This window comes from Tursiops truncatus, chromosome 4 (genome assembly GCF_011762595.2).
Source record: "Tursiops truncatus isolate mTurTru1 chromosome 4, mTurTru1.mat.Y, whole genome shotgun sequence".
Classification (NCBI taxonomy): domain Eukaryota; kingdom Metazoa; phylum Chordata; class Mammalia; order Artiodactyla; family Delphinidae; genus Tursiops; species Tursiops truncatus.
In genome coordinates, this window is record NC_047037.1 from 12,503,545 (window position 1) to 13,602,077 (window position 1,098,533).

A 1,098,533-nucleotide genomic window follows, 5' to 3' on the forward strand; every position below is an offset into this window, starting at 1 on the left:
TGCCAATAGAGCAGTTTCACTTGGTTGTAAATACAAGTGACATCAACCAGAGTTCCCCAGTCTGGTGGTAGGTGATCCCACACCCAAGGCCAGCCCTTCCTCTCACACTCACTCCCATCCAGTTCTCATCAGGCCTGGCTCTGGCAAACCAGTCTTCTTTCCACTCCCTTCCCATCTCAGGTGATGGGAGAAGAGGTGAGAAGTGGTGAATTTAAGGGACATGACACCCACCTTTTCTTCTGCAGACTTGGGAGAAACTGCCTCCCAGAAAATTGTCTAAACCACATCTACAGATGTGCCCTGGGGAAGGGGGCTCCTGTTTCCCCACAGCTGAAGAGAGGGCTCTCTACCAGAACAGTTAGGAAGCTGGGGCCCTGCCCAGAATGTGTGACCAGGAGTCTAGAGGGGCACGACCTTCAGTTCTCACCCAGCTTGGCCATTCACTGGATATTTGACTTGGAGATGTCACATAATCTCTGAGTTGCAATTTCCTCATCTGTAGAGATGATAACCAACTGACTCACAGGGTGGTTGAGGATTAAATGAGAGACTGTGGGTAAAACATCTGACAGTTGGGGGGGTTTCAATAACTGTCATGCGGTTATTACCTTCAAGTCCTGAGGGAGAGGGGCCCTGATGAGGCCTGAGAGGGAGACTCAATGATCAGTAAGTCAGCTTCACCCCCACTAGAGACCCTACAGCTCCACAGCAGCTTCTCTAGGTTCTTCTAAAGCATTCAGCCAGGAGAAGAACAGTCTTCATCTATCCCAATTTGCATCCAAAGAAACTCAGTTAATAGATAAAGTTTTCTCCACTTTCCATTTTTCCTCTCAGTAGTTTCCCCTAAACCTCTGATACTTGCTGCACGTGCAGGACAAGTGAAAAAAAATACAATTGCAAATATTACAACAACAATAACAAACTTTGAAAACTTCAGAGGAGCTAAAATTGAGTTTGTTTCACTTGTGATCTTATCATGGAGATACTAAAGCAACATATTTCTAAGGCAACTTAGAGCAATTTTTAATACATGTTTGTACATGAGGCTAAATCACAGTTCATAATAGAGGAACCCAAATATATCAATCTTTTAGGGAGATCTTCAAAGATAATTCTGACTCCCAAGTTGTTGTAGAGAGGACACAGGAAAGTCAGGGACCCAATTTTGGTAAAAGGTCTGCCAGCCACTTGTTTGGTGAGAACTGACCGAGTCCCAGGCCTCTTATTCTGCCCATTTCCTCAGTGATCACACAGGCTGATTACTTCTTCCTTTTTTTTTTTTTTTGACCATGCGGCATGAGGGATCTTAATTCCCCAATCAGGGATCAAATCCTTGCCCCCTGCAGTGGAATCACAGAGCCTTACGCACTGGACTGCCAGGGAAGTCCCAGGCTGATTACATCTAACATTTGTGTAGTTTTACAAGATGTGAAGCATTTTCCCAGGGGGCACTCTCACAAGGACACAAAAACACTTTATAATATAAAGTAGTACTATGCACATATACACATTATTATTACAATTTAATAAATTTTCTCCCATGTGAATTGCTCTAGGGAGGTTCCCAAATAACTGACCCAGGTGCCCTACATGACTTGCCCATCTGTACACCATGCTGTTTCAGGCCAGTGGTTCTGAACCTTCACTGAGCTTTAAGAAACACTGACATCTGGGAACCAGCTCCAGAGATTCTGAGGATACTGGACTTAGGTTTTAAAAGCAACCTGCATGGTTCTAAGTTGCAGCCAAGGTTAACAAGCACTGTGTCAGGTGAGGGTAAAACTTGCCTTTGTAAACCACGGTGAGAATTTCCTGTGTTTGACGTAGTTTGGATGGACCGCCTCATAAATGCACATCTCAATGGCTCCTGGGCCACAGAACCTTGAGCCTCTCTCTTTATGGGAAATGGTATTTAACAAAGGGCTTTGGGTCATTAAATCACAATATTCTTCCCATGGCAAAGGCATCCTCGTGGTTACTGACTAGAGAAAGGAACCATGTAAGCAAGGTGATGTAAGCAAGAGATGCTGCCGGTTCTAATTTTCCAGGTTGAAAAAAGTCTAGAGTTTTTATAGAATAGATCTTTTCCTTATTTACTTTCTTTTCATCAGTTCTTTTTTCTTTGCCTACTTCCTCTGCTTTGACTCATGTTTTCCTAATTATCCATGTCCTCTGTGGATACTGTAACCTCAATTGTGTCCCTTACGGTGACATTTTAGCAGCAGGCTGGCTGTTATTGGCAGCTGGTAAAACTCTCTGTTGGAGGGAAGGGGCCCCCTCCTTACAATCACCAGTACTCCTTTGTGAGGTAAAGCATCACGTTCATTGTTTCTACACAGTCAGCCTACAGTTCTTTTGTCATCTTTGCTTCATCATCTCAACATACCATTTTAGATAAGGACATTTATGTTGGATGCCCAATGAATATTATTATTCATTCTGACAGAGTCCCATTAATATCTTTGTTAGGACTTTTGTGATGCAGTTACTTCCTTCTCAAATAAAGCAAATTCAATGCAGTGCCGAACTTGATGGATATCTTATCCTTTCTCTTTAAAAACAACAACAAATTTTCTAAATGCCCTGACACATACTCGATGCTCATAAAAAGTCTGCTTTAAGAGAATCAAGATCACAACTGTCACTTTCACTCTTCCTGTCAAATGTTAGGAAGGAAAAATTAGGCGTCTCCATGCCAAAAAGATTCTTTGGCAAGCAGAGTTAAAGTCACTTATTTGCTTTTATGGTGTTATGGGTTGCATTCATTGAGATTAATTTGGCTCATCTAACTTGAGCAGGTCACCTCATTAATCTAAAAAGAATGAAAAACAATGCATGGCAGGGACTGCTGTAAGTTCTTTGGAAACAACATTTAAAAGCAGAAAAGCAAATAATGGGATGGAGGCTGGCAACCATGCACACGCAGGACTCTGGCTGTTTTCCGGAGGGGACGATGACACTTCAATTGGGTCCTCTTACTTCAGGGAATCCTGGGCAGTCGCTAGAGGCAGGATGTTGATGGCAGCTGTCTTGTACTGCATGCTTTGTTGTTTCTGGGGCTCAGTTCCCACTAGTCCTCAGGAATTACGACTGGAAGCTGGCAGATGTGACTTTATAGCAGATACAGCAATAACACTGGAAACTGAAGGAGAAATGTCTCTGGTTACAATGAAGTCAACTTGATAGAAAATTTCTGAAAGCAGGGGAAACTTCTTTCATCATTAGTCAAGTAACTCTTCTGTGAAGAACCAGTTCCTGTACAGAAGACAGGTAGCCACCAAGTGACATGTGACAAGGAAGCTCCTAAAGACGTTTGCCCAAGGGGGCCTCATAGCACGAGACCTACTTCTGTCTGTCCGTGTTTACATGCTCTGGGGACAACATTTCAGTAACACTGGTATCAGCAATGTGCCCCACATCATCACAAGAACACTCCATTATGAAACAATTTATAGAAGCAAGATAAGCACCACCAGCCCATTCTCCTGCCATACTTCCTGCAAGAGTAGGGGGAACTTCCAAAGCAGTGACCTTCAGCCAATGTGGGCACTAATGGGCATTTTTTTTTAAAGTGTATTTTATTGTATAGTTGATTTACAATGTTGTGTTAATTTCTGCTGTACAAAAACATGATTCAGATATATATATATATATATATATATATATATATATACTCTTTTCCATTATGGTTTATCACAGGGTAATGAATGTAGTTCCTTGTGCTATACTGTAGGACCTTGTTGTTTAACCATTCTGTATATACTAGTTTGCATCTGCTAATCCCAAACTCCCAATCCAGCCCTCCCATGCAGCTCCTCTCCCTTGGCAACCACAGTCTGTTCTCTATGTCTGTGAGTCTGTTTCTGTTTCGTAGATAAGTTCGTTTGTGTTACATTTTAGATTCCACATATAAGTGATATCATGTGATATTTGTTTTTCTGCCTGACTTACTTCACTTAGTATGATAATCTCTAGGTCCATCCATGTTGCTGCAAATGGCATTATTTCATTCTTTTTTATGGCTGAGTAATATTCCATTGTGTGTGTGTGTGTGTGTGTGTGTGTGTGTGTAAAACATCTTCTTTCTCCATTCATCTGTTGATGGATATTTGGGTTGTTTCCATGTCTTGGCTATTGTGAATAGTGCTGAAGCAGGTATGTCTTGACCAGTTGGCCTCACTGAGGCCCCTACAGAATTTATATGAGGCCCAATATTTACCTATTTTATAACTAATAGCTAATACCAACTAAGACTGGAAGAAATGTCTAAACTGAATGAAGGTTGTTTACAAAAATTTCCTCATTTCAAGACAAAATCTAAAACAGTGGATCAAGTTCAAGCCCATTTGAACTCCATGCCTTTCCATCTGCCAACACAGCTCAGGAGTCAGCCACTAGTATTGCATGGGCTCCAAACAGAAAGGTGAGTGACCCATGTCCAGACCATGTACTGCTTATCCATTGTAGGCAGAGTTCCATTTTCCTCGAGTTAAATATTTGATGACAAGAGCTGGAGCCAGAAAGTGACCTAAGATTCTTAGCAAATCACAGGTGTTTTGCTTAGTGCCTGTTGGACCAGGCAGACTTTGGCTTTTGTACCCTGTAAGCATAGAGAAGGCATCCTCCTTTCCCACCTGGCTCAGTAGAAGTCAGGTCACTTCTTCTGGGCCACTGAAAAAGTTTGCGGGAACGGGGTCCTGATCCTCTTCAAAAATAGGGAGCTGTACAAGGTGCTGGTGGTGGGGAGCGGGGGTGAAGTGGATTGTCTGCTCCCTGTCTGGCTCTAAGTGACAGGGCTCACACTTGTGATCCTAAAAGGTGATCAGAAAATTTCTCCTTCAAACTCAAATGCAGACACACAGTCCATCTGCAGATGTAATGGGAAAGAACCTTTGTATTGTATTGTAAGTTAATCACTAAAGGGATGTTGCCTATAAGCTTAAATTATACATAATGGTCCATCTTTGGGAACCCTGCCTCCCAGGTAATGAGCATTAAGCTAAAATACCTTTGCTTAGGGTACCCTGTTGGAGAGAGGAAAGACTTGTTGGACTTTTACTCAATTTGTGAACTGGTTTGTTTGCTTCTTTGGATGCTAGCATTTATATGTGCCATTTGTGTTTTGTCTTGAATTTCTGTCTTTAAAAATGGGGAATGTTTTAAATATCCCTTAAAGAAAGTCCTCTGAGGTAGGTTGTGGATAAGTGATCTGATTACAGCCATGAACGCACGAGTGAGAAGAAGATAATATTTTACTGTAAAAATGTGTGGCCACTGTACCTGTCCGGATCTCCACAGGGGGTTTAGTCAGGGTTATCTTGGGACCCTGTGCACCATGCACTGCTACCCTTGCTGTGTTAATTACATCATTTATGGTCTCCTGTGTCATTGTATATGTAAAATTCCAAGACCAAACTTGAGGGTTTATTTAGGATTTACTGTTTGTCCTCTGAGTTTTTCACTTCATTTTGTTTGGTATTGTTTCTTCATTTACAGTCAAATTTTGTGATATTTAAAACTTTTACTGATGTCAAATGGAGAAAAGGAATGGGGGAGGGGGAATGGCGTGTCTGTGGGACATTCCTAGGGAGAAGAGAAAAAGATTCCACTTGGTTCCTAAAATCGCCAAAACCCTCAGCCCAGAATTCTCCCTGTTTGGTTGATGCCAAGGCAAAAAGTCATCCTTTAAAGGTTAGAGATGATCAATTACTATTTATGGCTATTCTGTGAAGAAGCAGGGAAGAATGATGAAATCCTTTATGAGCAAGCATTTGCGCTATTATATCAAGGAAAATAAGAAAAGGAAGAGAATGAGAGTGAGAATATGTTGCTTCAAATCTTAACTCCTCCATTCTTTTTTAATGGCTGAGTAATATTCTACTGTGTGTGTGTTTATATATATATATATATATATATATAAAAAACACATCTTTATCCATTCACCTGTCAATGGATGCTTAGGTTGCTTCCATGTCTTGGCTATTGTAAATAGTGCTGCAGTGAACATTGGGGTGCATGTATCTTTTCGAATTAGAGTTTTGTCCAGATATATGCCAAGGAGTGGGATCGCAGCACCATTTGCAGCACCATGGATGGACCTAGAGATTATCATACTAAGTGAAGTAAGTCAGGGAAAGACAAATATCATATGATATCACTTATATGTGGAATCCAAGAAGAAATGATACAAATGAACTTATATTCAAAACAGAAATAGACCCAAAGACATAGAAAACAAACGTATGGTTACCAAAAGGGAAAGGAGGGGGAGGGATAAATTAGGAGTTTGGGATTAACATATACACACTACTATATACAAAATAGATAAACAACAAGGTTCTACTGTATAGCACAGGGAAGTATACTCAATATTTTCTGATAACCTATAAGAGAAAAGAATCTGAAAAAGAATATATATATATATATGTATATACAGTATAACTGAATCACTTTGCTATACACCTGAAAGTAACAAAACACTGTAAATCAACTATATTTCAGACTTCCCTGGTGGTGCAGTGGTTAAGAATTCACCTGCCAATGCAGGGAACATGGGTTCAAGCCCTGGTCTGGGAAGATCCCACATGCCACGGAGCAACTAAGCCTGTGCGCCACAACTACTGAGCCTGCACTCTAGAGCCCGCGAGCCACAACTACTGAGCCCGTGTGCCACAACTACTGAAGCCTGTGCGACTAGACCCTGTGCTCTGCAACAAGAGAAGCCACCGCAATGAGAAGCCCACACACCACCATGAAGAGTTGCCCCTGCTCTCCGCAACTAGAGAAAAGCCTGTGTGCAGCAACGAAGACCCAAAGCGGCCAAATAAATAAATAAATACAATTAAAAAAAATCTATTATACTTCAATTTAAAAGTCTAATTCTGGGGGGAAGATAAAAAACCTTAACTCCTCCAGCTGTTATGCCAATATATCCACCCCTTCCACTACTTTCCCTTCCTATCCAACCCCAATTCCTGACACTGGGGCTCAGAACTGCCCCTCCTTATAGGGATCAATTAGAAAATCCTGTGTTAGCTCCTGGGGCACAGGGATTTGGTCTAGTACCGCCATCTAAGACCTGACAGGGCACCCAGTTTGGGCCCCTCCCAGGGCAGGGCAATTTCCCTTACACCTTTATCTCATGTGGGGACTAAATGCAAATGATCAGTCAGCTGTGTTTCTCAGACTTCTTTAACTGGAAAGATTGCAACCCTCCTTCATAAGGAGGGTCCTCTATAACTGAAGCCCACTTGGTATCACCCACAGCTGAACTAAAATGGGACCCCGATGAGGGAGGAATGCCCTTATTTATACTACTACTTATTAGTGCATCTGGGCAGGGCTTTGAAAAGGGGAACCAGAGCAAAATAGTTCAAACCAAATTCAAGAAATTCAGCAAAAAAACAAATCCCTCTGAATTTTTGGAAAAGATGTATCAAGCCTACAGACATTATACTAATGTAGATCCTGAGGCCCCTGAAAATATTAGAAGGATAAATTTGATCTATTTTGGGCAAAGTGTCTCAGATATTGGGAGGAAGTTGTGAAGATTAGATGGTGCATTTGGAATGAATCCTTCTCAATGGGTAGATGTTGTTTTTAAAGTGTTCAACAGGGAACAGCAACAGAAGAATGAAGATGTAAAACAAAATGCCACTTTTTTGGCACTGGATTCCTGAAAGGGGAGTAAATGGAAGAGAGGTAAGCCCCTACTGGGGGAGAAACAATGAGCTTTCACCCTTAAGTTTTTCTTCAGAACAGCTTGACATCAGAGTTCCACGAGAACATCTTTAACCCTACAGATGGTGCTCATGAAAACCCCAGGAGACAGAGCTCTCTTCCCCTGCCCCCATCCCAGGTCTATGAAAAGGTAAGACCAGAGTGTGTGCTAACAGCACCCCAGGGAAGGCCAAAAACACATGGCCAATAGACATCCCCTTAAAAAGGGACGCTGGGACACGTAACCTAAAGCAATATCCTCTGAGGTAAGAGGATCACTTCTCCCACAGACTGACTTGTCAAAATACCATCCAGTATATTCAGAAAAGGACAAAGAGAGGGTCGAGGAGTAGGGTTTCACTTGGATCGCACCTTGCCTGGCTGGAAATGTAGTGCACAATTGTTTTAATTCCTAAGGTGAGCTTGGACCCTGTGCTGCAGCACATTCATATTAGTACCCATTACAGGAGAGATGCCATCTTACAATGGATTCAAATATATATAATGGGGCACAACCTATAGAAGACCATACAGTGAGTCACTCAGAATTGCATGATTCGTGCTAAAAACAACCCAAAGACTGCTGTTGGACCTTCCCAGATTGGGGCCCAACACAAAGGAATCTGTGCCACCAACGACTGGACACAAATGCCTTGAGCTACAGGAAATTTCAGATACCTGCTAGTGTTTGTGGACACTTTTTTTCAGGATGGGTGGAAGCAATCCCACCTGGACAGAAAAAGTCTCTGAAGAGGATTGCCTGGGTCTTGGACAGACTGAAAGCTGAATATGAGTGTGGTACCACCATCGATATCTCCCTGTGGGAATCCGAGACCATAAGTACTACATGACTATTACTGATGCCTCAGGACACAGGGACTTTGTCAAAAACATGCTTCCAGGTACATCCCAGTCTGACCGTGATGCCCTCATTGTTGCTGCTGATGCTGGTGGATTTGAAGCAGGTATCTCCAAGAATGGGCAGACCCATGAGCATGCCCTTCTGGCTTACACTCTTGGTGTGAAACAACTAAGTGTTGCTATTAAATGGATTCCACTGAGCCACCCTACAGCCAGAAGAGGTATGAGTAAATTGTTAAGGAAGTCAGCACTTACATTAAGAAAATTGGCTACAACCCCAACACAGGAGCATTGGTGCCAATTTCTGGCTGGAATGGTGACAACATGCTGGAGCCAAGTGCTAACATGCCTTGGTTCAAGGGATGGAAATTCACCCAAAAGATGGCAATGCCAGTGGAACCATGCTGCTCTGGATTGCATCCTGCCACCAACTCATCCAACTGACTAGTCTTTGAGTCTGCCCCTCCAGGACATCTACAATATTGGTGGTATTGGTACTGTCCCTGTGGGTTGAGTGGAGACTGTTTTCAAACCTATCGTGGTGGTCACCTTTGCTCCAGTCAATGTTACAACTGAAGTAAAGTCTGTTGAAATGTACCATGAAGCTTTTGTGAAGGCCTTTCTGGGGACAGTGTGGGCTTCAATGTCAAGAACATGTCTGTCAAAGATGTTCGTTGTGGCCATGTGGCTGGTGACAGAAAAATTGACCCACCGATGGAAGCAGCTGGCTTCATACCTCAAGTGATTATCTTGAACCATCCAGGCCAAATCAGTGCTAGATATGAACCTGTCCTGGACTGTCACACAGCTCACATTGCTTGCAAGTTTGCTGAGCTGAAGACTGATCATTATTCTGGGAAAAAGCTGGAAGATGGGCCCAAGTTCGTTTTTATTTTATATTTGTTATTTTTTAAATTTTTGGCTGCACTGGGGCTTCGTTGCTGCGTGCAGGCTTTCTCTAGTTGCAGCGAGTGGGGGCTACTCTTCACTGCAGTGCACAGGCTTCTCATTGGGGTGGCTCCTCTTGTTGCAGAGCACGGGCTCTAGGTGTGCAGGCTTCAGTAGTTGCAGTGTTATGGGCTCAAGTTGTGGCGTACAGGCTTAGTTGCTCTGTGGCATGTGGGATCTTCCCAGACCAGGGATTGAACCCATGACCCCTGCACTGGCAGGTGGATTCTTAACCACTGTGCCACCAGGGAAGTCCTGGCACCAAATTTTTGATCTGGTGATGCTGCTATTGTTGATACGGTTCCTAGCAAGCCCTCATGTGTTGAGAGTTTCTCTATCCTCCTCTGGGTTGTTTTACTGTTCATGGCATGAGACAGACAGTTGCTGTGTCATTAAAGTGGTGGAAAAGAAGGCAGCTGGAGCTGGCAAGGTCACCAAGTCTGTCCAGAAAACTCAGAGGCTAAATGAATATTATCTCCAATACCTGCCACTCCAGTCTTAATCAGTGGTGGAATAATGGTCTCAGAACTCTTCGTAAAAAGACTGATTAATGATAACAATGAATTGTATAAACTTCAGAAGGAAAGGAGACTGTTTTGTCCACCACTGGTTTTGTGTGTGGCAGTTTAAAATTACTGGTTTTTAAAATCAGTACTTTAAAAATTATTTTATTTTGTATTGGAGTATAGTTGATTTACAATGTTGTGTTAGTTTCAGGTGTACAGCAAAGTGATTCAGTTACATATATTCTTTTTCAGATTCTTTTCCCATATAGGTTATTATAGAATACTGAGTTCCCTGTGCTATACAGTAGGTCCTTGTTGATTATCTATTTTATATATACTAGTGTGTATATGATAATCCCAAACTCCTAATTATCCCTCCCCCCCCAACCTTTCCCCTTTGGTTTTTTAAGTCTGTGTTTCTGTTTTGTAAATGAGTTCATTAAAATCAGTACTTTTTAATCAGTTAAAGCCCTCAAGGAAATTATCCCCTGATTTGGTTTAAGGCATTGGAACTACATTAATCCCGGAGACCACAATCGACAGGAAAAACTGAGAAAATGAATACTAACTTAACTTGGGATAAGGCTTTGTCAGTTGCCCTGCTATGGATTAGTGGCTCCCAGAAGCAGGCTTAAATTAAGCCCCTTTGAAATACTGTATTGTAGTTCATCCTAGGTGTCTGCCCAGGCAGGAGAATCTATAAATGCTCTGAAAGACCTAGCAGTTGCCAGTTATGCTAAAACTTTGGGCATTATACTAAACCCTGTTCTTGAGTTTGACTCCAACAGGTCTGCCTATTGAACTTAAGTAAATGGTAATTTCATTATGGCTGGAGACGGGTCAACCTATTTAATTTTTTCCAAATAAACAGCACAGGAACTTAGTATATGTATTGGGAACTGGAACTGAACCCCAACCCCAAGTTCAATTACAAATTAGACAACAAAGTGCTAAGGAGTTTCATCAGGTTCAAATGGTTGTAGATAAAAAAGGAAAGAGGATTTTACCGCTAAAGATTCTAAAGAATATTCATTGCCCCTGTTCAGCAGGAAGTAGCCAGAGCAGTCTTTGTCCCTTTCCCCACAAGACTGTGGAATGGACATTGGCAATGGGGAATTGTAATAGGGAGGAACCTTTGTATTCTATTACAAGTTAATCACTAAAGGGATGTTGCCTACAAGCTTAAAGTATATGCACTTCCCATCTCTGGGAACCCTGCCTCCCAGGTAATGAGCATTAAGCTAATATACCTTTGTTTAGCTCACAGGAAACATCTGGACCAGGCCCACCTGTGAATTAACACATCCCCTCTGGAGGCTGGCTGGAACCAGGAAATGTTTGACTTTACTCCCTCTGATTTTATTATATAAGAAACTTGAATTCTAACTCAGACAAGATGGTTCTTTGGGATATGAGTCCACCATCTTCTTGGTCTGCTGGCTTTCCTTGCCCCAACAGCTTGTCTCTTGATTTACTGGCCTGTCGTGGGGTGAGCAGCACAAGCTTGGACTTGGTAACACAAACTCTAGAGGAAGATGGCGATGGGTCTGGGGCAGGCTCTCTAGTGGAGAGGACTCCCTGCCTTCTTCAAAACACCATATGTCCTGGCTCCCCTTCTGTCATCTGGCTACTTTCAGATATGGTTCCTTTCCTGCACTGTGTAAAGCATCCTTGCTGAGTAATGATTCCCCCCATCAATGGCTTCTGGGCAATTAAACACAGTTTTTCATGCAGAAGAGGTTGGGGACTCCTGATACAAACCTCTGCAAATACCTTATTCAGAAACAAGAGTTTATGTTCTCCCAGCAATAACTGTTCATTTGTTTTGCAAGGTAACAGCTGCTTCCCATAACTTCAGCAACCTTGACATACCTATAAGTTCACTAAAACCTTTTGGTCAAATGCAGCTAATTAAAGCAGAATTGATGCATACGGCATTCAGAATTTCAAAGTTAAATACACATAAATAGTCCCTAATCATAGTATGGGGCAAACCTAACTAATGGGTACCATTTTAAGTTTTGGTTATTCTTGAATTTACACATTCATATCAATTTTAGAATCAGTTTCAACAGTTCTATGGTAAGTCCTGTTGAGATTTTAAAAATATGATTGCTGAATTCTTTACAATATTGAATCTTTTCATTCACAAATTAAAAAATGGAGAAGACTATCTTGGTTATCTTTTATGTCCTTCAATAACATCTTATCTTCTCCAATAAGACCTTAGAATATTTGTCAGGCTTTTTTTCCTCGGTAACCTTTTAAAAAATTGCTGTTGTGGATGGTATCCACTTTCCTCCCATAGAATTTCCCAATATTGCTATTATATGTTTGTATATTGATGCTGTATTCAGTCACCAGAACCATTAAAGTCACAAGTCTTTAATTAAAAGAGATGAAGTATAAATGAAAACTTTAAAAGAGATGTGGCTACAGTTGGATTTAAAATTAAGAATAAGAAATGCAATGTTGGCCGGAAAATACTGTTAGGTTTTTGTGTGATTTCCTGATAACTAATGGATTTGTTATTAAAAGGTCTAACACTGTGGTTATTAAGTCTCTTGGGTGGCCATGTGAATCAAGTCTCAGAAGATACCTGGAGTTTAAAAAGTTAGACTCTGTGAATCCTCAGGAATCTGGTCCAGAGGAAATCCAGTAGTTAAATGAGGCCTGCTTATACTTAACATTTTTAAGCTTAATTATCCGTTATAAGTAGCCATTAGTAAACATTTTCATTCCATACAATGAAGAGAAACCCAGGAGCTATTAACATTTTGAGTAATAAGTGATTAATAAGTTTGTTGAGGGACTTCCCTGGTGGCACAGTGGTTAAGAATCTGCCTGCCAAGCAAAGGAAACCATAAACAAGACCAAAAGACAACCCTCAGAATGGGAGAAAATATTTGCAAATGAAGCAACTGACAAAGGATTAATCTCCAAAATTTATAAGCAGCTCATGCAGCTCAATAATAAAAAAACAAACAACCCAATCCAAAAATGGGCAGAAGACCTAAATAGACATTTCTCCAAAGAAGATATACAGACTGCCAACAAACACATGAAAGAATGCTCAACATCACTAATCATTAGAGAAATGCAAATCAAAACTACAATGAGATATCATCTCACACCAGTCAGAATGGCCATCATCAAAAAATCTAGAAACAATAAATGCTGGAGAGGGTGTGGAGAAAAGGGAACCCTCTTGCACTGTTGGTGAGAATGTAAATTGATACAGCCACTGTGGAGAACAATATGGAGGTTCCTTAAAAAACTACAAATAGAACTACCATATGACCCAGCAATCCCACTACTGGGCATATACCCTGAGAAAACCATAATTCAAAAAGAGTCATGCACCACAATGTTCATTGAAGCTCTATTTACAATAGCCCCGAGATGGAAACAACCTAAGTGTCCATCATCGGATGAATGGATAAAGAAGATGTGGCACATATATACAATGGAATATTACTCAGCCATAAAAAGAAACGAAATTGAGCTATTTGTAATGAGGTGGATAGACCTAGAGTCCGTCATACAGAGTGAAGTTAAGTCAGAAAGAGAGAGACAAATACTGTATGCTAACACATATATATGGAATTTAAGAAAAAAAAATGTCATGAAGAACCTAGGGGTAAAACAGGAATAAAGACACAGACCTACTAGAGAATGGACTTGAGGATATGGGGAGGGGGAAGGGTAAGCTGTGACAAAGTGAGAGAGAGGCATGGACATATATACACTACCAAACGTAAGGTAGATAGCTAGTGGGAAGCAGCCCCATAGTACAGGGAGATCAGCTCGGTGCTTTGTGACCGCCTGGAGGGGTGGGACAGGGAGGGTGGGAGGGAGGGAGACGCAAGAGGGAAGAGATATGGGAACATATGTATATATATATATAACTGATTCATTTTGTTGTAAAGCAGAAACTAACACACCATTGTAAAGCAATTATACTCCAATAAAGATGTTAAAAAAAAAAAAAAAGAATCTGCTGGCCAATGCGGGAGACACGGGTTCAAGCCCTGGTCTGGGAAGATCCCACATGCCGCAGAGCAACTAAGCCCATGTACCGCAATTACTGAGCCTGCACTCTAGAGCCCGCATGCCAAACTACTGAAGCCTGCGCGCCTAGAGCCCATTCTCCGCAACAAGAGAAGCCACAGCAATGAGAAGCCTGCTCACCACAACAAAGAGTAGCCCCCGCTTGCTGCAACCAGAGAAAGCCCGTGTGCCACAATGGAGACTCAACTCAGACAAAAAAAAAAAAAAAAAAAAAAAAAAAAGTTTGTTGAATGTACACCCAGGCCATTTCAAATCCCTTTTCGAAGGCATCAAGGAAAAATAATTACAGGACTTCCCCAGCGCTCCAGCGGTTAAGACTCTGAGCTTCCACTGCAGGGGGCAGACTGGATCCCTGGTCAGGGAACTAAGATCCCGCATGCTGCAGGGCATGGCTGAAAAAAAAGGAAAAATAATTACACCTGTCTTATAGTTGAGTGATCTAACTAAAAAATAACTATACCTCCCAACAGAAGTGTAAATAAGACCCATAATTTATGATCTTATTGTGTCAGGCCTTTAACTATGACATAAACATTTCTATAATCTAGATAAAAATCTCAATTCCTTTTTCTTTTTAGGACTCAGGAAATAGTTTCTTTTACCTAAATAGGTAACACCATAGTCCCCATATGATTTGACACTGTTCCACAACCACCCTTTCACAAAGACAGACAAGTCTTTAGTAAAAGAAGCTAAATTTATAAACATTTAAGATAACTTGAGAAATACATAGTAAAAAAAGGACAAAGCCCACAAATTACAAAGATTTTACTAATATGCAAACTGCCGGTCCATCTAAATTTGGCATATTCAATCTACTTAACGGGTTTGCTTAATGTGGTAATTTTTTAAATGAAATTCAGTTGGAGGATGAATGATAAATTTATGCCCTTGACAAAGATAACCAGTGTGGTATGTTGTTACTAAGAAAAGAAAACATAATTCCTGGTTATATTATTGTTCTGGCTCATCAGAATTCACAGGACATGTGGGAGTCTGTCATGTCCAGGTCAGGCAAACGTAATAGAAGGTGCCCCAGGATGACACAAGTCTTCATCAAACAAATCTTCTGGTAGCTCCTCTTCATCTCCATCAGGGAAGTATGTTGGGAATGGTAGATTTTTACAGAAATCCTTATATGCAGGCAATTTAGAATCTTTGATCTGGGGGGAGGAAGCAAAGGTCTTATTAATAAGTGATACCAATTAAGTTATTTAAAGATATTCTGGTTTACTTATTCATAATCACAGAACAGCTCTTCCTTTTTCTTTGTTTTTTGTTCTTTAATTTTCTAATGTGAATAAAACAGCTGTTATACACTGAGTTCCTTTTACTTTATATATGTATTTTTATTCCAATAAACTAATTCAATGACAGAAATATAACCTTCCTCAAGTTAATCAGCTATCTCATGAGATTAAAATTACTCTGGTTATATTTTATCCATAAACAGAACTGCCCAACAGAATAAATTATATTCTACAATTACTACATAAATATCAATTATACCCAAATTGATTTTTCAAATATAAATAATTGATATAAACTATATACCTAAAAGGTATTACTATCTACATCTCAATTATTAATTTTATTATCTACTTACATTTTTATTATTCTATATTCTACCATAAATTTTTGAGCTTGGGTTAAAAAATATAAAATTTACCTAGTACTTTTGTTAGCCTTAATTCTAAGAGCACATAACCCAAAATATCAAGTTTTGTTAAGGAAATTAGCTTGTATTTAACAAGTAGTGTTCTCTTTGAGAAGCTAAGGACAGAATAGTATTTAACAGAAACAATAATAAACCCAGAAGTCTTGAAAACAGCTGTATTAGCTCTTTATATTCTAAAAATATTCTAATTACATTTGTAAATTCATTAACTGAGGAATAGTACAGATATTGATATGATCTAAAATGTTGGGTTATATTTTTGGAAAACACTGGGTTCTTTAAAGCTTCTGACTCACTCTACAGCCTTCATTCAGAGAGAAGTAAAAAAACAATTACACGTAATTACACAAACAGATTAAGATAAGGCATACTCATTTTGGCAATAAGAAATGAATAATATGGTTGAAGTAAGTACACAGCTGCTAGGAATAGCTAAGTACAGAAAAACACCTATATTAATTTTTCTCATTAAAATTGTTCCAAGAAATTATCAGTAAGTTGCCCAGAAGAAAATATACTTGTTTAACCTTTTTTTCCAATCCACTAATCTTGAGGTGAACTTTAACTTGGGGAAAAAAAGTCAAATTCTTACCAATTCAATTGTCTCAGAATTTGTAACTGAAAATAAAACCCAAGCAGATAAACAACAAAACAAACAACAAAACTTTCTGTGCAAATTTGATAACTGTGAAAATTTAGTTATAAATTGCCTAAATGGTGAATTCTCAGGTACTTTCAAATTTTTATATATCTATTATACCCAAGAAACAGCAAGGTGATTCAGTTATACATATATACATATTCTTTTACATATTCTTTCCCATTATAGGTTATCAGAAGATATTGAGTATAGTTCCCTTTGCTATACAGTAGGTCTTTGTTGGTTATCTGTTTTATATATAGTACTTTGTATCTGCTAGTCCCAAACTCCTAATTTATCCCTCCGTCACCCCTTTCCCCTTTGGTAACCATAAGTTTGTTTTCTATGTTTGTGAGTCTATTTCTGTTTTGTAAATAAGTTCATTTGTATCATTTTTTAGATTCCACATATAAGCGATATCGTATAATATCTTTTATCTGGCTTTCTTCACTTAATATGATAATCTCTAGTCCATCCATGTTGCTGCAAATGGCATTATTTCCTTTTTTTATGGCTGAGTAGTATTTCATTGTATAAATGTACCATGGCTTCTTTATCCATTCCTCTGTCGATGGACATTTAGGTTGTTTCCATCTCTTGGCTACTGTAAATAGTGCTGCGATGAACATTGGGGTGCATGTATCTTTTTAAATTATCGTTTCCTCTAGATATATACCCAGGAGTGGGATCGCTGGACCATATGGTAACTCTGCTTTTAGTTTTAAAAAGTCTCCATACTGTTTTCCATAGTAGCTGCACCAATTCACATTCCCACCAACAGTGTAGGAGGGTTCCCTTTTCTCCACACCTACTCCAGCACTTAGTATTGGTAGACATTTTGATGATGGCCATTCTGACTGGTGTGAGGTGATACCTCATTATAGTTTTTTCTGATTTGCATTTCCCTACTAATTAGCGACGTTGGGCATTATTTTTCATATGCCTTTTGGCCACATGTATGTCTTCTTCCGAGAAATGTCTACTTAGACATTAAATGTCTTTTGCCCGTTTTTTGATTTGGTTGTTTGGTTTTTTTTGATATTGAGCTGTATGAGCTGTTTGTACATTTGGAAATTAATCTCTTGTTGGTAGCATCGTTTTGCAAATATTTTCTCCCATCCTGCAGGTTGTCTTTCCATTTTATGGTTTCCTTTTCTGTGCAAACGCATTTAAGTTTAATTAGATCCCATTTGTTTATTTTTGTTTTTATTTCCATTACTCTAGGAGATGGATCAAAAAAGATATTGCTGCAATTTATGTCAAAGAGTGTTCTGCCTGTTTATTCCTCTAGGAGTTTTATAGTATCTGGTCTTATATTTAGGTCTTTAATCCAGTTTGAATTTATTTTTGTATTTGGTGCTAGAGACTGTTTTAATCTTGTACACAGAGCTGTCCAGTTTTACCAGCATTACATATTGAAAAGACTGCCTTTTCTCTATTGTATATTCTTGCCTCCTTTGATGTAGACTGACCATATGTGTGCACAGCTTTGTTTTTGGGATTTCTATCTAGTTCCATTGATCTACATGTCTGTTTTTGTGCCAGTACCATACTGTTTTGCTTACTGTAGCTCTGTAGTCAGGGAGCCTGATTCCTCTAGCTCCATTCTTCCTTCTTACGATTGCTTTGGCTGTTTGGGGTCCTTTGTGTTTCCATACAAATTTTTAAATTTCTTGTTCTACTTCTGTGAAAAATGCCATTGGAAATTTGATAGGAAATGCATTGAATCTATAGATTGCCTTGGATAGTATGGTCATTTTAACAATATAGATTCTTCCAATCCAAGAACATCATATATCTTTCCATCTGTTTGTGTCTTCTTTAATTTCCTTCATCAGCGTCTCATAATGTTCAGAGTACAGGTTTTTTTGCCTCCTTAGGTAGGTTTGTTCCTAAGTATTTTATTGTTTTTGATGTGATTGTAAATGGGATTGTTTCCTTTACTTTCTGATTTTTGTTGTTAGTGTATAGAAGTGCAACAGACTTCTATGTATTAATTTGTACCCTGCAACTTTACAGAATTCATTGATGAGCTCTAGTAGTTTTCTGATAGCATCTTCATGATTTTCTATGTATAGTATCACGTCATCTGCAAAAGTGACAATTTAATTACTTCTTTTCCAATCTGGATTCCTTTTATTTCTTTTTCTTCTCTGATTGCTGTGGCTAGGAATTACAAAACTATGTTGAATAAAAGTGGCAAAAGTGGGCAACTGTCTTGTGCCTGATCTTAGAGGAAATGCTTTCAACTTTTTGCTGTTGATTATGATGTTAGCTGTGGGCTCATCACATATGGCCTTTATTATACTGAGGTAGGTTGCCTCTATGCCCACTTTCTGGAGTTTTTTTAATCATAAATGGATGTTGAATTTTATCAAAAGCTTTTTCTGCATCTATTGAGATGACCATATAATTTTATTCTTCAACTTGTTAATGTGGTGTATCACACAAATTGATTTGCAGATACTGAAAATTCATTATACCCCTGTGATAAATCCCACTTGATCATGGTGTATGATCCTTTTAATGTATTGTTGGATTCGGTTGGCTAGATTTTCTTTTTTATTTGGTTTGATTTTGTTGAGGATTTTTGCATCTATGATCATCAGTGATATTGGCCTGTACTTTTCTTTTTTTGTGATATCTTTGGTTTTGGTATCAAGGTGATGGTGGTCTCATAGAATGAGTTCAGAAGTGTTCCTTCCTCTGCAGTTTTTTGAAATCATTTCAGAAGGACAGGTGTTAACTCTTCTCTAAATGTTTGGTAGAATTTGCCTGAAGCCATCTGGTCGTGGACTTTTGTTTGTTGGGAGTTTTAAAATTACTGATTCAATTCCAGTACTGGTAACTCGTCTGTTCATATTTTCTATTTCTTCCTGGTTCAGTCTTGAGAGATCGCACGTTTTTAAGAATTTGCCCATTTCTTCAGGGTTGTCCATTTTATGGCTATATAGTTGCTCGTAGCAGCCTCTTATGATCCTTTGTACTTCTGTGGTATTGGCTGTAACTTCTGCTTTTTCGTTTCTGATTTTACTGATTTGGGCCCTCCTTTTTTTTCATAATGAGCCTGGCTAAAGGTTTACCAATTTTATCTTTTCAAAGAATCAGCTTTTATTTCATTGATCTTTTCTATTGATTTTTTTAAAGTGTCTATTTCATTTATTTCTGCTCTGATCTTCATGATTTTTTTCTTTCTGCTAACTTTAGGTTTCAACTGTTCTTTCTCTAGTTGCTTTAGGTGTAAAGTTATGTTGTTTATTTGATGTTTTTCTTGTTTCCTGAGGTAAGATTGTACTGCTATAGACTTCCCTCTTAGAACTGCTTTTGCTGTGTCCAATAGGTTTTGGATCATTGTGTTTTCGTTTTCATGATTTTCTAAGTATTTTTTGATTTACTCTTTGATTTTTTCAGTGATCCATTGGTTGTTTAGTGGCATACTGTTTAACTTCCACGTGTTTGTGTTTTTTGCAGTTTTTTTTCTTGTGGCTGTTTTCTTTTCTTTCTTTCTTTTTCTTGGGCTGCATCGGGTGGCTTGTGGGATATTAGTTCCCTGACAAGGGATTAAACACGCACCCTTGGCAGTGAAAGCACGGAGTCCTAACCACTGGACCACCAGGGAATTCCCTGGTTGTCTTCTAAACTCACAGAGTTGTGGTCTGAAAAGATGCTTGATTCAATTTCAATTTTCTTAAATTTACTACAGCTTGCTTTGTGGCCCAACATATGATCAATCCTGGAGAATGTTCCATGTGCACTTGAAATGTGTATTCTGCTTTCAGATGGAAGGTTCTATACATATCAATTGAGCCCATCTGGTCTAATGTGTCATTTAAGGCTTGTGTTTCCCTTAGTGATTTTCTGTCTGGACGATCTGTCCATTGATTTAATTGGGGCGTTAAAGTCCCCCATTATTATTACTGTCAATTTCTACTTTTATGTCTATTAACATCTGCCTTATATGTTGAGGTATTCCTATGTTGGGTGCATATATATTTACAATTGTTATATCTCTTCTTGGATTGATCCCTTGATCATTATGTGGTGTCCTTCTCTCTTGTAACCGTCTTTATTTTAAAGTCTATTTTGTCTGATATGAGTATTCCTACTCCAGCTTTCTTTTGTTTTTTTTATTTTTGCTGTACGCGGGCCTCTCACTGTTGTGGCCTCTCCCGTTGTGGAGCACAGGCTCCGGATGCACAGGCTCATCGGCCATGGCTCACAGGCCCAGCCGCTCCGCGGCATGTGGGATCTTCCCGGACCGGGGCACGAACCCGTGTCCCCTGCATCAGCAGGCGGACTCTCAACCACTGCGCCACCAGGGAAGCCCCAGCTTTCTTTTGATTTGCATTTGCAATGGAATATCTTTTTCCATCCCTACTTTGTGTGTCTCTAGATCTGAAGTGGGTCTCTTGTAGACAGCACGTATACGGGTCTAGTTTTTGTATCTACTTAGCCAGTCTATGCCTTCTGATTGGAGTATTTGATCCGCTTACATTTAAGGTAATTATCAATATACATGTTCTTATTGCCATTTTGTTATTGGATTTCTGTAGGTCTTTTGTCCCTTTCTTCTTAGTTCTCTGCTCTTGTGATTTGATGACTATCTGTGTTACGTTTGGATTCCTTTTTCTTTATTGTGTGTATATGTATTATAGATTTTTGGTTTGTGGTTACTATGTTTTAGTATAGCAGTGTGTGTGTTTATATATATAAATATATATGATTGTTTTAAGTTGCTGATCTCATTTCAACTGCATTTTAAATACCCCACATTTGTACTCTCCTCCCTTCACGATTACTGTTTTTGATCTATTTCTTTTTTTCCCTTAATTAATTATTTTGGGGGGCTGCGTTGGGTCTTTGTTGCTGTGCACAGCCTTTCTCCAGTTGCAGCGTGTAAGGGCTACTCTTGGTTGCAGTGCATGGGCTTCTCATTGTGGTGGCTTCTCTTGTTGTGGAGCACGGGTTCTAGGCACATGGGCTCTAGAGCGCAGGCTCAGTAGTTGTGGTGCACGGACTTAGTTGCTCCACGGCATGTGGGATCTTCCCGGACCAGGGCTTGAACCCGTGTCCCTTGTACTGACAGGCAGATTCTTAACCACTGTACCACCAGGGAGGTCCCTGATATCATATTTCACATCTAATTGTTTTATGTATCCCTTAACTGTGTATTGTGGATACAGATGATTTTACTACTTTTGTCTTTTAACCTCCCTACTAGTTTGTGTGTGGACAATTTACCTTTATCATGTTTGCCTTTACCAGTGAGCTTTTCCATTTCATAATTTTCTTGTTTCTAGTTGCGGCCTTTTCTTTTCCCCTTAGAAAAGTTCCTTTAGCGTTTGTTGTAAAACGGGTTTGGTGGTGCTGAATTCTTTTATCTTTTGCTTGTCTGTAAAGTTTTTGATTTCTCCATCAAATCTGAATGAGGACCTTGCTGGGTATTCATGGCTGTAGATTTTTTCATCACTTTAAATACATCATGCCATTCCCTTCTGGCCTACAGAGTTTCTGCTCAAAAATCAGCTGACCATCTTATGGGAGTTCCCTTGTACATTATTTATACCTTTTCCCTTGCTGCTTTTCATATTTTCTCTATCTTTAACTATTGTCAATTTGATTACTATGTGTCTTGGTGTGTTTCTCTTTGGGTTAATCTTCTATGGGACTCTGTGCTTCCTGGACTTGGGTGATTGTTTCCTTCCCCAGGTTAGGGAAGTTTTCAGTTATTATCTCTTCAAGCATTTTCTCAGGCCCTTTCTCTCTCCTTTTTCTAGAATCCCTCCAATGGGAATGTTAGTGTGCCTGATGTCCCAAAGTTCTCTTAAACTGTCCTAATTTCTTCTCATTCTTTTTTATTCTGTTACACGGCAGTGATTTCTACTACTATGCCTTCCAGTTCACTGCTCTATTCTTCTGCCTCATTTATTCTGCTACTGGTTCTTTCTAGTGTATTTTTCATTTCAGTTATTATATTCATCTCTGTTTGGTTGCTCTTTATATTTTCTGACTTTGTTAAAAACTTCTAATTTCTTGCTCTGTGCATCCATTCTTTTCCCAAATTCCTGGTTCATCTTTACAATCATTACTCTGAACTCCTCGAGTACACTGCCTACCTCCACTTCACTTCACTGTTCTTCAGGGATTTTATCTTGTTCCTTCATCTGAAACATATTCCTCTGCCACCTCAGTCTGTCTAAATTTCTACTTGTATTTTTATGTGTGTGGTAGGTTAATTACATTTCTCAACCTTGGAGAAGTGGGATGTCCTGTATGTCCCAGCAGTACACTTCCCTCTCATCCCTGAAGGATCAGGGACCAGTCTGTTTGCAGACCCAGTTCCACAGGCTGTGTGATCGTAGTTTTCTTGCTTCTGGTGTCTGCCCCTGGCTGGATGGGGCTGCTCTAGAGGCTTGTGCAGGCTTCCTGACAGGAGGGGCTGGTGCCAGCCCACTGGTTGGTGGAGCTGATTCCTCACCCTCTGGTGGGCAGGGCCGTGTCAAAGGGTGTGTCCAAAGACAGCTGTGGGCTCAGGAAGTCTTTAGGCAGCCTGTCTGCTGACAGATGCAGCTGTGTTCCTGCCCACTTGGTTGTTTGCTTGAGGTGTCCCAGCACTGGAGCCTACAGGCTGTTGGGTGGGGCCAGGTTTTGGTGCTAATGACCCAAGCAAGATGTCAGCCTCCAGCAAGAGTTCATGAAGATGAATACTCCCTAATACATCTGCCACTGGTTTTTATGTCCTAAGGGTGAGCCACAGCTGCCCCCTACCTTCCCAGGAGACCCTCCAAGACCAGCAGGTAGGTCTGGCACAGGCTCCTATGAAATTACTGCTTTTGCCCGGGTTCCAGGTGCATGAGATTCTGCATGTGCCCTTTATGAGTGAGGTCTCTGCTTCCCCCAGTCCTGTGGAGCTCCTGCTATCGAGTCCCACTGGCCTTCAAAGCCAAATGCTCTGGGAGCTCCTCTTCCTGATGCCAGGCCCCCAGCTGGGGAGGCTGAGTCAGGCTCAGAACTCTCACTCCTGTGGGAGAAGTTCTGTGATATAATCATTCTCCAGTTTTTGTGTCGCCAGATAGTAAACGATTTGATTACATCACAAGTGCACCCCTCCTATAATCTCATTGTGGTTTCTTTTTTATATCATGTAGAATATCTTTTTTGGTAGGTTCCAGCTTTTTCTTTAATTGATGATTGTTCAGCAGTTAGTTGTGATTTTGGTGTGCTCATAAGAGAAGGTGGGCTCAAGGTCCCTCTTCTCCACCATCTTGTCCCGAATTTGCTGGTACATGTTTTTGTGCACTGAATCTTATCCCTGGCTTTATTATTTCCCTGCCTTCAGGACTCCCTCTCATTCTTTTTATATTTATGTATATCGGCAAACCAGTTCAAACACTTTTTAGGGAAGCTGGAGGTAGGACACACACACACAAAAAACAGGTAAATCTGAAAATAAACTTAAATTATATATTAGGATATAGGGACAAGCACACACAAATATTACAGTACACTATGCTGTAAATAACAGTTCTTTAGGCTCTCTTAGTACATTAGTGAATCCAAAGAACAAAAAGCTTACATTAATTAAACAGGTTGGTTATCCCTAAGACTATCTTACTAACTTTAGAATGAATGACAGGCAGCCCTGTACTCTGTACTCTGATGGAACCAAAAGCTCCTGTGCAGTGAGTGGGTGCCAGTAAGGCTGCCTGTCCAGCAGGACGAGCCTCAACCTCCAATGGCAAGGGGCTTATTCACCTGCTATGGGATCACTGGGAAGAATGGACAAAGTGGGGTGACTGTTTTCAGAAGATTTACCAAACTTTTGGCATCTAAAACATAAGCCCACAAAAAACTCCCCCAAACCCACACCTTAATGTTTGGGACAGACATTTAAGGTTATAAAAGACCGTTAAAAGGCACTATATTTCAAAGATTTTTTTTTCAAGATGAGTTCTTTTATCAAAATCTGTTTGTTGGAAATATATTCACCTAGTGTGTTAACAGTTCAAAGTGTCTAGACATTTCTCTGATGGTATAGTTTCTCAAAATGTATTTGGACTCCTCTTTTGAAATTGCCTTCAGTGTACCTTCTGAATATCTTCAGTGATAGCAAGCCACCATCCATTAAATGGATTGAGTTTCTGGAGGCAATCTTTATTGAAGTGTGTGGAAAAATCTGAGTAATAAGTGTTGTTGATTATAAACTATTTATAACAGCCAGATCAGAACCCTGCACATATGGTTTTTCAAGGCAGTTCACCTGTTCATCCCTGCTGGAGTCAAGGAAGATGCTGAGGTGAACCTGAGGAGTCACAGCAACAGTGAGGCTCAGCTGGAAGCCAGCCTAGAACTGTATACAGCAAATGGGGAGAAAAGGAGGATTTGACAATGTTTAAAACTTCATCTGCTATCCAGTATAATTTATTATGAAAAATGATCATTTTCCTTTTTTCTTTTTTATTAGGTTGTTATATTTATAACAATGTAATAAATCTGGAGGTAGGAATACACTGAATTATGAGGCCAAAATGTTAGGAAAAGCACAATGACAATGTGCTGGCTTCAAGTACCTGTTACTATGTACATGACTTGGGTCACCAGGGGCCTGAAAACTTACTTAAACCTAAAAAACTGCAAACTTAAAAAAAAAAAAAAAAAAAAAGACCAAAAAATCCTGCAAGAATTAATCAAATGCATTTTTTCTTTAAAAAAAAAAAAGAGAATACTCTAGTCAAAAAAGTGAGGAGTTCCAGAAAGGGAATTCTAATTACTGTAAGACTGAAACAAATATTGTACCTTATGCTAGTAACGGAACCTACTTTAAGAAATGAAAAGAAGGGGCTTCCCTGGTGGCGCAATGGTTGAGAGTCCGCCTGCCGATGCAGGGGACACAGGTTCGTGCCCCGGTCCGGGAGGATCCCACATGCCGTGGGGTGGCTGGGCCCGTGGGCCATGGCTGCTGAGCCTGCACATCCAGAGCCTGTGCTCCGCAGTGGGAGAGGCCACAGCAGTGAGAAGCCCGCGTACAAAAAAAAAAAAAAAAAAAAAAAAAAAGAATACATAGAAAAAGACAGGTTTTTTGAAAAATCTGAGGGTTAAGTTTCAGCCTAATTTTGTTGTTATTGTTGGAAGAGTAATGAAGAATCTATTTTGGGGAACTGCTGGTATCACTTCAACTACAAATTTATTTTCAGAATGGAAAATTCAAAAGTGATGTCTCATTTTGTATTATGTTGACTTAAATCCCACGTTGAATATTTATTCTGTATTTTATTTGATGGAAATAAATCTCTGAGAGCTTAAGAATGTTTTTTCAAGTCTATCTTGTATAACATGTTTTCTTCTCTTCATGTTTTGAACATAAAAATGTATTTTTAAGGAAAACAGAGCAATGCTAGTAATAATAATAATAATAAATCTTTCCTTAAAATGTCCACCTCAAACCACCTTTCTTGTTGATTCTCATTTCTCATTTTATTTCCACCACATATACTTCTGGTTCCCATGTCAAAGTACTCTTAAAAAATGAAAAAGTTATTTTTTGGAAGGATAGAGATATATTGATATTTTTGCAAGTAGTTTTGCTAATATCCTTTTGTATTTCTAAAGAACCTCTTACTGGACCTACCCTTTGTGCAGGTTTATGGTTTTAGAGACATAGGCTATAGGTTATTTTGTGCAATTTTCTCACTCAGGTGCTACTAAAAAGCAGAAAAAATAGCAAAGAACATGTCGAGAAACAGCTACTTATTTTCAAGACACATTTATGGGTGAGAGGAGAACTTATGGCACACATCCACATCTCTGAACAAGGGAAAATAAAGAGAGTTATACATACCTTTACTAAGCAATTTTTGTGTCCAGGTACAGAGCCATTTACATAGATTATATTGTGCTTTGTGTTTATTCTCCACACCTGAAGTGGAAATAAAATCAAACCTTAAGAGTTAAAAATATTAGAATATACTTATATCAATACAAACAAAAGCTGAGGCTATAAGTAGCCTGTAAAGAAATAATCATGTTAGCACCTCAAAATATTGAATGAGAATAAAAATTTCAAATCCTATGGATGACTTGTACTGTAATACTACAACAGATATGTCTCATGTAAGTGGTAGAAAACTCTCATTTTAAGTATAAATGTGACTGAACGATCAAGACTACTTCGATATTTCAATATTCTCCTGGCACCATTAAGAATAACACATGAAAATTCAGTTTTATTTTATTCTTAGTTAACATGAGCTTGCTGCAACTAGAAACTGGGAAGCCGCAACCTCTCTGGGTCTAATTTTTTAAAAAAGTGTGCTGAGCAGATGGCCTTCAAACAGATCTTCATGTGGGAAAAACATTTACACAAATGAGAGAACAGTCAAGAAATGGTATTGAAAAAGTATTTGGGGGTAAAATCAAGTTTGACCCATAGCTCACGGCTAAACGTTAAATACTAGGGCAACTGAAATCTCTCTCCTGTCACACATATGCATACATGAAAAGAAAATGCACAAAGACAGATACAAATGGTTGTCTATGGCAAGTATAAATGTAACAGAAGAGGGGGAAAAAAAACCCTTAGATTTAATTATATAAAATTTTTAAAACTTCTGCTGGTTAAAATTTATAAATAAAATACATCTAGAATAGAGAATGAAAGAATATGTACCAAAATGTTACCAGTGGTTGTCTTTGGGGGTTGTTCTTTTGAATGACCTATTTTCTTTTTTGTACTTTCTATACTTTTCACACATATAGACAGATTAGTTGTTTTAATAAAAATATAATTACATGGCACCTATTATGTACAACTCATTTTCACTTAGATATTACATATGTTCCTCAAGTTAGCAGACAGTGAATTTAACTCCCCGCCCCTTTTAAATATATAATTATTTTACAAAAATGGATATATACCACATGCTTTTTTAGTACTCTATTTTCCTATTTTGATTGTCTCCTATTTTGTCTTCCTCTCTCCTATTCCTCACCCACATCCACCTACACATTTGACATTTAATCGAAAGCAATATGATATATAACCATCTACTCTTCTCTGTGCTTACATGGCATGGTGACATATACATGTAGGGAGTTTCTGTTTACTCTTTTATAAGAGTATTATACGTAATGCTCTGAATCTCTATTTTTTCATGCAACAACACTGTGGAAATCTTCCAGGTCAAATAGTAGACAATTAACTTTTTCTTTTTAATGAGTGCATTTTCCATGGCTTGCATGTTAAATGAACATATATGACAACTCCAACACACACACACACACACACACACACACACAGAGTACACGTTTCCCCCACCCCTCAATAATTGTAAAACCTATTAGAACCACCATACGCAGACACACGTTAAATATGTATGCTGGTGCGTTTGCCTTTAGGCACTAATTTAACCACTCCTATAAAAAGCCACTCCAGAAACTTACTTTCAGTCCAAATGCTGTCCTATCTATGTTCCCCAATTGCCCAGGCATTTTGGTTCCAGGCCAGACTCTGGCAACATCCTAAAGGAGAGAAACAAAAGTAGCACTTTTAAGCAGTATTCTCAATTTCGCACAGTACCAATCAAACCAAAATGCAAGTAAGATATGTCATTAAAATGTTTTATTTTTTCCTCCATTTTGCTAGCCCCCAGTAAAGAACTAAACATGGATTTAGTCACATTTACCCCTAGAGAATTCCCTTTCTAAATTAGATTAGAACAAAAAAATATAGACTAAGAACATATTTAGGAGAAAAATTCAGTAACAAGAGAGCAGCAACTGAGCCAATAATGGCTGAGAAGGACATAAAAACATGTAACATCACCATTCAAAGAAAAAATGGACTGCCTGGCCTGTTTTCACAAATCTTCTGTATTAACTGACTTGGACTCCATCCAGTCCACAGCTGCTGGAATGGTCCTACTCTCCCACCCTGGCTTTTGATGTTACTATCCTTCTGCAAAGTGACTAAAGGAGAGAGTTAGTTACCACCAATAGTGAGAAACTTAGCTTCCATTATCAATATATTCACTTATCTGGTCAATCCTATAATTCACAGAAAATTATCTCAGAATGGCTAACTAACACTCAACACATGCACATAGTACATTTTAAATTTAGACTCTGGGTATACAGCCAACAACTATGTGTTCACAAGTTACTTGAGTTATTAGTCCACTCTAGTCCCCCACTTCAGTGAGGTTCTGTTACTCATTTGAAATAGTTATGTTCATTTTCTAATTATATTCCATTACGGATTCCCCCCCATTTTTATTTTACTTTGAACTTGTAAAACATTAACATGGTTCCAAAGTAAAAAGTATTAACAAAAAAGTATATCTAGTTAAGTGCCACTCCTGAGCCCTTCCATACTCTTCCCACCCAAGAGTAAGAATCCCCCAGGCTCTTTATGATACACCTCTGGGAGAGATATTCAGTAGGACTAAATTAGCAGTACAAATCTCCTTCTCTCCTTCCTATGCTCTTATTGTCTATTTCTCCATTTTTTCTCTATTACTTTCCCCTTCATCATTATATTGTCCTTGACAACTTTTCCCAATGGTCTCTTCTAAGGCAAAAACAAATCTGTGAAGGAAGCAGTGTGGGAAGATGGCAGGGCATTCTGATCCCTGATCACTTACAGCTGACTTCAGAGTGTAGGATGGGAGACAGAGATGGGAAAGAAAGTAGGCAGACAAGTACTGAGAACACTGGCCGTAAGTACGTAGGATATAACCAAATGATTCAAGTCTGGCTCTGGAAAGTAAGGCCAGGACCCATAAATGTGTGACTTTTATTAGGACCCACCTGGAGTAAGATTCAAATAATGTGACTTGATCCCAAGGACAGACTAAAGCACCATATACACAAAAGCTGAATCTTTAGTACCAAAAAGAGGATCACTAAGTTATACTTACACCAGTTGAAATAGCTCCAGGCCTTCTGTGGGTTTTTGTTTGACCGTGAGTAGCTGGCTGGCCTTTAAATCCCCATCTTTTCATGACACCTTGGAAACCTTTACCAATACTGAACAAGATAAACATTAGAATTTACATAATGAACAGAGGATAAAATACCCCCAACTGTATACTTTGATAGTACCTTAGAGTTTTTAGCTAAGTTCCTTATCCAAATAACTAGAAAAGGCCATACAAGCAAAGCTACAAATGAACGTGCCTTTATCTCTGTCCTGGTTTGCACCCCTTCCTGGAGTCTCATTCTACATAAAATGATTAGTTCAAGATTGTGAGACAACAGCAAGCTAAGCAGTTCTATCATCCTAATCCTATGACACAACACAGTAAAAGTGGGACATTTTATAAGCTCACAGTACTTGTAAGCAATGCAGCAGGCCACCATTAAGACCCCCACCTTCTGTAAAGCAACTATACTCCAATAAAAATTAAAAACAAAAAAAACCCCTGAAAAAACCCACCTCCTGGTACACATGCCCCTGTGTGATCAATCACCTCCCCTTGAGTCTGTGTGGACCTAGCAACTCACCTCTTAAGGAATAAACTATGGCAGAAGAGATGAGATGTCACCTCTGACTCTTGGTTACAAAGACACTGGCTTCCATCTCTGCACTCTCGGTTCTGAAGGAAGCCAGCTGCTATCCTATGGAGAGTTATGCAGCAAAGACCTCTCTAGCCAGCAACTGTGGACCTGACGCTCACCAGTGGCCATGTTAATGAGTTTGTAGGCACTTCTTCCCAAGTTGAACCCTGAGATGACCACGGCCTTGACTGTTGCCTCGGCTGCAGCTTCGTGAGAGACCCTGAGCCAGAGGCACCCAGCTAAGCTGTACTGGGAGTTACGACCACAGAAACTGTGAGGTAATAAATGTTTGTTGTTTTAGGCTGTTGTATTTTAGGGTAATGTGCTAGGCAGCAATATACAATACAACACAAAATAAAACAGTAATAATGCTCTAAATGCTGAACAAGTTTAGAAGATGGATCTTGGTTTCAAGGTTTGAATCAGAAGCCAATGGAGAAATAAAATCAGAGAAAAAATCTAATATTTCAATTTTTAAACAAAACCATTCTATTTTCAAATTCTGCTAACTAGAGAAACATTATGCAGTGTAGGTAGAAACGACACTAAGGTTCAAGCAGCATTAGAGTTTATCTCTGTCAAATATATCAGGACAAATGATACAAGGAAAGGGCTAGAATGAATTGTAAGACTCTACCAGCCTTAGTTTTATAGACTCTTAAGATGAACACTTTTTCCGCCTTTCATTAGATAATATGTCAACATATTTTTCATGCTGTGTTCCCTTAATTTAATAAAGCTAGCTATTATTAAATAAATAGTGCCCAGTTCAGGACATTTACAAAAAGGACCAATAACAAAAGATTTTGAAAACTATGTAATTTCCACAAGGACTTTGCTATGCATTTAACAAAGAATTATCAGAGAGTAATGGATTGAAGTAAGCCCACATGACTAAGATGGTTTGTTTTAGATAACTCAAGAAACCAGCATAAAAATAATACGAATATGTATAGAATATAACAGTCGAATAATATCATATCACATGTCAAAAGTTATTTGTATATGAATAATTTAAATGTAGCTTTTTTCACATTAATCAACTGAACACATCACATGGAGTACACTGACCAGCACACCTTGTTTTATTATGCTCCGCAGATACAGTGGTTTTTACAGTTTGAAAGGTTTGTGGTAACCTTGTGTGATCAGATAATGATTAGCACTTTTTGGCCATGAAGTTGTTTTTTTTTTTAAATTTTTATTGGAGTATAGTTGCTTTACAATGTTGTGTTAGTTTCTGCTGTACAGCAAAGTAAATCAGATATACATATACATATATCCACTCTTTAAAATTTCCTTCCCATTTAGGTCACCACCTACTCAAGAGCATTGAGTAGAGTTCCCTGTGCTATACAGTAGGTTCTTATTAGTTACCTATTATATATATAGTAGTGCATATATGTCAGTCCTAAACTCCCAATTCATCCCACCCTACCCTTCCCCCCTTGGTAACCGCAAGTTTGTTTTCTACATCTGTGACTCTATTTCTGCTTTGCAAACAAGTTCATCTGTACCATTTTTCTAGATTCCACATATAAGTGATATTATACGATATATGTCTTTCTCTTTCTGACTTACTTCACTCTGTATGACAATCTCTAGGTCCATCCATGTCGCTGAAAATGGCATTATATTTCGTTCATTTTTAAGCCATGAAGTATTTTTAAATTAAGGCACATACATTGTTTTTTTAGATATAATGCTATTGTACAGGCTACAGTACAGTGTTAAACATAACTTCTATATGCACTAGGAAACCAAAAGCTTGACTCGCTTTACTGCCGTTGTCTGGAACCAAACTGCAGTATCTCCGAGGCGTGCCTGTACATAATTGATTTTTTGCCTCCAAAATTCAAAATAATGCTTATGCTTGATCAAAGAGCTAAAGCAGAAATTTAACATATATTCATTGAAAAGTCACTATAAACTTTGCAAGGTTAACATCTAAGAAGGCAAACTATGATAATCAAATATTTTACTGAAATTTTGCTTCAGAAACTTAACAAATATTTCTACTTAACGCTGAATTTTAGAATATATTGATATTTGAAAAATAAATGCTTTGCAATTTAAAAATAAAAAAGAAGTACCTAAAGAGTCATTTGAACTTATGATATTGTTTGGCAAATAACATTTTAAAAAATGTTTTATAAATTTATTTCATTTATTTTATTTTTGGCTGCACTGGGTCTTCGTTGCTGCACGTGGGCTTTCTCCAGTTGTGGCGAGTGGGGGCTACTCTTCGTAGTGGTGCATAGGCTTCTCATTGTGGTGGCTTCTCTTGTTGCAGAGCAGGGTCTCTAGGTGCGTGGGCTTCAGTTGTTTTACAGCGCAGGCTCAACAGTTGTGGTGCATGGGCTTAGTTGCTCCACAGCATGTGGGATCTTCCCAGATCAGGGCTCGAACCCATGCCCCCTTCATTGGCAGGTGGATTCTTACCCAATGCACCACCAGGGAAGCCCTGGCAAATAACACTAAAGAAAACAAGGGAACGGACTGGCAATGCCAAATCTAAAATGAGCATGTTTTCAAAATACGGCATTCTAACACTGGTCATTCTTGGTAGAAAGTTTGTTGGTAACTTGAGTTCTCAAACTGATTCATCTCCTGCTTAAAGAGAGAGCATGCATGTGTGCACCAGTAAAAAACACTCCAGGTAAATTACAGGAAGATAATTCAGCTCATTTTACCAGCAAACGATTACAAAATCAAAGTGGTATCCTGAAACTGCTAATTACTGTCAGCCAATTACAGACTGTTTTTCAATCTAGTTCTAGAACACATCATGTTGTTATACTGTGTACTACAGGAGCCTCTTCAATAAATAACATTTAAACAAAAGGGTAAGACACACATGATGTGACAAATCACTGGCTGAATTGAGACTACGGAGAACAGAGGGCACCTGTTGCTCCACGGAGGGGGCACAGGTGTCTATTCTGTTGTTTCTCTCAGTTGTTGCCCAACTGGAGAACAAAAACAAAACAAAAAGCAAGATATGAATGAATCTACATTTAGCAAACCCATGCAGAGTTCAAACATAAGGTTTTCACAAGTCACATAAAATAATACCTTCACTTTACTAAATAGGATATAAAACACATAACGTACTTCATCTCTCCCACCCCTTTTCTGCTGCAGTTTTTAATGACAGCAGAAAAAAAACAAATAAAGGAAAATTCATATCAGCTAAGAACACAATGTTAGAAGTTCCAAATTTAGTGAAACATATCTGCAAATTAGGAAAACATAAAAAATTTATTTTATTTAGAGCATTCATACTTGCTAAAACCAAAACTTCCTCAAAAAATCTCAGAGATGCGATTTAAGTTTAGGCTTTATTGCCCTTGTTTCTGGGTATATTTCCTCACTATACTTTAAGTTCATGAAGTGCAGGGATTGTGCAGCATCTAACCCTAGTGCCCTACCTAGAGAACTCAGACTAATTTTGTTACTGGCTATAACTGTGTCTTAGGAAGAGAGATGATTATTTCCTTTATTTTGTCCTGTAGTTTCCAAATGCTGTATAATGGGCTTGTTTTTTATAAAAGTTTATGAAGATTATATTAAGAAAAGGCAAGGAGGGGCTTAAAGGTTTGACTGTAAGAATCTTGCAGAATAGAATGCATAATTTAGTGTTTCCAACTGCATTCTATAAATCTCTAGAGAATACTATGAATTTCATTTCCCTGTCACATTGACAAATGCCTAAATGTCTACCAGCAGACACAAAGGTTTTAATACAAACCCATCATGTATTTCCCCACTTTGTGGGAAACTGCCTTTGACTGCATGGTTCTGGATACACTTTTATATGCAGATAAAACAAAATGTCCATGAGGTGAGGAGTGCTCTCGAGTCCATCCATTTTGAGTCCTCAAGGAAATTCCTTCAAAATTCTCATCACTGAGTTTTGCCCTTGCCACTGAAGATCCCTGTAAATGCTGGGAGTCAATTTCTACTCAACTCAGTGTTGTTGTCTAAACCTATTCCATCAGTGATATAAAACAGCTCCTGAGCACACAGGTAAGTCATGGTGGAATCTTCCAGTTGCTTTGTGTCCCCTCACATACAGTTAAAAGCTGGCATGGAAGATCTGTATGGCTGTTACTCTCCAGGATGAATTTGTGACAGCATGACCTGAACTGCAGGTATTCTGTTTATGTCTAAAAACTATAAAGCTCCCATCAATATCTGGGAACATTTTTACCAACAACTGACTGCTAAGAGTGGACCGCTCACAGCTTTCTGACATCAAATCTAGCTCATTCAATAGTACGAAGAGCCAAATGTGCAGTGATTTCTTTGAGTCCTCTTACAGAGGGAGCATTTTCCAGCTGTTCTAAGTAAACCCAGAACACCACGTTTGCTGTCCTGAGTTCAGTCTGCTCTTCTCAAAGAAGAAAACTCAAAAACTCAAATAATTCTGCAATATCATGGAAAGACACAACAGTTTTATGAGTATTACTTCTTCATTAATATAGAAAACAGTGAGTTATGCCACTTGGAAAACTGAGGGATTATTTTTTGGAAACAGATTTTTAGAATTGAAAGGAAACTTAGAATATGTGGAATCTAAAAAAGAAATGATACAAGTGAACATTTACAAAACAGAAACAGACTCACAGACCTAGAACACAAATTTATGGTTACCAGAGAGGAAAAGGGTGGGGAGGGATAAATTAGCCGTTTGGGATTAGCAGATACAAACTACAAAATATAAAATAAATAACCAACAAGGACCTACTGTATAGCTCAGGGAACTATATTCAATATCCTGTAATAAACCATAATGGAAAAGAACATGATAAAGGATATGTAATGTATAACTCAATCACTTTGCTGTACACCTGAAACTAACACGATATTGTAAATCAACTATACTTAAGAAAACAAAAACCTACATTAAAAAAAAAAAAAAAGGAACCTTAGAAACCATTTACTCCCAAACCCTTATGTTAAAGATAATGAAATCCACATCCAGAGAGGTTAAGCCACTTGCCCAAGGTCAAATGCCTGGTAAATGAAAGTATCTGGTCATGCTTTTAACCCAGGTCATACTGCCTCTTGAGAAATAGAGTAAAGCAAAAATAAAGTAGCATATCAGAGACGCATGGAGTTATTTCAAGGGCATCCTCATTACACTGTAAATTCCTGATGTAGCAGGTATTATGTATTCTTAAAATTACCTAGAGTGTTTTTTTTTGTTTTTTTTGTTTTTTTTTGTGGTACGCGGGCCTCTCTCTCACTGTTGTGGCCTCTCCCGTTGGGGAGCACAGGCTCCAGACGCGCAGGCTCAGCGGCTATGGCTCACGGGCCCAGCTGCTCCGTGGCACGTGGGATCTTCCTAGACCGGGGCACGAACCCGTGTCCCCTGCACCGGCAGGCGGACTCTCAACCACTGCGCCACCAGGGAAGCCCACCTAGAGTGTTTTGTAAAGCTACTACTTTGCTATACAAAACAGTCTAAAGTAAGAGGCAACAATTTGATGTATTAGAAAATACCACAATCTAATTCCTAATGACTTAATGTTGTTAATTCATTTAAAAAGATATTTCCTATTGAGGAAAACAGATTTTTCCTTTAAAATTTTGAAACAAATGAAAAAACAGTAATATCACCAATAGCAATAGCAGCCAATAGTCCTGAGCATTCACTATGTCCCAGATCTTGAGCTAAGAGCCTTCTGTGCATTATCTCATTCAGTCTTTAAAACATGGCTATGAGGTAGGTGCTGTAATTAGTCTTGTGTTAAACATGAGGCGACTGAGAGGTTAAGAAAGCTGTTTAGGTCACAGAGCTGCTGAGAAGTAGATCCATGCTTTCCCTAGACCACCGCTGATGAGACACTCATTTTGACTTGACTGAAGAGGGATTATTTTTTAGAGACTACTTCCCTCTACAGTTTACTCATTTTGAAAACTGTATGCTTAAAAATTTACTGCTTTGAATAGTAAATAAAGTAACTTATTAAAAATGAATAAAATTGCAAATGTGCAGGGCTGGAGAGCAATTGTTCCCTGAAGGCAGCATCCACCTTCTTTCCCTCCGAGTTCCCAGCAAACACCCACCAGTCAGAATAACAAGCTAGTGGGGAAGGCTTCCGACCACGTGCAGGCAACCTTCTCTGAACAGTGTGCAGGACTGCTCACACAGCCCAGAGCCTTTGCTTTGTTAAGAACCTACCTGGCTTTTTAATCACCTTAAGGCTCTGATGGACAATATTTCTGTACACATTTTGATATTTTAATGAAAGAACCCAAATTAACTCTCCCCAACTCCTTTCAGTTTTACTACCATGGATAACATTATCAAAGTAAGCACCTATTTTTCTATTTTGAGGCCAAAGGGTAATGAGGATTTAAAGCACACTGTTAACTTCAAAAAAAGTAAGATTACGCCAGAAATTGCTATTAAAGTAATATGATTGTGCCTGAAAATGTATGGGTTGTTTTCATTAGCCCAGACTCATAGAGTTTTAGATTATCTTTCACTCAGAAAGAAGTAGCTGAATGAGCTGTTTTCTGATTTCAATCTGGGATTCAAGAAATTACTTTAGGCTTGCCACTGTCATGAATTCAAAGTTCAGTGAGACACCTGGCAGGAAAGTGCCCCCATGCCCACCGTTATGGGTGCATCACCACCTGTGTCCTTCAAGTCCTTTGAGACAGGGACCTAACATTTTCTCCTAAACACTGCAGAATGCATTTTTACAGTTTTATTTTTATCTTACTTTAATTTTTTTCTGATTTCGTTCCCTAAAAAAGGAAAAATTCTACAAGTTAAGATAAGCACTGCTAGGATTCAACAGAAAACAATGGACTAAACATCCTATGTTGAGGGTAGAATCAACAGTCATACTTTATCTCACCCACTCTTTATATATTATCTAGAGAGGTTTCCTCCTCAAAACTGAGAAAGAAAGGGAAAATGTTAGGCCCCCAAACCCATCATCTATTAGAAGTTATGGTGGAATATAATTACAGAATAAGAATATAATCTTTAAAAGGGTCCTAGTATAGGAAGTGGGTAGTGGTGGTGGTGTGGGGAACGTATCAATATATGTGCTACACTTTAAATTTTATTTAGAATAAATTACATAAAACTGACATATTTCAAAGATTGGGCCTTATTACCTATTTATAGCATAATGAAAACTGTGAAAAATTATTCTGCTAGAATGGTTTTATATATTAGATGTAAAGATCTTTCCCATATAATCTAAATTTGTATACTCAGACCTTTTAGATAAAAAACTATTTCTGGTTTAAAAGTAAAAATTAAAAAGAACTCTAGTAAATATATATTCACCTCACACTCTAATGCAACAATGGTAAATTTACTTATTTATATAGAAAATTATATCCAAATTCAGCACAGGTAAATACAATGTATCTTTCAGTGTAAGCAGATTTCCCAATGCAATCATTGAAAGAGGAACATTTTAAAAATTTAAGGAAGGCTTCAAGAGGGTGCTACTGTTGGTTACTGGTCACTAAAAAGAAAATGTCTGCAGACAATTTCATTCTTGAAGTAGAAAGATTCTATTAACATTGTATTTTCTTAAATTAGTACTTTTCCATTTTAATTTTTCTTATTTAGTTAGTTATTTCTAAAGTATATTTAATCCAGCAATTAAAATTGAAGGTATAAGGTAAAAAACTTGAAATATAAGTATAGATTTAACCATTAAATATCACTATTACAACATGAGAAAAATGAACAATTTCAATTAAGAAAAATGTCTCAAACAAATTCATCTCTAATGGAAAGGAGATGATGAAGCCAGTTACTAAGGAGACCAGCTTTCAGTTTCATGCTAACTAAAATGTGGGTAATACAAAGGCCTGCTTTTACTGGCAATGTTATTTGAAACTGGATTAATTAGACTTGCCTGCTTTAAAACAGATGTTCATGTTATAATTTGAGTAGAGTTGAGAAAAGGCAGGCACTGGGACTCTGTGCTGGGTAAAGGAGCAGCAGGAAAAGAAGGTCCACTGGTGAGTTCCTGACTATTCTCCAGTCCAGTGATTCTCAGAGTGTGGTCCCTGGACTAGCAACATCCACACAACCTGGGAACTTGTTAGAAATGCAAATTCTCAGGTACTACCCCAGATCTAATGAATCTGAAGATTGGTGGGGGAGTGGAGGTAGGGGAGATTGTGAAGCCCACTGAAGTGTGGGAAATGATGCTCCAGGCTGTGAACCCATGTCCCTCATCTGACCTAACCATGTCACTGCACCATTTTTTCTCTAGTGTTTGCACCTGTAACAGGATTAATAATAAAGACAATGGAGCCCAGAAGTTTCAAAATTTTAAAACAGGGGCTGAAAATGGAGGACAAGGTAGAAAATCTCTGGCTGTAAGTGAGCCATACCAAGAGACTGCAAGAACTCAGAGCCTATGTCCAAAAGATAATGGTTCCATTTACAGTTAACAAGGAAAAAAAACATTCTCATTGGCTGTGAGGGCTAAAACACCAAGCCGGGGGAACTGTCCAAAAAATGAGAAGCATCAGGGAAAGGATGTAAAAGAATTTAAAAAGGAAAAAGAAAAGCAAGCAAATTCATGTGTGCGTGCACGTACACATGCACAGGAAAGTCAACAGCAAAGAGACAGCTTCCACCAGGACTGGGTGTAGCTGAGACCTAATAAGCCTGCACCCAGGAGGAATCCAAAACATCTCCACATGAGGACAGAGCTCTGTAAATTCGGAAGCACTTACAAGCATCCTGAGGCCATAATAACATGCCAGCTCCAAGAGCTGCAGCCATTGGCAACATTTAGTGAAAGGTCAAAGTCTGTTTCATTTTGATCTCAAGTAATACCCCGAAAAGGTACGCACACCAGAGTACAGTGCACATGCTACACAAAGTCAAACAGAAAACGGTACTGCAACCCACACAACAATGAGGGTCTTCTCAAATGCAGGCACCCCTTTTCCAGAATTGAATGTCAATTACTCTAAATCCCAGGGTTAGTTACTCTCCCAGCTCTCATCAGCCATCTAGTCCTGAGGCTGGCACATGGCTGTACACACTCTTGTTTTCTAGGTACACGATCTTAAAACACAAAACAAAACCAACACACTCTCCTTCCACTTTACACTCACAAGGAGAAGCCTGAAGTTTTAAAAATAGCTTTTAGGAAGCCAAGGAAACCCAACAGTAGCATATGAAATGAAAGCATCTAGTGAACACAGGCACTGAAAGGGTTAGGCTCCAACCCAAGCTAGTCACAAACACTGCCACAGAGCATCTGCTAACAAAGGAATCCGACTTTGCAGGGCTTCCTGAATATCTCATTTACCCTGTAAAATATGTAACGGAATGCACACCTTATTAACTGTGTGTAAATTAACAAATTACCATGAGGCATTTTATCATACGTAATAATTCAGGCATTTAAAAAGTAAAACCATCTGATTCACAACACACACATCTCCCCACTTACTCAAACCAAAGCTTTACAGCTCCAATATTTTGACTTCTTCACAAGGGTAGGCAGGACAAACGTTTCCAAAAGACCAGTAATTTCAGACACCCCAGCAATTAGGAATGAGTTCGCAACAATCAGGAAGCAGGGAGAAAAAGAGGAAGGTTCACAGTCTCTTTAAAGAGGCCCCACTTTCCTCTACTCCACCGCCAACCTAGCCCACTCCACTTCGAAAGAGCTAATCAAAAGTTAAGGCCCCTGGGCTTCCCTGGTGGCGCAGTGGTTGAGAATCTGCCTGCCAATGCAGGGGACATGGGTTCAAGCCCTGGTCTGGGAAAATCCCACATGCCGTGGAGCAACTAGGCCTGTGAGCCACAACTACTGAGCCTGCGCCCCTGGAGCCTGTGCTCCACAACAAGAGAGGCCGCGATAGTGAGAGGCCCGCACATGGCGATGAAGAGTGGCCCCCGCTTGCCGCAACTAGAGAAAGCCCTCGCACAGAAACGAAGACCCAACACAGCCAAAAATAAATAAATATTAAAAAGTTAAGGCCCCTAGGACCTGTGTGCAATGGCCCGTATTTAAAAGTAGGCAGTAATAATGTGGAAGTGAAGAAATATCTGACCGCATTTAAGAAACCGATGCTGGATTTATCTGGTTTCCTTGGATATAAGAAGCTGCTCTGTCTCAGTCACTGTGACTCTAAGGTTAACCCAGAGCACCAGTGGGCCACTGTTCATTTTCAAAGAGTTCTCAGTCAGAATATTCCAAAAACAAAACAGGCACATAAATCAGTGAAACTACCATCTATGCTGATAGAACACGAAACAAGAATGGACAAGAGCTGGGAAATTGCCTGGTGGTCCAGTGGTTAGGAATGGGCACTTTCACTGCCGTGGGCCGGGGTTTGATCTCTGGTTGGGGAACTAAGATCCTGCCAGCCACATAGACAAGAGCTGATATCTGGAGTTAAGCTTAGCTTAGATCATGTGGATTCTAACAACTGATACTGAACAATTTATTTCTATCTTTTTAATTTTAATTTTTTTATTTTTGGCTGAGTTGGGTCTTCATTGCTGCGTGCCAGCTTTCTCTAGTTGCAGCTAGTGGGGGCTACTCTTCATCGCGGTGCGTGGGCTTCTCATTGCAGTGCCTTCTCTTGTGGCAGAGCATGGGCTCTAGGTGCGCGGGCTTCAGTAGTTGTGGCACACAGGCTTAGTAGTTGTGGCTCGCGGGCTCTAAAGCACAGGCTCCGTAGTTGCGGCGCACGGGCTTAGTTGCTCCACAGCATGTGGGATCTTCCTAGACCAGGGCTCGAACCCGTATCCCCTGAATTGGCAGGCGGATTCTTAACCATTGAGCCACGAGGAAGTCCCTGAACAATTTCTTCTTTTTTTTTTTTTAACTTCTTTATTAGAGTATAATTGCTTTACAATGGCGTGTTAGTTTCTGCTTTATAACAAAGTGAATCAGTTATACATATACATATGTTCCCATATCTCTTCCCTCTTGTGTCTCCCTCCCTATCCCACCCCTCCAGGCGGTCACAAAGCACCGAGCTGATCTCCCTGTGCTATGCGGCTGCTTCCCACTAGCTATCTACCTTACATTTGGTAGTGTATATATGTCCATGCCTCTTTCTCGCTTTGCCACAGCTTACCCTTCCCCCTCCCCATATCCTCAAGTCCTTTCTCTAGTAGGTCTGTGTCTTTATTCCTATCTTCCCCCTAGGTTCTTCATGACATTTTTTTTCCTTAAATTCCATATATATGTGTTAGCATACAGTATTTGCCTTTCTCTTTCTGACTTACTTCACTCTGTATGACAGACTCTAGGTCTATCCACCTCATTACAAATAGCTCAATTTCATTTCTTTTTATGGCTGAGTAATATTCCACTGTATATATGTGCCACATCTTCTTTATCCATTCATCCGATGATGGACACTTAGGTTGTTTCCATCTCTGGGCTATTGTAAATAGAGCTGCAATGAACATTTTGGTACATGACTCTTTTTGAATTATGGTTTTCTCAGGGTATATGCCCAGTAGTGGGGTTCCTGGGTCATATGGTAGTTCTATTTGTAGTTTTTTAAGGAACCTCCATACTGTTCTCCACAGTGGCTGTATCAATTTACATTCCCACCAACAGTGCAAGAGGGTTCCCTTTTCTCCACACCCTCTCCAGCATTTATTGTTTCTAGATTTTTTGATGATGGCCATTCTGACTGGTGTGAGATGATATCTCATTGTACTTTTGATTTGCATTTCTCTAATGATTAGTGATGTTGAGCATTCTTTCATGTGTTTGTTGGCAGTCTGTGTATCTTCTTTGGAGAAATGTCTATTTAGGTCTTCTGCCCATTTTTGGATTGGGTTGTTTGTTTTTTTGTTATTGAGCTGCATGAGTTGCTTATAAATTTTGGAGATTAATCCTTTGTCAGTTGCTTCATTTGCAAATATTTTCTCCCATTCTGAGGGTTGTCTTTTGGTCTTCTTTATGGTTTCCTTTGCTGTGCAGAAGCTTTGAAGTTTCATTAGGTCCCATTTGTTTATTTTTGTTTTTATTTCCATTTCTCTAGGAGGTGGGTCAAAAAGGATCTTGCTGTGATTTATGTCGTAGAGTGTTCTGCCTATGTTTTCCTCTAAGAGTTTGATAGTTTCTGGCCTTACATTTAGGTCTTTAATCCATTTTGAGCTTATTTTTGTGTATGGTGTTAGGGAGTGATCTAATCTCATAGTTTTACATGTACCTGTCCAGTTTTCCCAGCACCACTTATTGAAGAGGCTGTCCTTTCTCCACTGTACATTCCTGCCTCCTTTTATCAAAGATAAGGTGACCATATGTGCATGGCCTGAACAATTTCTATATAAACACATTTAAAGGCTTGGTGACTTCATTCCATAGTGAGATAACCTCAACTGATTTTTGAAAAAATACTTCTGTAAGATTTAAAGTTTCCTGGAGATTATCTAGCCAGTACTGGGCTTATCTTAACAGATGGTAAGATATTAAAAAAAAACTACAGTACCCCAAATACCACCACCCAACATAAGTATGATTCAAAGTCAGCATTTCTGTTAGAGTGAAAATTAAGTGTTAATTTCTACCAAATTTGAACCCTTGTTTACACATGACAAAATATTTTGCTTTTATGGAAGAGGTCTCTTCTAGTGCTAAGAGATGATGCCATGCTGTTGAAGACGCCTAAGGTGTAATCCTATTTCTTCTTTCAGCTCATGATAGGATTTTAACACAGTTCCACAAACGCTTTATACAGTTAGTTACCTTAGGGGAACCTTAAGCACAACTATCGCAAATAGTGCAAGATGTTTGTAATTTAACTGCTTCCCTTATCTTTCACCAACAAACCAAATGCCGCCTTTCGTCTTCAAACAGATGTGGGCGCAGCTCACAAGGAACATGAGTTCCTTGTGGGAACTCAGTAATGGACCTTTCTCTTAATCCCATCTCAAGAAGCACACATCTCAGTTTAAAAGATGTAACCCAAAGTGAACTCTTCACATACAGCTAATTCGGTGCAATTTAAAAACCAGTACCATCAGTAACATTAAGGATTAGAGTTATGAATGAGAATAATGGTTACTTATCCTTTATTCACTGACTTTGAAAGGCTGCACTTCTTTCACTCACTCTGCTGTGTTTTAATATACAAAGAAAACAAAAGGAAAAAACCTGTTACGTGGACCTACGTTTTGGCCGTGACATCCACATACTGTCCTGGGCGAAAGTGAGCAGCATAAAGAGGAGTGCCTTTATGAAAAGAAAACAAAAAATCAGTATGAAATCAGCCCAAAAACAACTTCATTAAACATAAACTACATACAGGAAGCCTTCTAGCTATCAGATTTCAAAATGTCAGGAGAGTCTCTTCTGCAATTTTAATTATTAGAAATGTCAACAATAAAATAATAAAACTGCTCAACAAATGTATTTTAATGGACTGTATGTAGGCTGAAGTATGGGGCACATGGTGCTGGAGTGGCCAACAGCCCACGGCCACTGGTGCGTTTGTGCCTTCACAGAGGCCAACATGATACTGGCTGAAACAGGCAACTCCTGTGACAACACTGTTCCTGCTGGTAAATACATGAGATTCTTGGTTGTTTCTGTGAATAACAATATGTTAAGATGTATTTACTATTTCAAATAAGGAAAATAAAAATAAGAGAATGACTCAAAAAACACTGGGGCTGGATCAAGTCTTTTTTTTTTTTTTCCTATTGGAGACAAGTTATCCAAAAATAGGAATCAACATTAACATCATCCAGTAAAAGACTTTTTTTTTAAAGCTGGAACCAATGTAGTAGAGAATGTAATCAAAAGCTATTTTTGTTTGTTTAAAACAGGGAGTAAAGTGCTGTAGGTTTAGTGTCCTTAAGGTAGGACCCAACGTGGATTTATATGGGCAGAGAAAAACCTTCATTTAAGAAAAAATAGGGGAGATTAAAAAGTGACCGAATTTCTACAAGGTTGAATGACCTGAACTGCTGATATTTGACCATTTTTCACCCCCCCACACAAAAAATATCATATGGTTTGTGCTACAGCAAAAGTTAATGTGGACTTAATTTTTATACTTGTTAGTTTAATTCCATGTACTTTACCTCAAAGATGAAAAACTTGCACTTCAAAAACTACCTTCAATTCTAAGTTATATCAAGGCTGACTCTACTGCCCCTATTAATCAGGCCTATTGCAATTGTATTCTACTTCAAGAAATTCAGTTCAGGTATTAAAATATCAAATCTTAAAACATCCTTCTACAGTCTACTTGTTAGAGAACTCAAGTTCAAGAGATAGGGAGCTTTTCTGAAGTTCAAAGACATCAAAATGCCATTAACTATATGAACCAATATAATCATAGTGCCAAATCTTACTTTTTCAAGGTGCTATGGTCAGTCACTTTCCTGTTTCAGGCTACATTTTCTCAAATTATCCTATCTCAGTGAGGGTCTATTCTTCACTTAATAAAATGCCAGCCTATAAACAGTGAACTTCACATTTTAAAAGTTCGTTTATTTATTTGGAGTGGCTTTTCCAAATGTGAAACTCTCTGTACATTAAAAACAAAAGTGTTCCTCCCTCTTTCATGGAAAACAAAGAATTCTCTACAGTTCTTTCCACTTAAAAAAGAAAAAGACTTGTTTGTCCCTAGTGATTAAATCAGTTACAGTTCTATATTTAAAAATAAATGTTTGGGACTTTGTACTGTGAATTCAGCTTTATTGAAAGGGCTTACATTAAACAAATCACATATTTGGGTATTTTTACCTCCCTCTTCTCCCCGACCTCAGATTACCTGGTTTAATTACAGCATTATCTGTTACATTAAAGATTTTAACTTTCTCTTTTGGTGGCAATCCAAGTTCTCGGTAAAATTCCAATATAGATGTAGATTTCTAGAGGAAAAGCAGCACATATAAGTAACACATTAATTACAAAAAGTGGAATTTAATGCCTAGAGATATAAACTAAGTTACTAACACTCCAGGAAAACAAATTAAAGAGCACTCTGCTTCCCCAATGAACAAAAGAGTACTCTATAGTCCTTAATTAAGGGAGGTGAGATTTTTATCCATCACACTCAGAATTGGCATAGCGTAGCTCATATAAAGAACTGGCATAGTGTAGCTCAAAGTATACGGGGAAAGACTTTTGTTCCACAGGAAAAGAAATACAGTCATGCTCATATTTGGATTTTTTTTTTCTTTTGCGGTACGCGGGCCTCTCACTGCCGTGGCCTCTCTTGCTGCGAAGCACAGGCTCCGGACACGCAGGCTCCGGACGCGCAGGCTCAGCAGCCATGGCCCACGGGCCCAGCTGCTCCGCGGTATGTGGGATCTTCCCGGACCGGGGCACGAACCCGTGTCCATTGCATCGGCAGGTGAGCTCCCAACCACTGCGCCACCAGGGAAGCCCTCATATTTGGATTTTGACTGGAGACCGTCTGTATCAAGAACCCCAATCTTGGGAAATTTGACTCTAATTTCCCTGCTGTGTCCAAGCAGTTGGGAGGAAACATGACAAGTCACATTCAAATGTACAATCAGACTTCACAGTGAGTGCCAGTGTGGCCTGGCCAACCCACATTCCCCTGTTAAATCCCTCTCACACCCACATTCACCTGTTAAATCCCTCTCACTCCCCAAGGCAGCTCCGCCACAACCTCTTAAAACCTCCAGCATTCTCCCCTCCTTCTCCCTGCTTTGAGCTGATAATGTTGCTTCTTATTGCACTGAAAAAAACAGAAGAATCAAGAGCTCTTCCCCAAGGTTTTACCACCAAATCAATCATCACCCTCCCACCCCACTCCAGGTGCACAAGAGGCACATGGGGAAGCTTTCAGAGAACACCAAGGCCAAGGCCTCAGCTTGGAGGCTGTAACTTCACCAGTCTAAGGGGGCATCCAGGTGTCAGCATATTTTCAGCACTCCATATGGTTCTGATGTGAATCTGGGGCTGGGAACCACAATAACAGATGAACTGTCCATGTTCTTATTAAAGCCAAATCCTTCACTGTGTGCTGACTCCTACCTCCTCTCACCTACTCAGTGGCTTTACTCCTGAAACTGTCCCCACCATCTTCTTAATCAACAATTTCCCCCTTTCCACTCGAACTTTCCTAGCAGCATAAAAGAATCACAATAACTCACATTAAAACACAAACCTTTCCTTGGCCACATTATCTCGTCCAGCTAATCTTTCTGTGCCTGCCCACGACAAGGCTTTCATCAGGGGCTTCCAGCCCCTCGTACTCAATGGGACGTGCTGGTCAAAATCACCAAATGCCCTGGTCACCATGAGCACTGCTTGGCACAGGCAGCTGCTCTCTCCTTGGAAGGCCTCCACTCCACTTCCAGCTACTACTCCCTGGTTCTTTCACAGGCTAATGACCCACTTTTCTAACATCCACCCCAAATTCTACTCTGAACTACAAATTTTTCTGCCCAATTGCCAAGTCAACATTTCACTTTGATGTCACACAACAACTCAAGTTTAACACGTCTAAACTTGAACTCAACACGCTCCTGCCCCGCCAGGCCTGCTCTCCTCGTCTTCCCAATCTCAATAAACAGCAGCTCCATACTTCTGTTTAGACCAAAAATTCTATGGTCACCTACAACTCTTCTCTTTCTCACATCCCATGTCCATCCATCAGCCATTCCTGTAGCCTCTATTTAAACATATAGCCCACATCAGCCACTTCTCACTCCGACCCCAGCCAGCCGTATATCGTCTGGATTATTTCAGTAGCCTCCTATCACGTCTCCAACTTCTATACTCCTGACCCCCTGGTATGTTCTCCATTCACAGGCTGGCATGATCCTTCTAAACTCAAGTTACGTTAGTCTCCACAATGGCCTGCATCTTGTGCAGAAGAATCGAGTCCTAAGTCCTCACCATGGTTTCCAAGGTTCTACACCACCTACTCTCCTCCCAGCTTGCCCTGCCTCGGGGACAATGTGCTCCTTACCAGTCTAAGAACTCACTAAACAACAGCCTCAGGTCCTTTGCACATACTGGTCCCCCTGCCTGGAATGCCATTCTGCCAGATTTTTTTCCCTTTACCTTTTCCTCTCCATAGTCTTAAACTGCCTATGCTATTCTCAACTGCAGAAAATGTCTGCCTCACTATTATAGGTACACAGAATAATGACCTGACTTACACACATCATGGAAAGATCATCACAATAAGTTTAGTGAGCATCCATCATCTCATATAGATAAAAAATTAAAGGAAACGAAAACAAATTTTTTCTTTGTGATGAAAACTCTTAGGATTTACTCTTAACTTTCACATATAATGTACAGTGTACAGTGTTAATTATATTTATCATGTTGTACATATATCCCTAGTATTTATTTACCTTATAACTGGAAGTTTGTACCTTTTGACTGCCTTCATCCAATTCCCCCTCCTCCATCACCTGCCTCTGGTAACCACAAAACTGAAATCTTTTTCTATGAATTTGTTTGTTGAAGTATAATTGACCTATAACACTGTGAGCTCCTGGTGCAAAACAAAGTGATGCAATATTTCTATTACACAATGATCACTATTATAAGTCTAGTCACCACCTGTCACATACAAAGATATTACGTAGTTACTGACTATATTCCCCACACTGTATATTTCATACCCATGACTCATTTATTTTGCAACTGGAAGTCTGTACCTCTTAACCTCCCTCACTTATGTCTCTCCTCACGCCTCTGCCAGATTTCTGTATAATATGCTCTCTCACTTCATTCAGGTCTTCACCCAAATATCAACTTACCTTTCCTGATTTTCTACCTAAAATAGCACCACTTTCTGTCTCTTGCAATGCCCTTAGCACACTTTATTAATCTTCAAAGCACTTCCCTCCATCTGTCACAATACACATTTTTTAATTGTTTATCTTCTGTGCAATAGCTTCCCTGTCTCACCCCCAAGCCCACCAAAATGTAAGCTTTTAGAGAGCAGAGACTGTAGTGGCTGCTCCATCCCCAGCTCCTCGCAGGTCCTACTGTCTGCTCTTCCCTCCACCCCTGTTTTTTCGTTCTGCTATTGTAAATATCCTTGAATAGAAAATATCCTTGAATAGAAAACTTTATGGACAACTTATTTCCTTACCATAATGTCCTGTTGTCTTTTTTTTCTGTTTTAATTCTTAACTCTTGATATAGATACTGTAAGACTTACCAAAAAAGCTGTACCACTTCCTGATGTGAAGAGCCTCTTTCATGAGAATATAAGCAATAATATTTATCTTCCTGCTGTTCCCTCTCCCTCTGCTTCCCCTCTGCTCCTAAACGAAGCACCTGCAGGACCCCAATGAGCCACAGTACTCTACGTATGCTTACCTGTGCCTGCCCATGCCAGTCTGTTGGCCTATAATCTCCCCCCGCTATGTACTTCCAAAGCTCACTGAAAGTCTGTTAAATACATGTCTAGTCCCAGGTCCAGTGATAAGCCACACTTATCTGAAGAACATGTATTTGAATATGCAGCAAACTTCAGGTACTTGCTAATTTCAGTTTGAAATAAGAACTGTGCCCCTTTATAACTTACTGAGTAGGCTGTCCTCAGCTGACATGAAATTGGGTGGCATTGGTCTATAAGCAGAGAACTTTAGTTTCTGGATCAGTCCGCAGCCCCCCAAGAATCTCCCTGGAGCCCCCCAGTGGGACTGTGCAACAAATACTGAACAGCTCTGCTCCGGATGTCCACAGAAGATTGTTCTCTACCTCACAGAGTCCCCTCGGGAAGCTATCCTTTCTTCCAACAGTGATAACATACATTCACTCCAGTCATTCTTTATGGTTTCACTTCCCATATGCTGAAATCTAAGACTGATATTCAACATCGCTTTTACCAAGGCCCCTGCTTTTCATCCTCAGTCATACTCACTTCTTCCACAAAAGCAAACACAAAAGTTCATTTAAAAATGTGGCTCCTTGAAAAAGAAATAAAAAGAAATCCAGACTGAAAGGGAAGAAATAAAACTATCACTGTTTGCAGATGACATGATACTATATATGGAAAATCTTAAAAGATGCCATCAAAAAAACTATTAGAATAAATGAATTCAGTAAAGAGCCAGGATACAAAATTAATATATAGAAACCTGTTGTTTTTCTATGCACTAACAATGAACTATCAGAAAGAGAAATTCAGAAAACAATCCCACTTGCAATTGCAAATTATCAAAAAAATAAAATACCTAGGAATAAATCTAACCAAGGAGGTAAAAGACACTTGGACAACTAAAAGACACTGATGAAAGAAAGTGAAGATGACACAGAGAAATGGAAAGATATACCATGCTAATGGACTGGAAGAATTAATACTGTTAAAATAGTCATACTACTCAAGGCAATGTAAAGATTCAATGCAATCCCTATCAAAATACCAATGACATTGCTCACAGAACCAAAACAAAAAATCCTAAAATTTGTATGGAAACACAAAAGACCCAGAATAGACAAAACAATTTTGAGAAAGAAGAACAAAGCTGGAGGTATCATGCTCCCTGGTTTCAAACTATACCACAATGCTACAGTAATCAAAGCAGTATGGTACTGGCACAAAAAGAGACACACAGATCAATAGAACAGAAGAGAGAGCCCAGAAATAAACCCACACTTAAATGGTCAACTAATCTATGACAAAAGAGGCAAGAAAATACAATGGGGAAAAGACAGCCTCTTCAATAAATGTTGTTGGGAAAACTGGAAAGCTACATGCAGAAGAATCAAACTGGACCACTTTCTCATATCATATACAAAAATAAACTCAAAATGGATTAGACTTAAATGTAAGACCTGAAACCATAAAACTCCTAGAAGAAAACATAGGTAGTACAATCTTTGACCTAGATCTTGGCAAAATTTTTTTGGATCTGTCTCCTCACGCAAGGGAAACAAAAGCAAAAATAAATAAATGAAATTACATCAAACTAAAAAGTGAAGGAAACTATTAAGACAAAAAGACCACCTACTGAATGGAAGAAGATATCCACAAAAGATATATCTGATAAGGGGTCAAAATCCAAAATATACAAGGAATTCATACAATTTGACAGCAAAAGAAACCCAACAACCCAATTAACAAGTAAGCAGAAGACAAGAATAGACATTTTTCCAAAGACATACAAATGACCAAGACACTTGAAAAAACATGCTCAACATCACTAATCATCAGGGAAATGCAAATAAAACCACAATGAGATATTGCCTCCCACCTGTCAGAATGGCTATTATCAAAAAGACAAGAAACAACAAGTTTTGGAGAGGATGCGGAGAAAAGGGAACCCTTGCACACGGTTGTTAGATATGTAAATTGGTGCAGCCACTATGGAAAACAGTATGGAGGTTGCTCAAAAATTAAAAATAGAAATACCATATAATTTAGTTACTCTATTTCTGGGTATTCTTCCAAAGAAAACAAAAACACTAATACGAAAATATATATGCACATCTATGTTCATCACAGTGTTATTTACAATAGCTAAGATATGAAAGTGACCTAAGTATCCAATGCTAGATGAATGGATAAAGATGTATATATACGTGTACACACACACACACACACACACACACACACACACACACACACACACACACACAATGGAATATTACTCAGCCATGAAAAATAGAAATCTTGCCTGCAACAACATGGATGGGTCTAGAGGATATTATGCAAAGTGAAATAAGTCAGATGGAGAAAGACAAACACCATGTGATTTCACTTATATGTGGAATCTAAAAAACAAATGAACAAAGGTAACAAAACAGAAACAGACTCATAGATACAGCGAACAAACAGGTGGTTGTCAGAGGAGGATGGGGTGGACGGGATGAGTGAAATAAGTGAGGGAGGTTAAGAGGTAAACTTCCAGTTACAAAATAAATGAGTCAGGAGGATGAAATGTACAGCATGGGGAATATAGTCAATAATATTGTAGTAACTTTGTATGGTGACAGAAGGTAACTGTGAGGATCATTTTGTAACGTACAGAAATACTGAATCACTATGTTGTGTATCTGGAACTAACAGTGTTTTAGGTCAATTAAACTTCAATAAAAATTTTAAAAATGTGGATCCTTAAAATTATTTTCCTGATGTACTGGATTCAGATTTATTAAATTTTAGAACAGACTTCAATTTTATTTTTGACCTTCACATATTCCACCTGGTAACTTAAAAACATTATTTTATTAATATTGGTTTTTAAGTATTCCAGGAGGCTTATGAGAAAAATCCTGTACTTTTTTTAGTAATACAAAATGGACAAGATAAACATCTTGACTAAGTAACTATAGCCTGAGACATAAAAAGGACAAAGGTAATACATACTTCCTGATTATCTTCCAATTTCACTAAAAGTGAGTAATTTTTTTCTTTTAAAATCAAAATATCATAAAACTAATTGGGTATTTGCCCTGAGAAAAACCAGATGTTCAAGATGAGTTGAGTCAACAGCAGTGTAACAAAGGGCTTTTTTTCCTCTAACTTCCAAATAAATGATTTCAAAAGGCAATTTAAAAGACTGACAGCAGAGTCACACTTGGATAATCCTATCTATGAGGTTGCATTTTTTTCCTCCCTCTTCAGAGTTCTCTGCAATTATCCTCCTCACAATCAAAATGCTTCTCTGCTCCTAAGATGAATTGATTTAACCAACTTTAAGGCCACTTAGCTTCCTTATTCAAAAACACTATGTACCACATCAGTCTTTATTTATTATAAGGTACACAAATAGCAAAAGCAAAGCAGTCTAGTTTCTTGGAGGCATAAATTCTTTACAGATTAAAAAAAATAACATTCTAGCCCTATTAAAAATAAAACTGATTCAATCAACTCATTTTAGAATGCTTAACTATTTAATATTACCTATTCATAGGTGTCTCTTCTCTCTCTCAAACCCTCTATAATCAATCTACCTGCAGTTTCCCTGAGGGTTACAATGTGCAAGAGAAAGTTTGTATACTTTTAATTTCAAAAATCTTTTTCCTTTCTGAACCAAAATGCTTTACTTTTAAAGAATTCTAGAACTTCATTTTCACATTCTATTCTGATGAAAAGTCATTCAAAGACAAAACTTTTTTCTTAATATTATAATACATGACCTCTGGTCCTAGAAAAATAGTATCTTGAAGAATAAAAGGGCCTCTGTAGCACTTCTATACCAGAGTAGTGAACAGTCTTAAAAGTTTATGTCAGGTAAGTGGTTAAAATTCACCACAGTATAAGAATACAGCATCCAAATCACCCTGCTGTGCTATATATTCATTGGTGAGATAAAGCTTAAGGTATGAAAACCAGAGTCTCAAATATCAAAGTAGAAATAAAAGTACTATCGTTTCTGTAATAGTTTAGTTATTATGTTATTTATTTATTTTTTTGCGGTACGTGGGCCTCTCATTGTTGTGGCCTCTCCCATTGCGGAACACAGGCTCCAGACGTGCAGGCTCAGCGGCCATGGGTCACGGGCCCAGCCACTCCGCGGCATGTGGGATCTTCCCGGACCGGGGCACGAACCCGTATCCCCTGCATCGGCAGGTGGACTCTCAACCACTGCGCCACAAGGGAAGCCCTAGTTATTATGTTAATAAGACTTCATCAATAAGATTATCTTTATCACTAAGTAAAATAGAATAAATTGAGCTGACAAGTTCATTTTTGGAGGGGAACTTTTGTTTTTTCTTAAAAACTAAAATATTTGAGAACCAATGTGAGACTTAGAACTGGGAGAGAATTCACAGACCATCAAGTCCAATTCCTTGTCTTCATGGGTAAGAAAATGGCTGTTCAAAAAGGTGGAGTGAAGGAGCTACTGGCAGCCATGGAAGAACTCAGCTCTTTTGACCCCAGGTCCACTCATTTCCCACTATCGCACAGTCCCAAGGAAGTAATGTTCACAAATCCGCTGGAGCAGAATGGATTATCCCAACAGGACACCTGACTTACAAATACCAAGGCTGTAGAGTCATAAATTTACAAAATTGGTAATGAAATAAAGATGACAGTCCTAACAAAACACAGAAATACAATCAATTAGAAAACAGAGGTGTCTATCAAACTGAAGAACTGTTCACATGATTCACAGGAAGTTGGGCAGATATTTACACACTTAAAAATTTAAACATTTGGCATTTTTAAAAAATGTTTCCCAAAATATCACATTGTGCTTTTAATTACTGTAGTATTATCTGAACCCTGTAGGCAATAATCTGTCAGGAATAGCAGATATTACTATGAAGGCTTAATGAAAAATAAACTAACTATACTACCATAATATGCAAAAATAGCTAAGTCCTCTAATACTTACGAGATAGGCCTATTAAACCATAGGACTCCAATCAGCGCCAATTTGCTGATCAGTATATACTTATAGGACAATTCCACCTGGATTTTCTAAAACACTTTAAACACGTCTTTCCTCCAAAGCAACCCTTTCCTTGCCCCTGTCCCAAGTCATGGCATGAGCACTGACCTGCTGGGTTCTCTTCCCACACGCCCACACTCACCTGGTCTTTTATAATCCCTGCCTCTTCCAAGCCCAATGCAACTGCTCTGGGGCAAAAGACTTTTATCAACTCTCCCTGAGGGCTTAAAACAACCTCCTAAATGTCCTCCCTGCACCTGGCATCTTCTAATTTAGTTAACCATGATAACAATTTGACCACTGCCCTGGTTAAAGAATTCAGAAAGTTCCTCAAAGTTTACAAGATGAGGTCTAAACTTGTTAGCCCTCCATCCTGACAACCCAGCCTGTCACACCTTTATCACATTCTCCCCGACTGCACACTAAGATCCAGACACATGGCCCTTCTCTTACCAAGCACCAATGCTCTTCCGTGCATCTGCTTCTGCAGAGCCCACTCTGCCTGGCATGCCTTTAGCACCCACCCTCCTTTCTGGTCTTCTCCCTGTGAAACCTCCTAGAATTCCCACAAGCAGAATTCGCTAATGTGCTTGTTGCATTTATAGTACTGTGTTGAGATAGTCAATTTATTAGTCCACCTTCCCTATGTATTCCCAAAGGGTGCATGTCAAGACACAATTAACAAAGTAAGGCTTTCAGAGTCTAACTGTCACTCTACCTCTTATTGGTGGGTGTCCCTGAGGGAGTTACTTAACTTCGTTATCTTTAGAGTCTGAAAAAGTAAGTTAATAAACGTAAAAGACTTAATGCCTACATACCCAGCATGTAATAAGTGCTCAAAAGTTAACTATGACAAGGAATAGGAGGCAATCGATAAACACTTGTTAGTTTTGACAGCTGCACAGAACAGGTTGTCTCCTTTCATTCATATTCATTTCATAAATAATTTATAATGGAAAAATGTTAATCTAGAGACAAGCAACATTTTAGTAAACCTAAAGATGTTTTAGCAGCCATTAGTGAAAACCATCACCATTTCTAGAAAGGCATTCTCTGCTTTTAGTCATCCCCAAACCCCCCAAAATACTAATTGTGCAGATTTTTTTCACATTTAAACTACAAACTCAGCATTCTATTAGTATTCTACTTGGGAAATACACTTTATTCAGAAAAATCTGATGTGACTTCATACACAGCTTTCTTCCCAATACTGAAAACTTCTAATATATGAAAAATTAATCCTCACATGCTGTTGGAGTCAAGAGTTGAGACAATTTAGAAAAAAAATGAAAATAAACATAAAACAACCACAAAATAATCAAATAGCTACCATCTTTTGAGTGTCTGTTACATGCCAGGCACATGTGAAAAGTCTCACGTAATCCTGGTACCAAACCTCTTATTAGGTAAGTAGTATTTTTATCCACATTTTACATCTCGGCAAATACTGAAGCTTAGAAGGCGAAGTTACTTGTTCCAGACAGTGAAGGGAGGTACTGGAGCAAACGCAAAGTCTCCCAGACTCCTGGGGTCAGTAGCTCTATCAGACTGCCTCCCCCCAAATCCACAGTTCACCTCCTGGACAAGTCTGTGGCTATGGGATATCCTCAAAACTTAAAAGAATTCAGAATCTCAAAGAATTCAGGTCTAAAACTAATGAAAGGCACTATTCTAGGAATGAAAGTGCATCCTTACATGGAAACGTGATACAGTTTTTCCTCCTACAGTCAGGGCTGCCATTTTTCCATTATGATTTTCCTTTGGAGTATATTTTAGGACGTGACAGTCTCGTACCTAAAAAAACAAACATAAAAAAACTAAGTATGTGCCAGGACACATGCTAACATTACATACCAGCCACACTGAGGCCCATCCAATCCATCTTATCTCACCATACCAACCACACTCTTAAAAAAACACTGTCAAATACTGAATATAAGGCAAACAGAAAAGTGCATAAAACATAAATATACAACAAAATGAGTATTTATAAAGAAAATATGCATGTAACCACTACGCATGTCAAAAATCCCCCAAACCTCTGTGTCTCTTCCCAATTCCCCCCTCATACCCATTCCTCCTCCCCACCCTTTTTACCCCTAGAGCAGTGGCTCTCGAAGTGTGGTCCCCAGGCAAGCAGCATCAGTCACCTGGGAACTCTGTGAAAATGCAGGTTCTCAGGCCTCAGCCAAGACCTACTAAATCAGAACCTGTGTTTTATAAGCCCTCCAGGTGATTCTGAGGTAAAGTCTGAGAAGAACTGTCCTAGAAATAACCACCTCTCTTGACATTTATGGTAATCATTTAACTTTTCATTATAATTACTACCTTTGAAAGTATTGTTTAATCCTATAGTTCAGTGCTGCCTGTTGAACCTTTATGTAAATGGAGTCAGACCACAAATACTCCTCCATATTTTCCTGCTTTCACTCAAGATTCTATAGGTAAGGTTCTCCCATACTGTTGTGTGCGGCTCTATTCTGTCCATTTTCACTGTCACCCAGCACTCCATCATGTAAATACACCATGATTTATTCACCCATTCTACCATGATGGACATGGGAGTTATTTCTACTTTTGGAGTATTAAGAGTAATGCTGCTATAAATCATCTGTTCACATTTTCTAGTAACACTCAGGAGTGGAACTGGGAGACCACTGGTTCACGTACCTCAACTTTTCCATAATGCTAAACTATTTCCTGAAGCAGCTGTACCAATTTACAATCCCACCCATCATCCCTAAAAGCTCCCAAAGTTCTGTAGAGTTCCAGAAACTATAATCCTTTCCTTGATCATTCAGAGTCAGTAAAAACTTACTAAGGGCTTACAGGCCACCTGTGTCTGTCAGCACTGGAAGCACTTACATGCATGAGGTCTCATTTTACTCCCCATCTCCTCCCTAAACGCTTGTCTAAGGCCTGACTCCAATATGAACTGAGCTGTTCAAAGTGATCTGGGCAATGAAGGTCTCAACTTTATCAGTGATCTTTTTATAATAATGATAAAGACAATAACAGCTAACATTTATTGGACATTTAATATTGTTTTAAATTTTAAGTGCTTGACATTTAGAATCTTGTGCAAGCCTCACAATAACCCTTTGAGGGAGATCATAGTGATTTCTTCTACAGAATAAAATTATTCTTTTACAGATAAGACACAATGCTCCAAGGAACACAGCTAGAAAATGGCAGAACCAACATCTGAGGTATTCTGGTTCCAGGGCCTATATTCTTAAGCATTAGAGCTTAACCTTATCTCAGAGAACAAAATGTTACTTCCCCAGACAAAAGTGTTACATTCTGAGTTAGTAAAGAGATCAAAATTACAATTTTGAATTGAAAGAACTCCATAAATGAAAATAAGATGGGACTGAGATTTTTTCTGATTATGAATTAAACTAGTAGATCTGTAAGAAGCTAGGTTACAATTTTTTTTTAATTAATTGCCCCAGTTATCCCAATGCCAGTATAAAGAAAGCCACCACTCAGGCATGAGTGAGAACATTCACTGACACCATCAGAAGTAAAGCTCTTTTACAGTATCTATGCTCGACTTTACCTCTTCTTCACCACACAGTCAAATGTTTCAGGATACAAATATTGGCCATTTAGGTTTGCACAAATAGATCTCAGCACACACATAGATTTGTTACATCTTCTGTTTCTTACCTGAAGTAATGTGACCACATGCTTCTGACCATCTTTGGTCCACAAGGGCATCATGCCTAACTTCATTGCAATAAGGCCTACTCTAGAGGAACCTGGCAATTAAAAACAAATCAATACTCACACAGACTTTTCAACATTTGTCAACACGATACAATGGTATTTCCTAAATTTTGCTTTCATATAAGGAGCAAGCAGATAAGAAACATGCTGATATATTCATACAGTAAAACACAACTGTTCCTTACAGATATAAATGCCTTCAGCCATACCTGACATAATATACTGGTACTCAATAAATCTCTGTAAAATAAAAAATATAAGAAAACCGTACAAAATAAAGAAAATAGTTAAACTGATATATTCTGGTATTTAAAATAGTGGTATTAATAGAGGGCATGATAAATCCATCATTATGCTTTGCTTTCCTAATATCAATTCATATCCAACCTCATTAATTAGGGAACATCTACTTCTCAAATTCTAAGAAGTTAGCTGGAGTTACTGAGATGACACAAGTGGTCATGTTGCTAAAATATGTCAGCATCCACCATGACACTTAGATTTGTTGCATAAATTGATAAAGTTGCTCCACTAAGAATTCTAGCCATTAAACAATTCAACAGCCACAATAACCCCCAACCAACGACAACTCCATGAACAGGAAAGGCCTTATGCTTTTTGGTCTGGCCACACATGGATTTAGCACTCTACCAGGCACACAGAGCTGATTCTGGGGTTATGCTTGGCAGGCGTGGAGTGGCAGAATACCCCAGCTACAAACGTCTGTGTGATACCTTACAGTTTAGATCACACTCTTCCAGCTTTTCTTCCCTGATTTATTTTATATTATTTTTCATCTGAAGAAAACAAGAAAACGTTTGCAGAACAATTCTCTTTTCACCTACAAAGCAGTTTCTTGAGGAAGTCTTGATGATCATCAGACAGTCACTAACAGTAGACTAGGATGCTGGAAATATACTTGCAAAGCAAACCATAATGAAATAGACACACTTAAGACATGAAAAATAAATTAAAGAGATGATAAATTGATTCAGAAGTCACTACGATTTTAAACGTGCCAGTCAGACAGTAATTAGGCGATGAGAACACAACATATACAAAATAACCACCTGGTTCCCAAGGATGTATAGGCCACGGCTCATCTTTCAGAGGACAGAGTTTACTTGCTAATTGGGCTTTATTTTCATCAGAGACCAACTGCTTAACAAAGGGAATATTTTCTTCAGAAAGATGCTCATCCCACCAAGTACCACTCTTGCCATGGAGACTTCTAACCAAAAGCCAGATGTCTGTTCTGTAAAAATAAAAATTAGAAAACAAAGCACAATTCAAAAGGTTCCCCACTTAATGTACAGAAGGGAGGTCACATGAGTTGGAAAGTGTAGTCAGGGCCTTTGGAAAGGGTTTGGATTCTGTTCTAGTTTTTTCCCTGACATTCCTCATGATAATAATGGGGCTCATATTTCAACTGTTAATAGTTACCCTGGAGGAAAAGTTCTTCCTCTTCTCCTCTGGGATAAACAGATTTCTAACAGAGTAGTCCTATGTAGACAAGAGAAGCCACAGGTCCACTAGAACATGTACGTTAACAGTTTACATCCAGTAGAGGTGACAAAATGTGGGGTTACTGATCCTTCTCTGATAAACCCCTGTAATGACATGGCCTTGGCTCAGAGTGGTGAAGAAATTGGGTGTGCAAATTCTAAAATCCATAAAAGACATGACCTGTGACTAGCTGAACACACCAAGAGAGACCTTACGGGACGGAGGTCAGGAAAGAGATGTGTAATTCTTGCCAGGAGGGTCGGAAAAGAAGTAAATCTTCCTGCGATCTATCTCTTTTGTAGGCATGTAGATACATCCAGGCTAGAGTCCCAATTTTTCACTTATTAGTTAAGTGACCTTGGGCAAATCACTTTTCTCTAAGCTTCCTTTTTACCTGCAAAGCGGAATAATGATAGGACAGGAAAATGATGGTATCTGTAAAACGGACGATAGCAGCTCTAAGGTGAGGCTACATGACGTAAGGAGCCTAATGTTCCTAAAAGAACATTTATTACACAGTAAACGCTCACTAATTGGCAGATAATATTATTGCTGTTGGTAATGCTTGTTTTAATGCTCATCAGCATTAAAAAGCAAAAAACCCCACACCTCCAATCCTTCAAAGGGCACGTCCTTAGAGCAATGATTCTTACTCTTCAGGCCTGGACGGAACCCCCTCCTACCCCACGCCGGGCCAGGCCACAGCCCGAGGCCACAGGTGCAGGCACCACGCCGCACCCTCGTCTGTCCTCCGCACCTACCTGTTCTCCGAGCCCCGGGCAGCGCCCAGGCCGCCCGCGCCGCGGTCCAGCACCCGGGCGCCGGTCCGAGCCAGCAGCCTCCAACCGGGCATGACTAGGCCGGAAGGGCGCAACCCCTTCACCTCCGGGCGCCCCGCCGCTCCGCTTTCAGGGCGTCCCAGCGCCGGCGACCCAGTCCGCAGAGCCCTCCCGAACCGTCCAACCGGCCACCCCCCACTGCCTTTTCGGACGAAGAGCTGGAGGAGCCACTTCCGGTCCGTTCGCAAAGCGCGCCGGGGCCGAGGTGAGCCCCGGGAACTAGAGTTCCGCCTCCTGAATAGTGCTACGTCGGGATCGAGTCGGCTGGGGAGGGTGGGGTCTAACTGACTCGGCTCTCCAGGGGTGGAAAAAAAAGGATGCTCGGAGTTTAAACTTTAGGAGAATGAGGCGAACTAGGGACAGGCTTCCTAAGGAAACGAAATCACTTCTAAGTAATGTCTGTTGTGGGGCAGCTCATTGTACTAAGCAGCGCTTGATAATCTTACATTGGCTTTCGTTCAAAACAGCCCCGAAGGGAGGCACACAGACTTAGAGTTTTGGTGCTGGTCCAAAATAGCACATCCAGCAGATGGGCAGAGTCAGCACTGAAACAGTGTTGGAATGTACTAGTAGAATATGGCGAAGTTGATGATGTGTGACTTCCAGGGGTGAATCATAAAAGGTATTGCTACTGTGTCTTGGGCTCTTGGACGGCTCCCTATGGGGAAAGCCAGCGGTCATGTTCTGCAGACACTCAAACAGCCCTGTGGAGAGGCCCATGTGAAGAGGAACCAATTTTCCAGCTAGGAGTGAACCACCTAGGAAGGGGATCCTCCAGTCCCAGGCAACCTTTCAGATGATTGCAATTCATGAAAAACTTTGAGCCTGAACCACCCAGCCAAGGAACTCATGGGCTCCTGACCAGAAGAAACTGCCACAGAGAATAAATGATTACTCTCATTTTGAGTCACTAAATAGATACCTAATACACCTTAAGTGCAAATAAACCTAATCACCATGGATGTATCTTGGGCATTCATTCTATTACTCCAAAAGTTTGTTTCCTTCTTGGTCAAATGTGTGTTTTTAGAAATTCAGAAATAAAAACTTAAAAGTTTAGCTATTTCAAGACCCTCTTTTATTCAAGATCTGGCTACCCTAGCTTAAAAAGTCCAGGCAATGGTCAATTCCTGGTAACTACTTGGACTGTTCTCTAAAAATAAAAATTAGAAAACAAAGCACAGTCTCTAAATGTTTGCTTTGTTTTCTCATCTTAGCCTGGCTTCCCAGTTATTTGAGAATAGCCCTTTATTGAACAAGCATGTCTTGAGGTGTGCTGTATGCAAGAAGCTGGAAATAAAAAGACTTGCCTATTACTGCCAGTGGCTAGCATTTCTTGTGCATATAGTATGCTATTATATGTGCTGAGTATTGTGGAAGCCCATTCGTCAGAGACCACCAGGGGCACGCCCAAACTCAAACAAGGTTAAGTTTAATTAGCTTGCTGCAGCAAGAGAGAGCATACACCTGAGGATGTCTCTATACAAACGAGTTATAAGATTTAGACTTATGCTGGGTGGCATCAGGAAAACAGGGACTTATTTTGGAATGGATGCTATCAAGGACAATTCAGCATTTGGGTGTCTCAATACTTTTGTTCTGGAGGAACGAAGGAAAAAGTGAGACTGGGGATGATGATGGTGAGGGAGCAGAAATCACTCAGATGAAGGAACTGTTAGTCATTTTGTAGCTGAGGTGTGACCTTGGTTGTGTTCTGTTAGAAGTGTTGTGTTGACATTCCATTATAAATTAAACACCGCAGTCTGATTCCTAACAGGATTCATGTTGACTTTTTCAGTGTATTTCCTCACTTGATCTTTATGATAACCCCATGTGATAATACTATAATTATCTCCATTTTACAATTGAGAAAATAAACACAGAGAGATCACACAAGTTCACTCAACTAGTAAGGGCCAAGATTTAAATCTCAGCAGTGTGCCCACAGAGCCTGTGCTCTCAGCCATTCTGTTTCTTTGATTCTGTAAGACAAATGTGTTATTACTCTTCTGTTGGAATTCCTGTCACTAAGAGGAAAATTGGTAAGTGATCCTATCACACACTGTGGTCTGTGAGGCCTGAGGACTCAGCCATTCAGTCTAACTTTTCCCCTAGTGCCAAAACACTCCTGGTCCATAATGGCAACCTTGAGTCAATGAAATCCTTAGCAGATGCTACTGCTGAACCGAATCAAAGCAAAACATACTTTGTCTGCTGTCACACAGCACACATCTCCTGATTGCCAGCTGGGTCTGGGAGGTATCATCTTACTTGATTTAGTCACTATGGAGTGCTGCTAATTCACAAGGACCAGTCCAGTTCTCAAGCGACTCAACCAGGTCTCCTTTAGGGAGCTGAGCTCAAGCTTCCCAGCATTTCTAATGTCATCCTTCAGAGACCTCCCTGGACCCTGGGACACTGATATCAGCCTCTCTGGGACTTCCGTTTCAGACTTCACTGGAACAAAGATAGCCCCCATTATCTCCCTTTAGTGCTACCATTCTGTAATCCTTGTTCCTCTAATTCAGACCAAAGCTGTTGTAATAAATGTTCACTTCTGAATTTCTAATGCCATGGCCAACAAAAGAGAACCATCTTAGAAGGAGTAAGTTTCAAACCAAGGATTTATTGGAAAGTATCTTTTTCATGTGTTCCCGCCTTTAGGCCCTTCAATTAGTTCTTACACTGTTTGTGATATGTCCTGTTTGGTTGGCTGCTTGCAGAATGATACATTTTTCATTGCTGATTAGTTTATATTTTACATTCCTTTATGCTATCTCTTAGCTCATAACATGCCTTATATTTGAAATTAAAAATTGATTTTAGACTTCTAATTAAATTACCCTTGGCTTTCTTCCATTTTTCTAAAGTTGTGAGAATTTAGCATATTTTAAAATTGGTAGAGACTTTATGAAAGTTTGTTGAGCATTAGATGGGGAATAGATAAAATGAACTTTAGGAAATTTTGAACTTTGAGATCCCATTGCTAATTAGAATAGAAAACTTAAATGGCCATATTGCAGAATCAGTAAGAAGACGAATTCTGCCTCAATGTCCTCCGGTAAGACTAAATTACAATGTTCAATTTCAGTATAAAGCTTTTAAAAACATAGTTTTTTATTTATAAATCCTAATTCTCCCACAGATTTTAGGGTTCCAAGAGCTGATCAGCATGAAAGCACATTTGTCTTGAAGCCTAAAAAGGAAGAAGAAAAAGAGGAGGAGGAGGAGGGGGAAGAAGCAGCAGCAGCAGCAGCAGTGTGACCATGTGGTGATGTGGGTTACAGTTTCCCAGCAGTCCGTCCTTATACTCAGAATGGTTCTGAAACTTAATGTAATTAAACCCATATACATTTCTTTACAGTTCTCTGATGGCTGAACAAAAATGTTGGCAGCAGACAGTGGAGCATCACACACCCAAGGACAAGATGCTTTCAGTCAAGGGCAGCTCCTTCCCCCTGGTCTTCTCCAGGTGCTGTGTAGTTTTGATGGCTGAAGTGTAGCTCTAGACCAGAGAATACTCTTGTTATCTGGAGCCATGGTCATGGTCCTGTCTGAGCCCAGAATATACAGAGTCTTGAGAAATTCTAGAGAATGAGTTCATTTGGGATTTTGATTATAGTTGGAAAGGGTCCCAGAAGGATGAGACATAACCAACACTTAAATTGTGCTAAGTGGCAAGCACTGTTCTAAGTGCTTTCCAACTCACTCCTCACCTATGAAGTATGTACTATTATTCTCATCCTCATTTACAGATATGGAAATTGAGGCACAGGGAAGATAAGCAGCTCATCCAAGGTCACAAACCATAAGTTTATCAAGTAAGCCATGGAGCCAGGAGTTGAACCCAGGCAGGCTGACTCCAGAGTCCAGTGCTTTACTGCTCTGTTGCACTGCCTCTCACCCAAGAGAAGAAAAATGTGCATCTGAAGGGTAACAGTTGAATTATTCCTTGAGGGGAGAGTAAGAGTCCCCAGGAGCAGAATAGAGAGAGGACAGCCTAGGAAGAAAATGTAGTTCCAGTTACTATTGCTGGGTAATAAATCACTGCAAACTTTTTGGCATAGAACAACCACTATTTAATTTTTTGTATGCCTCCTGTTGGTTGAGAATTCAGAAAGGGCACTGTGGGGACAGCTTGTTTCTGCTTCATGTTCCACTGAGATGACTCAAAGACCAGGGGTGATGTCAGCTATGGGGCTGAAATCATTTGAAGGCACCTTCACTTCATGTCTGGTGTTCGATGCTGCCTGTCAGTCAGGACTTCAACTAGGCTGTTCTCTGGAACACCTATGTGGTCCCTCCATGTGGCTGCTTGGGGTTCCTCACAACATGAGGGTTGGATCCCAAGAGCAAGCATCCCAAGAGAACCAGATATAAGCTGTGTTACCTTTTATGACCTAACCTCAGAAATCACATGTCATTACTTCGCTTCAGACACAGCCAGCCCAGGTTCAAGGAATAGAGACCCATGCCTCAATGTGAGCACTGTGTCACATTGTCACATGGGATGGGAGACAGGGTTACCACCATCTTTAGAAAGTATAGTCTGCCACAAACACCATGAGTGTGTCCATGTGAAAGGATAGAATTGCATCTATGCAGTTGCAGGGATTGATCAATTGCTGATTGACCAATACTGTGACAGGTCTCCCTTGTGAAAATGTTTCAGATTATGTCTGGCTGGAAAGAAAATAAGATTTATTCCAGATTTTATTCTGCTTCCTAGTGCAACTTTTTGGTAAATATCTAGTATTTCCTCCATTTGGAGAGACAAAGGCCAGGCTTGAAGGACTGTGGGTGTCCAGGAAGACTTGAATATGACCCAGCATGAACAGCACATTCTGGGACAGAAGAGGAGATTGACCGTCAAACAGGCTGAGCCACTGACCCTAAATGCCCTTCAATTGGTGCCTGTGCCCCTTAGTTGCAAGGACTGGGTAGCTGAGGTGGGTCCAGGAGGCGTGGCCAGCTGCAGGGGCAGGGAGGGCACTGCCAAGCTGCTCAGGGGTCAGGTAGTGACAGCGGTTCCTCCCTCTGTGGTATTTAGACTCCAACCAGGCCTAGCAGGATTGTCATGGCAACTCGCCTGTCTGCACCGCTGAGCTGAGACAGGATTCCCTTAGTAACTGAGGAGCCCAGAAGATGATGCTTAAAATAATCTTTTATGCCCAGGCAGAAATGCCTTTGCAGTTTTAACCATGAAACATCATGGGGCATGACTTTCACTTCCACTTTATTTAAAAATGGAACAAAATGGCTTTTAAAAGCAGGAATTTCCACCATGGGCCAAACGCTGTCTTTGCTCCACAAAGTATGCATCCCACTGAAACCAATGAGCATCACACCCAAGTTACTGAGAGGAAACACTGGTCACTATTATATAAATTACCTTCAAAGAGGGCAGGCCATCTCTGGCTGAAATCACTGGGCTTCATCTAATCTCTTTTGTATTTCCTATTGAAGTCCCAGCAAGTCTCTCAGTAGGGCAAATAGTTATGCTTGGCAAGAGTTTAACACTTGGGCCGTTTAGCCTGACAGTTTCTTGCGTCTGATGCCCTCCCCACTGACACCACCTCTCCAATTTTTCCTCATCTCCAAGGCCTACCTCCCCACTGAGGACTCCCTCATCATCACTAGACCTGCCTGTTAATTCCTCTCTCTTAGCACTTACTGCATATATTACATTCTTGTACGGTATTATTCTCTTTTATTATAAGTAGTGAGGAGGCTTAAGTTTATGAGCCATGCGTTCTTGACAAGATTGCAAACTCTTTCAAGGCAGGGTAATATTAATGTATTTCCTCAGTTCTCCCAGAAATCCTACATTTATGATAAGAGCTCCAGGGGAATTCCCTGGTGGTCCAGTGGTTAGAACTCCACATTTTTCACTGCCAAGGGCGTGGGTTCAATCCTTGGTCAGGGAGCTAAGGATCCTGCAAGCCATGTGTTACCCACCCCCACGAAAAAGAAATATTATATATATATGTATAATATATATGTTTTATATATATATATATAATAAGAGCTCCAGGAACACTTGAAAATTTTTTGTTTGTTTGTTTTTGTTTTTTGCGGTACACGGGCCTCTCACTGCTGTAGCCTCTCCCGCCGCGGAGCACAGGCTCCGGACGCGCAGGCCCAGCGGCCATGGCTCACGGGCCGAGCCGCTCCACAGCACGCGGTATCCTCCCGGACCAGGGCACAAACCTGTGTCCCCTGCATCGGCAGGCGGACTCTCAACAACTGCGCCACCAGGGAAGCCCTGGAAACACTTGAAAATTTTAGTGGTGATGGTGGCACAACTTTGTGAATATACTAAAAACCACTGAGATGTACACTTTGAAAGGGAGGATTTGAGGTATGTGAATTATACGTCAGTAAAAAATATATGAATCTGATGTGAAATATCAAGAGTAGTCAGAATTATCTCACCAACAGAAGTCGAGGCAAACCCAGAACCATAGCTTGGGTGAAAGGGCCTGAACTTGGGTTACCAAATGACTAACAAGAGCAAAAGACTCTGTTTTGCTCACCAACATGCTCCTTTTGCCTCATCCACCAACATCAGGAGCAAAGGACTTGATAGCCTCATATAATAGCTAGGAGCAGACTTTTTTTAGAAGTGGGAAAGTCGGGGTTCAGATCCTGTGTCTGCTACTATTTCCATGCACCTGGGGGGAATCACTTAGTTTCTCTGAGCGTCCTCATCTATAAAAAAAAAAAAAACCCTCTTAAGGAAACAGTACAGAGGAAATGAAATGATGCATGCAAAGTGCTTAACACAGTAGTTGGCACATAGTAAGAACTAAAAAAAGTGTCGACTACTATCACTACTAATAATATTTACATTCACTTTCTGTTAGATATTGTAATAATTGTGAAAAATCTTGACTTATCCTTTCCTAACTTTCTCATTGGTATTTTGTACATGAACAAGTTCATCTTGATGCAGTCATGCAAGTTTCCTAACAGGTGTTAGGACATCTCTTTGTCATTGTTTTGCCTCTAGTGTCCTTTATCTCCATGTTTTCTGATCTCCTTCCAATACCACAGAAATATAGCATATGAAAGAATAGTGTTTTCATTGTTTAAAAACATCACCATTATCACCACCATCATCATCATTGTCACCATCATTTTATCATCACCAGCACCACCACCATCATCATCAGCTTTATCACCATCACCACCACCTTCTTCATCAGCTTTATCATCACCATCACCATCATCATCTTTATCATCCTCATCATCACACTACCATCAAGGAGACTGGGCTCCTTTCTGGACAAGGTATAATATGCTAAGCCTACTCTTCTCTCTTCCTTCTGTTTCTTTCTTTACCCTTGGAATCCACACTCTTCAGTCAAGGAGCAGTGCAGAGAATGCCGGGTGTGGGTAGGCAAACTTTGCCTTAAAGTTTCCTTCAAGTGAATAGTCATTATGGGAACAGTAATTTGTCTGAGAGAATATGAGTTTTCTGGAAAAAGAACCACTGCTATATCACACCAGTAGTAATGGTAGTAATGAAAAGACTCATAATAATTTTTTGAGCCACTTATATAGTGTTGGGTGTAATGGTAAATGTTTTGCAAATATTATTATTTAATCCCCACAACAGTTTATTAGGAAAGTATTGTGGCTGGAGAGGTTAGATAAATTTTGCAAGATGGATACTTAGTAAACATCCATAGGAAAGGCATGTACCTAGTCCAGCCTGCTTTAGAACCCAGGTCTCCTAATTCCCATTCTATTTTTCCACTTTACATGATGCTGAGCCCTTGGGTTTGCTGTTTTGGGTGACTGAAAGCAGAAGTTATTTATAAAACATCTCCTTGCTTAAGTTATGACCAGTAGAAAAGGGGGGAAATGATCTTTAAAGTGAAATATCAGCTAGATTGGAACTGTCTAAATGTAAAATGTCATTCTGAGGCAAGGCCTTCTGCGAAAGGGAGTTTGGGACTTGGTCAGACAACAAAATAAAATATATCAGAAATTGATTCTTGGGGAAATTGACTTTGCCACTGAAATCTGGCTCTTCCTCCCATGAGCACAGGGAAGCATCCCAGGACTGGAAATTGGAGGTCTCAGGCAGCAGAAAGATGCTGGTCCTGATGGATGCTTTCTTGGACTCTAAAGCAGAGTGACTTTTCTTCAGGAGGAAAAAGACACTAGCCCATGGACAAGGAGCCATTCTCCCTGAAACTTTCTCAGTTTTTCCCCTTAAACTTCTAGCAAGTTTAGAGAACACCTTAATTAGAATGTCCTTCCTGCTTCCAAGAATGTGAGAAAGATTTGATTTTAATCTCTCCTTTGTTTCTGAATTATTCCAAATCCTGAAATGAAAAATGTAATGGGTCATCATATGGGAAATAATAAGAAGTGGTAGATATAGAATTTTAAGAAGGAACAGGGTGGGTTTCCCTCAGGCAGAAGAGAGGAGGACTTTCCTTTTGCCCTTTACCTGCAGTGGCAACTCAGATGATTTGATCCATTCCAGAAACAAATTGCCTGTATCTCCTCTGTCTCTTTTCCATCTCACACAAGGAAAAATTGGTGAATGGGCAACATGTTTGTTTCATTCAATGAATATGCAAGGACTTTCTACGTTCCAAATCCCACCTGCTATCTCTACCCTAAATCCTACAGGGAAATCAAAGATGAGCTTGTTCTCCAAAGTCCTAAGGTGGAAGACTTACAACCAAATATTAGTAGATGAGTAATTTGTATTAATTTAGATAGTTCACAGCCCCACAAGGGTTCAGTGACCAGAAAGAAGTGAGGGGAACGGGTTCCCTTCATAGCTGGTGAGAGAAGGAACAGCCATGCAGCACCACCTCTCTCCACCCCTGCCCTGCCATGTTTCCTCTCTGCCCAAGGTCAAGCTACATTAGTCAAAAATCTCTGGCTGTGAGCAACAGAAGTCCAGCTTCAACTAGATTAAGCAAAAGGATAACTACAGGCTTTGGTGGTGGCGAATTCCAGGGGCGAGGCTGGATCCAGAGCCTGGCTAAGGTTATCAGGATGCTGCCTTCCCTTTTCCCTTTTTACCTCTTCATTCTGCACTGGCCTCATTCCCATGAGGCACCAGCGAAGTCTTCCCCCACCTGCAGGTTCATGTCCTCACAGGGCAGCAACGTCAGGGCACAGTTACTCTCTCCTGGGAGCTCCAGCAAAAGTCCTGAGTTTGGATTTTCTGGCCTGGCTGAGGTCACATGTTTATCCGTGATCTAGCCACTGTGACAATGGTCATCAAATGCTACAGTTTTGTGCATTTTTCATCATACTTATTATTTTTTTAGCCATCTTTTTGTCTTCCAGGCTATACACCTTGCCCATTATGCTACAAATAATGACTTAGAGACTGCTTATTATATGCCACACAATTGAGCTCAACATTTTAAAGATATTATCTCCTGAAGTCCTCACAAGGACCCCAAGAGGCAGATAGTATCATTTCCATTTTGCAGATGAGAAATCTGAGGGTCAGAGAAGGTAACTAAATTTATGTTCTCTAGGAACATATTTGTGCCTGACACCAAAACTCTTGCTCATAACCATGTTGAGTCAGCCTTCTTCAAGAGCGTAGGACCAGCTTGTTAACTACTCTTGCTAGAATGGATAAATGCACATTCTAGAATGAACTGAGACCTGCAGGATGGCAGCTCAGCTAAGTTCATTCTGATCCTGAGGCTATTAAATAAAGAGACATAAACAGAACATGATGGTAATTTCTTGACTGTGGCTATATTTAATGATATTTTTAATCACTTTCAATTCATTTGATTCATATTTAACTCTAAATGAATTTGATTATGAAATTATTTTCTTAGCCTAATCCAGTCCCTGTGGGTGTACATATTTTTCATATCCCACACTCCAGTCCACCTGGGTTTGACATTTGGTGCTCTGATTGCTTTCCATAATGCAGGGATTGTGGTCCCAGTGGATCCCAGCTGGTTGCCAACGATTTACCTGTGGATTGTTAATGAATGCAGGAGGTACTCCTTAGCATTTTATGTCATTTAGAAAAATCATTCAATATGCAAGAGGGAAGAAAAGATCTTTCTTTTGAAATACACCATGCCTTTTAATCACCTGTGAAAGAAATTCCTTTCTTAGAAATCTCACCTGACCATCAGGATGGGGCAATAATGAGGGAAATCCTGTCTGTTCACCTTAGAGGGAACCCTGCCAACCTTCACCTCTGTTTTCAATTTTACAAAGTGAAAGCTAATGAATATATGTGCATATATGTACATAGATGTATAAAAGAACAGGGCACTCCATACTATAAGAAACCAATGTATGTTTGAATCTATTTTATTTTTCTTTCAGAAGTTTCTGGGCAAGACTAGAGAAATGATTCATAATGCCTGAACTTGAAGCTGTGTTTACGTTCTGGAGAAAAGTATTCTTTGTTCCATTAGCAAGGCTGCAGTTTTAGGGCCCTTTTATGTTCTCAGGAGCCACAGAAACAGGCAGGAATGGAATGGCTGACTGGTGTTCCTTTGTGAATCCACAATGGGCTTTTAAAATTAGAAACCACTGTAAGTTTCATCAAATTGGAAACACATACAAAACCTCAGTGTTCTTGGGTAAACGTCAGAATTATATTATCTGCCCTAAAAATCCCAAAAGGTCAAGGTCCCAAGCAGTTACAAATTCCAACATTTATTTGTGATGCTCTGCTTATGTGTAAATGGTAGAAACACATTTAAAGTCACAACACGAAGAAGGCTTAGATGCATTTTGACTCTAAAGAAGAAAGAAGAATGGGATTTGGGGGATAAATGTGTGCTGTATTGGCAAATGTGAAATTCTTGTAAATATTTTGTGGTATTTTTTTTTCTCTTAGGAGTTATGAGATGAATGGTGCATCTTATAATCCACAAGTTCTTAGAGCAAATACGGCATCCCCTTTTAAATGCATCTCCATCACATTAAAAATGTTCTTTGTTCAGTTCAAACATTCAGGAAAGTTTTGTTGAGCACTACTGTGTGTTCTTGGCTGTACTTTGGGGAATTAAGCATGGGGACTGTGTCCATGGTGGTGGTGGTGATGGGTGGGGGGAGGTGGGGTGGAGTATGATTGAGAGAAGATGCAGCAGCCCAGAAATGTGCTAATGTGGAAGGAGGGTGATTAGCAGAAGAACCTGGAGCCACATCCAAGGTGAGAAGTGAGGGTGGGTCCAGGAGGAAACCTGGTGAATGACTGGACTGTCTGCTCATCAAATAAGCTGGGGTATGTATTGTTTTTTTTTTTTTTTCTAAAATTGAGGTGAAATTCATGTAAGATAACATACATAAGATAAAATTAGTCATTTTGAAGTGAGCAATTCAATGACAGTTCATACATTAACAGTGTTGTGAACCTCTATTTCTAGTTCCCAAACATTTTCATCCCTCTATTCTGTTGGTGTTTTTAATGAAAGGCAGGAGAAGTTTTGGAAACATCTGGATTATGTCATTGTATCACATCAACCTTAAGATACTGGTCACATTCTCTTATAAGTTTGTTGTACTTCATCCTGTTGGTCTGGGAATCTTTGTGTTGAACAGTGACTTGTGGTGGAATGGAAGTTAATGCACCAGAATCTGATTTGTGTGTGGCAGCTGCATTTCTCAGAAGACTGTGGGGAGGTCTGTCACTGACCAGAAGGGCACCTCCTCTTACTGGTTTAACCCTGCATGCTCTGATATTGTATCTGTACAATAAGACCGAAGGACTCAGCTTTCTGGGAGAAACTCAGGTCCTAGTTGGAGGGACTTCTGACATAAGTATGCACAGATGAAAAGGGAAATGATAAGAGGAATACCAATACTTGGCCACGTCTTGGTTTGGGGGGGGGGTGCTTCTGAGAGCAGTTGTCGCCTGAGCTGAGACCTCAAAGATAAGCAGAAACCAACAGAGTGAAGAGGTGGGTTGGGGGAAGCTTCAACAAATGCAGTGTGAAGAGGTTGTCAAATAGCAGCGGGGTGGCCAAGGGGGGCGGTGAAAGTGGGCAAGAATCAGATGGGAAAGTCAGGTATATGTTATGTTCAAGGTCACTTTAAAGTGACCTTTTTTTATTCTGAAGTTTGTGGGGAGCCACTGGTAGATTTTAGGCAGGGCAGTGAGAGGCTTAGATTATAACCATCACTCTGGCAATGGTATGGAGAACAGATCTGAGGAAGACAATGTAGATTAGGAAAACCAGTTAGGAGGCTCTTTCATATCCCAGACAAGAGATGATGAAGACTTAAACTAAGCCAGGGCAGTGGCTATAAAAAGAAGGATAAAAATGATGCTGACAATTATAATACAATGTGTACTTACAATGTGTTAAGTACTTGTCATATGCCAGGTGTCATGGCTGTTGTGCTGTGAAACCCAGATCTCCCCTTCAGGACTGAAGGACTTATTCACTCCAAACCACCCCTCTTCTTTTTTTTTTTTTTTAACATCTTCATTGGGAGTATAATTGCTTTACAATGGTGTGTTAAGTTTCTGCTTTATAACAAAGTGAATCAGTTATACATATACATATGTTCCCAAATCTCTTTCCTCTTGCGTCTCCCTCCCTCCCACCCTCCCTATCCCACCCCTCTAGGTGGTCACGAAGCACCAAGCTGATCTCCCTGTGCTATGCAGCTGCTTCCCACTAGCTATTTTGCATTTGGTAGTGTATATATGTCCATGCCACTCTCTCACTTTGTCACAGCTTACCCTTCCCCCTCCCCATATCCTCAAGTCCATTCTCTAGTAGGTCTGTGTCTTTATTCCCATCTTACCCCTAGGTTATTCATGACCTTTTATTTTTTTCTTAGATTCCATATATATGTGTTAGCATACAGTATTTATTTTTCTCTTTCTGACTTACTTCACTCTGTATGACAGACTCTAGGTCCATCCACCTCACTACAAATAACTCAATTTCATTTCTTTTTATAGCTGAGTAATATTCCATTGTATATGTGTGCCACATCTTCTTTATCCATTCATCCGATGATGGACACTTAGGTTGCTTCCATCTCCTGGCTATTGTAAATAGAGCTGCAATGAACATTTTGGTACACGAATCTTTTTGAATTATGGTTTTCTCAGGGTATATGCCCAGTAGTCACCCCTCTTCTTGAGGCAGCTTACATCAGTGGCTGGTCTATGAGGGGGTATAAAGGCGTGGCCACCTTGTCCCAACTCGGGGTAACTTGGAAGGACTATGTTGCAATCCAACATCTCCTCTGCCCAGTAATACCTCCTTCCCTCTCTTTCCACAGCTCATAATCCCAAGAATATTCCCTTAATAATGTTCTCTTAATAATCTACCTGCACAATAATCTCAGTCTTAGAGTTTGCTTCTTGGGAAACCCAACCTACAACCCTAGACAGGGTTACACACATTATCTCACATCCTCAAGGAAACCTGTCAAAGTAGAAATTATTCTCCCCATTCCACAGATGGGAAAGTTGATGATCAGGGATATCATACAACTCTGAAGTAGCAAAGATTGGATTTGTATCCAGGTTGTTCTGGCTGGAAAATACTAGGTATTTCCACTGAACTGTGCTCAGTAGGAGGGCAGAGTGTCTAGATGTATTGAGAAAGTAGAATTTTTTCTGGACTGATTTGAAGGTCAGTCTCATGTAGGGGGCAGGGAGGAGGAGGAGGCTGAGAATAGTTGGCAGGCTTGCTGTTTCTTCTCACGTGTCCCCACCTCTTTCCGTGCACCACTCTTCTTTCAATATTTAAGAGCATCTTCATGAGAAAGTCCTTAAATCTTGTGTGTCTTAATGTTAAGGCATGCATGGTATGTCTAACAGGATTCCAAAGTCCTAGAATCAGAGAGCAGCTCTGGGCTGGGAGCTCCTCTGGACGCAGAGACCATGTATCCTCTGCTTCCTTCACTCCTAACTCCCCCCTACATCCTCATCCCCACCCCCAAGCTTAGTGCAGGTTGGTATTTAGCAAGTTCTGGAAAGACTGAAGAAACAAGGTATTCAAACAGATTTAGAGGATACTCTCCTGGGCAGCGATTTGGAATCAGCAGGTATTTTTACCGTCACTCCTTGGCCTTGTCTGTATTCTCCTTCTGTCTCCGTGGGCAACCTTTGTGTGTGTGTATATATATATATATATATATATATATATTTTTTTTTTTTTTTTTTTTTTTTGGCAGTACATGGGCCTCTCATTGTTGTGGTCTCTCCCGTTGCAGAGCACAGGCTCCGGACGCACAGCCTCAGCGGCCATGGCTCACGGGCCCAGCCGCTCTGCGGCACGTGGGATCCTCCCGGACTGGGGCATGAACCCATGTTCCCTGCATCGGCAGGCGGACTCTCAACCACTGCGCCACCAGGGAAGCCCTTTTTACATTTCTTGAACACTCCATGTTTCCTTTTAGAATCATCTGGCAATATCCTGCATTCCCTCTGGGTAGGCAGAATGGCCACTCAAACATGTCCAAGCCCTAATCCCTGGAAGATATAAACATGTTATATTCCATGACATTAGGGATGTTGCAGATGTCATTAAGGTTACAGATCTTTGGATAGTAAGTCCTGGATCACCTGGGTGGTTCAATGTGATCACATGAACCTTGAAGGCAGAGAACTTTCTCTTGCTAGAGTCAGAGAGATGCTGCAGAAGAAGTAAGGGAGAGTCAGTGTCTGAGAGGTGCTTGACCCATCAGTGCTGGAGGGGCCGTATGGAAAGCCATATGGAGGCCTCTAGGAGTAAAGACCACTCCCACCCAACCTCCCAGCTGACAGCCAATGAGGAAACAGGACCTCAGCCTGAGGGAGCTGGGAAGCAGATTCTTTCCCAGGGCATTCCGCAAGGAATGCAGTCCCGATGACATCTTGATTTCAGCCTTATGAGGCTGAGAGGACCCAGCTGAGTCTCCCTAGACTTCTGACTTCAGGGAACTTGATTTCAGCCTTATGAGGCTGAGAGGACCCAGCTGAGTCTCCCTAGACTTCTGACTTAATGTGTTCAGTAATAAATGTGTGCTGTTTTAAGCCACGGAGCTTGTGGTAATTTATTACGGAGAAATAGCGAAACAAACAATAGACCTCTTGTCAGGAGGTCTAGAGCAAGCAGTTCTCAAAGTGTGGTTCCCGAAGGTCCCTGAGACCCTTTCAGGAAGCCTGTGAGGTGAAAACATTTTTTTACAATAACACTAAGATGTTATTTGCCTTTTTCACGTTGTCGACATTTGCACCAATAGTGCAAAAGCATCAGTGGGGAAAACTGCTCGTGTCTTGGCTCACATCAAGGTGGCATCACTTTACCAGTGGTCATTCTATTTTCACCAGCACAACCTTGTAGGAAAGAACATGCAGTTTCTCTTAAGGATGGTCTTAAGAAGCAGAAAAATTATTAGTTTTATTAAATCTCGACCCTTGAGCCCATGTCTTTTTCATATGCTGGGTGATCAAATCAAAGCACCAGAAAGCCCCTCTACCTCGAAGAAAAGCACATGTGCCCTTTCCCCACATGGAACACCATTTTTACTCAACAAAAGGCTGATACAGAAATTGGAGTTATTCACACATGGGTATTCGGGAGATATTTTCTCGAAAATGAATGAAGTGAGCCTGCCACTTCAAGAAAAACAACTGACAGTACATGTTTCCAATGATAGCATTTGAGCTTTCTAGCAAAGAATAGAATTTTGGAAAACCTGAGTCTGCCACTGGAATTTGACAGATTCTCAATACTTAGACTGTCTGATGAGATCAGCTGTGATATTATACAGCAGAAGAATGTGATTTTATTTATGCTGTAAACTGTGGAAGTATTTGGCACATGTGAATAACTGAGTGGGTCATCATTTTCTGAATGACCAATGCATGATGTTGCAGAATCATCCATGGGTAAAGGAACTATGGAAAATGCCAGGAAGCATTTACTGATATGCTTCCATATTCCAAATTGCAACTAACCTTCAAGAAACTACCATTGGTTGAATTTTGTCATGGTAAAAAGAATTAGCACAATTATCTTAAAAATATTCCTCCCCTTACCAACTACATAACCACGTAAGACTAGATTTTCTTCACTGTACTTCAACCAAGACATCATTTCACAACAGGTTGAATGCAGAAGCAGATATAAGAATTCAGCTGGCTTTTGTTAAGCAAGGCACAATGCAGCTTGTCTCACTGACTTTTTTTTGGTTTTGAAAATATAGGTTTTTCTAAAAATATTCTTATGTTAATATATAATTTGACATAAATGAATTAATAAACATATTATAGTTTCAGTTTCAATTTAAAATACAGCAAATATCAATAGATGTAAACCACAGAAATAAAACCTCTTTGGGGTCCTCAGGAATTATCTACTGAGGCCTGTTGGAGGGCAGGCCACACATGCATATAACTCAGTGGTTCCGAATTTGCACTCCAGCGCCAATGGGAACCCAGAGGTATTTTTCATTTGATGCAGACACTTTAACCCTTTTAGTGTTTAAAACGATTGTTGAATCGTTTTGAATGAGTTTTTTCTATTTACAAATTGGCAGGTTTTATGTGAAATATCACATTTTTCAATGGTCTTGAAAAACTGAACGGTCTGGCTGCACTGGGGCCATGGTCCTGCCTGGCCCCTGGAGCTGGGTGGAACAGCCCTCCTTTGCACACTTGCCTTCCAGTTTTCCTCCATCCTCACCACACCCCTTTCTTTATATCCCTCCCTTTAAACCTGTTCCTCCTCAGTTGTTCATATGGTGTCTCGGCTCCTGGAAGCATCTGTGTTTGAAATGTCTCATCTACGTGGTCTCCTTGGTAGCAAGAAGCTGGGAAGACCTAGGTGTGTCTCGAGATTCTTCCACTGCTCCCAGCGGGATGTTATACATCACAAGATGCCAAAAGCCCACGAAAAGAAGATGAGATCACCAGATGAGACAGAGATTTCTGAAACGGAGGCAAAGGCCATATTTTAAGGCTCATTTCCTCAAATATCTTAATAATCTGCTGCTGAATATGGCAAGTAGATGGGTAAGGTGCCAGAAGGGTAGCTGAAATGGGAATTATAAAATGAGTTTGTGCTCAAGAGCTAGAGTATCTGGTTCGAATCCTGACTATGTCTTTTGATAGCTGTATGACCTTGGGTTAGTCACCCAAACTCTGTGTGTTTAAGTTCCTTATCTGCACAATGAGACATAATACTGTCTACTTTCTGGGGCTGTTGGGAGAATTAAATGAGGTAGCCTGTGACAAGCACTTAGAACAGTGGCTGGTACAGTGAGTGTTAGTTATTATTTTTATTAGTTTTTTGAGCTGGGCTTGAGTCTGGCCATGAAAATGGAAGTCGGCTGCCTTAAGGTTCTGACAGAAAACCTGGACTCTGTCCTTAGCACCCTATCTCCCAGACCCCAGGCATCCTGGCATGAATGTAGTGGATCCCAACAGATATTTGAGAATGACATGGTGTCTCATTTTGATTGACAGCCACAGCCACTCAATCCACACCTGTTAAATCTACAGTGGATTTGGCAGGAGACCTAAATAGACATTTCTCCAAGGAAGAAACGAAGATCGCCAACAGGCACATGAAAAAATGCACAACATCACTAATCATTAGAGAAATGCAAATCAAAACTACAATGAGGTATCACCTCATTCTGGTCAGAATGGCCATCATCAAAAAGTCTACAAACAATAAATGCTGGAGTGGATGTGGAGAAAAGATGAACCCTCCTACACTGTTGGTGGGAATGGAAATTGGTGCAGCCACTATGGAGAACAGTGTGGAGGTTCCTCAATAAACTACAAATAGAATTACCATATGATCCAACAATCCCACTCCTGGGCATATATCCAGAGAAAACCATTAAAACCGTTAAAAGATACATACACACCAATTTCACTGCAGCACTATTTACGATAGCCAAATCATGGAAGCAACCTAAGTGTCCATCAACAGATGAATGGATAAAGAAGATGTGGTACATATATACACAATGGAATATTACTCAGCCATAGAAAGGAATGAAATAATGCCATTTTCAGCAACACGGATGGACCTAGAGATTATCATACTAAGTAAAGTAAGCCAGACAAAGAGAAATATCATATGATATCGCTTATATGTGGAATCTAAAATATGGTACAAATGAACTTATTTACAAAACGCAAATAGACTCACAGACATAGAAAACAAACTTCTTGTCACCAAAGGGGAAAGGGGGGCATGGAGGGATAAATTAGGAGGTTGGGATTAACAGATACACAGTATTATATATAAAATAACCATGTTCTTGGATTGGAAGAATCAACATTGTGAAAATGACTCTACTACCCAAAGCAATCTACAGATTCAATGCAATCCCTATCAAACTACCAATGGCATTTTTCACAAAACTAGAACAAAAAAATTCACAATTTGTATGGAAACACAAAATACCCCAAAGAGCCAAAGCAATCTTGAGAACAAAAAATGGAGCTGGAGGAATCAGGCTCCCTGACTTCAGACTATACTACAAAGCTACAGTAATGAAGACAGTATGGTACTGGCACAAAAACAAAAATATAGCTAAATGGAATAAGATAGAAAACCAAGAGATAAACCCATGCACATATGGTCACCTTATCTTTGATAAAGGAGGCAGGAATATACAGTGGAGAAAGGACAGCCTCTTCAATAAGTGGTGCTGGGAAAACTGGACAGGTACATGTAAAAGTATGAGATTAGAACACTCCCTAACACCATACACAAAAATAAGCTCAAAATGGATTAAAGACCTAAATGTAAGGCCAGAAACTATCAAACTCTTAGAGGAAAACATAGGCAGAACACTCTACGACATAAATCACAGCAATATCCTTTTCAACCCACCTCCTAGAGAAATGGAAATAAAAACAAAAATAAACAAATGGGACCTAATGAAACTTAACAGCTTTTGCACAGCAAAGGAAATCATAAACAAGACCAAAAGACAACCCTCAGAATGGGAGAAAATATTTGAAAATGAAGCAACTGACAAAGGATTAATCTCCAAAATCTACAAGCAGCTCATACAGCTCAATAACAAAAAATCAAACAACCCAATCCAAAAATGGGCAGAACACCTAAATAGACATTTCTCCGAAGAAGAAAAACAGATTGCCAACAAACACATGAAAGAATGCTCAACATCATTAATCATTAGAGAAATGCAAATCAAAACTACAATGATACGTCATCTCACACTGGTCAGAATGGCCATCATCAAAAAATCTAGAAACAATAAATGCTGGAGAGGGGGTGAAGAAAAGGGAACACTCTTGCATTGTTGGTGGGAATGTAAATTGATACAGCCACTGTGGAGAACAGTATGGAGGTTCCTTAAAAAACTACAAATAGAACTACCATATGACCCAGCAATCTCACTACTGGGCATATACCCTGAGAAAACCATAATTCAAAAAGAGTCATGTACCAAAATGTTCATTGCAGCTCTATTTACAATAGCTAGGAGATGGAAGCAACCTAAGTGTCCATCATCGGATGAATGGATAAAGAAGATGTGGCACATATATACAATGGAATATTACTCAGCCATAAAAAGAAACGAAATTGAGTAATTTGTAGTGAGGTGGATGGACCTAGAGTCTGTCACACAGAGTGAAGTAAGTCAGAAAGAGAAAGACAAATACCGTATACTAACACATATATATGGAATCTAAGGAAAAAAAAATGTCATGAAGAACCTATGGGTAAGATGGGAATAAAGACACAGACCTACTAGAGAATGGACTTGAGGATATGGGGAGAGGGAAGGGTAAGCTGTGACAAAGTGAGAGAGTGGCATGTACATATATACACTACCAAACGTAAAATAGATAGCTAGTGGGAAGCAGCCGCATAGCACAGGGATATCAGCTCAGTGCTTTGTGACCACCTAGAGGGGTGGGATAGGGAGGGTGGGAGGGAGGGAGACGCAAGAGGGAAGAGATATGGGAACATATGTATATGTATAACTGATTCACTTTGTTATAAAGCAGAAACTAACACACCATTGTAAAGCAATTATACTCCAATAAATATGTAAAAAAATAAAATAAAATAAAATAGATAACCAACAAGTACCTACTGTACAGCACAGGGGACTATATTCAGTTTCCTGTAATAAACCATAATGGAAAAGAACATGAAAAAGGATATGTGTATATATATATATATATATATATATATATATAAAACTCAAACACTTTGCTGTACACCTAAAACTACCACAACATTGTAAATCAACTATACTTCAATAAAAATGTTAAAAAAATTTTAAAAATCTACAGTGGATTTGATGTTGATCATGAAGCACATTAACAAGTCTATTCATTCGTTCTTTCACGCATTCACTTATTTGAGTAGTATTCCATTTATTCATTAAGCATCTATCTATTGAATAGTTATCTATTCATTACACATATTGCTTACTATGTTCCTGGCACATAGACATTGAAGCTCATGTCCTTGTTTTGGGTTAGAAACAACCACCAGCTATTTCTGGCGAACAGGGTCTAAGTATTTTAATTCCTTGTCTGTTAAAAACCATGATCCACATGTTTCTATGGGACTGTGAAAGAGCTATTCCTAACCTGAGGCCAAGTCACTTACATGAACACTGTTCAGAAATTGCCTTGAAAAGAGAAACAAGACTATAAGTCTTAGAAAAAATTCCGTTAAGTACCAAATTTATTCATAAAATACATGGCTATTTGCTGTTGACAAGTTTCCACTGTCATGGGTCTATTGAAGACACTTTGAGGTCATTCCTAAGGAGTGACATAAACATGGGGCCTGAACTGGCATCATCTGGGACTCAGAGCTCTAGGATCTTGGGCCCATGCACACCTATTGCATCACGGTCAAAATTTAAACAAGATTCTCTGGTGATTTGTATACACAGGGAAGTCTGAGAGGTGCTGGATTGGGTGCCCCAGACCCACTTCAGGAAGACCACCTCTAGGTGGATAAGCCCCTTTTTCAGTGGAGGGACCATTCTCAGCAGGGAAGAATTATGGCCGACAACTGCAAAAACAGCATGGTTTTTTTTTTTTTTATTTTAAACATGCAAAATACAGTCCATGCATCTGCCATTTTAAAAAGTCTCTCATCCTGTAGCAGATAAAACCAAATATGTTTTGGCTATCAACGTTCAAGAAATGTTTCAAAATGCTTTACAGTGTAAAGATAATAAGAAATTTAGCAAAATTTCAACAAACCTGTATAAAAAACAGATACAGATAACATTTTATATCAAGGCGACATGCTGTAATGTAAAGAGTAAGTTATAATTATCTGTGTTTCTTTGTAAAAAGTCTTTAACAATACAAGGGCTTAGCAGATCCAGGCCTCAGGGCTACACATGCAAAAAAAATTGTTAGTTAGTTAAAAATCACCAAAACGTGCTATTTTTAAATGTGTACCTTTGTGTCTTTTTAAGTACAGGATAATAGAAGTATTAAGTATCAGCAGGAATAGTATTCAAGGACTCTGTAAAAGTGTGTAGACTTCATGGAGCCAGTGTCCGGGAAGAGTCATACATTTCTGATGAACATTTTGGCTTAATCCCTTTGCCATTGTAATAGTCCACGACTTGGTTTGGGACTTCAGCCAACACGCTCTTTGCCAGGGCAGCTGGAGATGCCTGCAGGGAAGAAGAAATCACAGTGACTTTGGCACCTGGCCAAGGGAATCTGACCCAAATCAGCCTAAAAGACTTGAGTCCTGCTCTAAGCAGCTGGTCCCATTCATTCATTCATTCATTCATCATTCATTCTGTACTTGTCAGTGTCTACTCCACGCAAGAGTTGTCAGATTGTTGGAAAATGAACCTTTAATTTCATAATTACATTTTTTCATGTCTGTTTCAAAATATAAAACTATTCATATCTGAGGATGGGTGAACACTGGATGGCAGAAAGAATTGCCTTGCAGTTTTGTGTCTGATTTACATTCAAATCCATACACCTATTTATGTTCCAGGCACTATGCGAGCGTTTATAGGGTCTATGATTCTTGCCATTAGGAAGTTACAGTCATGTGAGGGGAGCGTGGTGGGGCCGAAATTAACCCTCCTATGAGGCAGAACATGATACATCCCACAGACCAGCAGATCACATCAATGGGAGCTTGTTAGAAATGTAAAATCTTAGACCCATCCCAGAACTAATGAATCAGAATCTGCATTTTAACTTGATGCCTAGGTGATTCCTGTGCATATTGAAATTTGAGAAGCACTGCTTTAGGGAGTCACAGACACTGTGTGACCAGAGCACAAAAAACCAAGACTAAGGCATCTTGGAGGAAATCACAGCAGGCTTCCAAGAAGAGATGGCATTTACATTGGGTATATTTTGAAACAAGGAGAAGGAAAGGATTGGCATTTGATCATTCTAGGGACTGTGAGTCATCTGATGGGGCTCTAAAGGAGTGCATGTGTGTGTGTGTGTGTGTGTGTGTGTGTGTGTGTGTGTGTGTGTGTGTGTTGGGGATGCAGGATTGGTGGGGCATTCAGTTGGAAAATGAGCTTGTGGCCAGGTGATGGAGAGTCTTGAATACTGTGCTAATTTATGTAGCCTTTCTTATATCAGCATTATGGACTCACTGCAGGCCTTGGGGCAGAGAAAGGTAGAGGTTGATATTCTGCATGGACTCTGGACTCATGCAGAGCTGGGCCTGACCTCTGACCCTGGCACTCACTACTAACTCCCCAGCCACTGGGCAAATAAGATTGCCTGAACCTCATTGTTAGCAATTACTGAAGAGGTTGAAAATTTGAAGCAGAGAGAAATGTTTGAGGTCCCTCTGGAAAAGTCCTGAAGGAAAGGGGGCTGGACTAAATGCCAGATGACCAGGTTTCTAGCTCTTTCCTTCCTATGTGGCTTGTCACTCAGCCATTCAACTTTGCTAAGCCCCGATATTCTGAGACAAGAAAGGAAAGAACAGGAATTCATTCTATCTCAGAGTTTTTAGGAGGCTCAAAATGTAAGAGACACGTACCTTAAAAACAATCTGAAAACACAGTGAGGAGTGTTTCTAAAGCGACTGCTCACATTTTGAAGGTGCCATAGTATGTTGGACATTGGTATCCATGAATGCTCTTTTATTTTATAAATAACTGCTCAGGGTCATGTGTTAGATCATGGCCCACTTTTACACTGGGGAAGACACAATAGTCATTTCCTCCCTTTTCTCTCTGGTCATTGCTCACACAAAGTTTAGAAAGATAAAGACTTGACTTCCCAGTCTCCCTGGCATCTAGGGATGGCCATGTGATCCAATTTCATTGTTTGAGACCCAAGTGGGAGTTTCCTGGGGGGTGTTTCTTGGAGCTCTTTAACAGACATCACTGGCTCTGTTTCTCTTTCTTCTTCCTTTTTTCCTTGAACTAGAATATGATTCCTAGAGCTATGGCAACCATTTTATCATTGTGAGGGAATAACAAAAAGAATCTCTTAAGTGCTGGTCCTGACACTATTGAATCATTGAAAAAAACTAATGTCAGCAGCCACCAGCCCCTAACATCTAGCTACACGAGAAAAGTATATCTGTACTTATATAATCCAGGGTTTCTCAATTTTGGCACTATTGCAATTTTGATATATTGGATATATTTGATAATTCTTTGTGTGGGGACTGCCCTCTGCATCATAGGATGCTTACTAGCATCCCTGGCCTTTACCCACTGGATGCAAGTAGCCATCAAAAATGTCTCCAGACATTGCCAAATGTCCCCTGGGGAGAAAAATCATCCTTGGTTAAGAACCACTCATGTAATCCACTGTGAGATGGATTTGCTGTTATTTGAAGACAAAAATATTCCTGAACAGTATGTCAAGCAGAACTTGCTCAGATGATAAAAGTATTCTGTAGTTACACTGTCCAATGTGGTAGTCACCAGACACGTGCTGTCACTGAGCCCTTGCAATGTAGTTAGTGTGACTAAAAACTGATTTTTAAATTTAATTTTAATGAATTTAAATTTAAATAACAACATGTGGCTCTTTGCTACTGTGTTGGACAGCACAGTTCCCAATGATACTCCTGCCCTTTGCATATCTGTGCTGGTGGTTCTGGGGAGCAGAGAGGGCCTGGAGGTCCATTAACTTGGGATAAGGCAGAAAAAATATGAAAGTAGCTGGCAAGAACAGTAATAAAAGTCACATTTATTAACTACCTACAGGCACCAGGCACTGTGCTGAGCGTTATATAAGCCCCACCTCTAATTTTCCAATCTGTGTGTTATTTGCCCCATTTTACAGATGAAAGTCTGTGACACAGAGAGGTTAAGTAACTTGCCCCAAGCCACACAGCTCAGAGCCTCTGCCCTGTCCGAAGCTCTGAGTTACCATGCAGAGCAGAAAAAGAGAGGCGATTCATGGGTTCCCGGCTATATGAAATGATATCAGTGCCTCACCTTGAGTTTTATTTATGGTTTATTGAATTCAGAATAGATTAGTTTGGATAATGAAATGGTTCTCAGAATCTAATTTGAAATTCAGGAAGCTAAGGCGGGTGCTAAACTCCTGGTACTCTGCTCTAGTGGACCACAGGGAGCTGGGAGCCTGGAGCAGCGGGGCAGTGAGTGAGCCCCCTTCCTCGCCCTGATCAGGCACTTCCTTGTTGCGGGTACCCCTCACCTCCCTGCCCACTCCACAAGGTCTGTCCTCCTTATGTCCCAGCTCCAGCTGCTTCTCTGAAGTTTTGTAGCCACAGGGTGGCCCACCTCAATCGCCCACAGATCGCTTGGTGTGAGTTTTCTGCGGATACCTGTGTCCCAACCGGGCAGTTCTCCAGTAAATTCCTGGAGGCTGGGCCCCATGGCTCCTCCTCTCACTGTGGTGCCAGTGCTGGCACACAGCAGGCACTCTGCAGGTGTGTGAGGGAGAGCAGGGGCGGGGTGGAGGCTGCAACAGTGCATGGCCCCGTGGCATGTGTGTGTGTGTGTGTGTGTGTGTGTGTGTGTGTGTGTGTGTCTGTAGGGGGCGGGGACAGGGTGGTTTGGAGAAGCTCTTGGAGCCCTCTTCACTCAGGCAACGCTGTGGGTGGTGGTCAGTCCTGTGGTACTTCTGTCAAGCTGACAAGACGGGGTGGGACATCACAGTCTGGAAGAACACCCTCCCCCCATCTTGGGCACCATGTGAGCAAGTGGTTTCAATGATGAACACAACTGTGGGCGATTCAGCTCCAGCACACCCCAACTTGAAGAGGATGCCCCACCTTGCTGTCCTGTGCAGACAACTTGGGGGCTTGGAAACCTCCCCTTGGGTAAGTTGAAGATGGGCTATGGTAGCTGAGTTGCCCTCTGTGAGTCACCCAGGCTCACTGCCCACACACTTGTGGGAGCTTTCACTGGGGCATGGAACAAAAGAACACAGGGGGCTGTCTGTGACACAGTGGGGGAGGCTCTGCAGGGCTCTTCAGGGCCACGGCCATCCCAGAGGGAAACTGTATGAATCAGTTTTTTTTTTTTAAACCCTGTGGGTCATGAACCAGTTTTGATTCTGCCTTAGTAAACTTATTCCAGCATTTTCCCCTATTGACCACAAACAACTGTTTAATATCATGCTTTAAACTAACTTTATTATCTTGCTGTTTCCCTCATTAATGAATTGAATAAATCTTTGATGCTGCTTACTGTACATTTATACAGGATTTAAGTTTCTATCATTTTGAAAATATACTTTGCCAAGGCAAACACAGACCTCTGCCAGGGCACATGGCTTGACAAGAAGAACCAAGGCCGAATTTCAGCTCTTTGCTACTTCAGCCAGGCAACCTTGAGCAGGGAACTACCTGCCCAACTGTACATGGCAGTCCTGGGTACACTGGAGACCCTAAATTCTGTGGATGAGGCCAAGCTCCAATGAAATGTTGGCCACATAGTTAGCATGACTGACTCAGGTTATACTTCTTTCTCCAGCAAGCCAAGCTCTACATGTCCTGGGTGGGAATCGGCCTGGCCCAGGCAGGGACAGCTGGCATTGCTTCACTACGAACACTGGTGGAAAAATGGGGGGGGGGGGGCTTCTGCTCTCCCAGGGGAAGCCCCTGAGATATACGTACGTGTTTGAAGTTCCTGAAGGGCACGAACTGGACGATGTCGCGAAGGACGGGCTCTCCCTTAGGCGACCTCAGAATCCCGTCGTCACCGTCCAGCATCTGCATGTCACTGAAGTCTGCGTTGCCCACTCCCACGATGATGACCGACATGGGGAGGTGGGAGGCATGGACGATGGCCTCCCTCGTGTCGGCCATGTCTGTGATGACCCCGTCAGTCAGGATCAGCAGGATGAAGTATTGCTGCCATCGGTGGGACACCAGGAGACGATGGGGATGGAGGGGTGGGAGAGACAAGGACAAAGCCAGTTACACACTCCGGCGGCTCCGGTGCATACTGACCACAGCAAATGACAACTGACTTTTCCTGAGTGCCCGTGTTGACAACCCTAAACACTGAAGACTTGGGATGAATGGAGCTTAAAGGCAGGCACAGTAATTGCAGGTTAATTCTAATAATCACCTTAGTGATGGTTACAAAGCACAGGGTGTAGACAGAGCAGCAGAAGAGTCAGGGGGCTGGCTTCAAAGCCTCTTGCTCTGAGATGCTGGGAATTTTCCCTTAACTCCTCTGGGTCTCAGCCTCTTCATCTCTCAAATGAGGGGTGGGGCTAGATCATTCATACGGTCCTCTTCAGCTTGGAGATTTGCAAGAGTCTAAAGCCGAGCTGCCTAATATTTACAATAGCCACCAGCTCCATGTAACTATGGTGCCCTTGAAATGTGGTGAAAGCAATGGAGAAACAGAAATTTTCATTTTATTTCATTTGAATGAATTTAAATTTAACTTTAAAAAGTGGATACCCGATTGAGTTATTGGAAATCTTTTAAGTACGTTTGTAACAACTATAAATAAGTGAATCCACTTTCTCAATTATCAACTTATAAAATCTATATAAGGATCAAGTATTTTCCATGGTAATTTAGCATCCAAATTGAGATGACGTGAGTATAAAATACACACTGGATTTTGAAGACTTAGTACAAAAAAAGAAGAATGTATAATATTTTATTAATATTTTTTATATGGAATACCTCTTAAGATGATAATGTTTTAGTTATACTGGGTTAAATAAAATATATTATTAAAATTAATTTCCCTGCTTCTATTCACTTTTTAAAATGTGGCTACTGGAGAAATTAAAATCTCTGCATGCCTCTCACTGTATTTCTAGTGGATGGCGCTGTGCTAAAGCCCTGCTAGAAAAGGCAAGGGTCACAGTCTCTCCCTCTGAAGGCTGTGTGCCCTGGGCTAATGAGTGGCCTGCAGGTGGCTGCCCTTCTCCAAGGATGTGGGCAGAAGACTCTTCCTGCTCTAAGTCCTGGTTGGACAGGCTGGTGGGTGACTCATCTGAGATGGAGATTGGTGAGAAGGCTCCATGCTCATCAGCACAGGAAGGGCTTGGGAAGGGTTACGGGGTCTGGAGAGGGAAGGCCCAGTGGAGGACATCACTGTCCTTAGTCGTTAGAGGCATCATGACAGCCTCTCAGGTGAGAGGGGAGGGAAGGAGGTCACTGAGATGCTGCTCATGCCAAACCCAAAAGAATTTCTAATGTAATCTTTGCAATATGTTCTACATCTACAGGGAATAAATGTGGGATGATGAAACCATTCCAAGTTGCCACATTTCAAAGGTGAAAGGCTAGGTAGAATAATCACATGTTGAAAACATCTGTTTTTGAGATTCACACTTAGAAAGCTGCATATAGGCTGGCAGTGCTAAAGAGTTCCCATTTTTCTCTGTGAGTCTGAAAAAAATGTTTTTAAACAAAACAACTCAGTCAAAAATGCAATCAGAGAGAAGAAAAATTCACACTATGATGAAGACAGTCACATGTCCTGAATGCTTTCTATACAGTTTAATATAAAGACTAATTCTGGGGCTTCCCTGGTGGCGCAGTGGTTAAGAATTTGCCTGCCATTGCAGGGGATATAGATTCGAGTCCTGGCCTGGGAAGATCCCACATGCTGCAGAGCAACTAAGCCCGTGCACCACAACTACTGAGCCTGAGCTCTAGAGCCTGCAAGCCACAACTACTGAGCCCACATGCCACAACTACTGCAGCCTAGAGCCTGTGCTCTGCAACGAGAAGCCACGACAATGAGAAGCCTGAGCACCTCAACGAAGAGTAGACCCCGCTCACCGCAACTAGAGAAAGCCCGCGCACAGCAATGAAGACCCAATGCAGACAAAAACAAACAAACAAACAAATATATATATATATATATATATATATATATATATATATATATATGACTAATTCTGTTCCATGTCCACTAACTACCCACCCCTAGTTCTAGTTGATCAATTTTCAAATTCATTCGAATTGTCAATTTTCATCCATACCTATGCTTTTTAAGTCTTATACATTCACAGAGAAGGTGGCCTGGGAATTTGGAGGAAGGTTTCAGTTGGGTGAAGTGATTGAGGAGCTAGGGAGTTGCAAGGAGAAGGCACAGAAGGAGGCAGCTTGGTGGCCTGGGGCTGGAGGGAAGCAGTGTAGGAAACCAGAAATGACTCTTCCCAGGGTGTGCCTTAGAGGCCATGGCAGGTGCCACACCTGGATGGAGACTCATCCTGATTCCTGATCAGGTGGGCCTGTGAGTGAATCACACTTCTGTGCCCTCATCATCCACTCCCCACCTTCCCCTAACTCCTGTCTGATTCGACCTTCATGGTCCAGGGCACGGATCTCCCCTACCTGCCCCCTACAATACCCACAGAAGCAAACAACCTGACAGTCACACGACCACATCAAGAAAGTTTAGAGTTGTTGTGGTCTAGAGCGGACGTTGGCAAAATATTTTCTGTAAAGGGGCTCTAATACATACTTTAGGCTCTGCGGGCCATAATGATGTCTGTGGCAATGACATAACTCTGCCTGTTAGAATGAAAACAGCCATAGACAGTGCTTGATAGGAATGTTCATGGCTGTGTTCCGTTAAAACTTTACTGATGGACACAAGTTTGAATGTCATATAACTTTTGTGTGCCATGAAATATTATTCTCCTTTTGATTTTTTTCAACCATTTTAAAATGCAAAAGCCATTCTTACCTAGCAAGCCACTGAAAAACAGGTTGCAGAATGTGGCTGGCTTTTCATTTAGAGCAGGGGTTCTTAACCTAGACTTGTGGACTGTTGAGTTGAAAGAATTCAGGCAGTCTGTGCAGCTGGGGTAAATTAAAGTTTTATTTTCACTAACCTCTAACTAAAACTTACCATTTTTTTCAATTCTAAATATAATTAACGAATAAAATTAGTTTTAACTGTACTTGTGACTGAGTCACTAATAGAAATCACAGAATACGTTCCTGTTATCTTACAGTGTTTGCAAATATCTCAACGTGTCATTTACTTTCAACACTACTTAGAAATTACAGAATTATTAGGCCAGCCACAAATTCTCATAATTTAATTTTATTACTATATTTATGATGCTTCTATGTAACATTTAAAGATATTTTGCTAACTGCATTTCAATATAATTGGTTTATTTTATAACATATGTTTTATTTTGTGCATTTAAAGGCCCTTCTGAGGAGGGGTCCATGGGCTTCACCAGCTGCTAATGGTGTCCATGGAACAAAAATGGTTAAGAAGCTCTGGTCTGAAGAGACTGTCAAGATTCTAGAACCTGATCCTTCCAGGTTTAATCTAGCTAAAGGTAATAGGCTGCAGACTGTTGGATCAAAACCCTGATGGAAATTTCCAATAAAGGTCGCAGTAACATTTGCTTCCAAAGTCAGGCTAGGAAAGTGCTCATGGGTGAAATATTATAGTCTTTGAATGTACTTGAGGTCCTGCTTACATAAGGAGAGGACATTTTTTTCTTTCTAGAAGAGTTTCACAAAACTGAGGAGAAAATCCTATAGCCACAGACTTCCTGGCACCACTTGCCTACAAGGTTCAAGGTTAGGACCCTTAGCAATCAGTGATAACAAGGGGCCCTAGACCATACACTGTTCAAAAGATAATGGAAACCTCTGGGGGAAAGCATCAGTGTTCCTGGCCTATAGGAGTGAGTTATTTGGGGAGATGTGGATTAGACGCTTCCAGTACTGTTTCCTGACCTGTCCTTTCAGAGCAGACACATCTGTCCCTGGAGGACTGAGTAATAGCCAAAACCTCATGCTGGTTTGTATTAGTCCAGAACTCAGACCTATGTCAGATTCTCTTTACTCCTGTGAGTCCTGGTACCCCAGGGAGGCTGAGATGGTTCAAACTGGGCTCCGGGGAGCCCTAGGGATGCCTTGGATGCTCTTGGGGATAAAGGGGGTCAAGGAGAATAGACAAGTTTGGACCCCATCCTTCAGCCCATATTTAGAAAAAATAGTCTGTTTTCTTAAAATCTATTTTATGTGTTTGGTTTCTGAGCAAGGTATTATTTGAAGTATTTGAATTTGAAGTCTTGGTGATTAAAAAAAATAAAATTAAATACTGATCCTGTCCAACCTTATGCCTAAATCTTGCATCTGAGAGGATTCAGATTTGCTTCAAGTCCTCTGTGGGTTTGGCAAGATGGAGATGCTATTGACTTTGACAAACATGGTCTTCACAGGGGTGTTGGGGAGCAAAGTTTGGGTGGTACAGGTGGAAGGGTCAATGGGAGGAGAGATGGAGGCAGTGAATATGGGCAGTTCTTTCAATGAATTTTGCTGTAAAAGAGAGTAAAATGAGGGACAGTACCTAAAGGGTAAAGTGTCGAGAGAGAGTTTTGAACCTAAACAAGAGATATTGTAACATGCTTTATTTGCTAATAGGAATGAGTCTTCAGTAGAAAGGGAAAAATAGGTGATGAGGTGAGAAAGGGAATATAAGTATGAGGTCAGTGTCCCTAATAGTTGGGAGGTGTGTGCTGCAGTGCACAGAGCAGAGGTCGCCATGAGATGGGAGTGTGGTCCAGGCCATCCTAACACAAGAGAAGCTGAGAACACAGGCACAGGGCAAGGGGGTCAGATGAGCTCACACAAGAAGGTAAGGGAGCAGCATATCATATTCTTCATGCAAATTCAGTGTCTTCGAACCCAGGATAAAATCACAGAGAAAATTTCAGACATTAGCAATATTCTGCTAAATCTGAGAAAATGCCATACAGCTAAAAAAGGACATAGGACATAATGACGGTATTGAAAAATGATGCATAGAAAAGCTATTACAGCAATATATTTAAGTCTAATATATTAGGGGAAAAAAACAAACTCTATTTGGCCTTGTAACCTTGGTTTGCATTTTTCTTAGAAAACCACTAATAGGACCTGAAATAAACCTTCACTGTGATGTTGTGTGTTACTTCACTTGACTACCAGGCGGAAGAATAACCCATTGTTTTACTTCACTTCCATCTGTAGTCTGGGTACACTGGAAAGCAAGCTTAATTTTGGACAGTTTTTTTCCTTCCTAGGAACTGAAGGTGAGTATGAGTTTTATGAGGATGACCTACACTCCAGTGAATATAGTGGCTTTCCCTGTTGAAGGCCTTCTGTGTTCAGGTAACATTGCAGACATTTGAGTTATGTCATCTCTAAGCCTCATGTTAATCCAGCAGAGATAGGCATGATTATCCCTATTTTTCAGGTGAGGAGACTGAGGACAGGGGGAAGGTTAAGTCACTTCTTCAAACTCACACAGGTAGAAATGCAAATTTATTGTCAGATTGGGATGGGTGCTATGGCCAGTATCCAGGTGAGGATGGGTAAATGCCCATTAGCAGGTAGACCACCTCTCTCCTTACCGATGCCTCCTTAGTGTTGGTCTCCTCTGATGCTGACTTGGCGACCTTCTGGATGATGGGAGCGATGTTGGTGGGGCCATAGAGCTGGAGTTTGGGAAGGCAGCTCTGGTAGGCTTCCACAACTCCTTGAATCCCTGAGGTGGAATTGGCAAAGATCAATAGCTAAATAGTCCCCCTGAATATATTTATAATCAAACACACACACACACACACACACACACAAATGAAGCATTAACTTCCCCCAAATAGTCCTTATCAATAGCACATCTATGTTCTTAAGATAAAAAAGAAAATACCACATCTGGGCTGGTATCTCTGCCTCCACTCCCACTAAAATAATTTTCTTTATTCATTTCACTTATTTTTTTTTGAAATTGACTTGGGAAGAATTTATTAATGAATGATTGTGTTTGCTACAGAATACAAACAAGCTTTTTATGACAAAGAGAATATTCTATACCCATTAAAAAAATCTCAGTTACAAACCTATGTATTCCCAAATCTTTTTCTACACTTTCAAAAATAAGTAATTCATATTGGGAATATTTTGCAACCCTACAACTTAAAATTCAGAGAGAAATCATTTTGGTCTGAAACCATTCTCTTTAAAGGTTCAAGTCAAAAGCGATCATTTCCACCAATGTCTCCCTTATGTCTCACCTTACACAATAGATTTCATTAGATCCTCCTATTGTAATGAAGCCAACATTGTACCCATTTTACAGGTAAGAAACTGAGGCTCAGAGAGGTTTGTTGCAGACTCAGGATTCACACCCAGGTGTGTCTGGCTCTAAGGGCCATGCTCACAGCTTTAACATCCCTCTCATTTTCACACCATCCTGTTGACTCTAGTATAACCACCCCGGGCCACCTATGTGAGGATGTGTACCCACAACCGTCTCTCCAAATGTTAAAGTCCTTGTGGGTAGGAATTGTGACTTTCTTTCTCATGAGCTCGAGGCAGGTCGGGCACATGGCAGCTGCTCCCCAAATGTGTGATGAATGAGCAAGATGACAGTCACAGTCATCTGCTGGGCACTGTAGTACAGGTGAGTGACGTCCATCACCATGGGCACCCCTCATTTAAGGGGGGCTTCCATCCAAGAGATCATGATGGGTGGGCTCTGCTGGAAGAGGCAGCCCTGCTAGTGTAGCTCCTCCCAGCGTAAGTCTTGGCTGCACACTGAATGTTCTAACCACGATCCCACAGAGACAGTCCCATTATCTATGATTTTTGTTCAAATGGTCCTCTCTGTGTCTGTGCCTGTGTTACCTCTCTCTTCCCCTGTTTCATCTCATCCTCCTGCACCCCTTTCTACCCTGAAACAGCACACTGGTCCTGTTTTAAGCCAGAGAGACCCACAAAGCCCCTCCTGTGATTTTTTTCCCTCCACATCCTGCCAACCAGATTTTGGGCATCTTGGATGAGCAAGTTGTGCTCTGTTCTGCCTTTATACACATGCATGTAACAAAATGTGTATGAAAATGACTGAAAATGCTTCATTCTCTTTGTCCTGCCCCAAAGTCTGCCATTCTAAAGACAGGTGCCAAATCATTACATAGCCTGGTTTTGAAGTTAAGTGATGCTGAACAGAAGCTCTTTATCTGTTTTGGTTTTTGAGGTTTTGCCTAAGATAAGCAAGTCTGAGTTCTCTTCCAAAAATACCAGGCAGGTGAATTCTAAGATGTGAAATGGGTTAACACTGGATATGTCCTTCATTCTGCTTTGATGGAAAACCATTCTTACAGTTGAAGAGAGGGAATGGTTTGAGATGAGGGAAGCCTAAACTGTAATAAACTTGGCGTGAGGGATGATGAGAGGGAATAAGGGCAGAATGGAGATCTGGTCTCATAGGTTGTTGCGTGCAGACCCGGGGATATTAATATCATGTTCTTGGACAGTTAGTGCCAAATATCTGAAAGAAACTGCGGGATGTTCTACACCCCCACAGGATCTGAATTAATCCTGTTCAGCCTCTTCCTCCTCTATAGGAAGGAGGAGAGACACAGACATTTCCACCAGCCCACTGCAAAAATGTCTTACCATTTTCATAGCAACAGGTGTACTTGGCTCTATTTATTATTTAGAAATCAGGAGAAATGATTCTAGGATACAATTTATCATCATAGTCATCGTCATTATTTTGTGGAATGTCTTGGGAAATTTCTAGCTGGAAATAACATAATACAGACCAAAGCCTTTGAGAAGGCTCTTTCTGGCACAAAACCATGAAGTGACTTGTTTGAAGTTGCTGAGGGCATATCCTTTGCCAACATGAAAGTGTCACATGATCTCCACGCTTCCCCCTTTCCTTATTACTTCACAGAGAGGAAGTTGTGCAAAATAAATACTTGATGACAGCTTGGAAAGCAGAAGGAGGGGTACCTCATCACTGCCCATCACGTGACCCTTCCCTCAATTTTTTTTGTTTTTTGGGTGTTTTTGGCCAGAAGAATCCAGAATTGGAATCAATATTCTTGCTCTAAGCTCAAGACCTCTTCTGCATTCTGTCTTTTCCAGCTCTTACGTCTCTGCTCTGTTATGGCCTTCAGAGTAGCGTGTTTATTTGGGTCCAGGGAGCCTACTTCTCCTCTGTGGACAATCATCACTGACATACTGCATCAGGAGAGAGAAACTAAAATGGGAAAAGTACGAAGGGAAGGGCTGTGAAACACTGACTTCCTTTCACGTTGTGATTTACCTGCACATTCTGGGTTGTCTTCATTAAAGTTGATTGCGAAGTCGTGAGATACCTGGACACCAATTAAAATTTACAAAAGGAAGAAAGGAGAATGACAACATTAATCCAGTAAGGAGGCACTGGGGCTTAGAGTTTGCCAACAGATGCTCATTACATTCATTATGTGTCAAGCAGCAGGAACCATTTTAAGCCTTTACACAATCACTCTGAGATGGAGGGTGGATTCTAAGCTCCCTGTGGAGTTGAGGTGACAGGGAGATTTTCTAGAATCAGATAAATGCTGGCAGGAGGGGGAGAATAAGGCATACGAAAAAAAAAATCCAAGAAAATATTTCATAAAAATGTAACTCCAAATAGCTTCTGGATAGAAGTGTCCACAGCCCAGAGGCTTAGATTTGGTTGAGTTCTATTTGGAGCCAGTGATTAAAAAATGATAACTCAATAACCTAAGCTGTCTGCTTGACATGGCCATGGTTACAAAGGCTCCAGCAAAGCTGTTGACATTTAAGACTCATTCTAACATAATATACAGAGCTGCCAGGCAGGAGGATTTTCACATACATACAGGTAAAAATAGACTCTTGCTTTTGGAAAAGTAATAAAGAAATAATTCCAACACAAATTCCTCTACCTGGCAGGACATATGTACGAGGTCAAATAATATGTGGTTTACTTTTTTCTTTCTAAAATCTGATAAAATAAGAGGGGTGTCCTGGCATCTATACATTTTTATTGGGTCACTTGGAATTTTACTGAGACTTCTATTTCAAAGGCTATTTCCCACAGGACTGACTCTCTGGGGCCTAGAAAATAGGTCATTGTGTTAAAAGACCCCTCTTTTCTCAGCGGGGGTCAGAGCTGATGCTGTTGGTGCCTCGCTCACACTCCCTTGCCCTTGACTTTTCCAGGCAACTCAGCCGACTGCCAATCATCCCGCCTGCTTTATTTACCTTAAGTTTTTCTTGGGCTTCCAGAGCCTGCTTTGCCTGCCCAAGTGACAGGCTAAAAATGGTGGGGAATTAATGTCCCCTGGGAGTAATGTCCCCGGGGAGTAGCTCTTCATCATGGGCTGATGGGAGGTGGTGTGTCAATATCCCAGGTCTCTTACCCCTTGGGGTCTGTGTGCACTCTGCATTGTCTCCCGGGATTCAGCTCTGGCTGTCCATGCTGGTAATGGCTTGTTAGTAAACCCTATGTTGATTTCTCCCCATTTCCCCACTCTCTACTGAGGTTTCCTCCACCTCTCAAATAAACTACTTGCCTCCCTACTTAAATCCCTGTCGCAAGGTCCCAGGAGAGCACAAACTAAGGCGGAGGTACTTGTGGCTCAGTTTCAATGCAAACTGAGATTTTATCCTCAAGAAGTAAGTCATGGTAACTTTGTAAACACTCTGGGGGGCACCTGAGCTGCTGAGACCATCAGGGCCTGTCTGGGGCAGAGGGGAGATGAGGCATGGAAAAGGGTATCTGAATGGCTTTGGGGGAGCAGAGTGAGAATACGTAAGGGGTGCCTGTTAGGGCAGCAGGAATAAGTTAGCTGCCAGTCAGAGTGGAGCCAGGGGATCAGGACTTTAGCAAACAGCACGAAGAAGAAGTTGCTTCAGGAGGGCGACCAGGCAGATGTCAGGGATGAGGACAGAAAGGCCTGGAGCCAGGTATGCTGCACACCTTTGTCCTCAGCCCAGCTGGGTCAAGCTGAGACCGGAAGGCTGTCTGGGGTGATGTGAGGAGGACACTCAAACATCTCAGGGCAGCTGGACTGGTGGTTGTCCAGGTGCATTCCAGGCTCGAGGCTCAGCACCTCTGTGAGGAAGGTGGGCACCCACCTGCCCACATTCAGGAACTGATACCCCGTCTGAAGGGGACTGCATCTCCTGAGCTCTGGCTAATACTTTTATGTGTAATCTTTGAATTTTAGTGTTATCAGGCCTTTCAGTTTTTCCAGAGAAGCCAGAAATCTGACATTTTATATGAAATTGTCTAATTCTTAAAAAAAACTGTGTGTCAAATAGAATATGGCCTAATGTCTACAGGCCACCAGTCAACAACTCTTGTTCTATATTCTTCCCCCACCATGTACTGATTTCTGACAAATGCTTCTAGAATTCTGTAGCATGGTCAGCAGGAAGGCCAGTGTGGGCTACAAAGCAAACAAGGAGGAGGACAGGTCAGGGAGACAGGCTACTCCGTCATCTCTCACTCCAGCAGGAAAAGGGAGGTGAACTCCCTCTTTCACTGAAGGCCCTTGGTCTGACGGCTCTGGGGTGGAAGCAAAAGTTGGCATCTGCCTCCTGCTGTTCAGCTCAGACAAGGTCAGTAAAAGAGAAATTGATGACTGGGCGGTATTGCTTGCACTTAGCTGGGACCTCAGAGGCTTCCTGAGGCCGCAGTAGGAGCCTTGTTCCTCTCCAAGGTTCTCCCACCTGGGAGGCTGAGTCCCCTGTGGAGAGTATCCCACAGGGCCATCTGGTATACCACAGGAGAATGCCTCAGTTCCACTGCAGCACAAATCTCTCCACGTACAGTCTCTGCCTTCTTTGTGAGAAATTGGCATCGAGACCAAATAGGATTCCAGTGTCTTTACACGAGCCTTTCAACTCCAGAGTCTCTGAGCCCGAGCAGCGCTTTCTTCAGGATTTTTCTGTGTCTCCCACAAAAGACTGGTGCTTAGGGACTTGGGATGAGGGAGTCTGTAGACCTCACTGTCATGGACTTTCACTGTCAACATGGTCAATAGGGTCTTTCTCCAGGGGAGATCTGAATACATGGGTTCTGAGCCACTGGAGATCAACTTCCGAGTGTTTTCACAGTCTCTGCCTATGTCTGTAAGAAGCTAAACAATGGAACACTTCATTTGGAAATGACTCTGAGAAGCCCAATCCAGAATACCAGGAGATTGGCTGTCATCAAAACAGAGGCTCCGAGGAGCTAATCTCACTGGTTCTGAAGACCACTTCTGCTTCTTTGGGCCCTTACATAATTATATCAAAGGTCGAAAGAGTGAGACTCCTGTGAGGGAAACCCAACTCATCCTTTGTTTATAGCAAAACACTCACTCACCGTGTACTCTGGGGGTATCCTGGCACCGAACCCAAAGGCTGGGAACATTTTGTCACTGAAATTAAAAAAAAGAAGTCGCTACATTTGTCCATTTAATGAGGAAGAAAAACACGAACTTGCATTACTTTGCGAGAATAGGTCACAATGCCAAATACTGACTACCCATGCTTCTTGATTACCTGTGGTAACAGGGGATAGCAATAGTGTGAGCAACTAAGATCAAGAAATAATCCCCAAAGTTCATCACTTTACTGCTTTCCTTTACTATAGGTGAGACGATGGGCAGGAGAAGAATAAACATTGGTTGGCACTACAATATGCCAGATATGATGCTAGGCCATGTACATACTTAGTTAATTTTCACACAATGTTTGAAGGTCCACCTACTTATTATTCTTGTTTTACTGATGAATAAACTGAGTCTCAGAAAGGCTAAGAAAATGACCTAAGGTGTTTAGCAGTGAGCACTGTGTGATTCCAAAGCCCATGCCTTTTCTATCATACCATCATGACTTACTGATTATGTACAGCATTAAATGCGATTTCCTCTTGCACTTCCCATAACTGGGCCTCCTGACCAGATCACAAATAAGACTCTTCTTAAGCAAAATTTGTGCTGTCAGGGGATTGTTGCAGTGGGGCTCTGGAGTATTGCTCTTGGAAGAAGGCATGCCCCCCTCAGGCTATCTACCTTTGACTTTCTCTCCCATTAAAAACACAACTGAGATTTGTTCTTGGAACATTTCGCAGTTCTTGCAGAGCCAGCCAAGGAGAAAAGGAAATTCAGATAAGGGCTCACTGTCCCAGAATGTCTCTGGATGCAAAAGGGGAGTCCCAAGCTGAGAAGTCAAAGGATCAAAGCCAGACCGTCACCCATCACTATCTAACTGATTTAGAGGTCATCAGTAGCCAATGATGGCTTTGATAGAACTTCACCAAAATATAGCCCATTTGACCAAATTTGGGACAGGGGTTGGGAGATACAGGGAAACCAGAATTCTCTGAAATCAACCTCTAAATTTGCCAGAAAATCACCAGTTCCTTCTTTCTCTATCTATTGTGTAGATATGGGCCTCGTGGGGCATTGCACCTATCAGGTATTAGAAAAGGTATTAATGATGATAAATAGAAAATCATAAAATCTTATAAAGGATTAACCACAGCTCTGAGAAAAAAATACTTCTGGTCCTTGGAAATATTGAAATACTTTGTCTCAGAAATTCCTTCTTAGCCAAGACAAGGGTGAGCAGATGTGGGGAGGAATCAGCAAGGGAGATTTTAGAGGTACTTTCTAGTTAAGTCTGGAAGAAAACTGTTCTGGGTGGAGGATGGGTCCTGCTTCTTCCAACTCGGATGGCTCAGAAGTCAAAACAGAGAAACCTAGAAGGCTCCACATTTTTTAATTTCTTTGATAAGTTTAGGAGGGGTGAGATTTAATAGTCCACCCGTTTCTAATCACAAAACCAGTGTTCCAGATGTAATGATATTCCTTTTAACCCTTCAAGCCACCCTTGTGGATTTAAGCTTGCTGAGCATGATGCACTGTTATATAACCGAGTTTCAAGAGTACGGAGGTAGGGAAAATGCCTCACCTACAAGGGGAATAATTAATGAATCAGGATGGTCTCAGTTCTCTGAAGTCACAAAGACTCTAATAAACATACTAAAGAAAAAAATTCAAGCCTAAGCACAATAGATTTAAGCATTCATTTTCCCTGATTAGAAATAGAACTAGGAAGAGAGGAGTCTTATTATGCAAGAGGCAAGGGAAGGCAAGCTGAGCACACAAGCAAGCATCAGCATGCCAACACATCAGGGAACTTAAGATAGGATTCAGCAGCACTGAGTAAAGGGATCATTTAGCAATTATTGAGGACTTGATTGGTAGAAACTTCCAACCTGGAAAATTCAGGGCAGATCACCACATTGCTGAAGGCAGTATTTCTTACTATTGGAATAAAATAGTATAAAATACTATCTAAGAGCCCAGGGTCTTCAGTGGCAGTGAGCTTGACGTCTTGAACTTCTTAGGGAAAGAACTTGATCAGATGACCTGCAGATGGAAGATGCATTTTTACCCTCCCTGGTAAGGAAAAGTGGGCTAAAGCAAGAGATTAATAAAAGAAAAGACAAATGACTGTGTCCATAAGGAAATGGAGATGAACTCAGAGCAAAATAGCATTTCAGAACAACTAGACATTTAATGAAGGCTGTTCTCTAAAGCAGTGGTCTTAAAGCTAGGGTACATGGACATGCAAAGCCCTTCGAGGGATATGAGAGCATGGCTTCTTTGTTTTTAAGGGAAATCAGTATTCAGTTCCTCTACCTCCCCATGTATTCTTTACTGAAATTCATCTTCTGGGAACATCTCTGATGGAAATACCTGCTCCTGATTCACACCTCCCCTCTCCCAATTAACCTCTGCTCACCCACTAGGAATCTCAGCCACCATGGTGAGTTGCTCCCGAGTGTAAAAGCTCCACAGCAGAAAATAAAGAGACACTTCCTGATGTGAACGACTCACTAGCAAACAAATCCTTTTGTAAGTCAGATAGTTTTGCTCATTTTTGCTTTACAAAAATTGTAGGAAGTGCTGATGTCAGGTGGTAGATCATTAAAAATACCTTTTGATGATAGATATGTAATTTTTTGATATAAAATTTAGAATTGAAAGAATTACATAATACTCGTAGGCAAACTCTTTCCATTACCACGGACTTATAAAAACAAGCTTTCTTAGTATTTACATTGATAAAAACAAAAAATTGGATTAGTATTGATGCTAGATTTTCCCATTCTGGTCATAGGTAGCAGTCATCCACAGATATGTAAGCTAATTGGGAAAATAACCTACTATCTGTTTCACTAAGATTTTTTCATTTCTATTTTTTATAGGCAATAATCAGGTGTTGAACTTTCACAAATATTTATGATCAATTACACACTAATAAGGATTATGATAAGAACAAAACCAGAAGATATTTTTAAATACTTTGAATCTTTTCATTACAGTAAATTTTAGAGATTGGAAACTTAAAAATTTATATTCATATTTTAGTTAAAGACATGTGTGATACAGTGATCAATAAAGGAATTTCAAACCAAATTTTTAAAGATACATTGGAATGAAGTTCTATGGGGGAAGGGAATGTAAATATGAGCTCATGAAAAAGAAGAAACAAAATTCTCAGCTCAAACTGATGAAATTGTTCGTGCATTTTTTAAATGGACGATGGTAGGTATCAAATAGCTATGGCATTTAGATTCTGCTGGATGCATTTGCAAGAGTTAGGTAAGAGTTTTATTTTTAAATGTCCATATTTACATTACACTAGAATTTTCATTCTTTGTCACTATTTAAACTCTTGATGGAAAATGTTAGATTTCAATGCAAAAGTGTGTGAGGGCTATATGTTTTAACACTCTTTTTACGAATATGTGAGCCAAAAAATTTTAAAGGTCATTAGTCCAAAATGACTTTTAAGTCTGACACTATAGTCCTTTTCCCTTTTGTGTAAGAGTATTAAAGAAAATAGCCTCTATCACTTATCAAGTATGTACAAAAGGCAAAACTTTTGTATCTAATCCTTACAACCACTCTGCAGGGGAAGTTAGATAAATCTTTCATTTGCAGTCAAGGAAACAAGGCCCAGTATAACATCAGGAGAATAAAGAGAGCCGAGCTGGGATCTGAACCCAGGCCCCCCTGTCACCAGGACCCTGTTGACTCTGCCCTTCATAGGAGGTTGGTCTGGTCTAATGATTCAGAATAATGTGCTAATAACAGCAAATAACAGAATTAGCAGAACTCACCACCCCCAGGAGGCCCTCCTCGACTGTCAATCTCTCTTCTCACAAAGGATAGAGTTAATCCTTCCTTCCTCATGCGTCCCCATCCTTACATAGGCCATGTAGGGCTGTGATTCATTTATGTGCCTTTCTCTCCCATGAGACTGTGACCGACTTGAGGGGAAACCATGCTTATTAATCTCTCTGTGCCTTTACAGCACTGCGTGAGGGGCCTGGCACCCAGTAGGACCTCAGCTGCTCCATCTCACCTATCTCTCCCAATTTAACTCTGGGTCTCAATCCTGGATGCCCATTGGAATTAAAAATCCTGATCCTCAGGATGTGCACCAGACTAATTAAATCAGGGTGTCTGGGGGTAGGGAGCAGGTACCAGCTTGTTTTAAGGCTTCCTGAGTGGTTCCAATGTGGAGCCAAGGTTGAGAACAATGGATTGGTGTTGGCAGAGTGGAAAAGGTAGCGCTGTGATGTGACCCTGCCTTCCGACTTCTAACCCAACCTTCTGCACTCAAACATGCCTGTGTCAGTTCTAACCTTGCCTCTGCACTGCTCTGAGCACACCTCAGAGGAGACGCCTGCCTCAGTGGTTTCCAGTACCCCTGCCTTATTCTGGGGTGGCCAAGCCTATTAAACGTCAGTCTGTATTTGTGAGCAATGTACCGTATTTATACTCTCTTGGTAGCAGCTAGACCAGTCTTTCTATGAGGGACATGGCACGTGGTCAGAGACTCACATCTCTGCTGAGCCCAAGGAATGGATACCATCTTGGTCTTGAGCAGCCTAAAGAGACCAGGTTGTTCGTAGGAGCTGGGGAAGGGCTACAACGAACCGGGAACAGATGAGTTCGTTTGTGAGCGAACGCTCTTGGGGAGCTGGAGGGGAGAGAGGGCAGGGGTCTCTCTCTCAGAGGTGCATAGAAAATGGGCTGGCAGGGCTGCCTTCCAGGCTCAGGACCTGAGTCTGGTCTCCCCTCAAGGCCACCCTGAGAACTCCGAGCTTCACGCGTCTCTCAAGCTGTTCAGCTTCACGGATCAGCTCATCATGACCTGTGAACAGTGACTGTACAAGGCAGGAAGAAAACCCTTGGCTGTCAGAGGCTGGGAGGAATTTCCAAGCCTCTTGGGGATTAAAAATCTCCGTGTCGCTGCAGGAGGGGGAACGGCGCCTTCTGTCAGTTTTTATTGAAGTGTTTCTTTTTGAGCAACAACCTCACTGACTTTGATGCAAGAATAAATTAATTCCAAAACCCCAACTTGAAATGTCCTGACTTCCTGTCTATTGTCTTTCCACCCACACAGAGGAGAAGCGGTGGAACCTTGTCAGTTTTCAAGAAGCCATTAGTGTGCCCATTTCAATGCTGAGGTGCCTTTTTTATATGAAAAATATAAAAGCTCCACTGAGCTGAAGAAACTGTTTTTCTTGGCCAGTTGGGGCTGACAACTTTGGTATTTTATTTTTAAATTTTTAAAAGAATCACTTGCGGTGATTCTTCATGTAACCCCAAAAGTGTCATCTCTTACTTTTAGAATGAATCTGTATTTTTGAGGGAATACAAAATCCTCCCCAGGCTTTGTCTGGCTCACGTTATAAAGGGATAACAGCTCTAAAAGATGTGCAGGTCCCTCTGACTGTTGTATCTGCATCTTTCATGCAAGGTAATCAGGAAACAGAAGTTCTGCAGCTTGGCCAGTAAATCTGCTGCAGAACCGCAGCAAGGGCTCTGGGTGTCAGCATCTTAATTTCTGGCCAGCTCACCAAATCTCCTCTTTGGAATTCATTATTACACTGCCTTGTGCCTTGCAGAGTCAACTTTATTACTAAGCAGCTATTGTGTTGTATTAAGTGCTTTTACCTACTTTACCTCTTTTATGAGAATTTCAACATTTAAAAGTTCTTAAGAATCCAGAAGATGTTCCCTCTCTTCCTTCTTCTCTCATATGGACACACTTGTGTGTGTATGTGTGTGTGTGTGTGAGAGAGTGTATGTGAGAGGGAGAGAGAGAGAAAGGAGAGAATTACTGTTTTGTTGTTTTGGGGATGCAATATGTCCATCTTTTCCCTCCTTGGTAGAAGTCTCCATATGACACGAGCCCCTCTAAGAACCTCCCCGAATTGGGGTCTAAAGAAATCAGAGCTGAGATTCAAGTTGTCTTCACAGACAATATTTCAAGGTTAAGTACAAGTATCATTTCAACAAGGTAATTAAAAATGTTATTATTGCCCTCTGTTCCAAATGTGGAAAAGAGGAAGTGTTAGCAGGGGCCTTGTGTTTAGAGCTGTCTGATTTCACTGTACCTGTTCATTCATCCCCAACTGGCCACACACCCATCTGAGTTATTGGTGATGAACAGTATGAATCCAGAGACTCGCCAGTGGGAAGTCCACTGCTGGAAGCTTTCCTATTACCTGTCCTTTTGGTTTCTCTGCACTTTCTGGTCACTAGGTTGTGTCACTCCCTGTGGTGCCTGAGTATCAGGTTATCATGGTTTATAACCAATTATGAGACTAGAAAGAACAGAAATCAGGCTATTCCATGAAATCTCCCTGAAACCGGAGGACAGAGTCACTTTCTTTATTTTTCTGGTTTAATAGGTCAATTAGTTGCTGCTCATTACTAACTAGTCCTATATTACAATCATACCAGGCTGTCAACTGAGATTTACCCATATTTATATTTACACTGGTTCTATTTCAAAGAGGCTTCTTGATCAAACATGTGAACAACTTCACCTCAATCTGGAAATACTGGAAGGCAGAATAAATTCAGTTCAATGTAATTTATGTAAATCACTTCTTACAGGGAATTCTCTTGGTGGGCAAGGTCAATATTCATTATCAAGTAAAAATAAATGTAATACTGATCTGATCTCAAAATCGTGTTTTCTATACAGACTTACAAACACATACACACACTGTCGTGGGCACACACACACCTTCTGTTAAAGTTACCAACAGCTTTTGAGGTCCATGAAACCCCACTATTACGAGCTTACACTGTGGAATGAGCTGGATCTGGGTTTAAATCCTGCCCCTGGGTGTGGAGCAGAGCACAGATCACTTCACCTCCCTGCACAGTTTTCCTCTTCTGTTAAACAACACCCATGACAGAATGTTTAATGTGAGGATCAGATAGAATAGTGTCTAATAAACCAGTGCTTCTCAAACTCCAAAGTGCACATGAATCATCTGGAAATCTTGTCACAATGCAGATGCTGATTCAAATTCTCAAGTGGGACTTGATGAAGTTCCTAGGTGACGTTATGCTGCCGGTCCATGCACCAAACTTTGAGTAGCAAGGCACATACTGAAACTACAAAAGGGAAACCAAAATCGCTATCCAGTGGTCCTGCCAGCCAAGTAAGAGAAGAAAGCTAAGAAAGGATTGTTTTGGTGGTCAGTGTAGGCTTGGCATGAACTCAGTTTCTCTAGGTGTGGAGAGGATAACACATTTGGGACAAAGCTTTATTCTGTCCTCTCATGAGCCTCAGCATAACTTCATTTCCATTCTTTGGCCCAGGGTCAGGCAAGGGTCACAGGAACCCACAGAGATGGGGAGTCTCATACCTGTCATAGTCTTGGCAAATCTCCCCCACAGCTACCAAGGCCTTCAGGTACTCATTGGGCTGGTAGGGGTGGATGTAGTGCAGGGAACAGCTGTTCCTGGGGTCCCCATTCGAAGCCGTGAAATCTATAGCTACCTGGAAGAGAAGATAGGCAAATGGGTGGATTTGATTTAAAATGAACATATTTCATAGGAATTGTGATTAGCCCTGAGAGAGACACAGCCGGGGTGTGTGTGTGTGGGGGGAAGCAGTATGTTACACACCTGCCAATAAGCAGAGTTAGAGAAGAAATTCATCAGCTTTAAAAACTAGTTATTCAAATAATGGAGAGGATGTGGAGAAAAGGGAACCCTCCTGCACTGTTGGTGGGAATGTAAATTGGTGCAGCCAGTATGGAAAACAGTATGGAGGTTCCTCAAAAAACTCAAAATTGAATTACCATATGACCTAGCAGTCCCACTCCTGGACATATATCCAGACAAACTCTATTCTAAAAAGATACATGCACCCCTATGTTCATAGAAGCACTATTCACCATAGCCAAGACGTGGAAACAACCTAAATGTCCATCCGCAGATGAATGGATAAAGAAGACGTGGTACATATATACAATGGAATACTATTCAGCCATAAAAACAAATGAAATAATGCCATTTGCAGCAACATGGATGCAACTAGAGATGATCATACTAAATGAAGTAAGTCAGAAAGAGAAAAACAAATACCATAGGATATCACTTACATGTGGAATCTAAAATATGACACAAATGAACTTATCTATGAAACAGACTCACAGACATAGAGAACAGACCTGTGGTTGCCAAGGGTGAAGGGGTGTTGGGGAGGGATGGAGTGGGAGTTTGGGTTTAGCGGATGTAAACTATTATATATAGGATAGATCAACAACAAGGTCCTACTGTATAGCACAGGGAACTATATTCAATATCTTGTGATAAATCATAATGGAAAAGAATATATAAAAATAATGTATATATATATATGTATAACTGAGTCACTTTGCTGTACAGCAGAAATTACACAACATTGTGAATCAACTATACTTCAGTAAAAAAAACTAGTTACTAATTTGGTTGAGGCCATTTCTATAGTCTTCAACCTCCCTCTCCCCTATGCCCTCTTTTCTCCTTGTCCAAAACAGAACTTGAGATTGACGTCCAGGTTAGAAAACCCAGCATCTGATCCACGACATCACCAGGCAGCAAGGGTAAGGGTGGAATATTGTAATTCACTAAGAAGAGTCCTTAGTGCTCTCCGGGGAGGACGATTCCATCTCTGAGACCTAGCTAAACTCCCTCAAAACTAAATTCTGTGTTAAAGATGTGGTCTGTATAACAAAGCCACTATTTTCATGAGTGACCAGTTGCAGAGAGAGATGCTGAAGTGGTTATAATAAAATTTCTGCCAGAAGCAGCTCTGTGTAAGGCTCATTCATGTAAAAACCCACCCACAACAGAGAAGACGCCTGAAGTCTACAGCATTGTCAGTGGCAAGTAGAGAAAAGAAACCTCTGTCTGGCCACCTAGTGGGCATTATCTTTGAACTTAAGTTTTTTCTGACCCCCTACATCATCATTATCTAAATAAAAGTTGACTCACAGGACAATTTTTTTAAAAATTATGGCTGTGTTGGGTCTTCGTTGCAGTGCGCAGGCTTCTCTCTAGTTGTGGCGTGTGGGCTCCAGAGCGCATGAGCTAGTAGTTGTGGTGTGCAGGCTTGGTTGCCCCGAGGGATGTGGGATCTTAGTTCCCCATCAGGGATGGAACCTGTATCCCCTGCATTGGAAGGTGGATTCTTAACCACTGGACAACCAGGGAAGTCCCACGCAGGACACTTCTTAACAACAACAACAACAAAATTCTTTAACCTGGGGGTGGTGCTAAAACGGGAAGGTGTATTTCTTCTGATTTCTAATATCATCACCAATTCAATGAAAGTTAACCTAGCAAACACCTCTCCAAAGAAATGCTTAATCTTGGAGGTGGAGAGTGGGGAGAGAGGGATTAAAATGAAAGGAGTTGTAGGGAAAGAAAGGAATGTTCATGGTGCACCCAGCTCAACAGAATCCATTCACTGGCTGACTGATGATAGAAAGGCTCTATTTTCTCTTATGATCTTGTGAATGACAAATGCTATTTGCATAACATTTGACAAAATTCCATTATAACAAACCACTGGAATATCTCATTGGATTTAAGGTGGGATGCTAGTTCTGGAAGGACAGAGGAAAGGGGCTACGTGCTCTGTGTCTGCTTCTGAAAGACCAGACTCAGTAACATTGATGGAAAAAAATGTCACCTCATCTTATATTGTAAGCCTGCAATCAGATCAAAGTAACTGGAAGAGAAAAAGCATTGACTAACAGTAATTCACTAACAACCTCTCTTTTGTTCCTTTGTAAAGTTATTCTTTCATCACTGAATTTTCCCCTTTTCTTCCTCACCCCTCCACAGGACTATGTTGAAAATAAATTTAAGCAGGATTCAAATTCTATTTTCAGAACCTCCAGATGTTTTCAATAAGGGAGTACAAACTGATAAAACGCTAATATAATACTAAGTGTTTCAAAAAAGGTCATATGAGTATTCCCCCAATGCTTAGATGCCCTTACTTTGGACAAAAAAGGGAAGAAGGGAGGGGTAACCTCTGTTGAAACCCTACTATGTGTCAGACACCTGCACTGGCAGCTTTACAGGCATTGTGTTATTTCATTCTCATAAAAACTCTGGGAGGTAGAGATTATTATTCCTTTTTATTGATGAATCTGATGCTCAAAGGTGATGAAGGTCACAAAGTCATAGGGGATGGAGCTGGGTTTAAACCCAAGTCTATATGGTTCCAAAGACTCTGCTCCTTCATCATATCATTATATACCCAAGAGAATGAGTAAGTCTGTGACTGGGATGTCCAGACATCTCGTAGGCATGTTTTATTCTTATGAAGGATGAGGAGATTTGGCCTGGAGGTAGGGATATTAACCAGGAGGCAACTACAGTAATTTAGGAGAGAAGAAATACCTTAAATGAACAACACTTTATGACCAAAGCAACTGCAAAAGGTAGGAAAACAGCAACTAAAGTGTGTGTATATGTGTGTTTGTGCGCGTGTGTGTGTATGAAGAACAGTGGGAGTTAATCTCTTCTGTACAGCAAAGTGACTCAGTTATACATATATATATTTTTTCGTATATTTTCCATTATGGTTTGTCACAGGATATTGAAAATATAGTTCTCTGTGTTATACAGTAGGACCTTGTTATTTATCCATTCTATATATAATAATAGTTTGCCTCTGCTAATCCCAGACTCCCATTCCTCCCCTGCCTTACCCCCCCACCTATGTCTGTGAGTGTTTTTGTTTTGCAGATATGTTGATTTGCATTGTATTTTAGATTCCACATATAAGTGATATCATACAGTATAATCAAGTATACTTCAATAAAATAAAAAAAACCAGAATGGATAAACAACAAAGTCCTACTGTAGAGCACAGGGAACTATATTCAATATCCTATGATAAACCATAATGGAAAAAAATGTGAAAAAGAAAATATGTATATGTATAACTGAATCACTTTGTTATGCAGCAAAAATTAATACAACATTGCAAATCAACTACACTTCTTAAAAACATTAAAAGAAAAAAAACATTTAAAAAGAAAAAAAAACTGAAACAGTGGGAGAATGGGTTACTGAGGACGACTGCGGGTGACCTAAAAGGACCAGTGAAATCCAGTATCTTCTGAGATAGATTTCATCCTGAAGGTGAAAGCCAAGCCACTGAAGAAAAGTGAGGAAGACAACATGAACTGTGGTGAAAAGCTAGTTGAGGCGGCAGGAGTGGTGTTGGGGAGCCTACATGCATTTTGTGAACGAGAAGGAGGTGTAAAGCATTCCAGGTCTCACCCATGGGGCCCCAACCAGACAGAGGTCCAGATACATGCAGACAATCCCTGGAAAACTTCTCCAAGGAGGACACTCGAGAGGTACCTGAGAGACAGTGTTTGGAGAAATCAAACATCTCAGGGACTCTTGGATGTACTAAGCTCCAACACACACCCACCATTCTCTGCCTTTTTGTTCTGATGAGACACACTTAAGAGATCATGGCACCTCACCTGTGTACATAGTGTTTAGAAGGTAAAAATAGTGCTGGGAAGGCTAGAAGTAAAGCCACCTCTTTCTCTTCCACTGAGGAAAGCACTTTAGAGCTGTAGAAAATTCTAGAGGATGCAAGGATGTTATTATGGAGACAAACTTGATTCTGTTCTGATTTATTAATATCATTGCAAGTATTGCAAATCACTGGCAGGTTTAATATTTTATTATTAATAATGAGTACCTGTGGCTCCCCTCACTTGTGTTTATGATTCCCCTCTTCATGGAGCATCCCAATCTACCAGTGTTTCTTAACACTGCAACTGGCAACCTGTACCATGTGTTGATTACCTGATTGTCAAGGGTATCCTGTGATGACAAAAAATATGCTGGTGTCTTGATGTAAAACCAGAGAATGAAATCAGATAATATAAAGAACAGAGGGAAAAACCTCCATAAAGAAAAATGGCAACTCAAGCAACATAATTGAACATCTTATCTTCCCAGGCATAGGCAAGATACTCCAAGCATGCAGGCACCAAGTGGCAGCATCTGAGCCCAGGTGTATCACCTGGATGAGTACCTGTGGTATGGGGAGAAGTGGATGTAAAATCTGGATGAGCTTAACAGATTTTGGCAACAATCTATACTAAAATTTAAAAAAAATCATAGGGCTGGGATTAGGGTAAAGTAAGAGAGGTGACTAGGGCATAAGCTCAGGAAGGCACTCATCTGAGCTGACCCTACACTTGCCTGATCTGAGAGTGATGCCTCCTTAAATTTTGCATCCTAGGTGCCTCTCTTTCTTCACTCTGGTCCCAGTGCTGGTATATCTTTTCATTTCTATCAACTCTTCATCCTCAGGCTTGGAATAATTCCCTTACGCTTAACAAACTAGGGTGGGGCAGAGATGGTGGTGAGAAGAGGATTGTGATTGAAGATATTAAGCATAGAAAACAAATAGGATTCGGTGACTGATTGTGAAGTTGGATGCCAGTTAGGGAAAGGGAGCGGCCGGATCTCCTTGGGGATGGAGGAGATTATGTAGTGGGACAACCTGAAGTTCAGGGTTAGAAGGCGGTATTGTGCTGCCTGTTCCTGGTGGTCCTGTAGGGACATACAAACATGCCCAATGGAAACTGCTTTTTTTCTGCAGGCAGGCCTCTAGGGTTTCCACTCTTCCCATGGGGATGGCCCCCATGTTTGTGACAACCCCAGAGGCTATTCCAGCTCAGAAGATGCTGATGTAACTTTGGGGAAGGGTGTGAACTTAAAAATTACCTGATGAAAAAGGAAATAAACCAATGACCTTTATCACCTACTACTTTCTGTAATTCCCACTGCTCATAAAAATATTTTATCATTTGACTAGACAGTAAATGGACAGTCTCAGGTACAAGGCAGCTAAAAGACTTTTTTTCTTTCCTGGCAACTGATGATTTCTGGTCTCCTTGATGAGGCTGGAGATAAAATCTCTGTCTTCAGGAGGTGGCCTTCTACCAAGAATTCTCTGCGCTCTTTAAGTTAGCATGAGTGCAAAGAGAACAGAGAGAAAGGTTAGGTTTATTTTAAAAAGCAACAGGGAGGCTGTGAAAGATGGGATTAAGTTGAGAAATAAAAGCAAGAAAATGACCGAAAAATGCCAGTTTGCGGAGGAGGCTCCCGGCTCCTGGCTTCCTTAATGTGGCGGGCTTGCAGAGCTGCCGTTTTCATCTTCTGCTATGAAGCATTCAGGAAAGCCTGCAGTTCCGATGTGCGCTCCCATCTTCCCAGCGGGCAGCCCAGGAACAGGCCTCCTTTGTTTCCCCTTCTGCCCAGGAGGTCTCGCTCTTCATTAAGCAGAGCCATGAGCAGTTTTGCAAAACTTTGTAAAGTAAGAAAGCAAAATGCTTGCTTCCTCCATGCTGCCAAGTCCCTAGTGTGGGGAACTGCTTCCAGAAAAGGCTGGATGCTAAAGATGAGTATCCTTCCTTGGACATTTTTAGCTTCTTACCTGAAACGAGCCCAGGCCTCATATCCTTTCCCTGCCAGTGAAAAAATGCGCCCTTTGAGAACCTCCCAGATGTTTTCTGGGGAAAGCTTCTGTGAACCCATCTCTGGTTAGCTGCCCAATCTCTCTGCAACCTTTGTGATATCACCTGCTATAGGGCAGCGTTTTTTGTTTGTTTTTTAGATTTGTATACAATTTGGACCTATAAAACAAGACATAGGTGGAGATACTCTTTAGTCTGGACTATTTCTTAAATAATAGGTTTAATTATTGTGCTTTTCTGTTTCCTCAAAACCCTATAGCAGGCAAAGAAATAAGAACCTAGGCCAGATGGGAAAAACCCCAGAGGTCGCTTGGTTCATTTCCTGGAAAGTGCAAAGCACTCTCCTCTTCATCCCAGGACTCATCCTCATTTCTCAGGGTTCTACACCAGAATCCGTCAGTGTTTAGTCTGGGATATAAAATCAGGATTTAAAACTTAAACTGAGACACAGCTTGGGCATAGGATGTCTCAAGTGTGTTAGGGTCAGAAAAGATGACATGAGAGGACCTTTAAGAGGTGCTCTTTTCTTAGGCTTCAAGGTTAATCTGGGAGAAGCCACATTCAGCTTATTATATTATATCATATTATATTATTAAAATGTAGACTATACAATCAGAGATAAAGGAAAGCAATACCCTCTTTAATTTTTTTTAAGTTATTTATTTATTTATTTATTTTTGGCTGTGTTTAGTCTTTGTTGCTGCGCGTGGGCTTTCTCTAGTTGCCGCGAGCAGGGGCTACTCTTCCTTGTGGTGCGCGGGCTTCTCATTGCGGTGGCCTCTCTTGCTGCAGAGCACGGGCTCCAGGCACGCGGGCTTCAGCAGTTGTGGCACCCAGGCTCAGCAGCTGTGACTTGCGGGCTCTAGAGTATAGACTCAGTAGTTGTGGCGCACGGGCCCAGTTGCTCCGCAGCATGTGGGATCTTCCCGGACCAGGGCTTGAACCCGTGTCCCCTGCATTGGCAGGCGGATTCCCAACTACTGCGCCACCAGGGAAGCCCAATACCCTCTTTAATTTTAAAAAAATTACAAATAATAAAAAGGGCCAACTGAATATAATAAGAAAAAAATGACCACTCAGGATTCTACTAGTCTGGTAAGTCATATTTTTTCTTTTTAGTTATATACAATATATATATCCAAAATATTTTTAAAATTTATATATAAAACATACAATATAATTATATATAAACATTTAACATAGTTGTAATCATAGGGTAGCTTTGCTTTATGTTCTTTTTTTCTTCACTTAACACTATGACATAAACATATTCTCATGTTATTACCAATCATTATAATTACCACTTAAAATGGCTTTATCATAGTCCACCTAAATGAGAAACTGCGATTTATATAGCTATTACCTTATTGTTGGACATTTGTGTTGCTTACAACCTGTTTCTGTGAAAATTCATTTTACAATGAACATTTTTTTGCATCTGGAACGGCAATAACTTTCAAAAGAAACATTGAATTCTTCTATCATTTTCTCTTCAAATATCTTATGGAGTCGGCCTCATCTATGCTGTCTGTAGTTGTGTATTTTGTATATGAAGTTCTGGTATCTGGTTTTCCTTTTAGCTGCTGTGCTATGTGCCAAACACATAGAACCCAATCTCTCTCCCTCGAGTCTCTGCTTCACCTCTGCTCAGGTCCTCCAAGCCCACAACACGACTGTTGCTCCGGAGTCCTTACGACTCAAAGATTCACACAAGGAACAAAGGTTGTCCTCGGGGGTGCCCTTGACATCCTGAAATGGTGTGCAGAATTGGGTGTGTGCACTTTCCAGTGAGAGGATATAGATCTTGTATCAGATTTCAAATGGTCCATGTGACAAAAAAAGAGGAAGAATCATCGACTGGGGCTTTTTTTAGCATCCTTTATGTCCTTCCCTCCCTGGGGCCTTCTCTGCTTATTTCATAGCCTAAAACTCCCCTCTTCTCATCCTCAGGTTGCCACTCTCCTTTCCACCTCTTGCCTTCCCTTCACTGTCTGCCTTCTTGAACGAGTAGTCACACCCACTGTGTTCACCTCCTCATCGTATGTTACACCCCACCCCCTGGGTCTCCTGTCTCATTCTGCTGAAGTTGCTCTTCTGAAGATGATTTGTGCCTACTCATCACATGGCCCAGTCACCATTTTTCATTCTTCACCTTCTATCTTCTCTTTAGCATATGAGATTATTGCCCCTGATCCTGTAACACTTCCTCCTGATCATCTGAGTAACTGCCTCCTCTGGGACCTCCCCCTCTGGCATCTCTTTACTGTTTGCCCCTCTCTCCCCTGCTGACAAATGCAGATCTTCCACAATATTCTGTCACCAGGCCCCCAGTCTTTCTGTATTTTTCTCTTTAGCCATCTCCTCCAGACGCATGTATGTGCAGTTTCCACCTCTCTCCTGAAACTGAGGTCCATACTTATAAATGCTGTCTCCACTGGGATACATGAAAGTACTTCCACCGCATCCATGAGGAAGTTCATCTTGTTGTCTGGCAGCTCCTCTTGATTTCCATATTTCTGTGAATGGGACTGCCATACTTTGTCTTCAGACACAAAAGATTTGAGTCATCCTGGACTCATCATTCTCCTGTGCCTTTTGTCTCCTCCTGTATCATAAGTCAAGGCTAGTAGACTCTCTTCCCACAGTGCCCCTTCCTACTGCTGCCCCTCTAGTTACCTCTTACTACCCATCACCAGGATGGCTACAGTGGGTTTTAATGTCTTCTTTCAGAGTCCCTTTCATGAAGACCTCCCAGATTTACTTCCCTAAAGCATGTGCCTGATTGCTCCTGAGTCCTGCCCAAGAGTCTTCTGAACATTCCCACATCCACCTAATTACCTCAAAATTCAAGGCCCTTCAAATTCTCAATCTAAACCATTTCCCCAACAATCCCTAAATATATCCTGCATATTCACATTAACCCAAGTAAGGTTTCAGTATTTATCATTAGAATATATGGATGCATAAATATTTAAGTTCACAGGGGTGCTTTTTAAAGCAAAAACATAGTATCACATTTATTTATCCAATTTCTTCTTTTCCCTAAACCTTATCTCTTCTTGAAGATTTAGGCTTTGATCCACCACCATTCAACAGAAGTATTCTGAGCAACTTATATCAGCCTACTACCTGAAGGGAAAGGTGCTCTGCTCTTGATATTCTTAAGGTGAAACCAGGAGCTCCAGGCATCACTGGAAGGTGCAAAAGCTTTCTTCTCACCACTGTTTGTAGTGTGTATTGGGCTGAGTCTTGACAGGAAGCAAATGGTCCACTCAAAAGGGATGATTGAGAAGAATTTAATAAAAGGACAATTCTAAAATGTTAAGGGAGGCTGAGTAGAAAGGGTCAAGAGGGGCAGTTAGTAGAACCGAGTAAGAGTAGTGTTTGCAGGGCAGGACACCTGAAGGGAACTGTGTCCTTCTGTAGAGGAATGTGGTCACTGCCAAACAGCAACCTGGGGGGTAGAGAGTGGGGAAGAAGTGCCCCAACTTCATTCTCCTCCTATTGTTTGACCTCTGGCTGCTGCCTACCATTGGTCAAATCCAACCAAAATCCATGAGCAGGAGAGCCCGGCTGATGCACCCGAAGGGGAAGGCCTCCTGGGCACAGGGGCAGGGCCGAGAAGCGTGAGGAGGGGAGGAAACATGCAGAACTGTATTCCACTGCTGGCTCCTGAAGGTCTGTCTCCAGGGAGACGGAGGCTCATCCTGGCTGAAGCTCCGGGCCTGCTTAGGAATCTCGGGCCATCCTCTGCGTCAGTGGGAGATTTCAACTCTGGAGAGCTCAGGGGTGGGGTGACTGCAACAGAACCTCGTTCCTCCCTCCCTCTGCTCTGCCTGTCTCTACGCCAGGAAGCCCTCTTCTCATTTCTCATCCCTCTGCCACATTCCCTTCATTTTTCTAGATGGCCTCAATAAAATGATTGGGTATATAATAAATACCAAATTTATTAAGACATGTTATTTGTTATTAATAGTTTGTATTACAGCTTGCCATTTACATTAGATTGCACTGCTTGAGTAATAAGAAATTAATAATGGGAAAGCTGACTTAATTTTAGAGGAAAATGACAATGAGGTGGCTGCTATGTTTTCTTTAATAGAAAGCTCAAAATAGAACACCTAGCAACCTTCTCCTGCGTCCTCCGCCTGGAGCCCTCCAGGAGGAAGGGCTTTGTTGGAGGCACTGCTTGATGGCCTGGTCTCCTCGGCATTTATCTGCACATGCTCCCCCTGTTCACATGCCTTGCTCCAGACTCACTCCAGATCTCCCGCAGGTCGATCCGTGGACCCTGGATGGCTGAGAAGCTGGGGCTGGGAAGGTGGTAGTGAGAACCACTGAGGTGGTCCCTTCCGGCTGGGAGCATCAGCAAAAGTGAGAAGGAGGGGAAAACAAAGCCAGGAGAGCAATCCTCCTGTCAGGTGGGCCACACGATCTCCCCTCCCCTCCCCTTCATGAGTCAGGGTGTAGAGCTGGAAACATTCTGGGGTCAAACTTCAGTTTTCCCTGGGGCCAATTCTTTGTAGCCCAACTCCAAGGGCAAAGCAAGCCCCTGAAGGTTGAATAAAGAGCTGTTCAAAAGCATGGGATCTATAGAATCTAAAACAGACCCAAATTGATAGAGCTTTCCCTTGAAGAATCTATAAATAGTTTTCTGCATCATTTCTTTGCCTAAGATCATGGGACACTATCTCCTCTGTGACACTGCTGACTCCTCCACCTCCATTTGCCCAGGACAGCTGGAGGCAGGGGTGTGTGCCCACAATGCACATGTTTGCTACCTTCTAAACATGCCTGTGTGTATATGGTGGGGGGGGGGGAGGAGGGGGGGGAGGAGGGGGGGAAGGGGGGGTGCTGTGTGGGTGTGTCTTTAGAGAAACTTAGACTTCAAAGAAATGACCAAAATCTATAATTAACTCCTGTAAGCATTCAGGGGCAAATGAACAATGGCCTGAGCTTAGGCAGGACATAGGTAGACCCCTCTGAGGTTATAGCAGAGGACAAGCCTCTATCTAGGGAGATACCTTATCTCAACCCCTCGGGGAACCCCCTTCTAGTCCTTTGGGCACCACTATCCCTAGTCTTAGGAATACATTGCTCCTGTCTACTTTCTTGGGCTCAAACCAATTTCCTTGCCTTCCTCACATGACTGAGCCTGTCTAGGGAGCTAAACAGGGCTGAGTTTCAAGAGTACACTTTTGTAAGATGAGGAACAAATGCTGCACAAATTGGATTCCTCTTGTTTACATCCACGTTGATTTCCCATAGGTTTTAGCAGATCTATTCCTTGTCATCTGGGTATTCTCTTTCTGCAGGTCATGTCTGCCTAAACTTAGTAGGATATTGAATATGAAGCCACTGAAAGCAAATTGTTCCAGGGCAGATGGACTCACAATCTTGGCCCACCCAGGCACTTAAAAAAGACCCAGTCCACCCCGACCCTCCAATCTGTATTAGGAGTGTGCAAATCCCATGGGCTCACATATTCCATGTAGGAGGTGATCCTCAATCCACTCACTCATTCTATTTTTCAACCTTGCAAGACTGGTTCCCCAATCTTTTGGAATTCTCTTTCTCATTGACTGATGAACCATTTGGATGGCTTACTCTTGGCACCGACCATTGGACATGACATGGATGCTCGTGGTCTGGCCACACGAACACAACCAAGACGTCTGCAGTTGTCCAGTGGGATGCGCAAGCGCGGCTCACTTCCTTCCCACCCTTTTCACGCAGTGATGGGACCTGGAAACCCACCCACTGCCTCCTGCCTCATGTAGTCATGGAAAGAACGGAAAGCATTAGGCTGGTTGCCCGAACCACTTGAGGTTGAATGGCAGGAATTTCCTGACATGACGCTGAAAACCATACTCACTGAGGAAAACAGCATTATGACCTCCTTGTAAAAACATGTTACTGTATGATATTTCAGCGGTGAGACGTGAGCAAAGCTGACCCAGGGTCTTAACAGACTTTTGCCTCCTCGTGCCCCACACCCAGCACCACTCCCCAATCTTACTCCTGAATAAGGACAAATATGGAAACAACTCACTGTAAACTGGATTTGGCAGCCACCCATGATGTAGTCCAAGAAAGAATGCATCTTGTGGATCTGCACAGGAGGAGGAGAGGAAACTGTATTAGGAACAGTATGATCTGTATACCTATAGATTAGAGGCCTACACTTTGGGGTTATGCTGATGTAGAGGAAAAAGCAGAGAAAGATCTGTGAGAAAAAGATGGGTCAGCTGATTTTGTTCCATGAAAGGAAAGAAAGAAAGCAATGCTGAATTTAGATGGGTCTGTGAGGGCTGCAGCCATCCATCCCCTGCTACCCTCTCTTCTGGTTTACACATGATTTTAATCAGCCTCTGCCTCTGGGGTGAGACTAATACTGTGTTTTCAAGGGTCACCACTGGTTTGAAATGAATGAAGTCTCACACTTGGCTTCAGTCTCGCTGCCCGTGTCTAAGTCCCAGTTCTGGTAACATTCCTAACACCACAGTAATCAAGATGGGCAGCTTCAAGATCACAATTACCTGAGAAGGTCTTTACTGCCAGCTGCCAGCTAGTGAGATTCCTCCCATGCCATGAGCAACAAGTATTAACATTTATTGAGAACTTACTGTACGCCAAGCACTTGACATACATTACCTCATTTAATTCTTAGAACAAGCCTGTGAAGGTGATGCTATTGTTATTATTGTGCCCATTTTATAGAAGAGGAAACTGAGGCTAAGATGATGGAGGTGGAACTCAAATGATGGCGGTCTTGACAGCACAGTTCATCCTTTCAACCTCTAGGCTGGAAGTCAGCAGGGTCCCTGCTTTTTTCCCAACCCCTGGCATCTGTGTTCTCACACACCTTACTGATTTCTAGTCTTAATTTCTGCTTCATTATGATTCTGATGCTTGAGTCTTGGTGTCATTCATCTACTTATTTATTTAACAAGGATTTATTAAGCCCCCACCATGCACTGGATGCTAGGGATACAGGGATGTGAGAAACAGGCATGGTACCTGCAGCCACTGAGCTCACAATCTGGATCCTTTTACCAGGACAACTACTAGCTGATTTTTGACCCTCACTTCTCAGACTCCATCTGACGTTCAGGGCAGCTTCTCAGAGACTGACCCATAGAACCCCATGGTAGTGTTTCCAGGCACCACCTCCAGGTGGCACACATCTATTGGCAGACTTGTCTCAGGGCTGATATTTACTGGGCTCCCTGAATAGTGCCTGCTCCTGGCTCCCTCATGGCGATGCTTTGCCTGATAGTTGGGATACCCTACTACTGTCTGTACACCAAAAAAATGAGTTCAATCACCATGGCCTTTGAGTGCCGAACTCTTAGATCAAAACAGATATGTGCACAACCACCTTACAGAGATGGATAGTTGAACTGGCTCATCTGGATCTTCTTTTCTCCTGCTGCTATGGGCACAGGGATGGTCACAGGTCTATTGTGAATGTACCAGGATTTGGTCTGTACAGGTAGGTAAGATGACCAGAGACAACTGCCTTTGAAAGAAGAGTTTATTACTCACAGCTCCCCAAGGGACAGGAGGAATGTCCTGCCACACAAGGGGGCCACACGGGGAAGCACTAGGGTCAGTCAGGAGGCAAGAGGAATGAGGGGAAAGCACAGGCAAAAATCTTTATCATGGTTTTTGTGGGAAGGAATGCATGAAGCAAGGTAAGAAGTTAAGCAGGTTTAGGATTCAATAGTTTGAGTAACTTACGAGGCTCTGGGTGATAGGGATGGTCTCTAATTATCTGAAACCTGGCTCTGGGGTGATACAGGGCAGGCGGAATACTGTCTTGGTGTGTGAGAGTTCAGGAAAGGGGGTGGCTGGGGGTATAGGCTCTGGATGGATTGGTCTGCATGTCAAAGACAGGCTCACAGGCAAGTTGATTGCTACCTTTAGGAATTAGGTAACTCTGGGAGGGGCAGTTCCTCCTCAGTATGCAAGGCCCCAAGATGTCAAAGCATCATAAAATACAGAAAAAAAGCCATTATTAAAACAGTGACCCCCAGATGGCCAATCACAAGCATTATCTCCTAGTTCCAGTGATTGGTTCAAGGGGTGGGCATGTGACCTAAGCCAGACCCATCAGTCTTTTCCTTTACTCTCTTGTTATGTAAGGATGAGTTCTTGCAGCTCCTGGCAGCCAGGAAAGGCCAACTCTGAGTGAAGGAACCTGATATATATAGAGAGAAACTGGATGGCACGTAAGTCTTATGTCATGGAGTCAGACAGACGGAGACTAAAATCTCAGCTCTTAAACTTACCATGTGTGTGACAAACTGGTTACACAATCTCATTTGAAAATAGAAATCTCAGGGTTGTGATAAGAGTAAACAGAACGTATTATAGTTATTTTCACATAGTAAGTACTCAACCAGTAGCAAAATTATTCCCAGATGGGATTTTCTGCTAAGTTAGAGCCCTTCTGGGAGGAATTTTTAGGCCCTTTAATCTTCCCCCACTGTCTTATTTTCATGGTACCTTCTCGGCATGGTGGAGGTGTCACATATAAAGCAACGAACGCTGGGATAGGCACAGAATAGGTGCTTTAGAAATGTTGGTGACCCCCTCTGGGGACCTCCCTCTGGTGCTGCCCTGGGAAGACCAGGACTCTCCTATCTTTGGGGGCAGGACTGTCCTTGTGGAGGGTATGGTGGCATTGGCCTACCACAGCTCCAAGACCATCCATGCTTACAATGTATGTCCATTAATACCTTGACTTTCTGATTTTTGTTTAAAAAAGATCGTATCTCTTTGACACTCTCTCCTTCTGTCCACACAACCTTCCTCCCAGACAGCCCTAGCTTCATACCCCTGGAAGACAGGGGCTATGTATATACCTTGCACTGATTCAAAATCACAATGCCCGAGTTCTTATAATTCTTCTTCTTGGCTTTGTACTTGGGATTGATGCACTCCCACTGCACCTGAAACAAGAAAGGTTATAGCATGATTGCCAGCTCAGGAAGAAGTGGAGTCATTCATGACGAGGCCCCTGGGCACTGTTGCAGATGGACCTGAGGGCTGACCCATGGTCTCTAGCTGATCCCTTCACATCTGGAGGGGCAGTAAGGAGGAGTGGTGCAGAGGGAGACTCCGATACTACTCTGCTTGGTTTGAATCCCAGCTCCTCCATTTTCCAGCTGTGTGATCTTTGGCCAATTACTTGATTCCTCTATGTCTTGCATGTCTCCTCTGTAAAATGGAGCTTGTAATTGTAAGTATCTCATAGGGTTACTGTGAGGATTGAATGATTTACCCTTGTAATACATTTAGAACAGTGCCTGACACTTATAAATGCTTGCTATTAATGGGACCAAGTTAAGCAGCAGAGGGAAGGAGAGATCTGGGGACACACAGCTGAGTAACCCAAATGCTGAGTCTTAGTGTCTGGGAACTGACTTAAGAGGTAGGAAAACTGAGGGACATTGAATACTGGCTACAGGAAGCTGATGGGGATGATGATAAGTTTGCTTAACTTCACAGAGGACTAAAATAATGGATTGACACAGTCACAACGGTGGCGCATTAGATTGCCAGAGAGGCTTCTGTGAGAGGTAGAATCAGAACTGAGGAGGTAGCTGGGAGCTAAAGGGTGAACAGATCTCAACCCTTTCAGCCTACAGAAGGCTTCAGGGGACAAAGCCAACTGCACCTTGACTACTGACAAAGTCAAACATCCAAGAGTCATGGAATGCTCCTGCCTACTATCCTATGGGAGTAGATCCTTGGATTTCTACTCAGAAGACAAATTTTCACACTCTGACAGTTGGAAGTATCTGAAAATGAAGCAATTTCTGAGGCAGATGTGAGTGGGTAGATTGATACAGCATTGGCGCCAATGACCCATTCCTCCCAGTGCACAATGACTCTGAGCTTAGTCAGGTGACTTGTTTTGACCGATGGGACGTTAGCAAGTGATATGAGCAGAGGCTTGACAAGCCCCTGTGCACTGGGGCTTGCCCTCCTCTTGCTGCTGGGACATTTTCACCATGTATTAGCTTAAGCTGGTGTCCTGGAGGATGAAAGAGCACGTGGAGAAACATTTCAGCTACCTCAGATGTGTAGGCACAAGTGCAAGAGTGAGTCCCATTTGGAACAGAGAGAAGTTTCCCAGGGGAACTCAGCCCAGATTGCCGACCTCCTGTCCTGCCTATGGTAGTAGCCTCCTAACAGGTCTCCCTGTCTCACTCTCTTGTCTCTCTCTGTAACTGATTATCTACACAGTAGCCAGAGTAATCTTTAAAAAAATTAATCTAATTCTCCAGCCTAGACCCCTTTGCAGCACTGCCCAATAGAACTTTCTACAATGATGGGAATATTCCATGTCTGCACCGATCAATGTGGAAGACACTAGCCACACGAGCACTTGGAGTGTGTGTGTGTGTGTGTGTGTGTGTGTGTGTGTGTGTGTGTGAGAGAGAGAGAGAGAGAGAGAGAGAGAGAGAAAGATGGAGGAATTGAAATTTTAACTTAATTTAACTTAAACTTACTAAAATTGAAATTGAAATAGGTGTATGTAGCCAGTAGCTATTAAATTGGAGACTGTGGCTTCAGTGTGCTCTCAACACATTTATAGGAAAATTGAAACTCTTTTCTCTGAGCTATCAGAATCTGCTTTTCCTGGCCTTGGCCTCTGTTCTTGACCACATCGCATGCATGGCTCCCTCACCTTCTCTGATCCAGATACACTGGTCTCTTTCCAGATCCTTAATCACACCGAACTCTTTCCTGACTCAGTACTTTGCAATGTTGTTCCCTCGGCCTGAAATACTGTTCCCTTGCTTGTTACATGGTTGGCTTCACTTCATCTTTAAGGGCCTTCAAGTTAAATGTCACCTTTTCAGTTGATCTCTTCTATGTTATACCTTTATAACTAAACTGGCTCAGTTTTTCATAGCATTTGGCACAATGTATAATTACATATTTTGTTTACTTGATTCATATTTATATTTTACTATGATGCACACTCATGTCACACCTAGAGCCTGACACTTAGCAGGTGCTCCTCAGTAAATATTAGTGGGGTCAATAAATAATAGAACAGTTCCCTGGGTGCAGACATGTCAGAATAGGGACTGAGTGGTTGCACCAAAACCTTTCTGGTGTCTCAGTGATACAGAAAAGTACAGTAGCATATCATCCATTTCCTCAGAGAGACTTCAAGATTCACTTCTGTTTGTTTGAAAGCATCAGACTTCAGCATGCTTCAATTGTGATGTATGCTATAATATCCTCCTAGGATTCTAAAGATGAAGTGTTTCCCATGTTTATTGGTTTGGCTATTTCTATTTGTAAAGCAGAACAAGGCAAAACTTCGTAAAACTCTTTAGAACTCTAGCGGGTGGTATTGATAACTGTCATTGATTTATTAGCTCAACAGAGCCTGGTCTTGTACATTCAAAGAAGCAACAACGTCTCTGGATAAATTCCTAGTTATTTGGGTAGTGACTTAATTTATAGTTTAGTGTTGGTTTTCACTGTACCCCTGAAACTGCAAGCCTGCTCGTGGGTGAAGGTCTCTGTGTGTCTGACAAGTTTCCTGCAATGCTGGGTATGTAACAGCGTGTTAAGCAGGTTGTGGGAGCTATGCAGAAAGCTGCCCTTGACTTTTCAGGCCAAAGGGAGGTATTCAACAAATGGTCTGATTCAGATTAAGCCTCTGATTCTAAAGAATGTTAGTTTATTTCCATCCAGTCTGGTTACATCTTGACTTACATCTGAAAGGAGAAACTTGAACAGTGAGTTGGGACAATCTTCCCCAAGCAGCACTTCTGAGCAGGCCAGGCACAGGGTCTTTAGGGGAAGAAGTCTTTCTCTGCTGTCACTCCTTTTTGTTCTATGGGGACAGTGGCTCCCAGAGTAAGGATGGCAGGTAGCTTGGTTTGACTTCCTCCAGAAGCTAACGCCGAGGCAAGTATTTAAGTACAAGTAATTCATCTGGGAGGTAATACCAGGAAGGAACAATAAAAGAGTGGGGAATTGAAATAGGGAAGCAGCCAAAAAGGGGTACGTGATCCATTCAGGTAACGCTATGGGCAACCAGGGCTGCTTCCTGCTGGGGAACTCTGGGCAACTTCACAGAGCATGCCTCAGAGTTTTGCTGCCTGAAGGGCAAGAGAGCTGGGGTATTTATATTCCATCTCCCACTAGCAATTTGTTGAGGGCTGCTCCCTGAAATGTGTACAACTCCCCCAACATGTCCAGCCTGCAGTAGGCATGGGCAGAGCAGGCTCCAGCAGCCACAGAAAGCCCTCAGGCAAAGAGATTCAGGTTCTGCAGCTGACACTGGGCAGGTGAATCCTGAACAGATCAGAGAAGAAGTTACATGGTCAGGGTCCAGACGACAGCAACTGACCAACAGATGTATATATGTATCCATCAGAGTACGGGTGTCTGAGAGATACAAAGAGGAGGTGTAGGCTTCTGTGTGATGCAATGAAATCCCTATGTGCCCCTGTGGTATGTGGTAGTGTTTGGGTTTATGTCTTGGTATTAAGAGTGTAAGAGTGAAATGGTGAGACTAAATGAAAATCTGGTGCCCAAAATAAAAATTTGGAGTAATCAAATAATTTGCCCAAAGCATTAAACGTGTAATTAATGCCACCAGGTCATGGAAATGTAGATCTAGAAAGAATACTGCAACATGATAATAACACCAGCACATATTTTGGAAGTTCCAGACACCCTGCCAAATGCGTATCATGATTTATCTCATTTAATCTTCACTGAATGCTACCGGGTAAGTACCATTATCACCTTCATTTATTTTAGGTGAGAAAGCTGAGGCGCACAGAGATTAAGGCACTTGTCCAAGGCTACACAGCCAAAGGAAATTAGAAACTTTCTCATCTGACTTCTCCATTTTGCCAGTGGAGAAACTGTACCACCTTGGAGCAGGGTCCTGTCCAAGGTCACAACCAATTGCTATGAGCTGGGTTGGCACTAGAACCCAGATTTCAGTTCCCACCATGCTCCCTCCTGGCCATGTTTAATCATGTATTAATGTCTCACCTCTAGCTGCTCGGTGTATAGCTGGGTGCTAAGGAGGCATTGCAAGAGGCGAGTCTGGGGGAAATGCCATGAGGGGCTTACCACGTACCTGTTTTCCTTCCATTACTCCTCTCATCTCCTTGAATGTTGAGGTGAATTCTCCAATGAAGTCATGTTTGCCATTGGAGTCCCAGTCCCATACTATGCACTGCAAGAGAAAATAAGTATTTTTTTTAACTTAAGAATTCATCCACAGCAGCTAAAGGCAATGCAAACTTTATGAGGAAGACCTGATGAAGGACAGTTGGTCTGGATCAAAAGTCTAGGATGACAGCATGTGGGAAGAGGTATCCCTTTGGTTTCCATTCGTTTTACTTAGCCTTTTTGTCATGACTTTCAAGCAGCCCTGTGATGCAGCAGTGACTAATAATTTGCCGATTTTTCAGGTAAGGCCAGTAAGACCAAAAGGAGATAAGTCACTTGCCAAAGGGACTATCCAGTGAATGAGAAACCTGGGATTTGAAGGCAGGTATCCTGACTCTAATTCCAGTGTTGTTTTTCCCACAGAAGAGAGCCTCTGTGGTTTATAGCTGTAATCAGGTGCCTGAGTCCATGCCTGTAGCTTCCACAGTGGCAGCTTATGTTTAATGATTTGATCATATGAATCACATTTTATTATTTTTTTTCTGAAGGCAAAAGAGCGATGCTAAGAAAAACAAGTCAGAGGGCAAAAAGTGAGAGCTTTAATTGTACCCACATGAAAAATAGGTGAAAAACAGTGAGAGGTGAGTTACACTGGTAAAAAGCAGGCGTCCATCACACCTAAGATGCAACCTTCCAACAAGAGGGCTCCATCTAACACCACTAAGGCTAACTTCTGGGCTTGCAAGTAACACTTTGCAGTGTGATGCAGATTAAATCAGTAGCCATCCCTCTGCTTGGTCACACATCTTTAGATGAAGAGGGAGTCCCCATTTTTTCTGGGGTGGAGGTTGGATTAGGGTTTCAAGCACTTCAGATATCGCTTCTACATCTTAAACCAGGGATCTGCAGCCAGGAACCCCAGAAGTCAGATAAGATCGAGGCAGCAAGGAGACATTTACTCAGAGGTTTTCCCTGGAATATTGGTGTTCAAGGGGCAGCCTAGTTCTTTCTTGGGATGAAGACCTCAGTGGCCAGTCCTGCCTGGAAAACCTGGTTTGTAAATCTATTTTCTGACCTGTGGGATACCACACAGACCTAAAATGAAATATGCCCCGAATGAAACATAATCCCCCCCAAACTTATTCCTCCTCATTTATTTTCTGTCACAGTGGATTGTATCAACATCCACCCAGTGGGAAACATCACTCAGGATGTGCACTGTGAACATCACACTGTCAAAGACTTGTCTACTGATCTCAGTTACTCACAACAGGGTTTTTTCTCTCTATTTGCCAGCCCCTCCTTACTGACCCTGACACTCACACAGTCATTACCTGGAGCCAGAAGCAAAAGAAAGCTTGACTGGCCTGGGCACAGAAAGAGAAGGAAGTGTGTTTCTGGGACCTTGCCTCTCAGGCTCCTAACTGTGCGCAGTAGTGAACACAGCCCTGGGATATCTGAGTCTGACACTTACTCAGTCTTCTATCTTGGGGGGAAGCAGATAAAAAGGCAAAGGGGCCAAAAGAGTCTTTTCAACACTCCCTTGTGTTTTACTGTGTTTCTTTTAATCTCTCCGTTAGAATATAGGAAAAGCAAGAGGGAATGTACGTAGTACTTTGGTTTGTCACCAGATCTCAAGCAAAACCACCTATCTGCCTTCTCTTAGATTTCCCGTCATGCTTTGGTTAGTTACTGCCCTCCTTCCACCTGCCACCATAACACTCAGGACGTTTGCTCTCTCTGGGGCAGAATTCCCCTGGGCTGGATGATGAGTCAGGCCCAACAGGGTTCCAGGCCTGGCCTCCTGGGGGGCAGGCACCGCTGTTTACATGGGCCCTGCTTCTTCAATTGGTGGCATTCCTCAACATGCCAGTTGCAGAATCCTGTTTCGACCTTTCTCAGAAAGGTCCCAGAGGAAAGAAGACACAGTGAGGCAGAAAAATAAAACCACGGTCTTTCTCTCCCTGCCATGAAGCTGGCTTATGACAGCTCTGATACAGTTGACAGAGGAACATGTCATGGTGAAAAGTAAACAGATCAACTGCCCTGCAGAAAAGCTGAGACAGAGGCAGGTTCTTGGTGTGAATCAATAAGGAAACTTTGACAGATTGGTGACAGAGTGGCAGCTCAAAACTGTCTACAAGTCAGGAGGCCTTCCACATTCCCACAGCTCACAGTATAGTTTAGGTATATCATCTTAAAATGTCTGAGCTCGACAGATGGTCTTGTCAACTCCCTCATTTTACAGAGAAGGAAATTAATGGAAGAGAAAGGAAGCGACTCCTGCAAGTTCACCCAGTGCAGACGAAAGTCCAGGTTTCCTGCCTACCTAATTCCCCCCGCCAACCACAAAACAGCAAATTATAATAATTACAACATATATAGTGCTTACTATGTACCAGAAACTGTTCTGAACACTTTACATATGTAAATTCACTTAATACCCAGAATAATTTTTCATTATGCTCATTTTACAGATGAGGAAACTGAGACACAGAGAGGTGAAGTAAGTTTTCCAACACCACACAGTTAACAATAGGTAATCTTTGAACTAAAAGAAGTTAAACTTTGGAGCTTTTCCTAAATGATCATCTCTTATGAACCCAGGCCATTTGTGTTTATGGTCTCTAATCCTGTATGATAACCCTGAAATGACAATATTATTATTGCCATTCACAGGTATCAGTCACAGGCTTAGAGAGGTCAAGTGACTTGACTAGACATCTAGAAAGTGACAAAAATGGATTTGATTTCTTTTTCTTGTCTAATTTCTCTGACTAGGACTTTCAGCACTATGTTGAAAAGAAGTGGCAAGAGAGGGCATTCTTTTCTTATTCCTAATCTTAGAGAAAAAGCTTTAACATTTTCACCATTGAGTAATATATTAGCTGTGGACTTGTCATGTATGGCCTTTATTATGTTGAGGTAATTCCTAGTTTGTTGAGCATTTTTATCATGAAAAAGTGTTGAATTTTGTCAACACAGAATTGCTAAAGCAATCTTGAGAAAAAGAACAAAGCTGAAGACATCACTTCAAAATATATTACAAAGCCACAGGAATTAAAACATCATGGTACTCCCATAAAGACAGATCTATAGGCCAATGGAACAGAATACATAGCCCAGAAATAACCATACATATATGGTCAATTGATATTTGACAAGGGTGCCAAGAATATACAATGGGGAAAAGGGAGTCTCTTCAACAAATGATGTTGGGAAAACTGAATATCCACACGCAAAAAAATGAAATTGGATCCCTACCTTACACCATACACAAAAATCAACTCAAAATGGATAGAAGACTTAAACATAAGACTTGAAACTGTAAAACAGTTAGAAAAAAAACACAGGGGAAAATATTCTTGACATTCATCTTGGCGATGATTTCTTGGATATGATACTAAAAGCACAAGCAACAAACGCAAAAATAGACAAGTGGGACTATATCAAACTCCTACAGGAGCTATAAAAATCTGCTGCACAGCAGAGGAAACCATCAATAAAATGAAAAGGCATCCTACAGAATGGGAGAAAATATTTGCAAACTGTATATCTGATAAGGGATTAATTTCCAAAATGTATAAGGAACTCTTACAACTCAATAGCAAAAAAAACCCCAATAACCTGATTAAAAAATGGTCAAAGGACTTGAACAGATGTTTCTCCAAAAAAGATATACAAATAGCTAACAGGTATATGAAAAGATGCTCAACATCATTAATTATCAGGAAATGAAAAATCAAAATGACAATGAGATATCACCTCATATCTATTAGGATGACAATTATTAAAAAAACACAAAACATAACAATTGTTGGCAAAGATATGGAGAAATTGGAGCCCTTGTAACCGTTGGTGGGAATATAAAACAGTGCAGCAGCTATGGAAAACAGTATAGTGGTTTCTCAAAAAATTAAAAATAGAACTACTATATGATCCAGCAATCTCATTTTTGGGTATACATCCAAAGAACTGAAGTCAGGATATCGAAGAGATATCTTCATTCCCATGTTAACTTCAGCAGCATTATTCACAATAGCCAAGATATGAAAATAACCCAAGTGTATGACTAAAGAAAATGTGGTATATACATACAATAGAATATTATTCAGCCTTAAAGAAGAAAATCTTGCCATTTGTGACTTGGATGGACATTATGCTAACTGAAATAAGCCAGTCACTGATGGACAACTAGTGCCTGATTCCACTTTTATGAGGCATCTATAACAGTCAAACTCATAGAGGCAGAGAATACAATAGAGGTTGCTGAGGGGTGGAGGCATTGGGGTCTTGTTGTTCAATGAGTGTAAGGTTTCAGTCACGCAAGATGAGTAAGTTCTAGAGACCTGCTGTACAACATTGTGCCTATAGTTTGTAATATGGTGTTGTGCACTTCAAAACCTGTTAATAGTGTAGATCTCATGTTATGTGCTTTTATCGCAAAACAAGTCAAAAGGACATAAGGAAATGTTGGAACGTGTGGGATCTGTTACCTTGATTCTGGTGATGGTTTCACAGGTTCAAACTCATATGCATATGAGTTTGCATATGTTTGCATATGTCCAAACTCATCAAATTATATGCATTAAATATGTACAGTTCTTTATGTATCAATTAAATAAAGCTGTTAAGAAATCTAAAAGTAAAGGAGATTTCCTTAATAATCTGGGTAGGTCTGACACAATCCATTGAAAGCCTTAAGAGCAGAATGAGGCTTCCCTGAAGAAGGAGAAATTTTGCCTTTGGGCCATAACTTAACTTCAGTTAGCCTGAGAGTTCCAGCCTGCCTTTCCTGAGGGTATGCTCTAGGGATTTCAGACTTGTCCAGCCAGCCCGCAAAACAGCATAAGCTAATTCCTTGCAATAAATCTCTTAATGTCTATCTTCCACTGGTTCTGTTTCTCCGGTTAACCCTGGCTGACGCACCTTCCCTAATCTTCTCCCTTGGCATTCATACCTTCATATTAAGAAGTGAGTTTTCAGTGACCATCGGTCTTCTCATACTGATATGCCAAAGTTTATTGAGCACTTACTTTGTCCCGGGCATTGTTCTAAGCCCTTGACATGCTCTGATAGTTAATCTTCACAGCAACCCCATCAGTGGGACACTATTATTGTTATCTCCACGTTACAGATGAGGAAACTGAGACACAGAGAGGTGAATGATCTCCTGCTATTATGGAATATTTTGGGTTTTAAAGTACAATTGGCTTTAACATCAGAGTTCTCGGGATCTGAATGTGATCCAGGTCCTGGAAGGCCAGGGTGAGCTACCCAAACTGTGGTTATAAAATTACATAACTGCGGCTCATCACTGCAGAATTCTCATGTTTAAAGGAAATCTATTCTTCCCTTGCCTTTTAAATTTTTATATATGTTTTAACACTGTAACCTGTCATTTGTCCAGGTGAAGTAGGGTTCACTGTCCACTTTCTCTTGGCTCCTTGGTTACACCACCCCCAAAGCTTCCATTGCAATCTGTTTACATCTGCTTTAACGTGTCTCCAGCTATGTGGTCACCACTGGTCTCTATCCAATACTTGAAGGAAACTTGAGTACTCAGCTTTCTGTCAGGGTTGAGCACAGTTCTTGGGCACAAGTAAGAACTCAGATAAATCTGTGATGAGTTCATGAAAAAGGTCTTTCTTCTTAAGTTGAGTGGATGGCAGTCCTCAGATTGGCCCTGTTTCCACACTGCAAAGGGAGGGTACTGCAATCAACTGGTTAATTTTTATTAAAGGAGATGATCAAACTTGGTAATATGTTTTGTTGGTGGTAGATATAGGCACAGGCAAAGGATTGTCTGCATGGGATTATGGACACGGTTTAATTGTTGTAGACACAGGGGCCAGGGCCTGGGAAGCAGCAGGCCGAGTTCTGTCCTTGCTCTGCAGATAGCACTGTGAGACCTTAGGGTGTCTTCTCAGTATCTCTGTGCTTCAGTTTCCTTCTCTATGAAATGGGTGTCTGGGGAATGGGAGCTGGAGTGAGTGCTCTCTGAGGTCCTTTCAGATCCAGAATTCCCTAGTTACATGGCATTGCATCTTTATTCCTTTTTCAACTTTATGTTCCAAAGTCTGAGATAATTATATTAAAGTCATAAAATTCTTAATTATTTATCAATACCTGATAATGTAACACTACTCCCTTTCTTTTCTTTTTTTTAAATTAATTTTTATTGGAGCATAGTTGCTTTACAATGTGTTAGTTTCTACTGTACAGCAAAGTGAATCAGCTATACATATACATGTATCTCCTCTTTTTTTGGATTTCCTTCCCATTTAGGTCATCACAGAGCATTGAGTAGAGTTCCCTAAGTATACATAGGCTCTAATTAGTTATTTATTTTATACATAGTATCAATAATGTATATATGTCAATCCTAATATCCCAATTCATCCCACCCACCCCTCCCTCCTTGGTGTCCATACACTATGTCTGTGTCTCTATTTCTGCTTTGCCAATAAGATCACCTATACCATTTTTCTAGATTCCACATATATGTGTTAATATATGATATTTGTTTTTCTCTTTCTGACTTATTTCACCCTGTATGACAGTCTCTATGTCCATCCATGTCTCTACAAATGACCCAATTTCATTCCTTTTTACAGCTGAGTAATATTCCATTGTGTATATGTACCATATCCTCTTTATCCATTCCTCTGTTGATGGACATTTAGGTTGCTTCTATGTCCTGGCTATTGTAAATAGTGCTGCAATGAACATTGGGATGCCTGTGTCTTTTTGAATTATGGTTCTCTCTGGGTATATGCCCAGTAGTGCAATTGTTGGGTCATATGGTAGTTGTATTTTTAGTTTTTTAAGCAACCTCCATACTGTTCTCCATAGTGGCTGTATCAATTTACATTCCCACCAACAGTGCAAGAGGGTTCCCTTTTCTCTACACCCTCTCCAGCGTTTATTGTTTGTAGATTTTTTAACGATGGCCATTTTGACTGGTGTGAGGTGATACCTCATTGTAGTTTTGATTTGCATTTCTCTAATAATTAATGATGTTGCATTTCTATTCACTACTCTCCCTGTTAAAGGAGATAATAATAGTGATTTGCATTTCTCTAACAATTAGTGATGTTGTTTAATCTTTTCATGTGTTTGTTGGCCATCTGTATGTCTTCTTTGGAGAAATGTCTATTTAGGCCTTCTACCCATTTTTTGATTGGGTTGTTTTTTTTTTGATATGGAGCTGCATGAGCTGTTTGTATATTTTGGAGATTAATCCTTTGTCAGTTGCTTCATTTGCAAATATTTTCTCCCATTCTGAGCGTTGTCTTTTCTATGGTCACCTAATCTATGACAAAGGAGGCAAGACTATACAATGAAGAAAAGAGCCTCTTAAATGAGTGGTGCTGGGAAACCTGTTCGCTACATGTAAAAGAATGAAATTAGAACACTCCCTAACACTATACACAAAAAATAAACTCAAAATGGATTAAAGACCTGAATGTCAGGCCAGACACTATAAAACTCTTAGAAGAAATATAGGCAGAACACTCTTTGACATAAAACGTGAGATCTTTTTTGACCCACCTCCTAGAGTAACAAAAATAAAAGCAAAAATAAACAAATGGGACATAATTAAGCTTAAAGGCTTTTTGCACAGCAAAGGAAACCATAAACAAGACAAAAAGACAATTTTTTCTTTCACTAGGTATATTTATATCCCTTGGACAACTGAAAGTCAGTTGTTCATCTTCTCATGGTGATTCTCACAAGAGCACCATGAGATGGCAGGTCCATTTTCACAGATGGTGATCCTAAAATTCAATAGAGCAACTGAAGGTGGCTTATTCCCAAGCACAGAGCTAGCAAGAGTTGAATTAGGCTGTGGACCTGGATTTATTTCTCTATACTCAGGACCCTTTTCATTATACCACATAGCTTCATAACATACTCATGCCATGTGCCTTTTCAATGGCAGGCCATTTTTCTTTTTCTTTTTTTTTAACTAACCAACTAAATCATGGATATCTGACCTCTCCCAGGGAAGAATATACTTATATACATCTTTAACGTTCTTTTTGATAATAAGCACTCTAAGATTATCCAGAATGATTAATCTAGGTGGGGCCTTACTGAGCTCATTTAAAGGTAGAATTTTAAATTGAAACCATCAAAATTAAATGCTAACAGAATAAGTAACATAGGAACCAAACTGTGTTCTAACATCACTTAGTCTAGACCAGTCTCCTAACTGCAGCTTTTGGGAAATCAGGCAATCTGATTTCTATCATTTTAAGGAGTTTTAGGCAAATACATAAAATTATATTTCAGGATAGCTATGATTAGGGATTTGGGACAATTTCATTCATAATTTAGTACTCGGCATGGCTTCTTTTCTGTTAAAATTTAATGACAACCCTTAACACAAAATCGGTTTAATGGTTTACACAGGACTGTAAACATCTAAAAAAGAGTATTAAATGTATATTTGCTTATCTGGTGGTTGTGACTTGAGCACAGGCAGACCTTGGTAGGGTGTGTCCATGGGAAGAGGGTCCACGCCCCTTTGATTATTTTCTCATCACTTGATTGCTTTTACTCACTGCAGACTTGGCAATAACCTTCAGACATCACCGCAGCTAGTTGGATGGGAATTAAAAGTAGCTCCCCCATTTGTAACATGAACACTCTGATTTGGACCTCTGAGGTTTGGCAGAGCAGGATGCCACAGGGAGTGAAGACAGAAATCTTCACAGTAGAGCAGGGACGAAGCTGGACCCTGAGAGATGGGCATATGCAGCATCCAGATGGAGGGGAGAGTTTCTCAAATAAACAAAATGTAGGTACAGCTCCAGAAATGGTGGGCAGGGCTGGGGCCTCAGCCATGTGCATCTCTGGCAGTCATCTTTGCTGTGCTGGTGGGCAGGACTAGCAGACATCTGTCTGTATGAGAGCCTGAGTATCTTCTGGGGACTCAACCTAAGGTGAGGAGAGAGTGGGGCAACAAGATGGGCCCAAGAACAAAGAACCACATCTTAGAGGAGTGGGGCAAGGCTGAGTAGAGTCTGGTGACAAATGCTCAGAATTTTCCACAGGTCTAAACCCTATGGATTCATGTCTGAGTTCTGGGGAGGGAGCTGTAAGTAGAAAAGTAGCTTGAAAGAAAAGTTTTCACAAAATAGCAGGGTCTTATGTAGGTCAGGAGAACAGAGGGGTTAGATGCACTAAGAGGCCCAGATTTAAGCATCCCGAGGGCTCAGTGTTTCTCCATGTAGGGGAGGTGTTGCTCGGGGCTGAGGGCAGAAGGGGTGGGTGCTCTGTGCTCATCCTGGGGGTGCACCACCTTCATCATCAGCGCCCTATGTCCAGACTGGTAGGGCTCCTTCTAATCCTGAAACTCAGACCAGGTGCTCAGTGGGAGAAGCATCCCAAAGCACGAGTTCCCCTTGCAGACTTGGGCCAGCACCATTTACCTCACTCTGCTCCTTACATCTTTTTTTTTTTCTAAATGATGGGGACTTTTTACTGTAAAAGGCAAACTGAAGTTTATTGAACGTTTGTTCCTATATGCCTAACAATATGTTTTTTTTTTCATTTAATCAACTTTGTTGAAGTATAAATCATATACACAATAAAATTTCGTGATATTACCCACAAGCTTCTGGCTTGGGTGATGCAGTGTACCATTCACCTGGGTAGGAATCACAGGAAGAATAGGCTTGAGGCCCAAGGGATAGTTTAGTATTTGGTCATGTCAAATGTTGAATCCCACATTCTTGACCTCTAATAAACACCGTGAATCTCCCGACTCATGACAGGTAATCATTGTTTCTTCTAGAAAAATTCCTGTGTCTTTATTCCTAAATGAGCCATGCTGCTCGTGGTTTATTGATTGCTGTAATTTGATGCCTGGAGGCAAACTCCATTGGTCCCTGAGGAGGAAAAGGTGCTTGAAGACCGGAAAAGAACAGATGACTCGATTCGTATGGCTTAATCAGTCTGAAAACCACAAAATGGCAACGTGGGTCTCGCAGCACCCAGGAGGGAGCCCCGGTGCAGCCAGGCAGCTTGATTACAGTGTGTTTCCGACATAAGCTCATTTACTTGCTTCTCTTGTTTAATTATTGCCCATGGAACCATCATAGGTGTTCAAGACTTGGAGGTTTTAAAACAAGGGAACAAAACAGATCCTAAAAGCATAGAGAAATGAGCCATTCCTAACCAATCGCATGAAATAATTTATGGAAAACAGATTTGTTGCTGCCACGCCCAAGCCAATTCTGGGAGTTTAAACTGGACTAATCCTCTATCCACAGACAGTATAAAATAACTGAGGCATTCCAGTCAGAGTCACAAACATTGTTCTGGATCCTCCTGCCTCATCACCACCACTGACTGGTCCCTGCTCCGTTCCCGTGTTTACAATGTTTCTTTGGCTTGCTGGGGCATCCAGGTTATCCTTTGGGCACCAGGGGACCTTGCATGCTCATGCTCTTCAGGGTCTGGCTACCCTCTCACTCATGTCTCTTGTGGGCAGACATCACTTCTGACCCTGGTCTGGATTCTGAGTCTTCATCCAGGAACTGGCTTCTGACTGAAGTCTTGTGTAGATTTACCCCAGCCACCCTTGAAACCAAGCTTCCGGTAGTCCAATACTTTTTATTAATTTCATTTAGTTCCTTGTGATGGGGTCCCTCTGTCACTCAGCCTTTCTACATACAACTAGCCCTTCCTGGTCAATCTATACCTCCCTGAGCTATGCTGCCTACTTAGCGAGTGTGAGGAAGAGTCTACAGTTCCTACATGAAACAAGAAAACCAAACAACTGTACTAAGTTGTTAGCCTAAAATTGCTACTGGTGAAACTCTCCTTGTCAGAGAGAATAATTTCTCCTCTTCTAAACAATAATTATTATAGACAGACTTTTGAGTCGAACACTTTCCTGCGAGATAGGAGGGCTTGGTTCTGAGTCATCCAGGAAGATACCCTATTCTTTTCATCTGGATGGAGTCAGACACACATTTTCAAGATGGACAAGCAGAGAGCTGAGATTTTGACAGTATAAAGCAGGGGCACTGACCTAGCTTATCAGACTTATTACCCAAGTAATTGAACCTTTCTTCTCATTCCATTTCTATCACTATACAGAGCAATAGCTTTATTTGTCTCTGGGGAGATGACACAGACCTTCTTTACCCATGGATGGGTGTAAACCCATCCATTCACTGATAGGAAGGCCCTCCTAGTAACAGGCTAATCAATAACTATTTTAAAAGGCAGCAAAAGTAGTGGAAAATAATTAGAATTTTTTTCTGGCTTTCATAATAGTCAATGTATTTTCAATGGTGGTTTATGATAAATGGACCCGAGTTTCCATCTAAATTGCATTCTCCACATCAAGGTTATCATTTTAAAGGGCAGAAATCAAAATCAATATGGTAGCAAAGCATTTTAAAAGTTAATTTCATAGAGCACCAGGTTTATGGGAGGTTAATAGGGTATTAATAAAAAATAAAAAAGGGCTGAATTCTCAAATAAGCTTGGGTTACCCTGAGATAATAGAAGTTAAACAGTTTTCTCTATTGCAGACTTTGAAATGCCAACGTGAGGCCAACCAGCCATCAAGGGCACAAAATTTAATGAGGCATTTGTTCTTAGGGCACCACAAGCACAGGGTTGCCACTTGTGTAAAGCTGAGAGTGACAGCTTCCTTAAATTTTGTGCCAATACTCCTTTTGCCTTCCCCTACTCCAGGTCCTGCTAATGTGTATTGTGAATAATTTCCAAGATTAAGGCATAATACACAGTATATAATACACAGCTTACTTGGTCAAGGAACTTGGCTGTGTATTTGTAGAGTGAGTGGAAAAGAAGGATGCCCTAGGCAGGTGGACAGTACATTCTGGAGAAGTTGTGCTTGGATGCAAATTCTTTCTCCTGAATCCATCTTATTTTTCTGTTTTGGCAAGTTTTATGGTGAGCTCACATTTTCCTTAAGCTCTGTGTCAGCGATACAAAAATCCCTGTTTCCTTATGATCAGCATTTATCAGGGGATTTTTAAAAAAACTAAAAAACAAAATATGTTTGTTCCTCCTTTATTGATGGATTCATTGCCTGTATCAGTATGAATGATGCCTTGGCAAAAATGGGAGCAGAATAGCCCATTATGCTAAGGAATATAAATTATCTTTGATGGAGGAGATCCCTGTTCATCAATACTGATGTAGCTGTGTCATCAATTTAATAGCTGAACACTCAGGACCATTAAACCTAGCACTGTTTGCCATACCATTATTTATAATAGTGCCCAAGAGTAACATGTAATTAACTACATGACTGACTGACAAAGCAAACTGCAGGGTGATCAATCATATTGTATAAACACTTGTCACCAGGCTACATGCGGGATGAGAAGGTTGACTTGTGATGTTTCAGTGCTACCCTGTCTAGACTGTTGCTCTGGGCTGGTGTGAGGCCCACCACTGATGGGGACTTTATTCTCAGATCCAGATTTAAAGTTGGTGGCTGTACCTTGATATTCAGTCTCATCTTGCCATCTAGCTTGATCTTTGGGAGGGTGACCAATATGAAGAATCTGTCAGTTCCTCTTTATCTAGAATGGCTTCCTCTTTTTAGGTCCCCCCAGACTCATGATTTTTTCCTTTGCCTAGTCCCTACTTTCACTAAGTTTTCCTACTGCCACTTGCCTTTAAAGCAATCAATTTCCCCTCTTCTTCAGGTTTCCCCTCACTACAGCTATTTTGTAACTTGTCCTCCTCTTTGAGCTGATCAGGAATGACTTCACCACAAGCAAGGGGAGACGAGGCATGGTCAGATTTTCCCTCTCATGCAGGGACTGTTTTGTAAAGTTTACTGTCAACCCACAGGGTTAGCCTTCTACCTGTGACAGCTACTTGTAACTTCAGAAACTCCAGGTTCCGTGTGGCCAAGTGGAAGACTGAGACTGTTATGGAGATTCATTCCAGAGAGAAAAATTGCTGATGGAAAGATATGCCTCCCCCATCAGCATGAGTTTCTTCTGTGTGAATACTGAGGCTAATATGCAAGAGTCTAACACAGCTGCCTATAGAAATTGGACCCTGTTCTTAGGTGGGGTCTTCCCTGAAATGGGGAGGCATTATTTCAAGTATCAACATAGAGGAAGAGTAAGGTCCTTAGGGTGGAGAAAGAGAGAATTCTGTACCTCTGTCTTGGTATCTCTTTCTTAGGTCTAGACCAGGATGCCAGATACCTGGCACAGGCATAGTCATTCCCCCACTACTTCCTGTCCATCTTCTTATCTTTGCCCATTGCAGACATCACCAGTCAATCATACTTTCGTCACTTAGACTCCTCCTCAATCCAACATCCCAGGCAGTCATTATTTATTGTTCAGAGTTGGAATATAAGATTCAAACCTGTTTCCTACTGTCAGTCTCAATCTGATGAGTCAGGATGCATGTTTGTAGGGTGAGTGCTAGGAGGAAAAGAACTACGTGAATGTCACTGCCTTACCCATTGGGGCAGGGAAGGGATATAAGCCCTGAAGAGTGAGCATTATCTTATAAACCACATCATTTTCACTTAAGAGTACTCCCTGGGTTTACTTTCTATTTGTTCTTACCTGTCTGTTAGCAACATTTGGTTTGAGTAATTTGGCTTTGTCATAGCTAGACCTCACAGCACTCAGAGGAGAACCATATGTCCATGGTTGGGTCAGAGTTAAGTGGGAAGCAGGTTACCTTGAGACTGCTAATTAATAAACACTCCTAGGAAGCCTAGGTCCCATAGTTCAGCTGCTTTTTCTTACTCTGAGATTCTTCCTCCTACTGACAACTTTAGTGATCCTGAGTGCTCTATTTTATTTTAAAAGGTAGCTTTCATTTTTGCCACCTTGCCAAGACTGTCAAGAATCATAATGAGGTGGCAAAAAATTATTTCATTAACAGAAATTACCATCCCATCCATTTTCTTCCCACCTCTCCTAGTCACAAAGTCATGTGTTTTCCATGACGAGTCCTTCTAATTTTATGTCACTAAAGCCACATATTCAGGTAGCAAATCTCAAAGTTTCCTGATGACTCAAGCCCCAACATCCCATGGATATAATATTGATGATGATGATTTCCCTGGTATGAGTTTCTAAGAGAGCCACAGGAAACTTGTCTTCTTATCCTTCTGTCCTTACTTAGAAGCTTCAATTTTTTTAACATCTTTATTGGAGTATAATTGCTTTACAATGTTGTGTTAGTTTCTGCTGTATAACAAAGTGGATCAGCTATACATATACATATATATCCCCATATCCCCTCCCTCTTGTGTCTCCCTTCCACCCTCCGTATCCCACCTCTCTAGGTGGCCACAAAGCACCTAGTTGATCTCTCTGTGCTATGCAGCTGAGAAGCTTAACCTTTAAGATGCTCTCTGGAGCTTTGATCTATGAAGAGCTGAACAAATTGGCAAACATGGAGTTTGTAATATCTTATTTTTCATATTTCCAACAGTTACCTTGGCAAGCAGGTATGTGCTCTATAAACCTAAGTACTGACTTGACATATGGATCAAAAGAGAGTTTGTTAGCAACCTGCAGGCAGCTGCTCTTGGAGGATTCAGCTTGGCATGTAATCTAATTCAGCTGAAAGATGTGGACATATAATAACTACTACACAGACCATCATTCTCCTCTGTGTCTCTCTGGTCACGTACAAATCATTCATTTGGCAGGTTCTTTGTAATTCCACTAATTAAGGGAAAACTATTGGTCTTTTTGGCCCTAAGTCAGGATTCTACAAAATTTTTCTTCAAAACCCAAACATCATCCCAACCAAAAGCAGGGGGTAGAATTAAGGTACAGATTTAATATTTATTTTTAAACTTTTAATTGGCATTTGACCTGGTGGCTGGCCTGGCATTTGTTGGGATTCACTCCAGCCCAGCATGGAGAAACATGAATCCACTTTTGTTCAAGCAAGTTGTCTTTGGGATTTTATTGGTTTCATAACCCAGGTAAGTGGGTAAGAGTAACTCAAAGGGCAGAGGAAGAAAAGACAGAGAGGCTTACCGTGAAGGTACTGAATCCATTCTGTGCACATCTATACTACTGTTTCAACCATTACCTCATTCACTCAACCCAACAACATTCTCCCAACACATTCTCTGCAGGCTGCCAGGAAACACGCAATATACAAAATGAGTTTAAAAATGTGGTCACTGCCCTCAAGGAGCTTGCCATCTAGTAGGGAAGATAAACATATATTGGAAGTAACCTAAAACCAGAGCAAAGTTGTCTGGCAATTTATTAGGAACTGTAGAGAAAGGTTTGAGTGAAAGCAAAAAAGGAGCATCATCTGTTGTGTGTCCTCATTGCATGGGAGAACAGGGACAGAGTCTTATTTGTCTTTGTAACTTGTGCCAGGGAAAAAGTAGGTGTTCAATAAATGCTTGATGAATGCAGCTGAGAGAAAACATGGAAAATTCTTGGAGGAAGTCCTTTTTGAAGCAGAACTGGAAGGAAACATGGAGTTTAGGTTAACAAAGAGGAAGGAGGAGGAAATACTATGTAGGAAACTGAAGGAGCTTAGACATGGTGAGGGGCAGCCTGCTGGAGCAGAAGGGAAGGACAGAGAATAGAGAAAGAGAACAAACGTACATTGATGACATTCATCCTTAGTCTGGGCTTCCTCCCAGATCTGACCCCAGTCAGAAGTACTTAGAGAAATAATACATGCTCTTGTTTCTAACCAAGTGATGGGGATACTGCATTGTTCTTATGGAAATAGAGTCTTCCTGGGGTCTTCTGAAGCTCACAAAAGTCTTAGTTCAGCCTTCTTAAACTTTAGTATACACAAGAGTCTTTTGGAAGGCTTGTTAAAATACAGATTTCTGGGCCCCATCAGCAAACTTTCTGATTCAGGAGATTTGGGGTAAGGCGTGAGGATTTGTACTTCTAACAAGTCCTCTGGTGATGCTAGTTCTGTGACCACAGTTTGAGACACTGTCTTAGATAAATATACAGTTACCTTCCCTCATATTTACACCATTTCCCAAGACATGGAGAGAATCAAATGCCATAAGATGGCTGTGATGATCAGAGATTTTAAAAATGTCTGCTGAAGGTGGCTGTTTCAAAGATGCTTGGTTTCAGGTGATATAAGATTTCTGCATTAATTTCTAATTTATAAATGACTATAACTCTGGAAGTTCTTACTGTTAACTGGACGTTGAGAGCTCAGAACAACAAAGTTGTAAATAGTGTTTAGGTCTCCAGCTCACCACAAAAGCCCAGGTCACCTTAAATATATCTAATGCACTCAGTTGTGCAATAGATAATCACAGAAAATAACACCACGGCCATACCACTAGTTAAATCAAACACAACCTTGAACACGTGTGCTTCACTCTGTCCAACAGATGATACTTAGAAGTTATATGGCAACTATATTTTGATAAGTTTATTTTAGTACATTAGGAACTTCACTAATTGGATGATCTTTAACCAAAGAGGAGCATGGAATAAAAATAATGAAATGGTGCATAAAGGAGTTCTTAAAACCTTTGTGCTTTTTAAGTTGGATTTTCTTTTAATATATCACGGTTACTTGTAGGAAAGAAGATTTGGTTCAGATAGGCATCTCAGCCCATTACGGCACTGACTTTGAATGTGTTACTGGAGGCTGGGCTTCAGAACATCTGCTCCTCGCACATCCCTCTTCTGAGGGTTTCTGTCCACACAAGCTGCCACAATGGTGACTCTTGCCTGTGCTCCCCTAAAGTGGGCACTTTGTCTAAGGACAGCCCACCTGTAGGTTGGCCAGGAGTCTATGAGATGACCTGGTGTGGAAGTTTTGTTCATCATGGACAACGGGAACTAATTAGACCAATCAGAACTTGAGACAGAGAGAAAGAATGAAGCAGCTGGTTTTGGGAATAGTAGCTGAAGGACACAGGGAGACTAGCCAAGTTGCCACAATGGTAGAGCATGAGAATAGATATTTGTGAACCCCTGTTCCTTAGGAGGTTGACCAAATGACCCAGTCACTTGTGCTGCTCTGAATTCTGAATGATTTATTGAGTCGAACTACTTAGTAAGCTCTGTGAGACCTGGTGGTTTAGCAGTTCCCAGAATCCTGAGGCCGTAGCAAAACCCCCATATCTTCTTCCTTTTTTTCAGGTGAGTTCTTACATAACTCACCCAAACTAAAGGCCATCAAAATTCCTTTTAACAAAAATAGCCTAACCAACTCCTATGGAAATCCCCTAGTGACAGATTAGTTGAAGAATTGGGATAGTATTTCTCTCCTCTGCCTCCTGATCACTCCCAACTGATGGATTAGGAAGTTAAAATCCTCATACCTTTGAATTCATCAGAACTGAAGGCACATCAAAATGCAAGGAATTAAGGAACAGACAGTACATAAAAGAGAAAGGAAGAATGGGAGTCAGCAGATCAGCCCTTCATTTGTGTTGACAAACGAAGGTTCAAAGTCTCTGATGAGCTGCATCTATAAATAATTAGCTCTTCCAGTCTCTGTGAGGCTTTGGCCAATTGGTACAGGCCCACTAGGGATAATAAGGGCTAGAAATGCTGCCAACAAGCTCAGCTATAACACGAGCCAGAGGACAATGTGCTTCAGATACTCACGCTGCACTCATGTGATGTAGATTTATAGGGTCTAAGCACTGTTCTGAGGAGTGTTGGTATTCTTAGATTCATTAAATGGGAACTTATTCACCATGCCTTGTCTCAAGCATGTCACTAACATCTTAGTATCTTAGTTCAATAGTAATTTGGGGATCATTTCAGTAGGACTCTCTAATTTTAAGGATAAGAAAACTGAGGGTGAACTTCACAAAATTTATTCATGATACTATTGATTTTAAAGTCTTGCTCTTAGCTCAGAGGCAGTAAAAGCTTCATCTTACTGACCTATTCAGTCACTTATTTTGTGGAGCCATTTATAATAGCTCCCCAGACTCACTTTCCCACACCAGCAGCTATGCCTGTAAGTTTTAAAATAGCCATCACATATCTTGTCTCATTTGATCCTCTCAACAGCCCTTTGAGATGGGCATATATGTATCATTTCCATTTTACAGGTCAAGAGGCTAAAGCTCAGAAAGGCTAGACCACTTTTTGGAAACCCAGATTCTCTGATGTCTAATCCAGATGTCTTTCCAATGAATAACATGTTTGAAAGCAATTTGTAAACTAAAATTTGAAATAGAAGCACTAGTCTTCATCATAACCCTCACCTTAATTTCCATGCCATATTCCCTGGAATATAGCAAAGGTCCATCCTTAAGGACAGTGTCTTATTCGTACCTTTGGTTCTCTGAACACTTTGCAATTACAACAATTTTCCACAAATTAACTCAGAATCTCCACTGGATTATAAACAGAATCCTTTAGAATGCTGGTAACTTTAAAAAATTCCCACCCCCAAAACATTCTGACCATTTTCTTCAGAGGCTTCTGTTTGACACCAACATTAACCTACCACCACCCAAACCATTAATTCATTCATTCACCATTTCTTGGGCAACTACTATGTGCAAGACATTGTGTTAAAGGCTAAAGATATACAGATGAAAAGGTGGGTACCTGTTTTCCCATGAGCATATAATTTAGTGTGTGTAGGGAGGTGAGGTACTAGGCAGAGAAGGGGGAAATAGGAAAGACAGGCAAACACACCAACAAATGACATATCTTTACTATATTAGAGATGAGGACAGGATATTGTAAAACCACAGAAGAAGGTTCTAAGTCAGAAGGAGGGGTCAGGGAAGGCATTTTGGAGGAGATGATATGCATCTCAGGAACTTTCCCTCTGTAATGACCACCTGCCCTTCTGAATCTACAGGAGAGCTCTTGGTGCCAGTCAAAATGGCTGCAGATGGAGATTGGTTCAAGATAGTAGAGTGGAAGGACGTGATCTCACTCCCTCTTGCAAGAACACCAGAATCACAACTAACTGCTGAACAATCATTGGCAGGAAGACACTGGAATTCACCAAAAAAGATACCCCACATCCAAAGACAAAGGAGAAGCCACAATGAGACGGTAGGAGGGGCATCATCACAATAAAATCAAATCGCATAACTGCTGGGTGGGTGACTCACAAACTGGAGAACACTTATACCACAGAAGTCCACCCACTGGAGTGAAGGTTCTGAGCCCAACATCAGGCTTCCCAAAATGGGGACCCGGCAATGGGAGGAAGAATTCCTAGAGAATCAGACTTTGAAGGCTAGTGGGATTTGATTGCAGGACTTCAACACGACTGGGGGAAACAGAGATTCCACTCTTGGAGGGCACACACAAAGTAGTGTGTGCATTGGGATCCTCGGGAAGGAGCAGTGACCCCATAGGAGACTGAAGCAGACGTACCTGCTAGTGTTGGAGGGTCTCCTGCAGAGACAGGAGGTGGCTGTGTCTCATCGTGAGGACAGAAACACTGGCAGCAGAAGTTCTGAGAAGTACTCCTTGGTGTGAGGCCTCCCAGAGTCCACCATTAGCCCCAACAAAGAGCCAGGTAGGCTCCAGTGCTGGGTCACCTCAGGCCAAACAAACAACAAGGAGGGAATCCGGCTCCACCCATCAGCAGTCAAGCAGATTAAAGTTTCACTGAGCTCTGCCCACTAGAGCAACAGTCAGCTCTACACACCACCAGTCCCTCCCATCAGGAAACTTGCACAAGTCTCTTAGATAGCCTCATCCACCAGAGGACAGAAAAGAGAAGCAAGAAGAACTACAGTCCTGCAGCCTGTGGAACAAAAACCACATTCACAGAAAGTAAGACAAAATGAAAAGGCAGAGGGCTAAGTATCAGATGAAAGAACAAGATAAAACCCCAGAAAAACAACTAAATGAAGTGTAGATAGGCAACCTTCCAGAAAAAGAATTCAGAATAATGATAGTGAAGATGATCAAGGACCTCAGAAAAAGAATGAAGGCAAAAATGGAGAAGATGTAAGAAATGTTTAACAAAGACCTAGAAGAATTAAAGAAAAAACACCTAAAAGTATTAAAAACCAAACAAACAGAGATGAACAATACAATAACTGAAATGAAAAAGACACTAGAAGGAATCAATAGCAAAATATGGATAAGTGTATTCTGAGGCAGAAGAATGGATAACTGACCTGAAAGACAGAATGGTGGAATTCACTGCCATGGAACAAATAAAGAGAAAAGAATGAAAAGAAATGAAGACAGCCTAAGAGACTTCTGGGACAACATTAAATGCAACAACATTCGCATTATAGGGGTCCCAGAAGGAGAAGAGAGAGAGAAAAGACCCAAAACTATTTGAAGAGATTATAGTCAAAAACTTCCCTAACATGGGAACGGAAATAGCCACCCAAGTCCAGGAAGCGCAGAGAGTCCCAGGCAGGATAAACCCAAGGAGAAACACGCCAAGACACATAGTAATCAAATTGATAAAAATTAAAGACAAAGAAAAATTATTGAAAGCAACAAGGGAAAAATGACAAATAACATAAAAGGGAACTCCCATAAGGTTAACAGCTGATTTCTCAGTGGAAATTCTACAAGCCAGAAGGGAGTGGCATGATATATTTAAAGTGATAAAAGAGAAGAACCTACAACCAAGATTACTCTACCAAACAAGGATCTCTTTCAGATTCAATGGAGAAATCAAAAGCTTTACAGACAAGCAAAAGCTAAGAGAATTCAGCACCACCAAACCAGTTCTACAACAAATGCTAAAGGAACTTCCCTAAGTGGGAAACACAAGAGAAGAAAAAGACCTACAAAACAAACCCAAAACAATTAAGAAAATGGTAATAGGAACATTCATATTGATAATTACCTTAAATGTGAATGGATTAAATGCTCTAACCAAAAGACACATGCTTGCTGAATGGATACAAAAACAAAACACATATATATGCTTTCTACAAGAGACCCACTTCAGACCTAGGGACACATACAGACTGGAAGTGAGGGGATGGAAAAAGATATTCCATGCAAATGGAAATCAAAAGAAAGCTGGAGTAGCAATACTCATAACAGATAAAATAGATGTTAAAATAAAGAATGTTACAAGAGACAAGGAAGGAAACTAAATAATGATGAAGGGATCAATCCAAGAAGAAGATTTAACAATTATAAATATATATGCACCTAACATAGGAACACCTCAATACATAAGGCAACTGCTAACAGCTATAAAACAGGAAATAGACAAAAACACAATAATAGTGGGGGAATTTAACACTTCACTTACACCAATGGACTGATCACTGAAACAGAAACTTAATAAGGAAACAGAAGCTTTAAACGACACAATAGACCAGATAGATTTAATTGATATTTATAGGACGTTCCATCCAAAAACAGCAGATTATACTTCTCAAGTGTGCATGGAACATTCTCCAGGATAGATCACATTTTGGGTCACAAAACAAGCCTCAGGAAATTTAAGAAAATTGAAATCATATCAAACATGTTTTCTGAAGACAACACTATAAGATTAGAAATCAATTACAGGGGAAAACAAAACGTAAAAAACACAAACACATGAAAGCTAAACAATACATTACTAAATAACCAAGTGATCACTTAAGAAATCAAAGACAAAATAAAAAAATACCTAGGTGGCGCAGTGGTTGAGAGTCTGCCTGCCGATGCAGGGGACACGGGTTCATGCCCCGGTCCGGGAAGATCCCACATGCCACGGAGCGGCTAGGCCCGTGAGCCATGGCCACTGAGCCTGTGCGTCTGGAGCCTGTGCTCTGCAACAGGAGAGGCCACAACAGTGAGAGGCCCGCATAACCGCAAAAAAAAAAAAAAAAAACCTAGAGACAAATGACAATGAAAACACCATGACACAAAAGCTATGGCATGCATCAAAAGCAGTTCTAAGAGGGAAGTTTATTGCAATACAAGCCTACCTCAAGAAACAAGAAAAATCTCAAATAAACAATCTAACCTTACACCTAAAGGAACTAGAGACAGAAGGACAAACAAAACCCAAAGTTGGTAGAAGGAAAGAAATCATAAAGATCGGAGCAGAAATAAATGAAATAGAAACAAAGAAAACAATAGCAAAAATCAATAAAATTAAAAGCTGGTTCTTTGAGAAGACAAACGAAATTGATAAACAATTAGCCAGCCTAATCAAGAAAAAGGAGGAGAGGACTCAAATCAATAAAATTAGAAATGAAAAAGGAGAAGTTACAAAGGATACCTCAGAAATACAAAGCATCCTAAGAGACTACTACAAGCAACTGTATGCCAAAAAAATGGTCAAACTGGAAGAAATGGACAAATTCTTAGAAAGGTATAACCTTCCAAGACTGAACCAGGAAGAAATAGAAAATATGAACAGACCAATCACAGGTAATGAATTTGAAACTGTGATTAAAAATCTTCCAACAGACAAAATCCCAGGACCAGATGGTTTCCAGGTGAATTCTATCAAACTTTTAGAGAAGAGCTAACACCCATCCTTCTGAAATTCTTCCAAAAACTTGCAGAAGAAGGAACACTCCCAAACACATTCTATGAGGCCACCATCACCCTGATGCTAAAACCAGACAAAGATACTACAAAAAAAGAAAATTACATACAAATATCACTGATGAACACAGATGCATAAATCCTCAACAAAATACTAGCAAACGGAATCCAACAACAAATTAAAAGGATCATACACCATGATCAAGTGGGATTTATCCCAGAGATGCAAGGATTCGTCAATATATGCAAATCAATCAATGTGATACACCATATTCACAAATTGAAGAATAAAAACCATATGATCATCTCAATAGATGCAGAAAAAGCCTTTGACAAAATTCAACACCCATTTATGATAAAAACTCTCCAGAAAGTGGGCATAGAGGGAACCTACCTGAACATAATAAAGGCCATATATGCCAAACCCACAGCAAACATCATTCTCGATGGTGAAAAACTGAAAGCATTTCCTCTAAGATCAGGAACAAGACAAGGATATCCACCCTCATCACTATTTTTCTATGTAGTTTTGGAAGTCCTAGCCATGGCAATCAGAGAAGAGAAAGAAATAAAAGGAATACAAATCGGAAAAGAAGAAGTAAAACTGTCACTGTTTGCAGATGACATGATACTCTACATAGAGAATCCTGAAGATGCTGCCAGAAAACTACTAGAGCTAATCAATGAATTTGGTAAAGTTGCAGGATACAAAATTAATGCACAGAAGTCTCTTGCATTCCTATACACTAATCATGAAAAATCTGAAAGAGAAATTAAGGAAACACTCCCATTTACCACTGCAACAAAAAGAATAAAATACCTAGGAATAAACCTACCTAGGGAGACAAAAGACATGTATGCAAAAAACTATAAGACACTGATGAAAAGAATTAAATATGATACCAAGAGATGGAGAGATGTACCATGTTCTTGGACTGGAAGAAACAATATTGTGAAAATGACTATACTACCCAAAGCAATCTACAGATTCAATGCAATCCCTATCAAATTACCAATGGCATTTTTTATGGAACTAGAACAAAAAATCTTAAAATTTGTATGGAGACACTAAAGACCCCGAATAGCCAAAGCAGAATTGAGGGAAAAAAACAGAGATGGAGGAATCAGGCTCCCTGACTTCAGACTATACTACAAAGCTACAGTAATTAAGACAGTATGATAGTGGCACAAAAACAGATATATACATCAATGGATCAGGATAGAAAGCCCAGAGATAAAGCCATGCACCTGTGGTCAACTAATCTATGACAAAGGAGGCAAGGATATACAATGGAGAAAAGACAGTCTCTTCAATAAGTGGTGCTGGGAAAACTGGATAGCTACATGTAAAAGAATGAAATTAGAACACTCCCTTACACCAAACACAAAAATAAACTCAAAATGGATTAAAGACCTAAATGTAAGACCAGGCAATATAAAACTCTTAGAGGAAAACATAGGAAGAACACTCTTTGACATAAATCACAGCATGATTTTTACTGATCCACCTCCTAGAGAAATGGAAATAAAAACAAAAATAAACAAATAAGACATAATGAAACTTAAAAGCTTTTGCAAAGCAAAGAAAACTACAAACAAGATGAGAAGACCACCCTCAGAATGGGAGAAAATATTTGCAAATGAATCAATGGACAAAGGATTAATCTCCAAAATATATAAACAGCTCATGCAGCTCAATATTAAAAAAAAAACAACCCAATCCAAAAATGGGCAGAAGACCTAAATAGACATTTCTCCAAAGAAGACATAGAGATGGCTAAGACATGAAAAGCTGCTCAACATCACTAATTATTAGAGAAATGCAAATCAAAACTACAATGAGGTATCACCTCACACCAGTGAGAATGGGCATCATCAGAAAATCTACAAACAACAAATGCTGGAGGGGGTGTGGAGAAAAGGGAACCCTTTTGCACTTTGGTGGGAATGTAAATTGATACAGCCACTATGGAGAACAGTACGGAGGTTCCTTAAAAAACTAAAAATAAATAGCTCAATTTCGTCTCTTTTTATGGCTGAGTAATATTCCATTGTATATAGCTGAAACTAACATACCATTGTAAAGCAATTATACTCCAATAAAGATGTTAAAAAAAAAAAAACTAAAAATAGAATTACCAGATCATCTAGCAATCCCACTACTGGGCATATACCCAGAGAAAACCATAATTCAAAAAGACACATGCAGGGAGGAGCTTCAAGATGTCGGAGGAGTAAGATGTGGAGATCACCTTCCTCCCCACAAATACATCAGAAATACATCTACATGTGGAATAACCCCTACAGAACACCTACTGAACACTGGCAGAAGACCTCAGACCTCTCAAAAGGCAAGAAACACCCCACGTACCCGGGTAGGGCAAAAGAAAAAACAGAGAAGAATAGGGACGGGACCTGCACCAGTGGGAGGGAGCTTTGAAGGAGGAAAGGTTTCCACACACTAGGAAGGCCCTTCATGGGTGGAGACTGTGGGTGGCGGAGGGGGTAAGCTTCAGAGCCATGGAGGAGAGCGCAGCAACAGGGGTACGGAGGGCAAAGTGGAGAGATTCCCGCAAAGAGGATTGGTGCCTACCAGCACTCACCAACCCGAGAGGCTTCTCTGCTCACCCGCCGTGACAGGTGGGGGCTGGGAGTGAGGCCCGGGCTTCGGTCGGATTCCAGGGAGAGGACTGCGGTTGGTTGTGTGAACACAGCCTGAAGGGAATAGTGCGCTACAGCTAGCCGGGAGGGAGTCCCGGAAAGTCTGGAGCTGCCGAAGAGGCAAGAGATGTTTTCTTCCCTCTTTGTTTCCTGGTGCGCGAGGAGAGGTGATTAAGAGCGCCACTTAAAGGAGCTCCAGAGATGGGTGCGAGCCGGGGCTATCAGCGTGGACCCCAGAGACGGGCATGAGATGCTAAGGCTGCTGCTGCAGCCACCAAGTAGCCTGTGTGCAAGCACAGGTGACTATCCACACCACCCCTCCTGGGAGCCTGTGCAGCCCACTACTGCCAGGGTCCGGTTTCCAGGGACAACTTCCCCGAGAGAACGCACGCTGGCCTCTGCGGCCGCAGGTTCGACCCGCATCAGTATCCCTTCCTTCCCCCGGCCTGAAAGAGCCAGAGCACCTGAATCAGTTGCTCCTTTAACACTATCTTGTCTGAGCGAAGAACAGACGCCCTCAGGCGACCTACACGCAGAGGTGGGTCCAAATCCAAAGCTGAACCCCGAGAGCTGTGCAAACAAAGAAAGGAAAAGGAAATTTCTCCAAGCAGCCTCAGGGGCAGCGGATTAACTCTCCACAATCAACTTGATGTACCCTGCATCTGTGGAATACCTGAATAGACAGCGAATCATCGCAAACTGAGGAGGTAGATTTTGGTAGCAACAGTATATATATATTTTTTCCACTTTTTCTTTTTTTGTGAGTGTATGTGTATGCTTCTGTGTGTGATTTTGTCTGTATAACTTTGCTTTTACCATTTGTCCTAGGGTTCTGTCTGTCTGTTGTTGTTGTTTTTTTTTTTTCTTAAAAATTTGTTTCTTTCATAATTACTTTTTATTTTTGTTTTTATAACTTTATTTTATATTATTTTATTTTACTTTATTATATTTTATTTTATCTTCTTTCATTCTTTCTTTTTTTTCCTCCCTTTTTTCTGAGCCATGTGGAGGACAGGCTCTTGGTGCTCCAGCGAGGCATCAGGGCTGTGCCACTGAGGTGGGAGAGCCAAGTTTAGGACACTTGTCCACAAGAGACCTCCCAACTCCATGTAATATCAAATGGCGAAAATCTCCCAGAGATCTGCATCTCAATGCCAAAAACTCAGCTCCACTCAATGACCTGCAAGCTACAGTGCAGGACACCCTATGCCAAACAACTAGCAGACAGGGACAAAACCCCATCCATTAGCACAGAGGCTGCCTAAAACCATAATAAGGCCACAGACACCTCAAAACACACCACCAGACGTGGACCTTCCCAACAGAAAGACAAGCAGCCTCATCCACCAGGACACAGGCACTAGTCCCCTCCACCAGGAAGCCTGCACAACCCACTGAACCAACCTTAGCCACTGTTTTTGGACAGACACCAAAAACAATGGAAACTATGAACTTGCAGCCTGCAAAAATGAGACCCCAAACACAGTAAGTTAAGCAAAATGAGAAGACAGAGAAACACATAGCAGATGAAGGAGAAAAATAAAAACTCACCAGACCTAAAAAATGAGGAGGAAATAGGCAGTCTACCAGAAAAAGAATTCAGAATAATGATAGTAAAGATGATTCAAAAACTTGGAAATAGAATGGAAAAAATATAAGAAATGTTTAACAAGGACCTAGAAGAACTAAAGAGCAAACAAACTATGATGAACAACACAATAAATGAAATTAAAAATTCTCTCGAAGGGATCAATAGCAGAATAACTGAGGCAGAAGAACAGATAAGTGACCTGGAAGATAAAATAGTGGAATAATTACTGCAGAGCAGAATAAAGAAAAAAGAATGAAAAGAATTGAGGACAGTCTCAGAGACCTCTGGGACAACATTAAACAAACCAACATTCGAAATATAGGGGTCCCAGAAGAAGAGAAAAATAAAAGGACTGAGAAAATATTTGAAGAGATTATAATAGAAAGTTTCCTTAATATGGGAAAGGAAATAGTTAATCAAGTCCAGGAAGCACAGAGAGTCCCATACAGGATAAATCCAAGGAGAAACATGCCAAGACACATATTAATCAAACTATCAAAAATTAAATACAAAGAACAAATATTAAAAGCAGCAAGGGAAAAACAACAAATAATACATAAGCAAATACCCATAAGGTTAACAGCTGATGTTTCAGCAGAAACTCTACAAGCCAGAAGAGAGTGGCAGGACATATTTAAAGTGATGAAGGAGAAAAACCTACAGCCGAGATTACTCTACCCAGCAAGGATTTCATTCGGATTTGATGGAGAAATTAAAAGCTTTAGAGACAAGCAAAAGCTAAGAGAATTCAGCACCAGCAAACCAGCTTTACAACAAATGCTAAAGGAACTTCTATAGGCAGGAAACACAAGAGAAGGAAAAGACCTACAATAATAAACCCAAAACAATTAAGAAAATGCGAATAGGAGCATACATATCTATAATTACCTTAAACGTGAATGGATTAAATGCTCCAACCAAGAGACATAGACTGACTGAATATATACAAAAACAAGACCAGTATATAGGCTGTCTACAAGAGACCCACTTCAGACCTAGCGACACATACAGACTGAAAGTGAGGGGATAGAAAAAGATATTCCATGCAAATGGAAATCAAAAGAAAGCTGGAGTAGCAATTCTCATATCAGACAAAACAGACTTTAAAACAAAGACTATTACAAGAGACAAAGAAGGACACTACATAACGATCAAGGGATCAATCCAAGAAGAAGATATAACAATTGTAAATATTTATGCACCCAACATAGGAGCACCTCAATACATAAGGCAAATACTAACAGCCATAAAAGGGGAAATCGACAGTAACACAATCATAGTAGGTAACTAAAGACCCCACTTTTACCAATGGACAGATCATCCAAAATGAAAATAAATAAGGAAACACAAGCTTTAAATGATACATTAAACAAGATGGACTTAATTGCTATGTATAGGACATTCCATCTGAAAACAACAGAATACACATTCTTCTCAAGTGCTCATGGAACATTCTCCAGGATAGATCATATCTTGGGTCACAAATCAAGCCTTGGTAAATTTAAGAAAATTGAAATCATATCAAGTATCTTTTCCAACCACAATGTTATGAGACTAGATATCAATTACAGGAAAAAATCTGTAGGAAATACAAACACATGGAGGCTAAACAACACAGTACTTAATAACAAGGAGATCACTGAAGTAATCAAAGAGGAAATCAAAAAATACCTAGAAACAAATGACAATGAAAACACGACACAAAACCTATGGGATGCAGGAAAAGCAGTTCTAAAAGGGAAGTTTATAGCTATACAAGCCTACCTTAAGAAACAAGAAACATCTCAAATAAACCACCTAACCTTACACCAAAAGCAAGTAAAGAAGAACAAAAAAAAACCAACCTAAAATTAGCAGAAGGAAAGAAATCATAAAGATCAGATCCAAAATAAATGAAAAAGAAATGAAGGCAACAATAGCCAAGACCAATAAAACGAAAAGCTGGTTCTTTGAGAAGATAAACAAAACTGATAAACCATTAGCCAGACTTATCAAGAAAAAAAGGAAGAAGACTCAAATCAATAGAATTAGAAATGAAAAAGGAGAAGTAACAACGGACACTGCAGAAATACAAAGGATCATGAGAGATTACTACAAGCAACTGTATGGCAATAAAATGGTCAAACTGGAAGAAATGGACAAATTCTTAGAATGCACAACTTTCTGAAACTGAACCAGGAAGAAATAGAATATATGAACAGACCAATCACAAGCCCTGAAATTGAAAGTGTGATTTAAAATCTTCCAACAAACAAAAGCACAGGACCAGATGGCTTCACAGGAGAATTCTATCAAACATTTAGAGAAGAGCTAACACCTATCCTTCTCAAACTCTTCCAAAATATAGCAGTGGAAGGAACACTCCCAAACTCATTCTACAAGGCCCCCATCACTCTGACACCAAAACCAGACAAAGATGTCACAAAGAAAGAAAACTACAGGCCAATATCACTGACAAACATAGATGGAAAAATCCTCAACAAAATACTAGCAAACAGAATCCAACAACACATTAAAAGGTTCATACACTATGATCAAGTGGGGTTTATCCAGGAATGCAAGGATTCTTCAATATACGCAAATCAATCAATGTGATACACCATATTAACAAACTGAAGGAGAAAAACCATATGATCATCTCAATACATGCAGAGAAAGCTTTTGACAAAATTCAACACTCACTTACGATAAAAATACTCCAGAAAGTAGGCATAGAGGGAACTTTCCTCCACATAATAAAGGCCATATATGACAAACCCACAGCCAACATTGTCCTCAATGGTGAAAAACTGAAAATATTTCCAGTAAGATCAGGAACAAGACAAGGTTGCCCACTCTCACCACTATTATTCAACAAAGTTTTGGAAGTTTTAGCCATAGCAATCAGAGAAGAAAAATAAATAAAAGGAATACAAATTGGAAAAGAAGTAAAGCTGTCCCTGTTTGCAGATGACATGATACTATACATAGAGAATCCTAAAGATGCTACCAGAAAACTACTAGAGCTAATCAATGAATTTGGTAAAGTGGCAGGATACAAAATTAATGCACAGAAATCTCTTGTGTTCCTATACACTAATTATGATAAATCTGAAAGTGAAATTAAGAAAACACTCCCATTTACCACTGCAACAAAAAGAATAAAATATCTAGGAATAAACCTACCTAAGGAGACAAAAGACCTGTATGCAGAAAATTATAAGACACTGATGAAAGAAATTAAAGGTGATACAGATAGATGGAGAGATAGACCATGTTCTTGGATTGGAAGTATCAACATTGTGAAAATGACTCTATTACCCAAAGCAATCTACAGATTCAATGCAATCTCTATCAAACTATCACTGGCATTTTCCACAGAACTAGAACAAAAAATTTAACAATTTGTATGGAAACACAAAAGATCCCAAATAGCCAAAGCAATCTTGAGAAAGACAAACGGAGCTGGAGGAATCAGGCTCCCTGACTTCAGACTATATTACAAAGCTACAGTAATCAAGACAGTATGGTACTGGCACAAAAACAGAAATATTGATCAATGGAACAGGATAGAAAGCCTAGAGGTAAACCCACGCACATACGGTCAGCTTATCTTTGATAAAGGATAAAGGATAAAGAATATACAGTGGAGAAAAGACAGCCTCTTTAATATGTGGTGCTGGGAAAACTTGACAGCTACATGTAAAAGAATGAAATTAGAACACTCCCTAACACCATACACAAAAATAAACTCAAAACGAATTAAAGACCTAAATGTAAGGCCAGACACCATCAAACTCTTAGAGTAAAACATAGGCCGAACACTGTATGACATATATCACACCAAGATCCTTTTTGACCCACCTCCTAGAGAAATGGACATAAAAACAAAAATAAATAAATGGGACTTAATGAAACTTAAAAGCTTTTGCACAGCAAAGGAAACCATAAACAAGATGAAAAGACAACCCTCAGAATGGGAGAAAATATTTGCAAATGAAGCAACTGACAAAGGATTAATCTCCAAACCATACAAGCAACTCATGCTGATCAATATCCAAAAGGCAAAAACCCAATCCAAAAATGGGCAGAAGACCTAAATAGACAGTTGTCCAAATAAGATATACTGATTGCCAACAAACACATGAAATAATGCCCAACATCATTAATCATTAGAGAAATGCAAATCAAAACTACAATGAGATATCATCTAACACCGGTCAGAATGCCCATCATCAAAAAGTCTACAAACATTAAATGCTGGAGAGGGTGTGGAGAAAAGGGAACCCTGTTGCACTGTTTGTGGGAATGTAAATTGATACAGCCACTATGGAGAACAGTATGAAGTTTCCTTAAAAAAACTAAAAATATAACTACCATACGACCCAGCAATCCCACTACTTGGCTTATACCCTGAGAAAACCATAATTCAAAAAGAATTATGTACCAAAATGTTCATTGCATTTCTATTTTCAATAGCCAGGACATGGAAGCAACCTAAGTGTCCATCAACAGATGAATGGCTTAAGAAGATGTGGCATGTATATACAATGGAATATTACTGAGTCAGAAAAAGGAACGAAACTGAGTTATTTGTAGTTAGGTGGATGGACCTAGATACTGTCATATAGAGTGAAGTAAGTCAGAAAGAGAAAAACAAATACCGTATGCTAACACATATATATGGAATCTAAAAAAAGGAAAAAAAAAGGTCAGAGGAACCTGGGGCAAGATGGGAATAAAGATTGAGACCTTCTAGAGACTGGACTTGAGGATACAGGGAGGGGGAAGGGTAAGCTGCGACAAAGTGAGAGAGTGGCATGGACATATATGCAGTACCAAATGTAAAATAGATAGGTAGTTGGAATCAGCTGCATAGCACAGGGAGATTAGCTTGGTGCTTTGTGACCACCCAGAGGGGTGGATAGGGAGGGTGGGAGGGAGGGAGATGCAAGAGGGAAGAGATATGGGGACATATGTATATGTATAACCGATTCACTTTTTTATAAAGCAGAAACTAACACACCATTGTAAAGCATTATACTCTAATAAATATGTTAAAAACAAAATAAGACACATGCCCCCCAATGTTCATTGCAGCACTATTTACAATAGGCAGGTCATACAAGCAACTTAAATGCCCATCGACATACCAATGGATAAAGAAGGTGTGGTACATATATATAATGGAATATTACTCAGCCATAAAAAGGAATGAAATTGGGTTATTTGGTGAAACGTGGATGGATCTAGAGACTGTCATACAGAGTGAGTTAAGTCAGAAAGAGAAAAACAAATATCGTATATTAACACATATATGTGAAACCTAGAGAAATAGTACAGATGAACTGGTTTGCAGGGCAGAATTAGACACAGTTGTAGAGAACAAATGTATGGACACCAAGGGGGGAAAGTGGCATGGTGGTGGTGGTGGTGTGATGAACGGGGAGGTTGGGATTGACATATATACACTAATGTATAAAATGGATAACTAATAAGAACCTGCAGTATAAAAAATAAATAAAATAAAATTCTAAAATTCAAAAAAAAAAAAAAAACAGATGGCTACAGATTGCAGAGAATGCTTCTTTCTCTTTCTATATTCTGCTATCCCAAATCAGTGGAACTTCTATGGCAAAATGGAAATATCAAGAAGGAATAATGAAACCTTGCTGACATCTAAGCCTCAAGTTATATTAAGCTAGGGCACAGACTTTCTAAAAAGTGTCTTATCCAAGGATCCACTTTACAAATAAGCAGAGACTCAGTGAAATTAAGTGAGTATTCCAAAGACAGGCAGTCATTGCTTGGGATAACTGAAACCCAAGTCTCCTGAGCACAGCTGCCCCCTCCCTCAATATGTTTCCCTTTAAATTAGAAATAGGCTCTTTTGTATTTGTTTTCTGTGTGCACTGAGAGGCCAAAAGGAATAAGGCTGGGCTTCGTACAGTCAAGAGCTGTTTAGTTTCACAGTAATTTGAGAGGATAAGGATATTTATTGTCTTACATAAATATAGAGAAGGCCTGTCTAATAGGATTTGAAGGACCATGCCCCAAAGATCCCTCTGCCCCTAAAATATTTATCTCTCAGGGGCCAGAGTGTCCATCATAAGTGGGGCAAAGCTGGATGTCAGAGACTTCTGGGAAGAAAGCACAGTCTATCATTGCAACCTTAGAGTTCATTACTTTATCAACTATGAGCAGCTTTGTCACCAGCAAAACTGTAAGGGAACTGAGACATCACTTTGGAGTTGGGTATAGTCTCAAGTCCCCGCAATGGCATACAGGACCCTACACAACGTGTCCCACCATCAATTCCTTAGTTAAATCTCCCAGCACCTTCCCCCTTGCTCATTCTGCCCCATATATGGTGTCCTCCTATCCCTCCTCAAATTTGTCTGGAATGTGCTTGTCTCATGGACTTTGTGCTCATGTTTGCTCGCCCTAACACACATGTCTCACAGATTGTGACATGGTGTGCTCCCTTCCCTCCTGGTTTGTGCTAACCTGTCACCTCTTTTGAGGCCTTCTCTGACCATCCTAATGACAACTGTTTTCTTCTCTGCTCCTCATATTTCTCTTGCCTATTTAATTTTTCTCCATAAGACTTATCACCGTCTGACATGCCATATATTCTGCCATATATTATTTGTTTTCTGTCTATCTTCCTTACTAGAATTCAAAGACCATGAGGGCAGGATTTTTTGGGTCTGTTAACTGCTGTATCCTCAGAGCTTATAAAAATGCCTGGATTTAGTATGTGCCCAACAAAAATATGTTGATGGAAGGAAGCAAGAAGGAGAGAAAGAAGGAAAGAAAAAGGAAGAAAGGCATGTTCACTTTCATGTGGTAAGAGAGTTTGATGAGGGAGACTTGCAGCACATTTTATGGAGCAATTGGTTTCCACCTGCCCTCTCTCCAAGACTCCTCAGTAAAAAGGAGCTCAGTTTGTTGATTTTTCCCCCATCTCCCATTTCCTTTACTCATTTGTGGTAGTCATGTTAATGATGAGCAGAAAGTCTACAAGGGTGATGGAGAGCCAAGAGGAGAAATGTAGAAAAGGAGGGAGAGCAAAGGGAAAGAACATGAGTCTTGTGAGAAGAGTATTGAATATAATTCATGGTTTCAAGAGGCATCTCCACCACTCTCTAGCTGTGTGACTTTACACAAGTCATTTCCTTTCCCCAGGCCTCATGGTAAAACTTGTGCAGGGCACTTTGCTGCTACTTTTCATTTCAGCGCCTGTCAGCTTTTACTCATTGAACTTGAACATGACCTCAGAATACCACTCAACATGACAGTCCAGGTCTCACAACTGAAATAACACCACTACCACATTTGGCTTAGACTATCTCTCAGGTGATTTCCAGTTTAGCTGATTATGCTTTAAATTTTGGAAACGGGGGTGTGGAGAATGAGATAGTGGCTCCATGTTCATGGAGTGGGGTAAGAAAATCTGAGGGAAAAAAGAATTAAAATGAGGTCAGTTGGGATGGTGGGGAGGATTCCTAAGCATTCTATGGACAGCTTGGTTGTATTCCAAGCTACTAACAATTAAATGTATTGTGAGTGTGCCTTCAGGAGATGGTTGATAGACAGGAAGTTGCTACAGCGCGATGAACCTCAAAATAGAGTACATCTGAATCACCTAAGGCTTTTAAAGCACAGATCTCTGGACCTCATTCTCAGAATTTCTCACTCAGCAGATCTGGGGTGGAGTCCAAGAATTTCCATTTCTTACAAGTGCTCAGGTGATGCTGCTGGTCTAGAGGCCACACTTTGACACTTTGCTATAGTGTCAGGAGTGGGAAGTATAGAGAGAAAGAGATGTAAATGGTTTGGATAAAAATTCCTCAAAAAACTAAAAACAGAACTACCATATGACCCAGCAATTCCACTCCTGGGTATATATTGAGAAAAAACAAAAACACTAATTCAAAAACATACATGCACCTCAATGTACAATAGCCAAGGTACGGAAGCAACCTAAGTGTCCATCAACAGATGAATGGATAAAGAAGATATGGTATATATATATATATATATATATATATATATATATATATATATACAATGGAATCCTACTCAACCATAAAAAAGAATTAAATTTTGCTATTTGCAACAACATGGATGGACTTGGAGTGTATTATGTTAAATGAAATAAGTCAGACAGAGAAAGACAAATACTGTATGATATCACTTATATATGGAATGTAAAAAATACAACAAACTAGTGAATATAACAAAAAAGAAGCAGACTCACAATTACGGAGAACAAACTAGTGGTTACCAGTGGGGAGAATGGAGGGGAAACATAGGGGTAGGGGATTAATAGGTATAAACTACTATAAGAGCATGATCATCACTCTGCACCCACTGCCATCATCTTAAGAAGAAAAAGAGGATTGAGACTTGAGACAAGTGGTAAAGAGAGAGAATAAAATAGGGTATCAGTCATAATATACTCCCAAGATTCTTTGGAAGACTAAAATATCAACCCTAAAATTGCCAAAAATAAAATGGGGATGGTAATTAAAATCGAGCTGATTCCACAGCATGTGCTAAACGTATATATCACAATAGCATGTAGCCTGTGGCATGTGACACATATTCCTGCTGCAGGGAGACATGAGACTTTGAGACTGGTGAAGAAACTCTCTAGCCAGCAGGGGCCCCTGTCTAGGGTAGTAAAACTGTCATGATTCTTTCTCTTGTATAATAAAAGTCAAGCACTTCCTGGAGGCACTTCCTAGAACTGTGAAGTTGGTTGACACAACTGTGGGGGAAGATTAGCTTTCTTTGGGTGCTGTGAAGAAAGGAGGACCTTTGTGGACATTTCCTTGTGGACGAGAGGAAGCTGTGTGGCAGGGAGGCCTCTGAAAGCCCATGTAATTACACAATAAAGTTGATGAGTGGGTAGGTAGGGAAGGTCCTGGCAGAAAGATTAACCAAGTGTTGCTGGTTGGTATTTTATGGCATGTGCAGTCAGTCAACACCCGCCAGGTATGAAAACCACAATATGGCAGGTACTATGGGGAGAGGCATGAAGGGCAGGGAGAGAAGATAATTCACAATCTGTGTACAGTGAAAAGTGCAGACAACCCTATTAAATTCTCCAAACAACCTATAAACTCTTCATTGTACAGGTTCCGGGAATCTAAGTAACTTGTCCAAGTTCACCAGCTTGAAAAATATTAAAGAAGTGTGAAAAAGTGTGCATGATTTCTCAGCCCGGCTTAGAAATGTGTCTTGCCCATTCTTGCCAGATAATAGAATTGCTTGGCTCCTTCAAATTCCAAGGCCCCTGCAAGATTTAGAATCAGAATTTCTAAGTGGGGTGCCTGGGATGTTTTATACACATCCTAGGCGGTTCGTAGGATCAGGTCATTTTGGGGAATCTTGCAATGTAAATATCACACTGTCTTGACGAGTAGCATGAGATTGGAGAGGAAGGGGGTGGCGTAGAGAGAGATTAAGGAGGTAGAATTAAGTCACTTGACAGTGACTACAGGAAAATAAAGTCTCCAGTCCCTGATCAGCACTTTCTGTCCAGAGTTCTGTGGGCTTTAAACCCCTGCCTCACAATCACATCCTCCTCTAACCACGACAAAAGCAGCAATTGGCCCTGCGGCCACATTCCCTTGGGTGTGAGCCCCCAAAGAGAGCTTCAGCCAAAGCATATCAGCATGCAGCTCTACTCATCTGGAGATGATTTTCATAATACTCATATGTGGAAAGAAATGTAAAAGGGTTTCTGGGAGAGCAGCCAACTATCATGTCTCTGTTTTCAGAACACAAAAATTACTGTAATTGGTTGATTTAAAAAATAATGATGATGATGTATTGTAATGAGATGACTTAAAGAGAGAGTTTCTTGGAGCAAGAAATTATGTTTTAAAAGGTTTTTAAATTGACCAAATTGTACCAGGATAAATCCTTTTCCTTTTAGCACAGCAGGCCATTTTCCCTGAGCCCTTGGGTCCAGAGTTACCGGCTACCTGAAGGTCAGATTAACATTTGCTAATTTTTTGGCCTTCAGTGAAGATACCACCTATGATAGGCAAAATAATGGTTCTTCAAAGATGTCCACATCCTAATCTCTAGAACCTGTGAATATGTTACTTTTTAAGGCAATAGGGACTTTGCAGATGTGATTAAATTAAGAATCTTGAGATAGGAAGATCACCCTGGATTATCCAGGTGGGACCAATGTAACCTAAAGGGTCCTTATAAAAGGGAGGCAAGAAGGTCAGAACCAAAGAAGAAGTGGTGATGGAAGCAGAGGTCAGAGTGATTGATTGCTGGAAAGGGGTCATGAGCCAAGGAATGCAGGCAGCCTCCAGAAGCTTGAAAATGCAAGGAAGTTGATTCTCCCCTTGAGCATCCGTAAGGAATGCAGCTCTCCTGACACTTATTTTAGCCTATAGAGACTCATTTTGGATTTCAGATCCCCAGAACTGTAAGATAATAAATTTGTGTTGTGTTAAGCCACCAAGTTTGTAGTAATTTGTTACAGAAGAAATAGGAAATTAATACACCATCACTGAGTGACTTTTGTCTGTTATTTCCATCTTGACTAGGAAGGCTCTTGAAGCCAAGAGGGACCCTTAGGAAAAGCCAGCATAGGGGTCAAATTAAGACCTAAGTTCAAAGTCTATGGTGTTGACTCTGACTTGGAACCACCATTGGGCAAAAAGCCCTAATTTTCTCCCTTGACTACAAGATCCATGGAGTATTTATTCATTATGAATACTAGTAACAGTGCCCCATCTCAATATTTTTCCTATGGCCATCTGCTCTTACATCTCCTGATGCTGCCACTTCAGGTGTCCCCTAGGCCATTATCCCTTAGAATTGTAGTGCTCATGGCCAGCTTCAGAGAATCTTCCCCTTTGACCATTTCAGCCTGCAAATCTCATTCTGAGGAAATTAAAATAAATGTTTGCTAGAAACGAGGCCATTTGTGTCTGGGTATCTCATTCCAATGTGTCCTTTCCTAATTATAATCAACTGGCTCCCTTGGCTGAGACCTATGTTTCATGACTCTGTAACTCAGAGAAAGTTTCTTATATGTAGTCATCAGCCCTGATTTTGGTTTTTGTCTTCAGCCTGGTTTCACCCCTCTCAGGAACCTTCTTTAGCTTCACTTCCTTACTACAATTTTGGTCTTAGGTGTGCAGTTAATCCCCTACTGCAAAGGGGATGTCACATGCTATACTATACTAGGAAGAGCGGCAGCTTGATTTTGTTCAGTTTGTCAATAACTTAGAATATCTGAGCACCCCACACATGACCTTAAGATTGTTGTGCTATGACATGTATCATTAATTCTTGTCATAAAGTGTGCCTCATGTAAAAGTTTTGAAGATCACCTCCTACTCCAATGTGCATGAGGAGATGTCATCTGACAGCCCATAGCTGAGAGAGACACACCAAAGCAGAGTAGAAAATCAGTATGAAACAGTCTAGGAGCTAACAATGCATCCTGGAGAACTTGTTTGATATATGGGTGCCTAGTTCCAGTAATTAAAATGGCAAAGCCTGCCCATGGGAAAAGGAGTATGTCATCCTGTATGCATAAGCACAGCATGAAACAGTCCTGTAATATAAAGGATGGGGGCATAATTGGCAGGAAAGGTGGGCACTTGATAGGGCACGTCACAAATGACTGTCCTCTGCACAGTGGTGAGAGGGGGGTGGGAGATGCCCTGCAAGGCTCATACTGAAACCAGAGTTGTGTGTCCACAGGGATTTACCTCTGTCCCCAGTGCTGAAGGTGCTGATCTCAGAACACAATGTCATTACAGTAAAGGTGGAGTTGATTCTGCACCACTGCTTGGGACTGTTGCTTGGTAGCCATATCTAGGGTCATCTATAAGAGATGAAGGTATTTTCCAAGTTCTCTTTAAACCTGGACCACATGCTATAGTTCATAGAGGACAACAGGTACAAGGTAAAGGAGGGGTCAGTTAATGGGAGACTACAAAGTGTTCATGTGATAATTCTCTGTCTGCAATGTCTACAGTTTCCTATTTTTACCCTTTTGTGACACACAATTCTATTTTTATATCAGCTTTCTATGTCACTAAGCTCCATTGTAGTGATATACTCAAACTAAAAAAATAAACCTAAAGTTTTATTTTTATTCAATAAGATAGATAGGGCATGCTGAAATGAAGTCCATCATTGGATGAGTTTTGTTCAGGTTATGAAAAATTGTAATGGCTCCAGTGGATAAACCATTTTACAAATGTTGCTCTCCCCCAGTTCTGCATATAATTCTGGGCCACTGTGGTCTCCTCTTTCTGGGCACAGGGCTGTTGGCAGCCACTGTCCCAGGAAAGTTCCCCAAATCATTCTTCTCAAGAACTGTCATTCTTGCCCAAGCTTGACTTCCTTACTCCTGGAAGATACTTTCCTTATTTCCACTCACAGTCCTTCTTCTTGTAATAGATTTCTGCCTTAACAAAAAGCTAATACAAGATGCTGAGTTGAGTCAAGGCCCTTATTACTCAAATTATGGGGTGAATCGGTGTATCTGTGGTAGTCACAGGCACATTAGAAATGCATACTCTCAGGTCCCATCCCAGACCTACTGAACTAAAACTTGCATTTAAAAAAGATTCCCGAGTGATTTGTATGCACATTAAAGTTTGAGGAGCACTGGTTTAGGGTATCAGTTGGCTGAATTAGAAGAGTCAGTTTTCAATATCCTAAATCTGTTTGCTGGGTTTATGTATTCATTCAATAGTTACTCTATATTAGGCATGTCCCTAGGTTCTGTGGATAAAAGGTAAAGAGGATACAGTTCCTTTTCTTTCTATTTGTCATGGCATTTGTTCACCACGTTGCCATGCCATTTAGCTCTGACAGGTCTTCCCCTTTCTCACCATTCTTCTTAATTTTGAATGCCTGACTTGGCTCTATTCTCTGTTACATGTGTTTTTCTAAACTTTTCCTGATAATTTGGCTGTTTTCTTTTGTGCTGCTATGAATCCATCCGGATTTTCTGATTATAATTTGAGACATCTTTCTGACCATCAATTTCTGGCTTATTTACCAAGTTTCCTGAGACTCTTTTCCCTGTGGCCATGTCCCCTTGTTACATATGCCTTTGGAACATAGCTTTCTCATTTTAACTATGGAACACATACTATCCTAGCTGCTGCTGAGATCTGTGTACAGGTTCTAGGAATTTTGGCTGTCCCTAGAGACTTCCAGCAACATACCATAGGGAGAAGTAACCTGCCCTTGACAGGAAAACAAAAGGCCTTATTTTCCAACTACACAAGGTAGATCCTTCCTCTAGAAGCTTCTTTTTGTCCCTTCCCCAATTTAAGTGTTTCTTTTTCAATATCAGAGTAATGAGCCACAGTTGGAATAGCAAATGGGTCTAGTTTTTAGACAGCCTGTTAACTTTCCGTATTCTTTTCATTCCCTATTATTGCTGACAGAACTTACTATACATTCAATTCAACCCCAAATACAAGTAGATTCAATTAAGTTGAGAGAGCTGGACTGGTACCTACAGATCTTAATTTGGAGTAATTGTTTTAGGTGAGCATCATTTGTGCTTTTTACGCTCTTCAACGGAATGACATTTCACTGTAGATTGGCCCTATTTAAACATGCTCTTTCCCCCTACATTCATATAGCACTTTACTGGGTTTCTATGATCTCATTTGATGATACAAAAACTCTGTGCAGTCTCCTGGGGGTGTATCATATCCTATTTTCAGATAAGGATCTCATAGTTAGCAGGTTAAGTGAATTCACTGTACCTTTGGCAGAATTGACTCAAACACAAGTCGACCCAAGGCTGGTGCTCTCTGTCTACAGTGCCTGATGCTCCCCTAGTGGGGACAGAGGATGGCCATTTTGATGCCCAACAACCCAGAGGCCAAAAGTGGACTCTGCACAAATCCCAGCCTTATGTCTTGGGCCCAATAGGCTTACGACCTTCCAGAAATCCTCAAACAGATTTCCCAGTTTTTGCATCTTCTGGATAAAATCTGAATGGATCAGACAGAAAGGAATATAAAAAATATTTCCTCTGCAATTTCAGTTTCAGCCTCAGGAATAACTAACTACACTTCTTCCTTTATTTTTCTTCTTCTCTTATGATCTGACTATCCCAATTCTCACCCTGTCCTCAACTGAAGTAAGGTCCCAGAAATGTTATTAATTAAAATCTTTCTAGCAATGAGCCACACGTGTTCAAGCAGAAATGATGGTCATTTGCAGAGTTTCATAGTCACCCTCTTACCCCAAGTATCTTAAGCAGTCCCCAGTTAAACCCAGAAACCAACCTGTCTAGCTGCATCCCCATGGGGCATGGTCATGTTTCTTCTTTTCCTGCTCAGTCTCTTCCTTAGCCTCTTAAGGTTGCCTTATGACTGCAGCTGCCATTGGCATCCAGAATGATGCCTCCATCAAGGAAAGTGGCCCTCAAAGTTCTCAAAGCTCCAAGATGTGGGAGGCCCAGCACCCAGAGGGCTGGGTTTTACAGAAGTGAAGAGAGAGACCCTCTGCTTGCACCCTGCATCATCACCTGGACCCTAAACCTGCACTTCTTGTACACGGAAGCTCATAAAGATGCTCATGAAACAGTATCTTTAGCTTTCAATCTCCCCCTGTGCAAACAGGGCTACATCCTAGCCATAAAAAGAAATGAAATTGAGTTATTTGTAGTGAGGTGGATGGACTTAGAGTCTGTCATACAGAGTGAAGTAAGTCAGAAAGAGAAAAGCAAATACCATATGCTAACACATATATATGGAATCTAAAAAAAAAAAAAAAGGTTCTGAAGAACCTAGGGGCAAGACAGGAATAAAGACGCAGACATAGAGAATGGACTTGAGGACACAGGGAGGGGGAAGGGTAAGCTGGGACGAAGTGAGAGAGTGGCATGGCCTTATATATGTAACATATATAACATATATATATGGCCTAATATATGTATATATTTACAAATGTAAAATAGATAGCTAGTGGGAAGCAGCCGCATAGCATAGGGAGATCAGCAAGAGGGAGGAGATATGGGGATATATGTATATGTATATCTGATTCACTTTGTTATAAAGCAGAAACTAACACACCATTGTAAAGCATTATACTCCAATAAAGATGTTAAAAAAAAAAAAAGAAGAAGCCAGACCAGGATGATGCTGTCCCATCCATCTAGTTTTTACTGGTTGAAGGAAGCATCATTATTTTTGGTTTCAATATGAAACTAAAAAACATCCACGAAGAGGAGTTTAATAGGAAATTATTTCTGCATGTTGGAACTCAAAGGCCACCCTCTGAGAGTAAGAGCAGGTGAGGAAAAAAAAAAAGTCTACCCTGCAGGAAGAGATGGCAGGAAAATTTACATATCTCAATATTGACACTGGTTAAAAGGAGGAAAAGAAAAATCTCTTCTGAGAATTTGAGCCAAAGCTGGTATTCATTCAGGGCCATGATCTGAAATCACACTACCGGAGCAGTGCAAAAAAGCCTCAAACAGAGAATTTAATTTAAAGGAGCCTCAAGTTGATCATTCCTCAAATGTGTGGAAGGAACAAATGAAAATACTTTCTAAAAGAATTCAACTGGTACTTGTGTTGTCCAATATGGTGGTCACTAGTCACATGTGGCTATTTAAATTTAAAACAATGAAAATTAAATAAAATTAAAAATTCAGTTATTCTATTGCATGAGCTGCATTTCAAGTGTTCAAAAGCCATAGTTGGCTAGTGGAGACCATATTGGACAGAACAGACCAACAGCATTTCAACATTTCCAACATAACAAAGTGTTCTTTTGAACGGCACTGACCAGCAGAAACAGTAACAAGCCATTGATTGTATGATGTGGTCTGATTCCTGAGACAAGAATTTGAGAAAAATGTGTGTCTTAAGACTCAGTGAAATACAGTAGATGCAGAAGTAGAGAGATGAATGAAAGCTTTGCTTTGAGGAATTGGCAGATGTGAAAATCAGGTTGCCTCAGAATCACTTGGAACTGAGTCATGACATGAAGTTCCAAATCATGGAGAATTCCTCTTCAGCCTTCTGAGTTTCTAGAGCAGTCAGGAGCCACTTGGGCTGAGAGCTCATAGTGTGTGACTGATGGGAATTAGCACAAAATCTCATTACTTGGATGACCTTCCAGGGCCCTTAGTTCTGTGAAAATTAGAATTGAATGCCAAATGACATATTTTCAGGTAGCTTTTCCCCCACAATATAGCTACCTTTGACCTTTTGAAACTCAATTAATTTTATAAAGTTACTGTGCAATCATTATAGTAATATAATCATTTTATGAGTCCCAAGAGAAGACATCAGTGGGAGACTCCAGAGTAAAAGGTTTTAAGGAGTGAATGTCCACCTCTCTAGATTTTTCCCAATCTCCATCCTTTGACATCTCTTTGAGGATTTTTGATTTTGACTGAGAGGTTGAAATAGAGGAGTTTTATGTGAAGAAAATATGTGGAGCTACAGTAGATCTAGTACATGGGACCACTGTTTCAGGCTTGCACAATTCCAAAACTGTAGAAAGACTTCATACATAATGCAGCTTAACAAGAGAATACTTAAATTAATGAGAAATTTCTTTGTGATTCTGTATATTTTTAAATTGCTACCTGGTTCTCTCCCAGTACACTTTATCACCTCATACAGAAAAACTCAAGTTATTAACACATTTCTTTTTCTTCAGTTCATAATAAGGGATAATTGAAATATGGTTCCCATCTTAAAGTGTGTTTAAATGAAAGAACTGCCTCATCTGATACTAAGTAGTACCTGGAGTGTGATAAGGCACTGAAGCAGCAGGTTTGTATGTGAGTGTAGGGTGTGCAGGAGGAGAGAAGTTTGAAATGATGGAATAGTTGTGGAAGGAGATCTTACATTTATTGAGTGCCTACTATGTGCCAGTTCTGAGCTGGTGCTCTACATACCTTGTTTACATTATCTCATGCAACTCTGTGATATAGGTTATTATCTTCATCTTATGAGTGAGGAAACTAAAACCCAGAGAGGCTAAATAGCTTGCTCAAGGTCACTCAATGACCTTTTGCCAACACCACTCTGCTAAAACTGCTCTTGTCAAAGTGGGGGTCTTTTCAATGACCCCACGATGAAAAATCCAATGGTCAATTTTCAGTCCTCACTTTTCTTGATCAGTATTTGACATAGCTGATCACTTCTGCTCCTTAATAGACTTTCTAGACATGGCTTCTAGTGTATGATACTCTCTTGGTTTCCTTCCAGTGTCACTGGACATACACCCTCCAATTCCTTACACCCTCCAGTTCCTTTGATTGTTTATTATCTCCTTGAACTCCTAGGAAGGAGTGCCCAGAGCTGAGTCTCTGAGTAGCTTCTCTTCTCCAGCTACTCTTATGCCCTCATGCCCCAGGGTCAGTTTTTATCAACCTTGGCACTGTTGACATCTGGGCCAGATAATTCCTTGTTATGATGGGACAATCCTCTGCATTACGGGATGTTTAGCAGCATCCCTGACCTCTAATAATTACATGCCAGTAGCAACCACCCCAGTCACTCCCAGTTGAGAACCATCACCCTAGGTATTCTCATCTACTTTTATGGTTTTAAAAACCACCAGCAAGCCAAAAATACCCAAGTTTATATCCCAAGTTTGTATCTTCAGTTCAGACTTTTCCTCTGCCTCCTTGACCTCTCCATTTGGGTGTCTAACACAAACTCTCCATTTGAGTCTTTGCCCCCAAGTCTGCTCCACCTATAGTCCCACCCATCTCAGCTGCTTAGGCAAGACTTCTCTCTCTCCTACATTCAATCCTTTAGGAAATCCTGTTGGTTTTACTTTGAAAATACATCCATAATCCAATTGTATCTCATCACTTTCACTAATACCTTCCTGATCCCAGGCATCATCTCTTGCCTAAATGGTCACAATAGCTTCCTAATTGGTCGTTTGCTCCCATGCTTCCCCTTTCTAATTCCATTCACCTCCCCACCCTCATTCCCACCATGCCATAGGAGTCCCTTCCATGTAGAGGAAACATACTCTTCTCAAGCATACATGAAACCTTTATGAAATTGACCTCTGGCTCAAAAAAGTCAATGAATCAGTATAAGACAGACCATGTTCTGTGATTACTACTAAGTTAAAAATCGATTTTAAAACACAACTACATCTCCATATATCTAATTTAAAAAAAAACACAATGGAATATTACTCAGCCATAAAAGGGGTGAAATTGGGTCATTTGTAGAGACATGGAGGGAACTAGAGACTGTCAAAAAGAGTGAAGTAAGTCAGAAAGAGAAAAACAAATATTGTATATTAACGTATATATGTGGAATCTGAAAAAATTGGTATAGACGATCTCATTTACAAAGCAGAAACAGAGACACAGACGTAGAGAACAAATGTATGGATACTAAGGGAGAAAGGGGTGGGTGGGATGAATTGGGAGATTGGGATTGACATATATACACTATTGATACTATGTATAAAATAGATAACTAACGAGAACCCACTGTATAGCACAGGGAACTCTACTCAGTGCTCTGTGGTGTCCTAAATGAGAAGGAAATCAAAAAAAAGAGGGGATATATGTATATGTATAGCTGATTCACTTTGCTGTACAGTATAAACAAACACAATATTGTAAAGCAGCTATACTCCAATAAAAAAATAATGCATGAAAAAAGAAATAATAATGGAAACTGAAAATAACTTGAAACTAGGTAACAGTGAAGATACTAAATATCAGGATTTGTATAATGTGCTTAAAGTGAACCTTCAATTAAAATTTAAAGCCTTATATATATTTATATTAGTGATGAAGAAAGGTTAAATATTGATAGGACAAATGTTCAACTTAAATAAATTTTAAAAATAACAGAATAAACCGAAAGAAAGTAGAAAGAAGGACAAAAATTTGCAGATGATTTTAGCTCAAACTCTACCCCACCACATGTCATATTTCTTTGGTAACATTATTTTTAAAAGATGCAGAAAATTCTGTTATGCAGATTGTTCTATTGTAAATATTACCTTTCATCTTATGATGAGCATTTCATTTTAAAATATAAAACCCATAATGATTTCCATAGAATAGTCTTTAAAAAATAGAACTGTGAGGTTAAAAAATGTGTACATGCTTAACATCCTAGATATATTTGGAGATTGTTATGGTTAGCCATATTCATCTCAATTAATGTTGGAGATTATACCACAATCTTGGTACATTGAATAACAACCTACTTCCCCTATTATTAATCTTGCACATTGTGTGATGTAACAATGCATCCCCAGAGGGCAGACAGCAGAAGCAAGAAAGACTACAATCTTGCAGCCTGTGGAACAAAAACCACATTCATAGAAAGATAGACAAGATGAAAAGGCAGATGGCTATGACCAAATGAAGGAACAAGATAAAACCCCAGAAAAACAACTAAATGAAGTGGAGATAGGCAACCTTCAGGAAAAAGAATTCAGAATAATGGTAGTGAAGACGATCCAAGACCTTGGATAAAGAATGGAGGCAGGGCTTCCCTGGTGGCACAGTGGTTGAGAGTCCGCCTGCCGATGGGGGGGACATGGGTTCGTGTCCCAGTCCGGGAAGATCCCACATGCCACGGAGTGGCTGGGCCCATGAGCCATGGCTGCTGAGCCTGCTCATCTGGAGCCTGTGCTCTGCAACAGGAGAGGCCACAAGAGTGAGAGGCCCGTGTACCGCAAAAAAAAAAAAAAGAAAGAAAGAAAAAGGATGGAGGCAAAGATCGGGAAGATGCAAGAAATGTTTAACAAAGATCTAGAAGAATTAAAGAACAAACAAACAGAGATGAACAATAAAATAACTGAAATGAAAAGTACACTAGAAGGAATCAATAGCAGAATAACTGAGGCAGAAAAATGGATAAGTGACCTGGAAGACAGAATGGTGGGATTCACTGCTGTAGAACAGAATAAAGAGAAAAGAATGAAAAGAAATCAAGACAGCTTAAGAGACCTCTGGGACAATATTAAAGGCAACAACATTTGCATTATATGGGTCCCAGAAGGAGTAGAGAGAGAGAAAGGACTCAAGAAAATATTTGAAGAGATTATAGTTGAAAACATCCCTAACATGGGAAAGGAAATAGCCAACCAAGTATAGGAAGTGCAAAGAGTCCCATACAGGATAAATCCAAGGAGAAACATGCTGAGACACACAGTAATCAAATGGGCAAAAATTGAAGACAAAGAAAAATTATTGAAAGCAGCAAGGTAAAAAAAAAGCAGCAAGGTAAAAACAACTCCAATAAGGTTAACTGCTGATTTCTTAGCAGAAACACTACAAGCCAGAAGGGAGTGGCATGATATACTTAAAGTGATGAAAGGGAAGAGCCAAGATTACTCTACTTGGCAAGGGTCTCATTCAGATTCGATGGAGAAATCAAAAGCTTTACAGACAAGCAAAAGCTAAGAGAATTCAGCACCATCAAACCAGCTCTACAACAAACGCTAAAGGAACGTCCCTAAGTGGGAAACACAAGAGAAGAAAAGGACCTACAAAACAAACCCAAAACACTTAAGAAAATGGTAATAGGAACATTCTTATCGATAATTACCTTAAATGTGAATGGATTAAATGCTCTAACCAAAAGACACAGGCTTGCTGAATGGATACAAAAACAAGACCCATATATACTCTCCCTACAAGAGACCCACGTCAGACGTAGGGACACATACAGACTGAAAGTGAGGGGATGGAAAAAGATATTCCATGCAAATGGAAATCAAAAGAAAGCTGGAGTAGCAATACTGATATCAGATAAAATGGACGTTAAAATAAAGAATGTTACAAGAGATAAGGAAGGACACTACATAATGATCAAGGGATCAATCCAAGAAGAAGATTTAACAATTATAAATATATATGCACCCAACATAGGAGCACCTCAATAGATAAGGCAACTGCTAACAGCTATAAAAGGGGAAATTGACAACAACACAATAATAGTGGGGGACATTAACACCTCACTTACGCCAATGGACAGATCATTGAAACAGACACTTAATAAGGAAACACAAGCTTCAAATGACACAATAGACCAGATAGATTTAATTGATATTTATAGGACATTCCATCCAAAAATAGCAGATTACATTTTCTTCTCAAGGGCGCACAGAACATTCTCCAGGATACATCACATCTTGGTTAACAAATCAAGCCTCAGGAAATTTAAGAAAATTGAAATCATATCAAGCATCTTTTATGACCACAACACTATGAGATTAGAAATGAATTACAGGGGAAAAAAAGTAAAAAAAAAAAACACATGGAGGTTAAACAATACGTTACTAACTAAGCAAGAGATCACTGAAGAAATCAAAGAAGAAATTAAAAACTACCTAGAGACAAATGACAATGAAAACACGATGATCCAAAACCTATGGGATGCAGCAAAAGGAGTTCTAAGAGGGAAGTTTATAGCTATACAAGCCTACGTCAAGAAACAAGAAAAATCTCAAATAAACAATTTAACCTTATACTTAATGGAACTAGAGAAAGAAGAACAAACAAAACCCAAAGTTAGCAGAAGGAAATCAATCATAAAGATCAGAGCAGAAATAAATGAAATAGAAACAAAGAAAACAATAGCAAAGGTCAATAAAACTAAAAGCTGGTTCTTTGAGAAGATAAACAAAATTGATAAACCATCAGGCAGACTCATCAACAAAAAGAGGGAGAGGACTCAAATCAATAAAATTAGAAATGAAAAAGGAGAAGTTACAAAGGACACCTCAGAAATACAAAGCATCCTAAGAGACTACTACAAGCAATTGTATGCCAAAAAAATGGTCAAACTGGAAGAAATGGACAAATTCTTAGAAAGGTATAACCTTGCAAGACTGAACCAGGAAGAAATAGAAAATATGAACAGACTAATCACAAGTAATGAAATTGAAACTGTGATTAAATATCTTCCAACAAACAAAAGTCCAGGACCAGATGGCTTCACAGGTGAATTCTATCAAACATTTAGAGAAGAACTAACACCCATCCTTCTCAAAATCTTCCAGAAAACTGCAGAGGAAGGAATACTCCCAAACTCATTCTATGAGGTTACCATCACCCTGATGCCAAAACCAGACAAAGATACTACAAAAAAAGAAAATTACAAACCAATATCACTGATGAATATAGATGCAAAAGTCCTCAACAAAATACTAGCAAACAGAATCCAACAACACATTAAAAGGATCATACACCATGATCAAGTGGGATTTATCCTTGGGATGCAAGGATTCTTCAATATATGCAAATCAATCAATGTGATACACCATTTTAACAAACTGAAGAATAAAAACCATATGATTATCTCAATAGATGCAGAAAAAGCTTTTCACAAAATTCAACAGCATTTATGATAAAAGCCCTCCAGAAAGTGGGCCTAGAGGGAAACTACCTCAGCACAATAAAGGTCATATATGACAAAACCACAGCAAACGTCATTCTCGATGGTGAAAAACTGAAAGCATTTCCCCTAAGATCAGAAACAAGACAAGGATATCCACTCTCACCACTATTATTCAATGTAGTTTTGGAAATCCTAGCCATGGCAATCAGAGAAGAAAAAGAAATAAAAGGAATACAAATTGGAAAAGAAGTAAAACTGTCACTGTTTGCAGATGACATGATACTCTACACAAAGAATCCTGAAGATGCTGTCAGAAAACTACTAGAGCTAATCAATGAATTTGGTAAAGTTGCAGGATACTAAATTACTGCACAGAAATCTCTTGCATTCCTATACACTAATCATGAAAAATCTGAAAGAGAAATTAAAGAAATACTCCCATTTATGACTGCAACAAAAAGAATAAAATACCTAGGAATAAACTTACCTAAGGAGACAAAAGACCTGTATGCAGAAAACTATAATAAGACACTGATGAAAGAAATTAAAGATGATACCAACAGATGAAGAGATATACCATGTTCTTGGATTGGAAGAATCAATATTGTGAAAATGACTGTACTACCCAAAGCAATCTACAGATTCAATACAATCCCTATCAAATTACCAATGGCATTTTTTACGGAACTAGAACAAAAAATATTAAAATTTGTATAGAAACACAAAACACACCGAATAGCCAAAGCTGTCTTGAGGGAAAAAAGCAGAGTTGGAGAAATCAGACTCCCTGATTTCAGACTATACTACAAAGCCACAGTAATCAAGACAATACAGTACTGGAACAAAAACAGAAATATAGATCAATGGAGCAAGATAGAAAGCCCAGAGATAAACCCATGCACCTATAATCAACTAATCTATGACAAAGGAGGCAAGGATATTCAATGGAGAAAAGCCAGTCTCTTCAACAAGAAGTGCTGGGAAGACTGGACAGCTACATGTAAAAGAATGAAATTAGAACACTCCCTAACACCATACACAAAAATAAACTCAAAATGGAATAAAGACCGAAATATAAGACCAGACACTATAAAGCTCTTAGAGGAAAACATAGGAAGAACACACTTTGACATAAATTACAGCAACATCTTTTTTGATCCACCTCCTAGAGTAATGGAAATAAAAATAAACAAATGGCACCTAATGAAACTTAAAAGCTTTTGCACAGCAAAGGAAACCATAAACAAGAGGAAAAGACAACCTTCAAAATGGGAGAAAATATTTGCAAACAAATCAACGGACAAAGGATTAAACTCCAAAATATATAAACAGCTCATGCAACTCAATATTAAAAGAACAAACAACCCAATCCAAAAATGGGAAGAAGAACTAAATAGACATTTCTCCAAAGAAGACATACAATGTCCATGAAACACATGAAAAGCTGCTCAACATCACTAATTATTAGAGAAATTCAAATCAGAACTACAATGAGGTATCACCTCACACCAGTTAGAATTGGCATCATCAAAATCTACAAACAACAAGTGCTGGAGGGGGTGTGGAGAAAAGGGAATCCTCTTGCACTTTTGGTGGGAATATAAATTGATACAGCCCCTATGGAGAACAGTATGGAGGTTCCTTCAAAAACTAAAAATAGAATTACCATATGACCCAGCAGTCCCACTACTGGACATATACCCAGAGAAAACCATAATTCAAAAAGACACATGCACCCCAATGTTCATTGCAGCACTATTTACAATAGCCAGGTCATGGAAACAACCTAAATGCTTATCGACAGATGATTGGATAAAGAAGTTGTGTTACATATATACAATGGAATATTACTCAGCCATAAAAAGGAACGAGGGGCTTCCCTGGTGGCGCAGTGGTTGAGAGTCCGCCTGCCGATGTGGGGGACATGGGTTCGTGCCCCGGTCCGGGAAGATCCCGCATGCCGCGGATTGGCTGGGCCCGTGAGCCATGGCCGCTGAGCCTGCACGTCCAGAGCCTGTGCTCCACAACGGGAGAGGCCACAACAGTGAAGAGGCCCGCGTACCACAAAAAAAAAAAAGAACGAAATTGGGTCATTTGTAGAGACGTGGATGGCTCTAGAGACTGTCATACAGAGTGAAGTAAGTCAGAAAGAGAAAAAGAAATATCGTATATTAATGCATAAATGTGGAACCTAGAAAAATGGTACAGATGAATCTGTTTGCAGGGCAGAAATTGAGACACAGATGTAGAGAACAAACGTATGGAAACCAAGGGGGGAAAGTGGCGGGGGTTGGGAGTGGTAACAAAAAAGGAAAAAAACAACAAAAAAACAACAATGCATCCTCCCTACCAACAGGTATGTTTATCCCTCAGATACTGGAAACACATCCAATAGTCTCCTGAACTTTCCATACTCCGAACATCCACTAACTCAATAAGTTTAGAAGACACGAATGCCAAGGTTAGCAAATGTTTTGCCAAAGCCTTATCCATAGGAAATGTAGATTAGAAAGAGTGATTCACTTTGGATAATTTCCCCAGGTAGAGCTGTCAGAATCAATGAAGAAAGTAAATAATCAAACTCACCTATTATCACAATCCAATTTGTCTGAACTTCAGCCAGCAAAGCAATTCTAGGGACAATTAAACCTGGGTCTCCAATGAAGGGGCCAGGTCAATAATTATAGTCAATTATTTCACAGTCAGTCTTTTTCTGCTCATCTCCATTCTTGAGGTGAATGTTTCAGATTGGGTAAATATGATTACTTCTACCTGAAACCTACTCTGACCTCCAGGATTGTTGTTCTTGAGCCTGACAATATCTTATAACTGGAAGGGAGACGAGAGGATAGGAAGATTATGTGGATGCAACGTCCTTTCTGAACAGATGTGAGAAACTTAAGTTTAAAGAATCTCTAGCTATGTTTTAAGAGAGACTATTCCTTGTTTTTTTAATCATTATTTTGTAAACTGAAATCGTCCTAAGTGTAAAATGAAGGGAGCGGGCATTATTCCTCTTGGCCAAGAAAATTACTGGACACTTAAAAACATCTGGCACCATCAACTTGACAATACATCAAATATTACTCAGATTCAGTCACATATGAACTTCTAAACTTCAAATTCTTTTATTGAGAGTTTATTCTTTTGCAAAACCTGATAATCACAACTTTTTAATGGGTGACATCACTCAGGATCAAAAGTGAATTCAAATTTTTGGAACAATTTTTGTATGGTTTCTGTTGAAGAACTGTTATTGCACATTCTATGATTTCTTTCAAAGTTGGATCCAGCAACCTTTTGCCATTTAAAATAGACATCAAAGAAGTGAAGTTATAAAAAGTCTCAGAAACCCATTGGTCCTAGAATTATTCAACCCCATCATGAATGGAAGGCTCCTAACTTTGTCTAACTATATTAATAAACGATTAGACATAATCACTTTTGGATTGACCCTAAAAGCTGTCCACTTACTTAAGAAAAGACTGTCTTAGATTATCAATTTGTCAATTTTCTAAATAATCTAATTATACATGTCTACTCACTACCCTACTGGACAACACTGACACTGAACACAGAATAGAACAGCCCAGAAAGTCCTACTGGACAGTGCTAGCTGAGACACATTTATCTGATATCCTGCATAAAGAGTAAATAGGAAAACCATAATTCGAAAAGATACATGTATTCCAATGTTCATTGCAGCACTATTTACAACAGCCAAGACATGGAAGCAACCTAAATGTCCATTGACAGATGAATGGATAAAGAAGATATAATATAATGGAATATTACTCAGCCATAAAAAGAATGAAACAATGCCATTTGCAGCAACATGGATGGACCTAGAGATTATCATAATAAGTGAAGTAAGCCAGACAGAGAAAGATAAATATCACATGATATTGCTTATATGTGGAATCTAAAAAAAATGATACAATGAACTTATTTCCAAAACAGAAAAAGATGCACAGACATGAAAACAAACTTATCAGTTACCAAGGGGAAAAGGGGGTGGTGGGAGGGAAAAATTAGGAGATTGGGATTAACATATACACACTACTATATATAAAATAGACAACCAACAAGGACCTACAGTGTAGCACAGGGAACTATACTCGATATTTTGTAATAACCTATAAGGGAAAGGAATCTGAAGAATATATACATGTGTGTATGTAAAACTGAATCGCTGTGTTGTACATCTGAAACTAACAAGATATTTTAAATCAACTATACTTCAATTTTTAAAAAAAAGAGTAAATAGCACTTAGGCTGAGTAGTAAACTCAAATGTCTTCAGAGACCAGGAAGGTAAAATAGGTGGGTAGAGCAACACAGTGTAACACTAGAGAGCGATTTAATATCTCTGTTGAATTGGACAGTGCAGAGGACATGTTCTATTCAGAGAAATAACTGCTTGCATCTAGCAGTGTCTACCCTGGATCCTGATTTTTTTCAGCCATGTTTGTGATCCCACAGGGCCCTGAAAACACTTCCGCTAATTTCAGTAAAACTTTGGACCTTGAAATGTATTAGTTTATCTTGTCTTTCAGGTAAAATAACAGACTTGAAATTCAAACATACCTCTGAAATCCAAACACAATTTCATGCATCAGTGGCCATTTAATGGCCTTATGTGATCAAGGTATACGATTTTAACACAGCCTGTACCATAGGTTCTCAAACTTTAGCATGCATCAGAATCACTTGCAGGGCCTGAATTTCTGCTTCTGTAGGTCTTGGGTGGAGCCTGGGATTCTGAATTTCTAACAAGTTCCCCCAGTGATGCTGGTGCTACTGGTTAGAGGATCACACTTTGAGAAATACTAGTTTAAGTATTTGCTAATCATTCTTTTCAGCTTAGGCCATTTTCCACATCCAGTTTGTAGCTCTGAGTCACATTTATGTTTATGGGAGAAGAGCTCATCCATATAGAAAGTAAAACGATTCTAGAATGAAGAGTTAGGAGACTTTGCTTCTTGTCTCAGCCTGTGGATTGAATCTGCAACTTCAAGCAAGTCATACAACCCTCTGGGCCTTAGGAGAATGGGAAAGGTCTAAGGATGATATGGACTCCAGATAAAATTAGCAGGAATATAAGAGGGGCATAATCAAGGAAAGTCAAGAAAAGTTGGGCACAATTTAAAGTTTAAATGGCTTTCTAGTAGTGGACAGAAGCAAAAAAACAGCAAACAATTTATTCTAGCTTTAGATAATCCAACAGCAGCTCAATAAAAAAACAGGTTTCAGATAAGGAGGGAAGAGATGGAAAGTGATATTGCACTAACAATTCGCCTCTGATGAACCAGGCCTGGGAATCTATTGCCAAGAGAGATGCTCGAGATACCAAACCATAATCACTGCCCGGAAGAGGAAACAGGTAAAATCTGGAAGGCTGAAATCACCTTGGGGAAAAGTTCTCCAAACCGAAAGGACACAGATGTCTTAAATCACACTGCTGTGTTGCTATCCATCCACTGTCCATCTGTGATGTCCAAACTAATACTGCACATACCTTGAGATGAAACGAGGCCTTCACCACTAAGAGCTGGAGTTATCTATGCAGACACCCTCTTGGTTACCAATTACAGATAGTATCTCCACATCTTTCCGGTTTAGCCATTTTTTCCTGGAAATCCTGACACTGTATATCGTGATGGCTGGTGCCTCAGGGAACACATGTACATTTGATTTCATTTGGTTCCTGGCCAATAAAACATCTTAATGAATGATCTATTATAACCTCTAATACAGGTAACATAGCCCATGCTTTCTGAGCACTTATTATATGCTGAACGAGTTGCTTGCACTTCTTTCTTTAATCCTGACAACAGCTCTATAAAGTAAGTACTATTTATGCCCATGATGGAGGTCGAGCAAAGTATCTCACTTAATCATAAATTAAAACAAGTCCAAAGTTTCAAGTATAGAGTCTGGATAAAGTGAACTATGAGCTGGGTTTTCATTCTTTGAAGTCTCAGCATTCAAAGCCTTTGTGGCATCTGTCTGGCTACTCTGCTAAGAAGGCATTTCTAAAATAACAGGTCCTGTAGAGCAATCCAAGTGCTTTTCAGACATTCTCATTGACTCAAAAAATGTCACTGGAAAGTGGGTGGGGGCAGACATTACCATCTTTATTTTGTAGGTGATGCAATTTAAGAACAAGAAGGTTATTTATCTGAAGTCAGTAAGGAGAGTTTCAGAATCATGAGTGGAACTCAGACCTTGACCTTGGAGAGGACTCAGGAAGCTGAAGAACCAGCCCATAAAAGACCTCTCTTTTCAACAGCTGCAGAATATCCAATTTCTAACGTAGGAGGTTACTTTGTGCAGAAAGCAATCAGAATCTCACTCTTTGTGATTGCTTAAGAACACAAACTCTGCTGCAAAAAGGTGACAAAGTATACACAGATAGAAGGAAAATAACAGAAAATCGTTCATTGTATATCAGGCTAAGATACTGAAGAGTTCAGGTTATATTTCTCTTAAAACATACGATGCCCCAAGAATTGAGTCAGGTCAAAGTGTTTTTCCCCCATCCACAGCAACATATTTCTTATTATAAAATGGAATGAAATTATCTAAATGCTTTAGATAATTTTATTGATAACTTTCACTGAAACCACCTATTCTGTGAAACAAGGAAAATTCTTCCCCTACATATTATGATAGCAGAACTCACGAGGCAGAATTCTGTGTTCAGGAAATCTCATAAAACCTCTCCCAGGTCTCCAAGGCCCAACAAATGTCACAGGGTAAATTCGGAGAGTGAGTCCTGCTGAGGACAGTGTGTAGTATTAGGAAACCATCTCAACTCTGGGCTATTAGCATTCTTTGACATTTTCTTTGGCAATCTGGAGCAGCAGTAAATAGTCAAGTTGAAGAAGAAGAGAAATGCAAGCACGTCAGGATGAGGAAAAGGGCTGGGCAGCCAGTGATGACAGTTATCATCTCTGGGCTCCACTGCTGCTAGGTAACATCTTTGCTACCTTGGAGATCATTGATGATACAGAACTTTGGTCCACAGATGGCACCATTCTGTCATCGGAACCCCTAACCTCCAGTCTTTGGGAGCAGAGCCTCAAGGAAAAGATGGGGGAAGAGGGGCTTTCTACTCTACCCCCAGCTGTCTTAAGACTGCTGTGCAGATCCAGAGGAAACTCTGAATGGCAAAATAGCTCCCACCTACTGTCAAGATACTGCTTTGGCCAGAAAGAAAGTTCTGCCTTGCAAATGACAGCTGGAGTGAGGATGCAGCCTGAGAATGCTGGTAAGCAAACAGCAAATTAGAGTTTCCTGATTCTCATCTCTTAAACGATTCTCTTTGGAGCACATTAGATATGTCCCCAAACCTGGAGATGCTGTGAGAAATCCCAGCAAATCTGACTGCCAGGAGCCACAGCAGAGACTGCCTGTGCTAATTCCTATAGAGAGGACCAGGTTATGAGGAAGGCCCTGAGCCCCTAGAACCATGCACCTGCTGGTGGAGAAGAGAGGTGGGGAAGGGATGCAGATGATGGAAGAGAGAGAAGACTAGTTAGCAGACTCACCCTTTTCCTGCCCTCCATCATCTCCAATCCTGCCGTACCTTTTCTTTTCCCTTGTCCCATGTAATGGTCCAGGAAGCAGATTTTTGAATCTAAGAAGAGGGGTTTAGGACTTTCTGGTGGCACAGTGGTTAAGAATCCGCCTGCCAATGCAGGGGACACGGGTTCAATCCCTGGTCCACAAAGATCACACATGTTACGGAGCAACTAAGTCCCTGCACCACAACTACTGAGCCTGCACTGTACAGGCCATGTGCCACAACTACTGAGCCCGTGTGCCACAACCAGTGAAGCCCGTGTTCCCTAGAGCCCGTGCACCACAACTACTAAGCCCATGGGCCACAACTATTGAAGCCTGCGTGGTCTAGGTCCCGTGTTATGTAACTACTGAGCCTGCAGGCTGCAACTACTGAAGCCCGTGCACCTAGAGCCCATGCTCTGCAACAAGAGAAGCCACCACAGTGAGAAGCCCGTGCACTGCAACGAAGAGTAGCCCCTGCTCACGGCAACTAGAGAAAGCCCGCGTGCAGCAACAAAGACCTAATGCAGCCAAGAAGAAAAAAAAGAAAAAAAAAAGAAGAGGGATCCATAGAAAGACTAATATGAAGATCCTGGAGGGGGCTGGGTTTGTAGTAGAAAAGCATGGGCTTTGGAATCAGGCTGTGGGTGTGAATCTTGGCCTTGACCTTACTAGCTACTTGATCTTGAGGCTCTGAGTAAAATGTCAATAATAATACCTACCCTGCAGGGCTGACTAGGGGAATTAAGATTACTTAAGTGAGAAATTGGAGAGGAATATTAATCCCCCGTTCCTTTCTCCTCTTCTCCACCTGATATCTAGGCCATCACTATTTCCTGTAAAATGTACTGCCTAAATAGTCTCCAAACGACTCCTTTGCTCTCTTACACTCAACGTCCCTGCACTTCAGGACGTCATTATCTCTTGTCTGGACCACAGAAGCACCTTAACTGCCTTTTTTCTTGTTCAAGTTCAGGGAGTCAGATTAACTATCAGAAATGCAAGTCTGACCATAGTTTTCATGTCACATAGCCCAGGATGGGTGTCCTATAGATTTTTCTTTCCCTGGTATTCCTGCACTTTAAAAAATATCTGTCTGCTTATACATTGAGATCAGGTTTCCTCATCACACTTTGAATGTCCTGATGGTGGAGACATTCATCTCTGTACCTCCAGAAACTAGCATGGTGCTTCACAGAGAGTAGGCCTTGTTTTTTTAATTGAAGTATAATTAATTTGCAATGTTGTGTTAGTTTCAGGTTTACAGCAAAGTGATTCAGTTATAGTACATATATATATTCTTTTTCAGATTATTTTCCTTTATAGGTTATTACAAAATATTGAGTATATTTCCCTGTGCTATACAGTTAGTCCTTTTTGGTTATCTATTTTATATATAGTAGCGTGCATACGTTAATCCCAAACCCCTAATTTATCCCTCCCTCCACCCTTTCCCTTTGGTAACCATAAGTTTGTTTTCTGTGTCTCTGGGTCTATTTCTGTTTTGTATATAAGTTCATTTGTATCATTTTTTTTAAGATTCCACATATGAGTAATATCACATGATATTTGTCTTTATTTGGTTTATTTCACTTATGATAATCTCTAGGTCCATCCATGTTGCTGAAAATGGCAATATTTCACTCTTTTTATGGCTGAGTAATATTCCAGTGTGTGTGTGTGTGTGTGTGTGTGTGTGTATGTGGTGTATATATACACCACATCTTCTTTATAGGTCTTGAATGGAGATTTATATATAATTGAGTGAATGATTACATATTTAATGTAATAAGGAAGCTGGCACTTAAAAGATATTCAGCAAATGATTATCAGTTTCAAGGAATAAATGGTTTAAATATTTGAAATTGAGACGGTTCTGAAAATTCTGGTTTTGATCCTTGATGACATTTCTTGGTGTGGATTGTTAAGGCTGTCTTGGTATATAGTAGGTGATCCAAGATTTGTTGACCAAATGAATGAATGGATGAATGAATGACTCCTATAGAATAAGGGCAGGTACTATTATCTCCATTTGACTAAGGAAGAAAATAAGGCTTAGAGAAGTTGCTACTAAGCTCTGGGACATGCCAAAGGAGGTCAATCACCTGGAAGTAGGTGGCAGGGCCAGAAGTAAGTGCTGGTGGTTTGCCTGCCATATCAGTTCTGCAAAAGTCCTTCCTCACCAGAACACAATGCAACCAGCTGGGAAACCAAGTGTGGAAACCAAGAATTTTTCCTACTTTGCTCTATTTTCTTAGGGTTGATTAGTGATGGATTTGCAAGGCCGGGAACATGGAAATGCAGGAAGAGCAGCTGCTAGAATAGCTGTAGCCAGGTGAAAAACTGATTTGCAAAAAGCAGCAGTTGGGGGCACATTGTTCTACTTTATTAGCACATCACAGTAGAATGAAAGGGAGGTCATATCAAATTGCTTCCAAGAGCTCCAAGCTCCACTGATACCGAATCATTCAACAGTTTGAACTGTCCAGGCTAATACACAATATATTTTTTGGCCCTGATAGATGGTTCTCACATAGACTACTTCTCATGTGTAACTACAGAACCCACTGTTGTCACTTAAGAGATATAGGCCATAAGATGCATCATCGCTAAAGTAAATGCATTCAGGACAGTGTGAATAGCATAAATGGAAACCCAGTAGAAAGGCTAGTTAAGGGCTGATTTCCTTCCTATTATAGGAAGAACCAGCAGGAGAGGGGAGCATCAGGTTATCTACCTCTGCTCCCTCCCTGCCATGCTGAGGTTCTGGCAGTACGTGTGTTCCTTTGTCAACACAGCTCCTGGGAGAAAGAGATGGGTTCTACAGCTTTACTCTCTGGTAACATAATTCCTTGTCTTGTCCCTTTTGACCTGGGTGGTAAAAGCTTCCTGCTATTGTTATTCCTGGGCACTTAACCATCTCTCATTTTACATCTGTAAAACAGTCCTTCATTAAATGCCCTGTCAGGATCCTGACTGGTATAGAGGAGAAAATAATTTCTCAACTTTCTCCTTAAGAGAGCAGGTTGTTAGCTGTCCTAGAAAAATGTGGGAAGAAAACACACTGCCAGAGACTTAGTATTAAAACATAGTGTGGACTAGATTCCCTTAAGTAGAGGATATTTGTTGTCATTCTCTTAGCCAAATTGTTTGCAAGAGTAGGGCATCCTGATATGTGTTACTTTTTAAGACTTATCAGAATACCTTGTACACAGTCAGTAAGCATTTCACGAGTAGAAAAAGGCATGGGGAATGTTTCCTGTTGTCTTCTGTAAGGTCATCTGGATCCAACAGAGGAAGTGAAGAGAGTAACTGGCTTTATTCTCAGCTCCAAGCTGAGGGTCAAGACCCTTGCCTTTCATTTCTGACTGTGGGGCCTGTGGAAAGTTGCTTAATCTTGATGATCTCAGTTTTATTACCTCCAAATAGGTAGAAAAATACCAACACCATAAGGTAGGAATGACTAAATGACATCTTACAGGTAAAGTGCTGAGCAGAGTGCCTAGTGCTTGGTGCTCAGATTTTTGACTAGAAAATAAGGTCTGCAAAACCAAAGGGGTGCAGAAACCACCCTCTGGTGTATTCATTTTATTTTATTTATTTATAAATTTATTTATTTATTTTTGGCTGCATTGGGTCTTCTTTGCTGCATGAGGGCTTTCTCTAGTTGCGGTGAGTGGGGGCTACTCTTCATTGTGGTGTACAGGCTTACTGTGATGGCTTCTCTTGTTGCAGAGCATGGGCTCTAGGTATGCAGGCTTCAATAGTTGTGGCACGTGGGCTCAGTAGTTGTGGCTCGTGGGCTCTAGAGCACAGGCTCAGTAGTTGTGGAGCATGGGGTTAGTTGCTCCACAGCCTGTGGGATCTTCCAGGACCAGGGTTTAAACCCATGTCCCCTGCATTTGGCAGGTGGGTTCTTAACCACTGTGCCACCAGGGAAATCCCTGCTGTATTCATTTTATGTTGTTGTGTAACAAGTTACTATAACACAGTGGCTTAGAAGAACACACACTTGTTATCTCACGATTTCCATGGGTCAGGAATCCAGACACATCTTACCTGCATCCTTGCTCAGGCTCTCACAGGCTGAGATCTAAGTGTGGGCTGGGCTGCATTATCATCTGGATGCTGGATTAAGGAAGGATCTGCTTCCAACCGCCCTCAGGTCGTTGGCAGAATTTGTGGCTGTAGAATTCATGGCAGTTTTTTCTTGAAAGCCAGAAACCGAGAGACAGGGTCTCTGCTCCTTGAAGTCTCTGACTTCAGGGAAGGCATAGGTCCTCTCTTAAAGGGCCTATAGTTAGGTCAGGTCCACCAGGATAATCTCCCTTTGAGCAATTAAATGTCAACTGATTAGGGCTCTTAATGACATCTTCACCTTTGCCATATAATGTAACATAACCACAAGAATATGTGCCACCACGTTTCATGTATCTACTGGTTAAAAGGTCACAGGTCCTGCCCACACTAAAGGGGAGGAAAATACACAAAGACATGGATACTAGGGGGTGGGAATCACCACACCATGGGTGCGTGAACAACTGGAGTGAAAGGGGAATATTAGCACTTGCATTTATATTCATTTTTATCACAGCCCTTACAATTTTATTGTTATATAAAATTTAAAATATACATACTGTATTAGTACAAGATTAAAGGTGTATAATTAATAAAATATGTATATGTTGAAAGTGCTTTTATTGATAGAAATGCATCATAAAAAACTGTGATTTCAAGCAACAGCTCTTTCCCCTACTTTCTCTTCTCACTTTTGCTAATTATCTGTGATATCCTGTGCAAATGATGTATTCTATGACTCAGCTTTTTTATCTGCAAAAATGGGAATAATACTTCCTGCCCTGTCTACCACCTAGATGAGGTTCTAAAGAGAAAATGTTGGGAAGCATTTGGAAATAGACACAATACATACAAAGTAGGCAGAAAATCAAAGGAGAGTTTATCATCTCTGATTTTACACTAAGAAAAGTGAGAAAGAATTGTTCAAGATGCCATCTCCTTTCTGCCTATACTTGATTTCTCCAACATATATGCAAGATCCTCCCAAGAGATTTAAAATACTATAGGGCTCTCTGGGATTTTACAAGCTTACAATAACCCTTGGGGTTCTTGTTTCCTGGCTGTTCACTGCAAGGGCACTTCACCTGAAATGTGATGGGTGATATTAAGTTTCAGGAAAGTCCTTGGTATTTCTCCTCTTCCCTCATCCTTAAATCATTGAAAATGATGGATAAACAAACCTGCTATTTTGTTTTTTCCTCCTACCTTGGAGACAGCAATTGAACCCATTTTCCCATTTCCCCCAGGCAACAGAATTCGAGACATAGAGAAGGGCCTCCAGAAACCTTCAGGAGGTATCAGATGGACTTTGGAGTCAACCAGACCTGGGCTCAGGTTCTGTCCTTAAGAGGTCTTGAAATTTTAGGGGTTTATTCAATTCTCTAAGCTTCAGTTTCCTTCTTTGTTAGCCCCGCAATTTTGTTGCATGGATTAGAGGGGACAGAAGGTGGGAAAGTACCTGGCATACAGTAGGTGAACAGTAGGGGCTTAATGCTTTTTTCCCTTCTGTAAGTCCAGGTTCAAGTCATGATTTGGTTTCTAAGGAGCCATGTGGTCCAGGTCCATGAATCCTTTCTCCTCTCTGGGCCTCTATTCCACGATTCTAAAGACCCCTAGGTTCAAACCCCAGCACTGCTGCACAAGATCCCATGGGACCTGGGACAAGTCACAGAAGTGTCCTCCATGTTGTACTCCTCATTCCAGTGTCATCATTCTCAGCCCATTGATTTTAAAGAACAGTTGATTATTTCTGTGCTCACACATTTTGTAAAGAAGTTAGATGCTGCAGCTACAGTCTCAAATAATACACACAGCTCTGTGTATAATAGGTTGTGATAAAGAATGAACAATGCATCTACAAGAGACCCACTTCAGACCTAGAGACACATACAGACTGAAAGTAAGGGGATGGAGAAAGATATTCCATGCAAATGGAAATCAAAAGAAAGCTGAAGTAGCAATTCTCATATCACACAAAATGGACTTTAAAATAAAGACTATTAGAAGAGACAAAGAAGGACACTACATAATGATCAAGGGATCGAACCAAGAAGAAGATATAACAATTGTAAATATTTATGCACCCAATATAGGAGCACCTCAATACATAAGGCAAATACTAACAGCCATAAAAGGGGAAATCGACAGTAACACAATCATAGTAGGGGACTTTAACACCCCACTTTCACCAATGGACAGATCATCCAAAATGAAAACAAATAAGGAAACACAAGCTTTAAATGATACATTAAACAAGATAGACTTAATTGATATTTATAGGACATTCCATCCAAAAACAACAGAATACACATTTTTCTCAAGTGCTCATGGAACATTCTCCAGGATAGATTATATCTTGGGTCACAAATCAAGCCTTGGTAAATTTAAGAAAATTGAAATTGTATCAAGTATCTTTTCTGACCACAATGCCATGAAACTAGATATCAATTACAGGAAAAGATCTGTAAAAAATACAAACACATGGAGGCTAAACAATACACTACTTAATAACGAAGTGATCACTGAAGAAATCAAACAGGAAATAAAAAAATACTTAGAAACAAATCACAATGGAGACACGACGACCCAAAACCTACAGGATGCAGGAAAACAAGTTCTAACAGGGAAGTTTATAGCAATACAAGCCCACCTTAAGAAACAGGAAACATCTCGAAAAAACAACCTAACCTTGCACTTAAAGCAATTAGAGAAAGAAGAACAAAAAAACCCCAAAGTTAGCAGAAGGAAAGAAATCATAAAAATCAGACCAGAAATAAATGAAAAAGAAATGAAGGAAACAATAGCAAAGATCAACAAAACTAAAAGCTGGTTCTTTGAGAAGATAAACAAAACTGATAAAACATTAGCCAGACTCATCAAGAAAAAAAGGGAAAAGACTCAAATCAATAGAATTAGAAATGAAAAAGAAGAAGTAACAACTGACACTGCAGAAATACAAGAGATCATGAGAGATTACTACAAGCAACTCTATGCCAATAAAATGGACAACCTGGAAGAAATGGACAAATTCTTAGAAATGCACAACTTGCCAAGACTGAATCAGGAAGAAATAGAAAATATGAAGAGACCAATCACAAGCACTGAAATTGAAACTGTGATTTAAAATCTTCCAACAAACAAAAGCCCAGGACCAGATGGCTTCACAGGCGAATTCTATCAAATATTTAGAGAAGAGCTAACACCTATCCTTCTCAAACTCTACCAAAATATAGCAGAGGGAGGAACACTCCCAAATTCATTCTACGAGGCCACCATCACCTTGATACCAAAACCAGACAAGGATATCACATAGAAAGAAAACTACAGGCCAATATCACTGATGAACATAGATGTAAAATTCCTCAACAAAATACTAGCAAACAGAATCCAACAGCACATTAAAAGGTTCATACACAATGATCAAGTGGGGATTATTCCAGAAATGCAAGGATTCTGCAATATACACAAATCTATCAGTGTGATAAACCATATTAACAAATTGAAGGAGAAAAACCATATGATCATTTCAATAGATGCAGAGAAAGCTTTTGACAAAATTCAACACCCATTTATGATAAAAACCCTGCAGAAAATAGGCATAGAGGGAACTTTTCTCAACATAATAAAGTCCATAAATGACAAACCCACAGCCAACATCATCCTCAATGGTGAAAAACTGAAAGCATTTCCACTAAGATCAGGAACAAGACAAGGTTGCCCACTGTCATCACTCTTATTCAATACAGTTTTGGAAGTTTTAGCCACAGCAATCAGAGAAAAAAAGGAAATAAAAGGAATCCAAATTGGAAAAGAAGAAGTAAAGCTGTCACTATATGCAGAGGACATGATACTATACATAAAGAATCCTAAAGATGCTACCAGAAAACTACTAGAGCTAATCAATGAATTTGGTAAAGTTGCAGGATACAAAATTAATGCACAGAAATCTCTTGCATTGCTATACACTAATGATGTAAAATCTGAAAGTGAAAGTAAGAAAACACTCCCATTTACCATTGCAACAAAAAGAATAAAATATCTAGGAATAAACCTACCTAAGGAGACAAAGGACCTGTATGCAGAAAATTATAAGACACTGATGAAAGAAATTAAAGATGATACAAATAGATGGAGAGATATACCATGTTCTTGGATTGGAAGAATCAACATTGTGAAAATGACTCTACTACCCAAAGCAATCTACAGATTCAATGCAATCCCTATCAAACTACCACTGGCATTTTTCACAGAATTAGAACAAAAAGTTTCATAATTTGTTTGGAAACACAAAAGACCCCGAATATTCAAAGCAATCTTGAGAGCGAAAAACAGAGCTGGAGGAATCAGGCTCCCTGACTTCAGACTATAATACAAAGCTACAGTAATCAAGAGGGGTGGTACTGGCACAAAAACAGAAAGATGGATCAATGGAACAGGATAGAAAGCCCAGAGATAAACCCACGCACGTATGGTCACCTTATCTTTGATAAAGGAGGCAGGAATGTACAGTGGAGAAAGGACAGCCTCTTCAATAAGTGGTGCTGGGAAAACTGGACAGTAAAAGTATGAGATTAGATCACTCCCTAACACATACACAAAAGTAAGCTCAAACTGGATTAAAGACCTAAATGTAAGGCCAGAAACTATCAAACTCTTAGAGGAAAACATAGGCAGAACACTCTATGACATAAATCACAGCAAGATCCTTTCTGACCCACCTCCTAGAGAAATGGAAATAAAAACAAAAATAAACAAATGGCACTTACTGAAACTTCAAAGCTTTTGCACAGCAAAGGAAACCATAAACAAGACCAAAAGACAACCCTCAGAATGGGAGAAAATATTTGCAAATGAAGCAACTGACAAAGGATTAATTTCCAAAATTTACAAGCATCTCATGCAGCTCAATAACAAAAAAACAAACAACCCAATCCATAAATGGGCAGATGACCTAAATAGACATTTCTCCAAAGAAGATATACAGACTGCCAACAAACACATGAAAGAATGCTCAACATCATTAATCATTAGAGAAATGCAAATCAAAACTACAATGAGATATCATCTCACACCAGTCAGAATGGCCATCATCAAAAAATCTAGAAACCATAAATGCTGGAGAGGATGTGGAGAAAAGGGAACACTCTTGCACTGCTGGTGGGAATGTGAATTGGTACAGCCACTATGGAGAACAGTATGGAGGTTCCTTAAAAAACTACAAATAGAACTACCATATGACCCAGCAATCCCACTACTGGGTATATACCCTGAGAAAACCAAAATTCAAAAAGAGTCATGTACCAAAATGTCCATTGCAGCTCTATTTACAATAGCCCAGAAATGGAAACAACCTAAGCGTCCATCATCGGATGAATGGATAAAGATGTGGCACATATATACAATGGAATATTACTCAGCCATAAAAAGAAATGAAATTGAGCTATTTGTAATGAGGTGGATAGACCTAGAGTCTGTCATACAGAGTGAAGTAAGTCAGAAAGAGAAAGAAAAATACTGTATGCTAACACATATATATGGAATTAAAAAAAAAAAAATGTCATGAAGAACCTAGGGGTAAGACAGGAATAAAGACACAGACCTACTGGAGAACAGACTTGAGGATGTGGGGAGGGGGAAGGGGGGGCTGTGATGGAGTGGGGTAGAGGCATGGACATGTTCACACTACGTGAGGTGGATAGCTGGTGGGAAGCAGCTGCATAGCACAGGGATATCAGCTCGGTGCTTTGTGACCGCCTGGAGGGGTGGAATGGGGAGGGTGGGAGGGAGGGAGACGCAAGAGGGAGGAGATGTGGCAACATGTGTATATGTATGGCTGATTCACTTTGTTGTAAAGCAGAAACTAACACACCATTGTAAAGCAATTATACCCCAATAAAGATGTTAAAAAAAATAAATAAGAAAAAAAAAAGAATGAACAATGCAGAAATGGGGTAAAAGACAAACCGATTTCAGAAAACTAACACAAGTATAGAAGGACAATATTTCTACTTGTGTAAGTTTGTTATCACCAATCAGTCTATTGCCAGGTTACTTTAAGCCTAAAATTACTTTAAGCCTTTAAGACACTGGAATTTAAGAGGAGGTAAGCCAAATTGATCTATAGTCTATTTCCTAATTTTGTATAAGGTATTCCAAATTTTACCAAAATAAGGTATGTATCCAAAAATAATTTCTGTATACAAAACATTTTTTGGATACAAAAATAAGGTATGTTTGCCTATCACCAGGAAAACACACAGGGACTTTTAAAAATAATTACTTCAATTTTTACTTTTTCAATAGGAACTAAAAAGGACTAAGCAAATAGAGAATGTTGGCATGAATACTAAAAATTGTATGTGTATTTTAAACTGGTCTTTTCTTTTTCCTTGTTGCAAAAGTAACACATTCTTAAGGTAGATATTTTTTTAAAAATTCTTTAAAAATAGTTTTATTGCTTAGCCACTGAGAAATGTGTACTGTTAACATCACTTTGGTGTGTTTTCTTCTAATCTCATGCACATATGCACTTGCACACATGTTCAAACACACACACACACATGCCATCTATTCATTGACAACACTTACATTCATGCTCCAGCAAAGCTCTCTCTTCTGAGGGTCAGACTATTGTCCTGGTTTGCCCAAGACTGATGGTTTCCTGGGATGCAGGACTTTCTGTGCTAAAACTGAGACAACCCTGGGCCAACTGCCACTGGATGACCCATACACCTTCAACTTAGCAGGTAAAAAACTGAACTCATCATTCTCGCCCCAAAGCTCCTGCCCCTTTGATGGTCTGGTCTTAAGGAATGGTACCATTTTCCACCCATGTGACCAAGTCAGGAGTTAGGGACTGATGCTTGAGGCATTCCTCTTCCTGTCTCTCCATCTAACAGCCAATCTGGTAACAAGTCTCATCATCCCTGTCTGGTAAGTAACCCTTACCTGGATGACTGCCCTGACTTCTAATCAGATCTCCCACTTCAAGCCTTGCTCTCCTTCAATCCAACTTCCACAAAGAGGCGAGTATTGATCCCAAGAATTCAAGTACGACCATGTCACTCTCCTGCATAGAAACTCCAGTGCCTCCCATTGTTCTCAGGATAAAAATCCAAATTCCTTAAAGTGGCCCACAGGGTTCTGTTTACCCACCTCTAATCCACCCCTGGGGCCTCTTCCCCAACACATTAAAAGCCTGCAGCACTGGGCCTATTAATCATGAACTTCTGGGTCTTTTTACATATCTCCAAGGTCCTGACTTAGATGCTCTATTTTCACAGGAAGCCTGCTCTGAAGGCTGTAAATATTTTATGTTCTTTATAATAAATTTAAGTTACATGTCAGCAGAATTTTGAAGACTAGTTGACTGAAAAAGACTTACAAAACTTCCTGAGAGATCTTGTATCAGAATGTTGTCTCCTCAGTACCCTTAAGAAATATCCAACCAGGGACTATTTCCTTTGACTATTTGGTTAAAGTAGAGGTTCTCCACCTTGGGTGCACATTAGAATCACTTCGGCAACTTTTCAAAATTTCTGATGTTTTGGGCTCATACCCAGAAATTATTTAATTGGTCTGAAGTGGGATCAATACTTTTTAAAGGTCTCCAGGTGATTCCAGTATGTATCCAAGGTTGAGAACCACTGCCTTAGTCATGCCACTGCAGTGTCCCCTGGTGTTGCTACACAATTATTTTCTGCTCATCCTGAGTTTAACTATGGGCTTCCTTGCCTATTGTTACTTACAAACCTCTCTAGCAGGAGTCAGTTTTAGCAGAAATGAAGTGATATTTTGATCTCCATGCTTCTGAAATCTGTCCTAATTTCTCAATTGGAACAAACTCAGGAAGGGATGAAATGCATTTTCACCCTTAAACCCCAACAGTGAGGAAGATAGTAAAGATACAATTGACTAGAGGAGTGGTTCTCAACCGGGATAATTTTGTCCCTCAGGGTACATTTGGCAATGTTTGGAGATGGTTTTGGTTGTCACAATGGGGAGTATATTACTGGCATCTAGTTGATACAGGCTAGGGATGCTGGTAAATATACAATGCACAGGTCAGCCCCCTACAGTGAAGATTTATTTGGCTCCAAATGTCAGTAGTGTTAAAGTTAAGAATCCCTGATTGATAGATGAGATGACTCCAAAGCTTCTTTCTAGCTTTCAAATACTTGTATCAAATAGGTGAAGCCACTATATAAAACCATATGCAGGTCCCTCAAAAAACTGAAAATAGAGTTTCCATATGATCCAGTAATCTCATTACTGGGCATATATCTAGACAAAACTATAATTCAAAAAGATCAGCTCTGTGCTTTGTGACAACATAGAGGAGTGGGATGGGGAGGGTGGAAGGGAGACACAAGAGGGAGGAGATATGGGGATTTATGTATATGTATAGCTGAATCACTTTGTTATAAAGCAGAAACTAACACACCATTGTAAAGCAATTATACTCCAATAAAGATGTTAAAAAAAATACATGCATCCCTATGTTCATAGCAGAACTATTTAATATACCCAAGACATGGAATCAACCTAAATGTCCATCAACAGATGACTGGATGAAAAAGATGTGATATATATATATATATATATATATATATAGTAGAATATTACTCAGCCATAAAAAAGAATGAAATAATGCCATTTGCAGCAACATGAATGGACCTAGAGATTATCATACTAAGTGAAGTCAGACAGAGAAAGACCATATGATATCACTTATATGTGAATCTAAAATATGATACAAATGGACTGATCTATGAAACAGAAACAGACTCACAGACATAGAGAACAGACTTGTGGTTGCCAAAGGGGAGGGGTGTGGTGGAGGGGTGGATTGGGAGCTTGGGGTTAGCATATGCAAACTACTGTATATAGAATGGATAAACAACAAGGTCCTACTGTAGATCACAGGGAATTATATTCAATATCCTGTGATAAACCATAATGGAAAAGAATATGAAAAAGAATGTATATATTTGTATAACTGAATCACTTCGCTGTACAGCAGAAATTAACAGAACATTGTAAATCAACTGTACTTCAATAAAATAAATTTAAAAAGTATTTGTGGAGGAGCTTCAAGTTGTTGGGAGACTGAGAAGTGGAGATCACCTTCCTCCCCACAAATACATCAGAAATACATCTACATGTGGAACAACCCCTACAGAACACCTACTGAAGGCTGGCAGAAGATGTCAGACCTCCCAAAAGGCAAGAAACTCCCCACCTACATGGATGCCTTCAGGAGACCTACACTCAGAGGTGGGGCCAAATCCAAAGCTGAATGCTGGGAGCTGTGCAAACAAAGTAGAGAAAGAGAAATCTCTCCCAGCAGCCTCAGGGGCAGCGGACTAAATCTCCACAATCAACTTGATGTATCCTGCATCTGTGGAATACCTGAATAGACAATGAATCATCCCAAATTGAGGCAGTGGACTTTGGGATCAACAATACACATATATTTTTCCCTTTTTATCTTTTTCTGAGTGTGTATGTGCAAGATTCAGTGTGTGATTTTGTCTGTATAGCTTTGCTTTTACCATTTGTTCTAGGGTTCTGTCTGTCCGTATTTTTTTTTTTTTAGGATAGTGTTTAGTGGTTGTTATAATTGGTGGATTTGTTTTTTGGTTTGGTTGCTCCCTTCTTTCTTTCTTTCCTTCTTTCTTTTTTTATTACTTTTTAAATGTTTTATTTTACTTTTAATAATTATTTTTTATTTTAATAAGTTTATTATGTTTTATTTATTGTCTTTCTTTCTTTCTTTTTATCTCCCTTTTATTCTGAGCTGTGCAGATGACAGGGTCTTGGTGCTCCAGCTGGGAATCAGGACTGTGCTGCTGATGTGGGAGAGCCAAGTTCAGGATATTGGTCCACTGGAGACCTCCCAGCTCCATGTAATATCAAGTGGTGAAAATCTCCCAGATATCTCCATGTCAATGCCAAGGCCCAGCTCCACTCAACGACCAGCAAGGTACAGTGCTGGACACCCTATGCCAAAGAAATAGAAAGACAGGAACACAACCCCATCCATTACCAGAGAGGCTGCCTAAAATCATAATAAGGTCACAGAAACCCCAAAACACAACACCAGATGTAGATCTGCCCACCAGAAAGACTAGATCCAGCCTCATCCACCAGAACACAAGCATTACTCCCCTCCACCAGGAAGCCTACACAACCCACTGAACCAACCTTAGCCACTGGGGGCAGACACCAAAAACAATGGGAACTATAAACATGCAGCCTATGAAAAGGAGACCCCAAACACAGTAAGATAAGCAAAATGAGAAGACAGAGAAACATTCAACAGATGAAGGAGCAAGGTAAAAACCAACCAGACCTAACTAATGAAGAGGAAATAGGCAGTCTACCTAAAAGAATTCAGGATAATGATAGTAAAGATGATCCAAAATCTTGGAACTAGAATAGAGAATATACAAGAAACGTTTAACAAAGACCTAGAAGAACTAAAGAGGAAGCAAACAGTGATGGAAAACACAAGAAATGAAATTAAAAATTCTCTAGAAGGAATCAATAGCAGAATAACTGAGGCAGAAGAATGGATAAGTGACCTGGAAGACACAACAGTGGAAATAACTACTGCAGAGCAGAATAAAGAAACAAGAATAAAAACAAATGAGGACAGTCTCAGAGATCTCTGGGAGAACATTAAACACACCAACATTCAAATTATTGGGGTCCCAGAAGAAGAAGAGAAAAAGAAAGGGACTGAGAAAATATGTGCAGAGATTATAGTTGAAAATTTCCCTAAGTAGTTAATCAAGTCCAGGAAGTGCAGACAGTCCCATACAGGATAAATCCAAGAAGAAATATGCCAAGCCACATATTAATCAAATCGTCAAAAATTAAATACAAAGAAAAAACGTAAAAAGCAGCAAGGGAAAAAAAAAAACATACAGGAAAATCCCCATAGGGTTAAGACCTGATTTTTCAGAAGAAACTCTGCAAGCCAGAAGGGTGTGGCAGGACATATCTAAAGTGATGAAAGGAAAAAAACCTACAACCAAGATTACTCTACCCAGCAAAGAACTCGTTCAGATTTCATAGAGAAATTAAAACCTTTACAGACAAGCAAAATCTAAAAGAATTCAGCACCACAGAACCAGCTTTACAGCAAAACCTAAAGGAACTTCTCTGGCAGGAAACACAAGAGAAGGAAAAGACCTACAATAACAAATCCAAAACAATTAAGAAAATGGTAATTGGAACATACATATTGATAATTATGTTAAATGTAAATGGATTAAATGCTCCCACCAAAAGACACAGACTGGCTGGATGGATACAAAAATAAGACCCGTATATATGCTGGCTACAAGAGACCCACCTCAGACTTAGGGACACATACAGACTGAAAGTGAGGGGATGGAAAAAGATATTCCATGCAAATGGAAATCAAAAGAAAGCTGAAGTAGCAATTCTCATATCACACAAAATAGACTGTAAAACAAAGACTATTACAAGAGACAAAGAAGGACACTGCATAATGATTAAGGTATCAATCCAAGAGGACGATATAACAATTGTAAATATTTATGCACCCAACATAGGAGCACCTCAATACGTAAGGCAAATACTAACAGCCATAAAAGGGGAAGTTGACAGTAACACAACCATTGTAGGGGACTTTAATACCCCACATTCACCAATGGACAGATGATCCAAAATAATATAAATAAGAAAACACGAGCTTTAAATGATACATTAAACAAGAAGGACTTAATTGATATTTATAGGACATTCCATCCAAAAATAATAGAATACAATTTCTTCTCAAGTGCTCATGGAACATTCTCCAGGATAGATCATATCTTGGGTCACAAATCAAGCCTTGGTAAATTTAAGAAAATTGAAATTGTATCAAGTATCTTTTCTGACCACAACGTTATGAGACTAGATATCAATTACAGGAAAAAATCTTCAAGAAATACAAACACATGGAGGCTAAACAGTACACTACTTAATAACCAAGAGATAACTGAGGAAATCAAAGAGGAGATAAAAAATTCCTAGAAACAAATGACAATGAAAACACGATGACCCAAAACCTATGGGATGCAGCAAAAGCAGTTCTAAGAGGGAACTTTATAGCAATACAATCCTACCTTAAGAAACAAGAAACATCTCAAATAAACAGCCTAACCTTACACCTAAAGCAATTAGAGAAAGAAAAACAAAAAACCCCTCAAATTTAGCAGACGGAAAGAAATCATAAAGATCATATCAGAAACAAATGAAAAAGAAATGAAGGAAGCGAGAGCAAAGATCAATAAAACTAAAAGCTGATTCTTTGAGAAGATAAACAAAATTGATAAACCATTAGGCAGACTTACTATGAAAAAAAGGGAGAAGACTCAAATCAACAAAATTAGAAATGAAAAAGGGGAAGTAACAACTGACACTGCAGAAATACAAAGGATCATGAAAGATTACTACATGTAACTATATGCCAATAACATGGACAACCTGGAAGAAATCAACACATTCTTAGAAAAGTGCAACCTTATGGGACTGAACCAGGAAGAAATAGAAAATATAAACAGACGAATCATAAGTACTGAAATTGAAACTGTGATTAAAAATCTTCCAACAAACAAAAGCTCAGGACCAGATAGCTTCATAGGTGAATTATATCAAACATTTAGAGAAGAGCTAACACCTTCTCAAACTATTCCGAAATATAGCAGAGGGAGGAAAACTCCCAAACTCATTCTACGAGGTCACCATCACCCTGATACCAAAATCAGACAAAGATGTCTCAAAGAAAGAAAACTACAGGTCAATATCACTGATGAACATAGATGCAAAAATCCTCAACAAAATATTAGTAAACAGAATCCAACAACACATTGAAAGGATCATACATTATGATCAAGTGGTGTTTATCCCAGGAATGCAAGGATTCTTCAATATACACAAATCAATCAATGTGATACACCATACTAGCAAATTGAAGAATAAAAACCATATGATCATTTCAATAGATGTAAAAAAGCTTTCAAGAAAATTCAACAGGTATTTATGATAAAATCCCTCCAGAAACTAGGTATAGAGGGAACTTACCTCAGCATAATAAAGGCCATATATGACAAAACCACAGCCAACATTGTCCTCAATGGTGAAAAACTGAAACCATTTCCACTAAGATCAGGAAGAAGACAAGGTTGCCCACTCTCACCACTATTATTCAACATTGTCTTGGAAGTTTTAGCCACAGCAATCAGAGAAGAAAAGGAAATAAAAGGAATACAAATCAGAAAAAAGAAGTAAAGCTGTCACTGTTTGCAGATGACATGATATTATACATAGAGAATCCTAAAGATGCTACCAGAATACTACTAGAGCTATTCAATGCATTTGGTAAAGTAGCAGGATACAAAATTAATGCACAGAAATCTCTTGCATTCCTATACACTCATGTTAAAAAATCTGAAAATGAAATTAAGGAAACACTCCTATTTACAATTACAACAAAAAGAATAAAATACCTAGGAATAAAGCTACCTAAGGAGACAAAAGACCTGTATGCAGAAAACTATAAGACACTGATGAAAGACACTGATGAAAGAAATTAAAGGTGATACAAATAGATGGAGAGATATACCATGTTTTTGGATTGGAAGAATCAACATTGTGAAAATGACTCTACTACCCAAAGCCATCTACAGATTCAATGCAATCCCTATCAAATCACCAATGGCATTTTTCACAGAACCAGAATAAAATATTTCACAATTTGTTAGAAACACAAAAGACCCCAAATAGCCAAATCAATCTTTTTTATTTTTTTGCTGTACACGGGCCTCTCACTGTTGTGGCCTCTCCCATTGTGGAGCACAGGCTCCGGATGCACAGGCTCAGCGGCCATTGCTCATGGGCCCAGCTGCTCTGCGGCATGTGGGATCTTCCCTGACCAGGGCACGAACCCATGTCCCCTGCATGAGCAGGCGGACTCTCAACCACTGCGCCACCAGGGAAGCCCCAAAGCAATCTTGAGAAAGAAAAATGGAGCTGGATGAATCAGGCTCCCTGACTTCAGATTATACTACAAAGCTACAGTAATCAAGACAGTATGGCACTGTCACAAACACAGAAATATAGATCAATGGAACAGGATGGAAAGCTCAGAGATAAACCCACGCACATATGGTCACCTTATATTTGATAAAGGAGGCATGAATATACAATGGAGAAAGACAGCCTCTTCAATAAGTGGTGCTGGGAAAACTGGACAGTTACCTGTAAAAGAATGAAATTAGAACACTCCCTCACATCCTACACATAAATAAACTCAAAATGGATTTAAGACCTAAATGTAAGGCCAGACAATATAAAACTCTTAGAGGAAAACATAGGCAGAACACTCTATGACATAAATCACAGCAAGGTCTTTTCTGATCCACCTCCTAGAGTAATGTAAATAAAAACAAAAATAAAAAAATGTGACCTAATGAAACTTCGAAGCTTTTGCACAGCAAAGGAAACCATAAACAAGACGAAAAGATTACCCTAAGAATGGGAGAAATTATTTGCAAATGAAGCAGCTGACAAAGGATTAATCATCAAAACATAAAAGCAACTAATGCAGCTCAATATCAAAAAAACAGGGAACCCAATCTAAAAATGGGAAGAAACCCTAAACAGACATTTCTCCAAGAAGATATACAGATTGCCAACAAAGACATGAAAGAATGCTCAACATCACTAATCATTAGAGAAATGCAAATCAAAACTACAATGAGATATCATCTCACACCAGTCAGAATGGCCGTCATTAAAAAATCTACAAACAATAAATGCTGGAGAGGGTGTGGAGAAAAGGGAACTCTCTTGCACTGTTGGTGGGAATATAAATTGATACAGCCACTATGGAGAACAGTATGGACGTTCCTTAAAAAACTAAAAATAGAACTACCATACCACCCAGCAATCCCACCACTGGGCATATACCCTGAGAAAACCATAATTCAAAAAGAATCATGTACCACAATGTTCATTGCAGCTCTATTTTCAATAGCCAGGACGTGGAAGCAACCTAAGTGTCCATTGACAGATGAATGGATAAAGAAGATGTGGCACATATATACAATGGAATATTACTTAGCCATAAAAAGAAATGAAATTGAGTTATTTTTATTGAGGTGGATGGACCTAGAGTCTGTCATACAGAGTGATGTAAGTCAGAAAGAGAAAAACAAATACTGTATGCTAACACATGTGTGGAATCTAAAAAAAAAAAATGGTCATGAAGAACCTATGAGCAAGATGGAAATAAAGACACAGACCTGCCATAGAATCGACTTGAGGACACAGGGAGGGAGAAGGGTAAGCTGGGACGAAGTGAGAGAGTGGCATGGACATATATACACTACCAAACGTAAAACAGCTAGTGAGAAGCAGCCGCATAGCATAGGGAGATCAGCTCGGTGCTTTGTGACCAACTAGAGGGGTGGGATAGGGAGGGTGGGAGGGAGGGAGACACAGGAGGGAAGATATATGGGGATATATGTATATGTATAGCTGATTCACTTTGTTATAAAGCAGAAACTAACACACAATTGTAAAGCAATTATACTCCAATAAAGATGTTTAAAAAAAAAAGTACTTGTGTCAGTGACTAGCCATGGAAGAGTCTGAGTATTATGAGGAACTGGAGTGAATGAATAAATAACTTAGTTTTGGCAAGAGGGAAACAATAGATGCAGATACTGAGAAATTTTAAGGTGGAGATGGGTGAATTGAAGGAAAGATGTTGTTGAGGTTGTCTCTTGACTGCTTCTTCAGTATCAGTGATTCTCTGCATGTGAACTCTGGACCAGCAGCATCAGCATCCCGTGGGAACTGTGAGAAATGGAAATTCTCCAGCTCTACCCTGTACTGACTGAATCAGAAACTCTGGGGTTAGAGCCCATATATGTGTGTTTTAACAAGCCCTCCAGGAGATTCTGATGCATGCTCAAGTTTGACAACATTGTTCTAGATATGTTGACCTGTGAAAAGGTCTGTTGAGGTTTGGTATGTTGTACACCTCCAAGAGTTGGTTTCATTATTGGGAGCAGCAGGGATGAGTGAATTTTAAGAGAGTGTATGAAGAGGGCCAGCTGGTTTCCAGGGGAGATGAGCTGGAGGTAACACTTCCTGGCAAGTCCATTTAGTGGTTTTACTCTTTCGTGAGATAGCTGTCATAACATATTTTAAATGAGAGTGCAGCCAGCCATGCTGGATGGTCAACAACAATAAAATTTGGGTAGATGTTTAATTGCCAAGGGAAAGACAAGAACAAAAAGACAAGGAAATTATAGAAAACGTTCTGAGGATCAGAATATAGAAGATAGTCCTTCCTTTTTTCACCCACTCTGGGACTTAATTGAATCCTGCTTGTCTTACTCACCCTACCTCCGTCTCCTGATTTTTTCCATTGAAAATCTCACAGCTTACAGATGAGCTAGAATTTACCATTCTTAGTCCTAGACTTGGTTCTAGCTATTTCAGAGATTGTCTAAAGGAGGTAAATACCTGAGCAGGAAATATGCTGTGAAATGAGATCCTTGACATTTGGAAAATCCTTAAGGCTGCTTTCCTTCCCTTTCCTTTTCTGGAGGAATTTAGGTCCCTTTGGCCTCCAAAAGGTATGCTGTGAGATCCAGGTGAGGCCAAGATCTTGTTTATCATCTTTGTGGCTTTCATTCCAGGCCCTCATTCTGAAGAAATGTCTTTCCCTATTGGTTTCTCCCTCATCCAGACTCCTCCCTTCCTTTCTTTCCTTCTTGCAACCCTACAGGGCTGGTGCAAGGAAAGATGTGCTTTAATTTGAGGGAGAAAACTATTAGGAGAGAGTATGATTGTAAATGGGCTGTAGTGGGGTGTTCTCCAAGACACTGACAATGAGGAAGGGACATTTCTATAATGCATTTACCTTTGCCTTACATAAAGGTGGTACCCTAGGTCAAAAGTGATGAGGTGGCAATAATAAGTTAATCAGCAGTGTCAATATATGTGAGGGTAAGAATAAGTAGATGAGAGGAGTGTTTTTCTTGGAGACTTTAGAAGGGCAGACCAAATAGCAAAAACTTGGCAGGAAGTCTTCCAAAAGATGTCGCTAATGTAACTAGGCATGCATACACACCATCCATCCATGCATCCATGCATGCATTCATCCATCCATCCATGCATGCATGCATCCATCCATGTACCCATGCACGCATGCATGCATCCATTCATTAGGCATCCACTATATGCCCAGCACTGTTTTAGGAGCTGAGGATATAGAGGTGAATTAGATAGGCCAATTCCTTTCCCTTGGACTTTGGTACTTGCATTTCAGTATAGCAGACAGACAATAAACATGTAAAGAAATAAACATGATGATGACAGATGATGGTAAGTGCCATCAGAGAGATTAATGGGGTGATGAGATGGAGAGTACTTGGAGGAAGGTATGTATGAACCATGAGCTCTGGGAAGGCATCTCTGAGCAGTTGGGTTCTGAGCTGACATCTGAAATCTAACAATGTGCCAGCCATTCAGAGATGGAGAGGGAGCAAAGGAGGACAGACAGGAATTTCAGGCATGTATCACTTTCTAGAAATATGAACTAGGGGGCCAATGAGTTTAAGAAAAATTATCCATAACCTGGAAACAAGTCAAGCGTGTGACTGCAAGTCCTTTCAATGGCATACTGAAGCTTTGCTTAACAGACCCAAGGATGATTGATTTTCCTACAAGAATGTACCATTGCATGATTTTGCTCTTTATTATTTATTAATTAAGAGCTCAGACTCTGTGAAGTTATATATGTTAAACTTACATATGATGCAATGATTTCTATCTAGTAGCCAAGATAACCCTGAAGTTTATGATTTATTGCTGTGAAGGACACTGATCAATTTTGTATTTAGAAATCTTAGTCATGTTTAAAGAAAAAGACTGTGTAAAACCTATCCGTCTTGGAAAATAGCTTATCATCGTATTGGTTTCCTCATTCATGAATGAGTTGATTAAAATTTGACACATGATCATTGATAGTTGGATGGGTTATGCTTTTAACTTTTTGGAAATTATATTTTGACAAGACTCACCATGGCTGATCCCAGGGCTCTAGAGTCCAGAGATCAGCCTTAATGAGTTCATGTATTCTGCCTTTTAAAAGGCAAATATCCTATTAACTTAATCAAACTCTCCAAAGGGTCTTTGTGTCCAACTGCTGACCACAGTATAATCTCTGAAGACTCCTCATATGCCCTGGCCTTGATTTTTCCATGCTCACCAAGCAATGTTCTGATGGCTAACTCTGCTTCACAAAAGTTTAGACATCAGGGAAGGAGTATGGTGGAGCATGCTTATAGTTTTTATTAAATAAATAATAAATTATATTAAAATTTTTATAAATTCATATATTGGCCTCCTGATGTATACATCTGACTCTTACATGAGTCACTTTTTCCAGGACCCATCAAGTGTGAGTGGCTCTCTAATCAAAGAAGCTGGAGACCACAGCTGGTGGATAGGACCTGGGCTGGAGCTGTCTAGCTGAGTGGCCACGCTAGGTAACACAAGGAGGCATCTCACTTGTTTCTAACTCATTGGGTAGAGACCAGGGTAATGATCATTCTAGCTTTCTTCTCCTTATTGGGATGGCTCAAAGGCATCTGCATCCTCTGTCATGAGTTTAAGGTCACAGGAAGGAAGGTCCTCACATGCTCCCAGGGGACAAATACTTTATTTCTTATGTCAGTCAGTCTGTTCTCCCCTGACAGTGGTTTCATGTGGTCCCCAGAGACAAAATCTTGGCCTTTCCGAACATTTTTGGAAGTCTGAGCACCTTATAGCAGCTGGGGTTTCATGAGCACCGTGGTCATGAAAATATGCTGACACCTCCCCCAGCTTCTGAGGAGGAGGGTCTGTGGGACTGTTCTGCCCAGCACCTAAGAAAGGGTCATTTCTCTTGGCCTCAAGAACTCTATAAAAGCTGTCCTTCTTCCTAAGAGAGAGCTCTCTTAATGTTTTATTTGAAAATTCTATTGAAAAGACTTTCCACAAGAAATGTCCGGGATGGCTGCAGATTGCAATACTTTTTCCAAAAAACCTACATTCCTCTTTAATGTTTAAAATGTGGGAGAGTAGCTGAATTCCCTACAGAAATGGACTCAGTACAACGGCCTCTCGGGATGTCAACCCAATTTGTGAAAACCTTCCTATTGACAAGGCTACATTTCAAAACATTTCCAAAAGTGCAAAAATGAAAATTGAGATCTTGAGGCAACATTTTCAGCTTCAACGTTAACAAAGTGGTGCAATGAACGATGAAAAGTGGCCTAAATAAACCCAAACACACAAGCAAATAAGAGCAACGGGCGTAAGAGAATGTCCATGTTGCCCACACACAGCATTATTCAGATGGGACAGAGAGCCCCATCGGGTTGAATTATGCCTCAATGATGCACAGAGCATCCTCATACTTTCCTTAGAAGTTCCCTCCCCATCATCATTCTTTACTACAGGTGTTTCCAGCCACACTGAACATAGCAATGAACCCCTAAATTCCAAATTTCCATGTTTTGTAGCAAGAATCAGGAAATGCTGGTGTAAGCTGTGGGCTTTCTAATGATTGAAGCCCTTTCCATGAATTTGGGGGAACTATGGGGCTGAACTGAGGCCACTGTCAAGGACTGAGATCTGGGGGTTGGAACTGGGGTGGGGTTTCTTCCTTTCTAAGCAGTAAGAGCCAGAGGTTTGTTAGAGAAAATCAGGATGAAACAAGTATGGAACTAAGTCCAAAGGATCTGAGGCCAAATAAGAGGTACTTAGGGGTCCAGGATTTAGGAGTCATATGGGGTTGGGAGTAAAGGGGGAATGTCCAGGGCAAACTCCAAGAACACACTCCAGGAGTCCAATCTGTTTGGCAGTTGTGAGCCAGTCTGGCTCAGAGAGTAAGCAAAGACAGTGAATTTGTGGAGAAGATGGCTTGGTCACACCTGAGAAGGGAGGATGGGAATAGCTGGATAGAAGCCAAGGATGAACGAATGTTAGGATTTCATACAGGAGGAAGAGCAAATATATACACACATTAGCTTTGCAGTGAGGTGGCAGGAAAAACACTGAGCTACCTAAGAGAGGTGCCAAGAAGTCAGCTAGGTTTGCATAATCAGTGGGAAGACACTGTTTCTCCATGTGCTCTTGGCAAATGGCCTGCACGAGAATTGTTTAGGAAAACCATTAAACTGAAGATTCCGGGACCACTGGGATTCTTATTCAACAGAGCACTTTTCTGACCTGCCAGGAATCCAACTTTGGGGTGTCAGGAGGGAGCTTGTGAACATGCTGTTTTAAATCACCCAGGAAGCACTACAGAAGAAGGGAGGGCATGAAGAATGAGCAAGATATTAGGTGGGTAAAAATGCCATTTATGGTTGCTTTAGACTTGTGTCCGGGCCCCCTCTCAATCCTCATGGCCTCCTGAGTTTCATCACCTCTGCTTTGATTTTGGGGACTTGCTTCTCCTTCTTTTCTGCTATTTCCTTCTCCTGGTTCTGTCTTGCTTGTGTCCACCCCACTAAGACCTCAGCTAATAACCTGGGCCTCTCTCCAGAATAAGGTCTGGGGGCAAGTTGATACAGAAGCAACTGGTCCTCCTCACCCTAGATCCCTCTTCAAGGCAAGTGGCTTCTATCAATTATCCTCAGAGGATGTCCGATAAACTCTAGGGGAAAGTCTCCAAGTTACCTGTGCAGTTTGAGCACCAGAGAAAGGGACAGGAAATGACCTCAAGGTGCTTACATGGTATCTGTCTTGATTGTTCTGGCATGACCTTTCCCCCAGTACTAGGCACAATTAGGGTGTTAATAATACTTGCTGGTGGTCCCTTCTCCTCTTTCTTTCTAAGATCCCCATCTGGAAGAATCTATTCTCAATACCAGCACTGTCTCCTAACAAATATGTACTGGGTATTAATAATGTGTTGATAAAAATCAAAGGAAATTATTAATACCATATTTCATAGAATCAAAGAGGCACATATTTATTTTCTTAACAACCACAAATTAATAGAAAACACTGTGTTATAATTTCATTGAGAGTGTTTTTTCCCCTTTAGTGGTATGGTGAATAGTTGATAGTTTCTCAGACTTTATCAAATATGTTACATAGAGACAAGTCTTCTTTCTGTTAAATGTTTGAATGATGATAAGCATTTTGGTTGAGTGAGAGTAATGGGATAAATCATCCTTTATCAGGATGATTTATTTTCTAAGGATACAACAAAATAGAGGCAGTACGATTCAACAAAAAGCATGAAATTTGACATTTGACTGCATGGGGTTTTGAGCCTCAGTTTCTTCATCTGTAAAATGAACACAATGGAATCTACCTCACAGTATGGTTAGAAGTAAATGAAGTTGTGATTTTGATAAGGACTCTAATATGCCATAGAAATCATGGATAATTTCATTCAATAGCTAAATATTAAATACATTTCATTAAGTAGCTACTATTAAATATTAAATATATATTTCATTAAATAGCTAACATTAAATATTAAATATATGTCATTAAACAGCTAGTATTAAATATTAAATATTAAATACATATATTTCTTTAAATAGTTAATATTAAATGTAACCCTAAATCTACTTAGGAAGTAATGCAATGTCTTTTACATAGTTCAGAAGACATTTCAGCTTGTTGCAGGGTTGTCTCTTGAGTTACCGAGAAAGAATCCTCTCTGAATCCTACCATAGGTACTTAAGGCTCAGTAGATGTGGCTGAGAAAACTCTAAGCCTCTGACACCTTCACAATTACTTTAAAAAATTAACCTCTGTCAGAATTAATGGAGAAACACCAGAGCATTTTCCATCATACTGGTGAATAAGACCAGAGGATGCCCTCCATCTCTACTACTATTTAACATTGTGTTGGGAGAACTGGTACACACAAATAAAGAAAAGAAATAAGGAGAACGACTAGTTAAGTAAGTAGGGCAAAACTATCTCTATTTCCATATGATCTATATTTTAAAAACTCCAAAAAATTAAGAGAAAATTAGTATAAACAACAATAAAATTTAATCAAATAGTTATTTAAGAAAACAATTCAATAGCTTTTATGTATACAAACAATAGTTATTAGAAGGTGTAATGGAAGAGAAAGAAAGAAACAAACAAACTAGGCATAAACTTAAAAACAAACATTCCAAACCTCTAAGAGGAACAGTAAGTGCTCCTGCAAACACAAAAGGAGACTTGAATGAACTGAAAGACGAGCCATGTTCTGGGCTGGAAAGACAATATTAGAAGAGATTTCTGCAAGAGGGAAGAGATATAGGAACATATGTATATGTATAACTAATTCACTTTGTTATAAAGCAGAAACTAACACACCATTGTAAAGCAATTATACTCCAATAAAGATGTAAAAAATAAAAAAGAAGAGATTTCCTTTGCAATCTCAATAAAAATACTATCAGTTTTTTTTTTTTATTCTGGTACTAGTTGCTTATAAAGCTTAATGGAAAGAACAACAAGCAAAATATCCAAGCAGACCTGAAGACCCTTAAAAATACAAAGAATACAGAAGTGAGAGAGGCTGGTTCTATCAGATATTAAAATGTGCTACAAAATGAATACCTGTAAGGGAAGAGAGTAAAAACTAGAGAAACAGGAATGGGAGCTAAACTTTTCTGAATATACTTTGTTTTGTAGTTTTGACTTTAGAATCATGTAAACATTTTATATAATTATAAGACAAAATTAAACTTGAAAAAATAAATTCTAAATGCTGAAAGCAAAATGAAACAAAGGAACCCAACCGTTCTATGGGTTAGAGCTTCAACTATAGAGAGGAATTGTCTCTAGACTTTAAAGTATGAGTTAGCATCTATAGAGAGATACATATCTTACAGAAAAAAGGAATTTCAAAATTTCAAAATTCATGAATTAAAAAAATTCATACCAGAAAGCAAAGAAACTATTAAGAACTCAAGAGCCAACTTGAAGTGGTTTTAACGGGTTAAACAAGGGACGATACAAGATTTCAAAGGAATAATTATAACTGAAATAGATTGAAACACTGGGATATATTAAAAAATCCATGAATTCTTAATAATAGTGAGGGACCCCATTAGTCACCTATGAAGGACGCTAGAGAAGTAACTTGTTATTCTGAAAATTGTTTGAAAAAAAGAAAGAATAAAGCATTTTCCAGCCTTTCTTGTACAAATCACACCTCAGGGAACCAAACAGCTGTTAAAGGGAGCTCTTCTTTACAGAAGAACTCTAAATAACAGATAAAGAAGGAATAATAGAATTAGAAAATTACCATTTTGGAAATTCTAATGAAATAATGAATCTAGGCAATGCTCCTCAATAACTTTTAAGACCATAAAAGAGCACCATCCCTTGTAAAACGTTCTTGCTACAAAACAGCCACTGAATCTGATCAAGTCCCAACTAGCTGTTTACAGGGAACACAGAGTGGGGGAAATGTGACAGAACAAACCAGCCTGATTTCTTCAAGTAAAAGAAGTTTCTTCAAGTTTCTTGGAATTGCAAGGAAAAAGAAAAAAAAAGAGGGAGAGAGAACTAACAGATTGAAAGAGACTTCAGAGACATTTCAGTCAAATGCAATGCTTGGACCTTGTTTAGATTCCGATTTGAAAAAAAAAAAACTATTAAGTAAATTAGATGGTCACATATGAATAGTGGCAGAACATTTGCTGGCATTAAGGAAGCTTAGATAATATTCTAGGTATAGAAATAGGTTTGTGCTTATGTTTATAGAAAGATTCCTTGTCCTTTAGAGATACATATTGCAGTATTTTCAGATGAAATGGTATGGTGTTTGGGAGAGGACCCCATAGTGACTTACATTGGCCCCAGGCCCTTTTGCCTTCATGGACCCCCTCTTACCATAATAGATTTTGGGGATCCTAAAAATGTTATTGTTTTCTGATGTGAGAAAAAAATGGAAACATTTTATTCAACCTTACAATTTCATTTTTCCTTCTGACTTTAAAAGAAATTAAAACGTTCTTGTAGGTTCTTAAAAGTATCATGTGTTCTGGCACTACGCTTGCTTTACCTAATGAATGAGTGAGCCCTGGTCTGAGATTGGCTTCAAAACGATCTAGTGGTAGTTGGGGGTGGCAGGGTGACAGAAAATGGTTATTGGGAGTACAGATGAAATAAAATTGGCCACAAGTTAATAATGGTTGAGGCTGTGTGATGGGTGTGGGGAGGGGGGTGGGTTATCATAACCCACTACTTTTATGGATGTTTAAAATTTTTCATAATAAATAAATTAAAGCATCAATTTCTGAAAAGTACTTATTTGAATGCTTTTAAAAAACTTTCCCATAGAGGAGGAAAAAAATAAATAAAACCAAAAGAAAAACCTGGTTTTATTTAAACTTGGTGCTAGTGTGGACCCTGAATAAAAGAGATTTAAAGATATCAAGTCTCGGGGCTTCCCTGGTGGCGCAGTGGTTGAGAATCTGCCTGCTAATGCAGGGGACACGGGTTCGAGCCCTGGTCTGGGAGGATCCCACATGCCGCGGAGTAACTAGGCCCGTGAGCCACAACTACTGAACCTGCGCGTCTGGAGCCTGTGCTCCGCAACAATAGAGGCCGCGACAGTGAGAGGCCTGTGCACCACGATGAAGAGTGGCCCCTGCTTGCCACAACTGGAGATAGCCCTCACACAGAAACGAAGACCCAACACACAGCAAAAATAAATAAATTAATTAATAAACTCCTACCCTCAACATCTTCTTAAAAAATATATATATATATATCAAGTCTCATTTGGGACAAAGACCTCATTATGAGAGTTTTGCCAAGACTGAGAATCTAAATGGACAGAGGGTTTTAAAATGTTTTCTTTTCTGGTCTTTTTTTTTTTTTTTTTTTTGATGTGGACCATTTTTAAAGTCTTTATTGAATTTGTTACAATATTGCTTTTGTTTTATTTTTTTGGCCGTGAGCCATGTGGGATCTTAGCTCCCTGACCAGGGATAAAACCCACACCCCCTGCATTGGAAGGCAGATCCTTAACCACTGGACCACCTGGGAAGTCCCCAAATTTTTTAATTTAAAAGTTCACTTTCTGGGTTTTCTTGGTGGTGAGGAGTTGCTGCCTGCCAATATGGTACCATTTTATTTCAGAGAAAGCTGAATGGGAACAACATTATGAGCATTTCTCAGTGGCCTTTGTGATGAAATAATCAATACAAATAAAGGGCAATACAGGAAGTCTCTCCAGCTTTTCAGAAAAGCTGCATTTGGTGATTGTGAGCAGGTGAGTGATGATATTGGGTTTGTCACCTAATGAGCTCAGCACACCTGTGTGGGGGGATTCCCCCGTCCCCCCCCCCCCCCCCACTGCACCCGCCAGTGACGCACTGCTGACCTCTTAGCACCTCCCTGCTCCTCTGTCCATTCACTCCAGAAACAGTTACTGAGTATCTGCTCTGTGCCGAGCGCTGGGCTGGATGCCTGGATACACAGGGGAAAAAACATGGTTCTCACCCTGAAGGGGCAAACTGGGAAGAAAGAGTCACCTGCTGGGGAAAGAGATGGAAACGGAAATGTTCCAAACAAGTGAAGTATCTCTATGAGGTGGGTACAGAGGGCTAGAGGGCACCCATAGAAGCTAAAGAGATCAGGGAAGGTTTCTGGAAGTGGAGGGATATTGGAGAGACCTGAAGGAAAGTAGCAGATGATGATAATCCAAGAAAAGCAGAAGAATGAAGAAGGCATCAGGCAGAGAGAGGCACGTGCCAAGCCCTGAAGGCTTGGAGAGGGCAGGGTGGGTATGAGTGCTGGGCAGAGAAAAGGTGGTGGAGGGGAGGCTGGGTGGTGGAAGGTGGTGGGGGGCACTGAGCCGCGGAAGGACTGTAATGAAGGAGCAAATATCTGTACCAGGAGTTCTCAGTGTGGGCTGGGACCAGCAGCATTAGCGTCACTCAGGAATTGTAGAATGCAAATTCTCAGGCTCACTCCAGACCCACCTAATCAGAAACCCTGGGGATAACACCTAACAATCTGCGTTTTAACAAGCCTTCTAGGTGATTCTGACGCATTGGTCTAAATGATTTTACCCTCCAGGGGACATTTCATAATGTCTGAATACACTTTTGGCTGTAAGACTGATGGGGGTGAAGTATTACTACAAGTGTTTAGTAGCCTGGGATGCTGCTAAACATCCTACAATGCACAGGACAGGTCCCCACAACAAAGTCCAAATGTCAATGGTACAGCTGTTGAGAAATCCTGATCCTCCCTTTCTCTGTCTCTCTCTCCTTGCTTCCTTCATTCCTTTCCTTTTCCTTCCTCCCTCTCTCCCTCTCTCTCTTTCTCTCTCTCTCCTTTATTCCCACTTGTCCTCTACAGACAGCAGAGCACTCAAAAGGCCACAAAATGCTCCTTTTCTGCATTTTAATTTATTCAGTTACAGATAACCCTCCCCTTTTATCTGATAACTCACCATGACTAAGTTGACCTATGGCTAATGTAGGCATTATCTTATTTCTCCCCAAAGGGTCCATTTATCTCCCTGGGACTGGGATGGGGTGGCTCAGAGTATAGGTGACAATCCCCAACCCAGGCCTGAAGCTGTAGGTCTTGGCAACTGTGAATATGAGCTTATACACGAGGCCCAAACAGCCAGGAGTCCTGATTTTGGCATGAAAGACAATTCCAGTGGGCTTGGAGGCTCCCACAGGAGATATTAGGGACAACTCTGAGCAGCTCCTCCAGACCACAGAAGTAAGCATGTCCAAAGATAGTACAAAGTCCAAACAAAATGGTTTTAAACAAAGATGTAAAGTCACATTAAGAGTTTGGGACTAACCAATGGATAGGATTCTAAACTGATGGATGACATTGACAAATGCAAATAATTATATCCATCAGAAGAAGGTTTACAGGGCAAAAAGAGTGAGGAAAGTGTAAAGTTACAAAGACAAACATTGGCAGTGCCCATCTAACACTTTCCAGGGGAGTTGGTGCCCCCAACATGAATGTTTAGTCTGCCTAACAGACATATAATCCCATTGGGGTGGTAGGTGTCCCAGGCTTTTAAGGTCTCAAGCCATTAACCACCTCCATTATCCAGCTTCCCTGGCTCTGCTTTTAGGCTGTCACACAACCTTCTGAAAACTGTCTTCCCCATGGTTTGCCCACATGGAGAAAATGCTCTGGTAAAGCTGATATGAATGTTGAATCTGCTTGAGGGTCATGTTTCTCACTGAACATGAACCTGTTGGCCTTTTGATTTATAGCTCTGGCCTCTATTGAATTTACTCAGTCGTCCTGAGTTGGTAGAGTCACCTCTGGGACACTGACAACATGGAGCTTCTGGACTTCCAAGGTAGAGAGAGGGCCAGACGAGGGACCACAAGGAATGACTCTGGGAGTCTGCTTCAGGCACTTAGCCTATTGTCCTCCTTTGATCGTCCTGACTCTTATAATGAGTCTTTTCTTCCAACTTCTACATTCCCATGATTCTCAAAAAGCCTGTGTGGTAGACTGAAAAAAGTGGCCACCATACTCTGCAGCTCCTCCCGCCAAGAGGTAGAGTCCATGTCCTATTTCCTCATCCCTGAATCTGGGATGGCTGTGTGACTGGCCAATAGAACGCAGAGGAAGTGACCTCATGTGAGTCTGAGACTGGGCCTCGAGATGTGCATGTTTTGTCCTGGCTCTTTTGGACCCTAAGGTTGCTGAGTGTGTAAGTCAAGCTAGCCTGCTGATCGATGAGAGACAAATGGCCCCGCCACCCTGATCATTCCAGATGACAGCCAGACAAACTCCAGAAGCAGAGGTGTCCTGCTCAGGTAAGCTGACTGCAAATACATGAGGAAGTCCATGCAAGACCAAGAAAAGAGCCTCCTAGATGAACTCAACTTGACAATGTACAGAATCATAAGCTAAATAAATGGCTATTGTTTTAAGCATTAAATTTTGGAGTAGTCTGTCATGCAGCGGTAGATAACTGATAACAACAGTATTTGTGTTTTTAATAACTCCCAAATATACCCTGAACTTATTGCCACAGTTTCTCTCCTAGAGGCCATGGGATTTGCCACTTAACGTAACATGATTGAGATTTATCTCATGTTATCTCAGGAGCTTCGATGGCTCCAGCAGAAAGGAGAGCCCTTGTTTCTTCCATCAAGATGCTAAGAGATTTGGGTAAATGATACAGAAGATTTGGGGTTTGCCAACATTCACTTGAAGAGAAAGAGGAGGGGTAAATATGTAAAATTACATTTCTCAGACAGACAGATTTCTGACCTTCAGCCGGCGGTCGGGATCTCCACTGCATAGAGAATTTACTGATACTTTGAATGATTTCCAGGCTGGGCTTAAGTTATTCATCACAACCTGAGGAAAAAAGGAGAGGAGTGGTGGGTGGGAGAGTAAGTGCTTGACATTTTCACATTTCAACATAAAAACTGCTTGAGAAACACTGTGGTGCTTATGATAAGGACAATTGTCTGGAAAAGGTGCCTTAATGAAAACTTGGAGTAGTAAACCTTTCAAGGGTGCCCACTAGGTGGATCGTTATGGGCAGAACTCTTGCGGTCACTGGCCTGGCTGTTATTTCATGAATAATGACAATAATATTGTCCAGTATGTGGATGCTGGAGAAGACCCCTTCTATATCCAAAGGGGTTGGGATTAAGGAGATGGGCTGCCTCTGCCTCTGAGAAAGTATCGCCAGTTCTGTAGGACTGTCAGTCCTATGGCATAAATTCTCTTCTAATGAGGTCAGCATACGTAAAGCCTGTCGGTGTGTGTGGGGGGGGGTGTGGCAGGACAATTCTACTGCTGAAGAACTGAGCAGTCTTTGGTGACCTGTGACCTTGGTTAGATCAGATTGCAAGTCAGAAGAAAAGTTTCTAGAAGAAAAATCCCAGGAATACATTTATACTAGGTATGCTCGGAAGGCATAACAGGGCAGATCTTCAGGATCACAAACTAAGACTGCAATATTGTGAAACCCTTTTAAAAGCAGTTTACTAATCATGAACTTGGCTAAATCCTGCCTGAGGGTCTATTCGAGTCAAGTCTTATTCTGCCATCAGATGATTCAGTAATTCAATTTGGTTTAGCGTATGAGTATTTGCTCTGTGCCTAAGATTGTACTGTGTACTCTAGGGCAGGGGCTACCAAAGTGTGGTTCCTGGACCAGCAGGAACTTGGTAAAAATGCAAATGTCTAGATTCCACCGAGACCTACTGACAGAAACTCTCGAGGTGGGCCGTTAGGTGATTCTGATGCATGATATTTGAGAACCACTGCTCTAGGGGACATACAAACGAAGTTAAATGGAGTTCTGTCATATTGACTTTTCTTCCTATGAAGTTTTTAGTTAGCAGAGCCTTAGAATTGTAAAAAAATTAATTCTCTATCTACATAACATAATTATTTTATAAGTGATTCCCTCTTCTCCTGAATTCCTTAATATAATGATGAATTATTGATTATACTGTAGGCTCATTATTACATTTCCTTTAATGCATTAAAAAGTAGAAAAATAATGTTCCTATGTGACTGCTTTTTGTTCTCATTCGCTGAATGAGCAAAGTGATAGTGAGAAGAAAAGTTAGATAAAATTGTTTTGGTTAATTTAAATTTCTCACCCTTGTATAGAAATACTAAAAAGTGAAGATGTTTCATTACAACAGTTTCATAAAACTCAATAGCAGATCAAAATTTCAACTAGAAATTTCCGCTGAAATTAAAATCTCTGTGTGTGTGTGTATGCACACACACACATGTGCTTACCCAGAAAGAAAGGTATTGCCTGGTATTTTTTTTGTATCTATTGAGTAAGAAAGAGGAAAAATCAATGTTATGTTGATTGACTCATTGGAAAACTTCACAATCACAATTCTTATGAGATTCCAGGAGCCCCTCACAATGGGTATGGGGAAGAGTTAGAGGGGAACAGGGGAATTTACCTCTTCTTGGAGGGATGCCGTCAGGAGTGAAGAAGAAGTCTAACAATATGCCACCCCTCTTCTTTCTCCCTGCACATTCAAGTCCCCGTGCACTGGCTCGAGAAAAGTCATGAATGGGTACGACTTCTGATTCTCCCCAACATTTAGTTACTTCTCCTGAGAGAACTTTGTCCCACCAAAGGAATCTTTATGTGGGAAAAAGTTCTATTTGGTGATGGTGATGGGGTGCCACTCAGGGAAACCATCCCAGTTGCATTTGAAACTATTCCCCAGGGAATAGTTTGTGACTGTCCAAAGAATCACATTATACTATCACAGGGAGTGGACATAACTATCAATATTCAACTCCATTCATGTATTCATTCTTTAGTAGACACACTTTATTAAATGCTAACCATGTACCAGATGACATCCACAGAACTAGCCCGTCCAAGACTATTCGATTCTTGTTTACCTTAAATATGACATGAAAAGTTCCCCTAATGCTACCTGCAACTCTGCTACTTCAGGAAAAAGGAAATGGATTTCCAGTGTAGGGTATGGGAACACAGCACCCCACTATCATCCTGAGAGAGTCATAAGAGTTCCTTCTTCCTTTACCCCACACTGGAAGCACATTTTTCTCTCAGCTCCAAGCCATTCCTCCTTATCAATGCACTTCTCACCCCCACACAGTCTCTCTTGAACTGGCTTGTATATAAAATAAAATAAAAAGTGGAGACTAGGGTTGGTTGTTAAGTGGGTGTGTGGTGGTGGGTAGTGGGGGTGGGATAGTGAAGGATAAGATTCAGAGTCACGTGGAGAGAATGTAGGAGGGTGAGAGGGAGATGCAGCCAGACCAAATGCCTGCTGATACAGGACAGCCATTCGTACGACAGATCTGACATCAGTCCCGTGTATGGACTTTCCCTGGGGAGGCACATTGGCTTCTCAAATTGCAGCAAAGCTCAGGGTCAAACTCAATTCAAACCTCAGCTCTACCCCTTGCTCACTGGGAAGGTGACTTGACCTCCTCAAAGTTCAGTTTCTTCAACTGTAAAATGGGGTAATAATAATCATGTCAATGCATAGTTGTGAGAAGTAAATAAAATGATGCATATGAGATCAGTCAGTCAAATGCTTGGTACCTAGTCATGTTTATTAAATATTAGCTAGTATTCATCTTTTTATTATTAATAAGTTGCTGGCTTTCTGCATTAAAGGTTAATAATGGAAAATCTGGGTGAGAAAGGGTCTCCTCTTATAACACCCACATTGAGAATAAAGAGCCCTGTTAAGGACTGGGAAGACTTCAGGTCTTGAGGTTTAGCTACAGACATTAAGAAAGGGAAGGGGTTTCTCAAAACAGGTCAGTGTTTCATCTTAAAGAGACGAGATGGCACAGCTGAAGACGGCTCTTCTCACCTCAGTTCGGTGCACAAGCTGCTGAGTTGCATCATCATTCATTCGAAAAATTTCCAGAAATGGGTCAGACTTACTGAAGAAATCCTACAATAAATAAGCAGAAATGAGTTGCTTCCCTACCCCCTGCACAAACACATTTGATCCAGCCCTGGATAAAATACCCCTGAATTTGACCCTTCCTTGCTTTGTTCTTCCTCCCTGAGACCCACCTTTGGCTAGAATGAGCTGTATCTTAACGCCGAGTCCTTTGAGAAGTAAGGATTGGTTGACTGAAATCCCAAGTAGTCTTCAAAGATCTACCCAAATGCTGGTTCTCTAAGAAGCAGTGTATCTGCTGTCTTAAACATGTTAATTCTAGTTATTGTAAAGTCTATGTCTGATGACTACAGTATCTGGATCACTGTGGGTCTGTTTTTATTATGTTTCTCCACTCTGCCTCTTGTTATGCTTGTTAATTGTTGATTAAATACTAGACACTGTGTAAAAAAAATTATAAAGGCTATAGATGAGTCTTCAGCTTCTGGCAAGCAATTAGAATGGGGGCAGTCACCTGAATCCAATTTGGATTGAGCTCTTTAGAGCCCGGTTTCTTCAAAAGTCTTTAAAGGCCCGACCTATTTCTGATTCCTTTATTCCTTGGGTATAATCCTTAAATGGCTCTCACTCAAAAACTCACTGTTTATGAGGACTGTTTCTTCTTGACAAGCCCTCAAGGCTCATTTCTGTTTGTGAGACTCTGAAAGACTCTGTTTACTTCCATAATCTCTTGGTTCTATAGTTATTGGTTCAGTTTCTGTCTATGCTGCTACTTGCTAATTAGTGAATGCCTTGAGGGGATAAGTCACTCCAAGGGTTGGGCTGCTTCCCTTCTCTACAACTAACCCAAGCTCTCCCTGAAGTCCTGAACTCCAGTTTTACTTCCCCAACTCCATGATACTATTAAAAGCACTGCTCAGTTTCTCTGTTTCTTAGTAGCTATTTTCTGCTAGGCTTCCCAGCTTCTCTATCCCTGGGTTTTATGAATCAGCCTTATGGAATTGCCTTAAGTGGAAAATCTGCATAGAATGTCTGAATCACCTCAGAGGATTTCTCTTCTCTCCAACTTCTCTGACCCTGAATCTTGACTGCCTTAAGACCCTCAAACAGATGTCTCTTGTATCTTGTCCAGTGTTTATAGTTGTTTTCAGTGGTAGAGTAATGTAAAACAAACAGGCACTTTAATACTGGAAGCAGACCTGTCCATATCCTTCTTTTAAACTTGGCTTTTTACACTGATAGATTATAAACTCTCAGACAGGAGTAATTATATCTTATTTTCCTTTATATTTCTACCATAGCACATCTTCCATAGCATCTAGCTTTTAGTGGCACACAGTGTTTACTGAATGTATGAATAAAAACATAAATGGATGAGCGAATGACAAGAAAACCAGGTACAGAATAGGAGGCTATCTCAGCAACAGCTTTGGTCATCACGTTCTTACTATGTATTTCACTAGGTAATTCCCTGCCCCAGAAATCTAGACAGCAGCAAAGCAGAATAAAGTCTATAGCCATCCTAGTCTTTAGCTCGACACAATACTCTCAGGGGATATGCTGATCATGGAGCCCTTATGCTTGATATTAAGATACAAGGAAGGATAAAACCTTTTCTCATCCCTCCAAAGGGCCATAAACATAACAAAGGGTTAAGTATTAATGAATGAATGAATGAATGAATAACAGAGAAGAGGGAAATCAATGGATTTTGACTGCATAATATGGTTGTGAGGAGGATGTTTCTAGGGAGGGAATGGTGTGAGTGAAGGTGTAAAAGAGTAAACATGGAAAGGACACACCAAGTAGCTGAATTACCCTGCAGCCTCAGGATGTGTAGGGGAGGAATCTGAGGCAGTACTGGTGGAGGTGGCTCCATGAGGTGAAGGGCCTTAAATGCACATCTGGTGTTTGCACTTACCTGAGAGGCAGTTGGGAGCCACTGAAGGATTTTGACCAGGAAAAAATAACATGGTTGGCTCTGTAGTGAAAACTTTGTAGAATACCTTAGAAGGAGGAGGGAGATGGGGATATCTGTCTTCCCTTTGGCTGTCCTCCCTACCCAACCAGGATCAAACACCCAGAGTCTGAAAAATACCCCTCTGCCCTATTTCTGAAGGTGCCTGATTGACAACACAGAGTTTGTCAGTAAGTCTGCCCTGCAAAACTTGTCTCTCCACAAAAATGGCCCCTGCTTTCCTCCCAGACACACTTCTATCTGATTGTTACCACTATGTGTAGCTGAGCGGAATTTTATGGGGCCTCCCCAGGACAGGCACTTCACCCATATCCTCTGCTTTAGCTTCTCTCTGAAATACCCAGATAACAGTATTTGAGGCACATTTCCTGAGTTGTTTTACAGATGTGAAAACCTCCCACTAAATGGAAGATGTTAACTACTTGATGACCTGGAGCCTCCTGGAGCCTAAGGATTCATAATGTTAACCCCTGTGACACCACCCTGTTACCTCTCCATCAGCCAGTCAGAGAATTGTGCATGAGCTGATTACATACCCTGCAACCCCTTCTCTCCCCGGGCATTTAAAAAATGCTTTGTGGAGGGAATTCCCTGGCGTTGCAGTGGTTAGGGTTCTGAACTTTCACCACCTTTCACTGGAGAGGGTGAGGGTTCAATCCCTGGTCAGGAAACTAAGATCCTGAAAGTCAAATGATGTGGCCAAAAAAAAAAGCTTTGCTGAATTTTAGAGCATAAGCCACCCGTCTCCTTGCATGACGCTGCAATAAATCTTTCTCTGCTCCAAACTCCGATGTTTCAGTTTGTTTGGACTCACTGTTCATCGGGCACACGTACTTGCACTAACGTACATATCTGCTCAAGACATTTGCCCCTCGAACCTATTTCTGTTTCAATACTCATGTTAGAGAACCAGAGCCTCCCTCCCCAATTCCTAGTGTGGGCACTTTAGCTTGTTCTGCGTGCCCTTGGGGCCCTTCTCCAGGATCCGCAGGCTTTGACCCCTGAGATAGATTGTTGGTCCCTCAGGAAATGTATATATCAATTGTACTTAAGAATTGCTCAACACACTTGAGGAATGCTATCAGTTATTTTTCTTCTTCCTTTTATTGATAATTTTAAATGTTTGCTATCGTTTTTTCAAAAAATAGAAAATATAGAAAGAAGAAAAATGTAGCCCATAATCCCACCCATAATACCACAACTATCAATAACATTTTGATAAATTTTTTTCTAGAATCTAGACATAATTTTCTTTCTTTCTTTTAAAAAATATTTGTGGGTCTTCCCTGGTGGCTCAGTGGTTGAGAGTCTGCCTGCCGATGCAGGGGACACAGGTTCGTGCCCCGGTCCAGGAAGATCCCACATGCCATGGAGTAGCTAGGCCCATGAGCCATGGTCACTGAGCCTGTGCATCCGGAGCCTGTGCTCTGCAATGGGAGAGGCCACAACAGTGAGAGGCCCGCGTACCGCAAAAAAATAAAATAAATAAAATAAATAAAAAATATTTGTAATTGTACACTATATACACTTTGGTACCCTATTTTTTCCTCTTGGAAGTATATTGCAATGTTTTTTCTGCTTTATTTCACATGATGTTTAGGATTGACATGGAGTTGTCAGGAGGATGTACTGTAACAGGGAAGAGCAAAATCTGACTCCATGTTGGATCTGTTTCTTTGACTTTAACCTTTGCTTTTCATTGCTTTTGTTAGTATAATCATACATAATGGTCTGCGTCAGGGAACCCTGCCCCTCTGCCTAAACGTTAAACTAATGGGCCTTTGTTCAGCTCACAGGGAGACAATCTGACCCTGCCCACCTATGAATGGCTGTAGAAAGGAAGAAATTCTCACATACCCTCCCCAATGCTGGCCAAGCCAGGCAAAACTAACGGCCCTTTTACTTTACTTCCTCACCTCCTCCCCATCTCTGTTCTATAAAAGAAGCTGGCATCCAGAGCCCGGTAAGATGGTTTGGGGGACACTAGTCTGCCATCTTCTTGGTCTTCCAGCTTTCCGAATAAAGTCGCTATTCCTTGCCTCAACATCTCATCTCCCGATTTATTGGTCTGTTGTGTGGCGAGCAGAGTGAGCTTGGACTTGGTAACAGTACTATAAATCAAGAAAAGAAAGATCAGGATATAATCTTTGTTTTCAAGTAAATAAAAAATCTAACATGTAGCACACTGGCTTTCAAATCCTGATTCCACTATGTACAGTCTGGGTGAGCTCGACAGGATGTTTAATTTTTCCATGTCTCAGTTTCTTTATCCATAAATGGAGAGGGTATCACCTTTTCCTCATAGCAATGCAGAAGGATTATAGTTGCTGATACACCTAAGTGTTGAGTCCAGTGCCTGGCACATGGTCAGCACTCAGAAAGCACTACTGCTATTAATTATTACCAATAAAAGAGAGAATGCTTGAGGACACTTAGTAAAGCACTATACAAATATCAGGGATGATTACTATTTTTTTAAAATGTTAGTAAGAGCTCTTTTTTTAATATAAATTTATTTATTTTTGGCTGCATTGCGTCTTCGTTGCTGCACATGGGCTTTCTCTGGGGCTACTCAGAGAAAGCAGGGGTTACTCTTCATTGTGGTGCGCAGACTTCTCATTGCGGTGGCTTCTCTTGTTGTGGAGCACAGGCTCTAGGCACATGGGTTTCAGTAGTTGTGGCATGCTGGCTCAGTAGTTGTGGCTCATGGGCTCTAGAGCACAAGCTCAGGAGTTGTTGTACACAGGCTTATTTGGTCCACGGCATGTGGGATCCTCCTGGACCAGGGCTTGAACCTGTGTCCCCTGCATTGGCAAGTGGATTTTTAACCCCTGTGCCATCAGGGAAGCCCCAGGGATGATTAATATTAAGAAGGCATCTGAGTTCTGAAAATAAAACAACTCATAAGCAGCTCAAATACATCTAAAATGTACACTCAGCGATTCATAGTTAAAAACAACAAATCTGGGCTTCCCTGGTGGCGCAGTGGTTGAGAGTCCACCTGCCGATGCAGGGGAAACGGGTTCGTGCCCCAGTTCGGGAAGATCCCACATGCCGCGGAGCGGTTAAGCCCGTGAGCCATGGCCGCTGAGCCTGCGTGTCCCGCACCTGTGCTCCACAACGGGAGAGGCCACAACAGTGAGAGGCCCGCATACCGCAAAAAAAAAAAAAAACAAAAACAAATCTGTGTCTAATTGTTTGGTTACTTGACCACAATCTGGAATTTTCAGCTTCCTTTGCTTGATCATCAGCATTAAGATGGCCCTTGGGACAGTTCAGTACAATGAAAATTAATGATATAGGCATTTTACTGAAGTTTTGCTATGGTAAAATGTTTTAATAACTTGGAGGCTATGTCCCTGATCTTTTAGTCCAATATGAAAGAAATTTAGTCAGGTGAGAGGTCAGTAAGCAATCAGCAGAGGTTTGAAAGAGAAAAGGAAGCAGTGCATAGCCATGACAGTGATCATGAAAACAGAATATTGGAACTAGAAAAGATTGTTTGAATGATATGGGGTCATATCCAGATTCTATAGCTTCCTTGCCTTGCAACTTTGGGCAAATTCTTTGACCTCACTATGCATCATCTGGAGACTGGAAATAATAAGACCCATTTTTAAGAATATGGTGAGTTTGGGAGGTAATGTAGTTAGACACCTGACACCTGGTACATTGTAGATGCTCATGAATGATAATTTGCTTTCATTAATGCAGGCTGGATTAGTTTTAAGGCAGGCATACCTGAACATAGTAAAATCACAGCGCAGCACGAGAGAGTTAATGTTGCTATAGAACAGGGGTCAGCAAAGTATGGTAGGTGGCCCAAATTCAGCCCACTGCCTGTTCGTTTGAGGTTTTTTTTAGTTTTTTAAAAATTTATTTATTTACTTTTTGGCTGTGTTGAGTCTTTGTTGCTGTATGTGGGCTTTCTCTAGTTGCAGGGAGTGGGGGTTACTCTTTATTGCAGTGCATGGGCTTCTCATTGTGGTGGCTTCTCTTGTTGCAAAGCATGGGCCCTAGAGCACACAGAGTTCAGTAGTTGTGGTGTGTGGGCTCAGTAGTTGTGGCTTGCAGGCTCTAGAGCACAGACTTGGTAGTTGTAGTGCACGGGCTTAGTTGCTCTGTGGCATGTGGGATCTTCCTGGACCAAGACTTGAACCCGTGTCCCCTGCATTAGCAGGCAGATTCTTAACCACTGTGCCAGCAGGGAAGTCCCATACTGCCTGCTTTTGTGAATAAAGTTTTATTAGAACATCGCCATGCTCATTCATTTACGTATTGTCTATGGCTGTTTTCATGCTGCAAAGGCAAAGATGCATAGTTGGGACAGAGACCATACAACCTGCAAGTCTAAACTATTCACCATCTGACCTTTATAGGAAATGTTTCCCAACCTCTCCTTCAGAGACAGATTCAACTGCTTATACAGCACCCCATCGAACTAGCATCATGGCAATATTAAAAAATACAGCTTATAATGATCATGATTACATATATGAAGAGCACCACGTGAGAATCAGTTCCAACACGCTGTCGTGAATACTTTCTTAGGAAAGGGAGGAGAAAGAACACTTTGTCAGCTTGAATGTTCCAAAGGGATTACATTCATATCTCTACTTGTTAGATTAATCACCAACTAGCTGCTAATGTAATAAATGTGATTTAGGAGTTAAAAAGCCTATCTCTCCACAAAGTGAATTGCATTAACAGTAGACAAATAAGTTATTTCTTGCAAGCCTCGTCTATTTTATATGTGGCTCTCATGAAGCCTACTTAGATTTCAAGGACTCTGGGTTTCCGTCCTGAATAGATAGCTGCTGGTTTCCTGGACAGCATTGGAAAGAGGAGTTTAAAATGACAGAAAATGACAAAAAAGGGACATTATCTGTCATTGTGGTTTGCAAAATTACTATTATACTCCACAATAGCAGTTCTCAAACTTTTTGGTCTCAGGACCCTTTTACACTTAAAAATTACTGAGGACACCAAGGAGCTTTTGTTTATGTGGATTATATCTGTCAATATTTTACCATATTATAAATTAAAACTGAGAAGTTTAAAAAATATTCATTTGTTATATCATTTTAAAAGTAGTAAAGATAAACCTATGACATCATAATAAAAAATAACATTTTAATGGAAAATAATTATATTTTCAAAATGTATAAAACTGTCAGGAGAATGATATCATTTTACATCTTTGTAAATCAATTTAATGACTGAATCAATAGAAAGCAGCCGGATTCTCATATCTGTTGTTGCATTCAATCTGTTGTGATACTAGGCATCATGTAGCTTCTGGAAAACCACTGTACACATGTGACAGAATGAGAGTGAAGAAAGAAAATAATGTCCTAGTATTACTATGAAAATGGTTTTGACCTCATGCATTCTTCTGAAAGGGTCTTGGGACCTGGGACCACACCTTGAGGAGTGCTGCCTTGTAGTATATGTACCCTCACCTTCCTCTTCTCTGGCTCCCCACTTCCCCAAAATACACGGGAACATAACCAAGTTCTCCACAGCCCAAGACCAGTCCAACTTGTATTCATTAACCCTCTTCCCTGAAGAAGATTTAGATTGTAGTTAGGCAACCTGATTGAGTCCCTCTCTGTTACTGATTATCTGTGAGTGTGTGTGTGTGTGTGTGTGTGGCCTTTGGTAAGTCATTTCACATCTCTGAACCTCGATGTTCTCATACATAAAAGAGAGCAATTGTATTAGGCAGAGCTTTCTACCAGAGGTATGTGGATACCTGGAGGTTACCAGAGTTACTGCAAGGGGAGTAGGGTTCCAGATCTCCATAACTATTGTCTGAATTGGATATAGTGTATTTTTCCCACATATTCATACTGCAATTTTTCAAATGTATATAGAAATTAGTTGCTCTCATAATACTAATTGGAAAATGTTTTAAATTAAGAGATTTGTTTATTTCAGTGGCTTTTAGTCATGGCCTATTTTCTCAATTAATATAAGATTAACTGTTAACATGCAGGTAGCTACACCCTCATTTAGTGCTAAAGGCTAGAAGGAGGTCCTCCTTGGGAACCTCTGGGAACGCTTTTACCAGCTGTGACATGAAATAATTGAAAGCAGCCAGATTCTCATATCTGTTGTATTCTCATATCTCATATCTTTGTATTCTCATATCTCTCATATATATTCTGATTCTATCACAAAAATACTGTGGCAGGTTGATTTTCTACTACAACGTCCACTGTCCACACGCTTTTCTACATTATGACTCCCCCATCAAGGCATGGAGTCGCTCTCCTCCCCTCAACTCTGGGCTGCCTTATGACTCACTTGCATGACTTTGAAGCCTAGGTCAGAAAAGGCCACACAGCTTTTCCTTGCTTCTCTTGGGATGTTCTCTTTGGGAAAAGCCAGCCACAATGTAGAAAGTGTGACAAACCTAAGACCACCGTGAAGACAATCTAGCTGACCGAGCTGGTGGAGCCAAGACTTCCAGCCATCCCATGTGCCAGGCATGTGAGTAAAGCTCCTCCACCAGCTGAGTATAACTGAAGAATTGCCCAGTTGAAACCTGCCTGAATTTCTAACCTCAAAATTATGACATATAATAAAGTAGTTGTTAGTATATTTTGCCCGGTTTTGAGGTGGTTTGTGATGCAGCAATACATAACCAGGCAGCAGTGTCTTTGTGTAAGTAATCTGGCCTTGCTGAGCCTCTGTTTCCTGAAGAGGTTGTGTGAGATGATCTTCATGGTACCATCTTGCTCCTCAACTCTACAACTTTGCCCTCTCTCCACTTGAGACCATTCACCCCCCAGTCCACTGGAGCAGTGGCCTCTGTTTTGGTCTGAACAGGGTCCGCTCCCCTCTGGGTGACTGAGTCTGGGAGAGATACCACCATATTATGGAAGACCTGGGGTCTCCAGCTCCATGATATTGGGGTCTCAGCAATGAGCAATTGAGGGCCCTGGACAATCAGCACAGCTGAGGGTGGGAACGGCCATCGAGAACCACGGTAAGTGCTGCATGGGGCTCTTTCAGTTCTGTGAGCAAGCAAGCACTCATTTGAATGAAGGGAAACTGCTCAAACACCTTAGAGCCAATGTACCCACTAACAAACCCCCATAGCCCCTTGCATTATAACATAAGTCAGCTAGAGGACATGACTAAGTGGAAAGAAGTCATTATAAGCCATTAAGTGAGTAGCTTAAAACTGCAACACACTGACCCAATGGCTTATAACTGTCACCAGGAAAGATGCTACAAAGCAGTCTGGTGAGTTATTCTGAAACTTGAAGATGACGGGAGAGAAAGAGCACGGTGATCACAGGAAGTGAGGGATAAGAGCTTACACCCCACAGACATCAACGCACTCTACAGTTCCCAGCACCTCGCTCAACTAATGTCAAAAGGTAGCAGTTTGTGAAAGTGTCACACAATCCCCTCAGGACAAAAAAAATCCAAATATAATTCTTTCTTAAGAACAAAGTCTTTCTTAATGTCCCCAGGCAAAATGGATTAACCTTTTCAGGATTCTCTGATTGTGTATCATCCTCTTATGGCTCTAGTATCATTATATCACTTGTTGTTTAAATTGATGTGTCACTTAGATGGTGAATTCCAGGTTGTGAGTGTAAGAGTAGTTCAAAGTGTGCCCTTTTCCCGCCAACTGATGCATAACAAGCATACAACAAAGGTTTGGTAAATGAATGATGAACGAGTGGATAAATGAACAAATAAGAGAGTGAATTAATGAATGCATAAATGGACTGAGTACTTTTTGTAGGTGAAAATGAACTATGCCAGGATATAAACTGCTGCTTAAGGCTATGGGGAATTGCTTGAGTGCTTTACCTTTTTTCAGCCTAATGCCTGTAAGCAATTGTTTGAAAAAGCAGTCCCACATCCCCGTATCGCCTCTTCCTTAGTTGTATGCTTGGAAAATGGAGTCCTTTGTGAATACATTTATGGATATGATGTGCTTTTTGACTCAAGGATATGGTTGGAGGGAAATAATAAATATATGGTGAGGTTGGAGAGGAAACTTTTTTTTAAAGGGGTGGAGACTGTAGAACTTTTTCTGTATATACAAGATTAATACGGCCTGTGATAGGGTGGAAGTTGTGAGATACAACAGAAAGAGTACAGATGGGAGTCAGACTGACATGGGACTCAGTCCTCAGTTTTACCACCAACTAGCAGGGTATGGTGGCCATGAGCACGTGCTTTGCAGACCTCCTACTCCAGGGAGTGTAACCTACCATGGACCCCAGCTGCTGTGCTCCGAAATCCAGCCCTGCCCTCAGTCCGAGGCCAGGCTGCCTGTGGGCTGCTCCCAGCCAGTGCTGTGTGTGTAGGGGATATAAAGGCACTCAGGGGAGACAAAAGACTCTCTTGCTGGCTAATTTTTGCTCTAGGACTCCTTGATGGCCTTGTGGAACCTTCCTTAGACTACATGGCATTGCAGGAGCTGCCACTTCTCTCCTGCTCTCCTTTACTTATATTCAGACTTACATTGTGGTCTGTCAGCTCTCCCAGATTTCCTCCCAATGTTCCCTACACACGCATTTCTTCTAATAAAATCCTTGCATTGTTAACCCTGTCTTGTTGTCTCTTTCTTGGACTATCTGGATAACACATGGTGTGACCTTAGAAAATTACTTCATCTTTGAATCTGTTTCTTCATTAATGTCTAAACAGGGTTAATAATACCTGTTACATGGGTGCTATAAGAATGACTAACTGTGATCATACTTGAAAGGCTCTTAACCAGGTACCTGGCAAATATAGATGCTTAATAAATGTCACGTTTCTTCCCTTTCACATCTCCTCTTTTCCTTTGAAAAGTTCCTGGCACTGGGGTTAAATTGCATTTACTTATGCACATATGACCTGTGGCATTTGGAAAGAAATGAAGTCTTAGTGTAATAAAGTGGTCCTGTTTTAATTATAGTCCTTCCCACTTCTCATTAACTGCTTCTCAATTTGGGGGAAGTTTAACTTTGCAGACCTCTCTGAAATGTTTGATGTGTTTAATAATGGGAGTTGAAAGGGAAAAAATAGCTGTGAGGGAGAACCTTATTAACTTTGTGTGCTAGTTTTATTATTACCTTCGATAAAGCTGATGCCAAACACTTTACCTTGTCATCCAGTTTCCGTGCGTTGAAGGCAAGTTCAACGTAGTCATCATTGCCAGATAATTCCTCAGCAATCACCTAAAGGAAAAAGGACACATCAGGTGCAGTGGCAGTTGGACAACTAAGCCCAGGAATTCATGAACAATTTAGCTCATGTTTGATCCAAAAATCAACAAAGACTGACATTTGGCATGGAGTTTCCCACAACACAGTAAAGATGGTACAGCATCAACAGGTGTACAGGGAACTCCCTAGAACAGACCACAGAAGATAACTAGATCTCATCTGTGCTGAGCATGAGAACATGAGATATGGGGTGTAAGCTAAGGGAAGAGGTTTTGGAGGAGCAATTAGGAAGAGCTTCTTCCTTCAAAGGTCACACAGCACTGAATGGCACGTCCATATAATTATATACATTTTCTTCTTTGGGAAGTGACAAAAAAGGAGGAGCAGGCAGCAATATTTCTTCACTGTTTTGAATCACACCAACAAGGGATGGGGAATAAACTGGTCTCTACATCCTTTCCAGACCAACGATCATAAGGTCACCAAAGAAATATTCTAATTCCACTGTTTCAAAAAGACTGTCCTTGGGCTTTGAGTGAGAGAGAGAGAGAGAGGGAGAGAGAGAGAGAATAAGGAACTATACCCTTAACTCTCAAGAACAGAGAATTTCTGACAAAGACTTTGACATAAGTGAAGAGATAATAACCTATCATCTTTTTTCATAAAATATCACTTCCCAATATTGAATAGTGACTCTCAAAACCTTGGAACAGAAACTGGTGGAAAAGAAGTGAGGAGACAGGCCTGAGGAGCAGGGGCGGGAGGTTCGAGACTAAGGTGGTGTGAGAGCCATGTGGAGGACAGGATCTTGGGGCTGTAGCCAGGTGTCAGGGCTATGCCACTGAGGTGGAAGAGCCAAGTTCAGGACACTGACCCACAAGAGACCTACCAGCTCCACGTAATATCAAATGGCAAAAATCTCCCAGAGATCTCCATCTCAATGCCAAGACCCAGCTCCACTCAATGAACAGTAAGCTGCAGTGCAGGACACCCTATGCCAAACAACTAGCAAGACAGGAACACAACCCCATCCATTAGCACAGAGGCTGCTTAAAATCATAATAAGGCCACAGACACCCCCAAACACACTACCACACGTGGACTTGACCACCAGAAACACAAGAACCAGCCTCATCCACCAGAACATAGACACTAGTCCCCTCCACCAGGAAGCCTACACAACCCACTGAACCAACCTTAGCCACTGGGGACAGACACCAAAAACAATGGAAACTACGAACCTGCAGCCTGCGAAAAGGAGATCCAAAAAACAGAAGGTTAAGCAAAATGAGAAGACAGAGAAACACACAGCAGATGAAGAAGCAAGGCAAAAACCCACCAGACTTAACAAATGAAGAGGAAATAGGCAGTCTACCTGAAAAAGAATTCAGAATAATGATAGCAAAGATGATCCAAAATCTTGGAAATAGAATAGAGAATATACAAGAAACCTTTAACAAGGACCTAGAAGAACTAAAGAGTAAACAAACAGTGATGAACAACACAATAAATGAAATTTAAAATTCTCTCGAAGGGATCAATAGCAGAATAACTGAGGCAGAAGAACAGAAAAGTGACCTGGAAGATAGAATAGTGGAAATAATTACTGCAGAACAGAATAAAGAAAAAAGAATGAAAGGAATTAAGGACAGCCTCAGAGACCACTAGGACAACATTAAACAAACCAACATTTGAATTATAGGGGTCCCAGAAGAAGAAGAGAAAAACAAAGGGACTGAGAAAATATTTGAAAAGATTATAGTTGAAAACTTCCCTAATATGGGAAAGGAAATAGTTAATCAAGTCCAGGAAGCACAAAAAGTCCCATACAGGATAAATCCAAGGAGAAACACACCAAGACACATATTAATCAAACTATCAAAAATTAAATACAAAGAACAAATATTAAAAGCAGCAAGGAAAAAACAACAAGTAACACATAAGGGAATCCCCATAAGGTTAACAGCTGATATTTCAGCAGAAACTCTGCAATCCAGAAGGGACTGGCAGGACATATTTAAAGTGATGAAGGAGAAAAACCTACAACCAAGATTATTCTACCCAGCAAGGATCTCATTCAGATTTGATGGAGAAACTAAAACATTTACAGACAAGCAAAAGCTAAGAGAACTCAGCACCACCAAATCAGCTTTACAAGAAATGCTAAAGGAACTTCTATAGGCAGGAAACACAAGAGAAGGAAAAGACCTACAATAATAAACCCAAAACAGTTAAGAAAACGGTAATAGGAACATACATATCGATAATTACCTTAAATGTAAATGGATTAAATACTCCAACAAAAAGACACAGACTGGCTGAATGAATACAAAAACAAGACCCATATATATGCTGTCTACATGAGACCTAGGGACACATACAGACTGCAAGTGAGGGGATGGAAAAAGATATTCCATGCAAATCGAAATCAAAAGAAAGCTGGAGTAGCAATTCTCATATCAGACAAAATAGACTGTAAAACAAAGACTAGTACAAGAGACAAAGAAGGACACTACATAATGATCAAGGGATCAATCCAAGAAGATATAGCAAATGTAAATATTTATGCACCCAACATAGGAGCACCTCAATATACAGGCAAATACTAACAGCCATAAAAGGGGAAATCGACAGTAACACACTCATTGTAGGGGACATTAACAACCCACTTTCACCAAGGGACAGATGATCCAAAATGAAAATAAATAAGAAAACACAAGCTTTAAATGATACGTTAAACAAGATGGACTTAATTGATATTTGTAGGGCACTGATCCTAAAACAAAAGAATACACATTCTTCACAAGTGCCCATGGAACATTCTCCAGGATAGATCATATCTTGGGTAAAAAATCAAACCTTGGTAAATTTAAGAAAACTGAAATCATATCAAGTATCTTTTATGACCGCAATGTGATGAGACTAGATATCAATTATAGGAAAAAATCTGTCAAAAATTCAAAAACATGGAGGCTAAACAATATGCTTAAATAACCAAGTGATAACTGAAGAAATCAAAAAGGAAATCAAAAAATACCTAGAAACAAATGACAATGAAAACACGATGACCCAAAACCTATGGGATGCAGCAAAAGCAGTTCTAACAGGGGAGTTTAGAGCAATACAATCCTACCTTAAGAAACAAGAAACAACTGAAATAAACAACCTAACTTTATACCTAAAGCCATTAGAGAAAGAAGAACAAAAATACTCCAAAGTTAGCAGAAGAAATCATATAGATCAGATCAGAAGTAAATGAAAAGGAAATGATGGAAATGATAGCAAAGATCAATAAAACGAAAAGCTGGTTCTTTAAGAAGATAAACAAAATTGATAAACCATTAGCCAGACTTATCAAGAAAAAAAGGAAGAAGACTCAAATCAATAGAATTAGAAATGAAAAAGGAGAAGTAACAACTGACACTGCAGAAATACAAAGGATCATGAGAGATTACTACAAGCAACTCTAGGCCAATAAAATGGACAACCTGGAAGAAATGGACAAATTCTTAGAAATGCACAACCTTCTGAGACGGAACCAGGGAGAAATAGAAAATATAAACAGACCAAACACAAGCAGTGAAATTGAAACTGTGATTTAAAATCTTCCAACAAACAAAAGCCCAGGACCAGATGGCTTCACAGGCGAATTCTATCAAACATTTAGAGAAGAGCTAACACCTATCTTTTCTCAAACTCTTCCAAAATAGAGCAGAGAGAGGGACATTCCCAAACTCATTCTACGAGGCCACCATCACTCTGATACCAATACCAGACAAAGATATCACAAAGAAAGAAAACTACAGGCTAATGTCACTCATGAACTTAGATGCAAAAATCCTCAACAAAATAGTAGCAAACAGAATCCAACAGCACATTAAAAGGATCATACACTATGATCAAGTGGGGTTTATCCTAGGAATGCAAGCATTCTTCAATATACGCAAATCAATCAACGTGATACACCATATTAACAAATTGAAGGAGAAAAACCATATGATCATCTCAATAGATGCAGAGAAAGCTTTTGACAAAATTCAACTCCCACTTATGATAAAAACCCTCCAGAAAATAGGCATAGAGGAAACTTTCCTCAACATAATAAAGGCCATATATGACAAACCCACAGCCAACATTGTCCTCAATGGTGAAAAACCGAAATTATTTCCACTAAGATCAGGAACAAGACAAGGTAGCCCACTCTCACCACTATTATTCAACATTGTTTTGGAAGTTTTAGCCACAGCAATCAGAGAAGAAAAAGAAAGAAAAGGAATCCAAATTGGAAAAGAAGAAGTAAAGCTGTCACTATTTGCAGAGGACATGATACTATACATAAAGAATCCTAAAGATGCTACCAGAAAACTACTAGAGCTAATCAATGAACTTGGTAAAGTAGCAGGATACAAAATTAATGCACAGAAGTCTGTTGCATTCATATACACTAATGATGAAAAATCTGAAATTGAAATTAGGAAAACACTCCCATTTACCATTGCAACAAAAAGAATAAAATATCTAGGAATAAACCTACCTAAGAAGACAAAAGACCTGTATGCAGAAAACTATAAGACACTGATGAAAGAAATTAAAGATGATACAAAGAGATGGAGAGATAGACCATGTTCTTGGATTGGAAGAATCAGCCTTGTGAAATGACTCTATTACCCAAAGCAATCTACAGATTCAATTCAATCCCTATCAAACGACCACTGGCATTTTTCACAGAACTAGAACCAAAAATTTCACAATTTGTATGGAAACACAAAAGACCCCAAATAGCCAAAGCAATCCTGAGAAAGAAAAACAGGGCTGGAGGAATCAATCTCCCTGACTTCAGATTATACTACAAAGCCACAGTAATCAAGACAGTATGATACTGGCACAAAAACAGAAACATAGATCCATGGAACAGGATAGAAAGCCCACAGATAAACCCATGCACATATGGTCAACTTATCTTTGATAAAGGAGGAAAGAATATACAGTGGAGAAAAGACAGTCTCTTCAATAAGTGGTGCTGGGAAAACTGGACAGCTACATGTAAAAGAATGAAATTAGAACACTCCCTAACACCATACACAAATATAAACTCAAAATGGATTAAAAACCTAAATGTAAGGACAGACACTATCAAACTCATAGAGGAAAATATAGGCAGAACACTCTATGACATAAATCACAGCAAGACCCTTTTTGACCCACCTCCTAGAGAAATGGAAATAAAAACAAAAATAAACAAATGGGACCTAATGAAACTAAAAAGCTTTTGCACAGCAAAGGAAACCATAAACAAGACCAAAAGACAACCCTCAGAATGGGAGAAAATATTTGCAAATGAAGCAACTGACAAAGGATTAATCACCAAAACATACAAGCAACCCGTGCAGCTCAATATCAAAAAAACAAACAACCCAATCCAAAAATGGGCAGAACACCTAAATAGACATTTCTCCAAAGAAGGTATACAGATTGCCAACAAACACATGAAAGAATGCTAAACATCATTAATCATTAGAGAAATGCAAATCAAAACTACAATGAGATATCATCTCACACCAGTCAGAATGGCCATCTTCAAAAACTCTACAAAATAAATGCTGGAGTGGGTGTGGAGAAAAGGCAACCCTCTTGTACTGTTGGTGGGAAAGAAAATTGATACAGCCACTATGGAGAACAGTATGGATATTCCTTAAAAAACTAAAACTAGAACTACCATATGACCCAGCAATCCCACTACTGGGCATATACCCTGAGAAAACTATAATTCAAAAAGATTCATGTACGAAAATGTTCACTGCAGCTCTATTTACAATAGCCAGGACACGGAAGCCACCTAAGTGTCCATCAACAGATGAATGGATAAAGAAGATGTGGCACATATATACAATGGAGTATTACTCATCCTTAAAATGGAACAAAACTGAGTTATTTGTAGTGAGGTGGATGGACCTGGAGACTGTCATACAGAGCGAAGTAAGTCAGAAAGAGAAAAGCAAATACCGTATACTAACACATATATATGGAATCTAAAAAGAAAATGAAGAAAAACGGTCAGAAGAACCTAGGGGCCAGACAGGAATAAAGATGCAGACCTACTAGAGGATGGACTTGAGGATATGGGGAGGGGGAGGGGGAAGTTGGGAAGGAGTGGGAGAGTGGCATGGACATATGTGCATTACCAAGCGAAGATCGATGGCTGGTGGGAGGCAGCCGCATAGCACAGGGAGATCAGCTCGGTGCTTTGTGACCACCTAGAGGGGTAGGATAGGGAGGGTGGGAGGAGAGATATGCAAGGGGGAGTATATATGGGGACGTATGTGTATGTATAGCTGATTCACTTTGTTATAGAGCAGAAACTGGCACACCATTGTAAAGCAATTATACTCCAATAAAGATGTTAAAAAAAAAGAAGTCAGTAGAAAAACAACAACAACAACAAAAATATAAGGCCCAATGTAGCTGCATATAGGTTAAACCACTGCTAAATCATGTTAGGACTTCACCATGCATTCGGAGGCCGTAATGTGTGGACACCCTTATCAAATTTGTTATGTGGAGACACTGAGCTTTAATTCAATTTTATCTCCATTCTATCTGAGATCAACTTTTCCATTATGAGTTGGGTTCACCTGTTCTGAGTACACATTGGTAGCCTCTGGAAATTTTTATTTTATGCATAATATTAAAGCTAAAAGAGTTGTCTAAAGAGGGAAGGATCCTTCCAAACGTGTGAGCACCTGAAGAGTAGGGAACATGGGTCCAGATACATAGTGAAAACTGAAGAACTACTTGATAAACCAGAAATCATCATATTTACATTTTTCATTCAATTCTCTTTTGTCCCATATCATCTTAATGCCTCTTACACTCCACTTGAGCTGAGGTCTTTAACTATTTTGTGGTTACAGACACCTTTGGAAAGATGATGAAAGTTATGACCTCCATTTGCAAAGCCTAGAAAATTTTGCACATACTTTTAAGTGTTTTCCAGAAGTTATGGAAGCCATTGTTCTGATCCAAGGACACAGGATACAGAGGAGTATTTAAATATTTAAAATTAGGAAGGAGATTAAGTTTTTCTGGGCTTTGTAGAGAAAGGAAATTCCCAAGAAGTCTTAGAGAAAAGTGACAAAATGAGCTTTTGTTCACCTGCGAAAGAACCGTGGCAGATCTCACACCTGGGTTCACCATCCCAAGTCTTATCTAGGATTGTGGGCTTTGGTAGTGAGCCCGTGGGTCCATGGATTTTTAGAGCACCAATGGCATCTTTAAAGATCGTTTGAACCATTTGTTCATGATTGAACATGGCAGTCAAGAATAAGCTCTGACATGACTGTGTCATTTTAAAATTTAATATTCAAGCCAACAAACTCAGCTAAGTGCTTGTGAGAATGGTCCTAAACTTTCACCAGTGGAAATAAAATATTTTTGAATTTTTCCTTTAAAAAATGGCTTAAATTTTTAAAAAATGAATCAGTCACTTTCTAGTTAAAAAGGAATGTTCAGAGGAACTTAGGAGGTTTTCCTCCCGAGACAATCTGCCTTGCAATCAATTCAGATTCTCCTGGTACTTTTTTCTACCTATTACTATTATTTTTTGTCCACACAGCTAAATGGTTAGACTATCTTTCTTAAGGGCGCTAATACAAGATGCCAAAGTTTCAAATACTGGAGTTCTACTTGAACATTTAATATTTTATTTATAAATACTTCCAGTATTACCTTATAGAACATTCTGCAATGACAGAAATGTTCTGTAATCTGCACTGTTCAATATAGCAGTGGCCAGCCACATGGAACTACTGAGCACTTGGTACATGGATAGTGGAAGGAATGACTATTTGCTTTTATTTAATTTTAAGTTCAAATAATCACATTGCTACCAAATAGAACAGTGCAGTTCCAAACTATTATATTAGAGAGGAGAGTTAAATGCTGGGCTCTCTCATCCTTAGGCAACAGACCAAACCTTGGACTAAATGATATTAGAGCATTTTTTTTTCTCAAGAAACTGAGAAACAGGGACAGGTAGCTTTTTTTGGCAGGGGGCTGGGGGGGATAGGTAGCTCTGATGATTTGAAAACTCCAGGCAATTCTGTATTCTTACTGTGCTCAATAACTCCATCTTTGTCCCCTGCTAAAACCTACATTTAATTACAGAAGTGCTTAGTTGAAGTGAATGGCCTCACTTTCAAATCTTTTTTTGTACAATGGAAAGGTCAAAATTGTATTGTCAGGAAGGAGAAAGATGGAAAAAAGAAAGGGCAACTGGGACAGTTGAGCAGTTGTGGGTTCAACTCCCAACATCCAGAGGGTCAGCTTCCCACGTGGCTGGGTCGGACCAGCCAGTTCCATTTTGGGCGCCTGGGCAGGTGGCTGCTTAGGGAGGGCTCACCGTGATGGAAGATTTCCCTGCCGTGTTCCCGTGCTTCAATAAGGATTTGGACAGCTTTCTCTGGGAAACAATCTGTACAAAAGGAAACACAAGGTGGAGATACTAGTCATATACTTGCAGGTATACTCTTTAGTATTTCCCTTACAAAATTTTGCACTTACAGCTCTCTTTGAAATTATGACATCAATGTTCATTTATTTTCCAAGGTTCTTCGACAAACCTCTCCTAAATACAGGTCATTCCCTTCTTTCCTCTTATGGCTTGTGCTGTAAGTGTGAGTGTGTAAGGGATTACAGATAATTCAGTACTAATGGAGGTGGCTTAATCATTGCTGAGACATTTATATTAAAATTAGACAAAACATGTTGGATATGTACATTAACATAAAGGAGATGAAGTTTCAGAATGATCTCAAATTAGCACTAAAACCTCTGCACTAAAATGTGCAGAGTGGAGGATGGAGTGAAGGGAGGAAGGAAACTCAAGGTCTAAATATACACTTCCTGTATCGATAACGTCTAGAGTTCTATTTTTACTATATTCAATAGGAAGCAATAAAGTAAGTCATGAGGAGACTGATGCTCAGACAAGCCAAAAGGAGTAACTGGGGTCCTCTCCACTGGGAGCTATTCTCAGCAGAACCTGCCCCATCCCCTCTTGTTTTCTTTTCTGAGAGGGAAAGGTGGCAAGGCAGTGAGGCTCTGATGGGCCTGCACCCCATGATTCCCCATGATTCCCAAAGGAGACAAGGCTTAAAAGACTAAAGTGAAAGCCGTGCTCTGCTCTCAGCAGAGGGAGAGCATAGTCCTCTGCTGTGGGCGGCAGCTTCTATCTGGATGGCCCCAGTGATCCCCGCTTCCTGGTGTTCTTGCCATTGTGTAATTCCCTCCCCTTGAGTGTTGGGTGGATCCAGTGATTTGCTTTCAATGAACAGAATACTACAAAAGTGATGGGATATCACTTCAGGGATTAGGTTCCAAAATCACTGACTTCCTTCTTGCTCATCATCTCTCATTCTCTCTCTTAGAGCCTTTGCTCTGGGGGAAGCAGGCTGCTAGGTTGTGAACAGCCCTGTAGGAGCAGCCCACGTGGCCAGGAATTGATGTCGCCACTCAACAGCCAGTGAGAACCAGAGGCTAGCCAGCAGCCACACAACAGCCTGGAGCAGGTTCTCCCACAAGGTGAGTCTTGAGATAACTGCACCTCGACAGCAGCCTTGTGAGGGACCCTGGTCCAGAGGACCCAGCCACGCTGCCCCAACCCCTGACACACAGAAGTTGTGAGATAATAAGTGTTTGTTTTTAAGCTTTCAACTTTTGCAGTAATTTTTAATGCAGCAATCGGTAAAAGTACACATAAGAAAGGGAAGGAGATCACTGTGCAGAGTGGGGACATAAACCCATTCTCTGAAATCCTTATATATTTTGTCTCTGTGTTAGAGCAATAAAAATATTAGGAGTGTGCTAACATCAAATGCAAAGAGTTCAGAGACCTTCCCTAGGCCAAGCAGATAAAGATCCTAATGTTCAGTCGGCTGTCACCTGAAGAAGGAGTGCTTCTATAAAGAATCACCAGGTGATGATGATGATGTTGATGACATCAATGAGAGCAATGGGAACTCCCATGTAAGTATACAGATCATGTGGGAGATGCCTTATTCATTCCAAAAATAATTATCTAGTCCCCAAAATATAACAAACTTGGTGTTAGGCACTAAGAATAGAGTGGTAAGCATAGTCAGATGCAATAGCTGACCTCATGGAGCTTACATTTTAGTGGAGGAGATAGTAATAAACCAAATGGTCAAACAAATATAACTTGTCACAAAGGTGACATGCACTGGCCGTGGTGGGGACGATGAATGGGGTGACTGAGAGTGGACCACTTATGAATCTCTGGCAGCAGTACAGGTGAGAGGTAATAGTGGCTATGGAGATGGAGAGAAAAGACTGGATTTATGAGATAGTTAGGTGTAAAATAGTCAGAATTTGGAAATGGATTGAATACAGAGAGAGTGGGAGGCATCCTAAAGTATCACTGGATCAGAGAGTTATGCCCTTCAGTGAGTTAAGAGTCACAAGAAGGGGACATTAAATTGGAAGGCAAAGAACAAAGTCTGGGGCAGAAAACAGACTGGAGTAGGTTGAAGAGGAGAGACAGAGGAAGAAAATGGACAAGAAGAAAATTCTTTCAATGAGTTTGGCTATATAGTGGGGGAGAGAGAATAGACCCTGAGGGGAAGGAGAAATTCAGTAAGTTTTTTGTCTTAGTGGTTATTTTGTTGCTAACTTTACAGCCCCACAAATTTGGTATTATTAATTTCCTTTTATAGAAGAGCAAAGTTAGACACAGGGAGTTTAAGTAACTGTCCTAAGGCCATAGAGCTAGGAGGGAGTGTGCCTGGGATTTGAACATAGGTCTGACTCCAGAAACTGATCTCCAGTTACATTATGACTGGTAAGTGAACTCCTAAAACAGGTTCAGAAAATGTGCACAGCTGGATTTGTACTACATGTGTTTGCTTTTAAGCCCTAGATCTCATGTTAGTGCTTAAGCCTCAATGTGTAATCATGGAGAAGATGGTAAAGAAATAATCAAGTTAAAGCTTAAGAATGAACTAATCTGGAGACACTGGCTTTGATTAAGTGCAGTGTAGCATAATGATTTAAAAACATAGGTTTTTTATTTATAGTTGACTATCAATAAAATGACATGAAAAAATTCAGATGATAAAGGAATTGGCTTTCCTTTCCATAGTTAATTCTGAATGCTGAACTCACCTTTCCCACCCTACTCATTAAGAATGTTCCAGTGCTTTTAGTCCTATTGGCAAAATCATTATCCCACCCCCCCAATTCTCAGATTGTCACTTGTTCTAGAAAAGCTACCATTTCCTAGAATAAAGTAGACATTATTTTTTAACTTGAGATAAACCAAAACACAGGAAACACAGAAGACAAACAGCAAAAGGACATTAGAAGACTTTGTGGTTTCTCTCCAGGGGTTTTTCAGTGGGGAGTGGAAGGGAAGACACATGAATAGATGACAAAACAAGGGTCACTGATAAGCAGTAGCCAGGTCAGTATCTCTCTAAAGAAAGGTAACAGATTTATTTGGGAACATTATACCCTGTTCCCAAATAAATCTGGTCTCAGAAATACTTTGGTCCACTGTTGCTGCGTTTCATCCACATTGGTTACCTACCCCAATAACTCCAAGTGACCCCAACAACCTTGTCAGCCCTGAGATGATCCATGCATTGGGTTACCAGGTATTGGTAGACTGTCATTACAGACTGTGTCTTCCAAGATCCACATTCTCTTTCTTCAAGGAAGACCAAGGATGGTACCAGGTCTTTCTCACTCTTTTTTAGAAATGCCAACATTTCCATTTGTAGGGTCTGAAGAGAATGCTACCACATACCACCTCCTGCCTTTTACAAATGCTAGAAAGACAAGCAATTTCCCAGGAAATATTCCTTCTTAAGAAATGGTCATATGGGTAAATAAGTGGCTAATCAAGCAGGCATTCAAACAAACATTCTACAGCCCCAGGCCTCCAACTCAGCTCCAAAGAATGAGTAATAATCAAGGTTTCAAACCTTTCATTGTAATAATGATTGATAATGAGTTGCCATTGGCATTGCCATTCTTAGGACTTCAGCAAAAATAGTAGGATGCCCAGCTGAAGCAGCGATCTATAGAGAAAGGTCTATTTGTTGCCAATTCCCTTCTCACACAGGCTTTGTTGCAGCTGAAGCAACTGCAACATACTCAAAAACAGCCTTAGGTCATGTCAGAGGATGAGGGGTTTAGAGTGACAAGGACTTACACTTGTCCCAGCTGATACTGAGGCCAAGAAATAGGCAGCATTTAACACTGGGCTAAAGGGGATGCACTTATCAGAAGTCCTCTAATTTCAATCTTCTCACCCTACAGTGGGGTCACAGTTGCAACCCTTAGACTTCAACGGAAGGATGAAATATAGGGGGAGGAAACACTCTTATTAGCAAAGTCCAATCAGAGGGACATTAGCACCATCAAGTCCCTGATCTGCATTCACACATGGATCTGGGGAGGAAGTGCTTCTCTCCCTGTGAAGTGGGCGGTATTCTAACAGTAGGGATCCTCATTTTCAGGGAAGTCCACTGTTTCATTTAGATAAATGGGAACAAAACCAGGAGAATAAAAAACATTTTGGTCAATATTTCAACAAGTGTTTGTTCATCTGGACTTGCTTACAAAGACTTTCAAAACAGTCATTTTGGGAACTAGACATTCGTCCTTCATGAGATCTCTTTTACTGAAAATATCTTCAGATTATTTCTGGAAATTGCTTTAAGACTCTATTGCAAAAACAAACATTTATTGAACATCTTTTCTGTGCCAGGCACTGTTCTGAGATAACAGTGATGGACAGGTGAAAACATAATTACAATACTTGACATTCATACCTCTGTTAGCCAGAATTGATAATGCCCAAAGCATGTGTCAGAGAACTTTCGTTTATTAAAAGGTAAGTAAATATTGTATGAAAAAGTCTTTGTGTAGATAAGTCTGGAAATCACACGATTAGAAAAAGTTTGACATCTTTAACTGCAGGATATTAACAGAGCTTTAGTTGTGAATCACCCTGAGCACAGCCATGGAAGGAGCATTCTTTATACTTTTTTGACCCCAGAACCTTTTGTCAAGGAGAATCCCTGGTGTTCTGAAAACTAGCAATTACTACTCCCATCACTACAGGGTACAACCAAGGGCTCCTGATGACTCCTGTAGCAACAGAGGGGGACAGGTCCAGGTCCTCTCAGGCCTGACTCTTGTGGACTCCCAACAGCCAGCATTGGCATCTCTTTGCCTACAGGTTCTTCTGGAGTCTGTGCCCACTGTCCACAGGAACAGTAAGCTGAAAGTGGGGGGGATTAACACCCTTGGGGGTGGAGTCAACCAACCGATGGGCTTTGGCACAGAAATCTCCCAGCTCCTTTAGCCCAGGGATGGGGGTAACTCTGCGGTGTTTGTTCTGCACAGAAGCTGAGTTTTCCCAGTGGATGGAGCTCCAGTTACTCCCAGTGGTGAATCCTTAGACATCAGAGCCTTTGCTTTATTGGCCACTCCCCCTTTCCTGCCACTTCTCCACTCCCTTTCTAGTGTTTCCTTCACTTTCCAAATAATCTACTTTCCAATCCTTGTCTGCTTCTGGGCGACACTACCAAAATTCAACTCTGTGTCAGATAATGTATTGAGTATTTCACATATATTATCTCATTTACTGTCATTTAATGAGCAAAACTCTCTCTTGCCCCAAGCAACTGGGATGAGGGAAGCAAGACTTTGAGAAATTGAGTTTATCTAAGGTCACATAGCATTATGGACTGAATTGTGAACCTTCCCACCCCTCCTCCCCTTCATATCTTGAAGCTCTGACCCACAATGTGACTGTATTTGGAGACAGGGTCTATAATGGAGATAACTGAGGTTAAATGAAGCCATAAGGGTGGGACCCTAATCCAACAGGACTAGTATTCTTATAAAAAAAGGAAGATCCATCAGAAGTCTCTCTCTCTCTCTCTCTGCAATATGTACACCAGGGAAAGGGTATGTGAGGACACCATGAGAAGGTAGCTGTCTACAAGCCAGCAGGAGAGGTCTCACCACAAACTAACCCCGCTGTCACCTTGATCTTGGAATTCCAGCTTCCAGAACTATGATAAAATTGCCATTGTTTAAGACACTAGTGTGTGATATTTTGTTATGGCAGCCCTAACAGGTTAATACACATAGCTTATAAGAGTTGAAGCCAGGATTCATTCCTTCACTGAGTATCATATTTATTGAGCATCTATTATGTGTTGGGTATTGAGAATAAAATGATGGCACAAAGACAGGCACACAATTGCCCTTCCAGATGTAGTCACATAAAACCCATGTCAAATTCCAACTCTGCAAGGAGAAGTAATGTCATGCCGTGAGAGGGGGGCTCACCAGATCCAGGAGGTCAGGTAAGGCATTTCTGAAGAAACTGCCCCTGACCTGAAGGCTCATGGATGATAACTGAGTAGTCAAAGAGGAGAAGGAATAGTAGGTACAAGGGGATATATGAGTATGAGGAGCAGGCTGAATATGAGGGACAGAAAATAAGACTTTTAATTTATCCCCAGAGACCAGGTTCTTGGCCATGTTGTCCTCTGATTCACACTAGGTACTTTAGCAACGTTGGCTATGGTAGGTAAAAAATGACTCCCTAAATATATCCATACCCTAAATCGCTGAAATCTGTGTGTATTACCTTATATGGCAAAAAAACCCCAGTCTTCACAGTATAATTAATTTAAGGATCTTAAAATAGGTAATTTATCCTGGATTATTTGGGTAGACCCTAAATGTAATCTCAAGTGTCCTTATAAGAGGGAATCAGAGGGAGATATAATTTATGACATACACTCAGAAAGGATGAAAATATGAAGACAGAGCAGAGAAATACTTGAAGATGTTTGACATGACAAGGAATGGATTCTCCCCTAGAGCCTCCAGAGGGAGCACGGCCCTGCTGACACCTTGATTTCAGACTTCTGCCCCCAGAACTATGAGAGAATAAATCTGTGTTGTTTCAAGCCACCAAGTTTGTGATAATTTGTAACAGTAAACACAGGAAACTAATAGACTGACTTAGCCCAGGTTCAAAGTTCCAGGAAAAGATGTCATGATGGCTTCAGTGATAACTGATTTTAGGGAAATCCCTACCTTCCCATTTCCCTCCCAAGACTGCTGGGCAATATTATTTCACCTGATAGAAGTCAGACCCTCTCAAGATAAATATACCTGAAGACCCTGGCCTTGACACTCTTCCTCTTTATCCTGGTCATATCTTGCTTCCACCACTGACCGAAAGGAGCCACAATCCTATCTGAGCACAGGATAACCGCTGAGAACCTCGGCATCTTGTGTGCACTACCAATAAAGGGAAGCCTTAAAATGGTTTTAAACATCATTAAAAAATAGCCTTTAAGAGCTATGCTTTTTCTTATGCTGTTCCCTTTGCCTAGGATGACTCATACCTTCTCCCCTCAATTGGCAAATTTATTCATTTTTAAGATCTTCATTAGAAGTTTGGAATGGTTGCTGTGGTAGGAGGGATGTGAAGTCACCTGTGGGATGGAGAACTATTCCTTCTGCCCTCACGCGTGTCCTCCCCTCCTCATCCTAGCTGGTTCCCTGCAGCAGCAGCAGCAGCAGCATGGCCTGGGTTGCTAGAAATGCAGGCTTTCAGGGCCCACCGCAGACCTGCTGAATCAGAATCTGCATTTTGATGAGGTTCCCAGGTGACCTGCATGTACATTAAAAGTGAGAAGCACTGAGCTAAAAAGTAAGAATTGCACTTTGACAATTTCAGTACAGTATGATCAGATTTAAAGGATTTCTAGAAAAGGGCTTTAAGATGAATCTGTTCTGCTAATTTAGACTTTCATTAAAGGTAAAGCTGTAGGAGCTAAGAAGCTTTCTCAGCCATTCGGGGGAGAGAATGGTGACACACGTGTGTACGTATGTTTTATGTAAACTCAGTCTGGTCCTCAGCTTCCCAGTGGAGACCTACAGAAGGACCAGTCTAGAGAGAATGATTCCAAGTGACAGGAGTGATGGGTAATCTGCTTCCTTGGGCTTCCTGTCTTGAGATTTCTATTAAGCAGGGTTCTAATTACTTCAAGTGTAATTACAGACTTTTACCCTTTCTCTGACTTCATTAGTAAGGGACGGAAAGAGTTTCGGAGAGAGATTTACGGACTGCCTGTGTATTAATTATGCACCTTTGCCTCCTCATCACAAATGACCTGGTCCAGAGGCCACCTCCCCACACTCAGTTAAGCTGTACCACATGGCGATCAGGAGAAAGAGAAAGAGCTGCGTCTCCAAGCAGCTGCTGCCTAGGGTAGGGCACTGTGTCAGGTCAAGGGCACAAGGCAGCTTTTCAACCATTGCCTTGGCAGGCTGTGACTCGTCTTCAGTGAGGCTGGCAACCAAACACTAATAGTCCACAGGATAGAGGAGGATGGGAGAAAGCCCCTGACCATTTTTAAGCGAAGTATGCAAATTCCAGCTTTCAGGTTGTTAGATTAGGTTAACTAGGTTGTTAACAGGTGAAGAGACCAGAAGCTCAAAGATAACTAAGGTAATAAAGCTACTGAAGAGTCATGATACTACTGCAGGAAGAGCACTTACTGTGTGCCAGCTACTGCTCTGAAGTGCCTTGTGTGTACTAATTAATTTAATTCTCATGACAGCCCTATGGAGTAAGTATTATGCCCATTTACAGATAAGAAAATGAAGTATAGAGAGTGTATTGGTTTGCTAGGGCTGCCATAACAAATTACCACAAATTTACATAAAACAACAGAACCATATTCTTTCATGGCTGCAGAGGGCAGAGTTTGAAATCAAGGCATCTGTGGGGGTCGTGCTCCCTCTGGAGGCTCTAAGGGTGATTTCCATATCTAGTCTCTTCAGTGTCTGGTGCCTGCCACTGTCCCCTGGCCTGTGGCCGCATCACTCCACCTCCTTCACGAGACCCTCTCCTGTCTGCGTCCCTCCTCTGTGGTTCCTTTATAAGGACAGTTGTCACTGGATTTACCCCACCTGGATAATCCAGGATGAGCTCTTCATCTTGAGATCCTTAATTAGATCTGCAGAGACTTTTTGTCCAAATAAGGTCACATTCACAGATTGTGGGGCTGAGGATGTAGACATATTTTGGGGGGCCACCATTAAGTCCACTACAGAGAAGCTAGGTGACTTTCTCAAGGTTCCACAGCCAGGAAGTAGCAGAGTTGAGATTTGAACCCAGTCAGTCCAGCCCAGAATCCATCCCCTCTCTGCTGCCTCCCATAAATGACAGAGGCTGGACTTGATCCTGTGCTAAACTCTGCCAGATGTATGCAGTGATTCACACTCACTCCTCGCCCTGGGGGAGCTGACCTCAGAGGGTCATTCCCTCTCCCTCAGACCACTGCAGGGGCCACTTAACTCGTCCCCTAGATTCACTCTTGCTACATAATGTAAAGTAAGAGCCACACATGATGATAAAGAAGACGCGGTGTGTGTGTGTGTGTGTGTGTGTGTATAATGGAATATCACTCAGCCATGAAAAAAAATGAAATAATGTAATTTGCAGCAACATGGAGGGACCTAGAGATTATCATACTAACTGAAGCAAGTCAGACAGAGAAAGACAAATACCATATGACATCACTTATATGTGGAATCTAAAAAACTGATACAAATGAACTTATTTACAAAACAGAAATAGACTTACAGACATAAAAAACAAACTTATGGGAGACTTCCCTGGTGGTCCAGTGGTTAAGAATCTGCCTTCCAATGTAGGGGATGCAGATTTGACCCCTGGTTTGGGAACTAAGATCCCATGTGCCACGGGGCAACTAAGCCCATGTGCTCTGGAACCTGCATGCCACAACTAGAGAGAAGCCCACACACTGCAACGAAGAGCCCGCTCGCCTCAATGAAAGATCCCACATGCCGCAATGAAGATCCTGTGTGCCACAACTAAGACCTGACACAGCCAAATAAATTTTTTTAAAAACTTATGGTTACCGAAGGGGAAAGGGAGGGGAGGGATAAATTAGGAGTTTGAGATTAACATATACACACTACTATATATAAAATAGATAACCAACAAAGTCCTACTGTATAGCACAGGGAACTATATTCAATATCTTGCAATAATCTATAAGGGAAAAGAATCTGAAAAAGAATAGATACATAATGAATCACTTTGCTGTATAACTGAAGCTAATACAACAGTCTTAATCAACTATGTTTCAATTAAAAAATTAAAATAAATAAATTAATAAAAAGAAAAAGGTCACACATGAGGGTCCAAATGCTGAGCATGGTGTAGGACCAGGCAGGGTAACCTCTCCAAGCCTCAGTTTTGTCTTCTCTGAAATGGTGATGATACTATCCACCCCACTGGTTTATCATGTGCATAATGAGTAGCAACAAAATCCCAGCATCAGGCCCACAGAGATGCTTATGAAATGCTCCTTCCTCTTCCCTTCTCTCCTATCTAATCAATTCCCACAAAGAGATGATTATAGTCATTGATTGGCTTGGACTGGGGTTCTGGCAGTGGAGGGGAAAGAGAGGTAGAGAGTAAAGATATTTAAGACACTGAGTTGATGGGGCTTTGGGAAAGGCTGATGGGTGGGCTGTGGAGCAGAGGGAGTGAGTGAGTGGTGCACGGGAAGGCTCCTCGGTTTTGGGTCTCTGCATCTGGGAGGACAGAGCTGCCATTCCCTGAATGGGGCAGATGGAGGCTGTGGGCAGGGAGAGCAAGAAGACATGGTGAGTTTGATGTGGGGTTGTTGAGTCTGAGGTGCCTGTGGTCATCCGAGTGGAGTCAGTATCTAGATACTGTTGGATACATGAATCTGGGGCATGGAAGAGAGGCCTGAGCTGGGAGTTTCCAACATGTGGATGATAAATGGAAGGGCAGGAGCTGAGGAGGAAATATATGAAGGAAAGAAAGGAGTGGTCTGAGAGTGAGGCAACCTTCCCCGGCTGAGAACCACAGCAATGTCTTCTCACTACCTGCAGCCTCTGAACACACCCTGTGGGGACCCAGCCTCCTCCATCCCATGGGTGAGGGCCTGAGGGATCACAGGCTGTGTCCTCCATGCTCAGCCTGGGGCTATGCTCTGTGGGGGACAGCCAATTCAGGGCAGGGGCTGTCTTCTTTTCTGTGTGCTGATGGAGGCATCAAAAGGAAGAATATTAAAAGTGCAAGGCATACACTAACAATGAAATATCAGAAAGAGAAATTAAGGAAACAATCCCATTTACCATTGCATAAAAAGAAGAAAATATTTAGGAATAAACTTATCTAAGGGGGCAAAAGACCTGTACTCTGGAAATTATAAGACACTGATGAAAGAAATTGAACATGACACAGTTGGAAAGATATACCATGTTCTTGGATTGGAAGAATCAATATTGTTAAAATGACTATACTACCTAAGGTAATCTACATTCAATGCATTTCCTATCAAATTACCAATCACATTTTTTCCCAGAACTGGAAAAAAATTTAAATATTTATGGAAACACAAAATACACTGAATAGCCAAAACAATCTTGAGAAAAAAGAATGGAGCTTGAGAAATCACTCTCCTTGACTTCAGACTATACTACAAAGTTACAGTAATCAAAACACTATGGTACTGGCATGGAAACAGACACATAGATCAATAGAACAGGATAGAAAGCCCAGAGGTAAACCCATGCACTTATGGTCAATTAATCTACAATAAGGGAGGTGAAAATATACAGTGGAGAAAAGATAGTTTCTTCAATAAGTGGTGCTGGGAAAACTGGACAGCTTCATGTAGAAGAATGAAATTAGAACATTCTCTAACACCATATACAAAAATAAGCTCAAAGTGGACTAAAGATCTAAATGTAAGACAGGATACAACACAACTCCTAGAGGAAAACATAGGCAGGACACTTGTTGACATAACTCGCAGCAATACTTTTTGAATCCATCTCCCAGAGTAATGGAAACGAAAGTAAAAATAAACAAATGGGACCTAATTAAACTTAAAAACTTTTGCACAGCAAAATAAACCATAAACAAGTGAAGTAAGTCAGAAAAAGAAATACTGTATGCTAACACATATATATGGAATCTTAAAAAAAGAAAAAAAAGGTTCTGAAGAACCTAGGGGCAGGACAGGAATAAAGACACAGACGTAGAGAATGGACTTGAGGACACGGGGAGGGGAAAGGGTAAGCTGGGATGAAGTGAGAGAGTGACATGGACATATATACACTACCAAATGTAAAATAGATAGCTGGTGGGAAGCAGCTGCATAGCACAGGGAGATCAGCTTGGTGCTTTGTGACCACCTAGAGGGGTGGGATAGGTAGGATGGGAGGGAGATGCAAGAGGGAGGGGATATGGGGATATATGTATACGTATAGCTGATTCACCTTGTTATAAAGCAGAAACTAACACACCATTGTAAAGCAATTATGCTCCAATATAAAGAAGTTTAAAAATAAAAAGAAACCATAAACAAAACAAAAAGACAACCTATGGAATGGAAGAGAATATTTACAAATGATGCAAGCAACAAGGGATTAATTTCCAAAATATACAAACAGCTCATACTGCTCAATATCAAAAAACAAAACAAAACTCTAAACAACCCAATAGAATAAATGGGCAGAAGACCTAAACAAATAGATATTTCTCCAAAGAAGACATATAGATGGCTAACAGGTACATGAAAAGATGCTCAACATCGCTAATTACTAGAGAAATGCAAATCAAAACTACAATGAGGTATCACTCACACCAGTCAGAATGGCAATCATTAAAAAGTCTACAAATACACGTTGGAGAGGGTTGCATTAACATGGGAAGATATATTTTTTATGTGAAAAAAGCAAGTTACAAAAAGCATGTATAAGTCACCAGATGGTTGTTTTTTAAAAAAGAACTGGATGTATATGCATACATAAAAAAAAATCTAGAATAACATGCACCAGAATATTTAAAAGCTATCTGTCAATGTTGGGATGTGGGCCTCATGGTCCTCCAGCAGAGCAGAGGGAGGGTCTGGGGGTCAAAGACCTCCAGCAGTTGTCAGAGCCCAATATCCGCTGAGTGGTCCCATTTCCACTGGGGCTGTTGTCTTGTTCTGCACCTGTACTGTCTTAGAACCCACTCACCTGACTGTGGTGTGTTCCTTCCTATCCCACTTACTCCAGGCCTGGGCCCAGATAAAGGATCCCTGCTTGCCTGTGGCTTGATTAGTGAACTCTGGGACACAGAGATTTAAACTTCCCATCCTCATGGGCCCATGAGGGTTCTTAACTTATTGATTATTAGCACTCCAAGCCCTCTCAGGTCTCTTCTGTAATCAAAAATAATATTACAAAATGTCAGAACCACATGCAGAATAGGATGGGTGAGGCAGGCTTTATAGAGGTCATTTCCTAGTTGTCCTCTAAATCTTGTGTTGAAAGTGCTGGTGCTTGTTACCCACAGGCCAAGGCAAAGAAGTGTCCAGGAGCTGCAGTGGGGACATCATCTGGGAGTCAGGAGGCCTGGGTTTAACTCCCCGACTTGAAAATGGCTTGCACTTAAGCAAGTCACTTCAAGGTTCAGGTGCTTAGCAGGAAATGTGGAAATATGGTACTTTCCCCTCAGGGGTTCTGTGAGAATGAAATGAGATGTTTGGTGCAGTTTTCAGCATAAGGTCTGGCAGTATATAAGAGCAGTCACTCTGCCCTCTGCCTAGACTGCTTTCCTGGATTTCTCTGCATGGCTCATGCCCACACTTTTTTCTGGTCTCTGCTCATAAAGGGTCTCCCAGACACTCCTATCTAAATGAGCACCTACCCCCTTCCCATCACTCTCTATCCCTTACCCCATTGGGATTTTCCTTCACAGGACTATCACTGTCATTATTTTATGTAGGAACAGGTAAGCTCCATGATAACAGGGCTTTGTCCCCTTTTTTCACAGCTGACGCCCCAGGGTCTAGAAGAGTGTCTGGCTTACAGTAAGTGCTCAATAAATGAATGAGTACATACATATTTATTTGAATGAGTGAATAAATGTATATTAGCTTTTTATTATCATTGTTGGCATTGATGTGTTTATTCACTGAATGAATGAATAAATGAATGAGTACATGTCAGTTATTTTTATCTGATTGTTATCCTTAACTGGTACATAATGTGCCCATGGAAGGGTGAGGCCTGAATACTGTAAGCTGTTCAGACTCTGTGGTCCAGGAGTATTGCAGATAAACACTCACAAATGAGGTGTCTATTTGCAGATGGCTGTCACAGGTCTTCCTGAGCTGGGAGAAAGATACAGGAGTCAATTTATCAACGTGTGGAAAAGGTCACTTCCTTCTTGACCTCATTGAGCAGTTTACAGTGATAGCACTTAGGGAGAATTACTCTCCAATTTTTCCAATCTGCAAAGGGTTGTAGAAGTGGGGGTGATACTGGCCTCAGGTAACTCAGTACCTGGGATACAACAAGGTCCCCAGATATCAGTCTCCTCCCTTCAACTGAGCACTTATAAGAAAGTCAGTAGGGGGACATTTGTAAAGGGATATGGATCTTTTTCTTATTAGGTATATGAAACAGAATCCCAGAGATAGTGCAGCCTGGGGGTGAGGGAGGAAGAGCTTAGTGCTCTGACTCTGAATCCAAATGCCTGTTGTTGCATCTTGGCTCTGCCACTTAGGAGGTGTGGATCTTGGTCTGGTGTTGATGATGATGATAATTGTGATGATGATATTGATAGCACCAAGCTCACAAATGTCTGGCATATGATCAGCACTTGGTAAATGTCAGCTATGAAAATGATTTATTATCATGAAGGGACTGTAAAAAATATTGTCCTAATTGGGACACTTGAAAATGAAAGGGAACAGTGTTAATAATTAAACCATGACAACACATGTGAACTGGGGCAAATGGAGTCTAGGTTACGGTATCTTTATGGGGGTACCTCACATGCAAAGATGAATTCTCCCTCCTTGGAAGTATTTAAGCAGAGGTTGGGAGGAACTCAGCTGGACTTTTGTCTTTCTCCCCATTTCAAGCTTTTCATATTCCACTGGAACCCTGTCTGCAAGTTCACTGTAATATTAGTTTTCCTGGTTCGAGTCTCATTGTGGGGATAGAGGTCTGGAGGATTTCCATTCCTTTGTTGCTGATAACTGCATTGGGAGTGTGTGCTGACCTCAGCCCCCTGGTGGGCAGACACCAGGGAAGAGTGGGTGAGCACTATAATCAGCTCACTCTGGGCCTTGCCCGACCTGCCCAGGTGGACAGAGGAGCCTCAAAGGCTCACCTTCCATCCAAAACAAAGTTAATGAATTCACACTCGGCCTCATTTTGCCCTTGAATCTGAAACCAAGACTCTTGGGAATGATTTTGTAACCCAAGTAGTTATTGTTTTTTCTCCTTTTAAACTTCATTAGTTTAATTCAAAATAAAAATATTCTCTTTCTCAAATTAGGCTTGAACTGGAGATTCTGGACTTTGGGGGAATGTCAGAACCTCTTTGCAGTTCCAGTGAAGTTTCCTTAACTTATTCGTTATTAGTGCTCCAAGCTCTCCGGGGTATCTTCTGTAATCAAAACAGTATAACAAAGGATCAGAATCGGATTACCCAAGGAAAACTTCCTCCCTGTGGGCAGTGAGGTGGGAATCAAGGCTTTACCTGCAGCATCTGCAAAGTTCTTTCTCAAAAACCTAACAGAAAGCACAGCCTCATCATCAAAAAGTTCACAAATAATAAATGCTGGAGAGGGTGTGGAGAAAAAGGAACCCTCTTACACTGTTGGTGGGAATATAAATTGGTGCAGTCACTATGGAGAACTGTATGGAGGTCCCCTAAAAATAGAATTACCATATGATCCTGCAATCACACTCCTGGGTATATATCTGGAGAAAACTCTAATTTGAAAAGATACATGCACCTAAATGTTCATAGCAGCACTATTTACAATAGCCAAGACATGGAAGCAACCTAAATGTCCATTGAGAGATGGATGGATAAAGAAGATGTGGTACATATATACAAATGGAATACTACTCAGCTGTAAGAAAGAATGAAATAATGCCATTTGCAGCAACATGGATGGACCTAAAGATTATCATACTAAGTGAAGTAAACCAGAGAAAGACAAATATCATATGATATTGCTTATATGTGGAATCTAAATAAAAAAAGGTACAAATGAACTTATTTGCAAAACAGAAATAGAGGGCGTCCCTGGTGGCGCAGTGGTTAAGAATCCACCTGCCAATGCAGGGGACACAGGTTCGAGCCCTGGTCTGGGAAGATCTCACATGCCGTGAAGCAACTAAGCTCGTGTGCCACAACTATTGAGCCTGCGCTCTAGAGCCCGCGAGCCACAACTAGTGAAGCCCGCGCACCTAGAGCCTGTGCTCCACAAGAAGAGAAGCCACCACGATGAGAAGCCCATGCACCACAACAAAGAGTAGCTCCCGCTCACTGTAACTAGAGAAAGCCCGCGGGCAGCAGTGAAGACCCAACACAGCCAAAAATAAAAATAAACAAAATAAATAAATTTATATATATATATATATATATATATAAATAAAACAGAAATAGACCCTCAGACATAGAAAACAAACGTATGGTTACCAAAGGGGAAAGGGGTGAGGGAAGGATAAATTAGGAGATTGGGATTAACATATACACACTACTATATATAAAATAGATAACCAACAAGGACCTATGCATAGCACAGGGCACTATACTCAATATTTTATAATAACTTATAAGGGAAAAGAATCTGAAAAAGATTATATATATATGTGTGTGTGTGTGTGTGTGTGTGTGTATACACTGAATCGTGCTATATACCTGAAGTTAACACAACATTGTAAACCAACTATACTTCAATAAAAAATATATTATCTGTATATATCTATATATAGATATATATATATAAAGAAAGCACAGCCACAGCAGATACCTCACTCAAAATCATTTCTCACTAATTCCCCAAATTAGACATCTTTACATGTTTTAAAGTTCTTCAAAAGTTTAAGATCTGTACAATACTAGGTATCATATTCTTCTATGTGAATATGAGTTCTTCTAAGTCAGGATACAGGCCTGATTTTTTTTAAAAATTATGATGTTTTTACTAACATTCATAGTAACTTTTTCCTGATTATAGAGGTGATATATATTCCTTTTAGAAAATATAGAAAAACATGGAGGCGACACGAAAAATCACCCATAACCCCACACTCTACATGTCTTCATTCTTGTCATTTAAAAATATTTCCTCCTAGTCCTTTGGTCTACTAAGAAATGAGTACTTGAAGCGCTAGTAATATTTTTTCCCCACCTTTGGGAGAGAAGACCAAGAAGAGGTTAGTTTCTGATGGCTACATGTGATGTTCAGAAAATTGTATGGTAATTGGTAACTAAATTTCATAAGTTGCCAAGCTAAAAAAATGCAGTAATCTTCTCAGGTTTTAAAATAATGGCAGTAAAACATAAATATGTTTAAAAAAATATTTTTGGTAAATAAAAATATTTGGTAGAGAATTAATTTGGGGCTACTATATTATTTGGTGAATTGACTTTCTGATCATTTGACTTCAGCAAATTGGTCATTTGACATATTGAGGATTTGGTTCACAGTGTTGTAGTGTCTCATGCTTAAGGGCTGAGACAAGCCTAGGACATTTTTGTTTAAGGCACTCAGAATGCTGATAATTGAGAAGGTATAACCAGATGAGGCTGGGAATAGGCCAGGACCAGATGGTGGAGAGAGCCTGTGTTAACCCCAAGAAGACAGGATTAGGGTGGGTTTTTACAGCCAGTAGTTCTTTGCTGGGTGGAAGAGTGATTGGAATGAAGGCTGGCTGACAACAAGCAAAAGTGGTAGATCTGGTAGAGGTACCAGTAGCTGCCTTCAAACCCAGCTGGCACATGTGTCTCTCCATATGGGTAGACAGGTCCAGGGTGCCCTGGCCAGGCAGGCTGAAGGCTGAGTGCCTGCACCAGCCTGCCTTAAAGAGTTGATCAGGTCAAACACCTAGAGCTGCTTTTCAGTAGTAACATGTCAGTCCTTGCAAATTCTCACCCAGTTTCAGGTCACTTGCCCTCCTCCCTTGTACACATATGGAGCTAGGAGAGGTACCATATTCCTGTGAATGTATGTGGAACAGGGCCTGTAAACACAGGCCCATTTTAATTGCCACTAAATAGATCTTTTGAAAACTATCTTTGAAATTAAGTAGACACGAGGAGCTGCTTTCCCAGGGGGCACCTCAGTCGGGAGGTACAATCTGTGGCTGAATGACATCTATGACTGGCAGGCTCAGTCCTGGATGAGAAGAGAAGGGGTGGGGTGGGGGAGTTGAGGGGAGGTGGGCAGAGAACATCCTGTAAAGGGATGAGGATGCAGGGAGGGATGCTTTACTTTCAGAGACAAGGGGAAGGAGAGAGATGAGTGAGAATCATTAATAATTAGAATTGGAAGGAACTTGGAGGTTAATCAATACATAAACCTTCCCTCTACAGATGAGGTCACTACATCACCAAGATCCCACAGGGACTTGGTGGCAGATCCAGGCCCCAGGGCTCTTGATGCCAGTCTAGGACACCATAGAGGAGATTTAAAGGTACAAAAGGAGACTCTAGAGGAAGTAGAGAGGTTTCCCTAGTACCCAAATGCAAGAAGATTATTTGCTGGACAAAGATAGCAAAGAAAAAGGCAATAACTAATTTTCTTCTCCTTGGAGAGTTGAGGTGTGCTCACCCACAATTGCCCTGTGTGAATCCCACCTGCCTATGAGCAGAACAGTCAACATGGAAACAGCACTGCCTCCCAGGATTTCTCAGTCTGTCCATGGCAGCTGAGATGATGACATTTATTGATGACATCATTCATTACTCATGTGGTTTCTGCCTGCAGTAATTCTGCAAAGTTAGGGAAAGCTTTTCATGTGAGCAGCAGAAGGAAAATGAGTTGCCTGCTGTAATGTGTAAATTTGACTCCCCTGGGCCATCAATTTTATGCCATGAGGATACTGATGTTATGCAACAAAAAACCAACCTTGGGAATCTCACTGTGGGCTTTATATTGAGTTTGGATAGCACCCTTTGCACCATCAAAGCCCCAGTCCCCACTGATTGGGTCCATCCCAGCCTGAGACCAAATGCACGTAGGTCACTGAAAGCTTGTGGCCAGCCATCCTTTCAGGGGTCACTGTGGCTTATCTAATGCTAACATTCACCTGTGTCAGGAGAAGAACCAACAGTCTAGGTAATAGGTCCATTCAACTATATTGAGTGGATAGGAGAAACAAACTTTGGAAGTCAAGATGCTTACCAAGAATATAAACTCAAAGCCATGTGCATGGTTCTTTGTGGGACTGTAAACTTTATGAAGCAATTTTTTTTTCCTGCTCTCCAGATGTTTTTGTTGTCCTCCTTAGTTTCTCTAGATAATTACCCCAAACATTTGTTCTTTTGTTATTAAAACTAGTGATACACTGTCCAAGATTCATTGGCATTCCTCCCCCAAGACTCTGTGACAGTGGTCTGACAGTGGTTCTCAAAGTGTGGCCAGCAGCATCTCCATCACCTGGGAACTCAGAGAGGCAAATTATCTGTGTTCTCACTAAATCTTCTGAATCAGAAACTCTGGGGGTGGGGTCTGTACTACATGTTTTAATAAGCCTCCACCTGGCTTTGTTAAGTTCAAGTTTGAGAACCTCTGCTCTGTGGGAAGATGGCACATGATTCTTCTCTCATGAATGAGAGTCAGAGCCCCCCAGAGAGCCTTGAAATCCTTTGAGGTGTTAAAGATTTCCCTGATCACTTATGATGACAGGAAGCAGGAGTTCTTGGTTATAACAGGTATCTTCTGACCTTTGGGGGAAGAAATACACTGAAGAGCAGCCACATGACAGAGAGGAGAGGACTTCACACAGTGTAACAGTCCTCCAAGCCACGGAGGAGAGAAAATGCCTGCAAGAAAAGCAATGATGAAACCCAGGGCAACCATGAATTTGGATAATGGGTTTATGCAGCATGGTTTAGGGTGAAAAGACCAGGAGGGAACACCTTCTGGATGGTGAATTTGTAAGGTTCTTGTTTTGGGAGGTTAACACACTATTTAAGAAGCTGTGTTATATTTAAAGTGAATTCAGTGTGCAAACCTTGAGGAGAGATAACCAAAGCTATTTTTTTCCCCAAGAGAATTCCTATGTTGCCTCTATCAGCTTTGTACAAGACAAACTTAAAAAAACACAAACTAGCAAGGTAAACTCCAACCCAGATTTGCATTAATAGCTGCTACATCATAATTTACACTAGTTAGTGATAAACTATTAGAGCAAAAGGAAAAGAGCATGAGAGGCTTAGGAGCCAAAGAGCTCTGTACTCAAGATCCAGCTCAACCCCTCACCAGCTATGTGACCTTGAGGAAGCTACCTACCTGAGCCTTATTCAGTCTCAGTATTCTCAAAAGGAAGTAGAGATAATGGTAGTGCTTAGCCTCCAGGGATGCTGTGCTGATTAAATGAGTTGAGGTCTAGTGAGTGCCCAGCCCAGTGGCTGGTAAATAAAAGTGCCTAGAGAAAAGTAGCTGCTATATTTATTATTTTTATTATTTCGGACTCACTGTCCACTGGATTGGTGCATGATGGAGTAGAAAAATATGGGGATGAATGAATGAGTTAATAAGCAGTGACAGAAAATGAAGGCATCACATTAAAGAAGGTCTGCTTGCTGTTCGAGATAGTAAGGGGTCGCATTTCTCCCTGGCATGCCCTCTGTTGGGTGCAGCAGGAACGGGGTTTAGTTCCTGGCCTTCTTTCAGCCAACAGAAACCCAAGGATGGTCTCCACAGTCACCGAAAAGGCTTACACAGCTTTCCGAGCACACTGCATCTCTGTGATTTGCCCCCCTCATCCATCTGCTGAGAACACACAGTTTTGCCTTGAGTGCTCTTGGAGGATGTGAACCTTCATCTGGCATCACCGCTCAGTGGTAAGTCACAGGCTGTGCTGGTACCCAACGTAATGGGCAATGCCAGTTTCTAGCATGCTGAGGGCTGTTATTTTCCCTTCCAAAAGGCCATGAGTCCTGCTGGTTCACATGGCAGAATGAGAATGTGACAAACTCAGACAGGTAGAGCAAGTACCTGTAGACAGCCTTGAGGAGAGAGGCTCTGAATGTGTGACTTTCTGGATGGGTTTTGGGAAGCATTTTATACTTCCCTTTGGGCTTCAGTTGTGGAAGATAAGAATCGGAACATCTGTCCCAAATTATTTCAGAGATCTTACTTGAAACTATTTTTACTAAAAATTGCCCCATAAGAGTAAATATTATACACAAACTGAATCTTTGTATAAAGCATGCAACAAACCTAAGGCAAAATTATAAGTTCAGTTATACTAATTGCCCGGGACATGGGTTCTATCATAAGGTTTTCACCCATTTTCCTTCCACATTCACTTCTGAAACAATGTTGGTCCCTACAGGTGTCTGTAGTGGTATCTCCTTAATAACAGGTTCTAGATCCTGAGTGCTCTTTCTGTGCCAGGGACCTGCTAAGCACCTTGTAAGTATTTTCTCACTTGATCGTCACACTATTTCTTTCTTTTTTTTTTTTTAACAAACATCTTTATTGGAGTATAATTGCTTTACAATGGTGTGTTAGTTTCTGCTTTATGACAAAGTGAATCAGTTATACACATGTCCTCATATCTCTTCCCTCTTGCGTCTCCCTCTCTCCCACCGTCCCTATTCTACCCCTCTAGTTGGCCAAAAAGCACCGAGCTAATCTCCCTGTGCTATGCGGCTGCTTCCCACTATCTTTCTATTTTACGTTTAGTAGTGTATATATGTCCATGTCACTCTCTCACTTTGTCACAGCTTACCCTTCCCCCTCCCAGTATCCTCAAGCCCATTCCCTAGTAGGTCGGCATCTTTATTCCCGTCTTGCCCCTGGGTTCTTCTGACCAATTTTTTTTTCTTTTTCTTTTTTTTTAGATTCCATATATTTGCGTTAGCATACGGTATTTGATTTTCACTTTCTGACTTACTTCACTCTGTATGACAGTCTCCAGGTCCATTCACCTCGCTACAAATAACTCAATTTTGTTCCTTTTTATGGCTAATATTCCACTGAATATATGTGCCACATCTTCTTTATCTATTCATCTGTTGATGGACACTTAGGTTGCTTCCATGTCCTGGCTATGGTAAATAGAGCTGCAGTGAACATTTTGGTACATGAATCTTTTTGAATTATGGTTTTCTCAGGGTATATGCCAAATAGTGGGATTGCTGGATCATATGGTAGTTCTATTTTTAGTTTTTTAAGGAACATCCATACTGTTCTCCATAGTGGCTGTATCAACTTACATTCCCACCAATAGTGCAAGAGGGTTGCCTTTTCTCCACACCCACTCCAGCATTTATTGTTTGTAGATTTTTTGATGAGGGCCATTCTGACCAGTGTGAGATGATATCTCATTGTAGTTTTGATTTGCATTTCTCTAATGATTAATGATGTTGAGCATTCTTTCATGTGTTTGTTGGCAATCTGTATACCTTCTTTGGAGGAATGTCTATTTAGTTGTTCTGCCCATTTATGGATTGGGTTGTTTGTTTTTATGATATTGAGCTGCATGTGTGGCTTGTATGATTTGGAGATGAATCCTTTGTCAGTTGCTTCATTTGCAAATATTTTCTCCCATTCTGAGGGTTGTCTTTTTGTCTTATTTATGGTTTCCTTTGCTGTGCAAAAGCTTCGAAGTTTCATTAGGTCCCATTTGTTTATTTTTGTTTTTATTTCAGTTTCTCTAGGAGGTGGGTCAAAAAGGATCTTGCTGTGATTTATGTCATAGAGTGCTCTGCCTATGTTTTCCTCTAAAAGTTTGATGGTGTCTGGCCTTACATTTAGGTCGTTAATCCATTTTGAGTTTACTTTCATGTATGGTGTTAGGGAGTGACCTAAATTCATTCTTGTACATGTAGCTTTCCAGTTTTCTCAGCACCACTTATTGAGGAGGCTGTCTTTTCTCCATTGTATATTCTTGCCTCCTTTATCAAAGATAAGGTGACCATATGTGCATGGGTTTATCTCTGGGCTTTCTATCCTGTTCCATTGATCTATATTTCTGTGTTTGTGCTAGTACCACACTGTCTTGATTACTGTAGCTTTGTAGTATAATCTGAAGTCAGAGAGCCTGATTCCTCCAGCTCCGTTTTTCGTCCTCAAGATTGCTTTGGCTATTCGGGCTCTTTTGTGTTTCCATACAAATTGTGAAATTTTTTTTCTAGTTCTGTGAAAACTGCCAGTGGTAGTTTGATAGGGATTGCATTGATTCTGTAGATTCCTTTGGGTAGTAGAGTCATTTTCACAATGTTGATTCTTCCAATCCAAGAACATGGTATATCTCTCCATCTATTTGTATCATCTTTAATTTCTTTCATCAGTGTCTTATAATTTTCTGCATACAGGTCCTTTGTCTCCTTAGGTAGCTTTATTCCTAGGTATTTTATTCTTTTAGTTGCAATGGTAAATGGGAGTGTTTTCTTACTTTCACTTTCAGATTTTACATCATTAGTGTATAGCAATGCAAGAGATTTCTGTGCATTAATTTTCTATCCTGGTACTATATCAAATTCATTGATTAGCTCTAGTAGTTTTCTGGTAGCATCTTCAGGATTCTCTACGTATAGTATCATGTCATCTGCCAACAGTGACAGCTTTACTTCTTCTTTTCCAATTTGGATTCCTTTTCTTTCTTTTTCTTCTCTGATTGCTGTGGCTAAAACTTGCAAAACTATGTTGAACAATAGTGGTTAGAATGTGCAATCTTGTATTGTTCCTGATCTTAGTGAAAATGCTTTCAGTGTTACACCACTGAGGATGATGTTGGCTGTGGGTTTGTCATATATGGCCTTTATTATGTTGAGGAAAGTTCCACCTATGCCTACGTTCTGGAGGGTTTTTATCATAAGCGGGAGTTGAATTTTGTCGAACGCTTTCTCTGCATCTACTGAGATGATCATATGGTTTTTCTCCTTCAATTTGTTAATATGGTGTATCACGTTGATTGATTTGCATGTGCTGAAGAATCCTTGCATTCCTGGGATAAACCCCACTTGATCATAGTGTATGATCCTTTTAATGTGCTGTTGGATTCTGTTTGCTACTGTTTTGTTGAGGATTTTTGCACCTATGTTCATGAGTGATATTGGCCTGTAGTTTTCTTTCTTTGTGGCATCTTTGTCTGAGTGATGGTTGCCTTGTAGAATGAGTTAGGGAGTGTTCCTCCCTCTGCTCTGTTTTGGAAGAGTTTGAGAAAGATAGGTGTTAGCTCTTCTCTAAATGTTTGATAGAATTCGCCTGTGAAGCCCTCTGATCCTGGGCTTTTGTTTGTTGGAAGATTTTTAATCACAGTTCCAATTTCAGTGCTTGTGATTGGTCTGTTTACTTTTTCTGTTTCTTCCTGGATCTGTCTCGGAAGGTTGTGCATTTCTAAGGTTTTGTCCATTTCTTCCAGGTTGTCCATTTTATTGGCATAGAATTGCTTGTAGTAATCTCTCATGATCCTTTGTATATCTGCAGTATCACTTGTTACTTTTCCTTTTTCATTTCTAATTCTATTTATTTGAGTCTTCTACTTTTATTTCTTGATAAGTCTGGCTAATGGTTTACCAATTTTGTTTATCTTCTCAAGAACCAGCTTTAAGTTTTATTGATCTTTGCTATTGTTTCCTTCATTTCTTTCATTTATTTCTGATCTGATCTTTATGATTTCTTTCCTTCTGCTAACTTTGCGTTTACCTTTGTTCTTCTTTCTCTAGTTGCTCTAGGTGTAAGATTAGGTTGTTTATTCGAGATGTTTCTTGCTTCTTTTTTTTTTTTTAATAAATTTATTTTTGGCTGTGTTGGGTCTTTGATTCTGTGTGAGGGCTTTCTCCAGTTGTGCGAATGGGGGTCCAGTCTTCATTGCAGTGCACGGGCCTCTCACTATCACAGCCTCTCCCGTTGTGGATAACAGGCTCTAGATGTGCAGGCTCAGTAGTTGTGGCTCATGGGCCTAGCCACTCCGCGGCATGTGGGATCTTCCTGGACCAGGGCCAGAACCGGGTCCCTTGCATTGGCAGGCAGATTCTTAACCACTGCACCACCAGGGAAGCCCCTCTTGTTTCTTGAGGTAGGATTGTACTGCTATAAATTTTCCTCTTAGAACTGCTTTTGCTGCATCCCATAGGTTTTGGGTCATTGTGTTTTCATTGTCATTTGTTTCTAGGTATTTTTTGACTTCCTCTTTGATTTCTTCAGTCATCTCTTGGTTATTAAGTACTGTGTTGTTTAGCCTCACTGTGTTTGTATTTCCTACAGATTTTTTCCTGTAATTGATATGTAGTCTCATAGAGTTGTGGTCAGAAAAGATACTTGATACAATTTCAATTTTCTTAAATTTACCAAGGCTTGATTTGTGACCCGAGATATGATCTATCCTGGAGAATGTTCCATGAGCACTTGAGAAGAATGTGTATTCTGTTGTTTTCAGATGGAATGTCCTAAACATAGCAATTAAGTCCATCTTGTTTAATGTATCATTTAAAGCTTGTGTTTCCTTATTTATTTTCATTTTGGATGATCTGTCCATTGTTGAAAGTGGGGTGTTTAGTCACCTACTGTGATTGTGTTACTGTCGATTTCCCCTTTTATGGATGTTAGTATTTGCCTTATGTATTGAGGTGCTCCGCTGTTGGGTGCATAAATATTTACAATTGTTATATCTTCTTCTTGGATTGATCCCTTGATCATTATGTAGTGTCCTTCTTTGTCTCTTGTAATAGTCTTTGTTCTAATGTCTATTTTGTCTGATATGAGAATTGCTACTCCAGTTTTCTTTTGATTTCCATTTGCATGGAATATCTTTTTCTATCCCCTCACTTTCAGGCTGTATGTGTTGCTAGGTCTGAAGTGGGTCTCTTGTAGACAGCATATATATGGGTCTTGTTTTTGTATCCATTCAGCCAGTCTATGTCTTTTGGTTGGAGCATTTAATCCATTTACATTTAAGGTAACTATCGAGATGTATGTTCCTATTACCATTTTCTTAATTGTTTGGGGTTTATTATTGTAGGTCTTTTCCTTCTCTTGTGTTTCCTGCCTAGAGAAGTTCCTTTAGAATTTGTTGCAAAGCTGGTTTGATGGTGCTGAATTCTCTTGGCTTTTGCTTGCCTCTAAAGCTTTTAATTTCTCTGTGAAATCTGAACGAGATCCTTGCTGGGTAGAGTAATCTTGGTTGTAGGTTTTTATCCTTCATCACTTTAAATATGTCCTGCCACTCCCTTCAGCTTGCAGAGTTTCTGCTGAAACATCAGCTGTTAACCTTATGGGGATTCCCTTATGTGTTACTTGTTGTTTTTGCCTTGCTCCTTTTAATATTTGTTCTCTGTATTTAATTTTTTATAGGTTGATTAATATGTGTCTCTGTGTGTTTCTACTTGGATTTATCCTGTATGGGACTCTCTATGCTTCCTGAACTTGATTTACCATTTCCTTTCCCATATTAGGGAAGTTTTCAACTATAATCTTTTCAAATATTCTCAGTCCCTTTGTTTTTCTCTTCTGCTTCTGGGACCCCTATAATTTGAATGTTGGTATGTTTAATGTTGTCCCAGGGGTCTCTGAGACTGTCCTCCATTCTTTACATTCTTTTTTCTTTATTCTGCTCTGCAGTAGCTATTTCCACTATTGTATCTTCCAGGTTACTTTCCGTTCTTCTGCTTCAGTTATTCTGCTATTGATCCCTTCGAGAGAATTTTAAATTTCATTTATTGTGTTGTTCATCACTGTTCGTTTCCTCTTTAGTTCTTCTAGGTCCTTGTTAAACATTTCTTGTATTTTCTCCATTCTATTTCCAAGTTTTTGGATCATCTTTACTATCATTATTCTGAATTCTTTTTCTAGTAGACTGCCTATTTCCTCCTCATTTTTTAGGTCTGGTGAGGTTTTATCTTGCTCCTTCATCTGCTGTGTGTTTCTCTGTCTTCTCATTTTGCTTAACTTACTGTTAAGCGTCTCCTGTTTTGGGTCTCCTTTCCGCAGGCTGCAGCTTCATAGTTTCCATTGTTTTTGGTGTCTGTTCCGAATGGCTAAGGTTGGTTCAGTGGGTTGTGTAGGCTTCCTGGTGGAGGGGACTAGTCTCAGTGTTCTGGTGGATGAGGCTGGATCTTGTCTTTCTGGTGGGCAGGTCCACGTCTGCTGGTGTGTTTTGAGGTGTCTGTGGCCTTATTATGATTTTAGGCAGCCTCTGTGCTAATGGATGGGGTTGTGTTCCTGTCTTGCTAGTTGTTTGGCATAAGGTGTCCTACACTCTAGCTACCTGGTCGTTTAGTGGAGCTGGTTCTTGGCGTTGAGATGGAGATCTCTGGGAGATTTTCTCTGTTTGATATTATGTGGAGCTGGGAGGTCTCTTGTGGACCAGTGTCCTGAACTTGGCTCTCCCACCTTAGTGGCACCATCCTGACACCTGGCTGGAGCACCAAGAGCCTGTCCTCCACATGGCTCACAATAAAAGGGAGAAAATAAAGAAAGAAAGAGAGAAGATAAAATAAAATAAAGTAAAATAAAATAAAGTTATTAAAATAAAAGATAATTATTAAGAAAAAATATTTTTTAAGTAATAAAAAAAATGGAGAGGCAGAACCCTAGGACAAATGGTAAAAGCAAAGCTATACAGACAAAATCACACACAGAAGCATATGCATACACACTCACAAAAAGAGAAAAAGGGGAAAAAATCATAAATGTTTCTCTCAAAGTCCACCTCCTTAATTTGGGATGATTCGTTGTCTATTCATGTATTCCACAGATGCAGGGTACATCAAGTTGATTGTGGAGATTTAATCTGCTGCTCTGGAGGCTGCTGGGAGAAATTTCCCTTTCTCTTTTTTCTTCGTACAGCTCCCAGGGTTCAGCTTTGTATTTGGACTCACTCTGCGTATAGGTCGCCGGAGGGCGTCTGTTCTTCGCTCAGACAGGACGGGGTTAAAGGAGCAGCTGATTCGGTGGCTCTGGCTCACTCAGGCTGGGGCGGAGGGAGGGTTACGGATGTGGGGCGAGCCTGTGGTGGCAGAGGCCGGCATGACCTTGCACCAGCCTGAGGCATGCCGTTCATTCTCCTGGGGAAGTTGTCCCTGGATCATGGGACCCTGGCAGTGGCGGGCTGCACAGGCTCCCAAGAGAGGAGGTGTGAACAGTGACCTGTGCTTGCTCACAGGCTTCTTGGTGGCGGCAGCAGCAGCCTTAGCTTCTCATGCCCATCTTTGGGGTCCACACTGATCACCGCAGCTCGCGCCCATCTCTGGAGCTCCTTTAAGTGGCGCTCTTAATCCCCTCCCCTCGCGCACCAGGAAACAAAGAGGCAAGAAAAAGTCTCTTGTCTCTTCGGCAGCTCCAGACATTTTCCCGGACTCCCTCCGGGCTAGCTGTGGTGCACTAACCCCTTCAGGCTGTGTTCACGCCGCCAACCCCAGTCCTCTCCCTGCGATCTGACCAAAGCCGGAGCCTCAGCTCCCAGCCCCACCCGCCCTGGTGGGTGAGCAGACCAGCCTGTCGAGCTGGTGAGTGCCAGTCGGCACCGATCCTCTGTGCGGGAATCTCTCCGCTTTGTCCTCCGCACCCCTGTTGGTTTGCTCTCCTCCGTGGCTCCGGAGCTCCCCGCCTCCGCCACCCGCAGTCTCTGCCCGCGAAAGCCCTTCCTAGTGTGTGGAAACCTTTCCTTCACAGCTCCCTCCCACTGGTGCAGGTCCCGTCCCTATCCTTTTGTCTCTGTTTATTCTTTTTTCATTTGCCCTACCCAGGTATGTGGGGAGTTTCTTGCCTTTTAGGAGGTCTGAGGTCTTCTGCCAGTGTTCAGTAGGTGTTCTGTAGGAGTTGTTCCAGGTGTAGATGTATTTCTGATGTATTTGTGGGGAAGAAGGTGATCTCCGCGTCTTACTCTTCCGCCATCTTGAAGCTCCTCCCCTGTCACACTATTTCTTGAGGGCAGCATTATTATAATCATTTTTCAAATGAAGAGACTGAGGTTTAAGTAGCTGAAGGAATTTGCCTCCGGACATGCACCTGAGCACGGCTGAGCTGGGATATGACCCTAGTCCACCCAGCTTCATGGTGTAGCATCATGAAACAGCACCTTGGACCCGATCATGCCATTTCTACAGCTCCCACGTCCACCATCCCCTGCCCAACTGAACGGTGCAAGGAAAAGGAATCTTCTTTCATTTCTGAAGTTAGAAAATGCTGAAGAAGAAAAATGATTTTTTTTTTTGCTTGATCATAGTAGAGAGATAAATTTGAAAAAAACAAGAAAAACTTCCATCATCGCCAAAGGGTCACAACTTGTCAAACTATGGAGTGAAGAAGTCTGCTCCCCTTCACAGAGCTCTCATGACAACCGCATTTGTCTGTGTGTTACTCTACACATAGTAAAGGATTTTGATTTCAATACATGAAGTTCACACTTTCACCTAAGAAAATGAAATGTTCTTACATACTCAACGATTTTTTAAAAAACCCTTTATGAGTTGTTCATACGTGGCGTGTTCAATGAATTTTCTTCCAAAAGTAAAAATAAAACAGCCTCTTTGAAAGATCTCATCACTTTCCTGCTACCAACTACCATCTATAGGGAGTCAGCTCCCGAATCTGTGTCATCTTCAGATCCACGTGGTCAAGCCACCAAGTGGCAATCTCCTCTGGGCTCTTCCCAGACATCCTGAGCTTAAGGCATCAGCATTACATCCTACTCTCCATCCCACACCTCAGTCCAATTACCCTCAAGACAGCCAAGTCACTCCTCCAGTAACCTAAGCCAGATGCCAGTGGACCTCTCATGCCACACCCAGTCTCTAAGACTTGCTGGTTGTGCTCTTGAACAAACTCCCCTCTGCATCTCCTCTTCTCAACTTTCATCACCACTGCCCTCCTCAGCTGTTTTCTATTATTTTAACAGCCTCCTAACTGGTTTCCCTGCCTCCACATCCGTCCTCACCCATCCACCATTTACAGGAATGCCCAAGTGATCTTTCTAATACACACATCCAGTCTTGGCCCTGCCCTTGTTAAAGCCCCTCAGGGCCTTCAATGCATCAAGTCCAAGCTTTCCAAACTTTAGTGAAAGGCTCATAAAAGCACATGGTCAGCTCCCCCTCTCCTGCATAGTCTCTTTTATCCCTTTCCCAACTCACTTGCCCATCCCTCCATGCTGGGTTACTTAGAGTTCTCTAACGTTCTCATGCTGCTGTGCCTTGGTGTGTACCAGTCATTTTGCTTGGAGAGTCATTTCTTTTCTCTGCTTGTGAATCCCTACCCACTCTTTGAGATTCAGGTCCAGAGTGAGACACTTTTCTTATGAGACCTCCTCAATGCTTAACTTAGGGAAAGGCAAGTCTTTCCACCATAGCCCTTGGAACACAACTCATTATAGCACTTAGTAATATGCATTTTGATGATTTATTTACTGGTCTGTGTCTCTCAGCTAATTATAAGCTCTTCTGGTGCAGGGCCCCTTTCTTTTTCATCTTTGTGCCTCTAGCACCTAGCACAGTATTTGGTGTACCCGGGGCACTCGCTAAATGCTTGTTGAAAAAACGAATAAATGAAAGAATGAAACTTATCATGTCAAAATAAAAGTTCATACTGATCTGAAATTTTCAAAATTAACTAATCAATAAATTTGAGTTGAGCACGTGTGATATATAAAGCATGACGTTGCCTTAGACACAAAGAAGTGCTGAATGTGGCCTCTGGTTTCAGAAACTTGTAATCTGGGAACCAGATAAATATAAAAATAGGTGCTAATTATAGAGAGAATTTATTTTAATGAACTGATAAAAAGGAACTTCTCAAGGCAATGTAGAATAAGCTGCATGAATGAAATGGAGATGGGTTACAGGAGCTTGGAATTTAAAGAAGTCTCTATGGTCTGGGAAAGGGGTTCTATGGAGTATGATTCAATCAGTTAGACTTCGCGTTACAAGTACCAAAAAGAATTAGCCTAGGGCTTCCCTGGTGGCGCAGTGGTTGAGAGTCCGCCTGCCGATGCAGGGGACACGGGTTTGTGCCCTGGTCTGGGAAGATCCCACATGCCGCAGAGTGGCTGGTGCCATGGCCACTGAGCCTGGGCATCCGGAGCCTGTGCTCCACAACGGGAGAGGCCACAGCAGTGAGAGGCCCACGTAACACACACACACACACACACACAAAAGAATTAGCCTATAGCGGTTTAAACAGCAAAGGGAAGCTATTTTTTAAAATTAATTAATTTATTTATTTTTGGCTGTGTCATGTCTTAGTTGCGGCATGCAGGCTCAGTAGTTGCGGCACACAGGCTTAGTTGCCTCAAGGCATGTGGGATCTTAGTTCCCTGACCAGGGATCAAACTGGCATCCCCTGTATTGCAAGACAGATTCTTAACCACTGGACCACCAGGGGAGTCCAAAGGGAAGCTATTGGCTGAAATTCCCAGGACAGGCTGGCTTCAGACAAGACTCTATCTAGAGTGTAAAGAACATCACTCAATTTCTCTCTTTTTCCCCAGTAGCTCCACATTCTTCTCTTGCAGGATCCATTTCCACCTCACAGACCTACCCTTTCTTTCCCAGAAGGCTCCAGCAAATATATATTTACATCTCATTATACCCAATTAATTACATACCTTCCTTGAATCAATCACTGTTGCCACAAAATTAAGACATCCTGATTGATTTAAGCCAATGAGTGGCTCTCCAAAGTGTAGGAAAGGTCAACGGCACCAGTCACTGGCCTATACTATGAGAGGGTGGTTGTCTAAGTATATGCAGGATACCCAGTAAGGCCAGCAAGTCACCTGGGGGTGAAGTAGTGTGGCTCAGGAAGCATTGCTGACTTGCTTCTCATGTCTTTTTCCCTCCCTAAGCCACAATGTCAAAAAAATTTCTCACAACAGGGGGCCTCCCCACATTATCTTTTCCTAAATAATGGCAGAAGAAAGAGCTCTGAATTAAAGATCAAGAACTCTTGACTTCTGTCTTGGCTCTGTCAAGGCACTGAATCTTTCTGTTTCTCAGTTTTTTTACTATGAAATGTGGATAATGACACCTGTCCTCCCAGTGTCATCAGGAAAGTCAAGTGAAATGGGAGTTTGAAATTAACAGATGCAAACTAGCATATGTGAGATGGATAAACAACAAGGTCCTACTGTATATCACAGGGAACTATATTCAATATCCTGTGATAAACTATAATGGAAAAGAATATGAAAATATATATATATATATGTATAACTGAGTCACTTTGCTGTACAGCAGAAATTAACACATTATAAATCAACTATACTTCAAAAAAATAAATTTAAAAAAAAGCCAGGTGAAATGATCAGTTTGAAAGTCCTTTGAAAAGCATCAAAATATACTAAGGAGGACTATTGGTAATTCACCCTCAGTGCTCATGTCTACATATTCCTCATCTTGAGAGATTAAGACGATTATGCCAATGCACCCCTCAGTTTCTCTGTTCCCTCCACTCCAGGCCATCTGGCCATCTCTCAGTTCCTCATTACTCCATATCAACTCTGATGCTTTATACTTGAGTAATGGGAAACCTCACCCCAAAGGGCTTTGACGGCAGGACACCTTACTCCCTCCTAATGAGGAGTCCACAGGTAGGTGGGCTCCAGGTATGGGGTATCACGACTGTCCTGCCATATCTCTTGGCTCTGACCTCCCCAAGGGCTGCTCTCATCCACAGTCTCCTGCAAGACAACTGCGGTGGTTCCAGGAATCTTCATGTGTGTCTCTTTTTCTAAAGCTAGGAAACCTTTCCAAGAAAATTTCTTATGTCTTATTGGTTAGAACTGATCACAAGCCCACCCCTAAACCAATGTCTGGCAGAGGGGGATGGGATTCATATGACTGGTGGAGATTCCTCAGTATTCACTTTTTGAGCTAAGGATAGAGCTATTTTCTACATGGCCGAATGGTGGAAAATGGTCTGAAAATGATCAGGGTCTGACAGCTGGAAGAATGAGGAGAGGGAGGAGATTGGCTACTGGGTGGGAGACAACCAGTCTATATAGCAGATGCTCTCAGTGACCTGCTCTTATCCCCAGGCCCTATGACCTGAGTGCATAGCACTGACTTCTGACCACTAGCACTTGTGTTTCTTTGCTTGAAAACTTCTTCTGGTCTTTCCCACCCATGCAATAAGCCAAAAATACTAGGGGATTACTATTTCCATCCTGGGAACAGCCCTCAATGACTGTTGAGAGTATATACACTCCCACATGTATAAAAGCTCCAGTTCCCTCATCCCGAGGGTGGGATCACTCTGTGGTGTTTGCTCTGCACTGGCCTCCAGAATGTCGTAGCCCAGTTACATTCCAGCTACCCATGTCCAGTAGCTGGCTGGACAACACACCCTCCCAGGCTGCCCCCCTCTTCCTGCCTCACCTCTCCACTCCACCGTGGTGCTTCCTACACCTTCTTTGACTTCCTATCTCAGAGTCGGCTTCTTGGGAAGTCCAAGTGAAGATACCATATGCCAAATTCCTTCCTGAATTCAGAGACTCTGTACACAGCGTTCCCATCTGCTCAGAATGTGTTTCCTCTCCCTGCTCATGCTCACGCTCCCTTCCAGTTACAGTGGAAATGTCACTTCCCTCTGGAAGCCTTGTTTGAGCCCTTGTCCACCTGAGGCCATCCTCTCATTGTTTGCTCTCCTCTTCTGTATTTCTCCTTAAGAATGGTTGTGATTTAATTAGTTGTTTGTTTAATTATTTTTTTTTACATCTTTATCCCCAACTAGATTGTGAGCTGCTTGAGGGCAAAGACAATGCTTCTGGCCTCCCAATCTATCGTTGGCTCCTGGCACACTGCCTGGCACAAAGTAGAGGGTCAAGGACTGGATGGATATGGGAAGATGAACCTTATGAAAGATGTAAGTTTGAGAGTCATTCACAGAGAAAAAATTATGAAAGCTTTAGATAAAAGATATTTTATTTACATGACTCTTAATGGATCTACATTTATTTCTTGGGACAGAATATAACTTTTATACATAGAAGGGATGCCCATTGTCTAAGGGAGAATCTTAGAATGGTTCCTTTATATCTATAAAACTGCCATTTTAGTCACCTTTTAATTTTATTTATACATTGCTGAATTCCATCTCAAATCCACTATTCTTTTGTTCATTCATTCATTCAATGCCTACTTATAGGACACTGTACCTGGCAAGACTCTAGAACTATCTGCTCTCAACTCTTTCCAAAAGCCATGAGAGAGAGACATACAATAACCATCATATAATATGTGAGGAAGAACATCCCAGGTTTTCTGTCTGCCTCCCCTCAGCTCTACTTCCGCAGTAGGCTTTTGGCTTTTACTGAAGGAGCAAGAAACAATCTTATGAAATCAATCACTATATTTGCTGGAAAAGGGTACCTGAGGGCTTGTCTATTTTGTCAGTGCTCACATGGGAGGAATTTCCTTTAGTGACAAGTGGCAGGAGGCAGGGTGAAAATAGCAAACAAACATGCATGCTTGCCATCTCTCTGCCAGGCAGACTCTTTCTTACTAATCCCTAAACAAGACCCTTACCTCTGCATGGGATTAATTCAGGTTTTGTGAGGTTTATATAATTTGGAATCCTTCTTCGTGAAAAAAGTACAAAACTACAAATAAAAACGTGACACAGAGCTTTGGAAGGGTCCACACAAGTGAGGGGCTCTGAATTTTAAGCTGCACTGGTTTCCTAGTAAATCAGCATCTGACCATGATTAAGACTGGCTGGTCCTCCCGCCCCTTAGCCCTGCATGGTTACTCTGACCTCTATGCTTTTTGTTGTTTTTTTGCCTGAAAGACTTCCCTCCTCCTTCTCCTTCAATCCCCGGACCATATTTTTTCAAAGTTTGGCCCCACAATGCTTTCTCTGATTCTCCCCAGCAGAAAGCTCTCCCTTCCCTGCAGGCCCACAACCCTATGTACAGAGCCCAGGATATGTTGTCTCATGGTGGCTTAGAGGGCATCATGAATGGCTCTATCTGAGGGGCATATACGGTGCCTTCTCCAATTAGTCTTGGGCACAGGGACTATTTCTTCATTTAGATTTCTCCTCAGCACCTACTCAAGTTCTGGGTACAGCAGTAAGGGAAGGGAAAAAGGAAAGGTGTAATAAAGGCAAGATGATGGGGTGTGGAGTGAGGCTCACCTGGCTGTAACTCTGCCCTCATTAGTGCAGGACCTCAGGCAAGTCGCTTACCTCTCTAAGTCTTCATTTCTCATTGACAAATGGATATAATAATGATGTTTATTTCCCATGATTGTTGTGAGGATTAAGTAAAGCATTTATTCATTCACCAAATACCTATTTAGCCCTCTCTTGGGCTATTTTTGGCACCAGAGGCTTGGAATACACATGACTCAGGGATACTCCCTGTGTGGCTGTTCCCATAGTTGAGTTGGGAGATGGAAGGTTATGATGTATCAGGATAAGGCTATAGCAGACACTCAACCGGAGCAAAGCAGGTGTTCCATAAATAGTTGTTAAATAAATGACTGACAGAATGAATGAATTCAGAAAGCAAAAATGATTAACTTTGCAAGATAAGTAACACAATATATTTGCAGCATCATCCAGATGTAAGTATAATGTTGAATATAATGGACATGGCAGTGCATGGAACATCACGAAATGCTGCATGTTTAAAGAAAATAAAATCAACAGCAGAAAGAAAGCAAGGGTTGAATGAGAGTAGAGAGGACAAAAGGAGGGAGAAAGGCCCTCAGAAGGCAAAAAGGGAGGAAGGACACCATGGACTCACCTGGCCAAGTGTGCACTCCATGCCACCCAAGAAGTCAGCCTCCTTCAGCTCATCGTGGTTGCTGCTGATGTCGTGGACCTCAAACCGCAGGCGCTGCACCTCCTCAAAATAAAAGTCCACGGTAAACAGTTTTGAATACACTGGGTTGATGCAGGTGCGAATCACCTCTGTTCTGTCAACCTGCAGAAGAGAGAAAGAGAAAACCCATCAGGGATCAGGGCTTCGTATCATTATCCTTCATGAGGATTCATCTTACGGTGCTCTGTCTCCTTCCAAACTGTCAATGCCCTCCACCAAGTCAACAGGGTGAGCAGTTTGGATGTCTTCAAGGATGCATCTTCAGAGAATAAGCCATGTTTCAAGGAGGAAAATCATAGAATAATCTGAGCTTTGTATTTAAGGGTTTAGAGCACCTTGTATTGTTAAGTAACAGGGCAACAAGATGGATTGATTATTAGGGGCTGCCTGGAGCCTCAGGATGAGAAAGAGTCTGAGGGCACGTTTGGGTTCAGGAGAAAAGAAATCTGTATTCAATTCCTGAAGTCTGAGGGGCACAGTCAGGGCAAATGACCATGTAGAAGCCCCATTTTAGCCAACACTACTCTAGTATGAGTGTCATAGTTCATGAATCCCAGCATATTGAAGGAGAAAGGCATGAGAAGGGATATGAAGATAACTGCCTGTGGTCTCAAGTGTGCCTTTTGTTGGGTTTACACATGTTGACTCAGTCATTTCAGTCCCCTGGGCCTCAGTTTCCTTATCAACCAGTGAGGGTTAGAGGATGAAAAGTCCCTTTGTGCTCTAATGTTCCAGGAGCGAAGATTTCTCAGGCCTTCTGTGGTAATAACTCTCCATTTCTCTCTCACTTTCTGCCACACTCTGTGCCCCTGGAGGCTGACTTTTATGGACTGACTTTCCTGGGCTCCCTTGACCTCTGGGCTCTGGGTGGAGGCAGCCAGAGGGGAGACTTGGCAGGAGATCAGAAGGACATGGGCAGTGTCTCCGCCTCTCTACACACACAAGTCTGCTAGGGACTCCCATCCAAGAGGGAGCTGCCGCCAGGATCTGGTGACACAGTCCTGACCCTCAGACAGAGGGGTGGTAATGGCTTTCTGCTGCTGCCTCGCCATCCTTTGTCAGCTCCCTTACGCCTGCCCAGGCACATGCAAAGAGTCCCCGTGTGAAGAGTTTAGCTCTTTGAGTGAAACTCTGGGTATGCCATCTGCTTTCTGCTCGTACTCCCACCACTAAAGTTCTTCTCTTCCACGTCTGTCCCAAGTAAGAATACTCAACACCATTTATATTCTGTGAAGCCTTAGAGGACCAAGTTACAGATAACCCAAGATCCTACAGTATCTCTCAATGGGAGATATCCATCACTCATATTTTATAGGTCATTTGGAGCCTACATGAACTGTCAGCTTTCAAATAGATACATCATTTTGTGAATGAAAAATATTGCCTGCCATATCAGTAAACAAAGGATGCTACAGCCACCAAGCCATCACATTATAGCCACCCTGATGGTGAGCTCTGAGGGAACTCAGGATGGAGACAAATGGGCTGCCAGCTGTCAAGCCCTCAGCCACTGCAGCCACCCCGACAGGGCACCCTGAGGGGACTCAGGATGGAGAGAAGCAGGATACTGGCCCCAGGTAGCTGAGGTGCATATCAAAGGAATGATTTCAGTGAGCCCAGACTCTTGCATCTTCCCATATATAGAAAAGCACTAAATTTCATTAACTTGAGATATATGGTTTTCTTTAATTAAGAATAATCTTTTGATGTTCCACTACCTGGTCTTTGTTGCAAAAACTCCTATATATCCTGGTTCCCCACCTTGCTTCTTGGGAGCAGTCTCTCAGGGTTATTTGAGATGCTGTCTCCCAGGCTTGAAGTGCTCAGAATGTCCTCTGAATAAAACAGAATTCTCAACTTTTAGGCTGTGCAATTTTTTTCAGTCGACAGTTTATTGGATACTTCCCAAGAGTCATTCATTAGCACAAACTGTGAGAAACATCTCCCCACTTTCATTAGAGTACAAGGAAAATTTCTCAGTAAAATGAGGGAAACCATTTTTGAACATATCATGTGTGTACATGTTATCCAGCAAAGAAAATTGGATACACTCTTGAGTTCAGGGCTTGGTCCATGTCCCTGTCCCTTCCTATGCAGGGCCCTGTGTGAGAGAGGGTTACCCTGTAAGGAACAACGTCTGCCATTCCTGGCGGGATGAATGATCCAGGTTGTGAGGAGGAGAATATGGTCCTTTTATGTCCCTGTGCAAGAGACAGAAAAACCAAATCCCAACCCACTGCTGATTAGCAGTTGACAACAAGCTACTGTACAGACCAATGGTTATTTGACTGTTCCAGTGAAGACTCAGCTTCTATTTGAGCTGAGTTTTATATCCTTTAAAATGTTCATTCTGGTGGGGAAGGATTGCATATGTTATTGGTTAACTGTGTGGGTACAAGGATTTACTGTATTGGCATAGTTTTTTTTTTCAGTTTATTAAGAGATTATGCTTTTGAGTAATAGTAAAAATCAGAGGTCACAAACTGGTAGTCTGCAGTTCATACTGACCTAGAGGTGTTTTATTCATCCTACTTAAATGTAGTTTTCTCTTAATTTGCCAACAGAAAAGAGATGCTATTTCTATTGCCCTCCCTTTGGAAAAAAATCAGATTATCTGGCAACCTGGGGCTACATTCATACATGGCAACCATTGGGGGCTGCCCCATTCAGATGGGCATTCATTCTCCATTCTCCAAGCTCTTCATCCTCAATGAATTCCCCTGCCTGACTTCTAGAGGCATTTTTTGCAACACTTGGTCCAAATTCATAGCATCATAAGCCATACGATAAGAGATTTAATTACATTCATGTGGTGCCTTTTGGTAGAAGATTTTGAAATAATCCCCAAGAAGTAACTTATAGGTGGATTCTCAAGAAACAGAAAAGGTTCTTTCCTCAGGTCTAGAAGAACAGAGTCCTAGCCAGGTTTAGATGATAAGAGACAGAAGATGGAAACTCTAGTCTTTGTTTCTCTGCTTTAACCACCCCAAAGGGCGCAAATGGCTGATGTGCATCAATCCTGCTGACTTTCTTCTCACTTCTTGATTTTCAAATGCTCATCCCACAAAGACATCACACCACACCTCAGGTGGACCATCCAAGGCAACACTGAATGACTTTGTTTTGTGAGGTAGAGGATTGGCTTGGAAAGAAGTTAAGTAACAAACATTTGCATTACCAAGATAGATAATTCCAAGGATAATCTCAGGGCCATTAAGACCCTTGAGTATGGATGCTCAGGACTAGGAGAAGAATGGTGATGGGGAAATGCTCGTAACACTCGCAGATGTTTCAAAACGTTCTGCATTCCCAGTCAGTATGGGAGATGCCTTCTTTTCTGGAGACTGAAGACAGGTTTAACCTGAGCAATAGTGCCTAGGACGGCTGGTGTTTCTCACTGAAAGGTGTCAAGGTCAAGGCAGTTGTTTCCAAAGAACCAGCCATTGACTGGTGCTGCTGGTTGCATCAGAATCATGGGGCAACAGTAATATTCCACTGTATATATGTACCACATCTTCTTTATCCATTCATCTGTTGATGGACATTTAGGTTGCTTCCATGACTTGGCTACTGTAAATAGTGCTGCTATGAAGATTGGGGTGCATGTGTTTTTTAAATTATGGTTTTCTCTGGGTATATGTCCAGTAGTGGGATTGCTGGCTCACAGCCATAAAAAGGAATGAAATTGGGTCATTTGTAGAGACGTGGATGGACCTAGAGAGTGTCATACAGAGTGAAGTAAGTCAGAAAGAGAAAAGCAAATATCGTATAATAACGCATATATGTGGAATCTAGAAAATGGTATAGGTGATCTTATTTGCAAAGCAGAAATAGAGACACAGATGTAGACAGCGAATGTATGGATACCAAGGCGGAAAGGGGTGGGGTGTGAAGAACTGGGAGACTAGGATTGACACATGTACATTATTTCTTTCTTTCTTTATTTGTGTAGCCATTTAAAATTTTTTTTTCTTTTGCATTTTTTAAAAACATGTTTATTGGAGTATAATTGCTTTACAATGGTGTGTTAGTTGCTGCTTTATAGCAAAGTGAATCAGTTATACATATACATATGTTCCCATATCTCTTCCCTCTTGCATGTCCCTCCCTCCCACCCTCCCTATTCCATCCCTCTAGGTGGTCACAAAGCACCAAGCTGATCTCCCTGTGCTATGCGGCTGCTTCTCACTAGCTAGCTATTTTACATTTGGTTGTGTATATAAGTCCATGCCACTCTCTCACTTCGTCCCAGGTTACCCTTCCCTCTCCCCATGTCCTCAAGCCCATTCTCTATGTCTGCGTCTTTATTCCTGTCTTGCCCCTAGGTTCTTCAGAACCTTTTTTTTTGAAAATTCTCTCTATATATATATATGTGTTAGCATACGGTATTTGTTTTTCTCTTTCTGACTGACTTCACTCTGTATGACAGACTGTAGGTCCATCCACCTCACTACAAATAACTCAATTTCATTTCTTTTTATGGCTCAGTAATATTCCATTGACACATATACATTATTGATACTATGTATAAAATAGACAACTGATGGGAACATACTGCATAGCACAGGGAACTCTATTTAATGCACTGTGGTAACCTAAATGGGAGGGAAGTCTAAAAGGGAGGGGATTATCTGTATGTGTATGGCTGATTCATTTTGTTGTGCAGTGGAGGCTAACACAACATTGTAAAGCAACCATACTCCAATAAAAATTAATAATAATAAAAAAGAATCAACGGGGCAGCTTTCCTTAACACTGAGATTCCTGATCCCTATACTCCAGGTTCTGATTCAATAGGAGTAAGGGAATCCCCAAAATCTGTATTTTTAAAGGTGTTCTAGGCAATTCGAATATGGGAATATCAGAGTAAAGGAACTGAAGAGATGGAGGGTCTAGCTCTTGCTCTTGTGTGAGGTTTTTTTTTGTTAAGGTTTTAAAAAATCTTGCTTTCTTTCTGTTACCCAGTCTGCAAAACTGTCAACACTTCTCTCCTCTGCAGTTGTAATGATTGATACGCCAGTGTTGCTTATGGTTTGCAGAACATACTCACACACATTTTTTTATTTGGTTCTTATAGCAATCATGTGATGCAGCTTTATACTATTTTATATATGAGTAAAATCAAGGTCAGATGTCAGTACAAAGTACTGGATGACAGAGTGGGCAGTGAGCTCAGGCTTTTTGACCTCAAAGTCTGGACTATTTTTCTTTCTTTTTTTTTTTACATTCCCAGGAACACATTTTTATTTATTTATTTTAACATCTTTATTGGGGTATAATTGCTTTACAATGGTGTGTTAGTTTCTGCTTTATAACAAAGTGAATCAGTTATACATATATGTATGTTCCCATATCTCTTCCCTCTTGCATCTCCCTGCCTCCCACCCTCCCTATCCCACCCCTCCAGGCGGTCACAAAGCACCGAGCAGATATCCCTGTGCCATGCGGCTGCTTCCCACTAGCTATCTACCTTACGTTTGTTAGTGTATATATGTCCATGACTCTCTCTCACCCTGTCACAGCTCACCCTTCCCCCTCCCCATATCCTCATGGACTATTTTTCTTAATTCACGTTTCTTCATGAGCATCCCTAGACAGAAAGAAAAAAATTTAGCTGGGTTATGATATGATGATAGAATCAATCATTGAATATTGCTTTGGATGAGATGCTCTTTTAAAGAATTTCATCTAAAACATTTTTCAGTAGAACAGTAAAGTTTATAATAGTTAATGCTTATGGAAGGCCTGGTGTGTCACAGGCACTCACTTTTAAAAATGCATTATTGAAGTATAATTTACATAAAATAAACCACATCTATTTAAAGTGCACCATTCAGTAAGTTTTGGTATGTGTATAGACTTGTGAAACCACCCCCACAATCAAGTAAAGGCACCCATTACCCCCTACGGTTTCTTTATGCCCCCTTGTAATTCTTCTTCTCACCCCTTCCTGCCCTTGTTCCCAAGCAACTACCAGCCTGTTCTCTGTCACCGTAATCAGTTTGTATCCTCTATAATGACATATAATTAATTGTACACACTATGTAGTCTTTCTGTCTTTATTCTTTCATTCAGTGTAATTATTTTGAGATTTATTCATTGTTTGTGCATTAACAGTTCATCTTTTTTATTTCTGAGTAATATTTCATTGATGGACTGTTTCCAGTTTGGCTGTTACACATAAAGCTTCCATGAATATTCATGTACAAGCAATTGTATGGACATATATTTCTTCTCTCCAGGAGTGAAATAGGTATATGTTTAACTTTTAAAATTCTAATAGGTGTGTAGTGGTATCTCATTGTGGTTTTAATTTGTGTTTTCCTAATAACTAATGATGTGGAGCATCTTTTCACGTGCTTATTTGCCATCTGTCTTCTTTGGTGAAGTGTATGGTCAAATCTTCTGACAGGCACTCTCTTTTCATCCTTATGACAACACTGTGAGGTAGGTACTATTATTACTCCTTTTACTGGGAGGTAGAGAGACCCTATAACTTTCCCAATATCACACAGCTTGCAAGAGGTAGGATTTTTCATCTTTATGCTATATAGTCATCCAAATTTGAAGCTTTTTCACCTAAATCCTCTTGCTCAAAGTAATGCACAAACCAGACAACAGGCATAAGATATGGAACTGTTGGGGAAAGTCAGTGAATGAGGCTGTAGTTGTGCCTCTGGAGATCTGGTTTGTCCACTGGGCATACTGGAGATACAATGGGGGCCTTGAACACTGCCCATGGAGATTGAACTGTGTAGGGGACAAGGTCACTGTGTCATCAAAAAGAGTTCAAGACTATGCACAGAATGGCCATCTGTTCCCAGAGGCTCCCAAGGGCTGGGACTGACATAGGCAAAGGAGGTGAGGTGATTGGGAGGTGAGTGTTAAACAATGTGATGGAGAAGTGGGGAGAAGGTAAAGTCAGGGGCCAAAACTGATGTCAGTCACTGAATGGTCTAAGGTTTCCTAGAGAAGTACAGGCCCCTATCCCGAGGATAACAGGGCTGGAGAAGAGTGACATCATGTGTCAGAGAGAGATGTGAAGGCCCCCAGGGCAGGCGTATAATTAGATATTATTTCAAACTGATATTCTTTAAATATTTGCTCAATATTTATTTAGTGAGGGTGAGGAGAAACTAATTTTCTCTGAATAAATAATGGATAACGTTATGATCAAAAATAAAGGATTGATTACAGACAATTTTTCAAACCATGTAACTTCCAAAGGGACATATTAAACCACATAAAATTTACATAATAAGTCACTGAGTCACCAGAATTAGCATTATTCAATTTCAGCTGCTTGTGGCTGCTGATTTCAAGTGCCTGGCCATGGGGTTGGCAGGTTTGCCCTACAGCTGCAACAAACAAGTCGCTGGCCTTAAAATCACTCAACAGGGGGAGAGAGGTTGGTGCTAGTGAAATATGGCTTTTATTTTCATTGTAAGTGGATTCTCTACTTGAATAGGACTAACACTGTAACATTTTGCTGGTTATGTAAAAAGAAGTCACCTGTGGGAACCTGAGATTCCTGATGCCATTTTTGTGCTATGTCTTCATGCTTGCATCATTTCTGGCTGCCTGACTGGTGTGCCTCACAGTCGGTTCCTGCTCACCAGGTCCTAGGAGTGAAAATATGCCTGAGTATTCAGCAACCTTTGCTTCTCCTTCTCTTATTATAACATCCTGGGCTGAAGCTGATCTCTCACCTGGACACATGTGATCCTCAATGGGGGCAATACTCACTTTCCCAGGGGACATGAGGAAATGTGTAGGGGCGTCTGGGTTGTCACAACGATGGGGTGACATCCCTTGATGCTAAATACCCTACAATGTGGAGGTTAGTCCGAATCAACACAGAACTGAACACTCTTCAAAGCTAGTGGTGTCTCCTATTTGTCTAATCCACATTCAATTCCAGCTAAACAAATAGAGAAACTTCTCCAAGGGTCTTTGGGTCTTAGACCATGCTAGTGGACTTACTAGCCAAGATATGAATAAAGAGTGGGATCCTTAAGAGAGAAGCTCCAGAAGACATCCCTACTTGAAGCAATCATAATAGTTGTATTATGAATAACACACTTCACAGAAGTCACCTCCTTGGGAATTTTTACCCTTGCCTAGTAAATTATTTAAATTTCTCCTGGAAAGGGGTGAGAGGAAAAATGATGTACCTTTATCATTCACCTTCTTACGTTCCTGTAGAAGGTATTTTACATGTTATTTTCAGTCCTTATCTTCATTAACTTTAAAACAAACTTTCTTCCACAATGTAACATTTTAAAAATTGGGATGCATGTTATAATCAATGACATGCCATTGTTTAACTGAAAGTATATTTTTGTTAACTGGTGATACATAAAATAGTACTTCAGTTTACCAATGACTTATCATTTTACCAATAAGTCTATTAAATATATCATCCTTATTTTGTAAATGATAAAATAAAACTGCATCAGAAAAGCAGTGGCAAAAGAAAGGATCAAACTCAGTCTCTCCAATTTCAAAATATATGCTCTTTCTACTTTATGATTTATTATGGGTTGTATTATGTCCCTCAAAGTTCATATGTTGAGTATATAAGAATGTGATATTATTTGGAGATACAGCTGTTACAGAAGTTAGAAGTAAGGATGAAGTCATACTAGAGTGAGGTGGATCCCTGATCTGATATGACCAGTGTCCTATGAATAGGGGATATTGGACACAGACATGCACACAGGGAGTTGCCATTTGGACATGAAGGAAGAGATTGGAGTGATGCACTTACAACCCATGAGACACCAAAGATGACCAGAAAACCACCAGAAGCCAGAAGAGAGGTGTGGAACAGATTCTCCCTAGTGCCCTCAGAAGTAGCAAAACCTGGCAACACCTTGATCTTGGACTTCTAGGCTCCAGAACTGTGAGACAATAAATTTCTGTCATCTAAGCCACCAGTCTGTGGTAGTTTCTTACGGCAGTCCTAGTAAACTACACATCATTCTACCTCTCTCAAGAAGCATCCAGTTTCACCTCTGAAAATGCACTCCTTACCCACCCCATGGCAAAATCTTCAAATGCTCTATAGATTAAATTGAACGAGTGATCCAGGGTTACAAAAGTCAATCCATTGACCACCCCCCAACACCCCTGCCTTATCTTTCTGCTATGCACTTCACTTGGCTGTCAAGGAACAGGGCCTCTTGTGCGAGCTGGGCTCTGTTTACGGAGCCCTGGGGATTAACCTACTGGAGGACCTGGAGTGAGACAGTCCTTTAACCACTGGACTCAGCCCTGGCTTGTGCTGTTCAGAGTAAACAGCAGAGCCACATCACCTCGCCCAAGAGTGGGGCTCAGAAGCGAATGAAATGAGCATCACCTAGAGGTACCTTCAGAGTTCTCAAGGGCCACAGGGATGGGTCCTGGGTCTTCTTCTTCCTTTGTTGCCCTCCTCAGGCCCTGTTGGCAGGGGTCTCAAGTATGAACCTCTGCATCCTCCTTAGGTGTTCCTCTTCCCCAACATGAGTGTCTATGTGTGGCTTAATTCCCATGGTCCAAAATTCCTATGCTGAAACCTAAGCCCCAGTGTGATGGTATTAGGAGGTGGGGCTTTGGGAAGGTGATTAAGTCATGAGGGTGGAGTGCTTACGAATGGGATTAGTGCCCTTATAAAAGAGACCCCAGAGAGCCCTCTTGCCCCTTCTGCCATGTGAGGACACAGCAAGAAGACGGCTAAGTGCTTATTAACCAGAAAGCAGGCTCTCACCAGACACTGAATCTGCCAATGCCTTGATCTTGGACTTCCAGCCTCTGGAACTGTGAGGAATACATTTCTTCTGTTTATAAACCACCCAGTCTATAGTATTTTGTTATAGCAGCCTTAACAGACTAAGATTTTTAAACTACGTGGTTTAGAAATCTTAACGAATGCACAGTTCAGTTAGAGGACCAGTAATATTATTACCAGCTGCTATGGCTCAGCCCCAAGGTGCATGGCGACCAGAAGGACCATGTGATCTACTCTGAGCACCCCCACCTCCTGGTCAGACTGTGTGTTGGAAAGTTTCTTCTTCCTTGGGAGCTGCCATTTTGACTGCTGCTCATCTTGTTACAGGACAGGAATACTAAAGGAAATAACGAAGTTGTGAGCTGATTTACTAGATGGGTTATCCAACTGAGCACTCCATTAACTGCCACATTCTCAAAATGTGAAATGAGAGTTAGTGAACGTGGTGATTAGTCTACTTTGCATCTGCAGATCTTTCTGTTCTGCTCTGTTCCCCAGGAGACTGGCTGCATGAATTGCTTTATTAGGGTTTCTTTGCCAACTTGCCTCTTCAGCCAATAGGAGGCATCAGTAGGAGATCAGAAAGTGGGAAGAAAGAGAGCTCAGTGTGTTTTGCTTGCCCCCTTCTTGCCCCATGCTGCAGTTTTAGGCAGTGACTATGTCCCCTCACCCCCACAGTCCTCTCCTAGTAACCCTTCCTGCAAGCCTCCAGCTCTCACTGGATTCCAGTAACACTGCCATTTCCACCTGCCCATCAAGTCCAGTGGTACCTTCCCACTGTTGCTGCTCCCAGAGCATCTCATCATCCCTTGCTGATCCCTTGAATTTTGCCCACACAACTCTACCTGTGTCATTAACATTTCTTCTGGAAGAGACTTCAGAATCCCAAGGGCAGGCAAAATTGTGTCCAGTCTGGTGGCTCATGATGAATGAATTATATGGTCTTTTAAGAGTCTGAAAACTGGTTACCATATTCATGTGGTAACTTCGTCTTAGCCTCAACATCTATTCATCAACTGTGTTCAGTAATAGATCATAAGGAACATTTACTGAACACTTAAAATGCCCCAGGCATTATTCTAACCACTTCACATGTACTGTCCCACTCAATCATCCCAATAAACCATCCCATTATCACTATTTTATACATGAGAAAACATAGGGTCAAAGGGGTTAATGTGCCCAAGGTCACTCAGCTGTAGTGATGGGGCCACTTGGGATTCCCATTAAAGCTCTTTCCTGAGACATGACCATCTCTCTTGAAGAGGACACATCTCTTCAGGTACCTTCTGCATATAATGGTTTCAAGCAGAGCCCTTCTCAACACTCAAGACTCCAAATGTTCTTTGACAGGAAAACAATCTTTATGTCTTCAGCTGGGTGACACACCCTGAAAAGGCTTTTTGATGTGACTGTGAGGGTCCAGCATGTCTCTTTCTGTCTTCACACCTTCTTTCCCCCCTTCTTTATATTTTTCTCTTCAAGTTTCTTCCAGTTAGCTTGTTCCCTTTTGGGATAGATCAGGAGAAATATGGATGCTCTAAGCAGAGAGGACATAAGAAGAGTCTAAAACATAAATGGTGTTTTCAATCCTAAATCAACTTCCTTCTACCAGACTCCAGCGGTAAGCTGGCACATGAACATCAAATGATCAGAAACTGCCTGAAAAAACTGATGCCTATCTGCTGAAGGAAGTCAGAGCCTGCCAACGTGGGGGTGGGAAGGGACTGCATGACAGGTCACTCTGAGTTGTAGCTTCTGTCAGATCCTCCTCATGAGGGAGCTTGGAGGCTAATCCCACACAACTGTAAAGCAGTTTGCACTTCACTCAGATGCTGGTTATTAACAGGATGGTCCCACCACCTCATCTCTCTGTCACAGCTGTAGAGTGCTCGGGAAAGGTCGTCCAAGATTTGAGAGCCTTGACAATTTCACTCCCTCTCGTGAGAGCACTGGAATCACAACTAACTGCTGAATAATCATCGACAGGAAGACACTGGAACTCACCAAAAAAGATACCACACATTCAAAGACAAAGGAGAAGCTGCAATGAGACAGTAGGATGGGCACAAACACAATAAAATCAAATCCCATAAAGCCTGGGTGAGTGACTCACAAACTGGAGAACACTTATACCACAGAAGACCACCCACTGGAGTGAAGGTTCTGAGCCCCATGTCAGTCTTCCCAACCAGGGGGTCTGGCAACAGGAGGACGAATTCCTAAAGAATCAGACTTTGCAGGCTATCAGGATTTGATTGCAGGAATTTGACAGGACTGGGGGAAACAGAGACTCCACTCTTGGAGGGCACACACAAAGCAGTGTGTGCATAGGACTCAGGGGGAAGGAGCAGTAACCCCATAGGAGACTGAACCAGACCTACCAGCTAGTGTTGGAGGGTGTCCTGCAAAGGCAAGGGTGGCCGTGGCTCATGGCAGGGGCAAGGACACTGGCAGCAGAAGTTCTGGGAAGTACTCCTTGGCATGAGCCCTCCGGAAGTCCACCATTAGCCCCACCAAAGAGCCTGTAACCTCCAGTGTTGGGCTGCCTCAGGCCAAACAACCAATAAGGAGGGAACACAGCCCCACCCATCAGCAGACAAGCAGATTAAAGTTTAACTGGGCTCTGCCCACCAGAGGAACACCCCGCTCTACCCACCACCAGTCCCTCCCATCAGGAAGCTTGCACAAGCCTCTTAGATAGCCTCATCCACCAGAGGACAGAAAACAGAAGCAAGAAGAACTCCAATCCTGCAGCCTGTGAAACAAAAACCACATTTACAGAAAGATAGACAAAATGAAAAGGCAGAGGATTATGTACCAGATGAAGGAACAGGATAAAACCCCAGAAAAACAATTAAATGAAGCGGAGATAGGCAATCATTCAGAAAAATAATTTGGAATAATGATAGTGAAGATGATCCAGAACCATGGAAAAAGAATGGAGGCAAAGATCAAGAAGATGCAATAAATGTTTAACAAAGACATAGAAGAATTAAAGAACAAACACCTAGACGAATTAAAGAACAAACAAACAGAGATGAATACAATAATGGAAATGAAAAATACACTAGAAGGAATCAATACCAGAAAACTGAGGCAGAAGAATGGATAAGTGACCTGGAAGACAGAATGGTGGAATTCACTGCCACAGAACAGAATAAAGAGAAAAGAATGAAAAGAAATGAAGACAGCCTAAGAGACCTCTGGGACAACATTAAACACACCAACATTCACATTATAGGGCTTCCAGAGGAGAAGAGAGAGAGAAAGGACCCCAGAAAATATTTGAAGAGATTATAGTTGGAAACTTCCCTAATATGGGAAAGGAAATAGCCACCCAAGTCTAGGAAGCACAGAGAGTTCCAGGCAGGATAAACCCAAGGAGAAACATGCCAAGACATGGAATAATCAAATTGAAAAAAATTAAAGACAAAGAAAATTTATTAAAAGCAACAAGGGTATAATGACAAATAACATACAAGAGAATTCCCATAAGGTTAACAGCTGATTTCTCAGCAGAAACTCTACAAGCCAGAAGGGAGTGGCACAATATATCTAAAGTGATGAAAGGGAAGAACCTACAACCAAGATTACTCTACCCAGCAAGGATCTCATTCAGACTCGACTGAGAAGTCAAAAGCTTTACAGACAAGCAAAAGCTAAGAGAATTCAGCACCATCAAAGCAGTTCTACAACAAATGCTAAAGGCACTTCACTAAGTGGGAAATACAAGATGACCTATAAAAACAAACCCAAAACAATTAAGAAAATGGTAGGGCTTCCCTGGTGGTGCAGTGGTTGAGAGTCTGCCTGCCAATGCAGGGGACATGGGTTCGTGCCCTGGTCCAGGAAGATCCCACATACCATGGAGCAGCTGGGCCCATGAGCCATGGCCACTGAGCCTGCACATCTGGAGCCTGTGCTCCACAACGGGAAAGGCTACAATAGTGAGAGGCCTGTGTACAGCAAAAAAAAAAAAAAAAAAAAAAAAAGAAAGAAAATAGTAATAGGAACATACATATCAATAATTACCTTAAACGTGAATGGATTAAATGCTCCAACCAAAAGACACAGGCTCGCTGAATGGATACAGAAACAAGAACAATATATATGCTGTCTGCAAGAGACCCACTTCAGACCTACGGACACATACAGACTGAAAGTGATGGGATGGAAAAAGATATTTCATGCAAATGGAAATCAAAGCTGGAGCAGCAATACACATATAAGATAAAATAGACTTTAAAATAAAGAATGTTACAAGAGAAAAGACACTACATAATGATCAAGGGAGAAGAAGATATATCCAAGAAGAAGATATAACAATTATAAATATATATGCACCCAACATAGGAGCACCTCAATACATAAGGCAAATGCTAACAGCTATAAAAGAGGAAGATGAGAGTAACACAATAATAGTGGGGGACTTTAACACCTAACTTATACCAATGGACAGATCATCCAGACAGAAAATTGATAAGGAAACACAAGCTTTAAATGACACAATAGACCAGATATATTTAATTGATATTTATATTCCATCCAAAAACAGCAGATTATACTTTCTTCTAAGTGTACATGGAACATTCTCCAGGGGAGATCACATCTTGGGTCACAAATCAAGCCATGGTACATTTAAGAAAAATGAAATCATATCAAGCATCTTATCTGACCACAATGCTATGAGATTAGAAATCAATTACAGGGGAAAACACGTAAAAAACACAAACACATGGAGGCTAAACAATACATTACTAAATAACTAAGAGATCACTGAAGAAACCAAAGAGGAAATCAAAAAATACATAGAGAAAATTGACAACAAAAACACCACAATCCAAAAGCTATAGGATTCAGCAAAAGCAGTTCCAAGAGGAAAGTTTATAGCAATACAATCGTACCTCAAGAAACAAGAAAAATCTCAATCTCAAATAAAAATTTAACCTTATATCTAAAAGAAATAGAGAAAGAAGAACAAACAAAACCCAAAGTTAGTAGAATGGAAGACATCATAAAGATCAGAGCAGAAATAAATGAAATAGAAACAAAGAAAATAATAGCAGAGATCAATAAAACTAAAAGCTGGTTCTTTGAGAAGATAAACAAAATTGATAAACCGATAGCCAGACTCACCAAGAAAAAGAGGGAGAGGACTGAAATCAATAAAATTAGAAGTGAAAAAGGAGAAGTTACAACGGACATCGCAGAAATATAAAGAGACGACTACAAGCAACTCTATGCCAGTAAAATGGACAACATGGAAGAAATGGACAAATTCTTAGAAAGGTATAACCTTCCAAGACTGAACTAGGAAGAAATAGAAATTATGAACAGACCAATCACAAGTAATGAAATTGAAACTGTGATAAAAATCTTCCAACAAATAAAAGTCCAGGATCAGATGGCTTTACAGGTGAATTCTATCAAATATTTAGAGAAGAGCTGACGCTCATCCTTCTCAAACTCTTCCAAAACTTTTCAGAGGAAGGAACGCTCCCAAAGTAATTCTACGAGGCCACCATCACCCTGATACCAAAACCAGACAAAGATACTACAAAAAAAGAAAATTACAGACCAATATCACTGATGAATATAGATGCAAAAATCCACAACAAAATACTAGCAATCTGAATCCAACAATACATTAAAAGGATCATGCACCATGATCAAGTGGGATTTATTCCAGGGATGCAAGGATTCTTCAATATACACAAATCAATCAATGTGATACACCCTATTAACAAATTGAAGAATAAAAAACATATGATCAACCCAATAGATGCAGAAAAAGCTTTTGACAAAATTCAACACCGATTTATAATAAAAACTCACCAGAAAGTGGGCATAGAGGGAATCTACTTCAAAATAATAAAGGCCATATACAACAAACCCACAGCAAATATCATTCTCAATAGTGGAAAAACTGAAAACATTTCCTCTAAGATCAGGAACAAGACAAGGTTGCCCACTCTCACCACTATTATTCAACATGGTTTTGGAAGTCCTAACCACAGCAATCAGAGAAGAAAAAGGAATAAAAGGAATCCAAATTGGAAAAGAAGAAGTAAAACTGTCACTGTTTGCAGATGACATAGATAATGCTAAAGATGCCACCAGAAAACTACTAGAGCTAATTAATGAATTTGGTAAAGTTGCAGGATACAAAATTAATGCACAGAAGTTTCTTGCATTCCCATACACTAACAACAAAAGATCAGAAAGAGATATTAAGGAAACAATCCCATTCACCATTGAAACAAAAAGAATAAAACACCTAGGAATAAACCTACCTAAGGACGTAAAAGACCTGTACTCAGAAAACTATGACAATGATGAAAGAAATCAAAGATGACACAAACAGATGGAGAGATATAGCATGTTCTTGGATTGGAAGAATCAATATTGTAAAATGACTATTCTACCCAAAGCAGTCTACAGATTCAATGTAATCCCTATCAAATTACCAATGGCATTTTTTACAGTACTAGAACAAAAAATTTCACAATTTGTATGGAAGCACAATAGACCCCAAACAGCAAAAGCAATCTTGAGGGGGAAAAAAATGGAGATAGAGGACTCATACTCCCTGACTTCAGACTATACTACAAAGCTACAGTAATCAAGACAATATGGTACTGGTACAAAAACAGAAATATAGATCAATGGAGCGGGATAGAAAGCCCAGAGGTAAACCCAAGCACCTATTGTCAACTAATTTATGACAAAGGAGGCAAGGATATACAATGGAGAAAAGCCAGTCTCTTCAATAAGTGGTTCTGGGAAAACTGGACAGCTCCATGTAAAAGAATGAAATTAGGGGCTTCCCTGGTGGCGCAGTGGTTGAGAGTCTGCCTGCCGATGCAGGGGACATGGGTTCGTGCCCCGGTCCAGGAGGATCCCACGTGCCGCGGAGCGGCTGCGCCCGTGAGCCATGGCCGCTGAGCCTGCGCGTCCGGAGCCATTGCTCCGCAATGGGAGAGGCCACAACAGTGAGAGGCCCACGTACCGCAAAAAAAAAAAAAAAAAAAAAAAAAAAGAATGAAATTAGAACACTCCCTAGCACCATACACAAAAATAAACTCAAAATGGATTAAAGACCTAAATGTAAGACCAGAGAGTATAAAAGTATTAGAGGAAAGCATAGGAAGAAAACTCTTTGACATAAATCACAGCAAGACCTTCTTTGACCCACCTCCTAGAGTAATGGGTATAAAAACAAAAATGAACAAACGGGACCTAATGAAACTTAAAAGCTTTTACACAACAAAGGAAACTATAAAGACGAAAAGACAACCCTTAGAATGGGAGAAAATATTTGCAAATGAATCAATGGACAAAGGATTAATCTCCACAATACATAAACAGCTCATGCAGCTCAATATTAAAAAAAAAACAATCAAAAAATAGGCAGAAGATCTAAATAGACATTCTCCAAAGAAGACATACAGGTGGCCATCAGGCACATGAAAAGCTGCTCAACATCACTAATAATTAGAGAAATGCAAATCAAAACTACAATGAGTTATCACCTCACACTGGTTAGAATGAGCATCATCAGAAAATCTACAAACAATAAATGCTGGAGAGGGTGTGGAGAAAAGGGAACCCTCTTGCACTGTTGGTGGGAATGTAAATTGATACAGCTACTATGGAGAACAGTATGGATATTACTTAGAAGACTAAAAATACAACTACCATATGACCCAGCAATCCCACTACTGGGCATATACTGAGAGAAAAACATAATTCAAAAAGACACATGTACCCCAATATCCATTGCAACACTATTTACAATAGCTATGTCATGGAAGCAACTTAAATGCCCATCGACAGATGAATGGATAAAGATGTGGTACATATATACAATGGAATATTACTCAGCCATAAAAAGGAATGAAATTGGGTCATTTGTAGAGATGTGGATGGACCCAGAAACTGTCATACAGAGTGAAGTAAACCAGAAAGAGAAAAACAAATATTTTACATTAATGCATATATGTGGAATCTAGAAAAATGGTACAGACGAACTGGTTTGCAAGGCAGAAATAGAGACACAGATGTAGAAAACAAAAGTATGGACACCAAGGGGGAAAAGTGGTGGTTGGGGGGTGGTGGGATGAATTCAGAGATTGGGATTGACATATATATATTAATATGTTTAAAAGAGATAACTAATAAGAACCTGCTGTATAGAAAAAAATAAGTAAAATAAAATTTTTAAAAAAAGACTGGAAAATCTTAGTTTTCTTATTAGTTGACATTTGAAATAGTGAAAAGAAACTCATCTGCAGGATGCTCCATACACATCCCAAGTCCAACCCAGCACACCAGCCAGCTGAGTGTGAAGGTGGGCTCGCGAGGCTGCCTCACCCTCCTCACAACAGGTGCCCACGTGCATGGATGAAGTCACGGGGATGGTCCCGTAGCTTGGGGTCAACCTCCCAGCTTCCAGTTCCCCTTCCCCTGACTCCTTTAGAATAACCAACATCCAGTCTGCTTATAAGTCAATTCACAACTGCCCAGATTGTGAATTAGTCACATGATCCAAGTGGATCTTCTCCAAATGTCATTGGACAGGGAGGAGCACAGCAGACTATGCCTGGGGCTCTTCCCCACAGTGCTCCCTCATTCAGTGGGGGTGCTCACCTCTCCTTGACACTTGGCTTTTCCCAGAAAGTAGATGTTGTTTGTGGTGATAAGCTCAGATCTTAGCGTTCATCCAGTCTGGGAATGGCAGCAGCCTCCAATGCTGCCTCTTGGTTAAGAGAGGTTGGTGGAAACAGGGTATTGCAAAGGTGCCTGACGCCACCTCTGTATTTATGGGGAAAATGATCACTTAGCAATGTCTGCCCCGGGTGTAGGAGGGGCAGGATTGGCTCAGGTGTCACTTGTGTGTCTTTCTTCTTCTACTCTGGTGATTCAACTTGTAACAGAGGAAACTGAGACCCACAGGTATTAAGATAACATTCTCAAACTCCTGAAGCTACAGACTGACAGTAGAGATGTGGATAAGCTAGGTTCTCTGCCTTCTGGCTTAGTGCACGGACTCCCCACACCAAACCGCTTATTCCACAATCGCTTACACAGCTACACAGGTGCTTACAGGACCCAGGGCCCAGCGTTTCAGCTTCAAAGTTCAAATCAAACATCCACATATTCAGCCTTTTTTTTGTGGTTTTGTTAATGAGAGCTAATCCCCCACAACACTGGAAACAAAATTCTAAAAACAAAGTTCCCTAAAGGGGGCAATACTATGGAATCAGGCCATGCCAGGAAATGGGATCTTAGGAAATGGGCTAGCCCATGTGCCTCCCAACACAAGCATCAGTCAGAGGGGACCTCACAGCCAGGCAGATCAGGATGCTCGGCTAACAGAGCAGTGCACAGTCAGACAACCTGCCTGTTCCCCGAAAGGGATGATCAGTGCTTTACAGCAGCATCCCTGAAGCATGCTCTGCAACATTCTAGCTCAACAAGCAGCTCCTGGAAATAAAGCATATGCGGTCAAAGGAGTTTTGGAAACCCTGCCCACTGTACCCTTTTCTTAGAAAGCTGTCATGCATAGTATAGTACATTACAGACCCCTGAGGGGTTCTGCAGCAATAAGTGTGTTAGCTTGTCTAAAATTTTCCAAATGTATTTAAGTCTCCTTTTCCCCCTCACAAAATACATATATTAATATCCAACAAAACACACTTGAAGGAGTTTGCACTAAAGTGTTAAGAAAATATCTTTTATTTTCTCTAAGAGCAAAGAAGTTAAAACACAAGTAGGATGCATTGATTTACGTACTCCACACCTGGCACAGTGCCAAACACAAACTGCTCGTTCAGTGTTTATTTACTAAATTAATGACACATGATAAGCTTCTGAGTGTGTTCAGTGTTTTGCACAATTTCCATGGGCCCTCCCTCTCATCTTCCCTGACTTTTCTCTTGACCATCTTTTCTCCCTGATCTCCTCATTAAAATGTTGAGCTTCTACCTGAAGCCAAACCCAAGTTACCATAAATTCTTATCACCATGAAACTCTAGCTCAGAAGCTAGAAGACAGTGGGAGAGAGAGAGAGAGAGCTGAGTTTCTTCTCAGCCTGGGGTGGATCCAGACATGTGCCACAGGCCCCCTGCCTTCTCGCCATAGTCAATTTAGACCAAACAGCTTTGTTTAGCCACAGACCACAGTCCTCGCCTGGTGACAAGTCTGGGGAATGCCCGTCTGTCAGTCCAGCCACACACCTGGGTTCTCCTTCCACTGGGGGCCAACAACCAGCACCCCTTACTTTTGCCTCATGTCCACATATTTCACTTTTCATTTTACCACTCCCTGAAAGACTTCCTTTAGAAACCAAGGAATTGAAAACTTTTCACTATATTTGCTAATTAAAAAGTTGAAGCTGCTTACACAGGGCTGAGAGAGAACATGGTAGATGGACACTCCGGGTGTAGGAGGCCCATTCTCCTCACCGGACCCTGATTGTCTGGGCCCAAGTCTAGCAGGCTGGGGTGGCAGGCTGAGCTCTGGAATGTTCTAGGCTACTGTAGATGATGGCAACTCTGGCATCACCCCAAAAGTTTCCAGTTCCTCCACATACCAAAAAGCTCTCCAAATGTATATATATTTTTCCTCCTATTCCTCTTTATTTTCTTGTGAGAATGACTGATAATCAGAAAAGTAATCTCAACGGATTTTCCAATTTACTTCCAACCACTTGGGAAGACGGATTCTTTATGGCAATTACCCGAAGACTGTCACAAGATAACGTTTTTATTAGAAGAGGTAAAAATCCTTCTCTGTCTTTCTTTTTATCTTTCCCGTTCTCAAACTTCTACTTCCTCTGTCTTTTAAATTTTTTTTAATAGGGATTTTTTTTACATCTTTATTGGAGTATAATTGCCTTACAATGGTGTGTTAGTTTCTGCTTTATAACACAGTGAATCAGCTGTACATATACATATGTCCCCATATCTCTTCCCTCTTGCATCTCCCTCACTCCCACTTTCCCTATCCCACCCCTCTAGGTGGTCACAAAGCACCAAGGTGATCTCCCTGTGCTATGCAGCTGCTTCCCACTAGCTATCTATTTTACATTTGGTAGTGTATATATGTCCATGCCACTCTCTCCCTTTGTCCCAGCTTACCCTTCCCCCTCCCCGTATCCTCACTTCCTCTGTCTTTAAATAAGCATGTACATACAGCACACAAGGCTTCTTTACGAAGCATATGTCTCTTTTAGAGGCATCTCCCACTGATGCTGTGATGCTCCTCTTACTCATTTGTCAGTAATTCTGTTGACACTGAAGAGCTTACATTGCTGGGTCCTTCATTAGGTACAAGCATTATTACGACTGGGGCCATATTTCTAAGTGGTGAAATTTCCCACCACACTCTCATCATCATCAGCATCATTCAAATGATCATCAGTGATTACAATTTGAAGGCCTACTTATAAGCATAGGGTTAGATACTCTCATGATTACAGTTGGCCCTTGAACAACACAGGTTTGAACTGAATGGTTCCACTTATATGTGGATTTTTTCAACAAATATATTGGAAAATGTCTTGGAGATCTGTGACAATTTGAAAAACTTGCAAACTGTATAGCCTAGAAATATCGACAAATATAAGTAAAAGTTAGGTATGTCATTAATGCATAAAATATATGTAGATTCTAGTCTATTTTATCATTTATCACCATAAAACATACACAAATCTAGTCTAAAAAGTTAAAATTTATCAAAACAAGCACACAAACACTTACAGACCATACATGGTGCCATTTGCAGTTGAGAGAAATGTAAATAACAGTAAAGATGCAGTATTAAATCACACCCGCAGAAAATTAACTGTAGTACATACTGTGCTACTGTAATAATTTGTAGTTGTCTCCTGTTGCTATTGTGATGAGCTCAAGTGTTGTGAGTATCCACTTAAGATGCCATGTTATGCTAATCATCTCTAAGTGAGCAGTTTGTTTCAAGTAAATAGGATATGGCAGTAAAAAGTGATCTCTTGCAGTTCTTGAGTATTTTTCATCATGTTTAAGTTCAATGCCATAAACCTTGGCACCTATGGGACCCACATGAAGTGCTACTGGTGATGCTTGCAGTGCTCCCAAGAAGCAGAGAAAGTCAGGACGTTACAAGAAAAAGTTCAGTTGCTTGATATGTACCCTAGATTGAGGTCTGCAGCTGTGGTTACCACCACTTCAAGGTGAAAGAATCCAGCGTAAGGACCATTGTAAAAAAAGAAAAGGAAATTTGTGAAGCCATCGCTTCAGCTATACCAGCAGCTGCAAAAACCTTGCACTTTTTGTGAAATGCCTTTTATTTTGACTTGGAAAAGCAGCTTTTGTGTTGGTGCAGGACTACTTTAAGAAAGGCATATCTATACACTCTAATATGATTCGAGATAAAGCAAAATCATTATATGACAACTTAAAGCAAAAGGAAGGTGAAGGATCTACAGCTGGAGAATTTAAAGCCAGCAAACGATGGTTTGATAATTTTAGAAAGAGCCTTGGCTTAAAATATGTCAACATGACAGGAGGAGATTCTGCCGACCAAGAAGCAGCAGATAAGTTCCCAGACACCATTAAGAAAATCACTGAGGAGAAAGATATCTGAAGATGTCATCATTGTTATTAAAAAGCCATCAGGCCCGAAACAGTAAATTCCTTCTGGAGAAAACCGTGTCCAGATGTTGTGCATGACTTCAAAAGATTTATGACAGAGCCAATCAAAGGAAATCATGAAAGAGAATGTGGATATGGCAAAAAAAGAGGGCGGGTGAAGGGTTTCAAGTTACAGATCTTCAAGGGCTGATGGACACCACACCAGAGGGATCAACAGAAGACAACTTGTTGGAGATGAGTGCTTCCAAGCCAGGGCCAGAGGATGAGGAAGACATAGAAGAAACAGTGCCAGGAAACAAGCTGACATCAGACTATCCAGCAGAAGGGTTCCAATCATTCAAGACTGCTTTTGATAACTTTTACAACATGGATCCTTCTATAATATGGGTGCTGAAACTAAAGCAAATGATGGAAGGATTATGGTATACAAACATTTTCAGGGAAATGAAAAAGTAGAAAAGTCAGAAACTATGATGTATTTCCATAAGTTTACACTCAGTGTGACTGCTTCTCCTGCCTCCCCTCCACCTCCTCCATCTCTGCCACCCAAGACAGAAAGACCAATCCTCCTCCTCTTCCTCAGTTCACTCAGTGTGGAGACATGAGTTGAAGAGCTTTATGATGATCCACTTCCACTTAATGAATACTAAATAATCATCATGCCATACGGTTAATAAACTTATCTTCTGGGAGTATGTATGTGTCTTCGTGTGAAAATCTAATAACTGTACAGCAAGAACTGTGTAAACATTTTTGTATCATCATCATTGCCTAAGTGTTTACTGTGTAGAACATTGTGTGCAAGACTTGTATTGAAGTGGATAGCCTATCCTTACGTAGGCATAAGGTGAGTAATATGGAATATAAAGTTAATAATGTATTAGTTTTCTTACTGTTTTATAACTTTGCTTTCAAAGAATTACATTACTGTGCAGTATGCCTGTCTCTCTCTCTCTTCCTCTCTCATAGTTGGAGAAACTGCATATCAGCCTATCATCACAGGTAGGCAATTTTTTAAAAAGTAATAATGTTTCCAGTACTGTATTATGAATATGACTGCAATACTTTATGCCACAGACATTTTACAACAATTCATTCCTTAGTGTATAGGCTAGGTTACCATGAAGCAATCATACTGCTGCTTCTCTGTTATCAACGAATGATTCATTATACCTGTAAAAAAATATGAATTTCTTTTTCACATTATCTTTTCATTTTTGATGTCTAGTGTTAGTAATACATACAACAGCTACAAAGACTATATAGATATAAGTACTGACAGATGATTCATCTTGTAAACAGATGGCATAAGCTTACAGTATTGATAAATACAGTACTTTAAATGTATTTTCTCTCCTTTATAATTTTCTTAATAACATTTTCTTTTCTCTAGCTTGCTTTATTATAACAATACAGTATATAATACAATATAAAGTGTTAATTGACTGTTTATGTTATTGGTAAGGCTTTTGGTCAACAGTAGGCTATTAGCAGTTAAGTTTTGGTCAAAAGTTATATGTGAATTTTTGACTGCATGAGGGGGTCGGCACACCTAACCCCCAAGTTGTTCAAGGGTCAACTGTATAAAGAAGCAGCAAATCAACAATAGCTGGAGTGCTTTGACTGCTCATCATGGGTTCTGTGCTAAGTTCCTAATGCTCATTCTCTCTTTAAACCTACACAACACCCTTCTATGTCGGCCCCTTGCTCAACAGGTGAGAAAACCTAATTCAGAATATATTGCTTTCTTGTAACAGCATCAGTGATTTCAGTGCCTAACTTTGGTCCCTGGAGGACTGCTTTTTTCTTCTACTAGCAACCCAAACCTTCTTTTCTTGTGTCTTATTTGCAGACCCTTCCAATTAGCACTTTGTATTCATTTCCATGCATCCTCTCATTCACTCAGTGAAGATTTAATGAGTGCCTGTGATTTTTTCAGCACGGAGCTAGGCCCTAGGGATTCAGCATTAAACGAGTTACATACCATACCTCCCAAAGTCAAGACTTCAATTTATAATACAGATGTCCTACTCATAGCCCCACCCATTCTGTGGAAAGGACATTTTGTGTGGCAGTGGCTATTGGCAACACTCTGGGGTACCCTGAAGTGGAGGCTTTCCTAACCCAGCTCAGAGAAAGAGACAGAAAACAAATTCTCATAAGTGACATCTTTAAATGTGCAATAGGTGTGACAAATACAAGTGTCTCTTTGTCAGCTCTGTAGGCCCATTTTACATAGTTTATCTGATCTGGCAGTTATTCTGGGAGCTTGGCTGAGTGTTTTTGTATTTGTACATTAAGACAGCAGGCTTTCAGGAATTAACAGGCCAAGGACAAAATGAAGCAGATCTTGGCTCCATAAAGAGAGGACCTTTACTTACAATCAGAAAAACCTGAAGGAGGAGTAAGACGCCACCTTAGCAGGAATAAGGAAGAGATTTAAGCAACAGATGTGAGGGGTTGCGGGGGGAGGAATAGACTAAATCTGAAGGTTTCTTCCAGCTCTGGAATCCTTTTTTTTTTTAAAATAAATTTATTTATTTATGGCTGCATTGGGACTTTGTCGCTGTGCATGGGCTTTCTCTAGTTGTGGTGAGCGGGGGCTACTCTTCGTTGCAGTGCGTGGGCTACTTATTGCTGTGGTTTCTCTTGTTGCAGAGCACGGGCTCTAGGTGTGTGGGCTTCCGTATTTGTGGCACGCAGGCTCAGTAATTGTGGCTCATGGGCTCTGGAGCGCAGGCTCAGTAGCTGTGGCGCATGGGCTTAGCTGCTCCGCGGCACGTGGGATCTTCCCGGACCAGGGCTTGAACCTGTGTCCTCTGCCTTGGCAGATGGATTCTCAACTACTGTGCCACCATGGAAGCCCCCAGTTCTGGAATTCTAAGTCTATCCCTGAATCCAAATATGGATTTTTTAAAAACTGGCTTTGATAGCCAGAGAATGGATAGTTTTAATTACCTAGTGGATAATTTAGTGGTTACGGGTTCTCTATGGCTCATTTCCAGCTCCCTGATTTTGCTTGATCCAATGTGAGCCCTCTTTTTCTTGGTCTAGCAAATATGCACAAACATAAAACAGAATGTGTGTATTAATCATGACATTTTGTTTTCTATATATTTTATGCTTTGACATCTTGGTCCTTGCTGACCCTGGAGGGACCATCCTTGTCAGGGCTGGCCAATTCTTAGAGAGTAAGAAACCTGGAGGGCGCCCTTTCATATGCAAACCAACCAAGCCAGAGCCTAACCCCTACCCCCATCACCTCCTTTATCCAGCTCTTTCACTCTCTACCATGACTCTCCTGCCCTGATCATCCCAGAGCCAGGTATCAGACAACTAGGGACATCCCTTACACTGGAGCTCACTGAAATTATTCAAAACAGCCAATCCTAAACCTGCTTACCCTGCCTAGCCCATTATTTCCCATGAAAACCACAATAAAGGCTGCTGCCTGTGTTTCCTTTGCTCCCTCTGCCTCCTGACTGACCCCTATGCTGCCCCGTGTGCCCTGTGTGTCACAAGGTATCTCCTATTTCTAGAAAAATGTGAGTACAGACTCTCTCCTTTATAGCAATCATTTTGTATCTGCATGTCTTACCATGCATGATTGAAATAATTCTTAAAGTATCCTTCAGGTACCCTTAAAACAATGTAGCTATAGGAAGGTAGACAGTTTGATAAAGAAGGAACAACTAAAATGGAAATTTAGAGATAACTTCATGGATTTAAGTAGCTTTGCTCTAGCCTCTGTGGTCAATAAAGGAAACAAGCTGACATTTATTGAGCACCTACTGCATGTTACTGTACTTATATTATATGACTTAGGTCTATCTGTAGAGCCAGTTGGATTCTTGAGACAACAACATATGCTAGACTTGGTGGATGGAAAATCATGTTTATAACCAAGTGATATGGGTACAGGATGAGACATACAAGGTATGAAACTCAGTCTGTCCCCTGTGGCTTGAGATGGAGCTGGCCTGTGACTGATGGACCAAGTGTTTCTGGGCCCTGGTCTCAGGCAGAAACTCCTCACCTATTCATAGCTAAATGCCTTAGCTCAGCCCTACAAGTGGCTTAAGTCTTTGATTGCTTTTATTTTCCCTCTACATAGGGAACTGGAAACAAAGCCTGGAGAAGTTCTGTCTAAATGCCTTGATGTCAAAAACCACGGAGATCTTGGTAGAGAGCAATTACGAGAGGGCTAGTAGTCACAATAGTAGCAACAAGCTACCTGGCAGGACAGCCATAAATTTAACAGCGAGAACCAGGGAAAAGGACAGACAAGAAAAATCCTTCTGGGGGTCAGGAAGACTATGGGCATTCCCTAGGTTGCACCTACTCAGGAACAGTCAGAGCAGAACACGGGGCAAACTCTAAAGCATCTTCCCAGCCACACCTAATCCATCAGCAAAACACAGGGGCCTTAGTAGCTCCAGGGGATTAAGCACAAATTTAGACAAAGCTAGCTGAATGTTAAGCTCCTCTGACCCAGGATGACTCTGAGGAAGCCAGGCTTTCAAAATAAAATCACATTTACCCCTGATGGTCTGAGAAACTGTGTATACACAAGGCTGAGCACTCTCAGGACACACTGGAGAGATGGCCTCAGAGCAACTGCCCTGTGGTTGAATAGGAGGCAAAACTGAAGCTTCTTGAACTCTATAGACAGTCTCTAAGCCCCACTTAGCATTTTGCAGGCTTCTCAAACTTTGCGTGTCAAAACTGAGTTCCTGATAACTACTCCTGATTTTTCTAAGCAAAATAAGAAAACAATTTTACCAAATTGATGAGGGGAAAAGAATGGCAACCTTATCATAAAATGTGAGCAAAAATAAGGAACGTGAACAAAAGGAAATAAAAATGTAAAACAAATAATAAACAAAATAAGATGGAAGAAACAAAATACAGCACAATAGTCAATGAATAAATCTAAATAGACTGATTTCTCCCATTAAAATACAAAGACCATCTTACTGGCTTAAAAAGAAACCCAGTTGAATGCAGTTTACAAGAAGCACAGCTAGAGAAAATAATAAAGATTAAACACAAGGAATGAATTCAGTAAAATAAAAATCTAAAGAAAGCAGGATTGGTGTTATTAATAGCAAATAAGATGGACAGGGTAAACAGGTGCCGTGTAATTATAAGTTGCACAATTTGTGAAAAATGTATGTGTCATAAACCTGAATGCACACACACACATAAAGATCATCTATATATGAAACAAAACCTATGCAAGAGAATGCTGCAGAAATGCAATTACCATTGGACATTTCAATACACATATCTCAGAAAGGACTGACTTATTAGATAAACAATAAAAAAGGCCATAGAGGTATTGGCTGGTACAAAAAAACAGACACTTGGTACTCATCTTAAGAAACTAGAAGAACAATAAAATAAATCAGAAGAAACTAGGAGAAGGAATTAATAAAGATAGGAGCTTATAACAACAAAATAAAAGATAAGGAAATACAGATATTAGAAAGGATAAACAAATTTGGGAGGTGGTTCTTTGAAAAATAATGTAAAATAAAACAGACCAACACCTAGCAGTCTGATTATAGATAAAAAAGAAAGAACAATCACAGATTCAGGAAGGACTAAAAGAATATTTAATATTAAATATTTCCAAGGGGAAATTATTTTACAGCAAAATATAAATTACCCAAACCTATCCAAGAAGATATGGAAAACTTGAATAGACCAACAACTGTAGACAAGCTCATGAGGGTGATTAGAGATCTGACATTGAAAAGGGCGCTAGGACCAGATGGGTTCACAGCTGAGATTTAGCTAATTTTACAAAATAATTACGATGTTACTTCAATTTTTCCAGGCCATAGAAAAAGCTAGACAGCTCCCCAATTAATTTCGTGGAACAAGCATAAATTTCATACCAAAACCTGGTAAGGAATAGTAGGAAAATAGAAAAGTATATACCAACCTCATTTGGAATATAGATATGAAAATTCTAAATAAAACATTGGCAAAAGAATCCAGCAGTGTATACAAAAATACATTATGACCATATAGTTTATTCCTGTGATGCAAATGAAGTGTCGAGAATTTTATCAATATAATTAATTATATCAATACATCAAAGGGGGAAACCATGTTATCAGATCTATAGACGCTGAAAACAATGCTACTAAGTGAAACAGGAATGGCTGGAAACTACTTAAAAAACCAGAAGCAAATCAAATCTAGATAGAATAAATAAATAATAAAAGCTATTTAGCAACATCTATTTAAAAAAAATTAATTTGAATATGCCCTTCAGCACAGCAATTCTATACCTGAGAATGTAACCCTTAGAAATAAAACCACTGGGTATGTGAGAAAATATGAACAAAATTGTGGATTGTAGAGCTGTTTTGGGGCCAGATAAACTGGAAACATGATGAATGCCCATTAACAAGAGCATGGGTGGATAAACTGTGGTTCATCCACACCATGGGATATCATGCAGTCATTTGAAAGAATGAATTGTCAACTGACTTGGTACTTTTTATTTAAAAATGCAAGACACAAGAAACAATATATAATGTGTCTCCATCATGTAAATCGATGACTAGTATCCATATCAGTGTGTTTATCAATATGGCGTTTAAGATTACATGAACAAAGAGAAAAATCTAAAAGGTTATATTCTAAGTTGTTTATATTAGCGTGAGAATATACATTGAAAGACTGAGGAAGATGATGGTGAAATCAAGCAAAAAAGTACAAGAAAAAGAGAGACTGCTCTTAAAAGGTGAAGATAGGCTCATGTATTTATATAAAATTATATATACATTTTTGTGTATTAGTATTCTGTATTTGAAAAACGTTTATAAATTTTAAAAATACCTAAATCACCTGCAAAATACAGATGTAATATCTTTCAGTATGTCCAAAACAATTAACTTTTCTGCCTATGTTGGAATAGATTCTGATTCTTTGTATGAGGGTAAGTCGTATTAGTTGACTTACATTTGCAGGCCATGTTGCGTTAAAAATATGGAACTTTGGGACTTCCCTGGTGGTGCACTGGTTGGGACTCCGTGCTCCCAGTGCAGGGGGCCCGGGTTCGATCCCTGGTCAGGGTACTGGATCCCGCATGCATGCCGCAACTGAGAGTTTGCATGCCACAACTAAGGAGCTGGCGAGATGCAACTGAGGAGCCTGCCGGCCACATCTAAGACCCGGCACAACCAAATAAATAATAAAATAAATAAAATTTTAAAAATATGGAACTTTGAACACAAGAATAGCTTTTAGCAGCAAGAGACTGTACAGTAGTCCCCTCTTACATGTGGCTTTGCTTTCCACAATTTCAGTTACCCACTGTCAACTGTGGTCCAAAAATATTAAATGGAAAATTCCAGAAATAAACAATTCATCAGTTTTAAGTTGCATGCTTTATGCCATTCTGAGCAGGGTGATGAAATCTCATGCCATCCTGCTCCATCCCACGTGGGATCCCCAAACATTGACATCATCTGCTCCTGGCATTCAGCCATCAACTCATGGCTCCATAATGTAGGATCACCCTAAGCTTGTGATCCTCTTTGTGACATACTGGCAGAATTTCAGTAGTAGTCTAAAGCTATGTCACAATGCCTATGCCATTCACCTTACTTCAGCTCCTGAAGTAGGCATTTTATCATCGCACATCATCACAAGAGGAGGGGTGAGTACAGTACAGTAAGATATTTTGAGAAAGAGAAAGACCACATTCACATAACTGATTATACTATATTGTTATAACTTCTATTTTATTATCAGTTACTGTTGTTAATCTTTTAAATCTCTATAAACCTCTAGTTTATAAGTTAAATTTTATCATAGGTATGTATGTATAGGAAAAAACATAGTATATATTGGGTTCAGTACTATCTGTAGTTTCAGGCATCCACTGGGGGTCCTGGAACATAGGCCCCACGAATAAGAGGGGGCTACTATAGTTGAATTTGTATAAGCTAGGCACTCCTGTGACATGAAGCTATGAGCTCTGGCTGTAAACTGTGTACACCATGTCACCCAGGGCATGACAGTGAGCTCATGGGCAACACTGGATATTTTCAAGAGAAGGACAGGGATATTTGATATCTTGCACACCTGAAGTAGTTTACATTTTCAACATTAGATCGTGATGTCCTTGTGAAACCAGGTTTTTGGCAGTTGCCAAAATGTGGAAGAGGAAATGAGAGTGGCGTGGTCCAATAGCATTTCAAGTTCTGAAAATATGTGCAGTGCGCAACAGGCACACATATTCCGTTATCGAGTAACTATGATTACTAAAGGGTACAATTTTGAATATTTTTTCTTTCGATTCATGTGTATTATTTTTCAAATGCCTTGTTCTGTTGTTTGGACCTAATTACTTAATAAATGGAACTGGTAAGTATTTCTTTCAGCCTAGATACTCTAAGAAAATTACTGAGCCACTAAAAGAGCTGTTGAGAGCATCACCTGCTACAGGATGATACAGATAAAGCTACGGCAACTCAAACCTCTACAGGGAGGGGATAATGGTTGCAACTACTACAGAAATCACTCTATGGGCCTGGGATGGATGACCATTACATGAATGCAATAAAGCCTTTCCTCCTTTTGTAAGTTTGCAAAAAAATTTTTTTAATGCTAAATGTGCTGCCACTGACTTTACTCATATTTACCCCAAAGAGTTAATTGCTATTCCATCCACTGCCTCCATTACAACCTGCAGGGAGGAAAGAATACAAAACAATTACAAATTGATTACTGTTACATTGGGTTTTCACAGCCATAAATCTGAGCACTGCCTTTCCAGGAGACACAGTAAGTTTGACAAGTTTCTTAATATTCAGAAACCAGGTGTCAGATCTCTTCTGAGTTTGCACATTCTAGTGTTTGATTACTTCCTTTGTGTGTTTTGTAATGGGATTTGTTAAATACAAAGGCTGCATGTCTACCTTATTATATATCATTATTAAATAAATCTTATTGGGATCATCTGTCCCCTTACATTAGGCATTCTTATTCTGGAGATTGTCAACTTGTTAGTATTGTGAAGCGTTTTCTGGGAGACTCCGCAAACCAATTTTGAAAAGCAAAACTTCCCTGGTACGGCCCAAAGGAATCTTGACAGTGTGCTTCCATAAATTCTCTATTCCCTCCTGAGAGAAGGTGAGTAAACTCATCTAAGTCCTCCTGATCCAGTAATCATCCTACCACCAAGAACACATCCAAGGACCAAGTATGTGCCAAGTGTCATGCTAGGGTTTTCTGTCATGATAAGGCTTTCTCTCTTTATAGGGACAGGGGGCAAAAAATTCCAAAAAGCTTTGGTGTCCGAAACATTTTGATATCCCTTTGGCCAAACACAAGAAGTGTTGACACATATTGGTAATTAGACCTGCAAATATTCATTAGTGCTAAAGTAAAAATGACCTCATAAAATTAACAGCTGTATATTTCCCCTGCTCGGTCTTCCCTTATCAGATGCTGACAAAAAGCTAGGTTTTTCTCAAGGGTATTTCTTCTTAGCTAAGGCTTCAATTTTCACCTCATAAATTCTAAACCTTCATGTCCACCAGACCCACACAGGAACCCAGGAGGAAGATTTCACTATCCAGAGCCAAACACTGGGAGTACCATTATAGGGTAGAGCTTATGCTACTGTGCTGCTACCCTGCTATCCCAAAGTGCCTTCACATAGAAGGTTAAATTCCATTATCATCCATCCATGCTGTGCCTTGGGGTGGAAATGATGAGTGGAGGACGGCAGCTGGCCGGCTCACCTTTGACCAGGAGACGGCAGGAGTGGGTCATCTTAGGGAAACGGCAGATCCTTAAGGGACCCCTTGTGGGACTGGGCCATCAGTTACAGTTCTTTGGGATTTAGCAAAGGGCTTAAGTTGGAGACCCAGAATTGAGGGCTGAAGTGTGTCTAACTCAGAGAGAGAACCAAGCAGGTTGGGACACCAGTGGGATTGTAGTCAGATGACAGGAACAGCAGAAAGTGGACGGAGCCAAACAAGAAGGAAGCAACAAGTCAGGAAACAGAGTCAGCGCAGGTCACTGGGCGGTAAGCAACAGCTCAGATGGATGCTAAAAACCGCTGAGCTGGGCAGGGCATGGAGCAACAAGTTGGCTTTGGAGCCACAGGCTGAGGCTCCCATTTCTAGATCAGGGAAGGTGTGACATCCCATGTTCCTCTGTCAGGGTGGGCTGTCACCAGAATCCTCACTAGAAAGACAGCTGACTTAAGGGAGCTAGTCACCAAAAGCCAAGAGATCTGAGTTCTTGAAAACTTCTTCCATTATCTTATTTACTGTGGCCAAGCCAAGGTTTACCAATTCCTTCTCTGTCCCCAAAGCTCAACCTCTAATTTATAAAGTGAGGGTCCTAATATTTATCTAATGGTAGCACCAACCTGCCATTCAAACTAGTGATTGGACAGAGGGCTACTGGCCCAAGCGAGAAAGAAACTGGATTCGAATGCGAAGAAGTCACCTTACAAGAAAAAAATAAGAGAGGTGGGGGAGAAAAATACAGAGCTACGATCAGGTACTGACAAGCTATGTTAGCTGCTTCATCATTGCTAAAATAATGGATAGAAGATTGCATAAGGGCTTAAGGAATGTTTATAGGTTTCTAAAGACATCTGCAGGGCTTTTCTTTAAGGAATGATTAGCATTAATGAGAAAACTTCAGCACCATCCCTCCTACAAATGGGGATAAATCTATAAGGCACCTTGCTAGGTATTCTGAAGGCTGCACTCTAATGTACCTTAGGTGCTGTGGCTTGCAGATAGTTGTCAATATTATGGCTTTGTCAGGTGTCCATTTTACAGGAACGACCTCAAGCAGCTTTGCCACTTCTGAAATAGTACTTCCTTCATTACAAAGAACACGCCTGGTCACTGTGACCTGCTACAATACCCATGAATGAAATGTATGACAATGAAGCAAATCTAAGTTATGACTATAGGATTTTGTCTGACTTAAGGGAGGAAATTATGAGCCTGACATTTTTTCACACCTTTTTGTGTGTTTATAGAACTTAATCCTCATAACTTCCCTGTAAAGTGGGAATCCTCTCCATTATTGTACAGATGAGGGAAAAGAGGCTCAGAGAGGGTTTATAACTGGCTCAAGGATGCCTAGCTGTTAAGTTGCAGATTTGAATCTAACCCTTTTCTTAAAGTGAATTGTTTGTTAACAAACACAAAGAAAAACCAAAAAACTGTTGTCTGTTCGTTTTCACTAATCAAACCCAGGTTCCCATGTGATATGTGTCTAAATTTCACTTCAGGTGGCCTAAATCTCGCCCCAAATGTAGCAGAAAGCCCGCACTTTTCCCCATTTCCATCCCCCAAATCACTGAGTCACCCTCGAGGTGCAGGGTGCATGTCCATTTGCATATTTCATGGGATGGGACAAATCCTTTACCCTTGAGGATGATTTACCAACCAAAGCTTTGGAAGCTCACATTTATACTCCATGAGATACTTCATTCCCAGGGAATGAAGGGCAATTTGGAAACGTGGTTAACAGCAGCCCTTCTTCATCAAATGAGGCTACCAGTCCTGTCCATTCTCATGTTTTTGGGTGGTGACTGGGCCAAAGGGACAGCAGATCATATGGGGGTACAAGCTTGGTCAAAGCAAAAGAAGGAGATTCAGGGTGACTACTTCATTTTCTTGGAAGTTAGCCAAGACTCCCTGTGGGAAGAGACACACTTTCCTTGTTGAGTAGATGGCCAGGTAAGTCCATTTTGGGGTAGAATCTGAGCCTTCAGGACCAGAATGAGGATAAAACTGTTTAGCCTGAGACTTGGGGTAGGATTTGCTTTTTCCTCCAAAGAGGGAGGAGCCAGTAAAGGAGAGGGAGACAGGGAAAAGGGTGTAGGGCCAAGAAAACGAGGCAAGGGCTCATTTTCCACATTTCCCAGCCTCATTTCTAATCAGGTTACCAAAGTCACAAAACACTTGAAAAAAGGAACAAAAAATCATGAAATGCCCGGGCATATTGTCTCTAGTGACAGATTGGTGCTACAGGAAAAACCTGGTGGTCATGGAGGCATTGTCTACAAAGAAGTAGGGTTCTGAGAGGATTATCTACTGGTGGGGTCAGCAGGTGACTTCCACAGGCTATGAAAATCTCAGGTCAAGTTCAACCAGATGCCCAAGGCAGCTAACAGGTGCATTAGCACCTGTACAACTCTGTGTTCTTGCTTTCTCATTCCATTTGCCTCTCTGAGGACCCTGGGACTCTCACCACCCCACAATGATGTCTTGAGTTAAATTTCATCACTCTGAAGAAGAGGAAGCAAAAAGAGATGTAGAAATGGAAGCAGGTAGGATGTCTGGACATTTCTCAAAAAACAAAACAAAGCAAAAAAAAAATAAACGAAAAAAACAAAGCCCACCAAACCATGATGCTCCAGCTGAGAGGAGATGAAACTCTGCATTAGCATTGCTTTAATGCTCAAATGAACAAATTAGGAGACCTTTTTTGAGTGGAAATAAATGACTGAATTACTATTTATAGACAATCAATTAGGGAGAAAATGATAGCACTCAAATGAGGTTTCTCTCCTCAGTGAAATATACATAGTGACCCATACTGATGCCAATTTTGTTAAGGGTCTTTCTAGCAACTTTGATGTTCCTTCAAAAGGAACCCCATTTTACAAATAAATGACTCCTGTCCCTTCCATTAAATCCTCACTGTCCCTCTGTGGTTAAGCTCAATTATCAGAGCAAAGCTTTTAGTTGGCTTGAAGTTGCCTGTTTCTTCCATATGTCAGAAGATTAAGTGGTGCCCAAGAAGACAGTGTCTAAATCTATTTTATGGTCTTTCTGAAATCCATTTAAGTGTACCCAGTGGTCACTCAAACTAATATCTACTAATTATTCACCAGGCTCTCTACTAAATACTTTATATACCTGAACGCATTTAATCCTTAAAAGAGCTCCAGAATGAAGGTAGTGTTATTCCCATTTTGTAGATGAGGAAACTTAGGATCACAGTAGTCAACCTACCTCAGGTTTATCCCCTTCCCTTCCCCCACCTCTTTCCTTCTTCTTTCCCTCATTCCTTTCTTCCTTCCTTCCTTCCTCCTTCCCTCCCTCCCTCCCTCCCTTCCTTTCTATAACTATTTATAGAGTCCCTACTATATGTCACACACTATTCTAGTTGATGAAGATACAACAGGAAGCACAACAGAAAAAGTCCTTGGACACATGGAATTTATACCCAAGTGAGGGTTACAGACAACAAGCTAAATACATAAGATATAAAATATATTAAGTGATTATGCTGTCATAGAGAAAAATAAAGCAAGAATGGGTGTAGAAAGCATTGGGGGATTGCAGTTTTAAATAAGATAGACTGAGAAGAACTTACTGAGATGTGGTGGTTAAAGAGGGTATGGATTCTTTGCTGCTCCTCTTATTAAAAGAAGGAAGCTATGCTATTTACAACCTTTCTCTAGAATCTGGGCTGTTCAGTGTCTACTTTAACAGCATTTGGTAGAAGTTATGCTGTGCCTAGTTGCTGGATCAGCTTCCAGAGGACTGGCAGCCTCCACTTTGGTCCCTTTTTTGCTCTGAGCTGCTATGCAAGATCTGCTACTACTTTAAGGGTGCCATGCTGTGAGGAAGCCCAAGCTATGCACAGCAAGCAACATGTCGTGGGAGAGAGACAGTGAGAGAGAGGGAGAGCCAACCATCCCCAAGCTGTTCCTATCTTCTCCTGTACAAGTCATCCCACCTGAGGCCTCAGACTCTGGGGTTCAGAAACAAGTTTCCTCTCTGTGTTCTGTCTTGTTTCCTGACCCACAGAATGGTAATATGTAACAGTAATTAATCATTGTTATTTAAACCACTAATTTGGGGGGCTGTTTCTTACATAGTAATTGATAACCAGAACAAAGGTGACTTTTGGGTAATGACACAAAGAGGGTTAGGGAGCAAGCTCTTTTAGAAAGAGCATTCTAGGCAGAGGGAACAGACTTTCAAAGGACCTGAATGGACCTGGAGGGCTCAACAAATGGCAAGGAGGCCACTGTGGCTGCAGCAGACTGAGTGAAGGGGTGAGTAAAATTACATCAAGTTAGAGAGATGTATGACTCTGCAGGCCAGTCACTGTAAACACTTTGACTCTGAGTGAGATGGGCAGAGACACTGGAGTGCTGGAATGGGGGAAAGATATCTATCTATATATATATAGATAGATATAGATATAGATATAGATATGCTTAATTATTATTCCTTAATAGTTTGTAAGCCAAAAGTGGGTATACACTATTGAGCAAAACCAACATAGACACTGCCCTTGTTGACTTAAAAATCCCAGCAGTCAAGTGACAGAGCCAGATATGATCAGGGCTGCACGTCTCAACCAAAGGCTGTGTCTTTCATCACTGCACCATGTCTGGTCAAATCAAAGACTGATAAGCTTCTCCACCACATTTCATTCTCAGCTAAGGTTCAGTACCTTAAGATTTTTTTGCTTAGGACAAACAAGGAATGACTTACTTTTGTTACTCAAGTTGAGAATTAATACTGAATAATATTAATATGTAGGAAAAAAAGAAACCAGAGGAGAAACTATTTATCAGCTAGAGTTCAACCAGTTTTTACCACCATGTGAGGCATCATTGTTAAAGCTACGACTGCTCAAGGTTAAGATTTGTAATGGCTGGATCTGAGTGCCAATTCTACCTCAAAATCTCTGTGTGAGCTTGAGAGAGTTGCTTAGCTACTCTGGGTCTCTCATATCTCACCAGTACAATGAGGAGTATTTTCCAAATGTGCTTTATGAAACATTAGCTGAAAAGATATTTTTTAAAAGAAATTATTCTGTTTGTGTGTTATCTGTGTGTATGTGTGTGTGGGTGGGAGGGCGTGCCAAGTCAGCTGGAAAATTCTGTATATTATATCCCCTTCTTGAAGATCCATAATACTAACCAGCAAATTGAAGACCCTAATAAGTTCTGCAGTATAGCTGGGGACTGACTGCAATTAACTAAATCACCTGTGGCCTTTATGGACCTGGATGATGCATTTCACATCTGCCAGGCTAGGATATGTACCTACCTTATCTCACTGCTGTGGGCTGAGGTTAAATCATTTGTCATGAATTAGCATGTCTAGTCTGTAATTGACGTTCGATGTATGTCAGTTACAGTCTTGTCTCATCCCTTCTCTTTCTGATCTTATTTAAAACACACAATTTTCTAGGTCTTTGCTTCTTGAATAACAAACAAGAGTGAATAATATGCGCTCTGGACATTGTAAATGACAGGCACTCATTAACAGTCACTCTATCTGTGTGGTGTGTCAGGTATGGAGATTAGTCAATCACCTCATATGCCCAAGAGCTTCAACCCCCCTCTTCAAACTTCTTTCCAGAGCAACTTAAGAAGGACAGTATGATGACATGCATGTTCTAACTTTTTATCCCATGGATTAAGTTAATAGTCAGGCATGTGACCTGAAACGGGTAAGCAGAAATGAAGAGAGTTGACATCCAAACAATCTTAAACAAGAACTAGGTAACCACTCCTTGGAATACAAAATGTGATAAACATAGTTTAATTCCTTTTGGTGGGAAAACTCAGGTAATAACAAAAAAAATATCAACTGTTTTCCCCCTATTTTAGGTATACATTATTATTTTCCTTGATCAAGTTACAGTGGGAAAAAGCTTATGGTCTTTTTGATATTACAATTCAACTTGTACATGTCAAGGCAGGAAAAAAAGTCACACACAGAAGTGACTGAACAAGTCTCATTGAAATTCCAATGGAGAAGGAGGTAAGGCAGGAAAGAATGAATATACCACAAAATGTTTTTTTTTCTTTTCAGAAAATAAAACTACCTTTCTACCCAGGACATGAGCATCTAGAATCTCCTTAAATTCAATAATGTATGTTCCCTAAAGAAATTCTCAGTTGTGCATGTGTCCTTAATTATGATAAAGCAGCCAGTGTTTGATTCTCTTGCACAATGAGTTTTTCCTCTTTAATCTGGACAAGTAATAAAGTATCATGGTAAACTTGATTTAACAACTGACTTAATACCTGAGATAACACAAACCACAGCTATCACATCAAGCAGGCTTTGTCAAACTCGGCTGATCTGAAGCCCACCCTCTGAAGTCCCCATTGTGATAAGCCTCCCCAGTGCTCGCTGTGGGCATACGAAGATGTAATAAATTGGGTTGTTATTCCTCCAATTCTTCCACTTATTTCTGGAGCTGTCTCTTTGTAATTTAGCTCAAGTTAATGATAACCCTAAATGCAATATTACCAGTTATCATTTCTCACTTTAAAATAGCACGTAAATGGTGAATGTTCTCTGCTTTAGATAGAGTCTAGGCCAGCTAATGAGGAGATTATGATGAGCAGAACAGAGGCCACAGGAGACTGTGCCCCTGGCTCTCTGGTCAGTTCATGTTTACCTTCCAGATTTCACCTGTCTCAGGCAGGCAAAGAATCTAAAGGACATTGGTTGCTAGCATAAGGGAAGAAATCACACTCTCCTATACTGCTCATGGGATATACTTTTTGGAGGAAAAGTTAGCAATACATAACAAAAGCCTTAACTAGGTATGTGTTCTTCGATCAAGCAATGTAATATTCAGGAGTTTATCTTAAGAAATGTTCATCACAGCATTTTCTGTATCAGAAGAAAAACGAAAACAACTGAAATGTCCAATGATATAGTTTGGTGAATTAATTATGGCACACCCAACATTGTTTCCAGCAAACAAACACATAGTGTGCCAGGCTCTTTAAGTATTACAAGTTTTAATTTATTTAATTTCTAAAACAACCCTATAAGGCAGTAGTATTATGATCTCTTTTTCACAAGTGAGTAAACGGACTCACAAGGATGTAAATAACCTACTCAAGGTTACATGGATCCTAAGTGGCTAACCTGGCACTTGAACCCAGCATTTGGGCACCATGGTCTACATACTTAATCTCCATTTACACTGCCTCACAACAATAAGATAATATTCCATCATCACAACTGGTGTTAGGGAGACGTTATTTCATGGAAAAGTGTTAGAATATGTGAGTGAGTGAAAAAAAAAAACAGGTTACAAAATATGTTGAACAGTGTGACCCAGTTTTCACAGAAAAAAAGAAGAGTATATTTATAGAAAGAAAGAAACCTAAAGGTCTTTTATGGACAGTGGTTACTTTGGGGTAGCATCTTTAGATGCTTCTGAAATTTTCTTTTTGCCTATCTCTTAGCTCTAATCATTGTTACACAGACCATGTATTTAAATGTTAAGCCTCCTTAGAAATTGACATTTAAGTACAAGAAATAATAGTATAATTAAATTATAGTATATAAATTTTGAATCATAAAACAATGTTAGCCATATTATGGTGAAAACAGTACAGTCATATTGCTGCTTGCAATATAAATCGTTACAACCCTCTATAGAAAGTAAGCTGGCAATGAAAATCAAGAGCATGAAAATGTTCATTTCCTGTTAACCCTGTGGTCCCACTTGTGGAAATTATCTTATGATCACAATTCAGAAGAAGAAAACTGCCATATGCACATAGTAAGAAATACAAAACTGAAATATTTGATTTATAAGTCCACTGATAGAACCCTGCGAGGCTGGCAGGCTACGGGGGTTCCTATTTGCACATCTTCCCAGTGAGCTTATGAGGGAGGACGTTGACCAGACATATTGAAGGGCTCTATGTGGTTGAACAAAATCTCCTGTCAAAAAGTCCCGGTGGGGGGGCTTCCCTGGTGGCACAGTGGTTGAGAATCTGCCTGCCAATGCAGGGAACACGGGTTCGAGCCCTGGTCTGGGAGGATCCCACATGCCGCGGAGCAAGTGGGCCCATGAGCCACAACTACTGAGCCTGCACATCTGGAGCCTGTGCTCCACAACAGGAGAGGCTGCGACAGTGAGAGGCCCACACACACTGATGAAGAGTGGCCCCTGCTCACTGCAACCAGAGAAAGCCCTTGCACAGACACGAAGACCCAACGCAGCCAAATAAATAAATAAAACGAATTTATTAAAAAAAAAAAAAAGTCCTGGTGGGGCTTCCCTGGTGGCGCAGTGGTTGAGAGTCCGCCTGCCGATGCAGGGGACACGGGTTCGTGCCCCAGTACGGGAGGATCCCACGTGCCGCGGAGCGGCTGGGCCCATGAGCCATGGCCACTGAGCCTGCGCGTCCGGAGCCTGTGCTCTGCAACGGGAGAGGCCCCAACAGTGAGAGCCCCGCGTACAGCAAAAAAAAAAAAAAAAAATTCCTGGTGTCACTAAAGCCAGGAAACCCACCTGGAAAAAGCACAGACTAGACTTAAATCCAGGAATGCCACTGGGTTGTGGGAGAGATGGCCTTTGGAGTATGGTGCCCTGTGCTATCACCAGTCTGGATTTCAGGGACATGGTCAGGCTTCTGCCAGGAGGGCCCATTTGGGATCCCAAAAGCACTGATGCATAAAGGACCTCTTCTGCTTGAGAACTAAGATATCACACTTTTCTCTGTCTGATAAATAATACTGGGAGCAAGTGTTTTTTCCTTTTTCTGTGCTAAACACAGTACTGGGAACCCACACAAGTGACTTGATTAATTGCTCTGGGAAGTACTTGCATTGGGAAGATGACAACATGAACAATACGAGAGCTTGTTGATGAAGATTAGCAGCTGGCTTATTCGGGGTTGTTTTAGGTGATCCCCTGACTGTGCCCACCAACCAGAAGCCCATAAAGTCTCTCCAACCATGACCAGTTCCCTGTCTTTCAGGACCTGCCTTGAATCAGGGAGCTGAGACCCTAAAACCTTTTAAACATCCTCCCCTCCCCTCCCCCCACCTAAGAAACTCCTAAGACTACCCAGGTGGCCTTGTCCTTCACTGCAGGAAGTCTAACAAACTCCGCTTTCCTGACCAGCAGGTTTTCAGGGTCTTTTGCAGACTCCTCTCAGGTCCACTCAGGTCAAGAAACAGGAGGAGAAACTGGAAGCAAGAGGGATGTATGAGATGGGGGCAAACCCTGGAGCCCTGAGAAGGATGAACTACAGCACCAGGAAGGCAGAAAAAGAAGAGGAACTACAAGGAAAAGCATTGAAGACCCTAGGATGGAGAGACTGCATCAACTCACAGACTGCTGGAACCAAGTGATGCAAGGAAGAAAGAAGAGAATGGAGCAGACCTGGCACCAGCAGCTTTGGGGCAGCCACAGACAGTGTGAACCCTTGTGTGGGCTTGTGACACAAGGGGAGGGAGGGACCTGGCAGGCTTGGGCTTCAGAGTTGGTTTGTTGGGGATCAGAATTAGACTCCCAGGAATGCTACTGATCTCACTGTGGTTTGGGGGTGACCTCTGGCTCCAGACTGCCTGCATCCGGACCCTGGCCCTGCCACTTGCTAGTTGTGTGATGTTGGGTTAGTTGCTTGATGTCATCCAATTGTTCTAAGCCTCAATCTTCTCATCTGTAAAGTGAAATGACAAATAATACCTAACTTGATGGGGTTGCTTTGAGGATAAGTAAGGGGGCTGGCACAGTATCTTATTTGGTAAGCACTGGAGAAGTGTTAGCATTTACTTATTAGTACTTCATTATCATTATCCCCTTAGTGGAATTCTTCCAAATTCGGAATAAAAAAAAATTGGGACACTTAGTGAATCGTTAAGGTATTATATATAATAGGAACAATTTTCGAAATAAGTAGTGGGGTGCTTGTAAATTGGCCATATATGCCAATTTTCATGGTGTTAAGATTCCCACCATGGCCAATTCCAAGCCACCAATTTGAAGTCTTTGAACCCAGGGTAGAGATGAGATATGCAGGATGGGCCCCCAAGGGCTGGCTCAAGCACACCTCACCACTGGAGAGAGGCTTAAATATCTGCCAAAGAAGAATGGTCAGAAGGATGTCCCTTGATAACATAATATAATGCTGTAAAAATTAGAATTATGATGCCTAGATACAGCCCTACAAAATGCTTATTATAATAAAAAGTCTAGATTCAAAATCATATCCGTAATGAAATTGTACCTCACAGGCTTCCTTGATTCTAAGATGCACAGTTTTCAGAGTTTTGCTGATTTTCTGTACTCATGACACAGCTTACAATCCCCATTTAATGTTGTTTCATTTATCTGGTGTTGTTCTGAAATGCAGTTAATACACCAATGATGCACTTCATAAGCTATGTTGCTCTAGAATCAACAGTAAATGGCAGATAAATTGATGCCAACATTGGGATGGGGACAGGAAAAGAGTAAAGCAAAGTGAACACGGTTTGATTTGTTGTTGAAGCAATGCTGTAAGGGAATTTTTCCTTTCATTTGGATGAGTGTTAATATTGTATACATAATAAATCATAACAAAATTTTAAACTAGAGTCTGAACCTGGGCATAAACACATGTGTGCAAGAAAGGGGAAAAGCCCATCCTCCCTCCCTCCCTCCCTCCCTCCCTCCCTCTCTTCCTCCCTCCCTTCCTTCCTTCCTTCCTTCCTTCCTTCCTTCCATCTTTGGTCTGTAGCTTATCTAAGACATCTGATTATGGGATAATAAAGGCACAAAGTGTGGAAAGTGCTAGGGGTGTGTGTGTGTGTGTGTGTGTGTGTGTGTGTGTGGTGTGCATGTGTATTGTATTTAGATATTTATTAAAAAACCTCCATCACTTCTCAGCATGGTTTACCCTCTACCCAGGAGTGATAAACCACATTGAGACATATATTTAGAGCTGGCTCTTTAAAGAAAGTTGAAGAAAACCGGTTCAGATTGTTCAAAAAAAAAAAAAGGACTCAGTAATGAAGGGCTGGACCCATCTGAGTCCAGTGAGTGGCATTTTTTTTTTTTTTACAAAGAGCCCAGTTGGCTCTCTTCAGCTTGGCTGGGGCTCTAATGGGGGCTGGGGAGTAGTCGTGACCCCTTTCTCCTTTAGGCAAGAAGAGACTACTGTTCATACTCTGCCGGACTTGAGAGGAAAAAAAAATCACAGCTACAATTTTTCCCTCTGCTACTTCAGTGAATATTTCTTCAGAACAAGAGCTTCAGATCCAATCTGCCTATCAAAAGGATAACTTTGAGCTAGAAGGATGTTTTTTCAATTCCCCAAATCCCCTCTCCCAAACACCCACACTCAGATTTCACAGGTTTTAGGAGACACATGTTTTGAGTGTTTGTATCCAGAAAGTCATGTACCCTTATCAAACCGAGCCTACACCCTATTATTTTATTTGGAAACCAAGTCTCCAGTTTGTGGATGTTTTGGGTCTTAGGCTTTTCTGTTCTCTTGCTTTATTTGTCCTACCAGGTCTGGTTAAGGGAAAGACAGGGAAAGAAAGGTAGTTCACTGCAGCTATTGGCCAGGATATCTGGAATTCCAAAGCTCGGTGGAAGAGGAGACTATGACTTGTGATTGTCATCAAGCTTAAGCCAGTTTGCATGTATTGGAAATTTCAGTGTTTCTGTAGAAAACCAAAGGCTGGCTTTGAGGATGTTTGTACCCACTTATTCTAGAACCCAATCCTGACTTCTGGTGGCTTGTACAGGTCACTAAGGATGCCCAGAAAAAGAGATTCCATAAGAACCCAGGAGTTTCAATTCCTAGTTTTGCAAGGAGAGATGGAAATGAAAACAGACCACTAGATAGGCTAAGCTGGATTCAGGAGAGACTTGAAAAAAAAAATACTACCACAAATGTAATATCCTGAGCCCAGAATGAGTCCATCCATCGGGATAGAAATTGAATCAGAAATCTTCCTTTGTGTAAATGCCCTTCATGGTGATCTGTACTTTCCACTCAGTGCTGTGGAATCTCTCAATAGAATCTCTCAATTTTAAGAAATTGAAGCACTTTTAGGACCTTGAACTGGCTGAGACTCAGCTAACATTATGTGCAAAACCCACTTTAATCAGAAGGGTCCAGAGGGAAGTTAGCTGAACAACTTCGTCTTATGCAGAGTGGGGAATAGATCTCTCTGATCAGCTGTTGAAAGGCCTGGGAAAAACAGAATTGCTTTCCTTCTGCTGTCGAGGACGATTTTGCCTTGCTTTTTATCCTCTGCATCATGAATTCAATGTCACACTTCCCTGTAGTGTAGCCATATTGGACATGAATACTGAATGAATCTCCTGGAAAGAAACTAGAGCCCCAAACTAGACCAGTAAGAAAAAAAGGCTACCTGTACCCCTTTCAAAGCAATTTGCTTATTCGAGGGAAATTCTAAGTTCCCTATAGCTTGAATATGCTACCAAAAGACATTCTGAATATTTCATAGTCCAGAGGACTCGCACAGCAAATCGTTATTATATTTAGGTATATGCTGGTGTGAGTGTGTGGATTTTCATCAAATACCAACAAATCTTGACCTCACCCAATCTGTGTTCACCCATTGGTGTTGGTAGAGATTCCCACATTCTGTTGCCCATGGAATTTTCCAGTGCCCATGGAATCCCTAGAGTTAGATGAGGTGAAGTTTGGCTCAGTGACCCTCTTCTGGAAGGTGGCAAACTGAGGGATAGGTTTCGGGGTGCTCTACAATCAATTTGCTACACAGTGAAAACAGAGAAACATGACTGGTGGGTGTCTCCCTCAGGGTTGTGGGAAGATGTGAAGAAAACTCAAGTGCCAGGTTCTCTTTGTCTGACAAACCACAAGACGTGGGTGTCTGTAAATGAGGATGCACACTTGTATGAAGAATATATACATATTAAATCTAACATTTACTTTTGTAGATGATATAGCTGACAGTTGATTGGTCTGTGCTGAAAAAGAAACATTCAAGTTTTTCTTACAATAAATTAGTAAGAAGCTTAGGTGTGAATTATGTCCAGAAAGGAATGGTTACCTGAGACACCCTCCCCCCTCTCCAAGCCACAATGATGATGACACCTGTTTGGGAGTGGGGGATAATAGCCTGCTGTCAACAAGTGGTTATGAGACAGCTGGCAGGAAACACAGGGCAGACAAGTCTGTTTAAGAAGCCTGTTTCTTCATTCTTATCTGCTCCCTTCCTCCTGCTGTTCCTTCCTGAATGACCAGTTTGGCTGGTGTAGGATTTAGAGTCAGCAGGGGCCATCGATTGGCCACAAATAATGGGAGGAAGGGAGTTCTCCCCCTTCTCTAGTAACTGAACTATGAATAATGATTTTTGTTCCTTATCTTTTAAACAGACCTCTGTAAAAGTTGAATAATTAAAACTGAATTATGATGTGAGCTTTGCTTATTTCCCCTTATCCACATTTTTTTTTTCCAAATAGGGCCAAAGATAACCTTCAATTTATTCTCAGAGGTTAATTAACCTTCTTGGTCTGGGCCCCAAAACAATCAGTTTGCATAGTTCATGATGCATTTACTCCTAACAACAAAGCATGAACCTCAAGCCTTTGAATGATTTCAAGATACTCATTTCTAAAGATGTTTAAAAAAAAAAAAACTCCGTTTCTAAATGTATGTGGGTTTTTTTGTTTATTTATTTTCATAGCATAAAACATGTTCTGAGCACTGACCTAGCTACCATGTGGATTCACAAGCTGTTGTTGGATTTTAGGTTTGTGTTAGTCTATTACACATGTGAAGGGATTTTAAATGGGGCTTCTCCTGTTACCCTGGAATTACTTCCATCTAAGGACACAAATGTCAAATACCTCATATTTTAAAGTGAGGAATAAATTGAAAGCCAAACACCCCTCTGAGATGACCAAACCTATAACCATTAGTGCCTCCAATCGAAGCTTATGATTAGAGAGTAAGGGAGGGAGAGCCAAGAAGGGCTGGATTTGTTCTGATTGGCTGATGGTGTGTGTGATGACTGCCCTCTTCCCCCTCAAGAGGAGGTAAAGCTTCATTCTGCAAATTCAGAGGAGTCCTTGCAGGAGAACTCTCCTCAGAGACTGGTAGGGCTGGCAAGAAGGGGATCCTTGGTTGGGCACCTGCTTATGCAGTGGGCTTGCTAATATTTCCTTGGTGTCTACCTGAGCAGTAAAAGAAGAGAGTTGGCGAGGAAGGCAAGAGCATTAATGAATCTACCACTTGGTGTGGCAAAGATGGGTGATCTTTCTGTTGGTCAAGTGACCGTCCTGGAAGGCAGGCTGCATTGAGCTCTCTTGCATGTATCCCACTCTTGAGGGCCAACACTTGGAGGAGGCTCCAGGAGTCCCAGGAAACTATGGGATAACACTCTAGATACAAGAGTGAAGAGAGATGGGGTCCTCTGCCCAGTGCTGTGATCACCTACTGGTATTTAGGCCTAGAAGAGCAATTTATGAAGCTGATATCCTGAGATTTCTGCCACCTTGGAACCAGCTTAGGCTGTGTCCCTTTTACCAAAGTTCTCACTTTGGAAAACCTCCCTGACCTACTTATCTGAGTTATATGTCATGATTGGACCCCTGAATCTAAACTGCTGAAGACTTCACAACACTCACAAGCCATTTACTGGAGTTGTATGCCCGCAAAATATGGAGAAATCACATATTTTTTCAGAAATTGGATATTTCATTTTATTCACCAAATTGGAACACATGAAAATCTATTTATGAAGGTAATGGCTAACCCACACACCTATGGTCAATTAATCTTCAACAAAAGAGGCAAGAATTGGAAAAAGACAGTCTCTTCAGCAAGTGCTGCTGGGAAAGTTGGACAGCTTCATGTAAATCAGTGAAGTTAGAACACACCCTCACACCATGCACAAAAATAAACTCAAAATGGCTTAAAGACTTAAACATCAGACATGACACCGTGAAACTCCTAGAAGATAGCATAGGCAAAACATTCTCTGACATAAATCGTACCAATGTTTTCTTAGGTAAGTCTCCTAAGGCAATAGAAATAAAACCAAAAATAAACAAATGGGACCTAATCAAACTTACAAGCTTTTGCACAGCAAAGGAAACCATAAAAAAAATGAAAAAACCTACGGAATGGGAGAAAATATTTGCAAATGATGTGACAGACAAAGGCTTAATCTCTGAAATATACAAACAGCTCATTCAACTCAACAACAAAAAAACAAACAACCCAATCAAATAAATGGACAGAAGACCTTAATAGACATTTCTCCAAAGAAGACATACAGATGGCCAGTAGTCACATGAAAAGATGTTCAACATCACTAATTATTAGAGAAATGCAAATCAAAACTAAAATGAGGTATCACCTCATACTGGTCAGAATGGCCATCATTAAAAAGTCTACAAATAAAAATCCTGGAGAGGGTGTGGAGAAAAGGGAGCCCTCCTACACTGTTGGTAGGAATGTAAGTTAGTAGAGCCACTGTGAAAAACAGTACGCAGGTTCCTCAGAAAACTAAAAATAGAATTACCATATGATCCAGCAATCCCATTCCTGAGCATATACGCAGACAAAACTATAATTCAAAAAGATACATGCACCCCTATGTTCAGAGCAGCAGTGTTCAAAATAGCCAAAACTTGGAAACAACTGAAATGTCCATCGACAGATGAATGGATAAAGAAGATATAGTATATATATACAATGGAATACTCCTCAGCCATAATAAAGAATGAAATGATGCTATTTGCAGCAACATGGATGCAACTAGAGATTATCATACTAAGTGAACTAAGTCCGAAAGAGAAAGACAAATACCATATGATATCACTTACATGTGGAATCTAAAATACGGCACAAATGAACTATCTACAAAAGAGAAATAGACATAGAGAACAGACTTGTGGTCATCACAGGAGAGGGATGGACTGGGAGTTTGGTGTTGGTAGATGCAAACTATTACATTTAAAATGGATAAACAACAAGGTCCTAATGTAGGGCACAGGGAACTATACTCAATATCCTGTGATAAACCATAACAGAAAAGAATATAAAAAAGAATGTCTGTCTGTGTATAACAGTCACTTTGCTATACAGCAGGGATTGGCACAACATTGTAAATCAATTCAAAAAAAAAAAGGTGAAAATAATGCCTAAATGTAATGTCTGGTGACCATCATAGTCTTCATCTTGACTACAATTCCTTATTTCTCTATGTTTATTTGTTAAAGTTTTGCCCCTACCAAGTTGTAAGCCCCATGAAAACAAGAAGAATTTCTGATCCTTTAATGCTACGTCCTCAGTGTCTAGTGCAGAATCTGCCACAAGTTGTAAGCCCCATGAAAACAAGAAGCATTTCTGATCCTTTAATGCTATGTCCTCAGTGTCTAGTGCAGAATCTGCCACATAATAGATGTTCAATAAATATTTGTTGAAGAAACAATAGACTTTTAAAATGTCACAAATGAACATATCCAAGTTATAAGGCATTTATTTATTTATTTATACCATAAAGACATCTGGGTTTGGAATTCATACTGATTTTTCAAAATTCCCATTCTGAAGAGGTTGATGCTATCTGAAGATGGTTTCATGTGCTCCTGAATCCATCTCAGATGCCTGCTGCACAGTTCGGGGTTAGCGTCAGGTTTAACTTTCTTTCCAGCTCACACATTTCCAGATACAATCATTCCTGCCCCTGAGTCTACATTTAGTTCAACTAGTTTTGTTGCTGCTGTTGTTGTTTGTGGTACGCGGGCCTCTCGCCGATGTGGCCTTTCCCGCCGCGGAGCACAGGCTCCAGACGCGCAGGCTCAACGGCCATGGCTCACGCGCCCAGCCGCTCCGCGGCACGTGGGATCCTCCCGGACAGGGGCAAAAACCCGCGTCCCCTGCATCGGCAGGCAGACTCTCAACCACTGCGCCATCAGGGAAGCCCTAGTTCAACTAGTTTTAAGAGTGTTATGATCCTTTCCTGAACTGTCACCAGCATCCTTCACAATCAGTAAGCAAATGACCAAAAAACAGATGGAGTGAGACCACAAGGAAGCTCCTGAAAGGAGGTGTCCCAGGAGTTTAGCACATTTCTTGTCCCAGAGCAAGCTCCTCATTCTACCATAGGAGTTGGGCCATGAGGGGTGGCAACATTACAGGACTGGTGAAACCATCTTCACTGTAATGTAGAGGAAGGGATTGATGGAGCAAACAAGGCTGAGTGGCCCGTACCTACATCACACTAAGAACAGTGCCCAGTGCAGAGCAGGTCCCCAACAAAGGTATGTTACATTAACAGATGGGATAAGTGCTAATTGGCATTTGCAAGGAACTACAGAATGAGACCTCAAGAGTTTTGCCACACTCCCACTGCTAGGTATATATCCTGACAAAACTCTACATGCACCCCTATGTTCATAGAAGCACTATTCACAATAGCCAAGACATGGAAGCAACCTAAATGTCCATCGATAGATGCATGGATAAAGAAGATGTGGCACATATATACAATGGAATACTACTCAGCCATAAAAAGATTGGCATAATGCCATTTGCAGCAACATGGATGGACCTAGAGATGATCATACTAAGTGGAGTAAGTCAGAAAGAGAAAGACAAATATCATATGATATCACTTATATGTAGAATCTAAAATATGACACAAATGAACTTATTTACAAAACAGAAACAGATTCACAGACATAGAAAACAGACTTATGGTTACCAATGGGGAAAGGGGAGGAGGAATAAATTAGGAGTTTGGGATTAGCAGATATAAACTATTATATATAGAATGGATAAACAACAAAGTCCTATTGTATAGCACAGAGAACTATATTCAACATCTTGTAGTGATGGAAAAGAATCTGAAAAATAATATATATATATGTATAACTGAATCACTTTGCTGTACAGCAGAAACTAACTTGCAGAAACTAACTTAACATTGTAAATCAACTATACTTCAATTAAAACAAAATTTCTTAAAAAAAAAAAAAGAGTCTTGCCACTAAGTGTGGTTACAGAAGCTCTGTTGGGGAGTGTCCATGGGGTGTGTGAGCTATGAGGTGGCATCACCATGCTAGTTATGTGCAAGGGAATTCCCTGACAGCATCAGAATCACTACATGCATCTCCTCCCCTAGCAGGCTCATCAGACAGTCGCAGATGCAAGAAGCCATAAGTTTTCCCTTGAAACAAATTATTGATGTGAAGTCACCTAGTCTTTCTATTCAGATTTGTGAAACAGATGGCTTGGTAACGCCCTGTCAGTGGAAAGGAATGAGCTCAGTGGGAAGGGATGCTGAACAACCCTAGACCTTACTATGTGTGATTCAATATCAGCACAGTTCTTCCACTGTATTCCTGTGGAATTTTGTTCCTTTTGAGAACATGTGATTTGTAGGCTCATTGTGAATATATTTGGGGGCACCAGTGAGCTCTGTCTACTGAAGGCCGGCCGCCCCTCGCCTGTGCTATCTTATACACCACTAACAGACACACCTGGGAGACAGAAGGCCACCCTGAGGTGGAACATGATTGGTCAAAACCCCAAATGGTAACTTCATTTTCTTTTATCAGTGATTAATCTAGAGGTGAGTCTCTATCTAGTTTCAGCCAAAAATACAGCAAGAGAAGTCTGCTGAGTAGCCTCTGCTCTATGCTTTTACCCTTAAAAAAAGAGAAAGAAGCAGAGAGAATTAACCTCTTTTCTTCTTGTGGACACAGAAGAGTGAGGGCATAATGTCTGAGCTATGGCCACCATCTTACCATCATGCAGAACCAGCCTGAATGTGAAGCCAACATGTTCTGCATGGAGCAGAAAAAGAAGGAAAGATCCTGGGTTTGTAGGACATTAATTATTAATAATAATTAATAAATAGCTGAGTATTCTGTTGTAGTCAAAGAGTATTCTAGCTGGGAGAGTGACAGAGATGAGATTTAAACTCAGGCCGGACTGAGCACAAAGCTCAAAATCACTGAGGAGTGGGATCTGGAGGCCCCTGGGAAGGCTTCTCCTTGTGCCTCAGGGGCTGCTGGCAAGAACGAGGGGGGCTACACTAGAGAGACCCCCCACTACCCCTCCTTCCACCTCACCCTTTAACACCTAGAGGTTCAGAGTTAGACATTATTCTTAGAAGTTTCCCCTGATTAAAAATAATGGAAAACCATGGCACCACCCTATGCTGCCTCTCTGAAGACGGATTTTTTCTTCAAGCCAACTCTAAACTGGTGGTTTTCTTTTGCTTAAGAGGACTACTCTTAAAATCACAGTCTAAAGTTTGCTTCAGTGATTTTAGCTGAGAAGGGATGGGGCAGAAAGGAAGGAAAGATGAAATCCAAAGGCAATTCAGAAATCATCCCTTAACTGAATTGGTCTAACTTCTTCTTTCTTATCTAGATCTCTCTTCTGCTGGGCTATTTAATAGCTAAAGTTAGCTTGTTTTCTATTCTAGCTGTCCCCCCTTTTTCTTTTCCCATTTTTATTTTTCACCTGTTAGGGAATGCCCTGATGAGGAGTGAAAAGGCCATGGGTCCTACAGGAGAGAGAAGAGAGAGGGGAAGATACTCAGGGTTGTGAGGCAGTAAATTCTTTCTGTACTATGGAAACAGCTCAGAACACAAGTTCTTTAAAACCTCTGATTGCTCCTGAGACAGATTTTAGTGATCATTTTCTTTTGTTCCAGAAGGTTAACCATCTTTAGTGGGGGAGAATTTTAGTTCATACACAATAAATATCTAAAGAATGCTAGAGAAAGAGATGGGTGGGGGGAGGGGCAAAGAGAGGCAGTGTTCCAATCACCTCTTCCATCAGTTTAAATACCACTGGATACACACCTTTGGAAGGCTCGAACCTGAATTCTCTAGGTTCGGGCCTAGATGCAGGTATAAGTGAGAGATGGGCATGATGCCTAAAGCCCTGACTCTCCAGGTTCTGTTTTCTCTGGATCAGGGCTCCTGATGGCAACTTGCACAGGGCCAGAGAGCAATTTGGAAAAATATCTAAAAATGTTCGAGGTGGAAAACGATGAGAGTTCAGGGCTCTCCATTTTCTTTTTCTTCTTTATTTGTCTCAATCCATAACCTCAGATTTCAGAACTATAATGTAAGGGAAACAGTGCAAATGTTATGGCTTCACTGTGCTTGGGAGAAGGTCAGACTGTGCTGATGAGGGGTCTTTGTGGGCAACCTGCATCATGAAAGTAAGTGTGTAATAAATGCAGAAGCCCGGACCGGCTGCGGGGCTCCCTCGGCCTCCACGCACAACGTGACCCAGGAGTAGATAACTGTGAGGCAGCAGACAAATGCTGGCCACACTTCTCGGCTCTGGTCCCAGCAGCCTCCTACAGGGTGGAGTATCCTTCTTCCTGCTTGACTTTTCTCTCCTCCTTAGCTTACTCCGGAGCATCTTTCTGACCTGGTCACTGCCTCAGTTCCAACCCAACTTCTCACTAGCTTTGCAATAAGCTTCCCAAACCAACCAAGCATCTTAGGTGATCAGATGTCAGCCTCTTCATGTATTTGTCATGGCCTGATACCAATATAGGTGATTCCACCTCCTCCAATAAAACTGGTTCCCTTCTCATAAGTCAGGAACGCAAGGCTCAGAGATTTTAAGACATTTTCCTATTTTCACTTATAGCAAGTGGCAGGCCAGTATTCCAACTGGGGGACTCGATTCTTTTCACTGCCTCAGGACCTTCCAAAGCCCTGGTCAGAGGATTCCAGAAAGCAGAGCCTGCAAAAGGAGAGGGAGGAGGCTGATAGCTCATGGCCGAACATTTTTCAACTTAGCATCCTGCTGCCTCCCACCAGAGATGAGGAGAGAATGTAATGCTGGGAACTTTCAGACAAAACCATTCCAGTCAGCTTCAAATTGAGGCACTGAAGCCAAGCAAGGGAGATAGCCCCAGAGATAAAGCAGATGCCAATTTAGGGAAAGCGCTGCACAAAAGCACTCAGACTGGAAGCAATCAGCATCTCCAAAAGCCAACTCAGTTTACACAAAACACTGAAAATGGGGCCACCTCGCCTAACACACAGCTTTATCGCATCTTGCCGGACAATGGCCTTTAATTTATCAGGAGCTGACAGCTGATTAAAGGACTATCTTTAGGGAGAAAGGAACTTCTCTCCTCATCCTCCACCTGCTACACACAGATTTAAGGAGAAGTACATTGTACTTAATAAATAGAAGTACATTGAAGTAAGTGCATAGATTGAATTAAAGAGTGACAGGGTAATTCTTTGAGTTTTATATCAGTTACTTATACACCTGGCATGTTGGTCAGAGGCTGCTGAGTTTTTATACTTTCTAGCTGGAAAGGTCATGTTCCCCCATCCTCAGAGCACAGCCATTGGACCACACCTTGCCAGCAGACTTGCCTCGTCCAACATGCGTTCTAAAATATATACATTAATCTTCCTGAAAGAAGGACTCATCTTACAATAAACGTGTCTCTTTAATGAGGAAGTGCTTCTTTTTATTCCCTGGGAGGTTGTGTGGTTAGGTGCTTTCCCTTGCAAGAACTTGAGCCTGACCTCTCTCAGTACTCACAAAGCAGGAGGAGGTTTCAGCATACCCTGCTCTAGGGGAACACCCAGAACTGTAGAAACGAAGACAGAAAAAAAATATGAGGTGTGTTTACCTGTGAGTTTTTAACCACAGTTTGGACCAGAGATGACAGCACTTCAAGATTTTTTTTGTTTTTAGTTTCAAGAGCCCAATAATTTCAAATAACAAAAGCAAATCTCATTATAAATAGTAGAATTGGAAGAAAGAGCTGAAGAGCAGGAAGACCTCCCCAGAGGGTAGACGAGGACTATTTCATGGGAGGATGGATCACACTGGAGAAAGAGGTCGAGAGGGACGCAGGAGCAGACTCCTGGGCTCACTGCTCATCAGGAGGCACGGGGACTGCCCTACCTGGCTGTCTTATTTATAGCAGCCATCGAGACTCAATATGCACCCCAGGACTTTATGCAATCCCATTGGTCCCACCCTTTATGGGCAATACTCTTCCACATTCCGAGAGAATCTTAAGCTCCCCCAAGACCAAGAGTGGTGGATGGGCATGTAGAGAGGAGGTGAGGGTATAGAATGGAAAGCATCTGGCATCCATCCTTGGGCAAGATTGAAGGAACCATGCAGAGACCTTATCCTGAGCAGGCCTGAAGGCAAAATGCACCCCTTTATTAAGGCTGCTATGTAATGAGGATGTGTTGGGGGAATTTCATAGCTCTGCCTTCAGGAAGGGGATTCACACTGGTTCTGTATGACTCTGGCCCAGTGTCAAAACCAAGTCTCCCAGCAGGACTGGGTTTTGCTTTCCAGTGACTGCGTTCCTTCATGCACAGGGTCCTGCCTTGCCCTCCGGATTAGAGTGTGGCTGACCTCCAACATCAGGCTTATCCTGGGGACCAAAGACAGATCTCACAAGGCTCCCTCTACTCCTACATCCTTCCTTTAGGGAATATGCACTGCTTTGTGCTAGAGCTCCCTGGGGACAGCAGCTTGCCTGATGCACTGCCTGAACACCCACTGCCCCACTCCCCAACACACCCCTCCCAGAGGTGTATGTCTAGTTCAGATCTTGTGAGATGCAGCCTGTTCTATACAGAGTGTGGGTTTGGAGTAAGGCTCAAATCCTGTCACTTACAACAATGTGATATTGGGCAAGTCATATAACCTCCTTGAAACTCAGTTTCCTTACCTGGAAAGTGGAGATTATAATCACTGTCACCAGGAAGTACATGTAAAGTGCAGTTTGTGGGCGTAATAGAGAATACAGAATAGAGGATACATAAATGGCAGATATACCTTCTCCCTCCACAGTCAGCCTCCCTTTTCCAATTCCAAGTGTGATGGATCAGAAGGCACCTGTGACACAGCATGCTGGGAAAATCCTCAGCATGGCCAGACCCTATGGATAGCAACTACAGATAGTTTCCCTACCTGTCTTATCTCCCCTCTTGGGAGTTGGGGAGGATGGGCTGGCAGCTTATTGACCTGGAGGGGCATACAAAACCAGGGCCCAGGGATGAGCACCAAGGAGAGAAGATAAGCCTGCCATCAGGTCCAAGGGCGTGTGTGTGAACCAGGATTGAAAGGCACAACCTGAGGTCAAACAGATGAACGGAGGCTGGGAGAGCGGGAGAGGAGAGGCCATGGCTTTTGCCATGGTGAGAACCAGTTTGCTCAGGGACCCCCTAACAGTTGCATGAGTGAGACCAACTGAATGTTTCTCTGAGGTAGGGGACAGGAGGGAACAAATTTCCCTCTGAATCAATCTGTCCCTGCCTGTCGGTAAACTCAGGTGGAGATAAAATGAAATTGGGTCTAACTTTGGCCCCACTCCTACCAAGAAGTCAAACAAAGTTCCTGAGTAAGCAGCAAAGACAAGGAACATTTCCCCCAGTTGTTACATCAATTGCCTGGATAAAGCTGGAAGCAGACAATTTTCAGGAACAAATAGGCTAAAAGAGCAGAAAACCTGTTGGAAGAGACATTTCTGTCCTACCTTCCATAAAGATGAGGACATCATAAATCTGGACCCCATCTTTTGTTTATTGGAGTTAAAGCTTCCAGCTATATCCTAGTCATTTGAATATCTAAAATGAAGAAAGCAATGCATAATAAATATGCAGGGGCCATTCAGAATCTTAATGGCAGAGCAAAGTACAGTGTCCTTCTAAATAAAAGACTGAAAAATTAAATTTAAAATGTATATAGCTAAGATATGCAGAGGAGTCCAAAGTCAAGTTGAAGTCAAAGAAGAACACTTCCTGAAGTGAGGATACACAAGTAGAAATTCATGCATGTTCTCTTCTAATATTTCCCTACTGGGTCACAACTGGCTCAAAAATTAACTTTCTAGGTCTATATGCCAAATGAAACTGTTAGTAAATGCACCATCTTAAAAAAATGTCCAGGCTTCCTACTTAAGCCAGGAGACCTGGTTAAAAATTTAGCCCTTTCAAACATTAACAACCTGTTCCATTGGGTAAAGGCTTCATCTTTTTAGTCTCATTCCCTCATCACACAGAAGGACCTGACCATGCATGCCAGAACACAGTTCCCAGAGTTTTGTGAAGCAGAGATAGGTTTTTCTTTTTTTTTAAATTAATTTTTATTGGAGTATAGTTGCTTTACAACGTTGTGTTAGTTTCTACTGTACAGCAAAATGAATCAGCTATACATATATTCCAACATTTTTGTATTTCCTTCCCATTTAGGTTACCACAGAGCATTGAGTAGAGTTCCCTGTGCTATACAGTGTGTTCTAATTTGTTTTCTATTTTATACATAGTGTCAATAGTGTATGTGTCAATCCCAATATCCCAATTCCCCCCTCCCCCAGCTTAGTATCCATATGTTTGTTCTCTACATCTGTGTCTCTATTTCTGCTTTGCAAAGAAGATCATCTATACCATTTTCTAGATTCCACATATATGCGTTAATATACGATATTTGTTTTTCTCTTTCTGACTTACTTAATTCTGTATGACAAACTCTAGGTTCATCCACCTCACTAAAACTAACTCAATTTCGTTTCTTTCTATGGCTGAGTAATATTCCATTGTATATATGTGCCACATCTTCTTTATCCATTCATCTGTCAATGGACATTTAGGTTGCTTCCATGACCTGGCTATTGTAAATAGTGCTGCAATGAACATTGGGGAACATGTGTCCTTTGGAATTATGGTTTTCTCAGGGTATATGCCCAGTAGTGGGATTGCAGGGTCATAGGGTTGTTCTATTTTTAAATTTTTAAGGACCCTCCATACTGTTCTCCGTAGTGGCTGTATCAATTTACATTCCCACCAACAGTGCAGGAGGGTTCCTTTTTCACCACACCCTCTCCAGCATTTATTGTTTCTAGATTTTTTGACAATGGCCATTCTGACCAGTGTGAGGTAGTACCTCATCGTATTTTTTTTTTTTGGCTCTTAACTATGTTTATTTCAAGCCAAGTAACAACAACAGCAGCATGAATAAAAACAGCTAAAGCTTACTAAGTGCCAGGTCATTTAATTAATTAATTTATTTTGTTTTTGGCTGCATTGGGTTTTCATTGCTGAGTGCGGCCTTTCTCTAGTTGCAGCAAGCAGGGGCTACTCTTCATTGTGGTGCGGTGGCTTCTCTTATTGCAGAGCATGGGCTCTAGGTGTGTGGGCTTCAGTAGTTGTGGCACGTGGGCTCAGTAGTTATGGCTCGTGAGCTCTACTCATCGTACTTTTGATTTGCAGTTCTCTAATAATTAGTGATGTTGAGCATCTGTTCATGTGCCTGTTGGCCATATGTATGTCTTCTTTGGAGAAATGTCTATTTAGGTCTTCCGTCCATTTTTTGATTGGTTTCTCTTTTGATATTGAGCTGCATGAGCTGCTTGTATATTTTGGAGATTAATCCTTTGTCAGTTGCTTCATTTGCAAATATTTTCTCCCATTCTGAGGGTTGTCTTTTTGTCTTCTTTATGGTTTCCTTGGCTGTGAAAAAGCTTTTAAGTCCCATTTGTTTATTTTTGTTTTTATTTTGATTAGGAGGTGTGTCAAAGAAGGTCTTGCTGCAATTTATGTCAAAGAGTGTTCTGCCTATGTTTTCCTCTAAGAGTGTTATAGTATCTAGCCTGACATTCAGGTCTTTAATCCATTTTCAGTTTATTTTTGTGTGTAGTTCTAGGGAGTGTTCTTAGTTTCATTCTTTTCAGGTAGCTGTCCAGTTTTCCCAACACCACTTATTGAAGAGACTGTTTTTCCTCCATTGTATTGATATATTCTTGCCTCCTTTGTCAAAGATTAGGTGACCATAGGCATATGGGTTTATCTCTGGGCTTTCCATCCTATTCCATTGATCTATATTTGTATTTTTGAGCCAGGGCCATACTGTCAATTACTGTAGCTTTGTAGTATAGTGTGAAGTCAGGGAGTCTGATTCCTCCAGCTCCATTTTTCTTTCTCAAGATTGCTTTGGCTATTCAGGGTCTTTTGTATTTCCATACAAATTGTAAATTTTTTTGTTCTAATTCTGTGAAAAAATGCCATTGGTAATTTGATAGGGATTGCACTGAATCTGTAGATTGCTTTGGGTAGTATAGTCATTTTCACAATGTTGATTCTTCCAATCCAAGAACATGGTACATCTTTCCATCTGTTTGTATTGTCTTTGATGTCTTTCATCAGTATCTTATACGTTTCTGCATACAGGTCTTTTGCCTCCTTAGGCAGGTTTATTCCTAGGCATTTTATGTTTTCTCTTGCAATGATAAATAGGATTGTATCCTTAATTTCTCTTTCTGAACTTTAGTTGTTAGCGTATAGGAATGTAAGAGATTTCTGTGTATTAATTTTGTATCCTGCAACTATACTAAATTCATTGATTCACTCTAGTAGTTTTCTGGTAGCATCGTTAGGGCTTTCTATGTATAGTATCATGTCATCTGCAAACAGTGACAGTTTTACTTCTTCTTTTCCGATTTGGATTCCTTTTATTTCTTTTTCTTCTCTGACTGCCGTGGCTAGGACTTCCAAAACTATGTTTAATAGTAGTGGTGAGAGTGGGCAACTTTGTCTTATTCCTGATCTTAGAGGAAATGCTTTCAGTTTTTCACCATTGAGAATAATGTTTGCTGTGGATTTGTCATATATGGTCTTTATTATGTTGAAGTAGGTTCCCTCTATGCCCACTTTCTGAAGAGTGTTGAATAAATGGGTGTTGAATTTTGTTGAAAGCTTTTTCTGCATCTATTTTGTCGAAAGCTTTTTCTGCACCTATTGAGATGATCGTATGATTTTTATTCTTCAATTTTTTAATATGGTATATCATATTGATTTGTGGACATTGAAGAATGCTTGCATCCCTGGGATAAATCCCACTTAATCATGGTGTATGGATCCTTTTAATGTGTTGTTGGATTCGGTTTGTTAGTATTTTGTTGAGGATTTTTGCATCTATGTTCATCAGTGATATTGGCCTGTAATTTTCTTTTTTGTGATGTCTTTGTCTGGTTTTGGTGTCAGGGTGATGGTGGCCTCATAGAATGAGTTTGGAAATGTTCCACCCTCTGCAATATTTTGGAAGAGTTTGAGAAGGATAGGTGTTAGTGCTTCTCTAAATGTTTGATAGAATTAGCCTGTGAAGCCATCTGGTCCTGGACTTTTGCTGGTTGTAAGATATTTAATCACAGTTTCAATTTCATTATTTGTGATTGGTCTGTTCATATTTTCCATTTCTTCCTGGTTCAGTCTTGGAAAGATGTACTTTTCTAAGATATTGTCCATTTTTTCGTGGTTGTCCATTTTATTGGCATACAGTTGCTTGTAGTAGTCTCCTATGATCCTTTGTATTTCTGTGGTGTCAGTTGTAACTTCTCCTCTTTCATTTCTAACTTTATTGAGTCCTCTTCCTTTTTCTTCTTGATGAGTCTGGCTAAAGGTTTATCAATTTTATTTACCTTCTCAGAGAACCAGATTTTACTTTCATTGATCTTTGCTATTGTTCTCTTCATTTCTATTTCATTTATTCCTGCTCTGATCTTTATGATTTCTTTCCTTCTACTAAATTTGAGTTTTGTTTATTCTTCTTTCTCTAGTTACTTTAGGTATTAGGTTAGGTGGTTTATTTGAGATTTTTCTTGTTTCTTGAGGTAGGATTGTATTGCTGTAAAACTCCCTCTTAGAACTGCTTTTGCTGAATCCTAAAGGTTTGTGTCATCGTGTTTTTGTTGTCATTTGTTTCTACGTATTTTTTGATTTCCTCTTTAATTTCTTCAGTGATCTCATGGCTATTTAGTAGCATATTGTTTAGCCTTCATGTATTTGTATTTTTTACAGTTTTTTTCCTGTAATTGATTTCTAATCTCATAGTGCTGTGGTTGGAAAAAATGCTTGATACGATTTTAATTTTCTTAAATTTACCCAGGCTTGATTTGTGATACAAGATGTGATCCTTCCTGGAGAATGTTCTGTGAGCACTGGAGAAAAAAATGTATTCTGCCACTTTTGGGTGGAATGTCCTATAAATGTCAAATAAGTCTATTTGGTCTATGGTGTCATTTTAAGCTTGTGTTTCCTTATTTATTTTCTGTCTGGATGATCTGTTCATTGGTGAAAGTGGGTTGTTAAAAGTCCCCCACTACTCAGCAACAAGAGAGGCCATGATAGTGAGAGGCCCCTGCACCACGATGAAGAGTGGCCCCCACTTGCCACAACTAGAGAAAGCCCACACACAGAAACGAAGACCCAACACAGCAAAAATAAATTAATTAATTAATAAACTTCTACCCCCAACATCTTCTTAAAAAAAAAAAGTCCCCCACTATTATAATTTTACTGTCGATTTCCCCTTTTATGGCTGTTAGCATTTGCCTTATGTATTGAGGTGCTCCTATGTTGGGTGCATAAATATTTATAATTGTTATATCTTCTTCTTGGATTGATCCCTTGATCATTATGTAGTGTCCTTCCTTTCTCTTGTAATAGTCTTTATTTTAAAGTCTATCTTGTCTGATATGAGTATTGCTACTCCAGCTTTCTTTTGATTTCCATTTGCATGGAATACCTTTTTCCATCCCCTCAATTTCAGTCTGTATATGTCCCTAGGTCTGAAGTGGGTCTCTTGTAGACAGCATATATATGGGTCTTCATTTTGTATCCATTCAGCTAGTCTGTGTCTTTTGATTGGAGCATTTAATCCATTTATATTTAAGGTAATTATCAATATGTATGTTCCTATTCCCATTTTCTTAATTGTTTTGGGTTTGTTCTTGTAGGTCTTTTCCTCCTCTTGTGTTTCCTGCATAGAGAAGTAGCTTTATTTGTTGTAAAGCTGTTTTGGTGGTGCTGAATTCTCTTAGCTTTTGCTTGTCTGTAAAGCTTTCAATTTCTCCATCGAATCTGAATGAGATCCTTGCTGGGTACAGTAATCTTGGTTGTACGGTTTTTCCTTTCATCACTTCAAATATGTCCTGCCACTCCCTTCTGGCCTCAGAGTTTCTGCTGAAGAATCAGCTGATAACCTTATGAGAGTTCCCTTGTACGTTATTTGTTGCTTTTCCCTTGTTGCTTTTAATATTTTTTCTATGTATTTACTTTTTGTTAGTTTGATTAATATGTGTCTTGGTGTGTTTCTCCTGGGGTTTATCCTGTATGGGACTCTCTGTGCTTCCTGGATTTGATTGATTGACTATTTCCTTTCCCATGTTAGGGAGGCTTTTAACTATAATCTCTTCAAATATTTTCTCAGGCCCTTTCCCTTTCTCTTCTTCTTCTGGGACCCCTATAATTTGAAAGTTGGTGCATTTAATGTTGTCCCAGAGGTCTCTGAGACTGTCCTCATTTCTTTTCATTCTTTTTTCCGTATGTCCAACAGTCTATCTTCCAGGTCACTTATCCATTCTTCTGCCTCAGTTTTTCTGCTATTGATTCCTTCTAGTGTATTTTTCATTTTGGTTATTGTGTTGATTATTTGTTCTTTCATTCTTCTAGGTCTTTGTTAAATATTTCTTGTATCTTCTCAATCCCTGCCTCCATTCTATTTCTGAGATCTTGGATCATCTTTTTTATCATTATTCTGAATTCTTTGTGAGGTAGCTTGTTTATTTCCTCTTCATGTATTTGGTCTTGTGGCATTTTACTTTTTTCTGCAACATATTTCTCTGTTGTCTCATTTTGTCTATTCTACTGTGTTTATGGCCTCCTTTCCACAGGCTGCAGGGTCGTAGTTCCTCTTGCTTCTGTTGTCTGCCCCCTGGTGAATGAGGTTGGTCCAGGGGCTTGTGCAGGCTTCCTAGTGGGAGGGACTGGTGCCTGCACTCTGGTGGGTGAAGTTGAGTCTTTTCCCTCTGAAGGGCAGGGCCACGTCAGGTGGTGTGTTTTGGGGTGTCTTTGAACTTAGTATGACTCTAGGCAGCCTGTCTGCTGATGGGTGGGGCTGTGTTCCTGTCTTGCTGCTAGTTTGCCATGAGGTGTCCAGCACCGGGGCCTGTAGGCAGTTGTGTGGGGCCTGGTCTTGGTGATATGGATACTTCCGGGAACATGCATGCCAATTAATATTCCCTGGGCCAGGGAATTCTCTGGTGGTCCAGCATCCTGGACTTGGCACACCCACCCCAGAGGCCCAGGCCTGACCCCTGGCCAGGGAACCAAGTGCCCGCAAGACACACAGTGTACCAGAGAATAAAGAAAAGAAACAGACAAACAAAACCCAAGACAAATAGTAAAAGCCATAACAAATAAACAGCAGCAACAACAACACAACACACACACACACACAAAGAAAAAAAAATAAAACAAGAGAACAAATAAATAAAATAATTTAAAAAATAAGAACAGTCAATAAGGACTAAACTAACAGAAACAAAAATATGAAAAATAAAACAAAAACAGAAAACAAACAACAAAAATGCAAAGAAAACATAAAATATACACAAAAACAGTCACAAAAAAGAAAATAAAGAACAAAAACAAGAAAAAACCACAACAAAAACATAAAGTAAAAAGATTAAAATATATATTTAAAAAATTAAAAATAAAAGATAAAAAAAAAAGCAACACCACCAACAACTGAACAAAATGAAACAAAGAAAGAACAACAGTAATAAGAATATTTTCCTGTGGTCTCCTCGGTCACAGTTTCCTTGCCCCCACAGTGAGCCAGAGCCAATCCCTGACTCCCCGGGAAGCCCTCCAATACCTCTAGTTAGGCCTCTGGACCTGCTGTGGGCACTGTGGGAGAAGCTCAGACTCTGACCTGGCCCAACTCCTGTACACTCTTGCCCCCAAAATCCACTGCTGCAAAGTCTAGACTGGTCTCAATTGTGGGAACATTTATTACCTATTTAGGTATTCCACAGACGCAGGGTTTACCAGGCTGATCTTGGGGATTTAATCCACAGCTTATGCAGCTGCAAGGAAAGATTTCCATTCCTCTTCCATAGTCGCACTGTCCCTGGGGCTCAGCTTTGGTTTCGACCCCATCTGTGTGTGTGCATCGCCCTCAGGCGTCTGTTCCTTGCCCAGGCAAGAGGGAGTGAAAGCAGCAGCTGCTTGGGGCACACTTAATCATACAGGCTGGGGGGTGGTAGGGCAGCCACAACTGGGGTGTGTGCAAGTTGCCTGTGGTGGCGGGACCGGCGGGTAGTTGGAATGGACTGTGATGCACTTGCTCTGGAGGGCATCCCTCCAAGTGCCCACAGAGGCAGGAGCTGGCATGTGGGGGCAGTGGCGGCCCCACCCCCTGTGTGCCTCTCAACAATGGTGCCTCGCTTTCTAGGCAGACCACAATTCCTCTAGGGGCATTCCCGGCTATGCATCCCCTCCCTCCCATCCCCTCTGCTGTATCCGCACAGCCAACAGTACTTGTCTCCCCTGATCTGTTCTCCGAACGCCACGTTTTAGCACTCAGACCCTGCCAGCATTGGTGAGCTCTTGTCCCAGTCAGGGGCACCCAGGGGTGATTCTCAAGGAGGCTTTGGGATGGGCGGTGCCCTGGAGCCCATGTGGGCAGAGGAGACCCCAGCCCAAGGGGTGGGTGGGCCCACTCAGATGGGAGCCCCTCCCAGTACCTGCAGAAGCTGAAGAAGCTAGAGGTTGGGGAAAGGGGTTCTAATGGCAGCTCCACCCCTTGCACACCACTCAACGACACCTTGTTTCTTATGGTGTCCTGGGCTTTTTCTGTAGACCTTCCTGGTTGTGGAGCGCCTTACTCCTGTCCCTTCAGGTTGTCTTTTCACAGCCAACAGTTGTCCCTCCCCTGGGTCCTGTCCCTTCAGGTTGTCTTTTCACAGCCAACAGTTGTCCCTCCCCTGGGTCCGTGTTCCAAACTCCACTTTCCAGCACCCAAACCCCCTTTGCAACAGGCGACTCACAACTCAGGCTGGAATGCACAGGGCTGTGATGTAGACCAGTTCTTACATCGTCTTGCCTTCCACAGACCACATGCTGCATTCTCCTTTGATTCTTCAAAGGTCCTTTTCTGTCCCAGTTGATTTCCCCCTTGCGAGGGAGTTTTTCTGTGTGCAGGGACCTCCCCTCACCTTCAGCTTCCTGCCAGCTTTGCTGGTCTCTTTTTTGACTCCTCTTTTCTTTTTTTCTCCTTTCTTTTGTCCTACCCGGTTGTGAGGGGATTTTTCTTGTCCTTTTAGGTGTCCGAAGTCTTCTGCTAATGTTCAGCAGGTGCTCTAGGAGAACTATTCCATTTGTAGATGTATTCTTGATGTACTTGTGAGGAGTGACGAATTCTGTGTCCTCCTATTCCGCCATCTTGACTCCTCCCACAAGCAATTTCAGAGAAGGTTTTTCGAATCTTTACCTCCAAGTGCCTGCCACTGATCCTGGCACAGAGAGGGTGTCAGTAGTTACTGTCTGTTAAATGACTGAGTAAATGAATAAATGAGGGTATGAGATAATTGACATGGAAATACTTTGAAATAGTTAAATGACTTAAAAATACCCTGTTTCTCTCCAGGATAGGGACAGTGGGAGGGAGATGCAAGAGGGAGGGGATATGGGGATATAAGTATGCATATAGCTGATTCACTTTGTTATACAGCAGAAACTAACACACTATTTTAAAGCAATTATACTCCAATAAAGATGTTTAAAAAAAGACACTGTTTCTGCAGTTCTTCATTTCTCCCCTTCAGTAATCAGGCCTCCTCTGATTACTCTATTTATTATGCTCTTAAGCATCTTCAAAATCGTTAATAGATGAGTACATCAAACCAAGGAGATCAAACTTTGTAGTACGTAAAGGGAAGTATCAATTTGGTCAATTCTGAAGATAACAGTTTCTAAAATTCATAATAAATATATAATATCTTAGTGAAAAGAGACATCCAACACAAAAGAGTTTCATACACTATTACTGTCTCATCTCTTTTCAAACAGATTTCATGTTCCCTAACATGTCATATCTTGCAAATACTTTATAATTATATTGAAATATTTAATAATTTAGTCTACACCCTCCCAATATTTGATGCACTTTGAACACATCTGAATAATTTCAGTTTCATTTATCTCATTTAGTTAAAATACACACATATACGCACACACACAGTTCATGGTTCCTAGTTATTTTGAAAAGATTAATTTTACTCCAAAAAGGCCCTACATGTTTTTTGAAATTAGGCAATTAGATTGTGAAAGAGCTGGCAGCTGGGGAACCAGAGATTCTAGGTCTCCTTGGTAGGGAATGATGAGTAGAAATGTAGATCTCTTAGTATTTCATGCATTGCTGACATTTTCTCTAGAAAGAAAGAGTATAGTCTCTAGAATTTATCTGAAGCCGTGTGGGCCCACCTGAAGGAAGTCTGGAGATGTGGTGAGTTATCACTCACCAGGGTGACCTTAACCAGCCTCCCACCCTTTGGAGGGACAATTCTGAGGTGCATGCTACACAATTCCTCATAAAATCCTTAGTATGAGTGGGCCCCAGCTGCCCATCCTAGAAGCACCTTTATTGTCTTTTCTTTCTTCCCTGTCTCCTTCTCCCCATTCCTTCATGCCTGCTTCCTGGCATCTCTTTCCAAATAAAATACCTATGTTCGAATCTCTGTCTTAGGCTTTATTTTGTGGGGGAACCCAAACTAAGACGGAATTAATTACTGATGTATCTGGTCCAGGGTAATAAAAACATGAAACTATAGTTACTAATCACCTACTCTATACCCATCACTGCATTTGGCCATTCCACATGAAGATTACGTAAAGAGCTTGGGCTTTGGAGACAAAATGACCTGTGTGTAAATCCTGGTTGTATCTCTCACATCTTTGCACTTTCTTGCAGTCTTAGTGCTTGCATGTGTAAAATGGAGATAATAAGAGGCTTCTTTGAGGATTAAATAGCGGATATAAAGGATCTAAAGTGGCCTTGTTCCATAAACCCGGCTCCTTTGCTTAAGTTATTTAAACTTTCTAACTCTGGGAAGTAGATATTCCTCATTTTACAGTAGAGTAAACTGAGGCTCAGGTAGATTAACTAACTTAACTCTCCCCCTCAGACACTCCCTTCCAGGTCTACCCACCTCTTTGCTGGTCTTAGACATACCAGCTGCAGTTCTGTCTCCAAGGCTTTCTTTGTTCTCACAACCTAGAACTTCTTCTCTCTGATACTGCTTGGCTAACTCCCTCACCTCCTTCATGTCTCTGATTACTTTTCACCATCCCCATCCCCAGGTCTCCCTAGTTACTCTATTTATCACAGTCCTCCTGCCCATAGCTCCTTCAGTCTCCAGGGCTTTTGTTTCCACTCTTATTTTTGCCTTATTGCTTCTCCCTTTTAGCTCCCTGCATATTTTAAAACTACTTTTAAAGTTTATTTCAGACTGCGCTATCATCTCCAGTTCTTTGAGTACAGAATTGACAGTTTGTTACATCTGCCAACTCTCTCTCATGGTGGTTTATTTCCTTGCATGTGATTTGTAATTTTTATTGTGAGCTCATCTTCCCAGGAGTTGTGTTCCTTGAGAGTCTGGGTTCTCTGTGTTTAGAATTGTCCTTAAGGGTTGGATTTTATGCTTGCATCTGGCAAGACCCTAAGAGAGCCACAAGGTATAGACTCCTTGTGCACTGATGGAATTTTACATATTCAGAACTGTGGTAATACTCCCAGATGATTCTATTTCTATCTGTGACTTAAGGTAAAAGACCATCTTTCTTGATGCTTCTCCAGGTTTCTTTTATCCATTCTCCAATCTGAGTAATTCCCATGTCTATACAAGGGCTTAGGTGCAAGGCCCCAGGACACATATGGGAGATTAAACACCAGCTCTCCAGGACTTAGGGCTGATGGTCAGGTCTTACAGCTTTATGAGCAGGTCATCAGCAATTGTGCCAAATGCTCTGGTTTTGTTCCCTTTCCTTTCTGCCACCTGGGATTGCCTTGTCTTACTTTCAAGCTTAGATGTGTTTATTTTAAACTTCTGTAATTTCACCTAGTATTTCTTTGTGTTTCTATGTCAGGTCAGTTTGCCAGGGTGACCAGAAGTCTTCCCATATGTAGTCCCTTATCAAAAATAAAACATCCTTCAGACAATGTGGAAATTCATGTCAGAAACCTAGAAGATAACAACACTGATAGTAACAACTGACATGTGTAAAGTTTTTACTTTGTGACATACAATGCCTGGGACTTTATAGTGCATTACCTCATTGAGTCATCCAAACAACTCTATGAGATAAACACCATTATGCCCATTTTAGAGAAGGAGAAACTGAGGTTAGAGTAACTTTCCAAGAATATCACACAGCTCATTAGTGGCTGACATGTCTGCAACAAAGTAGTGCTTAGGCTGCTCAGGTTCCTGCACTGAGTCCACCGCTTAAAATGTGCATGACTTTGGGCAGGTACTTACACTTTCTAAGGAAATTGAGGGTGATAATAATGTTTGATGTGAAGATTAAGTGAGGCTATCCTTAGAAATTGCCTATTGCACTGCCTGGCACATGGGATACTCTGTAAATGTTAGTGCTATCACACAGTGCCCATTTAGAAATCATATTTGTATTGTGCAGGGAAAGTGAATATCCTCTCTGTGGACATGAGGTGATGATGCTATGCTTCTTTCATCAGATCCTAAGAAGTTAGCACCAGCACACGCTTCTGATTGCCAGGTGGTTCCCTGTACACCTTCTGTGAACACATCAGTTATTACCAGCTCGAACTTTTACCTGTCTCTTTGTATCTTCACACATTTTAAATTTATATTACTTGCTAACTGATGCACTCATTTCCTGGCACACTGAATTCATTTGTAAGGTTTCTCCTGCATCTCCAGAACTAAGTTTCTCTGGGTGCCTTGGAAGGGTTGATTAGCCCCCCTTGGTCCAGGACAATACTCGAGGGAAGGAGGGGGCATCTCAGGTTCGGTTCTCCAGAAGCAGATGTTGAAGTGGATTTGGGGGTACAAGAGGTTTATTAGGGATTAATACCTGTGAGAGGAAAGGGAGAAAGCAGGATTTGGCAGAGGGAGAAGATGAATGGCAATGCAGGGCTGATAAAGTCTTGACCAACTCGTGGGGAGCCTTGGAGCAAATACTCCTTGTCAGCATCTCCCTGCATTAGGCCCACATGGTGAGGCATTTACACCCGGCCTGACTTAGGCACCAGATGCCTTGGAAAGGGCATGTCCTTGGATGAGGTGTTCTTCTGCACCCAGGCGACCCTGAAGGCTTTGACAGTTGGAGGTTCTCTGATGACCAACCGTCCCCAGCACTGGGCATGAATCTTCCTTGAAGGGGGTGTGGGTGGTGAATCTCTGCATCTTCCACAGGGGATATTGAAAGTAGACCTAAGATTTCACCAATACCCTAAAGAAAACCTTGAGGCCTTAACCAAAATGGTCACCCATATTCTTCCTTCTGTCTTGTGCAGGAGTTAATTCAACAGCTTGAACTTCCCCACTTAGTTACAAGTTCCTGGAGAGCAGAAGCTGGGAATTATGCATTTGAAGACCCCACAGCACATAGCCTCCCCCTTTTATATAATGAGGGGGGAGCAGATGTTGTTAAATAAAAAACTAGGGGAGGATTGTACCAAGGACCACCAGAAAAGGACTGCTCAGTAGATCACTTTTGAACAATTGTTTAATTGAGAAAAAAAAAAAGATTAATACCTACATCATACCATGTACCCAAATTAATGGCAAATGTATTAAAGTTTTAACTATTAAAAACTGAAACCATAAGTGTAAGAAAACATAGGTAAATATGATTCTGATTTTGAGGTATTCAAATTTTAGAACCAAAGAAACCACAAAGTAAATTCAGAGTTTGCTTATATAATTTTAAACTTCCATATGTAAAAAGAAGAAAAACATTTTAAAGACAAATTAACAGGACTTCCCTGGTGGTGCAGTGGTTAAGAATCCATCTGCCAATGCAGGGGACACGGGTTCGAGCACTGGTCCGGGAAGATCCCACATGCCACAGAGCAACTAAGCCCGTGTGCCACAACTACTGAAGCCCGCACGCCTAGAGCCTGTGCTTGGTAACAAGAGAAGCCACCGCATTGAGAAGCCCGCACACCACAACGAAGAGTAACCCCTGCTCTCTGCAATTAGAGAAAGCCCGCACACAGCAACAAAGACCCAACACAGCCAAAAGTTAATTAATTAATTAAAAAAACCACAAGTTAACAATTTGGAAAATATCTGTAACAGATTAAGTCTTCTTTTTAATAAGTAAATAGTTCAGACAGGTTGATTAGAATATTAAATATACCCTAATGGAAAAAGCAAATGATATGAAAGTACTTTTCCAAAAAGAAGAAAAACAAATGACAAAGAAATATATAGAAAACATCTAGCCACTTTAATAATCAAATGATTGCAATTTTAAAACTGAAGAGAAAGTTTTTCATCTATCCAACTGACAAATTTTGAAAAGATAATACTGTAGACAAAGATTGGGGAGATGAGATTTACATATAGATTTGGGGGAAGAATAAATTTATACCACCTTTGTTGAGGACATTTTCTCCATGTGCATAAAAATCTGTGATCCAACCATTCTATTTTTAAGAATTTTCTGTAAAATTATCTAAGATGTAAACACTGATAAATATCCAACAATAGAGGAATCAGGATTAAATAAATTATGGTTTATCCACTTATTGTGAAGTTATTAAAAAGCACATAATTGAATAATATTTAATGAAATTAGAAAGTGCTTAATGTTAAGCTGAAAAAAGCCACAGACAACAATGTGAGTCTAAATTCACTTATAAATATATTTATTTATACACATACACATACATACTAGATTCACAGAAATTAGCACTGATTATGTCAGGAAGGTAGAATGATGATGATTTCTTATTCATTTTTTCCTGTTTTTAAATTTTTTACACTGCATATTTCAAAGAACTCAACCAAATGCACACACGCACACACATATACTTTTTTTTTTTTAACATCTTTATTGGGGTATAATTGCTTTACAATGGTGTGTTAGTTTCTGCTTTATAACAAAGTGAATCAGTCATACATAAACATATGTTCCCATATGTCTTCCCTCTTGCGTCTCCCTCCCTCCCACCGTCCCTATGCCACCCCTCCAGGCTGTCACAAAGCACAGAGCCAATATCCCTGTGCCATGCGGCTGCTTCCCACTAGCTATCTACCTTACTACGTTTCTTAGTGTGTATATGCCCATGACTCTCTCTCGCCCTGTCACAGCTCACCCTTCCCCCTCCCCATAACCTCAAGTCCGTTCTCTAGGAGGTCTGCGTCTTTATTCCTGCCTTACCCCTAGGTTCTTCATGACATTTTTTTTCTTAAATTCCATATATATGTGTTAGCATACGGTATTTGTCTTTTTCTTTCTGACTTACTTCACTCTGTATGACAGACTCTAGGTCTATCCACCTCATTACAAATAGCTCAATTTCGTTTCTTTTTATGGCTGAGTAATATTCCATTGTATATATGTGCCACATCTTCTTTATCCATTCATCCGATGATGGGCACTTAGGTTGTTTCCATCTCCAGGCTATTGTAAATAGAGCTGCAATGAACATTTTGGTACATGACTCTTTTTGAATTTTGGTTTTCTTAGGGTATATGCCCAGTAGTGGGATTGCTGGGTCATATGGTAGTTCTATTTGTAGTTTTTTAAGGAACCTCCATACTGTTCTCCATAGTGGCTGAACCAATTCACATTCCCACCAGCAGTGCAAGAGTGTTCCCTTTTCTCCACACCCTCTCCAGCATTTGTTGTTTCTAGATTTTTTGATGATGGCCATTCTGACTGGTGTGAGATGATATCTCATTGTAGTTTTGATTTGTATTTCTCTAATGATTAATGATGTTGAGCATTCTTTCATGTGTTTGTTGGCAGTCTCTATATCTTCTTTGGAGAAATGTCTATTTAGGTCTTCTGCCCATTTTTGGATTGGGTTGTTTGTACACATATACTTTTAAATAAGAAGCTAATAATAGAGGAAGTTCGGTCTGCTTCTGCCCTTTCACCAGCCACCCATCTTCAGCTACTCACCCTACATTCTTAAAGAAATGATACCTTAATTCTCTCAGCATCCTCAATCAAAACACTTGAGATGATTGTCCAGTTCTGAGAGTGTGCAAATTGCTGTGGAGTGTAATAGACATGAGCTTTGGAGTTGCACATGTTTGAATCTGAATCTCAGGCCAGCCAATTACCAGCTGTGTGTCTTGGGCAACTCCCTTATACTCTCTGAGACTTACTTACCTTCTTTGCAAAACTGGGTTACATGGTTATAAATATCCACCCAATATTAATGTAGCAAGAACAGGATGGGAATAATGGTTCAAAGTGCAAACTCAGGAGTCAGACTGCCTTGCTTCAAATCCCAGCTCTGTTACCTGCTAGCTGTGGGACCAGGCCAAGTTATTTAACCTTTATGAGATGTGGTGGCTGCCTATTTAATGGGAGATAATGAGTGTCCACTTTACAGGGTTTTAGGAGAAGAATATGGGTTAGAGCCTTCCTTGTACACGGCACACACTAAGCCAGTGCTTTCCACAATTATTCAATGAGGCATCGAACATAAAACGCCATTAAAGAGATGCAATTCACTTAATTCAGAAACTGAGTATTTACTATGTGCCAAGTCCTTCTAAGGAATCTATGATATCAGAATATATAACCTTTGCTTTTGGGAAAATCATGATTTTGAGAAGGAGGCATGTACAGAAAGAAAAAAAAAATTCCCCAATAGAATAAAGTAAATTGGTCTGTCATACAGAGTGAAGTTAAGTCAGAAAGAGAAAAACAAATACTGTATATTAACACATATATATGGAATCTAGAAAAATGGTACTGATGAACCTAGTGGCAGGGCAGGAATAGAGACGCAGATGTAGAGAATGGACTTGTGGACATGGGGGGAAGGGGAGGCTGGGATAAACTGAGGGAGTAGCACTGACATATATACACTACCATGTGTACAATAGATAGCTAGTGGGAAGCTGCTATATAGCACAGGGAGAACAGCTCAGTGCTTTGTGATGACCTGGGCTGGGGAGGGTGGGAGGGACGTTCAAGAGGGAGGGGATATGGGGATATATGTATACATATAGCTGATTCACTTTGTTGTACCGCAGAAACTAACACATTGTAAAACAATTATAATCCAACAAAAATGTAAAAAAAACCCAAAGTAAATCAGGTTGGAGTTCTGAATAGGGCACCCTAGGAGCACAAAAAGAGGTCTTTCATCTCTCTAGTCCAGGAGTTCAGAGAAGGAGGTGATACTGAGCTGAAGCTTGATGCACACAGTAGACACCCAACCCATGTCCATTTCTTCCTCTATTCCATTCTCCTTCTAATCACCTCCCCTTGTCAAATCCTTAAGGGGAGACTGGGTGACAAGAAACAGGAGAGGGGATAAGGGAGGGCCATGCTTACTTTTCTTCCAGCTTAGTTTCCTATGCCCACGCACACTGCAGGCAGCCAGCAGTACACTATGAACTTGCACTCATGTCTGACATGCTTTTGCCATTTCCAGGTCCTTTCTCCTACTCTTACCAGATGTGGGAGTTCTGTATTTCCCCTCCATGGGTTGGTTTGACCTTCAATGAAAGGCTATGCTAACCCCTCCGCTCACAAAACAGTAAATACCCATGTCTTACTGTCACAGAGTTTTAAGAACACAGGACATCTGAAAATTAACTAAGCCCCTTAGCCAACACCCAGCCTCCCCAGGGGTACTTCTTTGTTCTGCAGGCCAAATGGTACCTGTCTGGATACCCCCTACCCCAACACAGCCGATTTTGTTTGCCAGTCACTCCATGATTTCTTCTAATTGGCACCTTCCTTAGGAATCTAATTTAGAAGTTCAAATCTCTCCAATGCAGGTCAAGAATGGGCCATGTCTGGGGAGAGCTAGTTGGAAAGACCAGCTGCTATATCTGGCTAGAAATTCTGTCCTTCTTCTCTCCAGCTTGCTGACTCCTGCTTGTCTTCTGGGGCTCAGCTATGGCATCACCCCTTCTGAACCCTACTCTCTGACTCTGCTTCCTGGCTCAGTTAGGTGCCGTCAGCAACAGCACCAACCCCACTGGTAATATTTAGAATAATTCTCTTTCCCACTTGAAACCATGTATTGTTCTGAGGGTGGTTACTATACATTTTACCTATAGCCCAGTGCCAGCATGGTGGTGACTGGCATTTAATAGGTGTCCAATCAATGTTTGATGAGTGAATAATGAATGAGTGAATGAAAAAATGAACTTCCCAGACAAATCAGGTATATAACTTAATGTAAAGATAATAGAGCAAATCCTGGGCAGAAATACATCCTTTCAGACCCCCTCTTGGACTGTGTCTCCCAGGGCTTCACAGAGGACCACCTTAGTTATGTAGAGCTGAGCATACAGCTCACTGCCCTCAGTAAAAGACCTCCAAACTCTCTTCTTGTTTCATATTTCTACCACATAAGGAATACATAATTGTCACAGGTTTTTAAATGCAGATAAATAAAGAGCTCAGCCACTGACAATATTTTTAAAATGAAATTCTTTTCACGACCAGAATGCTAGGAGGTGTTTCTCGTGGGACTTATACGGCAGCACAGAGGAAACAAAATTCTCAATCAGAATTATACAGAAAATAAGGTACAATGGTTCACATGCCTAGTTCTCTCTCAGCAAACACCAATAAAATACAACTCACTGATGGTAAATATTTGAGGTGCTAGAGGTTTTTTAAAATATATATTTTCATGGTAGTGATGGACACACAAGTGTGAATGTACTTAATGTCACAGAATCGTACACTTGAAGACAGTTGAAATGGTAAATTTTATGTTATGTACATCTATCTATCTATCTAATCTATCTATCTATCTATTTATCTATCATCTATCTATCTATCTATCTATCTATCTACCTACCTACCTATCTATCTATATCCTCCCAATGGTCACTTTGAAATTATCCTGAGCTAAGACTGCAACACCAGGGCTCAATGGCCAGAGAGTGGCCATTTAGAATGAGGATTTGTGTCCTTGGCCTAAGAGGAACCTAAACAGCCCATAAGAAGATCCATCACACGCTCTAAAAGTCATCTTCTAGCTTTGTGCTTAGATGCTCCCTGAAAGAATTTTGAAAAGCTGTGAATCCATTTAAACACTTCTAAGCTGGCATCTGAAATATTTCATTCCTGGCTTTAATAGCATATAACATTCAGCATATTTTAATTCTGCCATCTTAAAACTGCTTGAACTCTAAAGAGTGGAAATTTGATGCCATAGTGATTTAATGCTATTATCTATCAAAAAAATACTTAGACAAACTCTTCATTAATAAATTTTATAAACTTCCTTTTCTCCCTTCAAACTGCATTTCCATTTTATTTTCCTCACAGAATTTTATCCCAAAGAAATATAATTTTATACTTTAAAATGTTTTATTCATTGGTCTCTCATACCTCTTTGTGACAAAAATATGTCTATAAATGTAAATCTTTTTAAAAAGTTTTCTGTAATGCTGTTAAAGATTTTAATTTGGATTGAGTTATCATTACAGTTATGAGTATAGGATTGATCAAAACAATGAAATATTCTCTAAATTTTGATAATTATTAGAGTTAAAATTATAATTCAAAATGCATCTCTAATGAGATGAATGGCTATTTCTCCTATAATTACTTCATGTATTAATGAATTAATATAACCAATCTCTAGAATAAATCAGATTCATCTTCCATTGCATTCCTATTTTTCATTTTTATAAATGCTTAGAACTGAGAGACATTTTCTTGTAAATAAATGGACATGAATGGAAGTTTTGTAATAGAGGTGCCATTCAATTTTTGTACCCCTTCCAAGTTGTATGTCAAAATCGTAGTGATTTATCATCAAAGTTATTTTTAATTATTTAGCAACTGACATGTCAATTAGTCCACCTTCAATTTTGTAGAAAGCAAAGAATCGGAAAACCTGACTTGCAGAAAGATTTGTTGATTACCCAGTCAGGACGGTCATCCGTTTTCTCAATACCTACACTAATATTCAAATGACCCCTTGTTTAGAACTTAGGAGGCTTTTGTAAACCACAGGGCAATGTACCATAGAAAGAGCCCAGCAGCAAGTTTCTTTATTTGATAGAGTAGGAGAAGGGTGAGTTCCTAGGCAGTTCAATTCTTAAGAAACAGTACAGATGGAACTGGAAGATCTGTAATTAAGCCCTTATACTCTTTGGAAAATCTTCATGTTTACCTAAGGGGGTGTGCCTCTCCAGGTATGAAGAATGCTGCTCTAAGTCAACCAATCAACAGACCATACAAGATCGGGAAAGGAGGCGAGTTACTGATGTGCTTGTGGAATGGAGAAATTCATCAAGAGTGTCTGGGAAGGTACCATGCCCCATCCCCCATGGCCACTGGGTGCTCTGGAACCATGATGGAGGCAGGTTTCACCCCTCCAGAGCTGCCTGCCATCACCAAGCCAAGTTTCTCCGGTGATTTCGTTGTTTTCTCTAACAAAAGGACTGATTGTCACCATTAAGTGAACAACTTCACTGGTGTTAAAGTTGTCAGAAGGCATCATTAAGTTATTTAAGATATTGCACTATAGTCACAAAACTGGCAGCTTTCTCCTTGAATCAGAATTAAAGGGAACTAGGAACTGAAAGTATCCCCCTCTCTCTTGGCAGGAGAACCAGCCTGGGATGAGGGGCAGGATAGGAACAGGACACAGTGATTCATCTTCAGAGTTGCCTCTGGACCAAGGTTGTCGTCACTGAAAAGTTTATTCCTGCCCACACCCGCATACCATCTCATATGAGATGGGAAACACCATTGATATACCATACAAACTCATAATTTTCTATGCATAGTCTGTATCTCACCCCTAAATTCCTGTTGTGAATAAACGGCTGCTAACCAGACATCTACATTTGGAAATCAACATGTAGCCTCAACACAACTCGCCAGGATGGAAGTTTTCATTCCATTCCCTCACCCTCAAAAAAAAAAAAAAAGCTTCTCCTCAGGGTGCCCTATTTCTATAAATGACACCACAATACACTGAATTCCTCAAATAAAAAATCTGTCGGTCATTCATCTTTTCCCATACCCCCAAATCCAATCCATCAGAAAATAAATACTTTAGGAAATGTGAAGGACTACAGCTCCATGCTTCCCCTCTCCATCCACTTTTCCCTCCAGTAGACCAAGGCTCCACGGATATTGGCCATGCACTTCCAAGAGTTTCCCTCATACTTATCCCTTTTAATTCATTCTCTACACAGGAGCAAGAATGACATTTAAACATGGAAATCACATCATGTCATTTCCCTGCTTAAAATCCTTCGTGGTTTTTTACTGTTCTTAAAATAAAATCCAAATTTCTAGAAGACCCTATAAGGCTCCACAGTAGAGACTTTTCACCTCTGACTGGAACCACCCGGAGACCTAAAATAACCACAGGAGCAGCAACAGCCACAACAACGACAACAAAAATCAAACGCCAATGCCCCACCCTAGACTAACTGAATACGAATTGCTGCAGGTAGAGCGCCTGCATTTTTGATATGTGGTGGGAGTTGACAACAATTGCCCAACATGATATGACTTCTGTCTACTGCTCTGACCATTTCTTCCATTGTGATCTCCCTCACTCACAAAAATCCGAACATACTGATCTAGTTCTCTTTTTGAACACACCAAATTTGTGCCTGCCCCAGGATCTTTGCACTTGCTGTTTCCTCTCTCTGGAAGGCTTTACTCCAAGATTTTCACATTGGCTGGCTCCCTCTCACCATTCAGACATCTGCTCAAATATCACCTCTTCAAAAGGAGAGAGTCACAGAGAACTGGGCAACAGATTGTAAACCTCCGTGTCTGTGTACCTGAGATCAAAGTCTTCATATCAGGAGTTACCACCGTGCATTCCTCCATCACTCCCATACCGTGTGCCCTGTTTCTATGAGCTCATTGCCACTGGCTGCCCTCCTGTTTCCTTGCCTGTGGTGCACAGCCACCCTGAGATGGCTGTCAACTTGCCAAGGATTATCAGGCTCTCAACATGCCAAGCAAGCAGGGGCCACCTCTGATTGCCTCTGAGGAATGACACTTCTCACTGGGGATGTATCCTGACACACAGACACTTACAATCATCCTTTAGTGACCTTTCCCAAGAAAATACTTATGGAAAATCCAGTTCAATTTCGGAAACTACTTTTTCAGAGATGCAGCTGACTTGGGTGTAAAACTCTCAGGAGTAGAATGAGTTTCAACTTAGATGCCCAAGCACAATTTGGCCATAAAGGGATCTCCCTGTAGTCCACCAATTTCAGTATCTTAATAGGACTTACACTGACAAAGAGCACGACATCTTTCAAAGAACTTGTACGGATGTTCTTCCTTATGGTATCACAAAAACCTGAGAGTAAGTCTGGTACCAGAGTTCCTGCATCCAAATGTATAGTCTGCACTCTGCTAAGGTGTGCCTGGTCAAGGGGGTGAATAGGGAACGAAATCCAGCCCCTCTCCAAGCCCATCCTGGAAAGTCAGTGCAGGGGAAAGGGTGTTTTTCTCAAATTCAACCACCGGGGGCAGGGGGCATCTTTCTCATATCTGCAAAGGTACCATATGTGGCAGAAGTAGACCTGGCAGTGCTATTATTTTTGCTTGCTGCTTATTGTTTTATTTTGCATATGGCAACTCTATTATTCAGCGGTGAAGTACCCTGTCCCAGCAGAAATTCAGTGAATCAAAAATCTGCTAGTGAGTTGCCAAAAAGTCTAGAGCTCTTTCCAGGATCACTTGGAAATATGTTTACTATTACTTTGGGATGGTCCCTGGTTTGTAGCCAATGCCTAAAGGGAAGCAGCATGTTCCAAGATTCCAGAGTGAGAGGCATAATCATCAAAGCTCAGAGCAGTACACTGATGATAGCCTCCAATTCCACGGGAATCATTTAAATTCTCAGGGCTCCTCCTCCTCCCTAGGAGATTGAGGGGGTGAACTCAGTACCAAATTAAGTTCCTTTGGGCTCTCACAACTTTGGCTTGAGGAAGCAGCAGAGCTTTTTCTATCTAGAGAACTTTCTTTATTCTTGCACCACAGCTGTCCAAGCTTACTTGAATCAAAGCTATTTTGTGAGAAAATTTCTGCCACATTAAGCCATTTTGGAATCATCTTCAGCCTCATTAACTATTTAAGGGGGTTAGTTTGGTCACCACCAATCTCCCTGTTTATCAAATTTGTTTAATTGAATCCCTAACTCGGATGAAGTCAGGTGTCCCATCCCTGACTATTCAGACACATTCATCTATTCTGGATCTGCTCCCTCAGGTCAAGAGCACAAACCACCCTATAGCTTTCTGCTGAGACACATGTTTCCCAAGCTTCGTCCCTGCAGTCTTTGAAGGAAGGATGCAAAATACATTTTCTCTAAGTCAGTTCAAACTAGAGTAACTCATTGCCACACATCTATCCACCTCTTCCTCCCCCGCTCCCCCACCCTTCTCTCCAGACACTCCATCAGTACATGGATTTAACCTCATTTGCTGCTCTTTAGGGAGAATGCATTCACCCACAAGCTTCTCAAGGTGCTTCCTGGCACAAAAAGCTGAAAATGTCATCGCATTTGCAAATGAACAGAAACCTCCCACTCAAAGAGCATCAGTGCCACTGCAGTTCACAGAAGCAGACCACAGGAGCCTTCCTCTCCATGCCACTGCTTTGTTGTTAGAATAATACACATATATTCTTTTCCTCTAATGGTGTTGGGCAAGTTTTACTTTCTTTGTGAACGTAACAGCTCTGTTCTTCCAACCAGAAGACTGACCAGTCTTTCTTTGGAACGGGGCCGAATGGTTCCTATTCACTCCAGATGGCACTGGTCAGCTCTAGCCTCTGACAGGTATTTACTTAAGCTTCATTCACTCCACACCGTATGACTACACTCTGCAGGTCACTGTGGCTCTGGTTTTCTTAAGCTACAGAAATCTGAATTCTGGATTGAAACGCTGGCCACATCAACGCCATCTTCTCGTCATTCTCATTTGTCAAGGAGAGTTGGGCTGAAAGTAGGATACTTTGTAGCCCTTATCATGTGCAATGACCTGTTTTCTTGGATTTAGTATTTCCTGAGCAAGTATCCCCAAACTGGCAAGGGGAGGGTTCTGAGGAAGACAGCGCAGAACACATCCAACTCACTGGGGATCTATCTGCCCATGATTTCGCGAGCATGAATGAATCATGATGTGGCTGGCTTCATGCCGGTGGCTAATCAAGACTACTGGTTTATTCCGTCACAGAGATTCCTCCCAAGGTGCAGCCAAAGGTTAGACTGTATTACAAACTTGGCAAACGATCACCCTAGAAGGGTCCAACTCTCAGGACAACTATTATATGTTTTTGTTCTATTCTGTAGGAACCAGGAACATGGAAATGAGTGGGATCTATTACAAACCTTATTAATACCTCAGAGTCAATGGCTATAGAAAGTGGGGTAAGTATTTTACTTGCATTAGGAATGGCAATATTTGTGTCAGTGATGTTCTGAGATAGATTGACTGCCCTGTTCATATACAGCACATCAGTGCCTCTTACATCAAAACTCCCTGAATGAGCCATGTCAAGGCTTACCCAGAAGTGCACTGGTTGAGCAAAACTGTCCAGTGAATGGACATGAGACCTCAGATGTTCTGCCATTGAACCAATGACATAATTATGAGAAGAATGCTCCTCAAAGGCCTCAGTCACAGGCTTCTGACAACTAAGATGGATCTATGGACATGTACACAATAATTCACTGAATCACCACCAAAGACCTACTCTGTTTCATGAATTGTGTAATATAATGGAACGATAACTAGGGTACAGTTTCCACTCTCAGGAACATCACAACGTAAGGGAGTTAGACACATAAACAGATACTTAATAAATACAGTAAACAAACACAGATTAAATAGTCTAAGTATGAAGTTAAGGATATCCACAGAGTGATATAAAAATTCACACCTAATAGCATCATCTAACCTGACTCATGAAGGGTGGTAGGAAGATCCCTCCTAGAAGAGATGACCCTTGAGCTGAGTGTGAGGTGGGAGTTTTGTGAGGTAGTTGGGAGTCCAAGGAAGAAGTTTTTCAACCTTCCAATTTTCTTTCAACTAGGCAAGAGTTTAGAAGAAAGCAAGCAGTTACCTCTAACTCTCTTCTCAGCCTGATCAAATAATTAGCTGAATTGGGACATTTATTTACTTTTTATTTTTTTAAAGATTTATTTATTTATGCATGCTGTGCTGGGTCTTAGTTGTGGCATGTGGGATCTTCGTTGCAGCTTGCAGGATCTTTTAGTTGTGGCCTGTGGACTTCTTAGTTGTTGCATGCAGGCTTCCTGGTTGTGGCATGCAAACTCATAGTTGCAGTGTGCATGTGGGATCTAGTTCCCTGAGCAGAGATCAAACCTGGGTCCCCTGCATTGGGAGCACGTGGTCCTACCCACTGGACCACCAGGGAAGTCCCAGAATTGGGACATGTAAATATGCATGAGGTGGTAGAAAATTGGTAATACTTTGTTAATATGGCATTAGTACTACTGACATCATAGCTTGACTTTCACAAAAGAAAAGTGATTGCTTGGAAGTTTTTATTTCTTCTTCTTCTTTTTTAACCAAAAACCCAGAAGAAAATCAATAAGATAAAATTTTGCAAAGTTTAACTCCATCACACTTTGGAATTTATTTATATTTATTTTTATAAACTTATTAATTAATTAATTAATTAATTTATTTATTTATGGCTGTGTTGGGTCTTCATTGCTGCGTGTGGGCTTTCTCTAGTTGCGGCAAGCAGAGGCTAATCTTCGTTGAGGTGCACAGGCTCCTCATTGCAGTGGCTTCTCTTGTTGTGGAGCACGGCCTCTAGGCATGATGGCTTCAGTAGTTGTGGCACACAGGCTCAGTATTTGTGGCTCACGGGTTCTAGAGTGCAGGCTCAGTAGTTGTGGCACACGGACTTAGTTTCTCCACAGCATGTGGGATCTTTCCAGACCAGGGTTCAAACCCATGTCCCCTGCATTGGCAGGCAGATTCTTAACCATTGCGCCACCAGGGAAGCCCACACTTTGGAATTTAAATTGAACTTGTATGCCCCATAGTCAGTTAAAAACACTTTTCTCCAAACTCTCCTGACAAGACATTTCCAAAGAGCTTAAGATGTATTTATTCACTTTGTGGAGTTTTGAAAACTGGCTCTGAAAGAGAAAAAATATTATGAACGCTACTGTGGATATGTTTCTAACTTTTAGAGCTATCCTATGAGAGACAGAGACTGGGCATAACTGAGTTAGAAAAGACACAGACAGCTGGGCCAGGACTTGCTCCTGAGGTAAACATAAACTCATTAAAGGTTAAACTCTGTGCAGTGTGTTTAAGACCAAGGCATGAAGCGGAGCTGCAATACCGAATGGGACCATCATAATAATCTCATCTGAGGTGCAGAGCTGGGCTCAGAACTCTCCCACAAGAGCCTTCAGGGGTATATTCAGACCCCCCCCATCTCACTGAATCCACTCTACAGGCAAGAGTGAGTCACAGAATTGTTATGTATCCTGAAAATAGATCATTATTTTCTACCTGATCTAGGGTTTTGTTTTGGTTTTGTCTTTATTTTCTGATATTTTGCTGTGACTCCTCAGTCTCCAAATTGAGTTACGAAAAAAATACTGGAATAATCTTCTTCCACGATCCCCTCCCTTTTTCCCATCTCTCAGCTCCCACGAATGATGCTCCAGCACTGACACAAGGGCCACATAAAATCACCATTTTCAGTGGCAGCCTAAACCCCCTTTCCCTAATGTTACCACTGGTGAAACACACCAGAATAATAATTCAGTGGCCTGCAGATCATCCTAGGGTCAGTGAAAAAGTGATCAGTGCTAGCAGCTGGGGTTACTGCCTTCTCTCTATTCTTGAAGAACAAATGTAAAGTCTAGGAATGGAGCAGGCTTTGGTCTCCAGGAGCCTTAGACATCAGGTCTCAGTCTTCATATGGATTGTTCATTTTGTGTGTGTGTGTCTGTGTGTGTGTGTGTATTTCAAACATCTCCTTCCAGAAGCCTTTCCTAACCTTCCCAGGAATTTGTGCTCCCTCTGTAATCATTAAGAGTGCTTTGCAGCTCTCATAACACCTAATAATACAGCTCTGCTTATAGGTCTCTACCACTATTACATGGCAAACTGCTTGAAGACAGGGTCCATTTATCTTAAAAATTTATATATTCTCTTGGGCTTCCCTGGTGGTGCAGTGGTTGAGAGTCTGCCTGCCGTTGCAGGGGACACGGGTTCGTGCCCCATTCCAGGAAGATCCCACATGCCGCAGAGCGGCTAGGCCCATGAGCCATGGCCACCGAGCCTGAGCATCCGGAGCCTGTGCTCCGCAACGGGAGAGGCCACAACAGTGAGAGGCCCGCGTACCACAAAAAAAAAAAAAAAATACAATTTATATATTCTCATCTCCTGGCAAGTGCCGAGCACCTAGTGGTTACTATATGGGTAGATAAATGGTAGAATGGCTTTGGGGTTGTAGGCTCATGATAAAAATGACAGAAGAAATGGTTTTGCACAAATCTTGCTAGTTTTGTCACATTCCATCAATCCATTACTGGCAAAAAAGGAAAAAATATTTAGGATTTTGATCCTAAACGTACCAATATTTTAATTTTATGGACACTTAAAATGTCAGGGTTAGAATGGATGAGACGTTATTTGCTGAAATATTTGATGGGTAAGAAAAGGAGGGCTTCTTTCAATTCTGTTGAGGCCCTCCCACCATATACCTCTCACTAGTGTGGCCCATGTGTGAGTTGGGAAGGCCTGGGTGAAGATAATCCAAAAAAGAAATACTGGCGTTACAGTTGGTGAGACTTTGGATGTTAGCCTAAGGGCGTGGCCTTAATTTCATGATAATTAAGAAGAGAAGAAATGAGAGGCATGATTGGATGTATGTTTGGAATAAGTGACACAATTCATATATATTAGGGAAACCACTCTGGCAACAGGAGAAGGCCAAGCACAACGATTGACATACCTAACAGGCAGCTGGTCCATCTTCTATGAGAGAAGTGAGGAAGGCCTCCGTGAGGGTGGAAGAAAAGGAGTGTGGGATTGAGAGCTACTTTAGGGGTGAACTCACAGTATCACTACAGAAAGGGATCATCTAGAAAGATTTCCAAGGGGCTCACACTGATTATAAAGAAGGAAGTAGAGATAAGAAAAAGGACAGAGAGGCTTATATATCAAGTGGAGTCAGTATCTAAACATCACAGTGTGGTGCATGGACATGTGTTTCCCCAGTGGCACCTGCAGGCAGCCTCCATCATTTGTCCTGGGGGCCTGAGAAGAGTGACCTGCTTCTATCAGCAATGCCCACAGCAGGCCAGTCAGTATGCAGGTGGTGCCTGGAGTTTTCTAAAGAGCTCATGCTGCTTTCCTGATTGAAATGAGGTCAGGTTTATTTTTGTACTTTACTGCATTTCACAATAACTTCCTGTCCAATCACTCCAAACCATGTATACCACTGCAAAAGAGATAAATCTATACAATTCAGGCAAAAAAAGTTGCCTTGTGACCCTAAACAGAGACAGAAGTGGAATAAAACCCAGATGCTCCATCTGCTCAGGTGCCTGCCAAAGTTATATGTCAACAGAGGACAAACGAGGGAGACTGGGCTATTACTTCCTACCAAAGACAGGACTCAACCATGGGCTCTGTCTTCAAATAGAGGGCATCACTGCACAAAAAAATTCTGGGATATAAAACGTAGTATACTTCATGAGTGTTTTCTCAGGCTTGGGAGGGCTGATAGGTGCTTAGTAAATGTTCAGTGTCAGGACCTAGTCTGGGTACATTGACTAGTGGCCCCAAGCTCAAGCCATGCTAGGATTTAAAAGAAACCAAGCCAAAAGCCAACAGGACTGCAGAGAAAGTGAAAGAGCCCCATTGCTAGGATCCCCAGATGAGACAGCAATAGTCAGATGGGCCTACCCGCCAGGTCAAGGAATAGGAAGGGGAAGTTCCAGGAAAACATAGAAGTAGGATCACTTTCATGCCAAATCAGACTATGCATCCAAACTGAGAAAGGAAAAGAGTAATATAGAAAATGTCCCAGAAGGACTTGGGTGAGAATCAGATTCCACCCACCCAGTCTAAGTAGAGTGCAAGTCTTCCTTTCCAACAGGTAACGGAGACTCAGGGCCATGGAAACATCAAGTCCCAGGGCAGAGAACAACCAAGAATATTAAGTAATATTATTCAAGTGCCCCAGACCTCTAGTCTCAGATGTAGAACAGGAGACTATTACAAACTCTTCTGGTGTGCACAGCAAAAAATCTTGACAAATTGCCCAGCTGCTCCTTCTGGGTTCCAGAATTGAAGTCGGGTGAGGCAGTGAGTAGATGCACTGAATGTAGCTGGGATGTGTCCAGGACAGTGCTGGCAGCACTAGTAAACAGAGACACCTAAGTCACACTGCACTGATCTCACAGCAAGCCTGCAAATGATGTCAAAGGACAGACATTTCAGCAGAGCCTCATAGCAGGGTCTCCAAAGATCAGTGTTCACAGAGGGAAACCCTGGAATCTCCCCCAAACCTGCTAACGTATCTGAAATGTCAGAACTAAACCAACAGTCAAGAGAGAATATTCGGCTTTATAGACACTGCAAAAGATGTTCCTGCTTTGCCCCTGATGATCTGCAAAGAGACCAGGTTATGATAACACAGACCCACAGCAGAACAGGTCAGCAGACCACAGAGAAAACCATCCCTGAAAGAGTACTTCAAGCCTTGAGTCTTAGCATCCTGGCCTCAGCCTGAAAACTTCAATGAACACAAGACTGGAATTAGAAGTTTCCGAGATTGACTTGGAGTATTTTCTACCTTATATGTCAAACTTGGTTTCCAGAGGGGTAGTGAAAGGTAAAATTTGACAGTACTTTTAAGTCAGACAAATTTGAATTCAAATCCTGGTTCTGCTGTTAGCCAACTGGGTGGCCTTGGAATTTGGCAAGTTGCATAATCTCCTAGAGGTTTGGATACGGGTATGACTTTACCCATGTCTTGGGTGTCGTGAAGATAACATGAGATGATGCAGCACCATGCTTAGCACAGTGCCTGGCATGTGGCAGGTGACAGGAAACATAAATTCTCTCCCCCTGTCTCTGTCCACTCAGCCCCACTCAAATTTAGCCCCCTTTTTCCAGAAAACAAAAGTACAAGGAGGTTTGGCTGATAATTGCTTCTATAAAGATTTTCAGCAAAAGAAAAACTGTGCATGTGATTTGTTCTTCTCCTTAAAGGAAATATTTGGATAAGAACACTTTGAAAGCACAGGCATCTGATAATCTTTCCCAAATAAAGAATTTAAAATGTGAGGAAAGATATTTTAAAAATATATTGTTAGGTACCTACTTTGTGCCAGGCACTGTTCTAGCCACTGGAGATACAAAGATGAACACCTCTCAGCCCTCCTGACACATACACAAGTTGGGGAGAACATACTCTGCTCAGAAATGTTTATTGCAGCACTATTTGTAATGATAAGAAACTAGACGGAATATAAATGTTTAACAACAGGGAAATGGCTAAGTAAATTATGTACTTCTAATTGCTGGAGCATTATGCAGTGATTAAATGATAGTTGTGAAAAGAATGGACAACTATGAATAAGAACCAGCTTCTTACTGAATAAGAAATTCAGGTTCTTCAAACGTATGGACACCAAGGGGGGAAAGTGGCGGCAGGGGTGGTGATGGGATGAACTGGGATATTGGGATTGACATGTATACACTAATATGTATAAAACGGATAACTAATAAGAACCTGCTGTATAAAAAAATAAATTAATTAAAATTCAAAAAATCAAAAAAAAAAAAAAGAAATTCAGGTTCTGATTAAGGTTGGACTCCATCTCTGAGCATCTGAGTTTGTAAGATAGACTTCCTGACACAATACACCTTAGTTCTTTTTTCTTACCTTGTTTTATCTTTTGCAGTACCTAGAGTCAATGTCTATCTTTGTCTCTCTGTCTGTCTCTCTCTGTCTCTCTGTCTCTCTCTCTCTCTCACACACACACACCATTATTAATTAATCTACCCAAACAGGGTTGAAGAGGTTGGTTGAAATTTCCTCCTAGCTCTGACAGTTTGAGACTCTTGTGATTCAACCATTGGGTAGAAATTCTGAGAGTTGTTATTACTTCTGCTTTCCCTATCCATTCACATTTTACATCATCAGTATTTACACCTCTGTAGAACCCAGTTGTCAGCCCTAAGAAGAATCCACATGATTTAGCCAAATGCAATCAAGCAAATGTTAATGTCAGGGAGTGGGCAAGTATTACCAAAACACAAATTGTAAATATCTGTTGAATATGTGATTTGAAAACTCCTTTCAAACAGGGAGGTATATCTTTCCTGAGTATGACTGCAGCCTTGGAAATAAGTGGCTAGCAACTGGCCCTTTTTAATCTTTAGACTTCCCTCCATACCCTGATCCATAGAACTAGCACAAAGGTTTGTACTACTGGTCAACCAAGGCCAGGACTAGGTGATCGTGAAATGGATTTTTTTTTTACCCCTCCCTGTGTCCCACATCCTTTACAATGTGGCTTTTCAACTCATCCTTCAAAATATACAGTGTATTTCCCCACCTGCTGCATCTGGCCTGGCCTTGTGACTTGCACTTGCTTTAGAAATGTGGCAGAAGTGGCTGTGTGCCAATTCTAAGCCAAGGCTATAAGAAGCTTTCATGCTTCTGCTCTTTCTCTTGGGGCTATACCACTGCCATGTGACTGATCCCAGGCTATGCTGCAGAAGAACAAGGGAACAAGTGGCCCAACCACCCCCATTACCCTTGCCATTAGCCAGATCTTACTGCGGTTGAAGACAGACATATGAGAAAGTTCATCTGAGACCAGAAGAATGCTCAGCTAAGCACAGCACAAACTGCTACCCACAAACTGAGTTAAATAAATGGTGGTTGTTTTAAACCACTATATTTTGGATGGTTTATTACTTAAGGAAAATAGAAGCAAACTAGATTCCAAAATGAGCAGAATTCTGAGCACTTCCCATATTCATGTGCCTTGAGTCCAGCCAGAATTCTAGTTGCCCATTTGTGGGCAACTCTCTCCTCGTTCCCATCTCATCAGCCCATGAATGAATCACACAGTACCTGCTGCAAAACTGAGAGATATGCATTCTCTTACTATCCTTGTGCCTTGGGGAGATACATTATTCTGGATACATGACCTGAAGAATAATTTTTCAGAGATGTATATGACAGGGCATGCTCATGCTTTCCAAGTATTTATGGTAAGATAAAGAGCTGAACGGAAAATTAGCATCTAGAACTACAGTGAAACCACAAGCAGGTGATTCCAGCAACTTCAACACCTTTCATTCAGGCTGTCTTTGTCCCTGGGCCAGTGTGCTGTTCTAGTTCCCTGTGACTATCTGGAAAAAAAAACCAACCTAAATTTAATAGTATAGGGGAAAAAATCATCATGTATTATTGTTATCTCTCACAGTTCTGGGTTCAACTATGTGATTCTAACTCAGGATCTCTCATGAAGCTGCAGCCCAATTATGAGTGGAGATGAAGTCACCTTGAAGATTCTTTATTCACCTGGCTGGTGGTTGGTGCCAGCTGTCAGCTGGACCACTTACAACTGTTCTCTTTACATGGCTTGAAATTCTTCACAGCAGGATGACTGGGTACCAAGAACAAGTGTCCTGAAAGAGAGTTAGGCAGGAGTTGCAGCTCCTTTAATGCCTAAGGAGTCACAGAGAGTCACTTCCACTGTAAAATTGACCCTATGATCTGTTCCACTGTACTCAGTCAAAAAATGTGTGCTGGAGGAGACCTTCAAGCTGGCGGAGGAGTAAGAAGTGGAGATCACCTTCCTCCTCACAAATATATCAGAAATACATCTACATGTGGAACAACTCCTACAGAACACCTACTGAACGCTGGCAGAAGACCTCAGACTTCCTTCCCAAAAGGCAAGAAACTCCCCACGTACCTGGGTAGGGCAACAGAAAACAGAAAAAAACAGAGACAAAAGAACAAGGATGGGACCTGCTCCTTGGGGAGGGAGCGTGACAGAGGAAAAGTTTCGAAACAGTACAAAGCCCCTTCACTGGTGGAGATGGAGGGTGAGTCGGGGGGAAGATTCAGAGCCATGGAGGAGAGCACAGCAACAGGGGTGCAGAGGGCAAAGTGGAGAGATTCCCACACAGAGGATCGGTGCTGACCAGCACTCACCAGCCAGAGAGGCTTGTCTGCTCACCTGCTGGGGTAGGTGGGCACTGGGAGCTGAGGCTTGGGCTTTGGAGGTCAGATCCCAGGGAGAGGATGGGGGTTGTCTGCATGAACACAGCCTGAAGGGGGCTAGTGTACCACAACTAGCCAGGAGGGAGTCCAGGAAATAGTCTGGACATGCCTAAGAGTCAAGAGACCATTGTTTCAGGTGCACGAGGACAGGGGCTTCAGAGCACCACCTAAATGAGTTCCAGAGACGGACGTGAGCCGCGGCCATCAGGGCAGACCCCAGAGACGGACATGAAACTTTAAGGCTGCTGCTGCAGCCACCAAGAAGCCTGTGTGAAAGCACAGGTCACTATCCACACCTCCCCTCCCGGGAGGCTGTGCAGCCCTCCACTGCCAGGGTCCCGTGATCCAGGGACAACTCCCCCGGAAGAACACACAGCGCGCCTCAGGCTGGTGCAACATCACGCTGGTCTCTGCCGCTGCAGGTTTACCCCACATTCCGTACCCCTCCCTCCCCCTAGTCTGAGTGAGCCAGAGACCCCTAATAAGATGCTACTTTAACCCCGCCCTGTCTGAGCAAAGAACAGACACCCACAGGAGACCTACACACAAAGGCGAGGCCAAATCCAAAGCTGAGCCCCTGGGAGCTGTGAGAACAAAGAAGAGAAAGGGAAATCTCTCCCACCAGCCTCAGGAGCAGCGGATTAAATCTCCACAATCAACTTGATGTACCCTGAATCTGTGGAAAACCTGAATAGACAACGAATCATCCCACACTGAGGCAGTGGATTTTGGGAGCAATGATATATATTTTTTTTTTCCTTTCTTCTCTTTTTGTGAGTGTGTATGTGTATGCTTCTCTGTGTGATTTTTGTCTGTATAGCTTTGCTTTTAACATTTGTCCTAGGGTTCTGTCTGTCCTTTCTTTTTTTTTAAGTATAGTTTTTAGCACTTGTTATCATTGGTAGATTTGTTTTTTGGTTTGGTTGCTCTCTTCTTTCTTTCTTTGTTTATTACTTTTTAATTTTATTAAATTAATTATTTTTTATTTTAATAACTTTATTTTATTTATTTATTTCTCTTTTTCTCCATTTTTTTCTGAGCTGTGTGGCTAACAGGGTCTTGGCACTCTGACCAGGTGTCAGGCCTGTGCCTCTGAGGTGGGAGAGCTGAGTGCAGGACATTGGTCCACCAGAGACCTCCCAGCTCCATGTAATATCAAACAGCGAAAGCTCTGTCAGAGATCTCCGTCTCAATGCTAATTCTCAGCTCCACTTAACGACCAGCAAGCTACAGTGCTGGACACCCTATGTAAAACAACTAGCAAGACAGGAACACGACCACACCTATTAGCAGAGAGGCTACCTAAAATCATACTAAGTTCGCAGACACACCAAAACACACCACCATACGTGGTCCTGCCCACCAGAAAGACCAGATCCAGTCTCATCCACCAGAACACAGGCACGAGTCTCCTCCACCAGGAAGCCTACACAACCTACTGAACCAACCTTAGCCACTGGGGACAGACACCAAAAACAATGGGAACTATGAACCTGCAGCCTGCAAAAAGGAGACATCAGACACAGTAAGTCAAGCAAAATGAGAAGACAGAGAATCACACAGCAGATGAAGGAGCAAAATAAAAACCCATCAGACCAAACGAATGAAGAGGAAATAGGCAGTCTACCTGATAAAGAATTCAGAGTAATGATAGTAAAGATGATCCAAAATCTTGGAAATAAAATGGAGAAAATACAGGAAACATTTAACAAGAACCCAGAAGAACTAAAGAGGAAAGAAGCAGTGATGGAAAACACAATATATGAAATTAAAAATTCTCTAGAAGGGATCAATAGCTGAATAACTGAGGCAGAAGAATGGATAAGTGACCAGGAAGATAAAATAGTGGAAATAACTACTGCAGAGCAGAATAAAAAAAAAAAAGAATGTAAAGAATTGAGGACAGTCTCAGAGACCTCTGGGACAACATTAAACAAACCAACACTTCAATTATAGATATCCCAGATGAAGAAGACAAATAGAAAGGGACTGAGAAAATATTTTAAGAGATTATAGTTGAAAAATTCCCTAATATGGGAAGTGAAATAGTTAAGGCCAGGAAGCGTGCACAGAGTCCAATAGAGGATAAATCCAAGGAGAAACACACCAAAACACGTATTAATTAAACCACCAAAAATTCAATACAAAGAAAAAATATTAAAAGCAGCAGGGGGAAAACAACAAATAACAAACAAGGGAATCCCCATAAGGTTAACAGCTGATCTTTCAGCAGAAACTCTGCAAGCGAGAAGGGAGAGGCAGGACTTATTCAAAGTGATGAAAGGGAAAAAGCTACAACCAAGATTACTCTTTCCAGCAAGGACCTCAATCAGATCTGACAGAGAAATTAAAACCTTTACAGACAAGCAAAAACTAAGAATTCAGCACCACCAAACCAGCTCTACAACAAATGCTAAAGGAACTTCTCTAGGCAGGAAACACAAGAGAAGGAAAACACCTACAATAACAAACCCAAAACAATAAGAAAATCGTAATAGGAATATATGTATTGATAATTATCATAACTGTAAATGGATTAAATGCTCCAACCAGAAGACAAAGACTGGCTGAATGGATACAAAAACAAGACCTATATATATGCTGTCTACAAGAGACCCACTTCAGACCTAGGGACACATACAGACAGAAAGTGAGGTGTTGGAAAAAGATATTCCATGCAAATGGGAATCAAAAAAAGCTGAAGTAGCAATTCACATATCAGACAAAATACACTTTAAAATAAAGACTTTTAGAAGAGACAAAGAGGGACACTACGTAATGATCAAGGGATCAATCCAAGAAGGAGATACAACAATTGTAAATATTTATGCACCAAACAGAGGAGCACCTCAATACATAAGGAAAATGCTAACAGCCATAAAAGGGGAAATTGACAGTAACACAATCATAGTGGGGACTTTAACACCCTACTTTCACCAATGGACAGATCATCCAAAATGAAAGTACATAAGGAAACACAAGCTTTAAATGATACATTAATCAAGATGGACTTAACTGATATTTATAGGACATTGCATCCAAAAACAACAGAATACACTTTCTTCTCAAGTGCTCATGCAACATCCTTCAGGATAGATCATATCTTGGGTCACAAATCAAGCCTTGGTTAATTTAAGAAAATTGAAATCATATCAAGTATCTTTACTGACCACAATGCTATGAGACTAGATATCAATTACAGGAAAAAAATCTGTAAAAAATAAAACACATTGAGGCTAAACAATACACAACTTAATAACCAAGAGATCACTGAAGAAATGAAAGAGGAAATCAAAAAATACAATAACAAATAACAGTGAAAACATGATGACCCAAAACCCATGGGATGCAGCAAAAGCAGTTCTAAGAGGGAAGTTTATAGCAATACAATCCTACCACAAGAAACAGAAACATCTCAAATAAACAACCTAACCTGAAAGAAATCATAAAGATCAGATCAGAAATAAATGAAAAAGAAATGAAGGAAACAGTAGCAAAGATCAGTAAAACTAAAAGCTGGTTCTTTGAGAAGATAAACGAAATTGATAAACCATGAGCCAGACTCATCAAGTAAAAAAGGGAGAAGACTCAAATCAATAAATTAGAAATGAAAAAGGAGAAGTAACAACTGACACCACGGAAATACAAAGGATCATGAGAGATTACTACAAGAAACTATATGCCAATAAAATGGAAAACCTGGAAGAAACGGTCAAATTATTAGAAAAGTACAACCTTCCAAGACGGAAACAGGAAGAAATAGAAAATATAAACAGATGAATCACAAGCACTGAAATTGAGACTGTGGTTAAAAATCTTCCAACAAACAAAAGCCCAGGACTAGATGGCTTCTCAGGCGAATTCTATCAAACATTTAGAGAAGAGTTGACACCTATCCTTCTCAAACTCTTCCAAAATATAGCAGAGGGAGGAACACTCCCAAATTCATTCTTTGAGACCACCATCACCCTGATACCAAAAGCAGACAAAGATGTCACAAAGAAAGAAAACTATCAGCCAATATCACTGATGAACATTGATGCAAAAATCCTCAACAAAATACTAGCAAGCAGATTTCAACACACCTTAAATGGATCATACACCATGATCAAGTGGGATTTACCCCAGGAATGCAAGGATTCTTCAATATACACAAATCAATAAATGTGATACATCATATTAGCAAATTGAAAGATAAAAACAATATGATCATCTCGAGCTTCCCTGGTGGTGCAGTGGTTGGGAGTCCACCTGCCGATGCAGGGGGCACGGGTTCATGCCCCGGTCCAGGAGGATCCTGTGTACCGCGGAGCGGCTGGGCCCGTGGGATGTGGCTGCTGGGCCTGCGCATCTGGAGCCTGTGCTCCATGGCAGGAGGGGTCGCAGTGATGAGAGGCCCGCATACCGCAAAAAAAAAAAAAAAAAAAGATCATCTCAATAGATGCAGAAAAAATATTCAACAAAAATCAACAGCAATTTATGATAAAAACCCTCCAGAAAGTATGCATAGAAGGAATTTACCTCAACATAATAAAGGCCATATATGAGAAACCCACAGCCAACACCGTTCTCAATGGTGAAAAACTGAAAACATTTCCCCTAAGATCAGGAACAAGCCAAGGTTGTTCACTCTCAACACTATTATTCAACATAGTTTTGGAAGTTTTAGCCACAGCAATCAGAGAAGAAAAAGAAATAAAAGGAATCAAAATTGGAAAAGTAGTAAAGCTGTCACTGTTTGCAGATGACATGATACTATACATAGAGAATCCAAAAGACTCTACCAGAAAACTACTAGAACTAATCAATGAATTTGGTAAAGTAGCAAGATACAAAATTAATGCACAGAAATCTCTTGCATTCCTATACGCTAATGACGAAAAATCTGAAAGAGAAATTAAGGAAACACTCCCATTTACTACTGCAACAAAAAGAATAAAATGCCTAGGAATAAACCTACCTAACAAGACAAAATACCTGTATGCAGAAAAGTATAAGACACTGATGAAAGTAATTAAAGGGGATACAAACAGATGGAGAGATATACCATGTTCTTGGATTGAAAGAATCAACATTGTGCAAATGACTATTCTACCCAATGCAATCTACAGATTTAACGCAATCCCTATCAAACTACCAATGGCATTTTTAACAGAATTAAAACAAAAACTTTCACAATTTGTATGGAAACACGAAAGACCCCAAATAGCCAAAGCAATCTTGAGAAAGAAAAATGGAGCTGGAGGAATCAGGCTACCTGACTTCAAACTATACTACAAAGCTACAGTAATCAAGACAGTATGGTACTGGCACAAAAACAGAAATATAGATCAATGGAACAGAATAGAAAGCCCAGAGATAAACCCACACACTTATGGTCACCTTATTTTTGATAAAGGAAGGAAGAATATACAATGGGGAAAGACAGCCTCTTCAGTAAGTGGCGCTGAGAAACCTGGACAGCTACATGTAAAAGAATGAAATTAGAACACTCCCTAACACCATGCACAAAAATAAACTCAAAGTGGATTAAAGACCTAAATGTAAGGCCAGACACTATAAAACTCTTACAGGAAAACATAGGCAGAACACTCTATGGTATAAATTACAGCAAGATCCTTTAGACCCACCTCCTAGAGTAGTGGAAGTAAAAACAAAAATAAACAACTGGGACCTAATGAAACTTCAAAGCTTTTGCACATCAAAGGAAACCATAAACAAGACAAAAAGACAACCATCAGAATGGGGGAAAATATTTGCAAATGAAGCAACTGACAAGGGATTAATGTCCAAAATTTGCAAGCAGCTCATGCAGCTCCATATCAAAAAACCAAAAAACCCAAACCCAAAATGGGCAGAAGACCTAAATAGACATTTCTCCAAAGAAGATATACAGATTGCTAACAAACACATGAAAGAATGCTCAACATCACTAATCATTAGAGAAATGCCAATCAAAACTACAATGAGGTATCACCTCACACCAGTCAGACTGGCCATCATCAAAAAATCTACAAACAATAAATGCTGGAGAGGGTGTGGAGAAAAGGGAACCCTCTTGCACTGTTGGTGGGAATGCAAATTGATACAGCCATTACGTAGAACAGTATGGAAGTTCCTTAAAAAACTAAAAATAGTACTACCATACGACCCAGCAATCCCACTACTGGATATATACCCTGAAAAATGGTATGCTTAGATGCAAGAAAAAGTGACATATATTCTACCTCTAATACCCATGGATTTGGAAAGGTCACATTTAAAGAAAAGCATGTAGGGTGGAAGATATTATTACAGCCTTTGATGGAAAATAAAACTTCCCAGATATGTGGATAAATAATAGGAAATCAGGAAATTCCTGAGTCACTTTTCTTTGCCCCAAGCCAGACATTTTATTAACAGGCAGTTAGAATCATACTAATGACTTAGATATTAAATACTATGTGGCCATATTCAGCCAGGTCTTGATTAGAACTTGAAACTTTCCCTATCTGAGTCTTCCTAAAAGTATCTTGAAAGTTAATGAGAACCTTTCTGTTGGCTGGGTACTATCCTTCCACGTACAACTAAACAATATTTAATTTAAAATATGAACTTCGCTTTAAAGTATTAATTTCAGAACACAGTAATTTTACAGTTGTCAGCCTCTGTCTGGAGCAAAACAAAAACAAACACAGAAACAAAAAACCCTAGAAACCAAACCACAGCCAACTTTGTCAGGTGATGTTAAGTCCCAGGTGCTGGGAAAAGGTGAAAATTCAAAAAAAATCTCTTAGACACTTTATGAAGCTACAAACTACAACAGTTATTCCTGCATTTTCTTGCTCTGGTTTTTTGTAGGTGGTCTACTCCAGGCCCCCTACCTCTGAAGGAGGATGCGGTCAGGGTAAAGGAGCGTGAATGATTTTTCAAGTCTTCCTGGATTTGTTTTCAAAACATAATGTCCATCCAGGGGAATGGATAAGGAGGGAGGAAGTTTGCAGTTTTCACAAAAATTCTTAAATGAAGCAGGAGGTGAAGGGGCTCTCCTTACAATCACAGATTTCCCAAGGTTAGGAGGAAGAGAGAAGAGAAAAAGAAAGTTATGCATAAGAGGAGAGCATATGAACATGCATCCTGGCAGGGCTATGGACTGTCAGCAAATTCAGAGAGGTGTGGGGAAGCTTAGAGATCAGGAATATGTCATCTAAGCTGCCAGAGCTTTTGGGGTGCTGGAGGGAGAGGGGCACACAAATACATAGAGGAGAAATGGCTATGGTGGGCATAGGTAGGGGGAGGTGCCATTTGAACAAAAGTTCCCTTTCCCCACACCAGACATGGAAGACTCATACAATCAGAAGACCTCAAGGACATGAGGCAAAGGACATCTCAGGGACCTTTGTGGGTCATATGGTCCCTGTTCCTTGCCCAACTCTGACACCATATGGAAAGGGAATAAGGAGGGTTCAGGAGCCACAGAAAAGATAGATGTTAAAGCTTCCTATTAGCTTCCTATGGTCATAAACATTAACTTGTATTACAGAAAATAAAGTAAGTTATATTTCTTACTCAGCAATTTGTAGACTTAGCTTCATAACCATTGCATTGCTTTCAGAGAAATAAATATTTTTGAGTCACATTTTCTTAAGTTCAAGAAAATTAATTTCACATTAGTGGATCGAAAATTAGAGAAATAAGGAGGAAATACTTTTCAGCCCAGTTTAGTGGAAAGAATACCTGGAGACAGGTAGTCTGAGGTTTAAATCCTGATGATACTACTGACTGGGTGTGTAATTATGAGCATTTCATTTATCCTCAATTTTGTCATCCACGATATGAAACAAATTATACTTATGTACAGGATTCTTGAATAGCTTAAATATGACAAACATGTGCAAAGCCTGCTGTGAAGTAGCGGACATGATTCCAGATTTGTTAGTCTTCACCTCCTATCTCTGCATATTATAGGCAATCATGAAATAGTTGATGATTTGAATATAATTAACTTGAAGTAAAAATAATGGAAAAAATCCCATTCTTATTTACTGAACATGTCATTAAAAAGTGATGGAATTAGAAATCATTTTCATTGTCTGGACTAGTCTGCCCACCACTTGCTTTAGAAATGTGGTTAAAAAGCACTGGGTTGGAACATAACCCTGTGACAGTCGACATCCAAGATAGTTTCCAGTGATTCCCAGCTCCTGTAGAGCTCCCTCCCACACTGAAGAGGGCCAACCTGCACAATCAATAGGAAGTGTGGCTTCTGAGGCTAGGTCATAAAGGATGTTGCAGATTCCACCTTCCTCTCCTTGCTCTAGAGGAAACCACCTGCTAAGCATGAGGTAACCAGATATTCCTATGGGAAGGTCCCTGTGGTGAGAAACTGAGGTCTCCTGCCTACAACAAGCACCGACTCATCATCCACATAAATGGACCATCTTAGAAGCAACTGCTTCAAACCTGGTCAAGCTTCCAGAAGGCTGCAGCTCTGGCCAATATCTGACTGTAATCCCATGAGGGACCTTGAGCCAGAACCACCTAGCAACACCACTCTCAAATTCCTGACCTACTGAAACAGTACGAGACCAAAAACCCTCATTGTTTTATGCCACTAAGTTTCGGGATAAGCTGCTAAAATAAAGCTCCATGAAACAATTTGTCCACCTCACAGCCCATATTATATTTTTCTCAGTCATTTCCCTTCAGCCATAACATTTCCTGCTAGAGCTTAAGTTGTACTCATGTATCGGGGCTCCGTGGCACATTTGCTTACTTGAGTATTAAGGTTAGAAATACAAGTTCAAGTTTGCTTTCACTTTTGTCTTTTAATAGGCTTGTATAACTCCAGATCTGGAAAAGAACTTCAAGTTATGTGGTATAATTATCTATCTGCTCAATTTAGGAATTCACGTGGATATCCAGTTTCTTAGTGAATATCTGAATAGTGGGTTTATGAGGAACTCCTCCTCCTCCCAGCATTATTAAAATTTATCTGTTATGTCTCTAAGTAGTTATTTCAACTATTCATCACTCAACATCATTTAACAAGCTTGGGTTTTTAAAAATTGTTCCTTAAAAGGTATATTACATGTATCATTTCATACCTTTAAAAAAATATTTTGTCTGGGAGATACTTAGGTCACTACCTATAGATCTACCCTATTGTATCTGTTTCCATATTATTTCATGGTATGGACACAAAAGAGAATACATTCTCCTATTGACAGATATTTATTTTCTTCCCCAATTTTTCTCTAAAACAATGTGGCAGTGAATGCCCTTATGACAATGTCTTTGTGAACAAGTTCATGTATCTCCCTAGGGTAGATAAAAAGAAATCCTTGGGTCATAGGGGATGCATTTTTTTTTAAGGTATATAATTTAAGTCTTGACTACTTATCTTCTAAAGTGGATATGGTAATTTATATCTTAATCTGCAAAATATGAAATGACTTGTTTCCCCACATTTTCACTTATATATATTATTTTACAAATATTTTTAAATTTATGATGAATTTTAACAGCAAAAGAAATAGTAGAAAATGTCCAAATGTATCCTCCATGAAAGCAGGAACACTGCCTGTCTTTAATTTTATATATGTAGAAATTAGAACATGATAGAAGACATGGGGATTTCTGCCTACAATGTTGAAAGCTGGCAAGAGCATTACTTCTATTCTAACAATCAGAAAAAGCCAAATAATCTGAATATTCACAACTTTTCTTAAACCAATCAGAGAATTCAGGTCACAGGGTACAAGCCAGCCTGAAATCTAAGGAAAGTGTCTGTGAGGGGAAATGGTGTACAGAGCATGGGAGGAAGACAAGGCCACCATAAATGTGGGTAAGAAGAATTCAGCTAGCATGGTATGGGTGTAAAAAACAGATCAATGGAACAGAATCAAGAGCACAGAAATAAATTGACACATATATGGCTAATTGATTTACAACAAAGAAGCCAAGAACGTACAATGGGGAAAGGACCATCTCATCAATAAATGGTTCTGGAAAATTGGACAGTCACATGCAAAAGAATGAGATTAGACCACTATCTTACACTATACACAAAAATTAACTGAAAATGAATTAAGGACTTAAATGTAAGACCTGAAACCATAAAATTCTTAGAAGAAAACATAAGTGATAAGCTCCTTGACATCAGTCTTGGCAATAATTTTTTGGATCTGACTCCAAAGGCAAAGGCAGCAAAAGCAAAAATAAACAAATGGAACTAAATCAAACTAAAAAGTTTCTGCACAGCTAAGGAAATCAGCAACAAAATGAAAAGGCAAGCTACCGAACGGAAGAAAATATTTTCAAATCATATATCTGAAAAGGGGCTAATATCCAAAATATATAAAGAACCCATGCAATGGATAGCAAAAAACCAAACAGGCCAATTAAGAAATGGGCAGACAATCTGAACAGCCATTTTTCCAAAAGAAGACACATACATGGCCAACAGGTACATGAAAAGTTGCTCAAAATCATTAATCATCAGGAAAATTCAAATTAAAACAAAGAGATATCACGTCATACATGTTAGAAAGGCTGTTAACAAAATAAAAACAAAAAATAACAAGTGTTGGTGAGTATGTGGAGACAAAAAAATAGACAGATTACCCTGGAGTATTCTGGTGGGCCCAATGTAATCACAAGGGTCTTTAAAAGCAGAAGAGGGAGGCCAAACAGCAGGTCAGAGTGATGCAATATGAGAATGATTCAACCTGTCATTACCGGTTTGAAGATGGAGGAAGGGGCCACAAGTCATGAAATGTAGGTGGCCTCTAGAAGCCGAAGAAGAAAGGAAATGGAATCTCCTTTAAGGCCTCCAGAAGGGAACACAGCTCTTCCCTCATCTTGGTTTTAATCATTAAGATTCATGTCAGACTTATATAGACTGTAAGATAATAAATTTGTGTTGTTTCAAGCCACAAAGTTTGTGGTAATTTGTTACACTAGCAAATGAATATTCACACTCCCCTCATCCACAAAGCTTCAATAAATACCTAGGAAAATGTGCAGGGTCAGCCCACAACTGTGTGGTAATAAAAGTCGGATAAGATTGACAATAAATATGCCAAGGTTAATGAGAAACCAGTGGAACGTGTGCAAACAAGTAACCAAATGTGGACAAACGCATCATAAGCTACAACGTTCACTTGTAAGAGCATGAATAGGTCATAATTATCTGATAGATTTTTGTGGAAATTTGCAAATTTAATACAAAGAGGGAGTAAATATCTTCAAGTAGACTATAAAATGTAAACAGTGCTTCTTAAGAGTCATCGAATATCTTTGGCTGGTTCAAGTAAGCAGGTAACATCCCTGCATGGGGATAAGTGAGAGGAAAAAATTGAAAAAGAGTCAAAGGAAGAGGAGGAAAAGGGCAAGGAGGAGAAGAAAGAAGTAGAAGAGACATAAAAGTATAAAGACGTTAATCCTGGAAATAACCTAAATATGATGTGTTGGAACTGGGGCCTGGAGAGAGAAATGATGGAAAGACAGTTCAGTGACTGGCTTTTAGATCCAGGAGGACAGTTGCTTGGTACGAAGTGGAGTCTCTGATGTACATTCAAAGCTCCCTCATTAGAGTCCACCCCTCCATGTTTCTTTTCTGCCTCAACCTTGCCTCTAATTCTTTATCTGAGAATGTTATTCAAATTAACCCTTATATAAAAGTTCTTAGTCTGCTGAGTGTCCCAGACTGTAACATGCTGCTTGGTGTGACACAGACCCCTGTATACGTGGAGCATCTCAGGGCATCTATTAGAGTTGTATTAGTCAGCAGAGGCTGGGTTATTCTACAGTGACAAATAGCCCTCCCACCTCAGAGACTTAAAACAACAAAAGTGTACTCTTTGTTCTCGTTGCATGGACAGCGTAGCTTGGTGGGGGGGCGGTGGGTCTCAGCTCATTGTAGTAACTCAAGGGATCAGGCTAACAGAGCAGCCACTATTTTTTTTTTTAATCGAAGCATAGTTGATTTACAATGTTGTGTTAATTGCTGCTGTACAGTAAATTGATTCATTTATACACAATATACATGCTTTTTCATATTCGTTTCCATTATGGTTTATCACAGGATATTGAATATAGTTTGCTGTGCTACACAGTAGGACCTTATTGTTTATCCAGTCTATAGATAATGGTTTGCATTGAACAGCCACTATCCTGAACATTGGCAGCCACTGTTCCTGAGAGAAAAAAAGCACTCAAGGGTCTCACTGGTCTGGAAGTGTTTCATTTCTCATAATTCACTTGCAGAATTGGTCACAAGTTTCTACCAATGACAAGGGCCCAGGAAGTGCAATCCTACTTTGCGTTCAGAAGGCAGAGAACTGGACAAACGTTGATAATGACTGCCACAAGAATCCTCCTTTCTCCACTGTTTATTTATTATTATTATTATTTATTTTTTTTAGAGAAATAAGTATTTATTACTTGCAGCAAGTAAGGAGAACACTTGCTTTCCCAAAGCAGTGTCTTCACTGTTTATTTTTCACAGAGGCGGGAGACGCTGAGATATGCCATCACGTGCCGTGTCTGAGAGAAAGTCTGTGGGGTCACAGGGCAGCTACAATCAGGAAGTGGTCTCAAAACGAACAAAACAATTTAAGAGACTGGTGGGTCTGGTGGATAAAGGAATATTAGAAGAATTAAATATGTATAGTTTGGCTGAACAGCCTCAGTGGGGAGCAACAGTGGGTGGTGGAGGTGGACGGGTAACAATCTAAAAATATCCACCAGATGTAAAGGACCAGAGGGAGAATTACTGAGCATGGAAATCAGAAAGTATCACTAGACATTCCAGAGAGAGATATAAGGAAATAGGCTCTGGGATCATGAAAGTGGACAATGCTAACAGTATAAATAAAGTGAAAGAGACAGAAGCATCTTGAATACTTTTTCCTTGAGAAGACAGGAAAAAGAAAATCCAATGGATAAGAACTGAAGAGGGTTAGAGCCATCCAGGATGAAGATGGAGGGCCCCTGGGGTAAGCTGACCTCCCCAATTCATGTGAGAGGCTCCTGACTGCTAGCCAGATTCCAGCTTGAGGGGGCGGGAGGGAAGCAGATATATCCTCTTGGTAACACTTCTGAGAGTTCACTGAGGTTTAAGTAAACTACGATGCACAAAGAGCCCTCCCTCTACTCCAGTATGTGAAGATTCCAGAACCTGCCTATATATAATACTTGGAGCATGTTTGAAAAAAGTCCTAATATCCACTTTAATTATAGTTACTTAAGATGAATCTATAAGAATTTTAATACTTTTCCAAGTCTAGAAGCATAGTTTTTAATATGCCCAGGACTAACATCAATACTCAGGTTCTGATATTTTTTTTCAAACCTTCCATGCTGTAATGGCAGGTGTTTCAGAAGTGGCAGAATTTAGATTTATATCTTCCCTTTACTTCCTTGCATCCTCACATCAGAGATTTGTCTGATTCATTTTGAAAAGTTGAAAACTGAAATTGGGCTGAGGAGGAGGAGTGGACTCTTCTAGACATCTGAGTGTGTACATTCTAGGAGTTTGCTAGCTGTTTTCCTGTAAGTTGTTTCCTGTATTAACATGAGAAGAGTTCAAGGAAAGATGAGGGGGTTTGTTTGCTTCTGGTTTTGTTTATCCAAATGAAAACTATGTTTTCAGAGTGAAGAGATTCTAATCCACACACCTTTATAGGATTGAAATAGAGATCAACTCACTTTAGGAAACCATAAAACTAAACCAACCTGAAATTTTCTAATCTTTGGGTTTCTGAGAGTCACTCTGCAAATGAAAGAAGAGCCAGCCGGGACAATGTAAATCATTAACACCGAATATTTACTCTCATCGTTCAAAGCCAGAGGGAGTGACTCCCAGGATACCAATTTGTACTGATTTCTTTATCCACATTATTTCCGAGGAAGAAATTTACCTTCCTAAATGTCAACTACTACCTCACCCTATAATATCAGCCCACCTCACACCCACCCCATGCACCCAGAGGAACAGTTACATCCTCTTTTATTTAAATCAATTTTATTGAGGTATGATTCAGTTTCAGTAAGCTATATCCATTTAAACTGTACAGTTGGATGAGCTTTGACAAATGTGTACACCTGTGTAGCCACCACAAAAATCAAGATACATAACAGCCTGAACTTTTCCTTAGGAAAAATTATTTCTGCTGTTTCTGAAGACTTAGATTTGCCTTCTGTGGGAGGAAAGGAATTTTCAATCCAAATCAGTAATATTGGGAGGAGGAGAGGCAGTGAGGAATGCTTTCTACTGGAACTGTAGTTCACTGCATAGGATCAGAAGGTTATAAGGCCTATGGAAAAAGAAAAAAGTAGGGCAGGGTGAGGGGGATCAGGAATGGTGGAGTGGGGGTGGTCTGGATTTGCAGTTTGTAATTTAAAGGAGTAGTGGGGCAAGGCTTCATTGAGAAGGTAAGCCTTGAAGGAGGGGAGAGAGTTAACTGGGCTACTCTCAGGGGGAAAAGAGTTCTGGGCAAAGGGGGCAGCTATGGCACAGGGCCTAATGTTGGAATATACCTCGTACAGTCAGAGAACACCAAGGAGGCCGACGTGGCTGGAGTGTGAGAAATGAGGAGTGATTAGGAGGACAGACTGTCAGAGAGGTTGTGGAGGAATCAAAACACATTGGCTCCAGGTGGCCACTGGAGGACTCTAGTTATTACTGTCATTTTAGCATGTGGTATGGTGGTGTGGAAGGGCAGCCTGGGGCCAGCAGGGTCATCAGCCAAGGGAATAGTGGTACATATATTTTAGTCTTGGTCCAAGATCCAAAAGGATGGAGCAACAAAGTCCAGCAAGGTATGCGTGATTCAAAAGGGCAGGCCAGAAAGACACAGAAATTCTAGGAAGTAAGTCAGAAAGCACACAGAAAAGTCCTTTCCCAATCTTCTCAAAGAAGAAGCATTTTACCACCTCCCCTAAATGAAGAGTATAAATAAAAGAAATGCCGCCTACCCACATATGAAAGGTTGCCAACTCCTGTTTTGTAAGAATCCAAGGATCTTTTCAGCAAGGGGCTGCCTTCAAATCTTAACAGGCTTGGTGCTGTGTTGCACAATCTCAACCACTTAGGTCCCCTAAGCCTTTGAGCCACAATCCCATTTTCAAATGAACACCCCAAATCCAATTTAAAAAACTACTTATCTGATGAGCCAATTGAAAGGAGTAAATTTCTAAACATCTTACTGTCAGTGTCAAGAAACTGGTTTCTTTTCAGCAAAATACAAAATTGCTTTATTAGCTGAGTACATAAGAACGCCACAGGATTTATGTTCTTTCCTCCACACATGCCTGGGTAACTCCCATTAGTAGCAGTAGGAGTTGCAACAGCCAGCACAAGGGAAAAATAGAAGCTTTGCAGGGAAAGGCAACATGGCAGAGACACCCCATGGCGTCCTCTTGGTGACAGTGCATGATCTTCTTGCCCGTGCCTCTGTTTCTCCATCTGGCCAGTGGGTGTGAATTTTGTGCTTTTCTATCCAAAATGTGTAGGGTAACAAATTAAGGGTTTGTACTAATAGCTACAAATGCACTGACTTCATGTACGTTCTTACTACTCACAGCGTGGTCCATGGACCAGCAACATTGGCATCAAATGGGAGCTAGTTAGAAACGCAGAAGCTCGGGCCCCAAGCCTAACCAGCTGAATCAGAATCTGCATTTTAACAAGAGCTCCATCTTGCACATTAAAGTTTGAGAAGTATGGTGCTGTTTGTTTAAAACTTAATTTAATCTTTGCAACAGCTCCAAGTGGTAGATAAAATCATTTCCATTTTATCAATTAAGGAGTTGAAGTTTACTCCTGACATGACTTGGCTCCAAGTTAATTAAGTTACAAAACCAGGATTCAGACTCATGTATATCTGATCCTAACAGATAGCATGCTGTCTCCAGTGATACTTCACCACCTCATGATACATGTGTCCAAGAGAACAAAACTGGGGGAGGAAATGAGAGGAAATCTTCATGCTTTCCCTCACCATGATGTTTAAAATAAAAGAAAAAGCCCACCATTTGCATGTAGGAAAATCCATTCAGGTGTGTAAGAGAGAAATATGATCTCAATATAGGTCAGATCTAGTAGGAAAAACTGTAATTAAGAAGGAAAGAGAAGTCTTCTAGAAGACCACAAACCAAGACCCTTCCCCCATGTACCTTGTAGGGCAAAAGGACACACAAACACACACACACCCCACACCCCACACCATACCACAGTTTCCTTAAGAAAACCAAATCTTGGTTGGCATGAATATGTATAATTAGATGTTCCCTGCGAGTGAGAAGTAGTAATTAATTCAGTGTTAAACATCACAATCTATTACTTGAACTCCATAGCAACTGTGGTTGCCAACAGAAAGAAAACAAAATTTCAGAGCCTATTTTTAAATGATGACATTGAAATTTTTGAAAATGTGTAGAAGCTGACACTTGCTAGTTTTAGGCTAAAACAATAACCATCAACTCAGGGAATAAAGAAGGATGCAAGTGGATAAAGGCAAAAGGAAAGGGAATCTCATCAGAACCAACCTAGACAGTTATGTGGACAGAATGATTGTGACCAAGCACTGAGCCCAGCTGCTCACTCCGGGAGAGAATGTTGTTCTTTCAGTCCAAGAAAAGATATGTTAATAATTTCTCGAAACACAGTTCTTGGAATCAAACTGAACTAGATTTGAATACCAGCTTTGTCACGTAACGTGTTTCCTGAGACAAGCTGCTGAGTTCACTGAGCTTCAATTCCTTCATCTGTTACAGTGGGAAAATTAGAGATGTTTCATAAGGTTTCTTGCAAGAATTCAGTGTAAAATGCCCAACACAGGATGTTGTACATTGAGTTCCTTCAGAAGCAGGTTCTGAGTTTAGCTTCCAGTCTGTGTGTTAGGGAATGCCCTTGGGGCCATAACGTCTGTGGAAGGAAAGGGCAGGGAGCAGAATGGGCAGAAGGAGATGCTGCAATGAACCCCAATAACAGACTTGGCTCATGAGAGCTCTGGAGCTTACATGGCCTGACAGAGCTGTCTGACAGTGGGCTGAAATGGCCAGACATTTTTCCCACACCCATCAGTCAGTCAATAGAGCTGGGCAGCTCAGGGAAGGACATGACCTTGGGTGAGGGGGTTCTTTGCAGCTGAGTCAGTCCCTGAAGGGGCAGACAGCATTTTCAGCAGCTGGCAACAAATCCTTTAATGGGGGATCTGGGTGCTACATCTCTGTATCCAACACATACTATGCAAGTCATGTTTGCTTCACTTCCTTTGCTTATGTAATCCTTATAAACATCTCTTACGAATAGAAATTCTGGTGTCCAGAAAGACCCTATTATGATTAATATCCTATCAATTTCTGTTTTCTGTTCTAAAAATAGCTTTTAGTACTTTGTTAGGTCCTGGGATTTGGCGCTCTGAAGCCCACACTCATCTCATTTAAACTTCTCAATAACTCTATGAGATAAATGTTTATCTCCATCGTACAGTTGAAGAAACAAGTGCAGACAGTGAGTAGAAATAATTCTGACGAGTGGCTCAGAGTGAAATGACATGATATTGGACAGGTTTTTAATGGCACTTCTTGCTACACCACTGACGTGCCTGCCCAACATCAACTCAACCCATCAACAACTGAACAACAGAGATGTCAAGGAGCTGTGTTCCCTTTCTTCCCATTTGTTGAGAAATGTGACTCACGTACCTTGCGAACTCACTTAATCTTTATGCCATAATGTTCCCATATTGTAAAGGGTAATCAGCCTATGTCTCAGCTCCCCACCGCCCCTGAGAACTGCAGAAGACGGTGGTTGGATTATAGGACCTCTAGAGCCCCTTTCAGCTTGAGAATTCTCCACTGATAATCCAGCATATTAATTGGTGGAGTGTAATGTACTTTGAGACAAGCTTAGAATACAGGTCTAGATCAGTTATGGTTCCTTGGTTGCACGCTATAAAAACTAGATTTGGCTAATTTACCCAGAAGAACATTGTTTGGAGAATACTAGGAGTTTAGGGAGTCAGTGGAACTGGCAGGACTACACAGCCCCTGGGGGGATAACAACTAGGAAGCCAGCTGTCTCCTCATTGCAAGAAGACTGGACAGATGCTGTCCATGGTGCTGATGTAGCCACTGTGGTGAATGACTCCCAAGCACTCCTTCTACCCTTTATCACTCACCCAAGATGGAAGGTCTGGAGAGAACCATCTGCTTGGCTGCCCCATGGCTATATCAGGAGAGGACAGAGAGGGCGCAAGCCCTTTGGTTTCCATTGTAGGTGAGGACACATGGAATTTTTCTCCCACCAAGGCTTTATGAACTGGGGGGGATTTCACTTCACAAAAGGAAACCGGGGTATATTTGGAAGGTGGAATGTAGCTGTGCACTGCAATACAAATCCCCACACTTAGTGCAAGTTTGCTCACCCAGCCTTATGTCCAGGAAGCAAATCAACTTTCTCTTTGTATTCTGATGCTGTCCAAATCCTTTCAGGATCCTGCCCCCCAGGCCCCTAGGTCTCTCCAGGGGTTCTTATGCCTTCCATTTATATCTGATAGACTCTTTTGGAAAATAAGAAAACTTGACAAATCAACCCTGAGTAGTTCTTCAAGGGATTGCTTATTCTCTCATTACCAAGATAAATGTAATGTTAAATAACATTTCCAGAAGTAAGAAGGACTTGGTAAACATACCAATTATCTGGGGAAATTGCTATTTTATATATACTCCTGATAACTGAGGTAGAATGAAGCCATTTAATTCCCAAATTCTGTAAATTCAGTGAAATTGGATTTACAAAAAAAAGTAAAAGCCAATGGAGCTCACAAACCAGCTGATTACATGAATAGAACTTTTTTCTTTTTCCAGGTTGTAAGGGAACTACTTAAAATTTTAACCTCCAGTCAGCCTACAACAAAACATATTTGGTCATACCTCTGTAGGAAGATGTGGAATTCGGTTCTTTGTCATGAAATCTCGAAGAGGGATTTTTATGTGTTCCATATACTGGCTGCCCTGATCCTTAGACCAGCACAAACCAATGACTGTAATTCCAGCCTTAGCACAAATGGACCATTTGCCAAAAGAATGAACTAACAAGGGTTAGAAAATAATCAATGTATTCTTTTTCTCCTTAAATACCCACCGTACTCCTATATCCCCATGTAATTCAGGATTCACTAATTTAACATGTGGCGAGAATTTGGCCATGAGTTTGTTGTTCAGCCATCAAAGTTGATGCCCTTGTCTGCCTTGGGGAGTGAACTGGCTTTTCTATCTGCACCGGGAACAAAACGCCTGCCCAGACATAGTCTTACAGAGTCAGGAAGTACCTTGTTCATATAAATATAACACATATCCAGGTCATTGCCTCACTCCTGCAGCCTCAGAACAATCTATCCACCTAAACGACCATTTGCAAAGTATTCCTGTTTCATATGCTTCAACTTGTTATTTTTATCCAGTATTGGATCTCTAAAATAATTTCCCCACTTCTCAGCAAGGAGGCAGAAATAAGTGGCAACTCACACATCATCGCGAGTCTTGTGTGTTTGTGTGTGCGTGTGTGTGTGTGCACACCTGTGCACAGGAAAAAAAGGAAAGGAAACTAACATTTATTGAAAACTTTCTACATGCCAGGTATTGTTAGATGCCTCTCATATCACTCCATCCTCACCAGAACCCTGCAGGATGCTGGGTTACATTCACCAAATGGACATTTGTTAATGTTAGCAACTTGTTCGAGGTCCCACAAGCCCGTAACTGGCAGGTCTGCATTTGACTCTAATACCAGCGCTTGTGAGCTTTCCACTATGGCACTGCCAGCAAGACATAAGTGTGATGGTGCCACAGTTCAGAAACCATCCTCTTGGAGACTGTCACGTCAGTACAGACACCACCACGGTGAGTTGTTGGAATTGAAAGGTACCACGTGCTCTGAATATAGGGTCTAGACTTTCATTTTCACTGAGCACATGGCAATTAAATACCTTCCTGAAAGCAAATGGAGGGTGAGCTTTGAAGCACCACTGAAGCACTTTCTAGTGAATGCAAAAATAACCAGAGTTGCAAAATCATGTTGCAATCACACCCTCCTTAAAGGTTAGGCATGAAGGCCAAGTTACTTTCATCAGCCACGTTGCATATTATGTAAAGATAAGCACATGTTGTGGGATTTAAATAAAACTATACATCAAATCTATATTTTGTTTCCAGTCTGATATCAAAGGTAGCAAGCCAGATATTTCTTCTCTTCAATAATTTAAATGACAAAAGAAATAGAGGCACTGGTGTACACACTGGAACTTAGAACGAGATTGTAAGATATATAGGAAGTGTTTCATGATTCTTAGGAACCCTTTTATTACCTAGCACAGAGAGGATCTACAACAAAGTCTTTGAATGAATGAATGAATAAATGAATGAGAGTCTGGTTCCTTATTCTTAAGACTAAGAATCTTTAATATGCTGAACTCTCAGAGAATTAAAAACACTAGTCTGGAAGACAGAAAACCTGACTTCTACAGCTAACTACTTGGGTAAGTCATTTAAACTTTCTTTAGTACTTTGTCAAATGAGACACTTGAAAGGCCACAGCTAACACTGTGACTCTATGATTCTATAAATCAAAACCCAGTTATTCAGATCATACGTACTCTGATATCTTTCTCGTTATTCAGTAACATAGGAATTTGACATAAATGTGGCTTAGAAAGAAATGTAGAACTCAGAGTTTAGAAAAAGACCTACCCATCTCTCAGGAGGCAGCTTACTCTGAGGGTTCCTGAGTACGCTGTCAAAAGATATTGGATGCCAGCGACTTTTGTAAATGCAATGTGACCTAGTGCCCAGCCTTATCCTTTAGTTGGGATGGTGGGGAAGAGGGCAGAACTGCTGAAGTTTATAATACCAGTCAGGGGTCTGCTCAGGTCTTTCAATGTCCCTGGGTCCCAGTTTTATCAGTACTTAAATAGGTAAGCCTGTGTAAACTTCTTCCACTGGAAAAAACAACAGCTTGTTTGAGTGAAAGCAGATTAAGCATAGGGACCTCCTCAGAAGGAAAACATTCCCCAGTTTTTTGGTGTGTCTGCCTCCTTCTCCTCTGGAGCGGAACAAGAGAAGAGATAACTAGAGATGGAGACAACATGTCCTTGCTCTCATTTCTAGGGCACCTTGGATTTGAAGAACATCTTTGGTGAGGGGCCTGGAGAGGACAGCACATTAGGGAGCAGGAAGTAGGACAGGCTGATATTCCTGAAAATTCTTCATAGCAGCACAGAACCTTGAAGTCTTAGAGGGACCACACAAGTGGACCCTTAGTCTTCTTGTCATGGGATGTGACCTGAACTTCCACTGTCAATGGAATAGTTGAAGCAGTACCCTGTGAGGGACCCAAGAGTTTCAGGAACCACAGGGATCTGTCATGAGACTCCGTGGCAGCTTTTGGTGTCATAGTAATGATTTATTTCAAATGTAATTTCTACTGAGAAATAGGAACCATGTGAGTGGTTCTTGTAGCATACACTTAAAAGTAATCCTCAGAAATGGCAGTTAAAATTTGGCAAAACCATTTTCATTGTTTGAGGCCCAATCAACAAATAAAAATGTGGTAATTTTTCTGAGTAGTCATTTCTAAGATAGTGCTGTGTCCTAAGAAGGATGTCAGAATGAAGAAACATACAAGAAGTCATTCTTTTCCTACCAGTGTCAGCTGCTTCTTGGTCATGTCCTGATGAACCCTGAATATAGTAAATTGGGTATTTGCACAAAGTTCAGGTAGGCAAGAATACATCTACTCTGTGTAGGTTTACATTGAGAGTGGTCATAAAATCCTTCCCCAGGCTGATGACTGTGATTGAGGTCACTAGAAAGAGGTCTAACCAAGGTCCCTAGGCTTCATAAAGCCTAGAACACATGATGAACTCTCGGTCATCTCATTCAGCATTGCTGTCTCCAATGGCAGACCCAATGGCACAGGCCATCTGTTCCTAGCATGGCAGTTGATAACCAAAGCATGACCCAGAGTCTATGCCCTGGTCTTAGATGGTCATTGTGTGAAGCCAGAAATAAAATAAAAGAGAAAAGGGCACAGAAAAGCTTGTGATAAAAACAGAGAACTCTAGAAAAGTTTTGGTGGAATCTATGTTGGAATGTTTTCACTCCTGAAGGAAAAAAAATGCCTGAATTAATATATTTGTAGACACTAGGGGCATCTCAAATCCCAGTATAGAGACAAACATATAGTAAGCATTCAATAAAGTTCTGGATTTGCATGAATAAGTTAGTGAAATTAGTGAGTATTTTCAGGAGTTGGAGCAAGATAGAGGGGAGATTATGCATCCTGGAGTTCAGTCCTGATTTACATAAGCTAAATCTTGGGTAAATTGTTTAATTGCTGTACATTTCCATTTCCTCACCCAGCCAAAAATGGGGTAAATAATGCCTATTTAACAGAGTTGTGTGTGAGGAAAAGGTAAAATTGTGTGTATGTGTGTGTGTGCATGTGTGTGTACATGTGTGTGCACACACATGTGCCTGGTAGAGTGGCCCAGAGTAAGTACACAGTCAAAAAGTATATTCCGGCTCTTCACGGTCTAAGGGTATTCTTGTGGATCTGGGGATCTTCTGGTTAAGAGTAACACAAATGGTTAAAGAATGCAAACTAAACCACATGAGGACAGTTGGGTGGATTGGAAAAGAGAAGGTTTAAGGATCATTTCATATCTGAGAAAGGTTTGAGCCAGAGTCACAGAAAGTCAGAGTGGACTAAAAGGAAATTTAGAGAATCCTTATTTTTTTCTGTTACAGATAAGGGCTTGGGGACTAAGACGTACTTGCCTAAGACCCTGTGAGACTGAGTCCAATTCTTCTGACTCTGTTCTGTGACTTTTCTCACCTTAAGTGGCCTCCCCACTGAAGAGCTTTACAAAGGCCACTCTTCATTGAATCTCTTACACCATAAAGGTCAGAACAAAAGGAAAACAGCAAGATGGACCTGGGAGGAGAAAAATAATTTCTCAGGGAAAATTCCCATCCAGGTTTTGGGTTCAATGTATCTTGGTTCTTCTAGCTCACCTGTGGGATGGGCTCCCTTGTACCGGGTCACTCAGACTGAGGGAGACAAAGTAAATGAACAAATTTACATCACTCAGTCTTTAAGCTAACATTCTTCCCTAAACCTCATCCTAAACAGTGCTTTTATTCAACAGGGTCATCCGCTGAGGCCTTCACAGCCACCCTACCCTGTGAATGTAAACACACAGATGTACTATACACTCTATCACATCAGGTGTCTTTTTCTTAGTCACCAAAATCCAATGAGTTCTGTGTCTCCATAGAGACATTTGAAGTTACAAAGTACATTATATCTCACTTTCAAAGGGAAGAATTTGAATTATCTTGAGGAATTCTTATGGGATTCAAAAAAGATGCATCTAAAACTTTAGCATCAAAGATATCTATTTGGGAGGAAAAGGAAAATGTCTCAGGATGACCACTTAAGAAGAAAATACCATCAAGCCTGGTCAACCCAGTTCCCAATTGCTTCTATGCCCAACCACAGATACTGAATTACTTAAAATGTGTTCTAGGAAGAAATCAAACTTTGCGTTGTGAAAATGATCTATTTATTCCAAGGTTTCTTAGCTTTTCCAGTAATGGAAACCTGCTTTACTACACACGACTTTAATGTGCATATACTCAAGGGTGAAGCAAGACACAGTAATTTGTGACTGCTGTGACAGTCTTATGGGCTTATCACAGCAGCAGCCTCTAGCCTTATTATATTTGTAGGAAACAGCAGCAATGGACAAATAGGATACAACTGATAGCATAGCAAGACATAAAACATTTTATGGTTTAAACAAAATAGCCATAAATTTAAAAATGCAAAATAAAGAAGAGTGAATCAAATCTACTAGTGTATTCCACATTTTTGCCACAATAAATGTCATGTTTTAGAGTATTTAATTTCAGTTTTTACCCTTATTTCATTATATCATAAGGAAGAGTGGTGAGTTGGGACTGAAGTGTAGGAAAATGGTAGCTCTTTAGGTTGTATTTGTAGTAGAAACAAACAGGAAGTTAATGAGATAAAATGAGAGGATTAAACATGAGCTGATCTGGATGAGGCAAAGCACAAGTACATAGTAGTTTTACCAGAACAAACCCTGGTATCTTGTATGGTTTTCCTTGGCTGAGGACATGAAAGATTCCAAGAAAATACTTTGTCACATGCATCATGATCTCTATCACAATAAATTAGAGACTAATGACCTCATATTTCAATGATGGAGAAAGAAGTAGAAGCCACAGTTAAAAATAGCCCAGTATAGTAAGTCATACGTATGGTGACAGTATCCCTGTAAGTCTAGGACAAGCCAATATAACACTATATTGCTCAGATTATAAATTTGCTTGATATAATTTTTTAATTGTTTCATGCTCAAATTTTATCCCCCCCAGTCTTTTTTTTTTTGTTATTGAGGTATAATTTGCCAGCATTAAAACGCACAGATTTTAAGAGCACAGCTCAATGAGTTTTGGCAACTGTGTATACTAACGTAACCAGTACCACAATCAAGATATTTCCATAATCCAAGCAAGTTTCTTCCTATACTGATTTCTATCATCCTAGCTAATATTTGCTTATTTTCAGTTCATATATGTGGAATCATACAGTATATACTCTTTTACATTTGGTTGCCTTCAGTATAAAAAAAAGTCTGTGAGATTTATCCATGTTATCATAGGCATTGCAGTTTTTTCTTTTTATTGTTGAGTAGTGTTCCATTGTATGGCTATATCACAATTTATTTATTCATTCTCAGATTGAAGGAAATTTGACTATTACAAATAAAGCTGCTATGAACATTCTTTTTTTTTTTTTTTTTTTTTTTTGCGGTACGTGGGCCTCTCACTGTTGTGGCCTCTCCCGTTGCGGAGCACAGGTTCTGGACGCGCAGGCTCAGCGGCCATGGCTCACGGGCCCAGCCACTCCGCGGTATGTGGGATCTTCCCAGACCGGGGCACGAACCCGTGTCCACTGCATCGGCAGGCGGACTTTCAACCACTGCGCCACCAGGGAAGCCCCTGAACACTCTTATATAAGTCTTTGCATGTATATACCTTTCTTCTTGGGTGAATACGAAGGTGGTAGTGGGGATCACTGAATTCACACATTTTATTCTTGAACTTTTGTTTTGATTAATCTCTTTGTAATCTGGATCACATATTTGAATGCTTTTTGCTTAAAAGTTTGGTAAGCATTATGTTTCTTAAGAAACGGTGTATTTCTTGAGAACTTATATAAAATATCTTTGTTTTTTATGTACATAGATGACACACTTTTGAAATCCATCTCCTCTCTCATCTACTATCAATGTCATTGCTCTAAACCAGGCCTTATCATCATCCACCTGAGGTAGGGACAGTACTTTTCATCATTATTGTCCCAGTGCCTGGCACATGGCCAGAAGTTAGTATTTTTCAAATGAAATGCATGCTTCTTTTGAGTCACTCAAACTTAATTTCACTGGTGCAGTTTAGTTATGCCCTCTTCTCCACAACCCAACCTCATCAGCACAAGGTGAAAAGTTACAAGAGCAAGAAATTAACATTCAAATCCCAGATGGAGCTGATGATGCAGTATATTCAAAAAGGGTGCCCAGAACATTAACCAAATGATCCTATAAAACAATACTGTAACTACACTATAAAAAATAACAAATTAAGGAGTAAAGAGCCCAAATAAAACATTGCTTGACAAATGTTGAAGATGCTAAGCTTGACTAAATCAGAAGTGACACCCCTTCACAAGAGGATAGGGAGAAATTGGTTGGATTTATATGTCATCTGTTGCTGAAATAAATATACACATTACTGCCACCAGGACTGTTCACCAGTAGAACGTGATGTTGCATTTCAGTCAAGCCACTAGGTGATAGTTTTTAGGTGGAAATTAGCAAGATCTTATGTGCATGCAAACACATCTCTAAAAGTCAACACTGGAAGATTCTGGCAAGAAATGGTGGTCATCATTTAGAGTTACATAGCTATACAGGCAAAAACCAAGTATTTTATGGATCTCTTCTCTTAAATTAACTAAAGGTTTAGAGCTTATAAAATTCCATTACAATCTGGCTGCTCAAAGACCATATTCTCCTCCAAACATATGCCTTTTCTACAGAGATTCCTTCCCAGATATTCCATCCCGTGCTGTCCTGTTGTTGACAAGTTCTTTCACACTCTACATTTGACTCCATCTACCTTCAACATATATCCAGAATATGACTAGTTTTCTCCACCTCTGCCCTGGTCCAAGTTACCATAATCTCTCATGTGCATGACTACAATACTCTTCTGTCTGGGTCCCTGATTTCATTCTTGTTCTTCAACAGATTATTCTCAACCCAGCTGACAGCATGACTCTTCTAAAAGATAAACTAGGTGATTGTTACTCTGTTTCCCTCCATACTGTTCACCTCCTTCCATTCCACTTCTTTACATCCCCCACTATTGTTACTCAGGCATCCTTAATATTCCTTAAACATTCCTGGGATGTACTTGTTCTGTATAACTGTGATGGTATTTCCTCCTCCTTACTCTTATTTACCACCTTCAAGTCTTTGCTCAAATGTTCAATAAAGCCTGCTCAGATCCCTCTAAACAAATTCCAACACTCTGCTGCCTTCCCAATCCTTACACCATAGCACTTACCACATTCTTTTTATATACTCACTTCTATATGTTATCTATTGTCTCTCTTCCCTATCTTCACAAAGGCAGGATCCACAAATTCTTACCTATTTTGTTCACTGATATATCCCAGGTATATGCTTAGTGTACAGTAGGTATTCAATAAACATTTGTTGAACAAATGAAAAACTTTGCATTAGATGCCTCTGGTAATGAAGGTCTCCCTTGAAGTTGACTTCACTATGGAAAATTTAGAAAATATATTGAAAGATACTGTTAGAATCGTTGTTGTAGGTCAAAAAAATTTTTTTTATAAATTTATTTATTTTTGGCTGCGTTGGGTCTTCATTGTTGCATGTGGGCTTCTTTTTACATTATATGTAGAATCTCAGGTAAAAGTTATTCTAACCAGAACTACAGGGTAGAATCTATAGGAAGAAAAATCTATAGTTTTCTATGCAGTTTGTCTAGTATATAACATTCTTAGAAATTTCTCAAAGTTGAGAATAAGTTCTTATTTACCCTGCAAGAAAAATGCTGTCATGTTCTGATACTGATATATCTCATATCCAGTGGTCCATGGCACATGGGATAATTGTGGCCCCTAGGGGAAGGGAGCATACATCATATTGTTCAAGCACTGAAATTGTGCTAAGAATTTATAGCATCATATCTAAAACAAAATATGTGCTTCTCACACATGTCTTTCATATACTACTAATACCTGCATTTAGATACTAAGTTTTCTTTAAATCGACACATTAAAAAGTTAAGTATATCTAGCTAAACAACTGAAGCTTTACATCACTACCATAAATGGAAAATTAGTATAACTTGCCATAAATAAGAGACATAAAAATATACATAATGAAAACAAATAAATAAATAAATTCTAGGTAGATACTTCTGCTGGCCCAATACTTTGAGTCTGAGATCTTTGTCCTCTTTATTGAAAATAGAGGACAGAAAATGTTAAAAAAATATGAAAGTATACAACACCAAAACAAAACTTTCTTTTTGCCATCATCAGAAGAATAGAAAGAGAATTTAGAAGGTCTAACTGCCTCACTGTGTGATTCAGGATTACTTAACTCTGTGTCCAGATTTCCCCTAAAATCATCTCTGTGTCCCTAGAGCCTTAGAGTGATTAGCATGGACTCTGGAGTCCAAAATCCAGATTTAAATGCCAACTCCATCACTTGCCAAGTCTGAAACCTTGAGCTACAGACATAATCTCTCCAAGTTTCATTTTCGCTCATCTGTGAAATGGGGCCAATAGTGCCTGTTTTGCAGACTGAAGTGACAATTAGATGGGAGAATATGTGAAACCACCGAGCAGGTGCTTTTACTTTTTTTTCCCATTCTTATCAGTTACTATTTATTTTCAGTCACTGTTTCAGGCACAGCACTTCACATATATCTCCCTTAATCCACCAACAATCCTGAGGGGGAGGTATTATTAACCCCATTTATAAATGAGGAAACTGAGGCTTACTGAAATTAAACTATTTAAATTAGTTAGGAAGTAATAGATCAGGACTTGAACTCAAGCCTGTTTTCAAACCTATACTCTCTTAACCACTGGATTTGCTGCCTCAGTATCAAGTGTGAAGAGAGTTACAGGGAAACCAGACTATACCCAAAATATGAGCAGGTGCTTTTAAATATTAGTTCTCTTCTGGTCAAAAAAAGATTCTGGGCCTTTAATTTCAGTGACTAAAATCCTTTCTGTTCAGGCCACCCTGAGTCCTCACTGCCAAGGGCTCAAGGTTCTATTTTATCGGTATATTTTATATTGTATAATTGACATTTATATCAATATGTTGGTGGTTTGAGTGGAGAGTGACAGTAAATTCTAGGTCAAGTGAGGCTGCTTTGGGAACAAAGATGACCTCTCAGTTCCTACAGTTAAAAATTCTATCTGTGCCAGAAGGGTATCAAGATATAAAACTTGGCTGGGCTGACTTGTTCAAGAATAATTCATTGAAATTGGGAAAATTTGCAAAGGTTACCACTGACTCATCAAGAACATCCACCATTTCCTCTCCTTTACCCTACATTTCATCATGATTCCTCCCTCTACTGAGTCACGTACATACCAGCAAGAGGAAACTGGCATTTAGGGTATATTTTCCCCATCTGTATGAAAGTGGAGGCAATTGAGGTCTGTGGTATATCTTTAAATTCATATAGCTATTAAAATGGCCAATTAAAATTATTTGAATAATTCAAAGAATTAAGCATTAAGCAGGAAAAGCATAAATGTCTGCGAACTAAGATACAATTATTTTACTTCTCTATGAAACACTAATTTTAATTTCACATTTTGAAAAGATAAGATGACAATAAATATTCCTATGTTTTTCATTTTTTAAAAGACAAAAGCTAGGGAGAAAAATGTAGACTACAGTGAAAGCCTGTGGCTTAAATTCCCTTTTTAGATTTCATAATAACCTTTATCTTCTGCATTTTCTCCCTTTATTAGTTTCATAGGACAGCCAAATTTAATTATCTCCTTTTAAATTTCTCTTATTTGTTTGTTTGGCTCATTTACTTGTTTATTCCTTTAGATGTGGATTGACAAGTGGGGAGTAGAAAAGTGAAGACAAGGAGATTTTTTGTCACCTTTTATGATAGAAGTTAGATTTTTTTTTCTTATTTTGATGCAAAGAGAATGTTTGTTGGGCTTGAAGGTGTGGGTGGCAAAGAAATTCTTCTCTGAAGGAAAAAGGGCTTATTCATTCAATAATTATATCTGTTAGTAGAGAAAGAAAGGATCACTACATAAACAAAGATGCTGAGAAAATTAATTATTTGGAAGAAAAAAGATCAAGTTACATCACTTCTCACAAAAGAATAAAAATAAATTCCTTGGTGATCAAGATGGTGGAGTAGCAAAACGTGAAGCTCACCTCCACCCACAAATACATCAAAAATACATCTACATGTGGAACGATTCTCAGAGAATATCTACTGAACACTGGCAGAAGACCTCAGACTTCTGAAAAGGCAACAAAATTTCCATGTAACTGGTAGGACAAAAGAAAAAAAAGAAGGAAGTGAGAAGGTAATCAGGACTAGACCTGTGCCCCTGGGAAGGAGCTGTGAAGGAGGAAAGGTTCCCAAACCCTGGGAAGTCCCCTCACCAGGGGGGAGATCAGCCGGGACAGAGAGCAGCTTCAGAACCTCAGAGGAGAAAATGGCAACTGGTTTGTGGCAGCCAGAATGGAAAGTGACCTGCACAGATGGTTAGTGCCACCACCCCACACTCTCCAGCCTGAGATGTGCATCCACTGGGGCAGGTAGGGGCTGGGGGCACTCAGGCTTCGGAGATCAGACCTGGGAGAGAGGACTGGGATTGGCTGTACAGAAAGAGACTGAAGGGGCTGGAGTGTGGTGTGATAGCAACTGAGGGTATACGTGGAGGAAGCCTCGGCCTACTTAGAGACCAGGCACCATTGTCTGGCAGGTGTGTCAGGGGAGATCTGGGACCTGCCACTGCAGCCTTTTTCCTGATGTGTGCTCTCAGGTGGCAGGACACCACCTATAGAAGCTCCAGGAGTGGTCACAAGCTGCTGCCACCATCCTCCTGGAATTCAGAAGTGGTCAAGATCTGCTTCTGCTCCCATTGTGTGCTTCAGGGGTGCGTCTGAGCTGCCACCACCACTGAGAACTCCAGGACCAGGTACAAGACACCACATCTGCACATCCCCTATCAAGGGGATAATGGCCAGCACACGCTGAGGAAAGAGGAAACAGACAACCATACTAAAAACGGCCCTTCCACCAAAAATATTAAAACCAAAGAAGCTACACAGGGATATTCTCACATATAAATAGCCCTCCAAGACCACAGTAGATAATTGTTTCTCCTAAACTCTCAGAGTAAGGAAAATATAAGTAAAATGAAGAAGCAGAGGAACTACTCCCAGTTAAAAGACCAAAAGAATTCCCCTGAAAGAATAAACAATGAAACAGATCTCTTCAGTCTAATGACACCAATTTGAAAAAGGAGATAATGAAAATACTGAAGGAATTAAGAAAGGCTATTGACAGAAATGCAGAATATTATAAAAAGGAACTAGAAACTATAAAGGGGAACCAAGAAAAATGAGAAAACTCAGTTGCTGAGACAAAAGCTGAGCTAAAGGCAATGAATAGCAGAATAAATAATGCAGAAGAATGAATAAGTGACCTGGTAGATAGAATAATGTAATCACCCAATCAGAACAGCAGACAGAAAGCCAAATTAAAAAATGAAAGCAATATAAGAGACCTATGGGATAATATAAAGTGTGCCAATCTACACATAATGGGGATTCTAGAAGGGGAAGAAAGAGAAAAGGGGATTCAAAATGTATTTGAAGAAATTATGGAGAAAACTTCCCAAACCTAAAGAAAAAAACAGATATCCAGGTACAGGAAGCATAGAGGGTCCCAAACAAGATAAACACAAACAGACCTACGCCAAGACAAATTATAGTAAAAATAGCAAAACTTAAAGATAAACAGAGGATACTAAAGGCAGCAAGAGAAAAACAAGGAGTTAATTACAAGGGAACCCCCATAAGGCTATCAGCTGATTTCTCTACCTAAGCACTGTAGGCCAGAAAGGATTGGCAAAATAAATTCAAAGTCCTGAAAGGGAAAAATCTGCAACCTAGGATACGCTACACAGCAAGAGTATCCTTTAGATACCATATGACCCAGAAATCTCACTACTGGGCATATATCCTGAGAAAAACCATAATTCAAAAAGAGTCATGTACCACAATGTTCATTGCAGCTCTATTTACAATAGCAAGGACATGGAAGCAACCTAAGTGTCCATCGACAGATAAATGGATAAACAAGATGTGGCACATATATACAATGGAATATTACTTAGCCATAAAAAGAAACAAAATCGAGTTATTTGTAGTGATGTGGATGGACCTAGAGTCTGTCATACAGAGTGAAGTAAGTCAGAAAGAGAAAAACAAATACAGTATGCTAACACATATGTATGGAATCTAAAAAAAAAAAAAAAAGGTTCTGAAGAACCTATGGGCAGAATAGGAATAAAGATGCAGACATAGAGAAGGGACTTGAGGACACGGGGAGGTGGAAGGGTAAGCTGGGACGAAGTAAGAGAGTGACATGTACTTATAAATACTACCAAATGTAAAATAGATAGCTAGTGGGAAGCAGCCGCATAGCACAGGGAGATCAGCTTGGTGCTTTGTGACCACCTAGTGGGGTGGGAGGGAGACACAAGAGGGAGGAGATATGGAGATATATGTATATATGTAGCTGCTTCACTTTGTTATAAAACAGAAACTCATACACCATTGTAAAGCAATTATACTCCAATAAAGATGTTAGAAAAAAAATGAGTGATGTTTTAAGATGTTAATGTTGCGGTAATGTGTAAAACAAACAAACAAAAGATTATCCTTTAAAATAGAAGAAGAAAGAATTTCTCAGACAAGCAAAAACTAAAAGAATACAGCAATACTAAACCTATCCTAAAGGAAATCTTGAAAGGTCTTCTCTAAATAGAAAAGAAGTAAGAATCTGTAGGAAAGAGAAAACCACAGTTGGAAAGTTAATCACTTAAATAAGCCAGTACACAGATTAAAAAAATAATAATAATAAAGAATATCTGTGAAAGTGATGATAACCAGAATGAATAGCAAAAGGATGAACATGAAGACATAAAAGAGGACATAAAAATCATGAAATGTGGGGGAGGAGAGTAGTAAGAAAATGTAGATTTTTTTCCCTAGAATGTGTTTGGGCCTATATGATTACCTGTCTAAGGCAATTAGATATAAGTAGGGGTTAACATACTGGAAAAACAGGGTAAGTGCAAATCAAAAACATACAATAGAACCACAAAAGCCAAAAAAGAAGAGAACATAAGTATAATACAAAAGAATATCATCAAACCACAAAAGAAAAAAGAAAGGGACAAAGAAGAAATATAAAATCAATGGGAAAACAAGGTTTAAAATGCCAACAAATACATATCTATCAATAATTACCTTACATGTCAATGTGGTAAATGTTCCAATCAAAAGACACAGAGTGACAGATCGGATTAAAAAAAAAAAACAAGAACCTACAATATGCTGCCTCCAAGAGACAAAGGATACACATAGATTGGGGGCAAAGGATACACATAGATTGAAAATGAGGGGATGGAAAAAGATATCTCATTCAAACAGAAATGACACGAAAGCAGGGGTCAAAATACTCATATCACAGTATGACTTCAAAACAGAGGCCATAAAGAAAGATAAAAAAGGACACTATATAATGATAATAGGATCAATACAAGAAGAGGATTTTATACTCATCAACATATATGCACCTAATATAGGAGCACCCAAATACATAAAACAAATACTAACAGACATAAAGGGAGGAATTCACAGAAATACAATAATAGTAGGACATTTAAAAACACCCCACTCACATCAATGGACAGATCTTTGAGACAGAAAATCAATAAGCAACAGAGATCCTAAATGATACAATTGAGCAGTTAGACCTAATTCATATTTTCAGTCCCCTACACACAAACCTTCAAGTTGTGAACTTTCAAAGATGCGAATGTGCATTCACATGTCCAATTATGTAAGTTAGTTCATGTGTCTGGCATACATTGTCACGTGCATGCATTCTCTACAAGTGGTTGTGCTTTTGTGTACTTTACTGTACAGTACTGTATACAGTACAGTAGTACAGTATCTTTATTTCAAGCCCAGGATTCCCGGAAACAAGAGAAAGGACAAAGAGAGACAAGAGGTTGAAGAAGAAACTGAAGAACCAAAGAGATTCACGATGCAGGAAATGGCAAGGGGATTTTCTTTATTTGAGGAGGCACTATCAGTTTTTGAGGCACAGGACCCGAATGTAGAATGGTACTTGAAGGTTGCAGCAGCCATTCAGAATGCAATACAGTGCTACCGTGTCATCTATGATGAGAAAAAAAGAGCTACTACCTCGACATCACTGGATTGTTTTTTCAAGAGGGTAGATAGAATTGAATCCAGCAAGGAACCAGAACCTGTACCATCAACAACAGGTGTGAGTGAAATTGCAGCTTGCAATCCATCTCCTATTGCTGACGATCCTTCAGCTCTACCATCTCCCACCTCCTCTCCCTCCTCCAGTCAGTAACTCTTCTTGCCTGTTCACTCGATGCCAGCCCCTGTATGCCAGCTGTTGTACTGTACTACTGTACTTTTCAAGGTAATGCACTGTAAGATTAAAAATGTTTTCTTTATTTTTTGTGTTTGTTTATATGTATTATTTGTGTGAAAAGTATTATAAACCTATTACAGTACAGTACTATATAGTTGATTGTGTTAGTTGTGTACCTAGGCTAACTTTGTTGGACTTATGAACAAACTGGACTTACAAATGCACTCTTGGAACACAACTCATTTGTATGTAAGGGACTTACTGTACATCCAAAACAAAACCCCCAGAATACATATTCTTTTCAAGTGCACATAATGGAACATTCTCTAGGCTTGACCACATACTAGGGCACAAAACAAGCCTCAACAAATTTAAAAGTATAGAAATTATCTCAAGCATCTTTTCTGACCACAATGGCATGAAACTAGAAATCAACCACAGAAAAAGAAATAAGGAAAAAACAATTACATGGAGACTAAACAACATGCTACTAAGAAACAAATTGGTCAACAATGAAATCAAAGAGAAAATTTTAAAAATACCTGGAGGCAAATGACAATGAAAACACAACCATATAAAAGCTATGGGATGCAGCAAAAGCAGTTCTTAGAGGGAAGTTCATAGCAATACAGGCCTTTCTCAAAAAACAAGAAAAATCTCAAATAAACAACCTAACCTACCACCTAAAAGAATTAGAAAAAGAATAACAAACAAAACTTAAAATCAGCATAAGGAAGGAAATAATAAAGATCAGGGAGGAAAGAAATAAAATAGAGATTTAAGAAACAATAGAAAAAAATCAATAAAACCAGGAGCTGGTTCTTTGACAAACCTCTGGCCAGGTTCCCCAAGAAGAAAAGAGAGAACCCAAATAAACAAAATAAGAAATGAAAAAGAAGACATAACAACCGATACCACAGAATACAAAAAAATCATAAGGGAATACTATGAACAACTGTATGCCAACAAATTCAAATACCTAGAAGAAATGGACAAGATTCTAGAAACATACAGCCCAGCAAAATTCAATCAAGAAGATATAGATAATTTGAACAGATCAATCACTTGAAGTGAAATAGAATCTGTGATTTAATAACTCCCTACAAAAAAAAGTCCAGGACCAGCTGGCTTCACAGGTGAATTCTACCAAATATACAAAAAGGAACTTAAACTGATCCTTCTCAAACTCTTCCAAAAAATTGAAGAAAAGGGTACAGTCCCAAAGAGATTCTATGAAGCCAACGTCACCCTGATGCCAAAATCAGACAAAGACACCCCCAGAAAAGAAAATTATAGGCCAACATCTTTGATGAATACAGATGCAAAAATTATCAACCAAGTATTATCAAACCAAATCCAACAACCCATAAAAAAGATCATACACCACGACCAAGTGAGATTCATCTCAAGTTCACAGGGATGGTTCAACATATGCAAATCGATCAATGCGATATACCACATAAACAAAAGAAGAGACAAAACTACATGCAGAAAAAGCATTTGACAAAGTTCAACATCCATTCATGATAAAAACTCTTACCAAAATGGGTATAGAGGGAACATATCTCAACATGATAAAAGCTATTTATGACAAACCCACAGCCAATATAATACTCAACAGTGAAGAGTTGGAAGACTTCCTGCTAAAATCTGGAACAAGAAAAGGATGACCACTCTCAACTCTTCTACTCAACATAGTACTGGAAGTCCCAGCCACAGCAATCAGACAAAATTGTAAAGGAAGAGGTAAAATTGTCACTATATGCAGATGACATAATGCTATATATAGAAAATCCTAAAGACTCCACACAAAATCTACTAGAACTGATAAACAAATTCAGCAAGGTAGCAGGATATAAGACTAACATACAGAAATAAGTTGCATTTCTTTACGCTAACAATGAAATATCATAAGGGAATGTAAAAAAAAAAAGCCTTTTAAAATCACATCCCCCAAAATAAAACACTTAGGAATAAACCTGACCAAAGAGGTGAAAGGCTTTTACACTGAGAACTATAAAACATTAATAAAGGAAATTAAAGATGATTCAAAGAAATGGAAAGATATCCCATGGTCTTGGGTTGGAAGAATTAATATTGTTAAAATGTCCATACTACCCAAAGCAATCTACAGATTGCGATCCCTATCAAATTACCAATGGCATTTTTCACAGAACTAGAACAAATAGTCCTAAAATTTATATGAAACCATAAAAGACCCAGAATTGCCAAAGCAATCCTGAAGAAAAAGAACAAAGTAGAAGGCATAACCCTCTCAGACTTCAGTCAATACTACAAAGCAACAGTAATCAAAACAGTGTGGTATTGGCACAAAAACTGACATACGGATCAATGGAACAGAATAGAGAGCCCAGAAATAAACCCATACACCTACTGTCTGTTTATTTTCAACAAAGGAGGCAAGCATATACAATGGGGAAAAGACAGTTTTTTCAGCAAGTGGTGTTGGGAAAGTTGGACAGCCTCATATAAATCAATGAAGTTAGAACACACCCTCTCACCATACACACACATAAAAACCTCAAACTGACTTAAAGACTTAAACATAAGACATGACACCATAAAACTCCTAGAAGAGGTCACAGGAAAAACATTCTTTGACATAAATCATCGCAATATTTTCTTGGATCTGTCTCCCAAGGCAAGAGAAATAAAAACAAAAATAAGTAAATGTGATCTAATCAAACTTACAAGCTTTTGCACAGCAAAAGAAGCCATAAACAAAACAAAAAGACAACCTAAAGACTGGGAGAAAATATTTGCAAAATGATGTGATGAACAAAGGCTTAACTTCCAAAATATACAAACAGCTCATAGAACTCAACAACAAAAAAACAAATAACCCATACTACTCAGCCATGAAAGAATGGAATAAGTTTATTTGCAGCAACATGGATGCAACTAGAGATTATCATACTAAGTGAAATCAGAAAGAAAAAGACAAATATCATATGATATCACATATGTAGAATTTAAAATATAGGTTCACAAATGAACCTATCTATGAAACAGAAACACAGGGACATAGAGAATAGACTTATGGTTGCCAGAGGGGAGGGGGTTGGAGAAGGGATGGAGTGGGAGGTTGGGGTTAGCAGATGTAAGCTATTATATAGAATGGATAAACAACAAGGTCCTACTATACAGCACAGAGAACTATATTCAATATTGTATGATAAACTATGATGGAAAAGAATATTAAAAAAGAATGTATATATGTATAACTGAATCACTTTGCTGTACAGCAGAAATTAACACAACATTGTAAATCAACTATACTTAAATTAAAAATTTTAAATAAAAAGGCTTAAAAGACAAAAAAATAAAGATGGACTATTTAAATGTGAAAATAAATGAAACAAGAAAATATTACTGCTGTTTATCTGATCTTAGAATGTAAAAAGAAGAAATCACAATAGAAAAAAACTATAGATTTGTCAAAAATAATACATATAAAAAGACAAAAAAAATTGGAGAAATTTTATAGCAAATAAAATTATTATAAAGTAATACATATAAAGTGTTCATATTAAATAATTAGAAAAACATTTAAATCTCATTTGAAATTGGCCAAGAAATGAACAAGTAATTCAAAGAAGGATAAATAAAAATTAATAATAAATTTAGAAAACAAATTCAATCTCACTACTAATGAAAATAAAATGATAGCTTCTGGTTCTGGTCAAGATGGAATAAATACATTTCACCCTACTTCTGTTAATTATAACTAAAACCCTGGACCTGCACAAAGCAAGTATCAGAAGATTTTAAAGGGTGAAATTAAGAGGACAGTCAGGCTAAGAAAGAAGGAAGACTTGGCAGTGAGTTCCCTGGGCTTTATTTATTTATTTTTCATATATATCTTAGTCTGGGTGCCAGAGCTGCCTGCAACTCAGAACCACCACAGGGCACAATAAAAATAAATTATTCCCAGGAAAAGCCTGCTCCTTCTATCCAGAGGACTGAAAGGAGGAAGCCCTTTAGACTGCATCCCTGTTACCCCACCCTGCCCTACTAACACCACAGAAGTGGCAGCTCTGGGCAGAGTCCCTTTCTTGGCCTCTCCTTGGAGTGGAGAAAAAGTCTTGGAGTGGAGCCCCATCAACTCACTCCTTCCTACACTGAGCAAATGACAGCAAAGAGGTGGTGACATGCACCCTTTCCCCGCCCCCCGCCCGTGCCTGGCATTACTGCTGCATATACAGTGGAGTGGAGCTCTAAAGGGCTACCCACACCTTTCACTAAGCAAATGCAGGAGAGGCAGCATTCCCCCTAACTAGAGATTGGGGATCACTGAGAAGACAAGCCAGAGAAAGGGACCCTTTACATCTGTCTGCAGTCCCAGGCTCACCCTAAAGAGGCCCATGCATAAAATTAACCAAGAATGAACACAGCAAATGCTTTGAGAACTGAATTACGATATAAAATATCACCCAGGTTTCAGGTTGGCTTCTGGGTAGTACACAACAAGTGGGGCAGACCAGAATAGCACTTCAAAGGCTTTAAAATATAAATGGCATTTGAACCACAGCTCTCCTGTTAATAGATACAAAAAATTTTAACGAAATATTAGTAAATATATAAAAGGAATAATACATCATGGCCAAGTGGATGCAAAGTTGGTTCAAAACTCAAAAATGAATTAATGCAACCTTCCATGTTTACAGTCTAAAGGAGAACACCCACATGATCATATTGATTGGAGCATAAAAGTCTTTTGATAAAATTTAACAACCACTCATGCTAAAAACTCTCAGCCAAGTAGGAATAGAAGGAAACTTTAACATGATAAAAAGCATCTACAAAACAACCAATAGCTCACATTCAACAGCTCATATTCAATGTAGCAGACTGAATGCTTTTCCATAAGATTAAGGCAAGTGTGTCTACTTTCACCAGTCTTATCCAACACAAGGTGTTCCAGTTTGTACAATTGGGCAAGTAAAAGAAATAGAGTTTGGAAAAGAAAATACATAATTTCCCTTCATGACCAGGGGTTAGGCAAAGAGTTCTTAGATATGACTTCAAAAGCATAATCCATTATAGAGCTGACCAATTAGACTTTATAAAAACAAACCATAAAAAACAAAACAAAACAAAACCACTCTTGCTAGGCTAAAGGCACTGTTAAAAGAATGAAAAGACATGCTATAAACTGGAAGAAAAATTTATATATCACTTGTCTAACAAAGGACTGGTATCTGGAATATATAAAGAACTCTCTAAACTCAACAGTAAGAAATTAAGCAATCCAGTTTAAAAATGGATAATCTATTTGAATATACAACTTCACCACAGATATAATGATGGCAAGCAAGTAAATGAAAAGATGTTCAGCATCACTAGGCATTAGGAATACGCAAATTAAAGCCATAATGAGATACCACTACACACCTACTAGAATGGCTAAAATAACAAAATGCTGGAAGTAACAGGTGTTCACTGGAGGACAGAGCAACTGGATCATTCATACATTGCTGGTGGGAATGTAAAATCGTGCCACCATTCTAGGAAACAGTTTGGTAGTTTCCTGAGTGTTTACCCTACAGAACGAAAACTTAAATTTACACAACACTTGTACAAAATGTTCATAGCCTAAAATTGGAAACAACCCAAATGTCCTGCATGAGGTGAATGGATAAACAAACTGTTGGTTATTCATACCATGAAATACTACACAGCACTAAAGAAGGACACACTATAGGTACACACAACAACTTGGATGGCTTTCAAGAGCATTATCCTGAGGGAAAAAGGTAAATCTTAAGTGATTATATAGTGTGTGATTTTACTTTATATAAAATTGCCAAATGACAAGATCATAGTGATGGCAAACAGATTAGTAATTGCCATTGGGGTTATGGATGAGGAGGGAGTGACTTGAAGGGACAGCACAATGCAGTGTTTGTGGGAGGTGATGGAACAGCTCTGTATTCTAACTGCAGCAGTGGTGACACAAATCTACACGTGTAATAAAATTAATAGAACTCTCTGCACTCCCCCAAAAAATAATAAAGCGAAAGTGCATAAAAAAACTGATGAAACCCATATAATACCTGTCATTTAGGTAATACTGTTGTATCAATGTAAAACCTCTGGTCTTGACAATTGCACTAAGGTTATTTATACATTATGTTATCTTTGAAGGAAGTTGGGTAAAGGGTACATGGGAACCCTGTACTATATTTTTAAGAGGGTCTTTTTAAAGAAATGTAATTATATATTTTTTTATTGAGTTATAATTGATATATAACATTATATTAGTTTCAGGTGTATAATGTGATGATTTGATATTTAAGAGTTTTTTGAGGTATCATATACACACCATAAAATTCACTCATTTTAAGTATACAATTGAATGGTTTTTAGTAAATCTGTGGAGTTGTAAAACCATCACCACTAACTATTTCTAGAACATTTTCATCACCCTAAATTAAACCTCACGCTTATCTCCACTCACTCCCTACCCCGGCTCCAGGCTACTTTCTATCTCCATGGACATGACTTTTCTGGTCTACATACTAGTTTTGCAACACATGTGTTAGTCTAAAATTATTTCAAAATAAAATGTTAAAAATAATTTGAAAACTCTATGACCTTCAGATTTGTTTTCCTAAAATTCTGGCAAAATTATCAGATTTTCATATTAAATCTCTCTAGGCACATGGATTTTTAATGATTTCATATACACTAAGTCCCTTACATACAAACGAGTTCCGTTCTGAGAGTGCGTTCATAAGTCCAATTTGTTCATAAGTCCAACAAAGTGAGCCTAGGTATCCAACTAACACAATCGGCCATATAGTATTGTATTGCAATAGGTTTATAATACTTTTCACACAAATAATACATTAAAAACAAACACAAAAAATAAAGAAAACATTTTTAATCTTACAGTACAGTACCTTGAAAAGTACCATAGTACAGTACAACAGCTGGCATACAGAGGCTGGCATCAAGTGAACAGGCAAGAAGAGTTACTGGCTAGAGGAGGGAGAGGAAGTAGGAGATGGTAGAGCTGAAGGATCGTCAGCAATAGGAGATACCAGCTACATCAGCACTGCTACATCTTAAGCAGTACTAGCTATATCTTCGCTGCTTTTACGTTTGCTTCCAGACATCTGGTCTTGAAATAAAGATACTGTACTACTGTACCTCTATACAGTACTGTACAGTAAAGTACACAAAAGCACAACCACTTGTAAAGGATGCACACACGTGACAATGCACGCCAGACGCATGAACTTACAAAATTGGACATGTGAATGCACGTTCGCAGCTTTAAAAGTTCGCAACTCGAAGGTTCATATGTAGGGGACTTACTGTAGTATAATGTAAGTCAGAAAAAATACAAATGACAACATTATGGTGTAGTTCTGTTACCCATGTTTAGAAGCAGTAGTCTCATTAGCATACCCAAGATAATTCCACATAGGACAGGGAAAATTCAGCTATTATTGGTGACAAACTCATTCCACAGGGATCAGTAAAAAGTAAACAAGACTTGTAAGGCATTTAACAAACTTATTTCTGTAGGTGATATAATATGATATTTAAAAATACCTCCTATGAGTTTTGAAAAGTCAATGGTGAATTAAAGAAACATTACAATTTTAGATTAAAATTATGAGAATAAGCATGTTGATGAACATTAAAGTATTTCTTAAAGTCTTTTACCAAAATAACATTTTCATCAGAGAAAAAAACAATATAAGAATTTCATAGAACAGAAAAAATAAACTCAAGTGACAGGATATTACTATGAAAGTATATTTCAAATTTTTCTGTAAATTCTACAATTATATATGTTTAAATGCATGCATATGTGTACATATAAGTATAATATACACACACATATGTCTTTGTACATATTTAGTAAATATATATGATTTGCAGTGACAATGAATGTGATTCAAAATATCAAAATTCTGAGTTATTATTTTACTCAGACCAAATAAGCACAATATATTCTTAGTTTTCAGGTAATAAAAATAATGCCTTTTAAAATAAAGCAATTTTAACTTAATACCTTAATCAAGAAAGTCAAATAATGATACACCACTATGTATTGGTACAATTTTTTTAGAAAACAGTCTTGTAATATTTATCATAAGCCTTAAAATAGTTCATTACTTAGTTTCAGAAATTACCCTTGTGAAGAAATGTGAGGTGTGGACAGGAATAATGTGCAGACATGACCTCCACATCTTTGCATTTTAAAGGCAAAAGAGTTTTTGAAAGAAAATATTTGCATTGCAATGGTGAAAATTTTGAAAAATTTCTAAATCTACATTATAGAAGATGAGTTAAATAATAATGGGATATTAAAGGTAGTCTTTAAAGAACATATTTATGGAGACAATAAAATACCATGGGAAGATGCTTATAATATAATGTAAAATTGATTTAAAAATCAGGGTAACATAATAAAGGCCATATATGACAAACCCAGAGCCAACATCATTCTCAATGGTGAAAAACTGAAGCCATTTCCACTAAGATCAGGAACAAGACAAGGTTGCCCATTCTCACCACTATTATTCAACATAGTTTTGGAAGTATTAGTCACAGCAATCAGAGAAGAAAAAGGAATAAAAGGAATCCAGATCGGAAAAGAAGTAAAGCTGTCACTGTCTGCAGATGACATGAGATTGTACATAGAGAATACTAAAGAGGCTACCAGAAACTGCTAGAGCTAATCAATGAATTTGGTAAAGTAGCAGGATACAGAATTAATGCACAGAAATCTCTTTCATTTGTATGCACTAATGATGAAAAATCTGAAAGTGAAATTAAGAAAACACTCTCATTTACCATTGCAACAAAAAGAATAAAATATCTAGGAATAAATCTACCAAAGGAGACAAAAGACCTGTATGCAGAAAATCATAAGACACTGATGAAAGAAATTAAACATGATACAAATAGATGGAGAGATATACCATGTTCTTGGATTGGAAGAATCAACATTGTGAAAATGACTCTACTACCCAAAGTGCAATTCCTTTCAAACTACCAATGGCATTTTTCACAGAATTAGAACAAAAAATTTCACAATTTGTATGGAAACACAAAAGACCCCGAATAGCCAAAGCAATCTTGAGAATGAAAAACAGAGCTGGAAGAATCAGGCTCCCTGACATCAGACTATACTACAAAGCTACAGTAATCAAGACAGTATGGTACTGGCACAAAAACAGAAAGATAGATCAATGGAACAGGATAGAAAGCCCAGAGATAAACCCACGCCCATATGGTCACCTTTTCTTTGATAAAGGAGGCAAGAATATACAGTGGAAAAAAGACAGCCTCTTCAAAAAGTGGTGCTGGGAAAACTGAACAGCTACATGTAAAAGAATGAAATTAGAACACTCCCTAACACCATGCACAAAAATAAACTCAAAGTGGATTAAAGACCTAAATGTAAGGCCAGACACTATCAAATTCTTAGAGGAAAACATAGGCAGAACATTCTATGACATAAATCACAGCAAGATCCTTTTGACCCACCTCCTAGAGAAATGAAAATAAAAACAAAAATAAACAAATGGGACCTAATGAAACTTAACAGCTTTTGCACAGCAAAGGAAATCATAAACAAGACCAAAAGACAACCCTCAGAATGGGAGAAAATATTTGCAAATGAAGCAACTGACAAAGGATTTATCTCCAAAACATACAAGCAACTCATGCAGCTCAATATCAAAAGGCAAACAACCCAATCCAAAAATGGGGAGAAGACTTAAATAGACATTTCTCCAAAGAAGATATACAGATTGCCAACAAACACATGAAAGAATGCTCAACATCATTAATCATTACAGAAATGCAAATCAAAACTACAACGAGATATCATCTCACACCAGTCAGAATGGCCATCATCAAAAAATCTAGAAACAATAAATTCTGGAGAGGGTGTGGAGAAAAGGGAACACTCCTGCACTGCTGGTGGGAATGTGAATTGGTACAGCCACTATGGAGAACAGTATGGAGGTTCTTTAAAAAACTACAAATAGAACTACCATATGGCCCAGCAATCCCACTACTGGGCATATACCCTGAGAAAACCATAATTCAAAAAGAGTCATGTACGAAAATATTCATTGCACCTCTGTTTACAATAGCCAGGACATGGAAGCAACCTAAGTGTCCATCAAAAGATGAATGGATAAAGAAGATGTGTACATATATACAATGGAATATTACTCAGCCATAAAAAGAAACGAAATTGAGTTAATTGTAGTGAGGTGGATGGACCTAGAGTCTGTCATACAGAGTGAAGTACGTCAGAAAGAGAAAAACAAATACCATATGCTAACACATATATATGGAATCTAAAAAAAAAAAATCATGAAGAACCTAGGGGCAAGATGGGAATAAAGACGCAGAACTCCTAGAGAATGGACTTGAGGACACGGGGAAGGGGAAGGGGAAGGTGGGACGAAGTGAGAGAGTGGCATGGACATATATACACAACCAAACGTAAAGTAGATAGCTAGTGGGAAGCAGCCGCATAGCACAGGGAGATCAGCTCGGTGCTTTGTGACCACCTAGCGGGGTGGGATAGGGAGGGTGGGAGGGAGGGAGACACAAGAGGGAAGAGATATGGGGACATATGTATACGTATAATGGATTCACTTTGATATAAAGCAGAAACTAACACACCATTGTAAAGCAATTATACTCCAATAAAGATGTTAAAAAATTTTTTTAATAAAATAAGATAGAAATCAAGGTATAAAATTATATATATATATATAAATGCATAGATATATTCATATTTTAATTTGCTATTTAATATATATTTAAAAAATGTTGATAAACATACATTTACTCAATTTACATATAGATTATATATTATCTTATACATTTTATTTTGTCAATATATTGTCTATTTTATACATTTATATATTTATTTATACATATATTTAATATGATATTGATAGTGATTATTGTGAGTGGTGGTGTTTATTTTGTACTTTATATTTTTCTCACATATGGAAATGGAAGCATGCTTATGTGTCTCATATGTAAACATGTAATAATATTATAATCAGAAAAATACATGCCTTGAGGGTGAGGAGACCTGGTGTCGAGTTGCTGTGTTGCCACTAACCAGATAACCGGCAGGTTGTTAAAACATCCCAGTCCTGTTAAAGGAGGAGTGAGTATGTCATCTCAGAGTTCCTGGTAGCTCTATTATTTTACAGCTCAATTACCTAGAATATATGAGGCACTACACAAGGCAATGCAAGATGGAAAAGGTGAATGGAACCTCAAAGACCTTAATATCTAGTTAGGGGAAACGATCATGTACACGTATAAATCCATCCATCACGAGGGAGAATTTGCTGGGAGCCATGAGGGGTTAGCAGAGGAGAAGCCACATCTGGCAGGGTAAGCAGAAATATTTTCATGAAGGAGTTCTCAAAATCAGCCTTATCTCTTCCTCTCCCAGATCAGCTGATGTTCGCCTCTATAATTTTCTCATTTGGCTTCCAATTTTATTCCATTAGTTTTTATTTCAATTTCCTCTGCAGTGAACACCAAAGAGCCAAGGAGTGACACAAAACTAGTGAATTGGATTCCAAAACAACAAATCAAAGCTCAGTTAACAAATATGTTGGCCAAATGCCGGGCTCACTGGGAAACAGTCAGCCAAAATACTTATCAACAGGATTTTAATTCTAGACTTTGATTTAAATTTCTGCTCAGCTGAGTGTGTGGTATATCTAGCTGGTTCACTCTAGAATTCTAATCAAAGGACTTTCAAAGCAGCAAGACAAATATTTGTGTAAGCATTTCGTTGCCAACCTCAGATGGCATGGCTTTTAACACATTCAGACACCACTCTGAGTCCTAGGCAACCTTTTAAGAAGTCCTTTAGGGTGTTCATTATCTGGCTTTTTACGTCATGCCAGCTGAATGTCCCCGCATCACCAGAGTGGGCTTGTAGAACACAGATTCTGGCTTGTCAATGACCTGACCTTGGTAGGAAATGCTCTTGGAGTAGTTTTTCCAGTAGTAAGGATACAAACAGGCATTCACACCATAGGGGGTGAGAGCCTGGGTATGACCATTCATCTGAGTGAGGCCACCTACTGTGTTATCCCCTTGGGGGAACTTCTCCAGGAGTGAGGTAGCTTCCTTTCAACCTTTCTGCTGTCTCCCTCCTGCCTGCACTCACACTCTGCTTCTGAACAGAGTTCTTTCCCAACCCATTACCACCTCCAAAGGAGGAGAAATGCTGTCCTTCCAGTTCCCGAAATGAGTGCAGCACCTCCAACACATTAAGCCTGGAATGGCTGAAAAGGAACCATTGAGCTTCTGCAGCCAGAGGAGAAATTAAATGGTGTTACATAAGGAAGTACAAGGGGAGAAGAGAGTACAGGAAATCAATTTTTGGTTCATATTCCCATTAGAAAGTGACTAGGCCTCCCAAAGGAGCATAAACTGCTCTTCCTTTCACTGCCATGAGGCAAAGATATTCCTACATGAGAAAAGAACTTAAGGTATTCAGATAAGCACAGAAAGAAAGGCGATATTACATCACTTAGTAAGCAGAGAAGTCACCATCAGTGTGATGGACGTGGAGATGCACCACCCAGATCCTCCTCCATGGGAGGAGTTGCTGCCCCAGCCTCAGTACCAGTTTCCTTGGGGATCACCTCAGCTGCGCAGCCAGCTATCATGGAGTACAGGACATCATGATATAAACTTGAAGGTGGTTTCCTGCTACACTGGGAGGAAATAAAAACTCTCCCTGTGTTAGAGAAACCTAGAGGCAGAAATAGAGAAAGAGATAGAGTTGTGTAAGCAATGGAGATTGAGAGGGTATGAGGGAAGAGAGATAGAGGAGACTGTTCCCTGCCCCTCCCTTCAGGAATAGATAGGATGAAACCCTAGATGGTCTTGGGTCACCAATGGTGACCCTGTGTCCTGGTTTCCCCAGCCCTGTACTGTTCAGTAAGACTGGGAGGAAGTTTTGCCATGGAGCCTTTACAATAGCATGGGCTCTCTTTCCCTGACCTGGTCTGAGTATGGCCTTAACACACACACAGATAAATGTCCCTTGAATAGAGCAGTGGGAAGACATGCAAAGTAAGGAGAAGGGAGCAGCAAGGATGCAATACAGAAATGTAGGCAGAAAATTAATTAAAATTAAGTTTATCTTTGGTTACCATCTCTGCACACATACACCAGTCTTCACCCCCTATCTTGGCTCCAGGCTGTGTTCTAGTTACAACATATACAAATGTCTGCTCACACCCTAAGATCTCTGTTTTTAACTTGAGTCTCTTAGATAAAAGCAGCCCTTTCATCGATAAATGATCCCAAGAATTTCTGTATGTTCCGTATATGCTATGTTTTCATTATTTATTTTAAATCCATTGTAGCCACAAAATTGTTGCTCCTTGAAGTTGTTATTCTAACAAAAATAATTATTAACATGCTATTATTGTTTATTCTATGCCAGGCAAATAATTTTAATAGATATGATCTCATGAAATATTCACAACAGTCATTGGTTTAGGTACTAACAATTATTATCCTCTTTTTACCAATAACTCAGTAGAGGCTCAAGGAGGATAGTGGATTGAAGGTCAGAGATCCATGAAACAACATAATGGGTATTTGCATCCAGGCTGTCAGCTTAGGAGGCAAGCTCTTGGGAACTAAGCTGTGATGTCCACACCTCACGGCTCTTCTACACCAGAATCCCTCATGACGCCTGGCATAGAGGAGATACTCAATTCATGTTTATGGTCTGATTTCAACCTTGGGATTGTGGAACAAGATAGAATGTGGAAAATACATCACTTCCTCTCCCATTTTTAAGTTTTTGATTGAAGAACTTATATAAATAACAATGTTGCATTTTCTCTAGCCACAAACCTGCTCTTTCTCTTTTAAAGTTCTTCAGAATGGCTCCCACATGACACTAATACATATTCTGTACACTATACAAGCCACCACACTTGGCAAAGTGAAATTACTATGAGCTATAAGTTTTATTGCATCTGCTACTCCCAGTTTATACCTTCATTATTTAGGAAAAATCACTTTCCTTATTAGTTCTTTCATACTACATTTCAACATAAAGTGAGATAAAAAGATGATTTGGGGTAACAGCTAACAGAAAAAGAGACCCATTCAATGTTTTGATTCCAGTTATGTATTTTTACTGGATTTGAGACTTGCTGCTGGGACTTTCCTGGTGGCACAGTGGTTAAGAATACGCCTGCCAGGGCTTCCCTGGTGGCACAGTGGTTGAGAGTCCGCCTGCCAATGCAGGGGACGAGGGTTCGTGCTCTGGTCCGGGAAGATCCCACATGCCGTGCAGCTGCTGCACCCGTGGGCCATGGCTACTGAGCCTGTGCGTCCGAAGCCTGTGCTCCACAACGGGAGAGGCCACAACAGTGAGAGGCCCGTGTACTGCAAAAAAAAAAAAAAAAAAAAAGAATCCGCCTGCCAATGCAGGGGACACGGGTTGGATCCCTGGTCTGGGAAGATCCCACATGCCACGAAGCAACTAAGCCCATGCGCCACAACTACTGAGCCTACACTCTAGAGTCCATGAAGAACAACTACTGAGCCCGTGTGCCACAACTACTGAAGCCTATGTGCCTAGAGCCCACGCTCTGCGACAAGAGAAGACACCTCAATGGGAAGCCTGCACAATGCAACGAAGAGTAGCCCCTGCTTGATGTAACTAGACAAAGCCCACATGCAGCAACGAAGACCCAATGCAGACAAAAATAAATAAATAAATAAATAAAATTGGGGGAAAATGCTGCCTGTTTACAATAGCTAAGGCATGGAAGCAACCTAAGTGTCCATTGACAGATAAATGGATAAAGAAGATGTGGTATGTATGTATGTATGTATGTATGTATGTATGTATGTATGTGTGTGTGTATGATGCATATATATATATATGCATCATGTATATATATATATGCATATATGTATGCATATATATATGCATCACTTTGCTGTACACCTGAAACTAATACAACATTGTAACTCAACTATATTTCAATAAAAAAAAATCTCGAAAAAAGACTTGTTGAAAAGCTTTAGCAGATTGACTTAAATACTGACTCCTCACTGTATACAAATATGACATCCTCATAACCATCACCAGCATCATTAACTTATATTGAATATTAATTCTACGCCAGGTACCAGGCTCAACCATTTAAATATATTACCCCACTTAATTTTCACAACAACCCTATGACATATTAACTCCATTTCACAATGAGGAAACTGAGGTTTAAAAGAGATAATTATCTTACTTGAGGTCACATCCAAGTAGCAGACACAGCACTCAAACCCAGCATTCTCTGACATCAATGTTTTTGCTGTTTACCATGCAATCTGCCTTCCAAGGTTATACTGCCTACTCACTTAACTGTAGTTAAGTCTTCTGAAAGCTAAAGTTAACTGTAACACAATTCCATTAATCTACCTAACTTTGTCACAAGAAACATGCTATACCTTTAAGAATCCATGCAACAAGAGGTACAAAGATGGAACATAGGTCATGTGTAGTTAAAATATGTCTAAGAATATTTTTCTGCTACTTTCATGTAATCCTTTAATATAATAGATGCTGAATAAGTATGTTGATTGAATGAATAAATGAATGAAGAATGATTGATGAAATAGTAACTAGGCATGAAATTGTTGGTCCATATCTTTCCTGCTCAATGACTATGTAGATATTATTGGGGTTTTCTTCTGGTATTTAATACAGCAGAAATTGGAAACTAGATTGATTTGGGTTCCCTTTGGGATATTTTAAAAATTCCTGGATGTTTATAGGCTTTGTATTTTTGCTTTGTGAGAAAAATTTAGCCACAGTGAGTTGAGGGCTGAGTCTTTTTTTTAAATTTTTATTTTATATTGGGCTATAGTTGATTTACAATGTTGTATTAGTTTCAGGTGTACAGGAAAGTGATTCAGTTATACATATATATATATATATATATATATATATATATATTCTTTTTCAAATTATTTTCCCATTTAGGTTATTGAATATTGAGCACATGACTGAGTCTTCCTCCATTATTTTTTATTGAAATGGGATAAACCTTTTCAGTTTGCATCCTTGATTCTATTCTCAGTTCTGGAAAGTTAACTGGGATTAAATCAAGCATTTGAAGCCTGATAGCACAGAGATCAACAGCACAGGGATTAGAGCCAGACTGCCTAAATTTTCATTTTCACAAGCCATGCAATTTTGGACAAGGCACTTAACCTTTTTGTGCCCATTTCCTACATGTAAAATGGGGTAAAAAATATACTTAACTAATAGAGTTATTATGAGTTAACACATGTAAATCACTTAGAAGTGCTTGCAATTAAGCAAGTATATATTCTTCAAGAACATGTAGTATAATTTCCAGGATCCAAGGGGCATTTGTTTAGCACAGATCCTCTGGAATGAGCTGATGTCTTCCCTCCTTACTGCCTAGACTTCCAACTCTCTTGATAGAATAAAATAACAAAAATCTACTCCTCATGTCCAGCTACCTGAGTTCTTCTTTCACCTTCTAGTTACTATGTTTTATGGTCAGAACTCTACCTCTAAAAGTCCTTTGTGTCACTCTCCAGTTTCCCCAGCACAGCCCACTTTCCCTTACCTGCATTCTTTGTTGACAGGGAAAACCTAAGAATAGATGTAGTAAAAGAGGTCTAAGGGCTTGGCCTTATTCAGGAGGTGTGTAAAAGTAATGAATCAGATTGGAATTTACTAGGTACATCTATAGAAGGTGTGGCAAGGATAGAATAAACTAGCTGCTTCCTGAACTTACCCACACAGTAAAAAGTTGTTCAGTTTTCTGCCTGGTTCAGACTCTGGTAAGGAAGTGAGAAAGTATTATGTTTCCTTGCTTCTTTCACACAGGGGAATGGCTTCAGATGGTGGGCTGCCTATTGAGATTCTCAGTTCAGCTCCAAGAGATTTGAAGTGTGTGAAAACTCCAGCAGCGATATTCCTTCTCCATATTTGGAGGTGCTGTAGATTTTCTTCTGTGTTTTTAGTGACACTGCAGCATAGAGTTACTATAAGCTAAATGTCTTTTTATTTTAGATGACTTACTTTGCTTTTACCCTTCTTTAGCAACTTGCTTCTAGGCTTTGGGGTCCAGTCTTACCTCTGTACCAAATCCCAAGATTGTGACCCATTTATGTTCACATCTCCCCTATTCTAGTTACTATGCTGTGTAACAAACATCCCAAACCCAGTGGTGTAGAGCAACCATTTCAACATGCTCATGGATTGTGTGAGTTCCTCACAGCATGGCAGCTAGGTTTCAAGAGCAAGTGTTGCCCCAAACCAGGCAGAAGTTGTATTTCCTCCTATGATCCAGCCTCAGAGTTACACCAAATTCGCAGTAGTCACAAGTCTACCCAGATCTCACACTTCGAAGGGAGGATGCCAAAGTCTTATTAGGAAGAGCATGAGGAAGGGTCCTATTTTTGTGGCCACCTTTGGAAGACACAATCTGCTAACCAGCCCTCCCTCCCCGCCCGCCAAGACTCTAGCCAATTTGGTATAATGTTCTCTCTCAGGCATGATGTCATCTCATTACTGGCCTCTCACAGGTGTGTTCCTGCCACTCCTCTTCTGGACACTGGTACTTCCCCTCATGGCTGTGGCCTAGGTCCAGGTGCCCACCTGGGCTTGGTTTTGCTCATCACCACTATATCCACTCAGGGTCAGTTTTGTCTGATGTAAACTTTATGTATATGCCCTTCACCTCTATGTCTCTCTTCTAACAAAGAAGCAAATTCCATTTATTTCATCATTAGTCATAACTAGTATTACTAGTTCCAGAAACCAATGTTCTTAAAGATTAATTTTCGCACAATCCTGAGTATATAGGATTAAGTACAACTGAATGCATTGCTGACCTTGTATATTCAGAGAGAAAATCTGGCTATTTTCTGACTTGGGGCAGAACTGGAATAGAGTCATAGATGAGCAGAGATTGAATTCAAGTCCACTGTTAATTGTGTTAAAATGCCCAAGCAATAGGATTTCACTCAAATCCCACATACTGTATGGGTTTGGCCAGGGGAGTACAATGAGTGTTAAGAGCCAGCACAGAAATATGGAGATTACACATCCACTTTCAGGACCCAATTGTTTAAAAAATCCACTATTTCAATTGTGTACCAAAAATTCAAATGGAGAAAACAGAAGTTAACTGCAGCAGATGGCCTATTAGATAAGTGGTAAGGGAGAAAATGATAACTATGATTTTAAATGTTTTTACTTGATTATTGAAGACTATTTGGAATAGAGAATAGAGAAAAAAAATTAAAACCTCCTATTTGTTCATAACTCAGAGATAAAAGTATGTACATTTTGGTGAATTTTTTCCTGGTTATTTTGTGTATATGATAACACATATTCTTTCATAATTTTAACAGATATGGGATCATATTACCCATACATATAATTATCCTTCTTTTTAAACAGTGTTATTTCATTACCTACATCATTAGATATTGCTTCAAAATCTCATTGTTAATAGCGGAACACTATTGACTTGTATTAACATAATATATGTAATCACTTTCCTATTGTTGCACATATAAGCTGTTTTCATGTTTCCACTATTATAACCACCACTGTGAGGAGAAACCTTCTCTATACATAAGGTTTACATACTTATTAGATTCTATTTCCACCGGCAATCATAGGGGGTTTAGAATACCTCCCCCTGTACCCTCAACAATGTTGGATATTATCATTTTTAAAAACCTAAGGAATTATAATAATTGAAAAATTGTATCTTATTTTATATTCACACTTATTTGATTATTAACAGAGTAGAATATTTTTATGTGTTCATTAGCCATTTAAGAGTCTGCTTTAGGAATTCTGCCCATAGTCTATGCGCATGTCTATTGGGAGAGAGAGAGATAGAAGAAGGAGAGGAAGGAAAGAAAGAACGAAGGCAGGCAGGTAGGAAGGAAAGAAGAAAAAAGGCTATGTTAAAAGGGTTTGAGGTAGTTCATAGTGTCTTTAGGAAAGCTTGAAAACTAACCTTACGGCTAAGCAGCCAGGAAATATGACTAACACCTCCCTTTTCAACAGATTCTGGAGGAGAAACTACTGCCCCTATGCAAAGGCCACCAGAGAGAGAGAACTCCTTGTCCCTTGTGTCTCATGTCACTAGCTTTTGAGTCGAAGTGTGGCAAAAGGCATGGCCAATTTACTGAGCCTGAGACTCCACAGGAGGGAGAAGGTTTGCATGCCCTACCCACACTCCTGAGATGGAGATTTCCCAAATGTAGAAAGAGGTGGTAGGTGGGCAGCTGAAAGAAATGTGAAGCATCTGTTATACTTTATAGTGGGGGTCTCTTCTCTCTTTGTCCTTGGCCTGACCTGCAGTGTTAAGACGAAGCAGAAAACAGTGATGACATGAGCACACCCAGGGATCACCCTAAGATAAAATCACTTCTCAATGACATCTGCAAGGAAGATGTCAGTTATGCCTCCTTATAGCTCATTAACTGATGAGAAGCTCTTTGTGGGCAGCCCTCCCTGCCTGTATTCCCCACAGTGCCTAGGATGGTGCCATGTGTGAAGACTCCCAAGTCCAAAGGAAGACACGACATCTGAACATTTCCTTTAGAAAGGGTATTAACTTTTTTGGCCGTGCAGCCAGCAGGCCTGGCTAAGTGAGTCAGCAGGAGGGCAGATGTGCAAGGCTGGGAGCGTCTAGTGAGGCAGGAGACCCACTGGAAACAAAAGACTATAGCGTGATCAATCAACCACATGGTTTTCTTGCCCTTTCCTTCCCTCACAGTTGCCTCTACCACCCAAAAGTCTTTCTGCTACTATACTGATGGGTTTTCCAGGATCTCATCACCTTAAATTAAGCTTTTCTCAACTCTGATATTAATTTAACTGACATTTCCTGGACACCTACCATGTATGTATCCACTTGAGCTACACCAAGGATTTCAAAATCCAGGTTATTGCTGAACGTGCTATGTTCTACCTAGAATTTATGTCACTTAGATAGTCCTCTCCTGATCCACTCTCTACCTTTCTCCACCTTGCTCTCTGCTCCGAAGGCTAACCTTGCCCTCTGGCTTCTGGCTGGGTTTGGGTAATGGGAGCACCAGCAGGAGACTAAAGGGAGAGAGGAGGGTGGCTATTCTCCCAGGCCTCCACCCCCTGCATTTCTCCTGTTAGGCAGCCCCCTCCACACAGCTCTGTCCCTAGTTCTAGTGAGTGCCCTCTTTACCTGCCCCTCCAGGCCCCAGGGGGGCATTGGTGCCCCACTGCCCCAGGATGGCACCATTCCCATCTTTGTGAACAGTCCTCAAATTGCCCAATTTGACATGCCATCTCTTTCCTGCCATGAACCTCAGATGTGTCAACTAATAATACTAAGACTATTACACTGCTCAAAGAGATTAAAATATTTTTTTTTCATTTTAAAATCCTATCACTATGTCTGCAATGTACTTTGGAGTTCATTAAAAAAAAGATGCAGTGATGGACAGAAATGTGATAAAGCAAATATAGTAAAATGTTAGTGGTAGAATCTTGGTGGTGAGTGTATGAGTGCTCATTGCATACTCTTTCCAACATTTCTGAATGTTTGAAAAGTTTTACAATAAAATGTTGAGGGAAATCCTATCACCACACACATGGAGAAGACAAGAAACTATAAAGGAACGTGATAAGTTTGATGAAATGGACTATTGGTGAGAAAATCTAAACTACCAAGATCGACACAAGAAAAAACAATTGGAATTGTCTAATAACTATAAAAGAAATTGGAAAAGTTCTTGAAGTATTTCCACCTAAAGCATGCTAGGTCATTATGGTCTTACAGGTAAGCTCTATAAAGTATTCAAGAAATTAATAAATCCCATACTATCTAATCAGTGCAGTTTTTGTCTGCATTTTTCATTATTTCTTTTCTTTTTGGTGGTACGCGGGCCTCTCACTGCTGTGGCCGCTCCCATTGCGGAGCACAGGCTCCGGATGCACAGGCTCAGCAGCCATGGCTCACAGGCCCAGCCGCTCCGCGGCATGTGGGATCTTCCCGGACCGGGGCACGAACCCGTGTCCCCTGCATCGGCAGGCAGACTCTCAACCACTGCTCCACCAGGGAAGCCCCTCATTACTTCTTTAGGAAAGATTCCCAAAAATGGAATGACTAGTTCAAAAAGTATGAAAATGTTTATGCATCTTGGCTCTCTTGACTGATTTATAGTGAGGATAACTAGCACTGTATTTTCATTTGCACAGCTCATCCCTGTCCTGTGGCCAGTCTGTTTTTATGTCTTACATAGCCTCTTGGTTCACAGGCAGGGCCATGCCATCCCCTCTCAATGTCCTTTTGCAAAGCAAGACAATCACATATATTTTGACATCTGTTGTGACATCCATTGCTAATCTGAGAGAAAAGTGGAAAGTGGACAGTAAAAAAGGATAACTCATGAAGAATCAGAATGCAGGTAGCAGTATGACCTTACAAAACAGTGGTACAGGACTGCTTTGTAGACCAGCTTCCTAAAATAAAGAGATTTTGAGAGAAACAACAACAAAGCTGCCTCTTGATTTGTCTGTTCTTCTTTAAAACTTCTGATTTTACAGCCGGAGTAAGCAGCATTTTCAAATTATCCCAGGTCTCATCACTCTAGGAGGGCTTCATAATAACTGTACACAATATTTTACTGAATCCCTGAATCTTTAGATTTTAATTTAATTTTAATTCTGTGTGAGATTCTGGGAAAGAAGTGGGGCAGGGGAAGGTATGTTCAGGGATTAAGTGACCCAGTGAGAGGGGAAGTTCTACAGCTTTCATGTAATAGCAGAACCTGCCAGACCACTGCTGTCATAAAGAACAGCAACAACAGTCCAGCAGGGATTTGGATCTCCTGGCGCTTAGAGAGAACACGCCTTACCAAAGTTAATATCAGCTAACACGAGGGTGGCTCCCCGGCTGAGGCACCATGGCCATTTTCCAGAATGTAAACGGGAGGCCATGGTGCAGGAACCATGACAGATGTTGGGCCACACTGTGTGTGTCCAGGGTGATCTGCATGGACACTGGGATACATGCGTCTCTCCTCTTCATGGCTGAGGACCACTAAGAAAGGTCCAGGCAGACCACAGGACTCAGTCCAGGGGAGTACATGTGACAGCAAATGCTAGTGCTCGTGCTAAGGCCCAGAGAGAAATAGTCACCATGCGACTATAAAAGGAGCAAGCAAAGGGAGGGAAAATACAAATGCAGAACCTAGAAGGAGGGTGGAATAGGGAAGAGTCTTATGATGCAAGCAGACATTTGGGAGAGTATAAAATATAGAATGTGAGATCACATAAACTCTGGATTTAAGTCTGGGGTGGGATCCCAAAGTGGTCACTTATTGGCCATGTTACACTGGGCAAGTTACCTATAAACCAGCCTTTCTGAGCCTCTGGTTTCCCGTCTGTAAACTGGAATACCACCACCTAAATCACAGGCTTTTCTGTAAAAGTTATTTTAAATAGCATATTAAGTATCAAGACAATGCCTGGCACATAAAAGATGCTCATATACTTGACGCTTGCTGTCACTCGGATATCAGCTGGGGGTCCCAGTGCCCATGAAGACTGAAGGCTCCAACTTCATATACTGTGGAACAATTAAAGACCCCTCCATACCTTTTAAAAAAAACTCTCAGGAATGTGCATGCTACACTTGTGTGTGTGTTTTTGTATGTGTGTTTGTGTGTCTGTGTTTTGGGGTAAATGGGCAGGGAGGAGATTTAACTCAACATGTCAGATTACAAAAATGTAGCTTCCTCTATTTTCTATTAATTCATCTCATCTTTTTCTCAATTTTGGAAGAAAACATGCACATACGAATTAAAAGTAACACTCTTCACATTAAAATATGTTTCTAGTTATTTCCACTTCTTTGGGTAAATACTCTGTCGATTTAAGTGTCAAATTCCCCATCATCAACGGTGTTCCTCTCTTTTCTTAAAGGATCTCCCCACCCCTCCCACCTTTATATAAGTCTATCTGGGAGCAGGGGGGAAGCTCATATCTTCCTGGCAGCAGGGGAGGGAGTGTCTGGTCCTGTGTTGTCCTTCCTTGTAGCCCCTGATAAACTCAAGGCTGAGGACAACTCACCTCCACCCAGCATTTAGGCAGCGGCCTCTGTCCTCAGTGTAACCACTGCTCTCTATAGCTGGGTTCTCCTCCCACCCTCAGCAGCTCTTGCAGGCTCAGCAAATCTTCTAAGCTCTGACCATGACTCCAATTTAATTGCCAGCTTGGCCAGCCCTCCTTGAAGCCGTTGGCCACAGTGTCACTTTGTCCAGAGCTTGCCAGAGTGCCCTTCAAATATATACCATATTTTCACTGGGCATGGAGGTACAGTCTGGTCCTTTCCTTGTTATCCACAGTGTATGAGAACAGTGTGGTGGGTGTTAGGGAGAAATAGTGTCGAGTCCTCACTCTATGTTTTACAGTGCCATGTCAATCCTGCTGTGGTTACCATATGTCACCATGAGGCATTGCAGCCACATCTCTTCCCAGAGTCATAAAGAGGAAGAAGGTAGAAGCCCTCTCACTTTTGGCTTTTTCTTCAACCTAACTAGAGTTTCTTACATCTCAGCTCCCTTGAGCAAAGCCAATGCAATGGAGAAACTGTATTCCTGCAGAGGCCAGAGTCCTGACCTGAGATGCATTTCCTAAACCCTTTCTTTCCTCATCCTGCAGAAGACTTTCCATGTCCACTTCTTGTCACATGGTCCCTTCAGGATCATAGTCTGGATCTTCTCTACACCAGAGTTTAGAATAAAATGCTATGATTAGAGTCAGATAAGTCTGAGTCTTGATATATAATGGGGAGTATCTGTAATTTAGGAAATTCTTGGAGCCTTTAAGACACCCAGAAGTTGCACACTGACACTCTCTGATTGCCCTGCAGCTTTAACAATCTCAACATTCCTTGAGGCAAATGTTTCCTTTAGTTGAATGTGGAGGCCACAGGCAAATGCAAAAGGGGAAAATTCTAAAACATTCTTATCATATCAACATCACCTTCGTGGTCTCTTATTCCAGACTCCCAATTCCAATAGATCCGCTCAGGTCCTGAGTCACTCTGCCTCATTGCACCTGCTGGCTCTAGTCCTTCCCACCTAGACTCAGGTAGAAACTCAGATAGTCCTGGGATTTATATACACGCAGAAGCAGAAAGCAGACACTGCCACAAGCTGTTAGGATACACAGAACAGAATTATTAAAGGATAGGAAGGATACAGATGAAGGATTTATATTTCAGAAAAGCAAACTACTAAAATTGGACAATTTTGTTCTTAAAAGTCCATTGGCCTGTCCAGCACTGGTGATTTTTCACTGGCAGCTTCTTACTCCTTAGCCCAAACCATCTCCTTCCTACCTCCCTTTTCTCCTTCTGTCTTTCCTCTTAACCTGTTCCACTCTTGCTGTTCTAAGGCAGTTCTCCAGCTCCAATACAAAACACCTGGGGATCTTAGTGCAATGTAGATTCTGATCCAATAGGTTGGTTGGGCCCAAGATTCTCCATTTCTAACAAGCTCCTGGGTGTGGTCCATCATGGTCCCAGGACTACACTTTGAGTAGAAGGCTTTGGGGAATTCCACATTTTTCTTTATACAAATCAGTTCTACTCTTCCAGGCTCCCATTGCCATGCTACATTTCCACACCCACCATTTTGCCTTTCCAAACCCAATGTTTTGCACAACAAATGGAACTAGTATTTGGTACAGCCCACCCTCTTTGGAAGACAGCTTCATTTTAAAAACTCAGATGTTGTTGTTTCCTCTGCATCATAGCCATAATCTCTAGGTTATCTGTCTATCATTAAGCAGATATCACCAGTGGCTAATCTTTTTTGTGGCTCCCACCTCATTCACACTCCCACTCTTCTTCTCTGCCTACTTCATCTCACCCCACTAGTCCCTATCCCAGAATAATCTCATTTAAGAGAGCAATACTTTTAAGCTGACTTCCTTCAAGCCTGCACCATGTGGGCAAAACTGATAAACACAGAGAGAGGCAAGGACTTCTTGTTGATAAAAATAAAAAAGGAAAGGGGAGAAAATACCAAGCCAATGAGGTAGAGTTTGCCAGGAAGGCTTCTAAATTTGTTCTGTTGTGAATTCAAACTGGAACACTGGGAACTTCATATCTTCACTACTTTATTAGGTGATAAGTAATTAAAAGTGTCTCAAAAAAATGGCACTGAAGAAGATTTGCATCCAACATGTATTTGGCTCATCTGAACACAGAAGCATTTGAGAAATGTAAGCTCTTTAATCGCTCTAAATTACCCAAGCATGAACCAGGCCAAGAGCGTCAATTGCTTCTAAAATAAGATACAGGTGTTCTGAAAAATCTAAAGCAGTCTGTTCATTTTAAATTACTCTTCACTCCATGTGCCCACAGGGGAGGGAGGATTGAAGAAGGCATTTTCCATCATTAGTGGAATGACAGCGGTGATTCAAAAAAAAAAAAAAAAGAATAAGAAAGAAAAGAAAAGAAACAAACCTCTTCTTTCTGTCTTAGCTGCCCAACAAAAGCAGGGGCAAATATATAGTCTCAAGTGGACTTTTTGACTAATCCTCATGGTAAATTGCATCACCGGTCTCAATTTTTCACTCTGCCTGAATCCATGCCCTTTGCCAAATGATTTTGAAGTTCCTCCCCCTAAAGGTACAGAGTATGTTTCTCCACACCTCGACTTTGGTTTGTCCATGTTACTTTCTCTGGCCATAGAATGAAGCAGCAGGAACAGTGTGTTAGCTCTGAGCCCAGGACTTAAGAGGCCTTGTGTGATGCTTCTTGCTCTTTGGGACTTTTGCCTTCACCACAATAGAACATTCCCTGTCTAGCCCTCTGGTCCCAGGAGGAGGATGAAAAATTCATGGAACAGAGATGTTCCAACCAAAAAGAATGTGAAGGAGCCAAGCCCAAATCATCTGGCTCTCAGCCAACCCACAGACACACCTAAGTCATTTCTGTGCCACTGAGTTTCTGTGGTTATTTGTTCCACGGTATGATCATAGCAATAGCAGACTACTATAGTACTATCAGGTAGCATTGAGAGCTAGGAGTACCCTATTCTTGGTCTGGTGCTGTAAATCTATCTTTCAGTATGAGCACAATATTCATGACTGGCATCTCCTTAATATTGAGAGTATCTCTTTTGGTTGCAACAGTATGCACAATTCATCACTTCCATTTTTCTGAATTTTAAAACACTTTTTAGGTTTTGGCTAAGGTCCAGAACTTCTCTGGAGCTTAATGTTAACTATATCTTAAAACATATCTTTTGAAAAAACTGCTTTCTAAGGGTTCTTGGTATAGGGTTATAACACCTCCAGGAAAAGTGTACCTTACCCCAATGGGACTGTGCCTGTAGGAACTGAAGGCATCCCACTGTTTGTCCTGGAAGGATACTCATTAGATAAGGAAGCAGACAATAGTGAATTTGAATTCAAAATTGTTGGCTGTGTGGCCTTGAACAAGTTACTTAATCTCTCTGAGCCTCAATTGTTTGATCTATAAAATGAAATCTCATGGGGCATTAAATTAGGTAAGAAATGTAGAACACCCAGCCTGACACCTGACATACGCCAGTAGCAGAATAAGTATTCACTTCTTTCTCACTCTGACTCCCCTCTCATCTTATGCAAGGAGCTACTATGGCTACATGAAAAAAACAGCTATTTTGGTGTTGAACTACGATTGTTCAATAGGATTTCCTGAGTTCCTAATATGTGCCAAATACAGTGCTTTACTGAGGATACTACATGAGTAAGACAGGGTCCCCAGCTTTAGTGAACTAGAGTGTAGCTGACGACACTCTGGGGTGGGTACTATTTTCTCTATTATCTCATTTAATTGCCTTAACAATCCTGTGAGATCTTACCCCCATTTTGCAGAGTAGCCTCAAATCATACAGCTAGGAAGCAGCAGAGCAGGGATTCAAACCTGGGTAGTCTGGGTCCCTGCCCATGCTCTTAACCCCTCTGCTATGATGGTATCAATTAAAGTTAAATATGCACAAGCTCCATGACACTGAAGTCCTTCTTCCTGCCAGCTCTCCCTGCACCTGTGTGCAAGACAACGTATATAAGAACCTTCACTGCCGAACCATTTACAATATTGATAAACTGAAACAACACAATGAGGGAAGGTACTGGGAAATGGGCATTGCATGATGCCATTTATGTTACAATTTTAGATTTTTTTAGGTATATGTATGTATGCATGTAAATATATGAGAAAAGTCACCACATGGATAACCTCTTGGGAAGTGACCAGGAAAGAAAGTGGGTGGTTTTAAAATGAGACTGTATCTGTATATTACTGATTCAATTAAAAATTAATATTTTTAATCCCTCCTTAACAAAAAACTCATTGAGAAACTACAAAGGCTGACTGGAAGAGTATTCTATGAGCTTAGCACCAGCTGTGTAACAGTTGGATGGAGGAAATATAACAAGCTGAAAAAATTAGAACTAGAAAATCATAAAACGTAGATAGGACCATTACTCCCCAGATGAATCACACATACAGAAAGGCTCCAAGGTACTGAGGGATTAACATGGCAGTAAGTAAGGGTTTGAGGACTCTTTAAATATCTTATAATTTTATTTGCCAGTTATACCTCAATAAAGCTGAAAAAAATAAGGGTTTGACTACTGCCCTCATATTAATAGAGAGTGGGCATAAAAAAATTTTACACAGTCATTTCCTGGGAATCGGTGATGGAAGAGAGAAGAGTAACCATTCCCTGCGCTGAAAATTTTTAGTATAAGCCTTCAAACAAACAGCATGAAACAGTAAGTATTAGAAGAGGAAGATAGAACATTCCAGTGGAGAAGACAGCTGGCTCGGCCTGAGAAGACCTGGATCCTATTCCTGGTCTTCTTGTAATTCACTTGCCATCTCCAGACACAGGACATTTTACACCCAGAGGAGGTCTTAGAGACCTTAGATCCTCCTCACTTTACAGATGAGGAACTGAAAACAAAGGCAGGAGATGGGTTGCTCAAACTCTCCTGGTAGCAGTGGAGCCCAGGCTGGAAACCCAGCAGAACCCTCCCCTAACACCACACACTCATGGTTGAGCCTCCATTCACAGGTGAGAACAGAGCCACTGTGATGCCTGTCCGCACCGTGGACAGCTACAGCGTTCAATTATGTATGAGGCACTCGGACCTGTGCAAAGGGGAAGGTGTTAAGCATGAGATTTCTTTTTTCCTTCGCATTTTATTGAGATATAATTGATGTACAGCACTGTGTAAGTTTAAGGTGTACAGCATAATGATTTGACTGACATATATCAACAAATGATGACCACAGTGCATTTAGTGAACAACTTACATAGGTATAATATGAAAGAAATAGAAAAAAAATTTTCCTTTTGATGAGAACTCTTAGCATTTACTCTCATATACAACAGTGTTAATTATATTTATCATGTTGCACACTACAGGGATGTTACATGTCTCAAGTTTTTTATTAAGTAAAGCCTACTCTTGAAAGAGACATGGGAGAACCAAGGCATATACATTTATTTGTTTATTCATGAATTCATTTTCTAAAATAAAATATTTTCTATGCACTTATTGGGCATTATGAGTATGATACAGTAAGGGACATTTTCATAGATTAGAAATAAATTCCCTTCTCAATAATTAAATCTAGTAGGAGATTATGATGACTGTGTGTTCCCTGCAATATTAGCAATATATAAACAATATATAAAATCCAGCAATGTATAAGAAGGGTAATAGATCATGTGGTATTCATCCCAGGAATATAAGGTTGGTTTAACATTTGAAAGTGAATCATTATAATTCACCACACTAACAGAATAAAAGAGAAAAAAACATATCATAACAAGAGATGCAGAAAAAATATTTGACAAAATTCAAAAGCCTATTGATGTTAAAATCTCTCAGAAAACTAGAAATAGAACGGCGTTTTCCTGAGTGTGATAAAGGGAACCTACAAAAAACCTACAGCTAACATATTTAATGGTGAAATACTAAAGATTTTTACCCAAGATTAGGAATAAGGTAAAGATTTCCACTTTCCCTACATGTATTCAACAGTGTACTAGAAGTTCTAGATAGTTCAGACAAGAAGAAAAAAGATTAAAAAGGAGAATGATCATTACTCACAGACAATATTATTGTGTACTCAGAAAGTATGGAATCTAAAAAATAAACTAATAAAACTAATAAATAAATTAGGAAAGTCACAGGATACAAAGTCATGTACAAAAATCAACTGTATTTCCATTTACTAATAATAAGTAATTAGAAAATAAGATAATTTAAAATAGCATGAAAATAAAGTACATAGAAATAAAATGAACAAAAAATGTACAGACCTATACAGTAAAAATTATTAAAGTTTTTTGAGAAATTTTTTTAAAAATTTAAAGAGACATATCATGTTAAGATATACATGTTGAGATGTCAATTATCCCCAAATTGATGTAAAATTCAAAGCAATCTCAACCAAATATAAGCAAAATCTTTTGAATAAATTGTCAAGCTGATCTTAAATTTTTCTGAAATGCACATGATCTAGAATAGCCAAAATAATCTTGAAAACTAAGAATGTTAGAGGACTCCCAGTATCTGAATTCAAGATATACTATAAAGATATACTAACCAAGAAAGTTTGATACTGTTGTAAGGATAGAAAAGTGGTAAACAGAACAGAGTCTAGAAATGAACCTACACAAACACTTTCAACTGATTTTCTTTCTTTTTTTCAACAAAGGTAATTCAGTGTGGAACAAAAAATTTTAAAAACTCTTAACAAGTGGCACAGAAACAACTGGATATCTGTAAAAAAATAGTTTCAAATCCTCTGTCAGTCTATAAACAAAACTTAACCTGAGATGGGTGCATAAATATTTACAATTGTTATATCTTCTTCTTGGATTGATCCCTTGATCATTATGTAGTGTTCTTCCTTTCTCTTGTAATAGTCTTTATTTTAAAGTTTATCTTGTCTGATATAAGAATTGCTACTCCAGCTTTCTTTTGATTCCCATTTGCATGGAATGTCTTTTTCCATCCCCTCACTTTCAGTCTGTATATGCCCCTAGGTCTGAGGTGGGTCTCTTGTAGACAGCATATATACAGGTCTTGTTTTTGTATCCATTCAGCCAGGCTGTGTCTTTTGGTTGGAGCATTTAATCCATTACATTTAAGGTAGTTACCGATATGTGTGTTCCTATTACCATATTCTTAATTGTTTTGGGTTTGCTTTTGTAGGTCGTTTCCTTCTCTTGTGTTTCCTGCCTAGAGAACTTCCTTTAGCATTTGTTGTAAAGCTCGTTTGGTGGTGCTGAATTCTCTTAACTTTTGCTTGTCTGTAAAGGGGATGTCAAAAGCCATGACTATAAATCTTCTAGAAGAAAATACAGTGGGATATTTCTGTGGCCTTGAAAAAGCCAAATATTACTTAGTTAAGACACAAAATGCAATAAGTATAAAAGAAAAAAAGGACTGGATTTTATTAAATTTTTTTTAAAAAACTTTAAAAATACACTAGTAGAAAATGAAAAGTCTGGTCATTGAGGATAATATTTGCAATATGACTATTCAGAGTATACAAAGAAGTCCTACAAATCAACAATAAAAATAGAAACTTATAAAAATATGGGTGGGGCTTCCCTGGTGGCGCAGTGGTTGGGAGTCCGCCTGCCGATGCAGGGGACGCGGGTTTGTGTCCCAGTCCGGAAGGATCCCACGTGCCGCGGAGTGGCTGGGCCCGTGGGCCATGGCCGCTGGGCCTGCGTGTCCAGAGCCTGTGCTCCGCGGTGGGAGAGGCCGCAGCAGTGAGAGGCCCGCGTACCGCAAAAAAAAAAAAAAAAAAAAAAATATGGGTAAAGATATGTACAGACACTTCACAAAATAAAATACACAATGGCCAATATGCACCAGAAAAGAGGCCCCACATAATTTAGTCATTAGGGAATACAACTTAAACCACAGTAAGATAATATTTCATGATCACTGGAATGGCTAAAATAACAAAGACCTACAATATCAAATGTTGCCATGGATGTGGAGTGATTGGAACTTTCATCAGTCCCCTCTAGGAGTGTAAAATGGTGTGACCACTTTGAAGGACAGTTCAGAGTACCGTATAAAGTTAAACAAAAATATATGCCCACTAAAACACTGTATAATAATCTTCATAGAAGTTTTATTCATAATAGCTGAAAACTGAAACTAGTCCAAATGTCCATAAAAAGGGGAATGAATAAAAAAAATTTTGATATATTTAAATAATGGATAAACTACTGATACATAAAACAACACAGATGAATCTCCAAAACATTATGTTGAAACAGAAAAGCCAGACACAAAAGAGTACATTTATACAGACTAAAACAAATCTATGGGAATAGAAATCTGAATAGTGGCTGTCTTCTTGGGAGGCAAGAGCTTGGGAGGGGAGGGGCATGAGATGACTTTCTACATTCCACACATTGTGTGGCATATGGTTGGTTGTTACATAAGTGTATTTGATCGTCAAAATGATATGCACTTAAATGGAACCGAATAGACCTGGGAATTTTATATGTAATTTTATACTTCAATTTTAAGATAAAGGGCAAAAAAATGGTTCCCCAAATCCCACTGGGGAAAGATATTTGTGTATTCCATTTCAGGATGAAGAACTAACCTCTACACTCCAATCCAAGCTAAAACATCAATATTTTCCATTCCAATACCAAAATAAGAAATATTCAACACCATTAAAGAGAGACTCTGTGTTTCTCTCTTTTAGTCTTCTCTCTCTATTCCTCTCTCCCTCCTACCCTCCCCCTCCCTCCCTCTCTTGCTCCTTCTGGCTCTCCTCTTCCCGCTCTTGGTTTTCTTCTTCTTCTTTTGAGGGTCCCTAGAAAACTGGGAAAAGATTTATACGCAGAATATAATTTTACTCAACCCAAGAATTTAAATTATGTGAGCCCAAAGCCTGACCAACATACAAAAATGATGTCTCTCAATTTTTCTCCACAGGTCTGGACAAGCCAACTACAAGGGCCAGGTATTCCTACAGTTCCCTTAGATCAGGAATCCAAGGAAAGGGCAGGTTCAAGAGATTTTGTTTTAGGTCAGTGTATTTCTTATGAACCTCTTTCGGAGTTGAATTTCCAATGTTCTAGAGGGGTCTTTTGTGGGCCTGACCTCACCTTGATTTTTTTGCAGTGGTGCCTTTTTCGTCCCTGGTCCCTAAGATACAAACTCCTGTGTTTTTGGACAAGGTCTCACGGTTTCCTAGCTGGGCAGAGATTGGTCTCTGTGAAGACAAGGATACATGGTCCTGGAACTGGTCCTTTACCTCCACAGCAGTAATGGGTTTGTGTCCACTGAGGCTGGACCCAATGAGCTGACATAAAGATGACAAACACCAAAGAATCCCCATCTGCAGCTTCTAGGCACAAGCAGATATTTTTGGCTCTTGACTTGCCAGTAATTGCATCATCTTTCATAGCTCTCTGATTGTAAAGTTGATTCTGCCTCCATTTCAGGAAGGTTTTTCAGGTCTGTGAAAAGTATCTTCTCCCTCCTGCAGCTCTATATCCTTTTTCAAGACTTAGATTGGTTTCAAAATCATCAGTTTCACTGTCCATCTTACACTTGTTAGTAGCACAATTAGGTAAAGCATTAGTTCCTGAGTATCTGTTTTGATCTCAGTAGTCATTTGTTTTCCCATTTGTGCCGAGAGAGTGAGAGAGAAAAAGGGAGAGAATGTGTGTGACAAATATTGCACCCATTTAGTTTTGAAGAATTTCTTTGGGATTCTGTTTATAAAGCCCTCCACTTCCAGACTCTGCTTAGTTGAATCTATCATCATATATCTAGCAATATTTGTCATCATTATCCCTGCAGTCAAGCCTGATCCTTCGAGTACACAGATATTGAGTTCATATAAAATAAAATTGGAGAGAGGGGGAAGATGGCTGAAGAGTAAGACGCGGAGATCACCTTCCTCCCCACAGATACACCAGAAATACATCTACACATAGAACAACTCCTACAGAACACCTACTGAATGATGGCAGAAGACCTCAGACCTCCCAAAAGGTAAGAAACTCCACACGTACCTGGGTAGGGCAAAAGAAAAAACAATAAACAGAGACAAAAGGATAGGGATGGGACCTGCACCAGTGGGAGGGAGCCGTGAAGGAGGAAAGGTTTCCACACACTAGAAGCCCCTTCACGGGCAGAGACTGCGGGTGGTGGAGGCAGGGGAGCTTCGGGGCCGTGGAGGAGAGCGCAGCAACAGAGGTGCGGAGGGCAAAGCAGAGAGATTTCCGCACAGAGGATTGGTGCGAACCAGGACTAACGAGCCCAAGAAGCTTGTCTGCTCACCCGCCAGGGTGGGCGGGGCTGGGAGCTGAGGCTCGGGTTTCGTTCAGAGTGCAGTGAGAGGACTGGCAACGTGAACACAGCCTGAAGGGGATAGTGCACCACGGCAGGCCAGGAAGGAGTCCGGGAAAAAGTCTGGACCTGTCGAAGAGGCAAGAGACTTTTTCTTCCCTCTTTGTTCCCTGGTGCACGAGGAGAGGGGATTAAGAGCGCTGCTTAAAGGAGCTCCAGAGAAGTGGGGGAACCGCGGCGATCAACGCGGAACCCAGAGACGGGCATGAGACGCTAAGGCTGCTGCTACCGCCACCAAGAAGTCTGTGTGCGAGCACAGGTCACTCTCCACACCTCCCTTCCGGGGAGCCTGTGAAGGCCGCCACTGCCGGGATCCCGGGATCCAGGAACAACTTCCCCGGGAGAATGCAGGGCACGCCTCAGGCTAGTGCAACGTAACGCTGGTCTCTGCCACCGAAGGCTCACCCCGCACTCCGTACCCCTCCCTCCCCCCAGAATGAGTGAGCCAGAGCCCGTAAATCAGCAGCTCCGTTAACCCCGTCCTGTCTGAGCAAAGAATAGATGCCCTCCAGCGACCTACACGCAGAGGCGGGGCCAAATCCAAAGCTGAACCCCGGGAGCTGTGCGAACAAAGAAGAGAAAGGGAAATCTCTCCCAGCAGCCTCAGGAGCAGCTGATTAAATCTCCACAATCAACTTGATGTACCCTGCATCTGTGGAATACCTGAATAGACAACGAATCATCCCAAATTGAGGAGGTGGACATTGAGAGCAAGATTTATTATTTTTTCCCCTTTTCCTCTTTTTGTGTGTATGTGTATGCTTCAGTGTGAGATTTTGTCTGTATAGCTTTGCTTTCACCATTTGTCCTAGGGCTTCTATCCATCTGTTTTGTTTTTTATACTTAAAATTTTTTCTTCTTAATAATTATTTTTTTATTTTAATAACTTTATTTTATTTTACCTTATTTATTTTATTTTCTTTTATCCTATTTCTTCCTTTCTACTTTTTCTTCCTTTTATTCTGAGCCGTGTTGATGAAAGACTCTTGGTGCTGCAGGCAGAAGTCAGTGCTGTGCCTCTGAGGTGGGAGAGCCAACTTCAGGACACTAGTCCACAAGAGACCTCCCAGCTCCATGTAATATCAAATGGCGAAAATCTCCCAGAGATCTCCACCTCAACACCAACTCCCAGCTTCACCCAACGACCAGCAAGCTACAGTGCTGGACATCCTATGCCATAACAACTAGCAAGACAGGAACACAACCCCACCCATTAGCAGAGAGGCTGCCTAAAATCATAATAAGTCCACAGGCACCCCAAAACACACCACCAGACGTGAAGCTGCCCACCAGAAAGACAAGATCCACCCTCATCCACCAGAACACAGGCACTAGTCCCCTCAACCAGGAAGCCTACACAACCCACTGAACCAAATTAGGCCAGTGGGGAGAGACACCAAAAACAATGGGAACTATGAACCTGCAGTCCACAAAAAGGGGACCCCAAAAACAGTAAGATAAGCAAAATGAGAAGACAGAAAAACACACAGCAGATGAAGGAGCAAGATAAAAACCCACCAGACCTAACAAATGAAGAGGAAATAGGCAGTCTACCTGGAAAAGAATTCAGAATAATGATAGTAAAGATGATCCAAAATCTTGGAAATAGAATAGACAAAATCAAGAAACATTTAAGAAGGACCTAGAAGAACTAAATGTGAAACAATCAACGATGAACAACACAATAAGTGATATTAAAAATACTCTAGAAGGGATCAAGAGCAGAATAACTGAGGCAGAAGAACGGATAAGTGACCTGGAAGACAAAATAGTGGAAATAACTACTGCAGAGCAGAATAAAGAAAAAAGAATGAAAACAACTGAGGACAGTCTCAGAGACCTCTGGGACAACATTAAACACACCAACATTCAAATTGTAGGGGTTATAGAAGAAGAAGAGAAAAAAAAGAGACAGAGAAAATATTTGAAGAGATTATAGTTGAGAACTTCCCTAATATGGGAAAGGAAATAGTTAATCAAGTCCAGGAAGCACAGAGAGTCCCATACAGGATAAACCCAAGGAGAAACACGCCAAAACACATATTAATCAAACTGTCAAAAATTAAATATAAAGAAAATATATTAAAAACAGCAGGGGAAAAACAACAAATAACACACAAGGGAATCCCCATAAGGTTAACAGCTGATCTTTCAGAAGAAACTCTGCAAGCCAGAAGGGAGTGGCAGGACATATTTAAAGTGATGAAGGAGAAAAACCTACAACCAAGATTCCTCTACACAGCAAGGATCTCATTCAGATTTGATGGAAAAATTAAAAGCCTTACAGACAAGCAAAAGGTGAGAGACTTCAGCACCACCAAACCAGCTTTACAGCAAGTGCTAAAGGATCTTCTCTAGGAAAGAAACACAAGAGAAGGAAAAGACATATAAGAACAAACTCAAAACAATTAAGAAAATGGGAATAGGTACATACATATTGATAATTACCTTAAATGTATATGGATTAAATGCTCCCACCAAAAGACACAGACTGGCTGAATAAACACAAAATGAAGACCGATATATATACTGTCTAGAAAAGGCCCACTTCAGACCTAGAGACACATACAGACTGAAAGTAAGGGGATGGAAAAAGATATTCCATGCAAATGGAAGCCAAAAGAAAGCTGGAGTAGCAATTCTCATATCAGACAAAATAGACTTTAAAATAAAGACTATTAGAAGAGACAGAGAAGGACACTACATAATGATCAAAGTATCGATCCAAGAAGAAGATAAAACAATTGTAAATATTTATGCACCCAACATAGGAGCATCTAAATACATAAGGCAAATACTAAGAGCCATAAAAGGGGAAATCGACAGTAACACATTAATAGTAGGGGACTTTAACACCCCACTTTCACCAATGGACAGATCATCCAAAATGAAAATAAATAAGGAAACACAAGCTTTAAATGATACGTTAAACAAGATGGACTTAATTGATATTTATAGGACACTCCATCCAAAAACAACAGAATCCAAATTTTTCTCAAGTGCTCATGGAACATTCTCCAGGATAGATCATATCTTAGGTCACAAATCAAGCCTTGGTAAATTTAAGAAAATTGAAATTGTATCAAGTATCTTTTCCGACCACAACACTATGAGACTAGATATTAATTACAGGAAAAGATCTGTAAAAAATACAAACATATGGAGGCTAAAAAATACACTACTTAATAACGAAGTGATCACTGAAGAAATCAAAGAGGAAATTAAAAAATACCTAGAAAGAAGTGACAATGGAGACACGACGACCCAAAACCTATGGGATGCAGCAAAAGCAGTTCTAAGAGAGAACGTTAGAGTAATACAATCCTACCTTAAGAAACAGGAAACATCTCGAAAAAACAACCTAACCTTGCTCCTAAAGCAATAAGAGAAAGAAGAACAAAAAAACCCCAAAGTTAGCAGAAGGAAAGAAATCATAAAAATCAGATCAGAAATAAATGAAAAGAGATGAAGAAAATGATAGCAAAGATAAATAAAACTAAAAGCCGCTTCTTTGAGAAGATAAAATATGTTGATAAACCATTAGCCAGACTCATCAAGAAGAAAAGGGAGAAGACTCAAATCAATAGAATTAGAAATGAAAAAGGAGAAGTAACAACTGACACTGCAGAAATACAAAAGATCATGAGAGATTACTACAAGCAACTCTATGCCAATAAAATGGACAGCCTGGAAGAAATGGACAAATTCTTAGAAATGCACAACCTGCCAAGCCTGAATCAGGAAGAATTAGAAAATATGAAGAGACCAATCACAAGCACTGAAATTGAAACCGTGACTAAAAATCTTCCAACAGACAAAAGCCCCGGACCAGATGGCTCCACAGGCGAATTCTATCAAACATTTAGAGAAGACCTTACACCTGTCCTTATCAAAGTCTTCCAAAATAGAGCAGAGGGAGGAACACTCCCAAACTCATTATAGTAGGCCACTATCACTCTGGTTCCAAAACTACACAAAGATGTCATGAAGAAAGAAAACTACAGGCCAATATCACTAATGAACATAGATGCAAAAATCCTCAACAAAATACTAGCAAACAGAATCCAACAGCACATTAAAAGGATCACACACCATGATCAAGTGGGGTTTATTCTAGGAATGCAAGGATTCTTCAATATACGCAAATCAATCAACATGATACACCATATTAACAAATTAAAGGAGAAAAACCATATGATCATCTCAATAGATGCAGAGAAATCTTTCGACAAAATTCAACACCCATTTATGATTAAAACCCTGCAGAAAGTAGGCATAGAGGGAACTTTCCTCCACATAATAAAGGCCATATATGACAAGCCCGCAGCCAACATCGTCTTGAATGGTGAAAAACTGAAAGCATTTCCACTAAGATCAGGAACAAGACAAGGTTGCCCACTCTCACCACTCTTATTCAACATAGTTTTGGAAGTTTTACCCACAGCAATCAGAGAAGAAATCGAAATAAAAGAATCCAAATCGGAAAAGAAGAAGTAAAGCTGTCACTGTTTGCAGATGACATGATACTATACATAGAGAATCCTAAAGATGCTACCAGAAAACTACTAGAGCTAATCAATGAATTTGGTAAAGTAGGAGGATACAAAATTACTGCACAGAAATCTCTGGCATTCCTATACACTAATGATGAAAAATCTGAAAATGAAATCATGAAAACACACCCATTACCATTGCAACAAAAGGAATAAAATATCTAAGAATAAACCTACCAAAGGAGACAAAAGACCTGTATGCAGAAAATTATAAGACACTGATGAAAGAAATTAAAGATGATACAAATAGATGGAGAGATATACCATGTTCTTGGATTGGAAGAATCAACATTGTGAAAATGACTCTACTACCCAAAGCAATCTACAGATTCAATGCAATCCCTATCAGACTGCCACTGGCATTTTTCACAGAACTAGAACCAAAAGTTTCACAATTTGTATGGAAACACAAAAGACCCCGAATAGCAAAAGCATTCTTTAAAATGCAAAACGGAGCTGAAGGAATCAGGCTCCCTGACTTCAGACTATACTACAAAGCTACAGTATTCAAGACAGTATGGTACTGTCACAAAAACAGAAAGATAGATCAATGGAACAGGATAGAAAGCCCAGAGATATACCCACGCACCTATGGTCACCTTATCTTTGATAAAGGAGGCAGGAATATACAGTGGAGAAAGGACAGCCTCTTCAATGAGTGGTGCTGGGATAACTGGACAGTAAAAGTATGAGATTAGATCACTCCCTAACACATACACAAAAGTAAGCTCAAACTGGATTAAAGACCTAAATGTAAGGCCAGAAACTATCAAACTCTTAGAGGAAAACATAGGCAGAACACTCTGTGACATAAATCACAGCAAGATCCTTTTTGACTCACCTCCTAGAGAAATGCAAATAAAAACAAAAATAAACAAATGGGACCTAATGAAACTCCAAAGCTTCTGCACAGCAAAGGAAACCACAAACAAGACCAAAAGACAACCCTCAGAATGGGAGAAAATATTTGCAAATGAAGCAACTGACAAAGGATTAATCTCCAAAATTTATAAGCAGCTCATGCAGCTCAATAACAAAAAAACAAACAACCCAATCCAAAAATGGGCAGAAGGGCTTCCCTGGTGGCGCAGTGGTTGGGAGTCTGCCTGCCAATGCGGGGGACACGGGTTCGTGCCCCGGTCCGGGAAGATCCCACATGCTGCGGAGCGGCTGGGCCCATGAGCCATGGCCGCTGGGCCTGCGCGTCCAGAACCTGTGCTCCGCAGCCGGAGGGGCCGAGCAGTGAGAGGCCTGAGTACCGCAAAAAAAAAAAAAAAAAAAAAATGGGCAGAAGACCTACATAGACATTTCTCCAAAGAAAATATACAGACTGCCAGCAAACACATGAAAGAATGTTCAACATCATTAATCATTAAAGTAATGCAAATCAAAACTACAATGAGATATCATCTCACACCACTCAGAATGGCATCATCAAAAAATATAGAAACAATAAATGCTGGAGAGGGTGTGGAGAAAAGGGAACACTCCTGCACTGCTGGTGGGAATGTGAATTGGTTAAGCCAGTATGGAGAACAGTATGGAGGTTCCTTAAAAAACTACAAATAGAACTACCATATGACCCAGCAATCCCACTACTGGGCTTATGCCCTGAGAAAACCATAATTCAAAAAGAGTCATGTACAAAAATGTTCATTGCAGCTCTATTTACAATAGCCCGGAGATGGAAACAACCTAAGTGTCCATCATCAGATGAATGGATAAAGAAGATGTGGCACATATATACAATGGAATATTACTCAGCCATACAAAGAAACGAATTTGAGCTATTTGTAATGAGGTGAATGGACCTAGAGTCTGTCATACAGAGTGAAGTAAGTCAGAAAGAGAAAGACAAATACCGTATACTAACACATATATATGGAATTTAAGAAAAAAAATGTCATGAAGAACCTAGAGGTAAGACAGGTATAAAGATACAGACCTACTAGAGAACTGACTTGAGGATATGGGGAGGGGGAAGGGTAAGCTTTGACAAAGCGAGAGAGTGGCATGGACATATATACACTACCACACGTAAAATAGATAGCTAGTTGTAAGCAGCCGCCTAGCATAGGGAGATCAGCTTGGTGCTTTGTGACCACCTAGAGGGGTGAGATGGGGAGGGTGGGAGGGAGGGATGGAGACACAAGAAGGAAGAGATATGAGAACATATGTATATGTATAACTGATTCACTTTGTTATAAAGCAGAAACTAAGACACCGTTGTAAAGCAATTATACTCCAATAAGGTGTAAAAAATATATAAAATATATTTATCGTATAATTATATATTATATCATATATATATTATATCGTATAATTATATCGTATAATAATTTATCGTATGTTTCTTCCTGCCATTGATCTCATATATCCGCTCTTCTCTGAGTCTTCCTCTGGTTGAAAAGCCACTGAAACCAGAAATATGTTTGAGATTCAAGCCAAGAGATAATTTGTTGAGATTAGTCCTTCTATTTGCCAACACAGTGTGCTTTCCTCCAACATAGGCCAGGGAAATTGGATAACATAATCTGACATAGAGAAAAGGAAAATGACCAACCATGTGGTTCTATCTATAAAGTGTATTCAAGTCAGTAAATATCTCTGGGGCACTCACTATATGCAGAATCTTGGAAGACATAAATAGTACCCTTTACACTGTTTCCATATAATTTTCTCTCTCATGATGATCATGCACTCACTCTAACCAGGTTAAGATGTTTTACGAAAGGCAAACTATTCCAAAATGCTATTAAAATGAGCCAGGAAATCAAAGGCTTTATACATTCTAAACATTCTACAGAGTTTTAACAGCTCTATCACTCTATAGTTGTAGAGAATATGACAAATCCAGGCGATAGCAAGATGGGATGTTCATATGTAGTTTCTGCACTAAGGTATTGGAAGAGGAAAATAACACAGATGTGAATGAGAAACATGGGGGGGGTGGAAATGAAAACCTACTGAGAAATGATGGAACCTTGGAGAAGTTGTCCACAAAAGAATTTCCTGGCATTATTTTTCTTGGATAATAACAACATTTTTAATATTAATTGTTAATAATTCATAACAACAATGCTTATATGTGCCAGGTACTGTTCTAAAGCTTTACATGCCTTAAAACATTTCACCTTCCCATGAGGTAGATGTTATTGTCCCCATTTTAGTGATGAGCAAAATAAAGCACAGAAAACTTCCACAATTTCACACAGCTAATAAATGGTAAAGTTGGGATTTAAACAGTCGGTTCCAGAGCCCATGCTCTCCCTCACGATGGTACCTGATTTCATTCACTCAGTGGAATAAGAGGGTATGCTTTTTGTCAATTATTTCAAGACATGGTGGCTTCCCCTGACTTAGGTCATGTGTACATTCTACCTGGAAGCATATGTCAATCCTTTGCCTCAAGGATTATGTAATGAAAGAAACAAAGTTCACAGTCATTTTCCCTCATTTTTGTGTTCCTTACATACTCTTTATTTTGTTTTTTCGTTTGTTTTTACTTTTTTAAAAAAATGAAGTATAGCTGATATACAATGTTGTGATAGTTTCAAGTATACTGAAAAGTGATTCACTTATACATATGTATATAAAATATTCTTTTTCAAATTCTTTTCCATTATAGGTTATTACAAGATGTTGAATATATTTCCCTGTGCTATACAGTCAGACCTTGCTGTTTATCTATTTTATATATAGTAGTTTGAATCTGCTAATCCCAAACTTCTGAGTTATCGCTCCCCACACTTTCCCCTTTGGTAACCATAAAATTTTTTTCTATGTCTCTGAGTCTATTTCTGCTTTGTAAATAAATTCATTTGTATCATATTTTAGATTCCACACATAAGTGATATCATATGGTATTTGTCTTTCTCTGTCTGACTTACTTCACTTAATATGATCATCTCTAGGTCCATTCATGTTGCTGCAAATGGCATTATTTCATTCTTTTTTTGGATTAGTAATATTCCATTGTATATAGATAGATAGATAGATAGATGGACATTTAGGTTGCTTCCATGTCCTGGCTATTGTAAATAGTGCTGCTATGAACACTAGGGTGCATGTATCTTTTCAAGTTACAGTATTCTCCGTATATATGCCCTGGAATGGAATCGCTGCATCATACGGTAATTCTTTTTTAGTTTTTTAAAGGAAACTCCATACTGTTAATCCATAGCGGCTGCACCAATTTACATTCCCACCAATAGTGTAGGAGAGTTCCCTTTTCACCACACCTTCTCAGCATTTATCATTTGTAGACCTTTTTATAATGGCCATTCTGACCTGTGTGAGATGATACCTCATTGTATTGTAGTTCCGATTTGCATTTCTCTAATAATTGGTGATGTTGAACATCTTTTCATGTGTCTGTTGGTCATCTGTATATCTTCTTCCTTCCATACTCTTTCAACAAGAAGTTACTAAGAAATATTTTGTTTCAATCTCAGTGCCAGATTACAGTGTTTCAAAACTGTATTCAAAGAACCTACCCTTTAAGCCCATGGGTATTTTATATCTATAGTAGCAAAACTGACTGGTTTCTTTTCCTCCCCTAAAAATCTGACATAAAACTTGCAACACAAATCAGGTTAAAGTGAGGAGCGGGTCTTCCAGCTGCAGTCAATCACTCCCTGTTTGACAGGAAATGTTCCCTTGTTTGCAGAGTTCCCAAAACAAGCAGGGAAGCTCTAGAGTTGGTGAACATCTGGCTGGACTTTTTACTGGATGCAGTGAAAAGAACAGTGAACTAGGAACTAGAAAAGTAAATTAGCTTGACTTTTGGAACATTTCTGTTTCCCTGAACCTTACTTTCTTCATTTTTCATAAAAAAGTTGAGTGAGTAGAAATTCTCTAAGGCCTTTAGATACAACATTCTACAGTTGTATAGATTTGGGGCTGTTTGGCTTTAGGGCAGAATGTTCTTTCTGGTCCCTACTTTCTGGGGAAAGGGTAAGTGGAAAAAATCCTCTCTGGGCTGGAAGAGGGAAACCCTGTTGCAGCCCTCGCTGCCTCTCCATCTCCCAACCTCTCTGCTGCTCAATCAGTTACACTCCTGCACTAATTATGTTGCAGAATCCACTGAGGAATCTAATACAGCCTTCATTTCTCCTAACAACACAGCAATTTCAAGCAGGTTCTAGGTGGTTAAATAAAAGGAAGGGTGAAAAAACTCACACCAGATGTAGTCCATATAAATACTACCACGCAGGTGTTTGGAGGGGAATAAGTTCTCCAAATTATGCAAATAAGTCCCTTTTCTTGACAACTCTTTTTAAAACAGCTATACACATTTCTTCAGGGATTTTAAAATTAATTTTAAAATATCAATTGTTCAGATTTGTGAGTTAATTCACACAATTATTGATATATCTTCAAATTTAATTTCTTAAAGCCAAGAGAATTAAACGTTTAACCATGATTTTTCCTCCAAGAACAAAAGGAGTGAAAAAGCATGAATTAATTTCATCACACAGACAGTGTAAGAGCAACATTGCAACCCCAGCTTCAGACTCTTCTCATTCAATCCTATCACCAGATCCATTAATGACAATAATAGGTGAGTCTGGTTTCTCCTTCTTTATGATGTTCTCACCTTTGATTGACTCTAATGAGCTACTGATCAAAAAATGAGCAGCCCAAGGGTAAGAGATAAGAGAAGAGAGAAGCACTGATTGTCTACACAGAGCCTTAGATAGAAGAGTTGGCTATGTTCACAAAGAGGCAGTATTTGATATTTGCTGAAAACACAATGAGAGATGGTTTTATTCCCTTTACTTGTCATCCACAGAGACCTTTTTACAAGTGGGCATCCTAGGGTAATATCATGATATTCTAAAAGTTTTATGAAAGGAATTTTAGACATATTCTCCTTTGAATGCCATCACAACAGTGAAACATTTGGAAAAAAATCACTGCCAAAGTCTTCACAAGCCCACAGCAACTTGAAGACTACGAGTCCCAAAACCACCACATAATGGTCTCATAATTTCAAAAGCAAATGAGACAAAACACATCTAGGAGGGTTAGCTATAGAGCAACAAGACTCATTACACAAACCACCACAATCAAGCTTTATAACAGTGCCAGTTGTCATCAGCCAGCCCTCCACAAAGGAATGCAAACGCTTCGAGGTTGAGAAGCCCCTTCTTTTTAAGCAGTGCTTCTCAACCACAGCAACAAATTAGAATCACTTAGAAAGCTTTAAAAGAATAATAGTAATTTCTGGACTCTACCCACCAAAATATGAATTCCTTAAGGATGGGGAACAGGTATTAGCATTTGTTTTCTGAAGTCATAGGTGACTCTAATGTGCAGCTCAGGTTGAAAACCACTGTTTAAAGAAGCTGGTGGAGCTGTGAGGATGATATCATCAAAGATCAAAAGCATTAACCACTTTCAATTGTACTTATAAAGGAGAAGTTTATACTGCTCACATGATCTTAGCATCAGACGTCACGAATGAGATGCACGCTAGGTGTGACCATACATCCCAATTTGCCCAAGATAACCTTGTTGGTTTATGCCTGTTGTTTCAGTATAATAATTAATGTCACTCCTTTTCATTTTCAAAAATGTGTGGTTTGGATGATAATTTATCTGTTAACGTATCCCTGAAGAACCCCAAGAAAACCAGTCACAAATCTCAGCTTGGCTCCTTACCTTGCCTGCCCCTCACTGGATGGCATCTCAGTGGTCTTCAAGACGCTCTTCTCTACCTAACACCCATAACTGGAAACCAGTTGCAGTTGACCTCTTTTTGGCTAATTTTGCAACTCAAGCCAATCTTTGCTTTTGACCCTCTTCCATACTATTTTCCCCAAAATTTAGCATTGATCTTAGTGGTTCTCAACCTCTATCTGAGTGGTTCTCAAGCTGCATTAAATTTTCAAACACCCAGGCCATATCCCAGGCATATAAAAGTAGAATCTCTGAGGGTTAAACTCAGGCATCAGTATTTTTAAAAGGTGATTTGAATGTGTAGTCAAGATTAAATTTTCAAACACCCAGGCTATAACCCAGGCATATAAAAGTAGAATCTCTGAGGGTTAAACTCAGGTATCAGTATTTTTTAAAGGTGATTTGAATGTGTAGCCAAGATTGAGATCCAGTACTGTCCAAGTGATTACAATAAGGAGGTGGTGTTGCCAACTAGTGAACTCTGTGCAATTCAGATTACTCTCTGTGATTCTGCTGATGCCCAAACTTCTTTTGTTTCTAAAGAGCCTTGTATAGAATGGCAAAACTTGTGTCAGATGGGAAAAGATGCACAGAGAAGCACTGGTACTGCTAAAAGAAATTATAATGATTCTGATCCAACAGAATCTAGGCTATAAACTAACCGAAATAGAAAACATCAATGCAAATCCATCCACAGAATGACCCACCATTTCATACTTTCCCACTCAGCTATTATTTCCTCATTCCTTTCCTTTATCTCAAACAAATCACCTTCTCCTGGGTTCCAACTCTCACATACACAAAATTATAACAACCCCAAAGTTATTATTTAGACAAGCTAAGGTACTTGGGTCTTTAACTGTTTATCAGTCATCCCTTTGTCTATATAGTTATGTTTTCACATCATACAAAAAAGCATGACAACAAATGCCTCAGAAGTTATATTTGGGAGATAAAGATAGCCATAATAAAGACCCAGTCCACCAGAGTTAGATGTTTCTAAGATTAAAGACTTACAAAAGTAAAAATATTACGAAGTTACAATGATAACATTTGAAAGCAGATTAGATATTAACTGAGGATTACTGGTTGTACAGAACATAAGGAGAGGAGGGCTAAGATATAAAAAAGTCAAAAATGGACTGAGTTCATTTAAATGACTGCTATAAAACACTATAATAAATGGCAGAATATATAATGGGAAACAGTCGAGACAAAGTCTGCACATTCCCCAGCAGTTCCTGTCCCTGGGATGGATGATACACTAAGGTAATAAAGACATCTGAAAATCGTGTTTACTTCCCTTTATTGAGGCTCTGCATAAATTTTTAATGAAGGATTTAATGGAAACAGTGTGGACATGTTTTAAAGAGTATAGGGATTTGAGTCAGTTAGACCTAAGTGTGAATCTGAGATCTAGATTGTAATGACTAATTCAGTCAAACTCAGAGTCTTGGTTCCCTCATTTGTAAATGGAGGTTATATTGCTTATGTCACAGAAGATGTTGAAAGGATAAAATAAGGTAACTTGTATATTCTGTGTGCTAAGCAATGCAAAACAACAATAACAACAAAAATAAACCACAGTGCTTAGCACACAGAATATACTCACAAGTGACAGGTGAGTCTGTCTTTGAATGAATAACACCTGTTTCATGAGTATGTCTTTAATAACTGAGGAAAAAGAACCCTGTATGATTTCTGGACATCAGTGCAAATGTTACTTTCCTAAGCAGTTAGTTTCAGTATATGAATCCCATGTCCAGTATGTCCGGCTGCCTCTGTCATCACTGACTTAGAATTTCTACTTATCTGCTATTAACTGAATGTTTGTGTCCACCCCCCACACACCCTGCCCCCGCCAACTCCTTATATTGAAACCTAATCCCCAGTGTGATGGTACTAGGACGTGAGGGCTTTCAGACGTGATTAGGTCATGAGGGTGGAGGCCTCATGAATGGGATTAGTGCCTTTATCAAGGAGACCCCAAAGAACTACTATGTCCCTTCTGCTGTGTAAGGACACAGAGAGAAGACAGCTGTCTATGAACTGGGAAGCGAACCCTCACCAGACACCAAATCGGCTGGTGCCTTAACCTTGGACTTCCCAGCCTCCAGGACTGTGAGAAACACATTTATGTTGTTTGTAATGCATCCAGTCTATGATATTGTTATGGCAGCCCAAAGAGACTCAGACACCATCTCTATAAAAGTGTGTTTGGGTGTCATTGTTGAGTACAATCATAAATATATTGACACTGGTGTGGTCAAGATGGTAGAGTAGGAGAACACTGAGCTTACTTCCTCCCACAGACACACCAAAACTACAACTATTTACAGAGCAGCTATCTATGGGAATGACCTGGAGACCAGCATAAAAGATTTTCTACAACTAAAGATATAAGGAAGGAGCTGCAGTGAGATGATTAGGAGGGGCAGAGACACAGTACAGTCAGAACTCACAATTCTGGGTGGGCATCCTACAAACAGAAAGATAATCAGAGAGGTTCTTCCCAAGCGGTGAGGGGTCCGAGCCCCACATCAGACTCTGCAGCCCAAAGGTCCTTCACCAGGAAGATGAGTCCCCAGAACATTTAGCTTTGAAGGGCAGCAGGACACCCCTATGGGAGAGCCAGAGGGCTGAAGGAAACAGAGACTCTGCTCTTAAAGGACACACAAAAAATCTTACACACTCCCAGTCTCAACACAGAGGCAGTAGTTTGAAAGGACCCTGGGTCAGATCACCTGCTGATCTTGGAAAGCCTCACAGAAAGGCAAGAGGCAACTGGGACTCCCCCGGGGACATACATACTGGTGGTGGACATTTGGGGGAGTTCATTCTACCATGAGGACACTATGCTGGCATGTACCATTTTGGAGTCCTTCCCCCAGCCTATTATAGCCAGGGGCTTATCTGCCCACCAGTTGGCAAGTATCAGCACCAGGCCCCAGGGCTGCACAGCCAGCAGTTCAGTGACCCAGCCCCACCCAACAGTGGGCTGGCAGCAACCTGGGACTCCAGAGCTAAGCAGCCAGCCATGTGAAGACCCAGCCATACCCAAAAGCAGGCTGACAGCTACCACATGAGGCAGGGCCTGGCAACCAACCAGGCTAGGGGCCAGCCCTGCTTACCAACACACCCACAGTAATCAGTCCCATCACAAGAGAAGGGCCTGGGCAGCCTACATAGGGGGCACCACTAGAGCATATAGCTCACGTGACCAGAGGTGAGTGTGTTGCTGGGCCCCAGAGGATGTCTCCTACATAAGACCACTTCTCCAGATTGGGAAACATAACAGACCTATCTAATACATAGGAGAAAAAAAAAACACACACACACACAGAGAAATTAGGTAAAATGAGGAGACAGAGGAATATGTTCCAAATGAAGAAACAAGCAAAACCCCAGGAGAAGAACTTAGTGAAGGGGAGATAAGCAATCTACTCAATAAAGAGTTCAAGGAAATGGTCATAAAGATGCTCAGCAAACTCAGGAAAAGAATGGATAAACACAGTGAGGAGCTTAAAAAAGAGTTAAGAAAATATAAAGAAGAAACAGCAAAATAATACAATAATGGAAATTAAAAATACACTACAAGGAATCAATACTAGGTTAGATGATACAGATGAATGACTCAGTGAAGTAGAAGACAAAGGAGTGGAAATCACCCCAGCTGAAAAGAAAAAGGAATTTTTAAGAATGAGGATAGTTTTCTTAAACTATTGACCTCTGGGACAATGCCAAGCATACTAGCATCTGCATTAGAGGGATCCAAGAAGAAGAATAAAGAAAGGGGAAGAGAATTTATTTGAAGAAATAATAGCTGAAAAGTTCCCTAAACTGGGGAAGAAAACAGAAATCTAGGTCCAGGAATCACAGACAGTCCCAAAAAAGATGAACCCAAAGAGGTCCACACCAAGACATATTGCAATTAAAATAGCAAAAATTAAAGATAGAAGATCTTAAAAGCAGCGAGAAAAAAGCAAGCAGTTACATACAAGGAAACTCCCATAAGATTATCACCTGAATTTTCAGCAGAAATTTTGCAGGCCAGAAGAGAATGGCATGATATATTCAAAGTGATGAAAGGAAAAAAGCCTACAACTGAGAATGCTCTACCTAGCAAGGTTATTATTCAAATCTGAAGGAGAGATCAAGAGTTTTACAAACAAGTAAAACATAAAAGAATTCAGTACCATTAAATAGGTCTTGCAAGAAATGTTAAAGGAATTTCTCTAAGCAGAAAGGTCACAAGTAGAAATATGAAAATTATGAAAGAAAAAATCTCACTGGTAAAGGCAAACACTTTATAAGTGGTGGATCAATTACTTATAAAGCTAGTAAGAAAGACTAAAAGATAACAGTAGTAAAATCATCTATATCCACAGTAAGTAGTTAAGGGATACACAAAACAAAAAGGTATATAATACAAAATCAAAAACATTAAACGTGGGTGAGGGGAGTAAACATATAGGGTTGTTAGAATGCATTTGAACTAAAGAGATTATCAATTTTAAATAATCATATATACATGCATATAAACAGTGTTATATATAAACCCCATGGTAACTACAAACCAAAAACCCATAATAGATACACACAAAAAAAGAGAAAGAAATCCAAACACAGCACTAAAGACAGGCATCAAATCACAAGGGAAGAGAGGAAAACAAAGAGAAAGAAACAAAAAAGAACCACAAAAACAACCAGAAAACAACAAAAATGGAAATAAGTATATATGCATCAATAATTACTTTAAATGTAAATGGACTAAATGCTCCAATCAAAAAACAGAATGGTGAATGCATTAAATAAAATCCATATATATGCTGTCAACAAGAGACCCACTTCAGATCTAGAGACACATAAAGACTGAAAATGAGGGGCTGGAAAAAGGTATTCAATTCAAATTGAAATGAAAAGAAAGCTGGGGTAATAATACTTATATCAGACAGAAAGCTGGGGCAGCAATACTTGTATCAGACAAAATAGACTTTAAAAGAAAGACAAAGAAGGACATTACATAATGAGATCAATCCAATAAGAAAATATAGCAATTGTAAATATATATGCAGCCTAAATATGATTGGGTGTATAAATACATAAAGCAAATATTAACAAACATAAAGGAAGAAATTGACAGTAACACAATAATACTAGACAACTTTAATACCCCACTTATATCAATGGACAGATATCCAAACATAAAATAAAAAAGAAAACACTTGCCTTAAAAGACAGTTTTTTATTAAGTACATTTATTAAGATGTACTTAATAAATATATAGAGAAACAGCCATCTAAAAACAGCAGAATACACATTCTTTTCAAGTGCATATAGAACATTCTCCAGGATGCTGGGCCACAAAACAAGTCTCAATAAAATTAAGAAGACTGAAATCATATCAAGCATCTTTTCTGACTGCGATGTTATGGTACTAGAAGTAAAGTATAAGAAAAAAAAGCAAAAAATACAAATATATGAAGGCTAAACAATATATTACTAAATAACAAATGGCCACTGAAGATATCAAAGAGCAAATCAAAAAATACCTTGAAACAAATGAAAATGGAAATACAATGATCCAAAATCTCTGAGATGCAGTAAAACAAGTTCGAAGAGGAAAGTGTGCAGTGACACAAGCCTACACCAGGAAATAAGTAAAATCTCAATCTAACCTTACACCTAGAGGAACTAGAAAAAAGAAAAACAAAGAAAACCCAAAGTTAGTAGAAAGAAAGAAATCATAAATATCAGACCAGAAATAAATGAAATAGAGACTAAAATATAAATAAATAAAAAGATCAATGAAACTAAGCTGGCTCTTTGAAAACATAAACAAAATTGTTAAACCTTTAGCCAGACTCATCAGGAAAAAGGGGAAAGGGACCAAATAAATAGAATCAGAAATGAAAGAGAAGTTACATCTGACACCAAAGAAATACAAAAGATCATAAGAGATTACTATGAACAATTTTACACCAATAAAATGTATAACCTAGAAGAAATGGATAAATCCCTAGAAATATACAATCTGCCAAGACTGAATCAGAAAGAAATAGAAAGTATGAACAGACTGATTACCAGTATGAAATTGAATCAGTAATGAAACAAAACAAAACAAAACAACAACAACAAAAAATTCCACCAAAAAAAAGTCCAGGACCAGACAGATTCACAGGTGAATTCTACCAAACAATTAAGGTAGAGTTAATACCTATCCTTCTCAAACTATGCCAAAAAATTTAAGAGGAAGGGGTACTTCTGAACTCATTCTACAAGGCCAGCATCACCCTGACACCACAAAACCAGACACCATAAAAAAGGAAAGTTACAAGCCAATATTACTGATGAACATAGATAAAAAAAATCCTCAACAAAATATTAGCAAACTGAATTCAACAATACACTAAAAGGATAATACACCATGATTTATCCCAGGGATGAAAGAATGGTTCAATATCAGCAAATTAATCAATGTGATGGACCACATTAACAACTGAAGAATCAAAATTATATAATCATCTCAACAGATGCAGAAAAAGCTTTTGACAAAATTCAGCATCCATTTATGATAAAAACCTCTTCAGAAAGTGGGTATAGAAGAAACATAATTCAACAAAGTAAAGGCCACATATGACAAATCTGGAGCCAACATCATAGTCAACAGTGAAAAGCTGAAAGCATTTCTTCTAAGATCAGGAACAAGATATGGATGCACAGGAGAGGCGGAGGAGTAAGATGTGGAGATCACCTTCCTCCCCACAAATACATCAAAATTACATCTACATGTGGAACAACTCCTACAGAACATTTACTTAATGCTGGCAGAAGACCTCAAACTTCCCAAAAGGCAAGAAACTCCCCATGTACCTGGGTAGGGCAAAGGAAAAAAGAAAAAACAGAGACAAAAGAATAGGGACGGGACCTGCACCTCTGAGAAGGAGCTGTGAAGGAGGAAAAGTTTCCACACACTAGGAAACCCCTTCACTGGCGGAGACGGGGGTCGGGGTGGGGGAAGCTTCAGAGTCATGGAGGACAGTGCAGCAACAGGGGTGCAGAGGGCAAAGAGGAGAAATTCCTGCACAGAAGATCGCTGCTAACCAGCACTCACCAGCCTGAGAGGCTTGTCTGCTCACCTCCTGTGGCGGGTGGGGGCTGGGAGCTCAGGTTTTGGAGGTCAGACCCCAAGGAGAGGATTGGGGTTGGCTGCGTGAAGACAGCCTGAAGGGGGCTAGTTTTCCCCAGCTGGCTGGGAGGGAACCCGGGAAAGTCTGGACATGCCTAAGAGTTAAGAGACCATTGTTTGGGGGTGCACGAACAGAGGAGATTCAGAGCACTGCCTAAACAAGCTCCAGAGATGGGTACGAGCCGCAGCTATTAGAGCGGACCCCAGAGATGGGCATGAAACGTTAAGGCTGCTGCTGCAGCCAACAAGAATCCTCTGTGCAAGCACAGGTCACTATTCACACCTTCTCTACCGGGATCCTGTGCAGCCTGCCACTGCAAGGGTCCCGTGATCCAGGGACAACTTCCCCAGGAGAACACATGGCATACCTCAGGCTGTTGCAATGTCACGCCAGTCTTTGCCGCCGCAGGCTCACACCACATTCCGTACCCCTTCCTCCCCACAGCCTGAGTGAACCAGAGCCACCTAATCAGCCGCTTCTTTAATCCCTTCCTGTCTGGGCGAAGAACAACGCCAGAGGGTGATCTACATGTAGAGGCGGGGCCAAAACCAAAGCTGAACCCCAGGAGCTGTGCAGACAAAGAAGGAAAAGGGAAACTTCTCCATACAGCCTCAGAAGCCACGGATTAAATCTCCATAATCAACTTGATGCACCTGGCATCCATGGAATGCCTGAATAGACAATGAATCATCCCAAAATTGAGGTGGTGGATTTTGGGAGCAACTGCAGACTTGGGGTTTGCTGTAATTGACTGACTAGATTCAGATTTATATGTTTGTCTTAGTTTAGTTTTTAGCACTTGCTATTATTGGTGGATTTGGTTATTGGTTTGGTTGCTCTTTTCTTTTTTTTATTACTTTAATTTTTTTTTATTTAAATAACTTTATATTATTTTCTTTCTTTCTTTCTTTTTTCCCCTGCCCTTTCTTCTCAGCCATGTGGCTGACAAGGCTCTTGGTGCTCCGGCCGGATGTCAGGTCTGAGCCTCTGAGGTGGGAGAGCTGAGTTCAGGACATTGGACTACAAGAGACCTCCTGGCCCCACGTAATATCTATCGGCAAGAGCTCTCCCAGAGATCTCCATCTCAATGCTAAGACCCAGCTCCACACAAGGACCAGAAAGCTACAGTGCTGGACACCCCATCCCAAACAACTAGCAAGACAGGAACATACCCCACCCATTAGCAGAGGGGCTGCCCAAAATCACAATAAGTTCACAGATACCCCAAAACACATGACTGGACACGGTCCTGCTCACTAGGAAGAAAAGATCCAGCCTCATCCACCAGAACACAGGCACCAGTCCCCTTCACTGGGAAGCCTATAAAACCCACTGAACCAACCTTACCCACTGGGGGCAGACACCAAAATCAATGGGAACTATGAACTTGCAGCCTGCGAAAAGGAGACCCCAAACACAGCAAGTTAAGCAAAATGAGAAGACAGAGCAATACTCAGCAGTTGAAGGAGCAAGGTAAAAACCCACCAGACCAAACAAATGAAGAGGAAATAGGCAGCCTACCTGAAAAAGAATTCAATGATAGTAAAGATGATCCAAAATCTTGGAAACAGAATGGAGAAAATACAAGAAATGCTTAACAAAGACCTAGAGGTCTTTGTTATTCATATAAATTCATATAAATTCATATAAATTCATGAGGTCTTTGTTATTCATATAAATTCATATAAATTCATATAAATTCATATAAATCTGAATTTAGAGGAACTAAAATTAAAGATGATACAAACAGATAGAGAGATATACCATGTTCTTGGATTGGAAGAATCAACATTGTGAAAATGAATATACTACTGAAAGCAATCTACAGATTCAATGCAATCCCAGTCAAACTACCAATGGCATTTTTCACAGAACTAGAACAAAAAATTTCACAATTTGTATGGAAACCCAAAAGACCCCGAATAGCCAAAGCAATCTTGAGAAAGAAAAATGGAGCTGGAGGAATCAGGCTCCCTGACTTCAGACTATATTACAAAGCTACAGTAATCAAGACAGTATGGTTCTGGCAGAAAAACAGAGATATAGATCAATGGAACAGGATAGAAAGCCCAAAGATAAATGCATGCACATATGGTCACCTTATCTTTGATAAAGGAGGCAAGAGTATACAATGGAGCAAAGACAGCCTCTTCAATAAGTGGTGTTGGGAAAATTGGACAGCTACATGTAAAAGAATGAAATTAGAACACTCCCTAACACCATACACAAAAATAAACTCAAAGTGGATTAAATACCTAAATATAAGGCCAGACACTATCAAACTCTTAGAGGAAAACATAAGCAGAAAACTCTATGACATGAGTCACAGCAAGATCCTTTTCGACCCACTTCCTAGGGAAATGGAAATAAAAACAAAAATAAACAAATGGGACTTAAGGAAACTTAAAAGCTTTTGTACAGCAAAGGAAAACATAAGATGAAAAGACAACCCTCAGAATGGGAGAAAATACTTGCAAATGAAGCAATTCACAGAGGATTAATCTCCAAAATTTACAAGCAACTCATGCAGCTCAATATCAAAAAAACAAACAACCCAATCCAAAAATGGGCAGAAGACCTAAATAGACATTGCTCCAAAGAAGATATACAGATTGCCTACAAACACATGAAAGGATGCTCAACATCACTAATCATTAGAGATATGAAAATCAAAACTACAATGAGGTATCACCTCACACCAGTGAGATTGGCCATCATGAAAAAATCTACAAACAGTAAATGCTGGAGAAGGTGTGGAGAAAAGGGAACACTCTTGAACTGTTGTCGGCAATGTAAATTGATACAACCCCTATGGAAAATAGTATGGAGGTTCTTTAAAAAACTAAAAATAGAACTACCATACTTCCCAGCAATCTCACTACTGGGCATATACCCTGAGGAAACCATAATTCAAAAAGAGTCATGTACCAAAATATTCATTGCAGCTCTATTTACAATAGCCAGGACATGGAAGCAACCTAAGTGCCCATTAAAAGATGAATGGATAAAGAAGATGTGGCACATATACACAATGGAATATTACTCAGCCATAAAAAAGAAACGAAATTGAGTTATTTGTAGTGAGGAGGATGGAAATAGAGTCTGTCTTACAGAGTGAATTAAGTGAGAAAGAGAAAAACAAATACCATATGCTAACACATATATATGGAATCTAAAAAAACAAAACAAAACAAAAACAAAAAAAAATGTTCTGAAGAATGTAGGGGCAGGACAGGAATAAAGACATAGAGAATGGACTTGAGGACAAGGGGAGGAGAAATTGTAAGCTGGGACGAAGTGAGAGAGTGGCATTGACATATATACGCTACCAAATGTAAAATAGATAGCTAGTGGGAATCAGCCACATAGCATAGGGAAATCAGCTTGGTGCTTTGTGACCAGCTAGAGGGGTGGGATAGGGAGGGTAGGAGGGAGACACAAGAGGGAGTGGATATGGGGATATATGTATACGTATAGCTGATTCATTTTGTTATACAGCAGCAACTAACATAACAATGTAAAGCAATTATTCTCCCAATAAAGATGTCAAAAAAAAAAAAGACACGGATGCCCAGTCTCACCACTTTTTATTCATTATAGTATTGGAAGTCCTAGCCACAGCAATCAGACAAGAAAAAAATAAATAAATACAAGGAATTCAAACTGTAAAGGAAAACATAAAAGTGTCATTGTTTGCAGATGACATAATACTACATATAGAAAATCTTAAGGACACTATGATAAAATTGTTAGAACTAATAAATGAATTCAGTATGTTGCAGGATACAAAATTAACATACAGAAATCTGTTGTGTTTCTATACACTAACAATAAACTACCAGAAAAGAAATTAAGAAAACAACCCATTTACAACTGTATCAAAAAGAATAAAATACCTAAGAATAAATCTAAGTAAGGAGATAAAAGCTCTGTTCTAGGAAAACTATAAGACACTGATAAAAGAAAGTGAAGACAACAGAAACAAATGGAAAGACATATGATGCTCATGGATTGCAAGAATTAATATTCTTAAAATGACTGTATTCCTCAAGGCAATCTATAGAAATTCAGTGCAACCCCTATGAAATTACCAGTAGCATTTTAAACAGAACTAGAACAAATAAATCAAAATTTGTATGGAAACACAAAAGATCCCACATAGCCAAAACAGTCTTGAGAAAGAATAACAAAGAGTGAAGTATCATGTTCCCTGATTTCAAACTATACTACAAAACTATAGTAATCAAACCAGATTGGTTCTAACACAAAAACCAACACATAAATCTATGGAATGGAATAGAGAGCCCAGGAATAAACCCATGTTTATATGGTCAATTAATCTACAACAAGGATACAAGAATACACAAAGAGAGCCTCTTCAATAAGTAGTGCTGGGAAAACTGGACAGCTACACATAAAGGAATCAAACTGGACTACTTTCTCACACTGTATATGAAAATAAGCTCCAAATGTATTAAAGACTTAAATATACAACCTGAAACTATAAAACTTCTAGAAGAAAACATACACAGTATGCTCTTTCACATCAGTCTTAGCAAATTTTTTTTGGATATGTCTCCTTAGGGAGGAGAAACAATAGCAAAGACAAACTGGTAGTACTACATCAAACTTAAAAGTGTTTGCACAACAAAGGAAACTATCAACAAAATGAAAAGGCAGCCTATTGAATGGGAGAAGATATTTGCAAATGATATATCTGATAAGGGGTTACTAGATAAAATATACAAAGAACTCATACAACTCAACATCAAAAAAACAACCCAATTAAAAGATAGGCAGGGGACATGAATAGACATTTTTCAAAGAAGACATACAGATGGCCAACAGACACATGAAAAGGTGCTTAACATCACTAAGCATCAAGGAAATGCAAGTCAAAACCACAATGAGACATTACCTCAGATCTGTCAGAATGGCTATTATCAAAAAGACACCAAATAACAAGTGTTGATGAGGGTGTGGAGAAAAGAACCCTTATGCACTATTGGTGGGAATATAAATTGGTGCAGCCACTATGGGAAATAGTATGAAGGTTCTCCCCAAAATTAGACAGAACTACCATACGATCCAGAAATTTCACTTCTGGGTATTTTTCCAAAGAAAACAAAAACATTAATTTGGAAAGATATAAGCACCCCTACATTCACTGTAGCATTATTCACAGTAGCCAAGATATTACTCAGCTTTAAAAAAGAGTGAAATCTTGCCATTTGTGACAACATAGATGATCCTCGAGGTATTATGCTAAGTGAAATAAGTCATAGAAAGACATATACCCTATGATTTCACTTAAATGTGATCTTTAAAGTGCAAAACAAATGAACAAACAGAACAAAACAGAAAGGCTCATAGATACAAGGAAAAAAACTGGTGGTTGCCAGAGGAAGGGTAGGGAGGGGTATAAGTGTAAAAAGCTGAGGGAGATTAAATGGTATAAACTTCCAGTTATAAAACAAGCCATGAGGATGTAATGTATAGCATAGGGAACATAGTCTATAATAATGTAATATCAATAATTTTATATGTTAGATGGGAACTAGACTCATCATGGTGATCACTTTGTACATTTACCTCTATTTTAGTCTTTCTGAAACCAGACATATATTTCCATCTTTGCAGAAAACTTTTCATTTGGAGTCAGGTAATGACTATAAAATATCACTTATTGGAACGATTCTGAAAGGCGTGGCTCAGTTCCATTTGACTCAGTTCAACACAGAGTTAATGTTTATTCCCCACCAAGCCTTTCAAAGACAAACAAGACTGTTCTTGTTTTCGAAGACTTTAGAATAAGTGCTCAGGACTGAGTTTGATTTCACTGCAGAACACTCTCCTGATTGAATGATGCAATATTTCACACTGCAAGATTCTCCCTGCTTTCTGTGAAAGCCAGTCATCTTATAATTCTGAGTTTGGGATATCCCATCTTGTTAAAAGGGATGTAAGAAGATGTTAGAACCGAGAAGAATGATACTTTCCCTTCAGAATGATAAAGAGGGACTTCCCTGGTGGTCCAGTGGTTAAGACTCTCCGCTTCCAATGCAGGGGGTGTGGGTTCGATCCCTCATCAGGGAACTAAGATCCTACATGCCACATGGTGTGGCCAAAAATTTTTTTTAAAAAATAGTATGTCAACAGAATGATAAAGAGAGTTCAAGGGCATTGAAAATGGGCAAGATTTGGCCAATGAGTACACAAAGGGATAAAAAGCCTTAGCAGTAGCCTAGAGTTTTCTAGAACAGTGAAAGGAGTTATACTGAACATTAATGAGGGGAAGTGGGGACACAAATGTTTAGTCATCATCACTCTGCTCAGGATTCAGCAGTACTTATTCAGGTCCTACTAGACAAAACAGCTGTTTCCCAGGGGCTCTGTTCTTTGCCATTTTTTCTTTTTTTCTACATCCTCTTTTTGAACAATATCACTCAAATGTATGGCTTCAAGTAACACAAATATTTTGGTGTATTAGAAACCTATATTTGCTGCCCAGGGAAGGTTCTTTGTGCTAGAAATCTATTTCAGGTTGTTTTTCTAGATATCTTCGAGAGCTCAAGTCTCTTATAATTTCTCTTCTGGCTCTTGAGAGTACCATGACTACATCTCATTAGCCAAAATTCTCAGTCATCTTTGACTTGCTTACTACCTCCATCAATTTAGACTCCAAGCCTCTTAATTCCTCCACCAAAATTTCCTAAATCTATCGCACCCTCTCTGTACCCACAGTCCCTGTCTTAGTTCAGTCTCCCATCATCTGTTGCCTGGATACCCTACCAAAGAGCACTTACTGGTTTGCTTACCTCTCATCTCTTCCTACTTAATCTGCCTTTCACATGGCCAACGTGGTCTTTCGTTAACCCTCAGATTTTCATATAACTTTGACTCTGATACAAACAACTACCAATAAATTCCCAAAGACTTATATAATGTCTTCCACTACCTGGCTTCAATTCATCTGTCTCCCCACCTACCAGAAAATCATTTGTCTTTTTCAATCACATCATGCCCTTTCAAGCTCTTGCATTTTTAATGGATACTCTTCGCTTTTTGATGCCCTTTACCTCCACTTTATGTGGTAACACCTCCATATCCTTCAAGTCTCCTCTCAAACCTCACATTCTCTGTGAGGCCTTCTCTGGCTTTCAGGCAGTTGTTCAATCTGTCCCACATATTCCCATATAATCATCCTATAATTGGACTCATTGCCCCAAATGAAAAGCATTCGTTTACCTATCTGACTCCTTTACTAGACTAGGGCTATTTCTGAATAAGGACTGTATCTTACTCATCTTTGTGTTCCTGACCCACCACCCCCACCCCTCACCACCAAGTAAGGCATAGCACAGAGCGTGGTACTGGGTAGGATGTCAATACACATCTGTAGACTGAAAATCAATTGTAGGTATCACAGGTTGGGTCCTCCCAGTGGTCCCCAACATTTTTGGCACCAGGGACCGGTTTCGTGGAAGACAGTTTTTCCACAGACGGTGGGGTGTGGCGGATGGTTCAGGTGGTAATGCGAGTGATGGGGAGTAGCAGATGAAGCTTCACTTTCTCGCCCACCACTCACCTTCTGCTGTGCAGCCCGGTTCCTAACAGACTGCTACTGGTCCACGGGCTGGGAGTTGGGGACCCTCGCTCTAAACAACAGACCCGGAGACAGAGCCTAGCACCGAGGTCTGCATTAGGAGCACTCTTGGGACCAGTACCCGTGAAAGGAAGGGAAGGAAAACAGGGGTGAACAGAGGGAGAAGTCAAAGTCATGTGGACTCAATGACAGCTACTGACACCCCTACAGGAGCTCTAAATGGCCCTGTGGAATTGTCCCAAGTTGGATTAAATGACCAGGACTTTATGTGCCCAACTGATCATTTATTGAATGTGAGCCACTCCAGAAAGGGAGTAACCTTGGATGTAGAGGTTGCCTGAAACTGAATAATTGCCCAAAAGGGCTGACAGCACTGACAGTGACCAGGCAACAAGTTCTTCCTTGCATGGGATCTGGGTGGCACATCACAGTGTTCACCAGAGACTCAATCTATTGATTATAAATGGATCACTTAGAAACTGCATTTAGCGGAGAGTAAAAGAGTCCCCCACAACAGTGATATCAACCCACCAGAGGCTTTATTTTTCTTTTAACAAGAACTCTGGAGGTAGGAACTACTGACTTTTGTTTAGTGGTGCAGAGTACTAGAGCTGAGGTCGCCTCAACCCTCTGGGCCTGTCTCTCACAGTCGAGGGAATGGCTGTGGCAGCCATGTACATACAGGAAGTAGGAATGAAAACAGACAAAGAAGAAAGAGGTGGCCAAGCTTTCTCAGAATCTCCAGCTAGACTTCTATTAATATTTTATTTGTGGGAACACTATCATATGACCCCTCTTGGATGAAAGGGAGGCTGGAAATTGTATTTTTTCATCATACTTATATTTATTAATCTTTTCCAATTTTTACTACCATATTGGTCACTACACAATGAACACTGCATGTAAGACATTACACTTAAGAGTATAATGAGATTTATAAGTAAGGGACATACTTCCTGGGTTTAGTCTTGGTGAGGAAGCAAAACACAGACACATAAATATAATTTCAGAACAAAAGAAATGTGAGCTAATGTAAGTTGTATCTTTTACTGAGGTAAAAAATGTGTAACACGGAAATCATAATTTTTATACTTGGGAGCAATTGCCCCTTTCTCACACACCCCCAAAGCAGAGTTCTTTGAGTGAAAAAGGAATCATGGATATTAGGCAAATAAGAATTTCTGCCATATAGACTCAGGTTTAAAAACCCAGGTTCAAAGGAGAAACAAGTGACATGTAATAAGATTGAATAACATGGAGAGAGGGTAGATTCATAAGGTAATTGTTGGTTTGTAAAGTGATTGTTTCCCACTTAGCATACAAAATTATATGAATTAATTAAGCCTGCCAGAGGAGATTAGGGGAAGAGTGGCATCCAGCTCCTGACACAGCAGAAAACAGATTGCTGGGACAGAGAATCAAAGTCATCTTCAATGAGAGAGGGCAAAGAAGAGAATGCAAACAAAAGGGCAAAACAGGAAAAAGACACCACCAAGCATTAAAACAAAACAGCAAGCATAAAACACAAAGCACAGACATCTCAGCAACTAATCAGCAACACTCCTTAGAAAGTCAGGTGATAATCCAGAGAGGCAGCTGGTGCTGCTGGGGGAGTGGTAAGAGTTTGTTGCCAGTGTTCATACAATAAGCTAAAGGTCACCCTTTGAGATAGAAATAGGTTTCCCCAATGCGAGGGAAGAGATGGAAAAAGGGCTGTGACGCTCAGGAGGAACTGACACTCTCCGCCCCCCACAGCCCTTGGGGAATGGCTGCTGGAGGACTGGGTAAGAAAAGTTGTAAGGACAAAAAGCATCAGGAGCTCATAAACTGAGAATCCTTGAATTCAGAATGTAGGAACTAAAGGACAAGCAAAACATTAAATGAATTTCAAGAAGGAGAAAAGAATGGACCCCATAGTGTAGCCATAGGGGGGCCAAAATCAACTCTGCAACTAAGAAACAAAAGGACACAGAGACAATGTTGAATGAGCTACTCTGAATTTTAACTCCAATTACAAGGAAAGCCTGGGGCTGAGGTCACCTGAAGAGGTCCCTTCAGCCAGCCTCTGTGCAAATGCAGGTCCCTGCCAGTCTCAGAAAATTCTAGCAACTACTCACAACTTCCCTTGACAGCTTAATCAACCCTCATTTTACAGTTGATTGTCAATTTGGGAAGGTAGGAACGTTCAGTGGATAAGATATTAAATATTCTTCCAGGGATCTTGGGTTTTAATTCTGGCTCTACCACTAACTTGTAGCTTTGTAACCTTGGAAAAATAACATCTTCTCTCTGGACGTCGTTTCTTCATCTGTAAAATGAAAGAGATACACCATCTAGCTTCCAGTTCCCTCTCTCATCTATGTAGCTGGGTAATGAATGATAAGTGTTTTCCTTATAATAATCCTTCAAAAACAGATCTCAATAATCACTGTCCAGAATAAAATTTTACCTAGCAATTGCCCATTTAAGAACTTCCTTTAACTTCTCTTTAGTTTTCTGAATTCCTACCCATAAGAATAGTACTAATAATATCTTAAAAATAAAATCTGTCAAGGATACAGTATTTAACAGTTTATGAAATGCATTTGTATCACTTGATCTTCACAATATTCAGGTGAGGAGGAGGTGGCAAAGCCTTGTAATTGTCCCCTCATATCCATTCTTCTTGTCTTCAGAGGAATCAGCTCCTCATTTCTGTTGTAAACCATGACCACATGGAACAAAGAATTCCTTTCCCAGTCTCCCCACAAAGCTAGGCATGATACCCTTCTAAGTTCTGGCAGAAGCAGCATTATAATTTCCAGAAAACATCCTTAAAAAGAGGTGCCCATGTTCTTTCCCCCGTCTCCTTCTAGTCGGCTGAGATGCAGACTGACGGGTAGAATTCAAGCAACATCTTGGACCACAAGGTAGAAGCTCCAGGTGGAGGATGGCAAAGCGACAGGATAAAATGCCATGATTCTTAATGACCCCATGAATTTGCTTTAGCAGGCTCTGTATGTCTTTAATGCATGAGCAAAATAAACTTGTGTTTTATGTAAATAACTATACCTCTATTTACTTCACTTGCAGCCCAAATAATTCCTAACTGATACAAGTACAGGAATTATTAGTTTTATTCTACAGATTTAATAAGTTACTGAAAACTTCAATAGGGCTAACATTTGAATACAGGACAATTTTGACACCTAAGCCCAATGAACTTCCTACTTCTCTCTTAATAGATACAAGCAACCATTAGTAGATGTAAGCTGAAATACACTCTTTAAAATGGAATTCATCCAAGACCAGAACATCTTAGAAGAAACTCATGGTGCTCTCGACGTGGAAAACTTTCCCATGAGAAGTTAATGGGGACAATCACCTCTCTAAAATTGAGGAGACGTTGGATACCCCCTCTATGAAGGACTCTTACTCTCGTCAAAGTATCATAGTGAGGAATAGGATATCATTCCAGAGCAGATTATGACTATTAATTTTTGTCATTTTTTAGATAAAATCCACAATGTTTCTTGCAGTAATCATATTTTCCTCTAAGAAGTAGATGGATGACACCTCTGATGCTCACAGCAGCTGGAGCATCCTGTTCACAAGGAGCAGAAGAGATGCCAAAGCTCACTGTGAGCTCAGCTTTTCAATTTAAGGAAAACTTGTGGGCCATGTATCCTCCAATTCTGCATATTTTACAGTAATGTAATATGTTTAGACAAAAGCATAAATAAAAGACGTTGCTGTTTCTTTGTACAAGGCATTGTATATATCTTATTGTGGTTTTATTTTTTCCATAGCACAATTTTAGCTATATAGATGGTACAGTTCTATGTTGGGAGAAGGAAAGGGGAAAGAACATTATTCCAAGACCCCCAAAAGGGTCCTGATTCTATTAATCATTCCTACATACTTGTATTCTTATTCATCAAGAGCCTGCAGTATGCCTGACACTCTCTTTGGTGTCGGGAATATGATGAATAAAAAATACATGTGGACCTTTGTCTTGTGGGGCACACAGTTTGAAGGTGAATGTAGATAATTAATAGGCAAACAGTAAAATATGCATTTCCTATAACATGAAAAGTATAAGGAAGAATATACAGGAATCCCTCACTTGGTAAGGAAGGAAGGGAGAGTGAAGTTTGGCAGGAGGGTGTTAGGGAAGGTTTTGCAAGGAAATGACAGCTAAGCTAAGAACTACCCACGATGAGTAGGAGATGACCTGTACGACGAGAAGAGTGTCCTCAGCAGAATGAACAGCATGGGCAACTGTCCAGGAGCATCTCAGTGGGATCAGGACAAGATACTATCCTAGGTCCCATTTGGCTGTCTTACCCAAAGTGGGCAAAATAACACTGCTTACTAGTAATTTGTTCATTTAGTCATTAAATATTCAACTATGTGTCACACACTGTGCTATAATTACAGAGTTTAGAGGGACACATAAGACATGGTCACTACCCTTGGGGAGAAACCAACTTTGTCAACAGAGGCAGTCTGGGCTTAAATTGATGGTATGAGGGCTGCAGCTGCTAATAATCAATCAGACATGAACAGGACACAGTGTGATCTTTAAAAGACAAGTAGTCATAATTCTGAGGGGAGAGGACAAGAAGGCAGTGTGTGAGAGGATCAAGGGACAAAAAAGGGAAGGCAAGAAGAGGGACGTTTGATAAACTCTGCATAAGCAGTTAACCAGCAAGGGCTGCACTTACTTATTTATTTTTTAATGTAGCCAATTTCCAAGTTTCATTAATTTTGTTGGGAGCACATTTTTCTCCCAAATAATTTCTTTTAAATGTTCTGAGAATGGATGCTAATTAATGATGGTGCCAGAAACCAGAAGGTTTCTATTTAGAAATCATTTGACTCAGCAGCCGACATCACACTAAGCCATGTTAGAGATGCACAGTGGGGCATCTCTGGGTACATGGAGTCATCCAGCCTGGAGGAGAGAAGGTGGAGGGGCAATTCAATAAATGCCACCTAGGAAAAACCAACTAAGCTTAACGACCTCTGTGAAGAGGTTCTAGTGATGCCAAGTGTGGTTGGGAGTGGGAAAAGACAAGAAGTTGGGAGACCAATTATTAAACCACTTTAATAGTCCAGGAAGAAAATTCTAAATGTCTAGAGTGAGGGCAAAGGAGATGTAAAGGAACAAAAGGAGAAAGAAATATTGCAGAGATTGAAACTGGTCCCTGGATAAAGTAGGGAGGATAAGGGGGAAAGAACCAGCAACATGAAGATATTTGTAAGGGGCACTTTCAAGCTGATGGTGGCTAACTGCTGTACAACTTTGCCGAGTTAAGATAGAACAGGAGGGTGTGCTCCCAGGAGGTGATCTTGGTTAGAAAATAAGGATAAGTTGGGATATTTCCTAATCAGAAGAGTTGAGGGGATTGCAATAAGATATATTAATAAGGACTGAAGAGATCTTCAGAAGAGGACTGTATTCTTGGTTGTCAGCATCAAGAACATTCTTCAGAATGCTGCAAAGGGCCAGGTGAGCAGGTCTGGAGCAGGGCTGCTGATGTACTGACATTTCCTTCCCTACCATTTCACTCTCAGACCCTGGAAACATGTGCGGTCCTGTGGCAATAGGAAACTGACTACCCAGAGCATCTTAAAAATTTCTGTGGGTCCAGACAGGGAAAAAGTGAGGAGGAGAATTGGGAGACTAGCCTCACAATGCCAGACTCCATTCCCCTCAGGAGTAACATCATCAGCCTGACAGTTGAAACCACGTCTTTCTTCTGAGAGAGAAAGACTTGGTAAGCTCAGGCCCTACCATTCAAAGAAAACTAAACATAATGAACTACAGGCAATTTTCTAGCCATAAATCTACCTCATACCTCTGGGACTTGACTTTTCCTTTTATCTGAAATAACCATCCTCTCTTCTTCATTGGCCAAATCCTTCTGGGCCCTCAGAATCCAGCAGGAATGCCATCACCTCTAAGAATGTTTTCTGACTATCTTGTACCCTAACCATGGGCTGAGTTAGATCTTGTGGGACATGACATTTTCCAAAGATGACTGCACTGATATATATCCTGCCCCACATGCCCTTCATTATATCATGACATTGACATTTCTCCATAGAGAGGTGAGAAATTGGTTCCCTTGCCTTGACCTGGGTAGACCTTTGTAATACCTCAGAAAAAACATTGTGATGGAAGTGCATGGTATGTGAGACTAGGTCATAAAAGGCAATGTAGTGTTTGCCGGCTCTCTCTTGGGATAATTACCTTGGGAACCCAGACACCATGTTTTGAGGAAGCTCAGACCATATGAAGAGTCCACATGTAGATGTTCTGAGCAACAGCCCTAGATAGGTCCCCAACCAACACATGTGAGTGAAAGAGGTTTCAAATGATTTCAGCCCTTAGCCTTCAAATTTTCTAGCAAAGACTCCAAACATTGTGGAGTAGGGACAAACTACCCCTGAGGTGCCCTGCCTTAATCCTTTACCCACAGAAAATGTGAGAGATAATAAATGATTTTTGTTGCTTTAAGCCACTAAGGCTTAGGGTAAAGTCTTGCACAGTAATAAAAAATGAATAGAGATGCCATCTTTCATGACTCTACAGTACTCATTTTAATGAAATCATTGCTCTTATCACACTATGGTATAATCCGTTTACTTTATCTATCACAAGATTGGGAACTCTCAGATGTCTGGAAACACGTCTTTTCATTTGTATGTCTCTAAGACCTAGAGCAGGGCAATAAATAAATATTTGTTGGGCAGATGAATTTTCAGAAGACCCATCTCATTTTGCTCTATCCATCCCTGAAAACTACCTAGGACCACTAGGATGAAACTTGATTAAGTATTAGCAGTGGCCAGTGTAGGAACTTAGCTGTCTTGTGGAATAATTGCAGACACTCATACTCTGTGACTGACAGCTTGGGGAAGGTAGGTGGGTTTGCCGATTATTAAACTCTTGTCTCCCAGTTTCAAACCCACCCTTCTACATGACTTTGTGATGTCAAAGCTGGGAACTCTGAAAACCACTGTCTGCTTTGGCAGCTGGATCCCTGTTAATCTCTGCCAAACGGGGTCCCTAGAGGTAACAAGGAGTCTGGAGGAGGAAGAGGAAGGGACTGTCTCCCACAACCCAGGAGCATCAGCAATCTTCCCCCATCAACACTTCTCACTCCAATAAAGGCACTTCTTCCCTTGGGAGCTGCTGAATCTGCTTTGCAGTTTTTCCAACACACACAGAACCAGCTTGTCACACCCTTCAGGGACATGACACCATCTCCTCAGAGATCTGGGTTTTAGTCAATTTTTCCTCTCCATTATCCCAACCCTAAGGGCAAAGTCTGCTTCCTTCAGTTGCTATCGTTTTGATGCCGTAGTGTCTCCTATTTGCCCTTTCATATCTTCAATTCCTACTAAACCATTCCTTATATTAAATTCTATCTCTTAAAATAACATGTAGTTTCTTTATTCTGACTGGACCCTGATTGACACAATGGGGGATGAAAATAATGACTCTGGCAAAGCTGAGTTCTGAGATTCGGCCAGAGAAACCTGCCTTTACAACATGCTAATACTTCTACCCCTCTTCTTGATATCCTGATCTTTTAGATCAAGCTCTACTTCCCTGACTATGTAACTAGACCTTTAGACCACTCTGAGGCACCTGGTAGTCATGGAACTTCACTTACACAGGATAAATTTTTTTTGCATGAGAAACGTTTCTTTTAGTAATTGGTGTGCCTCATTTGTGTTCACAAATATCTATGAAACACTGATTTTTAAAACATCATGTTGTAAAACCTAAATATATACAGTTCTTATTTGTTAATCAGACCTTAATAAAGCTGGGGGCGAAAAGCAACACTGACTTTTGCAGCAGTGCTGGGAATTCAGTAATGGCAAATGCCTAATCTCTGTCCCTGAGGAGCTCACACTCTAGACGGGGGACTACCCCTAAATGGACCTCTCAATTCAGCAAGTAAGAGCTATGGGTAAGGTATGTATTGGACACTGGGGGCAGGTGGAAGATAGGGGGAGAGCTCTGTACCTTCTCTCTGACTCCTCAGCTTCCTTGTTTGCTGCTTGTCTCTCGCTTCCCCCTCCTCTCCCCCACCAAGGCCACCTTGAGGAAATAGCTGGCCCATAAGACTATGGAAAGAGTGGGGGATGATGCCCATCACCACAATCTCTGTCTGGCTAGGCCTTGACCTCCATAGGACAGTAGCTGTCCAGTGTAGAATACACCATTTGACCACTTCACCTTAATTTTAAAACTACTTTAGTTTTAAAACCATTTATTCATTCCATTGTTCATTTGATGAATGTTTGTTGAGCACCTACAGTATTCCAGGCACTGGCCCAAACACTGAGGAATGGGAGTGGACAGAGTCCCAGGCCTCAAGATATTATGGTACATTTATAAATGGATTATTTTGAGAAATTCCACTTCCTTTCCTCTCCTAAATTCTTAAAGTGCTCAGAGGCTGCTGCAGAGTTGGACGTAAGAAGACCCCTTTTGTTGGCTGTGTGACCTTGGCAAAATCACAAGGTCTCTGAGCTCTAATTTCTTCAGTTACAAATTAACATAACACCACTGATTTGACAGAGTTGCTGTAGAAATTAAATGTACTGATATATATGAAAGTACTATACATATTGGATTTAATCTAAAAGAAAATGATACTACTTCCTTTTCTTGTTATATTTAATATGTTCATTTCATTTGCAAAGATGTTTCATTGAAAACAGTTAACTACAACTTTATGGTAAAGAATTAAACTTAAAAATTCACATCTGTAGTTCCTTGTAAAAATGGGAAAAGTTGGAAAGATTCCGGCTTAAACCAAATCAAGCAAAACAGGGAAATTACATATATATTATTGATGAATATTTCCCACATACCTATCTCTACTGTCAGACGCAAACTCTCTACAGAATATAAGATCTTGTATTTCTATATGCTAACAACAAACTATCCAAAAAGGAAATTAAGAAAAAAAATCCCATTTACAATAGCATCAAAATGAAAAAAATACTTAGGAAAAATTTAACCCAGGAGGTGAAAGACCAGTAAACTAAAAACTATAAGACATTTAAGAAAGAAATTGAGGAAGACACAAATAAACAGAAAAAGATCTCATGTTAATGGATTAGAAGAATTAACATTGTTAAAATGCCCATACTATCCAAAGCAATCTACAGATTCAATGTAATGCCTAACAAAATTCCAATGGCATTTTTCACAAAAACATAAAACAATTCTAAATTTTGCGTGTAACCACAGAAGACACCAAGTAGCTAAAGCAATCTTGAGGAGGAAGAACAAAGCTGGAGACATACTTCCTGATTTCAAATTGATACAAAGCTATAATAGTGAAAACAGTATGGTACTGCCATCAAAACAGACACATAACTCAATGGAACAGAATAGAGATCCCAGATTTTAAAAAAACACATGTAAAAGGTTAACTATTTTTTGACAAGGGTGCCAAGAATACACAATGGAAAAAGGATAGTCTCTTCAATAAGTGATGATGAGAAAACTGCACACCCACATGCAAGAAAATGATATTGGACCTTTGTCTCCCACCACACACAAAAATTAACTTTGAATGGATTAAAGATTTAAATATAAGACCTGAAACCATAAAGCTTCTAGAAGAGAACATAGGGGGTGAGCTCCTTGACCCTGGTCTTGACAATGATTTTTTTGGATTTGACATCAAAAGTGAAGGCAACAAAAGTAAAAACTAAACAAGTGAGACTATATCAAACTCAAAAGCTCTGTACAACAAAGAAAGTAATACACAAAATGAAAAGTCAACCTATGGAATGGGATAAAATATTTGCAAACCATGTATCTGATAAGAGGTTAGTATCCAAAATACATAAGTAATTCATACAACTCAATAGCAAACAAAACAAATAACCTAATTTTAAAAATGAGAAAAGGACCTGAACAGACATTTTTTCAAAGAAGACATACAAATGGCCAACAGGTTTATAAAAAAGTTCTCAACATAATTAATCATCAGAAAAATGCAAATCAAAACCACAGTGAGATATCACCTCACACCTGTTAGAATGGCTATTATCAAAAAGACAGGAAATAGTAAGTGTTGGCAAGGAAGTGGAGAAAAAGGAACCCTGATGCATATTGGTAGGAATGTAAATTGGTACAGCCACTATGGAAAACAGTATGGAGGTTTCTCAAAAAATTAAAAATAGAACTACTATGTACGATCATGCGAGCCCAATTCTGGGTATACATCCAGAAGAAATGAAATCAGTATCTTGAAGAGATATCTGCACTTCTATGTTTACTGCAGCATTATTCACAGTATCCAAGATATGGAAGCAACCTAAGTCTCTATAAATGAATGAATGAATAAAGAAGATTGATATATATGTCACTGTGTGTATGTATGTATGTGTATATATACATATATATGAACATATATATATACATATATATGTGGACTCACACACACGAGTCATAGAAAAGAAGGAAATCTTGCTATTATGAAAACATGGATAAACTCAGAGGACATTATGCTAAGTGAAATAAGCCAGACACAGAAAAATAAATACTGTGTGATCTCACTTATATGTGTAATCTAAAAGAGTCAAACTCATAGAACCAGAGAGTAGACCAACAGTGGACATATTGGTCAATGGGTGCAAACTTACAGTTATAAGATGAATAATTTCTGGGGATCTAATGTACAGCATGGTGATCATAGTTAATAATACTTTATTGTATACTTGAAATTTGCTAAAAGAATATATCTTAAGTGTTCTCACCAAACACACGCATTAAAGTAACTACATGAGGTGATGGATGTGTTAATTGACTTGATTGTGGCATCGTTTCACAATGTATACATGTATTAAATCATCACATCGTACACCTTAAAAAATTACATTGTACAATATAAATATATATAACTTTTATTTTTCAATCATATCTCAATAAAGGTAGAAAATAATTTTAAAATAGTAACCATTTTGCCTCATCATGAGAAATTTCACTGTGCTTTTAAAAACTTTAAACAGCTTGTTGGATTTTTGTTGGTTGGTATTTTCATTTTATTTTCTCACTAGTACAGTTTGAAAAAAATGATCTACTTTTCCAGAGACAAACAAGGTCCCATATTTACCAGTAAAAGGCAAAAGCAAATAATATTTATCTAATTTATACAAAATTCCAACTACAACCAAGTGGAAGGCAAGACTTTCATTTTCTTGTGAGAGCTGTTTATTGCTATGAGGTGTTCTTTTCCCCCTTTTCATAGAAAGTGTGTGTCTGTGTTCTAGCATCAATTTTATTAATGGTTAATCTGTGTGGTAACTGACAGAAGGTGGCAGAGTCTAACGAACCATGTGTGGGACATCACTAATCAGAAGGAACAGCTAGGTACAACAGGGCAACTGCTCCCTAAATCAAGCTCTGAGCACCAGGTATAAAGTGCACGAGCATGAGCAAAGGACATTATCTACCTTGTTAAAAGACATTCTAGTGATATTTTCTTCAAGGCTAAAGAGGAGTTGATTGTATCAACTCCTTTTTAGCCTCTGTTTGTGCCTTCTTTTTTCTAACAGTCTACATCAGACACTGTATTTTGTTTCCTTGACACCAAACCAACACCCTTCTCTCTTGCCTTCTGCTTTATGGGCTACAAAGCCAACCACTAATCTCCCAGCTTCCCTTGCATCTAGTAATAACCAATGACATCGTTACCATCAAGTGATCCCTAAAATGTATGCAGATCAGGATTCTGGGGACAAAACTCTGCCCACTAGAAAAGGGTTTTAGACATGGATGGCATAGCCTTCTGTCCACCCCCATTTTTCCTGTCTAGAATGTAGGCATCATATTTGGCAATTCAACAACTGTCTTGTGTGCAGGAGGCAACAACTACAGGAAAGAAAACCCAATAAACTTACTAAGAGTGGCACAAAGAAAATGCAGAAAAATCTCAACCCCTGACAGTGATGTGGAGTAGCTGACCCAACACCAAAAACTTCTTATTATATGAGAAAAATGAACCCCTATCTGTTCAAAACCCTCTAGCCTCCCATTCTCACAGCTGAAAGCATTCTTAGCTGGTACAGAGATGTAATGTGGTTTACTATAAAGCCTAATGATGTAATATGGATGACGATTACAACAATTATGAGTCAGGAATAGCATTTTGAATAGAAAGATATATCAATAATACAAATAGTAATCAATAATATATAAGCAATAATATTAAGAGTGTGAAGTTCCACAATAAGAGTGATGGCAAAAATGACTGTGATAGCTAAGAATTACTCTGCTTATCATTGTAACAACTACTGTAGGAGTGAATTAAAAATAGGTTGAAAAGAGAGTGACTCTTGGGTCTGGGAATGTATTTGCACAATAGAGATACAACTAAAAAAAACAAACCTTTAAATAAAATGTGTATGCCCAACAAATATATGAAAGTGCTCATCTTCTTATTCATTTAATCTTATTCAATTAAAACCCCAGTGATGTAGGACTACACGCTACCTGAATAGCTAAGAGGAAAAAGATAGGAAATAATATCAAATGCTGAAGAAGATGTGCAGCAATTAGAACTCTCATGCACTAATGATGGGAGTGTACTTTTGTACAATCATTTTGCAAAACTGTTTGGAAATATCTACTAAAGCTAATCCTTTACTCACCTTATGACCCAGTAATCATACTCCTAGGTATTTATACAAAAGCAACACATCAATATACTCATCAAAAATCATCCCTAAGAATGTTCACAGCAGCATTATTCATAAGAGCCCTAAACTGGAAATAACCCAAATGTCTATCAGCAGCTGAATGGATAAATCGATTGGGGTATATCCATACAACAGAATGGTATACAGCAATGAGAATGAACCAGACTACATGCAATATCAAGAATCTCACCAATATAATGCTCAATGGAAGAAGCTTGACACTAAAAAATATACACTGCACGCTCTATTTGTATAAAAGTTGAAGATTGGCAAAAGCTATCAGTGCTGTTAGAAGTTAGCATAGTGGTTACTCCTGACACAGGTGGAGGTATAGTAAATAGAAGAAGGCACAAGAGGGGTTCTGCTGACGTTCTCTTTATTAATCTAAGTGCTGGTTCTACAGTTGGATTCATTTTCTGAAAATATCTTGATCTGTACACTTATGACTTGTAAAATTAAAAGTTTACCTAAAAAAATTATCAGAGGCTGTTTCCCCAAAGACAGACTGAAACAAATTTTCACACCCGCTAGATGATTCAAACAACTCAACCCATATGCTATCAAGAAATAAGGTATTCCCATTAAGAACAAACATGCCACAACTAGATAGGGTACACTGATCTCTACAGAAGAACTTCTAAATGATCAAATTCAGCAGTGATGAAACACCAACAGTCTCTACAAACAAGAGGAAACCTCATTCAACTATACATTCAAACATCCATTTAGTGCCTACTAAGTACCAGACATTATTTTAGGAGTTGGAAATTCAGTGATGAGTAAGATAGATCAAAGTCTCGCCCTTATGGATCTTACCTTGCCTCATTCTAGGTTCCAGAATAAAGAACACCTAGAAAATTCATTTGTTTATTCTGGAAGATTCCGTGAAAAGTATGACCGAGACTGTCTCCTACTGTTTGACTTTTTGGCTCAGTTTCATTTGGTAATAAGCTCACTAACAAGAGTTAACTATGAATTGGGTCTAAAAGTGTGTAAGGGTATGTGTGTGTGTTTGTAAAAAACACAGACAGACTCAGAGAGTTTGAGTTTGTCAGTGAGTGCAAACCACACAAAGTATGTGAGATTGTCTAAGAGACAAAAATATGATTAAGTGAAGTGAAGGAAGGGAGTGTGGAACACTATAGAATACATGGGTAAGAGTGCGTGTAACTCAGGCTGAAATCTTGTGACTAACAGAAATCTACTTCCATTAATGAGCTTTTTCCTTAAGCTCTCTCATCATTCCCCAGGATCTCATGATGTAAAAGAAGTTAGCTGTTTCATCTGACATTACCATATCCAGTTTCCTGTGTTATAATCACGGGAAAATCCTGGCACATAAGCAATCTAAACTCCAGCTCACCGCTGCATCAGGGTTATTCTCTGTTCAAAGTATTAAACCCTCAAAACTAGCCCCTGACCCCTCCTGGAACATCCCTTCCTCCCCCTACTGAGAGCTGTTGAACACCATCTGTGCTAATAAGGTTCTGTGACTCAAAGCCATGGACATCCCAGGATGACTGTGGACTCCCTTCTCAAAAGGTGTTTAAAAATAGAAGAGATATTCTCTTCTTGGAGTATGGATTAGAAAGAGCTCTAGCCAAGAAGATGATGGTCCTTTCATAAAGTCCTATCAAGAACGATTTATCAGAATTATCCAGGCTTCGTGATTGGTAGGGGTTGCCTGATTCTCTTGAAGTCAGTCTTTTGCACATAGCATAGTTTTTCCCTTTTTAAGTAATGTTATTCCTTATTTTATCTACCTGGCAGACTCATCACCTAACATCTAGTTAAGTCACATCTCCTTTATAAAGCCCTCCCTGGCTCCTTTTCCCAATCTAGAGTCTAATATACTTTCCTCTGACTCTTCTAAGCTTTGCAAGAATATTTTGGCTCACACATTTTCCTGTCCTTTGAGAAATATGAGTTTTATGAAGACAGGGACCATAATTGTCAATTCTGCTATCCAGTGGCAAGGAGGGTGCATGGCACATGACAGATATTCATTAGCCATTTGTTGAATGAATGTCAGTGACCAGGTGATGTTTATAAAATGGAGCTTTTGGAAAATAACTTTCCCCCTAGAGCTGGCTTAATAAATGGGATAGAAATTAAGCCATCTATCTCATGTTCAAAAAAAAAGAATTATCCTGCCCAGATCTCTTGTGAAAATGCATGCCTTGTGTGATGGACTTAGGATATTTCTTAAAGAGATTTCTATAGAAAGGATGAGCAGAAACTTCAATGTTTTCAAAAGAGCTCCTGGGAATTTTACCTCTAATCAGGGAAATAGAGAAAATATATATATAAGGGAGATTTGGGGTTAAATTGAAGAAGTAAAATTAACTTATAGAATCTACATACATTGGACATCATTCTTTGGATAATAATCATTATCATTCTTAAGTATCATTTAAGAATTATAAATACCCTAATTATCATTCTTTGAATAATAAGGACAGCTGAGAAATAGAAGGTCGTTTTGTTTGGATTCAAGACGTCTTATGATTGATACTTTGCTTAGTCAACAAGTTGGTCCATTGTTAAGAATATATTTTTTTAAATAGAACAGCTTAACTCCTGGGTTTCACTCTGAGCCAGAGGAAAGCATCCCCTGACATCTGGGAGCTGGCTTGGTGAGCAGACTTGGTGCTATCAGCTTGACCTTGGTGTTGCTAGGAGCTGGCCTGGCACGTACAGATACTATATTTTAGTATCCTGTGGAACAAAACACTTTCACAGAACACCAATATAACACAAGGCCATGATGGAGCAAGACAAAAACTAGACTGCTCCATAATCATACTGGAGCAAGACAAAAACATAAACAATGTCCAAACCACAAAAATGACCAAACATCTCCCATCCTGGTTAAATGATCGACTGATGCTTCTTTATCAATTATAGCTTCAGCCTTGGTCTATTCTTCCCTCCCAGATAAGATCTTTTAGGGTACTCAATTACAGAATTGTCCTGGCTTCCATCCAATCCAGAGTAAAGTTGTCCTTCCTTAAATTCTCCCCAAATCACCTAATGATAGCCCAAATTCAATAAGTCCTTTCTTAAACTCTCTTACTAAGAGGCCTCTGAGTTCCCCAAGGAGAGTGTTCTACCTTGTGACAAAGAGCAACAAACCCAACTTATTCAACTATAGGTGTCTTCCTGGTAGCTGGAAGGTATTATTCCCTCACATATATCTGTTCACTAACATACAAACTGACTTCTCCCAAATGCCAGCGTTTACACTAAGATATTAAATTCCCTTAGTTAAATTTTACAATTTTATCCTATTGTTATCATAATTTGTTGTTATTCTGTCCCACCTCAGTTAAACAGAATATTTTAGAAACCCCAGAGGAAATGATGATGGAACAAATTATTTTAAGGAATTAGAAAAAGAGAAGGAACAATCAAAGTTTCTATTTTCTTATTCTCCTTACATAAGAGAGGGGAATAGTCTTCTATAATGTAAAGCTCTGTGGTGTACTGGTCACATTTATTCCATGGAAGCAGTATATTTTCCTAAGATCCTCAATTCACCACCATAATTTCTACCAGTTTTCTCTGTACAAAGATTCCTCCATGGAGCTGTCACAATATTTTTCTTCCCACTAAGAATACCAGAGTGCTTTTTCTTCCCTAGTTTTCTTCTTGTGTTGTATAATGTGACAGGTTATTAAATCAATTTCTCTCTCTCTCTTTAAATAAAGCACAGCATCAAGCACAGTGATCGTTCAGAATTAGAGATGACAACCTAGAGATGTTTGGATTCAGTCTCCAGTCCTAACACACACACACAACCCACATCTCCCTTGTTCAAGTTCTCACTCTCACAACCCCCCCCCCACACACACTGTATACTAGTAAAAATGTATTAACAGTTATGTTTTAACTTATTAGTATTTTATTATTATATCAGGCATATTATATTAATAATACATATATTAATATAAAGATAATTGTGGGAGAAGAAGGACAGAAGTGTGAATAGAATTCCTTAAGTGACTTCGAGTCACGTCAAACCAAAGAAAGCCTCCCTCTGTGACTGGGGCAGGAGGCGACAACAAAGGTCTGGGGAATCTATATATTAAATGCTAAATATCTAAAACATTTTTGTTAAAAAATTGCCTCCTTTTCATTTCACAGTTTGCTGGTAGGAACATATGGGTATGATCATTCCTGATAGGGAATTAGGTAATTTAAAAAGCTTAACACGTGTGTATATCATTTGATCCAACACTTCCCCTAAGAAAACAATCTAAGTGTTAACAGAATTATGTTTATAATGACACTGATGGCTGGCAGTTAAGTGCTAGGTACTGCTGTGTATTAAATCCTCCAAACAACCCTACAATGTAGGTAATTTTATCATCTCCATTATACAGGTAAGAAAATGGAAGTAACTGACTTGGGTAAGACCTTACAGCTGATAAATAATAGAGCTGGGATTCGAACATAGATGGTCCTTAGCCACACTGTCCCTGCCTCTCACTGCTAGAAGCATGTTCACTATAGAATTATTATCACGCCCGCTCTTCCCCGAGTATTGTCATCATTGACTTAGATGTTTAGACATCTGGAATCAGTCTTGATTCCTCCCTTTATCTCATACCCTACATCCTGTCCATCAGCAAATTTAATAGGCTATTTTTTAAATACAGCTCATTTCCAACCACTTCTCTTCTTCTCCATGGTTAACACCTGCTCCAAACTATCATATCTCTCCCTTGGACAAACGTAGTCTCTGTACACTGTCTGGCACAACAACAAACAGTGTTATCTCTTAAAATGCCATTCACTTCCCTACTCCAAGAATTCCATTGCCCTCCACGTCTGGAATAAAATCTAGAAGCCCCCAGGATCTCTACTGTGGCCTGTAAGTCCCTACACAACCTGGCCCCTAGCTGCCTCCCAACATCATTTCCTCTCACACATACCTTTCAACCCCACTGTTTTCTATCCATCCTGCTTCCCTGCTATTCCTTAAATAGGCCAGCAAACCTGTGTCATTGTGTCATGGCCTCTGCTCATCCTTCTTTAGAACACTCTTTCCCTGTAACCAGATGGCTCACTCCGTTACTGGCTCAATTTCCTGTGCAAATGTTGATACCTCAGAGAAGCCTTCCCTAACCATAATTTTTAAACTGGTGCCCTCAGCATTCTCCACCCTCTTCCCTGCTTAATTCTTCTTCAAATCACTCACCACTCCCTGACAATAGATTATACGTTCATTGTTTATTTTCTATTCTGTTCACTTGCACAAAAGCACAAAAGTAACCATGTGTTACTCCCTGCCATTCTCTCAGCCCATGGAAGGCACAGTGCCTTGCACATAGTAGGAACTCAGTAAGTGTTTGCTAAATGAACCACTTACATGTGCACCATTAGTGGGCTGGTAGGTGAATCATGGCTCACCCATGGAATAAACTCACCTATGGGTCTCTTGCCAGCAAATTACTGTGGAAAATACTTATGAGGATTGGAAAAAGTGGTTGGGCAAATTTCAAGGCAGGAGGTAGGGAGTGGGCAAGAAAGGGATCAAGTAAGCAAAGGGATGGAGAGAGTTGTGTGGGGGCTCAAGTGGTTCCCACAGCCATGGGTGTACTGGTTTCTCAGAAAGGGGCAGGGTTAGAATCATGAACATCAGTGGGAGAGGATTCATGATGCAACCAAAGGATCCCAAACTTGGAAGTCTGAGGATTTTAGAGCGCAGGTACCACATATATTGACTATATGACCTTGGAAATGTTATTATGACATCTCTGAATCTCAGGTTCTCATCTGCAGATTGGCAGTAAAAATAATAGTACTGACTTTCATAAGTTGTGAGGAAGCTATGAAAAGAATTGTGGAAGGGCTATGCAGATACAAGTTGCTCTTATTTATTCCTTTTCTTCTTCTTATCTAGTCGTGGTAGCATTTATGCATTATTCTTAAAACGGTGTCTAGAACCAGAAAAGAGACTTCAACTTTTATCGTCCATGGCTTAACTGGATGGCAAAGATTCGACACTCTTCTTATTGTCCTGAGACCACCATGCATGGAAGGCCACATGAAGATGCTCTAGTCAGAAGTCCCAGCCTGACATGAGAGTGAAGGACCTTCAGATGATTTGAACCCCAGCCTCAAATCCTGCCAGCCCTCTAGTCTTCCCAGCTGAGGCCCTGGACCCTCTGAATCAGGGGTAAGCCAGACCCACTGTGCCCTGTCTGAGGTCACAGAGTACATGAGATTAATAAAATGGTTGTTTTAAGCTGCTAAATTTTAGGGTGATTGTTATGCAATGGTAGTAACTGGAGCTGGAAAAGCAAATCTTCAAGACGGACAGGCTTACATAGGCTATCCTACCAAAAATCCCAGTTCCTCAGAAGTTGTTCTGAAAAGGTTGGAATTCAAAGGGGGTGTTTAAAAGGTAACAAATTTTCTTGCTTCCACACACAGTTCCCAAACTGTAATCTTTTAACAAGAAGAACTAGTCTTCACACTCAAGAAGAAAACATCTAAGACTGAATTCTCAGATGGGAAGAGGTTCTTGAAATATCAAGTATTTGAAAACAGACTAGCCAAGATAGGCAGTTGAACTTTCCTGAGCTTGAATCAAGATAAAATATTTAATTAGCCTGTAAACTGACCCCAAGAACACCTGGAGTTTCCAGAAGGAGGAATTTTCTTGTCACTTCTCTTAAGACTGCCAAACAGTGCTGGCTGATGTTGGTACAGAAGCAAAGATGGAAAAGCAAGGTTATCAGCACGGCCTCTCTAATTCCCATCCACAGATTAGAGAACATGGACAAGTGAAGTGAAATTGCTCCAAGCCTATTCGTCTTCTTCAAAATGCAGGGAGTGCAGGGGAGGAAGAGGCTTGGATAATTCCCTACCAGGAGAGCCAAAACAGATCAATCAAAGTAGCTAGTCAGAGGCTTGGGGGAAACTTAGAGACCTGCCAAAATTTTTGACTGAAAGTTCTCTTATTTTAACACAGCAAATGGAACCAAGAATACTTGGGTTGGGCAGCAGACCAAAAGCTTGTTGCTGGCATTAAACAAACCTCATGAAGGTATTACCTGATAACATCTTCTGCATACGGGGTCCTAGATAATGTGCTAACCACCTTAGTTTTGCACACATTATATCTTTTAAGCATAACATTTAATGTCTATTAAGCACTCACTATGCCCCAGGTACTCTGTTAAGGAATTCTTAGGTATCGTCTCATTTTATCCTTATAGTAAATCCATGGAGCAGGTTTCATTGATACCTCCATATAGCAGATGGAGAGAACGCAGGGCCAGGGAAGGTGAGGCTTCTGTGTAAGGTCATAGATGACCCAAGTGGTCCAATTCCAGAGTCTATAGAAACAGCATGCTCACTATCCTGCCAGCCAATCATTCAATCCTAACAACAACCGTTTAGAAAGGAGGTGGTGTGAGAGGCTTGGAGGGGTTAGGAGGCTTTCCAAGGTCACACCATTGATGTGTGGTGCACCTCATGACCGTCCTAACCACTCTACCTGAGCTGAATCATTTAATCTCATAATCATCCCCATATGAAAGGTACCAATATGATACCCATCTTATAGATGAGGAAACTGAGGCACAGAAAGGGCTGCGTAATTTGCCTATTAGCACAGCTAATAATGACTGGGTTAGGACTTAAATCTGGGCAGTCTGGCTCCACAGTCTGAGATCTGAACCACTCTGCCATGCACCATCATGAACCACTAGGAGGTCAGGCTGAAACCATATAAACTGGGGTTGAGGTGGATGTTTTAAGTATTACCCCCCAAACAAATTTAATTTCTATTAAAAATAAATGCAATCAGTTTTAAATGAATTCTTGCCTTTTCTAAGGAGGAAAAACATGTTCATTTTAAAGACTAGTGGCATTGTGGGTGTTACTTTACCTCCATGGGCACTGGAGACATGAAGATCTGAGTTCAAGTCCCAATACCACTTCTTACTAGTCTTGTGAGCTTTGACATGTACATTTCCTATGTGAGTGTCAGTTTTCTCACCTATAAAATGGATAATCACAGTTCCTATCTGCTAACACTGTCATGAGAATTCTATGAATATGCATGTAAAAACTCAGCACACGGCACACAGCACTCAGGGACTGGGATGCATTATTCTCAGAGACGGGCAGTGATGGAGTCAGACAGACTGGGTTCAATTTGTCACAGCTCCTTCACTTACGACTGACTTGTGTGATCCTTGAGCAAGTTGCTTAATTCTTCTGTGCCTCTTTATAAAATATCTACATAGGACAATTTTTAGGGCTGTTTTGATAATTACATATGATAACACATGTAAAGTGCTTAAGGAGTGCCTGATACACTGCATGCCTACTCTCAATATATTTAAGGTATCATTATTAATAAACCACAACTACACTTAATAAAAAAAGATAAAATTGATTGAAATTACAAAGGAAAGGTAATTTTAAGATGATTATTATCAATAGTGACTAGAAAAACATTAAAAAGCGGGACCCAGGAAAGGTGTTGAAAATATCTCCTTTGAAATGTTGCAGGTGGATTGAGCTAGAGGCAGAGGGCTCTAAATCATAGATGCCTCCTCACGTTCTTTCTCTGGCCTGTATTCCATCTTCCAAACACTCAACATGGGACTCAAGACACATTACAAAAACCCATGGCAACCACTGTTGAGTCTGAGTGTCCAGCGTGTGCCTTGCCAGTTCTTCAAGCTAAGGAGGCAGTGAAGCCCACATCACAGTGAAGCTCCTCTTTGTAGGAGGCCTGACATTATCCTTCCAGCTGATAAATCATCTTCCAGGCCCCCAAGAGAATAAGCAGTGAAAACAGGATTTCAGTTCAAATTGTTTCTTTTTCTCATTTGTAGCCCCAAATTTCCTATCTTGTGTGATTCTGCTCTCAGACATTATAACATTGACAACTTGGAGATTTCAATGATAAGAAAGCTACTTAGTCACATATTACACAATCCAGTAATCTTCCCTTTCATCCAAGTGCATCATTTTTGGAGTGAGCATCATAGCACCACAGTCTCTGGTCACAGGGAAGTAAATTCCAGCAGCAGGAAGGAAACATTTTCTGGTTCTAATATTTCATTTTGTTTTCTTTTCTATTCAGTGCTCAGGATAAGATTTCTAATATCACCAAAATCAACTTCCTTTTTTTTTTAAGAATAGAAATTATTCTCATTAGGACAAGTTAAGGGGGAGGTGGAAAGCAACATCAAAGTTTTCCCAAATGGGAGTTTGATGTGAAACCACAGTGGAAACTTTGTGAACAACTGAAGAAAACTGTTGTTTTTTTTATCATCCATCATGCTTGGTGTTAGCCACTCAAACACTGCCAATCAACAAAGTGTGAACAGAAAATCTTTTGAGAAAGGAGCTTGTTTGTGATATCCAGAGGGAATGCTTTAATTGACTTAATTTTTCAGCTCTTGTCTGAGTCCACAACTGAGAGGTTAGCTATGTTTCAGAGGCCCAGCCCAGGGACTGCAGGAGCGTGGTCTGAACTCAAACACCTCCAGGGGCCATTGGAGCCATCCCAGTGAGTGAAGGAGGCTGCCTAGGAGTGAGCACAAGGACACCCTTGGATTCTGGGTAGGGGCAGCTGCTGACCATCACTGTACAAGAACTAAAGGCTCCATGTTGCCAGATTTCCTGGCAAAAGAAAAAATCTGGAGTTTTATGAAAAATCCCCTGATCTTTAAGTTTTGTCAACCAGTACAAAACTTGTTTAAACACATGAAGGCCAGATAAACTATATCTGGAAATTAGATAGAGGCCTTTAGCTTTAAATTCATGACCTCTGGTAAAATAGAGATAATATGGGTTTTAGAATCAACCAGATTCCAGCTTTACTATTGACTAGTTGTATGACCTGGTGATTTATTAATTCTGCCCAAGCCTCAGTTTCCTTACCTGGTTAATAAAGTCTGCATTGCAGGGTAGTTGTGAGGATTAGAAGGAAAATATGTACAATGACAAATACATAGCTGGTATCAACAATTAGAGATGGCTACTTTATTTTGTTATCACCTAAATGTTCATATTGTCTGACTCATTTTCATAAAATTCTAGCATTTTGGAGCAATAGGAAATTGAAAATCTCAGGTATAGGTGAAACTGCTATTTTGGACTCTATCCTCCTGGCTCCATACACAAAAGGATGCTGCCTCACTATTTACCCAAGCATGTTCCAAGAAACGTGTTCCACAGAACTCCTCCATGAGCCCTCTAGCCAACAAAGAATTGCTGAAAAAAGTTCATAGCCCACTTATTTGGGAGTGGGCAAGGTCACCACCATGGACCCATATTTCTCCTGTGTACTGCCAGTAGGGATGCTGGATCAGATGGTATCCAGACACTACATCTGTGTAGATGGGGAGTGGGGAGAGAAGATGGGGAATAGTGGAGGGATGGAGGAATGATTGATTTTTAGTTCCACCCCATATATAGGTAGCCAAGGCACACTTGAAATGGTCTATCCACCACACATTGAAGGAAAGGAAAAGGTTTAAGTTAGAACGTTGTTTTGAGCCCCCTTTCTCAAGTTCACATGACCATCTACGGCTCCAGGCCTCTGGCTCTGAGATGGGCTGCATTCTACTAAACTCTGAGGTCTTTGAGGACACAAAAGATGTCTTTTACATAGTACTCAGTACGTGCTAGGGTTAATTTCAATGTCTGTACCACCTTTTTACAGGGCTATTATGAGAAGTAAATGAAATAATTTAAGTAGATGGGCTTTGTGAATGTAAAGTATTATATGGATACATTATTATTATAAACAATAATAATCTTGCATTAACATCCACTGATAATTAATGTGTTAGATATAACCACACTAATTATTACTAACAATTATTATTACCAACAATCCACCAAAGCATGTGATTCATCATAACATGTTTTCATCTGGAATTGATCCAAAGGTAATTCATCCTGAGAATTACTTAGAGCTTCCTATGGAGGAACTCAATAACTATGTATTAAGATTAAATGGAAAACTGGAATTAAAGGTGATTGGCAACATCCTAGTAGTGTGGGCAATCATTTGGCTTTTTCCAATGAGAACAATTACTCTGCCGTCTACAAGATCTCTGCCAAGGGCCACAGTATCAGGAGTGTAGCTCTGCTTCATGGAGAGCATCCAGGTGCCCAGGGAACTGAATAAAAGGCTCCAGTTCATAAGGACTCTTGCCTTGTGAATCCCTGAGAAGTGTTAATTTATTCCACTTGCATATGAAGTTTAGTGCCTGGGAGTTAGTGAATATCAGCACTCACTAGAAGCCAGGGGGAAATATTTCCATCCTTCACTGGAAGACAAAATGTGTTTTAAATTATCAGCACACTGAACTGTACCACATACTGTCACCATTAAATGGCCAGGAGCAGGTACAGGGGGATTTTAAAAATGGGTATGAATTAAATTAGGGAAATTAAATGATAGGTCTGAAACTCTCTACTGGGAATGCATTTCCAAGCTCCAAGTTTTCCTTTCCTTCCTTTTTGACAGTTACAATCATGGTCATTAAAGATTTACCAGAAGGTTTACCATCTCATCTTTATACTCTGAGAGGAAACAAAAAGCATCCTCTCCATCTCCTCAGCCCTCAAACATACACTCCAAACCCTGCTGGTCTGCAAAGAGCAACAATCTGTTCTACATTTCAGAACAATTGATTCCCAGTATTTCAGAGACACAGATTTATCCTCATCAACTCCTTTTTTGAAGTACAGTTGATTTACAATATTAGATTAGTTTCAGGGTTATAGCAAAGGGATTGAGTATTTTGATAGGTTATACTCCATTTAAAGTTACTAAAAAATAATAACTACAACTCTCTGTGCTGTACATATACCCTTAATGGATAAAAAGGATGTGGTGTATATATATACAAAGAAATACTACCCTACCATAAAAAATCAAAGAAATTCTGCCATTTACAATAACATGGATGGACCTAGAGAGAATTATGCTTAGTGAAATAAGTCAGAGAAAGAAAAATACTGTATGTTATCACTTACTGTATGTTACTCCACTTACATGTGGAGTCTAAAAAATAAAACAAAGGAAAGGATATAGCAAAACAAAAACAGACTCACAGATACAGAGAACAAGCTAGTGGTTACCAGTGGGGAGATGGAAGCAGGGAGGGGAAACATCAGGGAAAGGGATTAAGAGACACAAACTACTATGTATTCTTACTGACTCTTAATATCATTAACAGCACAGAAGGTCAGATTGTAGGTCCTTTTGAGTCTAACTTTCAGCCTTACATTTTTATGATACACTTTAGGAATCAACTGTTCTCTTCCACTGCAAACAGGCTACAGCCCATTTAAAAAGCAAGCAGTGTCCCTGCATATGAGCTGGGCATCAGAAGGTAGTTATAATTATTGCAGTAGTAACCTGAGCTGTAAACTAGGGCATAACAGGGGCATAATGCTATTACAAAAAGCACAGGGGGGGCTTCCCTGGTGGCGCAGTGGTTGAGAGTCCGCCTGCTGATGCAGGGGACGCGGGTTCGTGCCACGGTCCGGGAAGATCCCACATGGCGCAGAGTGGCTGGGCCCGTGAGCCATGGCCACTGAGCCTGCGCGTCCGGAGCCTGCGCTCTGCAACGGGAGAGGCCACAGCAGTGAGAGGCCCGTGTCGCGCAAAAAAAAAAAAAAAAAAAAGCACAGGGGGACCTTCAACATGGCAGAAGTAAGACGTGGAGATCAACTTCCCCCTCAAAACTACATCAGAAATACATCTACATATGGAACAACTCCTACAGAACACATAGTGAATGCTGGCAGAAGACCTCAGACTTCCCAAAAGGGCTGTGCTGGAACTTCTCTGCTGGACTCCTGGACTTCCACAAAGATTGCTTTGGCAGGGACCTTCAAGATGGTGGAGGAGTAAGATGTGGAGATCACCTTCCTTCCCACAAATACATCAAAAATACATCTAAAGGTGGAACAACTCCTACAGAACACCTACTGAACGCTACCAGAAGGCCTCAGACTTCCCAAAAGAGGCTTGGTGCTCCGGCCGGGTGTCAGGCCTGAGCCTCTGAGATGGGAGAGTTGAGTTCAGGACATTGGTCCATGAGAGACCCCCTGGCCCCACATAATATCAAACAGCGAGAGTTCTCACAGAGATCTCCATTTCAACACTAAGACCTAGCTCCACTCAACAACCAGCAAGTACAGTGCTGGACACCCTTTGGCAACAACTACCAAGACAGGAACACAAGCCCACCCATTAGCAGAGAGGCTGCCTAAAATCATAATAAGTTCACAGACACCCCAAAACACACCACCGAACGCAATCCTGCCCACCAGAAAGACAAGATCCAGTTTCAACCACCAGAACACAGGCACCAGTCCCCTCCACCAGGAAGCCTACAAACACACTAAACCAACCTTAGCCACTCAGGGCAGACCAAAAACAATGGGAATTATGAACCTGCAGCCTGCGAAAAGGAGATTAAACAAAATGAGGAGACAGAGAAATACACAGCAGATGAAGGAGCAAGGTAAAAACACATCAGACCAAACAAATGAAGAGGAAATTCAGAGTAATCATAGTAAAGATGATCCAAAATCTTGGAAACAGAATGGAGAAAATACAAGATATGTTTAACAAGGACCTAGAAGAACGAAAGAGCAAACAAGCAATGATGAACAATACAATAAATAAAATTAAAAATTCCCTAGAAGGAGTCAATAGCAGAATAACTGAGGCAGAAGAACGGCTAAGTGACCTGGAAGACAAAATAGTAAAAATGACTACCACAGAGCAGAATAAAGAAAAAAGAATGAAAAGAATTGAGGACAGTCTCAGAGACCTCTGGGACAACATTAAACATACCAACATTCAAATTATAAGGGTCCCAGAAGAAGAAGAGAAAAAAAAAAGGGACTGAGAAAATATTTGAAGGGATTATAGTTGAAAACTTCCCTAACATGGGAAAGGAAATAGCCACCCAAGTCCAGGAAGTACAGAGTCCCATACAGGATAAATCCAAAGAAACACGCCAACACACATGTTAAAAAACTATCAAAAATTAAATAAAAAGGAAAAATATTAAAAGCAGCAAGGGAAAAGCAACAAATAACATACAAGGGAATACCTATAAGGTTAATAGCTGATCTTTCAGCAGAAACTCTGCAAACCAGAAGGGAGTCGCAGGACATATTTAAAGTGATGAAAAGGAAAAACCTACAACCAAGATTACTCTACCCAGCAAGGATCTCATTCAGATTCGATGGAGAAATTAAAAACTTTACAGAAAAGCAAAAGTAAAGAGAATTCAGCACCAACAAACCAGCTCTACAACAAATGCTAAAGGAACTTCTCTAGGCAGGAAACTCAAGAGAAGGAAAAGACATACAATAACAAACCCAAAACAATTAAGAAAATGGTAATAGGAACATACATATCAATAACTACCTTAAATGTAAAGGGATTAAATGGTCCAACCAAAAGACATAGACTGGTTGAATGGATACTAAAACAAGACCCATATATATGCTGTGTACAAGAGACCCACTTCAGACCTAGGGACACATAGAGACTGAAAGTGAGGGGATGGAAAAAGATATTCCATGCAAATGGAAACCAAAAGAAAGCTGGAGTAGCAATTCTCATCAGACAAAATAGACTTTAAAATAAAGACCATTACAACAGACAAAGAAGGACACTACTTAATGATCAATGGATAAATCCAAGAAGAAAATATAATAATTGTAAATATTTATGCACCCAACATAGGACTACCTCAATACATAAGGCAAAAGCTAACGACCATAATAGGGGAAATCGACAGTAACACAATAATAGTAGGGGACTTTAACACCTAGCTTTCACCAATGAACAGATCATCCAAAATGAAAATAAACAAGGAAACACAAGCTTTAAATGATACATTAAACATGATGGACTTAATTGGTATTTATAGGACATTCCATCCAAAAACAACAGAATACAGATTCTTCTCAAGTGCTCATGGAACATTCTCCAGGAGAGATCATATCTTCGGTCACAAATCAAGGCTTGGTAAATTTAAGAAAATTGAAATCATATCAAGTATCTTTTCTGATCACAATGCTATCAGACTAGATATCAATTATGGGAAAAAATCTGTAAAAAATACAAACACATGGAGGCTATAAACTACACTACTTAATAGCCAACCAAGAGATCACTGAAGAAATCAAAGAGGAAACCAAAAATTACCTAGAAACAAATGATAATGAAAACACGATGACCCAAAACCTATGGGATGCAGCAAAGCAGTTCTATAAGGGAAGTTTATAGCAATGAAATCCTACCTCAAGAAACAACAAATATCTTGAATAAACAGCCTAACTTTAAACCTAAGGCAATTAGAGAAAATAGAACAAAAAAACACCCCAACGTTAGCAGAAGCAAAGAAATCATAAAGATCAGATCAGAAATAAATGAAAAAGCAATGAAGGAAATGATAACAAAGATCAATAAAACTAAAACCTGGTTCTTTGAGAAGATAAGCAAAATGGATAAAACATTAGCCCAATCCATCAAGAAAAAAAGGGAGAAGACTCAAACCAAAAGAATTAGAAACGAAAAAGGAGAAGTAACAACTGACACTGCAGAAATACAAAGGACTATGAGAGATTACTACAAGCAACTATATGTCAATAAAATGGACAACCTGGAAGAAATGGACAAATTCTTAGAAAAGCACAACCTTCCAAGACTGTACCAGGGAGAAATAAAAAATATAAACAGACAAATTACAAGCAATGAAATTGAAACTGTGATTAAAAACCTTCCAATGAACAAAAGTCCAGGACCAGACAGCTTCACAGGCGAATTCTATCAAACATTTAGAGAAGAGCTAACACCTATCTTTCCCAAACTCTTCCAAAATATGGCAGAGGGAGGAACATACCCAAACTCATTCTATGAGGCCACCATCACCCTGATACCAAAACCAGACCAAAATGTCACAAGAAAAGCAAACTACAGGCCAATATCACTGATGAACATGGATGCAAAAATCCTCAACTAAATACTAGCAAACAGAATCCAACAGCACATTAAAGGGATCATACACCAGTATCAAGTGGGGCTTACCCCAGGAATGCAAGGATTCTTCAATATATGCAAATCAATCAATGTACTACACCATATTAACAACCTGAAGGATAAAAAGCATATGATTACCTCAAAAGATGCAGAAAAAGATTTGACAAAATTCAACACCCATTTATGATAAAAACCCTCCAGAAAGTAGACACAGAGGGAACTTACCCCACATAATAAAGGTCAGATATGACAAACCCACAGCCAGCATCATTCTCAATGGTGAAAAACTGAAACCATTTCCACTAAGATCAGGAACAAGACAAGCTTACCCACTCTCACCACTATTATTCAACATAGTTTTGGAAGTTTTAGCCACAGTAATCAGAGAAGGAAAAGAAATAAAAGGAATCTAAATTGGAAAAGAAGATGTAAAACTGCATCACTGCTTGCAGATGACATGATACAATGCATAGAGAATCCTAAAGATGCTACCAGAAAACTACTAGAGTTAACCAATGAATTTGGTAAAGTAGCAGGATACAAAATTAATGCACAGAAATCTCTTGCATTCCTATACACTAATGATGAAAAATCTAAAGGAGAAATTAAGGGAACACTCCCATTTAACACTGCAACAAAAAGAATAAAATACCTACGAATAAACCTACCTAAGGAGACAAAAGACCTGTATGCAGAAAAGTATAAGACATTGATGAAAGAAATTAAAGAAGATACAAACAGATGGAGAGATATACCATGTTCATACGTTAGAAGAATCAACAATGTGCAAATGACTATACTATCCAGAGCAATCTACAGATTCAATGCAATCCCTATCAAACTACCAATAGCATTTTCTACAGACCTAGAACAAAAATGTTCACAATTTGTATGGAAACACAAAAGACCCCAAATAGCCAAAGCAATCTTAAGAAAGAAAAACAGAGCTGGAGGAATCAGGCTCCCTGACTTCAGAGTATACTACAAAGCTACAGTAATGAAGACAGTATGGTAATGGCACAAAAACAGAAATATAGATCAATGCAAGAGGATAGAAAGCCCAGAAATAAACCCATGCACATATGGTCACCTTATCTTTGATGAAGGAGGGAAAAATATACAATGGAGAAAATGACAGCCTCTTCAATAAGTGGTGCTGGGAAAACTGACAGCTACATGTAAAAGAATGAAATTAGAACACTCCCTAACACCATACACAAAAATAAACTCAAAATGGATTAAAGACCTAAATGTAAGGCCACACACTATAAAACTCATAGAGGAAAACACAGGCAGAACATTCTAGGACATAAATCACAGCAAGATCCTTTTTGACCCACCTCCTAGAGGAATGGAAATAAAAACAAAAATAAACAAATGGGACCTAATGAAACTTAAAAGCTTTTGCACAGCAAAAGAAACTATAAACAAGACGAAAAGACAACCCTCAGAATAGGAGAAAATATTTGCAAATGAAGCAACTGACAGAGGATTAATCTCCAAAATATACAAGCAGCTCATGAAGCTCAATATCAAAAAAACAAACAACCCAATCCAAAAATGGGCAGAAGACCTAAATAGACATTGCTCCAAAGAAGATATACAGATTGCCAACAAACACATGAAAGGATGCTTGGTATCACTAATCATTAGAGAAATGCAAATCAAAACTACAATGAGGTATCACTTCACACCAGTGAGATTGGCCATCATGAAAAAATCTACAAACAATAAATGCTGGAGACGGTGTGGAGAAAAGGGAACCCTCTTGCACTGTTGGTGGGCATGTACATTGATACAGCGCCTATGGAGAACAGTATGGAGGTTCTTTAGAAAACTAAAAATAGAACTACATATGACCCAGTAATCCCACTACTGGGCATATACCCTGAGAAAACCATAATTCAAAAAGTGTCATGTACCACAATGTTCATTGCAGCTCTATTTACAATAGCCAGGACATGGAAGCAACCTAAGTGTCCATCGACAGATGAATGGATAAAGGAGAGGTGGCTTATATATACAATGGAATATTACTCAGCCGTAAAAGAAAATGAAATTGAGTTATTTGCAGTGAGGTGGATGGACCTAGAGACTGTCATACAGAGTGAAGATAATCAAAAAGAGTAAAACAAATACCGTATGCTAACACATGTATATGGAATCTAAAAAAAAAAAAAAACTTTCTGAAGAACCTAGGGCCAGGACAGGAATAAAGACTCCGACGTAGAGAATGGACTTGAGGACATGGGGTGGAGGAAGGGTAAGCTGGGACGAAGTGAGAGAGTAGCATTGACATATATACACTACCAAATGTATAGCTAGCTAGTGGGAAGCAGCTGCATAGCACAGGGAGATTAGCTCAATGCTTTGTGACCACTTACAGGGGTGGGATAGGGAAGGTGGGAGGGAGACGCAAGAGGGAGGGGATATGGGGACACAGGTATACATATAGCTGATTCACTTTGTTATACAGCAGAAGGTAACACACCATTGTAAAGCTATTATATGCCAATAAAGATGTTAAAAAAAAGATGAAACAGATAAAAACAAACAAACAAAAAAACAAACAAGAACAAAAACAAAATGCACAGGCCAGAAATCACAAGTAATAACAAAGAAATATCAATCTCTAGGTTATGTCTTCCCCAAAAGAGGTTCAGCTATAAAAGCAACAGCCTATGGTAGTAATGTGTTAACAAACTCCCTTTCCTCTTTTCCCCACCCAGCCAAATTCTGTACCACCCATGGAGACTCCGAAATCACACCAGCTACTTATTTACCCTCTAATTAATTAAAATTCAATAATTAAACTTTTCCATTCCTTAGTTATACAGTCCACCTTTCAACTGCTCAGTGGCCACCTCTGGTTGTCGACTACCTACTGGCCAGCACAGGCAGAGAACATGCCCATCACTGTAGGGAGTTCTAGTGGACAGTGCTGATCTCCAGAGAGGCTCTTTTGCCAAACTTCAAAACTCTGAAAAAGAAGCTCACCTTGTTTTTCTCTCTCTCATCCTTACACCCCCAACAATCTCTTTATTATGCAAATAAGTTTAGCCTCTCAGGTTTTTGTTTTTTCTTCACTTAGTCATTTACCAGATTTCACATAACAAAGACACTCAGGAACTGACACAGCTGGCATGAATCCTCTTCTGCATTGCTTTCTCTGAATTCTGTAATTCTGCACATAGAAATCTCTCTGTAATTCCAGACATGTTCTAAGGGACAGATACAGGAAAATGTGCATCAGTTATGTCCCAGGGCAATGGCCATGTTTGCCAGCTTTCACTAAACATAGAAGGTAGTAGGTGTGTGGTTTAAATAGACTGTCAGGTGCTTCTCACTTTGAGCACAGGACCACGCACTGAACTTGCACCAAAAAGTAGGTGTTAGCACTAAATAAATATGCACTACTTCACGACTGAGTACATGATTCTCCCAGTTACTGTGAGTTGTCAGAAGGTCTATGTGCTTGTCAGTTACCTCTGTGCTTTCAAGTGTGTTCTGGACTCTTCCCTGGAACCTTGCCAACTGGCTTCCACCAGGGGTGTGGTCACTGGAAGGCATGGATGGGAGACCTGAGATGACAACCCCTTCCTCATCTCCCTTTCAGGCAACGTTTCCAGCATTACCTGCATCTCCTCTACCTTGCTGGCTACCATTAGATAGGCCCTCCTTCCACAGATCCAGCTTCTGCTCGATGGTCCAGCTGGTACTAACACCTTCTTTTGTCCCTCTCTCCCAGTGGTGTGCTGGTAAATGCTTAGCAACTGGTTCTCTTGGTGGGGAGAAAGTTCTGATTTGAAATGTTTGCCAATGTCTGTGGTGTAAATACTTATATCCAGGTTAGCAAAATTCCTGAAGATTTAACAATTGACTCTCTCAGGCCTCTACAAGCTAGCTTCAGTATATCACTGCTCTACCCTAAGTCAAGTAGCAGCTTCCCGTTGTTAATCTCTGGGTTTCCTCACAGTTCCTACTTAGTTTCTCAAGATTCCCAACTCCTTTGTTATTAGTTATTGAATAAAATCTTTTCTATTAGCTACCTGGCGTGGGCTCTGTTTTCCAAACTATATCCTAAATGTATAGTCTTAAGGTTAAAATTTATTAGAGAAGTGCTTCTCAAAGTTCCACAGTATAAATCAGTCATATCACTAAGGATGCTGGAAGTTCAGCTGACACTACTTTTAAAGAGTAAGACTTTCTAGATGAAGGAAGCAGTGAATCAGTTTACAATGTGGCACAAGCTTCTTATCTCATTGTGCACTGGTAACAAAATGTTTGCAGGCTGGTAGCTGTGGGCAAACACACTTTAAGTAACTCTGTAGAAAAGCACTTTGGAAAAGCAATTTGGCAAATGTATCAAAAGCCCCCAAAGTGTCCCATCCTTTGTTCCACTAGTTCCACTTTGACAGACTATCTCCTAGGAACTCATCCAAAAAGAAGGGAAAAGCCTTATGCTCAAAGATGTTTACTGCAGCATTATTTAAAATAGGGTAGTTTTTTTTGTGTGTGTTTTTTTTGCGGTACACGGGCCTCTCACTGTTGTGGCCTCTCCTGTTGCGGAGCACGGGCTCCGGACACGTAGGCTTAGTGTCCATGGCTCACGGGCCCAGCCGCTCCAAGGCATGTGAGATCTTTCTGGACCGGGACACGAACCCGTGTCCCCTGCATCAGCAGGCAGACTCTCAACCACTGCACCACCAGGGAAGCCCAAAATAGGGTAGTTTTGAAAGCAACTTCAAAGTGAAAAAAATAGGAAAATGATCAAATAAATCTGCTTGATGGGATATTATGCAGTCTTAAAAATTATAATTATGAATATTATAACAATATGGAAAAAAACATATACTACTAAGTAATAAAATCAGGAAAGAAAATTTTATGTGCATGATAAGTATCATGTAAGAATATGAATGCCAGAAGGAAAAGACTGAAAAGAAATATATACAAATAATAAATAAATTATGTAAGGGGGGGTCTCAGGAGATGAAGTCTTTTCCTCTAATTATCCAAGATGGTCCAATTACCCTAATGTAGATATTCCATTTAGTTTTGTTAAACAAAAAATAAAAGACAGTAAAGCCCACCAACAAAGTCATGGAGAATATTTAGAAGGGAAAAAAAAGACATTACACATTAAGATGTCTGTGAATGCTGTTTTATATTTATAATATAAGACCTGGATGAGCTGGAAGTTAAATGAAGATCCCCTATCTGCCATCTGTCACTCATCCCCTCATACGTGTTATGTTGCCTTCTCACCTGAATTTCATCTGCTTACCAACTTCTATCAAACCACCCTTTCAGAGAAGTGGCTTTTATCACATATGTACAGGTAAGTAAACATGCTACCTGTGAGGTCTTCTGAGCCTTCTTCCTGCTGTGGAGTGAAGACGTTGGCCCCTAGAGGAGCACCTGTCAGCTCCTTGCAAACAGATGGAAGAAGGACTCAAGTCTATCCTCAGGGATCCAAACAAGGTATTTGTCTACATTTGATCTACTCAGTATGGATTCAAACCCCTCACCCAAATTCCACTGGGCATCTGGTTCCCTTAGAGACAATAACAACTGCTTCCTTGGCTGCACCCCCTGTCCCTCCCTCTCCTGCCTTCCACCTGAGACCAGATATTTAAAAATATTGCTAACTTAGACCACGTACCAAGAACAAAAATTAAAAACAACAACAACACAACAACAAAACAACCCAAAACTTAAAAACAGTCCTCATCCAATTTGTTTCAACTTCTAAATAAACAAACAGAACCCAACTTCAGAATTCAACATGCAATATTGCCACACAAACCACCAAAGACCACACCAATGGCCACCATAAGTATAAAATAGCAATAAAGAGCTCAGGCCCTGGAGCTTGACTAGGAAATATTAGATTTTCCACTTACCTAATCTTTGTTTCCTCACCTGTCTGTTTCCCCATAGGATTGTTGTATGGACAAAATTAGCTATTTTACATAAAGCACTTAGAACAATACAGTTTAGCTAACATTAAGTTTTCACTCCAAAAAATAAATGTGCGATGTGGCCCCTGTAAGGCAGTCCCTGTTGCCCATCCCCAGGGCCTACTATGTCTAAAATGAGCACACAAATTAAGGGTAAATGTCAAAATATCCACAGTATTAAAACATCACGATATGGATGTTGATGTCCATCGACAGATGAATAGATAAAGAAGATGTGGTACATATATACAATGGAATATTACTCAGCCATTAAAAATAATTAATTAATGCCATTTGCAGCAATATGGATGGACCTGGAGATTATTATACTAAGTGAAGTAAGTCAGACAGAGAAAGAGAAATATCACGTGATATCACTCATATGTGGAATCAAAAAAAATTATATAAGTGAACTTATTTACAAACAGAAACAGACTCACAGACTTAGAGAATAAACTTATGATTAGCACGGAAAAGGGTATGGGGGCAGGATAGACTGGTAGTTTGAGATTGATATGTACACACTGCTATATTTAAAACAGATAACCAACAAGGACCTACTGTATAGCACAGGGACCTCTGCTCAATATTCTGTAATAACATAAGTGGGAAAAGAATTTGGAAAAGAATAGATACATGTATATGTATAACTGAATCACTTTGCTGTGCATCTGAAACTATCACAACATTGTTAATCAATTATACTCCAATATAAAAATTTTTTAAATAAATAAAAATCATGATATAAACAGAAATGTGATCATATTCATTTCTAGAATTTTCCATCTCACCGAAATAAACGACCTGAAGACAGGAAATGCCAAAATATTTTCAAATCACTCCTCCCGCCATGCTTCTGTCCATTTCACTGGACATGCCTACCTCGAACCACTGCCCGTGGGACTGCATCTTGAGGATGACACAGGGGTCTGGTTTGGAAAGGGCATCTCTGTCAGAAATGCCTTTGCATGCCACACGCAGCTCAACTTTGGTCAGGCAGGGGCTGTTAAAGATTCCCAGTGTATTGGCAGCTGACTCATAAATGTTGCTCATCTTCTTCATTCTGTTTTAGGCAAGAAAAAGAGGAAAAAATAGATGCCAATCACCACAGTATTTTTCAAAGGAAAAAGCTTCCCAGTCACCCTTCAGGAAAATGTTCAACACACACTATCGAGTACTGAATATATTAATTATCTGGCTTTCCACAGCAGGGTCAGGGTTCCAGTGAAACAAACAAACAAACAAAACCAAAAGAAAAAACAACCAAAATACCCAATAGGTGCTAATGCACTTGGCTAAGAACACTATTTTCTTATATGATTTGCATACATTTGCATAGTAAAATTTTTAGTCTATGAAATAATATTAACGAATTAGTGCAACAGACTGCAAACTGTAATCCAGTTCTATATTAAGTGCATGGCTTGTGTGAAATTTTACAGAGTTGTTGGTTAATCAGTTTAGTCACATTCCAAGTTGTTCAGATTCCTCCCAAATCCAGCTCTTCTTTTCCTTCTGTGTGATGGCACAGAGAAGGACATTGTCTGACCTGAAGAAACAGTCCAAATTTCCCTTCCCCAAACCCTGGCTCCATTTCTCAAGATGCCTTCAGCAAACCAAGTCCAAGAGAGACCCAGCATCTGATCTCCTGCCTCAAGTGCATTAGTCCATTCTCTCCTTTCCCTTCCCTGCTCCTGCTACCATGTCAGAAATGTGACTGTGACCATTTGAAGGAGAGCACAAAGCCTAAACCATGGAAACAGCAGCCACAAGTAAGTACTGCTGGCCTCCTTCCTGTCCTCACATGGTCACCTTTCAATGACACTTTGCATCACCAAGGCCCAGGGCTACAAGGAACCCCCAGAACCCTCCAACACTCTCCTTCTCAGAGGAGGGCTGGGCCTGTAAGGACATCGACAGAGCCTCTCAGGGGTGAAATCAATATCCTTCTCATGAATTCTGTTTCCCTGTAGATTCCCTATGAGAAACGGCATTGGTGTCCCACAGTGGAATTTCTTCATCTATAAAATGAGGATAATCCATCCTTCTCCCTTCCCTTCTTCCACAAATATTCAGTGAGTCCCCTTGGTATCTGGCACCATGCTAGGTTTGCGCACACCATAACCTCTTAAACACACACACACACACACACACACACCAGCTGGTCTCTCCAAACTTAGCAGCTAGCTCCATGCCAAAGGCAACCTTTTCCAACCTGACAATGCCCCTCCCTCATGGCAGATGTCACTGGAATTTTCTCTCCCAATGTTCCATCACAAGGCTTTCTGCCCTCCCTCCCTTCCACATTCCAACTCTCTAGTTCCCTATTTATCTAGTTATTATGAACACATGTTTTTCCCTATATATGCTGAAGGGAAGTTGCACTGAATACCAGAAATTTATCTCCTAGAACAGAAGTGGACAAACTATGGCCTGTGTGCCCAATCTGGCTTGCCACCTGCTTTGATACATAAAGTTTTGTTGGAACACAGCCCTGGTCGTGCATTTACATATTGTGTGTGGTTGCCTTAATAGATTGCAGCCCAGAGTATTTGCAACAGAGGCTGCATGGCCTGCAAAGCCTGAAATACCTACTCTCTGGCCTCTTCAGAAAATGTTTCCCAGTCTCTGCTCTAAAATACCAGGTAAGGGGAGTTTGCAGTTGGAAGGAGTTGGGATTCTCTTTCAATATGTGCTGTGGGATTAGTCTGAGGGTGAGAGTTGCTCTATCCTCTATCATACTGAATATTAATAGGGATTTTGGGACATTTGTTTTTTTACATACAAGAAAATCCAAGCTGAGAGGGGATTGGAACCTTGCCCGTGTCACACAGTTATTCTAATGGAAGAGCTAATACTGAAATGCCAGTTTTCTATCTTTTAGCCCATGCTATTTTTTACCATATGTAAAACGTTGGCTGGAGAATTGTTTGAATCTACAAAGTAACAGCGGATATAACAATATCCTTGATTTATTTCAACCTCCATGCAGAATCATTCTTTCTATTTTTAAACAAATTTTATTCATATACAGAAAATGCACAAATCATAAGTGTACAGTTTAATAAATGATGGTTCCTCTATTTTTACATATTGTGAGCAGACCAATCATTAGAGCAAAATAGAAGGCAGAGCATATGTGAACTTCAGTTTATAAAAAAGTGCACAGAGAAGGAATAGACTAGTAGGAGGATGGTTTTGTATCAGGCAGTGTTGGAAAAAATGTTGTGAACTCTCTATCAACTTTTTGATAAGAACAGCTTATCCTTCCTGAGTTCTGCTTTCCCAAAGCATTAGTTGGCTCCTTGGATCCACACTGCTCTTCTGAGTTCTGAGTGGCCTTTCCTATCTCTGGGAGGCATTGCTACCCCTTCTAACTGGCCCTATCCTTACAGGCTCATGGTCATGTCCATCCCCTTTCTCTCTCTCTCTTTTTCTTAAGGACTATCTTCTATTTTAGGTTCATAGCAAATTTCAGAGGAATGTTCAGAGATATCCCATATGCCACCTTCCTCCTCCATTACCTTCGTTACAATCAGTGAACCTCCACTGACTCATCATAATCACCCAAAGTCCATAGTTCACATCAGGGTCCACTCTTGGGGTTGCACATTCCATGAGTTTGGACAAATGTATAATAACGTGTACCCCCCATTACAGTACCATACAGAGTAGTTTCACCATCCTAACAATCCTCTATGCTCCACTTATTCATCTCTCCCTAACTCCTGGCAACCACTGATCTTTTTACTGTCTGCATAGCCTTTTCCAGAATGTCACAGAGATGGGAAGCTTTTCAGGCTGGCTCCTTTCATCCAGGACCCACTGACTCCTTTCTGTATAACACAAGCTTGCCTATAGAATGGAACACCTGCTCTAATGCCAAGTATTAATTGTGGTATGTAATGGAAAAAAGACTGTCAAGGAGACATACAGTTCCTTCCAGGGTCAAATCCTGGCTCCTTCACTCACTATGTAACCTTGAACAGGGTTCTTAACCTCTCTTGTAGTAATACCTACCTTGAAGAGTTGCTATGAAGGGCAGATGAAATAATACATGTAAAGTGCTTAGCACAATGCCAGGTATACAGTAGATGCTTCAAAAGTAGAGCTATTATTATTGTAATCTGATTGCCCTCAAGATTAAATCACTCATTCTCCCACTGCCAACTGGAACTCTCTTCGATTTTCTTGCTATTACTCCAGGATTAAGATTCTACTTGACCCCTTAAATACATTCTCTTTGCAGTCCACACAGTCTGGGCATAACACTCTCCACCTAAGAGCACAAAACCACCTCTCAAATCAGTAGTTTGTCTGAGGATTCATACACATTAGCTGATCAGAAGGCAGATAGTAAAATATAAGTGACAATCTGATCACATAGGCCAAAAGCTGTCTAAAATAATTTAAAACTATTAGGAAAGCTTCTCAAAATATGGATTTATGCCATAACCATGAATGATATATCCTAAACTGTAAGTGTACATAGTACTCTGAGATATTAGCTGGTAGTAAATTTAAATCGTTTATAAATGAATAAACAAATGAAATTGGGGCACATGTTCAGAGACTTTTTTAAAACCAGTGGGATATATGATCTAAAATTTTTTATGAACCATTCTTTTAGGCAAACACTTGGAGGATTTAGAGCTGGGAAAATAGCCATGATGAAATAATCATTTGATAAAAATTAATCAATGGTTGGACTAGAGGAGAGAAGAAAGTTTATGATTGTCAAAGGGTGGTCATTATTTATTCCTCCTTTTTTCATCGATTTCACCACCACCCCTTCTTCTTCTGCTCAAGGACCTAAGAGGCTGACCTCCACTGAATGACAGCTCACTGTTGGCTAGCCTCCTGTGCTATGGTCTGAATGTCTGTGTCCCCCCACAAAATTCATATGCTGAAATCCTAACCCCTGAAGGTGGTGAGATTAGGAGGTGGAGACTTAGAGAAGCGAATAGGTCTGAGGGTGGAACCCTCATGAATGGCATTAGTGCTCTTACAAGAGAGACCACAGAGCTCCCCGGGCCCTTCTGCCATGTGAGAACACAGTGAGAAGAGAGCCCTCACCCAACCACGCTGTAACTCTGATTGGGATGTCCAGCCTCCAGAACTGTGAGCCAAACCCCTATATGACCCAGGTCCTGAAAAGCAACTCCATCTCCAAGGTTCTCACTTCACTTTGGGAGTACTGTTTCTTCCTTTGGCTCCTTCAGGCTTACACTCATTCTAGGGTTGGGCCGGCATAAGTCCTTAGGTTTGGTCCCTGCCACCCACTGGCTGAGAACAATCAGTCAAGTCTCCAGAAAAAGCGCAGCTGTGAAACATTCACAGCCAACACTCATATCCACTGGGCACTGGGGGATGGTTACACTAACTTGATAAAGGGGAATTGGGCAGAGCATCAACAGGGTCTATTTCACCACAGTGGTTAGTCTCCTTTAGATCAGGGACTACTTCTTATACTTTACCCCAATAGTGTTCGCCTTGATAATATTTGTAGACTGGTGATGAAACCACTACACATCCTGACTTTTGGGGGGACAGGATATAGGCTATGTCCATGCACAAATGAAAGCCACACCTAGATGGACATATTGGAGATCATGAGTTCCTCTGGCTGTCCAGAGGTAGCAGCAGTCCTGACCTTGATTTTGGAGATGGTATATAGGCCAGTGAATTCAGACTGTTTGGCCTTGGCCCAGCTGAAGCTCACTGCTGAAAGGTGATCACAAACTACGGTTCTGTCAACCAGTGATCAGCTACATCCGGCTCCAGATAAGTGGAGTAAACAAGTAATTTCACACTCTGTTAAAAGACAGGATTAATGTGGCCAGATTATCAATACATTTTCCATGGCCTATTTAAATCCTTTTGTTGCCTTTCATACAATAGCCTGGTTTTACAGAGACTAATGTCTGCTGAGAATTATTTTGATGAAAGCTGACTTTTGGCCAATTTTAGAAGCAAATTATAATTGTCCTTTCACTTGGATAATTTAAGTTATAAAAAACCACTCCTTTAGCATATCAACACTCTCTAACAGGACAAATTGATCCTGAAACTTAATTAGTTTCTGAATGAGCTGAAAACAACGCCAAGACAATAGAGAGCTCAAGAGGAAAGAGAATCAGCTCGGGTTCACAGGGGACCAGCTTGCCTTAAAGCTATGTTAAGAATAAGCGCATACAGGGAGATCAGCTCGGTACCTTGTGACCACCTAGGAGGGTGGGAGAGGGAGGGGATGTGGGAATATGTGTGTGCATAAGGCTGATTCGCTTTGTTGTGCAGCGGAAGCTGGCATGGCAGTGTGAAGCAATTGTACTTCAATAAAGATGTAAAAAAAGAATAACTGCACAATCTCTGTTCTGCTTGCTCCGGCATTATTTGGCCTTTTTAAACGTCACTGCACATCCAGGAAGGCTGCTATGCTGGATGTCTCTATCACACATTTCCATATCAATGCAAGAAATATGACAGGGCGTCTGCTATGTGCCTGGTGCTGCAGTGGATCCAGAGGCCCCAAGCATCATTCACTCAGCTGAGGAGAAACCAGGTATTGTTCCCTCAACTTCTGAATTTATTTCCTTTTCAACGTTTCCTGATCTACTGTTAGATCAAAAGTAAATTTATTCTTAGGCGGCAAGCATGGCGCTGGACACTAATGAGACAGCCCATCTCCTACATGTTCACATCCTGGAGCAGCTTCTCAGGCTGTGCACGATCATGGATCACGCGGGGAGCTTGTTAAGACATAGTTCCTGTTACAAGAGCCTGGAGTGGAGCCTGAGACTCTGCTCCCAGGTGTCACTGATCCTGCTGCCTATGGACCACACTTTGAGAGGCAAGGTTGTTGAGTACAAACCAAGCATTTATAAAACAAGGCAAACTGCCCTAGAAGTTGTTCATCTGAAGACCAGATGCTCACATATGGGATGTAGATGGTATAGAAGACAAGAGTATGGATCCAGCATCAGAATATTTGATGCTAACCCAAACTCTGCTACTCCCTGTGTATGAGTTTGGGCAAGTTACTTGACTCCTCTGTGCCTCAGTTTTATCACATGTGAAATGGGAATAATAATAGCTCCTGACTTGTAGAGTTTTCCTGAGAATTAAATGAATTAAGCCTCATAATGTCTTCAGAAGAATAATGAAAACGATTATTGTCCTTTTTAAAAAGGATACCACTGAGTTCATGTAACATTTATCAAGCTCATATATCTGCCAAGCACTCAATATGAAGTCATGAGATCCCAGGAGAATCGTTTCACAGGAAGGAAACTGCAGCTTAGAGAAGTAAAACAACTATTCAGCCAAGTGTGATGAATAAGGATTTGAACCTAGAACTCCAGGTCCAGAATTTAGGCTCTTAACCACTCTGCTCCACTCTCCTCCCTGTGGGATAGCTACTTAAGAAGACTCTCAATAGAAAAAGGAACCCTTCTACATTGTTGGTGGGAATGTAAATTGGTGCAGCCACTATGGAGAACAGTATGGAGGTCCAATGTTCATAGCAGCACTATTCACAGTAGCCAAGATGTGGAAATCCATCAGTAGATGAATGGATAAAGAAGATGTGATGTGTGTGTGTGTGTGTGTGTGTGTGTGTGTTCACATACACACAATGGAATACTACTCAGCCATAAAAAAGAATGAAATAATGCCATTTGTAGCAAAATGGATGGACCTAGAGATTATCATACTAAGTGAAGTAAGTCAGAATGTGAAAGACAAATACCATATGATATCACTTATATGTAGAATCTAAAGTATAACACAAATGAACTTACCTACAAAAGAGAAACAGACTCACAGACACAGAGAACCGACTTGTGGTTGCCAAGGGGGAGGGGGTGGGGGAGGGATGGATTGGGAGTTTGGGATTAGCAGATGCAAACTCTTATATATAGGATGGTTAGACAACAAGGTCCTACTATATATAGCACAAGGAACTGATTAAATATCCTGTGATAAACCATTATGGAAAAGGATATAAAAAAGTATACATGTATAACTGAATCATTCTGCTGTATAGTAGAAATTAAGACAACATTGTAAATCAACTATACTTCAATTTTAAAACTTTTTTTAAAAAGGAAGACTCTCGGGCTTCCCTGGTGGCGCGGTGGTTGAGAGTCCGCCTGCCGATGCAGGGGATGCGGGTTCGTGCCCTGGTCTGGGAGGATCCCACGTGCCGCGGAGCGGCTGGGCCCGTGAGCCATGGCTGCTGGGCCTGCGCGTCCGGAGCCTGTGCCCCGCGGCGGGAGAGGCCACAACAGTGAGAGGCCCGCGTAACGAAAAAAAAAAAAAAAAAAAAAAAAAGAAGACTCTCAATAAAAGGGGCAACTGGGGACTTACACCACACAACACTTGCCCAAATGTTCCTGACTTCCCTGGTTCCCCTGAGTGTCACACTGTACTGCCCCTCCCTCTTTCTGTCTATCCCCCAAAAATTCCAGCACCCTTCTCTCTCAGTCCTTGAAACTTTTAGATTCCTTATTATTTTTTCCTTCATAGAGAACCCTTTATTTTATAAATTAACCTGCTCTCTGGTTCCCTTCCTCTCACAGCTTTAATCAGGATGCATCCTGCTCAGGCCCCCTCGGCTCCCGGTTTGGCAGCACAAACACTGAATCTTCCCACAAGGGCCAAAAAGGGAGAAAAGCCTATAATGCTCTATAAATCTCTTTTAAAAATAGCTTGTTTTCTGAGCCACTAATACTAACGACACCAATAACAAACTACACAGACAGTGTTTCACTGAATTCTTGAGACAGTCTCTTGAGATAGGTATTGCCAGCCCCACTTCATAGATGTACAAGTAAGACTCATGGTGGTTAAATCACAGCTGCCAAGTGACAGTCAGGAATCAAGCCTGGGTCTAATGGACTCCACGATCTGTGTTTTTGACCATTTCTTATAAAATGATTTACACTCAATTAGATTAAAAATTATTTTGCTTCTAGATCATGCAAAGGCAAACTTAAAACCCGTTCCAATCTTAATAAAATCTCTAAGGTGTACTATGTACATTAATGAGATTGTGCTCTAGCAGCCTTTAAAAATTCACTTTTCTTTCTTCCCCTTACTCTCAAAGCAGCCCAAGTCACTTTTGGAACTCTTTGTAACGGCAGCCTCACCAACAAGTTGAGGGGTCTGGGAACTCAGTGCCCCTACCCGGATGATTTCATCAGAGAGCATTGATGAGTTATCATTGGTGGGGCTACACCACCAGAAAACCCAGAAATAAAACCACATGAACCACAAAAGGCCATGGTGCTAATGAATAAGATTCAAAATTGACAATATGTGGACTTGAATGTTTTTCTTGAAATATACTATGCCAAATCACTCAAGTGCAGTAAATTATTATTTCAGTCATTTCCTGACTTTCTAATTTGAGACAACCAAGAGGCCAAAAGAAAAAAATCCAGCAGAGATCCTATTTACTGAAAAAGAGCTTTCTTGGGAAAATGTACATAAGGAATCAGATATATCGATGTTCTAGGAACTTCCGGGCTCACATTTGTATCTCTGACAATGAGTCATAAACATGAGATTTTTCTAGAAAGCAATTATGTCCATTGCATCACATTCCTATTAATTTTATAGCACTCAAATGTCACCCATTTTTAGGAGAAGAACTGGATATACAAATTTAACTGGACGACTACAAAAGCTGACAAAATTTTAAAAGTGAAACATGAACAAAATGTCAAAGGAAATTGTATGAATAACTGTCTCCTCCCTGTTACAGCCACTCCTTTTCCTACCACACCAAAGGCAACTAAAGATCCTGAATGAGAGAGAAAAAGCAAATTCAGATGATGTTTTATTATTTTGGCACTGAAATAATTTCCTCCTGTTTCTCAGGCAACTAAATTTACCCAGTAAAAAGATCAAATCCCAGTCTTCTTTTGTTCAGTTATTTTCCCTTTTTAATATAATCACAGGGTGGATTCTTCCATTAATGTCATGCTAACAGGAAGCTGGGGGCTCACAAAGTGGATTTTGTGCTTCTGGTCTCATATATGTGGCTAAATTTAAAAGCAAAAAGGAGCAACATTATTTTTATGTTCAACAGGAGAAACTATAGACAGTATATGAAGCCAGAAGCCAATTTCCTTGAAAAAGCATGGTAATGGATCTACTGATGGGTCTTGTTCTGCTCCTGCACCTCGTTTAAGACTTGCTTCTGCTTTGAACAACATCCTAGCATTAACAGGCTTTTGTTTAGTTGTCATAGGACAGAATCGTGTGTTTTGGGGATACAGAACACAACGTTTAGTTCAGTGCTGCCAAGTAGAAATATGTGTGTTGATGGACATTTTCTTTACCTACGCTGTCCAGTACAGTGGCCAAAAGCACTTGAGCTGGGGCTAGTGCAATTGAGGAAATGAATGTTTAACTTTATTTAGTTTTAACTTAAATTTAAATAGCCACCTGTGGCTGGTGGCTACCATAACTGACATGTGCTGGACATATTGTATTAAACTTCTGTTCATAGCGTTCTTTTATTCTCCTTTGTTTCTCCTGAAGACTAAAACTGAATGCTATTGCTCAAAAGAACCTTCCAACATGAATGTGATGTCAAGGACCTCACCTCAAAGCAAGTCATGGAAACAGGACTCTTTTATTTTTATTTATTCACTTTTTAAAATAAATTTACTTATTTATTTATTTTTGGCTCTGTTAGGTCTTCGTTGCTGTGTGCAGGCTTTCTCTAGTTGCGGTGAGCGGGGGCTACTCTTTGTTGAGCGAAGTGAGCGGGCTTCTCATTGTCGTGGCTTCTCTTGTTGTGGAGCACAGGCTCTAGGCGTGCGGGCCTCAGTAGCTGTGGCACGTGGGCTCAGTAGTTGTGGCTTGCGGGCTCTAGAGCTCAGGCTGAGTAGTTGTGGAGCACGAGCTTAGTTGCTCCACGGCATGCGGGATCTTCCCTGGCCAGGGCTCGATCCTGTGTCCCCTGCATTGGCAGGCAGATTCCTAACCACTGCACCACCAGGGAAGCCCAGGACTCTTTTATAAGAGAAATCTATTTCTCACTCTTTAGTGGAGACTGAACACAGAGGTGCTAAAAGGACTTAGCAAGCCCAGGTTTGGCCCATAGTCTTTTCCTCGTTTGCCAGGGCCAGTTGCTCAGGGGTGAATGCTTGCAGTACTGCACAGAGACAGACTGCACAAGAAAGAGTGTGATTAATTAACAATGTCTGCCATCCACACATTGGGGTGGGGGAACGTGGCAGCCTAAGGAAGATAATGGAGTGAGGCTCTCCTTAGAACATTTTTTTTAACTTTTTATTTTGTATTGGAGTACAGTTGATTAACAATGTTGTGTTAGCTTCAGGTGTACAACAAAGTGATTCAGTTATACATATACATGTATTTATTCTTTTTCAAATCCTTTTCCTAGTTAGGTTGTCACATAATGTTAAGCAGAGTTCCCTGTGCTATACAGTAGGTCCTCATTGGTTATTTTAAATATAGCAGTGTGTACATGTCAATCCTAAACTCCCTAATGATCCCTCCCCCCACCCTTCCCCCCATAACCATAACTTCATTCTCTAAGTCTGTGAGTCTGTTTCTGTTTTGTAAATAAGTTCATTTCTATCATTTTTTTTTAGATCCCACATATAAGCGATATCATACCATATTTCTCTTTCTCTGTCTGATTTACTTCACTCAGTATGACAATATCTAGGTCCATCCATGTTGCTGCAAATGGCATTATTTCATTCTTTTTAATGGCTGAGTAATATTCCATTGTATTTATGTACCACATCTCCTTTACTCATTCTTCTGTTGATGGACATTTAGGTTGCGTCCATGTCTTGGCTACTGTAAACAGCACTGCAATGAATAGTGAGGTGCATATATCCTTTTGGACCTTGTTTTTCTCTGGGGGTATATGCACAGGAGTGGGATTGCAGGATCACATGGATTAGTCTCCAAAATTTACAAATAGCTCATGTGGCTTAATATCATCAAAACAAACAACCCAATCAAAAAATGGGCAGGAGACCTAAATAGACATTTCTCCAAAGAAGACATACAGATGGCAAAGAGGCACATGAAAAGATGCTCAAAATCGCTAATTATTAGAGAAATGCAAGTCAAAACTACAATGAGATATCACCTCACACCAGTCAGAATGGCCATCATCAAAAAAATCCACAAACAAATGCTGGAGTGTGGAGAGAAGGGAACCCTCCTACAGTGTTGGTGGGAATGTAAATTGGTGCAGTCACTATGGAGAACAGTATGGAGGTTCCTTAAGAAAGTAGAACTTCTTTCTAATGTGACATTGCCTTTATGTCTGATGTGTAATAATGTTTCTACAGAAAGTTTCAAAATGGCAAAACATAAGCTTTGTGGCAAATGGCCTTGCTGAGGTAGCAATGAATGAAAACAAATGAGAGATGAGAATTGAGGTAGAAGTACTATGTAAAGTGGGTGTGATTTGGGGAGTGGAGAGAGGACTGCTGGAAAGGGAGGCTGTTCTAGAGGATAACAACATATCCGTCTCAGATATCAGTCATCATGATGCTTCAGTGAAGAGGAAAGCCACAGTCTATGTGGAAGTTATGGTATCTGCATGTCAGTATTCACACATGGACACAAACACACATTCATTCTCTCCCTCTCTCTCTTCCTCCCTCTCCTGTTGAATTTCCATAGTACCAGAGTACAAGGTGGGACTGCTGTTGTGTAACAATGTGAGAAATTTATATTCAGTGGAGGAGTCTGGAAAGGAAAGAAAGAGTCTCCCCATGAACACTGAGAAACTTCAGGGGTCCTCTGACAGCATGAAGACATACTGACTGAATGGCTCATGTTTAGGCACCTGGGCAAGGTATGTATAAGACATGATTAGATGAGGAGGAAACCTGACGCCATGTGTGTGGGGGCTGGGAGTTCTGTAGATGTCCATCCTCACTGCCTGTGAAGAGAATATGAACACAGGAAAACCTGCAGGTTCCAGTGCAGGCAGAGACCAGAGAAATAAGTGCCACAGGAAAACCATAACAGCAACAATAAAACCAACCACAACAACTGTTTTTGCATACTTGGGTGACCAGCACTGTGCTCAGTGCTGCCAGCTACACCATCACATTCAATCCTTTCAATAGTTATTAAGGGTAACTCAGTATTATTTCAGTTCTACAGATGAGAAAACTGAGATTCAGAAAATCTAAGTAAATTCCTAGATCACATAACCAAAAAAACCGAAGGGGGCAGGATTCAATTGTATTCTTTTTAACTCCAAAGTTACAGGATTCTGTCTGTAATATTATTCAGCCTCCTCTGTATACCTTAACATCTCAGTTCAGTTTCTAGTTCTATTTGAGTTCCTTCACGCTAACAGTCCCAGAGGGTTATACCTCTTTCATTCATTCATTCATAAAATATTTATTTAACACTTCAGATGTGTGCTGGGAACCATGCTGGGTACTGGGAAATACAAAGAGGAAAAGGGTCACTAACTCCAAGGAGCTTGCAGGCAAATGGGAAATAAACAGATTAAGGTTTTTTTTTTTTTAATTTTTACTGGAGTATAGTTGATTTACAATGTTGTGTTAGTTTCTTGAGTTACAGAAAGATGAATCAGTTATACATATAAATCCACTCTTTTCTAAGTTCTTTTCTCATATAAGTCATTACAAAGTATTGAGTTCCCTGTGCTACATGTTAGGTCTTTATTAGTTATTTAATTTATATATAGTAGTGTATATATGTCAATCCCAATCTCCCATTTTATCCCTCCCCCGTTTTCCCCCTTGGTAACCATAAGTTTATTTTCTACATCTGTGACTCTATTTCTATTTTGTAAATAAGTTCATTTGTACCATTTTTTTAAGATTCCACATGTAAGCAAATGATATTTGTCTATCTCTTACTTAACTCAGTATGACAATCTCTAGGTCCATCCATGTTGCTGCAAAGAGCATTCATTATTTTTTATTCTTTTTTATGGCTGAGTAATATTCCATTGTATGTATGTATGTATGTATATATATATATATATTCACCACATCTTCTTTATCCATTCCTCTGTCATGGTCATTTAGGTTACTTCCATGTCCTGGCTATTGTAAACAGTGCTGCAATGAACACTGGGGTGCATGTATCTTTTCGAATTAAGGTTTTCTCCAGATATAAGCCCAGGAGTGGGATTGCTGGATCATATGGTAGTTCTACTTTTAGTTTTTTAAGGAACCTCCATACTCTTTCAGGAGTGGCTGTACCAATTTACATTCCCACCAACAGTATAGGAGGGTTTCCTTTTCTCCACACCTGCTCTAGCATTTATTGTTTCTAGATTTTTTGATGATGGCCATTCTGACTGGTGTTGAGGTGGATACTGCATTGTAGTTTTGATTTGCATTTATCTAATAATTAGTGATGTTGAGCATATTTCCATGTACTTTTTAGCCATCTGTGTGTATTCTTTGGAGAAATGTCTATTTAGGTCTTCTGCCCATTTTTCGATTGGGTTCTTTGGTTTTTGATATTGAGCTGCATGAGCTGTTCATATATTTTGGAGATTAATCCCTTGTCTGTCACTTCATTTGCAAATATTTTCTCCATACCGTGGGTAGTCTTTTTGTTTTGTTTATGGTTTCCTTTGCTATGCAAATGCTTTAAGGTTTAATTAGGTTCTTTCTTCTTGTTTTTATTTTCATTACTCTAGGAGTTGAGGGCCAAAAAAGATCTTGCTGTGATTTATGACAGAGAGTATTCTGCCAATGTTTTCCTCTAAGAGTTTTAAAGTATCCAGTCTTACATTTAGGTCTTTAATCCATTTTGAGTTTATTTTTGTGTATGGTGTTAGGGAGTGTTCTAATTTCATTTTTTTACATGTAGCTGTCCAGTTTTCCCAGCACCACTTATTGAAGAGGCTGCCTTTTCTCCATTGTATATTCTTACCTCTCTTGTCATAGATTAGGTGACCATAGGTGTATGGCACTATGGAGTTCCTATCCTGTTCCATTCATCTATTTCTGTTTTTGTGCCAGTACCATACTGTTTTGATTACTGTAGCTTTGTAGTATAATCTGAAGCCAGGGAACCTGATTCCTCCAGACCATTTGTCTTTCTCAAGATTTCTTTGGCTATTTGGGGTCTTCTGTGTTTCCATACAAATTGTAAAATGTTTTGCTCTAATTCTGTGAAAAATGCTATTGGTAATTTGATAGGGGATTGCATTGAATCTGTAGATTGCTTTGGGTAGTATAGTCATTTTGACAATATTTATTCTTCCAAACCAAGAAACATGGTATATCTCTCCATCTGTTTGTGTCACCTTTGATTTGTTTCATCAGTATCTTATAGTTTTCTAAGTAGAGGTCTTTTGCCTTCTTAGGTAGATTAATTCCTAAGTATTTTACTCTTTTTGATGTGATGGTAAATGGAATTGTTTCCTTAATTTCTCTTTCTGATCTTTCATTCTTTCTTATCATCACTGGAATAAAGCCCACTTGATCACGGTGTATGATCCTTTTAATGTGATGTTGGATTTTCTTTGCTAGTAACTTGTTGACTTTTGCGTCTATGGCCATCAGTGATATTGGCCTGTAATTTTCATTTATTGTGGTATCTTTGTCTGGTTTTGGAATCAATGTGATGGTAGCCTTATAGAATGAGCTTGGCAGTATTCCTTCCTCTGCAATTTTTTGGAATAGTTTGAGAAGCATAAGTGTTAACTCTTCCCTAAATGTTTGATAGAATTCACTCATGAAGCTATCTGGTCAGACTTTTGTTTGTTTTGGAAGTTTTAAAATCACAGTTTTAATTTTAGTACTTATGATTCATCTGTTCATATTTTCTATTTCTTCCTGGTTCAGTCTTGGAAGGTTGTAGCTTTAGAAGAATTTGTCCATTTCTTTTAGGTTGTCCATTTTATTGGCATACAGTTGCTTTTAGTAGTCTCTTATGATCTGTGGTGTCAGCTGTAACTTCTTTTCCATTTCTAATTTTATTGATTTGAGTAATCACCCTCTTTTTCTTGATGAGTCTGGCTAAAGGTTTATCAATTTTGTTATGTTCTCAAAGAACCAGCTCTTAGTTTAATTGATCCTTGCTATTCATTTCTATTTCATTTACCTCTGCTCTGATTTTTATGATTTCTTTCCTTCTACTAACTTTGGGTTTTTTTGGTTCTTCTTTCTCTAGTTGCTTTAGGTGTAAGGTTAGACTGTTTGAGATTTTTCTTGTTTCCTGAGTTAAGATTGAATTGCTATAAACTTCCCTCTTAGAACTGTTTTTGCTGCATCCCACAGGTTTTCGATTGTCGTGTTTTCGTTGTCATTTGTCTCTGGGTATTTTTTGATTTCTTCAGTGATCCATTGGTTGTTTAGTAACATATTGTTTAGCCTCCATGTGTTTGTATTTTTTACAGTTTTTTTTCCTGTAATTGATTTATAATCTTATAGCATTGTGGTTGGAAAAGATGCTTGATATGATTTCAATTTTCCTAGATTTACTGAGGCTTGATTTGTGGCCCAAGATGTGATCTGTCCTGGAGAATGTTCCATGTGCACTTGAGAAGAAAGTGTATTCTGCTGCTTTTGGATAGAATGTCCTATAGATATCATTTAAGTCTATCTGGTCTAATATTTCATTTATTAATTTTCTGTCTGGATGATCTGTCCATTGTAATTGGGGTGTTAAAGTCTCCCACTATTATTGTGTTACTGTCACTTTCCCCTTTTATGGCTATGAGTATTCGCCTTATATATTGAGGTGCTCCTATGTTGGGTGCACATATATTTACAATTGTTATATCTTTTTCTTGGATTGATCCCTTCATCATTATGTGGTGTCCTTCTTTGTACCTTGTAACAGTCTTTATTTTAAAGTCTATTTTGTCTGATATGAGTATTGCTACTTCAGCTTTCTTTTGATTTCCATTTGCATGGAATATCTTTTTCCATCCCCTCACTTTCCATCTCTATGTTTCCCTAGGTCCGAAGTGGGTCTCTTGTAGACAGCATGTATACAGGTCTTGTTTTTGTATCCATTCAGCCACTCTATGTCTTTTGGTTGCAGCATTTAATACATTTGCATTTAAGGTAATTTACAATATGTATGTTTCTATTGCCATTTTCTCAATTGTTTTGGGTTTGTTTTTGTAGGTATTTTTTCTTCCCTTACTCTTTTCTTCTCTTCTCTTGTGGTTTGATGACCATCTTTAGTGTTGTTTTTGGTTGCTTTTTCTTTTTTTGTGTGTGTATCTATTGTAGATTTTTGGCTTGTGGTTACCATTAGGTTTCAATATAGCAGGCTTTATATGTACAAGGTTGCTTTAAGTTGCTGGTCTGTTTCCCACCTACAGAAGCTCCATTTGTTGTAAAGCTGGTTTGGTTGTGATGAATTCTCTTAGCTTTTGCTTGTCTGTAAAGCTTTTGATTTCTCTGTTGAATCTGAATGAGAGCTTTGCTGGGTAGAGTATTCTTGGTTGTAGGTTTTTCCCTTTCATCACTTTAAACATGTCATGCCACTCCCTTCTGACCTGCAGAGTTTCTGCTGAAAAATCGGCTGATAACCTCATGGGGATTCTCTTGTATGTTATTTGTTGCTTTACCATTGTTGCTTTTAATGATTTTTCTTTGTCTTCAATTTTTGTCAGTTTGATTAATATGTGTCTTGGTATGTTCCTCCTTGGTACATGGGACTCTGCACCTCCTGGACTTGAGTAAGTGTTTCCTTTCTTATGTTAGCAAGTTTTTTGCTATAATATCTTCAAATATTTTCTCAGGCCCTTTCTATTTCTCTTCTCCTTCTGGGACCAATATAATGTGAATGTTGGTACATTTAATATTGTCCAAGAGGTCCCTGAGACTGTCCTAATTTCTTTTCATTCTTTTTTCTTTATGCTGTTCTGTGGCAGCAATATCCACCACTCTGTCTTCTAGCTCACTTATTCGTTCTTCTTCCTCAGTTATTCTGCTCTTGAGTCCTCTTAGTGTTTTTTTTATTTCAGTTATTGCATTGTTCACCTCTGTTTGTTCTTTAAATCATCTAGTTCCTTGTTAAACACTTCTTGTATCTTCTCAATCTGTGCCTCCATTCTTTTTCAAGATTTTGGATCATCTTTACTATCATTACTCTGAATTATTTTTTCAAAAGATTACCTATCTCTTCTTCATTTAGTTGTTCTTGTAGGTTTTTATCTCATTGCTTCATCTCTAACATATTTCTCTGTTGTCTCATTTTGTTCTGGTTTTGTGGTCTCCTTTCTGCAGCCTGCAGGACGGTAGTTCCTGCATGTGAGACCTTGTGTGCACCCTCCAAGAATGGAGTCTCTGTTTCCCCCAGCTCTGTGGAGCTCCTGCACTCAAGCCCCACTGACCTTCAAGGCTAAATGCTCTGGAGGTTCTTCCTCCAGATACCAGACCCCCAGACTGTCTTGAAGGGCTATTTTTACATGGGAACATCCCTGTGTAACCTGCATGGGTTTAATAATTTTTGGTGTGAGCGTTGTTTTTAATATAGATGTCTGCCACCTCTTTCTTCAGTGTATGCTGCTCATTATCCCCTTCATAAGAGGTGTGACTGACGTTGTGGTGACCAGAGTCTGCACTGGATACTGAATGTGGCTTCCCCTTTGCTCTGTGGTTGTCACTGCCCTGTCAGAGTTGGGGTCTGCTCCCTAGTTGTTGGAGTAGAGGTCCCCAGAGCTGTTTCTTAGTTGTGTTTCTGATTTGTGGTGAAAGGTAGGTTGGATTGGAGCACTCCCACTGGGAGAGAAGCCACTGAGTATTACTCCTCTGGAGCTGTTCACCTGTGGGTGTGTTCTGTTGTGTCACCTTTCATCTGTTGTGCGAGCTCTCAGATTACAACATTGTTGGCACTGCTCTTGGCCCCATCTTAACTGTAGGTATGCTGGCAATTGGCCCTGGTGGCTCTCTGAAATTGTTTTCACCAGGCCACCAGCATAGATCCACTGAAGTCAGGTGCCAAGATTGCAGTAATTATGGATCTGGACTCACTGTGGGCACTTTGGGGGCAGCTCAGACACTGGCCTGGTCCAACGCCCACACGTGTGTGCCCACAGAGTCTACAGCTGCTAAAGATAGACCCATCTTGGCTGCAGGAGGACTTGCTGTCTGTTTAGATGTTCTGCAGGAGCTGAGTTTACAAAGCTGGTCATAGCGGTGTCAATCCACAGTCTGCACAGCTGGAAGGAGAGATTTCAGCTTTTCTTCCTTAGTTGCATAGCCCCTGGGGTTCAGCTGTGGTTTCAGCCCCACTCCTGAGTGTGGGCCACCCACAGTTGTCTGCTCCTGAGATTGCTCTGGAGCACACAAGAGTGCCCCAGCAAAGAGGGGGCATAGAGGTAGCAGTGGCCAGGGTCACAAGAGTGCCCGTCGCAGTAGGGATGGGGTGCAGAGGAAGAGGTGGCAGCCTCTGGGGTTGCAGGAGTCCCGGCCCTGGTGTGAGCCCTTCTTACTTTCCAGGGAGGCAGGAGCCAGCATGTGAGGAGAGAGGCCACAGTGGTGGCCCCACCCCTTGTGCATTACTCAACAATGCCACTTCGCTTCAATGGCAGTCCAGTTTTCTGCCACAAGCATTATGGTTGCGGATTTCCTCATTTACATCACCTCAGGCTGTCTCCTCACAGCAATAGCAGTCCTCTCCCCAGATCTGCTCTCTAAACCCCACATTCCAGCACCCAGCCCCTGTCCACACTGGCAGACACACATCTCAGGCTGGGGCATACAGCTTTGTGGTATGGACCATCTGTGTAAGTCTCACCCTGTCCTGCCTGCCACACCAGTTGCTGCACTCTCCTCCGATAAGCTGCACTCTCCTCCGATAAACCCTAAAGCCCCCTTTCTCTACCAACTGATCTTCCCACTGGTGAGGGGGCTTCCCTGGATGCAGGAACCCCTCCTCTCCTTCAGCTCCCCTCGAGGGGCACAGATCTCTCCCACTTCCTTTCCTCTTCCTTTTCCCTTCTTTCTTTCATCCTGCTTGGTTAGGCAAGGATATTTCTTGTCATTTTAGGTGTCCAAGGTCCTCTGCTAGTGTTCAGCATGTGCTCTGTGAGAATCGTTCCATTTGTAGATTTGTGGGGAGAGATGAACTCCACATCCTTCTACTCCTCCACCACCTTGATTCTCACAGATAAGTATTTATAATAGATTAATTTTGCCTGTTATTCCTTCTGCCACATTTCCATTAAAATAGCCATGGAGAACCTCAGAAACTAGCAATAGCACTAAAAGGAAAAAACATCCAAGTGGAAATCCCACTGTTTTCTACATAGCACTGTGCTATGGAACCATTGTTCTATTTTGTGAGGTACTAACAGATACTCTCAAAAGTAGAAAATGGTAGATTTTATAACATAAAGCAGGTTCCTTTACAGTAGAGAGTTTCTGCTGTATGTGAATATTCTCAGTAAACCAAAAAGGAGATATGGCGTATAATGTTTTCTAAACTTATTTACTCACAGAAAAAATTTCATGGCTGCACCAACTTACATTCCCACCAACAGAGTAGGAGGGTTCCCTTTTCTTCACACCCTCTCCAGAATTTATTATTTGTAGATTTTTTGATGATAGCCATTCTGACTATGTGAGATTTTTTGATGATAGCCATATCTGACTATGTGAGGTGATACCTCATTGTAGTTTTGATTTGCATTTCTCTAACAGTTAGCGATGTTGAATATCTTTCCATATGCATGTTGGCCATCTGTATGTTGGTGTAGCCACTATGGAAAACAGTATTGTTATTCCTTAAAAAACTAAAAATATGGTACCATATGACCCAGGAATCCACTCCTGGGCATATATCTGGAAAAGATGAAAACTCTAATTTGAAAAAATACATGCACTCCTATGTTCAATGCAGCACTATTTATAATAGCCAAGACATGGAAACAACCCAAGTGCCCATGAACAGACATTTGGTTTAAGAAGATGTGAAAAAAGTCAGACAAAGTAAGATAAATATTATATGATATCACTTACATGTGGAATCTAAAAAATAATACAAATGAATCTATATGTAAAACAGAAACAGATTTATAGACATAGAAAACAAACTTGTGGTTACCAAAGAAGAAAGTGTGTGTGTGTGTGGGGGGGGGGGGGGGACAGGCGTATGGGATTAACAGATACAAACTACTACACATAAAATAAATAAACAACAAGGATTTACTATATAGCACAAAAAACTATATTCAATACCTTACAATAACCTATACTGGAAAAGAATCTGAAGAAATATATATGTACATATAATTGAATCACTTTGCTATACACCTGAAATTATCACAATATCGTAAATCGACTATACTTCAATAAAAAAAATGTCATGGGACACAACAGAAGATAAATGATTAGGAAAAAGGAAAAGCAAAAACAAACTCTGGAAAAATGGCAGAGTTTGGGCACCAAGCAGAAGCATACTACAGTTGGGAATATTTTGTTTTCCATTGAAAATATTGTAATTGGGGGCTGAGACATGACTACACCAGGAAGCAGTGCAGTGTGGGAAGAACTGTCTCTCAGGTATCACACGGCATAGAGGAATGTGTTCAGAGCTTCTGACTGAGTCGGAGCTCCAGTCACAGTTTGGCCAAACTACTCTAGATGAACACCTGTGGGCCTTACCAGTTTGGGCCAGGTACTAGATGCCTTGGTGACCCTCAAACACTCAGCTGAGAGGCAGGAGAAGCTAGCATCCAGCGGATAGTGGGGAAGATGAATGACACTCCACTTAGCCTGTACACTGGTAAATGCCAGGCTGAACAGAGTCTTCCCATCCTCGAATGAGTAAATAGAAAATAACAACAGGAGCTGTAACACGTGACCTAAGAAATGGATGGGGATAACGACAGTGTTGTCTAGTCACATGATAGATGCCATACAGCAATGAGCATAAAGGGCCTCCTGATACACACACAAGCATGAATGAACCTCCTAGACATGGAGGTTCTTTTATATCTGAACCATGCCAGATATAAAAGAGTATTTTCCATGTGATCCCAATTATATCAAGTTCAAAAACAAGCCAAAATTAATTATAATGATGGAAGTCAGAATAATGATAACCTTTTGTGGAGGCAATGATGGGAAGGATACAAAAGAGGTTTTGGAGTGCAGGAATATTCTATATCTTGACTTGGAGTGTTTGTTTCATAAAAATTTGTGAAGCTATACACTTATGATGTATGTTTCTGTATGTTTGTTGTACTTGGATAAAATTTTACTTAAAAAATAAATAATAGATGGCATAAATAACACCAACATATCTAATTTATTAGTAATCATAAAAATGTTAAAATTCCCCAAAGGACCAAGAACCTTAGGTCTTTAAAATCTAACTATGGGATATTTACAAAGCAAACTGTAATAAGTAAATAAATGGATGAGCCAATGAATGAGTGAATATCTGGATAAATAAAAAGAGACTCCAATTAAAAGAAAGTAGAGATGATAACAGTAATATGAGGCAAAGTAGAATCTCAGGAAACAAACCTTAAATGAGACAAAGAGAATCATTTCTCTTGTTTCCCCCAACTTGGATCCATTATAAATTATTCCTCATTGCAATCAGTAGGTACAAGGTGCTCAAGGGGAGTTTGCCAAATTTTTCAACTCAAATTTTATCAGGTCACTCCTGCCCCACGTCCTTCTGTGGTACCTAAATTCTACAGGCCAAAGTCCACACTTCCCAGGCTAGAATCACTAGCTGACTTTTCCGACCTTGTCCACTGGGCATACTAGTCTCCAGTCATTTACTTTATTTATTTATTTATTTAGCTAGTAGTTACTTAGTTAAACTGAAGTATAATTGATTCACAATGTTGTGTTAGTTTTAGGTGTACAGCAATGTGATTCAATTATACATACATATCTATCTTTTTTTTCAGATTCTTTTCCCTCATTAGTTATTACAAAATATTGAGCATATTTCTCTCTGCTTTATGGTAGGTCCAGCCACTTTAAACTGCTTCATTTGTATTACTCTTTTTCTCACTTTCAAGTCTTTCTTGTCCCTCCACTGGAATTCCCATGGAATTATTTTTTTTTTCACATGAAAAATTCCTCCTCATTTATGCCTCCTTCATGGCTCCATTTTAATACACTGAACAAGTTTCCACGACCACCCCATACCCATTAGTCACTCCTTAGTTTGTGTTCCTATGGTCCCCTGACGTCAATGATCACACACATGTTATAAATATCAGCTTCTATGTCTACAAAATCCTGGTGGGTAGGGACCGGGGACTGCTCAACAAAGGTTCAAAGCAGGACAGACTGGGCATGGAGCCTCCTAAACTGCAGGATGACAGGTCAGAACCCCATGGTGTGGGGTCCTGGAAAAATCTGTGGCTCTAGCTGCTGATACAAAATAGATCTCCCGAACCGGAAACAGGGACTGGGGTGGACAGCCAGACCCTCAAAATGCCAGGTGACCTAGAAATATGACAATTATGATCTATGCCATCACCTTAGAACCAAACATTACATCACTGTGAGACTCCAAGCATTCTATCCCAGAGAGCATTTCTCTCCAGTCTTCTTCCTTCCCTCTCCCTGCATTAAGCTTCTCACTGATACTGCCTCAAACACAGATTATTTCCATGGTAAATGGCTAAAGGAAAAGAACAGAGTCTGGAATTCTCACTGTGGGGATGGGTAACCAGGAGTTAACACAGCAGTCAGAACACAGGCTTCCTGCTCACTCCTGTTGGGCTGACAGCACTGCTCCCACCCACTTGGCACTGACTGGCTGCAACAAAGGGCAATGATTTGCCTCTGTGTCTCAGAAATCCAATTCTCCCAGAAGAAATGATGTCACTTATGGGTATAGAGCACCAATTCATTCCTATCTCTGCCACCAGTTGGTCTAGAACATTTGGACATATTCCTTAACCCTCAAGTCCCTCTGACTCTGTGTTTGTCTATTTCACTGGAGGCTAAAATTCTAGGAAGCAAACATGGCTAATTCTCATAATCACAGACCACTGGCAAGAGATGCTCATGATCAAGGATACTTTCCTTTCACACCTAAGATCCCTAAAATTCAACTTGACAAATGATTATTGAGCAACTACCCAGCACCTAATACTCTATCACATGCTAGGAGGGGCACCAAAATATTAAGTTGTGGTCACTGCCTTTCAAGGACTTTCAGTGGGATGAAGTAGATGAAATATTTTATTCATAGAAGGCAATATAGCATTATAGTTAAATGTATAAGCTTTTGAGTCAGATAGCCAGGTTCACACCCTGGATCCATAATTTACTATTATAACTGTAGGCAAGATGTACTTTGGTTTCCTCACCTGCAAAAGGGAACTAACAGTAGGATCTAACTTAGCATTGTTGTGAGGATTCAGGGAGTAACAAGGCAGATATAGAGCATAGAGTAAGTGCTAAACAATCATTATGTTAACCAGTGCTCATATGAAAAAGATTTCTGCAAGAAGGTACACGATGAATTGCTAAAGTAATTAGCAAAGACAAGCTAAGTAATGATAAAGCCCAGAAAAGATAAAGATACTTTGGTCCAAAGTGAAGGGAAAAGATGAATTGGAAGCATTAACATTGTTAAAATGTACATACTCCCCAAAGCAGATTCAATGCAATCTCTTTCAAAATACTAGTGACATTCTTCACAGACTAGAAAAACAATGCTAAAATTTGTATGGAAACACAAAAGACCCCACATAGCAAAAGCAATCTTGATAAAAAGAACAAATCTGGAGGGATCATGCAGCCTGATTTCAAACTATACTACAAAGCTACAGTAATAAAAACAGTATGGTACAAAAACAAAGAGATCAATGGAACAGAATAGAGAGCCAAGAAATAAGCCCAAAAGATCAACTAATCTATGACAAAGGAGTAAAGAATAAACAATGGGGAAAAGACAGCCTCTTCAATAAATGGTGTTGGAAAAACTGGACAGATACATGAAAAGAATCAAACTGAACAACTTTCTCATACCATATACAAAAATAAACTCCAAATGGATTCAGGACTTAAATGTAAAACCTGAAACAATAAAAGTTCTAGGAGAAAACATAGGCAGTACATTCTTTTTTTTTTTTTTTTTTTTTTTTTTGCGGTATGCGGGCCTCTCACTGCTGTGGCCTCACCCCCTGCAGAGCACAGGCTCCAGACGCTCAGGCTCAGCGGCCATGGCTCACGGGCCCAGCCGCTCCGCGGCATGTGGGATCCTCCCGGGCCAGGGCACGAACCCGCGTCCCCTGCACTGGCAGGCGGACTCTCAACCACTGCGCCACCAGGGAAGCCCGGCAGTACATTCTTTAACATCAGTCTTAGCAATATCATTTTGGGTATGTCTCCTCAGGCAAGGGCAACTAAAGCAAAAATAAACAAATGGAACTACATCAAATTAAAAAGCTTTTTCACAGTGGAAAAAAAAATCCCAAAATGAAAAGTCAACCTATTGTAGGGGAAAATATACTTGCAAATTATATGTCTGATAAGAGGTTGATATCCAACATATACAAAGAATTCCTACAACCCCATATTCAAAAAATAAGCAATCCAATTTAAAAATGGGCAGAGACATTTTTCCAAAGAAGATATACAGATGACAACATACATATGAAAAGATGCTCAACATCACTAATTATTAAGGAAATGCAAATCAAAAGCACATAGAGATACCATCTCACACACATCAGAATGGCTGCTATCAAAAAGGTAACTGGGCTTCCCTGGTGGCGCAGTGGTTGAGAGTCCGCCTGCCAATGCAGGGGACGTGGGTTCGTGCCCCGGTCCGGGAGGAACCCACATGCCGCGGAGCGGCTAGGCCCGTGAGCCATGGCCACTGAGCCTGCGCGTCCGGAGCCTGTGCTCCGCAGCGGGAGAGGCCACAACAGTGAGAGGCCCATGTACCGCAAAAAAAAACAAAAAGGTAACCAATAACAAATGTTGGTGAGGTTGTGGAGGAAAAGGAACACTTGTGCACTGTTCCTGGGAGTGTAAATCGGTGCAATCACTATGGAAAACATAAAATTAATAATAAAACTACCATATGCTCCAGCAATTCCACTTTTGGATATCTATCTGAAGAAAACTAAAACACTAATTCAAAGAAAGTGTGCACCCCTATGTTCATTGCAGCACTATTTACAATAGCTAAGATGTGGAAGCAAGCTAAGTGTCCATTAATAGATTAATGGAATATATATATATATATATATATTAGAATATTAGCCATAAAAAAGAATACAATCTTCCCAGTTGTGACAGCATGGATGAATCTAGAGCAAATTATGCTAAGTGAAGTAAGTCAGACAGAGAAAGACAAATACTATATGATTTCATTTATATGTGTAATTTAAGAAAAAAAGCAAATGAACAAACAAGACAGAAACAGACTCATAGATATAGAGAACAAACTGGTGGCTGCCAGAGGGGAGGGGAGTGGGGAAATGGATGAAACAGGTGAAGGGGATTAAGAGATACAAACTTCCAGTCATAAAATAAGTGGTTCATGGGGATGTAATGTACAGCATAGGGAATACTAGACTTACCATGGTGATCATTTTGTAATATTATATAACTTTCCAAACCACTATGTTGTACAACTGAAACTAATATAATATTGTGTGTCAACTATACTTCAATATAAAATAACTAATTTTTTTAAAGAAATTTCAAATTTAGTATCATGAATTTTAAAAATGAAAGCAATCAGAATTTTTGGAGAAAAAAACTGAAGTGTAGTGAAAACAGAAGAAAGGCAATATTTGTTACAAAGACTTCTTTATGCTAGAATTGGTATTAGGTGCTTTAAAATGAACCATTACTCTGTTTTTTGTAAAATGGAAGAGAAAGGTTTTAAGCTAAGCTCACAACACTGGTCTGAATGGAAGAGACTAGGAAAACAAGAAAAGATATGCCAATCTGTATGTCCCATCATCAAAAAAAGGCAAAAACACAGAGGCAGCATTCTGTTTCTGGAGGTCATGAGATGCTTGGATGGATGAGAGTATCACCCAGGTGGTGCATGACAGAGTCAAAAGTGTGTTGGAGACACAAGGACTTGAATTTGTGTCCTGGCTCTGACATTTCCTAGTTGTGACATAATTTAGAGAAGTTAGAGAACACAGAGAGCCTTAGTGGTCTCATTCTGAGAGAATATTATAGAATATTATAGATCTAGCCTGTATTAGTCAGGGTCCTTACAGGGAAAAAAAGGGCACACTCAAATTAGGGTAAATGTGATGCAAGGGAAATTCAAGGGATAATGCAATAAGGAGACAACAATAGGATCTAAAACCCAGGGGGAGAGAGTTAGGTAGGAAAAAACTGTCTTGAGAAGATCAGGGACACAGCCAGCACATAGTGACCTTGCAAGGAAGGAGCCAGGGGAATACATGCCCTGACCTCATCCTTTCTTCTGATCTCATACTAGGGGTCCCAATAAAAAAACAAAATGGAAGCCAAAGGACTTTTTTTTGGTGTGGTTATATATGGGCAGTTGTAGTAACTGATAATAGATGTAAAGATACCTCATTGCACAACTTTCGATGGTCCATTTCACATGGACTACAATGTGAATGCTGCTCGCTGAGTCATGCAATGTGGCAGCCTTACTAAGCCCCTGGTACAGTGCCTGGCAGATAATAGGCTTAGTGAATATTAACTCCCTTACCTCCTTCAGTTGGGACAGAGCAAGTTAAAAGTTTCCCATTGTATGTAGGTCTCTTTGGGTCCTCACATATAGAAACCTAAGGAACAAAGCTGCCACTCTTCCAATGATTTCTTTCCCTCAGGTAGTGAAGAACTTACTGAATGGTGAGAAGCTCTCAAACCTGACTCCTGTAATCACAGAATGTTCAGAAACAGATGTTTTCAAAATTCCTGCTTCCCATCTTGTGTCTCTGCCTCTCTCACAAGGTTAGGTGAGGCAGATGAATGGTTCGGAGGTGAGAAAGAATGAGCTCACACACAGGAAACTGAAAGTGTTGATTAGAAATATTTCCAATGAATGCACATGCCAATACTTCATATAGGAAACATCACTACCTGATACTTTAACAAAGGCAACTTACCCTTACTCATTTCCCATAAATTTCAGGGCAGTTTCAATTATGGTAGGAAGTACAGCCAATGAAAACACTCTACCAGTTGGACTGGTGACAGCTTTTGCAATATGCTCCTGAAATGTAACTACCACTGAACAAAATCCAACCTTCAGCATAAGAACAGTGAAAAATGCTTCAGGAAAGCAAACGAAGAGAATTTCTGTGAAGAAGAAATTGGTGAACCCGTTTAATAAAAAGGTTAGGGAGAAACTGAAGTCTCCTTAAGTAGGAGAAGAGAACCTTACCTTGACCAACAACAGTCTTTTGCAAAGGGAACTATCATTCATCAGAGAGTAAGCTATCCCTAATTGTCTCAATATTGAGCTTCATACCTATGGGTTTGTAGGACCTGCCTCACTACTTTGGTTTATATGACTTCTGAGGTCCCCTTCAACACTGAAAGATGAAGAACTTGAGTCTTTCCCTCTAATAACAAAGATTGTTTATGACCCCGTCCCCATTTAATCTCCATCTTCATTTTGCTCTAAGCTTTTTACAACTCAAAAAGAAAAATTCCCATGAAAAATTGATCTAAAGCTGGCATGCACATTTTTGGTTACTAAGATAAATGAAGGGTATAGTGGACAAAGGGGTCACATAACTGTGTGACCTTGGTGAAATCACTTTACTTCTCTGGGCTTCAAATTTCTTATCTGTACAATTGGGGGTTAGGTTAGAGCTGTAAGGTACTTCCCAATTCTGGTATTCTATAAAACTAGGAGAGAGGAAACAATCCCTTCTGTTCCTATGTGTCATAGTTAATTGTCTTTCAAAATACTACTTCTCTTCTCTACCTCTAGTTTGACATCATGATACAAGTGAGTACTAATCAGGTAAGGCTACAGCTACCACAGTGAAAAGGCAATGTTCCCAATGCCCACAGCAGTCAGAGGACTGGAAGGTTCAAGAAACTTCCTGAAGAATGTGGCTATGGATATCAGAGAGATCTCACATGTCAGCTAATGGATTTGGACAGGAGAACAGAAACTCTTGTAACCAAAGGTCAACAGTTTAAACAGAAGTATACATGTGCTGGCATTTTGAAAGGCCTTATTACCATAAAATTGCTGGTTCAGTTACCAGGTCACTGTATAGAACCCTGACAGAAACCTGGCTATCTGATATATGACAGATCAGACCGTCAAATACCTCTGTCTCAAAGCAAAGCCTAGCCTAGATTCCCGTTCAATCATTGGGTAAATAAATATCTATTGAGCTCCTGCTTTGTTTCATGGTCGGTGCTGGGTGCTAGTGATTAAATGGAGAATGAGATTGATGTGGACCCCACCCTCACGGAAGAGGCAGACATTAAACAAATAAGTGTACAAATATATACATACACAATTGGATAAAGGCCATGAAGAAAGAGAAAACAGTGTGATGAAAATGAGATATGAAAGTGGTACCTTTTGGGGTCAGAGAAGGATTTTCTGAGGAAGGGACATTTAATTTGTGCCTGGTGGATGAGTAAGACTCAGCCAAGTAAAGAGTTGATGGAAGAACATTCCAGCATATGCAAAGTCTCCGAGTTTGCCCAAATTTAGTCAGTCCTGTGGCTGAGACATTGAGGGTAGGAGGAAACTGAGGGTTGAGATGCAGTTAAGGGTTAGCTCATGCTTTGTAGATGACACTGAAGATTTCAGATTTTAAATGCAGTGGCGAGTGACATGACACTTGTAAGTTCCTTAAGGACCACTCTGGATCAGTGTGAAGAATGGATTGGGGGAGACCAAGAACAAAAGGGAGTAGAGTAGTGAGATGGTCATTATGGCCATGAAGTCAGGAAAGGATGGAGGCTCGGACTGAAGCAGTAATAGAGGAGACGGAAAGAAACAGGTAGATTTGAGGAGCATCTTGGGAGAAAAAGTGACAGGCCCTATGCAAAGTGAATATGTAAATGGAAGATGAAGGGAATGACAAAATGACAGCTGCCCATATTCATGGTGTGACCAACTGATATATAGAGGTCATACCATTTCCTGAGAAGAGAGACACCAGAAAGGAAGAAATATAGGGGCCAGAGATGGAAATTGAGTCATGTTTTCATAGCACTATGTTAAATGCTGTTTTAAATGTAAAGTCACTGAAGATAAGAACTTAAAGTGATCCTTTGGATTTAGGAAGACCATTTTTGGCTTTAGCAGGTAGAGAATCCAGATGGGGATGAGTCAAAAAATGAATGAAAGAAAAGGAAGAGAAAGCAGCATGTGTACAAAGGTTTTTCAAGAAGTTTGTTGTAAAATGTCATAGAGAGAGATGCAATATCTAGGGAAAGTGTTTTAAAGATGAACTATGTACCATGACATAGATGCAGGCTGCTGGGGAAAATCCAGTTAGAGAGCAGAGAGTAAGGTTGTAGCCACTAGACGGGATACCCAGTAATGTAAGTCCTGTGAGAAAGTGAGAAGGGATGCGGTCTGGAATATCTGTGCTTCTTCTATTGAACAGAAAAGAAGGAAATGCAGGTAAGTCTGTAGGGATGGTGGGGGGACAAGAAAGAGTTCCCATTTCATGGCTTCTATATTTTTTCTATGAACAGAAATATGTCATTTGATTAAGATTGGGGGAAAGGACTTTAGAGCTACAAGAGGTATGGAGGAGATATAAAATGAGTTTAATGATGAAGAAAAAACTCAATAAGGAAATGTAAATAAGCTATGTTGGCATTACTGAGGGCCCAGTTGGAGGTTGATGGTCATGGATTTCCAATGATACCAGCCTTTCCTAATGTGTGATATTCTCAAGAGGACTTGAGCTAGCTCTTTGGGTGTTGGCACATAGTTTGGTTTACCTGGGCTGAGATCAAGCAGTTATAATGATGGAGAGGTCAAGGAAGTTGAGAGTATTTGCAAAAGAGACAAAATGAAAGCCAATAAAATATAATCTGGATAGGATGGAAATGAAACAGGAAGAAGTCAACAGAAAAATTGGAGACATCAATAGACTGGACATCTTGATGAGGTCATAAAATCATTGTGCAGAGATAATTGAATAAATAAGCTGGAAAGTGGGATGGTTGAATTAGCAATATTGGAGGTGAGGCACTGTGAATTAATGTCCAAAGTCAACAGCATAAAGGACAGATGGGATAAATGGAGTAGAGGAGAGCAAAGGATCATTGGAGATAGAAAGAAATCAAGGAAATGAGAGGTCTGAGTCCTTTGGGGGATGTTCAGGCAGATGTCAATTTTCTAGGATGATAGCAGAAGGCAGGCAGCTCAGGAAGATTGAGCTAAGCCTTCAGTGATAGAACGGGCATGACAAGGTAAGAGGAGATGACAGCATGGCTTTGAAGAAGACTTTGCTTGAAAAGACCACAGAAAAAGTGGTGTCCTAGGGTTCAAACATACATGAACCTAGGCAAAGTAGAGGATGGAGGGTCTGCATTAAAAGTATAAAATTTAGAGAACTTCATTATTTGGAGAATTCTAGGAAACACCAACTAGAAGCAGGTTTGGGAGAGGAGGGGTAGTGTTTGGGGTCTGTATGGATTGGTGGAGGGTTATGAATTTCCTTTTATACATTAAGAAAACCAGGATAAATTAAAGGCTGGGACAGCCAACATACAGTCCAGGATTATGAGCCTCCTACTGTGTTTTATATTTGTTTTGTTTTGGCAGAAACATTATTCAGGACTTCTGGTATGATAATAGCTATTAAGTCAACACTTACTCTTTTCCTCACGAAAATCATATAAAAGTGATAAACAGAATAAAAATAAAACTTTCAAACTCCATTTTTAGTGAGATCAAAAGACAGACTTAATCCACAGAGACTTAAAACACATTAAAGGGCTGCGAGAAGCATCTGAGAAGAAGCAGAAACATTCTGGGAGGTGAAAAATGAATAAACAGAAGAGAGAACTCGTCTTTGAAAGGATAAGCAACATTCACTTGAAGGTGAGGGCTTCACCTGGAGTGTACAAGGTGTGTCTCGGTTCTGCAATAATCAATGTGGGTTGGGTGAGTAGGGCTGGTAGTAGAAGCCCTGCTGTACTAAGTCTGGTTCAGAGAAAATAAGAGGGTATTACACAAGAAACACTAGGATGAGTCTGTGTAGCAGCAGAAAAGGAGAGAACCTTTGGGCTGGGATGCTTATATATTTACCCTGGACCCTTACTACCTCAAAGAGAAACTTCCTACATATAAATGGTTCATAAAAATCCAACCTGCTCACTGAAGAGCAATGAAAGGTTAACTGGGCCAAAGCACTCTTGAGAAAAAAGAACAGAGCTGGAGGTATCATGCTCTCTGACTTCAGATTATACTACAAACCTACAGTAATCAAAACAGCATGGTACTGGCACAAAAACAGACACATAGATCAATGTAACAGAGTAGAGAGCCCAGAAATAAATTCACTCATTTATGGTCAAATAATCTATGACAAAGGAGGCAAGAATATACAAATGGAGAAATGACAGTCCCTTCAGTAAGTAGTGCTGGGAAAACAGGACAGTTACATGTAAAGAATGAAATTAGAATAGTTCCCAACACCATATACAAAAATAAACTCAAAATGAATTAAAGACTTAATGTAAGACTAGAAGCCATAAAACTCCTAGAAGAGGACACAGGCAGAACACTCTTTGACATAAATCACAGCAATATTTTTTTTGGATCTGTCTCCTAAGACAAAAGAAGTAAAAGCAAAAATAGACAAATGGGACCTAATTAAATTTAAAAGGTTTTAGACAGCAAAAGAAACCATAAACAAAATGAAAAGAAAACCTACAGAATGGGAGAAAATATTTGCAAATGTGACTAACAAGGGGTTAATATCCAAAATATACAAATAGTTCATACAATTCAATATCAATAAACAAACACATTTAAAAACTGGGCAGAAGACCTAAATACATATCTTTCCAAAGAAGATATACAGATGGCCAACAGGCATATGAAAAAAAATGCTTATCACTAATTATCAGAGAAAAACAAATCAAAAACACAATGAGATATCACCTCACATCTCCCAAAATGGCTATTGTCAAAAAGACCACAACAAACAAATGTTGGTAAAGATGTGGAGAAAAGGAAACCCTAGTACACTGTTGGTGGGAATGTAAATAGGTGCAGCCACCATGGAGAATGGTATGGAGGTTCCTCAAAAAAATTAAAAATACAACTACCAGATGATCCAGTAATTCCATTGCTGGGTATATCCAGAGAAAATGAAAACACAAATGTGAAAAGATTACATGTACTCCAATGTTCATAGAAGCATTATTTACAATAGCCAAGAAAGGGAAGCGACCTAAGTGTCCATCAACAGATGAATGGATAAAGATTGCCTAAATATACAATGGAATACTACTCAGCCATAAAAAGAATGAAATTTTGCCATTTGCAACAACATGGATGAACCTAGAGCTTAATGAAATAAGTCACACAGAGAAACAAATACTGTATATTATTACTTATATGTGGAATCTAAAAAATAAAACAAAAGAATGTATATAGCAAAACAGAAACAGACTCCAAAGATATAGAGAATAAACTAGTGATTACCAGAGGGGGAAAGTAAGGAGGGAGGGGCAAGATATGGGTAGAGGATTAAGAGACACAAACTACTATGTATAAAATAAATGAAAAACGAGGATATATTGTAGAGCGCAGGGAAATATAGTCATCATTCTGCAATAACTTTAAATGGAGTATAATCTATAAAAATACTGAATCACTATGTTGTACATCTGAAACTAACAAAATATTGTAAATCAACTATACGTCAATTTTTTAAAAGTGAATTGACACAGACATGATGCAAAGAAAATATAAGAAAGTGTGGAGAAGAGTAGAAAAGACTTGCTCTTAGAGAACAGACATTAGAAAATGTCAAGAGCACATGAAAATTGTGATAAAAATATTTTACAACAAATTATAAAAATTTAATGAAATAATCCCCTCTATGAAGGAACAGCACAGAATAGAGATATAAGAACTCAGAAAAGAGATGGAAAAACAAGAAGAGAAGGAATGAGTTGGCAGAACCTAGGAAATAAGCAGAAGAAAAAATAGTCACAGACATAAAGATGAAATCTGAAAGGACATGAGCAAAGCAGACATCGCAGATAGCACATTAAGGGAACAGATACCAGAAACAAGAAAACAAGGATCAAAAAAGGAAAAAAGAAAAAGTCAGAGAAATGAATTAGGGATTAGACAGACAATGAAAGTTATGTGAAAAGCAAAGAAGAAGCAACTGTGAATATTCAGTTCCCCATTTATAAAAATAAATGAAAACTAAACAAAACAATGAAACAGAAAAACTAATTAAAATATGATCAAGAAAACTTACCTGAAGTAAAAGGTTTGAATATATTATTAAAAGGGTATTACATGCACCAGGAAATTTATACAAAAATAGATAATACTAAGACATATCCCAGTAAATTTATCACACTTTGAATAACTATTTGGACAACTATGCAAAACCATGGAGGATAAATCAAACTGGCATAAGATTTCTCTACGAAGAAATTCTACACCAAACACAATGCAGTAGCACTTACAAGATTTTCAAAGAATGAAATGTTAAGCCAAGGATTTCAAATACAGACAAACTATACTTCAGATATAAAGGTCATTGAGTAGCATTTTTGAACTTATAGGTTTTAAGGGTATGCTGTACTTATGAGACTTTCTTGAGAAAATACTAGAAGACAAACTTAAAGCAATTACAAAATGACTAAGGAAACTATGACAAAGAAATAGTGCATTGAATGTATTTAACTCTACAACTAAGACAAAAGCAATGTGAAAATTAAGATGCCAACACAAAATGTATATATTAACATCTTGACCATATAGATGTAGGCAAATAACAGAAATATGGGGGAGAAAAGAGGAAAGAAATTGGGAGATAAAGAAAAAGTGGTGTTGACTCTATGGAGCATCTGACAGAAATAAACATGTCGTTTAAAACCAATATAACAAATAATAAAAATAAGTGCAGATTTAATAGTAAAAAGTTAATCAATAAGAAAGATAATATTATTGATTAAAATTAAGGGATAAAATAGAGAAGCCAGAAAGAGGGAAAAGAGTCAATATGTTTACTCATCACTACTAGGAAGGAAATGAAGGACTGACCAAGATGGTGACCTAGGAGCCTCCTGACTTACCCTCCTCCCACAGATGCACTAAACATACAGCTATGCATGGATCAATTCCCTCTGAGAAAAATCCAGAAATTAGTTGAGTGACTCCTGTGCATCAGGCTACTAAGAAAATGCCCATATCAAAATGAATAGGAAAGGCTGAGACGCATTCTCACCATGATCCCTGCCCTAAGCACAGCACCTTACACTTCAGAGGGAACCCCTAGCTGCCAGCTTCTCCCTGAGGAGCAAAGGGTTTGGGCCATACATGTAGTGTCCTAACTTTTAAAGCTGTCACTTGAGGGATGGACCACCAAATCACCTAGTTCTGAAAGCCAGTGAGGTTTGAATTCAAAAGTCTCACAGGACTATAGTGAACAAAGAAGCAGCTCTTAAATGGGTTCACAAGCACTCCCTGTGGAAATCGCCTCCAGACTCAGTGCAGAAGGAGCAAACAAAAACACCCATCTCCCAGTTTTTTTCTTGGAAGGGATTTGATTGCAATACTCTCTCAGCTGCTCTCTGAAGGTTCAGCTTCTAATCAGCCTGAATTTTAGGGCTGACTTGGATTCTCCTGGGAGCCTGAAAGAGTTAGTGAGCACTTCCTCCACCTTCTACCTCCACCTAGTTTCAACAGCAAAGCCAAATGTCCAAGGAGCTTGTCTATACTTTTGCAGCTGCCACACAAGAGATGGACCTTCAAATCACCTGGCTCTGATAACCAATGAGCTCAGCATTCATGAGTCCCATAGAAACATATTAAACAGAGAAATCAGCCACCTAGTTTTCAAACAGCTACACGAGCACTTCCTGAAGCTATCCCCTCCAGGTTCACTGCAGAGGGAGAAAGCAAAAATACCCATCTCCCAGTCTCTCCCTGCAATGGATTTACTGCATGCTTTTCCAGCTGCTGCCAGAGGTTCTGGCTTCTAATAAGTCTGAATGTGGGAACAGACTGGATCCTCCCAGGAGCCTGAAAGAGCTCCTGGGCACATCCCCCACTAACTCACCTGGTTCATGGCAACTAAAATCATCTTGAGCTTCTCCCTGGAAGGAGCCTGTCCATACTTCTAGCACCCCAACTGTTATGGTTGCCTCTGAGGGACTGGCTCCCAAATCACCTAGCTCTGGGAGCTGATAGGCCTCAGAATTCATGAGCTACCCACCACATAAAACAAGGAGGGAATTCTGTTGGGGTACACAAGCACTCTCAGTGACTGTTTTCCCTGGCTCAACACAGAGAGAGTAGGCAAAACACTCAGCTTTCAGTTTCTCCCTGAAAGGGGCTAGACTGCATATATAACATCCTGGCTTTCCCAGCTGCTGCCTGAAGGTCAGGCTTTCGATTAACCTGAATCAGGGGCTCAAGAGGCAGGTAATTAATAGTTCTCCAGGAGCCTAAAGAGGGGTATGGACATTTCCTACACCTTTAGGACACTGATAGGTCTTGCCACACCATCATTTATTCGGAGCCACTAAGTAAGAAAAAAAAAAGTCCATAGCTTAAACAATCACAAGGTTTAAGAGGAAGCCAGGAGCTCAGACTGGGCTGATTGACAAAGTTCATCTCCTGCACAAGGGCAGGTTGTTGAGATTGGAAAAGGTGGCTGTTTTATCTAATGAACAGAAACCAACTCAGAGTGTTAAGAAAAAGGAAGAAACAGGGAATATGTCCCAAACAAAAGAACAAGATAAATCTCCAGAAACCAATCTTAATGAAGTGGAAATAAGTGATTTACCTGATAGAGAGGTCAAATTAACTGTCATAAAAATGCTCACCAAGTTTAGGAGAGCAATTCATGAACAAAGTAAAAACATCAACAAAGAGGTAGAAAATATTTAAAAGTACCAAACAGAAATCACAGAGCTGAAGAATACAATAACTGAACTGAAAATCCAATGGAGGGTTTCAACATCAGATGAAATCAAGAAGAAAGGATCAGTGAACTCGAAAACAGGGCAGTGGAAATCACCCAATCAGAGGAGCAAAAAGAAAAAAGGAATGAAAAAGAGTGAAAATAGCTTAAGGGATTTATGGGACATCATCAGAAGAACCAGTACATGCATTATAGTAGTCCCAGAAGAAGAAGAGAGAAAGAGAGAGAAAGGGGCAGGAAGCTTATTTGAAATCCTAGCTGGAAATTCCCTAACCTGGGGAAAGAAACAGACATACAGATCCAGGAAGTGTAAAGAAAATATCAAATAATATGAATCCAGAAAGACCCCCAGGGAGACACATCATAATCAAATTATCAAAAGTTAAGGACAAAGAGTGACTCTTAAAAGCAACAAGAGAAAAGCAACTTGTTACATACAAGGGAACACCTGTAAACCTGTAAGCAGATTTTTCAGCAGAAATCTTGCATGACAGAAGGGATTGGGGTGATACATTCAAAGGGCTGAAAGGAAAAAAACTACTATCAACAAAGAATACTGTACGCAGCAAAGCTGTCCTTCAGAATTGAAGGAGAGAGAGAGTTTCCAAGACAAACAAAAGCCAAAGAAGTTAATCATTACTACTAGACTGGCCTTACAAGAAATAAAATGGGAGTTCTTCAAGCTGAAATAAAAGTACATAATCAGTAATAGAAAAACATATGAAAGTATAAAGTTGCTGGCAAAATACTCAATATTGTAATAGTCATGGGTAAATCACTTATAACTCTAGTATTAAGGTTAAAAGGTAAACATAATAAAAAATAATGGTAACTACAATAATTTGTCAATGGCTACACAATATAAAAAGATGTAAACTGTGACATCAAAAATATAAAAGGAGGGGGCTTCCCTGGTGGTGCAGTGGTTGAGAGTCTGCCTGTCGATGCAGGGGACACGGGTTCATGCCCTGGTCCAGGAAGATCCCACATGCCGCAGAGCGGCTGAGTTCATGAGCCATGGCCACTGAGCCTGTACGTCCAGAGCCTGTGCTCCGCAACGGGAGAGGCCACAACAGTGAGAGGCCCGCATACCGCAAAAGAAAAAAAAAAATATATATATATATATATAAAAGGAGGGAGTGTAAAAATGTAGAGCTTTTGTATGTATCTGAAGTTGTTATCAGCTTAAAATAGACTGTTATTACTAAAAGATGTTAATGTAAGTTTCATGGTAACTAAAAAACAAAAACCTATAGTATACACAAAAGATAAAGAGAAAGGAATCAAAGTATACAACTACAGAAAATCATCAAGAAACCAAAAGAGGAAGAAAGGAACTACAAAACAGCCAGAAAACAATGAACAAAATGGCAATAGTAGGGCCATACCTATCAATAATTACTTTAAATGTAAATGGACTAAGTTCTCCAATCAAAGGACACAGAGTGGCTGAATGGATGAAGAAAAAACCAAACTCTATGTTGCCTACAAGAGACTTCCTTCAGCTTTAATGATACATATAGACTGAATGTAAAGAGATGGAAAAAGATATTCCATGCAAGTGGAAACCAAAAGAAAGCTGGGATAGATACACTTATTTCAGACAAAATAGACTTTAAGCCAAAAACTCTAATAAGAGACAAAGATGGCTATTATATAATGATAAAGAGGTCAACTCATCAAGAGAATCTAACTCTAAATACGTATGCACCCAACAGTGGAGTACTTAAGTATATAAAGCAGATACTAACAGATCTGAAGAGAGAAATAGACAGCAATACAATAACAGTAAGGGACTTTAATACCCTACTTTGAACAACAGGTAGATTATCCAGACAGAAACCAGTAAAGAACCATTGGGTTTAACTACATGTTATAACAAATGGACCTAACAGATATTTATAGACCATTCCATCCAACAGCAGAAGAATACACATTCTTCTCAAAAGCACATATTCTCAAGGATAGATCATATGTCAGACTACAAGTCTTAACTAAATTTAGAAGGATAAAATCATGACAAGTATCTTTTCAGACCACAGTGATATGAAACTAGAAATCAATTACAAGAAGAAAACTCAAAAAATTCAAAAATATGTGGTATTTAAATAACATGCTTGTGAACAAGCAATGGATCAAAGAAGAAATCAAAAACAAAATGAAAAACTCTTGAGACAATGAAAATGGAAACACAATATACCAAAACTTATGTGATGCAACAAAAGCAGTACTAAGACAGAAGTTTACAATGATAAATGCCTACATTATGAAAAAAGAAAGATCTCAAATAAACAACCTAATTTTACACTCAAGAAACTAGAGAAAGAAGAAAAAACTAAACTTAAAGTTACTAAAATAAAGAAAATAACAGAAATCAGAATGAAAATAAATGAAACAGGTTAGAAAGACAGAAGAAAAGGTCAATAAAACTAAGAACTGGTTTTTTAAAAGATAAACAAAATTGACAAACCTTTAGCTAGACTGACTAAGAAAAGTAGAAGACTCAAAGATTCAAATAAATGTAATCAGAAATGAAAGAGAAGACATTACCATTGATAACACAGAAATACTAAGGAACACAAGAAACCACTATGAAAAACTAAACACCAATAAATTAGATAACCTAGAAGAAATGGATTTCCAGAAACATACAACTTACCAAGACTGAATCATGAAATAGAAAATCTCAATATATTAATTACTAGTAAGGAGATATCATCAGTAGTAACAAACTTCCCAATAAACAAAAGTCTAGGACCAGATGGCTTCATTGTTGAATTCTACCAAACATTTAAAGAAGAATTAATACAAACCCTTCTCCAAATTTTCCCCAAAAGTGAAGAGGAAACACTTCCAAACTCATTTTACAAGGCCATTATCCTACTACCAAAGCCAAACCAGGGCACTACAAGAAAAAAAAAAAAAATTAAAGGCCAATATCCCTGAGGAACATAGAGGCAAAAATCCTCAACAAAATATTAGTAAAGTGAGTTCAACAGTACATTAAAAGAATCATACGTCATGATCAAGCAGGATCTATTCCTGGGATGTAAGGATGGTTCAACAACAGCAAATAAATGTGATACACCGCATTAACAAAGTGAAGGATAGAATCATATGATCATCTCAAATTCGATGAAATCTGACATCCTTTTATTAAAAAAAAAAACACCTCTCAACAATAGAAATAGGAGGAATGTACCACAACATAATAAAGGCCATATATGAAAAGCCCACAGCTAGCATCATACTCAACAATGAAAAGCTAAAAGCTTTTCCTCTAGGACCAGGAATAAGACAAGGCTGTCTACTCTCAGAACTTTTATTCCACATGCTACTAGAATTCCTAGCCAGAGCAATTAGTCCAGAAAAACAAATAAAAGCCATCTAAGACAGAAAGGAATAAGGAAAACTGCCTATTTGCAGATGACATAATCTTATATATAAAAGTCCCTAGAGACTCCACAAAAAAAAACTGTTAGAACTAATAAACAAATTCAGTAAAGTTGCAAAATGAAAAATCAATATACAAAACTCAGTTGTGTTTCTAGACACTAACAATGAACTGTCAGAAAGAAATTAAGAAAATAATCCATCTACAATAGGATCAAAAAAGAAATAAAATAAATTGTTAGGAATTTATAAATAAATAAATTTTAGGAATAAATTTAACCAAGGAGGCGAAAGACCTGTATACTGAAAAACTGTAAGACACCGATGAAAGAAATTGAAGAAGACAGAAATAAAAGGAAAGATATTCGGTGTTCATTGAATGGAAAAATCATTATTGTTTACATGACCACACTACCCAACACACTCTACAGATTCAATGCAATCCCTATCAATATTCCAATGACATTTTTTCACAGAAGTAGAAAAAACAATCCTGAAATTAGCATGGAACTGCAAAAGACCCCAGAGAGAAAAAGCAATCTTGAGAATGAAGAGCAAAGCTAGAAGCATCACACTTACTGATTTTGAACTATTTTACAAAGCTATGGTAATCAAAACAGTATGGTATTGTCATAAAGACACACATAAATCAATGGACAAAAATAGAGATCCCAGCTATAAACCCATGCATTTACAGTCAATTAATTTTCGACAAAGATGTCAAGAATACAAGGATAGTCTCTTCAATAAATTATGTTGAGAACACTGGATTTCCACATGTGAAGATTAAAACTGGACTATCTTATACCATACACAAAAATCAACTCAAAATGGATTAAACACTTGAACAGCATAAACTCCTAAAAGAAAACATAGGAGGTAAGCTCCTTGACATTGGTCTTTGCAATGTTTTTTCAGAATTAACACCAGAAGTACAGGCAATGAAAGCAAAAATAAACATGTGGAACTACATCAAACTGAAAAACTTCTGCACAGCAAGGAAACCATCAACAAAATTAAAAGGCCCTATGGGTCAGGAGAAAATATTTGCAAGCCACACATCTGATGAGGGGTTAATATTAAAAATATATATAAGAAACTCATACAATAGAAAAAATAATAATCCAGTTTTAAAATGGGCAAAGGACCTGGATAGACAGTTTTCCAAAGAAGACATACAAATGGCCTACAGTTACATGAAAGTGTGTTCAACATCAGGGAAATGCAAATCAAAACCACAGGGAGATATCACCTCATACCTGCTAGGATATCTATTATCAAAAAGACAAGAGATAACAAATGCTGGCAAGGATGTGAAGAAAAGGGAACACTTTTACACTGTTGGTGGGAATGGAAGCTGGGAAACCACTATGGAAAACGATTTGGAGGTTCCTCCACACTAAAAATTGAAAATAGAACTAATATATGATCCAGCAATCCTACTTCTTGGTATATATCCAAGGGAAATAAAATAACTATCTTGAAGAGATATCTGTACTCCCATGTTCATTGCAGAATAATTCACAAGAGCCAAGGTATAGAAACAACCTAAGAGTGTGTTGACAGATGAGTGTTGATGGAATGATATATTTATATCACCATATCATATATATATATATATATATATATATATATATATAATGGATCATTATTCAACTTTTAAAAAGATGGAAATCCTGCCATTTGCAACAGCATGAATAAACTTGGAAGGCGTTATGCTAAGTGGAGTAAGCCGTATAGAAAAAGGTAAATACTGCATGATTTCACTTATATGTGGAATCCCCCCCCCAAAAAAAAGGAAAGGAAAGGAAAAGAAGAAATGAAGGACTGAGCATACTACATATATTTATAATTACCAAGGTAATATTAGAATAGAAACACAGATCTTCCTAAATACAAAACTATAAGAAAAGAAAGGAAAATGTGACATTGTAAAAGATTTTTAAAACTTGATAAAGCATGATACAAGTATGTGGATACTTAACATTAAAAAAATTCAACTCAAAAGACAGAATTAGGTTTAATGGGCAAGCTCAAAAAGCATCTCACTAAAGTCTGGAATAAGGTAGGGATATTCATTATCATGACTACTGCTCAGCATATTACTAAATTCAACCTACACTAAAATACCTTTCAAATTGCCAAAGGCAAAAATAAAAGGTTACCACTGGGTGGTATGGGTGCTTTCATACACCAGTAATGCAAACTGGTACACAGCTTATCCTGGGAGACTTAACAATACTGTTCAAAATTATAAAATCATGGGGCTTCCCTGGTGGCGCAGTGGTTGAGAGTCCGCATGCCGAGGCAGGGGACACGGGTTCGTGCCCTGGTCTGGGAAGATCCCACGTGCCGTGGAGCGGCTGGGCCCGTAAGCCATGGCCGCTGAGCCTGTGCGTCCGGAGCCTGTGCTCCGCAATGGGAGAGGCCACAACAGTGAGAGGCCCGCGTACAGCAAAAAAAAAAAAAATTATAAAGTCATACGCCCTTTGACCCAGCCACTCCACTTTTCCATAATTATATACAAAGTTATTTATTGCAGCATTATTTGAAATAGCTAAATATTGTAAACAATCTAAAAGTTCAACAACAGAGAATTGGTTAAATAAGTTGTTGGTATATCCAAACAATGGAATACCATATAGCTGTTAAAAAAAATAGGAATGGCTGTTTTTGTGGATACAGAGTGATCTCAGGATATATTATTGTTAGGTGAAAAATGAAGCTGCAAACAGCATGTAGAAAATGCTGTCTTTTGTGTAAAAAGGAGGAAAACAAGAAAAATTATATACGTACATTTGCTTATATTATAAAGAAACTCTGGAAGAATTTTAGAGAAACTATTAACAGTGTATAAGTTTGGGATTTGGGAGAGCTGGGTGGATATGACTTTGTTTGCCTAGGATTGTCCCAATTTGCCTCAGACAGCCCTGGTTTACACCTATTGTTCCAGTCTAATTATTACTAATGCACCCTCTCACTCTCAAAACTGTCTCAACCTATATGGTAAGTTATAGGTTAATCATTAATGCACACTGGCAGTAAACATTCATGTGGCACTTCCTGTGTCAGGCACAGGTCTAAGCACTTTATATACTTAATCCCACAGCCTATCCTCTGCCCACTGCTACCATAGTCAGTGGCTCATTCTATCCTAGTCTCAAGCTGGCAGGGCTGGGCCACTCAGTAATGACAGTAACAGTAGCTGTCTTTCATAGACTTATGAATCCTAAGTAAGCACTTTATATGGACCACCTCATCATCAAATCTGGTTAACAGTCCTTCTAGGTAGGTATTAACATTGCTCCCATTTTTCATGGGAAGAAACTGAGTAATCTGCCCAAAGTCACACAGCAAGACAGTAACACGGCTGGAGTTTGCACCCAGGTTTGCCTGTTCCCTAAGACATGTATGTGTGTGTTATATTTGTGTGCCTGTGTGTGTGTGTTTGTGGGTATGTGTTCAACCCCATCCTTGAAGTTTAACATAAGTAATCATATTGTTTTGATTGGCAAGCTTAATTCCTCATAAGTGAATCATGGAATTAAGGCATTATGATGGTTTACAGATAAAAGGAAAACAGGTATGTTTATGTTTTTAATGAAACTGTTTCCAACAATGCTCATACATAATGTATGAATCTTCTAGATTCATACATCAAGAAGTATCCATGCTAAATACTAAACTTCATATACTGTATGATCCCAATTATGTAACTTACACAAACAAAAAAATAAGGACAAAATAAGAAATCCACTAAAAGATAATAGCGGCTCTCTCTGAGTTGTAGAATTATGAGTAATTTTGTTTTCATCCTTTTATATGTCTCAGTATTATTTCATGGTTTTTACACTGAGCATTGTTAATCTTTATATTTTGAAAGCACAATAAAATTTATATTTCCTTTATAAGGAAAATATACGGGCTCAGATACACATGGATTTCTAATCATGTGACTTAGTTGATAATAAATAAGACAAAAAATGACTATATCAGAATCAGTGGAGTGTATATTTTTCCAATATACAGTGGAAACATCTCCCAGAACTCTCATTTGAAGCTGAATAAAGCCACAGATTTGATTCTCTAATGAGAACATGCTCTCTTCTTGGTCAGCTCTAGGATAAGAAAGCATGAGGAACTACTGATCCAGGGAAAAGGGGCAGTGAATTCCAGACGTGCAGAACAAGTGTTTGCAAGGAGAGATGAAGACACCAAGGCCCTTTTTCCTCATATTCAAGCTGACCCTTCTCACAAGACTGAGAGAAAGTGAATCGTGCTCATCAAGTTTTCCTGAATATTCTGAATAATTCATCAAGCTAATTTGTCTTTGGAGATGGTATTAAAACTAGAGATGTTGTCATGGACTCTGAGGAGGAGGATGGGGCTTAATAAAACACAAGAGAACAGAGAAGAAAATGGAGATTTATAGAGGAACTATTAGGCAGTTTTAAAATTTATGATTTCCTTTTACTCTTCATAACACCTAGTGAGTGGTATGCTGGAGCTGGCTTGCACTGGCTTCAAGAGTCAACTGTTGGGGTTTCCCTGGTGGCGTAGTGGTTGAGAGTCTGCCTGCTGATGCAGGGGACGCAGGTTCACGGCCCGGTCCGGGGAGATCCCACATGCTGTGGAGCGGCTGGGCCCGTGAGCCATGCCCACTGAGCCTGCGCATCTGGAGCCTGTGCTCCGCAACAGGAGAGGCCAAAACAGTGAGAGGCCCGCGTACCGCAAAAAAAAAAAAAAAAAAGAGTCAACTGTTAAATTTTCAGGAATTTTTGCAAGCTGGCTGTCAAACATAGCCATTTTAGACATTAAATTATATAAACTTTAAATTATATTTAAAACAAAGGTAATAAATACTCAAAACTCACCACTTCCTAATTATTTTTACCACATTTTCTATGCTCTTAAGGTGGTTTACACCTATCATCTATGTAGTAGTAAGGAAGGAAATACTGTATAATGGTGCTTTGATGTTACCATGGTGGCCTGAAATCAGATGTGATGGGAATATTTACACCACAGAAATTAGGAAACATGACAAATCAGAGATTTATACCCCTTTTCTTTCTTCTTTTTGAAGGCTGTTTGTTAAACATTTATTAGCACACCACTAACCACACCTCTATGAAACAGATCTTGTTTATCCCCAGTGACAGATGAGAAAACTAAGGCCCAAAGAGAGGCTATTTTTGAAAAGAATCATGCAATATATCTGATGCTATTTACTGTTCCTTTATGGCAAAATATTATAAAGGCAATTTGACAAAAGGTTAAAGAAAGTTAAAACTCCTGGTTCAGGGCTTCCCTGGTGGCACAGTGGTTGAGAGTCCGCCTGCCGATGCAGGGGACGCAGGTTCGTGCCCCGGTCCGGGAAGCCGCGGAGAGGCTGGGCCCGTGAGCCATGGCCGCTGAGCCTGCGTGTCCGGAGCCTGTGCTCCGCAACGGGAGAGGCCACAACAGTGAGAGGCCCCTGTACCACAAAAAAAAAACAAAAAAACACACAAAAAAACTCCTGCTTCAGAAGATACACATTTTAAAACACAAGATGGGGACTACCTTTCTTAGACTCTCCTGATCATCTTGGCATAAATCAGGTGCTCAATAAAAAACGGCCTCCTGTGGTTTACCAACATTTTATTGTTTATTCCTAATACGTATAAAATGTCGTAATACCTTGTTTGACAAGGAAAGACTGTCCTCTTATTACAACTTAATATTAGTAAAATTAAGTTTTATTAAGCTTCAAAAGACTGCCTAAATTCTCTAATGTTACTGGAATGTTTATCACATTAGGTATTGCTTTATTTTTTTACCAAACTATTCATTATGACCTCAAAATCTTTTTATTCCTTTAAAAATTTGTTATTGTAATTAGGTGGACTTGGATAGCCTTTTTTTTTTAAAAAAATTGAGAAACATCACTTATATGTGGACACTAAAAAATACAACAAGCTAGTGAATATAACAAAAAAGAAGTAGATTCATAGATACAGAGAACAAACTAATGGTTACCAGTGGGGAGAGGGGAGGGGGGGGAGAGGCAATATAGGGGCAGGGGATAAAGAGGTACAAAATATTAGGTATAAAATAAGCTACAAGGTTATACTGTACAACACGGGGAATATAGCTAATATTTTATAACAACTATAAATGGAGAATAACCTTGAAAAATTGTGAATCACTATATCGTACACCTGTAACATATAATATTGTACAGCAATACATTAGTTCAATTTGAGAAAGAAAACCATTTTGTAAAACCTGAATAATAATTAATAAAATTTCTACTTTAAACTTTTCAGTATTCGTGGTCAGTTAGCAAGTGGGATAAGAAAGTAATCTGTTGAGTGAACATATCAGCAAATAGTTAATGAATGCCTCTTGTTTATAAGGCACTTATTGCTTTAACTCTCCCCAAAATAAGTCATGTGTCACAAACAAATTAAAAGCCAATTTTCTAACTATAAAAGTAAATTGTGACAGTTGTGAAAAACTTGGAAAGCTTTAAGAATCAAAACCAAAATCATCTATAATCTTGCCAAAGATTCACCACTGTTTTCCTTCAATCTGGAGCCCATGACATTAAGCAGCTATTATCTTTCACCTCCACCTGATGAATCTTCCCAAACTGGCAACCAGTCCCCATCCCCAGAAACCTCCTTCATCACCCTGGAGTCCTTTTTTCTGTCCAAAAGATTCATTTGAGTAGCCTTGGTAAGGAAATGCTTCCATTCTTCTAAGACCTGGAAAGCAAGATATTACCATTCACAGAAGCTAGTTGAAAAGAAACATGGGTTGCCTCATCTGTAAAATGATCTTTTCCTGCCAACCTAAGCAGACAGTGCAGCAACAGGTTTCAGAGTGCAGACTCTGGAGTCCAGAGAAACTGGATTCCCATCCCAGCTCTGCCACCACCTAGTTGCATACTTCTGGGCAAATTACTTAACCTCCCTGTGCCTCTGTTTCCACAGCTAAAATATAGGTAGGCCCACAGTGCCTTATCTGAAACCCTTGAGGAAAGGTTAAAAGGTATAAAGTGGATGTGAAATACAATTTGTAACACAGGCAGAGGGCATTACATCATCTATAGTCTATTTGGTAATGTCCCCAGAAGGGTCTGGGGCCCATGCTCCATAATCAAACACATTTATATTCCACAGCAAAACGTGTGGGTGTCCACACTAAATAAATAAAACCTGTAAGTAGCCTTCCATCATTTCCAGTCAAATTTTTCCACCAAGCGAGTTCAAAAGTCTACTGAAGTTTTACTGCAAATGAATCTGGAAAAACTTTTTGATTGAAGGATTTTAGAATTTTAGAACCCTGGATAAGGGATGATAGCCTTTTAATATCTCATACGGTTGTTGTAAATGAAGAGAGTGCTTATCTATCATAGGGCCTGGTGCAGAGATGAATATTTAATGTGTTATTACAGCAACAACTAATTGTTATTACTACTATTGTTACTGCTTTTACCTTTATTATTTCTTATTCAGAATAAGAATATTCTCTCACGTCCACCCCCTTCTCTCCATTGCCTCTGCCATTTGCATAAATTCTGATCTTCAACCTTTCTCACCTGGACTCCTCTATCAGCCTCCTAACTGATCTCCCAGACTCCAGTCTCTCCCAGTACATCCATCGTCCCCTGTACACACCAATGTGACCTCGTATCTCCCCGATTTACTCTCCTCACTGGCTTCCTGTCACTGACTCCGTTAGGTCTAATGGTTTAGTAGGATCTATAAGACCTAGTCTTGTTCTGACACACACCCCTGGTTCCTGCTTCACCTCTCACCACACCCCCGGTTTCTGCTTTGACTATCTTTTTCAACTCCAAATTTCTAGTACCTAGCCATGGTGAGCACTAAAAATGTCCACAGAACTGAATCCTGGATCTGACACTGTATTATAAGGTTAACCGGGCATCAAATATTTATCTCTTAAACAGCAAAGCCAAACCTCTCTCTCTCTTTTTGCCTGCAAATAATCTGTGCAGGGAAAGCCCAGAAGAGACCATTTGGTGTCATCTCTTCTGCAATGAAAGCTGACAAATGACTTTACGATGGGGGCAATTTGAGGTGGGGAGGGGCTGCTATGCTCTTGAATAATACCCATAAACGTATGTGAAGTGAGAGACGGCAGGGCTGCGTGTGTCTGCCCTGCCCACAGGCTGCTTCTGGCTGTTAGTGTTGTCAATATTCCACTTTTCACAGCAGCAGTAGCAGCAGGGGAAATGCAACGGGGCTCACCTCAGGCCCTCAGCTGGCCACCTCCCATGACTCCAGAGCCCCAGAGCAGGAGCCTCTGCTATCATCCACTTCTCAACAGATGACAGAAGAAGGCACAGCCAGGCCAGTCTGACTGTGCCAACTTGGTGTTGTGTGGTAGAAGTGGTGAGATTTAAATGAAACCAATTTACATCTTAATATTTTTCTCCTAAGATAGCATTTATCAAAGATGAATATTTCAGTGCTGGAAATGTTATCATCTTTCCAAAAGCTCCAAATGTCAATACACAACTAATGATAAGAGAAGAAGATGCTTGGCACTTCTCTGTGATGTGCCAATGGAAAATAAGGCACAAGGAAATTAAGTAAAAGTACATATTGCACACGCAGAGCTGGCAGATGTGTCTCCACAGACAAATTTACAGAACACACAGAGTGTTCATGAAGCCCCCAGTTCCAGATACTGGCAAGAAAATCTCAGATAAGTATGTAATTAAATGGAATACGTGTAGGACATGAAGTTAGGCTGGGTTTTAATCTTGCATCTGCTACTTACTAGCTATGTGGCCTTCAGGAAGGTCGTTTTCTCACTCTAAGCCACAGTTTGCTCACATGTATGCTGGGAAAAAGAATAATGGTCAATCACTTAAATTCATGCCAGATACCATGCCTGGTACTTTTACTTATCTAATTTTGTCTTCCTATAACCCCTTGATGGAGATGACATGAACTCCATTTTGCAAATAATGTTCAGACAGATTACAGGACTTGCCCAGTATCACACTGTTGGTGGTGGTTGAGATGTTGTGCTCAGATCTTTCAAGAGAACCTGATGCAAGAAGGCTGGTTGGTGGACATCCTCCACGTGCCATATACTCAAATCCTCAGCAGCATCCATCCCTGAGGCCACACCCTTCCAGGGCTGTTCCTGGCCAATGAGAGGGAATGATTCATGTATAAGAGATGGGCCATTCCAGCCCAAAGGAGGACTCCTCTGATGGGCAATCTGCTCTGGGGATCTCATTGCCTGGATAAACTTTTCTCAGGGCTGCACTGAAGTCTGAGGCTTTTCCTCCCCAAGCCTCCTTCCTTCTCGTTCCCCTTTCACAGGTATCAGACTTGCATCACACTCTGAAAACCTTTCCCACCAAATGTTTTATTCCCCCTTTATTCTTTGCAGTTATTTTCCACAAATAAGTCTCTTCCATACCTAATCCATCTTGGCATCTTCTTATTAGAGGACCAAAACTGACACACTTATAGGGAATATGACCCACAGAGTCAGGACCTAGGATGGTTAAATGAGGACAGGAATGGGATAATGAGATAATGTTGTGAAAGTTCCCAGGACACTGATGGCATGAAGGCCAACAGTTCACAACCCTTGGTACACATCTGAACCACTAGTGTTATCTTTTCAAAACAGACAGAGTTGGTACTCATCAAAGACCTACTGGGGTCTCCAAGATTGGTCATAATATTTTTAAAGTAATTTATTGGGGTGAAATTCACATTCAATGAAATTAACCATTTTAAAGAGAATAATTCAGTGTCATTTAGTATCTTCAGAGTGTTGTTGAAATCACCTTCTCTGTCTAGTTCCAAAATCTTTCCATCACTTATAAGTAAAACCTCTTACCCATTAAATGGTTTCTCCCTACCCCCAACTCTCCCCAGCCCCTGGCAACCACCAATCTGCATTCTATCTCTATGGATTTCTCAATTCTAAATATTTCATATTAATGGAATCATACAATATTTGTCATTTTGTGTCTGCTTTCTTGCACTCAGCTTGATGTTTTGGGAGGGTCATCCATTTTGTAGCATGTTTCAGTACTTCATTCCTTTTTTTGACTGAATATATTTCACTGCATGAATATACCATAATTTGGTTATCCATTCATCTGTTGATAGACATTTGAGCTCTTTCCACCTTTTGGCTATTGTAAATAGTGCAGCTGTGAAAATGTGTGTACACATACTTGTTTGAGTGACTGTTTTCAATTATTCTGGATATATACCTAGAAATAGAATTGAAGGGTCATATGGTAATTCAATGTTTAACTTTTTGAGGAACTGCCAAACTTCTTCCATGGTGGCTGAACCATTTTACATTCCCACCAGCAATGTACAAACTCTCTAATTTCTCCATAGTCTCATCAAAACCTATTTTCCATTTTTTTAATTATAGCCATCCTACTGGGTGTGAAGTGGTACCTCATTGTGGCTTTGATTTGCATTTTCTTAATGACTAATGATGTTGAGCACCTTTTTGTGTGCTTGTTGACTCTTTGTATATAATCTTTGGAGAAATACATATTCAAGTCCTTTGTACATTTTAAAATTTGGTGATTTATCTTTTTGTTGTTGAGTTGTAAGTGTTCTTTACATATTCTGACCTTTACCAGATAAATGATTTACAAATATTTTCTTCCATTCTGTAGGTTCTTTTTCACTTTCTTGATAATGTCCTATGATAAACAAAAGTTTTTAATTTTGATAAAGCCTAATTTTTTTTAAGTTGGTCAGCTTTTGGTATCATGTCTAAGAATCAATGGCCAAAGTCATGAAGACTTACCCTTATGTTCTCTCCTAAGAGTGTTAAGGCTTTAGCTCTTATAATTAGGTCTTTGATCCATTTTGAGTTAATGTTTGTATATGATGTGAGGTAGGGGTCCAACTTCACTGTTTTGCATATAGATATCCAGTTGTCTCAGTACCATTTGTTGAAAAGACTATTCTTTCCCCTGTTGAAAGGTCTTGGCATCCTTATCAAAAATCAACTGGCCATAGGTGTATATATGTATATATCTGAACTCTCAATTCTATTCCACTGGTCTACAAGTTTATCTTTGTGCCAGTACCACACCATTTTAATTACTGAAGCTTTGTAGTAAATTTTGAAATTAAGAAGTTGTTCATCTTTTTCAAGGTTTTGGGGGCTATTTGAGGGACATTACAATTCCATGTGAATTTGAGGATCAGCTTTTCCATTTCTGCAAAAAATGACCATTGGAGTTTTGATAGGGACTACACTGAATCTGTAGATTACTGTGAATAGTATTGACATCTTAATAAGTCTTCCAATCCATAAACATAGGATGTCTTTCCATTTATATAGATTTTCTTTAATTACATTCAGCAATGTTTTGTAGTGCACAAGTCCTTAACATTTTTGGTTAAATTTATTCCTGGGTATTTTACTCTTTTGGGTGAAATTTAAATGAAGTTGTTTTCTTAATTTCCTTTTCAGATTGTTCGTTGTTAGTATTTAAAAATGCCACTGATTCTTGTGTGTTGATCTTATATACTGCAACTTTGCTGAATTTGTTTATTAGCTATAATAGCTTTTTTATAGATTCTTTGAGATTTTCCATATACAGGATCATGGCATCTACAAATGGAGATAATTTTACTTCTTCCTTTCCAATTTCAATGCCTTTTATTTTTATTTTTCTTGCCTAATTTTCCTGGCTAGAACTTCCAGTACAATGTTAGATATCAGTGGAAAAAGTAGACCTACTTGTCTTTTCTTGACCTTAAGGGGAAAATTTTCTAGCTGTGGGTTTTTCATAAATGCCTTTTATCATGTTGAGAAGGTCATATTTTCTGTAAAGTATTGAAAATAACCAATGTAGGAACCCAATAAGTGTTTATTAAATTGAAAACCAGAAGTGATTTTTCCCTATGTGCTGATATGCTTTGGCATGATTATGTTGAGTATAAAATGCAATGGAAACAAAAATACATAGACAGAACACACTGATTATGATTCTGGGAACTAGCACCAGTATGTGAAGAAAAGAGCACAGGTTTTGGTGTCAGACCAACTAGGTTGGAATGCCAGCTGTGCTATGATTCAGGTTGTAGGACGTTGAGAAATTTGCATAACCTCTTTGAAACTATTTTCTTTTCTGTAAAGTAGAAATAATATTAGCCTTGCTGGGTTTGGTAATGATTACATGCAAAGGACTGAACTCTTCACTCTGTACCTAGAACATAATCATTGCTGAACAAACACTAGTTCCCTTGGCTAAGTCCACCCCTACCATTTGCAGGGCAAATGGCAAAAGAAGTAAAAGAGGACTCCTTACCAAATATATGATTATTTGAAAATTACAAATCAAGGTAAACATTGTATTTCCTTCCCCCTCTCAGTTTCTTCATTAATTCACTTAAAAAACATTGATTGAGTGATAATTCATGCCAGGGTCAGTGCTTCACCTATATTAAAATGTCAATCATGGAACTCCAGCTCACAATGGAGGAAGGCCAGGAAAATCTAAAACACTTCTTCCAATCTTCCAAATGAAATAATAAAACACAAAAAATATGCAAAGTTCCTAGAGCACTGAAATGTGGATGTATTGGACATTAGCCAAAATCATATTTAAAGGTGAAACATCAGAGGCATTCATTATGTAAACATTTATTCATCCCCCACTATTTGCTAGATTCTGAGTCAGGAATTTTAAAAAATCTCCTATTACAATTATTATTTAATAAATTCCAGAAGTTCTACCTTATGAAATAAGAAGAGAATATCAAATTTTAATTATTTACACCTTTGCAGGGAGGCATTCCTTGGCCACATTATTTAAAATTTCAAAGCACCCTACAGGGCAGAGTCAAGATGACGGAGTAGGAAGACATAGAGTTCGCATCTCCTCACAACTAGGGCACCTACCAGGTGCTGATGGGGGACCTCAGACACCTAAAGGGATGGGAGGAATCCCCAAATGACTGTGTAGGATGAGGGTGGGAAGGACACTGTGGGGGGGAAGGATGAGGGGAGGAAAAGAGGAGGTGGGATGGGACTGGCACCCCTGATGTGTGGCTGGGGGAGGGAGGGGGTTTGCATGATCAGAGGGGCTCATCCACTGAGCAAGGATGGGGAGAGACCTTGGAGGGATCAGGGGGATCAGAGGGGAATGTGGCTAGGATCTCCCCCAACAACTCGGGCCCCAGGGAGCCTGCTGGGGTCCTGGGCCTAAAGCTCAGCCCTTCAGGGACCCCTTTGGCTGAGCAGGAACTGGGAGCATGGGAAAGAGGGAGGGGGAAGGAAAAGGGGAGGTGGGAGGGCACTGTCACCTGTCTGGGGCAGGGGGCGTAGGAAAGAGGTTCCCACACTTGGAGGGGCCCACCCACAGAGCAGGGATCAGCAGCAATGGGGAGAGGCTTCCAGGTATCATGGGATTGGAGGGAAACAAGGCTAGTGTCTTCCCTGCCCACTCAAGCTCCAGTGAGTCTGCTGGGGTCCTGGGCCTCCAGGGCCCCCAGCATCTGTGCTGAGTCTAAGCCCCACTCCCCATAGCCCTACCATGCCTCCCCCAGGGCCTTTTCTGGCCAAGAGGGTCCTAATACAAGGCCCAGCACCCAACTAATTCCCACCCCGCCTAAGCCTACACTCCCAAGGCCTTTTCCACCCTTTATTTTTCTGTTGTGTTTCTGTTTTACCTTGTTGTTGTTGTTTCATTTATATTTTTATTTTTTCTAAAATACTTTTTATTTTTCTAATTTTATTTTATTTTTTATTCTTTGTTATTGTTCTGCTTTTTTTTTTTTAACCACACTGCTCAGCTTGCAGGATCTTGATTCCCAGGTCACGAGCTGGGTCTGAGCTCCCGTGGTGGGAGTACTAAGTGCAAACCACTGGACTAACAGAGAACCTTAGACCCCAGGAAATATTAATTGGTGTGAGGTCTACTGGAGGTCCTCTTCTCGGCACCAAGATGGCTCTGCCCAACTGCCTGCAAACTCCAGTACTTGACACCTCAGGCCAAACGACCAGTAAGACAGGACAACAGCTCCATCCATCAAAAATAAAAACGAGATGACAAAAAAGTATGGTACAAATGAAGGAGCAAGTTAAAAACATACAAGACCAAAAAAATGGAGAGGAAATAGGCAACAAACTTGAAAAAGAATTCAGAATAATGATAGTAAAGATGACCCAAAATTGCAGAAATAGAATGGAGGCTGGGATCAAAAAATTAAAGAAATGTTTAACAAGGAACTAGAAGAACTAAAGAACAAACAAACAGTGATGGATAACACAATAAATGAAATGAAAAATACACTAGGAGGAATCATCAATAGCAGAATAATTGAACCAAAAGAACAAATAATTGAACTGGAAGACAGAATGGTGGAAATAACTGCCAAGGGGCAGAATAAAGAAAAATGAAGGAAAAGAAATGAGGACAGCCTCAGAGACCTCTGGGACAACATTAAATGCACCAACATTCACATTATAGAGGTCCCAGAAAAAGAAGAGAAAGAGAAAGTGTCTGGGAATATATTTGAAGAGATCATAGTTGAAAACGTGGGAAAGGAAATAGTCACCTAAGTCCAAGAAATGCAGAGAGTCCCATACAGGATAAACTCAAGGAGAAGCACGCCAAGACACATATTAATCAAACTAAAAACAGTTAAATTCAAGGAGAAAATATGAAAAGCAGCAAGGGAAAAGCAACAAGTAACATACAAATGAATCCCCAAAAGGTTATCAACTGATTTTTCAGAAACTCTGCAGGCTAGAAGGGAGTGACAGGATATATTTAAAGTGATAAAGGGGAAAAACCTACAACCAACGTTACTCTACCCAGCAAGGATCTCATTCAGATTCGATGGAGAAATCAAAAGCTTTACAGACAAGCAAAAGCTAAGAGAATTCAGCACCAGGAGACCAGCTTTACAGCAAATTGTAAAACAACTTTTCTAGGAGGGAAACACAGGAGAAGACAAAGTCCCACAAAAACAAACCCAAAACAATTAAGAAAATGGTAATAGGTACATACATATCAATCATTACCTTGAATGTAAATGGATTAAACGCTCCAACCAAAAGACACAGACTAGCTGAATGGAAAAAAAAACAAGACCCATATATATGCTGTCTACAAGAGACCCACTTGAGACCTAGGGACACATACAGTTTGAAAGTGAAGGAATGGAAAAAGATATTCCATGCAAATGGAAATCGAAAGAAAGCTAGGGTAGCAATACTCATATCAGATAAAGTAGACTTTAAAATAAAGACTGTTATAAGAGATAAGGAATGATCAAGTGATCAATCCAAGAAGAAGATATAACAATTTATAAATATTTATGCACCCAACATAGGAGGACCTCAATACATAAGACAAATGCTAACAGCCATAAACGGGGAAATCGATATCACACAATAATAGTGGGGGACTTTAACACCCCACTTACACCAATGGACAGATCATCCAGACAGAAAATAAAAAATGAAACACAAGCTTTAAATGACACAACAGAACAGATAGGTTTAATTCATATTTATAGGACATTCCATCCAAAAGGAGTGGAATACACTTTCTTCTCAAGTGCACATAGAACATTCTCCAAGATAGATCACATCTTGGGTCACAAATCAAGCCTTGAAAAATTTAAGAAAATTGAAATCACTTCAAGCATCTTTTCCGACAACAATGCTATGAGATTAGAAATCAATTACAAGAAAAAAAGTGTAAAAAACACAAACACATGGAAGCTAAACATATGCTACTAAATAACCAAGAAATCACTGAAGAAATCAAAGAGGAAATAAAAAAATATAGAGAAAAAAATGACAATGAAAACATGACAACCCAAAACCTATGGGATGCAGCAAAAGCAGTTCCAAGAGGGAAGTTTATAGCAATTCAATCTCACCTCAGGAAACAAGAAAAAAATCTCAAATAAACAATGTAACCTTACACCTCAAGCAACTAGAGAAAGAAGGAGAAGAACAACAACAACAAAAACCCAAGAGTTACTAGAAAGAAATCATAAAGATCAGAGCAGAAATAAATGAAACAGAAACGAAGAAAACAATATCAAAGATCAATAAAACTAAAAGTTGGTTCTTCGTGAAGACAAACAAAATTGATAATCCTTTAGCCAGACTCAAGGAAGAAGATTAAAATTAATAAAATTAGAAATGAAAAAGATGAAGTTACAAGTGACACCACACAAATACAAAGGATCATAAGAACTACTTAACTACTACTATAGTTACTATGGTTACTATAACTACTAAAAGAAACTATATGCCAATAAAATGGACAATCTGGAAGAAATGGACAAATTCTTGGAAAGGTACAGCTTCTCAAGACTGAAACAGGAAGAATTAGAAAATATAAACAGATCAATCAGAAGTAATGAAATTGAAACTGTAATTAAAACTCTACCAGCAGGGCTTCCCTGGTGGCGCAGTGGTTAAGAATCTGCCTGCCAATGCAGGGGACACGGGTTCGAGCCCTTGTCTGGGAAGATCCCACATGCCACGGAGCAACTGAGCCTGTGCTCTAGAGCCTGTGCTCTGCAACAAGAGAAGCCAAGACAATGAGAAGCCCACGTACCGCAACGAAGAGTAGCCCCCACTTGCCTCAACTAGAGAAAGCCCATGAGCAGCAACAAAGACCCAATACAGCCCAGAATAAAAACAAACTAATAAATAAATTTATAAAAAAAAAAAAAAAAAAAAAAAAAAAAAAAAAAAAAACTCTACCAGCAAGTAAAGGTCCATAATCAGATGGCTTCACAGGCGAATTCTATCAAACATTTAGAAAACAGCTAACACCTATCCTTCTCAAACTCTATCAAAACATTGTAGATGGAGGAACACTCCTGAACATGTTCTATGGGGTCACCATTACCCTGATACCAAAATCAGACAAAGATATCACAAGAAAAAAATTACAGGCCAATATCACTTATGAATATAGATGCAAAAATCCTCAACAAAATTCTAGCAAACAGAATCCAACAACACATTAAAAGGATCATACACCATAATCAAGTAGGATTTATCCCAGGGATGCAAGGATTCTTCAACATATGCAAATCAATCAATGTGATACGCCCTGAACCAAGATGGCAGAATAGAAGGACATGCTCTCACTCCCTCTTGTGAGAACACCAAAATCACAACTAGCTGCTGGATAATCATCGACAGGAAGACACTGGAACTCACCAATTAAGATACTCCACATCCAAAGACAGAGGAGAAGCCACAATGAGACAGTAGGAGGGACGCAATGACAGTAAACTCAAATCCCATAACTGATTGGTGGGTGACTCACAGACTGGAGAACACTTATACCACAGAAGTCCACCCACTGGAGTGAAGGTTCTGAGCCCCACGTCAGGCTTCCCAACCTGGGGGTCCGGCAATGGGAGAAGGAATTCACAGATAATCAGATTTTGAACTCTAGTGGGATTTGATGGCAGGACTTCGACAGGATTGGGGGAAACAGAGACTCCACTCTTGGAGGGCACACACAAAGTAGAGTGCGTATCAGGATCCAGGGGAAGGGGCAGTGACCCCAGGGGAGACTGAGCCACACCTACCTGCTAGTGTAGTAGGGTCTCCTGCAGAGGTGGGGGATGGTTGTGGCTCACCGTGGGGACAAGGACACTGGCAGCAGAAGTTCTGGGAAGTACTCCTTGGGATGAGTCCTCCCAGAGTCTGCCATTAGCTCCATCAAAGAGCCCAGGTAGGCTTCAGTGTTGGGTTGCCTCAGGCCAAACAACCAACATGGAGGGAACCCAGCCTCACCCATCAGCAGTCAAGTGGATTAAAGTTTCACTGAGCTCTGCCCACCAGAGCAACAGTCAGCTCTACCCTCCAACAGTCCCCCCCATCAGGAAACTTGCACAGGCCTCTTAGATAGCCTCATCCACCAGAGGACAGACAGCAGAAGCAAGAAGAACTACAATCCTGCAACCTGTGGAACAAAAACCACATCCACAGAAAGATAGACAATATGAAAAGACAGAGCACTATGTATCAGATGAAGGAACAAGATAAAACCATAGAAAAACAACTAAATGAAGTGGATAGACAACCTTCCAGAAAAGGAATTGAGAATAATGATAGTGAAGATGATACAGGACCTCGGAAAATGAATGGAGGCAAAGATCGAGAAGATGCAAGAAATGTTTAACAAAGACCTAAAAGAATTAAAGGACAAAAAAACAGAGATGAACAATAAAGTAACTGAAATGAAAAATACCCTAGAAGGAATCAATAGCAGAATAACTGAGGCAGAAAACTGGATAAGTGACCTGGAAGACAGAATGGTGGAATTCACTGCTACAGAACAGAATAAAGAAAAAAGAATGAAAACAAATGAAAACAGCCTAAGGGACCTCTGGGACAACATTAAATGCAACAACATTCACATTATAGGGGTCCAAGAAGGAGGAGAGAGACAGAAATGACAGGAGAAAATATTTGAAGAGATTATAGTTGAAAACCCCCCTAATATGGGAAAGGAAATAGCCACCCAAGTCCAGGAAGTGAAGAGAGTCCCATGCAGGATAAACCCAAGGAGAAACAAACTGAGACACATAGTAATCAAATTGGCAAAAATTAAAGACAAAGAAAAATTATTGAATGTAGCAAGGGAAAAATGACAAATAACATACAAGGGAACTCCCATAACAGCTGATTTCTTAGCAGAAACTCTACAAGCCAGAAGGGAGTAGCATGATACATTTAAAGTGATGAAACATAAGAACCAACAACCAAGATTCCTCTAGCTGGCAAGGATCTCATTCAGATTCGATGGAGAAATCAAAAGCTTTATGGACAAGCAAAAGCTAAGAAAATTCAGCAACACCAAACCAGCTCTACAACAAATGCTAAAGGAACTTCTCTAAGTGGGAAACACAAGAGAAGAAAAGGTCCTACAAAAACAAATCCAAAACCCTTAAGAAAATGGTCATAGGAATATATATATCAATAATTACCTTAAACGTGAATGGATTAAATGCTCCAACCAAGAGACACAGGTTGCTGCATGTATACAAACACAAGACCCATATATATGCTGTCTACAAGAGACCCACTTCAGACCTATGGAAACAAACAGACTGAAAGTGAGGGGATGGAAAAAGATATTCCATACAAATGGATATCAAAAGAAAGCTGGAGTGGCAATACTCATATCAGATAAAATAGACTTTAAAATAAAGAATGTTACAAAAGACAAGGAAGGACACTACATAATGATCAAGGGATCAATGCAAGAAGATATAACAATTATAAATATATATGCACCCAACATAGGAACACCACAATACATAAGAACACTGCTAACAGCTATAAAAGAGGAAATCGACAGTAACACAATAATAGTGGGGGACTTTAACACCTCACATACACCAATGGACAGATCATCCAAAATGAAAATAAATAAGGAAACAGAAGCTTTAAATGACACAATAGACCAGATATATTTAATTGATTTTTATCGGACATTCCATCCACAAACAGCAGATTACACTTTCTCCTCAAGTGCGAATGGAACGTTTGGCAGGATAGATCACATCTTGGGTCACAAATCAAGCCTCAGTAAATTTAAGAAAATTGAAATCATATCAAGCATCTTTTCTGACCACAGTGCCATGAGATTAGAAATGAATTATAGGGGAAAAAAAGTAAAAAACACAAACAAATGGAGGTTAAACAATACGTTACTAAATAAACAAGAGATCACTGAAGAAATCAAAGAAGAAATCAAAAAACACCTACAGACAAATGACAATGAAAACACGATGATCCAAAACCTATGGGACGCAGCAAAAGGAGTTCTAAGAGGGAACTTTACAGCTATACAAGCCTACGTCAAGAAACGAGAAAAATCTCAAATAAACAATCTAACTTTACACCTAAAGGAACTAGAGAAAGAAGAACAAACAAAACCCAAAGTTAGCAGAAGGAAAGAAATCATAACGATCAGAGCAGAAATAAATGAAATAGAAACAAAGAAAACAATAGCAAAGGTCAATAAAACTAAAAGCTGGTTCTTTGAGAAGATAAACAAAATTGATAAACCATCAGGCAGATTCATCAACCAAAAGAGGGAGAGGACTCAAATCAATAAACTTAGAAATGAAAAAGGAGAAGTTACAACAGACACCGCAGAAACACCAAGTATACTAGGAGACTACTACAAGCAAGTCTATGCCAATAAAATGGACAACCTGGAAGAAATGGACAAATTCGTAGAAAGGTATAAACTTCCAAGACTGAACCAGGAAGAAATAGAAAATATGAACAGACCAATCACAAGTAATGAAATTGAAACTGTGATTAAAAATCTTCCAACAAACAAGTCCAGGACCAGATGGCTTCACAGGTGAATTCTCTCAAATATTTAGAGAAGAGCTAACACCCATCCTTCACAAAATCTTCCAAAAAATTCCAGAGGAAGGAACACTCCCAAACTCATTCTATGAGGCCACCATCACCCTGATACCAAAACCAGACAAAGACACTACAAAAAAAGAAAATTACAGACCAAATATCACTGATGAATATAGATGCAAAAATCCTCAACAAAATACTAGCAAACAGAATACAAAAAACACATTAAAAGGATCATACACCATGATCAAGTGGGATCTATCCGCGGGATGCAAGGATTCTTCAATATACGCAAATCAATGAATGTGATACACCATATAAACAAACTGAAGAATAAAGACCATATGATCATCTCAATAGATGCAGAAAAAACTTTTCACAAAATTCAACACTGATTTATGATAAAAGCAGTACAGAAAGTGGTCATAGAGGGAACCTACCTCAACATAATAAAGGCCATATACGACAAGCCCACAGCAAACATCATTCTCAATGGTGAAAACCCGAAAGCATTTCCTCTAAGAATAGGAACACGACAAGGATGTCCACTCTCAACACTATTATTCAACATAGTTTTGGAAGTCCTAGCCATGGCAATCAGAGAAGAAAAAGAAATAAAAGGAATACAAATTGGAAAAGAAGTAAAACTGTCACTGTTTGCAGATGACGTGATACTATACATACAGAATTCTAAAGATGCCACCAGAAAACTACTAGAGCTAATCAATGAATTTGGTAAAGTTGCAGGATACAAAATTAATGCACAGACATCTCTTGCATTCCCATACACTAATGATGTAAAATCTGAGAGAGAAATTAAGGAAACACTCCCATTTATGATTACAACAAAAAGAAAAAAATACCTAGGAATAAACCTACTAAGGGAGATAAAAGACCTGTATGCAGAAAACTATAAGACTGATGAAAGAAATTAGAGATGATACCAACAGATGGAGATATATACCATGTTCTTGGATTGGAAGAATCAATATTGTGAAAATGACTATACTACCCAAAGCAATCTACTGATTGAATGGAATCCCTATCAAATTACCAATGGAATTTTTTTATGGAACTACAACAAAAAATCTTAAAATTTATATGGAGACACAAAAGACCCCAAATAGCCAAATCAGTCTCGATGGAAAAAAACGGAGCTGCAGTAATCAGACTCCCTGACTTCAAACTATACTACAAAGCTACAGAAATCAAGACAATATGGTACTGGCACAAAAACAGAAACATAGATCAATGGAACAAGATAGAAAGCCCAGAGATAAACCCACACACCTCTGGTCAACTAGTCTATGACAATGGAGACAAGGATATACAATGAAGGAAAGACAGCCTCTTCAATAAGTGGTGCTGGGAAAACTGGACAGCTACATGTAAAAGAATGAAATTAGAACACTCCCTAACACCATACACAAAAGTAAACTCAAAATGGATTAGAGACCTAAATGTAAGACCGGACACTATAAGACTCATAGTGGAAAACATAGGAAGAACACTCTTTTACATAAATCACAGCAAGATCTTTTTTGATCCGCCTCCTAGAGTAATGGAAATAAAAACGAAAATAAACAAATGGGACTTAATGAAACTTAAAAGCTTTTGCACAGCAAAGGAAACCATAAACAAAATGAAAAGACAACCCTCCTAATGGGAGAAAATATTTGCAAATGAATCAATGGACAAAGGATTAATCTCCAAATATACAAACAGCTCACGCAGCTCAATATTTAAAAAAAAAAATCCAATCCAAAAATGGGCAGAACACCTAAATAAACATTTCTCCAAAGAAGACATATAGATGGCCAAGAAGCACATGAAAAGCTGCTCAATATCACTAATTATTAGAGAAATGCAAATCAAAACTACAATGAGGTATCACCTCACACCAGTTAGAATGGGCATCATCAGAAAATCTACAAATAACAAATGCTGGAGAGGGTGTTGAGAAAAGGGAACCCTCTTGCACTGTTGGTGGGAATGTAATTGATAGAGCCACTATGGAGAACAGTATGCAGGTTCCTTAAAAAACTAAAAATAGAATTACCATATGATCCAGCAATCCCACTACTGGGCATACCCAGAGAAAACCATAAGTCAAAAAGACACATGCACCCCAATGTTCATTACAGCACTGTTTACCATAGCCAGGTCATGGAAGCAACCTAAATGCCCATCGACAGATGAATGGATAAAGAAGATGTGGTACATGTATGCAATGGAATATTACTCAGCCATTAAAAGGAACGAAACTGGGTCATTTGTTGAGATGTGGAAGGATCTAGAGACTGTCATACAAAGTGAAGTAAGTCAGAAAGAGAAAAACAAATATCGTATATTAACACATATACGTGGAACTTAGAAAAATGGTACAGATGAACCAGTTTGCAGGGTAGAAATTGAGACACAGTTGTAGAGAACAAACGTATGGACACCAAGCGGGGAAAGCTGTGGGGGGTGGGGGTGGGGGTGTGATGAATTGGGCGATTGGGGTTGACATGTATACACTGACGTGTATAAAACTGATGACAAATAAGAAACTGTTGTTTAAAAAAATACATTAAATTAAAATATTAAAAAAAAACAAAATCAATGTGATACACCATATCAACAAATTAAAGAGTAAAGACCATATGATCATCTCAATAGATGCAGAAAAAGCTTTTGACAAAATTCAACACCATTTATGATAAAAACTCTCCAGAAAGTGAGCACAAAGGGAACTGACCTCAATATAATAAAGGCCATATATGACAAACCCACAGCAAACATCATTCTCAATGGTGAAAAACTGAAAGTATTTCCTCTAAGATCAGGAACAAAACAAGGATGTCCACTCTTGCCACTATTATTCAACATAGTTTTGGAAGTCCTAGCCATGGTAATCAGGGAAGAAAAGAAATAAAAGTCATCCAAATTAGAAAAGAAGTAGTAAAATTGTCACTGTTTAGATGACTTGATACTATACATAGAGAATCCTAAAGAGGCCACCAGAAAACTACTAGATCTAATCAATGAATTTGGTAAAGTTGCAGGATACAAAATTAATGAACAGAAATCATTTGCATTTACATACGCTAACAACAAAAGCTCAGAAAGACAAATTAAGGAAACAATCCCATTTACCATTGCCACATAAAGAATAAAATACCTAGGAATAAATCTACCTGAGGAGGCAAAACCCTGTACTCAGAAAACTACAAAACACTGATGAAAGAAATCAAAGGTGATACAAACAGATGGAGAGATATACCATGTTCTTGGACTGGAAGAATCAATATTCTGAAAATGACCATACTCCCCAAAGCAATTTACAGATTCAATGCAATCTCTATCAAATTACCAGTGGCATTCTTCACAGAATTAGACCAAACTATTTTACAATTTGTATGGAAACACAAAAGACCCTGAATAGCCAAAGCAATGTTGAGAAAGAAAAACAGAGCTGCAGGAAACAGGCTCCCTAACTTCAGACTGCACTACAAAGCTACAGCAATCAAGACAGTATGGTACTGGCATAAAAACTGAAATATAGATCAATGGTACAGCATAGAAAGCCTAGAGATAAACCCACACAACTATGGTCATTTAGTCTATGATGAAGGAAGCAAGAATATACCATGGAGAAAAGACAGCCTCTGCAATAAGTGGTGCTGGGAAAACTGGACAGCTATATGTAAAAGAATGAAATTAGAACACTCCCTAACACCATACACAAAAATAAACTCAAAATGGATCAAAGACCTAAATGCAAGACTGGACACTATAAAACTCTTAGAGGAAAGATTAGGAAAAACATGTTTGACATAAACCACAGAAAGGTCTTCTCTGACCCACCTCCTAGAGTAATGAAAATAAGAACAATAATAAACAAATGGGACTTAATGAAACTTAAAAGGTTTTGCATAGCAAAGGAAACCATAAACAAGATGAAAAGACAACCCTCAGAATGGGAGAAAATATTTGCAAATGAAGCAATGGACAAATGATTTATCTCCAAAATATATGAGCTCATGCCGTTCAATATCAAAAAAAATAAAAAAATGGGCAGAAAACCTAAATAGACATTTCTCCAAAGAAGACATATGGTTGGCCAAGAGGCATATGAAATCTGCTCAACAGCACTAATTACTAGAGAAATGCAAATCAAAACTACAAAGATATCACCTCACACTAGTCAGCATGGCCATCATCAAAAAAACTAGAAACAATAAATGTTGGAGAGGGTGTAGAGAAAAGGAAACACTCTTGAATTGTTGGTGGGTATGTAAATTGATACAGCCACTGTGGAAAACATTATGGACGTTCATTAAAAACCTAAAAGCAAAACTACCATACGACCCAGCAATCCCACTACTAGGCATATACCCAGAGAAAACCATAATTCTAAAAGACACCTGCACCCAAATATTCATTGCCACACTATTTACAATAGCTAGGACATGGAAACAACCTAAATGTCCATCAACAGATGAATGGATAAAGACAATGTGGTACATATATACAATGGAATATTACTCAGCTATAAAAAGGAATGAAATTGGGTAATTTGTAGAGATTTGGATGGACCCAGAGTCTGTCATACAGAGTGAAGTAAGTCAGAAAGAGAAAAACAAATATATTAATGCATATATGTGGTATCTAGAAAAATGGTACAGATGAACCTATTTGCAGGGCAGGAATAGAGACACAGGCATAGAGAATGGATATGTGGACACGGGGTGGGGAAGGGGAGGGTGGGATGAAATGGGAGATTAGGATTGACATATATACACTACCATGTGTAAAAGAGATATCTAGTGGAAATCTGCTGTATAGCACAGGGAGCTCACCTTGGTGCTCTGTGATGACCTAGATGGGTGGGATGGTGGGTGGGAGTGGAAGGGAGGCCCAGGAGGAAGGGGATATATGCATACATATAGCTGATTAACTTCGTTGTGCAGCAGAAAATAACACAACATTGTAAAGCAGCTGTACTCCAATAATACAAAAACACCCCCCACCCCAGGACTTGATATTACCCTTCTCTACTTAATTTTCCTCCACAGCACTCACTACCTTTTTACATATTATATACTTTATGTAGTTATTTTGCTTATTGTATGAGTCTCAACCAAAATGCTAGCACTATGAAAGTGTTCCCTTGTATGGATAGAACACAATGTATTCATCCATTCTCTGCATGAAATACATTAGGGTTGTATCTACATTTTCACCATTACAAAAAATGAACACTCTTTATGTCTTTTTGTGAAAGAAAGGTCTGTGTCCATCAGCAGATGATTGGATAAAGAAAATGTGAGATATATATATATATAATATATAATATTATATGTATATATAATATATTATATATATATAATATATATATATAATATATATAATATATTATATATATAATATATATAAAATATATAATATATATAATATATAATATATTATATTATATATATTATATATTATATATATTATATATTATATATAATATATATAATATATAATATTATATATATTATATTATATATATTATATATATATTATATATATAATATATACATATAATATATATTATATATATAATATATAATATATATATTATATATATAATATATATATAATATATATATAATATATATATATCCATACCATTTTCTAATTGATTACTGTTGCTATAGGGCTCATTACTGAAAAACATTCCAGTTTTATTGAGATATAATTGACATATTATATTCATTTAAAGTGTACAACATAATGATTTGATATATGTATATACTGCCAAATGATTACCACAATAAGTTTAGTTAATATTCATCACTTCACATAGTTATAATTTTTTCTTGTGATGAAAACTTTTAAGATCTACTCTCTTAGCAACTTTCAAATATACTATTAGTATTGTTAACTATAGTTACCATACTGTACATTACATCCCAGAACTTATTTATCTTATAACTGGAAGTCTGTAACTTTTGACCACTTTCACTGATTCCCCCACTCCACCCCCAACCCCCACCTCTGGAAATCTGTTCTCTGTTTCTAGGAGTTTGTTTTTTTAAGACTCCACATATAACTGAGATTATACAGTATCTTTCTCTGTTCACTTGGCGTAATGCCTTCAGGGTACATCCATATTATCATACATGCAGGATCTCCTATTTTTTGTGGCTGAATAATAGTCCATTTTATATATATATTATATATATAATATATATATTATATATATATTTTATATATTATATATATATATATATATATATATATCTCACATTTTCTTTATCCAATCATCTGCTGATGGACACAGACCATGGTTTGTTTTCCATGTCTTAGCTACTGTAAATAATTCTACAATGAACATGGGGGTGCAGATATCTCAAGATAATGATTTTGTTTCCTTTGGATATGTAATGTACCCAGAAGTGGAACTGCTGGACTATATAGTAGCTTTAACTTTAATTTATTGAGGAACCTCCATACATTTTTTCATGACTGCACCAATTTACATTCCCATACTACTAAAGTTTTTATGTTAATGTTTTATCTGGAAACACTGAGCTCTCTTTTTTATTTTTGATTATTGTCTGTAGATACTGTTGGGTTTTTTCCCACATAGATGTGGCAGAAATGACTAATTATGGTCCCAGCACCCATTCACCATATTTTCATTATGGTAAAAGACCTTTCCCCAGTACACACACCTGTTTTAGCTAAGCACATGCCCAGCAGCTAGAAATTAAATATTTTAGTCTCCCTTGCAAGTATGTGATTAAGTTCTGGGTTTTCTGTTTTTGTTTTTGATTTTGGTTTTTTAAGTGGTAAGCCTAGAATATCCAGTAAAAAGTGGAATAGTAGCAGAAAAGTGGGCATCCTTGTTTTGTATCGGACTTAATGGAACTATCTCTGAACTTTAAAAATATGAAATTTACCAGAGCTTTTGGATAGATATATTGACCATCTTGATTATGAGATTTTCCTTTTGTTTTATTTATTTTTATCATAAGTGTTACATCACATCCAGTGCCTTTTCTGAATTGTATTACATCTAAATTTTTTGTGTGCCTCCTGTTTCCCTCAGCTACCTCCTTCTTTTCTCTCCTGGTTGGTGCTCCAAACAACTGAATCTCCTCTCTGCTTCTGGACTTGGATGAAATGCCACATGACAGGGCTTAGAATTGGCTTCTTTAGCAGTCACCATCTTACCAGGTGTACAAAAGTATCAGGTCTCTGTGGGACAGACCATGACCAATACGAAACAAAAGTGAAGAGGGAAACAGGCAGATAAACTTACCCTCCTTTTGCCCCTCTATAGAACTGCTCAACGGGGCACTTTCCTCTTGTAAACTTTTTGTGTAAATCCCCATAAGCTAAGGTAACATGCTTGAATGTCTTTGCAATGTATTTGGAAGTTGTGGCTAATATGACAACACAACTGCTTCACATCTTTCCTTGCCTGATATTACCTATTTTTCTCACTCTCCCTGCTGATATCTGTACCCCTCAAAGTGTCACCTTTGTAATAAGCACCCCAGGCTCTGCTTTCTAGCAGATCCAGCCTAGGGTACTCAGGCTAAAAGCTATCACATTTACTAAGACAATGGTAACATTTTTCTCTTTTAATCTCTGGTATTAATATAGTGATATATACGGATATACAGACTGATGTTGACCCATCCTTCACCCTCAGGATAAATTCTTCTTGGACATGATATATTTCTAAAATACTGCATTTCATATGTTAGTATTTCATTTAGGGATTATTCATTTATGATTCTAGGTGAGATTAGTCTATAGTAGCCTTTTCTTTAAACTCTGAGTATTGGTTGTGGTATCAAGGTAATATAGCTAAAAACAGTCTATAGCTTTTCTTTCTTTTTGTGTTCTCTGAAATATGCATAAGACAGGGATTACCAGTTCATTGATGTTTGATGAAACTTGTGTTCAAATTTTATTGGCCTGATGAATTTCTTATACTTGAGAATTACAGAATTGATGGAGGCATATTTTTAACTACCAAGTCTATTTCTTTAATGGATATTGGCTCACTGTGGTTTACTATGTCATGTTCAGCCAATAAAATCTTAAGTATTAAAATGGCTTACATAAAAAATGCAGTTTGAAATCTATGGAACAGCAAAACAGATTCATGCCCTATGATCCAGTAAAATTCCACTTCAATGTAGTTTTTTGACTGAAATTATCATAAATATACACAAAATTTATACATAGTGATGGAAGTTCAATAGAGCATTTATTATAATACCAATAATTTTGGAAACAATATAAAGATTAAAAAACAGACTGTTTTTAGCAAGGTATTATATCCACTCAGTTGAACACCATATAGCCAAGAAAAGTTATATTCTTGAAGAATATTTAGAGAGTGTAAGAAAACTGTGGGTTGCAAGGTGAGAAAAGATTATATATTCTATCACTTAATTTTGTTTGCAAATGGTAAGAGAGAGGGAGGGAGGAAGGAAGGGGGAGAGAGAGAGAATAAAAGACTCATAGTATGTATACCAAAGTTTTAACCTTGCTATATTTTTCATTAAAATTTTACACATATATTTTATCATGAACATGATGATACTTTTGTCATCAGGAGAAAACATATTATAAAATATTTTTAAAAGCAGCCGCATAGCAGAGGGAGATCAGCTCAGTGCTTTGTGACCACCTGGAGGAGTGTGACAGGGACGGTGGGAAGGAGGGAGACGCTAAAGGGAAGAGGTATGGGAACATATGTATATGTATAACTGACTCACTTTGTTATAAAGCAAAAACTAACACACTATTGTAAAGCAATTATACTCCAATAAAGATGTAAAAAAAAAAAAAAAAAGTTCATTCCTGGGAGGCTTCCAGGATGATGGCGGAAGAGTAAGACCCGGAGATCAACTTCCTCCCGACAGATACACCAGAAATACATCTTACACGTGGGACAACTCCTACAGAACACCTACTGAACGCTGGCATAAGACCTCAGACCTCCCAAAAGACAAGAACACCCCCACATACCTGGGTAGGGCAAAAGAAAAAAGAATAAACAGAGACAAAAGGATAGGGATGGGACCAGCACCAGTGGGAGGGAGCTGTGAAGGAGGAAAGGTTTCCACACACTAGGAAGCCCCTTCGCAGGCAGAGACTGCAGGTGGCAGATGGGGAAAGCTTCGGAGGCGCGGAGGAGAGTGCAGCAACAGGGGTACGGGGGGCAAAGCGGGGAGAGATTCCCACACAGAGGATCGGTGCCGACCAGCACTCACCAGCCCGAGAGGCTTGTCTGCTCACCCGCCGGGGCGGGCAGGGTTGGGAGTTGAGGCTCGGGCTTCGGTCGGAGCGCTGGGAGAGGACTGGGGTTGGCGATGTGAACACAGCCTGTGGGGGGTTAGTGCTCCACGGCCAGCCAGGAGGGAGTCCGGGGAAAAAGTCTGGACCTGCCTAAGAGGCAAGAGACATTTTCTTCCCTCCTTGTTTCCTGGTGCGCGAGGAGAGGGGATTAAGAGCGCTGCTTAAAGGAGCTCCAGAGACGGGCGCGCGCTGCGGCTAACAGCGCAGACCACACAGACGGGCATGAGACGCTAATGCTGCTGCCGCCGCCACCAAGAAGCCTGTGTGCGAGCACAGGTCACTATCCACACCCTCCTTCCGGGGAGCCTGTGCAGCCAGCCACTGCCAGGGTCCCGGGATCCAGGGACAACTCCCCCGGGAGAACGCACGGCGGGCCTCAGGCTGGTGCAACGTCACGCCGGCCTCTGCCGTGCCCCTCCCTCCCCCCGGCCTGAGTGAGCCAGAGTCCCCCAAGCAGTTGCTCCTTTAACCCCATCCTGTCTAAGCGAAGAACAGACGCCCTCTGGCGACCTACACACAGAGGCGGGGCCAAATCCAAAGCTGAGCCCCTGGGAGCTATGAGAACAAAGAAGAGAAAGGGAAATCTCTCCCAGCAGCCTCAGAAGCAGCGGATTAAAGCTCCACAATCAACTTGATGTACTCTTTATCTGTGGAATACATGAATAGACGACGAATCATCCCAAGTTGAGGAGGTGAACGTTCATAGCAAGATTTATGATATTTTCCCTTTTTCCTCTTTTTGTGAGTGTGTATGTGTATGCTTCTGTGTGAGATTTTGTCTGTATAGCTTTGCTTCCACCATTTTTCCTAGGATTCTATCCGGCCGTTTTTTTTAATTCTTTTTTCTTAATAATTATTTTTTATTTTAATAACTTTATTTTATTTTACTTTATCTTCTTTCCTTCCTTCCTTCCTTCCTGCCTTCCTTCCTTCCTTCCTTCCTTCCCTCCTTTAGACAACGAATCATCCCAAATTGAGGAGGTGGACTTTGAGAGCAAGATTTATGATTTTTTCCGCTTTTCCTCTTTTTGTGAGTGTGTATGTGTATGCTTCTGTGTGACATTTTGTCTGTATATCTCTGCTTCCACCACTTGTCCTAGGGTTGTATCCGTCCACTTTTTTTGTTTTTCTAACTTTTTTTCTTAATAATTTTTTTATTTTAATAAATTTATTATATTTTATTTTACTTTATCTTCTTTCCTTCTTTTTTCCTTCCTTCCCTCCTTCCTTCCTCCCTCCCGCCATCCCTTCTTTATTTCTTTCCTTCTTTCATTCTTTCTTTCTTTCTTTCTCTCTTCTTCTACTAATTATTTCTATCTACTTTTTCTCCCTTTTATTCTGAGCCGTGTGGATGAAAGGCTCTTGGTGCTGCAGCCAGGAGTCAGTGCTGTGCCTCTGAGGTGGGAGAGCCAACTCACAGGACACTGGTCCACGAGAGACCTCCCAGCTCCACATAATATCAAATGGCGAAAATGTCCCAGAGATCTCCATCTCAACAACAGCACCCAGCTTCACTCAACGACCAGCAACCTACAATGCTGGACATCCTATGCCATAACAACTAGCAAGACAGGAACACAACCCCACCCATTAGCAGAGAGGCTGCCTAAAATCATAATAAGTCCACAGACACCACAAAACACACCACCAAACGTGGACCTGCCCACCAGAAAGACAAGGTCCATCCTCATCCACCAGAACACAGACACAAGTCCCCTCCACCAGGAAGCCTACACAACCCACTGAACCAACCTTAGCCACTGGGGACAGACACCAAAAACAATGGGAACTATGAACGTGCAGTCTGCAAATAGGAGGCCCCAAACACAGTAAGATAAGCAAAATGAGAAGACAGAAAAACACACAGCAGATGAAGGAGCAAGATAAAAACCCACCAGACCTAACAAATGAAGAGGAAATAGGCAGTCTACCTGAAAAATAATTCAGAATAATGATGGTAAAAATGATCCAAAATCTTGGAAATAGAATAGACAAAATGCAAGAAACATTTAACAAGGACCTAGAAGAACTAAAGATGAAACAAACCATGATGTAACACACAATAAAAGAAATTAAAAATACTCTAGATGGGATCAATAGCAGAATGACTGAGGCAGAAAAACGGATAAGTGACCTGGAAGATAAAATAGTGGAAATAACTACTGCAGAGCAGAATAAAGAAAAAAGAATGAAAGAACTGGGGACAGTCTCAGAGACTTCTGGGACAACATTAAACACACCAACATTCGAATTATAGGTATTCCAGAAGAAGAAGTGAAAAAGAAAGGGACCAAGAAAATATTTGGAGAGATTATAGTTGAAAACTTCCCTAATATGGGAAAGGAAATAGTTAATCAAGTCCAGGAAGCACAGAGAGCCCCATACAGGAGAAATACGCCAAGACACATATTAATCAAACTGTTAAAAATTAAATACAAAGAAAACATAGTAAAAGCAGCAAGGGAAAAACAACAAATAACACACAAGGGAATCCCCATAAGGTTAACAGCTGATCTCTCAGCAGAAACTCTGCAAGCCAAAAGGGACTGGCAGGACATATTGAAAGTGTTGAAGGAGAAAAACCTGCAACCAAGATTACTCTACCAAGCAAGGATCTCATTCAGAGTTGATGGAGAAATTAAAATCTTTACAGACAAGCAAAAGCTGAGAGAGTTCAGCACCACCAAACCATCCTTACAACAACTGGTAAAGGAACTTCTCTAGGCAAGAAACACAAGAGAAGGAAAAGACCTACAATAACAAAGCAAAAACAATTAAGAAAATGGAAATAGGAACATACATGTTGATAACTACCTTAAATGTAAATGGACGAAATGCTCCCACCAAAAGACACAGATTAGCTGAATGGATACAAAAACAAGACCCATAAATTTGCGGTCTAGAAGAGACCCACTTCAGACCTAGAGACACATACAGACTGAAAGTAAGGGGATCGAAAAAGATATTTCATGCAAATGGAAACCAAAAGAAAGCTGGAGTAGTAATTCTCATATCAGACAAAATAGACTTTAAAATAAAGACTATTAGAAGAGACAAAGAAGGACACCACATAATGATCAAGGGATCGATCCTAGAAGATATAACAATTGTAAATATTTATGCACCCAACATAGGAGCACCTCAATACATAAGGCAAATACTAACAGCCAGAAAAGGGGAAATCGACAGTAACACATTCATAGTAGGGGACTATAACACCCCACTTTCACCAATGGACAGATCATCCGAAATGAAAAGAAATAAGGAAACACAAGCTTTAAATATTACACTAACAAGATGGACTTAATTGATATTTATAGGATATTCCATCCAAAAACAACAGAATACACATTTTTCTCAAGTGCTCATGGAACATTCTCCAGGATAGATCATATCTTGGGTCACAAATCAAACCTCGGTAAATTTAAGAAAATTGAAATTGCATCAAGTATCTTTTCTGACCACAACGCTATGAGACTAGATATCAATTACATGAAAAGATCTGTAAAAAATAATACAAACACATGGAGGGTAAACAATACACTACTTAATAACGAAGTGATCACTGAAGAAATCACAGAGGAAATTAAAAAATAGCTAGAAACAAATGACAATGGAGACAAAACGACCCAAAATCTGTGGGATGCAGCAAAAGCAGTTCTAAGAGGGAAGTTTAGAGCAATACAATCATACATTAAGGTAACATCTCGAATAAACAACCTAACCTTGCACCTCAAGCAATTAGAGAAAGAAGAAGAAAAAAAACCCGAAGTTAGCAAAAGGAAAGAAATCATAGAAATCAGATAAGAAATAAATGAAAAAGAAGTGAAGGAAACAATAGCAAAGATCAATAAAACTAAAAGCTCGTTCTTTGAGAAGATAAACAAAATTGATAAACGATTAGCCAGACTCATCAAGAAAAAAAGGGAGAAGACTCAAATCAATAGAATCAGAAATGAAAAAGGAGAAAAAACAACTGACACTGTAGAAATACAAAACATCATGAGAGATTACTACAAGCAACTCTATGCCAATAAAATGGACAACCTGGAAGAAATGGACAAATTCTTAGAAATGCACAACCTGCCAAGACTGAATCAGGAAGAAATAGAAAATTGAAGAGACCAATCACAAACACTGAAATTGAAACTGTGATTAAAAATCTTCCAACAAACAAAAGCTCAGGACCAGATGGCTTCACAGGCAAATTCTTTCAAACATTTAGAGAAGGGCTAACACCTATCCTTCTCAAACTCTTCCAAAATATAGCAGAGGGAGGAACACTCCCAAACTCATTCTACAAGGCCACCATCACCTTGATACCAACACCAGACAAGGATGTCACACAGAAAGAAAACTACAGGCCAATATCACTGATGAACATAGATGCAAAAATCCTCAACCAAATACTAGCAAACAGAATCCAACAGCACATTAAAAGGATCATACAACATGATCAAGTGGGGTTTATTCCAGGAATGTAAGGATTCTTTAATACACGCAAATCAATCAACGTGATACACCATATTAACAAATTGAAGGAGAAAAACCATATGATCATCTCAATAGATGCAGAGAAATCTTTCGACAAAATTCAACACCCATTTATGATTAAAACCCTGCAGAAAGTAGGCATAGAGGGAACTTTCCTCCACATAATAAAGGCCATATATGACAAGCCCGCAGCCAACATCGTCTTGAATGGTGAAAAACTGAAAGCATTTCCACTAAGATCAGGAATAAGACAAGGTTGCCCACTCTCATCACTCTTATTCAACATAGTTTTGGAAGTTTTAGCCACAGAAATCAGAGAAGAAAAGGAATCCAAATCGGAAAAGAAGTAAAGCTGTCACTGTTTGCAGATGACATGATACTATACATAGAGAATCCTAAAGATGCTATCAGAAAACTACTAGAGCTAATCAATGAATTTGGTAAAGTAGCAGGATACAAAATTACTGCACAGAAATCTCTGGCATTCCTATACACTAATGATGAAAAATCTGAAAGTGAAATCAAGAAAACACTCCCATTTACCATTGCAACAAAAATAATAAAATATCTAGGAATAAACCTACCTAAGGAGAAAAAAGACCTGTATGCAGAAAATTATAAGACACTGATGAAAGAAATAAAGATGATATAAATAGATGGAGAGCTATACCATGTTCTTGGATTGGAAGAATCAACATTGTGAAAATGACTCTACTACCCAAAGCAATCTACAGATTCAATGCAATCTCTATCAAACTACCATTGGTATTTTTCACAGAACTAGAACAAAAAATTTCACAATTTGTATGGAAACACAAAAGACCCCAAATAGCCAAAGCAATCTTGAGAACGAAAAACAGAGCTGGAGGAATCAGGCTCCCTGACTTCAGACTATACTACAAAGCTACAGTAATCAAGACAGTATGGTACCGGCACAAAAACAGAAATATAGATCAATGGAACAGGGTAAAAAGCCCAGAGATAAACACATGCACATATGGTTACCTTATCTTTCATAAAGGAGGCAGGTATGTACAGTGGAGAAAGGACAGCCTCTTCAATAAGTGGTGCTGGGAAAACTGGACAGGTACATGTAAAAGTATGAGATTAGATCACTCCTTAACACCATACACAAAAATAAACTCAAAATGGATTGAAGACCTAAATGTAATGCCAGAAACTATCAAATTCTTAGAGGAAAACATAGGCAGAACACTCTATGACATAAATCACAGCAAGATCCTTTTTGACCCACCTCCTAGAGAAATGGAAATAAAAACAAAAATAAACAAAAATGGATCTAATGAAACTTCAAAGCTTTTGCACAGCAAAGGAAACCATAAACAAGACCAAAAGACAACCCTCAGAATGGGAGAAAATATTTGCAAATGAAGCAACCAACAAAGGATTAATCTCCAAAATTTACAAGCAGCTCATGCAGCTCAATAACAAGAAAACAAACAACCCAATCCAAAAATGGGCAGAAGATCTAAATAGACATTTCTCCAAAGAAGATATACAGACTGCCAACAAACACATGAAAGAATGCTCAACATCGGGCTTCCCTGGTGGCGCAGTGGTTGAGAGTCCGCCTGCTGATGCAGGGGACACGGGTTCGTGTCCCAGTCCGGGAAGATCCCACATGCCGTGGAGCGGCTGGGCCCGTGAGCCATGGCCGCTGAGCCTGTGCATCCGGAGCCTGTGCTCTGCAACGGGAGAGGCCACAACATGAGAGGCCCGTGTACCGCAAAAAAAAAAAAAAAAAAAAAAAGAATGCTCAACATCATTAATCATTAGAGAAATGCAAATCAAAATTACAATGAGATATCATCTCACACCAGTCAGAATGGCCATCATCAAAAAATCTAGAAACAATAAATGCTGGAGAGGGTGTGGAGAAAAGGGAACACTCTTGCACTGCTGGTGGGAATGTGAATTGGTTCAGCTACTATAGAGAACAGTATGGAGGTTCCTTAAAAAACTACAAATAGAACTACCATACGACCCAGCGATCCCACTACTGGGCATATACCCTGAGAAAACCAAAATTCAAAAAGAGTCATGTACCAAAATGTTCATTGCAGCTCTATTTACAATAGCCCGGAGATGGAAGCAACCTAAGTGCCCATCATCGGATGAATGGATAAAGAAGATGTGGCACATATATACAATGGAATATTACCCAGCCATAAAAAGAAACGAAATTGAGCTATTTGTAATGAGGTGGATAGACCTAGAGTCTGTCATACAGAGTGAAGTAAGTCAGAAAGAAAAAGACAAATACTGTATGCTAACACATATATATGGAATTTAAGAAAAAAAATGTCATGAAGAACCTAGGGGTAAAGCAGGAATAAAGTCGCAGACCTCCTAGAGAACGGACTTGAGGTTATGGGGGAGGAAGGGTGAGCTGTGATAGGGCGAGAGAGAGTCATGGGCATATACACACTAACAAACGTAGTAAGGTAGATAGCTAGTGGGAAGCAGCCGCATGGCACAGGGATACTGGCTCGGTGCTTTGTGACAGCCTGGAGGGGTGGGATAGGGAGGGTGGGAGGGAGGGAGACGCAAGAGGGAAGACATATGGGAACATATGTTTATGTATGACTGATTCACTTTGTTATAAAGCAGAAACTAACACACCATTGTAAAGCAATTATACCCCAATAAAGATGTTAAAAAAAAAATAGCTACTGGGAAGCAGCTGCATAGCATAGGAAGATCAGCTCAGTGCTTTGTGACCACCTAGAGGGGTAGGATAGGGAGGTTGGAGGGAGACGCAAGAGGGAGGAGATATGGGGATATTTGTATATGTATAGCTTATTCACTTTGTTATAAAGCAGAAACTAACACACCAATGTAAAGCAATTATACTCCAATAAAGATGTTAAAAAAAAAAAAGACTTTCATTGAGGAAAGCAAAACCTATAATGGGAAAATAATCCACCCCAGGTAGCAAAGCTCTTTTTGACTTCGTGCCTTCCAACTCCGTCACTTAGTTATTCACTCACCAGATATTTGTTAGGGTCCTGCTAATGGTGGGAGACATTGCAGAGGATCAAAGATTTGTTGCACACAACCCCTGTTCTCCAGGAGCTTATTCTAGCAGAAGAGTTCTGAAATCAAATGATTCTACTGCGTATTCTGTGTCCCCTCCCCAGACCCGCTGATTAAGAACTGGGGCTACAGTCCAGAATGCTATTTTTAGCAAGCCCTTCAGGGGTTCTGACACATGTGATGCTTAAGAACCACTGCTCTATCCTAAACTCTTTGAAGTTAGATATTTGGAATGAAATTCTAGCTCTCCTATGTGCCAGGTATGTGACCTTTGACAATCGACGTACCTTCCTAAGCTTCAATTCTTCTGTATAAAAAATAGAGTTAATAATAAGTATTCCTGCATTCCCCAATCTGGTGGGTTTTATAATGAATGAAATGAAATAAATGCAAGTATCTAGAGCAGTGAGGCTCCATAAATGATACCTGGATGCAAACTGGCCATAAGCTGTTAATCAGGCAACAGTTCTCTGACCAAAACCAATGAGTTAGCAAAGAAGACTGGAGAGACTAGGGTTAACACATCCAGAGGTCCATAGGAGCCAGTCATCCCTGGGCACCAAAGATCAAAAACATCAAAGAATAGGGAAATGACTCAGTGCAATATTTCAACATCTAGGCAGCAGGGGTACCAGAAGGGTGAGAGAGAAAAGGCAGGCTGTTTCTAATCAAAACCCATGAAAGAAAAATCACAAACTCAAACACTGCCCTTTCAGAACAGACTACCAGTCACAGCCACCAGCTTCCTAAACATTTCCAACTACAGACTGGCACTTGCCATCTACCTCATCTGCAGCTCATTATTTCAACACCCCCTGAAAGGAGTTCAAGGTGGAGATCAGAAATGAGGCACTCTGTGCTCTAGGAAAAACTGGCAGAACTGGTCTTCAGATAGTTAGATATTTTCAGGAGAAGATTTTATGAGCCCAATTCTTGCATCTCCTCATATCTAGAAAAGCACTGAAATAATTAACAGTGACACCTGCTCCTCGTGACTAGCAGCAAGGCTCTGCCAAAATGTGTGCTCCACTGCACGTCCCCCCTTCACTAAAATCATATATAACACTGATCTTCCCCCCATCTCTCTGGAGCAGTTTCTCAGAGATATCTGAAATGCTGTCTCCCACGCTATAGTCCTCATTTTGCCCCAGATAAAACTTAACTCACAATTCTCATGTTGTGCCTTTTTTTTTCGGTCGACAACATTCTCATCCAAGGACCACTATAAAAGGGGGAAAGTGAAATTCCCAATTAAAAAAAGTCTCTCTTCCACCCAGTCTAACTTGCTTGTGTAACATCGAAGTGTGATGGCGCCTCTCAAAAACAGTAGAAGACACAAAGGATGTTTTCCACTCTCAGATGCAATTTAGGGCAAAATCCTTTTGCACCCCTTCATCGCCCCACCTACTCTCGTATTACACCACCTAAATTAAAATGTCATACAGTGCCCTGAATTACAGTGACAGTGAGCTATGAATACAAATGCCTAAAAGAAACTTCTTCTTTTGAATGACTAACCCCATTATTTTAAGAAATATATCTTCTGAATACTAAAACCCAATGGCAAATTCAAGTAATATGTCAAACTATGTGGTGCTTCTAAAGATTCAGGTCATTCATATGATTCAGCCTTGAAAAGAAAATAATTGTGAGTCTGACAATATACTATGTGAGAAGAGAAAGAGAGAGATGGAGAGAGAGAACACACTATTGTTAGGGGAAACACTGACTGAAACCGCCCACCCTGGCCAGGCAAGATAGTAGCCACTTGCACGGGTTATCTTACAACAGGAGGTCCTGGTAAAGAACTCAGAACTAATAAGCTACCACCAACTGGGAGAATTCTGGAAAGGTCAAACGGAGAGAGGAGACTCCAGTCCATATGTCCTACCGGCCTCCCAGAATCTTTTTTGCTGGAATCCATCTCGGCTGAGTGATGCTCGCGCCATCAGGAATGACCCTGAGTCAGAATGATTGGCCAGAGACAACCTGGAAACTAACCCCACTACCGTAAAACCCAAGACTGTGAGCCACATGGCAGAGCAGTTCTCCTGGGTTCCCTTACCCTGCTGCTCTCCACCCACGTGCCCCTTCCCAATAATGTCTCTTGCTTTGTTTGCACGTTTGTCTCCTCAGACAATTCATTTCCGAGTGTTAGACAAGAGCCTACTCTCGGGTCCTGGAAGGGGTCCCCCTTACTGCAACACTCACTGTCAATGCTGAATACCACAATATATAATCATATTCATTTAGAAAACTATGCTGATAATTTTTAATTATAATTAAAATTATAATTTTAATTTTTAGAAAAAACTGCTGATAATATCTTCTGACAATGTTTTCATGTGATATTGGGTTTACCTTGAAATCAACTCTGTGTATTGGAAATATCCATTACCATAACTTTTATCAGAACAAGAAATGTTGATTACAGCTGGTCAAAACTTTAGAGATGAACAAGGCAAACTCAGGATCTCACAAGACACAGAGGCCCAGAAATGTTCAATGGCTGCTCTAAGGCCACAGGGGTGGGTGGTTAGAAGCAGAGCTAGGACTAATATCTTGATCACCTGGATCTTCATCAGGGACACTTTGTTCCATGTGAACATGATTTTGCAAAGAGAGAGAACTACAAAAAACCCTCTTTAGAGTAATTATGACTCATAGAATGATTTTTTTTCCTTAAGGAATCATTTCACAGTACTGTATTATAATCTGAACATACTTATATCCTAAAGGATTGAGTTTCAGTAGCTCCTCTGTGACTCTAGGCAGGTAACTTCATCACTCTGAGCCTTCGTTTCAACACTGGTGAAAAATCTGTAATTCTGGTTAACTCCCAGCGTTGCTGCGAGGAACACACATGTGTGATATTGCCTGACCCAGGAATCCATCCAAAGTAGCACTCAGTCAATATGCATTATCATAAGGCCAAAAGAAATGGAGTTGGGCCACTTACACACTGAGTGGGCTAAGTTATAGCCTTTCCAATGACCTGAGTGGTCAGCTAGGACCTCTGGCTGAAAGGAGACAGTCATTAGAATATGCATTCACTGCATTACCCCATTACAAGCAAGCACGTCGTGCTTCTCCAAAAGTATCCTCCTCTCCCTTCTCTGTTGTCTATTCCTGACTCTCAAGATCCAAACCTAGTAGACTGAAGGAAGATAATGAAGGGAGCTTATGGTCCCTAATCACAATCCACAAAACATGGCCTTAAAGAAAGACCAAAAAAAAAAGAAAAGAAAAAGAATATGTATGTGTGTATAACTGAATCACTTTGCTGTACACCAGAAACTGTAACTGAGCAGGACCCTATGGAGTCTTCCTGGGATTGGCCTCTCCCTCATATCCTCTGCTTTAACTCCTCTCTTAAGTACCTAGATAATGGTATCTGATGCATATTTCCTGAGTTTTTCAGATGCTGAAAACTACCAACAAATGGAAGAAATTAACTACTAGATGATCATGAGCACATAGCCCCCAGAACTTCTGGTGTCTTAAGGATTGATCACCATCAGCCAATCTGAGAATTTTGCGGGAGCTGATCCCATATCCCTGGGCACCCCTCCCTCACCTGGCCCTTAAAAATGTTTTGCAGAAACCATTTGGGGAGCTCAGTCTGGGGGACATGAGCCTTCTATCTACTTGCTAGCCCCTGCAATAAACCTTTCTCTGCTCCAAACTCCGACGTTTTGGTAGTGTTTGGCCTCACTGTGCTTCCGGCATACGAACTTGCATTAAGTAGCAAAACTAACACAGCATTGTAAATCAACTATACTTCAATTAAAAAAAAAAAGAAAGAAAGAAAAACCAGGAGGTGAAGGAGTAGCATCACCAAGAGTCACACAAACTAAATATCTCAAAACAATTTTCCATTTCTCTCTCTCCCTTCTCCCTTTTCCCTTCCCAAACCCAGGTCTGCCATAGCACACACCTCTCCAAGCACACACCTCACCAAGTCCTGCTACACATTTTACTTCCAAAATATTTCTTACTCCATTAACCTATCTCATCCAACTGGCCAAATCTAGATTCTCATTCATTAGTTATTCATTCATTTGCCCAGCAAATACACCTCTTACATGCTAAGCATGGTAGGGAGTATTAACCTGGGGGGAGATAGTTCATTAAAGAATGTCCTCAACCCCTGGGGACAACCTCACTTTGATCACCACCACCTAACAGGTCTCCTGGCTTCCCTTCTCACCACTGTAAACCATCTTCTATGAAAGATTATTATCTTCCTACTCAAATAATAATGCAAAAAAGCACTGGACTTCTTGAAGTTCTCAGAATCCATGCATATGCAAATATCCATGCCTTTGCTGTTCTCCCTTGATTAGACTCCCCTTCTAACCTGGAAAACTTGAGCTTTAAAAAAATAGATAGATAGATAGATTTGGTCATTCAGATGACCAAAGTATATTTCTCATATATGTTTGGTCTTCCTCCAAGTTTTCTGTGTCACAGCTCCCCAAACCCTTGGAACACCCTCAGTGTTAAGAGTGATAAAGGTATCTTTTTTTTATGTTAATGAGGTGAATTTTGGAAAGCACCTAAGGGTGGGGGCTGGTTGCTAGTAGAGTCAACCCTGTGATTAGAGGTTTGGAATTCTCAGTTCCACCTGGGATTTCCAGGGAGGGGAGAGGGGCTGGAGGGGAGAGGGGCTGGAGTGGAGTTTAGTCACCAATGGTCAATGGTTTAATCAATCATGCCTATGTAATGAAGTCTCCATAAAACCCCAAAAGGACAGGGTTTGGAGAGTTTCTGGGCTGGCGAACATGGGGATATCTATGGGAGAGTGGCCTCGAGCACTTTCGCTATACCTTGCCCAATGCATCTCTTCCATGTGGCTGTTCCCAAGTTATATCCTTTCATAATAAACTGGCGATCCAGTAAGTAACATTTTTCTCTGAGTTCTGTGAGCTGCTCTAGCAAATTAATGAAACTCAAGGAAGGAGGGGGTCATGGAAACCTCTAATTTACAGCCAGGCAATTAAAAGTACAGGTAAACAACCTGGACTTGTACCTGGCATCTGAAGTCCTAGGAGGGGGTTGTTGGAACCTACAGTCTATAGTTAGTTGGTGAGAAGCACAGGTGATAACCTGGGCTTGCGAGTGGTATCTGAAGTGGGGAGAGGGGGCAGTCTTGTGGAATTGAACCCTCAACCTCTGGAATTTGATGCCATCTCCAGGCAGACAGTGTCAAAATTGAGTTGAATTATCAGATACCAGCCAGGTGTCCTTGTGGGTATGGGGAAGGCCCCTGCCCCACCACACACACCCCCACCTCCACACACACACATGGGAACTGGACCCAGGAACACCATTTACTTCAAGTCACTCCTCAAGGCCCTGCCTTAGTCTTAGCTCCCATAGCAAGTTGTTCACGCTTCCACTATGACTGTTCTCACAATGCATTGTGGGTAGTTGTTTCCTTCTGTTTCATCCATTAGACTAAGGGCCTCTCAAGATCAGAATCTGACCTTTAATTTTATTTCCCCAGTGCCCACCCAACAAGTGCTTGGTGCTTAACAGATGCTCAGTCAAGGGTAGATGATGATATATATTTCCCTTTCCCTCAGAATTTGTTACATGTTTCAACAACTACTCTAACACCCAACTAACTCTCTGAGGGTTACAATCAATCCATTGCTTTATTTTCCATTCAGTATTTGATCTTCGCTCAGTTCTTCGGGGCCCAATTCTCATGCTATGAACAACAACAACAAAAATGTGCTAAGATGCCCCAGAGCAAAATACCATATTCTTCTGAATGACAGCCACATAAGGATGAACATATATTAGCACTACATCCCAAATAGTCCCTCCTTCTCTTTCCATTCATTCACTTTGCTGTATACCTGAAACACTGTAAATCAATTTTACCTCAATTTAAAAAAACAATATTTATTGAGCATGTAATATGGGGAAGGTATAGTTCTAGTGTGTAAATACATTTTCCTAGGAGAGAGAATAGCTTTCAGTAGATTCAAAAAATTTAAGAACCACTGTTCTAAAATCTGCTTGGAACAATATATATTTATATCTGAACAAATTCCAAGACTTTGCTATTTGTATGTAAAAAGAACCTTATTCTTTTAAAGATGTTTCCTTTTACTAGAGTATAATAAACTCTACAAAGATACTGTGTTCTGATTTTTTTCTTTCTCCCACAGACCAAGAACAGTGCCCTGAACACGGTGAGCCCTCCGTAACTTACCATTCATATCAATGCACTTCAGAGCACAGGTCAAAAGAGAGGCAAAGTACCTTATTAAGATGAAAGTTGCTGCAAAATACAAATAGTTATCAAATTCTCCTCACTCCCTTTTGTCTGTTCTTGTTCCTCAATGATATGAATATGCTTGGTAAGCACCGTGTCAAAAAGAGTCTGCCCTTTGGAATCTGACCCAAGGACCTGGGTCCCAGGCCCTCCTCTACAAGTATCAGCTGTGACCATGGGCAACTTGCTTCACCTCCATATGCCTGTTTTCAACCTATAAAATGGATTTTTGTTAGATTCTTCCTTCTCCCAGGAGAACTCCCTGCCCTCTTCAAACTGGGTGTGGCCATATAACTTGCTTTGGCTAGTGAAGTGGGAATGGAAAGCCTCTCTTTCACACTGCATGAAGCTTTAAGAACCAGATGTGAGCTGCCATTTCTCTTTCCTGAAGCTCTGGAGATGGTGGGAGCACAAGCTGTGTAAAACGCCAGCTACTGTGTGTCTCTGAGTAACTTCAGTGAGTGGAGACACCCCACACACACATAGAATAGCAGGAAAAAAAGCTTTTGCTATGTGAAGTCACTGAGATTTGGGGTTTGCTACAGCAGCATAATCCAGTGTATTCTGACCAGTACTATGTTTACTAATATTTGTTCCTTTTCTGATTGTCTCATTACCTGCACATTTCCTTGCTGCATTTTTTTCATTAGAAATTAGTGTAATCACTCTGACATGAATAAAATGTTTATGTTTGTTTTCCTAATGGAACATCTGGGCAAGGAGCATATAATTTATTATAGTTTCTTAAAATTAAACTTTTATTTAAAAACAACTTGAGGTGATGAAGATGATCATGTTTCCCCAGGCTGAACCTTCCCTAGGCTGCACCTTTCCCCAGGCTGCATCTTTCCCCAGGCTGTACCTTTCCAGGCTGTACAGTCCTCAGGCTGTACCTTCTCTAGGCTGCATCTTTCCCCAGGCTACACTGTCCCCAGGCTGCACCTTTCCCCAGACTGCATCTTTCCCCAGGCTGCACAGGTTAACTGGTGATGCTGCTCTTTACTGCTTTCTCCATTTCCAGAATTCAAAATTCATCCAGAATCAACAGTTTCACATTAGACTCAATTATCTGGCTAGATCACTGAGAACAGAACTGTAAAGTTAAAGTGGTATGTGTTACTATATGTGTGTATGGGGTTTGATGGAGGGTTGTTGCTACCTTCCGTTATTAATGTGGACACAGAGGGTAAGGCCATTTCCTAAATATCTATTCCAGCTTAACAAACTGCCTCAGAACTCAGTGGGTTAAAACAATAACCATTTCATTGTATACCACTGGTTTTGTGAGCTGGAAATTTGGGAAGAGCTCTGCTTGGTGATTCTTCTGTTCCACGTGGCATAGATGAGGCCACTCACTGGTGTTTATCTGGTGAAGAGGCTGGTCTAGAGAGTCCAAGGTGACTTCCCTTACATATCTGGCACCTTGGTGGGGATGGCTGGAAGAGGGAGGCTCATCTGGATATGTTAAATGCAGGGCGTAGTCCAATATGGTCATATCAAGGTAGCTGGACTTCTTAGGCGGTGAATCAAAGTTCTCAGAGCATTCCAAGGCAGAATCTGCAAGGCTTCTTAGGACCTAGGCTTAGAAGTCCCAGAACTTCACTTCTGCTGAGATTTACTGGTGAAAAAAGACCATGCCCAGCTGATATGGAATTAGATTCTGTGACTCAGTGGAAGGACAAAGCATTTGTAATTATACTTATTATACCATGAAACAGCAACCTCTTGACTGTTTCTCTGATTTCCTAAGATATCATTAGATTCAAAACCCCCAGTAACGACATTAAGCTTTGATGAGCAAATAGTAATTTCCTTATATGAGTTTAAATGCTTTCCTTTTGGCCCCAGAGGGTCATCTGGATTCACTTACAAAAGTCCTACTATGCTAGATTTGTCCTTGCCCCTGAAGATGTATCTCCACACTTTACACGCTGCCATTTTTCCTGGGAGTCTGACCTGTGTGGGCTACATGAGCAGCTCCCTGGCCCTCTGGTTTCACATCAGATGCAGTCAACAGGTGAGACTGACAGGGGAGAGGAAGCAAGGGTGTTATTCCCAGCTTCCTCCCTTCTGGAGCATTGTGGTTGGTCCTGTTCTCTAGCTGAGCTAAAGTCATAGCTCCTAGAAGCGTCCCCTCTAGAATGACAGGTGGTTTCTCTAGTCCCAATACCTATACCCCCCCCCCACAATTCCTCATCCCTTCAGGCCTCAGAGTGACAACAGCTTCAAGATAAATAAAAATAAATGCAACTCAAAACTAAGTCTATTTGAGGTCTCTTTGGGGTAGTATTAGTAAAAAGTATATTCTTAGGTTAATCTTTTTAATTGAACGTTAAAATATTTCTAATGAAATATCAATGAGAAAATTACTGTTGAATTTGCTTCTTGAATTGACCCTATGTCCCAAAGCAACAGCAACAGAAAGTTGAACAATAGACTAGAAGATTGGAAATATTTTCTCACTTGGACTAGATGATATGAAATATTCCCTTAGATGACAGACCTGAAATATCTTGCCAAGTAATCCCAAATTTCAGTTTTGACTGTTGGAATCAATTTAACTTACCAAATATTTATGAAGCAGTATTTGCTGAGCACACAATGGAATCACTTACTTGCCTGTCTCCCACTAGCCTGTGGACTCCTCATGGCCCAGGATGGGCTCTTGTTTGCCTTAGTGCCCCCTTCATTCAGCTCCATTCCTGCCACTCTGTAGATGTTTAATGAATATTGTGGAGTGAATGGACAGACGTTTGTAGCGTGAAAGGGATGAGAGGCCAGCAAAGCACATTTACTTAAGAGAAGAAAATGCACATGACAACCAAAGTCAGAATTGGGAGTAATGAAATTTCTTATTTTTTTATCCTAGGGAAATAAAAAATGAAAGTACAAAAAGAAATGCCTATCCTATCAGAGGACAGTAAACACTGTTCTCAGAGACTCTGAAGTCAATAAAAAGACTAAGGGCCATACATCAATGCTCCCTTGGCAAACAAATGTCTTGCTGCCACTAACAAGTACACACTCTAGTAGGACAGAAAAGTCTACAGCTCTCTGCCTGGTGAATCCCCCAAGTTCAGCTAGTCCACTCAGAACCTGGCATTCAGAACAACAGTTTCTTTGTCTGAGGTCAAGTAAGTGCACAGAGCTAGAATAGACACCAGTCCCCAGTGACATCTGATTCCCTTTTAAATAAATAGATGGCATTACTGGGGACAAAGAAGACTAGCCTTCCCTGTGGGAATTCCACAAGACAAGCACTGCACCCCACAGGAGGCTGCTGCTGTCATGGAACAAAGGATGTCCCAGGCCTCTGAGAAGAATCCTCTAACAGTGTCAAAGGACCAGGACGTAGAAGAGACAACAGTGGGGAGGAGTCCAGATGGTACTGAGGACTCAAACCATAAACAGTCCTACTTCTGAAGGTAGCTCTGGATTCATCCAGTGGTGCTCTGGGTTCTCGCCCTGTCTTTGTCCCTCCCTGCCCAGGCCATCATTTCTAGGGTTCCACTTCCTCCTCCATAAAGGGGAGTGTGGAAGCAAATATTCCCAGTGGACTCGTTCCAGCTCGGCCATTACTAGATCACAGGTTCCAAAGAAAGCCTGGCAAAAAGTACTAATACAATGAATTGTACTCTTAATCTTTCCCTGAACTCAGCTTTCTAATATACTTTATTTTTTTCTCATATACTTTTTAAAAAAAGGGAATTAGAAAATAACAAATGTCCACAACTCAACTCATGTTTGGTCCCATCTTCTCTCTCTTACATGTACATACCCTCCCTGACTCATCTCCTGGCTCCAAAACTCCAGCTGGTTGTAGTAGCAGAGTGTGGCTGAGCACAAACTCTCAGCACATCCAGTGGCTTGGAGAAAAGCCACTTCATGTAACTGATTAGTGGTATGATGGCCACTTCAAAAGCTACCAAAACCTGAATTTAGGAGAAGGAAGAAAGGCTGGAAGTTCTCAAATGTGTTCAGAAAGATTTTCAGGTTATCTCAAAGAATTCCTGTGACTTCAAGCTTCCACTCAGACTCTGTTTTATAGACTTTATTATCTTTTTTCTTCTCCCCAGAGCCCATATAAATGTAGGATGGAAAAAAATGTCAATTCTTCCCAATAAGAATTAAATGTAATAACAGAAATATGATGATGATGATGATGGTGGTGGTGGTGGTGGTGATGTGGTGGCGATGATATCTGACATTTATGTAGCCCTTAGTATGGACCAGGCACAATTCTAGGTGCTGTACATATATCAATAAATCTCTTCTTCAGTACAACACTAAATGGTAGAGACTATTATCATCCTGAATGGCAGATAAGAAAGCTGAGGATCAAAAAGTTTAAGCAGTTTTCTCAAGGTCTCCCAGCCAGTAAGTGGCAGAGCTAGGATTCAAACCCAAGTAATTGGACACCAGAGTCAATGCTTGCAACCCAATGAACTACTTCTCCCCACATGGGAACTAGTCTAGAGAAATCTGGAAGGTGTGTTTTGAACAGTTATCACTGTGGAGGAATGAGTGTGACTGTTTATTTCTAAGGTCAATTTAATCTGCAGATCTATTTAACAATTACCTGGGAAGAGCAGACATGTCACAAGTACTTATCTTGTCAAAAGAAATTGGTTCACAGAGCACAGCATTGATTTTTTTCTTTTTACCCTAAGAATTCAGCACAGATTAGCAAGGTGCCAGGCCACAAATGTGCATTCTCTGGGCCCTTTACCCTGCCTATTTGAAATATATTATCCTAAACTACAGGGCCAGACCAGTTGCTTTGAATTACCATGGCAACCAGTGTCAGTGGAGATGCCCCCATGTAAACAGACAGAAGAAGGATAAATACTGCTTGTGATAGAAAGTGGGTAGTTGGAGATAATTTGTCCTGTGGGAGATCTTCACTTTAGGAAGAAAAACATCCTTGCTTTTGTCAGAACTTTCTGTTCTCAAATCTTCTTAATATAGTTGTTTCTTTTTTTCCTGCATGGAAGAGGTTTGAGAGAGTCCTTATCTTCTGCTTCCCTTCACAGCCATACATTGTAAAATCTATACATATCTATACATGTAAAATCTATACATCTATACAAATCTATACATGTGCATATATAGGTGTGTATATGCCCCCATTTGTACACACATATACATATATGTACATGGTGTACATATACATATATAGTAAATGCATATGTATATACATTCATAACATGCACATTCAAGTGCAGACACATATATCATGACTTCCCACCTTCCTTTCACCACAGCACTCTCAGCTCATGATTCTGACAGATGCCTGTCCACCTGGAGGCATACTCAGCTGAGAAAGGACACCAAGCAGCATTTTCTCTTCCCTGACCACCATGAGAGAAGGACCACATGGATGTGATCTGATTCATTAAGGTCACCACTGGCTTTTCCCCTCCCCCACACTATGTCAATAGGACAAGGCCTGGCTGCCCACTATTCCCCTATCACCTAAGCGTCTTCAAAAGCAATACAGGAGAGAGAGAAAGACAGAGAACCATCGTTTTTCCCCCAAAGTTATATCATTATTTTTTAGCAATGATTTTGAAATCATCATCAAATTGAGATGGGGGCCTCAGAGAAATTGGCAAAAATCTCTCCTGCAAGACAGAACTGCCTGTCAAATTTTAACTAGATTCCAGAGGTTGAGTGGGATGGTGTTTAAATGCCCCTTTCAACTGGGTCAAGAGAACCCAGTCAAGGTCATGAAGAGAAATAATAAACAGTAGGAGAGTCAGCCTACAAGAAACAGAGAGACAAACATGGGTGTTTCCATGGGGTAGTAGAAAAAGCCCTGGGTGGTGAGCTGGGAGGTTCTGCCCCTCACTGGTTAAGTGACTCAGGCATGAGACTGACTTTGCCTGGATGTCCAGTCCCTCCACACAGAGAATGAGGGCTTGGGCTCCATTGCCCCATCGTCTCTCCCACGGCCAAGAGCCCAGGCTTCTGAACTATAACAAGGCTGCCTGCCACTGGCTCCAACCTCTTCAGCCCATTTGTCTCACATCCAGGGGCATCTACTCACACTATTTCTGCGGGCCCTGAATGTCTTCACTGTAGAAATAACACCCTGACATCTACATCTATGAAGGGAAAGGCAAGGAAACCTGAAGAATGAGATGGCTCTGTACCTGTCGCCATCCCAAAGTACTTTGTAAAGTGAGGAAATCAGGGTGGTAGAGAACTGTATTTCTTAATGATTCTGTTTGAGTATACAAATAGTTATACACATATCTGCATGCAAAGACATTTATGTCTAGCATGCATAGAATTTTATCTGACAAGTATATACTTGGTTATGAGGCATACAAATAGGGACAATCACTACAGCATGACTTTAACAGTCAAAATGAATGAATGAATGAAATAACTGAAATGGCCACTGACAAAGGACAGGCAAAATAAATTACGGGGACTTCCCTAGTGGTCCAGTGGCTAAGACTCTGTGCTCCCAATGCAGGGGGCCCAGGTTCGATCCCTGGTCAGGGAACTAGATCCTACAGGCCACAACCAAAAGATCCCGCAGGTGACAACAAAGATACTGCATGCCAAAACTAAGACCCGACGCAGACAAATTAATTAATTAATTAATTAAAAAAATAAAAAATAGATTATAACTTATCCATACTATGCATCTGTGACAAAGGATAAAGTAGACTTATGGATGTTGATATAGAAAGACCTCTAAAATATATTGTTGGGTGAAAAAAAACTTAATAAGCTGTCACTATTAGTCTTTTTTAAAAAGAGAATTCTCTCTCTTCCTTTCACTCTTCCCTTTCCCTTTACTATGTAACATTCAATCTTTGAAGTATTGGTAGAAGGATCACAAGTAATCCTAATGGGGGGGGCGGGGAAGCTCTTAAAAGTTCGAAATATGCAGTAAATTCTTGCTAAGTCTACCACCTAAATATTTACCTAGTTACAATTTGTTCAGTAAGTGAAAAACAATACCTTGTATACGTGTAGAATTTAATTCATAAAGTGGTGGACATGTTGAGGGCAAAGAAGCTTCCATCCAAATCCAACATGATCATTCCTCGGATTTGAAAACAAGGAAGAAAAAAGTTATTTAAGTATTTGCCCTGGATTCTTCTCCTTCATGTCTGATGGGCCAAGGAAATATTCCAGTACGTCCGAGAGACTGATATCAACACTGTCTTCCAGGAGGAAACTGAACAAAGTAGTTGCAGCCACACTCTCCACTGAAGCCAAGAGCTGCACAGAATCATCGGAACCAACTGATTTACATCAACGTGTCTTACGTGTCACCTGAGAGTAACCATGTATTCAGGACACAAATCACTGAATTTGGAAAATCACTGATTTGGAAGATAAAACCAATGAGGCAGTTAAAGATATTACAAAATAACTGTCTCATCTTTCTGTCCTTGTTTGTTGAAATCAGCATATCTATCACTTTAACAGAAGCATCTGGGGTCAGGAGTCTGGGTTGGAAGGGAGATTTACTGTTATAGGGTTTTAATTTTTTTATACTATGACTATGGTTTACTTTTCCAATTAAAAAATGGTTCATATAAAAACAATCAAACAAATGAAAACCCAACATTGACAACAAAAACTTTGATAAAGTTCACCTAAGCTATTTTCGCTTTTAGAGATCAGCCTATGTGTGGCCATTGGGGTCTGAGACACTCTAAGAAAAAGAATTTTTTTGGTTGTTATTTTGTTTTGTTTTGTTTTGTTTTAAAGAAAGTGCAGGAGGAGAGTAGGAGAAGAAAACAGAAAAAAGAAATCTGTCCCCCTGAAGTAGTCTCCTGAAATGAATGTCACAATTGTATCCAGCATCCCAGGCTGCACAATATCCAAGAGGAAGATTAATTAAGGGAAGCTTAAGGGGGGAAAAGGTCATATAAATGATCAAGGAAATTACTTCTGAGTTAGAGCCAAAGGAAATGACCTGGTTGTGTAATGGCTGGTGAAGGATTTGGCAATTGGCTTCAAATGTCTGAAAGGAATAAACATCCAACACTAAAAAATTAATAGGTAATAAAGGAAAAACATTATAATTTCTGATAAACCTACTTTAGGTGAAACTTACTTCGTTCTTTTCCACAAAAGTGTTTGTAAAGTTAAAAATCAGCTATGATGGGGAGGAGGAAGGGTGAGCTGTGACAGGGCGAGAGAGAGTCATGGACATATACACACTAACAAACGTAGTAAGGTAGATAGCTAGTGGGAAGCAGCTGCATGGCACAGGGATACTGGCTCGGTGCTTTGTGACAGCCTGGAGGGGTGGGATAGGGAGGGTGGGAGGGAGGGAGACGCAAGAGGGAAGACATATGGGAACATATGTTTATGTATGACTGATTCACTTTGTTATAAAGCAGAAACTAACATACCATTGTAAAGCAATTATACACCAATAAAGATGTTAAAAAAAATCAGCTATGAACTAATTCTATCCAGTATTCAAGGATCCTGGACTTCAAGCGAAGGAACCACAGTGAGAGGAGCATAGAGACAACAGTCTCCTGTTACTTACAAGGGCATGACAGCAGCAGAGACTCCACTGATAAGCTCCACTGTCCCCAGAATTTCAGTTTAATTGTTTAATAAGTTGATAAGTCCTGGGAAGTAATCTTCACCACATGGGCTGATGATTAATTCAAGCAAGATACCATTTTGTTGTAACAGCAATAATAGACAGAGGTAATAATTAGCTACCAAAACACCTTCCCCTTTCAGGGCTGTGAAAAGTAGCACAAGAGAAGCTCACACCTCAGTGAGGACCTGCAATTAAGGTGACATCCTGTGCTGAATAGCCAGTCAATCCATATCTGACAATAAATCACCCAAGGAAGAAAACACCTCCTCCCTGATCTGCCACACAGAAACCACAGCGATGCCATTTAGTTTCAGGTATCTCCTCTAGGTGGTTCTTTAAAATTTCCATCGTTTGATCACTGAAAGCTCTAGAAACTTTCTACGTAAACATCCCTATGCTTCATTTACCAATGGAACCTATGAGATAAATTCTCTTTTCACTAAGACTTATCCATTCAGATCTCTTAACAATTAGCCATTTTAAATGAGTGAAAAGTCTTACATATATAATGTGATTTAATAAAAACACTTGCAAAGATATAAATAAAGTGTCACAGAGATAAGTGAGTGAAAATACCAGAATTCAAAAGGGTCCAATCAGAAAAGGGAACCTTCCTACATTGTTGGTGGGAATGTAAATTGGTGCAGCCACAATGGAAAACATTATGGAGGTTCCTTAAAAAACTAAAAATACCGTTGCCATATGGTCCAACAATCCCACTCCTGGGCATGTACCCAGAGAAAACTCTAATTCAAAAAGATACATGCACTTCATATTCATAGCAGCACTATTTACAATAGCCAAGACACAGAAGCAACCTAAACGTCCATATATAAAGAAGATGTGGTATATATTTTCATACACACACACACACACACACACACATACCTACACACACACACCCTGGAATATTACTCAGCCATAAAAAAGAATGAAATAATGTCATTTGCAGCAACATGGATGGACCTAGAGATTATCATACTAAGTGAAGTCAGACAGAGTAAGACAAATATCATATGATATCACTTGTAACTGGAATCTGAAAAAAATGATACAAATGAACTTATATACAAAACAGAAACAGACTGACAGACACAGAAAACAAATTTATAGTTACCAAAGGGGAAAGCGGGGGTAGGGATAAATTAGGAGTTGGGGATTAGCAAATACAAACTACTATACATAAAACAGATAAACAACAAGGTCCTACTGTATAGCACAGGGAACTATATTTAATATCTTATAATAACATAATGGAAAATTATCTGAAAAAGAATATATATATGTAAAGCAATTATACTCCAATAAAGACGTTAAAAAAAAAGAATATATATGTCTAAATCACCGTGCTGTACACCAAAACCTAACACAACAGTGTAAATCAGCTATACTTCAATATTTTAAAAATGCTAAAAAAGTCAAAGGAGTCCAATCAATCTGCAGTTATTCATTGCACATATTCTATGTACTGGATGCAAACATACGCAGGTCCTTCTACTCACAAAAATGAAGTGTCAGGTTTAGAAAGTGAAGTCACATAAAAGGAGTAATTAGTTTATCAAATATAATTATTAAAAACAATTATTATAAATAACTTTTTATCCCCTTTGCCATGATTAGACTTTATGGTTAAAGGAAGATTGTAACTTCCACTTTGTGTACATTGTTGCCAGGATCATTGGTGGTCTATTATTAGTATTTGCTCATGTGAGTTGTCTGTTTTGTTTATGTATAAAAAATTCTATTGATAGAAAAAAGAGGAAAGACCCAGATTTATTTTCATATATATATGCAATGTTCAATAAGCTTCAAATTGGCTTATAATAAAACTATTATATATGTACTATATATGAAACTATCTAGAAATATTCTGCATACATTATCTTTATGGATACTCTGAAATTTATGCTTATGCTGAAGTTACAGATTATGCTGATTTGAGCAAACTGTCTTAAAAAAGAAAAAGATGATATAATTATTTCCTAGTATCTTTAATTTGTGTCATCATTTTTGCTTTCTAAAGAATCTCACCAAATTTTTTTTAAATTGAAAGCAAAAATATTGTAACCACATTAATATTGAATAATATTTTTGGTGAGCATTAGATTTTCTAATTAAAAAACACTAACCTATAAATATCTAAATTTTCAGGTACTTAAGTTTAGAGTCTTGAGAATTAACTCTAGTTAACTCTAGCTTACTCCATATTTGTCTAAATTTATTTTTTAAAAAATAAAGAGATATAGTATTTTTTTCTCTAAAAGTAAGTCCATCCTTAAAATGTATATAGTTTTGCACTGCAATTCAAAACCCAGAATCTGATGTGAGTACATTTGTATCATACTGAGATTGTTTAATTGCTAGAATGCCACACTGCATCTTATTATATATACTTATAAGTTCCTTGCTCCCATGTGGAGCTGCAAGAAAAAATTTACATTGGACAACCCAATTTATAGAAAAGGAGCTCTTTAAAGTTCAAAGCATGTAGTAAATTCTTGTAATTCCAAAGTCTTCCATCTAAATATTTACCTGGTTAAAATTTGTTCAGTAATTGAAAACCAATACCTTATATACCTGTAGAACTTAATTCATAAAGTGATGGACATGTTGAGGGCAAAGAAGATTCCATCCAAATCCAAAATGATCATTCCTTGGATTTGAGAACAAGGGGGAATAAATTTATATAAGCATTTGCCCTGGTTTCTTCTCCTTCATGTTTGAGGAGCCAAGGAAATATTCCAAGATGTCAAAGAAACTGATATCAACACTGTTTTCTAGGAGAAACTGAACAAAGCAGTTGCAGCCACATTTTTCACTGAAGACAAGAGCTGCACAGAATCCTTGGAACCAGCTGATTTACATCAATGTGTCTAACGTGCCTCCAGAGAGTCACTATGTCTTCAGGTCACAAACTACTACAATGCTGTGGATACATGAAAAATACAAGGTAACTCCAAAGCCCTACAGGGAATTCAGGAATCCTGCCAAAAGAAACTAGAAGCACCTTGCTCTGGTGGTTGATGGAAACATGGCCCCTCCGATACAGACCTCAGCATCCGAGACAACCCCTTTTCAAAGCATTATTCCCTGTGCTCCTCACCACAAAGAATTAACTATGCAGGTAATTCTTCCCCATCAGCAGGGATTCAGGGAAATTTTGCTCCTTTCAAGGCTACAAAAATAGTTTAAGTGACTGAGTCAAGACTCCACAAAAGTCTCCTAACTCCTCATCCTATGGTCTTTCTACTGAGCCACGCTGCCCCTAGACAAATCTATGCTTCAGCATATTAGAGCTGAACGGCTATATAGTACTGTTTCCCATCACTACAGGATGAAAAGTAAAACTGTACAAGGGTTTTCTGTGTGTGTGTGTGTATGTGAGTGTGATTTTAATTCACACCAGCAGTAGTGTTTGTGCCTACAAAAAGAAATTAAGCCATGAGACTATTTGTGACTAATACAGCTAAAACAAACCTTAGGAGATGAAATAATGCTTCTCTGACTATACTATCCTGCCTTTCTCAGAGTAATGGATCAGAAAAACAACCTTCTGGTATAGAAAGCTTTCCCATACATGGCTACTACTATTGGGTTGATGGATTAATACCACAGCTTCCTACCTTCTAATGGGACAAACCTGAGTTATATCTTCTACATTGTTTCTCAGATTCCCCAGTAAAATTAAGTTCCAATTGCTAACATGTAAATTTGCTTGACAATTGCACCCTTTATTGGTTTCCAGCTCTTCCCTGTCTCCCTTTCCCACTCCTCACCCACCAATATTTCCTAAGATCACCTCTCAAACTACTTCCACGCAAATCCTTGTCTCAGGGTCTGTTCCTGGGGACCCAGCCTATGACAATGAGTAAAGTTTGACTATGTGTCAGGTTTGAAGCCTAGTGCATTGCCTGTTTTTCCTTAATTAATCCTCACAACAATTCCACAAAGGATTTTTCATTCATTTTACAGATGAGGAACATGAAACTTAGAGATGTTATAACTGGCCCATAGTCACCCAGTTAGGAGTAGAAGAGCCATGATTAAAGCACATATCTATCTGACTTAAAAAGTCTTGTTTTTAACCACTAAGAATCATAAATCCTTTATCAGTGTTACCCCATATGTTTACTTAGAAAATGTCTGCAAAATATCTTGAATCACTTTGTAATCAGTGGCATTCAATGATCAATAGAAATCAGATAAGTCAAATGCTGGACAACCCCAAGAGAATACTAGATGCAACGAAAAACCTTAAGTGAGGTACAGTAGTGAATGTTCTCACTGACCTCTGCTCTGTTATTCATGTACTGATGGCCTAAATAAGACCAGACAGTAGTGACCCTGGAAGCATTCGTCTAAGGATTTCAAACTAAGCTGGATGGAAGAAACACGATAATCATGCCCATCTTCTTATACTCCCAAAGCAGTGGATGTGCTGCCAATATTACTTAAACATATGATTAATTGCCAAATGGTAAGTTAGGTGTTGGCAGAAGTGAAAGCTTGAGTGGATGATGGGAACCGCTTTCTAACTACTTTGCCTATATTAAGGGAATATGTGATGCAAACCAACTCTCCAGGAGGAGACTGGGGAGGAAACAGAACCTGACTGGTAGTGTTTGCCCATTTCTGTGGTGTAAAGACTCCCATCATGGCCAATTTCAAATTACCAACATGTCATCCTTGAGTGCATAATTGGAAAGAGAAGCACAAAGTCTGCCTTCACAAGCCAGTATGAGCCAGCTCCAGCATACCACTGCTCCCATGGGATGATGAAAACACAAGCCAAAGGCTTAAGTGTGTCTTCTCTAGGTTCTAGAGAAGGTGGGAGATGAGAAAAGCAGTTAACTGAGAAAGCAGACAAAATATGCTCTGGGTGAGATCTGCTTCATTCTGAGAGGTAATGACTGTTCTTTCCCAGCATGGATTAAAGAGGCAGGGAGCTCTGGTTGATATAGGATTTAAGGACATACAGAGCGGTGTTCAATTTTGGCTGCAAGTTAGAATCCCTTGAGGGTTTTTAAAAAATTCTGCTGCCTAGGCCTCACCCAAAGCCAATTAAATCAGCATCCGTGGGGGTGGTACCCAGGCACCAGTGGACATCAATGTGCCATCAGGGGTGAGAACAAAGTCTCCCTAGAAATGCTTCTCAAACTTGAACATGCAAGTTTTGTGGGTGGGTGTTTTGTGAAAATGCAGATTTGAAAATGTTCAGTGAAAAAGAGTGGTACTTTATAAGTCCAAGAATGTGAAAAGCTAATAAGCTAATTAATAGAAAGAAGTAAGACTAGTGGTTACTTCTGAGAGTACTGACTGAAAACAGGAAGAAAGAAACGCTCTTGGGTGCTGGGAATGTTCTACCTCTGATCAGAAGTGGTAACACAGTTAATACATTAGGATGTGCAGTTAAGTTTAGTACACTTTACGTATTTTACTGTATATATGCTATACCTCAACAATTAAACAGTGGGCCTGGCGGGGGGGGGGAAATGCAGAACCTGATTTAGTAAGTCTGGGTGAGTCTTGAGATTCTGGATCTAATAAGCTCCCAAGCAATGTTGATGCTACTTGTCTGACTCTCAAGGCTCTCAGCTAGAGTCAGAGTGATTTAAAGTCAATGTGCTACAAATGTTTACCCAGTGCCCATGTGTGCCAGGCACAGGGCTGGGCCCAGTTGGTATGAACGACAGGCCCATGGATGTGTCTCCGGCATATGCTGTCCTTGAAGACGTCACAGTCTACTGAGGTCCAACAATTCACAAAAAAATCACTCACTGAAAAAAATATCTCAGTGAGTCTCTGCCATGTGCTATAAGCAGGTACCTGTTCCCCCTCCCCAGAGTTTATAGATATTAGACCAGAAAATGCTCATCCTAAATATTTACTCATCCTAACTGGCAAAAGTGTTATAAGACCAGGGTGAAACTGAGTTGCAGAAAGAAGGCCAGTGTGGTTGTAGAGTGAGGAGTGATGGTCAGCAGTAAGCAATGGGTTTGCTGACACAAGCAGAGGCCAGAGAAAAAAGGGCTTGTGAGCCACAAGGATTCTGGTCTTTATCTAAAGAGCAATGGCAAGCCTTTGAAAGGTTTTAAGCTGGGGGATGGCATAATCAGATTTGCATTTTTAAAAAGATCACTCTAACTCCAGTGTGGAGAACCATTAGAGGGGAGCCAGAGAGAAGGCTAGTCTAGTAGACCAAAGGAGAGGTGATTTTAACTTGGACAAGGGTGACAGCTGTTGAAACAGAGATGGTTCACAGATATTTATGTTGGAACATGAGTAGGTCTTCATGATAGATTGCTACAAGGGTGTCAAAGATGAGTCTGAGTCTTCTCATTTGCACAACTCTAAAAATTGGGGTGTCATTTGAAAAGGTGGGGAAAACTGTCCCTATTATTTTCATATTTTCAAGGCTTTCCAGGATAATCCCAATTTCATGCAAATTTATTCTTTTCCAGTAAACATAGTTTACCAATATAAGACTTTTCCTAGAAATAAGTCCACAAAATTAAAAAAGAGCTTGAAAACAATGGCATCTCTTTTCCATTGGTCAGCATAGATCTTTCCCTATGTGACTGGCCTCACACAATCATGGATCACTGTAATGTCAGGTCCACTTATGTTTCATTGTGAATATAAAGCCCCCCAAACTCAAAAACTGGATCAAAATGATCCTTCTCTTTGTGTCTCCCTTCCTTCTTCTCGTTAGCACTCATAAACCAATAGCTGACTACTGTATATGGAGACACACGCTTAGGAAATTGTTTATAATTGTGTGCTCTGCTGGCTTGCAATGTGTTGAATTTACTTCCCAGAGTAATGTATTTTCTTACATGTAAAACAGTGCAGTTTTTCTCCAGCTTCATTGAGGTACACTTGACAAATAAAAATTGTACACATTTAAAGCATACAACATGCTTTCTTTTTTTTTTTTTTTTTTGCAGTACACGGGCCTCTCACTGTTGTGTCCTCTCCCGCTGTGGAGCACAGGCTCCGGACGTGCAGGCTCAGCAGCCATGGCTCACAGGCCTAGCTGCTCCGCGGCATGTGGGATCTTCCCGGACCAGGGCACAAACCCGTGTCCCCTGCATCAGCAGGCGGACTCTCAACCACTGCGCCACCAGGGAAGCCCCAGCATGCATTTTTAAAGTACATTCGGAGCCCACTTCCTGGATGACAGCAGGTACCTTGCAAAGGTGATAATGACCATGACTTCTAGGAGACAAGCTACAGACCTGAGAACATTACTGTGCATCCACTTTTGGTGGCTATTGAGATCAGATTCAACACAAAAACATGGGAGTTTAGAGTTGACTGGGGTCTCTATAGGTCAACTAAATGGCCCTAAAAGCACACAGGCTTGTTTAAGGCACAAAATACTGCTCTGGAATATAAAATGTTGTTTCCATCAATCATTGTGGGTGCAGCATCAGAGGCTTTGGCTACAAATACACCTATCTTAAAAATACTTCTTGAGCACCAACAATGACCAAAACACAGTGCAAATTTGGGGACCCATAAACCAAGAGTCCTATCCTCATTGGAAATGCAATTTGCCAGGTAGACAGACATGGTAAGAAGAACAGATAATCCAAACAGAATGAAATTAGTGCTAAGAAGAGAGGGAGGCAATTTTTGTGAAAGGCAGAGGAATGATACATTTTCTCTTATAGAAAAAGTATTATAAAGACAATGATGACCGCCTGGAGGGGTGGGATAGGGAGGGTGGGAGGGAGGGAGATGCAAGAGGGAAGAGATATGGGAACATATGTATATGTATAACTGATTCACTTTGTTATAAAGCAGAAACTAACACACCATTGTAAAGCAATTATACCCCAATAAAGATGTTTAAAAAGAAAAAAAAGACAATGAAATTTGATGTAGTGGTGGCTGAGAAATAAAACTTCTACAGGCAGAGAAAGTCTGTCCAGCCTAAGATAATACCATGTCAAAAGCATCGGGAAGCAAAACTGCACTTAGATTTTGGGAAACAGGTGGTAGTCTGTTGTGAAGTTCGGTTGCTCTGGAGTGGGTAGGATTAGACTAAGCATGGAAGTTGTAGAATCCTGGGCAAAAGAGGCTGACATGTAATGCATGGGGCTCTAGGAAGACATTGAAGGTTCTGGAGTACAAGGGCTGTTGGATAATGGGAACAACATAAATATTGAGTTATTGTGAATTTTTAGCCAAAGTCCATATTCTCTCCAGTTGAACTGTGATGCTTATGGTTTCACTGATAACTTTGTATACGAAAGAGACATTTAAAAATCACACATCTTCATTTATCATTTTCTGCTTATCATACAAGCCTCTAGAGACAGATGACTACATCTCCAAGAGAAAATTTTTATCTATATTCAGGTTTCTTAAAGAAAAGACAAGCATCCATAGGTTTTATTTTGTAAAAGAAGAATTTCAATATCTAAATTGTGATTGTACATGCCATAGAAAGGGCTTTTGTTTTTGTTTTTGTTTTTTTTCCCTAAATACTTCTCAGTTTGAGGGCTGAGGTGAGTTTTGAGTTTTACCCAATTTTTTAGTGACTAAGTCCAAATAGCCATTATTGAACAGAGGGAGAATAAATGTTATACATGTGCAGCAAATGTTGTTTTAAGTTCTTTTTCCATTTAAAATCCCCCAGCAAATACAATAACAATTATTCAAAGCTTTTCAAGGACATATCCAATGAAATATGTAACAGAAATGTTACTTGACTTTATAACATGATGCCAACACAGAATGAAATATGCAAAGAGTTGAGCTTCTTATTTTCTTTGATCTCTTATAATAAATATCTGATTTGGAAACTTATATTTCAAAAATGGATTCAAAAAATCATTAATGACCCTTTCTCTTTTGCTCCCAGTGTAATTTATTTGTCTGGGATATTCATTGATAAAAGATAGAAAAGGAGTATATGGGAGGCTGAAAACCTGATGGAGGATAAAGCACATGGCAGGGCTGGAAGAATTTCCCGACAATGGCTCTGCAGAGCTGTAAGGGACTGCATGGCCGTGTATTAAGAGGTGGTGGGTCCACACAAAAATGTCTGCTCTCTTCCACCTCAGTGATGTGAAAGTATCACAGGTGGTGCTACAGTTCTGAAGGGGGGATACATTTGCTGTTTCCTTTGTTATGTGAAGCTAAGTAGATTGACACAAGACACCCAGGTTCAGCACCTTTTTAAAATTAGGGCCCAGGAAACCTGTGATTTTTATTTCATGTTCAGCAACCTTTTGAAAAGGCAAAAGACAGTCACAAGAAATGCTGTTAATTAGAGCTATTCAAGCGTGGGTTGCCTGGGCAGAAGACACCCCTGTTTTGTGGCAGGAATGGTAAGAGACAGCATAGTTCAGAGAGTGGTGAGCCAGAGGTCTGGCCATCACTGGCATGACTTTGTCTGAAGTGGGGGTGCCTGAGTAAATGCTGACATCTCAAGTACCTCAGAAGCAGAAACAAAACCCTTGGGTAGAGGATGAGCCCTAGAAAGTTTCTAATCCACAGAGGAGAGTCTCTTTTTGCAGTAACTGAAAAAAAATCACCTGAAGATATGTTAATAGGCAATGGGCCCTCAATTTAAGACACCACTCTTAGATCTGCTTTAATTATTGCTTGAAATAACATTCCTAGCTTTAAAAGAACCAGTAAGGCACTCTTATTCAACAATCATACTAGCGATACTTGCTAGTGCAAAAATTCCAGAAAGGAGAAATAAAAGGCATACAGATTAGAAAGAAAGAAATAATGCTGTCTCTATCCTTGGAAAAAATGACTATCTACGCAGGAAATCCCAAATTTCTACAAAAAAGCTATTGGTACTAATAGTGAGCTTAGCAAATTGCCGATACAAAGACAATATACAAAAAACAATAGCATGTCTATATACTAGCCATGGAATGGAAAATTAACATTTTTTTAAAAGTACTATTTACAGTGGCACCAAAAACATGACATTTAAATCTAACTCCTTGCTTCTCAAAGTGTGGTTTCAGACCAGCAGCAATGGCACTATCCGGTAGTCCTGTCCAACCAGAACCTGCATTAACAACATGCGCTGGCAATTCAATCCATGTACACACTAAAGTTTAAGAAGCACTGCGTTCGTGTGACTTTCACCTTCAGCGCTTCCCCAAACAAATCACCCTTATCCAAAGTCTTTCCCCTTATTTAGCAGCAAAGTGCATGCAAAGGAAACAATTAAATTATTTCAAAGATGTGTTTATTTCTCTGGGAGAGCCCTGTGTAATGGGCCCTAAAGCCATCTCTAAGGTCTGAATAAACTAAAGTAAGTAATTAGCTTAATTAACACCTACTCCTCCCAAAGGACCTAAACTTTGAGAGCGTAGCATATGGGAGCCGGGAGATAAACAGATGAAAACATTTTTTCTATAATGAAACTCATTTTAGAGAAAAGCAGCTAATCAATGTTAAAAGAGAAAAAGGGATTTAACCAAAACACATGCTGCCAAATGATTTTTTTAATAAAAATGTAAGTCTACTGCCCTCCTTACTGTTCAGCTTTTAAGATGCCACTCACCCTTCCCTCCTACCTCACTGAGTAATTTCCTCTAAGGTAGTTTTTAATTTATTTTATCTGTTCTCAAAGCAGAATTTACACACACACACACACACACACACACACACACACACACACACCTGTTCTTTTGAGGGAGTTCCAACACATGACTATTTCCTGGGTTGAGCCAGGTCTGAGATATTTCTGTAAAATTACCTATAGCTTCCTTAGGTTTGTGTGTGTGTTTTATTTGTAAATCCAGTACCCAGGCCTTTTCTCCTCACGGGTCTCTTAACGATACCTCTCCCTTCAAGGTTCTGCAGAGGCCCTTGGCCTCCCATAAAAGGCTCTGTAGACTTCATCCAGGTTGAAAATGCTCCTTGATTTTCCTTCATAAAGTCTATTTACAAAGCAGCAGAGCAGGGTGTGGCATAATGGATCCTGATGCCCACACTTTCTTGACGACATCAGCAAGATGTTTCAGGGTAAGAGAAGGTACCATAAAATTAGACCATTCTGGAAGGAACCCAGTCTCTGGAAAGCTGAAGAAGAACTTGTACAGTGAGGGGAGTCAGTGAGAACCATTCAGCTCAGCGACTGCCAACCTCCTTTGTGGACCCATTCCTGAGACATCACCTGAGCTTTCTGAGCACTTACTATTAAATAGTCCCAAAAGCCATCACCTCAGCAATATCTCTAAGAGAATCGCAATTCCCCACTTCATCATATTTAATAAGCAAGGACTCAAAATTTGTGATATTTGATAATGTAAAGGAAATATTACAGAGAAACATTCTACGAACCACTGGTCAGTAAACTCTGTCACTTCCACATGTGTTATAGTTGGGACTCCAGGGCTCATGCCACTGAATGTGGGAGAAGTGTCGCTCCCGTCCAACATCTGACATTCATTAGCATGCTCCATTTTTTAATACAGTGTTGACCAAATCAAACAGCTTTCTCCCCTCTGAAAGAAATTGACTGTGACTCATCCATTTGTACAGGACACCACAAAATGCTCTCTGTGTTTTGAAGGAATTAAGTGCCTGATTTAATCCACATGTCTTCCTCTGGAGTTTTAATTATTCATTTCTCCATGAGAGCAAAAGGTTGGACGCCTCAGGTTATTTATAGCTGGGCGACTGTGGAAGAACACAGAGTAGGAGGAGAGAGAAGAGAACCAGAGGAGAAATTCCATTAAAAATAAAGTGAACTCAGGCAGGAAGGCAGGAGAGCTCGAGACGAGAAAGTCAACAAGCAGGAGGGAAAGGAATTGGTGCACGAGGTGAAGGCAGAAGAAGATGAACTAGAAGGAGAAGCCCAATGACATCATTGTGAAATGGGGAGGGTAATAAGGAGAGGAGGGGAGCAAGCCCCACAAAAGGCACACAAGCAGACCTCATACCAGCAAGGGGAGTGTTTAATGCCCCCTGCACTTCAGTCATCACCTCTCAGCTCAGCCAGCATCTGCCTGCAGAGCCCAGGTGTGATCTGATCAGATCTGTCAGGTGGGTTATGTATGAAAGAAAATCTCATCAGTTCATAATGACTGGGGCATCCCCAGCCTCCTGGGAGTGCACTCTCACAGCTGTACAAGGCATGATCTGGTTTCTGAGTTAGGAGGTGGGATAATGAAGCCAAGGCCACATCTCTTCGGAAAAGCATCTTCCTGTCCAGAAATGGAACAACCTGAATTTCAGGAGACCTGGAGAGTGTGCACTAGCATTCTTGAACTATTCTAAAATGTACAAAGCACCTGCTTCAAGAATGATGGAGACCTACATGTTGGTGATGAGATTGACTGGGTTACACCAAGAACTCTTAAATGGAAATAATACAGGGAGAACTCTGGGGTAAGGAGTGTCATCATCAGTGTAGACACTGGCATTATGACCGGTAACACCTACAACTCAAGTATGGTTAAGAGTCCCTCTCTCCACTGTGGTTCCAATGTAACCTATTTTCACATCAAGGTCTCTGGATTCTAGCATGCCTCCAACTATCTAATTTGCCTGCCTGAAAAAAATTTCCCTGGATACTAAGTCTGTTTTTAACCAACAGTGGAAAGGGCAGGACACTCAGGAATAAAATTTTCAGACATTCTAACAGCTACTGTTAGCCTAAAGACTGAAACAAATTTTACAGATCAGATTCTGCCCAAACAATTCCCCTCCCCGACCCAGTCCCCAATGCACAGAGGGGTCTTCACATCTGAATATGTTTAAGGCTACAAGCCGGAGCCAGCAGGGGACTCATGAGAAACAGTCCACTTGAGGATGTAGCATCTCACATTCATTTAGTTTTCCTTTATCTGGAAGCGATGTGACCTTGATAAAGTCCCTAAAATTCTCTGGGCCGTATTTTTCTTTATTTATATGAATACAAATGAAAGATCTGGCCTAGAAGAGAGAAAATGTGCATATTTATAGATAAAAATAACCAAAGCTTCAAGGACCCATAGCCAGGATTAGTAGAACTAACATACAGCCCAATATCTTTGATTTTAAGCACAGAGCCAGAGCTTATTTTTTTAATTGAAGTATAGTTGCTGTACAATATTAGCCAGAGATTCTTTTATTACATGCAGTATGGAGAACATTTCTACAGGTACGGAAGTCCTTTCTAGGTGGAATGTCCAGTATGGTCACAGGTATGAATATTAAAAAATTAGGTTAATGACAATAAAGTGGTGAGATTTGACAGGAAATTGAATGCTAAGCCAGGGTGTTAACATACATGATCTTGCAAGCAGCAGAGAAGGGCAGAAGTTTCTGAGGAAGAGAGTGACTTAATGAGAATGTGTTTCATGAAAAGCAATTTAAATTTCTAGAGTAACGGTGATATCAGTGACAGAAGCAGGAACATTAAGAAAACAGCCATTTTTGAAATGACATTTTGAGTTTCATTTGTTGCCTTTTGAATCTAAAAAATGAGTAAGTCCTACAGAGGGAAACTTCTTTTCAGAAATTTGAGATATTGAAAATAGAGGAAAAGGTCATGCCTAGAAATATCAATTTAGTAATCACATGAGTATATGTCATTATTGAAAATGAGAGAATAGCTAGACTTTTCATCAGTTCGGGAACTTCAGCTGCAAGCAACAGGAACCCATTCAAGGCTATTTAAGAAAGAAATGTATTAGAAGGATATGAAATAGATCACAGAAGTAAAGGACTTCCTCTCCTCAACTAAACTGGAAGGATGATTAGACTGGAAACAAGACCTGTGTTCTTGTCCTGACTTTTGCACTCATTCCCTATGAAGCCTTGGTCAACTTTCTTGATACTCCTTAGTTTCCTGGTCTCTGTAAAGTAGTAGGTAGGACCGGATGATACAGACGAGCCATTTTCAGTGTGGAATTCTCAAATATTTCTATTTTCAAGAATTGTCTTCAGTGATACTGGGAAAGAATTTCCCAGGAAGGAATGGTAAGGTTTGGGAGAAAACGCAATCAAAAGACTTTTTCTATAGTGAGAATATCAGTGGGGGTGCCCACTAGTCTTCTAAGTTCTGACTCAATAGATCAGTTAGCATTTCTATATCATGTAGTCTCAAGCTAGGAATAATCTCTTTTCAGAGAGTTCAACATCAGATATAAAAATCCAGATTTTTCCATAGATGTTATTTCTACCATGTTCTAGATTCTAGAGTTGCAGATGACAAGTCTGACGCTAGTCTTGCTGTTTGGAACGTTTTGATTTTAGAAATCCAGATATGTCTCTTTTTTAATTAATCCTGCTCAGAACTCAGTGAAGGCCTTCAATTTATAGACTCAAGTTTTTTTTCAAAGTAAGGAAATTTTCTTTAATCATTTTTAAAAATAGCTGCCTCTCTACCACCTGTTCTTTTGTGGACCTTCTGGAATACCTAGTGAGGATTTCAGACTGTCCTCTGGGTCTTTTGGCATCCCTCCTTTTTTTCATATTGTATATCCTTACCCTCTACTTTGAAATATTTCTTCTCAATCATCTTCCAAGCCACTCTTTTAGTTCTTAACAGCAATTATTCACTCTTTCAGTTGAACTACTACATTTTTAATTAAAAAACATAATTTTAAACCCAGTAACTTTTTTATGCAGTAAGAAAATCTTCCTAACTACTCTTATTATTATCATTGTCATTGGTCAGCCTGTATCTCTAGTGGCTCAGTTTCACTAGGCAACATCTGCTGTCCTCCTCCCTATGGTTGCACTACTCTGATAAATCATGACTTACAATCTTTCCACACTCCTTCCACCTTCCAGCAATCAAGTAAGCATCACCCTAGGTGGTAAGAAACTTGCAACTAGTGGGAAGTGCAGCAGTCACTGGGGGCCAGTGAAACACTGGTCCATTTTCTATTCCTTCTCCCTGAGGAAGCCTCTGCATACAGACCTCCTGAGTTGCAAGACTTGATTGTCTCCTCGACTTGAGGATTTGAGGATTTCATCCCAACCAATTAACTCCCTAGCAGTTACTCAGGGTCCAGGAAGATCCATCAGGCCCATCATCAAAGACCACACTTGGACTCCTTCCTTAAGTAGATCCTTTCATCTCTCCTATGTCCATCCCTAACCACTCTTTTCCCCTGGCCTCTCAGCCTCTGTATTTCCTAGAACCTATCTGGCCCAAAGGGGAATAAGGTCCAGATCTTTCTCTCTTATCCAGAAATCCCAGGAAAAGTGGCCTCAATAATACCTCCAGTGTCAATCCCATCTGCAACTTGGTGCAGCAGAAGTAGATAATTTGGACTCAAGAGGGATTGACATGAAGGATACACCTTCAGGCAGCATCTTCCCAGAATCCCTTACCTCAAAGTGTCCCTTGAACTCAAATGCTGTTTAAGTGTAACTAAAAAGATCAAAGTCCAAGTTTCTAAAGCATATAACATAGGGTGATTATTCATATTACAGCAAAACTCTGTTTTGCAAAATGTTACATTACAGAGTAGCTAGCACCTCCTTAGAATTACAATAGCCTGATGTTTTAAAAAAAATAACCTGATGAATGCTTGGTCTTTCGTGCTTATGCCTAGTGCAGAAAGAGAAGCCCACATATGATTCCCCTCATCCTTCATCAAGCTGCTCTAGATTGTCTTGATGCTATCATTTTCCTTTCCCTCAAACCAAGGAATTTACCAGACATGGTTAGGTTCAACTTGGGCACTGAGCAAGGCCTTAATACATGGATCCAGTTCTTTCGGAGACGAGTAAACAGTGAAAGGCACAGTGGAAGCTGGTTGCTTGAGTTTGGTCTCCAAATAAGCAGATTCTTTGCTGAGCACTGTGATAGGCCCAAGGCTGAGGGGGTAGCATTGTTGTGTGGACTATGCACAACTTCAACCATAACTTCTGCCTCGCCTCTTTTCATACCTCTGCCTATACTACTCAGGACACAAGCACACCAGTGGCCAAGGCAGAGAGAAGCCGATCCTGGGAGGATTCTCCTCCAATGTCCGCACTGGTTGTCCATTTCTTTTGTAGACTATTGGAAGATACGAAGACCCCTTCTCAACTCACAGGATGGGCAGGTCCAGTTCTTTGCTCCCAGATAGTACAAGGTCAGCTGGCCTGAGAAAGGAAGAACCTGGAGGTAGATGTCACCAGGAATTCTTCCTTTCTTGTCCCTCTCTACCACTCCAGGACTCTAAGAGCATAAAACGCTGACTTTTCCTTCCCTTGAACTTCAAAGATCTCCTATTTCTGTGGCTGCAGGTATCCAAGATGACAATTCCTGAACAAGACAAGAAATCCATGTCCAGTTGCCAACCCCACCCGACTAACTGCCCTGTAAAGTAAGTGCTTCCTCTTTCACCCTTACCCCCTGAATCAGGATAACTGCTAGTAACTAAATTTGGAGAAATACATTTTAGCACCATTAAACACCAGGTTAATGAGCCAATCTTTTCACAACAGCTTACAAGTGTGTTTTCCATTTTGCCACCAGCAACTTCCCCCTGGATATCAAGGCAGAGGGCAAATGTCTCACATCTGCAGCTGTGACACATTTTTACCCAGGTTTTGAACATGTTTAAGGAATTGAATTAACTGCCTTCATATGACAAGGCAGAAAAGAAGACATTTTCCAGAGTGGCATTTTCTTAAGAGTTGATGATCTACCAAGGAACTGTTATCATCTGCTCATCCCTCAAATAGATAGTGTGCACATCCCTCAAATAGATACTGTGCACTTGTTATATGTTGAGTACTGAGGATAAAACAATGAGTAAGGTGGATGGGCCTAGGAATTAGGAATTTAATGTATTAGTTCCTGTATTCACTTCTTCATCAAATGTTTATTGACTATCTACTACATACAATGCCATTTTTGACTGCAGAATTATCTAAAACTATTAAAGCTTAAACTGTCATTAAGCACTTTATAGAATGAGAAAAGTAAAGCATAGAGACCCTATCTCTAGCTTACATTAGGCGAAAACAAAATTATCAGGACGAGAAATTCTATGCAGATTATTACGAAAGAGTCATGTGCTGAAGAGGGACTAGGTGATTACTTTAGAACAGGCGGTCAGGGAAGGCTATGATTTGAGTGATACAAAAGAAGCAGTTACATATAATAAGGGGCAAAAGTATTTCATACACAGAGAACAGCATTCCAAACACAGGAAAGAGCTGGTGCCAGGCTATAAGGCAGGGAAAAGCTTGGTATGTCTGAGGACGAAAAAGGATTTCTATGACCCAGAAATCTCATCTGAGGTGTCTGTCCAAGGTGAAGAAGATAGCTTTGTACACAAACATACGTGGATAGCAGCAATGTATGTCACAACATCCAGCAGCTAAGGCAAGACAAAGTGTGGAATTCTACTCAGCAATGAAAAGGAATGAGTTTGTAAGAACATGGATAAACCTTAGGAACACTGTGTTTAGTGAGCAAGCCTTATGCAAAAGACAGTACATGCAGCATTCCATTTATATGATGAACTCTAGTTCAATATATTTTGAGTAATTAGGTAGAAATGTACTGATGACTTCATTTTACTTTTTTTTTTTTTTTGGCTGCTGCACAGCTTGTGGGATCTTAGTTCCCTGGGCCCTTGGCAGCGAAAGCATGGAGTTCTAACCATTGGACAACCACGGAGTTCCCTATCACTGTTTTATTTATTTACTTATTTATTTAGCCATGCTGCGTGACATGCAGGATCTTAGTTCCCCAACCAGGGATCAAACCCATGCCCCTGCAGTGGAAGCACAGAGTCTTAACCACTGGACCACCAGGGAAGTCCCTTCATTTTACTTTTAAATGCACCAAAATATAAGATGGATTAATAGAAGAGTGAACAAATGAATAGATTATGTGATAATGCAATTAAACTAAAATTTTTAACAGTAGAACCAAATTGGTGGGTACACAGGTATTTACTGTAAAATTCTTTCAACTTTGCTGATATTTAAAATTTTTCATAATAAAAGCTTGGGAAAGAAAAGAAGGCCAGTGCAGCTAGAGTACCCTAATGTGATGGAGACAAGTATTGATCAAATAATTCACACAAATAAATGTATTTCACTAATGTGATTTTTGCTTGAAAATGATACTTCTCTCCCTCCATTCAATTGGTTTCACGGTTTCTAGTTAGTAAACAATAAATTCTGTAGTCATATATCATTTGCAGATTGATACAGAAACAATATACAGTGAACACTCACTACATCTTAGGCACTATGCTGAAGGAAATAGGGCAGAAGTATGAGTTATTTATTCCCAACAAGAAATCTGTAGAGGTAGTTGGGATGGTTGGACCAACTCATATGAAATAATCAGAGAACAAGATAGGGCAGATAAAAAGATAATGCTACCATAAAAAAATGGGATTTAAAGAAGAAGGCAGCTGACAAGAGTGGGTAGCTGAGTAGACCCAGAAAGAAAGATGATGAAATTTGGTTCAGCTGTAGAATCTAGATAATCAGTGGAGAGAAGGCAGTATGAGGTGTCCCGGTCACAATGTGATGTTTATTAGGTACCCACTATGTACATTACATTAATTTAACAAATATTTACTTTATCCTCAAGTGACAGAAGTAAAACAGGGCACAATTTTTTCTTTACTTAATAGATCTTACATTCTAATGGGTTGGGAAAGAGGGAGTGACAGTCAATAAACAAGATAAATAAATGTCCAGCTTAATGGCAGTGATAAGAGCTAAGACAAAGAATAAACAGGGAAGAAAGGATGCAAAGTGTTAAGGGGAGCAGTAACATTTTAGATATGGTAAACTCATTGAGGAGGGAATTCTTAAGTAAAAACTTAAAAGAAATAGAGAGCTGATGATTAGGGTTTGGGGAGGAAAACAAGTCCAGGCAGACAGAACACACAAGGGCAAAAGTCCTAAGGTAGGAGCATTTCAAATATCTTATACAAATGTCAGAAAAAGGAGAAGACATTATTATCTCACTTAGTCCCACAGCCATTAACCCTATGAGCTAGTTGTGTTCTATAATCATCCACATTTGATAGATGAGAAAACTAAGGCACAGAAATGTTAAAATAGCCTCAATCCACTCAAAACAAACCCTCAGTAGAATTAGTCATGACCATGTCAGAACAAAGTTGCTTTACACAACTAACTGAGGAACAACCATTGATAGGAAGGTGCTGGAACCCACCAAAAAAATACTCCACATCCAAAGACAAAGGAGAAGGCACAATGAGATGGTAACAGGGATGCAATCACAATAAAATCAAATCCCATACCCACTGGGTGGGTGACCCACAAACTGGAGAACAATTATACCACAGAAGTTTTCTCACTGTAGTAAAGGCTCTGAGCCCCACGTCAGGCTTCCCAGCCTGGGGGTCTGGCAACAGGACTAGGAATCCCCAGGGAATCTGAATTTGAAGGCCAGTGGGGTTTGATTGCAGGACTTCCACAGGACTGGGGGACACAGAGATTCCATTCTTGGAGGGCACACACAAAGTATTGTCTGCACCAGGACTGGAGGAAAGGAGCAGTGACCTCATAGAAGACTGAACCAAACCTACTTGTTAGTGTAGTGAGTCTCCTGCAGAGGTGGGGGGGTAGTGGCTGTGGCTCACTGCAGGGACAAGGGCACTGGCAGCAGCAGTTCTGGGCAGTACCCATTGGAGTGAGCCCTCCTGGAGGCCACCACTAAGCCCCACCCATATAGACTGTAGACTCCAGTGCTGGGTCACCTCAGGCCAAACAACTAACAGGGAGGGAACACAACCCCACCCATCAGCAGACAGGCATATTAAAGTTTTACTGAGCACAGTCCTGTAATCAGAGCAATATCTAGTTCTACCCACCACCAGTCCCTCCCATCAGGAAGCTTGCACAAGCCTCTTGGACAGTCTCATCCACCAGAGGGCGGACAGCAGAAGCAAGAAGAACTAAAATCCTACAGCCTGCAGAAAGAAAACCACAATCACAGAAAGTTAGATAAAATGAAAAGGTAAAGGATTATGTCCCAGATGAAGGAACAAGATAAAACCCCAGTAAAACAACTAAATGAAGTGGAGATAGTCAACCTTCCGGAAAAAGAATTCAGAATAATGATAATGAAGATGATCTAGGACCTCAGAAAGAGAATAGAGGCAAAGATTGAGAAGATGTAAGAAATGTTACCAAAGACCCAGAAGAACTAAAGAACAAGCAAACAGAGATGAATGATACAATAACTGAAATGAAAAATACACTAGAAGGAATCAATAACAGAATAATGAGGCAGAAGAATGGAAAAGTGACCTGGAAGACAGAATGGTGGAAATCACTGCCATGGAACAGAATAAAGAAAAAAGAATGAAGAGAAATGAAGACAGCCTAAGAGACCTTTGGGACAACATTAAATGCACCAACATTTGCATTATAGGGGTCCCAGAAAGAGAGGAGAAAGTGAAAGGACCTGGGAAAATATTTGAAGAGACAATAGATGAAAAATTCCCTAACATGGGAAAGGAAACAGTCAGCTGAGTCCAGGAAATGCAGAGAGTCCCAGGCAGGATAAACCCAAGGAGGAACACACCAAGACACATAGTAATCAAACTGACAAAAATTAAAGACAAAGAAAAAATATTAAAAGCAACAAGAGAAAAATGACAACACACAAGGGAACTCCAATAAGGTTATCAGCTGATTTCTCAGCAGTAACTCTGCAAGTCAGAAGGAAGTGGCACGATATACTTAAAGTGATGAAAGGGAAGAACCTACAAACAAGAATACTCTAACCAGCAAAGATCTCACTCAGATTTGATGGAGAAATCAAAAACTTTATAGACAAGCAAAAGTTAAGAGAATTCAGCACCACCAGTGCAGCTTTGCACCAAATGCTAAAGGAACTCCTCTAGGCAGGAAAGAGACTAGCAACTTAAACACACACACACACACACACACACACACACACACACACACACACAAACAGAACTTGCACATATATAGACTGTTATATCAAAACCTCATGGGAACAGCAAACCCAAAAACTACAATAGATACACACACAAAAAGAAAAAGCAACCCAAACACAAAACTAAAGATGTTCATCAAACCACAAGATAAGAAAACAAAAGAGGAAGGGAAGAAAAAAGACCTACAAAACAAACCCAAAACAATTAAGAAAATGGCAATAGGAATACACATATTGATAATTACCTTAAATGTAAATGGAATAAATGTGCCAACCAAAATACACAGACTGGCTGAGTGGATACAAAAACGAGACTGGTATATATGCTGTCTGCAAGATACCCATCTCAGACCTAGGGACACATACACACTGAAAGTGAGGGGAAGGAAGAAGGTATTCCATGGAAATGGGAATCAAAAGAAAGCTGGAGTAGCAATACACACATCAGAGAAAATAGACTTTAAAATAAAGACTGTTGCAAGATACAAAGAAAGGCACTACACAATGAGCAAGGGATCAATCCAAGAAGAAGATATAACAATTGTAAATATATATGCACCAACACAGGATCACCTCAATATATAAGGCAAGTACTATCAGCCATAAAGGGAGAAATTGACAGTAATGCAATAATACCGGCGAATTTTAACACCCCACTTTCATCAATGGACAGATCATCCAGACAGAAAATCAATAAGGAAACACAGGCCTTAAATAACACATTAGATCAGATAGAATTAATTGATATTTATAGAACATTCCATCCAAAAGCAGGAGAATACACGTTCTTCTCAGGGGCACACGGAACATTCTCCAGGATTGATACATGCTGGGACACAAGGCAAGCCTCAGTAAATTTAAGAAAACTAAAATCATATCAAGGAACTTTCCAATCATAATGCTATGATACTGGAAATAAACTAGAAGAAAAAAACACAAACATGTGGAGGTTAAATGATAGGCTACTAAACATCCAATGGATCGCTGAAGAAATTAAAGAGGAAATCAAAAAATACCTAGAGACAAATGAAAATGAAAGCAAAATGACCCCAAACCTGTGGGAAGCAGCAAAACCAGTTCTAAGAGAGAAGTTTATAGCAATACAATCTTACCTCAGGACAAAAGAAAAATCTCAAATAAACAACCTAACCTTACACCTAAATCAACTAGAGAAAGAAGAACAAACAAAACCTAAAGTTAGTAGAAGGAAAGAAATCATAAAGATTGGAGCAGAAATAAATTAAATAGAGACAAAGAAAACAATAGCAAAGGTCAATGAAACTAAAAGCTGGTTCTTTGAAGAGGTAAACAAAATTGATAAACCTTTATCCAGAATCATCAAGAAAAAGAGGGACGGTGTCATATCACTAAAATTAGAAATGAAAAAGGAGAAGTTACAACTGACACTACAGAAATACAAAGGATCATAAGAGACTACTACAAGCAACCCTATGCCAATAAAATGGACAAACTGGAAGAAATGGACAAAGGTACAGGTACTGTACCTTAGAAAGGTACAGTCTCCCAAGACTGAACCAGGAAGAAATAGAAAATATGAACAGACCAATCACAAGCACTGAAATTGAAAGTGTGATTAAAAAACTCCCAACAAACAAAAGTCCAGGACCTGATGGATTCACACATTGATTGTGATTCACACAGTTGATTGATTCACATCAAACATTTAAAGAAGAGCTAACACCTGTCCTTCTGAAACTGTTCCTAAAAATTGCAGAGGAAGGAAAACTCCCAAACTCATTTTATGAGGTCACTATCACCCTGATACAAAAACCAGACAAAGATACCACACAAAAAAGGAAAATTATAGGTCAATATCACTGACAAAGATAGATGCAAAAATCCTCAACAAAATACTAGGAATCCGAATCCAACAATACATTAAAAGGATCATACACCATGATCAAGTGGGATTTATTCCAGGGATGCAAGGATTTTTCAGTATCTGCAAATCAATCAGTGTGATACACCACATCAACAAATTGAAGGATAAAACTAATATGATCATCCAATAGATGCCAAAAATTTTTTTGACAAAATTCAGCATCCATTTATGGTAAAAACTCTCCAGAAAATGGCATTGAGGGAACATACCTCAACATAATAAATGCCATATACAACAAACCTACGGCTAACATCATAGTCAATGATGAAAAGCTGCAAGCATTTCTTCTAAGATCAGGAACAAGACAGGGATGTCCACTCTCACCAGTTTTATTCAACATAGTTTTGGAAGTCCTAGCTATGGCAATCAGAGAAGAAAAAGAAATAAAAGGAATACAAATTGGAAATGAAGAAGTTAAACTGTCACTCTTTGTAGATGACATGATACTATACATAGAAGATCCTAAAGATGTTACCAGAAAACTACTAGAGCTCATCAATGAATTTGGTAATGTCGCATGTTACAAAATTAATACACAGAAATCTGTTGCATTTCTATACACTAACAATGAAAGATCAGAAAGAGAAATTTGAGGAAAAATTCCATTTACCATTGCATCAAAAAGAATAAAATACCTAGGAATAAACCTACCTAAGGAGACAAAAGACCTATACTCTGAAAACTATAAGATGCTGATGAAAGAAATCAAAGAAGACATTAACAGAAGGAAAGATATACCATGTTCATGGATTGGAAGAATGAATATTTTCAAAATGACTATACTACCTAAGGCAATCTACAGATTGAATGCAATCCCCATCAAATTACCAATGGCATTTTTCACAGAACTGGAACAAAAAAATCTTAAAATTTGTATGGAGACACAAAAGACCCCAAATAGCCAAAGCAATCTTGAGAAAGAAAAATGGTGCTGGAGGAATCAGACTCCCTGACTTCAGACTATACTACAAAGCTACAGTTATCAAAACAGTATGGTACTGGCACAAAAAATAAATATAGATCAATGCAACAGGATAGAAAGCCCAGAAATAAAACCAGGCACCTATGGTCAATTAATCTACAACAAAAGAGGCAAGACTACATAATGGTGGAGGTAGTCTCTTCAACAAATAGTGCTGGGAAAACTGGACAGCTACATGTGAGAAAATGAAATTAGATCATTCTTTAGCACCATACACAAAAATAAGCTCAAAATGGATTAGAGACCTAAATGTAAGACTGGACACTATAAAACTCCTAGAGGAAAACATAGGCAGAACGCTCTCTGATATAAATTGCAGCAATATCTTTTTCAATGCATCTCCAAGAATAAATGGAAATAAAAACAAAAATAAACAAATGGGACCTAATTAAACTCAAAAGCTTTTGTGCAGCAAAGGAAACCATAAACAAAACAAAAAGACAACCCACAGATTGGGAGAAAATATTTGCAAATGATGTGATCAACAAGGGATTAGTCTCCAAAATTTACAAACAGCTCATGAGGTTTAATATCATCAAAACAAACAACCCAATCAAAAAAGGGCAGAAGACCAAAGTAGACATTTCTCAAAGAAGACATACAGATGACCAAGAGGCACCTGAAAAGATGTTTAACATCGCTAATTATTAGATAAATGCAAATCAAAAGTACAATGAGATATTACCTCCAGTCAGAATGGCCATCATCAAAAAATCCACAAGCAATAAATGCTGGAGTGGGTGTGGAGAGAAGGGAACCCTCCAACACTGTTGATGGGAATGTAAATTAGTGCAGCCACTATGAAGAACAGTATGGAGGTCCCTTTAAAAAACTAAAAATAGAGCTACACTAGGACCCTGCAGTCTCACTCCTGGGCATATATCTGGAGAAAAACATGATCCGAAAGGATACATGCACCCCAATGTTCACTGCAGCACTGTTTACAATAGCCAAGACATAGAAGCAACCTAAAGGTCCATTGACAGAAAAATGGATAAAGAAGATGTGGTACATATATACAATGGAATATTAGCCATTTAAAAGAATGAAATAATGTCATTTGCAGCAACATGGATGGACCTAGAGATTGTCATACTGAGTGAAGTCAGTCAGGCAGAGAAAGAGAAATTTCATATGATATCCCTTATATGCCGACTCTAAAAAGAAATGATACAAATGATCTTATTTACAAAACAGAAACAGACTTAGAGAAGGAACTTATGGTTACCAGGGGGGGAAGGATGGGGGGAAGGGAGAGTTTGGGATCGACATGTACACACTGGTATATGTTAAATGGATAACCAAAAAGGACAGAAAACTCTGCTATAAAGCACAGAAAACTCTGCTCAATGTTATGTGGCAGGCTGGATGGGATGGGAGTTTGGGGGAGAATTGATATATGTATATGTAGGGCTGAGTCCCTTTGCCGTGCACCTGAAACTAGCACAACATTGTTAATCAGCTATACTCCAATATAAAATAAAAAGTTTAAAGAAAAAAAGAACAAAGTTGCTTTCATGTACAATTATAGTATCTGTTCTTCACTTTGTAGATGCAAGTGTTACAGGGAGAAAAAAGTCTAAGCTTCCAAATATTAAAACCTGATCAAGAAAGCAAAGCAAATTCAACTAAATACTGATACCAAATGATTTGTTTTTCTGGCTAGAGAACAAGACAGTTAACTAAGTCGACCAAAAGATGACTCAATTTGACCAGATGAAGATCTTGATTGATCTTGATTCAGAAAATGCAGCATAAGACACTTCCATGAAGGGGCAGTGGGGGAATCGCACCCAAGTACTGTGAGTAGATAATGTCAGCAATGCGGTTGGTTGCTTTAATCAACAGACCACAGATGACATGATAAAGGGAACCTGTCTGCAAATAAAAACTATAAATACATCACAAATACAATGGAGCAACTGTTAACAAACAGAAATTCCAAGCCTGCTGGCCTGGACCATATGAAATACCTGGTGCCCTGTAGTTCTCAGCATTTAGAAAAAATTCCATCCATACTGAGTATGGACACAAAGCAACAATTCCTAAAAACAGTTCCACACCTGGATGAAGTGGATGGAAGGCCAGTTCACACCTTCCTCCTTCCATGCACTCCACAAATGAGGCAGACATCCAGAGACTTGGGGACTACATCAAGGCTAAAACCCATATCCATCAGTCACACCACTGCCCTCCAAGTCACAGACATTGTTTAAGGCTTGCCCAGTGCAAGAAATTATTGTATGTTAACTCTGGTAACCCATGTGCAACTGAATTCATTTTTCTAACTTCCCTAGGTCAGCCTCTGCTGAATAGTTTTTCCCATGTGTGATCCATTCCAAACACTTTTATTTTCCTTAAACAGGTTATGTTTTTCCCAGTGAGTCCTGGGCTCCTTTCCAAAGGAATGATATCACTGCAGACATGGCAGCACCAGCTAATAAAACCCATTAGGCTGCCAATCTCATCATCATCTCTGCCACGCCCACGTGGCAACAGCCTCCCAGAGCTGCTTTCTCAACTTCCTTTATTTGCCCCATTTGTCATCTCAATAACACACCATGGCGTTCAGAACAGAATCTGAATGGGCCAAAGACCAATTGCTGTAGAGATGGGGATATTAAATTAAACCCATACCTCAGCAGAAAACCTCAGAGGGCCGCAGGAAGAAGAGGTTAGTGACAGGGACCAAAGCTCTCATTAATAGGTAGCTGACTTGTCACTTTCATGGGGGAGTCTTGCAAGGAGTTGGACTCTGATTTAAGCAGGAAGATAAGGCATGACATTCCAGAGAAACTGCTTCAATTTTTCTTGCCACATTTAACTCAAATGCCTAAGCCTTTTTTATTCTTTTTATTTTTTGCCAAGTTAGATCACATCATAAACTGTATGTAGACTATGACAAGAAAATCATTATTAAGCACCAGTCTACATGAAGTATTGGCCTTTGTCCTGCAGAAGCTTACAACTTAGGAAATTAGAGCTGCAGCATTTAGGTGAGGATGTGTGTTTCTGATAAGCCTGCAGAAAATGAGCCCACAGTGCCCAATTGGGCACTTCTGTCCCTGACTTAAACAAAGAAACAGAAAGAAACTCAACCATGAATCAATCTCTTTGTTATTTGTACATCAAAGGCTATATTAAAAAAATCATCCTTTGCAATAGATAAAAATTTAAATATCAATAGAAGAATGTATCAAGAAGCCAAGCTTTGTCAATATCCTTCTTTTTTTTTTTCAATATCCTTTTGATAGCCTGATGACCCCAGTGAAGACAACTCAAAAGTGAGGTCCTACAATTAGCAGTCTCAGCATCTACTGAAAACTTGTTGAAATGCAGACTCTCAGGCCTCACTCCAGACCTACCAAGACAGAATCTGCATTTTTTCAAGATTCCCAGGTGATCTGTATGCACTTTGGGGCTCAAGAAACTCTGAGTTCAATGAGAGAGTTCTTGGGTTTTGAATGGAACTCATCATCACGAACTCGCCCTGCTGGTCTGCCCAGCACTGGTAAACACGCACACCTCGCTGTAAGCCACACAGCCACACAGGCTGTGCAGATGACATCACACGTGCCCTTTGAGGGACTCCATGCAGTTAAGGAGATAAGTAAAGGAGGACAGGGGAGTGGGGGCATCTGTCACAGAGAGCAACTCCTCAGTCTACTTGTGATGACTGTCTCTGGTCGGAAGGCTTTGAGCTGTCAGTCTGATCAGCCTCTTCAGTAAGCCCTCATCAGTCAGCTCATCTTCTGCTGACCCTGCACCTTGCCTAGGTCATTTGTTCCTAGGGATCAAGCAAGTGCAGCCCAGATCTCCTTCCTCTCATGACTCAGACAGCTGGGATTATGATGACCTTGACAGACATGGGCTCCCTTTCTCTCCTGCTTCCAAGGGAAGCCATCCTCACCTCCTGCTCCCAGGTGGCAGACCTTCTGCTCACCCCCAGCACTCTGTACCCAGGTGATGCGTCAGTAGGAATCAGACCCCAGCAGGTGCGTTATCCTGTCCTTGTTTGAACCATCCTTTTTAGCACATTTCCCAAGAGGCAAGTGATTAAATTAAAATTCAACTAATATCTCTCTTTTCTATCCAAATTCATTGGGATCTGGGAAAGTAAAAAGTTACTTGAATAAAAAGAGTCATAGAGGTCCTGATTAAAAAGACAAGCCTGCTGACAGCTAGGGGCCATGGCAGCTGAGATGCTGAAACTCGCCAGCACCAGCATTTTAACTGCAAGATGACATTCATCAGAAGATACCAAATTAACTATCCAGGAAGAGCAGACGGGGACAGTGATACAGGGACTAGCTGACCCTAATTTAACTGGATTTCACGGTGGAAATGATGGTTCCCTCATCTCTGGATGGCATCTCTCTCCCTTCCTGCTCTCTATACCCTTTTCTCAACATTGCTTCCAAGTTCTAAATGACTTGAAAAAGGAAACAGAGGGAATAATCTATAATAAGCACCATTTAATTCTGTGCTGTGAGACAGAATTACAAGAAACACATAAGCACTTTTAAATATCCATCCTATATTTATATCTATATCTAAAATGTATTTTTTCTGATTATAATATATCTGAGCAAAAAATTATGTTAATCTTTAAAAAGATATTTTGGTAAAAAAATGTTTGTAAAATTCAAAAAAGTATAGAAAAGAAAACAAAATAATCATTAGGCTCAGAGACTATGGCTGTCAAGATTTTGATTTGCAGTATGGAGTGTGTGTCTGTGTATGTGTGTAGAACAGAGACAGGGTGACACAGACAGCAATTATCAGAGAGACAGAGAAATTTGGAATCATAATATATATAGTTTTATATTTTGTTAGGTTCACTTAGCATTGTTTTGTGAAGGATTTTAACAATCTGTTGGAAAATATTTTTACACTGACGTTTAAAAAAATTGAGAACTCCAGTTAAGGCATCCTTTGAGACAGTATCAAGAAAATAGAACAATTTCCTGAGCTAAAACATCCTTGATGGTTTAGAAGAAATACTTTATCCTTTAAAAAAAATTGCAGTTACTGGTATAGCCAACATATAGAAACTTAAAATAGCCAGAGTTGGACATGAGTCACTGTGGTTAAACATATGGAATTGAAATTAGTATAATTTGCCAAATGGAACTGCAAGTCCATGAAAGTGTTCTGAAGAAATATCATAGTATTATAACTGTTACCTTTAACCTTTTCTGTAACTCAGTAGATGAAATAAAACAAAGGACCACCAGTGGACTAGAGTCTTCAAGATCAATTACATCTAAATTTCCTCTTCTGTGCACAGGGCAGAATTCCTCTTCTCCACCTTCTTTGCTGTCTGGGAGCATATGACTAATTCCAGCTGGTAGGGTGTGACCAGTACGATGTGTGTCTCTTCAATGACCAGGGCAGGACAGTCCCAGCACCCAGATGCCCCCACTGTGGTGACTATTAAAGGATCTTGCATTGAAATGGCAGAGCCAAAGGTCAAGGCATTTCTTGCACCACTGGTGATGGGGGGCAGCTGCTTGGATGTTCAAAGCCATTGGGTTATTTGTCAAGTTAGCACAACCTGTATTATCCTGACTAATACAGTCACCAAAACAAAACAAAACAATAAAATGAATGAATGTTCCATTCCTATCATATGTACATAAGAGCTTTAGGCCTCTATGCTTCACAGAAGGAAGGAAACACTCTGCTAACACACCCTTTCCCCCATCTGCCCACTTGATAAAACAGTCAGAATGTGTGATGAGATCAGAGAGGACAGACTCCAGGATCAGTTACATTCTCTGATATTCGAATATCTAGTAGGCACTTGCTAAGGGAAACCACTTTGCAGGGGCTTCTAGGAAGAAAGAAATTGATTAGGGACAGTCTTTGCCTTCTAGAAGTTTAAAGCCTAACAGAGAAGAAAGCCATGAGTACAAAGATAGAGCACTTCTAACAGCTGTGTGACTCTGGAGAGTCATTTGCCTCTAAGCCTCAGCTCCATCATCTGTCAAATGGGCAGAAGACAGTGCCTTCCTCACCAGAGCGCTAAGAGAACAGAACACCTAGCACAGCACCCAACACAGTAATCACTCATTAAATACTTATTGTTGTTTTTATTTACCTGTAGGGGATATTATTCAACACAGAATTGTTCCTCCTTCTATTTAAGAAAAGTAGTCCCTCCCTGAGTGTCAAAATATATGTTATTAAACAAAGAGTGTGGGCTACACAGCAGACAGTCCAGAGATGAAAAGATTGAACAAATACCCTGGGTCCTGGGACTTCTGAAGACCTCAGTTTCATCAACAATAAAATTAAGATAATAATATCTCATTTTCAGGACCTTTGGAAGGAATTAAGGAAAACAAGCACATAACTCAGAAATATAATTCTCTTCCTCACCCCTCCCCTTCTTTCTTTAAGATAACCAGAACAAAAGATGTAAAGCCTGTTTACAACTGTAAGTAGATAATCTCGAAGACTCCTACAGGCTCTGGAATTCAGAGAGAAGTACAGCATAAGAAGCGGGATGTTTCCAAAGCAGGAAGACTGCATTCCCCTTCCAAAGCCATACAACTCGTAATCCTTCCAAAGCATACAATTCGTAATGCTCCGTTTCCTGAAACTTTAAAATTGTATTCACTGTTAGCCACAATTCTTTTTAACCCGACATAAAGTTTTCTTTCACCTTTTGTAGTTCTCTAGATTGAACTGTTATATTAAAAACTTGATTGAGAAATAAACTGCCTTTAAGAGCAACCAGCAATCAGGAGCAGTCAGTCGACCCCCTCTCCTGCTGATTTACTGGATCACACAGGAGTGTGAAGTGCCAAGACTTCAGGGGGCAGTGTGGGGAAGGCCCTGTTAGTTCACAGTCATGACATGACACCAACATGGCATTGCATTATCCAGCTAATTGCTGGGTCAGGAATGGAGAGAGATTAAACTTAGTTATTTAATAACTAAGAAAGAGCACATCTGAGCTGGATGTCATCTCCTGGCCAAGAGGCTGACTGCTACAATAACAGTTCCTCACTCCAGTGCCGTTATCTTTTCTTGTTATTAATTTTGTAAATAATACATATGGTGTATTCACCACCTCTACCAGATGGGTTTTTCTGGTATCTTGGATCCAAGCTTCTCTTGAGGAGAGGAGAATGGAGAGCTAAGATGTGAGATGTGAGACGGGGCAAGGGTCTCACCGAGCATGTGACTTGAAGCTCAAAATCTGGAAAAGCAATCATTTCAGCGTCTCCACTTCTCCTTTTGACCCCAGAGACTCAAGCATTTGGTTCAAAGAAAAGACAAGACCTAAACCATCAAGTTTCATTTCTAGCTACTGTTTTCTTCTATTCTCCAAGCAGGAACTCTGGAGTCAGAGGGCTCTGCATTCCAATTGCGAGTCCCCTCCACTTCTACTGACTCCCTCTGTGAACCTGGGCAGGTAACAACCTCACTGAATCCCCAAGTCCATGTCTGCATAATGGAGAAAACACCACTTAAATAGTGGAGTGTTGGGAGGATTGAATGAGGTTACATGTGAAATTCTTGGCACATGAGCACAGAGGCTGTGCCACAGTTTGAATGGCATACCTTGGAGTGCAGTATGAAACCTGCACAACTGTACATGGCAGACCCTCCATTCATGCAACAATTCATCCATTCAAACATTCATATACTATGTATGTTCCAGGCACTGTGCTCTCAACTTCCCTTAATAAGCCTTAATGAATTATTCATCCATAAATTTATTCTAAATCAATTCTTGGATTTCCATGACACTTGTCATGGTTTTGTATTTTCTGTCTCAGTCAATTGCTCATGTGTCAGTTACCCAACAAACCCATCATGTTGCCATATTTCACTGTTTCTTTTCATCACTACATGCTGCTCCCCTAATCACCCAACACAGAGCGTGACACGAAGTCAGTTCACAGTGGGTATCTCTGCCACAGGATGGAACATCTTTCCCGGAGGCAAGGCTGCAGCAGACTTGGCATGTAGACAATCAGCAAGCAGCTTCGTCTGTTTTCATTGCTGGATCCCCAGCCCTTGGATCTGTGTCTGGCACACAGTACATACTTCCTAAATGTTTACAGGAGTGAATGGAAAACAGGAGCCCTTATGTGAAAATAATTAGATTCCTGAAAGATCACATATTATTCCTTATTGAATGAGGATTAAGAGAGAGTATTTCAAAATGGAAAACATCCACATCCAGTCCCAAGAGTAAACTGGAGGAAGTATGAGGTATAACAACATAATTATTGAAGAGTAATCTAAGAAAATCAGCTCTATCTCAGATTTGGTATCTTTTTTGTAACTATTCACAAGAGAACATTGTGATAATAACGACAACATCACTTATCAAGTGTATTCTATTCTTTGTAACTTCAAACACATTATCTCTGACCTTCACAACAATGCCATGGATGTCAGTATGATTATTCCTATTTTAAGGATAAGGAAACAGGCTCAGAGATCCATGCTGTACAGTCATCCATGCTGTACATGCAGGAAGTGACTTGACCTGGAATTTGAAACAGGCTCATCTGGCTTTAAGCCCCTCATCCTTCACGTGGAGACAAGAGTATGCCTGCATGTGTGCACATGGGCATAATGGTATAGGCATGTCTACACCCTACACTGTCAGCCATGGTTCAGGATATACCCATATACCCTGTGGACTAAACTTCTAAAGATTTTTCCTGATGATTTTATTTAGCTCCAAAAATGTATGTTCTGAAAAAAGGAGACTATTTTAAAACCCACTGTCAGATCCCGTAATGACATCACCCAGGAGGCAGGATGATGAAAACTCACAGGCATCATTTTCCAGCATACTAAGCCCCTGACCTCGTTAAGCTTTTACACCTGGCGATATTAAACTGGGTGACTGAGTAGCTCAGACCCCCTGCTCTCTGAGACCAATACTCCAGGCTGTTTATTGGCCTAGAAGTCTCCAAGTGATGTCCTGCCCTCGGGAGGCTGTGGGCAGAAAGCAGTGGGTCCCTGCTGAGATGCCCAGACCTAATAGACGCCTCCCTGGAACCAGAAGTGAGGGCTGGCGCTGGGCCACTGGGCTGCTCTAGGCCTTTCTCTGTGGCAGATGTCAAGGTCTGCAGGGTGTTTAATTAAAGGAGAAAAATGCAATGGCTTCAAGGCCTGCAAAGCCTTGGCCTGTGTGGAGTTTCAAGATCCCCGAGGAACCCCAGCCCAGCTGCTCCCAGGGGAGGGGAGGTCCCGTCCAAAAACTTCTGGAGCTCATACAGCCTGTCCCCTTCCCTCCATGCTTGCTGGATGCCCTGCGTGGTTTTTAGAGGCCCTGTTGATGCCATATGCTCACACCACTGAAGCATTTTACTGCCAGAGCAGAGGCACTTAGCACAAGGAAGAACACATTGTTTTCATAGCTGGTTGGTTCTTAATACTTCCCCCAGGAGGCTCCAGGCTCAAAGAGAGAGTGTCTGGGACGTATGGGAAGATGCCAGCAAGGTAAAGCGTTCCCAGTGACACAGTTCAGGATGTCAGCCAGGCAGAAAGAAGGGCTCAAGCCTTTAATAGCAGAATTTTGGTGCAAAAGAAAGAAAAGTAGACAATAAAGAAATTACATGTGCATAGATTTTTTTTCTTTATTGGCAAATTAACACTAGTTCATGTCAGTGATTCTCAACCAAAGTCAATTTTGTCTCCCAGGGGATATTTAGCAAAGTCTGGAGATATTTTGGTTGTCACAACTGGGCAGATAAAGAACTTACTGGCACCGAGTGGGTAGAGACCAGGGATGCTGCTAAACATCCTACAAGGCACAGGAAGTTCCCCCCAACAAAGAATACTCTGGCTCCAATGTCAGTAGTGCCAAGGCTGAGAAACCCTGAGTTGTGTTGTCTGCACAGGTAAGAAAGCTCCCCCTGCCCCTGCAACCTCATTGCACTAGCAACACTATTAGCCACGTTTGAGGCATCGTAGACAGGCCCTGGGACATAACATGTAAAGGCAGTATCATCTGGGTGTAGGGTCTGGGTTAGAATTTTAGCTGAAGAACTTTCTGGCTCTGTGTCTTTGAGCAGGTGATCTAACTCCAGCGAGCCTCGGTTTTCTCTTCTGCCAAATGTAGAGAGAACTGACCACAGCTAACCTTGTGACGTTTAAATTACATGAGGTGATACGAAAGCATTTAGCACCATGTCCACACCAAGCATTATCAATGCCCAACAAAGTGGGGGCAAAACAGAACAAAACAGGGTTTTTAAGAGAAATACACCAAGAACTTTAGTAACCTGAGGGAACTGGAGTGTGGGTTTGACAAGATCTCAAGGAAGCTCACAAGGTGTCTCTTCCCTAGAGGGTCCATGGCCCCAGCAAGCCTCACCTCTGTGTACTCACACCCACAGTGTTCATTGTCCTCCCTATTACTATCCCTTGGCTCAGCCCAGGCATCTGGTCACTATGGTGTCCAGGTCTCTACTGTAAGAGGCCAAGCATGACCCCAGCGATAGTCTGGTCAGGGAGAGAAGATACATGGGTGCATGTCGCTGTTCTCCCTTTGCATGGAGCCAGAGGAACTCTGGCTTCTCTCCACTGCTCTGACGCTGAGAAAATCAGGCCAGACTTGGCGACACCTGCCTTTGGTCTGACACCCCCCGCTCCCCCACCATGGTCTCTCAGAATCGATACTTGCCTCGACACTGTCAAGTCCAGTCTTCAGAGCCCTGTCCTCAGAGCAACCCAGGAGCCCTTCTCTTCTCAAGCTCTTGGATTTCCTGGCACACAGCTTTCCCCGCTGGCTTCAAAGGCACTCCAGGCAGGGAAGCAGCACAGAGCACGAAGGGGACTTAGCCAGCCACGCAGATTGCCTCAAAAGGCCTTCAAATCAAAGAGCTAAAAGACGCCTTGGAAACCATCTCGCTCAGTTTCCTCGAGCAGGCAAGACTGAAGCTCAGAGAGAGGAAGGGACGGGACTGCTGCCAGCCCACAGGGCACCTTTGTGCAAGTTAGAAATGGTGTCCTTCTGGATGGAGGCAGTGCTGGGCCAGGGTGAACAGCCAGTAAGCAGCCAGATCTCAGGCCAGCAGACAGCCCTGTGCGGAAGCTCTGGGAAGGGGTTGTCACAGAGCAGAGATCAGACTGACGACCTCTTAGAGACGGAGTCATTTATACATGGAAAATACTGGCTCCTGAGCTCTTTGCTATCCTTGCAAAGCAAGATATGTTGGATTTCACACTCTGTCTTCCTTGTGTCCCCTTTAATGACAGAAAGGGGAAAGGCAGACACCTGGAGTGGTGTGGGTACCTCGGGGATACTTCACACATAGCTAGTGGCCCAGAAAAACTCAATAATTTCAAAGGAGTGAGGGGGCTATGGTGGCTGAAAAATGGGAACCTCGTTACCCAGCTCAGGGTCAACACAGAAATGTAAGGTCAAACCTCAAAGTATAAAAAGCAATCAAACTTATTGTTTTGTTTGGAAGCTGTAACAAGCCATCACGGCAGAGCTGTGGGAGGACAGTGTATCATTTCACAGAATCCATGACATTTTCCATCACTGGAGGATTTCACATGACTCCTGTGATGAGGAAAACACGGCATATGATTAGGGGCAACTTCCATTGGAATTAGACAAGTTGTTATACACTACAGCCTAGGCAACAGCAGGAGCCTGTATCCAAACAGTTCAGCTACTACTTCATCCCCTTGGTTCTACAGGCAACTTTCTTACTCTCATCTTATCCTTTCTTGTCCTGAATTTCCCTACCTGTAGAACAGTTGTGATCTCTGGCTCCCTATGTGGCCTTGGGAGGACTCCCTCTCTCTACGTCTAATCTTTAGGTCAAGGATCAGCAGACTTTTTCTATTATGGGCTGGACAGGGCATTTTCTAGGTTTTGTGGGCCATATGGTCTCTCACAAATACTAAATTCTGCATCTGCAGCACAAAAGCAGCCATAGGCAATATGTCAATTCATGGGTGTGGATGTGTCCCAATAAAGTTTTATTTATAAAGACTGGTGGCAGGCTAGATTGGGCTCCTTGTCTACAGTTTGCTGACCTCTGCTTGAGGTGGTGCTGGGCATGAAGTGGGCAGAACCTGAGCCCCAGCTCATTGACATGAGCCATGAAAGCCAACAAGAGTTGACGCTTTTAGACAAATAGAAGTTAGTAGCCAAGATGGCAATGGTGCAAAATCCTTCCTTCCATCCTACCCTTGATTGTCATCAGGTTGGGGAGAGGGTTAAACTGAGAAGACTGGCATCACACAGTAAGAGGAGGGACTTACTCAGAGCATGGAGGCTTCATTCTAAGAGATGCATCTTTCTGGGCATGATGAGATTGATAAATTCATATAAGATTCCGAAAATCAGACTGGTCTCTCCTCTGCATTTTCCCAGGATACCAAATGGACACAACCAAAAAGTTAGCCTCAAGAGTAGTTGCATATTTAAGAATTCATGTGTATTCTATTTCTTTATACAATTACATGTAGTTATGCCTATGTAAACAGAAGCTTTTTTTTTTTTTTAAAGAGTGAATGAAACCCAGACAGGACTTCTCAGAAGCCTAAGATCTGGAAAAACTAACATTACTAGAGGGCTTAGCTCTTCTTGGTAAACAAGGAGGCTCTGCTCACGCTAGATGGCAGGGGGAGGGATGGCGATCCATCTTCAGACATAACAACTGATCCTTTGCTAGATGCACAAGATCACAAGACCAACTTCCAACGCACCAATATTCAAATTATAGGGGTCCCAGAATAAGAAGAGAAAGAGAAAGCAACTGAGAAAATATTTGAAGAGATTATAGTCCAAAAATTCCCTAACATGGGAAAGGAAATAATCACCCACATCCAGGAAGCACAAAGAGTTCCATACAGGAGAAACCCAAGGAGAAACACACTGAGACACATACTAACCAGACTAACAGAAATTAAATACAAAGAAAAAATATTAAAAGCAGCAAGAGAAAATCAACAAATACCCTACAAGGGAATCCCCATAAGGTTATCAGCTGATTTTTCAGCAGAAACTCTGCAGGCCAGAAGGGAGTGTCAAGATATATTTAAAGTGGTGAAAGGGAAAAACCTACAACCAAGAATACTCTACCTAGCAAGGGTCTCATTCAGATTCGATGGAGAAATCAAAAGTTTTACAGTCAAGCAAAAGCTCAGAGAATTCAGAACCACCAAACCAGCTTTACAAAACCAACTTCCTTCTTCATGACTGAAAAACGTTCAGCTTCCCAGATTACAGCATAATCCCTCTGGGACAGGTACGGTAATTTTACACCCTTACCCAGTGTCCCTACAGGTTAAAGTAACAATCATTGCTAACATTTGAGGAGTCATTATTCTGTGCCAGGAACTATCAAAGTGTTTTAAGGCCCTTCTCATGTAACAACCTCACAACCCATGCCTTGGGACCCATTATCATTATTATTCCATTGACAGACAATGGAATTGGGGCACAAAGAGATCGAATAACTTGCCCAAAATCATGCAGCTACAAGTGTGGAGTCCTGATTTGGACCCAGGTATCCCAGCTCCAGAGCCAGTTCTCTTCACTTCTATTTATACCATACCTTCTAATAACGCAACCAATACAGGTGATCAGTAAATGTTTGGGGTGGATGACAGTAGTGACTCTGAGAGGTGGAGGGCAAAGGCGGAGATTTGGGTTGAAGCTAAGCCAAACTGTGTATGACTGCCAGTGAGCTCACTCTGCACATTCTCCTGAGTGGGGAACACAGGACCTTCTTGAGGGCTCTGCACTGGAGCTCAGCTCTAAGAGGGTGGCTGCTACTGGAGGAGCTGCAAGAAGGCACATCTGCAGCTCATAAAGAAGGTCCTTCTCCAACCGCCTCCCTGCTCTGGAAATGTGCCTACAGCTGGGAACAATGTTCTCTCTGATCCTCCCAGAGCCTTCCCTAAGGGGACAGGGTAGAGAAAGTGGCCCCAGGGCAGCCCCTGACCCCTCTCCACATCTCCCCAAGATCCTGACTCTGGGGAGTGCAGGGGCCAGGCATTCCAAATTTCTCAGTGACTGGGGTAAGGACGAGCGGCATCCTCCTGAGAAGAAGGAGGAAGAGGAGGCACTATCAAGCTGGGGCTAGAAATGTTAACTTTGTTCATTAGACCACTTGGTTTTTCCTTCCTCGATGACACCCAGATTATTTTGATTTTTCTTTCCTTTTCCTTTCTTATTTTTCTTAAAATGTTTTTGATTCAGAAACTATTTTAATCTTTTTTATTCTTGTCTAACACTGGCATTTGGGAGTAGGAAATGTAGTCTAATTACAGTTTTGATTGCATCCCACGGTATATGGAGAAGATTGCCCTTCCATTGTCTTTTAATATATTGTGTACTTGGCTTCTGTCTTTCACAAAACAGTTATTTAATGGTTTTCAAGCAACAGAGTAGCTTTTAATTAGCTTAGTATTCTACACCTCCAAAGTCATTATAGTGTGTTATGAGAATGTCGTGGCCAATAAGTCTGACTGCTTTTGATACTGAGAATATTTTTCGAACAGACCCTATATATCTTTGTAAAAGATCTCTGTATTCCTGAAATATATTTTATCCTCCATTTAAAATTTTTTCTTAAAAATTCTGTCAAACCACTCCTAATGAAATGTGGAACAAAGCTGTTTCCTTTATTCTGCTTATCAAATATTTATTTTTCATTGCTTTCTTTGTCTAACATATTTTGATAACAGGGTGCAAAGATTCCATACATGTAATTATTTCCCAGAGTCGGAGAACCTGTACTCAGATCCTGGGTATTTTTTGTATTTTTTTTTTGCGGTACGCGGGCCTCTCACCGTTGTGGCCTCTCCCATTGCGGAGCACAGGCTCCGGACGCACAGGCCCAGTGGCCATGGCTCACGGGCCCAGCCGCTCCACGGCATGTGGGATCTTCCCGGACCGGGGCACAAACCCATGTCCCCTGCATCGGCAGGCGGACTCTCAACCACTGCGCCACCAGGGAAGCCCCCTGGTATATCTTTAATCTATTGCATCACTTTAGCCCAAATCACTTCACATCTCTGGACCTAGGTTTCCCTTTTTTATAACATGGGAAGCTGAATTAAAACTTTCAAAATTGTCCTTTGACAATATCATTTTAGGACAGCTTTCAGTGAGGCTTACACTTACCACCAGGGCCATCATCCCCCTTCCTTTCTGCTCCAAGGTAACCTTTTTAACCCGATTTCATCTGATGAAAGAAGGGAAGATCAACTAGATCCTGAGAATCATCACAATGTCCTTGGAAGGAAAAGGAATTATTTTTACATACATACACACCACACACACAACATATACAATGCCTGAATGTGAACTTTTCAATAATCAAGTGTAATGTACCAGTGAGAAAATTTCTATTCTGAGCAACAAGCAAGTATTCAGTAAAGAGATTACTTCTTTTACTTAAGGGCAAATATCAAAAGTCCACAAGCCTAGGGGGACCCCAGCAACCCTGTATCTCCCTAGCAATGTTGCCGAAGAGGCTAAGCCTTGGAAAGGATCCTATGTAACAATCGCAGAGAAATGCCAGCCTCAGAGGGACAAAAGTTAGAATCTTCAACTTCCATAGCCCAGCTGTCACCACAGTATATTGGTCATATTTGACTCAAGTCACTGCCAGGAAAGACCCAGACACCTGGCTAGGATCAAGGCTCATCAGGTATCTGAAAATCAACTATTTCTTCATGGACTGAGGATACTGGAACCAAATAATATGGATTGGCTTCAGCTTATAACACCCATCTACTATGAAAACATCCAAGAACAATAGCTAAATGTACATATAATGTGCAAGAAAAATGGGAGTGTTTCCTGAATTGGACTCAGTCACACTGAACCAGCCACACCAGGAATTCCAGCCCAAAACCTTGACTTCAGGCACTCTGAGACCTCCAGCATCTCAGACCATGAGCCCTAAAAGCAATGCTCTGGCTCACCCAAGGGCTGACAAAAATTACTGTTGGAATTTCAGCCACGAAGCTGGAAATGACATTTCAAAGCCCTCTCTTCAGTTTAAACGTCCCCTCTGAGGAGTTCTTTATGTGCAACAGAAAGTGACCAGTCTGCTGATCGTGGCAGGGGCTGAGAGAAACTGGGTGTTTCCCTTGAGCCCATCAACAGCTGAATTTAAAATGTGGGGAAAGATAAAGAACTGGAGACGAGATGGCCATGACCAGGAGAGGAAGAGAGGTTCCCTGGACTGGAACTTTCCCCTGGAAAATGTAGGCGACAAAAGAAAAAGACCAACACTACTGAGCTTTTACCCACATCATTCCCCTTTCCTGTACTGAAATTTTCTCTCTTTTCCAAATATGAAAATCCTATTTGGAACCCCAGTTTATGCTCCTTCTCTGTAAGACTCTCCCAAACCCATCCACCCCACAAAAACTGCTCCATTCTCTAAACTCAAACATGTCTCAATTCACTCATCTAACAGTAATGTTCAGGCTGTCTTCTGGCATCTCACTTTCTTGTTTCAAGACATCATGTAATTATTCCACTATTATTTGGCTTTTCACATACTTGTACCTTGATTCCTAAATTTGATTTTAACCTTCCTTCCTGAAAGTGAAGTCCGTATCATTTTAGCTTTTTCTCTAAGGCAGCTGTTTGATATATGCTAGCTGATGAAGGAAGGAAGGAGCAGGGGAAGTTAACAAAGTACAAAAATGTTCCCTGGTAGCACGAGGGTGGACCCGTCATGACAGAAAGGGCACCAAAATCCCACACCAGCTAAGAACCAACAGCACCCGGCAGACACTTGAATACGTCTGTTGAATGGAAGGAAGGAGGTAAGGAAAGGAAGAAAAGATTAAAGGAAATGATAAAGGGAAGAAAGTGAGGAGTGGAGAGAAAAATAGGGAAGGATGAAGGAAAAAAGGAGGGAAGGAGGAGAGAAGAATGGAAGAAAGGAAGGAAAGAAAGATGGATAGAAGGATGGAGGAAGGAGCAGGAGGAAGGGAAGGGAGGGTGAAAAAAGGGGGAAAGAAAGGGATAGAGGACAAGTCTAACCCCTGACCTTCCGGTCTTCCATGTTTATTCTTGTTACCTCTCTATTTCCAAAATATCTCTTGGGACCTTAGAGAGCATCAAGCACCGAGTTCCAGGCTGCCTGATGCACCTGCATAAAGGTGTGTGTGGACCACTTCCAAGGCCAATTTGCTTTACTGGTCAGCACCCACCATCTCCTGTGAGCACAGCACCCCTAGTCCAGAGAAGCCAACCCCAGAAAGGCTGTGTCTCATGGCCCAGAGCTTGGAGCTCTGGAGGACTTCTGGGCAAAAACCTGGGCACTACTGGCCCTCCACCAGGAGTGCGACAGGAGGCCTTCTCCTCTTATTTGTGCCAAGGCATCACATGACACACCCCGCCCAGCAGCTTCCTAGGAAGCCCATCAGGGATTCGGGGCTCCTGGGCTCCACAGGGTGGGGGTGGGAAGTGCCCCTGAGGACAATCACTGGCATGCAGCCATGCCTCCCTCAATGCCAACCCCCAGGCACTGCCCTCGCCCCTCCTGCACTCCCTTCCTCCAAGCACCCCCGAGGAGCCAGACACTCAATTCAGAGCATCCCCCAGACAGCACAATGCACAGTTCCTTATGGTAACAAAATATCCCCAGCTCTACTGCTCCCTTTCCCTCTAATAGAAATGCTACCATGTCATGAGTTTAATGTACATATTTTTAAAAAGAAATTTACCATCGAGAACACATCCATTGAAGAAACAATGAAGGGGTTCTTGATGGGAAAAGGAGAAGGTCTCTGCTTCAGGCAGGTCCATAAACCCCTGAAGCTGGTTGCAGACTTCTGTGTACAAATTGGTGTGTTCAGTTTTCAGGTGAGAGAATCCATAGCTTTCAGTACATTCTCCAAAGGAACTGTGATCCAAACAAGAGGAAAACTACCACCTATACAAGGCAAGTGATCAGGGGCTTCTCAATCAGAGAAAATGGACTTGGTTACTTGTCAAAGACAGCTGAATTTCATGAAGATGCACTTCCTAGAATTAATCGATCTTGCTAAGATGACAACTCAATTTTGAAACAGGAGCTTTCTTCCCCTTCCACCCCCTCATCTCAGAGGCAATCAGTCTTTGGGCCTGTCTGTCTGTCCGTCCCCACCAGGCCTGCAGCGGATCTGCTGGGGATGGCGGGGGAAGACCATCGAAACGTGTGATACTTCATTAAGCGCATGCCCGCTCTCATCATTGCTCTACATTAAACCAATTCCAAATGAGCAAGCCTCGGAAATACTCTGCCCTCTGTCCATCCAACTGCACTCTCCAGAAAATAAGAAGTGTAGGTTACGGTTTTAATATACCATATCATTGTCTTGAAACTTAAAATGTCACTGGAAGAATAACCAGGGAGCTATGTGAAATAGTTAAGTAAGCCCTAACACAGCACTGCTGGGGCATGAACAGTGATTCAATTTCTACAGAATAAAATGAAGCCTAGAAGAATCAGGGCATGCACTTGAGCAAGCACCAAAACACAAAATAGCAATAATAGGAAAATCTGCTTTATCACTTTGTTTTTAAAAAGCCGTGAGCAGACTCTGCAGCTCTTAATCACTGCTCACATATGGCATAGCTTCCACCTTTATGAATCATGTTTCATCTTGAAAATATTGTCCTTTATTACCTTTCCTTTTGCACATGCCTTAGGAGTTGTGAAATAAGAAAATAGGAAAAGCTCTGAGATTCTCAGTGCCAGGATCAACATTTACAAATAAAGCAAGCAGAAAAGTGTGTTACAGTTTTAAATTATGTCCAATTCTGTGAAGCCAAGTATTAGCATCTTCATTTCTAAGATTGCAGAAAGGGTGCCCTCTCTTACTGAAAGGAACTTCTACTCTAAGACTTTGCCTTGATTGCACATGAAATCTTCTAAGCCCTAGGTAGTGAGTAGCAGAAATACTCAGATAGCTGCTGTTTTAGATGAAGGACTTAAATAAATACTTGATTTAAAGTAATAGGCATGGCATTGCATCAGTCTGTAATACAATACATCTGAAAAATAAGTTTGATGAATAAAGGTAAATATACATTCAATGGGACATATGAAGATACACATATAAAGGAATAAGGAAAGTTTGTGATCAGATGCATATGATTTACCCACTTATTTTAAAAAACGAACGATAGAGGCAACCAACATAAGATGTCCAGGAAAATGTGCTTTAATGCCCTCACTTGACATAATGATGCACTTTACTGAACTGCAACATTAGCCACGCTTCAGCAGATCAGAAAGCATCCCTCTACCTCCAGTCTTAAGACTAACGCCTTCAGAAGTTCTAAGAACTAGGAGCTCTCAGAAACAAAATGTCTAGAAAGGAACAAATTCTGCTTCTCCAGCAGGACAGGCAGTCTGTCCCCGCAACATGCCTTCTAGCCATGGAGCTTAAAGGTACAAGAGTCAGAACGTGGCACAAACTGCATCATGCCACTCAGCCCCATCCTGGTCCTGTCCTTTCTACCCTCCTCTTCCCAAAGGGGAGAGGGTGGTCTGAATCCTGCACATAGAAGCCAAGAGTTAGTGAGCAGGCCTCCCCTTCCTTAGTCCCGGGCTGCTCACATCCTGCTTGGCCTTAGCCTTCCGACCTGCCACGGTCAGTCATTTACCAGGATGTGAGGAGGCAGGGCTGCTCAGCTGAACCCCAGCACTCTGGGGGCTGGAATTCCTGAAAGGAAGCCTGGGTGCAGCCTGGGATGCAAATGCAGAGGTTGAGGCTCTGCTTACATCTCAGCAGAGGCAGTGTATCACCCTCCCAAATGAATGAACAACTGATAACCCCATGTCAAATCTGTGGAGCTGAGCAGATGGAAACCCTGGCTATCTCCTCGGGAAAAGTGACCATGGGAACTCCAGGTCCTAAAGGGAGGTACAGCATAAGCTATGAATCAGTAGTCGGCTACCAAATCACACCACAGAGCACGAGTCTTCCTTCACAATGGCACAGTTCATATTTCTTCCTGGGTGGAAGACAGTAATGCAATCACCTCTCCTTCCTTCAGTCCCCCACCACATCATCCATGGACTGTGATTTGGGACCTCAGGCACATCTAGCCTTGGTGTGTCCAAGATAACACCACGAACAACAAACGTCCCACAAAGCAACTAAGAACAGGCATTAAGCATAATTTAGATGCCCTCAACTCTTAACCCTCCTTGTTTCTCTCCATGTAAGACACTCAATACATAGTAGCAGTGGATAGTCATGCTTTTTGACCCTGCCTAATAACTCCAGCTGATGCTAAATGAATATGAATATGGGAACTCAAGAGGCTTGGCAGACTGGGGTATAAGGCATGAACGTTCAGTCGTGCAAGAAGGATTCTCAGAGATCACACCAGATACTTTGATTTTATACATGGGGGAATGTAACCCAGGCCATAAATCACTCATCTAGAAATACACAATGATTCAACCCACAAGCACCTACTATGTACAAGATCCTCACAATGCATAGCAACAAAATTCTATCATTTATGGCTCAGAGTCCATATATCAGAATAATATTCCCTTGGATTTTTCTGAAATCTATGTGTTTCCTATCAGGAGATGGCCAAAGAGAAATATGTCCCCAAGTGTAGGAGTCGGCAAACTTCTTCCACAAAGAGCAAGACAGCAGACTTTGAGGGCCACAGCTACCCATCCCTGCCATTGTTATGTGAGAACAGCATAGGTAACAACAGGTGTGACTGGGTTCCAACTAAGCTTCATTTACAAAAAATATGCATGCTGGATTTGGCCCATGGGCTCTATTTGGCTGACCCCTGCCTTAGCGTATCTCAATTTCACATGGACCTTTTTAACCTGCAGATCTCAAGTTGGCCTTAATCATGTCTTATTTCACCTCAAACCTCCCTTAAATGTTAAAATACATACCTATAAAAGGAAAATCACAGAACAAGATGCTTAGAGAGTAAACTTATATAAGCACTCATAAAACACAGGGAAGGAATGGGAATCTTAAATAGAACATTTCCTGCCCACCCAAGCAAAGAGGGACAGGGTTTCCACCTAAGTAACCACATTGTACCTCCCTAATTGAATGTTGTCTTTTCTCCCCAGCTTAGGGAAGACGATGTCCCCATGACGTCATGCAGATTCCTATCATCCCATCCCTGTGGAAAATAATTCCCATCCCTTTCTTCCAGAGGCAAGTCTAAGCTGGGCTAAAGCTGAGGTTGACTGTTGGCAAGGCAGACACAGGGCAGACACGAAGGGTCAGTGAGCAGGTCTGGTCTTCCCCAAGCCCCATCCCTGGGCAGGGAAGGTGAGTGAGGAGCAGGGCCTAGCTACCTTCCATGTTTGTGCCTGCTTTATTTTTATTTTTTATATATTTTTTGGTCGCATGTCTTGCAGGATCTTAGTTCCCCAACCAGGGATCGAACCCGTGCCCTCAGCAGTGAAAGTGGGGAGTCCTAACCACTGGACTGCCAGGGCATTCCCTGTGCCTGCTTTAGAAAAACAGGTTCTTGAAAGCGGCCGTAGCAATCTACAAAACCAACAGGATTCATCACTGAGAGTTGCTCATATGAGCCCATGGAATCAGAAAATGAGAATTCTGGGCAAGAAGCTCACGACATGACGCACAAACAGCACAAGAAACTTGGCTAAAAGGATTCCCAGGAGATGGCCCCTCAAGGCATGTATCACAGTTTCCCGTTTGATGTGACAGTGATAAGGAGATTCAACTTGCCAATATAATTCCTTATGCCTTAGACCTTCATACAAGTGCTTATTTCCAGAAAAAAACATTTCCTCTAAAATGTTATAATCACCTGGCAAAATGTGCCCTGTGCAGAGATGCTGTGTGAAGGACTCCATGCTGCCTCAGGTCAACCAACAGAGCTTGGTTTCAAAATTCAGCTTTTAAGGAAGATGACAAATGATCATCTCTCATCACACATTTCTGATTTGTTTGTTTTGGCTACGGGATATGCATATGTGAATGAAACATCTGGATAAACATTTTAAAAGTTTCCCCATGGAGATCAGCTCGGTGCTTTGTGACCACCTAGAGGAGTGGGATAAGGAGGGTGGGAGGGAGACGCACGAGGGAGGGGATATGGGATATAAGTATACGTATAGCTGATTCACTTTGTTATAGAGCAGAAACTAACACAACACTGTAAAGCAATTACACTCCAATAAAGATGTTAAAAAAAAAGTTTCCCCATGAACCAGTGACCCAGATGTTTGGTGTCAAGAAGACCACACAGTCAGATGACTGGAGGCTTCTCTCTTTCCTACTTCTCATCCAAAGGTCTGCTACATCTAAATAACTGCTCAAACCTTACTGCAGCACACCCCCCCCTCCCCAGTTCACTGGTCTCTATAAAAATAAAAGGAGATCTGATCTATTGATCATCCACTGAGAATCACATTAAGTTATGGAAACTCCCATTTGGTGACTTTACTCAGTAAAACTTAACGAGGCCATAAAGCATTCAGAGTCAGCCAGAGCGTCCATGTCTGAACAACAATGGACCATTACACACCAGGAAAGTATCTACTGGGCTGTCTCATGTTCATTAGGTAATGAATACACATGATAGGAAAGGGCAGTATTTCGGTCGTTAGCCCACGATTAAGCATGATTCAGCTGCCAACATTACATAAAAACCGCCTGACTTGAGCCCTGTCATCCATCTACTTCCCTACTGTTAATGAGACAGCAAGAGGGATACCTCGGCTTCCCTAGCCATAGCGTTTGCCCTGAGGAGCCCTGAAGACAATGCACATCACTAACTTTTGTGAACTGTATCTTTTTAAATGCCTTCGGCTGGGATAGAGACCCTTCAGTGAAGTTACCACATCTTACTTTGTTCTGCAATTGGCTGTTTAATTGGCTTTTCCTTATCATAAACACACACACACACACACACACATATTTAAAAGGGTGATTCCAAAGCAGGTCAGCCTTGTCTTTAGGAAGCCATCAGCACTAGAAATATAGACTGAGGATCAAAAGAGGCCCTCATGTTTAAAAAAATATATAGTTTAGGAGAAGTTTCTCACCTTTGATGGCTTACAGAAGTCATTAAAACAAGTCAGGGGGGCTTCCCTGGTGGTGCAGTGGTTAAGAATCTGCTTGCCAATGCAGGGGACACAGGTTCAAGCCCTGGTCCGGAAAGATCCCATATGCTGTGGAGCAACCAAGCCCGTGTGCCACAACTACTGCCTGTGCTCTAAAGCTTGCATGCCACAACTACTGAGCCTACGTGCCACAACTACTGAGCCCACATGCCACAACAACTGAGCCCCCGTGCCGCAACTACTGAAGCCCATGCGCCTAAAGCCTGTGCTCTGCAAGAAGAGAAGCCACCGCAATGAGAAGCCCAAGCACCGCAACTAAGAGTAGGCCATGCTCGCTGCAACTAGAGAAAGCCTGCTCGCAGCAACGAAGACCCAACACAGCCAAAAATGAAATAAATAAAAAATTAATTAATTAAAAAAAACAAGTCAGGGTTCAGAACCTAAGAAAGATGGTACTATTTGCAGCCTGGTTTAGTGCAGTGGTTCTCAAACTGTGAACCACTTTGTTTTATTTTCTAATACAGTAAATGTTGATAGATTTAACCCAAATAAACAAAAGATCTTTGAGGTCTTTAATAATTTTTGAGAGTGTAAAGACACCCTGAGCCCAAAAATCTAAGAACCTCTGCTTTAGTGGAAGATGGTATATTTTGGAGTAGAATGGTTTTTAAGTTTGTTTTGTCCCCTTTGTCTCCCACTAGCTGTGTAACCTTAGCCCAGTTACTTAACCTCTTTGGTCTTCTATCTTCTATGGATCACACTAATCGCCCTTATAATTATCTTCTCAAGCATGTTTCCCTGATTATGTCTGTGGTGTTGGTCCCACATCCCCAGAACCTAGCGCAGCACATGGCATGATACACGACAGGGTCTCCATAAATAATTATGAATTGATTGGTGGGGTAGTTGTGAGGATTAAATAGGATAATATGTGTAAAGTGCTGCTGAGGTACCTGGCACACGGCAAATGTCACAGGTGCTCAGTAAATGTCAGGTCCCTTTCCTCACCACCAATGCTGTTCTCAGTCATACCCCACAGTAGAGAAAGTGCAATTTGTCTAAATAAAGTGAGTATCTAAGGCATTAGTTCTCAAAGTGTGGTTCCCAAACCAGCAGCATCAACATCACCTGGGAAGCTGTCAGAGATACAAATTATTTGACTCTAACACTAGACCCACCGAATGAGAAACTCTGGTTGTGAGGCCCATTGAACTGTGTTGTAACAAAAAATCTCCAGGAGATTTCTGATTCGTGTTCCAGTGTGAGAACCATGGCTTTACAATATGAATGGGGGCCTCCCTGAAAAAAAAAAGAATATTTTGGGGCTTCCCTGGTGGCACAGTGGTTGAGAGTCCGCCTAACGATGCAGGGGACATGGGTTCGTGCCCCAGTCCGGGAAGATCCCACATGCCGCAGAGCGGCTGGGTCCGTGAGCCATGGCCGCTGAGCCTGCGCGTCCAGAGCCTGTGCTCCGCAACGGGAGAGGCCACAGCAGTGAGAGGCCCGTGTACCACAAATAAATAAATAAGAATATTTTGTGCTAGTAGCATTTTGGACTTTGACAGTAGAATGTACCCAATATGTTGTCTATTGCTGGCTACCAGAATCTTTTTCGGACAAAGATAGGAGATATATAAATACAATAAATGTCTGTTGCTCCACTTGCAGAGCAGAGTGATTGATTTTGTATTCTGGCTGTGTATCTGGGGGCCAGTGCTAAACATACTTTGCATCTGAAATAAATCTGGAATCAGCAGGAACAGAGGAAATTTTATCTTAGAGAAACCCCAGCATAACCCTTGAGTTATCTTTGCAGCCAGGAATAAAATTTGTGGGTGGGAACAGGGGAGACAGGGAAGGACGGTAAATGATTTATTGCTAGTCTTTATCACACCTTCATAAACACACTCCTTCTAGTTTTCACAACTCGCTTGCAACACAGCAAACTACTACCATTAGGGTAATTACTCCTAAGTGCTAACCTTTGAGGGATGCCACCAGCCAACAACAGTGACAACCTGAGGACTTTCCTTGTGCCCACAATACGACGGGTACTTAGGGTGCATGTATATTCTGAGGCTCACAGCCATCCCCGGGCACAGGCTCTCAAGTTATTTTCATTTTACATCTGTGGAAATTGAGCTTCAAGAGATTAAGCAGAGCTGAAATTCAGACCCAGGGACGCCTGACTCAAAATGTATGCCTCTCACTAATAATTCTACCTAACCACACACAACACAAAGCATGGCCTTACAATTATAATGTAGCACATTGTAGGTAAGGGCTATGATTCAAAGTTAATGCATAGAGTAAAACTCACACATAGTCAAAATGATCTTTGAAAAAAATCCCATAAATTGTTCGCCAAGTACAATACATATTACGTTACATATACAACATCATACAGTAATATATCTGTATAACGTCACACATTAATTTAGATTATATTATAGAAAGCAAACCATCCAAATGTAATATGAGTATTTTTAACAAGTGATCGAGGGTGTAGAGTTGATTTTGAGGAAGTTAAATGTACACTGTAGTCACCCACAAACCTGACTCAGATGCAGGATGTAAGATAAGGGGACGGGTACACACACGGGGGACAGAGAGAGCACCTTATGTACCAGAAAGTTCTAATCACTCTGGGGTTACAGCAAGCAGCGTATGATACAGCCACTACCTGGCAAAACTTGTGATCCACTGGGGAATCAGGAACACCCATGCACACCAATGTTACACAGCAGGAGCTAAAGCACAGTCAGCCAGGAGGGTGTGAAAACGGAGGATCTGAGCCTTCTTGAGAGAGGCAGACACGGAAGGATGGATGAGAAATAAAGACCATATGAAACACGGATTTGAAAAAAACGCCCAGGCTGAACCCTCCTACACTGTTGGTGGGAATGTAAATTGGTGCAGCCTCTACGGAGAGCAGTATAGAGGTTCCTGAAAAAACTAAAAATAGAGTTGACATATGATCCAGCAATCCCACTCCTGGGTATATATCCAGAGAAAACTCCAATTCGAAAAGATACATGCACCCCAATGTTCATAGCAGCACTATTCACAATAGTCAAGACATGGAAACAACCTAAATGTCCATCGACAGATGAATGGATAAAGAAGATGTGAAAAGGATGGAAATAATGCCATTTGCAGCAACATGAATGGACCTAGGGATTATCATATGAAGTGAAGTAAGACAAAGAAAGACAAATATCATATGATATCACTTATATGTGGAATCTGAAATACGATACAAGTGAACTTATCTATGAGACAGAAACAGACTCACAAACATAGAGAACAGACTTGTGGTTGCCAAGGGTGAAGGGGTGTGGAGGGATAGATTGAGAGTTTGGGATTAGCAGATGGAAACGATTATATATAGGATGGATAGACAACAAGGTCCTACTGTATAGCACAGGGTAATATATTCAATATCCTATGAATATCCTAAACCATAATGAAAAAGAATATAAACAAAAGAAAAAAATTCTGTGGTCTTGAAACTGGGGGGTGGGGCACCCTAGGTTTGAGTCCTCTTCCTATCCAGTTGCCAGTACTTTGGCATGCTCAATTATTTATAAAGTAGAACTAATAATATCTAACCCATAAAATACGTATTTGTAGTGATTTCATGTGCTTACATTTCTATAGTGGAATAATCTTTTCTGAAGGATGTGTATTATCCGAAATAAATTAAACCCCCTATTTAAAAAGTACTATACCCCCTTTAACATCTTCTCTAGGAAGAATGGAGAGCAGAAGTGGAAGAGTGAGAAAGACCAACACTTAATACAGGTCCTCTGCGGTCTTATACAGTTTTTTTTTCCCAACATCTTTACTGGAGTATAATTGCTTTACAATGGTGTGTTGGTTTCTGCTTTAAACAAAACAAATCAGCTATACATACACATATATCCCAGTATCTCCTCCCTCTTGCATCTCCTTCCCACCCTCCCTATCCCATCCTTCTAGGTGGTCACAAAGCACAGAGATGATCTCCCTGTGCTATGTGGCTGCTGCCCAATAGCTATCTATTTTAAATTTGGTAGTGTATATATGTAGATGCCACTCTCTCACTTCATCCCAGCTTACCCTTCCTCCTCCCTGGGTCCTCAAGTCCATTCTCTACGTCTGCATCTTTATTCCTGTCCTGCCCCTAGGTTTTTCAGAACTTTTTTTTTTTAGATTCCATATATATGCGTTAGCATATGGTATTTGTTTTTCTCTTTCTGAATTACTTCACTCTGTATGACAGATTCTAGGTCCATCAACCTCACTACAAATAATTCAATTTAGTTTCTTTTTATAGCTGAGTAATATTCCATCGTATATATGTGCCACATCTTCTTTATCCATTCATCTGTCAATGGACACTTAGGTTGATTCCATGTCCTGGCTGTTGTAAATAGAGCTGCAATGACATTGTGGTACATGACTCTTTTTGAATTACGGCTTTCTCCAGGTATGCCGAGCAGTGGGGTTGCGGGGTTGTATGGTAGTTCTATTTTTAGTTTTTTAAGGAACCTCCATATTGTTCTCCATAGTGGCTGTATCAATTTACATTCCCACTAACAGTGCAAGAGGGTTCCCTTTTCTCCATACCCATTCCACCATCTATTGTTTGTAGATTTTTTGATGACAGCCATTCTGACTGGTGTGAGGTGATACATCATTGTAGATTTGATTTGCATTTCTCTAATGATTAGTGATGTTGAGCATTCTTTCATGTGTTTGTTGTCTACCTGTATATCTTTTTTGGAGAAGTGTCTCTTTAGTTCTTCAGCCCATTTTGGGATTGGGGTTTTTTTTTTTTTTTTGATATTGAGCTGCTTATAAATTTTGGAGATTAATCTTTTGTCAGTTGTTTCATTTGCAAATACCTTATCCCATTCTGAGGGTTGTCTTTTCTTCTTATGTTTTCCTTTGCTGTGCAAACTTCTAAGTTTCCTTAAGTCCCATTTGTTTATTTTTCTTTTTATTTCCATTTCCCTAGGAAGTGGGTCAAAAAGGATCTTGCTGTGATTTATGTCACAGAGTGTTCTGCCTATGTTTTCCTCTAAGAATTTTATAGTACCTGGCCTTACATTTAGGTCTTTAATCCATTTTGAGTTTATTTTTGTGTATGACACTAGGGAGTGTTCTAATTTCATTCTTTTACATGTAGCTGTCCAGTTTTCCCAGCACCACTTATTGAAGAGCCTGTCCTTTCTCCATTGTATATTCTTGCCTCTTTTATCAAAAATAAGGTGACCATAGGTGCATGGGTTTATCTCTCTCTGGGCTTTCTATCCTGTTCCATTGACCTATATTTCTGTTTTTGTACCAGTACCATACCATCTTGTTTACTGTAGCTTTGTAGTATAGTCTAAAGTCTGGGAGGCTGTTTTCTCCAGCGCAGTTTTTCTTTCTCAATATTGCTTGGCTATATGGGGTCCTTTGTGTTTCAATAAAAATTTTTTGTTCTAGTTCTGTGAAAAATGCCAGTGGTAGTTTGATAGGGACTGCACTGAATCTGTAGATTGCTTTGGGTAGTATAGTCATTTTCACAATGTTGATTCTTCCAATCCAAGAACATGGTCTATCTCTCCATCTGTTTGCATCATCTTCAATTTCTTTCATCAGTGTCTTATAGTTTTCTGCATACAGGTCTTTTGTCTACTTAGGTAGTTTATTTCTAGGTTTTTTATTCCTTTTGTTGCAGTGGTAAATAGGAGTGTTTCCATAATTTCTCTTTCAGATTTTTCATAATTAGTGTATAAGAATGCAAGAGATATCTGTGCATTAAATTTTTATCCTGCTACTTTACCAAATTCATTGATTAGCTCTAGTAGTTTTCTGGTAGCATCTTTAGGATTCTGTATGTATAGTATCATGTCATCTGCAAACAGTGACAGTTTTACTTCTTCTTTTCCAATTTCTATTCCTTTTATTTCCTTTTTTTCTGTGATTGCTGTGGCTAAAGCTTCCAAAACTATGTTGAATAACAGTGGTGAGATTGGGCAAACTTCCCTTCTTCCTGATTGTACAGGAAATGATTTCAGTTTTTCACCATTGAGAATGATGTTGGCCGTGGGCTTGTCATATATGGCCTTTATTATGTTGAGGTAAGTTTCCTCTATACCTACTTTCTGGAGGATTTTTATCAAAAATCTGTGTTGAAGTTTGTTGAAAGCTTTTTCTGCATCTATTTATCTACTGAGATTATCATATGGTTTTTCTCCTTCAATTTGTTAATATAGTTTCTCACATTAATTGATTTGCATATATTGAAGAATCCTTGCATTCCTGGAATAAACCCCACTTGATCATGGTGTATGATCCTTTTAATGTGCTGTTGGATTCTGTTTGCTAGTATTTTGTTGAGGATTTTTGCATCTATGTTCATCAGTGATATTGGCCGGTAGTTTTCTTTCTTTGTGACATTTTTGTCTGGTTTTGGTATCAGGGTAATTGTGACCTCATAGAATGAGTTTGGGAGTGTGCCTCCCTCTGCTATATTTTGGAAGAGTTTGAGAAGGACAGATGTTAGCTCTTCTCTAAATGTTTGATAGAATTCACCTGTGAAGCCATCGGGTCCTGGGCTTTTGTTTGTTGGAAGAGTTTTAATCACAGTTTCAATTTCAGTGCCTGTGATTGGTCTGCTTATATTTTCTATTTCTTCCTTGTTCAGTCTCAGAAAGTTGTGCTTTTCTAAGAATTTGTCCATTTCTTCCAGGTTGTCCATTTTATTGGCATAGAGTTGCTTGCAGTAATCTCTCATGATCTTTTGTATTTCTGCAGTGTCAGCTGTTATTTCTCGTTTTTCATTTCTAATTCTACTGATTTGAGTCTTCTCTGTTTTTCTGTTGATGAGTCTGGCTAATGGTTTATCAATTTTGTTTATCTTCTTAAAGAACCAGTTTTTAGTTTTATTGATCTTTGCTATCATTTCCTTCATTTCTTTTTCATTCATTTCTTGTCTGACCTTTATGATTACTTTCCTTCTGCTAACTTTGGGGTTTTTTTTTTTCTTTCTCTAACTGTTTTAAGTGTAAGGTTAGGTTGTTTATTTGAGATGTTTCTTGTTTCTTGAGGTAGAATTGCATTGCTATAACTTTCCTCTTAGAACTGCTTTTGCTGCATCCCATGGGATTTGGGTTGTCATGTTTTCATTGTCATTTGTTTTTAGGTATTTGTGATTTCCTCTTTGATTTCTTCAGTGATCTCTTGGTTATTTAGTAGTGTATTGTTTAGCCTCCATGTGTTTGTACTTTTTACAGATTTTTTTCTGTAATTGATATCTAGTCTCATAGCACTGTGTTCAGAAAAGATGCTTGATATGATTTCAATTTTCTTAAATTTACCAAGGCTTGATTTGTGGCCCAAGATAGGATCTATCCTGGAGAATGTTCCATGAGCACTTGAGAAGAAAGTGTATTCTGTTGTTTCTGGATGGAATGTCCTATAAATATCAATTAAGTCTATCTTGTTTAATGTATTATTTAAAGCCTGTGTTTCCTTATTTATTTTCATTTTGGATGATCTGTCCATTGGTGAAATCTAGGTGTTAAAGTCCCCTACTATGATTGTGTTACTGTCGATTTCCCCTTTTATGGCTGTTAGCATTTGCCTTATGTATTGAGGTGTTCCTATGTTGGGTGCATAATTATTTACAATTGTTATATCTTCTTGGATTGATCCCATGAGCATTATGTACTGTCCTTATCTCTTGTAATAGTCTTCATTTTAAAGTCTATTTTGTATGATATGAGAATTGCTACTTCAGCTTTCTTTTGATTTCCATTTGCATGGAATATCTTTTTCCATCCCCTCGCTTTCAGTCTGTATGTGTCCCTAGGTCTGAAGTGGATCTCTTGTAGACAGTATATACAGGGCTTGTTTTTGTATCCATTCAGCCAGTCTATGTCTTTTGGTTGGAGCATTTAATCCATTTACACTCAAGGTAGTTATTGATATGCATGTTCCTATTACCATTTTCTTAATTTGGGGGGGTTTGTTATTGTAGGTCTTTTCCTCTCTTGTGTTTCCTGCCTAGAGAAGTTCCTTTAGCATTTGTTGTAAAGCTGGTTTGGTGGTGCTGAATTCTTTTGGCTTCTGCCTGTCTGTAAAGATTTTAATTTCTCCGTCAAATCTGAATGAGATCCTTGCTGGGTAGAGTAATCTTGGTTGTAGGTTTTTCCCTTTTAATATTTAAATCTCTTTAAATATAACCTGCTACTCCCTTCTGGCTTGCAGAGTTTCTGCTAAAAGATCAGATGTTAACCTTATGGGATTCCCTTATATGTTATTTGTTGTTTTGCCCTTGCTGCTTTTAATAATTTTCTTTGTATTTAATTTTTGATAGTTTGATTAATATGTGTCTTGGCATGTTTCTCCTTTGATTTATCCTGTATGGGACTGTCTGCACTTCCTGGACTTGACTGACTTTTTCCTTTCCCATATTAAGGAAATTTTCCACTATAGTTTTCAACTATAATCTCTTCAAATATTTTCTCAGTCTCTTTCTTTTACTCTTCTTCTTCTGGGACCCCTATATTGGAATATTGCTGCATTTGGTGTTGCCCCAGAGGTCTCTGAGACTGTCCTCAATCCTTTTCATTCTTTTCTCTTTATTCTGCTCCGCAGTAGTTATTTCTACTATTTTATCTTCCATGTCACTTATTCGTTCTTCTGCCTCAGTTATTCTGCTATTGACTCCTTCTAGAGAATTTTTAACTTCATTTATTGTGTTGTTCATCATTGTTTGTTTACTCTTTAGTTCTTCTAGGTCCTTGTTAAGTGTTTCTTGTATTTTCTCCATTCTATTTCCAAGATTTTGGATCATGTTTACAATCATTACTCTGAATTGTTTTTCAGGTAGACTGCCTATTTCCTCTTCATTTGTTTGGTCTTGTGGGTTTTTGCCTTGCTCCATCACCTGCTGTGTGTTTCTCTGTCTTCTGAGTTTGCTTAATTTACTGTGTTTGGGCCTCCTTTTTTGCAAGCTGCAGGTTTGTAGTACCAGTTGTTTTTGGTGTCTGCCCACAGGCTAAGGTTGTGAAGGCTTCCTGGTGGAGGAGACTGGTGCCTGTGTCCTGGTGGATGAGGCTGGATCTTGTCTTTCTGGTGGGCAGGACTGTGTCCAGTGGTGTGTTTTGGAGTGTCTTTTAACTCAGTATGATTTTAGGCAGCCTCTCTGGTAATGGCTGGGGTTGTGTTCCTGTCTTGCTAGTTGTTTGGCATAGGGTGTCCAGCACTCCAGCTTGCTGGTCAGTGAGTGGAGCTGGGTATTCACGTTGAGATGGAGATCTCTGTGAGAGCTTTCCCTGTTTGATATTACATGGAGTTGGGAGGTCTCTGGCGGACCAATGTCCTGAACTCGGCTCTCCCACCTCAGAGGCACAGGCCTGACACCCAGCCAGAGCACCAAAACCCTGTCAGCCACACAGCTCAGAAGAAACGAGAGGGAAAAAAAGAAAGAATAAGATAAAATTATTAAAATAAAAAATAATTATTAAAAATAAAAAAGAATTAAAAAGTAATAAAAAAAAAAGAAAGAAGAGAGCAACCAAACCAAAAAACAAATCCACCAATGATAACAAACGCTAAAAGCTATACTAAAAACAAACAAAATAAAGGACAGACTGAACCACAGGACAAATGGTGAAAGCAAAGCTATACAGACAAAATCACACAAAGAAACATACACATACACACTCACAAAAAGTGAAAAAGGAAAAAATAATATATCTATATATATATAAAAGGAAGAGAGTAATCAAATCAATAAACAAATCTACCAATGATAATAAACTCTAAATACTAAACTAAGATAAACACAGAACCAGAAACAAATTAGATGCAGAAAGAAAACCCCAAGTCTGCACTTGCTCCCAAAGTCCACCGCCTCAATTTTGCAATGATTCATTGTCTATTCAGGTATTCCACAGATGCAGGGTACATCAAGTTGGTTGTGGACATTTAATCCACTGCTCCTGAGGCTGCTGGAAGAAATTTCCCTTTCTCTTCTTTGTTCGCACAGCTCCTAGTGTTCAGCTTTGGATTTGGCCTTGCCTCTGCGTGTAGGTCACCTGAGGTCATCTCCTTTGTTCAGACAGGACGGGGTTAAAGAAGCAGCTGATTGGGGGCTCTGGCTCACTCAGGCAGTGGGCATGGAGGGGTACGGAATGCAAGGTTAGTCTTTGGCGGCAGAGGCCAGCGTGATGTTGCAACAGCCTGAGGCATGCCGTGTGTTCTCCCAGGGAAGTTGTCCCTGGATCACGGGACCCTGGCAGTGGTGGGCTGCATAGGCTCCTTGGAGGGGAGAGTGACCTGTGCTTAACAACAGGCTTCTTGGTGGCTGCAGCAGCAGCCTTAGCATTTCATGCACGTCTCTGGTGTCTGTGCTGATAGCCACGGCTCACACCCATCTCTGGAGCTCGTTTAGGTGGTGCTCTGAATCCATTCTCCTCCTGCACCCCGAAACAATGGTCTCTTGCCTCTTAGGCAGTTCCAGACTTTTTCCCAGACTCCCTCCTGGTTAGCTGTGGTGCACTAGCCCCCTTCAGGCTGTGTTCATGCAGCCAACCCCAGTCCTCTCCCTGGGATCTGACCTCTGAAGCCAGAGCCCAGCTCACAGCCCCCACCAACCCCAGTGGGTGGGCAGACAAGCCTCTCGGGCTGGTGAGTGCTGGTCAGCACCGATCCTCTGTGCGGGAATCTCTCCACTTTTCCCTCTGCACCCCTGTTGCTGCACTTTCCTCCGTGGCTCCGAAGCTTCCCCCCCATCCACCCCCAGTCTCTGCTAGTGAAGAGGCTTCCTAGTGTGGCAACTTTTCCTCCTTCACAGCTCCCTCCCAGAGGTGCAGGTCCTGTCCCTATTCTTTAGTCTCTGTTTTTTCTTTTTTCTTTTTCCCTACCCAGGTACGTGGGGAGTTTCTTTCCTTTTGGGAAGTCTGAGGTCGTCTTCTGCCACTGCTCAGTAGGTGTTCTGTAGGAGTTGTTCCACATGTAGATATATTTCTGATGTATTTGAGGGGAGGAAGGTAATCTCCACGTCTTACTCCTCCACCCTCTTGAAGGTCTCTGCCTTATACAGTTTTATCCCCATTTTTACAAACGAGGAAATAAAACTCAGAGAGTTTCAGTAATTTTCCCAAAGCCAAACAGCTATTGAGTGGCAGAATCAGGATGTAATCCTAGTCTGTTTACCTTCAAAGGCTAAGCCCTTATCATAACAAAACTCAATAAATACTTACCTTTATCAAATTATATTACAGCCTAGTGGTTTATTGGCACAATCCTAAATAAGAGTGAGAAAGAAAGAAATAGCATTGTTCATGGAGTCAACCAAAATTTCTAGAGCAGATGCCAGATGCCTGGCCCTGTTTGGGATTTAGCAGTGAAAAAGACAGGAAGAGTCCTGCTCTTGTAAAGCACGTAGTGGGGAGTAGAGATGGGTGCAGCTTGGGTGAGGGATTTCAGCTTGCTGGGCCTCTGTTTCCTCATCTGGAAAATGGGAAGGGGTGTTCCTAATTCTATGAGATTGTTCAGCCCTCACAGTCTCTGATTCCATAGGAAGTATTTGTTTTCCAGTCTCTTTAAAATTCAGTCAGGCCATGAGCTGTGATGAATGTTGTTAGCTCCTCCCCAAATCAACTGTTTCCACCCTTTTCCTCTGTTCAGGCCTTTCCTCAACATGATTCACAATCAATCAAGTCACAGAACCTAAGGGGGTACCCAGCAGAAGAATAACAACACTGGCTTCTCAGGAGCTCTGCGGTCTACCTGGCCAGGTAAACTTAACTCACCTGGCCCAGGGTGGCCATCTCAGGCACAAACCGCGTTTTTCCACTTTGTCTTTAAGTTACTTGTTGAAATAACTGCACAAATATAACAAAGACATCAAATTAGGCATCCTCTGCCCCCAGTGCCTATTAATAAATTAAGCACTTTTCTGCCACTTTAATGATAAAGATAATGCATTTCTTTTAACCATTCTGCTGTCCTTATTATTTTTAATTTTTGTTGATATTTGTATTGACTACATCTTTCAATATTTTAAAAACAGACTCTTGATTTAGGTTCTTCCAGACCCAACCTTTAGAGGTAAGGGTTTTGTTGTTATATTTCTATTATGTTTCCTTTAAAAATCATTTTCCTATTAAAATGGAATTAAGTCAACTATATAGGCATTTATCTTATTATATTGATGAAATTAACACATAGAGGGCAGTAGTACAAGTTGATTGGACTTGAGAACCTCTAATAGCACAGTTAAATATACATATAAACCAAAGTACATGCTGAGTGAGACCCCTCCCCTTTTTCCTCCCTCCATAGACCCGATTCCTTGAAATATAGGGAGATGAAAAAACATGAGTGTAAAGAACTTGAGAGACCATTTCCCAGGGTCTCTGAGACAAAGCCAGTATCTCGGTATCTCTCAGCCCACATGGTTTGTTCATCTCTCTCTCATATTCTCCATCTGCCCCTCAAGCTGCAGCTTCAAAACATGGGAACTCCACATTAATTGATCCCAGTGCCTAACTCAGCTTTGGGCATAAAGGCTGTGATCAGTGATTGTTCAACAAATGGATAAGTGAGGCCCCTCTGCTGAGGGGAGGGGTGTGGGGCCAGGAGGAAGAGGCTCAAATGGAAAGGGAAGAAGGAAGTTTAGGTAGAACTCTTGAGAGAAAGGGCACAGGGATGAGCACAGCCTGCCCACCAAAATACCACTTTTACACTTCACCCATTCACCACCACAAGCCTCGTCTTCCAGAGGCCAACACTCACACAGGCCTGCACCTTTCAAACTGAAAGCCCAAGATTCAAGCCAGGTATCTCCGGGTCCAGAGTCCTGCCTCCGGAGAAACAAAGGGCTGTGAGACTGCAGACAGCATGTCAGGTGTCCAGCCACGGGGCCACCCGACCAGGTTGGAAGTGCCCCATCCGATGCTGAAGGCGGATCTCTGTCCCCTCTCTGAAGCATGGCAATTTGAGTCAGAGGCGCTCGGCAACCAACCCCTCCTCTCTGGGCACCCTCCTTGGGGTTCTGCCAACCCCATCTCCAAGCCTGGAGGTCTGGCCTGGGAGCTGCACGAGGGCTCCGCTGGTGCTCCGGCGCCCTCTAGCGGCTGTCCTCTCTAACGCCAACTCTCAGCCTTTCCTGCCTGCCTCCCTACCCAGTTGCGGGGGGGGGGGGCGGGGGGCTGCACTTGCCTTGGGCACCCGCCAGCCTGATTTCGTTCCTCCTTTAAGTGCCCTGCAGAGGTTTAGGTTCTCTTGCATAAGGAACGTCTTTTAGTCAATACACCTTAAACCTGATAAGGTTGCTTCTAGAATTAACCTGAAATACTGTATTTCTCTCCTGATGCTTCCAAGGGGAAGCAGTTCTAGTTTTCAAAGTCAGAAGAAAGTTATCAATATGATATTCTGAGCCAGATGGAAAAGAAACATTTTAGAAAGTTTGTGCTTTTTGAATGGACCTTTAATTTAAGACAGAATAAAGGAATTCCCCTGTGGATTCCTTAACTGGATACACATAAAACCTGTTTACTTTATTGACTCAATTGTGACATTTAAAATAGAAAGCTAGGACTGTGCATGAGAAGTTCTTCTTCACAAAACATTCACATTAACAGGGATGGCTGCAGACAGTGACTCTGTACAAATTTAATCACATCTATCGGGTAAATATTGCACTGGCTCCGAGAGAGCAAAATAATAAGACTCAAGCCTGCTCCTCCCAGTGAAGGTGGGAGCCCCCCTCCCCACCATCATCCCCAACTCAGTCAAGGTCATCAGTGCCCATGGTGCCACCACAGTAATTATCTCCAGGGAACCTGAGTTTCTTAGTGAGAGGAGTAATCAAGAGGGCTATGGTTCTGAGCATCTAAGAGTCAAAGTGATAAAATTGTTGTTCACAGTTTAGAGATGAGCCCACCACAGGCTAGCTTAGATGGGTCCCCCGACACCTAGGAGTGCACCAAAATCATAGGACAAGGATAAACCTTCCCAAATAAGTCATCCTTATCACCTTCCACTTTCCAAGACTTGCCTTCAGGCCTTCAATGTTTACTGAGTTAAAAGCTACTGGTTCTCAAGATGCTTTCCCAAGAATACAGCAGCCAAAGAAAGGACTTCCCAGCATTTCCTAACTTAGGGAAAACATATACTATATGTCATATATATTGAATATTTAGTAGTTCATAGACTAAACAGAAAGCTCCCACATAAATGAGATTTCTAGTACAGAAAAGACTGAAAGTATACATAGGCATTGCTATGTTTTTACTCTGCAGTCACAAGTTTTAGCAGATTGGCTGAATTTAATGCTGATTGAGGTTCTACTCTATATTGTCCATTTCAAATAGCGTAGAAAACCAGCACATCTTGACTGACGCATTGATTGAGCTTGATTTTGGACTTATCCCAACCTCCACAAGAACACCTCACTCAAAGAAAGGATGTGTCACTCCAACCCCCTTAATTTTAATAACATGCTTCCCTCAAAAGAAAAACCATTCTAGAATTTTTAGGACATCCTAAAACTAAAGTTCTGTAATCTGTCTTTACCATCTACATTCAATCAAGAGAAAGGCAAAGTTAAAGAGAACTTTATTATCATATGCTGGCAGGTCACTTCTAATACACTATAGGATGGTCTTGAACCATTTGACATTCTATTTTAAGTGCATTTAAAATTTTCTGGCTTGATATTTTGTGATTCCAGGGTACTAGCTCCTGTTGCCAAGGAAATATGACTTTCAGTTACTGCAGGGATCCAAAGGGGCTTTTGTTTGTTTTTTAAAATATTAACATGACCAAAAAAAGTAAATACAGAGAATAAATTCAGCCCCTTTCTTCTTCAAAATGCATGAAAGACAGATCCTCTGGTCACATCTCTGATGAAAAAATACAAAGATTCATGAAGTGACTTTCCCAACTGGTATAGAGACTTTCTCCCAATCAGTGGGTCTGGTACCATCAGAGTCCTTTTCTCCTTCTTTGTTCTGGGTTGAGACCTCTCTGACAGTGGGGGCCGTTGATTATACACAATACTAACTACTCATCTCCAACATGTTTACCTCCATGGAAAAATCCTTTCTTTACATGAATAAAGGTGACCATAAAGGTCCAGGCCTTTATTATATTTCAGAAAATTTGTAAAGAGAAGACAGATAAATGCATGGTACAAACCATATAAATACATTCAGCTGGGTTCCAAAAGATTCAAATGCAGATGAGAATAAAGATTCCACCATTAACCCATTTTTTCCCTCTGTGATTATTCCTTCTGATTGGTATAATCTAAAGGTTTTCAGTCATGATGGTAGACTCAAATCATCTGATGATGGGAAGAATCAAAGCCTCTATTTTTTGGAATACTACATAAAACTTCTCTGGAAACAGATAACATCTTTGCTTCCTACTAACTGAAATGCAGTATTTTAAAATCAGAAGTCCACGTGCAGATCAAGAAACCCTGTAGTACAAGGCACTTTTTAATCAAAACCTCCAAAAGCAGGGTCTCCTTAAGACAAACCATGGATTCAAGCAAAACGCCATGTTTCTACCAGAGACCTGAAGATAAACAGAAGTCTTTTAAGTACAATTAAAAAAACAACGCACAAATCTCAGAGCAACTATTTTTAAAGAAATATTCAGAAGCTGTAACAAAGTGCTTGTCTCATGCTGGGAAGGTCACTGCTCCCAATAAGTTATGCTGGGATGAGCACTCACAGGAATGGTATAGGTTTGATGTCCATGAGCATTTTCACACGGTAATACGTTAGGAGACCTTTGGTTCTATCATAGGCAAGCTCTTCTCACTGAACCATTAAAAACAGCCCAGGATTCAACAGCCACTCCTACTATGGAGGGATACTTCCTTTTATGTAACACTCAGGGGAAATCACCTAGTTTTGATGTGGTTTGAGTTTCATCCTGTGAAACCATCAGAACTTCCCACCAGAGATAAATGAGAAGATTCTGGCCTTTATTAGTATGCAGGATTAACACAGGTGTCCTGGCTGTACTCTCCAACCCTTCTATTTTTATCCACCTCCCTACATGTGAGTACTTTTGACCTACTCTGAGCTCAGACCCCTGATCTATTAGAGTGACTTTGTCAGTCTTTCTTTAAAAATGGACCGGCAATAAAATGAATTTAACCTAGAAGCAGGAGCTCAGTAAGGGAAATGAAAACATCAGAAGTTATCTAATCACAACCACAGCCATCCAGAGCTCTGTCTTATCTGCTGGGTAATAAAAATGGGACCTTCCTAAACTTGAAGGGCATCAAATGAAGTAAGTGAAGTTGTTGCTTGTCTCTGGCTTTTGGGGGGATTGCTATGCAGCTTAACCAGTGTATACTAACTACAAAACATTGGCATGGATTTGAAACACCTGTGTACTAGGAAAGTTTTTTGGGGGAGGGGGGAATGCGTTTTGACATAAAGTAAAAAATAAAACACAAACGTCTTTGAGAACAGGGATTGTTAAGCGGGCAGTAGAAGGAAGGAATGGAGAGAAAAGAATATCTCCTCTAAGTGAAAGCAGCTTTTCCAAAAGAGTAGCGTTCAGTATCAGTTTAAGGAGAGCACTTTAAAATACTTGGACAGCTCAAAACTGCTGTTGAGGGAACCTAAAACCAAGTGAGCCAAGAACAACCACAGTAGTGCTGTTAAAATCCTGGCAAAGCAGCCAGAGGATGAAGAGTTGGTTTTGCATAGTTTTGAACACAGGAGTAAAGAAGCAGAGGCAGCTCCTCCCAAAGGCATTGAAATCCTATGGCATCAGTGGGTCAGTTGCAGGGGGCAGGGGGTGGGGATGGAGGGTGTTTGTCTCTCAAAATCTCCCTACCCCACCCCCACTACTCCGTTCACCCTTCCTCCATCCACCTCCGGAGCCCCAGGGGCAGCACTTCTTAAGCTCGAGCCCCCAGGGACCATCTCTGCAGCCAGGATTCTTCCCAGAGCCTGGCAAGTTCTGGGAATGGAAGCCAGGATTGCAAGGCCGCCTGAGGCGCGGTGGGACCTGCGGGGGGGGGGGGGGGGCAGGGGGGGACAGGGGGGACCGGAGCCTTAAAGCCCACCCACGGCCTTCAAGGCGAAGGATAAACGGATCTTCCTAACAGTACCTCTCAGGGGTCAGCTTGCTCCCCACCCGACGGTGGTCAATACTCACTTGACGCCGCAAGGACCACCTCCTAACTGTCCCCCTCAATTCCACCCTAAGGGTCCTTGGGCATCTGTGATAGCGCGGTCCTGACCACTTTAGTCGGCTGTGGCCAGCGCTTCAGGGGTCCCTCCAGTCCCATCCCTGTCCCCTCCCCGTGGTACTTTATCAAATAGAGGAAGGAGCGCAGAGGGAGTTGGCTGAATCAAGGAACCTGCGAACCTATGGATGAGTTTTAAGCTAGACAGCCCGAGATGCGGTTCAATAGTATTGGAACCTATGGGGTGGGGAGGGAGATAAGGAGGTTAGGAAGCTGAGAGATTGAGTCTCACCGCGGCGGTCCAGCCCCGGGACCCCGCACAGCCCCCGCTCCCTCCTCGCTTCCCCGCCGTCAGGAGGAGGGATGCTACGACCCCAGCCGGGACTCTGCCTCTCCCCTCCTCATTCAGCTCAGGACTGGCAGGTCGGCCCCCTCTCCACCCCCGCCCGGCCGAGCTAGCCGGGCGGAGGGCAGGGGCGAGAGGAGGGACCAAAGTTCCCCTGGACTAAGACGCTGCGCGCAGCTCTTCCTAAACAGCAGCGCCGGGTCGGAGCGAGCCCCTGCACCTCAAAAGTTGGTCTTCGGCTGCAGCCTCGGTACGCGGTGCAGGGTCCCGACCAACTTACCTGGCGCGGGGACCCGAGGGCGGACTGGGCTTCGGCTGTCGGGGTCCAACCAGAGCGCAACTGCGGTGCGGCCGTGGGCGGGGCCGCGGTCGGCCTAGGGGGTCGTGCCGCCCTCCGCTCGGGCGCCGGGGCAGCTCAGCGACCGTGGAGGGAAGAGATGCCGAGCGGGAAGTGAGGGCTGCGCGGGGACCCGAACTCCATGCCGGGTGGTGAGGACGGGGCCGTTCGTCCCTCAGTCACTCGGGGAGAGGAGTGGGGGCGCCGGAGAGAGGGGCGGAGCGGGAGGGAGGAAACGGGGCGCGACCGGGCAGCTGGGGACCGCGGCTCCGCCGAGAGCCTCCACCTTCTGACGAAACCCGCGCGCCCCGCCGCCCGCGCGCTGCCGGCTCCGAGGCCTGGGCGCGAGCGCCCCCTGGGGACCCCGGCGGAGGAGGCAGCGGGGAGCGGAGCGCGCCGCCCCGCCCCGCCGGGAGGGCGTCCTGGACAGGGGTGAGTCCCGGATGAGGGGTCCCGCTGGCGGCGGCCGCAGCCCAGGCTCCCCGCCCGGCCCGGTCGCTCACCCCGGGTTCCTGGGGATACGTCACCTGGGGACCTCCTCTTCAGGGGAAAGCGAGACTATCTGGAAAGGAGTGGGAGTGATGCTACTTTTTGCACACATTCCAGAAAACTTATTGGATCTGTGCTCAACTGCCACCAAAAACGGTGACGAGATTGCTCATCTTTGCATCTTCTGTGTCTACAAAAGAGCCTGTCATAAGGAGCCTGGTAATTATTTTTTAGTAAATAAGTGCATGAATAAATGAATGGACATTGTGGCTTTTTTCATCCCATAATGTCTTCCCGAATACATCCACTTCACAAAGAGATATAAGATAAAGAAATGCTTGGGGAGCACCAATGTTTAAAAATAAATACAAACACACTGTCCTATGTAAGGGGTAACCACGACCCCATGTTATGAAGCACTTTAGAAAGGAAGTGTGGCTTTACTCTTCCAAACTTATTAAAAGTTGAATTCAAACAAATGAGCGCTGTAGGTGTATACTGTGAATTGCTCCTGATTGTTTCTCCAGCAGTAGATAAACTAGACAGCTGCATTCTCTCAGCATAGAACCACACGTTTGTCAGAACCACAAATTGGACTTCAGAATCCATAAGGTTCAAAAAAGGCAGTCTCTGACATTGGAATGACATGGAGGATATTACCTACAGTGTGGACAGGGAGACAGGGACATAGGCGGGTCTTCCTCCCCATCTTCTTAAGGCACATCTAACAAGACCTCTCTTCATGTAAAGAGGTTATCAGCCAAGGGCTTTTCTCCAACCAGAGTTCTCAATTTCAAAGGCCAGAGAAGAAGTAATAGGATGAGGAACAGGTACACCACTAATGGTTCTGTAGAGGCAATTAGGAAGATCTTTGAGAGACAGAGGAAGAGACTTCAGAAAGAAACAAATACTTACTAACACTTTTCTTCCCCCAGCTTTCCTCTCAAGACCTTCTGAAGTAGGATAACATGAAATGTGGACCCTAGAAAGAATCTTAGGCAGCTTAGGCCGTGAAGCTCCTTTGATTCACTTTGATTGGAGAAATTTGGGTCACGTGGTTAAGCACAAGCCAGTCATTGTGGCCTTAGGATACAGGATTCCCCTAATGCTCCAGGCCTTCCACAGAGTTTGGGAGCGTTCACTGTGCTCTGCAGCACTTCTGGAGCCCAAGTGGAGCCCCACCTGATCCAGCGCAACTGAGCATGAGACACAGGATGTTCCCCCAAAGGAAATTCAGTGTCTTCCTACAAGAAAAGAGGAGATAGATTCTGGGCAGGCAAAGTCAGCATATGTTTACTGAATATGGACATATTAAGTCAGAAAATGTTCCTTTCCAGTTTAATTAAGAAGTAGCCTTGGAGATGAACCTGAAGTTTGAGCTGGATTAAACTTGCAAAGATGAAGGGAAAAAAAAGGAAAATGATCGTGAATTTCTTTGCATGTTGATTGTGTCCTCTGAAATGTAGGTCCCATGAAGGCAGGTGGTAGTCTGTTTTGTTCTCTTGTGATTTTAACCCTTATGCCATTGCAGTGTCACTTAGCAGGTAGTCAATAAACATTTATTAAATTTTTAAAAATACCTTAGAGCTTATTGAACGCAAGCCTCTTATTTTATGGGTAAGAGAAAAAGAATTAAGGTGTGCTGATCATGTACTATTTCCAGACAATCTGTATGCTACTCTATTGACCACCACCAACTGCCAACATAGGTTTTATTATCTCTACAAAAAGCCCAGGGTTTGGGTCGTCAGAATACCCAGACCAGGGAACATAGTTAGTTAATGGGAGGACAGGAGTGTTGATGGAAGCAAGCTCTGAAAGCACAATTAAAATGACATAACCAGGAACCACAGAGCAGATAATGGAGTCAGAACCACAGGGAGAGTCCAATACAACCATCGTTAGCTCCCTGTGTTAAAGACACAAACACACAAACTGAAGACAGCACCACAACTTGTGACAAATATGGTTTCCTCTGCCAGCAGGCTTCCGCTCCCTAATTAGAAACAAACAGTCGCCTGCAAGCCAGTGTGCAGAACACACATGCAGCCTTATGCCAGAAACTTGGAATTTTTTCCTCAAGGTATGACACTGAAGGTAAATTCAAAGATGCTCTCCGCCAGGCACAGAAAGAATTTCCTCCCACCTCTCCCATGGAACCAACAGCCCACCTCTACAAATGAAGATCTATAACCAGCTCATGAACTCGGGTAGCAGACGCTGCCCCCACAGCAAGTTGCTCACCAGCCAGAGTCCCTTTAACAACTGTGACCTCAGAACCCCCTGATCTGTATCACTTACCTCCTTCCAACTCTCCTCTTCATGGATTCTGAGCCGCTGGGCTCTACAGCCATGGTCAAAATGATCTAAAGTCAAGCTACAGGGTCACGGCGCCACTGGCATTCCCAAGCCGCAAAGGAGCCTCCAGCTCTGGGCAGATCCACTTGCCGGGTGTCTGTTTGATAACATAAGGGGAGGCATCCGCTCACTGTCCTATGCCAATATGAAAGGCACCCCTCCCATCAGTGTGACAAGTGCAATACTGGAATGGAGCCAGGGAATGAAAGGGAAGAAATGTGGATTCTTACCAATGCAGTTGATACCATTTTTTAAGGGTGACAGATGATGAAGGGGAAAAACAGGCAGAGAATCAGTGCCCTGCATTGAAAACCTTGGCTCCTTCCCTGAATGAGTCAGGGTGAGCATTTTGTTTTGAAATTCAATTTCTGTTTACCTTATTTTTTTTCTTTGGGTTTTTTTTTTTTTTTTTTTTTTTTTTTTTTTCCTTTTGGGCTGTAGGATGGTTACATCCTCAACTATTCGAGGGGAATGCTGTAAATAACAGAACTTATTTTTGAGGCTTCGGATGTAAAAAGAACCTTGCATTTCCCTCCCCCCCAACACATTTATTTATAGATTAAAATGTGTTCTTTTTTTTCTGTTTCATGTGATTTTGAGAATTGACTGATACGTCTCCTCTGCTGTTTCCATATATGCCTGAGATGAGTTGTATTACTGGAAAGCAGAGAGGAATGCTCTGAGAAAGCCCTTCTAAGATGCTAAGAGTCAAGAGAGAACAGATACACACATTCCAACCTGATGTAGGGATGTCATCTTCTACTGTCTGTCATTCTATGTGAAGACCCTGTGTGACCTCTGGCACCTCTAACATCACAAGCCAGCCATGAAGGAGTGCCCTATTCTTTTGTCTACCAATAGGTGGCATCAAAATCTCTTTAGCTCTTCATCGCATTTTAAAAACCATTGGCAGAGAGCATTTTCTTTCTGAGATTTTGTGTTTTACCATGGGTGATGCTTTAAAAAACACTAGATCATCTCTCTATTATTTCAGAGCAGATTATCCCATTTACCTCTTTTTTAAAAATTTACTTTATTGAAATTTAGTTGATTTACAATGTTGTGTTAGTTTCTGCTGTACAGCAAAGTGATTCATATATATATGTTCTTTTTCATATTCTTTTCCATTATGGTTTATCACAGGATATTGACTTTAGTTCCCTGTGCTATACAGTAGGACCTTGTTGTTTATCCATTCTATATGTGATACTTTGCATTTGCCATTTACCTCTTAATTAGGCCTCTCAGTCACCCCTCAGTTTCCTCACTGTGAAAAGAAGATATTTGAATTGAACTTCAGCTCTGGGATTCTGCTTTTCAGGTACATCATGTCTGCTCTGCTACAACATTCCTCATGTTTGTGATGAACCAATCAAGATTCCATTCCTTTGGGTTTAAGGAGTGTCAGCATGCAACTATCACTCTGTTGTAGAGACAGCTATTTGCCTAGCCTGTAATTGTTTTTGTTTGTTTTTCCTTATTAAGAAAAGCACAATTTGATGGAGGTGGCCATGTGTCAGCCCCAAACTCACATTTCCCAGCCTTTCTTACAGACGGAATAGTCATGTGTCAAAGGTCTAGCCCTGCACTGTCAAATATGATAGCCAGTAGCACATGTAGCTGCTTAAATTCAAATTTATTAAAATTAAGTAAAATTAAAAATTCAGGGGCTTCCCTGGTGGCACAGTGGTTGAGAGTCCGCCTGCCGATGCAGGGGACACGGGTTCGTGCCCCGGTCCGGGAAGATCCCACATGCCGCGGAGCGGCTGGGCCCATAAGCCATGGCCGCTGAGCCTGCGCGTCCAGAGCCTGTGCTCCGCAATGGGAGAGGCCACAACAGTGAGAGACCCGCTTACCGAAAAAAAAAAAAAAAAAAAAAAAAAAAAAAAAAATTCATTTCCTCAGTTAAAGGAGCCACATTTTAAATGCTAATAGTCACAAGTAGCTAGTAGCTACCATCTTGGGCAGTTCAGATACAGAACATTTCCATCATTGCAGATAGTTCTGCTTTGCAACACTGGTCTAACTGTTGAGATGTCAGTGGAAGTTACAGAGCAGTTTCTGAGATAGTCTTAAAAAGGAGGGAGATACCTTTGGGTACTGGCCTGTACCTTTATCTTCTAACCCCTATAGCCATCCCTTTTTTCTACCTGAAGTTGAAGGTGGATCAGCCATCATGTGGCTAGAAAGAAGCAAGCATTTGCCAAGGCAGGCTCAGCAGAAAGATAAAAGGAACCTGGGTCTTTGATATCATGAAGACAACCACATTGCCACCAATTTTATTATGAGAAAAATAAAACCACTAGTTGATACAAGTCACTATTTTCAGCTTTTTATTACTAACAACCAAATAGTATTTCTAACTGATATACCCTCAGAAAGTTATCTGGACAATTTTCTATTAATAGCTTTGGATAAGTAAGCTTCTTTCCAGTTTTCTTTACTTCAGTCAGAGTTGAGAACAAGATCCTGGCTAAAAGAAACAAAACAATGTATATACCCACAAAGAGATAATTATTAATCATTCCTTTCAATATGCCAAATGGGCCAAAATGGGGGAGATGGGGCATTAATGGTGCCCCAAATAATTATCCCTTATTTTATAATTTGGCTGAAGAGTACCTTTGCACTATCCTAGAGGAAACGTTGGTGTGTAGTGAGAGAAAAGGAAAATAATATTTGAGCCTATTCTATCTGCTAGAAACTTGGCTGAATGATTTTACAACATAATCGTAATTAAGGCTCATGACAATCCAATAAGGTAATATGTATGGCTCTCCTTTTTTTTTTTTTGCGGTACGCGGGCCTCTCACTGTTGTGGCCTCTCCCGTTGCAGAGCACAGGCTCTGGACGCACAGGCCCAGTGGCCATGGCTCACGGGCCCAGCTGCTCCACGGCATGTGGGATCTTCCCGGACCGGGGCACAAACCCATGTCCCCTGCATTGGCAGGCAGACTCTCAACCACTGCGCCACCAGGGAAGCCCAGCTCTCCATTTTTCGTAGATAACAAATTGAGGCTGAGAGATACTAAGTATCTTGTCAAAATCTACATAGCCAGTTAATTATAGAGATGAGTTTTGAATCCAGGTCTGCTTGGCTTGACACAACTGCATAATGAAATTCCCCTAGTGAGTGAGTGCCATCAGATTCTTCTCCATACATGCTTACTTCAAGACTCTCATTCCATCCTCTGGACCACTTTTTTGATGGCCTTGATTCTTTTCTACCATAGAAAAGACCGATAACATTTATCTTCATCTTCATAAGCTGTAGAAATTGACCAGGCAGTTTAGAGCAAAAAGCTTTCCAAACAAGAAAACAACATGAACAAAGGCTCCAAGTCGAGAGCAGGCATGGCCAACAAGGCCTCTCTAGGGAAGAAGCTTATGAGCTGAGGACTGAAGGTCAGAAGGAGCTGGCATGCAGCGACCAGGGGGAAGAACATTCCAGGCATGGGGAACAGCAAGTATGAAGGCCCAGAGGTGGGAAAAGTTCTTTGAGTTCCTAATGGTCAGTTTTAAGAGTTTCAACAAGAGAGGATGAGGCAGTTAGATCACACTAAAGTTCCTAAAGGGGAAAAGAAGAAAGAAGGTGAAAAAGATGTGAGGAGGCTTCAATATTACAGAAGACTTGTCTTGCTAGTTTTACTAATTAAACACATTTTGAGCATCTAGTCTGTACCAAACACCATCTTAGACACTGGGGTTGACAAAACATTGCCTTTGTTCTTCAGAACTGTATAGTAAAGTGCAAAGCATAGAACAGAAAAGGAACCCCAGAAGGGTCATCCACAGGACCCCCTGGTCGGGAGTTTACTTCCACTTCCTGGACTAATGACACCATCAGCCCCCATTGACACCCGTGGAAAGGAAGGCCTCTGGGCTGTGGGCTCAGGCAACCAACATGCAGAGGGTTATTTCTGAAAAAATGAGTCCATGTGTCCACATTTAAAGGAAGAACAGGAATTGCCTTGGCAGAATTCCCTCCCCCATATGACCCACTCTTCCCATGGCCAACATCCATAATTACCTTTTGGGTCAAATACTTTCATACATGTTACCTTGTTTACTCTTTGCAATAAATCTACGAGACATCATTAGCCCCATCATGTAGTTCATACCTTTGAAAAACACCTATTCCTTCTGGTGGCAGGTGTCTTTCTGCTTCCCAGGTCACAGGATCAACTGCCGTGTGGCCATGGACACTGGCTCCTGGGGAGGAAAGTACACTGCTATTATAGTCATGGGCAGACCTCAGGGCCCTCAAGGGCATATTCTGGTTTGACAGTGTCTTCCCTGTAGGGTTGTTGTGAGGCAGTGTGCAGAGTTTTTAAAACACATATACATAAAGATATTTTTTAATTACTAAATGAAATCTTACTGTATCTCCTGGTTTGCAACCTGCTTTTTATGTCTAAAAATATTAACCTACATCATAATGTATAAGGACTATGAGATATCCTTATATATGGACATGACAAAAGATAATAAATGAATTCCCTGTTTTGAGCATTTTTTTTCCAGTTCCTTACTCTTGTACACTATGCTTCCACAGCATGCTTTTATATCATGTACCCCCGAGATGATGTGACAGGAATACCAAGATGGTCACCTCTGTGGTATTCTTTCCAAAAATTCATAACCCCAGTCTAATCATGAGAAAAACATTAAACCAAAACAATGGAGGGAAGTTCTATAAAATATTTCACCAGTACAGCTCAAAACTATCAATATCATTAAAAAAGGAAAAAAGAAGGAAAGACTGAGAAACTGTCACAGACCAGAAGATATTGAGACAACAATAAGTGCAATGTGGCCTCCTAGACTGGATCCTGGGACAGAAAGATGACACTAATGGAAAAGCTGGTGAAATCCAAATAAACCTGGAGTCTACTTAATAGTAATACACCAATGTTGATTGCTTAGTTATGACAAAAGTCCCATGGGAATATACATAATCTCTTAACATTAGGGGAAAACGGATGAGAAGTATATGGAAATTCTCTGAAATCTCTTTATAAATTTTCCATAAATCTAAAATTAAACCCCATTAAAGTCTATTTTTAAAAAACATACAACTCAGAATCCAACAGCACATTAAAAGGACCATACACAATGATCAAGTGGGGTTTATCCCAGGAATACAAGGATTCTTCAATATACGTAAATCAATCAATGTGATAAACCATATTAACAATAGAAGGAGAAAAACCATATGATCATCTCAATAGATGCAGAGAAAGCTTTTCACAAAATTCAACACCCATTCATGATAAAAACCCTCCACAGAGTAGGCATAGAGGGAACTTACCTCAACATAATAAAGGCCATATATGACAAACACACAGCCAACATCATCCTCAATGGTGAAAAATTGAAACCATTTCCACTAAGACCAGGAACAAGACAAGGTTGCCCACTCTCACCAGTATTATTCAACAAAGTTTTGGAAGTTTTAACCACAGCAATCAGAGAAGAAAAAGAAATAAAAGGAATCCAAATCGGAAAAGAAGAAATAAAGCTGTCACTGTTTGCAGATGACATGATGCTATACATACAGAATCCTAAAGATGCTACCAGAAAACTACTAGAGCTAATCAGTGAATTTGGTAAAGTAGTAGGATACAAAATTAATGCACAGAAATCTCTGGCATTCCTATACACTAATGATGAAAAATCTGAAAGTGAAATTAAGAAAACACTCCCATTTGCCACTGCAACAAAAAGAATAAAATATCTAGGAATAAACCTACCTAAGGAGACAAAAGACCTGTATGCAGAAAATTATAAGATACTGATGAAAGAAATTAAAGATGATACAAACAGATGGAGAGATATACCATGTTCTTGGATTGGAAGAATCAACATTGTGAAAATGACTCTACTACCCAAAGCAATCTACAGATTCAATGAAATCGCTATCAAACTACCACTGGCATTTTTCACAGAACTAGAAAAAATATTTCACAATTTGTATGGAAACACAAAAGACCCCGAATAGCCAAAGCAATCTTAGAAAGAAAAACGGAGCTGGAAGAACTAGGTTCCCAGACTTCAGATTGTAGTACAAAGCTACAGAAATCAAGACAGTATGGTACTGGCACAAAAACAAAAATATAGATCAATGGAACAGAATAGAAAGCCCAGAGATAAACCCATGCACATATGGTCAACTTATTTTTGATAAAGGAGGCAAGAATATACAATAGAGAAATGACAGCCTCATCAATAAGTGGTACTAGGAAAACTGGACAGCTACTTGTATAAGAATGAAATTAGAACACTCCCTAACACCATACACAAAAATAAGCTCAAAATGGATTAAAGACCTAAATGTAAGGCCAGAAACTATCAAACTCTTAGAGGAAAACATAGGAAGAACACTCTATGACATAAATCACAACAAGATCCTTTTTGACCCACCTCCTAGAGAAATGGAAATAAAAACAAAAATGAACAAATGGGACCTAATGAAACTTCAAAGCTTTTGCACAGCAAAGGAAACCATAAACAAGACCAAAAGACAACCCTCAGAATGGGAGAAAATATTTGCAAATGGAGCAACTGACAAAGGATAAATCTCCAAAATTTACAAGGAGCTCATGCAACTCAATATCATAAAAACAAACAACCCAATCCAAAAATGGGCAGAAGACCTAAATAGACATTTCTCCAAAGCAGATATACAGATTGCCAAGAAACACATGAAAGAATGCTCAACATCATTAATCATTAAAGAAATGCATATCAAAACTACAATGAGATATCATCTCACACCAGTCAGAATGGCCATCATCAAAAAATCTACAAACAATAAATGCTGGAGGGGGTGTGGAGAAAATGGAACCCTCTTGTACTGTTGGCAGGGTTGCAAGTTGATACAGCCACTATGGAGAACAGTATGGAGTTTCCTTTAAAAACTAAAATAGAACTACCATACGACCCAGCAATCCCACTACTGGGCGTATACCCTGTGAAAACCATAATTTTAAGAGTCATGCACCACAATGTTCATTGCAGCTCTATTTATAATAGCCATGACTGGAAGCAACCTAAGTGTCCATCAACAGATGAATGGATAAAGAAGATGTGGCACATATATACAAGGGAATATTACTCAGCCATAAAGAAACAAAATTGAGTTATTTGTAGTGAGGTAGATGGACCTAGAGACTGTCATACAGAGTGAAGTAAGTCAGAAAGAGTAAAACAAATACTGTATGCTGACACATATATATGGAATCTAAAACAAAACAAAACAAAAAATCTTTAAGAACCTAGGGGCAAGACGGGAATAAAGACACAGACCTACAAGAGAATGGACTTGAGGATATGAGGGGGAAGGGTAAGGTGGCACAAAGTGAGAGAGTGGCATGGACATATATACACTACCAAATGCAAAAGAGCTAGTGGGAAGCAGCCGCATAGCACAGGGAGATCAGCTCGGTGCTTTGTGACCACCTAGAGCAATGGGATGGAGAGTGTGGGAGGGAGGGAGATGCAAGAGGGAAGAGATATGGGGATATATGTATATGTATAACTGATTCACTTTGTTGTAAAGCAGAAACTAACAGACCATTGTAAAGCAATTATACTCCAATAAAGATGCTTAAAAAAATAATAAAATAAATAAATAACACACAACTTTTCCACTTGTTTCCTTAGGATAAAGTTATACTAGTTGAAGTGAAGCCTCTGCAAAATTTTCAGGCTCTGGGTACATTTTGTGAAATTAATGGTAATTTAACTTAACGCATCATTTTTGCCTACTTTGTCAGCAAAAGCCTCATTTTATGTGCTTGACATCTTTAAGTCAAATGTCTCCTGGGCAAATTCCACAGGAAGACATTCCCCAGTTAACTCCACAGAACTCAGAGACAATATTGATGTGAACAGCCAAAGAATTAGGACGCAGCCCACATTTCCCAGACTGGTTGGTTCTCATAGGGCAAAGGAATTAAGAAAAAACCAAAAAACTCCTGGGAAACAAGGACAGAAATTCAGAGGATGCCGTTTGTACTTAGTCATTTTTCTGATTGCAAGTCTGCTTTCTGCATTTTTCCAGCAGCACCGCATTTAAAGTGAATCACCGGTGATCAAAGGCAGACCAAAATAACACATTGTTCCTCCAGAGAAGAGAATGTAAAGTCCTATCATTCTGAGGGTATTCTTGGGGAGAAAAGGAAAGATGAGCCAGAGAAAGACCACATTGCCTCCTTTTTCTAAAAGTAAGGCCTGTAATTTTGCTCTTTTGAAAATCTTTTTTAAAAACACTTGCCTATTGGCAAAGGCATAAGTAATGCTGAGGCATGTATAAAAAGTTTATCTGTTTTGCTTCTGTCACCTCCTCCTGCAGCACTGTGCAGGGGGTGATCTCCATTGTGTCTGATCTTGCTGTTGGTATTTATAGGAAGGGAGACATTAACAGGTACTGAGCATCTGTGTACCAGGCGCTGTACTAGGCCTCTTCAGGTGTGTTCTCATTGATTTTTCCCAACAGTGCAGGGTAAGAGTGTGGGAGATTCCCAAAAATTGATACTATTCTTCTCCTTCATATATATATGAAAATATATATATGGATATATGTGGATGTATCCCTTGCCGTGTGCCTCTACAACTCCTCCCATGGAGTAGAGGAATCTGTTTGTCCACTCTCTTAAATCTAGGCCAGCCTTGTGGCTTGCTTTGGCCAATAGAAAGCAGAAAAAGTTTGGTGCCAGCTCTGAGTCTAGACTTCTAAGAGGACTGGCACATTTTCACCCTGTCACCAGGAGAAGTCCAGGCCATCCTGTTGGAAGGTGAGTTAGAGATGAGAGGAGATGAGCCGCTACAGTTGAAACCCAGATATGTGAGACAACCTGGGCAAGATTAGCATACCAGCCTCCAGCCAGCCCTCGATTGGTCATAGACACGTGAATGAGCTATGCCCAAAACAGCCAAGCCTGCACAAAAGTATGAGCTCATAAATACTTCACACTTTAAGCCACTGAGTTTTGGAGGTGGTTTGTTATATATCAAAAGTGAATTGATACAAGTAGATGGTCATATTTCTTTTTAAGATATAAGAAAACTGAGGCATAGAGAGATTGAATAAGGTCCCAAGATCACACAGTAAGTGGAGAGAGTCAGGAGTCAACCCAAAAATTAAATAAATCCAAGGCCTCTACTGCTTCCACTGAACCCCTGCCCATAGAATGAAAACAAGAAAAAAACCAACACAACTGAGTGTCACAGTGACTTAAATGTGGTAAAACTAGAGTTCCTTTCCTAGCTGTCTCCCAGGTAGTGAGGACTGTGGGTGCACGTATGTACCTTTGTAGAAAATGATCTATTCAATGGAGAGAATGGTGAGAGACAGCTATTTTTTAACTTCAATAACAGTCTAAAACAAATGCATTCACCTTGGTGTAAATGTGTAATCACCTCAGGTTGACAAATGACTTGCTTTTGACAAACTGACTTGTTTCTCCCTTAAAAGCAAGGCCACTCTGGCATAACCAATCAGCACTCCTTTTCTCCCTCCCTGTGGGGCTCTGCCCACTCTTCCATCCCTCCTTGTGCTGAAACCATGTACAAGCCCCTGTGTCCTTGTGTTTTTTTTTTTTTAAATCTTTATTGGGGTATAATTGCTTTACAATGGTGTGTTACTTTCTGCTTTATAACAAAGTGAATCAGTCATACATAAACATATGTTCCCATATGTCTTCCCTCTTGCATCTCCCTCCCTCGCACCTTCCCTATCCCACCCCTCCAGGCTGTCACAAAGCACAGAGCCAATATCCCTGGGCCATGCGGCTGCTTCCTACTAGCTATCTACCTTACTACATTTGTTAGTGTGTATATGCCCATGACTCTCTCTCGCCCTGTCACAGCTCACCCTTCCCCCTCCCCATAACCTCAAGTCCATTTTCTAGGAGGTCTGCATCTTTATTCCTGCCTTACCCCTAGGTTCTTCATGACATTTTTTTTTCTTAAATTCCATATATATGTGTTAGCATACGGTATTTGTCTTTTTCTTTCTGACTTACTTCACTCTGTATGACAGACTCTAGGTCTATCCACCTCATTACAAATAGCTCAATTTCGTTTCTTTTTATAGCTGAGCAATATTCCATTGTATATATGTGCCACATCTTCTTTATCCATTCATCCGATGATGGGCACTTAGGTTGTTTCCATCTCTGGGCTATTGTAAATAGAGCTGCAATGAACATTTTGGTACATGACTCTTTTTGAATTTTGGTTTTCTCAGGGTATATGCCCAGTAGTGGGATTGCTGGGTCATATGGTAGTTCTATTTGTAGTTTTTTAAGGAACCTCCATACTGTTCTCCATAGTGGCTGAACCAATTCACATTCCCACCAGCAGTACAAGAGTGTTCCCTTTTCTCCACACCCTCTCCAGCGTTTGTTGTTTCTAGATTTTTTGATGATGGCCATTCTGACTGGTGTGAGATGATATCTCATTGCAGTTTTGATTTGCATTTCTCTAATGATTAACAATGTTGAGCATTCTTTCATGTGTTTGTTGGCAGTCTGTATATCTTCCTTGGAGAAATGTCTACTTAGGTCTTCTGCCCATTTTTGGATTGGGTTGTTTGTTTTTTTGTTATTGAGCTGCATGAGCTGCTTGTAAATTTTGGAGATTAATCCTTTGTCGGTTGCGTCATTTGCAAATATTTTCTCCCATTCTGAGGGTTGTCTTTTGGTCTTGTTTATGGTTTCCTTTGCTGTGCAAAAGCTTTGAAGTTTCATTAGGTCTCATTTGTTTATTTTTGTTTTTATTTCCATTACTCTAGGAGGTGGGTCAGAAAGGATCTTGTTGTGATTTATGTCATAGAGTGTTCTGCCTATGTTTTCCTCTAAGAGTTTGATAGTTTCTGGCCTTACATTTAGGTCTTTAATCCATTTTGAGCTTATTTTTGTGTATGGTGTTAGGGAGTGATCTAATCTCATACTTTACATGTACCTGTCCAGTTTTCCCAGCACCACTTATTGAAGAGGCTGTCCTTTCTCCACTGTACATTCCTGCCACCTTTATCAAAGATAAGGTGTCCATATGTGCGTGGGTTTATCTCTGGGCTTTCTATCCTGTTCCATTGATCTATCTTTCTGTTTTTGTGCAAGTACCATACTGTCTTGATTACCGTAGCCTTGTAGTATTGTCTGAAATCTGGGAGCCTGATTCCTCCAGCTCCGTTTTTCGTTCTCAAGATTGCTTTGGCTATTCGGGCTCTTTTGTGTTTCCATACAAATTGCAAAATTTTTTGTTCTAGTTCTGTGAAAAATGCCAGTGGTAGTTTGATAGGGATTGCATTGAATCTATAGATTGCTTTGGGTAGTAGAGTCATTTTCACAATGTTGATTCTTCCAATCCAAGAGCATGGTATATCTCTCCATCTATTTGTATCATCTTTAATTTCTTTCATCAGTATCTTATAATTTTCTGCATACAGGTCTTTTGTCTCCTTAGGTAGGTTTATTCCTAGATATTTTATTCTTTTTGTTGCAATGGTAAATGGGAGTGTTTTCTTGATTTCACTTTCAGATTTTTCATCATTAGTATATAGGAATGCCAGAGATTTCTGTGCATTAATTTTGTATCCTGCCACTTTACCAAATTCCTTGATTAGCTCTAGTAGTTTTCTGGTAGCATCTTTAGGATTCTCTATGTATAGGATCTTGTCATCTGCAAACAGTGACAGCTTTACTTCTTCCTTTCCGATTTGGATTCCTTTTATTTCCTTTTCTTCTCTGATTGCTGTGGCTAAAACTTCCAAGACTACGTTGAATAAGAGTGGTGAGAGTGGGCAACCTTGTCTTGTTCCTGATCTTAGTGGAAATGCTTTCAGTTTTTCACCATTGAGGATGATGTTGGCTGTGGGCTTGTCATATATGGCCTTTATTATGTTGAGGAAAGTTCCCTCTATGCCTACTTTCTGCAGGGATTTTATCATAAATCGGTGTTGAATTTTGTCAAAAGCTTTCTCTGCATCTATTGAGATAATCATATGGTTTTTTCCCTTCAATTTGTTAATATGGTTTATCACATTGATAGATTTGCGTATATTGAAGAATCCTTGCATTCCTGGAATAAACCCCACTTGATCATGGTGTATGATCCTTTTAATGAGCTGTTGGATTCTGTTTGCTAGTATTTTGTTGAGGATTTTTGCATCTATGTTCATCAGTGATATTGGCCTGTAGTTTTCTTTCTTTGTGACATCCTTGTCTGGTTTTGGTATCAAGGTGATGGTGGCCTCGTAGAAGGAGTTTGGGAGTGTTCCTCCCTCTGCTATATTTTGGAAGAGTTTGAGAAGGATAGGTGTTAGCTCTTCTCTAAATGTTTGATGGAATTCACCTGTGAAGCCATCTGGTCCTGGGCTTTTGTTTGTTGGAAGATTTTTAATCACAGTTTCAATTTCAGTGCTTGTGATTGGTCTGTTCATATTTTCTATTTCTTCCTGATTCAGTCTTGGCAGGTTGTGCATTTCTAAGAATTTGTCCATTTCTTCCAGGCTGTCCATTTTATTGGCATAGAGTTGCTTGTAGCAATCTCTCATGATCTCTTTTATTTCTGCAGTGTCAGTTGTTACCTCTCCTTTTTCATTTCTAATTCTATTGATTTGAGTCTTCTCCCTTTTTTTCTTGATGAGTCTGGATAGTGGTTTATCTATTTTGTTTATCTTCTCAAAGAACCAGCTTTGAGTTTTACTGATCTTTGCTATTGTTTCCTTCATTTCTTTTTCATTTATTTCTGATCTGATTTTTATGATTTCTTTCCTTCTGCTAGCTTTGAGGTTTTTTTGTTCTTCTTTCTCTAATTGCCTGAGGTGCAAGGTTAGGTTGTTTATTCGAGATGTTTCCTGCTTCTTAAGGTGGGCTTGTATTGCTATAAACTTCCCCCTTAGAACTGCTTTTGCTGCATCCCACAGGTTTTGGGTCATTGTGTCTCCATTGTCAATTGTTTCTAGGTATTTTTTGATTTCCTCTTTGATTTCTTCAGTGATCACTTCATTATTAAGTAGTGTATTGTTTAGCCTCCATGTGTTTGTATTTTTTACAGATCTTTTCCTGTAATTGATATCTAGTCTCATGGCGTTGTGGTCAGAAAAGATACTTGATACAATTTCAATTTTCTTAAATTTACCAAGGCTTGATTTGTGACCTAAGATATGATCTATCCTGGAGAATGTTCCCTGAGCACTTGAGAAAAATGTGTATTCTGTTGTTTTTGGATGGAGTGTCCTATAAATATCAATTAAGTCCATCTTGTTTAATGTATCATTTAAAGCTTGTGTTTCCTTATTTATTTTCATTTTGGATGATCTGTCCATGGGTGAAAGTGGGGTGTTTAAGTCCCCTACTATGAATGTGTTATTGTCGATTTTCCCTTTTATGGCTGTTAGTATTTGCCTTATGTATTGAGGTGCTCCTATGTTGGGTGCATAAATATTTACAATTGTTATATCTTCTTCTTGGATCGATCCCTTGATCATTATGTAGTGTCCTTCTTTGTCTTTTTTAATAGTCCTTATTTTAAAGTCTCTTTTGTCTGATATGAGAATTGCTACTCCAGCTTTCTTTTGGTTTCCATTTGCATGGAATATCTTTTTCCATCCCCTTACTTTCAGTCTGTATGTGTCTCTAGGTCTGAAGTGGGTCTCTTGTAGACAGCATATATAAGGGTCTTGTTTTTGTATCCATTCAGCTAATCTGTGTCTTTTGGTGGGAGCATTTAGTCCATTTACATTTAAGGTAATTATCGATATGTATGTTCCTATTCCCATTTTCTAAATTGTTTTGGGTTTGTTATTATAGGTCTTTTCCTTCTCTTGTGTTTCTTGCCTAGAGAAGATCCTTTAGTATTTGTTGTAAAGCTGGTTTGGTGGTGCTGAACTCTCTCAGCTTTTGCTTGTCTGTAAAGCTTTTAATTTATCCCTCAAATCTGAATGAGATCCTTGCTGGGTAGAGTAGTCTTGTCTGCAGGTTTTTCTCCTAAATCACTTTCAGTATGTCCTGCCACTCCCTTCTGGCTTGTAGGGTTTCTGCTGAGAGATCAGCTGTTAACCTTATGGGGATTCCCTTATGTGTTATTTGTTGTTTTTCCCTTGCTGCTTTTAATATGCTTTCTTTGTATTTAATTTTTGACAGTTTGATTAATATGTGTCTTGGTGTATTTCTCCTTGTATTTATCCTGTATGGGACTCTCTGTGCTTCCTGGACTTGATTAACTATTTCGTTTCCCATATTAGGGAAGTTTTCAACTATAATCTCTTCAAATATTTTCTCAGTCCCTTTCTTTTTCTCTTCTTCTTCTGGAACCCCTATAATTCGAATGTTGGTGCGTTTAATGTTGTCCCAGAGGTCTCTGAGACTGTCCTCAGTTCTTTTCATTCTTTTTTCTTTATTCTGCTCTGCAGTAGTTATTTCCACTATTTTATCTTCCAGGTCACTTATCCGTTCTTCTGCCTCAGTTATTCTGCTATTGATCCCATCTAGAGTACTTTTAATTTCATTTATTGTGTTGTTCATTGTTGCTTGTTTCATTTTTATTTCTTCTAGGTCCTTGTTAACTGATTCTTGCATTTTGTCCATTCTATTTCCAAGATTTCGGATCATCCTTACCATCATTATTCTGAATTCTTTTTCAGGTAGACTGGCTATTTCCTCTTCATTTGTTAGGTCTGGTGCATTTTTGTCTTGCTCCTTCATCTGCTGTGTGTTTTTCTGTCTTCTCATTTTGCTTATCTTACTGTGTTTGGGGTCTCCTTTTTGCAGACTGCAGGTTCGTAGTTCCCGCTGTTTTTGATGTCTGTCTCCAGTGGCTAAGGTTGGTTCAGTGGGCTGTGTAGGCTTCCTGGTGGAGGGGACTAGTGCCTGTGTTGTGGTGGATGAGGCTGGATCTGTCTCTCTAGTGGGCAGGTTCATGTCTGATGGTGTGTTTTGGGGTGTTGTCCTTGTGTTTTGAAGTAAAATGCTGACTCAAGAATTAATGCTTGGGAAACGTGAAGATGGAGAAACAGAATAGCTGTTTGGTTGGGAAACTAGTAACAATTTAGACTGTAATTCTGCCACATCACAGAATCACTGAACTTTCCCTGAAAGATACAGATAAATGCCTGACACACATTTCTAAGTTGTTTTTTCAAGAAGCAGACCCCCACCAGATGAAAACTGCTGACCACAAGAACATAGACCCTAGACTGATTGAAACCAGAAGGTTAATTATGCTTAAAATTTCACCTTAATGCCAACCAATCCAAGAATTGTCCACAAGCTGATCATGCCCTGCTCCTTGAGCACTATAAAACTCCTCACTACCCCCTCAAGGGTGGGCACAGTTTCTGAGGCACTACTAGCCTGCTGAGTTCCCTCTTTGTCTGGCAAAGAAATAAAGTTACTCTTTCTCTTTCCTCCAAAACTCTGTCTCTGTATTTCTTTTTGACATCATTGCACAGAGGGCCAATACTCTGGCAACAGTGCCATGTCTCTCTCCAAACATTTCCCCTTTTGTCTCCTATGCATATCCTCTAACTTTCTTTGTCACAACCTGTATAAAAGTGGTTTAATTAATCCTTAATAGCCCCATTCCCCTAACTCCTGCATTTTTGACAACTTCCTTGTCTGGCCTTGAATTTGTCCCTCCTCTAGTTCATTATTTCTTTCTTTGGATCCACAAGACAGTGAATTAGATCATGACATTCCTCTGTTTAACACCCTGCAGCCCTTTTCGATTGCTCTCAGGAGAGTCTGAACTCCTTAACATGGACAAGTAGTTCCTGCATGGCCGTTTTTCTACTTTTCTGGCTTGTCTCACACTATGACCCTGTCCAGCTCCTGACATCTGTGCTTTAGCCAAACTGAATTTCTTTCACTTTTTGCTTCTATTTCTGAGCCCACCCACATGCTATTTTCTCTGCTGGGAATTCCCTTGAAGTGCATGAGCACATATGCATGCGTGCATGCACAAGCACACACACACACAAGCACACAAGTTTTAGAAAAAAAATTTCCCTCCTCCTGAGAACCCTGCCCTGAATATCCTAAACCACATAACATGGTCTTATTATGGGCCCACAAGTAGCCTGTACTTACCCTACAATAACATTTACCACTCAATACTGTATTTGCTCATTTAACTACCTGTATCCCTTAACATACTGTCTATTTCATCTGCCATTGTATACCCAAGACTGTCATGGAGCTTTTTACATAGTAGACTCTCAGTAAACATAAACATTCTCACTGGAAGCCTCTGTATTTCACTTATTCTGCATCAGTGGAAAAGCATTTGACATTTTGCTCTTTGGGGACAAAAAGAGTAGCTTTCAGATGAGGCCCATACTGAAACCCTCAAGCAGAAACATCATTCTTTCTGTACTGAAACAAAACATTCTTTCTGGATTTAGCATGTCAGAGATTTTACTATTCAGCTCTATCCTGCCAATATTAACCAGTTTTACAATGAAAATCAGTGCAAGTAGGATAAAGAAAGATGTCAGTCAGATCATTTAAGGGGGTGATTCAGGCCATCAAATTTGTAGAAAGTGATTCAACACATCATAATATCTCTGCTTTTTATAGATATCAACTCAACTAGACTTCAAACCCACCTTTATTTTGTAAATATTTTTCCATCCATCAGAAATGAGAACAAGGATGGCACAGACACTACGTTTCACAGCCTCTTATTAGAGTCGCCACAAGAGCATGGTGATCTATTCATGATTCACTTTTTTTCCTGAATCCTTCCTTCAGGGAATACAGAAGCACATAATCAAAGGCAAGTGTTAATCGTCAATCATTCATTCAATATTTGCTGAGCACTTGCCATATGCCAGGTACTCTTCCTTTCACTGGAGAGATAAGGGGGGAAGAAAATAGACTTGATATTGTAAGGGTGTGATGGTCATGGTCAGATTGCTCTAATAAAGCATGGTGTGATTATGATAGAGAATTTGCAGTGTTGTATGGAAGCATCAGGCTGGGGGAGTTAACATGGTCTAAAGAAACAGAAATGGAAAAGTTTCCTGAAGAGGTAATATTTAGGCTCAGACTTGAAGGGTCAGTACACGTTGGCCAGGAAAATGGAATTGAGGGAGGAGGAAAAGGCAGAGAAATTGTTGTATCAGGAGATAAAAGTGACTGGGGAGAGAGTTGGAAGAGAAAGACAGAGGGCAGGGTGAGGGAGGGACAAGAGATGGAAAAAAGAGATGACATAGGGTTCAATGAGAATCAAGAGGGGGAAGGGGCTGATAATGGAAGATTTCATAAGGCCATTGAAGAGTGGACTTTAAGGAATAATTGAAAAAATTTTAAAAGGGGACTAGCATGATTTTATTTCTATCTTAGAAAGCTCCTTCTAGGAGTTGGGTCGAGAACTGATTAAAGGTGAGGAGACAAGAAGTAGGGAGAATATTTACTTACGATGGTGGCAGTGATCTTGGTGAAAGATGATGGTGGTCTAAACACAGGTGGTGACAGTGAGGATGGAAGGGCTGTGTGATTCCAGAGATATCCATAAGACAAAAATTCATGTGACTTGGGTCCATTTAGTGTGGAGCCACAATACTTCTGCTCACATCTGAGATAATCTGCAGACAGTTCATACACACAGAGGGCTGCCTGCATTTGTGTCTGGGATACTCCGGCCACTGGCATGGGGTGGCTAGAATATAAGTAAGTCAATGTTTCAAGAGTGACTCTCTACCAAAGAGAGATAGAAATTTGTAGATAAATATCCCAGTTTTTGAAAGCATTTCCACTAAGATCAGGAACAAGACAAGGTTGCCCACTCTCACCACTCTTATTCAACATAGTTTTGGAAGTTTTAGCCACAGCAATCAGAGAAGAAAAGGAAATAAAAGGAATCCAAATCGGAAAAGAAGAAGTAAAGCTGTCACTGTTTGCAGATGACATGATACTATACATAGAGAATCCTAAAGATGCTACCAGAAAACTACTAGAGCTAATCAATGAACTTGATAAAGTAGCAGGATACAAAATTAATGCACAGAAATCTCTGGCATTCCTATATACTAATGATGAAAAATCTGAAAGTGAAATCAAGAAAACACTCCCATTTACCATTGCAACAAAAAGAAAAAAATATCTAGGAATAAACCTACCGAAGGAGACAAAAGACCTGTATGCAGAAAATTATAAGACACTAATGAAAGAAATTAAAGATGATACAAATAGATGGAGAGATATACCATGCTCTTGGATTGGAAGAATCAACATTGTGAAAATGACTCTACTACCCAATGCAATCTATAGATTCAATGCAATCCCTATCAAACTACCACTGGCATTTTTCACAGAACTAGAGCAAAAAATTTTGCAATTTGTATGGAAACACAAAAGAGCCCGAATAGCCAAAGCAATCTTGAGAACGAAAAACGGAGCTGGAGGAATCAGGCTCCCAGATTTCAGACAATACTACAAGGCTACGGTAATCAAGACAGTATGGTACTGGCACAAAAACAGAAAGATAGATCAATGGAACAGGATAGAAAGCCCAGAGATAAACCCACGCACATATGGACACCTTATCTTTGATAAAGGTGGCAGGAATGTACAGTGGAGAAAGGACAGCCTCTTCAGTAAGTGGTGCTGGGAAAACTGGACAGGTACATGTAAAGTATGAGGTTAGATCACTCCCTAACACCATACACAAAAATAAGCTCAAAATGGATTAAAGACGTAAATGTAAGGCCAGAAACTATCAAACTCTTAGAGGAAAACATAGGCAGAACACTCTATGACATAAATCACAGCAAGATTCTTTCTGACCCACCTCCTAGAGTAATGGAAATAAAAACAAAAATAAACAAATGGGACCTAATGAAACTTCAAAGCTTTTGCACAGCAAAGGAAACCATAAACAAGACCAAAAGACAACCCTCAGAATGGGAGAAAGTATTTGCAAATGATGCAACTGACAAAAGATTAATCTCCAAAATTTATAAGCAGCTCATGCAGCTCAATAACAAAAAAACAAAAAACCCAATCCAAAAATGGGCAGAAGACCTAAACAGACATTTCTCCAAAGAAGATATACAGACTGTCAACAAACACATGAAAGAATGCTCAACATCATTAATCATTAGAGAAATGCATATCAAAACTACAATGAGATATCATCTCACACCAGTCAGAATGGCCATCATCAAAAAATCTAGAAGCAATAAATCCTGGAGAGGGTGTGGAGAAAAGGGAACACTCTTGCACTGCTGGTGGGAATGTGAATTGGTTCAGTCACTATGGAGAACAGTATGGACGTTCCTTAAGAAACTACAAATAGAACTACCATATGACCCAGCAATCCCACTACTGGGCCTATACCCTGAGAAAACCATAATTCAAAAAGAGTCATGTACCAAAATGTTCATTGCAGCTCTATTTACAATAGCCCAGAGATGGAAACAACCTAAGTGCCCATCATCGGATGAATGGATAAAGAAGATGTGGCACATATATACAATGGAATATTACTCAGCCATAAAAAGAAACGAAATTGAGCTATTTGTAATGAGGTAGATAGACCTAGAGTCTGTCATACAGAGTGAAGTAAGTCAGAAAGAAAAAGACAAATACCGTATGCTAACACATATATATGGAATTTAAGAAAAAAAAATGTCATAAAGAACCTAGGGGTAAGACAGGAATAAAGATGCAGACCTATTGGAGAACAGACTTGAGGATACGGGGAGGGGGAAGGGTGAGCTGTGACGGTGAGAGAGAGTCATGGACATATACACAGTAACAAACATAGTAAGGTAGATAGCTAGTGGGAAGCAGCCGCATGGCACAGGCATATTGGCTCGGTGCTTTGTGACAGCCTTGATGGGTGGGATAGGGAAGGTGGGAGGGAGGGAGACGCAAGGGGGAAGACATATGGGAACATATGTATATGTATAACTGATTCACTTTGTTATAAAGCAGAAACTAACACATCATTGTAAAGCAATTATACCCCAATAAAGATGTTAAAAAATAAAAAAAATATATCCCAGTTTTCTTGTCTTTGTGTAAGATGATTCTTGGTATCTTCTCCATAGTCTCTTAGGGGCCCTCACTGAAACCAAACCCCAGTGGCCCACAGTGGTGACCCTTCATAAATGCAGCTTTACCGGCTTTCTGACCCTCTAAATCTACTGCCCTCACTTCTGCTTCCTAGGATCACTTCCCAAATAAACTACCTGCACCAAAATCCTTGTCTCAGGGCTAGCTCTTGGAGAAACTCAAATTAAGCGTTACATTCCTGTTAGATTTATTAACTGAAAGAGACTTTTAAAAAGCTCATCTATACTTCTTCGAGCCTTTCAAATCATACTTCTCACTCAACAGAGGAAAATGGCCAGATCCCACTCAGGACTATTCCTCTGGAGGGCAGATGAGTAGAATATTAGATTCTAATAAAATCACATTCCTGCCTTCCTTGCCAGGGCCTCTATCAGCCAGTTCTCTGCCTGAGATTCCATTTTCTAAACCAGTGACTAGGGGCAAGCAGAGAGGATTATGCCCACTGCAAATCATCTAAAATCAAATACTTCGGCCTTTTGCACCTATGTTTTATTAATATGTATTAAACATTGTTGGAGCCTTGTCAAGAGCTGGGAGAACAAGTAGTTTAGTATATAATCACTTTTTTTATGGCTTTCTGGATTTTACACAAATTGAATTTTAAAGGAAAATATACACACTATCTAGGGATAGATCAGAAGGCAAATACCTTCCCACCTGCCCACAACTTGATCTCACCTCATACTCTTTATGTTAAACGAGATCATGATATAAGGCAAGAAAATCATCTCCCTGTCAGGCTCCCTGTCTTCCTTCCTCATTTCCTGTTGGTCATGTCTGCAGATCAGAAAGAATAGAGGAGGGCAGCAAGGACAGGGGAGAAGCAGGAACCACATTTCCCAGCACCAGGGTTGTGTCGGGTGCAGACCCAATGCTGTGAAAGTGCCGTCCCATTGAATCTTCCTCATAAGTCTACACAACAAGGGACATTATTCCCATTTAAAAATGAGGAATCTGAAGTTAAAGTAGTTAAGTGCCACATACATGTGTGTGGTAAAGGCTGGATTTAACCTAAGCCTGTTTGGCTTCGGAGCTCATATTTCTTCACTACACCATTTGACTTCAAGCCATTTTTACTGTTTCATGTGGATATTCCCCAAAGGCAGAGAACGTTTTCCTGGTGGAACCTTCAGTAAGAGTATTTCCTAACATCTGGGCAATGCCACATGGGACTATTTCAAGTGTACTAGTGTTAATCTCTCGACTTTCTCCAACCTCAGACTTATGAAACATATCAATAAATGATCACTGTTTCTGTAAACAGTCAGCTAGGGGCACCTTTAAGTTTAATAAAAACCTAATACTCCAGAATAAAAAAAAGTGTTCTGGCAGATAAAGACAGCAGGTAATAGAATCTCCCTCCCCCCAATACATAACAATAATTATAACAACAATGACACATTATTCAAAAAGTAAAAAGAACAACCACAACAAACATTATGATATGAACTTATAAAAATGGCAGCTGAGCCAGGGGTATTGGGGAGAAGATTCTGGTGCAGCTTGGCAGAACCAGAGCTGGATAAAGAAAATGAATCAGTGGATCTGGGAATAATCACTAACAAATTGGTACAGTCAGCAGTTGGGGGAAGTTGTAAAAACTCTCCCAACCCTTATGCTTGTCACCACAGGAATTCCCAGGGATGGAGGAATTCCTAGCAATCCATTTGGACATCTCCTGGCTGAGAGAAATAAGAAGGAAGGGAAAATGGTAAGGACTACCCAGATGTAACCGTCTCCACCAATAACAGAGACTTAGCAGAACAAGACAAAAAGTGTGTTGTTAGGATGCAGAAAGGGTGCTCTGAGAGCCCCTGATGAAGACTCAATTCTCTGCTCAGAACTATGAAGGAGGACCCAAATCTCAAGAAGATTTGTTTTTTATTTTAAATTTATTTTATTGATGTATAGTTGATTTACAATGTTGTGTTAATTTCTGCTGTACAGCAAAGTGATTCAGTTACATATATACATACATTCTTTTTCATATTCTTTCCATTATGGTTTATCATAAGATATTGAATATAGTTCCCTGTGCTATATATGTAGTAGGACCTTGTTGTTTATCCATCCTATATATACTAGTTTCCATCTGCCAATCTCAAACTCCCAATCCTTTCCTTCCCCACCCCTCCTGTCCCTTGGCAACCACAGGTCTGTTCTTTATGTCTGTTATTCTCTTGCTGCTTTGTACATAAGTTCACTTGTATCATATTTCAGATTCCACATAGAAGTGATATCATCTGGTATTCATCAAGAGACTTGACGTTTTGTATTTCTTCTTCTATTGGCGGGAATGGAAATAAATATTGAGAAAAGAAGGTGAGTGGAAATAGAGATATGAAACAACCAGGATGATCTCTCTGATGTAAGCAGTGGTCCAAATAGACTTGGAGGAAAGACCAAAGAAAAATGCCATACCTGTCGTCTCTCCCCTCCACACAAATAGACACTAGCCCCAACCAGATGCAAAGAGTCCTGAAACAGGACAATTGACAAAGTTTTGGAAGGAAGAAAAGTCCCAAATCCTCTGAAGGCTGCACACAAGCTTCTCTCTCCAATATCCCTCTCACTGCTCCAGATTATTTTTGAAAATGGGGAACACTCACAAGGTGCAGACTTCAAAGCAGCTCAGAAGAGGAAGACAAACAAGTCACTGATAGAGAGAGAAAAGGGTCAAGGAGAATATATCCACATTATTAGAACCAATAGAAAGTCAAGGTAAGGTTGTCAACATCAAGGACTGAAGGGGAAAAGAAATGGTGTGCCCTTAAGAGACTGCACTACAGGCAAATGAGAGAGCAAGGCAGGGTGGGGGGGAGGGAGACAGAGAGTGAGAGAGAGAGAGGAGACAGAATATGCCAAAACTGTTTCCAAAGCTAACATGGGAGAAATTCTCTAGCAGTACTTCGTGCTACTACACTCTTTCTATGGGTTTTATAGACAATGAAATCAATAAAATAAGACCACAAACCAAAGATAATAAAACAACAGGATGAGATGAAAATTGAGACTGTAAGGACAAGGAAACAAGGCAAAACCAAAACAAAACATTATGGAACAAGGAATATAATAGACACAGCTGAAAACAATTATTAACATGTAAGGAAGATTTAATCACAGTGAACATAGAGAGGAAAAAACAATAACAACAGAAAACAAAACAAAGTGGCAAGCCTCATAGATAGACCCATCCACCAGAGGGCAGACAGCAGAAGCTAGAAGAACTACAATCCTGCAGTCTGTGGAATAAAAACCACATTCACAGAAAGATAGACAAGATGAAAAGGCAGAGGGCTGTGTACCAGATGAAGGAACAAAATAAAACCCCAGAAAAACAACTAAATGAAATGGAGATAGGCAACATTCCAGAAAAAGAATTCAGAATAATAATAGTGAACATGATCCAGGACCTCGGAAAAAGAATGGAGGCAAAGATCAAGAAGATGCAAGAAATGTTTAACAAAGACCTAGAAGAATTAAAGAACAAACAAACAGAGATGAACAATAAAATAACTGAAATGAAAACTAACTAGAATGAATCAATAGCAGAATAAATGAGGCAGAAGAACGGATAAGTGACATGGAAGACAGAATGGTGGAATTCACTGCTGCAGAACAGAATAAAGAAAAAAGAATGAAAAGAAATGAAGACAGCCTAAGAGAACTCTGGGACAACATTAAACACAAAAACATTCGCATTATAGGGGTCCCAGAAGGAGAAGAGAGAGAGAAAGGGCCTGAGAAAATATTTAAAGAGATTATAGTCGAAAACTTCCCTAACATGGGAAAGGAAATAGCCACCCAAGTCCAGGAAGTGCAGAGAGTCCCATACAGGATAAACCCAAGGAGAAACAAGCCGAGATACATAGTAATCAAACTAGCAAAAGTTAAAGACAAAGAAAAATTATTGAAAGCAGCAAAAGAAAAATGACAAATAACATACAAGGGAACTCCCATAAGGAAAACAGCTGATTTCTCAGCAGAAACTCTACAAGGCAGAAGGGAGTGGCATGATATACCTAAAGTGATGAAAGGGAAGATCCTACAACCAGGATTACTCTACCCAGCAAGGATCTCATTCAGATTCAAAGGAGAAATCAAAAGCTTTACAGACAAACAACAGCTAAAACAATTCAGCACCACCAAACCAGCTCTACAACAAATGCTAAAGGAACTTCTTTAAGTGGGAAACACAAGAGAAGAAAAGAACCTACAAAAAAAAACCCAAAACAATTAAGAAAATGGTCATAGGAACATAAGTATTGTTAATTACCTTAAACGTGAATAGATTAAATGCTCCAACCAAAAGACACAGGCTTGCTGAATGGATACAAAAACTAGACCCATCTATATGCTGTCTATAAGAGACCCACATCAGACCTAGGGACACATACAGACTGAAAGTGGGGGATGGAAAAAGATATTCCATGCCAATGGAAATCAAAAGAAAGCTGGAGAAGCAATACTCATATAAGATAAAATAGATGTTAAAATAAAGAATGTTACAAGAGACAAGGAAAGACACTGCATAATGATCAAGGGATTAATTCAAGAAGATATAACAATTATAAATATATATGCAGCCAACATAGGAGCATCTCAACAAATAAGGCAACTGCTAACAGCTATAAAATAGGAAATCGACAGTAACACAAAAATTGTGGGGGACATTAACACCTCACTTACACCAATGGACAGATAATCCAAAATGAAAATAAATAAGGAAAAAGAAGCTATAAATGACACAATAGACCAGACAGATTTACCTGACATTTATGGGACATTCCATATAGAAACAGCAGATTACACTTTTTTCTCAAGTGTGCACAGAACATTCTCCAGGATAGATCATACCTTGGGTCACAAATCAAGCCTTGGTAAATTTAAGAAAATTGAAATCATATCAAGCGTCTTTTCTGACCACAGTGCTATGAGATTAGAAATGAATTACAGGGAAAAAAATGTAAAAAACACAAACCCATGAAGGCTATACAATACGCTACTAAATGACCAAGAGATCACTGAAGAAATGAAAGAGGAAATCAAACAATACCTAGAGACAAGTGACAATGAAAACATGACGATCCAAAACCTCTGGGATGCAGCAAAAGGAGTTCTAAGAGGGAAGTTTATAGCTATACAAGCCTACGACAAGAAACAAGAAAAGTCACAAGTAAACCATCTAACCTTACACCTAAAGGAACTAGAGAAAGGAGAATAAACAGAACCCAAAGTTAGCAGAAGGAAAGAAATCATAAAGATCAGAGCAGAAATAAATGAAATAGAGAAAAGGAAAACAATAACAAGGATCAATAAAACTAAAAGCTTGTTCTTTGAGAAGGTAAACAAAAGTGATAATCCATTAGCCAGACTCATCAAGAAAATGAGGGAGAAGACTCAAATCAATAAAATTAGAAATGAAAAATAAGTTACAACAGACACTGCAGAAAAACAAAGCATCCTAAGAGACTACTACAAGCAACTCTATACCAATAAAATGGACGACCTGGAAGAAATGGACAAATTCCTAGAAAGGTATAACCTTCTCAGGCTGAACCATGAAGAAATAAAAAGTATGAACAGACCAATCACAAGTAATGAAATTGGAACTGTCATTAAAAATCTTCCAACAAACAAAAGTCCAAGACCTGATGGCTTCACAGGTGAATTCTATCAAACATTTAGAGAAGAGCTAACACCCATCCTTCTCAAACTCTTCCAAACAATTGCAGAAGAAAGAACACTCACAAACTCATTCTATGAGGCCATCATCACCCTGATACCAAAACCAGACAAAGATACTACAAAAAAAGAAAATTACAGACCAATACCACTGATGAATATAAATGCAAAAATCCTCAACAAAATACTGGCAAACAGAATCCAACAACACATTAGAAGGATCATACACCATGATAAAGTTGGATTTATCCTAGGGATGCAAGGATTCTTCAATATATGCAAATCAATCAATGTGATACACCATATTAACAAATTGAAGAATAAAAACCATATGATCATCTCAATAGATGCAGAAAAAGCTTTTGACAAAATTCAACACTGATTTATGATAAAAACTCTCCAGAAAGTGGGCATAGAGGGAACCTAATGCAAAATAATAAACGTCATATATGACAAACCCACAGCAAACATCATTCTCAATGGTGAAAATCTGAAAGCATTTCTGCTAAATCAGGAACAAGACAAGGATGTCCACTCTCACCACTATTATTCAACATAGTTTTGGAAGTCTTAGCCATGGCAATCAGAGAAGAAAAAGAAATAAAAGGAATCCAAATTGGAAAAGAAGAAGTAAAACTGTCACTGTTTGCAGATGACATGATACTATACGTAGAGAATCCTAAAGATGCAACCAGAAAATTACTAGGGCTAATCAATGAATTTGGTAAAGTTGCAGGATACAAAATTAATGCACAGAAATCTCTTGCGTTCTTATACACTAATGATGAAAAATCTGAAAGAGAAATCAAGATAACACTCCCATTTACCATTGCAACAAAAAGAATAAAATACCTAGGAATAAACTTACCTTAGGAGACAAAAGACCTGTATGCACAAAAGTATAAGACACTAAGGAAAGAAATTAAAGATGATACCAACAGATGGAGAGATATACCATGTTCTTGGATTGGAAGAATCAGTATTGTGAAAATGACTATACTACCCAAAGCAATCTACAGATTCAGTGCAATCCTTATCAAATTACCATGGCATTTTTTGAGGAGCTAGAATAAAAATTCTTAAAATTTGTATGGAGACACAAAAGACCCCAAATAGCCAAAGCAGTCTTGAGGGAAAAAAAATTGGAGCTGGAGGAATCAGACTCTCTGGCTTCAGACTATATTACAAAGCTACAGTAGTCAAGACAATATGGTACTGGCACAAAAACAGAAGAATAGATCAATGGAACAAGATAAAAAGCCCAGATATAAACCCATGCACCTATGGTCAACTAATCCATGACAAACGAGGGAAGGATACGCAATGGAGAAAAGATAGTCTCTTCAATAAGTGATGCTGGGAAAAATGGAGAGCTACATGTACAAGAATGAAATTAGAATGCTCCCTAATACCATACACAAAAATAAACTCAAAATGGATTAGAGACCTAAATGTAAGACCGAACGCTATGAATCTCTTACAGGAAAACATAGGAAGAACACTCTTTCACATGAATCACAGCAAGACCTTTTTTTGATCCACCTCCTAGAGTAATGGAAATAAAAACGAAAATAAACAAATGGGACCTAATGGAACTTAAAAGCTTTTGCACAGCAAAGGAAACCATAAACAAGTTGAAAAAACAACCCTCAGAATGGGAGAAAATATTTGCAAATGAAGCAACTGACAAAGGATTAATCTCCAAAATAAAGAAACAGCTCATGCAGCTCAATATTCAAAAAACATAAAAACCCAATCCAAAAATGGGCAGAAGACCTAAATAGACATTTCTCCAAAGAAGATATACAGATTGCCAACAAAAACATGAAAGGATGCTCAAAATCACTAACCATTAGGGAAGTGCAAATCAAAACTACAATGAGATATCACCTCACACAAGTTAGAGTAAACATCATCAGAAAATCTACAAACAACAAATGTTGGAGAGAGTGTAGAGAAAAGGGAACCCTCCTGCACTACTGGTGGGAATGTAAACTGATACAGCCACTATGGAGAACAGCATGGAGGTTCCTTAAAAAACTAAAAATTGAATTACCATATGATCCAGCAATCCCACTACTGGGCATCTACCCAGAGAAAGCCATAATTCAAAAAGACACATGTACCCCAATGTTCATTGCAGCACTATTTACAATAGCCAGGTCATGGAAGCAACCTACATGCCCATCAACAGATAAATGGATAAAGAAGATGTACATATATACAATGGAATATTACTCAGCCATAAAAAGGAATGGAATTGGATCATTTCTTGAGATGTAGATGGATCCAGGCTCTGTCATACAGAGTGAAGTCGGAAAGAGAAAAATAAATATCGTATATTAACGCATATATGTGGAACCTAGAGAAATGGTACAGATGAACCTGTTTGCAGGACAGAAATTGAGACACAGATATAGAGAACAAATGTATGGACACCAAGGCAGGAAAGCAGTGTGGGGTGTGGGGGTTGATGAACTGGGCGATTGGGATTGACATGCATACAATGATGTGTATAAAATTGATGACTAATAAGGACCTGCTGTATAAAAAAATAAATAAAAAATAAAATAAAAGAAATCAGAAAACCCAAGAACCTAAGACAATAAGAAAAAAGATAATAGATGCAGAAAATAGAAAGAGCAGAAAAAAAAAAAACCTTGCCTCCCAAAAGACATATTACTATTCCAGAAATAGAAAATTCAAATAAATGGGACAAAAATGTATCTAAAAGTTATTGAACAGATTTTCCTTGAAATTAGGTTAAAATAATCTACAGACCGAAAGGACACAAAATGTTCCAGGAAAAATTAATGATTGTGAGAGGACTACTGAAATCATCATTAAGTTATTGAACTGTAAGTCTAAAAGAAAATTCTTCAGGTGTTTAGTAGACAAAAAAAAAAGCAAGTCACAAGGAGAAAAAGTAGAGTCTGACATTAGAATCTCCACAGCAAAATTTAATGACAGAAGTCAATGACCAACGGCTACAATGCTCTGATTTCAAGAAATTATGACCCAACACTATCTTGCAAAATCAAGATGTCTTTCTAATATATAGGAAACAAAAATTTCTTTCACCATGAAAGAGTTAAGGGATTAAAATGCCTGAGAAACCTTGGAGAAAAAAAGAAAACTCCCAGATGGTTAAATCAAGCCAACAAAGAGTTAAATTGAAATACAAAATCCAAGAATACAGAAACTGTGTAAAAGGGACTAATTTTTTTCAATAAAATAGGATTAAACAATTATGGGAATTGTACAAAGTAGAAATAAATGTTATAGATCTTGACAACTTAAAAGTAAAATATAGCTAAAGGAAATTAGGATATAAGGGAAAGGAAAATGGGATAAAATGTAAACGTGCAAATTTTTCATTCTTCATAATAGAGAAACAATCAGTATTTCACAAACATGGAACAAAGTTAAAAACCACATGGGGAGGGGAGACCTTCAAGATGACAGAAGAGAAAGACGTTGAGATCACCTTCCTCCCCACAAATACATCAGAAATATGTCTACATGTGGAACAACTCCTACAGAACACTTGCTGAATGATGACTAAATACCCCAGACTTCCCCAAAGGGTCTTGGTACTCTGGCCAGGGGTCAGGCCTGTGCCTCTGATGTGGGAGAGCCAAGTTCAGGATATTGGTCCACCAGAGACCTCCCATCTCCAAGTATTATCAAATGACAAAAATCTCCCAGAGATCTCCATCTCAATGCCAAGACGTAGCTCCATTCAACGACCAGCAAGCTACATTTCTGGACACCCCAAACCAAACAGCTAGCAAGACAGGAACACAAGCCCACCCACTGGCAGAAGGGCTGCCTGAAATCATAAAAAGTTCACAGACACCCCAAAACACACCACTGGATGCGGACCTGCCCACCAGAAAGACAAGATACAGCCTCATCCACCAGAAAACAGACACTACTCCCCTCCACCAGGAAGCCTACACAACCAAATAAACCAACGTTAGCCAAGGGGGCATGCATCGTAAAGATGATCAAAAACCTTGGAAATAGAATGGAGCAAATACAAGAAAAGTTTAACAGGGACCTAGAAGAACTAAAGAGCAAAGAAACAATGATGAGCAACAGAATAAATGAAGTTAAAAATTCTGTATACATATAACTGATTCATTTTGTTGTAAAGCAGAAACTAACACACCATTGTAAAGCAATTATACTCCAATAAAGACGTTAAAAAAAAAGTAGATTTCTGTTTTGAAACTAGAAGTACAAATAAAGCAATTGCACAGAAAAAAAAATTCTCTAGAAGGAATCAATAGCAGAATAACTGAGACTGAAAAACGGAGAAGTGACCTGGAAAATAAAATAGTGGAAATAACGACTTCAGAGCAGAATAGGGAAAAAAGAATGAAGAGAATTGAGGACAGCCTCAGAGACATCTGGGACAACATTAAATGTACCAACATTCGAATGATAGGGGTCCCAGAAGAGGAAGCGAAAAAGAAAGGGACTGAGAAAATATTTGAGGTGATTATAGTTGAAAACTTCCTTACTGTGGGAAAGAAAATAGTCAATCAAGTCCAGGAAGTGCAGAGAGTCCCATACAGGATAAATCCAAGGAGACACACACCAAGACACATAATCAAACTATCAAAATTAAATACAAAGAAAAAATATTAAAAGCAGGTAAAGGGGAAAAAAAGGGAAAAAACAACAAATAACATACAAGCAAATCCCCATAAGGTTAACAGCTGATCTCTCAGCAGAAACTCTGCAAGCCAGAAGGGAGTGGCAGGACATATTTAAAGTGATGAAAGGGAAAAACCTGCAACCGAGATTACTCTACCCACCAAAGATCACATTCATATTCAACAGAGAAATTAAAACCTTTACAGAAAAGCAAAAGCTAAGAGAATTCAGCACCACCAAACCAGCATTACAACAAAAGCTAAAGGAACTTCTCTAGGCACAAAACACAAGAAAAGGAACAGAGTTACCATAACAAACTCAGAACAATTAAGAAAATGGTAATAGGAACATACATATCGATAATTACCTTAAATGTAAATGGATTAAATGCTTCAACCAAAAGACATAGACAGGCTGAATGGATACAGAAACAAGACCTATGTATACACTGTCTACAACAGACGCACTTCAGACCTAGGGACACCTACAGACTAAAAGTGAGGAGATGGAAAAAGATAGTCCATGCAAAAAGAAATCAAAAGAAAGTTGGAATAGCAATTATCATATCAGACAAAATAGACTTTAAAATAAACTATTACAAGTGATAAAGAAGGACACTACATAATGATCAAGGGATCAATCCAAGAACAACATATAGCAATTGTAAATATTTATGCACCCGACATAGGAGCACCTCAATACATAAGACAAATACTAACAGCCATAAAAGGGGAAATCGACAGTAACACAATCAGAGTAGCGGATTTTAACACTCCACTTTCACCAATGGACAGATCAGCCAAAATGAAAATAAATAAGGAAAAACAAGCTTCAAATGATACAATAAGTAAGATGGACTTAACTGACATTTATAGAACATTCCATCCAAAAACAAAAGAATACACTTTCTTCTAAAATGCTCATGGACATTTGCCATGATAGATCTTATCTTGGGTCACAAATCAAGCCTTGGTAAATTTAAGAAAATTGAAATCTTATCAAGTATCCTTTCTGACCACTATGCTGTGAGACTAGATGTAAATTACAGGAAAAAAAATCTGTAAAAAATACAAGACATAGAGGTTAAACAATACACTACTTAATAACCAAGAGATCACTGAAGAAATCAAAAAGGATATCAAAAAATACCTAGAAACAAATGACAGCACAATGACCCAAAACCTATGGCATGCAGCAAAAGCAGTTCTAAGAGAGAAGTTTATAGCAATACAATCCTACCTTAAGAAACAACAAACATCTGAAACATCAACATAATCTCACACCTAAAGCAATTAGAGAAAGAACCAAAAACCCCAAGTTCACTGAAGGAAAGAAATCATATACATCAGATCAGAAATAAATGAAAAACAAATGAAGGAAACAATAGCAAAGATCAATAAAACTAAAAGCTGGTTCTCTGAGCAGATAAACAAAACTGATAAACCATTAGCCAGACTTGTCAAGAAAAAATGAAGATTCCAAACAATAGAATTAGAAATAAAAAAGGAGAATTAACAACTGACACTACAGAAAAACAAGGATCATGAGAGATTACTACAAGAAACCGTATGCCAATAAAATGGACAAACTGGAAGAAATGGACAAATTCTTAGAAAGGCACAACCTTGTGAGAGTGAACAAGTGAAATAGAAAATATAAACAGACCGATCACAACCACTGAAATTGAAACTGTGATTAAAACTCTTCCAACAAACAAAAGCCCAGGACCAGATGGCTTCACAGGCGAATTCTATCAAACATTTAGAGAAGAGCTAACACCTATCCTTCTGAAACTCTTCCAAAATGTAGCAGAGAGAGGAACACTCCCAAACTCATTCTAAGAGACCCCCATCACCCTGATAGCAAAACCAGACAAAGATGTCACAAAAAAAGAAAACTACAGGCCAATAACACTGATGAACATAGATGCAAAAATCCTCAACAAAATACTTGCAAACAGAATGCAACAGCACATTGAAAGAATAATACACCATGATTAAGTGGGGTTTATCCCAGGAATGCAAGGATTCTTCAATATACGGAAATCAATCAATGTGATACACCATATATTAACAATTTGAAGGAGATAAAGCATATGATCATCTCAAAAGATGCAGAAAAATCTTTCAACAAAATTCAACACCCATTTATGATAAAAACCCTCCAGAAAGTAGGCACAGAGGGAACTTACTTCAACATAATTAAGGCCATAAATGACAAGTCCACAGCCAATATCATACTCAATGGTGAAAAACTGAAACCATTTCCACTAAAATCAAGAACAAGACAAGGTTGCCCACTCTCACCATTATTATTCAACATAGTTTTGGAAATTTAGCCACATCAATTAGAAAAGAAAAAGAAATAAAAGGAATCCAAATGGGAAAGGAGAATTAAAGCTGTCACTGTTTGCAGATGACATGATACTATACATAGAGAGTCCTAAAGATGTTACCAGAAAACTACTAGAGCTAATCAATTAATTTGCTAAAGTAGTAGGACACAAAATCAATGCACAGAAATCTCTTACATTCCCCTACACTAATGATGAAAAATCTGAAAGAGAATTTAAGGAAACAGTCCCATTTACCACTGCAACAAAAAGAATAAACTACCTAGGAATAAACTTACCTAAGGAGACAAAGACCTATATGCAGAAAACTCTAAGACACTGATGCAAGAAATTAACGATGATACAAACAGATGGAGAGATATACCATGCTCTTGGATTGGAAGAATCAACATTGTGAAAATGACTCTGCTACCCAAAGCAATATACAGATTCAGTGCAATCCCTATGAAATTACTAATGCCATTTTTTACAGAACTACAACAAAAATTTCATAATTTGTATGGAAACACAAAGGACCCCAAATAGCCAAAGCAATCTTGAGAAAGAAAAACGGAGCTGGAAGAATCAGACTCCCTGACTTCAGACTATACTACAAAGCTACAGTAATCAAGACAGTATAGTACTGGCACAAAAACAAAAATATAGATCAATGGAAGAGGTTAGAAAGCCCAGAGATAAGCCCACGCACGTATGGTCAACTTATTTTTGATAAAGGAGGCAAGAATATACAATACAGAAAATTACAACCTCATCAATAAGTGATGCTGGGAAAACTGGACAGCTACATGTAAAAACAATGAAATTAGAACACTCCCTAACACCACACACAAAAATAAACTCAAAATGGATTAAGGATCTAAATATAAGGCTAGTCACTCTAAAAATCTTAGAGGAAAACATAGGCAGAACACACTATGACATAAATCACAGCAAGATCCTTTTTGACCCACCTCCTAGAGGAATGGAAATAAAAACAAAAATGAACAAATGGGACTCAATGAAACTTAAAAGCTTTTGCAAAGGAAACCATAAACAAGACGAAAATACAACGCTCAGAATGGGAGAAAATATTTGCAAATGAAGCAACTGACAAAGGATTAATCTCCAAAATTTACAAGCAACTTAATATCTAAAAAATCAAACAACCCAATCCAAAAATGAGCAGAAGACCTAAATAGACATTTCTCCAAAGAAGATATACAGATTGCCAACAAACACATGAAAGGATGCTCAACATCACTAATCATTAGAGAAGTGCAAATCAAAACTACAATGAGGTATCACAACCCACTGGTCAGAATGGGCATCATCAAAAAATCTACAAACAGTAAATACTGGACAGGTGTAGAGAAAAAAGAACCCTCTTGGCCTGTTGGTGGAATGTAAATTGCTAAAGCCACTATGGAGAACAGTATGGAGGTTCCTTAAAAAACTAAAAATAGAACTACCATACAACCCAGCAATCCCACTACTGGGCATATACCCTAAGAAAATGATAATTTAAAAAGAGTCATGTACCACAAGGTTCACTGCAGCTCTGTTTGCAATAGAAACCTAAGTGTCCATCGACAGATGAATGGATAAAGAAGATGTGGCACATATATACAATGGAATATTACTCAATATAAAAAGGAATGAATTTGAGTTATTTGTAATGAGGTGGATGGACCTAGAGTCTTTCATACGGAGGGAAATCAGTCAGAAAGTGGAAAGAAAATACATATGCTAACACATATATACATAGAATCTAAAAAAAAAAAAGTTATGAAGAACCTAGGGGCAGGACGGGAATAAAGACGCAGACCTACTAGAGAATGTACTTGAGGATATGGGGACGGGGAAGGGTAAGTTAGGATGAAGTGAGAGAGTGCCATGGACATATATACACTACGAAATGTAAAATAGCTAGCTAGTGGGAAGAAGCTGCATAGCACAGGGAGATCAGCTCGGTGCTTTGTGACCACCTAGAGCAATGGGATGGAGAGTGTGGGAGGGAGGGAGATGCAAGAGGGAAGAGATATGGGGATATATGTATATGTATAGCTGATTCACTTTGTTAAAAAGCAGAAACTAACACACCCTTGTAAAGCAATTATACTCCAATAAAGATGTTAAATATATATATAGGACTTGTGCCTGTCAATGTTTCTACCAACTGTTTTCTCATCAGTAGAACAGTGGGTCTCAAATCTTACCATGCACAAAATCACCTGGAGGATTTGTTACAATACAGCTTGCTGGGCCCACACACATGATTTTCCGGTTCAGCAGGTGTCGGCTGAAGCCTAAGAAGCTGCATTTCTAGCAAGTTCTCAGGCGATTGCTGATGCTGCTGGTCCAGACACAACTGCCTTCAGTAGGAAACTTTAGGAACTAGATTCTCTTGGGAAATCATTATTTTAGTTTAAATTTAAGGGTATTTAATAATTTTATTTAAACTGACATATATATAGTGTGATCTCTTAATGTAATCATTATTTCCATCTAAACCACCCACTTTTCTTTTTTTTAATTTTTATTTTTTAACATCTTTATTGGAGGATAATTGCTTTACAATGATGTGTTAGTTTCTGCTTTATAAAAAAGTGAATCAGCTATACATATACATAGATTCCCTTATCTCCTCCCTCTTGTGTCTCCCTCCCATCCTTCCTATCCCACCCCTCTAGATGGTCACAAATCACCAAGCTGATCTCCCTGTGCTATGCGGCTGCTTCCCACTAGCTAGCTATTTTACATTTGGTAGCGTATATATGTCCATGTCACTCTCTCACTTTGTCCCAGCTTACCCTTCCCTCTCCTAGTGTCCTCAAGTCCATTTTCTACATCTGAGCCTTTATTCCTGTTCACTCTTCTATTTTTGTATATATCTGGAGAGAAAGAGGGAAGAAGAGGGAGAGATATGTTCAGAATAATGTTCACTTGATGTTAATGGTAGTTATTTGTACTTTTTATATTCTTTCAATCTCTTCAGTTAAGCCTATGAAACATTTTTACAACATAGTAAGGTCATTAATAATGACAATAAACTTCCAGTTTAGAAGCACAATTCATTTGATCTAGAATTCAGTTTCTCAGAGTGACCCCAAGAAATGTGTTTTGAAGGTCATGATGGTCTCCAATGGTATCAGCCGTATGAGGTTAGCGAATCAGCTCAAACACACACCTCTCATTTCCACTAATTACTTTGAATGGAGATTTCACCCATGCATATATCTATATCCTTGCAGAGAAACAGCATTTTCAGCTCTGCTACGTTTTGTTACAAATCTTATATGTCTGATGTCTGCAACATGAAATCATGCCTTTCTTTAGGGATCCTAGAACTGGCTCTTCCAATTTCTTAGGGATTTTGTTGAACAAACTAAGACTTTCCATAACCTTTGATATTTTACAACCTCCCTTCTCATCCTGATCCAGTGTCACAAAAGATGTTTCATGGTTTTTTTCACTCCTTGTCCTGAGACCACAAATTCTCCCTGACCCATTTTAACTCGCCTTCTCTAGATATGTTTTACAAACACCTAACTTATATCGTTAGGCACACGTAGCTGTTAAATAGAGAGAAGTCTTTTCCCACTTGGTTGATGAGTTCCAGAGTTGGAAATGAGAAAGAAACAAAAATATTACCAAATATGAGCTGCCAAATTATATCTCAACTTCAGGACAACTTCCCATCAGTGAAGGAAACGCAGGTGATATAACCACCACTGAAGTGAGAGTAAGGGAAAGCACCTACTGCAGTGAGTCCAGCCTCAGTGGTTAGAGCTTACAATAGAGTCTAAGGACTGGGATGGAACTCCTTTGAGTATGTGTGAGGGAAAAAAAGAGAGAGAAATGGGTAAGTGAATGGATGAGCCACTGGCGTTATTAAGTAAGGATTAATAAAGCCAATGCCCCATTAGAGAAGCTAAAAAAAATGACTTATACTTTGATCATGAGATGGTTTCCAGTTTGACCCCTCAGGTGTGAATCAGAATTGGCTGTGACCCCATCATCAATATCCATGATACCAATCCATATTTTGTGGATCTTCCCAACTCCGATATTTTCTGAGTGCTTGATTCTACAAACACTCCCTCCCTCTCCCTGGAAAACAGGATGTCAGAGAACATTCTGTACCAGGAGCTGCAACTAGTCTGCTTGGCCACATCCATCACCCAGCCTCCTCACTTCAAGCTTCTCTCTCCTGGGCACAAGTTCCAGCCAAGGAACGGGAAGAGGAGAAAACTATATCTGAGAATGAAGAATGCTTTTGTAGTAAGTTTTACTGAAGGGTGATATGGTGTTTCTTATATTCAGTTTTCTCCCAGCCCTGGACTTTCTGAACTTCACAAGGCAGCCAATCTTCCAAAATCATCTTTAACTTTTCTAACTCTGAGCAGGAAGAGTCGACTCTGTCTTTGCATGTACCTCCAGCATCTCAGCCTCACCCATTGACTCTTCCTCCTATTCTTGTTTGATTCTGGAAGCTTCACCATGGCTTTTCCTATCTGATCTGTTTATCTGATACCTGGGTCAAGTCCAGTCTGCTATCCTAGGACAAGTTACAAATGGAGGCCTGAGTAAATGCAGCCTGTAATTCCCAACTCTCTTCTTTGAAATCTTGGTAATGTCACCATTTTGTAGTTTTCCTTTCTAAGTTCATTTTCTACAAAATCTGCCAAGCTTGATGAATGAAAGGATGTATAAAGAGTGTTTCTATATGGTATACCCAGATGTTCTAAGTCAAAGCGGCAAGATACACGCTGGGTTTGTAACTGGAAGACCTGGATCCCAGTACTGTTTTCCATCTCTAACTAGTTGTATAACCTTAGGAATACAGGTACAGCCTAGTTACAGCCTGAGCTGAGCACTAGGCTCTGTGTCTTAAATCTAGGCTGGCAAAGCATCATCCAAGTGGGTAAACACTAGCAGCAATGCTCAGTGGACATCCAAATTAGCATCCAGTGAGTCACCTAAAATGTAGGCAGCCCAGGAGCAAGCCATAAACTCCAAATGCATAAAGATGAAAAGACAAGGAAGGTTCTGAAGGATGTAAGCTTGTCTGAAGGATGTTATGATGTGGAGGGAGAGAAGCAAGAATGAAGCATTCACTGTCAGGCTGACTCCACATGGCTCAGGGCTATGCTTGGGGATGTCAAGAAGCAGATCCTGAGGAAGCAGAAAGAAAAAGTTTATTTATAAAGTCTGTTTGCATGGATGATAACATGAATACCCAGAGGAAGATGAACAAAACCCACAGGAGCCTAAGTTGAAGACACAGCATTATAGAGTGTAAGTACAGTTAAATTATCAAATGTTAAGGATAGAAGGGATGTAAAAAATGCATTCATGTTGTCCAACTCTGTATTTTATAGATGAGAAAACAAAATATACATCTGAAGTGACCTGTCCAATAGAGAACAGACTTATGGTTGCCAAGGGAGAGGAGGTTGGGGGAGGGATGGAATGAGAGTTTGGGGTTAGCAGGTTTAAGCTATTATATATAGAATGAATAAACAACAAGGTCCTACTGTATAGCACAGGATATTCAGTATCCTATTATTGCTCGGTGCTTTGTGACCACATAGAAGGGTGGGATAGGGAGGGTGGGAGAGAGATGCAAGAGAGAGGGGATATGGGGATATATGTATACATGTAGCTGATTCACTTTGTTATACAGCAGAAACTAACACAACATTGTAAAGAAACTATGATCCAATAAAGATGTTTTTAAAAAATAGAAATAAATTTTAAAGAAATATATATATATATATATATATATATATATATATATATATATATATATATCTCCTATGATAAACCCTAATGGAAAAGAATGTAAAAAAATGTATATTTATGTATAACTGAATCACTTTGCTGTACAGCAGAAACTAACACAACATTGGAGATCAACTATAATTCAATGAAATAATTTACAAAAAAATATGAAGTGACCTGTCCAGAGTCTCACATTTAGTTAGTAGCAGAGTTGGAACCATCAACAAATAAAGCCTCATTGGAAGTCATGTTCTAGTTATTGGAAACAGGGTGAATGTATATACACATACTCACACATATATATGTCAGGTGGTGGTGAATGATACGCAGGGGAGATGGGGGGGAGTTGGAGATTAAACAGGGTGTCAGAGAAGGTGCCATTTGAACAAACGTCTGAAGTTTTTATGCAATCCAGACATGTCATAGCCTAGGGTTGGAGCATTCCCAACAGAGGGTAAAATGTGTTTGAGGGCCCTGAGGCACAGATGTTTGAGACAGCTAGGAGAGCTTGTGTCTGGGATGGAGCAGGCAGCAGGGAAAGCAGTGAGAGACAAGAAGGGAGCAGATCCCAGTGCCATTCAACAGAAATTTCTGTGATGATAGAAGTGTTCCATATCTGTGCTGTCCAGTATGGTAGCTACCAGTCATGTGTGGCTACTGAGCACTTGAAACGGGGCTAGTGTGACTGAAAAACTCAATTCTTAATTTTATTTAATTATCATAAATTTAAAGAGCCACGTGTGGCTGCCATATTGGACAGTGAGGGTGAGCCTTTGTCAAGATTTTGGATTTTACTCTGAATAAGAGGGGAAGAAACTGGGTCAGAGCAGATTAGTGACTTGATGTGACTTGGGTTTTAAAGGATTGCTCTAGATAACCCAGTGAAAACAGACATAGAGTCAAGAGTAGGCTTGGAGAAAGCTGACTTAATCCAGGTGAGAGGTGACAGTGGACTCTGCATGAGACTTCAGATTAGGGGGTGAGGGGGTAGGCAGTAGTGGAGATGATGAGAAGTGGTCAAATTTTAGATATAATTTGAAGGTGGAACCCATGGGATTTGCTGCCAGTTGGATGTGGGATGATATGAAGGCCTCATAGGTTGTCAGAGAGTTTACAGGAAAAGATTCTGAGCACTGCTGTCCTTAGCAGCATTTCTTCTGTCCTTGGCAACCTGGAAAATTCTAGGTTCATTGGAGATTATGCCTGTATTGCAACGCCGTCTGAGATTAACTGAGATCACATACACGAAATGTGTAGCATGAGGCTCAGCACATAGTAGGTCCTGATACGTTCATTTTCTTCTTCAAGAAGCCAGAGCATAGACCCTTCTGGCAACAAGGGCTCTATTGACTAGCAAGGGTGAGCACTTCTCCTGTAAAGAGCCAGATATGTAGTAAATATTTTTGGCTTTGTAGGCCATATGGTCTATGTCATGACTACTAAACTCTGTCATAGCAAAAGCAGCCAGAGACACAAAACATAAAGACATAGGCACTGCTATGTTCCAATAAAACTTTATTTACAAAGACATATGGCTGGTTGTATTTGGCCTGTGGGTCATAGGTTGCTAATCCTTGGATTAGAGGAAATATTCGTCTATCCTACAGGGTTATTTATAGATATATATAGGGTGACCCATATGTCTTGTTTATCAGCAGCAATCCCAATATACATCCACTGTCCCAGCATAATTATTAATACTAATTATTTCACTGTCAAGAGTGCACCAGTTTGACAGACTCACAGATATACAGAACATACTTCTGATTGCCAAGGGGGTGGGGGTGGGGAAGAGATGGATTCGGAGTTTGGGATTAGCAGATGCAAACTATTATACATAGAATGGATAAACAAGATCCTACTGTATAGCATGGGGAACTATATTCAATAAATATCCTGTGATAAACCATGAAGGAAAAGAATTTTTTTAAAAAAATTTTTTAAAGGCAACTTTCAAGATGACAGAGGGGTAAGATGTAGAGATCAACTTCCTTCCCACAAACACATCAAAAATACATCTACATGTGGAACAACTCCTGCAGAACACCTATGAATGCTGGCAGAAGACCTCAGACTTCCCAAAAAGCAAGAAAATCCCCATGTACCTGGGTAGGGCAAAAGAAAAAAGAAAAAACAGAGACAAAAGAATAGGGATGGGATCTGTCCCTCTGGGAGGGAGCTGTGAAGGAGGAAAAGTTTCCACACACTAGGAAGCCCCTCACAGACGGGGACAGGGGGCTGGGGGGGGGAAGTTTCAGAGGCAAGGAGGAGAGCACAACAACAGGGGTGCAGAGGGCAAAGTGGAGAGATTCAGACACAGAGGATTGGTGCTGACCAGCATTAACCAGCCTGAGAGGCTTGTCTTCTCACATGCTGGGGTGGGTGGGGGCTGGGACCTGAGGCTTGGGCTTCAGAGGTCAGACCCCAGGGAGAGGACTGGGGTTTGTTGCATGAACACAGCCTGAGGGGGCTAGTGTGCCACAACTAGCGAGGAGGGAGTCTGGGGAAATGACTAGACCTGCCGAGGAGGCAAGAGTCCATTGTTTTGTGGTGTGCGAGGAGAGAGGATTCCTTCCCTATCTGCCCACAGAAGGCAGAGGGCTACTGAAACGAGCTCCAGAGATGGGAACGAGGCACGGCTATCAGCTCAGATCACAGAGACAGGCATGAAACACTAACGCTGTGGCTGCAGCTACCAAAAATACTGTGAGCAAGTGCAGGTCACTATCCACAAAACCCCTGCCCTGGGAACCATTGTCAGGGTCCCATGATCCAGGGACAACAAAGGCCTAGACGGACTAAAGAGCAAAGAAACAATGATGAACAATACAATAAATGAACCTTAAAATTCTCTAGAAGGAATCAATAGCAGAATAACTGAGGCAGAAGAATGGATAAGAGACCTGGAAGATGAAATAGAGAAAATAAGTACCACAGAACACAATAAAGAAAAAAAAATGAAAACAACTGAGGACAGTCTCAGGGACGTCTGGGACAACATTAAATGCACCAACATGCAAATTCTAGATGTCCCAGAAGAAGAAGAGAAAAAGAAAGGGACTGAGAAAATATTTGAAACGATTATAGTTGAAAACTTCCCTATATGGGAAAGGAAATAGTCAATCAAGTCCAGGAACTGCACAGAGTCCCATACAGGATAAATCCAAGGAGAAATATGCCAAGACACATATTAATCAAACTAACAAAAATTAAATACAAAGAAAAATTATTAAAAGCAGCAAGGGAAAAGCAACAAATAATGTACAAGGGAATCCCCATAAGGTTAACAGCTGATCTTTCATCAGGAACTCTGCAAGCCAGAAGGGAGCGGCAGGACATATTTAAAGTGATGAAAAGGAAAAACCTACAACCAGAGTTACTCTACCCAGCAAGAATCTCATTCAGATTCTACAGAGAAAATAAAAACTTAAAAGCAAAAGGTTAAGAGAATTCAGCACCATCAAACCAGCTTTACAACAAATGCTAAAGGAACTTCTCTATGCAGGAAACACAAGAGAACAAAAAGACCTACAATAAAAAAAAAACCAAAATTAAGAAAATGGTAATAGGAACATAAATATCAATAATTGCCTTAAATGTAAATGGATTAAATGCTCCAACCAAAAGACACAGACTGGCTGAAAGGATACAAAAACGAGACCCGTATATATGCTGAATACAAGAGACCCACTTCAGATCTAGGGACACATACAGACTGAAAGTGAGGGGATGGAAAAAGATATTCCATGCAAATGGAAATCAAAAGAAAGCTGGAGTAGCAATAATCATATCAGATAAAATAGACTTTAAAATAAAGACTCTTACAAGATATAAAGAAGGACACTACATAATGATCAAGGGATCAATCCAAGAAGAAGATATAATCATTGTAAATATTTATGCACCAAACATAGGAGCACCTCAATATATAAGGCAAATGTTAACAGCCAGAAAAGGGGAAACTGACAGTAACACAAAAATAGTAGGGACTTTAACACCCCACTTTCACCAATGGACAAATCATCCAAGATGAAAATAAATGAGGACCCACAAGCTTCAAATGACACATCAAAAAAGATGAACTGATATATATAGGTCATTCCATCCAAAAACAATAGAATACAATTTCTTCTCAAATGCTATGAAACATTATCCAGGATGGATCATATCTTGGGTCACAAATCAAGCCTTGGTAAATTTAAGAAAATTGAAATAGTAACAAGTATCTTTTCTGACCACAACACTATGAGACTAGATATCAATTAGAGGAAAAATCATGTAAAAGATACAAGCACATGGAGGTTAAAAAATACACTACTAAATAACCAAGAGATCACTGAATACATCAAAGAGGAAATTAAAAAATAGCTAGAAAATAAAGGCAATGGAAACACGATGACCCAAAACCTATGGGATGCAGCAAAAGCAGTTCTAAGAGGGAAGTTTATAGCAATAGAATACTACTTCAAGAAACAGGAAAAATCTCAAATAAACAACCTAATCTTACACCTAAAGCAATTAGAGAAAGAAGAACAAAAACACCCCAGAGGTGCTGTGGGCTAAAGGCTGGAAGCATAAGATACACCAGAAATGCATCTACACGTGGAACAACTCCTACAGAACACCTACTGAATGCTGGCAGAAGACCTCAGACCTCCCAAAAGGCAAGAAACCCCCCCCCACGTACCTGGGTAGGGCAAAAGAAAAAAGAATAAACAGAGACAAAAGGACAGGGAAGGGACCTGCAACAGTGGGAAGGAGCTGCGAAGGAGGAAAGGTTTCCACACACTAGGAAGCCCCTTCGGAGGCAGAGACTGTGGGTGGCGGAGGGGGAAAGCTTCGGAGCCGCGGAGGAGAGTGCAGCAACAGGGGTATGGGGGGCAAAATGGAGAGATTCCCGCACAGAGGATCGGTGCCGACCGGCACTCACCAGACGGAGAGGCTTGTCTGCTCCCCCGCCGGGGCAGGTGGGGCTGGGAGCTGAGGCTGGTATGGGGCACAGGGAGAGGACTGGGGTTGGCGCCGTGAACACAGCTTGCAGGGGGTTAGTGCGCCACGGCTGGCCGGGAGGGAGTCCGGGGAAAATTCTGGACGTGCTGAAGAGGCAAGAGACTTTTTCTTCCCTCTTTGTTTCCTGGTGCGCGAGGAGAGGGGATTAAGAATGCTGCTTAAAGGAGCTCCAGAGACGGGCGCGAGCCGCGGCTAAAATCACAGACCCAAGAGACAGGCAAGAGACGCTAAGGCTGCTGCTGCCGCCACCAAGAAGCCTGTGTGTGAGCACAAGTCACTATCCACACCCCCCTTCCAGGGAACCTGTGCAGCCTGCCACTGCCAGGGTCCCGGGATCCAGGGACAACTTCCCCAGGAGAACGCACAGCGTGCCTCAGGCTGGTACAACATCACACTGGCCTCTGCCGCCGCAGCTCACCCCGCACTCCGTGCCCCTCCCTCCCGCCGGCCTGAGTGAGCCAGAGCCCCCGAATCAGCGGCTCCTTTAACCCCGTCCTGTCTGAGCGAAGAACAGACGACCTCAGGCGACCTACACGCAGAGGCGGTGCCGAATCCAAAGCTGAGCCCCTGGGAGCTGTGAGAACAAAGAAGAGAAAGGGAAATCTCTCCCAGCAGCCTCAGAAGCAGTGGATTAAAGCTCTGCAATCAACTTGATGTACCCTGCATCTGTGGAATACATGAATAGACAACGAATCATCCCAAATTAAGGAGGTGGATTTTGAGAGCAAGATTTATGATTTTTTCCCCTTTTCCTCTTTTTGTTAGTGTGTATGAGTATGCTTCTGTGAGAGATTTTGTCTGTATAGCGAATTCCACCATTTGTCCTAGGGTTCTATCCATCTGCTTTTGTTTTTTTTTTTATTTTTTTCTTAATAATTACATTTTATTTTATTTTACTTTATCTTCATTCTTTCTTTCCTTCCTTCCCTCCTTTAGACAACAAATCATCCCAAATTGAGGAGGTGGACTTTGAGAGCAAGATTTATGATTTTTTCCCCTTTTCCTCTTTTTGTGAGTGTGTATGTGTATGTTTCTGTGAGAGATTTTGTCTGTATAGCAAATTCCACCGTTTGTCCTAGGGTTCTATCTGTCCGTTTTTTTGTTTTTTGGTTTTTTCTCTTAATAATTATTTTTTTTATTTTAATAACTTTATTTTATCTTTATTTTATTTTAATTTGTATTCTTTCTTTCTCTTTTCCTTCTTTCTCTCCTTCCTTCCTTCCTTCCTTCCTCCCTCCATCCCTCCCTCCTTTCTTTCTTTCTTTCTACTTCTACTAATTCTTTCTTTCTACTTTTTCTCCCTTTTATTCTGAGCCATGTGGATGAAAGGCTCTTGGTGTTGCAGCCAGGAGTCAGTGCTGTGCCTCTGACGTGGGAGAGCCAACTTCAGGACACTGGTCAACAAGAGACCTCCCATCTCCACATAATATCAAATGGCGAAAATCTCCCAGAGATCTCCATCTCAACACCAGCACCCAGCTTCACTCAATGATGAGCAAGCTACAGTGCTGGACATCCTACGCCAAACAACTAGCAAGACAGGAACACAACCACACCCATTAGCAGACAGGCTGCCTAAACTCATAGTAAGTCCACAGACACCCCAAAACACATCACCAGATATGGACCTACCAGGCAGAAAGACAAGATCCAGCCTCATCCACCAGAACACAGGCAATAGTTCGCTCCACCAGGAAGCCTACACAACCCACTGATACATCCGGAGCCACTGGGGACAGACACCAAAAATAACAGGAACTACAAACCTGCAGCCTGCAAAAAGGAGACCCCAAACACAGTAAGATAAGCAAAATGAGAAGACAGAAAAACACACAGCAGATGAAGGAGCAAGATAAAAACCCACCAGACCTAACAAATGAAGAGGAAATAGGCAGTCTACCTGAAAAATAATTCAGAATAATGATAGTAAAGATGATCCAAAATCTTGGAAATAGAATAGACAAAATGCAAGAAACATTTAACAAGAACCTAGAAGAACTAAAAATGAAAAAAACAACAATGAACAACAAAGTAAATGAAATGAAAAATACTCTAGATGGGATCAATAGCAGAATAACTGAGGCAGAAGAACGGATAAGTGACCTGGAAGATAAAATAGTGGAAATAATTACTGCAGAGCAGAATAAAGAAAAAAGAATGAAAACAACTGAGGACAGTCTCAGAGACCTCTGGGACAACATTAAACGCACCAACATTCGAATTATAGGGGCTCCAGAAGAAGAAGAGAAAAAGAAAGGGACTGAGAAAATATTTTTAGTGATTATAGTTGAAAACGTCCTTAATATGGGAAAGGAAATAGTTAATCAAGTCCAGGAAGCACAGAGAGTCCCATAAAGGATAAATCCAAGGAGAAATATGCCAAGACATATATTAATCAAACTGTCAAAAATTAAATACAAAGAAAACATATTAAAAGCAGCAAGGGAAAAACAACAAATAACACACAACAGAATCCCCACAAGGTTAACAGCTGACCTTTCAGCAGAAACTCTGCAAGCCAGAAGGGACTGGCAGGACACATTTAAAGTGCTGAAGGAGAAAAACCTGCAACCAAGATTACTCTACCTCGCAAGGAGATCTTTCAGATTTGATGGAGAAATTAAAACCTTTACAGACAAGCAGAAGCTGAGAGAGTTCAGCACCACGAAAGTAGCTCTACAACAACTGGTAAAGGAACTTCTCTAGGCAAGAAGCACTAGTGGAGGAAAATACCTACAATAACGAACCCAAAAAAATTAAGAAAATGGGAATAGGAACGTACATATCGATAATTACCTTAAATGTAAATGGACTAAATGCTCCCACCAAAAGACACAGATTGGCTGAATGGATACAAAAACAAGACTCATATATTTGCTGTCTACAAGAGACCCACTTCAGACCTAGAGACACATACAGACTGAAAGTAAGGGGATAGAAAAAGATATTTCATGCAAATGGAAACCAAAAGAAAGCTGAAGTAGCAATTCTCAAATCAGACAAAATAGACTTTAAAATAAAGACTATTAGAAGAGACAAAGAAGGACACTACTTAATGATCAAGGGATCAATGCAAGAAGAAGATAAAACAATTTTAAATATTTATGCACCCAAAATAGGAGCACCTCAATACATAAGACAAATACTAACAGCCATAAAAGGGAAAATTGACAGTAACACATTCATAGTAGGGGACTTTAACACCCTACTTTCAACAATGGACAGATCATCCAAAATGAAAATAAATAAGGAAACACAAGCTTTAAATGATACATTAAACAAGATGGACTTAATTGATATTTACAGGACATTCCATCCAAAAACAACAGAATACACATTTTTCTCAAGTGCTCAGGGAACATTCTCCAGGAGAGATCATATCTTGGGTCACAAATCAAGCCTTGGTAAATTTAAGAAAATTGAAATTGCATCAAGTATCTTTTCCAACCACAACAGTGTGAGACGAGATATCAATTACAGGAAAAGATCTGTAAAACAATACAAACAAATGGAGGCTAAACAATACACTACTTAATCACGAAGTGATCACTGAAGAAATCAAAGAGGAAATCAAAAAATACCTAGAAACAAATGATAATGGAGACATGACAACCCAAAATCTATGGATGCAGCAAAAGCAGTTCTAAGAGGGAATTATATAGCAATACAATCCTACCTTAAGAAACAGGAAACATCTCGAATAAACAACCTAAGCTTGCACCTCAAGCAATTAGAGAAAGAAGGACAAAAAAACCCCAAAGTTAGCAGAAGGAAAGAAATCATAAAAATCAGATCAGAAATAAATGAAAAAGAAATGAAGGAAACGATAGCAAAGATCAATAAAACTAAAAGCTGGTTCTTTGACAGGATAAACAAAATTGATAAACCATTAGCCAGACTCATCAAGAAAAAAAGGGAGAAGACTCAAACAATAGAATTAGAAATGAAAAAGGAGAAGTAACAACTGACACTGTAGAAATACAAAAGATCATGAGAGATTACTACAAACAACTTTATGCCAATAAAATGGACAATCTGGAAGAAATGGACAAATTCTTAGAAATGCACAACCTGCCAAGACTGAATCAGGAAGAAAGAAAATATGAACAGACCAATCACAAGCACTGAAATTGAAACTGTGATTTAAAATCTTCCAACAAACAAAAGCCCAGGACCAGATGGCTTCACAGGCAAATTCTATCAAACATTTAGAGGAGAGCTAACACCTATCTTTCTCAAACTCTTCCAAAGTATAGCAGAGGGAGGAACACTCCCAAACTCATTCTACGAGGCCACCATCACGCTGATACCAAAACCAGACAAGGATGTCACAAAGAAAGAAAACTATAGGCCAATATCACTGATGAACATAGATGCAAAAATCCTCAACAAAATACTAGCAAACAGGATCCAACAGCACATTAAAAGGATCATACCTCATGATCAAGGTGGGTTTATTCCAGGAATGCAAGGATTCTTCAATATATGCAAATCAATCAACGTGATACACCATATTAACAAATTGAAGGAGAAAAAGCATATGATCATCTCAATAGATGCAGAGAAAGCTTTCAACAAAATTCAACACCCATTTATGATTAAAAACTCTGCAGAAAGTAGGCATACAGGGAACTTTCCTCAACATAATAAAGGCTATATATGACAAACCCACAGCCAACATCATCCTCAATGGTGAAAAACTGAAAGCATTTCCACTAAGAGCAGGAACAAGACAAGGTTGCCCACTCTCACCACTCTTATTCAACATAGTTTTGGAAGTTTTAGCCACAGCAATCAGAGAAGAAAAGGAAATAAAAGGAATCCAAATCAGAAAAGAAGAAATAAAGCTGTCACTGTTTGCAGATGGCATGATACTATACATAGGGAATCCTAAAGATGCTACCAGAAAACTACTAGAGCTAATCAATGAATTTGGTAAAATATCAGGATACAAAATTAATGCACCAAAATCTCTGGCATTCCTATACACTAAGGATGAAAAATGTGAAGTGAAATCAAGAAAACACTCCCATTTACCATTGCAACAAAAATAATAAAATATCTAGGAATAAACCTACCTAAGGAGACAAAAGAGCTGTGTGCAGAAAATTATAAGACACTAATGAAAGAAATTAAAGATGATACAAATAGATGGAGAGATATACCATGTTCTTGGATTGGAAGAATCAACATTGTGAAAATGACTCTACTACACAAAGCAATCTACAAATCCCTTGCAATCCCTATCAAACTATCACTGGCATTTTTCACAGAACTAGAACAAAAAATTTCACAATTTGTATGGAAACACAAAAGACCCTGAATAGCCAAATCAATCTTGAGAACTAAAAATGGAGCTGGAGGAATCAGGCTCCCTGACTTCAGACTATACTAAAAAGCTACGGTAATCAAGACAGTATAGTACTGGCACAAAAACAGAAAGGTCGATCAATGGAACAGGATAGAAAGCCCAGAGATAAACCCACGCAAATATGGTCACCTTATCTTTGATAAAGGATGCAGGAATGTACAGTGGAGAAAGGACAACCTCTTCAATAAGTGGTGCCAGGAAAACTGGACAGGTACATATAAAAGTATGAGATTAGATCACTCCCTAATACCATACACTAAAATAAGCTCAAAATGGATTAAAGACCTAAATGTACGGCCAGAAACTATCAAACTCTTAGAGGAAAATATAGGCAGGACACTCTATGACATAAATCACAGTAAGATCCTTTTTGACCCACCTCCTAGAGAAATGGAAATTAAAAGAAAAATAAACAAATAGGACCTAATGAAACTTAAAAAGTTTTGTACAGCAAAGGAAACCATAAACAAGATGAGAAAACAGCCCTCAGAATGAGAGAAAATATTTGCAAATGGAGCAATTGACAAAGGATTAATCTCCAAAATTTACATGCAGCTCATGCAGCTCAATATCAAAAAATGCAAACAACCTAATCCAAAAATGGGCAGAACACCTAAATAGACATTTCTATAAAGAAGGTATACAGATTGCCAACAAACCCGTGAGAGGATGCTGAACATCACTAATCATTAGAGAAATGCAAAACAAAACTACAATGAGGTATCACCTCACAGCAGTGAAAATGGTCATCATCAAAAAATCTACAAGTTTTCCCTGGTGCTGCAGTGGTTAAGAATCCTCCTGCCAATGCAGGGACACGGGTTCAAGCCTGGTCCTGGAGATCCCAACTAAACCTGTCCACCACAACCACTGAGCCTGTTCTCTAGATCTCGTGAGCCACAACTACTGAAGCCCTCTTGCCTAGAGCCCATGCTCTGCACAAGAGAAGCCACCACTATGAGAGGCCCACACACTTCAATGAAGAGTAGCTCCTGCTTGCTGCAACTAGAGAAAACCTGCACATAGCAACAAAGACCCAATGCAGCCAAAATTTTTTTTAATAAATAAAGTAAAATAACAAATAAATCTACAAACAGTAAATGCTGCAGAGGGTGTGGAGAAAAGGGAACCCTCTTGCACTGCTGGTGGGAATGTAAATTGATACCGCCATTATGGAGAACAGTATGATGGTTCCTTAAAAAACTAAAAATAGAACTACCATATGACCAAACAATCCTACTACTGGGCATATACCCTGAGAAAACTATAATTCAAAAAACGTCATGTGCCATAATGTTAATTGCAGCACTATTTACAATAGCCAGGACATGGAAGCAACCTACGTGTCCATCAACAGATGAATGGGTAAAGAAGAAGTGGCACATATATGCAATGGACTATTACTCAGCCATAAAAAGAAACGAAATTGAGTTATTTGTAGTGAGGTGGATGGACCTAGAGTCTGTCTTACAGAGGGAAGTAAGTCAGAAAGATAAAAACAAATACCATATGCTAACATGTATATATGGAATCTAAAAAAATAAAATTAAAAAACGGTTCTGAAGAACCTAGGGTCAGGACAGGAATAAAAATGCAGATGTAGAAATGGACTTGAGGACACAGGGACGGGGAAAGGTAAGCTGGGTCGAAGTGAGAGAGTGGCATAGACATATATACACTACCAAACGTAAAACAGATAACTAGTGGGAAGCAGCCACACAGGGAGATCAGTTCGGTGCTTTGTGACCACCTAGAGGGGTGGGACAGGGAGGGTGGGAGGGAGACGCACGAGGGAGGAGATATGGGAATATATGTATATGTATATGTATAGCTGATTCACTTTGTTATAAAGCAGAAACTAACACTCCATTGTAAAGCAATTATACTTCAATAAAGATGTTAAAAGAAAATTTTTATGAGTGTACCCATTTGAATAATGAACAATATGGTTGTGGGTATACACCTTCTTGTCTTATACAGAGAGAAGTGTGAGAATTCCAGCATTCCTTTCATAGTAATACATTTTGTTTTAATTTATGAAACAAAGCAAAGTTTTATTGAGTACCTATTCTGTTCAATGTTATAAAAAGGATCTAGAGCCTCACTCTTTCATATCCACAGCATCACCACTAATGGCTTGTAGCTGTCCCATCCTGAGCCATCTTGAATACAGCCCCATCATCTTTTCAACACACTGCTCAATGCAGTTACTACCAATCATACCAAAATGCAATCTCCTTGTTATCCCAACCTTAGAGTGCAAGCATGGTTTCTTTCCACCAAAACTCATACCCCACCTGGGAAGTTCAAGTTGCAATATATAAAATTCTAACGTCTGACTATGATAAGCTGTACAAGCCATAGATATGATGAGCCCTTATTGGAAATTTTCATTTTCTATGTCTCCCATGAAATAATAGTTTTATTTCTCTTAAGAAAACACAAGAATTTGCCAAGTGGATACATTGTGTAATATTTCATGGTCTCTTTCTTTAGAAGTTGAGAAGATTGAAACATGTCACCTCAGAGAGGACAAAATGATTGAGTTTAAAAGTTTGGCCCATCAATAAGAATATTCTTAAGTCACTTTGTATAAAGAACTATTGAACTAAGAATTACAGAAAGACACAAAACACAAAAAATAAAAAGAATGATGACAATGAGCTCATGTTTCCTACCTTCAAGCCTCTGGGCCCCACTAGCTGACAGACACACAACTCAAGTTGAGTGAAGGCTGGTGTTAGCTTCCCACTCCCACTTAGGCCAGATGCCTTTTTGTCATACACAAAAAGCATCTGTCTACACAGCAGCCCTGCCAAGGAAGCTATAGCACAGTTGTAGGATGAAAAAGCATGATGTAATTTGCCCTCTTTTATAAAAGGATACTGAGTTTATCTATAAAATGAGTTTACCCCTGACCTGACCTATCTGTGTAGCTCACCTATGTCGCCTGCCGTGCGCCAAGGTGGGATAGTTTGCTGCCAAGAACAAGAACCACATATCAAGGCTTTCAGGCCCCTTTTTTTAGCCCCATGATTTACACAAAGTAGCTTTCTCAGGTACAAAGTGATGTCTGTAAAAGGTATCAGCATTTGTTAATTGCCTCACCCAAGAATTTCTCCACCCCCACCACATACACACAAATCAGCTGCCTCTGGGGGACCCCCATCTTCAAGGTTTCAGGGAATCACCTGCCATTTAATTTTCCAAGAGAACTGCTAGAGTGCCTCTGCTACCTTTAGAAAGTCCAGCACCCGCACTCTTCCCTTCTCACCGCCCCCATCCCCTTCAAAGTTTCTGTGGATTCCCATAGGGCTTAACTTGTCCCTTGGTCATCTCATCTTATAACCAGTGTCTTGCCTCTGCATTCCTCCTCCAGCAACTGCTCTGTCCTTCCTGTACATCATAAGCCTCTTGGGAATCCATGCTGGTCCTTCATTCCACACAAAGCACTGAAGACCTAGTGCAGGTCGGTATAACCAAGCATCACTCAAGATCTAAAGTAACGGAATGGGGACTACAATAATTTAAGACATTGTCTTAAAATTGAAAAGTACGGCATTTTACTCCAAAATGCATCCTTCCCTCTCACAATGTCTTCCTGGCTGTGTTTCTTCCTTTAGGCTTCCTGCCAACTTAGGGACCTCTGGCTGCCTGAACGTTCTTTTGCTTGCCCCCCTCCCCTAGTTCCTTTGCCTCTCACATACCTTATCCCTTCCTGGGTGGCCCTTACAAATCCAAAATCCCCCACTCCAGATTTATTAGGTTTGTTGTGCAGAGAAATCCTGCTATCCCCCTCTCCCTTAAGTTGATGCCTTGAGAGGAAGTGCTCTCAAGTGTCGCCCTCAAAGAAACAATCAAGGTAGATTCTTAATTCTCCATCTTAATTCTCCACCTCTTTTGATGTAAAATAAAACCCTCCTCAGCAGAAGTGGCTACTTTCAATTTTTCTGCTGTTTAAAATGGTAATTTTTCTTTTTGTTTCGTGGTTAATAGGGTACCTGCCATTCTCTACACATTGAGATTCAGAGAAGCATTTTTTTAAAATCCTGTAGTCCAATGGACCAGTTCTATACACACCTGAAAATAGCTGCAAATATGCATTTCTAGGTAGGAATCTTTTTATGCCTTTCTTTATCAGTGTTATTATGTATTCTATTAAGATTAGAAAAAACTGAGTCCCAATAATGTCAGTATCTAAAGAAAGCAGGGTTTTTGAGAAATTGGCACCCAGAAGCTATAATTTGGAACTAGGTGCCATCCCTAGATTGTTGTAGGTATGTTGTGGGAGGTGGATTTGTCTTTGAATGGTGATCTGAAGCTAGAACCAGAAAAGGATAAAATTAAGAAGTGTTTCCTCCATTGTAAAATGGAGGATTTCCAGACCCTGCCATCTCACCCTCATTCTGCAAGCCTGGCAAAACAGAAAAAAAGCCCTGCACAGAATTTTTGGGAACATTTCATTGTCCACTCTTTGGGAATGGTATCAACAACTCCAAATGCAATAACCAAACAATGAAGGTGTACAGGAAAAATAGAACAGAGACAAGGCTCTAGTTAATTTGAGAATTTTCTTTACTGTCAGGTCACTGGGAATAGGTACAATATTTTGAGGACTTCCCAGTTCAAACTCAGGATTACTGACGTGTGGAGATGTCACTAAGGGAATAATTAAAGATGGGGTTGACTGGGGGCTCAAGGACTGTCTTTTCCCCTCTTCCTCCCTCATCAGAAGGATAATACATTTTGCTAATCTGTATCCACCTACTATTTGCCAAGCTCAGTGCTTTTATTTGTAATATATCATTTATCCTTTAAACGGACCTATGAGATAGGTACCCTTAGGTCCTTTTATTATCTCTATTAGCTTGAAAACAATTGGACAAATAACCAAATGAGTTTTCAACAATCTAAATCTAAAGAGCTGTTGTGGTTGGAGGGAGTTGTCCACGGGAAACCCAACAAGGGGTCCTGAAGTAGGAAGGGGGTCCTGGAGGAGGACTAACATTTAGTGAGTATCTACTCCAAATCTGGCAACAGTTGTGTGATTTTATTATTATCCACATTTTACAAAACTGCCTGCAGAGAGCTTAACCTTCTTCCCATGGTCTCAAAACTAGTTAGTGGGATTTGAACCCAAGTCTGTTTAATTCCATTGTACCAAATAACTAGGAAAAGCCAAAGGGCAACCATAATTCAACAACTAGCTTTTCAAAATCCTATTTTGGACAAAGAAGGAAGATTTGTCTGATGAAAATTGAAAGAATTATACAGCTACTCCAGATGCACATACCTGGTTTAAACCACAAAGATCTAGGATAATGAATAAATATCCTAGTCATGACCTTGTAACTCAGAGTAAACTGACTCCAATGTCCTTGATCACCAGAGGTCATGCTGAGCCTGTCCTGCTCTCTGGTTCCATCCTTAGATCTCAGTGGATGGGGCAAGCCTCACTCTCTTCCCAACCATCCCCATGAGATAACAGCAGGAGGTCCCAGAGGTGCAGATGGAGCTAAGGGCCAAATCCCTAGAAAGTCTATGCCAGGATGACAAGAGAGCCTTGGCATTTTGAGTTATAACCCTGGTTTCTGATCCCAAGGTGACCCTTCCTGTGGGGGTGTCCTGTTTCTCCCCCACTTCAGACCTCACAGTCACCATGAATTCCCAACCCGGCATGGAGGCTCCAGCTCAAAACGCACCGATGCTGCTTTCCCTGCTGGCATTCCCATAGCTGTGGGAGAAACAATCAGATTTTTTTTCATCACATGATTTAAAGAAATTATAGCTCTGAGATTTGGGGGGAATCTCAGAGCTATATGTGTATGTGTATGTGTGTGTGTGGGTGGGTGGGTGTGCCTGCTCATCTATGTGTATGTGTACTTTAGTCCCTTGAATTTCTGCTCCCTTTTGAACAGATCTCTGGATTCATTTAGCAGATGGTCTGCCAAGAGGCTGATAGAGCCTAACATCCCACGTTAAATGTTTATGGAACTGCCGATCAGGGGTGGGAGAAAGGGTAATAAAGATAACTCAGGAAGCCCCAGAAAACAATCAAGCCCTTTTATTTAAAATACCAAATCAGAAAATTTCTTTGTAGCTTACAAAATGCCTTCACACTCACCGTCACATTTGACCTTATCAACCACCCTTTGATGTATATGTTGATTTCAATTTTATACATAAGGCAAATGAGACTCAGAAAGGAGAAAGGATGGGTCCGAGGCCACACAGTAACTTCACAGGTTCGCTTCACAACCTGGTGGCTTTATGCTTCCTGTCCTTTTACCATCTCACTACACTGACTAGCTCCATCCTCCAAGAGGCACAAGGAGAATGATGAAAAGGACACAGAGTCATCCCAGATAGGACTCCTAATCCACCAAAGCTTTCAATACACACTTTAAAAAATTAGAATCAGATGGTGTTCTTCCCATGTAGCAACATTTTTTTCCCCTCTCAAACTGTTTTTTAAATACAAAGGATTCCTAGTCTAATAGGACGAATCCATAGAGGCAGAAAAGTACAGAACATTTGTCAAAGATTCTAGGAAAGCCATCTCTCCCCAGTCAGGGTACAGCAGGAAGTTAATTATTTGTGGGTGAGAAGCTCTAAGGCAGTTCTACCAATGCATGAAACTTTATATTTTTTAACATTTTTATTGGAATCTTCAGAACCATATTTTCTTTTTTTTAGATTCTATATATATGTGCTAGCATACGGTATTTATTTTTCTCTTTCTGCCTTACTTCACTCTGTATGATAGTCTCTAAGTCCATCCACCTCACTACAAATAATTAAATTTCGTTTCTTTTTATGGCTGAGTAATATTCCATTGTATATGTGTGCCACATCTTCTTTATCCATTCATCTGTCGATGGACACTTAGGTTGCTTCTATGTCCTGGCTATTGTAAATAGAGCTGCAATGAACATTGTGATACATGACTCTTTTTGAATTACAGTTTTCTCCGGGTATATGCCCAGCAGTGGGGTTGCAGAGTCATATGGTAATTCTATTTTTGTTTCTTAAGGAACCTCCATACTGTTCTCCATAGTGACTGTATCAATTTACATTCTCACCAACAGTACAAGAGGGTTCCTTTTTCACCGCACTCTCTCCAGCATTTATTGTTTGTAGATTTTTAGATGATGGCCATTCTGAATGTATAATTGCGTTACAATGGTGTGTTAGTTTCTGCTTTATAACAAAGTGAATCAGTTATACATAAACATATGTTCCCATATCTCTACCCTCTTGCATCTCCCTCCCTCCCACCCTCCCTATCCCACCCCTCCAGGCGGTCACAAAGCACCGAGCCGATATCCCTGTGCCATGCAGCTGCTTCCCACTAGCTATCTGCCTTACGTTTGTTCGTGTATATATGTCCATGCCTCTCTCTCGCCCTGTCACAGCTCACCCTTCCCCCTCCCCATATCCTCAAGTCCATTCTCCAGTAGGTCTGTGTCTTTATTCCTATCTTACCCCCAGGTTCTTCAAGACATTTTTTTTCTTAAATTCCATATATATGTGTTAGCATACGGTATTTGTCTTTCTCTTTCTGACTAACTTCACTCTGTATGACAGACTCTGGTCTATCCACCTCATTACAAATAGTTCAATTTCGTTTCTTTTTATGGCTGAGTAATATTCCATTGTATATATGTCCCACATCTTCTTTATCCATTCATCTGATGATGGGCACTTAGGTTGTTTCCATCTCCAGGCTATGGTAAATAGAGCCGCAATGAAAATTTTGGTACATGACTCTTTGAATTTTGGTTTTCTCAGGGTATATGCCCAGTAGTGGGATTGCTGGGTCATATGGTAGTTCTAGGTGTAGTTTTTTTGGACATCTTTATTGGAGTATAATTGCTTTACAATGGTGTGTTAGTTTCTGCCCCATAACAAATTGGATCATTTATACATATACATATGTTCCCATATCTCTTCCACCTTGAGTCTCCCTCCCTCCCACCCTCCCTATCCCACCCCTCCAGGCGGTAACAAAGCACCGAGCCGATATACCTGTGCCACGAGGCTGCTTCCCACTAGCTATCTACCTTACGTTTGTTAGTGTGTATATGTCCATGACTCTCTCTCGCCCTGTCACAGCTCACCCTTCCCCCTCCCCATATCCTCAAGTCCGTTCTCCAATAGGTCTGCATCTTTATTCCTGTCTTACCCCTAGGTTCTTCATGACATTTATTTTCTTCTTAAATTCCATATATATGTGTTAGCATACGGTATTTGTCTTTCTCTTTCTGACTTACTTCACTCTGTATGACAGACTCTAGGTCTATCCACCTCATTACAAATAGCTCAATTTCGTTTCTTTTTATGGCTGAGTAATATTCCATTGTATATATGTCCCACATCTTCTTTATCCATTCATCCGATGATGGGCAGTTAGGTTGTTTCCATCTCTGGGCTATTGTAAATAGAGCTGCAATGAACATTTTGGTACATGACTCTTTTTGAATTTTGGTTTTCTCAGGGTATATGCCCAGTAGTGGGATTGCTGGGTCATATGGTAGTTCTATTTGTAGATTTTTAAGGAACCTCCATATTGTTCTCCATACTGGCTGAACCAATTCACATTCCCACCAGCAGTGCAAGAGTGTTCCTTTTCTCCACACACTCTCCAGCATTTATTGTTTCTAGATTTTTTGATGATGGCCATTCTGACTGGTGTGAGATGATATCTCATTGTAGTTTTAATTTGCATTTCTCTAATGATTAATGATGTTGAGCATTCTTTCATGTGTTTGTTGGCAGTCTGTATATCTTCTTTTTTTTTTTTTTGTATATCTTCTTTGGAGAAATGTCTATTTAGGTCTTCTGCCCATTTTTCAATTGGGTTGTTTGTTTTTTTGTTATTGAGCTGCATGAGCTGCTTATAATTTTAGAAATTAATCCTTTGTCAGTTACTTCATTTGCAAATACTTTCTCCCATTCTGAGGGTTGTCTTTTGGTCTTGTTTATGGTTTTCTTTGCTGTGCAAAAGCTTTGAAGTTTCATTAGGCCCCATTTGTTTATTTTTGTTTTTATTTCCATTTCTCTAGGTGGTGGGTCAAAAAGGATCTTGCTGTGATTTATGCCATAGAGTGTTCTGCCTATGTTTTCCTCTAAGAGTTTGATAGTTTCTGGCCTTACATTTAGGTCTTTAATCCATTTGGAGCTTATTTTTGTGTATGGTGTTAGGGAGTGATCTAATCTCATACTTTTACATGTACCTGTCCAGGTTTCCCAGCACCACTTATTGAAGAGGCTGTCCTTTCTCCACTGTACATTCCTGACACCTTTATCAAAGATAAGGTGTCCATATGTGCGTGGGTTTATCTCTGGGTTTTCTATCCTGTTCCATTGATCGATCTTTCTGTTTTTGTGCCAGTACCATACTGTCTTGATTACTGTAGCTTTGTAATATAGTCTGAAGTTAGGGAGTCTGATTCCTCCAGCTCCGTTTTTCTTTCTCAAAATTGCTTTGGCTATTCGGGGTCCTTTGTGTTTCCATACAAATTGTGAAATTTTTGCTCTACTTCTGTGAAAAATGCCATTGGTAGTTGTGATATTGATTGCATTGAATCTGTAGATTGCTTTGGGTAGTATAATCGTTTTCACAATATTGATTCTTCCAATCCAATAACATCGTATATCTGTCCGTCTGTTTGTATTATTTAGTTTCTTTTATCAGTGTCTTATTGTTTTCTGCATACAGGTTTTTGTCTACTTAGGTAGGTTTATCCCTGGGTATTTTAATTTTTTTGTTGCAATGGTAATGGGAGTGTTTCCTCAATTTCTCTTTCAGATTTTTCATCATTAGTGTATAGGAATACAAAAGATTTCTATGCATTAATTTTGTATCCTGCTACTTTACCAAATTCATTGATTAGGTCTAGTAGTTTTCTGACAACATCTTTAGGAACTCTATGTATAGTATCCTGTAATCAGCAAACAGTGACAGTTTTACTTCTTTTCCAATTTGCATTCCTTTTATTTCTTTTTCTTCTCTGATTGCTCTGGTTAAAACTTCCAAAACAATGTTGAATAATAGTGGTGAGAGTAGGCAACCTTGTCTTTTTCCTGATCTTAGAGGAAATGTTTTCAGTTTTTCACCATTGAGAATGATGTTGGCTGTGGGTATGCCATATATGACCTTTATTATGTTGAGGTAGGTTTCCTCTATGCCTACTTTCTGGAGAGTTTTTATCATAAATCAGTGTTGAATTTGTCAAAAGCTTTTTCTGCGACTATTGAGATGATCATATGGTTTTTCTCCTTCAGTTTGCTGATGTGGTGTATCACATGGATTGATTTGCATATAATGAAGAACCTTTGCATTCCTGGGATAAACCCCACTTGATCATGGTGTATGGTCCTTTTAATTTGCTATTGGATTCTGTTTGCTAGCATTATGTTGAGGATTTTTGCATCTATGTTCATCAGTGATATTGGCCTGAAGTTTCTTTTTTTGTGACATCCTTGCCTGGTTTTGGTATCAAGGTGATGGTGGCCTCGTAGAAGGAGTTTGGGAGTGTTCCTCCCTCTGCTATATTTTGGAAGAGTTTAAGAAGGATAGGTGTTAGCTCTTCTCTAAATACTTGTTAGAATTCACCTGTGAAGCCATCTGGTCCTGGGCTTTTGTTTTTTGCAAGATTTTTAATCACAGTCTTAATTTCAGTGCTTGTCATTTGTTAGTTTATATTTTCTGTTTTTCCTGGTTCAGACTCGTAAGGTTGTGCTTTTCTAAGAATTTGTCCATTTCTTCCAGGTTGTCCATTTTATTGGCATATAATTGTGTGTAGTAATCCCTCATAATCCTTTGTATTTCTGCAGTGTCAGTTCTTACTTCTCCTCTTTCATTTCTAATTCTGTTGATTTGAGTCTTCTCCCTTTTTTTCTTGATGAGTCTGGCTAATGATTTATCAATTTTGTTTATCTTCTCAAAGAAAAAGCTTTTAGTTTTATTGATCTTGTTATTGTTTCCTTCATTTCTTTTTCATTTATTTCTTATCTTTATGATTTCTTTCCTCCTGCTAACTTTGGGTTTTTCTTCTTTCTCTAATTGCTTTAGGTGTAAGATTAGGTTGTTTGTTTGAGATTTTTCTTGTTTTTGAGGAAGTATTATATTGCTATAAACTTCCCTCTTAGAACTGCTTTTGCTGCATTCCATAGGTTTTGGGTCATGTGTTTTCATTGTCATTTTTTTCTAGGTATTTTTTGATTTCCTCTTTAATTTCTTCAGTGATCTCTTGGTTATTTAGTAGTGTGTTGTTTAGCCTCCATGTGTTTGTGTTTTCTACAGCTTTTTTCCTGTAATTGATATCTAGTCAAATAGTGTTGTGGTCAGAAAAGATACTTGATATGATTTCAATTTTCTTAAATTTACCAAGGCTTGATTTGTGACCCATGATCGGATCTATCCTGGAGGATGTTCCATTAGCACTTGAGAAGAAAATGTATTCTGTTGTTTTTGAATGGAATGTCCTATAAATATCAATTAAGTCCATCTTGTTTTATGTATCATTTAATGCTTGCATTTCCTTATTTATTTTCTTTTTGCATGATCTCTCCATTGGTGAAAGTGGGATGTTAAAGTCCCCTACTATTATTTTATTACTGTTGAATTCCCCTTTTTTAGCTGTTAGGATTTGCCTTATGGCTGAGTTGCTAATCTGTTGGGTGCATAAATATTTACAATTGTTATATCTTCCTCTTGGATTGATCCTTTGATCATTATGTGGTGTCATTCTTTGCCTCTTGTGATAGTCTTTATTTTAAAGTCTATTTTCTCTGATATGGGAATTGCTACTCCAGCTTTCTTTTGATTTCCATTTGCATGGAATATCTTTTTCTATCCCCTCACTTTCAGGTGTGAAGTGGGTCTCTTGTAGACAACATATATATGGGTCTTGTTTTTGTATCCATTCAGTCATCCATGTTTTTGGTTGGAGCATTTAATACATTTACATTTAAGGTAGTAATCGATCTGTATGTTCCTATTACCATTTCTTAATTGTTTTGTGTTTGTTATTGTAAGTCTTTTCCTTCTCTTGTGTTTCCTGCCTAGAGGCGTTCTTTTAGCATTCGTTGTAAAGCTGGTTTGGTGGTGCTGGATTCTCTTAGCTTTTGCTTGTCTGTAAAGGTTTTAAGTTCTCTGGTGAATCTGAATTATATCCTTGCTGGGTAGAGTAATCTTGGTTGTAAGTTTTTGCTTTTCATCATTTTAAATATGTTTTGCCACTCCCTTCTGGCTTGCAGAATTTCTGCTGAAAGATCAGCTGTTAACCTTATGGGGATTCCCTTGTATGTTATTTCTTGCTTTTCCCTTGCTGCTTTTAATATTTTTTCTTTGTATTTAATTTTTTGATAGTTTGATTAATATGAGTCTTGGCCCGTTTCTCTTCGGATTTATCCTGTATGGGACTCTCTGTTCTCCCTGGACTTGCTTGAGTATTTCCTTTCCCATATTAGGGAAGTTTTCAACTATAATTTCTTCAAATATTTTCTCAGTCCCTTTCTTTTCCTCTTCTTCTTCTGGAACACCTATAATTTGAATGTTGGTGCATTTAATGTTGTCCCAAAGGTCTCTGAGAATGTCTTCAATTCTTTTCATCTTTTTTCTTTATTCTGCTCTGCAGTAGTCATTTCCTTTATTTTATCTTCCATGTCTCTTATCTGTTCTTCTGCCTCAGTTATTCTGTTATTGATTCTTCCTAGAGAATTTTTAATTTAATTTATTGTTTTGTTCATCATTGTTTGTTTGCTCTTTAATTCTTCTATGTCCTTGTTAAACATTTCTTGTATTTTCTATTTCTGAGATTTTGGATCATCTTTACTATCATTTGTCAAATTCTTTTTCAAGTCAACTGCCTATTTCCTCTTTATTTGTTTTGTCTGGTGGGTTTTTACTTTGCTCCTTCATCTGCTGTATATTTCTCTGTCTTGTCACTTTGGTTAACTTACTGTGTTTGGGGTCTCCTTTTCACAGGCTGTTGGTTCCTATTTCCCATAGTTCCATTGGGTAAGGTTGGTTCAGTGTGTTGTGTAGGCTTCATGGTGGAGGGGACTGTTGCCTGTGTTATGGTGGATGAGCTTGGATCTTTTCTTTCTGGCTGCAGGACCACGTCCAGTGATATGTTTTAGTGTGTCTGTGGCCTTAATATGATTTTAGGCAGCCTCTCTGCTAATGGGTCAGGTTGAGTTCCTGTCTTGCTAGTTGTTTGGCATTGGGTGTCCAGCACTGTACCTTGCTGGTCATTGAGTGGAGCTGGGTATTAGCATTGAGATGGAGATCTCTGGGAGACATTTCACCATTTGATATTATGTGGAGCCAGGAGGTCTCTGGTGGACCAATGTCCTGAACTTGGCTCTCCATCTGAGATGTTCCGGTCTGACACCCGGCTGGATCACCAAGACCCTGTCAGCCACACAGTAGTTCTCTGATCTTGGACCAGGTAGTTAACTTTTCTGTGCCTCAGATTTACTTTTGTGCAGCACCTCCTCACCCTAGAGGCCTAGTCAGGTGCAAGGGAAGTGCTGTTGCTCACAGGTTGTGCATGGAGGAAGCCCACGAGGCTAGAGCAGGATGCTGGCTGAAACTTCATTCTGAGGCTTGCATGTGAGCAATGAAGTTCGGGAAACAGTGTGGATGTGCAGAGTGTATTATTGGGTCTATAGTGTCTGTGAATGAACTTCAACTGTATGGTTCTCAACCCATGTAGTGAAAGGAGGGAGAGACAGGAACCTCAGAATTCCTGTGGCCTTTGAGTGGCCATTCCTGGAAGAGAATGAAGAATCTACATGAGGGTCACATATTCAATAGACCCAGATGGAAACTCCAATATGGTTGATTAGACAATGCCTCAAGTCTCTCTTGGAATAGCTAGAGGACCCTAATAATCTCAATGCTAATGAGACCCATAGAAGTAATAATAAACTGTGACAGATCAGGACCTGAGAGTTGTGGTTCTGGGAGGAAGACGTTGGGGCGGAGACAAAGGCAGAGAAAGGCCAAGGGAAAAAGGAATCAGCATGACCAAATTGATTGATATCAGTTTTGTTGGACACAAAATTCCCTATTGGATCACTGAGTCATGAACAGGTTACACCTATCTTTGTCTCCATGAAAACAAACACTCTGAATGGAATAACAAGCAGATAATTCCTGTTGGAGGGCTTCAGCTCATTTTTATGGAAGGTATTTGGGATAACACAAAAGGTCAGATTGTCAACAAAAGCACCTTCAGTGTCATGCAGTGGATAGAACATGAACTTAGGGGTCAAATAGACCTTAAATCACCAGTTATTAGCTGAAACTGATCCTCAGTTTCCTCATTTATAAACCATTCTCTTCTTTTCCTGCCTTCTAGGATTTTTTGGCATTTCAGTGGAAAACAATCAAACTTTTCTAATAATTTCAAACATACAGGTAACCACAAGGCACAGACAAAGCAAGGAGAGGCCTGGGGACTTCTAACACTCACCTCCCATCCACCTCACTCTTGGCACAGACTAACCTATGAGTCTCTGAGCGACGTGTACAATTTACATCACTTAGAACAGTGAGGAACACAGCTTACCTCCCATTTCCCCATGAGCCATGACCTATAAACCCATAGATTCAGGTTGGTTTAAGATAAGATCCTCGAATCCCTCCAAAAGCATTCTATAGACAAGGACTGAGATTATTTTCTAAGAAGTCTGTCACTAGCTTGTTGATTGGAAAATTTGACTGCATCTCTTGCTTTCTTTCCTTTCCAAGAATATCACCCCCAATAAAGAGAGAGTGGACAGCAGGCCTCCTCCTGCTTGCCCTTCCCTTCCTGGGATAGGATTGTGTGTAGGATGGCCCTGTGTGGTCTTGCAGGCTGACCTTAACTCTGCTGATTTGGAAGCTGAAAACATTGCCCTACTTATCTCCAGGTTCTGGCCAGGGTTAGAATGGGAGGTGAAGAGAACTTGTAGGACAGATGATTCATTATTTCAATTGTTCTTTTCACTTAGTAACTGTAATTTTTATTTGTATAGCACTTTTCACTATGCAGAGCATTTCTTCTGACTGAAATGCGAAATAATCCTAGAAGGCAGACAAAGAAGAGAATGGTTTATAAATGAGGAAACTGAGGATCAGTTTCAGCTAATAAGTGGTGCTTTAAGGTTTATTTGACCCCTAAGTTCATGCTCTATCCACCGCATGACACTGAAGGTGCTTTAAAGAGTAGACAGATGGTTTGACTAAGGTGGGGAGAAAAATAACAGTATCCATGTTCCCCTTAAATTCAGAGCATTTTCCCCCAAATTCTACTTACACAAAACTTTTAACTTTGTCACGGTCATGGTAAGGACTAAGTGTCCTATGATGGAGGACTGCTCTGGTCCCATGAATCACTATTTTAAGAACACTCCAGTGAGAGAAGATGGATGTGCTATCCCCGCAGCCCTCATCTACCTTCTGACAGGTGCAACATTGGCAAGGGGCGTTTGATGAACTTTCTTCTCAGGCCTCTCTTTTCATCCTCTTCAACAGGACATTGATGATTGGATTCTGGCAGATAAATGAGAAAAGGGAAGATAAGAGGGATGGATGTAAAATTGTCTTCATAATCCATCTATACATTCAAAAGAGAGGACGCTGTGCAGATGCCAAGCAGGGGTGTTTGGCATGAAATGCATTATCCGTGCTGTCTTCCTGGTTTAGAGTCAGGTCTGCCTGGCTCTCAATCCCAGCACAACTGCTTCACCCTGGCAACAGGGCCCCCATCATCCTCCATTGCCAGCCTGTACTAAGACCAAGCCAGTTTCAGGCTGAGAGGTTATCGAAAGCTCTTGCCCAACACTCCACCATCCAGCTTTGCACCTCGATTGTGAAGTAGCTCTGGCCTTAAACTCAGTTCAGGGTTTAGAACTCCTTTTTTCTAAATCAAGTTGATAACATTATGCCCTATTCTGGTTACCTGGCCTTCTGCCTGGGGTCCCAATCTCTGCAGGCCCTTCAACCATCTTACTCTTCCTGGTAGATGGGAACTAGTGTCCAGGCCCTATATTCATAATGTCCAGACCAGACAATCTTCTGAAAATCTTCCTGGAAATGTTGACCAAAGTGGCTGAATCAACAGCCATCTATTTTCACACTGTGCTGCACCCACCTCTTGGGACATTCTCATTATTTCCTGTTGAAACCCACCTCTTATATGACCCATTACCATATTATCTAGTGTTTGTTACCATATTATTTAGATACTATTTTATATACCTAGGCTACATTTTTTTTCCAGCTTCCACAGTTAGTTCTGTTCCCTAAACTGTTAGTTGATCCCAGTAAGCTGGTAATCACAGCTCTGGTCACATCCCAGTCAACCTTACCTCACTGTTTTCAGGAAAAAAACAACAATGACAAAAAAAAAAAAACCAATAACAAACAAAAAACACCACATGCCTTCCTGTGTAAAAATATATCACACAGAAGAAGGTCCTTTGCTGTTAGGGAAGTGTTTGCCAATCTTCAGGGAGCTGAGAAACCCTACGTTATTGGTTTGGTTTGACTATATTTTCTTTTCCTCCTAAAAAGTTTTTTTTAATTAATTTTCAAATTTAATATATTTAATTACCTTTGGGAAAAAGAGATCTTGGGGCAATCCTGGGTAAAACTGAAAACATCTGGAGGTATTACAAAACCAAAACTAGGACTGTGTCCTCGAAGTAAAATTTTAAGTCAGGGTCAAAATGCTGAGTGGGTAAAAAGGTCTTAATAACCTTTCCTTTCCGAGATCCCAATCAGCAGCTCCAAGTTATATCATACCCCAAGTACATTCTGGCTTCTTTATCAGCCAGAATGAGAGGAGAGACATCATCATATCATTGAGACAAGTTTTCTGAGTGGGAGGGAGTGAAGAAGAACATGAACCATTTACAATGTCTCTTGGCAGCAGGATGAAGGCACATCAGAGAACGCAGAAAGTAATGATGACTTTCTGGACACCTGTTCACTTTCTTCATCCTTCTCAGGGAAAGAATCAGAAAAGGGTAATAAACACTGAATATAGCAACAGACCCTTTTTAACCTTCAACAGATAATTCAACAACTAATTCAATCATAGAAGAATTTTTTAAATAATACACAATATTGGAGAGAGTGTAGTGTTTCAATCACTCATACATTGCTGATGGGATGCATATGGGGACTTTCAGTCTGAAGAAAAGAAAGCCTTACTTTTTGTAGTATGGCTCAAAAACCTTTAGAAGTTAAAATCCCTAAACTAAGTACTTCTAAGAATCTATCTAAAAGAAAAATCCGAGATGCAGACAAAAAACATTCATAAAAGCACTATTTATAATAAAGAAAAATCAATAATATGGTTAAATAAATTAAAACACTCAAATAATGGATGTATATAGCCATTATATCCTAATGTAAATTATGGCAGCCACTATGGAGAACAGTATGGAGGTTCCTTTAAAAACTAAAAATAGAACCACCATATGATCCTGCAATCCCACCCATAGGCGCATACCTGGACAAAACCATAATTCAAAAAGATATGTGCATTCCAATGTTCACAGCAGCACTATTTAATAGCCAAGACATGGAAGCAACCTAAATGTCCATAGACAGATGAATGGATAAAGAAGATGTGGTACATATAGACAATAGAATATTACTCAGGGAAGTGAGTATTACTCAGCCATAAAAAAGAATGAAATAATGCCATTTGCAGCAAAATGGATGGACCTAGAAATTATCATACTAAGGGAAGTTAGTCAGAAAGAGAAAGACAAATATGTGGAATCTAAAATAGGACACAAATGAACTTATCTACAAAACAAAAACAGACTCACAGACATAGAGAACAGACTTGTGGTTGCCCAGGGAGAGGGGCTGAGGGAGTGGTGAATTGGGAGTTTGGGATTAGCAAATGAAAACTACTACATATAGAATGGATAAACAACATGGTCCTAATGTATAGCACAGGGAACTATATTCAATATCCTGTAATAAACTATAATAAAAAAGAATATAAAGAAGAATGTATATATATATTTGCAATTGAAGCACTTTTTTGTACAGTAGAAATTAACACAACATTGTATATGTTCGATACTTCAATACTACAATACAACAATACTTCAATAAAATAAATTTTAAAAATTATATCCTAAAAATATTTAATGATGTGGGAAATTTTTCAAGACATAATGTTAGTGAGAAAAGCCTGATATAAGCGGCATATATCTTGTAATCTTATTTGTACACAAGATTGCGTCTGGAAGGTTAAGGTTATAGACAATAAAAATTCTTATGTAGACTTTTCTGTGTTTTCTGTATCCAGAGAGCAACTCATGTACTGGCCAAGTTCAGGATTAGAGTCCATGCTCCGTAACTGTCTTGTCCATTCAGCAGGGCACTCCTTCCACACGGACTCTACAGCAAAGGGTTTTTGCTCCCTTCATAGGAGCTCAGATTGCACCATGCAGCTGGCTGTTGTGAAAAGAAAGCAAATGCAATTGTCCTGGTAATTTCCTAGTCACAGCACAGCTTGAAAATGGAGCCCTCCTGTTCACACCCTTGGTCTAACATCTGGCCAAGTTTACAATGCCTATTTTTGGAAATCCAGTGGCCAAAGTATTTCATGGAAGCAGAAGAGATTTGTTGTTAGGCTGGGTTCCGGGTACATAGCAGATACTTAATAAATGTGTGATAAACAAGAGAATGAATGGCCAAACCAAGCTATCAATCAATTTATCAACAATGCTGGATTATTGCCATATACTTCAGTTATTCAGGACAAACCTCACACTTGCCAGATTCCTCTCCTGTATCCTGTTGAAGTCTCCAGTGACAGACAGGAATTCATCAGCCATCAAGAACCTCAGGATCCTGACTTCATCTCATTTCTGCCCCCTGCCTTCCATCCCAGCCCTTTCAGTCATGGACTAACATACAGACTACTCAGTGGGTGACTAAATCCCACCAGAGCAGATGTTGAAAAATGTACTTTGGGAGGATGCCTGAATGCTCCCACTTCGTCTTGCGAGGGACAATGAATGGCCCAGATGCTAGCCAGGGACCTTCAGCCAGCATGATGAACAGTAGGGGTATTACAACAAATTCTGAAGGGGAAAGTTAAGGTTTAAACACTAGATAGCCCTGCTATGGAGCCCTAGATCTGAAGACCAGAAATGAGGACAAGTTCATGGTTAGAGATGAACTGGGAGATCAGAGGATGAGGCTCAGAGATTAGACAAGAACAGGAATAGGCAAATGGTCAGGAGAAGGGGTGAGAAGAAGTTCCAGGTGGTGGCTACAAGCACACACAGTTGTTTTATTTTGCTTTTTAAATATTTGGGGAAACTGGCCTGGTGTAAAAGGCAAGAGGCAGAGAGAACCATACACAATGGGGGAGGAGTTGATCAGGTCCTAATGACTCCCTGCTGTGGTCCTGGATACAGTATATAGTTCCATGTGATTAGGAACCCCATTCATTCATTCATTCTCATTGCCCAGGCAAAGCCCTGAAGTGAAGAGCCAGCTGTGAAGAAGTGAGAAAATATGCAGATGGAAACTCTGAAGAAAGACCCAAGTTTATCTCTGTGGCCACGATGGCTTCCTTGGTCTGTGTGCACAATGCCTGGCTCATAGGCAACACTCAGGAGAGGCTTTCTGGGGATTTTGTGTGTTTTCATGATATTATGATGTTAACTAGGAACTCGGAGAACAGCCCAAATGATTCATCTTTGAATGAGTGTACACAAGGTTGAGGTTTAGGTGAAGATACATTTGACTTGAAACTGCAGGATTGACAGAACTTTGGCAGCTATGGAGACTGGGTACGTACCCTCCAATTCTCATGAGCTGTATTCTCCCTCCCTCCCTCTCCCCCTCTCACTTTCTCTCTCTCCCTCTCTCTCTGCTCCCTCCCTTTCTCTCCCTATTTCACTTTCCCTCTCCCTCTCTGTTTCCTGATTCCTAGGAACAAGGATGGGTCCAGCTCACCTTTGAAGTCAAGGCCATATTACATACAGGTCTCTGGCAAGCCTATGGTTCAGTTGAAAAATGAACAAACTAATATCTACTTTAATATCTTTTTAATATTTACTTTATATGATAATTGAAAGGATTTAAACAAGGTGAAAATGAATAAATGTACCTAGCATATATATATATATATATATATATGTATGTATATATATATGTATATACACACACACACACACACACACACACACACACACACACACACACACGTTGGGCATATAGACACTCAAAAAGATGCTATATATTCCCTTTTCTTATTTCTATAGTCAGCCAAATTAAATTTTAAGTCTTTAAATTTTCCTCAGAACATAATTCCTAGTCCCTAGCTATTTAGTGATGTTTATAATTGCCTGTATAATTTCTTCCACACCACTTTTTAAAACTGCCCATCTAAAAGCCCATGACATCCCCCTCCCCATTTTCATAGCTGTTCAGAATATTAGTATCTGTTCCTTTTACAGATGAGGAAATTTAGACACAGAGAGGTTAGATGAATGTTTCCATGCAGTCAGTAAGTGGCAAAAGTGGGATCCAACTAAGCCAAGATCTTTGCTATTTTAATTGTACCATGAAAAATTGTCTTGAACTGTGGTGAAAGGCTAATATTAGAGAGAAATTTCATTTATCCTGGCACAAAAGAGCCAAACCAAAATAACCAGAATCCCTTGTTAATAGGTGTTTAAACTTTGTATACAGGGATAGCTTCAGACAGGATTACTGCAGATCCTGAAGCACACAAGGAGAAAATATAAAATCACGGGTGTGATATCAGAAACTGGCCCAAACTGTTGGTGAGGCTTGTTAAATCATATCTAGTGCAGCTTGTGGAATTCCTAAGCTTACAAAGCATTAGTTTTTGAGGGGCAGAGTGGTTTAGAGAAGGGATGAAATAATTTATAAGAAAAGTATTTGACTTACTAAGGCTCAAATGTACTATTTTACTTATTATTATGAAGGTAGATAAAACCTTAGAGAACAATCAAATTAATCATTGCCTCACAATTGTTCCATCAAATCAATATAGATAATTATCAATTCAGCTTCTTTCTTCCCTTTTTGAGGTTTTTCCTATAACAGGAAGAACATTGCCATGCTAATTTTGGATTATCTGTAATCTTCTGTGAGTTTTTAAAAATTATTACAATTTAAGATTATCTTGATCTAATAATCTGATCATTGTGGCTAGAAAAAGCCAGCTACTGTGGCCCAATAGATCTTTAGATCTATTGAAAGAAAGGTGTCCAGAGAAAGAAATGCTCAGTGTGCCAATGGCCTTTGAGTTGTACCCATTGGCCCAAGTCTCTGGGGCTTAAGCAAAGATTATGTAAGTACATCCACGGACCCTCTGCCACTACTACCTCAGAAGTCAGGCCTGCAATGATTCAGACTGAATTTACAAGAAAAAGGCTTCAACAAAACAAAAGATGACCCTTGTCATTCAGAAGAAAAGACAGATGTAGCATATGCCTAGTAAATCTGATGACTCTCAGGAGTGCAGAGTTTATTGCTAGGAAACAGGACATTATCCTAGCTAAGTGATGTAAGAGGAAATCCTGACCATTCCATTATTTTCATCTATTTAGTGTTTATCCAATGTTTGACCTTGAAGGAATCAGAAGCCATGCATTGTTATCATATTGAAACGGTGATGTAATCGACAAGAAAGCTGTAAACAGATATAAGTAAAGAAAATAATTTGTTTTGGGGGAGGGGATGACAATTAATTGAGGCCTTCTGGATAATGCATATCACATGAGAGGCTTTACAACAGAGTTTCTCAACCTCAGCATCATTATTATTTTTTTTAAAACGTCTTTATTGGAGTATAATTGCTTTACAATGATCTGTTAGTTTCTGCTGTAAAACAAAGTGAATCAGCTATACGTATACATATATCCCCATATCTCCTCCCTCTTCTGTCTCCCTCCCACCCTCCCTATCCCACCCCTCAAGGTGGACAAAAAGCACTGAACTGATCTCCCTTTGCTATGTGGCTACTTCCCACTAGCTATCTATTTTACATTTGGTAGTGTATATATGTCTATTCCACTCTCTCACTTGGTCCCAGCTTACCCTCCCCCTCCCGGTGTCCTCAAGTCCATCCTCTGTGTCTGCATCTTTATTCTTGTCCTGCCCCTAGGTTCTTCAGAACCCTTTTTTTTTTTTTTTAGATTCCATATATATATACATATATATATATATATATATATGTATATATATATATGTTAGCATACGGTATTTGTTTTTCTCTTTCTGCCTTACTTCGCTCTGTATGACAGACTCTAGGTCCACCCACCTCATTACAAATAACTCAATTTTGTTTCTTTTTATGGAATCTCAGCATTATTTATTGACATTTTGGGCCAGATAATTCTTTGCTATAGGGAGCTGTCCTGTACACTGTAGGATGTTAACAGGATCCTTGGCTTCGACCCAATAGATGCAGTAGCACCATTCCTCTTTCCCAGCTGAAACAACCAAAAATGTCTCTAGACATTGCCAAATGTCCCCTGAGTAGGGAAGTTTCCACTAGTTGAAAACTGCTGATTTAACAGTAATACTAATGGCTAACATTTACTGAAGGTGTACTGCAGATTAAGTATTGGTTTAAACTCTTATTTTCATACTTTTTATGGTCAAATATATTATCCACACGTAGTAGTGCACAAAAAAAAATGTATAGTTTAATAGCTTAACAAATAGTAAACATCCAGCCAGGTTAGGAAAAAAAGAACATTACCATATTTAGAAGCTTTCATTGGACCTCTTCTCAATCTCAACCACGGCTTTCCCCCCAAGGTAACAATTATCCTAAACTTTCTTGTTCTACTTTATAGTTTTACTACCTAAACATGTATCTCTAAAGTTATAGTTGAGTTTTTATGCAACATTTCTCAGTATTTTCTGGTGGATATGTGCTATTTTTAAAAAAAAGTAAACCAAAAAGAAAAAGATTTAGGTTCAGGAAACAGGGAAAACAACACCAGGATCCCCAAGGTGATGGGGAAGGGTAATCTCAGAAAAGCAGCTGCTGCCCAGGTTAGAAAGCAATTGGTCCATATTGGAGAAAGTAAGACTGTTCCAGAATGAATTTCTTCAAGAAAATGAAATCAATACAATGCCAGATGTATATGAATATATATTGAGAGGTGAATTGGATAGCCTGCAAAACTTTGAACTGAATTTAGGGAAAGGTACATAGAAAGCAAGCAAGCAAAGGACAATTTCACATTGGAAAAAAAAAGCAGTGCAAAATAGTTACTCTAGTACACTACCATTATTCATATGTAAACACTTTATACTGCCATAGTGTAAACCCTGAGTATTGATCTAATTTATATTTTGGTATAACTATAGTATGACAGGAGAATGGGAAGTGTAAAGGTGGGGTTTACAGAGATTGAGAGAGAGTTAAATCCTCGTTCAGAAGTCAATAGATAATACCTAATAGAAAAATGTTATTTTAAAATATGGCGGTAAATATCAAAAGAATTCACTAAAGAAATGAAATGGCTCCCTCTTAAGAGGGAGAAATGGGGGTAGATAAATGTTACTGTTTTTCATACCAAGTCTTATAACCCAGTTTGATTCATTAAATCATGTGCATGTAAACCTTTGATGAAAATGAATACTTTAAAAACTGATCTAAAGAGTTACTTATGATGGAGATGAATCTGTAAGCAGTGCTTGAAGGAAAATGAATAGGAAATAGGTTGGCATGTTCATAAACCCAGATAGAATGCAAATTTTCCTGAATGACCACTTGCAAATAAGTAATGAGTGCTCTGAGATGCTCCAGGGATGAAATTAAATGGCAGTCAACTCGTCATTCCATTTAAGCAAATATTTTATAAGGGATGTGACTTCAAGATCCAGAGCACCGAAGTACAGGGAAATTAAAGTGCTTGAGAAGAAAGTTCTTCCCAGTGAGATATTCACTCACTTTCTGTATTTTAATATAACCCTTGCTTTCTAGGTCAGGCCAGTCAGAAGGAGAACCATCAAGAACTTGGTAATTATTTCATTTATCTCAACCCTGAGAATCACTGACACTCCAAACCCAGAAATCCTTTATTTTCTCAAGGAGGGGTCTGAGATTCCCCAGTGGCCACTGAAAGTTTCCTAAGAAGGACACAGGTTGCAGCAGAGTGAGCACAGACTTTTGGATCAGCTCTACTTTGGTTTGAATCCCAGTTCTGCTCTTAATAAGTGTGTGTTCTTGGTACAATTACTTCATCTTGCTTAATCACAGCTTTGACATCTAAAAATATAAGAATAATAGTGCCTACTTTGCTCGATGGTTTTCAAGATCACAGAGATTATTTTTCTAAAACCCTTGACACAGATGGTTCTCTAGTAAATTTAGCTAATGTATAATTATTGTCACTGTTATAATTATAACAATAATAAACATTATTATTACTGCTGCTGTTGCCAATGGTGTTATATCCAATCCACTGCACAGTGGTTTTACATAGCAGTTGCTGCTTCCTTTGGCTCCCTTTCCATGGACTCTGACCTTGCTGAGGCCATCAGGGTTATGCATGTCATTTCTGCCAGCTGCGGTCAGGGTCTATAACCACAGTCACCAGCAGCTTTATAATGCTTCTTGTAAAGTCACATGCTCCTTCATTTTCTTGGTCCCCTCTCTTCATGAACTTGGAACAACTGTTCTTGAGGGTTGGGTCAGATGGAATTTAAATGACACCATTCTTTTATACAATAAATATTTATTGAGCAACTAATATGAATCCAACACTCTTCTCTGTGCAAAACATCCAAAAACAGATAGCCGTGATCTATGATGTTCAGAGGCTCAGCTCTGGTGGAGGTTAGTCATGACCTACACCAGCATTCAGAAGCATCCCTTTCTAACATTGCCCATGGTTTTTAATTTCCAAGTGGGGCAGATTATTTTTGCCAAGATGACCACAAGAAGCTCTCTCATCCTACAAGCTCTTCTTACAACACAACATTGACATTCCTGCCATAGGAGTTTGGGTCTGTGTTCCCTTCTCAGGTGGGTCTGTAACTTTAGTGAAAGTGTTTCTGTATGACTTCCAAAGCCAGGTTGTAAAGGTGACACACCTTCTATATGTAAACACACACACAAACCTCACTAATTTAAAACAAAAATAATCATTTTGCACATGCATCTACAATGTGAACAGGGTTCAACGGAACAACACACCTTGACTCCAAGAGGAATGGCATCAGATGGGGAGGCGAGGCTGGGCTGGAGGATCCACTTCCAAGCCGGCTCACTCACATGGCTGTCAGTTGGATACTGGCTGCCAGTTCCTCTCCACATTGGCCTCTTAATGGGGAAAATAGGCTTCCTCACAGCACGCTGGGCTCAGAGGTTTTACATGGCTATTCAAGACTCCAAAGGCAATCTCACAAGAGAACAAGGCAGAATATGCATGGTCTTTCCTTCTCAGCTAGCCTTCCCAGCATTATTCTTGCTGCATTTTACCTGCAGCGGCAGTAGCAGGGATGTGTGCATGTTCAAGGGAAAGAACTGTAGTCCCATCTCTCAATGGGAACAGTGTCACAGTTATATTGTGAAGAGAGCATGTGGAATGGAAGAGAGTGTTGTCCCATTTCTGGAAAATTCAATCTGGCACACTCACAAGATCTCATACATTCGTCCACTTGTCAGAGAGCTCCCCTCAGGCTGCAGGAAAAAATTTCGCCTATATTCCTGGAGAGACCTCCCACTGCCTGGAAACTGACATTCCCCCATAGCCCTTAACCAATTACTGACAGGTGCAGGGGCACATATATTCCACCTTGCTTGCCTCCCAATTGGGGGAACTTTGAACTCCACTGTCTCTGGATTTCCTCTATGGGTAAAGCCAAAGATCTCTTTGGGGGACTCTCCTCAACACAAACCTTTCTTGGACACTTCTTACCTAATCCCAGTTCCCCACTACTCCAATGACTCTTCCTCAAAATACTTCCACATAAATTCTCATCCCAGAATCTCCTTCTTGGAAGACCCTAGGAAAAGCCTACTTAAGACGCATACCACTCCATCTTAAGATATTTTGGAGGTTTTTCAAAAGAAGACTTTAAGGAAATTTCACACCATAATAGTGGTCATTATTTTCTTCAAGTGTAAAGAGAAGTTACACATACAGATGTTAACAAAAATACACATGGCACAATGATTGGCACATTATTTTACTTTTGTCTCTGAATTTTTACCTCCTCTCCTATTTCTATTTCAAGAAAGTAGCCAAGCTCTTTGTAATTCCTTGTAAATGGTAGGGGGAAGGGGGTTTATAGGGCAGAAAGCTGAAGTTTCTGGTGATGCATATTATGACCCATATTCCTGTCACTGTGAAAGCCCAAACTCCTTGAAGTTAAGTTATATGTCTCAGAGGAGAAGGAAGAAAGAAGAGAGAGAATTCCCTTGAAGGCCCTGAAAGAAAGAGGTTGTCTCAGCTGAGAAGGGGATGGAGGTTGTCAAGACCCCAAAATGCAGGACACTAGAACTATTCTCAGGGAAGGCCTTGAGGGATCAGCTGTGCCAGGGAGAGGCAAGCATCTGCCAGAGTTGGATCAGTAACAAGAGGTGGCTCTGCCAGAGAACCCCTAGAAAGATCTGATTCTCCTGTGTTTTTCCCTTGAACATTGCCAAAAGTCAAATTTAACCTACAGTTTAACATTCCCTCTTTGAAAAGGGAACCTTCCTACACTGTGGGTAGGAATGTAAATTGGTGCAGCCACTATGGAAAATAGTATGAAGTTTCTTTAAAAAACAAAAATAGAGCTACCATATGATCCTGCAATTCTAATCCTGGGCATATATCTGGACAAAACTCTAATTGCTCACCTACAGATGAAAAAGATGTGGTGTATATATATATATATACACACACACACACACACACACAATAGAATATTACTCAGCTGTAAAAAAGAATGAAATAATGCCATTTGCAGCAACATGGATGGACCTAGAGATTATCATACTAAGTGAAGTAAGTCAGAAAGAGAAAGACAAATACCATATGACATCACTTATATGTAGAATCTAAAATAGGACACAAATGAGCTTATCTACAAAATAAAAACAGACTCACAGACATAGAGGACAGACTTGTGGTTGCCCAGTGGGAGGGGCTGAGGGAGGGGTGGATTGGAAGTTTAGGATTAGTAAATGCAAACTACTATATACAGAATGGATAAACAGCAAGGTCCTACTGTATAGCACAGGCAACTATATTCAATATCCTATGATAAACCATAATGGAAAAGAATATGAAAAAGAAAGTATACATATATATATGTATATATATATATATATAACTGAATCACTTTGCTATACAGCAGAAATTAACACAACTTTGTAAATCAACTATACTTCAATAAAATAAAATTTTAAAAATCTCCCTCTCTGAACTCTTCAGTAAAGAGCAGCATCCTCATGCCACTTGGAGTAGAATATGTTGTGGGTAGCATAATTGGGGGTGGGCAGGAATGATATGTTGCCTGTTCCACATCCACCCTTTGGATGGACCCACAGTGAGGAATCCTTGTCCCTCCAAGAGGACTGTCCCAGGGAGTTCTACAAGTGACCAAGAGCAAAGCAAGAGAGGACCCACCAGTTAATCATGATGCTGTGTCAGATGGGTGGCTAGTATGTGGAGGAACCCAGACTTGAAATCAGTACAGATTTAACAGTGAACACAGCCACAAGCTGCTCTATGATTTGCTGTCAAATGGGATGATGATGCCATGGCATCATCTCTATTGTAGATATGATCTTAGCTCATTAAAATAAAAAATTTTCTCCCCTAGAAATACAAGTACTTCCCAGACAATATGGAGAAAAGTATGGAGGTTCCTTGAAAAACTAAAAGTAGAGCTACCATATGATCCAAAAATCCCACTTCTGGGTATACATCTGGAGAAAGTTCTAATTCAAAATATACATGCACCTCAATGTTCATAGCAGCAATATTCACAATAGCCAAGACATGGAAGCAACCTAAATGTCCATTGACAGATGAATGGATAAAGAAGATGTGGTAAATCTATAACATGGAAGAGTACTCAGCCATAAAAAAAGAATGAAATAATGCCATTTGCAGCAAAATGGATGGACCTAGAGATGATCCTACTAAGTGAAGTAAGCCAGACAAAGAAAGACCAATATCATATATTGCTTACAAGTGAAATCTAAAAAAAAATGATACAAGTGAACTTACACACAAAACAGAAATAGACCCACAGACATAGTAAACAAACTTATGGTTATCAAAGGGGAAAGGGAGGAACAGATAAATTAGGATTTGGGGGATTAACATATATACACTACTATATATAAAATAGATTACCAACAAGGACCTACTATACTCAATATTCTGTAATAATCTATAAGGGAAAATAATCTGAAAAAGAATTATATATATTCTTATATAAGAATATATATATATTATATATATATATATAACTGAATCACTTTTCTGTACACCTGAAATTAACACAACATTGTAAATCAACTATACTTCAATTTTAAAAAATACATTTTAATTGAAATGTGGGGGGACAAAGAAAGAAATACAATCACTTCCTAATAGAACCTCTAAAATGCATTTCTAGTTAGAACCATGGATGTAGCTTCAGTCAAACTTCACTATCCTGACCAACTTCAGGCCACTCAGTCATTGGAAGTATGTTAACACACTAACAAAAGATACAAGGCAGAGGCCAACAGAATGAAAATAAGAGTCAAAATGATGTGGGAAAGATTAAAAACAACCAAGCTCGTATTGTCGGAAATAACTTTCACAATTTTGAGAAAGGAGCAAAGATATTTAGAATGGAATGCCTAGCCATTCTGTTCTCCTATGAAGGCTTTAAATTCTCACTTGAAATACAATCTATAAATACTATATTGTTCTGTCATATGTCCTTATGAATAAAGACAATGTCCAATCCCTTACAGGCTCCAAGCACCCATCAGATGTTGAGAATCCTGATGGTCCTTGAAAAAGAAATATTGACCAATAATCTTTAGCTGATTCAAATGATGGATTTCCTTGGTTTGGATATATTCTGAAAACACTACATTATAACAAAATGTTTTTCATCTAGCTCTGAGAAATAACCCAAATCAAATTTCTAGTCAACTGACTTATGAGAACCGCCTCCTTCAAAAATGAAATTTGAAAACCTGTGTGTGGGAGGGAGGCAAACTTAGTTTCACTGCTGGAGTTTGGATTTCCACTCTCTTGTAAAACTCAGCTGGCATTTTGACGGCCCATTTCTAACCATCCATTATTGCCTGCCAGGAACAGCTCTGAAGACTGTAGGATGGGCCTGACACCTGGCTATTTCATTTACAATACTGACTTGGAACAGGGCTGCCTCTCCGTCTAGAATTCACTGAGGAAAATGTTTGTCCCTCCGCTTACAAATATCCAAAATAGCCAGTGTTTGGTGTGTTATAGACACAAAACAGAAAGCTGGCTTAAAGGAAGGAAGGAAGGGAAGGAGGAAGGAGAGAAAGCAGGAAGGGGGAGAAAGGAGGGAAGGAGAAAGAGATTGTGTTCTACTTTTCTAGTCCGTTCACTTCCTACTCTTTGAAAGGACTTTTTCACACCTCCTCTCCTCAAACCCCCAAGACCCCTCCCACATTCTTACTCTTAGCCAATTCTCACTTGCTTCTTCCTGGAGAAATTTGAAAAAATAGAATAGAAGTTGGGTAAACTCTGCCACCACTTCTACCCATCTACCATCTCCAAGGCCACATTACCCATCTTCTCATCTGCTAACATGTGAACTAACCACACTCCTGTCTAAAAACCCTCCTCAGGACTTCCCTGGTGGTGCAGTGGTTGGGAATCCACCTGCCAGTGCAGGGGACGCAGGTTCAATCCTTGGTCCGGAAAGATGCCACATGCCACGGAACAACTAAGCCCGTGTACCACAACTACTGAGCCTGCACTCTAGAGCCCACATGTCACAACTACTGAGCCTGCATGCCACAGCTACTGATGCCCATGTGCCTAGAGCCCATGTTCCGCAACAAGAGAAGCCACCGCAATGAGAAGCCCATGCACCAAAACGAAGAGTAGCTCCTGCTCTCCGCAACTAGAGAAATCCTGTGAGCAGCGACGAAGACCCAACACAGCCAAAAATAAATAAATAAAGTTATTTATTTATATATTAAAAAAAAAAACCATCCTCTCTGTACTTGGTCACAACCCCTCTTATACTGAAAGATATTTTCCTAGCATTCTCCATCGTCTCTCCTACATCAGCAAATTTTCACCTTCTATGAAATCATCTATGTCAGTTTACAAACATTTTATTTCTTCCATCTTACGAAATGCTCTCTGGATAGACCTAGAGATTATCATAAGTGAAGTAAGTCAGAAAGAGAAAGACAAATACCATATGATATCACTTATATGTGGAATCTAAAATATGACACAAATGAACTTATCTACAAAAGAGAAACAGACTCACAGACACAGAGAACAGACTTGTGGTTGCCAAAGGGTAGGGGATGGATTGGGAGTTTGGAATTAGCAGGTGCAAACAATTATATATAGAATGGATAGACAACAAGATCCTACTGTATAGCACTGAGAACTATATTCAATATCCTGTGATAAAACATGATGGAAAAGTATATGAAAAAGAATATATATATATGAATCACTTTGCTGTACAGCAGAAAGAAGAAATTAACACAACACTGTAAATCAACTATGCTTCAATAAAAAAAATCCTGTCCACTAGTTCCCACTTTCTCTCTAGCTGCCTTTCCTTGTACCAAAACCCTTTGAAAGTGTTGTTCATACACAATATCCAAAATTCTTCTATTTTCACCTAAATCCACTCCAACTTCACTTTTTCTATGGCTGCTCCACCAGGACTGTTCTCATGGAGGTGTCCTCTGTGTCCAAGTCCAACTGGCAGTGTTCAGTCCTCATCTTTCTTGATCTATCAGCAGCATTTAACATGGTTCCTCGCTCCCTCCTTCTTAATTACATTTTCTTAACTAGGATCCCAGGACACAACATGCTCATGGTTTTCCTTCTACCTCCCTGGCTGCACCTTCTTAGTCTCCTGGTTTCTCTTTTCTGTGCTTCTTAATGTTGAGGTGCCTCGAGGTTGAGTCCTTGGTCATCTCTTCTTCTCTAATATATACACACTATCCTGACAATTTCATCTAATTTTTTAATACCACATATACAATGGCTACTTCCAAATGCTCACCTTCAATCCAGAGCTTTCATCTAAATTCTAATGTCTAGCCACCATCTAACAACAACGCTTGGATTCTAACAGGCATTTCAGATTCAACATGTCCAAAATTAAACTCCTGATTTTCCCTCTCAAACTTGCTCCACCTGAGACTTAATCATCTCAATTGATGGCTTCTGCATCTTTCTCATCATTCAGGTCAAAACTCTGGAGTTAACCATGACTTTCTTTCTCTCACACCACTATTCAATCCAACAGCAAACACTGCTAGCTCTACCTGAAAAATATACCCATAATATCTCATCATCTCTTTGTCTGAACAAAGAGCCCTAACTGGATTCCCTGCTTCTCCCCTGGCCTTCTTCCAGTCTATACTAAACAACAGACAGAATTATCCTTTGTAAATAGAAATCAAATCATGTTACTTCTCTGCTTTAAATTCTTCCAATGATTTCTTCTCCTATTCAGAATTAAAAGCCAAAGTCCTTTATAATCATTTACAAAATAATTATAAACCTGCCAGCTCTTCTGATCTCATTTCCTACTATCCAGTCTTCATTTACTCCACTCCAGTCTCCTGGACCCTGTGTCATTCCTTGAGCACACCAGACATAGTCCTGCATCGGGGATTTGCAGGTAGAGAATATTCTAGGGGACACTCTAGAATACTCACCCGCCCCCCAATATCCACACAGCAGACTCTCACTGCCTTTAAGCCTTTGCTCAAATGTCACCTTCTCAACAAATTCTGTTCTGACCACTCTATTTGAAACGCATTTCCCCTCTTCCCACCCCCAGTAATCCTGCCATAGTTTTTTTTTTCATTGTTCTTTTCATATTGTGTAACTTACTTATTATGTATGTTATTGAATGTCTGTCTCCTCAATAGCAAGTAGGACCTATGCAAACGGAGATTCTTTACTGTTTTGTTCACTGACATGTCAAAACTGCCTAGAAGAGGACCTGGAAACATAGTGTGTGTTTAATACGTATTTAAGAAAGGAAGGAAGGGAGGAAGAAAGGAAGGTAGAAAGGGAGGAAGGGAAGGAGGGAGGGAGAGAGCAGGATTTGGGCCTTTCTTGGACAATTCAGTTCAGCTGCCCTCTATAGGCTTCAGTTTTCATCTTGAAATAAAACAAAGGAGCTGAAGCAGGTGAACTATAAGACACCTTCCATTTCTATATCCAACTAGCCAATAATTCTAGGAACTCTGTGAATCCAAGGGTTTTCACAAAAGATATAAAGAGCATTTAGACCTTGTTATGATGCAGAATCTCAGGACAAGCAGGAGGACTGGGCTGAGCCTCCTTTCCTCTTATTTCCAGCCTGCCACGAGGCTTCCCTAGCTGAGTCACTTCAGCCTTCCTCCAGATGACACTGATTATGGGGAAGCTGGGATGTCTAACCCACGCCACCACAGGCTACAGAACCAAAGCCTTCTTCATGAGATCCCAACATGTCTCTGTCAAATTTAAGTCACTAGAAATTATCGGTTGATATTAGATTAGACATCAAGATTGTGAAAGCTACACTTCTGCCTTTGACTGGTCCCTGTTACCCCTTGGTTTGCAGCAACACGTCAGAGTTGCTGTGAGCAAAGCCCCTGCCCTCTCCATGGACCATAGACTGCTCCAGGGCCTCCATCAGCAAAGGGCCCTATGAATCCTCCTGCTCCTGAGCACAGAGCTCCTGGAATAGAAGCTGCCACACTTACTTTTCACCCACAGGATAAATGTTGTTTCCTAACAGAAGGGTAAAGCCTGAGCTGTAGGAAACGTGGGATCCTGACCCTGTGGGACACTGGCTGATTCAGAAAGACAAGATCATCAACTGCTGTCTGATTCTATTCCCACTGCAGGGGACAGTGGAGAACTGGCAGGGAGAGCCCACCCCAAGGAGAAGTCAGCAAGATACTGGGTCATGGTGTGAGGGGTGGATGGATTAAGGAGGCTTCTTAGTGTCACTCCAGAGTCACCCTGAGAAAGAAATCTTTCACCAACAGTAAGGCTGGGGGTTGGGTCTCAGCTCTCTTCTCAAACCTGAAACCCCAGAGTCCATGTGGTTTGCCAAGCCAGGCCAGAGCATCAAGAACTCAGGGATTCTCTACCCAAAGACAAGGAAGCATCTTTTTCCTGAGAACAAGTGGCTTATTCAAAAAAGACCCATGAAGCCAACCCAGAAAATGGCCTGTTCCTAAAGGCTTGTCAATGGTCAAACTTGCAGTGGACAATGAAGATGCGATAATGCATCTTCTTATAAAGTCACCACCACTAACTCCTATAAGAGGTGGGCTGATCCTTCTCCCTGAAATGTCTTCCACCTGCTTCTCCACCTAGAAAACGCCTACTCATCCTTCCAGATGCAAATGATATGTCCTCCTGAAAACTTTGCCAATTCTTCCCCATCCCAAACACACACACACACACACACACACACACACACACACACACACACACACAAAATAAACCACTGTCTTCTCTGTAATATCTCAACACTTTGTTTATAATTTGGTTAGCCAATCCACAAACACCTTGAAGAAATAGGTCTATACCAAAAATGCTTAATTGTGACACCCTCTCATTTCATTAATTGGATATATATTATATATTTTAATGCTATTATCCAATGATGAACTATAGTAATAAGAGTAATAAAAACATATTTCAGAGCAAGCAATAGCTAATATACATACACATGGTCATTTCTCTTTGATTCTCAAAATTAGCAATTCTCTTTTGCTTTCATGTAAGAATTTTTGGTCCCTTCCACAAGAAACAACCAAGAAAAAAATGCCAGTGTAACGTAAAGTGACACAGCCTCACAATCTTCTTTCTATTTTACCTGATGACGATTACTTTCCTGCTTAACTTCAAACAGAAGCTGCCCACACTTGCTAGGAATGTAGATATCAGAGCTAGAGATGACAGTTCCATCAATGGTGAATTCTTATTCAAAGTCAGTTTTCCAGCCTGCAATTCCATCTTATGTCGCTGCCATTTTGAAGATTGGAGAGAAGAAAAGTGCAGGAAGATTCATCTCAGCTGGTTGGCGGATAATGAGACAGCTAGTTCCTGTAGCAAATTGACATTTTGTGGAGATCTATCAATAGAACTTCATTAGACACTATGGGTTCAGCCTATGATTAAGTGAATTTTCTCTAGCCTGGCCCTCACAGAATGTGGAACAGGCTCCTCTTGAAACTGAGCAGGACCCTTTGGGGCTCCTGGGTACAAATCCTTTCTGTGTCCCCCATTTCTCATTTGCAGGACATAGGCTTCATTCAGCCTCCTTGACCTTCTCTGAGTTCCAAAGGGCAGATTCAAACACTTGCTAATCAGGGAAGGGAGGGGGATGCAGAAACAAGGGAAGAGCAGTCAAGAAACAATAGTGCAGCCTTGGGTCAGGGTCCTGGTTCCCCCTCGAGGAATATACATAACAATAACTTTGAATTCTTCTGCAGGAAATAAGACCCCCACCCAGGTGGAGGATGGCAACTTCAGGCTGAACACAAGATCCCTGGAAAACCACCCTGCTACCTCAACACCAACCAATCAGAAGAAAGTGAGACACCCTGCAACCTTCACCCCAAATTTTGCCTATGAAAAGCTTTCCCCAAAACCATCAGGGAGTTCAGAGTGTTTTAGCATAAGCCACCCATTCTCCTTTCTTGGCCCTTCAGTAAATCTTTCTTTGCTCCAAACTCTGACCTTACAATTTATTTGGCCTCATTGTGCATTGGACACACAACTTTGGTAACACTGTCATGGAAGATACATCTACAGATAAGAGAATTGGATTATGATTGGGACCCAGGGCAACCATGGGAATGGGCAAAACCCAACTGGGGAGTGTTCTTCTCAGCCAAGGGCTAGCAAACTCTTCTGCCAAGAGCCATATACTAAATATTTTCAGTTTTTCAAGACATGTGTTCTCTGTAGCAAGTACTCAACTCTGCCATTGTAGCACAACAGCTGCCATAGAAAATACAAAACTGTGTTCCAATAAAACTTTATTTTCACAAGCAGGCAACTAGCCAAAGGTTTTTGACCCCTGCTCTAGGCCAGTATTTCCCAAAATATTGTATACATACCACTGTGGAACATGGGTATACTGAGTGATTTTAGGTAGTTCTCAAAGAGATATTTTAAATTTTACATTATGTTTGTGATTTAAGGTTTACTAGAAACAAATACATAATTATCAAACTCTCAATTTCAAGGATATTATTGCTTAGGATAAGGCTAAATTTATTTTTAAGTTTAAAAAACCAGTTAATTAGTGACAAGTCCCAGGACCACTTTTCATGGGAGCAGTTCAAGCTGGACGTCAAGTGCATAAGCAGAAGCACCATGGTGCTGCTGGCCTGCGTGCTCGAGGTGAAGGTGGCAGGCGCCCAGTGAGCGCTCTTCAGTGGGCCCCTAGTATAAGAGGTCAGCATCCTGGTGGGTTTTGCCACTGAGCCGCAGTTCCTGGGTCGTGCAGCGGCTGTGAGCACCGAGGGCAAGGAGGTTCAGACTGCCATCCTGGGCAGTGTCATGAGTGTGGTATTGGCCTGCATACTCCTAACCCAGTGCCTCAGGGATCTGGCTCAGCACCCTGCTGAGGACTCCAAGATGTGGGACCACAGGGAGAGGCTGAGGAACTCGGGCTGTGCCATGTCTGAAGCCTGCACCCTGCTATATCAGACCTTAAGGGAGAGGTCCTCACCTAGGACCTTACTACCATTGAATTCCAATTCTGTGAATTAGCATTCCCCACCTCCCCCTCCATCTCCTTCTTCCACTCCCAGGCTAAAGGAAGATACTTATTCTCTTTCCCTCTCCATTTATACCAAAGAAATCAAAGGTGAAATTCCCCCCCCCACCTCCCAACCCATGTTAAGTGCTCGAGAGAAATCTTCCAGAAGGCAGGACAATGCATACCATTTACACACACACTCAGAGGGCCCCCAGGGCCCACCAGCCCATACACAGTAGGGACAGGAGATGGAAGATGTGTTATCTGCTGGTTGTGGTATTACCCCCCACCCCCTACCCCAGCTCCTTTTTCGGAATTCCTCAACTGAATTTTATTATTACTTGGGCAGGAAGGAGGTCATGGGTTCATTTCTATTTTGGTCTTTATTTTTCCCTAATTAAAAGAAAGGTTACCTCACTTTTCACTCCTTAGACATGGATGTGAGGCAGAAGGTAGATGGGACCCAGGCTGAACAGCTGAAGTTTCTTCCCTGTGGACAGAAACTCCATAACAACAGGAGAGATGAGGCTGGGCCCTGCCCACATAAGAGATAAAAAACCACATATTCCTCACACTCGAAGTCAAGGAGACCTTCCCGACTACATAGAAAGGCTCCTTGGAGGTCAAAAAGGGAGGGGGCACCACCCCACAGAAAGTGATGTCAACTACCCCTAGGCCTCTTCGCTAGAATCCATCTTGGCTAAGAGATGCGCACGCACACAGGGGAGGACCCTTAGATATACCAGATATACCAAATACGGACTCAGAACCAGGCAAAGCAAGATGATGGTCAAAAGAAAACTGGAAGAAATGCCCCATAAAAGTGATTCAAACTACCAAAAGGGCACGACTCTCTCTCTCTCTGAGCTGGCCTCTGTGTCTACCCACAAGTACTTTTTCCCTCCTAATAAACACTTTACTTGCTTCACTACTTTCTGTCTCTATGTGGAAATTCATTTCTACACAGCTGATAGGCCAAGGCCTTGTCACTGGCCACTGGTCCCTGATGGTCTAGTGGCTAGGATTCAGCACTCTCACTGCTGCGGCCTGACCTCAGTCTCTGGCCAGGTACCGACATTCTGCTTCAAGCCACTGCAGGCTTAGGTCACCCGAAATCAGATGTAGCTACCTTTTTTGTATGTTGTCATTTTTTTAAGCAGTCATGATAGTTTAGGTATATACTTGGTGTGGAAAGAGTATGACTTTGCCATGTGATTTGCAAATAGGGGGAAAAGCTACTGTGAGGGTGTGTTTTATTTTTTAATTTACACTATAGAGTGATTCCGCCCCACCCTCCGATGTAAAGTTTTTACCTTGCATGTACTGGAAGATTTATTTCATCTATTAAAATGTTATGCTTCTCAAAATAAAGTTAATTAAAAAAATAATACATTAATAAAAGGAGGATATTGAAATTGAAAATATCTTGGAGGTGATCTATGAATGGCCAAAGCCTTCAAACACTGCTTTAAGCTTCACTTTCATCCTCCCCACTGAGACACTATGATCTCACTTCATCTGTATGATCACTATTATTATTATAATTGGTCCATGGAAGGGCTCCGAAGAGGCCACTTCAGACTTCTGGACTGGATTTCCCCTCTGGGAAATGAATACTACTCACAGATTTGTTCACAGAAGTGAATTATGGTTTGTCTTAAAGTCTTTCAACTATTATATGACCATACCTATAATTTTCTTTGGAATAAATTTTTGATGTTTTTAAAGTTAAAGAAAAATAGACATTCATTCTTTTCTGTAATTTGAAAAGAAAAAAATATTCACTTTATTAAATAAAAACCTTTGCTCAAAGGGAAATCAGAGATTATTATGTAATCTACTGAGGGATTTGTGGGGATGGGGTAGGGATACAGGAATAGTTTTTTGTTTATATTTTTAGCCCCTATGAAAATCATGTTTCAGAACATTATATGTCTCAAACTATAGAGAATAAAAATTAAAAGGGCAAAGAATGTAAGATTTTTCTCACTTCTCTTCTGATAGTGAAGCCTTTTGACACAATTTACTCACAAGTCCCCTTTGACTTCTGAATAGAGACTTAATTCCCAGGTGAGATGAGTCACCTTCTTCCTAGGAGAGAAAATCAGCTAAGCATAGGTATCAGTCACACTGTGTATTCTCATCAGCCTTTATTATGTGGAACAGGAATAAGCAGAAGTCCAGACACAGGAAAAAGACACAGATGAATTCAAGCCCAGCTTGGCCATTTTTTGTCCTACTTTGTAGAATTGTGATAAATATTCAAGATAACTATGTAAAGTCTTTAAAATGGTTTCTGACTAGGCTTGCTAGATTTAGCAAATAAATATAGAGGCCATCTGTATTTTATCTGGCAAGTCTAATCTGGCACAGCATACACTTGCAATACATTCTAGAAATTATCTTTATTGAAAACATGTGACCTTCTGTCTCTTCATGGTGTCAGTTTAGGAAAAATAAGAACATGTCTTGCAGTGGGCATGTAATTAACTTATTTCTTTTCTCAGAAACAGAAACTTTGTTTTAGATACAGAAAGAGGAGGGAAAGGCCAACTCTGTGTTAAACAAAATGGATTTTGGAAAAGAACAAGTAAACTGAGAAGAAAAAGTCTTTTTAGAAAAGTAGCCTCAGGGAAGGAAATATAGCTATATCTCCTGATTGCAATTTCCTTGAAATTTTGCATTAAGTCCACACTTGAATCCAGTTCTTGATAGCCTTCTGTGGCTTATTTAAGATGAGGCAGAGTTATTTTAGTATAAGAGGGATGAGATTAAAGTCTGGGAGGCATATGAAATATCCCATCCATTTTCAGGCTGACACCCATGCTCATCTCTTAGTGAAGCTATGACCACGGACTTCATAAGTGCTTCTAACTATGGGAAAGGATGGGTCAGTGAAGTTGGTGCTTTACAGCGTGTTTTTCTTTTTCTCAAGATGACTGAGTAAAAATTATTGTTCTCCATCCCAAGGGAGTCTAAAGAACCAGTGATACTCTGAATTGGCTTACTTTCTAAGATGTTTCTCTTACAGGTTTTCTGAAGATGAATGGCTAAATGTGTGTCTACACTCAGTTGTCAAAACAAGATGGCTTTAAAAAGCAGGGGGGAAAGGCTGCTCTAGAACCTACTTGGATTGTGATCCTGAAATAGTGAGTTTCTTGTCTTAACCATAACAAAAATATTCAGAGTGGTTTATGTGACCATTTTCAGGCACAGTATTAAAAAATAATAGAATAAATAGATCCATGCCTCCTGGAATATGGATAATAAATATTCTGAAAAGTACACTCATTAACATATAACTAGATTCCACATGAATTACAAAATCAATCTTTTCAAAGTAGTGCTGAGCTTGCAAGAAAGTAAGAAATAAGTCATGTTAGCTGGAGGGAGGTTGGGAAAAGAGACAATAATTATAATAAAAAAACATGAACAACGAGGAAGTGCAAAACCCAGAGCTTCCTTGAATGCAAACACTAAAACCGGCATAGAAAAGGGATACTAGACGTAGGGCAAAGTGGGGACCTAAGCTAAATCCTCTGTATGTGGCTTAAATTCCTTTGGAGGAAGTTAAAGTGGTCCCAGACTAGTAGCCCAACAGGCTCCCAGTAGAAACAAACAAATCTTCTTTGGTAACAGCAACTACAACTTAGGCTCTTAGTAATCTCATAGAATAAGAGCAATTAAATATGATCTCACAAACAAAATTATCAATACACAGGGAAACAAATCACCATGAATAAAAGTTACAGAAAAATACACTGCATTATCAGATGTAGAATATAAAACATGAATGAAATGTTTAAAAGAAAGTTAAAACTAAAAATGAGTTTTTAAAAAAGAGCATATCAAAACGACCTAGCGGAATTTAAAATAAGCAAATAGAAGTTTTAGGAATGAAAAATATAATAGCTGAAAATGGAAACTCAATGGAGATGTTAAAGAGAAAATTGCTTACTATAACTGAAGAGATATTAGTGAACTGAACAATAGATGATGTTAGAACAATTGGATATTCATATTAAAAAAAAAGAACCTTGACCCATATCTCACATATCATACAAAAATTAACTCAAAATGGATAATACCTAAAGGTAAAACCTAACCTTACAAAGCTTCTAGAAAAAAATATAAAAGAAACAAATTTGTGGCATTGAGTTAGGCAAAGGTTTCTTAAATACAACACCAAAAGATAAGAGAAAAAAATGACAAATTGGACTTCATCAAAATTTATAGCTTCTGCTCTATCTTTTGAAAGACTCTGTTAAGAGAATGAAAAGATAAACCATACATTTGGAAAAAATATTTGCAATTTACATTTCTGATGTAAGAATTGTATTCCAAATACATAAATAATTCTCAAAACACAATAATAAGAACAAAAACAACCTTCTCCCCCCAAAATGGACAAAAGACCTGAACATACTTCACCAAAGAAGATATAGATAGTCATTAGAAATCATTAGTCTAAGTTATTAGCAATTAGAAAATAGACAAAAGTACAATGAAATACTACTTTACACACAGTAAAATGGATAAAATAAAAAATATTAGCAATACCAGGTGCAGGTGATAATGCAGAGCAATTAGAAGTATCAGACATTGCTTATGGGAATTCAACACGATACAACCATTTTGCGAAACTGTTTAGCAGTCTCTTACAAAGCTAAACATACACTTACCACATGATCCAACAACCCCACTCCTATGTATTTACCTAAAGAAATGAAAATTTACATTTACACAAAAACCAAAACATAACTGCTTACACAGCTCTATTCATTACCATCAAAAACAACCCAGATGTCCTTCAGCTGATAACTGAATAAATAAAATGTGGTACATCCAATCAATGGAATAATAGTCAAAAATAAAAAAGAAAGAGCTAGTGAGTACACAACAGTGTGGATGGATTCCAAATGCATTATGCACCATTTATTTAAAAGACTATACTTTCTCCATTGAAATTTTCTCACACCTTTGTCAAAAATAAATTGGCCCAGCATCCAGACAGAAAGCCATATGGAAACGTCAAACTTTACGTGATAAACCAGATGAACTTTAGCAGACTTACAGACCATCCCTTTCAAACAGCATCAGAATACACATTTTTCTGAAGCACACATGGAACATTCTCCAGGATAGGTCATATGTTGGGCCATAAAACAAGCCTTAATAAATTTAAGAGGATTAAAATCATATCAGGCATCTTTTCTGAACACAATGCTATGAAACTAGAAATGAATTACAAGAAGAAAAATGGAAAATTCACAAATATGTGGAGATTAACAAACATGCTACTGAAAAACCAATGAGTCAAAGAAGAAACATTTTTGAGACAAAAGAAAATGGAAATACAACATATCAAAACTGATGGGTTGCAACAAAAGCAATTCTGAAGTGGAAGTTTATGTGATAAATGGCTACATTAAGAAACAAGAAAGATCTCAAATAAACAGCCTAATTTTCCACCTCAAGGAACTAGAAAGCAAGAACAAACTAAGCCCAAGTTAACAGAAGGAAATAAATAACAAAGATCACAGGGGAAATAAATGAAATAGAGACTAAAAAGATAATAGTAAAGATCAATGAAACTAAGAGCTGTGTTTTTGACATACTTGTATTTTTTTTTAATTTTTTTTTTTTTTTGCGGTACGCAGGCCTCTCACCGCCGCGGCCTCTCCCGTTGCGGAGCACAGGCTTCGGACGCGCAGGCCCAGCGGCCATGGCCCATGGGCCCAGCCGCTCCGCGGCATGTGGGATCCTCCCGGACCGGGGCACGAACCCGTGTCCCCTGCATCGGCAGGCGGACCCTCAAGCACTGCGCCACCAGGGAAGCCCCAGAGCTGTGTTTTTGAAAACAAACAAGACAAACCTCTAGCTAGACTTACTGAGAGAGAGAGAGAGAGAGGGAGGAGTCAAATAAAATTACAAGTGAAAGAAGAGACATTACAACTGATACCACACAAATACAAAGGATCATAAGAGACTTCTATGAACAATTATACACTGACAAATTGGACAACCTAAAAGAAACTGATAAATTTCTGGTAAACAACATACCAAGATTGAATCATGAAGAAATAAACAATAGACCAATTACTAGTAAGGAGACTGAATCAAAAACTTCCCAAAACACAAAAGTCAGGGACCAGATGGCTTCACTGGTGAATTCTACCAAACATTTAAAGAAGAATTAATACAAATCCTCAAACCTTCCAAAACACTGAAGCAGACAGAGCACTTCCAAATTCATTTTATGAGGCCAGCACTATCCTGATACCAAAACCAAACAAGGATACTATCAAAAAATAAAATTGCAGGCCAGTATCACTGAAAAACATAGATGCAAAAATCCTCAATGAAATATTAGCCAAAAAATTCAACAGTACATAGAAATAATCATAAACCATGATCAAGTGGTATTTATTCCAGGGGTGCAAGAGTGGTTCAACATCTGCAAATCAATCAATGTGACACACCACATTAACAAAATGAAGAATAAAAGTTATATAATCATGTCATTAGATGCAGAAAAAGCATTTGACTGAATTCAATGTCTTTTAATTATAAAATCTCTCCACAAACTGCAACTAGAGGAAATTTACCTCAACATAATAAAGGTCACATATGACAAACCCACAGGTAATATCATACTTAACGGTGAAAAGCTGAAAGCTTTTCCTCTAACATCAGGAAAGACAAGAATGTCCACTCTCACAGCTTTTATTCAACATAGTACTGGAAGTTCTAGCCAGAGCTATTAAGCAAGAAAAACAAATTTTCTGAAAAGAAGAAGAAAACTTCTATTTGCAGATGACATATATATATATATATATATATATATATAAAATTCTAAAGACTCCACTAAAAATTGTTAGAACTAATAAATTCAGTAAAGTTGCAGGATACAAAATCTATATACAAAAATTAGTTACACTTCTCTACATTAATAACAAACTATCAGAAAGAACAATTAAGAAAATAATCACATTTACAATTACATCAAAAAGAATAAAATATTTGGAATAAATTTAACCAAGAAGGTGAATGTACACTGTAAACTTTAAGACTTTGATGAAAGCAGTTGAAGAAGACACAGATAAATGGAAAGATATTCCATGCTCATGGATTGGAAGAATTAATAGTTAAAATGACCATACAATCCAAAGCAATCTGCAGATTTAATGCAATCTCTTTCAAAATTCCAATGACATCTTTCACAGAAACTGAACAAACAATCCTAAAATTTGTATGGAATCACAAAGACCCTGAATAGCCAAACCAATCTTGAGAAAGAAGAACTAAGCTGGAGGCAACACACTTCCTGATTTCAAATTATATATCAAAGCTATCATGATCAAAACAATATGGTATTGGCAGCAAAACACAAAAAATCAAAGAAACAGAATAGAGAATCTAGAAATAAATCAATGCATATAGATTAATTTACCACAAAAGAGACAAGAATACACAGTAGGGAAAGGATAGTCTCTTTGATAAATGGTGTTGGGAAAATTGGATAGCCACATGTAAAAGAATGAAACTGGACCCCTGTCTTACACCATACACAAAAATCAACTCAAAATGACTAAAGACCTAAATGTAAGAACTGAAACCATAAAATTCACAGAAGAAAACATAGGGAGTAAGCAACTTGAAATTGGTTTTGGGAATGATATTTTGGATTTAACACCAAAAGCAAAGGCAACAAAGACAAAAATAAACAAGTGGGACTACACCAAACTAAAAAGCATCTGCATAGCAAAGGAAATCATCAACAAAATGAAAAGGCCACCTATGTAATCAGAGAAAGTATTTGCAAATCATATATTGATAAACAGTTAATGTAAAAAATATACAAGGAACACATAGAACCCAACAGCAAAAAAGCAAACAATCCAATTTAAAAATGAGCAGAGGAACTGAATGGACAGTTTTACAAAGAAGGCATACAAATGGCCATCAGGTACATAAAAAGGAGCTCAACATCACTAATCATCAGGGAAATGAAAATCAAAACCACAATGAGATATCACCTCACACCTGTTAGAATGGCTATCATCAAAAAGGCAAGAGGCAAGAAGTATTGGTGGGGATGAGGAGAGAAAGGAATCCTCTGTTGATGAGAATGTAAACTGGTACAGCCACTAAGGAAAACAGTATGGAGGTTCCTCAAAAAATTAAAAATAGTGTTACCATATGACCCTGCAATCCCACTTCTGGATATTTATCCAAAGGAAATGGAAATAGGATCTTGAAGAGATATCTGCACTGCCATGTTTATTATTGCCAAGATATAGAAACAACCTAATGTCCATCAATTAATGGATAAAGAATATATATATAATGTAATTATTATTCAGCCATAAAAAAGAAGGAAATTCTACCATCTGCAATAACATGAATGAAACTTGAGGGAATTACGCTAAGTGAAATAAGTCAGACAAAGACAAATGTTGTATGATCTCAATTGTATGTGAAATCTAAAATATTAAACTCATAGAAACAGAACAAATTGGTCATTACCAGAGATGGGGCAAGTGGGAATGGGAAAAATGGGTAAATTGTTCAAAAGTTACAAACTTTCAGTTATAAGTTGTGAGGATGTAGTATACAGCATGGTGATTATAGTTAACAATATTTTATCATATATGTGAAAGTTGCTAAAAGAGTAACTTAATAGTTCTCATGACACAAAAAACTGTAAACATTTTAGGTGATGGGTGTCAACTAAACATTGGGATAATCATTTCACAATATATACAAATATTAAATCATGATGCTGTACACCTTAAACTAATACAATTATATGTCAATTATATCTCAATAACAATGGTGGGGAAGCAATTCAATGGAGGAAGAATAGCTTTCAAACTAATGGTCCTGGAGCAATTGGACATGCGTAAGCGAAAAATGAACCTTGACCTAAACCACACCTCCTACAAAAAATTAACTCAAATGGATCATGGACTGAACTGTGAAATGTAAAACTATATAACTTTTGTAGAAATAGGGGAAAATATTCAGGTCTAAGGGCTAAGTGAAGTGTTTTAGACATGACATCACAAGCATGGTCCATGAAATGGAAATTTGATAAACTGTAACTCATCAATATTAAAAACTTTGGCTTTGTGAAATACTGTGAAGATGAAAATACAAGCTCTAGGTTGGGAGAAGATATTTGTAAACCATTTGTATACAACATTGTTGAAATGACAAAGTTATAGACCTAGGAAACAGATTAGTGGTAACTGGGGGTGGGGTGAGGGGAAGGCAAGAAGGAAGGTAGTTATGGTCATAAAAGGGTAGCTTTGATGGAATCTTAGCTTCATTGTGGTGGTAACATGAACTAAATATCCCCCCCACAACACACACACATACACAACACACACACACACACACACACACACACACATACATACAAGGGCTTGTGAAATTCGTACAATTAAGGTCAGAGGGTTATATTAATGCCAATATCCTGCTGTGATATACTCTACCTTTGCATGATCACCATTGGGAGAATGTCGCTAAGGGAATGTGGTGGGATCTTGCTGTATTATTGTTTACAACTGCATATAAATCTACAATTATCTCAAAAGAAAAAGGTTTTAAAATATATTTTAAAACATTTTTACTCCTGGGCCATACAAAAATGGGCTGGGGGCCAGATTTGACCCATAAGCTATAATTACATTTAATGTAATTATTGTTATGTTAGGATTTGTCTGACATTTTGTTGTTTTCTGTTTGTCTCTGTTTACCATTAATGTTTCCCCTTTCCTGTCTTCCTGTGGCAGGAGGAACATTTTTAATATTCCACTTTTAATGTATTTTAGTAACTTTGGGTGTATGTATGTGTGTCTGGTGTATTAAATTTACTGATTTCTATAGGAATTACAATATCATTTTTTTTTCCTGGTAGATTTGCATTACATTTTTTAAAAATTTAGTTTATTCAAGTATAGTGGATTTACATTGTTGTGTTAATTTCTGCTGTACAACAAAGTGATTCGGGTATATATATATGTACTTTTTCATATTCTTTACCATTATGGTTTAAAACAGGATATTGAATATAATTCCTTGTGCTATATAGTAGGACCTTGTTGTTTATCCATTCTGTATGTAATAGTTTGCATCTGCTAATCCCAAACTCCCAGTCCTTCCCTCCCTCTTGGCGACTACAAGTCCATTCTCTATATCTGTGAGTCTGTTTCTGTTTGGTAGATAAGTTCATTTGTGTCATACTTTAGATTCCACATATATGTGATGTCATATGGTATTTGTCTTTCATGTTCTGACTTAGTATGATAATCTCTAGGTCCATCCATGTTGCTGCAAATGGCATTATTTCATTCTTTTTTATGGCTGAATAGTATCCCATTGTATATATGTACCATATCTTCTTTCATTCATCTGTCAATGGACATTTAGGTTGTTTCCATGTCTTGGCTATTGTATATAGTGCTGCCATGAACATAGGGTGCATGTACCTTTTTGAATTAAAGTTTTGTCTAGATATATGCCCAGGAGTGGGATTGCTGGATCATATGGCAGCTCTATTTTTAGTTTTTTGAGAAACTTCTATACTGTTCTTCATAGTGGCTGCACCAATTTACATTCCTACCAACAGTGTAGGACGGCTTCTTTTTTTCTGCATCCTCTCCAGCATTTATTATTTGTAGACTTTTTAATCATGGCCATTCTGACCAGTGTTAGGTGGTCAGAATGATTAGATTTGCATTTGCATTTCTCTATACAATATCTATTCTTAATTTATCAGTCTACTAATAACATTTTATCACTCCCTGTGGAATCTAGAAACTTTACACCTTTATGTCCCTTTATCCTCCTTCCATTATGATGCAGCTGCCTTAAGTATTACTTCTATATACATTGAAAACTGCTTCAGAAAATGTTTTCATTTTACTTTCAGCCATCAAACATTGTTTTTATAAGTCAGGAAGAGAAGAATAATCCATTATATTCACCCTTTACATTGCTCTTACTTCATCCTGATGTTCCAGGTTTCCTTCTGTTAGCACTACTTTCTACCTGAAGAACTCCCTTTAGCAATTCTTTCAGAGCAGTTCTGCTACAGACAGATTCCCTTAATCTCATCAATTACCTTCATTCCTGGAGGATACTTAACACTGGATAAAGTATTCTGGGTTTACATTTCTTTTCTTTCAGTTCTTGAAAAATGCTGGTTCGCTTTTGACTGGCCTCAGTTTCTAAAGAGAAATCTATTATCAGTTAAAACATTGATCCCTTATAACTGTTGTGTCTTTCTCTCCGACTGCTTTTAAGAATTTTTTCCTTGTATTTAGTTTTGAGAAATTTGATTATGATGTGTCTGGACATGGATTTCTTTAGGTTCATTTTGTTTGGAGGTTGCTTACCTTTTTTAATCTCTGGGTTTACATCTTCTGCAAAATTTTGGAAGATTTCAGCATTATTTCTTCAAACAACTTTTCAGCCCTGAACTCTTTCACCTTTCCCTTTGGAACACCTATGACAAAAATGGAGCATCTTCTGTTATTGTCTCAGAGGTCCTCAAGGCTCTGTTTAATTTTTTTCAATTCAATTTCTATCTGATGTCCATATTTGATCCTTTATGTTGATCTGTCTTTAAAAAAATCTTTTAATTTTATATTAGAGTATAGATGATTAACAAAGTTGTGTTAATTTCATGTGTACAGAAAAGTGATTCACTTATACATGTATCTGTTCTTTTACAAATTCTTTTCCCATTTAGCTTGTTACATAATACTGAGCAGAGTTCCCTGTGCTATACAGTAGTTCCTTGTTGGTTATCCATTTTAAATATAGCAGTGTGTACAAGTCAATGCCAGACTCTTTAACTATCCCTTCCCCCACCTCCTGTCTTGGGAACCATGAGTTCATTCCGTAAGTCTGTGAGTCTGTTTCTGTTTTGTAAATAAGTTCATTTGTATGTTTTCTTAAGATTCTGCATATAAGCAATGACATACGATATTTATCTTTCTCTGTCTGACTTAGGTCACTCAGTATGATAATTTCTAGGTCCATCCATGTTGCTGCAAATGGCATTATTTCATTCTTTTTAATGGCTGAGTAATATTCCATTGTATATATGTACCATCCTCATCCATTCCTCTGTTGATGGAATGCTTCTATGTCTTGGCTATTGTAAACAGTGCTGCAATGAACATTGGGGTACATGTATGCTTTCAGACCATGTTTTTCTCCTGATATATGCATAGCAGTGGGGCTGCTGGATCATATGGTAGCTCTTTTTTAAAGTTTTTTAACGAACCTCCAAACTGTTCTCCATAGTGGCTGTACCATTTTACCTTCCCACTAACAGTGTAAGAGAGTTCCCTTCTCCGCACAGCCTCTCCAGCATTTATTTTTCGTGGATTTTTTTAAAGATAGCCATTCTGACTGGTGTGAGGTGATATCACATTGTAGTTTTGATTTGCATTTCTCTAATAATTAGTGATGTTGAACATCTTTTCATGTGTCTCTTGGCCATTCGTATGTCTTCTTTAGAAAAATGCCTATTTAGTCTTCTGCCCATTTTTTGGTTCGGTTGTTTGTTTTAATGATATTAAGCTGTGTGAGTTGTTTGTAAATTTTGGAGACTAATCCCTTGTTGGTCACATCATTTGCAAATATTTTCTCCCATTCTGTGGGTTGTCTTTTCGTTTTGTTTATAGTTTCCTTTGCTGTGCAAAACTTTTGAGTTTAGTTAGGTCCCATTGTTTATTTTTGTTTTTATTTCCATTACTGTGGGAGATGGATTGAAAAAGATATTGCTGCAATTTATGTCAGAGAGTGTTCTGCCTAAGTTTTCCTCTAAGAGTTTTATAGTGCCTGGCTTTACATTCAGGTCTTTGAGTTTATTTTTGTTTATGGTGTTAGGGAGTGTTCTAATTTCATTCTTTTAAATGTAGCTGTCCTGTTTTCCCAGCACCATTTACTGAAGACACTGTCTTCCCTCCATTGTATAGTCTTACCTCCTTTGTCATAAATTAATTGACCATGGTGCATGAGTTTATTTCTGGGCTTTCTATCCTGTTCCATCGATCAATATTTTTGTGCCAGTACCACGCTGTCTTGATTACTGTAGATTTGCAGTATAGACTGAAGTCAGGAAGCCTGATTCCTCCAGCTCCGTTTTTCTTTCTCAAGATTGCTTTGGCTATTCAGGATCTTTTTTTTAACATCCTTATTGGAGTATAATTGCTTTACAATGGTGTGTTAGTTTCTGCTTTATAACAAACTGAATCAGTTATATATATACATATGTTCCCATATCCCTTCCCTCTTGCATCTCCTTCCCTCCCACCCTCCCTATCCCACCCCGCTAGGTGGTCACAAAGCACCGAGCTGATCTCCCTGTGCTCTGCGTCTGTTTCCCACTAGCTACCTATTTTACATTTGGTAGTTGTATACATGTCCATAACACTCTCTCACTTTGTCACAGCTTATTCAGGGTCTTTTGTTTCCATTCAAACTGTAAAATTTTTTCTTCTAATTCTGTGAAAAATGCTATTGGTAATTTGATAGGGATTGCACTGAAACTGTAGCTTGCCTTGGGCACTATAGTCATTTTGAAGATGTTGATTCTTCCAATCCAAGAACATGGTATGTCTTTCCATCTGTTTGTGTCATCTTTGATTTTTTTCATCAGGGCCTTATAGTTTGCAGAGTACAAGTTTTTGTCTCCTTACATAGGTGTACTCCTAGATATTTTATTCTTTTTGATGTGATGGTAAATGGGATTGTTTCTTGAATTTCTTTTTCTGATCTTCCATTGTTAGTGTATAGGAATGAAACAGATTTCTGTGTATTAATTTTGTAACCTGCAACTTTACCAAATTCATTGATGAGCTGTAGTAGTTTTGTGGTAGTGTCTTTAAGACTTTCTATGTATAGTCTCATGTCACCTGCAAAGAGTGACAGTTTATCTTCTTTTCCAATTTGGATTGCTTTTGTTTCTCTTTCTTCTCTGATTGCCATAGCTGGGACTTCCAAAACTATGTTGAATAAAAGTGGTGAGAGTGGACAACCTTGTCTTGTTCCTGATCTTAAGGGAAATGCTTTCAGCTTTTCACCATTCAGTATAGTGTTAGCTGTAGGTTTGTCATATATGGCTTCTATTATGTTGAGGTAGGTTCCCTCTATGCCCACTTTCTGGACAGTTTTTATCATAAATGGGTGTTGAATTTTGTCAAAAGCATTTCTGCATCTATTGAAATGATCATATGGTTTTTATTCTTCAGTTTGTTGATGTGGTGTATCACACTGACTAATTTGCAGATATTGAAATATCCTTGCATCCCTGGGATAAATCCCACTTGATCATCGTGTATGGTCCTTTTGATGTATTGTTGGATTTGGATTGCTAGTATTTTGTTGAGTATTTTTGCGTCTATGTTTATCAGTGATATTGGCCTATAATTTGCTTTTTTGTGGTATTTTTGTCTGTTTTTGGTATTAAGGTGACTGTGGCCTCATGGAATGAGATTAGGAGTTTTCCTTCCTCTGCAATATTTTGGAACAGTTTCAGAAGGATAGGTGTTAGCTCTTCTCTAAATGTTTGATAGAATTTTCCTGTGAAACCATCTGGTCCTGGACTTTTGCTTCTTGGGTGTTTTATAATCACAGTTTCAATTTCAGTACTTATGATTGGTTTGTTCATATTTTCTATTTCTTCCTTGTTCAGTCTTGGGATATTGTACATTTCTAAGAATTTGTCCACTTCTTCCAGGTTGTCCATTTTATTGGCATACAGTTGCTTGTAGTTACTCTTATGATCCTTTGTATTTCTGTGGTGTATGTTGTAACTTCTCCTTTTTCACTTCTAATTTTATTGATTTGTGTCCTCTCCCTTTTTTTCCTGATAAGTCTGGCTAAATGTTTATCAATTTTGTTTATCTTTTCAAAGAACCAGCTTTTAGTGTCATTGATCTTTGCTATTTTTTTTTCACCTCTATTTCATTTATTTCTGCTCTGATCTTTATGATTTCTTTCCTTCTACTAACTTTAGCTTTTGTTTGTTCTTGTTTCTCTAGTTGCTTTAGGTGTAAGGTTAGGTTGTTTATTTGGGACTTTTCTTGTTTCCTGAGGTGGCATTGTATTGCTATAAATTTCCCTCTTAGATCTGCTTTTGCTGCATTCCATGGTTTTTTCATCATTGTGCTTTCATTTTCATTTGTCTCTAGGTATTTTTTTTTCCTTTTAGTAGTTCATGATTTTATTGCCAAAGTAATTTTGTAAATTTTATGCTTAAAGTAAGGTCAGTGTATTGCACAGTATAAATTATTCTAAGTAATTGATCAGTTATTTTATAGCTTAGTCTAGTCACATGATTTTTTCATTATTTTTTGGTAGTTCAATCAATATTTTAAAATTTTTTAAATTGGTTTTTATTGGAGTTTAGTTGCTTTACAATGTTGTGGTAGTTTCTGCTATATAGCAATGTGAATCAACTATATGTGTACATATAATCCCCCTGTTTTTGGATTTCCTTTCCATTTAGGTCACCACAGAGCATTGAGGAGAGTTCCCTCTGCTATACAGTAGGTTCCCATTATAAGTAGTATATATATATATATATATATATATATATATATATATATATATATATGTCAATCCCAATCTCCCAATTCATCCCACTCTCCCTTCCCTCCTTGGTATCCATACATTTCTTCTCTATGTCTGTGTCTCTCTTTCTGGTTTGCAAATAAGTTCATCTGTATCATTTTTCTAGATTCTACATATAAGTGATATTCTATGATATTTGTTTTTCTCTTTCTGACTTACTTCACTCTGTATGACAGTCTCTAGGTTTATCCACGTCTCTGAAAATGGCACAGTTTCATTCTTTTTAAAGGTTGAGTAATATTCCATTGTATATATGTACCACATCTTCTTTATCCATTCCTCTGTTGGTGGACATTTAAGTTGCTTCCATATCCTGGATATTATAAATAGTGCTGCAATAAACATAATGATGCACATATCTTTTTGAATTATGGTTTTCTCTGGGTATATGCTCAGAGTGGGATTGCTGGGTCATATGGTAGTTTTATTTTTAGTATTTTTAAGGAACTTCCATACTGTTCTACATAGTGGCTATACCATTTTACCTTCCCACTAACAGTGTAAGAGAGTTCCCTTTTCTCCACAGCCCCTCCAGCATTTATTGTTGGTGGACTTTTTTAAAGATAGCCATTCTGACTGGTGTGAGGTGATATCTCATTGTAGTTTTGATTTGCATTTCTCTAATAATTAGCTATGTTGATCATCTTTTCATCTGTTTGTTACCCATCTGCATGTCTTCTTTTGTGAAATGCCTATTTAGGTCTTCTGCCCCCTTTTTTTTTTAAAACATCGTTATTAGAGTATAATTGCCTTACAATGGTATTTTAGTTTATGCTTTATAACAAAGTGAATTAGCTATACATATACATATATCCCCATATCTCCTCCCTCCTGCGTCTCCCTCCCAGCCTCCCTATCCCACCCTCCTAGGTGGTCACAAAGCACCGAGCCAATCTCTCTGTGCTATGTGGCTGCTTCCCACTAGCTAACTATTTTACACTTGGTATTATATATTAGTCCATGCCACTCTCTCACTTGGTCCCAGCTTACCCTTCCCCCTCCCTGTGTCCTCAAGTCCATTCTCTATGTCTGCATCTTTATTCCTGTCCTGCCCATAGATTCTTCAGAACCTTTTTTTGTTTGGATTCCATATATATGTGTTACCATATGATATTTGTTTTTTTCTCTTTTTGATTTATTTCACTCTGTTGACAGACTCTAGGTCCATCCACCTCACTACAAATAACTCAATTTCATTTCTTTTTATGGCTGAATAATATTCTATTGTATATATGTGCCACATCTTCTTTATCTATTGGACACTTAGGTTGCTTCCATGTCCTGGTTATTGTAAATAGAGCTGCAATGAACATTGTGGTACATGACTCTTTTTGAATTATAGTTTTTTCAGGGTTTTTTCAGGGTATATATCCTTAGTATAATTTAATTGTTCCCAAGATAAAGGGGTGCCTTAAAACTTAAATGACCACAGCCTGGTGTGGGAGGTTTTATTGCTATTTTTCTTGTTGCTCTGATTAAGCTTGAGTAACTTTATTATCTTTTTTAATGTTTATATGTCATTTCATTCTTATGCCAGAGATATGAGATATTCCATGAGATAGTTATTATGTAACAGTTATGCAATAGCATTTCGTTGAATAGATGAGGAAACTGAGAGGTTGTGTACCTTGCTTAAGGTCATTTGGACAGAAAATGGTGGAACCAGAACTGGAACACAGATCTTCTGCCTAGATTCTGTGTTTGTTCCAGTGTACCCTCAACTGGCTTTCCAGGAGCCTGCTCCACTTTAGAGGAAAATTCATTTTTTATGGCTAGGGTCAGAGCAGGTATTAATAATTGTCTAGGTGAGGGATTAACCTGAACAGGACTATAATTTCTTCCTTCTAAACTAAATTTCTTAAGGGCCATCTAACTAAAGCCTTGGAGTGGAGAAATCCACCAAGGTAATCCAGAAGTACTAGACACAGGTAATTGGCCACAAACCCAACAAATGGATTGATTTCTTTTTAATCTTTATTGGAGTATAATTGCTTTACAATGGTATGTTAGTTTCTGCTTTATAACAAAGTGAATCAGTTATACATATACATATGTTACCATATCTCTTCCCTCTTGCGTCTCCCTCCCTCGCACCCTCCCTATCCCACCCCTCCAGGCAGTCACAAAGCACCAAGCTGATCTCCCTGTGCTATGCAGCTGCTCCCTACTAGCTATCTACCTGATGTTTGGTAGTGTATATCTGTCCATGCCTCTCTCTCGCTTTGTCACAGCTTACCCTTCCCCCTCCCCATATCCTCAAGTCCATTCTGTAGTAGGTCTGTGTCTTTATTCCTGCCTTACCACTAGGTTCTACATGACATTTTTTTCCCTTAAATTCCATATGTATATGTTAGCATACGGAATTTGTCTTTCTCTTTCTGACTTACTTCACTCTGTATGACAGACTCTAAGTCCATCCACCTCATTACAAGTAGCTCAATTTTGTTTCTTTTTATGGCTGAGTAATATTCCATTGTATATATGTGCCACATCTTCTTTATCCATTCATCCGATGATGGACACTTAGGTTGTTTCTATCTCCTGGCTACTGTAAATAGAGCTGCAATGAACACTTTGGTACAAGACTCTTTTTGAATTATGGTTTTCTCAGGGTATATCCTGAGTAGAGGAATTGCTGGGTTATATGGTAGTTCTATTTGTAGTTTTTTAAGAAACCTCCATACTGTTCTCCATAGTCGCTGAACCAATTCACATTCCCACCAGCAGTGCAAGAGTGTTCCTTTTTCTCCACACCCTCTCCAGCATTTATTGTTTCTAGATTATTTATTTTGTGTGGTACGCGGGCCTCTCACTGTTGTGGCCTCGCCCGTTGTGGAACACAGGCTCGGGACGCACAGGCTCAGCAGCCATGACTCACGGGCCCAGCCTCTCCACGGCATGTGGGATCTTCAGGGACTGGGGCACGAACCCGTGTCCCCTGCATCAGCAGGCGGAGTGTCAACCACTGCGCCACCACAGAAGCTCTGCATTTTTTGATGATGGCCATTCTGACCAGTGTGAGATGACATCTTATTGCGGTTTTGATTTGCATTTCTCTAATGATTAATGATATTGAGCATTCTTTCATGTGTTTGTTGGCAGTCTGCATATCTTCTTTGAAGAAGTGTCTATTTAGGTCTTCTGCCCATTTATGGATTGGGTTGTTCGTGTTTTTGTTATTCAGCTGCATGATCTGCTTGTAAATTTTGGAGATTAACCCTTTGTCGGTTGCTTCATTTGCAAATATTTTCTCCCATTCTGAGGGTTCTCTCTTGGTCTTGTTTATGGTTTCCTTTGCTGTGCAAAAGCTTTGAAATTTCATTAGGTCCCATTTGTTTATTTTTGCTTTTATTTCCATTTCTCTAGGAGGTGGGTCAAAAAGGATCTTGCTGTGATTTATGTCATAGAGTGTTCTGCTTGTTTTCCTCTAAGAGTTTGATAATTTCTCGCCTTACATTTAGGTCTTTAATCCATTTTGAGCTTATTTTTGTGTATGGTGTTAGGGAGTGATCTAATCTCATACATTTACCTGTACCTGTCCACTTTTTTTTTAACATCTTTAATGGGGTATAATTGCTTTACAATGGTGTGTTACTTTCTGCTTTATAACAAAGTGAATCAGTTATACATATACATATGTTTCCATATCCCTTCCCTCTTGCATCTCTTTCCCTCCCACCCTCCCTATCCCACCCCTCCAGGCTGTCACAAAGCACTGAGCCGATATACCTGTGCCATGCGGCTGCTTCCCACTAGCTATCTACCTTACGTTTGTTAGTGTATATATGTCCATGACTCTCTCTCGCCCTGTCACAGCTCACCCTTCCCCCTCCCCATAACCTCAAGTCCGTTTTCTAGGAGGACTGCATCTTTATTCTTGCCTTACCCCTAGGTTCTTCATGACATTTTTTTCCCTTAAATTCCATATATATGTGATAGCATATGGTAATTGTCTTTTTCTTTCTGACTTACTTCACTCTGTATGACAGACTCTAGGTCTATCCACCTCATTACAAATAGCTCAATTTCGTTTCTTTTTATAGCTGAGCAATATTCCATTGTATATATGTGCCACATCTTCTTTATCCATTCATCCGATGATGGGCACTTAGGTTGTTTCCATCTCTGGGCTATTGTAAATAGAGCTGCAATGAACATTTTGGTACATGACTCTTTTTGAATTTTGGTTTTCTCAGGGTATATGCCCAGTAGTGGGATTGCTGGGTCATATGGTAGTTCTATTTGTAGTTTTTTAAGGAACGTCCATACTGTTCTCCATAGTGGCTGAACCAATTCACATTCCCACCAGCAGTGCAAGAGTGTTCCCTTTTCTCCACACCCTCTCCAGGATTTATTGTTTCTAGATTTTTTGATGATGGCCATTCTGACTGGTGTGAGATGATATCTCATTGTAGTTTTGATTTGCATTTCTCTAATGATTAATGATGTTGAGCATTCTTTCATGTGTTTGTTGGCAGTCTGTATATCTTCTTTGGAGAAATGTCTATTTAGGTCTTCTGCCCATTTTTGGATTGGGTTGTTTGTTTTTTTGTTATTGAGCTGCATGAGCTGCTTGTAAATTTTGGAGATTAATCCTTTGTCGGTTGCTTCATTTGCAAATATTTTCTCCCATTCTGAGGGCTGTCTTTTGGTCTTGTTTATGGTTTCCTTTGCTGTGCAAAAGCTTTGAAGTTTCATTAGGTCCCATTTGTTTATTTTTGTTTTTATTTCCATTTCTCTAGGAGGTGGGTCAAAAAGGATCTTGCTGTGATTTATGCCATAGAGTGTTCTGCCTATGTTTTCCTCTAAGAGTTTGATAGTTTCTGGCCTTACATTTAGGTCTTTAATCCATTTTGAGCTTATTTTTGTGTACAGTGTTAGGGAGTGATATAATCTCATACTTTTACATGTATCTGTCCAGTTTTCCCAGCACCACTTATTGAAGAGGCTGTCCTTTCTCCACTGTACATTCCTGCCACCTTTGTCGAAGGTAAGGTGTCCATATGTGTGTGGGTTTATCTCTGGGCTTTCTATCCTGTTCCATTGATCTATCTTTCTGTTTTTGCACCAGTACCATACTGTCTTGATTACTGTAGCTTTGTAGTAGAGTCTGAAGTTAGGGAGCCTGATTCCTCCAGCTCCGTTTTCCGTTCTCAAGATTGCTTTGGCTATTCAGGGTCTTTTGTGTTTCCATACAAATTGTGAAATTTTTTGTTCTGGTTCTGTGAAAAATGCCAGTGATAGTTTGATAGTGATTGCATTGAATCCTTAGATTGCTTTGGGTAGTAGAGTCATTTTCACAATGTTGATTCTTTCAATCCAAGAACATGGTATATCTCTCCATCTATCTGTATTACCTTTAATTTCTTTCATCAGTATCATAATTTTCTGCATAAAGGTCTTTTGTCTTCTTAGGTAGGTTATTCCTAGATATTCTATTCTTTTTGTTGCAATGATAAATGGGAGTGTTTTCTTAATTTCACTTTCAGATTTTTCATCATTAGTGTATAGGAATGCCAGAGATTTCTGTGCATTAATTTTGTATCCTGCTACTTTTCCAAATTCATTGATTAGCTCTAGAGTTTTGTGGTAGCATCTTTAGGATTCTCTATGTATAGTATCATGTCATCTGCAAACAGTGACAGCTTTACTTCTTCTTTTCCCATTTGGATTCTTTTTATTACTTTTTCTTCTCTGATTTCTGTGGCTAAAACTTCCAAAACTATGTTGAATAAGAGTGGTGAGAGTGGGCAACCTTGTCTTATTCCTGATCTTAGTGGAAATGCTTTCAGTTTTTTACCATTGAGGACAACGTTGGCTGTGGGTTTGTCATATATGGTCTTCATTATGTTGAGGTAAGTTCCCTCTATGCCTACTTTCTGCAGGGTTTTTATCATAAATGGGTGTTGAATTTTGTTGAAAGCTTTCTCTGCATCTATTGAGTGATCATATGGTTTTTCTTCTTCAATTTGTTAATATGGTGTATCACTTAGTTTGATTTGCGTGTATTGAAGAATCCTTGCATTCCTGGGATAAATGCCACTTGATCATGGTGTTTGATCCTTTTAATGTGCTGCTGGATTCTGTTTGCTAGTATTTTGTTGAGAATTTTTGCATCTATGCTCATCAGAGATATTAGCCGGTAGATTACTTTCTTTGTGACATCCTTGTCTGGTTTTGGTATCAGGGTGATGGGGGCCTGGTAGAATGAGTTTGGGAGTGTTCCTCCCTCTGCTATATTTTGGAAGAGTTTGAGAAGGAGAGGTGTTAGCTCTTCTCTAAATGTTTGATAGAATTTGCCTGTGAAACAATCTGGTCCTGGGCTTTTGTTTGTTGGAAGACTTGTAATCACAGTTTCAATCTCAGTGCTTGTGATTAGTCTGTTCATATTTTCTATCTCCCTGATTCAGCCTTGGCAGGTTGTGCATTTCTAAGAGTTTGTCCTTTTCTTCCAGGTTGTCCACTTTATTGGCATAGAGTTGCTTGTAGTAATCTCTCATGATCTTTTGCATTTCTGCAGTGTCAGTTGTTACTTCTCCTTTTTTATTTCTAATTCTATTGAGTCTTCTCACTTTTTTTCTTGATGAGTCTGGCTAATGGTTTATCAATTTTGTTTATCTTCTCAAAGAACCAGCTTTGAGTTTTATTAATCTTTCCTATCGTTTCCTTCATTTCTTTTTCATGTATTTCTGTTCTGTTTTTTATGATTTCTTTCCTTCTGCTAAATTTGGTTCCTTCTTTCTCTAATTGTTTTAGGTGCAAGGTTTGGTTGTTTATTCGAGATGTTTCCTGTTTCTTAAGGTAGGATTGTATTGCTCTAAACTTCCCTCTTAGAACTGATTTTGCTGCATCCCATAGGTTTTGGGTCGTCTTATATCCATTGTCATTTGTATCTAGGTATTTTTTGATTTCCTCTTTGTTTTCTTCAGTAATCACTTCCCTATTAAGTAGTGTATTGCTTAGCCTCCATGTGTTTGTATTTTTTACAGATCTTTTCCTGTAATTGATATCTAATCTCATAGCATTGTGGTCAGAAAAGAAACTTGATAAATTTTCAATTTTCTTAAATTTACCAAGGCTTGATTTGTGACCCAAGATATGATCTATCCTGAAGAATATTCCATGAGCACTTGAGAAAAATGTGTATTCTGTTGTTTTTGGATGGAATATCCTATAAATATTAATTAAGTCCATCTTGTTAAATGTATCATTTAAAGCTTCTCTTTCCTTATTTATTTTCATTTTGATGATCTGTCCATTGGTGAAAGTGGGGTGTTAAAGTTCCTTGTATGAATGTGTTACTGTCAATTTCCCCTTTTATGACTGTTAGTATTTGTCTTATGTATTGAGGTGCTCCTATGTAGGGTGCATAAATATTTACAATTGTTATATCTTCTTGGATCGATCCCTTGATCATTATGTAGTGTCCTTCTTTGTCTCTTCTAATAGTCTTTATTTTAAAGTCTATTTTGTCTGATATGAGAATTGTTACTCCAGCTTTCTTTTGGTTTCCGTTTGCATGAAATATCTTTTTCCATCCCCTCACTTTCAGTCTGTATGTGTCTCTAGGTCTGAAGTGGGTCTCTTGTAGACATCATATATATTGGTCTTGTTTTTGCATCCATTCAGCCAGTCTGTGTCTTTTGGTGGGAGCATTTAATCCATTAACATTTAAGGTAATTATCAATATGTATGTACCTATTCCCATTTTCTTAATTGTTTTGGGTTTATTATTATAGGTCCTTTCCTTCTCTTGTGTTTCCTGCCTAGAGAAGACCCTTTAGCATTTGTTTTAAAGCTCCTTTGATGGTGCTGAACTCTATCAGCTTTTGCTTGTCTGTAAAGGTTTTAATTTCTCCAACAAATCTGAATGAGATCTTTGCTGGATAGAGTAATCTTTGTTGTAGGTTTTTGTCCTTCATCACTTTAAATATGTCCTGCCAGTCCGTTTTGGCTTGCAGAGCTTCTGCTGAAAGATCAGCTTTTAGCCTTATGGGGATTCCCTTGTGTGTTATTTGTTGTTTTCCCTTGCTGCTTTTAATATGCTCTTTGTATTTAATTTTGACAGTTTGATTAATATGTGTCCTGGTGTGTTTCTCCTTGGTTTTATGCTGTATGGGACTCTCTGTGCTTCCTGGACTTGATTAACTATTTCCTTTCCCATATTAGGGAAGTTTTCAACTATAATCTCTTCAAATATTTTCTCAGTCCCTTTCTTTTTCTCTTCTTCTTCTGGAACCGCTATAATTCGAATGTTGGTGCATTCAATGTTGTCCCATAGGTCTCTGAGACTGTCCTCAGTTCTTTTCATTCTTTTTTCTTTATTCTGCTCTGCAGTAGTTATTTCCACTATTATATCTTCCAGGTCACTCATCCGTTCTTCTGCCTCAGTTATTCTGCTATTGATCTGCTAGAGTATTTTTAATTTCATTTATTGTGTTGTTCATCATTGTTTGTTTCATCTTTAGTTCTTCTAGGTCCGTGTTAAATGTTTCTTCCATTTTCTCTATTCTATTTCCAAGATTTTGGATCATCTTTACTATCATTTTTCTGAATTCTTTTTCGGGTAGACTGCCTATTTCCTATTCATTTGTTAGGTCTGGTGGGTTTTTTTCTTGCTCCTTCATCTGCTGTGTGTTTTTCTGTCTTCTCATTTTGCTTATCTTACTGTGTTTGGGGTCTCCTTTTTGAAGGCTGCATGTTCATAGTTCCCTTTGTTTTTGGTGTCTGGTCCCAGTGGCTAAAGTTGGTTCCGTTTGTTGTGTAGGGTTCTTGGTGGAGGGGACTAGTGGCTGTGTTCTGGAGGATGAGTCTGGATTTTGCCTTTCTGGTGGGCAGGTCCACGTCTGGTGGTGTGTTTTGGGGTGTCTGTGGCCTTATTATCATTTTAGGCAGCCTCTCTTCTAATGGGCAGGGCTGTGTTCCTGTCTTGGTAATTGTTTGTCATAGGGAGTCCAGCATTGTAGGTTGCTGGTCGTTGAGTTAAGCTGGGTGTTGGTGTTGAGATGGAGATCTCTGGGAGATTTTTGCCGTTTGATATTACATGGAGCTGGGAGGTCTCTTGTGGACCAGTGTCCTGAAGTTGGCTCTCCCACCTCAGAGGCACAGCACTGACTCCTGGCTGCAGCACCAAGAGCCTTTCATCCACACAGCTCAGAATAAAAGGTAGAAAAAGTGGAAAGAAAGAAAGAAGGAAAGAAAGAAAGAAAGAAAGATTATAAAAGAAAATAAAATAAAGTAAGGTAAGATAAAACAAATTTATTAAAATAAAAAATTTTTATTAAGAAAAAATATTTTTAAGTTAAAAAAAAAACCGACCAATAGAACCCTAGGACAAATGGTGAAAGCAAAGCTCTACAGACAAAATCTCACACAGAAGTATACACATACACACTCACAAAAAGAGGAAAAGGGGAAAAAAATCATAAATCTTGCTCTCAAAGTCCACCTCCTCAATTTGGGGTGATTCGTTGTTTATTCAGCTATTCCACAGATGCAGGGTACATCAAGTTGATTGTGGAGATTTAATCTGCTGCTCCTGAGGCTGCTGGGAGAGATTTCCCTTTCTCTTCTTTGTTCGAATACTTTCCGTGGTTCGGCTTTGGATTTGGTCCCGCCTCTACGTGTAGGTCGCTGGAGGGCGTCTGTTCTTTGTTCAGACAGGATGGGGTTAAAGGAGCCACTGATTCGGGGGCTCTGGCTCATTTATTCCAGGGGGAGGGAGGGGTACGGCGTGCGGGGCGAGCATACGGCAGCAGAGGCCAGCGTGACGTTGCACCAGCCTGAGGCCCGCCGTGCGTTCTCCCAGGGAAGTTGTCCCTGGATCCTGGGACCCTGGCAGTGGCAGGCTGCACAGGCTCCCCAGAAAGGAGGTGTGGAGAGTGACCTGTGCTCACATACAGGCTTTTTGGTAGCGGCAGCAGCAGCCTTAGCGTCTCATGCCCGTCTCTGTGGTCCACGCTGTTAGCGGCGGTCGCACCCGTCTCTGGAGCTCCTTTAAGCAGCGCCCTTAATCCCCTCTCCTCGCGCGCCAGGAAACAAAGAGGGAAGAAAAAGTCTCTTGTCTCTTCGGCAGGTCCAAACTTTTTCCCGGACTCCCTCCCAGCTAGCCATGGTGCACTAACCCCTTCAGGCTGTGTTCACTCCACCAGTCCTCTCCCTGAGCTCCGATTGAAGCTGGAGCCTCAGCTCCCAGTCCCGCCCGCCCTGGCGGGTGAGCCGACAAGCCTCTCGTGCTGATGAGCGCTGGTCGGCACCAATCCTCTGTGTGGAAATCTCTCCACTTTGCCCTCTGCACCCCTGTTGCTGCGCTCTCCTCCGCGGCCCCAAAGCTCCCCCCCTCCGCCACTCGCAGTCTCCGCCCACGAAGGGGCTTCTCGTGTGTGGAAACCTTTCCTCCTTCACGGCTCCCTCTCACTGGTTCAGGTCCCTTCCCTATTCTTTTTCTCTGTTTATTCTTTTTTCTTTTGCCCTACCCAGGTACGTGGGGAGTTTCTTGCCTTTTGGGAGGTCTGAGGTCCTCTGCCAGCCTTCAGTAGGTGTTCTGTAGGAGTTGTTCCACGTGTAGATGTATTTCTGATGTGTTGTGGGGAGGAAGGTGATCTCCGTGTCTTACTCTTCTGCCATCTTCCCCCTCCTCCTGGATTGATTTCTAAAACTAGCATAGGATCGTGTCCATAATAGGAAAACATTTGACTGATATGCAAAGGTCCAAGAACTCAAGAAAACATTATAAAAGATCATGCGAGTCAGGTCCAGCATCTTGGGTCAGCTGCCTAATTGTGATGTCATCTTCTTCTCATCCTGGTGTGAGTGTAGCTTCCTCTGTTTGAGTGTCATTTTAAGGTGAGTTTGAGCTCAGCAGTCCTCTCTATAGACGAGTATGGTGCAGGGGCCCTTTTTAATTGGAAAATATGAATCCAAGGGTGAATTCACTTTAGTTTTGCTAGTTAGGAGAACCTGCTGCGGGTCTTCCCATCTGGATTGTAGTGAATCCTTTAAATGATGTCTTTTCCAATATATATAGTTCCCTGGTTACAGGTCGTGGGGCATCTGATCTTCATCCAAAGATAGATTGCTGAGACAAGCTTCGAGAACAAACTTAGAGTGTCCTTTTAATAATTCAATTTAACTTTACATTAATATAATGTAACAGCAAGGAACTACCTAGGAAATTAGTAAATACAGACCTCCATTAACAAAACATTCATCGAAGCATCTTTTTCTCTCTAAATTTACCCTAATTTCTAACAAATATAACCAAATTAAGACTAATTTATTTGCAAAATAAGTCTGGCCTCAATAAACTTGGCCTGATTATTTATATAACTATAATTGATCATATAAGCTTCTTGCTTGCTGAAACTTTTATAAGGAGCCTCAGACTGGACTTTTCAAAGACCTCTCAGGGCTAGGAAAGTCACACAAAGGGCTTCTCACAGATTTCATCTAACAGATCTAGGTGAATTCTTCCCTTTTCAAGGTTCCCAAAATACCTTGAGATTTCTGTACCTGTTAGTGAGTGGCCTTCCTAATTTATCTGATAAAGCTGTTGGGAACCAAAGAGTTTCCAGTCTCTGGGAGGAGCAGATAGAGAGAAAAGATAAATGTTTCAATCCTGCTTACAAAGGTATAATTTACCAAATTACTGTAAGTCATAATTAGTTTGAGAGGAAGGTTTTCCTTACACCTGGAAAACACAAATTTAAACCAGTAATTTTTCAGGTAGAAGCCATAAAAAGTATAACCATATTCACCAGTTCACTCAGTCTTATGTAACTAACTCTTTTTGTTAACAGTTTATGAAGCCATCAGGTTTCTCATTAAGATTCTTTAATTTCTTACCCAATTCAGCATTATGGTCTGAAAGTCAGAAACTTGCAATTATCCAAAAATGCTTTTTATAAATCTTCTTGAAGAGGAAGCATTTTTGCAAAGGCATTAGAATGAAACCGTGTCTATAATGACAAAAACTTAAGAAGGCACATTCAAAGTCTGATTACAGGGCAATCAACAAAGAAGTTTGGTTACTGCTGTGACATACAACACTTTAAGATAATAACTAGAATTATGACTGATAACATTTTACCAGGACATATCAGAATTTTAGGAACTCCATATAATTTCTAGAATATTTATACTAATAACATTTACCATACACTAAAACCTAAGAAGATTTATTACTCATTTGACAATACTTCCCATGTAACAATGTACCAAATGAACCTGGTTTATATCTCTCTTTGGGATATTTCAGGGGCCCTTTGAAACATGAAACATCCCAAAGTTAGCTAGAGGTCAAAAGGACTTCATTAGAATTTGATTTAGGAAGTTTTGTCAAAAAATATCAAAAGGGTTTAGAACAGTCAGTCAGATAGTATCACAGGTTACTGTGAAACAACAGTTATTCACTTAGCCAAAGTAACAATAAAAGATTTCAAAGATGAATACAGAACAGATCACTTAAAAGGTAAAGAAACTTGATGGGGCTTCCCTGGTGGCGCAGTGGTTGAGAGTCCGCCTGCCGATGCAGGGGACACGGGTTCGTGCCCCGGTCCAGGAAGCTCCCACATGCCGCGGAGCAGCTGGGCCCGTGAGCCATGGCTGCTGAGCCTGCGCGTCCGGAGCCTGTGCTCTGCAATGGGAGAGGCCACAGCAGTGAGAGACCCACGTACCGTAAAAAAAAAAGGTAAAGAAACTTGAAATCTGCTATCAAAGGCAATTCAACATTTTAAGAAATCTTGTCCTCTTGAGAGAGAGAAGCCAAATACAAAGTTTTCACCAGCTTACTTTTGAAATTCATTTACTCAACTAAATTTATTCTAAACATAGTCAATCCTAACCATGCACAAAACTCTTTTCTCAGGGTCCACTTTCCACAAAGCTTTTTATCACTTTCTTTATCCATTACTTTATTTCCCATCCAGAAGCAGCCAGCTGTAAGTCAGACCTATTTCCTTTTCTCTTAATAAAATGTAATTCCATTCCTCATGCTTTCTTTACTGAAAACATACATCCTACTTTCCTACTGTATACTGAAATGTTTCCTTTACTATTTCTATTAGCTTTAGTTACGTGTTTAAGTTAGAATCTTCAGCTCTTAAACCCTTAATTTTTTTTGTGAAAACTAAGAAATAAGCAATTATGAACTGTCCTTCACATTAGCATTCTGTAGATTGGTGACCATAAATACCAGAGATATTTTTTAAAAAACATTTGCCTTGGCGAGAGGCGGAGGGGGGAGCTTCGAAGCCGCGGAGGAGTGCACAGCAACGGGTGCGGAGGGCAAAGCGGGGAGATTCCGGCACAGAGGATCGGTGCCGACCAGCACTCACCAGCCCGAGAGGCTTGTCTGCTCACCAGCCGGGGCGGGCGGGGCTGCGAGCTGAGGCTCTGAGGCTCGGTTTCGGTTTCGGACGGAGCGCAGGGAGAGGACTGGGGTTGGCGGCATGAACATAGCCTGAAGGGGTTAGTGCACCACGGCTAGCCGGGAGGGAGTCCGGGGAAAAGTCTGCACCTGCCGAAGAGGCAAGAGACTTTTTCTTCCCTCTTTGTTTCCTGGTGCGTGAGGAGAGGGGTTTAAGAACGCTGCTTAAAGGAACTCCAGAGACGGGCGCGAGCCGCGGCTAAAAGCGCGGACCCCAGAGACGGGCGCAAGCCGCGGCTAAAAGCGCAGACCCCAGAGACGGGCGCGAGCCGCGGCTAAAAGCACAGACCCCAGAGATGGGCGGGAGACGCTAAGGCTGCTGCTGCCGCCACCAAGGGGCCTGTGTGCGAGCACAGGTCACTCTCCACACCCCTCTTCCGTGGAGCCTGTGCAGCCCGCCAATGCCAGGTTCCCGGGATCCAGGGACAACTTCCCCAGGAGAATGCAGGGCGGGCCTCAGGCTGGTGCAAAGTCACGCCGGACTTTGCCGCCGCAGGCCCGCCCGCACTCCGTGCCCCTCCCTCCCCGCCGGCCTGAGTGCGCCAGAGCCCCCGAATCAGCGGCTCCTTTAACCCTGTCCTATCTGAGCAAAAAACAGACGCCCTCTAGCGACCTACACGCAGAGGCAGGGCCAAATCCAAAGCTGAGGCCTGGGAGCTGTGAGAACAAAGAAGACAAAGGGAAATCTCTCCCAGCAGCCTCAGAAGCAGCGGATTAAAGCTCCACAATCAACTTGATATACCCTGCATCTGTGGAATACCTGAATAGACAACGAATCATCCCAAATTAAGGAAGTGGACTTTAGGAGCAAGATCTATGATTTTTTCCCTTTTCCTCTTTTTGTGAATGTGTATGTGTATGCTTCTGTGTGAGATCTTGTCTGTATAGTCTTGCTTCCACCATTTGTCCTAGGGTTCTATCCGTCCATGGATTTTTTAAAAATTTTTTCTTAATAATTTTAATTTTAATAACGTTATTATACTTTACCTTCGTTCTTTCTTTCTTTCTTTCCTTCCTTCCTTCCCTCCTTTAGACAACGAATCATGCCAAATTGAGGAGGTGGTCTCTGACAGCAAGATTTATGATTTTCCCCCCTTTACCTCTTTTAGTGAGGGTGTATGTGTATGCTTCTGTGTAAGATTTTGTCTGTATAGCTTTGCTTCCAACATTTGTCCTAAGGTTCTATCCATCCCTTTTTTTTTTCTAAATAATTATTTTTTAATTCAATAACTTTATTATACTTTATTTTATTTTTACTGTATATTCTTTCTTTCTGTCTTTTTTCCTTCTTTCCCTCTTTCCTTCCTTCCTCCCTCCCTCCCTCCCTCCTTTCTTTCCTTCTTGCCTTCTCTCCTTCTTTACTTCTTTCTTTCTTTCTTCCTTCCTTCCTTCCTTCCTTCCCTCCTTTCCTTCTTTCTTTCCTCATACTTCTACTAATTCCCTCTACGTTTTCTCCCTTTTATTCTGAGCCGTGTGGATGAAAGGCTCTTGGTGCTCCAGCCAGGAGTCAGGGCTCTGCCTCTGAGGTAGGAGAGCCAACTTCAGGACACTGGTCCACAAGAGACCTCCCAGCTCCACATAATATCAAATGGCGAAAATCTCCTAGAGACCTCCATCTTAACACCAGCACCCAGCTTCACTCAACGACCAAAAGCCACAGTGCTGGACAACCTATGCCAAACAACTAGCAAAACAGGAACACAATCCCACCCATTAGCAGAGAGGCTGCCTAAAATCATAGTAAGGCCACAGACAGCCCAAAACACACCACCAGACATGAACCTGCCCACTAGAGAGACAAGATCCAGCCTCATCCACCACAACACAGGCACTAGTCCCCTCCACCAAGAAGCCTACACAACCCACTGAACCAACCTTAGCCACTGGAGACAGACATCAAAAACAGCGGGAACTATGAACCTGCAGTCTGCAAAAAGGAGACCCCAAACACAGTAAGATAAGCAAAATGAGAAGACAGAAAAACACACAGCAGATAAAGGAGCAAGACAAAAATGCACCAGACCTAACAAATTAGGAGGAAATAGCCAGTCTACCTGAAAAAGAATTCAGAATAATGATAGTAAGGATGATCCGAAATCTTGGAAATAGAATGGACAAAATGCAAGAAACAGTTAACAAGGACCTAGAAGAAATAAAGATGAAACAAGCAACGATGAACAACACAATAAATGAAATTAAAAGTACTCTAGATGGGATCATTAGCAGAATAACTGAGGCAGAAGAACGGATGAGTGACCTGGAAGATAAAATAGTGGAAATAACTACTGCAGAGCAGAATAAAGAAAAAAGAATGAAAAGAACTGAGGACAGTCTCAGAGACCTCTGGGACAACATTAAACGCACCAACATTCGAATTATAGGGGTTCCAGAAGAAGAAGAGAAAAAGAAAGGGACTGAGAAAATATTTGAAGAGATTATAGTTGAAAACTTCCCTAATATGGGAAACGAAATAGTTAATCAAGTCCAGGAAGCACAGAGAGTCCCATACAGGATAAATCCAAGGAGAAATACGCCAAGACATATATTAATCAAACTGTCAAAAATTAAATACAAAGAAAGCATATTAAAAGCAACAAGGGAAAAACAACAAATAACGCATAAGGGAATCCCCATAAGGTTAACAGCTGATCTCTCAGCAGAAACCCTACAAGCCAGAAGGGAGTGGCAGGACATACTGAAAGTGATGAAGGAGAAAAACCTGCAGCCAAGACTACTCTACCCAGCAAGGGTCTCATTCAGATTTGATGGAGAAATTAAAACCTTTACAGACAAGCAAAAGCTGAGAGAGTTCAGCACCATCAAAGGAGCTTTAAAACAAATGCTAAAGGATCTTCTCTAGGCAAGAAACACAAGAGAAGGAAAAGACCTATAATAACGAACCCAAAACAATTTAGAAAATGGGAATAGGAACATACATATCGATAATTACCTTAATGTAAATGGACTAAATGCTCCCACCAAAAGACACAGATTAGCTGAATGGATACAAAAACAAGACCCTTATATATGCTGTCTACAAGAGACCCACTTCAGACCTAGAGACACATACAGACTGAAAGTAAGAGGATGGAAAAAGATATTCCATGCAAATGGAAACCAAAAGAAAGCTGGAGTAGCAATTCTCATATCAGACAAAACAGACTTTAAAATAAGGACTATTAAAAGAGACAAAGAAGGACACTACATAATGATCAATGGATCGATCCAAGAAGAAGATATAACAATTGTAAATATTTATGCACCCAACATAGGAGCACCTTAATACATAAGGCAAATACTAACAGCCATAAAAGGGAAATCGACAGTAACACATTCATAGTAGGGGACTTAAACACCCCACTTTCACCCATGGACAGATCATCCAAAATGAAAATAAATAAGGAGACACAAGCTTTAAATGATACATTTAACAAGATGGACTTAATTGATATTTATAGGACACTCCATCCAAAAACAACACAATACACATTTTTCTCAAGTGCTCATGGAACATTCTCCAGGATAGATCATATCTTGGGTCACAAATCAAGCCTTGGGAAATTTAAGAAAATTGAAATTGTATCAAGTATCTTTTCTGACCACAAAGCCATGAGACTAGATATCAATTACAGGAAAAGATCTGTAAAAAATACAAACACATGGAGGCTAAACAATACACTACTTAATAATGAAGTGATCACTGAAGAAATCAAAGAGGAAATCAAAAAATACCTAGAAACAAATGACAATGGAGACACAATGACCCAAAACCTATGAGATGCAGCAAAAGCAGTTCTAAGGGGGAAGTTTATAGCAATACAAGCCCACCTTAAGAAGCAGGAAACATCTCGAATAAACAACCTAAGCTTGCACCTAAAGCAATTAGAGAAAGAAGGACAAAAAAACCCCAAAGTTAGCAGAAGGAAAGAAATCATAAAAATCAGATCAGAAGTAAATGAAAAAGAAATGAAGGAAACGATAGCAAAGATCAATAAAACTAAAAGCTGGTTCTTTGACAGGATAAACAAAATTGATAAACCATTAGCCAGACTCATCAAGAAAAAAAGGGAGAAGACTCAAACAATAGAATTAGAAATGAAAAAGGAGAAGTAACAACTGACACTGTAGAAATACAAAAGATCATGAGCGATTACTACAAACAACTTTATGCCAATAAAATGGACAATCTGGAAGAAATGGACAAATTCTTAGAAATGCACAACCTGCCAAGACTGAATCAGGAAGAAATAGAAAATATGAACAGGCCAATCACAAGCACTGAAATTGAAACTGTGATTAAAAATCTTCCAACAAAGAAAAGCCCAGGACCAGATGGCTTCACAGGTGAATTCTATCAAACATTTAGAGAAGAGCTAAAACCTATCCTTCTCAAACTCTTCCAAAATATAGCAGAGGGAGGAACACTCCCAAACTCCTTCTACGAGGCCACCATCACCTTGATACCAAAACCAGACAAGGATGTCACAAAGAAAGAAAACTACAGGCCAATATCACTGATGAACATAGATGCAAAAATCCTCAACAAAATACTAGCAAACAGAATCCAACAGCACATTAAAAGGATTATACACCATGGCCAGGTGGGGTTTATTCCAGGAATGTAAGGATTCTTCAATATAGGCAAATCTATCAATGTGATAAACCATATTAACAAATTGAAGGAGAAAAACCATATGATCATCTCAATAGATGCAGAGAAAGCTTTTGACAAAATTCAACACCCATTTATGATAAAAACCCTGGAGAAAGTAGGCATAGAGGGAACTTTCCTCAACATATTAAAGGCCATATATGTCAAGCCCACAGCCAACATCATCCTCAATGGTGAAAAACTGAAAGCATTTCCACTAAGATCAGGAAGAAGACAAGGTTGCCCACTTCCACCACTCTTATTCAACATAGTTTTGGAAGTTTTAGCCACAGCAATCAGAGAAGAAAAGGAAATAAAAGGAATCCAAATCAGAAAAGAAGAAGTAAAGCTGTCACTGTTTGCAGATGACATGATACTATACATAAAGAATCCTAAAGATGCTACCAGAAAACTACTAGAACTAATCAATGAATTTGGTAAAGTGGCAGGATACAAAATTAATGCACAGAAATCTCTTGCATTTCTATACACTAATGATGAAAAATCTGAAAGAGAAATTAAGGAAACACTCCCATTTACCATTGCAACAAAAAGAATAAAATACCTAGGAATAAACCTACCTAGGGAGACAAAAGACCTCTATGCAGAAAACTATAAGACACTGATGAAAGAAATTAAAGATGATACCAACAGATGGAGAGATATACCATGTTCTTGGATTGGAAGAATCAATATTGTGAAAATGACTATACTACCCAAAGCAATCTACAGATTCAATGCAATCCCTATCAAATTACCCAATGGCATTTTTTACATAACTAGAAAAAAAATCTTAAAATTTGTATGGAAACACAAAAGACCCCGAATAGCCAAAGCAATCTTGAGAACGAAAAATGGAGCTGGAGGAATCAGGCTTCCTGACTTCAGACTATACTACAAAGCTACAGTAATCAAGACAGTATGGTACTGGCACAAAAACAGAAATATAGATAAATGGAACAGGATAGAAAGCCCAGAGATAAACCCACGCACATATGGTCACCTTATCTTTGACAAAGGAGGCAGAAATGTACAGTGGAGAAAGGACTGCCTATTCAATAAGTGGTGCTGGGAAAACTGGACAGCTACATGTAAAAGTATGAGATTAGATCACTCCCTAACACCATACACAAAAATAAGCTCAAAATGGATTAAAGACCTAAATGTAAGGCCAGAAACTATCAAACTCTTAGAGGAAAACATAGGCAGAACACTCTATGACATAAATCACAGCAAGGTCCTTTTTGACCCACCTCCTAGAGAAATGGAAATAAAAACAAAAGTAAACAAATGGGACCTAATGAAACTTAAAAGCTTTTGCACAGCAAAGGAAACCATAAAGAAGACCAAAAGACAACCCTCAGAATGGGAGGAAATATTTGCAAATGAAGCAACTGACATAAGATTAATCTCCAAAATCTATAAGCAGCTCATGCAGCTCAATAACAAAAAAACAAACAACCTAATCCAAAAATGGGCAGAAGACCTAAATAGACATTTCTCCAAAGAAGATATACAGACTGCCAACAAACACATGAAAGAATGCTCAACATCACTAATCATTAGAGAAATGCAAATCAAAACTACAATGAGATATCATCTCACACCAGTCAGAATGGCCATCATCAAAAAATCTAGAAGCAATATATGCTGGAGAGGGTGTGGAGAAAAGGGAACCCTCTTACACTGTTGGTGGGAATGTAAATTGATACAGCCACTGTGGAGAACAGTATGGAGGTTCCTTAAAAAGCTACAAATAGAACTACCATATGACCCAGCAATCCCACTACTGGGCATATACCCTGAGAAAACCATAATTCAAAAAGAGTCATGTACCAAAATGTTCATTGCAGCTCTATTTACAATAGCCCAGAGATGGAAACAACCTAAGTGTCCATCATCGGATGAATGGATAAAGAAGATGTGGCACATATATACAATGGAATATTACTCAGCCATAAAAAGAGATGAAATTGAGCTATTTGTAATGAGGTGGATAGACCTAGAGTCTGTCATACAGAGTGAAGTAAGTCAGAAAGAGAGAGACAAATACCGTATGCTAACACATATATATGGAATTTAAGGGGAAAAAAAGGTCATGAAAAACCTAGGGGTGAAACAGGAATAAAGACACAGACTTACTAGAGAATGGACTTGAGGCTATGGGGAGGGGGAAGGGTAAACGGTGACAAAGTGATAAAGAGGCATGGACATACATACACTACCAAACGTAAGGTAGATAGCTAGTGGGAAGCAGCCGCATAGCACAGGGAGATCAGCTCGGTGCTTTGTGACCGCCTGGAGGGGTGGGATGGGGGGGTGGGAGGGAGGGAGATGCAAGCGGGAAGAGATATGGGAACATATGTATATATATAACTGATTCATTTTGTTGTGAAACTGAAACTAACATACCATTGTAAAGCAATTATACTCCAATAAAGATGTTTAAAAAAACAAAACAAAACAAAAAAATCTAGAAGGCCATGCCTTTTAAGAGATTAAGAGAAAACTTATTTCTGTGTTAGTCATTTCTCTCCCTCTGGGTTCAATATTTTAAAAATAATAAAAGTGAATCTGAGTTAAATAAATGTAAGTTAAGGTGGTCTAATGAAACAAATCATAGCAAGGATTCATATCTGAACAACTTCAGATATTTGAGTTTGTGACTGTGGATTAAAGGAATATTTGAACACTTTCCCCTATTATTATATCTATAATAGTTTTCAACTCTCTTTACTAGTGATTTCTGTATTTGCCTAATCCAGAAATCCCTATCTCATCCCTACTATGACTCATTGTATGACTGGGGTAAGAGAACAGGTAATTTATCTAATAAGTACCAAACGTTCTTAGTCTTCCACTCAGATACATAAGTCCCACATGTTTAGGTTAAGAGAAAATGAAAATGAATGACAATTACCTATTTCCTCAAGATTTTAGTCCTGGTCTGGTTCTCTTAAGACTCTGGATGGATAACAAAGGCTAATGTATTGGTCGTATATGCTGTAACTGAAAAATATTACAGAGTTTTAAATGGGAAGATTCCCGTGAAATACTTTGTTCAAAAAGTTTTTTTTTATTAAACTCGCTAAAATTATGTCCTTTCAGAAGGCTTTTAGAATAGAAGTTTATTTTCCTTAATTCTGCTTGTGAAATTATGGTCACTACAAAAATAATCCATGATTTGATTATTTCCCTAGAAGATTTCAAATGGAGGGGAAAAAGAACACAGGAATAGGAAATGAATTTTGGAAAAATACCAGACACTAGTATACAGTAACAGTTAACTCTTACAGCAACCTAGAAAATATTTTTTGTCCTACTTATGGGTGAGGAAACCAAGGCTTAGACAAATGAACTAACTTGCCCAAAGTCACACAAACAGTAAATGACAGAGTCAACATTTGAACTCCTATCTGTGTGCAAAACCTCAGCTCACTCCACTGTCAAGTTCTGGAATTGTGAGCCTCACACCATCAGTATCAGCATTACCTGGGAACTTGTCACAAATGCAAATTTGGAGGCCTCATCCCAGACCTTCTGCAAAGCAACTCTGGGAGTGGGACATACAATTTACATTTTAATAGGTTTCTGGGTAAATCTGATGCATACTCAAATTTAAGAACCCCTGTCCTGTGCCAGACTGATTCACAAGGGAGGACACAGGCCTACTGTGTAAAATGAAAAAGGTGTTGAGTGGGGCAGACTCTTCATAAAAAGAGTGCAGATCCTGGATGGCCTCTAGCTCAGACCCCGGTTCCTACTTCTATTGATATATACATTTTGATCATGAAACTTAGAGGAATAAGCAGGAATAGCTAATGCCATAAAGGGAGATAAACTCATTTCACTCTTCCTTTGTTAGCATTTTAAAGCTGTAAACATACTGATAAGTAGTCCATTTATAATGCTCAGAAAGGTGAACCTATTTCTTCCAAGTCACACAACTAGTTGGTTAGCACAGGGGCTGCAATAAACAGGTTCACCAATATCTACTTGTACTCATTCTATTGGCCTCCAATTCCTTTGCTGCACTTCACATGAACCATTAGATATAGAACTGCTGTCTTTTCCTCTTCCAAGCCAAGATGAGGAATCTGAGATGATTTTAACTTCCAGATTCTGAAAAGAATTTCAATTTTTTATTCAACCCTTCTACTTCCTGTCTCTGGGCCAAGGAAGCTGGCCACCAGTTCTTAATCCATTTTTATCAGCTGGAGAATAACTGAGGGAGAAATGCCAGCAGTAACTTCATCCAGAAATGGGGCACAGGGCCCCCTGCTAAGGAAGCTGCAGTTGGCAAGGAAATTGTGGGGACAGCTGGCAGGCAGATATGTTATCAAGAATGAAGACAGAGCAAATGCCTGCTGTCATCTAGAACTTTTTTCCTTCCTAGGTTTCCCACTGCACTGTAAGTGCACTTTGTTGGAAGATGCACAATGGGGAAATTGAAAATTAGATATGAAGCACCAGGAACATTGTTGCCAGTGACAAGAAAATAGAGGTCAGGGATAGAAAATAGGTTCAAGGTAGCAGGAAAGAATTTACTAAAACCCTGGTTGGGTAGGCCCCTGGCAGAGGAGGGTGGGAGAACAGAATTCAAATTGCTACACAGGTTTTCCAGATAAGAAAGATATGGAGAACAGGGAACAGAATCCATGCAAATCCTGAGAACTACAAGGTGGATGTGAAAATGGGAGAAAACTGTTTGGGCCACTGCCAAGAAAAAGCAAGAGCATGATTAGACTTCCTGATCTGGGGTTGGGAGAGGTGCTGCAGGGGGACCAGTGATAAGCAGAACGTAAAATGCAATGCCAGTCTGGGGCTTCCCTGGTGGCGCAGTGGTTGAGAATCAGCCTGCCAATGCAGGGGACACGGGTTTGAGCCCAGGTCCAGGAGGATCCCACATGCCACGGAGCAACTAAGCCCATGCACCACAACTACTGAGCCTGTGCTATAGACCCCGTGAGACACAACTACTGAAGCCCGCACACCTAGAGCCCATGCTCCACAACAAGAGAAGCCACTGCAGTGAGAAGCCCTCGCACAGCAACGAAGACCCAATGCAGCCATAAATAAGTAAATAATAAAGAAAACTTTAATAAAAAAAACAATGCAATGCCAGTCTGAAAAGCTAGTGTTTGTTATAGATAATTAAATTTTGAAGAGCAGTATTATTCTGGTTATGGTTTTATTCCACACAACTGCATTGTGACTTGTAAGATGGTATAAAGATGAGGACACAAGTTGATACAAAGGACCCAGCATGGTTTGCTCCCCCATAAGTGGTGGCCCAAGGAGGCCTTGACTCACTAAGACAAGGACTGGGGGCACATCAAACCAGCAACTCTGTTGGAACCCAGGTTCAACATCAAGAAGAGAATTGAAGATGTACAGAAATCAAGTTAGGAAGATGTACAGAGTCAAAAATAGAGATTCAGGGAGAAAAGATAATAAAGCAGAAGGTGAGCATCGAATCATCAAAAATGTCAGCTAGCATTTTTGGCTTTTTAAATTAAGCAAGAGCTGGTTCCATAAGGGAGCTCCTGGTTCAGTGGGGTGAGGGTCAGAAGTTGGGCAAGTACCAGTTAGGTGGATTTAACTAAGTTCTCTTTCAGCCTCAGTCTGCTTATCTACAAAGAGAATGGTTGAGAGTTTTTTCTTTCCTACTACCATACCCCAACTCCTACCAAGTGATTGTGAAAATCTAATTAAAAGTGATGTATACAGAAAAGGCTATGAAATGCAAGGGGCTCTTTAAATGCAAATTATGTCATCATTTCTCTAATGTGACTCTGGCTTCTTGGTTCAGTGAGAGGGGTGGTCTGTTTGTGAGCTGTTAGGCTGCAGGGAGAAAAACTCGAGAATGATACTCTTAAGACAGGAGGTAAGTCCAAGCAAACAGTGCAGTGGAAGTTCCTTTATCTGGTGGGGATTTATACTCCCATTTTTAAAGCCCCCCATCTGTTAGACTAGTGCTTCTCTTTATTGTTTCCCACTGCAACAACAGGAGGGTTGGTTTTTTCACTTGCCAGATGTTGTGTGCACCCCAATTACTGTCTCTGAAACTTACTACAAAATGAGCGACTCTCTCATACTCAGGGGCTCTGTTATTCTTTAAAAAATATAAAATCAAACCAGAGAGACTAGCTTACTTCCAGGACCCTCTGCTGAACCTACCCACTGCCTTACCCATGTCTGTATGAGCATAAAGCAGGGCAGTCTGCAGGGTGTGCGTAAGCCAGAATAGAGAACCTATCGCCAAAACCATGTGACAGGTGAATTATTGGCATAGACACTGCTAATTATCTATCCAATGGCCATTCCCCCCTCACATCACCCACTCCTTACATCTTCCCCCTCAACTCACACACATGCTTCCTCCTCACTAACCTGATTTGTTCAGGGTAGCAATGTGGCCATCTAAAATTTGTAACTTTCCAGCCTTCTTTGTAGATAATAGTAGTCCCATGGCATGTGTCTGACCAATGAAATATAGGCAAACATCCCTGCATAAAATAGCTAAGCCTTGCTAAAAAGACAACCCTCCACCATTCACTTTACTTCCTTCAGTCGTGAGGCCTGGAGACATAGCTGCCTCACCACCTTCAACCAGAAGGTGACAAGCAGGAGGATGAAGGCTGACCCAGGAAGGGTGGAGACACAGCCTGAATCCCCAGGGCCATCTCTGGGACTGGGCAGCTGTACCACTGCCTTGGTGCTTTTTATTAAGTGAGAAAAACAAATCCTTTGTTTAAACTTCTCTCAGCTGGTCTTTCATTTACTTTCAGATGAACATATTCCTAATTAAAAAGAGAAACTTTCTAAGGGATATTGGGACTATGTGCCACATCAGTTCATCTGAGCCATTTAATGGGAAGATAATGAAGGCAAGTAAGAATGATAAGGAAATTCTGGAGAGATGACTCACAGGGGCCGGGGTTTACTGATACATCATTTTGACATAAGTAGAAAAACATAACGGCATTTTAAAGGCAGCAAACTGTGGACATGGCTCTTGCAGGGTTACTCAATCTATTAACCTATGAAAATTTACTGAGCTCTGTTCTGCACACAACATCTTATTCACAAGAATCCTATCAACCCATGCTCCCCTCTATGCTCACGTCAAAGTTACTGCCAATAAAATGGACAACCTGGAAGAAATGGACAAATTCTTAGAAATGCACAACCTGCCAAGACTGAATCAGGAAGAAATAGAAAATATGAACAGACAAATCACAAGCACTGGAATTGAAACTGTGATTAAAAATCTTCCAACAGGGCGGAGGGGGAGATGGCGGAAGAGTAAGACGCGGAGATCATCTTCCTCCCCACAGATACAACAAAAATACATCTACACGTGGAACAACTCCTACAGAACACCTACTGAATGCTGGCAGAAAACCTCAGACCTCCCAAAAGGCAAGAAACTCCCCACGTACCTGGGTAGGGCAAAAGAAAAAAAGAAAAAACAGAGACAAAAGAATAGGGACGGGACCTGCACCAGTGGGAGAGAAATGTGAAGGAGGAAAGGTTTCCATACACTAGGAAGCCCCTTCGCAGGCGGAGACTGCGGGAGGCAGAGGCGGGAGCTTCGGAGCCGCGGAGGAGAGCACAGCAACAGGGGTGCGGAGGGCAAAGCGGGGATATTCCCGCACAGAGGATCGGTGCTGACCGGCACTCACCAGCCCGAGAGGCTTGTCTGCTCACCTGCCGGGGAGGGCGGGGACTGGGGTTGGCTGCATGAACACAGCCTGAAGGGGTTAGTGCACCACGGCTAGCCGGGAGGGAGTCCGGGAAAAGGTCTGGAGCTGCCAAAGAGGCAAGAGACTTTTTCTTCCCTCTTTGTTTCCTGGTGCGCGAGGAGAGGGGTTTAAGAACGCTGCTTAAAGGAGCTCCAGAGACGGGCGCGAGCCGCAGCTAAAAGCGCGAACCCCAGAGACGGGCGTGCGGCGAGCCGCGGCTAAAAGCACGGACCCCAGAGACGGGCGGGAGACGCTAAGGCTGCTGCTGCCGCCACCAAGGGGCCTGTGTCACTATCCACACCCCTCTTCCGGGGAGCCTGTGCAGCCCGCCACTGCCAGGTTCCCGGGATCCAGGGACAACTTCCCCAGGAGAACGCACGGCGGGCCTTCTTGCAGGCTGGTGCAACGTCACGCTGGCCTCTGCCGCCGCAGGCACGCCCCGCACTCCGCGCCCCTCCCTCCCCCCCCCCCCCCCCCCGCCTGAGTGCGCCAGAGCCCCCGAATCAGCGGCTCCTTTAACCCCGTCCTGTCTGAGCGAAAAACAGACGCCCTCCAGCGACCTACACGCAGAGGCGGGGCCAAATCCAAAGCTGAGCCCCTGGGAGCTGTGAGAACAAAGAAAAGAAAGGGAAATCTCTCCCAGCAGCCTCAAAAGCAGCGGATTAAAGCTCCACAATCAACTTGATGTACCCTGCATCTGTAGAATACATGAATAGATGGCGAATCATCCCAAGTTGAGGAGGTGGACTTCGAGAGCAAGATTTATAATTTTTTCCCCTTTTCCTCTTTGTGAGTGTGTATGTGTATGCTTCTGTGTGAGATTTTGTCTGTATAGCTTTGCTTCCACCATTTGTCCTAGGGTTCTATCCGTCCGAGTTTTTTTTTTTGTTTGTTTGTTTGTTTTTTAATTTTTTTCTTAATTAATTTTAACTTTAATAACTTTATTATACTTTACCTTCTTTCTTTCTCTTTCTTTCTTTCTTTCTTTTTCTTTCTTTCTTTCTTTCTTTCTTTCTTTCTTTCTTTCTTTCTTTCTTTCCTTCCTTCCTTCCTTCCTTCCTTTCTTCGATCCCTCCTTTAGACATCGAATCATCCCAAATTGAGGAGGTGGACTTTGAGAGCAAGCTTTATGATTTTTTACCCTTTACCCCTTTTGGTGAAGGTGTATGTGTATGCTTCTGTGTAAGATTTTGTCTGTATAGCTTTGCTTCCACCATTTGTCCTAAGGTTCTATCCGTCCCTATTTTTTTCCTAAATAATTATTTTTTAATTTAATAACTTTATTATACTTTATTTTATTTTACTGTATCTTCTTTCTTTCTTTCTTTATTCTTCCTTCCCTCCTTCCTTCCTTCCTCCCTCCTTCCCTCCCTCCCTCCTTTCTTTCCTTCTTTCCTTCTTTCCTTCTCTTCTTCTTCCTTTCTTCCTTCATTCCTTCCTTCCCTCCTTTCTTTCTTTCTTTCTTTCTTTCTTTCTTTCTTCCTACTTCTACTAATTCTTTCTCTCTACTTTTTCTACCTTTTATTCTGAGCCTTGTGAATGAAAGGATGTTGGTGCTGCAGCCAGGACACAGTGCTGTGCCTCTGAGGTGGGAGAGCCAACTTCAGGACACTGGTCAACAAGAGACCTCCCAGCTCCACATAATATCAAACGGCAAAAATCTCCCAGAGATCCCCATCTCAATACCAGCACCCAGCTTCACTCAACGACCAGCAAGCAACAGTGCTCGACAAACTATGCCAAACAACTAGCAAAACAGGAACACAACCCCACCCATTAGCAGAGAGGCTGCCTAAAATCATAATAAGTCCACAGACACCTCAAAACACACCACCAGATGTGGACCTGCCCACTAGACAGACAATATCCAGCCTCATCCACCAGAACACAGGCACTGGTCCGCTCCACCAGGAAGCCTACACAACCCACTGAACCAACCTTAGCCACTGGGGACAGACATCAAAAACAATGGGAACTATGAATCTGTAGCCTGCAAAAAGGGGACACCAAACACAGTAAGATAAGCAAAATGAGAAGACAGAAAAACACACAACAGATGAAGGAGCAAGATAAAAATGCACCAGACCTAACAAATGAAGAGGAAATAGCCAGTCTACCTGAAAAAGAATTCAGAATAATGATGGTAAGGATGATCCAAAGTCTTGGAAATATAATGGAAAAAAATGCAAGAAACATTTAACAAGGACATAGAAGAACTAAAAATGAAACAAACAATGATGAACAACACAATAAATGAAATGAAAAAGACTCTAGATGGGATCAATAGCAGAATAACTGAGGCAGAAGAACAGATAAGTGATCTGGAAGATTAAATAGTGGAAATAACTACAGCAGAGCAGAATAAAGAAAAAAGAATGAAAAGAACTGAGGACAGTCTCAGAGACACCTTGGACAACATTAAATGCACCAACATTCGAATTATAGGGGTTCCAGAAGAAGAAGAGAAAAAAAAAAGGACTGAGAAAATATTTGAAGAGATTATAGTTGAAAACTTCCCTAATATGGGAAAGGAAATAGTTAATCAAGTCCAGGAAGCACAGAGAGTCCCATACAGCATAAATCCAAGGAGAAATACACCAAGACACATATTAATCAAACTGTCAAAGATTAAATACAAAGAAAGCATATTAAAAGCAACAAGGGAAAAACAACAAATAACACATAAGGGAATCCCCATAAGGTTAACAGCTGATCTCTCAGCAGAAACCCTACAAACCAGAAGGGAGTGGCAGGGCATACTGAAAGTGATGAAGGAGAAAAACCTGCAATGAAGATTACTCTACCCAGCAAGGATCTCATTCAGATTTGATGGAGAAATTAAAACCTTTAGGGACAAGCAAAAGCTGAGAGAGTTCAGCACCACCAAACTGGCTTTACAACAAATGCTAAAGGAACTTCTCTAGGCAGGAAACACAAGAGAAGGAAAAAACCTACAATAACAAACCCAAAACAATTTAGAAAATGGGAATAGGAACATACATATCAATAATTACCTTAAATGTAAATGGACTAAATGCTCCCACCAAAAGACACAGATTGGCTGAATGGATACAAAAACAAGACTCATATATTTGCTGTCTACAAGAGACCCACTTCAGACCTAGAAACACATACAGACTGAAAGTGAGGGGATGGAAAAAGATATTTCATGCAATTGGAAACCAAAAGAAAGCTGGAGTAGCAATTCTCATATCAGACAAAGTAGACTTTAAAATAAAGACTATTAGAAGAGACAAAGAAGGACACTACATAATGATCAAGGGATCGATCCAAGAAGAAGATATAACAATTGTAAATACTTATGCACCCAACATAGGAGCACCTCAATACATAAGGCAAATACTAACAGCCATAAAAGGGGAAATCGACAATAACACAATCATAGTAGGGGACTTTAACACCCCACTTTCAACAATGGACAGATCATCCAAAATGAAAGTACATAAGGAAACACAAGCTTTAAATGATACATTAAACAAGATGGACTTAATTGATATTTATAGGACACTCCATCCAAAAACAACACAATACACATTTTTCTCAAGTGCTCATGGAACATTCTCCAGGATAGATCATATCTTGGGTCACAAATCAAGCCTTGGGAAATTTAAGAAATTTGAAATTGTATCAAGTATCTTTTCCAACCACAATGCCATAAGATTAGAAATCAGTTACAGGAAAAGATCCATAAAAAATACAAACACGTGGAGGATAAACAATACACTACTTAATAACGAAGTGATCACTGAAGAAATGAAAGAGGAAATCAAAAAATACCTAGAAACAATTGACAATGGAGACACAGCGACCCAAAACCTATGGGATGCAACAAAAGCAGTTCTAAGAGGGAAGTTTATAGCAATACAAACCCACCTTAAGAAGCAGGAAACATCTCGAATAAACAACCTAAGCTTGCACCTCAAGCAATTAGAGAAAGAAGAACAAAAAAACCCCAATGCTAGCAGATGGAAAGAAATCATAAAAATCAGATCAGAAATAACTGAAAAAGAAATGAAGGAAACAATAGCAAAGATCAGTAAAACTCAAAGCTGGCTCTTTGAGAAGATAAATAAAATAGATAAACCATTAGCCAGACTCATCAAGAAGAAAAGGGAGAAGACTCAAATCAATAGAATTAGAAATGAAAAGGGAGAAGTAACAACTGCAGAAACTGCAGAAATAAAAGAGATCATGAGAGATTACTACAAGCAATTCTATACCAATAAAATGGACAAACTGGAAGAAATGGACAAATTCTTAGAAATGCACAACCTGCCAAGACTGAATCAGGAAGAAATAGAAAATATGAACAGACCAATCACAAGCACTGAAATTGAAACTGTGATTTAAAATCTTCCAACAAACAAAAGCCCAGGACCAGATGGCTTCACAGGCGAATTCTATCAAACATTTAGAGAAGAACTAACACCTATCCTTCTCAAACTCTTCCAAAATATAGCAGAGGGGGGAACACTCCCAAATTCCTTCTACGAGGCCACCATCACCTTGATACCAAAAACAGACAAGGATGTCCCAAAGAAAGAAAACTACAGGCCAATTTCACTGATGAACATAGATACAAAAATCCTCAACCAAATACTAGCAAACAGAATCCAACAGCACATTAAAAGGATCATACACCATGGCCAAGTGGGGTTTATTCCAGGAATGCAAGGATTCTTCAATATAGGCAAATCTATCAATGTGATAAACCATATTAACAAATTGAAGGAGAAAAACCATATGATCATCTCAATAGATGCAGAGAAAGCTTTTGACAAAATTCACCCATTTATGATAAAAACCCTGGAGAAAGTAGGCATAGAGGGAACTTTCCTCAACATATTAAAGGCCATATATGGCAAGCGCACAGCCAACATCATCCTCAATGGTGAAAAACTGAAAGCATTTCCACTAAGATCAGGAACAAGACAAGGTTGCCCACTTTCACCACTCTTATTCAACATAGTTTTGGAAGTTTTAGCCACAGCAATCAGAGAAGAATAGGAAATAAAAGGAATCCAAACCGGAAAAGAAGAAGTAAAGCTGTTACTGTTTGCAGATGACATGATACTATACATAGAGCATCCTAAAGATGCTACCAGAAAACTACTAGAGCTAATCAATGAATTTGGTAAAGTAGCAGGATACAAAATTAATGCACAGAAATCTCTGGCATTCCTATACACTAAGGATGAAAAATCTGAAAGTGAAATCAAGAAAACACTCCCATTTACCATTGCAACAAAAAGAATAAAATATCTAGGAATAAACCCACCTAAGGAGATAAAAAACCTGTATGCAGAAAATTATAAGACACTGATGAATGAAATTAAAGATGATACAAATAGATGGAGAGATATACCACGTTCTTGGATTTAAAGAATCAACATTTTGAAAATGACTCTACTACCCAAAGCAATCTATAGATTCAATGCAATACCTATCAAACTATCACTGGCCTTTTTGCACAGAACTAGAATAAAAAATTTCACAATTTTTATGGAAACACAATAGCCCCCGAATAGCCAAAGCAATCTTCAGAACGAAAAACGGAGCTGAAGGAATCAGGCTCCCTGACTTCAGACTATAGTACAAAGCTACAGTAATCAAGAGAGTATGGTACTTGCACAAAAACAGAAAGATAGATCAATGGAACAGGATAGAAAGCCCAGAGATTAACCCATGCACATATGGTCACCTTATCTTTGGTAAAGGAGGCAGGAATGTACAGTGGAGAAAGGACAGTCTCTTCAATAAGTGGTGCTGGAAAAACTGGACAGGTACATGTAAAAGTATGAGATTAAATCACTCCCTAACACCATTCACAGAAATAAGCTCAAAATGGATTAAAGACCTAAATGTAAGGCCAGAAACTATCAAACTCTTAGAGGAAAACATAGGCAGAACACTCTATGACATAAATCACAGCAAGATCCCTTTTGATCCACCTCCTAGAGAAATGGAAATAAAAACCAAAATAAACAAATGAGACCTAATGAAACTTCAAAGCTTTTGCACAGCAGGGGAAACCATAAACAAGACCAAAAGACAGCCCTCAGAATGGGAGAAAATATTTGCAAATGAAGCAACTGACAAAAGACTAATTTCCAAGATTTACAAGCAGCTCATGCAGCTCAATAACAAAGGAACAAACAGCCCAATCCAAAAATGGGCAGAAGACCTAAATAGACATTTCTCCATAGAAGAAATACAGACTGCAAACAAACACATGAAAGAATGCTCAACATCATTAATCATTAGAGAAATGCAAATCAAAACTACAATGAGATATCATCTCACACCAGTCAGAATGGCCATCATCAGAAAATCTAGAAGCAATAAATCCTGGAGAGGGTGTGGAGAAAAGGGAACACTCTTGCACTGCTGGTGGGAATGTGAATTGGTTCAGCCACTATGGAGAACAGTATGGACGTTCCTTAAAAATCTACAAATAGAACTACCATATGACCCAGCAATCCCACTACTGGGCATATACCCTGAGAAAACCAACATTCAAAAAGAGTCATGTACCAAAATGTTAATTGCATCTCTATTTACAATAGCCCAGAGATGGAAACAACCTAAGTGCCCATCATCGGATGAATGGATAAAGAAGATGTGGCACATATATACAATGGAATATTACTCAGCCATAAAAAAAAATGAAATTGAACTATTTGTAATGAGGTGGATAGACCTAGAGTCTGTCATACAGAGTGAAGTAAGTCAGAAAGAGAAAGATAAATACCGTATGCTAACACATATATATGGAATTTAAGAAAAAATTAAAACTGTCATGAAGAACCTAGGGGTAAGACAGGAATATAGACACAGACCTACTGGATAACGGACTTGAGGATATTGGGAGGGTGAAGGGTGAGCTGTGACAGAGCGAGAGAGAGGCATGGACATATATACACTAACAAACGTAAGGTAGATAGCTAGTGGGAAGCAGCCGCATGGCACAGGGATATTGGCTCAGTGCTTTGTGACAGCCTGGAGGGGTGGTATAGGGAGGGTGGGAGGGAGGGAGACACAAGAGGGAAGAGATATGGGAACATATGTATATGTATAACTGATTCACTTTGTTATAAAGTAGATATTAACACACCATTGTAAAGCAATTATACCCCAATAAAGATGTTAAAAAAAAACTCATGGAACTGTACATTTAAAATGAGTAAGTTAATTTTGGAAAATCACACCTTTATTACTCAAATATTTTAGACTCAAATAATATCAAAAGACTTTATAGAATCCAAATGATTGGTATAATAATCCCGGAGCCTGTCATGCTACTCATGATTACATTAAACATGGTATACAATTAAACATAAGACCTGGTACTCAATAATTCCAATTAGTACAGGCCTTTAGAAGTCTGTTTTCATCCTTATACTAAAACCAATAAATTATTTTAGTTAAGATCACTTTCCTCTTTGAAGAGAACTTTCACTTACATTTTATCTGACCTGAGCAATAGTTCAGTAAAGCATATATTTTTATTCATCTTTTACAGTTGAGGAACTAAGGTTTGAGTCACAGAGCTAGTAAATGGACTAAAATCCACTTGTATCTGAATCTATTGTCTTCCCATTACATCACAGATGGCTTTAAGAGCATGAGTAATGGGCTCTTGACTTTTGGTTTTAATTTCCTTGTTAGCAAGCCCTAGAAGACATATTTGGTACAAGTTATTTGCTTTCAAAAAATAAAGTTCAGTTCTGTTGATACCACTCCAACCCACAGATCTATACTTTATGAGTTCTATAAGATCAAATGGAAGTCACCTTTTAAGAGCTTTAAAAAAAGATGTCCTTTCCTAAATACTTCCATTTTTCTTCCTCCAAAGAGTTGAATGCTTTTTCCTCAACAGATTTGGCTAGTCAATAAAAAAGAAGATACCAAAGAGGGAAATCTATGACCTCTTTGTCAAGGGAAATCAGATTATTCAATGCCAAGAAAGGCTATTTTTATTTTCATCTGATGGTCTGCAGGATTTTTAAAGGTCAGCACTATGGAAGTTAAAGGAGAAACTGTTTTGGAAGAGCTCTCACAAATCTCTCTCCTCCTAATAGCCTCAAGCCTGACCTTGTCTTATCAGTAGCCAGTTACCTTGGTAGTTAGAGTGTGGTGATGTAAAGAGGACGAGGTACTAGTTCCATCCCTGAGGAGGCCACCTAAACCACTGTTGACACCAGTAGTCACAGTAAAGTCCAGAAAGGTAGAGCCCTCTTCACCCCTGCTGCTTCTGGAAACACATGTCAGTAGCATCTTTTGAGCAGCTAAATGAAGGTAGGGCATTCATTGTTCACTCAGTTCTTAGAGCAGGACTATGAGAGCCAGGTCTCAGGAGATAAGAAAGTTGGCATGCATTTAGTTCACATAACACAATCCCTACAAGCTGCAGCAAAAGAAATCTTGCAAAAGCCACTCATTAACTCTGTGATCATAGGCAAACCATTTTGTTTCTCTGAGCTTCAGTTTCTTCATCTAGAAAATGAGATCACTCCTTACCTCACCAAGTTGAATTGAAGTTTAAATGAGACAAATGTGAAAGAGCTGTGGAAATTGGGAAACGCAGTATAGATGTTCAGTCCTTCTCTCCTAGCTATATACTCCTTATTAGAGGAAATTATTTTTTGCTCAAGATATTTGTTGATTCATTTAATAAATATTTTTTGAGTGCCTGATATGTGCCAGACAATGGGCTCTGTGTTGGAAATACAGAAGAAATAGAAGGAGATCCTGATTCTCAAAGACTATATAGTCTGTGGGGTGGGGTGGGGAGCGTGGGGGTGAGGAGACAACAGGAAAAGGAGGTTAAGCATAGTAGATGTTATGATGTGGCACCCAGCTCCCCCTTTGGTGTCAAAAGACTTATCCCCCAGCTGCCGGAAGTACGGGCAGTCCCTTAGAGGGAACGCCAAGACCAAAGAGAATCCCCTCACCCAATGTCATGCCCTCTTCTTGAGAGTTTGCAACAAATATGATCAGCTTAAGTATCTAAAGGCACAGCCCCCTTGCTCCAAACTGTGTCACTTCCGAAGGGTCCCTCCTCTTCGGATTTTCCCATGGGTTGGCTGACATTGGGACTGTATTACAGCTCACCTCCTTCCTCTGACCAATCCTGCTTCCTTCCCTTCCTTTCCACAAGTATTGATCCCAGAGAGTTCCTTAATAAAACCTCCTGCACTCTGATTGATACCCTTCTCAGGCTCTACTTCTGTGGCAATTGGTTGTCTGTGTCAACTTGACTAGGTTAATGGCACCAGCTTTTGCTCAAACACAGATGAAATGTTGCTATGAAGGTATTTTTGAGATGTGCTTAAAAAAATCTACTTAGACTTTGAGTCTTCCATAATATGGGTTGGCCTCATCTAATCAGTTGAAGGCCTTAAGACTGACGTCTCCCAAGGAAGAAGGAATTCTGCTTCCAGACTGCCTTAAGACTGAGTTGCAACATCAACTCTTCCTGGGTCCCTAGCAGATAGATAGACAGATAGGTAGGTAGGTAGATTATAGATAGATAGATAGATAGATAGATAGATAGATAGATAGAGATAGATAGATAGATAGATAGATAGATAGATGATAGATAGATAGATAAATTCTGTTTCTCTGGAGAACCCTTCCTGGAACTCTACTACAATATCAGGCATTTATGACACAATGATTAATGATCATTAGCACGAGAGCTGTCTTCACAGGCAGATGACCTGTACAGCCACACAGGGCCTCACGCTCAGAACTAAGCTCTACTAACACCATCTTGAAAATCGTGGTAGCTTTATCTTCAAATTTGTATTTTGTAAGTGAAATTTTATGGAACAATAGAGCATGTATAAGCAAAAGGAGACATGTGTAATATGCATGTTTACTGCTCCTTGCCACCTCATTCACATACAGCATCCACTCTGTATATGTATTCATTCATATACAGCATATACTCTGACCCACTAATCCCAGTGGACTCATAATGCATGGGAGCTCAGTGAGACTCAGAATGAGTGTAGGATAAGGTTATTACATCTTTGATTACATGAGTAGGTGAGGAAGGACAGCTGACAGCTCCAGGAGACCACACTTACACTTCTAACCAAAAGTCACAGCAAACAACAGAAAGAAGGCAATGGCATTCTAACAAACATGTATGGCTAAGAAACACTATTATATTCTTTTTTATCCATATTACTTCTGTATATCAGCCAACAATTTATCCCTAGTCCTTTCTTATTCATCAGTAGCTGAAAGTAGAGAGTGCTTATAAATGTGTGTTTTCGATAAATGTGTGTTTATCAATAAATGAAATTTAAAGTGTTGAGTTAGTTTTGTGCATATTTTCCACTGTCTGATAGGAACAAAATACGTATGCATGTACATCCTGAAACATGTATTCTGTGATTTTGGTGATCCTACATATGAGGTAAACGTTCTTATATAAAACTGGCATTGCACACTATAGAGATGAATGATAAAATTCATGTTAATTAACACTGTAAAATTTAAATTTCCTTTACTTAGAATGACATTAAATAGCACATAAATAGCAAATAGCAAACAAATAGAAAGAGACTATGAAAGAAAAGAAAAGGCTTTATATTGTCATCCTTTTAATGGCCTCTGCTTTTTTAACAAGGGACCCCACATTTTTGTTTTCTACTAGGCTCTGCAAATCATGTAACCAGCACTGATTAGCAACATCACTTATAGGTGCATAGAGTTGCGGTTTGAGGAAAGCTCAAAAGCTGAATCCTCAAAGACTATTGGAAATAGTTGGGGAAAGAGAGTCGAGGAGGAAGAGGTTCCAGGCAGAAGGAACAGGATGTACTAAGTCCTATAGTTTAGAGAGAGCTTGGCTGCTGCAGAAAACTGGAAACCATTTGTTTTATCTGAATCTTAAGTTGGGACAGTAGGGTTGCAGGATCTGGCAAGAGATGAATCAGGCCAGATCATGAGGGTGCTGGTATGTAGGTGATGGGAAGCCAATGAAGGGTTCTTAAACAGTGTTACAAGAGGAGATTCATTTAGAAAGATCTTTAGGGCCACGTTTGATTCTAAGGGTCTGATGCACAGAGCACTGTGCTGCTGTTCCCCTGTGAGTTTCACACTGTGTAACCTCCAGGCATTGACTTTCGTTTCACCCAAACATTACAGTCCTAGTTGTCAAGCAGAGTACCATGTACCAGTTCTCAATCCCAAGAGAGCAGAATGCCAGGCACTAGTTACCAATCCCAGGGGAGGACTCTAAGCTATGGCATTTTGGTATCAGAGTTGCCAAGGAAAACACAACACAGTCAAGCACTGGGTGGAACAACACCCTCCTTACATAGATAAGAGACAAAGCAAGATCAGCCTCAGTAGTGGGTGTCATTCCTTCATGGCCAATGGGTCTCTCCTAGCAGCCAGTACAGGACAGTTTGCCCCTCTTGTGCTGCAGTGGAAGGAAACCTATCCTTCCTCATGGAGGACAGATATAACAGTAGGTCTGGCCAGGTGTCATGTGACTCACATTTTAGGCAGAGACAAGACTACTCATTGCACCTGAAACCAGGAAAGATAAGGGGATAAGCCCAGCACAGGCTGTGTGGGCTCTTTTAACTCTTGCAGAGGCCCAAGGCCCATTCTTATGGGTCTGAGTGGGAGTTGAAAGGACTGTCTTCCTCAAAGCTATCTATCCTTCAAAATCCAGATCAAATGCCATCTCCTCCTTGACTCTTCCAGGATCATTTTAACAAGTGCAAAGGCAATTTACTGGAGAAATGATAGCCTTGCCAAAAAATGGTACCAGAATTATTGGATATGCAAAGAAAATAAACTTTGATCCAATCTTGCATCATACATAAAAATTAATTAAAATGGATCACAGACTTAAATATAAAACTTGAAGCTAAAAATTCTAAAAGAAGACATAGGAGAAAATCTTTGTGATCTTGAATTAGGCAAAAATGTCTTAGGATACTGAAAGCATGATCCATAAAAGAAACAATGATAAATTAGATTTTACTAAAATTAAAAATATTTGCTCTTCTAAAACCACTGTTAAGAGAATGAAAAGACAAACCACAGATTGGGAGAAATATTTGCAAAGTATATATGTGATAAAGAACATAAATCCAAGGATATAAAGACCTACAAAAATTAAATACCAAGAAGACAAACCACCCAGCTTGAGGGTGAGGTTTGAATATACAACTCATCAAGGAAGATATGTAGATGTCAAATAAACACATAAAAATATGCTCAACATAATTAAATTTCAATTAGAAAATTAAAAAATAAAATCTCAATCGGATACCACTAATATCTATTAGAGTGGCTGAAACTTTTAAAACTGACCATAGTAAATGTTGGAAAGGACATAGAGGAATACTTTTGTAGTGCAGGTGGGAATGCAAAATGCTACAAATATTTTGGAAGATAGTTTGGCAATTTCTTAACAGATTAAACATGCACCTAAGATATGATCTAATCATTTTTCTCCAGGATTTACTCAAAAGAAAAGAAAACATATGTCCCCACAGAGGTTTGTACACAAATGTTCACCATTATTTGTAATAGCCAAAAGGTAGAAATAATGCAAATGTTCATCAACAGGTGAATAGATAAACAACTTTGGTGTATCTGTTACAGCAGGCAGGTAGCTAGGTACAAGCAGAGAAATGGGGCAGGGGCCAGGTGGCAAGAAATCATGCATCTTCTAAACAGTGGGGGTCCGTGGGCAGACAAAGAAAAGCAGGAACATCCAGACTGACAGGAAACCACACATTTTGGGTGATAAGTGTCCTGGAAGCAGACAAAGAAATGTGGGGAAAGGTGGGAATCTCCTGCGTCCAAATGTAACCTATTGCTCATTATGCTCTCATTACAATAAAATTAGCCTTACAGATAAAGAGTTCCCATCATGCACTGATGCCATGACTCTTCTGATTTAAGCTAAATAAGGACAAAAATACCTCCTCCCCTTGGGAAGATGGAGCTGGGATGAAAATCAGAGAATACGACCCCCAAACTCCTCCTTACCCAGTGAATATTCTGCCCCTTCATTTATACGCCCCTCATATATTTGGCTTGCCAAAGAAACCCAGGGCAGCAGCTCCTCACCTGTCTGTCTGCTCTCCCTCTGAGAGCATATTCTTGCTTAAATTCTTACTTTATTTTCTTAGCTTCCCTGCTTCATCTCCGAATTCTTTCGTGATGAAGAAAGAACCTTAAATTCACCAGCAACATAGTCATACAGGGAATACTACTCATCAATAAAAAAAGGAATGAACCATTGAGACACACAGCATAGATTAAACTCAAAATAATTATGCTAAGTCAAAGAAATTAGACGCTAAAAAGAGTACATAATGAATGTATTTATATAAACCTCTAGAAAACGTAAGCAAATTTATAGTGATGGAAAGCAGATAGTGGCTGCCTGTGGACAGGGAAAAGAGATAGGGAAGAAATCGTAAGGAGTTGCCACAGGGAGAGATTACAAAGAGACTTGAGAAAATTTGGGGGGGAGTGTAAAAAATATGTTCATTACCTTGGATTGTGTTGATGGGTTCACAACTCTATTATATCAAAACTTTTCAAATTGTACACCTAAAATATATGCAAGTTATTTTATGCTAATTACATCAATAAAGCTTTTAAAAAGATCTTTGTTGTCTGGAGATGCATTTCACTATTTGTATATGTTTAAAAGAGTCCAGAATAAAAATTTTAAAAGAAGCACCTTTGTCTTTTTGGTACAACATAATGAGAGTCACAGAACTAGAAGTGGCCTTGAAATGACAGCATATCGATTCCCCTCCCCCACTGGGAGGTCAACAAGCGCTTTCAATGCTTATGCATGTTATAGCCTCAGTTATGTGGCTAGAGTTTTCAGAAACATGATGGGCTTGCACAAATTTAGTTTGACCCCTAGATGAGCCTCATTTATTCCTCCCTACCCTCACTGCCCCTGCATCAGGGTAATAACGAAACATCTGTCATTTCGAGCAGTAAAGATTTCCCTACAGAGCCTGACTCCCAGGAAACAGAGGAGCAGAGAAAACCGATGCAGAATATGTGTTTGATTGTTCAGTCTGCGGCTGTCTCTCTCCTAGGTAGCTCTGGCTGATTTAAAGTCAGGTGCTGAAATAACAATCAGATGTGGTTTTTCATGCCACCTCCACTGATAATAATCCACAACCTTGGGCAAGTCACTTCCCCTCTCTGCACTCGGTTCCCTCCGATGTGAGAGGTTTGGTGTCTAGAGTCTGTGGACACTTGTTCCATCCCCTGCTGCAGTAACTGATTAGTGCCGGATACCTGTCGGTTTGTGATAAGACAGGATTCCCTCATGACCCACAGAAGCAGTCCAAAGTTAGTCTTGATTTCCTGTACTTCATTCCACTCTTAGAATATTTTCTTTTCCATTATTACTGACTGTTCCCCCCCAGCTGTGGCAAAGCTGATGTTTCTTTCTCTTGGGCCATGAAAGAAGCTTCGGTACTTGTTCTAACAACTCCAGGGGGCTTTAGTGTCCAATTCCATTGGGTGGAGAGAGCTGGACTCCAGTAGATTCCCTCCTCACTCAGGCCTGACCCCCTGCTGCAGCCGTGGACTCCTGGCTCTGGCTTTCATTTCTATTTTCCCATGGTCCTCACCATGCCTCACATTCATGTCTGTTCCCCAGCACTTCAATTGTGCTCTGACCATTACACATCAACAGAGCCCTCATGCTATTATTTGCAGAACAATACATGATTATACCTCTAGGAACTGTGTTGAGCAGTGGGATACGAAGGTGAAGTTGATGCAGGGCAGGTCTTCAAGAAGCTCACAATCATCACCACAGAGCTTGGCAACTCCTCCCTGACCAGTGCCTGCAAAACTCTGTTGCCAACCCCATGCTATTCCTCACCCTTCAGTAAATAAACAACAGCAGAGTTGCCACTAACTAACTGTGAGACCTGGGCATATTTCTTAATAATCCTGAGTCTCCATTTCATCTGCAAAATAGGGGTGATACTACATGGTACACGGGTTGTGGGAAAGGTGAAATACATCAGCAGATCTAGAGTTCAAAGTCTAGCATATCAGAAGAACTTAATAAATGCTGTTTTTCTCTTCTGCTCTCTCTAACTCTATGCTACTATTTCACAAATCTATTTTGTTTTACAATTTGAGTGTCTTTTAGACCCCATTCCTCTGACTGCCCCCCTCTCTTATTTGGGGGGAATCTGTGAAAAGGGAAAATGGTAGAGTGAATCAATATGGGCCATTCTGGCAGCGAGTGAAGAGTCATCCAGCCATACCCCCTCATTTTGCAAAGAAAACTTCATCTCCTTTTCCATTTCATTGATATATCTAAGAGTCCTCCTCCCACTCACAGTAAATCCAGCATCTGTGTTGCTTTTTTAGTCAAGTGGAGAATTTCTCTTCTCTGAAATCTCTCCAACTTCTGAGCCCTTCTCATCTGGGATGTATAGATGGATGATGCGTCAAGGGAGGGAGGGTAGTAGGAGGTGAAGCAGTTATAAATAAAGGGAGAATGCAGGTATAGTGTAATTTTTAAATTTTATAATAAAAGACCATATTTTGGAAAAAAAATAAGGTGTGTTTAGTTGTTTTTTTTTTAATTCCTGTGGTACATTTCTTGCAAAATTGGCCATAATACTTCATGTTTCCCTGCATCTGCATCTTTTGCAATGTGGCTTTGAAGATCCTTCCATCAAGAGGTGGAGTTTATTTTCTCACTCCTTGAATCTGGACTGTTTTGATGTTTTTCCAGTTCCAGGTCCAGGTCAAGAGGCTTTGCACACTTCTTTCCATTCTCTTGGAATGCTGTCACCACCATATGAATGAGCCTGGGCTACCCTGCTGGAGGACAAGAGCCCACCCAGAGGAGCAGGGCTCAGCTGTCTCAGATGAGGCCAACTTCGACCAGCCCATAACCAGCCACCACCCAGACATGTGAGCAAACCCAGTCTTGATCAAAGTGGCCACCCACCCCATAGGTGAACACAGATGCATGTGTCAGTCCTGCTGAAACAGCAACCAGCCCATAGACCTGTGAGCAAAAATAAATGCTGTTACTTGAAGCCACTGAGTTTTGAGGTGTTTGTTTTGCTACAATGCTCCTGATACAAAAACTACAGAAAAATAAAACTGAACAAATCTAAGATGTGGAGTTTCTCAAAGCAGTGGATGAGGTAAGAGTGTCTGCATCTCTTCTGGCTGGAAGAATGAGGTTTTGACATTCTATTTTCTTTCCAAGGGGACACCAACTAAAACAGGCTGAGAAGCACTGATCTCAAGTTATGAAGCCTCAAGCGGCCTAAAAGCTGTTCAAAGAGCCTGATTAACACTAAGCATTCATCCACCTTTAAGCTGACTGTCTGTTGGAAATAATTAGAAAATGAAGCTGGGACTAAGGAAAAGTGTGTGGAGGGGTTAATGTAGGCAACAATTTGCATCACCTTCCCAACCCCATTCCTACTTCTAGGATGTGCTCCTTTGGATCAGGTAGTTGTCAGCTTTCTACCTTGCCTCCTTGGCATCACTGGTTGATCCAGAAATAGGCACACAACCCCAGCAGGCCCCATAGAATACTTTCTTGAGATTTTTAAAAATTATTTGTTTATTTATTTGTTTGTTTATTTATTTATTTATTTTGACTGTTGTGGTCTTAGTTGTGGCCTATGGGATCTTTAGTTGCGGCATGCAGACTTCTCAGTTGTGGCATGCAAACTTCTTAGTTGCGGCATGTGGGCTCTTAGTTGTGGCATGCAGACTCTCAGTTGCGACATGCATGCGGGATCTAGTTCCCTGACCAGGGAGCAAACCTGGGCCTCCTGCATTGGGAACACAGAGTCTTACCCACCGGACCACAGGGAAGTCCCCTTTCTTGAGATTTTTAAAACTAGAACCAAGAGGAATAGACCCTTCCTCTCTGTTGACAGGAATGAGAACGGAGAATGCCAGGCAGATATATTTTCTAGCACTTTCAAAGAAAAATCCACTATACTAGGAGAAGTTGAGATAAGAGGCAGTGACCACCTTGGGAGCATCTGAGTTTCTGGTTTCAGGCGTTTCTGGCTTTGCCATGGTTTGATGACATGAGCAATAAACTCCCCTTTTCACCTATGCAAGTTCAAGTTGCTCTTAAACACTTGCAATCAAGAGTCTGATGATAAAATCAACAGCAGAGAACATCTTGATTTTGCAACACCGCTTTGAAGAATTTTTTTTTAATAGAGAAAGATAAGTTACTTGTGTCAGAGAAGCACTACTCAGATCCTCCTTCAAGATAGAACTCACGGCCCATCTGGAAGGATTAAGATTGGCTGACACCTTCCAGCTGTAAGCACTCTCATGGGCTACCTACACTTTCAAGCCAAGGGCATACTATTCTGGGGACAGTCCCCAGCCAATGACTGACTAAAGCAATGGTAGTGGAGGTCTTGCTATCCTGGGGGTAGCCCCCAGCTAATAACTAAGCAAGACACGTGGTGTAAGAACTAGCCATTTCCAACCAATGCAGGACTTCTCTAGTGGACAATTTCCACCACACCCCGAACTCTCCATTGGGCTAGCAGACACTTTGCCAATTCAGCATCACAATCTAAACTCTCTTTGCCTAATCCCACTTTCTCCTTTTCCCTTTCAAAGATGTTACTCCTTAATAAACTCTGTATTTCTAAACTCAGTGTCCCAACATTTTAGGAAGCCATCAATTTGGTGCTTAACGGCCTTCCTCCAGCAAATTTAAGGTAATACAACCAAGACATGAATATTTTCATAGACATCTTCTCTATAATAGGCAGAAAGAAAGGGACTTTTCTCAGAACCATAAGCAGATGGAGATGATAAATACCTCCTTCTTCTCCCTTTAGCCCAAACTCTGATTCCTTGATTCTGATTCCTATTTCTTCCCATCCTTCCAGGGACCACACTGCAATGGTGGAGCTAAATCAAGACCACAAGTCAGGAAAGCCTTCCTGATCCATGTGTTATACTTGGGGCATCAGTGGACTTGCCTCTGAGCCTCTGTGCCACCCTACCGCCACAACCCCTTCATCTGCCTCACCTCCTAACCCATCTCTGGAGCAGGAGATTAATTAATGAGCTGTCACTCTGAATGATGTAGACTTGCACACATCTGAATCATTTATTTTGAATTCTTTCCATCATATCTAACCTTGAAGCTCCCAAATACATGATAAATAGCTGGAAAAGAGCCTGAACCTGTGTCTTCATTTTATTTTCTACTGGTATATTTAGACAGTGTTAGAAGATGAAGAAATTACGGCTTGTTCACACTTTGACTTACAGAGTCACTGGTCAGGTGACTGACATTCAAGCTGAGAGAATTCCTAGCAAAACTACATATTTCTCCAGCTTGATCAGCACAAAGCACATTCACTTCATAATCAAGAATCCAACATTTTAAGTTCCACTAGTTTATTGGAAGTTTTGCAGATACCATTTCTTCAACTTTGTTCAAGCTCAAAGAAACAAATATTGTTTTGATAGTACAATAACTATGTAAATAGCCTCTAAAGATGGCCACCAAAAATTTCTGAGTTCTTTTGCCCTTGAACCTGGGCTGGCCCATGTGTGCTTTGACCGATGTGAGGGAAATGATGCTCGGGACTTCAGAGCCCAGGCCTTAAGAGAACTGGCAGCTTCTGCTTCCTTTCCAGAAATCCAGCTGCTTTTCTATGAGATGTCCAAGCCACATGGAGAAGACAAAAAACAGCAGCCATACGAATGAGCCATCTCAGATATTCTAGGGCAGCTGAGTCCCCAGATAACTGCAGCCCCTGCCTGTGACATAGGCAGCAGCAGAACTGCCCAAAGGAATCCAGTAAAGCTACAGAGTCATGAGAAATAATAAAATGGCTGTTGTTTCAAGCTACTAAATTTGGGGGTGGTTTGTTACATAGCAATAGATAAATTGAACAATGATTTTTAGATATTCTTACTTAAGAAGTAATAGGAAGATATGGGGAATGGACACTCTCACATAACTGCTGGTGGGAATATGAATTCAGTTTATACTGAATGCAAAAGCAAAAAAAGTACACAAATACTTTATACAAAAACAGTTAATTTGGAGGGCAATTTGGCAGTATTTATTAACACAGGCACTATAACTCAGGATCTATTCTAAAATATCACCCACATGTACACCAAGGAACAAATATAGTTATTTCAATATTGTTTGAGAAAAAAAATGAGTGAAAAATGGAATATCCATCAATGTAGGAAAGGCTACATGTCTAATACAAATATTTTGTATCTGCTGAAAGAATAAGGTAGAACATTATGAAACAACTTAAAACATATCTCCAATATATTATTGAGTGAAAATAAGTTGCACTACAATATATTCAGTAAGACAACATTTATGGCAAAAACACACAAGGTAAATACTATATATTTGTAATTGCCTATATATCAAAATGCATAGAAAGCCTGAAGGAGTTAACTGTACTCTTAGTCAGGATAAGATAGGCTATTCTGTGATAATAAATAACTCCAAGATTAAGGTGGCCCTCCTATGTGGTTCTCCTCCAAATGGTGACTTGGAAATCAGGGCTGCTTCCATCATGTAGTTACATAATCTTGTACATGTGGCCTTCAGGATGTCTGCACCAGGGGAAGGGAGGGAGCAGGGAAGCACATTGGCTCTTAACCACCATGGCCTAGAACTGACAACTAGTTCCATTGGCTAGAAGTAGTCATATGGCCTTAACCTTACTGCAGTCCCACTTTTGAGACATTTGAATTTATATTATTTTTATCATTATGGATAGATAACAGCATCTTGCATGTGCATGTGATAAGCTGAAAATTCCTTTCCACTTAAACATCACTTTACAGTTTCAAACACATTTCACATCCATTATCTCAGTCTAACCTACATGAAAACCCCACATGATAAGAGAGTGAGGTACAATGCCCCTCATTTTCCAAGAGGAAAATTGAGGCCTCGAGAATGTTGACCAAGGTCTCATGGTTGACCAAGATCTCATGGCTGTAGTGAAAGGATGAACTCACAGAGTTTCATTAGAGACATGACAATCAGCATCTGCCCTACATCATCTCTTTTAAGATGGCCTCAGGATGGATGAATAAAGAAACTTAGCCAGAGAATAAATAAGGATTTTAAGGAAATGAAAGAAATAGCTGTTTCAGGAATCTGGGTCAGAGTGATTCTGAAAAATCTTTGTTTGCACATCTATCTCCTTGACTAGAGTGTGACTTTCTAAATGGGATTGGGCCACATCCACCTCTACAATCACAATGTCTGGCACAGATCTTGATGCATGATGAGCACCAGACAACATATTTATTGAAGGAATGAATGAATGGTGACAAATATACACCTTCTATATACCCTACCATAAAATCATAGCATTTTCAACCTTGAAGAAATCTAGACCCTGGTTCCTCAAATGCAGTCCCTGAAACAGGAACATCAGGATGCTTGGAACTTGTTAGAAACAAGGAATCTGAGACCCCATTCCAGATGTACTGAAACAGAACTTTCATTTTAACAAGATCTCAAGATGAATCATAAATAGTTTAAAGTTTGAGTTAACTCAAACTTGTTCTTGCCAAGTGGGAGGACTGGTGGGGGAGGGAAAGCTTGGGAGTTTGTGGTTAGCAGATGCAAACTATTATATATAGAATGGATAAACAACAAGCTCCTACTGTAAAGCACAGGGAACTATATTCAATATCCTGGGATAAGCCATAATGGGAAAGAATATGAAAAACAATGTATATATATGTATAACTGAATCATTTTGCTGTACAGCAGAAATTGACACAACATGGTCAATCAACTCTACTTCAATAAAATAAATTGAAACAAAAAACAAACAAACAAAGTTTGAGTTAACTCAAATGCACTGGACTTGAGTAAGCATTTCTGTTGTTCAGATAGAGAAATTCTGCAGGTTCCCATACCTCAGGCATAAGCCAAGCTGGAAGTACAGTCTCACCCCTCTGACCTCACTGATTTGATGCTTTTTACACTATACCCTCTTCTCAAAATAAATCACGATAAACGGAGTTTGTTTAAATTCAATACATTTAGTGCCTAAGCGGGGTTGGCGGAGGTAAGGTGATCTTTAATAATATGATTCTTTTTTTCTTATACATCTTTATTGGAGTATAATTGCTTCACAGTTCTGTGTTAGTTTCTGTTGTACAACAAAGTGAATCAGCCATATGCATAAATATATCCCCTCCCTCTTGAGACTCCCTTCCTCCCTCCCTATCCCACCCCTCTAGATCATTGCAAAGCACTGAGATAATCTCCCTGTGCTATGCAGCTGCTTCCCACTGGCTATCTATTTTACATATGTAAGTGCTACTCTCACTTCATCCCAGTTTACCCTTCCCCCTACCCCCACTCCCTGTGTCCTCAAGTCCATTTTCTATGTCTGTGTCTTTACTCCTGTCCTGCCCCTAGGTTCTTCAGAACTATCTTTTTTTTTAGATTTGTTGTGGAGCACAGGCTCCAGACGCACAGGCTCAGTAGTTGTGGTTCACGGGCCTAGTTCCTCCACGATATGTGGGATCTTCCCAGACCAGGGCTTGAACCCGTGTGCCCTGCATTGGCAGGCAGACTCTCAACCACTGAGCCACCAGGGAAGCCCTGTTGGAAGATTTTTAATTACAGTTTCAATTTCATTACTTGTGATTGGTCTGTTTATACTTTCTATTTCTTCTTGGCTCAATCTTAGAAAATTGTACCTTTCCAAGAACTTGTCCATTTTTTCGTGGTTGTCCATTTTATTGGCATAGAGTTGTTTTTAGTAGTCTCTTTTAATCCTTTGTATTTCTGCAGTGTCAGTTGTGATTTCTCCTTTTTCATTTCTAATTTTATTGATTTGTGTCCTCTACCTTTTTTTCTTGGTGAGTCTGGCTAACAGTTTTTAAATTTTGTTTATCATCTCAAAGAGCCAACTTTTAGTTTTATTGATCTTTGCTATTGTTTTCTTCATTTCTATTTCATTTATTTCTGCTCTGATTTTTATGATCTCTTTCCTTCTACTGACTTTGGGTTTTCTTTGTTCTTCTTTCTTTAGTTGCTTTAGGTGTAAGGTTAGATTGTTTCAGATTTTTCTTGTTTCTTGAGGTGAGATTGAATTGCTATAAACTTCCCTCTTAGAACTGCTTTTGCTATATCCCATAGGTTTTGGGTCATCGTGTTTTCATTGCCATTTGTTTCTATGTATTTTTTAATTTCTTCTTTGATTTCTTCAGTGATCTCCTGGTTACTTAGTAGCACACTGCTTAACCTCCGTGTCTTTTTTTTCCCTGTAATTGATTTCCAATCTCATAGCATTGTGGTCAGAAAAGATGCCTGATACTATTTCAATTTTCTTAAATTTCCCAAGGCTTGATTTGTGACACAAGATGTGATCTATCCTGGAGAATGTTCGATGTGCACTTGAGAAGAAAATGTATTCTGCCACTTTTGTGTGGAATGTTCTATAAATATCAATTAAATCTATCTGGTCTATTGTGTCATTTAAAGCTTGTGTTTCCTTTTTTATTTTCTGTTTGGATGATCTGTCCATTGGTGTAAGTGGGGTGTTAAAGTCCCCTACTATTATTGTATTATTTTCAATTTCCCCTTTCACAGTTGTCAGAATTTGCCTTATGTATTGAGGTGCTCCTATGTTAGGTGCATAAACATTTATAATTGTTATATCTTCTTCTTGGATTGATCCTTTGATTATTATGTAGTGTCATCCCTTATCTCGTCTAACAGTCTTTATTTTAAAGTCTATTTTATCTGATATGAGTATTGCTACTCCAGCTTTCTTTTGATTTCCATTTGCATGGAATATCATTTTCCATCCCCTCACTTTCTGTCTGTATGTGTCCCTAGGTCTGAAGTGGGTCTCTTGTAGACAGCATACATATGGGTCTTGTTTATGTATCCATTCAGCAAGGCTGTGTCTTTTGTTTGGAGCATTTAATCTGTTTATATTCAAGATTATTATGGATATGTATGTTCCTATTACCATTTTCTTAATTGTTTTGGGTTTGTTATTGTAGGTCTTTTCCTTCTCTTGTGTTTCCTGCCTAGAGAAGTTCCTTTAGCATTTGTTGTAAAGCTGGTTTGGTGGTGCTGATTTCTCTTAACTTTTGCTTGTCTGTAAAGTTTTTAATTTCTCCATCAAATCTGAATGAGATCCTTGCTGGGTAGAGTAATCTTAGTTGTAGGTTTTTCTCTTTCATCACCTGAGTATATCCTGCCACTCCCTTCTGGCCTGCAGAGTTTCTGCTAAAAAATCAGCTGAAAACCTTATGGAGATTCCTTTGTATGTTAATTTTTGCTTTTACCTTGCTGCTTTTATTTTTTTTCTTTGTATTTAATTTTTCATAGTTTGATTAATATATGTCTTGGTGTGTTTCTCCTTGGGTTTATCCTGTTTAGGACTCTCTGCTCTTCCTAGACTTCGGTGACTATTTCCTTTCCCATGTTAGGGAAGTTTTCCACTATAATCTCTTCAAATATTTTCTCAGACCCTTTTTTTTTAACCTCTTCTTCTTCTGGGACCCCATAATTCAAATGTTGGTGCATTTAGTGTCCCAGAGGTCTGTGAGACTGTCTTCAATTCTTTTCGTTCTTTTTCTTTATTCTGCTCCTCAGCAGTTATTTCCATGATTCTGTCTTCCAGCTCACTTATTTGTTCTTCTGTGTCAGTTATTCTGTTATTGATTCCTTCTAGTGTATTTTTCATTTCAGTTGTTGTGTTGTTATCTCTGTTTGTTCTTTAGTTCTTCTAGATCTTTGTTAAGCATTTCTTGTATTTTCTCAATCCATGCCTCCATTCTATTTCCAAGAGTCTGGATCATATTTACTATCATTACTCTGAATTCCTTTTCAGGTAGATTTCCTGTTTCCTCTTCATTTATTTGGTCTTGTAGGTTTTTTGCTTTGCTCCTTTGTCTGTGACATATTTTTTTGCCATCGCTTTTTTTTTTTTTTTTTTTTTTTTTTGATGAATGGGATTGTGTTCTTGTCTTACTGGTTGTTTGGCCTGAGGCTTCCAGCACTGGAGTTTGTAGGCTGTGGGGTAGAGCTGTGTTTTGGTGCAGAGATGAAGACCTCTGGGAGACCTCACTCTGATGAATATTCCCAGGGGTCTGAGGTTCTCTGTTAGTCCAGTGGTTCAGACTCAGAGCTCCCACCACAGGAGCTTCAGCCTGACCCCCAGCTTGTGAACCAAAAACCCACAAGCCATGCAGGTTGGCAAAAAAAAAGAAAAGAAAAGAAAGGAGAACATTTACAAAGATTAAAAATTAAGATTAGACTAGGAAACTAAGAGATATGTTAGAAAGAATATAAAAAAATATATATAGATGAAACTACAACCCGAAGGTAAAACAGAACCACAATTACTAAAAAGAGGTGGAAAAAAAAGGTGGTAAAGGCCTTGGCTGTGGGGGCAGCACTTAGGCAGAGCTTAGGCTGTGAGTGGGGCCTATGCTTAGGGCTGGAAAAACCCCTGGGGGGTTGGGGGGTGGTACTTAGGCTCAACATAACAAAAAGGGCCTGGGCATGCCTCTGGTCTCGGAGGGTGGGGGACCTGGCCTGGGAGCTCAGCAGGCTTTCTGGGCCCAAGTGGGTTGGGAAAATGCCCTCTGCTCCTCCCCTGCTCCTCTGGTCCTGGAGGGACCCTGCCTCCTGCCTCTCCTGTTCTCCCCCAACCTCCCTCCTATGCCCCTAGGACCCACACAGCCCAGAGGGGGACCCTGAGGGCGTAGGACCTGGTCTTAGAGTGGGGCAGGCTTTCCAAGCTGATTAGGCAGGGGAAACACTAGGCATGCTCGCTCTCTCCCTGATCAGAGCCCCTGAGGGTCCCTCCAAGCATGGGAACCCCTCCCCCTCTCCCCTCCCAGCCACCCCTCAGGTCCTTTCTGGCCTCCACTTCTCCACCTCCCTCAGTACCCCCATGTCCTACCCCATCACTTGGGGGTTCCTGTTGTCTCCTTGGGCATTGAGGTCCCCTACCAGCGTCCGGCAGGCACCCTAGTTGTGGGGAGACATGAACTGTGCATCTTCCCACACCACCATCTTGACTCCACCCCCTAATAATATGATTCTAACACCAGTTCCAATATGTGGATTTTTTTCCCCCCTCACCAAGCAATTCTCCAACGCTGGCTGGGTGTCCTACAATCCAACTCAATTCTGGAAGCATCTACCCAGAGATGCATCAGGTATCACAGGTAAGGTCTCAGTCCCACAAGACTGCCCCCACTTCAGATGCCAATCTCAAGTCCAGGTTGTTACCTGTGCTTCTGACTGACTGGTTACAAATCAGAGGTTCCCATGACCCGCTCCTTGGGTTTGGTTAATTGCTAGAGCAGCTCATAGTACTTGGGAAACTAGTTTACTCACTAGATTGCCAGTTTATTACAAAGGATATTAAAGGACACCAAACAACAGCCAGATGAAGAGATACATGGGGCAAGATCCTGAACAAAGGAGTTTTATACCCATGGAGTTTGGGGCCCAGCACAGCAGCACGTGGATGAGTTCTGGTTCACCAACCTGGAAGCTCTCCACACCCCCACTTGAGTTTTTACAGGGGCTTCATTACATAGTCATGATTGATCAAATCATTGGCCATTGGTGGCTGAACTCAGTCTCCAGCCCTCTCTCCTTCTGGAGGTTGGGGAGGGGCAGGGACTGAAAGTTTCAACCCTCTAATACGGGTTTGGTTCCCAAGGCAACAAGTCCCCCTCTTCAGATGTCTTCCAAATGCAACTTCATTAACATAATAAAAGACACATTGATTGCCCTCCTCACAGGAAAAATTGCAAGGGTTTTAGGAGTTCTGTGAAAGGAATGGACAAAACCAAAATATATATTTATTATAAATCACAATATATCACAAATGATCCAACCACAGTTGACCCTTGAACAGCACGGGTTTGAACTGCATGGCTTCACTTATACAAGGATTCTTTTCACTAAATACAGTATACAGTCCTTGGCTGGTTGAATTTGTGGGTGTGGAACCATGTTTACTGAGGGCCGACTGTAAAGTTATATGTAGACTTTCAACTGTTCGGGGATTGGCAGCCCAACCCCTGCGTTGCTCAAGGTCAACTGTAGTACATTATACTTCTAGAAAATTTAGAAAATAGAGGAGATTGAGTGGCATGCAGGAAGCAGTGCTGCAGTGTTCAGGTGAATCTTCCTTTCTCCCAGCTTTAGTGTCCCCTTTCATCCTCCGAGATGTCCATCCCAAGTCTGGCCCTAGTTCTCACATCTCACCATCACTGCATGAAATTATCAGGGCAGAGCATGCTAAGGACAGCCCAGGAGTGTACTCCACAGGAGAAGAAAATCAACACTGACTCTCCTAGAATTCTCACAGAGGTGACCTCTATTAACCTAAATTTTACCCAGTAAAGCTGATATTACATGCATTTCACAGAGAGTGGAAACTAAGCTCAAAGAAAGTAAGTAACTTGCTTCAGTGACTCTATAAACTCAGAACCTTTGGTCACAGAGTCTAAGGTGGCCTGAGATCAACCTGAGGCAGGAGATAGATGGGCTCCAGGTTAGGCATTTACAAACTCATGTTTGCACTTTGAAATAGAAATAACAACAAAACAGCGTAAATAACCAGGCTTTGTTTCCTGAGGGCACTTTGAGATAACAGTCACAGCAGGAACAGAGAGGGGCTAAACCCTCTTGGAGTAAAGGATCAAGAGGTCACATAGAGAGACACTGCACATGTGCAGAAAGTCTCCATGGCGGTCAAAAAGGAGGGGGCACCACCCCAGAATGAGTGATGCCAAGCACCCCCAGGCCTCTGGGCTGGAATCCATCTTGGAAAAAAGTTGCCCACGCATGTTGTGTAGGGTCCTAAGGCAGGTCGCCTGCAGAAAAAGAAAACAGATAATTGGCCAAAAGTAAACAAAGACCCGGAGAATAGCCCTATATAAATGACTCAACTGCCTCTTTACTGTGCTCCTCCTTATTAGGCAGGATGCCCCCACCCTTTCTCTCTCCGGGTGTGTATTTCTGCCTTGCTTCTATCTTAGTTTCTCTGTGTGCTCTCCCTCTTGTTGTGCTGTGTCTCTAATAATAAACTTTGTACCTGTTTTTACAGTTTTTGCCTCCTGAGAAATTCATTTTTCAACAGGGGCAAGGGCCAGGGGAATTTTACTTCTAACCTCTAGACCCTGGTGGACTAGCAGCTAGGATTCCTGGTTTTTATTCAGGCTAACCTGGTTCAATTCCTGAGCAGGGAACTAAGATCTCACTTCAAGCCACCACTCGATGCTGTCTTTCCAAGATCAAACCCTCCTTGGCTGGCTCGGTTGGGGAATAGTCAGTGAGACCAACAATGTCCATTTCTGCAGTTTAGGATAATGGTGTTGGGACAGAGATCCATTGTCTGAGCCTCTTTAAAAACACTGGCAGGAGTTACTGGAGAACTACCAAGTTCTAAGCCTCCTGGACAGACTTCAGCCAAGTTCAGAGTCCCGGGGTCTTGAAAGTCTGGACTCAAGGCTGCAGATAGCTTTCCCCTGCATGGAGATATGGCTGCCCTCACAACATCAACTCAGATGACTATACAAAGTGGGTTTTATTGCTGTTTCAACATGGTCAGCACAAGGTGGGGAGGGTGTGAGGAAGTTAGAGCCCTAACAGAGCTCTGTGATCATATCTGATCAAGCGAGAGTTTCCAAACATTGGATCCCCAACATTTTTGCTCCTTAATACACCAATCAGGGCAAAGATTTCAAGTGAGAACCCATGAAGATCAAGGAACTTTGTTCCTCTGAGTAAAACTGACTCATGATTTGATAAGAAGCATGATTTGGTAAGTGATCATCATTTAAATCAGAAACTAAAAGTCATAGATTTAAAAAATTTAACACAAGAAAACTGAGGACCAAAGATGTAAAAGGGCCAAGGGTACATGGCTGGTAAGGGGCTGAGAAGAATTAGAATCCAGATCTAATTCATATGTTTCCCATTCTGTGAGCATATCTTTGCAATGTTTATACCTAATTGGTAGCCATCTCTTTTCTATCAGTATTATACCCCTAGGAGATCTCTTTCATTCCCATGGCTATGGCAAGTATCCATATGACACAACTCTAAAATTCTTATTTCCAATTCTGATATCACTGAAATTTTGATAGCACGTCAAGAGTATACATCCAATAGCTGATCTGACATCTCCATTTGGATACCTAACAGGCATCTTAATTTTCCCAAAACAAAACTTTTCATCCACATCTCTACCCAAATTTGTTCCACCTTTTTAGTCCTCTCCAGGTAGATAAAAATACCACCCTTCCCTTAGTTAGTCTATCCAAACACTTAACTTACCTCGAATTCTCATTTTTCCTCATACCCACATCCAATCATCTATTAGCGTGTCCCACTTGCCATAATTCCAGAAGGTGTCCCAGATCAATCCACTTCTCATCACTATTGCCTCCATCCTCTCTCGCTTAGATTTCTCCTAGTCAGTCTCCTGGCTTCTACTCTTGTCCCCTCCAATCCATTTCCTAACACCCAGAATGATCTCTGAACACACATGTCAGTTCACATCCCCACCCTGATTCAAAGCATCCAAAGATACCCCAGGTTTTTGAACAAATCCAATGACTAAGCACAGCCTAGGAGGCCCCACTAACCCAGCCCCTGACTGCTATTTGACTTCATCTCCTATTACTCCTTTTTACTGCATCTTGAACATGCCAACCTAGTTCCAGATGAGGCCTTTTTGCTTGTGCCCTTCCCTCACTCAGGACTCTTCCCCAGATCTCCTTATTCCCTCTCCATCACTCAGATCTGATCATGTGGATCCCCCTCAGGAAGGCCTCCCCTGCCTGTTCTCCAACACATCTCTCTACTTTATCTGCTTGGTAACAGCAGTATATTTTTTTATCTTTTCACTTGCTTAGGGTCTCTTTCCAGCACCATGCTCCTCCCCACAATGTTAACTCTTTAAGTTCATGAGCCCTGTATCATCATTGAGAACAGGCCCTCTTCCTTCAAAAGGCTTTGCGGGTCAAAGAGTCTCTGTTGCAGCTACTCAGATCTGCCACAGTAGCGTAAAAGCAGCCAGAGATTATATGTTAACAGACAAGCATGACTGTGTTCCAGTAAAACTTCATTTACAAAAACTGGTGGTGGACTGGATTCGCCCAAGGACCATAGTGTGCCGACTTCTTAAGTAGATGAGCACTTGGCATGTAGATGATGCTCAGTCAATATTTATCAGATACATAAATGAATGAGAGATCTAAACAGAACACTCTCTTGGAGGAAACGCTAAACAAAGAGAAAATGACACTAAGCAGGATGATTCTGTATACATCTGGCAATAGCATATTAGGTACTATTTTTTTCTAAATTTTATTGAAGTATAGTTGATTTACACTGTTGTGTTAGTTTCAGGTGTACAGCACAGTGATTTAGTTATACATATATGTTCTTTTTCAGATATTTTTTCCCTTATAGGTTATTATAAAATATTGAGTGGGGGCTTCCCTGGTGGCGCAGTGGTTGAGGGTCCGCCTGCCGATGCAGGGGACATGGGTTTGTGCCCCGGTCCGGGAGGATCCCACATGCCGTGGAGCGGCTGGTCCCGTGAGCCATGGCCGCTGGGCCTGCGCGTCCTGAGCCTGTGCTCTGCAGCGGGAGAGGCCACAACAGTGGGAGGCCCGCGTACCACAAAAATATATATATAAACGTATTGAGTGTATCTCCCTGTGTTATATATTAGGTCCTTATTGATTATCTCTTTTACATATAGTAGTGTGTATATGTCAACCCCAAACTTCTAATTCCCCCCTGCTTCCCCTTTGGTAAACATAAATTTGTTTTCTATGCTTATGGGTCTATTTCTGTTTTGTATATACGTTCATTTGTACTTTTTTTTTTCTTTTAGATTCCACATACAGTAAGTCTCCTACATACGAATGAGTTCAGTTCCAAGAGCACCTTCATAAGTCCAATTTGTTCATAACTCCAAGAAAATTAGCTTAGGTACCCAACTAACAGAATTGGCTATATAGTACTGTACTGTAATAGGTTTATAATACTTTTCACACAAATAATACATTAAAAAACACAAAAAAATGAAGAAAACATTTTAAATCTTACAGTACAGTACTTTGAAAAGTACAGTAGTACAGTACAACAGCTGGCATACAGGGGCTGACATTGAGTGAAGAGGCAAGAATAGTTACTGACTGGAGGAGGGAGAGGAGGTGGGAGGTGGTAGAGCTGAAGGGTCATCAGCAATAGGAGACAGAGGGCAAGGTGCAATTTCACTCACACCTGATGTTGATGGAACACACCTTCACATCTTTGAAAGTTTGCAACTTGAAGGTTTGTATGTGGAGGACTTACTTTATAAGCCATACCATGTGATATTTGTCTTTGTCTGGCCTACTTCACTTAGTATGATAATCTCTAGGTCCATCCATGTTACTGCAAATAGCATTATTTCATTTTTTTATGGCTAATATTCCACTGTATATATGTACCATATCTTCCTTATCCATTCATCTGTTGATGGACAGTTAGGTTGCTTTCATGTCTTGGCTATTGTAAATAGTGCTGCAATGAACACTGGGGTGCATGTCTCTTTTTGAATTATAGTTTTGTCCCAGGAGTGGGATTGTTGAATAATATGGTGGCTCTATGTTTAGTTTTTTGAGGAACCTTCACACTGTTCTCCATAGTGGCTGCACCAATTTACATTCCTACCAACAGTGCAGGAGTGTTCCCTTTTCTCCACACCCTCTCTAGCATTTATTATTTGTAGACTTTTTGATGACGGCCATTCTGACCAGAGTGAGATGATACCTCATTGTAGTTTTGATTTGCATTTCTCTAATAATTAACAATGTTGAGCATACAATAGCATATTATTAACAGAGCCTTATTGTCTCATGTACTTAACACTAAAATTTAATATTTCTGGCCCTCTGAGACTTAGCAAAGAGCTGAGAATATACTTTGTATTAAGATCAGACTGATCAGCTGGACCGTAAAATCTTGAGAAACACTTAAGACTCAACCTATGGACCTCATCTCTTTTTAGACCAGACAGGGCCTGAATATAGAAGGAAGTGGTGTCCCATTAGCAATGATAAAGTGACCACAGTTTCTAAAAGGAGGTTTTTAGTGAATTACTCACCATCAAAATTTTCCTTTGATTCTGCTACACCCTGAACTGCATTTTAAGCATTTTCTACTTCAATTTTTTCCTCAGCTATCCTTTATAATGGATTAATGTATTGTGGGGAAGTACCTGCCAAAGACAGAATTACTCAGTTACTGAAAACAATTGGAGACTTGATTTTGAGGGAAAAGCATCTTCTGGTTGGAAGAATAATAGATTCCCACAGCCCCGGATGCTGAGGAAGATCAGGTCTGCCCCTAGAAGGGGAACTGACCATCTTTGCCCATTTAAGATTAACAGAACAATGTAAGAGCTCCTGAGGTTCCCCTCTGTAATCCCAGATAAAGAATCAGCAAACTACTGGTGCCAGAAGAACTCTTTCAGCCCCTGAGGCTCCACTGAATGGAAAGTATTTCAGAATCCATTTTCAAAAACAATGGTGCACACACTGACTAGATTTTATTGAAATCATACTGAGACTCTGACCTCCAGGCCCAAGAAAGTTGAGAAGGCATTTATAAGCACCTCACCACCTTTTCTAAAAATACCTGTTTCAAGAAGGGCACTTTGAGTTGTAAGCAAATGATCTCTAAATAAAAACCTCTGGGGTGAGTTCCCTGGCAGTCCAGTGATTAGGACTTGGTGCTTTCATTGCTGTGGCCTGGGGTTCAACCCCTGGTTGGGGAACTAAGATCCCACATACTGCATGGTGGTACCAAAAAACAAACAAAACAAACAAAAAATGCTCTGGGGCTGGATCTTGAGATTATCATACTAAGAAAGAGAAAGACAAATACCATATGATACCACTTATATGTGGAACCTAAAGTATGACACAAATGAACTTATCTACAAAATAGAAACAGACTCACAGGCATAGAGAACAAACTTGTGGTTGCCAAGGGGGAGGGGAGGGGTGGGGGTGGGATAGATAGGGAGTTTGGGGTTAGCAGATGCAAACTAGTATATATAGGATAGATAAACAACAAGGTCCTATTGTGTAGCACAGGGAACTATATTCAACATCCTGTGATAAAACGTAATGGAAAAGAATATATATATACATATATATATATACATATATATATATATATAAAATTGAGTCGCTTTGCTGTACAGCCTAAATTAACACAACACTGTAAATCAACTATACTTCAATAAAATAAATTTTAAAAACACAAAACCCAATCTCTGGGGCACAGTGTGTTCAGAGAGGGGAGCAGGAACTTTCAGATCCTCTAAGCGGGAAAGAAGACAAAATGGGAATAGATGGAGAAGTATCATTCTCTAATAGTTTTTATTTTTATTTTTTCCTCTGAGCCATGGAAGATATTTAAGTTAACAAAAATTTTATAAACTAAAGAAATTAACTTAATAAACTAAGGGCAACATTCCCTACTGCCCTTTGAATTCTGATATCTGAAAGAATGGACTGTGAATCAGGAAATGAGGAAAAATGTAACTTTTACAAAGCTTTAGTACTGCAAAAATTCTAAACTTAGATAAAACCTTTTTGCAGTACCTTTGTAAAAAGTTCAGTGTGCCTTTGCTGGAAAGTTGCTGATGAACGCAATCTACTGGGAATTTCCCAAACTGTTGTGAAAAAATTTCAATGCACTTTCAGGACTCATTTTGCACAAGACCCTCTTGGCATATAAAAGAAAACTCCTGGGAACCCAGACGGCCTTCTGGGTTCACTTGGAAATCTTGTCTTGGACCTTTGCCTATGCTGTGGTATAGAGTTAGGGGTTAATTTCCAGGGGGGGAGATGCAAAATGAGCCCTTAGGATATAAAGGCCCCAGAACATCTCTATAAGAGGGCTAGGGCTTAGGGCTAGAATCTAACGGGGAGGGGAAACTGGCCAAGCAGCCCACCCGTGCCTCTCACTGCCTTCAGGTGTCTAGAAAGAAAGATTCAGTCCTCTGAATATCAGACTGTCCTTGAAATTCTTTTCTTCTCTGTTGACAATAAAGGATCAGAATATGAAGTCTGAATTAGGTCCTCCACTTGCCAATGACTATCACTGTCTGGCTAATAAAATAATATACACGTGTGTATGGGAAACCACAAATGGCTGAACTCTCAAATTCTTAATCAATGACATTCTGTTTGGATCTGCTGACTAAACATTCCACAGTCCTGTGAAGTAAACAAAATTCCATCTCTGGGTTTCCAGAGCAAGAGCATCTTCTGTCTGTGTGGTACCTAAGAGTTTGCACTATCACTTCTGTTTTCCTCATAAAACCTTTATAATGTGATTGATCCCTGGGGTGTTCTTCTGTAGTAAGTAGAAAATTTGGCTCCAATAAAAAAGTTTTCATATAAAAGGGCAGCAATAGAGTCACCCTAGCAAGGACAGTAGACGGTGGAGGATGAGTTTCAATAAGAATAATTGTACAGTAATACAGTAGAAGGAACTTGGATTTGAATTCCTTGTTTACCAGCTGGATGACTTGGATTAAATCTCAACCTCAATCTCGGCTTTGCTGTAAAATGGGGCTATACTGCTTCATAAAACTGCAGTGAGAATTAAAATGAGATCATGATTTCTAAGTCACCTGACATATATTATCAAATGTTTTTTCTTTCTTATTTTCTTCTTTATAGGGCCTTTGTAGATTGTAGATGTGAGAGCTCTTTCCAGGATGTCTCATCAGAATTCAGAGCAGCTACCTTTCCTTTTCATTCCAAGAAGATCTGCAGTGGATTCTTGCAGAGTCAGCTCATAAAGTATGCATGAACTCTCTCCAAATGGGTGTTTTTAACCAAGAAATAAACTGCTTCATGATAGGTGCCCATAAATTAAAAGGGAAGCTTTCTAATCACATTTTTGCATGTGTCAAAGGTAAATATCTGCATTTCTCTAGGGAATTGCTGAAGAACTATTTAGAGAAAAACTCACCTATGCAGTTAAGTCAAAAATCCCCAAATGCCCCCATAACTCAATCAATTTATATGAAACTGACAAAAGTTTAAAAGAAAGATTTTTGTCCTACCACACCATTCCTTTCCTTGATTCATGAATTGCAGCCCCAAAGAAATTTATCTCAAACCAGCAAATACACAAAAAGTGCTGTTGCCATATAGATTGGTAGTTTGGTTAGATAAACTTTTGCCAGTAATCTTAGCTTTTGATATCAAAATGTTGAAATTACAATAGCAATGAAATACCTTCCATTGTTCCTTCACTTATTAATTTGTAAAATACTTCTCAAATACCTAACGTGAGCCAGGCAATGTTCCAGATGCTGGGGATGAAACACTAAGTTATACAAAGGTCTTATATCCCTTGGTATTTTCCTCCCACCCAACACAAATCTGGTATTTGGTAGATGTCCTATAAAATGCCTGTGTTAAATGATAAGGCTGATTATCTTGACCTGGCTTTTTACCTGGTGCTAGAAAGAGTAACAAAAATAATGTTGGAATGGGTGAAACAATGATAGTGAATAGAAAAATTATAAATGGACTTGGAATTGTATATTTATGGGTTCAAATCCTACACTAACAGCTGAAAGATCTTGGGGAAAATGCTCAACTTCTCTGAGCCTAGATTTTCTCATTTGTAAACTAGGAATAATATCCATTTCACTGGGGAGACATGAAATTTACAAGCAATAGTAAATTGGAAATGCCTTGTGATAGTACATGCGCAATACACATTCACTCTCTTCTCCTTCCCCAACTCCACTTGAAAGTCAATACCATGGTATTTGTATCAAAGCATCATAATCTGAAAATTTTGTAGAGCAAAGCTGATTTACAAATTTAATACTCAAGGCCCACACCCACGTAAAGTAACTGATTATGGTCCCATAACATTTGCTTATTGCTGCTTTGAAAAGAATCAGGTGTTCATTCTATTACTAACTTACCTGATGATCTTTGGGAAATCCCTTGACCATCCGTGGGCCTCTGTGAAATGAAAGACTGAAGTAGATGTTCCCCCTACTCTGTCATATTCTGACCAATTACCCTGGTGAAAGTTCTGAGGGAGTGACCTTGCCTCCCAAGGCATGTTTGGCCGAAGCCTTGGAGCTGAGATGTTTGGGTGATGAGATCCAAATTAATCAAAAAGACAAGTGAAACCCTTGTTCATTAGCCTTGGCCAACAAAGAACCTCACTCCTTTTTCTCCAATCCCATTATTCCAGGAACTAAAATGCCAGAAGTTTTATCTCATCTTCATTATATCTTTAGTATTTTTGAAAGCAACTGATATCACAGGGAAAACTCTAGAACTAGAGTTAATGAAGTCATATGTATGCACTTCTCTGCTTTTGGGTTGTTTTTTCTTGTCACACAGTAATGTTATAACACTTTATTTCTAAAAATATCTTTGAGATGAAAAGAAATCTATAAAAGTACTAGTATTTGAAACACTTAAAAAATGTAAGGAAGATGCTTAAAGATTTCTATCTATTGTGGTATTCACTACCTCCACGCCTTCCTCACCCGAGTTTGATATTTTTATTGGCTTTTAAAATCTCTCTGCTTGTTCTTTTTTGTTTTTACAATTAGGCATGATAAAAATTAAAACTCCAGCAGGAAATCCCTCTGACACAAGAGAATTACAACTGCTGTGAAAGACTTAGGCTGAAAAAGGAACGTATGCATCTCCTTCAAAGGTGTATCTTTCAGGGAAATGGTTTTTCAACGCAGGCTTTGAAATGAGCAGAGATTATTTCTTTTTTTTTTTTTCCTTTTTTTTGTGGTACGCGGGCTCTCACTGTTGTGGCCTCTCCCGTTGCGGAGCACAGGCTCCGGACGTGTAGGCTCCGCGGCCATGGCTCACGGGGCCAGCTGCTCCGCGGCATGTGGGATCTTCCCAGACCGGGGCACGAACCCGTGTCTCCTGCATTGGCTGGTGGACTCTCAACCACTGTGCCACCAGGGAAGCCCAGAGATTATTTCTTAAAAGGTCAGATGCTTTATCCCAACAGAATGTTTTCCCATGTCTTTCAGAGGAGACCAGTTACTTATAAATATGTCAACAAAAGTGCTCCTTCCCTCAGACCCAGGCAAAATGAAGAATTTCTTTTTAGCCTTATTTACCCTGTGCTTTAGCCGGTTTCACTGTTTACACCCTTAACCTGAAGTTTTAAGGACTCTGAATGCTGAGAAAATAGAGCAAAGACCTAAGAACCAGGTAATGGTGACACAGGGTGTAATTTCAGAGAGCTCATGGCAGCTACAGATCATAACATGTTGAATAGATTGAATTACATGTACCAAAGGTACTAAATCCTACACATTACACGTGTTTCCCATGGATCTATGGAGCAGACAAAGGAGCAGTTGCTGTTACCCTCAACGTTGGACCCTTAGTATCATCTCTGCTCTTTCCTGGCCAAGGGCACCCATAATTACCTCCATAAACTGAACTGGCAACCCAATCACCCTCCACACACCCCCACTGTAGAAAATTGTATTGGCAATTAATTTGTCAGGAAAATGCAAGGGAATGTGAACACTGGTAATTTTATACCATAGATATTCAAATTAAACCTCGAGCCTGAGTGTTTTTAGTGTCAAATTGTAGAATAGTTACAGAGGGATAGAGAAACACAAGCTTCTTCCTGTTATCTCCTGAGGAGGGGCAGAAAAGGAGGTTCCAAGTGGATGTAATTACCTTGGCTCCATCTGTAGGCTTGACTTGGGAACATTAAGACAAAAACACACTAATTATGGGTGATGCTTCTGTGTTCCTCTCCAAATGAAAGGAGATGGGGTAGTTGTTTGTTCTGTATCATTCCTCCAGTGGCGAGAATCTTTTTAATGAAGAACAATAGTGTCAGATACGCGTAACTTACAGGAGCCCACTTCAATTCTGCTCCTTATTTTCCCAGGATTACTGTGGTTTATAGACTTGTGGTCAACTGACACGCACAAAATAAGCACAGGACAATACAGCATCAGTATAGCACCAAGTGGAAAGTCCCTTAAACTATCTCCTGTAGAGAAGGACAGCTTCTGGGTCATTCAAGCTGAATCTACGGGAAAAGCATAAATCCTCAGATTCTCCTGTGGCTATATCCTAAAGAGTCACTTCATTAATTCTTATGAAGAGAGAAAGAAAACCAATGTTAATTGTCCATTTCAGGCCAAGAAGTGTACATACATTACTTAGTTCAATCTTTACATTAAACGCATTAGGAATATGTTAACTATCATTATTTTACAGATGAGGAAACTAAGGCTTATGGGTAAAGTCTCTACATAACTAAGGCAGTGTGTGTCCTTTGTGGAGTTCAAACTCAAGTACCCCGGTCTTTTCCATATCCCAAATGACGCAAGCTTCTGTGTCAAGGAACACAGAATGGGGAACATATGGGTTAGCTTGATGGAATTCTTTCACAGGTTTCCTAATCTGTTGTACGTAGATTAAATAAACAGTATCTTCATGCACCCCAATTTTCATAGGAGCACTACTCACAGTAGCCAAGACATGGAAGCAACCTAAATAACCATCTACAGATGAAATGGATAAAGAAGATCTGGTGTGTGTGTGTATATATATATATATATATATATATATGAAATGTATATATACATATATGGTGGAATATTACTCAGCCATAAAAAATGAAATAATGCCATTTGCAGAAATATGGGCAAAGCTAGAGATGATCATACTAAGTGAAGTAAAGCAGACAGAAAAAGACAAATACCATATGATATCACTTATATGTGGAAGCTAAAGTATGACACAAATGAACATGTCCACAAAAGAGACAGATTCACAGACATAGAGAACAGACATGTGGTTGCCAAGGGGGAGGGGAGTGGGGAGAGATGGACTGTGAGTTTGGGATTAGCAAATGCAAACTACTATATACAGAATGGATAAACAACAGGGTCCTACTGTATAGCACAGGGAACTATATTCAATATCCTGTGATAAACCATAATGGAAAATAGTATGAAAAAGTATATATATATATATATATATATATATATATATATATATATATATGTATAACTGAATCACGTTGCTGTACAGAAGAAATTATCACAACACAATAAAGCAACTATACTTCAATAAAATAAAAAATAAATAAACCATATCTTTCACACATATATGCAAATGATACTTTTTTTTAGAAGATAAACTCTAAAAACTATTTTATTGCTTGGATGTGTGAAATAAATTAAAGAGGCAGAAGAATAAATACTGGCTCTCAAATTTCTTTGTTAGTGATACACAGAATACAAAAGGAATAGTTTGACAAGTTACAATCAGTTCAGTTTGGGATACATTGTTTGAGTATGAGTCTGAAACTCCAAGAAGAGTCCCAGATATAGAATTAAGTTGACTTTTTTCGTACAAAATTATCTAGCACAATATATTGATTAATCAATATAATGCCAATTTATAATAACATCAAGTTCTCATTATATGTGGGTCATTTCTTGAGCACTCTGAACTGTTACATTGAAATACAGTGCTTGCACACTCCCATGCCAACATTACACTAGTTTTATTTTTAAAGTCTTGTTATTGCATAAATAAGTCTCCACACCTTATCACTACCACATCTTCTTCTTCCTCTTCAAAATTTTCTTGGCTGTTTTGGTTCTTTTTTTATATATATATACAGCAGGTTCTTATTAGTCATCAATTTTATATACATCAGTGTATACATGTCAATCCCAATCGCCCAATTCATCGCACCACCACCACCACCACCCCTGGCTTTTCCCCTTTGGTGTCAATACGTTTGTTCTCTACATCTGTGTACCATTTTTCTAGGTTCCACATATATGCATTAATATACGATATTTTTCTCTTTCTGACTTACTTCACTCTGTATGACAGTCTCTAGATCCATCCATGTCTCAATAAATGACCCAATTTTGTTCCTTTTTATGGCCGAGTAATATTCCATTGTATATATGCACCACAACTTCTTTATCCATTCATCTGTCGATGAGCATGTAGGTTGCTTCCATGACCTGGCTATTGTAAATAGTACTGCAATGAACATTGGGATGCATGTGTCTTTTTGAATTATGGTTTTCTCTGGGTACATACCCAGTAGTGGGATTGCTGGATCATATAGTAATTCAATTTTTAGTTTTTTAACGAACCTCCATACTGTTCTCCATAGTGGCTGTATCAATTTACATTCCAACCAACAATGCAAGAGGGTTCCCTTTTATCCACACCCTCTCCAGCATTTGTTGTTTGTAGATTTTCTGAGGAGGCCCATTCTAACTGGTGTGAGGTGATACCTCATTGTAGTTTTGATTTGCATTTCTCTAATAATCAGTGATTTTGAGCAGATTTTCATGTGCTTCTTGGCCATCTGTATGTCTTCTTTGGAGAGATGTCTATTTAGGTCTTCTGCCCATTTTTGGATTGGGTTGTTTGTTTTTTTAATATTGAGCTGCATGAGCTGTTTATATATTTTAGAGATTAATCCTTTGTCCATTGATTCATTTGCAAATATTTTCTCTCCTTCTGATGGTTGTCTTTTCGTCTTGTTTATGGTTTCCTTTGCTGTGCAAAAGCTTTTAAGTTTCATTAGGTCCCATTTGTTTATTTTTGTTTTTATTTCCATTACTCTACGAGGTGGATCAAAAAAGATCTTGCTGTGATTTGTGTCAAAGGGTGTTCTTCCTATGTTTTCCTCTAAGAGTTTTATAGTGTCTGGTCTTACATTTAGGTCTCTAATCCATTTTGAGTTTATTTTTGTGTATGGTGTTAGGGAGTGTTCTAATTTTATTCTTTTACATGTACCTGTCCAGTTTTCCCAGCACCACTTATTGAAGAGGCTGTCTTTCCTTCATTGTATATCCTTGCCTCCTTTGTCATAGATTAGTTGATCATAGGTGTGTGGGTTTATCTCTGGGCTTTCTATCTTGTTCCATTGATCTATGTTTCAATTTCTGTGCAAGTACCATATTGTTTTGATTACTGTAGCTTTGTAGTATAGTCTGAAGTCAGGGAGCCTGATTCCTCCAGCTCCATTTTTTTTCCCTCAAGACCACTTTGGCTATTCGGGGTCTTTTGTGTCTCCATACAAATTTTAAGATTTTTTTGTTCTAGTCCATAAAACATGCCATTGGATGTGCATAGATGCAGGTGATGAAATATAAATGCCATTCAAAATGTTAATGAGCTCATAGCATCTTCTTATTATTGCATATGTTTTCCATCAGTAGATACTAAAAGTACGATATTATCACATGGATATATGAGTATTTTTGTCATTCAGGGTTTTCATATTTAAGAACTACTCTGTTCTCCATATAGCTTCTGGAATTTATTCTTCAAGATATGATGTAAACTGGGCACCATAGACTTAAATGATGGTACCATGTGGCTCATTGACATGAAAAATGGGAAACATCAATATCCAGTTTTAAACTCAGGAAAGAACTCCTTCACTATAAAATAGACAACTTTTTAGCAAACTGTGATCTAAGGACTATCTGGGACTTGATAAAAACCATATTCCTCAGACCTGTTAAGCCAGACTCTGGAGATGGGGCCCAAGAAATTACATTGTGTGCAAACTCCCTATGAAATTCTGTTAACCATAAAGTCTGAGAACCACTAGTAAAAACTGATATCATGAAATAAATTCTGTTCCAGCTGTACAATACTGCATCTAAATGAGATGCAAAGGATTAACATTAAAGAACAGAGGATGTAAGGCCTTGTATGTGGTGGTTCTTGTCCCTGGAGAACATACACAATATGCTTTACTAAGGCAAAGAAAAAGCCTTCAGTGTTCAAGTCAGCAGCACAGAATTGTTAAATATCATCAGCCAAAGGGATTTTCCCCCTATTTGGAGATGTGAGGATACTTTGCCAAACCAGATTTAGAATCTTTTTTTTAAATTCTCTATTGCTCCTACTTAATATAGCACAAATCAAATGTTATTCACTTATATTGATATATATAGCCTCTGTCTTTACTGTTGCTGTTCATTTCATTTATTTTCACATTCAGACATTCTTTCCTTGATGTATGCCAAAGACTGGGAATGTGAGTTTATCTTGGTGAATCAGCTGAGACCCTTGTTGTCATGAGCAACTAACCAGCTTTAGGAGCTGTTAGGAAAATGGAAATTCCAGCGTGATGAGAGAGGCAGAACCTTGAACTCTCACAGTCTGGGATGGCAAGAAGATTCTATCTTGAAAGCCAACTTCAGTTAATTGGTAGTGGTCTCCTGGGCACTGTGTTGCGAGAGATTCTGAGACCACACTCTGGCTCAAGAGGAAAGGATAGTGCAATTGATTTGGGGCAATGTGGCAGCCATGCCAAGCACTTGCCATTCTTGCTCTTAATGATTCAGTATTTCCACTGGAAATGCCTGCCACGTTTACAATACCCAAAGTCAGAGAATTCTGGAAACTTCTCCTCTTTCAAATTTGCATTTAATGTGAGAGAAGCAGTATTCAGAAAGGATGAATTTCCTGAAGCTAAATATCTACTTGAGACAGGACCAAAGTTAGACCTCAGTTTTCTTTTCTGCCCATCCAATTCTCTTTATTACCCTCAGTGATGTTTCACAATGAAACATCTTTAATCTTAGCCATATCTGTTACATAGCTTCTAGAAAGAAAGCTGAGAAAATCTCCACTATGTCAGGTCAGTGGGCAGTTGTCCCAAGCAGTGGGTGTTGGCCTTTTTTCACCAATATCAAATTGGCCTACAAACCACAAAGAAATAATCAGGAATAGTCCAACCCTAGAAGAACAAAACCAGATAACGACTGGTTCTACTCTCCTAAGCAGGAATACATTCCCAGGAGAATTGGGGACAAGGGAATTCACAGGGATGAAGTTGGCTCCTGAAACAGGACAGAACGGACCACATGCTTCATTTTGTGACGTGTTCTCCTCCCTGGAGCCCACTGGGTGGAGGCATGGAGTCTACCCTTGCAGGGGCTAGATTCTCCTTCCTGAATGCACTCTAAAATGCATCATGAGAGTCAATAATCAGAGGGCTGAGTTCCTCCTGATGGACTCACACAGAGAGATGCTCACAGCTTTATGGATCTCTCACAGTTAAATGTGACTCCACAGTCCCGAGGATTGGGCCTAAAAGGAAAATTAGCATCACAAGCATTTGGACACCTTCCTTCTCTTGGAACCATTAAATAGTTCCCTTTCATTTCTTTGTATTTTCCTTTTGATGGTTTTATTTATTTTTTTAAATTGAAGTATAGGTGATTTACAATGTTATGTTAGTTTCAGGTGTACAGTGAAGGGATTCAGTTACATGTATGTGTGTATCTATCTATCTAACATCTATCAGATTTTTTTTCCATTATAGGTTATTACAAAATATTGAGTAGAGTTCCTTCTGCTATACAGTAGGTCCTTCTTTGTTATCTATTTTATATATAGTTGTGTGTGTGTGTTAATCCCAAACTCCTGATTTATCCCTACCCCCCCTTTCCCCTTTGGTAATTATAAGTCTGTTTTCTATGTCTGTAAGTCTATTTCCGTTTTATATGTAAGTTCATTTGTATCATTATATTTCCACATATAAGTGATATCATACAATATTTGTCTTTCTTAGTATGATAATCTCTAGGTCCATCCATGTTGCTGCAAATGGCATTCTTTCCTATTGATGGTTTTAAAAAGACTTCTCTTAAAAACAATTCTGCATAGACTGTTGCAACATCTCCAGGGCCATGTTCCACTGGTACCTATACTGATGTTCCATATAAGGACTCTTAATCAGACTTGTGATAGAACACCTGTTGTCTACAGATGAATTATAGGAAGTGAGGGAATGAGACAAGTGTGCCAGGATGAAGGCAGGGCTAGGCAGGGTCCATGCTGTGCTACCCTGTGACACATGGTAACAGGAAATCATCCTAAGGAAATATGTGTCATTCTCCAAGCATGAGGCTTTTCCTATTTATTACATCTTCTTTATACCTGGCCAAGTACAATTAATTATCAGTATAAGAGGAAGAGGAGACAGACAGGAAACCACAACTAGAAGCTTCTGCTAGACCCCACTGACAGCCCAGATCCTGGCTTGTTTGAGAGCCTGTGCAAACTAGAAAAAAGGCGCCCCCTTGCTCAAAATGCTTTACTGCCATCTGCTGGAATGTTGTCAAAATAACTGTTTATATCTAGGGTGAATGAATGTTGCCCCCTGGAGGTGTGCCCTGCCACTGCACAACCCAAACAACTAAAGTGAGGTGGACTTTGGAGGAAATCTAGTCTGGTAGTAGAACAGGAAATCTCAAGACATGTAAGCATGGTTATGGGCCAGAAATCAGTCTACACCAAGACACCACAGCATGTAAATCAAAGGAAGGCATAATCCAAGACAAAGCACTCCAAAGGGAGACTGGGCTCAGAAAGCCAGGAGGGCCATTAACTTTAATCATGCAGAGGATGATGGAGGCAGAGGGAGCCTGACAAGCCCAAGACAAGTCCCAGCACTAACCAGACTGAGGAAGCAGGGCAGACTCCAACTCAGAGGGTCAGACACAAGTCTTCATAATGTGATTCGAAGTCTCAAAGCCTGAGGGAGAAGCTGAGGCTGCAGTCAGAACCAGCCAGCCACAGCTGTAAGGACAGAAGGGCTGCAAAGCCTGGGGTTGTGGCAGGGTTCAGTAGTCATTCAACAAACATTTATTGAGTGCCTACTATGTGCTAAGCTTTATGCTAGGTAAAGAAACTACAGAGATGAATGTCATGATCCCTATCTTCAAGGAACTCTTATTCTGAAAAAAGCTCCCAAAACAACATTTTTGGTGAATTTAACAATTCATCAATAAAAGCAGTAAATATATGATGGGTGTCTATGATATACCTGGCCCTGTACTAAGCACAGGACATAAAACTGTAACCTAGAAACGGTCCTTGCCTAGAGAGTGTGGAGAAAAGGGAACCTTCCTACACTGTTGGTGGGAATGTAAATTGGTGCAGCCACTATGGAGAACAGTGTGTAGGTCCCTCAAAAACCTAAAAATAGAGCTACCATATGATCCAGCAATCCCACTCCTGGGCATATATCTGGATGAAACTATAATTCGGATAGATACATGCATCCTTATATTCATAGCAGCACTATTTACAATAGCCAGGTCATGGAAGCAACCTAAATGTCCACCAACAGATGAATGGATAAAGAAGATGTGGTACAAATATACAATGGAATATTACTTAGTCTAAAAGAAAAAATAAATAATGCCATTTGCAGCAACATGCATGGGCCTAGAGATGATGATCCTAAGAGAAGTAAGTCAGAAAAATACTGTATGATATCACCTATATATGGAATCTAAAGTATGACACAAATGAACTTACCTATGAAACATAAACAGACTCACAGACAAAGAGAACAGACTTGTGGTTGCAAAGGGGGAGGGGGTGGGAGAGGGATGGATTGGGAGTTTGGGACTAGCAGATGCAAACTATTATATACACAATGGATAAACATCAAGGTTCTATTGTATAACACAGTATTCAATATCCTGTAGTAAACCATGATGGAAAAGAATTTTAAAAAGGTGTCTTGAATATTAAAAGAAAGATAGAAAGAAAGAAAGAAGGAAAAAGGAAAAAAGAAAGGAGGAAGGAAAGAGGAAAAGAAACAGTCCTTGCCTATAAGGAGCCTACAGACAGTTAAATAAGTAATTGCAATGCAGGAGGCAAGCACTGCCTGAGAAGTTAGTGCAGAGGGCTGTAGGAGCACATAAGAGAGGCATTTCACCCAGTCTTGGGGGACCTGAGAAGGGTTCCAGGAAAAAGCAACAACTAAGAGGTGATCTGCATAGAACACAGTTCCTGCCTTCAAGAAGTTTAAAGCCTGGTCCTGAGCTATCCAATAGAGTAACCACACATGGCTACTTGAGCACTTGAAATGTGGCCAGTGCAATAAACTAATTTTAACTAATTTCAGTTTTAAAACTGAAGCAATGCAAAATATTTTTTTCTGTTCAATACACTGTATTGTTTTGGTAGGATTACATTTCACTCTAACCATTGCATTATATAGGATATTATTGTACTGTAATCTTCATGTGCTTTCTCCTTTCAGAAAATTTTTACACATGGGGCTCTTGTTATATTTCTATTGGGTAGTACTGGCCTAGATGAAAAAGATAGTTATACAATCAGAAAAGCAAAGCAAAGTATTCATTATATTGCTGGGATAGGTTTACTTACTACCTGCCGTTGCCTGGAAATATTAAGACAAAATGTTGAGAAGATCCTAGATGGCAGAGAAAAGAATACAGATTAAACGCAAATTAATGCAAGCTGAATTTATAAAGAAATGCGTGGCACATACTTAGCCAGAGGGAAAAAAAGCAACATGTTTAAGAGGAGCACCTCATAATCTGGGCATAGACAAGGTCCCCGCAAGGGGGTAGAGTCCCTGACTGCTACAGATGTGGAAATACAATACTCACTGTACTCCATCTGTCATTGGCATTAGATTGCTAGTAATGAAAAGTCTCACAGTGGCTTAAACTTTCAAGATATTTGCAGTTTACTTAACACACCCAGCGGTGAGGAGCTCATGGCTTGTTCAGAAGCTCAAAAGTGTCCTCAAGGATTCAGCAACTGCTATGCTTTCCTCCATCCCCCTAGGGATTTGGTTCTTAACCTTAGGCTTGTCACCTCAAGGTCTCAAGGCAAGAAGTGATGGGAATGAAATCAGCCTCGTTAAATAACCTTCCCTTTAGCTTACTGACACTCAAAATCTTACCTTTAGATTCCAAGGAGGCAGAGAAAGGAATTAATCTGGCAAAGGAGAGCCAGAAAGCCATGATACACTTACACTAATCACAAGGGTCCTGTCGAGGCCAGAAATTAAATTGACGTTCTGTTAACCCTCCTACACTGTTGGTGGGAATGTAAATTGGTGCAGCCACTATGGAAAACAGTATGGAAGTTCCTCAAAAAACTAAAAATAGAGCTACAATATAATCCAGCAATCCCACTCCTGGGCATATATCTGGGCAAAACTATAATTGGAAAAGATAGATACACCCCTGTGTTCATGGCAACACTATTTACAATAGCCAAGACATGGAAACAACCTAAATGTCCACCAACAAATGAATAGGTAAAGAAGATGTGGTATATGTCTACTATGGAATACTACTCAGCCATAAAAAAGGAAAGAAATAATGCCATTTGCAGCAACATGGATGGTCCTAGAGATGATCATACTAAGAGAAGTAAGTCAGAAAAACAAATACCATATGATATCACTTATATGTGGAATCTAAAATAGGACACAAATGAACTTATCTACAAAACATAAACAGACTCACAGACATAGAGGACAGACTTCTGGTTGCCAAGGGAGAGGGGGATTGGGGAAGGTATGGATTGTGAGTTTGGGATTAGCAGATGCTAAGTATTATATACAGAATGGATAAACAACAAGGTCCTACTGTATAGCACAGGGAACTATATTCAATATCCTGTGATAAACCATAATGGAAAAGAATATGAAAAAGAATGTATATATTTTAAAAATTGGGGTTCTGTTAGCCGGGACTAAGGGAAAGTAACTCATAGTATCTCCCACATATATCAATAATGATACTTGTCTGATGATATGTAAGTACCCCATAGTCTAATTCTTAGCAGCTAATTTTCTAAAATATACTCCTTTAATTGAAAACACAGGAAATTTTTATCACCGTATATGAGGGAATAGAGCTATGAAAGCTCCGGGCAAAACAAAGCTGTCGGAACCCGATGAGAACCTGCCTACAATTCTCTTATTTTCATTTAGGAAAAGTAGCGCCATCTCAGACCATTATCTTCAGTGAGAAGGACAAGTATGGGCTTCACAACAACTGAGAAATTGTGCTTACTGAGAAAATAAATTGTTTTAAGCACTGCTCTAAAGAGATGAGAAAACTGCAAAGTGTCCAGCCTTCCTGAGCTTAGAACAAGTCATTTTTCAAATTTCTCCAAGTATTGAGGGTTGTAAATTGGACCTCAGTAACTGTTAAGACAAAGATAAACTGTAATCGAAGAGATATGAAAAAGAATATATATATATATATATGTATAAGTGAATCACTTTTTTGTACAGCAGAGGTTAACACATTATAAATCAACTATACTTCAGTAAAATAAAAAAATAAAAAATTTACAATTTAAAAAGAAGGAATACATGTGGGCCTAACATTTCAAAAGGGATTTATTACGTTTCTATCCAGTTTTGGACACTGAGGTAAGTCCTGGCAATACAGAAACAAAGAGCACCAGGCTCTACCTTCAGTCAGTTGACAGCCTAGTGGAGAGACAAATTGAAAAGTGATAAAGGCCGTTCCTTAGAATAACAGGTCTTTTTCAACAAAGAAGAGAGATGTTCAAGGAGTACCTCACAGAGGAGGGGATGCTTTATCTGAGTTTTAAAGATAAGTAGACACTTTCCAGCGGGGTCAGAAGCTAAAGAAGATTCCTGAAGGAGAAACAAAGGCAGCAATTGGAGAAGCAGAATGGTGTTCAGAGACTAGGCACACATTCCCCACAAATGTAACAGAGCAGGTTAGGACGACTCTGGAGGAGTAGCAAGAAAAAAGGCTGGGAGTGGAGTAGCAAGCATACAGTTTTGAGGCTGAAAAGACCTGTCTTTTGTCCCAGCCCCTTCACTACCAGTTTCCTGATTTGAATAAGTTGTTTCCATATTCAGAGGCTCATTCTCTCCCTTATCTGTAAAATGGGATAATAAATTACATCCCAGGATTCATGTGTGGAAGAAATATAATGATTATAATAAGTACTCAGTGAACTGCAAAGCAGTACACTGACATCCATAATTATTTTTACCATTACACATGTATTATTATTAAGCTGGATATAAACACAGAGCAACCTGCATTTATATGCCATCCAGAAAAAAAATGGTGCTACTCTTTCCCAGCGAATGAGTGGAGGCAAAAGGGGAAGTAAACTAGCTTAAGTTGTGAGAACTCACCTGAGAGCCAGAACAATGCTACTTCATTTAACTGCACTGTGACGATATGGCTGAGAGCTGTTAGAGCACTGAACGCTTATTAGTGGGCTAATCAATGTAATTCAGTGGTGATCTTATAGGAAACTTTATGAAGCTATTTCATTTCCATTGGAAACCTGTTTGCTGCTGGGCATGCCCTAGTCCTCTCTCCGGGAACAGCGGGGCAGACTTGTTATTGGAAGCAATGATGAAATATACTGGCTACAGCTTCACCACCATCGTAATTCTATCTGGTTACCATGGAACCTAGTTACCATGGCAACTGTTCACACATCCTCCAGAAGGACCCTTCTAAGGCAGTGATCCCCAACCTTTTTGGCACCAGGGACCAGTTTCGTGGAAGACAATTTTTCCACAGACGGGAGGAGAGGGGATGGTTTAGGCAGTAATGCGAGCAATGGGGAATGATGGGGAGCGGCAGATGAAGCTTCGCTCGCTCGCCTGCTGCTCACCTCCTGCTGTGCTGCCCGGTTCCTAACAGGCCCTGGACCGGTACTGGTCCGAAGCCTGGGGGTTGGGGACCCCAGTTCTAAGGGACTCTGCTGGGGTATGAGGTGGTGACCAAAGCCAGGGCTGGCCCAGATACATAAATCTGAGCTCTGGCCTCAGCTATGTCATGAAATTTTCGATATTCCTAAATTTTTGATATTCGATATTCGATATTGAGAAGTGACCTCAGTTTTTCAGGCTCTGATTTCTCTGCACACAGAGAAAGAAGGTTAGTCTGCTCTATTCCACCTTCGTAAGGCTATGTGAGCTCACTCATTGAAATTAACACTTACTGAAGGCCTACTACATGCCAGGGACTTTACTAAATGCTCTATCAGGGGTCCACAGGGCTGTGAGTTTTGGTTCTCCAAGGTGTTTGTAATGGTTTCCTTCAGTCTCTTGTCTCTCTTCTCAGCTATCCAAGTAAGTTTCTCAATCAAAGTTAAGGCTTTTTAGAAAGATGAAGTTACTCTCTCAAAACTTTGCATCTTTATAAATAAATGGCAATCTTTTGTAATATTTCTGAAAGAGTGAATCTGGCTGTCAAAGTTGTGTCAGACTTTCCAAGGAGCTCTGGTACAGAAACTCATGAAACCAAGACCCCAGGGCTAATGTGCCAATAAATATAAAGACCCCAACATCATGTATTAGTGCACTTAAAGTGGGGAAATGATGGACTTTGCAGGACGGTCTAGGTTTAAATTTCTAATTATTTTATCCATCATACATACAACCTTGGATAAGTCACTTAATTTCTTGTCTGCAATTGTCGCAACATCTGAAAACATTAAGGCTACCTCTCAAGGTTGTTGTGAAACTCAAGATGAGTATATTAAAAATTCTTTTTTTAAGAGCTATATGTTGTTATTTTATCATATATCCTTCTTCTAATTCTAAAATGTAAGCATGAGCAACACCTGGCTAAGGACTAGTTCGACAACCAAAAACAGAGGAGGAAAAGTAGAAGAAAATAAAAGTGATCAGTCTGAAAAAAATTGAATTAGGCCATGGATGAGGCGACTGCTTTCTTCAAACTCTTGAAAGACTACCCTATGAAAGCAGGAAGAGATTTGTGAAGGAAAGCAGGAAGAAAATGTGAAGCTCAGAATGCAGAATTAACTAATTGCAAAACACCATAGCAATGTGCTTAGTAGTTTAGGCTTTGGAATTTGACTAAACTTGAGTCAAATTCCAGTCCTGCCATTCTCTATGGATGACCTTTGGCAGGTTATTTAACTTCTCTAAGGTTTAGTTCTTTCATCAGTATAGATGGAATTAATAATACTACCTGAACAACAAGGTCCTACTGTATAGCACTGTGTGTATATATATATATATATATATATATATATATATATATATGTGTGTGTGTGTGTGTATATATATATATATACATATATATATATATGCATGCATAACTGAATCACTTTGCTGTACAGCAGAAATTAACACAACATTGTAAATCAGCAAAAACAAAAAAATACTACCTCTCTCATAGGGCAATTGTGAGAATTAAAGATAAGGGCTGTAAAACACTTAGCAGAGCCAATGGCTTATGGAATTTTTCTATAAATATTAGCTATTTTTATTAAATGATGAAGAGGTGGAGGAGGAGGAAGAGAAAGATGGACTAATGGGTGGAAACTTCTAGGAGACAGAGTCAGTTCCCTAAGAGGGACGCTTTCCCCTGGAAAAACACCTCCAATGGAACTGCTACTGTCCTAGTTCCCCTGTCCAAGTAGCACAAGATCTGGATGGTGCCCTAAGTCAGTGGTCTTTACCCACAAAAGTCATCTGAGGGTGAAGCTGAGCCTTTCCTTTGTTTGAGAGCTGGGATGTGTGAAGCTGAGGGAGAAACTAAGGAGGCAGTGCTGCCTGGGAAAGTATTCATTCAAAATCCCAGAAGACATGCAAATACATCACCAAACCAACCAGGGCTTGACAAAGAGGAAGGACCCCAGAAAGAGGCCAACAGTGGAGCCAAAAAGGAAGAGGGAGAGAATTAGAACCTGGAGTCACTCTCACCAACGAGGCAGTTGCTGGAACTTGTGGGTGTGTGTGTCCATGGCTATGCAGTGGGGATCCTGGGAGCAAATAAAGGCCCCACAAGGGGCAGACACCCTCCTGAGGCACTAGGTTCTCTGTCACCAAACATTCTCCTAAAGATGCGGGCTCCCTCCATCAGGAATCCCAAGAGGGTGTTCTGTCCCTAGAAGAGAACTGGGTCTATGTATATGACTTCTCATCTCTTCCAGCTCTAACTGTTGTGCAGGTCTATAGATGATAAGATCCCACTCGATCATCCTGTAGAGCTATTCTCTTTGCTTACCTTCTTCCACACATTCAATCAACATACATTTATTAAGCACCTGCTGTATAGCAGACACTACTATTTACGAGGAAACATGGCTTCCATCCTCAAGGAGCTTACAGTCTGGCAATGCTGCCCAGCAGATGTATATTTTGAGCCATGCATGTCCTGTTACATTTTCTAGTAGCCGCAGAAGCAAAAAATAAAGGGTGAACTTCATGTTGATAATGTATTCTATTAAACCAAACATATCTAAGATATTATCATTTCAACATGTAGTCAATAGTTTTAAAATTATTAATGAGATATCTTATATATTTTTTCATATTAAATCTTGAAAGTCTAGTGTATATTTTATACTTACAGGACATCTAACTTCAAACTAGTCACACTTCGGGACTTCCCTGGTGGTCCAGGGGTTAAGACTCCATGCTCCCAATACAGGGGGCCTGTGTTCGATCCCTGGTCATGGAACTAGATCCTGCATGCCACAGCTAAAGGCTCACATGCCACAACTAAAAAGTATCGCATGCCACAACTAAAGATCCCACATGCTGCAACTAAAGATCCTGCACACGGCAATGAAGATCCTGCATGCGGCAACTAAGACCCAGCACAGCCAAATAAATAAATAAAAATATTAAAAAAAAACTTTTTTTAATATTTTTATTTATTTATTAGAGTCTGTCATACACAGTGAAGTAAGTCAGAAAGAAAAAGACAAATACAGTATGCTAACACATATATATGGAATTTAAGAAAAAAAAATGTCATGAAGAACCTAGGGGTAAGGCAGGAATAAAGACGCAGACCTCCTAGAGAACGGACTTGAGGTTATGGGGAGGGGGAAGGGTGAGCTGTGACGGGGCGAGAGAGAGTCATGGACATATACACACTAACAAACGTAGTAAGGTAGATAGCTAGTGGGAAGCAGCCGCATGGCACAGGGATATTGGCTCAGTGCTCTGTGACAGCCTGGAGGGGTGGGATAGGGAGGGTGGGAGGGAGGGAGACGCAAGAGGGAAGAGATATGGGAACATATGTATATGTATAACTGATTCACTTTGTTATAAAGCAGAAACTAACACACCATTGTAAAGTAATTATACCCCAATAAAGATGTTAAAAAAAAAAAAAAAAAAAAAAAAAAAAAAAAAAAAAAAAAAAAAAAAAAAACTAGCCACACTTCAAGTGCTCAGTAAACACACATGCCTAGTGCTTCCATGCTAGACAATGCAGGTGTAGTAGAGAAAACAGTTATTTTAGAAAATAATGACTATATAAACTGACAGAGGAGAGAAGCCGTGTCTTGTAGAGTTAGCAGTGGTATACTGGTAATTGTTTAATAACTGATTAGGGAGAGGTGGACAATTTGTAATATTTTCTGAGTTCCATGGTGCTTTAAATGAAATTTTGTGCCAAATGGGAATGATACCTTCTTCTGGGACCATGAATTTTTTCTTCAAGTGCTAATGAAATAAACTTTCCTCTCCTAGAAGGTGACCACAAAAGGAAGTCAGATAGAATGTGCCCTCGTCAATGGTCAGGTGACCTGGATTCTAATCCTAGAAATTTAACTACCTTAAGGAAGCCCTAGTACTTGTTCGTCTGTGAAATGGGGATTACAGCGATTGCTATGAAAGAACAAAGGGATAAAATGCATGAAGGAATCTTCCCTACAAATGTCAAGTTTTATTATTGATTTTGCAAACTTCAATGAGTTTTTATTAAAAATTCCAGCTTCCCCACTAAGTCAGGAGAGACTGTTACTAAGGGAAGGAAGGCAGGTGGCCACTAAAAGGCCCTAAGGAAGCTCCAGACTATTGTATTCATTCTGGAAAAATGAGGAGCAGCTGCCATCGCTGAGCCTGCCGAGTCCGCAAACATATTCCAGCTGCCTGGGAAAAGAAGCTTCCTAGAGAGATCATTAAAAATTACCATTTCAATTTCTACATGTCCTTGTGGCTCTAATTACTAATGCAAAGGAGGGGAGGAAGCATGATTTACTCATGGTTCTGTAATTATCACAGAGTAATGCAGCTTCTCAAATAAATATTGTCAACAAATTGCCATCAATCCTACTCCCCAAAGCCCCTGCTGTTATTGACAGCATTTCCATCAAGACTCCTCACACAGTGGAGCTAGAGCAGATGGTTCCAGGTGATCAGCAAATCCAGTGATATGGGGACAAATATCAATAACCACCATTATTTGTCAAATATTTTGGGGGGTTAGCTTCAGCAACAAAGGCAGGTATATCCTGAGCTGCCTATTTAAGGGCGATGGATTAGGATAATGCTCAAGGTCTGAACCAGGCAGAAACCCTCCATCCAGCATCTCCTCACTGATTAAACAGAGCAGCCTTGTTATAACCCACACTCCAGACTTTAGTATTAGGAGATTTTGCTTTCTTGTCTTGATGTATGAACTCTGTAATTCAGGGTAACTGCTGATCTTCTGACACAGACATGGGAGACAATCACATTACCAAGATGTCTGATAAAATGTCCAGGGCAGAAAGCCTTATGGTGCCAGGATCTCAAGAGAAGAGGTAGAAGGGTTAGGATTGGCAGACAAAATACAGGACTCCCCTGCAACATTTGGGGACTACTTACATTAACAAATTATTATTTGTTTAATTGAAATGTAAACTTCACTTGGTGTCCTGTATTCTTCTTTGCTACATCTGGCAACCCTAAGAGCACCTCCCAGAGAAAAGGGGCAGAAATTAGCTAATTTGTCCCACCTCAACTAGTGATGTCTCCCTTCAGTCATCCTTTGCACAAGGAAGAGAGATTTCTTGTTATAAATATTAATATTCTTATTATTGAATGTTAATTACAGGACAAAATTTTACACTTTGAGGCAGGCCTGAGGTATCTCATTTTGTCTTTCCTTTGAATTCACAAAAATATTAAAACTCTCCCTTGTTACTATAAGCGAAAATAATCTTTGTCTTCTTTCAAGTTATTTCAAGACCCAAGGGCCGTGATGACTACAGATTGGTCTTGGCACTATAATGTTCACTATGGGCCACATTCTCTATTAAAAACCTTATAAATACCAATTCATGCTCATAAACAGCTCATAAAAAATAATAAGTGTTGGAGAGGATGTGAAGAAAAAGGAACCCTCTTACACTGTTTGTGGGAATGTAAATTGGTACAGCCACTATGGAGAACGGTATGGAGGTTCCATAAAAAACTAAAAGCAGACCTACCATATGATCCTGCAACCCCACTCCTGGGCATATATCTGGAAAAAAACATAATTCTAAAAGATACATGCACTCCTATGTTCATTGCAGCACAATTTACAATAGCCAAGACATGGAAGCAACCTAAATGTCCATCGACAGAGGAATGGATAAACAAGATGTGAGATTTTATATATATATATATATATATATATATATATATATATATATATATGGTGGAATATTACTCAGCCATAAAAAAGAATGAAATAATGTTATTTCCAGCAACATGGGTACACCTAGAGATTATCATAGTAAGTGAGTGAGTGAAGTAAGCCAGACAAAGAAAGACAAATGTCTTATGCTATCACTTATATGTGGAATCTTAAAAAAAAATGATACAAAGGAACTTATTTACAAAACAGAAATGGACCCACAGACCTAGAAAACAAACTTATGTTTACGAAGGGGGAAAGGGGCGTATGGATAAATTAGGAGTTTGGGATTAACATAACACACTACTCTATATAAAATATATAGCACAGGGAACTATATTCAATATTTTGCAATAACCTATAAGGGAAAGAATCTGAAACACAAACAAACAAACAAATATATATATATGTGTGTGTGTGTGTGTGTGTGTGTGTGTGTGTGTGTGTGTAACTGAATCACTTTGCTCTATACCTGAAACTAACAAAATATTGTAGATCAACTATACTTCAATTTTTTTAAATAAGGAAATTGACTCTTAAAGAAAGTTATTTTTATACTTATTTTTAAAGATGAATAAATCAAATTTCATAGAACTTAAGCATCTTGCCCAGGTCATACAGCTAATCAAATGTCAGAGATATGATTCAAACCCACAGGTGACTTCAGGACCCATGTCTGGTGTAACCCACGGAGTAGTTTGGGAGCCTTTCTGTTAGCAAACTGTAAGGATCTTCTGGAAATAGGAACTACATCGCCTTCTTTGTAAGGTGCTTCCCACTTCAAATAAAAAGATCTGCTTGATTTTTTAAATTATTGGATTTCATTAGTGGTAGCCAGTATGAGAATTGTCCCAAGATGTGTTTGCCATGGGATTTGGGCTGCTGGGGCGTCTGAAGTGTGCTATGACCTAGCGGAGAGAGGCCAGAAGGAGGGGTAGTGTTGTTCAAGGGCAGGGCTCAGGCTGTGAGCAGTGGAGGTGTTCCACTCCTGAGAAGAGCAAGTCATTCCTGGGATTGTTCCAGAACCTCTGTAGACTCATATCTGAATAATGGGAGTGAGAGCTGCAATAAACAGTGAGTAAGTGCAAAGTTTTTTGTTTGTGGTCTCCTTGAGTCATTAAGAGGACATGTGTAGCAGCAGTTTCTGTGGTGACAGGACACACTGAGTTAGTGTCAGTGGCTTTGGATGGGGATTGGTACCACTGAGGCAGCAATAGCTCCTGGGGAGGAGGGCAGGGCTTGGAGGCAATCACCACACCAGATCAGAGCATGAGAGGAAAGGGCTAAAGGCAGATTTGGTGGGGGGCCTGAGATCATGTGTGAGACCTGAGCCAGAGATTTCAAGAACACTTGAGAGGAAACCAAGATCCCACCAGACAGGTGGGGGCAGAGGTGAGAGAGAACAAACTGATTTGGGGTTATTTTTATAAAATATTCTTCACCCCTGTCTGATTCTCCCTGGAATAATTAGGGTACATTAAAAACAATGGGAACCTCACTCTTTTTATATGACTTTCAAGTTCAAACATAGTCTTCTAAATTCTAACAAGATAATGAGAAAGAAAATGTAAGGAATAATGAGTGTGAATTGTCTCAAAATGTACATCCTAGAATGTCTATCAACATATGATAAATCGGTGCTTATATAGACATGTTAGTTTTCCTTGTCATTAAAAATCCTTAATTCCACAGCAGGGCTAAGGTCAGCTTCCACTAACGGGATTGTGTTATCTAACCCTGCTAAGAATTTCATAACATTTTGTAGCAATCAGTTAGTCAAAATAGTTTCATGCATGTCTTCTATTTTTTCTCATATTTCTTTGAAAATCATGCATGAAGCTATTGCCAGGAATATTTCCCCTTGCATTTGTTTCATGCCTTGCAGATTACCAAGAGCCAACAGAATTATTATCTGTTTTGATTTCATACAAATTCTGTGGCGTTTTGCAGGGAAACATGAATTAGTAGTAGTGGTAAATTATCATTGACTGAGTCTCCATTAAGGGTCAGGCATCATAAAAGCAACGAACAATAATGGTTAACATTTGCTGAGGGTTTTTACATCCCAGACATTGTTATAAGCCTTTTCTATGAGTTAATTTACTTGAAGAAATTTCCTATATATACTGGAAAGCCAGACAGAGCCACTGAAGTGTCCTGCTTATTGGGTTGAGAAACTCTTAAAGATGGGTCATTTTCCTGGAAAAGGCTAAACTTAGCCATGTGTTACACACCCCTGTGGTACCCCATCCCTTGACCTGGTGCGACTAGACAGATCCTGCCTGGAAACTGACCCAGAACCAGTTGTCACATGTTCTAATGGAGTCTGTATGGCTGTTGATTGGCTTAAATATAACCAGAGGCATGATGGAGTAGAGCCTAGCCCCCATGTCTCTTGGGTGGCTAAATCATTTCTTAACCCATAGAAGTGATAAATAGAGACAGCATCCAAGTTTGACCAGGTCTGTCCCCTGAGGCCCAAGCCAAGAAGAGACAGGAGTAGCTCTAGAATTTTGGGCTTCATCTCATTAGGCTTCTCCAGGGGCAGTTCACACACAAGGATTCCAAGGCAAAACTGAAGTGGTGAGTTAGCAAGCCAGGATGAAAGGGATGCCTTGTAAACCAGGGACTGAAGTGTGGGGCTGGGAACAGAAAATGCAGATTGTACTAATCATGTTCCCTCCTCTTCTCTTTCTAGGAATAGTTTGCAAAAAATTAGTATTAATTTAAATGTTCAGTAGAATTCACCAGTAAAGCCATGTGGGCCTGAGATTTTTCTTTGTATTTTTTTAAACTACTAATTCCATCTCTCTACCTATTATAGGGCTATTCAGACATTCTACTTCTTGACTTAGTTTTGTGTCTTTCTAGAGATTTGTGCATTTTATCTAAGTTATCTAACTTATTGGCATACAACTCTTCATAGTATTCCATTAACATTTTTTTTAAAATTTCTGTAAGGTTGGTGGTAAAAGATGAATGTTGTGTCCCACCAAAATTCATGTTGAAATCCAATCCTCAGTGTGATGGTATTTGGAAGTAGGGTCTTTGGTAATTAGGTGAGGAGGGTAGCACTCTCATGAATGGGATTAGTGTCCTTATAAGAAAGGCCAGAGAGCTAGCACACTCTCTTTCCATCATGAGAGGATATAAGAAGTCAGCTGTCTGCAGACCAGAAGAGAGCTCTCAGCAGAACCTGGTTACACTGGTCCCTAACCTCAGATTTCCCAGCCTCTAGTACAGTGAAAAATAAATTTTGATTTTTGATAAGCCACCCAGTGCATGGTATTTTGTTATTATAGCAGCCTAAACTGACTAAGAAAGTCAGTAAAAATGTCCCCTCTTTCATTTCTGATATTAGTATTAATTTGAGTCTTCCCCTTTTTTTCTTGGTCAATCTAGTTAATGGGTTGTCAATTATGTTGATATTTTCAAAAAAATAACTTTTGGTTTTGTCGATTTTTCTCTACTGTATTTCAGTTTTTCATTTCATTAATTTCCACTCTAATCATTATTACTCCCTTTCTTCTTGTTTAGGTTTAGTTTGCTCTTTTTTTCTCAGTGCCTTAAAATGAAAAGTTAAATTGTTGAATTTAGATCTTTATTCTTTTCTAATACAGACATTTTTACAGCTATAAATTTCCCTCTAAGTACAACTTTAGTTCTATCACAATTTTTGGTATTTACATCTTCATTTCATTCATCTCAAACTTTTAAAAAATTTTCCCTGTGACTTATTCTTTGACTCATTGTTTACTTAGGTACACTGCTCAATTTCCACATGTTTGTGGGTTTCCCATACTTCTTTCTGTTATTATTTCCAATTTAATTCCATTGTGATCAAGAACATACTTTGTACAAAATTAATTTTAATTTTGTATTTTACAAAAGTTAACAGCTTTCCTATACATCATTAATGAACAAGAGGAATTTGAAATTAAAAACACAATATCATTAGCACCCCCAAAATGAAGTAGGTATAAATCTAACATGTACAAGATCTGTATGAAGAAAACTACAAAACTCTGATGAACAGAATCAAAGAAAAGCTATAAATGGGGATGTGTTCTATGTCCATGAGTAGAAAGATAACATTATCAAGATGTCAGTTTTCCCAACTTGATCTGTAGATTCAATGCAATCTTGATCAAAATCCTACCAAGTTATTTTATGCACATTAACAAACTAATTCCAAAGTTTATATAGAGAGGCAAAGACTCAGAATAGCTAACATAATATTGAAGGAGAGAACAAAGTTGGGTGACTGACACTATCCAACATCAAGACTTACTATAAAGATACAGCAATCAAGTCAGGGTGGTATTGGCAAAAGAATAGACAAATAGATTAATGAACAGAATAAAGAGCCCAGAGATAGACTCCCATAAATACAGTCAACTGATCTTTGACAACGGAGCAAAAGCAATACAATAGAGTAAAGGTAGTCTCTTTATAAATGGTGCTGAAACAACCAGACATCCACGTACAAAAAAATAAATTTACACAAGATCTTAGATCTTTCATTAAAAGCAACTAAAATTAGATCTCAAACCTGAATGTAAAATTCAAAAATATAAAATTCCTAGAAAATAACATAAGGAGAAAACCTAGATGTTCTTGGGTATGGTAAAACCATTTTTAGATACAATACCAAAGAGACAATCCCTGAAAGAAATGATTGTTAATCTGGACTTCATTAAAATTAAAAACTTCTGCTCTGTGAAAGACAATATCAAGAGAATTGGAAGACAAAGCCACAGACTGGGATAAAATATTTGCAAAAGATATATCTGATAAAGGACTATTATCCAAAATGTACAAAGAATACTTAAAATTCAACAATAAGAAAACAAACCACCCAATTATAAAAGGGGTCAAAGACCATAACAGACAACTCACCACAGAAGATATACAGATGGCAAATAAGTATATGAAAAGATGTTCCACTTCAAATGTCATCAGGGAAATGCAACTTAAAATGACAATGAGATACCACTACATACCTATTAGAATGGCCAAAATCCAGATAAATACGCAAAGCTCAGAGGATTTTTAGGACAGTGAAAATAGTCTGCACAATGCTAAAATGATGGATACAGGTCATTATGTACATTATATATTTGTCCAAACCCACAGAATGTACAACACCAAGAGTGAATCCTAAGGTAATCTATGGATTTTGGGGGATTATGATGTGTCAATGTAGGTCTTCCTTTGTAAATTATATAGATAGATAAATAGATAGATAGATAGATAGATAGATAGATAGATAGATAGATAGATGATAGATAGATAGATAGATAGATAGATAGATAGATAGATAGATAGATACAGGTTCCTGCTATTTAGTCTTTGACCCCAGTTCCTGACACAGAGCTCCTGAATCCCTTGTATTTTCCTGGGTGGTAGAAACATCTTGCATTCTAATAAGGCAACTCTTGATGGGTTCCTGAGTGGGGCTGGGCACCAGAAAGACCAAGCCATAATTAGCAGCTTGGAACTTTCAGTCCTACTGCCATTTTCCAGGAAGAGAAGAACTGGAAATTGAGTTAATAATCAGTCATGCCCTATATGACTGTAAAACTTTGCCCTATATGACTGTATGACTTTGTAAAAACCTCTAGACTATATGGTTTGGAGAACTTCTGGCTTGGAGAACACATTCACATGCCAGGAGGGTGACTCACCCTATTGCCACAGAAATATTTGTGCTCAGGACACTTCCAGACCTTGACCTGTGTATCTCCTCATTGGGTTATTGATCTGTATCCCTTATCATATCATTTACTATATAATAAACCAAGATATGTAAGTAAGTGTTTCCTTGAGTCCTGGGAACTGTTCTAGCAAAGGGTTGGGGGAACACTGATTTATGCTGCTTGGTCAGAACAGGTGGCAACTTGGGACTTGTGATTTGCATCTGAAGTGGGGGCAATCTTGTGGGACTTCACCCTTAACCTGTGAAATCTAATACTAACTCCAGGAAGAGTGTCATAACTGAATTGAATTATAGGACACTCAGAGGATTGGTCAGTGTGGGAAAACCCCACACATCTGGTATCAGAAGGGTTCTGAGTGTGGGTAGAAAAATAACAGAAGAGTTTTTCCCTCTCCATATATGTAATTACTTGGAAGCATCCTCATGTCCACACTTTCTAAGATACATTCAGAGGAAATCATGTTATAACAAGATTCAACCCCCAAATCAAATCTCGAGTGTTACATCTACAGTAATAGTGTTACATCTACATCCTTCAATGGATGAATTTGTCTATTTACTTTATGCTGCCATAACTATTCCCACTCCATGCCCACATGACCACCACCAAATACCACAAGAGCAGTGCTGGGTTATATCAGACACAAGGGAGTTCTAGGGATGAAATGGGGTATCCCAAGGCAGACTCTAAACAGCACTTATCCAGCTGACCTCCATTCCTTTCATAACATCATAGGAGGAAATACATGGAATTCTAGGAGGAAATAAATGGAATTCTAGAATCCTGCTGACCCTGGCCAAAGACCCCAATCATCCTTTAATTGTATTGATAGTATGACTTTCAACCACATTAACTCCTGGAATTTCATGATACTCAACTGTAAAATGGAGATAAAAACGCCTTCATTATAGGCTTGTTGTGAACACCGAATGAGATATGGGTACAAACAAGCTTTGATAACTGTAGAGTGATGTGTTAATATTAATAGTTGTTGTCTTATGCCTCACAGATCTCCTACTTTGACCTCAGCCAGTGAGCAGAGGCCACACTCTACTTGAGACTAAACAATAATTCACAAAGAGTGAGAAGAAAAGGGTTTCCAATCAACTCTACTTCTATGGGGAAAAAAAATAAATCAAAACTGTCCCAAGCTTCCAACTTCTTATTATGCCCGAAAAGTAAAAAGTATGCTTCAGAAGGCCCTGAACCAAGATGGTGGAGTAGAAGATCATGCTCTCACTCCCCCTTGTGAGAACACCAGAATCACAACTAGCTGCTGGACAATCATTGACAGAAAGACACTGGAACTCACCAAAAAAGATACCACACATCCAAAGACAAAGGAGAAGCCATAATGAGACTGTAGGAGGGGCATCATCACAATAAAATCAAATCCCATAACTACTGGGAGGGTGACTCACAAACTGGAGAACACTTATACCACAGAAGTCCACCAACTGGAGTGAAAGTTCTGAGCCCCACATCAGGCTTCCCAACCTGGGGGACCCGGCAATGGGAGGAGAAATTCCTAGAGAATCAGACTATGAAGGCTAGCGAGATTTGATTGCAGGATTTTGACAGGACTGGGGGAACCAGAGACTCCACCCTTGGAGGACACACACAAAGTAGTGTGTGCATCGGGACCCATGGGAAGGAGCAGTGACCCCAAAGGAGACTGAACCAGACATATGTGCTAGTGTTAGAGGGTCTCCTGCAGAGGCAGGGGGTGGCTGTGGCTCACTGTGGGGACAAGGACACTGGCAGCAGACCTTCTGGGAAGTACTCCTTGACATGAGCCCTCACAGAGTCTGCCATTAGCTCCACCAAAGAGCACAGGTAGGCTGTAGTGTCGGGTTGCCTCAGGCCAAAGAACCAACAGGGAGGGAACCCAGCCCCACCCATCAGCAGTCAAGCAGATTAAAGTTTTACTGAGCTCTGCCCACCAGAGCAACAGTCAACTCTACCCTCCACCAGTACCTGCCATCAGGAAACTTGCAGAAGCCTCTTAGATAGCCTCATCCACCAGAGGGAAGACAGCAGAAGCAAGAAGAACTACAATCCTGCAACCTGTGGAACAAAAATCACATTCACAGAAAGATAGATAGTATGAAAAGGCAGAGGGCTATATACCAGACGAAAAAACAAGATAAAACCCCAGAAAAACAACTAAATGAAGTGGAGATGGTAACCTTCCAGAAAAAGAATTCAGAATAATGATAGTGAAGATGATCCAGGACCTCGGAGAAAGAATGGAGGTAAAGACCGAGAAGATGCAAGAAATGTTTAACAAAGACCTAGAAGAATTAAAGAACAAACAAACAGAGATGAACAATACAATAACTGAAATGAAAACTACACTAGAAGGAATCAATAGCAGAATAACTGAAGCAGAAGAACAGATAAGTGACCTGGAAGACAGAATGGTGGAATTCACTGCTGCAGAACAGAATAAAGAAAAAAAAAAATGAAAAGAAATGAAAACAGCCTAAGAGACGACTGGGACAACATTAAACACAATAACATTCACATTATAGGGGTCCCAGAAGGAGAAGAGAGAGAGAAAAGATCAGAGAAAATATTTGAAGAGATTATAGTAAAAACTTCCCTAACATGGGACAGGATATAGCCACCCAAGTCCAGGAAGTGCAGCAAGTCCCATACAAGATAAACCCAATGAGAAACATGCTGAGACATACAGTAATCAAATTGGCAAAATTAAACAAAAAGAAAAATTATTTAAAGCAGCAAGGGAAAAATGACAAATAATGTACAAGGGAACTCCCATAAGGTTAAGAGCTGATTTCTCAGAAGAAATTCTACAAGCAAGAAGGGAGTGGCATGATATACTTAAAATGATGAAACGGAAGAACCTACAGCCAAGATTACTCTACCCAGCAAGGAGATTCAATGGAGAAATCAAAAGCTTTACAGACAAGCAAAACCTAAGAGAATTCAGCACCACCAAACCAGCTCTACAACAAATGCTAAAGGAACTTCTCTAAGTGGAAAACACAAGAGAAGAAAAGGACCTACAAAAACACCCCAAAACAATTAAGAAGATGGTAATAGGAACATACATATCGATAATTACCTTAAACGTGAATGGAATAAAGGCTCCAACCAAAAGACACAGCCTTGCTGAATGAATACAAAAACAAGACCCATATATATGCTGTCTACAAGAGACCCACTTCAGACCTGGGGACAAATACAGACTGAAAGTGAGGGGATGGTAAAAGATATTCCATGAAAATGGAAATCAAAAGAAAGCTGGAGTAACAATACTCATATCAGACAAAATAGACTTTAAAATAAAGAATGTTACAAGAGACAAGGAAGAACACTACATAATGATCAAGGGATCAATCCAAGAAGATATAACAATTATAAATATATCTGCATCCAACATAGGAGCACCTCAATACATAAGGCAACTGCTAACAGCTACAAAAGAGGAAATCAACAGTAACACAAAAATAGTGGGGGATTTTAACACCTCACTTACACCAATGGACAGAAAATCCAAACAGAAAATTAATAAGGAAAAACAAACTTTAAATGACACAATAGACCAGATAGATTTAATTGATATTTATAGGACATTCCATCACAAAACAGCAGATTACACTTTCTTCTCAAGTGTGCACAGAACAGTCTCCAGGAGAGATCACATCTTGAGTCACAAATCAAGCCTCATTAAATTTAAGACAATTGAAATCATATCAAGGAACTTTCCTGACCACAATGTTATGAGATTAGAAATGAATTACAGGGGAGAAAAGGTAAAAAACACAAACACATGGAGGCTAAACAATACGTTACTAAATAAACAAAAGATAACTGAAGAAATAAAAGAGGAAATCAAAAATTACCTAGAGACAAATGACAATGAAACACAATGATCCAAAACCTATGGGATGCAGCAAAAGCAGTTGTAAGAGGGAAGTTTATAGCTATACAAGCCTACCTCAAGAAACAAGAAAAATCTCAAATAAACAATATAACTTTACACCTAAAGGGAATAGAGAAATAAAAACAAACAAAACCCAAAGTTAGCAGAAGGAAAGAAATCATAAAGATCAGAGCAAAAATAAATGAAATAGAAACAAAGAAAACAATAACAAAGATCAATGAAACTAAAAGTTGGTTCTTTGAGAAGATAAACAAAATTGATAAACAATTAGCCATACTCATCAAGCAAAAGAGGGAGAGGACTCATATCAATAAAATTAGAAACGAAAAATGAGAAGTTACAACAGACAACACAGAAATACAAATCATCCTAAGAGACTACTACAGGCAACTCTATGCCAATAAAATGGACAACCTGGAAGAAACGGACAAATTCTTAGAAAGGTATAACCTTCCAAGACTGAACCTGGAGGAAATAGAAATATGAACAGACCAATCACAAGTAATGAAATTGAAACTGTGATTTAAAATCTTCCAACAAACAAAAGTCCAGGACCAGATGCCTTCACAAGTGAATTCTATCAAACATTTAGAGTAGAGCTAACACCCATCCTTCTCAAACTTCCAAAAAAATTGCAGAGGAAGGAACAATCCCAAATTCATTCTATGAGGCCACCATCACCCTGATACTGAAACCAGACAAAGATACTACAAAATAAGAAAATTACAGACCAATATCACTGATTTATACAGATGCAAAAATTCTCAACAAAATACTAACAAACAGAATCCAACAACACATTAAAAGGATCATACACTATGATCAAGTGGGATTTATCCCAGCAATGCAAGGATTCTTCAGTATATGCAAATCAATCAATGTAATACACCATATTAACAAATTGAAGAAGAAAAATCATATTGCATCTCAATAGATGCAGAAAACACTTTTGACAAAATTCAACACCCATTTATGATAAAAAAACGCTCCAGAAAGTGGACATAGAGGGAACCTACCTCAACAACATAAAAGCCATTTACCACAAACACACAGCAAACATCATTCTCAATGGTGAAAAACTGAAAGCATTTCCTCTAAAATCAGGAACAAGACAAATATGTCCACTCTCACCACTATCATTCAACATAGTTTTGGAAGTCCTACCCATGGCAATAAGAGAAGAAAAAGAAACAAGAGGAATACAAATTGGAAAAGAAGAAGTAAAACTGTCACTCTTTGCAGATGACATGATACTATACATAGAGAATCCTAAAGATGCCACCAGAAAACTACTAGAGCTAATCAATGAATTTGGTTAAGTTGCAGGATACAAAATTAATGCACAGAAATCTCTTGCATTTCTATACACTAATGATGAAAAATCTGAAAGAGAAATTAAGGAAACACTCCCATTTACCGTTGCAACAAAAAGAATAAAATACTTAGGAATAAACCTACCTAGGGAGACAAAAGACCTCTATGCAGAAAAGTATAAGACACTGATGAAAGAAATTAAAGATGATACCAACAGATGGAGAGATATACCATGTTCTTGGATTGGAAGAATGAATATTGTGAAAATGACTATACTACCCAAAGCAATCTACAAATTCAATGCAATCCCTATCATATTACCCAATGGCATTTTTTACATAACTAGAAAAAAAAATCTTAAAATTTGTATGGAGACACAAAAGACCCCGAATAGCCAAAGCAGTCTTGAGGGAAAAAAACGGAGCTGGAGGAATCAGACTCCCTGACTTCAGACTATACTACAAAGTTACAGTAATCAAGACAGTATGGTACTGGCACAAAAACAGAAACATAGATAAATGGAACAAGATAGAAAGCGCAGAAAAAGACTCACACACCTATGGTCAACTAATCTGTGACAAAGGAGGCAAGGATATACAATGGAGAAAAGACAGCCTCTTCAATAAGTGGTGCTGAGAAAACTGGACAGCTATATGTAAAAGAATGAAATTAGAACACTCCCTAACACCATACACAAAAATAAACTCAAAATGGATTAGAGACCTAAATGTAAGACCAGACACTATAAAACTCTTAGAGGAAAACGTAGGAAGAACACTCTTTGATATAAATCACAGCAAATCCTTTTTGATCCACCTTCTAGAGTAATGGAAATAAAAACAAAAATAAACAAATGGGACCTAATGAAACTTAAAAGCTTTTGCACAGCAAAGGAAACCATAAACAAGATGAAAAGACAACCCTCAGAATGGGAGAAAATATTTGCAAACAAATCAACGGACAAAGGATTAATCTTTTAATTATATATAAATATATAATATTTATATAAACAGCTCATGCAGCTCAATATTAAAAAAACAAACAACCCAATCCAAAAATGGGCAGAACAGCTAAATAGACATTTCTCCAAAGAAGACATACAGATGGCCAAGAAGCACATGAAAAGGTGCCCAACATCACTAATTATTAGACAAATGCAAATCAAAACTACAATGAGGTATCACCTCACACCAGTTAGAATGGGCATCATCAGAAAATCTACAAACAACAAATGTTGGAGAGGGTGTGGAGAAAAGAGAACCCACTTGCACTGTTGGCGGGAATGTAAATTGATACAGCCACTATGGAGAACAGTATGGAGGTTCGTTAAAAAACTAAAAATTGAATTACCATATGATACAGCAATCCCACTACTGGGCATATACCCAGAGAAAACCATAATTCAAGAAGACACATGCACCCCAATGTTCATTTCAGAACTATTTAGAATATCCCGGTCATGGAAGCAACCTAAATGCCCTTTGACAGACGAATGGATAAAGAAGTTGTGGTACATATATACAATGGAATATTGCTCAGCCATAGTAAGGAACGAAATTGGGTCATTTATTGCGACATGGATGGATCTAGAGACTGTCATACAGAGTGAAGTAAGTCAGAAAGAGAAAAACAAATATTGTATATTAACGCATGTATGTGGAACCTAGAAAAATGGTACAGATGAACCAGTTTGCAGGGCAGAAGTTGAGACACTGATGTAGAGAACAAACGTATGGACACCAAGGGGTTAAAGCCCTGGGGGCGTGTGGATGGTCGTGTGATGAATTGGGAGATTGGGATTGACATGTATACACTAATGTGTATAAAATTGATGGCTAATAAAAACCTGCGGTATAAATAAATTAAATAAATAAAATTCAAAAAAAGTTTTTAAAAAAGTATGTTTCAGGGCTTCCCTGGTGGCGCAGTGGTTGAGAGTTCGCCTGCCGATGCAGGGTACACGGGTTCGTGCCCCGAACCAGGAGGATCCCACAGGCCGCGGAGCGGCTGGGCCCGTGAGCCATGGCCACTGAGCCTGCACGTCCGGAGCCTGTGCTCCGCAGCGGGAGAGGCCGCAACAGTGAGCGGCCTGTGTACTGCAAAAAACAAAAACAAAAACAAAAAGTATGCTTCAAAGCATACCCCTCCCATTTCAGAATGAACCATGTTACTAATCACGAATAGTAAAATCAAACTCAAAGGGCTGGAATGCTTGGTAATTTTTTTCAGCCTTTGAAAGATGAAGCATTTAATTATGCATTCTTTAATCAGTTTGTAATTCTTACAAAAGGCACATGAGGAATGTTAATGGTGGGGGCGTGCTGTATGGAGATGGTGCAGCATATTTGATATTCAAGAGCCATTCCATGGAAGCGGTTCACTGTGTACATTGGAACTGTCACCAGCTTTGTTCAGCTATAAAGAACTCCTAAAGGCAGCTCCCATTGGCACAGTGAGGGTGGAGAAGGAAGGAAAGATTCTTTACAGAGTAAGGTTGGCCAAGGTCATCACCTAGGGAGTTTACTGCTTAATTATATCAGCTTTGTGGTACAATCAGGGATTGTGTTAAGATGACATTTTTGTGTTGGACATTCCCAGAAGTCATGGGTCTCGATTGCCACTTTTGTATTGTTCATTTCTGCTAGTGTTATGCATTCCTCACAGAACTGGTTCCCTTGAGTAGAAGCCAAAAGCATTTCAAATTCAAAGAAATACAGAGTATGTTGAAGGTAATCAGGACCAAGAAGCCTGCTCCATAGACCAAACACTAAGCCATGGGGGTGTCATCACTGTGCTGCCACTGATTCAGTCAGTGGGTGCCTGGACAGACCTTGCTCTCAAGAAGAGGAGCTGGTTTTCTGTGCAAACTATAAAGTGTGACTTAAATTCAAATAAGGTTGGCTCTGCCTGCTCACAGAAGGATATTGGGTAGACTGTTTGCAAATGTGTCCCCAATTATTCCCCTCCCTGCATCCACATTTGTTTGCAAGGTGATTTTGCAGTTCTTCCCATCAAATATCTATTTCATAACCTTTTGAGTCTGAGTTGGACTTGTACTTGTTTTGGCCAAAGATACACAGAAGAATTGACATTGTGCCAGTTTCGAGCTTACGTCTCAGTTGACCTTACACACGTTTTTGTGGAACCCTCCAAGCCACCAAGTGAACAAGCTCAGGCCAGCCTTCTGGATAATGAGAGACCCATGGCCCAGCCAACAGCCAGCAAACCCCAGAAGCAGAGCATCCTAGTTGACTAGCAACTGATCACAGGCACACATATGAGCCTGACTGTACCCATCCAACCCATAGAATTGCAAGCTAAATAAATAGTGGCTCTTTTAAACCACAAAATTTCAGGGTAGTTTGCTGTACAACAAAAGCTGCATAGTGAAATGTATTCCATACATAGCCCATCCTGGTGGCAATCGCTCTGGGAAAGATGATGACAGAGAAACAAAAGCAGATGGTTTCTGAGGGACAGGTGCAAATGTTAGTCAAGTGTCAGTTCTAGAACGAGATTCCACATCTGAACCATCTATGGAGCCCCACCCCCTGTCACAAGGCTTGGTCTGCCCACCTGGGTGAGTGTAAGCACCAGCCTCTGGGTGCTGCTCTGCATGTCCCAAAGTAGCCCAACTCCAGCTGTGACCCACCACTCCTTGTGCTCAATTTCCCTGTTTCTTTGACCAAATTTTTCTCCCTACCTCAGTCCCCACTACCCACCTTCTCCCATTTATTCTGATAACCTGATTGAGCTCAGTATGATTCTTCTGCTCCTCCCTCATTCACAATTTCTTGCTTCTGTCCACACCACTAGACAGAAACTACTCACCCCAAGGTCATTAATGGCCTCCTAATAGCTTTGTCTCCATTTCCCTCTTATTCAACATCACTGCAGTACTTGACCTTGTTCTCTGCGACCTCCTTTCAAGAGAGCTGACTTAGGATAGTTTCCAAAAACATTATGTCAAAGAATCCTTTCATTCAAGAAAGGCTTAAGGCTTGAACATGATTATAGTGAGAGACTTGCCTAGTCAGAATCCTTTCCAAATGATAGCAGTATTTCTGACTCCAAAGGGAAGACTGTGACAGTAAAAAGGTGGTACAGGTATAAATAACAGACTTGTAGTTGCCAAGGGGGAGGGGGCTGGAGGAGGGATGGATTGGGAGTTTGGGATTAGCAGATGCAAACTCTTATTTGTAGAATGGATAAACAACAAGTTCCTATTATATAGCATGGGGAACTATAGTCAATATCCTGTGATAAACCATAATGGAAAAGAATATGAAAAAGTATGTATATATATGTATATGTATAACTGAATCACTTTCCTGTACAGCAGAAATTAATGCAACATTGTAAATCAACTATACTTTCATAAAATAAATTTTTTTAAAAAAATAAATAATTTAAAGGGTGGTAAAGACATGCTGTGTGATTCTTCATGTTCTTAGCATGTTTCAAGCCAAGTCTAATTTTTTAAAGGGCATGATTACATCTAAAAGGATAGAAGGTAGAATCAAAAGAACACTAAACTAGGATTCAGGGGTTCCGAAATGAGTCTCAGTTCTGCACTTAGCATAAGTCCATCTTTGTAAGTTGCTTAATATCTTTGAATGGCATCTATATTATCAGATCGTGCACTCCTTGAGGGTAAGGATTCTTTTTATACTTCTTGGTGCCCACAGAGCCTAGCACAATGCCTGCAACATAGGAGATGGTCAATACACGTTTAAATGTTTACTGACTGAATTTTGAAAGAAAGAATGAAAGACCTGCAGTTTATATACATAAAATTATAAACACTAATGGTATCACCACCACATCCTTTAATGCCAAAACTGCCAGCATACAAGTCCCCCATTGTGCTCTTACCCTCTCACAGATTTGTTCTTGATGGTCACATAAACACTTCCCCCTGAATGGGGGAGACAGCAACGGTGCAAACAATGAACCAAAGTCAGAGTCACCTGAAAAGCTTATTTTTCAAAGTCCATATTCCAGGGTTCCACGCTCATAGAATCTGATTTGGAAATATTAGCTGGGCCCAAGAGACTTTTTTTTGATAGATCTTTATTGGAATATAATTGCTTCACAATACCGTGTTAGTTTCTGTTGCACAGCAAAGCGAATGAGCCATATGCATACACATGTCCCCATATCCCCGCCCTCTTGACCCTCCCTCCCATCCTCTCTCTCCCACCCCTCTAGGTCATCACAAAGCACCAAGCCAATCTCCCTGTGCTATGTTGTTGCTTCCCACCAGCCAAGTATTTTACATTCGGTAGTGTGTATATGTCGATGTTACTCTCACTTTGCCCCAGCTTTGCCCTCCCACCTCATGTCATCAAGTCCATTCTCTATGTCTATCTCTTTATTAGGAGACTTTCTTAAAAATCAAGCTCTCCAAGTGATCCTGATGCCAATGGTCTTTTGTCACAATTTGAGAAACACTGCCCTCACCCTTCAAAAGCTTACATTTCATCCTGAATCTTCCCTCATACCTGCCCTGCTGAAGGATGTCATCCACACACTGAGGGTCTTGCATTTTTAACCCTCTCAGCTCAGACCCAAGACTTCAAATGCATCTAACTCTCTGCCACACAGAGAGAAATGGGTATCTGGCCTCTGCAGGTGGCTGGGTTCTTCTGCCAAACAGTAATTCAGAGCTCATGGCTACGACTTACTTAGACAGGCTCAGTCCCCTAGGAAGTTATGAGTCAGAACATCCTTTTCAGTCTTGAAAGTGATTAGCAAAGCAGAATAGAGTCTTTGAAACATTGTTTTCCTCCATAACAAAGAGATGAACATGCATCTATTTAAATTAGGACCGTTGTTATAGAACCTACCTATTTTAAGTGAATGATAAAGAACACACTCCATTGAAATGAACAAGCTCTTAGTAGAGCTTGGGAGGCCTTATTTGTTCTAAATGCACATCTTGGCTGACTGACCGGACATTCAGATGTGTTCGTGGCTCCTCTGGAGTTCTCCCCTCCCTTCAAACAAAGGTCATTGGGCTCCAGAATACCCCAAATCCTTTTAAATCCCAGACCCTACTTAAACACAAGAGAGATTGATTTGACCACCCTCTTTTCCTGTAGCAAATGAGTTTTAAAATATAAAATATATAATTCTCTAGTGAATTTCATCATCACCTTGGTGAAAACAATTGTGGACCTCCTTCTTTGACCCCATCGTGTAAAGGAAAGAGAAAACCTTGAACCAGGCTGCAGGTCAGCTCACTGGGATCCTAGGGAGGTTACCTCCTTGTACCTAAATGGCCTTAGGCAAATTTTTAAATGAGGCCTCCTGCCTAAGCCAGAAGGTTCCCCCTCTGCTGTCTTCCCCTCCTTCCACCCTGCCCCCTACTATCCCAGTACTTGGAAAGTGTCACAAAGACCTTCTGTTGAAGAAGACACTTTGAACTGGGCTGCTTCCACCTCAGTATCTGCAGCAAACTCCTTCTGAAAGGGCCAGATAGAAAATATTTTAGGCACAACTCTTCAACTCTGCCATTGCAGCAGGGAACAAGCCATAGACAATATGTAGGTGAATGAGCACAGCTGTGTTCCTATAAAAGCTTATTTACTAAAACACGTGGCAGGCTGCATTTGACCCATGGGCCACAGATTGCCAAGCCCAGATGTAGTAGATTCTGTCGTGTGCTGCCTGCATTGCCCCCTCCAGGACTAAAGTACTCACAGTTCTAGATGCTGGGAATTGTAGCAGCTGAAAGTTCCCAGCTGAGTCCCTGCATGGGACCTGTTCTTACCTTACAAAAGGTACAGTCTGTCTCCTCAGGAGCGGCCCACATCCCATGGCTGGTGATTGGGAATGCAGAGGTGGCATCCACGTGGCCCAATCCAGGACACAGCTCTGAAAGGCCCTCCCAGCTCCAGAGTCCCTGTAGCATTGACTGAGGCCCTTTGTGTGAATGCATCACAGTTCAGCTTCTGTCTCTCCCCAATCTTGTTTCCCTCACTCCCAACAGGAGTCAGTCCTGAGAGCACCACCCAATAAACTTTATGCTCTCAAATCTCCAAAGCATAGTCAGCCTCCCAGAAAACCTAACTAGAGACAAGCACTGGGCCTCTCCTTCTGTCCTTACTCTCCATCCCTAGCCCACACTGGTGGGCTTACTTACCTCCTGACTGGCCCCATGATGCTGACTGCGCTCCTGTGCACACCATTGACCAAGAGAACTTTGGGAACACACCTGATCCCTCTGCTCAGGCCACCACCACTGCCGCCCACTCAGGACAGCTGCTCACAAGTGAGTCTCAAACTGTGCCTTGTAAAAATGCAAATTCCAGATCCCCACACCTGGATAATGTTACAGTAGATCTGAGGTGGGGTTTAGGAATCTATATACTTAACAAGCATAAACAAGCACCACAGGTGATTCTAAACTTTGTGGTTTATGAACCATTCACTAAAACTACACTATACTTGTGCATAGTAGCTGCTGATTCAAGACACATAGTAGCTGATTCAAGACACATTTCTAAGCACTTCCTGTGCTGAGAGTTATAATCCAAGACATATTGTTACATATGTACAGGATATGCAAACAACAGGCTAAGAACAACCAAATGAATATATTCACAATCAGAATTGCACATAGAATTTCAAAAGCATATCTTTCGTATAAGCCAGACAGAAAAAGACAAATGTCATATGATATTGCTTATATATGGAATCTAACAAAAACAAACAAAAAAGATACAAATGAATTTATTTACAAAACAGAAATAGACCCACAGACATAGAAAACAAACTTATGGTTACCAAAGAGGAAGGGGGGGAGGGATAAATTAGGAGTTTAGTATTAACAAATACACACTATTATATATAAAATAGATAAACAACAAGGACCTATACTGTATAGTACAGGGAATTATACTTAATATTTTATAATAACCTTATAAGGGAAAAGAATCTGAAAAAGAATATATATTTATATATATATGTGTGTGTGTGTATATGTATAACTGATTCACTGTGCTATACACCTGAAACTAACACAACATTGTAAATCAACTATACTTTGATAAAAAAGCATATCTTCCTCGAGAATAAGAGACACTCATTATATATAATTGAGGTGAGAGCAGAGTTAGAAGGGTTGAACTTGGGAAGAGGTTCCAAACTCAAATAGGAATACTGGACAGGCAGGAAAGCTAAGGCCGTGATAGAGCTGGAAGCAACATAATAGGGTTGCTAGGGACTGTGGCGTACCCTCTCCAATAGTTGTGAAATGTGAAAATGGGGAAATGTTGTTGCTAGATCATCTAATTTTTCTAAGAATAGTCTAGAACGGCATACTGCTGACATAAAGCCTACAGGTTTTTAAATACTGGCTCATAATGACTTTTTCTTAAGTCTGTAAATTCAGTTACGCCCTCAGGACCTCAGTACTAGCTGAAATCTTCTGAGAGTAACAAATAGGGTATTTGCTCTATTTCTGAAAAAGAAATATTCCTATGTTCCCAAGGAGCATAGTCAGAGGAGTCCCAGAACCGTCTGAGTAGAAAAACACCACAGATGTTCTTTAATGAGGCAGAAGGGACCAGAAGTTGAGGTTATGAGATACACAGAGTCCAGGTCACATGTAAAAAGTCCCAGGAAGAGAGTTCAGTGAGGGGCAGATGGGATGGGCGACTGGAGATACACTTAGCATCAACCTTGGGGAGGAGCAGTTGGCTCGGCCATATGGGGAAGAAGCCTGCCTGAACAGAGGCTGACTCCAGGAAAGACAGGACGGGGCTCTGTCCCCAGATCACAGAGGTTGGGCAGGTTAGAACTCATGCAGGAATTGGGGTCAAATTCAAGTTATCTCATGCTGATGGGCAGGATACAACCACTTACCAGGTAACAGAGGCCGGGGTTATCCCAGGCCCACCACACAGCCACAGGGGATGTTATAGTTTCAACTCAGATTGACAAGCCAAGAACATGTTACAGTAACTCTTATTTTTCTTCGTTTGCTTGTTTTAGTTGGAAAGCCAGTTGTGGTTTTATTTTAGAAGACAAAAGAACTGACATCAGAACTGGCATATTTGAATGAGAATAAATTCAAAAGATTAAGCAAGTTTCTTGAATATGTCTTATCTTGGTTATAGTTCTTAATTTAAAGGCAGGAAAGGAAAGAGACCCAGATGCTAGACATACTTCTACCACCAGTGGACTTGGTGCCAAGTCAGTGCCCCACCTCCCTGGTTTATGTGTTCTAGAAATAAGGTGTGGAGAGCATCATCCCTCAGTCCCTTTCAGCATAAATGGTGGTCATCTCAATCTAAATATTTAGGCCTTGTTGGCTTACAAGTAACAGAAAACATAACCCAAAAAGATTTAAGCAAGAAAAGATTTATTATCTTATACAATTGAAAAATCCATAGGGAAATCAGGCGTGAATTGATCAGGGCTCCAATGATGTTCCCAGAAGTCTTTCTTCCTCTTTATTTCTTGGCTCTTTGTCTAGATGTTGAATCCATGCTTAGCACTCACATGAGAGCAACATGGCTACAACGGCACACAAACTACATTGTTTTTTTGTTCTAATCCAGTGGAAAGAACATTTGCCCCTGTCCTATATGCCTCAGCAAGCATCTAAAGATGTCTCATGGGCTTAATAATGAACCTCTGACCCAGGTAAAACTCATCTTCATTGCCAGAAGGCATGCAATGATTTGATTGGCTTAGGTAACATGGAGTTGGGTAACTGGAGTTGGAGAGTAGAATTTTACCAGTGAAACGAGGAAGGTGGAGCCCCCCTCCAAGGAGTCGGTAGTAAAACTGAGATAGACAGACAATGGCTGCCAAAACAAAGGCAAATGTAATCTGACCTTGTGATTTCATTACATGTCATCTGCATTACTCAAACTGTCTTTTCAAATGCATCCCTTCTAATAGGTTCATTAGGTCATGCTCATAAAAATGCAAAAGAAGTAATTATAATAATCTACTTTGTGCTGGTGTTTTGGTCATTTCCAAAGCCTTTAGCATGCTAGACAGACTACATCTTGGTTTTACAGATTTTAAAAAAATTGCTGTTGTTTTTGTTGTTGTTTATCAGAAGGCATCCCTGGCTTAGGTACTGAAAGCAAGAACTAGTCCAAAGCAAATGTAACCCAGGCTACTGTTTTTTGTTTTGTTTTTGTTTTTTAAACATCTTTATTGGAGTATAATTGCTTTACAATGGTGTGTTAGTTTCTGCTTTATAACAAACTGAATCAGCTATACGTATACATATGTATATGGATACATATACATATATCCCCATATCTCCTCCCTCTTGTGTCTCCCTCTCACCCTTCCTCGGTCATAAAGCACCGAGCTGATCTCCCTGTGCTGTGTGGCTGCTTCCCACTAGCTATCTATTTTACATTTGGTGGTGTATATAAGTCCATGCCACTCTCTCACTTCGTCCCAGCTTACCCTTCCCCCTCCCTGTGTCCTCAAGTCCATTCTCTACGTCTGCATCTTTATTCCTGTCCTGCCCCTAGGTACTGTTTTTGGTTCTTTTAGAAGAAAGTTACTCACATTCTCCTAACTGGAACTGTTACCCGCGATTTTTCACTCTGGTGATGACTTTGTAGACCTCAAGAATACCAGCTGATAAGCATGAGCCCAATCCCACTCATTAAGCATCAAAATAAGAAGATACAAAGGCACATAAGGTTTGGGGAGAATATCAGATGGAAAATTGTCTAATTAGATTTTACAGAGTTCAGGACAGCCAATAGGACAGAATTTAAGATAGAGATTTATAAATTAGCAGCTAGAATTCTCTGCTTGCATTCTCTGTACTCCTAGAGTGTCTAAAGAATCTGCCCTCTATGAAACTAAGGGAAGGTAAGACCCACTTGCCTTTGCAGCCTGAAGATGAATTCATTGGCCCCCGAATGCAGCTACATGCTGGCAACTATTAAATCTCCCTCCTTGATTTTGGCTCTGTTTCTTTGGAAAAGTTTTGGGGTGACATGATGGGTGATCTAGTAATTAAGTGGATCACAAACAGCAGGAAACACTGCTTATGGAACTCTATTCCAGCTTGCTTAAATGAGCTACCTGCAGGTATTCTGTAAGACATAGTGATGGCACAAAACTTAGGCAATTCATAAAAGGGAAGAAATCTAGGCCATGTGTGTCACTAAAGTTTCGAGTACACAGAAATGCAGGAAAGCTACCATGCAGATAGTACGGGTCCTCATTAGTGTGGAGTTGAATTCACAGTTATCTCTACTGACTTACCACAATTCTAAATGTGCCAACCACCCTTCTAACCCACAGAAATACACAAGAGCCTTATGTCTCATGCTGGCTATCTTGTAAATTGCACTTGCCTTTTTGCAAATAATCAAGTTTTAAAATTTAATTTGCTGCAATTTATTTTGCTGTTGTTTTTTTCCCAGCCTAGGCTTTCTCAAGGCAGGAGGCTCCATTCAATGAAGGCGCAGCTCCAATCAGCCCTCACAAGAGAAAAGGATGCACTAGAAAAACTTGGGGAGGAAACATACTCCCAGTGAACTAGCGGGTGTAGGTAACTAGTTGGATTCTTTTACTGTCACACCTCATATTTCCCTTCTTATTTCTTCATAGCTGGGTATCTTCCCTCCCTCAAACAGAGCATGTATTTTCCCCTTTTCATATTCTCTTTGGTATCCATCTCCCAAAGCATGAATATTTGTTATAGATATATTAGCAGCTGTGTGCCTAAAGATAAGGTATGGAGTAATCTCAAAAATTTCTCCTTTGCCCTCTGCACAACAAAAACTGTTCTTCATAAACCATGAACCAATAACTATGTGTCTTTAACTCATCATATTAGCAAAACATCTTATGGGCGTGGACTTCTGTGTGTGTGTTGCGCCAGAGGGTAGAGAAGAGGAAGGTTAATTACCCTCTCCCTAGAGGTCAGCTCTGGTCTCTACCTGCCTTGGTATCATAAATTGTTCTGAAAAATAAAGGTCCAGTGGAAAATGCCACTCATTCTATGGCTGTCTTAAAGACACAATAGTGCCACAATAGTCCTGCATAACAAACAACCCCCAAAACTCTGGCTTACAACAAACAATTATTCTGACACTCACAAGTCGGCAGGTTGACAATAACTTGGCTGATCTATGTTGGGCTCAGTTGGACACTTCTGCTTCAGGCTGAAGATTAGCTGGTGTAGCTCTGGGCTATACTGTTGGGTTCAGGCCAGCCTCTGGAGTGCTCCCTCTGAGACCCAGACTGAAGGAGCCATAGCTGCCTAGGGGACACTCTTGCACAAGCATACTTCAAGCTCCTGCTCATATCAGGTCTGCAAACATCCCATTGGCCAAAGCAAGACACATGGCTAAACACAAGTCAAGGGGCGCCAGCTATAAGGCCACAGCTTGAGCATGGGTGTGTAATTCTACTACTTCCTACACTCCATTAGCTTTCTGGAGTTCCTTCCATCCTGTTCTCATCCCACCAACATTTCAGCTACTACCCCAGAAGTTCCCAACTTTGTTTTGAGCACAAGACTCTGTTCAGACTCATAGCTACCAAAATTAGTTCCATGGAAGACATTTCATGCTAATCTGTACACAGTTGACTAGATGCATGACCACAGAACGTGGCTTGATTTTCAAGCACAGTGCACACCAGTGAGAGAAAAACAGGAAAGGCTCTTGGAAATCCCATTCTTTATAAACACGCATGTGCTGTATCTACACAAAGTTACCAGAAAGAATCTGAATCTGCAAGCCTAGCCTCACACAGAATTTGAAAATTTTCTAAGACTATGCGAGGAAATGACATAAAAATCCTTTGCAAATTATGTGTCCTCCCTTTGGGTTTGCAAAGCCATGTCTTTGCCTCTTGCAGCTGTTGTCAGGTGATCGGTGCTGACTCTTTGAGTAGATTTACTGCAGTAATTGCTGCAGTAATTGTCTAGCTCTCCTCCACATCAGCAAGAGTCTTGGAAATCTGGCCCAGGAGTCTGAGCTGGGATGTGAGAGGTCAATGTCAGCTTCTTGAGCATCTGCTTGGTTCTCAATTTCAGGAAGATCTAAGGGGTATAACATCTGAGGGAAAACTGAATTGAGAGGCAAGTAGAAAATCCGTGGTGCCAACTGAATTGGCTGATTAGAAAGGCAGAAAACAAGGACTAGAAAAAAAAAACAGGCATCTGGAGCAGAGCAGCTGGGTCCAAGAAAAAGGGGACAGGGGCACTGCTGAGAGAATCCTATAGATTCTGGGACCCTTGATCTTGCTGGTGAGTGAAGAGAATCTGCCTCAGTTTGGACCCATTATGAGTCACCAGGTGGAGCTTGGGGACACCCAAAATTAGATTTAGCAATCATTGCATATTTAATATAAAGGGTGTGTTTTAGATTAGAAGAGTCTAAAACGTGGTGCAGAGAACACAAGCTTTGTGGTTTGCTAATGGATATTACATGAAACAGAGTTCTGTGAACAACTGTGTTTTAGAAATCTCCATTAGATAAAGTCAGAGGGATTTCTTGGCAGGACTTTGCAGCACCTTTATAATTATAATGTTTATCGGAAGTCTCCAAGAATAATATACAGTTCATAGCATTTGGCAAACTGATTGATTATGAAACCCACGTTTTTAGAGCATTTTGTCAAAAACACACTTTAGGAAGCAGGGCTATAGTGACACAGATGAATTAAATTTGCGTTCTACTTATAAACTGCACACTACCAGAGTAAGGTTATAAGAGAAAAACTTAAGTATAACAAATTATATTGTCACCAACTTAACTGCTTTACTCACCTCATCTCTCATGATTTTCTTTTCTTTTTTCAAAATCTATAAGGGCTAATATTTTAATTTAATTAAATAGTTTTCTCTTCTGCATCTCCTCATACTGAAATTCCCATATCAGAAACATCTATTTCCCTTGAGTAGGTTAGTGATTAGTATACACCTGTGCTTCTGAAACCTTAATGTGCACATAAGTCACCAAGGTATCTTGTTAAAAATGCAGAATCTGAGCTATTACTTCTAAGTGGGGCGTAAGATTCTGCATTTTAATAAGCTCCTTTTGATGCTGCTGCAGTTCCATGGACCACAGCACTCCCTCCACCACAGGGAGGAGACTCTGTGCATGTCTGATGGCCATCATGAGGCTTGCTGCCCTCAGGGAGAAAGAAGACAAGGTGTAGAGGAAGTAGGAAGCCCAAAGGTCTCCTTTCCAACCTGAGGGATGGTGGAAGGAACACAGAAGGCAGAGGAAGGTAAGATGTACCTTAATCTACCCTATTTGGACCCAAGTCCCAGAGAACAGAGGTATATTAGAAAGGGGTTAAGGTAATTTCCCGAAAGGAAGATTCCTGTCCATCTTGTAGTTTCCAATTCTGACATGAAAATACCCAAGTGTGGGCCCCCTGCCTCAAGCAAAATTTCATAATGAGAAATGACTAAACAGAGGAAAGACCTCAGTTAACTCTTCAAAGCTGCCTTCTGGTCCCATGGATGGTACCCTAAACTCCCCAAAGCCCCTGAGAATTAGTCTGGGGTGTTTCACAGAGGTAATCACAATAGGGAGTCCCAGCCAGACTTCTGGGGTACCCACAGCACAGCAAAAGCCAGGGCAAGGGCTAAGTTAACAGGGAAACCAGGTGCAATGAGAGAGGCCAGACCATTGGGATTCCTCAGCAGACATCAACTGAATACCCCTCTGATGATGCTGGTTGACCTTGGAGTTTTCCCAGCCCAGGAGAAGCCCAATTCACCCTTTACCACAGAGATCAGAGCAGAGCCAGAAAAAAATATGGTCAAGAATCCCATGCCCTATAATCTGGACAAAACTCTAATTCAGAAGGATATATTCATCTCTATGTTCACAATAGGCAGGACATGGAAACAGCCTAAATGTCCACACAAGAACGGATAAAGACAATGTGATATATATATATATATATCACAATGGAATATTATTCAGCCATAAAAAAGAATGAAATAATGCCATTTGCAGCAACATGGATGGACCTAGAGATTATCATACTAAGTGAAGTAAGTCAGAAAGGGAAACACAAATACCATACAACATCACTTACATGTGGAATCTAAAATAGGACACAAATCAGCTTATCTTCAAAACAGAAACAGACTCACAGACCAAGAGAACAGACTTGTGGTTGCCAAAGGGGAGGGATGTATTGGGAGTTTGGGATTAACAAATGCAAACTATTATATATACAATGGATAAAAAACAAGGTCCTACTGTATAGCACAGTATCAATATCCTGAGATAAACCATAATGGAAAAGAATACAAAAAAGAATGTATAACTGAATCACTTTGCTGTACAGCAACAATTAACACAACATTGTAAATCAACTATACTTCAATTTAAAAAAGAAAAAAAAAAAGAATCCCATGCCAACCCCACCACCCAGTCACATAAGCCACAACCCTAACGTCCCCATTATGACTTTGAAGAGGCACAAAGAGTAGAGATAGGAAGAGAATGTTTATGCAAAGAAAATAAGCATAAACTCATAGAGATGGCTTACATTACTGGGCTGGACTAAAATAATTCCATTGGACTAAACTTTAGGATCCAGAAAGGTGGATCAGATCAGTGAATTAGGAAATAATGTACACATTCTCTGCACATATAGTCCCAGCTACAGACATAGGCAACTCTAGTCTGTTTTCATATGGCCTGGACACACTAAAGCTGAGTTCAACTGTGATTTCAGATTTGTTAGTTATTTCTAAAAACTCTCAATCATTGAGAGGTATTAAGTACCTCCAAGTGGCTAATTTCTTCTCATCTAAAGCATCTTTCTTAAAAAGGAACCCTTCTACACTGTTGGTGGGAATGTAAATTTGTGTAGCCACTATGGAGAACAGTATAGAGGCTCCTTAAGAAACTAAAACTAGAACTACCATATGATCCTGCAATCCCACTCCTGGGCATATATCTGGAGAAAACCATAATTCGAAAAGACACATGTACTCCATTGTTCATAGCAGCACTATTCACAATAGCCAAGGCATGGAAGCAACTTGTGTCTATTGACAGATGAATAGATAAAGAAGATATGGTACATATATACACAATGGAATATTGCCCAGCCATAAAAAAAGAATGAAAAATGCCATTTGCAGCAACATGGATAGACCTAGAGATTATCATCCTAAGAGAAGTAAGCCAGGCAGTAAAAGACAAATATCATATGATATTGCTTATATGTAGAATCTAAATAAAACGATACAAATGAACTTATTTACAAAACAGAAATAGACCCACAGACATAGAAAACAAACTTATTGTTACCAAAGGGGAAAGGGGAGGAGGGATAAATTAGGAGTTTGGGATTAACATGTATACACAACTATATATAAAATAGATAACCGACAAGGACCTACTGTATAGCACAGGGAATTCTACTTAATATTCTGTAATAACCTATAAAGAATCTGAAAAAAATAAAGCATCCTTCTTGTTATGTGGAACTTCAAACAAATGACCTCAACTTTATCTCTTTTCCTCAAATAATTTTTTATGAATTGCTTGACCCCTTGAGGGATGTCCTAAAGGGAAATGCCTTCTTGAAAGAATGCTTATCTTGATATTGGGCAGTAGACGATTAAATAGTACTGTCTCTGAGCTCCCTCTAAACTTATACTGCCAGGAAGAAATGCAGAGGTGCTGTCCAAGAACTGTCCCAGCATCCTTGGTGCTGCCCAATGAGGATGTGCTTTCCCTCGGATCCTGAGTAGGGAGTGATTTGACCCACCAAAGGGATTCACCCAAAAAACTTAAGTGCCTCTCCCAAGCCAACAGCAGATGGAGAACAATGATTTCTGCACACATACACACACAACCCACAGTGTCCCGATCCCGAAGCTATAGCAATGTCCCTTAGTTAAAAGCCCTGCAGGGGGTGAAGAAGAGGATTTCTCAGGATCTCTGTGATGTTCCTTTTGGTGATGGAGGACATGTTTTCTACTTCACTCCTAATCCATCTCCATTCCCATAACAATCACTGCCCAAGGGATTTACTGTAACTGATGGGAAAGTGTTTTATCTTCCAACTTGCTCAGATAAATAAATAAATAAGAAGTTGAGAAACAACAATCTGTATCAGAGAAACAAGAGCTGCTGTGTCAACAGTCCAAATACAGAGTAGTCCTTTCCAGAATATGTTGGAGGGACAAGAGGCCCTCTAGAAAAATTAATTGAAAAGGAGGGAGTATTTTAAATGTGTATAAGCAAAGACATAAAGACCTGTCAGTGATTAGTAATAAAAAGCAAGACACTAACATCCCAGGAGAGAGGCGGCATACAAAGAAAGTCTACCCAATTACATTGGTAGGGGACTAGTGCCTGAGTTCTGGTGGAGGAGGCTGGATCTTGTCTTTCTGGTGGGCAGGTCCACGTCTGGTGGTGTGTTTTGGGGGTCTATGACATTATTATGATTTTAGGCAGCCTCTCTGCTAATGGATGGCGTTGTGTTCCTGTCTTGCTAGTTGTTTGGCATAGGGTGTCCAGCACTGTAGCTTGCTGGTCGTTGAGTGGAGCTGGATCTTGGCGTTGAGATGGAGATCTCTGGGAGATTTTCACTGTTTGATATTACGTGGAGCTGGGTGGTCTCCCGTGGACCAGTGTCCTGAACTTGGCTCTCCCATTTCAGAGGCACAGCCCTGATGCCTGGCTGGAGTACCAAGAGCCTGTCATCCACACAGCTCAGAATAAAAGGGAGAAAAAAAAGAAAGAAAGAAAAACAAAGATAGAATAAAATAAAGTAAAATAAACTAAAGTTATTAAAATAAAAAATAATTATTAAAAAAATTTTAAGTAATAAAATAAAAGAAAGAAAAGAACAACCAAACCAAAAAATAAATCTACCAATGATAACTGCTAAACACTATACTAAAAACAAAAACGGACAGACAGAACCCTAGGACAAATGGTAAAAGCAAAGCTATACTGACAAAATCACACACAGAAGCATACACATACACACTCACAAAAAGAGAAAAAGGGAAAAATATGTATATATCGTTGCTCCCAAAGTCCACCTCCTGAATTTGGGATGATACGTTGTCTATTCAGGTATTCCACAGATGCAGGGTACATCAAGTTGATTGTGGAGATTTAATCCGCTGCTCCTGAGGCTGCTGGGAGAAATTTCCCTTTCTCTTCTTTGTTCACACAGCTCCTGGGGTTCAGCTTTGGATTTGGCCCCGCCTCTGCGTGTAGGTCACCTGAGGGCGTCTGTTCTTTGCTCAGACAGGACGGGGTTAAAGGAGCAGCTCATTCGGGGGTTCTGGCTCCCTCAGGCCCTGGGGAGGGAGGGGTACGGAGTGCGGGGCAAGCCTGCGGTGGCAGAGGCCGGTGTGACGTTGCACCAGCCTGAAGCGCACCATGTGTTCTCCCGGGGAAGTTGTCCCTGGATCACGGGACCCTGGCAGTGGTGGGATGCATACCCAATTACATTGTAATTACTGTCTGGACTACGATTGTAAGGCGTAATTGCCAGCCTGTTAGCGGGTGAACGATGGACCTCTTGTGTCCTTTACTGTGTAAGCGTATAGTTAACTGTACCTGGTTCTCAACACAGGATATGGAATTCTCAGTAAAGCCTTTTATCATCTTTATAAAATTCTGGGCATAATCTTCTATATCCAGACAGGTACTGAGCATATCCTACCTATTCACAGAGTCATGATCGTGGAGCCCCAACTGGTAGAAATCAGGCAGCAGCTCCTCCTCAGCAAACTCTCATCATGAGCTCCCTCTTTCAGATACACGTGGCAGCAATGTTTATTTCCTCTTGGTAAATGATACACTCCCATTGCTTAAAGAAGCTGGACCCTATTCCTTCGGAACGTACTGGAGACCATCAAACAAAACGAAGTTTAACAAAGATCAAACAGGAGTCTTTATGCCCCAGCACATTGCGAGCTCCAGGGACCCTGATACAGACGGGTGGCCTCCCCCAGGTCTGCAAACAGACTGAAGTTTTCTCCTTTGGCTCACCTTCTAAATCCATTAAGGTTCAGGTCAACTTTTACTTCCTTAACGAAGCTTCCTTAGCCACTCAAACCTTCACTGATCTCCCCTTTCACTGAAGCTTCTAGAGCAAGAATTGATTGTACCATACTTGCAGTATTTAATCATGCACTGTCTTACATTCCTTAAGTCTTTTCAAATATACAGCATTTTCCAAAATAGAATTTGATGATCTCACTACCAAAGAGTTTCCTGAAGAAGGGATTAGGTTCCAAGTTTTTTATAGCAATCTGGTTAGGAGATGTTTTCCATCGGGAGCCCTTTTTTTCCTGATCTGACTAGGGCAGTGGCCCCTAAAATACTGGGAATCAGGATAACTACCTCACGACAATCTGGGGCTTCCTGACCGTCTCACTGTGACAGAGTCACCACTCACCCCACTCCTGACTCAGCCCACTTGCCTTTCTGACTTCATCTCCTCTCCTCTACCCAGTAGCCTGGGCATTTTCTCTTTTCATAAGAGGTAACTGCTCCGCTTGGACTCGGATCTCTTTGTTAGGAGCGAAGCTTCAGCCTGTCCAGACTAGATGCATCCTCGGCAGACTCTGCTGGAGGAGCCACCTTTGGACTGCTGTGCTAACAACCTCCTGTGGTTAACATTGGTTCACCTGGCTTTTACAGGCCCTCCAGCAGCTCTCTGCTGCCCCCTTCCGGCAGTTAGTGGCATTATGTCAGGTCTTTCAAGGAACTCAGCCAGGTGCTTAACTTTTTAAATTCTAGTAAAATCCTACGGATTGGGCAGGCCTGATGACAAACGGTCACATCACATGAGAGATGTTCTTAATTTAACTACTGTTTCCTTAGTACTTAGTTGCCTACCTCCTATGCAGCCACTCAAAATCAGCTAGCCCAGCCTTTATTAGATACTATGGATCTAAAAGTATCTCCTAAAAAGCCAGCTATCAGGTTTTATTCTGAATATATATATATATATTCATAAATATATATATAGTATATTTAAATATATTCATATATATTCATTTCCATTATAAAAATAATCATATATATACATGGAAATGAAAAATGTTATTATGTGGGACAGTGAAATATTAGGCAAATTATTATAATGCTCTCTTTTTCTGACTCCCTATCCATACAAAAACAGGATTAGTCTGATGGTAAACAATGGTAATTCTCAACTATTAGTTTATGTAAGAATTGCCTGTTAAGCTTATTAGAAATTTAAATATCTGAATATCACCCCTAGAGACTCTAATTTTCCAGGTGGGGCCCGAAGACCTATATTTTTAACTAGCACCCAATAATTTTAATGCAAGTGGTCCATGAGAAACACTAGTTGACAAGTCATTTTCTCTTGCTATTTTCTATTTATTCCTTATTTAGGCAAAACTACACATTCTGAGGCTTAGATAGAGTACCAGCCCAACAAGGACCTAGGGTAAAGACAGGCTTCTGTGGATAAGCATTTTTATAAACACAATAATCATGATACTCTCTACTTGCTGTGTGACAATTGCAGTGCCCAGAATATGCCTAACACCAGCATCTGATATAAGAGTGTTGTAATTTGGCCACCATCACCCTGATAACAAAACCAGACAAAGATGTCACAAAGAAAGAAAACTACAGGTCAATATCACTGATGAACATAGATGCAAAAATCCTCAACAAAATACTAGCAAACAGAATCCAACAGTATACTAAAAGGATCATACAACATGATCAACTGGGGTTTATCCCAGGAATGCAAAGGTTCTTCAATATATGCAAATCAATCAATGTGATACACCATATTAACAAATTGAAGAATAAAACCCATATGATCATCTCAATAGATGCAGAAAGAGCTTTTGACAAAATTCAACACTGATTTATGATAAAAAAAAACCCTCCAGAAAGTAGGCATAGAGGGAACTTACTTCAACATAATGAAGACCATATATGACAAACCCACAGCCAACATCATCCTCAATGGTGAAAAACTGAAAGCATTTCCACTAAGATCAGGAACAAGACAAGGTTGCCGACTCTCACCATGCTTATTCAATATTGTTTTGGAAGTTTTAGCCATAGCAATCAGAGAAGAAAAGGAAATAAAAGGAATCCAAATCAGAAAAGAAGAAGTAAAGCTGTCACTGTTTGAAGATGACATGATACTACATAGAGGATCCTAAAGATGTTACCAGAAAACTACTAGAGCTAATCAATGAATTTGGTAAAGTAGCAGGATACAAAATTAATGCACAGAAATCTCTTGCATTCCTATACACTAATGATGAAAAATCTGAAAGAGAAACTTAGGAACACTCCCATTTACCATTGCAACAAAAAGAATAAAGTACCTAGGAATAAACCTACCTTAGGGAACCAAAGACCTGTATTCAGAAAAATATAAGACACTGACGAAAGAAATTAAAGGTGACACAAACAGATGGAGAGATATACCATGTTCTTGGATTGGAAGAATCAACATTGTGAAAATGACAATACTACCCAAAGCAATCTGCAGATTCAATGCAATCCCTACCAAACTATCACTGGCATTTTTCACAGAACTAGAACAAAAAATTTCACAATTTGTATGGAAACACAAAAGACCCCAAATAGCCAGAGCAATCTTGAGGAAGAAAAACAGAGCTGGAGGAATCAGGTTCCTAGATTCAAACTATACTACAGAGCGACAGTAATCAAGACAGTATGGAGGGGGAGCTTCAAGATGGCGGAAGAGTAAAACGTGGAGATCACCTTCCTCCTCACAAATACATCAGAAATATATCTACATGTGGAACAACTCCTACAGAACACCTACTGAACACTGGCAGAAGACCTCAGACCTCCCAAAAGGCAAGAAACTCCCCACGTACCTGGGTAGGGCAAAAGAAAGAACTGAGACAAAAGAATAGGGAGAGGACCTACACCAGTGGGAGGGAGCTGTGAAGGAGAAAAGGTTTCCACACACTAGGAAGCCCCTTCACGGGCAGAAACTGTGGGTGGAGGAGGGGGAAAGCTTCAGAGCCGTGGAGGACAGCGCAGCAACAGGGGTGCGGAGGGCAAAGCAGAGAGATTCCCACACAGAGTATCAGTGCCGACTAGCACTCACCAGCCCGAGAGGCTTGTCTGCTCACCTGCCGGGGCAGGCGGGGCTGGGAGCTGAGGCTTGGGCTTCGGTTGGATCCCAGGGAGAGGACTGGGGTTGGCTGTGTGAACACAGCCTGAAGGGAGTTAGTGCACAACAGCTAGCCAGGAGGGACTTCGGGAAAAAGACTGGAACTGCTGAAGAAGCAAGAGACTTTTTCTTGCCTCTTTGTTTCTTGGTGCGTGAGGAGAGGGGATTAAGAATGTCACTTAAAGGAGCTCCAGAGACGGGCGAGAGCCGCAACTATCAACAGGGACCCGAGAGCAGGGCATGAGATGCTAAGGTTACTGCAACAGCCACCAAGAAGCCTGTGTGCAAGCACAGGTCACTATCCACACTGCCCTCCCAGGAGCTGGTGCAGCCCGTCACTGCCAGGGTCCTGTGATCCAGGGACAATTTCCCCGGGAGAACACATGGCACATTCCAGATTGGTGCAACGTCACGCCGGCCTCTGCCACCACAGGCTTTCCCCCTCACTCCATACCCCTCCCTCCCCAGGGCCTGAGGGAGCCAGAACCCCCGAATGAGCTGCTCCTTTGACCCCTTCCTGTCTGAGCAAAGAACAGGTGCCCTCAGGCGACCTACATGCAGAGGTGGGGTCAAATCCAAAGCTGAACCCCAGGAGCTGTGTGAACAAAGAAGAGAAAGGGAAATTTCTCCCAGCAGCCTCAGGAGCAGTGGATCAAATTTCCACAATCAACATCATGTACGCTGCATCTGTGGAATACCTGAATAGACAACGTATCATCCCAAATTGAGGAGGTAGACTTTGGGAGCAACAATATATATTTTTTTTTCCTTTTTTCTCTTTTTGTGAGTGTGTATGTGAATGCTTCTATGCGTGATTTTGTCAGTATAGCTTTGCTTTTACCATTTGTCCTAGGGTTCTCTCTGTCTGTTTTTCTTTTGTTGTTTTTCTTTTCTTCTTTTTTTTTTTTGTATAATTTTTGGCGCTTGTTATTTTGGTGGATTTGTTTTTTGGCTCGGCTGCTCTCTTCTTTCTTTCTCTTTTTTATTACTTAAAAAATTTTATAATAATTATTTTTTATTTTAATAATTTTATTTTGTCTTCTTTTTTCTCCCTTTTATTCTGAGCCGTGTGGATGAAAGGCTCTTGGTTCTCCAGGCAGGCATCAGGGCTGTGCCTCTGAGGTGGAAAAACCAAGTTCAGAACATTGGTCCGGAAGAGACCTCCCAGCTCCACGTAATATCAAATGATGAAAATCTCCCAGAGATCTCCATCTCAACACAAATACCCAGCTCCACTCAATGACCAGCAAGCTACAGTGCTGGACACCCTATGGCCAACAACTAGCAAGACAGGAACACAACCCTACCCATTACCAGAGAGGCTGCCTAAAATCATAATAAGGCCACAGACACCCCAAAACACACCACCAGACATGGAACTGCCCACCAGAAAGACAAGATCCAGCCTCATCCACCAGAACACAGGTACTAGTCCCCTCCAACAGGAAGCCTACACAACCCACTAAACTAACCTTAGTCACTGTGGGTAGACAACAAAAACAACAGGAACTATGAACCTGTAGCCTGCAAAAAGAAGACCACAAACACAGTAAGTTAAGCTAAATGAGAAGACAGAGAAACATACAGAAGATGAAGGAGCAAGGGAAAAACCCACCAGGCCTAAAAAATAAAGAGAAAATAGGCAGTCTACCTGAAAAAGAATTCAGAATAATGATAGTAGGATAATCCAAAATCTTGGAAATACAGTGGAAAAAATACAAGAAACCTTTAACAGGGACCTAGAAAAACTAAAGAGTAAACAAAACAGTGATGAACAACACAATAAGTGAAATTGAAAATTCTCTACAAGGGATCAATAGCAGAATAACCGAGGCAGAAGACCGGATAAGTGATCTGGAAGATAAAATAGTGGAAGTAACTACTGCAGAGCAGAATAAAGAAAAAAGAATGAAAAGAATTGAGGACAATCTCAGAGACCTCTGGGACAACATTAAATGCACCTATATTTGAATTATAAGGGTCCCAGAAGAAGAAGAGAAAAAGAAAGACTGAGAAAATATTTTAAGAGATTACAGTTGAAAACTTCCCTAACATGGGAAAGGAAATAATTAATCAAGTCCAGGAAGTGCAGAGAGTCTCATACAGGATAACTCCAAGCAGAAACACACCAAGACACATACTAATCAAGCTATCAAAAATTAAATACAAAGAAAAAATATTAAAAGCAGCAAGGGAAAAATAAAAAATAACACACAGGGCTTCCCTGGTGGCGCAGTGGTTGGGGGTCCGCCTGCCGATGCAGGGGACGCGGGTTCGTGCCCCAGTCTGGGAGGATCCCACATGCCGCGGAGCGGCTGGGCCCGTGAGCCGTGGCCGCTGGGCCTGCGCGTCCGGAACCTGTGCTCCACGACGGGAGAGGCCGCGGCAGTGAGAGGCCCGCGTACCACAAAAACCAAGCAAAAAAAATAATAAAAATAAATAAATAAATAAAAATAACACACAAGGGAATCCCCATAAGGTTAACAGCTGATCTTTCAGCAGAAACTCTGCAAGCCAGAAGGAGGGGCAGGACATATTTAAAGTGATGAAGTGGAAAAATCTACAACCAAGACTACTTTACTCAGCATGGATCTAATTCAGATTTGACGGAGAAATTAAAACCTCTAGAGACAAGGAAAAGCTAAGAGAATTCAGCACCACCAAGCCAGCTTTACAACAAATGCTAAAGGAACTACTCTAGGCAGGAAACACAAGAGAAAGAAAAGACCTACAATAACACCCCCCAAAAATTAAGAGAATCGTAATACAAACATACATATCGATAACTACTTTAAATGTAAATGGATTAAATGCTCCAACCAAAGGACATAGACTGGCTGAATGGATACGAAAACAAAACCTGTATATATGTTGTCTACAAGAGACCCGCTTCAGACCTAGGGACACATACAGACTGAAAGTGAGGATGGAAAAAGATATTCCATGCAAATGTAAATCAAAAGAAAGCTGGAGTAGTAATTCTCATATCAGACAAAATAAACTTTGAAACAAAGACTATTAGACGAGACAAAGAAGGATATTACATAATGATCAAGGGATCAATCCATGAAGAAGATATAACAATTGTAAATATTTATGCATCCAACATAGGAGCACCTCAATACATAAGGCAAATACTAACAACCATAAAGGAGAAATAGACAATAATACAATCATAGTAGGGGACTTTAACACCACACCTTCCCCAAAAGACAGATCATCCAAAATGAAAATAAATAAGGAAACACAAGCTTTAAATGATACATTAAACAAGATGGGCTTACTTGATATTTATAGGACATTCCTTCCAAAAACAACAGAATACACTTTGTTCTCAATTGTTCATGGAACATTCTCCAGGATAGATCCTATCTTGGGTCACAAATCAAGCCTTGGTAAATTTAAGAAAATTGAAATCTTATCAATTATCTTTTCTGACAATAACACTATGAGACTAGATTTCAATTACAGGAAAAAATCTGTAAAAATACATACACATGGAGGCTAAACAATACACTACGTAACAACCAAGAGTTCACTGAAGAAATTAAAGATGAAATTAAAAAATACGTAGAAACAAATGACAATCAAAACACGACAACCCAAAACCTATGGGATGCAGCAAAAGCAGTTGTAAGTGGGAAGTCTATAGCAATACAATACTACATTAAGAAACAAGAAACATCTCAAATAAACAACCTAACCTTACACCTAAAGTAATTAGAGAAAGAAGACCAAAAAAATCCCCAAAGTTACCAGAAGGAAAGAAATCATAAAAATCAGATCAGAAATAAATGAAAAACAAATGAAGGAAACGATAGTAAAGATCAATAACACTAAAAGATGGTTCTTTGAGAAGATAAACAAAATTGATAAACCATTAGCCAGACTCATCAAGGAAAAATGGGAGAAGACTCAAATCAATAGAATTAGAAATGAAAAAGAAGTAACAACTGACACGGCAGAAATACAAACGATCATGAGAGATTACTACAAGCAATTATACATCAATAAATTGAACAACCTGGAAGAAATGGACAAATTCTTAGAAATGCACAACGTTCTGAGACTGAAGCAGGGAGAAACAGAAAATATGAACAGACAAATCACAAGCAATGATGTTGAAACTGTGATTACAAATCTTCCAACAATCAAAAGCCCAGGACCAGATGGCTTCACAGGCAAATTCTAACAAACATTTAGAGAAGAGCTAACACCTATCCTTCTCAAACTCTTCCAAAATACAGCAGAGGGAGGGACACTCCCAAACTCATTCTACGAGGCCACCATCACCCTGATACCAAAACCAGACAAAGATGTCACAAAGAAAGAAAGCTACAGGCCAATACCACTGATGAACATAGATGCAAAAATCCTCAACAAAATACTAGCAAACAGAATCCAGCAGCACATTAAAACGATCACACACCATGATCCAGTGGGGTTTATCCCAGCAATGCAAGGTTTCTTCAATATACACAAATCAATCAATGTGATACACCACATTAACAAACTGGATGATAAAAACCATATGATTATCTAAATAGATTCAGAGAAAGCTTTCAACAAAATTCAACACTGATTTATGATAAAAACCCTCCAGAAAGTAGTCATAGAGGGAACTTACCTCAACTTAATTAAGGCCATATATGACAAACTCACAGCCAACATCATCCTCAATGGTGAAAAACTGAAACCATTTCCACTAAAATCAGGAACAAGACAAGGTTGCCCACTCTCACCATTATTATTCAAAATAGTTTTGGAAGTTTTAGCCACAGCAATCAGAAAAGAAAAAAAAAATAAAAGGAATCCAAATTGGAAAAGAAGAAGTAAAGCTGTCACTGTTTGCAGATGACATGATACCATACATACAAAATCCTAAAGATGCTACCAGAAAACTACTAGAGCTAATCAATGAATTTGGTAAAGTAGCAGGATACACAATTAATGCACAGAAATCACTTGCATTGTTATACACTAATGATGAAAAATCTGAAATTGTTATTAAGAAAACACTCCCTTTTACCATTGCAAAAAAAAGAATAAAATATCTAGGAATAAGCCTACCTAAGGAGACAAAGACCTGTATGCAGGAAATTATAAGACACTGATGAAAGAAATTAAAGATGATACAAACAGATGGAGAGATATACCATGTTCTTAGATTGGAAGAATCAACATTGTGAAAAGTACTCTTCTCCCCAAATCATTCTAGAGATTCAATGCAATCCCTATCAAACTACCACTGGCATTTTTCATAGAACTAGAACAAAACATTTCACAATTTGTATGGAAACATAAAAGACTTCGAATAGCCAAAGCAATCCTGAGAAAGAAAAATGGAGCTGGAGGAATCAGGCTTCCTGACTTCAGAATATACTACAAAGTTACGGTAATCAACACAGTATGGTACTGGCACTAAAACAGAAATATAGATCAATGGAACAGGATAGAAAGCCCAGAGATAAGCCCACGCATATATGGTTACCTTATCTTTGATAAAGGAGGCAAGAATATACAATGGAGAATAGACAGCCTCTTCAATAAGTGGTGCTGGGAAAACTGGACAGCTACATGTAAAAGAATGAAATTAGAACACTCCCTAACACCATACACAAAAATAAACTCAAAGTCGATTAAAGACCTAAATGTAAGGCCAGACACTATCAAACTCTTAGAGGAAAACATAGGCAGAACACTCTATGACATAAATCACAGCAAGATCCTTTTTGACCCATCTCCTAGAGAAATGGAAATAAAAACAAAGATAAACAAATGGGACCTAATGAAATTTAAAACCTTTTGCACAGCAAAGGAAACCGTAAACAAGACGAAAAGACAACCCTCAGGATGGGAGAAAATATTTGCAAATGAAGCAACTGACAAAGGATTAATCTCCAAAATATACAAGCAGCTCATGTAGCTCAATATTAAAAAAAACAAACAACCCAATCCAAAAATGGGCAGAAGACCTAAACAGACATTTCTCCAAAGAAGATATACAGATGGCCAACAAATACATGAAAGAATGCTCAACATCATTAATCATTAGAGAAATGCAAATCAAAACTACAATGAGATATCATCTCACACTGGTCAGAAAAGCCATCATCAAAAAATCTACAAACAATAAATGCTGGAGAAGGTGTGGAGAAACTGGGACCCTCTTGCACTGTTGGTGAGAATTTAAATTGATACAGCCACTATGGAGAACAGTATGGAGGTTCCTTAAAAAACTAAAAAGAGAACTACCATACAACCCAGCAATCCCACTACTAGGCATATACCCTGAGAAAACCATAATTCAAAAAGAGTCATGGGGCTTCCCTGGTGGCACAGTGGTTGAGAGTCCGCCTGCCAATGCAGGGGACACGGGTTCGTGCCCCAGTCCGGGAGGATCCCACATGCCGCAGAGCAGCCGGGCCCGTAAGCCATGGCCACTGAGCCTGTGCGTCCGGAGCCTGTGCTCCTCAGCGGGAGAGGCCACAAGAGTGAGAGACCCACGTATCAAAAAAAAAAAAATGTCATGTACCAAAATGTTCATTGCAGCTCTATTTACAATAGCCAGGACATGAAAGCAACCTAAGTGTCCATCAACAGATGAATGGGTAAATAAGATGTGACAACTATCACAATGGACTACTACTCAGACATAAAAAGAAACGAAACTGAGTTATTTGTAGTGAGGTGGATGGACCTAGAGTCTGTCATACAGAGTGAAGTAAGTCAGAAAGAGCAAAACAAATACCGTATGTTAACACATATACATGGAATCTAAAAAACAAACAAACAAAAAATGGTCATGAAGAACCTAGGGGCAAGACTGGAATAAAGATGCAGACTTACTAGAGAATGGACTTGAAAATATGGGGAGGAGGAAGTGTAAGCTGGGACGAAGTGAGAGAGTGGCATGGACATATATATACTACCAAATGTAAAATAGATAGCTAGTGGGAAGCAACCGCATAGCACAGGGAGAGTTCGGTGTTTTATGACCACCTAGAGGGGTGGGATAGGGAGGGTGGGAGGGAGGGAGATGCAAGAGGGAAGAGATATGGCGATATATGTATATGTATAACTGATTCACTTTGTTATAAAGCAGAAACTAACACACCATTGTAAAGCAATTATACTCCAATGAAGATGTTTTTTAAAAAGTGTTGTAATTTAATAACTCTCTTCCATAATTTATCACCCTGGACCTGGAGCATGCAGAGATGGTAAATAACTAAGTCAGCAAATATTTTAGCCTCCAGCACACAAGTGACTGCTATTTAGAATGCATTGTTTTGTCCTTCCTTAGGCTTGGAGACATGAACTTGAGAGAGTTTTTTAAAATTGCTGTTATTTGATTACTCAGATGAAGGCTCATCAGACTAACTGGGCTTCCTCATACTGTGAAAACAAACACCAAAGAGAAAGATATCTCTGCCAGCTTCCACAGCAGCTGAAAATGTAGTTTCACTGCATTTTAAGTTCCATGCTTGGTAGTAGTTTCTCACTGACCATACCCTGCACTGGAATCACTTGGGCTCTTGTTAAAATGCAGATTCTGATGCAGCAGGTCTAGGGTGGAGGCTGAGATTCTGCATTTTTAAAAAGTTCCTGGGTTATTCTAATGCTACTTGTCCTCAGCCCACACAGAGTAGCAAGGCTTTCATTAGGGTTCTTTTCTGAAGGCAGGCTGCCTGCCTAGTAATCCTGGTGTTACCACTCACTGTGAGTCTCTGGGCAAGTTGAACTTGGAGTCTAATTTTTTCATATGTAAAACAGGACAAAGGTTTAGTATGAATTAAAGCTGGAATACCTGTTAACACCTGGCACAAGGAAACCTTCCAAGAAATGTTTATCATCATCACCACAGGACTAGGCAACTTCATGCAACACCTGTGGCAGGTTGTAATCACAGCTTTCAGACCTTGTTCCCATCCTTCCTGGATCATCCTTCACCCTGCAGTCTTCCTGTCAACATCATACTATATTCAGTTGATACACAAGGAAAAGAAGAAGATGATGTGTCGAAGCAGAGTGGTTTGAAAACACTACGCTGCTGGATTTGAAATTGGGAAGGGGCCATGAGCCAACAAAAGCAGGTCTAGAAGCTGGAAATTCCAAGGAGGCAGATTTCTCCCCTAGAGCCTTCAGAGAGGGCACGGCCCTGCCAGCAACTTACCTTTAGCCCAGTGAAACCGAATCTGAACTTCTGGCCTTCAGAACTGTGAGAGAATAATACAAATTAGTTTGGGGTTGACTCATCACTGTATTTTTCCTATTTCATTAGGGCCCCACCAAGATTGTTCCCTTTCACTCATCCCACTAGAATGCACATTCCCTAAGGACATGATCCCATCTAACTGTATCTCTAGCAGCTGGAACAGTGACTGGCACAGAGTGGGTGCTCAATAAATATTTGCTGAATGAATGAATTGTTATAGCCATCTCCTTATCACTGTCTCTCTGCAGGAGCCTGGGTACAATCCCCTGAGCTCAGCGTCATTCCTGTTTACCCACAGCTCTCCATTCGAGATGCACTTGGATTCTGAGAGGTGAATACAGGCCAAGCATCGTCCAGTTTGCAATTGACAAAACAACATGAAGAAAAGTGAGCTCTTGCTCTTAAAAAGCAGCAAGTCACTATTGGAAAAAGAAAAGAAATGAACATTTGTTGATTACAGATGAGGAAAGTAAACCTGAGAGGCTAAGTAACTTGCCCAAGGTCACAGGGTAAGGATTCTTCTTCAAGTTTATATAACCACACTTCAGATATAGTATAATTTCAGGTTTTACTGTACAAGTGGTTCTCACCATGCTCGCAGGGCTACCAGCAACTCATTCTCTGAGAACTTGAAGAAATGCACATTCTCAGGCCCCACCCCAGACCTACTGAAGCATAAACTCTGAGGTGGGGCCCAGGACCTGTGTTTGAACAAGCCCTCGGGGTGGGGGTAGGTCTGTGCACATGGAAGTTTGAGAACAATTGTCCTCTGCCATGCTGCCCTCAGCATCTTCCAATCCACTCCTATCCTAGGCACATTTAAAAAAACCCACTCCTAGGAATATTTAAATGTTAAATCAGAGGATCCAACAGTTATGCTTAAAAGTATAGACTTGCATGGTGCATAAAGTTAGGAGTAAAGAGAGAAAAGATTAGTATTTCTCATAGGAAGGTTGTTTGAGAGAAAGATGATCATTCCAATCCCACCCTCGCCCCACCCCTCCTCCCACCCCCCCACAGTCCAAGGACCCCCTCAGCACAGAGTGGAACAGATCCCTTGAGTCCTGAACAGGCTACAGAGTTAATGGAAAGTCATGAACTATAGGGGTTCTTTGAGGGAGAAAACAAAGGAATATCATCTTGTGAAGGGAGAGACATTATTTTATATTTACTATTTTATATGAAGGGAGACAGGTGAAAAGTGGGATCTTGGCCATATTAAACCAATTAGATATACGTAAGGACAGGAAAGGAAACAAAATTTTTTTAAAAATGTAGTATTTAAGGATGACATTTAATATTTATTTATTTATTTGTCTCCATTGTTGCTGTGGGATCCTTTTTTAGTTGTGGCATGCGGGATCTTTAGTTGCAGCATGGGGGATCTAGTTCCCTGACTACGGATCAAACCCAGGCCCCCTGCATTGGGAGCACAGAGTCTTAGCCACCGGACCACCAGGGAAGTCCCAGTTTGGGATGTCTTAAAAACTACTCAGGCAAAATAAAAGGAGTGTAAGAGTATAGATGAAAGAAGATTAACAAAGCGTCAATAAGTCTTCAAATAGGGACATGGAAGTTCATGAGGATTCTCTCCACGTTTGTATTGGAAGAATTTCCAAAATAAAAAGGTTTTGTCATAGTGCTCAGAGGAGAGGTATGAAAGAATATGTGAATATTTCAGCCTGCTGAAGCATCTGTTGAAACAAGGAAGAGGCCAGAAGTTCCAGGAACTTAAAGTAGAGCTCCTCCATAGTTTCATCTCAAGGTATGAGCTGGAGTCAGTGTCACCTGTAGGACCCAGATGCCGCAAGATAACACATTCACCCTAGAAAAGAAAAATCTCTATATTCTTACATTTAAGGATGGCCACGCAATATTTAAATGTGACATAATTATACTAAAAAATCTTACTTATCTAAAATTCAAATTCAACCAAGTGTCCTATATTTCTATTTGCTAAATCTGGCAAACCTACCAATACTCTAATATCTAACCAAAATTTGACACCATGATCAAAGGTTGATCCAAGTATATTTTCTACCTCAATCCATGTTGCCTTCCTCTGCTTTCTGCTCATCCTGTCTTTCCTCCTCCTTCTCAATAGTTTTCAGCTGCCTCCTCTTTCCCAGTCTGTATAATGTGGTTAATTTCCTCCTTATTAAATCTATTTTACTAACACAAATCAATGCAAAATGAGACCAGTTGATGATAAACCTAGATTTAAAACAAAGTCAAGTTAAAATCTCATTGGCTGTGCCTGGGTTGTGACTCCATTCCTTAACCTGTTACTGTAGAGAGAGAAATGTAATTGTCTGATAGGCTTAGGACCCCAAACCAAGAATGGGCCAACCCAAACATATGACCTGAAACAGGATAACCTCCTCAAGTGACTATTTCCTGCCTTTTTTTTTTAACATCTTTATTGGAGTATAATTGCTTTACAATGGTGTGTGAGTTTCTGCTTTATAACAAAGTGAATCAGCTATATATCCCCATACCTCCTCCCTCTTTTGTCTGCCTCCCACCCTCTCTATCCCTCCCCTCTAGGTGGTCACAAAGCACCAAGCTGATCTTCCTGTGCTATGTGGTTGCTTCCCACTAGTTATCTATTTTACTTTTGGTAGTGTATATATGTCCACGCCCCTCTCTCACTTTGTCCCAGCTTACCCTTCACCTTCCCCGTATCCTCAAGTCCATTCTCTATGTCTGAGTCTTTATTCCTCTCCTGCCCCTAGGTTCTTCAGAACCTTATTATTATTTTTTTTTGGTTCTATATATCTGCGTTAGCATAAGGTATTTGTTTTTCTCTTTCTGACTTACTTCACTCTGTATGACAGTATCTAGGTCCATCCACCTCACTACAAATAACTCAATTTTTGTTTCTTTTTATGGCTAATATTCCATTGTATATATTTGTCACACCTTTATCCATTCATCTGTCAATGGACATTTAGGTGGCTTCCATGTCCTGGCTATTGTCAGTAGAGCTGCAATGAACATTGTGGTACATGACTCTTTTTGAATTATGGATTTCTCAGAGTATATGCCCAGTAGTGGGATTGCTGGGTCATATGATAGTTCTATTTTTAGTTTTTTAAGGAACCTCCATACTGTTCTCCATAGTGGCTGTACCAATTTACATTCCCACCAACAGTGCAACAGGCTTCCTGTTTCTCCACACCCTCTGCAGCATTTACACTTTGTAGATTGATTGATTGATTTTTGGCTGCATTTGGTATTTATTGCTCTGCACGAGTTTTCTCTAGTTGCAGCGAGCAGGAACTACTCTTCATTACAATGCGCAGGTCTCTCATTGCTGAGGCTTCTCTTGTGCCGAGCATGGGTTCTAGGCAAGAAGGCTTCAGTAGCTGTGGCTTGTGAGCTCTAGAGTGCAGGCTCAGTAATTGTGGTGCATGGGCTTAGTTTCTCCATGGCATGTGGTATCTTCCAGGACCAAAGCTCAAACCCGTGTCACCTGCATTGGCAGGCAGATTCTTAACCACTGCACCACCAGGGAAACCATGTTGACATTTCTGATGATGGCCATTCTGACCACTGTGAGGTGATACCTCATTGTAGTTTTGATTTGCATTTCTCCAATGATTAGTGATGTTGAGCATGCTTTCATGTGTTTTGGCAATCTGTATATCTTCTTTGGAGAAATGTGTATTTAGGTCTTCTGCCTATTTTTGGATTGGGTTATTTGTTTTTTTGATATTGAGCTGCATGAGCTGCTTGTATATTTTGGAGATTAATCTTTGTCAGTTGCTTCGTTTGCAAGTATTTTCTCCCATTCTGAGGGTTGCCTTTTTGTCTTGTTTATGGTTTCCTTTGCTGTGCAAAAGCTTTTAAGTTTCATTAGGTCACATTTTGTTTGCTTGTTTGTTTTTCCATTTCTCTAGGAGATGGGTCAAAAAGGATCTTGCTGTGATTTACATCATAGAGCATTCTGCCTATGTTTTCCTCTAAGAGTTTGATAGTGTCTGGCCTTACATTTAGGTCTTTAATCCATTTTGAGTTTATTTTTGTGTATGGTGTTAGGGAGTGTTCTAATTTCATTCTTTTATACGTAGCTGTCCAGTTCTCTGAGCACCACTTATTGAACAGGCTGTCTTTTCTCCATTGTATATTCTTTCCTCCTTTGTCAAAACTAAGGTGTCCATCTGTGTGTGGGTTTATCTCTGGGCTTTCTATCCTGTTCTATTGACCTTTATTTCTGTTTTTCTGCCAGTACCATGCTGTCTTGATTACTGTAGCTTTGTAGTATAGTCTGAAATCAGGGAGCCTGATTCCTCCAGCCCCATTTTTCTTTCTCAAGATTGCTTTGGTTATTCGGGGCCTTTGTGTTTCCATACCAATTGTGAAATCTTTTGTTCTAGTTCTGTGAAAAATGGCATTGGTAGGTTAATAGGGATTGCATTGAATCTGTACATTGCTTTGGGTAGTAGAGTCATTTTCACAATGTTCATTCTTCCAATCCAAGAACATGGTATATCTCTCCATTCGTTTGTATCATCTTTTATTTATTTCATCAGTGTCTTATAGTTTTGTGCATACAGGTCTTTTGTCTCCTTGGGTAGGTTAATTCATAGGTATTTTATTCTTTCTGTTGCAATGGTAAAAGGAAGTGTTTCCTTAATTTCTCTTTCAGATTTTTCATCATTAGTGTGTGTGAATGAAAGAGATATCTGTGCATTAATTTTGTATCCTGCAACTTTACCAAATTCACTGATTAGCTCTCGTAATTTTCTGGTAGCATCTTTAGGATTCTCTATATAGAGTACCATGTCATCTGCAAACAGTGACAGCTTTACTTCTTCTTTTCTGATTTGGATTCCTTTTATTTCTTTTTCTTCTCTGATTTCTGTGGCTAATACTTCCAAAAATATGTTGAATAATAGTGGAAAACTTGTCTTGTTCCTCATCTTAGTGGAGATGGATTCACATTTTCACCATTGAGAATGATGTTGGCTGTAGGTTTGTCATTATATGGCCTTTATTATGTTGAGGTAAGTTCCCTCTGTGCCTAATTTCTGGAGAGTTTTTATCATAAACAGGTGTTGAACTTTGTGGAAAGTTTTTCTGCATCTATTGAGATGATCATATGGTTTTTCTTCTTCAGTTTGTTAATATGGTTTATCAAATTGAATGATTTGCATGTATTGAAGAATTCTTGTATTGCTGGGATAAACCCCACTTCATCATGGTGTATGATCCTTTTAATGTGCTGTTGGATTCTGTTTGCTAGTATTTTGTTGAGGATTTTTGCATCTGTTCTCATCAGTGATACTGGCCTGTGGTTTTCTTTCTTTGTGACATCTTTGTCTGTTTTGGTATCAGGGTGATGGTGGCCTCATAGAATGCGTTTGGGAGTGTCCCTTTCTCTGCTATGATTTGGAAGAGTTTGAGAAGGAGAGGTGTTAGCTCTTCTCTAAATGTTTGGTAGAATTCTCCTGTGAAGCCATCTTGTCCTGGGCTTTTGTATGTTGGAAGATTTTTAATCATAGTCTTAATTTCAGTGCTTGTGATTGGTCTGTTTATATTTTCTATTTCATCCTGGTTCAGTCTCAAAAGATTGTGCTTTTCTAAGAATTTGTCCATTTCTTCCAGGTTGTCCATTTGATTGGCATATAGTTGCTTGTAGTAACCTCTCATGATCCTTTGTATTTCTGCAGTGTCAGTTGTTACTTTTCCTTTTTCATTTCTAATTCTGTTGATTAGAGTCTTCTCCCTTTTTTTCTTGATGAGTCTGTCTAATCGTTTACCAATTTTGTTTATCTTCCCAAAGAACCAGCTTTTAGTTTTATTGATCTTTGCTATCATTTCCTTCATTTCTTTCTGATCTGGTCTTTATGATTTCTTTCCTTCTGCTAACTTTGGGGGGTTTTTGTTCTTCTTTCTCTAATTGCTTTAGGTGTAAGGTTACGTTGTTTATTTGAGATGTTTCTTGTTTCTTCAGGTAGGATAGTATTGCTATTACCTTCCCACTTAGAACTGCTTTTGCTGCATCCCATAGGTTTTGGGTCATGTTTTCATTGTCATTTGTTTCTAGGTATTTTTTTATTTCTTCAGTGATTCTTTTTTTATTTAGTAGTATTATTTAGTCTCCATATGTTTATATTTTTTACAGATTTTTTTCCTGTAATTGATATCTTATCTCATAGCGTTGTGGTTGTATCATAGTTGATATGATTTCAATTTTCGTAAATTTACCAAGTCTTGATTTGTTATCCAAGATATATGTCCTGGAGAATGTTCCATGAGTACTAGAGAAGAACGTGTATTCTGTTGTTTTTGGATGGAATGTCCTATAAATATCAATTAAGTCCACCTTTTTTAATGTATCATTTAAAGCTTGTATTTCCTTATTTATTTGCATTTTGGATGCTCTGTCCATCGGTGAAAGTGGGATGTTAAAGTCCCCTACTATGATTGTGTTACTGTCGATTTTCCCTTTTATGACTGTTAGCATTTGCCTTGTGTATTGAGGTTCTCCTATGTTGAGTGCAAAAATGTTTACAATTGTTATATCTTCTTGGATTGATCCCTTGATCATTATGTAGCGTCCTTCTTTGTCTCTTGTAATAGTCTTTAGTTTAAAGTTTATTTTGTGTGATATGATAATTGCTACTCTAGCTTTCTTTTGATTTCCATTTGCATGGAATATCTTTCTCCATCCCCTCACTTTCAGTCGGTATGTGTCCCTAAGTCTGAAGTGGGTCTCTTGTAGACCGCATATATATGGGTCTTGTTTTTTTACCCATTCAGTCAGTCTATGTCTTTTGGTGGGAGCATTTAATCCATTTACATTTAAGGTAGTTATCCTTATGTATGTTCCTATTACCATTTTATTAATTGTTTTGGGTTTGTTATTGTAGGTCTTTTCCCCTTCTCTTGTGTTTCCTGCCTAAGTTCCTTTAGCATTTGTGGTAAAGCTGATTTGGTGGTGCTGAATTCTCTTAGCTTTTGCTTGTCTGTAAAGGTTTTAATTTCTCCATCAGATCTGAATGAGATCCTTGCTGGGTAATGTTGATAGTAAGTTCTTCCCTTTCATCACTTTAAATATGTCCTGCCTATCCCTTCTGGCTTACAGAGTTTCTACTGAAAGATCAGCTGTTAACCTTATGGGGATTCCCTTATATGTTATTTGTTGTTTTTCCCTTGCTGCTTTTAATATTTTTTCTTTGTATTTAATTTTTAATAGTTTGATTAATATGTGTCTTGGCATGTTTCTCCTTGGATTTATCCTGTATGGGACTCTCTGCATTTCCTGGACTTGATTATTTCTTTTCCCATGTTAGGGAATTTTTCAACTATAATCTCTTCAAATTTTTTCTCAGTCCCTTTCTTTTTCTCTTCTTCTTCTGGGACCCCTATAACTGTAATGTTGGTGCGTTTAATGTTGTCCCAGAGGTCTCTGAGACTGTCCTTAATTCTTTACATTCTTTTTTGTTATTCTGCTCTGCAGTAGTTATTTCCACTATTTAATCTTCCAGGTCACTTATCTGTTCTTTTGCCTCAGTTATTCTGCTATTGATTCCTTCTAGAGAATTTTTAATTTCATTTATTGTGTTGTTCATCATTGTTTGATTGCTTTGTATTTCTTCTAGGTCCTTGTTAAATATTTCTTGCATTTTCTCCTTTCTATTTCCAAGATCTTGGATCATCTTTACTAACAGTACTCTTAATTTTTTTCAGGTAGACTGCCTATTTCCTCTTCATTTGTTTGGTCTGGTGGGTTTTTACCTGCTCCTTTATCTGCTGTGTGTTTCTCTGTCTTCTCATTTTGCTTAACTTACTGTGTTTGGGGTCTCCTTTTTGCAGCTGCGGGTTTATGAATATCAGCTCCTGCTCCTCAGAATTCAAGCTCTGAAGTGAGACAGCCTGAGAGCAAGAAAGGAAAAGCCTGGCGACATCAAGGAATCCTGAGCAAAACTGGATGGGAAATGAAATGGAATGAGATAAGTTGCAGAAGCTGTGTGAGAGAGCCATTTACAATGCTTACATTAGGAGGCCACACTGAGCTGTGAGAGGGAGCCTGCAGGGAACCTGTGGCCACCACAGGATAATGGGCAAAACCCAAGCTTTGGTTTCATCACCTTCTCAGCCGCCTTCTGCTGCTCCACCCCATGATGACACTTTGGTGAATGGATGCAGCTGCAATGCCTTGTTCTCAATCTACCCTCCCTTTTCTGATAAAGGCATCTAAATTTTTCTTTAGATAACCACCCACTCCCAATCTTAGTGTGGTCTGAATGGGCAGAACCAACTCCTCAGCTCTAGAAATAGGCAAAGAATGAAGACACAGTCAAATCACAAAATTCCATGGCCATCGCTACATGACTGGTTCAGAAACAGGCCAGTGAGACTTAATCACAGGACTTGTTCTGGAAGTATCCAGAAGACAAACTTCCTTCTGTCCTTGGATGGCTAAGAGAAAAGGAGGTCAACTTGGTCAACTGGCCACAACTTAGAGAATCTTCCTGAGAATAATGTAAACACAGAGAAAAGCAGATCCAAGAAAGGGAGAGAAACAGATTCTTGGTAACATGACTTGAGTACAGTCATGTTTGAAGCCAAATATGAAACCTAGATTTTTCACTTAAATTCCTGTTTTGCAAACACCAATTTGAGTTGGGCTTCTGTTGTGTGCAACAAAAAGAGACCCAACCAGGGCCACTCCTAGTTCATACACACCTTTGTGAGAATTAGAAAAGATATCCACACTGGATGGGCACAGCCCTGAGGGTTTAATGCTCAGGAAATTAATGGCACATTCATGCATATTAGAAAAAGGCTGCCTTCAAACTGTTCTACACTGTTTGTGGGAATGTAAATTGGTGCAGCTACTGTGGAAAACAGTATGGATGTTCCTCAAAAAACTAAAAATATAATTACCATATGATCCAGCAATCCCACTGTGGGCATATATCCAGATGAAACTATAATTCAAAAAGATACATGCATCTCTATGTTCACAGTGGCACTATTTACAATAGCCAAGACATAGAAACAAGCTAAATGTCCATTGACAGATGAATGGATAAAGAATATGTGATATAGATATACATAGATGGAATATTACTCAGCCATAAAAAAGAAAAAATAATGCTATTTGCAGAAACATGGATGGACCTAGATATGATCACACTAAGTGAATTAAGTCAGAAAAAGACAAATACCATATGATATCACTTATATGTGGAATCTAAAATAGGACACGAATGAACTTATCTACAAAACAGAAACAGACTCACAGGCATAGAGAACAGACTTGCGGTTGCCAAGGGGAAGGGGGATGAGAGAGGGATGGAGTGGGAGGTTGGGGTTAGCAGATGTAAGCTTTTATATATAGAATGGATAAACAACAAAGTCTTACTGTATAGCACAGGGAAATATATTCAAAATCCTGTGATAAAACATAACGGAAAATAATATGAAAAAAAATTTATACTTATGTATAAGTGAATCATTTTGCTGTACAGCAGAAATTAACACAACATTGTAAATCAACTATAATTCAATAAAATACACTTAAAAATAAATAAATAAAAACAAATTCTCCCTTCCCTGTAGGCACATGCAGCCCAGACTAGCTCAGCTAATGGAGTGTGGCCTGAATTTCAGCTACTACTCCCCTGCTCAGATGGGCAGCTTTGCATGATGTTCTAACTGCATATATTTATGTGGCAACCCTGAGCCTGGTTAACATACAAAATAATTATTAACTCAATCTCTTATTGACAAAGGCTCTGATTGTGTTAGGACATGTCTGATGCACCAAGTTAGAAAAAGGCAACAATAAACCAGTTATCAGTTCACACAGCAGGTGATCAATTATGACTGAATCTTATCATTATAAAGAGATAAGACCCCTTGGATATCAATACCAACCTGGGTTGAACACTGAAAATAGTGTTCTGGTGGGAGGTGCAGTTACCTGGCCCAAAATAAAAGTCAGCATCTAGAATCTGCCAGAATAGGCCAGCAGAGCAGAGCATCTTAAAAATTGGGTGGTATGTGGAAGGAAGTTTTTCCCCAAAGACTGACTCCAGTGGTTTTAAAATAAGCCCACAAATTCTTTGACACTTCTCTTTTCAGAAGGTACAGACTCATTCTCCTCCCCTGAGTGTGAATTGCCCTTAATGACTCGATTCTAACAAATAAAATGTGACAGAAATGTTGGTTTATGCAGGGGAAGGTAGCTGCCACATCCTCAGGATATTCAGGCACTCATGTGGAGAAGTCTGGATGGCAAAGAGCTCAGGCCTCTTGCCAACAGCCAGCATTAGAGTGAGCCCCTTAGAAAGCAGCCAAGCCAAGGCTTCCTTCATGAATAGCTTGGTGGCAACCTCATGAACGACACAATCACCTAGCAAAGCTGCCTCTGAATTCTTACCCCTCGGAAACTGTGTAAGGTAACAAATGTTCGTCATTGTTTTAAGTCAGTAAGTGATGGGGTAAATTTTTATGCAGCAGTAGTAACTAATATACTGAGAACAATAAGACTCCAGCCACTAAGACTAATGAGAGGGAAGCAGGGCCCCAGCCCAAGAGGAAAGGGGACACTGAGCTGGGAACGAAGACAGGGACTCAGGTGGAAATTGGGGGCAGTCAAAGCAACAGGAACCACATGTTGGACTGACTCCTGGAGACAGAGCTATGAATCCATAGGTTCTTTTATTTCCCTGATGTGGTGTCCATTGCTGCAGAGCCTGGGACAGGACTGAGCTTGGAAGTTGGGCTAGTAATGGGCCAGTCCTCCTACAGGGGCCAAAACCTGGTAGAAATATTGTCTTCCTGGTCTGGCTCCAGGCAGACTGAGGTTCCAGTGGCTAAATGGCCCAAGGATGAATTGTCTGGAGGCACCAGATATAGGACCAACAAACAAGTAGAAATCACATCCTATGGCACATCAAAGGTCTTAGTACAACTCAAAAGTTGAGGAGTCAAAATCAGAGCTGGAAAGGAATACGTAAGTGAGACAGAGCAAATAGTAACATCTCAGGATGAAAGCTGTAAGAGGGGTGACCTGAATCAGGTAGGAACCCCAGGGCAGGCCAGATACAAAGGCCCAAGCCCTTAATGTTCATCAGCAGATGTTTTTAAACAGAGATTGCTGCCCTCACCCAGAGATTCTGAGCCTAAAATTCAAAGGGGAGCCTGGCAATATGCATTTCTAATCAGTTCCCAGGTGTTGCTGATGCTTCTGGGGCACTTTGAGAAGCACTGAACAAGGTAAGAAGGCTGGGATTATGCAGGGCTATGGGACATGGTCTGTCACAGCAGGAAGAATCTGTACAGAAGATCGCTTTGAGCAGAGAACCGTTCATGTTCCCTGAATCTAATTAGACATCTGCATGTCCCACCCTTATGCCTCTTCATATTTCTTAAGCCCCAACCTCTGTTCTACACTATTCCCTTCACCATTGAAAAGGAAGTAACTGGAAAATAATTACTCTCATTTATTGAGCAGTTACTATGTACTCTATTGACATTATATTATACAATTCTGACATCAGACTTAGTAAGGGGAATATTATTATTATCCCCAATGTACAAAGGAAAAGAACCCAGAGCTTACAGTGGGTGGTTAACTGGCCCCAAATCATTCAGGAAACCAGAATAAACCATTAGAAGTTATCCTAACTGTAAAACAGTGACAGAGATATATGTCCCATTGGAAGAAGGAGACCAAAGTTTCCCCACAGAAAAACAAAATCCATCAGGTAGCGAAGTACCACATGATCAGCTTTTAGCTGTCATTTCTTTTCAAAGAGAAATGAGAGAGAGATGGTACCTTGTTTGATGAAAGCTTGGATGCAACTCATTTCCTTTTAAAGTATTATAGAATATAATTGAGATTCCTTTGATTTTTTTCTAAAGAACACCTGTTATATGGCAACCTTCAAAGAACGTCAAATAAAAGTCAGGGGAAATCTCTACATTGATTATTTCTTTCCCATCACATGCACAAATGACCTGTCTGTGGCTTGTGTATTTGTAACTCTGCCCTAGAGACAAAGCCTGTCCAGCTCCATTTAGTGCTGGTTAATTACAGTTGTATAGGAAACTTGGGCAAAACTGAAATACCCAACATATTATTTGTGTAATCCATATGTTAAACACCATGTGGCACTTAAAACTCATATATTTTAGAAAAGTTTTAGAATATCTAACATCATGTACAGGATATATTATTAAATGGAAAAAATCAGTTATATAAACTTAACAAAATATGTCTTAGGGACTTCCCTCGTGGTCCAGTGGTTAAGAATCCACCTTCCAATGCAGGGGATGAGGGTTCGATCCCTGGTTGGGGAACTAAGATCCCACATGCTGCAGGACAACTAAGCCTGTGTGCCGTGCTGCAACTACTGAACCCATATGCTCTGGAGCCCATGTGCCACAACTTGAGAGAAGCCTGCACACAGCAACTAGAGAAGCCTGCATGCCACAACTAAGAGGAAGATTCCACATACCACAACAAAGTTCTCACATGCTGCAACTAAGAGATGATGCAGCTAAATTAATTAATTAATTTAAAAATATATCTTAGGCTGATATTTTGGTTTGGGTTCCCACAGCAGTAGACTCTTGAGTCAAGAATTCAAGTTCTAGTAACTTATTTGAGAGATGACCGCAGGGCACACTGGTGAGGAGAGGGGGAGTGGGACAGGAAAGGGAAAGCCAGTAAAGACTGTACCGTCATGCAAGTTACCACCGTGGACAACCCAACTCAATTCCACTGGGAACTCTGGAGCCCAGGCAGAAGGCATCATGCCTCAGAGTGATCCCGTGGAAGGTGAAAGAAATCAGGGTTATTTAAACAACAGCTTCTGTCAGTCATTGTTTGAGGGCTGTTCCCAAGGGCCATTAATTCTCTGGCACTTCTATCTTACCATGAACATATGCAAAGTAGGCTCTTGGAGCCCTCAGGAGAAGAAAAGCAGATGCTGGCAGTTGGAGTCAGGCCAGGCTGAACTGTGTGGGAAGGGCTGAAGGGAAATTTGGCAAAGCATCCAGAGTGTCTGCTGTACCTGTGTATCCCAGAACCTTGAGCTTGAGAAAAGCTTGTGTGCTCTTAGTTTTTCAGAAAGTGCCATCCCAGGGAGTAGGAGTGAGGGAAAAGGGAAGGAGGTAGAGAAAGAAGCTTCAATAAGTTCAAAGATGAATTTCCAAGCTGGCCTCCACGTGGTAACAAATGCACTAGTTGCTTGATCTCATAAAACTGTCTCTTGAGAGGATGTGTGAACAGCTGCATCCCCAGACAATCCGTCCTAAGAAATGAGGAGAAGATTTTAGCCTCAGCTTCTACATCTCATTGGTGAAGGGTTTCCCAATGGTGCATGAGCTCCTTAACACTTCCAGGTTCTGCATGGGGGGGCACCAACTGGGCCCGTGACCTCTCACACCTCAAAAGCATGAAGGAAGCCAAGAGTGGGAGGCCGGGGCATCCAGATTGGACAGGAGGGAAGGCTGCAGGGCATGCCTGGGTGGAGCTGACAGGTCTTTACATAGTCAGTTATCCACGTGGCAGCCAGGGCAGAAGAGGTGGTTAAGGGCCTCAGAAATGGTCAAGGCCAAGAGGATCTGAGATGCTGCCTAAGATATGCCTGATGCATTTTTGCTTAATAAATATTTATATACGTTCACACAAAAAAACACACACATGTACAAACACCATCACATATAAAAAAGACAACAGTTTTAAAGACAGTGGTGAAGAGCCAACCAATTTTTATTCCCTCCTATATTCTTTGATATATGTTTAAAATTTTATATAATAAAGGTGCTTTGATTTTACAATGGCTGAAGGTCATGTGGACACTTTTGGAAAAGGAGGCAGAGTAGGAAACATTTCTCAGAGTAAAACAAACTGGTAAAAACAATTATTATTCTGTAGTTTACATGATGGGCACAGACAGCATTGTCTTCTTCAATAAAAAGTTGACTCTTTTAAGAAATTGTTTAGAAAATCAGCAATAAGTAGTTTTCTAATGTGAGAGGTATTGCCTTATAATAAACTTGCCTTATAATAAAATTAGTTTCCAAATAATTTAGAAATATACTTTCTTTGTATATCTTGCTTCATTTATTTATTCATTCACTGAATTAGCAAGTAGCTGTTATTCACCAAATACTTTCTGAGCCCCTACTGTGTGCAAGGACCTTGCCAGTCACTTGACAAGAAGAATCAGAAAGTATTGTCACCAACTAAATGTCCATATTGGAATGGATAATATGGGTTATGGCAAAGAAAATTCATACTCACCAAGTACCCAAATGCTTTCTTACCTTTCTTAACCTCCAGTGCATGAAGTTGGGGCCACATGACTAGTTCTGTACTGCAAACTGTAAGCAGAAGTGATGTATGTCACTCCTGGGCTAAGGCAGCTATGAACTGGAACCGTGACCTTAGGGCCACATTTTGCTAGATGGTATAGCTACAACAGGGACAAGGCCACCATACCTGCATCAGACCTTGCAGGAAAAGGATACCAATCTTTACTGTTCACCACAGCCCGTGTGCAGACCCTTTTCTTGCCTTGGGATCCACACACAAAAAAACTGACAATTTTATGGGTTATTGTTATCTAGTAAACATACCAGGGAAACACATTGCCACCAAAACCCAAAGAGGCTCACTGAGTGATGCGCCTTGTTCTGTGTTGTGTCTCTCACTATAGAAGGCATATCCTGATGTGCCTCAGACACTGGGCACCTAAACATTTTACCAATGTAGCAGTAAATTGCTACTGTGTTTTTCTTCTGCCCCTAATAAGATGTGACTAAAAAGGACACAACACATTTGTGATCTTCTTCCACAAAGTACATAACCCCAGGCTAATCATGAAAGAACACCAGACAAACCCAAATTGAGGAGTGTTCTACAAAATATCTGACCCAGAGTTTTAAAAAGTGTTAAGTATACAAAAAAAAAAACCCACAAAGAGAGAAAAGGGAACACTCTTACATTGCTGGTGAGAATGTAAGCTGGTGCAGCCACTATGGAAAACAGTACAGAAGTTCCTCAAAAAGCTAAAAATACAATTATTGTGAATAGTATACACATGTTCACCAAAAGACATGAATCAAAATATACACAGCAACAACACTGATAATCATCCAAAACTTAGAAACAACCCTGATGTTCATCTACAGACGCATGGAAACATAAATTGTAATATAGTCAATGAAAATACTCAATTCAGCTATGAAAATGAATAAACTACAACTACACACATAATATATATGACTCACACAAAAAATTTTGAGTGAAAAAAGCTAGGTACAAAAGAGCACAGACTGTATGATTCCAAATATATATCGTTCAAAAATGAGAACTACTCTATGCTGTTAGAAGTCAAGACGGTAATTATTCTTGGGAGATATACTGATTTTAAAGGAGGAAGAAGGGATCTTCTGAGGTGCTAGTTGTCTCAGCCATCCCATGATCACCTGCTAGATTGGGGATTCACTGGAAGGTCTAACATGACCCAATGTAGTTTTAGTCATGGCTAAGATTTATTACTGCAAAGGATACAGGACAGGAATAACAGAAAAAAGATATATACAGGCAAAGGTTAGAGAGGTCAAAAGCAGGCTTTCTTGTCCTCCCTATGCAGGGAATGCATCCTCTTCTCCAGCTGGGAAGTGCAAGAATATGTGTGAGATGAGCATGCTCAGGAAAGCTGGCTTGAATCTTGGGGTCCAAAGTTCCTAACTGGAATTGGTCACTTCCTAGCCATGGGTGTGAACCCCAAACCAGGCCCTGGGTACACATCATGAAACTTGATGTTTACTTTAACATGCTTGCTCATCTTGACTCACTACTTTGGGCATATAGACTAATATCTTTACCCAGCCACCATGTAAACATTCCAGTAGTTTAGTTCTCAGAGTTGACCAAGGGTCATTACGATGGCTATAGATTTAAACAAGAACTGAGTAAAACATATTTGCTTCATCAACTCCCTCTGCTCATTAGTAATGTTATCATTCTTGCTCTGGGGACTGATTAGATGGGTAGGTTTTGTTTGTGCCTATGTATGCATATTATATATACTTCAAAAATTTTTTAAAATTAGTCAGGTAGAAATCCAGACCCATTAATTAGAGCCCTACATTCTTGTAAGTCTACTGAAACCCTGGGAAGTTATCAAAATAACATTAGGAAACCATTAGGGAATATAAAAAGCAGGGGTAACTCTAAATGTAAGTAGATGTCAAGAGAACAAGAAAGGGAATTAAATTCATGATGATGAGTTTCAGAGTACGTTAAGTAGGCAGATTACCGTGAATTTTGTAAAATAAATTTGTATTTGGATGTTTTGGCTATTCTTTAATGTGTCTGAAGTGATCAAAAACCAAATTATGAACAAATTTGTAATTCAGATGTAATTTTATGGGAATTTAATTGATTGTACAATCTGTTAAAAGTTACCAAAAACAGGTTTTCAAAAGTTTATCTCTTATGTTTTTAATTTTTAAATTGAGCATTAAAACATATGTGCAGTAAAAAAAAAAAAAAAAAGAGTTACCTATGATCCAGCAATCTCACTCCTGGGCGTATATCCAGACAAAACTCTAATTCAAAAAGGTACATGCACCCCTCTGTTCACAGCAGCACTATTCACAATAGCCAAGACATGGAAACAACCTAAATATCCATCGACAGATGAATGGATAAAGAAGATGTAGTACATATATATAAGGGAATAGAAAGAACAAAATAATGCAGCAACATGGCTGGAACTAGACATAAGTGAAGTAAGCCAAAGACAAATATCATATGATATCACTTATATGTGGAATCTAAAATATGACACAAATGAACTTATTTACAAAACAGAAACAGATTTACAGACATAGAAAACAGACTTGTGGTTGCCAAAGGGGGAAAGGGTTAGGAGAATGATGCATTGGGAGTTTGGGGTTAGCAAATGCAAACTATTACATAAAATAGATATATAGAATAGATATATATATATAGAGAGAGAGAGAGAGAGAATGGATAAACAACAAGGTCCTACTGTATAGCACAGGGAACTATATTCAATATCCTGAGATAAACCATAAGAGAAAAGAATATGAAAAAGAATTATACATATATGTATAACTGAATCACTTTGATATACATCAAAAATTAACACAACATTGTAAATCAACTGCATTTCAAGTTTTAAAAACCCACAAGGAAAGGCTGAGCAACTGTTAGAAGTTGATGGACGCTAAGAAGACATTACGACTGAATGCAACATGGTGCCCTGTATTGAATCCCGGAACAGAAAAAAGACACTGGTGGAAAAACTGGTGAAATCTGAATGAAGTCTTTGGTTTGGTTAATAGTGCTGCACTGATGTTCCATAGTTTTGAGAAATATGCCACAGTTATGTAAGCTTGTCAACATTAGGGGAAGCTGAGTGAAAGTTATAGGGGAACCTCTCTGTACTATCATTAAAACTCTTCTGTAACTCTAAAATTACTAAAAGATAAAAAGTTTGTACAAAGGAAGCTGGAAATTTCTGCTTGATAAGACCTGAATATACAGGACCGGAGAAATAAAGGTACATATGAGAAAGTGCATGTGTGTGTGTATTTTTGTCTATTGGTGTGTCTGTGTGTGACTGTGTGTGTTTGTGATTGGGGGACATCTGGTGTGGGGGTGTCTTTGGGTGTGTGGCTGTGTTTGTGTGTGTCTAGTGCAGGCAGGGTGTGTTTACATGAACACATAGTTCTACTGTGAGGGAATTAATAAGCCAAGGCGCCTCCATGAACCTGAGAGTGAGTGCCTCCTTAAATTTTGAGCCCTAGGCACCTTGCTTAACTCACCCTAGATCCAGTCTTTTAAAGAAGCTGCCAGGAAGAACAAAAGAAAAAAAACAGGGGGCACCTGGATTTGAACCAGGGACTTCTTGATCTGCAGTCAAATGCTCTACCACGGAGCTATACCCCCTGATGCTATTAATGCCCCCTATAAGCCCTTATTCCACTTGTATGAGTTTCATCATACTTCATAAGTATCTGTGTGGCTGAGATTCCTGCTAGATTTAATTTCATGCCTGATTCCCTTCTAGCCATGTCACCTCATACTTTTCCCAGAGCATGTATGTTCATTCTCTTCTCAGAACTTAAAGCTCAGTGCTCTATTCTCAGTCTAACCCTCCAGCGATTAAAATACACCACCAACTGCCCATAAATCTCCAGGCACATCAGTGAATGTTCTAAATATCATGGGCTGCCATTAAGTATTGGACATGGAGGGGGTCTTAACTGGGAATTCACAACTGGACTACAGAGGTTTATGTACAACTCTGAATTACAGGCAAATACTGTATGTGTGCATGGATTGTATATGGTACATGATTTCATCAGATTTTCAAGGGGATCTCATCCAGGTGAACAGTCTCATTTACAGCTGGAAAAAAAAACAGTTAAGTCCAAAATTCACCTTTGAACACCACTGACTCCTAGTTCCTTGAGTTCCAGTCTGAGAACTTTCAATCTGTGTATCTCCAAGATTGAGAAGAAAGGTCAAGGAAATCTCTGTCACTGCAGTAAGTTCTCCCTGATGAAGCCTGGCAGCTGCTGTGAAGCTAAGGAGCCCACAGCCCCCAGAGCTCCAGCTCACAGCTCTCTGAGTGCTGTAGACGACCCTTCCCAGCTGCTCCACTCTGAGGTTCTACAGAAACTTCAGTTGCAAACCCAGTGTGCCCCAAACTGCACTTGCTGTCTTCCTGCTCAAACCTGCATCTACTCTTATTTTGCTTTGTGGTGATAATAATAGTCTATATTTACTAAACATTTGCTATGTGCCAGGCTCAGTACTAAAAGTTCTAGCCATAACTTCCTGCTGAATCTTCATCAAAAACTCCCACAGGACAGGTATTATTGTTAGCATACTGATTTTGCAAGTAAGGAAACTGAGGCACAGAGTGGCCATGCAGCTGGGAGGTGGTGGGGCCAAGATTTCATTGTGGGCTCAGAGCTGGGTGCCAGGCCTGCCTATGTAACCATCTGATCAACCTCCTCCCTGTCTTGGTTGGTGACACCACTGTGTACTGTCATTTGGCCAAAGCATGTAACATAACTCAACTTCTTCCAACCTCTCCTCCCAGTGCAAGTTAATCACTGGGTACTGCTGATTTTAGCTTTGACATCACTTAATCCCACTCCCACCCTGGCACCACAGTGCCACCACCTCCTAAATGGCCTCCCAGCCTCCACCCCTGACATCCATCTCCTACTGCTCCCACAGCAGTCATTTTAAAGTCAGGTGCATCTAGACTACTCCTCTTAAAGGCCTTCATGATAAACTGCAAGACTCTCAGCACAAGAGTTCTTACATTTTGATCCCTGTCTGCCTGCTCAGCTTCAGCCTCCTCTGCTGACACTCCCCATAGCACATTTTGTGCTCCAGCTGCCTCCAACTGCATCCATCTGGCTCCAGCCTCTGCCCATGCAGTTTTCTCTGCCTGGGACCCAACCCCCACTCACCGCACCCCTGCCTCTCCTCCACCCTCCCTCTGGTGCGATACTGTTCTTCTATGAGACCCTGACTTGCCATCAGCTCCTCTTGGAAGCCTCCTGTAACCTCCCTCCTCTGGACAGAGGTAATAGCTGCCTCCTCTGCATTCCTGAAGCTGGCCCAGCTTGGTCCAGCTCACAGCTGTCTGATTTCTTATTTTACAGGCCTGCTTCCTTGGCTGAGAGCACACTGAGTCCAGGGGCTGTGTCTTATTCACTTCTGGGTTCACACTTTGCACAATTCTGGCATGTAGTAGGGGCTCAGTGTATGTCATTCAAGCTGATTTTAAAATGCAGCAGTGCCTGAGCTGCAGGCAGGAGTTAAACCTAGACTAAGCCCTGACCTCTGGCCCCAGCCTGGTTCCGGAATGCAGGCACCCTAGGTGGAGTGCTCGCTGCAGGCAATGAACTGGGGATGGAAAGGTAATAGAAAGTCCTCAAGCTTTAGATCAGGAAAGGAGTGCAGTTCCCTAAACTTTAGGCCAGTTCATGTTTATCCAGTGCTCTGTGAACAAGGTCTCTATTCCCTGACTGCCCCCAGGACACTGTAAAGTGTGGGCACCATCACTAAGTTACTGGGTTTGCCCTGCAGCCAAATGTTCTAAAACTCTATGGACAGTTCTAGCACCTTGGGAGCATTGCTAAGTGGAATTTTGTGACAAAGATTTTAACAGAAGGAAAACAGAATGAGTAGTATAATGAAGTCATTGAGAACCATGCTCTGAGTTCAAATCCTGGACCTGAGCTTTGTAGCATCTCCAAGTCTCAGACTCCTCATGCAAAATGGAGATAATGTGTCTTGTAAAATTTTGGTGAGAAATGAAGGAGGTAATTAACATAAAGAACATAGTCTGCCACCTGGCATATACAAAAGGGAAATTAGTGATTATTCAAAGAGCCATGAGCCACAGAAGATAAAAGTCAAAATCAATACGTATTTTTCTAAGGCATGAAGAATATGCACGGGGCACCTGGATTTGAACCAGGGACCTCTTGATCTGCAGTCAAATGCTCTACCCCTGAGCTATACCCCCACTGACATGGACTTGTTTTCATAATCTCTCTCTCTCTCAACGTTATGATTCTAAACACCAGTAACTCAGGGGAACTATAATCAGAGAGAATGCTGCCTGGAAGAAGTCTGGGCATATCAAGTCTTAGAATTTCATTATGAAAAAAGACCTGACTCCTGAGAATTAAGTTCTCTGAGCCTAGAAACTTAGACTTTCCATACCCAAAGCCTCTGCTGTCTGCCATATCTCATACAAAGTGAACCTTTGTTCCAGATAAAAATCCTCAGGTTTTCCACAAATAACATCATCAGTATAATGGGATGATTGGATTCCTGTCATGTTTCCTTAGCTACGGCTCCCAGCAACTGAGATCCTCATTGCTCTTCTGACTTCACAGAACTGAGCTCATAACTGGCAGTCAATAGACATTTGTTACATTAAACTGATTCTGGAAAAATTTTGTATAAATAATGATTTGTGTGAGATAGCTTTTCCAAGACATAACTGTAAGATGATTTTACACAAAGTCAGATGGTCAAGGAGATACACTCTTATGAAACATAACTTGCCTGAAACTGCCAACTCCAAAAGGTCATTTGATGAAGACAAATAAGGCTCCAAACAAGAGCCTCTTAACTGATTAAATCACCTATCCTATTCCTACCACCAAAGATTCCTTTTCATTTCCAAACACAACCACTGTTGGAGCACCCTGTATCTCTGAGCATCATAAACATCTCTTCTCCCTCTGATGAACTCTTCAGGTGCTTCTCATGGAAACTTACTTGCTTAAACCTGTAAGGAAGGCTCTCTTCTACCAATTTCCTGACAACAAGCATTATTGAGATCTTTTCAAAGGATCCTAGTGTGTCATGGTGGTGGTTGGTTGGGACCCCAGGAGAGGGGAGAGTCTCAATTACATTCATTTTCTCCCCTACCTCAGGCTGGAATTGAGAGCTAAGAAAAGAATCACATGCATTCTTTGCTCATTGTTCTTTTCTCACCCTGGACATTAGTGGGAGTAGAGATTTTAGCAGTAACAGATGTCCTGTGTGCTTCATATTGAAGAACCCCAGTGTTGGAAGGGATTTAGAGATCATTTATTCCAACCACTTCCTTTGCAGACTAAGAAACAGATGGAGTGAAAATGAAGAGCTCTGCTTAAAGTCAGACATAACAGTAGCAAGAGCAGAACCAAGGGTCCATTCCACTGCCAACTCCTTAGAGGCTCTTTGGAAGCCCCCAGTGCCTGGAATGATGCAGGTGCTCAATAAATGTTTGTGGGATAAATACCAAACTGTAGTTATATAGATAGACCAAATGTCCTGGTTTGCTGGGAATTCTTCTGGTTTTAGCACTGAATGCCCTGCGTCTCAGGAAATCTCTCAGAAAAGCAGGCTGTCGTTGTTTGGTCACCGTAGATATGACCTTATTTTTTCTCATTCACTGTATTTCCAAAACCTAATCATTCACTTTCCACTTTCTCATTTTTTTTAACCATTTTGCGTACATCCTATACTAGTATTTACTTAATATTTGTCTTTAAATCAACTTAATGTTTTTTATTTACCCTCATCCTAAGCAAAAATATCCCTGAAATCATGCCAATTATATTTCTTTGTACTGCACATCAAAACAAATACAGAGCTTTGGGTATTTGTTAAAATTGCATTTAGCACATGTTACACTTAAAACTTGCCATGCACCCTTCTAAGTGTTTTACAAATACTGATTCATTTAATCCTTAAGACAACTCAATGAGAGAGGAACAATTATCATCTTTACTTTATGATGAGGAAACTGAGGCACAGAGAGGTTAAATAACTTGTCTAAGGTCACACGGCTGTTAAATTTGCCCATGGTCCCCAAAGTCATCTTGGAAACAGTGATAACCACAGTGTGATAGTTAATTTTATGTGTCCATCTGAATGAGCCACAAGGTGCCAAGACATTTGGCGTAATTATTCAGGATGTGTCTATGTGGGTGTTTCTGGATGAGATCAACATGTGAATTGGTAAAGGAGTAAAGCAGATGGATCCTCTCTTTTTAAGTGGGCCTCTTCCAATCCACTGAAGAACTAAATAGAAAGATCAAGTAAATGAAAAAGACTGCAAATAACAAGTGTTAGAAATGATGTGGAGAAAAGGGAACCATTATGCACTGTTGGTGGTGATGTAAATTTGTGGAAGAGTACGGAGGTTCCTCAAAAAACTAAAAATAGAACTACCATATGATCCTGCAATCCCACTCCTGGGCATATATCTGGACAAAACTATAATTCAAAAAGATACATGAACCCCTATGTTCATAGCAGCACTATTCACAATAGCCAAGACATGGAACCAACCTAAGTGTCAATCAACAGATGAATGGATAAAGAAGATGTGATATACACACACACACACACGTGCGTGTGCACAATGGAATACTACTCAGCCACAAAAAAGAATGAAATTATGCCATTTGTAATAGCATGGATAGACCTGGAAGGTATTATGCTAGGTAAAATAAGTCATATAAAGACACAAGCTATATGTTATCACTTATAAGTGGAATCTAAAAAGGAAAACAAATGAAGGAATATAACAAAACAGAAACAGACTCAGATGCAGAGAACAAACTAGTGGTTACCAGTGGAGAGAGGTAAGGGGGAGGGGCAAGAGAGGGGAAGAGGTTAAAGAGGCACAAACTACTACTACTAAATAAGCTACAAAGGTATAATGTACAGCATAATGTACAGCTACAGAGGTATAATGTACAGCACAATATAGCTAATATTTTATAATAACTTTAAATGGAATATAATCTATAAAAATTTTGAATCACTATGTTGTACACCAGAAAAAAATGTAACATTGTAAATCAACTATACTTCAATAATAATAAATAAAAAAGAACAAGAGGGACTTCCTCCTGCCTGACTACTTTGAGCTGAGACATCAGTCTTTTCCTGCCTTTAGAATCAAACTGAAACATCAGCTCATCTGGATCTCCAGCTTGCTGACTACAGACCTTGGGACTTTTCAGCCTCCATAATCATGTGAGTCAATTACTTATCACAGGTATTTTTATATACATATATACATTTTATTGCTTCTTTTTCTCAGGAGACCCCTAATACATAGGACAGGCTCTGGGAAGAATTGTTGGGCCTGTACTGGCCTTGGGGCTCCTGTTCATATTGTTGAGATTTCACATACTTCATGAGGCCCAGAACAGCACCTGCCACAAGATGGGGGTCCAGTAACAATGGTTAAGCTGACCTGTTGTTGTATTCCTAACTCCTTGCTCCCTTCACACACATGTGAATTTGCTCTCATTGTCAAAACATAAACAAAAGTAAAAGTTCATATGTTTTTAAGCTATAAGTTACAGGAGCCAAATAATCTGGCTTGAGTTCCAAAGATTTATGTTGCAAGAAAAAAAGTTCTAGACATCCGTTGCACAACAATATGATTATACTTAACACTAATGAACTGTACACTTAAAAATGATTACCATGATAAATATAATGTTATGTATTTTTTACCAAAAAAAAATCTATGCTCTAATATTAGAAAGAACTTGAGTAATAAGCACCCCACCTCAAAAAAACAAACATATGCACACTGCAGAAATGGCAGGAACACGTAAGCACTTGTCTCACTGGATGGCTCCTAAAGTCTGTTTGTGAACAGACTTTGACCGATTCACAGACCAAGACAAACTCTTCCTCAAAATTTATAGCAAATCCAATGCCTCTCACTGTTCCCAACAGGGCACAGCACAACGTGACGTTCTTCATTCTCTAGATGGTCACTGTGTCATTGATTTTAGCCCCTTTTTTTTGTACTCACTTAACAACAAAGCAAAGTAAAGCTAATATTATCCTCTATTTTTTTGCTCTTGGAGATGCAGCCTCTGGATTGAGTCCCGTGTGCAAACCTGCAAATACATCTGTCCTGTGTCCAGGTTTTCTCTTCTGTTGGCATGTGGTCCAGGAACGACTTGCAAGTTCTGTTAAGCCTGCAGACAGATAAGAAAGTTGGGGAGTGTGCATGTTAGTTCTATTAAAGGGGAGGGAGAAAGAATGTCTCAATCAAAGGGCAGCCAAATGAATTGTCAAGGGGAAGATGGGCCAAAAGGTACGTTTATATCTCAAGATGTAATAAGGAAGAACAAATCTGACTTGATATTAGATGTGTTTCTTTTACTTTAACCTTGGTATTACTTTTGCTTCAAGTTAAGAATGTTGCCTATAGCCTGAAATATACAGGATAGCCCATTCTCAAGGCTGACATTTCAGGGTATAACACTTTTCTACTCATATAGAGGTAAAAAGTTGCAGAATAGAGAATAAAATTTGTCTTATGGGAGATTTACAGGAACATGGTGATCTGACCTACGTGGACAGCTGCAAAAACAAAGGATTCCTACACGAAAAAGTTTGCAACAACCAACCACATCCCTCCCTCACCTTGCCTTTAAAAATGTTTTGCTGTCTACAACTAACAAATGCTGGAGAGCGTGTGGAGAAAAGGGAATCCTCCTACTCTGTTGGTGAGAATGTAAGTTGGTGCAGCCACTATGGAAAACAGGATGGAGGTTCCTCAAAAAAATAAAAATAGAATTACCATATGATCCAGCAATCCCACTCCTGGGCGTATATCCAGATGCAATGAAATTATAACACTACCTAACACCATACACAAAATAAATTCAAAATGGATTAAATACCTAAATGTAAGACTGGACACTATAAAACTCTTAGAGGAAAACATAGGAAAAACGCTCTTTGGCATAAACCACAGCAAGATCTTTTTTGACCCACCTCCTAGAGTAATGAAAATAAAAATAAACAAATGGGACCTAATTAAACTTACAAGCTTTTGCACAGCAAAGGAAACCATAAACAAATGTAAAAGACAACCCTCAGAATGGGAGAAAATATTTGCAAATGAAGCAACAAAGAGTTAATCTGCAAAATATACGAACAGCTCATGGAGCTCAAAAACAAAAAAGCAAACAAGCCAATCAAAAATGGGCAGAAGACCTAAATAGACATTTCTCCAAAGAGGACATACAAATGGCCAAGGGGCACATGAAAGGATGCTCAACATCACTAATTATTAGAGAAATGCAAATCAAAACTACAATGAGGTATCACCTCACACCGGTAAGAATAGCCATCATCAAAAAATTTACAAACAATAAATGCTGGAGTGGATGTGGAGAAAAGGGAACCCTCTTACACTGTTGGTGGGAATGTAAATTGATACAGCCACTGTGGAGAACAGTATGGAGGTTCCTTAAAAACTAAAAATAGAACTACCATATGACCCAGCAATCTCACTACTGGGCATATACCAGAGAAAACCATAATTCAAAAGGACACATGTACCCCTATGTTCATTGCAGCACTATTTACAATAGCCAGGACATGGAAACAACCTAAATGTCCAATGACAGATGAATGGACAAACAAGATGAGGTACATATATACAATGGAATGTAACTCAGCCATAAAAAGGAACGAAATTTGGTCATTTGTAGAGATGTGGATGGACCTAGTGTCTGTCATACACAGTGAAGTAAGCCAGAAGAACATCATATATTAACACATATATGTGGAATCTAGAAAAATGGTACAGACAAACCTATTAACAGGACAGGAATAGAGAGGTAGCTATAGAAAATGAACATGTGGACACAGAGGGGGAAGGAGAGGGTGGGACAAATTGGGAGATTAGGATTGACATATATATACTACTTGCATAAAATAGATGGCTAGCGGGAACATGCTATAAAACACAGGAAGCTCAGCTCGGTGCTCTGTGATGACCTAGATGGGTGGGATGGGGGATAGGGTGGGAGGGAGGTACAAGAGGGTGGGGATGTAGGTATACATATAGCTGATTTACTTCATTGTACAGCAGAAACTAACACAACATTGTAAAGCAATTATACTCCAATTAAAAAAAGATACATGTACCCCTATGTTCACAGTAATAGTATTCACAATAGCCAAGACATGGAAAAAACCTAAATATCCATTGACAGATGAATGGATAAAGAAGATGTGGTACATATATACAATGGGACACTACTCAGCCATAAAAAGGAATGAAATAATGCCATTTGCAGCAACATGAATGCAACTAGAGATTATCACACTAAGTGAAGTCAGAAAGAGAAAGACAAATACCGTATGATATCACTTATATGTTGAATCTGAATTAGGACACAAATGAACATATCTATGAAACAGAAAAAGAATCACGGACATAGATGGTGGTTGCCAAGAGGGAGGGCATTGCGGGAGGCATGGAGTGGGAGGTTGGTGTTAGCAGATGTAAGCTTTTATATATAGAATCGATACACAACAAGGTCCTGTGTTATAGCACAGGGAACTATATTCAATATCTTATGATAAACCAAAATGGGAGAGAATATTTTTCAAAATGTATAACTGAATGACTTTGCTTTACAGCAGTAATTAACACAACATTGTAAACAAATTATACATCAATAAAAAAAATGTTTTGCTGAAGCCCTTCAGGGAGTTTGGGGTTTGGGGGGCACAAGCCACCTGTTCTCCTTGCATGGCCCTGCAATAAACATTTCTCTGATCCAAACGCCAATGTTTTGGTCTGTTTGGCCTCATTGTGCATTGGGCACATGAACTTGCATTCCAAAACAAAGAAATTTCAAGGGAAAACCATCTGCTTTATGTTGCCCCGAGGTCATGATGACTGCTGTTTTTTACTCTCAAACTCACTCTCTCTTTCTCTTTGTCTCTCTTCTCTTTCCTCTGTCTCTCAAATTAATCAAAGTTCTCCCAGGGTTCAATTTATTCTCTAAATGAAACAAAAGCTCTTTTACAAAGTACATTCAAGCTAATCTGACTGCATTGTTCTAGTTTAGAAGTTATAATTTCAGGTAAAGATGTGCCTCATTTATGGAAAAGTTTGTTCCTTAAAAGTTACTGTGTAACGCCCTTATCAGTGTGCCCTTCCATGAATGCCTCTGCTAATTTGCTTCATGAAATATTGTCCCTCCTGACATACACAACTCCTTTCTAAGCTTTCCTAAAAATCTCCAAAAAAACAGCTAACCCGCCAACCCCTTGGCTAGCACACTGAATATATGGTTATTGGGAGGATAAGGAGGATATTTTAATTCATAGATGTGGTGGTGGGTATGAAGTGTCTTTAGCTAAAATGGAACAACATTTCCCACAATTCCCTTCCCTGCATGGTTCTGGGTTAAGGCTGCACCCACAGGAAAGTGTGCAGGAGATATGAGTGTGGAAGTGATGTGTTTCAGGGAAGGTGCAGCTGCAGTCCATTCACACTCATGTCTCATGGCCCACCTTGGCTTTGGGCAGCCTCAGGCTCACAGCTCTGTCCACTTCCCACTGGACCTCCTCCTTAGCTCTCTGAATCCTGGGCCAGGTTCATGAGCAGCGTTGGAGTGAAGTGTGCCAGCAGGTCACACACATCGTTGAGGTTGGAAGTTTGGAGGCATTGAGAGACTGTTGTGGGTTCCAGTTTGTCTTTGTGGTTCTACTTTGTCCTGTCTTGCCCCTGCTTCACATTCATCTTCCCTTCTGGACTGCTGACCTAAGTGTCCTCAGGCCCAGCACAGACACAGGGTAGCAAACTCACATACACTACTCAACCAGCTCCCACAAATGCATGACGTCTCATCCCTGTAATAAATCCTTTATAACGCTTACATGGTCCTACTTTTCTGCTTGAATCTTAACTAGTTACTGGAGGAGGTAAGCCAGCAAACAACATGTGGAGGCTGAAATTCTTTGATCTGCTCAAATCCTGCTTTGTAAAGCCCTTCACCTCAATGGAGGGTAGTGGCATCCAGACTCAATCTCTCATTTTCTCTGGAGCCTCCCTGTAAGGCAGCGACCAGAAGAATGACTTCTGGCTTCATTGGCATCGCTGTCTACAATCTCACCCTTATCTCTCTCTCTCTATTCTGCTTCCTCAGTCCCCTGGTACTCACCACTGTCCAGCCATGCTTGTTCATGTCTCTTTAGAGTCCCTTTGTATCTGAAATAAGACCAATGTATATCAAATCATAATTCCTTACTTCAAATATTTATAGTCTTTTATTTCTCACTAAGCTTTATTTAGCAATAACTCTGAAAACTTAAGACCTGAGAATCTCTCCTCTATGGTATAAGCAGAATATGGGGCTAGCAGTCAGCCAGAGCTCTGCTTATTCCATCTGACCTTTGAGCAAACCCCTGAATCTCTTTAAATCCTCCAACCTTCATCTGCAGAAAAAAAGAACTAGAATTATGACCTCTCAAGACCCCTCCAACTTCAAACATTCCATTCAAAATAAACTTCTAAACAATGCTCCAAATACACTAAGAGAAGCTTCATCTTTAAAGAAGCTGGAAGTAAATATTTCCAGAAGCAAATACTTAGACTTTTGTACACTGTCAAAGATATACCGAACACATAAAGCTGCATGAAAGCTTTTTGTAGAATGAAGCTCAGAGCAAATTGAATACCAATTACTGTTACTAAAGTAACTCTCATTTTTAGCATACTATTTACACAGTTTTTGATCATTTATTTTTATGTTGATAGTCTTGTTTTTTTCTTCACGTATACTGCCTCAATCCCATTTGGAAGTACGTGACATATAAACTGTAAGGAGATAATTAAAATGTCCTAGTAGCTCTGAATAAAAACTAATTCAGGTTAAATTACTTTACTGTGCCACCTGGAAACAGAATGTTAGTACATTATTTTAATATTGCTGTGAAGAATACAGCTCTCAAATGGCTCTGATTGATTTCTAGGAAGTGAATTAAGCTTGGGGAAAAAAACAAGCATGAAGTTTTTGCTGATTTGACCAACTTCACAGGGAGTGAAATAGCTTCACTCTTTGTATATAATAAAATTCCCTCATCTATCTGGATCCTCCACTCTACCTCACTTTGTGTGAGGGATATTGGACACTAATTTCTGTCTGGTCCCCTCAACAAGGATCACGGCCGTATGTCTCACTTTATCACCAGTCTCTATGCCCAGGAACGGCCAGATCCCTGCTCCAAAACCAAACCCAGGGGTCAAAGCTCTGCTCCCTATGGACAGGTAGCCTAGGTGTTGGCTGCCTCCCTTCCCCAAACTCCTTGCATTACCTGTGAGTCTATTTCTTGTGGACACAGAAGAGTAACTCTGAGGATAAAACTAAGATCCTGAAAAACAAATAAACAAAAACCTAAGATCCTGGAGAGCAGAGTCAAGAGCCTCGGAATTAATATTCCCAGATAGTAGCACTGAGCTCTAATAAGAAACTAGTCACATGTGCCTTGATGGATTTCAGAATTGCAAAGGCTCAGTGGCTGCTGTGTGCATCCTGTTTTCCATCTTTTTTAATGGGACTGTCTGTTGCAGTTACCCCATGCCTGTCCCACCACAGTGGGACAGATAATCTCTTCTGTTCACAGGTCTTCAGATTGAGAAAAATGGTACCCAAGGACCTGGATTTGAGGAAACCAGGGAGCCTCATTTGCACCTAGACATTGAGGCTGAACCTGATTTCATAATGGAGTGAGACTTTTGTAGGGGCTGGCAAGGATTAAATGTTTTTTGCATATGGGAAGAAGGCAAACAATTGTGGTCAGAGGATAGATTTTGTTTCAAAACATGACCTCAAATTTCTTTATCACTTCTCCCATTGAAAAGTGGTGTCTATGTCCCCTTCACTGGATTCTAATAAGGGGCTTGGACTTCTACAACTAGGAGAGTATGGCGGAAGTAATGCTGTGTTACACCCAAGGTTAGGTCAGAAAGAGATATGTAGCTTCCACCTGCTTCTCTTGGCATTCTTGCTCTTGAATCCCAGCCACCATGCAAGGAGGAAGCCCAAGCTGCCATATTGAAAGGTCATGTGTAGGTATTCAGGCCAGCAGCCCGAGCTAAAGTCCAACAAGACAGGTGAGTGAACAAATATTTAGGTCATTCTAGCCCTAGCTGTCAAGTCATCTTCAGCCTTTAAATCCTCTCAGCTGAGGCCCCAGACAATGTGGACAAGAGACAAGCCATCTCACACAGAATTCATGAGCATAATAAATTTTGTTTTATACCATTAACTTTGGGATGGTTTATTTTTCTGCAGTACATAACTGGAACCACCTATCTATATTTGCCATTACTATTGTAGCTGCTGGGGCATTCCACCACTTCGTGCTTCAAGCAGGATTGGAATTTGCAGTGCCCTTGGGTCCTGTTCCTTTCCTGTCTTGCTGACTATCTCCAACCACCATCACAACATATGAAGCTAAGATCCAGACCCTGTTCCTCCCCTTACTGGCTCTGATTTGACATGTTAAACTGCACTGCCTTATGGATGAAACCCAAGATAGCACAAACACAGTGGTGAGTAACATGATTATGAGTAGGCAGTAAATAAGGCAAAGGAAGACAGAGTCTAATAGTTGACACTTGGCAATATGGTATTATGAGCTGAGCCTGAGACCTCTGAATTTTTTGTTTTGTTTTTACTTGCCCTGGTACCTATATCTAGAAAGTTACACTACATCTCCAGTTTCCATTTCATCCAGGACAAGGACCAGTGGCCAGTAGATGGTGAGCTTCTGGCAAATCTCCAGCTTCACTTGGCAGAACTCCAAGCCAGATACCATTGCCTCAGACTCCTCTAGACAAGCCAGGATTTCCCATGAGGGAAAGAGTGCAGCTAGGAGCAATACTTTCTCACACTTTCAAATTTCCTGGTCAGCACCCACCACCCCTTCTACACATTCAGTCTCAGTCTCCTTTGGGTCTGAGATATCAAGGCTTCAAGGAAAGTGAGATGTTCTCCTCCCAAAATGGGATCTGGCACACAGCCCTGTGTCTCATTATGCCAGTCTATTACTGAATCAGCTCTTTTTACTGAAAAGCCACGTGTCACACATGTACTACAGTAGTCCTCAAATTAATAACAATGCCAAAAAGAAGACCTAGGGTTGGGGGAAGGCTGTGGATTAATGAAATAACCACTAGATTCACTAGATTGCCAGCTGATAAGGCATGTGGCAGCAACTCCTTCCCACTGTCCTGACATCTTGGACATCGTAATCTAGAAGGCATCTGTGGGGGGCAATGTGGCAACCCAGCAGAGAGTAATGAGACCAGGGAGGAAAAGTGGAAATGGCGAGACAGTGGATCCTGCATCCGAGAGCTGATTCTTCAGGTTGACATTGTTGGCATAGAGATTTTAAATGAAACTTGGTAAAGGCCAGGTTAGTTGACCATAGTCTGAGCCCTTGGCATCCACAAGGTCTTGGGTTTTTGTTTCTTTGCCCTCACTGATGTTCCCTTACTTCCCAAGAACTTCAAAAGAAGCTTAGGCAGTTGGGGGAGGAAGAGAGTGGGAGATCAAGGAGAATTTAAGTCCTAGATCTAAACTTTGAAACCCTAAAATATTGTCCGTTATAAAAAGATGTCCCACTTCCAAGAACCCAGTTCTGTAAATAGTTTTCAGAAGTCAGGAGACTCACCGAGACTGAACTTGGCTGACAAAGTTTCACTTGCCTCTTCCATATTTCATAGTGCCACCCTCTATGGTTTTCAATCTCTAAAATTCTAAATTAATGTGGACATCTGCTTCTAGCAAATATAGTCAGAGCTGTCCTACCACCAACAATGTGCACTCATAAAACCAAAGAAAGAAAAAGAAGGAGTAAACAAGAACAACTCAGCACAACTTCCAGGAACCAGAACCTTTCCCAACTAACAGTCTTGCATCAGCCCCATCCTGCCTCCTCCCACTGTGTCTCAATCTAATGTCATAATTCAACTGCAAATATACTTAATAGGAAACATCAGTCCCAGTCCTATTTGTTTGGTAATCACTCAAAAACCACCGAGGTTTGGTCAGAATAGAAAAGAAAAACAATGAAAACTATGTGAACACACACTACACTCAAGGATTCTGTACACCCCCAACCATTTCAGCCACACAAGCTCCTAATGAGGAGAATATAACTCCTTCTGTGCAAGCTGGTACCTGGCTGCTGGCCTGATGGTCATCAGGTCTCCCTGACTTGGCTTCCACTCTAGGCCAGAGTTGTCCATTGGAAATGTAATGCAGGCCACAAATGCAAGCAAAATTTTTAATTTCTTGTAACCACATTTAAAAAGTAAAAAGAGGTGACATTAATTTTCATAATACATTTTAATTTGATATATGAAAATATCATTTCAATATGTAATCAGTATGTAGCAACACGTGGCTGGTATGCTGATAAGCTTGTCCTTATTTTTATGACTAAATATGTTTCTTTCTAAGAGAAATTGCCTGTCCTGGGTTAGGCTGCTGAAACGGGAACTGAAAGTGGAAGTTCCCTGGAAGTGAGCTTGCCATGTAAAATACAAGACACCTAGTTAAATTTGAATTTCAGATAAACAACAGCTAATTTTTTAGTATAACTGCATCCCAAATATTGCATACGACATACTTGTTTTTCTAAATTGTGGTATAGTTGCTTTACAATGTTGTACTAGCTCCTGCTTCACAGTGAAGTGAACCAGCCATATGTATACACATATCCCCTCCCATTTGCATTGACCTCCCATTCCAGGTCACCACAGAGTACCACAGAGTAGAGTTCCCCATGCTATACAGCAGGGCATAGGACATACTTATCTGCATTTCAATTTGGTAAATCTAGCAACCTGTAAAGCATTATTAGAATTGAGTCCTTCTTTAGCTAAAAGGGAGTATGTACATGTTGAATAAACATAACTCTCTCCCACCAAGGCCACAATTAAGGTAATGGGAGGGGGACATATCATCAGGTGGCCAGTAGAAGTATGAAGGGCCAAGATGTGTTCTACCTTGGCCCAGCATAGACAGGAAGGTACTGGCAATCTCACAAAAGAAAGGAGGAGGAAATGGAGGCACAGGGAGAAAATACGGCTGGTACTTGGGGCAGCAGAAGGTGAAGATGCCCCAGGTAGTCAGAGCAGGCCTGCTGGGAAGCATTGCTTTCAGGGTGAGAAACACCCTTTTCAAGGATGAGTAATGAGGGCACCTGCAGGAAGGTGCACAGGCTGAGCAGCAGGGGTCACTGATGCCTCTGCAGCCCACTCCTCTCCACCCTGTTTTCTCTTCTTCCCTTTCCATGAATTTTACAAACTTTCTGTATATCCCATAAGAATAAGCATTTTGCAAGATCTTGATCTTAATGTGGCATCTGCAGCTTTCCAATTCGCTATGGATTTCCTTTACTAATAAAGTTATCTTTTTATTTTATGTGCTAAGAGTACTCGCAATCGGTGAGGAGGGAGAAGCATTGAGTTTTTTCAATTCATTAGATATTCCTTTGTGTGCTCAAAGTGAGAAGGATGAAACATGCCCCCCAGTTTTTAAAATTCCTAACAATTCCAAAGCAGTAACCTGGTTAAAGCTAAGGGGCATGGGGATTACAGAACTTTTGGGGAGATGTGTTTTCAGTTGGCTAGGTGTTGAAGACCTGTAAGCCTCAAAGGTAAGATCCAGAGTGTCTGATACAGTAGGTCAGGGTAGGACTTGAGAATCTGCATTTTTAACCATTTCCCAGGTGATGCTAACACTGCTGGTCCAGAGACCACACTTTGAGAACAACTGCCTTAGACAATGAGAGAGTTCCCATGGAGATTTAAACAGCACCTGTTGAGACTTTTTATTCTGTTCTATAGTTACAGTTTCCTCAAATTGGAAACCCAGAGAATATAGACTGCATCAGCAGTGGTCCCGCAGAGCCAGTGGCCTCTGTTAATGGTACAGTTGAATGATGTGGGTTTTCACATCATGAGTCAGTTTATTTGGCGCTCTGGAGGTTGGAGGAGGAAGTGTCTCAAAGGTCATTCTTTGCGAACAGATATCCCAAGCTAGACATTTGTTACTTCTTGTTTCAATACTGCCCCTTCCACTCTCCATCATCCATTGTGCTTCCTTCTAATGAGCCCTTAAATTCCCTAGTCTGTCCCTCTGCCTCAGCTTACACCCAATCCTAGTCTGTGTCACAGAAGGGGTATTTTCCCTAGCCTTCCTCTAGGAAGCCTTCCTCTAGGAATTTTTGGCATCCAAAAATTCACATTCAGATGTAGGAAGCCTTTCATGCTTTTTTCCTGAGCATGGTGGTGGGGAGACCCACTTGGTAGTGATATCTTCTGTTCCCTGGGCTTAGTAGTTACATTCCTGTCCAGAAGGAGAGAGCATCACTCATATCCGCCCCAGAAAAATGAGGAAGATGGAACTCTGCATAAGGGCAATAACAGTAAGACTCGGTGAGATTTTTCAGCACTGAAAAAAGGCATTTCCATTTTCTAACCTCTCCTGAGGCTATACCTTTTTCTCCATCAGCTTACCCACATCCATCCAGCAGGCTTCTGGGAGGCCAGCCTATTCTGCATTCTTCTCCAGCAACTTCATCCCTTTAGAACTCTCTCCAAGATGTCCTGTCTACCCAGGTCCCCCTTGCCCTTCCTCCCAAAAGGAACAAACACTTTTCATTTAAGAACTTAATAACTAAATTAAATGGAGTTATAAGGAATTTCCAGGATCAAACAAAAAGAAGCCACAGAGGTTCAAAACACCTGACCACACTCTCCCAGCCTTTGTTTCTATTCTGTTCCAAGGAACAAAGATACTCTCTGATCTTTTAATCCCCAGGGATACAGAACATCAAACCACACCAGCCATGTCATGCCCTTCCCTTGTCTACAGGAGCCAGTCTTCCATGAAAATCACTTGATGCAGAGCCCTTCATTTTGATCAGAAAGGAAGTCTAGGGCAGACCAATAATGGTGAACTACAGTGACAGTGAGCTGCTTCCTTATCTCAAGTGGGAACATTCTTCAGGGGAACCTAAAGGGGTCTTTGAGAGCCATGGAGAAGAGCTTACTGGCTGCCACAGAGGCCTTGGTTTCCACTCAGTCTCTGCTTGGTGTTTTGCCCAAAGCTGTGGCTAGACAAACCCTATACTTGTGCCCCATTATAGAACTAAAAAAATTATTGCTAATAAATGTGTTGCAATAAAAAAGAATCTTAAAATGCAAGCAGTTATTTTCCTCTCAGCCAGTATTCTTCATGAGGTCAGCCCATTTCCACACGTAGTGACTAATTTCTGGAATCCTTTTGCCATTTGCTTTAGATGTAATTTTCTCTGGATATAGAAAATCAAAACTAATATTATCTTTGCATATCCTTTTTCTTCTTTTGAAAGGGAAATACTTTGTGAGCTGACCTCTTCTTCCTCTATTTCACTGTTCTGATAAACTAGTACATATTTCTCAAACTGTGGTCAATGGGATCACCTGCATCAGAAATAACTGGGATGAAAAAAATAATAACTGGGACTTTCAGTAAAAATGCAAACTCTTTACCTCATGCCAAACTTACAGGGGTGGGGAAGGGACTTGCCCAGGGAATCTTTATTTCTAATAAGCTTCTTAGAAGATTCTTCTGCTTGCTGAATTTTGAGATCCACCACAATAGGTACAGATTATATTTATCCTGCAGGTATTTAATAGGCACCAATTTACCTGGAAGGCAGTTAGGGGGCAGGGGGTGTGTGACAAAACTACCTGACCTCTGGGGCTCCACTTCCTCTGCTGGTGTAATTATGGTGAAAAGCACAACTTTATCTAGATTGGATTCAAGAAGGGTCAAAGAAGACCCTTTTGTATTTTCCCAATACAGTTTACCCTGTCTTGCCTCTTCCCCACTTCCCTAGTTTAGTGTGCCATTATCCCCAATTCATTCAACATCTTATTCTCTTTCATGTTTTGATTCAGTAGTCATGTTACTATTTTCTTGTTACCAAACTTACATCTCCAAACGACTGCTTCCCAGTTAATACACAGAGTCTGTGACAATAACTCAGCTGGTGTTCCTAATCCCACCAACCTAACCCATCTTCCAATTTAGCAATAGCAAAGCTTGAATTATTGATATTTAGGGACACAGCTCACCATTTACACTTTAGACCAGAAACCAGTTTGTTTATTCCTTTTTACAATGGCCTGGGATGAACTGAAAATCATCCTAGATCTTTATTTCTCCAATTAGACTAACATAATGCCTGTTCCCTCATGTACTTCAAATACCAATTTTCTCCCACCTTCAAAGTAAAGATAGTTTATTAAACCTTCTTTGTGCTGACTCTATACGTCAAACACGCTTCAATGGTAACACATATCATACTGCAATATAATATTTGTTTACCTGTATGTTGCCCCTTTTAGAAGATGAACTCCTCTTAGGCAGGAATCTGATCCATGACTTTGCTATCTCTAGTGCTTAACACCTTTCTGACACATAGTGGGCACTCGGTAATGTTTACGTGGAACTCAACTAGTCTCAAACTTTTATAGGTAGAGACGTATCTCATTTAATGCTTCCCCATAAAATGCTGATTCGTTACGCCACAGTTCATTTCAGAAATATTATTATATATATATAATATGTATGAATAGTATGCAGTTAGTTTCTGTTTGCATTTGGTCAGACAGCTGCTGGAGTCTAGAGCAACACTGTCTAACAGGAGTTTCTATAATGATGGAAATATTCTATGTCTATATTGTCCTGGATTCCAGATTCCTAGAACACCACCCTGTTACCTCACTATCAACCAATCAGAAGAAAGTCACACACCCTGTAGCCCTCACTGTAAAAGTTGCCTTTAAAAGTTCTTCCCTGATTAGTGTACACATGTGAGTCCCAATCTCCCAATTCACCACACCCCACCCCCACCCCCCATCACCTTCCCCCATTGGTGTCCATACGTTTGTTCTCTACATCTGTGTCTCAATTTCTGCCCTGCAAACCTGTTCATCTGTACCATTTTTCTAGGTTCCACACATATGCGTTAATATACAATATTTGCTTTTCTCTTTCTGACTTACTTCACTCTATATGGCAGTCTCTAGATCCATCCACATCTCTACAAATAACCCAGTTTCATTCCTTTTTATGGCTGAGTAATAATCCATTGTATATTTGTACCACACCTTCTTCATCCAGTCATCTGTCGATGAGCATGTAGGTTGCCTCCATGACCTGTCTATTGTAAATAGTGCTGCAATGAACATTGGGATGCATGTGTCTTTTTGAATTATGGTTTTCTCTGGGTATGTGCCCAGTAGTGGGATTGCTGGGTCATATGGTAGTTCTATTTTTAGTTTTTTAAGGAACCTCCATACAGTTCTCCATAGTGGCTGTATCAATTTACATTCTCACCAACAGTGCAAGAGGGTTCTCTTTTCTCCACACCCTCTCCTGCATTTGTTATTTGTAGATTTTCTGATGATGCCCATTCTAACTGGTGTGAGGTGATACCTCATTGTAGTTTTGACTTGCATTTCTCTAATAATTAGTGATGTTGAGCAGCTTTTCATGTGCTTCTTGGCCATCTGTATGTCTTCTTTGGTGAAATGTCTATTTAGGTCTTCTGTCCATTTTTGGATTGGGTTGTTTGTTTTTTTAATATTGAGCTGCATGAGCTGTTTATATATTTTGGAGATTAATCCTTTGTCCATTGATTCGTTTGCAAATATTTTCTCCCATTCTGATGATTGTCTTTTCGTCTTGTTTATGGTTTCCTTTGATGTGCAAAAGCTTTTAAGTTTCATTAGGTCCCATTAGTTTATTTTTGTTTTTATTTCCATTACTCTAGAAGGTGGATCAAAAAAGATTTTGCTGTGATTTATGTCGAGTGTTCTTCCTATGTTTTCCCCTGTTTTATAATGTCCAGACTTACATTTGGGTCTCTAATCCATTTTGAGTTTATTTTTGTGTATGGTGTTAGGGAGTGTTCTAATTTCATTCTTTTACATGTAGCTGTCCAGTTTTCCCAACACCACTTATTGAAGAAACTGTCTTTTTTCCATTGTATATTCTTGCCTCCTTTATCAAAATTAAGGTGACCATATGTGCGTGTGTTTACCTCTGGGCTTTCTATCCTGTTCCATTGATCTATATTTCTGTTTTTGCACAAGTACTATACTGTCTTCATTACTGTAGCTTTGTAGTATAGTCTGAAGTCAGGGAATCCGATTCCTCCAGCTCCATTTTTCTTTCTCAAGATTGCTTTTGCTAATAAGAACCTGCTGTATAAATAAAATAAAATAAAATAAAATTCTAAATTTCAGAAAAAAATTCTTCCCTGAAAATCATCAGGGACATCATGTATTTTGAGCATGAGCCTCCTGTTTGCTTTGCTTTGTCCTTCAATAGACTTTTCTCTGATCCAAACTCCAATGTTTTGGTTTCTTTGACTTCACTGTGCTTTGGGCACATGAACTTGAGTTCAATGACACAGCCACTAGCTACAGTGTGTTTACATGCATGTGTGTGTATGTCTATACACATTGAAAAAAGAGAAAAAGAATGGTATAGAAAGTGATTAAAAAGTAGCAGTGGGCTTCCCTGGTGGCGCAGTGGTTGAGAGTCCACCTGCCGATTCAGGGGACAAGGGTTCGTGCCCCGGTCTGGGAAGATCCCATATGCCGCAGAGCGGCTGGGCCTGTGAGCCATGGCCGCTGAGCCTGTGCGTCCAGAGCCTGTGCTCCACAATGGGAGAGGCCACAACAGTGAGAGGCCTGCATACTGCAAAAAAAAAAAAAAGTAGCAGTGATTATGTCCATATGTAAAATCACAGGTAGTGTTATTCACCAATTCTATAAGAACTTAAAGCAAATAAATTTTCCACAAAAAGCACACACTAAATAAGAAAAATCATTGTTTTTAAATGTCAGCATGTTCCTAGCCTTCAAGTATTGGGTACATCTTGTAGGGTATGAACTACAAGATAAGTATGTACTTATTGCCATCTTGTTAATTATTTTCTGGATGCTTTTGTTCCTGTTCCTTTCTTCATCTCTTGGTTTCTCCCCATGTGGTTTGATGATTTTCTTTAGTGCTATTTTTAGGTTCTTTTCTCTTTATTTTTTTGTATCTATTATATGTTTTTGATTTGTGGTTACCATGAGGTTCATTTATAACAACCTATTCATATAGCATTCTATTTTGTTTATGGTCAGTTAAATTTGAATGCACTCTAAAAACACTACATTTTTGCTACACCACCTCACTCCCTGTTTCACTTTTTTGACATCATATTTTAAAACTTTTAATTTTGTGTATCTCTTAACTACTTATTGTAGTTATAGTTGATCTGACTACTTTTGTGAGACACAGCAAGGAGGCAGCCATCTGCACCCCAATGAGAGAGGCCGCAGAAGAAACTAACTCTGCAGACAAGTTGATCTTGGACTTCCAGCCTCCAGGCCTGTGAGGAAATAAATGTCTGTTGGTTAAGCCACCCAGTCTGTGGTATTGGTCTGGCAAACTAATACAAATACCAACATGACAGTGTGTTTGTGAGGACTGAGTGAGAAAAGTAAAGAGACAAGAGAAAATAGATATCTAAATGGTTGTCTTCCCATTCCTTTCCTGATTAGAAATGATGCATAACCTGCAAGTAGGCTATTTGGGCAGAAGAGAATAAGTTCAATGAGAAGAAAGTATACACACTGACCCTGAGCCACTGAACTCTGGAAAAATATTGCTGTTACAGGTCTTGAATAACCTAAGAAAGATTAAGAAAAAGTAGTGTGGAGATGATTTCAGAAAAATTATTTTCTAATGTCAAAATTATTTATAATAGAATTTGTGTGAACGTCCAATCTGTTGATTTGCTAAGGTCTGTCAAAAAAGAAAAGAAGGAAGGAGGGAAGGAGGAAGGGAGGGAAGAAAGAAAGATAAGAAAATATGCAAGTATGCTATTTTTTTCCTGCAGATGAAGCAATCATAACTTTCAAATTAACTGGTGTGTCTGAATCAACACTCTGGACCCCCAAACCCATGAATTTTTCAATATGACCCATTCCATTTCTGCAAAAATTGCTTTGTTGTCAATAAATGAATCACACATTCATTTATCCATGAACATTCAGTGAGTACTAACAGCTGACCAGTTCTTGTGTTAAGTTCTGTACCTGTGATTTAGGCATGGAAAGTCTATATTTCATTCTCTTCCCAACCTTGTGATTCCAAAATTAGAAGCAGGCCCATCAGCTGCTCAGTGCTTAGTTCTTTGAAGTAACTGAGTGGACAAGTGTTTCATTTCTTAAGTCACTCTGTCGATTTTAGCCTTTCCGATTTTCCTCCCCTATAAGACAGTTTCCATGGATCACCCACAGATGGCACTAGCTGACTATGATGAAACAGTTTCTTAAAAATATAAAACTTTTTACCATGGAATTTGTTAAACACACACAAAAGTAGAGATGATATAATGAACTCGCATGTACCCATCACCCAATGTCAACAATTATCAACAAGTGGCCAATCTTGTTTACCTACCTCATCTATTTACCCCACTCTCTGGATGATGCAGAATGAAATCTCAGACATATAATTTCATCTATAAATGTTTTAGTATGTATCAATAAAAGGTAAAGGCGAGATGAGCACCTTGACTGCAATCTATCAGGATTTTATTTTTGTTTTTTAAACCTCTAAAGTTTAATTCACAAAGAGTTATTTTTTAATGCAGTCATTCAGACTACTGCTTCATTTCAGAGGCTCACAGCTCTTTGCTTTCTCTTCCTCACTGAACGCTGCCCCCTGCCCCCCATCTCCCTTGTTTCTCTCACTTCTACATATGTGTTCACTCTCTGACCATAAAGTAAAAACTGACTGATTCTGTTAGGCAACTTTCGGTTTTATCGCATCCTTTGTTAACACAAGGAGGAGCACTAAGGAGCAGTTGTATTTCAGACTAAAACTCTAGGTTATTTTTATGGGAAGTTTTCCATTCTAAGGGACTTACTATGTACTCTTCCTAATTAATTGGGTTGTGACTCAATTTCATGCTCCCCCTGACCAATCCTTCAGCCTAGAGAAGGAGCAGAGGCTGGAAAACAGCAGATTTCTGAGAAGAAGTGGTGGAGAGAATCCAGACTTGGAGACAATTGGGTCCCAGCCTTGATCTTGTCACTTGCCCTTGGGACCTTGAGCAAGTCATTCAGCCTCTCTGTGCCTCAGTTTCCTCCTCTGCAGCAGGAGAGTCATAGGACCTTATACCCTGTCCCACATCATCAAAGCAGCAATTAGGGAATGAAAGGGAAAAATTATTTCCACTCACAAAACACTGTATGTACACACAGTTAGGCAGCATGCATAGTGGTTCAGAGCAGGGGTTCTGGTGTCAGACAGATCTGGGTGTGAGTCCGAGTTATGTGTGACTAAGCAGGCGGCTTTACCTTTCTGATCCTCAGTTTCAACATCTACAAAGTAAAGATAATTACAGAACCCACATCATAAGGTGATTTAACAGCTTAAAAGGCAGTGAGTGTAAAGCACTTAGCTGGGTGCTTGACACATAGTAGGCAGTCAATCTATGAAAGTTTTCCTACACTTATCACTTCATTTCTAAGCTGAAGGACCCTAGAATTGCAGAAACCAAGTGGTCTCCAGAGAATCCTTCCTAAGAGAAGCGTTTAGGGGTGTCCACACAAGCTCACATCTCTTTCCTGGACCAAATTCACCCCAGAGATTCCCTAAACCTCTCAGCTGGCCCCTTGAATCCTGGCTTTCCCAGGGTCCTTTAGACCATGCCTCATCTCCTCAGAGGGATATATGGTCAGAACCGTAATTCTGGACCTAAAACAAAGGAAAACTGAGCTCCCAGGCTGAAGGCCCAGGAATTCACATTTTTTCCTCAGCCTTCTTTTTATCCCATGGATCATCTCAAGCAGTCATGTCCAGGTATTGCTTAAGGGGAGTGAGTATTTCTCGTGTGTCACAGGTGGTGATGAGTTGATGTCAGTATGCAATGATTCCCTTGCTCCCTAAATGTACTCACCAAAATGTTGATCTTCCATCTCCAAGAAGACTATAGCTGCCTGACTGGGGGTTTCCCCAAGCAATTCATCTCGTTACACTTAAGTGGCAGGAATGTAGGAAGGAGCAGATGCTATAGAATGTGTGCTCTCGTTTCTCACAAAACCTGTGACATTAGCCTTAAGGGAATTAATAGCAATCAAATTTTATTCTCTCATCTGTCATTTTAGAATCAACCACCCACTCAGGAGTAAAATTTTATACTGTTGATGCTCTTCAAATTGGGATCTTAACAAAGAAAAGCCTGCAACAGATGCATGACTACCATGCCCATCATCACTGTGACAAATAAAGACCCAGAAAAGATCTTGTGTGTTGGGCTCACAGTTTCTAAGAAAAGTGGAGTGAAGGAGGCTTTCTTTACAAATTTCCTGTAATGTTCCTTGTAAACAAACTTATACCAATAAATACAAACACCATCTCTCATGACAGCAGCCGAAATTATGAACCACAGCCAGGGCGTTTGCCATTCATACAAAACCTAAATGTGTTAAAGTCAAAGAAACAGCTCCAACATGGAGTCAAAATTGGCTCTTCCCTGTTACACTATGGCCTACAGTGCAAGGTCCAAACCCCTGATCATGGGGTCCACTCACCAGTCCTCCCCATTCCCAACATTCTATCCCCCCTTGTCTGCCATGATTACAGGGTGGGAATTGTTTACCTGTCTTGCTCATGGGTTAGTGCTCTCAAGGGCTTCTCACATCCATGCTTTTGCTAAAGGAACTATGAGTTTTGCAAGGACCATTGGCCCAAAGTCTAACTGTCTCTCTATCCCTCCTGACAGTTCCATCACTGGCTCATGGGGTTTCCCCTTAAGACTCACAATCAATTAACCATAGGAAGGAAACAGTAAATGCTGCCTTAGATCAGGCCAGAAGGAGGGCTTAGGTTGTCTGCCCACCACTTGGTGGTGCTGTGTGCAGGGATCATATACAAAGTTGCAGACATACACACAGCCTTTTAGAAAATTTCCCTCTGCAGCACTTACTATTCCATCCTCCATTCCTACCCAGCTAGTATAATACTTTGAAACTCACAATCCAGAGAGAAGGTAAAGTTATGGCACTCTTTACATGTTCAGAAAAGCTAGCAAGAGTCAAGAGTTAGATTAAACATGAGCCACACTCCTGAGGTGATATTCTAAATCCAGTTGATTCCCATGCTCGCAGCAGTTATGTTGTATACATTTACCACAAACACTGAATTACTGAAACCTGAACCACTGCTTCTAGGAGAAACATAGGGTTAGGTTCCTGGGAGCCTATGATCGCAACACTTTTTCATCACCTGGTCAATACATACCCTTGTTTTGAGACAGGCTGAGACCTAGGACCTGGGACCCTTTGCTGCAGTACTTGCAGCTGGACAAATGTCTTCTTGAGCAACAGATACAAAGAAGCTGTAAGGGACGAAAAATAACTGTGTGCATGCACAGTTAAGGCAAAGTATGATACAAAAAGGGCAAAAACCTAACTGCTACTTCTCAGGTGCCAGAGCAAAAGCAGGATACCATGCATGATCCCTGCACATCACCAGCAAGAGTTGGGCAGATCACCTAAGCCACCTTAGGCCCAACCCACTGATCTGCCCACCTTCACCCCATTTAAGGAACCAGCTTTCTCCCCACCCTTGGGGAGCAAGCCAGGGTACCTGTTACTCGTTCTTGCTCCTTCATGCTGCAGCATTAGCCCCAATAAAGCCTTGCCTGAATTTGGCCTCATCAATTTCTATTGATTAAAGAGTCCAAGAACCCAGATTGGTAAAAATATGGGCCCTGACCCCAGTAACTTTATCATTAGAGTGATATCTTTCATGGGAATCTTAAGCTCTTTGCCAGCATGATGAAAGGCTAGTAATATTATGTCTATAAAAAAGCTGGAGGAAAAAAAATTCAAGAGTCTGACTTGCTTAGTCTAGACCAGTAATTCTCGAAGTGTGATCTCCAGATTAGCAGCATTATTGTCATTTAGGAGCTTGTTAAAAAGGCAAAATTTTAGGTCCTCACCCCAGGCTGCTGAGTCTGAAACTCTGAGGGTGAGGGTGGGGCAGCAATACAAGTTTTAACAGACTCTTTATGTGATTCTGATGCATGCTCAGGTGTGATTGAGAATCACTGCTCCAGCACAGACCCTTGATATTCAGTGTGCTTCATGGACCAGCAGCATCAGCGTCCCTTGGGAACTTATTCAACACGTAGAGTGTTGGGATCCATTTAAGACCTACTGAATCTGGATTGGCAATTTAGCAAGATTCCCAGGTGATCTGCATGCAAATAACATTTGTGAAGCACTGTCAAGACAGATTGTACCTTGGAGGGCTTGGAGCCAGGGCCAGGTTATGACTCCTTTCACCTCTGACATCAAATCTCTGAAGCACCCTGAGGGGCTGCTCCTTTCCACTGCCCTATGCACTTGTGTGATACTATTACGAACTGGTATTTCGCAAACTTGAACAGTACTAAGATTTCTTACAAAGCAGGCTCAGCTCCTGGCCACAAAGATTGAGGGTGGTGCCAATTTAAACAATTATTTTTCCAGTAGCCAACAGATTGTTATTAAAATTGTTTGGCAGGAGATTTCCCCCTTCTTTAAATATCAATACAATTAAGTTCTTCTGTCTGAAGCAAGGGTAATAAAATTTCCAGTGTAGGTGGGTCAAACTGACTTACAAAATAGTGAGTAATAGGGAAAATCTGGGATTTCTCAGCTTGGTATTACCCTGGTATCAGGAAGAGCCAGAACAGCCAAACATTAGTAAGATACTGGAATTCTTCTGTAAAAGGTTAGTAAGTGGCTGTTGTCCCCATGTCATCCCTGGCCTCCTAGCCTTTCCTTTGGGCTCTCCCTACACTCCATGATCCAGCACCCAACAATGCAAGTATTCCTTCCTGGCACATCCAGAGCTCCCAGGGCCTTAAATGATGTGATCTGAATCTCTTCTGATTTTTTAGTGCTCCTACTTTACCAATTGTTAGATACACTAAAACCTCACTGTTCAAAGAGTCTACATTTGTTAATATGTTTACTTGCTAAAATATATTTTTAATCCCACATCAATACTCATGGTGCTTTAGCAGTTATTTGTGGATGTGTGCAGAGTGGTGGAAATACAACCTTCTGGGCATGTGGATTACCTGCTGATGTTGACCAAAACCATGCTCTACCTTTTCTTGTTTCAGCTCTCATACTATAAACTGTCCTTTTTACAGTTTATTTAGTGGCACATCTTTTGCATTTTTAAATGCTTTTTGTTGGTGTCTCCACTCTTTAAAATGGCCCCAAGTGCTGAAGTGCTATCTAGGGCTCCTAAATGCAGAGGCAGTGATGTGCCTTAAAGAGAAAATGCTGTGTTAGATAAGTTTCCTTCAGGAAACAATTATAATGTTATTGTCCACGAATTCAATGTTAATCAACAATGTGTATTAAATAAGGTGTCTGCAATAAGAAACACACATGAAATTTTGACCTATCTGGGTTCTTGGACTCTTTAATCATTAGAAGTTGATAAGAGGCAAACAGAAATTCAGGCAAAGCTTTATTAAGACTTGTGCTGCAGCATGAACGAGCAAGAACAAGTAACAGGTGCCCCTGCTTGCTCCCCAAGTGTGGAGAGCAAGCTGGTTCCTTAAATGGGGTGAATGTGGGCAGGTCAGTGGGTTGGGCCTGAGGTGGCTTAGGTGATCTGCCCAACTCTTTTGGTGGTGCTGTGTGCAGGGATCATACGTGGTATCCTGTTTTATTTTCTCTGGCACCTGAGAAGTAGCAGTTGGGTTTTTGCCTTTTTGTATCTTACTGTTCATACTTTGCCCCCACCTGTGCATGCACACAGTTATTTTTAATCCCTTATAGCTTATTTGTATCTGTTGTTCAAGGAGACATTTGTCCAGGTGCAAGCACCACAGTAAAGGGTCCCAGGTCCCAGCCTATCTCAATACTGTATATTCATTTGATACAATATGAATATAGTAAGGATGAATTAATACAATCTGGATTTATGGCAATTAAATAATGAATTTTACTACCTGAGGGGAACTTTCACCATTCTAAATGCTTTCCTTTCAACAGGCACAAAACTAATCACCAGCTGCCAACTCTTCCCCTCAATTGAATTTTACAAATTACACATTATGATTTTTACAAATTTCTTCTAGAAAGAAAAGCACTGGGGGTAGGGGCTGTGGCTTTGTATCCCCTATGCCTAAAACAGGACCTGTCAAAATGTAAATGTTCCATAAATATTTGAGGAAGGAAGGGAGGGAGGGGAGGGGGGAGCAGAGGGAAGGGGAGGGGAGGGGGGAGAAGGAGAAACCTATGCCCTTAGTTCAAAGTGTAATTTGCTGTTGATGTGCCTTCCAAATGACTTAACTGAATACCTTTCTAAAGGCAGAATTTTATGTTTCTTTTTAGTTGAGTCTTTATTCTGAATAAAGTTCTTCTGGCAATAAATATACAAATGATTTTTCAATAATAATAATGATAATAAATTTTAAAAGTTGGTGTGTTACAATGCCTATCATTCTTAATTCCCTCTGCTTCAATCCACAACACAATATGAAGATTTGAGGAACCTCTTCTGGGAGAACTTTATTTAAATTTCAGAGGAAAATGTCCTCCTGGCTAATATGACTGAAACTCCCTGCCAATTTGTGAGTGGAAATTCATAGGCTTTGGAATAACAATGACCTGGGTTTCAAGTTCTGGTTCTGCTGCTTACTATCCTTGTGATCTTGGACAAACTACTTAACCTCTCTGAGCCTTCTTTCCTCATTTGTAAAATGAGGATATAAATCCTATCTCTTGGGATTAGTGTCAGGATTCAAAGAGACACCGGTATGAGTGTAGTTTCTCCTTTGTTTGAGTGTTGTTTTAAGGTGAGTTTGAGGTTAGCAGTACTCCCTATAAACAAGTCTGGTGAAGGGGCCTTTTTTTTTTTTTTTTTTTTTTTTTTGCGGTACGCGGGCTTCTCACTGCTGCGGCCTCTCCTGTTGCGGAGCACAGGCTCCAGACGTGCAGGCTCAGCGGCCATGGCTCACGGGCCCAGCCGCTCTGCGGCATGTGGGATCCTCCCGAACCGGGGCACGAACCCGTGTCCCCTGCATCGGCAGGCGGATTCCCAACCACTGCGCCACCAGGGAAGCCCAAGGGGCCTTTTTTAAGTGAAGATTAATCCAAGAGTCAATTCCCTTCAGTTTCACTGTGCACGAGCTAGTTAAGAGTACATGACAAGGGTCCTTTCACCTAGGTTGGAGATAGTCCTTTAAATTACATCTTTTCCAGTATGCATAATCCCCTGGTTGCAGGTCATGGGGCAGCTGATCTCCATCCAAAGACAGCTTACTGAGATAAGCTTAAGAAACAAACTTAAAGTGTTCTTTTAATAATTCAATTAAACTTTACATTAATATAACATAACAACAAGGAACTATCTGGGAAGTGAGTCTTAGTAAATACAGAACTCAGCTAACAAAACTGAAATTTAATATTCATTTAAACATAATCATTTTCTCTCTAAATTTACCCTCATGTCTACCAAATATAGCCAAATTAAGACTAATTTGTTTGCAAAATAAGTCTGGTCTCAATAAACTTGACCTGATGATTCATACAAGTGTAATTGATAATATACGATTTTCTTTTTGGTTTTGCTAAAACTTTTATGAGTCTCAGGCTGAACTTTTAAAAGACCGCTCAGGGCTATGAAAGTCACACCGATGGCTTGTCACAGATTTTGCCTAACAGATTTAGGTGAATTCCTCCCTTTTCAAGGTCCACCAAGTACCTTGAGATTCTTCTACCTATTAAGAGTTGGCCTTCTTAATTTATCTGATAAACTTTCTGGGAACCTAAGAGGTTCCAATCTCTGGAGGGATCAGATAAAGAAAAAAGATAAATGTTTCAATTCTCTTTACAAATGTATAATTTACCAAATTACTGTAAGTCATAATTAGCTTGAGAAGAAGGGTTTCTTTATACCTGGAAAACACAGTTTTTTAAGACAGTAATATTTCAGATAGAAACCAGAAAATTATAATTATATTCACCAGTTCACTCAGTCCTATGTAACTAATCCATTTTGGTAACAGTTTATGAAGCCATCAAATTTCCCGTTAGAATTCTTTAATTTCTTACCCAGTTTCAGCATTATGATCTGAAAGTCAGAAACATATTTATCCAAAAGTTCTTTCTATAAATCTTCTGGAAGAGGAAGGATCTTTGCAAAGGCATCAGAGTAAAACCATAGCTGTCTATTATGACAAAAAAACTTAAGAAGGCATGGTTTAGTAGTAAGGTAGATAGCTAGTGGGAAGCAGCCGCATGGCACAGGGATATTGGCTCGGTGCTTTGTGACAGCCTGGAGGGGTGGGATAGGGAGGGTGGGAGGGAGGGAGACGCAAGAGGGAAGACATATGGGAACATATGTTTATGTATGACTGATTCACTTTGTTATAAAGCAGAAACTACCACACCATTGTAAAGCAATTATACCCCAATAAAGATGTTAAAAAAAAAAAAAGAAGGCATGGTTTAAAAAACCTGATTATAACACAATTGACAAAAAAACTTCATTACTGCTGTGAAATATAACACTTCAAGATAATAACCAGAATTATGATTGATAACATTTTCCCAGGACATATCAGAATTTTAGGAATTCCGTATAATTTCTAGAATATGTAATTAATAACATTTACCATACAATATAAACTAAGAAGATTTATTACTCATTTGACAATACTTCCCATGTAATTAAACATACCAAATGAACCTAGTTAGTCTAATATCTCTCTTTGGGGTGTTTCAGGGGCCCTTTGAAGCATCCCAAAATTAGCTAGAGATCAAAGAAATATCATTACAATTTAATTTGATTTGGGATGTTTTGTCAACAAAATATCAAAAAGAATTTAGAACAGTCAGATAGGATCACAGGTCACTGTGAAACAGTAGTTATTCACTTAGCCAAAGTGACAATAAAAATTTCAAAGACAAATACAGAACAGATAACTTAAAATGTAAATAAACGTAAAATCTGTTAACAAAGGCAGTTCAACATTTTAAGAAAACTTGTCCTCTTTAACAGAGAGAAAAGTCCAATTCAATTTTTGCACCAGCCAGCTTTTAAATGTTATTTGCTCAATTAAATTTATTCTAAACTTAGTCAGTCCTGACCATGCACAATCTCTTTTCTCAGGGTCCACTTCCCGCAAGGCTTCCGTCACTTTCTGTATCCATGTGAGTTTCTCCCTTATTTTTTTTCCATCCAGAAACAACCAGCTCTAAGACAACTTACTTTCTTTTCCCTTAATAAGATGCAATTCCATTCCTCATACATTCTTTACTGAAAACATACATCTTACTTTCCTACTGTATACTGAAATATTTCCCTTATTATTTCAAGTAGCTTTAATTACATATTTAAATTAGAATCCTCATTTCTTAAAAACCTTAATTTCTAGTGAAAACTAAGAAGTAAGCAATTATGAACTGTCTTTTACATTAGCATTCTGTAGATTGGTGAACATAAATACCGGTAATAATTTCTTTAAAAATGGGCATTTTTATAGAAAACATCTCAGTGTGGCACCAAACATATTTACTAATAGTTCTAAATCTTTACTTTCTCTGTAAAAGGAAGCCAATGTCAGTAATTAATGTCTCAGTATCTTATTTTATTTGGAAATGACCTAGATATTCAATAAACTTTCATCATGTAACTTCATTTAACAAAACTCTAAAATTTCAAGTTGCCAAATATATAGACAGATTATTTTTAAGTAGATATTCCTAAAAGAATTATTCCTAAAGTGTTCACCCAAAGCTCTCATCTCATTTACATTTAATTTAATTTACTTATAAAAACTTTCATCATACCATGGTATTTATTTATTCATTTATTTGCTGACAAATATGCAACAGTTATAAGAGGATCATAAGTCACTGTGAAACAACAGTTATTCACTTAGTGAAGGTAACTATACAGTAAAAGATTTCAAAGGCAAACACAGGACAGATGACAAAGCTAATAAAGATCTTATTTGACTTCTATTAAACCTAGGTACATTAAAGGTATTATACTTAATATTGATGACTCTAAAGATATATCTATATGTGTCTTTTTAATTTAATTTATTTATTCTTTTATATAGCAGGTTCTCATTAGTTATCCATTTTATATATATTAGTATATATAGGTCAATCTCCCAATTCATCACACCACCACCACCATCCACCACCACTTGCCCCCCTTGGTGTCCATATGTTTGTTCTCTACATCTGTGTCTCAATTTCTGCGCTGCAAACCAGTTCATCTGTACCATTTTTCTAGGTTCCACATATATGCATTAATATATGATATTGGTTTTTCTCTTTCTGACTTACTTCATTCAGTATGGCAGTCTCTAGCGCCATCCATGTCTCTACAAAAGACCCAATTTTGTTCCTTTTTATGGCTGAGCAATATTCCATTGTATATATGTAACACTTCTTCTTTATCCATTCATCTGTTGATAGGCATTTAGGTTGCTTCTATGATCTGGCTATTGTAAATAGTGCTGCAATGAACATTGGGGTGCTTGTGTCTTTTTGAATTATGGTTTTCTCTGGGTATAGGCTTAGTAGTGGGATTGCTGGGTCATATGGTAATTCTATTTTTAGGTTGTTTTTTTTGTTTGTGTGGTACGTGGACTCTCACTGTTGTGGCCTCTCCCATTGCAGAGCACAGGCTCTGGAGGCACAGGCCCAGTGGCCATGGCTCATAGGCCCAGCCACTCAGAGGCATGTGGGATCCTCCCGGACCAGGGCACAAACCCGTGTCCCCTGCATCGGCAGGCGGACTCTCAACCACTGCACCACCAGGGAAGCCTCTATTTTTAGTTTTTTAAGGAACCTCCATACTCTTCTCCATAGTGGCTGTATCAATTTACATTCTCACCAACAGTGCAAGAGGGTTCGCTTTTCTCCACACTCTCTCAAACATTTGTTGTTCATAGATTTTCTGATGATGCCCAATCTAACTGGTGTGAGATGATATCTCACTGTAGTTTTCATTTGTATTTCTCTAATGATTAATAAGGTTGAGCATTCTTTCATGTGTTTGCTGGCAATCTGTATATCTTCTTTGGAGAAAAATCTATTTAGGTCTTCTGCCCATTTTTGGATTGCGTTGTTTGTTTTTTTAATATTGAGCTGCATGAGCTGTTTATATATTTTGGAGATTAATCCTTTGTCCGTTGATTCATCTGCAAATATTTTCTCCCATTTTGACTGTTGTCTTTTCATCTTGTTTCCTTTGCTGTGCAAAAGCTTTTAAGTTTCATTAGGTCCCATTTGTTTATTTTTGGTTTTATTTCCATTACTCTAGGAAGTGGATCAAAAGAACGATCTTGTGTGATTTAGGTCAAAGAGTGTTCTGCCTATGTTTTCCTCTGAGAGTTTTATACTGTCCGGTCTTACATTTAGGTTTTTAATACATTTTGAGTTTGTTTTTGTGTATGGTGTTAGGGAATGTTCTAATTTTATTCTTTTACGTGTAGCTGTCCAGTTTTCCCAGCACCACATATCAAAGAGACTGTCTTTCTCCATTGTATATCCTTGCCTCCTTTGTCATAGATTAGTTGACCATAGATGAGTGGGTTTATCTCTGGCCTTTCTATTGTATTCCATTGATCTATATTTCTGTTTTTGTTCCTGTACCATATTGTATTGATTACTGTAGCTTTGTAGTATAGTCTAAACTCAGGGAGTCTGATTCTTACAGCTCCGATTTTTTCCCTGAAGACCACTTTGGCTATTTGGGGTCTTTGTGTCCCCATAAAAATTTTAAAATTTTTTCTTCTAGTTCTGTAAAAAATGCCATTGGTAATTTGATTGGGACTGAACTGAATCTGTAGATTGCTCTGGGTAGTATATTCATTTTCACAATATTGATTCTTCCAATCCAAGAACATGGTATATCTCTCCATCTGTCGGTATCATCTTTAATTTCTTTCATCAATGTCGTATACTTTTCTGCATACAGGTCTTTTGTCTCCCTAGGTAGGTTTATTCCTAGGTATTTTATTCTTTTTGTTGCTATGGTAAATGGGAGTGTTTCCTTAATTTCTCTTTCATATTTTACATCACTAGTATACAGGAATGCAAGAGATTTCTGTGCATTAACTTTGTATCCTGCAACTTTACCAAATTCAATGATTAGCTCTAGTAGTTTTCTGGAGGCATCTTTAGGGTACTCTATGTATAGTATCATGTCATCTGCAAACAGTGATAGTTTTCTTTCTTCCTTTCCAATTTGTATTCCTTTTATTTCTTTTTGTCTTCTGATTGCCGTGGCTAAGACTTCCAAAACTATGTTGAATAATAGTGGTGAGAGTGGACATCCTTATCTTGTTCCTGATCTTAGAGGAAATGCATTCAGTTGTTCACCATTGAGAATGATGTTTGCTGTGGGTTTGTCATATACGGCCTTTATTATGTTGAGGTAGGTTCACTTCATGCCCAATTTCTGGAGAGTTTTTATCATAAATGGGTGTTGAATTTTGTTGAATTTTGTCAAAAGTTCTTTCTGGACTTCCCTGGTGGCTCAGTGGTTGAGAGTCTGCCTGCCGATGCAGGGGACACAGGTTCCTGCCCCAGTCCAGGAAGATCCCACATGTTGCGGAGCGGCTGGGCCCCTGAGCCATGGCTGCTGAGCCTGCTCGTCCGGAGCCTGTGCTCCGCAGTGGCCACAACAGTGAGAGACCCGCGTACCGCAAAAAAAAAAAAAAAAGTTTTTTCTGCATCTATTGAGATAATCATATTGTTTTTCCTCTTCAATTTGCTAATGTGGTGTATCACATTGATTGATTTGCATATATTGAAGAATCCTTACATCCGTGGGATAAACCCCTCTTTATCATGGTGTATGATCCTTTTAATATGTTGTTGGATTCTGTTTGTTGAGGATTTTTGCATCTATATTCACGAGGGATATTGGTCTTTAATTTTCTTTTTTTGTAGTATCTTTGTGTGGTTTTGGTATCAGGGTGATGGTGGCCTCATAGAATCAGTTTGGGATTGTTAATCCCTCTGCAATTTTTTGGAAGAGTTTGAGAAAGGTGTGTGTTAGTTCTTCTCTAAATGTTTGATAGAATTCAACTGTGAAGCCATCTGGTCCTGGACTTTTGTTTGTTGGAAGATTTTTAATCACAGTTTCAATTTCATTAATTGTGATTGGTCTGTTCATATTTTGTATTTCTTCCTGGTTCAGTCGTGGAAGATTATACCTTTCTGAGAATTTGTCCATTTCTTCCAGAAATGGCAAGAGTTGCTTGTAGTAGTCTCTTAGGATGATTTATTGGCAAGAGTTGGCAAGAGTTGCCTGTAGTAGTCTCTTAGGATGATTTGTATTTCTGTGTTTTCTGTTGTAACTTCTCATTTTTCATTTCTAATTTTATTGATATGAGTCCCCTCCCTCTTTTTCTTGATGAGCCTGGCTAATGGTTTATCAATTTTGTTTATCTTCTCAAAGAATCAGCTTTTAGTTTTATTGATTTTTGCTATTGTTTTCTTTGTTTCTATTTCATTTATTTCTGCTCTGATTGTTATGATTTCTTTCCTTCTGCTAACTTTGGGTTCTGTTCTTCTTTCTCTATGTCCTTTAGGTGTAAGCTTAGATTGTTTATTTGAGATTTTGCATGTTTCTTGATGTAGGCTTGTATAGCCATAAACTTCCCTCTTAGAACTGCTTTTGCTGCAGCCCATAGGCTTTGGATTGTCGTGGTTTCATTGTCATTTTTCTCTAGGTATTTTTTGATTTCCTCTTTGAATATCTTCAGTGATCTCTTGGTTATTTAATAACATATTGTTTAGCCTCCATGTGTTTGTGTTTTTAACGTTTTTCCCCCTGTAATTCATTTCTAATCTCATAGCATGTGGTAAGAAAAGATGCTTGATTTGATTTCAATTTTCTTAAATTCACTTAGGCTTCATTTGTGACCCAAGGTGTGATGGATCCTGGAGAATGTTCCTTGCACACTTGAGAAGAAAGTGTAATCTGCTGTTTTTGGTTGGAATGTTCTATAAATAAAAGTTAAATCGATCTTGTCTATTGTGTCATTTAAAGCTTGTGTTTCCTTATTAATTTTCTGTTTGGATGATCTGTTCCTTGGTGTGAGGTGTTAAAATTCCTGCACTATTATTGTGTTACTATCAATTTCCTCTTTTATAGCTGTTAGCAGTTGCCTTATGTATTGAGGTGCTCCTATGTTGGGTGCATATATATTTATAATTGTTATATCTTCTTCTTGGATTGGTCCCATGATCATTATGTAGTGTCCTTCCTTGTGTCTTGTAACATTCTTTATTTTAAAGTCTATTTTATCTGATATGACTATTGTTACTCCAGCTTTCTTTTGATTTCCATTTCATGGAATATCTTTTTCCATCCCCTCACTCTCAGTCTGTATGTGTCCCCCAGGTCTGAAGTGGGTCTCCTGTACACAGCCTATATATGGGTCTTCTTTCTGTTTCCATTCAGCGAGACTGTGCCTTTTGGTTGGAACATTTAATCCATTCACGTTTAAGGTAATTATCAATATGTATGTTCTTATTACCATCTTCTTAATTGTTTTGGGTTTGTTTTTTGTAAGTCGTTTTCTTCTCTTGTGTTTCCCAGTTAGAGAAGTTCTTTTAGCATTTGTTTTAGAGCTGGTTTGGTGGTGCTGAATTCTATTAGGTTTTGTTTGTCTGTAAAGCTTTTGATTTCTCCATCAAATCTGAATGAGATCTTTGCTGTGTAGAGTAATCTTGGTTGTAGGTTCTTTCATCACTATAAATATGTCATGACACTCCCTTCTGGCCTTTAGAGTTTCTGCGGAGAAGTCAGCTGTTGACCTTATGGGAGTTCCCTTGTATGTTATTTGTCTTTTTTCCCTTGCTGCTTTCAATAATTTTTCTTTGTCTTTCTTTTTGGCAATTGTGTTTCAGCGTCTTTCTCCATGGGTTTATCCTGTATGGGACTCTCTGCACTTCCTCGACTTAGGTGGCTATTTCCGTTCTCATGTTAGGGAAGTTTTTGACTGTAAACTCTTCAAATATTTTCTCAGGTCTTTCCTCTCTCTCCTCTCCATCTGGGATCCCTATAATGTGATTGTTCTTGCATTTAAGGTTCTCCTAGTGGTCTCTTAGGCTGTTTTAATTTCTTTCCATTCTTTTTCCTTTATTCTGTTCCACAACAATGAATTCCACCATACTGTCTTCCAGGTAACTTATCCATTCTTCTGCCTCAGTTATCTGCTATTGATTCCTTGTAGTGTAGTTTTCATTTCAGGTATTGTATTGTCCATCTCTGTTTCTTTGTTCTTTAATTCTCCTAGGTCATTGTTAAACATTTTTTGCATCTTCTCAATCTTTGCCTCCATTCTTTCTCCGAAGCGCTGGATCACCTTCACTAACATGATTCTGAACTCTTTTTCTGAAAGGTTGCCTATCTCCACGTATGTGTGCGGTGTCAAGTCTGACCGAGGGGCCTAATGAGAAATGCATTATTTTCCCAACGGGAAAGCAGGACACCTGCGGCCTCAGATTTAAGTGAAAAACAGCGTTGTTGCCCGTGCCCTCTTCACAGTGGTAATGCCGAGTGATTGAACGGCAGGTTTCCTAGGCTAACAGACAGTTTCCTACTCGTTACAGGAGGCCTCCAGCAGCCCTTGTTCACATAACGGGAAAGCCAGACCTGTCCCCCAGGCTCAACGTAATGGCAGGGTTTCCACGCACGACTTGACGTGTACAAACGATTTCCATGAACCCTTAGGGAAAGCAGCGCATTAACGCTGGAATGCTTCTCCCAGGACTCCCTCTGCCCCACCATGTCCCTTTGGAGGAACACTGCGCACTCAATGACTCCCGTTGACCGATTGAGCACCGTTCGGCGACCCAGGTACCTCCGGATCATCTCTTGGAACGCAGTGTGAAAGGCAGCAAACTGTTGCCTTCGTTGGATAGAGAGATTGACAAGTCTTTCAACTGTGCCCCGACCCGAGTTCTGGAAAGTCTTCAGTGTGATGCCAGTGGCTCTCAGGGCTGACCCTGAGCTGCAATGTAACAAGCTCTGTGCTGACTGTTCATTCTCCGCTTACATACCTGCCGTCTCTCCCTGCCCAGCAGAAACTCGACTTTACATGCCGTCCGGAAAACGAACGGTTTCCTCCTGAAGCCTGCTAGTCTTTTGGCAGGTTCAAGGACACCCAGATCTAGCTAGCGCCTTAAAACGCCTATGTCACTCGGACAGTGCTCATCTCCCTGCGCAAGATATTATTCTGAGAAGGTACCACAGTGCTTCTTGTGTCTCTTCTGGTGCTTGAGAAACTACACGTACGTGGGGCTGCGTTCAACTTTGATGCCGGGACCTTAGGAGAAACGTTGGATTGTCCCTAGTTGAACGAAGAATCCTCGTAGCCTCAAAGGTGCCTAAACACAGCGTTCCGCTAGTCTTCCCTTGCATGCTGGAACGTGTCTCAAAGGAAAGGGTGCTATGCAAGAAAGAAGAAAGGTCTTTCCACTTCCTTGCCTGAGGCGTGCCAGAGCCCCCTTCGCATAAAGGGCAGACCACACTGGTCACGAAGATCCAAACAAGGTCCGGGAACGGCATCCACAGTGCCTGCAGGCATGCAGCATTTGCCCAGAAGCCTTAGTCAAAGCAGTGGCTTGACGCTAGGGTGCTGGTTCAGGACTCCTAGGACTCCTGGGTCCTCACCACCTCACATGGAAAAACACTGTGTACCCAATGTGTACCCAATTCTTAGGGGACCCAACCAAATACAGGTACCTGGGCCCTTAGGATCGTTTCTCTGCAAGAAGAATGAAAGGCGACACTCTGCTCCCTTTGCTGCCCGTCTAGACTGCCGAGCTTTCAAAAGTCCTCCCGAACACAGGCCTAGCAGGTCTTCGGTGTTATGCCAATGATGGTGGAACCCAGAGTATGATCCACCATGTGATCGGGAAACGTGTTCAAATGTGTCTCAGTTTTCGTCCCCTGGTACTCGGGTGCAACATTCCAGACGCTTTACTAACACTCTCCCCACTTGGAGAGTCAGTGCCTTGAACCTCCTGTTTGGCCCAGTTTGCAATTTCTGCGGAAGATGAACAGGAATAGGCAGAACCAATGAGAGACTAGCTGGAGGTGTCTGGACGGGCAAATTTAACTCTCATTTCCCACCAGGAAGAGGAATTAACCAAAGGCTCAGCGTGCCGTGCCAGAACCAGATTAGGCCCTGAAGCAATCCTGCGGTGTTGCGGCCAGCTCACAAGAAAGCGAGTTGAAGAAAGGAGCTCAGGGGCACTGTAATTCACAAACCTGCAGAGTTATAAATGACAGCTATCGTCCAAAAATATATTGAAGTAAGGCTGCCAAGAGGACTTGAAAGCGGGGCAGAATTGCAGGAAACCGATTTCAGGAGGTAGACTGGAATTGCATTTAAAGCATAGGAAAAGAGGCAGAACGTCCACAATGATGCACTTGGCCAAAAAGGGCGTATGCGTTTTTTCCTGAATATATTCAGGAAAAAACGCATACGCCCTTTTTGGCCAACCAAGCAAGCTTGCAAAGGAAATCTGCACTACAATGAAGTCTCACTCCCCCCCGGTCAAAAGGGCCATCTGAAAAAAGTGTAAAATCCAGAAAGGCAGGACAGTCCATGGAGAACTGGGGGCCTTGTTATGCTGATGGGCGGGATGTAAATTGCCACCCGCCACTCTGGAGAAGTGTATGGTGTTTCCTGAAACATCGAAAAAACAAAGCAACAGAGCCTAGGGCACTTCCACTTATGGTCCTATAGCTTAGGGAAATTAAAATCAAAAAGACACAGCCACCCCAAAGTTTGGGACGGCTCTGTTTACTAGAACCTCGTTTACGGTACAAGTTCAATATCGCAGAAAGCGAAAACTGGATAAAGAAGTTGTGGTACTTACATACAATGCAATATCACTCAGCAATGAAATCTATGTCATCAGGCCCGTAGCAGCATATTGAGTGGATTGAGGCACGGTGATTCTAAGTGAAAGAAGTCACACAGAAAAAGAAACATCATAAGGTATCACTAATACACGGAATGTAATCTTGGCTACACAGGAACTGAATTACAAAACAGAACAGGGTCTCCAATTTAGAAAACCAACTTATGCTTGCTTAAGGGGAAAGGTGAGTTGGGGTGCTGCATAAAACCAGAGTTTGAAATAAGCACAGATACCATTCCATAAGCCAAATATGTAATAGACAAGACCTACTCATTGCTCAAGGAAATGGACTCAACAATGAGGTATCACCTCACACCTGTTAGAATGGGCATCATCAGAAAATCTACAAACAACAAATGCTGGAAAGGGTGTGGAGAGAAGGAACCCTCTTCCACTATTGTTGGGAATATAAATTGATACAGTCACTATGGAGAACAATATGGAGTTTCTTAAGAAACTAACAATAGAATTACCATATGATACAGCAATCCCAGTACTGGACATATACCCAGACAAAACCATAAATCAAAAAGAGACATTCACCGCAATGTTCATTGCATCACTATTTACAATATAGAGGTAATGGAAGCAACCTAAATGCCCACAGACAGACGAATGCATAAAGATGTGGTACATATATAAAATGGAATATTACTACGCCATGAAAAGGAATGAAATTGGGTCATTTGTAGAGACCTCGATGGATCTAGAGACTGTCATACAGAGTGAAGTAAGTCAGAAAGAGAAAAACAAATCTTGTATATTCATACATATATGTGGAACCTAGAAAAACTGTACAGATTAACCGTTTTGCAAGGCATAAATAAAGCAACAGATGTAGACAACAAACGTATGGACAACAAGGGGGGAAAGCTGTTGAAGGGGTGGTGGTGGGAGGAGTTGAGAGACTGGGATTGGCATGTATACATTTATATGTATAAAATAGATAACCAATAAGAACCTGCTGTATAAAAATATAAAATAAAATTCAAAATTAAAAAGAAATAAAATTTAAAAAATAAAACAGAAAAAACAATTATTCCCTTCACATACATGTATTTATATGAATAAATTATTTCCATGTTTATATCTGTAAATACAAAAAAGAGGAATAAAATCTACCTTGAACCAAAAAAGAGAAAGAAAACACAGAACCTACCAGTTACACAGAGGAAAACCGTATCAGGGCACTTGCTCCAGTTGTAAACAATTCTGAAGTTGGTCAGTGGTGGGGAATCGTCTCCCATTCAGCCAGCAGCCCCCACGCAACAAGCGTCCTCATTGCAAAGCTGGGGCACCGTGCCGAGGCATCTGTGAGTAAACGTGAGCTGAGCCCCAGGCCAGTTGCTGCTGAACTATTCCCACCTGTCCCAGGTAAAACACCTGAATATATACAAGGACTTGAAAGCCTAGAGGAAGGGCCATGGAGCCACACGAGTGACAGCATGCCGGCCGACTTGGTGCCTGCAGGCCAGCCAGGATGGTCCTGGCCCTGGGTGCTCTTCTGGAAGATTTCCATTTCCCTGCCTGAGATACCCATCCTGTCCCTGCCCCCACTGCTTTTTTCCTTCCTCACCTCTGCCCAGGGAGAAATTCCAGCAGCAGGTATGGGTGACACATCCTCTTCTTTAGCAGGTGGCAGCCTGGCAACTGCTGCAGAAAGTCCAGCAGAGCCCCACTCACACTGGGCCAGCTTTGTGGGCTTTGTGGGCCACCCACAAAGCCGTGGCCTCTCACTCTCTCCCACCAGCCCAGCCCCGAAACTGCTGTCAGGGCAGAGAAAATGGCGTCAGGCACAGCTGCAGGGGCTCTTGCTGCCTGGAGTAGTATTTATATTGATCTCAACCCAGGCACACCTGGGGAGGGCTGGCCGGCACGGTAAGGCTGCCCAGGTCAGCCAATCATCACCCCTCAGGGGCTCACAGTTGCAGAAAATGGAACTTGCTGAACCGGCCAGGTCCAAGGAACAGGTGTGGGCTCCTGAGAGTCAGGATAGACAAGGGGCTGCAGCTCCGGCTTGTTTTCTAATCATTTTATCTGGCCCATGAGTGGGAGACAACTTCAAGAAGACCCTCTCCTAATAAGAGGAACCCAGGAGTCAGGGAGAGGAAGGGTGATGGGTGGAGACAGAGGCCTGGTGACCGGCTGCAGTGGAAGTCTCTGGAAGACCAGGCAGAGGGAGGCCGCACAGAGTGATGCCCAGGGTCACAGACCTGTCAGAGCTGCTGTTTGTTAGTTCAAGTCCTGCTCTGAGGTGCTCTGTATCAGCTCTGAGTGACAGGTGAGCTGGGGGTGCTCTGCAATGAGGGCTATGTGCACGGTTCCTGTGCGCCCAGCCCTGCCAGGGTACTTGCCTAGGGGAGCTCCTTATCCTGGGAGGGGCCTGACCACGAGAGCCCCATGGGCTGCTGGGTAGCTGCAGAGGTGAGCTCCATAACCTGGGAGGGGCCTGACCACGAGAGCCCCGTGGGCTGCTGGGGACCTGCCAAGGAGAGCTCCATAGCCTGGGAGGGGCATGACCACGAGAGCCCCGTTGGCTGCTGGGGACCTGCCCAGGTGAGCTCCATATCCTGGGAGGGGCCTGACCACGAGAACCCCATGGGCTGCTGGGGACCTGGTTAAGGATGTCAGGACACTCAGTGAAGCCACCGAGGATATACCTCCAGTAGTTCTTAATTCCTACACCCTGCAGGTCATTCTACCGTCCACCAGGACATGGTATTCTGTATTAGACTTCAATGATGCCTTCTTCTGTATTCCATTAGTCCCAGAGTCACAAGAAATTTTGGCCTGTGAGTGGCAGGACTCAACATACAACAAAAGCAATACTGCTGGGCCATCCTGCCCCAAGGGTTCAAAAATTCCCACAATATCTTTGGGGAAACGTTAGCTAAAGACCTAAAAGTTCTACCCCTGGAAAAGGGAACCCTCCTTCAATATGCAGATGACATTCTGGTCGCCAGCCCTACTAAGGAGGCCTCTGAACTATCTAGCCAATAAAGATAGAAGGTGTCCAAGAAAAAGCTCAAATATCACAGACTGCGGTGACCTGCCTGGGCTTCATTCTCACAGAAGGTTGGAGAAGCCCATCCCAGGAAAGGGAAGAAGCAGTTTGCAGCCTTACCCCTTCTAAAACTAGAAGACAGCTTAGGGGTTCCTGGGGAGGCCGGGGATTGCTGCATCTGGATCCTAACTACAGTCTAATAGCTGGGCCTCTATATGAAACACTGAAAGGAAAAGATGATGATCCTTTTGAATAGAATCCAGAAGTGGCCTTTCAAGAATGGAAAGAGCAGTCAATTCAGACCCTTGCCCTGGAACTCCCTAATTTAGCTAAACCCTTTGACCTTTATGTTCCCGGTCAAAGGTGAATTGCCCTTGGAGTATTAGTGCAAAAACTGGGACCACTTGAAATGGAACAACACAAGAAAGCCCTCCAGGTAGGATAAACTATGGTCTCCAAGGGCTTGGCCCACCGCCCCATCTTGCCAGGATACTGGGAGTATCTAAAAACCTGGAAATCAGCAGCCCGCAAGGCCAGCTCCCTCCTAAGGGAAAAGAACCCCACGTGGTTATCCTAACCACCCACCATGCCCTGAAGTTGCAGGGGTGGCTCCGTGGGCACACTGACTTCGAATGAGGAGGTCCTCCAACTCCAACCTCCAGAGAGACAACCAGGGGCAACGGACCCCCATGATGACTCGTATGACCATCACTTGACCTGGAGTTTCTCTCAGAAAACAGGAAGAGTGTGCCCCGAAAGAGCAGACTACTGCTTGCAGGACTTACTGCACCCAGAGCGGAGCTAATAAGCTTGGCGGGGGAACCATAGATAATGCTGTCACCATAGAAAAGCCTACACACACCGTGATGACGGTGGCCAATAAGACGGGCTGGACTCCTGGCTACTTCAAAGGGCCGTTAACTCGGTGGCCGTCATGGTCCTGGATCACCACCAGGCCTGGACTGTCTGGGAGTTGAGTGGGCAGGGCTCTGACATCTGGTGCTGTTTGTACGTTAATTCAGGGGCCTAACTGAAGAAAGCACAGACTACTGGTCAGAGCATCTAGGCTGGCAGAAACCGTCAGCCTAAGGTGGCCGAACAAATGTTGGGTGGGGTAAAACGGGTCCCCCCAGTGTCTCTGCACATCTCTTTCCTGGACCCTTAAAGGTCATTGGAATCTATAACACTTCCAATGCTGGTGTTCAGGTGGACGAGCTGTGAGGGAGGAGGCCTGGGGACAATCAACGTCACCTGGAGGCTGCTGGGGAGAAGTTCTGACCCTCGCCCCCGGGTATGAGGGCTCCCCACTCAGCACTCAGCAGTTACAGAAGAAGGGTCTGCACCCTTAGCACCCCAAGAATGAGGAACGGGACAAAAGGCAGAGGAGGAATTTGTCACCGGCAAAGTCCATTAAAAACTCCTGGGAGATAAAAATAGAATCTGGACAATAAACTAAAGTCTAACCTTTTTTATCCTTTGTGCTTTGTCTAATTTCACGTGCTCCTAGGGTTCCGCATGCAGAGGTCCCACACCCGGCATTTCAGACCCGATTTCCTAGTGCACAATGGCTGGGTCGACACCTCAGCTCGGCGGGCCCGGTGCAGACTCCGCGACATAGAGCCTGAGCTCCAGCCAACCCGGCCCTCGAGAGCTCCGCCCCCTCCCTCCCGCTGACGTTGACAGGATCCCTACACAGCAGCGAAGCCCACAGCCCACGGGGGAGCGCACGCTCTCATCTCTACATTCTCTGATCAAAATATAAAGTTTCCTTTGCTTCTGAACCAAACTCAGTCTCGATCTGTTGGCTCCAATGACACTGGGCAGGGGGACCCTTTTTGGGGACCACTCTGGAGGATCAGTAACAGAAATTGAGAACATTGTAACTCCAATGAACAGATGTGTAAGCCAAACTGTAATTAACATAGAGCAGTGTATAAGGCTCCGGTAAAATAAGATGTTTCTAACACTTCCATTGGATATTTCCATCACTTTATTATAAGCAAGTTCAGTGAAGAGGTTTGTCTTATTTGTCAGGTCAATATTAGAGAAACGAAGTGATTTCTTTCCAAGGATGTACATCTAATAATCTTGGCTGAAGCTTCAATCTTGTTTTGAATGCTTTTCCATTGAAAATGATACCTCTCTTTCAGCTCCCCCATTTCAGAGAAGTATAAAATCTTATAATTTATTATTACCAAAGGGGAAAGGTGGGAGGAGGGATAAATTAAGTTTGGGATTAACACATACACACTGCTATGTATAGAATAGATCATCAACAAGGAACTACTGTATAGCACAGGGAACTACACTCAACATTTTGCAATAACCTTTAAGCGTAAATAATCTGAAAAAGAATAGATATTTTTATCGACATCATCTCTCAACGACAGATAAAATGTAACCTAAGGGAAGCCGATGGTGGGAACTTCTGACCCTGAAGACTTCAATCATCTAAACTTCGGACTCTGCCTACTTCCCAAGGCCCTTAATGAACATACGTGTAGCCGTAGCTTAAAAATTCCCCAGTTTGGGGTTCGGGGAGATACTGATTTGGAAAAATACCTTGTGTTCTCCTTACATGAACGGGACCCTTCCTACTGATAAAACATTCCTGTCACACCCAGAGGATGGTACACCAATTGATTGGGAAGAGTTTGGAAAAGGCATCTCATCTCCTCATGTCTTGGTGCTCGGGTTCACACCTCCAGCGTCTTTTCTAACAATCTCCCCACTTGGGGATGTCAGCACCTTCAACATCCTGTTGCGCACAGTTTGGAATTTGTCCAGAGGATGAAGTGGAAGGATGAGAAACAATGAGAGACAAGTCCTAGGTGTTTGGACAGGCACATGTCACTCTAATTTCCAATCAGGAAGACGTATTGACCAAAGGCTAAGATTACCCCCCGAAACAGAATAGGGCTTGAGGAAATCCTGCTGTTTTGTGGCCAGTTCTCAAAAACACAAGTTGAAAAACGGAACTCAGGGGCACTAAAATTCACGAAACTGCAGGGTTGAAAATATCTGTTGTCGAAAAATGTCTTGAGGTAAGGCACCGAAAAGGACTTGTAAGCAAGGGAGAATGGCAGGAAAGGGATTTGAAGAGGTAGAAAGGACTCGCCACAAGAAAAGGGGCTGAACATTGCCAACGATGCAGTTGGCCAAAAAGGGCATATGCGTTTTTTCTGAATATATTCAAGAAAAGGGCATACACCCTTTTCAGTCAACCAAACAGGTGGGCATTGCAAATCAATACTACAAAAGGTATCACTTCGCATCAGTCAGAAGAGCCATCCTCATAAAGTGTAAACACCAGAAATGCAGGACAGGGCGAGGAGAAAAGGGAGCCCTGTGAGGCGGATAGTAGAAATGTAAATTGCCAACGGCCACTCTGGAGAAATGTATTGTGTTTACTGAAACATTTAAAAAATGAGCTACAGAGCATAGGGCACTTGCACTCATGGGCGTGTATCTTGGGAAAAACAAAAATCGACAGGACACAGGCACCCCAACGTTTACTGCCTCTCTGTTTAAAAGAGCCTAGACTTGTATATAACCTAAATGTCCCTGGAAGGAAAAAATGGATAAAAGAGATGTGGTACTTATGTAGAGTGGAATATTACTCAGCCCGGAAATCAATGAAACAAGGCCGGTTGCAACAACTCCAAAGGAGTTGTAGATCATTCTAAGTGACACAAGTCAAAAAAAAAGACACATATCATAAGATATAACTTAAAGGTGCAATAAAAAATGGCTACACATGAAATAAATTACAAAAGAGAAACATAGTCAAATATGTAGAAAACACACATAAGACTGCTAAAGGGGAAAGATGGGGAGGGGTGAGGCATTATCCAGGAGGTTGAAACTAGCAAAGATACCATTCCAAATACCAAATTGATAATCGACAAGGCCTACACGGTACCTCAAAGAACTGCACTCAGCACACTCAAGTCATCAGAAAAGAATATATATGACTGGTAAGAATCTGAAAAAGAATTTATTGATGTCTCTCTGTACGTGAATCAAGTGGATGTACAGCAGCAAGAAACAGACCATTGAAAATCAGGTGTAACCAATATAATAATAAATTTAAAAAATAAAAGACAGTGAGACAGAAAAATTCTTACAACTTTTGCTCAGGGGCTGTTAATCAACATGGATTGAACACATCTAGACCCACAGCAGGATGAGACATAAGGCTGGAAACTGTTCGCACTAAGAGAATTAGTGACGTTGGGTAAGGAAATGCAGACTTTTTACAGTAATACTGCCTGGTACCCATTCCATGGGTCACAAATCTTCAGGTTCAAGGGAGTCTTCCTACAGCTAAAACATGCATGGGAAACCCAGAGGACTGTACACTGTGTGAATAGGAAAGGTGTCTAAAATGCACCTAATTTTTCCTCTCCTGGTACTCAGGTTCACCATTCCAGCCACTTTACTAACAATCTCCCCATTTGGAGAATCAACGTCTTTAACCTTCTGTTTCGCACAGTTTGCAATTTGTGTGGAGGATGAACAGGAAGAGGGGGAACAAATGAGAGACTAGCTGTAGGTGTTTCAACAGGCACATGTCAGTCTACTTTCCCATAAGGAAGAAGAATTAAACAAAGGCTCAGCCTGCCGTCCCGGAACCAGAATAGGGCCTGAAGCAATCCTGCGGTTTTGCGGACAGTTCGCAAAAAAGGGAGTTGAAAAATGGAGCTCAGGAACACCGCAATTCATAAACCTGCAGAGTTATAAATGACAACTAAAGTCCAAAAATATATTGAGGTAAGGCAACAAAGACGCTCTGAATGCAAAGCAAATTGCAGGAAACAGATTTCAAGAGGGAGATTGGACTCACCTTTAAAGCACATGAAAAGCGGCAGAACTTCGACAGTGATACAGTTGGCCAAAAAGGGCGTATGCGTTTTTTCCTTAGTATATTCAGGAAAAAATGCGTATGCCCTTTTTGGCCAACCAAAGAAGTGGGCACTTCCAGTCAGCACTACAAAGAAGTCTCACTTCACATCGGTCAAAAGACCCATCCCGAAAAAGTGTAAAAACCAGAAATGCATGACAGGCCATGGAGAAATGGGAGACTTAACGCTTACGGGTAGGATGTAAATTGCCAACAGCCACTCTAGAGAAGTGTATGGTGTTTCCTAAGACCTCTAAAGAACAGAGCTACAGAGCATAGGGCACTTCCACTCATGGTCGTATATCTTGGGAAAACCAAAAATCAACAGGACACAGGCACCCCGAAGTTTAGGGCTGCTCTGTTTCAAAGAACCTCAACATCGGTACATGTTATATATCCCAGGTAAGAAAAAAATGGATAAACAAGTTGTGGTACTTATGTACGATGAAATATCACTCAGCCATGAAATCAGTGTCATAAGGCTTGTAGCAGCATAATAAGAGGATTTAGGTACGATGATTCTAAGTGAAATAAGTCACAGAGAAAAATATACTTATCTTAAGATATCACTTTTAGAGGGAATGTAAAAATCGCTACGCATGAACTGAATTACAAAACAGAACAGAGTCACACATTTCGAGAACACACTTATGGCTGCTTAAGGGGAAACGTGAGGTGGGGTGTTGCATAAAACAAGAATTTGAAATTAGCACAGATACCGTTCCATCAGCCAAATATGTAATAGACAAGACCTACTCATTGCTCAATGAACTGGACTCAACACACCCTACTCACCGCAGAAGAATATATCTGCATAGTAAGAATCTTAAGAAGTATCTATGGTATCTCTCTGTAAGTGAATCAAGTGGGTGTAAAGCGGCATAAACAGCAGTGAAAATCAGCTAAACCCCATTATAAAAATAAATATATTCAGGAAAAACACATACACCCTTTTTGGCCAACCAAACAAGCGGGAAATGCAAATCAACACTACAAAGAAGTCTCACTTCGCCTTTGTCAGAAGGGCTATCCTGGAAAAGTGTAAAACCAGAAATGCAGCACAGGCCATGGAGAAAATGGAGCCTTGTTATGCTGATGGGGGGGGATGTAAATAGCCAATGGCCACTCTGGAGAAGTGTATGGTGTTTCCTAAAACACCTAAAAGACAGAGCTACAAAGCATAGAGCACTTCCACTCTTCGGCATATATCTTGGGAAAACCAAAAATTGACAGGACACAGGCACCCCTACGTTTAGTGCTGTTCTGTTTAGAAATGCCTCCACTTCGGTACAACTTACATGTCCGTGGAAGGAAAAAATGGTTAAAGAACATGTGGTACTTGTGTACAATGGAATATTACTCAGCAATTAAATCAATGAAATAAGGCCCGTTGCAGCAACTCGTGGAGACTGAGGTACGATCATCTAAGTGACATAAGTCAGACATAAAAAGAGACTTATCATAAGGTATCATTTACAGATGGTATCTAAAAATGGCTACACCTGAACTCAGTTACAAAACAGTAATAGAGTCACACATTTAGGAAACACACTTATGGCTGCTAAAGGAGAAAGGTGGGGTGGGGTGATGCATAAACCAGGAGGTTGGAATTAGCATAGATACGGTTCCATAAACAAAATACGTAATCGACAAGACCTAGTGTATAGCTCAAAGAGCTGGACTCAGCACACTGTTGTCACCATAAAAGGCTTTATTAGACTGGTAAGAATCTGTAAAAGAATTTATTGATGTCTCTCTTTAAGTGAATCAAGTGGATAGATGCAGAGCAGGAAGAAACACAGTAGTGAAAATCAGCTATACCCCATTATAAATTTAAATAACAAGAACAAAAAAAAAAGGACTGTGAGAGAGAGAGAATTTCTTACAAAATTTATTCAAGGGCTGTGATGCAACCAGGACTGACCACATCTAGACACACAGCTGGATGGGACCTAAAGCTCTACACCCGTGTGTCTGAGAGGCTTGGTGAGGATGGGACAGCAAATGCAGCACTTTTAGAGTAATAATACTGCCTGGCTCCCATTCCATAGGTCCCATATCTCCAGGTGCAGGGGACCTTTCCTATAGCTAAGCTATGAATGGGACATCCAGAGGATGGTACACCGTCTGTTCAGGAAGAGTTTGGAAAAGTCACCTCATCTCCACTTCTGGTATTCGGCTTCCCCAGCTCCTTTCCTTAGAGTCTCCCCACTTTGGGGAGGCAGCACACTCAACAGCCGGTTTTGCAAAGCTTGGAATTTTCCGGGTGAAAATGGGAACGGGGGAATGGAATGAGGCACAAGCCCTAGACGTTTGGACAGGCATATGCCACTCTAGTTTCCTAAACTGGAAGAAGAATTTCCTATCCTTCAGGTGCCCCAGTAACCGGAATGGGTCTGTAGAAATCCTGCCCCTTGTGGCTGCTTCCCTAAACAACGACTTGAAAACTGGTGCTCAGGGGCACTGCAATTCACAAACATGCAGGGTTGTAATCGACACCTCTAATGGAGTCATTTCTTGAGCCAAGTATTCGTAAAGGCCTTGTAAGCAAGGAAGAATTGCAGGAAAGGGATTTCAAGAGGTAGTTTGCACTCGCCGTTAAAGCACATGCAAAGCTGCTGAACATCGCCAATGATGCAGTTTGCCAAAAAGGCTGTATGCGTTATTCCTTAATATATGCAGGAAAAACCCTTACTCCATTTTCGGCCAACAAAACAGGCGGGCAATGTAAATTAATACTACAAAGAGGTATCACTTCGCACCAGTCAGAATGGCCAAGCTCACAAAGTGTAAAACCTGAAATGCAGGACAGGGCATGGAGAAAAGGGAACCCTGACAAGCTGATGGTGGGAATGTAAATTGCTAACAGCCACTGTGGAAAAGTGGGTGGTGATTCCTTAAAAATCTAAAAACCAGAGCTTCAGAGCATATGGCGCTTCCACTCCTGGGCCTGTATCTTGGAAAAAACGTAAATTGACAAGATCCAGGCACTCCAAATTTATGCAGCCCTGTTTACAAGAGCCTCTACTCGGAAGCTACCTACACGTCCTTGGAAGGAAGACTGGATGAAGAAATTATGGTAGATATGTACAATGGAATATTACTCATCCATGAAATGAATGGAATAAGGCCATTTGCAGCCACTCGGAAGGACCTAGAGACATTCATTCTAAGTGTCATAAATCAGACAATGATAAATATCATATGATATTACTTATCGGTGGAATCTAACAATTGATACAAAGGTACTATCTTACAACACAGAAACAGAGTCCCAGACTTAGAACACAAACTTATGCTTACCAAACTGGAAAGGTGTTTCGGAGGCATAAATCATGAGGTTGGAGTTAGTATATACATATTTACAGAGAGAAAACTTGTAATCATCATGGACCTGCTGTAGAGCACTTGGAACTCTTCTCAACACCCTTTAGTAACCTCAATGGGAAAATAATTCCAGAAAGAATGTATAGTCATCTCTGTATAAATGAATCATGTTGGTGTATATCAAAAACGAACACAACATGGTAAATCAACTATACTCCATTATAAATTTAAAACTAAATTACAGAAAAGAAAAATGATCGCTAAATTTGTTCAGTCGCGGTGAAGGTGCTAGTGTCACATCCCTGGACACGGACCCAATTTGGTCCCAAGGCTGGACTGCTGTGTGCCTGAGGACCTCTGGAAGTATGCCAGCTAATTCACCCCCCTTGAACATGTAGTACCTGGTCCCCTCTGCATGGGATCACAATCTCCAGATCTAAGTGTGCCCTCATACTACTAAACCAACCCTCTGACACCCAAAGGATGGTGGACTCTCTGGGTTGGATGACATTTGGAAAATCACCTGGTCTCAATATATCCTGGTGTTTGGGTTCTGACCTCCCGACCCCTTCGTTAGGGTCATCCCACTCTACTAGACAGCACCCTCAACAGGTGATTTTGCAGGGGTTTATACTTGTTCAGGGGATGAAGGGTAAGGGGGAAGAAAGAATGGGACAGAAGCCCTCACATGTTTGGTCAGGCACATCCCACTCTAATTTAAAACCCAGGAACAGGACTTTCCCTACATCTAAGTTTGTGTCAGTAACCAGAGAGGGACAGTAGAAATCCTGCCGACTTCTGTTTCCCATAACAACAATTCTAAAACTGGACCTTATAGGCACTTCATATTCACAATGCTTGGGGAGCTGTAAATGACAACAGCCCTCAAAAAATGTCTTGGGGGGGCTTTCCTGGTGGCACAGTGGTTGAGAGTCCGCCTGCCGATGCAGGGGACACGGATTCGTGCCCCGGTCCGGGAAGATCCCACATGCCGCGGAGCGGCTGGGCCCGTGAGCCATGGCCGCTGAGCCTGCGCATCCGGAGCCTGTGCTCCGCAACTGGAGAGGCCACAACAGTGAGAGGCCCGCGTACCGCAGGAAAAAAAAAAGAAAAAAAATGTCTTGGGGTACATAATCGAAATAGACTTCAAAACAAGGCAACCTTTCAATAACCTTTTTTCAAGGGGTAAATTTTACTCACACTGTTCAAAAGGAAGAAAAACACATATGAAGATGCTCACCATTGCTTTATGTTAGACAAATGCAAATCAGATGTACAAAGAAATATCACCTGGAACAACTCAGAATAGCCATCATCACAATGTCTACAAAAAAGAAATGCTTCAGTGAGTGTGGAAAAAAGAGAAACGTACCACTTATTATTATTATTTTTTAATCTGTATTGGGTCTTCATTGCTGCGCATGGCTTTTCTATAGTTGCAGCAAGTGGGGGCTACTCATTGTTGTGGTACGCAGCCTTCTCTTTGCAGTGGCTTCTCTTGTCGTGGAGCACAGGCTCTAGGCACACAGGCTTCAGTAGCTGTGGCACGTGAGCTCAGTAGTTGTGGTTCGTGGGCTCTAGAGTGCAGACTCAGTAGTTGTGGCACACGGGCTTAGTTGCTCTGCGGCATGTGGGATCTTCCTGGGCCAGGGCTCGAACTTATGTCCCCTGCACTGGCAGGCAGATTCTTAACCACTGCGCCACCAATACTACGCTACTGGTGGCAATGCCAATTGGTAACAGCCACTATGGAGTACAGAATGGTGGTTACCAGAGTAACGGGAGGCGGGAGGGATAAGTTGGAAATTGGGATTGACATATACACACCACTATATATAAAAGAGATAAAAAATAAGGGCCTATTGTATAGCACAGGGAACTCTACTCAATACTCTGTAATGACCTGTATGGAAAAGGAATCCAAAAAGGATTGGATATATGTATAATTGCTTCACTCTGCTGTGCAGCAGAAAGTTACACAACATTGTAAATCAACTATACTCCAAAAAAATTGAAAATGAAATGAAATAAAATAAAATAGAGCTACCAGATGATCAAGAAAGTTCACTCCTGTGCACATTTCTGGAGGAAAGCATAAATCGAAAAGACACATCTTCCCCAACGTTCACTGCAACACTCTTTACAATAGCAAAGGCATGGAAGCAACCAAAATGACCATCAACATATGAATATAGGTAAAGAATATGTGGTGCATATATATAATGGAATATGACTCAGCCATAAAATAGAAGAAAATAATGCCAATTGCAGTAACATGGATGGACCTAGAGATGATTGTACTAAGTGAAGTAAGTCAGACACAGTAAGACAAATATTGTATCATATCACTTCTAGGTGGAACCTAAAAATTGATACAAATGAACTAACTTACAAAACAGAGGCAGACTCACAGACTTGGAAAACAAACTTATGGTTACCAAAGGGGAAAGGTGGCGGGTAGGGATAAATCAGGAACTTGGGGTAAACATACGAATAATACTATATATAACATAGATAAGCAACAAGGACCTACTGTATAGCACAGGGAACTCTACTCAATATTCTGGGAATACCTTTATCAGAAAAGAATCTGAAAAAGAATGAATATATGCATATGTGTAACTGAATCACTTGCTGTGCAGCTGAAACGAACACAACGTTGTAAATCAACTATACTCCAATAAAATTTAAATTACAAAATAAAAAATCACCTATATTTCAAAACAAACAAAAAAAGAATTCCCATATATTTTTATGGCTTGGTAGCTTACTTTTTTATTGCTCAATATTATCCCATTCCCAGAATATATTAATACTATATCATTTCATTCACCTATTGGAGGACACTTTAGTTTCATTCACATTTTGGCAATATTGAATTAAGTTCTATAAATATCCATATGAAGGTTTTCGTCTGGAATATGTTTTAAACTACTTTCAGTAAATATCCATGAGAACACTTGCCAGATTGTACAGTAAGGAAATGTTCAATATTATAGCAAGTGTCAATCAGACTACCAAAGTATCTGTATTATTTTTCATTTCCACCAAAAACAAATGACATTTCTTATTGTTCCGCATCCCCTACAGAATTTGCTCTTGTTCACATTCTAGCCATTCTAAGTGTTACGTAGTGGTATGTAATTGTATTTTTAATTTGCTTTTTCATGGCAACATGTAATCTGGATTATTATTCTGTATACTTATATGCATAGTGTCTATTTTCTTTGGTGAGGTGTCCATAAAGTATATTGGTCCACATTTTATTTAGGCTGCTTTCTTTTTTTTCTACCCAATCTGTATTTGTTTTATTTATTTTCGTGCCTTGTTGCATTAGCAAGGACTTGGAGTAAAATATGGAAAAGGAGTCATGAAAGGGGACATCCTTGCTTTTACCTGAACTTAGTGGGAAAGCTTCATGTTTTTGACCATTAATCATGATGTAAGATAAAAGTTTCCTGAAGATCTTTGTTATCAACTTGAGAAAGCTCCAGTCCATTTCTTTAACTGAGAGTTTTTATGAAGAATGGGTGTTAGATTTTTTCAAAGTCTTCTGAATCTACTGATATGCTAATGATTGTCTTTAGGGTGTTGATATGATGGATATAATTATTTGATTTTAGAATGTTGAACCAGCCTTGCATACCTGGGATTATTCCCTTTCATTCATGATATAAAATTCTCTCAAAATACTGTTGGATTCGATTTGTTAATATTTTGTTGAGGATTTTTGCATTGATGTTCCTGAAAGATATTGGTCAGTTTTCTTTACTATTCATATGTTCCTCTAAGTTTGGATATTGTGGATTTAGTGTCAGACATTCATTTGGGGAGATTCTCAGTCATTTTTAAAAAATATTTCCTGTTCTTTGTTATCTTTATTCTCCTCCTGCTATACCCATTATGTATAGGTCACAGCATTTTCATTGTTCCACAATTATTGATTACTCTGTTCTGTTGATTTCTTTCCTGCCCATTTTCTCTTTTCTTTTGAGAGCTAAAGGTTTCTCTTGACATGTCTTCAAGCTCACAGATATTTCTCCTCAGCCAGCTCTTTGACTGCTAAAACAAAATACGAGAGACTTGGTATTTTATAAACAACAGAATATTATTGTTTTCTCATAATTGCCGAGGCTGAAAAGTTCAAGAACAAGTTCCCAGGGGCTTCCCTGGTGGTGCAGTGGTTAAGAATCTGCCTACCAATAAAGGAGACACAGGTTCGAGCCCTGGTCCGGGAAGATCCCACATGCCATGGAACAACTAAGCCCGTGCACCACAAATACTAAGCCTGTGCTCTAGAGCCCACAGGCCACAACTCCTGAGCCCATGTGCCACAACTACTGAAACCCGCATGCCTAGAGCCCATGCTCTTAAACAAGAGAAGCCAGCCAGTGATTCCCTGGTGGAGCAGTAGTTGAGAATCTGCCTGCCAATGCAGGGGACACGAGTTCGAGCCCTGGTCTGGGCAGATCCCACATGCCACACAGCAACAAGGCCCGTGAGCCACAACTACTGAGCCTGTGCATCTGGAGCCTGCGCTCCGCAACAAGAGAGGCCACGATAGTGAGAGGCCCGTGCATCACGATGAAGAATGGCTCCTGCTTGCCGCAACTAGAGAAAGCCCTCGCACAGAAACGGAGACCCAACACAGCCAAAAATAAATAATAAATAAATATTTTAAAAGAAAGAAAAAAAAAGCCACCCAATGAGAAGCCTACACACCACAACAAGACCCAACACAGCCAAAACATTAATTAATTAATTAATTAATTTTAAAAGAAAAAGAACAAGTTGCCAGCTGACTTAGTGTCTGGTGAGGGACCAATTTCTGGTTCATAATGCGGATCTTCTCGCTCGGCAATGAAATCATGTAATGGGCATAAGATCTTCTGTGTGCTACATTTAATAGGTCACTAAGCCCATGTTTGAGGTCTCTGGCCTCATGACCTAATCACCTCCCAAAAGCCCCACCTCCTAATACCATCAACATGGGAGCTGGGTTTCGAAATTTTAAAATTAGAGGTACAAAATGTTTACACCATAACAGGGACCACAGAGTTAACTGATTTTTCCTTTCACGTTACAGGTTTGCACATTTATATTTATTATATAATCCCAAAACCCCTGTTGTTTTTTTTTAAGATTCTTTTCCCATATACGTCAGTACAGAGCATTGAGTAGAGTTCCCTGTGCTATAAAGCAGGTCCTTATCAATAGTTACCTATTTTATATGTAGTAGTGTGTATATGTCAGTCCCAATCTCCCAATTTATCCCTTCCTCACTTATCCCCTGGTAACCATAAGTTTGTTTCCTATATCCATGACTCTATTTCTGTTGTGTAAATAAGTTCATTTGTACATTTTTTCTTTTTTAGATTCCTCATATAAGCAATATCATATGACATCTGTCTTTCTGTGTCTGACTTGCTTCACTCAGTATAACAATCTCTAGGTCCATCCATGTTGCTAGAAAACCCTTAATTGTTAAGGATAACTCTCAATTTTTTCTGGTATCATCAGCAATTCTTTCTGGCAGACATGTGATAACACTTTTTAAACAGGGATATTGAGACCAAGGCTCCTGACCTGCAAACAAACAAAACATCATTCATATAGTGAAAACTTTGCACATCAGAGGATGAAAGCACTTGGTCTAAATCCCTTTGCACCCACTGCTGACAGAGGGCAGAGGAGTTTGACTCACTATCTTCCTTACGTTCACTTCTTCCTAATGGGGTATTCCATCTAAAACTTATAAGAAGCGGGAATGCATCATGGAACACACCAATCTCTACTACAGATTCTGAAGCAGCAAACAGTCAAACAAACAAACCATGATGAATCATTCCAAAGGGTTCTTTCCACATTGTTACAATAGTTTCCCTCGTGGGACTTCCCTGGTGGCTCAGTGGTTAAGAATCTGCCTGCCAATGCAGGGGTCACGGGTTCGATCCCTGGTCTGGGAAGATCCCACATGCCATGGAGCAACTAAGCCTGTGTGCCACAAATACTGAGCCCACGTGCTGCAGCTACCGAAGCCCCTGCACCTAGAGCCCATGCTCCGCAACAAGAGAAGCCACAGCAATGAGAAGCCCACACACCGCAACGAAGTGTAGCCCCCACTGGCTGCAGCTAGAGAAAGCCTACACACAGAAACAAAGACCCAATGCAGCCAAAAATCAATCATTAAATAAATAAAATTAAAAAAATGTTTCCCTCGCACTGTGAACCCTTTTCAAACCGTATCACTGGAACCTATTTTTATTTTTTTCAACAAAAATAATGTTAATCTGCAGTCACATGCTCCAGTAATATTACACTATCCCTTGTGCAAGTATGTAGGGATTTGAGGAGCTATGGGAGGCTATCATGAGAGGTTGCCTAGAGTAATTAGGACATTTCATTTAATGTTGGCTCTTCTCCCTAAGATGTCTGCTGTCCTCTTCTTTTTGTAGATACTAGCATTGAGAAAGTGAGCAAGATAAGGCCCTTCTCTTTTACTGTCCACGAATGCAGCTGTGATTAACCCCACAGACCTTGGTGCTTCCAGAATCCCCTGAACCTACTGACCCTCCATGCATGGCATGACATAGATAAGGATGGTGACTTGTATGCTTGTATAGAGCACGCTATAAAATTTTCAACTCTTCCCTTCCTTATAATTCAAAAGAATAGATTTATTTGGATTTCTGCTTACTGCTGCTGGAGTTGGTACATAATTTGTGGGAGGTTTCAGGGCACACCAAAAGAGAGGATAATTGCACAGAAAATACAAGCAGGTACATTTCTGTGTAGTTTCAAGCAGCTTATTTGCTGTATCAACCATGGTGACATGTTGAGCCTTCCTCTTTCTACCAGTAGTAAAACAAACATAATGGATATTTAGGCTGCTTGTTTTATCCCCACCTCTCACAACTGATCTGCATTCACACATAGGACAATGAAGGGCACTTTCTACCATGTTAACCAATACTTGAGAACTAGAAAATGTCCAGAATTTTCCAGGAATTATTTTCATATTCCCCAATCAGACCTTTGAAGGAATCTTACCTATTGTGTTTAATGAAGTCGTATCTCTGACGGCATCCCATCATCAACAAAACTGGAAAGAAATTTGAAGGGGCTTAGATTTTACCATATTTGAAATTCCAATATTTTAGCCTGACACGTTTTTGGATTTTAGAAACAAATATTTTAAATGAGACAAAAAATCATTTTTATGACACAAAAAGACAGGAATAGTTTTATATTTTTATCTGTTCCACTTGCACACAAAAGTCTTATGGGGTTATGTAAAGCAGTCCTGTTGGGTGCTGTGCATGGTGCAAGCATGGATTAAAGTTTAGGAATCTTAAGCTTCAGTCACCTGAAACTTTTAAATTAGGATGCAAGCAGTCCTGTCCAACATTTGAGCAGAGCAAGACACTGTCTTTATTTTATTTGTCAGGTAATTCATCTGTCTTTTGCCCCAAGGAGAGAAACAACTGGCATCTTCCATCAATGTATTGTACAAAAATCTTTGAACACAGAGTGCAAGCAGAGGCTGATACAAGATGTGAAAAAAAATGAGAGACCATGTGGCATTTTCTCCTAACTTATTGCAATCTCCCGTTTAAATTTGGGAATAATCAATCTTCTGAGGGAAAAGGCCCAAGGAAGGTTTTTGCTTCTGCAGAATAATTGGATTGCTAAAGATTTCAGGAGGCCAGACGAATTAGTGAGAATGACCATGAGAAATCAGAGAAAAGTCAGATCCATGGATGAAGTGATGTTTACCTCTGTGAATCAATGAGAAGTAGGAGCAAATGAAAAGACAGCTGAATACAACATTTTCTGAATAAATGTAACCTTTCAGCTGTCATAGAACAATTAATACTCACTATGATACAACATATTTAGTTTTGAAAGTTAACTTAAACTTAAAGCTTAATAATTAGATTTATTGAAGAACTGAAAACATATTTGTGGTTTAGAATAAATAATGTGTTCTTCTACAGATAAGAAGACTACATAAATAAATAGAAATAAGACTAAATGAAGAGGAAAATAACAAATTACATGTCATTAATATTAAAAACTGACACTCATCTAAAGAAAGAGAAGGAGAGACAGAAAGAGAGAAGAACTCATATCAATCATATATTAAAAACACCTAAATAAGAAGTCCTCAGACGTTAAAAAAAATGAAGTCTTCAATAAGAAGATAATGTAATAGCAAACATGGGGAAAATATACCAAAAGATATTTCAAAAAAGAGAATACAGAATGTTAAGTAAACATATCAAAAGATGCTTGGCTTCTTAGGAGTCAATTAAATAAAAAAAGTGATACCTGGAATTATCACTCACCAACCAGAAAGTTCAAATGAAAATGACAGGTATTATCAAGTTTGACAAGAATGTGTATAATCCTTGAATCTCATTCACTGCTGCTGAGGATGAAAAATCATACAAATGTTTTGAAAATATTTATAAATATCTAAAAAGATAAACACATGAAAGCTATGATTCGAAAGTTTTACTACTACATGTATACTGGAAAATAATTTATACACATACCACCAAAGCTCAAGTTCTAGAATTTATATACCAGTGTTATTCTCAATAGACACAAACGGAAAATCACTCATATTGTAATACACATTAGAATAAATTAATTAATAGTTAAATATTTACAGTATGGAATCCTATGCAACAGTGACAATGCATGATCACAACAACAGGCAACCATACAGGCATATTCACAAGCAACATAAAATAAAAAAGCCCAATCCAAAAGTGATTTCACTGTGCCATAACATTTATATAAAATACAAAATACAGGTAACGTGAACTTTTTGTTAGATACAAGAACAATATTAAACCTTAAGGGGAGTCACTAGAATGGGACCGGGGGCCTCTGAGTATCTGGCAATTTTCTGTGTCTTTATCTAAAAGCTATGTATAGAGTGTATTCAGATTCTGAATTTTCTGAAATTTGTCATTTCCTTACAAACCATGCATGTTTTTAGTTGTTTTTTATACATAACACAAAGTAAAAAAGATAGACTAGGGAAGGTAATTATATTAGCACTTTAATATCCCATGCTTTTCAAGGTGGAAGTAAAAAGTATTAAATATTTGACATTGTGATAACTTCTTAAAAGTAAGCTGAAAATTTGAGATTAATAAATAAGACATACTTCTTCATATATAATCCTCAAAGAGGAGGGGTAGAAAGGAGTATTATTTTTTATTTAATACAGAATCGTTAAGATAGCAATAATGAAAACAGACTAGGTTTAAGAAAGAGCACACTGGACTTCCCTGGTGGCACAGTGGGTAAGAATTTGCCTGCCAATGCAGGGGACAGGGTTCAATCCCTGGTCTGGGAAGATCCCACATGCCGCAGAACAACTAAGCTCGTGTGCCACAACTACTGAACCTGCGCTCTAGAGCCTGCAAGCAACAACTATTGAGCCTGCATGACACAAGTACTGAAGCCCATGCACCTAGAGCCCATACTCCACAAGAGAAACCACCACAAGGAGAAGCCCGTGCACCACAACAATGAGTAATCCCTGCTTGAAAATACTAGAGAAACCCTGTGTAGCAATGAAGATCCAATGCAACCAAAAATAAATTAAATTAAATCTTTTGACTTCTGAGATGACTCACTCACATGGCTGTAGGTAAGAAGCCTCAGTTCCTTGCCACATAGACCTCTCCTTAGGGCTGCTTGAGTGTCCTCATGACATGGCAGCTGGCTTACCCCAGGATGAGTGATCTAGCAGAAACCAAAGCAGAAGCTGAAATGTCTTTTATAACTCCGGAAGCTGAACTTTGTCATTTCTGCAATTACTTATTAGTTAAACAGTCAGCCCTTTTCAAGTGCAAGGAGCCACACAGGTACATGAACACTGGGAGATAATTAGGGGATAATTAGGGCCATCTCGGAGGCTGGCCACCAAAGTGGCTGACTAGCCGAAGACTGAATTTTGTTTTCTTCACTTCTGGAGAGAAAATCGTCAGTGAATCTACTTGGTGGTCTCTGAGATGTACCACAGCTACCTCTTGCTCTCACTCCCAGCTGTGTGGCTGACAGGGTCTTGGTGCTCCAGCCGGGTGTCAGGCCTGTGCCTCTGAGTTGGGAGAGCCGAGTTCAGGACATTGGTCTACTAGAGGCCTTCAGCACCTTCTAATATCAAACGGCAAAAGCCTCCCAGAGATATCTGTCTCAACGCTAAGACCCAGCTCCACTCAGAGACCAGCAAGATCCACTGCTGGACATCCCATGCCAAACAACTAACAAGACAGGAATGCAGGCCCACCCATTAACAGAGAGGCTGCCTAAAATCATAATAAGGCCACAGATACCCCAAAACCCACCACCAGATGCGAGCCGCATCAGAAAAACAAGATCCAGACACACCCACCAGAACACAGGCACCAGTCTCCTCCACCAGAAAGCCTACACAACCCACTGAACAAACCTTAGCCACTGGGGGCAGACACCAAAACAATGGGAACTACGAATCTGCAGGCTGAGAAAAGGAGACCACAAACACAGTCCCCAAAGCTAAATGAGAAGACAGAGAAACAAACAGCAGGTGAAGGAGCAAGGTAAAAACCCACCAGACCAAACAAATGTAGAGGAAACAGGCAGTCTACTGGAAAAAGAATTCAGAGTAATGATAGTAAAGATGATCCCAAATCTTGGAACTGGAATGGAGAATATACAAGAAACGTTTAACAAGGACCTAGAAGAAATAAAGAGCAAACAAACACTGATGAACAACACAATAAATTGAATTAAAAATTCTCTAGCAGGAAACAATAGCAGAATAACTGAGGCAAAAGAATGGATAAATGACCTGAAAGGTAAAAGAGTGGAAATAACTACTGCAGAGCAGAATAAAGAATAAAGAATGAAAAGAATTGAGGACAGTCTGAGATACCTCTGGGACCACATTACACACACCAACATTCGAATATAGAGGTCCCAGAAGTAGAAGAGAAAAAGAAAGAGACTGCGAAAATATTTGAAGAGAGAATAGTTGAAAACTTCCCTAATATGGGAAAGGAAATCATTAGTCAAGTGCAGGAAATGCAGAGGGTCCCATACAAGATAAACCCAAGGAGAAACATGCCAAAACATATATTAATCAAACTATCAAAAATTAAATACAAAGAAAAAATATTAAAAGCAGCAAGGGAAAGCAACAAATAACATACAAGAGAATCCCCTAAGGTTAACAACTGATCTTTCAGGAGAAACTCTGCAAGCCAGAAGGGACTGGCAGGACATATTTAAAGTGATAAAAGGGGAAAAGCTACAACCAAGATTACTCAAACCAGCAAGGATCTCATTCAGATTTGACAGAGAAATTAAAACCTTTACAGACAAGCAAAAGCTAAGAGAATTCAGCACCACTAAGCCAGCTTTACAACGAATGCTAAAGGAACTTCTCTAAGCAGGAAACACAAGAGAAGGAAAAGACCTACAATAACAAATCCAAAACAATTAAGAAAATGGTAATAAGAACATACATATCAATAATTACCTTAAATTTAAATAGATTAAATGGTCCAACCAAAAGACATAGACTGGCTGAATGGATATGAAAACAGGACCAGTATATATGTGGTATACAGGAGACCCACTTCAGACCTAGGGACACATACAGACTGAAAATTAGGGGATGGAATAAGATATTCCATGCAAATGGAAATCAAAAGAAAGCTACAGTAGCAATTCTCATATCAGATAAAAAAGACTTTAAAATAAAGACTATTACAGGAGACAAAAAGGACACTACATAATGATCAAAGGATCAATCCAAGAAGAAGATATAACAATAGTACATATTTATGCACCCAAAATAGGAGCACCTGAATACATAAGGCAAATGCTAACAGCCATAAAAAGGGAAATCGACAGTAACACAATCATAGTAGGGGACTTTAGCACTCCTCTTACCAATGAAGAGATCATCCAAAATGAAAATAAATAAGGAAACACAAGCTTTAAATGATACATTAAACAAGATGGACTTAATTGATATTTATAGGACATTCCATCCAAAAACAACAGAATACACTTTTTCTCAAGTGCTCGTGGAAAGTTCTCCAGGATAGATCATATCTTAGGTCACAAATCAGGCCTTGGTAAACTTAAGAAAATTGAAATCTTATCAAGTATCTTTTCTCACCACAATGCTATCAGACTAGATATCAATTACAGGAAAAAATCTGTAAAAAAATACAAACACATGGACGCGAAACAATACACTACTTAATAACCAAGACACCATTGAAGAATTCAAAGAGGAAATAAAAAAGTACCTGGAAACAAATGACAATGAAATTATGAAGACCCAAAACCTATGGGATGCAGCAAAAGCAGTTCTAAGAGGGAAGTTTATAGCAATACATCCTACCTCAAGAAACAAAAAACATCTCAAATAAACAAGCTAACCTTACACCTAAAGCAATTAGAGAAAGAAAGAAAGAAAAAAACCGAAGGTCAGCAGAGGAAAGAAATCATAAAGATCAGATCAGAAATAAATGAAAAAGAAATGAAGGAAACAACAGCAAAGATCAAGAAAACTAAAAGCTGGTTCTTTGAGAAGATAAACAAAATTGATAAACCATTAGCCAGACTCATTAAGAAAAAAAGGGAGAAGACTCACATCAATAGAATTACAAATGAAAAAGGAGAAGTAACAAATGACACTGCAGAAATACAAAGGATCATGAGAGATTACTGCAAGCAACTATATGCCAATGAAAGGGACAACCTGGAAGAAATGGACAAATTCATAGAAAAGCACAAACTTCCAAGACTTAACCAGGAAGAAATAGAAACTATAAACAAACCAATCCCAAGCACTGAAATTGAGACTGTGATTAAAAATCTTCCAACAAACAAAAGCCCAGGACCAGAAGGCATCACAGGCAAATTCTATCAAACATTTAGAGAAGACTTAACACCTATTCTTCTCAATCTCTTTCAAAATATAGCAGAGGGAGGAACTCTCCCAAACTTATTCTATGAGAACACCATCTCCCTGATACCAAAACCAGGCAAAGATGTCACAAAGAAAGAAAACTACAGACCAGTATCACTGATGAACATAGATGCAAAAATCCACAGCAAAATACTAACAAACAGAATCCAACAGCGCATTAAAAGGATCATATACCATGATCAAGTGGGGTTTATCCCAGGGATGTAAGGATTCTTCAATACATACAAATCAATGTGATACACCATATTAACAAACTGAAGGACAAAAACCATATGGTCATCTCAATAGATACAGAAAATGCTTTTGACAATATTAAACATCCATTTATGATAAAAACCGTCCAGAAAGTAGGCATAGAGGGAACTTACCTCAACATAATAAAGGCCATATATGACAAACCCACAGCCAACATTGTTCTCAATGGTAAAAAAGTGAAACCATTTACACCAAGATCAGGAACAAGACAAGGTTGCCCACTCTCACCACTATTATTCAACACACTTTTAGAATTTTAAGCTACAGCAACCAGAGAAGAAAAAGAAATAAAAGGAATCCAAATCGGAAAAGAAGAAGTTAAGCTCTCACTGTTTGCCGATGACATGATACTATACATAGAGAATCCTAAAGATGCTACCAGAAAACTATTAATCAATAAATTTGGTAAGGTTGCAGGATACAAAATTAATGTACAGATATCTCTTTCATTCCTATACACTAAAGATGAAATATTTGAAAGAGAAATTAAGGAAACTCTCCCATTTACCACTGCAACAAAAAGAATAAAATACCTAGGAATAAACCTACCTATGGAGACAAAAGACGTTTACTCAACAAACTATAAGACACTGATGAAAGAAATCAAAGGTGACACAAACAGATAGAGAGATATACCATGTGCTTGGATTGGAAGAATCAACATTGCGAAAATGACTCTACTACCCAAAGCAATCTACAGATTCAATGCAATCCCTATCAAACTACCAATGGCATTTTTCAGAGAACTAGAACAAAAAATTTCACAATTTGTTTGGTAACACAAAAGACCACGAACAGCCAAAGCAATCTTCAGAAGAAAAACAGAGCTGGAGGAATCAGGCTCCCTGACTTCAGACAATTCTACAAAGCTACAGTAGTCAAGACAGTATGGCACTAGCACAAAAACAGAAATATAGATCAATGGAACAGAAGAGAAAATCCAGAGATAAACGCATACACATATGGTCACCTTATTTTTGATAAAGTAAACAAGAATATACAATGGAGAAATCACAGCCTCTTCAGTAAGTGGTGCTGGAAGAACTGGACAGCTACAGGTAAAAGAATGAAATTAGAAGACTCCCTAACACCATGCACAAAAATAAACTCAAAATGGATTAAAGATCTAAATGTAAGGCCAGACACTATAAAACTCTTAGAGGAAAACATAGGCAGAACACTCTATGACATCAATCACAGCAAGATCCTTTTTGACCCACCTGCTAGAGAAATGGAAATAAAAACAAAAATAAACAAATGAGATGTAATGAGACTTAAAAGTTTTTGCACAGCAAAGGAAAACATAAACAAGACGAAAAGACAAGCCTCAGAATGGGAGAAAATATTTGCCAATGAAGCAACTGACAAAGGATTAATCTCCAAACTTTATAAGCAGCCCATGCAGATCAATATCAAAAAAACAAACAACCCAATCCATAAATGGGCAGAAGACCTAAATAGACATTTCTCCAAAGAAGATATACAGATTGCCAACAAACACATGAAAGGATGCTCAACATCACTGATCATTCGAGAAATGCAAATCAAAATTACAATGAGGTATCAGCACACACAGTTAAGAATGGCCATCATCCAAAAATCCTACAAACAATAAATGCTGCGGAGGTGTGGAGAAAAGGGAACACTCTTGCACCACTGGTGGGAGTGTAAATTGATACAGCCATTATTGAGAACAGTATGCATGTTCCTTAAAAACCTAAAAATAGAACTACCATATGACACAGCAATCCCACTACTGGGCATATACCTGGAGAAAACCATAATTCAAAAAGAGTCATGTTCCACAATGTTCACTGCAGCTCTATTTGTAATAGCCAGGACATGGAAACAATCTAAGTGTCCATCAACTGATGAATGGATAAAGAAGATATTGCATGTCTTCAATATAAAATGGAATATTACTCAGCCATAAAAAGAAATGAAATTGAGTTATTTGTAGTGAAGTGGATGGACCTAGAGTCTGTCATACAGAGTGAAGTAAGTCAGAAAGAGGAAAACAAATATTGTATGCTCACACATATATATGGAATCTAAAATAAAAGAAAAAAATGGTTCGGAAGAACCTAGGGGCAGGACAGGAATAAAGACACAGTCATAGAAAATGGACTTGAGGACATGGGGATGGGGAAGGGGAAGCTGGGACGAAGTGAGAGAGTTGCATGGACTTATATATACTACCAAATGTAAAATAGATAGCTAGTAGGAAACAGCTGCACAGCACAGGGAGATCAGCTCAGTGCTTTGTGACCACTTAGAGGGGTAGGATAGGGAGGGTGGGAAGGAGACGCAAGAGGGAGGAGATATGGGGATATATGTATATGTATAGCTTGTTCACTTTGTTATAAAACAGAAAAACACAACTGTAAAGCAATTATAGTCCAATAAAGGTGATAAAAATAAATAATGTATGCCCCCCCAAATTAAATCTTTTTTTAAAATAAATAAATAAAAAAGAGCACTCAATAACATGGTAACTCTAAACCTAAGTATTTTCAGTACTATAGTAAATGTAAATGCATTAATATCTCCTATTAAAGTGTAATGTTTTATATTATGTGCAACTAAATTTTTTTCACAATATACAGGTAAAATAAAAGAATTACATTAGAAAGGAGAAAACATTCCATATATTTAAAAACAATAAAACAATAAGCATATTCGTCTTAGATAAAGTAGTCTTTAAGTTCAGAACAATTTGTCATTATTGTAATTAGTATTATTATCCCAATTTCTTAAAAAATATTTCAATACTTTTTCTATTTGAAAAAATATTTTAATTCTTTTCTTCACTCTTTTGTGGTCTAATACATGGTAAGTATTTAGGTGCTAACATAACCTAAAAATATATGTTGTTTTTTTACAGCTGAACAAAACTGAATCAAGAAGAAATAGATAACTTGAACATACTGTTCACTAAAAGCAAAATAGAATCTGTAATTTAAAAAAACTCCCTACCAACAAAAGTCCAGGATCATATGGTTTCACAGGCAAATTCTACCAAATATACAAAGCAGAATTTACACTGATTCTTCTCAAACTCTTCGAAAAGATTGAAGAGTAAGAAATACTTCCAAAGACATTCTATGAAGCCACCATCACCCTGATGTCAAAAACAGATGGGGGGGACTTCCTTGGTGGCACAGTGGTTAAGAATCCGTCTGCCAATGCAGGGGACATAGGTTCAAGCCCTGGTCTTGGAAGATCCCACATGCTGTGGAGCAACCAAGCCTTTGTGCCACTACTACTGAGCCTGTGCTCTATGGCCCATGAGCCACAACGACTGAGCCTGATAGCCAGAACTGCTGAAGCCCACGCACCTAGAGCCCATGCTCTGCAACAAAAGAAGCCACCACAACGAACAGCCTGCACACCACAACGAAGAGTAGCCCCCTTTCACTGCAACTAGAGAGAGCCCGTGAACTGCAATGAATACCGAATGCATCCAAAAATAAATAAAGTAAGAAATTTACTAAAACAAACAAATAAACCAAAAACAGATGGGAACTTTACTGGTGGTCCAGCAGTTAAGATTTCGCCTGCCAGTGCAGGTGACGCGGGTTCGATCCCTGATGGTGGAGCTAAAATCCCACATGCCTCACAAACAAGAAACCAAAACATAAAACAGAAGCAATATTGGAACAAATTCAATAAAGACTTAAAAAGAACACAGAGAAAGACACTACCAAAAGAGAAAGCTGCAGGCCAATATCTTTGATAAATATAGATGTAAAAATTATCAACTGAATATTAGAAAACCGAATCTGACAACACATAAAAGGATCATACACCATGACCAAATTTGATTCACCCCAGTGTCACAAAGTTGTTTCAACATATGCAAATCAATCAACATGATACACCACATCAACAAAGGGAAAACACAAAACAAATGATCATCTCAATAGATGCTGATAAAGCATTTGAAAAACTTCAACATCCATTCATGATAAAAACACTTACCAAAGTGGGTATAGGGGAACATATCTCAACATAATGAAAGCTATTTATAACAAACCCACAGCCAATATAATACTCAATGTTCATAAGCTGAAAGCCTTCCCGCTAAAATCTGGAACAAGACAAGCATGCCCACTCTCACCTCTTCTCTTCAACATAGTATTGAAAGTCCTAGCCACAACAATCAGACAAAAAAAAAAGAAATAAAATCTAACCAAATTGGAAGGAAAGAGGTAAAGTTGTCATTATATGCAGATGACACGATAATATATATAAAGGAAACCCTAAAAATTGCACACAAAAACTACTAGAATTGATAAAAAAAAAAAACCCGGCAAAGTAGCAGGATACAAGATTAACATACATAAATTGGTTGCATTTCTTGGTTTTTCTTTTTTTTTTAATTTATTTTGGCTGCATTGGGTCCTCATTGCTGTGCATGGGCTTTCTAGTTGTGGCCAGTGGGGGCTAGTCTTCGTTGTGGTGTGCAGGCTTCTCATTGCAGTGGCTTCTCTTGTTGTGGAGCACAGGCTCTAGGCACGTGGGCTTAAGTAGTTGTGGCACGGGCTCATCAGTTGTGGCTCACGGCCTATAGAGTGCAGGATAAGTAGTTGTGGCACACAGGTTTAACTGCTCCACGGCATGTGAGATCTTCCTGCACCACGGCTCAAACCCGTGTCCCCTGTATTGGCAGGTGGATTCTCAACCACGGGGCCACCAGGGAAGTCCGTGGTTGCATTTTTTTACACTAACAATGAAATATCAGAAAGGAAATGTAAACAAGCAATCCTTTTTTAAATGGCATCAAAAAAATAAAATACTTAGGAATAAACCTCACCAAGGAGGTGAAAGACTTATATGCTGAGAACTACAAAACATTAGTAAAGGAAACTGAAGATGATTCAAAGAAATGGAAAGACATCCCACGCTCTTGGATGGGAAGAGTTAATACCGTTAAAATGGCTATACTACCCAAAGCAATCTACAGATTTAATGTGATCCCTATCAAATTACCCATGACATTTTCCCCAGAATTAGAACAAATAATCCTAAAATCTATCTGGAACCATAAAAAGTCAGAACTGTCAACACAATCCTGAGGAAAAAGAACAAAGCAGGAGGCATAACCCCCCTAAACTTCAGATAATACTACAAAGTTACAGCAATCAAAACCACACGGTATTGGCACACAAAGAGATACATGGATCGATGGAATGGAATAGATAGTCCAGAAATAAACCCACACACCTATGGTCAATTAACCTTCGACAAAGGCGGCAAGAATATACAATGGGGAAAAGACAGTCTCTTCAGCAAGTGAAAGTTGTACAGCCATATGCAAATCAGTGAAGTCAGAACATACCCTCACACCATACACAAAACTAAACTCAAAACGGCTTATATGCTTAACTATAAGATAGGACACGTTAAAACTCCTAGAAGAGAACATAAGCAAAACATTCTCTGACATAAATCGTAACACAGTTTTCCTAGGTAGTTCTCCCTAGGCAGTACAAATACAGTAAGTCACCTACATATGAACCTTCACGTTGCAAACTTTCTAAGATGCAAACGTCCATTCGCATGTCCAATCATGTAAGTTATTTCACGTGTCTGGCATACATTGTCACGTGCGTGCCTCCTCTATAAGTGATTGTGCTTTTGTGTACTTTACAGTACTGTATAGAGTACAGTAGTACAGTACCTTTATTTCAAGCCCAAGATGTCTGAAAGCAAGCGTAAAAGCAGCGGTGACGTAGCTGGTACTGTTAAGAAGCGCCAAGCGATAATGATGGAAACAAAAGTAAAAGTAATTGAGAGAGTGGAGTGAGGCAAAAAGATGTTAGATATCGCTCATTCTTATAACATGAATCATTCAATCATTGGCACGAATCTAAAGAACAAGGACAAGATCATGGAACATGTGAAGTCTGCTGTGCTGGTGATGTTGACAAAATATTGACGAAGCATGGAAAAGTGATGGAGCAGATGGAGAAACTTCTCAGTGTGCAGATGCACGATCAACATCAGCGCTGAGTCCTGCTCAGCTTAACGCTGATTCAAGATAAAGCTAAAAGGCTTTATGAAGACTTGAAGAAGAAACACGGCAAAGAATCAGAGGGCATATATTTTAATGCCAGCCATGGCTGGTTTCATCGTTTCAAGGCTAGAGCCAACCTTCACAATGTAAAAGTAAGTGGAGAGGCAGCAAGTGCAGATACGGTAGCTGTCCGGGAACTTCCGGAAACACTTTGAGAAATTATTGATGATGGTGTGCATTTACCCAACCAGGTTTTTAATGTAGATGAGACACAATTGTACTGGAAGAGGATGCCAGACCGAAGTTACATCAGTAAGGAGGAAAAGTTGATGCCGGGCTGTAAAGCAGCAAAGGATAGGCTAACTGTTGTGTGGCAGCAATGCTTCTGGTGATATGAAGCTGAAGCTTCTCTTAGTTTATCATTCAGAGAACCCAAGAACCCATAAAAACATAGCCAAGGGCTCTCTTCCTGTTGCATGGAAGCATAACCCCAAACCCTGGATTACACAGGCCAGGTTCCAGGACAGGTTTTGCCACCACTTTATCCCAGATATAGAGAAATATTGCTTGGAGAAGGATGTTCCAGCAAAACATTCTTTTGCTGCTTGACAATTCTCTGGGCCACCCCCCTTCATGGATGACTTTCATTCCCAACTTCAAAGTAGTGCACCTGTCACCAAATACTACGTTGCTCATCCAACCTATGGACCAGGGAGTTAGAGTGACTTTCAAGAAATATTATTTATGTCACACTTTTTGTCACGCAGTAAAGGTAAGTGACAAATCAGGAACAACCTAGGGACAACTTTGGAAGGACTATAACATCTACAAGACCATAAAAACATTGACTTTGCATAGTGTGAGGGTATGGTGGTCACCATGAATGGGGTTTGGAAGAACCTTTGCCCAGTTTGTTCATGATTTTTGTGGACTTGAGAAGATAGATCAGAAGTCCAAAGAGGTCTTCAGCAACGTAGTGACCCTCAGCGAGAAGCTGGAGCTAGATCTGCAAGAGGGTTTCATTGAACTCCTTGCTGTGCAACATGAGGAGCTTACTGATGGAATTGGAGGCCCAGAGAAAGGATGAAGAGGGACAGGAGGAATAAGAAGTAACTGAAGAAATGAAGAGATTCACGACACAGAAAATGGCAAGGGAATCCTCTTTATTTGAGGAAGCACTGTTAGTTTTTGAGGCACAGGACTCGAACCTAGAATGGTACCCAAAGGTGGCAGCAGCCATTCAGAACGAAATCCAGTGCTACCTTGTCATCTATGATGAGAAAAAAAGAGCTACAACCCAGACATCAATGGATAATTTTTTCAAGAGGGTAAACAGAATTAAATCCAGCAAGGAACCAGAACTTGTGTCATCAACGTCAGGTATGAGTGAAATGGCAGCTTGCCCTCTGTCTCCTACTGCTGATAATCCTTCACCTCTACCTTCTCCCACCTCCTCTCCCTCCTCCAATCAGTAACTCTTCTCAACTGTTCCCTCGATGCCAGCCCGAGTATCCCAGCTGTTGTACTGTATTACTGTACTTTTCAAGTTACTGTACTGTAAGATTAAAAATGTTTTCTTTGCTTTTGTGTTTGTGATTTCTGTATTGTTTGCGTGAAAAGTATTATAAACCTATTATGGTACAATACCATATAGCTGAATGTGTAAGTTGGGTACCTAGACTAACTTTGTGGACTTACAAACAAATTGGATTTACAAACGCACTCCTGGAACAGAACATTTCATATGTAGGGGACTTATTGTAAAAGCAAAAAAGAAACTGGAACTAATCAAACTTATAAGCTGTTGTACAGCAAAGGAAACCATAATCAAAATGAAAGGGCTTCCCTGGTGGCGCAGTGGTTGGGAGTCCGCCTGGCGATGCAGGGGACATGGGTTCGCGCTCCGGTCCGGGAAGGTCCCACATGCTGCGGGGTGGCTGGGCCCGTGAGCCATGGCCGCTGAGCCTGCACGTCCGGAGCTTGTGCTCCGCACCGGGAGAGGCCAGAGCAGTGACAGGTCTGCGTACCGCAAAAAAAAAAAAAAAAAGAAAGAAAGAAAAAACCCATGAAAATACAACCTATGGACTGGGAGAAAATATTAGCAAATGATGAGCCTGACAAGGGCTTAATTTCCAAACTATACAAACAGCTCATACAACTCAATAACAAAATAACAAATAACTCAATGGAAAAATGGGTAGAAGACCTAAATAAACATTTCTCCAAAGAAGACATACAAATAGCCAATAGGCACATGAAAAGATGTTCTTCATCACTAATTATTAGAGAAATACAAATCCAAATTACAATGAGGTAACACTTCACACTGATCAGAATGGCCATCATTTAAAAAATCTACAATTAACAAATGCTGGAGGGAGTATGGAGAAAAGGGAACCCTACTACACTGTTGGTGGCCATGTAAGATGGTGCAGCCACTATGGAAAACAGTATGGAGGTTCCTTAAGAAAACTATAAAGAGAGTTGCCATATGATCTAGCATTCCCACTTGTGGACATATATCTAGACAAAACTATAATTCAAAAAGATACATGAGGGTTTCCCTGCTGGCGCAGTGGTTGAGAGTCTGCCCGCCGATGCAGGGGACATGGGTTCGAGCCCCGGTACGGGAAGAACCCACATATCGCGGAGCGGCTGGGCCCGTGAGCCATGGCCGCTGAGCCTGCGCGTCCGGAGCCTGTGCTCCGTAAAGGGAGAGGCCACAACAGTGAGGCCCGCGTACCGCAAAAAAAAAAAAAAAAAAAAAAAAAAGGATTCGTGACCTCTGCCTTCCAAAGAAATATTTCTCCACTCACACAAGTTTAATAGAATGTTCCGCCATGAACTGACTTCCCACCTTAGAGACACCAGATTTGCATCCTGAAATCTCTTTCTTGGAAAAATGTCCAATTAGCATCCTAGCATTACAGAAAAGAAATGCTTTTTTCCAGATCTCAAATTCCATACAACTTTATCAAGACATCATGTATGTTTCTTTCACACACACAGACTGTATTTTATTTTACAAGAGATAAATCAACTGACACCAAGCATTGTAAATGGATGACCACAATAAAAGCAACAATGATTGCAATTACCAAACACGAAACACACTCATACTATGTCATAATATTGACATTCAGTCCAGGAATCCTCCACTGTAACAGCTCCTTTACTTTGCAGTGAAAGACATCATGTATTTTTAAATTATCAGCACTCACCTGAGGTCTTTAAAAATCAACAGAAACATAAATTTGTGTTCTCTTTCATTTATTCTGGTTCTAAGTGGTCATTTCTAAATGGAAGTATTTAAGTATGTTAATGTCATCTTATAACATATTTCAAATGACTACCGTCTCTCCAAAGATGAAATATGAGGAACTCATAATTAGGCTCTCCAAAGTATTACTCTCTGAATCTGTATTACCCTTCTGTTGAACTCCACACTGTTCATTATTCTCTGAGAATATTCTTTTTCTCGTATGGCCATCACATGCTCTTTCATCTCATGAAGTTTTTTCCTACAATTTTATGCCTAGTTTATTTCAGAGAATATGCATTATTTCAGATTGATATTTATAGACACAAAGACTTCTCTATAATTCCCTGAGAGTTTCAAGAACTCCTTCTCTTTTTTTAATACCTAGATTCTGAAGCTCTCCACAAAGCATTACTAAAATTGCATTTACATAAGTATCCACATATTAATTACACATTAATGCATTTACAATTGTATTATGCTTTATTGCTGATTTTGGAGCATAAAGGTAGCTGTCTTATTTACCACCCTCTTGGAAATCACTTTAATATTTGCACTTAGGACTTGAAAGAGAATGGATAAATAGAAACCTGAAGAATATGCAAATACAATTTATATATTTCTCATAAAATTAGGTGATTATCTAACCCTTATCCAGAAAAAAGAAGAGCCCAGATACTCTGCAGGCATGATACTCGAGAATGTGTGGTCTTCCAGCAGGAAAACATGCAGTAATCCATGTGGCAGAGTTTACCTGTGACTAGCTGGGGTTAGTGACCTATGAATTCCTTACATGCAACCTATCAGGAGTGGAAAAAGGGAATTTATCAGTTGTGGCAATAAGTATAATGAAGATTTGTAGCAGGTCATGCTCATATATTCAACACAGGTACAATCAAAATTTTGCTCAATTCTGGTAGATCTAAGTCTGTATCTGTTACCTTGTCTTTAACGAGGAAATGTGAGAACTGACCAAAAAAAGTGTTTTCTTTGTTTGTTTTAATTACAGTCATGGTGAGTAAGACATAGCTCAGAACAGCTAAGGTGACTTAATGATTCTCCCATCAGGAAATACAGTTTCTACTTCCCTGTTTATTTTCCACATCCTGTAGTAAGTTACGTTTCAATGAAAGATAAATGTACAGGGTGAAAAAGAAAAGAAAACTTACATGTGTTGATAAGATCATTCTGACAGGTTTTACCGCCTATGTCAGTGTTTCTGGCGATGGACACAAGCCAGAGCTCCCTACTCTGACATTTTCACTGATGTCATTCCCCTTGATCCTCAATTTGAAAGTGGATAAAAATGTTTTCTATGTTTTCTTCTTTAAGAAATTAAATAAAGAATGCTTTCTAGACATGATCCTCTAATGATTTTCAGTCAGTGGTCATTAAGAGAGGAAAAGCACAGAATCTCATCCCCACAGAAGGGTGACATTCAGTCAGGTAAGAAAATTCTCCCCAAAATCAAGCTTCATCTTTAACATGCAATCAACGGCTTTCACAGGTTCTTCATCAATCTGCACTCAGCCCTACCATATGGGATTGGCTCTAAGAATCTCACATCAGATGACTGACAAACATGTCATAGTACACTGATCTGGTACCAGATCCTGCCTCTCTTAATGATCTCCTGCAGGGACATTGCAATATCCTAGGATAATTCCTGGAGCCCTCTACTTTATACAGGCACACTGCCAAGTAGAAACAGAAGCTTTGATTCTCACTGGGACCCCTGCTCTTTCCAACCAACCTCTCTAGAAATATGATGTTCTAATTTCTCCTGATTAGATCATTTCAAGGTCTCTCCCTGTGCTAATTTAGTAAAGGTAAAAGAGAAACAAGAAAGAGCAAACTATGCAGGGAGCAATATATAAGATTCCTTTCCTTAATGTATTTATCTGATATACTTAAATATTGAGAAATATAGATTCATTTCATAATGGTCAAGAAAAGAGGAGGAGGAACCTCCATGTCAACAGTATATATAAAATGGAATCAATATTGCATAAGCTCCAGCTTAAGCTTAGCTACGAGGTACTAACTCTTCTCATAAAGAAGCAATAGTTCTCCATCATTTGAAGCACACTGGGGACTCAGACAGCTGGACTCTGAGGGTGTAGTCTCCTCACTCGAATTCTGTACTTGCATCACAGAGCAATGAAATATTCCCAAAGAATTATTAAGGATGAGGTGGGGAACTGAAATAAGAAAGATGAATCCATAGTCTGCCCTACCATCTGTTCTGCGGGATATTACCACCATCGTGGCCCAATATGACCTTCCAACTTTTATCTGGGCCTCCCTACTTTCCACCTCCATCCTCTCATTTTATCTTACCTACACTTGGAAATGACTCTAGTTTTTCCACTTATCTTTATCAACAAGTAATCCAAAGAACAACTGTGTATATAACTCCTTAGAAACCTCAAGTCTGACTCAGGAATACATGACCTTCGAAGTCCAAAGTTTTCCTAATTCCCTTTATTATTTCTTTTCTAATTTCCATGTACTTACACTCTCAGGACCTCCACTGTCCTCAGGCTCGTCTTCCCTGCAAACTCTGTCAACCTAGACATAGACTTAAGTACCACCCTCTAATTATCTCCTAGGGAATCCAGTTTTTAAAAAAGCCTCAGCAAGCCTTATGGACTTTATTAAACACTCTTTAAGATAACCCATGGGAGATAGCAGTACACCCACAAATATCTATTTAATACACCCTAAGATTAATTTTTTTCTTTTTTTAATAAAGTCTCTTCTGTCCAACGAAAACTCCCAGCTCTTCTTCAACATATACAATATCTCACCCTTCTGATTACTCTCTGCTCTATCCAAGGGTCACTCCCTTTCCTGATATTACATTCTTTCCCAATTTTGTATGTTAGTAAAAGCAAATAACATAAAATATAACATGTGAATTATTATAAAGTGCACCGTTCAGTGATATTAAATACATTCATATTGGGCGATTAACATCGCCATTTATCTTTCTAATTCTTTTCTACGTTTTAAAACTGTAACTCTATATCCTTTAAACATAACTTTCCTTTTTGTTCGATAACAACCTGAAAAGCATCATTACCCTCCCAATTTCTATGGTTTTGACTACACTAAGTACCCCATATAACTGAAATAAGTAGTTGTATTGTTATGTCTCACTAAAAGTCACAAAAAGGCATTTTTGGTAGCTAAATTTCCTCAAGATTCCTCCATTTTGTAGCATATTCCTAGGTCTTTTCTGTCTTAACACTGAACAATATTGTATTATATAGGTACACCACACTTTGCTTATCCAGGAACTAGTGGATGAACACTTAGGTTGCTTTCATGTTTTAGCTACTGTGATTATTACTGCTCTGAACACTGGAGTACAAATATTTCTTTAGGACCCTGATTTCAATTCCTTTGGGTATACCTCATAGTAAAATTCCTGGATCACGTAGTAATTCTATTTTTCAATATCTGAAAAATTGCCATACCCTTGCAAAGCACCTGTATCCATTCTACATTCCCACTGACATAGCACAATGCTTCCAGCTCCCTCACATCCTCACCAATACCTGTTTTCTGCTTGTGTATGTGTGTGTGCCTGTGTGTGTATGCATGCACACAAATATATAAACATCTATTGAAGTCTTTGATCCATTTTTGAATCAGGGTGTTTGCTTTTTGTTGAGTTGTAGGAGTTCTCTGTATATTCTGAATAGAAATCTCTTGTCAGATAGATGGCTTTCAAATACTTTCTCCCATCTTGTGGGTTGACATTTTATTCTGTTTACCTTTCTTTGATACACAGTTTTTTAAATTATGTACTGCAAATTGTTTATTTTTTGTTAGCTGTACCTTTGTTGTTCCTTCGCTTCATATTGAGGAAAAACTGCCAAATCCAATGTCATGAAACTCTTGTCCTGTGTCTTCTTCTAAGACTTTTTATTTTATTAGGTCTTATATTTAGTTTCTTCATACGTTTTCATTAATATTTGCATATGATGTTAGGTAAGGGTCCATCTTCCTTCTTTTGCATGTTGACAACAAGACTTCTCAGCACCATTTGTTGAAAACACTATCCTTTCTACTTTGAAAAGCCTTGGCAACTTGTCAAAAATCATTTGGCCATATACCAGGGTTTATTTATGGGTGTTCTATTCTATTATACTGGTCTTGAATAAAGGAGAAAATAGTGTAACCTATCCAGGTTGATGAAGAACATAAAGGAAGACCAGGAGTGAGAATTAGGAGGGCAATATATATGAGCAGGGCGTAAAAGACAGTGTGAGAGAAGATACTGTATTTGCATGCTTATGGAAATATGATCATGCTAAAACCACTAAACGCCTGACTTTGAACAATACGGAAAATGTGCTAGCAAGAAACATAACACATACCCATCTCTGGGAAATATGGTATGGGCATAAAGATAAACTACACACAAATATATTAAAATGGGAAGGGTTTTCACGGTGTGAGAAAACTGTGGGATTTGAAATACAATTTACTTCTGTTCTACCATTGTCGCTAAAATTTTTTTTTTTTTTGCGGTACGCGAAACTCTCACTGTTGTGGCCACTCCCGTTGAGGAGCACAGGCTCCGGATGTGCAGGCTCAGCAGCCATGGCTGATGGCCCAGCTGCTCCGTGACATGTGGGATCTTCTCGGACCAGGGCATGAATCTGTGTCCCCTGCATCGGCAGGCGGACTCTCAACCAGTGTGCCACCAGGGAAGCCCTGTCTCTAAAATTTATCAAAGTGTATATACAAGCAATTCCAATTCTGCTAATGTGCTTGACAGGCTTATATATGACCTTCAGCAGACCAGTATATGTACATTCCTAGTAAGACTGTTCCCTAAACCAAAAAACAAAACACAAAAACTGGAAAGACTAGAGTTTATTTTGTCAACACACATATAGATGCAGTGATGGTTAACCGTCCAAAAAGAGAAGGTGAGCATGGGTTCAAGAGGTTAATCCCCAGGCTGGGGTGGGGTGCAGAGTTTGAGGGTAACACAGGTAAAAAAAAGGCTTTTGTCCTATACTTGATTTTTGAGGCATGGAAATTCACAGGTCACTACCTTCATTTCAAAATGAATGAATGCACTATCCAATTTTTAAAAACAGGCGAAGTAAACATGAGTGATAACACATTTCAAACTGTCGCTAATCAAATAAGATACTAAGAAAAATTAAATAATATGATTTAAGAATGAAGTGGAGAGATTGTCCAAGATGGCAGCATTCAAAGACCCAGAGCTTGATGCCTCTCATGGGCACACCAAAGTCACAACTGTTTACTGAACAGCAGTTGATGAAAAAGGCCAGGACCTACCATAAAAGATGTTTTACAGCTAAAGATATAAGGAAGGCACCTCGGCAAGACAGGAAGGAAGGGCAAAATCTCAATAGAGTCAAGACTCATACCACCAGGTGGGTGGCCCACAAATGGAAGAATAATTACAATTTCTGAGGTGCTCCCAGGTAGCAAGGGGTATGAACCCAACATCAGGCTCCCAAGCCCAGGGATCCTGTGATGGAAAGAAGAGTTCCTAGAAAGTTGGGCTTTGAAGACAAGTAGTGCTTATTTTCCAGAGAGCCAGAGGGTTGTGGGAAATAGAGACCCCACTCTAAATAGATGCTCACAAAATCCCACATGATCCGAGAATCAGAACAGAAGCAGTCATTTGAAAGGATCCTGGGCCACACCTACCTCCTGAGCTTTGAGAGACTCCAAGAGAGACAAGAGGCAACTACAGCACAGCCTCAGGGACATAGACACTGGCAGCAGTCATTTGGGGGAGCTCCTTCTACCTCATGGCCACTGGTACCAGCAAGCATAATTTCAGAATCCTCCCTCTATTTTTTAGCCTCAGGACCTAGCCCTACCCATTTCCACCAGACTATAGACACAAATACTAGGATGCTGTAGGCCAAGCAACTAACTGAGCAGGGGCATAGCCCCATCCACCAGCAAACAGGCTGCCTTCAGACGCTCTCAAAGCACAGCTGCCCCTGGACATGGACCTAGCCTCCAAAAGCCCCAGGACCAGCCTCCACCCCTCAGTGGACAGGCACCAACCCCAAAATCCCTGGCTCCTCTGCAAGTGAGTCTGCTCTGACCTTGGAATCAGCCTCACCATCGGCAGGTGATTACTGCAAAGGGACTGGATGGAGCTTAGACCTATCCAGAGCAAACCTGCTCTAGCAGTGGGATCAGCTTCATAAACCAACAGGCACACACCAACTCCAGGAATACCACAGCCCAGCAGCCTATGTGACCAGAACACTCACTTGCAGGCCAGAGGCAGCCATGGACTCAGCTGGGTCCTGACCCTGCTCATCAGAATGCCAACATAAGATTAGGGATACCGCAGACCCTGCAGATAGCTGTGTCAGGAACGGTGACCCAACACCAACTCTGCGACTCCTGGGTCCTGCATCCAGAGCTCAGGACCTGTGTCTTCCTCCCAGTAGCCAGCATAGCCCCAGGACCAGTGACTGGGCACTAACCCTGAAATCACCGGGACTGCAATTCTACACATAGTGAACCAACACCAGATTTGGTGTCCCCCAGAGTTGTGCAGCCAGCTGCCTTAAGATTTAGCCTCACCAAGCAGCACAGACAGCCTCCATACTAGGCAGAGTCTAGCAAACAAGCACTCTGGGGGCAGCCAAGCCTACCAGACTACCCACAGTGGTCAGCCCACCACAACAGAAGAGTCCAAGCAGCCCACATAGGGGGTACAACTAGAACATATAGTTCTAGTGACCAGGGGACAGTGGGCTGCTGGGACACATAGGACCTCTCCTACAAAAGGCCACTTCTCCAAGGTCAGGAAATGTAACGAGCCTACTACATACATAGCAATAAGAACAGCAAGTTAAGAAAAATGAGGTGACACAGAAACACGATCCAAATGAAGGAACAAGATAAGAACTCAGAAGAAGATCTAAGTGAAGTGGAGATAGCCAATCTCCCCAACAAACAGTTCAAGGTAATGACTATAAAGATGATCAAAGAACTCAGGAGAAGAATGGGTGATCAGAGCAAGAAGTTAGAATTTTTAAAAAAGAGTTAGACCATTAAAGAGCAACAAAACAGAGATGAGGAATACAATAACTGAAATGAAAAATACACTAAAAGGAAACTACTGTAGACTAAATGATACAGAGGAATGAATCAGAAAACTGAAGGACAGAGTATTGGCAATCACTGAAGATGAATGGTAAAACAATAGATTAAAATGAAATGAGGAAAGTTGAACAGACTTGTGAAACAACATCAAGTGTACTAATATTTGTATTATACTGGTCCCAGAAACAAAAAGGAAAGAGAAAGCAGTGTAGATCATACGTGAAGACATAAGAGCTGAAAACTTCCATAACCTGGGAAAGAACACAGACATCCATGTCCAGTAAACACAGTAAGGCCAAAACAGGATCAACACAAAGAGGACCACACCAAGACTCATTGTAATTAAAATACAAAAAAATAAAGATAAAAAGACACTATTATAAGGAGCAAAGGAAAAGCAACAAGTTACAAACGTGGGAACTTGCATAAAGTTATCAGCTGACTTTCCAGGATAACCTCTGCATGCCAGAAAGGAGTGGCATGGTATATTTAAAGTCGTGAAAGGGAAAAGCCTATAACCAAAAATACTCTACCCAGCAAGGCTCTCCTTCAGATTTGATGGTGAGATCTAAAGTTTTACAGAGAAGTAAAACTAAAAGAGCTCAGCATCGCCAAACCAGCTTTATGAGAAATCTTAAAGGGGCTTTTCTCAGTGAAAAAGGAAAGGCCACGACTGAAACATAAAAATTAGGAAAGGAAACTTACTAAAGGAAAAACCTCAAAGGATAAGGCAAATATTCAACAAAGGTAGTAAATCAACCATGTACATAGCTAATGGGAAGGATGAAAGAAAACAGTAATAAAATCATCTATATTCACAATAAGTAGTTCAGGGACACACAAAACAAGTAGATGTAAAATATAAGGTCAAATTCAGTAACTGTGGGGGAGCAGAGTAACAATGCAGGGTTGTTAGTGTCCATGTGAAATTAAGAGCTCAGCAACTTAAATAATCACACACACACACACACACACACACACAAAACTGAAAGAAATCCAAACATCATATTAAAGATAGTCCTCACATCACAGATTAAGTGAGTAAAAGGGGAAGAAAGGAACACTGAGGAAATTAAAGAGGGATTCTAAAAATACCCAAGACAAATGAAAATGAACACACAATGATTCAATATCTATGGGAAACAAACAACACAGTTCACAGGGGGAAGTTACAGTGATACAGCTTATTCTTAGGAAACAAGAAAAATATCAAATAAACAACCTAACATTACACCTGAAGGAATTAGAAAATGAAGAAAAAACAAAATTCAAAGCTGTGAGAAAGAAAAAAATTAAGAAAACAATACCATATGCAATCACACCAAAAAAATAAGATACCTAGGAACAAACACTCCTACGCAAGTAAAAGACATGTACTCAGAAATCTATCAGCTTTTGGTGAAAGAAGTTGAAGGCAACAGAAAAAGATGGGAAAATATAGCACGTGCGTGGACTGGAAGAATTAATACTGTTAAAATAACCATACTACCAAAGACAATCTACAGATTCAATGCAATCCCTTTCAGAATACCAAAGCATTTTCACAGAACTTGAAAAAGTAATTTTAAAATTTGTATAGAAACACAAAGACCCCAAATAGCCAAACAATCTTGAGACAGAACAGAGCTGGAGGCATCACGCACCTTGACTTCAGATTATACTGAAAAGCGACAGTAATCAAAGAGAATCGTACCGGAGCAAAAACAGACACAATGATCACTGGAATAGAATAGAGATCCCAGAAATAAGCCCACACACTTATATTTAATTGATTTATGACAAAGCGGACAATATGGAGAGAAAAAGTGTCTCTTCAATAAGTGGTATTGGGAAAATGGTCAGCTACATAGAAAAGAATAAAATTAGATTATTTTAGTGCACCATATATAAAATAAACACAAAACTGAATAAAGACCTATATGTAGGACCAGAAACCATAAAGCCCCTAGAAGAAAATATAGAACATTCTTCAACATAAATGATACCAACTGTTTTAGGTTCAGTCTACTAAGGCAAATGAAACAAAAGCAAAAATAAACAAATAGGACTTCACTAAACTTAAAAGATTTTGCACAGCAAAGGAAACCAAAGACTAAATGAAAAGACAAGCTGCTGAAGGAGACACAATATTTGCACATGATAAGAGGTTAACACCAAAAAGATGATCAAGCAAGGGTTCATATCTAAACTACAGAAACAGCACATACAACTCAATATCAAAAAAACACCCAAAATCTTTTTAAAAAGAATGAGAAGACCTAAATAGACATTTTTCCAAGGAAAAAATACAGATAGACAGCCAGAAGTCACAAAGGTGCTAAACATAGCTAATCGGCAGTAAAATGCAAATCAAAACTATGAGATATATCACCTCAGTCTTGTCAGAATGGCTGTCATCAAAAAGGTCACATATAACAAAGGTTAGCGAGGATGTGGAGAAAGGGAAACTCTTGTACACTCTTGATGTGAATGTGTAGTGCAGCTACTGTGGAAAGCAGAATGGAGGTTCCACGAAAAACTAAAAATAGAAATACCATAATATCCAGCAATTTCACTCTTGGGTATATCAGAAGAAAACAAAAACACTATTTCAAAACAACAACGTGCACACCAATGTTCATAACAGAGTTATTTGCCATAGCCAAGATATAGAGTCAGACCAAGAGTTCAGCAATAGGTTAGGGAATAAAAAAGATTTTCTATGAGGACTTCAGCAAAATGAAATTTTGCCATTTGCAAGAACATGGATGGACTTGGAGGGTATTATGCTTAGTAAAATAAGCCGCAGAGAAAACAAGCCTGGTAGGTTATCACTTACACGTGGCATCTAAAAAATTGAATACAACAACAACAACAGCAAAACAGACTCCCAGATTAAAGAACAGACTAGTGGTTACCAGCAGGGAGAGACAGGGTGGAGAAGCAAAATAGTGGTAGGAGATTCTGAGGTATAATTCACTATATATAAAATCAATAATCTACGGTGATGTACTGTATAGCATGGGGAATAGAGCCACTCTTTTATAATAAGTATAAATGGAGAACATCCTAAACATTTATGAATCACTAGTACCTCTGAAACTAATATAATAATGTAAATTAACTACAGATCAATAAAATATAAAGTAAGAAACAATAAAGGGGAGACATATTATTAGATAGAAGTCAATTAAATAAACACAACTCTTGGAAATCAAGGAATTAAAAAGCAACATGTAAGACAGAACATTGGCATTTAAAGTGTACGATCTATTCATTTAAAAGAAATCATTTAAGTGGTGAAAAATGGTACCCATTCTCACAATTTTGTGTATCTAGTATAAATTATTATCTACAAAAATATGTTACAAATATTCACTCAAAAAGAAAGAGAAAATTTAGATTAACCCATTTCAGTATACAAATTTAATATCAAAGTCTCTATGTAAAATTGATTTGAATAAGTTCTGTTAGCCACTTCTAGTTTCTTTGTGATGTAAAATCTTTTAATGCATGAAAATCAGCCTTTCTACGTTACTCCATTAGACATACATAGAAGTTCAAAGGAAGGAGAAGACAGAACGATCAACCAGGAAGGTGAATCTACTGAGAAACAGTCATTCTTTCTCCCTCCTCCTTTTCTTTTCCAGGTCTCTTTTGGTTCCAATCAAGAGAAGTCTTGAGAGTTCTGAGAATATTTCTTTGAGGGCTTCGAATCACCATACCTACATCCTCTGCCACAACTACACACACGGGAACAAAAATAAACCTCTTCTATCTACTCATGTAGGAGGGATTCATGCAAAATAAACTCCTACATGGAGACCAACAGGTGAGTTTTCTACCTGTTCTTTATAATGTCCTTCCATTATAGCAAATCCCATAAATTATGAGGCAGAAGCGGTTATGTGAGCTTTTCCTTGAAGTCAAAAAACTTGCATTCATTTCAAGTACCTGGTGATCATAGGGTACAGCCAGGGAAGGTGCCATCCCCCTTGGGGGGAGGGTCGGTGAATGGGCTCCCGCAACCATGCACCTCCTGATGTACAGGTTCTGGAGAAACAAAGGGCGGTCACACCGCAGTCAGCCTGTCAGGCTGTCGGGTCACTGGGCAACCCCACCAGCCTGGAAGTGCTCCATCAGTTGCTGAAAGCAAAACTCTGTCCCCCCTGTGAAGCTAGGCAATTTGGGCCAGAGAGTCAGAGGAGACCAGTAATCAACTCCTCCTCTGTGCTCACCTCCTTGTAGTTACAGCAACCCCATCTCCAAACCCAAATCTGACCCTGCAGTACCAAACTGGGAGTGCAGGTGGGCTCTGCCGGTGCTTCAGCGCCCTCTGGAGGTTGTCTGCTCTAATGGCAACTCTCAGCCCTGCCTCCTCCTCCTTCCCTAGTCCTAAGGGCTGCCTTGCCTCCTGCAGCTGCTGGCCTGATTTCATTCTTTTTTCTCCAATTACAATGAAGTGTCCTACAGGGGTTTGGAATCTCTTGAAGAAGGAAGATCTTTTAGTCAATACACCTTAACCGTGAGAAGTTGGTTTCAAGAACGAACCTGAAATACTGTATTTTTCTCCTGATGATTCCAAGGAGACACAGCTCAAGTTTTCTAAATCATAAGAAAAACCAAGGTAAATATGATATTCTCAGCCAGAGATGAAAAAGCCATTTTTAGCACTCCCTCCTCATGTCAAATGACTGAGATTTACATCAATCAACTGCCACTGGTTTTTAAAGCACATGACCCAACTTTAAATCAATCAGCTGCTTACCTCTAACTCACGTGACTTGGCTTTGAATAGTAAGAAATGCAGAGGTATAAAAATGATGTTCTGAACAATAAATGGAAAAACAACATTTTAGAAAGTTTTTTTCTTTTCGAATGGACCATTCATTGCATACAGAGTAAAGGATTCTCTTGTGGATTTCTTGAACTGTAAACACATACAATGTCTCCGTTGGCTTGATTGATTTAGTTTTATGGGGTTTTGTTGTTGTTGTTAACATCTTTATTGGAGTATAATTGCTTTACCATGTTGTGCTAGCTTCTGCTCTTTAACACAGTGAATCAGCTATTCGTATACATATAACCCCATATCCCCTCCCTCTTGCATCTCCCTCCAACATTCCCTATCCCGCCACTCTAGGTGGTCCCAAACCACTGAGCTGATCTCCCTGTACTATATGCAGCTGCTTCCCACTAGCTACCTATTTAACCTTTGGTAGTGTATATATGTCCATGCCACTCTCTCACTTCATCCCAGCTTACCCTTCCCCCTCCCTGTGTCCTCAAGTCTGTTCTCTACATCTGCGTCTTTATTCCTCTGCAGCGACTCCTGCTAGGGATGGTACTTCCTTTTATGCTCAGGGAAATCCCCTAGTTTAAGTATGATTTGAGTTTGATCCTGTGAAACCATCAGAACTTCACACCAGAGATAAATGAGGAGATCCTGGCCTTTATTAGTATGCATGGTGAACACGGTTGTCCTGGCTGTACTTGCCAATCCTCCTATTTTACCCACCTATTTATATCCACCTTCCTCCCTGTGAGTACCTTTGACCAACCCTGAGCTCTGTCTCCTGACCTATTACAGTGACATTGTCAGTCTTTCTTTGAAAATGGACAGGTTATAAAATGAATTTAACCTAGAAGCAGCAGCTCAGTAAGGGAAATAAAATCACCAGAAGTTATCTAATCACAGCCACAGCCATCCAGGGCTCTGTCTTATCTGCTGGGACATAAGAATGTGACCTTCCTAAACTTGAAGGGCATCCAATCAAATAAGGTGTTGCTCACCTCTGGCTCTTGGAAGGATCGCTAGGCAGTCTAAAGAGTGTATACGAACTGAAAAACACTGTCATGGTTGTGAAACACCTATGTTCCAGGAAAGCTTTTTGGGGTGCATGGGGAAGGTTTCTTTTTGACATCAAGCAAAAAATAAACCACCAAGCTCTTTGAGCACAGGGGTTCTTAAGAGGGCAGTAGAAGGAAGGAATGGGCAGAAAAGACGATCTCCTCTGAAGTGAAGGTCGTTTTTCCAAAAGAGTAGGATTTAGTCTCAGTTTAATGAAAACGCTTTTAAATAGCTGGGACAGCTCCAAACTGCAATTTAGGCAATGAGTGCTTCAAAAGAACGGTGCTTTAAAAGTCCTGGCAAGGAAGTAAGAGGATGAAGAGTTGGTTTTGCACAGTTTTGAACACAGGAGTAAAGAAGCAGAGGCATCTCTGACTAAACGGCCCTGAGATCCTATGGCATCAATGGGTCAGTTGCAGGGAGCAGGGGGTGTGGGGGGGGCGATATTTCTCTCTCAACGTCTCCCGGGGCAGCCACCCCACCCTACCCCATCCCCCTCCTCCCTTCACCCTTCCTCCCGCCACTGTTGGGTCCCCAGGGACAGCACTTCTTAAGCTGGAGCGCTCAGGCACCATCTCTGCAGTCTGGATACTTTCTGGAGCCTGACAAGTTCTGGGACAGGAAGCCAGGTCTGCAAGGCCGCCGGGGTGCAGTCGGACCTGGAGGCCTGGAGGGGAACTGGAGCCCTGAAGTCCACCCACGTCCTTGAAGCCGAGGGAGGAACACATCCTCCTAACAGTACTTCTCAGGGCTCAGCGTGCTCCCCACCGGACGGTGATCCATACTCACTTGAGGCAGCAAGGACTGCCTCTAACTGGCCCCCTCGATTCCGCCTTAAGTGTCCTCGCATATGTGTGAGAGCGCAGGCCCCGGCTCTCTTTAGTCAGCTGAGGCCATTGCTGCTGGGGTCCCTCCAGTGCCATCCCCCAGCCTCTCCCTCTGGGACCGTATCTAATAGAAGAAAGGGCACAGAGGAATTGGCTGAATCAACGGACCTGGGAGCCCGGGTATGAGTTTGAAGACCGAGAACCTAAGGAGCAATTATATATTATTGGAAACTCTTGTGGGGTGTGTGGCAGGAAGTTACGAGGCTGAGTCGACCTGGTGAGTCCAGCCCCAGGACACCACACAGCCCCGCCCCCCCTTCCCTGCCATCAGACAAGGGGTGCCGCAACTCCAGGTGGGACTCTGCACTTCCCCCTCCCTGATTCTCCCCCAGAAGAGCAGGTGGCCCCCCTCTGAGGGCAGGGGCAGGACAACGCACCAAGTCCCCCTGCACTAAGGCGCTACTGGAAGCTCTTCCTGAACAGCAGTGCTGGCTTGGAGCGAACCTGTGCACCGCCAAAGTTGGTCTCGTCCTGCAGCTGAGGGACGCAGGCTTTAAGTCAGCTGCTTTGGCTTTAAATCAATCAGCCCCCCCTTTAAGTCAGGCGACCCGACTTTAAATCACTGTGTGGCCCTCAAGCCTGCAACTTCAAAAGTTGGGAACTTCACTTTGATCCCAGCAGCTCACATAGCTGAACGCACACTGTAGTCACTCCCAAGCCTGGCTTAGAGGCAGGATATAAGGTAAGGGGATGGGCGTGCACACGTGGTGATGAGGGTGTACTTCATGTACCAGAAGGGTCTAGGCACTCTGGGGTACAGCGAGCAGTGCACGATACAGCAGCTCCCTGGCAAAGCTGGTGACGCACAGGGACAGCAGGCACACCCATGCATGCAGAGGTTCCAGGGCGGGAGCTGGGGCACAGCCAGCCGGGAGGGTGCGAAAGCGGAGGATCTGAGCCTTCTTGAGAAAGGCAGACACAGAGGATGGATGAGAAAAAAAGAACAGATGAAACATGGTTTTGAAAAAAGACACTGTGCTCTTGAAATTGAAGGGGGGCACCCCAGATTTGAATTTTCTTACTCCCCAGTACCTCGTGCTTTGGCATTTGCCCAATTACTTAAAAAATTTGCTAATAATATCTAACCCATAGAATACTGCATTTGTAGTGGTATTGCCTGTTAATGTTTCTCTAGTGGAATAATCTTTTCTACAAGAAAAATGTACACTATTTGAAATAAATTAAAACCCCTCTTTATAAAGTACTATATCTGACTTCCCTGGTGGAGCAGTGGTTAAAAATCTGCATGCCAACGCAGGGGACATAGGTTTGAGCCCTGGTCTGGGAAGATCCCACACGTTGTGGAGCAGCTAAGCCCATGCGACACAACTACTGAGCCTGCAGGCCACAACTACTGAAGGCTGCGCGCCTAGAGCCTGTGCTCCACAACAAGCGCAGCAAGAGAAGCCACCGCAATGAGAAGCCCACGCACCGCAACAAAGAGTAGCTCCCGATCGCTGCAACTAGAGAAAGCCCGCACATAGCAACGGAAGACCCAACGCAGCCAAACAATTAATTAATTACTTAAGTAATTAATTAATTTTTTTAAAATGTACTATATCCTTCTGTACAACTTCTCTGGGAAGAACAGAGAGATGGCGTGGGAGAGTGAGAAAGACCAATATTTAGTGCACATCTCTCATGCAGGTGCTCTGCTGGCTCAGATAGATTTATCCCCACTTTACAAAGGAGGAAATAACATCAGAGAGGTTTAGTAATTTTCCCAAAGCCAAACAGCTATTGAGTGGCAGAACCAAGATCTGAACCAAGTCTGTTACCTTCAAAGCCTAAGTCCTCATCACAACAAAACTCAGTTAATATTTACATTTATTGAATTACATTGCAACCTGGGGAGTTCTTGGCACAACCTGAATAAGAGTGAGAAAGAAATAACTTTGTTCCTACAGTCAACCAAAATTTTTGGAGCAGCTGCTAGATGCCTGGCCCTTTTTGGGGTTCAGCAGTGATCACAACAGGAAGAGTCCTGCTTTCATGGACCATGTAGTGGGGAGGAGAGACGGGTGCACCTTGGGTGAGGGATTTCACCTTGCTGGGCCTCTGTTTTCTCATCTGGAAAATGGGACGGGTGTTCCTCATTTTCTGGGATTGTCCAGCCCTCGCATTCTCTAATTCCATAAGAAGCATTTGTTTTCCTGTTTCTTTAAAATTCATTCAGGCCATGAGCTGTGATGAATATTGTTAGCTGCTCCCCAAATCACTCTATTCCTACCCTTTTCCTGTGACCAGGTCTTTCCTGAATCATGATTCACAGTCAATCAAGTCACAGAACCTAAGGGGCACCCAGCAGAAAAATTCCAACCCTTGCTTCTCAGGAGCCCTGCAGTACACCTGCCAGGTAAAATTAACTCACCTGGCACAAGGTGGCCATCCCTGGTTTCACATCAACATGATCTCAGGCACAAACCTCTTTGTTTTTCCATTTTGTCTTTAAGTTACTTGTTGAAACAACTGCACAAATATGACAAAGATATAAAATCAGGCATCTTCTGCCCCCAGTGCCTACCAGTAAATGATTTTCTGCCACTTTAATGATAAAGACAGAACATTTCAACATTCTGCTGCCCTTATTGTCATTTTGTTGATATTTCTATTGAATACGTCTTTCAATATTTTAAGAATGGAACATTTATTTAGGTTGTCCCAGACCCAGCCTTTAGTGGTAAAGGTTTTGTAGTTATATTTCTGTTTCCTTTAAAAATCATTATCCTATTTAAATGGATTAAGTCAATTCTATAGGCATGTATCTTATGATATTGATAAAAGGAATACATAGAGGGCAGTAGTACAAGTTGATTGGACTTGAGAACCTCTATCAGCACAGTTAAGTATAAATATTATCTATATGTAAACCAAAGTACATGCTGAGTGAGATTCTCTGACACCTTTTCACTCTGTGCCCCTCAAGCCTGTGAGAAATGGAATATTTCTTGCCATCTCAGTAAACAAAGGATGTCACAGTCATCAGCACTTGCAGCCCTCCAGTGTGAGCCGCGGGCCCTGAGGCACTCAGGATATGCAAATACAGAATGCAGGCCCCAGAGAGCTGAGGTGCATATGAAAGGGAGGATTTCAGTGAGCCCAGACTCTGGCATCTTCGCATACAAAGAAAAGCGCTACATTCCTCACGTTGGGAGAGCTGGTTTTCCTTAGTTAACAATCACCTTCTGGTGTCCCCCATTACCTGCGCCAGGCCCCTGCCCTGTCCCCTCCCCCCGGTACTTTAGCTCAGGGAGGAAGGAGCGCAGAGGGACTCGGCTGAATAAGTGGCCTGCGAGCCTAGGAAGGAGTTTTCAGCCACTTTCCCCGCAGTCGGGAGGAGGGGCGCTGACGCTGCTGGCGGACCCTGCGCCTCCCTTGCTCCGTTTCCCCTCAGGACGCTCAGGCCGACACCCCCCCCCCACACGCTCCCCAGACCCCGCAAGCCAGGCCGAGGGCAGGGGCGAGAGGAGGGACCAAAGTTCGCCGGACCAGACGCTGGGGGCCGCTCATTCTGCACAGCAGCGGCGGGGGGCAGCAAACAACTGCCTCCCAAAAGCTGGTCTTGCGCTGCCGCCCGGACACCGGACCAGGCGGAGGATTGGCGCCCACTTACCAGGCCCGCCGTCCCCCCGACTGTCGCGGCTTCAGCCGCTGGGTCCCCTCCAGAGCTGGCAGCCTCAGTGAGGCCGCCCTCCCCTCGGGCTCCGGGGCAGTTCCATGATGGCGGAGGGAAGAGACCCCGAGCCGGGAGTTCCAGATCTGCGGAAATGGTGGCTCCGAGGCCTTCCGGGAGGGAGGGGTGTGCCGGGGGAGGGAGCCGCCAGGACCGCAGGGGCCGGCCGGGGTTCCTGGTGGGGCGGCCCGGCCTGGGGGTCCCGCCCACCGTGACCGCAGCCTAGGCCTTTTTCCTGGAATCCTACACAAAAATGTTAGGAAGATACATGGTCTATAGTAAATATTCACAAATGATCGTTGCTGCTGTGCTTACTATCCTGTTAAAGGTGTAAAATCCATAAAACAGTTTAAGTTCAAAGTTAACTATGAATTTTTACGTCTCTAATTATGTCTCTGCTATTCACAATTGTCGTTAATGAATCAGAGACTGTGGCATCACTAGTTAAAAATAAGCTTGTTAAAAAAATAGAACTCAGGCCCACCGGACCTACTGAATCACAGTCTGCACTTTTACAATCTCCCCAGTGTACCTGTGTACCCATGAATAGTTGAAAGGTACATTTCTACCTCGACATGTCTTTTCTGTCTGAGAAATACACACATTTTATCCAGTTTGATATAAATAAAACACTCAAAAATGCATATGCCTTTGTTGAAACCATCATTTTATCATTTCTTTTCCAGATAAGTATAGTCTCTATACCGGTTTTGTGGATCACATGCCATACTCTTTTCCTGGAGTTAGAAATAAGGTAGAGAAAGTTACTTTGTAAAGTATATATATATATATATATATACACACACACACACACATATATATTAGTGGATAATTGAAGACACTCTTCTAAATTAAAACCAGTTCTCTTGCTGTTTGCTTCTTGGGGCACAGTATGAACTCTTTCCGTGGCCACATGGCATGTGCACTTTTAATTTCAGGGACTGCTGACATTCCAGGATATGGCCATAGATTTCTCTCAAGAGGAGTGAGAATGCCTGGACCAAGATCAGTGGGAATTGTACAGGGATGTGATGTTAGAGAAGTATAGGAACCTTCTCTCCTTGGGTGAGGATACCTTCCTTCCAGAATTCCTTATCCAACCACAGGGTTTAGAGTCCTTCACTTGCAGAATGTCTCCTGGAATCTTCTGCTTCCTACAATAGGGTTTCAGATTGCAACATTTCAGGAAAGATTAGGAGTTTGTGGGTATAATTTATGTTATTTTTTGAAATTGCAGCCCCCCTTTTAATATACTTTGTAACTGCTTGGAATATGTCTACATGAACTGTGTACTATATGCTTCTGTTATAGTCCTTACAATATTTTATTGTCTTATTTTCTATAGCAATTTTCAATGGATTCTTTGGGCTTAAGGTATATTAAAAGGGAGACTGCGATTCTGGGACTTCCCTGATGAAGCAGTGGTTAAGAATTCGCCTGCAAATGCAGGGGACACGGGTTCGAGCCCTCATCTGGGAAGATTCCACATGCCACGGAGCAAAAAGCCAGTGCACCACAACTACTGAGCCTGCCCTCTAGAGCCCGCAAGCCACAACTACTGAAGCCCACGTGCCTAGAAGCTGCGCTCTGCAACAAGAGAAGCCACTGCAATGAAAAGGCCGAGCACCACAACGAACAGTAGCTGCCGCTCACAGCAAGCAGAGAAAGCCCACGTGCAGCAACCAAGACCCAACACAGACAAAAGAAAAAAAGAAAAAGAAAAATTAAAGAAAGAGTTGCTAATCAACTAGATACTTTGACTCCTGTAGGGATGGAAGTAATTACGGTAGCTGATGCAAAGTATGCTCCTGAGTTGACAGCTATCCCCATGGTAAACATATGATGGGCCCACAAGAGAAATCCTAAAAAGCCAGTAGACGTGACTCACTATTCCCAAATAGCTGAAAGGCACTTTTTGTCCTAAATAGTATGTAATGATATGTGAGTTTATAACAAACCCTGGTAGGCCATGAATACAGTCTTCAGGGTGACCAAAGAATCAAAACAGGTGTTGGTATAGGATTCGGTCTCCTCCTGAAGGGTCAAAGAAAGTAGTGTTTAGATTTCTGTCTCTTAACAGTATGGCAATTCTGGCTGCTCGGACTGACATTGGTAATTATAGTAATATGGCTATAGTTGGGGAAGATTAAACAAGTAATGATGTTTGGTATTGGGGTATGACTGCTGGTTTTGTATGAAAGACTATAGTAATAAAAGTAATAACACCAAGAATTGAAGGGACACCTGCTAAATGTAAGGAGAAAATGGTTAGGTCGACAGAGGCTCCTGTGTGGGCCAGATTGCAGGCTAGAGCTGAATATACGGTCCCACTGATACCAGAACCAGCTTCTACTATTGGTGATATGAGTAGCAGTAAGAATGATGGGGGAAGTAGTCAGAAGTTTACATGATTTATCTGGGGAAATGCTACCTCAGGTGTCCGAGTTATTAGTGGTCCAAGTCAGTTTTCCAACCCTGCAATCATAATGGGTACAACTATAAAGAAAATTATTACAAGTGCAGGGACTGTTATGACTACCTTACAGATCTGGACATCTCCAAGTAGCACTCCAGGTTAGCATAGCTCAGCCTGGATTAATATACTTAAGGTGCTGCCTGCTACTCCAACTCAAGCACCAAATAGTAAATATAAAATGCCGATATCTTTGTGGTTTGTTGAAAGTAATCAGCAGTGTATGGACAGAGGTAAAAAGACTGAGCTAGCATTCGACTGTAAATCTAAAGACAGAGATTGAGCCCTTTCTGGGAAACCCTGTGGGGAATCAACAAATTGAATTGTAACTTCAGAGAAGCAGCTTCAATTCTGCCGGTGATTTTCCTGTTTATTTTTTCTTGCTCAGATGAAGGAGAAGTAGACTGAAGCCAGTTGACTAGAGGATTTGCCTGTTAACTAAAGTTTCCTGGGGTTAAAACTCATCAATCTCGGAAAGATTTGGCTTTAATTACAATGTTTGCTTTACATTCAGTTGACATAGGATAAAGTCTTGCAATCCTTATTTTTAGGAATTAAGTAAATTTTACTTGTTTAGGGTTTTGAAAGCACTTGGTCTGAACTAAGCTAAATTCCTAGTGCAGCACCCACAGAATTGGTGTTATGTGTAGTAATCGTGTGGGTATTATGATTGGTAATGATAGGAAGGTTATTTCTTTGTATGTTCAAATTGTTTTGTTTTTGTGTTTTTTAAAGAAGAGAATATAGTTAGTGATGTGGAGTATGTTAGCTGCAAGTAAAAATATTTGCTGAGGATGCTATGATGGCTATTAGTGTTGGTAGAATGATGTTGTCATTTTTGTTATCTCTTGGATAATTATTCATTTGCGTAAAAACCCTGATAGTGATGGGCGATGTCCTAATGATACTATAATGGTAAGGAAAAGGATTGTGATAGGAGGTGTTTTATCTAATGTGTGCGATAATGATACTCTTGTAGTACATGATCTGGGCATAAATAATAAGAAGAGAGTGTTGTTATCATATAAATTAATATGTTTAGGATTGTTATAATTGGAATATACTTTATAATAGCTGTCATTCATCCTATATGGGCAATTGACGAGGAGGGTGTAATTTTTTCCAGGTGAGTATGGATAAGCCTGCCTCAGCCTCCAGCTATGATTTATAATATCACTATGATTAATAGTATATTTAATCTTCACTATCATTATTCCAAATTCTTTTTCTGGAAGGTTGCCTATCCCCACCTCATTTCGTTGTTTTTCTGAGGTTTTATCTTCTTCCTTGATCTGGTATAAAGTCCTCTGCCTTTTCATTTTGTCTGTCTTTCTGTGAATGTGGTTTTCCTTCACAGCCTGCAAGATTGTAGTTCTTCTTGCTTCTGCTCTCTTCTCTCCAGTGGATGAGTCTATCTTAGAGGCTTGTGCAAGCTTCCTGATGGGAGGGACGGGTGGTGGGTAGAGCTGGGTGTTGCTCTGGTGGGCAGAGCTTTAATCTGCTTGTCTGTGGATAATATAAAACTTTAATAAAAAGTTTAATCCATTTTTCTCCTGATGCATGGGGCTGGGTTCCCTCCCTGTTGGTTGTTTGGCCTGAGGTGACCCAGCACTGGAGCCTACCTTGCTCTTGGGTGGGGCTAATGGCGGACTCTGGGATGGCTCACGCCAAGGAGTATTTCCCAGAACTTCTGCTGCCAGTGTCATTGTCCCCGTGGTGAGCCACAGCCACTCTCTGCCTCTGCAGGACACCCTCTAAAACTAGCAGGTAAGTCTGGTCATTGGCCTATGGGATCACTGCTCCTTCCCCTGGGTCCTGATGTGCAAACTACTTTGTGTGTGCCCTCCAAGAGTGGAGTCTCTGTTGAGACTCTGAGTCTCTGAGAGCAGTTGAGACTCTGAGTGGAGTGGCACAGACTCTGGGTCCTGTGAAGCTTCAATGCTTTGTGGTTCTAGAAATCCTACAGGAGACGGTCCACAGCAGGTGAAGCTAATGCTGTCAGCAGAGGTGGTGAAGCTAAAGATCTGCAGTTCAGACTAAAGGTGCTGATGTACATACAGGACAAAACCATCTCATGTGAATGTAGTTCAGGCATGTTTAACATAAACACAGTCATGTTAATGCCTAACATCTTCTATCTTGTGCCTCCCCTCAAGGACCCCCTCCTCAGTTCCTGAGGCTCCTGTAAGTCATGTACAGGGGAATGGAGAGTGGGCTCTGTCCAGTCTGAGCCCTGAGTTACCCTGTGTGTATCGTAGGATACTTTGTATTTCTGTGGTGTCTGTTGTAACATCATCTCTTTCATTTCTGATTTATCTAAGCCCTCTGTTTTTTAAAAAAATCATAGTACTGTTGTCTTTTATTCTTTACAAAAGTTTGATAAGTGTTTGGTCTACTACCCTTACTCTATGTATACTTTTTGCAGTGAGATTTTTACTTTTGTTTGTATTTTTCTTACTATCAGTAATTAGTGAGACTTCTTTTAAGCTACCTTCAACATTGCTTATAAAGCAGCCTTATTAGTGATGACAGAACTTTAATGGAAGTCGTGTTCTGGTTGTAAATTAGAATGCAATGTGCTAGCAAAAAGCCCCTTAATTTTATGTCTCATTACTTCTTGTTTTGTTAATTTAATTTTTATTTTTTATCAGAGCAAACTTGATTAAAATGTTTTGCTTGTTCTAGGTGTGCAAGATGTGGTTCTTTTACACATATACATGCATCTATATTTCTTCGGATCATTTTCTAATGTAGGTTATGACACAATGTTGAGTAGTCTTCTCTTGGTATTCCGTAGGCCTTTGGTGATTATATACTTCACATGTGTTTCTATATCTATGTTAACTCCAATATCCTAATGTATCCGATCCTCACAGCTTTCCATTTGGTGAATCATAAGTTTGTTTAATGAATCTGTGATTGCATTTCTCTGTGGAAATATCTTCATTGGTATCAATTTTTAGGTAACATCTATAAGTGATATTATAGGATATGTGTCTTTTGCTATGTGACTTAGTACAATTTGCCGATTACCTCTGGAATCATCTACGGTGCTGCAAATGGCATTGTTTCTTTTTTTTCCTTGGCTAATATTCCATCTGTACATGTACCAGTTCTTCTTTGTCCACTCACCACTTGAAGGACTTTTTGGTTGCCTCCATGTCTTGGGTATTGTAATACTGCCGCAATGCACATTTCCTTGCCTGTGTCTTTCCAATTCTGTCTTCTTATATTATAGGCCCAGGAGTGAGCCTCCTGTATCATATAGTAGCTCAGTGTTTACCTTTCAAAGGCACCTCCATTCTGTTCTCCTTAGTGGCTCTTTCCAGGTTATATCCCACGTAAACTTGAGGGTATGCATTTCTCCACAACACCTTCAGCATTTATGGTCTGTAGTTTTCTTGCTGATGGATATTCTGACTGGTGTGAGCTGATACCTCTTTGTGGTTGAATTTGCATGTGACTCATAATCCGTTGAAATTGAGCTTTATTGCATGTGCTTTTTATTTTTCAAACTGTGGTTACAGGTTAGTTCTTCAAAGTGTTTTCTTAAAGTATGTGTCACATTTTGAAAATTTTGGCCGTTAGCTACTACAAGACATTTTGGGGGCAGGTTTCATTTACAGCCCTGCAGTACTTGTTCACATGAAGTGACCATTAGCACAGGCTTTAAAGCTGCTTTTGCAGGTAAGGGCCAGAGTGCTCCAGCCTTTCTTCATTCCACACGCTGGTACTACGGAAATAGACCTTCCAACCCACAGTGGTGTTCCTCTGCTATAAATTAGAGTGGAATGTGCCCAGATAAACCCCCAAAAGCTTATGTCTCCTTACTTTTGTTTGGTTTTAAATTTAATTTATAATTTTTATTAGAGTAATATTCCATTGTGTACATGGACCACTTCTTTGTGCATTCCTCTGTTGATGGACATTTTCGTTGCTTCCAACTGTTGGCTATGTTAAATATTACTGGAGTGCAAGATTGCCAGCCTGTGACTTTTTGATTCTCATTTTCTCAGGTGATAGACCCAGCAGCGGGTGAGACTGATTGACTACTAGCTCAATGTTTCCCTTTTCAAAGCACCTCCATTGTGTTTTCATTAGTGGCTCTTACCACGTCCCCCTCAGAACCGAATTTACACATTTCTCCACAATCCCTTCAGCATTTATTGTTTGCAACATTTTTGCTAATGGCCATTCTGACTGCTGTGAGCTGGTAGGTTTTTGTAATTTGGGTTTGCATGTTTTTAAAAATTCCTAAAATTCAACATTTTCCATGCCTTTTTCTTTTCTGTTAAAAAAAAAAAGAAAAAATGTGAGTAAAATATACCTCTTGAAATTGGCTTCTTGGAAGGTTGCCCACTTTTGAATTTTTGGTCGATTTTCGACCCCAGGATTTTTTTGGAGGGCAGGTGTCGTTTACAGGCCTGAAAGTTTGGTGAATAGTGACCATTAGCACTGAGTTTAAAGCTGCTGTTGTGGGTAACGGCCACAAGGGGGCAGCATTTCTCCATTCCCAAATCTGGGCACTAGGACAGCACAGCCTTTTTGAAAGTCGTTTTCCTAGGTTGTAAATTAGAATGGAATGTGCCAGGAGAAACGCCCATAAGTTTCTGTCTCATTACTTCTGCTTGGTTTAAAAAAAATTTTTAATCGGGGTAATGATTAGAATATTGTTTATCCTAGGTGTATACAATCGGGTTAATATGTACATTATGTATGTCTATTCATGTACAGATCCTCTTCCCGTGTAAAATATTACAGAGTGTTCCGTAGACCTCCTTTGCTATATGGTCAGTCTTTTTATATATATATATATATATATATATATATATATATAAAATATGGTTTTGTATACGTATGATAACGCTACTATTAATTTTTCAATTCCCACCACCTTTCCTTTTAGATAAGCATACCTTTTTCTAAGACTGTGAATGTCTTTCTCTGTGGAAATATGTTCATTTGTGTCAGTTATTAGACAATGCCTATAACTGATATCATAGGATATAGGTCTTTTGCTTTCTGACTTACCTCATGTTCTGTGATTATCTCCAAGCTCAACTGTGGTGATTCAAATACCAGTGTTTCATTGTTTTCCATGGCTAATATTTCATTGTGTACATGTACCAATTCTTCTTTGTGCATTCCTCTGTTGAATGGACATTTTCGTTGCTTCCAAATGTTCACTATGGTAAATATTGCTGGAGTGCAGGTTTGCCAGCCTATGATATTTTAATTCTCATTTTCTCAGGTGATAGGTCTGGCAGTGGCTAAGCTTGATTCACTGGTAGCTCAATGTTTACCTTTTCAAAGCACCTCCATTGTGTTTTCATTAGTGGTTCTTACCACGTCCCCCTTAGAACTGAGGGTACGATTTCTCCACGATCCCTTCAGCATTTATTGTTTGCAGCATTTTTGATGATGGCCATTCTGACTGGTGTGAGCTGATAGGTTTTTGTAATTTGGGTTTTCCTGTCTTTAAAAATTCCTAAAATTTATCATTTTTCCAGGCCTTTTTCTTTTCTGTTTAAAAAAGAAAAAAAAGAAAGAAAACGGTGTGAGTACAATATACCTCTTGGAAGTGTCTTGTTGAAAGGTTGCCCGCCTTGAGAGATTTCTGGTGGATTTTCGACCCCAGGATTTTTTTGGAGGGCGGTGTCATTTACATGCCTGCAATGATTGTTAATAATTAATGACCATTAGCACTGGGTTTAAGCTGCTGTTGTGGAAAACAGCCACAAGGCAGCAGCATTTCTCCATTACCAAATCTGGTTACTAGGGCAGCAGAGCCTTTCTGGAAGTCGTTTTCCTAGGTTGTAAATTAGAATGGAATGTGTCAGGAAAAAACCCCTGCAGGTTTATGTCTCATTACTCCTTGTTCATTGTTTTAATTTTTTTAATCGGGGTAATGATTAGAATGTTGTTTGTCCAAGGTGTACACGCTCTGGTTCACTTGCACATTTTACATATATATATATATATATATATATATATATATATATATATTCATGTACAGATCCTCTTCCCATGTAAATTATTACAGAGTGTTCTGGAGACCTCCGTCACTATATGGTCAGTTTTTTGTTATATGTATTTGTATACGTATGGTAACCCTAATCTTAATTTATCCATTCCCACCACCTTTCCTTTTAGACAGCATAGTTTGTTTTCTAAGTCTGTGAGTGTCTTTCTCTGTGGAAATATGTTCATTTGTGTCAGTTGTCAGATAACACCTATAAGTGATAGCCTAGGATATATGTCTTTTGCTTTCCGACTAACCTCATGTTCCGTGATTATCTCTAGGCTCATCTATGGTGCCTGAAAGAGCAGTGTTTCACTGGTCTCCATGGCTAACATTCCATTGTGTACGTGGACCACTTCTTCTTTATCCATTCATCTGTTGATGGACATTTTGGTTGCTTCCATGTCTTCTCTATCGTGAATATGGCTGCAGTGCAGCTGTTGCAGGCTGTGTCTTCTCGATTCTGGTCTTCTCAGGTGAGAGGCCCAGCGGTGGGCCTGCTGGATCGACTGGTATCTCAAATTTTACTTTTCCCTGCAGCTCCTTTCTGTTCTCATTATTGGCTCTTATCACGTTACATCTCACCAGCAGCTAGAGGGTACACAGTTCTCAAAAACCCCTTCAGCATTCATTTATTGTTTCTAGACTTTTTGCTGATGGTCAGTCGACTGGTGTGAGTTGAAACCATTTTGTAGATTAGATTTGCATGAGTCTAATAATTCCTGATGTTGAGCTTTTATCCATTTTCCTTTTTTAAAAAAAAAGAGTGAGTAAAACTTACCTCTTCATACTATCTTCTTGAAACTTTTGCCTGTTTTGCATTTTTTTTGGCCATTCCCTAGCTCAGGACATTTTTTGAGGGCAGGTGTCCTTTACCGCCCTGAGTCCTTGTGAATGTTAAGTGACCATTAGCTGTGGGCTTAAAGCCCCTCTTGCGGCAAATGGCCACAAGTCGGCAGCATTTCTGCATTTCGAACTCTGCGTTTTGGGGCAACAGAGCCTTCCTGGAAAATCGTATTAGTGAGCTGCAAATTAGAGTAGAATGTGCCAGGGCAAATCCCCAAGAGCTTATATCTCCTTACTTCTTGTTTTTTTTTCCAATTTAATTTTTATTTATTATCAGAGCAAATTAGATTAAAATGTTGTACGTGTTCTAGGTGTACAGAATCCGGTTTATCATGTCTATGGATCTAGCTCTTCATCTTTGGATCTTTTCCCATGTAGGTTAATACAGAGTGTTGAGTAGGCCTCTCCTGGTATTTCATAGGGATTTTGTGATTATATATTTCATATGTATTGGTACATGTCTGTTAACCCCCATATCCTCATTCTTCCATGCCTTACACCTTTCCATTTGGTTAAACATAATTTTGTTTTGTTAATCCATGCGTGTCCTTCTCTTGGAAATAAGTTATTGGGTATCAATTTTTAGGTAACAACTAGAAGTGATGTCATAGGATATCTGTCTTTTGGTTTCTTTCTTACTTCAAGCTGGGTGATGATCTTTAGGTCCTATGGTGGTGCAAACGGTACTGTCTCATTCTTTTCCATGGCTAATAGTCCACTGTATACATGGACCTCTTCTTCTTTGTGCGTTGTTCTGTTGATGGACATTTCGGTTTCTCCCAAACCTTGGCTATGGTAAATGTTCCTGCAGTGCAGGATTGCCATCCTGTGTCTTTTTGATTCTGCTCCGCTCGGGTGATAGGCCCATTAAAGGGCCTACAAGATCACATAGTACCTCAATTTTTACGTTGAAACGCACATCCATTCTGTTCTCACTCCTGGCTGTTACCAGTTTACACCTCCCGTCCAGCGGCTAGAGGGTACACAGGTTCTCTGTATCCCCTTCAGCATTTATTCTTTGTAAACTTTTTGCTGATGATCATTCTGACGGCTGTGAGGTGAACGTTTCTGTAGATTGGATTTGCATGGCTTTATTAATTCCCGATGTTGAGCATTTTTCCATGCCTCACTTTCTTTAAACAACAACAAAGAAAAGAAAGACAGAGTGTGCGTGAAATATGCCTGTTGAAATTGTCTTCTTGTAATGTTGACGTCGTTTGAATTTTCTGGTCGATTTATGACGCCAGGGTGTTTTTGGACGGCAGGTGTCATTTACAGGCCTGCGGTTATTTTGAATAGTACGTGAGCATTTGCGCTGGGTTTAAAGCTGCTGTTGTGGGAAACGGCCACAAGGCGGCAGCATTTCTCCATTCCCAAATCGGGTTGCTAGGGCAGCAGAGCGTTTCTGGAAGTCGTGTGTTCCTAGGTTGTAAATTAGAATGGAATGTGTCAGGAAAAAGCCCTTTAAGTTTATGTCTCATTACTTCTTGTTCGTTCTTTTTAATTTAAGTTTTATTCTTTAACAGAGCAAATTTGATTACAGTGCTTTTTTTTTCTAGGTGTGCAAGATGTGGTTCTTTTACACATATACATATACCTATTGTTCTTCGGATCCTTTTCCCATGTAGGTTATGACCCAATGTTGAGTAGTCTTCTCTTGGTGTGCCATAGGTCTTTGGTGATTACGTATTTCACATGTGTTTGTGTATCTCTGTTAAGCCCAATATCGTAATGTATCCAATCCTCACACTTTTCCATTGGTGAACCATAAGTTTGTTTAATGAATCTGTGATGGCCTTTCTCTGTGGAAATATCTTCACTGGTATCAATTTTTAGGTAACACGTATAAGTGATGTCATAGGTTAGGTGTCTTTCACTTTCTGACTTACTACAAGTTGCGTGATTACTTCTAGAGTCATCTGTGGTGTTGCAAATGGCATTGTGTCATTTTTTTCCTTGGCAAATATTCCATGTGTACACGTACCAGTTCTTCTTTGTCCACCCACCTGTTGATGGACTTTTTGGTTGTTTCCCTATCTTGGCTATTATAATACTGCTGCAATGCAGATTTGCCTGCCTGTGTCTTTCCAATTCTGTCTTCTTAGGTTATAGGTCCAGGAATGGGCCTGCTGGATCATATAGGAGCTCAATGTTTACCTTTTAAAGGCACCTCCATTCTGTTCTCATTAGGGGCTCTTTCCAGGTTACATCCCACTTAAAGTTGGGGGTATGCGTTTCTCCCCAACACCTTCAGCATTCCGTGTTTGTAGTTTCCTTGCTGATTGTTATTCTGACTGGTGTGAGCTGATACCTCTTTGTGGTTGGATTTGCATGCGTCTAATAATCCTTTGAAATTGAGCCTTAAGGTGTGTCCTTTTTATTTTTTTCAAACTGTGATTACATCTTACTTCTTCAAATTGTTTTCTTAAAGTATGTGCCAGATTTTGAAATTTTTTGGCCATTACCTCCCACAAGACTTTTTGATGGCAGGTTTCATCTACAGCCCTGCAGTACTTTTTCATATGAAATGACTATTAGAACAGGTTTTAATGCTGCTGTTGCAGGTAACGACCAGAGGGTTGCAGAATTTCTACGTTCCCCATGCGGGTACTAGGGAAACAGACCTTCCTGCCAGTGGTGTTCCTCGGTTATAAATTAGAATGAAATGTGCCCGGATGATCCCACAAAACCCGATGTGTCCTTATGTTTGTTTTTTAAAATTAATTTATATTTTTTAGTGGAGTACTGTTCCATTGTGTACATGGGTTACTTCTTTTTAGTGCATTCCTCTGTAGATGGACATTTTCGTTGCTTCCAAGTGTTGGCTATGGTAAATATTTGCTGGAGTGAAGGTTTGCCAGCCTGTGAGTTTTTGATTCTCATTTTCTCAGGTGACAGGCAAAGCAGTGGGTATGTCTGATTGACTGGTAGCTCAATGTTTACCTTTTCAAGCACCTCCATTGTGCTTTCATTATTGGCTCTTACCTCGTCCCACTTAGCACTGAGTGTAAGCATTGCTCCAAAACCCCTTCAGCATTTATTGTTTGCAGAATATTTGCTAATGGCTATTCTGACTGGTGTGAGCTCAGGTTTTTTTAATTTGGATTTGCATGTCTTTAATAATTCCTAATGTTCACATTTTTCCATGCCTTTTTCTTTTGTGTTAAAAAAAAAGAAGAAAGTGTGAGTACAGTATATCTCCTGAAATTGTTTTCCTGGAAGGTTGCCCTCGTTTGAATTTTTTCGTCGATTTTCGACCCCATGTCTTTTTTTCAGGGCAGGTGACATTTACAGGCTGCAATGATTGTGAATGTTTTGCGACCATTAGCACTGGGTTTAAAGCTGGTGTTGTGGGAAACGGCCACAAGGCGGCAACATTTCTCCATTACCAAATCTGGTTACTAGGGCAGCAGAGCCGTTCTGGAAGTCGTTTTCCTAGGTTGTAAATTAGAATGGAATGTGCCAGGAAAAAGCCCCTTAATTTTATGTCTCATTAGTTCTTGTTCATTTTTTTTTATTCAATTTTTTTTTATCACAGCAAATTTGATTACAATGTTTTGTTTCTTCTAAGTGTGCAAGATTTTGTTCTTTTACACATATACATATATCTATTATTCGGGTCCTTTTCCCATTTAGGTTATGACACAGTGTTGAGTAGTCTTCTCTTGGTATTCCGTAGGTCTTTGGTGTTATATATCTCACATGTGTTTGTATATCTCTGTAAATTCCAATATCCTGATGTATCCAATCCTCACACATTTACACTTGGTGTACCATAAGTTTGTTAATGAATCTGTGATTGCTTTCCTCTGTGGAAGTATCTTCATTAGTATCATTTTTATGTAACAACTATAAGTGGTACCATAGGATATGTGTCTTTCACTTTCCGACTTAATACAAGTTGTGTGATTACTTCTAGACTCATCTGTGGTGCTGCAAATGGCATTGTGTCATTTTTTTCCTTGGCAAATATTCCATGTGTACATGTACCAGTTCTTCTTTGTCCACCCATCTGCTAATGGACTTTTTGGTTGTTTCCCTATCTTGGCTATTGTAATACTGTGCAATGCAGATTTGCCTGCCTGTGTCTTTCCAATTCTGTCTTCTTAGTTTATAGGTCCAGGCATGGGCCTGCTGGATCATATGGTAGCTCAGTGTCTACCTTTTAAAGGCACCTCCATTCTGTTCTCATTAGGGGCTCTTTCCAGGTTACATCCCACTTAAAGTTGAGGGTATGCATTTCTCCACAACACCGTCAGCATTCCGTGTTTGTAGTTTTCTTGCTGATGGTTATTGTGACTGATGTGAGCTGATACCTCTTTGTGGTTGGATTTGCATGCATCTAATAATCTGTTGAAATTGAGCTTTAAGGCATGTCCTTTTTTTTGTTTTTCAAACTGTGATTATAGCACTGCAGTACTTGTTCATATGAAGTGACCATTGCCACAGATTTCAAAGCTGCTGTTGCAGGTATCGGCCAGAGAGTGGCAGCATTTCTGCGTTCCCCACTCTGGTACCTAGGGAAACAGACCTTCCTGCCAGTGGTGTTCCTCAGTTATAAAACAGAGTGGAATGTGCCCTGATAAACCCCCAAAAGCTTATGTCTCCTTTCTTATGTTTGTTTTTTAAATTTAATTTACATTTTTTATTGCAGTAATATTCCATTGTGTACATGGACCACTTCTTCTTTGTGCATTCCTCTGTTGACAGAATTTTCGTTGCTTCCAAGTGTTGACTATGGTAAATATTGCTGGAATGAAGGATTGACATCCTGTGACTTTTTGATCCTCATCTTCTCAGGTGAGAGCCCCAGCAGTGGGCATAAAAAATACTCAACATCATGAATTAATAAAGACATGCAAATCCAATCTACAAAAACGTTCATTTTATAACAGTCAGAATGATCATCACAAAAACATCTACAAACGATAAATGCTGAACGGGTATTAGAGAACTGTGTATCCTCTACCTGCTGGTGGGATGTAAACTGGTAACAGCCAGTCGTGAGAACATAATGGAGCTGAGTTTAAAGGTAAAAATTGAGCTACCATATGATCTGGAAGGCCCACTGCTGGGACTATCACTTGAGAAGACCAGAATCAAAAAGAAAGAGGCTGGCAATCCTGCACTGCAGCATTATTTATCATAGCCAAGAGTTGGAAGCAACCAAAATGTCCATCAACAGATGAATGCAGAAAGAAGTGTTCCTTGTACACAATGAAATATTAGCCATGGAAAAGAATGAAACAGTGCCATTTGCAACACCATAGAAGGAGCTAGAGATAATCACACAACTTGATGTAACAACGAAACCAAAAGACAGATATCCTATGATATCACTTATAGGTTTTACCTAAAAATTGATACAGATGGGGCTTCCCTGGTGGCGCAGTGGTTGAGAGTCCGCCTGCCGATGCAGGGGACATGGGTTCGTGCCCCCGTCCGGGAAGATCCCACATGCCGCAGAGCGGCTGGCGCCTTGAGCCATGGCCGCTGAGCCTGCGCGTCCGAAGCCCCTGCTCCGCAACGGGAGAGGCCGCAACAGTGAGAGGCCCACGTACTGAAAAAAAAAAAAAAAAAAATTCGTACACATGAACTTATTTCCAACAGAAGGACCCTCATGGATGGAGAAAACAAAAGTATTTTTAACCAAGTTGAAAGGTGTGAGGAATGTATAAATTAGGATATGTGAGTTAACAGACCTATACTAATACACATGAATAATATAAATCACCAAAACCTAGGGAATACCAACAGAGGTCTACTCAATACTCTGTAATAACCTAAGTGGGAAAGGATCCAAAGATCAGTAGATACATATATATATAATGAACGAGATTTTGTACCCCTAGAACAAACACAACATTTTTATCAAATTTGCCCTAATAAAAAATAAATTTAGAAAACAAACAAGAAGTAAGGAGATATAAGCTGTTGGGTTTTGCCTTGGCACATTCCACTCTAATTTTCAGCCTACTAACACGATTTCAAGGAAGGCTCTGTTGCCCAAGTACCAAGAGCTGGAAATGTAGAAATGCTGCCGCCTTGTGGCCGTTTAACGCAAGAGCAGCTTTAACCCCACAGCTAATGGTCACATAATATTCAGAAGGACTCAGGGCTGTAAAGGACACTTGCCCTCAAAAAATGTCCTGAGGTAGGGAATGGGCAAAAAACTCAACACACAGCAAATTTTTCAAGAAGATCAGGGGTCAGTTTTACTCACTTTTTTTTTTAAAACAAGGGGGTAAGTTTTACTCTTTTTAAAAAAAAAAAAGGAAAATGGATATAAGCTCAACATTAAGAATTATTAGACTAATGCAAATCTGATCTACCAAAGGTTTCAACTCACACCAGTCGAATGACCATCAGCAAAATGTCTACAAACAATAAATGCTGAAGGGGTTTTTGAGAACTGTGTGCCCTGTAGCGGCTGGTGAGATGTAAAATGGTAACAGCCAATCATGAGAAGAAAGAAGCTGCGTTTAAAAGTAAAAATTGAGCTACCATTTGATCCAGCAGGCCCACAGCTGGGCCTATTACCTGAGAAGACCAGAATCGAGAAGACACAGCCTGCAACAGCTGCACTGCAGCCATATTCACAATAGGCAAGATAAGAAAGCAACCAAAATGTTCATCAACATGAATGGACAAAGAAGAAGTGGTCGGGGTACACAATGGAACCTTAGCCATGGAAAACAGTGAAACACTGCTCTTTGCAGCACCGTAGATGAGCCAAGATATAATCACAGAACATGAGGTAAGTCGGAAAGCAAAAGACAAATATACTATGATACCACTTATTGGTGTTATCTAACAACTGACACAAATGAACATATTTCCACTGAGAAAGACACTCACAGACTTAAAAAACCAACTATGCGTATCTAAAAGGAAAGGTGGTGGGAATGGATAAATTAGGATTACGTTTACCATACGTATACAAATACAGATTAAGTACATATATCAAAAAGACTGAGCATATAGCAAGGGAGGTCTACGGAACACTCTGTAATCCTTTACATGAGAAAAGGATCTGTACATGAATAGATATATATAATGTAAAAATGAACCAGATTGTGTACACCTAGGACAAAGTATATTCTTATCATCGCCCTGATTAAAACAATTAAAACAATGAACAAGAGTAATGAGACATAAACTTATATCATATATCAAAAAGACCAACCGTATAGAAATGGAGGTCTATGGAAGACTCTGTAATAATTTACATATCAAGTTGATCTGTACATGAATATATATATATATAATGTACAAATGAAACGGAATGTGTACACCTAGAAAAAACAATATTCTAATCATTACCCCAATTTAAAAAATTTAATTAAAATAATGAACAAGAAGTAATGAGACATAAACTTCAGGGGCTTTTTCCTGGCACATTCCATTCTAATTCACAACCTAGGGACACGACTTCCAGAAAGGCTCTGCTGCCCTAGTAAACAGTTTTGGGAATGGAGAAATGCTGCCACCTTGTGGCCGTTTCCCACAACAGCAGCTTTAAACCCAGTGGTAATGGTCACTAAATATTCACACTCATTGCAGGCATGTAAATGACACCTGCTCTCAAAAAAAATCCTGGGGTTGAAAATCGACCGCAAAATTCAAAAGAGGGCAACCTTCCAAGAAGACAATGTAAAGAGGTATATTGTACTCACCTTTTTTTTTTTAAAGAAAAGAGAAAGGCGTGGGAAAATGCTAAACATTAGGAATTATTAAAGACATGCAAATCCAAATTACAAAAACCTATCAGCTCACACCAGTCAGAATGGCGATAAGCAAAAAATCTGCAAACGATAAATGTTGAAGGGGTTGTGGAGAAATGCGTACCCTCGGTGCTAAGTAGGACGTGGTAAGAGCCACTAATGAAAACACAATGGAGGTGCTTTGAAAAGGTAAACATTGAGCTACTAGTCAACGAAGCATACCCACTACTGCGCCTATCACCTGAGAAAATGAGAATCAAAAGTCACAGGCTGGCAATACTGCACTCCAGCAATATGTACCATAGCCAACACTTGGAAGCAACGAACATGTCCATAAACAGAGGAATGCACAAAGAAGTGGTCCATGTACACAATGGAATATTACTCCACTAAAAAATGTAAATTAAATTTAAAAAACAAATATAAGTAAGGAGACATAAGCTTTTGGGGGTTTATCAGAGCACATTGCAGTCTAATTTATAACAGTGGAACACCACTGGCAGGAAGGTCCATTTCCCTAGGTACCAGAAAAGGGAAGATAGAAATGCTGTCACCCTCTGGCTGTTACCTGCAACAGCAGCTTTAAAATCTGTGCTAATGGTCACTTCATATGCACAAGTACTGCAGGGCTCTAAATGAAACCTGCCCTCAAAATGTCCTGATACATGTAATGGCCAAAAAATTTCACAATGTGGCACATACTTCAAGAAAACAATTTGAAGAATTAAGCTGTACTCACAGTTTGAAAAATAAAAGGACATGCCTGAAAGCTCAATTTCAAGGGATTATGAGACATATGCAAATCCAACCACAAAGTGGTATCGCTCACACCACTCAGAATATCCATCAGCAAAAAACCACAACGATCAATCCTGAAGGGGTTGTGGAGAAATGCATACCTTCAATTTGAAGTGGGACATAACCTGGTAAGAGCCGCTAATGGGAACAGAATGGAGATGCCTTTAAAAGGTAAACATTGAGCTACAATGTGATCCAGCAGGCCCACTCCTGGGCCTATTACCTAAGAAGACAGAACTGGAAAGACACAGGCAGGCAAATCTGCACTGCAGCCGTATTACAATAGCCAAGACATGGAAGCAACCAAAAAGTCCATCAAGAGATGAGTGGACAAAGAAGAACTGGTACATGTACAGATGGACTATTAGCCAAGGAAAAACTGAAACAATGCCATTTGCAGCACCATAGATGAGTCTAGAAGTAATCACACAACTTGTAGTAAGTCAGGAAGCGAAAGACACATATCCTATGATATCACTTATAAGTGTTACCTAAAAATTGATACCAATGAAGATATTTGCACAGAGAAAGGCAATCACAGATTCATTAAACAAACTTATGGTTCACCAAATGGAAAAGTATGAGGATTGCATACATTAGGATATTGGGGTTAACAGAGATATAGAAACACATGTGAAATATATAATCACCAAAGACCTACGGAATACCAAGAGACTACTCAACATTGCGTCATAACCTACATGGGAAAAGGATCTGAAGAAGAATAGATATATGTATACGTGTAAAAGAACCACATCTTGCACACGTAGAACAAACAAAATATTGTAACCAAATTGGCTGTGATGAAAAATAAAAATTAAAAAAATTAACAAGAAGTAATGAGACATAAACTTAAGGGGCTTTTCCCTGGCACATTCCATTCTAATTTACAACCTACAACACAACTTCCATTATGGCTCTGTTGCCCTAGCAACCCGATTTGGGAATGGAGAAATGCTGTCGCCTTCTGGCTGTTTCCCACAACAGCAGCTTTAAACGCAGCGCTAATGTTCACTAGATATTCAAAATAATTGCAGGCCTGTAAATGACAGCTACCGTCAAAAAAAATCCTTGGGTCGTAAATCGACCAGAAAATTCAAAAGACGCCAACATTTCAAGAAGACAGTGTCAAGAGGCATATTTTACGCACATTTTGTCTTTTCTCTTTTTTTCTTAAAAAGTGGAATGGAAAAATGCTCAACATCAGGAATTTAATAAAGCCATGCAAATCCAATCTACAGAAACGTTCACCTCACAGCCATCAGAATGATCATCAGCAAAAAGTTTACAAAGAATAAATGCTGAAGGGGATACAGAGAACCTGTGTACCCTCTAGCTGCTGGGGGGGTGTAAACTGGTAACAGCCAGGAGAACAGAATGGATGTGTGTTTCAACGTAAAAATTGAGGTACTGTGTGATTTTGTAGGCCCTTTAAACCAGTCAGAATGCCCGTCAACAAAAAGTCTACAAACAACAAACGCTGGAGAGGGTGTGGAGAAAAGGGAACCCTCCTACACTGTTGGTGGGAATGTAAATGGTAAAACCACTATGGAGAACAGTATGGAGATTCCTTAAAAAACTAAAAATAGAACTACCATATGACCCAGCAATCTTACTCCTGGGCATCTATCTGGAGAAAATCATAATTTGAAAAGATGCACACACCCCAGTGTTCATTGCTACACTATTTACAATAACCAAGACATGGAAGCAACCTAAATGTCCATCAACAGGAATGGAGAGAGAAGATGAGGTACATATATACAATGGAATATTATTCGGCCATAAAAAAGAATGAAATAATGCTATTCACAGCAAGGTGGATGGACCTGGAGATTATAATACTAAGTGAAGTAAGATGGACAGAGAAAGACAAATATCATATGATATCACTTATATGTGGAATCTGAAAAAAATGATTCAGAAGAACTTATTTACAGAACAGAAACAGACTCACAGACTTCAAGAACAAACTTATGTTTACCAAAGGGGAAAGGTCGGGGTGGAGAGCTCTCAGGGAGGGGAAAGTGTCAAAGAAATCAGTTTACAGAATATGTTTACAACTGAATATATTTCCTCAGCATATCCCTCATTGAAAATATCATATTTGATGTCACCCTTTTGTGTCTTGAAAAATTACCATTTGGAATACGGCAACGCTAATGCAAAGTTTCTGAGAAAAACATTTTTTGTCTTTTGGTTTAAATGTACTTCATTGAGGGGGGTGGGATGGATTGGGAGATTGGGATTCACATATATACACTACTATATGTCAAATAGATGACGAATAAGAACCGACTGTATAGCACAGGAACTCTACTCAGTGCTCTGCGGTGACCTAAATGGGAAGGAAATCCGAAAAAGAGGGGATGTATGTATACGTATAGCTGATTCACTATGCTGTATAGCAGAAAGTAAAGCAACATTGTAAAGCAACTGTACTCCAATAAAAAAAATTAATTAAAAAAAAAGTAAATGTACTTCATTGACAATATCATGGGCTTTTCAAACTTTTCGCCTGCCTGAGCCCTATTGGAAACAAGGAATGGAAAGCTTTCAGTGATGAAGGTCACCCAGCTGTTACACATAGTTCCCACTGGACATTATTTCCATGAGGTGTGAGGTATATAATTAGCAGAGGGTCAGCAAATAAGGTTTTAAAGAATGTGATTATAGAAGCAGAAAAGTCATTTCAGGCAAGTTTGTAATATGTGAGTGTTTCAGAAAAGGAGCAGAAGCCAACCAGTGAGAACCTGGCCCATATCCCTGATTCCAGCTGCTTTAATACTTTCTTTAGAAACTCAGCTTCCAAGCTCTAAAGCTCAAGGTCTCATGTGCATTTGCTTGGCAACAGGTTCTGTGCTAAGTGCCTTACTTACCTTGCCACTCAGTTCTCACAGCAACCCTATAATGTAGGTCTTATTATATCCATTTTACAGATAAGAAAGTGGGTCCAATAGTTAATCATGTTAAAGTGTAATTTTCAGAAAGATAAAATCAGGACTCTTGGGCAAATATAAAAAGGACAATGTATCAAATATTTTATTGAATTCATTAATTAAGGAGGGAAAAGTGTGCGTTTAGTTCAAAGAGCTTCTAAGAAGCTAGTGTATTTGTTAGGATGAGATTGCTGAGCTAGACACAGAAATGTTTAATGTTCAGCTGGTCCTTGATGTTTGGGGTTATCTGTTCCATTGCATGGAAATTATTTGCATCTCTACTGGACAAAAAATTACAAGTTAGCAAGTAAATTCTTTAAGTATGGAAACGTTAATCAACAGTATAAGTGAGATGAACTATGTACAGGTTTTGACAATCCTTGGGTGACTTCGTCCCCCTATGATGCTGAAAGAATCTGCCTCCACTTTTTTGCCTTATTTCTAAGTTTGGAGAATTTCTCTGACAGTAGCCTGCCCCCAGGTCCCACAAATATTAGAAGAGTAGAGATTTGAACCCTTGTCACGGTGATTGCACAGCCCTGGTAGTCAACCCTTTGTTATGACTTAGCAACGTTAACTTGTTTTTTATTTTTTAAAGAACGTTGGAGTCTATCAGGTCTGTGCAGATAATTCTCCCTCACAGCCAAGGCATCTCTGAAGCACAAGGGCTATCTGGATGGCAAAAACATCCAAATCAGTCAATAAACATCAATCTGAAGTAATAGCACTTTTGTTTCTGCGTTAGTGGAGATTGCTGAGGCCACAGAGTCCAGGAACATGAGCATAACATTAAGAATGACACTGAGGGACTTCCCTGGTGGCGCAGTGGTTGAGAGTCCGCCTGCCGACGCAGGGGACGCGGGTTCGTGCCCCGGTCCGGGAGTATCCCACATGCTGCGGAGAGGCTGGGCCCATGAGCCGTGGCCGCTGAGCCTGCGTGTCCGGAGCCTGTGCTCCGCAGCGGGAGAGGCCACAACAGCGAGAGGCCCGTGAACCCCCCCACACCAAAAAAAAAGAATGACATTGAGCATCTTTTCATGTGCCTGTTGGTCATCTGTATATCTTCTCTGGAGAAATGCCTACTCACTTCCTTTCCCCATTTTTTTAGTCAGGTGGTTTGTTTTTCTTGATATTGAGTTGTATGAGTTCTTTATATATTTTGGTTACAAGGAAGCAATGAACAGCACAGGGAATATAGTCAATGTGTTATAATAACTTTATATGGAGTATAATCTATGAAAATATCAAATTACTCTGTTGTATACCTGAAGCTATTATTTTAAGTAACAACTATACTTCAATTGAAAAATGATACTGACAGCACTTTATTTTTTTACTTCTGTCTGTATCTATATTAAAACATTTGAGAAATAGAAAGGTTTAGGCTGGGAGCATATCCTATAAACTGCTTTGCAAGGTAGGGGATCTTGGTATCAATGACTTGAAGTTTAGGGACTATCTCTTGGAGTAAGAAACAGATGAATAGATGCTCACATTTGGGCATCACGCTGCCAACCTTCTTTCTCAACTTGTTTTACATTTTAAAGTAGGCTAGTAATAGGGGTCTCCAAACTGGGTTCCAGAAAAGGGGCTCTCATATGTAATCACTGGACATGTCACGTCACCAGGATGGGGTCATGAATACCAGGAAAACAGCACAAAGGCTAGAGGTTGGGATTCAGGAGGCTGACCCTAAAGTTAGAAAAGTAGAAAAGTCACTTCACTTTTCTGTACTTTAGTTTTGTGCTTTTTCCTGTATGTGTGGTTGCATAAGATGGGAGGTTTCTAAACTTTTTAAGCACCACAACCTTAATACACGATGCAGATGAAAGAGAAACACTATGGTTAAAGGAAGTGAGGAAGAAACAGATGTGGAAGGCCCTGCCTTCTGCTACCCCATTGCCTCCTTTCCGTAGGGAAAGAATCAGGGCTGATGACAAAGTTTGCAGGCCCAAGGCAAGATGAAAATTCAGAAATGCTGTTCAAAAAAAATATATATATAGCATTAAATATGCTATAAAGTGTTTTCCTTTAAAAGTATTTGATGACATTCAATGTAAAGGAGTATTTGTGATACATGAGTAATGACACAAACCGCAAAAAAATAATATTTGGGGTGTTATAACTTTATGAAATACAATATATAATAATACTTTAATAATTTCATATGCTTATTGACCATAAGATTTTTTTCTGGCTCACTTTTCTGCAAATTATATATTAGGTCCTCAGAATTTACATTTTAAGCAACTCCATTTTCTATATGATTGACAGCAACATTAGTCACTCTTTACAAATGCAAGACTGCAAATAATTTTTGATAAGTTTTAATTTTAAGAAGATTTTTCTGCTGATGTAACTGTTACTGGAGAGCTGTTAAGAGTATTTTACAGGCTGTGACAATATTAGGATAAATTTCTGATAAATTTATATCAAAATCCATCAAAACATAAATTTTAGTACCTCTAGAGCTGATGATTCTTGTGGAACAATTTTCCTAGAAAAAGATTTAACTCTCCATACAAATCAGTTTTGTGTAGGTCTGAATTTAATTTTAAATGTAAATTTATACAATGGCATTTTGACATTTCTTCTGACATTTTTGGTAACTTATGGAAGTTGTGCAAGAAACGTAAAGTAGCTTTATGATTTGTACGTATTTCAAAACATCTGCTATGCATCCTATCGTCTTATCTTCAATTACAAGGAAAAAATAATTTTAAAATTGTCTACTTCTTAATATCTGGTTCATCCAAAGCGTCATATGAAAATAGTGTTATTTGCCATCGAACGTAGCAATCTTTACATTTAGTTTCTATTTTGAAACCTGTGGATATTTTGTGGTACAGGTTGCCGCAGTTTTTAAAATAGAAGATTCGACAATCTACTGCTGAAATTCACTGCTTATCCACCAGCAGTTGCATCCAGGCATGCTTGCTGCTGTCCCTACTGCCATTCTGTGTCCAGGTCCCGGCCTGGTTCCACTCCCTCACTCCCTGCAGCTCTGGACTGTCCCAGGCCCTGACATACACTCAGGGCTGACTGCTCTGTGGACGCAGTTTGCAGTGCCTAGAGCCTGAGGACCACTACAGCTCAAATGCGCCACCTCCCCTGGACCACCTCTGCTCCTGTGCATGCTCCATTGTCCCATAGCCTCTGACAAAATGCAAGTTCAAAGATAAAAGATTATTAAGAATTTCAGACTTCCCTGGCAGTCCAGTGGTTAAGACTCCGTGCTTCCACTGCAGGGGGTGTGGGTTTGATCCCTGGTCAGGGAGCTAAGGTCCCACATGCCACGCGACGTGGCCAAAAGAAAAAAGTTATTAAGAATTTCAGGACACTCAGAGCAGAGCATTAAAACAAGCATGGGGTCCTTCTCAGCATGGAGTCCTAAATGACTGTATTGGTTGCACGCATGAGAGGAACTCTCAGGGCTCTGTAAATATACATGACAGAGATTTCACTTACCAGGTCTCTCCAATTCATCTTTCCGTATCATGGAAGCTCAGCTCTGATATTTTCATCAAGGAGCCATTATTTAGTGTTTGGGTGGATGAGAATGAACTCACAAGACTAAGAGTGCATAGTCAAAAGTGGGAAGAGTCTGATGCCACAGAAGCCAAGAGAAATGATTTCAAGAAGGATAAAGTAAACAGTGGTGTCAAGTGATACCAAGAGGTCATCAGTAAGATCAGGACTGAAAATTTGCATGACTTTAGCAACACAGAAGTCACATGATCTTAGATCTTAGTGATCATAAAAATAAGTTGTTTCAGTGGTGAAATGCAGGCCGAAGCGAAATCGGAAGTACATGGAGGAATGAGTAGAGGCTGAAAAATGGACTCCAGCAACCCCTTTTCTGCTGAGGCCTGAGGGTCCGTAGGTATGGTCCCTCGACTTGACATGATCCCAGGTGGCTGCTTCTCCACCATCATAGTGTTGCCTTCTGCTTTGAGCCACCCTTCCCTTTCTGTGACATGCAAGAAGGGGTCCCAGGGAAGGGGATCAGGTAGGCTGTAATACTTTGTTGCCTCTTATTCATTAGTCTTGATACATTTCACATTTTGGACATCTCAGATTGGATAAACCTTGCTCATTACATTCTACTGCAGTCTGCAGACCCTTTGATTAGACTTTGAACACAAATTTCTCCACCTAGCAACTCAGTCAACAAAAGTTGATAATAGGGGAAAGTCACACCCAACCCATCAAAACTGTATTAGTCAAGTCAGATCCATCACAAATGCCCACCATACTTTGGCCTCATCAATAGTGCCCCTTCCTGATGAGTAATCAAATACCACCCTTGTCTGGATTAGTACAGTAGCCTACAACAAGTCTCCCTGCTTATATCTTTGCTCCCAATCACAGCAGCCAGAATGATACTTTAAAAACGTTAGTTCTCTCTTTAAAACAGATTATGTTAGTTCTCTCTTTAAAACTTTCCTTTGGCTGCTTGTTTCACTCAGAGAAGAATCCGACATTCTAACAATGGCTAATAAAGCCCTCCTTACTCACCTCTCTGACCCCTTCTCTTATAGCTCACCCCTTCCTCACCCTGCTGGAGCCATGCTAACTCCTTGCTGTTCTTCAGTCCTGCTAGGAAAACCCAGATCAACCTAATTATTAACCTTTGTCAGCCCTGCTTTTTCTTTTTTCAAAGCACTTATCACCTTTCTGAATGTAACTCTGGGAGGGCAGGGATATTTTTTTATTGATGTATCCCAAGTGCCTAGAGTGGCATCTAGTACATAGTAGGTGCTCAGTAAACGCTTCTTTTAAAAACAAAAATTTCAACTTTGTTACTATTTTGCCTGGCATTTCTCCCAATCCTGTTCTGCCTCCCTCCCCCGTTTTCACCTGGAGGGTCTGGGGGTTCTTCTCTGAAACTTTGTTTCAAGAACCAATTTGAACTTTTAAAAATTGAGATATAATTCAAGTACCATAAAATTAATTCTTTCAAAGTGTGCAATTCACTGGTTGTAGTATATTCATAAGGTTGTGCAACCATCACCACTGTCTCATTTCAGAATATTTTCATCATTCCCCAAAGAAACGTCATAGCTCTTAGCAATCACTCTCCATTCTCATCTCCCTCATCCCCAAGCAACCACTGAGCCACTTTATGTCTCTATAGATTTGCCTGTTCTGGACATTTTGTAAAATGGAATCATATAATACGGCTTCTTTCATTTAAGATAATATTTTCAAGGTTCAGCCATGTTTAGCATGTTCCAAAACTTCATTCCTTTTTATGGCTGAACACATCACATTGTACGGCTATACATTTAGTTTATTCATTCATCAATTTATGGACATTTGGGTTGTTTCTACTTTTTGACTATTATAAATAATGCTGCTATAAACGTTTGTGTACAGTATGTTTGAACACCTGTTTTTAGTTCTCTTGGGTATACATGTAAGAATAAAATTGCCGGGTCATAAGGTAATTCCATATTTAACATTTTGAAGACCTGCAAAACTTTTTCAAGGTGGCTGTACCATTTTACATTCCCATCAGCACTAGAGGGTTCTAGTTTCTCCACATATTTGTCAATACTTGTCATCGGCTGTCTTTTTTATTATAATTATCTTCGTGGAGGTGAAGTGGTAGCTCATGGTGGTCTTGATTTGCATTTCCCTAATGACTAATGATTTAAATATATTTTCATGTGATTATTGGCTACTTGTATATCTTCTTTGGATAAATGTCAATTCAAATTCTTTGCTCATATTAAAAGTGATTACTTGGGTTTTTTTATTGTTGAATTATAAGAGTTTTAAAATATATATATTCTGGATACTAAACCATTATCAGATGTATGATTTGCAAATATTTGTTTCCATTCCATAGATTGCCTCTTTACTTCCTTGGTGGTGTTCTTTGATGTACAACACTTTTAAATGTTGATGAAAGCCAATTTACCTACTTATTCTTTGATTGCTTCTGCTTGGGTGTTATAGCTAGGAAATCATTGCCTGATTCACTCCTATGTTTTCTTCTGATTTTATAGTTTTAGCTCTTACATTTAGGTCTTGGTACATTTTGAGTAAAGTTTTCAATATGTTATGAGGTAGGAGATCCACCTTCATTCTTCTGCATGTGAAAAACTAGTTGTCCCAGCACCATTTGTTGCAAAGACTATTCTTTCCCTAATATTTTGTCTTGGTAGCTCTTGATAGTCAACTGAAAATCAATTGACTGTAAGTGTTTGGGTTTATTTCTGGACTCTCAATTCTATTCCATTGATCTATATGTCTGTCCTTATGCCTGTCCCATATATTCTTGATTACTGTAGCTTTGTAGTAAGTATTGAGATCAATAAGAATTAAGTTCTCCAACTTTTCTTTCCTCTTCAAGATTGTTTTGATTATTCAGGCTCCCTTGTAATTCCATATGAATTTTTTTAATAGAAATTTTTTAATTTTTGGCTGCGTTGGGTCTTCGTTGCTGCACGCGGGCTTTCTCTAGTTGCGGCGAGCGGGGGCTACTCTTCATTGCGGTGCACGGGCTTCTCATTGCATTGGCTTCTCTTGCTGCGGAGCACGGGCTCTAGGGGCACAGGCTTCAGTAGCTGTGGCTCGCGGGCTCTAGAGCGCAGGCTCAGTAGTTGTGGAGCGCATTCTTAGTTGCTCTGCAGCATGTAGGATCTTCCCGGACCAGGGCTCAAACCGTGTCCCCTGCATTGGCAGGCGTATTCTTAACCACTGCACCACCAGGGAAGTCCCCGATATGAATGTTAAGGTTAGGTTTTCCATTTCTGAAAAAAAAAAAAAAGGCCATTGGTATTTTGATAGGAATATACTGAATCTGTAGATTGCTTGGGGTAGTATTGCCACCTTTAACAATATTAAGCATTTCAATCTGTGAAAATGGAATGTCTTTTGCTTATTTAGATTTTTAATTTCCCTCAGCAATGTTTGGTCAGTCTTCATTTACAAGTCTTGTATATCTTTGGTTAAATTTATTTCTAAGTATTTTATTTTTTTGATGTTATTGTAATTGTCATTTTTTTCTTAATTTTCAAACTGTTCATTGCTAGCATGTAGAAATACAACTGTGTGTTGATCTTGTAACCTTGCTGAATTTGATTATTAGCTCTCAAAGATTGTGTGTGGAGGGGACTTCCCTGGACTTCCCTGGTGGCACAGTGGTTAAGAATCCACCTGCCAATGCAGGGGACACGGGTTCAAGCCCTAGTCCGGGAAGATCCCACATGCCGAGGAGCAACTAAGCCTGTGCGCCACAACTACTGAGCCTGTGCTCTAGAGTCCGCGAGCCACAGCTACTGAAGCCTGTGCCCCTAGAGCCCGTGCTCGCAGCAAGAGAAGCCACCGCAATGAGAGGCCCGCTCACCGCAATGAAGAGTAGCCCCCACTAGCCGCAACTAGAGAAAGCCCGCATGCAGCAACGAAAACCCAACACGGCCAAAAATAAATAAATTTATTTATTTGTTTTTTTTAAAAAGATTGTGTGTGTGGATTCTTTAGGATTTTCTCTATTATAAGATCATGTCATCTGCAAACAGTGATAGTTTAATTTCTTCTTTTCCAATTTGGATGCCTTTTACTTCATTTTCCTGCCTAATTCTCCTGGCTCCACCCTCCAGTACAATATCGACTCAAAGTATGAGAGCAACCATCCTTGTCTTATTCATCATGTTGTGGAGGAAGCACCTAGTCTTTCTCCATTAGGTGTGTTGCCAGCGGTGGGTTTTTTGTATATTCCCTTTGTGAGGTTGAGGAAGTTCCCACTTATTCCTAACTTATTGTTTTTATCTTGAAATGGTGTTGGATTTTGTCAAATGTTTTTTCTGCATCTACTGAGATGATCATGTGGTTTTTGTTTCTTATTCTATTAATATGGTGTATAACATTAACTGGAATTGGAATGTTGTACGGACTATACATTCCTGGGATTAATCCCACTTGGTTGTGGTGTATAATGCTTTTATATGATGTTGATGGATGTGGTTGGTTAGTTTACTGTTGAGAATTTTTGCACCTATCTTCATTAGCGAGATTGGTCTGCAGCTTTCTTATGATATCTTTGGCTTTGGTTTTAGGGTAACAGTGACATCATAGGATGAGTTGGGAAGTCTTCCCTCTTCTTCTACGTTTGGAAGAGTTTTTAAGTGTTAGTGTTAACTCTACATGTTTGGTAGGATTCGCCAGTGAAGCCGTCTGTTCCAGGGCTTTTCCTTGTGGGACAATTTTTTGATTATGACTTCAATCTCTATTTTTTATAAGTCTATTCAAATATTCTATTCCTTTTTGAGTCAGTTTTGGTAGTTTATATCTTTATAGGAATTTGTCCATTTAATCTACCATGTGTAGATCTTTCTACCATAATTCGACACTGATAGTTAAAAATGTTTGAAAAGTGAATAAATTGATTTATCTTGAATAAGGAGCCAAGTATTTGAATTTTTTAGCTTAAATACCCTAGAACAATCTAATGTCACCTTGATAATAAAGGATTTGAGAGCTAAATCTTCAAGAAAATGCAAATTAGACAATGTACTTACGTACCTAAATGGTATGCCCTAAGAGGAAGATTAGAAAATGGTAAAATATCGGGTTTATGAGTTCAAAGCAAAACTAGTCCAATAATGAATAAAACATTTTTTTCCTAAATAAATACTATAAAACTTTTTTTTTAACTGAAGGAATACCAAGGAAATGAGATTCTAGATTGAAACTTTCTCTGAGATTGGGGCAATTCATTTTCATTGAAGTAATTTTTTTTTTCCTGTCTCTTTCTATAGAAAAGAAAAATAAATGAGTTATAAAGTAATCCCTCCTCAGAATCCAAATTTGTAGCAGTAATGTTAATATTTCATATCAAAAAAAAGTTTAAGACAACTGACATGGAAATAAATATTTTTAATGTAGAAATATTTCCATACATTCTATCTTTATCCACTTCAGGCAGATTATTTTACCCGAGTATATGTATCTTTGTTCTTTGGAGTGTACCTTACTGTTTTTTTTAAGTACCTTTTTTCTTTTTTTTTTTGGCTTTAAGAAAGGGTGTTCATTTGAGCCTATTTAGTTAAAAATTTCAGCATTTAAGTGAAATTGCCCTCGATTGACTTTTGTTCAATATGTAATTATTTAATATTGGAAAAACCTCCTGACTTTATCAGGGATTTTTTTACATAATCTCTTTTCTTATCTGGTATAGACAGGCATTTTTTCAACATTAAATTGGAGAGAGGGAGAGAGAGATGATACCTTGGCTTAAATGACATTAAACAAGCAACAAATTTACCAGATTTTTGGCTGCACACTCTAATCTATAGGTATATGACTTGAGGTAGAAATTCATATGTTATTCTTGCCTGTGTGGGTTGTAGCATTCTGCATTCATATAATAGCAAGTTCAGTGTGGTCGAAGCATCATTGCAAATGGGAAAGTAAAGAGGTGGGGCTTTTTAGGTATCTTGACAAGGAGTTCTGATTTTTATTCTCTAGGAGATGGAGAACCATTGGTGGTTTGTTTTTTTTTGTTTTTTTTTTTGTTGTTTTTTTTTTGCTGTACGCGGGCCTCTCACTGTTGTGGCCTCTCCCGTTGCGGAGCACAGGCTCCGGACGCGCAGGCTCAGCGGCCATGGCTCACGGGCCCAGCCGCTCTGCGGCATGTGGGATCTTCCCGGACCGGGGCACGAACCCGTGTCCCCTGCATCGGCAGGCAGACTCTCAACCACTGCGCCACCAGGGAAGCCCCATTGGTGGGTTTTGACCAGTGATGAGACATGTGGTCATCTGCAGGAAACATTACTCTTGGAACTGTGTGGAGGTAGATCTGATCAGGTAAATCTTGTTTTCAGAGGAGGACACTCAGTCTTGTGTTAGATTTTTTCAAAGTCTGTTACAAGGTCATTTTGCAAAAGCTTTCCATCCAGACCCAAAAGTTATTCCAATGAGAATCTAGAGCATAATCTAGGTCATGTTACATAAGCCAGGTTGGACTTTGAAAAATGGAATGTCCTATTTTTATACATTGCTAATAAAAACAACAAGCTATGACTGCTCTCTGAAAAGTCTAGGCAATACCACAGCGTTTTATTGTTTTAGTTTCTAGGACATTTATACTACAATTTTCTGTTTTTAGAATGGTTCATAGGAAGGGGCACTATTTTATCTTTTGTATTCTGTAATATAATAAAGAACTGTCTCTATTTGATATAACTTTTTCATTTCATCTTTATGACACTTCTTCCTTGGGTAGCTATTACTATCTTTATTTTAAAATCAAAGAAGCTGATGCTCAGTTAAGCAACTGGCCTTTATTACAGAAATAGCAGAATTGGAATTTGAAGCCAGGTCTCTCCAACTCCAAAGTCCTTTCTTTCCAATATACCACCCTTCCTCTTTAATAGGACTTCTCTAATCGCAATGCCATCTTTCCTCTGTACACCCCCTTCCCAACATTTCCTTCATGTTGTCTGAGGCACTGGGTGAGTTAAAAAAAAATCTGCCTATCACTGGGTTAGGATAATTCAACTTAATTGTTTAGGTCATGTAGCCCCTTGTTTCCTCCACAGTAACAGGATAAAGAAAGCGACAGAGGAGTTCTGCTTTCCACTGTCTTACATCACCCAGACAATTGGCAGCCAGGAGTCAGGCAGCTGTCACACTCTTCAGATGTCTATTTAAAGTTCAAAGAGATGCTGGATAACAATAACAAAGAGGTAAGCGTGGCCCTGACCAGCCCACCCCACAACAGGAAGAATGGCTGAAAAAGGTAAGATTTAAGACGTCCAACTCTCTTGGCAAAAAAGGCCCCAGGCTCCCTGGTTTATTTTCTGTTTCACAATATTTTCTGTTTCTTAGCTATTCTGAAGAGTGTGGTATCTCTGCTAAAGGATCATTAACCGTATATGTTAGTGTGGCTGAAAAAATGCATTAGATACGCAATTTATGGACCATGTCTATACGTTACGTGAATAATTTCGAAAGGATCAGATAAACAAAAGAGCTTAATTTGTTCATGTTTGTTTTGAAAGATGAGTTAGAGGCCAGTTATTCTCCAGTGTTGTACTGGATTTGAGGCGTTGTGGTGTGCTGGGCTAGCATTAAGGACATTTGAATTGTGTCAGATCTGCTACTAAATGGCCATGTGAGTTTGGGGGAAATCCCTCTAACTTTCTGAGTGTGTTTTCTGACTCTGAAACAAAAATAAATAAAATAGGCTTAGTATGCTTCACATCTGAATGTCTTTTTTTCTGTTTTTTAAATGTTTTTTATTTTTAAGAAAAATGATTGACTGTAATAAATGGTAAAATGGGCTGAATATATATATATATATAGTGTCCAAGTAAGTTTTCAAATGCCTATGGGAATTGATGCTTTTAATCCTGACAACAATCTCATGAGATATGAAGTGTTATCATCATTCCCGTTTTATAGATAAGGAAACTGAGGCACAGCAAAGTTTAGTAACTTGCTTGAGGTCACATATAAGAGCGTGGTGGCACCAGGTTTTAAACCCGGAGAGAAGAATTTTGGAATTACTGTTCATATTTAAAAAGAGGTTTTGTGCTTATTTGTGTTACTAGTGTGACGTATGCAGAGTATGTTGTGTTCCTAAATATTCCTATTTCAAACCAATGCTACAGATTATAATAAAACTTAAAACACTACTGTTAACAGAACACAAATGCAGGTATACTTTGAGTATTTAAATGCACAGTCAATTGTATTGTTTTACAAAGAATAATAAGTAATGAGATACACTTTTAGTGCTTTATTATATGTAAATTTCAGAACTGTATTAAAATATGCTTGTATAAAATACTTAAAAGTTAATTCCAATATTTTAATTGAGCATTTATAAGTTCTTTGAAATTGGGAAAAATACTAAATCAATATAGGAGTTCAAGAAATTACTACGTACTTCCACTGTAATGCTACCTTAATTCATAAAAAGGCTTTCATCCAAATGAGAGTAAAGAACATATCATAAAGTTTCCTTTATCCTTAAAGCAATACCACATGGCAGGTAACGAGAAAGAAAGGGTTTTTTTCATTTAGAGGTTAACGCTTTGTTCAAGGTCACAGTGAGATGGACAAGCAAGGAAAGCTGCTGAACTTGTGAGAGTTGAGAGACTCCAAAACTTTTGGAAAAATAGATTTAAACTATAAAAATCCATTTTAATTTCAGAATATTTGCTGTTATGAGTGTCTTCTAATTTTAGAAGTGTCTCATTTCCTGATGATTTTAATAGCACTTAAAAAACTTCACTTTTAGAGTGATGGAAATTGTAATAGGAATGCAATTGCTAAGAATATGCATTTTCTTTGTTAGCTAATGGCATAAAATCTGTGTTTTTCAATTAGGAACATATCTGAGGCTTTAACACAGGGACATTAATTCTATACTATGTGTTTCTGTGCTGTTTTGAATCATTTTGTGTGGTGTGTTGGTTGTAACAAGATTGAGATGCGGTGAATATTAAAAAAAGATACTTTTATAAGTTGCTGTTTTACAGGTAAGGGTACAAATAGGAGACACAAGAGGAATTATTATACTTTTGTCTTTTACGCGTGTGTTGGATCAGTGTAGGTTGCCGTATTGAGCCCGTTAAAAAAATAGAATATCTTTTCTCAATGATTACATAAGGTATAATGCTTTCCTTTTCCTATGATAAAGGCAGCTATCAAGTCTAAGAATGATTTTCAACACCTTTCCCTATGTTATGACTAGTTTAGTAAGAATTACCTCAGTCACTTTCCAGTGTTTCTATGTAAACAGCTGGTCTTTGTGTTATTGAACAAATGCATGAATCTGTTCTGTATATACTACACCCACACCCACACAGTAATTAGAGTTTACAAAGCCTTTGTAACACGTGATGCCATTTGATCCTCACAACAACTCCAGGAGGTGTATATCACAAGTTTCATTCTCTGTATCTTACAAATAGGGAAGTTCAAGCTCAGGATTGTCCAAGGTCACATAACTGTAAAAGGAAGGCCTATGGTTTGAACACAGGTCTTCTATTCCAAATACCCAGCTGAGTCACAAGTCCCTTTGTAGAAAAGAAAATAATAATCTTGTATGGATGTGATTAGAGACTGTATTTTTCCCTTGATATTATATCAGACTTCCTCTTATCCTTTTGATTCAGAAGATTTAATACCAACATGACCTACCTGATCTGCTTCCTCTTATTTTTTCCAGCAACGACTACATTTTCACACCTTCTGGTCCCTATTCTTCTCTTGATTGGCTGGATTGTGGGCTGCATCGTAATGGTTTATGTTGTCTTCTCTTAGAAAGGTAAAGTTTTCAATAATTAAATATGTTTCTTCACAAAGAATACACATTACTCCAGAAATAATCTTTTCTGTTTTACTAATGGAACATTTTATCGTGCAGGCAAGAAGACTTCAGGTTGACATCATTTAGAAGAATTTAAAAAAGCACGAAATGACAGATTATTAAATGTTTCTCATGTAAATAACTGCAATGTTTGACATCAGTTTATAAAACTTGCATTTGTAAACTGGTACTTCAGTGGACATAAGAATCTCTTCAGAAACATGTTTAAAATTCTGGGTACAAATAATAACTATAAGAAAATATAGATGAATTTCTCTACAACCTGGGAGTAGGAAAAATATTCCTACTTAGTATGTATAAACAATAGGAAAAAGTTTGGTAAATTAAATTACATTAAATTTTTTGGCCACCCCTCAAAAAACAGAAAAACAGAAAAAATGAGCTAGAGATAAGAAGAGACAGTTCATAGAAAACGAAAATGTGAATGTAAACTTGACCCTTAACCTCTTACAATAAGAGAACTGTAAATAACACCACATTGAAGAACCATTACTCATCTGTCAGATGGGAAAAAATGAAGATATACCAATATATGTCTTGGTAAGGCTGTGGGGAAATAAGCACTCTCATATACTGCCTTTAGAAATTCAAAATGGTACAACATTTTTAGGGGTGTTCAGCAATCAAAATACCAAAATTACATATGTATTTAACTTTTGACCCAGCTATCCTTCTTCTAAGAATATTGACATTTCCACAGGTACACTGCTAAAAATACAAAATGGTATATGCACAAGTCTATTCATTCTGGCATCATCTGTTAGAATGAAACCCTGGAAAAAGCCAAATATCTATTAATAGAAGACTAACAAACTGTAGTCTATCTACATAATGTGGCACTTAAGCAGCTGTAGAAAGGAATGAATGAAGGGGGTTCTCTATATGCTGATGTGATGTTATCTCCAGGGCAAAGTATTTGGTGAAAAAAACAGGTACAGAACAATGTATGCTACCTTTTGTGTAAAAAATGAGGGGTTATACCAATATGCACACATACCTGCTTATACTAAAATACTGGAACAGAGGAGCCACAAATGGCTAGATATCTCTGAGTGTCCCTTGTTTTCGAATCAAGTAAATATCTTATAAATTAAAAGAACAAAGAAGAAGAAAAACATAATCCCCAAATTTAAAGCAAATTGAAACAAATCTAATAGTACATCAAATTGGTGGAGGACCTGTTAAAACACAGGTTGCTGGGTCCCACTCTCAGAGTTTCTGATTCAGCGATCTGGTGTGGGGGGCCTGAGAATTTCATTTCTAACAAGTTTTCAGGTAATGTTGATGCTGCTTGTCCAGAATCCATAATTTGAGAACTACTGCTCTAGAAGTGCTATGGTCTGAATGTTTGTGTCCTCTCAAAATTCATACATTGAAATCCTAACCCCCCAACTTCAATGGTATTTGGTGTTAGGGTGGGGATTGGGAGGTGATTAGATCATGAGTATGGAGTCCTCATGAATGGGATTAGCACCCTTATAAAAGAGGCCCAGAGAGCTCTCTAGCCCTTTCACCTTGTGAGGACACAATGAGAAGTTTGCAACCTTAGAAGAGGGCCTCACTTGAACCTGGCCTTGCTGGCACCCTGATCTTGGACTTCCAGCCTCCAGACTGTGAGCAAAAAACATTTGCTGTTTATAAGCTACCCACCCATCAGTGTTGTTTTGAAATAGCAGCCCAAGTGGACCAAGACAAGAAGGGACCCAGTTTCTTCCTGGTAATTATAGCATCCTTTTTTATTCAATTAATTTTCCTACTGAAATTAATCTCATCAAAACAATTAGAGAAAACTTTGGCTTTATTCACTGAATCTTATCTTTTAAACTTGGTTAAACATTTCAAAAAAGCTTTTTAAAAACTTCTGTTTAAAGAAATATTTATAAAATGCTAACATAAAATGTGTATAAAATTAGGCTCGACTATTTTCATTAACAACTTGACCGAGTTTTAGTTTTCTCCAGACTTGAGAAGAATGAACTCACCTTGAATCAGAGGGCTACTGGATACGGCTCCTGCAGTGTTGTGAAAGCTGATTGTTAACTTTTCAGGAATTTTGAAAGTTAGGTTACATCTCATTGGCAGCTGGAAACTGGCCACATGGGAGTATTTACATCACAGCAATCAACAAGTACTATAAATCAGGGCTTCCTCCCAGTGGACAGCCAGTTCTTAAGTACACCCCTGACCTGAATCCCCTAGACTTCCCTGATGCTTATATGGTTTGCGAGGGCTTCAAGACCATCTATTATTTTTTTTCCCCTTCTTAACATTCTGTTTGAGTTAATTAAAAATATGGTCTTTCTAGTCACTTGACCTCTTTCTGTGCTATAGACTTTAATGAGAAACCCATGAAAGCAGTAGACTTTCTCAGAATACATACATTCAGACAAAACTGTAGATGTTATTTCAAGATGCTATTTCAATGGATTTCCTGAAATCCATTAAAAGACTCCCTAGGTAGAGTAGCCCCTGGGCTGTCACCAACTTTCTAAAGGTTTTAGGCTACTTTACAGCTGGGCTCTGGTTTCCCTTGGGGTTAAGGACATCAACTCATATTTTAGCTTTCTTCCTGGCTAGAGACTGGGTTTTTCTGTACTTCTTTCTGCCGACACCATTCCTGCATCACCTGTCATCTTTCTTGCATTTGTATACCACAGAGTCTTGCCATTTGGTTAGAAAGTTATAAGACAAAGTTGTGGCAACCTATGTTTTACGTCAGAACAACTTTACTTTCTTTAGTCTGGAGTCTTCTTCTCCACACGTACTGGTCCTTTTCTTTAGCCCTTCGAAGCTATAGGTTATCTCATTTCTTGTTCAAATGTGTGCACAACTTTTCCCTGGAACACAAAAAGCTTCAGCATTCCCATAAATCTTAATTTTCTATCTATCTTTGACAAAGACTTTCTTATTTCAAGGGCTCAATATTCTTTTCCTTAGCACTTTAAAGCAGACTGTAATGTTGTTTTTAAGCAGCAGTAGAAATGAATTTCCCTATAATAAGTATTTTAATTCCATGTTTACACATCCAACCTGATCATTTTCTCAGAGAACAAAGAAAGCTTAGTGCAGTGAAAAGACCAAAAGTTTTGGAAGTCAGATTGTTGTATTCTAACTTGGGAGTCCTTTGAGGAGTTAATTAATCTCTCTAACCTTAGTTTCTCAACGATAAAAGAAGAAGAATATTTTCATGGGATTGTTGTGAGGACTGCAGTGTTTTCTAAACCTGCCTGAACTGAAACAATTGAGTCATTTGTTAAAAAGACAGATTCTCAAGCTCCTGCTCTGGAGAGTTCATTTCATTAGGTCTAGAGAAGGCCTATTATGAAATCAATTCCCCAGGTGATTTTCAGTATCACAGAAGTTTGGAAACACACCTATCATATATGTGTGTGTGTATGTAGGCATTACTCCCTGGTACATGAGACCCTGATCAATGACAGCTTATATCAGTAAATCCAAACCACTTTTCTGTTTATAGCTGCAACAAAAAGTTAGCACTTTATTATATTAGCTTACATTACATTATACTTTTTAATTAAATGAAGTATAATGATACATATTATTTGTCCACTAATATTTTCATATATGTGAGTTTTTTCCTCTGTTAAATTGAAGCCCTTTATGAGTGAATCTATTTCTCATCTCTCCAACTCATAGTACAAAACAGACAACTAACAAATATGTAGCAAATGGGTAATTATTTCCCCCTTACAATATTGAATGCACAATGTTGATGTTCTAACTTTGAACTTTCAAAATGTCGTTGGAGCAATGTAAGCTGGATTGGAATTCTCAAAGAAGTGATTACTGATCTGTGAGCAATAGGATTAGGTAGGTGATGACATATAGATTTCACAAGGCATAGAATCTTATATGCTTTTAAATTTCCAAAACCTTCAGCTTACATTCTATCAAACTGCAGCTATAACTATTTGAGAAGAAGAGTTTAATGAGTTAACTGTTTCTTAAAATTTTCTGACTGCATAATGCTCGGCCTTACATCATCACCAACCCTCACTCTGTGCCCCTCCCCCTCAAGGCATGTATTGATGTCAGAGCTGAGAATACTACTTTCTCTATACTGTAATTAGGACATAAAAACCTCTCAAAGAAAGCTTTTTTATTACTAGCCATGTCTGGAATAAGAGGTAAATTCCAATGAGTTTTGAAATATCTAAGGAAACTCCTCATGAGCAACCAAGCCTGGTAGAGCTGAGGAAATTTACTAGAGAATAGAAGGTTAGAGGTGAGATCCCTGTGCACAACCCACAGTAGTGTTTCCATCTACGGCTGGCCCTCTGTGACCACGAGTTCTGCATTGTGGATACAACAAACTGCAAATCTAAAATATTTGAAAAAATTCCAGAAAGTTCCAAAAAGCAAAAATTGAATTTGCTACATGCCAGCAACTATTTACATAGATTTACATTGTATTTACAACTATTTGCATTGCATTTATACTGTATTAGGTATTATAAGGAACACAGAAATGATTTAAAGTGGATTAAAAACCTAAATGTAAGACTAGATACTATAAAACTCTTAGAGGAAAACATAGGCAGGACACTCTTTGGCATAAATTGCAGCAATATCTTTTTGGATCTGTCTCCTAGAGTAATAGAAATAAATACAAAAATAAACAAATGGGACCTAATTGAACTTAAAAGCTTTTACACAGCAAAGGAAACCATAAACAAAATGAAAAGACAACCTACAGAATGAGAGAAAATATTTACAAACTATGTGACCAACAAGGGATTAATCTCCAAAATATACAAACAGCTCATGCAACTCAATATCGAAAAAGAGATAACCTAATCAAAAAATGGGCAGAATATCTAAATAGACATTTCTCCAGAGAAGACATACAGATGGCCAAGAGGTACATGCAAAGATGCTCAACATCACGAATTATTAGAGAAATGCAAATCAAAACTACAATGGGGTATCACCTCACACTGGTCAGAATGACCATCATCAAAAAATCTATAAACAATTAATGCTGGAAAGGGTGTAGAGAAAAAGGAACCCTCCTACTCTGTTGGTGGGAACGTAAATTGGTACAGGCACTATGGAGAACAGTATGGAGGTTCCTTAAAAAACTAAAAATAGAACTATCATATGACCCAGCAATTCTACTCCTGAGCAGCTACCCAGAGAAAACCATAATTCAAAAGATATATGCACTGCAGTGTTCACTGCAGCACTATTTACAATAGCCAAAACATGGAAGCAACCTAAATGTCCATCGACAGAGGAATGGATAAAGAAGCTGTGGTACACATATACAATGGAATATTACTCAGCCATAAAAAAGAATGAAATAATGCCATCTGCAGCAACATGGATGGACCTGGAGATTATCATACTAAGTGAAGTAAGTCAGATGGAGAAAGACAAAGATAATAAGATATCACTCATATGTGGAATCTAAAAAGATGATACAAATGAACTTATTCACAAAACAGAAATAGACTCACAGACTTTGAAAACAAACTTATGGTTACCAAAGGGGAAAGATGGGAAAAAGGGATAAATTAGGAGTTCGGGATTAACATATAGACACTACTATATATAGAGAGACACTACTATATATATATATATATATATATATATATATCTATGTTAGATAGTCAACAAGGACCAACGGCATAGCACGGGGAACTCTACTCAATACTCTGTAATGGCCTATATGGGAAAAGACTCTAAAAAAGAGTGGATATATTTATATATATAACTAAATCACATTGCTGTACACCTGAAACTAACACAACATTGTAAATCAAGTATACCTCAATATAAGATAAAGATTAAATTAAAAAGATAAAATTGGATACATAAAAAAATAAAGTACACAGGAAGATATGCATAAGTTATATGCAAATACTATGCCATTTTGTGTAAGGGACTTGAGCATCTGTGGATTTTGGTATCTGCAGGGGTCCTGGAATCAGTCCCATGCAGATACCCAGGGAAGACTGTAATGTCTATCTGTAGATCTTGTAGTTAAATAAATCTTCTCTTTTTATTTTCTGAGGAAATTATTTCCCATTTTTACTATTTATTTTATTATCCCTTATTATTGCTTATTGCTGTTTCTCAGACATTGCCTCCCCCTTTTTCTTTGTTTCTTTTTTTTTGGACAAGCAGAGGAATTCCACTTAAAACATAAATATACATCGGCCTAAGATTCCTTTATAGGAAAGAATACCGAAAGCTGAAGAATAATACTTTGAGTTGGTAATTTCCCAGAGAATGAGATGGATGAATGTTTTACTTTTATTCCACTCTCTTTTGAAAGTGACTTCTTGGTTTGCAAAAGTGAGATGGGTATGCAATTTCTTATAAATCATCTGAATGAATCCTGTGTGGGCACAGAGCTGGGTTTTTTTTTTTTCAGAAGGTCAGAAATAGTCAAGAGTTTAAGACTTTCATCATTATCCTAGATTTAAGTCCATTTTCAGTCATTTTCTTGGGCTGGACATACATGCCGTTATAAATTCAAAATTCCAAATGACACAAATATATATCTGTCAAAGTTCTTTTTGGAGCTTATGTCTATGAATATTAAAGGAAATTAGATATTGATTGCAGTCTTGATGCTGAATGAAATAGGGTCATGGAGAAACTGTTTTGAGTTGTTATAGGTTACTCGCTCTGTAAAATCGGTCCAGAAGTGAAGAGTAAATGGAAATAAGCTTCTTAGTGGTTTGCATACTGATGTGCTCAAAGCCACATTTTCTCTCATCTGCATCATGTGAAGGTATACTCAGGATAGGATGCATTTTGATTTAGAAAATGCAATCCCTTAGTCTAATAAACCTCGTACTCTCATCAGCATGTTGTAGACATTGGGCATATTCCTCATTTATGTTGCTAAAGGTAGAAACTTGCTTTTGAGCCTGTTGACAGATTGCTTTGGAGTCAGAGTACGATCACCTCTTCAAGCAAGTGGCCAGATCCATCCAATTTTGTTTTTCCCTTTCTGCTCCTGTTCTTTTATTTAATATTCTCTCACTTTTCCTATTCTCATATTTAACCAACACACTTTTCCACTTTCAGTAGCCTGTGCAGAGTAATGGGATCACCTTTAATACCAGTAATTCAAACTTCCCTAGTTGTTGCTTCCCTCCTGATGAGGAACCCAGGAGGGTCTCATGGGGGCATATAAATAAATGTCTGCTTCTTCTAGTCACCACTTCTCCTCTGCAGAGCCCCACAGTTTCTCCCAGGCACCATGGATGCTTTCCCGCTTCTCCCTACCTCTCCCATCAAAGCTCTCATTGGATTTGTGTGGTGGTCTACAGTCAAGTTGCTGTTCGTGGAGTTCTAAAGAAGTACTGCCTAGGCCACAATGTGCCTCAGAGCTTAATTAAATAGTTCTTTCCATTTTTATCCTCAGCCTCTCCTCTCTCTCCCTAGAACCCAGACATACATCCAGGGCAGGCCTAGATGGACTCACCCGCCACACTGAATTCACAATTGCTGCACCAAGCTCCTCAAGCCTGGCTCTTTCTCTGACAGAGATGAGTTCTTCCAGGGGCTGCTCAGGTTTCTGCAAAAAGCCTTTAGTTCAGTGGCCCCATTAGGATGCCAAACAGGCTGAGAACTGTTTGGATCTCACTGCCACCCTAGTAACATATCTGGATTCTCAGAGTCCTCTGATACAAACAAGCGGGGTCAGTTATCATTTAAAACAAAATACAAGTCTCAACCCACCAAACTGATTTTAAAATCAGTGACTTGACCAACAATTTGAAAAGCACTACTTAGAATTCAGTGTCTTTAGACATTACTATCTTGGTAAGAGCTTTCTCTGACCACCCATATCTCCAAACATACACACACACACCCATCTAGGGTCTTTATTCTTCCTAAGTGAGACAATTTCCCTTTTGCATCCACCACTAGATGGTAAACTTCTTCAGTGTAGGACATGTGACAAAGTAGGATTCACTGGAAATAACAGGGAAATGTCCAACAGATATATGTCAAGTGAATGAATGAATGCCTGAACATTGCCTTTAACCAAACAGCCTCATGTGACATATCAAGTTTGTGAAGCTCTTAGCACAATGTCTGTCACTTATTGAATGTTCAATTTGTATGAGATTATTTTAGTCATTATTAGTATCATAAACTTCCTCATTACTTCTTACATACATTCTTATTTATTGCACCCAACAACTCTGTGAAGTAGATGTTATCATCATCTCCATGCTGTGGAGATAAGGGAACTGGAGTGCAGAGATGTTGAGACTTATTCATGATTATTATAGTTAATATTATTACAACCAGCACTTGAACACACATCTTCTGATTTTGAATTACAAATTGTTCTTCAACTATACTATATGATCACCAAATTACCAGATTTTCCCCCCCAATTATACTGTGTGATGCACCAGATTTCAGGGGAAGGAAATCATTGACCTAAATAAGGGATTGACAGCTACATGTTTCTTCTGGGCAATACTTCATTTTCATGCTTCTTGGTCTCCACAGTTAAATCCTTTAGCAAGATCTCCCTTACCTCTTTTAAACTCCTTTTGGTTTTCTATAATTTTCTGTTATTTCTGTGCAATGTTTTCAAGTTCTTAGATTTCTTACAGTCCCTTGATATAAAGGCAACTTGTACCATAGAACTTAAGGTTCTTGACCAGCTCTATATCTGGGCTGCCTGCTCTCTCTTATAGCTCTAGGCCACTTCTGCACATTCTGTTCCAAAAAGAACCACTATTGGCCCTAACATACTCCACCTCTCTTCCCAACATCTACATTTCTACAACTGTCGATACTTCCTTCCACCCTTTAAATTTTGGCTCAACATGAATCTCCTCCATAGAACTTTAAACCTTTCTCTATATCTGCAGATACGGAGAGTAGTTGAGAATTTTCATGTTGTCAGTACGGTACAGAGATATTTACACAGGCGTTTGGAAGTAAAACTATAATCCCTAGATATCAAGAGTTTTTAGATGCTTGCATAGTTCTAATAAGAATAACATATGCAGAAGACTGTCATCAAAAGGTACATATGCAATAAATGACTTCTCTCTAAACATATTTCAAACACTATAGAAGAAAGTAAAAAGCTTAGATTCCCTTCACCTATCTTTAATTCTACTCCCTGGTCAGAGATAACCACAATTAGCAATTTAGTGGGTATCAATCCAAAAATCATTTCAATGCATTTACAAAATAGTTTGCATGTTATAATTGTAAAAATGCTTTCTTATACATTATTTTGCTTGATTCTCATGAAAGCTCAGTGTATCTAGATGTGTATAATGAGACTTATGAAGGTAGACTTGCCCAAAATCTCACAGCTGGTCACCAGCTCAGCTGAACTTAAATTCTTGACCTAGGGCTCTGAATCACATGCCAAGTACTGTTCTAAGAATTTTGCCTGTGTTAGCTCATCTAATCTTTATGATGGCTTTCTTAACTAGGTATGATTTTTATGTTCATTTAAAGATGAAGAAACAGATTCAGAGAGGTTAAGTAACAAGCTCCAGTCACACAGTTTGTCACTATCAGAACTTGAACCCAGGCAGTAACCTTTTGAGCCTGGAGATCGCTATGTTATGTTGTATATTCTTTCTGCTATAGTAAATTCTGTCTCAAAGCCTGTGCATTTAAGCCTGGTAGAGCTTCAGAGAGCATTGTACTCTTACAGCAAATGATTTAGATCTTATTTATGCTGCTGCACGTATCTATATTGCTTATATTTCTGTATCCCATTAGATTGTCTCGTCATGTAGTTAAAGCACTCTAAACAGCTCTCCTTGGTGAGGTGCTCAATAGTCTACCTTCCTTCCTCCCCTCCCCCGCTTCTTTTTCTTCTTCTTCTAAGGCAGAGGCTGATGTATTCACTTTCCCACCATTCTTGATTGTATATCCACTAAAGGCGGTGTACAGTGACGATGATGTGGGAGCTCTGAAATTCTCCCTGGGGGTTGCCTGGAATATGTCTCTAGAAAGTAATGATTTTAAAACTTTCAAGTTTAGGGACTTTGCTTCACAGTCTTGGGACTTACAAGTGATACAAAAATACCCACAAAAATAATCCTTTAGAAGACCTTAAAAAAATCTACATCTACATAAATTCACTTTAGAGAAAAGCGAAAAAAATAAATCAGTGGGCATTTCAGTAGTAATTCTAATACAGGAATCCAAAGAGGTTTTAAAACAATAACAACAGCAGCAACAACTCATTAATCATTGTAACTTTATGGACACAGTTAGTGACAAGGAAAACTTCTGAGAAGAAAAGTGGTGTGATGTGTAAACATGTCAGGTCATAGGAACAGAGTGGAGTCAAAGCAGACAGCAAGGTTTTGTGATGCATCGTCTGGAGGAAAGCAGATGCAGGGTCAAGTGTAGGGCAGAGCTCTTTGTTACATTTTCAAACCATATCCCAGTTTTCACTGATGTCAATATAAGAAATTTAGCTACCGAGAAGCATTTGAAACTCATTGCCTATGATAATTTTGCTTAACAGTTATCAGCTGGAATTTCTTCTTTTAGGGGAAGGCCATAGCCCAGGGAGTGAAAGCATTAGTGCCCTTCTGATTAATCATCTTAGTCTAAGAAACAGTAAAGGAAAAATCTGACTGAATACTCAGCTCTGGAAAAACTGTTGGAATTGTTCTGCCCTTGAGATAGGTGAAGTATGAGTTGGTGACTGCCTATAGAAGAAGGACTTGAAGAATGATGGAAACCTAAAGGCTCAGTAATGATCAATCATGTTGTAGTTAGACTGATTTCTGACAAAACTACTCGATGTATTCTTTTTTTTTTTTTTTTCACGTCTGGCCCATAGTTTGATAAAGGAGTATAAGGGAGATTTTTCCCTAGCAAGTTGATGAAAATGTGTTTTACAACCAGACCAGGGATCTGTGTAGTATGAATTATCTTTGCAAATAAGCATCCAAAGCTATATTGTTGTTTGGTGTTGCGTGGGTAAGGATTGGTTTCTCTCAAGTCAGTGCACTCTGTATTTATAAAGCCTACCCCTCAAACCACCTTTCTAACCCATCCCTCTACATCCCTCTAAATCTTACTTATTGCTTTTCAGTAATTCACTACTATCATTTTTGCTCCCATTGGGTTTTATCTAAAGGAATTTTAATCACTTAGTAAAGAAAATAAAGTCTGTGTGGCTATGTGTGTGTCTCCTGAAAGAGAAATTTGACAAAGACCTTTCCTTCCTTTTAAAACTATATCAAGTCTTTGGGTATTTCTTACTCCGGTAGTTCTCAAAATTTGGTCCCTGACCTAGTAGTATCAGCATCATCTGCAAACCTGCTTGAAAGGCAAATACTTTGAATCAGAAACTTTGAGGGTAGGGCCAAGCAATTGGTGTTTTTACAAGTTTTCCCAGTGAATCCGAGGCACACATGCTCAAGTTTGAGAATCCGATGCACACATGTCTCCAAGCCATCTCTCTAACTTTCCTAAAATATCATCTCAGCTTGGGCATGTATCAATAAAAAATACTGACACAGTCTATTTCTTTGAAATCCATGAATTTCTTTTTAAATTAAAGATTACAAAATGGTTTTTGCTCTCTTTCTGAATCTGGCACTAATTTAGTCATGGTGAATTCTACATTAATATACATGTCGATAATTTAGGGGTCCCAGATTCACATGCCTTTGGGGACAGCAAGGTAGCAGAAGTGAGAGAGATGGAAAACCAATATAAGAAAAACAGGGAATACTGACAACTTTGTGAACAAATGGAGAGTTCACTCCTTCCTGCTCAAATTCATTGAAATACATATCTCAAAGAATATTGTCTGTTAGAACATATCTTCCTACAACCTTTGGTTTACACTGCAGCCAATAAGACAAACAAAAAGATCCATTTAAAGTCTACTCTCAAGGAAAGAATTTGTAAATAGTGATTTTAATTCTGATTGCTGCTGGAATTACATATATATGTAAATAAAATAAAAATGTATAGTACAGTAAAATTCTTTGCTTTGAGTTACACTTTAGGAAACCAAAATAGGGTTTATAACTAAGTTTAAAGACTTGTGCAGGCTTTGAGATCTTTTTACAATGACTTGATTTTATTTCCTCATCTGATTTCACTTAGCATTAAGTTAAGAAATATATGCAAGAGCAAATACAAGACAGCTGTAACTTGTAAAGAAATCAAAGTGTGGGGAGGCAGAAAAATTAATGTAAGATCTACTTTTTTGATCTAAGATCACTACTATACAGGACTCTTGGGCTTTTGGATAAAAAGTTAATATAAGTAAAGCAAGTGTTACTGATTTCCTTTCATCTAATGAAGGTTTATAAAAGAAAATGACATTTCTGGGTTTTTTTTTTTCCCTTTGAAGAGATGATATTGGCTTTCCAGTTAACAAATACTCCCCCCCCTCCTTCACCTCAAAATTTGAAAAAGAGACTTTTTTTTAGCTTAAAGATTATATTTGTTTTCACTGGGCTTCTGGAAACTATATTATACATTTAAATAAAATTTAGAGGAAGGGTCTCTTTTTCTCTTCCAGTTTTATTGAGATATAATTGACATATGGCACTGTTTGTTTTAGGTGTACAGCATAATGATTTGACTTACATATATCATGAAATGATTATCACAATAAGTTTAGTGAACATTCATCATCTCATACAGATACAAAATTAAAGAAATATAGATTTTCACAGGAAGAACTCTAATCTGAAGGGCCAGGTACAAGGCTTCTGCCTGTGGTACACAATGAGCAAGTGAAACTAGGTGAAGCACAAAGGAAAAACAAGTTCCACCTAGGAAAACCACAAACTAGTGAAAAGTTTACTAAGGTAAGGCATTGGAGGAGAGATCTCCACAAACACAGGAGGGGAGGCAGATTTTAAGAGCAAAAATTGGGATGGGGGCCGGGAGGAGCAGCCGAGAGGCAGAGTAGAAAGACCCTGAGCTCACCTCCTCTCAGAAGCACACCAAGATCACAATCATCTGCAGAACAACCATCGAGGAAGAACACTAGAACCCACCAGAAAAGATCTTCTACAACTAAAAACATAAAGATGGAACCACAACAAGATGGGGAGGAGGGGCAGACTTGTGATGTAATCAAATCCCATACCTGCTGGGTAGGCGACCCACAAAGTGGAGAATAATTATTTCACAGAGGTTGTCCCACAGGAGTGAGAGTTCTGAGCCCCCATGTCAGTCTCCCCAGCCCAGGAGCATGGTACAGGGAGGATGAACCCCCAGAGCATTTCACATTAAAGGGCAGTGGGTTTAATTGCAGGAGCCCCATAGGACTGGAGGAAAATAGAGACTTCACTTTTAAAGGGTGCACACAAAATCTCATGTACACCAGGATCCTGGACAAAAGCAGTAATTTGATAGGAGCCTGGGCCAAACCTATCTGCTGGTCTTGGAGAGTCTCCTGGAGAGGCAGGGGGTGGCTGAGGCTCTGGGGATGTAGACACTGGTGGTAGATATATTAGTGAATATTTAACTGCATGAACACTCCTGGCAGCTGCCATGCTGGCTAATTAGAGCCAAGACTGGCCACACCCAACAGCCTACAGGCACCAGTGCTGGGACTCCTCAGACCAAACAACTGGGTGGGGATACAGCCCCACCCATCAGCAGACAGACTGCCTAAAGACTTCCTGAGCCCACAGCTGCCTAGACATGGCCCTGCCCATCAGAAGGCCAAGACCCGGCTCTACCTACCCGTGGGCAGGCACTGACCCTTCCTGCCAGGAAACCTGCACAAGCCTCTAGACCAGACTCACCCACCAGGGGGAAGACACCACAGGCAAGAAAACTATGATCCTGCAGCCTGTGGAATGAGTCTGCCAACAACAAGCCAGACCCTACACTGAGACCAGCTTGGCCCTGGCCCTTCCCGCTAGCAAGCCAATACAACCTTTGAGACACACTCACCCCAAACCCAACCATATCAGCAACCAGCCCTCCTCCTTCAATGATTGAAACAAACTCTGGGATCCCTGGGCCCTGCAGCCAGACTCCAGGAACAAGATTTGCCTGCCAGCAGTCTGGCACTAACCCCAGGATCTATCTTTACCTGCCAGTGAGTGGACCCTGACTCTGCCCACCAGTGAGCCACCACTAGCCCCAGGGACCCCCATGGTTCTACAAACATCCATCTTGTGACCAGGCCCCACTAAAGAGCAGCCAGAAGCATCTGCACAAGGCAGGGCCTGGCAACCAACCAGACGAGGGGCCAACCAAGCCTACCAGACAGCCCACATAGCCCACAACACCAGATGGACACATGCTCTAGGGGTTCTAGGGGAACCCCTAGAGCATATAGCTTAGGTGATGAGAAGGGAGGACACTGCTTGGATGCATAGGACATTTCCTCAGAGAGCCACTTCTCCAAGATCAAGAAATATAACTAACCTACCAAATACATAAAAATACACATAGCAACTTAGACAAAATGAGGTGGCAGAGGAATGTGTTCCAGATGAAAGAACAAGATAAAACCCCAGAAGAAGAACTAGGTGAAATGGAGATAGGCAATCTACCAGAAAAAGAGTTCAAAGTAATGACTGTAAATGTGATCAAAGAATTCAGGAGGAGAATGGATGCATAGAGTAAGAAGTTAGAATTTTTTAACAAAGAGTAAGAAAATATAAAGAACAACTAACCAGAGATGAAGAATACATAAATTAAACGAAAAAAAAATACACTAGAAGGAATCAAGAGTAGACTAAATAATACAGAAGAATGAATCAGTGAGCTGGAAAACAGAGTTGTGGAAATCACTGCCACTGAACAGAAAAAAGTAAAAGAATTTTAAGAGATCTCTGGGACAACATTAAGCACCCAATATTCACATTCTAGGGGTCCCAGAAGGAGAAGAGAGAGAGAAAGAACCTGAGAAAATATTAAAAGAGATAATAGCTGAAAAATTCCCTAACCTGGGAAAAGAAAGAGTCACCCAAGTCCAGGAAGTACAGAGTCCAACGCAGGATGAACCCAAAGAGGAACACATCAAGACACATTTAATCAAAGTGACAGAACTTAAAAATAAAGAGAGAATACTAAAAACAGCAAGGGAAGAGCAACAAATAACATACAAGGGAACTCCCATAAGGCTATCAGCTGATTTTTCAGCAGAAACTCTGCAGGCCAGAAGGGAGTGGCATGACTGTTTAAAGTGATGAAAGGGAAAAAACTACTACCAAGAATACCATACCCAGCAAGGCTCTCATTTAGATTTGATGGAGAAATCAAAAGCTTTACAGACTAGCAAAAATTGAGGAAATTCAGCACCACCAAACCAGCTTTACAACAAATGTTAAAGGAAATTCTCTAGGTGAAGAAGAATAGGCCACAACTAGAAACAAGAAAATTACAAAATGAAAACCTCACTGGTAAAGGCAAACATACAGTAAAGGTAGGAAGTCATCCACACACGAATATGAAATCAAAACCAGTAAGCATGAGAGGGGGAGAATAAAAATGAAGGATATTTAAAACACATTTGAAATTAAGAGATCAGCAACTTAAAACAATCATGTACATATATAGACTGCTATATCAAAACATTACAGTAACTGCAAACCAAAAATCTGTCATAGATATACACACAAAAAATAAAAAGGAATCCAAAGACAACACTAAATATAGTAATCAAATCACAAGAGAAGAGGACAAAAGAGGAAAGGGGGAAAAAAGACCTACAAAAACAAATTCAAAACAATTAACAAAATGGCAATAAGAGTATACACATTGATAATTACCTTGCACGTAAATAGATTAATGCTCCAACAGAAAGTCATAGACTGGCAGAATGGATGCAACAACAAGACCAATATATATGCTGTCTACAAGAGACCCAGTTCGGATCTAGAGACACATACAGACTGAAAGTGATGGGATGGAGAAAATGTATTCCATGAAAGTGGAAATAAAAAGAAAGCTGGAGTAGCAATATTATATCAGACAAAATAGACTTTAAAATAAAGACTGTTACAAAAGACAAATAAGGACACTACCTAATGATGAAGAGATCAATCCAAGAAGAAGATATAAGAATTATAAATACATACGCACACAACATAGGAGCACCCCAATATATAAGGCAAACATTAAAGACATAAAGGGAGAAATCGACAGTAACACAATAATAGTGGGAGATTTACACCCCAATTACATAAATGGACAGATCATCTAGGCAGAAAATCAATAAGGAAACACAGGCCTTAGATGACACATTAGACCAGATGAACTTAACTGATATTTATATAGCATTCCATCCAAAAGCAGCAGAATACACATTCTTTTCAAGTGCACATGGAACATTCTCCAGGATAGATCACATGCTAGGCCACAAAACAAGGCTCAGTAAATTTAAGAAAATTGAAATCATATCAATCTTCTTTTCCAATCACAACACTATGAGATAGAAATCAACCACAAGGAAAGAATGCAAAAAACACAAACATGTGGAGGCTAAACAATATGCTACTGAACAACATCTGAATCACTGAAGAAATCAAAGAGGAAATAAAAAAATACCTAGAGACAAATGAAAATGAAAACACGACTATCCAAGACCTATGGAACGCAGCAAAAGCAGTTCTAAGAGAGAAGCTTATAGCCATACAAGCTTACCTTAGGAAACAAGAAAATCTCGAATTTTCTAAAGGAACTAGAGAAAGAAGAACAAACAAAACCCAAAATTAGTAGAAGGAAAAAAATCACAAAGGTCCGAACAGAAATAAATGAAATAGAGATTAAAAAGCAATAGGAGAGATCAATGAAACTAAAAGCTGTTCTTTGAAAAGATAAAATTGATAAACTTTTAGCCAGACTCATCCAAAAAAAAAAAGGGAGAGGGCCCAAATCAATAGAAGTAGAAATGAAAAAGGAAAAGCTACAACCAACACCAAAGAAATACAAAGGACCATAAGAGACTAGTACAGGCAACTATATGCCAATAAAATGGACAACCTAGAAGAAATGGACAAATTCCTAGAAATGTGCAATCTCCCAAAATTGAACCAGAAAGAAATAGAAAATATGAATAGACGAATTACCAATAGTGAAATTAAATCAGTAATTTTAAAACTCCCAACAGGGCTTCCCTGGTGGCACAGTGGTTGAGAATCTGCCTGCTAATGCAGGGGACACGAGGTTCGAGCCCTGGTCTGGGAAGATCCCACATGCCACGGAACAACTAGGCCCGTGAGCCACAACTACTGAGCCTGCGTGTCTGGAGCCTGTGCTCCGCAACAAGAGAGGCCACGATAGTGAGAGGCCTGCGCACCATGATGAAGAGTGGTCCCTGCTTGCCACAACTAGAGAAAGCCCTTGCACAGAAACGGAGACCCAACACAGCCCCAAAATAAATTAATTAATTAAAAAAAAACTCCCAACAAACAAAATTCCAAGACCAGATGGCTTCACAGGCAAATCCTATCAAATATTTAGAGAAGAGTTAACACCTATCCTTCTGAAATTATTCCAAAAAATTCCAGAGGAAGGAACATTTCCAAGACAAAGATATCACACACAGAAAAAGAAAATTATAGGCCAATACCACTGATGAAGATAGATGCAAAAATCCTCAACAAATATTAGCAAACTAAATCTAAGAATACATTATAAGAATCACACACCATGATCAAGTGGAATTTACCCCAGGGATGCAAGGATATTTCAGTATCGGCAAATCAATCAATGTGAAACACCACATTAACAAACTGAAGAACAAAACCATGTGATCATCTCAATCAATACAGAAAAAGCTTTTGGTAAAATTCAAAATCCATTTATGATAAAAACTCTCCAGGGCTTCCCTGGTGGCGCAGTGGTTGAGAGTCCACCTGCCGATGCAGGGGACATGGGTTTGTGCCCCGGTCCAGGAAGATCTCACATGCCGCGGAGCGGCTAGGCCCGTGAGCCATGGCCGCTGAGCCTGCGTGTCCAGAGACTGTTGCTCCACAACGGGAGAGGCCACAACAGTGAGAGGCCCACATACCGCAAAAAAAAAAAGAAAAAAAAGAAAAAAAAAAAACCTCTCCAGAAAGTGGGTATAGAGGAAAACATACTTCAACATAATAAAGGCCATGTATGACAAACCCACAGCTAACATACTCAATGGTGAAAAGCTGAAAATATTTCCTCTAAGATCAGGAACAAGACAAGGATGCCCACTCTTGTTACTTTTATTCAACATAGCTTTGGAAATCCTAGCCACAGCAATTAGAGAAGAAAAAGAAATAAGAGGAATCCATATTAGAAAGAAAGAAGTAAAACTGTCACTGTTTGATGATGGCATGATTCTATACATAGAAATTCCAAAAGCACCACCAGAAAACTACTAGAGCTCATCAATGAATTTGGTAAAGTTTCAACATACAAAATTGATATACAGAAATCTGTTGCATTTCTATACACTAACAATGAAATATCAGAAAGAGAAATTAAGGAAACAATCCCACCTACCATTGCATCAGAAAGAATAAAATACCTAGGAATAAATCTACTTAGGCGAAAAAAGACCTGTACTCTGAAAGCTATAAGATGCTGATGAAAGAAATTGAAGATGACATAAACAGATGGAAAGATATACCATGTTCTTGGATTGGAAGAATCAGTATTGTTAAAATGACAATACTACCCAAGGCAATCTACAGATTCAATAGAATCCCTACCAAATTACCAATGGCATTTTTTTCACAGAACTAGAACAAATAATTTTAACTTTTGTATGGAAACAGATCCCAAGTAGCCAAAACAATCCTAAGAAAGAAGAACCCAACTAGAGGAATCATACTCCCTGACTTCAGACTATACAAAAAAGCTACAGAAATAAAAACAGCATGGTATTGGCACAAAAACAGACACATAGATGAATGGAACAGGATAGAAATACAAGAAATAAACACATGTACTTATGGTCAATTAATCTACAACAAAGGAGGCAAGAATATACAATGGAGAAAAGAGAGCCTCTTCAATACGTGGTGCTGGGAAAACTGGACAGTTACATGTAAAAGAATGAAATTAGAACATTCTTTAACACCATTCACAAAAATAATCTCAAAATGGATTAAAGACCTAAGTGTAAGACCAGATACTACAAAACTCCTAGAGGAAAACATAGGCAGAACACTCTTTGACATAAATTGCAGCAATATTTTTTTTGGATCCATCTCCTAGAGTAATAGAAATAAACAAATAAATAAAAATAAACAAATGGGATCTACTTAAACTCAAAAGCTTTTGCACAGCAAAGGAAACCATCAACAAAACAAAAAGACAACATATGGAATGGGAGAAAACATTTGCAAATTATGCGACCAACAAAGGACTATTTTCCAAAATATGCAAATAGCTCATACAGCTCAATATTAAAAAAAAAATCAAAAAATGGGTAGAAGATATAAATAGACATATTTTCCAAAGAAGACATGCAGATGACTAATAGGCATATGAAAAGATGCTCAACATCGCTAATTATTAGAGAAATCAAATCAAAACTACAATAAGGTATCACCTCACACTCATCAGAATGGCCATAATTTAAAAGTCTACAAATAATAAATGCTGGAGAGGGTGTGGGGAAAAGGGAACTGTACTGTTGGTGGGAATGTAAATTGGGGCAGCCACTATGGAAAACAGTATGGAGGTTCCTTAAAAAACTGAAAGTAGAGTTACCATATGATCCTGTAATCCCACTCCTGGGCATATATCTGAAGAACACTCTAATTTGATAAGATACATGCACAGCAATGTTCATAGCAGAACTATTTACAATAGCCAAGACATGGAAGCAACCTAAATGTCTATTGACTGACGAGCGGATAAAGAAGATGTGGTGTATATACACAATGGAATATTTTCTCAGCCATAAAAAAGAGGGAAATAATGCTATTTGCAGCAACATGGATAGACCTAGAGATTACCATACTAAGTGAAGTCAGACAGAAAAAGACAAATTTCATATGATATCAGTTGTACGTGTAATCTAAAAGAATGATACAAATGAACTTATTTACAAAACAGAAATAAACTCACAGAAATAGATAACAAACTTATGGTTACCAAAGGGGAAAGGAAGGGGGAGGGATAAATTAGGAGGTTGAGATTAACATATACACACTACTATATATAAAATAGATAAACTACAAGGACCTACCATCTAGCACAGGGAATTATATTCAATATCTTGTAATAACCTCTAATGGAAAAGAATCTGAAAACAAAAAATATATATAACAGAATCACTTTGCTGTACATATGAAACTAGTACAACACTGTAAATAAACTACACTTAAATTTTTTTTTTTTTTTTGCGGTACGCAGGTCTCTCACTGTTGTGGCCTCTCCCGTTGCAGAGCACAGGCTCCGGACGCGCAGGCTCAGCGGCCATGGCTCATGGGCCCAGCCGCTCTGCGGCATGTGGGATCTTCCCAGACCAGGGCATGAACCCGTGTCCCCTGCATCGGCAGGCGGACTCTCAACCACTGCGCCACCAGGGAAGCCCTACAGTTAAATTTTTAAAAAATATATATAAAGTATATTTTTCCTTGTGATGAGAACCCTTAGGATTTACTATCTTAACAACTTTCATATATAACATAGAGCAGTGTTATTTATATTTATCATTTTGTACATTACACCCCTAGTATTTATTTATATCATAACTGGAAGTTTGTACATTTTGACCACCTTCATCCAATTCCCCTCTTCCCTCCCCATCCCCCACCCTGTTAACCACAAATCTGATCTCCCTTTCTATGAGTTTGTTTGTTTTTGAAGTATAATTGACAAAGTTTCTCTTTTATCTTTTTTCTTTCAAACAAGATCATTTATATGTTTTAAAACTCATATGTTTATGTTCTGATGACAGTGAAATTCTCTATACCCTGGTGTTTTCAACCATGGAGTAGATAAAATTCTAAAAGTTTACCTAAGAAGTTGGCCAGTTGTAGAACTGAAATCTGAATCATTAGTTTCTGAAGCATGTCTTCCTTCCTCTGTTCCCCTTTTCAACTAAATCAGCGGGTTATAAACTCAAATGCCTGTAAGGTTCAGGTGATGGAAAGAGTAAAACTTGTTGGTTGGAGACTATGATGATTTGGGAACAAATGACCCATCTGAACTAGGAAGTCACTACTCTTAGCTGAAACAGATTTTTGGCATGTAAGAGCTTAAGACAAATGTTATCAGAACTTCCAATTTTTCAAGAGAAGCTAAAAATATCTTTAAAAAAAAAATGTGAAGTCTTTACATTTAAAGTGCTGTCTATTAATAAAAAAAAAACAACAACACAGTACCTGGGTCAGACAAAATGCTCTATGGTTACATCCTCAGAGCTAGAACTTAATCACGCCTTTCTCTGGTGGCTACAAGGATGATGGATACGGTATGGGACCTTTCTCCGAAGTATTGGCCCATTATACAGAATTCCCTGAGACATCTTTTTCGGGGTTACTGTCTAGATGCCCACTATCAGATGGCTCTTGCACAGAACTGGCTTACATAGCTTAAAGTCTTTGGTAAAGCTCCACATGGGCATTGGAAAGGTGACCAACTATCCCAGTTTGGGTATGTATGGAATGGGAAAAAATATTCACAAACCAATATCCAAAATATATAGGGAACTTCTATAACCCAAGCAAAAGAGCCAAATAATCCAATTAAAAAATGGACAAAGGAACTGAATAGACATTTCTCCAAAGAAGATATACAAATGGCTGAAAGGAATATGAAGAGGTGTTCAACATCACTAATCATCAGGGAAATGCAAATCAAAACCACAATGAGATATCACCTCACATCTGTGAGGATGGCCATTACACACACACACACACACACACACACACACACACACACACACACACACACACGTCTGGTCACCACAATGCCAATTACAACCTCTATCAAGGGGATAATGGCCAGCACACATGGAGGAAAGTTGTGGCAGGTATCCATACTAAAATAAAAATATTTTTTTGCACCAAAAATATTAGACTCATGCAGCCTACACAGGGATGCTCCCACATAAAAACAGCCCTTTAAGGTCACAGTAGATAACTGCTCCTCCTAAATACATAGAGTCAGAGAAATATAAGTTAAATGAAGAAGCAGAGGAACTACTCCCAATTCAGAGAACTAGAGAATTCCCCTGTAAAGACAAACAATGAGGGCTTCCCTGGTGGCGCAGTGGTTGAGAGTCTGCCTGCCAATGCAGGGGACGCGGGTTTGTGCCCTGGTCCGGGAAGATCCCACATGCCACGGGGCAGCTGGGCCTGTGAGCCATGGCCGCTGAGCCTGCATGTTCAGAGCCTGTGCTCCACAACGGGAGAGGCCACAACAGTGAGAGGCCCGCGTATAGCAAAACAAAAACAAAAAAAAACAATGAAACAGACCTCTCCAGTCTACTAGACCCTGAGTTCAAAAAGGAAGTAATGAAAATACTGAAGGAATTAAGAAAGGCTATCAATAGAAGTGCAGATCACTGTAACAATGAACTAGAAACTATAAAGAGGAGCCAAGAAAAATTAGAAAACTCACTTTCTGAGATGAAAGCCAACTTAGAGGCAATAAGTAGCAAACCAAATAATGCAGAAGAATGAATAAGTGATCTTGAAGATAGAATAATGGAAATCACCCAATCAGAACAGCAGACAGAAAGACAGATTATAAAAATGAAAGGACTTCCCTGGTGGCTCAGTGGTTAAGAATCTGCCTGCCAGTTCAGGGGACACAGGTTCAATCCCTGGTCCAGGAATGTCCCACATGCTGTGGAGCAACTAATCCCATGCATCACAACTACCAAGCTTGCACTCTAGAGCCCACAAGCCACAACTACTGAAGCCTGTGTGCCACAACTACTGAAGCCAAACACCTAAGAGACCGTGCTCTACAACAAGAGAAGTTGCTGCAATGAGAAGTGACCTACCAAAGTGGGTAGAGGGAACATATCTCAACATAATACAAGTTATTTATGACAAAGCCACAGCTAACATAACACTCAATGGTGAAAAGCTGAAAGCCTTACCAGTAAAATTTGGAACAAGACAAGGATGCCCACTCTCACCACTTCTATTCAACATAGTATTGGAAGTCCTAGCCACAGTAATCAGACAAGACAAAAAAAAAATATATTCAAGTTGGAAGGGAAGAAGTAGAATTGTCATTATATGCAGATAATGTTACCATATATAGAAAACCCTAAAGACTCCACACAAAAACTACTAAAATTGGTAAGCAAATTCAGCAAGGTAGAAAGATACAAAATTAACATACACAAATCTGTTGCAGTTCTTTACACTAACAATGAAATATCAGAAAGGGAAAGCAAAAAAAAATTAAAAATTCCTTTTAAAATCACATCAAAACCCCAAAATATTTAGGAACAAACCTGACCAAGGAGGTAAAAGACTTATACAATGAGAACTATCGAACATTGATAAAGGAAAATGAAGATGATTCAAAGAAATGGGAAGACATCCCATGCTCTTGGACTGGAAGAATTAATATAGTTAAAATGGCCATATTACCCAAAGCAATCTACAGATTTAGTGTGATCTCTATCAAATTACCCATGACGGTTTTCACAGAACTACAGCAAATAATCCTAAAATTTATATAGACCCACAGAAGCCCCAGAATTACCAAGGCAATCCTGAGGGTAAAAAAAAAGACCCCAAACAAATCTGGAGGCATAAGCCTTGCAGACTTCAGACAATACTACAAAGGTACAGTAATCAAAACTGCATGGTAATTGACACAAAAACAGACATATGGATCAATGGAACAGAACAGAGAGCCCCACACACCTATGGTCAATTAATCTTCGACAAAGGAGGCAAAAATATACAATGGAGAAAAGACAGTCTCTTCAGCAAGCGGTGTTGGGAATGTTGGATGGCTTCGTGTGAATCAATGAAGTCACAACACTCCCTCTCACCATATGCAAAAATAAACTCAAAATTGCTTAAAGACTTAAATATAAGACTCGACATCATAAAACTCCTAGAAGAGAACATAGGGAAAACATTCCCTGACATAAATCATACCGATGTCTTCTTAGGTCAGTCTCCCAAGGCAATAGAAATAAAAGAAAAAATAAACAAATGGGACCTAATCAAACTTACAAGGTTTTGTACAACAAAGAAAACTATAAATAAAATGAATAGGCAACCTACAGAATGGGAGAAAATATTTGCAAATGATACAACTGACAAGGGCTTAATTTCCAAAATATACAAACAGCTCATACAATTCAACAACAAAAAACCCAAACAACCCAACAGAAAAATGTGCAGAAGACCTAAATGGACATTTCTCCAAAGAAGACATACAGATGGCCAACAGGCACATGAAAAGATGCACAACATCACTAATTATTAGATAAACACTAGAATCAAAACTACAATGAGGTACCACCTCACACTGGTCAGAATGGCCATCATTAAAAAATTTATAAATAACAAGTGCTGGAGAGGGTGTGGAGAAATGGGAACCCTCCTACACTGTTGGTGGGAAAGTAAATTGGTGCAGCCACTATGAAAAATAGTATGGAAGTTCCTCAAAAAACTAAAAGTAGAGTTGCCATATGATCCAGCAATCCACCCCTGGGCATATATCTGGACAAAAATATAATTCAAAAAGATGCATGTACCCCAATGTTCACTGAAGCATTATTTACAGGAGCCGAGATATGGGAACAACAATAAATGTTTATCAACAGATGAATGGATAAAGAAGACATAGACACACACACACACACACACACACACAGAGACAATGGAATATTACTCAACCTTAAAAAAGAATGAGATAATGCCATTTGTAGTAACACGGAGGGACCTAGAAATTATCATGCTAAGTGAAGTAAGTCAGACAAAGACAAATATCATATGATATCACTTATATGTGGAATCTAAAAATATGACACAAATGAACTTATTTATAAAACAGAAACAGACTCACAGACATAGAAAACAAACTTATGGTTACCAAAGGGGAAAGAGATGGAGGGATAAATTAGGAGTTTGGGATTAACAGATATACATTACTATATATAAAATAGATAACCAACAAGGACCTACTGTATAACACAGGGAACTATATTCAATATCTTGTAATAAACTATAATGAAAAAGATTCTGAAAAAGAATATATATATTATATAAATGAATCACTTTGTTGTACATCAGACACTTTTATCCATGGACAGGTGAATAGATGAATAGATAAAGAAGATGTGGTATATACATACAAAAGAATATTATTCAGTCTTAAAGAAGAAGAAATTCTGTCACTTGTGACAACATGGATGAACTGAAGGACATTATGTTAAGTGAAAAAAGTCAGACACAGAAGGATAAATACTTCATGACAATACATGAGGGATCTAAAATAGATAAAATAGAGCATAGAATAGTGATTGCCAGGGACAGGAAGAAGGGGGAAACAGGGATGTAATAATTAGTCAAAGGGTACAAAGTTACAGTTATGCAAGATGAATAAGTCCTAGAGATCTACTGTATATCATACTTCCTATAGTTAACAATACTGTATTGTACACTTAAAATTTTTCTAAGAGGGTAGATCTTATGTTAAATGTTCTTATCACATAAAATAATAATACTAAATAAAGTAGAGGAGGTTATGGATATTGTTTATGGCATAGATTATGGTAAGGTTTTACAAATGTATACTTAAAATTCAACTCATTGAGTTGTATATAAATGTATATAACTTTTGTATGTCAATCATACCTCAATAAAGTGGTTTAAAAATCATCTGAATTGAGTTATAATTATTAGTAGTAAACAACTGATCAAAATTATCTCATTAGCTTGAATTATATGAAGTTGTAATGCTCACCTATTTTGATCTACAAAAATGGTAATTTTATAAGGTAATATATCATGAATTTTGAATACATTATTAAACCTAAGTAGTAAACTTTTATTTAAAGGCAAAGCATATAAGTATATGGACTTGAAGAGAAAGAATTTACATGAAAGCTTCTAGGGATTCTGATACCATTTGAAGATTGTTTCATATTCTAGGGATCTGAATGTGTCAGGTTAAATTCAATTTAACAACAATTTATTGTGTATCTACTGTGTGCCGGATACTGTTCTAGGTGCTTGGGATATATCACTGGATTAAAAAAAAAAGAAAAAAACCACAAAGATTCCTGTTCTCATGAAGGGCAATTGACATTCTATTGTGGAGAAATAGACTATTTGGATTTCATCAGTTTTTTTCTGCTAGTGTCTTTTTCTGGTCCAGGATCTAATCCAGGATACCACATTGAACCTGGTTGTCACAATGCAAACTCCTCCAGTCTGTGGCAGTTTCTCAGTTTTGCTTTGTCTTTTCTGACCTTGCCACTTTTGAGTACTAGTCAGGATTTCATAGACTCTCAATTTGGGTTTGATATTGATTGTAGATTAGGGAGATGAATACCACAAAGATGATGGGCCTTTCTCATCACATCCTACCAGAGGATACATGATATCAACATGACTTATTACCAGTAATGCAACTGTGGTCAATTGGTTGAAGAGGTGTCTTCTAGGTTTCTCTGTAGTTACTATTTCCCTCTTCCCATACACTATTCCTTAGAAGCAAGTCACTGAGTCCAGCCCACACTCAAGTGTTGTAGAATTAAGCTTTACTTCCTAGAGGGAGGAATAGCAAAGAATTTGTGGACATATGATAAAATTACTATAGTAGTTAGTAAATATTTTGGGAGAGATACTACTTTGCAAATATCTTGTTTCTCCTTAGAGTTTTGCACTAAGCAGATCTTGCCTGCAAAATTATTGCTGTGGGGTTGTAATGGTGATTTTCTATATCCCTCATTCCTTCCACATTCATTAATTGGAATATTTTTTGAAAGGAGGATTTGTGTCTATTCACCAATGTATTTATGTATCTTATCATTTATTTATATCAGTATAAATTCATGGATTATTTTCCCCTTTGAGTTGTAATCCAATACTATTGTTATGTTGTTGCTCAAACTGTTCCAGTTTTGGCCATTGGAAAGTCTTTCAGTCTTGTTCCTGTGCCTTTTTGAAGTGTCCCATGTTTTAGAGCACTTCCTTGTTTTCTGGTGCTATAAAACGCTCCAAACTATTTTGCCTTTTCTCTGCCCCAGCTCTAGAATCAGCCATTTTCCCAAAAAGCCCTGGTACCTTGTGTTGGAGAATAATATACAGAAAGCAGGATCTGGACATTAGATGGACTCATTACTACTGGGAGGTCACTGCTTCTAGACCCTCTCTGCAGACAGAGCTAGGAAATAGATGTGTATTTCTAAGACAAATGTATTATTTTCCTAGGCTGCTGTAATAAATTACCACAAACTTAGTGACTTAAAACAATACCCATTCATTATCTGACAACACTGAAAGTCAAAATCTGAAATGGATTTCAGTGGGCTAAAATCAAGGTGTTGGCAGGGTTGTGTTACTTCTGGAGGTTCTAGGAGAAAATTTGTTTCCTTGCCTTTCCCATCTTCTCTAGGCTTCCTGCATTCCTTGGCTCATGGCCCTATCTTCCATCTTCAAAGTCAGTATCATAACACCTTCAAGTCCACATTGCATCACTCTGACACTCTGCTTCTGTTATCACATCTCCTCCTCTCTTTTACGGATTGTTGTGATTACACTGGACCCACCCAGATAATCCAAATTAATCCCCCCATTTCAAGGTTTAAAACTTAATCACATCTTCAAAGTCCCTTTTACCATGTATGGTAAAAGATTCCAAGGATTATAATGTAGATATCTTTGTGGAAGGGGCATTCTTCTACCTACCAATACGCATACATATACATACTACATTTATTTATATATCTATCTATTTCCTAAACTAAATGTGAGTTCATACTGATATCTGGATCTATTTTGATGATAGAACCAACTTGATTTCCAATTAGATTGGTTGTAAGATGTGAAAGAAAGAGAGAAGTCCAGAATGACTTAAGGTTTTTACCTGAGCAACTGAAAGAACAAAACTTCTATCAACTGAGAAGAGGAAAGCTATGGGCAAAGTAGCTTTTGTGGGAAAGATCAGCAGTTTAGTTTTGGGAAGGGTGAGATTTAGATCTTATTAGAAATACGAGTGGAGGTGTTGGCACAAAAATAGACTCATAGATCAACGGAACAGAATAGAGAGCCCAGAAATAAATCCACTAACCTATGGTCAATTAATCTACAACAAAGGATGCAAAATATACAATGAAGTAAAGACAGTCTCTTCAACAGTTGTGCTAGGAAAGCTGGAGATCTACAGGTAAAACAATGAAATTAGACTATTCCCTCACACCATATAAAAAATAAACTCAGGGGCTTCCCTGGTGGTGCAGTTGTTGAGAGTCCGCCTGCCGATGCAGGGGACGCGGGTTCGTGCCCCGGTCCAGGAAGATCCCACATGTCGCGGAGCAGCTGGGGCCCGTGAGCCATGGTCACTGAGCCTGCGCGTCCAGAGCCTGTGCTCCGCAACAGGAGAGGCCACAACAGTGAGAGGCCCGCGTACCAAAAAAAAAAACAAACTTAAAGTGGATTAAAGACCTAAATGTAAGTCATAACACCACAAAACTCCTAGAAGAAAACACAGATGAAACACTCTTTGACATAAATTGTATCAATATTTTCTTAGATCAGTCTCCCAAGGCAAAATAAATAAAAGCAAAAGTAAACAAATGAGACCTAATCAAACTTAAAAGCTTTTGCACAGCAAAGGAAACCATAAATAAAATGAAAGGACAACCCCCAGAATAGGAGAAAATATTTGTAAATGATGTGACCAATAAGGAATTAATTTCCAAAGTATACAAATGGCTCATACAGCTCAATAACAAAGAAACAAACAAACACCCAATCAAAAAATGGGCAGAAGACCTAAATAGACATTTTTCCAAAGAAGACATATGGATGGCTAATAGGCATATGAAAAGATGTTCGACATTGCTAATTATTAGAGTAATGAAAATCAAAACCACCTCAAGCCTGTTGGAATGGCTATCATCAAAAAGTCTACATATAATAAATGCTGGAGGGGATATGGAGAAAAGGAAACCCTCCTACACTGTTGGTAGGAATGTAAATTGGTGCAGCCGCTATGGAAAGTAGAATGGAGGTTCCTTAAAAGACTAAAAATAGAATTACCATATGATCCACTCCTGGGTATATATCCAGAAAAAAATTAAAACTCTAATTCAAAAAGATAAATGCACCCCAATGTTCATAGCAACACTATTTACAATAGCCAAGGCATGGAAACAACCCAAGTGCCCATCAACAGATGATTGGCTTAGGAAGATGTGGTATAATACACAATGGAATACTACTCAGCCATAATAAAGAATGAAATAATGCCACAGACAGCAATGCCTGTGGATGGACCTAGAGAATACTATGCTTAGTGAAATAAGTCAGACAGAGACAGACAGGCACTATATCACTTATATGTGGAACCTGAAAAATAATACAGTGAATCTATAACAAAACAGAAACAAACTAACAGACATAGAAAACAAATTTATGATTACCAAAAGGGAGAGGGAAGAGGTGGGGGGAGAGAAAAATTAGGAGTATGGGATTAACAGATACAAACTACTATACAATATATACTATATATTGTATATACAATATATACATTGTATATATAATATATACAATATATAATATATTGTATATACAGTATATAGTATATATTGTATATATGTATATATACATTGTATATACAATATACTGTATATACAGTATATACAATATATACTATATATTGTAGTTGGCAATAAGCAACTACATAAGCAACAATGATTTACTGTACAGCACAAGGAATTATACCCAGTATTTTGTAATAACCTACAATGGGATATAATCCACAAAACAAAAATGAATTTTGTGGATATAATCCACAAAAACAAAAATGAATCATTATGTTATTCACCTGAAATTAATATTGTCAATCAACTATACTTCAATTTAAAAATAAAAGAAATACAAGTAGAACTGTTGACTAGGAATTTGGATACAGGAGTTTGGAAATTTTGGAGGGACATCTGAGTTGGAGATATAAATTTTGGAGCTATCAGCACATAGGTGATATTTACTGCATGGATGAAATCACCAAAAGCAGTGAGTGTAGAAAAGAGGCCCAAGGACTGAGCCCTGGCATGTTCCAACATTAAGAGATTGTAGAGAAGAGGAAAATGAAGGAGATGGTAAGTTTTTTTAAAAAAGGTACATTTTAGCTGCCTTGGTAATAGGGTAAAAAAGAATAGCTCTTTCTTGGAAAGACTGTTTTATTATGTGTATGCAATTTTAAAATGGATGCTAAATACAGGTAGGAAGGATATTGGGTATTCAAAAATGTAGGGATACCATCTTAAAATTATTACATCAAATGAAACATCTTCTTCAGTCTCAATAGAAATTAGTACTTCTCTGCCTCTTCTAGAAGAAAACTGATTGAAAATATCACCAAATTTTTATTCATTATTTATTCAGATAGCTAAATTCTAGTTCTACTGAGATTTATTTTAATCTATTAGTGCCAAAAAGCATGAGTTATTGTAGAACTTGACTTGACCTGGCCTTAGTATCACATATCATCTTGTTGTTTTGTTCAGACTTTTTTGGCTTGCAAGCATTCTTAGAAGAACTAAAATATAGGACAACCAGTTACTCAATTTACCAGACCTACAAAGAAATCAAGGTTGATTTCAACTATTCTATGAGGCAGATAGTAAGAGAGAAACCACTCATCAAAGACAATTACTTCGGGCTTCCCGGCACAGTGGTTAAGAATCCGCCTGCCAATGCAGGGGACACAGGTTCAAGCCTTGGTCCGGGAAGATTCCCACATGCCGCGGAGCAACTAAGCCCGTGAGGCACAACTACTGAGCCTGTGCTCTAGGGCCCGTGAGCCACAACTACTGAGCCCACGTGCCACAACTACTGAAGCCCTCGCGCCTAGAGCCTGTGCTCCACAACAAGAGAAGCCACCACAATAAGAAGCTTGTGCACTGCAACAAAGAGTAGCCCCCGCACACCACAACTAGAGAAAAGCCCGCATACAGCAACGAAGACCCAACACAGCCAAAAATAAAATAAATAAATTATTTTCTAAAAAAGACAATTACTTCAAGTTTCGTAAATTCTTTGAAACTCACATTTCCTATGGAACTGTAGCAATATTAACCCTTATTAATGATCTTATTATCCTCCAATTCTCACAGAGCCAATTATGTGTATGGAAACATACACAAAGCAGTATTAAGGGCAAGACTACAACAAATAATCCTTTCTGCCTCAGTCTAAAAACATCCATTCAAGGGTGGAGATGAGCAAAGTCAAAAAATTGCTGGTTACAAAATGAGTCATAACATTTGTTCACTGATTGGAGGTGTAAATGTAATTTCCTCTTAAATTATCCCATGGGTTGCAATTTAGCAGTATTAGACTATGATAATCACATGAGTTTATCTAGATACTTTTCTATTTCATTTAGCAGCTATTTCAAGAGAAGCGGTCTACAGGGAATCTATATGAATACAGACTGCTTACATGTGACGCTTGGGCAGAATATTGACTAGACTAGGCATTTAAGGCTCCTAAAACTACTAAAACTAGTAAGTCAGATAGTGGTGCTGGGTACATTTTAAGCCTAAGGGGATGTCAAATACCTTCCAGGCATTTGTGAGTTTGGTGTGTGTGTGTGTGAAATACGCTCATCTCGAGGGAACACAGATGACATTAATACTGGCCAGTGTATGCATGATTCTACTAGAAATTATTCTGCCATGAGGGATGAAATGAGTAGTGTCAGTGTAGCTAACAGAGGGTTCTGCAGCATTTGGCAGAAGTGAATACTTCCTCTCCAGGTTGGTTTTCCTGAGCCAGAAGATTATACAAACAGTTAAGGATATAAGAATTTCCATACCATCTGACAGCCTAATATTTCCATTTCACAAAGATGAAAGGACAAGGCCACAGGAACTTTTAAAACTAAGTTTTAAAATAGAATGAAGCTTTTATAAATCTCTATAAGGCATTAAGCTCTTTTTGTTTAATTTAGAGTTAAGGATATAGCTCAAACTAATAAATATACACTTAATGATACATTAAAGGTCTGCAGACATTGCCCTGTTGAGTGGGATACTTTCTGTTTTATACCACAAAATATCTGTAAGTTTTGAAGACAATTCTCTTCAAATCAGTTTGCATATGTGTAATGCTATGGCTATCTGCCTTTGAAAAAAGTGGGCCAATGCTGTATTAGTTGGCAAGTGTATACAAATACAGAAGCCAGGCTTCCCTGGTGGCGCAGTGGTTGAGAGTCCGCCTGCCGATGCAGGGGATACGGGGTCGTGCCCCGGTCTGGGAAGATCCCGGATGCGGCTAGGCCTGTGAGCCTGCACAACCGGAGCCTGTGCTCCGCAACAGGAGCGGCCACAACAGTGAGAGGCCCGCGTACAGGAAAAAAAAAAAATACAGAGGTCACCATTGGTTCTGGCCATGCAGCAGATCTGCATAGAAGTAACCTTGTAATTTCACTATTACTTTAATGACCTGACTGAGTGAAAAACTGTGTGGGGTTTTATTTAAAAATCTATTTTTACGTGTTACCTGTATTTCTAGCTTGAATTAAGTAGGTTAAAAAATGAGCCAGCAGGGCTTCCCTGGTGGTGCAGTGGTTGAGAGTCTGCCTGCCGATGCAGGGGACACGGGTTTGTGCCCCGGTCCGGGAAGATCCCACATGCCGTGGAGCGGCTGGGCCCATAAGCCGTGGCCGCTGAGCCTGCGCGTTCAGAGCCTGTGCTCCGCAACGGGAGAGGCCACAACAGTGAGAGGCCCACATATCGTCAAAAAAAAAAAAAAAGAGCCAGCAAACCAAATAGAATAATTATGGACACAAATGAAGTTTTCATGTAGCATTTTCATGATCCAGTTTCATGGGATCTTAATAATTGTTGCATGGCAAAAAGGGCTTTGTGGTCAAGTGAATTTGGAAAGGCTAAGTTTAGTAAAGCTGAACAGATTTCTTTACTGAAAGACTACTCAGAGTTTTTTATATGATAATGCACATTTTGAATCTCTATTGATTATATATGTATACATATCTATATCTATCTACAGATAGATGTATAGATTTTTTGGAATAGCATCTGGATAAAGTTGTGTACCCCAGGTCTGGCATCTAGTTAAGCCATTAGTTGGCTGTCATCACTTAGCCTCTCTTGACCTTATTTTCTTTCTCTAGTAAAATTAAGAGACTGAACTGCATGACCTTTCAGGCCTTTTGAGCTCAAAGAACTAAGTCTTTGTTTTGTGAAAGTATATCATTAACCTTGTAGACATCAACCACAAAATGTATCCTAAACATCATCAGCTTTTCTTAATGATACATTATGGACCTACAAACCATGAATTTATCTAAACCCTTCCTTTAAATTGTGAATCAACATTTTAAAATAACAAATGCTTACTGAGTTTACTTCTTCCACGACTTGGCTCAAAACAATTCATGCATTTTAACTGGTATTCCCTAGTTGTTGTTTCCAGGATTTGGGTAAGTTTGTGTCAAGAAGTCCAGTTTGTTAAAAAGAAAAAAAAAGAGCAGCTCTTCAGAATTCACCTGAAGCCCCTTGGGCCTTTCCTTAGTCATCTTGTAATCAGTCCTCTTTGGCTCCCTAATCCACTCAATATCACACCCAGTGGCATTGCCCAAAATAGATCTGAATCCTTGGTAAGTCTCTCCAAATCGTTTGCTTTTCCAGGGTATCTGGTTCTAGGTCACAGACTGAACAAGGTCATTCCCTTTGGGGCCCAAGGACAAGATAGCATCTGGATCCCTGTAGGCAAAGGATGTGGTCCTCTCAGTGTGGGCCAGTATCTCAATGGTTCATATTATAACATGAGGGCACGTTTGGAAACCATGGCATTACTTCCTAGGGTGATGTTTCATTGTCATTCTGGTGGTGCAGCTCACAAGATGGCATTCTTTTTGTACATTTTATCCGTTTGCTTAACCATCTTCTGGGACATAAGTATCTTTGAGGCATTCTTCCCTTTATTTATTTATTTTTTACAGTTGATGGAAATAACCAATCAAGATGAAATAGGTGGATATTTTCTTGCCAATGTCAACTGAAATGGATGAACTGTTTTAGTTGAGAGGAAAATTATCCATGAAACATAATGTTTTAGTTTATTTACAGAAATTGCCTCAAAAATAAGGTTCACAAGTCTCACACCAAGAACCCTAACTGTTTTTAAGAAGGAAAAATAGGCAAGAGTTGGCAAAGATTCTGCAAAATTTTGTATGTCTGGTGAAACTTAACATTTTTAAGAAAACTAGTGTGAATAAACAATAGTATTGATTCTTCTCTTTTGGAAAAACATTTATATATTTATGATTTGAAAAGAACCAGTTTGTGGTAGACCAAGGAACATGGATGTTTAGCAGATGTCTGTGATACTGCTCCAAACATTCTGCTTCCTTCTAAGTGGGAGCCAAGAATATGGTCTCGTTTATGCTTTCTGGTTCCCTCATTTCAATATTCACCCCCACTCATCCCCTTTCCCAAGGAAAACAACAATGCATATAATCAAAAGCAAATATTTCTTCTCTGCTCTTTGTTGGTTCAACTCATGATAATTAGAAAAGAATTACCACTTGTATTAAATAAAAAGGAAAATTATGTTAATAAAAATACTTTTCTTCTGCAATGCCCACACACTAATTGTCTGGGCCAATCCGTGGGGTAATCAGAACTTTCTAACCTTCTCAGAATAGCCTATGTGTGTTCCCCTTTGTCCCAGAACAATATCCTAATCTGCTGTCATGCTGGCCTGCTGTTTCATCAGGCAGGCATGCTTGGCTTCTCATAGGCTTGCATGCCACAAGTCCCTTCCAGGGAGTAATGAGTGTCCTGGAAACAGGCAACCTGTGGCCTCATCTGAATGGTGTGGCATTTCTGGGAATCAGTCCATTATTCTTTGTCCCTATGTAATGTTGAGCCACTTAGAGTTAGTTTCCTTGTTTACTCCTCTCAATACCTTTTCCCTGATTTGTGCACAGAGCAGCTATCCTGGGCTTTCTTCTTCATTTTTAAGTTGAATAAGATGGAAGGTGAGCAAGTCGCTAGAGACCTTAGAGGCAGGGCTAACTTGTAGCAAAATTGTGAAGTAGTTGAATGAGGAAAGAGGAGGAGGAGGAGAGGTTTTTCATTTCCTTTCTAGAATTGCCTCCTGCCATTTCCTCTAAATTTGGACACACACACACACACACACACTCTTCATTCCTTGCCCTCTCTCTTTGCCTATGAGGTGTCTCCTGAATCTCCTTTTTATACTCTGACAATCAATCCTTTCTAAGTTTTTATTGTTTTCCTCCATGATACCCACTGACAATAACAAAAGATATGCTCTCTCTCAGTATTATTTGCATCTGATAGGACTGAAGACCAAAACCCTTAACAACTCCAGAAGCAGAGGAAAAAATGTTACAGTAGAAGAATTATTAGTGCAGGAGTCACTGCTTCGTAATAAGAGGCCCAGATTTGATGAGACCAAGAATTACTATTAAAAGTAAATCATTGCACGTCGAAGTGACAGTTGCACATATTTGCAGCAATAATCTTACCTAGAATTTTCTGTTAATACTATTGTTGGATCTGGAAACAGCAGGCAGGTAATAATTTTATTAAATACTGACCTAAACAAAAATTTCCACTTTCCTCTCCTCCAGTATTACATACATGTAAATGCTTGTTGCCTTAAAACTTCGCTTTGTTACACCAGGCAGCCTTCAAAATAAGCAACTTTTTTTTTTTTGCAGGCATTTAGATGAGAGAGCTTTGAAGAGTTCCCAATTAGTGGTATTGATAGAACTGTTATGAATTTTAGACTTTTAACTGTCTTGCAAGACTTAATCATGGCTCAGATCTTTGGCTTGCTAGCTAAATATGTTTGGTGTTTGGTGTTTTTATGTTACATCTGCTGACCAGACTAATTGGTTTCATTATCCCAAACATGTTAATACAGGTTTCCCCAGCAAGAGGGGAGTCAGCATTCCCCCGTGGCATCCCTCTGTCATTGCTGTGTGCCATTTGCAGGGAACAGGCAGTGCCTGTGGTTATCACATAATCAGCATTTCTCCCATGGCTACAATCCAAAGGACATTGTGCCTCTCTCCACGGACGGGCTGGAAAGGGTCCAGGGAGAGGTGAATGTAAGATCAAGGGATTAAGGTAACTTTCATAGATGATGGGCTAAAAATTATGTCTGGAAAGACCAGGGCTGCAAGGTGATATAAACGAGCCTGGAACAGTTGCCAGGCAGAGAAGTTTGTATAGTAAATTCATGGATGGAGGACAGGGTGGCTATTTCCTGAAACAACATGAAAGTCATTTTAAGATAAGTTAAAGTAGAATGAGACTTCATCTCCACTCTGTTTACTGATGGATTCTCTCCACATTATGGTAGCATCTGAAAAGAGGTTGTAGCTGTTCCTTTTAGTAGTTAGTCACCTTAAATTGGAATTAGCATGTGAGCAATTTAAGACTCGGTGACATAAGATAAGAATTTAGACTCTGACATTTAAGACTCTACATTGGTTTCAGATAGGAATGTTATTCTTCTAGCTGAGAATTATGGCCTTTTGGCAGGCAAAGCCTATGCTCATGAGCTGATAAAAATGATCCCAGTGGAAAAAAAAAAAAAGATCCCAGTGCATGTTCAGTTGCCTTCCCAGGTGACAGGAACAGCTGTTGTAAAATTCCAGACCTCAATCCTTGCCAGCCCACAGGCCACTGAGTGCAGAAAACAAAACCATGACTCATGGTGAACACTCACTGCCCCCAAGGTGGATACGGTCACACATGCACACGCGCGCACACACACACACACACACACATACATACACACACACTACCAGAGGAACTTGGACTTAGTTACCTAGTTATCCATGTGCTGGTGAGGAGCCCACCCCAACTTGTTCTTGACAGAATCCAAAGACATTTGGGGAGCCCTTTCCCTGTTTCCCAACACTGCAGGAAGGCATTTGTGTCCCATAAGGAGAGTGCATGCTCTACAATAACCTGGTTTGACCTTCTTTTATTCCCTCTTTGCCTGATTTTCCTGGGACTCTAGGTTTGGGGGAGATGCATGCTTTGAGACTGATTCTTTCCTTGAGAGTAAGTCAGATAATCTTGGGGGCTGTTTCTGAGCCCTGTGGTTATGTGGCAGCCTTCAGAATCCTATGACCATGATCAGAAAAGTGGGTCTACACCAGCTCTATAATTTTCTGATTTGGGACTTGGGCAGATAAGGTTAAATTTAAGGTTCTGGGCATAAAGAATAATGGCACTGTAAGGATAAATGTTCTTTGAGGGTTTTTTCTTTTTTCTTTAAAAATCCATGCTAATTTAACATTCTTCTCCATAATATACTTGTATTTACTTTAATTAAAATTTTGTTTTGAATTTCTTACCTTTGTGCCTAGCATATAACAGGTCTCCAATAAGTATTTGTGAAATGAATGACTAGAGTACAATTGGTACTTCTGGAAGATATGCCCTATTGATTCTGTTGTATTATGTCCTCCAGTGTGAGAAACATACCCTAGGCTATGAAGTACCATGGTCACTCGGTAGGTGATGGAGTTGGTGGTATCACCAGCAACTTCAGGCAGCATTGTACTACTTGGAGCTGTTCACCAAATTCAGCCCCTGAGAGATTTCAGTGGGGTCCTGAGATTGTTGCTTGCATCATCTGGGTTCAGTTCTCAGCCTCCCCCATCCCCTCAACTCCCTTTTCCCCATTCATTTATGAAGTACCCAACTATCTTCCAGAAAGGGAGATGAAGAAGTAAATAGACACTTTATAATCCATAATGGAAAGTACAAATAGAGGTGAAGTAGTAGAATCTGGGACCCAGGACATATGAAGGTTATGCTCTCTGAGCTACATATTCCATCCTCTTCCCTTTCCAGGGATTCAGTCCTACAGACTCTACCCTTGATTTGATTATCTATTGCTGCATAAACTTAGTAATATAAAACAACAATGATAACTTATTATTATTTACTTCTCTTGGTTCTTTGGGATGAGGGGACTAAGTCAGGCTGTTTTTGTTCAAGGTCTTTCTGCTGTTGCAGTCAGACAGTAAGTGAATCTAGAGTTATCTCAAAGGCTTCCTTGACAATGACTGTGACTGGAGTCAGCTCAATGCCTTCCTCACTTACATGTCTGACAATTGATCAAGGCTATGGCAGGAACCTTAGTGGAGGCTGTTGGCTAGAACACTTACATGCCACCTCTCCATTTGGCTTGGGCTTCCTCACACTATGGCAGCTGGGCATTAAGCTCTAAATTCCAGGAGGGAAAGTGGAAGCTGTATTGCCTTTTCTAACTTAGACTCGGAAATCCCAGAAGTTTCACTTCTGCTGCATTCTCTTAGTCAAGGCAGTCACAAGGCCTGCCCTGTTTTAAGGGAAGAGGACACTGAATCCACCTCTTGAAGAGAGGACTGTCAACGAATTTGCAGACATGTTTTAAAACTACTACAACTTAGGGGAGAGTGGCCAAGATGGTGGAGTAGAAAGACTTTGAGCCCACCTCCTCTCACAAGCACGTCAAAATCACAACTATCTTCACAACAACCATCGATGAAAAAGACTGGAACCTACCAGAAGAGATTTTCTAAATTAAAGTCTAAAGAAGAAGCACAACAAGATGGGTAGGAGGGATGGACTCACAATATAATGAAATCCCATACCACCCAGGTGGGTGGCCCATAAACTGGAGAACTATGTTGCAGAAGTTCTCCTACAGGAGAGTTCTGAGCCCCACATCAGGATCCCCAGTCTGGGGGTCTGGCATTGGGAAGATGAACCTGCAAAGCACTTGCCTTTTAAGGCCAGTGGGGCTTAATTGCAAGAGCACCACAGGACTGGGGAAAATAGAGATTTGATTCTTAAAGGGCACAAAATCTCACGTGCACTGAGACCCAGGGCAAAAGTTGTAATTTGATAGGAGCCTGGACAGTCCTAGCTGCTGGTTTTGGAGAGTCTCCTGGAGAGACATGGGTGTTGGGGGGTGGAAGGGTGGCTGGCTGCAGCTCACCTAGGGACATAGACACTGGTGGCAGACATATTTGGGAATATTCAGCCCTGTGAACACAGCTGCTGGTGGATGCCATCTTGGCTCATTAGTGCCAATACCTGGCCCCACCCAACAGCCCATAGGCACCAGTGCTGGGATGCCTCAGGACAAACAACAAACTGGGCAGGGACACAGCCCCACCCATCAACAGACAGACTGCCTAAAGTCTTCCTGAGCCCACAGCCACATTTAGACATGCCCCTAGATACAGCCCTGCCCAACAGAGGGCCAGGACCCAGATCCACCCACCCACCAGTGGGCAGGCATCAGCTCCTCATGCCAGGAAGCCTGTGCAAGCCTCTAGACCAGCCTCACCCACCAGGGGACAGACAACAGAAGCAAGAAAACTACGGTCCCGCAGCCTGCACAACGAGTCTGCCAACAAGAAGCCAGACCCTACCTTGGGACCAGCTGGGCCCTGGCCCTGCCTATTAGCAGGCCAATGCAACTTTTGGGACACCCTGGACCCCATACCCACCTGGGTAAGGAACTGGCTCCCCCCCAGTCAATGATCTGAAATGAGTTCTGGAATCCCTGGGCCCTGTAGCCAGACTCCAGGAACCAGCTCTGCCTGCCAGTAGTCCAGCCATAACCCCAGGATCTGATTTCACCTGCCAGTGGGTGGGCAACAGCCCCAGAATCTTCAGGATCCTGACTCTGCCCACCAGTGAGCCAGCACTAGCCACCTCATGACCAGGTCCCACTAAATAGCAGCCAGCAGCAACCAAACAAGGCAGGGCTTGATAACCAACCAGACTAGGGGACAACAAAGCCTACCTGACTGCCCACATAGTCAGAAGGGCCCACACAGCCCTGTTAGGGGGAACCCCTAGAGCATATAGGCTGGGTGATGAGAGGGAAGTGCACTGCTGGGCTGCATAAGACGTCTCCTGTAGAAGACCACTTCTCCAAGGTGGAGAAACATAATTAACCTACCACAAACATAAAAATACAAATAGCAATTTAGACAAAACTAGGCAGTAGAGAAATATGTTCCAGACGAAGGAACAAGATAAAACCCCAAAAGAAGAACTAAGTGTAGTGAAGATAGGCAATCTACCTGAGAAAGAGTTCAGAGTAATGATTATAAAGATGATTGAAGAATTCAGGAGGAGAAGGGATGCACAGAGCAAGAAGTTAGGAGTTTTTAACAAAGAGTTAGGAAATATAAAGAACAACCAAACGAGATGAAGAATGCAACAACTGAAATGAAAAATACACTAGAAGGAATCAAGAGTAGACTAAATGACACAGAAGGATGGATCACTGCCACTGAACAGAAAAAAGAGTGAAAAAAATGAAGACAGTTTAAGAGATCTCTGGGACAACCTCCAGCACCCTAATATTTGCATAATAGGGGTCACAGAAGGAGAAGACAGAGAGAAAGGGCCTGAGAAAATATTTGAAGAGATAATAGCTGAAAACTTTCCTAACCTGGGAAAAGAAACAATCACCCAAGTCCAGGAAGTGCAGAGTCCTATAAAGGATGGACTCAAGGAGGAACACATCAAGACACATTGTAATCAAAATGACAAAAATTAAAGATAAACAGAGAATACTAAAATAAGCAAAGGTAAAGCAACAAATAACATAAAAGGGAACTCCCATTAGGCTATCAGCTGATTTTTCAGCAGAAACTCTGCAGGCCACAAGTGAGTGGCATGCTATATTTAAAGTGATGAAAGGAAAAAACCTACAGAGAATACTCTACCCAGCAAGCCTGTCATTTGGATTTGATGGAGAAATCAAAAGCTTTACAGACATGCAAAGACTAAAATAATTCAGCACCACCAAACTAGCTTTACAACAAATGTTAAAGGAAATTCTCTAGATGAAAAAGAAAAGGCCACAACTAGAAACAAGAAAATTACATGATGAAAAACTTCACCAGTAAAGGCAAACATACAGTAAATGTAGGAAATTATTTAGACAAAGCTAGTATGGAGGGTAAAAGACAAAAGTAGCAAAATCATCTGTATCCACAATAAGCAGTTAAAGGATACAGAAAACAATTAGATGTAAAATATTTATATCAAAAACAATAATCATGAGGGGAGGAGAGTACAAATGCAAGGTTTTTAAAATGTCTTTGAAACTAAGAGATCAGCAACAATACATAAAAACCTCGTGGTAACTGTAAACCAGAAGTCTAGAATAAATATACACACAAAGAAAAAGGAATCCAAACGTAACACTAAAGATAGTCATCAAATCACAAGAGAACAAAAAAGGGGAAAAAAAGACCTACAAAAACAAATCCCAAACAGTTAACAAAATGACAATAAATACATATGGACAATTACCTTAAATGTAAAATGGACTAAATGGTTGAACCAAAAGACGTAGACTGGCTGAATGGATACAAAAACAAGACCCAAATAAATCTCTGGCCTGGCTCACCAAGGAAAGAGAGAGGACCAAAGTAAACAAAATAAGAAATGAAAGAAGAGGAATAACAACTGATACTACACAAATACAGAAAAGCATAAGAGAATAGCATGAACAGTTACATGCCAACAAATAGGACAATCTAGAAAAAAAATGGACAAGTTCCTAGAAACATACATTCCACCAAAACTGAGTCAAGAAGAAACAGATAATTTGAACATACCAATCACTAGAAGTGAAATAGAATCTGAATTAAAAAATACCCTACCAACAAAAGTCCAGGACTGGATGGTTTCACTGGGGCATTCTACCAAACATACAAAGAAGAACTTATACCAATACTTGTCAAACTCTTCCAAAAGATTGAAGAGGAGGGCACACTCCCAAAGTCATTCTATGAAACCACCATTACCCTGATACCAAAACCAGACAAAGGCACCACCAGAAATGAAAAGTACATGCCAATATTGTTGATGAATATAGATGCAAAATCCTCAACAAAATATTAGCAAGCCAAATCAAACAACACATAAAAAGGATCATACACCATGATCAAGTAGAATTCATCCCAGGGTCAAAAGGATGATTCAACGTATGCAACATTAATATGATACACCACATAAGCAAAAGGAAAGACAAAAGCCACATGATCATCTAAATAGAGGCAGAAAAAACATTTGATAAAATTCATCATTCATTCATTAAAAAACTCTACCAAAGTGGGTATAAAAGGAACATATCTCAGCATAATAAAAGCTAAATAACAAACTCACAGCAAACATAGTACACAACAGTGAAAAGCTGAAAGCCTTCCTGCTAAAATCTGGAGCAAGACAAGGATGCCCACTCTCAACACTTCTATTCAGCATAGTATTGGAAGTCCTAGACACAGCAATCAGACAAGACAAAGAAATAAAAGGTATTCAAGTTGGAAGGGAAGAGGTAAAATCGTGATTATATGCAGATGACGTTACCATATATAGAAAACCCTAAAGACTCCACACAAAAACTACTAGAACTGATAAAGGAATTCAGCAAGGTAGCAGGATACAAGACTAACATACAGAAATCTGTTGCATTTCTTTACACTGACAACGAAATATCAGAAAGGGAAAGCAAAAAAAAAAAAAAATCTTTAAAAAAAATCACATAAAAAATTACTTAGGAATAAACCTGACCAAGGAGGTGAAAGACTTATGTTGAGAACTATAAAACACTGATAAGGGAAACTAAAGATGATTCCAAAAAAAAATGGAAAGATATCCTATGCTCTTGGATTGGAAAATTTAATATAGTTAAAATGACCATACTACCCAAAGCAATCTACAGATTTAGTGTGATCCCTATCAAATTACCTGTGGAATTTTTCACAGACCTAGAGCAAATAATCCTAAAATTTATATAGACCCATAAAAGCCCCAGAATTACCAAAGCAATCCTGAGGAAAAAGAACAAAGCTGGAGGCATAACCCTTGCAGACTTCAGACAATACTACAAAGGTACAGTAATCAAAACAGTATGGTACTGGCACAAAAACAGACATATGGATCAATGGAATAGAGAGACCAGAAATAGACCCACACACCTATGATCAATTAATCTTCAACTAAGGAGGCAAGAATATACAATGGAGAAAAGACAGTCTGTTCAGCAAGTGGGAAAACTGGAGAGCTACATGTAAATCAATGAAATTAGAACATTCCCTCTCACCACACACAAAAACAAACTCAAAATGGCTTAAAGACTTAAATATAAGACATGACACTATAAACTCCTAGAAGAGAACATTGGCAAAACACTGTCTGACATAAATTGCAGCAATGTTTTCTTAGGTCAGTCTCCCAAGGCAAAAGAAAAAAGAAGTGGCACCTTTTTTCCCACAGCAAAAGAAAATAAACAAGTGAGACCTAATCAAACTTATAAGATTTTGTCCAGCAAAGAAAACCATAAACAAAGTGAAAAGACAACCTCCAGAATGGGAGAAAAATATTTGCAAATGATGCAACTGACAAGGGGTTAATTTCCAAAGTATACAAACAGCTCATATTGCTCAATATCAAAAAAACAAACAACCCAATCAAAAAACGGGCAGAATATATATATAGACATTTCTCCAAAGACATACAGATGGCCAACAGGCACAAAGAAAAGACGTTCAACATTGCTAATTATTAAAGAAATGCAAATCAATGAGGTATTACCTTACACCAGTCAGAATGGACATCATCAAGAAGTCTACAAATAACCAGTGCTGCAGAGGGTTTGGAGAAAAGGGAATGCTCTTATACTGTTGGTGGGATTGTAAATTGATGCAGCCACTATGGAGAACAGTATGGAGGTTCCTTAAAACACTAAAATTAGAGTTACTATATGATCCAGCAATTCCACTCCTGGGCATGTATCTGGAGAAAACTCTAATTCGAAAAGATACATGCAGCCTTATGTTCATAACAGCACTATTTACAATAGCCAAGACATGGAAGCAACCTAAGTGTACATGGAGAGATGAATGGATAAAGAAGGTGTGGTACATATATGTGATGGAATATTACTCAACCATAAAAAAGAATGAAACAATGCCATATGCAGCAACAGGGATGGACCTGGAGATTATCATACTAAGTGAAGTCAGATAGAGAAAGACAAATATCATATGATATCACTTGTATGTGGAATCTAAAAAAATGTTGCAGATGAACTTATTTACAAAACAGAAATAGACTCACAGACAGAAAACAAACTTACGGTCACCAAAGGGGAAAGTGGGGGTGAGGAATAATAAGATAACCATCAAGGACCTATTATATAGCACAGGGAACTATATTCAATATCTTAATAACCTATAATGGAAAAGAATCTGAAAAAAAATGACTATATTGTATATAGATACATGTATAACTAAATCACTTTGCTATACCCCTGAGACTAACAAAACATTGTAAATCAACTATACTTCAATAAAAAAACCAAAAAATTGCAACTACTTCAGTCCTCCCTTTGTGTAGCTGTGAAGTGTTTTCTGAAGGGAATTTGCCTGCAGCCTCTTCATCACCACAATTAAATTCTCACTATTGCTGACAGTGCTGTCCTCCTAGCTCAGGTCTCAGGTGGCAGACAATGGAGACAGCAGAGCTATGGTGATTGAGGTCTGGAAGGGACCTGGTCCTAGTCCCATAGCTGGGCTACACATGTCATACAAATCATTGAAATCATAGAGTATTTGAAGCTAGACTAAAAAAGTTAAACCTTCCTGGAGTATCAATTAACTTAAATATTTAAAAGAGAAGATAATATGCAGGATTTTTAATAATTTCATAACATTTTTATATTAAATAACCTGAATTTTAAATAAGAAAACTCATACTCAAGGAAACTTTCACTTGCATAAGTTCCCTTGTAAGACTCCCAGGTTCTCAGCGTTTATGTTCAGTTTCCTCTCCTATGACATTAGGCATTCTTTGTGGAGGAGTTTCTGAAGCACAAGCTCTCTCACTTTACTGTTGAAAACCAAGATTAGACTGACAGCTTTTAGTGGAGCATTTGAGCTTAAGTAATCCTGATCCTAAAACATGTGCTTTATTCTTCATAATGCTCTTTCAGGGCATTAGAGCAGGAAAACAATGGCTGTTACTTCTGTTAATTTTTTTTTTTTTTTTTTTTTTTTTTTTTTTTGCAGTACGCGGACGTCTCACTGTTGTGGCCTCTCCCGTTGCAGAGCACAGGCTCCGGACGCGCAGGCTCAGCGGCCATGGCTCACGGGCCCAGCCGCTCCACAGCATGTAGGATCTTCCCGGACCAGGGGCACGAACCCGTGTCCCCTGCATCGGCAGGCGGACTCTCAACCACTGCGCCACCACAGAAGCCCTACGTCTGTAAATTCTTGATTACCCAGGTCCAGCTGGAAGTCCTACAGGCTTTTGCCTCCCTTACTTAGTTCGTTCCTTCTTCCTGACTCAGCATTTTTTCTTCTCGGTAGTACTAGATTATGGTAGCTATTGTTTATGGAGTTGTTGTTTGCTTGTTAATTTTATTTATTAAGCCTTCTTTTCTATCCACTTCCATTAGTAACAAAGAAATTTTATTTGGGGAGAAATTTTCCCTGATTTGATATGGTCTGGATTATACCATCAATTGTGTACTCCCAACCCTGTTACCCTCTGGCACCTCTCACTTTCTTTCTTGACCACATGTACTCCCACCCCTGTCACCCTCTGGCATCTCCCACCTTCCTTCTTGACCACACGTCAAAAACTGTTAACCAAACTGAGCCAAATCAGAAAACATATTTGTATTAGTTTCTATCGCTCCTGTAACAAATTACCAGAAACTTAGTGGCTTAGAATAAGAAAATTAAAAGTGTACTCTCTTACAGTTTTAGAGGCCAGAGTCCAGAATAAGTATTGGCTGGTCTGGGTCCCTCCGGGGGCTCTGGAGAAGAATCTGTTTCCTTGGCTTTTTCAGCGTCTATAGATAACCTATATTCCTTGGCTTCTGGCTCCCTCCATTTTCAAAGCCCATCAACGGGATCTCTGCTTCCATCATCAAACACCTTCTCTCTGACTCTGACACTTCCTGCGTTCCTCTTTGAAGGATCCTTGTGATTACATCATTGGGCCCACCTGTATAATCCAGGCTACTCTTCCCCATCATGAGATCTTTAATTTCATCACTTCTGCAAGGTCCCTTTGGCCAAGTAAAGAAACGTATTCACAGGTTAAAGAGATTAGAATGTGAATATCTTCGGGGGCGGGGTCTTGTTTTGTACAATACACCACCCTTAGGGAAAGCAATCCATCCAAAGATGGATGTGTGACCTCAACAGGAAAATTAAGGCCTTCCCTGGGATTATTATTAGGATGGGAGGAGAAGTTATTTTTCCAGGGAGTGGCTAATCTTGCAGAAAATTCTGTTGGGGCTGCAGGCAACTATCTTTACAGTTACATGGAGGAAGTTCATCTGCAGCTGGAGGGAAAGCAGCCAAGTGACTGGGAATTGTAGCCAAGGCCAGGGCAAAAAGGGCAGTGATGATAATATTTGAGCACCTGCATCCAGCTACACTTCAAATCAGACCCACTTGATTTCCCAGGCTTAGGAACCAATAAGTTCTCTTTTTGCTCGAGCTACTTTGAGCTGATTTTCTATACTAGTGACTCCCCATAGTTTTTCTTAAATAATGAGAAGGGGAAGGATATGAGAGCCAACTCATATCCTGATTTTTCTACTCCTTTGAAGGGGTATGATAACTACGTTTAAAAAAAAATGAGGATGAAGCTGTCAAAATAAATCTTTATAAACATCATTAGGTTTTGTTTCCTTATGTGTGTACCAAGCTACAACAGAGAATTACAAGCTCATTATATTTTAAAAAATGAATGTGACCATAACTGGATAAATGGAAATAATAAATTTCTTGACACTTTGAGGCTGTTTTTTCATTTCCAAAAGGAAAGAAAAGAACAATTCTTTTTTATAAGAAGGCTATTTTTATTGGTTCCCTTGCCTAGAAGGAGACAGGTGTGTTGTGTTAGCAACTTTTTGTCTTTCAAGCCCGGAAATCTTTGTTTTGAAAAGTTAGGTCCATTAGGAAATTATCATGGGCTTGTCCTGAAAGGATGCAGTATAGGGAAGCAGATGTTTAAAGAAAGGAAGAGTGGTCTAATGTCAAAGGGAGGCCATAGAATGGTGGATTACACTGGCCACATTCCTTCAAGAGGTGGAGGTTCTTCCCCTTGAATTTGGGCTAGCCTTACGATCCTTTTGGCCAATAGAACATGGAGGAAGTCATGCTTCATCAGTTCCAGACCCAGCTCCTTTCAGGACTGTCAGCCTCTTTACACTCCTTCTTGGAATACTCCCTCTTTGCACCCAGCCACCATGTAAGAAGTATGGACTAGACCACTAAGTGATTAGAGGCCACAAAGAGAGGCCCTGAAGGAAGAGAGAAGACCATCATGGACTTTCTAGCTCCATTAGTGCTCCCAGCTGAAAGCGATTGTGTGAATGTTCCCAGTCAACACCACCTGGAAGGAAGATGAGACTTTCCCACCAAGGTCTGCCCAGACTGAAGAATCATGAGCAAATATCTGGTGGTATTTTAAGCTGTTCAGTTTAGGGGTTACTTGTTATGCTGCAAAAGATAACTGAAACAGGTAGACTAAGATTGGGAATAATGGATTGGTGGTGGGTAACTTGGTGGCTGAAACTTGCATCTTGGTCTATCTCAGCCATGAACTTTCTTCAACATATCCTAGAAGTAACAAAACCTCATATTCAAGGATGCTGCACGGTTATTGGGAAACTGAGCACCAAGTGCCAGTCAGTGGAAGCCATGGGGAAGGCTTCCGTGGCCACATTTGGTACAGAGAGAGGAGGAATTAGATAGGTTGGACCTCCAGAAAAGTTCTTGAACAAGACATGTCCCCTCCCCTTTTCTCCTTGCTGTCTGTCTGGAATTTAGATGTCACAAGCGGAGCTCCAGCAGTCAATTTTGTGAATGAAAGTTGTGCACTAAAAATGGCAGAGAAGAGGGCTTCCCTGGTGGTGCAGTGGTTGAGAGTCCGCCTGCCGATGCAGGAGATGCAGGTTCGTGCCCCGGTCCGGGAAGATCCCACATGCCGCTGAGCCTGTGCGTCCGGAGCCTGTGCTCTGCAACGGGACAGGCCACAACAGTGAGAGGCCCGCGTACCGAAAAAAAAAAAAAAAAAAAAAAAAAAAAAAATGGCAGAGCAGAAAACTGGAAGGATCCAGGGAATTAGAAGACCTAGTGGAGATTCCACCTCTGGATTCCTTACTTCCAGACTCTTCTCACTTGATGAAGTAACTGTTATATATCTTTCAGCCACTTTAAGTCTCAGTTACATACAGCTGGAGGCTTTTCCTAACTGATACATCCCACAAAATTACTGAGATTACAATTCCTACAGACCTTTGTGGGTTATGGAATGAATCATATTGAATATGATTTAGGAAAGTAAAGAAATGTGATGTTTCCCCTACTTTTTTTTCCATGAAGCAGATCATTTAGTATCAGGTCTTTGAAGAATAGTAACATAAGAGCCCATTGAGATGTTATAGCCAATCAGGCTTACACTGTGAAGATGTTGTGAGGAAAGCTTGGGATTTAAATGGATGTAAATCTGGGTTTGAATCCCAGCGCCCATTCCTTGAACAGGTGACTTAATCTCTTCAAACTTCTGTATTCCTATATAAAAAACGGGGGTAAGGCACTTCACTGAGACTTTGGGGATGATTTAATGAGGTACCTTATAAAACACAAATTATACTCCCTGGCTGACAGAGGAGTCCTCAGTAGATGAGTGTTCTAGATTATGTGTAACGGAGAGAAAGGGGACTAATATAGAAAGGAAAAAAGTAAAAGCAGAGGGACACCAGTGAGTCAAGAGAAGAAGGCTGAGATATGATGAAAATGATTTTCAAAGCTCTGCTTCCTGTAGATCTTCATCCTTCTACGGAGCAGAGAAAGGAGATTCTAGAGTTAGCACGTGACTAAAGCAGCTATTAAACCAAACATCTAGCTCTATGCCCAGGATCTGAAAACAAAACAAAATCTCAAACCTGGGGAGGTGTAAGGAGAACAAGTCAGTACTAGTGAAGAATTCAGTTTCAGTTATGCCTTCAGCAAATATTGACTGAGCGCTTCCAGTGTTCCAAACCCAGGGGATATAGTGGAGAAGACAGACCAAGCAACTGCTCTGGAGAAACTTTCATTTTGCCAGCAAAGGCAGGCAATATGCATGTAGATTAGAGCATATAACTGTCAGGTGTACGCTGAGGAAACACCAAACAGGTGAAGAGATGGAGAGGGATAAGGTAGGAGGGGTGCTTTTTAAAAACAGGCTTTTAAGGTCCAAAATAGTATTTAAGAGAATGTAAATTAAGTATATAAATGCTCAAATTTGCTTGATAACTTTATCTTCAAATGATCATAGGTACTGTCTGAAGAGTCATAGGGAGAGATGATCAATCATTTTCTTCTCTACAGAAAGATTTGACAAAAGGGTCCTGAATACTTATTCTAGCACTTATCGAGTGTCCTTGGACTAGTTATGTAAGCTCTCCAAGCCTCGGTTTTCTTAACTGTAAACATGAGACTGTAGTATCCACTTCACAAGGTCTGTGGAAAGACCAAATTAAAAGATTAAGGTATGTGAAGTGCTTGGTGTACTCTCAAAGCTCAAGGAGCATTTGTTCTTTTCTCTTTTCTTGGGGTAGGATTTATCAAAAAGAAAGTGATTCAAACTAAAGGCAGACAGATCATTTGTGGAAAGACAAGAATTCTTGATTGTTGGGGTGGTGACTTTGAAATTGAGCTTCTGTTGTCATTTGTGGATTACTGAGACTTTTGAAAGGACAGTCACTTTTGTATCCTTTAATTAGAATGAAGACAGGCTGGGTTCAGTCATGCCTTCACATTCTTTCCAACCCTGGGGTTCTAAACTTGGCTTCTGCCCTTTCTTTTTCAGGCTAGAAATCAGAGGTACTTTGAGGTGAGTTCACTGACTTTTGCAGGCCCCATCTGCATTAGAATCATCTGGGAACTTTTTATAAGAACAGATCCCCTGGTCCCAGCTCTAGATATTTTGATTCCATAGATCAAGGGTAGGGCCAGGAAATGTCAGATCGTACAACGAATCAGACTGTATCAAATTCTGTTTTAGGTTGTTCATTCACTTATAATGAAAATGGTTATTTTCTCCAAGTCCCATGTGTAATCATTGCTTTAAATCTGTAAAAGGAAAACAATGAAAAGCCACAGCAAAACTTTCCTAACATAACCTAACATTTCCCTATAAAACGTCCTATGTTCGTTTTCATCTATTTACTATTTATTTAAAGACAGACTCTCAAGAGCAAATTCACATTTTTTTCCTGCCATCTTCATGTGGATTGTGTACAGACCAGTGGGTACTTTCCTAGACCCTTTTCTTTTACGAATTTTAGCTTAGAAAATAACAAAACTTTACTACATTTAGCCAGACATCTAAAATTCATACTTAAGGACACTAAAAACATGAACTTTTTAGTAACTACTATTGGTACAATTGGGTAAATAACTGGGGGGAAAAAAGCTGGGTCTCTACCTCACGCTGTACACTGGTATAAATTTCAAATGGACCAGATGTTTAAATTAAAAAAAACGAAACCATACAATTACTAAAAGAACACAATGATAAATTTCTTTAAAATATAATATTTGAATAGGGAAGGTCTTTATATGATTCAAACGTCAGACTCCCTAAAAGGTTCACTAAGTAAAAATAAAAAATTCTTCATGGCAAAACAATTCACCAGAAATATATTAAAAAACAAACAACAAACAGAAAATGCTCTTCAGCTCATATTACAAATGAAAACTAATATCTCTAGTTTAGAGAGGGCTCCCTTCAGCGGTCCCCAACCTTTTTGGCACCAGGGACTGTTTTCGTGCAAGACAATTTTTCCAAGGACCGGGGTGGGGGGGTGGCTTTGGGATGATTCAAGCACATTACATTTATTGTGCACTTTATTCCTATTATTATTACATCAGCTCCACCTCAGATCATCAAGCATTAGATCCCGGGGGGTTGGGGACCCCTGCTTTAAATGACAAAGTATACATAATTTTTAAAAAATGGCAAGGCATAGGAACAGATACCAAAAAGAGAAATATAAATGGTCCCTAAAACTTATGAAAAGATGTCCAAAATTCCTCACAATCAAATAAATGCAAGTTAAAACTATATTAAGATACCATTTCTCACCTAGTTGGATTGATAAAAATCTGAGTTTGCCTTTAGATACATTCCTATGTTGCTAGTGGAAATGTAAATTAGTACAACTCCTGCAGAGAGTCACTTGACACTAACGATCAAAATTACAGCTGCATTTACACATCGACTTGGCAAGCCCACTTCTGGGTATTTGTCTTACAGGTATTTTTTTACCTTGTGCAAGATGATGTGTGTATGAAGTTTTCAGTTCCACCATTGTGTGTTGAAACAGTTCAAGCATCCAACAAGGGAGGACAGATACATTCAAACAATGGAATACTTTGCCACTGTAAACATGTGGATGCCATTCATGGAAATGGAAATCCGCCAAGATATGTGGTTCCACAAAGAAAGTAAGGCCCAGAGCAGCTTATCTAAGCTAACTTTTGTGTAGGAAAGGGAGAAAAAAAAAAAAGAGTACACATTCCTATTACCTTGTATTTGAATTAAAATTCTTCAGAATTAATAAGAAACTAATAAAATGATTGAGGATGAGGGGAGCAAGTGGGCGTGAGACTTCTTTTGTTTGTTTTGCAATCACCATGTGGCTAATAGTTTTATTTAAAAGAGAGATATCTGACAATAGTTCAAATTTGGTTCTAACAATGGAGCAGGAGACTTTTCACTGCAATCCTTTTTATACTGTTTTGTTTTATGAACCAAATGACTGTATTACCTACCTAAAAAATAAAATTTAAAAGCCTCTGTGAAAAAGCAAGAATGTGCAGATTTCATGTGGAAAATTAGTGTTTTAAATAAAAATAACATTTGGTCAAACTAAAGTGAGGAAACTACAGACCATCCCACACCAAACACAACAGGAAAACTTACCAAGCAAATTGTGTAATAAACAGGGACCTTCAGATACATTTTTCCAAAGTGAGAGTGGACCAGCCATGAACTATGAGTGCTTCAAGATTTTTTTCCCCCAGAGAGAGAGAAATCCACCCAGTGAAATGTTATTATAAAGAGACTAAAAACCACAAAGAGAAGTTGTCACTAGTCTTCACCTGTGTACTTTGGCTGCAAGTAACGAAAAACCTTTTCATAGTCCCATAACCAGGAGGAAGCAGGCCTCTGACATTGCTTCAGAGACTCAAAAATGTCACAGAATTTCTTCCAAAGCCCTAGACATGAACAGACATAAGCATAAGCCCCTCCAAGGAGGATAAAAAGGAGGCAATGTGTGCCAGCCATGGTTTTTATAAGAAAAAAAACAGTAACTTTGCCTAAATCCCCCAGCATACTCTTGTCTTGCCTCATTGGCTTAACTGTGTCACACAGCCATTCCTAAATGCAAGGGGGGTAGGTTGGAAAAGCGAGTATTTAGTTTGCCAGCTTTCGTGGCAGTGGCAGGAAGGGGAAGAGAGATGGAAAGGTGAGCTGGGTTAGCTGACCAATATCGTCCCCTTAACTGTGAAGGGCAGGCCACCTGCTGACAGATACATGGATACACTCTAGCCATACCTCCTCATGTGCCAGCGCTCAGTGTGATTCCAGGGTGAGTTAAATTAGATCCCCAGCGGTAGCTTTGAGGCTGATTTCCCCTATATTAAAAGAGGATGAAACAAAAGATTTCTTTGAATTTCCTGGGCTTTCTACCCCTTAGGAATTGCCCAGCTGTTTTCTGCAGCTGTAAAACATAGTGCCCCTTATAAGAATACTGTTCAAACCCCATGCTCATATTAATTATTATTATGTATTGTAAACTTTAAAAACAATTATCAGCAAGAACTTCATAACGTGAGAAAGTCTCTTTCTAATGGTCAAAGTGACACATTCTTTAAGAAATCTCCTAAGAAGCCTGTCGGGCTTGGGCTACTTAGATTATTTCAGCACCTCTGGCAGTTTGGAAGGCAGTTCTGATCACCTGAAATTAAAGATTTTCATATGACTTTCAGCCCTATCAAATAATTAGTAAGCTAAGCCTTGTAAAATGGAATTGAATATTTTTAATAAGGAAATATAATTTTAATAAGGTGTTTATCTACCATTACCCCCAGAACATGCCTTCTCTCCAACAGGTTTATACTGTACTAAAGCACTATATAAATATTTCCCTTTTTAAAATTCTATGTTGATCATTCTTCAATGACCAGCTTTTTCAAGAAACACACCATACTTAACACTGCACAGCCATTCAGCAAATTGATATTTATAATAATCTGGTGCAGGTGGCATTTTAACGAACGTCGTGATTACCATGACAGACTTTTGGGTTTGATGGCTTCTTGCAAAAGTTCCTTCCATCTAATGTTCTGTGATTCTATGGTTTTACATATTTAAATATAAGCCATGGTTTATTGAAATTTGGAACTCACCGTTTCTTTTGATCTTATATTCAGGTCTATAAGACTTGATTCTGGAGTGAGAATGTGTCCCCCCCCCCCCCAATATTTACTCCACCTGTTTTCTGATGCCTGATATCCCTACAGGAGGGGACATATTTTTCATGTTAGCATTACAGAATCCTTTGAATGTAGATTCGCTTGGAAAAGTTAATACCTAACCTTAATGGGAAATAGCCTTGCTCCTCCCGGTGATGGAGTGGGGGTGAGATTAAAGAACAGAGGCTAGGGCTTCCCTGGTGGCGCAGTGGTTGGGAGTCCGCCTGCCGATGCGGGGGACACGGGTTCATGCCCCGGTCCGGGAGGATCCCACATGCCGCGAAGCGGCTAGGCCCGTGAGCCATGGCCGCTGAGCCTGTGCGTCCGGAGCCTGTGCTCCGCAACGGGAGAGGCCACAACAGCGAGAGGCCGGCGTACCGCAAAAAAAAAAAAAAAAAAAAGAAAGAAAAAAAAAGAACAGAGGCTAACAAAAGGGTGGAAAGAGGCTTGACGGGCATTCTTCACTCATTCAAATATAAACTTCTTAAGGGAAGGACAATTATCTGCTCTAGAATTTACAAAGTCTGTCTATTCATTTACTCATTTAAAATTTTTATTGAGCAACTGCTACATAAAAGACAATGATGTAGAAAGAAAGGTTACTGTTGGGGATCAGATTATAGAGGGCTCAGGGAAAATGGGGAAAATGGTTTTATAATATTTTTAGGTGCCAAAGAAGCCCATACTTTAATAACATTTATATAGATGTCCCTTTCCTAAAGCAGATGCAGACTGAGCTGAGTGTATGTGGTGGACTCAGACCCCTCAGTCCAGCTGCTCTCCTCACTCCCTGAAGTCTCTCCAGAGTGTAACTGGAACATTTTTTTCTAGAGGGATTGAGATGAGCCCCTGCACTGAATGGCCTGCCTTCTGAAGAGCTGCCACTTACAGCTTGGCTGTCTCACAGCAAGATACCTACTGTTCCTTAGTGCCCTGATGGCAGACTTGACATCCAGCCTCAGGACTCTTGCAGTGGCTGTGAAGTTCCTCAAGGGAGAATGCGGAAAGGGTGGGAGGCATCCTACTTTGCACCAGGGTGGCAAATCGGAATGTTTACGGGAGCACATGCAGACAAAGCACTTAAATGAAGTAACACAATGGGGACCGAGGTGAACTGTGCTGCACATGCTCTATGCAAAGGAGACAGCAGAGCTTCAACTCAGGCTCATGGCTGCCCAGACGGTCACACTTTTCTGAGAAGCCAGAAATTTATGTTTTAATCATAATAACCAATTCAAATCTTTAACACTTCGGGAGCCAAACAAAACATGTCTGTGGGCTGGCTGCCAGTTTGAAATTTCAGATTTAGACTTTTCTGACTTTCAACCTTCCCTGAGTACCTCAGTCATTGACCAAGGTTATGTTTTCTTTTTTTATGTTCATTCCACATGACTGGTCTTATAGATCAATACGCATGTTGCATCATAGAAGAGAAGTTGACAGATAAATAAGAAAGGGGTCCAAATATAAACACCACCTTATGAGATGCACTAGTAATAGTTATAATAATAGTACAATTAAATAATGTGCATGATGTTACATTCATTAAAATGTTGAGATCCAGTCACTTACTACATCCCCTCTGGTAAGTTACTTAACTTCTCTGTTTCAATTTCCTCATCTATAAAATGGGGATATATTAGTATCTACCTTAAAAATTTGTTGTGAAGACTAAATGAAATAATGCATGTAAAATATCATGGAGAATTCATGATATATGTTGTTGAGGTTATGAGTAGGACTCAAAACAATATTCCTCTTCACTGCCCAAGTTCTGAACTTGTTAAAATATTGGGTTGGCCAAAAACATCTTATGGAAAAACATGAACGAAATTTTTGGCCAACCCAATATGATAAAGTTAGTCCATGAAGAACTGAGATATCAGCATTATTAATGATGAGGCTAAGTTGTAAGACATAACTTAGTTTGACCAAAAAATGGGCTTGCTAACTCCCTACCTCCCATTCTTGGTCTTGGAATAATCTATCTGAGGGAATTTTTGTTTCATGGGAGCAGACATGTAACCCAGGGTACTAAGTGCCCCTGGTCCAGATGCAGAGGAGAGAGAAAAGGCTTAGTGTCTTTGTTCATTCCCACTTTTGACATATTAGCTCCATCTAACTGAGAAATGTTGATCAATGGCTATTCTGATAGCCATTGAGAGCTCTCCACCTCCAAGGAGAAAAGTTCAGAGAGTGAGACAAGAAGCCAGGGGTGCTGAGGGGCAGATCCTCCTCAAAGAAAAAAGAAGGTAAGGAGTGCGGAAGAAGCATTTTCCCTAAGATTTACTAAATGCGCAACAAGTGGTACCGACTATTATTATTATTGATATGTGGAACCCTGACAAATTTTAGTTCGATAGCCTTTCGATTAATTGCAATATGAGCCCTGTCCAAATATACTCAATGTATCCCCAAACTGGAATTCTGCAAACTGTGTTCTGTAGGATGCTAAAAGGGAGCTGGATTCCAGGCTCAAGTAATTTTGGGAAAATGTGGATTGAAGAACAAAATATGTTTCTTCACCACAGGACAACTTAGTCCTTTATATGCTAATGTGCTTTTGACATGCTGATAAATGTATGTAATGAACACCTCTACTTCAAACTTATTTGTGCTGGTACATTTTTCTCCTAGCATATTTATTAACATTCTAGGAACACTGTTCTGTGGTTGACAGTTAGGGAAAGGCTAATTTAGATTAATTTTAAATTAATCAATTTATCCAAATACTCAGGGAAAACAACATTATTGTATATTGTGTATGTCAATTTACCACCTACTTAGCCTAAACACAATGAACAAATGGAAGGCAAAGCAAAGTACATTTTATAATGTGCTCCTGCCTTAAAAATATTGCTTTTTTTTTTTTTGACCTAGAAGGGCAAAAAAAAGTGGTTAAGCTAATTCTCTCTTAGGCAAAGGTTTATTCTTTTGTTCAGTTTGACTTGCCAATGGCCTTTGTCATTACCAGCCAGGCCCTCCTTCCTGAAAGTGGGCTGGTTTCTGTATATGGGCCACAATATACAATGTTGGGAAGGAGGAATGATTTGAATTTTAGGGTCCATCAAATTTACGTTTCTAATAAGAGCAAAAGATTCTTGAAACACTGGTTTAAACCTGGCAGTTTATTGCTTTTTTTCTGAAGTTTTCTTTATAATAATAAAAAAATTGGAAGCCATGTGCTGCCATTTCCTTTATTATTCTAGTTTCCAAATGTTGTATTAAAAATTATTTGTTTAAATATTAAATTCTGAATATTTCTGGTTTCATTCAACCAGTTTATTCCAGCTTGGGCTTGTCAGGTATAGGGGTCTAACTGGTTTCTCAAACTATGGACAATGGTTCCTGTAGTTTATTTGTATGATGCTGTGTTTCAGCCTAGATGTTCTCATTAATAAAAAAATAGAGCAAAGGATATTTACAGAGTGTGTGCCGAGCACATTATTTCATTTGATCTCCACAAATGTCTTCTGAAATAGGTGCAGTTATTTTGCCCATTTCACAGATGGGGACTGGGGCTTATAGAGAGCCTAATCGTTCCTGAGGCCACCCAGTTTGTATAAAGCAGTGCCTTGTTGGGAACTCAGGCTGTCTGTACCGCATTCTACCCTTAAACAGCATGTCCAGTTTTAGAGTACTTGGAGAAACAGTTCTTAACACCCATCTGGGCTTCAAGGTCTTTGCAGAGTCATAAACTTGTGTGAATCCAAACTTAGTTTGTTTACTGTTCACATGAATGAGTCTATATTTGGCAACCCCCTGGGCTCTCTTAATAATTTAAAAACCACAACGTTCAAACTGTCCTGGGAGGGAAAGATTAATAAGAACAAAGAGTTAGCTAATGCTGTCTAACTGGGCCAGCATGAGTGGCTGAGTAAAAAAAGAAAAAGACAAGTTCAGTTATGGATGGGATGCTACCAGGATGAGAGGGTAGATTGTGTTCCTGGAGCTTTAAGTGGAAATGGATGGGAAGCATGGCAAAAATTCATGCGGCTAAGGAGCATCGAGGATATTTTACATCCGAGACCACGGTGAAATAAAAGCAGTAGAAATGCTAAGGACTCAGATACCTGAACACTGCTTTCAGAATATTGCCAGAAACTATGATTTATTGTACTGGGCATTTTTGAAGATGTGCCAAGATATATGCTTTATCTGATTTGAATGCTGCAAGGGCACATGCTCACAAATGAGGATAAATTACCTCTCCAAATGCAGAAAGATTCCTTCTTTCATTTAGATAGTTTGTGTTTTTTCTTCTTTCCGTCGTTACAGCTTGAGAAATGTTCTATCATGTGAAACAGATCATGCTCTGTGCAATCATCTGGACATATATTAAAGCCACATTGCAGCCTGGTATGGCATGTTGCTTACTTTAGGGGTGGGGTGGGGGGGAATTACAGTTCATGATTTTAATAATCAAATACTCAGGGATGAGTATAAAATGTGATCTTCTAGGAAGAACAGCAAATTATGCTCCCATTCTCCTTTTCCCCCTTTCCCTCACTACCCCACTGAGCATAAAGGTTTTCAAGTAACTTTTCTTGAGCTTTTACCAAAGCTTCTATATGAGATACTAACACACCTGAAGTAGAGTACCTGCCTCCACAGGACAGTCGCATGGAGTATCCAACATACACATCAAGTGTCTATCACACGAAGGAGGACCATGGCAAAGGGCTCTAATGGAGAAATGAAACATGGTGAAATCCAGAGTAGCTAAAGGGTAAAGCCTGAGGGTATTCGAGAAGATATCACAGAGGAAGAGACATCTGAGCTTGTGTTAAAGGATAAGCAAGAATTTCCCTAGTAGAAAAAAGTATTAGGTAGGAATTTCAAGCTTACAAGTAGCTTGAATCAAAAAGGAGTGATGAGCAGGTAGTTAAAGGTTACACTCCCAGATAGAGGCACCCAATTCTAATTGAAAAACAAAAGAAAACACAGACATATTTGTTTTAGACTCAGCCTGTGGACTGCTAGTTTTCAACTCTTGGGTTAAAGATCAAAGGGCATAAGCCCACAGTTAACAAACCCCTTCTACCTCTCAGTGCTTCAAATTGACTTTTTTATCACCTTTTTCTTAAAAGATGAGCAGATAGTCTGATACCTGAGAAATCTTAACAAAAAAGATAAAGACTAAAACACACACACACATTTTAGTCTTTAAAGACTAAAAATAGACAACCTGAAGAAACCAAAACTATGCATAAACATGAAAACATAGAAAGGAAAATTACCATTAATATCCTTAGAGAGATGAGAAAAGATATTACATCCTTGAAGCACGAGCAAGATGCTGTTATAAAGAACACTAAAAGAAACCTGGAAATTTAAAAAAGTGGTAGCAGATAGAAGAAAAGTTTAAAATTAATGCTATAAAATAGAGAAAAGCAGATTATTAGTTTGTTAGGACTGGCATAACAAAGCACCACCGATTGGGTGGCTTAAGCAACAGAAATATATTTTCTCAGTTCTGGAGGTTGGAAGTTGAAGATCGAGGTGTAAGCAGGTTTGGTTTCTTCTGAGGTCTCTCCCCTCAGCTTGTAGGTAGCCACTTTCATGTTCACATGGCATTCTCACTTTATGTGTGTCTGTGTCCTAGTTTCCTCTTCTTATAAGGACACTGGTCAGATTGGATTAGGGTCCACCCTAATGACCTCATTTTAACTTGATTACCTCTTTAAAGACCCTGTCTCCAAATACAGTCACATTACAGTCACATTCTGAGGTGCTGGCAGATAAGACTTTAACATATGAATTTGGGTGAACACAATTTAGTCCATAACATAGACCAAAAAGACTTAGAAATGGAAAACTGGAAAGAAAAGTAAAGAATGGTGGAGGATAGGTCAAGAAAATCCAATATCTGAAAAATATGAGCTCCAGAATAAAAGAACAGGAAGAAAAAGAGGAAAGTAAGTCTTTAATAAAGACATTTAAGAAAATTTCTCAGAATTGTGGGACCCAAGTTGCAAGATTAACAGGTGCTATGAATATGCAAGAAAATGGATGAAGATAGACCCATACCAAGGCAATTAGTTAAAAAAAATTAGAATACGGAGACAAAGGGAAGATCCTATAGAAATCTAGAGGGGAAAGCACAGGTCATATACAAAAGACTAGGAATCAGAACACCTTCAGATTTCTCAAAAGCGACATTGAGAGCTAGTAGAGCAATGCCTTCAAAAATTTGGTGAAAAAATTATCTCCGAGTATGAATTCTGCATTAGATAAATTATAAGTCAAGTGGAGAGCAGAATAAAAGCATATTCAGATAAGCAAAATCTCAAAATTTTATCTTTTAAGTACTTTTTCCCAGAAGTTCACCAAAATTAGAAAGTAAACAAAGAAAGATACACATAGAATAGTGGTTCTCACCCATGGCTGCCCATTGGAATCAACCAGAATGGTTTAAGAAGTACTGATTTAGGGGCCCTATCCCCAAAAGTTCTGAATTAATTGGTTTGGATGAGGCCTGGGCATCAGGATTTTTTTAAGTTCCCCAGATGGTTTTTATGTACACCCAAGGTAGATATGGAAGAAACAAGAGACAGGAAGGGAATTCCCCATGGTGATAGAGAAGGGATGCTGGGACAAAAGTTCTACACTGAGAATAGAGTGCGACCTATTGGAAAACTCCATAAAAATTTTCTTCAAATAGATGAAGCAGAAATAATATCTACAGCAAAGGATAGGGAGGAGATTTGGACAACTGGTAGAGAGTTTGGTATAGAGTTAGTGATAGGTATAGAGGAAACAAAACAAATATAAAAAGAAGAAAATTAACACCACGGATGCAAAAATATGCAGGGAAGGAAGCGTTATCAGAGTTTACTGCATGAAAAGAGTCTCGGCTGTGAAAAGAGTTTACATAAAAACTGAAAACTGGGGGGTGAGGGGGAAAGGAAGTGTACAGGTGTGCAGTGGTGGGAGGGTTGTGAAAGGGTTGTGTTTTCCTATGGTGGGAAAACAAGATATAATGGTTAAAAATAAAACATCAAAACGTATCAGCACAAGTGTGCTATTTAGAAAGCTAAACATTTTGAAAATGGTTGCTTCTGGAGAGTGAGGAATAGGTTGGGAGGCTAGGGGAATGCTGTTTTTCATAACAAGTTTTATAAAACCATTTGACTTCTTAAACCATGTACATTTTAAACTTTTATTAAAATAAAAATTAAAAAAATATAAAAGCCCCAGGACTAAAAAAGAAAAAAAGAAGATAAGACAAACTGCTGAGGGATGACAAAGACAAAAATGAGAACAGAGAAAAACTAGATCATGCCTTGGTCTAAACCTTGACATCAAGGAGATCAACCCAAGCTTTCTACAGAAACTCTCTGAGCTGAGCTATCAATATAAAAGACTTATGTTAGGATGAAAAGAGATGTAACTTTTTTCATGGAATAGCCCTGTTAACAGATTTCCTTTAAGGTCAGAGGACTTTATCAGAGAGTAAAGCCATCTAAAGAGAGCAGACAACCCAGTATTTAATCATCCAACTCTTCATTAAATAAACATTTATTGACCATCTGCACTATCCTGGATGTTAGATCTAATGGGAGCAATGGTTAATCCCCTTTTGGACATCAATTTAGTGGGGGAATAAAGTATTTCTAGAACAGGATGGTGGATACTGTGACAAGGGAAGGATATAGTATGATAGATATATTTAAGAAGGTCACAAAAAGATGTGGCTGAAATGGAAATTATTCAAAAGGAGTAGATCAATGTGCTACTAAATAACGAATGGATCACTGAAGAAAGCAAAGAGGAAATAAAAAAATATTTGGAGACAAGTGAAAATAGAAACACAATGATCCAAAATCTGTGGGATGCAGCAAAAGCAATTCTAGGAGGAAAGTTTATAGCAATACAAGACTATACAAACGTTATCTCAGGAAACGTGAAAAATATCAAATAAATAACCTAACCTTACAACTAAAGGAACTAGAAAAATAAGAACAAACAAAACCCAAAGTAAGTAGAAGAAGTCATAAAGATCACAGCATAGAGACTAAAAAAATTAGAAAAGTTCAATAAAACTAAGAGATGGTTCTTTGAAAAGATAAACAAAATTGACAAAACTTTAGCCAGACTCATCAAGAAAAAAAGAGAGAGGACCCCAAATAAATAAAATCAGAAATGAAAAAGGAGAAGTCACAACCAACACCACAGAAATACTAAAGGATCATAAGAGTTTACTGTGAACAATTACACGGCATTAAAATGGACATTCTGGGAGAAATGGACAAGTTCCTAGAAATGTACAATCTCTCAAGACTAAACCAGGAGGAAATACAAAATATGAACAGGCTAATTACCAGTAATGAAATTGAATTAGTATTTTAAAAACTCCCAATAAATGAAAGTCCTGATCTTCACAGGTGAATTCTACCAAACATTTAGAGAAGAGTTAACACCTATCCTTCTCAAACTATTCCAAAAATTTGCAGAGGAAGGAACACTTCCAAACTCATTCTATGAGGCCACCATCACCCTGATACCAAAAGCAAAGATATCACAAAAAGAGAAAAATTACAGGCCAATATTGCTGATGAACATACATGAAAAATTCTCAACAAAATACTAGCAAACTGAATCCAACAATACATTAAAAGGATCACACAAAATGATCAAGTGGGATTTATCAGGAATACAAGGATTTTTCAATATCCCCAAATCAATGAATGTGAAACACTACATTAACAAATTGAAAAATAAATATCATATGATCATTTCAATAGATACAGAAAAAGCTTTTGACAACACTTAACATCTATTTATGATAAAACCTCTCTAGAGAGTGGACATAGGAAGAACATACCTCAACATAATAAAGGCCAGTCTTTCAAGACTCCCCATCTCACCATAAGTCACCTTTCAACCTGACCTGGAATCCTACTTGTGACATGCCTGTCACATCACTTAATGACTCTTGGAATCTGCTCTGTATTCTTATTTTTCTCTATCCTTTCTTATGTGATCCCCTCCACTCAGGATGCCCTTCATCTCATTTTTGGCCTGAGGAAACATGCTAATCCTTTAAAACCCAACTAAATATCACCTCTTCACTTAAGTCTTCTCAGAATGACGGTCTCCTTTTTATATTTTTCCAAAGTACTTGGTTATTGCTTGTAGTGGGGATAAAAAAAAAAAATCTCATTAGCAGGGAACAGAATTTTTTTAGGGAAGAATTTGCCTTTGTTTAGGAAAAGGTCTTGATCATCCCCCAAACAGGAAATCAAATAGCAAAAGACCTGGCAATAAAGTAAGTGGCCCAATTGCTGTGCATGAGAAATGAATAGGAGTTTGCAGTGAGTGGGGGTGGGGGTGTGCGGTTTGGGGAAACAGCTGAGTAACATGGCTGAGAAGCCTAAAGAGTTGGGATAGGGACACTGATATTCCATTGAAGGGTCTCTGTTTCAGTGAGATACATCCTACCTGTATTGCTAAAGCCTTCAGTAGAGTATGGCACACATTGAAAGTCCTCATGAAAGTGAGGCTTTTAACTTATTCATTTGGAGAGGTATATTTGGGTCGAAACGGTGGAAAGGTATACTCACAAGGCAGAGTAAAAGAAAAGCAGTCAGCAGAGCAGAACTTGGAGGCTGAAAATATTTATGAGGCACAGGACAAAACTGGGGATTTAAGCCAATTTTCTTTACATCTCAGGTGACAGCAAAACCTTAGCTGCTATCTACTTCAACGCAATTATACCAATTATCACAATCCATTTTAGATTAAAGATGATTGTAGGTTATGTGTACAGCTCCTGGGGTCAGAGTCACATTAAAATGTGGCTGCCGCTGATGCAGTCATGGAAACGGAGTGATGATGAGGACAATTCATAGAGGAGGGGTTCCAGGTAGAAGAGCAATGGGTGTCTGTGACAAACAGTGATTTTCCTTAACTCAGCAGTAATTGTTAACATCACCAATTGGCCTAACCCTGTCTGTATATTGCACTGTTGAGAGCTCTTGGGTATGGCTGGCCAAGGCAATATACCATAAACTTCTCACGGGAATACTACATTGCTATGCACTCCTTTGTATAAAACACAAGTTTACAAATGAGCTCAAGGGGTAGGTTTTATAAAAGCAGAAAGTGTAATGCTGTTTATCATTATATCCTAGGACAGTGCCTGGCCCACTATAGAAGCAAAATAAATATTTGTTGAATTAATAAAAGGATTAATAGCTTCCCAATAAATTTTTAAAATATCAATAGTTTGTTGAATAATACATTCTTATAAGCTAGAGCTGGAAGAAATGTGGTGATTGGTGGCTGATGAGAAATAAGACAGAAAAATGCAGAATGTGCTAATCTATATAACCTGTTATCATGGTCTCTTTTTCTTTTCTTGGTACCAACTAACCTCAGTTGCTACAGAATAGAATCATGGTTATCTTAATTCTGTGTCTGGTGATTTTCCAACTAATTTACAAATGAATTTCAATATTTGCCAACAAACTAAACTGGGTCCACTAAAACACAATCTTGTTTTTCATATTATTTGAATTCTTTCCCTTCATACTTTTAAGCAAACTAGAAATGCATATGAAAGTATGGCCTGAGTTTGATGGTTAGAAGCTACTCCTAAAGATTCTGGAAAAAGGTATTTATGAAGGCTGTCCTTGCCTGTCACCATTCGTTCCCTAGAGCTTCAGAATCACAACTTGCCTGCACTGAGCTGAAAGCTATGACTGTGTTTCAATAGTTATTTATCTTTCAGTTTCTGGGCAATATTGATTTCCTCTGTGAATTGAAAACACGTTTGCCAATTTCACATGCATGAATCTTAGAGAATACAGTTTTAGGAGGCATTGAAATTACTTACCAGACTAAAAGCTTTTATTTTTGTGAGCAATTAATATAATTAAAATACTTGGTTACATCTGATTGCCTCATTTTCTGAATACTGTACTGATCAAAGTAGAATAAATACACATTGATCAAATATTGGATTACTTTTGCCTTCTGAATTTTTATTTGACTTTTCTGAATAATTTTATGCTATATAATTTGCAGCTGTTCTCTTGTTGCCCTAAGCATAACATTATAGTGTTTACTGCACAGTGGCAGTCTTAGTTTTCTGGGGCTGCCATAGCCAAATACCAAAGTGGACTGGCTTAAACAACAGAAATTTATTGTCTTATGGTTCTGCAGCCTAGAAGTCTAAAATCAAGTGTCAGCAGGGATAGTTCTTTCTGAGAGCTGTGCAGGAGAGTCTGTTTCAGGCCTCCTTCCTAGCTTCTTGTGGATTTCTGGCAAATGTTGGCATCCCTTGACTTGTAGTTGCATCATCCTGAACCCTGTCTTTATCTTCACATGCAGTTCTCCCCGTTACCATGTCTGCCTTGGTGTCCAAGTTTCCTCTTCTTATAAGGACACCAGTCATGCTGGATTAGGGCCCGCCCTAATGAGCTCAACTTGATCATCTGCAAAGACCCTATTTCAAATAAGGTCACATTCACAGCTACTGTGGATTAGGACTTGAACATCTTTTCCGGGGTTGGGGGTGGGGTGGGGGACAATTCAATCCATAACAGTAGCATATTATTTTCAGGGATTGGTGTAAGGCAAAGTGAATAAGAAATAAAAATCTCTTTCAAGTGTTGAGCTGGGCCCTGAAGGGGCAGAGTACAAGGGCTGGTGGAGAGAGACAAAATACTTCACAAGCCATGGGAATAGAGATTCACTCTGATTCCTTTGATTACTATGTCACACCTGAGCCAAGCACAAGTGGAAAGGTCTTATTAAAAGAGATAAATAGTAAAACAAAACAAAACAAAAAAAGAGCTGGATGTCAGTCCCAGCTCTGCCATTCTTCCAGCTAAATAACGCTGTATAAGCAAATCAAAGTCTGCGAGCCTCTTTTTCCTAGTCTGTAAACAGAAGATCTAACAGCTTGAGGCTAAAATGAGATACTCTATGTAAAGCACCCAGAACTGTACCTGTAATTTTTGAGCCCAGCTCAAAAATAGAACTTCCCTTCTCTCCCAGTCCCTTTTCCATTCTCCTTCCCTTTATGCTTTAAGTCTTAAAATTGCACGTATTAATGACTTTAAATAAGTGAAAAAGATATAGCATCATATTGTAATTTTTTAAGATAAGCGTCTGAAGGATGAGGCTGCATACGTATTGTAAAAATGGGGGACCTCTCTGGTGGCACAGTGGTTAAGAATTCGCCTGCCAATGGTGGGGACACAGGTTCGAGCTCCGGTCCGGGAAGGTCCCATACGCTGCAGAGCAACTATGCCCGTGCTCCACAACTACTGAAGCCCGCACACCTAGAGCCTGTGCTCCACAATGAGAAGCCACTGCAATGAGAAGCCTGCGCACTGCAAGAGTAGCCCCTGCTCGCCACAACTAGAGAAAGCCCGTGCACAGCAGTGAAGATGGAATGCAGCCAAAAATAAATAAATACATAAAATTTTTTAAAAAAGGAATGATTCTGAACTCTTCTTCTGTTTCCCATTCTGACTCCTGGGTTTGGCTTTAGCCTGAAGGCATTTAGTCTCAACAGTTTTTAAAAACTGTTTTCCTCTGACTTGGGAGATTGTCACATGAACACATTACCATCCAATGACTCTTAGGGGGCGTGGAGGTGGAGGCTATTTATTGGATGAGCCAGAGGGTCTTGAGGGAATGTGATAAGATCAGGTTTGTTACATCTAAAATGCTTGTGAGACATTCACCTGGTATCAATTGAGCTCCTTCTCTTTGCCAGGCATTCTGATCAGTGCTGGTGGCTGCTTTTGACAAGGTTTACTTTTTCCTCCCACGAGAAGCCCATGTGTTTGTGGACAAGAGGTGCCTGCACAAGTACGGTCCTGTATGTAAGTGCCAGTGAGTACACAGGGAGGGTCCTGAGGAAAAGATGCTATTAAAGTTATGGGTGATAAGGGTTAGGCTCCCAAGACTCGCTTACATCTTAGAACTGGTCCTGATGGAAGAGGAAAAAAGTAAACACTGCCCTTTAAACGGTGATTATTGTGATAAGGTAAGTCTCGATAGTTTTGTTATGGCTATACTATTAAGAATACACTTCAAAACAGCACACTGAAAACTTTCTAGGCAACTTTGCGTGATACCATAAATATTGTCTACGAAACACTGGAAACAATGTCCTATTAAGGAAGTGAGGAGAGTACTTTGAATCTAGGCACTACGGGCCTAATTCAATGATAAGAAATGAAGAGGGCATGGGGCCCCCTTGGGCTCTTATTCTTACTGTAACGTACCATTCCCCTTAGTTAATCATGCTGAGACGTCGCAAATGTCTTGGTAAAATACAATATTAGAGCTGGAACAGACTTTAGACATCACCTAGTTCAAGTCCCCCAGTTTAGAAGAGAAATTGAAGCATGTAGAGATTAAGTAACTTGTCCAAGGTCACAGCCTCCTTCATAACAGGTTTTCTTACTTCCAGTCCTATTCTCTTTCCTTTTGGACTTGTAGATAAGAGACAGTAATAAGATTTTAATTTTATAATTGTCAATTTCTCTATATATACTTATACATGGGACATGAATTTTCTCCTATATTTTCCTCACTTTTATCAAAATTAAGCTATTGGTTGGTTTGAGATTCTCTGTGATTTGAGCTTGGGTTGTCTGAAATAGAATTCATTACCTTGGGCAACCTGAATCCTTTCCTCCTCCTTGCAGTATTCCTCCTTTTTCTATAAATAGTTGTCTTGACATGGTCTATTACTGTGTATATTTCAACCATTTTGCTAGTTATTCTTACCATTTAACTTTGATTTTCATTAACTGCCAGGTGTTAGGCAGCTGCTCTGCTTATTTTGGGTTCATCCTAATTTTTGAATTCCTTTTATATTAGCCTGGCCTGTTTTGTACAGTCTATCTTAATGGCTTGGCCTAATTCCAAGTTACAAAATAGGTTTGTAACTAGTTAGATACTTTCCAAATTCAGTCGATTTCAGAATAAACCATGGTTTTAAAATATTTTTCACTAATTTTTACTACTGGCCTTACATGGTAACTTTGTTTGTAATCTTGGGTTAAAAAAAAGAGTTATAATGATCAAGTCTGGGAATGCCAAATAATTCTAAATTTGTTCTACATGGTACATCAGCCACAGGCATTCCAACAAAGGGATTATTATGTTAGTTCTGTATTTCTTAATAAAGCTAGTATCTTGCAGGCATTTATTGAATAAATATTCGGTTTTATTAGTGTCAAGAAAGAAGCATTCCCTATCTTCCTCCTGCAGACCCACGTGATTGAGCTTATTGGTCACCAGGTCAACCTGTGGTGACAGACATCGTGGAAGTCTGTTCTGCCACAAGTGTTGTTTCATTTTGACTCTTGTTGGTAAGCCTATTAAGAATTTCTTGTGTTGACAAAGTCTTCACCAGCTCAGATTTTCTCACTGACTCCTAGATGACTTTATTAAGGAAGAGCTGGAATCCTAAGAAATGAGCAGCATAAATGGGTACTTGCCTGGCTGGGCTGAGTCTGGGTTTACAGGCCATGCAGTTTCCTGATTTCTGCTCAGGGTCTGAAGATTCCTGGGCAGAAAGTCCTTTTAAAGAAGTGTTGTTCTTTTCAAAAATCCCTAAGTAGTGTCTCCAGCTGGATTGCCCTTCTGGGTTAAAGAGCAGATCGAGTCTTAGCAACAATTCTCTCTGGGGGCTCATGGAAGTTGGTGCAAAATATTGATTGAGCTAGCTGCCTAACCTTTTGTAGGAAGGGTTCAACCCACTGAAGTTCTTTGGAACAGAGACCAATTAGTCTGATAACACATGTAATTTTTGAGGTGACTACTTCTCATATTCTTGTACCTCAACTGCTGTAAATCATGTTTTCACATAAAATTCCCTTTCAAATCTCTAGACCCTTTTAAATACACCTAACGTCTTCCCACAGTCACATTCTTAGAGCACCTAACGTCTTCCCACAGTCACATTCTTAGAGCACATAAGAGTCATCAAGCCTGCTGAAACACATTGCTTGAATAGCTCTGGGTCTCTTCATCTTGTTAGGTTACCGTTTCTGCCAATTCTTATTCCAGCTGCTTTGATTTTCCTAGTGAGTGTAGTGACTTGTGTGGCCACCATTTCTTAAGAATAGAGTGTTTTAATATATGTTTCATTTTGGAGGAGCTCTCCATGGTGGAACCCACTGAGTCATACTGAAATGTATTTTGTGGGAATCCGGAGAATGGTTCTTTGGAGGATCAATGTATCATCGGAACCTATATGCATAGTGTTAAGGTAAATGAAATATTTTATAATTGAAAAAAGTTTCTGGCTCAAAAGTATGAAACACATGTATAGATACACATAAATTATATTTTATGTAAAAGCTGAGTACATTTCAATATGTTTGGTATGAAGTAGGGTGAAGCTCTTAAAAGTAAAAATACCCAAGGTCTAGAAAGCTGTTAAAATGCCTTGGTTTCTAGAACTGACATAAAATTTAAAATTAGTGATCCATGTCCAAAAGCAGCAGTATACACATTCTTTTCAAGTGCACATGGAACTTTCTCCAGGATAGATCACATGCTGGGCCACAAAGCAAACCTTGGTATAGTTAAGAAAATTGAAATCATATCAAGCATCTTTTCAAACCACAACGATATGAGATTAAAAATCAACTACAAGGGGCTTCCCTGGTGGTGCAGTGGTTGAGAGTCTGCCTGCCGATGCAGGGGACGTGGGTTCGTGCCCCGGTCCGGGAAGATCCCACATGCCCCAGGGCAGCTGGGCCTGTGAGCTGTGGCCGCTGGGCCTGTGCGTCCGGAGCCTGTGCTCCGCGACAGGAAGGCTGCAACAGTGAGAGGCCCGCGTACTGCAAAAAAAAAAAAAAATCAACTACAAGAAAAAAACTGCAAACAACACAAACGCATGGAGGCTAAACAAAATGCTATGAAACAACCAATGGATCACCAAGGAAACCAAAGAGGAAATCAAAAAATATCTAGAGACAAGTGAAAATGAAAACATGATGCTCCTAAACCTTTGAGATGCAGCAAAAGCAGTTCTAAGACGGAAGTTTATAGCAATACAATCTTACCTTCAAAAACAAGAAAAATCTCAAATAAACAAGCTAAACTTACACCTAAAGCAACAAGAGAAAGAAGAGCAAAACCCAAAGTTAGTAGAAGGAAAGAAATCATAAAGACCAGAGCAGAAATAAATGACATGGAGACTAAGAAAACAATAGAAAAGATCAATGAAACTAAAAGCTGGTTCTTTGAAAGAATAAACAAAATTGATAAACTTTTAGCTAGACTCATCAAGAAAAAAAGGGAGAGGGTCAAAATCAATAAAAGTAGAAATGAAAAAGGGGAAGTTACAACAAACACCACAGAGATACAGAGGACCATAAGAGACTACTACAGGCAACTATATGCCAATAAAATGGACAACATAGCGGAAATGGACAAATTCTTAGAAAGGTACAATCTCCCAAGATTGAACCAGGAAGAAATAGAATATAAGAACAGACCAATTACAAGTACTGACATTGAATCTGTGATTAAAAAACTCCCAGCAAACAAAAGTCAAGGACCAGATGGCTTCACAGGAGAATTCTACCAAATGTTTAGAGACGAGTTAACATCTACGCTTCTGAAACTATTTCAAAAGACTGCAGAGAAAGGAACACTTCTGAACTCATTCTATGAGGCCACCATCACCCTGTGATTTTGTCCATCACCAAAATCGGACAAAAATATCACCAAAAAATAGAATTACAGGCCAATATCACTGATGAACATAGACACAAAAATCCTCAATAAAATACTAGCAAACCAAATCTGATAATACATTAAAAGGATCAAATGGGATTTATCCCAGGGACGCAAGAATTCTTCAATATCTGTAAATCAATCAGTGTGATACACCACATTAACACACTGAAGAATAAAAATCATATGATCATCTCAGTGGATGCAGAAAAAGCTTTTGATAAAATTCAACATCGCTTTGTGATAAAAACTCTCCTGAAAGTGGGCACAGAGGGAACCTACCTCAACATAATAAAGGCTATATATGACGAACCCACAGCTAAAGTCATACTCAAAAGTGAAAAGCTGAAAGCATTTCCTCTAAGAACAGGACCAAGACAAGGATGTCCACTCAGCACTTTTATTCAACATGGATTTGGAAATCCTAGCCACAGCAATTAGAGAAGAAAAAGAAACAAAAGGGATCCAAATTGGAAAAAAAGAAGTAAAACTGTCACTGTTTGCAGATGACACAATACTATACATAGAAAATCCTAAAGTTGCTACCAGAAAACTACTAGAGCTCATCAGTGAATTTGGTAAAGTTACAGCATACAAAATTGATATACAGAAATGTGTTGCATTTTTATACACTAACAATGAAAGATCAGAAAGGGAAATTAAGGAAAGAATCCCATTTACCATCACATCAAAAAGGATAAAATACCTAGGAATAAATCTACCTAAGGAGAAAAAAGACCCATACTCCAAAAACTGTAAGATGCTGATGAAAGATATCGAACATGACACAAACAGATGGAAAGATATACTGTGTTGTTAGATTGGAAGAATCAATATTGTCAAAATGACTATACTACCCAAGGCAATCTACAGATTCAATAAAATCCCTATCAAAATACCAATGACATTCTTCACAGAACTAGAATAAATAATTTAAAATTTTGTATGGAAACATAAAAGACCCTAAACAGTCAAAACAATCCTGAGAAAGAAGAATGAAGCTAGAGGAATCATGCTTCTTGACTTCAGACTATACTACAAAGCCACAGTAATCAAAACAGAATGGTACTGGCACAAAGACAGATTTCTAGATCAATGGAACAGGATAGAAAGCCCAGAAAAAAAACCCATGTATCTATGGTCAATTAATCTACAACAAAGGAGGCAAGAATATACAATGGAGGAAAGACATCCTCTTGAATAAATGGTGCTGGGACAACTCACAGCTACATGTAAAAGAATTAAATTAGAACATTCTCTAACACCAAACACAAAAAAATAAACTCAAAATGGATTAAAGACCTAAATGTAAGGCCAGATACTATAAAATTCCTAAAGGAAAACATAGGCAGGACAGTCTTTGGCATAAATTGCAGCAATATTTTGTTTTTTTGGATCTGTCTCCTAGAGTAATAAAAATAAATACAAAAATAAACAAATGGGACGTAATTGAACTTAAAAGCTTTTGCACAGCAAAGGAAACCATAAACAAAATGAAAAGACAACCTACAGAATGGGAGAAAATATTTACAAATGATGTGACTGACAAGGGATTAATCTCCAAAGTATACAAACAGCTCATGAAGCTCAATATCAAAAAAAACCAAACAACCCAATCAAAAAATGGGTAGAAGATCTAAATAGATATTTCTCCAAAGAAGACATACAGGTGGCCAAAAGGCACATGAAAAGATGCTCAACGTCTTTAATTACTCAAGAAATGCAAATAAAAACTACAATGAGGTATCACCTCACACCAGTCAGAATGGCCATCATCAAAAAACCTACAAATGATAAATGCTGGAGAGGGTGTGGAGAAAAGGGAACCCTCTTACACTGTTGGTGGGAATGTAAATTGGGGCAGCCACTGTGAAGAACAGTACGGAAGTTCCTTCAAAATCTAAAAATAGAGCTACCATATGATCCTGCAATCCCACTCCAGGGCATGTATCTGGAGATAGCCGTCATTTGAATAGATACACGCACCCCAAAGTCCATTGTAGCAGTATTTACAATAGCCAAGACATGGAAGCAACCTAAATATCCATCGACAGATGAATGGATAAAGAAAATGTGGTACATATATACAATGGAATATTACTCAGCCATAAAAAATAGTGAAATTTTGCCACTTGCAGGAACATGGATGGATTTGGAGGGCATTATGTTAAGTGAAATAAGTCAGAGAAAGATAAATTCTGTATGATATCACTTATATGTGGAATCTAAAAAATACAACAAAACAGTGAATATAACAAAAAGCAGCAGACTCACAGGTATAGAGAACAAAATAGTGGTTACCAGTGGGGAGTGGGATGCTGGGCAATACAGGGGTGGGGGGAGTAGGAGGTACAAGCTACTGGGTTTAAGATAGGCTCAAGGATATATTGTACAACACGGGGAATATAGCCAATAATTTTGTAATAACTATAAGTGGAAGTACCTTGAAAAATCGTATAAAAATTTTTTTTAAATAAAAAAAAATTAGTGATCCATGGAATACTGGATGTGGCAGACACCACAGAAATCATTAATTTCAATTCCTTTCTCTCTAGTCTTTAATGTTTTACTCGCTTATTTTCTCACAGATGAGAAAAGGGAGCCCAGACAGGGTGATTCTCCCAAATCCACAGAGCCAGTTAGGGACACAGCTTGATTGACAGCACAAGTCTTCTATCTCCTGACACAGCTTTTTTTTTTTTAAAGGTGGCATATCACTGCCCACAACAGTTTATGGGTATAACTTGAAAAGGCCAATTAAATTCTGCCTTGGAACTAAGTTAAAATGTAATTTCAGCATTTCATCAAGGGTTTCAAATGAAATAATGAGAAAATAAATTTTAATCTCTCAGCTCTCATAAAATTAGGACCAATGTTGTAGAATGGGGGCTATTCTGAATCCTTCCTAACTCTGACATATGTTATAGACTACACTTCAGGGTATACTTCACAGAGTTGAGGGGATCAAGTGTTTAAGGGGACAACAGATTATAACCAATATGTTTTGGGCTGTTGCTTTCAAAATGGCTGTTGTGGAAGAGACTGAAAATACTCATGAATATTGATGAGCTCCCTATATTTCGCAGTCTTCTATTTGACTAGTTCTGGTCAATAAAATGTGAGTGAAAATTTTGGCTCTCACTTCTAGGCCTGGGTGATAGTGTATTCTGTGTATCCTCCTCAGGCCCTCTCTCTACATCCCCATCCCCCACCCCCCATCCATGTGGTGGGAAGCAAGGAATTCTAAGACAGTGGGTAAAAATACAAAAAGGAGCCAGGTAACAGTCATGGGTAAGAGAAGAGCCACCCAGTAAAACTGCCCAGCTCCAGTGGATTTCATGTGAAGGACAAGTTCTGTGATCGTGCTCTCCAGGTTGAGGAGTGTTTGTTACAGTAGCTCGTATTAATTACCTAGACACAGCCAACTGTCTTTTAAATTTTAGTTATGTATTCATTTGACTATGATGGCCTAGGAATTAATATGAAGTGGTGGCTTTAGAGGACATCAGAAAATTTCTCTAATATAATTCTCTTTTGTCATATTAAATGTAGATTTCCAGACTATTGTGTAGTTTGTAATGTAATAGTGCACATCTAAAGTTTAAGTCCACAGTTCTTTTTCTCAATAGCTATTATTCCCACATAGACTGCACAGTCCCTGAGGCTGTATGATATAGTTTCTCTGGTCATTCAAATACAGATATTTAAACCTTTGTGTCTTCCTTCCAGAGTCTGATGACTTTATAATGACTCCTTGTATTTGTTTGCACACAGACTAAACTGCTGTAACAGAGTCCTCTTCTTCACCCCCAAATGCTCTGATTCAAACAAGATAGGAGTTTATTTCTCTCTCATTAAATAGTCCAGAATAGGCCCAGAGTGAGGTCGCCCAGGGGCCCAGGCTCTATCCATCTTGTTACTTTTCCATCCCAGGTGGATTCTAGCTCATCAGCATCACATCTGTATGTCTGAGTCCGCACCATGGAGTGCAAGCAATCTCCTTCCTAAACTACATGACCCAGCAATTGTATATATGGCTTCTGTTCACATTCTATTTGCTGAAAAATAGTCACATGTCCACCCCTGGCTGGAAAATATGTCTCAAGCTGAAGAGCCATATGCCCAGACAAAACTCAGAAATTCTTTTATAAAAAGGAAGAAGAGGAGAAGGGACATGGGAACACAGCAGTTTTTACCTAACCACATTGGGACCTTTGGCCATGTTTCAGTATCAGAAGGGATCTGTTTGCCATATTTTGTACTGTTCTATAGTAAATACCCTTACAAATGAGAAGCATTGACGTTCCCTGAAATTAATAATCAATACCTTTATCATACAGCAATCTTATATATTTTTCCCATTATTAAGGAATGAAGACATGGAAAATATACTTTCCTGTGATAGTTTTAAAAGTGTCATTCTGGGCTTCCCTGGTGGCACAGTGGTTGAGAGTCCGCCTGCTGATGCAGGGAACACGGGTTCGTGCCCGGTCCGGGAAGATCCCACATGCTGCAGAGCGGCTGGGCCCATGAGCCATGGCCGCTGGGCCTGCGCGTCCGGAGCCTGTGCTCCGCAACGGGAGAAGCCACAACAGTGAGAGGCCCGCGTATCGCCAAAAAAAAAAAAAAAAAAAAACAGTGTCATTCTGTGAGCCTCCACTGTATTTTCCCTCGGATTTAAGCAGTTCTGGAAGCAGGAGACTAGCCAAAATATTTCTTACTAATCAATCAGGATGGGTGCCAGCTGTAAACAGACGGCACACCCACATAGACACCTACCAGCTGAGTATTAGCCCTGTCTAGGATGGGGAAAGCTCAACAGGAGTTGTTTAGAGTGAAGTGAAGAGCCTCATAGAAATAATTTATCCTCAGGGAAGTGAGAGTCGAGATTCAAGAGTTTGGAAGAAGGGAGACTGTGCATGGTCTGTCACTCAGAATGTTGTCATGAGTTCAAATTTTAAGTCCTAAGTCAAGGGGTCTGCAATAACAGGGCAAATACTATATAGATAGCAACTATATTATATGGCATCATTTTATATATATATATATATATATATATACACACACACATATATATATATATATATATATATATATATATACAGATATTTTTTTTTCCCTCCTCCCCAATAAAAATAAAAGTCTTTGTGGGACGTGGGAACACAAGATGTCAATAACATGGTAGTTGATGCAATGGAAAGATTCCATGCTGGAGTCTTTGGCAGTAACAAGAGACAGAGCCCTTCAGTCAGATGACAATGTCCTCAGTGTCTGGCTCAACACTCTGAGAGCTGTATCACTGGGGACATGGCTGTGCCTTTGTGGGTGTTAGCAGCAGTAGCCTCCTCTGTGATCATAGGAACATAGCTGCTGCATAAGGAATTGGCATTAACAGAAGTCTTTGCAGAAAAGTGGAGCCAGAGAGAATTCTTGAGTGGTCAAGAGTACTGAACTTGGTTTGACATGGTACATGTGTGAGGTCCCTATAGGACTCTCAGAAATATTTGAGAGGAAGTTGAGGGGATCAGGAATTTGTTCCTACATGATGGATGGGAGTGAAGACAGGGAGACCGTTTAGTGACACTTACTGTGACATTTTCTCTACCATCTCTCCCTGTTTTATAAATAGGGACCTCACAGCTAATGTTCTTGATCTATTTGATCTAGGGCTTGAGGCCTTATCTGGTAGAGCTCCAAACCTTGCTACCCTACCACCCTTGGCCTTTGTTATTGATTTGCTTGGACTCTCAGAAGAGGGAAGGGCTCCAGCCTAGCACACTTTCTATTCAAGGAACAGATGATCCTGAGGCTGAAATTAAATGATCCTCTTTACTAAAGCATCCTCCCATTTCATTGAATTCCATTGTTTCTTTTGTTGTCTTGGCCACTCTTTGAGTACCATTTTGCTGGTTCTGATTCAAGGCTCTAGTGAAAGAATGAGGGCCACACTATTAAGCAAGTCTCCCTTATTCTAGCCTTTTGTCACAATTTTCTACGCTAATTATGTCTCCTTATCATTAGTCTTGCATCTTAACTTTAACCTCTTAATTTTAATTTGGCAAAATACCTTACCAGAGGAAAGAACGTAAAAGTCACTTTATAAAATGACTTAAGAAATGGTTTAGTATGGGCTTCCCTGGTGGCGCAGTGGTTGAGAGTCCGCCTGCCGATGCCGGGGACACGGGTTCGTGCCCCGGTCCGGGAAGATCCCACGTGCCGCGGAGCGGCTGGGCCCGTGAGCCATGGCCACTGAGCCTGCGCGACTGGAGCCTGTGCTCCGCAACGGGAGAGGCCACGACAGTGAGAGGCCCGCGTACCGCAAAAAAAAAAAAAAAAAAAAAAAAAAAGAAATGGTTTAGTATTGGATTAGTTGGGATGTATTAAAAGTATTTTAACAAGTGTGTTTTGTGGTAGAAGGATTAAGGACAATGGCATAAACTCAGCTCATGGTCCCCAAACAGAAAAAAATTTGAGTGCTGTGATGAACTGGGTGCTATACCAAGCCCTGAAGGTACAATGGTGAGTAAAACAGATGTGAATTCTTATGTTGTTTACTAGGTCTCTTGTTTCATGTTAGTACAACCCCCTTTCTGGCAGAAAATCAGGCTTTAAAAACGCAAATGCACTTCCAAATTTAAACTTCTTTGTTTGGAATTCTAGATCCCTACAATTAGGCCACAAACTACCTTGAGAAGCGAATTTTCTTCTGGTTAGTTTGAGACAACCCAACTGGCTCTTTGAAGAACTGTCCCAACTACCAACCTTGATCCAGGTTGTTCTATTCTCTTGGCATTCCTGTCTTGCTACTTTCCCTGAGGAAGGTCTCTCCATCTTTAAAACCTAGCTCAATGATGCATCTTCCTAAAGCCTTTGCAAATATTTGCAAATAGATGTGGTCTCCTCATTTGAACTCCTTCAGCATTTGTATCATGATTAAATCCTATACCATAGTTATTCTGACTTAACTCCCTTAAATTACCATTAGCCCACACATTGCCACTGGGTGAATTAGAAAAAAGTACCCCCTCCTCAAGGTACTTTACTTTCATCTATTAGAAAATTGTCGTAACATGTTAGAATAAAAAAAAATACAGCCATCTGTGGAAAAAGTTACCACTATACAAATCTACTATATCTAAGACATGTAAGAAGTCTCCTAGATAGTGTTGGCCTTTAGATGGTCACTCTGGTTTTACTTACTAGGTTGTGATTTGCCATTGGTCATGGTCAGTGGTGTGTTGGTAAATTTTGAATAGCCGGCTCTCTGGGAAAATCAACCAATCAACCAACCAACCAACTAACCAACCAAACAACCCTGATTTGTAGTGTTGGCTGATGTCAAACTACCAAGATGACATCAACTGGCTTGCAAAATCCGTGCAAATTTAAAAATGGGCTCTCATGAGCTAGTAAGAGCTGACTCCTGAACATCATGGGTTGGGCTTTGTTCATTCATTTTTGCTATCTACAGAACTCAATAAATATTGAAGAAGCCCTAAGTAACATAAATATGAAACTTACAGGTATCGTACATTAAAAAATTAGGAACATTCTTTGTTTTTTTTTTTCGGTACGCGGTCCTCTCACTGTTGTGGCCTCTCCCGTTGCGGAGCACAGGCTTGGATCGCGCAGGCTCAGTGGCCATGGCTCATGGGCCCAGCCGCTCCGCGGCACGTGGGATCCTCCCCGACCGGGGCACGAACCTGTGCCCCCTGCATTGGCAGGCAGACTCTCAACCACTGCGCCACCAGGGAAGCCCCAGGAACATTCTTGGCATTGCTACCAAGGACAACAGCACTTGCCAGTGTAACTATTTAATATTTGAGCATTGGGGCAACATATCTTTTTTACGACACACTTCTGAGGCTGAAGTACAGAAGTTTCTGAGAATATAGCAATTCATTAGCTTGCCTAAGGTAAGATTAATACCTATAAATAACCTTTCAGGAAAATGTAACGTGTCAAGTACAGTAAAATCTTAAGGCTGCTTTGTTAGTACTTCCATGGTCCTGGGTTTCTATTTTCTCAAAGTTTTGCCTAAACAATTTATATTTTAGCTACTTTAGTGGATAAAGCTATAAATATTTTCCTGGCATATTAATGCTTATGCAAGTAAGGTCCTCTTTGTGGTTAATTAGTTTGCATGCTGAGATGAAAGGTGGTGATAGGCAAGGCTCGTTAAGTGTTAAATACTAACTTCTGTAAGATGGATTATGTTTATTTTATAAAGGCCAATGTTTTAGTCTTTGCATGAGTGAATCAATTATGACTACTCACATTAGTTGAAAATACTGGTAACTTATATCTAGTTATCTCAAACTGGTGTTGTATCCATCTACTTCACAATCTAATAACAGATAAGTGAAGAATAATAAATATTTTTGACCAACTTTTTATAGTTGCATATATTTTACCATTAGAAGATAATATCTAAGCTTGGCATAATTTTCAAAAAGTTTAAATAATTCTGAAGTATTATACACTGAATATTTATTTATAGCGTGTATTTTCTATAGCTGCTGCAACAAATTGCCATGAAGTTAATGACTTAACATAAATTCATTACGTTACAGTTCTGTAGGTCAGAAATCGGACAGTGGTCTCCTTTGGCCAAAATAAAGGTCTTGGCAGGGCTGGTTCCTTTCGGAGCCTTTAGGGAAGAATCTGCTCCCTCACTGTTTCCAGCTTCTAGAGGCTGCCGGCACTCCTTGGATTGTGACCCGCTTCTTTCATCTTCGAAATCAGCCACAGCTGGTTGTTTTCTCACATCACATGGCTCTGACTTCTACCTCTCTCTTCACTTTTAAGAACCCTTGTGATTACGTTGGACCCACCTGGATAAGCTGGGATAATCTCAGCTTAAGGTCAGCTGATCAGCAACCTTAATTGCATCTGCAAGCTTTAATTCCCCTTTACCTCGTGCCCTAACATATTCACAGGTTCTGGGAATCAGGATATGGATATCTTTGAGTGGGGAGGGGGGCATTATTCTACCCACTACATAATCACATGACAAAAATACATTTACATTTTTACACTTTACCTCTGAGCAAACAGTTTCAAAGGGGTTAAATAGCGTTCCCAAGATCTCTGGGCCAATGCCATTTTCTGAGCAAAGTAAAGGAACTTGCATAAACTGTTTTCCCCCAAATTGTCATCTCGCTGAAAACTTCAATTTTGTTTTGAGTGTGCTGCTTTTGCTTTTTTTACTTTTGAAGAAATCCTCTGCTATTTAAAGGATTGCACGTTTTGTGCCTTTTCTGTTTCAAGAGTGTCTAGTGAGAAGAATGATTCAACAGGGATTAAGTAAGCAACTCACCTACAGCAACAGAACAGACAATATGGTAAAAAGAAAAAATAAAATTCTAGTCTTTAAGCCAAAAGTCCTCATGTTTTTAAAGGCCTACAGGCTTAATCAAGATATTAAACTTCAGTGTGGTTGAAAATACAATTTGCTGGCAACTGATACAATACCCTTTCCAGAACGGTACAGTGATTATGACCATTCTGAAGAGGAGGAAATTGAAGCTTAGAGGAGTCAAATGCTTGCCATGTAGCCATTTGGCTGGTCTTTGCTTTGACCCTGCGTGTCCCTGGGTCTGTATGGATCACTCTGGATTCAAGTTTTTCCATGACACTGTGCCCTAGTTCTGCACTCTGATATCTTTCTCCATCTCCAAAAGGTTTGATTTGCAAAACATTTCACCTGCCTGCCTTCTGGTTTGGAAAAGGGCTTGATCTTTACTCTGATTTTAATTCTGAGACAATGAAAATGCAGAGAAATTAGTTATTTGCTCAATGCAGTGACTTAGCAACAGGACTGGAATAAGAGTAGTATTCTAACTTCCCAAGAATAGAAACAAATGTCATCCTATCACCCAATTTCTAGCAAATGCAAGAAATGCACAGAACTTCTTTCAAAGTAAAATGATAATGCATAAACTTTGAGAACAGCATAAGATACCTGAAAAAATTTAAAAAGCTTTTCTTGGTATAAGACATGTCAAGAGCCAACTGTGAATAATGAACAATTGTGTCAATCTCAGAGTGCATACTCCCCTTGGCTGTCTCCTTCCAGAATTAGCATTTCTACCTAGACTAATTTGTTTCTTGCTCTTTAGTTGCCTAATTTTGTATATGAGGCATACACAGCAATATTTCCTTAACTCCTTCTTCAATTTTCAAAACCTCATCCATACTGTCAAATGCAACGTGTTACTTCCATTGGATGTCTTTGCCATAGTAGGAAATTCTCCTGAATTCTCAAATTGTGTTTTCTCTGTATCTCTTGACACATCACACATTCAGCTGCATAATGTGTTTGTGTACATTTTAATGTCTCTACTAAATTAAAAGTCCAGCTGTTTTCATTTATTTTTATCTTCTAATGACCCCAGTAGAAGATAATCTTCTAAGGACTCTTTTATATGTGATATAGTGCATCACACATAAAAGGTGCTGAACATTTGGTCAATGAGTAAGTGAATGTGTATAGTGGACAACTGTAGTGCCAACCAAAAATATCAGTTTATCTTGTTTTTCTTTTCTAGCTATTTTTATTTTTCCTTCTAATATAGTACCTTGAACATAGCAGATGCTCAATGTGTTCACTGCTATAATTGTTTAAAACACTAAACATCCTTTTAAAAATAACAAAGGCTTATGTAAAGTAATAAATTAGAAAATATATTGTTTCTTATAAAAGATATGTTTTGGGAATTATTAGCTACAAATGAGTTGATTCTGATAGGCTAAAATGCATTTTTTAGTGACACAGAAAACTCTGATAGTAAATTTATATAGATTTTGGACTTCAACATACCTTGATTTGGTCCCTTGTCATTTACTATCTTTCTGAATCTGGGCAAATCAGTTAACCTCTCTGAAACTCAAATTCACCATCTGTAAAATAGGAGTACTAACATTAACTCACAGGAAAGTTACATTAAATGGAAACTTTATACAAACAACCTAAATCATGGGCCTTACTCACAATAAGTAAAATGTATTATTTCCTTCCTTCCCACCCTTTTTTATTAAAAACTTTTTTCTTAAAAATTAAATCTAAGTAAAATGCATGATATCTTCATTTTGGTCAAACAAAATTAAAATTGACACATTTGAAATTTAATATGCACAACGTAATCCAAACTGAGATGTTTTGCAAAGCTTTTAAGAAATATCTAGTATAATTTGGTGTTTTGGAGATCTGTGTCTTTTCCTTTCTCTTCTAGGAATGGTGCTTTTCTTCTTTGGGGAAACTGCCCTTCTCCTACTCTGTAGGGGATCAATGATCATAATTTCTACAACTTTCTCACTTCCCCATGGCCTATTCACATGGGTAGGCATGTTTCCAAAATGGGCTAATTGGTTTTTCTCCAGGATTTGTCAAAGGTACTGCAGTTAGAAGCTGTGCTTCCCCTGGGAAGGAAGCAGAGAATCTTTGACCCTGTCATGTTTGACCAGCATGGCTTCCTTTTGGAGAAAGTCGACTGGCAATCATAAAGTAGACCACATGGAAAGAAGGCCCAGTTACTCTTACTTGCCCCAAATTCAGTTATGGGGATCAACACAATCTCCAGTTTTGGCTAAACTAGTATAAGTCTGATTGTAACCAAAGTCAAATATAAGCAGTGAATGGCCTAGAATTAGCTGTATCCTGCTCCCTCCTCCCTGATCCACCTCTAAACGTTAGCATCTGACCCCCAGGTAAATCATGGTGCCTACCAGGTGGAGCATTTAGGTCTGATCACTGTATAATTTACTGGTTTCTGTTTCACAGTCATAGACTGTATCCTTAATTTTGTCAGTGTTTGGCAAATGCTAGGGTTTTGTATGGAGGGAGACCAATGGAAGAGTGTGGCCAGATCAGTTCATCCCTTTAGCATTTTCAGGGTAAAAGAACCCAAACAGACCCCTCTAGAGTACATGCTCTGTTCTCACAGAACCACTTCGAGTAGTCAGTGGGAAGTCTGCCAAATCCCTTTGCCCTACGTTAAGCTGTGTGTATAAAAGCCACCCCATAAATCTGAGATCTGGTCTGTCGTGGGGTGGGGGAAGCTTCTGACCCAAATTCTCTGCCCTGAATTCCTTGAATCTACGTAGACTGAGATACCAAAGTGAATAGCTTCTAAAATAAATCAACACAGCTTAAACCCAGGGGAGTTCTATTTCTCTCTCTTTTTTTTTTTTTTTGCGGTACGCGGGCCTCTCACTGCTGTGGCCTCTCCCGTTGCAGAGCACAGGCTCCGGATGCGCAGGCTCAGCGGCCATGGCTCACGGGCCCAGCCGCTCCGCGGCATGTGGGATCTTCCCGGACCAGGACACGAACCCGTGTCCCCTACATTGGCAGGCGGACTCTCAACCACTGCGCCACCAGGGAAACCCCTCTATTTCTCTTTTTGGTCAACTTTTCCATCATTCCCTCCCTTTCATCTTTTCTCCCATACTTCCTCTTTTCTTCCAAATGACATTTTAAAAATGGTTCTTAAAATGTACTGTTTTCACATTATAGAAATATTTAAAATTCAGGAAAAAAGGGAAATAAGAATCACCTGTAATATCACCAATCAGAGATATTCCCTATTAATTTTTCGCATATATTCTTCCAACTCTTTTCCTATGCAACAGTATTTTAACATGATTGAAATCATTATGCATACTCAGCACTATGTCCTTTTCATATTTTCTTTGAACAAATCTAAACATTTTCTGCTGTTTAGTTTTTTTCTTTGATATCATGGATAAAGCTGCTGTGACCATCTTGCCATTACATCTTTGACGACATACTGTAGGGAACATAGAGCTTGGATAGCATGTGTGTTGAAGGATTAACACCAAGGTAATCGATAATCCAGGTACTTGACCCCATTTTTGCCTTCTGGATGTAGAGTAAACTTTCAGGATGCATTATAATTTGAGATGATCAAGTCAGAAATGACAGCAAGTGTACTTACAGAAGTGGAATCAGATGTTAATATGCCTGATAGACCTGAAAAAATGGTTAGTTTTGGCTAGAAAGGAAATCCAGAAGTATAAAAATTAGTCACAATGGCTGAACTTCGTCTTTCTTCACTGCCTAGGATGAGAGCTCAACCTTGTTTCCAGCAAGAGCCAATGCTCATTCTTCTGCCAGACTTCACCTGCACAACCTAGAGGATCTGCTTGGTCAAATAAAACAGAAGCAAGTTTGGCTATAAGGATGAAAACGCTAGTGGAGTTTCTCACTGTTTTAGAGGAAATGCAAAAAAAAAAAAAAAAAAGTTGAAATTAAGACAACACTGTTAAAGAAGAGATCAGAATGCAATAAACATGTGCCACTTGGACACCAGTCACATGTGGCGTCTCTCTTCACCTGATCAACCAAAAGTCAAGTCCCTCAGTCCAGGCACAGCACAAAAACAGTTTTGGCTCCCGCCTAAGTCACCTGATTATGCCTGTAATTCCCTATAGAACTTGGCCACCTTTTTTTCTTAACTTTTGAAAACAAATCAGATCAGAAAACTGTGGTATCTTTGCAAGAATGGGGTGGTGAAAACAAGAAAATATTGGTCAAATAGTTTCTATCATTCTTTTTTTTAAAATAAATTTATTTATTTTATTTTTGGCTGCGTTGGGTCTTTGTTGCTGTGCACGGGCTTTCTCCAGTTGCAGCGAGCGTGGGCTATTCTCTGTTGCGGTGCACGGGCTTCTCACTGCGGTGGCTTCTCTGGTTGCAGAGCATGGGCTCTAGGCATACAGGCTTCAGTAGTTGTGGCGCACGGGCTTAGTTGCTCTGTGGCATGTGGGATCTTCCCAGACCAGGGCTCGAACCTGTGTCCCCTGCATTGGCAGGAGGATTCTTAACTGCTGCACCACCAGGGAAGCCCTATCATTCAGTTTTAAAAGATTCAATTTGAAGCTAGCAGGAAGTGTAAGGTTACAGAGATAAAAGCTCTATTTGGCCTTAACATTTTTCTAGACATAAATGCTGTGAGGATTTACATGGGGGGTGGTGGGGTGGGAGGGATGGTGGTGGCGAGGCTGGAACAGAGCCGACTAGGAATAAAAGCAATAGTATGAAAAATATTTGTTTTTATTTTTAAGACTGGAACCTGATAAAACTTCCTGATTTTCCATCTTTGGCAGGGTGGAGTCTTATTTCCAAACTAACAGTTATCGTCTACTTGGAGAACTACATCTGGGACAACAGGAATGATAAAGGCTTTTGAGGAAACTCTAACAACAGCACAGACCCAATCTCAATGAAACTTTGGTCTTTGTTCTTTGGATTATAATGTGGTTTAATTGGACTCAGACATTTACATGGGAGTTTTGAGATCATTTTATCC

At 39.9% G+C, this 1,098,533-nt stretch overlaps 3 protein-coding genes, 2 long non-coding RNA genes, 2 other non-coding genes and 1 pseudogene across 9 annotated transcripts; 3 read left to right on the forward strand and 5 right to left on the reverse strand.

The window, feature by feature from the left end:
• Positions 1-998: 998 nt before the first annotated feature.
• On the reverse strand, positions 999-14,385 carry LOC141278528 (uncharacterized). The gene is made up of 2 exons (XR_012331293.1): positions 14,226-14,385; positions 999-3,142 (listed from the first exon to the last, which is right to left on the reverse strand). It is a non-coding gene; the product is annotated as an uncharacterized lncRNA (long non-coding RNA).
• On the forward strand, positions 4,405-10,030 carry LOC101331277 (elongation factor 1-alpha 1 pseudogene; annotated as a pseudogene).
• Positions 14,386-14,783: 398 nt separating the features above from the next.
• On the reverse strand, positions 14,784-59,557 carry MRPL3 (mitochondrial ribosomal protein L3). 2 transcript variants are annotated; one of them, XR_012331292.1, is made up of 11 exons: positions 59,315-59,557; positions 58,118-58,302; positions 56,988-57,079; positions 55,011-55,109; positions 44,741-44,840; positions 43,131-43,191; positions 29,338-29,446; positions 27,863-27,940; positions 26,262-26,339; positions 24,684-24,773; positions 15,186-15,268 (listed from the first exon to the last, which is right to left on the reverse strand). XR_012331292.1 is itself a non-coding variant. In XM_004318341.4 (10 exons), exons 1-10 carry the CDS (start codon positions 59,404-59,406, stop codon positions 15,116-15,118), a joined length of 1,047 nt encoding a protein of 348 aa, XP_004318389.1. In that variant the 5' UTR covers positions 59,407-59,556; the 3' UTR covers positions 14,784-15,115. The 2 variants fall into 2 exon arrangements, 1 of the variants encoding a protein (XP_004318389.1); XM_004318341.4 differs by lacking the exon at positions 24,684-24,773 and having other exon boundaries at positions 14,784-15,268; positions 59,315-59,556.
• A 20,494-nt stretch (positions 59,558-80,051) lies between these two features.
• CPNE4 (copine 4) lies at positions 80,052-645,195 on the reverse strand. 2 transcript variants are annotated; one of them, XM_073803688.1, is made up of 17 exons: positions 644,830-645,195; positions 488,411-488,591; positions 270,752-270,931; positions 235,308-235,379; positions 226,847-226,921; positions 215,714-215,797; positions 212,637-212,726; positions 123,573-123,671; positions 119,311-119,397; positions 116,493-116,552; positions 108,216-108,299; positions 104,294-104,427; positions 96,923-96,977; positions 93,863-93,914; positions 91,161-91,294; positions 85,432-85,668; positions 80,052-81,010 (listed from the first exon to the last, which is right to left on the reverse strand). In XM_073803688.1, the coding sequence occupies exons 2-17, from the start codon at positions 488,588-488,590 to the stop codon at positions 80,876-80,878; spliced, it is 1,758 nt and encodes a 585-aa protein (XP_073659789.1). In that variant the 5' UTR covers position 488,591; positions 644,830-645,195; the 3' UTR covers positions 80,052-80,875. The 2 variants fall into 2 exon arrangements, with proteins under 2 accessions (XP_073659789.1, XP_033711186.1); XM_033855295.2 differs by lacking the exon at positions 108,216-108,299 and having other exon boundaries at positions 80,054-81,010; positions 644,830-645,193.
• Positions 302,242-346,791, forward strand: LOC141278444 (uncharacterized). The gene is made up of 3 exons (XR_012331196.1): positions 302,242-302,392; positions 346,234-346,348; positions 346,648-346,791. It is a non-coding gene; the product is annotated as an uncharacterized lncRNA (long non-coding RNA).
• Positions 645,196-887,761: 242,566 nt separating the features above from the next.
• Positions 887,762-887,833, reverse strand: TRNAC-GCA (transfer RNA cysteine (anticodon GCA)). The gene has a single exon. It is a non-coding gene; the product is annotated as a tRNA-Cys (tRNA).
• A 2,530-nt stretch (positions 887,834-890,363) lies between these two features.
• TRNAC-GCA (transfer RNA cysteine (anticodon GCA)) lies at positions 890,364-890,438 on the reverse strand. Its single transcript has one exon. It is a non-coding gene; the product is annotated as a tRNA-Cys (tRNA).
• Positions 890,439-1,011,032: 120,594 nt separating this feature from the next.
• Positions 1,011,033-1,013,936, forward strand: STRIT1 (small transmembrane regulator of ion transport 1). Its single transcript, XM_033856332.2, has 3 exons — positions 1,011,033-1,011,168; positions 1,013,608-1,013,706; positions 1,013,806-1,013,936. The coding sequence occupies exons 1-2, from the start codon at positions 1,011,156-1,011,158 to the stop codon at positions 1,013,700-1,013,702; spliced, it is 108 nt and encodes a 35-aa protein (XP_033712223.1). The 5' UTR covers positions 1,011,033-1,011,155; the 3' UTR covers positions 1,013,703-1,013,706; positions 1,013,806-1,013,936.
• Positions 1,013,937-1,098,533: the final 84,597 nt, after the last annotated feature.

Coding starts and splice junctions, on each gene's coding strand:
- MRPL3 (XM_004318341.4), bottom strand. CDS start 59,406: ATGCCCGGTTGGAGGCTGCTGGCTCGGACCGGCGCCCGGGTGCTGGAC. Junction 57,080..58,117: donor TATACATCCTTGGGAACCAG/GTGGTTATTTTG, acceptor TTTAATTGCCAG/GTTCCTCTAGAGTAGGCCTT. Junction 29,447..43,130: donor GTGGATGTCACGGCCAAAAC/GTAGGTCCACGT, acceptor TATCTTGTTCAG/TATTGGTAAAGGTTTCCAAG.
- CPNE4 (XM_073803688.1), bottom strand. CDS start 488,590: ATGAAGAAGATGAGCAACATTTATGAGTCAGCTGCCAATACACTGGGA. Junction 226,922..235,307: donor CAGGGAAATCTTCCATCACG/GTGAGCCCTCCC, acceptor TTTTTCCTTTAG/GTGATTGCTGAGGAATTATC. Junction 104,428..108,215: donor GTCTGGTTGGGGCCCCATGG/GTGAGACCTGGA, acceptor CTTCTCTTCCAG/GTAGCTATAGATTTCACGGC.